At 37.0% G+C, this 1,153,433-nt stretch overlaps 2 protein-coding genes, 1 long non-coding RNA gene and 1 pseudogene across 7 annotated transcripts; 2 read left to right on the top strand and 2 right to left on the bottom strand.

Moving 5' to 3' along the window:
* Window positions 1-454,569: 454,569 nt before the first annotated feature.
* Window positions 454,570-982,241, bottom strand: Znf804b (zinc finger protein 804B). The gene is made up of 4 exons (XM_059257297.1): window positions 982,134-982,241; window positions 552,757-552,900; window positions 464,214-464,344; window positions 454,570-458,218 (listed from the first exon to the last, which is right to left on the bottom strand). The coding sequence occupies exons 1-4, from the start codon at window positions 982,239-982,241 to the stop codon at window positions 454,570-454,572; spliced, it is 4,032 nt and encodes a 1,343-aa protein (XP_059113280.1).
* LOC131906627 (Y-box-binding protein 1-like) lies at window positions 681,471-682,677 on the top strand (annotated as a pseudogene).
* LOC131906629 (uncharacterized) lies at window positions 943,089-946,415 on the bottom strand. Its single transcript, XR_009378159.1, has 2 exons — window positions 946,245-946,415; window positions 943,089-943,277 (listed from the first exon to the last, which is right to left on the bottom strand). It is a non-coding gene; the product is annotated as an uncharacterized LOC131906629 (long non-coding RNA).
* Window positions 946,428-949,545, top strand: Tex47 (testis expressed 47). Of its 5 annotated transcripts, none has more exons than XR_009378158.1 (3): window positions 946,444-946,560; window positions 947,121-948,144; window positions 949,075-949,545. XR_009378158.1 is itself a non-coding variant. In XM_059257302.1 (3 exons), the coding sequence occupies exons 2-3, from the start codon at window positions 947,190-947,192 to the stop codon at window positions 949,111-949,113; spliced, it is 609 nt and encodes a 202-aa protein (XP_059113285.1). In that variant the 5' UTR covers window positions 946,444-946,560; window positions 947,121-947,189; the 3' UTR covers window positions 949,114-949,545. The 5 variants fall into 5 exon arrangements, 4 of the variants coding, with proteins under 4 accessions (XP_059113284.1, XP_059113285.1, XP_059113283.1 ...); XM_059257302.1 differs by having other exon boundaries at window positions 947,121-947,759; XM_059257300.1 differs by having other exon boundaries at window positions 947,121-947,967.
* Window positions 982,242-1,153,433: the final 171,192 nt, after the last annotated feature.

The following is a 1,153,433-nucleotide window of genomic DNA, read 5'->3' as shown; positions in this document are numbered from 1 at the left end:
GATTTCAGCCCTAATTGATTATTCTTGCCATTTACCCTTTTGGGTATTATTACTTCTTGTTTTTTCTAGAGTGTTTAGTTTGTCCCTCAGTTAGTAATGTGAAATCTTCCCAATATTTTGATGTAGGCACTTAGTGCTATGGCCTTGCCCTTTAGAACTGTCTTCCTTGTGTCCCATAGTTTGGGTATGCTCTCTTTTCATTTTCAATTCTAAAAAAAAAAATTAATTTCTTTTTAAAAATAAATAAATTTGTTTATTTATTTATTTTACATCCCAGTGGAAGTTTCCTCTTCCTCCTATCCTTTCAGCCCAAGTCTCCCACTCACCCTTTGTCCCTATCCCCCAACCCATTCCTCCTCCTTTTCAGTTTAGGAAAGGACAGGTCTCCCATGAGTATCAATAAAACATGCCATACCAAATTTCAGTAAGACTAATTACCTGCCCACATATTAAAGCTGGGCAAGCCAGTATGAGGAGTAGGTCCCCAAATCCAGTAAAAGAGTCAGAGACAGCCCCTGATCCCACTGTTAGGAGTCCCACAAGAGGACCAAGCTACACAACTGCAACATATATGCTGAGGGTCTAGGTCAGTCCCATGCAGGTTTCCTGGTTGTCAATTCAGTCTCTGTGAGCTGCTATGAGTCCAGGTTAGTTGATTCTGTGAGTTTTCTTGTGTCCTTGACCCCTCTGGCTCCTATAATCTTTTTTCCTCCTCTTCTGCAGGAATCCCTGAATTCCGCCTAATGTTTGACTGTAGCTTAAGTTTTCCTGCCTGGCCCACGGTCAGGGCAAATCTCTCTCACCCACCAGTCCCCCAGCTGCTCAGACCCGACCAAGTAAACACAGAGACTTATATTGCTTACAAACTGTATGGCCATGGCAGGCTTCTTGCTAACTGTTCTTACAGCTTAAATTAATCCATTTCCATTAATCTATACCTTGCCACGTTGCTCGTGGCTTACCAGCATCTTCACATGCTGTTTCTCATCATGGTGGCTGGCAGTGTCTCTCTGACTCAGCCTTCCACTTCCCAGCTTTATTCTTCTCCTTGCCCCGCCTGTACTTCCTGCCTAGCCAACAGCTAATCAGTGTTTTATTGACTAATCAGCAACACATTTGCCATACAGAACATCTCACAGCATTTGGCTGTGGGTCTGCATCCATTTCCTTCAATTGCTGGATGACACCTCTCTGATGACTATCGGGCTGGGCAACAATCTGGTCACAGGAGATGGCCAGTTTAGGCTACATATCTGCTATTGCTAGGATTGTTAGGTGGGGGTCATCCTTGTAGATTCCTGGGAGATTCCCTTGCACCAGGATTTTTCCTGATCCTGAAATGTACCTCCTTTTCAGGAGTGTTTTTCAGTACTCTCCTTTTATGCCCCCCTCCAAACTGATCGCTCGTGTTCCCATCCCCACCTAGCCTCTGGCCATTCACAAATCTGTTCCCCCTTTTCAGAAAGATCCTGGTATCCCCCCACAAACCCTCCTTGTTACCTAGTCTCTCTGGGTTTGTGGACTGTATATCATAATTACCCTTTATTTTACATTTAATATCCATTTATGAGTGAGTACATACTATGTTTGTCTTCTGGGTTTGGGTTACCTCACTTAGGATGATTTTTTTTCTACTTCCATCCATTTGCATTCAAATTTCCTAGTTTCCTTGTTGATCTTGATTACATCTGAGTAATACTCCATTGGGTAAATCTACCACATTTTCTTTATCCATTCCTTTGTTGAGGGATAGCTAGGTTTTTTTCCAGGTTCTGGCTATTACAAGTAAAGATACTATGAAGGTAGTTGAGCAAGTATCTTTGTGGTATGATTGACCATTCTTTGGGTATATGCTCAAGAGTAGTATAGCTGGGTCTCATGGTAGATTGATTCCCAGTTTTCTGAGAAACCACTACACTGACTTCCAAAGTAGTTGTACAAGTTTGCACTCCCACCAGCAATGGAGGAGTGTTCCCCTTGATCCACATCCTCTCCAGCATGAGAGCTGTCACTTATGTTTTTTATCTTAGCCACTCTGAGAGGTGTAAGGTGAAATCTCAGAGTCATTTTGATTTTTGCTTTCCTGATGGCTAAGGATGTTGAACATCTCCTTAAATGTTTTGGAGCCATTTAAGTTTCTTCTGTTGAGAATTCTCTGTTTAGATCTGTTGTAGCTAGAGTTTTCCTGCCTGGCCCACAGTCAGGGCAAATCTCTCTCACCCGCCAGTCCCACAGCCACTCAGACCCAACCAAGTAAACACAGAGACTTATATTGGTTACAAACTGTATGGCCATGGCAGGCTTCTTGCTAACTGTTCTTACAGCTTAAATTAATCCATTTCTATAAATCTATACCTTGCCATGTGGCTTGTGGCTTACCGGCATCTTCACATGTGGCTTGTCATGGTGGCGGCTGGCAGTGTCTCCCTCACCCAGCTTCCTGTTCTCTCAATTCTCCTCTCTGTTAGTCCCGCCTATACTTCCTGTCTGGCCACTGGCCAATCAGTGATTTATTTATTGACCAATCAGCAACACATTTGACATACAGACCATCCCACAGCACTTCCCCTTTTCTTTTCTTAAAAAGGAAGGTTTTAACCTTTACACATCTCCAAAGTCAGCTTGGTATATTTAGGAATTTGGGTGTAGCTTCTCTTACTACTTCCTGCTGGAGGGGGGCCCTGTATCTTATGGGGACACAAAGAATATTTTAGGATTATGGAGTAGTCCATGAGGGTGTATCGTCTGAGCCAGTTGCCTTGAAACGGTTCTGGATGTTGGATCATCTGGGCCATGGTGTCATTGGAGACCTTTCAGGTGGTCTTGGCTGGTCAAACCTGATGTATCTTAATCTGGAACAAATCCACAGCCTCTGGCTTTCTGTGGAAACAAAAGCAGAGCCTCCTATCCAAAGCAACATATCCTTACATCCAAATTTTGAAGTCAAGGTACCTTTAAAATATACATTTTGGCATAACTCATCAGCTTTTGTAATCAAATGTTTTTCTTCAGTTACGAATATCAAAGAGAACATAATACAGATTCTCTGTGTGGTAGCCATCTTTATGTGGCTTATTTTTTTATATTAGCTTGAGCCTATTGCTTTAAACTGCAGCCTTCTAAGCCTGAAAGGACGCTGGCGCTGTGGCTGCTCGCTCTGCCCACTTCAGCTTCCCAACATGGTGGTGGTATGTTTTCTGCCAGCTCTGGGAGCCATCAACTCTCAGAAATAGTGCGTCTATGCTTCTATCAAAGCAGTGTGTAGCCCAGAAACCTCTTTTTTTTTTTTTGGACTAGCAAAGGCTAAATCCACCACACAGCTTAATGTGCCACTTGCAGAGGCCTCATTCCTGCCATACTGCAGGTCGAGCGCACATGCCAGGAACCCACCATAGTAGCTCAAACACGCAGGCTGCCACTAACTTGAGAGAAACAACTAGGAACTGTTTTTAGCTCCGTTTTATAATCTTTTTTTCTCAGGTTTTAGGTGGAAACTCTTGCCCCACGTTGGGCGCCATTTTTAACTGGAGTTTTCCTGCCTGGCCCACAGTCAGGACAAATCTCTATCACCCACCAGTCCCATAGCCGCTCAGACCCGACCAAGTAAACACAGAGACTTATATTGCTTACAAACTGTATGGCCATGGCAGGCTTCTTGCTAACTGTTCTTACAGCTTAAATTAATCCATTTCTATAAATCTATACCTTGCCACATGGCTTGTGGCTTACTGGCATCTTCACATGCGGCTTGTCATGGTGGCACCTGGCAGTGTCTCCCTCACCCAGCTTCCTGTTCTCTCAATTCTCCTTTATGTTAGTCCTGCCTATACTTCCTGCCTGGCCACTGGCCAATCAGTGATTTATTTATTGACCAATCAGCAACACATTTGACATACAGACCATCCTACAGCAATCTGTACCCATTTTTTAATTGAATTATTTGGTTTGTTGATATCTAGTTTCTTGAGTTCTTTATATATTTTAGAAATCAGCTGTGGAGGCCCAAATGACTCAGGGTCAGAGAATCTGACTTGCTTTACCCAGCAAGGCTGAATAAAGGGATGATTTGGCCATGGATGTGTTTACCAGGTGTTTGGAAGGGTCTATACTTGACTGTACAGTATGCTTTGATCTTGCAAGGGGGAGGTCTTTTGCCTCTCCCCTTGGCATATTATAAAAAGCCCTTTTGAATAAAGCTCTGGGCTGCAGCTTTATTCAAAAAATTTGACCCAGGCCCTCCCAAAGCTATCCTGTGTCTCTGTCTTTCTCCTTATCATCTAAGTCTATCTTTCTACCTAATATTTCCTCATTGCTCTCTCCTCTACCCAGGAACACTTCAAAAGGTGGGAGCAGGTTGGAGCTGGGCTCCCACAATCAGCCCTCTGTTGTATGTGAGGTTGGTGAAGATCTTATCCATTCTGTAGGCTGCTGTTTTGTCTTATTGACAGTGTCCTTTGCCTTACAGAAACTTTTCAAGTTCATGAGGTCCCATTTATCAATGGTCAATCTTAGTGCCTGTGCTATTGGTGTCCTGTTCAGGAAGTTGTCTCCTGTGCCAATGCATTCAAGAACATTTCCTACTTTCTCTTCAATCAAGTTTAGTGTATCTGGATTATTTTGATTCACTTGGACTTGAGTTTTATGCAGGGTGTGTGGTGATATTTTGTTCTCCAAAATATTGTGCAGCCTAATAAACTTATCTGGGGTCAGAGAACAGAACAGCCACTAGATACAGAGGCCAGAAAATGGTGACACTCACACCTTTAATCCTAGCATTCTGAAGGCAGAGTTCCATCTGGATCTCTGTGAGTTTAAAGCCACACTGGAAAAAGCCAGACCTGGTGACTCACGCCTTTAATCCCAGGAGGTGAGCCTTTAATCTCAGGAAGTGATGGCAGAAATCAGAAAGGTATATAAGGCATGAGGACCAGGAACTACAACTAGTTAAGCTTTTAGGCTTTGAGCAGCACAGTTCAGCTGAGATTCATTTGGATGAGGACTCAGAAGCTTCCAGTCTGAGGAACAGGTTCAGCTGAAGAATTGGCAAGGTGAGGTGGCTGTGGTTTGTTCTGCTTCTCTGATCTTCCAGCATTCACCCCAATACCTGGCTTCAGGTTTGATTTTATTAATAAGACCTGTTAAGATTCCTGCTACAAGGTGTTAGATTTGGATTTATTTGCATTCTTATACATGCCAACATTCAGTTAGATCAGAACCATTTGTTGAAGATGCTTTCTTTTTTCCACTGTATAATTTAGGTTTCCTTCTCCAAAACAGGTGTCCATAGGTATATGGATTTATGTCCGAGTCTTCGATTCAATTCCCTTTATCTACCTGTCTGTTTTTATGACAGTACCATGTGGTTTTTATTAGCATAGCTCTGTAGTACAACTTGAAATCAGGGATGGTGATACCTCTGGAAGTCCTTTTTACCATACAGGATTGTTTTAGCTATCCTGGATTTTTTGTTTTTCCATATGAAGTTGCATATTATTCTTTTAAGGTTTGTAAAGAATTGTTTTGGGATTTTAATGGGGATTTCATTGAATCTGTAGATAGCTTTTCATAAGATTGACATTTTTACTACGTCAAGCCTACTGATCCATGAGCATGGAAGATCTTTCCATCTTCTGATAGCCTCTTCAATTTCTTTTTTCAAAGACTTGAAGTTATTGTCATACAGGTCTTTCACTTGCTTGGTTAAAGTTACACCAAGATATTTTATATTATTTGAGGCTATTGTAAAGGGTGTTGATTATCTGATTTCTTTCTCAATCCATTTATTTATATATAGGAGGGCTACTGACTTTTTTGAGTTAATCTTGTATCCAGACACTTGACTAAAGGTGTTTATCATATGAAGGAGTTGCCTGGTAGAGTTTTTAGGGTTATTTATGTATGCTATCATACATCTATGAATAATGATACTTTGACTTCTTCATTTCCAATTTGTTTTCCCTTGATCTCCTTATGTTGTTTTATTGTTCTGGCTAGAACTATATTGAATAGATATGGAGAGAGTGGACAGCCTTACCTTGTTCCTGATTTTGGTAGAATTGCTTTGGGTTTCTCTCCATTTAATTTGATGTTCGCAATTGGCATGCCGTATATTGCTTTTATTATGTTTAGGTATGTCCCTCATATCCTTGATCTCTCCAAGACATTTATCATGAAGGGGTATTGGATTTTGCAAAGGCTTTTTCAGCATCTTATGAGAGGATCATATGTTTTTTTCTTTCACTTTGTTTATGTGGTGGATTATGTTGACAGATTTTCATATGTTGAACCATCTCTTCATCTCTGGGATGAAGCCTACTTGGTCATGGTGGATAATCTTTTTGATGTGTTCTTGGATTCAGTTAGCCAGTTTGTTGAGTATTTTTGCATCAATGTTCATGAGGGAAATTGGTCTGTAATTTTCTTTCTTTGTTAAGTCTTTGTGTGTTTTGTGTATCAGGGTGATTGTGGCCTCATAAAAAGAATTTGGCAATGTTCCTTCTGTTTCTATATTGTAGAATAATTTGAAGATTATTGGTGTTAGCTCTTCTTTGAAAGTCTGGTAGAATTCTGTGTTAAAACCATCTGGTTCTGGGCTTTTTTTGGTTGGGAGATTTTGATGACTCCTTGTATTTCCTTAGGGGTTATCAGTCTATTCAAATTGTTTATCCAATCTTTATTCAACTTCAGTAAGTGGTATCTATCAAGAAATTTGTTCATTTCTTTTAGATTTTCCAATTTTGTGTAATATATATTTTTGAAGTTTGACCTAATAATTCTCTGTATTTCTTTAAAGTCTATTGTTATATCCCCCTTTTCATCTCTGATTTTGTTAATTTGGATATTCTCTCTCTGCCTTTTAGTTAGTTTGGATAAGGGTTTGTTTATCTTGTAGATTTTCTCCAAGAACCAAGTCTTTGCTTCATTGATTTTTTTGTATTGATCTCTTTGTTTCTATTTTATTGATTTCAGCCCTCTGTTTGATTATATTCTGCCATCTACTCCTTTTTGTTGTGTCTTCTTCTTTTTGTTCTAGAGTTTTCAGATGTTCTGTTAAGTTGGTAGTATGAGATCTTTCCAAATTCTTCATGCAGGCACTTACTGTTGTGAAGTTTCCTCTTAGAACCACTTTCATTGTGTGCCATAAGTTTGGGTATGTTGTGCATTTCTTTTCATTGAATTTTAGGAAGTTTTTAACTTCTGTCTTTGCTTCTCCCTTGACCTGCTAGTAACTCAGTAGAGAGTTGTTCAGTTTCTGTAAGTTTGTAGGCTTTATGTTGTTGTTGAAATCCAGCTTTAATCCATTGTGGTCTGGTAAGATACAGGGAGCTATTTCAGTTTTCTTGTATCTTTTGAGACTTGCTTTGTGGCTGAGTATAAGCACAAAAATTAGAAGCTGGGATCTATATATGAAAGAGAAAATGTGGTGTTTGTCTTTCTGAGCTAGGGTTATCTCACTTAATATTTTCCAATTCACCCCATTTTTCTGAAAATTTTACAATTTCCATTTTCTATAAGTATAATTCCATATTGTATATATACAATGTTTTCTTTATCCATTCATAAATTGATGCATATCTAGACTGATTTTTATCAGCAGCAATAAACATGAATGTGCAAGTAATTGTGTGATAGGGTGTAGAGTCTTTTGGGTGTGTGCTCAGGAGTTGCTTAGAAGGATCCTATAGTAATTCTATGTTTAGTCTTTTGGGAAACTTCCACAGTGATTTTCTTAGTGGCTAGACTAATTTATATGCCTACTAACAGCGTAAAGGAGTTTCTCTTTCTCACATATTCACTAGCATTGTTAGTCATGTATTTTCATGATGGTCACCATTTTGATTGGGGTATGAAGAATTAAAAAAAAAATTTTTAATTTGCATTTCCTGGTGGCTAAGGAGGTTGAACAATTTAAAAGTAAATTTATTGGCCATTTGTATCTCTTTTGAGAACCTTCTTAGTTTCCCAGTCCATTATTTGGTTGTGTTGATTTCTTATTTCCTTTTTTTGAGCTCTTTGTATATTCTAGATGTCACTCCTTTATCAGCAGTGGGCAATGATTTTCTCCCATTGTGTGGACTGTCCCTTCACTCAGTTCACTGTTTGCTTTACTGTGCAGAAATTTTTTAATTTTGTGAGTTCTCATTGTCAATTGTTGGCCTCATTTCCTGAGTTGTGGAATTCTATTAGAATTTAGCTGAGAATAGTATCATAAACATAACAAGTCTGTTAATTAGCCTAAATACAGCTAGGAAAAGCTGGTGATTAGTAATCTCCGGCACCGATGATGTTGAGTGGATTAATCATTCTTTTTGATGAATTCTTTTCATAGAGAATCAACCAAGAGCATATATAAAGTTTGCATTAGAGAATTTGCTCTTGCCTAACAATCTACTAAAATGCCAAAAAATTTTTATCATCTAGGAAAAATTTGAATTTCAATGCTTATCATGCTAATTTAGTTTCCTTTAGACACTCACATTTTATTTCAAATGAAGCAGATGGTTGTGTTCTATTTTGTTTTCTAACCATCAGTCAAGGTAATTGAAGTGAGAAGAAACTGTTTGTCCTGGCAGCTCTGGATAGAGCATGAGCACCTAATGGGATGAAAACATTAGCTACCAAGTCCAGGCCTGAACTATCTTTGTCTCACCTGTAATGAGACCCAGCTAAGAATCCACCATTCAGAAATAATGATTTACCATCACTGTTAGTCTGGATTGAGTCCAAATTACTTTCCTGGAAGAGACGTTACTTCAAATTATATATGGCCTTTCTAGTGCTCCCTCTCTTCCTGGTCAGGCAGTTTTCTTGACATTCTGAATTTGTAGGCTGCAGAGTCTGTCTCTAGGAATCTCCTAAGTAAATAGCTGTACTTTCTATTAAGAACATCTTTTACTGATGCTTTCAAAAGTGTTTTATTCCCAATCCTTTGAGCTTTATCTTTTAACAGTTTAAAGAAACCTTTTTACTTGTGGGACTTCAATATTTATTCATTTGGAGGTTGCATTATTATATTGTATTTTTATTATTACTGTAGAAACATTAATTTTATTTTCATATTGTATGTGTGTGTAATGTTCTCACATGTGCACTCATGTGTGTGGAGTCTTGAAGCTGATGTCATGTGTCTTCCTAGATCCCTCTCCACTTTATTTAATGGGGCAGGGCCTTTTAGTTGAACCCAGAGCTCTGTCACAGGCTAGTTTAGACTGCCTGATTACTCAGGGTATCCTCTGACTCTGCCTTCTAAATACTGGGGTTACAGGCAGCCACCATTCCTGTCCAGCCTTTTGTGTGGGTTCTGGGTATCTGTACTATAATCCCCAAACTTGTACAGCAAGTGCTTTATCCAGTGTGCCATTTCCTCAGCCCCTGTAGAGATATCAGTTAGTTAAGCCATTAGCAGACTTTAAATTGAGTTTAAAATGAGCATTGCAAATGACCTTATCAGACTTTTCACATTTATTTATGACTAAAATTTCTCATCTAAATTTTATTAAATCTACATTCTGTTTCCATTAAATAAATAATCTTTGAGACTGTGAGCCGCTCTGAGCAGAAATATGTGGTACACGTGCATGCTTTTCTGAAAAGAACATATGGATAGAGTCATTTGTAGGAAGGTGTTTCTGTTGAAGCAAACACATTTTCAACCTTTTAAACCTTAAATCCTAAACTTCATCTTATGTTTTACGTATTACACCTGTTGGGGTTTGATCTGTTTTATAGCACAATTATTAAAGGGAATGCAGTTCTGGAAAGTGTTAATATCCATTATGAAACTTACTTACTTGGCTTGAAATTGGTTGCTATGGGTTTTCTCTGTGGCCAAAAAGGTGAAGGGAAAAACAATTGAGTAATATCTTTTTTGATAAAAGCAAAATGTTTGCCTGGGAAAACTGCTTATTTAAGCTTAACTCTCTATCTTACGTTGAGGCAAGGAAGGGTACCTTGTGTGTGGTAGAAATGGAAAAATGCACCAGTGTTCCAGTCTTATCATTTTGCTTTCTTAGGAGGTAGACAGAGGGCAAGCTTTTTTATTTTAAAAATTTATTGTTTCTCTCTCTCTCTCTCTCTCTCTGTCTCTGTCTCTTTGTCTGTCTGTCTGTCTGCCTCTCTCTCTCTCTCTCTCTCTCTCTCTCTCTCTCTCTCTCTCTGTGTGTGTGTGTGTGTGTGTGTGTGTGTGTGTGTGTACATGCACATGAGTGCAGGTTCATGTAAAGTTCATCTGATCGCCCTAGATCTGGAGTTACACATGGTTGTCAGACACCCTACTTGAGTGCTGGGAACCAAATTTACACCCTCTGCAAGAGTGTTATGCACCATTAATAGTGAGCCATTTCTCCAGTCTCATTAGCATAGATTATTAAATAATATAATGAATGAAAGTTCTTACTATAGTTTTATTGAAGGAGAATGACTGTATGGATATGGTGGGAGGAAGAAAGATAAAACTAATTATGCTGGTTAGTTTTTCTCAACTTTATTCAAACTAGAGTCACCTAGGAAGAAGGAACAGCAATTGAAGAATTGCTCCCATCAGACCAATTTTTGGACATTTCTGTGTGTTCCAGAATATTTGTTTATACTATGAAATTGTGTCTTTTCCAAGGTGCCTTCTTACCAGTTTAATATAGAGCTGAATGGCCAATAGCTAGGCAGGAAGAGGTTAGGAAGAACTTCTGGGGACAGAGAGGACTTGGGAGGAAGAAGAAAGGCAAAATCACTAGCCAGACTTAGTGGAAGAATGATTAGCAATATGGAGATGAGGTAACAAGCCATGTGGCAGAATGTAGATCAACATAAATGTGTTTTGTAATAATCTTTTTGATCGTTAAGATGTGTTGCTCTTATTGGTTTAGGAAAGAGCTAGATGGCTTATTAGCTATGCAGGAAGAGGTATTGGGGGAAAGCCAGCCAGAGAGAACTCTAGGAAGAAGAAGAGCAGAGTTGCCAGCCAAATAGAGAGAAAGCAAGACATACAAGAGGACAGGTAAATGCCACAAGTCATGTGGTAACATATAGATTGATAAAAATGGGTTAAGTTGTAAGAGCTAGTTAGTAACAAGTCAAAGCTATTGGCTGAGCTTTTATAATTAATAAGAAGTCTCTGTGTGGTTACTTGGGAACTGGCTGGTGGGACAGAAAATTCCACCTACAAATGGTTTAATTAAAATTATAAGAGCTAGTTGGGAACAAGCTTAAGCTAAGGCTGAGCTTTCATAATTAATAATAAGTCTCCGTGTCATTATTTGTATGCTGGCAGCCTAAAGAAAAATTTCACTTACATCTCTTGGGTATTTTCTTGATTGCCGATTGATATGGGAGCTCCTAGTCCACTGTGGGCAATGCCATTCCTGGGGATGTGGGCCTGGACTGTATAAGAAAGGTAGATGAGCAAGCTATGAAAGCAAGACCCTAAGAGGAGTTGTCCATGATCTCTCCTTCAGTTTCAACCTCAAAGTTCATCCCTTGAGTTACTGCCTTGGCTTCCCCTCCTGATGGACTACAAAGTATAAGATGAGACAAACCCATTACTCTCCTAGTTGCCTTTAGATATCAATATATCTATACCTCTCTCTATCTGTCTGTCTGTCTATTATCTATTTACCTATCTATCTATCTACCTACCTATCATGTATGTATGTATGTATGTATGTATGTATGTATGTATGTATCTATCATCTAGCTAGCTAGCTATTTATTATCTATCTATCAATCTACCTATGTAACCTTTATCTCGATCACCTATGCATTCATGTATCTCTCTTTTGGGAAGAGTTAGGAATCAAAACAGAGCTCTATTCTGTTTATATTACAAACAAATATTTTAATTCATTAAAAATTGTCAACAGACTCTATAAAGATAGAGACACAGGGACTAGAAATATTGATAAAGTGGCAGAAAGAGTAATAATAACAACCCTGCTGAGTTACAGACTTGTATATACACTTGACTTATTGCTACTTTTTATGGAAGACCCTTGAAGGTGAGTAGATTTTGTGTCCATTTAGATTTTAAAGGAAAATTATGTAGGGACCAGATTTGGACACATAAGTAAAAAAAAAATTAAAAGGAAAATGATATGAAAAAAGTGTCATGATATGGAAGAAAACAAGAACATATGACTTTGGTTAGTAGCTTGTGTTCTCTGGGACTCATGATGAGCAGTGGTGGATTGAAGGACAGGAAAGGTGAAGGAATCTTCTAGATAGCACGGATAACAGAAGAGTGTACAATCTATGTGGATCTTAAAGTGAGTAAAAGCCAGTTTTTTTCTCCAAGTTTTAAAAGTTACCATATATGGGAAATTATAAATGATGTTAATGGTGCTCCTTACCTTAAGAGGTGACCATATAAAGCCTACAAGAAGCAGAGTATCTTTAAAGGAGAACAATTCAGGATTAGATAGTAGATAGAGCACAACATGAGTATGAGAATTTGAGGGCATTCCCGTCTCAACATTTTGGTAGGTTATTGTCTTCTTTATCCTTCATTATGTTGACTTGCAAGGCTGGACAGTTATCATGTTGCTATTTAAGAAACAGAAGCTGATTCATTTCTATATGCATGCTTAGAAACTGCATGACAGAAACAACATAGTAGCAGGAGTGTTTCCACAGGAATTTTGACATTTCTGACACACTGCATGAAAAAGTGGAGGATTTTGGTTACCACACTCATGCAGCTCTTACTACTGAATTTTCAAGAAACAAAATTGAAATTTGGAGAAATTAAGAAATTTATTCCACTCTCATTATTCCTTACATGCTTGTAGTTTTTCTTTGTTTGTTGTTTTTGGGTTTTGTCGAGGACTGGGGCCTCATGAGATTTTTTCCTTCCACATTAACATGTCTGCTGGTATTGTACTTGTTCCAGTTTTAGATAGGCAGTCATAATGATGAGAATTCATGAGTGTAGCTGTCCTGGTGTTTCTAGGAAATGCAATCTCACAGCAGACTTCCTCTTACTCTGGCTCTAATGCTTTCTCTGCCCTCTCTTCCGTCACATTCCTTGAGCTGTAGAAGTTGCTTTGTAGATGTATCAGTTAGAGCTGGGCATCCCGTGGTCACTTGTTATCTGCATTTTGATTGTTTGTGGCTTTCTATAACAGTCTCTGTCAGCTGCAAGGAGAAGTTTCTTTGTTGAGGGGTAAGAAATACATTTTTCTCTATGTATAAGGATTAATATTTAGAATGCAGTTATAAATTTTGCTGGTTTAGTAAAGTGGAAATTATGTGTCCTTTTCCAGGTTCCATGACCTCACTAGCTCCAAATAGTTGGATGGGTTTTCAGTACCACACATGATTTCCCTCCTCTTCAGCATACCTTAAGTCCAAATAGAGAGCTGTTGGTTACCACCAAAATATGCGTGCCACTATTCCATCTTTAGGATAATTTTGCCATGCTAGTTGTAGTTCATAGGCACCATATCTGGGTAGCACTATTCACTGTTTCCCTGCTGTCCAATTTGGGCTTCTATTGTTATGAAGAGACTTTATGATCACAGTGTCTATAGTAGGGTTTTTATTGCTGTGAAAAGACACTATGGGCATGGCAACTCTTACAAAGAAAATGTTTAATTGAAGTGATGACTTACAGTTTCAGAAGTTCAGTCCATTATCATCAAGACAGGGAGCATGGCAGCATGCAGGCAGATATGGAGCTGGCTACATCTTGACCAGAAGGCAGTAGGAAGTCAAATGTCTCACTGGGCAGTATACTGAACATATGAAACCTCAAAGCCCACCTCCACAGTGACACACTTCTTCCAAGAAGGACACACCTCTTCATAGTGTCACTCCCTTTGGGGGTCATTTTCTTTCAAACCAACATGTTCCACTCCCTGGCCCCCAAAGGCTTATAGCCATATCATAATGCAAATGCATTTAGTCCAACTTCAAAAGTCCCTATAGTCTATTACATCCTCTACAGTATTTAAAAGTCCAAAATTCTAAGTCTCTTCTGAGATGCACTGTAACTGGAGAGCTTCTCTCCGGGTCCCACCAAGCCCCCACAGTCCCACAACCCACGTATAAAATAATCGCTCAGATGCTTACATTACTTAAACTGCTCAGCCATTAGCTCAGGCCTACCATTGTCTAGCTCTTACTCTTATACTAAGTCCATTTCTGTTAATCTATATGTTGCCACGTGTTCTGTGGCTTTACTTGTTGCCTCTACATGATGTTCCCTGAAAGGCAGCTGGTGTCTCCTCCCTCTGCCTTCCTCTCCTTTTCCTCTCTCCTCTCTGCTAGTCCCACCTATACTTCCTGCCTGGCTACTGGCCAATCAGTGTTTTATTTATACAGAATGATATCTGCAGCAATGCATGACAATCTCTTAACTGTAATTTCTCTGTAAAAATCAAAATAAAAAATACGTTGTGAATACTTCCAACATATAATGGCACAGGATATACCTTACCATTCCAAAACACAGGGAAGTGATCATAATGAGGAAATGCTGGACCAAAGCAAGACTGAAAACTAGCTGTGCAAACTCCAAACTCTGCATCTTTATGTCTGATTTCAAAACACTCTCCACATCATTAATTCCATTCAACTTTGTTGACTGTAACACACTTCTTTCTCTTGGGCTGGTTCTAGTCTGTTAGCAGCTCTCCTCTGCAGGTATCCTACACTCTGACATTCCTAACATCTTGGGTTCTCCAAGGCAATCAAAGCTGCAACTTCTAAGGTTTACAGAGTGGCCTCTCTATTAGGCCTCTATTTAGGGACACCCCTGACCAATGCCTGGCCTCAGTGGCTGTCCTTAGGCATGGGGGCAACTCCTAGAACACATTTCTTCTATTTTTAACTCTAAAGCCAGAACCACATGGCTGAAGCTGCCAAGTTCTGTTTTTTCTTTTTCTTTTTCTTTTTTTTTTCTGGTGATAGAACATGGCCCCCTTGTTTAATTATATCTTCACCAACTTTCTGTATTCCTTTACTGCTTAAAGCTTGGCTATCCTTGAATTTGATATTTAGACCAGGCTGGCCTCTAACTCAAATCTGCCAGCCTCTGTCTTCCCAGTGCTGGGATTAAAGACATGCACCACCACACCTGGCTCTAAACTTTTAATTCCTTTCCACAAGTTGGAAATTTAGCGGGTGGGATCTTGCCCTGAGGTCACCACTCCCTTTATTCCAGTTCTTAATCTATTTATCTCCTTAAACACAGAATTCAGATTTATTCCTTATCCTGGGGCTCTTTTTCTTCTCAAAATTTACTTTTTGTAATTTACCCACTGTAGCTGGAGTTTTCTCCAGTCCTGCCTGGCCCACGGTCAGGACAAATCTCTCTCACCCGCCAGTCCCGCAGCCGCTTAGACCCAACCAAGTAAACACACAGAGACGTATATTGCTTATAAACTGTATGGCTGCAGCAGGCTTCTTGTTATCTAGTTCTTATATCTTAAATTAACCCTTATCTATTAGTCTATAAGTTGCCACGTAGCTCGTGGCTTATGAGTACCTTATATCTCGCTTTTCATGGTGGCGGCTGGCAGAGTTTCTCTGCTTCAACCTTCCACTTCCCAGATTTCTCTTCTCTCCTTTTCCCATCTATACTTCCTGCCTGGCTACTGGCCAATCAGTGTTTTATTTATTAACCAATCAGAGCAACGCATTTAACATACAGAACATCCCAGAGCAACCCACTCAGCTTGCTCTTTTTAATTATAAATCTTCGTTAGAGTTACTACTATTATCCAGAGTCTAAATTCCTCCATACAAGAACATGGTCAGGTTATCACAGCAGTACCCTAGTCCCTGGAACCAACTTCTGTCTTAGGAGTTTTACTGCTGTGAAAAGACACCATGGCCATGGCAACTCTTATAAAGAAAACATTTAATTGAGGTGGTGGCTTGCAGTTTCAGAGGTCCAGTCCATTATCATCATGATGGGGAGAATGGCAGCATTCAGGCAGATATGGAGCTGAATACATCTTGAGCAGAAGGCAGCAGGAAGTTGACTGACTCACTGGGCAGTATCCTGAGCATATGTAACCTCAAAACCTTACTCCACAGTGAGACACTTCCTCCAGCAAGAGCACATCCTCTCATAGTGCCATTCCCTTTGGGAGCCATTTTCTTTCAAATCACCACCACACAGAAACTCTTATGAAGGAAAAACATTTAATTAGAGTGTTGTGGGGTATTTGTAGACTGTGTGAAGATGTATTGCTATGATTGGTATAATAAAAAGCTTAATAACCAATAGCTGGGCAGGAGTTATAGGTGGGACTTCCAGGGATAGAAAAAAAGAGGAGAATTTAGGTACACAAGAGATACTAAGAGACTCGGAGAGGAAACATGAGGTGCATGGAAGAGAGGTAACACCACATGATAGAATATAGATTAATGTAAATGGGTTAATTTAAGTTTTAAGAGATAGTTAGCATCAAGCATAAGCTACAGGTTAAGCATTCACAATTAATAAGAAGTCTCTGTGTAATTACTTGGGAGCTGTAATACACCACTCCTGGTACCACCTTCTGTCTTGTTTAGTGTTTCTATTGCTGAGAAGAGACACCGTGGCCATGGCAACTCTTATAAAAGAAACGAACCCCATTTAACTGGGGTGGCTTATATTTTCAGAGGTTTAGTCCATTATCATTATGGTGTGACATGGTGGCATGACAGCAGACAGAGAAGTAGCCACATGTCCTATATCTTGACTTGCATAGCAGGAAGTGGTCTGAGACAGTGGGTGGTATCTTGAGCATATATGAGACCTCAAAGCCTGCCTCTACATTGACATAGTTCTTCCAAAAAGATCACACCTACTCCAACAAGGCTACACCTCCTAATAGTGCCACTCTCTTTGAGGGCCATTCTCTTTCAAGCTATCACACCTCCCTTGTATACTTACATGGCCCCTTCTGGTACCAGAAATGTGGCTTTCAGGTCAGATACAGCTTCAGTTTTCCCCAGGCAAGAGCTGCTCAAGGGATTATCTAATATGAAGTAATCAGGCCTGAAATTATATACATACAATTTGCGTTATATGGAGTCAGCAAATTGTAGTTACGTATTTAGGTTATACATATATAAACAACTAAAGAAATAGAAGCCATGAATTGAATTTGGGAAAGATCAAGTGGGCAGGGAATACATGGGAAGTACATGGGGAATGATATAATTATATTTTAATTTCAAAGATAAAAATACTAAATTAAAAAAATGTTTGTTCCAGTTTACACAATCTACTGGCATGGCACCTCACAGTCTTGTCTATTATTATGTGACTTCACATTTTACATTGCTTTCTAATGTTGATACTCTGCTTCACTGGCTTCACATGGTTGTTTCTTGAGAATGCTTTTTTGATGAAATTTTGGCAATGACTATATTTTCTTGTTTAGAAATACTCTTTCAGTTATTCTTCTAGGAAGGGGTTTCATATCCTCCATGCTCCATTGGAAAGTCCCTTCAAGGTGCTGTAAGTCCAGTATGACTTTTTTGAAAGATGATATATATGGAGATCAGGGCAAAAAGGCCAGCCATTTTAAGTAAACAAAGTCAGGCAGCACATGCCCTTAATCCAGTCACTTAGAAGGCAGGGTCTCTGTGTGCTCAAGGCCATACTACAGAACAGAGCCAAGTGTGGTGACACATGCCTTTAATCCCAGTACCAACCACAGAGACCTGGAGGTCTGTACAGACAGACGGTAACAAGGAAGTAAGGTAGCTGGGCTAAGGGCCAATGAGAGGGCAGGAAAGCAAGGCATATAAAGGCATGGGTAGACAGAAAGTGGCTTGCATTTGGAAGCTGCAGAGTTGGTGAGGTAATGTTGGCTGGTGGCTCTCCCTATTTCTCTGATCTCTCTAAGGTTTTCACCCCTATATTTGGCTCCATGTTTTTTTATTTAATAAGACCATTTAGAAATTTGTCTACAGGTACAAGAGATTTGTGATAGTTTATGAAATAGTCACAAATATGTTACTTTTTAAGCCAGTGATAAAGTGCTCTCAAAAGATAGGATATACTGTAATTCAGTTGTTTTTTTTTTTTTGTTTATTTGATTGGTTTAATATACCATGTAACCCACAATAATCTGGAATTCTCGCTAACTCTCGTGCCTCAGCCTTCCAAGTAAATGCTGGAACCACTGGTATTGGCGGCCATAGCGGGCTCTAACCTACTGTTGTTAATTGTGATGGCTCTGGAGGTCAGTTACTAAGAGTAAGGTATTGATGAATTATAACACATGCCATTTCATGGAATTCTACATGAAAGGAAAGTCAGCATTGAAAAGAGAGAGAAAGGTGGTCCGTACTGTATATTAAAAAGGAATATTAAGGGAAATAAAGGGGAAATGGTAACATCAATTATATTTCCTTTGATAATTTTATGGGAACACATATGGTCTGGGGCCCGCTGAAGAATATAATAATCTAAAATGCAAGACTTTTCCTTTCTTCTAACATCTATTTGAATTGCAATGGGTTAGATGACTATGCACAATGATTAAGTAGTGATTTTATAATGAATATTTTATGTTAGTGAATAATCATTTAAAATTTAATTTTGCATCTTAAAATGCTATACATAATTAAATAGGTTGTATAACTCATCTTGTATTTCTTAAAACTGGTAAAAGAGATCCCTGTCCCCATCACAATAACGGTTATTTAAAATTAGGTTCAATTTCTTTCAAATATTCAATCATGACTATTTTAGATGTTTACATATGCAAAACTCTCAAATTCCTATGATATCAGATTCATGTGAGCCCAATTATTCACAATTATCAAACAATCAAATGCATGAGACAGAGGGAATCACAGCTGCCAAAAGTCTGGAAAACTGTTGTTTGCTTTCAAGGCTATATGTCCCGATGCATAAAAAATATAGAGAGTGCAAATTTCCTGGACAATTGAGATGTACAGTTACTTAATTACTGATTTTGCTAGTATCTGTTAAAAAGTGCCTTATTGGTTATTTTATAACCCAAAGAATATAAGGCCAAATGTAATAGTCCCTCTCTTTCAAAATACAGTAAAAATATATGCATGCATTTTTTGTGTATGTGGATGTTTTTGTCTAATAAGGACAAATTTAGGTAGCACTCATATCATTTTGTATGATGCCTGCCTATCTACCATTTTATATACTTATGAATAAGCAAAGAAAGATGAATAAATACTGACAAAAAGGAGACCTTGAGCCCTCATTAATTCTTTATCTCAATGTGAATAGATTACTGCACCTTTTCCTGTGAAGGGTTTCTCCCAGCATTGTAATACCCCCTCTTTTCTGACCCATCAACTCACTTCACCCTGAACATAGGTCTCGGAGAAAACCAGCCTATCCATTCTCCTCTGTTTGCACAGGCCGCTTCCTTCACCTTGTTTTTTTGCTCTCAAACATTCAGATAGATTCTTGAATGTCGGAAAAGCCCACATTCTGCCTGCACTGGGTATTTGTATCTGTTTGATTGAAGAATGGAGTGATTAAAAGCCTCTGGATGCAGGTTTAATCCCACATTCGCTAATCTGCTTTGCCTTCAGTGATAAAGCTGCTATTTAAACCTCCATCTATTTCCTGTACTTTAATTTTTCATCAGTTCTGGACCTAAGACAGGAGGGAAAGAGTATTATTTACCATTGCCATCTGGTCCTAAAGGTGGTGTTAAAGTCCCTGAAGCATATGTTTCTATGGAAAGCAGAAAATAAAGCCACACTGTTACAAATTTAAATGAAAGTATGACTAAATTTTAGCCAAGTTAACAACATTTTTAAAACAAAGCCGCATTAAAAAACTCTCTAACATATGGACTAATTAAATATCAACATCAAAAATAACTTTATTTTGGTAGTCTTCAGCAAAATCAGAGATATAGAAACCATTCAGTTCTAACACATAAATCCCATAAATAATCATTTGAGGAGTGGAGTACGAAATGTGTTATTGTGTACTTCAATCATCCAGAAAAGGTACCTTTATTGGTTAAAATCATGTTCTTTTAGTTCAATCTTGTTCTTTCTCCAATGCCATGCTAGCCTAGTGTGATATTTAGACAGATAAAATCTCCAGCTGAGCAGTATTTGTGATAATAATTTCAAGGTCCTTATATTGTTTCAATTTTAGGTCCAAGATTTTTCAAACTGTTGAATGTGTTCTATGACTCATGTTCAACGTCCTACAGTATAGAGAGAGCATAGGCAGCCTTAGTGGTGTTCTTCATTACACTGATGTTACTAATTCAGTGTTACCTCTTTTTAACCTTCTAGAAATAAATTCTTTCAAAGATTTGACAAACTTTGGGATAAAATTGCTTTACCTTTAACTTTCTATTTAATATATATTAAATAATATATTCAGTATTCTCCCCAGCAAAGAAAATCTTTAAGATGCTGGATTTTCCACTTTGTTTTGCCAGATGACATCATAAACAATCTGTGTTACAGAAATCCATAGTTAAAATCAGAGGAGGAATTAAATCCCTTTTGTAACATGAGTTTGGGATTATGACCGTTCAATAGAAATTTCCTTTGGCTCATTGTCTTAACCTCTTTCAGTACTTATTTTCTTGTTCTTACTGTTCTTCCTCCTCTTCCTTGTCCTCCTTTTCCTCTTCTTTATGGGTGCATGTTCACATGCCCTCACTTTTATTGGAGGCCAGAGGCTGACTTCAGGTGTCTTCCTCTATTGTTCTTGCATTGTTTGTGACAGAGTCTCTCCCTGAACCTGGACCCACTGATGCCTGGCCTGGCTGGACAGCAAGGCCCTGTCATGGGCTTCTTGTTTCCACCTCCCAGAGCTGGGCTTACAGCCGGTACCACTGTGCCCAAGTTTTTATGTTAAGTGCCATGGATTTGAATTCAGATCTTCATTCCTGTTTAAAAAGTACTCTACCTACCAAGATATCTTCCTAACCCTTAATACATATTTTCTTCAGGATAATCTTACCCTCCTACCTCACATCACATTTGTGTGGTGGAAGGAGCACATGCTCTAGAATTAAGAGTCAATGAGGATACACAGCACCAGGGAGCTACAGAGCTTGGGTGATCTCTTCTTTGTTGCTCTGAATATCAACTGTAGTAGTTGTTAAACAGAGTAAACAATAAACACATCAGAGAAACGGTGGCTTATTTGAGTAATCTTTAGCAAAGTCTCTAGCAGAAATATAACAATGTTTTAAAAAATGTGTGAAAGCCTGTGTTCCCGACAAAGGTGTCTATCTTAGTTAGAGTTTCAATTGCTACGAAGAGACACCTTGACTAGAGCAACTTTTGTTAAGAAAACCCATTTAATGGGGAGGTTTACAGTTTCAGAGGTTTAGTCCACTGTCATCATGGCAGGAAACATGGGGGCATGAAGGTAGGCATGGTACTGGAGAAGGAGCTGAGAGTTCTACATCTTGATCTGGAGGCAAAAAGAAATAACTAACATAGGCATAGCTTGACCATAGAAGACCTCAAAGCTCACACCCACAGTGACGTACTTTCTCCAACAAGGCCACACCTACTTTAACAAGGTCACACCTCCTCATAATGCCATTTTCTATGAGCTTATGGAGACCAATTACATTCAGACTACCACAGTGTCACAGACTCTGGAGAAGGAGCTATGCAGGGAGGAGTTAACATCTGCTACTGGTAGTGATAAACCTTCCCTTCAGGAACTCTTCCCTGGCAGAGTCTCTTGCAAGGGTTCCCAGTGACTGAGAAGACAGTGTCAATCATGCTTCACGGCAGACCTGACTGTGCCCTTTCATTAGGTTCATTTGGTTTGATGGAGACGTGAAGTGACAGGGGAATCTTCTGTTTCATGACCTTCAGGGTCCCTGGTGTGGCCTGAAGGCTGGAGTTCCCACACTCCATGGATTGTAGGATTCTGATTACATTCTGTTAATTTGAGCCTGTCTGCAATGTAGGGGCATCTTTCCCGGCATCCTGTGCTGGGATAAAAATCACTCCTGGCAGCTTTTTCACACTAACACCCAAATCTGGATATTCTTAAAGACTGAAATAATGTCTGCTATGCCACCCATCTTTCTGATCAAACTTAAAAGGCTGTCTTCATAGTTCAAATAGCTGCCTTATAAATCAGCCATTATAATATTTGTTTATTTATTTACTTGAACATTTGTAAGGAGGTCCAAAGTCAGATTTTGGTCTCTTCCTCAGTTGCTTTCCATCATGTTTTTGAGATAGGGTCTCTCCTTGAACTCTTTGTTTCAGCTAGACTTTCTGGTCCACAAACTCCGGGAATTCTCTCTCCATTGCCTCAGTGTTCAGTTACAGGTGAGCACAGCTGTGCCTGGGTTTTTAGATTGCTGCTGGGGGTTTTCATTATTTCATGGCAAGATTTACCAGCTTTGCCAGCTCTCTAGGCCTATTTTAACCCACCTAATGCAAACTACAACTAAGCTTGGTATGGCTGCAGAAATTCATACTAAAGAGAAAGGGAATTCAACAAGTGCAGTTTAGAATTGATGGTTTTTGTCCTGCTATCTTGCACATGGAAATAAAAGTCAAAGGTTGGATGAGTTAAATTACTGAAAAAAAATCAGCAAAATGTTAATAAGGTATTTGACTTTGACATTCTATGACTCTGCAACTTATTCTTTATAAAAAAAGATAGTGTAATTTATTTGTTGAACTTATTTTGATAAACATGAGGAACAGAGATTTAAGACTTTTTAAAAATTTGGATCCTGCAAATTTAAATACTACTATGAAGTGTACAGATGAACTTCTAGGGATAAATATAAAACAAATGATTTCAGTAATTATGCATCTCAGACTGTCAGGGACAATTAGAAATTGGTTTGTATAAGACTACACATATCGATTATTCTGGATTGGACATCCTTATGCAATATTCTGGCCACTTCAGACTAAATTTATACCAGAGTTGAAGTTACAAAAATGTGTTGGTCAAAATCTCCAGTGTTGGAGTAACAATCTTCTAGTGACTTTGATTGTATTAACTAACTTAATAGATTTCAGGATAATATTTATGAAATTATGTTTAGGATTTATTACTTGATGTTATGATTTGATGTTATCTCAAACTGAAGAATTTAAGGAAGAATTCAAAGCATCTATGTTTACCTGAAGAAGATATGAACAAAATTCTGCCCTGTCTACATTTCATTGTGCATAGAAGAAAGGTTCACGAGGCCAGACCACCACTGGTGGCCATCGGCAGCTAATTGTTGCTGGGGTGAGAAGTGTCATTTTCTTCTGTGTAGCCACAGACAACTTTACCAAGCTCCAGCACGTAACTCTACCCGTGCTCATGCAACCAACATTACTTAAACTCAGAGGGTCATACACACACAAATTGATGTGAAATGAAGAGAGAGATTTGTCAGTAAGATGGTTTTCAGCAGGAGAGGTGGCAGGTGAGGGATAATGGTGAGTGAAAATGACCCAAATTTATGATACATAAGCATGAAATTGTCAAAGAATAAAAATACTATCTAATTAAAAATTTGCAAAATATAAATTTTCTTTGATTAAAAAAAACTAAATAACCTTTTAGGGTTGCAGAATTAATGTAGTTCTAAGGAAAGATGGAGAGTTGTTAAATATGAGCTGATGAGAGTCCTGGATTCAAGTAGACGTTTGTCCTTCAGGCCTGGCCTAGATCTCACATAGCCATCCAGAGGGGTGACATATATAAACCCATGCTAGCTTAGGAATATGCAAAATGTGGTGCCCATAATATATTTGTAAATTTTTAGGCCTCTTACACATCAGACAAGTGCTATGTTACTGAACTACACTTACCTGCTTTATAGCTTTTATGAATTTATTATTTTAGTTTCTTAAAATCACTTTGTGACATTGGTAAAAGGATATTTTCACCTTTACTGAAAAGTTTCATGATTTAAAAGTCACTACTTATGAAATTCTTTGTCCATATTTCCCAGAAAAATGTAGGCAAAATTGGAACTATAATGAAAGTGCACTGATGTCTATCCCTGTGTTCATTCTGATGTCATTTATCCTGCGTTAGTGGGCTTACTTTAATTCCAGGCAGTACAAGTCTCAAATGAGAAAATGACATATACCTCCAACAAATAATATGATTAATGAAAAAGATATTGCTACAACTAATTGCAGGAACTGTTAAAGACACAAAGCTCTGTATACTAGATTTGTTCAAGCTTCAGTTCCTTATCGTTACGTTTGGCCAAGGCCGTGCTATAACTTCACTGTCACCAGAATGAACAACTTCAAAGGAGCCATCAGACATCTGGCATGGCCTTTTCACCAATACTGATCCAGTGAATACATGCCAAGCTATTTGCACCATCTGCTGGGCATGAATCACTGCAGAAGGACAAGTGGACAGCTGGAGCTGTCATCTTTGAAATGCCACTTATGAGAGAAATACCAGAATTCACATCAAAAGGCACGAAGACAAAGTACCCTATGAGTCTCAAAAAAGACTGGTGAAAATATGGTGGCATTTCTGATGGAGATCTCATCCCTGACACTTTGGAACCTTTTTCTCGTTCCCAGATTCTGTCTGAGGGATAGTTTTGTTGTATCCTGTGAAAAAGACAGAAGCAGAAACATTTCAGGTAAGTAAAGTATGCAGCAAGGGAAATAATGTCTCCTAGTCTATTTTCTTAGAGGAGGTGTTTGGAAGCAGACCTAAAACTTTGGTTCTTTTGTTTTAGTTATTAATCTTAATCTATTCCTATGTCATTCATTCATTCATTCATTCATTCGTTCATTCGCCAAATTCTACTATATTCCAAGTGCTGGTAGATGGAAGAGAATATACCTTTAATTTGTTAGATGCTTACTATGTGTAGTGTGTAATTATATTAATCAGGTTACTTTATTCATTTCTCACAAGAAAGCATTGTTATAAGACATAGTATCTCACCTTTCCATGAGAAACTGAAGTGAATGTGATTTGTTCCAATTTGTCAGATAATAAAGGGAGACCCAGGATCAAAACTGTGATGTACTTTTAAAATTGTTTCAAATGCACAATGTTTAAATGACTCCTTTCTCCCTACCTTATCAAAATGTGCCAAAGTGGTCCTTAACTTTTGTAAGAAGCCCCAAACAGAAAAAATCTATATAAATCAGAAGAAGTGGAGAATCTCTTACTATGTAGAGTCATATAGCAAGTCTCAGAACAGTATATTCTTGGTGATATTTGTTCAATTTTTCAATGTTTACTTTTCTACACTTCAAGATCACCTTCAACTGTGGTAATTATAGGGAGGGGAAAAAGAAAGACTGAACATGTTAATGAGATTTATTTTTCCACTACTCTATAGATTGCCTTTTCTACTTTCTTGTTTTATTTTATTTACTTTTTATTTTGAGACAAGGTCTCATTATGATGCCATTGCAGGTCTGAAACTCACTCTGTAGACCAGGCTGGCCTTGAACTCACAGAGATCCACCTGCCTCTGCTTAGTAGGAGCTGATATAAAAGGCATATATCACCACATCTGGCTTCCCCTATTTTCTGTAATGTATTTTCTCTCAAGTACCAAATGAGTTCTTTTTCTTTCTTTGAGCTCTGTAACAATGGCCTAAAAGAACTTATTGTAACTTAAATCTTTGATACAATTAATATTGATCCTGTCTCATCTGGCTCATCTTATCTGCCAGACCACCACTACTATATAAGTATAGTAGAAACCATTCATAAATTGATACCAGTTCCCTTTGGTTTCTATTGTTGGGTTGGATGTTTTAAATTCAGGAATTTTTTTAGTTAAAACATATGATGCTTCAAGTGAGGCTGTGGGATAGTGGATGGTCTTATTTAGTTCTGTTGTTGATGGGTAGAAAGCCGCTGTCCCCCCAGAGCCTAAAACTATTCATACTCTATGGTGTAGTAACTTCGGCTTTATGAAATTACTTAAGAATTAGAAATGTTGGTTGTGACTTCAGAATTATTTGGGACACTTAAGATAGGTGAAACACATTTGTTGTGGTTTTCCTTGATTGCCAACTTGACACAGCTCAGAGTCATCTGAGGGGAAATCCTCAACTGGGAAATTACCTAGATCATAGTGGCCTGTGAGCACAACTATGGGGCAATGTCTTGATTGTTGACTGATTCAGGAATGTCCAGATCTTCTTGAGAAGTGCGTAGGTTGTTTTGGTAGTGCAATAAATATATCACATGTTCAAAGTGCCTGGAACTTTTGCTGGATCTCATAGCCAGAGTAAATAATATACCCCAAGGTCACTTAAAACCTAAGACTGCTAGCTTACTGTGTATTCAGCCTGTTTGTTTAACCTGTCTTTGAGAGAACAGAGTAATAAACAATTTTACTTGCTTTGGACTTCCCGTGTAATTAACTTTTACAATCTAGGCTAATGCACAGCTATAATCTTAAATTATATAGTCTTCTATGCCCCAAACCCAGAGTAATGCTTGAATATTCTAATAATCATTTGTTGAAAGCAGCAAAAATAGAAGTTAAAAGCAATCTTATAAAGTTAATATCCATTGTAAATGTTGAACACAACACATGGATATTGCTTGATAAACAATGATGTTTGTAGCACTGTTGGTTATCTGGGTCAGTTGGGGTCAGCTGGAATCAGTAACTTAATCTTTTGTAAAACTCAGATTTCTTTAAAGTATCCTTCATATTTCCCCATGTGATGTTTTCTGTGCAGTTCAATAAAGGTAGCCACACACAGGATCACATATAAGTTCTTTCCTTAATATGACATGGATATATTATGGGTGAATTGGAGTTAATCACTAATGTGTTTAATCCATACAGGTAGTGTCATAAGAAAGCTAGTAAGTGGTATTTTGTCATGACTCCTACCTATATGTTTCAACCTTGAGCTCCTTCCCTGACTTTTCTCATCATGGACTGTGATCTGAAAGTGTAAGTCATAAACCCCCTCTTCCCCAGTTGCTTTTCATTAGAGTGTTTTATCACAGCAATAGAAAGGAAATTTGAATAACATATAATTAAAAAGTTAAGAAATAAGTTGAATTTCTCTTTAATTGTATGAAAAGTAATTTATTTTAAATGACATTGTAGTAAATATATATATATATATATATATATGTATATGGTATGGGGGGTATGGTGTAACATTTCAATACATGCTTATAATGTATAACAATAATCATGTGTAATCACTACTTTGTGTTGGAAACCTTCAGAATTTCCTAGACTACAGTTCCACTGTTACGCTACAAGATATCAGAAGTCTTGTATATACACACTTGTAACACAAATTCTAATTGATACTAATAATTAAAAACCTGGAGTCAGATATTAAGGTGAAAGCTGAAAGATCAGAAAAGCAGCGTAGCCAGCCACTGTGAAACTTCTTACCTCTGCCAAATCCTCAGACTGAAAGGGGCAGAGCTCCTATCTTCACCCTGACTTATCACTTCCTCTCTCTGCCCAGCCATATCACTTCCTGTTTCCTCCTCCCAAGTACTGGGATCAAAGGCATAAGATCCCAAGTGCTGGGATTAAAGGTGTGTGCCACCACTGCCTGGCCTCTAGTGGCCAGCTCTGCACTCTGATCTCCAGGCAATATGTTAGAGCACAAACAAAATATCACCACACACTGCCATCATCTCTCCATATTTCCGTCTCCCTACTCTTCCCAGGCTCTGGTAAATGGTTCTATTCTCAAAGAGTGCTTATTAGAAGGGGAAATATTTCAAAAATTTAATGTCATGAAGAAATATTTATAATGTATATGTGCTATCATGATTTAAGATAAATAGATATACAATGTAAAATTCAGAACATTCCTAATGTGCCAAATAGCAGCTTTCAAAGTATGGTTCCCCCAAACCTACTACTATGGTTCTGCTAGAGGAACATAACCATAAAATGACTCCAAATGATGTGTTTCTATACACATATCAGTGTCTCACTTCACCCTATCAGATTGGTTTCTTCTTGGGAATTAATGCAGAAATTCACAACTGGACAATGTGCAGAAAGTGAGACACTTTGGAGCACTGCGACCTAATGCCATGTCTTTGTGTAACTCTTGCCTTCCAGGCTCAGGGATCTCTTCAGAAGAGGAGGCCAAAAGACTGTATGAGCAAGACTAGTGGATGCCTCCAGTGAAATAATGTCTTTCAGATACAATAGGACTGGTGCACATATGAACTCATGGAGACTGTGGCAGCAAGCACAGGTTCTATGTATGTGCAGTTAGATGAGGTCCCAGCATTGGAGGGGGGGATGTAGGGTCCCACCACTAAGCCAGAAGTTATTTGAAATTTGATTCCTTCTGGGAAAGAAAAAAAAAAGTCAGTTTTTCTTCAATGGAGTTCCCTGGGTATTTAAACCATACTTCAGGCAAAGTCACATGCACAGAAGGAATTGGCTAACACAAAATTCATGTTTGTTTTTTTTTTTTTTGTAGGGGGTGCTCTTTGTTTTGTTTTAGAATTTTTTGTCTTATTGTTTTGAGAGAGAGAGAAAGAGAGAGAGAGAGAAAGAGAGAGAGAGAGAGAGACAGAGAGAGACAGAGAGAAAGACAGAGAGAGAATGATGTTGGATGCACAGGTATCTGGAATGAGTTGAAAAGGGGGAAAACATGACCAAAATGTACAAAATATTTTTTAATTAAAATAATACAAAAGTGTATTCCTTAGTCCAGCAAGATCAGCATCACCTGGGACTTGTGAGACATGCACATTCTTGGCTCTGCCTCAGCTTTATAGATGAGCAAGTAAGTGACCTGACTGTTAACAGTCTTCCGTACAGCTCTTATTCTGGAGAGATTTGAGATGACTATTATGAGTTATAAAAAAAAGAAACTGGAAAATAGTGAACTAAATTATTTACTATAGTATAGTTTTGTTATTATTTTAACAGAAATGTGATTTTTATTTTTGTATATCTTAAAGGTTTTCCTAATAGATATTTATTTTGTTATGTGAACACTGTATTTTACTTTAGAAAAATTCAGATAATTAAAAAATAAAAAAAGTCAATAAGTCCACTGTGCTGAAAATTTTAAACATTAGAAATTAAATATTTCAAATTTCACCACTGTCATAACAACTATGTATACATATATATTGAAAAAATTTAAGTTTTTATTTTTTGAGATTATAATATAATTAAATCAATTCCTCATTCCCTTTTCTCCCCCTAGATCTCCCATATACTACCTTGCCATTCATCTCATTCAAATTGCTGGCCTCCTCTTTGAAAATTTTAATTAATATGTACACTTACAGACAATATAGGCTTGTGGTTACTCTTTTAAAAAATGATACGCCATGGACATCTTTCCAGGTCAATAGAGTATAGCTACTCATCCTTTTTTATTGCATACTTAATATTCCATAGTAAGGGCATCCCATAATTTTTAGTATCATTTTATTATGATGGCAATTTAAGCTATTTTCAATTTATTGCTTCTATAAAACAATGTTACAATGGCAATTCTGTCTTTATGGTATCGCTAATAATAGTTTGGTATATGATTGATAAAAATCTCAGATATTTTTATGCATGAACTTACTTGCTTAATCAACATTCACTCGGATTTGTGAAAAGTTTATTCCTTTGCTTTTCTCTTGTGAGAGCTGTGCCAGTGTCTTAGGAAGAAAAACTGAGTTGATCTTCACTGACAAGAGGCTGTGTCTAGCCACAGGGCCCTCTAAGAGGTAAATGGGTGGGGCTGGAGAGATGGCTTCCCTGTTACAAGTACTTGCTGCTCTTCCAGAGAGCATGAGTTCAGTTTCCCGTGTGCTATCACAGCTCACAATCACCTTAACTCCTGTTCTAGATCTGACACCATTTTCTGGGCCCCTGGGCACTGGGCATGCATATGGAGCACATTCATGCATGCAGACACTTATACATACATGATTATTAAAAATAAATTAATTTAAATAAAGCAAATTAAAGAATAAATATTTTCCTTAATATGATCTATATCCAGTTAAATATGTGAAAACAAATCACCCAATGCTATTAATTCCACTACCACAGGTATATGGTAGTGGAATTGTCATAATGGAAGAAGCTTGTCATAATGGAAGAAAAGTAAAGAGGAAGATTGTGAGTCTCTGTCAGCATTCTTGTGTTTGTTAGTATAACAGAATAGATTTGATAAGTTGAATCACATAAGAAAAACAAACCATAGATTACAAAAACTAAACACACTAAAGTATTTGTCTCAGAAGAAATATGAAAATCATAAGGAAAATGTTAATTTTGTAAATTTGTTTAAGAATTCAAATGTGACATTATTTGTTGGCTTAATATAAATGTAAACCTAGTCAGATCTTCACAATCTCATTTCATCACTTTTTGCCTATAATATACAATTAATGATACTGTTTATTAAACATTTATTCAATGTTGGCATAATGTACTTGATACAACAAATAATAAAAGCTCGTGGGGCTAGAGAGATGGCTTAGTGGTTAAAAGCACTGGCTGCTCTTCTAGAGGTCCTGAGTAATGAGATCCAGTGCCTCCTTCTGGCCTGCAGGAACACATGCAGACAGAACATAGTATACATAATAAATAAATCAGTCTTTTCTTAAAAAAAAGCTTGTAATTTGTGGCTATTCAGTGTGAAATCACACAGTACAAAATCATTATAAAATGATTATAAATGTGTACAAATATACTTGTCATTTGAAAAGGTAAATCCTCTTACAAGACAATTTATTTCAATGAAATGCTATTCAAACTTTAATACCATATTCATTCAGTAATTTCAAGTGGTATTTAGGTTAGTGAGACTCTAAGTTCAACAACAACAACAAAAAGCCTTCATCTTTGTGCTGTGCTGAAATAAAAGATATGTTTTAGTCAGAAAAGCTAAACAGATTGAAAATGGCAAAAGTGAATAAAAAACCCTCCCTTTTCATTATTAAACTTGCTGAATCATCTCTGTCTTTGATATATAGGTCTTTTTACTCTTATCAAATGGACAGTGTCTCACTCTAGTTTGTTCTTTTGTTCTGTGGCATGATGTGCCTGGCATGCTGGTTTATTGCACTTACCAGATCAATTTTAATCACTGCAAGTGCTCTGTTTGCTGTTTGTTCATCATTAACCTAAACCATTTCTTTATGATTGAACATCTTTTTCGTCCTTCTTTTATGCTCATAAATAGTGTTGAGCTGGGAATACTAATGTGCATATTGCTTTAGCTTTTATAAGTTATTTTCTTAGTCTACGCTATTTGAAGTTAAATTTCTGAATTACATGGAATGGACATAAAACATTTTATTCATTTATATATTTAGCAGGATAAAATCATTAGCACTTATAACTAAAAATAAAACAAAATCCATTTCAGAAAAATTATCAAATTCATATATGTATATTAGTATAGACATATTTACACACATACATAAACATCCAATTTTGACTATATAGATTAAGAATGACACTTGAATGCATGAAATGATAAAGTTAGAGAATTCAGGATATAATTTAGATATCATTGTAGTTAGGGTTTTTATTTTTACTCTTTTGCTCTTTGGGGGCCCACCTCCCAGCTCCCAAATAAATACACAGAGTCTTATTCTTTCTTATAAATGCTTAGCCCTAGCTTGGCTTATTTCTAGCCAGATTTTCTTAAATTATCACATCTGCTTTTTGCCTCTGGGCTTTTGTCTTTCTCTATTCTATATACCCTTCTTTACTTCTTAATCTATGGCTTGCTGTGTAGCTGGGTGGCTGGTTCCTGATATCTTCTCTCCTCCTTCTCTCACTCCTCGATCTCTTCCCAGATTTCTCTTGCTATTTATTCTCTCTGTCTACCAGCCCTGCCTATCCTTTCTCCTGCTTAGCTGTTGGCCGTTAAGCTTTTTATAAGACCAATCAGGTGTTTTAGACAGGCATAGCAACACAGCTTCACAGAGTTAAACAAATGTAACATAAAAGAATGCAACACATCTTTGCGTCAATAAACAAATGTTCCACAGCATAAACAAATGTAATACATCTTCAACTAATATTCCAAAACATATCACAACAATCTCCTTGCATAAAAATACACACAGGGGCTGGCATGATGACTTACTGGTTAAAGTAGTTCTTGCACATTTGACAATCTAAATTGAATTCCTAGAACCCACATGGTGATCCTTATAGTCAAAGGAGAGAACTGACTCTTGCAACTTGTCTCCTGACCTCCATATGTGTGCTGTGACACATACACACACACACACACACACACACACACACACACACACACATACACACACACACACACACACACACACACAATAAAGGAATGTAAAAAAGAGTCCATACTGAACTTCCAGGTTTTGAAAAGTTTTATTCATTTCCTTCCATTGTTTGTTTTTTCTTGAGTTTCCTTAAGGGATTTATTCATTTCTTCTTTAAGGATCTCTATCATCTTCATATAGTTGGGTTTAAGGTCTTTTTATTGTTGTTGTTGCTCTTCAGCTATGTGAGAATACTCAGGGCCTGCTATGCTAGGATAGCTGGGTTTTAGTGGAGACATGTTGCCCTGGCTGTTACTGATTGTGATTTTACACTGGCATCTAACTTCTGGGTCTAGGTGTTGATTTCTGGGTTTCTCTTTTATGAGTGGGTGTTTTCTCCCTTGGTTTCTGTTTCCTCTCCGGATTTTCTGGAGAGTGTGGTGGCTGTTTCCACGGGCTGCACAGTTGGTGTGTTCACAGGGAATCCTGCTGGTTTTGGAGGCTGGGATACTGGAATGAGTTGAGGAAAGGAAGCCTGGAGAAGAAGGTCTTTGGGGGTAGGATTAGAGAGGAAATGAGACTGCAGTGGGTGGTCTGCTGCAGAGCTGGGGATGAGACTGAGGGATTGGATCTTAGGGAACAGAAGGAGAAGAGAGTATCTGCTTGCAGTCTACCTGGTTTATTGGCAGGCATGGCCTGTGGTTTAGCAGGGGATGCCTGCTGGATTTGGGAGATGGGATAAAGCAAAGAGGGGGAGTTGAGACGTGATAGTTTGTGTGGAGTGAACAGGACATATGGGCAGGCAGGAGGAAGGCTGCAGCTGGTGCTCTGTTCTGCAACAGCTAGGGATGAGACTGGAGGATTGAACTTGGAGGGGAGGAGGGAGAGGTGGAGGTCTTCAATCAGCTTGCCTGTTTCCCTGTCCTGCTTAGATGGTGTGTTCCCAGTGAGTCATCAATTCAAATCTTATCACAGCTGTCGTATTTAAACAAACAAACAAACAAACAAACAAACAAACAAACAAAAAAGAAATGGCAGGAAGGAGTCCATCTATACAACAGGGCCCACATGGGAGGTTTATTGAGGGGAGGGGAGAGAAGGGGTCAGAGACCAGTCCTTGGGGATGGGAGTGAAAGAAGAGAAAGAGAAAGAGACAGGAGGCAGGCCAAGCCTGCCTTTTGTAAGCAAATGTGCTCAGCGGGTGCTCTTAGTGGCTGTAGCTACAGATATATTCTGTCAGGACCCTAAGGGCAGGCCAGTACAGATGCCTAAAAACAGCCATGTGAGATGATATGCTTATTTCACTCACATGGATGAGGAGACTGAGGCAAACAAAGGTTAAAGAAGTTATCTGTGTTCACAGTGTTATGAATTGTTAAAATAGGGAATAAAGTGCTGGCAGTTCAAGACCAGAGTGTGCACTGGCCAGCAAAGCAGGTAGGCTAAGCGCAGGTATTCACTTTCCCCCCTCGCCTCCAAATCCAGTCCCCAGTCTCATCTTTAGCTCTGTAGCAAACCACCTGCTGTTGCCTCCTCCTGCTTTCTGCCTTTATATCCAGCCTCTGGACTCATCCCTTTGTCTCATCCCAAACTCCAGCAGGAATTCCCTGTGAGCACTCCTATCCCCAACCCTGCCAGCCAAACCTGCCAGAGAAGCAAGGAGGCCAGGTATGCAGGTAGGGGAGCTTTAGACTTCCATTCTCCCTCCTCTCCTCCAAATCCAATCCCCTAGTCTCACCACCAGTTCTGCAGCAGACACCTGCTGTGGGTGGCTTCTCCTCACTTTCTGACACCATTCCCAGGGCACTAAGCAGAGCGTAGCAAAAAACTCTGCTTTCCTCCCTCACATGGATTCCTTCATCCTGCCCCTTGTAGTTCATCCCCATTCTTAAGTGTCAGCTCCTAATACCTCAAACACAATGAACATGGAACCCCCAGTGGCCACACCTGGCAGGATCCCAGACACATTTGATGGACCAGCCTGACTTCATCTTAAGATTTGAAGCCATCTTGTTACAAGGCCAAAATAATTTCATTACTGTTTTCTGTAAAACTTGCATTTGACCAGGTCTTGACCCATGTTCTGGAATTTGACATGTTCCACACCCTATACCCTGATCTCTACCCTGATGAGATATACTATTAATTAATTTGGAGATGTTCTTCCAAGTTCCTATGTAGCCAAAATTCCTCTTAAATCCTTCAATGCTTGACAACCCCCTCACCTTGCAGTTCTTGAGCTATATGAATCCCACTTTCTCCTGTGTTCAATGCTATTTTCTCAAATCCTGATTTATGGAGATGGCCCTGTCTGACAGAAAACAAATCTTGCTTAATTTTAGCAAAATTTTTTGGTTGGTGGTTTTACTTTTATTTGGTGTGATTAATATACTCCCTACCAGGTAACACACAGCCATCACACTCTAAGAACCACAGAGGCCAACAGAAACCAAGACACAAAACACCCACCCAAAAAAGATAAGCAGATATCAGCACCTAGAATTACAATACCTTGAACACAGATGCCTAGGTGCCAGCATACAAACACACTAACAGTTAGGATATAGAGCCCAGCACCCTACCAGAGCTGCACACGAGGAACACAGCATAGATGAAGCATAAGACGAGGACCTTGAAATAGCCGTTATGAAGATGATGGAGGTCTTTAGGCAGGAAGTGAACAAACCCCTTAAAGAAATCTGTGGAAACACACAGTGGAAGGAAATAAATAAAGCAGCTCAAGACCTGAAAGTGGAAAAAGAATTAAAAATCCAAACTAAGGGAAATCTGGAAATCAAAAATTTAGAATGTCAAACAGGAATCTCAGAAGCCAACAGAATACAAGAGATAGGAGAGAGAATCTCAGCTATTGAAGACAAGACAGAAGAAATTATTTTTGAGTAAACAAAAGAATATGTAATTCTTTGGGTACCATAAAAAGATAGGCAGCTATTTGGAGTGATTTTTGAGCATTGGAGGAAAAAAAATCAAATGTCATCTAAGTCAGTAACTTCTTCTATGAGCTTTTTTTTTCTTGTTTAATGAGAGTTTTCACCATGTAAAACCAGTTGATACCAGGATGACTTCATTCTTGAATGAGAAAACAAGATAACTCAGATTTGGGTACTTCTTCTAAATACTTCTTCCTGAAATCACTGCATGTAAACATGCATACGTCTTAACATTTGGCATTACTTTTCTGTTGAGCACTTGACATACATGGACATAGGTCTTTTCCATCCTCTGTTTCAAGTTGTACAACTACTATAGGTCAATAGCCCAGAGCTATGCGATTAATTTTCTCAGCACTGAGAGCTTCATGCATGATTAGGTGCTTAAATGCTTTCTCATTTTAAGGATGGTACTGGTAAAGTTTTCCTGTGAATTTGATTGATGGTCTAAATAAATGATGCTTGATTTTACACAGATTATACTAATGGCTCTATTTAATATAGTGAAAAGGAGATTTTTCTTGTAAGCTCAAGCTCTAACCACTAGTGAGAAATTCATGGATGGCAAACATTGTCCTTTTATTATGTCTTTGGGTCATATGCTCATGAAGGCTTAGCTGTTTCTGGCTAAAATTCTGGGAGAACCAAATATGGATTATGGGAGGGTAGTACAAAGGATTAGTTAGACATTAATATTTTAAACTTTAATAAATGTTATAAATGTGCCCAAAATAATTTTCTAAAATTTTATAACTATCTGAACAGGTATGATAGAGCATTCTTATAAAGATTTTCTATGAAAGAAAATAAGAAAGCTGTGATCATATTTATTTATTTTATTTTTTTTTATTTTTATTTTTTTTTGTTTTTTTGAGACAGGGTTTCTCTGTGTAGCTTTGCGCCTTTCCTGGGACTCACTTGGTAGCCCAGGCTGGCCTCGAACTCACAGAGATCCACCTGGCTCTGCCTCCTGAGTGCTGGGATTAAAGGCGTGCACCACCACTGCCCGGCAATATTTATAACCCAGAGCAATCTGATAAAGTTGATTCAAACTAACTCATTAGATATATTCTATGATGATTTTCATTTGTTTTTCAGAATTTGTTATATTTACAATGGAATTAGAGTCTGTGTGTCCTGAATAAATCATTAGTTGATTTCAAAGCCTGAACCATTGTCTGGATGCTATCCACTCAGCTTTTGACTGCCATCATGGTGTTGTGCTGCCTGAGCTATGCTTCAGTATGGGCAGACTCAGGCACAACATGCAGTTTTGTTGGTATGGATTTCTAGCATGCATGGTCTCTAGACTTTAGAAGTGAAGTATCATGTCGATGTGAAGACTATATAGGATTGCATCTTTTATAAATTATTTTTAAAATTAGCATTTAAAATGTTTCTATTATATTTTTATTAATGTACATCATTTTACTTTGTTCATATTCGTTCACCCCTTTCCCACCCCCATTAATCTCCTTCATTCCTCCAAATAATCCTATTTCTTTTAGCATGTTATATATACATATATTTTTAATGTATTTTAATTTTATATATACATATCTTTCTTTCTTATATATATGCATGTGTGTGTGCCACTTTTTTCCAGGTTTCCTCTATCTTCTTCCCCTTCCTCTTAGTCTTTCCTGTCTCCAAATATTCTCCCTTCTGATTTAATGTCTGCTTTAATATGTGTTTAAATTATATTCCTGTGAAGAAGCTTTTAAATTTCATGTAATTCCCTTTGTTAATTCTTGTTACTTCCAGAACTGATGGAGTCTTTTTTTCAGAGAGTCCTTTCTGTGCCTGTATTTTGAAATATTTTCTCCTAGCTGTTTCAAAATTTCACATCTTATATTAAAACCTTTGGTCCATTTTAAATTGATTATTTTATAGGTGGAGAGATATGATTCTTCTATTTGTCTACATGTACTTATCTCCATTTTGCTTAGCACCATTTGTTGAGGAGACCTTAATTTGTCCAAAAAATGTTTTTGAAACCTTGCTCAAGAATCAAAGTAGTCCCATGGAAGCCACAAACAACTCAGGCAATTTCCATGGCTATTGCTTGCTCTCTGGAATCTGATAGCAAGGCCCTATGGCTGAAGACAATAATTACATGTATTATTGAACATGGAGAGGCCTAACTATAGTGTTCACACCTCTTGACTAGTGTTCGTGGTAGTGGATGGTACTCTACATGCCATGAGAGAAGAAAGGAAACAATCAAGGCTGCTACAAACGCCACAAGCTGCAATGGTGACCAGCTGACATGATACACTATTGAAATAGTGGCACAGAGTTGTCAGAATAGCCAACCAATAGCTTATTGGATTTGAAGCCCTCTACATGAGGTGGATCCCAGGCCTCACACTGCTTGATGGCCACAAACCTGGCACTAGATAGGCCATGGACTTAGGGGAAAACCACACATTTTTTTCTGCTATAGGAATATAGCAATAAAATGACTCCTAATGATATTCTGCTATACTTATGTGCTGTGGGATGGTCTGTATGTCAAATGTGTGCTCTGATTGGTCAATAAATAAAACACTGATTGGCCAGTGGCCAGGCAGGAAGTATAGGCGGGATTAACAGGAGAACTGAGAGAACAGGAAGGTGGAAGGAGACACTGCCAGCCACTGCCATGACAAACAGCAAGTGAAGATGCTGGTAAGCCACGAGCCACGTGGCAAGGTATAGATTTATAGAAATGGATTAATTTAAGCTGTAAGAACAGTTAGCAAGAAGCCTGCCACGGTCATACAGTTTGTAACCAATATAAGTCTCTGTGTTTACTTGGTTGGGTCTGAGCGGCTGTGGGACTGGCAGGTGAGAGAGATTTGTCCTGAATGTGGGCCAGGCAGGAAAACTCTAGCTACACTTATGGACCAGTGTCTTCTTACTGAGCCATCACCAGAGAAGGTTCCTTCTACAGTAGATAGGAACTAATGCAGAGAACCACAAATAGACAATGTGAGAGACCTTGAAACACTCAGTCAGATGGGATGTTTTCATCAAGCCCCTCCCCTCAGGGGTTAGGGAGTTGTGCAGAAGAGAAGGCATATCATACAGGGCCTGCCTAGGTCTTCACCAGCACTGGGAGGAGAAGTCAACACAGGCCCCCATCCCTTACTCAGAAGCTATTTCCAATTGATAACCACTTGCAAATGAAAAATTAGTTTTTTCTAACAGAGTCTCATCAGGGATACAAACCACTCTGAAGGGCAAGCCCCATGCCCAGCAGAAGATGGCTGATAAAAAAGAACTCAATGGCATTTCTGTAGATTCATTGTCTCAGGATATCTTAGTTAGGGTTTTTATTGTTGTGAGGAGACACCATGACTCTGGCAACTCATAAAGAAAACATTTAGGGGTTGGGGATTTAGCTCAGTAGTATAGCGCTTGCCTAGCAAGCATAAGGCCCTGGGTTCGGTCCTCAGCTCTGGAAAAAGAAAAAAAAAAGGAAAAAAAAAAGAAAACATTTAATTTGGATGTCTCACTTACAGTTTCAAAGGTTCAGTCTGTTGTCATCATGATGGGGAACATGGTGGCATGCTGGCAGATGTGGCAATGGAGAAGTAGCTGAGAGTCCTACATCTTCTAGGCAACAGGAAGTCAACTGACAGTCACACTGAGGGAAGCTTGAGCAAAAGAGATCTCAAAGCCTGCCCCCATAGTGACACAATTCCTCCAACAAAGCTATACCTACTTCAACAAGGCCATATCTCCTAATAGTGCCACTCCTTTTGGGAGCCAATTTTTTTTTTCAGACCACCACAGAGGACCGTATTTTTTTCCTTTATGTTTTTTTGCATATCTATTATGGTTTCTGGTTTTGTGTTTTTATGGGATTTCTATGTGTACGAATTTGTGTTTCTATTGTTCTTTTTCTTTGGCTCTTTTTCTCCTGTTTGTTTTGTTCTATTCTGGTTTGTATGTTTTTGTTTTATATTATTTTATTACTGTTTTTCGATGACTTTGCCTTCCAATGAAAGAGAGAAAGAAAGGTTGTGGATTTGAATGGGAAAGGAGGTGGGGAGAATCTGGAAAGTTTGGGGGAGGGGAAACTGTAATCAGAATATATTGTATAAAAAGGTATTTTCAATAAAATTTTTAAAAAGGAAAGAAAAATAGCTAACTTTATTTATTAAAAAAGAAGAACAAGGTGGCGAGAGTATGCAACCTTGTTTCATTCTAAATTTTAGAGGGAATGTTTTCAATTGGCCATTTAGTAATAGTTGCCTTAGGCTTCTCATTTATAGCCATTGCTATGTTGAGGCATATTCCTTCAATTCTTCTTTATCATGAAGGTTGTTTAATTTTGTTGAAAATCTTTTCTTCATAGACTCAATGATCATGTAATTCCTCTCCTTGAGTCTACTTGTAGGTCGAATTACACTTGCTGATATGATTATGTTAAAACGTCTGGCATCCCTAGAATGAAACCAATGTGATCATAGTTTGTGATCTTTTTAATGAGCTATTGGATGTGGTTTGAAAGTATTTTATTAAGAGTTTTTCATCATCATTCACTTGTTAAACTGTATCCTTACCTAGTTTTGATATCAGGGTAAAAATGGCTTCATAGAATGAGTTTGGTAGTGTTTCTTTCTTTCAATTTGTGGACTAGTTTGAAGAGTCCTGGTGTTAGCTATTCCTCAAATGTTTGCAGAATACAATTGTGTAGAATACAAATCTTTCTTGTTCTAAGCTTTCTTAGTGGAAAAAATTTACTGCTTTTCCAACCTTCTTATTTGTTTTGAGTCTATTAAGTTGTTCTTTTTTTCTTCTCTTTCTATCATTTTTTTTCTCTAGACAGGGTCTCATGTAACCCAGGCTAGCTTGGATTCCCTGTGTAGCTGAGGATAATATTGAACACCTGATCCTTCAGCCTCTACTTCTTCAGTGCTGGGATTATAGATGTGCAACACCATCTTTGGTTTATGTTGTTACGGGCATCAAACCTAGGGATTCCTGAATTTAGACAAACACTCTATCAGCTACTCTACATTTTCAGTCCCATGTTTATATATTCTTGATTTAATTTTAATCAATCATATATGTCTAAGACCTTTTAGATTGTCTAGATCTTTCAAATACAACTTTTCCAAATCATTTGCTAATGATTTTCACATTTCACTATAATCTGTTGCAATATCCACTTTCTATCTCCACTTTTATTAATTTGGGTCATCTCTCTTCCCTTTGCTGAGTTTGACTGTGGATTTTTTTTTTTTTTTTTTTTTTTGGTTTTTCGAGACAGAGTTTCTCTGTGTAGCTTTGCGCCTTTCCTGGAACTCGCTTTGGAGACCAGGCTGGCCTCGAACTCACAGAGATCCGCCTGGCTCTGCCTCCCGAGTGCTGGGATTAAAGGCGTGCGCCACCACCGCCCGGCGACTGTGGATATTTTGTCTTGCTTATCTTTTTGAAAACCTACTGTTTGTTCCATTACTTCTTTGTATCACTATTTTAGTCCCCATTCTATTAATAAGTCATCTTGTTATTTAAAAAAAATTATTTATTTTGTTTTTATTTGTTTTTGATCTTACATTTGTTATACTCCTCCATTTACTTATTTTGGGGTTGGAGTGTTCTTGGGTTTCTAAGACTTTGTGGTATCTTGTATGCTTCTTATTGGAATGCTCTCTATTTGTTCCTATTTAATTAAAATATAATCACAGAATTTCTCCTTTCTGTTCATCATTCTTACCTTTCCATATCCAACCTCCTCCTCCCAAATTTATGACCTCCTCTTCTTAACTTTATTATTGTATATACATATAAACTAATCAACATATAACTGCAATTACTGAGTCCCTTCAATTTTGCCTTCATGTACATGTTTCCATGGCTAACCACTCTATACTGGATAATCAACCAGGGTGGTTAGGATGGGGAAGACCAATTCTCCCACTCTTAATAGTTCATAATCTCCTGTTCCTCTCATTTAGGGATAGGACTCCATGAGATTTTCCCTATCTATATAGGAATGTCAACTGTTGTTGGAATTTTCCAGGTTTTGCTTAAGTAACTATGTTTTTGAGATTTTGTAATTATTGTATTTAATCACTTAGTGCTATATGATGCCCTCTTAGAACAACCTTTGCTCTATTCCCAGGTTCTGATAGGTCATGTCTTCATTTTCCTTTGATTCAAGGCATCTTATAACATCCTTGATTTCTTTAATGGCTCAAAAAATCAAAAGTGTCAAATCTGTGCATATTTATACAGATTTTCTTGCTATTGCTTGTTTGCTTTATCAGATGCATCATCATCTGATAATATATGAGAAATTAAGTCTGGTTATTTTTTTTTGTTGTTAAGACTCACTTGATGGCCGTTCTGGCTAGTCTTATGTCAACTTGACACACAAACTAAAGTTATTTGAAAGGAGGGAACCTCAACTGAGAAAATGCTCCCCAAAGAACTGACTGATTGATGGGGGAGAGCCCAGCCCATTTTTTATGGTACCATTTCTGGGATGGTGGTCCTGGGTTCTATAAAAAAAAAAAAACAGGCTGAGTAATCCAGTAAGCAGTTGCCCTCAATGGCCTAAGCATCTGCTCCTGTCTCCAGATGATTGCTCTGTTTGGGTTCCTGTCCTAACTTCCTTTAATGATAGGTAGCTGTATGGAAGTGTAAGCCAAATAAACCATTTCCTTCCCAACTTGCTTTTTAGTCATGGTGTTTTGTCACAGCAATAGAAACCCTAAGACAATGGTCTAGAATGTGATCTATTTTGATAAAGATTCTGTAGGCTGCTAAGAACATCTGTAGACAAAACAGCTGTATTTCTGTATAGACTATTTGATGTATTTCTGTTAACTTTATTTTATCTATGGTGCAGTTTAACTCTGAATTTCCTTTGTTGAATTTTGTCTGCAATGTATATCTATTGATGAGTGGGATGTTGAACTCACCCACTATTAATGTATCTACTATTAATGTTTCTTCTTGTCCAGTAGTGTTTGTTTTATAAAAGTGCATGTGCCAATGAGTATGCATTAATATGTAGTCGTAGATGGCCTGAGGGCCTTGTACTCATAGAGGAGCACTAAGAGAACCAGGAATGTTAATCATGCAGAGGAGGAGATAAAATCAAATACTTGCATTCCATCTAGAAAGTTGAGAATGGAGGTTGTTAATGACCTGGTGACCTTTTTGCTATCTGTAGGGACAGACCTCATCCTAATTCCCCAGAATGATTATCCCAGACTCTTCCCTCCCCAGACCATTACCTGTCCTTAGGGTAGATGTCACAAGTACTTTATGGTCTACTGACCTCTAAGCTATTGGTCAGACCCCACTAGATTCTAAGCCTTTTAGCTATAAAACCCACCTTTATGGTCACGTGTACTTTGTAAAAGAGTCTCTATGTAGTCACACCTTAAGCTTTATTGTGCACCTGGAATTGGACTGATTGTTGCCTGGAAACTTTTCTCCAAATTATAATATGTTTTAAATATGCTTACAATGAACCACCAGGCATTAGATTCTGTGAAGTCTGATCCAGATTGACAAAGTCAACGTGTACTGATTTTCATTCTTATCTCTTTGCACAGTTTGCTTCCATGTCTGACACCCGCAGGGACCCCCTCATGTAGTGACCATCTCTGTTTCTTCTGACTAATTTTGGCTTGATATTTAGCCTTGGTGTTTGGCTTGAAGTCCATGTTTACAGACTTGGTATATCCATTTCCATCATTTTACTTTCAGCCTATGTGTGTCTTGGCCAACTTGTCTCTTGTAGACAAAAATAATTAATTAGGTATTATTTTTAATCCACCCTGAGCCCTGGAGATCTGCCTGCTTACTGATATTGGAGTTTACCCTCAGGTGATCTTCCTTGCCACAGAAAGTGGAGCAACTGACCGCCCTGCCCTCCTGAACCTGGGCTTTGGCATCTGCTCTTCTCTTCGCCACTGCATTCTGTATTGCCTTCGGTTCAGAGACCATGGAAACACGCCCTTACTTGGGACTGCCTGGCTCGGGACTCTTCCCTTTTTTCAACTCTCTATGTTAGCCTGAAACAATATTTTGAGGACATATTCTCAAACAGTCATTTTTTTCACATAGGGCTTATTTATATCTCCCCTAAATATGGAGAATGACAAAGTGGATTTCTTTTCAGAGGTGACCTGTCACCATCCTCACATCAAACCTCACAGGCACTTGGGGGCCTGTTTCTAGGACTGGTAGTCTCCTTTTTACCTAAGCCACATGGCTTATCCCATAGATGAGTCTTGGCTTTCCAGACCTCTACTGGGTAGCAGGGAGACTGCTTCTATCTTTTTTTCTTTTGAGCTTTTCTGTCTCTGCAGGCTTCAAAGCTACTCAAACATCTGTTTAGTGATTTCTTATGATCTATCTTTCTCCCTTCAAAATGGTCTATTCTTTTTTGCCCAGATTGATTCCACTTCACTGCGTACATGGGGACAGGATCATTTTTTATGATCATATTGGTGGTGGGATGTAGAGAACATTTGTTTATATATTATGAATTCTCTCTAAAACTTGGCATGGAGCTATCCATGGTGGCAATTTTTAGAAGACATTCAGGCCACTTTTCACATCCATCTCTTTGAGGTTTGTTACCGTTTTCACTGCATTTAAAAACTGCTGCTTGCAATTCACATTGCTGACAAGAGATGTTGGGGTAACCTTGAAATCAGTCTTTGAAGTAAGCAAGAAAGATACAGAACACTGAGTTAATATTCTGACCCACCCCTTGGGAACCAATATTAATATTCTGACCTGCCCCTTGGGGCGGCCCTGCATCCTCACATAAAAGCCTCATTTTAAGGAAAAACCCCTCCCCTTCCTCTTTCTCTTTTGCTTTTCCTCCCACAAGGTGTGCACCCTCAACTCCCCTCTCTTTTCCTCTCTCTTCTCTACCTCTTTCCTATCTTTCTCTTTGTCTCTCTATTATAATAAACAATTTCTAAGCAGATGCAGCATCTGGGTTGTGAATGAATGTCCGCCACCACCGCCGCCACCATGCCTGCGTGGTGTGTCCTGCCTCCTGCTGCATCTGCCCAACATACCTGCCCTGCTTCCCTGCATGCATGGAATACCTGCTGGGATCTCCCCCCACCCCCATGCAAATCTATAACACACTGGTTCTGGAAATATAGACAAAGACACTGAAATGAGGAAGAAGCAGCCATTTCTGCAGGGAGATAAGCTAAAGTACTCCAGTGAGTAAGAATTAGGTAATGGAAACATCTTAGAATAATTGGAAATGTTTTGTAAATTTTGACCTTAGTTAAATATTGGTTTTGGATTATATCTTTTGTATGAATTATTTGTAATTATAACAAGGTTTTCTGAGACTTGAGAAGCTATGTTGAATCATGTTATTAGCTTATCTGTAAGCTGCTAACATTTTGCATAGTGGGTGACCAGGGGCTCCTATCCACAGAGGCTGGAAGGGTGGGGTCTACGTTTGCTGTGTCTGTGCAGCAACAGCTATATTAACTACTACAACAAAAAGTTGTTTTGTGTGGCCACACAGAAGGTGTGAAATATCCATCAAATTTACCTCTCTGTTTTTCTTGCATGAAATGTTGCCTTTTTTCTTTACTCCTCTTTAAAGGCTACCTTTATCTGGGACGATTTTCTGTTAAACTTGGAAAGCACTTAGGCTAATGCATAAAATATACATTTGTTCAGTTTTTTTCCTCAAGAGTGAATCCAGCTCAACCAAAACATTGTGGAGAAATATTTCCCTTTTGCTTTTGTTCTCCTCAAACCAGCCCAATCCAGCGCTAGTTTGTCGGACACTTGCTCTGTGTGTTATCTGATTTTCCGTTTGCCAATTCAAATGTATTCTCTTTTATTAACTCTTGATTTTTTTCAGTTCTTTGGCTTTTACATTTTCTATTCTGAGTCCTTTTACTGATGTTTGTAACCCTAGTGCACTCATTTTTAAAAGTTATGTTTCCTGCAGTCTAAAATGAAACCAACAATTAGAAAAATTTAATACAACTGTTGGTGCACAGCATGGATGCTTGTGAAAATGTTTCTTCAGAGAAAATAGATTTATGCATTATAAAAAGATAATCAGATAACTTCTAAAGTCTCTTTCTCACATCATAGTTAAGAATCATTACAGAATATATCTAAATTTAAAAGGACAACTAGATATCGGGTATTGTGATCGTTCATGTCAGCTTGGATAGATTTGGAATTGTCTAGAAGACATTCCTCTGGGTAGCACCATCCTGTGTTCTGGGGTTCTAGACTGAGTATTTTATGCCCTTTGGGGAAGAAAGGTTAAAGGGAGCAACAGCATTACTTCTCTCCTCTTCCTGACTGGGGACACAATGTGACAGCTGCCTCACACTCCTGCCGTCACAGCCGACCTTCCTCTGTGATGCTCTGTTTGCATGCGGTGTCTGCATCTCCTGAAACGTTGAGTCACAATGGATCATTTCCTAAGTTGTTTTTGTGAAGTGTGCTGTGACAACAATGAGAAGCGAAGCATGAAGGGCTGCCAACTCAAAGTTTAAATCACTTCTATGCATGTGGTAACATTTATATTGTCAAACTTACAAGTCAAGGTTTTCATAACACATTTTATTTTGAAGAGAAATTTCCAAATGTTAATTATTTCACTGAATAATGCATTCTCTTTATACAAACGTACATATTATATATACAGTTCATTTTTTATTATTGCCAACCACTTTTCCTTACGCCTACTAGAGATAATCTTTATTTTTCACATGTGTACATCACTCTATGTCTTATGTGCTTGTTCAAAAAATATTCAAGCACATTTTCTAAAATTAGATATAAATGCTGTGGAATGGTGTTTCTGTATGCTGTGAATATGTGTTGCTGCTCTCATTGGCTAATAAATAAAGCTGTTTAGCCAGTGGTGAGGCAGAATAAAGTTATGCAGTACTATCAAACTGAAGATGGAGATGAAGAACAGTGGAGTTGGGGCAGACACCAGCAGCTGCTAAAGGAGCAAGATGCCAGAGCACTGGTAAGCCACGGGCCATGTGGTGAGACAAAGATTAATAGAAATGGGTTAACTTAAATATAAAAGCTGGTTAGTAACAAGCCCGAGCCATGGGCCAAACATTTATAATTAATATAAGCCTCTGGGTGATTATTTGGAAACAACTATGGGACAGGGAGAGACAGAGGGAAACTGCCATTTACATATAAACTACACTAAGCATATTTTTTGCAAATAAATTTTCTCAGGGATCACAAAATTATCATCATCTTTCTGTGTTAGTAGATATTTTTAGCTGTTGTTTACATCAGCAATATTACTGAATTGTGTTTTTCTTAGAGAGAAAAAGGGCTTCTTCCTTGACTGGACATTTCACAACCCCAAATACATGTTTTATTTATTTATTTATTTATTTATTTATTTATTTATTTATCTATCTATCTATTTATTTATTTGTTTGTTTTAAGAAAATTAAGACCACTCATCATTCTGGGTCAGGTATTTAGGGTTATCAAGAGACTATTTCATGACTGACACTATCAAATCCTGGGTAAATATCTAATTGTTATCTTCACTTAAATATAATAGATTTTTTTCTGAAATAAATATTTCTAATAGTGCTGAGTGCACATTTTATGTTTTTCTTTCACTGATTTTTTTGTTGCAATACAAAATAAGGGTAAATGAATGTGATAATTACATCTGTGTTATCTGGTGCTTAGAGAATATTTTGGAATATTAATCTCTAGTATAAAATCTAAGTACTGATTTTTCTTTATTTTGACCAATAGATGGATGTTAAATTGCAGCATTGAAAATATTTTCTAAAAATAATGAGATTAGTTAAAAAATTTTAGAACCTAAATTTAAGTGCTAGTTTCATTTAAATAATTTTCATTTAAATTAAATTATAATTTATAGTTTGTTTAATATTAGTATTTAATTTTAAATGTTTTAAAAGCAAAATGATATTTTACACCTAGAAATTTTCATATAATTATCTACATTTGTATTATTGATCTTTAAATGAGTGTGTATTTTTGATGTGAATATTTAGGAGAAAAGTATATCATTCTTTTTACTATGAACATTATAGCATTTCTTTTTTAATTCTTTCATAAAGAATAAATAAATTAACCTAATAAGAACAAAGCAAATTAGAACTAAGAAAAGAAGTAAAGTTGAAAGGAGGAAGACAAAATTTTTAAGGAATCAGTTTAATGTAATTTGTTAAAATCTAGAATCAATAAAGTGAGAATTTTATGCTGGTGAGCCTAAAGCACATAAAATTTGCAATTATAACACACTAGACCTGCTACTCTTTGAATGTTAATTGCTGATCAAAACAATGAAAATGAGAAAAATGAAACTCATTAGATTCAAACCTATAATTTATGCAAATCAGATAAAAATTACTCTAATTTGTATGTGTTCTACTCATTAAAGGTTTTCAGCTGGACATGGTTCTTGGAAGATGATCCTGGGATATGGATGTCAAAATTTCTTGTAGCATGAGCGTATTTTTTTTGCAAGACCATAGCTTGAGTCAAGTTAATACTTACTTATGTTTTTTTGTTTATTTCATTTAATTAATACATAAAAGATATAATTAAACTTAGTAATGGGATCCCACGTAAACATCTGTCTCCAAAACATTTATTATTTCTTTACAGTGAAGCCTTCCAAATCTTTCCTTTCCTTCTATCTGTCTGAAATTTGCTGTGTTATTGACTACCGTAATCTCCCTCCTGTGCTAGAGCACCTCAGAGCTTGTGTTTCTGCCAGACTTTACCTCACCTCTCACTGATCTAGCAGTCCTTTTCCTTCTATAAACCCTCTCCAGCTTCAGGTAACTATTATTCTCCTCTCAAGTTACATGAGACCGGGTTTTTTCACTTAGCAAATCTGGGGGTCACCTGAATTTTTTCAAGTGAAAGGATTTCATTCTACTTTGTGGTTGAGCTGGTATCTGTTGTACATGTGCACCTCCTCTTCTTTATCCATCATGGATTAATGAGCACAGATTGTTCATTTCCAGACTGTTGGAGCCTGCCGACCAGTCCACTGGGTAGCTGGGTAGAGGCATGCACACTGTAAAGACAATGAAGACGACAGAAAAGAGTCGAGAGGACTGCCAGTCAATGCTGCACAGCACCTGAATCTATTTCACAGCCAGCTCATATACAGTCTTCAAGGACAGAAGTAGAACAGTGCACAGTACAGGCATTCAACCACTATCTGTCCCATCCTTGAGTCAAGGAGCAGGCAGCTTCATTTTCTATCTTGATGTAACTCCGGCTGGTGTCAGCAGCCTGCTTTTAGCTAGATAGTATGTTCTTTCCTGAGGGATAATCAGGACTTTCTCACAGCCCTGGAGCAAGCAAGTCTGAACTCTATTGACTCAGAATAGACTTCAGATTCAAACTGGGAAACTGAGTCAGTTGTGGACTCCCACACTAGAGTGGGAAATTTCCAGGAAAAGTGTTGCAGTGAAGACAGGCATACAGGCATCTCCTCAAAGATTTCTTTGGTTGTATGTGGAGAAAAGATTCTAGTGGGTCTTGTGACAGTACTATTTAAACTTTAATTTGCATGGTGTATTCCAGAGTGCAAGGACTTCTATTTGCCAAACACTCGCAGTAACTATTATATCTTGTCTTTTTGAAGGCAGAAGTGAAGTACCTCAGTTATTTTTACTTGAGTTCCTCTGGTGATTAATGATGCTGAGTATCTTTTGCTGGGTCTACTAGAAATTGAAAGGAGTATTTTTCACATTTATTTACTTATTTAGGGTTGGGGGCTTGTTGCACAGCACGTCTGTGGATGCCAGAGGATAACTTTCGGTAGTAGGTTCTCTTCTTCTAACATATGACTTTTGTGGTTCTAAATCAGGTTACCAAAGATGGTGGTAAAATTATTTACCCACTCCCTTGTAGAAAATTTTGTGTCACTATTACTTAGAAGTTTTCAAGTTCTTTTCCAATTTTTAAAATTGCATTATGTATTGTTCTGCTATTGAGTTATATGAGATTTTTAAAAATATAAATCCTGAATATAAGGTGTTATACAAATATTGTTTGTAAAGACAATAAAATATTATTTAGCCTTTGAAAAAGAAAAGTTCCTGACATTTGTCACAACATGTACTCATCTCTAGAAAGAAAAATATTGCATAATTTCACTTATTGTGGAATCTAAAAAAAGTAAAATTAATAAAGAGAGATCTGTGTATAGCATGAGAAATTTAATCAGTAGTAGTTTACTGCAGTCATGATTTTTGCTAGAGTACACAATATCTGTTCCTTCCATGGGAGGGGGAGTTGAGTAATAGGTATGATGATTTCTTCCACTATAGTAGTAAGCATGTTTTATAATCTTATATCTTAAACAATCATAATTTATTTTTAAAAAATTATATATCACAGATCTTGCTTCTCTTCTAGCAAAACAAATTGAAGTTTAGTATTCTTATTAAAATATAATGTCACTAAAAATGACTTGTGTCCATTTATCCACCTATGTTGTCTGTATGTGTAGAATGATATCTGGAGCAGAATCCTTTCTATACAGTGAAAAAGTTAAATAACGAGCAAATAATAACTACTACTTGAGGACCTGTGAACACTGATAAGGGGCATTTATAACATATTCTGAGATGTAAGTGTGCATGTAATAGTTATCTGAGAATAGTGATCTTTTTAGAGCCATAAATGAATGAAAAATTGATATAGAAAATGTGATTTCAAAATATGAAGCTAAGGAGGGCAAACATGTGAGGTGATTAAAAACAAACATAGTAAAAAAGTGTTGAGAATGAAAAAAATCAGAATGAAATGGTTAATTTCAGGGGAAATCAGGTGAGGAAAGAAATTAAAGATATGATATCCATGAAGTACCTATTTAATCCATGAGACAATACACAACAAATAATCTCTGCTGAGTGTGTAACTTTAATTGTGCACATGGCTTCATTATCAATAAAACAAAGAAATAAAATTAATTAGTATTTAGTTGTTTATGCATCAGTTATATATATAAAGTATAAATTTTGACTTGAGAAGAAAATTACAAAAGTAATTTTGTCTACTAATCATTGATCTGGAATGTGATGAAGACAAATTTTATAATAATGATGGTCAGGATAAGGTATAGAAAACATTAATTTTGGTCAAGATACTTGCAAAACTATTGGAGCTTGTTTGGCAATGCTGTGTAAATTTATTCTCATAAAATGTGGACTCAATTAGGCCAACAATGATATTCTGTTTTGGACCAAGTAAAAGATAACATCTGACCTTGATACTCAAAGACTTAATGTCTTGACAAATCATGTAACAGATTTGACATGACACTTTCTTTTGGGTGCTTGGTTAGAATGTTATTATACTTAATTTAGAGTAGGTCTAAGAGAAATGTAGTGTCAAGTGAAGTAGTAACAACGAATATTTTTGAACAAGTAAACCAGAAACTAAATGCCACTGAGATCATTTCTGCTTATTCTAGATTATGATATGACTTAGATAAGACTTTGAAAAAATGATACATCAATCTGGTATGTGTGTTTGGGTTTTCTCTGTATAGTCCACAGTGGATAAACTTGAAGAAAGAGTTTAAAGATACTGTTATGGATAAAGATATTAATTTAAAAGAAGTTGCAAAACATTCTGGGGCTGATAATACTGTGGTAGAGCATTTACTTAGAATGCTCAAGGCCATGGTTCAATCCCAGTAGCACAAAATAAAAATCATTCTTGGATAGCTGATTATGCAATCAAATTAAAACACTTTGTAATAATTTTAGCATTGTGATAATTTATCATCCATAGTCCTATGTATTACTTTAATAATGTATGTAAATTTATTATATATTACTACTTTATTTGGTATTAATTCTATTTATGACCTTAGTTTGTATTTCTTAAGCATTGAGAAATGACTGCAAATTACCATTCTTGAAAATATATTAGAATTATAGTAGGTGCAGAAGTGTGTCTAACTAACATAATCTACAAAAAAAAGGATGTCTAAAAATATAAGTTATACCATATTTCACTTAATGATTTTACTGAAATAAAGAAATACAAATTTTAGAGAAGAAATCTATGTTATCATAATTTATAAGCAACTATACATATTTTATTATTGATTCAATAACAATAATTCATTAAAAATGAAGAGATATTCAGACATTGTCAATTATAACTAACTGTTATTTGTTGATATTTTCCTACTTTCACTGATACAAAAGCATACCTTCTGACATATGTTTCAATTTTGAGATTTTAAAAAATATTTATCCCTCTTGTTTTTCTCGTTTCAGCCTTCATAGTACTATGTCCTATTACCCTTCCCCTAGAGCTCTGCCCAGCTCCAACACAGTCCCTTTTTATTTTCCTGGTTTCTGTGGCTAGTCTAAGTTATTTACATTCCATATTTGTCTTTCTGAGTCTAGGTTACTTCATTCAGTGATATTTTCTAGTTCCATTGAATTTACCTGTAAATTTCATGGTTTCATTTTCTCTAGAGATGAGTAGAATTATATTGTTTATATTTACCACATTTTCATTATCCATTCATTATTTAAAACACATTTATGTTGTTTTCATTTCCTAACTATTGTGAACAGAGCAACAGTGAATATGTTTGAAAACTATCTGTAGGGTAGGATATCAAAACTTTTGTTCTTATTTCAAGGAGTGGCAAAGTTGTGTTTTATGGTAGATCTGATTTTAGCTTTTAGAGATTTCTCCATGCTGATTTCCAGAGTGGCTGGACACTTGCAGTCCCACCAACAGTCTGAGTGTCTCTTCCCACATCATCATCACATTTGCTGTCAGCTGAGGTCTTGATCTTTGCCATTCTTACTGGTGTTAGATGAAATCTAAAAGTAGTTTTAATTTATATTTTCCTGATTTCTAGGGATGCTGAACACTTTAAAAGTTCTTCTTAGCTGTTGACATTTCTTCTTTTGAGAATTCTCTGTTCAGATTCATAATCTAATTATTGATTGGGTTATTTGTTTCTTGAGCTTTTATATATTCTGGAAATCTTTATATCTCAATTGCAGAATTTTTTTTGAAGATCAATAGGTCTATTAAGAAGTCTGAATATCAAGGAAGCTTAGTAGTTATAAAGGATAGTTTGATCACATGAATACCCTTATTTAAGACACCTTATTAGCCTTGGAATTAGTTGGCTAAATCAATTAGTTATTCAATACCAAATGGTTAGCTCTGAAAGCATATACATACAAATAACATTATATAGCCTGAATAGGTTGTATTTATGGATATATATATATATATATATATATATATATATATATATATATATATTGTATATACACACACATATATAGACACATATGTATAACAACAATTAAAGAAAATAGAGGTCATATATTTGAATGAGAGCAAGGTGAATACATAGGAAGGTTTGGAGGGAGAAAAGAGAAGAAGAAAATGATGTAATTATATTATCTTAAAAAATAAAAAATACTAAAAACATTTAAAAAACATAAAATTTCATGAAAAATCCAGTAGCCTGAATTTTCTTAGTAGGAATGATACTTTTTGGGTAAATTTAAGTGGCTAAATGAGGTCAGAGGCTTAGGTGGCACAGAATTAAGCTGTGAGTTTGAAAGTTTGTTGTTGCATCATATTTTTGTAGAAGACTACGGTTATCTTAAAAAAATACAGTAAATTTATGTTTTCTCAATCATCCATGTTGGGCTGGCTAGTTGGATCAACAGGAAAGGGTGCTTACTTCCAAGCCAGATAACTTGAGTTTGGTCCTCAGCGTCCACGTCACAGGAGAGACTTGACTCCCACAAGTTGTCCTTTGGTTTCTTCAAATGTTTCATGGAACACAGACAAACAGAAACTAGATAAACATAAAAAGTATTTAAAATAAAAATTTGGTATGTAAAAATATACTGAGGAACCTAGTTATTGATCATAACAGGAAATAAGGATGCTAATTTTTTCTCAAATGCCTTAGGAAAAATAAAAACTATTTTCTTCTTTTCTTGCAATTTTCTGTATCTTGGGATTATCTGTGATAAAAATTAAGAGCAATGTATTCATGTATTACAGGTAAGAGTTAATATTTTCTGAATGCTCCTCTAAGAGCATATTAAAACATTCAGTTCTTATAGTAACATGAAGAGATAGGATCCATTACAGTCTCTACTATAAAGATTGAGAGACTAAGAAAGAGAAATTAAGTAACCTCATAGTTATATGTGTATGAATTGATGGAATGGTGTCTTAAATAAGGGTATCCATGTGTTCAAACTCTCCTTTGTAGCTACTAAGCTTCCCTGATATTCAGAAGTTTTTTTTCCCCCAGAGTTGAGGACCGAACTCAGGGCCTCATGCTTGCTAGGCAAGTGCTCTACCACTGAGCTAAATCCCTAACCCTGATATTCAGACTTCCTAATAGACCTATTGATCTTCAAAAAAATTCCACAGTTGAGATATAAGGATTTCTTGCTGTTCTATACTTTCTAAAATAGTTTGCCTTTCATTTCGAAGTCACACCACTTTTAAGCCAGAGATCCTTAATCCATATTCCAAAAATGGGTATGATGGTTAGTCTGTATTGTCAAATTGGTTGGATTGAGAAATGCTGAAGAGATTTTAAAAACACCCTCCTGGGGGTTCTTATGATGGCATTTCCTCTTATTAATGCATCGCTTCCTTCATGGATTCATAATAGATACATTATTGAGAAATGATAAAGGGAGGAGGTGTGTTGAACTAGAGGAAGTATGTCACTGGGGGTGTGTCCTTGTTTCTTCCTCTTGCCCTAGGGCCCTACATGTATTCACGTATCTCTGCTTCCAGTATGACTTGACATGTACAACTCTCTCCAGCATATCCTCACTACCCTAAGGCCTGGCACCTATATAATCACAAAGAAAAATAAAAATCTTTTCTTCCTTTGAGTTGTTCTCTGACATTTTTGTCATTGCTGTGCACTGGGTAGCAGTTAGTAACTCCTCATGTTTCGTGAGGTGACCAGAGACAATATCAGTTCATGCGGTTCTTGAGAAAGAGCAGACATCTGCTGTGAACACAGCCTGAGAGAGGGAGCTTTGTTAGGATATGATTCTGCTCTTGTTCAGCCAGCTTCTCTATTCTATGATGAAAATAAAATATCCCTTCAGCCATAAATCCATGGATTTGTCCATAGACAAATATTCTTTAGAAAGCCTGTAAGTGGAAGTAAAAATGAAAGACAGATGTATTTGATTTCTTATTAAATGTTCTGCTCTCCTCTGATCCCATATTTCGATGGTAAACAAACTACTCTAACTCATGTTTCTGTGTATACATGCATGTATGCAGCATGGATAGCTGTGGAGTCTTTTGTTTACCAAGAGAAGATGTAGTTTTATCATTACATCAGTTTGAATTATGATGTGATTGCCAGTTGACAGGTAGCAACGTGGAACTCAGTAGAACTACAAAAAGTACAATAAAATAGTTTTATATACACAGTAAGTTTGCATAGAGCTGAAATGTGTTCTTGTGTTACAGTGATGAAATGATTTCCTTTCAAAGTATAATTTGGCCGATAATCACAATTTCTATTAAGCAAATGTTCAGACAATCCTACATCCCTCACCTTAAATCTATTTAAAAAGCTTTGTCTTGTCCTAGAATGTAGGAATAACTGTTATATTTAATACAGAAACTAATGTTGATGTCTCCCCTGACATGAAAATAAAAGGTCTAATTTTGACTAATAATTCTGTCAGTGTTACAAAGTGACTCAAGGAGACCTGATATTGCTGACTTATAATCAATATTACTCAGGGCTGCTTCTGAGTAGGAATGTGATAAAGAAACTTTTTCTTATAACTTAAATATTAATGTCTTCCATTTTATCATGAAATTTCTAATAAAGTATGCAAGCCAATTTAAAAAGGGATATATTACAAATAAAAACTATAAATATACTTACAATCTGATACAAGCACTGGATCAAATATTTTACTGATGTCTCTAAATTATCATTGATCTGGGAATTGTAACTATTATGTGCCAATAAATACTGAATTAATAATAAAACTTCTTACCATAAATAAATCTGTCATTTCTTTCTAATGAAGAGAGGCAAGATTAAATTTATATATGTACAGTTGATATATATGTTCAAGGGAAAAAGCTGGCTCCTCGACATTAATTATGGAGGAATTATCAAGCAATAAAAAATGGGTATGATAAAATATCTACAAATCACCTTGTAATTTCTTTTCAAAGTGCTCCATACTAACTCTATTCAAAGGAATTTGCCATCTTGGAGTTTCCTTTCCCTACACAGTCTGTATCTTCACTGTAGACAGTGAACAAGCTTCAGTTATATTCATTCACACGTTATTGCCTTAGCTTGTGCCATGTATCAGATGCTGGGACATAATTATGAAGGTAATAGACACAGTTCTTGTGTTCAGATATCCTGTAGATGGGGAAGGATAGAGAAAAATAAACAGAAAATTGATGCAGGAGGACTAATACTAGGCCAGGCAGGACATAACCGTCCCTGAGATGCCAGTATGAAAGTGGTATAAAATATTGACCTGACAAATTGCCATTGTCTGGAAATAGGGTGACAGAAGTGATAAGGAGGCCAAGTCTTATGTACCAACAATAATTAGTCAGTTGAAAAGAATAAGCAGGGTGTACAGTGGCCATCAGGCAGGAATGCACAGTAAACTCAGGGAGCCAAGGTAGTTCAGTCATCTCTGTTTTCTTCACCTTGAATACTCTCTACTATTCTGGTTTCCCTGTTGAGTAGGTTTTTTTTCCCATTGGGTTTGTGTCTCACAGAACTAATATCATCATGGAAAATGTTTAGTTACAATAAAATCATGGATGATTGCATGGACTCATACTAAGAGGTGAGGCTCATTTTTATCATTATGGGAGTTGTAAACTTTTTCTCGTTAAAATTAATTATAAATATTATTTCCATTGAACTTCTGATTTTCCAGATATGTAGGGAATTCTTGAAATAGCCATAGAGCACTTACCTGTACATGAAGTTGCATTGTCAGCCTGTGTTTAGTTCTCTCTCTCTTTCTCTGACTAAAATGTTACAGAGTCTGTGTAATCAGGGGATGGCGAATGGTCACTAAACCATAAAAGGGTTGGTGAAATTAGAACATTAAATAAATAATCTATACAAACTTACATTAAAATTTAATTATCTGGTATAGTCTTGAGATGGGATGCTATTTTCTACCACAGTTATTAGCTAGGAGTTGCTACAACAGGATGCTAGTCAACTGTGGCTCCTAAGAACTGTGGATAATGTCAATTAGCATTTCTTATTTTTCACCTCTGCTGTTCTGGGAGTCTTTGGAGGAGGCTTCCCCTTCTTCACAGTGCTTTCAGTGTCCATATGTAACCACCATTTTCCTGGGTGCACTTCTTGTTTCAGAATTTCCTGATTTTACTGTGGTAGCAAAGGTGCCAACTATGCTATTGATGATTGTTGGATGATCCTAACCAATGCCTGTGACATGTGCTGAGGCTGGGGATTCCAACTATGCTTTCCATAATCATAGATAAAGCTGTAAGAGTTTTCTCCTGTTGATTATTAGAGAGGAAAGAATCCCAATGAGCTCTTTGTATTATTAGGTATTTTGAGTGCTTCATCAAAGTTTTCACTTCAGATTGTCAGATTTTTATTGTTACTTCTTTATCACTTGGGAACTATTCTTTATTGACAAGTCTATGATGTATTGTGCTGACAGTTTCTTTTCTAGTTTGACACAGGGCCTTTAGAGGTAATTTTATTGTATTTATCTTGCTATGGTTGACTCAAAATTCTAAGCCATTCTGATATTTTGTAGTTCTGAAAGTAAATTAATATCTTTGTTGGCTTTCATCTTGGTATTGTCTAAGAAACTGAGAGCTGTACATTATTTCATTTTTCGCCAGTTTGTCCATTAAGATCAGCAGTGCTGCTGACCATAGCATCAATTCAGTTACTAGTGTGGTTTAGTAACTGCGGTAGAACTAATGTGGTTCACTTACAGTAAACTACACAATAAAGGACTGGAAAATGGATGGGGGCAGAGGATTCTGGCTTTTCTAGTAGTCTAGATGAATATCTCACAACACATTCTTCTTTCAAATTATCCATCCCTCAATTTTTCTTTAGGACTCTTAGATTAAGAATATCCTTGTTACAAATCTTTTTCCTTAGAAAATGGGATGATTCAGTTATCCCTAACCTTCTCATGGTATTTATCATGGTCAATGATCTCAAGGTGCTTTATGAACTTCTTAAGAAATCCTTTAGTGAACAGACTGCAAGACAACCCTTATCATTGAACAAGGTAAAACAAAACTATAAATGTAATGTGTCTTGGTTACTTTTTTGTTGCTGTGATCAAATTTTATGACAATTGCAACTTACAAAACACAACAATTGGTTTATGGTTTAGTGGCTCACGTTTTCTGACAGTAAGTCCACGACCATCATGGAGAGGAGCATGGCAGCAGGCAGGCAAGTGTGGAGCTTAAAACAGTAGCTGAGAATGCATACCTTGAGAAACAATCAGAAGTCAGAAAGAATTGACAGGGAAACCTTAAAGCCCACCCTTAGAGACACACCTTCTCTAACAAGGCCACACTTCCTAATCCTTCCCAAACAATTCTACCAACTGGGGACCAATTATTCAAATAAGCCTATGGGGTCATTTTATTTTTTTTATTATTAAGAAATTTTCTATTCATTTTACATATCAACCACAGCTCTCCTTTTCCTCCCTCCTCCCATCCCCCAGCCTTCCTCTCCCAACCCACCTACCATTTCCATCTCTTCCAAGGTAAGGCCTCCCATGGGGAGTCAGCAGAGCCTGGTACATTCAGTTGAGGCAGTCCAAGCCCCTCCCCCCTGCATCAAGGCTGTATAAGGTGTCCCACCATAGGTACTGGGCTACAAAAAACCAGTTCATGCACCAGGGACAGATCCTGATCCCATTGCCAGGGGACCCCTTAAGCAGGTCAAGCTACACAAATGTCTCACCTATACAGAGGGCCTAGTCCAGTCCCATGGAGGATCCATAGTTATTGGTCCACAGTTCATGAGTTCCCACTTATGGAGTTGTTTTTTACTGAAACCACCATGTAATGTTTTACTATCTTTTGTGGGGAGGGCGTCTTGCTCTGTTAAGTATGCTCAGTTTATTATGGATCCCTCACGTATATACGCCCAGCTTTGTTACCATATAGTACATTGGCTAGATATAGTACAGATGTAACACATTTAATTCTCAAAATGTCCCTTCTTATAATCATCCTAGAAGCAATATTTTCTGTTTCTTTAAAAAATTTGCATTTCTAGGACTGGCTTAATTTGCTTATACATCACTATTGGATATAATCTCTCTCCAATTGCAGAAGCAGTAGTTTCATATATAACAAGTATATGTAAGTGGGTTTCATGTAATGGTTTGAATGCAAAGTGTCCCCCACAGTCTCATGAGGTTGAACCATAGACTATGGAACCATCCATTCCATAGATGGTGGTGCTGCTTCTGGTTGTAGAACCTTTAGGAAATGAGGTGAACATGGAGGAAGTTGGTCAAGGCTGGGTGGGTATTTCAGTTGCTAGTTTGGCCTTGCTTCCATTTTCTCATCTACCTAGGTATGAGCAGGTTCTGCTGCCATGGTTTCCCTGATATAATGGTCCATATTACCTCAAACTATGAAATCAAATAAATTCTTCCTCTCCTAAATTGCTTCTTTCAGGAACTATCATGGAAAAACATTGTAGAATATTATCAAAGTCAACCATGACCTCCCTTCCCAAAGTTGATACACATTTCCTGAGTCTTCTCCATCTCATCACTGAGCTTAGGTCAACCAGTTCTCTTGGTCTCTCTTGGGCTACTGCAAGTTGTATTACACGGACCTGGTCCCAAAACTACTGACTCTAATAAATGAAAGTCACGCCCTGAGAGACTGATTTTTATTAATGGTGTAGTGCAGCCATATCTATGAACTAAAGATTTTCTATTCAATTAGAAGATTATTTGAGATGAGCTCTGTTCATGTATCTGGAGATGTGTGATGGATTGAAACATAACTCAGAAGGTTCTGTTCTGTGACAGCAGCAGTTTCCCTGGTCTTCACATTCACTCCCCCTGCACAGAGCTTATGTACCAGTAGTTCAGCTTCACTAGTGTGGAGTCAATCTCTAGAAATGAGAACAACAGTACATCTTAGGCTAGCTTTCTTTACCTGCAGCTTTTCCTTGGTATGAGTTATATTATGCTGCATTTATCTTTATATTGTTTGATTCTTCCCAGAGTTCACATAATTACACAGATAAGGTGCTTAATAATCATTCATTTAGCTTCATAATATTGGTGACAAAAACAGAATGGGAAAATGTTTAGTTTATGTAGCTTATGCTTTATTAATTTTTATAACATTATTATTAATATATTCTTATATAAATGTTTAAACTTTAGTTGATACATAATTGTCATATATGTTTATAAGATACACTGTGGAATTTTGATAAATGTATTAAAATGTAACCATTATATAAAAATATTTGATATAGTTATTACTTCAAAAGTTTATTATTATTTTGTGTTGGGAACATTTAAGGTACTCTCTTCTAGATACCTTGAAGTAACAACAATTTCCTGTTAATTTAGCCACATTTCTGTGCTATAAAACATTAGAATTCACTACTCTTATCCTACTACTGTAAATATTTTATGTGTTGGGCTTTTGCATAACCTTGTCTTGAGCTCTCGACTTTTGCAAGCAGAGTGAGAATCTGTCAGGGGATTGTCGCGGGAAATAGAAGTTAAGAGCAAACTTATTTTCACTTTCTACTTGAACTTAGATATAAACACAGACCTTATGGAATGAAATGATAACTTCTTTGATAAAAGTTAATAAAGCCCAAGCTTATTTCATTCTTAAGCCCATGTGCTTACGTAGACATCTGAATAGATTTAGATAGACCCATGGAGATGCTGCCATTTGTTGGGATCTTGGAGGGATATTATTGACCACAGGACAGAGCTCAGTCTTTTCTAGATATCTGTTGCTAGACCATCTTGTCTTTTCCTATAACAACTTACAATTTCCTAGCTTAGATCCCAAATGCATGTTGAAGAATATCAGATTTTCTTTTTCAAAGCTTTACTTAGTGTATACACTGGCATATTTGTTTCTTGTTAATTTTCTATACTCAATCCTTTATTGTGGGTTGTAACATATAGTAATTTAAAAACTCCCTTTGCTATCTTTAAACTGTTTCATGTAGCAAATATCTCTGTTCTCTGAATAGAATAATATAATTTCAAACTATTCTATTAAGTTTATTTTACAAATACATAGAAAGCATTGTCAAATAAAGTCTAAGTCCAATAACTGAAATGTCAAAATGGAACTCAGTATTTTGTATATAGCTAATATAAACCAATAACCTTTTAAAATATATTGCTGATTATCATATACATATTATATAATATGCATTGATAATATGCAAATGCAGTAAATAGTTCTTATAGCCCAGAAATCAATTTAAGACATACGGCACTATTACTTCTATCCGGAAAATAAGTCAACATTTCTCTCACATCACCTATGAGCACATATCTGTTATTATAATAATAAAAGTAAATCATGATAGCTTAGAAAAATTATTTATTCTTGCCCTAGCTAATTATACCAAGAGAAGTTTTGTGTGACAAAGACACCCAAACTAGTCTCATGAGAGTATTGAAAAGCTTTCTAAAAATGATGTCCCTTTCCTTCTGCTCTCTAAAGAGGCATGCATCACTCTTTCCATATCCAGTTGTTGGTCCTATATTTTAAACATTAAGAAATAATCTCTTAGCAAGCTAATGGTATTCTTCATGCTTGTTTGTGAAAAGACCCCTTGAAACAGTTCTTAAAATTATTTTTGAGTATAATATTTGGATATACTTTATTTATACTGATAAATCATACTGAAACATAAAACTATTGCAAATATTGAAACGGATTCTCTTATGTTATTTCTGCAATTTGAGAGCAGAAAATCTGAAATTTTCTCTGTTTATAGAAAAATAAAGAGAGGAAGGGAGGATAGAAAGGAAGAAGGAGAAAGAGAGAGAGAGAGAGAGAGAGAGAGAGAGAGAGAGAGAGAGAGAGAGAGAAAGAGAGAGAGAGAGTATATCTTATAGTGCAATCAAGTAGAATTGACTGGTTTGGAATATACCCCTATTAGACTAAGCCAGAGTGATTACCTATAATATATTTAGTAAACTATATTGGATATACTTTACATAAAATTTTGCATACTACTCAAAAAGCAGCAAATCTAAATAAATAGGCATACATTTGGTGCTTTTATTTGTTTCTTTGACACTTACCAGACACTAAAATACCCTTGTGCCACATTAACTCAAAAATGACAAAATTGTGTCTAGTCATCCTCGCTTCTGTGGACTTGATGATAATAACAAGTACCGTTATTTACACTGCATTGATTCCCAATTAGAATAGGAGGGGTGAAAATGCCATTATCCAAGAGGAAGAAGAAATGACAGAGTAGCATAATGTAATTTACCATTAAAATTATAATTTTGCATCACCATGAAATCAATTTCTAAGGTGCCATTATCTTGTGAATCACCTGCCCTGTGCTATCAGATGTGATGAGAGTAGAACTAGCTTAATTGTCATTTCCTTGCGCAGTGGGTTTATAAAACAATGAATATGGTTTTCTTCATTGTTCCTGCTATAAGAGACTCTGGTGTTTGGCAGTGGAGCCATGTGCGGAGGGGGTGGCGACTTGATGTACTGCATCCACCAGATGTGATGCTCATTGTGTTAGACTTTCCAGCCAAATCTGAAAGATTACTCACAGGAAATTAGATTGTAAATGCAGATAGGATTTTTAATATTCCTGCTGTCCACATTTTTCCAATTGTATAATGGAATGATAAGTAAGCTTGGGACAATTCAGCTCTTAGTCATCATCATATCGACAGCCTTGAAAATAAGAGATGAGGAAGTCATTTCTGCCCCCTGTGTATCCCTGAAGAGAGTAAGGCCAGTGCAAATGGATTTGCAAAATGGTTTGCGTTGCTCCATGCTGGCAATGTAATTGCTTTGGTAGTGTTCTTGCGGAATTGTCCGTCTCCTGCAAGAATGATATCTAGGAATTATGCTCTGCGTTTTCACATTCCTAGTGTATTTTTAACTGTGTTACAATTCAGGAAGAATAATGCAAAAAGTATGATGATTGTTGCAGGGTTGATTTCCAAGTTGTTTCCTTCTCTGCCAATCCTTTTTGCCCCAAGTCTTCATTGGTTTTGCATCACAAAGTACCAATACCAGATGTTCCCCAGACTCAACAATGGATTATGTTAACCATGTTGTCATTCCCACAATCTTCACTTGTTTCCTACAAAGCTATAGCTTTACTGAGTTCAGTTGTCTGTCATTGGGTTAAAACTAGTAATAAATTACAATAATTTTCACAAGTTTATACTAACATAGTTTTTCATATTCACAAACTTTTATGCTATATGAATTATACATAAAATTGACAACTGCTTTCTGAATGATTATCTCTATTTAATATACTCACTTCCACTTGCAATTTCTTTTTATTTTCCATGTTTCTGCTGTTCTCACTGTATTTCTTCTTGTTGAAGATACTAAGTGATTGTAAACTTAACCCATTTCTTTTTTGTAATAGTATTGCTTTGTTCCACGATGTGCACTCTGCGATTGCTCTGAGGTAGTATCAACTTCTGTTTATAAAGGCACAAAACAACACAGAGAAAATTTACAGTTCCTAGCCTCTTTCAAATTCATGAGCTGGTCACTTAATTCTTATCCAACAAGGAAGCAGGAGTGTTGGTGAGTGGTTTTTAAGACTTTCTTGAACAGATTGCAAGACTAATTTTCTTCTCAAGCTGTGCCTTTTCCTGTGTTCTGTTGTTCGAATCTTAGATGGTCTTTTAATAAATCCCAGAAGCAGATATCAGGGTGACAGCTGAAAGATCAGAGAAGCAGAACAGCCAGCCACTAATACTTACCTCTACAAAATCTCCAGTCTAAAGAAAGTGAATTCCTGTTTCTTCATGCCTTATATACCTTTCTCTGCCCTGCCATATTACTTCCTGGCATTAAAGGCATGTGTGCTTCCCAAGCAAAGGCATGAGATCTCAAGTGCTGGGATTAAAGGTGTGTGCCACCACTGCTTGGCTCTGTTTCTCTCCTATATTGGATTGTTCTCATGTAGCCCACTATGGCCTTGAACTCACAGAGATCCAGATGGATCTCTGCCTTCTGAGTGATAGGATTAAAGGTGTGTGCCACCACTGCCTGACCTCTATGTCTAATCTAGTGGCTGGCTCTGTCCTCTGAATCTCAGGCAAGTTTATTAGGGTACACAATATATCATCACAGTGTTCTGGTGCCTGAGTAACAAAACTGAGAAAAATCAAGTTTGGAGTCAGATGGATTATATCTGTTGAGCAGGAAACTCAGAGGGGCTTGGTTCTTGCTTTACCCTATGCTAGGAGCATCTATGTGTGTGGATGCTTTATAACTCCTGAGCCATGTATACTATAAAGCTGAAATTGGAACTAGAATTAGGTTTTATAATCTTTTCTCTCTAGAGTACAGAGAAAAATGTTGTTGGAAACATGTCTTCTAAGATTATTGAATTTGGATCCTACTCTTATGACCTCAAAATATCTTAATTGTCCTCTCTGTCTTGATGGCTTAACCAGTGGACTAGTGTCATCAATTCTACTGCAGTCTCCTCAGCTGAATATTTTCAAGTGTGACGTTTCTAAAACCCTGTTTGACAACAATTTAATTTATCCATTCAGAATTTACTAAAGATCTACAAAATGCATCATTAGTCCAGATATTTGATTGTTTCCCTCAAAGAGTTCTCATTCTTGTAATAGTGGTGGATATGGAACAGACATAGGGTGCAAGTAAACATCTATATACTTGAGGTGACTCAATGTTGCAGAGATATCAATTGTGCTTATAGACACAGATATTTCATGAAATCCTAAATCAAACCATGAAGACATTTTTATTAAATATTTAAAATTTTTGTGAAATAAGTACATATGAATGATTTATAAAGAAAGATTAAAAAGCTAGGCATGTTGGCACATGCTTATAATCTCAACATCAAGAGGCAGAGACAGGAGGATCATGGGAAGTTTGAGGCCAACCTAGTCTACATAGCAAATTCTAGTCCAGCAAGAATGAGGAGTATGATCTTACCTTATTCCTCCCAACAAAGGGAATAAAATCTTTTTTTTTTTTTTTTTCAAGACAGGGTTTCTCTGTGTAGCTTTGCACCTTTCCTGGAACTCACTTTGGAGACCAGGCTGGCCTTGAACTCACAGAGATCCACCTGGCTCTGCCTCCCAAGTGCTGGGATTAAAGGCGTGTGCCACCACCGCCCGGCAGGAATAAAATCTTGAAGAATATTCAACATCTACTGTTTACTTGAACAGATATTAATTTATTGCTATTTAATTAATAATTTGCATTAATATTTTATTAAAGAAAATAATGGAAATATAAATACTTCCTCATAAAAACCATATTGACTAATGGAAAAATAGTAAATATTTTCATGTGTTAAAGTAAATATTTTTGCTTCTTGTAGCTGAAGTTTCCGTGTCCTGTCCAGTCTGCAGCTGCTCAGACCCAAATAAACACACAAAGGCTTATATTAATTAAAATTGCTAGGCCATTAGCTCAGGCTAACTACTGACTAGCTTTTATACTTAAACTCAACTCATTTTTGTTAATCTATATGTCACCACATGTTCTGTGGCTTTACCTGTGTGCCATTACATGCTGCTCTCTAGACGGTAGGCTGGGGTCTCCTGACTCAGCTTTCCTCTTCCCAGAATTCTCCTTGTCTGCTTATCCTGCCTATACTTCCTGCTTGGATACTGGCCAAATATCATTTTTTTTTAAACTAGTGTACAAAAGCATTATCCCACAGCATTTCCCTTTTTCTGTTTAATTAAAAAGGAAAGTTTTAACTTCAACACAGTAAAATTATATATAAACAAAACAGTTATCAAGCAAGAATTACAGTTATAATATCTAGTCTCTTTATATTTGCCAAATTTAATGAAAATATTTTATTTATCCTATATTTGTGAGTCCAAGTTTTCATATCTACTTTATCTCTTATCATAATTAAGGAAAACCATAATTATAGCTATCTAGTCCTCAACTACATCAAAGACCCCAGAAGAATATATTGTTACCTAAGTAAACAGGAAGAACATTGTAAGCAACTTCCAAAACTCTGGAAATGACAGGGGCAGTTGCCTGCTTGGACAGTCACCCAAGGTTCCTCTGCAATGTTGGGGCATCCATCTTCAGCCCATAGGCCTAGTCTCTCAGTCACTTTTTCCTGTGTCCTGTAAATGTCTGGCAGTTTCTTCTACAAAGCAGGAACCTGAAGGACCATCTTGTCTTACAAAGTTCAGTGGTCACATTTCTGTGGGTCCTGCACGTGCAGTTTATACAAATATTATCAAGCAGTCAATGCAATGGCACTTTTTTGGTCCAGTGGTTAACTTTTGCCACAAAGAAAGCAAACTCTATAATGAGTTCATTTAATGTTCATTATCTTCTCTGAAGTAGATTGATGCTGCCAGGAGCAGACATGTCTCACTGTCCAGAAAATCTAAGTTTTTAAAACATTTTAAATGATGTATTCTGTAGGTCTTTGAAGTGTTTGAAGATTACCTACCTAATTGAAATATACCTTTATATACCTAAAAAACTTAATATGACTATAACTTTGACTATCATAGATGACTAATTATTAATCTGTATTTATCAACTATGCACTACAATTTCAAATGAGTTGCACAAACATAATACCTTAAACAAGAGTAGAAATACACATACAGTACAACAAAATTAACTTTAAATTTGTATCAATAAATTAAAATCCATAGCGTTGTAAAACATTTCAAACAAGTTGTTGCTATCTAAATGTAGCATCAATAATCTACCATTTCATCCTATAATATCTATACTATCTTCTTTTCTTCTTTAGAAAGAGATTGCCTTTATAATCAACCCCCTTTAAGTAAAAATAAACATTTATAAACAATATTTTGGGAATTTGGGCATAGTTTCTCACACTACTTCCTGCTGGTTGTGGGTGCTGTTAATCTTATGGGGATCCTGAGAAAATTAGGAATTATGGTCAAGTCCTAACTGGAGTAGTCTGTGAGGCTGCATTGTCTGAGCCAGTTGCCTTGGAACCATTCTGGATGTTGGATCATCTGGGCTATGGTGTCATCAGAGACCTTTCAGGGCGTCTTGGCTGGTCAACCATATTAGCTTGGAAGCAATCCACAGGTTCTCATCTTCTGTGGAAACAAAAGCAGAACCTCTTTTCCAAAGCAACATATCCTTGAACATAAGTTTTGAAGTCAAGATATCTTTAAAATATACATATTGGTTTAACTGAGCAGCCTTTACAATCAAATGTCTTTCTGCAGTTAAAAATCCCAAAGACAATATAATTGAGACTCTCTGTGTAATATCCATCTTTACATGGCTTATTTTTTATATTACCTTTACTATCTCTTTAAAGAATTTATTTTTAAAACTATTTTTTTATATAACTACATATTTTCCTTTTACTCTCTCTTCCAAGCCTACATACATTTTTACAAACATTGTAAACTATTCCATCTGAATCTGTCTTATTGTGAATCTATTGCTTTAAACTGCAGCATTACTAGGACTGAAATGGCAGCTTTGGCTGCTGGCTCTGCCCACCTCAGCTTCCCAACATGGCGAAACTGCATTTATTGCCTACTCTGGGAACCATGCTCACTGCCAACTCTGGGAAACAGTAGGTCTATGCTTACATACAGCAGCATGTATCCCAGAAACCTCTTTTTTTTTGTCTGTACTAGCAAAGGCTAAATCCACCACACAGCGTAATGTGCAGCTTGGAGATGCCTCTGTGTACCACAGGACTACATCATGCCGCAGGTCAAGCCCACATGCCACTGTGAACCTGCCCTACTATAGCTCATGGGTTGCCTGAGACACAACTAGGAAGCTGTTTTTAGCTCCATTTTAGAATCTTTTTTTTTTGTAAGTTTTCTCAGGTTTTAGGTGGAAATGTTTGCCCCACATTTTGGCGCCATTTGTAGGTTTTCCTGTGTCACACCCAGTCTGCAGCCGCTCAGACCCAAGTAAACACATAGAGGCTTATATTAATTGAAATTGCTTGGCCATTAGCTCAGGCTAACTACTGACTACTCTTATACTTAAACAACCCATTTTTGTTAATCTATATGTCGCCACATGTTCTGTGGCTTTACCTGTGTGCCATTACATGCTACTCCTGGATAGCAGGCTGGCATCTCTTGACTCAGCCTTCCTCTTCCCAGAATTCTCCTTATCTGCTTATCCCACCTATACTTCCTGTCTGGCTACTGGCCAATCAGTGTTTTATTAAACCAATGTACAAAAGCATTATCCTATAGCAGCTTCTTTATGCTTTACAGTATTTAATCTGGGTATTTGCCTGAAACGAATCAGTACATTCCATTAGAATGAGGGCTGACTTAGAGAACATGTATACAGGCTGGACACTGAGATGGAAACAGTGCATGGAGTTGGGAGGGGGTGGAGAAATCTCTGCACTATCAGAGAAATGATAAAGGCAAAGTCTTGCTCTATAATAGCTCATTTCTGAGTAGTTGCCTGTGATCTTTCTTAATCTAACCACAAGTAAGAATATGCAGTAGGACTAATTAAAGGTTCAATAAATTATTAGCTCCTTTTAACTGACATTTTTCATGTATGTCAATGGTGATGTGCATTCTGGTTTTGGCTGACAAATCTGTATGTGCTACACTTATTCTCTTTCAAATTACCTGTCTTCAGTGTTAAAAACCTGATTGGCTGGCTCTAGGTACAAGTACATTGGAACCATTCATCACTCTCCTGTGACCACTTTTCTCTAGATACCAGGTTGATAATGATGTACCATGCCCTGGTTTTATTAGGTGTGGTGAGATGTTTTGAATTCTTTGTACAGGAATGAGGCCTCCGTTTTTTTCCACATCCAGTTTGGTATGTTCATTGGTGTCCTCCTCATTTAGCTCACAGTTGGGTTGCCACACTGATAAGACTTTATGGGTATAGTTTCTGATATTTCTATGGATAGGTTATATTTGGGAATATTTATGTCTATACCAATTACACATGCATGCAATAACAGTTGATGGAAAAGAGGCCATGAGTGTGGAGGCACCAGGGTGGGCTTGGTGGGAAAAAAATGGAAGGTAGAAATTTTGTAATTAAAATACAATCTTAAAAATAAAAATTGTTTAAAAAATTTTTTGAATAGATGGCATATAATACAACACAAGCTTCTTTTCATTTTCTGCCCTCTAAATTAACCTTGTACACTGCTTAATACACCAATCCTGACATGGCACAGTGCATTCATTGAGTAAGCATCCCACAACCTTGCTGATACCCTTTTAAATGAATTTGGTTGCCTGAATATACTTTTTCAGTGAGTACTGCAACAGACACTTATGCTTCCTCTCAGGCATTTTATACATTTTTATGGAAGTTTGTAATGGTCTTCTAGGGGTAGCTAAGTGCTTTACTATCATTAAAGGTAAAGCCATCTGGGAAGCCTACTGGCTTGAACTGTGGGGAGTCAGCAGCTTCAGAGTCAGTAAGTCAAGGCTCTGTTTGAGAGCTCCAAGGAGGCTAAATATTTTATTCACAGAATTACTCTCTATGTATCTAAGCACTTCTTCCTAGAGGATGCCTACCAGGAAAATGCTGATTATAAAGTATTAGCAAGAAGGGAAGCAATTTTAGCTGCATGTATCTCTGCCAAAGTGACTTGGCTAGTGTCCTGTCAGATATGCTTTAAGCATACAGAAGAAAAAAATCCCCAATCTTTTTCTTTATAAAGGGAACAATGTAACTCTTCATTTGGAGCTAAAAGCAAAGCACTGTGACTTTTCTATTTTGCAATACCCACTTTTCCCCAAAATAATAGTGTGAAGAATGTTTAGCCATCCAAGTGATCTGATAGACTAACTGTCTGAAACAATTTTAAGTGCTCTGCAATAGCTGTGGATTTCAGGACAAATCATACTCATTTCGAGTTTAAAATATCTCTTTATTCCCCACCTACACGAAATTTTGGTTTTGAACATTTAAATGCTGTTATCTCTGCTGCCAGCTAAACTACTGAAGAATTTGGCTATGATATCTGAAACTATCTTAGATAAGAAAATAATTATTCTCCAGTTTTCATTACACGTTTGAGATAAGTATTCAATATTAAGGAGAAAAAAGATATTAAACATTTTTTTCCTAAAATAAGTATTGTGTAGTTGGTTGATTTTTACTTTTTACTCTTTGTTCTTTACTCTTTTGGGGGCTTGCCATCTAGCTCACAAATAAATTACACATGGAATCTCATTACTTTTAAATGCCCAGCCTTAGCTTGGCTTGTTTCTTGCCAGCTTTCTTTAACTTAAATTATCCCATCTACCTTTTGGCTCTGTGCTTTTTCCTTTTCTTCTGTATATCTTACTTTCACTCTTACTCTATGGCTAGCTGTGTGGCTGTGTGGCTGGCCTCTATCATCCTCCTCTCCTTTTTCTCTTGCTCCTTGATCCATCATCCCAGATTTCTCACTCTATTTATTGTCTCTACCTGCCACCCCTGCCTATCCTTTCTCCTTCTTCACTATTGGCCATTCAGCTCTTTGTAAGACCATCAGGTGTTTTAGACAGGCACAGAAACACACCTTCATAGAGTTAAACAAATGTAACATAAAAGAATGCAATACATCTTTGCATTATTAAAAAAATGTTCTACAACACAAACAAATGTAACACATCTTAAAATAATATTCTACAACAGTATTGTGTTTTAAAGGTCTTTAGGTTTGCTTGCCAGGGTAGTTAGGTTGTAACCAGGGCTCAGTATCAACTCTTGTTGTACATTGAAACTGAGTTGCTTTTAAACACACTGTCATCTGAATCTCAGACCCAGGATTCCTAGTTTATCTTTGTGAGGTATGTCTTGAGCATGTATTGAGTACCCAGGAAAGTGAGTTAAGAGAAGTTCTGAGTAACTCTCATGGTTATGTTATTTCTGTTTGGTGTACCAGACATTTCCCCAAGTGGTATGACATTAGAACATGGGAAATCAGGAAAATATTCTGAATGTTACAGTGAGAGAGGAGCTTTGTCACTCTGGTGAGCTCTTTCTGTGAAAAACTACACTCTTTCAGCTATACTATGAAGTCATAGCTTTATGGATGACTATGTAAGAAATCTGACACCAGTGACATTTCTGAAGAGTCCTGATACAAACAGAAGTAGGTAAGAACATAAATCAACATACCTGAGAGATAACCATCCATGGATCCCTTGTGCTTCTATATGTCTGTCAAAGGGAAGAACTGTCATTTTTCCAGACTGCTTTTGTCAGGATTTTTGTATATTGAATAGCCTTACAAGACGGAGTTAACCCAAGAAGCTACCCATGCTACATTAGATGGTCTTATACTCAGGCACATATTGTCAGCACTAACCTTTCATGGTTAGAAAAATGAGGGCACATTAATTTGGGAGGAAAAAGTGATGGTAAGGATATATGAGGATTTGGAGAGGAGAGAATGGGGAAGAAGATTTTTATCAAAGAATATGAATGTATGAAATTCTCAAACAATAAAGATATGGAGCCAGTACCTTTCACTAGGAGCACAGATAAGGTATCTTTACTATTTACTATAAACTACTCTGACTTGTCATTCATCTGGGCCTACCTACTTAATTCTAGTGGGTCTTGGGGACAAGAAGAAGAGATGAAATTGACTGCTGCTTGTACTTCTTGGGCCATGAGGAATGATGGCCTTCATCTCTGGCCCAGAATTCTCAGGTTTTCTCTTAGCATTCATCAGGAAATAGCTGTCACTTGACTCAGTTTATAGTTGGTAAAATATTTCTGTTTAAGATGATTCACTATTACTGTCAGGCATAGTATTGAAACTTTCAAGAAATTAAAGGAAATGAAATCAGTGAAGGATTATTTTTATTTATCCATTCTTCAGTTGAAGGGCATTTAGGTTGTTTCCAGGTTCTGGCTATTACAAACAATGCTGATATGAACATAGCTGAGCAAGTGCCCTTGTGGTATGATTGAGCATTCCTTGGGTATATGCCCAAGAGTGGTATAGCTGAATCTTGGGGGAGATTGATTGCCAATTTTCTAAGAAAGTGCCATATTAATTTCCAAAGTGGTTGTACAAGCTTGCATTCCCACCAGCAGTGGAGGAGAGTTCCCCTAGCTCCACGTCCTCTCCAGCATAAGGTGTGTTCAGTGTTTTTGATCTTAGCCATTCTGACAGGCATAAGGTGGTATCTCAGAGTTGTTTTGATTTGCATTTCCCTGATAATTAGGGATGTTGAGCAATTCCTTAAATGTCTTTCAGCCATTTGAGTTTCCTCTATTGAGAATTCTCTGTTTAGTTCTATAGCCCATTTCTTAATTGGACTGTTAGGCATTTTGATGTCTAATTTCTTGAGTTCCTTATATATTCTGGATATCGGTCCTCTGTCAGATGTGGGGCTGGTGAAGACCTTTTCCCATTCTGTAGGCTGTCACTTTGCCTTGTTGAGTGTATCCTTTGCTCTACAAAAGCTTCTCAGTTTCAAGAGGTCCCATTGATTGATTGTTTCTCTCAGTGTCTGAGGTACATATACACAATGGAATACTACTCAGCAGAGAAAAACAATGACATCATGAGGTTTGCAGGCAAATGGATGGATCTAGAAAAAATCATCCTGAGTGAGGTAACCCAGACTCAGAAAGACAAACATGGTATGTACTCACTCATAGGAAGATACTAGATGTGGAACAAGGATGACTGGACTGCTCCTCACAACACCAGGGAGGCTACCTGGAAAACAGGACCCCAAGAAAGACACGAGGATTGCCCAATGACGGAGAAATGGATGAGATCTACATGAACAGCCTGGACATGAGCGGGGATAATGAAGGGCAAGGGTCGAGGGAAAGAGAGCTTGGGGGTGTGGGAGATCCCAGCTGGATCAAGAACAGAGAAAGAGAACAAGGAATAGGAGACCATGGTAAATGAAGACCACATGAGAATAGGAAGAAGCAAAGTGCTGGAGAGGTTCACAGAAATCCACAAAGATGCCCCCACAACAGACTGCTGGCAATGGTCGAGAGACAACCCGAACTGACCTACTCTGGTGATAGGATGGCCAAACACCCTAATTGTCATGCTAGAAACCCCATCCAATGACTGACTGAGGGAACTGGATGCAGAGATCCACGGCCAGGCCCCAGGTGGAACTCCGGGAGTCCAATTGGCGAGAAAGAGGAGGGTTTATATGAGCGAGAATTGTTGAGACCAAGGTTGGATAAAGCACAGGGACAAATAGCCAAAGGAATGGAAACACATGAACTATGAACCAATGGCTGAGGGGGCCCCAAATGGATCAGGCCCTCTGAATAGGTGAGAGAGTTGATTGGCTTGATCTATTTGGGAGGCATCCAGGCAGTGGGACCAGGTTCTGTACTCAGTGCATGAGTTGGCTGTTTGAAACCTGGGGCTTATGCAGGGATGCTTGGGAGGAGGGGACTGGACCTGCCTGGACTGAGTCTACCAGGTTGATCTCAATCCTCGGGGGAGTCTTTGCCCTGGAGGGTGGTGGGCTGGGGGGTGGTCTGGGGGGAAGGGGAGGGAGGCAGGAGGGGGGAGAACAAGGGAATCCATGGTTGATATGTAGAATTAAATTATATTGTAAAATAAAAAAATGATTATTTTTAGTCAAGACAGTCTTAAGGTGTTAAGGCTATATAAAACATAGTAACTATGGATAATCAGGCAATACTGTTTAAAATACTGTTTATTTCAAGCAAGTAGGGAGAAATAGGTTCTACTTATTGAAATTTCAGTGGAAAAATTAAACAGAGGATTGGTAGTAATCACCCAGGTTATTAAGGTAGAAGTGTAAGATAAAATTGTAGAGGAAAGTTTCTCTGTTCTGCCCAGCTTCACAGTTGGGATGAATCTCTGCCACCTGTGGTCCTGCAGCTGCTTCTAAATTAATCACTCAGAGGCTTATATTAATTATAAACTGTATGGCCTATGGTTTCAGCTTCTTGCTAGCTAGCTTTTTCAGCTTAAATTAACCCATTCCTAATAATCTATATATTGCCACATTTTCATGGTGTTACTGGTCTGCTGGCATCTTCTTGTTCCTTGGGTGGTGGCTGGCGTCTCTCCTGACTCTACCTTTCTTCTTTCTGTATCTCTACTTGGATTTCCTGCCTGGCTGTAGGCTTTCTTGCCATAGACCCAAACAGCTTTATTTATTATGCAATGGGAGCCACACATATTCATAGCCTATAGAAAGACATCCCACAGCATAAAATTAAGACAAAAACAAGGCTATAAAGCAGGTATATCAATGTTCTAAGTTGTAGTAAATTGAAATAGATTTTTTAGAAAGAGTTTTAAGTCATGAATTTTTTTTTTTTTTTTTTTTTGGTTTTTCGAGACAGGGTTTCTCTGTGTAGCTTTGTGCCTTTCCTGGACTCACTTGGTAGTCCAGGCTGGCCTCGAGCTCACAGAGATCCTCCTGGCTCTGCCTCCTGAGTGCTGGGATTAAAGGCGTGTGCTACCACCGCCCGGCATGAAATATTTTAATAAAAAGGTAAATACTGGAGGCTAGAGAGGTGGTTCAACATACTATATACACAGCATGATAATTTATTATAGACAATACACTTCCTACTCTCCTCAATTATAAAGTCTCTTCTAAGTAAGTGCAGAAAATAATCACCTAAATATAAATCATCAGGCAGGGATTTCTGTATTATGTAAAAATAAACATCTGCAAACGATTAGGTAAGTAGGTGAATTTTTAAGAAAAAGAGAAAGAAGTAAAGCCAGTTGTACTAGTGAAAGCAATGAGAGATGATTGCTTTTAACCAGTCTTGCCCTTTTATAGTATAATCAACTACATAAAAAAAAAAACCTGGATATTTCACCTCTTAATATCTGAAATAAATTACTGACATTTTCTGACTTATTGTCATTGCTGTACTGTTCCCTGAAATGTGGGTCTGGAGTGTTTATAAGCCATCTGACAGACAGGGACTTCCAATTTCATGTTATAATGTTTGCCTGGTGGCTTGGGAGACTTGCTGCCATGGTATGACTTGGAGAGGCACCTGACCTTTAAAGAATCCTCTAGGGACCTTGCTCCCAAGGGGAGGCCATCTTGCTCTCTGAGTCATGACTCATGAATCTGATGAATCAAGATGCAAACGCCTATGTAAATGAAGTCACTGCTGGATTTTCCATGACTGAGTTCCATAGTTCAGTGTGACTGTGAAACAGAAGTGTCCTTATCAAAAGACACTAGAAAACATACAATTTTGGTAACTTTATAGGTTTTAGCCACAATGCTTGAAGTTTCTCAAAGTAGCTTTTCCTTTCCTTTCTGTGGAAACTAAGGGATGGATGTTCAGAAACCATCGTGCTGAATTCGACTTCCACAGGGGGGGGGGGGTTGTGATCTTTTAATGATCAGCTAGTTTCATACAGCTCTTCTTTATTTTAGCAAACATCCAGAAATTTCAGTGAAGAAACATCTTGCTACAAAGAAATACCATTTACACAGTACAACCTCTGTCCAAGCTACAACCTGACTCCAGAAAGAGTGAAGAGAAAGCAATGTCCAAAGTCCAAATTCTATTTTCCCACAGCCCACATCCCTCAGGCATGCACAGAATATCTAACGTTGGGGCACTGGGCACTTCCACAGTACACTCTTTATAAACTGCCTCTAACGAAGCAGACTTGAGAAATACTCTCCTTTTCTGTTGCTGATCCCTTTGGCACAGCCATACTGGGTTTAAAATTGTGTAGTCTTTTAACACAATATCCACATTAAATTGTAGCTTTAGAAATGGCTGAAAATAGAAATTTGTTCTGCTATGACAATCTTCTCATATTAAAATAATGAAAATAATTATATAGAATTGATTATTAAATTGAATTTCTTCCATTACATTCAAGATATGGGAAGTAGCTTATTATCAGAGTCAGGGCAATTTAATTTCTTACAACATGACATGTCTTTATTCAGTGAATTTACTTGTATTTTGCTGTATGCCAGACAGTATTCCATACTGAGTGAAGTCTTCAAAGGGACTGGATAAATTTCCCTGTGATATTAACACAGTTTTTATTGAACTGAAGCATACTTTTAAAACGTGTATATTTTCATTAAAAATGGAAGAAGGGCAAGTGGTGTGTAGAATCAAAATAACCACAGCCATCAATGTGTATATACAACATAAAAACCCTGGGACATATAGAATGGCTTTGTTAAATTCTGATTAAATTGTTATTTAAATAATCAAGTTTCATCACAAAATAATTTATTGACCTTGAGTGTGTTAGTTTCCTTGACTTAAGTGCCCTACCCTATGCATAAAATGAAGTGATCACCAATGTCCCTGGACCTGTGTGTATTACAGAGTTCTTTGGCCTCAGATCTAGACTACTGATTTTGATATGACATCTCTCTAGGAGTGATTTTTTTTCTCCTATTGTTTTCTTTATTCATTGAGTCTACCCAGACATGGAATATGTAACTGAAGGGTATGTACAATTTATTCAAGAGGAATATGTAGTGGGTAGCCATTCCAGCTTTGATCTGGAAGTTCCAACCCCCATTGAGGCTTCGGCAACTGTCATGCCTACAGGGCGGGGCCTAGGGAGGCGCCTGGGGACCTGAGATCTGGATGGGCCAGTGCTCTCTCGGTTCCTGGACCCTTGACGGTGGAGGCTGACCTAACAGAGCTCCAGAGAGAGAACACTGCTGGACTGCGATACACCTTCCCCAGACCCCGCGACCTACCTATCCCTTCATTTGTAAGTTATCCACTAAATAAATCTTCCTTTTAACTACAAGGAGTGGCCTTAATAATTTCACCAATAGGAATACAGTGATTATATACATATTAACACTTTCATTTATTTTAAAAAATCATATGATATATTTTGATCATATTCTTTCTGCTTGCACAAGTCCTCCCAGATCTTTGATATCTCCATACCCATACAGCTTCATGTTCTCTCTCTCACTCCTCCGCTCTCTCTCCTTTCTTTCCCAGAAAACGACAACAAAACAAAAAGACAAAAATTACCCAATAATAATGGACGAAACTACACAACAAACACAGAATCTGTTTCGTGTTGACCAGCTGCTTCTGAGCTTGAGGCCTCAATGGAGTGTGGCTGATATGCCCAGTGTTACTCCATTGGAGGAAACTAACTTCCCCTCTCCCAGCAGGTAACAACTGCATAGCTTCTTGTTTAGGAATGGGACTTTGTGCCTACTTCTACATCTTGTCTGATTAGAATTTGTGCGGATTGTGCATGCTCTCATGGTCTGTGTGAGTTCATATGTGCATCACCCCTGTTGTATCTAGAAGACAAGGTTTCCTTGGAGTCATCCATCTCCTCTGGTGCTTACAATTTTTCTAACACCTCTTCTGCATAGACTTCTGAGTCTTGAAGGGAGGAGTGTCATATATACATCCTGTTTAGCATTGAGTGCCTCAAGGTCTCTCACAGTCCTCACATTGTCTAGTTGTTAATTACCATGTACTGCAAGAAGAGACTTCTCTTATTACAGGGGAAGGGTGCAACATATAGTAACATCTAAGCAATATAACATCAGTAAATTAATTTCCATATGCCATTGTATAGTCAGACATTAGACTATTCTCATTTAAAATGGGATGTTTGTACATTATTATCTAGTCATACAATAATATTTAAGGTAAAAAATGAAAATGTTCCTATTTAAAAACAACAACTGAGTGGTATAATTATTGTAAACTCTTCAAACTATAACGCTAAGGATTCTTTTAAAATTGCTGAAATAGAATTAATCATTTTCCCCTCCCTTTCTTTTCTCCAGCTTATACCTGTAATCCACTCTGAGCCCCTCATCCCAAGTTGATAGCTTCTTTTTCTTTGATTATCATCATTACACACACACACACACACACACACACACACACACACACACACTTCTGTCTGTCTGTCTGTTTATGCACACATGCCTTTTGCCTCTATTTCTACCACTCAGGAGGCAGAAGCAGGTGGATCTTTTTTAATTCCAGACAATCTGGTTTGCTATGGCAAATGTATTGCTGATTAATCAATAAAACACTGATTGGCCGTTGGCTAGGCAGGAAGTGTAGGCGGGGCAAGGAGGAGAATAAAGCTGGGAAGTGGAAGGCTGAGTCAGAGAGACACTGCCAGCCACCACGATGAGAAACAGCATGTGAAGATGCCGGTAAGCCACGAGCCATGTGGCAAGGCATAGATTAATGGAAATGGATTAATTTAAGCTGTAAGAACAGTTAGCAAGAAGCCCACCATGGCCATACAGTTTGAAACCAACATAAGTCTCTTGTGTTTACTTGGTCGGGTTCTGAGAGGCTGTGGGACTGGCAGGTGAGAGAGATTTGTCCTGACTGTGGGCCAGGCAGGAAAACTTTAGCTACACTGGTTTACATAGCAAGTTCCAGGCCATCTAGGGATACAGAATGAGATCCTGCCTCAAATGAAATAAAAGAAATAAGCCTAAAGAAATGAAAACAGGCCGGGTGGTCGAAAAACCAAAAAAAGAAAAAAAAAGAAAAAAAAAAAGAAATGAAAACACCAAGGATGCTTTAAACAGGGAGCTCTTATCAGTTTAAGATGATAATTTGTATTTCAGTTTTGCAGAAAAACTAAGACCTGATTTTTAGGGACTGTTGATTTTTAGGGACTGCTGACACCAAATGTTTGAATCTTCTATTTAATCTCAAAGTATAGTCCAGTGCAAAATGCAACTATGGTTAGGGAGCCTCTAAATTTTTCATAACTACCCAGTTGGATATTTAAGGATTCTTTGATTTCTAAACCAAGCAAAGGAAAGGTTTTGAAGTTTGATAATCTTTAAAGTAAAGAGTACTGAAAATGGAGATGAATATCTCATCTCAGTCTAGTGAGTTTCCAAGCCAAAAGCAACACTATTTACAAAATTACAGGGTGTGGGTTCTTTTGCCAGCATCAAAATCCACTTGGCTACCCAAGGAAATGTTAACAGTTTCTTAATGGCTCTCCTCTCTGGGCAAATCATATATATTTACAGTAAATAATAAAGTCACCAAAACATCTTTTTTTTTTCTTCTATCAGTCAGCTCCTTTTTTAGAAACCTCTTCCACAAGATTTTGTAGGCTCAATTCTTGATATCCACAGGTTCTCTATTTGCTGCTTCAGCCACCTCTAGGTTGGAAATACTTGAAAACAAAATTTAACCTGTATAAACGTGTAGAGATCTTTTTATATTATTAGTACCTTACCTTAATAATACAACATAATAAGTACACACTAACAACTGCATTTCCTCTAATAAGTATTCTAAAGGTGACTACAATATTCAGATACATGAAGATGTGCTAATTAGTGTACATATACTATGCAGTTTTACACTACAGACTTAGCATCTTCAGGCTTTTTTATGTCTATAGGAGATCTAGGAATCAATACCTCATGGATAACCCAAAAACATGCTTATTAAGATTTCTAAAGCCTAGTCTGAAATTGAAAATTATTGCATTCTTAAGCAATTGTCTGAAAAGTCTTTTGCATTGAGCATGGATAACTAATTGGCAAAAGAATAAGAATAAGAGTTTTTTTCACTTTTTCTTTTGTATCTTTTATGGAAGAGTTTTATAAATTAAGGTAAATGTGTGCATTAAAGCTAATTGGGAGAAGATACAAAGTTGTGACAACTCATCTGTCATAAAATTATAAATCCACATAGCTTTTCTTAAAGAGAAGTAAATAATTTTCATAGATAAGATTGTAAATAATTGAATTATTATTATTCTATATTCTTAGAATATCATTAGTTTCCCTTTAATATTCTGACTGCATATAAGGTTCAATCCTCAATGCTGTAAAATTAATTAATTAGCTAATTAATTAAAATAAGAAAGAAAAAGAAAATAATTGAAAACCTAAATCTAACCAAACACTATTCATGATACTATTTTAAAATTTGAGAAAAACTGTTTTCTTAAGGCAAGAAAATAATGTTTTCCTGTATGAGTACAATTTAGAATTAGAAGCAAAAAGATGGTATTGTATAGGTCATGCATAGGAGAATGAATGGTCCAGTGTGGCTCAGCTCTTGAAGGCCATATACTTTATATGTTCCCACCCCTTCTTGTAACAATAGACTTTAAATTTGCAAGGATGTGTTATAATGCATAGACTACTCATCATGTCAATCTTGGGGAAAACTTTCTCTCATCCAGAGGTTCCGTGAGATATAAAAGCACATTGTGTCACCCATTCCAATTTCCTAGATCTGCTGTTAACTGGCATGTTGCTGTTTACATTGAAGCTTAATTGTATTTATATAGACATACTTCAATGCTGTATTCATAATTTACTTTTTGATGTAAACAATTCAGTGACCTTTATTATAGCCACAATGTTGTATAACCAGATCACTGTGTAGTTATAGAACATTTTAATCACTCTAAAAAGAAATTGCACTCCCAATAGTGTCATTTTTAGTACCTTTAGTTCTACCCTTAGATAGCATTAATTTATAAACTTTCCTTCTGTGTGTTTGGCCATCATGGAATTTCATATAAATGAAAAGAGTGAAATGCGAGGCTTTATATCTGGCTTTCTTTCATTTAGTGAAATTCTTTTAGGGCTTGCTCATTCAATAAGGAATATTCTGTATTATTTATCTATGTATAGCCATCCTTGCACACCAGAGAAGGAAGAGTTGGATGTCTGATGTTTTAAGAGTTGCCTTTTCTTCTGTATGCTATGTAGTCAGATTTTTCTTTGGGACTTCAGTTCACAAATAATGACTTGGAGACTTATTAATTACGAAAGTCCAGCCTATTGCATAGAGTCCTTCCTAACTAGGTTTAATAACTTTAGTTAACCCATTTATATTAAGCTATATTCTATCACGTGGTATTTCCTCTCTTCCATCTTGCACCTTCTGTTTCCTCTCCATGTCTCCTTGCCTCTCCTGTGTACTTAGATTCTCTTCCTTTTCCTTTCTCTCCCTGGAAATCCTACCTATACCTCCTGCCTAGCTATGGGCTGTTCAGTGTTTTATTACACCAGTCACAGCAATAGATCTTCACACAGTGTACAAATCCCATAATAATACTGAGCTCTGAGAAAAGGCAACCAAAATAAACTAGCTTTGGTGTCATCCTAAAAATAAGAGGTAAATATCTCCTTCCCTGGAACTTGTGAGTAGGGCAGTGTGCTGAGTAGCATTCAGTGCCCCAGATAAGGGCCTAGGGGTGGTGAGTAGCAATGAGCTTATAGAAATACATTTTTTGAGGAATATATTATCTTTATTGGTACTTGGTATTATAAGAGTTCATTGCAGACCTGTTTATAATAGCTACTTATTCATAAAATATATGATTTATCATTTTAACTTATTTGCCCTTAGCTAAAACTCTGAAAAACTGGATTAATCCTAGCCCAAAACCTATGATTTTTTTCTCTCAGTAATTTTCTATATAGTGACCTCTACTCTGTTCTCTAACTGTACATCTTCACCTACTCCTGCTGTATTTGGAATGAAGAACAGTTCTATATAGCGCTCTGTATCCTCATAGTGCAATATTTCTTGAATAGAATCCTTAGCTACCATCCAGTTCTGTTTTCCTCTGACATAGATAAACTTGAAAGTAACAGTCTTGTCACAGTAGTGTGGTGCCCATTATCTGATGAGGCTATGAGTCTAATAAGGCTTCTGAGAATTTGGGGATAAGGTGTTACTTTTACCCTTAACCTCTTACTTTCAGCTATTTAGATAAAGGTGTCCTTGATGAGACATATGTCATAAAGTGAGGATGTCAGACAATACTGTAGGTTGTGAAAAGTTTTTTTAATTCCTTTGCTAATTTGGTAATTAGATCCTCACCTGTTAACATTCAATCAGTGGTAACTATTATTACTCTAATTTGATCTATATGGGACTTCACTCATATCTTATGGAAGAACAGGAGAAATGTATCAGTAGGAGGTGAGTACATTAAAGGAAATACACACACACACATACACACACATACATACACTCACCACACACACGCACACATACACACACATACACACACACATGCGCACACACACACATACACACACGCGCGTGCACACACACACATACACACATACACACACACATATACACACACACACGCACACGCACACACACACACACACGCACACACACACATACACACACACGCGCACACACACATGCACACACACACGCGCGCACACACATACACACACACGCACACACACATACACACACATACATATACACACCACACACACGCACACACACACATACACACACATACATATACACACCACACACACGCACACACACACATACACACATGCGCACACACACACATACACACACACACACACACACGGATGAAGTTTCATAAAAAATCCCTACTCTCAGTATTGTTTTTGGCAACAGTTTAGTCTGTCAGCTGTTTTCTTCAATTAAAACACACTGGTATGTGGCAGAAGTGTGTCTCCATAGAGGTTATTTATATTTTATTACATAGATAGCAGACTTTCGACTACTTCTTTAAGACAAAGGGGACCATTTTAAGATATTGCTTACATCTACTAAGGGAAATAGAGTAGTTCTTGCAGTTGAAGTGCAATTAAGCTGATCTCCCTTTATATAATAGAATTAACTAAAAGTTTTCTGTCCTAAAAGCAAAATTAAATGTCTATTCAAAACATGAAAATTGGCAAAATCAGACTTAAATGTTAATATAAGAGAACAGGAAACAATCTATAGTCCATATAAACAGAATACTGAAGAAGTAAGTACACAAAGACCCATGCCCATCACAGACACACAGAGCACGGCCTTTGGAAATTGCTAAGATGTTGTGTTTTTGCTGTTTCAGCATTCCATACATACTTACAATGTGTTTTGATCAAATCCACCTTACATTCTCTCTCCTCCTACTCCACTCCTAGCCCTACTATCATTTTTCCTTCCAACTTCATGGGGCTTTTCTTTTTCTAACTCACCAATTCCCCTTTGTGCTGCCTCTGAGTGCAAAGGCACAAGACCATCTACAGGAACACAGGCAGCCTCTCAGAGGCTGCGTCCCTAAAGAAAACCAACTATGGCTGTTAGATCCTCAGATAGTGGTGGCTCTGAGCTGGGATTTTGCCTGGTTTGATCTTGTGCAGGATGTAAGTGAGTCACAGCCACTGGAGTTCATGTGTGTGACAGACCCGTCCTTCCCAGCAAATACAGTTTTACTGTAGATGTATGCTGCGTCTTGCTTTTACAGTCTTTCCTCTCCTTCTTATGTGATGATCTCCAAACCTTGGAGGGAGGGAGTATTTTAATTGGTTGTTTTTCACTGTAGCCCCACATTGGAACAGCAAAAAAAAAATTTTAACTCTTTTGGGGCCCACCACCCAGCTTCCAGATAAACCACACATGGAGTCTTATTCTTACTTATGAATGCCTGGCCTTAGCTTAGCTTATTTCTATCCAGCTTTTCTTAACTTAAATTATGTGGTGATATATTGTGTAGCCTAATAAAATTTACCTAAAGATTGGAGAACAGAACAAGCCACTAGATTAAACATAGAGGCCAAGTAGTGGTGGTGCACACCTTTAATCCTAGCACTTGGGAGGCAGAGATCTTCTGGATCTCTGAGTTCAAAGCCACCTTGGATTACGTGAGATTGATTCAGTCTAGGACAGAAATAGAGCCAGGCAGTGGTGGCACACACCTTTAACCCCAGCACTTGAGATCTCATGCCTTTGCTTGGGAAGTCACAAGCCTTTGATCCCAGCACTAAGAAGGAAGTGATATGGCTGGATGGAGAAAGGCATGTAAGATGTGAGGAGGCAGGAACTAGAGAGCTTTTTCAGCAGAGACCTTTCAGCTGAGACCTTTCAGCTGAGAGCTTTCGGCTGAGGACTCAGAGGAATTCAGTTAGAGGCTTTGTGGAGTTGGCAAGGTGAAACATGGCAGTTGCTTGTTCCTTTGTCTCTGTGATCTTTCAGCATTTACCCCAATATCTGACTCCTGGTTTTTATTAAAAGACCATTTAGCAATTCAAGTAATTTGAGTAACAAAATTATCCCATCTACCTTTTGCTTCTGGGCTTTTACCTTTCTCTATTTCTATATATCTTTTCTTTCCTTCTCAGTCCATGTCTGCTATGTAGCCGGGTGGCAGGCCCCTGGAGTCTTCTTCCTGCTCCTCAATCTCCTTTTATTTATTCCCTCTGCCTGCCAGCCCCATCTATCCTTTCTCTTGCCTAGCTTTTGACTGTTCAGCTCTTTATTAGACCATCGAGTGTTTTAGACAGGCAAAGCATCACAGCTTCACAGAGTTAAACAAATGCAACATAAAAGCATGTGACACATCTTTGCATCACTAAAAAAACTTCCATAGCATAAACAAATGCAACACATCTTAAAACAATATTCTACAACAGGGTATGCTATATTGTCCATTTAAATATCAGCACCCTACAGTCCCTTATTCTCCACATGTTAATTAATTGTGAATCTCTGTATTAATCACCATTTACACAGAAAAAAAAAACTTCCCTGATGAGAACTGAGAAATGAGGGAACCCTATTAGTTACATGCATATCTGCGATTCTCAATCTTCAGGCTCGAAATATAAAAACAACTAACTGGAGCCCAGTCAACTCATTTCAACTGGACACGATAGAGACACCCTGATTCCAAACCTTTGTTAGTTTTTTGATCATGACTCTGCAAAGTAAGAAAGAGATGAGTAAAAGAGAGTGCAAAGGTAAAAACTGCAATATAAATACAGAGAAGGAATGTTAAACTTACACTGCCCATATATAGTTCCCTAAGTAACATGATCTTCAGTTCAATTTCCTGCAGGAAGATTGCAGGGATAGATGAGTTTGAAATTAAGAGAAATCCCAGCAGGTATGCAAATGTATATGAGCTGTCCATACACATTTCCAGATCATAAGTATTATGAAACAAATAAAGACATGGAGACCTATATTAATACAATTTCTGAAACTACTGACACACAGTGTCCTAGGATTAGAAAACTCCAAATTAATTCAGAAAGAGAATTTTAGTAATTCTTTTTAAAAATATTTGCTTTATTTTTTGAAATTATAGTATAAATACAACATTTCCTCTTCCCCCTTCCTCCATCCAAAGCATCCCATACACCTCTCCTTGAAGTCTTTCAGTACATGGCTTCTTTTTTCACTAACTGTTGTAGCATACATATGTATGTGTTCACATTCCTAAGTACATAAGTATAACCTGCTCAAGCTGCAGGGCTGACCCTTCATTATAGGATAACCAACTGACGTGCTCTTCCTTGTAGAAGACTATGTCTCCTACTCTCGTCATTCCTTAGTTACATGTAGTCCTTTGTGTAGGGTTAGGCATTGTGGACTTCCCCCCATCCGTGTTGGCATGCCTGTTGCTGTTATCCTTTCTCACCTCATGTTTAAGCAGTCATGTTGATGAGACTTTGTGGGTGTGGCTTCTGACTTTCTTAGGAGACAAATCTAACAGCAAACTCCCTGGTCCTCTGGCTCTTACAATCTTTCCATTTTCTCTTCTGCAATGATCCCTGAGCCTTAGGTGCAGGAGCTGTGTTGTAGATGGATCAGTTGGGACTGGGCTCCACAACTCTGCAGTTTGATTGATTATGGTTTTTCTATAATGGTCTCTGTCTGTTGTAAAGAGAAGTTTCCTTGATGAGGGATGAAGACTAAATTTATCTGTGGATATGAGGACAAATATTTAAAATGCAGTTATGAAATATGCTGGTTTAGTAGAAGTTGTAGTTTCCCCTCCAAGATTCTTGACCTCTTGAGTAGTTGACTTGGTTTCAGTACCTGGCATGATTTTTATCTTGTTGAACTGTTATTAAGTACAATTACAGTATTGTTGGTTACTGCTAAGGTATGTGTGGCATCACCACACTCTTAGGTTATCATTCCATGGTGGTCATTGTTATGATTCATAGGAGTCATAGCTACATAGGATTGGTGGTTGCTTCCCTCCTTTGTAATCCTGCATAGTAGCTTCTTGTACTATGAAAGCTACTTCTCAGGAGGTAGCTTTCAGATCAGTTCCAGCTCAGGGTCCCCTGGGCCCTGTTTCTAAAGTGCATAGTTTCTTCAAGAATGGGGATTACCTTCCATCTCTGGGGGAAAGCAAAGGGATAATAGCAATTACATATACTGTTTTGGAGTCTCTTGGACAACTCTGACCAACAACTCAAAAGAGAGCTTCTTGTGCCTGGAGTTCGGGTTTCTGTTAGATGGTCTTTGGCCCTTGGATAGAGCATTGTCAGTCCAGATGAGAAAATCTCATTTAAACTGTATATGAATATTTACACATCAACTTACATGTACTATAGGTATTTTTAGGCAGATAATTAGTAGTAGGAATCCTTATGGCTTTTTCAGACACCCTTACTGATGTTTTACATTCCTTCTGCATTTTTCTTTATTTATTTCCCTCCCTCTCTATAATTAGAGTCCCCTTACTGTACTTCTTTTAAGATCCATTTAAGGTTGATATATTGTAAAAGTTTGCATATTCTGTATCATTTAAGTCTCAAGGACATAACTTTAGATCAGGGTCATGTAATGGAAATTTGCAAAACTTGGCATCATGTAGCTGTGAGAATGAAGAAAAAAAGTTTTACTGTAGTAATTTATCAAGAAAATTTATTCACATGTGACCCCTCCACAGTGCTCAGTCACCTTGGGAATTTAATTGTGACTGTTTGTTAATCCTTGATGTTTCCTTGGCTTTGTTCCTTAGTTCATTTAGAGCATTGCTGATGGGAAGTCCCTAAGCAAAATAGACTGAGGCAGAATATGCTTCTGACAACAGTGCTTTCAAATGTTGATCACATTCACCAAAGGTCTCTCAGGGAAGACTAAAGTCACAAAGTCGCCTATGGTAACCTCTTAACTCCTCCATCTGATTGCTACTGCCCCGTTTTCGACCCACTGGGAGCTCACTGCACAGTGAATAATGTCCAGCTGCCTTAAACACATTTTGTACAGCTGTATGTGGCCCCTGCCTGTGCCCCTGCTCCATCACTTCTGTCTATTCACATCTTCCCTCCACAAACACCAATTGTCCTTGGTCCTTTATAACCACTGGTGTCACCCTAAAGAGCTACTCTGCTTTCTTCACCCCAGTCCTGCTTCCCTTCTCCATCACTCCCTGGATCACCCACTCCCATCTTTGTTCAGAATACTCGCTTCATGTTCTTCCCCTCACAAACAATTACTTTCTTTGTTTCCCGTTTTAAAAATTCGTTGCTGTCAATATCTTGTAGTTTGACACACAGAGGCGTTGGTGGAACTTCAAAGCTTTGATCTGCAATATTTTCTTTTTACTGTGTATCCTTGTCAGCCAATAGCTGTCGTTTTCTTGAAATAATAAGTGTTGGCCTAATTGCATCCATAAAAATACTGCTCAACCTAGCATCCATCAAAGGGAATTCCTCAGTGTTTAACAAGAAAGGTTCTCTTTGACAGACTTGTTTATGTCCTAAGTCTGCTGGATCACACATAACAAGCCACCTCCTCTGTTTCTTACACATATACCAAATGGTATTAAGGAACAAATTATGGTAGCATGAAATCCCACTGCAGTGGCTGTCAGAAGTTATCAGCTTCAAATTCTTCCTAATTTGTTATGGATTATCCCCAGAGCATTGTCTGAGGGATGAATTATGAAAACCCAGCATTTATCATTTGCTTACTGTTTTTCCCCTTTTGCTTTATTTCCTACTAATCTAAGTGAAGCCTACGGAAGCTTTCCAGGCCTCCTCGTCGGCCAGAAGGCTGATGTGCTCATTCCTAAGTTTAAATATCAGACACTTCCAAATAGCTTGTCCTTGGAAGTATTGAAATATAGCCAAGTTTCACCAGGAATAAACAAAACAGGCCAAAACAGCACCCCACATTTGCTTTGGTATTTGTCTCCTGGCTCTGTATGTGACAGAAACTTCTCTGCAGAACTCTGCTCCAGGATATCATTCTTCGACCAGTATATCACCTTGTACCATCAATTCTAGAAAGTACTATTCCAATCACTCCCAGAAACCCTCCTCCTTGAAACATGCGAAACCAACCTTATTCTTCATATAAAAATGAACTTACATGAAATCCATTGCATCTCTAGACACTTTCCCCGTGTCTCGCTCCATTCTACTGAATTTATCTTTCCTCAGTAGCACAATAGACATGAAGTATAAAATGTTGGTATCCATGTTTCATAAGGGTGGTAGAAAAGGGAACTTCGTAAAGTCTAAACTTTGTAAAGGGCTTTTCTTTATGTGGCATGTTGAAACACTTATAGGACACACAGAAACGTAGAGGGTTCTAAACTGAAGCAAAATTACATTCTCTTTGAGAATCTTCTGTTTCAGAGTCTTCTGTATATGAACACCCCAAATCCAAGCTCTCAGTGCTTACAGCTACTTGCATACATGTGCAGAATGGCAAAATATTTTAGTTGCCAGTTGCACACTTTGCCAGATGAGGTTAAATGAAGCAACATTCTGCCTTCTTGTTTTAATCCTCCCCATGCTTTAAGGGAGTGTTTTTGCAGTCTGTTTATTGTAGAATGCACATGCCTTTGTTTAATTCTTTAAATTGAATTTGTTATGGAAGTTGGCATTAAGAGTCTGAGGCCAAGCTTTCCATATATTTCTCTAAGCCTTAATAGGGAGATTCTGCAATTTATCCTAACCATGGATATTCAGGGTGTTTTCATTTGAGAGACACTATCTATAAGCAATAAGGTAAAAGGATAAAATATGCAAGCTTACACATCAATTCTGTCACTGGTAGAAGAGTTTCACCAAAGAAGGGCTGTCTCCAGACACACACAATTAATAGAGAATTTTCCAGTACTTTACAGATACCTACAGCAGACATCCAGATATCCTGTAATGGTGAAATCAAGATAATCAGCGTTTATCACTTTACAGACTGTTTTTGGGGATGAAAAGATTTAAAAATCCATTCTTTTTTAGCAGATATACAGCACAGTAGTAATATGAATACTTTTTATGTTATAGTCATCATGCCAAGTAAGAGAATACCAAAGCTGTTCTTTCTGACTGACTGATACTCATTCTATTTGATCAACATTTCCTATTCCCTGTCAGTTCCTCTCAGCCTCTAACAAGAAATCATTGTTTATTTGTACAAGTTAAAATTTTGAGGATTTCAAATATAAGCCAACTTTTGGTGATTGTGGTATTTTTTCAAATACCACCCAATGAGAAGCTGATATGCTCTCCAGTCTTCCTAAGTGCAAGAAGGCTTTGAGGAGATTTATAGAGAAAATATGTATGTTAGATATTTCCTCAGATAGAGTGGTGTTGGTCGTGAGATAACTGTTGATGAATCCATAATATATATTCAAATAAGATTTCTTTTAACGGAAACACATTTAAAACAAAGTTACACATTAACTGGTCGATGAAAATATGACCAGAGGCCCTTGGCATCCTAACTCAGAACTTCTCCTAGAAAGAATGGTTTAGTATTTCTAATTCATATTTCTAGTGACTTCACAGGGCTTCACTACATCCTGAAGTCTATGCATGTCTGATTAAGTCGACTCATGTAATCACTTGTATCATTTTAAATAAATTAACCTTCCCTGATACAGTCCAGTGGCTTAAAAATTTCATCTCAAAGAAATAAAGGCTTGAATGATAAAATTATACCGCAAGAGGCATTAAGTGACAAAAATGATAATCAGTCGACTCACATATTCAATTGTGGTTTGAACTTTTGGTTAACTTCTTATTAAGATGAGAATAATTGTAATTTTCTAAGCTTTGACTCATTTGCACTTCCACCTCCAAATAAAATTGACAGGACATATTGTTTTATATGTAAATTCAAAGTCACTAGAATAAATGTATGATGACTGGCAAGCTAAATCGATGTGCTACCTTTGGGCATCAACAAATGTTAGCTGTGCATGTTCATCATTTATAAGTCACGTATGAACTTATTGGTAGCAAGAGCTTTTTCTTAATGGAAAGAGCGGATCTGAAGTAGTAAGGTACTACATTTTAGGAGAAGAAACAATAAATGTTTTTCATATAGTTAGAGAACTCATGATATATTATTATAGCTCTTAAGTGTATGTTAGGAAATGAAACTCTTTCTGCTGTTAAGATTACTAGATCTTCACTTTTGGGGGGATACTAGTCCTGGCTTGATGACAGTGGGGGACTGTGTGATTCTCCATCTACTCTCTTCTGATTTGAAATTCAAAACTTTGGTCCCATATGCCAATTACAGTTAAACTGTGATGGCTCACCTCTGATTAGATTTTTAATAAAGAAAACAGAGAAGGAAAATAATTTTAAATTCCTCAGTTTTTAAACTTATACACTTTTCAAGTTACTTGATGAAGCTAATTGATCAACACAGAACACAAAGTGCTAGATTGATCCAAACTCTGCAGGAAATTGTAATTACTCAAGAGTAGCCTAGCAAAGCTCTCAGGGTGACACATTTACATGGAGTACTGTGAAATGGATTTTCACTTTTTAACAATTTTTGGAAGTGTGCAGAGGATGTGTCCTTTTTCTTTGTCCACACACTCTACCATACAAGTATCTCTTCTCATGTGGACGTTCAATTGTTTACCATTATGTAAACTGGGCATTTGGTGAACCCTCATGTGTAGGACAGTTTTAACACATTGGGAGATAGTAATTTCTCTTAATTCACTCCTGTAGGAAGATTTCTTAAAAGTCTAACTCATAATTCTATTTTTTTCTTGATAATTTAAATCAGTACACTTACTGAGACAAATGAACAGGTATTTTGGCTCTGGGATTCCTTGAATGCAGCAAATTAACTTCCATCGACAAGCTATTGGGCTATTCAGCTTGGGAGCCATACAGCTTCATAAAAGGAAGCCTGCTGTGGCCTGTGAGGGAGAGAGTTTGCATTCTGGGGGCAAGATCACAGGGAAGATTAATTTCTCTGAAACTAAAGGGACAAATTGGTGGTATTTTAGTAACCCAGGCCCCTTTTCAGCGTCTGGATTTTATGGGGCCTGGGATGAGAGCTGTGTTGGCCTCTCTCTCTGCTGGCATTCCACAGGAGAATTTAGCTTTTTCCAGGCTCCACATTCAACTAGTGTCTTAATCAGCTATCTGGAAGCAGTGCCAGATAAAATGACTGGAAGAGAGTTGAGGAAAATCTACATGCTCTTCTTTTTTGGTACTATGCTTTTCCCTGTGGTTCTAACTTTCCAACACTGGATAGGAGTGCTTCCTCTGTGGACCCTGTAAAGGTGTTCCTTCCTTTTGCCCTGTAGGTCTAGGATCAGTGTCATTTCTGTCAGCTCTTTTTGCTGTGAGCCTCAACTCATTATTATTGGGTAAATGGAATTTTGGTAGATTAAAAAAAAGCCCTCTGTGCTGGATAAACTTTGTGTCAGCTTGACACAAGGTAAGGTTATTTGAGAGGAGGGAAACTCAGTTATGAAAATGCCTCCATAAGATGGGACTGTAAACAAGTCTATAGGGCATTTTCTCAGTTAGCGATTGATGTGGGAGGGTGAGCCGATTGTAGGTGGTGCCATCCAGGGCTGGTGAATCTAGGCTCTATAGGAAAACAGGCTGAGCAAACCATGAGGAGAAGCCTGGAAGCAGCACCCCTCCATGGCCTCTGCATCAGCGCCTGCCTCCAAGTTCCTGTCCTGGCTTTCTTCAGTGATAGACTGCACTATGGTAGTGTAAGCCAAATAAACCCTTTCCTCCCCAAATTGCTTTTGGTCATGGTGTTTCATTAGAGCAGTAGAAACCCTATCTAAATATGCCTCCTTTCTTATTCAAGGTCAGTGGCTTACCATTTTTAACAGTTAAATCATGAACTTTTTGAAGGTACTAATCATTTAGATATTTTCTTCGTATCCCTAAGAGATTGGGTTTGTCAGTAAACTATCCCCCAAAACAACTTAAAAAGAAGAAAGATTTATTTTTGCTCAAGGTTTCAGAAGTTTCCATTTGTGATCATCTGACTCCGCCTCTTTTACATAGCAAGGAGCATATGGCTGAGCAAAGCTGCTTAACCCATGTCAACCAAGAAGCTAGAACGGAGAAGAAACAAGAAGCTAAATATCCCCTTAAATGCACATGACTGTTCCCATTGCAAATGAGGAGGAAACACCAAACACCTGGTAATGTCTGCTGGTCTAGCTCTCACTCGCCCACAAACTGCTGCACAACACCCCCATTCCCCACACTCAACTAGAAATTTAGAGTAGAAAATTACTAACAGCCAAGCTTGCCTATGAGGTCACACATCTGATAAGCTTTGAAATAGGACAAATATAAAATGTAAGAAAGCTCCATGTCCAAGAGAAGCATAGTGACAGAGGAAAAGATGAGACACAAGGAAAAATGAGATGGCATGTAAAATTCTACCCCTCTGATTATTAAAATGGCAAACATTATGCATGAGTATTTAAACACTGTTCTCTGTCCTTAGTGCACACAGCCATTCTAGGTGACTCCTGACCTTGCAAAGTTCTAAGTTAAACTGTCTGGCTTTCTTTACTCTGTATCTCCAATGGTCTCATTTTGAAGTGAAGACCATTGTTTCTTACAGTCACCAATGACCTGCTTCCTCAAACAATGTAGATCTCACCTTCTAACATTTGCTATACCTCCCTCAGCCCCATTAACTTATAATTCATGAGCCATTGGTGAAATCAGACTTCCTAGGATCTGGTTAGGTAAGAGATGGCCTTTTAAACATGTGAACTTTTGAGTAACAGTTACACTACACAGCACAAAATTGATGAGTGTAGTAAAAATTTAAAACCTGTGGTAGTATGTAGCTTCCCTTTCTTCCCTCTCCCTCTCTCTCTCTTCTCTCATACCTCTCACATCCTTCCTCTCTTCTTCTTTTCCTCCCTCTATGCCCCCACCACATCTCTCTCCATGTCATGACTCCCATATTTTTGCTCAAATCAACTTTATTTGAAAAAAGATTTTATTTCCAGCTTGCTAGAAAAGATGACTTGAGGCTGACCAGAGATAGGACACAGAAAAGCAATCTGAGGAAAGATGATGACCTTTCTTGATAGTCTGGCTTATCAAGCCTCAGAGAAGACTCAGATATTTTATGAATTTTTGTATTCATTTATGTGGCTGTTTTATTGTTCTACACTGGTGTGTCAAATCTGGATCCCATATTCACATCAGATAAGAACTTCTGTCAGAAAAATCTTATTTTCTAAGGAACAGGAAATATGTAACTTGAGACATAACTTGTGTATTAACTGGGAGGTGCACCTGCATGGTAATGTTCTCTACTTACGGTGACCTGGTATGGCAGTCAAATACTGGAGTTTTTGTGAACTAAATTGCAGTTTTCTTTGCTTACCTTTTAAAAGTTGACAATCACATTTTCAAGGACAATTTAAATATGAATTCCATAATATTTATCTCTCCAAAAGGGATTTGCCCTTTACTTTCTTACTCATTTTGAATTTACAATAAGTGTATATATTTATAGAATGCAGAAAGGTGTTTGGTTCTATTTAAACAATGTAGAGAAATTTAACCAAGTTAATCATCTGCCATCTCACCAACTTGTTGCTTTTGGTGAGGATTTTGCAAATGTATTTTCCTTGGCAAACTTTAAATGCATGATGAATTGTGTATCTTTATATATATATATATATATATATATATATATATATATATATATGTCTCATATGCTTAGAGAAGTATGTTTGAATACTTTGTTCTTTCTAAATTAAATCATTTCTGCCATTGTCTTGTTTGGTTCTTCATATATATTGGGTATTAGTTTTTATGAGATGTATGGTTTTAAATATTTTCTCCTGATTCAACTAAGTGGTGCCTTTATTGAATGTGTCAAGGACATTTTCTCCTTACTCCATTGAATGTTTCCTTTGATGTGCAGAATTTTTTAAGTTAGACACCATTGCATTTTGCTTTTTTTGTTTGTGTATTTGGAATTCTAGCCAAGAGATCTTTGCCTAGACCTCTGTCATAGACTTCTCTATTTTCCTCTAGTTGCTCTACAATTTTGGGTCATTTATTTGAGTCTTTTGCCCATTTTATTTGACTTCTGTGTGTAGTGTGAGATAAGGGTCCAATTTCATTCTTTCACAAGTCCATCCAGTTGCTAACATCTGGATGGTTAAATAAACTATTCTTTCTCCAGGTGCATCTTAGCACTTTGTTGAAAATCAACTTGACTATAAACAGGTTCTTTTATTTTATTTTATTTTATTTTTTAATTTTGTTTCCTTGGTTGATTTGTCTGATTTGAGATCAGTAGCATACTCTTTTTTTTAACTATAGTAATTTATAATATATTTAGAAACACAGAGTATGGTGCCTATAGCTTTTCTCTGTTTACTCAGGTTTGCTTAAAATTGTCCTATTTTTTCTGGTTTCCTCCAAATTTTAGGATAACTATTTTCTATCTCAGCAAAAAAATTATGTTGGAATATTTATAAAACTTGCATTGGGTTGTACAGATATTTTAACAATATCAATTCTTTCAAACTATGATCACAGTTTAGTTTTTGTGTTTCTTTTATTCAAGGAAAACAGGCATAATGAATAGACTGCAAGGCTGCACTGATTAATAATAAGATTAGCCGGGCGGTGGTGGCGCACGCCTTTAATCCCAGCACTCGGGAGGCAGAGCCAGGCGGATCTCTGTGAGTTCGAGGCCAGCCTGGGCTACCAAGTGAGTTCCAGGAAAGGCGCAAAGCTACACAGAGAAACCCTGTCTCGAAAAACCAAAATAATAATAATAATAATAATAATAATAATAATAATAATAATAATAAGATTAATAATCACTATGATTCGTCTTTCCGTTTATTTGTGTTTTAATTCCTTCTTATCCTTTTAAAATATTTTTATTACCTTTTTTCTTTTTATTCTCTCATACATCACAGTTTTCCCCATTCCTCCACTCCTCCCAGTTTCTCCCTCCACCTTTCCTCTCCCTCTTCCTCCTTTTTCCTTAAAAAAAAAAAAAAAAAAAAAAAAAAAAAAAAAAAAAAAAGAAGCAGGTCTCCCAGGGATATCCATCAAACATGGTCTAACAAGCTATAAGACTAGGCACAAACCCTCGTATCAAGCAAGGTTGGACAAGGCAACCCTGTAGAAGGAAACGGTTCCAAGATCAGGCAAAAGAGTCAGAGACACCCCTACTCCCACTGGTAGGAGTCCCACAAGAACATCAAGCTATACAACCATAACATATATGCAGAGGACCCAGCTGAGACACACACAGGGTCCGTGTTTGTGGTTTCAGTCTCTGTGAGCTCCTGTGAGTCCTGCATAGTTGATTCTGTGGGTAGTGTTATTATGGTGTCCTGGACTCCTCTGGCTCCTACAGTCCTTCCTTTCCCCCCTCTGCAGGGTTCCCCTGGCTCCTCCTAGTGTTAGGCTGTGGTTCTCTGCATCTGCTCCCATCAGTTGCTGGATGATGCCCCTCTGACAATTGAGCTAGGCACCAATCTATTAGTACAGATGAATATCATCAAGAATTATTTTATTGACTTTTTTTAAAAATTTTTTTATTTTTATTTTGCAATACAATTCAGTTCTACATATAAGCCACGGATTCCCTTGTTCTCTCCCCTCCTGCCCCCCTCACCTTCCCCCCAGCCCACCCCCCATTCCCACCTCCTCCAGGGCAAAGCCTCCCCGGCGGACTGAGATCAACCTGGCAGACACAGTCCAGGTAGGTCCAGTTCCCTCCTCCCAGGCCAAGCCAAGCGATCCTGCATATGGAAAAACAAAAAACCCAGGATAGCCAAAAGAATCCTGTACAATAACACAACCTCTGGAGGCATCACGATCCCTGACTTTATTGACTTTTTTAATTGCTAGTCTTGTTTGTTCTTTTTCTTTCTTCATCATTTTATGGATTTCATTTTATAAATCTCCCGTAAACATTCATTTTTATGTGTTTTAATTCCTTTTTATCCTTTTAAAATAATTTTATTAAATTAAATTAAATGGAATTGTTTCTACTGAGACAAGCAGATATTGCTTATCTTTCATGTGTGTTAAAATGTAGCTAGCTCCCTCTTTCATCATAGTAGAGACTCCTAACCATAACCCTGAATGTGGTTGCTACTGTTTTGTGGAGGATATTTGAATCTATAGCATCAGGAATAATGACTTTGAGTTTTCTTTTCTTGTAGTATTTCAGTCTAGCTTTGCTGTCTGCATAATTCCATCTTTACAAAATAAATTCAGAAGAAAATCACTTATCTTCTTTATTTTTAAAAACATTTTAGAAAGACAGATGTTTGTTATTTAGATGTTTGATTGAAGTGATTTGGTAAAACTAGCATTCCAGAACTTTCTTTTGATAAGAATATTTTAAAATTGTGCTTCAGTATCTTCTTTATTATTGTAACTTTAACCTTTCTATTTTATCACGTGTGAGGTTTGTGATAGGAGATAGGTTAGAATGTGTGTAGGAGATGTCCTAACGTCTGTGGCTTTAATAGTTTGGCTTCCTAGGTTTTCTTTATAAATGGATATTCTCTTTCTCATTTTAGAAAACAATTACAATCCTTTTGGTTCCTGCTTCCAAATGTTGTTTTCCTACTTTATGTCCAATAAAGAACTTTTCAGTTATGAAGGGCTCCTTTCCTAAGAAGAGCACGGATCTACAAAGTAAGATAAACTTTACCTGTTGAATACATTTTAAAAAATTTTGAATCTAGCATTCTTCTCATAACTGGAAAATATTTAGTCAAGATTATCCCTCAAAATTATAATTATGATTCTTTCTAAGAATATATATTTTATAATGCAAATTTAAAAGAATGTAAAAAGTCTAAAGGCAAACACTTTAAAATAAGTACTAAGTTAATTATATTAATGTACTGCCTGCCTATTATAATTACATGAAACATGCAAGTATTACCAGCCACACTTAGACTCTTCCTTCTAGTAAGGAAATCCTTTTTGGATCAGTTGCAGTAAAGTTATTTACTGATTTGTCTCCAACACTTTTCTACTTGTCAAGATACTTACTTGACTATTCCTGAATCTACATCAGAACATGCAAAGTGAGGTGGGAAGACTGGTTACACAGATGTCCAAAGGCCAAGTTCTAAGTATACTTGATCACAATTTTATTCCATTTGACATTCTAATAACTCACAGTGGTGACTCATCTATATTTACAAAAAATAAAATTCAAAACAAATCTACATTTGTTTATCTGCACATTTTGAATATATTTTATTTCAATAGATATAAAAAAGAAGCAAAGTACATACATTCATACATAAATACTTCACAGAAGCACCAATTACTAAAAATCAGCTGGGTTCAAACAATAGATATTTCTGAATATTGGTTTTGACTACTTTGTCATAATGACCACAGGCCTGGAATTATTTTTAGAAGTAGGCTACCCTGGTTTTGTGGAAGAGATTCAACTGTTAAGCCCAAGATTTGTAATTTTCTGTATTATAAACCCTGTTAAACCCTGGACCCAAAGTAACTTTATTATTATCATTTACTTAAAGCACAATTAAGAAAACTTTGCTCCCACGAGTCTTTAGAAATTCCCCATCCTTAAGTCCTGTTTTCTGATTTCTTTTTTTTCCTGCCAATTGTCATTCAATGTACACAGAAACCAGATGCCTTTAGAAAGGACCTGGTTTTGACAATCCCAACAAGAACATTTTTGTTTTGGTATCAAGACTCTGGAATACAAAATGTCTAGCAAACACATTTGAAGATGATTGTATTGAGCTATTGCATTTTATAGCTCCTGGGAGAGGGTAAGGGAGATTGGCTACCAGAAAGGGCTCACTCCCAAGACTATTGGAACAACAGAGACTGGACTCTTATAAGGAAAGAAAAAAAAAAGAAAAAGGAAGAAATCTCAAAGTTGGTGAGGAGGGGATGGAAGTGGGGAAGAGGGGTGAATATGTTTAAAATAAAAATATTGCTAAAATGGCAATTGTACTGAGAATCTTGTATTGAAGAATGCTTTTTAAAAATATTTTATTAAGAAAATTTTTTCATTCATTTTACACACCAATCAAAACCCCCTCTTCCCTCCTCCCAGGCTCCTAGCCTTCCCTCTCAACCCATCCCCCACGCCTCCCCACAAGAAAGCAAGGCCTCCCATGGGGAGGCACACCCAGTAGAGGCAATCCAAGCCCTTCCCCCTACCTCAAGGCTGCACAAGGTGTCCCATCATAGGTAGGGGGCTCCAAAAAGCCCCTGCATGCACCAAGGATGGATTCTGATTGTACCGCCAGGGAGGCTCCCAGTCATCAGACCAGTGAATACCCTAACTGTCATCACAGAGCTTTTCTCCAATGACTGATGGAGGCAGATGCAGAGATCCACAGCCAAACACCAGGCAGAGCTCCAGGAGTCCAGTCGGAGAGAGAGAGGAGGGATTCTATGAACAAATGCATCAAGATCATGATGAGGAAATCTGCAGAGATGACCAAACCAAACTAGTGGGAACTTATGAAAGTTGGGTCAATGGTTGTGGAGCCTGCATGAGACTGTACTAAGCCCTCTGCATGGTGAGATAATTGTGTAGGTTGAAGAATGCTTTTAAGGAATTTAAAATAAAACAAAATAATACAAACAACCAAGCAAAATCTTTTTATTTTGTTATTTTCCAATTTTATGTAATTCCTTTTCCTTGGCTTCTAACTATAGTTTAAATGGCCTTGGAACATTAGAATAGGGTAATAAAAATTAGAGGAGAGAGAACTTATTTTTACTCTGTTGCCATATTCTAGAAGTATATCCTAAAGTATAATGAAAAGTCCTATTCCTAGTATTTTTAGTTTTATTTTATATGCATTGATTATTCTTTTAATCTTACTTTATGTAGTATTTTTATATATACCAATCATTATTTAAGTAAATACTGCCTACTATTCCTATGTCAAATAGTATTCAACTCTTTAACTGGATACAATATAATTCCAACTTTCAGAAAAGTCTGAGCCCTGTGAGCACATGGGTTTATAGGGACAGCCAATTCACTAATGATTTGAAAAGACTTTAAAAAACCTATGTAATCTTAGTGCACATTGTTAAAAATAATCATGAGAGTGAATGAGCTTAGGTTCCTTAAAAAGAATTACTCAGATTAAAACATTAAAAAAAAAATCCAGACAGCTTATCTCTGATTTGGGTTAAAATATGGGGCAGCTGTAAAGATCAAACCAGTCAGATAATTCCTACTTCCTGATCCCTACCTCTTTTGCTGTGTATTATAGCCAGAGAGAGTTTGTTGGCTGATCAGAGACATTTATTATAGGTTTGTACTGAGATGCCTCTGCTGCACTGCACATCAAAGCTAGGTCAGAGTGTTCAATAAATTGATTTTTCTGTCCCTTCCATTTCTCATTCTATAACTTTGCTATAACTGAATACATGCAGTTCCATTCTGAGGTGGGGAAATCTGCTTCTTGAGTGAAAGGGGCAGACTTTTGAAGTTTTGTGAAATAGTATGTTGATTTCTTTCTTTCTTTTCTTTCTTTTTTTTTTTGTGGTGCAGAGGGTAGGATGCATCTGGTTCATCTAATTTAGACACTTAAAAGTCAAATCCCAGTTCTACTTTTCAAAACCATCTGGGCTGCTTTTCATTCTCTAAGCCCAGCAGCCCTCAGTGAAATCAATGGTGTTGGCAGGAAATATCTGAAGAGGAAGGTTAGCTGTTTGGTCACAAGACAAATGTCTTTAGACCTTGGCATAAGAGAAGCAGATTTTCCTGTGGTAATTTTATAGGTACAAAGGAAGACATGTTGGTGGCATCTTTGGAATGCTTAGAGTTTATTAAAAGGTTCAGATATTTCAAGTATGTTTTCAAAATTGCATAAAGGCCAGTATATATGTAAGTATCTTTTTTTCAATTATAGCTGACTTCTAGAAATATGAGATCATTGATATATAAATTTTCTTCATCTTTCGGTATCAGCTAGGGACATTATAAAAGCTCACACAGGTAAATTGAAAGCTCAAAAGTTGTTTGTAATGCTGTTACTCCCAAATAGGATTTGAAAATGGCTGCAGTGACATGGATAAAGCTTCATATGGGCCAGTGTATAAGGCAATGCCATCCTACAACACCATGTGCCCCAATTTGAGGCACTGGCAGCTGGCATTTCTTTTTTTATCAGTGTAACACTTTTCCATCCAGGGCTATAGAAATAGTTTTAAATATTGCACCATCAGCTAGATTCTCATAATCAAAGGAAAAGATCTATTGTTGTTTTTTTTATTAAAGAGCAGAATAAATCTCAATTTAATCACTACAAAATCTCTGAGTAAACAAATGGTTTTTTTATGTGTATTACTGTTTCCTACTTACAATGCCCAAATGAACCTCTGCTTCACAGTTCATGTAAATTAGAGAACTCCTAACTCCCTTTCAGGCTCAGAGCTTTATGACACTGTAATTTGTTAAGGTCTATTTCAGTTCCTATGTCTAATATTGGATTTATACTATTAGTCTTAGGTTTTCATAAATTAGAGGCCTCACAAAACCTGAATCTATCTATGGATATCTAATGCAAATTTCATTTTTAAAGTGTGGTCCTTTCATGCAGCATATGCATGATAGAACTGTTAGAAATGCCATTTCTTAGGCTCTTCTTCTGAATTACTAAATGACACACTCATGTGTGGGTAGGTGGGGAGGGATAGAGATGACTAGCAATCAGAATTCTAAAAAGCCCTCTAGAATATTTGGACTCAGGCTTGGGGTAGAAAAAGATGGGGAAATGTAGTGGTTTGAATAGGAATTGTCTTCATAGACTCGTATGTTTGAATACTTAGCCATAGAGAGTGGAACTATTAGATGTGGTCTTGTTGGAGTAGGTATGGCTTGTTGGAGGAGGTGTGTCACTAGGGATTGGGTTTTCAGGTCTCAGATGCTCAAGCTAGGCCCAGTGTGACTCAGTCTTTTCCTGGTGTCTGCTGATCCAAATGTAGAACTCTCAGCTTTTTCTCTAGCATCATGTCTGTCTGCATGCTGCCATGTTTCTCACTGCTCACTGTGATGGTATTGGACTAAAGCTCTGATGCTGTAAGCCAGCCCCAATTAAGTGTTTTCCTTTTAAGTGTTGCCATGGTCATGGTGCCTCTTCACAGCAATAGAAACCCTAACTAAGACAGGAAATAAATTTGCATGAGTTTCTCTGTGTCGCTGAACAAAAATACATCAAACCACTAGCTAAAGGAAGCATATAAATGAAGTCTACCCAGAGACTTTGATTAGCCTACCAAAGGACTGCATTAAGTGCTCAGGTTCTTTATGTTTCTAGGGACAAGAGGATAGCTTCCTCTTTGCCATTTATGTGAAAAAAAAATTCTCACCATTTATTTATTGAATAGCTAATGATTTGTTTCAGACAATTGGTCTGGTGCTTTCCCAAACTCCCCCCTTCATCTCCCAATAGGTTCACCGTCAAAGTAGGACTTTGACAGGATTAGATTATGAATGTGCTTAACAACACAGTGTGCCTGGCTACAGTCAAGGCTATGTTCTGAGCTGTCCAGAATCATAGATGAACTATGAGTCTCCTTGTTCCTAAGGATGATCAAACAGGTACTTCTGAAGACTGTTATTTTGGACTCCATCCCTCTTGAAAGGGGCAGCATTTGTTTATAAAAATAAACACCCTGGTTATGGGTTCACTGAGTTTGCCTCTGTGGCTCAGCATGCTTCTTTCAGAACTACTACCTGTATATTGTCTTCATGTTGTTTCCAGTATCGTAGTATTTCAATGCATAGCATGGCTTCTAGCCAAGGAACTCACATGCCAGTCATAGTATCTAGAGTGCCCATGCTTGTGAACTTTACTCATCTTGCTCATGTTCACCACATTGAGCAGCTGGTTTGATATGCAAGTAAAAAGGCCTTTGAGAACTCAGTTACAGCTGAGTAACAGTTGCTGCAAGACTTATGGAAAGCTATGAATACTCTCAAACTAACATCCAAAATATGGGAACAAAAGAGAAGTGACACCACCCATTATTGTCCCAGTGACATCTTAGTTAAGACTTTTCTTGCTGTTCTTATGACCTTATTATGCTCTGTTGGACTAGAGGTCTTATTTTAGGGAGGAATACTTCCACCAGGAGATACAGCCATGGTTCTGTAGAATGTTCTCCAGTGTAAGTGGCTATCATTCAATCCATTAAGAACCCAGATAGAACAAAAAGACTAAGGATAGGATAATCTGTCTTCTGTATGCTTGAGCTGGGATATTTACTGTTTTCTAGTGCTTAGACTCATAACTGCACCATAAGCCTTCCTATTTTCAGGTGTTTGGGCTCAGACTGATCTATGTCACCAAATATGCAGGCTCACCAGCTTTTCAATCAACTATGCAGATTCTAGAGTATATCAACTTATGTAATTATGTACATTTACCATCATAAATAATTACAATCTGTCTATCTATCTATCTATCTATCTATCTATCTATCTATCTATCTATCTATCTTTCTGGCTTTCTTTCTTTCTATCTATCTGTGTAATCTATCATCTATCAATTATATATCTATCTAACATCTATCTATGTATCATCATTATTTATTAGTCTAGCCTTCTATCAATTCTTGGTTCCATTTCTCTGGAGAACTCTCACTGAAATATTCTAGTATTCAAGTATTCTATACATCCATGAATTCTGTAAATTCAAGTTTTTGTGGAAATACTTTTTCAGCTCTCCTATATGTTTGGCAAAGCTTTATGATTGTTTGATGCACTGACAAGTAAAGATGTAAGTTAGCCTCTGATCTAATGTCATGTTGTAAGGATATTTCTATGATCGTATTTCAGGTTCCCTTAATTGTGATTTTTTTTTTTTTACTTTAGTAGTTAATTCTTCTAGCTCTGCTCTCAGAGGTGAATAATGTTACTTTCATAATATTATTAATTTTATTTTATTTGCAAAGTCTTTTTTTGCCATGCAACATATTTAGGTTTTTTTTTTTAAAATAAAATGTAGACTTTTTGGAAGATACATTTTTTTCTGCTTACCACAGAAATGCTGACAACATTATAGTCTGTTCTCCAAGCAAGTCAACAGGAGTTTTCCAAAGGTCTCGCTCTTCACCCCAAATTCATAAAACATAGTACCTTCACTTGTTTCTTTTTATCTTTCCTTTGTTGTGAAATGAAGATGTAAAGATGCCTTGAAATCCCCTCATTCTGTTTCGATAAGTGTCCTGAAGCCAATATGTTCACAAAATCTACCTTTGTCCCTAAAGACAAACATTTGCTGGGGCAATCCATGAGAATCGTAACATCTCCATATACCCAGTTAGCATTATTTGACAGAATATACTTTATTTTTTAATCTGAATCCTCTATAGATGTCTATTTCACTGCTCTAATTAAAAAAAAAAACTCCTAAGGACTTTCTTACATAGGTATAACCAAAAAATGCCCAAATGATTGATTCAAGACAGAGATAGGATCATTCTCCTAAATGGGCTATTCTCCTAAATGGCTAACCTACCCTAGATGTGGGGATTATACAGGAGCACCCTTCCATGTCTAATGCAAATTTTCCCAGCATTAACATTGTAAGATCAGTCTTCACTTCTTGTGTTGGAAAAATGCTGCTGGCAGAAATTTAATGTTAAGAATGGGTCGCTATCACAAAATTCATTTTCTAGATTTCACCCATTTATGTAGACTGTGCTCCAGAAATTCATGACCATATGGCATTCTAGAAATCAAGAGAACTTATAGATATGCTGCTCAAGTGAATTAGATGAAAACACAGAAGCATGATGAAGAACGTTTTTAAAGATCCTGTGTGAGAAGTAGCTGCATAGGTAGCTCTAGTCCTAGAATTTTATCTTTAAAAGAATTTTCCCAAATTATTGGAGTATAATGAAGAGCAAAATTGTGATAAAGGTAAGTATAGAATAAAATTTGACATATAATATATATTAAAATAATTGCTAAGTTAGTTAACACATTTGTTACCTCCTATATTTACTTTTGTCTTTGCTGGAGGGGGCATTAAGAAACTCATACCAAATAGGCAATGAAGTATTATTAATTACTGTCAGAATTATTACAAAGATTCCAGTAATTCTCTCATCTCATAATTAAGTTTTAACTCTTTGGCTATCTGGTTTACTTTTTTTTATTTTTAAATAATTGTTACTGTTTATTTTGGAATTTCATTCAATGCATTCAGATCACACTTGCTTCTCATTCCTCCCAGATATACACTCCCACCCTTGTGTCCTGACCCAAATGCACCAGTACAAATTGTCTTGCCCACATACTCATGGGAGCATGGTCTAACTTCCAGTGGCCAGTCTGTTAAAGATAACTGAGCCCTTTCCTATCCTACTGCCAGAAGTCAACAACTGTGAAGAGCTACACTTCAGCATCTTTATCACAATTTAAAGGACTTTCCTCAATGGCTTCCTGAGTAGACTTTCCTTTTCTTCTTTGGTGGCTGGGAAGCTTTTTTTTTGAAGGCTGCAGAAGCCTTCAATGTCTTTCATTTTCAATTATGAGTCCGGAGTAATCAATACCATTGCAACAGATGCTTCCTTGCCTATAACAGTCAGTGGCACCATGGATCATGGATAGATCATGGATTACCAACTGGTTTCCCAAGGCTGCACAAACCACAAACAACCACAGAGTCTTCAGTGGTATCATGGATCATGGGCCTTATAATGGGGTCAGGAAGAATCATGAACCATGGGCATCATTGTGTTCTCCAAGTGGCATTAGAGACCACAGACTTAACATGGTCTCCTGTGGCAGCATGGATCAGGGACATCAACATGGCCTCTAACTATAGGTCCACGTAGCCACCACAAGCCATGTTGATGTTCCTGGATTGTTTTTATGCCAGTACCATGCCGTTTTTATTATTCTAGCTCTGTAGTATAATTTGAGATGGGGAACTCACAAGGGAAATTCTCCAACAGAGGCTCACTGGATATACAAACCCCTCTTAAAGCCAGGACCCATGCCCATCAGTAGATGGCCAAAATAAAACAAACTTAATGGCATTTTTGGAGGGTCTTTCTCTCACAATGCTTTGTCAGAATATTTTTTTAAACTTTATAGTCTTTTGCATATATATTATGGTTTTCAGTTTTGTGTTTGTATGGGCTTTCTTGTGTGTGTGTGTGTGTGTGTGTGTGTGTGTGTGTGTGTACTCATGTTTCTTTTGCTTTTTCTTTTGCTCTTTTTCTTTGGTTCTTTTTATCCTATTCCTGTTTTTATATTATGTTATTATTTTTTAGATGCCTGTTTGCTTTCTTATCAAAGCAAGAAAGAAGGAGTGTGAATTTGGGTGGGAGAGGACTTAGGAAGGATCTGAGTGGAGTTGGGGGATGGGAAACTGTAATCAAAATATATTTATGAAAAAAGCTATTTTCAAATAAAAATTAAAATACAAAACAAAAATAAAAACAAACAAACAAAAACCTCTTTGACTAACATCTGCCCATTTTTTCTGCTCCCAGCCCCCATAGCTGACATTTTTCTCTGTTCCTGAGTCAATACTTTGAGGTTCCACCTGTAAGTGACATCGTGCTCTTGGCTGTTTCTATAGTGTTTTCCAGTATAGCATGCTGCCTGTATAGATGAACAATCTCTTGTAAGTTTATCTATTTATGCAAATATATTTTATCTATTTAATTTTCTCTCTATTGGAGCTGTTTCTTGTCATATTTTCCTGGCATGTTTCAGACTAGTAATGCTTCAGGAACTCTAGCTGTGGTCTAATTTTGTTTAATCTTTCTAACCCACTAAATATTTTTATTCTAGGAAGAGATGTTTCAAGATTTGCAAAGATTCATGAAAGACTGTACATAAAAACTGTGGCAACAGCTCAATAAATAAGATTTCCCTAAGCTGTCTGAGAAGACACTGTGTTACCCTGAACACAGAAGCAAATAACATGATGTCATGATTGTGTTGAATCTTAAAAGACATATTGGATCTCTACTAATATATGGAGGACAAAAGTCCTAAATAAGACAGGTTTATGATTTAATAAATAACAAAAATGATTGAATGAAAATAAATCTGTTTAGGAGTCATTTGTTTGTCTTTTCATGTCTTTTTCTTAAACTATTTAGGCAGTACTTCATGCTTTTAGACACTTATTCCTCATTGTATCATAATGCAAACTATCAGGGCAAATAAAATAATAAGGACCTGAATCCTCAAGTAGCTCAAATATAAACATAAGACATAAAATGAAAATGTGAAAGTTGCATGTAGCCCAAGTTTCATGATGCTTCAGTAGGAAATATATTCCCTTTGTGATAGTTTAGGAAGTAAACAACAGTGGGGTTTTAATGCAAGTGGTATAAGTTTAAAATGAACCAAGAACTATACTGTACATGAAATCAAGATAAAGGCCTGGGAAGAGGGAGCTGCTCATCTTTTTCTATTCTAATTATCTTCGTTTCAGTGGATTAGAAAATGGTAAATGTAGAAGTCAAGTTGGAGATAGTTCTCAGCTCAATCGGCTGCCAAGTTAAGTCTGATAAATGGCAAGTGTGTATAATTAATACTGTCATTTTTCCCTAGACCAAAGGGCGACTGCAGTAACTATAGATTGTAATTGTCATCGTTGTCACATAAAATGTGCTATTATTAAGTTCAGGCTGAATTTTATCGCTGGGAATGCTCATAAATTGAGCGGTCAGTCATTTAAATTACCAAGTAGAGAGCTGTATGGCTTGCTTTAAAACTACTTCCTAAGACAATGTGTTTGACTTTGGACCTCCAAAAACTAATTGCATTTTTTGAACAGACGTTAGACAGGCTGTAACCTATAAGTGAAGATATTCTGACAGACATGCCATGTATGCTTATAAATGTTCATAAGAATCTTACATTTTTATTTCCAAAATTTTTGGTGTACAGGCAAGAGAGAAATAGGGATTCAATATAAAATGACATGTGAGTGGGAGAGATCATTCTGCAAACAGGCTTATTGCTTCCTTGCAAATGCTCACTTTCCATACGGTGTTTTGATGAAAAATTAGAGTGGAGGATGGAAAATATGATAGATTTCTTGTTAGTGGCCTAGAGAATAACATTGTGAGAGCATTTTCAGTGGGGTGGGAAGACATGGGGAGTCAGCTAACACTATAAAATGACTAACTGTAAACAGTAGGATAGCTGTGGATATCATATATTAATTTCTCCATATATTTGAAATAAGCATAATTAAAATAACACATAGTAAGCATGTTATGTTCATGTTACACTAATATGAACAGTATTGATGAGCTATATGAGCTGTGTTTTGTATTCTTCGTTGTGTTTACCTTTTCCCCCCCTGTGGGCATAAAACAATGTAATTTCATATTAAGATTTAGAATAAAACAAAAAAGCATAATCACACACATATATACAAACATGAACCTCCAAATACCAATACAGGTACCCTTGCCAGGTTAATCCATTTTTTTCTATGTATAAGGAATTCTATAGTTGTATTAGTGCTTGTAAAATTTTATGTTCTTTTAAAATTTATTGCTGTGCCTTTCCTCTGATTTTTCTAAGTGTGTGGTATTTTACAGTATGTGAAATCTGGCTGATGACATAAAAATGCATAGTTTATTGAACCTGAATTAGGTCACTTTTTAAATATACATGTATATTTTCTTCTTCATTCAAATTGCAAGTGTGATTATATTTGGATCAAATTGTTAGCAAAATGAGACTATTTTAGTCTTGCTATTTATCATTCTGAAGAGTCTATATTAGAGGTCTCCAAAATGTTTAAAGGTCTACAAAAATATTCTCTGGTCTTAGTGTTTGGAAAAATTTGGAATGCATAGTGTTTATTTTCACTGAAGTTTATATTAGATTTTAGTAGATAGTGTGAAAACTAGTGTTGAAGGACATATTGACTATGGAAAGCCTGGCCAAAAAACTCCCAGTGGGATTTTTCTGAATGTCTTGCATCCTCTTTCTGGATAAACCAATTTAAATACTATAGTATCTTTGACAATTACTATGGCAGCATGGAATTGCTTAAGCATCTCTGCTATGGGTATTATTAGCATTCTTGTAGCAAACAAATACTAATTGAAGAGTGCCATGGTAGAATTCTTACATTGTAAGGCATGCAATACTGTACTTGCAGGGTGCACAGTGTAATAGAGAGGAGGGAGAAGGAAAAGTGTTTGATTGCATGTCATAAAAGAAAAACCGTACCCACATGTATGACTGGATCTTTATGAGTGTCTCTCATATCCCTTCAATGAAAAAGGGACAAAACAGGACCTACTACTTTATTTACTACAGAGGAGAGAGGGAGAATCTCTCAGAATGGCTGAAATGAACATCTTTTCACACATTTTCTCTTAGGCTCCCTGAGGTAGACAGGAGACTAGGAGCAGCTCCAGTGGACACCAGGATGGTGACAGTGGCCTTCCTCACCTCTTTGTGTGTTTCCTCTCATATCACCTGAGTGAATGCTTTTTATCATGATGTGATAAAGGACATTCTAAAAGTAATCTAGTAGCTCTAATTAGGACAAGACTTTTGTGGAATTAATCTCACATTTGGATGTTGTTCTGAAGGTGAAGCCTCTCTGATGATAATTGGAATAGGCAGCAATCTACAAGTATAGCAGAGTATCATTAGGAATCATTTCACTTACTTTTTTTTTTTTTGACAATCATGTTTGGTTTTATCTTAGGTATCTGGGTTATCCAGCCTCTGGTCATGGCTCTCCAGGCAGGGTGTAGGGTGAGGTTTCTCATGTGGTATGGTTCTTGCACGGGACTAGTCATGGTCGGCCACTCCCAAAAGTTCTGCACTCCAGCACATATTGTAGGCAGGACAAATTGTAGGTCAAAGGTTATGTGGCTTGCTTAATGTCCTGATCCATCCATTGGAAGTCTTACCTGGTTACAGGTGGTGGCTAGTTAAGGCTCCTTATCCCCCATTGCTAAGGTCATCATTGTAGATTCCTGGGAGTTTCCCTTGCAACAGGTTTCTACCTGACTCTGAAAAGTTACCCCGCCAAAACATACTTTTCAGTTGTCTCTTTCATTACTCTCCCTTTCCACCCCCAACTGATCCCTCATATTCCCATCACTACCCAACTCCCAGTCTTCTGTTGAGAATTCTGTTTAGATTTGTACCACATTTTTAATTGGTTTATTTGGTTTGTTGATGTCTAGTTTTTTGAGTTCTTTATATATGGAAATCAGCCCTCTGTTGTATGTGGGGTTGGTGAAGATCTTTTCCCATTCTGTAGGCTGCTGGTGTCCTTTGCCTTGCTGGCTTTTCAGTTTCATGAGGTGTCATTTATTAATTGTCAGTCTTAGTGCATGTGCTACTGGTGTTCTGTTCAGGAAGTTGCGCTAGTGAGTTCAAGGCTATTTCCCACTTTCTCTTCTATCAAGCTCAGTGTATCTGGATTTATATTAAAGTCTTTGATCCACTTGGACTTGAATTTTCTTCAGAGTGGTAGATATGGATCTACTTGGATTCTTCTACGTGCCAACATCCAGTAAGACCAGCACCATTTGTTGAAGATACTTTCTTTTTTCCATTGTATAATTTTTTTTTTGGCTTTGTTGTAGGAAACCAGGTGGCCATAGGTAAGTGGAATTATTCGTGGCTCTTTGATTCAATTCCATAGACCCACTTGCCAGTTTTTAATGCCAATATCATGCGGTTTTTATTACTACAGCTCTGTAGCAGAGCTTGAAATCAGCAAAGTAATATCTCTGGAAGTTCTTTTATTTTACGGGATTATTTTAGGAATCCTGGATTTTTTTGTTTATCAATATGAAATTGAGTATTGTTCTTTCAAGGACTGTAAATAATTGTTTTGGAATTTTGATGGAGACTGCATTGAATCTCAAGATTGCTTTTGGTAAAATGGGCATTTTTACTATGGTTTTTTTTTTTTTAAGGTTAAGCATCTTTTTTTTAAAAAAAAAATTATTTTATAATTTAATTTAATTTTACATATCAGCCACTGATTCCCTTGTCCTTCCCCATCTCACACCCCCCCACCCCCCCACCCCGCCTTCCTCCTAGCCCACCCCCCATTCCCATCTCCTCCGGGGCAAAGACTCCCCTGGGGATTGAGTTCAACTTGGTAGATTCAGTTCAGGCAGGTCCAGTCCCCTCCTTCCAGGCTGAGCTAAGTGTCCCTGTATAAGCCCCAGGTTCCAAACAGCCAGCTCATGCACTGAGGACAGGTCCCGGTCCCACTGCCTGGATGCCTCCCAAACAGTTCAAGCTAATCAACTGTCTCACTTATCCAGAGGGCCTGATCCAGTTGGGGGTTCCTCAGCTATTGGTTCATAGTTCATGTGTTTCCATTCGTTTGACTATTTGTCCCCGTGCTTTTTCCAATCTTGGTCTCAACAATTCTCGCTCATACAAACCCTCCTCTTTCTCGCCAATTGGACTCCTGGAGCTCCACCTGGGGCCTGGCCATGGATCTCTGCATCCAGTTCCCTCAGTCATTGGATGAGATTTCTAGCACGACAATTAGGGTGTTTGGCCATCCCATCACCAGAGTAGGTCAGTTCGGGCTTTCTCTCACCCATTGCCAGTAGTCTATTGTGGAGGTATCTTTGTGGATTTCTGTGGACCTCTCTAGCACTTTGCTTCTTCCTATTCTCATGTGGTCTTCATTTACCATGTTCTCTTATCTCTTGTTCTCCCTCTCTGTTCTTGATCCAGCCCTGCATTACCCCAACACACGTCCAGGTTGTTCATGTAGATCTCATCCATTTCTCTGTCATTGGGCAATCCCTGCATTTTTACTATGTTAATCCTACTGATCTATGAGCATGGACAATCTTTCCATCTTCTGATATCTTCTCCAATTTCTTTCTTCAAAGATCTGAAGTTCTTGTCATACAGGTCTTTCCCACTTGCTTGGTTAGAGTTACTCCAAGATATTTTATATTATTTGTGGCTATTGTCAAAGGTGTTGTTTCTCTGATTTCTTTCTCATTTGTATATAAGAGAAATACTGTTTTTTTTTTTTAGTTAATCTTGTATCCATCCATCTCACTAGGGGTGTCTATTGGATGTAGAAAGTTCACTAGTAGAATTTTGAGAGTTGCTGTTTATTGCTTCTGTTATGTTTAAGTATGTCCCTTGTACTCCTGATCTCTCCAAGATTTTTATCATGAAGTTGTGTTGGATTTTGTCAAAGGTTTTTTTCAATATCTAATGAGATGGTCATGTATTTTTTCTTTCTGTTGTTTATATAAAACATTACATTGACAGATTTTCACATGTTGAACCATCCCTCTATCTCTGGGATGAATTCTACTTGGTCACGATGGATGATCTTTTTGATGTGTTCTTGAATTCAGTTTGTTAGTATTTTATTGAGTATTTTTGCATCAATGTTCATGAGGGAAATAGTCTGTAATTCTCTTTCTTTGTTGAGTCTTTGTGTGGATTGGGTATCAGGGTGACTGTGACCTCACAAAAAGAATTTGGCAATGTTCCTTCTGTTTTTATCTTGTGGAATAATTTGAGGTGTGTTGGCATTAACTCAAAGTCTGGTAGAATTCTGCACTAAAACTATCTGACCCTGGACATTTTTTTTTGGTTGAAAGAATGACTGCTTCTATTTCCTCAGGGATTATAGGTGTATTTAAATTCTTTATATGATTTTGATTTAGTTTTAGTCAGTAATATCTGTCAAGAAATTTGTTCATTTCTTTTAGATTTTCCAATTTTATGGAGTACAGGTTTTGACATATAGCCTAATGATTCTCTGTATTTCTTGATGTCTATTGTGATGTACCCCTTTTCATTTCTGATTTTGTTAATTTGGATATTCTCTCTCTGACTTTAGTTTAAATAAGGGTTTGTCTATCTTGTTGACTTTCTCAAAGAACCAACTCTTTGTTTCATTCATTCTTTGTATTGTTCTCCTTGTTTATATTTTAACAATGTCAGCCCTCAGTTTGATTATTTCCTACCATCTACCAGTCTTGGGTGTGTTTGCTTCTTTTGTTCTAGAGCTTCCAGGTGTGCTGTTAGGTTGCTAGTATGAGATCTCTCCAAATTCTTTATGAATGCCCTTAGTGCTGTGAACTTTCCTCTTAGCACAGCTGTCATTTTGTCCTATAACTTTTTGTATGTTGTGCATTCATTTTCATTGAATTCTAGGAAGTCTTTAATTTATTTCTTTATTTCTTCCTTGAACCAGTGGTAATTCAGCAGAGAGTTGTTTAGTTTCTGTGAGTTTGTAGGCTTTCTGATGTTCCTCTTGTTGAAATCCAGCTTTAATCTGATAAGACACTGGGGGTTAGTTCAATTTCCTTTTATCTGTTGAGACTTGCTTTGTGCTGAGTATATATCAGTTTTGAAGAAGGTTCCATGAGATGCTGAGAAGAAGGTATATTCTTCTGATTTTGCCTGGTTTTCAGGGAGTTGGCCTGGCTTCTGAGGTTCAGGACACTTGTTTGGTCTCTGATGGGATGGAAGGCTTTTGTCAGAAGTTTGGGCTGGAAAAAGGTGATGAAGAGAGAGGGTTAGTTTTGATTATGCTGGGAGAGTATGGGCAGCGTGGGGAGCAGTCTTATCCGGGGTTCAGGATGTTGGCCTGGCATCTGGTTGAGTGGGAGGCTTCCACCAGAAGTGTGGGCCTGAATAAGGTGACAAGGAGAAGAAGGGCCCTTGGGGTCATGCTAGTAGGAACCAGCCAGTGGGTGGAGGGTCAGTTTACGTGGTTGTCAGGAAGCTGTCCTGGCCTCTGATGGGATGGGAATCTTCTATCCGAGGTTTGGGCTGCGATATGGTGATAAAGAGAGGGGGCTGACAGTTGGAGTTATGCTGGAAGAGTGCAGGCAGGGTAGCAGGCAGTCTCCCCTGGGGTTCAGGGTGCTGGCCTGGCCTCTGATAGAGTGGAAGCCTTTCATCAGAGGTGTGGGATAGGATATGGTGTGTTTGATAAACTTTTAATTGTGAATTTTACTGCTCTTCCAGTTCATTCTTTTGTTTGTTTGTTTGTTTGTTTGTTTTTCAAGACAGGGTTTGTCTGTGTAGCTTTGCGCCTTTCCTGGATTTTGCTCTGTAGACCAGGCTGGCCTCGAACTCACAAAGATGTGCCTCTGCCTTCCGAGTGCTGGGATTAAAGGCCTGTGCCACCACCACCCGCCCCAGTTCATTCTTAAACTTAAGGTTTACATTGTCAGTTCAAATTGTTTGTTTGCTATGTACACATGCTATTCCTTTTAAAATTTTGATTTTGTCATTGACTTTGCTTCTATTAAACAGGAGACCAACTATAATAGTAGTTCGCTTTTATAAAAAAAAATTCCTGGAAATAAAGTATTCTATACTGTGTTGCAAAGAAAAGTTATTACAATGAAGCAATGGCATTTCTTTATTTTTTATAAATTTGTTTATTTGTTTTACATCCTGACCACAGTTTTCCCTTCCAGTCCCTCCCTACATGCCCTCTGTTCAAACACTCTAATCTACTCCTCCATTTCTGTTCAAGAAAGGGCAGGTCTCTCATGAATATCAACAAAAGATGGCCTGTCAAGTTCCAGTAAGACTAAGCACCTCCCTATATATTAAGGCTGGGTGAGGTGATCCAGTATGAGGATGAGTGTCCCAAAAGTCAGTAAAAGAATTGGAGACAGGCCCTGTTCCCACTGTTAGGAGTCCCACAAGAAGACCAAACTACACAACTATAACATATATGCAGATTGCCTAGGTCAGTCCCATGCAGGCTCCCTGGTTGCCAGTTCAGGCTTTTTTGAGCCCCTATGAGCCCAGGTTAGTTGATTCTGTGAGTTTTCTTGTGATGTCCTTGATGCCTCTGGATCCTACAATCCTTTCTCCCCTTCTTCATCAGGATTTTTTTTAATCTCCACCTAATGTCTGGTTGTGGGTCTGTGTCTGTTTCCATGAGTTACTGGATGAAGCCTCTCTGATGACAACTGGGCTAGACACCAATCTTCAAGTATAAAAAAATATTGTTAGGCATTGTTGCATTGATATTTCCCCACACACACTCCAGTTGTATTTGGTTCTGTCCTAGGTCTCTGGGTCATCCAGCCTGTGGGTCCTGGTGCTCCAGGCAGTGTCAGAGGTGGGCTTACTCCTCAGGCATGGCTTTTAGGCTAGACAGGTTATTGGTTGGCCACTTTCTCAATCTCTAGGCCACCATTACCCTCAGCACATCCCATAGGCAGGACAGACTATAGGTCGAAGGTTATGTGACTGGGTTGGTTTCCCACTCACTCCACTTGAAATCTTGCCTGGTCACAGGAGAAGGCCAGTTCATGCTACATATCTGCTATTGCTAAGAGTCTTAGCTGGGGTCATCCTTGTAGATTCCTGGGAGATTCTCTTGCATGCCAGGTTTTTACCTGACCCTGAAATGTCCCCCTTTCCAGTAGTTTCTTTTAGTTCTCTCCCTTCCACCCCCCTCTGATGGCTCATGTTCCAATCCCTACCTGCCTGTAGTCCACTCATGAAATCTCTTCTATTTCACCTTCCGAGGGAGATCTTTGCATTCCCCCTTGGGCCCTCCTTGTTACCTAGTCTCTCTGGATTGTAGCATAGTTATACTTTATTTTATAGCTAATATTCATTATGAGTGAGTACATATCATGTTTGTCTTTCTTGGTCTGGGTTACCTCACTCAGGATGATTTTTTTCTACTTCCATGCGTTACCTCCATCCATTTACCTTCAAATTTCCAGATGTCATTGTTTTTAACACGTGAGTAAATACTCCATTATGTAAATGTATATTTTCTTTATCTATTCCTTTGTTGAGGGACATCTAGGTTGTTTTTAGATGCTGAGTATTACAAATAATGCTGCTGTGAACATAGTTGAGCAAGTACCTTTGTGATATGTTTGAGCATCCTTTGGGTAGATGCCCAAGAGTGGTATATATGGATCTTGTGGTAGATTGATTACCAGTTTTCTGAAAAACTGCCACTCTGACTTCCAAAGTGTCTGTACAAGTTTGCACTCCCACCAGCAGTGGAGGAGTGTTTCCCTTGCTCCACATCCTCTCCAACATAAGCTGTCATCAGTGTTGTTGATCTTAGCCACTCTGACAAGTATAATATGGAACCTCAAGGTTGTTTTGATTTGCATTTCCCTGATGACTAAGGATGTTGAACAATTCCTTGAATGTATTTCAGCCATTTGAGATTCTTCTGTTGAGAATTCTCTGTTCAGCTCTGTAACCCATTTTTTTAATTGGACTGTTAGGTATTTTGATGTCTAGATTCTTGAGTTCTTTGTATATTTTGGAGACCAGTCCTCTTTTAGATGTGGGGTTGGTGGAGATCTTTTCCCATTCTTTATGCTGTTGATGTCCTTTGCCTTACAGAAGCTTTTCAGTTTCATGAGGTTGTGGAGGCCCACAAAGGCTCCCTAGTAGGACCTTACTTAAGGTCAGAGAATTTAAGCTTGCTTTACCCAGCAGGGCTGCATAATGGGATGAATTTGACACAGGCATGGTTACCAGGTGTTTTGAAATGTCTACACTTGGCTGTATGTTGTGCTTTGATCTTGAAAAGGGGAGGTCTTTTGCCTTGCCCCTTGTCATTATATAAAGAACTCTTTGGAATAAACCTCCTCGAGGCGACTAGGTATTGACTCCTGAAGCTATCCTGTGACTCTGTATTTCTTATCATTTCCATCTATATTTCTATCTAATACTTGCTTACTTCTCTCTCCTCACCCAAGAACTCTTTGAAAGGTGGGAGATGGACTCCCGCGTGAGGTCTCATCTTTTAATTGTTGATCTTAATGTCTATGCTACTGGTGTCCTGTTCAGGAAGTTGTCTCTTGTGCCAATGTTCTTAAGGCTATCTCCCCACTTTCTGTTCTATCAGGCTCAGTGCATTTGGATTTATATTGAGGTCTTTGATCCACTAGGACTTGAGTTTTGTACAAGGTGATATGTAACATGAGTTCTAAATGGTCTTATAATAAAAAACCCAGAGTCAGATATTGGAGTAAATGCTGAAAGATCATAGAGACAAAGGAACAAACCACAGCCACCACCTCTTATTTCACCAACTCCTCAGCCTGAAAAACCTCTAGCTGAAAGGGATACTTCTGCCAAAAAGCCCCTATTTCCTGTCTCCTCACGCCTTATAGACCTTTCTCTGCCCAGCCATCACTTCCTGGGATTAAAGGCATGTGTGATTCCCAGTACTGGGATTAAAGGTGTGTGCCATCACTGCCTGGTTCTGTTTTCTCTCCTAGACTGAGTCAATCTCATGTAGTCCAGGTTGACTTTGAAGTCACAGAGATCCAGAAGGATCTCTGCTTCCCGAGTGCTAGGATTAAAGGTGTGTGCCACCACTGCCTGGCATCTATGTTTAATCGAGTGGCTTGTTCTGTCCTCTGATCTTCAGACAAATTTTATTAGGGTGCACAATATATCACCACAGTGATAGATATGGATCTATTTGCATTCTTCTACATGCCAACATCCATTTCGAGGTGACAAAACCTCTTCCCAATAAGCTGTAAACTTAAATACTCTAGCAAGGGTTTGAGAAGTTACACTATCTTATAACTTAGAAATCTCCTGAATTTGCTCCTGTACAAGGTAGAAAATGGCACCACTATACTGTGGTTTGCATGTGACACTTTCTAACTAGTACTAATCCTTTATTAAGGAAGCAGAAGGCATGCAGTGCTGAGAAGCTAGAAAGAGCTAGAGCCTACCCAAAGTGGTTCTACCTGGAGTTAGGTAGTTGGTATTTTGGCTTCAGTGTTTCTCAGACATCAGCATATGACAAGTTCTACTTGGCTAAGGACCCCAGGCATTATCCTTTTCAACTGAGATAATGTTATTGTCAATACTAATGATTGTGAAATGAATGGTCATAGCTGAATTAAGATCTCACCTTAATAGTGGAAATATGACAATTAAAATGCTATTGTGAGCTGGGCGGTGGTGGAGCATGCCTTTAATCCCAGCACTTGGGAGGCAGAGGCAGGTGGATCTCTGTGAGTTTGAGGCCAGCCTGGGCTACAGAGTGAGTTCCAGGAAAGGCTCAAAGCTACACAGAGAAACACTGTCTTGAAAAAACGGAAAAAAAATGCTATTGTGAGAGGAGGCTTAAGTCTTCTCCAAAATACTTATAAACCATTTCTCAGAGAAAATGGTTTATAAGGAGAGTAGTTAGTGCATAAGTTGTGGTTTAGTTTCTGAAAACATGAGAACATATAATTCCATAAATATTACTTTGCTTTTCTCAAACAAGACTAACTCTTGTATATAAATTTGAGTATTTTTCAAACTGTATTATGCGAGAGAAACAACTGTTTTGTGTGTTGACTGTACAATATGAACACTGCTAGTAGGTTATTTATATGTGATTCTGCCACAAAGGCTATACATATATCTAATATTTTTGTTTTGCTTGTAATAAATATCTATATACAGTTAAAATATTAGAATTAATTGCTTATTTTGGATTTTACTTTCGTAAGGAGGGTGAAGTAATCTCTTAATAGAAAGACACAATTTTCTTATGGAGACAATGAGTCTAAATTGGATGTTCAGTTTATAGTTTTTAATATTTCAAAATAAAAAGAGAAAAATAATTTTAAATATATGAGCACTAAGATACCCTGAATGATTTTGAGCTTTAGAAGGAGCTAAAGTCACCATGAGTGGTAGTTTCTCAGTCCAGCACTGTTAATATAAAGAAAAAAAATGACAAAATTAACTCTTTTATTTCAGATATCTCTGGGTCTAGAAAAATTGGAAAATGACTTCTAATGTGTTTTCAAGTAGGAAGAAATGTTGAATTGAAGGCCAGAGTTCCTGAGTTCTAATGCCCTCAGTTTGTCTTTGGGCAAATTTCATTCCATCTACAGTATTGAAACACTTTGTCTATAACAAGAAAACCAAAAACCAATAAAGTAAAAACTTATGTTATATTTGAAGAACTTGGAAGAAAAATGAAATAGAAATTAGATATCCCTTTGCAGGAATTGGAATAAGCATACATATGATGACTGTATGAAATTTAATGTTTTAACTTTTTGATTGTTGTATTATGAACTTATAATAAAGGCAAGGTATAGGAATTTGAGGGTAAAAAAGCACAATGTTAGGCATGCCATGTGTAGTAGAGAGACTATGAACGCAGCATCACTACTGTACATGCTAAGGAAAGGTGTTTAATGAAAGTATCACAGCACATTCTGTGAAGTCAGTGACAATCCTAGCCTCCACCACCCTTTTTGCATTCAAAGACAAGAAATTAATGCTCCAATGGGTGATGAAATCATGATTTGAGCTTAGTTCTTGGGTGTAGCCTAGTGATCTTGAAATCACAGATTATACCATATGAATTAAAGATGTTTAAAAATTATTTTTTATTTTTTTGAGATTATAATATAATGTTCTTTTGGGTAGTCCCTCTATTCCTACTGGATGGAAATGTGAAGGGGACATCTGTGTATTTATGATAATTCAGTGCCAAGGCTTTACTATTAAGTATGATTATCATTTGAAATCTGCAAAGTTAAGTTTATGCTTGATGACAGAAGCAGAGGCCATGTTTAAATATTCTGTGTTAACAAAGTCCAGATATCTCAGGAATGTGATGTCAACTAGGCTTTTGGTCTTTAGATAGCTGCACTGGGGATTTGCAAGGACAGAATTTTAATCAAAAGACCAACTAATTGGTTGGAATGGCCTAGCACAATTCTCCCAGAGAGACAGAGAGTTTCTCAGAAGTTCACAGGACTGCAAAGGTTTTTTTTCATCAAGAAATGGTAAGGCTGAGATTTAGCTTAAAACTTCCATCTAATTTTGAAGTTTAATTTTAATTGTGTGTCCTATCAGTCTATGCCATGAGTCCATTATTTCTTTGTCATCTTCAGAATCAACCACAGTCTTTTACGTTTGAAAATCTTAATCACAGCTGCATTCAGTAGTCGATTTAGATAATAGAATTATCTAAAAGCTTATTTAAATATATTAAGGATGGCTATGATAGTTAATATTTGTTGTCAAGTTGATCAGATCTGGAATCAAAGGAGAATGTACCTCTGAGCTGTTTTGTGAGGGCATTCTAGTGAAAGCTCAAAAGGGAAAGACTTTCTTCTAGTGTAAACAGCACTTTCTTACAGTGGCTCAGACATAAAGAGTTCCAAGGTAACAGCATGCTGTTGACAGGCCTGCCAGTCTTCTGGCTGGGGAGTGAGTGTATCCCATTACTGCTGCTGCTGCTATCCTTTGCTGCCTTTAGAACCCAGATTCTCCAGATTCTCAAAGTGGACATAATAACAAAGACTCTTCAGGACTCCTGCAGGCCTTCAGTATCAGTATCATGGGGATTCTGAGGCATCTAGCCCATGGACTAAACAGCCATTGTTGGACTACTCCTCTTCTATAGTCCTGTGAAAGCTGGTTAGCCTTTACAGCTACTAATTCATGGTCCTACCATTACCTAATATCTCCTTGCTCCTTGTCACATAGACCCTTTCAGACTAAACTATATTGTGTGGAACTTCTTGCTTCCACTTAAGAGGACATAAAGCCACACATTTTTCTTTTTGTGGAGATTTCTCATACCTCTCCTTTGGTCTACACATCATCCTATTTATAAACTGTCTCATTTAATGAAATTCTTTCCCAGGTTTTGAAGGGAAACTTTTCCTTCCTTCCAAAGACCCATTTACCTTGTCTCTGATATAATGTACTTTATCTTTTGAATGTTCTGTTTCCTTGAGGCTCACACAATATTGAGGTCTTTTCTCTTAATACAGGTAATTTTGTGTCATCTCCTTTTCTGAATCAACCCACTTGTCACATCTCTCTTCTCCAACAGTCTTTACTTATACATCGTGCTTCCAGCTCCTGCTTTTATAACTGCCTAGAATTTGATGGAAGGATCTTTGAAAACATGGGACAAGTGATCAGCTAACATTCCTGAGACAAGTATGTGCTGAATCTCTTTAGACCCTGCAGATGTAGACTCCAGTAGTCTTCCTTTTCAAAGGACAGTGCGGACTAATTACAAAGAATCAGAAGCCAGGAGAAGCCAAGCAAGATTACACAGTTTATCACAATACATGGTGGTCTTGATTTGTGATCAGTGATTAAACACACCAGGAAAGGGCTGATGGAGTTAGGGAAGAGGATAATACAAGAAGAAGGGATTAATGAATAAAGGCTCAAATAGATTAAGTTGTTTCAAAGGATACAAAATCCACAAATAATAAGAAATTTCACTTTACTTAATTTCTTCTTAAATAAGCTTTAGGATATTAAACAGAAACTTTGAAGATTGTCTTGTATTAGCCTATTAAAGACTCATTAAATGCCTATTGAATTCTAAGTTTGGTTAGTCAATAGTAGTGCATTAAAATGTCTGAATCCTGATAGTTGAAGCAGAAGGTTGAAAACCACAGTCACCTGACCAAGCTGCTTCTTTCCACATGGTTGAAAGTTCAGAATGCTGCGTATGTTTTAAGAATTGGAAAAATACCAAAGGAGTATGCCACAGCATATGAAAATTACATGAAATTACAATTTTGGTGACTGTGAATCAGATGTTATGCTTTTAAAGATTATCCCTACTTTGAGATCCTTGGTCATTAGAGAGACAAACCGAGAAGAGGAGAGGTTACCCTGTGGAAACAGATCCAACATATAACTAGGCTTCACATTTGAGGTAATAAAAAGTTTCATGTAAATTTAGAAGATGGAGAGCCCATTGTATGGTTCAGTTAGAAGTTATGGGGAATATAAGAGCAACAAATAATTAAGAGAAAACAAGAACTGGCTGAAGTGTAAGTTGTCTACGAAGACTAAACAAGTGAAAACTGATTTGAAGGGCATTTCATTTAGAAGATACGTTTAAAGGGCATTCAGGTTAGGCCATAGAAAACAGATTTCTGCAAAGGGTGATTACATGGACCCTCCCTGTGAGGCTATGGTTCTTACTCCTAAAGAAGAGTGTTGCTGGAGAATTTCTCTCCAGCTCCCACCACCAAGTCCCGCCAGTCCCAGAGCCCATTTATAAAATAAACACACAGACTCTTACATTATTTAAACTGCTTGGCCATTAGCTCAGGCCTGTTATTGTCTAGCTCTTACTCTTATATTTAGCCCATTTCTATTAATCTTTACTTTGCCACATGGCTCATGGCTTACTGGTACCTTACATCTTCCTTGTCCTGATGGCGGCTGGCAGTGTCTCTCTCTCAGCCTTCCACCTCCCAGAATTCTTTTTCTTTTCCCGCCTATACTTCCTGCCTAGCCAATGGCCAATCAGTGATTTATTTACTGACCAATCAGCAACACACTTGACATACAGACCATCCCACAGCACTTCCCCTTTTCTTTTCTTAAAAAGGAAGGTTTTAACTTTAACATAGTAAAATTACATATAACAAAACAATTATCAAGCAAGAATTACAGTTACAATATTAAAGAAGAGATCCTATCTATCTTCTATTTGTGAGTTTAAGGTTTTATATCTAACTTATCTTTTATTATAACTAAGGAAAATTGTAAGTATCTAGTCTTTAACCACATCAAAGACCTCAGAAGGATATAACACTACCTGAGAAATGGGAGAAGGATGCAAGCAACTTTCGGGAGTCTTGTAGGGTAGACAGAGACAGCTGAACCTGGACAGTCATGCAAAGTTTTCTTGTAAAGTTGGGGCATCTGTCTTCAGCCCACAGGCCTAGAGTCTCTTATTCACTTTTTTTTGTGTCTTGTAGAATGTCTGGCAGTTTTCTCTGCAAAGCAGGAACCTGAAGGACCATTTTGTCAAGCAAAGTTCAGTGGTCACCTTTGTATGGGTCCTGCATGTCCAGTTGATCAGACAGTCCAGGCAAGAACAGTTTCTTGCCCAAATGGCTATTTTTGTCAAGGTGAAGATAAACTCCGTATGGAGTGTCTTCGATGCCCATCCTCCTCTCTGAAGTAAATCGGTGCTGTCAGGAGCAGACATGTCTCACTGTCCAGAAAGTCTAAATTTTTAAAACATTTTAAATGCCATATTCTGTAGGTCTTTGAAGTGTTTGAAGACTACCTATCTATCTGAAATATAACTATGTATACCTAAAAGACTTAACTAACATGGCTACAAATATGATTATCATAGATGATTAATTATTAATCTATTTTTTAATTATCCATTATAATTTTAAATGAGTTACATAAACATAATATCTCAAACAAGAATAGAAATATATATACAGTATAACAAAATTAAGTTTAAATTTGTATCAATAAACTAAAATCTATAGCAATGTAAAACATTTTAAACAAGTTGTTACTCTTTAAAAGTAGGTTTATTAATCTACCCTTTCATCCTATCATATCTAAACTATCCCCTTTTGATAACCATTCCTTTGTATATAGTCTTGTATTAGGTTAGAACTTTCTTATTTAGACAAAAAGGGGGAGATGTAGTGGGTAGCCATTCCAGCTTTGTTCTGGAAGTTCCAACCCCCATTGAGACTTCGGCAACTGTCACGCCTACAAGGCGGGGCCAAGGGAGGCGCCTGGGGACCCGAGATCCGGATCGGCGAACGCGCTCTTGGTTCCAGGACGCTGGATGGTGGAGGTAGACAGAGGAGAGCTCCAGAGAACACCGCTGGACTGTGATACACCTTCCCCAGACCCCGCGACCTACCTATTCCTTAATTTGTAAGTTACGCCATTAAATAAATCTCCTTTTAACTACGTGGAGTGGCCTAAATAATTTCACAATATCAGAGTTCATAATTAGTTAGGGAGGTGGTGGTAAGACCAAAGTTAGCAATACAATATCAAAAGTTTGCTTATGGGATTGGAATTATGGTAACCTTACACGTCATTAGAAAAGTAGCGATCAACTCTGCCTGAGGGAAAGACACAGTTTTATTAAGAAGTCAGCATTTATGCCAAGGGAAGACAGAGTAAAAGGTAAAACAACTAGAATTAACAAGAAAGGTGAATGGAGTAGTTCCTTGTGATGTTAAACAGCAAGATACAACTTTTCTACAAAAACAGGATTTAAGGGACAAGACAAGAGACTAGAGGACCCATGAAAGACAGTCTTGATTGAAATATTGTTAACTGTAGACAACTGAGTACACACACAGATACAGGAATTGAGTTAGCATATTTAGTTTATAGTTTAGGGTGCCTGGTGGGATGTGATGGAGAGAAATCTCCTAATTCCCCAAAGTCTTTTCTTACTGTATATTATTCAAAGTTTACTATTATCCTATACTCATGTTCATCTAAAAATGAAATGTAAATTTTTTAAACAATGCAGATGACTTTATGTACATTTGTAACATAAGTATCTCTTGTCTATGTCCAGAGATCAGCTTCTTTCAAAGTGTGTTCTTCTATCTTCACTTCCACTCACGTATTTTAAATACAGATGCTAAGAACATAGCTTAATTGTTGAGCACTTGCCTAGCATGTGCTGTGTGTAAGGTCCTAGGTTCAAACACCATAACTAACAAAAACAAATAAGCAAATAAATTAATATAGATAACACACCACTGGCTAATTTTGTTAAATCTCAATTTTTTTTACTTTTAATGTTGATTTTTAAAAATATTTTGAGTGTATAGTTGAACTAAACCTGCCATTTATATGAGTTAATCATCATTAATATTATTTTACTCTATGATTGTGTTATCATTCTCAAAGAATTTTGAAAAATTTTCTGTTTCATAACTAAAAGTAATACATAGTGCTCACTGCACATTGTAAAATTTCTAGGATAATTACACATAATCTGAAAGATAAAATTTTATTTAAAATCTATGATTTGGAGTTTAATTTTAACTGTATTCTAATATTCTGTTACATGAGTGTACCATATTATTAATCTACTTTCTTAGAGAAGAACATTGATTTGTTTCTAATTGTTAATTGTAGTAGATCAAGGTACAATGAGTATATTTATAAGTATATCCTTGTGTACCCATATAGAAATTTATAGAGGCTGTGGCTCCCCATTCTGGATTTTTTCCTGCTTGACCTTGCTCTTACTGGCAAGTTCATTCTCTCACTGACGTTAGAGCCTTCTTCAGGATTCAATGTATACTGAAGATAAGCTGAGACATTCAGCCTTGAGGACTTAACAACTACTAGATTCTTGAACATTCCCTTAGGAGACAGCCATTGTTGGAATAGTTGGACCATAACCTATAAGTCACTCTAATAAATCTTACATATATCTTACGTATGTATGTATGTATGTGTGTGTGCATTCGTTATATCTGTTCTGTTTCTCTAGGAAACCCCAACTAACATACATTTCACAAATAGAAAGCCCCGTACAATGCATTTGTAGTCATACAATTTCAGATTTAGACCTGTCATCATATTCTAGAAATGGAGTCTTTTTTTCTTCATGTAAGCTTCTTATATTTTGACACTATAGGCCTTCCACTTGTGCCTTGACAATTGTAAATGAATATTTGAAATACTGGGTGGCTATTCATTAATATTTGAAATACTGGGTGAAACTATTCATTAATGAATAGTTTCAGAAAAATGCAGCCTAACTAAATTATAAAACATTTCAGAAATTATGATGGTGAGGAAAAGAATTAACAGTTATCTTCTGGATTCATTAAACCTAAGTAATCAGGAGTTTACATTTACGTGCAAATGAGTCAGTACCAAAATAAATGTGAAAACCACTGTCTGTGTATCTATCTCCATGTCTCTCTATGTATCTCTGTGTCTATATCTGTCTATTCACTTCTATCTGTCATCTGTTTGTCCAACTATTTATTTATTTTCTATTAAAATTATTGTAGGAGGAATAAAATAGTGAATACATGTGAAAAAATGAAGGGAATACAAAATTGTGTAAAGATGTAATATATCTCTAAGCCAACACAATTTAATTTGATACACGATCCTTTTATTTTACAGTTTTAAAATGCATTTCATAGACAAAGCCATTATTTACTCCTCTCCTTGGGGAAATATGCAGAGACATGTAGTTCCACACAGGCCTGTCCCACTGGAAGGTTTTTATTTCAATGCTATCAACTTCTATTCTCTCCAATCATTTTTCTTTTATTCTCAGCATCCATTGTTTCCAATAATTCACTTGAGTGATCTCAGCACCACTGAGAACAACTGTAAGCAGTCTTTCTGCCTGCTGATACTGAGAATGGCTTTTTGTAAAGGAGGTTTTTTTCTGAGTCTACAGACAATTAATAAATAAATGGGTTGAAATTAAATTACCATTATCTCACAAAATCAAATGATAAGAAAGTACAATTTTGTGTATTTTTGCTATGTATAAATACTCCCACTTCTTATCTGGTAACCTTGATCAGCAGAATGATATGCAGGAACAAGCTTGACTCTTTCAGGGCTGTGAGCAGGGAGGGCAGCAGAGTAGGTTTCCAGCTCCCATTCCTCACAGCCAGTCTTCTGTGTCAGTCATCCCTTGATGACCGCATTCCACCTGTCTATTGTATTGGACGGGGAAACACAGTCAACACAATAAGATCATATGAAAAATGCCAACAAGTTGGAAAGTTCACTTGATTGTCAAATAGTTAAATTTCTTTTGTATTATCTATTTTCATATATTAGATTTAATAAAAGTTATTAGACATGACACCATAATTTATATTAGCTGGGATTATATACTATTTGAAAATAAATTGAAAAGTATGAAGATAAAAATATACATTATTACAGGAACTCTTTAATTCTGCTGCATATCTGTGGTGAGATTAATTACATTAATTGAAAATTTGTTAATAAACACAAACTTTGAGGAAAAAATAGATTTTTAAATTTGGGATATATACCCATACTTTTTATAGCATGCTATTTTTTATATTGATTTTTTGAGAATTCCATGCCATGTATTTTGATTATATTCATTCAACTCTTTGCCTTGTCAACATATGAGCATGGCATCACAGTCATTATTTTCATTGGTGATCATAGCTTTTATTTTTATATCTGTAGCTGAACTCAGTTGTCCTAAATCAAATTTGTTTTTGAAACTAGCAAAGATGGCAAGATTAGTTGAAGTGTGCATTAGTGACGGATGGACTGATTGATCTTTCACCTCCTTCCTGCTGGTTTCGTCACCCTGGGTTTCTGCTTTTGCTTTGGCTGAGTGATACTCCATATGCTTCCATTACTTAAGCCTTTCAACTTCAACAACTTAAAAAGACATTTTTGACATCTGAATTTTTCAAAGGCAACCATTGATTCTCAATTTGTTTGATGTAATTGGTCAAGTGAAATACTTAAAAAGGACATGTTTATGTCAGCAGGACATACACGTTTAGCACTGCTGTGACATGCATGAAGTTATTTATATTTACAGCCAATATTCTATTTTGCTTATCTTGTAGAAGTTGCTGAGGAAGGCAGACTTGAAGTAAATTACTAAAACTAAAATGTTGTAAATCCAGACTTTGAACTCAAATTGTCATATCAAAGCATACACTAGTATTTACCTTTTCCCCTTTTTTAAAAATCTGCAGAAATAAAATAGGACTTTTTTTTGCCTTCTTTGGGGATAAAATTTACATTTTTATTTTGCCTATAACTTCAGTATTCAAAAACAATGTGGTTTGCATGAGGGAAACATTAAATTAGTGGAGAGGTGTTTATTGCTCTGTCTTTGATCTGGAAACAAATGGCAGAAGAAAGCAGTTAGTTCAGAGTTTTCTCTGTGTAAGAAAAACCATGATAAATGACAAATAGGCTGAGATGGTGCTATGACTGGAATATGGCTTGTTTTCAAAATGTTGATGTGCTAGGACCCTGGTTCCAGGGTTGAGGTGGTGGAATCTTCAAAATGAGGGGCTTAGTGTAAGGCAATTAAGTCACTGGCCTCCATCCAATAAGTAGATGTCTTATAGGATTGGTTCAGTTCTCCCATGTGACTGGAATGGGCCTTCAAAAGATGGTCGTGATAGTGAGGCCACCCCAATGCCTTGGCTCTTTTTGTATGGCACTAAGTCACTATCTGTTTCTCTACCATGTGATAGAGCCAAGGTTGACCTCGTCTTGAGCATTTCAGATGCAAAACTCTTGAGTCCAATAAACCCATTTTTTTAATAAGATATTCATCCTTGGTATTTTTTCAAAGCAGCTCAAAATAGACTAAGACAGAAAATAAATTAGAGATGCCAGAGACCGGTGTGAAATGTGGGAGAGGAGGGGTAAGACAGTTCTTAAGTTTCTTCTTTCTTTGAGATTAAAATTTGATTTTATTTCTTACATTTTCTTAGGATTGCACAAATTTTTAACTTTCAGTTATTTTTGGAAACAAAGCTGAGGTACCCTGGGTGTAACCTGAACCTAAATATGTGAAAATGACTAAATTGTATGCTTTACAAACATTTTACAACATCACAGATACTGCTTATAGTGAACATAATCATGGCAGTGATCTTATGTTTAGTTTTGTTAATATTTTTAAATTTCTTGTTTATTTTTCCCTGAAACGCTTTTAATACTATTCCATTTACCAATGACTAAGACTGCTGTATATACAGCAGCATAATTAGTTCTTTACAATATTGTTATCGGTGCCAAAATTGAACATATTGATGTTCTTACTAAGCGATGATGATGGTGATGATGATGATGATATATGATTTCCCCTCTGTTTTCATTCCTTATCTCTTTTCTTACCTCTATCCATCCCTTTACTTTGCAGCAGGTATGTGCTATGTTCTAAACCAAGATTTGTTATATTGTACTGATTCTTTCCTTCAATTTGCATTGTTAGAAATATCTTTTATAAATTTTCTTTAGTGAATAATATGATACAGTAACTTTTAAAGTTATCTATAATTATTTGGGCAATTTTGTAAGGTAAATGTAATTAGTATTGTGTCAGAAACTCAAGGAGGTTAGATATCTCACATAAAACAAATTCTCTTTCCATTTCTAAATTATGACTGGAGCAACTTTTCTCCTTTCATTAAGTACATTTGAAAATATGACCAGAGCATATCAAGTAAGAAAAGAAGATTGAAAATAAGTAAGAAAAAGGCAGACACAGTAACTTTCTAACTTAAGACCCAGTAATTTGGGTCTTTTGTTGGCTAGGACATAATCAGATTTAGAGTTGAAGATGTTAGGCAACTGACAAATGCCAACATCCACAAACAAAAATAATGCAAACAAAAATTTACGCTTTCAATCTAGAATTTTAGTAAAGAGACTACTAGACAAGAAAGAAAATTTTTAGACAGCAAATAAGATTGTATATCCCGATATCACAGAAACAGCTATGGTCCCATCCTTACTTTGAGCTGTATTGATCTAATTTGAAAGCTGCACTTCAGGTTTTCCCTGGACTAGAGATGTGTTCTCTTATCTCCTGAGGCTGGAGTCAGAGAATGTTTAGTAGTGAAGCTGGCTTTCCTTAATGTCTGGTAAGAACAAGGCACTCACATCCTCTTACCATTGCAGTGATATAATGGTATGTGGAGAGGAAAGTCAGGACTCTTCCTGCTATGAAGAAGTGGCAAGTTCACAATGTTAAAAGCTCTGTTGCTATAGAAGGCCATGTGCAGAGCAAAAACAATGCACTCCTAACACTTCCAGGAGGTGGTATCAGTAGAGGGTTTCTGGAAGAGCTGAGATTCCCACACTAACCCAGAGGTAAGGGGGAATATACTCTTGAGTGGCCAAATGTGGAATATGGACCCCTGCTCCACAGATGGTTATGGGCAATGCTTCCTACCTAACTATGATTTCTCTAAATTGCATCTTCAACTTGTTTTGACTCTTAATTTTAAAGTTGGAGAATAGTCTAGAGCATTTCACCTAATTGGAGAATTCTTGCCATGGAGGTTGTGCAGAATGATTTACTGTACCATGGTAAGTTTTGTAGACAATTGTTTTAACTAGATACATAAAATCCTTTCTGACTTCAGGGGTAGCCTCTGTGTGGGAGCCCACAGCTGACTCAGTTTCCCAGTTTGAATCTGAAGTCTATTCTGAGTCAATAGAGTTCAAGCTTGCTTGCTCCAGGCCTGTGAGAAAGTCCTGATTAGCCCACAGGAAGGAACACACTAGCCAGCTAGAAGCAGGCTGCTGATGCCAGCCAGAGGTACATCGAGATAGAAAATGGAACTGCCTGCTTCTTGACGCAAGACAGGATAGATAGTGGTTGAATGCCTGCGCTGTGCATTGTTCTACCTCTGTCCTTCAAAACTATATATAAGCTGGCTGTGAAATAAACTCGGAACTGTCCGGCATTGACTGGAAGACCTCTCGACTCTTTCTGTCTTCTTCATTGTCTTTTCAATCTACACGCCTCTACCCAGCTACCCAGCTGACTGTCGGCAGCCTCCGACACCTGTGTATATATAATATGGACTGATCTTTTGGAGTGAGACCTATACTCAGGAAGGTGAGACAAGCTTAAACTACATGGAGATTTTGAAGGTGCAGAAGACAAATGGTTTCGTCCTGCCATCAGTCTAAGGAGACATGCTTATGCTCTCATCTAACCCACTCTCTGTGATCTAGTGGCATGGCTCCAACAATGGTTTTAAATGCTTTCGTTGCAGTCCCACCAGTATGTGCAGAAGCGTGTTGAGAGTACTTGAAATAAAATGCACCTAAAGTACTAGACAGTGCTACCAGGTGAAGTAGTTTGTTCCAAGGTGAAGTGGAGAACTCACTTGTGTCCCAGACAGTTACCAGGATATAATGCAGGTTGTAAGGCACTTCTAAAACTCTGAAAGCTAGAGTGTTTTAATCACTACATAATGTTGCTAAGTCACAAGGGGTTCACACTTGAATGGCATTTTAATTAGTGATATTAACACATCTAATGAAAGAATGAGTCAGATGGAAAAAAAAACCATGAAGGGCAGAGAAAAATGAGACTCAGAAAGTGAGTTTGCCTGATTGGTGAACACTGTTCCACTGAGCAAGACTCAGATTCGGGGAATAAAAACAAACTTGCTCATTTAGTCTTTCTAGAAATTATATGACCACATAAATATGGCATATAAATGCATTTTTCTATAGAAGACGATTTGGCAGTTTTCAGGCACTTCAGTGTGCAGTCTTTTTTACGTTATCTGTTATTTCTTATTGAAATTAATAAAAGACTAGCTTGTAGACGAATTTCTAAATGGTCTTATTAAATAAAAAACACAGAGCCAAATATAGGAGTGAGAGCCTTAGATCAGGGGAATAGGGAGAGCCACCAGCCAACCTTACCTCACCAACTCTGCAGCTTCCAAATGCGAGCTAATTTCTGTTTTACCCGCACCTTTATTGCCTTGCTGTTCTGCCCTCTCATTGGCTCTTAGCCCAGCTACCTCACTTCCTTGTCACTGCCTGTCTGTACAGACCTCCAGGTCTCTATGATTGGTACTAGGATTAAAGGCTTGTGTTACCACGCTTGGCTCTGTTCCCTAGTATGGCCTTGAACACACAGAGAACCTACCTGATAAGTGATCAGATTAAGGGTGTGTGCTACCACTGCCTGACTTTTGTGCATACTTAAAATGGCTTGCTACTTCCTCTGATCTCCAGGCAAGCTTTATTTATCAAAGCACAAATAAAACATCACCACACTAGCTTTTTACTAAAGTCTTACCCAGTGCCTCTGAAAACTCAAGGATATCTTATAATAATTTTTAAGTATAATAATCCAAGAATAATTGCAGGGGTTTGTTTTGTTTTGCTCATCTGTAGGAGACAAAATAGTTCTTAAAGTAACTTCTTATAAGTTGATTATTTGGTAAACTCCTAGTTGTGCTTGGTCATTTCTCTCCGGGAAGCTACCCCTGGGAGCTGGCTGTGTCAATTCCACAGGCAGACACAGCTGTTCATCTATTTTTTTTTCTTGGCATTTACAAAAATAGCTTTCAAACTGCTGCCATAGTTTTGACAGTAACATACTTTCTTTCCCATCCCTTCTCTCACCAAGTCCTTTATTGGGTAATTCTGGAACCGTGGGACATGTAGTGTTTTACTGTAACCTCTCGACTTCCTCGTGGTTGTACTGACCATCTTAAGACCCCTATCAAAGAACTAAGGCCAGTCATTAAGACGTGGAGCCTTCCCAATCGCAACCTTTTCTCAAACTCAGTAAACCCATCCAGCACTCCAGTTATCTCCCCATTTTACATACATACCCAGAAAATTTTCATATTAGACATAGTTCCACCCAACCTGCTTTCTTCTATCCTCTTTAATTATTTTTTTTGACCACTCTGGTAACCAGCCATTATTTTTCCTAAGCTGCATTTCTCGGCCTCTTATTTCATCTAAAAGTTTTAGAAAAATCTTCTTGTATCCAAATCAGTAAATATAATCGAATTTAAAGAATGATGAAGAGACAAACAAGATAGGCATCACATATTAGAGACCTAATCAATAACGCATCTATTCTTTAATATTTCTTCCTATATTTTCCTGTAGAATATAGCAAAAGACTACTTATTAATGATTATCAAATATTGGATTAAGGGAATAATGCTTTGTTCTGTTTTACAGACATTGCTCTATGGATGGTTAGTGCATTCGTTAGACTCTCTGGTAGAATAGAAGCAAAAATAATAATACATATTATAAAAGGGTATTTAGTACATTGGCTTATGCAATATAGAATGGGTAGTCCAATGATGGTCATCTCACACAGGAAGCTGAGAACCTCTTAGCTGCTTGGTTCACAAAGCAGAATGTTTCAACAGTCCCAATCTGATACTGAAGGCCTCGAAGATCCCTGGAGAGGAACTTGTCTACAGCCCTTGTTATAATGCTGAAAAACCTAGAATGTGACACCAGTGGAAAAGACTATCATGTTAGTGACCTTTGCACTGACCATCAGGAGATAAAGGCAGGCAGGTAAGTAGCATCCCTTCTTCCTGGGACTTCTTTCTATCATAGCCACTGCAGGCAGCCACTGCTCACTCAGAGGGTTTCCCCCATTAGATAAATTCTCCTGGGACTGCTGTCAGAGACCAGCCTAGAGATGTGTCTCTCATTTGATGTCAGATGCAATCAAGCTGCCAGTCAAGATTAAACATCTCAGGTAATATAAGATCTAGTGTATTGATCCTAGGTATTTGTTCTTGGATATTGATCATACCTATGCCAACACTAAGAAAATAAAATATGATCATATAGAGGTTGTGTACTTTTCTTCAGTTCTGGACCAACTAAAACAAAATAAATTTTCAAAATTTTTCCATTTCTATTTGTGTTCTGTAGATGTTATAGGGACTTCTAAAGTGACATCTGGCCCATAAATTTCTCAGAGAAGTTGTGCTTAGATAATGTTGATCTTTTTCCAAACGTGCTTATAAAGGGCTGATGATGGTCCCTTGGAACTTTCTAGATAAGTTTTATCTTGAGTGTATTGCCTAGATATGTGTGTTGTTTGAGAAGGTGCAAATTTTTTAAATTAAATTTATTCTTAAACAATTTTGCACAAGTACACAATGAATACTGACCATTTTCACACTCTACCTCCCTACCACTTCTGTGGTATAATATCGCCTGTCCCCACAAATCTTTCTTTCACATTTGTGTCTATTAATTTTTTTTTTGTGTGTGTGTGTGACTCACTGGATTTAACCAGGGCTGTCCATATGACTACGGACTCAGAGCTAGCTCTTGATGCTGGTGTATACAGCAGTGAGTATAAAAGTAAGGACAGTGATTCCTCCTTTCACAGAACCTAGCGACAGAAGAAAAGGGCAAAACCCTATGAACCTCTCACACTTCCATTCTTATCATTAATAGGATGATCCTTGTGTAGGGCTAGTGCAGGTAATTATGGCTGCTGTAAATTAATGGTTACAATGCTTGAGTCAGCTCCAGAAAGTGACATTTCAGAAACTTTCACTCTGTTTTCCAACCCATACATACTTCCTGCCCCATCTTCTGCAATATTCCTTGAGCATTAGAGTGGGTGGTATACGCGTCTTATTTAGGGTTGAGCTTACTCCGTTCAGGCTTTCTCTGAATGCTGGGCAGCTATGAGACTCTGAATTTACCACAATTCATTGTAAGAAGAGACTTCTCTGAGTCTCTTTGTTGTGGGTCAGCTTTGTTGTGGGTAGAAATATGGATATTTAGAAGGAAGTTTGCTACTAAGTTAATTTAATTAAGCATAAGCCACCCACCTGAGCCTATGGTCTCTCCAGACACCATTTGTTAGCTGTGCTGAAAGTACCAGACATGACTTAATTTTTTTTACATTGAAATACTCATTATGGCTTTGTTCTGTTCTGTGTGTTTGGTTTATTTATTTATTTTTAGAATATCATAAATGAGTGCGATATTCTTACTATTTTCTGCTCTCCCACTTACTCCTCCCATATACCCCTCCCTCTTAAATTTAAGGTTTATTTTAAAACATACTGTTACATTTCATATGTGTGTACATGTAAATGTATAAATACAACTTGCTGTGTCTGGGTAGTGTTGGCTTTTAGGTCTTGCTAGGATTGGACAACCAGTTAGGAGACTCATCCCCAGAAGACTGATAGTCTTCTCCTACCAGGCATTCATTTCCCGCAGCTCTTCATCTAGAGATGGGACAGATTCTTAAGGCAAATGATTCAGTAGCTAATTGCTGAAATACCAGACATCTGCAACATATTGAAAGTGGAAAAGGAACAGGAATGTGAGAACTTTGGGAGATTTTAAATCAAAAGGAATAGATATCCCACGTAATAAACACATCCATCACTTCAAAAAGTCCTGCCCTCTTTTCTCTTGTCTTTATTTTGACATGGAATGTTTTGTTTACAATTTTACATCAGTACAACTGGAAAAAAAAAACCTCATTGAAATTATTACACATGCTCCCTGAACTTTGTGAGGTTCAATGACTTGCTCAGAGTCATTAAAATAGTAACGGACAGAAATTGAACTAGTCTCTTTTTTTATAAATAGATATCATACTATTCTTTGAAAAACTGAGAAATCATGTCATCTAAAAGAAACAATGTATGAAAATATCCAAGAACTATGTCAGAAATATTGAACAAGAACTCTATGGGGAAAATGGAACCATTTGGGAAAGCAATACACTGTGAGACCATTAGAATAAAAACAGTGTGTTCTGAGGTGAGCTTGCTGGCACAAACCTGTAGTCTCAGCTACTAGGGAGGCTGAGGCAGGAGGATCACGTGAGTCCATTAATTCAGAGATCAAGAGCAGTTGGGTCAACATAGGGAGACCCTGTACCGAAAACAACTGCAGCAACAAAAAGGTGATACTGTTTTGGAATTCTTACGCTAAAATAACGTTCTTGTTTCCTGTTTCACTGTGAAAATGGAATAAACAGGAAAGAAAGTACGTACATGCATGCCACTACACATCAACTTTCCCACATCTGACTCTGGCTCTTTGCCATTCTTGATAAACAGTTATGATGTCATCTCGTACCAAGTCCCTTTCTTTTATCTAGTTTTCCACCCCTTTTTGTCCTACTTGAGTAGCTTAGTAAATTTTTCTTTTCTGGCTGGCAGTATTTTTTCTTGGTCCACTGGATTATATATTAACATACAGTAATGCTGCTATCTTTTTGAAAATAAGAAAAAACTGAGATCTCCCTTGATTCCTTATTCTCCATAATGTTGTACCCTGTTTTTTTCCCCTTTATAGGAAAACATCTTTGTGGAGATTCTAAAATAACTGATTTGACTTCTTTTGTCATTCTCTCCATAAATCTATCCAACATTTTGATATTTCTCACTTGAGCCAAATATTATTCTAAAAATTATGAGAGCCTTTTAACTTGAAAAAACTCAATTTTTGGCTTTTATTTTCCTCTGTAGAACATGTTTCCTCTCTTGCATGTTTGGAAATTCTTTGTTTTCCTCTGAATTGAAAGGAATTCTACTATCTTCATGATCAGAATCTGATTTCATAATTTTGAAACCAAATCTATACATTTATGAGTCTCTGGGTATATCTTTAGCTTAATATCTCACCTATATTTCACATTTACCCACCCACCTATTATTAAAATATACATCTGTAGTCAGATGTTTTTTCCCTCCTGTTAGTTCCAAATTAACCACTCAGAGGCTTAATATTATTTAAAAATGCTTGGTCGATAGCTCAGGTTTATTGCTTGCTAACTCTTACACTTAAGTTAAGCCATATTTCTTATCTGTGCTTTGACATGTGGTTCATAGTTTGTTACCTCATTTTCTACACAACCTGCTTCCTTTGTGACTGCCTAGTGTCCCTCTGACTCTGCTCTTCCTTCTCCAGAGTGCTCTGTATCTGTCTGTCCTGCCTATACCTCCTGCCTTGTTTCCAGCCTGTCAGCTTTTTATTAACCAATGAGAGTAATACATATTCACAGTGTATGGAAGGATTATTCCATAGCATATATCTGAATGTCTAGCAGATATATGATACTTTAGACTTTGTAAACTCAAACAAACCTATGCTTTTGAAAATGAAATATCTCTCCCAGAGTCTTCTCCATGAGCTAATGGCTAATGTCTTCTTGTAGCCACTAAGATCTAAAGCTATTCCATCTTTTCTTCATATCAGAGGGACATATTCTATTCTGAAAATGTTTATGAAAATATCTTTATTTCCATTCCTTTCATTCCAGTTACTGTAATCATCTCCATAGGTGATTTCAATAACCTCTTGATTAATTTTATTTATACAGGCAAACATCACAACTAAATTAAAGTATCTGTGCCCAAATATGATCTAGCCATCAGTACTGCTGTTATAACTTCTCTGAGGAACTGGGTCATGGTGAAAACCCCAAGTTTAAAATCAGAAGGTGTGTATTCAAATTTCTGTTCTATTGTTTACTGTCAGTAAGGATATGAGCAAGGCATGATAAATCAGCCATTGTTCCTTATAAGTTATATGAATGTCATTTGCTGTCATCACTCCACAGAAATTTCGAGAGAAATTACATATAAAAGCACTATACTTGTGTTTGTGGGATGTGTGAATTGTCACTGACATCTACAATAGAAATAAACTTTAATAACATAGTTAATAGTACAATAAGAAAAATGCATATGTAGATTATGATACTTTTCAAGTATGAACAAAATGTTTAAATTAATAGAAATTGTGCTATAAGAATCATGCTACAGAATTTCCTATATAAAGTACATGGGAGAGGGAAGAAGAGGAGATTGCAACCACGTGAGATGAGTTTGGAAAGATTTATTGGGTTCAGAGAGCAATCTGCAGTCCAGTAAATTGGCATTTGAGGGGTGTCACAAGTAATAATGCTCTACATCTTGTACGCCAATGCACAGGTGTCCAAAAGCTATTACAATTCGAGCATTGGACTAAAATCGTATGAAGGTAATAGCATGGCCACTATGAGGAAGGTGCTCAGAAAAGAGCTTTTTAAAAAATCCTATTTAGCAAATCACTTCTACCCTCTGTCCAATAAAACCATAGCAACTCAAGAAATTAAATTTTCTGCTTCCAATTCAACCAACACCACTTTAAGTAATAACTGCAGGATGAAATAATTGTGTATCAGAAAGGTATCTGAAACACTGGGTGTATTAAACCAATGTATGAGACATTGTTGAAACTTGCCTGAGGATCTGGGACATCCTGGGTTTCTCTATGTTTGACTATTCTTAAACTGAGCTCAAGAAGCCCCTTCCACTAAGAATCTTGATAAAATGTGTGTGTGTGTGTGTGTGTGTGTGTGTATTCAGTTTAACATTTCTTAAATTAATAAGTGTCTTTTATAGACTGCATTCTTTTTTTTTTTTTTTTTTTGGTTTTTCGAGACAGGGTTTCTCTGTGTAGCTTTGTGCCTCTCCTGGAACTCACTTGGTAGCCCAGGCTGGCCTCGAACTCACAGAGATCCGCCTGGCTCTGCCTCCCGAGTGCTGGGATTAAAGGCGTGCGCCACCACCGCCCGGCATAGACTGCATTCTTGCATATTTTCTGAAGAAATAGTTCATTCTATTATGTTCAACTTAGATTAGTAATTGAGTTGGAAGCTCATATGAACACAGTTCAGTTATTATCACAAAGGAAATAATAAATCTTAGATACTGCTTTATGTTTGACAGTTATATTCAGAATAATATTTAAGAAAAAGTCATATCCAGGTGATGGTGGCACACGCCTTTAATCCCAGCACTCGGGAGGCAGAACCAGGCAGATCTCTGTGAGTTTGAGGCCAGCCTGGTCTACAAAGCTACACAGAGAAACCCTGTCTCGAAAAACCAAAAAAAAAAAAAAAAGAAAAGAAAAAAGAAAAAAAGAAAAAGAAAAAGTCATAGACAATAGGTTGTTTTTGTATTTTTGGGATACATACATTATTTCATGGGAAGAAATTAAGAATTCTAAAGTAGTTTAATGAGGAAAAAAAGTTCTTCATCTGGGGCTTCATGAAATTTGCCCCACATACATCAGCATGTTGACTGGTGTTCTCATTTTTTGTTCTTATTTGGGCAAGCATATTGTTTAGTTTTCATGGGTGTAGATTTACTGTTATGTCCAGAAGACACTGTCTTCCAGCAAGTGACCTGGTCCTCTGTCTCTTACAACCTTTCTGAGCTTTCTCTAACAATCTCTTCTTTGATGTTCTCTGAGCCTTAGACATAGGGTTTGTGTTATAAATGGACCAGTTAGGTTCCAGCTCCCCATGTTTGTTCTCTGCGTTTTAATCAGCTATGAATTTCTGTGACAGTCTCCATCTACTGTAAAAGAAGCTTCTTTGATGGAGATGGCGAAGACCTTCACTTAGAATAAGTATTTAGGATATTGTTAGGAATTATATTGGTCTATAACCTATCTAGCCATTGGGAGTTGGCTAAGTGTTCAGTATTGGGCATGTCTTTTATCCTATTGAGCAGGCCCTAAGTTCAGTTAGTTGGCAGTTGGTTATCCTTTAAGATAAGAGTACTACTGTTACACCATTGAGGGTATCATGTTAGGGTGGTCATTGTGTTCCGTAGGCTTTACAGATGATTAATGACTGCTGAGAGAACCAATATACAATGCATATTTTATATGTATAACACACACACACACACACACACACACACACACACACACACACACATATATATATTATATAACACAAAAGTAGAAGAGGTTGTGAATTTAAGAGGGAGTAGCAGGGGGACCTAGAAAAATTTAGAGGGGGAATAGGGAAGGTAGAAATTATATAAATATAGTTCTCATGTGACAGTTTCAAAGATAATATATCAAGCAAAGAAAAAGAGGGAAGGGAGCTCATTGCCATTCTCATAAAGCATTTTGGATTTATATGATTTCAGTATCTCTGGAAGTTATGCTGTGTAATGGAATCCAAGCAGAAGCAGAAATTACGTGCCCTCATCTGCTCTGCTTCTGAGGTGTTCAGAAATGTGGCCTATTTCTTTCTGAGATCTGAGATTCCATGTTCTCTCTGAATTCTTTTGAACCTTCTCTCTCTCATGCCTTCTTTTCAGTCCTGTTTAAATAGAATTCTATTTCAAGCTGGCACCTTTTCATGTGAGGATCTATCTAGAGGGAATTTGGAAGTGGTCAGTTGGCCCCTGACATCCTGATGCCTTAAGTCACTTAGATACAACAGTGACTTTTACATTTTTTAAATTTTTTTGTGTTTCCTAGTTTTACTGGGTAGCATTGACAAAAATGTATGATAGTTGAAGCAGACACTTTTATGATTTCCTGTGTGCCTGCACTGTGAAGTGCTTCCCACACAGTGACTGTGTAATGGGTCTTGTATCAAGCATTCAAAAACTGCTGAGAGTAGATTTTAGCTGTCTTCACTTTGCAGCAACTCTTGCCCTGGAGATTTAGCTGGGATTCTCAGTCCAAGATCGTACATTTTCTAAATACCCAGTGCCTGTTGCGGGGGTGGGGTGGGGGTCCTTCTGCTTTCCTCTAGTTCCTCCTGCAGAGTGGTGGCTGCCACACAGGTCCTTTGGAAGTCATGACTACCACACAGGTCTTTTAGAAGTCGTGGTTTGCCCACACCTGCTCATATTTGGAGTTGCGGGGTCACAGATACTATTTCACCTCTTTCTCCTTGATGGTGTCTGTAGGTTTTGTTTTCTATTCCACTTGCTTCCTGTCTTTTCACGGGGGACTTGGGGAGATTCAAGAACTCTGCCACCACTGCCATCTTCGCAGAATTTAAAACATGTATTTTTGAACTTGTCTGGACAAGTAGTGAATCTCTTGGGATGGAATAAAGCTAAGATTTATACACATGCCAGAAGTTATGACTAACTGCACAGCTGGTCTGCACAAAGGACCGGAAACTGTGAACCAGGCAGGTGTTTATCACTATCAGGATGTTTTTATTCTTGGAAATCTTTCTTTCTGGCTGTTAAATCTACACTCACTTACACTCCATAAAAGCAAACACACACACACATACACACACACACACACACACACACACACACACACACACACACAGAGGCGGCGGGGAGGTGGGGTGGGATTTGGAACTGAGAACAAAACAGGATGGCTATATTACCACCTATGTCTAATTAACTATTTCTGGTAATTTATTGTAATTACAAATTAAATAACCACTTAGCATAGATTAAGATTTCTTATATCAGTTGTATACTTCAGTGTTTTCTTACTGAATATTTTTACTTGAATTTGATGTTAACAGCATCAGCTATTGCTTGTTCTAATGTGTTGCGTTTTTCATTGAATATGCCCTCTGCTTGCATTCTCTTCCTTCTCTCCATCTCACTAATGTTACCTCTTCCTCATATATTAACTACCCTTAATGTCATTCTTTTTTATCAAAACAACTTTCCTGATAAGTACAATAGTCCAAGTCTAGCAATAACCACATTATCTTTTTCTTGTAACAATAAATTATGTCTTTTATAGTACCTAGCTAGTGTCAATGATTCAATAAAAATATGAATAATGAGGTTTCCATATTCATATATTTTAGTATCATTTTAAACTATATTATATTGAAGAAAAAATAGAATCAAGCATTTACAAAGAAAACACTGAGCTGTACAACTGCAATATATTGAGTTACATAAATTCATTAAGAGCTTCAACTATTATTTGATATCTGAAACTGATGTGTGCCTCAGTTGATGAGTTCATTATGGAAGTGGGAATCAGGGTCCACATCTCTTTTAAAGGCCTACCACATATAGTAGGAAATACTTGTTACTTTTACTCTTATCATTTCTTCCCAGATTCTCTGCTACCATGCTGAGAATAAATCCATCAGAATAGTTACATAAAATAATATGACTCTAAACTTGAGGTTGAGCAGTTAAAGTCAAGTTTAACTAACTTGAGCTCTCATGCTTTGGAGATATGAAGTATTACTTATTTTTATTTATTTTAATAACTATAGCCTCATAAATATGTCAGCACATAATATAGATCTACAATAAAGAAAATTTCTCTACTGTGAACTAGCATTGTAACCAAGCCTTGTGAACTGGCAGAGATGAGACATGAGAGTATACTCTCTGTGTTCTGCTTGCCTTTTATTTCTGAGTCCTTGGGCTTTATAAGACACTTCTAGGTTTAAAAATGTTTCTTCTCCCCTGCCATTATTTAGTGAGTGTTGTTGTTTATAATCATCATAGAACTCATTGAAGCACTAATAATTAGCTACTGAATAAACATCTGACCATACCTCTTAGGCGTCTGTACTTAAGTGACTTTCAGTTTATGACCTATGTAGACATTGGGTTTTGAAAAGAATGTGTGCACGGTCATAAATACCACTTGACAGTATTGTGTATGAACTATTTAGCCAAATATTTAGAATATTCCAGACACATCCCTTTTTTAGTGTAAGCCAGCTAAATCTAACAATAACTGTGCAGCTCAGCTGAAGCAATCATATTAATGTCAGTGAGACTACTGAGCCCATCTTTCAGTAATGATTGCAGCTCTATCACTTTTTCTTGGCCTATCATGACTTAGATATGGGTACATCATGAAAGAATTGGGACTAAATATCACATACTTATCTCTGCTTCTGGCCATAGAAACTAACTGGGTCAAGAGATTAAACCAAACTACAGCTTCAAAGAAGTCTTTTTCTCTTGCTGTTTTCAGAGAAGCTCCCTGTGGATGTTTTCTCCAGTCAAAATCACTGATACAAAAGTTGAGGCTGGCTCTGCTGTTGAATCAATGCAATGCCCTCAAACTTAAAAAGGCGAATTTTCATACCCTGTACGTGGAACCTAACAAATCTTAGGCAAAGGCAGGACAATTTGTAAAATAAAGTCTGCTTTATGAAACTGAGGAATTATTTTCCCTAATGGTCCATTCTCAGTAGAATCAGGGCGAGAAATAAAGACAATGATTCGTGTCTTCGTAGGTTGTATCTCCTAAGGCAAATGAGAGCAAACCAATGGAATGGTAGATAACTCTGCTTTCTAAATTCCAAAAAGTGAGGAAAAAGGTACCAGGGAAACAGTTTTTTTTTTAATGTAATTTGCACCTATCTCTTTGTGCTGATCCAAATAAATTCACAAATTCCCAGAACCAATTCAACACTTCCAACTTGAGTTGCTTGCCTCCCTTGCATGTCTGTGTTACGATGGCATCAATACTAAATGGAATCAGGAAATTACTTGGGTTTAAAGCTAGTTAACTGACTAGTTTCAAACATGGCTAAAAATTCCCATATTGACACATTCCCGATTTTCTAAGCTTTAGTGTTTGTATGTTTAAATTATGAAATATTAAATGTCATTAAACTAATATGTCAATTGTTTGAAATCATTTTTATTTTTACATTGTATACATTTTATACATTGTATATGTTGTGTACTTTTCTTGTTCTATTTAGAGTTATTGAGATGTTTTTAAGTTCCATTCCTAATTGCTATAACCATTTATATCAATACCATTTAAATAATGATAATCATACAATAAAGAACAAACAAAATTTTACCAGAATAGAACAGCTTAAAATAGAGTTGAAAAGACTCATATGGGAGACATATATTTAAGTAAGTTCACCCTCCTTTCCCCCCTGGAAACAAGATTTCCTGAGAAGGTATTGTTGGTTTGTGACCTTCTCCATCATAGTATGATTGGTAGAGTGCAGCTTTCAGCAAACTGTGGGAGCATTTGGTGGCTTTGCCATAATGAAACGTCACCTCATCCTACAAGACTGCATCTGCGTCTGGAAATAATGAAGCTGAAATCATCATACTATCCCCACTCCTGAAATGAAATGTTTTTATTGATTTTTGCATAGGACAAAGTCAGCACTTTATTATAATTTCTTATGGATTTTCCTCTATTCATAGAAATAAAACTATTAATTCTTGTCTTGAGATTTAGCATTTGCTTTGATTTTGCTGAATTAGTATTAAACTTAGGTTTGTTGTTGTTTTATTTCCATTTTGCCAGTCACTAATTTTAAGTCTGTTTAAATACTTCATAACTCTTACTAATTTAGGTAGCTCCTTTTAGAGTAAGACTAGAATTATTATGGCATGTGTGCAGAGTTCAAAAGTTTTATTTTTAGGAAGTTTTGTTTTAGACTGGGGACGACATGATGACAATGGTGTTTAGCACATGGTATATGGTTTTATAATATAAAATCGGCTTTTTCAACTCACCTTGTGAGCCGTTTGGATATGAAAGAGTAACTCTTTTGAACTTCTGCTTGTCAATGTAGGAAATTTATGTAATAAAAAGCCCTGGAAAACTTATTTCTCAACGGATATGATAAAAAAGTGAAATGTTTTATACAAAAGAGCTTTATTAGTCATATAAAGTGAAAAATAAGTCAGAGACTATTGTCATTTTCAAATCATCAGTAACTAATGATTACCTGTTCATTTAACTTAAAATTTGCAAATTCCCTCTTTCCTCCCTCCCTCCTTCCTTCCTTCCTTCCTTCCTTCCTTCCTTCCTTCCTTCCTTCCCCTCTTTCTTTCTACCTTTCTTTCTTTACTACAAGTGATTTATCACTCTGTTCATCTGGAAGTATTCCCATACACTATTTGAGATCTGTATCTCAGACTTCACAGTAATGGCAGATGCCAAAACACCTAGTTTTTGTGGGTACTCAAGGAATAAAGACAGTTTACAGAGAGTTGAGCTTCTTTGTGTGTGTATCATAGAATATATGTGTGTGTTTGCATGCGCGTGCGTGTGCACACATGTGCACACTTATGTGGGTGTGTGAATATAGGCACTCAAATATTCGTGGACAGTTTGCATATCTATAGAGGCCAGAGGTATGTCTTCTATGGTTTTTCACCAAGATTTTCAAAACAGGGCATCTCATTATATCTGGAACTCATTAGGTATAATTGGCTAGACTGCCTGGCTATCATGTCCCAGGAATCCTTTTGTCTCTGAGTCTTCAGCACTGGGATTACTGGAATTACACCATCAAGCCCAACAGTTTACTTGGATTCTAGGGATGAACTCAGATTCTCATGCTTGCCTGGAATGCATTTAACCAAATGAGACCTCTCCCTGCCTTCAAAGGTGACCATTTTATATGTTGTGAGATACTTGTAAACTGTGTGAAGATGTATTTGCTGTGATTGGTGTAATAAAAAGCTGAATGACCAATAGGTAAGCAGACAGTATAGACATGATTTCTGAGGAGAAAAAGGAAGAGGAGGAGAAACCTAATTGCATGGGAGATGTCAGGAGACATGGAGAGGAAACAAAAGGTACAAGATGGAAGAGAGGTAATGCCACATGATAGAATGTAGATTAATATAAATAGGTTAATTTAAGTTATTAAGAGCTAGTTAGGAACAAGCCTAACCTGTAGGCCAAGCTTTCATAATTAATAAGAAGTCTTCTGACATTATTTGGGAGCTGGATGGTGGGACAGAAAAAGACTCATTACATACAGCATCTATTGTGGAGGCTTGAATATCCATAGAGAGCTGGAGAAAGTGGTCTCTTAGGTAGGCTCTGTGTACAGAGGCATGGCTCTTTTAAGAGGCCCTACTGGACAACTGAACACTTGAACAGCGGGCACTGGGTACAAACTCCTGCTTCAGACAGATACGACAGACTGGCATGGATAAACTCTGAGACAGTACCTGCTGACATGATACTGGGCTAGCACTAAACTGAGGTGGGTGGAGCCAGCCACCAGCACACATTATGCTAAGCAGAGCAGCACGTTGTTGGCCTAGAAGTTTAAGATTTGGCTCACATGATCAGAAGAGGCTGCAGATGTGGTGTGGGGGGGAAGCCAAGTTAAGGCTGACAAATCCCCTGAACAGGTTACAGTGTGTTTAAAAATGTACTGAAATGCTAAATGAAGAATAGACAGCCATAGAAAAAAATAGTTTAAAAATAATAAAGTTAAGCTTTTAAAGAAAGAATAAAGTAATATAAAAAGAATAAGCCACATAAAGATGGGAAATATATAGGGCATCTGGATCCCACATGGTAGTTTTTGACTTTGAATTTCTTTAATGCTAATGTACACAAAAACTATAGCTGCTGAGAGACATTGGATTATGAAAATAGCTAAATTAAACCAACCTATATATTTTAAGAATGTCTTAACTTCAAAATGGAAGTCAGAAAATGCATTGCATTGGGGGAGAGGTTATGCCTTTATTTCCACAGGAAACAAAAAGTTATGGTTCTCTTCAAAATTAATGAAGATCAGATTTGACTGGAGGAGACATCCTGAAAATGTTACAGACATAAAAAGAAACCAAGAAAGACTACAGGACAGGTAACAAATATGCTGATCCCTCTACATGGAGGCAGCTCTGAGACTGGATGAGACATGATAAATTGTGTTGGCTACAGAACCCCCATGACTTATTATTACATGCCATCCTTTCATATTGGCATGGATAGAGGTTTGATTATGCAGTCCAAACAAACTTGTAAAGTGAGCCTTTTACCTGCTCAAACATAAAACAAAAATCATCTTTAACTGACTTGTGCACACTACACATTCCATACTTGTGTTAATGCAGATAAATATGTTACCTTTAAAAGTTTGTGTGTTTTCAGGACCAGACACCAATAAACACAAGTAGCCCAGGTTATCCAACCTCTCAGAATGCTTCTATTGCAGTTTCCTCAAAATTCTTCATCCAAAACAACTTCAAAGTGGCTAGCTGAGATGGTCCAAAAGTTATTCCAGCTAGACTTTAAAAAACTCTACTTTCCCATCACATAAAGACTAAACAAAAAATAATACAGCTAGCTCTTCCAGGACTTGACTATTATTCCAATTTTCTCAGGGTCCCCTAAAGATGCCATTACCCCCAAACAACAGGAAGCAGTCTAGAGAATATGACATCCACATATCCAAGAGTTTGGGTAGGTGGTTTTTGGTCATTCTTTGGGTCGTTACTGGTCATGGTAAGGGAGGAAACAAAGCAAGGGATGTTGGATTCAAGGGTCTCTTTCCCGAACAGAAAAATGGGGCATATAGAAATGATAGGATAAAAGAAAGGATAGATTATTAAATCTTTCAACTAAAAAAGCAACTATTAATTTCAAATATTTTACATTGGTATGGATTTTTGTATATTGATACAAATTTATGGTTATTTTTGTTAGAACATACTCTTCATATGTTCCTACTCTTAACATAGTTTTGTATATTGATACAAATTTAAGGTTATTTTTGTTATACTGTATATATATTTTTTTCTTACTTAATATATCATACTTAAGCATCTCATTTAAAAAATGTAATGTAAAATTCTAGTCCTTGAAAGCTATTTAGGATAATTAAGAAATATAGGTTAGTAGTTAGTCATCTATAATAATCAAACTTGTAGTCATGTTAGATATGTTTTTGATAGATAGATGGTCTTCAAACACTGCATAAACCTACAGAATATGGCATTTAGAATGTTTTAATAACATAAAGCTTTTCATGACAGTGAGACACATGTGCTCCTGGCAGCAAAAATCTGCTTCAAAAAAGGATAATGGGCATTGAAGTACCTCCAAATGGAGTTTGCTTTTATTGTGGTAAAGTTAGCCACTGATTAAGACACTGCCCTTGCCTCAACTGCTGGCAGTATGCTGTCCAAACTGGACAAGGAGAACACACAAAAAAAGTGACAGCCAATCTTTGCCAAGACAAGGTAAGACAGTCCTTCAAAATTCCTACTTCCCAGAAAAGTCTTTCAGATATTCTAGGCCTGTAGGCCAAAGACAGATGCCCCAATGTTACAGAAGAACCTTGGGTGACTGTATAGGCAGCCAGCTGTTTCTGTCATTTCTACAGTTTTGGAAGTTGCTTGTTCTGTACTTCCTGTTTATTCAGGTAATATTATACCCTTCTTGGGTCTCTGATGGGGATAGTATACAGTTTTATTTGTTACCAAATTCAGAAAAATAACTTACACGAGAGATAAAAGTTTATGAGGTTGAGAAACATAAAAGCTTAAATTATTTATCTGATAAGATGTTTTTAGGTCTAAAAATATTTTTTTACAATGGTAATACAAGTTATGACATAAAATGATTTACACATAAAACTTTGGACTCACTGAGATAGGATAGATAATACAGTACTTTTTCTAAGTTTGCAACATACATATGGACTAAACATTGTGAAAGTAATTCTTACTTGTACATAGTTTTACTGTGTTGGAGATAAAACCTTTCCTTTTTATTTAGACAAAAAGGGGAGAAATTATGGGATATTTGTACACACTGTGTGAAGGTGCATTGCAGTGATTGTAATGAAAAGCTGAATGGCCAATAGCTAGAAAGGAGGGATAGTGGGATTTCTGTGGAGAGAAGGGAAGTGGAGGAGGAATCTAGGCATGTGGGATATGCCAGGAGACATGAAGAGGAAGCAGGAGGTGCAATATGGAAGAGAGGTAATGCCACATATGAAACATAGATTAATGTAAATGAGTTAATTTAAGTGATAAGAGCTAGTTAGGAACAAGCCTAAGTTATAGGCTGAGCTTTCATAATTAATACAAAGTCTCTGTCATTATTTGGGAGCTGGCTAGTAGGACAGAAAAAGACTCTACATTTATATAACAATTTCTTACTGGCTTTGGAAATCATGACCACTCAAGGTTGTAACATTGTTATAGAAACAGTTTAAATATTTCAATAGCATTATTAAAGATATAATAGTAATAAAAGGAAGTGTCTCTTATAAATAAATCATAATAAGGAAAGCCATATGTTCTCCCATTCAAAACTTTGAATTTCATGCACAAATTCTGTAATCAAAACTAACAAACAACTGGTTTGTAACCAATAAAGCTGGTGAGACTGGTTATTATATTATTTAAAAACCTATTTTGTTAAAATATAAGGCCACCAAGTATATCCATGTTACATACTGAAATAAAGCTGCCTGAGGTTTTGTAGTTCTGTGTATGATCTGGTATTTCTCATCTGACTCTAATATATATATATATATATATATATATATATATATATATATATATATTTATACTAAGTCATTCATATATTAGGTATAAACAAACTTAATTATAAAGCCCAAGTCCAAGTTATACTCTATGAACATATATATGATATACATGAAATATTTTGAACAAGATGTATCAAGTTATGTGGATGTCATGAGGTTAAGCAGAAGTAAAAGACACACTTCATTGTTATTCTAGAGATATAGACTAAAGCTGTTGACATAAGAACAGTTCCCTGGTGAGTAATAGTAGTTCTGTTGGTTATTTTGTTTTCTCATTTTAATTGTTCTTGATAACTTTCACATCAGTGCAGTTTTCCTTAGAGTAGCAACACATCTTAGGCTGGATACTTTGTAAATAGAAGAGGCTTAATTGCTCCATGAGTCTAGGCTTTCATGGGCATAGCACTGGCATCTGGTCTACTTTGGTGAGGGCTCCTTTGGCTATGCAGCTGGTAGATGGCATCATGGAAGGAAGAGATGAGTAAGTGAGAGATGAGTTGGTAAGATAGAAAGCTAGTGAAAAACAGGGACCAGGCTTACTCTTCTGTAGCATCTCATTCATTTAAAAATTAACTCAGAATCACATAAGAACAAGTGCCATTAAACTCCAAGGACCTACTTCTAGCTTGAGTTCTTGAATGTCTTTCTACGCTGTCACAAGGCGAGCAAGATTTCCACACTGTAAGCTTTGGGAGAAAGACCACATCAAGCCATTTAGCCATGGAAATAAAACTCTCTAGTCATCATAAAATTGAGCACAGCCAATGACAGTGTGAAATCTTAAGTAGTGTTTATTAACTGATAATTCAAAATTTGACCTTACCAATGTTCTTAGGGCAAATGAAAGGAGATATTATGTCAACTAAACAATCCCTTGCAGTTTCTCATGGTTTCTTGGTTATGCACTCTGGTGCTCACAGTTGAATCCATATTCCCTTCTCAAAACTGGCTTTCTCTTCCATTTTGCATCTTTAGGCGACATTAAACTAAAAGGATAGGAAACATTTTCTTCGTTTTTGCACTTTTTAGGATGGGAAGTGGGGTGGATTGACTTCAGAAAAATATCTTATTCTCTTGTGTTTTAAAGGCAGAATGTTCCTTGGTCTTTCCAGATGCATAATATTGAGAAAGGACTCTACCCAAACCTGATCATCTGTATTTGAATCAGACTGCTAAGATTTGCTAGCACAACTCTCAGCACCACCAGCTTCTGTCTGAGAAGGGGCTGTCATTTCAGCACCGAAAGCTGTGGCATTTAAATCCAGCTCTGCAAGAGATTATCAGAGAAGTCCAAACTGACAGATGCAAGGACACCTTGGAGAGAAGTGCTGCCAGCGAGAAGCAGCTGCCCACAGCAGAGTAACAAACCAGCAACTTTGGGTTTATAAACACTGCTAGAGAGGATAAGTTCATTAAATCATACAATCCTAGATTTTTTTCTGCACAGCATACTTTCTTCAATTGATGATGTGCTGATAATTATGAGGAATTCATTGAAACAGACACAGAGAGTTATAAAATAAAAATCCCACAAAATTTATATGACTGTATTTCTAAAGGTAAAGTTATTAGAAAAAATAGCTGTACTTATAATTTCTCTGCCATCCAAAAGTTTACATTCATGATTACAATGATTTCTAAATAAAGCATAAATTTATCTCAATATTTGGAGTACATTTTGCATGAGTCTATGGAATTGAAATTCTGTCATTTATCAACCATCAGCGATTATGTTTTAATCTTGCATATATGGGGTACTGGTTATTTGTATTCTGACCTTAAAAGCAGAATCATGTTTTAGTAAACATTGCTGAGATATTAACATTTTAGCTTTAATCCTAACAAAAGAAATATCAAATAATTGTATTTGATAATTTAAGCTCTATTGAAAGCTTAAATAACAGGATGAGATTTTAAAGAAATTAATTTTTGTTTGTTTTATTGTATAAGTTCTTCATGTTCCTGGTGTCCATGGAAGCCAGCAAAAGGCATCTGATCCTCTGGAACTGTAGTTGACAGACAGTTGTGAGCTGCCATGTGTGCGCTAGGAACCATACTGAGGTCTTCTGCAAGAGCAGCCAGTGTCTTAAACTTAGTCATTGCTTCAGTCCCTAGATGAGACTTTTGTTTCTAAACGGTGTTTGTATTATACTTGCACAGAAAAATGTTCTCTTGGAATTCTGACTTAATTTCTTAGATAGAATTGTTAATTTCTCTTACTATTTTTTTTGGCAGAAGAAAATACTAATAATAATAGAACTGAGAACAACAAAAATGTTTCCTGTTTTTCTAACCAGTTAAAAAGGCTTAAAGATATAATCTGTATAACCTAAGATTGAAAGTACATTCACTTTCTTTTAAAAAAGATGTATTCTATTACTTTTACTTCTGTATCTGTTTGTATATATATATATATATATATATATATATATATATATATATATATATATAGTGTGTGTGTGTGTGTGTGTGTGTGTGTGTGTGTGTGTGTGTGTGCCTGCATGTGTGTACATGCATGTGTGCACATCCCGTTGGGAACAAGGAAGGTGTCAGATCCCCTGCAGCTGGAGTTACAGGCAGTTGTGAGCCACTTTACCTAGGTACTGGTAATTAAACTCTGGTGCTGGAACAGGAGCTACAGATGGTTATGATCTGCCATGTGCACCCTGGGAACCGAACCCAGATGCCAGGAAGGGCAGCAAGACCTCTTAACCATTGAGCCATCTCTCTAGTCCCGTAGATTTAATTTCTTTTCTTTATTCAAGTATGTGTTAATGACTTAAACCTAATCATAGAAACAATCTCTGCATGCTTCAGAGAATCAGCTGAAATATTTTCTGCTGTATCTAACACAGCATAGACAATCGTGGCCCTTAGAGCACAAAAGGCCAACTCTCCCTTTATTCTTCAATATCCCCTACAAAATTAAAGGAGTTACTTACCTAACTCTTATGAAATTGGGGACTTCCTGGGTATTACATACATGTTGAAAGCAAAGAGTTCTGTAAAATACCACTCAACTGATATATCACTTAGACTCTGGGTTCCAAATGTGAGCACAAGTTTATCTCACACATGATTTTTTTCATTAGAATATACAAGAATTCATACTTTTTTATCATCTTTTTTCTTTTTTAGAATTTCATATATGAGTACTGTATTTACAGCATTTTTCTTTTGTTTCCCTCTCTCTCCACCTCCTGTGTCTCTAGCTTTGTCAAATTCATGACTTGTCAGTATGTTAAATTCTTATTTAATTATTTTTTTTCCTGAAAATTTCATTGTTTCATTTGCCTTTATGGTTGAGCAAAACTCCACTGTGTACATGTAGTACACACACACACACACACACACACACACACACACACACACACACAATCAACTGATGGACATTTTGGGTGATTCCTTTTCATTGCTTCTGTGAGTAGAGAAATAATAAAAATGGGTGTTTTCTTGTTTTGGTTTGTTTGTCAACTTGACACAAGTTTGAATCACCTTGGAAGAAGGAAATCAATTAAGGTATTGCTTCCATTGATCTGTGTACATGTTATGTTTGTGGGGCATTTTACTGTTTATGATTTATGTGAGAGAGCCTAGTTTCTCAGTGCTTCAACTCTGAGACAGATGGTCCTGAGTTGCAGGAAAAGGCCAGATGAGAAGCCACGGAGAAAGCAAGTCATTAAGCAGGATGCCTCCATGGTCTCTTGTTCGGTCCTGCCTTTCAGTTTCTGCTTTGAGTTCTTGCCTTAGCCTCTCTTTATGATGAACTGTAACCTTCAAGTCAAGTTGCTTCTTGGCTTTTATTATATCAAGAGAAACTAAAGTAGAAGAGGTGTGCAAGTATCAATGTGGTAAGATGTAGTCTTTTGGGTATATGCCAAGGAGTCAAAACGTAATTCTACTTTTCTGGGAAACCTCCATCCTGGTGTCCATAGTGGTTACACTGGTTTAATTTCCCATCAGCAGTAAATAAAGGTTCTTCTTCCCCTAATCCAAACACTTGCTGTTATTTATTTATTTATTTATTCATTTATTCATTTATTTACTTATTTAATTTTGATTCTAGCCATTCTACTTAGATAAGAATGAATCTAGTAGTTTGTGTTTCCCTTATGCTTAATGATATTAAACACATTTTAAAATGTTTCATAGTATTTATTATTTGAAAAACTTACTTTTCAGTTCCATTTTTTAAAAAATGGATTCTTCGTTTTCTTATTGTTTACTTTACCAAGCTTCTTGTATATTCTAGGTATTAGATATTAATCCTCTGCTACATGTATATCTGGCAAAGACTTTCTCCTATTCTGAAAACTGTTGATTCACTCCATTGAGCCTTTCCTTTGATATGTAGATCCTTTTTAATTTCTTGAGGTCTAATTTATTGATTGCTCTTGGCCTCATTTTCCGAGTAGCCAGAACCCTATTTGGAGAGTACTTACTTTTCCATGAATTTGAAAATGTTTTCTCTACTTTTTATTCTAGCAATTTCAGAATTTGAGATTTTGTACTAAGATCTTTGTTCCATTTGGAGTTGAATTTTGCATAGGGTAAGAGATAAGTACTCAGTAAATTCTTCTATGTGCAACTATCTAGTTTCCCAGCATCGGGAACAAGTGCTTTTCTCTAACTGGGGTGTTTTGGGTATTTATGTCAAAAATTAGAAGACTGGTTCTATGGGTCCTCCAGTCTACCCATTGATATACATGTCTATTTTGTGCTATTAGTGTGCTATTTTGTTACTATGACTCTGTAGTATTAATGACACCTCCTGTATTATTAGTTCTTCAGGATTGCTTTGCTTCTGTGTTTTTGTTTGTTTGCTTGCTTTTCTCTTCCAAATGAATGTTTAAGATTGTTTTTACCTATTGCTATGAAGAACGGCATTGGAATTTTCATTGGTATTACATTGAATCTGTAAATTGCTTTGGGCAAAACTGTTATTTTGATATAATTGGTTCTTCCAATTCATAAGCATGTGAGGCACTGCAGTCATTTTTGTTCTGGTGGAAGATCCACCTCAACTCCCCTCCCCCATCAATTTCCCCAAACCCACCCCTTCAAAGCCCACCAAACATGGCTCCTTCCCCAGAGATGCTCAAGACCACTCCCACAAGATATTTAAGCTGCATCTCAGAAAACAGACACGTGGTTTTCCTATTTCTCATCTCCATTTCCTCCCTGTGGGGCTGGAGAATCACCTGGGAACACTTTCAGCATTAAAACAGGGCTTTTTCTAATTTGGTCTGATTTTGTCTGGTTTGGACTGCTGCATCATCAGAGAGGTTTATTGGGGTGCAAAAACTTATCACTCTCACGTCTTTTTCATGTTCTCTCATGAGCAGTTTTTATTGCAGAGATCTTTCACTTTTACTTTTACTTCTATGTGATGCTTATCCCAAGATTTTTTGGTGGCAGTTGTGAATGTTGAGATATGTTCTTCTGTTCATGGTGCCTTCTGTATTTTTATTATGAAGGGATGTAGATTTTGTCATGTCTTTTCTATATCCATTGAGATGATCAAATACTTATTTCTAAGGCAAGTATACACTTGTTTTCAAACTATTCAACAATTTATTTTTTAGCTTAACATTTAAAATTGTACATCTCTTTATTAATATGTAGACTTTATACTATTTTAGTGGCTATATAGTTGTCTGTTTTGTAAATACATGTATAAATGGTTTCGGATGATTTGATCTTAATATTGCATTATTCTTTATTATTAATGATGCTTTCATGAGAATATATGCCTGCCTAGAACTTTTGCAGTAATTTAGCTTTGACATATTGATGGATCTTCCTGGTATTCTGAGTATATATTGCTACATTTAAAAGCACCCCACATTTAGTGGACTAAAGCCAAAACTTGATTTTGTTTGTAGATTCAGAGAAAGAATGATGTTTAGGGACTCTCTGGGGAAAACTGAACCTCCTCATTACTACTATCAACAGGAGGCTTCTTTTCTACTCACATGGCATCTGACCTGTAATGACTCAGAGGCAAGGCTCAGGTAGGACTGTTTATCAGAGTGCTTACATACAACCTTTGTGCATTGGGCTTGGGCTTCTCACAGTCTGGCCTATGGGCTCTGAAAAGGACTAGTTTACTGCAGATTTCCAAGTGTCTAAGTTGATCAAGAGGACCTACAGAGAACCAGATCAGGCAAGGATCTCTTTGGAATTAGCATCCTTGACCTCTCATGAGAAATAGTATAGAGATGCATACATTGTTTTTCCCCATCATTAGAGCTAGATGAGTTTCAGGGAAATTACACTTTCTCTCTTTATGGGAGAATGACATGGCCGCATTGTAGGAGACTAGTTGTGTAATTGCTACTATAGAGGCTATCTTTGTAAAATCCAATCTGACATGTTGGAATATTATTTCTGGTAGAACAAGATTTAGGTATATATGTTATTTGCCCCAATGAACTATGGGAATGAAACCAATGTTCCTACCCAGAGAAATATATGGCTTCAATTCTGCTTATTAACAGACACAGGCAGGAACTTCATTAGCATTTTGTGCTCAAATCCCAGCAAGTTTCTGATTTACATTTCTTGTATTTACCTGGATCCAGACCCCTACTCAATCTGAAGTTCTTGTTTTTCTAATTATTAAAGCACATATGCCATGAGGCCAAGGCTTATCATATGCTTTTCTATCTGAAAGCTGGTAGTGAGGATCCTGTAAAATGCCTAATTTACTTGATTGAGAAACCAATCAGCTTAGTCATTTTCTCTCACATTTGTGCATGGATGGCTATACTTATTTTTTTTAATCAACTGTTTATCAAGATGTTAATTTTTTGCTAAGTAAATAGATTCTGAATAAAGGTAAAATTCCTACCATCATGAGGCTTAATGGATTGTGGAGAAGAGATATTAAAAATGCATATAATACCGTCTATACTGTGATCAGTACTGTGAAAAGCCAATGGCGAGTGACGTGTGAGGAATGACAAGGAACCAGGCTGAAGAGGTTGGCAGCGAACCACGTGAGAGTGAAGAGACAGCTTTCAGAGAGGAAATTTGCGGTGGCTGAGAGGAAGAAGGGCAGTTTTTGCTAGCGCACTGAGGGAAGAAGGCTCTGTAAGGTAATATGATTCTATTCTCCGCATAAAGTGAAATTACTAAATTATCTCGAGAGAGAAGCAACATGATTGAACTCACAATTCAAGAAGGATTTTTGTTTACAAAACAGCTGGAGAGGCCGATGGGATTCCATCAGGATCAGCTAGATAACAATTTACAGTTGTGGTAAGAGACAATCAAGACAGCTAAAGAAAATGACCAAAATCTGAAACACACATTGAAGTTTAGGGAAATAATAAATGAATTGTGAGGAATGTAGGCAAAAGAGGACCCAACGTGGCTCCTTACTTATTGGCCATGAATTACAAGCAAAGTCAGACTCTGACTTTGATGAGTCACACTCTGTACCTGTCAGAAGGCTGGTGACAGGGAGTGGATTAGGAGTTGGCTCCATTATCTCAAGGCATCTTAATACTCCAACTCTTCCAGTTAACTAAGTGCTGCCCAGGCACCAAGGCTACTGGGGTTGTAAGAAATCAAGTGTGGGTGGATAGTGGACAAAGACACGAAAGGGCAACAGGGAACATAGCCCCAGGCAGATTTTTTGGACAAGGGTGGACAGTAGCCACATTCTTCACTGAATATTTCAAGAGTAGTCTCTGGGCCACACACTCACATTCTTCTCCTCTGAAACCTGTTGAGCCAGGACCCCACAGTTTGAATCACCCTCAGCACTGCTGCTTTTCATGTTCCTGCTAGGATGGGCCATTAAACTCCACCTCAATTGTTCAACTGTTAATCTAAAGTCCACTTTTCTCCAAATAAAATCATGGTCAGGTTTATCACAGCAGTATCCCAGTCCCTGGTACCAACTTCTGTCTTTAGGTTTTAGTACTATGAAGAGACACCATGACCATGGCAACTCTTATAAAGGAAAACATTTAATTGGGGCTGGGTTATATAGTTCAGAGGTTTAGTCCATTATCATCATGGTGGGAAGCATGACAGCATTCAGGCAGACATAGTGCTAGAGAGTTCTACACCTGGATTGGCAGGTGGCAGGAAGAGCAAGTGAGCTGCTAGGCCTACCTTGAGCTTCTAAAACCCAAAAGCCCACCCTGTACTGACACATCTCCTCCAATAAAGACACGGCTACTCCACCAAGGCCTTACCTCCTAATAGTACCACTCACTATGGGTCTATGGGGGCTATTTCTATTCAAACTACCACAGTAGTATATTCTCTTCATAAATATTATAGAAGTAATTGTCCAGAAACAGCACATTCCATAAATCATTATCCAGTGATAACTATTATTAAAAATTTACATGGGTTTCTCTGAATGTTTTCCTATACATATATTTGTATATTTTAAAATAAGAGAGCTTTGCTTTATTTATTGAAATGAATTAACCATTGTAAGAAGAATAATTCAGTGGCACTTAGTCCATTTATAATGTGGTGCAAGTATCATTTTCATTTACTTCCAAAGCATTTCTATCACTCCAAAATAAAATCCCATATGCACCAAGCACTTACTCTCCATTCTCCTCTTTTCCAAGTTACTTCCTGTCACAAAACTGCACTCCATCATTAAAAGTTATTAATTCTACACATATAATATAAATGGAATCCTACAATGTTTGAGCCTGTGTGTTTGGCTTCCTTCCCTTAGCGTAACTGGTCTGTCTATTTCTCTGCCTCCTCCCTCCCTCCCTCCCTCCCTTCTTCTTCTTCCTCTCTCTCTCTCTCTCTCTCTCTCTCTCTCTCTCTCTCTCTCTCTCTCTCTCTCTTTCTCTCTCTCTCTCTCTCTCTCTCTCTGTGTTTTATGTGAGTTTATGCATGTGGGTGCACACACATGGTTGTCAGTCATTAATGCTGAATGCCTTCCTTTATCATTCTTCACCGTTTAAAAAAATTAAATAAGTTTTTTTAATTTAATTTTGTTTTGCAAATATTGTTGTTTTGTCTGCATGTCTATATGGACACCACTTGTGTGTCTGGTGTCCACAGAAGCCAGAAAGTGTGTTAGATCCTGTGGAACTATTGTTACAGACAGTTACAGATGTTGTTAAGCCAGAATGCATCCCTGCAAATCAAACTCAGGTCCTCCAGAAGAGCAGTCAGTGTTCTTAACTGCTGAATCGTCACTTCTGCCCCTTCACCTCATCTCTCATTGAACTAGGAACTCATTGCTTAGATTAGGCCAACTAACCAGCAAGCTCTAGCAATCTGCCTGTCTACACACTTTTGGTGTTGGCATTACAGATATGTCATTGTGACAGCCTTTAGATGGATGCTGGGGTTTTGAGCTCAGGTCCTCATACTTGTGTGGCACGCACTTTATTGACTAAGGCACACTTCCACACCTTTAATATCAAGTTTTTTAGGTTAATCCAGAGAATAGCATTTATTACTTTGTGTGTGTGTGTGTGTGTGTGTGTGTGTGTGTGTGTGTGTGTATTTGCGTGTGCATGCATATGTTTCTGTAGGAGTGTGTATATGCACGTGCAGGTCAGAGATCAATATTGGATGTCACCCCTAAGTTGCCACCTGTCGTTTTAATTTGTTTCGATTTTTTGAGACAGGGTGTCTTACTGGGCTGTAATTAATCAATTAGACTATGTTGGATGGCTAGTGAACTCCAGAGTCGTTTATCTCGTCCTCCCTAGAACTGGGATTCTAAGCATGTACCACCATGGGTGATTTTTATGTAACTTGTGGGGATCAGACCCAGGTCCTGATGCCTTGCAAGGTGAGCATTTTACTGAATTTACTATCTTTCCTGCTCAGCATTTATTCATTTTAGTGGCTGAATGGTATCCACACTCATATTATAATTTATTTACTCATCCATTCAGTTATGAAATCCCTTTCTTCTTAAAGGGCTAATGGAGGTTGTGGGGGAGGGCATGTCTCAGTAGGTAAAAGAATTTGTCATGCAAATTTGAAAACATGAGTTTGAATTCTCAGAACCCATGTTTAACCAGACATAGAGTGCAAGTCCCTGTAATACCAGTGTATATAAGGAGTTGGGTGTTAGAGAAAAATCCCTGGAAGCTTATGGGCCAGCAAACTTGACTCACACAGTGGAAAAATAACAAAGAAACCCTGTCTCAAACATTGTGAAAAGTAAAGGCTGAAGCATTGACAGCTGAGGTTGTCTCCTGACTTTTTAACATGGCACATGGCACATGGCACATGTGTGGACACACACACACACACATACACACACACACACACACACACACACACACACACACACACACACACCATGATCTGAGGTTACCTAGTTGAGTGATATTGATTACACTGTGTTAAGATGTGTCTCTGTTTTACCTCACCAGTCTTAGGCACTTTTGATTGGTTTAATAAAGAGCTGAATGGCCAATAGTTAGGCAGGAAAGGATAGGTGGGACTTCTGAGAGAAAGAGAGGAACTTGAGGGAAGAACATGAGAGGTGGAGATTCGCCAGCAAGACAAGGAGGAAGTTGAACATACACTGTATTGAAGAAATGTAGCAAGACACATGGCAAAATGTATGTTAATATAAATGGGCTAATTTAAGTTTTAAGAGCTAGTTGAGAGGAAGCATAAACTAAGGCCAAGCACTCAAAATGAATAAGAAGTCTCTGTGTCATTATTTGGGAGGTGGTAGTCCAAAGAAAGTCTGACTACCTATACCACTGTGTAAAAATACGTTATTTCAAGGTCATCAATACGGCTCATGGGTAAAAGTACTTGATTTGCAAGCCTGATGGCCTGCCTGAGTTCAATCTCTAGAGCGCACAGTGAAAGAACAGAGCCAACTCCTAAAATTAGTTCTTTGATGTCTACATAAATATCCACACATACACATAATAGTAAATATAAAATGTAAACATACTTTTCAGGTACATACGAAATCAGTGAAAACTTTCAATTTATTCCTTCAGTTACCACAAATATCAATTCAAATTAACTTTTATCCATGTGCACGTTTGTGTAATAGAAGTATTTTTTCAGTGTCATCTTTGGTTTAGACACTTTTCTAGGTAGTTATGTTACAGTAGAGAATGTCATCATTGCAATAAAGATGAGGTTTAATAAATTTTACCTGCTCTATGTAGTATGTGCTTTCTTGATGATACATATTTTGTATGCCAAGCTTATAGAATTGGAATTTTTGTAGAAATAATTACTTTGAGTAAGGCAAAAATCTAATTTAATAATTAGTGTTACAACTTAACAATCATTCAAATTTTCTTTTCTTTTTTTTAATCAGCAGAATGTTAGATAATAGATTAAATGGAAGGAATAATGATCAGAAAATGAAACAAGTCTTAGAGTCTAGCTGAAAAATTATGGGCTAAAACAAGTCAAAATTTGTACATACACCTTGAATATAACTGACCTAGGTTATAATCAGTTTCTCTTTCACTCAGCACACCATACTCATGGTCATTGTTCACTCTAGGTGTGAAGTTTAAGTGTAACTTCCACAGAAGGTATGTGAAGACTGTGAGAGACTTGAAGGTGGCAGTAGGTGGTGTGATCAATTGCAATATGAATAATTATTACAGGAAAAAGGACATGCAGTCATTACACATACACAGAACCCTTAGCAGTAGGTAGAAGGTAGTAGAAGAAAGATTTTGTATCAATAACCAGAAGTGAATTGAAATATTGGAGTAGTAGAGATGAGTAAATCCTGCTAAACAGTCCATAGATATAAGTCTATTTAACTAAATTTTGATGACCCCTGAAAAACGTTTGGCTTCTGTCCGCTTATTAAAGTTTTCTCCTAAATCCAAAGTCTTTTATTCCAAAATGGGATAAATAAGATGTTTTGTACTGTTGTCCCAGCTTATACTTAGCATAACTCTCAGTGGGATTTGAAAGCAGCTTCACTGGTCACTATATAAGCTGGAGACTTTGCTAATCAAATGAGCCAGTTTCACTTTATGGCATATTTTGTTTCCTGAAGGTGTTGAGTTCTGGGCACCCTTTTAAGGAGTCCGTTGTACTGCAATGGTCTTTAGAAATCTGCACATTTTACCCAAGCTTTATTATCATTATTATTTTTTTGCTCAGCAATAGCTTTCAGCCTTGCACTATTCAGAATTTTTATATAATTTTACTTTTTCATGGGCATTCGAAGAGAACAAGCCAAATTTAAATATATCCAAGAACTAATCGTGAATTTGACAGTTATAAGAATAACAGTGATGAGCTAAATTAATATTTTACAACCTGAAATACACAATTCTCTGGGCTCTCATAGGAATTTTCATACCCTATTTTCTCCATTATAACACATTTTCATCATTCTCTTATGAAACGTCCTTGTCACAGCTTAGACAGATCATTCTCTTGATTTACTGAGAAGTGATGATGTGTACAATGTCTTCCTTTCACAGAGTAAGTGACACATTCCTCTTGAATGACAGATGTGTCTTGTCGGGCAGTGTTTCATATTTTGATCCTCATTGCGACACTAAGAATGACTGTTTACAGAGCCACTGTTGTGTTGTCTTCTGTTGAACCACTGATGGCATTTTGCCATTATCTTCAGTACTGGGTTATCTTTGCCTACAGTATGGATGAATTTGGTGACTGATTTGTGTGGCTAATACTTGGGTAAAAATACGTAGTTTATATTCTAGGCTAGGAGACCTTCCATATATGTCTTATACCTTCAATTTTTTTTTTTTATGAGACAGAGATGCTGTGAATGTGTTGCTCTAATTGGTTGACAACTAAAATGTTGATTGGCCAGTAGCCAGGCAGGAAGTATAGGTGGGCTAAACAGAGAAGGAGAACTCTGGGAGAGGAAGGCTAAGTCAAAAGACACCAGTCAGCTGCCCAAGGAGCAGCATGTAATGGCACACAGGTAAAGCCACAGAACATGTGACAACATTTAGATTAACAGAAATGGGCTGAGTTTAAATGTAAGAGCTAGTCAGTGGTAGGCCTGAGCTAATGGCCAAGCAGTTATAAATAATATTAAGCCTCTGTGTGATTATTTTATAAACATTCCACAAGACTGCAGGACCCAGGAAGGACTGGAGAAACTTCTAGCTACAGTATCATATCTATACTTATCTTATAATAACAATAATCTTTCACATAAAGCGTAACCATTAGTACTTATTTGTTGACAATTTTTGCCTAGCATATACATTGTGTAAGATGATTCAAGCCTTCTAGAGAGATATGTTATATAAAGAGTTCGCCACTGTATGAGTAACTCACAAAACAGTGCCAGGGAAATGATAAGACATGGTCATTTTAAAGACTGGACTCTTGGTAAAGGTCATGCTTGTGAGACTGGGAATGCCTGTAAAACTAACCCATGCTAAGGGAAAAATTTAACACCCCAGGCCATCTACTCTGTCCTGTTGCCCATTCCAAACTTAGATGGCAGGCTCTCAACTTCAGTGCTTTATTGCTTTATGTTTCTTCTCTGTTTGAGTCATTTATACCTGGTGACCTTAGAAAAGTCATTTAACTGATCAGTGCCATGATTTCTTCAATAAAATAAAAGTATTAAATTTACAAGATTAAAGATTAAATGAAGTTGTCTGTGTGAAGTGTAAACACAGGACATAGGATCTATCAAGCATACAACAAATGAGAGGGCTTTTCCTCTAAAATACCAGAGTTTGGAGTATTTGACTTTGGCTCATTAAACCTCTGTGCTAACAAACACATTTTTGGTTCTGAACAATTTTAAAATCTGTGTCAGCTTCTATACAAGTTTTGTTTCTTGTGTGTGTTATTTCACTGTGCTGAGATTTAGAGAGAAGTTGAAAACCATGGACACAAAATAAAGATGATAACTGTTCTACAGGAATATTTTCAATTGTTTGTAGATCTGGTGGAATACGCCTTCAGTACGTAACAATAGTATTTTGACAATATTATGGTAACCTCATAAATTTTGGATTATTTTGCCTTATGTAAGAAATATTTGTTAAGACACTAAAATAATGACATGTGTTTCAATAGCTTCATATTTATTTTGTTTTATCTTTTTTATTTCTCTGTGGCAGAAGAGCAATAGCTTAACCAGGTGAGGCTGGGAGTGTTGGATTTAGGATTTTATGTGGAAGGATGTCCTTGTGTGTGTAGCTGTGCATTCATAAACTGAAGTTATAGTGTTTAAACTTGAACTCAATTGTAGATAAATATATTTTACAAATCAAGAAATATGTAACACATTCAGTAAAGCATTAAATGAAGGAACCTGAATATTAAATAGGTTTCTTTAAGGCAGAGGGGACTTATGAGAGCTGCAAAAAGTTATTAGATAAGCTGATTTTTATACCATTTCATAGCCCATAAGTCATTCTATGCTTTCATGGATTTCATACATATTCAATGATTATCTGAGCTAAGGAAATTTTATTTTTATTACTTATTAGTTCAGTTATTATTATCATAAATTGTATGTATAGTCTAAAATATTCAAGAATGTTAGGCATTAAGATATAGCATGTTTTCAAAATTTGAGAATAAAATTATAGTGAATTAAATAATCAGTTCTATAGTCTGCATATTAGATTCTCATGTAAGGGATTACAGATAGGAAAATCTATATCTACATTTCCACATAAGTGATATTTACTAGAGAACCTAATAACATATAATAAGACATTTTTACTTTTTAGAATTTATCTAATTTGTAAGTTCAATGCTATTGAAGATCTTCTGGAAAAATCACCATATTCTAAGTATATCCACCTCATGTGCCTTATTGCTTCATTGCTTTGCTTATGAACTAGGAGTTAACTTATCACCATTAAACTTAGTGTTTACAACAAGAGCATCAGCATGATTTATTTGTCTCTGACAGTCTCATGATGACTCAAAACTGCCAGTTATCCGAAGATGAAACACAAGCCTGTTCAATTATCAGTTAATAATATGGGAGGAAGTAGCTGAACAGGTCTGGCCCCACTGGCAGCTCCCACAGGCAGCTCCAATCACCTGGATTGGATGGAGTCTAAAATGGACTCATTCCTGCAGGATATCTCAATATCAGTCACACAGAACATTATTCTAAGGACATTAAGAACATAAGCACCAAGGAACATGCTTGCACTTGGTTTGGCTTTTATCCTATTGGTTAAATTGAGTCATATGACCAAGCCAACTAATCACTGTGGTAAGAAAGACATCAGTCAAAAGTGAGGAGTCGGCCGGGCGGTGTTGTGCACGCCTTTAATCCCAGCACTCAGGAGGCAGAGGCAGGCGGATCTCTGGGAGTTTGAGGCCAGCCTGGGCTACAAAGTGAGTTCCAGGAAAGGCGCAAAGCTACACAGAGAAACCCTGTCTCGAAACCCCCCCCCCCAAAAAAAAGGTGAGGAGTCAAGTGTTTGGCATGCATAAGTTTAAGTTCATAATAATCTACTGAAATGTGGTTTTATGAGGTATTTTCCTTTAAGTATTTCTTACAACATAGTAAAAGAATTAAAATGAAAACTAGAAATACCTGCTTCAACTTGAATTTTATTTGATTTATGTCATGGATTTTATTTGCTTGGTAACTGTCCCCTAGAGCAATAAACGTTTCCTACTGACAAGTAGGAAACGGTATTGTTTGAAAACTGGAGCATCCTCCCTCTATCCTAAGCCCTTGAAAATCATATCCAGTGTATTTTTAACAGAAAACGAACTTCACAGAACAAGCAACACAACAGATCAAAATGCTCAAAATTGGAAAAGTAAACGCTTTTAGAGAAAGTTTATGTACACTACACATTGTTAAAATTAAGATGATGTGATATTAAGATATGTAAAAACTCAGAATTCAGATGTTTTATGTAAGTTCTCATATATAGTAAATGACTATTGAGTTAAAAAAGTTCAAATTGTTAATGGATGATATTTTGGTGAAAGGTAAGTCTCAAGTACTGTGCTATTTTATTAAATAAATCTAAATCAGCTTTGCCATGTTATCCACTCTACCCATTCTTCATTCATTCACCAAATTCTGATTATTTACTGACCAGATTCATATGATTAAATTACATGATTGAAAAGAAAAGAGAACAATAATCTATAACTGAAGGGTAAAATACAGATTCTCTAAAAATAGTTTGAATATATATTTTTAGATCAAAGGAGCAGGTCAATTACTTTGCAACAAAAGCTTATTTAAAAATTGTCAGCCGTAAAACATACATATGCAACATTATATAGACTAAGCATGTTGTATCTATGCATTTAAAAATATTCATATACTTAAATAAGAGGAGAGGACAAGACTCGAGTGATTGTAGGCTGGAGAAAAAGGTTCTTACAGGAAACGTATGTCCCCAGTTCCAAGCAGGCTAACTAAGCTTCATAACTAAGCTTCATACAATCTCAGTTTTTACTTTTTTTTTTTGAGATTGCATTATTTTCAGTTTTTGTCTTCCCTTCATATTCCCATATCCTTCCTTGTTTTCTTTCAAACTTATGGCCTATTTTTCCATTAATTTCTGTTACAAGCATATACATACATGAGATATACACAAATATCTATGTGGAAGACTAATGCATAAGTTCAGTCTAATGATTATAAGAGAGACTTAAAGTGACACATCCTGATCTTAAAGAATGTATGAACTTTAACAGTGAAAATATAGAGAAAAAAACCTAAGAGAAGGGATATCACTTAATCAGCTAAGCTATTATGAATTGGAGTTGTCTGAATACTGTACATTTTACTGAGGACCTTCCAGACTGGCTGCCTAATTATAGCTCTGTGCTTATGAAGAGATGGAATGTTATAGTCAGAGAGCCAATCAATCTTGACTTACTTTAGTCACCTAGTAAGTACTTGCTACTACCCTCTACATTGGTCCTAACAGCATTGTGACTATTAGATAAATGTTTGTTGTACAGCAGAACACAGCCTTTAGCTAACTCTAAAACTAAGCTGTTTGAAGAAAATATCTAAAATTTATTGATGAGATTTTTCTTATTGTGCTATAACATGACTACTAAATGTTCTCACTAATGTATTTGATCAATGCATTGATTTACAACTCTCTTTGTTGTGTGACTCTAAGTTTAGTGCAATTTATCCACACAAGTGTAGGGTTAGGTGTAACTTGTCTCATGTTTCCAAGTCACAATTGCTCATAATTAGTTCAGAGTAAACTATTGTTTATTCTGGAGGAGGAGCTGTGTTTTGCATCGAGAATATGCAAAGAAATTTTGAAAATTGATAGTTTTTTTTTCCCAAGTGCTTTTGATCTACTCTTTTGATGAACAATGTTACTTATCTCTTTGTCTGAGCTACTGAATTAACTCCCACTAAGCTACCTGATATAAAACCCGGTGTTTCTTATTGATGATAAGAGTAGACTCTGCCTTTGGGAACCAACTTGGCAATCAGAATTATGTTTAGTCCTTCTACTAGCAATTTTGCATTCGGGCTTATTCTGAGGACATGCTAAATATGAGAGTAAAAATAGAAAGAGAGTTAAAACTAAAATTACCGTGGTTTTGGCTTTTTACTCAACAATATCAGACAACTGGAAAATGCTTGTGAAAAAAAGAAAAACAAAATAAATTGTTTAACATTTTCTACCAATTGATTTCCAAACTATAGAGCTTATATTCTTCAGGTTCCATGTTTTATGGGACCCTGTTTCTACTGCTGTTTTAAAAATATGTGTTTAAGTAGATTCCATTATTTGTGTTTAGTTGGCCATTTGGCTGTCCAATAACCCAAACAGATTTGCAAGATCACGTTAATTAAATGAAGCACTGAGCCACTTCTCTAAGAACAGCCTCAACAGGAGAACATCTCATTAACCTAGCTTGACTTAATGGCATCTGTTACATTATAGTTCACAGTTACAGTGCCGCTATCACTTAAGACCCTCATAGTTTTATGCTTGTACATCGAATACAATATTTTTAATTAATTAGACCAACTGAATGACCTGGCTTGTATAACTTACATATGAGGCACATGCGAAATACCAGATAATTCAACCTTAAAATTGACAACATTATTAAGTCATGAAAAATTCTTCTGATGGCTTTAACATTAATGTCCTTCATCTGCTTCAATAGCTATTTTTTGGTTGTGAGCCTAGCCTTTAACAGTGGATCCATCTCTCTAGGCCTGCTATTTTTAAATATTTTTATTGAATGGAATCATGAAATAAAATCTGGCTATTGAAAGTTGATTACTTATATTAATTTTGTCTATTCAGTGTTGTTCTACCACATCATCCAGTATTTTTGAGGGAGTGCAAAATGTGGTTAGGAACTTTAACTGTGGTATAAAACCATTTACATTTGAGATGTGTGAACTTGGATTAAAATTTATTAGCAGGGTAGTGGCGGCACATGCCTTTAATCTCAGCACTCACAGCACTCAGCACTCATAGATGCAAGTGAATCTCTGTGAGTTCGAGGCCAGCCTGGGCTACAGAGTGAGTTCCAGGACAGGCTCCAAAGCTACACAGAGAAACCCTGTCTTGAAAAACAAACAAACAAAATTATTGCCTATGCTTGTTACTATATCATCTATATACTTATGTTTACCAATCATTCCAGTAGTCTATTATCTGTCTATTGTCTATATCTGTTTGTCTATCAATCAATGAGTCATATATAATCTATCTTTTTCTATATAATTCTCTGTACATTTATCTATGGAATTCATGTAATAGTATCTGTTTTATCTCAGTGGATTGATGAAATGACTATGTGAGGTCAGATACAGAAAGTGCTTATAATTTTTGAGTTTTACACATTCATGTAATGTTTTAAAGTTAAATTCAAGCCCATTCCCTCTTCTCAAATTCCTCCCCTATACCTACTAACACTTTTCACTCCCGACTTCATGTGTCCTTTTTATTTTTAAAATATACTGAGTTGAGATATGCTGGGGATGCTGTGAATATGTTGCACTGATTGATTGATAAATAAAATGTTGATTGGCCAGTAGCCAGGCAGGAAGTATAGTGTAGGCAGGATAAGGAGAGAGGAGAATTCTGGGAAGTGGAAGGCTGAGTCAGGAGACACTGCAGCTGCCATCATGAGGAGCAGGATGTAAGTACCAGTAAGCCATGAGCCACGTGGCAAGGTATAGATTTATAGAAATGGGTTAATTTAAGGTATGAGAACTATATAGCAAGAAGCCTGAACTACACAGCCGTACAGTTTATAAATAATATAAGCATCTGTGTGTTTATTTGGGTCTGAGCAGCTGAGGGATTGGTGGGTGAGAGAGATTTGTCCTGTCCATGGGCCAGGCAGGACCGGTAGATAACCCTAGCTACAGAGATAGTACTGCCTATGTGTACATGGATGTGGGACCATCTACTGAGCATAGATAGCTTCTCAGGGGCCACATGTCTAATGAACATTGACTCTTCCTTCTGCAGAAGCCATCAACACAAGTAAGTTTATTTTTGTTCTAGATATTTTCATTGTGACATTCAGTTAATAATATGTGAAATAATTGGAGAAACAGCATATTACATTATAACCAACTAAGTAAAGGAATAAAACAGCACAAAATGAAAACTGTATCAGCCAAAATGATTCTTCTTTTCAAGACACGCTGAGTATGTACTTCAAGCATTTAGATATTTATTGGATGAATATTAGTACATATGTCAAATATATTAGAAACAATTTTCCAAAATTCAAAGTAGAATTGACCATATGAAAACTGGATAAAGAAGTTCTTGTCAGGCAAATTTTATTGGTATAGGAACATGAGTTATAAATCACATGGTCAGGAAACTTTGCCCTATTTCTCTTGAATTTTGACTTTAGACTTTCTACAGATTTAATGGGTTGAGTGAGGCATTGGGGGCACATTTTAGAGCTCTGCTGCAGCTTCTTTTATTTGCTGGTCTGCTTCAGACTACTTATCTTTGGTTACCTAGCAACTGTTAACATAGACTTAAGACTAGGTGATGTCATCAAGGCTCTTCCTTGCACTGTAATGTTGAGTGTATGTGCATTAACCACAATCTGTGATGTTAATATAGGCACATATTTATGGGAAAAGTAGAAAAACCTGTGATTTGGTTAATGAAATAATCACTCATTATCTGAGTCTCTAATAACATAGATTGAATTTTTTTTTAAATGTGCAGTGTAAACTCCTGTGATAATTTGAAAAGAAATAATTTGATGGCGATTGCTATGATCTAAAGAGAAATGCAACTGATTTCTCAATAGACAGCTTCTTTCACATAGCAAATTTAAAGGCATGGGATCTCAGTAAGGAAGTAATTGTCTGGTCTCAGTAGACATGCTGCTGTACAAGACCTTGGAAAATTCTCTTCTCCTGGAGTTGCATTTTAATGATGCCTTGCTTGCTCTTTTTTGTTATTGTTCCTTATTACAATAAAGGATACAAGTTATATTACTTTAACAAAAGAAGTGTTACTTCTAAAAAATTAAGGGTTGTTAAAATGTATTTTTCATATTAAAAATTTTTCATTCAGAGAGGCATATTTGTTTTGTTGCTTTTGTAAATGTCTGATAGTTTGTAATATTAACCACTTATTACATTTCCCTGTGATGTTTGTCATTTTATCACCAGAAACATATGCAATTAGTGTATTATTCTATGAATGTATTGATGAAAAGCTGCAAGAACCTCAAGTATATGCGGTCAGAACTTCATAATTATATGAAATATATATAAAATTTCATTTTAGACAGAGCAAAATCATTTTGAGCATTTAGTACTTTGTTAAATAATTCAATTTGATCCAATCTAATACCCAGAATATGTTTATTATGTCAACATGACTATGAAAGATATTTAAGTCTCATGAATAAGATGTTACATTCACAAGTAATTTAGAATTTTTCTGAGAAATATAAGAAACACAATGGTAAATTTAAAGTGAAGAATGATGGAGCTGCGGACAGACCCAGTAGTGATCCTATGCACATCTTACAATTCTTCAAGGGAAAACATGATTTTGACTTTTCTGGAACAGCCACGTCCAAACTTGTTTCATGGGCTAATCAACAGCATCAGCATCATTTGAGAACATTAAAAAAAGCAAATTATTGATTCTAATTCCAACTTTTTGTCATAAACTGAAAAACACTAGAATGAGATCTGTATTTTCACAAATCTACAGGTGATTTCAGCTCATGAAGAAGCTTGAGAACAACTCACTATATCAGAGCTGAACTGTTCAGTGTGGTAGCCACATGCTGATACATAATTTAATCAAAATTTGCCAGTCGTGATACAATGTCTTCTGAGTGGACAGCATACATGGAGCCTGTGGTCCTATTAGACAGGACAGGTGTGGAGCAATCCCGTCATCACAGAGCATTATTTTATGTAGCATTGTTACAGATAATGGATACCTCAGTGAGAGCTTGTTCCAGAATGGAAGACTTAGTTCAGACAATACAGATTCATTAAAAAAGTGATAAGGTGTATGGGATATATGTTATTGTTGAATAATAATAAATGAAATAAAACATGGCTACACTTGGAGATTGTTTGTGGAACTTCACTCTTCCTGTCAAGTGCCAGGGAGCTCCTACTGGATAACACTGGAGGGAAGACATTACAGATGGATCTTTTCAGAGATGAGGAAAAGGGGAGGGCAAGAAAACTGTGCATATAAAACCCCGAAGATATGAATTAAATAACGATTTCTATTCTTTGGATGGGAAAAGCTGGGGAGACAGAAAGCTTGAATAGGACCGACTCTTTTGAATGGCTGAGACAAAATGAATGCCATTACCAATGACAAGAAAATAAGAGCCTTAATAGTTAGATTATGGGAAAAGTATATGGGTTTGTAGAAGTTTTGTTAAACTAGTTGCTTTTATACTTTTCCAGAAACTTCTCTTTACTATACAGGCTTTATCCTTTTATTCTCCTTTACTATCTACAAATTATTAAAATAACTACTTTTAATGATGAGACTGAATAATTTCCCACTATTTGTTATAAATGCGCTTCAAAGATTAAAGGAAGGAGGGAAGAAATTTTACCCATCGATACATCTAGTGGGATGTGATAAAACAATTTCTCCCATTTCTTTGCTATAAAATTATTTTTTCTGGTTGGAAGGCTTACAAAGGAAGAAAGTAGGTTGTACTGTGGTCTCTGAAAATTATAGTTTTCTCACTACAATTTGAATATGAGGGTTGGATTTTTTGCTAAAACTGAAAATCCATTATTTTTTAAGTCAATTGGAAAATATTTTTCAGTTTTTTATAAAATTAAATGTTTTCTTTTTGGGAAATACATTGCTGTTGAGAGAGTAAAGCATTGGTCTAGTTTTTATCTCACAATTTTCATAACAGCTTGTGTATACCTTCACATATTAGCTTGTCCATATCCTCGTAGATTAATTTTATTCCCACTAGAATACTTTATGAAACCATGTTTAAAATCACATGAGACTCTCTTATACATTTGAGGTTAACCCTTTGCAGGACTCCAATCAACACAATATGAGACATTATACTAAAGGAAGTAGCATTTTGTCAGGCACCTAATATCCAGAGTTGAATTTTTTTTAATATCATTTTGAATGTTGTATAACTAGGAAACTTTGGTGAGTTAAAATTTCCTCACTTATATACGTTGATATAGTTTATTTTCTTTTTTCCTTCTGAATTTAAGACAAAGACCGGCACAGGGTTGCTTGAGGTTGCTTTTTAGTTGTTGCTTAACCAACAGCATTTCTTGTTGGTGGGAAAGTCAAGTAGCACATAAGTTGTTAAGAAGTAAGTAAAATAAAATGTCTGATACACAATTTAGATGTTTATCTAATTAGCAGTGCTTCACTAGGTATTTACCTTGAGATCTTGAGACCTTGGGCAGTATCCCAATGAAGAATTGCTGTATTGATACTGACTAGAATTTAACTAGTAGTGACTGGCATGATGTATACAAAAGTGAATGTTACTCAAATATGATATTTAGGGAATAGATTAGGAGGGAGGTGCCTTTAGAAGTCCTGCACATTATAAACCTATGTTGCTTTATCTCTGGCTTCTGTTTATGCTGCTCACTATATATATTCTGAATCTGTATACTGTGGAATTGATTTTGACAGATACATCCATAGGTGAATACACAACAAGGTTAATAAGGGCACTGGGTAGAGAGGATCATGAGGACTCACTTAGGAATTAGCTGTTACACTAGCTTGTGCCACAATTTTGGGAAAACTTTGTATTGTCAACTAGTTCCATGTCAAATACTGACTGCAGAAGCATGATGCTCCCAGGCATTGCTAAGCAATAGGGAGACCTTCTAAACAGTGAGTTCAATAAAACTGTCTGTACCTTAGGTAAATTTTTTTGTGCTAACCATGGGACCAGTGCCAGACACATGGGCTAGGGTCATTCAAAGTGCTGATACTATATACAAACTAGAGGATAAATGATGGCTGTGTATGGCAGAGGAGTGATAAATCACCTAGAATCAGTTAAATGTCTTTTAACGCCTGAGTGCTTTGTCAGCAGCAGCAACATTCACATTCTCTTTAGACTCTCAGATGGGGCATCCTAGCTGTTCTTCCTATCTTCCTAATGAGGGAAAGATTTCCTGTCGAAGATGGGTGGAGTGTCTGTTGTAAGAGAGCCAGACATTGTTTAAATTTTTTACTTCTCTCGACCCATCGCTTCCAAATTATATAGTCATAATACATTGACTGTATTTCTCACATTTTATGTATTAAAGATAATTTTATTGTCTCAAGGGAGAATTGAAGATCAAATTTCAATATCATTTATGAAATTTTTCATACAAAATCTGTTTTAAGTTCTATCAATGTGTGTGTGTTGAAATGTATGGGTTGTATGAATGTTACTTATATGCATGTGAAGAACAGAGGACCAGATCCCTCAAGCTTTGTTCACTATTTATTATTTTATTGCAGATAGATTTTTTTCATACAATATATTCTGATTACAGTTTTCCCTTCCCCGCTCTTCTCAGTTCCTTTTCCCAGTCTTTTTCTATCTGGATCCATATCCTTTTTGTCTCTTTTAAGGAAACAAACAGGCAAGATGCTCTTGAGTTACTTTTATGTTGGTCATCTACTGTTGGGCATGGGGCCTGCTCTTAAGAGATGTTTGTACTTCCTGAATCTGATTTATTGTTCTGATAAAGAAAACATAAAATCTGTATGTACTGGTTACAATTATGATTTTAAAATTTCCTGTATTGACCTATAATTTCAATCTGCTGTAATTCCAAATACAATAAATCAAATTGAAAAAAAAAAGAGATGTTTGTACAAGAAAAAAAAACATGATCATCTCATTAGATGCTGAAAAAGCTTTTGACAAAATCCAACAGCCCTTCATCATAAAGGTACTGGAGAGATCAGGTATACAAGAAACATACTTAAATATAATAAAGGCAATTTACAGCAAGCCAACAGCCAACATCAAACTAAATGGAGAGAAACTCAAAGCAATTCCTGCTGTGGATTTCACTCTGTATAAATTAAATGCTGACCGGCCAGTAGCCAGGCAGGAAGTATAGGCAGAACAAACAGAGAAGAGAATTCTGGGAACAGGAAGGCTGAGTCAGGAGACACTGCCAGCCGCCGCATTGAGTACCAACATGTAAAATACTGGTAAGTCACGATCCATGTGGCAAGGTATAGATTTATAGAAATGAGCTAATTTAAGATATAAGAATTAGATAACAAGAAGCCTGCCATGGCCATGCAGTTTGTAAGCAATGTAAGTCTCTGTGTGTTTACTCACTTGGGTCTGAGCATCTGCGGGACTGGCGGGTGAAACAGATTTATCCTGACTGTGAGCCAGGCAGGACTGGAAAAACTCCAGCTACAGATCCCACTAAAATCAGGAACAAGACAAGGCTGTCCACTCTCCCCATATCTATTCAATATAGTACTCAAAGGTCTAGCTAGAGCAATAAGACAACAAAAGGAGATCAAGAGGATACAAATTGGAAAGGAAGAAGTCAAATATTCACTATTTGCAGACGATATGATAGTGTACATAAGTGACACCAAAAATTCTACCAGGGAACTCCTACAGCTGATAAACTCCTTCAGTAATGTGGCAGGATACAAGATTAACTAAAAAAAAAAATCAGTAGCCCTCCTATATACAAATGATAAAAGGACTAAGAAAGAAATTGAAGAAGATATCAGAATATGGAAAGATCTCCCATGCTCATGGATAGGTAGGATTAACATAGTAAAAATGGCAATCTTACCAAAAGCAATCTACAGATTCAGTGCAATTCCCATCAAAATCCCGACACAATTCTTCACAGACCTGGAAAGAATAATACTCAGCTTCATACGGAAAAACAAAAAACCCAGGATAACTAAAAGAATCTTGTACAACAAAGCAACCTCTGAAGGCATCATGATCCCTGACTTCAAGCTCTACTATAGAGCTACAGTAATAAAAACAGCTTGGTACTGGCACAAAAACTGACATGTGGGCCAATAGAATCGAATTGAAGTCCCTGACATTAATCTGCACAGGTATGAACACCTAATTTTTGACAAAGAAGCCAAAACTGTACAATGGAAAAAAGAAAGCATCTTCAACAAATGATTCTGGCATAACTGGATGTCAACATGTAGAAAACTGCAAATAGATCCATATCTGTCACCATGAACAAAACTTAACTCCAAGTGGATCAAAGACCTCAACATAAATCCAGTTACTCTGAACCTGATAGAAGAGAAAGCAGGAAGTATTCTTGAACACATTGGCACTGGAGATCACTTCCTAAATATAATACCAGTAGCACAGACACTGAGAGCAACAATCAGTAAATGGGACCTCTTGAAACTTAGAAGCTTTTGTAGGGCAAAGGACACAGTCAATAATACAAAATGACAGCCTACAGAATGGGAAAAGATCTTCACCAACACCACATCTGACAGAGGGCTGATATCCAGAATATATAAAGAACTCAAGAAACTAGACATCAAAATACCTAACAGTCCAATTAAAAAAATGAGTTACAGTGCTAAACTGAGAATTCTCAACAGAAAAATCTCAAATGGCTGAAAGTCATTTAAGGAATTATTCAACATCCTTAGTCATCAGGGAAATGCAAATCAAAACAACTCTGAGATACCATCTTACACCTGTCAGAATGGCTAAGATCAAAAACACGGAAGACAGCTTATGTTGGAGAGGATGTGGATCAAGGGGAACACTCCTCCACTGTTGGTGGAATGCAAACTTGTACAGCCACTTTGGAAATCAGTATGGTGGTTTCTCAGAAAATCGGGAATCAATCTTCCTCAATACCACTTCCAGCTACACCACTCTTGGATGTATACCCAAGGAATGCTCAGTCATACCACAAGAACATTTGCTCAGCTATGTTCATAGCAGCATTATTCAGAATAGCCAGAACCTGGAAACAACTTAGATGCTCCTCAACTGAAGAATGGATAAAGAAAATGTGGTACATATACACAATGGAGTACTACTTAGCAGGAAAAAAACAATGACATTATGAGGTTTGCAGGCAAATGAATGGAACTAGAAAGTATCATCCTGAGTGAGGTAACCCAGACTCACAAGGACAAACATGGTATGTACTCACTCATAAGTGGATACTAGATATAAAGAGAAGGATGACCAGACTGCAACCCACAGCTCTAGGGAGGCTAGCTAGTAAGGAGAACCCTAGGAAGGGCACAAGGATCACCCAACAATGGAAAAGTAGATGGGATCTACATGAGCAAACTGGTGGTGAGAGGAGGTAATGGAGGGCAAGGGATGGAGGATGAGAGCTTAGACAAGTGGGAGGTTTGAGCTGGAATGGGAACAGGGTGAAAGAGCAAGGAAAGAGATACCATGATAAATGAAAACACCATGGGAATAGGGAGAAGCAGAGTGTTGGGGAGGTTCCCAGGAATCCACAAAGATGACTCCACCATAGACTTGGCAATAGTCGAGTGGGTGCCTGAGCTGGGCTACTTTGGTGATCAGTTGGCTAAATACCCCAACTGTCGTCATAGAACCCTCATCCAGTGACTGATGGAAGCAGATGCAGAAATCCACGGCCGGGTCCCAGGCAGAGCTCCAGGAGTCCAGTCAATGAGAGAGAGGAGGGATTCTATGAGCAAGGGACATCAAGATCATGATGGGAAAACCTAGAGAGACTACTAGCCAAACCAGTGGAAGTGCATGAACTATGGACCAATAGCTGAGGAACCCCCCATGGTACTGGACTAGACCCTCTAGATAAGTAAGATAGCTGTTTAGCTTGAACTGTTTAGGGAGCCCCCAGGCAGTGGGATCGGGACCTGTACCTAGTGCATGTGCTGGCTTTTTGGAGCCTGGTGCTTATGGTAGGACACTTTGGGAGGCCTTGGTGCAGGGAGGAGGGGCTTGGACCTGCCTCAACTGAGTGTGCTGGGCTCTGTTGACTCCCCATGGGAAGCCTTGCCTTGGAGGGGGTGGGGGTGGGGGGGAGAGTTGGGGAGGAATGCTGGGGGATGGGAAGAGGGAGGACATAGGAATCTGTGGTTGGTGTATAGGGTGAACAGAAAATCTCTTAATAAAAAAAAGAATTAAAAAAAAGAATTGATGACATTCAATGTAATAAAGTTGTCAAACTAAATTATTTAAAAAAGAGAGAGAGAGAGAGAGAGTTGTTTGTTTCCCCAGTGAGACTACCTTAGAGAAAATCAATTTTTCATCTGCAAGTAGTAATCAACCGGAGATAGCTTTGGGGTAAGGGATGGAGGATGCATCTTCTTCTCCCAGCTCTGGGACCCTATCTAGTACAGACCAATGAAGGCCCCGTGCATGCTGCCGGTGTCTATGAATTCATAACTACATCAGTCATATTTTGTTTAGAAGGCCTTGTTTCCTTGGTGGCCTCTGTTCTTTTTGGTTCTTACACTCTTTTTGCCCCCTTCTTCCTCTGAGTTCCCTGAGCCCTGAGGGGTATGTAGACATCCCATTTGTGGCTGAGTGTTCCAAGATCTCTCATTCTCTTTACATTCTCTGGTCGTGGGTTTCTGAATTTGTTCCCATCTGCTGCAGGGGGGAGATTCTCTGATGATGGCTGTGCAAGATATGAATCGATTAGTATATCAGAGTGTGGCTAGTGGTCATTTTATTGCTATGTTCTTTTACTTTGTTTTCCCCTAGGTTCCTGGACTATCTAAAATCAGGTTCTGGGTCACCAAAGCAGTGCTGGGGATTGGTTCCATTCTGGAGTGGGCCGTAAATCAAATCAGATACTGACTGGTTACTCACCTAAGCTTTGTGCTACTAATGTACCAGCATACCCTGTAGGCAGATCACCAGCGTAGACTGAGGGATTTATAGCTGTGTTGGCTTTATCTTTCATCTTTGGTAGTATGCACTGTACATTCCAGTCTGTAGAGGTCAAGGGTCTAGGGAGGCACCAACTAAACGTTGTTGTCTTCAATGAATTGTGTAGATGCTGTCTTTGGCATTATGGCCTTACAGTCAATTGGAGGACAACAAATAGTAAACTTGGAAATAGCGTGGGTTATTTGGGGGATCCCATGGGACCCCTTTGGATAAACAACTCAATTAGATGTCACCCATTTGCAGTACTGGAAGCTTCATTTGGTGACAAGAGATTCCAGTTGGAGCTCTCTCTTCCCAGGTATTTGGTGATCTCAGTGAGATAACCTTCATATATGCATATATTCTAGGAAGTTTTGACTGTATTAGGTTCCCACATGACCCCTCAGTGTCCCTTAGTTTTAACAGTCCCTCCATGTAGCTTTCTCTTGCTGCCCCTTCTCCCTCCCCACCTGAAACTCCTATGCCAGTCCTCAGCCCCCATTCATCTATAACTATCTATTCTATTTCCCCTCCTAGTGAGGACCATTACTCTCTCCTTGTACATTACTGTATACCTAACTTCTGTGGCTATACAGATTATAGCTTCCTTATTAATGACTTAATAGCTAGCATCCACATATAAGAAAATACATACAATATTTGCATTTCTAGATCTGTGTTACCTCACTCAGTATAATTTTCTTTCTATTTCTATCTAATTACCTGTGAATTTCATAAATTCATTTTGTATTAACAAGGTAATATTCTGTTGTATAAATATGCCACATTTTATTTCTCCATTCATCCATGGACAGACATATAGGCTGTTTTTAGTTTCTTCCTACTGTGAACAGAACAGCAATGAACATGGTTGAATAAATGTCTCTGTAGAAGGATGAAGCCTCTTTAGGGCATATGCCCAAGAGTGGTGTAGCTGGATTTTTGAGGTAGATTGATTTCCATCTTCCTGAGGAACAGCCACATTGTATTCTATATTATCTGTACATGTTTTTACTCCCACTAACAATGAATGAGTGTTCTCCTTACTCCACATCCTCATCAGCGTGTCACTTGTTTCATTGATCTTAACCATTCTAATGGCTTAAGATGAAATCCCAAAGTAGTTTTGATTTGCATTTCCGTAACTAAGGATATTGAACATTTCTTTAAGAATTTCTCAGTCAATTGAGTTTCCTCTTTTGAGAAGTCTCTGTTTAGCTCTGTACTCCATTTTTAGTTGGGCTATTTGTTTTCTTGATGTACAATTTTTCTAGTTCCCTGTTTATTTTGGATATTATCCCTCTATTAGATATGTAGCTGCTAAAAATATTTACCCATTGTGTTGCCTACTGCTTTATCTGAATGATGGTGGGCTTTGTTACAGAAGCTTTTTAGTTTCATGAGGTCTTATTTGTTAATTGTTATTCTTAATTCCTGTGCTATTGGTGTTCTGTTCAGAAAGTCTTTTTCCTGTGTTAATAAGTTAGGTTATTCCTCACTTTCTTTTCTCTCAATTTCAGTGTACCTGGATTTTGTTGAGTTCTTTGATCCACTTGGAGTTCAGTTTTCTCAGGGTGATAAGTATGGATCTTATTATTCTACATACAGACATTCAGTTTGATCAGGAACATTTTTTTTGAAGATGATGTCTTTTATTCAGTGTGTATTTTTTGCTTCCTTATAAAAAAAATCAGGTGCCCATAAGTATGTGGACTTATTTCTGGTCTTCAATTTGATTCCATTTATAAATGTGTCTGTCTTTGTGCCAATACCATGCTTCTTCTAATACTATAGCTCTTTAGTGTAACTTGAGATTGATGATGGTGATACCATCAGCAGTTCTTTTACTATTCAGAACTGTTTTAGCTATGCTGGGTTTTTTCTTTCCATATGAAGCTGAAGGTTATTTGCTCTGTGAAGAGCTGTGTTGGAATTTTGCTGGGGGTAGCATTGAATCTGTAGATTGCTTTGGGTAGGATGGCCATATTAATCCTAGTGGTCCATGAGCATGCAAGATCTTTCCATCTTCTGATATCTTCTTTAGGTTCTTTCTTCAAAGATTTTAAAGTTTTTATTATATATATCTTTCACTTGCCTGGTTGGAGTTACCCCAAGATACTTTACATTTTTGAGGCTATTGTGAAAGGCATTATTTCTCTAATTTCTTTTTTAGTCTGTTTACCATTTGTATAAAGGAATGGTACTGATTTTTGTGCTAATATTTTATCTTGCTATTTTGCTGAAGGTATTTATTAACTGTAGGAGTTTCCTATAGAAATATTTAGAGTCATTCTTGTATATTATCATATCATATGTAAATAAAGATACTTTGACATCTTCCTTTCCTATTTCTATCCCCTTGATCTCATTCAGTTGTCTTATTTCTCTAGCTAATACTTTACGTTCTATATTGGGTAGGTATGGAGACAGTGGACAACCATATCTTGTTCCTGATTTTGCTAGAAATGCTTTGAATTTCTGTTCATTTATGTCAATTTGAAATAGGCTAAAAACATCTTAGCTGAAGGAACCTCAATTAAGGAAATGGCTTTATAGTATCAGGTTTTAGGCAGGCCTGTAAGGCATTTTCATAATTAGTGATTGATGGGGAGGATACAACCCATTGTGGGCAGGGTCACGCCTAGGATGGTGGTCCTGGGTTCTACAAGAAAGCAGACTAAGTAGGCCATATTGAAGAAGCCAGTAAGCAATCCCTTTCAATGGCTTCTGCATCAGCTTCTGCCCTGAGTTTCCTTTCCTGTTTGAGTTCCTGTACTGACCTAGTGTGATGATGAACAGTGCTGTGCAAGTATAAACCAAATTAACTCTTACCTCCCACAAGTTATTTTGGTCATGGTGTTTTGTCACAACAGTAGAATGCTAAGACAATATTGGCTGTGGCCTTACTGTGAGTTGCTTTTATTACATTGATACATATCTGTTATATCCCTAATCTCTCCAGGATTTTTTTAAACAGGATGAATGAAAGGTCATTTTATAAGTTTTCTCCCCTGCCTCCAGATTTTATTAACACAATATATGATTTACTAGAATGTATATTCCTTATTTTCTCTTTATCTTTTTTTTTTTAATAATGAAGGAGTGTTGGATTTTGTCAAAAGCCTTTTCTATATCTAATGAGATGATCATGTGGTTTTTATCTTTTAGTACATTTATATGGTGGATTATGTGCATCAATTTATGTACACTGAACTTACCTTGCATTTCTGGGATGAAGCCTAAATGATCACCTTTTATGTTGTTTTCTTGGATTCAGTTTGCAAATATTTTATTGAATATTTTTTGCATCTGGGCTCATAAGAGAAATTAACCTGTAATTCTTTCTTTTTTGGGTCTTCATGTGGTTAAGATATCAGAGCAAATCTGACCTCATAAAAAATTGGGCAGTGTTCCTTCTGTTTCTGTTTTTTGGAATAATTTGATGAGTATTGGCATTAATTCTTCTTTGAAAGCTTGATAGCATTCTATGCTAAAAACAGACTTTTCTTGGTTGGGACACGTTTAATTACTGCTTCTCTTTCACTAGGGGTTATAGGTTTGTTTAAATCACTTATCTGATTGTGATTTAACTTTGGTAGGTAGTATATACTGAGAAAACTATCCATTTCTTTTAGACTTTTCCAATTTGGAGGAATACAAAATTTTAGAGTTATGTCATTATGAGCTTTTGGATTTCCTTGGTGTCTCTTGTTATGTCCCAATTTTTATCTCTAATCTTGTTAATTTGGATGTTCTCTTTCTGCTAAGAATTTGTCAATCTTATTGATTTTTTCAAAGAATAAAGTCTTTGTTTCATTGATTTTTTGATTTTTATTTAATTTTATTTATTTACTTATTTAGGCTTTTCAAGACAGGATTTCTCTATATAAAGTTCTGGCTGTCCTGGAACTTGCTTTGCAGACCAGGCTGGCCTGGAACTCACCGAAACCTGCCTGCTTCTGCCTCCTGAGTTCTGGAATTAAAAGTGTGTGCCCTCTTCCTGAGACTTAGAGGCCAGCCCCCAGCTCCCAGCTCCCATCTTGCCCCGGACTTCCCTTCTGAAGCACAGGTGAGTCCCCTAACTTGCCCCCAACCCCATCCCTGGGCACCAGCCACTCCGGGGAAGACCTGCCCAACTTGGCCCCAGGTTCTGGTCACAGGGCAGGTTCCCTTCTAGCCCCACCGGGAAGGATTCCCTTCTCCAAGACCCCTGGCAGACCCTGCAGTCTCCACGCCATGCCCCCACGCCCATCCACGTGAGCCCCAAGCCTCTTCCTGAGACTTAGAGGCTGGCCCCCAGCTCCCATCTTGCCCCGGACTTCCCTTCTGAAGCACAGGTGAGTGCCCTAGCTTGCCCCAGACCCCATCCCTGGGCACCAGCCACTCCAGGGAAGACCTGCCCAACTTGGCCCCAGGTTCTGGTCACAGGGCAGGTTCCCTTCTAGCCCCACCGGGAAGGATCCCCTTCTCTAAGACCCCTGGCAGACCCTGAAGTCTCCATGCCCTGCCCCCACGCCCATCCGCCTGAGCCCCAAGCCTCTTCCTGAGACTTAGAGGCCGGCCCCCAGCTCCCAGCTCCCATCTTGCCCCAGACTTCCCTTCAGAAGCACAGGTGAGTCCCCTAACTTGCCCCCAACCCCATACCTGGGCACCAGCCACTCGGGAAGACCTGTCCAACTTGGCCCCAGGTTCTGGTCACTGTGCAAGTTCCCTTCTAGCCCCACCGGGAAGGATCCCCTTCTCCAAGACCCCTGGCAGACCCTGAAGTCTCCACGCCCTGACCCCACGCCCATCCACCCGAGCCCCAAGCCTCTTCTTGAGACTTAGAGGCTGGCCCCCAGCTCCCATCTTGCCCCGGATTTCCCATCTGGAGGAGAGAGAGAGAGAGAGAGAGAGAGAGAGAGAGAGAGAGAGAGGAGAGCACCCATCCTCCCCCGGACTTCCCTTCTGAACAAGAGCTCCCATCCTGCCCCGGACTTCCAATTTGGACAAGAGAGCTCCCATCTGGACAAGAGAGAGAGACTTCCTGAATCTGTCAGCTCTGTCTGAACCAAGTGTGCGGATAAAGCCAAGAACGAACCACAAGGAGATGGGCAGACGTCAAGGCAGAAACACATACAACAAAATGAATAGCAATACACCATCACCAGGCCCTAGCCCTCCTCCAACACCTAGACCTGAACATCAGAAATTGGAAGAAGCAGAAGAAAATAGCCTTATGAATGTCATCATGAAGAAGCTAGAGGCTCGTGTAGAGGAAAAGACAAAAAAAATGTGAAGAACGCTGTAAACAACTAGAAGAAAGGGCAAACAAATTAGAAGAAATCAAAAAAGTCCTGGAAGAGAACAATAAAATACTGAAAGAAAATCAAGAAAAATCAATGAAACAAATGAAGGAAACAGTCCAAGACCTGAAAAGGGAAATAGAAAAAATGAAGAAGACACAAACAGAGGGAATGCTGGAAATAGAAAATCTGAGAAAACGATTGGGAACTTCAGATGCAAGTATAATCAACAGAATGCAAGAGATGGAAGAATCTCCAGCGTTGAAGATACAATAGAAGAAATAGATTCATCAGTCAAAGAAAACACTAAAGTCAACAAAGTCATGAACCAAAATGTCCAAGAAATTTGGGACACCATGAAAAGACCAAACCTACGAATAATAGGGGTAGAAGAAGGAGAAGAATACCAACTCAAGGGCACAGAAAATATATTCAACAAGATCATAGAAGAAAACTTTCCCAACTTAAAGAAGGAAATGCCTATGAAGATACAGGAAGCCTATAGAACACCAAACAGAATAGACCCCCCAAAAAAGTCCCCTCGCCACATAATAATTAAACAATTAAACGTACAGAATAAAGAAAGAATATTAAGAGCAGCAAAGGAAAAAGGCCAAGTGACATATAAAGGCAAACCTATCAGAATAACACCCGATTTCTCAATGGAGACTTTGAAAGCCAGAAGGTCCTGGACAGATGTAATGCAGACACTAAGAGACCATGGATGTCAGCCTAGACTAATATACCCAGCAAAACTTTCAATCATCATAGATGGAGTGAACAAGACATTCCATGACAAAGCCAGATTTAAACAATATTTATCCACAAACCCAGCCCTACAGAAAGCACTAGAAGGAAAATTCCAACCTAAGGAAGTCAGATACACCCTCGAAAACGCAGGCAATAGATAAAGCCACAGCAGTAAACCCCAACGAAGAAAAGTACACACACATCACCACCAAAAAATAACAGGAATGAACAATCACTGGACATTAATATCCCTCAATATCAATGGACTTAATTCACCTATAAAAAGACATAGGCTTACAGAATGGATACAAAAGCAGGACCCATCTTTCTGCTGCATACAAGAAACACATCTCAAATTCAAAGATAGACACTACCTAAAAATAAAAGGCTGGGAAAAGACTTTCCAATCAAACGGTCTTAAGAAACAAGCGGGTGTAGCCATCCTGATATCCAGCAAAATAGACTTCAAACTAAAATCAATCAAAAGAGATCAAGAAGGGCATTACATACTCATCACAGGAAAGATCCACCAAGATGAAGTCTCAATTCTGAACATTTATGCCCCAAACACAAGGGCACCCACATATGTAAAAGAAACATTATTAAAGCTTAAATCACATATAAAACCCCACACATTAATAGTGGGAGACCTCAACACCCCACTTTCACCACTGGACAGATCCCCCAAATCGAAACTTAACAGAGAAATAAAGGACTTAATTGATGTCATGACTCAAATGGACTTAATCGACATCTACAGAACATTCCATCCTAACAAAAAAGAATATACCTTCTTCTCAGCACCCCATGGAACCTTCTCTAAAATCGACCACATACTTGGTCACAAAACAAATCTAAACAGATACAAAACAATTGAAATAACCTCCTGTGTTCTATCAGACCACCATGGTCTAAAGTTGGATTTCAACAACAACAAAAACTACAGAAAACCTACAATCTCATGGAAACTGAACAATACCCACCTGAATCACCAATGGGTTAAGGAAGAAATAAAGAAAGAAATTAAAGACTTCCTAGAGATCAACGAAAATGAAGACACCACATATCCAAACCTATGGGACACTATGAAAGCAGTACTAAGAGGGAAATTCATAGCACTAAACGCCCACATAAATAAGCTGGAGAAATCTCACACTAGTGACTTAACAGCACACCTGAAAGTTCTAGAACAGGAAGAAGCAAAGTCTCCCAGGAAAAATAGATGCCAGGAAATTATCAAAGTGAGAGCTGAAATCAATAAAATAGAAACAAAGAGAACAATACAAAAAATTAATGAAACAAAGAGTTGGTTCTTTGAGAAAATCAACAAGATAGACAAGCCCTTATCCAAACTAACCAAAAGACAGAGAGAGAGCATCCAAATCAACAAAATCAGAAATGAAAAGGGGGACATAACAACAGACATTGAGGAAATCCAGAGAATCATCAGGTCATACTTCAAAAACCTCTATTCCACAAAACTGGAAAACCTAAAAGAAATGGATAATTTTCTGGATAGTTACCACATACCTAAATTAAATCAAGACCAGACAAACTATTTAAATAATCCAATAACCCCTAAAGAAATAGAAACAGTCATTAAAAGTCTCCCAACCAAAAAAAGCCCAGGACCAGATGGTTTCAGTGCAGAATTCTACCAGATCTTCAAAGAAGAGTTAATACCAATACTCTCTAAATTGTTCCATACAATAGAAACAGAAGGAACATTACCAAACTCCTTCTATGAGGCTACAATTACCCTGATTCCCAAACCAAACAAGGATACAACAAAGAAAGAGAACTACAGACCGATCTCCCTCATGAACATTGATGCAAAAATACTCAATAAAATACTGGCAAACAGACTCCAAGAACACATCAAAACAATTATCCACCATGATCAAGTAGGATTCATTCCAGGGATGCAAGGATGGTTCAACATATGAAAGTCTGTCAATGTGATACACCATATAAACAAACTCAAAGAAAAAAACCACATGATCATCTCACTAGATGCTGAAAAGGCATTTGACAAAATCCAACACCCCTTCATGATAAAGGTCTTGGAGCGATCAGGAATACAGGGAACATACCTAAACATAATAAAGGCAATTTACAGCAAGCCAACAGCCAACATCAAATTAAATGGAGAGAAACTCAAAGCAATTCCACTAAAATCAGGAACGAGGCAAGGCTGTCCGCTCTCCCCATACTTATTCAATATAGTACTTGAAGTTCTAGCCAGAGCAATAAGACAACATAAGGAGATTAAGGGGATACAAATTGGAAAGGAAGAAGTCAAGCTTTCCCTATTTGCAGATGACATGATAGTATACTTGAGCAACCCCAAAGATTCCACCAAGGAACTGATACAACTTATAAACACCTTCAGCAATATAGCAGGATACAAGATCAACTCAAAAAAATCAGTAGCCCTCCTATATACAATGGACAAAAAAAGCAGAGAAGGAAATCAGAGATACATCACCCTTTACTATAGCCACAAATGACATAAAATACCTTGGGGTAACACTAACCAAGCAAGTGAAGGACCTATATGACAAGAACTTTAAGTCCCTGAAAAAAGAAATTGAAGAAGATGTCAGAAAATGGAAAGATCTCCCATGCTCATGGATAGGCAGAACTAACATAGTAAAAATGGCAATTTTACCAAAAGCAATCTACAGATTCAATGCAATCCCCATCAAAATACCAACACAATTCTTCACAGACCTGGAAAGAATAATACTCAACTTCATATGGAAAAACAAAAAACCCAGGATAGCCAAAAGAATCCTGTACAATAAAACAACCTCTGGAGGCATCACGATCCCTGACTTCAAGCTGTACTATAGAGCTACAGTAATAAAAACAGCTTGGTACTGGCATAAAAACCGACATGTGGACCAATGGAATCGAATTGAAGACCCTGACATTAATCAGCACACCTATGAACAAATAATTTTTGACAAAGAAGCCAAAAGAGCACAATGGAAAAAAGAAAGCATCTTCAACAAATAGTGCTGGCAAAACTGGATATCAACATGTAGAAGGCTGCAAATAGATCCACATCTATCACCGTGCACAAAACTTAAGTCCAAGTGGATCAAGGACCTCAACATAAATCCAGCTACTCTGAACCTGCTAGAAGAGAAATTAGGAAGTAGTCTTGAACGCATTGGCATAGGAGACCACTTTCTAAATAGAACACCAGTAGCACAGACACTGAGAGAAACAATCAATCAATGGGACCTCTTGAAACTGAGAAGCTTTTGTAGGGCAAAGGATACGGTCAACAAAGCAAAGCGACAGCCTACAGAATGGGAAAAGATCTTCACCAATCCCACATCTGACAGAGGACTGATATCCAGAATATATAAGGAACTCAAGAAATTAGTCATCAAAATGCCCAACAGTCCAATTAAGAAATGGGCTATAGAACTAAACAGAGAATTCTCAACAGAGGAAACTCAAATGGCTGAAAGACATTTAAGGAATTGCTCAACATCCCTAATCATCAGGGAAATGCAAATCAAAACAACTCTGAGATACCACCTTAGGCCTGTCAGAATGGCTAAGATCAAAAACACTGAAGACACCTTATGCTGGAGAGGATGTGGAGCTAGGGGAACTCTCCTCCACTGCTGGTGGGAATGCAAGCTTGTACAACCACTTTGGAAATCAATATGGCGATTTCTTAGAAAATTGGGAATCCATCTCCCCCAAGATCCAGCTATACCACTCTTGGGCATATACCCAAGGAATGCTCAACCACACCACAAGAGCACTTGTTCAGCTATGTTCATATCAGCATTGTTTGTAATAGCCAGAACATGGAAACAACCTAGATGCCCTTCAACTGAAGAATGGATAAACAAAATGTGGTACATATACACAATGGAATACTACTCAGCAGAGAAAAACAATGACATCATGAGGTTTGCAGACAAATGGATGGACCTAGAAAAAATCATCCTGAGTGAGGTATCCCAGACTCAGAAAGACAAACATGGTATGTACTCACTCATAACAGGATACTAGATGTGGAACAAGGATGACTGGACTGCTACTCACATCACCAGGCAGGCTACCTGGAAAACAGGACCCCAAGAAAGACACAGGGATCGCCCAATGACAGAGAAATGGAATGAGATCTACATGAACAGCCTGGACATGAGTGGGGGTAGTGAAGGGCGAGGGTCGAGGGAAAGAGAGCTTGGGTGAGTGGGAGATCCCAGCTGGATCAACAACAGAGAGGGAGAACAAGGAATAGGAGACCATGGTAAATGAAGACCACATGAGAATAGGAAGAAACAAAGTGCTAGAGAGGCCCACAGAAATCCACAAAGATACCCCCACAACAGACTGCTGGCAATGGTCGAGAGACAGTCCGAACTGACCTACTCTGGTGATGGGATGGCCAAACACCCTAATTGTCGTGCTAGAAACCTCATCCAACTACTGAGGGATTTGGATGCAGAGATCCATGACTAGGCCCCAGGTGGATCTCTGGGAGTCCAATTAGCAAGAATGAGGAGGGTTTATATGAGCAAGAATTGTTGAGACCAAGGTCGGATAAAGCACAGAGACAAATAGCCAAACAAACGGAAACACATGAAATATGAACCAATGGCTGAGGGGTCACCAACTGGATCAGGCCCTCTGAGTGGGTGAGCCAGTTGATTGGCCTGATCTGTTTGGGAGGCATCCAGGCAGTGGCACCGGGTCCTGTGCTCATTGCATGAGTCGGCTGTTTGAAACCTGGGGCCTATGCAGGGTCCCTTGGCTTGGCCTGGGAGGAGGGGACTGGACCTACCTGGACTGAGTCCACCAGGTTGATCTCAGTCTGTGGGGAAGGCTTTGCCCTGGAGGAGATTGGAATGGGTGGCGGGCTGGGGGGAAGGTGAGGGGGGCGGGAGGGGGGAGAACAAGGGAATCTGTGCCTGTATGTAGAACTTAATTGTATTGCAAAATAAAAATTAAAAAAAAAAAAGTGTTTGCCACCATGCCTAGCTTGTTTCTACTTCATTGATTTTAGCCCCAAGTTTGAATATTTCTTGCTGTCTACTGTTTTTGGGGGTTATTTCCTCTTTTTGTTCTAGATATTTCCATTGTACTGTTCAGTTAATGAGATTTTTTCCAATTTTATATTTAGTCACTTAGTGCTATGAACTTGTTTCTTAGAATCACTTTCATTGTGCCCCATTAGTTTGGGTATATTGTGTGTTCATTTTCTTTAAATTCTAGAAAGTCTTTAACTTCTTTCTTAATTTTGGTTTTAACCTGTTTTTCATTCAGTAATGAGTTGTTTCAATTTCCACATTTTTAAAGCTTTCTGTTGTTTCTTTTGTTGTTGATAGCCAGCTTTTATCCATATTGGTCAGATAGGATACAGAGTGTTATTTCAATTTTCTCGTATCTTTTGAGACTTGCTTTGTGTCCAAGTATATGGTCAATTTTGGAAAGAGTTGCAAGAGGTGCTGAGAAGAAGGTATATTCTCTTGTGTTTGAGTGAAACATTCGGGAGATGTCTGTTAGTTCTGTTTGGTTTATGACATCTGTTAGCTCCAGTATGTCTCTGTTTAGTTTTGTCTAGATGACCTAAATTGATGAGAGTTGTGATACTGAAGTCAAGTACTATCACTGTGTGAGTGTAAATGTGTGGTTTAGGCTGCACTAACTAGTGATTTTTATAAACTTGAGTGCCCTTCTATTTGGTACATAGATTTTTAGAATTATAATATCCTCTGGGTGGAATTGTTTTTCAATGAATATATAGTGTCCTTCTCTAGTTCTTCTTATTAGTTTGGTTTGAAGTATATTTTGTCAGATATTAAAATGGCTATAGGAGCTTGTTGAGAGTTACCAGTAACAGTGTTGGATGATTCTTATCCTTTTATGATTATGGCATAGACCTCCTCCTTTTTTGGATTTGTTGGTCTGATACTATTTATTTCTTATGTTTCCTTGGCTGTGGTTAACTTTAACTTCTTCAAGTTGAATTTTCCTTCTAGTGCCTTCTGTAGGGCTGGATTTATCAAACTCTAATTTTGATTTTATCATGGAATGTCTTGTTTTCTCTATCTATTGTTATCTAAAGTTTCACTGGGTATAGCAGTCTGGTCTGGCTTCCGTGTCTCTTAGTGTCTATAGAACATCTGCCCAGGGCCTTCTGGCTTTTAAATTCTCTACTGAGAAGTCAGGTGGTGTTAATCTAATCAGACTGTCTTTATATTTTATTTGATCTTTCCCCTTGTATCCTTTAATATTCTCTCTTTACACTTATTATTTTGATTATTGTGTGCTGAGAGGACTTTCTTTTCTGGTCTAGTCTATCTGGTGTTCTGTATGCTTCTTGGAACTTAATAGGCACCTCCTTCGTTAGGTTAAGGGAATTTTCTTCTATGATTTTGCTGAAAATATTTTCTGTACCTTTGACCTAGGTTTCTTCTTCTTACTGTATTTTTATCTTTCATAAGTTTGTTCTTTCCATAGAGTCCCAGATTTCCCGGATGTCTTATGCCTCTGTTTTGTTGTTATTGTTGTTGCTGTTGTTGTTATTGTTGTTGTTGTTTGCTCATTTGTTTTTTTATGCAACATTTTCTTCCATCAAAGTTTCCATTTCATCTATCTTATCTACAAAGCCGGAGATTTTCTCTTCTATTTCTTGTATTCTGCTAGTGGGATTTACCTCTGAGGTTCCTGTTCAAGTTCCTATATTTTTTCACTTTGAGTTTTTCCTTGGTTTACCTTTTCTTTATTGATTTTATTTCAATTTACGTGTCTTGAGCTGTTTTCTTTATTTCATTCTACCCCTTTCACCACTTTCTTTCTCTTCCTTCCTCCTTTCTTCTTTCTTCTTTCTTTCTTTCTTTCTTTCTTTCTTTCTTTCTTTCTTTCTTTCTTTCTTTCTTTCTTTCTCTCTCTCTCTCTCTCTATCATTCTTTCTTTTTGTGTATGTTTTCATAGGATTCATTAATGGATTTATCAATATTCTATTTAAGGACTTCTAATATATACATAATAGCTATTTTGAAGTCCTTTCCTGTTACTTCAGCTATGTTGCAATAATCAGGGCCTACTGTGGTGGAGCTGCTGGCCTACTGTGGTGGAGCTGCTGGCCTACTGTGGTCGAGCTGCTGGGCTCTAGTAGAGAGAGTGTTCTGTCTGCTATTGATGGTGCTTTTATGTTTGTATCTAAACATCTGGGTTTGAGATTATTGTATTTCTAAGTGTTGACATCTGGTATTGTCTTTGTTGGGTGCGTGTTTATTCCTTGGTTTCTGTTGCCCTTTCTGGTTCTTAGGGGAATGTGGTGGCTGTGATTTTCCTGGTAGTGAATGCTTCTGAATGTCCTGTCAGGTGTGGACACTGGGGGGTCCCAGGTAGGATATGTTTCTAGGTATTGGGAGCTGACTCTTAAGAATGGGGATGGGATACAAAGGGGAGCTAAGTTGATCCACAGGAAGAAGGAAAGCAGGGTGTACCACTAGGATCCAAGAAGACCCCTGGGAATGGGAACAGAGTGCAGAGAGGCCACGGCAGGTGGCCTGCTACAGAATTGGGGGACTGGACTTGGAGGAGAGGAGGAGTAAAGACCCCTGACCCTCTGGCTGGTGTGGACTGAATATTTCCAGGGAATCTATTTATTTTTGAGATGTGGTGGTCTCTAACTGACCTGGAACTCACTAAGTAGGCTCCTTGGCCAGTAAACCCCAGGGATCTGTTTGTCTCTGCCTCTCCAGGGTTAGGTTTACAAGGATTTACCACTATACCTGGCTTTTTTTTTTTAAGAAAATGTGGATTTTTTTATTTTAATTTTTTTCATTTTACATACCATTCCCAGTTCCCCCTCCATCCCCTTCTGCCGTCCTCTCCATCTCCCCCATATCCCATCCCCCATCCACTCTTTAGAGGGGGTAAGGCCTCCTTTGTATAGTCAACAAAGTCTGGAAGCTGATTGACTCATGGACTCTGGACTGACAGCTGGGAAACCTGCATGGAACCAAACTAGGCCCTCTGAATGTGAGTGACAGTTACAAGGCTTGATCTGTTTGTGGGGCCCAGACAGTAGGAACAGGACTTATACCAGGTGCATGAACTGGCGTTTTGGAGCCCATCCCCTACCCTATGGTGGGCTACCTTGCTCAGCCTTGATGTGGTGGTGGGGGGGGATGGAGAGGAGAGGGGGAGAGGTGTGGAAGGGGCTAGGCCCTGCCTCGACTTGGTATGCCAGACTTTGTTGACTACTCCTGGCTTTTTAAATGTGGTTTCAGGGGATAAAACTCAAGTTCTCACGCTTGCAATGCAAGTACCAACCGAAGTTAGCTATCTCTTACTTCCCTGAATGGAGATGGGAAGAGTGGATGAGTGGATGGGAAGGGGTGCAGATGGGAAGGGGGAGGGAACAGGAGGAGAGAAGGGAGGGGAAACTGTGGTCAGTATGTAAAATAAATGAAAAAAATTAACTAAAAAGGCATGCATACCAAAAAAAAATCAATCAAACTGATTAACACACTGATATATTTTCCTTAATAAAATCATTATTTGAATAATATATACTAACATATTATATTTCATAATAGTTCTTCCTTAGTCCTTTCTTCTCCAAGTAATTTAATGTCTCTGGGCTTTCTTTTCTTACTTTTTAATAGAAGTGTTTGCCTCCAATGATCTACAAAGTCCTTATAAGTTCTAAGACAAACCCTGAAAGTTAAGGAGAACTGGAGGACTTTCCTGTTTTTTCTGAAATTGAAGTCATAAAAAGTAGCAACCACGCTGCTTTCCAAAACACCCAGCAGAGTCAGTGGGGTGAACAGACCATTGCAATAGTCCTGACATACAACGCAATTTATCTTCTGATGTTTCTCAAATGGCTGCCTCCCATTCTTCCATGCAGTGATTTTGCAGGCACATAGTCTTTAAAGCAAGTGGCGTTTTTCTAATTTTAGAAAAGGTCAATCAGTTGAGTGAGTATTGATGAATAAGCATTTATTATAACCATGTCTCAGGGAATGCCAATCTGTATCGAACATGTGTCATGCGGAAGAGATTTCTTAATTAACCTGCTGCCACTGTCAATGAGAGTTCAATGTTGTTTCAAGAAAGTCTGAGAAGCATAAACACATGGTCTTTTCCTATGTTCACTGTTTGCACTGTTGTTCGAGGAACACGGTGTCTTTTGACATTTCGTTTGTCTTATCAAAACTGTATGATTGATGAAGGACATTTAAATGTTTGGCTTCAATTCTTTGAAATGCTAGTGCCTGTAATGTTTAAATACTTTGCCACTAATGTGTTAAAATATCACAAGATGAAGGGCAAAAGGGAGAGTGGATGACCTGGTTTTCCCACTTTACAGTGTGCTGTAACTATTATGGCAGCTTTCATTCCGCAACACATAGCTCATACGTATTGTATTTGGGGTCCAATTTGTTTCAGTTTATTTGAAAAATAACTATAAGATATAATATATTTTATTTAAAATACCACAATTGTTACATATTGATTCTTTCTTAATTTGACAGTATTTTTATAAAATTAAAGGTTAACAAAAACAGATAATTCACAAAGTACACTAATATTAAGTATAGGGCTTACTAAGTTTTACAGATAAACTACCCAGAACAAGATATGGAGTATTTCTTAGATTCACAAGGTTTCTTCACACTTGAACTATCCTCTCAGGGGTTGGGAGATAGCCACCATTCTGATTCCATGAGTAATTAATTCTACAGGATTTAAAAGAATCAGATCCAAAGAAAGAAGTTTCCTCTTCCAGGCTCTTGTGGAAATTGAAAAGAAACATGAATAAATTGATGGAGTTCAAAAGCAATGTTTAAGCTCCATACAGCAGTAAGATTAATAACAGTATCCTGAACTTTGTTGTATTTGATTTTTATTAGTATGAACACACTAATAATCATAATTGCCCCTGAAACTTTGCTGTACATTAAATGCCATTCTCTTCCATTGTACAAGTTGCCTGACCCAAGGTCATGACTGTTAAGGAATAAGTCTGTGATATGCTAATTTACTATTAGTGGGTAATAAGTTACCACAAACTCAACAACTTAAACCAACAAATTTATTACTAACCATTTCCAGGAGGCAGGAACCTGAAATAAAACAACAAAATCCTCTGATCAGATTTCCCCAGATTGAAAACTAAATGGCCTGAGAATTTCCCTAAAGCAGATAATCTCTTTGACTTTTAAAAAAACTCAGGTCAGAGTTCTGGGAATAAATCACTGCAGAATAAATCACAGTCAGCTGATTAGGAATCTCAGGATACCTGCAGAATCTCTTCAACAATATGGTGTAACATTGTTGCAGGAGCAGCATCTCCTTATACTAAAATGCACCATTCTAGTCAAAAGTTAGAGATTATACAAGGAGTGTATGCTACTGGGTCAAAACTCTGGACCTGTTCTCCCACCACATGTCAAAAGCATCAGGCTAGATTATAAGAAATGAATATCTCTCACACACCTCCTTTTCATTTCCTTCATTGTACCTTTGCATGAAGATGAAGTATTAATTATGTGAATAAAGACTATTTTAGGTAGTTGAAGCTGTTATTTATTGGCTGCTTGTTATGTTGCATTATCCAGTTTTATAATGATGGCCGTTTCATGAGTTAAGCGTCTAATCCCATTTTATTGACACAGAAGCAGAGGCTTGTAGAAGTAAAGCAAGTGACTTTAAATCACATAAATGTGCATGAATCAATAAGCCGTGCTCCTTGGGACCTCATATATTTATGTTTTTATGGACTGTATTACATACCTGAAAGTACATTTGAACTAGATTTTAAGGACATGTAGACGTCAACAGTCATATAATCATAATTATAGTAACAAACAGATCAACAACAAAAACAGAGGCACTGACTTGGCAGAGTCAGAACTGTTGTTTGATTTGTAGTATTCCCGATAGCTGAGTTCTATCAAGTGAATTTTGACCGTGCCTTGGAGTATTACTATTGGCTAACAATTTATTTGCTAGCAAAGTCTTATATTTCTAATCATGCCCATATGGAAATTTGTGTTTTGTCATACTAGGAATACATACATTCCCTATGCAGGATCTTTTCTTGTGGACATTTGGGAATGACTTCTTTGCAGTTTTCAGAAAAAAAAAAGCCAATCTCACCAGAACACATTGCAGTGATTTTACCCCTTTGCTCACTTAGAAATCTTAGTGTTGAATTTGTGACCCACCGACAACATGTGTCTAACTTATGATTGATGTGAATTTCTTTTGAGCGAGGACTCACCTTCTTTTAATACATTTTATCTTTGTAAGCTGCCTTAAATTCTCTTTGAAACTAGTCAGAGTATGAATAAGCAAATGCATGAATAAAATGTAGGCAGGAGGTTTTACAAGAAACACTGATGAATTTGCTGATAAGCTGGGAGCTCTGAAATATGATTTCTTGATGCTCAGCTATCAGTCTTCCTAAGCCAAAGGGAACTGGAACCCTCAATCATTAACTTGGCTTTTGCTGTTGTCAATAGATTTCCCCTGGCATTACGTTATAAAGCATCCGATCGGAGCCTACTGATAGAGATTCTGCTCTGCTCTCTCCTATCTTTAACTTGAAAAGCAATTGAATGCAAAGAAAGTAAAATGAGAGTTTTGAGAAATTAAAATCCTTCAAAAAATTACTTCAGAAGCTGTGTCAGCTCAATGCAGATGAGTGTCGGCTGCCACAGACTCAGAATATGGTGCATCAGCAGAGCAATGATTGTGACAAATAGAAGCAGTGCACCTCATACACTCTCAAAAATGTAAACATTTTAGAAAAATGATGCTTTTCTACTCTGTTATGAATATAATGTGGGAATTTTTGCAATGAGATATTATTGGAAAAAGTTTGTAGCAATAGCTCCAAAAATTTAAGAGTGCAACTTAGCAAAGCAAGTAAATTAAAACATTTAGTAAGACTGTTAAAACTCCAGGGAAAAGTAAAGAAATGGTGTAGAAGGCAGCTAAAGGAGAATCTAATTTTAATAAGTGGAAGAACGGGACTCTACATCGTGAGGATCTGGAGGAATGGGCAAATGTGCTAGGGAACAGTGAGACCTACCACAGCAAAGGGAGTGGCCAATGGTGCACACATCAGATGCAGAAAGGGGAGGAAAACAAGGCAGCAAAACGGCGCTAATCTAGAAGCATAAGACTTGCTGAGAGTTGACAATCACATGCATATTTGATGTGCATTATGATAAGATGAATTTTAGTGTAACAGAATATTGAATTGGAACAGTAACAAGATGCTTATTGTTAGTACCTTATTGTGCAAAATCAAAGAAATTTTTTAAACTAAGAATTTCTAATTTATATGGATTTAAAAATATTCATTGGCTACGAGGAAGAAACCAGACACCTTATTCAATCATCTTTATCAGGCTGATCAGTCTAGGTACCATCTATATCTCAGGGAGTGCTTGTATTAGTTTTGTCTGAGTTCACTAACAAATTGATACATCTTTAGTAGATTTAGAAAGATAATTTTTTTAATATGTTAGGCAGTCACAGATAGTCACAATTCTAATTTTTTATATTCAGCTGAAATAAAAAAAAGTTGTCTTTCCTTCCTAGTTACATCCTTTTAGATTTTAACATTCTTCTGCATGACTGCACACAATCCTAATCCTCAGACCAGAACTTTCAAATTTCTGCCTTCTTGGAGTTCGTATCACATTGTGTGTGTGTGTGTGTGTGTGTGTGTGTGTGTGTGTGTGTGTATCTTTAACTCTTTCATATATATAGGTAAAATGATCAAAAACATGATTTCAACCACAACCATTTGAGAAGAGTAGTTTTGCAATTTAGAAACAGAGACCAGAATATCATAGATATATTGTATTTAAATTTCACTCACTATATATGTTATTTATATGTATATGTTATGGTATTTGGGGGTACCCGTAGAATTACTAGCTGTGTTCAACCTGTGTTCTGCAGGCTACATGTATCCCAAGATAGATCTAAATGTGATCCAATATTTTTGAGAGATAAAACAGAAAGCAGAGTGAGGATATTAAAAAAAAAAAGCTCACCACCTGTGGGATACTTCTTCCAGCAAGATTTCATGTCCTCAAGGTTCCAAAACCTCATCAAATAGCATGACTACTAGAGAGCAAGTGTTGAAATACATGAGCCTGTAGGGGTAATTTCTCATCAAACCAAAGTGCTTCACATTACTTCCTGTCTGTAAACTAGGAGACAAAGCGTGGCGGGAGGTAAGCTTGCCTAAGTCTCCTCAGTCTCTTTACGGGCTCTTTCTCTGCATGACAAACAGCACTTATCTTTTCCCCATAGGATGTCTCATGTGCCTGGACAGGAGATCAGACATAAAAATGGGTCTGGATCCTGATCCCTGCTTGATCTTCATCTAGCCTCTGCATCTTTACCAAGAAATTGGAATTGAAAGACTTAGATTCTGTTCCTGCTTTGTCCTCACACACTTCCCAATGTTAAATCAAGAAAGGCCAGGGCATTAATTGAAAGTTTGTTTTTATATATAATATATATATTTTATAAATATATAAATAAACTAGGTTTATTTAATTAATTAAATAATTAACCTCTAGTAGGTTTTCTAGATGTATCATTTTTTATGGTAAAATGATCAAAAACATGTTTTTTACTATGACTGTTTGAGAAGTAGTTTTGCAATTTAGAAACAGAAACCAGAGCATCATAGATATATTGTATTTAAATTTCCCTAAATGACATTAGCAGTTTTATTCATAAGAGCAGTCCTGTAGCCTTATAATTATTTCCAGACTGGACAAAATAAATGGAAACACTTATCACGGCTACCCAGAATTTTTGACACATTGCAATAATTGTGACTTGAATAGGAAATTCTTAGAAGTAATTACCATCTCCAATTTTAAGACCCATGACTGTTAGACCAATTAATTAACAATTTTATGATTAGTAATATGCTAAGTCAAGAGAAGAATGTTGAGTAATTTAAAATGAAGGTAGAAAAATCAATGTATTTTGAGCAAAGCTATCTTTCAAGTACAACTAGAAAATATTGGTTATTTGCCTAATCATGGTGTTTCAGAACAGATTTCAGTATCACAATAGAAATCACAAATTTGTTAGCAAGCTCTGTCTTTACAAATAACATGTTAATTTTAATATTTTCCATATGTTTTGAAAAATGAAAGACTTTGAAAATAGTCATAATCAGTCTTGACATTTTATAGCATATTTATGCTTCTGTTAAAGACAAATGTAGCTGGAGAGTTTTCTCTCTGGATCCCACCAAATCCCAGCAGTCCGACAGCCCACTTATAAAATAAACACACAGACACTTATATTATTTGAACTGTTTGGCCTAATGGCTCAGGCTTCTAGCTATCTAGTTCTTACATCTTAAATTAATCTATTTCTATAAATCTATACCTTGCCACATGGCTCATGGCTTACTGGCGTCTTCACATGCTGCTTGTCATGGTGGCAGCTGGCAGTGTCTCCTCCCACCTTCCTGTTCTCTCAGTTCTCCTCTCTGTTAGTCCCGCCTATACTTCCTGCCTGGCCACTGGCCAATCAGTGTTTTATTTTTTGACCAATCAGAGCAATTTGACATACAGACCATCCCACAGCAGACAAATGTTTTTAACAATATGTCACTGTCAACTCCAGAGACATACAGTAATCAAGTTTGGGATACAATCATCATTTATCAGAGACTAAATGATATAATAAAGACTATAATTATTAGCTTTTCAGATTACTTCAAACTAGTAAGGGTGAATATATTGCAATGTAGCAACTAATTATAAGGTGGTCATAAACTGAAGAGTTGGTCATTGTTAAACAGAACAAAGTTCTTTCAAGTTAAGCATACCTCTGATAAATGAAATTGGACAGTTTGCTTTAAAATATGATCAAAAAATTATTTAATCTATGTTATATATATGGTTTACATGTTTCTTGGGTTAGGTGGGGGATGAAGGGCATTTCAGTCATTACAGTATGCCTAAGTAGTATGATTTTTGAAACAGTGTAGAGTCAGAAATTCTCAACCTTCCTAATGCTATGACCCTTTAATATAGTTCCTTATGTTGTAGTGACCTCCAACCATATAATTATTTTCATTGTTACTTCATAAGTGTAATTTTGCTACTGTTATAGATAGTAATATAAATATCTGTGTTTTCTGATGGTCCTAGGCAGCCCCTATGCAAGGGTCATTTGGTCATGACTCTCAGGTTGAGAAATGTTGGTATAGAGGAAGGACTTTGCTTCAGAATTATCAGTTTAAAGGTCTTCAAATAATCTCACTTTTTGTTTTCCAAAATGTAAGTGCTTTCAAATGTAATTCCAAAGCAAGGTATGAAATGAGATGTATTGCTAGCAAAGGCAAATCTACTTTACTTTTTCAAATTATATTGTATTCTTGAGGTAGAAAGTAAGAAAACCATAATAGACAGCCAATCATACCAATAGCTGCATCATTGACTCACAGAATTCTTTATGCCATAAGTTGTTAGAAACAAAGTCATGATTTTTTACTATGAATGGTATGTATTATTCTTCTGTCATTTAAATTGTAGCAGAGTGAAGTGTATCATATTGTATATAGTTTAAATATCACAGTGTCTTATTATTTCCTAAGATTCTATTTATTATACTATCAAAAACAGATATTTATTTTGAATATTTGCAATATAAACATATTTGAAATACAGTTTTGATGAGAAATCTATAAATATTTAAAAGATATTTTTGGGCAAATAGTTACAAAATTTCACTGGTTTTCAGAGCTTTGTGAAGCAGGATGAAACACTCATGGTCTGTAATCTAAAGCAATGGAAATACCTCCTAACTAAAGGATGCAGCAAAAAATGCCACCCATCAGCACTGTATATACTATAAAAAATAGACCTATTTATTACTACAGTGACAATATATAAAATGAGAGCAAAACTCCTAAAATCAGACAATTCACTGAGAGTAACAATCTTTATAAAAGGAATTGAAGACAATATAACATCAAATTCCATATTAATAACAGCAGCATTGCAGACGGGGGAAATATGCTAAAGTGAACAAATGGAAGTAATCAAACTCGGTTGGATTAGTAATGGAATTTTAAGACAAGAGTAGCTGATAGCCCAGTGTTATGGACAATATTGAATTGAGTAATATAAATTTCAGTGCAATCATACTTTATTTCAACTGATAATAGAAGATTAGGGCTACATTCAACTCTTCCCCATTTCTTAAAATCATTATTAAAAATGCAACCCTAAAGCTAATGTTTTACACACTCTCTAATTGTAGAGGGAATTCAGTGACCCACATGTTCTTCTTCTACACTCTCTTCTCTCAGATTTGTAGTAACCACATGTAGGAGATTGCCTTGTTACACCTCTGCCTTATTCTCTGCTGTGGGATACCTGAGGCCCCAACCAAGGCCACTTGTATTGAAGGGATGGATGTGTTCATACAGAGCAGTGATCAGTAGGACACTGTCAGCACTTAGTGTGGGGATTTAACTGTGTCTGAGTTTAGGTTTTCATAGCTTAATGAGACTGACATTCAGGCTTTAGGGATTTCATAGTCTATTGGGAGAGTCAGGCTTGGAAACAAATCAAATTAATATGATGCAATAAAATTTGGAAGAGTGCTAAAACAGCATCCAGTGCCCAACTCTTACTTGGTCAGGTTGAGGAAAAATTTGTAGGGAATCTTTTCATAAATTTCTGTGTTTTAAGCTGTAAATGTCTTGAAATTCTATACATTTTTACAATTTATTTTATGAGATTATAATACAATTACATCATGCCTCCATTTGTGGTAGCTTAAGTACATTTGGCTCATGTAAGCTCATAGGGAATGTCACCATTAGGAGATGTGGTTTGTTGAAGTAAATATGGCCTTGTTGGAGAAGTGTGTCACTGTGGGGGTGGGTTTTGAGGGCTAATATATGCTTAAGCCGGGGCTGGTCTCTCAGTTCACTCCTTGTTGCCTGTGGATCCAGATGTAAGACTCAGCTCTTTCTCCAGTACCATGTCTGCCTGCACACTGTCATGTCCTGCAATGATCATAATGGACTAATCCTCTGAACTATAAATGAGCCACCCCAGTGAAATGTTTTCCTTTGTAAGGGGTGTCTCTTCACAAAAATAGAACCCCTAAGACACAATTCTTATCTCTCTCTCTAAACCCTATCTTATACTACCTCCCCACTCTCTTTCAAATTCATGGGCTCCTTTTCTTTAATTGTTGACACACACAGGCGCGCGCGCGCGCACACACACACACACACACACACACACACTCCTAAATATATAAATACAGGCTGCTTGGTCTATATGATGCTGCTTGTATGTCTGTTTTCCCAGGGCTGACCATACGGCATTGGGTAAGAAATTGGTGTGCTCATCCCTGGGTAAGAAAATTTCTCCCACCTTTAACTTTTCTTAGTGCTTGAATGAACTGGGATTTTTATTTTGCCTATGTTACCTATCCCTAACTAATCATTCAAATTTTTATTCTTTCACACATACTCTAAATATCTCAAAATATTTACTATTTATGTGTAGATGCTTGAAATACAGTGGTAAATAAGATTACCCCTTTAAAGATTTTGTATATAACATGCCTTTTCTATATTGTATATGAAGTCTCTAAAGCACTGGTTAGAGACATGATAATATTATAAAAATGTATCATATGCACAACACTATAGACTTGTAAGTGAATTCTCCACAAAGAGTTGGTTTAATTTTATAGAGAATGTAGAAAATGATCCCTGCACTGTACTTGAATTGAGAGTAGAGGGATGAAAATAAATAGGTAGTTCGACACATCATAGGAAGAAGGTGTGAGAGCTTTTCATTGAAAGAGAACTGTTAAAATGCATGAGTGGAGTGATGTGGGAGGCAGAGGCAGGCAGATTTCTGTGAGTTCGAGGCCAGTCTGGTTTACAGAACTAGTTCCAGGGCAGCTAGGGCTACACAGAGAACCCTGTCTCAAAAACCACCTCCTCAAATACAGGAAAAGGCAGAATTTCTATGTTGGCATATCTGCCATATGATAATGTAATTGGATAGGTTGGATTTATATGTCCTTTGGTTTTATTTATTCTGAAAGTAGGTAGCAATAAAAAGAAATTTAAGTAGATCAAAGTTTAAATCAAATAGCTCACTATAAGAAACAAGTGGAAAGCACCACAGGTAAGGAAGGTGGGAAGTTTAGTGCATACTCTTCCATGCATGAGATGATGACCGTGTAATTCAGTGGGGGGACGTGAGGGCAAATAATTTAGGCCTAGTAAGGAAAAAAATAATGCCATCAGGAAAAAGTATCTTTATTTTCTGTTGTGACCTTCAAAAACTTTATTTTATTTTATATGCACAAGTAATTTGCCTGCACATGAGTCTGTGTACCACTTGTGTGCTTGTTGATCTCAGGGGCCAGAAAAGGCTTTGAGTCCTCTGGAACTACAGTTACAGATGGCTGGAGCCACTATGTGATATTTGGAATGCAATCTGGGTGCCCTGGAAGAATAGCCAGTGCTCTTAAACACTGAGCCTTCTCTCCAGCCAACCTTCAGTAAAATTTTAAAGCAGTTTATAGGCATATAAAAATGTAGCATTGTATGTGTGTGTGTGTGTGTGTGTGTGTGTGTGTGTGTGTGTGTGTGTGTATTCATAAAATTATAGGCTGTCAAGGGTATTGAGGATTGATTAATTAGAAATTGGACGGAAGGGAAGGAAAAAAGAAAGGAAAACAAAACAGTATTTTGGCTTCTCTTTTTGACAAATAAGATTCAATTTTTCTTTATTGAAGTAGGGAATAACATGTGAAAGTGATCTTTCCCAGAAAGAATTTAGGCTTATTTTTGTGTATATCGAATTTGTGATACTTATGATTTATCTGGATGAAGTACTCAGATGAAAGCTGGATATTTTGTTTAAAAGTCAGGAAGTGTTTTGAGAATTTATAATAGTATAGTAGGGTCAATGTAATAACTCAGAGAGTAAAAACACTTGGTATGTAAGCCTGATGAACTTCAACAGCTGTCCTCTAAGTCCTTGCACATGTTATATGGCATATATGTACCCTCTTCACATAGACCACATACAAAAATTTATAATACTAATGAATAAAGTAAAATAATTTTGGGAGATAACAACACAGTATCAAATATGCTCTTAAAAATTATTCCATGAAACCCTTTTCATGGCTCAGCACTTTGTGTTTATTTACAATAACTTCTTGCTTCTGGTCCTGTGGATGTGTGTGGCTCTCATAGTCTAGGCTGACCTTGTCTTCAGGCTGCATTTGATATCAGGACCACATCATGTGTCTTCTTACCTTGTGGTTATAGGATCACCAATGGGACATCCTCTTCACATTTTCTGTAAGTGCAGGGTATCTCTTGAGGTCTGAATGTTTACCTAAAGAAATGTTTTTATGCTGATATTTTACTGAATTAATCGAATCACATGGTAATATCTAAAATTAGGGGTGCTAGAAAGTGTGTTCTGTTCAGAGTGAACTATGGGAGGGTAGGGACTAATGAGGCATTCTGATCAAAAAGTACAACTTCTGACTTACAGTTTGGGAGTTGTGTGGGATGTTCCTCAGTGAAATTGAGAGATGCCAAAGGAAACAAAAGTACCCTCACAAGCACTAATGTTACAGTAATAACATTAAAAAGAGGAAATGATGAAAAATAAAATCAATCTGGAAAAGGACAAAGACTTTGAAGTCATAGTAGGAGACTGTGAGTAGATAAAAAAAACAACAATATTCTCATCTGTAACAATTTATATTGATTTTCAACTTGACTTGATCTAGAATGATCTCTTGGCATGCTTGTGAGGGACTGTGTAGGTTAGAGTAGCTTCTAACCATCTCTATCAGGATTATCTACATAGGTTAATTAAAGTAGGAAGACCCATGTACTTTGGGTGACATAATTTTGTGGGACAGAGTGATGACCGAACAAAGAGGAAAATGTGAGCATTCACTACTAGCTGTTTTCACTCTTTGCCTGCAGTGTGACCAGGAGTCCCAAGATCTCACAAGCATGTTTTCACCTCCATGACAGACTCTGCCCTTGAACCATGGCTTAAATAAACCTTTGAGTTGCTCTGATCAGGGTGTTTTATCACAGTAATGGGAAAAGTAGGGGATTTAATGAAGAGCTCAGACAAGAACAGGCAGTGTCTTTCTCTTGCCTGGAACTTGTGAGAGCATCAGTGATACTGATTTGTAAAGAAGGAGACAGAACAAGTTCATTTCAGTTGAGAAGTGAATGAGAAATGGGAAACTAAGAATTACTCACCCTGTTATAAACCTGCCAGTGAAGGGAAAGAGGTATACAGGTCATGAGTTGGTAGACATCATGTGATTTATGCCAAGTATCCTTTTCCCAGATTTGTGCTTCATAAGGAAGAGCTGATAGAAAGGGCCAGTTTTGAAAGCTTGTTTGTTTGTTTGGTTTTTACTGTGAGTTTATTGTGTCATATCCGATCAAAATGTAAAAACATCAACCAAAAAAGCTGTTCTATATGATAGGAGAAAAAAAACATCAAAGGAAGCTGTCAAAAGATGCATGAAAAGAAAAACAGAAATCATAAAATAATTGTATCTCAAATAAAATATGAAAAGATTAGAGTTGAAAAAAATTGCATGTCCACAAACTTAAAATGTCAAGACATTTGAAACCACCACATAGCTGACAAAAGAACACATTATGGTATTCTCTGAAATTGCTCAAGTTTTAAATCTTCTGCCTTCTCATTCAGTGCTCTACAGGAATACCCAAACAGCCACCTTCTGTCCTGTGCTGCTTTACTCAGTGTTACCTACAATCTTTTACTCATCAGGTTATTATGGAGTGATATTAGGAAGTCGTTTAAATAATCTTAGGGCATCTTTAGCTTAATCTGTGATTTTTTTGTAACCAGTGAATTTCAGACCACAGTAACCAATTTTATCACAGAGTGAGCTGTCTGTTAGTTCTTACTTTAATGCTTCTGAGCAAGAATGACAGAATACTTGCTGATTTTGTCACTGAAAGAAAAGATGGCCAACACAAAGAAAAAATATAAACAAACAAATCAAGAACTCAACCCAATTAGGTTTCCAATACAGAATCAAGAAAAACTGTCCACTGACTTTTTTTGTTTGACTGATTATAGCAACTAAAGTTAAGTATGTGAAGGCATGGGAGGTGGAACCAGGATTATATAAATAGAGAGACCAGAACAATTTGGAAACAGCTTATAATCATTAAATAAACATCATGTCTTTAAAAAGGAGTCTCAAGTTTGATTAAAAAAGAAACCTTTTTCATAGCATAAAGTATCTCATAAAGTGCCTTTGTGAATCATAAAAATATTCATAGATCTCAAAGTAGTGCATTATCTGATCTGATATAAACTCTCTGCAATTAGATATGCTAGAGAGAACATACTGACAAGATAAATAATGAGCATAAAAGAAACTGAGAAAAATAAAAGAAACAACTAACAAAGGTGAACTATTCACTAAGGAAAAAAAAAACAGAACACAAGAGGAAAATTGCAACCTAATGTACAGCGTGTGTTAGAGGAACAGATATTGCCACCTTCAGAATAATAGTTGCGAAGTTTTCAGGAGAAAATTCCTTTGCTAGTTGGGACAAGCAGTAAGTTAATGTAGAAACAATAACAAAATATCCAATCAATTGAGTTATGGCCCAAGTTTAAAATATAATTGATAAATGGAAAGACCAAGCAATTTTGTTTTCAGAGCAGAAATCAATTTCTGAAAATCGTGACAAAAGATGACAATATGCAAATGTACCCCTGAGAATTAGCAAAAGTAAAACATCAAGTGTAAAGGAGAGGTTACTGTTCAGGTTGCCTTGCATTTCAAACCATATGTCACATACACTACTGAAATATGATTAATGAAATGGTCTGTAGAACTTACTGATTTCAAAATGTCTGAAGGTAACACTAACAGTACTAACAGAGAACACAGGATGCAGTTCATTGAGAGGGCACCCAATTGTTGAAGAGCAGAGAAAATGAAAGGGGTAGGGACAGGCAATCCCAGGAGCATGTCTGTGCTTAGCTTCGTGTGTGCTTTTATCATATCCATTTCAGTCTTATCCTGCTTTTCTCTGTGTCATAGAAACGGAAGTCTGGAGATGTAGTTTTCTTAGCTTCTTCCTCTTGTCATGATAATCTTCAGCTACTCTTGAATCCAAGTGATTGACGTACCTATAGAGAAACTCGGAATTGAGCCAGGAATGTGGTATTGCTCAGAGAGGGTTAAGGTAACCAACTTCCCTAGGCAGATTGGATATTTTGTATTCTTCAATGTAATAAAGGGTTTTTTCTCATAGTTGATGTACACACATTCCATGCATGTATTTACACGGTGATTCCTCCATCACCACCACTATGGAAATGCTGGGGGATGTCTTTCCGCACACTGTGAATATACGTTGTTCCCATTGGTTAATGAATAAGCTGCTTTGGCCTATGACAAGGCAGCTTAGAGGCAGGAAGGAAATCCAAGGAGAGAGACAGGAAAGAAGAAGATGGAGTCTGGAGAGACGTCAGCCTGCTGCCTAAGGAACAACATGCCAGCAGACGAGTAAGCCATGGAAGATGTGGCAAGACATAGATTAATAGAAATGAGTTAATTTAAGATGTAAGAACTAGCTAGCAAGAGGCCTGCCAATTAATATAAGCCTTTTGTGTGTTTGCTTGGGTCTGAGCAGCTGCGAGACTAAGGGTCAGAGAGATTTGTCTGGACAGCAGGGACGCCAGGTGGGACCTGAGAAACTTACAGCTTCATGGAAATTACAAAATGCTTATTATCAAGAATTCTTCTACAAAATGTCATAGAAACCAGAATGCTGATAGTGAAAGAAATAGTCTTCTCCAAGAAAGAGCACACCAACTGGTTATACAACACTAAATGGTCAGCCCTGAAAATATACATATGAGTAACATAATACAGACTGAACAGGTTGTACTTACGTATTTGGGAATACATGTACACTTATACACACACATACATGTATATAACAATAATAAAGAAAAAGGAGCACGAATAAGAAAAAGAGCAAGCAGGGTTTTATGAGAGGGTTTGGAGGGAGAAAAGGACAAAGAAACATTATGTAATCATTGTATAATCTCAAAAAATGAATAGAAATAATTTAAAAAGACCCCCTATTTACAATGAAGTGCTTTTAAAAAAGATGAAAGGTATAAGAATAAGTTTGATATTAATTGACAATCTAACTGAAGGACTCTTATAGTGCTATTGACTAACACAAAAGACGAAGAAACAAATAAAATGAATACTCTTGGAAAGAAAAATCCATTATCAGATTGAATAGTTTCTAATTTAAAATATAATTTATCAAAATCATAACATCCACTAAAAGTAACAATAGAATTTTTGATGAATTAAGATGATTTTGATGTTAATATATTAAATAAGAAAGCTAGAATAGCCATAAAATATGGGTTACTAAATGTCTACTAATAAGAGGTATTAAAATATAAAATGAAGGCAGAAATAATTAAAATAAGTTAACAAGAGTAAAGCTATTAGAGATTAATTAAGTTCACAGATATTCAATACAAATAAAGATTTAGTAAATGGCGTGTTATGGTGGAAATAGAACATTATTCTATTCAGTTTGGTAAAATGAATTCATTGAAAACAAGAGTTGAGTTACAAAATACTCTCACTCCTAAAATTTGGGGAAAGTTTAATGTCACATCTTCTCACTCTACCTCATTTTATTTGGGTCCTAGTCAGCCCAGTATGTGATGAAAAAGAGTTAAAGGCCATAGATCTTAGAAATAAGACAGTAGACTTATATTTACAATCTGCAAGAGCACGTGCAGATTTAATTCCAGGAAATCCATAGCAACTGCAGTTACTTTAGCTACTCTTTCTATCTGCTATCAACATGCTCAGAACAAATGTAAGCCAGCAAGTGTAATAGCATCAGAGCACATGAAACATCTTGATAATGATTCAACAAAAAGTGAATATGACTTGTTCAAGGATAAGAAAATATAGACATTAACTACATCAATCAATACATCTAGCTTATTGAATGGCACCCTCAGTATGGTAGATGTTTCTATTAACCTTAATTTATCCATAATTATAGAGAATTTTATCCAATATGCTATAGTACTTCTTTATAGAAACTTACCAGCAAAAGTTAATATATATTTCAAAGTATCAATTCCCAAACTATCTTGAAAAGGAAAAAAAAGGCAGTATATCAAAAACAATCAGATTTTAGTAATGTAGTTTCATATTTGTTAAGATTAGATCAATAGACCTGCATAGTCAGAAATAAACCCATATCTACTAAATTTAATTTTATTGTTATTAATTTTTTTCTTTGATAATTCCCTTCATTTATATTACATATTCTGATTACTCTCTCTTTATACTGTATTCTCATCTCCCATATCTATCAAGCCTCCCTCCTCCCTACCTGATGCAGAAGCTGCAGCTGCCTGCATTGGCTCATAAGAATGGGCCTGGCTCAGTCAGATGTGGATGGAGGAGGAGCTCAGGGAACCTCACCCTTCAATTCTGAACTGTTTCTTACTGATAGATCCAGAGACAGTGGGAATCACTACCTTTAGCTGTGTACCTATTGGTGACACCCACCGGGCTCCAATGGGTAGTTCCAGTGTAGTGGTCAGAGAGATGACCTGGTGAAATTAAGTGGGTTAGTAAATAAATAAATTTATTTTAAAATTAAAAGGCCAACGTAATGCTACATAGAATAGTACTTTCAAGAAACGGCTCTGGAACATTATGAACATATGAATCATATGAACAGAGAAAATCATATGAGCTATCATATTAGCATATAATCATATGAACACAGATCATGAAAAATTGATTGTGTTTTAATACCAAGTGTTTGACTTTTAATCATTTTAATTATTTAAAAACTGAAAGCAAAATAAAAAATCATAGGTAGCATAAAATGTGTGAGTCTCTCTGTGTATATGTGAACATGTACATGCTTGTGTGTGTGTGTGTGTGTGTGTTTGTGTGTGTGTTCACACATAATACAAGGAAAAAGATAATATTCATGGTATGTAAACATGTCTTAAGCTTGGTAGAATAAAGACAAATCAATAGAAAGAATTGGTAAATGTGTTGAACACAATTTTCATGAAAGATACATAATATATTAATGGCAATTAAGCACATTAACAGACATTTAGCTTCATCATTTGTAAGCATTCCAAGTTATAACAATATGGAGATACACTTTCACATCAAACAGAATAGCTGAAAATAAGATTGACAAAATCAATGTCAGCTTTGTATAATTGTTCAACAGGAAGGTTTCTGTCTACTTCAGAAATCACCTTGACACTATCTTATAAAGTTAAAAACACACACAGAAAATAGATATAGCAAAGAAATTTTTAGAAATTTACCCTAAAGAAATGAAAGCTATTGCCATAAAGCTACTTGTAAGTAAAGTTGATCTATACTATAAAATATAAAATCAACCAAAATTTCCATTTACTGGTGAATGTACAAACAACTTTTTATATTCTCATATAATACTACTAAGACATAACATATAATATAGTTTTGTATTGAAAAGTTTTTAAGCAAAAGACAGGTTATGTATTTATATAAAACTATAACATAAAACCTATACTTACAGAAGTTAGATTAATTATTGCTTGGAAAGTGAATGATCGAGACATTATTGAAAAGTGGAGTAAGGATTACTTTCTGACTGACAAAAAAAGTCTGACATTCTTCTATGAATCTTCCAATTGTACACTTAAAACAGGTTCATTGATTCTGTATAAATTATACCTCACTAAAGTTAGAATTCACATTTTAGAACTGAGATAAAGGGCAAGCTATATCATGGGGAAATATTTAGTTTGTTTTCCAGAAGAAAAACTGATTTATTTTTATAATATAAGGAAGACTATTGAGAAAAATATAAAATGTTCTAATATCTAAAAAAAATAGAAAAATCCTTTTTTCTAACAAGAAAACAAATATGTTAAATGTTGCTTTAGTCCAACTATAAAGAAAACTCTAATTAAAATTATGAGGAGATGTTACCTTTGCCTAAATACTTAGCATACATTAAATATTTGATAATGATGTTAATGAGGAATGAAAAATTCTTTATATTTGTTTTTTGGGTACTGCATCTAGCCGGGCAGTGGCGCATGCCTTTAATCCTAGCACTCGAGAGGCAGAGCCAGGCAGATCTCTGTGAGTCTTGGTCTACAGTACAGAGCGAGTTCCAGGAAAGGCACCAAAGCTACACAGAGAAACCCTATCTTGAAAAACCAAAAAAAAAAAAAAAAACCAAAAACAAAAAAACTGAACAAACTTCATCTTTGATTTAGAAGTTCTACATTCAGGATTGCTGTTACTAATAACCTAAAATTTACCTAAGTTGACTTTTATGCATCAATGTGCATTGTAGCCTTGTGTGCAATCATGAACCAACAGAAACAGCGTATGTACTACTATACAATTAGCTATAAAGTTTGGTTACAACTATGTTGTGAACTACTAGAGTTGTTAGAAACAAACAGTTCTATGTGAGCCAAAGAGAAACACTCACAGACATAGAAGTAACCAACAAGGGGAAGGACCACATGGCACTTGTTTACTGATGCATGAACTGACAAACAACAGGATACGCGGAGGATGATTGATTTAGATAAAGCAAAATATTGCTCTGTAAAGTGCAGCTTTCTTTTTAAAAAATTTTTTTAGGTCATGATAGTAAAGTGTATTTTTCCAAGTATTTTGAGACTGGAGGTACACCCCAGTTTTTAGAACAATTTATAATTTCAATTGTAATTTATTTCAAAACTCAGTGAATGATAATTATTCTTTAGCTATGCATGCACATGCAAATAAATGTTGTATCATTAGCCTACAGAATCCATTATGTAATACTGAACAACCTTCTACCCACAGGCACTGTGTTCTTAGATCTACTTTAACAGCCCAGGATTTGCTATGTTTACTGCCTGATCTTATCTGCAATTACTTCCAGCTACCAAAGTTTTTGCAGCTGTTGTAAGTAGTCTGCTTAGCTGATGTCTGCTGTGTGGATAAGGCATTCAAATTTACCTCCTAGAAGCTTCTGGTAATGCCAGGGAAGACAGTGCCCTGCTAACTTTCGACTTTTTGGAGTAATATCCTAATTTTAGATGTTGCATTTTGATAAAGAATTCTCTGGTAATGTAAATGTGTAAAATAATTGAGTATTCTTTCTCCTTAGTATTTGAAGTGATGTGTTTAGTCTAACAACAGCAGGAAAGTTTCAGTAATGAGAAACAGGAATAAATGGGAAGGATGTAAAACAATACTAGTGAGATCCATTTTTGTGTCTTAGTTATTTCTGTGACTGAAAGCTATACCATAAATTAATAGATAAATTAACAGGAAGGATGAAAAAAAACAATAGAAGTAACATACATAATTCCAGACTCACTATTGTTATAAGATTTCATTATTCCAAGGTCTACTTCACTAATTATAAGTGATAATAGAGCATTTTTTCAACTCTTAGCTACTACTTTATTGTGGCAGTGGAAAGCCACGGCAAATTAGATATTTTTAAAAGAAATTAAAATTAACATTTTAACCATTTTGATTTTTCAATCACAAAGAAGGAATTATTATTACAAAAGCACAATATTTAATATTCCCTTGGACTTCTTAATACAGTTTCTTAAAGAAGTCTATAGATAAGAAAGAACAAGAAATTATAATTTGGCATTAATGTGTATATGGAGTGGACAAGTTGCACAAGAGAGACACAAACTAAACAGTCAGGCAGAAACACTGGAGGCGTGTGACTAGAATTAAAGAGAAGGAATGAGGCAAGTAGATGAGAGGAGGTCAGGGAAGCCTGGAGAGATCATTATTACACAGAGGTTCCAGAGGTTGCAAAGTGTTGGGTAAATTACTCTTGTCAACTGCTCGCCTGAGGGTCTGACTTCAGGGTGTCCTTACTTCTTACTGTTGTTCCTTTAGAAGCTGTAAACATTTGTTTGCTCTTCCTCTCAAATATTTCCCCAAGTGAAATGTTTCCTCCTGCTCTGGGCTTGGAAGGATGCCTAGATCTGACCTCCAGACAGAGCCTTCTGCTTCTGCATTTATTTTATGTGTTTTATACATTGTTGAGTTTTTTTTCCTCTCTCTCTCTTTTTAAGTACAAAATAAATCATTCCTAGAAGGGGTATTTTGGATTTTTGCTAGATTAAAGTTTGATGTTTTATTGCCCAAGATCTTTTGAGGTCAGTGAAAAAAAAAGTCCTCTTTTATAGATTAAATTGTTTTTTTCATAAAACAAAATTGTTGAGGGGGAACGTATTAGTAAGATGTTGATATTAGAATGTGGGCAGGTATCACATTCTTACTGTGGAATAAGCTTTAAAAATGTTTCCCATTATTTGTATAAATGCTGTATATTAAGATATAATTTAAATGAGTTAGTTGATTGAGCTTTACTCTGGGAGATAAATTTACAGGACCTCCTGCAGCAAATAAGAGCATTTATGCTTCCTAGGAACTTTCTGCACCAGGAGTCCAGCTGTCGTGGCCTGGTTCCTGCTTCCACTGCCTAGGCCCATTCGCGCTGCCAGGAACTGTTTCAGACACCAGGGCTGCCTTCATTTCCCAGGGATTTTTCCCAGGAGCCCAGAACCTGTGGAGTCATGACAACAAGTAGGAACCCCTGGCTTTCCTTGCTTAGGCCCTCCAACATCGCTGTGGAACTTCCTGCACCGTCTCCACGGGGAAACAGGGATTTGAACCCCATTAAGACTTAACACATTTGATGAATTTTTTTTATCACAACAGTAGAAACCCTATGGGAGCCCTTTTTCAGGTTCCTCATGGCTTTACCCAGCAGGTCCACATAGAGGATGATTGGAGCCACCAGGCCTAAGTGCAGGTGTCTGAAATGGTCTGCACTTGGTTGTGCTGGGGGAGGAGGTCTTTTGCTCCACCCCTTGGCGTCTCTATAACTACCCTGGGGCAGAGACAGTTGGGGCCTTTGTAAAAGGTTCCAGGTCCTCTCCAGGCTATCCTTTATTTTCTATCTGTTTATCTCCACAATCTAAATCCTTCTATCTAATGTTTCCTGTTGCTCATACTCAAGAAAACTCAACTCTGGGGAGCTGTGGGGTTGGTGGGTAAATGCCCTGCAAAACCCTAAGACATCTGGTTTATGTATCAGTGTAATGTTGATTTTGCTTTAAAAAAAAAAAAAGGATTTTTTTTCTTAATCTATTTTCTGGAATAATTTGAGAAACATTGACTTTTGTTCTTCCTTAAAGGTCTGGTAGAGTTCTGCAGTACACCCACCTGAGCATTGGTTTGCTTTAAGAGATTTCTTATGATGTTTTTGCTGCTTGTGATGAATATCTGTAGATGTAACCAACCATCTTATTAAATAAGAAACACAGAATCAATGCAAAGAAGAAAGCCAAGAGATCAGAGCTAAGAGCCTTACCCGCCTGCTGCAGCTAGCCTCTTAAGCCAAGAGACCTCTCCGAAAAGGAGCTACTTCCTGTCTGTTTGTCTTTATATAGACTTTCTGTTCTGCCTTCTCATTGGTTGTAAAACCAACCACATGACTGCCTTGTCACTGTCTGTTGTACAGCCCTCCAGGTCTTCTATGGTATTGAGATTAAAGGCGTGTGTCTCCAGTGCTGGCTGTATCCTTGAACACACAGAGATCTACCTAGCTCTGCCTACCAAGTGCTGGGATTAAAGATGTGCACCACCAATGCCCAGCTTTTGCTATGGCTCTAATAGCTCTGACCCCCAGCCAACTTTATTTATTAACATTCAATTAAAATCACATTTCAGTACAAATAAAATACCACCATAAATATCTTTAAGGTTTTTTTTAACTCTTATTAGTTTAACTTTGATATGTCACACGCATTAAAAAATTCATCTATTTCTTTTAGATTTTCCAAATAGGTGAAATAAAGATTTTAGAAGTATGTTCTTACAACAAACCCTCTGGAGTTTACTAGTGTCTGTTATACTATCTCCTTATTCATTTCTAATTTTGTTAAATTAGGTCTTTTCTCTGTTTCTTGCTTAATTTGATCAAATAATTTTCAATCCTGTTAATTGTTCAAAGAATTAACTCTTTGTTATTAATCGACATTTTGTATTATAATTTTTGTTTTCTTGTTTCTATTTCATCAACTTTTGCCCTGGTGTTATCTCCACTCCTCTACTGTTGGGGGATGTTGTTTGTTCTTTTTTCTTTTTCAAGACTTTCCGGTTCACTACATCATTAATTTGCAACCTCTCAAATTATTTTATGTGGAACTATAAACTTTCTTCTTGGTGGTATCTTCATTGTGTTCTGCAGATTTCATAAGTTGTGTTTTCATTCTTATTCAATTCTAGGATTTTTAAATTTTCCATCTTTATTTCTCCATAGGTCCAATTGTCATTCAGTAGTCTGTTTGTAGTCTCCATGAATTTGTGTGTTTTCTGTAGTTTCTACTATAGTTGGTAGCTAACTTTATTCCACTGTGATCAAATACAGTATAGGATTCTGGGTTTTCCTGTATTTGTGTGTGTGTGCGCGCACGTAAGCATGTGTGTATCTGGGTCCTGCTATTCATGTGTGTACACATGCTTGTAGAGGCCAGAGGTAAATGTCTTACATCTTTATTACTCACTCCCTATCTTATTTTTTGAGACAAGGACTCTCATTGAAACTGGAAGCTCACTACTTCAGCTATACTAGCTGATCAGCGAATTCTGGTTATCTTCATGTCTCTCTCCATAGTGTTGGGATTATAGGTCTGCACGTTTTGCCCTGATGGCTTTTATGTAGGTTCTTGGATTCTGAACTTGGGTTCTCATGCTTGTGTGGTAAAAACTGTATCAGCTAAGCCATCTTCCCAGGCTATAAGGCTGCATTCTTTCAGAAAGATACCAAAAAAAAAATCTTTTTTTTTTTCTTGCTCTTTTCAGGTTCTCAGGGGCACATGCATATGTCTGCTTGAGGCTTCTTTCTCAATATCCAGAGCTCATACCCCAAATTCTGGCTCCAGAATTATGTTTCCTTTCTCCAATTTGGATCACTTTTGATCCTTTGGCCTACCTACATTGTAGGAGATGATTTGCTCATCTCAAGACCTTTAACATCTGTGGCATCCTTTTTATCATTTCAGGCCATGGGATGCCAAAATCAGGTTACTACAGTTCTACAAATGATGCTGTTCATTCTGGACTCTTTGGCTCAATGATGATTAAACAGTTGTATTTTCTCAGTGTTGTAGGTGCTGAATAGGAGACAAAAAGTTGCAAGGTTTCTCTATACTTTTACCCACCTAGGTGCAAGTCACTAAAGTAGCAGTGCCTGAGTTAAGGGAATGCAAGAAACTTTGAAACGCTGCTGCATGTGCAGCACCCTGTGATGCAGAGAGCCATAGGAGCTTCAATGCCCTTCTTCATCAGAAGGGAGCCTGTCTCTCTGCAGGAAGTCTCTTTGAAGCTGCCACAGCTATAGGTTGCTGAGTGCAGGGACTTCTCAAAGAAAACACTGCTTTTTTTCATTTCCTGTCAATGAAGAGTTCAAGTTCAAAAGAATGTCTGTCTGCTGTTATGGCTTGTCACCTGTGTATTAATAGGATATTGCCATTCCTCTACCAAGAGTTTAGTGCAGATTAAAGAAGCTAATGCAGAGTAGAATGGGCTTACCAGCTTTTAGAACTCATTATCAAGTAACACAATGGAGGTGTGGTGAACCCATGCCATTTTAGTAGGCTCTGATTTTTGAGGACATCAAAAAAAAACAACAACAACAACAACAACAACAAAACCCCAAACCCTTTAAAAGCATTAAGTCTCTAATCTTTAAACTTTAATTGGTAAAGTGAGCCACCATTATTTCATTTACAAAATAAACACATGGTTTGTACATGTTACTAATCCAACTAGCCTGAAGAGTTAATTATTTTTTTTATTTTATTTAAATAAATAATCATTTAGTATTTGTGGTGGTTTGAGTAAGAATGGCCTCTATCTGCTCATAGATTTGGCTGCTTCACCAGAGAGCAGCACTTTTTGAGAAGGATTGGGAGGTGTGGCCTTAAAGTAGGTATGGCTTTGTTGGAGGAAGTGTGCCACTTTGAGTGGGCTTTGAGGTTTCAAAAGCCAGTGCCAGGCCAAGTCTCTTTGTCTTTCTGCTTACATGTCAGAGAGTAACTTTCAGGTACTGCTTCAGTGTCTACCTGCATGCTATCATGCTCCCCACCATGATGATAATGAATTAAACCTCTTAAACTGTAAGCAAACCCCAATTGCCTTGATCATGGTGTCTATTTACAGTAATAGAACAATGACTAAGACAACATTAAATCTGAAAATGTTTGCAACAAGAAACTCCTTGAGTAAACTTAGCCTTAATTACCATGTACCATGCCATAACTGGTGGAAACCTGTGAACTTGAGAGCAAAATTGACAATGAACGTAAAATAAATGGGTCTGTAAAGGCAAGGTCTACTCCTGACAGTTTGGGTTCATTTACCAAAACGTGGAGGTATTGGAGTAAAGGCAAAGGTTTAGAAATAGTGGCATCCTGGTCTGTGCAGCCTGGGCATTTGCTTTATTGAATTTCTTGATAAACAGGTTTGGTTTGGGATTTACCTGTTAATGACTGACAATCAGAAGCTGTGAGTATTTCTTAGTTTTATTATGGGGTTTATAATTTGATTATAAAGTTCCTACTACTTGTGGCTCGTTGCTTTTTTCCTACTTGCTTTAATTTTTGTTTTTCTTTCAGCTTTTGGTAATTTTGGCCAATGTCTGCACAAATATAGTTCAGTGGGCTACTATTGTTACCTTAAAGAGGTAGTTATTGGTTTAAACCTTCTACCTGCTGAATAGCTCATATCTTCCAATTAATAGTTAAAAAAATGGAAGTTGAACCTTTCCTTCTAGCTCATCTCCATTCCTATATGACTCTACCAACCCACAGAACTATTTTCTACCAGGCACCCACAGCTGCCACACCTAAGCTGGGACTCAGGCAGGAGACTTTAATCCTCCATTTCAGTCTCTTCAAACATACTCATAGTTCTGCTTCAGTTCGCCCATAAGAGCCCCTCATCACAGCCAACCACCATCCCCTTGGGACTCTGCCTCTTGGTTTAAACTGAGATTTCTCATAGTTATTACCCCCTGCCACATTAAGCCCTTCCTTCTAGAACATCTGCATTTCTTTGTGACTTCCAGGGATCCAATAGAACAGCTCTCTATGAGGGACTCCAGAGTCACTACACTTAGCTGGCACAGGAACTCCACAACTGCCATATTGGTTAAGACCCAGAGTGGGCAACAACAACAAAAGAAGAGAAAAACCATTCAATGAAGAGGAGACCACTTATCTACACAAGAAAAACTTCCAATGTCTTAACCCCAGATACCTGGATACCAATGCAAAGACACAACTTTGAACAACCAAGATAATATACCTCCTCCTGAAGCTAGCAACTGTATTGTTACATACTCCAAGAAAATCAATTTTATTAATGTATAAGACAAAGACTTCAAAAAAGCAAATATGAATATGTTCAAGGTCATTAAGGATTATATTGATAAATGCTTAGTGAAGACTGTAGAAACACAAGCAGTTGAATGAAATAATGAAAGCAATTCAAAACATGAAAGTAAAATTTACTGAGAAAGAGAATACAAACTGAAATAAAACTGGAAGTGAAAAACACAATATCAAACAAATGCCTCAGATATCAGGGCATCACTCAGCCCTTATTAGAGAAGCTTCTTCTTGCAGTAGGTGGTAATTAACACAGGTACCCGTACCTGGACAATGTGTAGATCTGACACACATTGAAGCACTCAGCCTAAATGTGATGTCTTTATCAAAACCTTCCAATTAAGGTTCAGGAAAATATATGACAGAGGAGATGGAAATACTGTAAAAGCAAGTGATGATGGTTGGCTCCAAGGAATCAGTGTCTTCCAGACACAACAGGGCTAATTCACATATGAACGCACAGAAACCATACCGGAAAGCACAAGACCAACACAGGTTCAAACCAGATAGAATCCCAGCACTGAGAAGGGAATGTGGACAGAACAACCCATTCCCTAACAAAGAAACTGCTTGAAATTGATACTTTTTGGGAGGGGAAAGTAAGTTTTCTTCAGTGGAGTATAACTGAGTATATCAGCCACACCCTGTGGAAGGCTCTATGACCAAGAGCAGTTGGCCAACACTGAACAGATTCCATTTTGTGTGTGTGTGTGTGTGTGTGTGTGTGTGTGTGTGTGTGTGTGCACGCGTGCACGCTTTTTGTTTCAATATTTTATGTCCTACTGTTTTTTTTTGTATTTTCATTTTTTTTAAAATAGGGAAAAATATGAAGTTGAGTGGGTAGGGAGATGGGGAGGCTCCGGGAAGAGTTTGGAGGAGGGGAAAGAATATGATCAAAACATATTGGATGAAAAATTAAATAACATCAGAAAAATAGAGAAATAGAAGAACAATTTTGTTTATTTTTGAGATTATACTTTAATTACATTTCTCAGTATATATTCAACTGAAGGATGTGACACATATAGAGAGATGAAGGAAACAGACCCTCAGTTTTCAGAAATGTTCAGGTTGAGAAGTCATAAATTAAAATGCAAGAGATAGCTGAAAAGCCGGTCAATAGTCTTAAGCTCTTGCACTTCTGATACAAAGGGTATAGTTTCTTAAACTGGCCCCATGATGCCATTGGAATGGGACTTCAGTAGGTTGAATGAATGAATTATAAGTAAATTACAGCTAGGCGGTGGTGGCACACGCCTTTAATCCCAGTACCTGGGAGGCAGAGTCAGGCAGATCTCTATGAGTTTGAGGCCAGCCTGATATATAGAGCAAGATCTAGGACAGGCACCAAGACTACACAGAGAAACCCTGTCTCGAAAAACCGAAATAAATAAATAACTTTTAAAAATGTATTCCAGTTTAGTTTAGAATTACAATATCAGGCTAAAACTTAACAAATAAATCATCCCAGTTGTAGTAAGTATATAAAGCTAGTCTCATATAAATATGGTTCCCAGCCATCTGGCTGAAGTAAAGATGAAATTTCCTCCAGAGAAATATAATAAAGGACATTTACTGGAGGAAAAATTGTCAGACACATGAGGCGATAAGGCAATCTGAGAGAAAACCAGCAGAAATCTCATGTCAAATAGAAAAACTAAAAATCAAACATCTCTAAATAGTTGAACTACAGAAAAAGAGATTTTGAGTAAATATGTTTGCTTTATTTCAAGATGTTGGAAATATGGACAAAGAAACAACAAATATAAAAATTATACTACTAATTTATGAAAGATCCAGCTATAAATCTTAGTGCTGGAAATTACATGTCAGTACTTCTCATTAAAATATTATTAAATGCGTTGACATTAAGAGTAAAAGCACTTCTCATAAAAATATGTGAGAAGAGTGAAAACACAAACTGGACAATAATGTGGACTTCTTTGCATTCTGAACTTATAAAAGCTCCTAGGAATCAATGTGTAGATGATTCAGTAGACTCTGAACAGAACACTTGAACATGATTTCATGAAACAAACTATCCAACTAGCCAATCAATGCTACCAGAAATGCTCAACTTCATAATTATGGAATTACAAATAAGCACCTCAATGTGATACAATCATTATCTCTTTAACTACTATCATTGAACAGTTGAGCAAAGAAAAACTGGACAATAAAAAGTTGGGAAGAATCTAGAATAAAACAAGTCTGCTGGTAGGAATGTATACATTTTTAAAATGTGTAAAAATCACTTCAGACAACTTTAGCAGTAATAATGCGAACTTATGGATTCTATATCTTGTTCTATTCTTGCATCTATACCTAACAATGACATGTATGAATGTATCCCAGTAAACATATACAGAATTTTTATGGCAATATAATATATAAAATACAGATACTAGAAATAACATAAATGTCCATGAGCAATAAAACAGACCAATTGAATGAAGAGAAAAATTTCTGAGATGCCTGAATAAATTGCATGGAGTGTTTATTATTTATTACTGCCAGTGGAACTGTCCCAAGCAGAGCAATGGGAAGCAGCTTCAACCTCCAGTTTGTTTGAAGTTTTAAGGGTAAAACCTACAGTTGTGACATAAACAGAAAGGTAGCTTTGGACATCCGCAGCAAGCAAGCAGGCATTGTTTCCAGAAGTGGAGAGACAGCAATTATATGGTCAGGCAGTTCTCATAACCTTTTAGGTCAGGTTCACTTTGTGTAGAAATTTATGTCTGGTTCAGAGACAAGTTTACCTTAGGAATTTATGACTGGTCTAAGTATTCAGAGACTAGTTTTACCCATGACAGTTTTAGCTCTTAAACTGTTCTTAGGAATACTTTCATGAGATGGCATAGTTCAGTAGCCCCCTACAGTGCTACTCGGTATTCAAGAATTAGAACACTGTTCAGAAAAAAAAAAAATAGTATCTTTTGTACAATAACATAGAAAACCTTGCAAATCGATAATTACTTTTCTATTATTGTGCTGTGGGATGGTCTGTATGTCAAATGTGTTGTTGATTGGTCAACAAATAAATCACTGATTGGTCAGTGGCCAGGCAGGAAGTATAGGCGGGACTAACAGAGAGGAGAATTGAGAGAACAGGAAGCTGGGTGAAGGAGACACTGCCAGCCGCCATCAGGACAAGGAAGATGTAAGGTACCAGTAAGCCATGAGCCATGTGGCAAAGTAAAGATTAATAGAAATGGGCTAAATATAAGAATAAGAGCTAGACAATAACAGGCCTGAGCTAATGGCCAAGCAGTTTAAATAATGTAAGAGTCTGTATGTTTATTTTATAAATGGGCTCTGGGACTGGCGGGACTTGATGGCGGGAGCTGGAGAGTTAGCTCTTAAACTGTTCTTAGGAATACTTTCATGAGATGGCATAGTTCAGTAGCCCCCTACAGTGCTACTCGGTATTCAAGAATTAGAACACTGTTCAGAAAAAAAAAAAAATAGTATCTTTTGTACAATAACATAGAAAACCTTGCAAATCAATAATTACTTTTCTATTATTGAAAATAGATTTATTTTATATAATATGACCTGATTACATTTCCCTTACTTGTATTCCTCCCAGTTCTTCCCCAGCTGCCCTCCAAGCTGAATCTAACCCCCTTTTTTCTCTCATTAGAAACAAGCAGGATTCTAAGAAATAATAAAATAAAAAAAAGCTAAAACAAGAAAAAGCACATCAGAATAGGACAAAACAAGTAGACAGAAGGAAAAGAGCTCAAGAAAAGACACAAGAAACAGATACAGACACAGAGACCCACTCATTTACACACTCGGAAATCCCATAAGGATGCCAAGCCAGAAACCACAACATATATGCAAAGTATCTATAAGATAAAAAAAGAAAATGAAGTAAAATAATAAAAGTAGATTTAAAAATAAAAGATAAAATTAAAGAAAAAAGAACAAAAAAAGAATGAAAGAAAGGAAGGAAGGGAAGGAAGAAAGAGAAAGAAGAAAGAAAGAAAGAAAGAAAGAAAGAAAGAAAGAAAGAAAGAAAGAAAGAAAGAAAGAAAGAAAGAAAGAAAGAAAGAAAAGAGTGGGCCCCCAGCATAACATTATAACACAAGGAATCTCCAATGAAGTCCTTGAATTCATGTTCTGTTGGCCATCTACTGCTGAGCATGCAGCCTGCCCTAAAGAGTAGTTTGTTTCTCCAGTAAGAATCTCTTGGAGAAAACTAGGTTTTTATTTGCAATAGGTGATCAATTGGAGGTAGCTTCTGGGTTAGGGATGTGGCATATGTCCATTCCTCCTTTCAGCTCTAGGACTCTATCTGGTGCAGAACTATGCAGGCCCTGTGCATGCTGCCTCAGTTTCTATGAGTTTATATATGCATTGGTCCTCTTGTGTTTAGAAGGACTTGTTTCCTTGGTGTCCGCTCTTCCCTCCAGCTCTTACACTCTTTCTACCCTCTCTTACACAGCGCTCCTTGAGCCCTGAGGGGAGGGATAACATAATAAAGGCAGTTTACAGAAAACCTATAGCCAACATCAACATAAATGGAGAAAAATCAAAGCAATTCCACTAAAATCAGGTACAAGACAAGGTTGTCCACTGTCTCCAAACTCACTCAATATATTACTTGAAGTCTTAGCTAGAGCAATAAGACAACTCAAGGACATCAAGAGGATACAAATTGGGAAGAAAGAAGTCAAAGTATATTTGCAGATGATATGTTAGTATATGTTACTCTAAAATTTCTGTGAAACTCCTACACCTGGTCAATACCTTTATCAATAAATAATGTTAATTAAAGGAAATATGGCAGAGACTAAGATATACTGCACAATTCTGCATCAAGGAAAAAAAGAAGTGAAATGTGCAATAATATTTACAGTTGTACACTTAGGTGATAAACATATAGAGAAGATATGGCTCTAAGAAATGTCACATTTAGAGGAAAGAGTAAAAATTTTAGGTGTCTTTTGGCCTGAGTTAGTATTTTCTTTTCAATGATTTGTAAGTTATTCATATGTCTTATTTATCTTTATATATGTGATATTTCATAATAAAACTATTTTAACAACTATTTTAGTTAGTGCTTTTTTTTGTTTTGTTTTGTTTTTTGTTTTTTTGAGACAGGGTTTCTCTGTGTAGCTTTGCGCCTTTCCTGGAACTCGCTTTGGAGACCAGGCTGGCCTCGAACTCACAGAAATCCCCCTACCTCTGCCTCCCGAGTGCTGGGATTAAAGGCGTGTGCCACCACGCCCGGTTTAGTTAGTGCTTTTTAATGCAATTTTTAAAAGAAAAATGACCTTGAGGTGAGTCTTTGGCTATATTTGTTTATTCACTGTGGTTGTTATTTCATTAAACATTGTATTTTTAGGTCAGGATTGGCTGTATAGGGCATTATATTGACTACTGTAAGAGAATAAGATAATCAGGATAGAAGGATGAGTGTAGTCTTATTATCATTTACAGCTTAAAGAGCTATAAATATTTATATTTATGTATAATCATATTCAGTTTTATGCTTATTTATTTTATGTGTATGAGTGCTTTGCCTGCATGTGTATACACATGTGTATAATTTGTGTTCAGTGCCTGAGACAGTAAGAAATGAGTGTCAGATCTTCTAGAACTGAGTTACAATGGTTGTGAGCCACCACAAGTTGCTAGGAACTGAATCCAGGTCTTCTGCAAAGGTAACCAGTCTCTTAACATCCACTTATGTGCAACTATATCTGATTTTAAAGCTGCTTTCACGAATAGCTTGCTATCATTGTGTGTCATTTTGGGTAAGAGAAAGATGGAGTATGGGATTTGATTTTAAATTTCCACTTTTACATCAAATATTAATGTTCATGATTCTATATTTCGTGCTGACTTTGGATGTATTTCATGAATATAATGGATTTATTATAATGAGATCTGCACAGAATGGGTTGTCTGTGCAGAAAGGCCAGCTGTGTGTTATGGCTGTTGTTGAATTCAAGAGTGCAGGTAAATGACTAATATGCAAAAACTTCAGGTTAGTGTGTGTTTTAAGCATGTTATTTCTCATAAGTTAAAAATAGCATAGGTGTAGAATGATATGGTAGTCTGAGAATATTATGCTTGTTACGTTTCCTCAGTATTGTCTGATCATGTTCTTCATCTTGTTCTATCTATCTGCCATTTGCCTGATTTGAATCAGTTTCCAGATGTGGCACCTCCAAGAAGCAAGAACCCTGAAAATCTTATAAATGCTGTGTTAAAGGTACAGTTAAATTGTACTGCTCTCTTATAATTTAAAACCTTGGAAGTCAAAATTGAGTCTGAAGTGCTGAGTTTTTTGTTTAAAAGATGAATTTAACATTTTTGTCTTTCTTGCTTCAATCCTAATTACATTTGAATTCACGGGCACTGACTGAGTGAGAAAGTTAGGAGCACAGACCTCTGGGCAACTCCATCTGGAGGCGCTGTGGTCCGCTCCTTGTAGGACTGTGGAGTGGCAGACCTGTACACATGCAGCAGAATTACTCTTCCTTTGAGACATTGTCACAGAGCAAAAGCATGTCAATCTGATCTTGCCTTCAGGGTTTCATCACAAATGGCTTTACTACAGTTAATTGCTTTTTCCTACAAGGAAGAAAATGAGAGAAGAATGAAGATAATTTAAAACTGTCATAATCATTGAATGTAGCATTGCCCTTTTTGAAAGAAAAGGACAAAAAGTAAGTTTTATATTTGTTAAAAATAGTGGATGGGGGAGGGGAAAGATGGGGGAAGGGTGTTCAGGTTGAAGCTCCATCTCAGCCACCCCCATCTCTCTCTCTCTTTCCAAACCCTATCCTGTCTCAGAAAACCTGCCAAATGGTGCCTCCTCCCCAAGAGCTGCTCCAAACCACATGTACATGGTATTTAAACTGTCCCTGGAGAATGGTCATGTGGTTTTTAGGTCTCTTCTCACCATCTCCTCTCTGGGGGTTTAAAAATCATCCGGCAGCATTTCACTCATTAAACTTGGACTTTTAATTCTTAATTTGGTTTTATTTGGATTACTGTGTCAGCAGAGAGGCTTAATATTGGGGTAGAGAAACCTTTCAGACAGAATTGGAGGAGAGGAGGGAAGGGAAACTGCAGTCAGGATGTAAAATAAATGAATAAAATTAGTTAATAAAAATAATGATCACGATAAAGAAAAAATAGGTCTAAGAAGATGAAATGAAATTTTACATTTTACTTAATTTGTTGATTAATTTGTTTCTTGAGAAAATATTTTAATCTTTAGGATAGGCTAACTTCAAACTCACTCTGTAGCCCAGGTTAGTGTCCAACTCAAAGCATTCTTTTGGCCTTCGCGTCTCAAACTCTGGAATTATGGGTGTGCGGCATCATCTTTAGCTTTGAATACTTTATGTGCCTAAACGTTAGTATTTGGTTCATAATTGTTTCTAATTTTCACATGAGTCTTTCCATCCAAACATCTAGGAACCTTTGATTTACAAACTTTGAAGAATGTCATAAATCAGTAAAGGGTCAAATTGGAAGGGCTGTCTCAGGAAGAACAGATCCAGAATATATTCATGAATATCCAAAAAGTTTAAAACAAGTCTATAATTTATAGTTGCCCTGAGGCAACAATAACTAATCCGCTGAAAATTTGCCCATTTTATGCATCTATTTTGCTTGTTTTACTACTTTGCTTTTCATAAAAAACACATTTATTTCAGCAACTGTCATTTCTCCTGGCATTTATGTGATCTCTGAGCTATGTGAGAAAATGCACATATTTCTGCTTTACAATTTTTATTGAAAAATTATTTCTTTAAAAAATTTATATCATTTTTGTTCCATACTAGAATCATTTTCATTCTTCCTTCCTACCCCCATCAGTCACTTCAGAAAGTGAGGATTATAGTTCATTTAGTTTAGCATCTGCTTTAAATCTTCTCCAATTGTGGGTTGAATGACGTTTTATTATTAACTGTAAAGGGGAGCAAGTGGAAGCTTTCAGAACACAGGTCACACCAAAAATTATTCAATGATAATAACCCAGTAAATTATATTTAAATGGCATTCGCCTCAGAAGTACTCCATGTGATTCATGGCTGGAACCTAATCTGCTCTTATATTGTTCCTCAGAGTCAGTGGAGTGGTGTGAACAAATGATTATTCTCAGATATATGGTAGCAGCGTAAACATAAACAGAGTAATTGAAGGTGGATAGCCTTTAGGGTCCCAGTACAAAAGAGAATCAGAGCAAAGATCCTGTTTCATAAAGAATCCTTACTGACTGAAGCATTAGACATTAGTGCCACTGAGTGGTGGTGGACACCTCTTGCTCTGGGTTGCGTGCCTTCAGTTTCAGTGTCTTTTAGCCAGAGTTTATGCATCTTTTAATTCAACTTTGAAGAGTGCGTTTCAGAGATGGTTCTGGATCCCAAGTGTCGGGATAATCATTATGTAAGCCTACAGCTTCAGGACATGGGTGCAATAAATAACCAATCAACTAACAAACAAGTGAACTCTTCTTTCCCATCCTCACCTGCAGTGGGTTCCCTATCAGAAGCTCTTGGAAGTGGTTGTTTGGAATAACCATCCCAAGAAAGGTACCCATGGAGCAAGGGAGAGAGTTTACCTACCTTTTACAGTGCATTCTGCTTTTCTTAGACACAAACGCGGACAATGTGAGGCAGAGTCCCTGGTTAGGGAGTTGAGAAAGTGTGGCTTGTCAAGAAAATCAAAGACTGCTGCTGAAAATGCAATCTCTGGCCCTAGGTGTAGATGTTAGAATTGTGCTTCAAGAGCTGCTAAACAATGGAGCACTTTATATCGACAGGAAAACATACCTTCCAAAGCAGCGATTTTTCATCTTCCATGACTATCCTTTCCTGCACACCAGAGTTAAGGATTTAGTTGGTAGTATAACTAGGCTTCAGAACAGTATTTTAATTGGAGGGATGCTTCCTAAGCACTCTGGAGACCATGCCAGGCCACCCAGGTTGGAAGGATTTTTATCCACTACAGGCTAATGAAACATAACGTGCTCTGGACACCACCAACATCCCAAGCTTAGATGTCCTGAGGACCTCATGCTGTTATTGAGCATAGCTCTACTTATTGGCCTCGTGGTCACCATATCCCTCCTAATCTATGAACTGTATGAAAACTCACACAACTTTCTAGCCCCTCACTAGGCAGTGTTACTGGTACTTACAATAATAGTGATTGACTTTTTCAACCATTGCTGCTGGAGCAGATTAATGATTTAACCACTACCCTTAGAAAGAATTTAGACATGTGGATTGTTAGGTTAGGTTAAGATGTTTTTGTTAATGAACTTAATGTAGAAAATCGTGGGAAACAACCTAGAGGTTAGAAAGGCACACTTTTAACAGTAGAGTGAGGGAATCATTGAGGTCAGCGAACAGAACAAATGGCAGCCCTCGCTACAATTGGCTGATAGGTATCTTCCTTGCTAGGATGGGTGGGTGATCAAAGGTGATAATTAATTCCTTGTACCCATTTCTGTCCTCAACTTCCTGATTCAATAAAAAACTGTTGATGAGTGAGTATGAACCCTCAGGATTTAAAGTAGAGATGGCTCATTGTTTTTCATATATAAAACTTTAGATTTGTGATTCTTTTAAAATTTATTTATAGGATTACCTTTTGAAATAAATAATAATAAAATTGTTGATCCTTTCTTTATAAGCACAAAATGCATCCTGCCAATAAAAGAACTGGCTGAGAAAAATATCTTGCTTATTTACTCTTTATTAATCTACAGAAAGTTGCTTAGACATTAATGTATGTGCATCCTTGGATAATTTGTTCTTCACCTGTAATATGTAAAATGTTTAATCATGTAAGAGAAATGAGAAACATGCTGTTTTTAACTTGTATTTATTGTAATAATTCACTTGAAAAATAGAATGTAACCACATTGTAAATTTTACATTGCTTGAAAGATTTTTCTGGGATATGTATGCTGTAAGGGAAAAAATAAAGTTAGTTAGAAGGAATACATCAGGAGAGAGACAGAAGGGATACACAAGTAAAGAGACAAGGAAAGAAATAAAGAGGATAGAGAGACCCAAAAGGTGTGTGTGGGCGTGCGCATGCGCACATGTCCGTGTTTCCCTTTTTACCTGCCCCAGAGAATTAAGTTTTACTCCCTCAGAGTAAAAAAGTAAATTGAGTAATTAGTTCTCCAACCCCACCCCTCCCTTCAGTTCCTGAGATGCTGAAAGCTACAGCAGCAGCTCCCCTTATTGATCATATTTCACATCAGTATGGCACATTTGTCTCAAATAACTAGCCAAAATGTGGACATTATTGCAAGCCAAAACTTTTTTTTTTGTAACTTTTCTATTATTCCATCTAGTGTATTATGCTATATTTTGTCCTCGTGCCTCCTGGCTCCCCTTGAGTTGTACAACTTCTCAGACTCTGCAGTTTTCATTACCTTGACAGTTTGATGAGTGCTGGTCAGATGTTTTGTAGATTGTCTCACAGTTCAGATTTGTCTGATGTGTTTTATCATGATTATTTTTGGATTGTGGGTTTGGGGACAAAAGATCACAGAGGTTAAGTACCCTTCTCATTATAGCACAGCAAAGATACAGATCATCATTATGATTTATGACTGCTGATACTGACCTTTCTGCCAAGGTGAGGTAGTCTTTTTTGGTCTTCTCCACTGTAACACTGATTCTGCCATTTCCCTATACTTGGGGAAAATCACTCTTTGTAGTACAAACTTAAAACATGGAGAAGTGCCACTCACATCCTTAATAGTGGTGCACCTAAACCATATGCCAATATTCTTGAAGGGATAATTGTCTATTTTCTGTTTACATATGTATTCAATTAATTAATTGATATACATATGTATATTCTCTAGGTATATATTTTACACATTGCCTTACAGTCTACTGTTGCTTTTGTTAGTTTCTCAGATTTTTCCTACTTTTGCCATTGTCTTCTAGATTAGCTCTTGACACTGGGAAAAGTCTTTCCAGTCAAATGGACTTAAGAAGCAAGCTGGTGGAGCTATCCTAATATCTAACAAAATAGACTTCAAAGCAAAATTAATCAAAAGAGATCAAGAAGGACATTACATATTCATCATAGGAAAAATCCATCAAGATGAAATCTCAATTCTGACCATTTATGCCCCAAATACAAGGACACCATCATATGTAAAAGAAACATTACTAAACTTAAATTGCACATCAAACTTACACACTAATAGTGGGAGATCTCAACTCCTCATTCTCACCAATGGACAAGTCTACCAGACAGAAATTTAACAGAGAAATAAGGGAACTAACAGATGTTATGACTCAAATAGACTTAATAGACATCTATAGAACATTCCACCCAAACACAAGAGAATATACCATCTTCTCAGCAACTCATGGAACCTTCTCTAAAATTGACAGTAACAAAGCAAATCTCAACAGATACAAAAAAAAAAATGGAATAACCTCCTGTATTTTATTGGACCATCATGCCTTAAAGTTAGAATTCAACAACAACACAAATTACAGAAAGCCAACAAACTCATGGAAACTGAATAATGCTCAACTGAATCATTAATAGGTCAAGGAAGAAATAAAGAAAGAAATTAAAGACTTCCTAGAATTCAATGAAAATGAATGAACAACATCCTCAAACTTATGGGACACTATGAAAGCAGTACTAAGAGGAAAGTTCATAGCTCTAAATACCTACATAAAGAAGTTGGAAAAATCTCACACTAGCAACTTAACAGCACACCTGAAAAGCTCTAGAGGAAAAAGAAGCAAACTCACCCAGGAGGAGTAGATGCCAGTAAATAATCAAATTGAGGGCTGAAATCAATAAAACAGAAACAAAGAGAACAGTATAAAGAATCAATGAAACCAAAAGTTGGTTCTTTTAGAAAATCAACGAGATAGATAAACCTTTATCCAAACTAACCAAAAAGCAGAGGGAGAATATCCAAATGAACAAAAGCAGAAAGGAAAAAGGAGACATAAATGTAACATGAATCTTAAATAGTCTTATTAATAAAAACCAAACCTGGAGCCAGGTATTGGGGTGAATGCTGGAAGATCAGAGAAGCAGAACAAGCCACACCCTCACCTCGCCAATTCCTCAGCTGATCCTGTTTCCTCAGACTGGATGCCTCTCAGCTGAATTGTGCTGCTTCAAAGCCTAAAAGCTTAACCATCTCTAGTTCCTTGTCCTCATTCCTTAAATACCTTTCTGCTTTCTGCCATCACTTCCTGGGATTAAAGGCATGTGTCACTATGTCTGGCTGTTTCCAGTGTAGCCTTGAACTCACAGAGATCCAGATGAATTTCTCTCTCTGGAATGCTAGGATTAAAGGCATGTGAGCCACCATTTTCTGGCCTCTATATCTAGTGGCTGTTCTGTTCTCTGACCCCAGATAGGTTTATTAGGGTGCACAATATTTTGGGGAACATAATATCACCACACATAGCAACTGACAATGAAGAAATCCAGAGAATCATCAGGTTATACTTCAAAAACTTGTACTCCATGAAATTGGAAAATCTAAAAGAAATGGACTATTTTCTGGATAGGTACCATATACTCAAATTAAATCAAGACCATATAAACAATTTAAATAGATCTATAACTCCTATGGACATAGAAGCAGTCATTAAAAGTCTCATCAAACTAAATTGAAAGAAACTAAAAAAAAAAAAACGATTCCACTAAAATCAGGAACAAGACAAGGCTGTCCACTATTCCCATATCTAGTCAATATACTACTCAAAGCTATATAGCTAGAGGAATAAGACAACAAAAGGAGATCAAAGGGATACAAATTGGAAAGGAAGAAGTCAAACTTTCACCATTTGCAGATAATAAGATAGTCTACATAAGTGACCCCAAAAATTCTACCAGGGAACTCCTACAACTGATGAATACCTTCAGTAATGTGGCAGGATACAAGATTTACTCAAAAAAAATCAGTAGCCCTCTTATACACAAATGATAAACAGGCCTAAAAAGAAATCAGAGAAACATCACCCTTTACAATAGCCACAAATAATATAAAATAAGTTAGGGTAACTCTAACCAAAGAAGTGAAAGACCTGTATGACAAGAACTTTGAAGTCCTTGAGGAAAGAAATTGAAGAAGATCTCAGAAAATGGAAAGATCTCCCATGCTCATGGATTGGTAGAATCAATATAATAAAAATGCCAATCTTACCAAAAGCAATCTACAGATTCAATGCAATCCCCATCAAAATCTCAAAACAATTCTTCACAGAACTCAAAAGAACAATACTCAACTTCATATGGAAAAACAGAAAACCTAAGATATCTAAAACCATCCTTTACAATAAAGCAACTTCTGAAGGCATCACTATCCCTGACTTCAAGCTCTATTATAGAGCAATAAAATCAGCTTTGTATTGGCATAAAAACTGACAAGTGGACCAATGGAATTGAGTTGAAGATCCTGATATTAATCCATAGACCTATGAACACATGATTTTTGACAAAGAAACCAAAACTGTACAATTGAATAAAGGAAGCATCTTCAACAAATGGTGTTGGCATAACTGGATGTCAACATGTAGAAGATTGCAAATAGATCCATATCTATCATCATGCACAAAACTCAAATCCAGGTGGATCAAAGACCTCAACATGATTCCACCTACACTGAACCTGATAGAGGAGAAAGTAGGAAGTAGCCTAGAAAGCATTGGCACAGGAGACCACTTCCTAAATACAACACCAGACACTGAGAACAACAATTAATATATGGGAATTCCTGAAAATGAGAAGCTTCTGTAAGGTAACAGATACAGTAAATAACACAAAACAACAGCCTACAGAATGAGAAAACATCTCCACCAACCCTACATCTGACAGAGGGCTGATCTCCAAAATATACAAAGAACTCAAGAAACTAAACAGTACAATACCCAACAATCCAATTAAAAAATGGGCTACAGACCTAAACAGAAAAATCTCAACGGAAGAATCCCAAATGGCCAAAAAGACATTCAAGGAATTGCACAACATCCTTAGTCATCAGGGAAATGCAAATCAAAATGACTATGAGATACCATCTTACACTTGTCAGAATGGTTAAGATCAAAAACACTGAAGATAGCTTATGTTGGAGAGGATGTGGAACAAGAGGAAGACTCCTTCACTGTTGGTGGGATTGCAAACTTGTACAGCCACTTTGGAAATCAGTATGGCGGTTTCTCAGAAAATTGGGAATCAATCTACCTCAAGACCCAGTGATACCACTCTTGTGCATATACCACATCATACCACAAGGACAATTGGTCAACTATGTTCATAGTAGCATTATTTGTAATAGCCAGAATCTGGAAACAACCTAGGTGCCCCTCAACTAAAGAATGGATAAAGAAAATGAGGTACATATATACAGTGGAGTATTACTCAGCTGTAAAAAAAAAATGACATCATAAATTTACAGGCAAATGAATGGAACTAGAAAATATCATCCTGAGTGAGGTATCCCAGACCCAGAAAGACAAATACAATATATACTCATTCATAATTGGATACTAGAGGTAAAGCAAAGGATAATCAGACTACAACCCACAGCTCCAGAGAAGCTAGGAAGCAAGGAGGACTCTAAGAGGTACATACAGATTACCTTGGGAAGAGGAAACAGAGGAGATCCCCATGAGTAAACTGGGGATGGGGGGTACAACAGAGGAGAGGGGATGGCAGATGAGAAAATGAAACATTGGAATGGTTGAGCTGGGGAGGGACAGAGTGGGAGAGCAATGAAAGAGATATCTTGATAGAGGGAGACATCATGGGGTAAGGGAGAAATCTGGAGCTAGGGAAATTCCCAGAAACACACAAGGACGACTCCAGATTCAACTGCTAGCAATAGTGGAGAGGGTGCCTGAACTGGCCTACCCTGCAAATCTGATTGGTGAATACCCTAACAGCTGTCATAGAGTCTTCATCCTGGAAGCAGATGCAGAGATCCACAACCAAGCACCAGGCCATGCTCCAGGAGTCCAGTCGAAGAGAAGAAAGAGGGATTATATGAGCAAGGGGGGGTCAAGATCATGGTGTGGAAATTTACAGAGACAACTGAACCATGCTCAAAGGAACTCATGAACTTTAGACAGACGGACAGCTGTGGAATTTGCGTGGGACCAGACTAGACCCGCTGCATAAGGGAGATAGTTGTGTAGCTGGGTCTGTTTGAGGGGGCCCCATTAGTGTGATCAGGTTCTATCCCTGATGCATGAGCTGGCTTTCTGGATCCCATTTCCTAGGTCAGACACCTAGCTCATCCTGATGCAGCAGGTGTCAGGGGGAGTGGGGGAACTTGGTCCTGCCTCAACTGAATGTACCAGGCTTAGCTGTCCCTCCATGGAAGACCTCACTCTGTTGGAGGAGGGGATAAGGGTTGGGTCAGAGGGAGGGAGATGGGAGCTGGAGGAGGGATGAAAGGGGCATCTGTGGTTGGTAGGTAAAGTGAATAAAAAATTAAAAAAAAATAAAAATAAATTTATAAAAAAATAAATAAGCAATTGTGGTTAAGCAAAACAAACAAACAAACAAACAAATAAACAAAACAATGTGGTTTCCCACAGTGATATAAATTAATAATTTTGAAACTCACATATATTTTATCTGGAAATAAGCAAGTTTAAAAATGACTCATGTATAATACAAGCTGGGTTCTTATGAGTTCAAATTTAGAGAAAATGAAGAAAGGTTGAGTGAACCATATGTTGACAGATTACAATTGGAGGTGTTGATACTGAATCATATTTGTGCTAACAGATATAGATACATACTGTCAAAAATATGTGTGGATATTTGCACGTAGATTATTGCGTATAAACATTTTCTAGGCTCCGTCTGCTGGGAGATCATAGGAATAACCCCATCCTAAGAGAGGAACACAGCAGTTTGTGATCTTTTCTTTTAATATAATACTTTAACTAAATGAAGTAGGTCTGGTTGAAGAAATGGCTAATTCTCATGCTTGGGGAGCAACACACACATAATATCTTGTCATGTAAGAAAGGAAAGGTGTGATCACTAACCAGAGTAATTATGAGTATTTGTCAGTGTCAAGAGCTAATCTAAAAGACAATGGCAAAAGTAGGAACAATCTGAGAAACTAACAAAAGCAACAGTAGACTGTAAGGTATTGTCTATCTTTGCAGTTGAGGTGTGTTTCTTATATGTAGCAGAAGGATGGATTCTGTTTTTCTATCCATTCTATTAGCCTATGTCTTTTTATAGGTAATTTGAGTCCATTGATATTAAGGGATATTAGTGACCAGTGATTATTAATTCCTGTTATTTTTTGGTGTTAGTGTTGTGTGTTTCCCTTCTTTGGGATTTCCTGGTGTGGGATTATCTATTGCCTTTGTTTTCATGGGTGCATCTAACTTCCTTGTGTTGGATTTTTCCTTCTAGTGCTTTCTGTAGGGTTGGATTTCTGGATAGGTATTGTTTAAATTTTGTTTTATCATGGAATATTCTGTTTACTCAATCTAAGGCAATTGAGAGTTTTGCTGGGTATAGTACTGTGGGCTGGCATCAATGGGCTCTTAGTGTCTGCATAACATCTGTCCAGGACCTTCTGGCTTTCAGAATCTCCATTTAGAAGTAAGATGCTAATCTTATGGCTCTGCCTTTATATGTTACTTTTCCTTTTTCCTTTGCAGCTCTTAATATTTTTTTCTTTATTCTGTATGTTTAGTAGTTTAGTAGTTTGATTATTATGTGGTAAGGGGAATTTTTTTGGGGGGGGGATCCAGTCTATTTGGTGTTCTGTAAGCTTCTTGTATCTTCATAGGAATTTCCTTTTTTAGGTTGGGAAAGTTTTCTTCTATAATTTTGTTGAATATATTTTCTGTGCCTTTGAGTTTGGTATTCTTCTCCTTCTTCTATCTCTATTATTCTTAGGTTTGGTCTTTTCATGGTGTTCAGATTTCCTGGACATTTTGTGTCATGACTTGGTTGGCTTTAACATTTTCTTTGACTGACAAATATATTTCCTCTATTGTATCTTCAATGCCAGAGATTCTTTCTTCCATCTCTTGCATTCTGTTGGTTATGCTTTCATCTGTAGTTCGTGTTCATTTACTCAGATTTTCAATTTCCAGCATTCCCTCAATTTGTGTCTTCTTTAATGCCTCTATTTCAGTTTTAAAGTCTTGAACTGTTTCCTTCACCTGTTTGATTGCTTTTTCTTGGTTTTCTTTAAGGGATTTTTTTCATTTCTTTCATTTTTTTGTTTGTCTTTATTTTGATTTCAAGGGAATTTTTCATTTCCTCTTTAAAGGCCTTTATCATTTTTCTTAAAGTCATACTTAAGGTCATTTTCTTCTGGTTCTGGTACGTTGGGATGTTCAGGTCTTGCTGATATGGACCACCAGGTTCTGGTGGTGCCATCCATATTGCTCTTTATATTGTTCAATGTATTCTTGCACTGGTGTCTACCCATCGCTTCATCCAATCAGTGCAAATGGGGTCTGTGTCTCAGGGAGCCACTCCTGGTCCAATCAGCACTTTGGTCCAATCAAGCTCTTGGTCCAGTTGGAGCTGGCAGATTCTGTGTCTCAGGGAGCAGTTGTGGTCTCAGACGATGGGTAGGTTTGTGAGGTGGAGTGGAGCTTCCAGGTTTCAGGGTCCAGTTGGGGGCGTGGTCAGGCCAGCCTGCAGGAGTCTTGCCTGCTGGCCTGCAACTGGGGCTGCAATGGGTGTGATTATGGGTACACTAATTGTGCCCCTGGGCCTAAAGCCTAGAGGGGAAACCACTTTTTATCAACTATATTGTGGAGTATAGTGCTTATTTCCAGTTATTTTTGTCTTTCTTCTTACATAATCAACATATTTTCAATTATTCTTAGATCACCAAATCCTTTCAGCCAGCTTGTTTTTGGCAGTTTTACTAGGATTATTTTTCATCACAGTTAATATTTTATCTTGGATACTTCAAATTCCTAATAATATCTTTAAGGTTATTTCTTTCCACAAGAAGATTCAATAGATAGCTTAACAACTCATCATATCTATCACTGAATTTCCATATAGAATCATTTAACCACACCTTCTTCTGAAAAATCCCATTTCACGTTCAGCTCTCCAGATTATGCTATTTCTGAAACTCTAATAACTAGTGATATGTTGTCTTAATAGATTAAAAAATAACTTTCAAAATACCACATATGTAGAGTCATTGCAACAGGTATGTTGTAGTATTTCAAGTTTGTTGTAGTTAGTGATGTTAAATACTTTGCCCAATTATTTCTCAGTTTTTGTTAATACATCTCTTACTGGAATCCATGCCCTGTTCCATCGATTGATGCTTGTATTTCTCAGTCAGTGACAAACTGTGTTGATTGCTATTGTCTTAAAGTAGCCCTCTAAGATATGCTAAGTTATACTGAGCAGTGTGAATCCTCTTCTTTCCTCCTTCAAACAAGATGGTCCCCAACTTAATGAGATCCCACCTATAACTTTTTAAATATGTTTATTTCCCCATCTCCCCCCTCTCCCCCCCCTCTCTCTCTTTCTGTGTGTGTGTGTGTGTGTGTGTGTGTGTGTGTGTGTGTGTGTGTGTTTGTATGCTCTGTGTATTTATGTTCCCACGGTGACTAAAAGAGGCTGTCAGATCTCCTGGAGTTGAATTTGTGAGCTGCAAGACCTGGATTCTGGGAGCTGAACTCCAGTCTTACATAGGAGCTGCTAGTGTTCATAGCTGCTGAGCCATCTTTCCAGTCTCCATATGGCTATGTATAAAATTGACAATGTTGTAAAAGCAGTATGCATTTAGTGGAAACTGTACTTTGAATTTCAAATTTCAATCTCCTTTCCAGCTTGTGGTACTTTCTGTGCTCTCCATTCTGGACAGTGGCAGTGAGCTTTAGGTCCCATGTAACCTTTTCTAAAGAAGGTAAATAAGCAATAATCTACCAGAAACTTGAAGCTAAGCTGTGAGGCTCAGTAGGCTATGCATAGTAGATACATTTTTAAATTATTATATGTTGAAGTTTTAATGAATGTAATTTAGCATAATTCCATAGTAAACAGAGAAGCATCTGTGCCTTTTTTTTTACTCTGGGTCTTCTTGCTATTCATATACACTTTAGATTGAGTTCCCAGCTACAAAATGGATTGCTAGAAGTTTGATTTAGAGTTGACTGAAGACTCTACCAATCTATTTGAAAAGCATTAAAGTCTTAAAGATATTATTTCAAAATATAAATACACATTATCTCATCATTTGTTTAGATCTGTGAATTCTTACATCAGCATTTTGTAGTCTCCTCCAAAAATGAAATACATAATTTGTTAGATATTTTCTTGTATTGATCCTATTATAAATAATGCTATTTCTGCCGGGCGGTGGTGGTGCATGCCTTTAATCCCAGCACTCGGGAGGCAGAGGCAGGTGGATCTCTGTGAGTTCATGGCCAGCCTGGGCTACAGAGTGAGTTCCAGGACAGGCTCCAAAGCTACACAGAGAAACCCTGTCTCAAAAAAACAAAAAAACAAAAACAAAAAAAAGACCCATGCAATGGTTAATTCAATGCAAAACATTCTTTTAAAATAAATTAATTAATTAATTAATTAAAAAAATAATGCTATTCCCAAAGGTTTGTTTAAAATTCTTATTTGGTGCTATGGAGGAAAGCAATGACTTTTTTTGTGTATTACCCATGTATCCTATCACCTTACTGTACTAACTTACTAACTCCATTAGTTCTTTGGTTAATTTTTTGGGATTTGGTGTCTGATTATCATCCCATCTACAAATAAAGATAGTACTTCTTCTTTTCAATATTTATAATTTTATTTCATTGAATAATCTTATAGTAATAACTAAGACTTCTAGTACATGATGAGTGTAAGTGAAAAGAAAAGTTACCCTTGTTTTTATTCTACCATCAGGGAGAAAACATATAATTCTTTGTATCATTAAGTATTTGTTAGCTCAAGATATTCTGCTGCTATATTCTTTTTTTGCACAATGAGTAATATTTATTTTTAATTTTTAAAAAATTATTCTTTTCTCATATAATACATCCTGACTACAGCCTCTGAGAGTCCTACAATTTGATCCCCAGGCAACAGAAGGAAAAACTGTGTACTATGCATCACTTGAGCATATATAAGACCTCAAAGCCCACCCTCCACAGTTCTACTCCTAGACAAAGAGCAACATGCAATTAATAACTGCCAGGAAAAGGAAAATTAGCCTTTTCAGAGTAGAGTCTCCTTATTAATTATCTAATATAGAATAATCAGTCCTAAACACACACACTCTCTCTCTCTCTCTCTCTCTCTCTCTCTCTCTCTCTCTCTCTCACACACACACACACACACACACACACATATAAAACAAAAACGGACTCAGCAGGTTGTATTTATATATATTTCTTCATACACATACATACATACACACAGGTAGGCATGTAACAACAATTAAGAAAGAGAGGCTATTAACTTAAAAATTGAGAGCACATTGGGAGGATTTGAGGAATCATAGCTTGGAGATGTTAGAGGGATAGAGAAAGTCATAAAATTTTATTTCAATTAAAAGCACATTAAATAATTCTATCCGCAATATTAATTTTTATCATATATTTTTCATAATCTATTCATTCACTTGGGTTCTTGGGGAAGAATTATATTCCTACTGCAATTCAACATGTAGCCCTCAGAGATATATTCACTTTGCTATCACGTAGATGACACATTCACTCTACCTGCTAACACACTGACTAAACTCTCCCTATTGCAACATCAACTCAAGTAGAAAATTCTATGAAATCCTAGAAGATCAAAAGCCTCAAATATTATCCTCTAAGTAAAATAAAATAGCCATGGGTAGGAATTTCACTATAGCCAGTCAGAATGCTGTTCAAGAATGGAGTCATATGAGGGGAACACTGAGTGCTTGTGAGAAAACTCCCAGGGAACAAGACAAGAGTCTTGTGACCTCAGTTTCTTCAAAAACACAGAATTGTTCTTGGAATATGCTTTCTTGTCCCTCTAAGGTTCAGAAGATAAGAGTTAGTTCACTTTTGACTATTCATTACAACTGGCTGTTGTTATTTGTTATATGTTAATGTTATGCTTCTATGGAAAAACATGCTTTTACCATGTATGGCTTGTCCTTATGACTGAACATTTTACTCAGGTGATTCTTAACCTTCAGAGTGTAAATTTTCTGATGCTCTGAATAAAGTTGGCTATTGCATGAGACTTTAGCCTGCCTCATTTTTAGGCTCTACCCTCCCAGGATCAATTAGAACAGTAACAGTAACAGTAGTCCATCTCGGGTATAATTTCTCTGCATCTGTGGAACTGTAAAACTCATAAATCAAGTTATCTACACAAAAAGATAATAGTGAGACAAGTAAAGTTTCAGTAATACACTCATAACACTGATACCTTAGCTCTTGATACCTTCTGAATCCACTCATTCTTTTTCAGAAAAATAAAATATATGTTTGTAGTTGAGCAGTTTTATGAACATATTTCATGGCCATAAAAGTTGCAGGTATAATACCCATTTTGTCCTTTCTGCATCAAATTTAGACCAGATATCTAATGTGTCTACTCTTATAGCAATCTCAAGTACAATGTGGCCCTCCACATGTATGTAGCTTAAGGATTTACTTCACAGAACATCATGTTTTTCTACAGATAATTCTGTGATAGCTCCCTCTGTTTTCTTGTTTTCTGTTGATATGGCTAAGAAGATCAATGGGTCATTTCATAATTAAGAACCTATTGTGTGGCTGCAGAGTGTGAAGTTGAGATACAAAGTATTAGGCAAAGGTTGAAAAGCTACTCTTTTTTTTCCCCTTTAGAAACACTTTTCACACTAGATCTCTTAATTGTATTAACTTTGGTTATCCTTGTATCCCAATGATTTACATTTTGACTAGTAATTTCCCTTCAGTCTTCATTTCTATTTTACTAAAAGCAGGAAAAAAGCAATAGAAAATAACTTTCACACTTCATTTAGAAATCTGCTTGGATTTCAAATATAAATTTCTATTTAGCTTTTCTTTGTCTTCTTCTGTGCCTAGATTTCATACAGTTTTTAGATAGATTCTTTTTTCATTTTATCATTTGATTCAAATATGCTAACAGTCATTTATTCAATCAGATAACTGACATCTATGTTACCTCAGTGTAGAAATATCTATTACTTCAGCCTCTATTGATTTAACATTAAAAATTTTATTTGACATCTTCCTTTTTCTTGATAAAATGAGTGATTTTTTAGTTTGAAACCTGGATATAATATTGTTTTGTGAGAATCTTGATTTTCTTTAATGTCTGTTTTTATAGTTGAATTTGTCTGACTGTCCCTGATAGAAAAAGGAAATGTAATTTTATCACCATCTGGTGAAAACAGATTTTTTTTTCCATTTGAATTTTATTAAGACTCAAGGAGGTATGTCATCATTGTTTCTGAGTGGCGTGAGAGTTTTGGCTTTCCATGTGGCCTTAGCCTGCATCATAAAGCTGGAAATAGATTATTAATGTGTGTCTGAAATCAGAGTCTTGTTTCTCTGTATAGTCTTGACAGATCACGATATTGTGAACATTCCTAACATATATTAACTGGAGATACAGGAAGTGGGATTTATAAATGGACTGTTTTATTGACAAAGATAAAACTTACGCAGGTTACTATTGCTGAGATGAAAAACCATTACCAAAGGCAACTTTGGAGGACAGTTTGCTTGGCTTACATATCCTGAATCACAATCTACTAAGAGAAGTTAAGACAGGAGCTCAAACTGGACAGGAACCTCAAGACAAGAGCTGATGCAGATTCCATGGAGGGGTGCTGCTTACTAACTTGATCCTCATGGCTTGCTCAGCCTGCTTTCTTATAGAACCCAGGACCACCAGTTCAGGGATGGCACCACCCACAATGGGCTACACCCTCCTCCATAAGTCACTGATTAGAAAATGCCCTGCAGGCTTGCTGACAGCTGATTTTATGGAAGCATTTGCTCAACTGAGGTTCCCTCCTTTAATATGACTCTAGCTTATATTGAGTAGACATAAAAACTATCTTGCACATTTGTTGAAGAGAGAAAGTGACTGAGACTAGATTGAATCTCTGTAGAAAGTCAAGGGTTCAAGAAAATAAGAGGTTAATGTAGTGAACAAACAAGATCTGCAGAGGCTGAAATTTCCAAGTTTTATTTTTAGTGAAGTCTTTAGAGGAATGTAAAAATATTTGGTATATAAAACCAAATGATGACAAAGTTAAGAGGACATTTTCATTAAAGTGTATTTTTAAGACATATGAAAAATTACAAAATAAATGTACCAGTGGGCACTTGTTTCATGCATAGTCTCTGAGGTCTGTTAAGAAGGGACAAAACATTTATTTTTCAGGGTTTTAAAAATAGTGTTGCCACATGGTAGTGGCACACACCTGTAGGCAGACTTTTCTTTCCCACCCACCAGTTCCCAAATAACCAACATGGAGACTCAATATTAATTATAAATGCTTGGCCAATAGCTTAGACTAATTAGCTCTTACAACTTAAATTAACCTATTTCTGTTTATCTATGTATTACCTCGTGACTCATGACTTTATCTGACCTCCATCACATCTTGCTCCCTCTGTGTCTCCTGGTTTCTCAGACTCCTCCCTTCTTCCAATGTCCTCTGGGTCTTGCTTCCATGCTTATACCTTTTGCCTAGCTACAGGCCAGTAAGCTCTTTTATTAAACCAATCAGAAGGTACCTTGGCAAAAACACATCTTCACAGTGTACAAAAAGATTATTCCATAAAATTTCCTCCATTTGTCTAATTAAAAAAAGCTTTAACTTTAACATAGTAACACTATATATAACAAAAGCAGTTATCAAGAATTACAGTTGCCATAACAAGTCTATTTGTATTTGACAAATATATAGAACATATTCTATTATCTATCTTACGTTTGTGAGTCTAAAGTTTTATACTTAATTTACATTTTATAATAACTAAGGAAAGCTATAAGTGTAAATGATGCTTTTTACCATTATTGGTAAACAAATAGCATGCATAAATATTAAAGGAAAAAGAAAAGCCAAGTCAGATCCAAACTACTGTGAAAGCACTCAGCCGCTACTCATTTCCTGACTCAAAAGAGCCAGTGCCCAACTTCTTCATTCTAAACCACTCTTTCTTTTTCTCCTCAGTCATACAAGACCAGCTGAATGGAAACTCCACCTCTTTTCAATTGAAAATGGACTGGTGACATAAACAGAAATCCTGTAACATTTCCCCCATTTGTCTTCTAAAAATGGAAAGGATCTAACTCTAACATAGCAAAACTATATACATTAAGAATTATTACCGGCCGGGCGGTGGTGGCGCACGCCTTTAATCCCAGCACTTGGGAGGCAGAGCCGGGCGGATCTCTGTGAGTTCGAGGCCAGCCTGGGCTACCAAGTGAGTTCCAGGAAAAGGCGCAAAGCTACACAGAGAAACCCTGTCTCAAAAAAAAAAAAAAAAAAAAAAAAAAAGAATTATTACCAAGTATTGCTCAAATATAAAGGAAAGGCAATAACCTCAACAAAAATGAAACTACATACAACAAGAATAATTATCAAGTAAGAAATGCGTTCTCAATGTCCAGTCCATAAGTAATTGGCAAATTTATAGAGATTACTCCATTAGTTGTCCTCTCCTGAAGAATCAAAAGTTTTGTACTTAATATGCCTTTTGCCAATATTTGGGAGAACTGTAACTGTCTTATCTTTAACCCCATCAAAGACTTGAGAAGGAAATACTGTTACCTGAGTAAGCAGGAAGTATATAGCAAGCAATGACAGAGACAGCTGACTGCCTGGATAGTCACACAAAGTTTCTCTGCAATGTTAGGGCATTCATCTTTGGCCTACAGGCCTAGCATATCTGACAGACTTTTTTCAGAAGCCAGAGATTTTGAACAACTGTCCTACCCTGTCTTGGTGAAGTTCAGCAGTCATGTTTTTTTGTGTCCTGCTTGTCCAGTTTGGACAGCATATTTTCAGCAGTTGAGGCAAGGGCAGTTTCTTACCCAAAGGACTAGCTTTTGTCACAACTCCATATGGAGTTTCTTTGATGCCCATCATCCTCTTTGAAGTAGATTGGTGCCACCAGGAGGAGATGTGTTTCATGTCAAGAAAAGCCTATGTTCTTAAAACATTTTAAATGCTGTATTTTGTAGGTCTTTGAAGTATTTGAAGATTACCTATCTATCTGAAATACATTTCTGTATTATCTTGAAAACCTAACTAACATGACTCTAAGTTTGATAGTTATGGGTGACTACTAGCCTGTATATCTTCATTATCCTAACTAGCTTTTAAGGACTAAAACTTTATATCACAATAATCAAACAAGCTATACTGATAATACCTTAAGCAAAAATAGAAACAGTTATACAATATAAGGACAAAAACCTTAAGTTTGTATGAATAACAAAAATGTCTTAAACTAAGGAGAAACATATATACAGTATAACAAAAAGAAACTTAAATTTATGTCAATATAGAAAAATCCATACCAATGTAAAATATTTAAGGTTAGTAGTGGTTTTACAGCTTGAAATTAGATTCAATAATCTACCCTTGTGTTCCATCATTCCTATCCCTCCTTTTTCTTTTCAGAATGAGATCCTTGAATCTAATCTCTTTTGTTCAGTCTTTTTTTTTTTTTTACCATACCTAATAACAACTTGTAACCAATCCCCTACACAGTGACAAATATCCATAACCCAGACAAAGACCAAAAACCACCCACACCACCTTTTGGGAAAGTGAGTATCATGTTCTTAAGATTACTTCCTCAAGTCTGGAGGGGAGGTGATGGCATTTCTGGAAGACTGTGAAAAAAGTGAAACAATGGCCAAGTCCCAGGAGAGCTAGCTGTGTCATTTGTTGCTAGTTTCTGAGTAATGGGAAAGTGTAGGGCTTATCTGAAGTCCTGGCTGAAGTAGTGCATGAGGGTGGACTGTCTCAGCCAGCCACCTTGAAGTTGTCCTGAGCAGTTTGTTCCCCAAAGGTGATCTTTGGGTAGTGTTTGTTAGCTTAGTGGCATTACCACAATCCAGGTAAAATTGCAGGGCTCCATCATCTTTTTTGAGACTTTAGAGATTGCTGTTAGGAATGTTTATTGTTTATTGAGGAAAACATAAACAATTAAATGTCATATGCTGTAAATGTTAGGGAGGCTAAAGGACCAAAATCTAGTAAATACATTCAGGATACCTAGGCTTAATTTCTAAATATCTGCTTCAAACTCAAGCCTGAAATCACATACAGGAAGCCACATGAAGCCTAAAGTTAGAATTAGTTAGTACTTTGTAATATCGTTAATATCAAAACAGAAAGTTTAAATTTTGAGTTAGTATTTATTCTTTAAGCAAAGTTTTAAAGAGTCAAAATGAATCTGAGGGCTATCAGATTTGTGACAATATAATAGTCATTAGATTTTGGTTTTCTTCCATCTCAAACCAGGTGGTTCTTCTGATATAAAACTGAGACTTTGAATTTTTTTTTTTAACAAACATGCTTGGATTTAGAGAAGGAGAGAGCCACACACTAACCCCAAAGCCAGCTTTAGTTTTTAATTGAGTCAAGACCACATAAAGACCACCTGTTTAACATGTCTGTAGAGACCAGAAAAAACAGATATTCTGAAAGGTTTATGAAAATTTACCCTATTGGAAATATTCTATACCATTTGGCCAGAATCCTCTTTTTTTTTTTTTTTGGTAATATTTTCCAGATGGTTCTCCCTATTCTTTGATGCTTTATTTGTCCAAAGGTCTTTAAATTCCTCAATTGGATGTTTTTACTTTCCTCAAAAGACAAAAACAAAACCTTGCCCCAACCCTAATTTTGGTGGGTTTTCCTTTTTATCAGGTTGAATCGCTATATTGGCCTCGCCTAATCAAGAGGTCTCTACTGTTTGAATTGGATCTTTATCGATTTTGATGGTATCCATAGCTTTCCTTTTCCTGTGGAAACAAAAGCAAAACCTCTTTCCCAACGTAACACATATCCTGGCTTCAATTCTGAGATCAACACATCTTTAAAGTATACCAGCTGATTTAGTTCAGGTTTTTTTCCTATTATCCAATGTCTCTTTGCAGCTGTTGTTCCCCTTTCATTAGCATTTAAAAATTTTAAAGTCAATAAAGCATTGTGCAGTCTATCTCTGTGGGCGACTACCCCTTTCTGTTTATTAAGCATTTTTTTCTAAAAGTTCGATTAGCTCTTTCTATAACTGCTTGCACTGTAGGATTGTGTAGTATACCTGTAATATGCTTTATGTTGTAATATGTAAAAAAATTGTTTCATATTACTAGAGACATATGCTGGAGCATTGTCAGTTTTAATTTGTGCATGTATGCCCATGATGGCCATAACTTCTATTAGATGTGTACTTACAGAATCAACTTTTTAAGAACTCAAAGCAGTTGCCCATTGGAACCCTGAATATGTATCTATGGTATGGTATACATGATTTAATTTCCCCACCTCTGCAAAATGAAACATATCCACTTGCCAAATTTTATTTCTTTGAGTACCCTTTGAGTTAATTCCTGCAGGTAGTGGAGTTTGGTTATACAAACTTCCTTGAGTTATTGCCAAGTGATAGAAAATTTTGTTTTTTAAACACTTGCTGTTATCATAGTGTTTCTTATGAAATTCTGAGGCTTTTTAGCACCTTTGCTACTAATATCTGATCAATTTAATGATTGCCTTGTGCTAGAGGGTCTTGTAGACCTGTATGGGATGTGATATGTGTTATATATAGGTGATAATTTTTATTTCTGACTATCTCCTGTAATTGGATAAATAACAAAGTTAATTTTGAATCATCAGAAATAAGATCAGTGGTTTCATATGTAAAACAACTCTTTCTACACATTGAGAATCATATGTTGAGAGGTTCTGGAAAATCTAATAAAAACATGAGAATATCATATTTAACTCTCAATTTTTGTTTTAGAATCAATGCAGAAAGCTTTTCTACATAGGTCTTTAATTTTTTGCTCTATTTGTGTGGCAAAAGTATCCATTCCAAAATATTATCTTTTCTCTGCATAAGAATTCTAAGAGAATGGGTATAAGGTAGAATAACTAGGATATAATCAAGTTCTGGATTAAAGCAATCCACATGCACACCCTGTAATTTTTTTCTCTATCAGAACCAATTCTCTCTCAGCTTCAGTTGATAATTTTCTTGGACAATTTAAGTCCTTGTTACCTTGTAAGTTTTGAAATAAATTACTTAGTTCTTGAGTTGTTAATCCAATTGTGGGCTGTAGCCAGTTAATGTCTCCCAGCAATTTTTGAAAGTCATTAAGAGTCTGTAATTGATATCTCCTGATTTGTACCTTTTGGGGTTGAATTTTTTGTAAACCTTTTTTATATCCTAGGTAATTAATAGACTCTGTTCTTTGTATTCTTTCAGGAGCAATTTGTAATCCCCAGCAAGACAATATTTTCTTTACTTTCTTAAACATTTTTTTCTAAGGTATCTACATTTGAATAACCTAGCAAGATGTCATTCGTATAATGGTGAATTATAGACTAAGAAAACTGTTTATGAATTATTTCTAATGGCTGTTGTACAAAATATTGGCACAGGATGTGGCTGTTCAACATCCCTTGTGGGAGAATTTTCCACTGATACCTTTTACCTGGCTGAGAATTATATGTAATCATGATGAAGGCAATTTTTTTTTCTATCCTGTTCTTGTAAAAGCATAGTAAAGAAACAGTCTTTTAAATCAATCACTATAATAGACCATCCTGTAGGTAATAGAGAATGTAGGGGAATTCCAGGCTGTAGAGAGCCCATTGGCTAAATTTATTTATGGCCCTCAAATCTGTTAACATTCTCCATTTTCCAGATTCCTTTTTAATGACAAATGTGGGAGAATTCTAAGGACTAGTTGATTTTTCAGTATGTTGAACATTTAGCTGCTCCTCTATCAGCTGTCCTAATGTCTGTAATTTTTCTGATATTAAAGGCCATTGTTCCACCCAGACAGGGCTATCAGTTAACCATTATAAAGGCAGGGCTATTGGCCCTTTGAAAGGTCACCAGCTGTTGAGTCCTATTCATGTACAATTTGAACAGTCTGTGACCGCTCTGGAGAGTACTTTTTAATATTTCTCAATTTTATTGTTTGTTTCTGAGATTGGAGGACTGTTGGTCTGTGTTTTCCATTGCTATAATAAACCATGTCCCTATAAATTCATTGCTGTGTTAGCCACATATGGTTTTAATTTTCCTCTTAATCATCAGGACCTATGCATTTGACCCATCTAATGTTTTGTTTCACCTGAGATAAAGTTCCAATCCCTAAAAGCAAAACATTTACCTCCTGAAGAGGCTAATTTGAATGTCAAGATTTTTTTTATAGTTACATCTATCACTGTGTCTACAAAACACTCAATTTCAATGCCATTTATTTATAATGTTAACTTTGATGTTTGATTATTTATAGAAGTTTGCCAAAATATTTGTCTTATGATATCTCCAGAAAATTTTGTTTTATCTTCTAAAGCTGTTCTGTCATCCAGAGCAGTGTGGTTTTTACAATAGGCATTAAGTCCTTTAAGTGCTCTGAGGAGGAGTTTCCATCATGATGACAGGAATGACTGAGCCAAATTTGACACGGGGCTGCAAGAGGCCTACCAAAGTGTTTCTTGATGGCAAAAGATTACCTTGTCTGTCCCTTGTTATTCTGCATTCATTGGTTCACTGTTGGCCTTTGTTGCACCTTCTGCATATTTCAGAAGGCTGGGGCCTTCTGTTTGGATTATCTCTACAAAAAAAAACATTGTTTCTAGGAATGCTTCACCTACAATCCCTTTTTAGATGACCCTGTTTACCACAATCAAAGTATCTGACATTTTGACTTTTCTTCAAGTCTTTGGAAATCAGCTCTCCTATCCAAGTATTATCATGGTTATGAAACTTAATATTGACTGTATGTCAGATCCATTTCTCTTCGGGTGCTGATCTTGCCTTTAAATACTTAATTATCCTTTTGCATTGTGAATTAGTCTTTTCAAAAGCCAAAGATTAAATTAGTATTTGTCTAATTATTCTGTATTTGGTATTCTTCTATTTTAGCTGAAGTCAATCTTTGTAAAAAATTATTGAAGGCTTCTTTTGGGCCCTGTATAACTTTAGTAAATAACTAACTTCTCTTTTTGATTTTTTCAACTCTGTCCCAAGCATTCAAAGCTGCTGTATGGCATAAAGCCAAGATGTGTTCATCATATATAGACTGTTTTTGTACATCAACATAATTGTCCTATCCAAGCAGTTGATCTTGGGAAATTTCAATACCTCTAGCCTTACTTCATTGTTTAGTGGTCCTAGCCTCACCTTTCTACCAGGTCCTTCACTGTAATTGAGATCCAGGTTCCAATACTACTGTAACCAAGTCTTCCCAATCTTGTGGGACAATTCTGTTACTAGTTGCCCATAGAGAATGTAGGGAATTCCAAGCTGTAGAGAACTTATTTGCTAAATTTATTTATGGCTCTCAAATCTGCTTCATAAAAGATGAATGCATACCATATGAAACTATTGTTTCCTTAATTCTCCTCAAACCTGTGATATACACAGGAATCTAGTGAGCTCTTCCATAGCCTCAGGGATACCTGTGATTTGGTGGCTGTTCCTGTATGGTCACTGGATAAGTAAAAATTGTTTTTTTTGATAACCTTGGGCTGTTCTCTAATTTCATAATGTAATGGTGGGGTTGGTTCTCCTTTAAATTCCTCTGTCTGTGTATGTATATCTCTGTTATCCATTTTAATAAGTTTTTCTAAGGCTTGTAACTTATCAGTCAAAATTGTATTATTTTCTTTAGTAATTATTTTTAGGACTTGCATCTTATCAGTAGTAAGCTCTTATAAGGTCTGTATCTTATGAATAGTAAGTTTTTCTAAAGTTTGCATATTATCAGTCACCTTTTTACTCTCTTCATCAGTACATGTTTGTAAAGCTTTTAGTTTAGCAGTCAAAAATGCTCCACTGCTTAACTGCACTGGGAAGAATCGGCTTGGGAGGATAGCTGTGTCCAGCACAAATATGCAAGGCTGCAGGACAAGAACCTGCTCCAGCACCACTTCACACCAAGTGGAACTAACTGGGAGATCACCTGTGGACTGGGAGTCTGTGCCTGGGAAGGTAGAAATACATAAGGTAGGGGTAAAAGAGTGAAGTGCAAGCCCAGGTGCTCCTCTGCCAGTGGCTCTTGGCATGGCAGAACCATGCACCTTTGAGTGGTTTAACAAGGCTAGACATTGAGCACCAGTTGTAAATGATCCTTTTACCATTTATTAATAAACAAATCCTGTGCACAAATATTAAAGGAAAAAGAAAACCTGAGTCTGATTCAAGCTACTGCAAAGCACTCTACCACTATTCATTTCCTGGTGTCCACCCTTCTGGCCCCACCTCTTTCCTCTGGGACACTCTTTATCTTTCTTCTAGTCATCCCCCAAGACTCACTGATCTATTTCAGCCAGCTGAATGGAAATGTCACCTCTTTACAATTGAACAACAGACCAGCTACATAAACAAAAGTCCAATAACATATAAGTTTAATTATCTCCATCAAAGACCCCAGGAGGGTGAAATGTTACCTAATGACATGGACATCTGAGTGTCTGAATTCACCCAAAGTTCTTCTGTAATGTTTGGGCACCCAACTTGGGCCCACAGGTTTAGTATATCTGACAGACATTTTTGAGAAGCAGGGAACTTTGAAGGACTGTTCTACCTTGTCATTGCAAAGTTTGGCAGTCACTATTTGTGTGTGTGTGTGTGTGTGTGTGTGTGTGTGTTCTGCTAGTCCAGTTAGGACAATATACTGTCATCATTTGCAGAAAGGGCAGTTTCTTTATCCAAATGCCTAGCTTTTGCCATAAAGAAAACGAACTTTATATGAAGTTTTTTTTTTTTTTTTTGATGCCCGTTATCCTCTTTTGAAGCAAATTGATGCTATCAGGAGCAGACATGTCTCACAGTCATGAAAAGCCTTAGCTTTTTAAATGTATTCAATGCCATATTCTGTAGGCTTTTGAAGTGTTTGAAGACCATCTATTTGTCTAAATATATCTGTGTATGACCTTCAAAACATACCTAACATGGCTACAAATTTGACTATTATAGATGACTATTAATCTCTCTCTCTATCTATCTATATCTATCTATCTATATCTATCTATCTATCTATATCTATCTATCTATCTATCTATCTATATCTATCTATCTATCTATCTATCTATCTATCTATCTATATATATATATATATTGGTTTTTCGAGACAGGGTTTCTCTGTGTAGCTTTGCATCTTTCCTGGAACTCACTCTGTAGCTCAGGCTGGCCTCAAACTTGTAGAGATCTGCCTGTTTCTGCATCCTGAGTGCTGGGATTGAAGGTGTGTGCCACCACCGCCCAGGTTAATCTGTATTTTTAATTGCAGATTACATTTTTGAATGAGCTACATAAACACAATACCACAAATAAGAGTAGAAATATACATACAGTATAACAAAATTAACTTTAAATTTGTATCAATAAACTCAAATCCATACAAGTGTAAAATATTTTGAGATTAATAGTTGATTTTTGGATTAAAGTAGATTTAATAATCTACCCTTTTATCTCACCATTTCTATATATATCCCCGTTTTTACTTTTAGAAGTAGATCTTTGAAATTAACTTCTTTGTTTAGATTTTTTTTCTTGACCAAGACCAGTAACAACTTGTAACTAACCCCCGCTTAAATAATTACAAACATCCATAACACATCTTTTGAGAATGTAGGTGTTGTCTTTCTAGATGACTTCATGTTGTCTTGGGCACTGGAATATTTGGGGGGACATTGAGAAAATTCAGGATAATGGTTAAGTTCTGGCTGGAGTAGTCTATGAGGCTGGATTACCTCAGCTAGCAACCTTAAAGCTGTTTTGGATACAGATTTCTGAGGAAACTATAACAAAAGCATTTTGAGATGATGGATCACCAGGTCAATCCATTTTCATGGGTATCTGCTGTGGGATATTCTGTATGCTCTGAATGTGTTGCTCTGATTGGTTAATAAATAAAGTGCTGATTGGCCAGTAGCCAGGCAGGAAGTATAGGCAGGACAAGGATAGGAGTATTCTGGGAAGTGGAAGGCTGAGGCAGAGGAGATGCTGCCAGCTGCCACCATGAGGAGGAGGATGTAAAGTACTGGTAAGTGTCAAGCTGTGTGGCAAGGTATAGATTTATAGAAATGGGTTAATTTAAGATGTAGGATCTAGCTAGCAAGAAGCCTGAGCCATTAGGCCAAACAGTTTAAATAATATAAGCATCTATGTGTTCAAGTGGCCAGCTGCAAGGTCATGGGAGCTGAACAGAACCAGAAAAACTTTAGCTACAGGTATCTGGTCTCCTTGTTCTGAAAATAAATAAACTTTTAATGGTAATATACATATCTACATTAATATAATCATAGACTGTGTGTTGTATACAAGTTAGCTAAAGATGATTTTTTTGTTTTATGTTTGTTTTGTCTTATGTTTGAGCAGGTAAAATATACATCATGTGTCTTGGAGTTCTTCTAGGTTTATTTCTTTATGTCTGTAGTCAGAATTTTCAGGGGGTCTTCCTTGATCAAACCTGAGTATCTTTAACCTTGAACAATCTCATAGCCTTTTGTTTTCTATGGAAATAAAAGCATAACTTCTCCATAAAAGCAACACATTTTTTGACTTCCATTTTGAAGTCAAGATACTTTTAAAATATATAGGTTGGTTTAATCCAGCAGTTTTTATAATCCAGTATGTACTAGCAGCTGTTACTCCTTCATCAACAATCACAAAATTTAAAGACAACACAATAACATACATGATCCAGACTCCCCATGTATTTTCTGTCCTTGTATCACTTTTTCCCTTTATATTACTTTATTCCTTCTTTAAAGACTTTTAAAACTATTTTAAAACTATTTTTTTCTGTGACTGTCTATACCATTTCTCTTTTCTCTCTCAAGCCTATGTATACTTTCAAATATACTGTAACTTGTTTACAGTTTTTTTTCTGTCTGGATCTGTCTATTCTGTGTATCAGTATTCTTTTCTGTCTACATGAGCAAAACTTAAACCCATCATATGATTTAATTCATGGCATGTTGATGGACTTGCTCTGGCAGGGCTTGAGCTGGTGGCTCATGCCCACAGGCAGTGGCTGGGAGATGCATCTCTGTACCATGATAGGCATGAGAGACATGAGACTAGGGAGCCACATTTGGTTCCAATTTTGTGTGTTTAGAACCTTTTAAAGCTTTTTCAGGTCTTATATGGATGTAGGCATTGGATGTTTGGGAACTATTTGTGGGTGGATTTTTCCTTCCTTCTTGCCAGTTCCCAAATAACTGACATGAAGACTTAATATTAATTATAAATGCTCAACAGATAGCTCAGATTTATTACTAACTAGCTTTTACAACTTAAATTAACCAATTTCTGTTAATCTATGTGTTGCCATGTGGCGCATGGCTTTACCTGTCTTCCAGCATGTCTTGTGTCTCCTGGTGACTCCTCAGACTCCATTCTTCTTCTTTCTAGTGTCCCCTGTGTCTTGCTGTCCTGCCTATATCTCCTGCCTAGCTTCTGGCCAGTCAGCTCTTCTATTAAACTAATTAGAAGGTGCCTCGGCAAAGACACATCTTCACAGTGCACAAAGATTATTCCATAATATACACCTTTAATTCCAACACTGGAGAAGTAGAGGCAGGTAGATAGCTGAGTTTGAGGCAAGCCTGGTCTACAAAGAAAGTTCTAAGACAGCCAGGGCTACAAAGAGAAACCCTGTCTCAAAAAACCCATAAATAAATGAATACATATTTCAATAAATGAATGAATGAATAAATAAAATAGAATAGTAGTATCTCTGGGTTACAGATAGTTTAGTGTTAGAGTGAAAATATAATGGCACTTTCAGAGAAAGGGTAGAAGTGACTGGGTTGTACTAGTATCAGATATGGGTTACAAAAGGAATGATGTCTTGGGGAAAGACAGTCAGATGGGTAATACTGTTGATATGATGGTAATGTGTGTTATGTTTTATATCTCTCTCTGAGCTTATTTTATTTTTGTAGTGACTAAGGAATGGAGATATACAGTCTAAATTGGAGGGTAGAGCAGAAGATTTGGTGGGAGGAGGAATAGATAACACTAAGAATACTTGAAAAGCCATATGGAAATCAACCATGTATAAGTCTACTGAGGCCCTCAAAATAATACAGGCTGTTGAAATTGCTCTTGGTTCCCCAAAACAATTTATGGTAAGACCTTATATTACTCAGGGTCCATTAGAGGAACAGAACTTATAAAATGAATACACACACACAGACACACAGACACACAGACACACAGACACACAGACACACAGACACACACACACACACACACACACACACGTTTATGTTTTGTCTTGGAAGATTTTTTTTTGGGGGGGGGGTTTTCGAGACAGGGTTTCTCTGTGTAGCTTTGCGCCTTTCCTGGGACTCACTTGGTAGCCCAGGATGGCCTCGAACTCACAGAGATCCTCTTGGCTCTGCCTCCTGAGTGCTGGGATTAAAGGCGTGCGCCACCACCGCCCGGCGGAAGATTTGTTTTTATTATTAAACTTTCTTTTTACTATTCTTTGTGTTTTTCATATCATTCACCTCCATTCCATTCATTTCTCATCCCTCTGTATCTGCCCTCTGCCCTTGCAACCTCCCCCACAAATAAAATAAGATTTAAGAGAAAAAAAGAAAAGAAAAAGAAAAAAATCTCATTGTGGAAGCTGTAATGTGATACAGTGAGTCACTCAGCAAACCCTTTTGTCCATGTATCTTTACTTTCAGGTGTTCATTGTGAAGAGTCATTGGTTTGGTTTGAAGCTTCTGGCTTCTGCTACACTATCGATGCTGGATCCTCACTGGAACTCCTCTTGTATATCCTGTTGTTGCTTTGCGTCATGGAGATCCTGCAGCTTTGGGACTGCAGGAATCTGCCTCTTCATGTACTTCTGCAGATCATAGATGGTCTCTATGATAACCTCATAACCCTGGTTCTGGGTCTGGGTAGTTGCAGAGTTGATCAGCCCACCAGTTCATCCTTGTCTTCACCACAAGGGTAAGCTCTTTAGCATGCCCTTGCTAGTTCACCACTTGCAGTGATGAGCAAGGGGTAGGGCCAGTTCTCCTGCTTTCACACCTTCAGGGCAAGCTCTCTTATGTTGCACAGATGAGGTGTAGGGGCCACTCTCCTGAGTGCTGCAGCTGGTGGGGGTCAGGGACAGCTCTTCTGCTCTTGTGACCCCAGGGCCAGCTCTCTCAACTGGCACAGGTGATGAGTTGGGGGGTATTTACCCTGCCCACACCACCATATGGTAGATGAGGGGTGGAGCCAGATCTCCCATGCTCATGTTCTTGGGTGGCTGACCAGTGCCCTGGGTTAACAGGATTAGCTCTGCTGTGCTGCCCAGATGAGGTGCGGTGCCCACTTTCCTGAGTGTTGCAGCTGGTAAAGGGGAGGGTCAGCTCTCTCATAAGCTGGAGGCTGTAGGGGAAAGGGGGCGGGCATCTTTTTCTAGCCCCTACCACCACACTGCAGACAAAGGAGGCAGTACCAGCTTCGTCCCTTTCACACCCTCAGGACTAGCTCACCAGAGCCCCTGTCTACAGGGTCAACTCTACTGTGCTGCCCAGGTGAGATGCAGGGCCTGTTTTGCCAAGCACTGCAACTTGTGAGGGGTTGGGTGCAGGAATTGAGGAGCAAGGGAAAGAGGTCATCTTTCCCTCACCTATGCTACCATGCAGCAGACAAGAGGGGCATGACCTGCTCTCCCATTATCACACCATCAGGGCCAGCTCACTCATGCCCCTGTAAACAGAGTCAGCTCTATTGTGCTGCCCAGGTAAGGTGTAGTACCATCTGTCCTGAGTGCTTCAGCTTGTAAGGGGCAGGACTAGTTCCTCCTAGTGTTGCAGTCAGTGAGGGGTGTGGCCAACTCTATACAGCCCTCTCCTCTCTGCCTTTGGTAGTATCAGGAGCCTCGGACATCAACACAGACCATGGCTGCATCAGGGCCATTGAACTCAGACATAGATCTGGGTAGCCAGCCCAGGCCCAGACATCTTCATGGCCCTGGGTAGCAATCAAGCCACACACTTCAGCCTGCTCCTCACCTCTTTCTCCTCTTCAGAAATGCCTTGGTCCCAAGGACATGAACCATTCTGTCTCTCTCTAATACCACACCATATTTGCTCACCATAATAGTGTCTGTTGGCCTGGTGGTGATGGGTGGCCCATGTTTTCTCCTCAAAGCCTGGAGTGGACTGCCCAGGGCCAGTGTGTGTGATTCTTTGCCCTGTCAGTCCATCATGGCACTGGGCAGAAACAAGCTTCCTCCTTGGAGCCCAGGTTGGTCTACCTCAGGCCTGCATGTGGGCATATACACTGATCTTATGGAGGCATTTTCTGAATTGAGGTTCCCTCCTCTAAGATAACTTTAACCTGTGTCAAGTTGACATAAAAACCAGCTGGCATAATATCTGAAGAGAGTAAGTGACTGAGACTAGGTAGAATAATGTATATAGAAAATGAAGGGTTCAAGAAAATAAGATACATATACGAACATTTATTAGAATGGTTTACAGCCTGTGATCGAGCTAGTCCAACAATGGCTGTCTACCGATGGAAGGTCCAAGAATCCAGTAGTCATTCAGTTTATGAGGCTAAATGTTTCAACTAGTCTTCAGCATATGCTGGAATCCTGAAGGAGTACAGTAAAGAAGTGGATTTGCCAGCAAGGTCAAGCAGGCAAAGAGAGCAAGCTTTACATAGGCTGCTAACAGAAGGTATGGCCCAGATTAAAGGTAGAGCTTCCTATCTAAAAAGATTTGGATTAAAGTTGGATCTTTCCACTTCAAAAGATCTGAGTTAACGATGTATCTTCCATCTCAAAAGATCCAGATTAAAAGTGAGTCTTCCCTCTTTAAACTATTTAAATAAGAAAAAAAAACTCTCATAGGCAAATGTACCCAACTGAGTTTTAGTTAATTCCAGATGTAGTTAAATTGACAACCAAGAATAGTCATTGCAAGCCTACTCATTGTGAATGTGACACACAATCATCATATTTCCTTATGTCTTGCTTAATTTTCAAATAAAACAAAAACCAGGTCATAATTATGGTAACATGATACAACTATCCCATGTACACTCTCAAATGTTTTATATATTTTAACTAGGTCATAATTATGCCTAACATGATATAACTACCTCTCATACATCTGCAAACACATTATAAATTTTAGAAGAGGTGGCAATGTCCACTGAAGGACATTCTTTAGGTATCTCAAATTTCAATGTGTCAAACACTGATATTCTCTTAAATGATGTTACATGATAAAGAAATCAAAGAAAGGAAATAGAAATATCTATACAAACACATTCTTTGCAAACTAGGACAGAAACACTCACATTGAATATAATCCTCATTTCTACAAGTGGCCACATGGCCTTAGCTGGTAATTATAACTACCAACCTTTATTACCCATTCAGTAGTTCCTCTGCCCTAAGCAGCAAGCACCTCAGCAGGTCTTGGCTCTTTTCTGGGGGAGTGACCCACACCTCTATTCCTGGAGGGTCTGGGCCTTTGTCATCCTGCCTGGATTAGGCTGTTGTAGTTTCCCATTGACTTAATGACAGGACATGGTAGAGACAAAAGACACTCTAAAGGATCCTGGTCACTTCAGATATAATATTCTTACTTCCACTGTGAAGAAACAATCCAGTTCCCCCTTGTAATATGGATCAATCATCATTCATAACACTGTTGTTCCTTTCTTAGTCTGTTGGCTTAAGACCATCAGAAGCCCAAAGTGGCCAGTGGGAAGTCTGAGTTTCCCATTTAATAGAATGTTTGTTATGGCTCCTGGCAGGAGTGCTCCCCACTCTAGAACCAAAACTTCTAGGCTAGAAGAACTTGAAGCAAACAGCTTCCTAGGGAGTCACTAGAGGTGATAGTGAATGGAATTCTGTTTTCTACCACTTATTTCCTGGATCCATGGATTCTGGTTATGGGAGAAATTGTACCACATATTGAACACCTACTTGAAGCATGTCCCACCTTCTAAAGAACCTTGCTCATGATCTACAGGCTGCTGCCACTTAATTGGAGCTGTAACTGTGTCTTCAAAAGGCCATTCCACCTTTCTATCAGGCCAGGTGCTTCGGGATTGTGGGAACCACGGTAAGATCAGTAAGGAAGTGGTCCAATGTAGTCAACCTGACGCCAGGTTGCTGGCTTGCCACCCTGGGTCATATCTGGGGCTCAGTGTTGGTCTCAATTGTTGGAAGATCTGGAACTCAGCAGCATCTGTAGCCGGACAAACCTTGATGAAAGGAAGTCCATATTGTTACACCTATTCATAATCCCCATCTCTGCCACCATGACACCTTTGTTTATGTGCCCATTGAGCAATGACAGGGATGGCCAAGGAAAGAGCCTGGTTGTCCAGAAAACAGGTCATCCTATTACATGATTACGAACTCCTCTCTAAAGTCACCTTTTGATGACTATTTACAGGGGACACAAGTATCTTCATAATCTTTTCCTGTTTGGAGAGATATATCCACACCCTTCTTCCATAGATGCCTTCTTATCAATTTTCCAATCGTGCTCTTTCCAAATCCCTGACCATCCAGTCAGTCCATTGTCTACAGCCCATAAATTAGTGAACAATCACACATCTGGGCATTTCTCCTTCCAAACAAAATATATGACCATTTGTACTGCCTGAAGTTCTGCCCACTGTGAAGATTTCCCTCTGCTACTGTCTTTCAAGGTTGTCCCAGAAAGGGATTGTAATGCTGCAGCTGTCCACTTCTAGTGCCCAAATAATGCACAGAACCATCAGTAAATTGGACCCTACTCTTCTCTTCCTCAGTCAACACATCATAGGACACACCCCATGAGGCTATAAGTGCATATTTGACAATAGACAGAATAGGAAACTTAGGCATAACTTACTGGTTTTCAATATATGCTGGGGTCCTGAAGAAGTAAGCTCTAGTGAAAGAACGGACTTGCCAGTGAGAGAGAGAGCAAGCAGGCAAAGAGCAAGCTTCCTTCTTCCACATCCTTTATCTGGCTATTGGAAGCATATGTGGCCCAGATTAAAGGTGGATCTTCCCACCTAAAAAGATCCAGATTAAAAGTGGGTCTTCCTACTTCAAATGATTTAATTAAGAAAAATAATTCCTTCACAGGCTAACTTAGTCATTGGGGTTTTAGTTAAGTCAAGATGTAGTCAAGTTTCCAACCAAGAATAGCCATCACAGATCTTGTTGCTGAAAACATCACACACTTGGATTAAAGGGTAAGAAGAAATCAAGTTAGTGTTGACCAGAAAGTTTCCTTTATGCTGACTAGCTTTCATAGTACTAGAAGGTGCTATGCAGGCTCCTGGGGTTTAAAAAAATCATTAAAAGCCTTATCCATAAGGCCTTTATCTGTGAATCTTATGAATTTTATAATTATGGGTATGACAATATCTTCCCATGAGAATGACCAACTGTTTTCTGACTGCATTTGAAGCTACACAAAAGGAAACATACCTGGTACTTTAAATATGGCCAAGAACCTATGACTGGGATGTTCATGGGTTACAGGGATGAAGTTACTATTTTTAAGTAGCTAAATGAACATAGCATTTAACTTCTCTTTACATTTTTAACTTATACCCATTGATTATTACTACTCTCAGACCTTATGAGAGAAGTTTCTTGTTTCAATGAGTGGAAATTACTGTGAAATTCACTACTTGTAGGTTATATTTCAGCCAAGATTAGGATAGAACTTATCGAGAACATATATTGTTCTAGGTATTCATTATAATATCTCAAGCAATTTTAAATTTTATAAGAGAAAAGAGAGCCAACAATATATGTGGAGCGAGAGTTACAAATAAAAGGGCAAAAATAAGCTTGATTATCAAACTTTAAAGTCATTTGTAGTGTCCTTAGAATATGATATAATAGTCTGAGGTGAGGTCTTAAATTAAACACTTCCAATAAATGCCAATGTGATGCCAATTTTAATGATTTTAGAGCCAAACTTTGAGTTGAGAACCAAGAGTAGAGACACTATAGAGAATTAGAAAATAAGAGTCATGACACAAGACAAAATATAAATGCAATTCATTTGTGGTTACTGCTGAACTACTTGTGGTGATATATTATATACCCTAATAAAGATTGCTTGAGGATCAGAGGACAGAGCCAGCCACTAGATTAGACATAGAGGCCAGACAGTGGTGGCACATACCCTTAATCCTATCACTCAGGAGGCAGAGATCCGTCTGGATCTCTGTGAGTTCAAGGCCACACTGGAAACAGAGCCAGGCAGTGGTGCCACATACCTTTAATCCCATTACTGGGAAGCACACACAAATTTAATTCCAGGAAGTGACTGCAGGGCTGAGAAAGGTATACAAGGTGTGAGGAAACTGGAACTAAGGCAGTTCAGCTGAGACCCTTTTGGGTGAAGACTCAGAGGATTTCAGAGGATTTGTGGAGTTGGTGAGGTAATAGGTGGTGGCTGTGACTTGCTCTGCTTCTCTCATCTTTCAGCTTTCACCCTGATATCTGACTCTGGGTTTTTTATTATAAGATCTTTTAAGATTCGTGTTACAACTATTATTTTTCTATATTTTTGTTAGGTGTTCAGTGGTGCTCAATCTACCTTTACTTGACAGTCTGGCTACAGAATCTGGCAGAGGGAGCCAAACATGGATGTAAGGAGTATTGGAGCTTCATTACGTACAACATTATGAAGGACACAGTGCTCCTTTTCTTTCATTCCGGCATGACCAGCTATTTCCATAGCCTCACATTTCCCTGATGTACTTGTCCAGTCTGGTGCATTCCTTTCTCCACTTTGACTGCATTTTATGCTGCTGCATATTTGAGGGAAACCCATTTGGTAGGAGAGAAAGAATTTATTTTAGCAAATTCTGGTGAATTTTTAGTGATATGTGTCTGATCCTTTGAAGGCATTTGACTTTGGGGAGCAGGATTGCTTATTTTTAACCGTGCATGATTATTTGAATGTGGCTAACTTTCCTAATCTCCATAAGCAATTTCATAGATCACCTCCTATATGAATGGCAGGCACAATATTTATTCTCCTTATGTTCTATGGACATCCCCCAGAAGGGATTAGAAAAATCATTGTTATTATTACTTTCTTATATTAATAGTGTGGTGGAAGTTAAAGTTTTATAATCTCTTATTCTTCATACATGTAATTGTATACTTAGCAACACAATTTTTTAAAAATTCTTAGGTTTTTGTGAAAAATTATGTATATTTTTGTATTTTATTCCAAGTTTTCCCAAAATATCCATCACTTATTACTTTTGCTATTGTTTTCATGCTTTATCTCTCCCTTTCTCCCTCTCTCCCTCTCTGTCTTTCTCTTTCTCTTCCTGTGTGTGTGTGTGTGTGATGTTTTTGTTCATGTGGCTCTGTACATGTATATTTACACATGTGAATACATGTATGTGGCAGCCAGAAGGTAGAATAGGATGTCTTATTATATCACTCTGTACCTTATTATTTGAGGCAAGGTCTCTCCCTGAAGCTCACAGATTTATCTAGGCTGACGGGGTGATGAGATCCAGAAAACTGCTCTCCTCTCCTTCCCAGCACTGGGATTACATGCACTCACCTACTGAATCTTCTTCTTGCTTTTAAATTTTTACTAATGGTGCTAAGTATTCAAATTCAGGTCCTCACACTTGTGTGACAAGTTCTTGACAAACTGAACCATATCCTCAGTCCACATGCTGCTCTTTCCATTTCCAGAATTTCTTCCAAAGCTTCCCAGAGTAACTCATGATTCCTAGGTGTTGTGCAAGTATGCAGTCTGCCATAAAAACAGTGTGCCTAGCTATGGCTCTGTGTCAGGAATCTTCTAAATCAACAGAAACTATATCTTTTCCCCTTTGTTTGGAAAAATCTTAGTTGCTGACCTGTGACAAAGCCTTAGCAAAATCTCAAGACTATATTTTAACTTATAAAGCAATCAGGAGGGTTCATCTCACATTTACATTCTTTTATATGCGTCAAAGAGGCTCTCTCTTTACCCTCTGAGAGATGGCTTTGCTTGTCTGGTGAGAACTGGCTAATTGTTTATGGGTGTAGTTCCACTGAGCCTTTTAAGAAAGTACTTCTCATTATTTTCAGTTTTTGCATTTCCAAGAACATTATCATCTAGTATTTCATTGGAAATAGTTGAGCTTATTCCAAGCTTCCTAGCCAGGACTCTGAATCAAAATAGATAAAGGAAAATGAAACTGAGGCTTTTACCATGCATGACTTATTGAAAATAGAGAGTGTGCACTGTAGGCATCCTGTGTGAAGAACATATGAGCATATCATGCCTGTTTACATTTGGAGATGTTAGATACCACTTTTGTAAAACAACACTGTGCAATATTACCTGAAATAAGTTAATTTCTCTTCAACTTTATTTTTCTCCAATTAATTTATTATTATTCATGGCCCTATAAGGTAAGTTACTTCCAAATCTTTTTCATTTGACAGTTAGTTACTTAGAAAACATATATAACAAAAGTACCATAGCATCCTAGGCAGTTATCTTTAAGAAACAGTGGATTCTCTCTCAAGATTCCTAATTTACACAAACAACTTACATAATACTTTATTTTTGTAATAACTATTAAGTTTTCTGGCTGAGTATTGTTTTTATGATTTCAGTCTTATTTTTTTGCCTGCATAATTGCTTACTTGTTCTCTTCCACCATTTCAACCCTTTTAGTTTTACTGGATTGAGAGAAATAGTTTTTAAAATGAATTATTATTTTACATTTACTTAGGTTTCCTAGACCCAGGGTAAGACATATGAACTCATTTCACCCTATGCATATGCGAGTGGAATCTAATATGCATATCTGAAGCAGAATCCATAGAAAACCGAGTGAGTGTGGCAGCAGCCCCAGGCAGTGAAGCAGTGGAAGGGGAACATCCCAGAACTGCCACCAGTGTGCCAGAGTGATGCGTACCGTGGAAGAGGATAACGATAATACTTATCTGTGGTCTCCCATTTACTATTGCATCAAGTTAACACCAAATCACATTGACATCTTTATGTGATGTTACCTGACCGGTAAATGCTGCCTTTGGGAAAGCCAGATTCCATATCTTTGGAGTCAGCAGATGCAAGCTGGTAGCCTTCTGTTTGCCTGTCGCTTGGCTTTCTAGGATCTTACAAGTCTCTTTCATCAGAAGAGGGCCCCTTTTGGAAGGTGACTGGTGTGCAGTGTAAGCAGAGTGACAGCAGGCTGTCCTCTGAAGGTCTGGGAAGCCTGAGGCTGCCAGAATGCTTTGGGTCTTTTTCCAGTCGCCAACTCATCTTCTTTTCTCTAAGGTCCTTGAAGACTCCCTTTTCTTAATCCCTTCATCCACTCCAACTTCCAGGGGGCTATTCACTTCTAGGTTTCACTTCATGTTTCATATTGTGGAGTAGCCAAAGCACCCACTGGGTGGGAGGTGGGGTGGGGTATGGCCTTTTCTAGATCTGTCTGGAGATCTTTCACTGATTGTCTTGATAATCATTTATTTGTCTAAATTCTTTGACGTACTTTTCTTGTCTTTTAAGAACCTCATTACACTGCAGAATTTAGGCAGAGTTCCTTGCAGGGTCAAATGGATACAAAAGAGCATCCTTGAGCTAACTGATATCCCTCCTATAACATTTGAAAGGGTGCAGATTGAAACCCACCCTGGCAAACCCACACGGAATGACAGAAATGTTAGTAAAACCTGAGAGTCTGAACAGAGCTTCAAATGCATATTTTGGTTAAAATAGCTTTTACTTTTTTCAAAAGATAAAAGGAATGCATTTTTATTACACAAAATTAAATAGCAAGACACAATATTTATCTCTTTTTTCTTTCACCTTACCCACTTCCTCACATGTGATGAATTCATAAAATTTAGGCTTTTCTTAAATCTTGTCCTAAGGCTAGTGAAAGTTTATTTGTGGTTTTGCACAGAGTGGACCGGAATATATATTGAATAGCTAACCACTGGGTCTTCTGGACTTTCAGAAAAATGATCTTAGGTGCTTTTGTGATGGTTGCTTCCGGGCAGTTAGCTTAGCGCTTGCTTGCTTTCCTTACTGCCTTGTCGTCTGCCCCGTTCCCCTGGGCAGGATCTGATGACAGTTCTTCTGACAGAGGTGCCAATCGCACACTCAATGTTCCACCTCCCGAGATTGCCCAGATCTTTTCCTCTTGCTGAACAGGCCTCGTTCAGTGTCACAGGAAGGAAGTGGGTGTCTCTGCCTGTTGAGCAAGCTCAATTTCAAGTCTTGAGGGGAGAATTTCACAGCAGGCAAGTGAAGCAGTTTTATTGCCTCTATTTTCAGAATCTCTTTTTAAATTACAATAATACAGCCATGAAGCATATAAGGAAAGACAATCTTTGTGGAATAAAATGGAGCTTTTATCCTTTATACCAAAAATACAGGTAAAGGAGACACTTTGTTCTTAAGGTTCATTTTCCAATTCTAAATTCTACACTTCAGCAAAAGTTGCATTCTTCTGGAATAGAAAGAAATGCTTGTATAAAATAACTCTATAAATATTAGACTCATTCAGGTCTATAGTCCCTTATGATTCATCATTTTTTTGCAACCATGTGATGAATCTTTCACTTCCCCCAAATGCAGTTTGAAGATATTAGGGAAAGTAATGACTGTTTTTGTATGCAATAAGATTTCTTTAATTGTAAATTTACTACATACTTCTCATTGTTTATTGAGTGTTTTAGTTGAGGTTTCTATTGCTGTGAGGAGATACCATGACCACAACAACTCTTATAAAGGAACATTTAACTGGACTGGGGTGGCTTACATTTTTAGAGATTTAGTCCATTATCATTATGGTGCAACAGGGTAGTGTGCTGGCAGATATGGTGCTGGAGAAGTAGCTGAGAATCCTATATCTTATCTTGCAGGCAACAGGACATGGTCTGTTGTAGATGTAACAGTCTTATTAGATAAGAAACACAGAGCCAAATGCAGAGTTAAAAGCCCAAGAGGTCAGAGCAGTAGCTAAGAGCTGACACTTAAAACTCTTTCTTACCTTTCCTGTCACTGCCATCCTTCCCCTGAGAAAGAGACCTACTTTCTGTATATCTGTCTTTTTATTGACTTTCTGTTCTGCCTTCTCATTGGTTATAAACCCAACCACATGACCTCCTCATCACTGCCTGTTTATACAGACCTCCAGGTCTTCTATTGTTGGTATTGAGATTAAAGGCATGTGTCTCCATGCTGGCTGTATCCTTGAACACACAGAGATCTGTCTGTCATGTGTTGCGCCACCACTGCCTGGCTTCTGTTATGGCTTGCTATTAGCTCTGACCACCAGGAAACTTTATTTATTAACATACAAATAAAGTCACATTTCAGTACAAATGAAATATCACCATAGTCTGTCTCACTGGGTGTGGCTTAAGCATATATGTGACCTCAAAGGCTACCTCTACAGTGACATTTCCTCCAACAAGACCACACATACTCCAAAAAGGCCACACCTGCAATAGTGCCCCTGCCTTTGGGGACCATTGTCTTTCAAACCAACACATTCCACTCCCTGGCCCTCAAAGGCTTATAGCCATATTATAATGCAAAAATGCATCCAATCCAATTTCAGCATCCCCATAGTATATAACAGTCTCAAACTAAATCTAGTTTTCTTTCTTCTTTTAGCAGGAATGTCTATTCTAGTAAGTTTTATTTCATCACATTTCTGATCTCAACCTAAAATCAATCTCTATTAATTACAACTATTAATTACAATGTTATAGAGTGCTATTATTTATAGTCACAGGAATTCAAGCAAAATCCCAGGAAATTATTAAAGTATATATAACATTCCTACAACAGGTATGTCCAATTCTTCTCCCATTCTACTCACTCTCAGTTGGGCATTTCTCTATGTAACTTTCCAGCCTTGTTTACTTAATCTCTCATGGATGTTAGTAACATAACCTTCATAATTGTGTTGTAGTGTTTGTGTTATAGGAATTTTAAACCCAGTACCTCAATGCTGGTGAGCTAAATATCAGACAAAAATAAAATCTTGTATTCTAAAAACAGGACAGTTAAGACTACATAGATTTGCCTTTTCCTTGCATTGCTTACTCATAAACTAAGGCATCTCCTAAGGTGTCTGCTTCTATCTGTAGGGCTGCCTGTCATTTTCATTCAGTGGTAAAAAGGCAGAGATCAAAGTACATGAGTTCAGGACATGTTTGGAAATGGTGCACAGAGCACCTTTCCTATTTTCTTAAGCAGATCTGAGTTATATGTTCACTTAAGTCCAAAATAGGTTGAGGAAAGCCTCCCCCCATCAAAGTCTCTGCCATAATATTCAAAACTATTTATTTATCTTTCTTAAAATCTCTTCATTTTCCTGTAGCTCTATCACTTTAAAGGCATGACCTTTAACTCATACTCCAAAGCTTAAGTCATAGTCTCCCATAGTCACACAGGAAAGCCTCCTCAGTTCTGCAATCTACAGGTGCTCCCTCTTCCTTCTTCTCTTGGTTGTTTTGCATTTTTCTTCTAGTTGTAAACTACTGTTCTGTACAAGATAATAAATATTTCTTACACAGTTATTTCTTGCACAAAACAATTTCTTAGTTTGAAAACCAAGCAACGCAGTTAAGGACCATATAGTGCTTGTTCAGTATACATTTTCTAGTTTTAGCTGTGAGATTTTAACATTCAAGAATTGGTCATTAACATTCTCCTAATTGGCTCCTCATTATATGAGACCTATTTATATGGGTCCCCATTTCCTAGGGACTAAAATTAAAACCCCATTAGAGCATTCAGTGCCTCTAATAATAAAATCTATGACCTCCTACAGCTTCCTTCTTCTCCTTGCCCATCAAGTCTCTACATACAGGCTGCTATTTCCAATCCTTGAATAAAACATGCAATTTTAGGTTTTAGATTCTTCCCTTCCTCTGCCAAAAATATCTTTTCCCTCACTCTCCTTTTATTTTCTTTCTCTGGCTTCTTGCTGTAACTATCCTCTAAGGCATAACTCAAATGTCACATTCTTTGGCAAGCTTTCCTTCATAACATCCCTAATCTCAATTAATCAAATACTTTTTCCTTTTTGTTCCCACAGAAATGTTTATAGTTCTTTATTTCATTCTTCATCAGTAGACATTTGTATTGTAGTTATTTGGATATGTGTCCCTGTCCCTTGATCCAGAATAGACTCTGAGCTCTTTGATAAGCCATTGTAGTATCCTATACATCTCTCTGTTTCCAGTGTGTGCACACAAATCCCTTACCTGTGGGACTGAATTCTGAAAGCCCACAGACCTGCTTATCAATGTTCTGTAGAAAAACAAAACAAAGCCCTTATGTGTTTCTCTTTGGTTCTTAGAGAAGTGAGATTGGAGCTCATTCTCAGGGGGCGAGAGAGATGGTTCAGCAGCTGAGTGCCTGCTGCTCTCACAGTGGATCTGGGTTCAGTTCCCTCTCACTCCTGGAGGCTTACCACAACCTCTAGCCCCATCTCCAGGAGGTCCAATGCCTCTGACCTCTGCACATTAGTATACATATGTACACAAAAGCACACACATATACACATAATTAAAAAAATTAAAAAACCCTTTGTCATTAAATGACTTCTGTGAGAAAGACAGGGAAGGTGGATTATCAGTGACTGACAAGTATTCTGTGAATCAGAGGAGTCTTGTGGATGACAGAGCTGGAGGTCCTTTTCCACAAAAATTCCATTTGCTCTCCCACACCTATTCCACAGAAATTCCATTTGCTCTCCCACACCTATTCCACAGAAATTCTGTTTGCTCCTCCCACACCCATTTGACCTTTACACGAGAAGCCGATTTAAGCAGTCCCTGCCTTAGTCAAAGAATCCATCTCAGTCCCAAGTTTTCCAGCTGTTCAGAACAAGGTACATTCTACTGCTGAGGACATTGCTTCATGTTTATACTGTGGATCTTGCAGTCACTTGTCCCCCAAGGGTCAGAACCTTGATTCTTCTGCCTTAGTCACTCTTCAGCATTACAGCTTTCTGCCGTGGCTCAAGACTTACCTAGAACTTAGACTCTTCTTTGCAAATATAAAACTCCTGACAAGTACTGAAGCCCCAGATCCTGGGCACTGAAGCCCTTCTTATGCTCATTCCTATGTTATAGTTGTTAGCGTCTTTCAGTAGTACTAAGTTTGCTCTGTCAAACCCGATTTTGCCTCTATCTGTGCTTCTGTTGTAAAAGATGGTTTGAATGCCAAAGGACTTGGCCACATCAGAGAAGCAAAATTTCTTTGCTCATTGGATATTGAATTGACTGGTTCTCCTGCCAATTTCTTAAAAGAGTGATTTCATAGCCAGGTCCTCCTTTTTTTTTTTTTTTTTTTGGCAAGTTTTCATAGCATCTGCTTGACTGTTTTCCAGTGGAGAGAATCTCAGATATTTTTAAGTGCAATTTGACCTTAGTTACTACAGTGTACTATGATTTCTGTTTGCAGTGACTGAAGCCCCATCTTCAAGGTGACATAAGTGATCCTTTAAACTTTCTAGGGCAGTGGCCTACGTCATTAGTGTGTCCACCATCACACGAACTTTTGTGAGTCTCAACACAATACAGGTAATGATATTTACATGCAGCGTCCAGTGTTTTCATGCAGTATCAACTTTCTCATATTTCTTGTCAAGTGTCTTGTACTGTTAAGGTTGTAATGACTTCCTTTTCCCCTCTACATTCCTTCTTCACAAATTTCAGTAATGGTAGTGCTAATCCCACAGATGCAAGGGGAAAGACTGCTGACCCAAATCATGGCCAAATTAATTAAAGCAAGCAATTAACTAAAGAAAGCTTTTTTATTCATGTACATAGACTGTCTCTCCCTAAAGGTGGGGTTCAAAAGATCAGCACTGGATATATAGGTTATGAAGGGACACTAGCTCAGGGCAGCATGGCTCTGGCAGGCCCCGCCCTTCTCTCCCATACCCTCTGCCTTGCTAAAAACCATTACATTACATTCCTAAAGCTACCCCCCACCAAGGTCTACTCCCTTACTTGGACACTTCCTCCTCCTGAGGCTAACTACCAAGGTCCAGCTATCAAAGTATTGAAGTCCAGCAATCAAAAGTCCCTTTTGGCTCACCTGATTAACATGTAATTACAACTAACCTCATCCTAACAAGGGGCTATCCCTCTGGAGCAAATAAATCTCCTTTGTGTTGAGAACTTGGCCTTGGGGTTCCTGAGCCAATACTTTTCCTTTCAGGTGACATAAAGTTTTTATAGTTCAGGAATATGGGATTTCCAAATGGGGGATATGGCAGGCAATTAGATGGGGTTATAGAAGCAGAACAAAGCATTAAAAGGTGGTCATAACAACCTAAAACAGACACATGATTGCAAGGTTGTCATAACAAAGTGATCATAACAATAGGTGATCCTAATAACCTTTTGAAACAAAGGCATGGTTGCTGTTTCCTGGAACAGGCAGTAAAGAGCCATTTGTAGTTAAGGTGACAGGTGGGGCATAGCCCAATCCTGAGAAATAGAGATGTAATCATAAACAGCAATGAACCTAGTTTGTCTTTAATATAAGATGAATTTCAAGCCTCAGATGGAGGCAGGCTGGTTTACCAGTAGACAGACAACTGCCAGAGACGAAATGCTACAATTTGAGAGTAGCCTATGGTGTTTTGACATGGAATCTCAAATCCAAAAGTTTGCTTAGTTCCCTTAGTTAAACTGTCTACCCTAAGATTCTTTATCTGTAAAATAAAGATAATATTGTCTTTTTTTGCTGTGAGAATTTAAAAAGAACCAAGTTAAAAGCTTATAACACTTGTCATGTACCAAAGTCTTTGTAAACATTTATCATAAGCCTTCAGATACTTGTTAAATAAATAATCAAGACAAACTGAGTCATTAGGCTGGAAAACTAATTCAAGACAATTTTTGCCTAGAGAATACAAACTTAATAATGAGACTAATCTGTTCTCATAAACTCCAGGAAGGTACTTTAATACTTGAGGAATGAAGAGGAGTTATCAAGATCATTGTATGAATTGATTGCTTCTATTAGCAAGATATAAGAAACATGGCTGTATCTCCAGATGTGTAGGAGAAAGCTACAGAAGGAGAAAATACTCTAATAACCAGCAGTCAAAGAACATCAATTATACACCTTAACCCCTAAACCTGTCTGATTTCTCTAACTTTCTGTGCGGCTGTTAACTCTTATTCAGTAAGTCTAGCTGTAGGGTTAATGCCTAAAAGTCCCAGATGAGATGAGATGCTGATAATATCTGCAGGCAAGTTAGATCCAGGAAGCTCTTGGTAAGGTTAATACACCAACCTCCATAGGTAGTTACTGCTTTGAGACAGCAAGGGAACAGATTGGCATATGGAGTCTTTCACTGTAAGAGTTTCCCTTTCTGCTCTATGAAACCCCAAGCCCCCTGCGCATGGGCACAAAGTATTACTCCATGGAAAGACTGCTGAGTCCACTTCTCTGATTAAAGGGCAGTCTATTTCTGTGGAAGTTGGTCTCTACTTTTGTCACCATGATCAGTCATGATTTAACATTTGGTGCCCCCAAACAGGGTGGGTTTTAAGGCACTGTGTCCCAGTCTCCCCAGCTTTTGGCAACCTTTCCTGTCTCCACCTTACCCATCTCCTTCCCTTCATTGAGTCCCAACCCATCGTATCAAGAGCATGGCTGCTCACTCTCTCGAGTCTTACTAGGAGCTTAGCAGCCAGCCTCCAGTCCTGACCTGAAACCTTTAGTTTTTGCCATCTTTGTCTACTTAAGTGGTTCAAGCCTCACTGTGTAGCTTTATTGGTATGCCAAGTAAATTCAGTTTGGGTCCTTTTTTCATCTGCCTTTATCTATCATCTGTCTGTCTGTCTGTCTATGGGTTGATATAGACACCTACCAGCCTCCAAAGCAGAAGCTTTTTGCCATTCACCACACAAGTACATCCAACATTCAGATGCCCAGGTAAGGTCCAGGTTCAATATACAGGGATCCTAGATGGATACTATCCACCCAGACCCTGAGCGTCTTCTGGGTTTCTGCCTTCAGCTCTCTGCCTCTGGCTTTGCCTGCAAGATTGTGGAAATTTTGAGCCTTGGGGATTCTTCTAGCTTCTTGCCTTTGGTTTTGCCTGCTGGGTCACCGGAATTGGGGATACCCATCCAGCTCCCTGGTTCCCCATTTCCTGACCCTTTCTGGTTCTCAGTGAGGACTGACTGTCAGAAATGAGCACCACCCTTACATTGTCCAAAGTGGGGATCCGAGATCTCCATTCCTGAACACCTCTGTCTTGTCTTAAAACAAACCTCAAGGTATTAGTTCAACTGTCGACTGGCCACTGAGCCCAATACAAATTGGACAATACTTTTAACTTTTAAAGTCTCGCAGACTCAGCTTCACAACACAGAATGGCAAACGGACTAGAGCCCCCCACTTCCAAGTCTCCTCTCTGTCTCTCCTCTAGCACTTCCCTTTATTCCTTCATATCTGCACAACAGATTGAATCAGCTCAGACTTCCAAGCCTAATGACATAAACTCTGTCCAGGATGCTAATCTGGCTGGTGAGGGTCCTCTCTGCAGAAGAAGAGAAGCGCTTCTGACAAATTGTGCTGTGTGAGCTCACTGAGAAGTTGGGTCTGGAGATGGGTTTTGGCTTTCCCACTCCAGGCTTCAGCATGTTTTTCTCAGAATGTCCTCCAAACCCCTGTCCTGGATCAGGATGGCCACCTGAATCTGTGACAGGGAAAAGGAGAACAAAACAATCTAAGAAGTAAAAATATTGTGCCCTTCAGGGCAACTAATTGGTCAACTCTTTCTGACATGAACTGGGTTGGTAGTGTACCTCAGGGAAGTTTGGGATATTACTCTCAAACTGGAAACAAACACACACTGGGCTTTGTAAAGCATCTTTATCTCCTTTTCCTCCCCTTGTCTCTTCTGCACATCTGAGCGAGAACTCATGTTGTCACTCTGTGAAATTCCTTCCTCTGTTTCTTCATTTTGCTGTCTTGGGCCTACCTGCCTAGACCATAGGTACCATTTCTTCCTGTATCCATGCTATCTTAAGCAAGGTGTCTTCTTTTCTATAGAAAAGGATGTAATAATCTACAATTTAACTGTGAGATGTGTGGATCCCACAGACACTTGTGCCCTGATGGTGAATGACTTACTCTACCATGAAGCTGAGCTCAACCAAAATGGAGACATCCATAAAACCTGTCTCACTGAGCCCTCATGGAACCACTACACTTTTTATATTATATTAAGGTGATAACATATGACCTCAAGTTGTTTATTTTGTAATTTTAATGTGTGTGTGTGTATTTAATTTTAACACCGTTTTTATATGATACAGTTACTAGCTTCTAAGGAGGACCTGAAAGATTTCCCATTCATGTGTCTCTGACAGTAAAATACTGACAAAGGGAGCTAACACTTTGAGATCCAGACTTGCCCACAGAGACTCAAAAAATAAATTGCCAAATGCTAGTCATGCTGCTCCCAGTGAGGAGTCACTACATTAGGCTCTTCTGGGTCTTAATGACTGCTATTTCTGCCTGGTATCTTCAGGCCCATTTTTCTCTGAGATGAAATGTTCTTTTCTTTCTCAATACTCTTTTGTTCCAATAGGTCTGCGTTTTTTTTTTGTCTGATCTAACAATATATTGACCAGAGATCTCTATATTAAGTTTCCCTTTCACATTAAAGATGATCAAAACCACAATTTCAACAAACAAAAACATTCAAAATCTTTGTTTATTAAAATAGATTTTATGAATGGTTATGCATATATAGTCTCACTATACACGACTGTGTTTCTACTTTTGTTTCTCTTTTATATTATCTACTTAGTAAGAAATTGACTCATGAGCAAGTGCTCACATAAACTAAAGCTTTAAACTTAGTCCACATTCATTTTAGTCATAGTAAAACCAAAATTTAAAAAAAATTAAAATAATGATGGAAGACAAAAATATATTTAGCTACTGTGATCATATAAGCAAATGAATAGAGATGGCTAATGGTACTGAATTTTTCTTTGAGATAACTAACATGAGCTTTTAAATTGAAAATTTTAAATCTACTTCTGAAGATGAGGCATACATAATCATGGAATTTCAATCAAATTGTTATCTCTTTGATTCTTAGCTCAATTCTGATTCTACAACATGGTTCTGATTGCTTTAAAGTATAAGCTGACTTTAAGAGACAATTACTTACTCCAGGGTACAGTTTTTTCTTTTGGACAACTGCCCTCCCATCAGATAAAAATAATTTATGTCTGTGCCCTTGAATGTATTTTATGTATAATATTTTAAAGGAATTTTTTCTACCACTACAACCACTTCAAAAACAAACAAATGAATAAATATGGTTTTCAAGATCTTTACTTTACCCAGGTCTTGTAAAAGAGGAAAATAATTCCAAACTGAGATCTGTCTAGGGCTTTCTCCTTCCTTCTTAGTTAAACAATCACAATTTTCATCCCATCAGCTGTGCTGGCCTGAAATGTCACAGTGGAACTGTTAGCTTCTAATAGGTCTTCACAAAAGAGGAGATTAGCAGGACATCCCAAACACTTTTATATTAAACTTCTAAAGAGGGATAAAGAAGGGGAAATCTATCTATGTGAGTTATAAAAAAGCCCTCATAAATACTGAGTAAAGATTTCTCCATGTGGCTGATTCTGGGTCACCCACATTCCACACAGACCCTTACTATTCTCTGTAAGTAAGCCAATGAACACATTGGTTCTCCAGGTTGAACTTGAATAAACTGGATTTTGGTTAGGATTTGGGACATATGAGAAAGGCATAGACATTGCCTAGTCTTCCTTTCTTTCAGGTAGAAAATTCTCACAATAGGGAGTAAATTCATTTATTAATGCAATTATGTCTCATGATATTAAAAAACAATGTTATAATAATTTAAAGATGGAAATTGTTTTAGTAAAGAAGGATTTATGTACAAAGATTAAGATAGGTGGATGGTTCCAGAATGGAAAAAGAAACTAGAAAGTTTTGCAGGTTGTGAAGGGCTGAGTTAGTTATTTAAGGAATCTAAAAGATAGGACTTAGCGATGATGTGTATGGTATTAAAATTTCTAAAGTCAAATATCAATAATTACAAAAACTGGCCAAAGTGTGTGTCTAATAAAAGTTTACTTAGACATATATTGTTATTGAAATATTATACAGTAGTTTTAATGACCTGACTGGTGTAACTAATCTTCTGGGTGTTTAATAACTATACTTAGAGGCCATTTTAATGTAGTCAGAGGGCTTAAAAATAGAGTGCTTCCCCGAAATGCTCTCCAAGGTCATTGAGTTCCCAGGGCACTGTAATTCACCTCTAGATACAGTCTGTAACTTTGGAAAGCCATCCGTTCTCTGCTTCAGGGAGATCATGGAGATCACATTCAATTATAAACACTGTCCAGTCTACAAAGGTGTGAGGGTCTACACAGGAGAGGTCCCCCAGTGCTTTCAAGGGAGGCCACACTCAGGCCAACCAAGGCCTTGACTTATCCTCACATAGATGGACAACTGGTAGAAAAAAGGCTAGAGTATCCCGACGTTCTCCAGAAGCCCAAAAGACCCTTGAGGACCAAATCTTCAATTGGCCTTGATGGTACAAAAGTGAAAAATAATTTTGGCTACCAACCTGTTCATAAACACTCATCAGAAAAGTGCAACCAAGACTCTATAACATAGACTACAGTTACCAGACATTATACTGAACCATATGAAATTATTTGGACAACTCTTTCTCACTAATGATTTCTTTTACTGATGTACATATCTTACCCATGTAGAGGATGAGACCTTGGCTTATATCGCAACTATGATATCTATCCACAGTTGAAAGAAAAACAGGACTGTCTTCTTAAATTTTGAGGCCAAACCTAAAATCAGTACTTGCCAACTGTGGAACACTATCTCTTTCTGGAAGAGGACTTCTCACAGCTGTAATGGGCTCTGCTGCACCCTCACCACCCATGCATTCCCTGATTAAAGGAGGCTGCCGGATACTCTGTCATTAAACCACAGGCTTGGGAAATTATGCAGGATACCCAAGCGGTATCTTTGAGATGTTGCTAGGCAATCCTATAAAAGGACCCTCTAGGATTCTATTTCTCTTTTAAATTGTCAATTAGATGCTGACTTTAACTGACTTCTCTTACAAAGCTTGCAGGTGCTTTTTTCTTTATGAAGCCTGATGTAGCAAGCAACTGATTACAATTACTGTCTACAGAACTCTGGTACGTGGTACAGCTAGGTAAATGATTATAGTTCACCTTAATAAGCAAAACTTGTGTTAATGATGATGTTAAAACATTTTCCTCATTAATTTTGTATCTTAATGTTTCCCACAAGGTTGTAATAAAGTATTGCACCCAATGGTAAACTTTGAGCTTATGGTTGACAATGAAAAATGCCTCCTAAAGCTCTATACCAAACCAGTGGCCTTACATCTTGTAATGGACAACAGTAAACATAATAGAAGATGTTGGGAGCTTTGATTAGTGAATCTATGTGCATTTTAACTTCGATTTTAGTCAGTTGCTTGCTTCAGTTTCAGTGGTGTTGCCATCTTGCTACACAGAGTGGGCACATGTCCCAGCAGCATGAGGTTTACTTTCAATGTAGAATCCAAGCCACACTCCAGATCTTAAGATCTCCAAGTTATTTGTATGCACATTAAAATTTGAGAATTATTGATTTCTACTCAGGTGCTCATGTTAGTCCATGCCCCAGATACTTTTAAGTATTTAGGAAAATGAAATATGCCTCTTTGGACTTGAATGTGAAATGTGCACAAAGTATAAGACAGGGTCTTTTTTCCTCATTTTCAAAAATATAGAACCACATTAGAACTGATGATAAAATACTTAAGAAAGTTAACATATCATTATCTAATTTTATTATGTAGTAAATTATAATAATAAATTTTATGGTTTAGCTATTCCAAGATTATTTTACCTAGGCACTTCCCAGCTTTTTTTCCTGCTGAGTGAGTACTGGTTAGATAACATGTCAGTCAGTTTAAATTAATGTGTGATGTGGGTACTATCCTTTATTACTTCCTTAGAGATGAATTGCTATATCCAACATTCTTTTATTTCTCTCTTACTGAAGAATTAGAATGCAGACATGCTATTGAAGTCAATTTGATCTTGTTTTCTGGTTCTACAACATGGTTCTGATTGCTTGAAAGTATAAACTAACTTTAAGAGAAGTGAAACAGAATTTGAGTTCTTGGATTGTTCCACAGTCTTCTGTTTACCCTGGATTACATGCAGCTTTCAAGAGAGAAATGAACAGCATTTATTGTTTCCTGTGCTAGGGATTTTCTCCTCCCTTCAATGAGGATCCTCTTCCTCTCTTTTATTGTCTGCCCCCACCCCTTTCTCTCTGACAACTTTTCTCTAGTAGAGTGAAGAAAACAGAGAGGTGGGGACAGTGAACATGCCTCAGTTCTGTGACTATAGCTACAAGTTTAAAATGAAAACAAATAGCTTCTGAAGACAACACACAATAGATATTCTGTTGCTTTTAAAGAGTTAGTGCAGCATGATAAAAGAGACTCGTTAATTTATATTATTATTAAACTTTTGTAACAAATGCTGTAACTTTTCAATTGATAACCTTTTATCAGTAATCTGGAGTTGAAGGGTATCTGCATATCCAATGGCTCTCCTCCTCCTCCTCCTCCTCCTCCTCCTCCTCCTCCTCCTCCTCCTCCTTCTCTTCCTTCTTCTCTTTCTCCTTCTTCTTTTCCTGATTGTGTTCAGATGACGTGTGAGCTATTTTCTTAAGACTGAAAAAAATTAACTGTGTTCATAACTTCATTAGCATTTTTAATACTATGCTGGATTCCAACCATCCATCCTCAACATAATCTTTTATTTTTTCCTGTCTTTGTGCTCTGTACTACATTTTTTTATTGTTTTTTTAATAAATAAGTCATTTAATAACATATCTTATTCTTATAATCTGTGGATATTAAAAGGGATTATATAGTGTCTTGAAGAAAATAAAATTCTTAGGGTGATTACTGAACCACAGTGTGATATTGCACTCTTAAACATATTTGATGTAATACAAGAACTGCTTTTTCAAAACGTTAAAATTGTTTTACCAAAATTCTATATTTCCTCAGATTTTCTTTCATATGTTGTAAATTTATTAAAAATTATAATGAATATCCTACCTTTTGCTCTCTCTTAGTTCTGATATACAGAAATATTTTACTTATCTTTGGAAGTACAACTTGATTTCTTTTTCTAAAAGAGTACTGATTTGATACTTAGATTATGTCAATAACATTGAAAATACTAAAATCTATCACACACATTTAGTTGATGACATTTATCTAATTTGTTTCTTCCATTTAATGACTTTTCTCTTAGTTTCTCTGGTAGTTTGAATGAAATTGCTCCCCATAAGCTCATAGGGAATGGCACTTTTAGGAAGTGTGGGTTTGTCGGAGTATGTATGGCCTTGTTGGAAGAAGTATGTCACTGTGGGGGCAGGCTTTGAGGTTTCTTGTGCTCAGGATACTGCCCAGTGTTTCAAACGACTTCCTATCTCTGGCAAGATGTAGGACTCTCAGCTCCAGCACCACTTCTGCATGCATACTGCCATGCTCCCCACAAAGATGCTAATGGACTAAACCTCTGAAACTGTAAATGAGTGACCAAAATTAAATGTTTTCCTTGATAATAGTTGCTGTAGTCATGGTGTCTCTTTACAGCAATGAAAACCCTAACTAATTGGTACCAGGGGCTAGGGTACAGCTGTTATAGGCCTGACCATGTGTTTCCTTGGAGTAATATGGACTTTGGTACTTTGGGTTAGAAAAGCAGTTGAGTGTTTTAAGCACTGCTTAATGGGCCTTACTAGTAAGAACATGGAAGACAGAGGTGCTAAGATTTATTTGAACTGTTGGGAACTTACTTAAGAGGTTTTAGAGGAGAAGAATTTTGGAATGTTGCCTAGAGATCTTCCTTGTGACAGTTTAGTGAAGAATGTGTCTGCCTTTTGCTCTTGTCTGAAGATTCTGCCTGAAGGTAAAGTAAAAAGTTTTGGATTAATTCAATTGGCAGAGGAAATCTCAAAACAGCCTAGTATAGACCTTGTCATGTAGTTACTAGTCTTCATGCTTCTAAAGATTTATAATTGAAAGGAGTGGGATGAGCAGGAGAAATTACAAAGTGTAAATTTTGAGGAGAAAAAGAGCCCAAGAAATGGAATGATGATAAGCCCTGTATTCAAGGAGATAAACAAATTTAGAAATGGAATATAGGGAGTGGTAAACTCAGGGCAAGATCCCACCCAGCTTTGTTTCCAACTTGTGAAAAGGAACTAAAGTAAAGCTTAGAGCCAGGTATGGTGGGGCACACCTTTAATACCAGTACTCAGAAGGCAGAGGTGGATCTCTTCATTTGAGGCCAGCCTGGTCTACAGAGCAAGTTTCAGGATAGGCAAACTTAGGCAGTGAAAGACAGAAAGCTGGTGAAGATGTAATTGAACAAGGGGGCCATGTTTCAGCTCCAGCAAGCAGCAGAACTTGGCAGCTTTGGCCATGTGATTCTGAGTTTAGAGTTAAGGACAGAAGAATGGGGCCAAGGTATAAAGTTAACGAGGCTAGACAGGGGTGTCCCTGAATGGAGGTCTTGTAGAAAAGTCATTACGTGAAGATGTGAAATTGAAGCCTAGATTGCCTTGGAAAACCCAAGATTTTAGAGATGCCAGAGTTGTGGGATACCTGCCAAGGAGAGCTGAAACCAGGGAGTGAAACCAGTCCAGGAGAAGGAAGTGTGCTGCAGTCGACAAAGCTGTGCAGAATCAGAGATCTGAAGAACATTTTGATATCAGACATGGAGATGCAGAGGTTAGAGTTTGCCCAGCTGGTTTTCTGTCTTGCTTTGGTCCAGTATTTCCTTGCTATGCCCCCTTCCCTGCATTTTAGAATGGTAACTTATATCCTCTGCCATTATATGTTGGAAATATGTGATCTGCTTTTCGGTTCTGATTTTTCCAGGTGATTAGAGTTAAGAGATTTCATGAATCTCAGAAAAGACTTTGAACTTTAGACTTTAAAACATTGTTAAGACTGTGATAGACTATGGGGACTTTTGAAGTTGGACTAAATGAATTTTGCATTATGACATTATTGCAAGTTTTGTGGGCCAGAGAGTGGGTTGTGGTAGTTTGAATGTAATTGGCACCCTTAAGCTCATAGGGAGTAGCACTATTAGGAGGTATGGCTTTGCTGGAGTGGGTATAGCCTTGTTGGAGGAAATGTGTCATTGCGGGGGTGGGTTTGAAGTTTTCTATAATCACGATACCACCCAGTATCTCAATTGATTTCCTGTTGCCTGCAAGATATAAGACTCTCAGCTCCAGCACCACCACGTCTGCCTGCCTGCCGCAATGCTTCCCACCATGATGATAATGGATTGGATTTCTGAAACTGTATGTGAGCCACCCTCAATTAATGTTTTCCTTTATAAAAGTTGCCATGGTTGTGGCGTCTTTTCACAGCAATAAAAACCCAAATAACACAGTTTCTTCCCTTTAATTATATTTAACAAGAAAATATATTATTTTTATATTTTATTCAGAGTTCAGAACACAAGGTTAATTTTATCTTTGCAACCTCATGTACCTATAATTCTTCTTAAACTCACTAATTAAAAGTGAATCTTTTAATTAGATTAAAAGAAAACTGGCAATCAGGATATCTGTTTCCCATCTGCAATAAGCATGATGTTTTAATACCAAGATAGTAGTTTGAACTTTTATTGTATTTCTCATGAAATAAGCATTTTTCTATTGTGTGTTTATATCTTTAAAATATTTAGGGACAGAGGGTAATTTCCTTGAAGGATGTACTGTGAATGGAGAGCTGCTTGTCTCTTTCTCTACAGAATGTAAACTTGGCCAATCCAGAGAGGCACAAAGGAAGTAAGCTCAAGCTTGATTAAGATCTGTTAGATCTGATTTTCAAGTGCTCATACCTTAGAAAACATGATTTAATAACACACTCTAGCAAATCATGTTGCATCACTTCTTCTATGCCTTTAATATGTCTGGACCAATTGGTTGGTTCAAAATTATTCATCTGTGAGTGTGTCTGAACAGCAGTGACATTGCCCTCCTTTCAAACACTCATGCACTTGGGTAGTAATGTGTCCCAGTAGGTCTATTTCTTCAGAAGTTATTATGCTCATCTATTAAAACAAGAAAAAGTGCCCATAATATTCCAACATAATGAGATAAATGAGAACATATAGAAACACAAGTGTTGATGGTTTTCTGACTGGGCCATACAACATAACACATTAATTGTAAAATGAAACTATACTGTATCAGGAACCCAGAAAAAGCTTGTACAAAATTCTGTCAAGTGGCTGTACATTTTAGTCTTTAAAAATTATCTTCACTGTAAAAGTAATAGTTAAAGAATTATTATGTGGATGCATTACACAGAAAAATAATTTTATGATACATGAGTAGAACACATGATTAAAGCTATCACAAAACCAATGGATCATATAGTGTTGAGGTCACAGTTCTTTTGCTCTTTGCTGTAGAGTAATAGATAGTAATCCAACCAAATACAAAAGAAAAGAACAGAAAAGATACGACATGGTTTTTTATTAGGATGGACCTCCTTCAGTCACTAGAAATCTTCATTCGACAAAAGGAATTTTAATCCTAAGAAAAACGTTCAAGAAAGTGTTTAGAAATTCTATAAATCCTTTAACTAAATTCATCTTGTGAAATCTTTCCTGTATTTTATTTAGTTGTCCATATATATGTTTTGTTCTGCACTACTGGAGAATAGTTTAAGATACAATGTAGATTAAATATATTTCTTAGTAAATACAAATAACTTTCTAGAATAAGCATCTTTAGCTCAGTGACTCATTTTATGTTTCTCCAGATAATCAACCTCACATACAGCCCAACAGCACAGTCAGAATCAGGAAATTAGAATTATGTGGTACCAGAGTAGTTTATGAAGTCATTACTATGATTGCTAGAGATGTGCAAACAAGATTTGTGAAGCACTTCCTGTTCTGTTCCTTGACTTCCTTTATGTACAACAGTTCTTCAGGCTCTTTTGTTTTTCATAATTATGTTAACTTAGACGGGCATAGCTATTTTGTGAGAAGCCCACTGTCTTGGAGAATTTAATGGCTCTAATTTATCAAATTCAGATGACTCATATTTCATAGAATTGCTACAGAAATGCTGTTGCGAGGGTGTGGTATCTCAAATGCATCATTTTTCAATCCCGCTCAAGACAGTTTTGGTCAGATGGTTAAAGAGGTCTGTGGATCATTAGACTTTTTGCTTCTGCAGTTTGATAACATTTATTTGTAGATAACTTTGTATCTAATCCTCACCAAACTTTACCCATTATGTTTGGTATTAATTTGTGATCCTTTCTTCAAACACACACAAATTATAAATAAATATTTCTTGAAATAGTTTCAGGAAAGTTAAAGTTCTGGCTTCCAAGCGTACTTGTTAAAAAGCCTCTCTTCTCCTTACAATGCACAGTGCTGTAAGTAATGACACATAAAGTCACATGTGAGATACAAATGGTATGAGCAATAACAAAAATTAAGAGCATTTAGTGAGAAGAAATAAAATAAATTTCAGAGAAATAAGACCATAGAAGAGACAGAGTAAAGAAACTGTGCCTGCAATAAACATTTCATGAGAGAAGAGTCATGGGTGTAAAAATAAATAGGAACAAACTACTGAAAATGCAATAAATTCTTAAAGGGCTGCAGGAGCTTTCCTGATAATGAGGAGTCACAGGGTATTCCTGACAAACAGGAGTTAGAACACATTGGATAGGATTTGAGGGATGGAGAGGTGTCATGTGTTGGAGGCACAGGAAGGGAAAACGGACAAGCGGCACCTCTTTGTGACTCTGTTGTGGAAATGGTTGGGTGTCATTTGTGATAAGGTAGGACTCATTCATCTGGCAGCTTACTCTTTTTTCTCACGTAAAGAGAAGTATAATTGTTGCTGGGAGAGTGCTAGTAAATCCTCCTTTTTTCTTCATCTTAACTATGTATCATATAGCCTCAGAGTAAATAAAAGCCTAGGGCTTTGATACTGTGAGAAGTTCAGGTTCCTATCTTCTTTTCCTGTAGGATTCTCTGATGATACAATACAGAATTTACCTATCAATGAAGAAAGAGAAAGAAACATGTCCACATCCCTAGGGCTTAGATGCCCAGGATATAAGGAAGGATGGAGTTATTACAAGACTTAAAGAAATGTGTTCTTTCCTAGATTAAGATTGTTTAAGACTTTCCTCAACAGCGGGTAGTTTGGGAAGTAGAATCCAAATCTCATCTTGAATATCTCTTTTAGTTTGAATAAGGACAAAATACAAGTTTCCAAAGCTTTTGCTCTATAACTTCACAATGATGCTTGGAGGAGAGAAATTGTGGTAAATATGGAATGACTGCAGATTTAGAGAAGCAAGGATATCAGAGGTATAGGCAGGGTCATCTCTGTTTATCTGGAGAAACTCTTTTTGAACTATTTTAAACTTAAATTTGCTTCTTATTAGTGAGGTAGGGCTGAAGTATGAGATTGTTAAGAAAGACAGCAATTATGAGACAATAAGGGGAGATGATTATCAGAGCCACACATAGATAGAGAAAAATTACACCATTTAGACTAAAGTCAGAGATTGCTCATTTTTCTTGGTGAATACTTATATGGATATACTGATATCACATTACCTATCAATATATTCATGTATTTATCTAACTTGTCATGTAAATGCTTTACTAATGTCTACACAACCTTTATGAACTGTTTTATTACAAACAGTTATTTAATTATGACATAGCAGTACTCAAAACCTACATAAATCATGGCAATGTACTTTACACATATGACTATTTCAAAGTATCCCCATCTAGAGCTTTAATTGTCTGATAATTTAAGAAAAGACCAACTCCTGGGAGTTTTCAGATACAGCTACTGCCTTTTTAACTTTCAAAATCTGTTAAGCTTCTTTTCTCCTTCATTTTGGAAGCATGAATAAAGAAATTCAAAATTGGTAGCCAGTTTTTGCAGAGTGTTTTCCCCCTCAATATTTGAGTTAGTGTATTTTTTATAATAGTCTTTACAATAAAGATATGTGTGTGGAAAAAGTCAAGTGTTAAACAAAGGCATGCAAATTAGCCATCTAGATGGAGCAACATTGTCTTGCCTAATATTTTGCTCAATGATTTTATTGTCTCATAATGAATCTTCATCTTTTAGCCTCTTCATTGTTCTAGTATAATTAATCAATCCTTATGTTCTCTCAAATGGTCAATTACATTGAATTGAAAGAAAAAAAATGATAAAAACTTTTAGCACTCTGTCCAAGAGCCAAGACAATTATTTTGGAAATCATTCCTAAAGTAATGAACTGCATGAACATGAATTTACCTAGGGCAATTATTTTGCAAGATAATATCTAGAATAATTTTGTTCCATTTTGATTGTGCCAATGTATGCCAGGTTGATTTAACTTAATCATATGTATCTAAAATATTATTTCAACACCTTGGAAGGCACAGGTTGGTGGATCTCTGAGTTTGAGGCCAGCCTGGTCTACAGAGGAAGTTCAAGAACAGCCAAGCTTAGCCAATGAAGAAAATCATGGAAAATAGAAAGCTAGTGAAGATGTAATTGAACAAGGGGGGCATATTCTAGCCTTAGAAGGCAGCAGAACTTAGAAGCTTTGGCCATGTGGTTCTGATTTTAGAGATAAAGGTAGAAGAAAGGCATGATGAAATTTTCCTCCAACACTAAGGAAAGTCAGTGAAGTCAAGCGTGTGTCAGAGGTGTCCCAGAAGGGAGGCCTAGAGAGGCTAGTTGGTCAGCTATGAAGTTCAAGTTTCATGAAGCTATGATATTAAGCCTTGGAAACTCGAAAACGTTGGTTTTGCCAGAGCCATGTGAAACGTGCTGAGGAAAGCTTCTAACTGGCAGTGGAACCAGTCCAGAGAAAGGAGTATTTTGTAGTCAACAATGCTGGTTGGAGATCTGTTTTGACATCAGCCATAGAGATGCAGAGTATGGAGTTTGTCCATCTGGTTTAGGTATTGCTTTTGTCCATTATTTCTTCACTTCACTTTTCCTCCCTTTTGGAATGGTAATATATACTCTGTGCCATTATATGTTGCTAGTATGTGATCAGTTTTTTATTTGATTTCATAGGGGATTATAGTTAAGTGATTTTATGAGTCTCAGAAGAGACTTTGAACTTCAGACTTTAAAATTGTTGAGACTATGATAGACTATGGGGACTTTTGAAATTGGAGTCAATGCATTTTACATTTTGATATTGTTACAAGCTTATGGGGTCCAGGGAGTGGAGCCTGTAGTAGTTTCAATGTAATTGACTCCCATAAGCTCATAGGGAAAAGCACTATTAGGAAGTGTGGCTTTGTTCGAGTGGGTTGGCCTTGGAGGAAGTGTGTCACTATGGATGTGGAATTTGAGGTCTCATATATGCTCAAGCCAGGCCTAGTGTCTCAGACCACTTCCTGTCACCTGTAGGTCAAGATGCAAGAACTCTCAGCTCCTTCTCCAGCACCATGTCTGCCTGCATGCCACCATGTCTCCCACCATGATGATAATGGACTGAACCTCTGAAAGTGTAAGCTACCTCTGTAGTGGTATTGTGTTCCCCAAAATATTGTGCACCCTAATAAACTCATCTGGGGTCAGGGCACAGAACAGCCACTAGATACAGAGGCTAGAAAATGGTGGCACTTACACCTTTAATCCTAGCATTCCAGAGGCAGAAATCCCTCTGGATCTCTGTGAGTTCAAGGCCACACTAGAAACAGCCAGGCATGGTGACACATGCCTTTAATCCCAAGAAGTGAGCCTTTAAACCCAGGGAGTGATGGCAGATAGCAGAAAGATATATAAGGCGTGAAGATTAGGAACTAGAAGCTTTTAGTTGGTTAAGCTTTTAGGCTTTTAGCAGCAGTTCAGCTGCGACCCATTTGGATGAGGACTCAGAAGCTTCCAGTCTGAGGAAAACAGGATCAGCTGAGGAACTGGCAGGGTGAGGTAGCTGTGGCTTGTTCTGCTTCTCTGATCTTCCAGCATTCACCCCAATACCCAGCCTGGATTTGTTTTCATTAATAAGATCCTTTAAGATTCATGCTACACACCTCAATTAAATGTTTTCCTTTATAAGCATTGCTGTGGTCATGGTGTCTCTTCACAGCAATAGAAACCCTAACTAAGACATATATTTTGTAGTTAAAAATAATATATAAAATAATTAATGTTCTTTAGTTATTACACTTTCACTCTCTCTTTCTCTCTCTCACACACACATACAAACACACAGATAAAGTTACATCCTACTGTGAGAGATGTCAGCTCTGGGCAGTGGAGTTCTAATATGTGTAGGAAGGGTAGCTGAACATTATCCTGGGAGCCAGCCAGTAAGTAATATCCGTGTGTGGATTTTTATCAGTGCATCGCTCCTGCAGTTTCTCCTCCTTCTGCTTCTCCCAGTCCCCTCCTCCCTTTCCCCCAGATCCACTCCTCCTCTGTTTCTCTTCAGAAAAGAGCAGTTTTCCCAGGGATATCAACTGAACATGGTGTAGCAAGTTACAATAAGACTAGTTACAAACATTCATATCAAGGCAGGGCTAGGCAGTCTAGTGGAAGATAAAGGGTCCCAAGAACAGGCAAAAGAGTGAGAGACACTCTAATTCCCACTGTCAGGAGTCCCACAAAAACACCAAGCTAACAACCATCACATATATGCAGAGACCTAGCTCAGACCCACACAAGTTCCATGATTGTTGCTTCAGTCTCTGTGAACCCCTATAAGCCCTGCTTAGTTGATTCTGTAGACCTTGTTCTCCTGGCATTCTTGATCATTTTTCTCCTATAGACAAATTCTATCTCAAGGGCCTAATAGCCATGTGTGACTATGACCAAAATTTTAAAACTCAGGGTATTTTTGAAATAAATTTTTTAAATGGTTACTTAGTCCTTATAGAAATCAATCTTTATTTTGTTGGATAAACTTCTTCCCAGAGAGAATGGAAGACTGTTCTATTATCTGTCCAAAGTATGATGTGAATCAAAATATTTTGGATTTCGAATTGTGTATTATTGTTATGATCCTTGCTAGGTATGTTTCTGTTTCATTTGCCTCCTGTCTTCAGACATTACTGCAAGGAAAGCACTCATAAACATAAAACATAATAAATAATTCTTAATTTAAAAATATTTTCACACAACAATGTCTTTAAAAAGTCAGAGGGCTGAACAAAGTTCTCATACTCTTGTACATGAGGCTGAGGATAGCATGTAGTGACATTTCTCAGTACAGGGCTGCTTAGTCAAGTTCTGTTCTGTATATCTTCTTTCCCTATACCCTAAAATAAAAATTAAAGCAAATGCAGATACATTGTTTATTTCAGTCACACCAATCCTTACCTGGTATCTAGGTCTAGGATTTAAAACGTAATTGGTGGGATTGTCCCCTACTCCAGTTGAAAAGTATAAAAACTTCAAAACAAATGGAGGAATAAACAAATTAGAGTATTTTCCTTGGATAATAAATAATAAAATAGAGTGCATCTTTCTGAAATTATTACTGTGGACTTGCCCATAAACTTGTCTGATAAAAACTCTTCTTATTGATGAGCACTAGTAGGAATGGGAAAAAATGATAGGATTAAGAGCCAGAAAAACAAAATGAATTCATGATGTTTGATATAGGGCTGGTTATCTTACAGAGTTTATACTCTCTGTTGCCCAAGAAGATTTTTACATATCAACAGAGGAGACTCTTCAACACTCTGTGCTAAAAATTAACTAATTCACAGAATAAAATTAGGTGCAATAATCACTCACTGTGCAGTCACATGTACACGTTCATTAGATGTTATTTCATAAAGAATTTGAATTACTTAGTGAAATTTCAAGAGTTTTGCTTTATAATCAACTATTGCATTGATCTAAGGCAAATCTTCCAACCTTTCCTGTGCTGTTTTCCCATTAATACATCTTAGGAGCTTGTGGTTCGTGTTGATTGAGCATGTGATAACAAGACAAAACATTGTTTCTGCTGCAGTCCAATAAGATGTACACAGAGAATACTAGAATCACCCTACAAACACACAGGCTGCTTCTCTATGGGTGCTATATGCCAGTCCTCAGAACTTGCTACATATTTAGATTGTCTTTGATGTTTAGAATTATTGACTTGTTATTCAAAACCCTTATACAGGTCTTTTAGTATAGCCAAATAGAATAATATGTCATATTCTTCAAGGAAAGATTTTATACAAACACACACACACACACACACACACACACACACACACACACACACATATATATACACACACATATATTGTAATGAGTCTTTCTCTGTCCAGCCAGCCAGCTCCCAAATAATGACAGAGACTTTTTATTAATTATGAAAGCTTGGCCTTAGTTTAGGCTTGTCCCACAGCCAGCTCTTTTAACTTAATTCAACCTGTTTCTAGACATCAACGTTTTGCCTCAGGGCTTTTTAACTCTCTTTTCTTCTGTATGTCCCACTTTCCTGCTTCTTCAATGTCGGTCTGTCTGGCCTCTAGTGTCTTTTTGGCATCTCTTTTTCTTTCTTCCTTGAGTCAAAATTCCTCCTCTTACTTACTCCCCTTGCCCAGAAGTCCTGCCTATACCTCCTCCTTCACTACTCTACTGGCCATTCAGCTTTTTATTAGACCAATCAGGTACCTTAGTCAGGCAAGGTAAAACAGCAACACATCTTTACATAAACAAATGCAACACATCTTTACATAGTTAAACAAGTGCAACACATGTTTTCATAGTTAAACAAGTGCAGTGAATCTTTGCATAGTTAAACAAATATTCTGCAACAATATATAACATTTCTGGTGTCATTGTATTCTAGATGTAATATTTTAGTTGGCATTTCTTAAATAAAATTTTTCATAGACCATTTTCTTTTAAGTATTCAGTTAATAGAATAAAACTCTTCCAATTTGGCTGGTGCTGTGATATTTGATGATTCAATTTTACTTGCCAGCTTAAAACAAATTTCTAGGTAAATAAACTATGTGAGAGGTCTCTTGTGTTCCTGCTTCCTTAAATACTTGATAAGACATGATATTAAATACCAACTGAAATATCACAGATAATTTAACTATTTTTGGTGTACTGTTTCAAATTAGGTGTGAGTTTGGTAATAATGCCAAGTTAGTTGTTAGAATAAGTTTAAGAATTAGTAATTTACTATTTATAGTTTTATAATTAGTGAATTTCCCTACCCTGCACTTTAGCATGTAAAATCCATCACCAAGAGTACTTCAAAATAAAGCAGAATCTGTTGAAAATGCTTTGCAGTAAAATACTTACCTATGGTAGCTATAAAATCTTTTTAGATTTTAAATTATTTTTTGCTAATTTTAAACAGAGCAGCACATGAATGGTTTGCAAGTACTGTCGTTCAAAGCAGTGAAATAGTTACCTGTGTTCGAGCAAGTGTGTGCCTGTGAAATGAGGTGTTGAATGTTTTCCACTAAAAGCTATACCTAAGAGGAGTAATGAAGATGTGAACATTGAATTGGAAAGCAATAGGGAAGCAAAGCATGTCAGACAGCTCATTACGGACACAGGTCAGGAAATGGCAGAGCAGCATTTATAAGTAATACTGAAGGAAATTTCTCACAGCAACGCTGGCTCAGATATAACCAGAATCATGCACACATCTATTTTTATTGCAAAGACTTACCAGCTGTGAAGATGCTTCTGATGTGAAGAACCTGGGCAGCCTATCAAGAATGAAGTGCCTGTATTTAGGGTAGGACAGAGGGGATGCCACTGTCAGTGAATATGGTTACCTTTAGATTCCTCCAGGAAGGATTGTGTGACATGACTTTCTTTTTCATTGACATGAAATAGATGAGAGAAAGCCCCGTAGATAAAGTTATTTTTAATAATAATGCCACCCCGTCAACTATATTTACTCTGTCTATCTGCCTCACTGCCTCCAGGTAAAACAAGATTAATGATTTTTTTTCTCTTTGAATTGTCTTTCATAGATCTGAGGTTTTAACAATGGATGAAACAGAATTTTCTGTGCTACAGGAAGCTTATGTTTAATCAGAATTTATAGACACAGAAAATAGAAAGAAAAGTTATATATGTAAATTATAAATCAAGAGTAAAATTGTATGCCTTCAGTGAAGTTTGCACCAATATCTACATTTGTTTTAATTTTTATTGAACCTAGTGTTAAAGACTCCCTTTTGTAGTACATACATTTATTCTTGAAAATAATTTTTTATTACCATAGGAATGATTTTTATATTCATTGTCATAAAATAAGTGATTCCTGACAGGACACTGTTTCACTGAAGTTTCTTGCTACATATGACATGAGTTAACAAATATTTAGGAATTATTGAGATGCATAAGAATGAAGCAAGCTTGTGGCACCTGGAAAGTCAGGCTGCTGCTGATACTGTCTCAGATTTCTCCTGCCAGAACCTCCCTGCTTCTGCTATCTCAAGTCGTTCTTGCTGGAGCCATTTTCTCCTTCAGTACAGGACAGACAAGCTGGGCACTGGCTCTTGTCTTTATAAAGTGAGAAAGTGTCCTGAAATGAAGACATTTTGGTAGAACGCTAGTAACGCAGAATCCTGACTTAAGACATACCTGATGAGCCCAGATGTGAAAGGCTGAAGGCTGGACATACGTGCTCATTGTTCCAGTCTGTAATTCATGAAAAGGAGATTTGCTTTTTCTTGATAATTTAGAATATTCCATCTAGGCAGAGTTGCCCAGGTTTAAAGCAGTATTTGATGACTAGCTTCAAAATAAAATTCTATCATTGTATAAAAATTCACAGATTAAAACAGAATATGTTACTATAAATTGCAAACTAAGGAAGTAGCCACTGACTGAGATTCTGAAAATTCAGGATTTATCAAACACCAAAGTTTTTCCAGTGATAAATCAGTTGGTGCTGAAGCACAGGAAGTCTACAGAACTTTGCTTTCCCTCATCCTCCAGCCTACAAATCCTGGTCTACAATGAAAATTCTCATCTTAGTAACAGAATAAAGTATGAAATATTTTGTAACTAAGTATGTATTCATGTGTATCACTTTCTATTTTTATGATCAGCCTGGAGAAACAAGTGTTGCTATTCTTATATCACAGATTTAGGAGTGGAAACCTGTAGTTTAATAGATTAATCCATGGTCATAAGGACAGTAATTGGTAGGTGTTGAGTCTGAGTAAGAATGGCTTCCATAACTCATATATTTGAATTATTGGTTCCCAGCTGTTGGAACTATTTTGTTAGGATTAAGAGGTGTGGCCTCATTGATGGAGGTGTGTCACTGGGGTTGGTCTCTGAGGTTTATTCCCAGTTAGCTTCTCTGCCTTGTGCTTCCAGCTAAAGATACAAACTGTCCTGTACTGCTCCAACGCCATGCCATCCTGCCTGCTGCAATGCTCCTCGCAGTGTTGGTCAGGACTCCAACCCTCTGAATAAGCTCTTTCTTCTGTGAGTTGCCTTGGTAATGGTGTCTCTTCACAGCAATGGAAAAGTTACCAAGACCACATGGTGCCATCTTCTGCCCTAAATTCTTACTTTGCTTTTGTTTGTCTCTCTCCACATTTGCCTAGTTCACCACTGTTTTTAAGATCTCATTTAACCCTTTAGAGTGACATCTCTGGGAATTTCCATTTACAAATTTGAGGGGAAAAGAAAAATCAACTAAGTGATCATATTTTATTTACATTAAAAAGATCATATAGGTTTCAGGGATATCTTGCTCAATAAAACACTTGTTGTTAAGCATGTAGACCCAAGTTCAATTCTCAGAACACACATAAAACAAACAAACAAACAAAAACAAGCATAGTGTTGCATGTTTGTAGGTCCGGTGCTATGGAGACTGAGACAGGATGCTGCTTGGGACTCCCTGACCAGTCAGCCTGCCTGGATTGGTAAGCCCTGTGTCCCACTGAGAGAACTCCTAAAAAAAAAAAAATCAGGTGGATGGCTCTTGAGGAACAGCCCCTGAGATTTGTCTATGTCTACCCACAGGTGCACTTGAATATACATGCACTTTTACATGTGGCCCCCGCATGCACCTGAACATGAACATACATTTACATGTGTCTCCCATGTGCGTCTGAACACACACAATTTACATGTATCTCCCTTATACACCTGAATATATACACACATTTGCATGTGCCACTCACATGTACCTGAACAGACACACACATTACACGTGTCCCCATGTTCACCTGAACATACAAATGTATTTGCATGTGTTCCTTACATGCACATGAACATACACACATATTTACATGTGTCCCATATGTGTATGTGAACATTCACCCATATTTACATATGTCTTCCATGTGCACCTGAACATACACACACCTGAACATACATACACATTTACATGTGTGTACAGAGAATATTCTATTAAGTCAGACTTTTCAGCACCCAGGAGGCTGAGGAAGGACAGCAAGTTACTAAAAGATGAGGAGTAAAAAGCAAAAGGACTAGTGTGTGTGTGTGTGTGTGTGTGTGTGTGTTGTGTGTATGTGTGTATTGTGTGTGTATATGTGTGTATGTGAATGTGCACGTGCATGCCTTCATCATAAGACAACTTCAAATATTGGTTCTCCTCTTTCAATTCCTGTGAGGCAGGTCTCCTTTTCATCTGACTACACAGGGAAGTTGATCCAGGAGCTCCTGAGGTTTCTTCCCCTCCAATCTCTCTTTAGGGATTTACAGGCACTCATACTACATGTCCTGTTTTTACACAGATCCTAGGAGCTCAAAGTCAGGTCCTCATGCTTCCATGTGCAGCACTTTTACCCACAGAACCATCTCCCTGGCTCAGTTAATATATTTTAAAGAAATTAATGGTTGTGATATGTTTTGCAGAACAGATTCAATAGGTATACCCACGTCTCATAAAGAGTAAAGTATATTTTGTGGGGTTTTGTTATCATGTGGAGTAGAAAAATCTGTTCTTTTCTTTTTTTTTTTTAAAGATGGGTAAAGCCACAATCCAGAGGGGAAATAGATAACAATAGGTTGATCTCCAATAGGTCATTATGTCAGACAAACTCCACAGGCAAAGGAAGCAGGCTGAGATCTGACTAATCATGAAATTCAGATGCTGATTATTTATTTATGCTAAGTGTTGTTTTGGCTTCTGTTTGTCAAACACTGGTGCAGCTGTTACTAGAAGACAAGGCTTAGAGTGAGGAAACAATGGGAAATTCAAGAGCCATGCTCGCGTACCGGAACACGTGGGCAGATTATACAGAATGATATTTTATCAAGCAGTGAGGGAGGATATAATGTCTACCACTCTGGCTGTGTTAAACTTCAACCAAGGAGGCAAGCTGGACTTCATCCCCTCTGCCTTAATATAACCCCATAGCACTCCCAAATGCTTGGGAAGCAGAAAGATACATTTTCAGCATTCTGTTTCCCCAAATTGTGTTTCCTACAGAAGCAAGACAAATGAAAGACAGGTTTCCTTAACCACTTCATGCTGCTCAGAGCACCACTGTTTGTGAATTTTTAAGTGGAAATGGAAATTGTGTTTATTTCCTTGATTTTTATTTGCAAGTTTCGTGCCCCAAACCTGTGTGTCTCCTGATCAAAAGTGACAGCTAGAAGTAGCAGCCAGTTTAAGAGTGACATACTGTGTTACACTCAGCACATCTCTAGTTTAGGGAATTAGAGAACACAAATATGCAAACTGCAGAGGGAAGAAAACCATTTATCTGTATTTTTTCTACAACCATGCAAAATAAAAGCAAACCTACATCCTATGACTTCAATACATTTTGAAATAGGTAGATTAACAGGGTTAAGAAGCTTATCCACCTTTTTCTCCTCTCCTGAATACTTTAAATTTGCCATTCTCTCATGGAAAAAAATGAAGAGAAAGAACATGCATAAAAGTTAAGAAGAATTAGGACAATTCTCATCAAAAGAATATCTGATTTGTGTTTTCATCTGTAAAAAGCAAATTGCCTTTGAATTTAATTTCTTCACACAGATCTTCGGAGACATCATTTAAGTTACTGGAAATCATATCAAATATTGCTGACCAGCTCATTTCACAGGCTGGTTTGATTACATTTGACTCCTAAATCTATATTCAGATATGTCATCTTCATTATATGTGAAGGAAAAGGAGATCCATTGTTCTCTATTCTTTGTTTTATTTTAAATTGGGTTTTGGAGGGATGTTTCCTTGTAAATAAAGCATGCAGAATTAAACCTCTTTGTTCTTGGTTTAGAACTTAAGAAAAATATGAAGTGGTCCTATTCATTTAAAACACAGTTTTACAGGGATTCTTATGCCACCCTGCAGCAATTCCCTGGGATAAACGTTTAGGGGATGTAGTCATAGAAAGATGAGTTAATAGATGAGTGAAGGTCAGAAATGAAACAAACACCAGGCTGAAAGGCTGAGTGGCATTTTATGGGGATTATATATGACTCTCCTGCAGTGACATCACTGAACTCTCATAAATATATATTTGTATAGTCATATGTATCAGAACACACACACACACACACACACACACACACACACACACACACACACACACAAGTCCAACTGGGAAATAAAAAGTTGAAGACAATGCTCTAAAGTTGCGATACTTCATGGATCACAGTGGATAGTGGAAATGTTAACTACTCTGGACTCTAGTTACATATGTTTGAGGATTTATAAAACTGATGCATAACTTCCTGTACAAGAGTGTCAGAGGCATATATAGCAGAAATCAAGGGATGTCCAATGTGAGGTGAGAATCATCAATCTACACAATGCATCCCTACTTAACATGACTCTGCTGTGCCTGAGATGAGCTGTGGGTGGGGCTGGTATCATCCCCTTAACTGGCCATGTTAGCAGAATATAGAGAAACTCAGTCTGGACTGGAGGCCTAAACCTGGACCTGAATGTGTAAAGTAGAATCTAGCTGTGGGTGCTGTTTTAGACCAGTAGAGCCCAAGATCAATCATCAATATAGGAGTCAGTGAACTGGCCCATGGACAAGTGTGTTATATTTTCAAATGTCAGAACGGTTTGTTACATTTTAAAATAAAAGTTGTAACATAGCTATACCCATTTGTAACAGAATACATCTAAAAGCATTGTCTCTGTCTATCTCTTTTTTTCTTCCTCCTCTGTGGTGATATTATGTTCCCTAAAATATATCTTGCACCCTAATAAATTTATCTGGGGTCAGAGAACAGAACAGCCACTAGGCAGACATAGAGGCCAGAAAATGGTGACACACATACCTTTAATCCTAGCCTTCTGGAGGCAGAGATCCATCCGGATCTCTGTGAGTTTAAAGCCACAGCCAGGCATGGTCACTCACGCCTTTGATCCCAGGAAGTGAGGCTTTAATCCCAGGAAATGATGGCAGAAAGCAGAAACATATATAAGGTGTGAAAACCAAGAACTAGCTGGTTAAGCTTTTAGGCTTTTGAGCAGCAGTTCAGCTGAGAGGCATCCAGTCTGAGGAAACAGGATTAGCTGAGGAATTGGCAAGGTGAGGTGGCTGTGGCTTGTTCTGCTTCTCTGATCATTCAGCGTTTACCCCAATACCTGGCTCCTGAGTTTGTTTTTATTAATAAGACCTTCTAACAATTTGCGCTACACTCCTCCTCTTCCTTCCTTTTCCTGCTTTGCCACTAATAGCACTGAACTAATTGACTGTTGTGTTTTCATTACAGATCATTAGTTTCAACTTTCAAGCTAACATTTAGGTTCAGTTCTTATATTTTATCCTTAAAATATTTACTTACAAACAACAACAACAAAAAGAAACAAACAAATGTACACACATACAAAACAACAATCACCCTCATGTCCTGACATCATTCTTGTCTTATTCATTTGGGTGAAGGGCAGCTCTAACTGAACACACTTCACATTATGTTGCCTGTTTGTAGGAAACTGAATATTTCTGTAAAAATAAAAAAATACAATAATGTCAAATAAAGTACCTTCAATATATAGCATGTCAGCAGCACATGCAATGATATTTAGATAATTCTATTACATTTCCCTAATAAATGAAAGTTCCCATTTCTACCTACTCATATTTCTTCTCTGTGGAAACCTTTCATGTGCCCTAGACATCTTCACTTTTTTTTTCCTGAGACAGGGTTTTTCTGTGTAGTTTTGGTGCCTGTCCTGGATCTCACTCTATGAACCAGGCTGGCCTGGCTCTGTCTCCCGAGTGCAGAAAGCGTGCGCCACTGCTGCCCGGCTCCTAGCCATTTTGAAGTGATAGCCTCAACTTTTACTCATTTAACAGTACAAAAACAAACAGAAATAGTTTAATCTTGTAGCAAGCACACTTATGACCACTCCTCTGAAACTCTCAATCCCTACTTTTCCTCTTAACACTGTATGAGGTGTCAAGGGTTCTGTGAAGTGTACAGATCTACAATGGCTGCCACTCCCCCTAGCCTTCCTTTTTTTCAATCCTTACTCACTCCCTCTTTTCTTCTCACACCAACAATTTCTTCTACTAAGATAAATAGTCACATTTTACAGAAAAACCTTCACATTTTAAAATTAAGACGAAAAAAGGTTTTTTTTTTATTTTTAATCATATATGTGTGTGTGTGTGGGTGTGTATCTGTATGTGAGTTTGTACATATGAGAGTGATGTTCACAGAGGCAGGAGAGGTCATTGCATCCCCTAGAGCTGGAGATACAGCAAGTTGTAAATGTGACCTGGATACTGGGAATCAAATTTGGGTCATGTGGAAGCATTGAGCCATCTCTCCAGCATGAACCTCTTGATTTTTATTGAAAACACAGCCTAGTATGTTAAGTAACTCCCTTGCCTGTTTATCTGTTCTCATCCTTTCACAGGATAACTATAACCTAGAGCTCCCATCATCTGTTTGCTTTAAACATTCTCTTAGGTCAACGTTTTGTCCTCTCTACTTTCCTTACATTGTGTCTATTAAATTCCCAGTACTCTCCAAGGTTATTAGAATTGCACAAAGGTTTTAGTCCTCCATCTAATTTCTGCCTTACATTCTAGTTTTACATAATACTGTATTTGCCACCTTTTCCTCAGCATTGGAGATCTTTCCTTCTATTTGGTCTTTGAAAACTGAAGTGACCCGGAACTCTTGGTTTTAAGGTCTATTTTACTGTTTCCCTGAAAGGTCTTTTATATCATGTTACCCAGCTGATTTGCTTGAACTACAATGAATTGGATGATGAGTTCCAAACTTATGTCTTCATGTCAAACTTCCCTATGATCTCTAAATTCATAATCCAAAGTGTCACCTGAATGACTAATGAGCATCTTAAATTAAATATGTCTAAAATAGAACTTTTTGATTTACTCCACGGCATGATTTTCCATCAGTCTTCCTCATCCCAGTAAATGCACTATTATTCACTCACATCCTAAAGCCAAAAGAACCTGTGCTTGCTCTTAATGCCTTCTTATATTTCCCCTCAACATCTCTCTCTCTCTCTCTCTCTCTCTCTCTTTCTCTCTCTCTCTTTTTCACACACACACACACACACACACACACACACACACACAGAGGCACCCACATACCATTAAACTATGTCATACCTACTAATATGCTCACATATGCTGATCAAATTGCACATCGTTATCATCACCCTTGTCTAAAGTAGCCTCATCACTCACTAGGAATACCATAGAAATATTGAAACTAAATATGTGAACGTCATCAAGACACAATTCCTTTATGACAGCAGCCAAACAAAGCTTTTGAAAGTAGAAGTTAAATAACATCAGCCTAGACTAAATCCTTTTCTCTAGTTTTCCAGGACACACAGGAAGTCCAGATCTTTATCATGATCTGCATATCAATTTGTGTACGTGCATGCATGTGTGCGTGTGTGAGACAAGACCTGGTCTCCGTCAGTTTCTGGCAACAGACTCCCAACTACATCCCTTTATTTCAGCTATGCTTTTCCTGTTTTCCTCCCCACATTTCCATCCTCAGATGTTGGGGTTTGCCGTTCCTCCTCACCAAGAGCATCTTTACATCTTCTCCTTGTCATTTATGAGTCAGAGTAACAGACAAGAAAGCTGGAAGCTTTTACACCTTACTTTACAAAAGTAAGTGCATTATTACTGTGTTCAAAAGGTATGTGTGTGTGTACTCATACTACACCATAATGTGGGACCACAAGAGAAGACTCTGGAATCTGCTCTATCTTGCCAACTTTATATGGGTTCCACAGATCAAACTCAGGCCACTGGGGTTGAGTCTTTGATTAGCAAGAGTTTTATCTTCTGAGCCATCTCTCCCCCGCACCCTGGCATCCTGTTTGTGTTGCTCAGATAGAATTCCTTTATAGGACTTTTCAGACTGGTAGTGCTCCTTTTGCAGGAGTGTTCTGTGATATTTCCCCTACTATCCTCAACCACTTTCTTCACAATATAAAATTTACAAGAATAAGGTACATGCATGTTGGGCACAATTATATATTGAAATAAAAGTTAGTTGGGTGAAATTTATGAATTTTTATGAAATATACAAAGTCAAGAAAAGGGTCCATGGTTAGCTCTTATATGACATTTGTTTTAAGAGGCAAGTAGTAATACTTTCAAATGCTTTAAGGCTTTACTTTAGAAAAACAGAATCAGATATTTCTTTTTTTAACTTTCTTTTAAAATAAGACAATTTGATGAGGGATTAAGCTTGAAACACAGTAACTCTTTTTGACAAGATAGCAACTAAATTCTAAAGTACATGCTATTATGTTCAAGTGTAAAAGACATTAAAGAATAGATGTAGCAATTTCAATGATTCAGTCTAGAATTCTGATGTTCTGCATCCTCTTAACAATAATATTATTTTTTATTAGTGAATATGGTACTTATTTACAAATATATTACTTCCCATGAGAAATAGATTTTTAATGGTGCATACTTTTGTATTGTTTTATATTCTCAATATGAACTTCCACCAAATTTAACTCTAGTAAGCAGAGACATTATTGGCAGTTTTTACCTCACAATGCTTCTTTATCATCAAAATATTTTAACTAACTGCCTTTGCTACCACTAATGTACAAACTGAAGAACTTAAAAATGAGATTTTATGATCAGTTAAAACATATACTCTTACTCTAGTACTATTGTAGCTTTAATGTAACCACTTAGAGGGATAATCCAGAGAAAATGCAGGCAATTTGGCTTAGTCTCAATTACTGAAGCAACAATGTAATGTGTGAATATTGGAGAAAAGTCAAGAATAAGGAAAGAGGTATAAAGTAAAGAAACATACATATGTAAATATTTGATAAGGAAAATTTCAACACATTAAATCCCAATGACATTTAAATATTGCAGATAAACTGACAAACAGAACTCATCACCGTCCTCCTGGCCAACCTCCCCCCTTCAGCCAAATCAACAGCCCCTAGAGGCACAAGCACGACCTACAACATCTGGAGGAAGTGGTGAGTGACTGGTCCCCCAGCTGAACTGATCTAGTCCCTAGGCCCTAGGCCTCTTGACACACATGCACGTCCCATGCTCCTACCCCTCCCATCTTAGCCCCAGCAGCCAGCCAGCAGGAAAGAGCCTGGCAGACAGGTTGTGTCACTACCACTACCACCCATTGGACCCTGTAACCTGCCAGAGCCACTATACCACCCACATCCACTGAACCCATCAACCTCCCTCTAGCCAACCATCCCCCACTAAGTCAGCAGCCCTAGAGGCAAAAGCACCAGCTGCACCAATTAGAACAAAAGCCCCTAGAGGCACAAGCACCACCTCCACCATTTGGAAGAAGAACTCCTAGAGGCACAAACACCAACTGCACCAACTGGAAGAAGAGCAGCTTCACAGTAAACAACCATCTCCAGCATCAGCAGATCCAATAGGCACAAACGCCATCCACACTAGTTGGAAGAACAGGCACAGGCACAACCCACACCAGTTGGAAGAACAGAGCTCATAGGCACAAGTAAAGCCCACACCAGCCAGAAGAACCAGATGATACACTGGATCTAGGCACCCAATCCCCACAAACCTCAGCAAAGACAACCCTACTCAACCTGACAACTATCCAATCACCAGAACCCTTGGCCATTCAGGGAAAGACACAATAAAGGAAACAGACAATAAAGGAACAAAAGACCCATCCAACAAAAACATCACAAGAATCAACACCTGTTCCTATAATTATCCCAAACCCAGATGGGTAAATGGCAACGGCAAAGAATACATTCAACAACACAAAGAGCCGTTTGGCACCACTAGAACCTAGTGATCCTATAACAGCAAGACCCGAACATTCCAACACAGATGAAGCAGAAGAAAATACCTTAAAAATAACTTTATGAAGATGATAGAGGTCCTTAAAGAGGAAATGAAAAATTCTCTTAAAGAAATGGAGGAAAAGACAAACAAAAAATTGGAAGAAATCAATAAATCCCTTAAAGAAAACCAAGAAAGAGCAATCAAATAGGTGAAGGAAACAGTTCAAGACTTGAAAATTGAAATTGAGAAAATAAAGAAACACAAACTGAGGGAATGCTGGAATTGGAAAATCTCAGTAAATGAACAGGAACTACAGATGCAAGCATAACCAATAGAATACAGGAGATGGAAGAGAGAATCTCAGGCACTGAAGATACAATAGAAGAAACAGATTCATCAGTCAAAGAAAATGTTAAATCTGACAAATTCTTAAAACATTCAGGAAATCTGGGACACCATGAAAAGACCAAATCTAAGAATAATAGGGATAGAAGAAGGAGAATTCCAGTTCAAAGGCACAGAAAATATAATCAATAAAATCACAGAAGAAAACTTTCCCAACCTAAAGAAGGACATGTCTATGAAGATACAAGAAGCTTACAGAACACCAAATAGACGGGACCTCTTACAAAAAAGTCCCCTCACCACATAATAATCAAAACACCAAAATACAGAATAAAGAAAGATTATCAAAAACTGCAAAGGAAAAAGGCCAAGTAACATATAAAGGCAGATGCATCAGAATTACACCTGATTCTGAATGGAAACTCTGAAAGCCAGATGGTCCTGGACAGACTTTTTGCAGGTACTAAGAGACCATAGATGCCAACTCAGATGACTCTATCCAGCAAAGCTTTCAATAACCATAAATAGAGAAAATAAGATAGTCTATGGCAAAACCAGATTTAAACAATACCTATCCACAAATCCAGTCCTACAGAAAGCACTAGAGGGAAAATTCCAACCCAAGGGATGTAGATGCAACCATGAAAACATGGGCAATAGATAATCTCACACCAGCAAATCCCAAAGAAAGAAAAACACACATTGCCACTGCTACCACTAAAACCAAAAAATAACAGGAATAAACAATCACTGGTCATTAATATATCTTAATATCCATGGAATCAATTTGCCTATAAAAAGACACAGGCTAACAGAATGGATTTGAAAGCAGAATCCATCCTTCTGCTGCATATAAGAAACACACCTCAACTTCAAAGACAGGAACTATCTCAGAGAATGGGTTGGGAAAAGATTTTCAAATCAAATGGACCTAAGAAACAAGCTGGTGTAGCTATCCTAATATCTAACTAAATAGACTTCAAACTAAAAACAATCAAAAGAGATGGAGAAGGACATTTCATATTCATCACAGGAAGAATCCATCAAGATGAAGTCTCAAGTCTGAACATTTATGCCCCAAATACAAAGGCAGCCACATTTGTAAACATTGCTAAAGCTTAAATAACATATCATAGCCTACACATTAATAGCAAGAGACTTCAACACCCCACTCTCACCAATGAACAGGTCTGCCAGACTGAAACTTAACAGAAATAAGGAAACTAACATGTTACTCAAATGGACTTAACAAATATCTATAGAATATTTCACCTAAACACAAAAGAATATACCTGTTTTGATATGTTACAGGGGACCCCAAGGATATCTGCATGTGCAGGGAAACATGCTGGCATGGTGGGCAGATGCAGTGGCTCAGGCTGGTGGGCGACCCACTTCATGTGGGCATGGTGGTGAGGCAGTGGGTGGACAGTCACAACCCAGATGCTACATCTATGTGGAAATGGCTTATTATAATAGAGAGAAGATAGGAAAGAGGGAGAGAAGAGAGGAAGAGAGAGAGGGAAATAGGAAGAGAGGTCAAGGGGTGCACACTTTGTGGGAGTAGAGAGAAAGGGACAGAGTTTATCCTTAAGAAGAGGCTTCTACTTCAGAAAGCAGGGTGGCCCCAAGGAGCAGGATTTCAAAGGTGCAGGTCAGAATATTAACAATACCTCCTTCTCAGCACCTCATGGAATCTTCTCTAAAGTTGACCACATACTCAGTCACAAAGCAAATCTCAACAGATAGAAAGAAATTGGAATAACCCCTGTATCTTATCAGATCACCATGGCTTAAAGTTAGAATTCAACAACAACACAAATTACAGAAAGCCTCATGGAACTCTGGAAACTGAATAAAGCTCAACTGAATCACCACTGGGTCAAGGAAGAAATAAAAAAAGGTTAAGACTTCCTAGAATTCAATGAAAATGAATGCACAACATACTCAAATTTATGGGACACTACAAAAATAGTGCTAAGTGGAAAGTTCACAGCTCCAAATGCCTACATAAAGAATTTGGAGAGAATTCACATTAGAGACTTAACAGCACACCTGAAACTCTAGAACAAAAAGAAGCAAACATACCCAGGAGGAGTAGAGGAAATAATCAAACTGAGGGTTGAAATCAATAAAATAGAAACAAAGAGAACAAAATAAAGAATCAATGAAACAAAGAGTTGTTACTTTGAGAAAATCAACAAGCTAGACAAACCTTTATCCAAACTAACCAAAAAGCAGAGAGAGCATATCCAAATTAACAAAATCAGAAATGAAAAGGAGGACATAATAACAGACACTGAGGAAATCCAGAGAATCATTATGTCATACTTCAAAAAACTTTAGTCCACAAGATTTGAAAATCAAAAAGAAATGGATAATTTTCTGGATAAGTACCACATACCAAAGTTAAATCAAGACCAGATAAACAATTTAAACAGACCTATAACCCCTAAGGAAATAGAAGCAGGCTTTAAAAATTTAAAAGCCCCCCACCCCCCCCAAAAAAAGAATCCCAGAGCCAAGTGGTTGCAGTGCAGAATTCTTTCAGAATTTCAAAGAAGAGCTAATATCAATACTCCTCAAACTGTTCCACATAATAGAAACAGAAGGCACATTGCCAAACTCTTTTTATGAGGGTATTACACTGATACCCAAACCACACAAAGATACAACAAAGAAAGAGAGTTACAGACCAATCTCCCTCATGAACATTGATGCAAAAATACTCAATAAAATACTGGCAACCAAATCCAAGAACATATCAAAAAAAAATCATCCACCATGATCAAGTAGGCTTCATCCCAGAGAAGCAGGGGTGGTTCAGCATACAAAAATCTGTCAATATAATACACTATATAAACAAATATCCAACACAACTTCACGATAAAGGTCTTACGGAGATCATGGATGCAAGGAACATTCCTAAACATAACAAAAGCAAGCCAACAGCCAACATCAAATTAAATGGAGAGAAACTCAAAGTGAGTTCACTAAAATCAGGAACAAGACAAGACTGTCACTCTCTCCACACCTATTGAATATAGTACTTGAAGTTCTAGTTAGAGCAATAACACAACAAAAGGAGATCAAGGGGATACAAATTGGAAAGGAAGAAGTCAAAGTATCATTCTTTGCAGATGATATGATGGTATACATAAGTGACCCCAAAAATTCTACCAGGGAATTCCTATAGCTGATAAACATTTTCAGTAATATGGCGGGATACAAGATTAACTAAAAAGAAAAAATCAGTAGCCCTCCTATACACAAATGATAAATAGGCTGAGAAAGAAATCAGAGAAATATCACCCTTTACAATAGCCACAAATAATATAAAATATCTTGGGGTAACTCTAACCAAACAAATGAAAGACATGTATGACTAGAATTTTGTCTTTAAAGAAAGAAACTGAAGAAGATATCAGAAAATGTAAAGATCTCCAATGCTGTTGGATAGGTAGGATTAGCATAATAAAAATGGCAATCTTACTGAAAGCAATCTACAGATTCAGTGCAATCCCCACCAAAATCCCAACACAATTCTCCACAGACTTAGAAAGAACAATATTCAACTTCATCTGGAAGAATAAAAAACACAGGATAGCTAAAACAATTTTGTACAATTAAGGAACTTCAAGAGGCATCACTATCTCTGACTTCAAGGTCTATTATAGAGCCATAATAATAAAAACAGCTTGGGCCAGGTGGTGGTGGCACACACCTTTAATCCCAGCACTCGGGAGGCAGAGGCAGGCAGATCTCTGTGATTTCAAGGCCAGCCTGGGCTACAGAGTGAGTTCCAGGACAGGCTCCAAAGCTACATAGAGAAACCCTGTCTCAAAAAACCAAAATACATAATACATACATACATACATACATACAGCTTGGTATTGGCATAAAAACAGACACTTGGATCAAGGGAATTGAATCGAAGACCTTGACATAAACCCAAACACTTATGAACATTTAATTTTTGAAAAAGAAGCCAAAATTTTATGATGGAAAAAAAGAAAGAATCTTCAACAAATGGTGGGAGCATAACTGGATGTCAACATGTAGAAGAATGTGAATTGATCCATATACATCGCTCTGCACAAAATTCAAGTCCAAGTGGATCAAAGACCTCAACATAAATCCAGTAACACTGAACTTGATAGAAGAGAAAGTGGGGAGTAGCCTTGAATGCATTGGCACAAGAGACAACTTCCTGAATATAACACCAGTAACATAGACACTAAGATTGACAGTTAGTAAATGGGACCTCCTGAAACTGAGAAGCATCTGTAAGGCAAAGGACATGGTCAATAAACAAAACGGCAGCCCACAGAATAGGAAAAGATCTTCACCAACTCCACCTCTGACAGAGGGCTGATCTCCAAAATATATAAAGAACTCAAATATCAAAATACCAAATAATCGAATTAAAAATTGGGATACAGATCTAAACAGAGAATTCTCAACACAAGAATCTCAAATGATTGAAAGATACTTAAGGAATTGTTCAACAGCCTTTATTATTAGGAAAATATAAGTCAAAATGACTCTGAGATGCCATCTTACACCTGTCAGAATGGCTAAGATCAAAATCTCTAATGATAATTTATGTTGGAGAGGGTGTGAAGTAAGGGGAACACTCCTCCACTGCTAGTAGGAGTGCAATCTTGTATAATCACTTTGGAAATCAGTATTGTAGTTTCTCAGAAAATTGGGAATCTGTCTCAAGACCCAGCAATACTACTCTTGGGTATATACCCAAAAGATGCTCAATCATATCACAAAGACACTTGCTCAACTGTGTTCATAGTAGCATTATTTTTAGTATCCATAATCTGGAAACAACCTAGATGCCCCTCAACTGAAGAATGGATAAAGAAAATGCAGTACATATGCACAATAAGATATTATTCAGCAGTAAAAAACAATGACATCATGAAATTTTCAGGCAAATGGATGTAACTAGAAAAAAACAAAACATCCTGTGTGAGGTAACCCAGTACCAGAAAGACAAACACGGTATGTTCTCACTCATAAGTGGATACTAGATGTAAAGCAAAGGATAACCAGGCTACAATCCACAGCCCTAGAGAAACTAGGTAGCAAGGAGGTCTATAGGATGGACACATGGATCATCCTGGGAGAGGGAAACAATTCTGGGTAAACTGGGGGCAGGGCAGTAGAGGTGAGGGAATGTGGGATGGGAACATGAGACATCAGGAAGGTCGAGTTGGGGGAGGGATGAAGGGTGAGAACAACAAAAGGGATATCTTGATAGAGGGGGGCATTATGGGGTTAGGGAGAAGCCTGGTGCCAGGGAAACTCCTGGGAATCCACAAGGATGACCCCCAGCTAAGACCCCTAGCAATAGTGGAGAGGATGCCTGAACTGGGCTTCTCCTTTAATCAGATTGGTGACTACCCTAATTGTCATCATAGAATCTTCATCCAGAAACCGGTGGAAGTAGATTCAGAGATCCACAGCCAAGCACTGGGCTGAGCTCAGGGAGTCCAGTTGAAGAGAGGGAGGAGGGATTATATAAGCAAGGGAGGGGTCACCTTATGATTGTATGAGTCATGAAAGGAAAACCCACAGAGACAGATGACCCAAGCTAGGGGGAGCTCATGGACTCTAGACTGATAGCCAGGGAGCCTGCATGGAACAGAACTAGGCCCCCCTGCATGTGGGTGACAGTTGTATAGCTTGGTCTGTTTGTGAGGCCCCTAGCAGTTGGATCAAGATTGGTGTCTGGCACATGAGCTACTTCTTTGGAACCTATTCCCTATAATGGGATGCCTCGCTCACCCTTGATGCAGAGGGAAAAAGCTTGGTCCTGCCTCAATCTGATATGCCATGCTTTGTTGATTACCATAGGAGGCCTTACCCTTTCTGAAGAGTGGATAGGGTGGGGTGGGGGTATAGAAAGAGGTTGGAGGAGGGAATAGGAGTCAAGGACGGAGTGGAAACTGTGATTGATATGTAAAATAAATTAAAAAAACAACAATAAAAACAATACAATAAGTAAATATAAATTTAAAAAAAGAAACTAACACACAATATTTGTGCTAATTATACACAAGGTAAACACAAGGTATACACAAAGTAAACGCCTTGTGTAGTATGTAGGAAGCACTCAATTTAATCCCCCGAAACAGATATATGCAAACATACATACAATAAATAACATGCCATCACGTTTCCAAAACAAATTTCTGTAGATTGTTGTTCTAATCTTAGATGGTCTTTTAATTTAAAAAAAAAAAAAAAAAACAGAGCCAAATATCAGGGTGAAAGCTGAAAGATCAGAGAAGCAGAACAGCCAGCCACTAGTTCTTACCTCTATGAAATCCTCAGTCTAAAGAGAGTGAGTTCCTGTTTTTTCACACCTTATATACCTTTCTATGTCTTGCCATATTACTTTCTGGGATTAAAGACATGTGTGCTTCCCAAGCAAAGGCATGAGATCTCAAGTGCTGAGATTAAAGGTGTGTGCCACCACTGCCTGGCTCTGTTTCTCTTCTGTACTGGATCAATCTCATGTAGCCCAGTGTGGCCTTGAACTCACAGAGATACAAACAGATCTCTGCCTCCCAAGTGACAGGATTAAGGATGTGTGCCACCACTGCCTGACCTCTATGTCTAATCTAGTGGCTGGCTCTGCCCTCTGATCCTCAGGCAAGTTTGTTAGGGTACACAATATATCACTACAGTAGATGAAGGCAATTCACCACTTTAAAAATGCTCTCATTTCAAAACTTTCTTCTAGTATGCATTATCCTGTCTTAAGATGTTCTCCCTATAAAACATAAGTAAATTCACTTATGTTCACATTGCTGACATACTTCAGCCTCCTACACAGACAATAATGTAGAGTGAAGATCTGCTGAAACCTTTTCTGAGAAACTGTTGATGCATTTGAGATGTCAAAATTTTTACTTTTAAAAATTTCTTTACCTGATATAGTAAGTGAGAAATTATTTTGTAGTGGGGATAACAAATACTGCTACAGGATATATCCTCTATAATGACTTGATAATGATTCCTCAGAATAATGGAGATAGAAATATTACTGTTCTCCAAAAAAGAAAATCAAATAAGCTTGCATCAATGAGAATGCATATGATATGAAATGATGGAAAGTGTATCATTTTTGTAGACAGTGTTTGAGCAGATTGCTCGACAACATTTTTCTGAAAATGGTATCTATTATTCTCTTACACAGTGAATTCACACTTTTGCCATCAGACTCCTTTATTTAATTATTTTTGTCTTATCTGTTTAAACTAGGTTCTGACATAGGCACCAGGGACAGACAGACAGACAGACAGACACACACACACACACACACACACACACACACACACACACATTTCTCTAACCAAAATATAGTTTTGAATCTGGCTGAGAGATTCACAATGAACAAATGAGTGCACAGTAATTTTCTTTATGGTTATACAAGTGTATATGTGCTATATACATACACTGTACAGTAGAAGCACAAAATAAGGTCTCATAATCTGTCTTGGAATAACCTGGATAATAACCCAGAGCCTTTTCATAACTACAAGACCCAGGCTATTATCCACAAGGAAAAAATATTGCCTGTTCCAGTTTCTGATATTTTGAAATAGATAGAGATTGGTTAAAGCAAACTGTAAAAAAGGAATATGAGAAAAACTGAGACAGAATTACAAGAACTATCAAAATAGCTTGAGAATTTCACTATCCATAAAGGTGTCAGCTATCATAGAGTTTGTAATCATTGAAAGAGCAGAGTTAGGCTATTCTGGTATCTCAACATGAGTCAGTCTAGGGTTCAACATAGGTCACAACACTTCCAGCTGCATCCTAGGAACCATCAAAGAGATTGGTCATTTTCTGTTTGAGACTGTCCATCTTACATCTTTCACTTTTGAGTGGCTTTATCTGAAACAATGTTGTCAAATTTGTTTGTAATTGCTTCAAACAGCTTGAAAGTGATTAGAAGAATGAAACATCTTGCTAGCAAAAATCTGACAGTTGTAATTACAAAGAACTAAAATTTGAAATCAAGAACTTGTACTTTACCTTACTGCTCTTATTAGTAACTACAGGAGCTGTTTCTCCAACTCTATCAATTTCCAAAAGAGAGAATTCTGTTGGCATAATCCTGATCTATGTCAGCTTTTCTTGCTTTTTCATTTATATGTTGCTCTGACAATAGTTATTATTAAAATTTCTTTGAATTACCAATTGGATAACTTTAAATTTCTTTTAATCCTGGCTTTCTCCAGTGAGAAAATATTTTAAATGTCAAACAGCTAATGCATATACCTGTATGATGGTCATACCTTCATGACCCACCTAACTATACATATGTACATATCTGTACATGTATGATATATCTATATACATATGCCCACTTAATATATATTTAAATAAGAACATTCATTATTATTATTTTTTGTTTGTTTGTTTTTTTCAAGACAGGGTTTCTCTGTGTAGCTTTGCGCCTTTCCTAGATCTCGCTCTGTAGACCAGGCTGGCCTTGAACTCATAGAGATCCGCCTGCCTCTGCCTCCCGAATGCTGGGATTAAAGGCGTGCACCACCACCGCCCGGCAACATTTATTATTTTACCTGTCTAAAATTTTTACCTGTGTTGCTGCTTATAGTGTCTGATACTGATGTTTACAATTCAAATATTTATTCACTTACCATGATAATTTTATTGATTCAGTTTCTATTAATGTCTACAATTTACACATAAAGAAAATCCTAGAGAACTAAGAGCTTAAATAGCTTTACACAAGCCACAAAGCCACCAGCTAAGAGTTCTAGAGTTCAAATCCAGGCATCCTGTCTTCATGTTAAAGATTCTCTAGGGTCACTCTATCTAATAGGATATTTACATAATCTTATGGACAAGACCTAAAGAGGACTGGTTAATGGGAGAAAGGGGTTATGGAGTTTTCTAATTAGGAAATATTTGAAGTCACAAAGATGAGGTAGCATCAGTAAAAATGAAAGAAGTGGAAGATACTAATCATGAGAACATGGTGACCGACTAATGATAGGGTCTCATCGTCGTCCCAACCTTCATGATGAAATAATAATGAGAAATTAAATAATTGACAACATTTCTATCAGGAGGAAAAAGGGTCAAAATTGACTTCTCTTGGCTTTCAGAATAATTAAATGTTTTACCTAATGTTCTCAAAGAATAATAGACTGATTCACTTCCCTGAAGGTTCTATTGCTCTAGTTTGATTATATCCTTGAACATAACATCTAACATAGTCATTGTAACCTAGAAGTGTGGTGAACTAAACTGAAGGACACACAGGAACAATAAATGACACGACATCTTACAACTGTCACTATTAATATGTAGCAGATGCTATTAGAATGCAAGAACTTAGAATCAAATGTGTCACTGTTACACATTGCTTGCTTGATCTCTTTTAGTTTGCATTTTAAAGTAAAAGAACCCACATTGCAGATTCTATTATATGTATTGAACTGTGACAAAGTAATAAATTAAATACTAAGTCATGATCAAATATTTGGTTGCATGGTATCATTCTTGTCATGTTCCTTAGTTATTTTGAAAACTCATCTCAGTCTCCATATGTGACAGTCTCCTCACACCAGTGCTTCTCCACTGATACTACTATTAAGAGATTCTGAATAGAAGTTAATTCATCATTGTTAGCTTAACTATAATTAGGTGGAAATATTGAAAAAGGTATTTCTGGCTCATAGCAATCATAGTATTATTAATTTTTTTCATCAAACTTATTTGTCTACGGAAATTTTTAGTTCTTAAGTATTTATCAGTACCTTTCATTCTTTCAAAGTTAGAGAAAATGCATTTCCTGTAAACAGTCATATTATTTTAAAACCAAAATTTTTTAAAAATAAATTCAATATTATACTGTAGGAAATCATAGATTCATAAATGTGTTAATTAACAAATATATCATGTGTTAACAGTGTATTATATTCAAATATATCACAACATTATATATTTGAAAAATAAGGATTAAAAAGTTATTCATGAAACAGATAAAATGTACATGAAGTAAATTTTACCAAACCCTGTAATCCTGATTGCACTACTTCATACTTCAGAATCTTAGAGAATTACCTGATCTTGCTATGCTTCAGTTTCATTACATTCAAAGTAAATATAATAGTAGTCCTGCCTGATAAAGTTTTTTTTAAGTTATGTAAGTTAGTGCTTATAAAATATGTAGAATAGTGCTTGGCATGGAGTAAATGTTTCTTTCTTTCTTTCTTTTTTTTTTTTTTTTGTTTTTTTGAGACAGAGTTTCTCTGTGTAGCTTTGCGCCTTTCCTGGGACTCACTTGGTAGCCCAGGCTGGCCTTGAACTCACAAAGATCCGCCTGGCTCTGCCTCCCGAGTGCTGGGATTAAAGGTGTGCGCCACCGCCACCTGGCTGTAATAAATGTTTCTAATGGCTGTTGCTTTCATATTATTACAGGATACAGATTGGAGGGCAATGTGCTTTGCTGAAAATAGACACTGGGGAATATAAGAATAGTGAAGATTTTTAAAAGTGAATTATAAAAACATATTCATGTATTCTTGAAAAATCAAGTGTTGCTACATCACTAGATAGTTTTCGGGGTTTGTAGACAGGGATTGTAATGATAACATATATTGAGACAAGGAAGGGGGATGGAACATGATAACAGAACCCAATTCAGGAGCATTTTTCTAAAGCTACTTTAGATTATCCCAAAGAGCAGAGAGCACTAATAAGTGGAGTGGAATCCAGCTCTCACTGTGAAGTACAGAGAGCAAATGGAGAAAGGAGAGGGTAGAAATGCAGAGTCTGGCAAAACGGCATAGAGAAACCAGAAAATCCATCAAGGATCCAGGTGAACTTTAACATGAGATAAAAGGAACCAGAGACAAGCTCCTGGGAATAAGCAACTCAGTTAAAAACAACTTTAAGAAAGAAAAATATTCACAATATACACTGTCTAAAAAGTGTGGCATTTATCAGACAGACGCTGTGTAACCAAGAGAGATCACTTAGTGATTGTAAATGAAAATACTCTTATTATGAGGTATGACTAAATCCAAGTGACAGAAAAAAAAGAAACACAGAAAGCAGCGGCAAAGGGACAGTGTTCTTAAAGTTGTTTAATTTAGATGTGATAACACTATTTCAAAAGTCATTTATTTCACTAAAATTATTCATCATTATTTTATAATCTTTAGAAATACTCAAAGTAAAATTGTACTAGGTAAGTCTTCACAAATCTAACACCTGAAGTTTGCACTTGGTTTCTGCAGATGTCTCTTTAGTAATGCAGAAATACATGAGTTAGAGGGCAGAGGGGTGGCTCATTGGGTAAGAGTTTGCTGTGTAATCCTCGCATCTCAGTTTGATTGAAATGACACCCTGAACCCACCCTCTGATCTCCACATGCATGCCAGAACATATGTGCACATGTGCATTTGTAAACCCCACAACCACATGCACAAATACAGTTTCCACAACTCAGTTAGATGCTATTGACCATGGGAAACTCATAATTAACTTTTCTCTTTCTCTCTTTCTTTCTTTCTTTCTTTCTTTCTTTCTTTCTTTCTTTTCTTTCTTTCTTTCTTTTTTTCTTCCTCTCTCTCTTTCTTTCTTTTTACAGAAGAAACTCTTTATTGGGCTTTACTGTGTCAGAGGGTGAGTCCATGGCCACCATGGTGAAGAGCATGGCAGGAGGCAGGCATGGTGCTGGAGTAATAACTGAGAGCTTACATTCTTTATATACAAACAGAAGGCAGAGACGGGAATAGAGTGAGAGAGCTAACTGGGAAGCCAATGAGCTTTTGAAACCTCAAAGCCCAGCCATCTCTAGTAACATACCTTTTGCAACAAGGCCACAGCTCCTAATCCCTCCTAACAATTCCACTAACTGTAGACCAAGTGTGAAAACATGTGAGCCTATGAGGACCATTGTCATTCAAACCACCGCATCTCTATTTTATAAACTAATTATCACTGTTGTTACCTATGCCAGTGTGACCCATCTTCCTCTTTTTTTGACTATGACTCTTCACTGATTCTGGAGAAAACTCTCAGCTCTGTCATGCCACTCAAGTCCACTAAAAGTATCCGGTCCCCACATTTTGCTTGGTGTAGATGTAAGCTAAATGCTAAGAATAATGTTGGGCTGTTCTCTCAGATTTGGTATTTTAATTACCAGTGTTTTCTGAAAATATAATTAGGTATGCTAATAAAACATTAAGTGAAACACGAGCCAGGCTGAATGTTGAGAAATGTTTTTGCTGACAACTTCATTAAACGTATATGAGGAAGTGAGTCAACTGTTTCAGCTGAAAGGAAATCCATTTGACTGTGGGCAGGAAATAAAGAGAACACCAGGGCTTAGAGATACATGGATGTGAGAAGTATAGTTCTGAAGATGAGAATTACTGGCTTTGGCGTAGATGAGTACCATTACAGACAATTAATGAGGTTTTGTTTATTTATTAATTTTTCCTGTATAAAGTACTTCTACAAAACAATGAGATGAGTTGAGGAAGAATACTGGGGGCCTAATGCCCTGGTCATTACAAATCTTAAAAGCTAACATTAATCAGTAATCTTCAAGACAACCAAAGGATAGTTGACAGTTTGAGAAAATCATTTACTATCATATTTATTTAAAAATTCTTATTTTTCTTTCCGTTCTTTTTTCACCTGTGGTGTTAAGAATTGAACTTAGGTCTTCACACACATTCACACACTTCACGAGTGCTTTACCTCTGAGCTATAACTCCAGCCCTCAAATTTCTATTTTTAAAATATACAGTCAGAAACGCATAAAACTAAATGTACAGTTCCATGGAAAAAAAATGACTGCCTACTCATGCTTCAGCTTAAGAAATTGACATTATGAAAACTCAGAAGGCCCCTAGCAACCTTCTCCCAATGAACCTACTCCCCAGTGGTAATTACCCTGAAAGTTGTACTAATTAGTCATTTTCTGTGGTTATTTTCTTCTTTTTAATGTTTATTTGCACATTTTTGAAAACTGCAAGTACCTAAGTGAATCTAAATGAGTTTATTTTGTGTTATATCTTTCTCTTGCCCACCCCTGTATGCGTGAGGAGACCTGGATCTGAGTGTTGGAGAGCAGAACTGGCCCCACTCCTTTGCAGGCTGCAGCTGAGGAGTTAGCCAAGGCAGTGCTGGGGAACTCATCTGGATAGTGAACACGAGGGAAAGCTGGTGGGTGGGCTGACCAACCCAGCTACCACCCAGGCCCAGAACCGGGGCTATGAGTTGGCCCACCCCAACATCCACTGAATCTATAAAGTGTGTGAAGGGAACAAACCTAAAGATCCAAAACTTTGGCGTCTCCACAACACACGACAACAGGATATCCAAGAGCAGCCCCAGTGACAGCCCATTATCAGTGGCTTAGCAGAAACCAGAGGCCTAGGACCAGACCAACAAGATTTATCTATCTATCTATCTATCTATCTATCTATCTATCTATCTATCTATCTCTCTATCTCTCTCTCTCTATATATATAATATAATATATATATTATATTATAAAATATATATAATATATATATTTTGCTTGGTCTTTGGATTTTCTTTTAAATATGGTTTTGTTTTCGGGGGAGGTTGCAAGGGCAGAGGGCCGATACAAGGGGACAGGGAGATAAGAGGGATGAGAATGCATGATGTGAAATCTACAAGGAATTGATAAAAGTAAAAAAAAAAAAGAAAGAAAGGAAGGAAGGAAGGAGGGAAGGGAGAAAGGAAGGAAGGAAGGAAGGAAGGAAGGAAGGAAGGAAGGAAGGAAGGAAGGAAGGAAGGAAAGAAGGAAGAAAGAAAGAAACCATAATTTCTAAGCTCCTCTTCCTTTTGGATCCTTGCCATAGCCTAGACTAGACATGTTTTCTGTGACACTCTGGACTCTTTAAAGTTTACTCTAAAGCCCACATCTCCTTTTTTCAAACATCTGCTTGTGGGTCTCACTGCAAATGACATGGCTGTCTCTCTTCCTTGTCTCTATTTCTCTTGTCTGGAAGCTGCTGAGATTCACAGCTTGCTTGCCTTCTTGCTTTCTCTTAAATGCTGATAAAATTGTGAACTTAAAAATAAATAAATAAAAAAGAAACCCTTGAATTCTAGATAAAATTTATTTATAACTGCTTACTAAACATTTCTAAAAATAAGTTATAAATATTGTTAAAAAGCTATAGAGATGGCTCAGAAGTTAAGAGTGCTTGCTGCTCAGTAATAGAGACTGGAGTTCAGTTCTAGCATCCATGTAACTGGCTTGGAATCTGGAAAATGCCTGACTCCAGTTCCAAGGGATTGAATGCCATTTTCTGTCCTACACACATACAAGCAAATGGACACATTCACATGTACTAAAGTATAGACACATGCTCAAATGAAGTAAATCTTTTAAAAGTATTCTTTATTTAAACATCTTTTTCTACAATAAATTTTGAACATGTTTCTTCATTTCTTCAGAGAAAAGTTGTTTGTTCTTGAGCCTGCCTGGGAGTTGCTTTCAGTCTTCAATGACACTAAATTATAAGGATGGAGAATCTTTGCTTAGAGAAACAGGACGAATCTGATTTTACTGGAGGCATTTGACTGACAATAGAGTGGTAACAATAAACCAGCTAAAATTTTTAGCCAACTTAAAGGCAAAGTTTAAAATAGCCAGGGAAAAATACACAAACAAACAGACAACAATAAAATTCAGATATTTTCACTCACTTGTAAACTCTTGTAGCCTCCACTAGGAGCTCACAGTAAAGTGTGGAGCAGAGCTGGTCAAAGAGGGTCACTGAAAGGAAGGGATGGCAGATACACCAGTGTGTAGGAGAAAGATATAAAGTGTGTTCTGTTTTTCCTGGATCTTCCTCTCATACAAAGAAGAAGCTGGAGGAAGAGTAGTAAACAAGTCCCCATTAGGATATAGGTAGAAATAGCCCACACCTCTGAGAAAAACATCTAAGCAAGAAACATGCAGGGAAGTATGGAAAGAGTATATGTCCCAGGTCCCAGGACCCATAGACTCCATGGTGGTTAAGACAGCCTTAAGATCAAACATAGTCTGAAAGCTCAGTCTGTACAGAAAGAAAGGCCAAGGATCCTAAAGATGAATGGAGCCCAAGGTTTAGGCCTTGGAACTTAAGACAGATGCTAGACAAAGATGACATAGACCATTTTTACCAAAGCAAAATTGAGCACTGAAAAAGAAACAATGGGAGTGAATAACAGTGATGGAGGGTGTGGAGCCTTTTATCTAAGGCACAGGACTGACACTGAGAGTCCCTTGCGGATAAGATTAGAAAGGACTCTCTAGCACTCACTCAGTGCTTAAGGTAAGAACAATGTAGCAGACAGGATACACTGGAGAAGACTCATCATGATACAGATACAGAAATCAAGAAAAACTCAAGAGATTTAGCTGATCTCAACCTTCCACTGGATGCCCTTCAGAAGAGGATGTGTACTCACTTTAAGACATAAGCTACATTTTCATTATCCTTTTCTGTTCTTCACTAGCTGGCATTCTATAAAAATTATGAGATGTGACTGGCACAAAAATGTCATCAATTAGGGTCAAATAAATCAGTCCCAGGACCTAAATAAAGAATAACTCAAGCCACAAAGCTGTCAGTATATAACTTTTGGACTAGAAATAACCCATATGATAAAGGGTTTACAGAATAGGTGGCAGCATTCAGCAACTAATAGGAAATTTCAGCAAAAAGTTTTAAAAGCTAGACAAAAATCAAATGAAAATGCTAAAAACTAAAGCATAGTCTATTAACTTGAGAACTCATTCAATGATATTCCAAGAGTGGATAAACTGATGAGTCAGGCTTAGATTTGTAACAATAAAAGAGTTCTATAAAACACAAGAAGAATAAAATGGAAAGAGTAGCTTGAGTATCTCAGAAACATGGTGCCAGCATTTTTTTCTTTCTTTCCTTTTTGTTCTCTCTCTCTCTCTCTCTCTCTCTCTATATATATATATATATATATATATATGTATGTATAAAAATATATATATTAATTCCCTCATGCAGTACTTCTTGACCACAGTTTCCCCTTCCTCCACTCATCCCAACTCCTCCCCTACCTCTCTCCCTCCCTCAAATCCCAAAAAGCAGGCCTTCCAGGGATATCAACTGATATATAAAAACTGGCACAAAACCTCATATCAAGGTTGGGTGAAGCAACTTAGTAGGAGGAAAAGGGTCCCTCAAACAGGCAAAAGAGTCAGAGATACCCACACTCCTGCTGTCTGGAGTCCCCCCTTAAATACCAAACCAACAGCCATAACAAATATGTAGATGACCTCGTGCAGACCCATGCAGGCTCTGCGACTGCTGCTTTAATCTCTGTGAGCCCCCATGAACCTGTTTAGTTGATTCTGCAGGCCTTGATCTCCTGCTGTCCTCAACCCCCCTGGCTCCCACAAATCCTCCTCCCCCTCTTTAGTGGGGTTCTCTGAGCTCTGAGGGGAGGAACTCAATTGAGATCTCCAACCTGAGATCTTGCTCTGTCTAATGTTTGGCTGTGGGTCTCTGCATCTGCTCCCTCCAGCTGCCAGAAGCAGCCTCTCTGACAGGGTTTTTCTTATTAGAAGTCATGACAACCAGGCAGAAGCAAAACAAAAGAGAAAGAAAACAAGCTTTCAGCTGAAAAGACTACATCATCAACAAGGGTTAGAAATAAAGGAAACATTAAGAAATTGGTTAGATAATGATAGTTGAGATCATTTATTGCCAAAAAAGTGAGTTCAACTAGACACTTTAGGGGAGTTTCTTCAAAAAAAAAAGTATTCTAGCTGAAAACCTAAAGGTACACAAATCAAGACAGAATATTTAGCAAAATGAGGAGGAAACAAAATATCTCATTATAGATTATTAACTATCAAATTTGTGAAAAGCATCTTGTGATGCTTATGTGTAAAGTTCAAATGTATTAGAGTATATTGGTTCAAGGCTTAATCCCACCTATGAATGATATATTATTTGTCTTAGTCACTGTTCTATTGCTGGAAAGAGGCACCATGGCCATTTTACCTTTTATAAAGGGAAGCATTTAATTGGGGGCTTGCTTACAGTTTCAGAGGCTTAGTCCATTATCATCATGGTGGAAAGCATCATGGCAGATATGGAAGACACTGAAGAAATAGTTGAGAGATACAACTGGAGAGAGGGAGAGAGAGAGAGAGAGAGAAAGAGAGAGAGAGAGAGAGAGAGAGAGAGAGAGAGAGAGAGAGAGAGAGAGAGAGAAGCAGACAAACAGACAGAGACAGACATACAGGGAGAGAGAGGACCAAAAATAGACAGCTAGAAACAGACTGAGAAACATTGGGTCTGGCTTGGGCTTTTGAAATCTAAAAGCCCAACCCTTGGTGACACACTTCCTCCAGCAAGGCCACGCCTCCTAATCAAACGGTTCTACTCACTGATGTCTAAGTTTTCAAAATGTAGGCTTATGTAGGATGATGTAGGCTTATGGGGGCCATTCCTATTCAAACCACCACTTTATCGAAAAAGGACTGTGAAATATTAATATGCATTTTGTGTCACTGAAACCACAAAACTTTAACAAAACTAGCCATCTACTATGGAAACAATATGGAAATTATAAACTAATTTTATGTAGTTTAAAATAAAGGAAAAAAAAGAGGTAGGACAAGGAAAGGCAATTAGAGAGGTAATAGATTCAAGTACAATCAAAACACTAATAGTAACATCCGTCTAGTTTTACATTGTATTAAAGTGACCTAGAGTTTGACAGAGTAGATTAAAGAAACAAGAAATGGCATACTACTTACACAGAATTTCCTTTAAATATGCCAATCTTGGTGTGTTAAAGTTAATATGACTGAAAAAGTTTACAACACAAGCAGCAAGCTGAAGAGTCACCAGCTAAGTGTTGGTTAAGTCAAACTTATGAGCAGAAAACGCCATCATAATAAAAAAAGAGAATGAATGACGCTGAACAAGTTAACTCCTTAAGAAGATACTACGATTTTATGAACATATGAAGCAAAGTGAAAACTTAGAGGAGAAACAGACAAGTTTATAACTACATGTGGAGACTTTCCCTGCTCTCTCCTGAAGGCACAGAAACATTAAGAATGGATGAGACTTGAACAACACCATCAATCAACTTGACCTAATTGGACACTCCTCCAAACAAGAACACAATGCAATCCTTTTCAAGCACACATAAAATATTCATCACAAGGCCATATTTTGGACTTTAAACTTAAATAGATTTAAAGAGCTAGAAACCAAAAAAAACTAAACCTGAATAAATAATTTAAAAAAAGGTCTGGAAGTTATCTCAAATATTTGGAAGTTGAAAACGGGCTTCTAAATATCATCAAGTCAAAGAGGTAGGCACAAGGAACATTTTGAACCAAATAAAAATTTTAGAAGAAGTGAGATGCAACAATGTTATCTGAGCAAAATTTTCTGAATCGTATTCTTATGTTACAATAGAGAAAAATCTCAAAGTGAATCTAACTCTTTATCTGTGAGTCTCAGAAAAAGAAAAGAGAATTAAATCCCATGGAAGCAGGGGAGGTGAAATATAAATTAAAGCAAGTTTAAATGTAGGAAAAACAATATAGAAAGATTTGCAAAGGATATGTTTCTAAAGTACTTCCACACTAGAATGCAAGGGACTCACATTTAAGAGTAATAACAAAAGCATACAAACAGCAAAGTGAATAAAGATTAGAATGAACTTTACCATGGCAAAGACATGCGTACTTAATAGACAACACAAAGCTAACCAGTGTTATTAGTTATTCTTGAAGTTAAAAGTACAGCTGGAAGATGATATTAATATACCTTTGGTAGGATGGCTTTACACAAAACCAAAAATGTCAGTTTTGAGTTCTGGCAATGACAAACTATTATGAGAATGGTCATGTTACATTTGGGAGAATGTAAACTATATACTGATGCAAATTTTTTTAATAAAAGAGGAAATTACCCGCATTCTTACAATGTGGCCTAGTAACCTCAAGCCTATGAATATAATATTTCTTCAAGAGGAAATTTCTCCAAAAGAAATAAAACCAGATTTCCACATAAAATTTTATTTATGTGTATAGCAGCTTTAATTATGATTGTCACAAACTAGAGTAAAAAAAAATACTAAACCAGAATAATTCTCAACTGCATTCTGAATTTTTATCTATATTCTAACAGAGCTCCCAAACCCCTCACCAAAGAAGCTTATCTGTGATTAAGAACCAATTTCTTGGCTAAAAAAGCAACAGACAGGGCTGGAGAGATGGCTCAGGGGTTAAGAGCACTGGCTGCTCTTCCAGAAGTCCTGAGTTCAATTCCCAGCAACCACATAGTGACTCACAATCATCTGTAATGACATCTGGTGCCCTCATCTAGCCTGCAGGGATATATGCACTTTATGTAATAAATAAATCTTTAAAAAAAAAAAAGGTTGAGGATTTAGCTCAGTGGTATAGCGCTTGCCTAGCAAGCACAAGGCCCTGGGTTCGGTCCTTAGCTCTGGAAAAAAAAAAAAAAAAAAAAAAAGAAGAAGAAGAAAAAAAGCAAGAGACAGAGATTCTAAAAGAAAACCACAACTAGTCAAACTGTGAAGGGAAACTGATTATGGGATGTCCCGCCCAGTTAATACATGTACAATATAACTTTGCTTAAGACTAAGGAAACTTTGTGGGAGAGGTTTTGGGAAGATTCTAAGAGCAGAGACCAGAAAAATCTGCTCTGATATACATGATACCTGAACAGTATGGCTGCCCAAACAAGACCTAAACAAGTAAACCACAAATAGACATGCTGACATGGAAGAAGCAAATCTCACAGGCCCCACACATAGACAAAGAACTACAGGCAAGTAAAGAATGCTGGAAGCAGGAGAAACAGTCTTTCCCAGGGATGAGCTCGGCTGTTGATTACCCAATACCAATTGGTCAATACAAACAAGCAACGCCAATTAGACTGAGAAAGTTCTGTTAATATATATGTGCATATATATATATATATATATATATATATATATATATATATATATAATAACAATTAAAGTAAAAGAGGCTATGAATTAAAGAGGGATCCAGTCTGCGTGTGGTGCATTATGGGACATGGGAGGGGTTAGAGGGAGGAGAAAGAATGAGGGAAATGATGTAATTATGTTCTAACATTTACAATTTAAAATTCATCACTATGGAAAAGCAACAACTAATGTCTATCAACTAGTGATCAGAAAATAAATTGTGTTAGAGCCATATAATGGTAGTATATTTAGAAAGTACAAGGAAATAACTTCAAATACATGTAATGACTGTAATGAACCTTAGTAAAAGTTTTAAATAAAAAAATAAAATTAAAGGCTGAATTCATGCTGTAAGATTCCATTACACATTATCCTGGTAAAGGGAAAACTAGAGGATTCTATCTAATATAAACGATAAAGTATATAAAGTAAAGGATATATTAGCTTTCTCAGTTCAGCCATTTGAAAATTCGTATCAAAATATCACCATATGGTTAGTGAGAGAGCTCCATGTGTACAAGTGATTGAGACTAAGACTGACCATCTGAGTTTAATCGGTTGGACTTACATAATGAAGAGAGATAAAGAATATACTGGAACAAGTTGTCCTCGGACCTCCACACATCCACTGTGGCATATACTCACCCTACACAAACACATACAACAAATGACACAATAAAGTAAACTGCCACTTATATATTCAAGCTTTATTGCTCAATTATAATATTTTCAAATTAATAAGCAAGACCATAGGATCCGAAATCATATCTGTAAGTATCAGAAGTTGGCAGGCAATAAGGGAAGGAAATGACCACAGCTGGTGACTGGAAACTATGGGAGAACTGTGCCTTCCTGGTGATGGTGCTTACGCAAATGTGTTTCAAGAACTCTTCCAGTAGGTCTCAACCTTCCTAACCCCATGACCCTTTAATACAGCTCCTCATGTTGTGGTGACCCCAGCCATAAAATTATTTTATTGTTACTTCATAACTGTATTTTTGTTACTGTTATGAATCATAATGTAAATATATATGTCTTCTGATGGTCTTAGATGACCCCTGTGAAAGGGTCAGTCAACTCCCAAAGAGGTCATGGTCCACAGGTTGAGGACCACTGCTTTAGACTCTAACTTCTACTGGTAAATTTTACTATCTTCGAAATGTTTCATCCATGAAAAATTTAAGAGAAAGTGTGGCACTCTAGATGGTAGCAGTTAGAGAAAATACGTCGTTAATATTTCAACTTTGCTCTTTGTCAGAAAGCCTTCATACAAAATGTTGAAAATTTTAAAGAAATATTTTTTCAGACAGCAAAGTTTTTATGCTAAGACTGGAAGATTAACATATTGTTACAAGAACAAAAGAAAATAAGTAAATTTAGCATAAACAAAATTTATGGTATCGACAACATTCTTCAAAGGGTTTATCTCTGTGAGTGCGGGTGCAGTGAAAACACTGAACTGTACCACTCCATGGGCAGGAAGAAAGGATTCTTGGGGATCAGACTGCAAAGATTACCTCTGTCCCTGCCCCTGGGGGGCAGAGAGAAGACAAACGGCAGAAAAGCAAACAGATTTTACATGACAGTCAATGGCAGTGGATACAGGCTGTTCAGATTAACAGATGCCCTTGTCTAAGGTAGCTCATCTTTGGGGCAGATTAAGGGAGGTACCTGGTAAACAGAAACTTGCCTTTAGGTCTCCCTATACCCTATCACAATCCTTCTGTTTACTCATCTAATTCCTTCTGTTTAGGACAATGTCACCTTTACTATTGTTTTGGGGTGTTGCTTTAGACCTAAACAATCCTCATAGTGGCACAGTTTAGAGGTAGTGGAAAAATTAAAGTGGGGCTAGAATATTCCCAGAACATTAGCCATTAAAATATATGAAATAAAGTTTAATGAGATATTTAACTTTGAGGTGTACATAGAAAACTGTAGCCTTACCTTTAAAATAACCAAGGATTGTATAAAATACAATTTCATTTATACAGTATTTATATGCACATTATTTTAGATGTTTAGGTTTAGGCAACCCAATTACAAAAACCACATGCAGATATAAAATCAGTTGTTAGCCAACGTTTATAAAACTTTAGTAATACTAAAATGAGGGGTTATTTCTATCAATTTTATCCAAAAATATTGTTATTAAGTATTAACTAATAAGATTTCATACCATTGGTTACTCAACAAACATATTTCCTAAGCTATTTTGTAAGTATGGTACAGATACTATTATTATTTTTCCTGACTGTTCTAAACTTAGAAATTTTTCTTCCTTCTACGGAGGCCTGGTCTGTTACTACCTATAAAACACTGGTAATTGTAAATTCTTCCTGCTGCATCTCTGCCATGCAATGCTTTCAAGGCTTTGCTTTTAATCCCAGGATTGTTTTCTTGAAGGATCTGGTATCTCCTTAAAGCATGTTCATCCAGAGAGATGGAGCACCATATTGAATATTCTGTGGAAAGTACAAGACACATTTAAAAAATATTTATTACTTTTAATTGAAAATTAATTTTTAATTCAATATATTCTAATCATGGTCTCCCCTCCCACACCTCCTCCTGATACTCTCTACTTCCCCACCCATCCAACTCCACTCTTCCTTTCTTTTTCTTTTCTTTTCTTTCTTTCTTTCTTTCTTTCTTTCTTTCTTTCTTTCTTTCTTTCTTTCATTTCTTTCTTTCTCTCTCTCTCCTTCCTTCCTTCTTTCCTTCCTTCCTCCTTCCTTTCTTCCTTCTCTTTCTTTTCTTTATTTTCTCTCTCTCTCTCTCTCTCTCTCTCTCTCTCTCTCTCTCTCTCCCTCTCTTTCTAAAATTATCAAGCTGATAGAAAACTAAATCAGAATAGAACAAAACAGAGGGGAAAAAAAACAAAGGCAAACAAAAAGCCAGAGAAATCCATGCATATGCAGGCACTTACAAACACACACACACACACACACACACACACACACACAAACACAGAATGAGAGAGAGAGAGACAGACAGAGACAGAGAGACAGAGACAGAGACAGAGAGGAGAAAACAGATTTTAAAAACCACAAAAACCATAATATATAAGTAAAAGACTAGTAAGATAAAAAAATGTACAGACCAAGCAATATGAGACAAAATAAAATTCCCAAAATAGAACTGAGTTAGCTTCATGTTGGCCATCTAGTGCTGGGAATAGGCCCTACTGTTAAGCATGGTTATCCAGTGAAACTCCATTGGAGAAAATGAAGTTTTTCTTTGCTAGCAGCTATCATTTGGAGATGGGTACAAGTGTCCACTACCACTCTCAGTGCTGGAGCTCCATCTAATCCAGATCTGTACATGCTGTGCATGCTGACTGGCATGGTCTCTGAGTTCATATGTGTATCAATCCTGATGTGTCCGGAAGGCAGTGTTTTACTGGTGTCTTCCATTCCCACTGGCTCATAAACCCTTCCTGCCTCCTCTTTTGCAGAGTTTCCTGAGCCCTGAGGGAGGAGTTCAATGGAGACATCCATTTAGGACTGAGTGTTCCAAGGTCTCTCACTCTCTGCACATTATCCAGTTGTGGGTCTGCTGTGGGATGGTCTGTATGTCAAATGTGTTGCTGATTGGTCAGTAAATAAATCAGATTGGCCAGTGGCCACGCAGGAAGTATAGGTGGGACTAACAGAGGAGAATTGAGAGAACAGGAAGCTGGGTGAGGGAGACACTGCCAGCCGCCACCATGACAAGCCATATGTGAAGATCCCGGTAAGCCACGAGCCATGTGGCAAGGTATAGATTTATAGAAATGGATTAATTTAAGCTGTAAGAACAGTTAGCAAGAAGCCTGCCACGGCCATACAGTTTGTAACCAATAAAAGTCTCTGTGTTTATTTGGTTGGGTCTGAGTGGCTGTGGGACTGGCAGGTGTCAGAGATTTGTCCTGACTGTGGGCCAGTCAGGAAAACTCTAGCTACATGGGTCTCTGTATTTGTTCCCATCTACTGCAGGAGGAAGCTTCTCTGATAATGCTTGGGCATAAAATTGATCTATGAATAACACAGAACATTACATTTCTTTAGCAGAACAATAGCATTTGGTTTTTCCTTAGGTTCATGGCCTATCTATTCCCAGGCTTCCATGCCTGACACTACTCAGATGTCCAAGAAACAAGCAAATTTTGATAGTTCAGTTACCAAACAGGTATCTGAATCACATTGACCAACCTGCCTCCTCCAAATCTGCCAGTATTTCCAGCTCACTCCAGTGATTAAATTCTCCTCTACCTCTTGTTTTAGAAGAGTTAAGTTCAAGTTGTCACCCACATTACATTCATCCTAAGACTTTTTTTGATCATGCAACTCCAATTTCAGGATTTTTTTCTTTGATAGTTACTCACTATACTCTAAGTATTAAGCTGTAATCTCAGATCTTAGATCTGCTGAGACACCTAACCAAATACACATGAGTAAGTTCAGTGTTCACATTTACAATGTGCCATAAACAAAGAACCGAGGGAGGGGAGAGGGAGGGATTACTTTCCCTTTAAGAGGAAATGGCATTACAAAAGTTATACAGGTTAGAATATAAAGTTGAATAACACTAAAAAAAAAAGTTCCTAGTATCTATCATATGAAGAGAATTCTAGATAGTCAAGAAATTGTGAATTATTGTGTGAAGACAGAATTAATGACATTTGGGGAATGTTGAAAAATTTCCTTAACATAGCATGAACATGTTGCATGATAAAAGACCTGGGAGACTAATTGGAGAGTCTGCCACTGACCCAGTTGTGACAAAGCCAAATAATCCTGTTTGCACTTGAGGAATCTAGAAGTAAATAGAAGCTCAAATAAAATAATCCAATGTGTGTTTCATGCATTGCAAACTGGTTCTGCCAGAGGAAGTAGGAAGAAATCCTAATGGATAGAGCTTCCAGATTTTCCTGGTGTGTACATTCCCACCAGGGATCATTTTAAGCTGCTGTCCTAGTTAGGGTTTCTATTGCTGTGCTGAAACACCATGACCAAAAACAAATTGGGGAGGAAAGGGTTTATTTGGCTTATATTTCCATATTGTAGTCCATCACTGAAGAAAGTCAAGGTAGGAACTCATACAGGGCATTAAACAGGAGGTTGGCACTGATGCAGATGCCTTTGAGGAATGCTGCTTACTGGCTTGCTCTTCATGGCTTGCTCATCCTGCTTCATTATAGAATCTAGGACCATGGGCCTAGAGATGGCAGCACCTATAATGGGCTTGGCCGTCCCCAATCAGTAATGAAGAAAATGTTCTACAGACAGACTTTATGAAGGCATTTTGTCAGTTGAGATTTTCTCCTTTCGGCTTGTGTCAAGTTGGCATAGACCAAGCCTGCACAGCTGCCAATAATTCAATCCAAATTTTAGAATTTCTGAATATTTGATATGGTATTCTTTTGAGAAAGTGCAGCTAGCTCTAGAAAAATACTGATGGTGGCCAAAGAGGATAGGTTTTGTTAAGGTGGGATGGGTAGAGATGCAGATGTTTAAAGCAGCCTGGAACTTGGCTTACAGGGAACCTATCACATCATTGTCTATGAGAAGGCCAGGCAAATATCATGACAGGCTCCAAATAACGCAGTTGAGAATGAGGCCTCGGTTTCCACTTCTTGAAATTGATAGGCATTTCTGAGGAAGCCACAAACAAAAGAGCAATCAATCACAAACACCCCAGGCAGTAAGGACGAGAGACAAGGAGAATTGCACATACTAGACTTCGGCCACCACCACTGCCCCCCCTCCCACACAGTGCCTTAAGGCAATAACCAAATAAGGTCAAATCCTGGGACTTGTCCAGACTTGCCCAAGAATGGAAAGCTATAGCTTTAGCCAACCCCTGCTAGCCCTAACCAATTAGAAATGTACTAATATGATTGCCACTTGTGTAAGCCAATCCTAGATAGAATGATCTCACAGCCTTTAGAATTCCTTTAGTTGTGTATAAAAAAATGCCTCTTTTTCTGATGTCACCACTTTTGCCTTTGTGTTAGATGTGCAGCCCCAGCATGCTGGTACTTTCTTAAGATAATAAATGCTTGCCGATTACATACATGGATGTTAGTCTTTTATGGGACTTCTCACAGACCCTAACAGTCTATGTGAGAGGTATTATTCATACTATTAGCTGCCTTTAAATCATCACTGTAAGTCAAATATTTGTCAGAGACTAAGCAGTATGTACATGATCAGTAATTTGTCAGTGAGAGTCTAGATTTGAACCTTGTCTGTGTCAATACAGAGTTCCACAATATTAATTACTCAGGTCAGGGTTCATCTGGAAAAATGAACCTCTTTAGGTCATTTTAAAGGTTAAGAAAGAGAGTGCCTGCCTAAGCCCCAGTGTAGCATCACATACCTATATGCATTTATGCAATTGTGGTCATTGTAATTACTACCATTGTCTTTGTTTTCACACAGTTGGTACTGTATCAGCTTGAGTGCTAAGGCAGTGATGGAACAGAAAATAAGAAGCTCTTCAGATAAAGAAATTTCTGTGATTAAATGTTTACAAGGGGCTTGGGAGGTGGCTCAGAGGTTATGAGCACGTGTTAGTCTTGTAGAGTGCAGTTCCTAGCTCCCACTTTTGTGACTCACAACCACCTACAACTCCAACCCCAGGAACAAACACCCTCTTTAGGCTTCCATGGATATGACAACCAAGGATACACACACACACACACACACACACACACACACACACACACACACACATGCTTAAAAATAAAATATCTTTTAAAGAGTTTACAAATATGGAGAAATTAGAGCATTTAAAACATTGTGGGTTTGGTGATATTTCTTCCTCTTTTTAAAAATCTTAGTGCCAACTAAGCCTTATGAACAAAACAATGTTGCTTGGAATATACAGATCTTTTGTATCACCACAGTTAGTGATAATCTTTTTGGGTAATATAATCTCATCAAAGTTATCATGATAAAAGCTAAGATGCTAGTTCTATAAATTTGAACTATATTGATAGTGTCTAATAATCCTCAGCTAACTAAAAAAATCTGTTTTCCAAAGCATATTTCATAAGGAAGATTGACACCAATGTTCCCTTGGCTTGGACCACAAATGATTATGAAGCTCATAAGGGCATGCTGCATGCCATTGGGTTTCAGCATCTGTGCAGAGTGAGCTGCTCCTACATTGTGATAAAACCTTTTCATCTATACATAGAGCAGGGATCTCTCAGGACACAGCTTTATAGCCTCTGGTACTTTGGACCTACAAATAAATCACTCATAAGATAGAAAATTTGGCAGAAAATTTTGGACTCTGAAATAAGCTGTAAACTATTTAATTTAAAAATCCAGTAACAGCTTTCAAATCTACATGATGAAGATGAATGTATCTTCTGCAATTTTCTCAGTTGGCACACCAGAGAATACCTGAAAGACAAGGTCAGTGGAGCTGAGATTGTGTTCTTAGTTTTGAATTACAGTCCTTTGTAAATAAAATAGCTACACTCAAAATTGAAATATACGTCCATGAACCAAAATTAACACATAATAAAATATCACTGCCGACTCTGAGCAATTCTTAGAAATAGCCACTGCAAAGCAAAGAAGATATATTGCATTGTTCTACCAGGGAAATCATTTTTTGTATTATTTAGTTCTTTTTACATTTGATGTTTTGTTTAATGTGTATCATGATTTGCCAGCCCAAGTGTCAGCCTTGATTTATACATTCTCATGAGGGAGCAAGGAATGAGTTATTTATTGTTGCTATTTCTTCCTAATAAAATATACATATTATAGTCTTTATAATGTCATCATACTTGTGTTCTGCATGTGAGCATGAAAAGAATGTTTGTAAACACCTGTGATGTTTTAAAGAAAACCTTATTTAAATTATAGTACAAAGTACAAACTGAATTTCTCTCCCAGACCAAATATTTTATGAAAAATATCAGCTACTGGCTCTATTTTTTTGGAAAAATTTTTAATATGTTTATGAAAAATACATTTTGGAGGTAAAATTTTGGGTGATAGCTATTTGGACTTTATCTCCCCCCAATTTCAAATTGAAATTTAACTCTGAATAAGTTGAAGTCAGTTTCCTCAGGGCCTCATTCACACAGTAGATTATCTTCTCACGGGTTCTGAGTCCTGTGTATTCTCATGGAGTGGATTGCAATAGGAAGAAATTAAAAAGTACAAAAAAGAAAGAAAACTATATATATAGTAACTCTCCATGGTATAATAAATTGATTACCATTGAAAAGATAGTTTCTTATTAGTAGTTTCGAAGAGCAGGGGGATGCCATCCACAGGGAGACATGTATATAACACCAGGAATTGGTCATGAGGCACAAGAAAATGTGGGATGAGAGTCTTTCTTGAGACAAGATAGCGAGACTCTGGATTTGATGATTTAGAGAATTTCTGTGAGCTTCGGTGGGTGGCAGGCTCTACTTGTGGTTGTCCAGAGTTTGAGTGTCTAATACATGAGCTGGTTAAGCATGTGCGCCCTGGGCTGGTTTATTCTTGGTTTATATTAGAAATGTGCACTTCCAGAAGGATGGCTAGAGGTGGTGGGGTGGCGCTAAGAGAGGTAGGATGCCAAAGCAAGGCGACAAGCTTGTCGCTGTGCTGTCTAGAAGTGATTGGCATATGTATGTCGGGCAAATGTTAAAAGCTTAAGTTTACAGAAGCAAAAAGCATGGTTAGGACAAGAGGGAAGACAGCATAATACAACTAAAGAATTAACATTTGTAATACATACTGTGCTTGGCTCACGCCACTCTCTACTCAGGGCTGGTGAGCTAGCACCCAGAGTGTTAAGACTGGCTGCTAAGGACTCAGAGGCTTGTCCTTTTTTGGAAAATTGCCTTAGTTCAATGGTTCTCAAACTCCAAGATGCATCAGAATCACTTGGAGAGTTTATTAAATCTCAAACTACTTGGCTCTAACACCAGTTTCTGATGTAGGAGGGCTGGACTGAACTGCCAGTTCTAGCAAGCTCCTGTGTGAATCTGGTAGTCCTGTCAGGGGACCATATAGTAAGGACAACTGTCCAGGACCTATAGGAGACTCCTCCACTAGGATTCCCAGCACAGGTCCACCTTCAGTAGTCCATGAGGAACTGATTTGGGATATAAAAATCTTGCCATTTTCTTTCAAGTCAGGGAAATACCCCAGTGCTATCCATTCCCATAGACATGCAAATGGAATTGGGTTGTGACTTCATTTGTGTGGACTGGATTTCTTCCCCTCTCTTGCTGTTTCCCTTAATTTTCATTGGTTCCACCTTAGTGAGCCATGAAACAAAGTAAACCAATATTATTATTATTATTTACCTTAAGAAAAACTGTCTAATATAACATATTCCTACCAAAATTATCTTTACAATTGAAGTTATATTCAGTTTTTTTATCATTTTAAAATTTCTTTGATAATAATATTACTATTTGTTCTTAAATACAGCAATCATTTTAAGTATGCTCAGTAGTAACCTAGTGTTCAGAGGATGAAAAATATAAACAATAACAGTATAACAGCAATATATATGACAGTAATGTGTATTTAGGTAACCAGAATTAGTTTTTTGGAGAGGAAAAAAACAAAAGAGTTCTTAATTATTCTTGTTAGGAATGTCTAGTACTTATTTATTGTTGGTGTTTTTACAAAGCAAGTTAAAAAGAAATTATTCTGCCTTCTAGCATTTTATGTTACATGGTATTGTCTAAAAACAAATTCACAATGTTTGGGTGGATGAACTCATGCAATGAATATCATTGACAATGTTTTGATATCTAAGCTAGTGCCCCATAGCTGATTTGTTTCAATTAATAAAATGTAATTAAATTATATGCATGAATAAATAAGTGAGTTAGTATACATTTAATTATCTAAGCATGTCAGACAGGAGCTAGCCACATTTCCATACATCATCATATGATCAATTTTCATGATTATAAGTGTTTAGAACAAGGTTTAGAAAGAAAAAAATGTCCATATTTCTAAAATTTAAAACTTGTAAGGAACTGAAACCCATAAAGTTCTGTGTTTCCTTGTCAATAATGTCACATCATTAAGTGATTATAGTGAATATATGAGTGGTTGACAAACGGGTAATATTATATGTCACTGTTTTTGATAAAACTTGCTGAATATGGACTGACTTCTTCCATCATATTGCAATCATTGAACAGAGCTTATCATAGTTGTTATTTATTCTGGTAGGCAAAAGGACTAGTGGTTTTGATTTTCTTATCTTAAGCCAAAATGTTCCAAAAATGAGATGGAATAGTTTGAAAAAAATCTAAAAGAAGGTTTTTGAAATACTATGATGGACAATTTTTGACATGAATTGTCAGCAACATTTTAGGCTGTGATTTACAAGTAGTTTGTGTTTTAGACTCATGCAATTTTTCTGTGGTGCAGAATGTTGTCATGAAAATAATCCATTTTATATGGTTTCAAATTACAGTTTTCCACTTAATAACCGTTTGAACTGAATGAACTCAAATGCTGTGAGTCTCAATTTCTTCATATCTGATTTGCTGAAGACCATATCACATTCTGATATGATCACAAATATAAATAGAACACTTTGTATAAACTTCTGCAGGCCACAGCAAAAGAAAACACAAATCTTAATTGATGCTGCTTTAATCTTATCTACATTTCTTCTTTTTCTCAACACATATTAGGTTCAACTACTCTTAGTATTTTAGCCAAGAGTGGTTCTTTTTCTCCCTATAAGCATGACCTAGAACAAGCATGAATGTGGAAGACTTTCCTCCTAATCCTAGTTACTGCAGGAGCATTGCAGTTTACTGAGGAATTTTAGGTCACAACTTCAGTTCATCCCATCTACAGTGGTGATAATGAAGAGTGGCCTTCTAAAGACGCAGAGGAAGCCAAGATTCCAAGACTACTTGCTATTTTCTTAGAGTCCTTCAGGCAACTACTTTAGGAAACAATCTATTTGGAGGATTTTAATCTCCATCTGCTGTGTTGAAGCCATGGAGGAACATCTTGATAACAGTTTTGGAGACATGAAAACAATGGATATGTGTTTTGTGAATCACTTGTAAAGCAGAGCACAGTAACGTTTTTCTTCAGTAACTGAGATTTCTAAAACCAAAAATATGATCACATGGACACATGCCTGGATGTAAATTCACAGCCTAAACAAATAGGTAAGACAGTCTACCTTTTCTCAGAAATTATATATGAGTAGAAAGTACACTTAAAAAGTGATATACAACCTTTCAAGTTTCTCAGTATAAACACTGATTTCAAAAGACCATGCATTGCTTGGTGACAAATATACTAAAAATAAAATTTCTGAAGTATAAATGGAGAATGGAAACATAGAAACAGATATTTCAAGGAACAGAAAAATGAATTTTCTTGGATAAAATACATTGATGGGTTACATTTGTAAGAACATTGTCAAGATCAAGAATAAAGTTACAATCTTACAAAAATTGTCAGAGATGGGCAGAGGGCACAGGCAAGAGATTATGCAGTTGAATTTTCAACTAAATAAAATTATCTTTCCTTAGGACAAATTGAGGCATTCCAGGGAAAATCATAAAAGGAGAAAAAAAACCTCTGTTATAGAGGTTGGAGACATGACCTGGCAGTTAAGAGACTTTGCTGTATAATTGAGACAACTGAGTTCTGTAACCAGCACCCACACAATAAGCTTGTCATTACACATATGCCTATCACCACAACTTCAAGAACAACAGAAACACCCTAGCAGAGAAAATGTGAGGCCCATATTAGCAAAGAATTTGCCTCATAGGATTAGACAGAAAATGTTAAAGGAGGATACTCCAGGCCATCTTCTGGCCACTGTGATGGTACACATGCACATACAACCTCACATACAAGTGTACATACAATTACACCTGTAGGTGGAGTTTTTCTGTCCTGCAGCTGCTCTCAAATAATCACTCAGAGGCTTAATATTAATTATAAATGTTCAGCCAATAGCTCAGGCTTATTACTAACTAGCTCTTACTTTTTAAGTTAACCCATATGTAGTGGCAATTAATGAGGCAATTCCACATCGTTTATCTGATAGTCAAAATGAATTTATTTCGAGTTAACTTACAATAAGCAAAGGGAGTTGGTTACAGATCCAGGAGAGGTGAGGTCCAGTCCAATGCAGTTCTCTGGAGAACTTTAACTTGGTTTGTAGTACCAGCATCCAGCATCCAGAATCATGAGTTAGCCAAGAAAGAGCAAGCATGTAAGCATTTCAGGTCTTATGGTGTCATGCCCTGGGCAGTTACCTGCAATCTCCAGACAATTTTTCTGTCATCTCATTGGAAATAATTAATTTCTCTTTAGATAAAAATATAGGTTGAAAAGTAATGTGTTATGTGTTAGCATACATTTTAAGCTGCATTAGAGTTTTAAAATTACTTCAAATTTTAAAAGGTACATAAGGCTGCCCAGTGCTTTGATGTAGAACACCAACTTTGTAAACCTGTGGCTGTCGTGGATAAGGCTTGAATAATACATGAAAGCTGGATCTCACCATTATTTTTTTTTTAAATTTCAAATCAAGATGCATCTTGCCTTCATCTAAAGCATTCATGGAAAAGGTAAGAAACATCATTTTCTTAACGCTGAATTCCAACTGCATGGCCAATCAAGGTTGACTGATTAGAAATGTTGAAAAGAGTGGCAGCCAATATCCTCCAGTCGGCTGACCCTGCATTTCACATGACAAATGTAAGCAGGCTCTCTCCTTCTAAATTCAAAGGGATTGAGAGAAGAAAAGCTTCACGCCTTGTTCTATTGAGGAGTCTGTGCTTAACTGGCTCTTACTCATTACTGCATTGATGTTGATGAGAATACTTGCTTAAAGAGCAGTAGGCTGGGATAATTGCTCATCTTTAGCTGTTAACAGAGCAATGACTTTACAAACTGATAGGAACAAGACACATGAAAATTCTAAAATATCTCCAAACAAGCATTGTCAAATCAAGCAACTTCCCTCACATAAGATGGGTGCCATCCCTAGCAAGAAGTGCTTTCAGAAATTCATTCTCCATAAATATGCACTCATAGATACGTTTTCTGATAATATTTCAAGATTTGATTTGTGTAGGACATAAACGTCTTATGTGCAAGAACAATTTCTGCATGTGACTGGCATACAATGAATATAAGACTTTTGGATAACTATACAGTGAAATTTTATTTTTAGGGTCAATTTTCATTCTAAAACCACACAATATGTGAAAGTAAATTTTGTTGCCAAATTACTACAAATAAAAGTTTTTAAGAGTTTCTGCTAATACGTTGTTCTTTTTATCTAGAAATTGAAAATATTCAGCAAGCTTCACTCAAATTATGTTAGCTAAAAATGTTAAAAGAATAATTTGAACTGATTTTACTGCTGGACATTAAATTGTCACTTATGGATTTATGATATGAGAATGAAATATTCATTCTTATGCTATATATTTCCATATATAATAAACACATAGTATGAGCCTCTTTCTCAAATATCACATCTAGTAGCTTACTGAAATATGGGCTATTGTTTTTCTCCTATGAAATTAATATTTCCTTTATGAAATATGCAAGAATTCTTAGGAAAGAATGTTCATATTTCTGATGATGTAATGCAGAGAGAGAGGTGGAGGCAAATGCCTTGTTAGTCAGGTTTCTGAGTCAAAATCCTGAGTAAAACAACTGGAAAGAGTAAACCATTTCCAGAGATACCGGCACATAATCTATTGGGTCCTCTACTTTTAGGATATTTAGGCAGATGTGTCAATATGGAAGAGTACAGCAGGGGAAATTTGAAGCTACTTGTGTTACATCATACAGGAAGGATATAGGGCAGAGAAAGGAAAGAAGGCATATATAGGGAAAATATATCCTTCAAGGGCATGATCCCTATAACCTTCTTCCACTAATCTCCTAAAGTTTCTACCATCTTCCAATAGTTCCACTAGCTGATGACCCAATCTTCAGTACATGGACATTTGAAGAATGTCCCAAATGGCAACCATAACAGATACAGAGATATAAATGCTACTCTCTTTGTATGTGATGTGTTACCATCATACTAAATTCCTTGTATCTAAACAAACAGCAGTTTTAAGGCAAACTATTGTTTTATGCACTCCCATCAAAGAGAAAACACTGCCAAGTAATTGTGAAAAATTATAAGATGTCACCATATGTAAGATACACATTGATTTAGGAAATGAAAATGTGGAACAGAAAAATATCCCTTAGAATAAGTGGGCCATAATGACTTATGCAGCTAATATAACCTTATGCCCACCAAATTGATTCTTGTGGCCAAAATGATTATGAGCAAGAAATAAACAGTGGGTTTCCATCTTATTTCTCTTATCCCTCAGTCACTTTGTAGAAGCATCCTCATCATTATTTCTAAGAGATCGAGTACTCCAAAGTTTAGCTTCCACACCTCCTTTTATTTTCATGCCTTACAAGTGATTGTCTCTGGTCTATAACTTTAAATATGTTAAATTGATGACTCTTTAATTTGTGATTCCACCTTTATCCTCTCTCTGACTGGAATAGTGGGGTCCTGATGTATTTGGCTTATCTTTTGTCTCAAAATAGCCAATAATTTTAGGTTTAATATAGAACCCCTTGTTGCCACTTCTCTGGGTAGATTTTGTTTGTTTGTATTGCATTTCTATGGTTATTTGAGATGATATCTCACATATAGCTCAGGCTGGCCTCAAATTGATTATGTAGTCCAGCCTATCCTGGAACTCATAATCTTCCTGCCACAGCCTCAGTACCAGTCATATAGGCATTATGCATCACCACACCAAGACAGAGACCTCTCTTTTTTACTTTTTACCTATACTAGGGTTGATACCCAGGATATTCCAGGAATGAACCCTGTGACCGACTTTCTAGTTCTAATGTCAGCAAATATCAACAGCCCTCCAGCTATTCAGACAAATTCATTACTATTTCTCAACTGTTTCCTTCAAATCCTACATTCAGTCTAACTTCAATTTTTTTCCAAGTTAGTGGAGTTCCCATTACAATTTCCTCTTTTATCCTGGTCCTGGACTCTCTCAGATTTCTCAGACATTGTTGTCTTAGGTTCTCAATTGCTTATCTTTCAGTACTCTACTTACCCACTTCTGTAAAGTAAATCTGGCAATACTCTCTCACTCAAATCTCTTTAACCACTTACAATCAAATCTACAATAATAGAAAATTTATTTCCCATTTTCACCATATCCTACCTTACTTTACTCATGGGTATTTGCTAATACACTTTTTCTTCATCTCTCTCTCTCTCAAGTGTGTGTGTCTTTATTTCCCCATCTCTGCCTCTGTGTGTGTCTATTTCTGTGTCTCTCTATCTCTCTGTCTCTGTTATCTCTCTCTGCCTCTCTCTATCTCTGTGGGGGCATGTGTGTCTTTCTGACTCCCCAGACTCATGATTGCCTCTGAAAATTTAATTTTTATCTTATTTGTTATTCAGTAGCCAATAGCTGAAACATCAGCTGTCATAGACACTCAATAAATACTGATCATTGAATGAATAAGTTGATGTATTGGTCAGGAAGATGCTTTGTAAACATTGATTTGTCTCTTCCTGCCACCACTTTCCTATGATGCTAGAGTTATAGACAGAAGACTTGCATAAACAACCAGTTGCTTTTAGTTGATTTTCAAAGTCATTAGTTTTGGAGGTCACACAGCTGTGCTGTCTGCCTGTATCCTTGCTGATGATAGCATCTCAGGCTATCGCCATCTAATCGTGGAAATTGCTCTGTAAAACTTGCACATCACTATCTTGTCTGAGGATAGTTTACTTTTAGCTATCTTCCTGTGCTGTAGGGGAAGTTTTTTTCCTATCTATAGCCCCTACCTTTTAAAAAAAATAGCCTTTCACCATCTTCCTTTATTCACTGTGCTTGCTCTACTGCAGAGAAAAAGACACATTTTGTATCTTCATAATCAACTTAAGAATCAACTATTCTGGGAAAAGAAACTAAAAATTGGGGAAAGACACTAAAACATACTTTGATCTCTAAAACTTTCTAATCATTTATTTTCTTTAGATTTACAGAAATTGAAGTATCCAAATACTTCAAGAATTAGAGGTTCATGTCTCACAAAATCAAGACACCTGAAATATGTAGCCACTCTGGAATTTGTAACCTCCCTGGATTGCATCTATCTGATAACTCAATATACCAGTCTTGTGCCCATAACCCTTAAGATCTAGCCTTTGCTTTCTGTCACTTCAATCTTCATTGTTTTTCTGGCTTTGAATATCCCTATTTTTCATTTCTCTAACAACAGTTACTCTGGTCAACTGACCCCTTCAAGATCAGGCACTGAACTTGACTTGATAGTTGCACCTGGTCTGGTAAATGAAGGTCAGAAGTACGTCTTTAGGTGAATTTGAGACCACTGAAAATTTATGCAGATGGAATATTTTGTTTTCTTTTAGTCCTAACTTCTGTCTAGTATGTAGACATTTTAGTAAAGAACTTACTTGAGACTGTTACTGTTTTTAGATTAATGCTGTTAATGTCTTTAATATCATAGCTAAATATTTAGGGTCTACATTTCTAAAAGTTCCTGTGTAACATTGAAAACAAAGTATTCCAAATCTCAAGCACTCTTGAGCCAGTAGCTTCCCTTGATTGTCAGTCTGACAATTCCGAAGTTAATAATTCTTCACAAATCAGATACCACGGCAAGGAAGACGACTTTCAGACAGCCAGGAAGAAGATTGCTGTCCAGAGTGCTGAACCTGAGGCTAAGAACTTGGTGTCACGACTCCTAGCTGTTGCCTGGACATCAAGCTTGTGAACAGCAGAATAACAGTTGTTACTGAAACCCATCATAGAGCCCTCTATCCAAAACCTACACCGGGGCAGTCGGTGAAATTGGTCTCTGCAGACCAGAGTTATCTGTCATTTTGAAAGAAGCTATGTGAACTTTGAAGCTCTGAAAGGATTTTTCACAATATGAAATATTTATGTGAGAGCGGGGATTGAATGGGACTTTGGAGCCGTGGAGCACATTAAGATACTGGTTTTGATGAACAGCAGAATTAGGTGGTAGATAGAGCTGTCTCAGATTCAAAATATACTCCTGTCATTTGATTTTTCTTTCCTCACAGTTTCAACTTAATGTTGCAATGCTGTCTCCTTGCTACGAGCCTGGCATCATCTGGTCTGAATAGGACACTCAATCAAATGCTGGATAACTGTCATTTCCTCTTGGTAGAAATCGTGGATCTTGATAGTTCTATGTTATTTAGCAATGTTTGTCTTAAAGCTGAAGCCTCTTTGTAGGCCATTTGCCTTAGGTGGGAATGGCAACTTGATGGTTGGAGATTATGAGCAGAACTAATGGTCCTAGCTAAGAGGAGCTGGATATCTCATTCTCTCTGGATATACTAATTCGGATAGAAAAAGGTGTATCTCATGAATTGTGAGGAGAGAATCAAAGAAAATCAGAGTGCCAAAAAATGTCATTATTCATAATTCTTAGGATATGTTGAAAGTCTAGGCTGATGCATAAACCTATTCTCATTGGAAAAGGAATTAAGTGTTAAAAATACCTTCTCATTTGAATCTTGGGCATAATTGAATAATAGTTAATTTTCAAAGTTTTCATAAGAATGAAAAAACAAAACATTCATAATAGTATCTGACAAGTTGTAAATTGCAAATAAACATTTAAATATTAATTTATGCTGCCTTTATTAAATGTAGATAAACTTCAATTATAGTCATAGCTTCAAGAGGTAAGTAAAACCTAAATTTAGGAAGAAAATGGATAGTTAATTATGAACTTATTTATATTTATAAGATCAAACATGGTGTATATCTACAACTATATCTGCCTATCAATGAATCATTAGTATCTTTGACGTGTACATACATATATTCTTGCTTGTTTAGTTCATGGAAAAATAAGAGATATCTGATGTAATGGTTAATTTTAATTGCCAGCTTGACTGAATTAAAAGGATGGAGGTGACTAGAGCGACGACTCAACCCTTAAGAGCCCTTATTGCTCTTGCAGAGGACTCAGGTTCAGTGTTCAGCACACACAGTAGCTAGCAACAGTTTGTAATTCCATTTCCACAGGATCCAGTGCAATTTTCTTACCTCTTTTGACTCTGCAAACACATGTTACACATATATACAAGCAAGAAAAATACATATAACATAAGAATAAATTTAAAAATGCCCAAGGGATTATTGAGCCACAGCTTTGGATGTGTCTATGAGGGCTTTATCTGAGACATGTTGATCATGACTCTCACTTGATGAATAAGTTGACTTCTTGATGGCTTACATAATTGGAAAGTGGTGAAACATATGATGAGGCAGACTTGGAAGCAGTAGGTCACTGATGCTTGTCTTTGGGGCTGCACTTTGTCCTTACCTCTTCCTACACACTATTCCTATCCACTAAGAAGTGAAGTATAACCTCTTCCAGACACTCCTGTCACCATGATGCTATGCACAAGTGCTAGGAGGCCAACTGACCAGACACTGAACCCCCGAAACAATCAATTAAAAGTAACAACTCTTCCCTTTGAAGGATTTTGTCATAGCACTGAGAGAACAAACTAATACATTTGATTTTAAGAAAAAAACAGATGAATCCATACAATACTACTGACAAGTTCAATCATAAACTATACTTAGAATAATATTTTATCTGTAGATGAATGTTTTGAGGAAACAAAAATAGCTTGTAGGAATAATTTCTATTTATATTTCTACTGTGAAATGCAAAAAAATGACTCATGTATTACTGAAGGTAAAGAGAATGTGATTTCTCATATCTGGAAGAAACTGGTTGGAAGATTAATGCGATATAAATCATGCCTGGAAACTGAATGACTGAGAAGCTAAAGATACTGAACCTCCCTGATTAGAGACCTCGGAATCTATGTGTAGGAGAAGTTAGAGCATGGTAAGTTTCAGCTTTTAGCTGAAGAAAGACTCCAAATCTCTCCAAACTTTCATTTTCCTCTCTGAAAGTCTAGTAGCTCCTCCCTTCAAGACCATTTGTAATTCCTCTGAAGTTGCAAGAGATAGTGTAAGTGAAAGATGACAACCCAAAGCATCATGTAATTGTATGAAGCTTCTTCATACAATTTAATTTGATTCTTTTTCCTCTTAGAGTTTGGATGCAGCTAAATAACATGGAGTAGTCTGTGTGCTTAGCAATGAACCACCGTTGATGGGAAGTGGCAAAAGCATGTTTGATAGGGAGGAAGTGGAGGAAAATGAGTCCAATTTTTTCAGTACATGTGTTTTTTTTAATAGAACACCCAGATGAAATGGAAAATTACTTTTAACAATGAAATAAAATGAGTTTCCTATAATTAAAACATAAATTCCTGCTTTTATTGTCTTGTCATTGAACATCTTGGTCTTTGAAATTCAATTCAAATTATACAATGTTAAAATGCTGGGGTAGTACCTATCACCTGAACTCTGTAAAGGGAACAACTGCTCAAATTTTTCTCCTGCCACATGTGAAAGTAAAATTTTCTAGGGGAGTTGTGTAGCATGATAATTAGGTGCTTTTCTTCATGTATGCAGCCAGCAGTTCAATCCTAGCCTCACCAAATTAATAAACAGACAAAAGAAATTTCTCAAGACATAAATTGAGCTCATAGGTCAAACATTAAATAATATCCCATTATTTTTTCCAGTAAAATGCAGTATTGAAAGCTTTATTTTGGAAACACAAAGTAGATTTCCTAAATAAAATGGTTAGTTAATTAATTTCTCTCCATAACTTTAGAGCAGACATAATGAGGTAGGGAATACAAAAATTAATAAACAAATCTGTTTAACTTTCTTTCAGTGTGGCTTAGCTAAAATTCTGGATGATTGGACAGTTAAGATTCTGAACACTGTCTTCCAAAGCTAAAGATAAGTTGTGGCTCATCTGTGTTTTTCTAGCCCTCTTGGCCAAGAAGGAATGGTCCTGAGGTTGAACATACTGTTTGTAGACTTGAAGCTGTATATCCTCTGTTCTAACTGGGCAGCCCTTCCTTTCCAAGGGACAATAGAAACAAAACATAGAAAATAAAGTTAAAAACATGCAATAATAGAGCATAAAGTGTTGAGAAAGATGCCATGAAGTCATTATATTATGCCTAACATCATGTTGATCTACACTTCGATAAATCAAAACGCACTGCCATTGGCATGTAGAAAGACTCTTCAGAGCTAGAGAAAAGAGCTTCACTAATAAAATCAATGACAAATTAATCATTTTGCCATTGTGAAAGTTTTATATAAGCAGCTATTTTTTTTCCCAGAGCTGAGGACCGAACCCAGGGCCTTGTATTTGCTAGGCAAGCGCTCTACCACTGAGCTAAATCCCCAAACCCGTTAGCAGCTATTTTAATCTGACAACTTTGTTATATTATGAATTCTGTCAGTGGTAAATGTAACTATATAAAATATATTTTCGTGGATTTTAAAAATTTGTTAAGTCTCACTGAACAATATTAGAATGATTAAACTTACATATAAATATCAGGCATGGCCCTAGATAAATAGCAAAAAGTAAATTGTCATTTCTACTCTAAAATAAAGAAACTTTTCACATCCCATTGTAGGAAGGAAGAAAGTCTTCTATTGATTGACATTGAAAAACCAGAAAGTAGATTGTAAGAACAGAATAGAAACCCATGTGGGGTATCAAATAGTCAGGGATCAGCATGACTTTGTTTCCTTGGCAAACTCTTAGATCTTCCTTTTTGCATTGCTCTCATATGTTTTCAGACCACAGTTCAAATTATGCCACTTATAATTCTAATGAAATGGAAAGGAGATGAAGCTTACATCTGATACTTCCTGAAGATGATTGCCTGTGTTTTCTGCTCACACAAGAAGGAGCACAAAGGAAAATGAATGATTGAGCATTCCTTCGGAATATGCCCAAGAGTGGTATAGTTGGGTCTTCAGGGAGATTGATTCCCAATTTTCTAAGAAAGCACCATATTGATTTCCAAAGTGGCTGTACAAGCTTGCATTCCCACCAACAGTGGAGGAGAGTTCCCCTTGCTCCACATCCTCTCCAGCACAAGCTGTCTTCAGTGTTTTTGATCTTAGCCATTCTGACAGGTGTAAGGTGGTCTCTCAGAGTCCTTTTGATTTGCATTTCCCTGATGATTAGGGATGTTGAGCAATTCCTTAAATGTCTTTCAGCCATTTGAGTCCAATCGGTGAGAAAGAGGAGGGATTGTATGAGTGAGAATTGTTGAGTCCATGATTGGAAAAAGCACAGGGACAAATAGCCAAACTAGTGGAAACACACGAACTATGAACCAATAGCTAAGGAGCCCCCAACTGGATCAGGCCCTCTGGATAAGTGTGACAATCGATTAGCTTGAACTGTTTTGGAGGCCCCCAGGCAGTGGGACTGAGACCTGTCCTTAGTGCATGAGCTGGCTGTTTGGAACCTGGGGCCTATGGAGGGACACTTTGCTCAGCCTGGGGGAAGAGAGGAGGGGACTGGACCTGCCTTGACTGAATCTCCCAAGCTGAGCTGAATCCCCAGGGGAGTCCTGCCCTGGAGGAGATGGGAATGGGGGTTGGGCTGGGGGGAGGGGGAGGATGGGGTGGGATGGGGCGAGATGGGGCAGCAGGAGTGAGGACAGGGGAATCCGTGGCTGATATGTAAAATAAAAAGTTAAAAAAAAGGAATTAAAAAAAACCCTTAAGGTTCAAACTTAAAAAAAAACAAACAAACAACAATAACAACAACAAAATCCCCCCCCAAAAAAGGAAAATGTAGGATGCAGGGACACCCACAGACCAGAGGCTATTGTGTTTGCTGAGACTTGCTGTTGATTTCCTCAGTTCTGTGGGACTTAAACATTCTTTGTCTTTAGGCTCCATGCTTTGAGGAAATGAACTAGAAAAATATTTGTGATGACTGCTTTCAACAGTTCTTCACTTTCACTGCTGACTTTTCTACCCTTTGGAGTTCTGTGACAAAGCACAAGTTTAGAAAGGCTGTATGGGTGGTGGTGAGTGGCCTGATGTCAAAAAATAATAAGAATATTTGAAAACCAAGAAGGGATAGGAATGGGGCTCAGGGTTGAAAACATACAACTAGTTAACAAAGAAACCTTGTCCTGGAGATAGATCACCCAGGAAAACATGCATGTCGTAGAGTCTTGATTACTTTACTGGGACGCCTGGATCCCACATTAGGAGGAGAAAGCAGACATCAGAAAGTGGCCCTCTGACCTCCCTGTGCACATGATGCCATCACACACCTGTTTAGGCATTCATATGCATGTGCTCGTGAGCATGCACATTCAGCCAAAAGTGACCACCCATGCCCACATGCACATGCACCCAAAAGTAACCCACATGCACATACACCAAAAGTGACTCCCCCTGCCCACATGCACATACACCCAAAAGTGACCCCCCTGCCCACATGCACATACACCCAAAAGTGACCCCTCCATACACACATGCACACAGACACTCACAAACCCAAATGAAATATTAATAAATAAAAATTTAAAGAGCCTTAAAAAGTAGAAAAATAAAAACCTGGTTTCTCTAGAGTCTGTGATTTTCATCTAGGCAAGTATATACAGGGAAACTGATTACTTTTAAGTTCAGGAAAATAGATAATTCTTTCTTAGAAAACCAACATCCCAGACTGATCGGAGCCTCACCATCCTTGTCTTTGTGAGGAGGTGCATTGTCCCCAGCTATGGCAGAGAGGATGATAAGCAAACCCAGGCTCCCCAAAGAACCTAATCACATAACTGACTTAGCACAACTTCTGAAGCTGCCAGGGAAAGTGTTTGAAAAGCCTGCCAGTGAGTCAGCCCCTGCTGCTAGAGCAGGGTCCTTCAAAGGCTGGCATCTGAGCCCTGTGATTGCCATTCAGCATGGGCTGCCAGCTCATGGAGCTTTATCTTTGATGATCATGTGCTGGGCCCATTACCAGACGATCTGGGCTGTGATGACTGTGGTCTTGATTGACGATGAAAATCTGTTTCGTGATTTCACTTCAGAGTAAGATTCTTTCAGACTGCATTGTATTTATTTACCATTCTGCACAGACTTAGGCATTTTGTTAGTCTGTGTATGAACTGAATAAGTTTTTTTTTTTTAATACAGAAAGATAAAACTGATGGTTGTGTTGCTGGAAAGTTGTGACTAGTAAATCTCAAAAGTAGTGCATTTCATGTCCTCTCTTTTAAAATACTTTTTAAAGAAAGCTCTTTTTTTTTTTTTACCAATAATATGTCCACGTATTTTTTAATCCAGAAATTTCTTTAATTTATCCTCATGGAGAAAATTGTATTGTGTGCATATTAGACAGATTTTCTCATAGAAAGGTTTTCTTTGTCTCCCTCTCTCCTGTGTCTACTATGGGACTCCTTATCAAGTTCTCTGGTTGATCAAGTCTCTTGTAAAGAGGGAATGTCAGCAATGGAAGTTCATGCTTCTATTCTGTGCTTTTGTTCTAACTTAGCTTACATGACTATGGTAGCTACCTCCTCTGCACCTTACCCAGTCACCCCCATTAAGATGGTGGCTGCACCATGGAGACACCAAGGTGTCTTATGGAGACACTTTGGCTGCAACCCAATCTATTCTCTTCAACATGTCTCACTCCTCCTTCCTTTTGCCTCTTTTCTAATCATTCCTGCCATGCAGCATCCTTCCACCTATGTATAGCCCATTGGAAATTTCCATGCACTTAGAATTCCTATCCATCAGAGATGCAACCTCTTCTTCCTCCCTGCCTTAACCTCATTCTTCTGCTGCCTGCTTCACAGAGGCCCCTTTTGTCTTTAGCTATTTATTTCTCTCCCCTCCCCACTGTCATTCTGGAATTTTAATCCATTGCACTGAAACAGTTATGACATGATATTAGTTATTTTGTGATTAGTCTCGCCAGCTTAAGGCTCTTATGATAGTTTTTATTCACATACATAAAATTCAATATAATACAAGCATAACAAAATTAAGAATACACCACATGAACACTGGCATTTTTCCCAAATCCACAGATTTTGGAACTGAGAGTAATTATTGGGCACAGAACTATAGAATCACAATGAACGTATTTCAGGATTACTAATTTCCAAGGATATTTTACCAACAGATACCTGAATATATAGAAATAAAGCCATCTGAATTATAAATATTATTAGCATGCATTTATTTATCTGTTTGAAGTTGTTTGGAGTGGTACTTGAAATTTGAATTCATATTTAAGTGGTTGTAGGTGTGGCTATTCAAAGCCTGTTACTAGAATGCTATATAGGAGGCTACTGATTATTGTATGTTAGCTTTGTATCCTGGCAATTTGCTGAAACTGTTTATCAGTTTAAAGAGTTTTCTGGTGGAGTTTTGGGATCTCTTATTTATAGGATCATATAATCAAGAAAACAAATACCCCAATCAAAATATAAATGGACTCTGTAATTTAAAGGAGTTCTCAAAAGAAAAATGTGTTCAATGTCCTTAGCTATGAGAGTAGTGAAAATAAAAATATTTAGAGGTTTTTTCTTTCTCACCCCTGTAAGAATAACTTTATATTTAAAAAAATAAAAGAAAGAAAAGATGATAATGAAGATATAGTGAAAAGTGAATATTTAAACAGTTGATAGGAACATAAACTGGAACAGTCACTATGGAAATCACTGTCCACGTTCCTGAAAAAGCTAAAAGTAGATCTGCCTTATAACTCACTCATATGCCTTCAGGGCATCCATTCCAAGAACTTCAGATCTTATGGTAGAGGGGATTGCACATACATATTCACTGTTGACCTTTTCACAGTAGTCAGAAAATAGAATCAGCCACTGTACATTGACTATTGAATGAATAAAGAAAACACAATGCATTTACACAACGGGGAACACCGAAGTATTCCCTCCATTACCAGCCCTACTGTGTATTCTGTGAGCTATAATACCAAGCTGTCAAGCAAATTGGGTCCACTGGTGCAATAGTAACATGTCTCTTATTGGAGTAACCAATTACTCTCTTTTAGATCTGAGGTTTGTCCCACAAGAGGGACTTCATACCTGGAACTGTAATGATGAGCAGAACTCTATGCCTGGAGGGGTCACAGACCCAAGGGCCTGTTTTGACTTGCTAATTTAAAATTGGTGACAAATTGTCTTCTCAATATTTGTTTTTATACACATAGATGCATGCTATTATCTGCAGTGAGCATAGAAGCTTCTTACAGTGAACAGTGATGAATGCAAAGCCTTATGACTGTTTCAGGTACAGATAGTATGACTGTTGGGTGCTCAGTCCTAAACACAACATTTGAACCAGTACATTTAAGGCTCAGGGGACACTGAGGCCAGAAAGATAGAAGCTGGATGACAAGAAAAAAGGGCTTCAAAATGCTGTCTTCTGGGTATGATTCAACTTTTATGACCATGAACTTACAGTTTCTGTAGTTGCATGTACTGAACCTATGTAAGACTGGGCCTGTCAACAGTTGGCCATGGCTCACAGGGGTGAGCCCACATGGCTCCCACTTCTCTTTAGGGAGCTACTGACTATTGATGGATGCCAAGGCAGGGTCCTGTTATGTTCTATGCTTCTACTTTCATTTTGCATGTGTTCTATTATCTTTCTCTTTTTTGTCTCTTTCCTCTCCCATGACCTTTCTCTACCTTCCTGGTGCCTACAGACATCCCAACTGAAGCTCAAAGATAAATTTGAAGCTATGATCCACATATGACAAAATGGGATATTTGTATTTCTGGGTCTAGGATACCAAAGTCTATAATATTTTTCTAGTTCTACCCATTTTTTTCTGAAAAATTCACAATTTTGTTTTCTTTAGTGCTGAGTAGGATTCTAAACCTTTTTAATCCTTGGAAGTTTCTAACTATCAATGGCTTGAACTCCAGAATATGGACTTGCTATTTCAATTTTCAGATACCAGAAACAATTCCCCTCCACTCTGACATCTGGAGAGTGATTCTGTCTCTGGAAATATCTCCTCATCCATGCTTTTCCATGTCTGTCTGCCAAGATCCAGTTCCCATGGCCTCATCATTTCTGAGGATAAACGTTTAGCCTGCATGAATATTGATTGAACAGTTGTCTGAGTAGTGAGTCCCAACAGTTTGTTTCCTTGGTACGGCCATTTTGCTACAGGACCCAGTAGCTGCCTGAGTTTCACAGGACAGAGAGACTCTAAGAAATAGAGCTTTGCTGACAAAAAGTGCTGTTCCCAAACTGGGAGCCCTCCTGTGCAGATACCTTCTGATAACTAGGACAGTGACAATCTTTCCTTTATCTGAACTTTGGTCAAGGGCAGCCTTGAGCCTACTTATGAACCATCCTTATTCTTGTCCCTTGTAAATGAGTCTGTCATTTTTATGGGCAGAATTAGAGATCTTCTTGCTTGCCACCAAAACTATTTTTCAAGCGCTTAATTACATTCAGTTCCTGGTGACAGAATCCAACATTTATTTGCTTGGTGAAACACACTTGCAAATTCTTTCCTTCTTTGTACAGCTTTGAATTTATCATCCCCTAAAGCTCATCTGGACTCACTCTGGATAGATATAGCCAATTAAACCTTTAAGTAAGAGTAATGGCATAGATGGAATGCCAACTATATGCCAGAGAGTCTACAGAATACGTCACAGGTGCTGTGTTTTCATTCCATAGAAAATTCCATGAAGGATGCATCCATTTGCATTGGTAACACTTATTGAAGGCTTACTATAAACAAGGTGCAATTTTATGTACAACATTTATATTAACTTATTGAAGCTATACTAAAAGTTCTGAATGCATGTTAATTAAGATCTCTTATGGAAATGTACAGCTCAAATTAAAATAATCCAGAAATTGTGACAAAAAATGCCCATGTGCCCAGACCAGGATTGTGGCAAGAATCTTCATCGTGAGTGCTAAAGGAATACAGCAAAACATATGACAGAGGCAAGAATGATCGGGGGCATCCCTATGACCTGAGCCGTGATAAGAGGACCAACCTGTAGATGCTGTATGCAGAAAAGCTACAGACTCTACCAAACTCAGGAGGATAAAACAACTTGAATCCTTTCTTTTAAATGCAGAATTTTACAAGTGCTTTACATACAACATTCCTCTATATATCCTATTGATCAGAACTTTAGCTTTTTTTACAGTTATGGTTTCAAAAGATAGGGAACTTGAAATTTCACCGTTAATTATGGACAGCCTAGTACCTGAGCAAAATTTCACACTAGAGGACAAAGAGAAATTTTTGACATGCTATTTGTGTTAGTCAGTTTCTGGTACCTAAGCAAATATATGAGGAAGGGGACTTAGAGAGGGGAATTATTTACTTAGGCTCATGGGTTTAAAGGTTTTAGAATATTAATGTGGCCAAGTAGATAAGCTCACCTCATGGTGTCCAGGAAGCAGTGATGGGAGGGGAGGGAGGCAGGCAGGGAGAGAGAGAGAGAGAGAGAGAGAGAGAGAGAGAGAGAGAGAGAGAGAGAGAGAGAGTGCTTATTATTGGATCAGGGTCTCAGCCCATGGAACCATGGCATACAAATTCAGGGTAGGTTTTCTTTACTTCTCCACAGAAATACCTGTACAGTCACATCTGGGGTGTACTTAATTCACCTCCTAGGTATCTGTCAATTATTTTGATTGACTATCAAAATTCATAAACACAGGACTCATTGACATGAACCAAATGTAGGCTATGGAACAATTCAGCACTGATTATTGTAATCAATTCTTGAGTCTATGAAATCCTTTTGAATATTTTGTTCTTTAGGGAAAATAAATACTTCGCTTTCAAATGGACCTAGTAAAAACTTAATTTAATGTTCTCTGAGGAAAAACAGTAGAAACATACTGAAATTCAATCTTATCTCCCAAACTATGCTAGCCAACATGCCTTCCCTTAAGGATTAAAACAAGTCCTTTGAGTCATTATCATTTTAGGACACCTGCTGTTCTGGTATGTGCATAATTCATTCTGATTACATTATAAGTAAATACCTGACTAATCAATATCTTCAAACTTCTGCCCTGCCCTTATGTTTGTCAACGTCTCAGAATTGAGAGTGTCTTGGTGCAATGGCTGGCACCGATGCCAGAGCAGTAGTCCTGGGTGTGTGGTCCTCGGACCAGCTGTATCCACCAACCTTGGGCCTGTTGAATGAGGCACTGGGAATTCAATAAAGTTCCCATGCGATCGTGAACTTTGATAAACATTTACACCAATGGGAAGCTGTTTAGGGTTCAAAGGTGACTAACAGGTGGAAGGGTAAGGTGAGGAAGACTCTAAGGCGTAGGGAAGGAAACATGTTCAGCATACCAGATATGCTTGCAGTAAAAATTTAAGAAGTGATTAAAAGTTGACTGAATTTTTGATATTGTATAACAAAGGACATCTTCAACATTTTTCAGAGTTGATCGATACTTTAATCTTATAATTATCAGTGCCGAATGTGCTGTTTCATGCAAGAATGCAGTACAAATAATAGAGGTGTGTTCAGGGCTATTTTAGAAACTTGGAAATTCTATCCTAATACCAAGCCAAGATTCATTTAACTATTTTTTTAATGAAACAAATGTCAGCAACTGAAACATAAATTTTAAAACTCAAACATTTTAGCACAATCCAACCAAAAGATGTGATGATCTGATACTTAAGTCCTGAGGAATGATGCTTAGGAAAATATTACTAGTCTTTATTTCCCCTCATTAGATTGTTGTGTTTCTATTGGAGCAGAAAGCGTCGTGTGCACAGTAATCACAAACAGAGGTCTTGAATCTGAGCCACGAAGTGTCAGCAAGCACTCCACAGCTCTGTGTGGCTCCACACATGCGCAGTGCCAAGCGCACGCTATATTCAGTAACAAGGCTGCACTGAAGGCGTGCGACACAACACAGGCAGGGCTTGGCAGAAGCACGGGGGACTCACTTGATTGTGAAGTAATTATTTGTCACTTCGTATCCAGAAAGCTTTTAATCTTGCCACGTTGTTTTTCCAGCTCTCATTCCGTTATACAACCCTATAGAGGGTTACAGCACGTAGTTGGTCTAGATGAACTTCAGGTCTGTCCTCTGCCAGAAACACTAACTATAAATATGAGATGACACTCAGAGTTAAGCACAGTCACGCAGGCAACCCCTATATTAGGAAACTTGGAACAGAATAAGGCAAGAAAAAAAAAACTCAGCAGCTTATGTTATCTTGAGAATTAGTAGAATTAGTAGCTAAAAAGAAAAACAAGTATTTATTCAAGAGGGAAGAAAGATGGTACTCCATCTCTAGCTCGACACTGACTGACAGTGACTAGCTTGTCTTTACTCTGGTTATTTCCACTACTGAGGGAGAAGGAGGACGTCGCTTTCTATGTCATAAAGTTGTTACAAAAGATAGGATTGTCCCTGTCACATGCTAATTTTTAAATTTAAATAATATCTTATTATTACCATGAATTTGTTTGAAGGAGAAATGCTTTTATGTCAATAATGTATTCTAATACATTATTACTACACACTGAACTGGCTTATTTTTTCCTTACACTTCATTCAGTAATTCTGCTTTCTTCAGAAAGGTAGGACTTTGCAGCCCCATGTAAGCAGTCCTTCAAATGTATGCTTTTGTGCCCTTTTATCTTTGACTTATTTTTAAGGACCCTGTCCAGAAGAATTGAAGCCCTGGAGGATGAACTAGATGGGCTTAAAATGATTAAAATAAAAATGTGCATTTGTGATCCTTTATGGGCCCAGAAAAGTCCTCAATTTAGAAAAAAAAATCCAATTTCCTTTCACATGTTATGGGTATTTTATAGACCCTGAGGATTGTGCTGACAAGAAAAATCAGTGGGTTTGCCTGTATAAAGTATTTTCTGAACACCGAAAGCCAATTTAGCATTTTATGTAATTTTCAAAGTTGCATTCACTTCAACAAGTCACTCATCTTGTCTGAGATATTTAGTAATTGAGTTTCTCAAGGAATATATGACACATAGTGATGTAGTATAAAAGGATTTCAGACTTATCCATCCCCAGACCCTTCGTAATCCCTAGAAATATATCTCAGTGTCCCATGACTGTGCCTCAGGAGGCCCTACCCACTTCATATTCCTTAATCAGATCTTATTTTCTGGTCATCAATTTGATTGCTTAGCAAAGAGCTGCACTTGATCTTCTTTGAATAGCCTCATGTCTATAAATCTCTATCTCTAGCTTTTCAATTTTCCTCATTGTCTCTGTGAATCTTAACCCTTAAATTTTTATCACTTGCAGCTTGAGTTACGGGTGGGCTTCTCATTGTTACCAGTCAAGTTTCCACTTACTAAGACTATCAGAGAACTTGCCATGAAAATAAAGAAAAGGAGCAATGAACTGTCTCATGTGAAAAAGTGAAGGGTGGAAACACAAAATGAGTAGAGAGAGACAGATATAGAGAAAGATGAACACACACACACAGCAGAGCAGCAGGAGAGAGAGAGAGAGAGAGAGAGAGAGAGAGAGAGAGAGAGAGAGAGAGAGAGAGAGAGAGTGCCACAGCCACAGCCACAGCCACAGCCAGAGGAAGAAAACAACAAACAGACAAAAGGTTGTGGGGGGAGCATGGAATTTGAGTTTCTCTACCTGTGGTAGTTCACAGGAACTGACACTATTGGGAGGTCTGATCTTAGAGTAGCTGTGGTGTTGTTGAAGGAAGTGTGTCACTGGGGGTGGGCTTTGAGGTCTCAGAAGTTCAAGTCAGGCTTAGTTTGTATCATTCTCTTCCTGCTTCCTGCAGATCCAGAAGTAGAACTCTCAGGTCCCTTTCCAGCACTGTGTCTTCCTGCATGTCATCATGTTTCCTGCAATAATGATAATGGAGTAAACCCCTGAACTCTAAGCCAGCCCCAATTAAATGTTTTCCTCTATAAGAGTTGCCATGGTCACGATGTCTCCTCATGGCAATAGAAATCTTAACACATTACCTGTATATTTGTCCTTTTTAAGTCCCCTCATTCTCTTTGTCAAATGAATGAATGAATGAATGAATGTTCCTTATTTTGGGAAGAATAACAAGATGATAGGAATCCCATAATGAGTCAGTCTGATAAATTAAATATTAGACAATGAATAAAAGTTCATTTGAGGGGAAGCAATCTAACATTTTCTATTGCTCGTCAGGATGTACATTTTAATAATAAGACAAATGAATCACCTGCTTTTTTTCTATTTTGTGTAATTTTCCTTGGATACTTGTAGAAAGAACATGAGCTTCTACAAAGGTGATTATTTTCTTGTAATAAAAGGAAAAACAAAAAAATTAATTTCTTGCTTAGTTCAGTTCAATTCTTTTGAACACAACATAACCACTCTAAGAGATACTATCTCAAATAGTTTTCTTAGGCAAAGAAAAATCTCTCTTTTTTTTATAACTATCCACCTTTTCTTCGCCAGATTCCTTGATAACTGTCTCAGATTTACGTTGTTTTGTTCAACATTCATGTAGCAGGCATCCAGGGAGTCTGTGGGATGTGCTGCAAAAGCAAACCACAGACTGTCTTATCTCAGAACAGGGATCTGAAGGAAATATTTCAGTGGCTAAATCAGAAACCCTTTAGGGGTTGATGGTCATGAAACTTGATTCTTTAGCTGTGCTTATTAGAGCCTAAAATAAGAAGCAAAGCTTATTGTAAATTCTCAACAAAGTAAAAATTCCTACATGATTAGAATGTTTTTAATCCACAAATAAAGATACTAGATTAAAATAATATGGCCTCTGGGTGGTGGTGGCACACACCTTTAATCCCAGCACTCGGGAGGCAGAGGCAGGAGGATTTCTGTGAGTTCGAGGCCAGCCTGGTCTACAGGGCAATGTTCCAGGGGAGGCTCCAAAAAGCTACACAGAGAAACCCTGTCTCAAAACCCCAAATAATAATAATAATAATAATAATAATAATAATAATAATGATAATAAAACAAAAATTTAAAAGATATGTTATAATACAGCTAGGAAGAACAACAGTAGCTCTCAGGTCACTGGAGAAGCTGTAATTCTGGTAGGTGATTACTACATGAGACTAGGTTTCTCAGAAATATCAATCTTGTGCTGAAAACCTGGAGGGTCCCTGAAGAGTCATCAGGCTTTACTTGATGATAGAAGGTGGACTAAATCAGTGAATAATGGTAATGTCGTCAATAGCAGCAATACAGTAGATACTCTGCAGCAAAAAGCAAGGTTGGCAGCAAAACAAGGTTTGCCTAAGACTGCTTGAAGTTTAGCCCACTGATAGAAGACATTGCCCATTGGAGGGGAGGTGGTCTCACTCAGGTCATCTGTCCAGTAAATACCCTGACAAACCTGTCAGAGTTATGACTCTTAGTCGATTCCAGATCCAATCAAGTTGACAACCTAGATTAACCACTGTACTGAGAGCTGTCCAGTCCAAGGTAGAATAGGCCTGTCACAATCATCTGGGTTTCATGGGTCAGACTTGAGCACTTAGCACAAGACTTTCTGTGTCTCAGCTGGGCATTGAGTAGGGACTGTAGCCAGAACTGCTGTCATGTGAAGGAGCTGTGTTTTGATCCCCCACATATACTCAATCTCTGCTTCCATGGCCTTTAGAAATGACTCAACTATCTGAGCACTGGAGTGAGATACTACAGAAGCTCCTAGTTTATCTTCTCGCTCAGAGCACAATCAGAAGGAGGCCTGCCATGGGATATTTATACGAGACATGGCTCTGTAGCTTTACAATGTCATGCTTTTGGTTTTAAATTCCACACTTCTGACAAACCAGGCAGGGACAAATAACTTATTAAAATTTAGTGTGCATTTTTCATATGTGTAGAAGAAATGCCATCAATGCATTTTCCTTAACTACTTCCATTTTAACAGTCAGTATGACCCTTCATATAACTTCATCAAGTCTACCTTTTGAAAAGAGTTCACTCAGTATTGTTTTCACAGACCTTACTTAGCTGGTCCTATTTATTGGCTCACAATATTCCACTATCGGCCAACACAAGTTGAGAGAAAAATAACTCATCAGCAATATGTGTCATTATCTTTGAATCAAGTTGAGTGTGGATGGGAATATAGACTCCTCTTCTAGCTATTTTAGATGCAGGGACTGATTTTGTTCAAACTACTACATGGTATAAGAGGATGTTCTACAGAATTAAGAGTTTTTAAGAGCTCTAGTGATGACTTCTCCTGTCTCTCACCACCATTGTTAGGAGGTTTCTCTTCAACTGCATGGGAATGACAGTACTGTGATTTCACTCAGTAGCATTTCCCAAACAACTGATATATGTTTAAGCTTGACATATTAAGTCTTCAAGACTAGCAAAAATATACTCAGCTAACTTTCTGACTTAGGTGACAATTAGTAGAAAAATTGTTGAAAGAAATTACATACATATACAATGGTACCAACAAAGAATGGAATCTCTGTTAACTACATTACATAGAATAGTGCATGATGGAAACAAATGAAGAGACCAACAGGCAACCATCAGGTTAAGCTTGGGGAATCCTGCTGAAGAGTAGGAAGAAGTGTTACAGGAGCCAGAGGGATCAACGACACCACAAGAAAACCCACAAAATCAACTAGCCTCAGCTCACAGGTGCTCATTGAGACTGAACTGATAAGGAGTCTGCATGGGACTGACCAAGGCCCTCTACATATATGTGACAATTGTATAGCTTAGTCTTCTTGTGGGACTACTAACAATGGGTGAAGGTGCTGTTTCTGACTCTTTTGCTGACTTTTGGGACCCTATGCCTCAAACTGGGTTCCTTTGCCCAGCCTAATGTATGGTGATATTTTATTTGTACTGAAATGTGATTTTATTTGTATGTTAATAAATAAAGTTGCCTGGGGGTCAGAGCTAATAGCAAACCATAACAGAAGCTGGGCGGTGATGGTGCATGCCTTTAATCCCAGCACTTGGAAGGTGGAGCTAGGCAGATCTCTGTGTGATCAAGGATACAGCCAGCATGGAGATACATGCCTTTAATCTCAATACCAACCATAGAAGACCTGGAGATCTGTATAGGTAGGCAGTGACGAGGAGGTCATGTGGTTGGGTTTACAACCAACGAGAAGGCAGAACAGAAAGTCTATAAGAAGACAGAGACACAGGAAGGAGGTCTCTTGCGGAGGGAAGGACAGGAGTGGCAGTGAAGGGTAAGGTTTTTAGCACTTAGCTATTACTCTGACCTCTTGGGCTTTCATCTCTGCATTGGCTCTATGTTTCTTATTTAAAAGACAGTTACATCTACACTAATGCAAGGGGAGGTGCTTAGTCTTACTGCAACTTGATATGCCAGGTTTTGTTGATATCCATGGGAGGCCTGCCCTTTTCTGAATAGAAAAGGAAGAGGAGAGAATTGGGGGAGGGAGGGCAGAGGGAAGGTGAGGAGAGGGAGGGAATTGGAGGAGAGGAGGGAAGGGAAACTGCAGTCAGGATGTAAAATAAATGAATAAATATTTCTAAAAAATAGAACAGTATACTGACAAAGAAAATAACACAGAATTGTGACATAAAATTTATAATAGCAGTTGGGCATGGTGGCACAAGTCTTTATCCCAGTAATCAGGGGGCAGAGGCAGCTGGATCTCTATGAGTTTGAGACCAGCCTGGTCTACATAGTGAGTTCTAGGACAGTCAGGACAGCAAAAGGAGACCTTTTACTAAAAAAAAAAAAAGTACAATTAATAAGAGCAGAACTATGAAACAGTGTTTCATGGTGCCATCATAAGATAATATGTAGGAAATTTTCTATGATCAAGTATGCAAGAAAAATGGTGAATGATGTATGGTAGAGACTCTGCACATGAATCCATTGTTTTATATACAGAAATAAATATATACATAAATTTTTACATATATAAATATACTCTATTTATAAGCAAATATATACATAAATTTATATGTATATAAATGTTTTATATACACACACATGCATGCGCGCGCACACACACACACAGGTAAAACAAGTGTTAAACTATGGCCTCAGGATGTCCCTATATAAGATAAACATTTAAGAGGTAAAGTCTATTGCAAAAGTCCTCAGGTCACTGGGACTGAGACACTGAATGAGATAATGTGACCTCAACCTGTTATAGTTTCTCTTTGGTTTTTTAGCCATGAGGATACATTGCCTACAATCACAAGGAGAAGGCTATATTAAATGGTTTTGCCTAATCATGGACAAAAGCCTCTGAAACTTTAAGTTAAAACAAAACTATTCTTTACACAGAGATTGTCTCAAGTATTTTGTCAAAGTTATAGAAAGATGATTAATGCATACTTATTTTACATACTATCACTAGAAAAACAATTCCATACAAATCTGATCTAGTGTATTCAGGAAAGACTACCTACATAATTATTCATAGCTTGATAAGCACAAGATAGGAGACATATTATATACGTGTATATTGATATATGAGATATATCATGTCACATATATACATCATCATCAAGGATAATGTACACTATGAAAAAAGAGTTAGCTGAACACTAATTCTCATAACAATTATATTGCAAGCTCTCTGTCCCACTTCATGCTTCACTTTGCCTCATACCTCTGTGGCTCCTAGGACATGTAAGAGGACAAAATACTGTCTTTTTTATATTTTCTGAGCCATTAACACTGGTCTGCAAGCTTTGATATTGTATTGCATATTTCAGATGATTTGGATGTCAAAACACACACAGAGAAAAATGCATTTCAGAATTAAAAAGCACATCATTTCTTTCAAATCTCATGCATAGCATTAGATTGGGGCTATTTTGGCCATAGATAAAACATTTTAAAATCAGTACGTAGCAAAGGAATTATGACAAATTTCCCCTAGTGACCTTTACTCAAACCCCTTTATTATCCACTTAATGACCCAAACAATTTATCTCAGAGAGTAAACTTGGGGAAAATAAGAGAGACTGCAATAAATATGGCACACCAAGAGTGACTTCTTTCATATACATAATTTATTTCACATATTTATTTTTATTTTTTTGGTTTTCTTGAGTCAGAAATTTTCTGTGTAGTCCTGGCTATCCTGGAACTCAGTCTGTATACCAGGCTATCCTCAAGCTCAGAGATCTGCCTGCCTCTGCCCCTGAGTGCTGGGATTAAAGGCTTGCACCACCACTGCCCAGCTATTTCACATCTTCTTAATTCTCATCTTTAGGGTTTATTGCTAGCTTCAGTAAGACAACAATGAAAACAAAAAGTCTCATTTGAACAGCTAAAGAGTTACAATTTATTCAAAACTCCTGGTCAACTTGTGAGAGGAAAATTATTTGTACAGTTTTAAATCTTGAAACTAAGTTGAGAAAACAGCCATTGTGCTTTGAAATGCTGTCTTCTGGACTTGACACGGCTGTTGCGCACACGTACTTACAGAAGCTGTGGGTATCTACAAGAGCCCCACAGAAGCTCAAACTTGTCAAACTTCCGCACAGAAGGGAGACAAGCTCCAAACCACACCCCTAGCTGAGGAACAGTTAGCAGCTGGTAACTTCTGGGAAGCAAGTGTCACATTTTTAAGATGTATCATCACTGATGGATTCCCTATACTGCAGTGAATGATACCACATTCATGCACATTAGTGCAACACTAATTAGACTAGGTGGATTGCGATGGAAAGAACTAATTAAACGTTATGAAATGAGGACATGGATTTGGGAGGGAGATGTGATAGCGGGTTCTGGGAAGAGTTGGAGGGAGAGTTGGGGAGTGGATATGATCAAGATGCATTGTGACACATGGCAATTTCCATTAATAAATAAAATTTAAAGAAACTCTGTCTCGAAAAATCAAAAACAAAACAAAAAACTTTTGCCGGGTGGTGGTGGCGCACAACTTTAATCCTAGCACTTGGGAGGCAGAGCCAGGCGGATCTCTTTGAGTTTGAGGCCAGACTGGTCTACAAAGTGAATTCCAGGAAAGGCGCAAAGCTACCAGAGAAACCCTGTCTCGAAAAAACAAAACAAAAAAATTTAAAACTTTGTCCTTTTCACACAGGTATCACAACATAGTCCTAACTAGCCTGGAACTTGCTTTGTAGACCAAGTAGTCCTCAGACTCAGAGATATGCATGCTTGTTTTCTGAGTGCTGGAATCAAAGGTATACATCACTATATCTGGGAATTTTTTTTAAAAAAAATGTGTGAGTTGTACATAACTGTGTCTGACTTCTGCTTCTAGTAGGATGCAGTAACAGACATTTCCTTATTTTTTTTCTAAATACAACAAGATCCTTTGGACAATGTTTTTCAAACAATTGTGAAGTGATACTAAATGATAGAGAAAAGAAGTCATCTGACTGGCAGACTTTGTAACCTAAGAACTGGACAGTGGTATGTTCCCTTTGTCCCATCAGGAAGGTGTCAAGTAAGGAGAAGTAGAGAGGCAGGGCTTTCATTCCTGCTGTCTTTATATTCTTCTGCCTGTAATCCATTTCATGTTGAATTCTTTTGAGAATCTTTATTAACATCCCACCTGTTTTCATTGAGAATGGAAGCCACATACTGAGAAAAACTGTTCTACAATCTTGGAGAAACATGAGATTTGATGGCTCCATGAAATTAATCATGACTTTCTAACTGCTATTTTCAGAAAAATAACAAATTAACTAGTTATTTAGATCTCTATTTGATAGATTATCTGTTCCCAGTAGAAAGATAGCAATCATGGCTAATATGTTTACTATTTATTATCCATGTTTTTTTAGGAAAAGATACTTGTTCAAGCATTTGCTCTTTCTGCTGTTGAATTAAAGTAGGAAATGAGATTTAAAAGTGTCTTTCAGAGTAAAAAAAATGAACAGCATTCTGGTATGACTATTGTCTTCCAAATACAGACTAACATGAGGTAGTATCACATAATAAAGGAGACAAAACCTTAGTCTTAAGTGCATTTTGTTTGTAAGCAAAGTTGGCTTCCTAAAACAAGGAATTCTGATTGCTTAAAATTCATCTCTTGATGCCAGATATACAAACGGCCTTTGCATCTGAACAAAACTAGGTGTTCATGGGAAGAAGACATTAGATAACCTGTCCCTTCTTGACTCTTGGTCTCACATTAAATGGACCATGGGACTCCCCTGAAGTTCTCTTAAGGCTTCTTGAGATTAGAATATCAATATTGTCTTAGTGAGGATTTCTTCTGCTACAATGAAACACCATGACCAAAAGTAAGTTGAGGAGGAAAAGGTTTATTTGGACTATATTTCCATGTCACTATTAATCATCAATATTATCAAAAGAAGTCAGGACAGGAACTCAAACATGGCAGGAACTTGGAGACAGGAGCTGATGCAGAGGCTGCAGAGGGGTGCTGCTTACTGTCTTGTTCATCATGGCTTGCTCAACCTGCTTTCTTATAGAACCCAAGGCCACTAGTGCAGATATGGCACCACCCATGATAGCCTGGGCCCTCCAAATCAATCAATAATGGAGAAAATGCCCTACATCACATCATATAGAGGCATTTTCTCAATTGTGGTTCATCCCTATCAGATGACTATAGGTTGTGTCAAGCTGACATAAAACTAGCCAGCACAGATATAGAGTTATTATGATAGGGTCCATAGGATTGGAGAATGGAGAAAACTAGTACAATAGTTAATCTTGATTGTCAACATGACAGATTTAGAATTACCATGGAAACAGAATTTGAGTATGCCAGTGACACACTTTCTAATGGACTTCATTGAGGTGGGAAGACCCACCTTAACGTGGGTTGTACCTTTTCCTGTTCTGGGGTCCCAGACTGGAGAAAAAGGAGCATGGGTATTAAACCAGCATTCATAGCTCTCTGCTATGAATTTTGTTTTGCTTTGGGGTGTAGTTATAACAACAAATAGATAACTAAAACACACATCAGGAATAAAAAGAAATTATACATTATTTTATTATACACTTAAACTTTTTTTTTTTTTTTTATACTTCTTTTTTTTTTTTTTAATTTTTATTTTGCAATACAATTCAGTTCTACATATCAGCCACAGATTCCCTTGTTCTCCCCCCTCCCGCCCCCCTCACCTTCCCCCCAGCCCGCCCCCCATTCCAATCTCCTCCAGGGCAAAGCCTTCCCCACAGACTGAGATCAACCTGGTGGACTCAGTCCAGGTAGGTCCAGTCCCCTCCTCCCATGCTGAGCCAAGGGACCCTGCATAGGCCCCAGGTTTCAAACAGCCAACTCATGCAATGAGCACAGGACCCGGTCCCACTGCCTGGATGCCTCCCAAACAGATCAGGCCAATCAGCTGTCTCACCCACTCAGAGGGCCTGATCCAGTTGGTGACCCCTCAGCCATTGGTTCATATTTCATGTGTTTCCGTTTGTTTGGCTATTTGTCTCTGTGCTTTATCCGACCTTGGTCTCAACAATTCTCTCTCATATAAACCCTCCTCATTCTCGCTAATTGGACTCCCAGAGATCCACCTGGGGCCTAGTCATGGATCTCTGCCTCCAGATCCATCAGTAGTTGGATGAGGTTTCTAGCACGACAATTAGGGTGTTTGGCCATCCCATCACCAGAGTAGGTCAGTTCGGATTGTCTCTCGACCATTGCCAGCAGTCTGTTGTGGGGGTATCTTTGTGGATTTCTGTGGGCCTCTCTAGCACTTTGTTTCTTCCTATTCTCATGTGGTCTTCATTTACCATGGTCTCCTATTCCTTGTTCTCCCTCTCTGTTTTTGATCCAGCTGGGATCTCCCACTCACCCAAGCTCTCTTTCCCTCGACCCTCGCCCTTCACTACCCCCACTCCTGTCCAGGCTGTTCATGTAGATCTCATTCCATTTCTCTGTCGTTGGGCGATCCCTGTGTCTTTCTTGGGGTCCTGTTTTCCAGGTAGTCTGCCTGGTGATGTGAGTAGCAGTCCAGTCATCCTTGTTCCACATCTAGCGTCCTGTTATGAGTGAGTACATACCATGTTTAATGCATATAATTGCTACTACAAGTTGCCCAAGTTTCTTAAGAAAGTCCCCTTTCTTATAAAACCTTCTTAGAAAAATGAGCAGTGTTATATAATGCAAGTGTATAGTGCTTACATTTCTCATGTCAGGTGGTACTGGGTGTATGACTCTCACAACTTAAAAATGTCAGTCAGTTTCTTCACAGGACACAACATGCTCTAAGCTTCACAGATAGGCTTCCATATTTGTTTAATATTTGTCCTGCAAACTGCAAAGATAATTTTATTATAGCAGGAATATACCTAATTTGTTTATCTCTAGCCTCTCATATTTTGACATGTAGTAGCTTCATGATATATTTGTTGAGTAAATGAAGGCATGCATTATTAAGCAAAAAATGGAAGTCAGGATTTATGACTAGCTATTCATTCCAAGAATAAGTGTATAGCTTTGGAATCCCTGTGAAATGGCTTGAAAAATTACTTGAGACCTTGCCCTACCTGGTATTCTAAACGTTTATAGAATCATAGTGGCATAAGAAATGGAATTTTCCTGTTGAGTGATCACTGACATCTTTGAATATGCCTTTTTAAAATGTTCTAAGCATTTTAATAATACTTTTAATTCTATGTAGTTTCAAAAAATGTGTTAAATAGTCTGCAGTTAGTGAAGAAAAGATGGCTACAATGACTAAATACATCTAGCTGCAAAGTTGTGTAACCCCAAAGAATTATAGAACCATGGTAACATGAACAAAGTAAGCATGTTAACTGCCTGGTTTTTGTTTTTATTTTCAAAATCCACTTGAGACCATGAGTCTGTCCTATGATCAGTAGTCTTCAGATCCATCATATAGTTATTTAGTAAAATAGCTATCGTCTTATTTGAAAAATGGTATTTTAACAAGTTTTAATTACAACAAAATCTATTAAAGCTAGAATCATCAAAATTAAATATAATTCTGCATTCTTTAGAATCTGGCTTACATGTCCCAAACGCAGTCCACCTTCAGAGGAAATAAGGGCAGGAACTCAAACAGGAGCAGAGACAGGGCCATGGACAAAGCTGCTTACTGATGTTCTCCCCTGGTTTCCTCATATAACCCAGGATGACCTCCCAAGGGTCATATCACCCAAAGTGGGCTGAACTTTCCCATGTCATTCATCAAGAAAATGTCCAATAGACTCTCCACAGACTGGTGTCTTAGGGGGAAAGTCCTCAATGGAAGTTCCCTCTTTCTAGCTGACTCAGTTTATCACATTGACAAAAACTAACCAGGACTAACAGCTATAGTTTTATATCAGGTTAAAAAAATCCAAAGTATCATAAAGAGCCTCATCATAAAATTTAATAAGACAAAGAATTATAGAATTTTATGAGCTGGATAAATGGCTCAAGGATAAAGGATTCTCACTTACTCCTCTTCCAAAGGACCTGGATTAGGTCATTAGCATCCATATCAAGCACCTCACAACTGCCTGTAGCTCTAATTCCAGGGGCTTAGTCATCCTCTGCCCCCCAGATGTACCTGTATGCATGTTATGAACATAAACTCGTGCAGGCACATACAGAAACATGTAAAAACAAACAAACAAATAAGTAAATAAATATTAAAAAATAGACTTTTTTGATCAACATAAAAATGTGATTAAAACAATTTAAGACAATGAGGTCTCATTACAGAGTCAAAAACGAAACTCAAATATCAATTAGTGGTTGATATCTATTTTTAGGGCAAATGGAGACAAGTATTCATAGTAGAGAGATTTAGAAATTCAAATATACAGAGCACACACCTTTAATTTCCTGTTTACTTCAAAGAAAATTGAAAGGCAAATTCAAAAATTAAAAACAACACACCAATTCAGAGTGGCTTATAGGTTGATCAGATTATTACATAATGCCTAGTGTCTGAGACTCATGCTAGAACTTAATTGTACCCTTGGAGGCAAGTGCAGCCTGGTGAAGGCCAGTGAGTGCTTCCTTATCAACAGCACAAAATCATCAGCTCACTTTTAGACCACAGGGACAAGTTGTGCAAAGTTTGCTTGCCTTTCACACCTCAAACAACTAAAGCCTAGTTACATATTAAGGTGTATTTAGAGCAAGATATTAAGATGTTGGATAGTAAACAACACAACACTTATTTCTGGAAGCAGGAAACAGGAAATAGAAATGCAGAAGCCTCTTTTTTTTTTTTTTTACTTTACTGATTTTCTTTTAATTTAATTTAATTTAATTTTACAATACAATTCAGTTCTACATATCAGGCACAGATTCCTTTGTTCTCCCCCCTCCTGCCCCCCTCCCCTTCCCCCCAGCCTACCCCCTATTCCCCCCTCCTCTAGGGCAAAGCCTCCCCTGCGGACTGAGATCAACCTGGTAGACTCAGGCCAGGTAGGTCCAGTCCCCTCCTCCCAGGCCAAGCCAAGGGACCCTGCATAGGCCCCAGGTTTCAAACAGCCGACTCATGCAATGAGCACAGGACCCGGTCCCACTACCTGGATGCCTCCCAAACAGATCAGGCCAATCAACTGTCTCACCCATTCAGAGGGCCTGATCCAGTTGGTGACCCCTCAGCCATTGGTTCATAGTTCATGTGTTTCCATTCGTTTGGCTATTTGTCCCTGTGCTTTATCCAACCTTGATCTCAACAATTCACGCTCATATAAACCCTCCTCTTTCTCGCTAATTAGACTACCAGAGCTCCACCCGGGGCCTAGCTGTGGATCTCTGCATCCAGTTCACTCAGTCATTGGATGGGGTTTCTAGCAGGGTGTTTGGCCATCCCATCACCAAAGTAGGTCAGTTCAGGCTGTCTCTAGACCATTGACAGCAGTCTATTGTGGGGGTATCTTTGTGGATTTCTGTGGGCCTCTCTAGCACTTTGCTTCTTCCTATTCTCATGTGGTCTTCATTTACCATGGTCTCCTATTCCTTGTTCTCCCTCTCTGTTCTTGATCCAGCTGGGATCTCCCGCTCCCCCAAGCTCTCTTTCCCTCAACCCTCGCCCTTCATTACCCCCACTCATGTCCGGATTGTTCATGTAGATCTCATCCATTTCTCCGTCATTGGGTGATCCCCGTGTCTTTCTTGGGGTCCTGTTTTCCAGGTAACCTCCCTGGTGATGTGAGTAGCAGTCCAGTCATCCTTGTTCCACATCTAGTATCCTCCTGTGAGTGAGTACATACCATGTTTGTCTTTCTGAGTCTGGGTTACCTCACTCAGGATGATTTTTTCTAGATCTATCCGTTTGCCTGCAAACCTCATGATGTCATTGTTTTTCTCTGCTGAGTAGTATTCCATTGTGTATATGTGCCACATTTTATTTATCCATTCTTCAGTTGAAGGGCATCTAGGTTGTTTCCAGGTTCTGGTTATTACAAACAATGCTGATATGAACATAACTGAACAAGTGCTCTTGTGGTATGATTGGGCATTCCTTGGGTATATGTCCAAGAGTGGTATAGCTGGATCTTGGGGGAGTTTGATTCCCAATTTTCTAAGAAAGTGCCATATTGATTTCCAAAGTGGTTGTACAAGCTTGCATTCCCACCAACAAGGAGGAGAGTTCCCCTAGCTCCACATCATCCCCAGCATAAGCTGTCTTCAGTGTTTTTGATCTTAGCCATTCTGACAGGCATATGGTGGTATCTCAGAGTTGTTTTGATTTGCATTTCCCTGATGATTAGGGATGTTGAGCAATTTCTTAAATGTCTTTCAGTCATTTGAGTTTCCTCTGTTGAGAATTTTCTGTTTAGTTCTATAGCCCATTTCTTAATTGGACTGTTGGGTATTTTGATGTCTAATTTCTTGAGTTCCTTATATATTCTGGATATCAGTCCTCTGTCAGATGTAGGTTTGGTGAAGACTTTTTCCCATTCTGTAGGCTGTCACTTTGCCTTGTAGACCATATCCTTTGCTCTACAAAAGCTTCTCAGTTTCAAGAGGTCCCATTGATTGATTGTTTCTCTCAGTGTCTGAGCTACTGGTGTTATATTTAGGAAGTGATCTCCTATGCCAATGCGTTCAAGACTACTTCCTACTTTCTCTTCTAGCAGGTTCAGAGTAGCTGGATTTATGTTGAGGTTCTTGATCCACTTGGACTTAAGTTTTGTACACAGTGATAGATATGGACCTATTTGCAGGCTTCTACATGTTGATATCCAGTTATGCCAGCACCATTTGTTGAAGATGCTTTCTTTTTTTCCATTGTACACTTTTGGCTTTTTTGTCAAAAATTTTATGTTCATAGTTGTGCGGATTAATGTCAGGGTCTTCTATTTGATTCCATTAGTCCACATGTCAGTTTTTATGCCAGTACCAAGCTGTTTTTATTACTGTAGCTCTATAGTAGAGTTTGAAGTCAGGGATTGTGATGCCTCCAGAGGTTGTTTTATTGTACAGGATTCTTTTGGCTATCCTGGGTTTTTTGTTTTTCCATATGAAGTTGAGTATTATTCTTTCCAGGTCTGTGAAGAATTGTGTTGGTATTTTGATGGGGATTGCATTGAATCTGTAGATTGCTTTTGGTAAGATTGTCATTTTTACTATGTTAGTCCTGCCTATCCATGAGCATGGGAGATCTTTCCATTTTCTGACATCTTCTTCAATTTCTTTTTTCAGGGACTTAAAGTTCTTGTCATATAGGTCCTTCACTTGCTTGGTTAGTGTTACCCCAAGGTATTTTATGTCATTTGTGGCTATTATAAAGGGTGATGTATCTCTGATTTCCTTCTCAGCCTCTTTGTCAATTGTATATAGGAGGGCTACTGATTTTTTTGAGTTGATCTTGTATCCTGCTATGTTGCTGAAGGTGTTTATAAGCTGTATCAGTTTCTTGGTTGAATCTTTGAGGTCACTCAAGTATACTATCATGTCATCTGCAAATAGGGAAAGCTTGACTTCTTCCTTTCCAATTTGTATCCCCTTAATCTCCTTATGTTTTCTTATTGCTCTAGCTAGAACTTCAAGTACTATATTGAATAAGTATGGGGAGAGCAGACAGCCTTGCCTTGTTCCTGATTTTAGTGGAATTGCTTTGAGTTTCTCTCCATTCAATTTGATGTTGGCTGTTGGCTTGCTATAAATTGCCTTTATTATATTTAGGTATGTTCCCTGTATTCCTGATCGCTCCAAGACCTTTATCATGAAGGGGGGTTGGATTTTGTCAAATGCCTTTTCTGCATCTAGTGAGATGATCATGTGGTTTTTTTTCTTTGAGTTTGTTTATATGGTGTATTACGTTGACGGACTTTCATATGTTGAACCACCCTTGCATCCCTGGAATGAAGCTTACTTGATCATGGTGGATAATTGTTTTGATGTGTTCTTGGAGTCTGTTTGCCAGTATTTTATTGAGTACTCTTGCATCAATGTTTATGAGGGAGATCGGTCTGTAGTTCTTTCTTTGTTGTATCCTTGTTTGGTTTAGGAATCAGGGTAATTGTAGCCTCATAGAAGGAGTTTGGTAATGTTCCTTCTGTTTCTATTATGTGGAACAATTTAGAGAGTATTGGTATTAACTCTTCTTTGAAGATTTGGTAGAATTCTATGCTGAAACCATCTGGTCCTGGGCTTTTTTTGTTTGGGAGACTTTTAATGACTGTTTCTATTTCCTTAGGGGTTATTGGACTATTTAAATAGTTTATCTGGTCTTGATTTAATTTAGGTATGTGGTAACTATCCAGAAAATTATCCATTTCTTTTAGGTTTTCCAGTTTTGTGGAGTAGAGGTTTTTGAAGTATGACCTGATGATTCGATGGATTTCCTCAATGTCTGTTGTTATGTCCCCTTTCCATTTCTGATTTTGTTGATTTGGATGCTCTCTCTGTGTCTTTTGGTTAGTTTGGATAAGGGCTTGTCTATCTTGTTGATTTTCTCAAAGAACCAACTCTTTGTTTCATTAACTTTTTGTATTGTTCTCTTTGTTTCTATTTTATTGATTTCAGCTCTCACTTTGATAATTTCCTGGTGTCTATTCTTCCTGGGAGACTTTGCTTCTTCTTGTTCTAGAGCTTTCAGGTGTGCTATTAAGTCACTAGTGTGAGATTTCTTCAACTTCTTTATGTGGGCATTTAGTGCTATGAATTTCCCTCTTAGCACTGCTTTCATAGTGTCCCATAGGTTTAGGTATGTGGTGTCTTCATTTTCGTTGATCTCTAGGAAGTCTTTAATTTCTTTCTTTATTTCTTCCTTAACCCATTGGTGATTCAGTTGAGCATTATTCAGTTTCCATGAAATTGTAGGTTTTCTGTAGTTTTTGTTTTTGTTGAAATCTAACTTTAAACCATGGTGGTCTGATAGAACACAGGAGGTTATTCCAATTGTTTTGTATCTGTTGAGATTTGCTTTGTGGCCAAGTATATGGTCGATTTTAGAGAAGGTTCCATGGGGTGCTGATAAGAAGGTATATTCTTTTTTGTTAGGATGGAATGTTCTGTAGATATCAACTAAGTCCATATTAGTCATGACATCAGTTAAGTCTTTTACTTCTCTGTTAAGTTTCGATTTGGGAGATCTGTCCAGTGGTGAAAGTGGGGTGTTGAAGTCTCCCACTATTAATGTGTGGGGTTTTATATGTGGTTTAATCTTTAGTAATGTTTCTTTTATATATGTGGGTGCCCTTATGTTTGGGGCATAAATGTTCAGAATTGAAACTTCATCTTGGTGGATCTTTTCTATGATGAGTATGTAATGCCCTTCTTGATCTCTTTTGATTGATTTTAGTTTGAAGTCTATTTTGCTGGAAATCAGGATGGCTACACCTGCTTGTTTCTTAAGACCGTTTGATTGGAAAGTCTTTTCCCAGCATTTTATTCTTAGGTAGTTTCTATCTTTGAATTTGAGATGTGTTTCTAGTATGCAGCAGAAAGATGGGTCCTGCTTTCATATCCATTCTGTAAGCCTATGTCTTTTTATAGTTGAATTAAGTCCATTGATATTAAGGGATATTAATAACCAGTGATTATTTTCCTGTTATTCTTTGGTGGTAGTGTGTGTGTACTTCTCTTCTTTGGGGTTTACTGCTTTGGTTTTATCTATTGCCTGTGTTTTTGAGGGTGTATCTGACTTCCTTAGGTTGGAATTTTCCTTCTAGTGCTTTCTGTAGGGCTGGGTTTGTGGATAAGTATTGTTTAAATCTGGCTTTGCCTTGGAATGTCTTGTTCACTCCGTCTAGGATGATTGAAAGTTTTGCTGGGTATATTAGTCTAGGTTGGCATCCATGGTCTCTTAGTGTCTGCATTACATCTGTCCAGGTCCTTCTGGCTTTCAGAGTCTCCATTGAGAAATCAGGTGTTATTCTGAAGGGTTTGCCTTCATAAGTCACTTGGCCTTTTTTCTTTGCTGCTCTTAATATTCTTTCTTTATTCTGAAGGTTTAGTTGTTTAATTATTATGTGGAGAGGGGACTTTTTTGGGGGGTCTAGTCTGTTTGGTGTTCTATAGGCTTCTTGTATCTTCATAGGCATTTCCTTCTTTAAGTTGGGAAAGTTTTTTTCTATGATTTTGTTGAATATATTCTCTGTGACTTTGAGTTGGTATTCTTCTCCTTCTTCTATCCCTATTATTCATAGGTTTGGTCTTTTCATGGTGTCCCAAATTTCTTGGACATTTTGGTTTATGACTTTGTTTGCTTTAGTGTTTTCTTTGACTGATGAATCTATTTCTTCTACCGTATCTTCAACGCCAGAGATCCTCTCTTCCGTCTCTTGCATTCTGTTGGTTATACTTGCATCTAAAGTTCCCGATTGTTTACTCAGATTTTCTATTTCCAACATTCCCTCTGTTTGTGTCTTCTTCATTTTTTTCTATTTCCCTTTTCAGGTCTCGGACTGTTTCCTTCACTTGTTTCATTGTTTTTTCATGATTTTCTTTCAGGGCTTTATTGTTTTCTTCCAGGACTTTATTTTTTTCTTCTACTTTATTTGTCCTTTCCTCTAGTTTTTTATAGCATTCTTCCCATTTTTTTTGTCTTTTCCTCTATATAAGCCTCTACCTTCTTCATGATGTTATTCATAAGGCTGTTTTCTTCTGCTTCTTCCAATTTTTGATGTTCAGGTCTAGATGTTGGAGGAGGGCTAGGTTCTGGTGATGCTGTATTGCTGCTCTTCATTTTGTTGTATGTACTTCTGCCTTGACATCTGCCCATCTCCTTGTGGTTCGTTCTTGATCTTATCAGTGCACTTGGTTCAGACAGAGCTGACAGAATCAGGAAGTCTCTCTCTCTTGTCCAGGTGGGAGCTCTCTTGTCCAAATGGGAACTCCAGGGTAGGATGGGAACTCTTGTTCAGATGGGAAGTCCAGGGCAGGATGGGAGCTCTTGTCCAGACAAAAAGTCTGGAGCAGGATGGGTGCTTTTGTCCAGAAGGGAAGTCCAGGACAGGATGGGAGCTCTTGTCCAGAAGGGAAGTCTGGGGAAGGATAAGAGCTGGGGCCCGGTCTCTAAGTCTCAGGAAGTGGCTGGGGTCTCGGGTGGATGGGCGTCAGGACAGGGCGTGGAGATTGCAGGGTCTGCCGGGGGTCTTGGAGAAGGGGAGCCTTCCCAGTAGGGCTATAAGGGAACCTACCCGGTGGCCAGAACCTGGGGCCAAGTTGGGCAGGTCTTCCCTGGAGTGGCTAATGCCTAGGGATGGGGTCTAGGCTGAGCCCGAACACTTACCTCTGGTCCAGACGACGCAAGAGCCTCTTGGTCACCCGGGTTTGCTGCTCTGATGAGACAAAGCTAGAGTTCCCCAAGGTCTTTCTAGGTAAGAGATGCATGTGTGGAACTACGTTGAGACTGAGACACAGTTTCATGGAATCAATGCAAACATACCCTGTGAAAAGCATCGCAGAACAGCATTTCCATCTTTTCTCTTTCAACTACTGTGGGTGCACAGTAGGTAATTTTGTTGTGGTTTTTATTTGCTGGTCCCTACTGACTAATATCCTCAAGAGTCTTGTGAGATGGTTTCTGTCCACTTGTGTATTTTCCTTTTGGGGTGAACAAGATCATGTCTAAATCTTGTATGGACTTTTTATGTCATTGTGACATGATTTTCTTCAGTTGTGTTGCTGGAATACTCCTGTCTCCTAGGTTTGAATTTATCATCATCATCATCATCATCATCATCATTATTATTTATTATTATTACTATTATTGCACTGCAAATATGTTCTCCCACTGTCTGACTTGTCATTTTATTCTATTAACAGTGCCTTTTGACTGACAAAACTCTGATTTTAATAACATTAATTTCTCACATATGTATGTTTAAATATAATATTCTTGTGTGTTCTCATTAAAACCATCTACTTATTCATCTACAGATGAATTTAAATGACTGCTCAGTTAGAAACTATTATGTATATTTATACTTATTTATATAGAGAGATTTCATTATCACAATGAATCAGTTAATTTCATGGAAGAGTATATAATTCTATCAAGTGATAGAAGAAAAACTTATTTTTAGAATCTAAGTTCTCTGCCCTCTATCATAATGTGACTAAACTCAGTTAATACATATCAACAGAACAATTGCATGGCATTGAAGTTATAGAAAGTAATCATTTTTTTAAAATGTTTTGCAAGGTATGATGTAGATTTCTAACTCTTCACTGCAAGATTCAAATAACAATATTACCCCACATGATAACTTGTTTATGCTCCTGCAGAAACAAAAGAACCCCAAATCCCAATAAATCTGCATAGTAAATTGTATTTCGTGCTGGATTTCCATGGCAAAGATACTGAGTAGTGACCCATCATATGCATTAAAAAGTCATATAGGATAATATTGACTTGTGTATAGGAAATATCTAGCTACATTTATTTGATAGCATTACCAACTGCCACTTGCCAGACATGTAATAATTTGACAAAGAATAAGTTACACAACTGTTACTAAGACTAAGAAACTAGATCACATATGACTGACTAGTGTAACTTATATTTAAACTTTAAAATCAATAATAGAAAGTTCACACCTACTTCCCAATATATTTGAATTAAAAAGCAATCTTCTAATTAACTCTTAAAACAAATAATAAGTCATAATAGAGACAGAAACTCCTTTAGAACTAAAATTAAGAAAATGTAATGTACCCAAAGTTGCTCAACACATTTAAGGAAATTTTCTCAAAACATTTTGGTATTTCGTATGTTATCACTTATCTGTGGATCCTGATGGAACTGTTAAATATGTCTATGTAGTGGGAGAAAACATAGGTAAAGGTAAGTAAACTACAGAGAAAGCCTGTATGGCTATAAAATAAATGTCTAAAGGGGAGGAACGGAAAACACAACGGAGCGATGTGGAAAAGAGAGATACTGAAACTAAGTTACATCTATCTCAGTTCTCTTAACAAATATTAAAGCTCTTTCAAAGTCATCCCTGTTGAACTTTTCAAAAAAATTACTAAAGCCTAAGCAAGTCCACAAAAAGCCAAGGGAAATGAGGCAAAGTGATTAATAGAGAATGGTAGGAAAATAATATACCAAAATGAAACAGGCACATAAAATCCAAATGGAAACCTATTACTTTATAAGTAAATTTAAATTTAAGAAGAGTTTGGCATTAAATTCTTGTATCAGAATAGAATAAATATTGTGGACTAAAGAAAATTCCCAGCTGAAGAAATTAGGAAAAAAGAGAATAAATCTAAACGTTAAGAAAAATAAAACTTAGACATGAGGAAACATTGAATATAGAATGAAAACTGGGTATTAAAGTCAGAATGTCTTCTTTAGAAAGTAATAAAATTAATGTATTTTTTGAACTGAGTGAGTAAATGTTAAGATAGCATAATGATACATAAACAAAAAAAAATGAACAGTACCAACCACACAAAATAACACTATTACTCTTTAAGGCAGTAAGTAAAAATAAACAATCAAAGAGAAAAGCAACATAATGATGAATATTCAGTGCACCTGAGATTAGACAAAATAGTTGTCAAAAATTCAAAACAGTTCTGGACATTAGCAATTACTATGGAAATGTAAATGAAAGAACTTAATACTGCATTAATTGGTAAACTTCTCTATCCCGTAAACAAAGGTGGTATATAGATGATAAAGAACCAAGAAATTCTCCTAAGATTTTGGAGACTGCGGATTGTGGAGAATTGTTTCACATTGGTCAAGTTAACATGTAAAATTACATTTATTATAATGTCATTTTTCAATAAAATAGATGCAAAAACAGCATTGTGGTTTTGGATGTGGAAGTGGACAAAAAAACTCCCATGTATGACCATGTAATGTGGTAACCAACCCCACTTCACAGAAGAATAAGTTCTTCACTTTCTAGTTTAGTACCAATAGTTTTCATAATATTCTTTGATGCAATAGTTTGTATTGCTATCTTCAAAACAAAAGACCTGAATAGAAGCAAACATTTTCAGTAAAAAAAAAAAGAAACTGAAAAGATAAAAATAAAATTAAAGTAGAACTCAAATTGATATTATATATACATCTCCAAGATGGTTTTGTTATTTCCAACCTATGGAATACAAAAAAAAGCTGAAGAAACATTAATAAAATTTAAAAAATCTGTAGAAATGATTTGATTTGATGTAGCCTCGAGTGGTAGTTTTAAATAAGCCTTCCTGTTTCTGCCAAATGACGTGAGCAGACTCTTTATCTGTCATTTCCCTTAACTGCACTTTTCTGGGATGCAGGGTCTATGAACACTTCCCATCAAGGCTGAGCCAATTTCAGACTACTGCTGTTTAAATGTTTCCCTTCTTGCAGTCACAAAGGGTAACTGCCTGAGAAATTTTAGTTGGGATTGATTGAGTTTTCTTTATCTTCAGAACAAGACCCTGTACCTACGTGTGCTGGGGTGCCCCAATTTCTTGCAAACAAGGCCTTACCTTCTTGTAGGAGGGAATGGGGGGTGTGTTGAAGTGGGGGGAAGGCTGGAAGAGCAGGAGGATTGAAGAGGGAGATCTGTGATTGATATGTAAAAAGAATAAAAAATTTCTTAGTAAAAAAATTTAAAGTTAAAAAAAAAAGACTGTACCTATGTGTGCTGGGGTGTTCCAGTCTTCGGAGAAGGATCAGAAGCTCCTGACATGTCTTGCTAATGTCGCTCAGATTGCGGCTGTGAGCACTAGGTTAGCAGCAAGGACTTGAGTATGATATAGCAACTCCTGTGATGGAAAAATTAGCAGTAAAGGCTTTTCCAGAACAATCTGTTGTTTCGATTCAGTTTTCAAACTTAATTTAGGAGAGCACCAACTAGTTAGTGTACATCATTGAGCTTATTGCAGCACTGACTTTGATTTTCCACTGTGGATTTATACTTAATTAAAGTGTTGTTTTAACTTTTTTAATGGTATAAACTGCATTGCATAACAAAGTTGCAAAAGAATAAATACATCACAAACAAAAATTAAGCACATTCGAAGTCTCTACAACTCAATGGACTTCTATACGGTTAGAATAGGCATTTGGATTGAAACACATTTATCAAAAACTTAAAAGCTTACAACTACTTGTAAAAGAAAAGGTGCAGCACCTGTCTTTTGTGGCCCAGGTAACCTCACTCAGGATGACTGTTTCTAGCTCCATAAAGTTAACTGCAAATTTCATTTTTTAATAATATTCTAGTGTACATATGTACAACATTTTCACTATATATACAACTGTCGATGGACATCTAAGATGTTTCCAACCTCTGGATATTATGAATAGCACAGTAGTGAACATGGGAAACAAAAGCTGATATGCTTTAAATTTTATACTTTCAATATCAAAAAGATTTTATGCAGTTGTTTCCTACTAATCTCCCAAAATCTATAAGAAATGTAGAACTAAAAAAATTAGCCTTTTATGTCCTCTTTCATATTTAGCATTTTATACATTTTATCTGAGAGACTACAAAGAAAATGAATTAAATCAATCAATATACTTAATATTCTTGATTAGTGCCTAACATTTCTATGGGGATGTGATCTCCAAGAGGCTGATATCTCCATTTCTATATACATAAAACAGAACAGGAATGACAGGGACACATTGAATGCCTGTGTAGCTGGCCATTTCCCCTCTATTTGTCTATTTTCTTACTTATCTGCATGCATACAAATTCATTGCACTTTTCAGCAATAGATCATCAAATACTAATTATTGAATGCAATTTCAAAACTGAGTGCAAATTACCATGACTGCCAATTTCTAAAGATAACTTTGCAAAGACCGTTGAGAAAGAGGGTTAAAATGACATCTTTAGATGACATGTGATTTTAGGCAGTACTTCTTTCTCCTTGTTGATGAGGTAGCATGGTGAAAGAAGTTAAGTCAGAGTAACAGGGGAACCAGTTTCTGTTTGGATCAGATGTGCACATCATTGTTTTTTCTTTAGTCAAGTTTCTGGTGTGGTTGTGTGATAGTTAATATCCAAAAGTGTTGGATTTCCTTTGAAGAGTGAAATGACAGAGCATGAATGAGCTTAGTGTTCCTACATACGCTTCTCGTAGAAATGTGTGGCTGTATTTGTTCATGATTCAGAATAAATTATGTCAGTGTGGCTGTTCTAAATATATTACCTAAAAATAACTTGCATTGATGCAATTTTTCCTAAAAAATTTTGAAGTTCTTTTGAGGTTATCTTGATTATTTCAGTTGAACTTTTAAAATAGTTAGTAAAGCCTTAATCTTGGTCACAAAAAGCATAAGAAATCTGTGTAAATAGTGTGTGTGTGTGTGTGTGTGTGTGTGTGTGTGTGTATGTGTGTGTGATTTTCTCTTACTGACAAACTCTAATCCAGCACTATCAAGGGAAGGGAATCCTTGTTGATATAGTCCCCAGCCTTAGAGTAAGTTTAAGGTGCTACTGTGTATACAATTAACAATTCTGCTTTGGGAATGAAAGCAGCATAGACATAAACAAAGAAAAAGTGAGCAGTAGACATACAGTCTTTTATTTCTAATGGGAGTTACTGATAAACATGTCTAACTTCATTGAGATATAAAATAGTAATTATAGTTATTCATATTACATATTTCTGTGGATATTATTAGACACTAGTTATCTTTCTAAATTTTAATATTTGAAAAATTGAAGTGCTGATAATTCAATAACAAACTTCCTATATTGGTATATAGCCAGAGGAGAAATATTTATTTTGATATTCAAATATATAATAAAATATTTTCTGCACTAGGGATCTGATCTTCTACCATTACATGACTGCTAAGAGGAGGGAGCTAAGGTAATTGTAAGTATGATCAGAAAGATACACCACCTTCTATGTCATACAAAAGTCAATGAGTTTGAGGATGGAGAAGAGAGGAAACTACCAAAATGCTGCTGTTCTAATTGTGTCTTCTTTAGACCTGTTTGGCTGTGATCTCTTTGAAGCCTGCTCTATTTTGAAGAGGAAACAGAGGGGAAGTGGATCTGAAGAAAGGGGAGTGTGGGATGAGCTTGCGTAAGTTGAGGAATGGGAAACTATGGTTGGATGTATTTTATGAGATAAGAATCTATTTTTAATAAAAAGGTACTCCTCTATTAAAGAATTATCCATATCCAGCACAGAATGGGTCTCTAAAATCAGGTATATTTTCTAAATGTTAAGACATTAAGTTTTTAATATCTTAAAATCATTATCTATCTATCTATCTATCTATCTATCTATCTATCTATCTATCTATCTATCTATTGAGGGGGATGGCCCATGGTACATGAGTAGAAGTCAGAGAACTTATGGGAACTGGTTCTCTCTCCTTAAATCATGTGGTTGCTACGAACTGAACTCAAGGAATCAGTCTTGATCCATCTCATTGCTCTCAGATATTAAATACATACTTTTAAATGGGATGTGATAGAGAATAACTCTTTTACTTTGTTCAGGTTTTTGCTTGTGTGTTTGTTTTGTTTTGTTTTTCTTTCTCTGTGTAGCCCTGGCTGTCTTGGAACTCTGTCAGGAGAACAGGCTTATTGATTGTAGTATTAAGGCAACTCTGCATAGTTAAAAGGGAGGTTTATTTTGTGGGGTAACTTACAAGTAAAGGGATAGGTTACAGGGTCCAGGAAAGGTGTAGTGCAGTCCAGCAGTGTTCTCTGGAAAACTCTGCTCAATATACCTCCAGTGTCCAGGATCCAGGAACCAAGAGACCAGCACATCCAGATCTCGGGTGTTAAGGGCTCCTGTCTTGGCCCCACCTAGTAGGCATGACAGTTACTGAAGCCTCATTGGGGGTAGTACTTCCAGGTCAAAGCTGGAACAGCTACCCACTACACAGGCTGGCCTCAAACTCCTCCTGTGTGCTAGGATTAAAGGTATGTAGCACAACTACCTGGATAGAGAAAACAAATAAACAAAATAACTCCTTTTCATCCTACAATACTTTAGTGGCATTGCTAATTTCTGCTACTTTATGTAATAATGGGAAGTTTCAGTTTCTTTTATTTGTTTATTCCTATTAGACCAGAGTCAGGTGATCAGTATGAAGAGTCAGATGATGGTATGTATATCTCAAATGTATGTCCCAGGAGCAGGGAACTTGCATGATGTTTTACATGAAGCAGTTGGACAAACTTGCAAAAGGAGCTGCAGACCTCCATTTGGTATGTGTCTTCCAAAACTTTATTCTCACAAGAAATGCTTCTGTTTGTTTGACTGTTTTGTATTCACTTATGTTGCTGAGTCCTCAAGGCTTCCTCAGGGGAGGGGGTTAGAAGGCAAGGTGTCAATGACACAGACACCAGGAGTCAGGTAAAGGCAAATAGCAGACTCCTTTATTCAATAATGGGGAAAGTCTTATATACCCTCCTCCCAGCTCCCAGGCTGTGTCCCAAATCTGGTGACATTGCATGGTCATCCCTCATGGGCTGGGCATGATCGGGAACGCTGAAAGCACCTGTTGCTAGGCTCTCAGGCAGACTCCAAGTTGGCTCTTAAGGAAATATGTTATGTGCATGCCTTAGCAACTGGTTTGAGCCAATTTCCTTGATGCTATGGGCCTGTCTTACTACATATTTGTTTGGTTCAATTATTTCTTTTTTTTTTTTTTTTTTTTTTTTTTTTTTTTTTTTAAGATATTTGTTATGTATACAACATTCTGCCTCCATGTATGCCTGCATGCCAGAAGAGGGCACCAGATCTCATTATAGATGGTTGTGAGCCACCATGTGGTTGCTGGGATTGAACTCAGGACCTCTGGAAGAACAGCCGGTGTTCTTAACCTCTGAGCCATCTCTCCAGCCCTGGTTCAATTATTTCTATATTGACTCAAGTCTGCATCTAACAATTCTTTTAAATTTCAATACTGCATTCTTGTTATTTTGTTATCACCCTTCAAGTAAGGAGGTAGTAGCACAGGTTTCCTCAAGTGCTTCAGGCTTCCTTCAATATGTGAATTCTCTTTTCTAAGCTGACTTAAGCAATCAAGAAACTGGGATTCTGTGAATTTCTCCAAGACTTGAAAGACCTAGACTTTTATTATGCAAAAGGAGAAATGTCCTCACCATATGTTTCTGTGAAAAGGTCAGGAACATCTTGAGTTATTCATCATCACTTTAGTCTCTTCTAGGAAAACACACAGACACATATGCACACACACACACACACACACACACACACACACACACACACACACACAATTTCCTTTATTGTAATTATGCCTGCCTTGCTTCTCAGAGAGAAGTTCTGGTTCTTGGACTATGCCGTACTGGAATTTTGTCACCTTAATAGTCATCTGAACTCCATGATGATATCTACTGCTTCCCCAAGAAAAGAGATCCCTCATCACTGAATTTTTCAAAGTTTAGATGTATCCCTTGTCAACACATTCTTTATTACCTTAATATGAAAAAGTATTCTGGCATGAAAGCAGAAGGGGACTTATTTGGGAGAGTGGAGGAGACAAGCATGGTAATGGGATAAGAGTGAATATGATCAAAATACTTCATATGAGCATACAAAAATGCCACAATAAATTTATAATTTTGTTGAATTAATACATGCTAATTTACAAAAGGAAAATATATTCTGGAAATACTCTGTAAATGTAGAACAATTAATTGTTCTTAGGTATTATAAAGTCTATATATTCTATCTCCCTCAATTCTATAAGCTTTTGATCCAATTTTAATACAACTTCTTTTTAGTTGTATCATACCACCTTATTTGCCCTGGATTGTTGTTATGCCCAGACTTCAAAGAGCCACTCAACAAAATTGCAAAATCCACTTTAAGCAGTTTTGATATTTTTACTTTTGTGTCTTGGGTAAATATCCACATATGAATGAATTATTTTCTATTTTGTTTTAGATTTTATGTTTCTTGTTCTACCATCTTTAAGAAACATTCTTTAAGTGTCTGATAGCTCATATTGTCCAGGCTTTCTCATCTTTTGACGTGTAGAGGATTACTTTCCAGATAACATGATTCTATTCATTAACCTGGTGGGCTTCATGCCTACTTTAGGTGAAAGCTTTGCATGGTCTGTTATAAGGGACTGCTCCCATTAGCCAGAAAGACAAGGGGCACTTGCAGACTCAATATTCTTGGATTTATGTACTTTTATCTGTCCAATCTAATAAAATATCCTATCATTATACTGCCATTGACACTTAAAAAAATCAGGCTCTAAGTACTTCTGATTTCATATCTGCTGAGGCTCTGATAATGCTATGATTATAACTTGAGGTGGAATTTAAAGATGTGTTGTTTTCTAAGATGTATTCTATGTGGGTGTCTGCAGCACATTTACTACACAGGGTCTCTGCCTTTCACAGAACTTCTTAAGATGGATTCATTGGTCTCACCACTTTGTTTTATAATGTAGTATCATCTTTGAGAAAAACATCTCAGATCACAGTCTTCACCATTACTACTGTCTCCATAGCAATTAAGTTATGCACCCATTTGCTTTACCTAAGCTTCAGCTTACCAACTAGTACAAGATCCAGGACTGAGAATAAATCATAAGTCATGGAGTGCAGTGGTGCACACTCCTAATCCAAGCACTTGCAAAACAGATGCAAAATAATAATGAGTTAAAGCCTGGTCTGGACTAGGTATTGCCTTCTAGGCTTGTCTGTGTCACATACTGAGATTCTGTCTCAACCACAACAGAAAATCTGCTCCCCCCCAAAAAAAAATTCCCTATTAACTACAGGTCAAATGTTTAGTAATTGTGGTGCCACTGAATGCTAGCTGTCATTGTCATCTAACTTGCCAGTGAGTAGGCAAATAACTCAATACTGAAAACTGATTTTCGTAATATGCATTTGCCAGACAATCTTGGTACAAAGTGTGCTAACTCCAATGCTAGAGCTGCAAGGAAAGATGAGCAGTACTAGTAGTGGCTTTATTAGGAAAAATTGCTCGGCTGCAAGAGTGAAGGAAAAAGCTGGAAATGAAAAGGAGTCAGGAAAAAAAGAGAATACACTTTGATACATTATCTGTTTGTCCACCATTGAAAAAATACAATGCAGCAATTGTCCAGGTCAAGAAGGTCACATCTTCCAGATAACACATGCGCACACACTTTATCCTAAATAGTGTTCCCAGAGGAGAAAATATGGAATTCATCATTCATCATTCATGACTGCATTTGATTCACTACAATGTGCTTACTTTCCCAGAGTTCTTTGTTATGTTACCCAAGACTCTAGTTGGGTAAAACAAATGGCACATGCTGAGTTTCACCTTATTCAGGAAGAAGGCAAGGGCCAGATAGTCTGCTAATATGGCTAAACTATACTTTGTACATCTCCCAGAGGCATGCAAGGTCTGCCTTTCACCTTGGATTGTGCTGCAACAGAAATGCCAGAAGAAAAGTGAAGCAAGAACTGCTTCTCTTGGCTGCACCAATGTCTTCAGATGGGTAAAGAAGAGATCTAGAGAACACACAAGCATATTATTTACCCACGTCAAAAATTGTCCTTGTCAGTTTCAACCTCACTTATGATCTAATCTGCAAATTATTGAAGCATTTTAATGCAGCAAGACATCTAACACAAATTCAAAATGTCATAATGTGTAGCATGAATTACTCCACATACCCTGTTGTGGTGAGGATGCTCAAAAGTACCCAGCAGTCTTCAAGTCTGCAGTGTTTTGCTAGTGATAGACACCATGTTGTGCCTTACAGCCCTTGGACTTATTAATTCTAAGTGAAATTCATACACTTTGACCAATAACACCATACTCCTGCCTTAACCCCTAGACTTCTCATGTTTGGAACAAATTAACTACAAAACAAAAATCAGAAATCTAACTGAAGTTTTTGACACAGTAAGATAAAATCTGAAGTCCCGTCTTACTGATGCCCTGCTTCTTCCCAACTGGTTTCCTCTCTAGTTGTGTGCATTGTACCTGGGCACATGTGAGTATGCATATGTGCATACTCATGTGTGCATGTGCACCTATGCAAGTAACCTTAGCTCAAATGCAATCATGATTTCAATGACCATGTCCTTCACAGAAGATAATAATTTATAACACTCTTCCCAAGCCTCTGGCTTTAAAAAAATCTTCCTGATGCCTTTTCTGTCATGTTCCCTTGACCTTAGAGGGGCTGTGACAGATGTCCCATTTAGGGCTGGATACTCAGTAGTCACTTACTCTTAGCATTTTGATCACTTAGGCGTCTCTGCATTAACCATTGTTCACTGGACAAAGGAAGCATCACTGTCAAGTCTGAAAGCATACTAGCCTGTGGATATAAATATAAATACTTAGAAGGCAGCTTGATCCCGATTATCAAACTATCAGCAGTAGAGTCTCACTGCGGCCTGTGATCTTCTCACCTACAAGCTTTTGACAAGGTTTTCAGTACTAGGCATATATTCTCTTTTATAAAAGCAAGTCTCAAATCTAATCAGAAAGTAGTTGGTTACCTTTAAAACAGACATGCCACTATTATTCCAGCTGGCACATACTGCTTAGCAGGTGTTAATATAGAATTCAGGTCCCACAACTAGATAAAATCATCAATTGACCTTTGCCCCAGTATATTTCACTCTATTGCATCTTCTGAAACTGTGAACACTAGCTAGCAAGGAGTGGGTTTCCGGGTCAGTTCCAGCTTTATTTCTCTTTTCTGTATCCAAAGTGTGTGGTGTCTTCAGAAATGTGGTCTTATCATGATGTTCTACTGAGGACAATGTTAATAGTCTGAGTTGACTTTGGATCCTTGGGTCATCCCTGTCCAACAACTTATACTTTCCCATACATGGTACTAGAATTTAAGCAATCAATCAATCAATCAAACAAAGAAACAAACACAAAGGTGAGAGAGAGACGTGTTGGGTGCTGTTTGGGCAAAGTGTGAAGGAAGTAAAGAGAGAGGCTATGATCAAGTCATAATACATACATGTGTGAAATTGTCAAAGAATCAATGAAATATTCTAATTAAATCAAAAGCTGACAGATGGGAAGGTCATAAGGTGATGTGGGAATCTACTACTGATAAATAAATAAATAAATAAATAAATAAATAAATAAATAAGTATTTGATAAAAATAAAATGTTCAAATAAAAAACCCTCTGGTTTCTGGGAGCAATATAATCCAACCATTCAGAAGACTTTTATTTAAAATCTTTATACTTTCTAGTTAACTTTTAAAGTCATAGGTTTTCTTTATAGATTTTAAAAGCATCCTTAGTTTTTCTTAACTCTCCCTTAAACTCCTATTTTTCTCTCCTCCCCAGTCCTTATCCAGGTTTAAACATCTTCATAATAATATTCCTCCCTCAATACTTTCATACAACGCCTGTTTAATTAACACCCCTACTCTGGCAGCTTTTGATAGTGGTATTTTCTGTTTTGTTCTCTTCCTTCATTATCCTTCTTATCTTGCAACAGTTTTGATAATTTTGTTGATATTTTTTAGAGAAGCAGGTATTTGTTGTATTTTTCAATTTTTTATTGAAAATACTGTTTATTTATTAATTTGGGGGAATATGCTGTTCGCAAAATACATATGAAAGTCAGAGAGCAACTTGCAGAAATATGGCTCCTTGGTTTCACCATGTGGTTTTCAGGAACTGAGATCAACTCAGCAGGCTTGCTGATGTATGGCTTTGCCTATTGAATACTCTCCTTTGCCCAGCTTTCATGTTAATTTCATTGATTTCTGCTCTGATCCTTATTATTTGTATCTTTGCATTCAATTTGCCTGTACACATTTACCTGTGTGTTTGAAATGAGAGTTTAGATTATTTCTGCTAAGTTTTACACTTAATGATGTAATTCTCCCACTTAGTACTATTTATAATATCCACTACTTCAAATCGATACACTATATTTCTTTTGAAGGTACTTTTTGCATTTATCCTTAAAGATAAACCTTCATAAAATCTTTATGTCTTATTTAGACACAATTTTCGTTGACTATAAGATGCACCTATTTTTTAACTTAGTAAAATTGGTGTACATTTATAAAGCATTAAGTAATTGTTTAACCAGAACAGTTATTCTTCTGCAAATTAGAGGACTGTAACTGGAAATCAATGATAGGTGTTCTACATACCTCTGACACCCGTGTTGCACCACTGATACCTCCTCTTTGCTTATACCTGTATCCTCACAAGAAGTTCCCTGTAGCTTAATCACAGTGAGAGAATATACCCAGGCTTGGTTTGCAGAGTGGCTAGTATGATGTGTATGCTCTGAACACTATCTGTTGTTTGCTATAATCTCATTAAACAGGGTAACTTCCAAAAATAGTTGTTATCCTTCCAATGATAATATTTGTAGACAGAACACTTGAACATTGTTTCATGTAAACAGAGAAATGATCATAGATACAGATTCATATTTAGTCTCAGGAAAACGTGAGTATCTTGGTTAGTCAGGAACTAGACTATGTCAATATTAAAGGAAGAGAGCTGACAGATCAAAAGGCAAAAGGTTCATTTTTTACTGGATAAGAAACTTGGCCTTGATTCTTAGAAAGACACATGCAGTTATATCTCTGCAATAGAAGAGACGATCTGGAATACAGATCATTCATGAGCCTGTGCATGGTACATTCACAACCAGTGAAACAGTTGGCTTGGGAGAACTATGAAGTTTTTTTTCATTTTAATTTAACATCTCAGTTACTCCAGAAAATAACCAAACATATGAGAAAAATTATGTCAAAGGGTGATGGGAATGATTATACACGGTTTCAGAGAAAGACAATCAACCATTCTTGTTCTGAGACTTACAGCATTGTAATCTATATCTTCATTTAGACCTGGGGCTATTTTGTAAAGAGGTTGAGTGGCCACTTCCTGTGAGAGAGTAATACACCTTCCTGTTCTCACATGAGATTAGATACTAGGAAAGGTTAAACCAAGATCTGAATGGCACAAGAAATAGATTGCACCTGACTTAGTTTACCTGCCTGCTATGACAGGCTCTTAAATATCAGGGAAACAGGGATGCCACTGTCTTGATTTTTCCCTCCTGTCTCTCCTGTTTCAACAAGTTTTGGGGTGAGAATTGGAATTCAGTATAACTGCTCTTGCTGTCACTGCAAAATCAACTTCAGCACTGGTGTCTCACCCTACTAGACCAGAACAACTTCTGCTCCCACTCATCATTTCCTGATATACAGGAAGTATGGACATCAGGATGCAATCTCCAGCTTCCCCCACTATTGTCTGGACTGGCAAAGGAAGGCAATCCAGAAGGAAAAGGAAGTGAATGCCCATGGAGTGAATATTTAAAAGTGAGTCACAGAAACTGTCCCCAAACACGAAGTCTCTTTCCATTCCCATAGGATTATTGTAAAGCAGTTAAAATCCAATGCGCTTTTTAAGTTTTAATTAAGTTAGTGCTCAGGACAAACTGCTCTTGGGTTTTTATATCCCTATGGCTTGGTTTATATTAAACTCCTAAATGCGTGCTTTTCTCCTTTCTTCATTCCTTTTCCACCTCAATCTGCCAACTTGGATTTCTCATCCCAATAATGCCAGGGCATGTAATAATTCCCTCTTATTCTATTTTCTAGACGAAGTTGTCACTTTTCTGTTGCTGTAATAAAATACCACAGCCAAGGCAACTCAAGGGAGAAAGGGTTATTTTGGCTATGGTTCCAGAAAAAAAGGAGCCCATCATGGCGGGACGATTGACAGTAAGCAGGCATAGGGGTTGGAACAGGCAGCTAAGAGCTTAGATCTTGAATTGCAAGTATGAATCAGAGAGAGCAAGGTAGATGTGGTATGATGATTTAAACTCTCTAAGCCTAGTGACATACTTCCTCCAAGAAGGCCACACTTCCTAAACCTTCCCAAATAATGCCACCAAGTGTCCACACACCCAATATATATGATGCACTTCTCACTCAAACTATAGATCCATAAAGCAATAGTAAAATAAGATGATAAAAATAATACAAACTAAAATATGAAAAAAATTATTATTTTAAGAATATAATTTTTGCACTTTGTATAAATAGTGAAGGTTTGCATTTTGCAAGACAATATAAAAACAAAGTCTTAAAAATTCTGTAAAGGACAAAATTAAATGAATTTAATTTAATTCAGTAGTATTAACTAATGACTTCTTATAAAGTGGCCAGTTACTTTACTGAGGATTACATGATAGTCTAGGCAAAATATCAGTAGCCATACTACATGCTAGGTTCTGCTTTGCTGAAACAAGGCTCATTGTGTCAAGAACTCCTCAGAGACAAGACATGTTTGTCTGTGTCAAGTGTGTACACGCATGTGCACATATAAAACTTAGAAGTGTATATGTAAAGCACATGTAAAGCTTAGAAGAGTATAGTTTTTAGCATAAGTATTGGGGTAAGTTAAAAGCGAGAGCAGAGGAGGAGTTAATTCTTTATGGTAACAGAAAGAAAAGAATTAAGTAGGGCATATACTGAATTTGAACCTGTATAATCATCAAAGAGTCTGCCTTGAGAAGAAACTATGCATATGCATATACACATACATGCAGTTACACATCATCTATCCATTTATCTACCTAGTATATCTCTATAAAAGGGGCCATTATTAAAATATGAGTGTATGAAACATAGAAAATTTGATTAATTAGGATTTGGATATGAGCTGGGTAAACTGTGAGGTATGGTGTTTTATATTGATATATTGTGTACTCTAATTGCCTGAAGATCAGAGGACAGAAACAACCCACGAGATTAAACATAGAGGCCAGGCAGTGGTGGCACATGTCTTTAATCCTAGCTCTCCAGAGGCAGAGATCTGTGTAGATCTCTGTGAGTTCAAAGCCATCCTGGACTACATGAGATTGGTTCAGTCTAGGCAAGAAACAGAGCCAGGCAGTGGTGACACACACCCTTAATCCCAGTATTTGGGAAGTCCCACACCTTCAATCCCAGCAGTAGGAAGTAAGTAATATGGTGGGTGGAGAAAGGAATATAAGATGTGAAGAGACAGGAACTAAAGCTTTTTGACTGAGGAATCCCTCTAGCTATAGACTTTTGGCTAGAAGGCTTTTTCAGGCTGAGGAATTGGTGGTGGCTGTGGCTTGTTCCTTTGTCTCTCTGATCTTTCAACATTTACCACAATATCTGGCTCCAGGATTTTTATTTTAAGACCTTTAGAAATTCATACAATAGTGTTTAATAGGCTAAACACAAGGAAAATTGAAAGCTTTCACAGGCTGCTTATATCATACAATACTTAAAATTTTCTATTAGGGCATGGAAATGGTTATAAAATGTTCAAAAGGCTAAGAAAAAGTAAACTGTATATGACTAGCTATAGCTGGAAAAGTCTGTATTTTCCTAATAAGAACCATAATTTCATTTTAGAAAAGTCAATTATAGCAATACTAATGGTTAAAATAGTTTCAGGAAGAGGAGTCAAGATCAGCAATAAAAAATAACTTACAACTTTTTTATGAAGAAATGATAGAAGTTTGAATTGGGTTTAATAATAGTGAGCCATCAGAAGCAGGAAGCAGGGATTATAGGAAGTTATATAATAATTAGACTCAGAAACTGCTTCATCACCATAAAAATTCCAGTTCACCCTGATAGAAGAGAAGGTAAGAGGTAGCCTTGAATGTTTTGGCACAGGAGATAACTTCCTGAATATAACACTTCCTGAATATAATATTATAATATAATATAATAAGACAAAATGGCAGCCTATAGAATGGGAAAAGATCTTCACCAACCTTATATCTGACAGGGTTGATCTCCAAATTATATAAAGAACTCAAGAAACTAGACATCGAAACACCAAATAATCCAATTAAAAAATAGGGTACAGGTTTAAACAGAAAATTCTCAACATAAGAATGTCGAATGGCTGAGATACACTTAAAGAATTGTTTAATATCCTCAGGCATCAGGGAAATGCAAATCAAAAATAACTCTGAGAAACCACCTCACATGTGTCAGAATGGATAAGTTAAAAAACACTAATGACAGCTTATGCTGGAGAGGATGTGGAGTAAGGGGAACACTCCTTCACTTCTGGTAGGGGTGCAAATTTGTACAGCCACTTTGGAAATGATGTGGCAGTTTCTTAGAAAATTGGGAATTAATCTGCCTCAAGACTCAGCTATACCACTCTTTGGCATATGTCCAAAGGATGCTCAATCAAACCACAAGGACACTTGCTCAAGTATTTATAGCAGCATTATTCATAATAGCTGGAACCTGGAAACAACCTAGATGCCCCTCAACATAAAGAAAATATGATACATTTACACATAGATTATTACTCAGCTGTAAAAAACAATGACATGAAATTTGCAAGCAAATGAATGGAAGTAGAAAAAAATTATCCTGAATAAGGTAACCCAGGCCCAGAAAGACAAACATTGTATGTACTCATGCATAAGTAGATATTAGGTATAAAGTAAAGGATAAACCTGGCTGCAATCCACAGCCCCAGAGAGGTTAGGTAACAAGGAGGGCCCAAAGAGGGAGTATAGATTTCCCTGGGAAGGGAAAATTAAAGAGATCTCCTGGGTTAACTGGGGGTGGGTGCAAGGAGGGGGAATAAGAGGGATGGGAACCTTGGGCATCTGGCTGGACAGGTTGGGGGTAGATGGAGTGGGAGAGTAATGAATGTGGTGTCTTGATGGGGGCATTTTGGGGTTAGGGAAAAATCTGATGCCAGTGAAACTCCCAGGAATCCACAAAGATGACCCCAGATCTTAGCAATAGTGGAGAGGGTGTCAGAATTGACCATCTCCTATAATCAGATTGGTGAATACCCTAACTGTCATCACAGAGCCTTCATCCAGTAACTGATGGAAGTAGATGCAGAGATCCACAGCCAAGCACTGGACTGACTGGCAGTCCTGTTGAAGAGAGGGAGGAGGGACTTGTAAACAAGTCAGGGGAGTCAAGGACATAACAGGGAACCCACAGAGACAGCTGACCTGAGCTCCTGGGAGCTCGCCAACTCTGGACCAACAGCTAGGGTGCATGCATGGGACTGACCTAGGCCCTCTGCCTGTGTGTGACAGTTGTGTAGCTTGGTCTGTTTGTGGTGCCCCTAACAATGGGATCAAGATCTGTGTCTAGTGCTTAAACTTGCATTTGGGAACCTGTTCCCCATGTTGAGTTGCCTTGCCCATCTTGATTGAGGGGAGCTGCTTGATCCTGCCTCAACTAGATGTGCCATGCTTTGTTGATATCCATGGGAGGCCTGCCCCTTTCTGACCAGAGACAGAGGAGGAGTGGATGGGAAAGAACAGGAGGAGAGGAGGGAGGGGAAACTGTAGTCATTATGTAAAATAAATGAAAAATTTTAATTACTACAAAATAAAATCCCATGCCAGGGGGTGGTGGTGCATGCCTTTAATCCCACCACTCTGGAGGCAGAGGCAAGTTAATCTCTATGAGTTCAAGGCCAGCCTGGTCTACAGAGTGAGTTCCAGGAAAGGCTCCAAAGCTACACAGAGAAACTCCGTGTCAAAAAAAAAAAAAACTAACTAACTAACTAACTAACTAACTAACTAACTAAATAAATAAAATCCTAGTTCACTTGGTGTTCAATGTGATACCAAGTGCTTTCCATGAATTAATACACTGGTCTTCAGTCAAAGTTTGGTTACTAGGCAGATAAGCATCCATTGATTACTATTCAGTATACTTTGGGGAAGAAAGGTAGTAAGATAAACATTATTATTATTATTAACAAAATCATGAGACATGCCAGCCTCAGATTTATCAACTACAATGTTAATTTCTTCCTCCAAAAATCTCTGTAATATGTGTTGTAAAGAGGTGAAATATACCACAAAACACAATGGGCCTCTGACAGTATATTAATGCTTCCTCTCCCTCCTAACATCTTATTTGTTAAAATATATTAACAATATAAAGTGTATTGTAGTAAAATAATTAGATCTTAATCATAATTTTAATAGTTTGTTATGCTATTATATGCTATAGTTTTGAAATTTTGGTTAACAAATGTAGTTCTAGACTTTGCTGCTTGATATTTTCAACCTATATTTTACTAAAATCCTACTAAAACTAGAAGTATAGGCACAGGGTTTGTTCTATTCTGTCTAAAATTCCAGCTTTTAGGGAGTCCAAGATAAAATATAACAAGTTCAAGGCTTTCCTTTCTTGTATAGTTGAGTTCGAAGTGTGAGTGAGCTAGTTAATTAGACAGTCTCAAGGTAAAAATGAAAAAAAGAAGTTAAAATGTTAATACTGTGTATTTTTAGTAAGTTATTGTAACATTAATTTTTTTCTGGGGGAGGGAATAAAACTCTACATACACTTTTGCTTTTATTATTATGGTCATCAGATAAATTTACTATGAGTATCATATAAATGTTTTCCTTTTTCAAAAGTCAAATCATAGCCTTTGACTCCAGTACTATGCTCCTGATCTGTCCTATTGTAATTGTGGTTTGTGTTCAAATAAGGTATGTTTCTTCTTCCTGAACTTAATTTTTTTATTTAACATGTCATTAACCAGGTCACTCACTGCTGTATTCACTGAACCTTCCATTTAAATTCACGAAATGACCAAGTTGTTATGAAACATGAGATACTGTAAAACATCCTCACTAGGTGGGTTGCACTGCTTAATTGTGCAGCACGTGGATCCATTCTCCTTGAAAATGCTCCTGCCTAGCCTTCGAGGGCTTGCTGTCATTGCCAAATAGATTATGCCAAGTCCTTAGCTCATGGAGATATTAAGAATGCAGCTTATCCATTTTTGTGCATTTACTTCAGAAATGCTCATGACCTTGACTTAGGACGAACTGATAGGACTTAGAAATTCTACTGCCTTCACCTACAAGCCTCTGGAGAAAAGCAAGTGTCCCATAGTCGCTGGCAATTTGAAACTCATCACTGAGATTTTAGCCATGCCCTTGTTTGCTATAGCTCTTCATTAATGTCCAGATTCCCTAAAAGTGGCAAGTCTTCATGGACGTTGCCAAGTAGACACCATTTTGTAGGCTATGTGAGTATTCCAAAAATAATGTGATCAGTGTGTGCCACAGGATCATTGATGAGCTCACACATGGCATATCATATTGTTTTTCTAAGGAATGGGCTTTAGAATTTTTTTGATGACAAACTAACCTCATGATTTAACCTATTGTCAGTTAGCTTCATCTTACTTTATTACTGAATTGAAAACAATAATAATTTACATGTAATGACAGCCATGTTTTTAGGGAAAAAATTCTTTCTAGACAGTTCAGCTGTTACTATTATTTGACTAAATATTTCACTAAACTTTTTGTTTTGACCAAGATTCCTAGTCTTACCAATCCTATATTTGCAGAAGGACTATTATTCTTTCTCCAGATTTTTTAATGACAAGAGTTAAAAATAATGAAAAAGAAAGAGGTTGTACTTAGTTTTGTGGTACCCACCTGTAATCCCAGTACTATGGAGGAAAAGGAATGGGGAGGGTAAATTAAAGTTCAGTGTAAGCTACATAATGAGACCCCCTTCCCATAAATTAAAATTTAATAAACATATTAAAAATAAAATAAATGGATCCTTTGGCTAGTGTTAAAATAATCAGATTGTGGCTAAGGACTGATAACAATTAAGGAGCTGGAGAGATGGCTCCGAGGGGATGAGCATCTACTGTTCTTGAAGCGAACGGAGTTTCATTTTCCTGTCTTGCCAGAACAACTCAGAGCTGCCTGTAACTTCAGCCCCAGAGTTTTGAAACACTCTTTTGGTCTATGTGGGCTCCTTTACACCTAATGCACAAAAACTTGCACAGACAGACAAACAGACACATACACACAACACACAACTCTTTAAAATTATAACAAGAATTTATATCAGATACATAGTGAGGTTTTATTTTAACTAACTAATAAATTTACCATAATAACCAGTAGTTTTGCTCCTGTTCAGGGGAAGTGATGGTTTGTGGAAGTGTCACATTGTGGGGTTTAATAATGCACATTGCATTGGCATTTGTTTTCTGGAGCCTAAGATAATAAACTGAGTGAGTGGGAACAAAATGTTGAAATAAATGAAAGTCTGATTATTCTTTTTTTTTAAATTTTATTTTATGTGCATTGGTGTGAGGGTGTCAGATCCCCTGGAACTGGAGTCACAGGAGGTTGTGAGCTGCCATGTGGGTGCTATGAATTGAACACTGGTCTTCTGGAAGAGCAGCTCTTAACCTCTGAGCCATCTCTCCAGCCCCGAAAGTCTGCTTATTCTTAAGTGAATCATATTTGGAAGAAATTTTAAGAGAAATGCATGACGGTACTGTGTATTGATTAATAGTACCATCTCATAAAATACTTAGTAGCTCTACTCTTTATCTTAAAATGAGAATAGCAAATACTAAATCTATCTAGAACACACATTTTCTTGATTATGGGGAAGATACTCTGGATGTGTTGATAAGTCTATGACATTGTCTACAATATAATATTATGCAACAAAAGAGATCTTTCCTCTTGTAGCTTTATAATACATGCATTTTCATTATACTTAATTCTGGTTTATCTAAGTGTCATTTGAATATATACCATGTAATACAGTCTTAGTTCTCAGTATATCTTCTAATAACTTGAGATGGAGATGAAATTGAGTTACCTGCTGAATTTTTGTGTGTGTATGATCTTGAGGTACATTTTTATAAAATTTGTATATTTAAATATATGGTACTAAGTTCTTTAAGGTAAAGTTAGGGATTACAGGAGTGAATCTCTTGACAAAATGCACACATAGGTATTAGATAATAAATAAAAACTTACTAGTATTGTTTATTTATTAAAATCTATTAAGATATATTATTTTTTTCCAGAGACTGCCTTTATTAAATCATTAACTTAACAATGCCCTCAACAAAGATAAGGTGAGGAGAGAAACCTACCGATCAACTTATTCACCCAAGATGTTCAGAAGGATGATACAATAAGCACTCCATTTCCTTTTGTTTTGAGCCTAGATATGGCTGCCTCTTAGCAAAAAAAAAATATTGCTTTCATATTTGTGTTTTATAACTCTCTCTCAGAAATTTAAGAGCCCTTTCTTCGAGTACTTAACCTGTTGGGTCCTGTGCTCATTGCATGAGTTGGCTGTTTGAAATCTGGGGCCTATGCAGGGTCACTTGGTCGGCCTAGGAGGAGGGGACTGGACCTGCCTGAACTGAGTCTACCAGGTTGATCTCAGTCCTCGGGAGAGGCTTTGTCCTGGAGGAGGTGGGAATGGGGGGTGGGCTGCGGGGAAGGTGAGGGGGGCGGGAGGGGGGAGAACAAGGGAATCCATGGTTGATATGTAGAACTGAATTGTATTGCAAAATAAAAAAAAAAGATACATTATATTTTTTAAAACACTGTTTTCATTTCAAGCTATCTCATTTTCATCAAAACTCTCATTTTTCTAAGCCTCTTGGAGCCTCATATATATTTTTAAAGAGCCTGAAACCTGCACCTTTTTTTTTTTAAGGCTGGGCAAAGACTTTCTACAAATTTATTTAAAAGAGATTATTATGCAAAATCTATTTCTGAGCTGAGCTGTAAAATCCTATAAAATAATGTAAGCCAACTAAATCAAATAGCCTTATAGAGAACCAGGAACACCAGTATTATAGCTTTTTAGGGAGTAGAGGAATGTAATGGATGGCAGTACTTCATAATAATCCTTGCTTTACAAGAATCCAGAAAGCCACCTCATCACTCATTAGCAATGACTTTGTTCTTATGTTCTATATGACAGGCAGTCTTCCTGAAATCCTTTCTAATTACTTTCTTCTTTGTAAAAGTTGACAGTGCTCTTGTTGTGTGCAGCTCTAACTTGCTGGTGTTTATACACAAAAAAAGCAGGCAAGTTTTATAAACAAAATTGCTTTTTGCAACTTGTTCTTATTCTGTGTATAGAAGGCCAGGATATCAGGCAGGAAAAAACCCCTAAGCACTGTCCTCACAGATTAAGTGAAAGCTGATACTGACTCTGGCATGAAGGGTCTTTGCTTGAGGTATTATGATACACAATATCTATGCACCAAAAGACTTGTGAACAGACTCAGTTATGGTTCTTCAAACTAACCTGCATTACACTGACTCTGAAAGACAGTAATAGATTATGCAAACACATAGTCTATTGTAGCTAAAAAAATTCAGAATTCTTTACTCTTGAAAAGTATAGAGAATTTGAATAAAATAGTGTTTAAATATTTCCAGTAATCAAATTATGTTACAAAAATGATTTTTCAACATAGCATGATTTATGAATTCTAGATATGATTAAACCATGAGATTGTGCAGGGTTGAAGATAGAACACCTCATGGTTCAAAATTTGTTTAGTTCCTAGAGAGTTTTTCTTTATAATTTGTACCACAACGATTATGACAAGAGTAGTTTGAGATGAACTGGATATCAGATCCTTAGGTAATTCTAATATGCCTTAATTATAATATCTTTATTTAAATGTGCAATATGTTTTAAATAGTTGTCTATTATATTTCTTATTCTTACAATGACTAGGAAAAACTATTAGTCCTATTTTATGAATGATGAAATTGAAATTAAGACTGGTAAAAACAAAACAAAACACAGCAACAAAAACTAACAAACTCCCTCAGGTCCATTTGGTGGTAAAGTTAGAATCAGGATTTGAACTTGAGTGTATTTGTCTTCATACTTATACCAGATGTTCAAAATATCACAGAATATACGTGCACACAGAACAATGTACAGAACTTTTGGATAAAATCAAATATGAAGTGTTTAAAAAACACAGTTCTGCTTTCCTTCATTGTTCCTAGAGTGTGAACTGTTGTAATTAAGTTGAAAATTAAAGAGAAGTTTTCTTGATGAGACATAAGAACTACACTTATCTGTGGGTATAAGGACAAATACTTAGAGTACAGTTAGGGATTGTGCTAGTTTAGTAAAGTGGTAGTTTGTAGGTTCTCCTCCAATATCCATGACTTCACTAGCTCTGAGTAGTTGACTATATAGTAGTTGACTGTTTCCAGTGAGTTGTTGGGCAGGTCTTAAGTCCAACTAGAGAGCTATTGGTTATTATCAAGGTATGCCTGCCATTACTGCACCCTTAGGATGATTGATTTTTTATTTTTTTATCCAGTCAAGCACACCATCTCATGAGGAGGTGCTAGTCACAGTTAAGGTGGGTTTTCCTATCTCATTTAACCTAGAGAAGCCCTCAACGCACACAGAGACTTGTCTGTTAGATGGTTCTAGTTCCTGTCAAGTTGACAATATTAACTACCACAGCTCAATTTCTTGTCACCCAAACACATCATTTTAAAGCCGTAATTTTTCTCCTCTGGTCTCTATAGGATCATGACTATCTTATAATACAAAGAGCACTCAGTCCAACTCCCTAAATCCCAATAACATTTAACAATTCTAACAAGGGTCAAAAATTCATCTGAAATGCAAAGAACTTTCTTAACTGAGTTTCTCTAACATGAAAAAACAAGTTACATACTTTAAACATAGAATGGCACACAGTAAATATTCCCATTACTAAAGGTAAGAACTGGTATATCAAGGGATGGTTGAATCAAAGAGGGCAAAATCCCCACAGGGGAAATACCAATTCTTATAGGTTTATGTCTAGCAACTGGGACCTCTAATAGGCATTCTGGATTCTGAAGAGCTTCAGTAGACTAGCCATCCCTGATATGCTACTTTTAGCACAATGGGCTCTCTATGTAGCTGGTTCTATTCCATACCTGTAGCTCCCCTTCACTGATGTACCTTGGGCATGGCATATCTGACATGACATCTTGTTGTCTCTATTTTAACTTAAGTTTCATCTCCACAGCCTCAGATAGCTGAGGGACTCCAATCATGCCATGCATTATCTGGTTTCAGCAGCCCTCTGAATCAGTACGGAATGAATACATGATTCTTTTAATCTCTCATATTTTATACGTACTAATCCAGTACCATAAAAGAAAAATGCCAAATTCTGCCAGCATGGCATGAAGCCTGACCCCCCTGGAACACAGATGTAGCAGCATCTGGAAGCCTTGTTAACTGAATTTGCACAGTCACTACCCCATGCAGCTGTTTTGAGTTGTTTTTGGTGACATTTTTGTTTCAGATTTCTCCTTTCCCATAAATTTATTTCTATGAGTTGAAGCCTTTGGTGAGTAAAATCTATACTTCACCATAACTTTCTTATTGTTCCAATGAAGACAATGGGATTTCTCTTTAAGAATTACAGATTTTTTTTTTCATCTGTGCTCTAGGGTGTTTCTATCTTTTCTTCCCAAATCCCACAAGAATGACCTATTAAGCTCTATCTGCAGCACTAAAGGACTTTTATCACCAGAATTTCCAAACACCTCCACATTTCTTCCATAAAGTAGTTCCCAAAGCCCAAGGAACCATGTGATCAGTTATTCTCATACATTTTCCTCTTTAGTACATTTCCAGTGGCTATGGTATAAAACCTTGGCAGAAGCAGCATCTGAAGGATGGCTACATTTGGCTCACAGTTTGACAGACAGTCCATTAACTGGGGAAGTGGTAGTGGGAGGTGCTTGCCAAAGCTGCTCAGTTTTGTTTATAGTCAGGAGCAGATGGTGATGAATGTTCGTATACAGTCCACTGTCTCCTTTTTATTCAGTAAATGACCCTAGGTTGTGGAATGATACTGCCCACGATTAAGATGGACTTCCCAACTTAGTTAACCCAATCTAGATAACCCCTCACAATCCTGGCTAGAGACTAATATGATCTAGGTAATTTGTTACATGAATATCTGGAAGCTTGATTCCTAGGGGATTTTAAATCCTGCCATGTTGTCAATGTGGACCATTATAGTATCTTTTCACTTTTTTTGTATTTGCTCCCAAATATAAATCATGTATAATTCTAATTATGCCTATTTTACATAGCGAAGTTACAGATGTATTTTTTGCCAAAGAAATAATATTAGTTTTGTTTCAATTTTCCATTAAATAAATTTGAATATAATTAGTGACATTATAAATGTCTGTGATGTGTATACACTAGTTTCCCCAATTCCATAGTTTGTAATGGATTTTTGCTAGTTCATGCAAAGTAGCCAGACAGTGAATGAAAAGATTATTTACTGTTTTAATTGCAACATGCGTGTTGTGATTTGGCTTCATTACCAGTTAATTATCCATTTGATTAATTTTAGAACTTCTCAGTGAAGTTTTAAAAGACTGTTATGTCATTTTTCAAATAAGTCATTTTTCTAGTGTTAATAGTGGTGAATGAAATTTTTCACATAGCATTTAACTCTATGACCTCCCTTTTAGGAAACCCTGGAGTAAGTTCCTCTATAACCCTCCATTTCTACATGTGAATGAAAACTATTACAGGAGGTGCACATTTCAAAACCAATGCTTCAAGAAGAAAACCACACACACACATGCATACTCACTCTTTCTGCACACACACACACACACACACACACACACAGAAAGAGAGGGTAGGGTGTGTTGGGAAGAAGTTAGTGTTATTATCCCATTATACCCTTTCTTGAGTGTCCTTAACTAAGTTTTTAAATAGCATTCTGCTTCTTCCATATGTATCCAGCATTTAGAAAAGCTGAGATGTTAAAAAATCAGGTGACAATGCCTTCTAGGTCTTCACACTCAGTGCTTCCGGGAGACAAGCTTGAATTATTATTGACTGGTATGAAATTCAGAATAAAATTGAGTTGATTTGTGTTTTCAAAAAAGAGTGTTTCCCAGAGGAAATGTGACTCTTTTCCATGTTCCAAGGGGGTGGAAGTTTACTGCTGGTTATCATTGGTTTGTAATGAAATTGAGAGCTTTAAAATAAAGAAACTAACTACTACATTATTTTAAGAGATTTTCATTTTCTCCTCCATTTCCCTACTTTCTCTATATGCTGGCATTTAAATATGATGAGAGTGAATAGAGCTGCATTCATGTATATTGAACAGAAGCCAACTCTGATCATAAGGTATTACATGAATACAGCATTACATGAAAAGATTATTAAAATGCTTTCTTAGGAACCTAGTCCCCCCTTTAAGCCCCAAACACACGTAAAACAAAGAGAAATAAGTGAATGACATGAGAATCTACTGCCCTGAATTCTCATGACTCTAAGTAGAAGAAACCAAATGGATCCTGTGTTTCATTGAGCTGACAATTTAAATTCTAATTCTGGCTACTCATCTTCAAAGAAACAGGAGGCACCCAGCGAGAGCCCAGTGTGTAATTAGACCTAAGTCACAGTTTCTGTCTGTAATTATGTCCCTGGAGTCAGATGGCTTAAACTGGGAGTAAAGCCATGATTTTAGCTTCTTTAGTTGAGGATTATATATTTTGTAAAAAAAATTGTATATTTCCTAGGATCAGATATTATTTTAATCACTTTAAAAGTGTGTTGGTTGGAAATAATTAGTAAATTAAGAGTACAGGATGTGAAATTAAAACTAGAATAGCAAAAATCAAATCAAGCAACAAGAAGTTGGATAGTGTTGGATTAAATTAAAAGGTCACAAGACTTTATTTCTAGAAAATACATATAAAAAATAGTGTTACTAATGCACATGTGGACCAGTTGGCTAGAGGGTCTGGAAGATGCTGCTCAATTTTAGCAATTAGTGTAACTAATTTATTATACATTATGCTCTAGAGCATGAAGTGGCATTCCTACCAGCACGATTTAATCCCTCTGACTGTCATATGATTATAGAAGTATTGTGATGAAAGAGTTCCATATGACTCACGGAAATCCAGAGGAATAACACATTGTGCAGTAAAGGATGAGAGAGAGTGTGTCAAACTAGGCCAAGCTAAGAAGGGCGAGTAAATCAAATAATGACATGATGAGTATAGGAAAAGCAGGAGGAAGAAGGGAGTGAGAGGAGGGACGGGAAGATAATCAACAACTAAGGTGGCACATTAGTTTACATTTCAAGCGAGAGATCTGCAAATTTTAATCTTAAGTTTGTGTTGCATCTTTATCCTTACTTGAATAACCAGTGCATGCACACTGTGGACAAAATGTTCTTCTTCTCTCTAGGATACTTAGTTCCTGGGAAGGACAAATCTAGGTGAACAGCTGGCCTTCGAAGATGCTCTCTAGGGATGGAATGAAGCTTGAGAATCCACTCTAGAATTAATTACATGGTATTGATGAGTTCCTATTAGAAGGAACATTCTTGTTTAAGTCTGATGGAAACCCTGAGAAGTATTTCCTAGAGCGCATAGTGGTGGCTGAGACGACTGTGTGAAGAAGAGGCAGAAGTAGAATTTGTGGAGACCTGCATGTTGAAGCACAGCAGCATCCAAATAGAATATGTTCCTTGAGCTTAACAAAACAGGAAATCTGGAGATTTTCAAAAGCATTGTGTATTTTTGAGATTATAATTACACCATTATTTTCCCATTCCCTTTCTTCCATCCAAACCCTTCCATATACCCACTCCTTGACTCTTTTCAAATCCCTGGTCTCTTATTTCATGAACTGTTGTTAAATATGTGCATGTATATGTGTTTAGACATATACTACTAAATCCATAAATACACCGACTCAGTCTGTGTAATGTTACTGTTATGTATGAATTCAGGACTAAACAGTAGATGTGCTCCCGCCCAAGTAAAACTATTTCTCCTCCTCTCAGCATTCCTTAGTTGCCTGTAACTTTTTGTGTAGGGCCAAGGCTTCATGGGCTTTCCTCCACCATGTTAGCTTGTCTGTTGGTGTCATTCTTGTTCAGGTCATGTTTAGATAAGTTAGGAATTTAACATCTTCCAAATGACTAGCACTGAGAGTATTTTCACTGTAATCCGTGTGATGTCACAGAATATCCCTGGACACTGCATATCAGCAATAAACTAGAAAGAAAAAGCATAGCTAAAAGTATTGGTTATTCTCGGGCTTGCCTAGTTTGCAATCTCACAGTTATATTTTGTCTCTTTAAAAAAAATGGATCCAGGTGCTTGGTGATTACCCACAAAATTACTGAATCTCCTCTCCACTTCCTGCCTTCATACTGTAAGAAGTGTGCGCAGATAGTGACTTGAAGCCTTCAGATTCGTTGCCCAGTTGCCATTGAGCTCTGCAAGCCATACAAAGCCTTTCAGTTTAAAACATAAAATTTATGAGAGAATACTCTTGAAATTTTATACTTTTACATGAATTATTTTATTTTATGTGAGTAAAGATGATGTCCTCAACAGCAACTTGAGCTTCAGATAAGATTTTGCATTTGATGATTTATATTGAAATTTGAGAGCCAACTAAACAGGATTGAAGGGGAAAAAATCAAGCTAAACTCTTTCTTGGAATTGGACCAGCTAAGATATAAATACCAGTCAGTCAAGAAGTCAGAAATTAACACTATAAGCAGATGTTAGCAGTATAACTGTTGAAAAGTATGAATGTTTGTATAAGCTTTCAGTCTAGGCTCTATTATTTACTGTTATCTGATACAAGGGAATTAATTTATTTCCTAAACCATAGACAAAAAGAAATGTCATTCTAACATAACACTCATTTTACTGAAAATAAAACACTCATATTTTAACCTTGATTACAAAATATTTGGGGAAAAACAACTTTTTGGAGGTAAAATATTAATTTTACATAAATATCCCATGGTAGGCAATGTAATTACAAAATTCAACTGGTGTTGATTCAATAAGTAGAAATAGATAAATTCAAGAGCAAAAGGAAATTTGAAAAGCAGAGAGGAGTGGTAAGGAATTTACTAAGCTAAAATTAAAATCTGGTATATAATGTACACTAAGTTAAGAAAGTGTCAGTATGAACACTGGTACACAGGAAAGGAAAGAGTATCTGAAATCATATCACCACAATTCAAGAAGAGTAGGGAGCTTTTTAATCAATATGGCATTGTCATTTGAGTAGTAAGAAAACATAGACCTACTGTTACAAAATATCCTATGACAACTCTAGAAGAAAAATTGTTGATTTAATAAATTGGTAGATGTAGATTCTCCTTCAATAATCATGATTGATTTCACTATCTCTGGTTAGTTAATATACTAAACAACATTATACCTAACAATATTCTATATTTGTCCTTTTACCCACAAGTAAGTATAGTCTTCATCCCTCATCAAGGAATCTTCTTTTTTGCAACAGATGGAGATTATTGCAGAAAACCACAACTAATCAAAATGAAGAGTTATAGAGCCCAGTCCCAATGGCTACATCTACAAAACACCCCTACAACTAGATTCCGGAAACGTGGAAGAAGGGCATAGAAACATTTTAAGAGCAAGAAAATGAGGACATTGCTGCAAGGCTGTGTCTTTTAGAATCATCAGAAGCTACACTGCTAAAGTCTCAACAACATTACCACCCAAAGGTGAGTCCCCAAAGCGGGGAGACACCTGCAATGACCTCAAACCACATCGGGAGAAGCCCATGAGGTTTTACTACTATACAAAGTACCACATATAACAGTGGGGAGTTGGAGAGGTGGATTTTACCAAGGAAGAGCACACTAACTAGTTGTCCAGTGTCAAATGATCTGCCCTGAAAACATATATACAAGTAACATTATTTTAACTCAACAGGTTGTTTTGGGAAAATGTATGTATATACAATTATATAGATATGCATGCAATAACAATGTCTAAAAGAGGCCATCAATTTGAAGGAGAGTGGGGAGGGGTAACTGAGAGTATCATGAGGGAGGAAAGGGAAGGAAGAAATGCTGTAATTAAAATGCAATCTCAAAAATAAAAGAAAAAAAAAACAGACAAAATTCTGTTGAGAATTTCAAGAAGCAGTAATTAAAAACAGCATTCTGATGTCACTCGGCTTTACTCTGTTTACACACAAAATCTAAGTAAATTCCTATAAGATAGGTGTTGTTATCAGATTTCCCATTGTCTCTTATTAGATGGAGGAACTGAGGAACAGGGGAAAAAAAAACTAAAAAAAATCCAAGAAGCATGCAAAATGCCAAAATTAAACTAAGGTGAAATAAATAATTTAAACAGATTCATTACTTCAATGTGAGTGTACTACAGAGCCATTATACTCAAAAAAGCTTGCTACAATCACAAACACACACACATACACACACACACACACACACACACACACACACACACACACACACACACACCGAGAGAGAGAGAGAGAGAGAGAGAGAGAGAGAGAGAGAGAGAGAGAGAGAGAGAGAGAGAGAGAGAGAGAGGGAGAGAGAAATCTGAGGAATAAAATTGAAGACCTAGGTACAACAGCACACAACTGCAGTTAAATATTTTCTGGCAAAGATACAGAAGTGGGGAAAGACATTTTCAGCAAATGGCTCTGGAAAAACTGGATTTCAACATACAGAGAAATGAGACTAAATGCTTATCCCTCAAACTTGACAAAGCTCAACTCAATAAATTTGCCTGAAATACTTTTTTTCTTGTTATGTCTTTATCTAGTTGGGGATAAGGTTAATATTGCCTTCTGAAAAATTGTTTGGTACTGTATCTTCATCCCCTAATACATGGAATAGTTTGATGAACATTGGTGTCAATTCTGGTACACTTCACCAATAAATCCACCTTAGACTGAAAATATTTTAGTCAGAGATGTTTTATTGCAGTTTCAATTTCATTTCTTGTTATAGATCTAATTAAATTATTTATTTAATCTTGGTTTAATTTTAATAGGTCATGAATGTCCAGAAATTCATCTACTTCTTTTGAGGTTTCTAAATTAGTGTCATGTCCTTACAGTCTTCTGAACTTCACTGGTAATTATTGTTACAGATCCTTTTCATCTCCAATCTTATTAATTTGTGTCTTCTCTCCTTTTGTTTGAATAATTTACATTACAACAAGAGTGAGAATGTAACTTTCCCCCTCTCACCACGTGCACGCCAACATTTGTTGTCATTTGGATTCCTGGTGATAGCCATTCTGACTTGTGTGAAATAAAGCTTAAAGTAGTTTTAATGTGCTTTTCCATGATGGCCAAGCATATGGATTACTTTGTAAATAGCCATTTGCTTTTTTTTTTCTCTTGAGAATTTCTGTTCCTTTCCATAGCCTGATTTTAATTGGGTTGTTTATTTCTTAATGTTTAGTTTTTCAAGTTCTTTGTGTGATCTAGACACCACTGCTTTGTCAGATTAATATCAGCCAAAAAAATTTCACCTTTCCTAGGGGATGCCTGTTTATTCACTTACTGTTTCTTTGGTGTATAGAAGCTTTTTAGTCTTCTTTTTTTTTTTTTTTTTTTTTTTTTTTTGGTTTTTTGAGACAGGGTTTCTCTGTGTAGCTTTGCGCCTTTCCTGGAACTCACTTGGTAGCCCAGGCTGGCTTTGAACTCACAGAGATCCGCCTGGCTCTGCCTCCCGAGTGCTGGGATTAAAGGCGTGTGCCACCACCGCTCGGCTAGCTTTTTAGTCTTATGAGACCCCATTTGTTTCTTGCTGGTCTTCTACTTTCTACTTTAGAGTCTTATTCAGAAAGTCATTACCTCTGCATATTTTGTTCTTCTAGTACTTTCAGGACATCAGGTCTTTATGTTGAACACTACTTTAATATTACTAAATCTTTATGTTCAATAAAGATATCAAAACAAACTTTAAGAAATTTACACACAAAAAGAAAGAGAAAAAAGATTAACCAGTATGTTTTCTACAGTAAACTCTCTAGGAAAAGGAGGCCTGAGAGCCTTACTACAGTCCAGAAGGAGCCAGCCTTAGGTATATTCAAGCTAAAAACACAAAAGTAATAAATTTTACAAAAAGAAACACTCCAAGAATTTGTCTAGAAACATCCAAAGTTGTATAATGTTAAGGACACCTGCCATGGGCATTTCCAACAGGTCATGTAGATTGGTCATGTTTGTTTGAGACTGTCTATGAAAATATGACTAAAATAATATCAGAAATTTGCTCTAGACACACTCTGGTAAAGAAGTAGGTTCCTAGCTGCAATATGAATAATGTTCAAGTAGAGGGAAATAAATGTGAATTTATAATGCCAGTTAGTGACTTTAAATTACTATGAAGAAGTAGAAATATGCCGGACTTTAACAAAACTGATAGAAGTAGCTATAGGGAAAATTTTGTAAAAGAAATAACATTTTAATTGATACTTGAAGGAAAAATGTGAATATAATACACTTAATCTTAAAGCAAATACACAAATGCTCAGCAGGAGAAACTTTGCTTTTTATGAATGCAAAGAGTGCAAGTATGTTTGAAATCTGGTTTGCTGTCAAAGGATGGTATAAATTAACTCAGGTGAACCACAATGGCTAGAATTGGTTATGTCACAAAATAGTATTTTGGCTGCTGTGATGGCTTAAATGAGCAATGTCTCACTAGACTGATGTATTTGAACACTTGATTATGGTCTTTGGGGAGATTACGGACCCTTTAGTGTTCGGAGCATTGCTGGAGGAAGCACATCGCAGGACTATGAGGCTTTGAGAGTGGATGGCCTTGCCCTAGTCTCCGTTATCCCCGCCTTCTGCATGTACATGCCAATGTAGTCTCTTAGCTTCCTGTTCTTGGTGTCTGCCTTTTCCACTGCTTGTGGAATCTCCCTCGGGAACACAAGCCAACAAACTTGGTGTTTCCTCACAGCACCAGAAAGTAACTCATATAGCTGTCCTTTATCAAATGGGCTTTAAAAAACAAGGAAAGGAGGCAGCAGAGGAGGCAAGTGGTGTAATTCAGACCAATAGGAATTAATGCAATGGGGAAAAGCTAATGAAATCTTCAGGAGAAGGTGCTGGTTTGGTAGAGAGAGCAGAAAAGCTAGAAGAATTTTTGATCTGAGAAAGTGTTGAGTGAGTATATCATGAACTTAAAAAAGTGGTAGATCTTCAAAGAAAATAAAAGTTGAAGAGAAAAATTGTCAATAAACAGTAGGAAGTATGTATGAGGGATTCAGTTATGACTCATTTTGGAAGAGTGCTTGCCTAGCCATAATGAAACCGAGGTTCCATTCCAAGCACAGCATAACATTGTTTAGTGGTATATCATCTATAAAATCACAGCATTAGGAGGAAAGATTGAAGAATCCAAAGTTGAAGGTCATCCTCAGCCACATAGAGGAATTGAAGCCAGCCTGCAAAACACAACATTATGTCTCAAATCCAAAAATGTTCCATTTGAAGTATGGAGAAGTTCAATATGCCTATTAAACATTCCAGGGAAGAAGTGTTAGGAAGAAATCACACAGTTACACAAAATTAGAACTCAAGAGAAATTCAATTAGAGAATGCAAACAAGAAAGTCTCATCAACATGACTATCTGAACATAAGCAGAGTAAGGACAACAACAGTAGATATGTTAAAGTTGACATGGGAAAGACCAGGAGGCCTCAGCCTTACGCAGAGAACTACAGGCAAACAAGGAATGCTGAGATCTCAACCTTATGCAGAGAACTACAGGCAAACAAGGAATGCAGAGACTGGGAGAAACACTCGTCTAAATGGATGGGCACACTGATTGGTTGGTCATCCAATACCAAGTTGTCAGCTCCAAAAACATGCATACAGTTACAGTATATACACTGAACAGGCTATAATTAAGAATATATATGTATATACATACATATATACATATATGGATGTACTAACAATAAAAAAATGGGTCATGAAAAAAGAGTGGAGAGTACACAGGAGGGTTTAGAAGGAGGAAACAAAATTGAGAAGTGATGTAATTATATCAAAATCTCAAGAAATAAAAGAAATAATAATAAACACTTTAATTTGTCAAATTGACACAAACATCAAAGACATTATCATGAAGAGTTTACACAGCTTGGTAATGTTATTCTCATAACAAAAAATAAAGAATTAGCTACCATTTGAAGTTTTCAGAATCATTTAAACTGTGAAGAATTGGATTGTACATGCTTGTCTATTTGTATATGTGCAATATGTGTGAGGATGTGTGTAGGAAGAAGTGGAGTTTAATTTTGAACAAGATAAACTTTTTTTTTTGAAAAGTGACTATATTAGAGATGGAGAGGAATCTCAGGCAGGAAAGTATTTGCCTTCTAAGCTTTCAGACTTGAACTCAGTACATACACACACACACACATACACACACACACAAATGCACACACACGGATGACATATACTTGTCATACCAGAGCCAGGGAGATAAGGAAGTGGACAAGATGCTGGCAATCTGGTTTAGCCAGGCTGGCAAGTTCCAGGCCGCCAGTGATTCTGTCTGAAAAAAATTGGGTGTGTGTGTGTGATATGTGTGCCTAGTAAACACACACACACATACACACACACACACACCCCTGAACACACAATAACATATACACATGTGTGCACACACATAAAATGAATATATTGCATTGTAAGTGCCCAAATCTCATTGAAAGACTGTTGCTCCATGTGACAAATGTGCTCCAATATCAAATCCACAAATTGACTCACCTACAATAAACACAAAATAAAGTACTTAATTGTAATACATTCCTTTCTTGTTTCATGTAATTAGACAATGTTATTTTTCTTATAGAGTAAGATGGGTGTAAGGACAAAATTATTATTGTAATACATTACTTTCAGACATATAGGCAAGACTCGGGTACATTTCCATGAAGGTTGCATTATTGGAATAAAATCTAAATTACTTTTAACCCTGTTTCAGAGAAAGCCTAGTATTTTACACCTACTTTGTAAGGCAATCTCAAGCAGACAGGAAAGCAGTGTGACTACATCACATTATGAGAAATTCTGATAAAGAGGCTTAAAGATGACTTTTCTCCTGCCAGGAAACAATGTTTTATATAGAATAATAGTTGAATAAAATATAAACTTCTAATATTTTAACAATATGACTGGGTTTTGTTAGTTCTTTTTCTGACGTGTTCTTTGTCAACCGCTTTTAAAAACGAGTTCCCTGAGGCTAGATACCACTGTTTCGCCCTCTTATTGTAATGGAAAAATAGAATACAACAGCAGGGCTGCAGAATTCTATATCCTTTAATTCTTGTCTTGCTTAAGCCTGCTAAAACTTGAAATTTTTCATTAGAATGATGATTTTTTTGTGCTAATACTATCAAAGATATCCTTTAATTTCTGTTCAAAGGTGCCTGTGCCATCCCCATGGTTTGTAAATTTAGGTTCTATGCATGTTGTGACACATGCTCAGCAGGAGACTGTCCTGGTTTTCTTTGGATGTTGACATCTGGTTGTGAACTGTTTAATATTAAAGTAAGTAGTGACTTGTGTTGTGCACAGTTTATTATACATCTTCATTTGGAAACATTACACAAGAACACAACGTAGGAGTTCACCATATGTATTTTTCACTTCAGGTTGGTAACTGTAAATGTAAAAGGTAGCATGATGATTGATAATGAAAGTAAAAGTTGTTATAGACCTAATAAATTACCCAAGTTGTTGCCAGGCCTTATTAGTGCTTGTATATACTGTCTCAGAACTCTTGAGGCCAGGGAGGACATGTGCGCACATACAGGGAACAAGAGTAGCTATTAAACAGAGACATACTCTTGGCCCAAAATCTGAAGAGCTATTACCATTATCATAATATTAACTCAATCCAAGAGCACATATCTTTTCATCATTCAGTATCTGCTTTCATTTATTTTATAGTATCTTTAAAATATATAATCATGTATTTGAAAATAGGGAAATACATATTCTTCCTTTACTATTTGTATCATTTTCATGTTTTTCTCTCTTATTGCGCTAGTCAAGTTCTTGAACACTGTACTGACTAAGAGATAAGAGAATGGTCATCTTTGTGTCATCCAGATGTTACAGAGAGTGCTCTCAGTTTTTCCTACTTTATTAGAATGATGGCTATATGTTTGTCATATATTCTACTACTATACACTTATCATTAAGACACATTGAACTTTATCAAATGACTCTTCTGTATCTATGAAGATGATGATGTGTTTTCTACCCCTTAGTCAATTTATATTACACACCACTTACTGATTTCTATTGTTGATTCAACCTTGTAACTCTGAGAAGAAACCAACTTGGTCAAGTTTTATTTTCTTCTGAGTGTTTTCTTGACTTTTGTTTGTAAGCATTTTGTTAAGAATTTTCACCTGACATAAGTCTTTAACATCTAGTGTTTGCCTTGGTGTGTTTTGGTCTTGTTTTGTCTGATATTTCCCTACTCTACTCTCATTCTTCTATTTTCTTTTAAGATTTATTTATTTATTCTGTGTACAGTGTTCTGCAATGTGCCAGAAGAGAGTACCAGATCAAATTGTAGATGGTTGTGAGCCGCCATGTGGTTGCTGGGAATTGAACTCAGTTAAGTCAAGGTTAAGAGCACTGGCTCTTCTTCTAGAAGTCCTGAGTTCAATTCCCAGCACCCACATGGTGGCTCTCATTCCTCTATTTTTAACTGTAAGTATTTACTATTGTCACTGTATGTTGGAACTATGTACCTTATTTTTTGATATTATAGTGGTTCACAGATAAATTGCCTGAGTATTACCTCCTTCTCTTAACATACTTCAGTTAAACATCTGAACAGTGTTAAAACTGGTTTATTTTTATTTTCCTAGTGACCATAAAACTTAGGCAATTTTTATTCAAACTTAGTCCTAATATAACAAGGTCTGAGGAAAGGAAGGCCAATCTAGCCTCCACTGGTTTTGAACACATACTCAGTTGGGCAAATTGTCCTTTTTGGGAGACTCCCCTATTTACCATCTTATGCCTGTGCACAGTTGGGATGTATATGATTGAAATCAGAGAAAGAGACATGCATAGCGAACAAAGATTTCCTAACCCAAGACTATCAATCAAAAGAGATCTGCCCATACTGTGTCCCTTGGCAACCAAACCTTTCTCCTTCAACTTCATAAAAGGAGGCCCCAAAACAACAGCCTTGAGTACTCATACTTATATACCTCTGCTGCTATTCTGGGCATTAAAGATAATCAAGATTTATGAGAATCATCCAGAAGACAAATTTCTGACATGTCTTTGGGGGATTGTTTTAGTTGGGGTAATTGAGATGGGAAATCCCACCTCAAGTGTGAGTAGCCCTATTCCACTGGCTGACATGCTTGAAATAAAACAAGAAATAAAGCTGAGGACTAGCAGATATATCTCTGAGAGTAGATGTGATTAAAAATTTCCTTGATGAGATTTTTAGTAAGAGAGTCTTCATTCAGAAGTGTACATAAGTCTCCACATATTTATGTAGTCTCTTGCTTTGTTAGTTTCTAATATTACTCCACAATGTTCTTGCAAAAATACAAGGAATCATTTTATTTATTTTATATTTAAGGGCTTGCTTTGAGACCTATAATATGATAGAATTTAGGGATTGCATGTGCCACTGAAGAACGTGGATTATAATATTGTTGGATATAATATTCTGTAGGTGTCTGTTGAATCCAGTTGATCTATGGCAAAATTTAAATATGAACTTAATTTTCTGATTTTCAGTTTGGAAAGCCTATGCAAATATGACTGGTACTGAAGTCTCTCTCTGTTACTGTATCAGAAACTATGCCACCTTTACAACTGTTAAGTATTTTATGGGATGGAAGTCCTCATATAAATAATATTTAAAAATTTTATGTCTTCTGTATCAATTGTTCCTTTCATTAATATGTAATAGCCTTTTATATGTCTTACATAGTTTTGGTTTGAATTGTATTTAATCAAATATAAGAAACATTGTGCCATCTTTTTACTACTTCTATTTGTTTGGTTGTTTGATTTTCAACTTTTAACACTTGGTTTTTGGACACCTTTGCTAATTAATGAAGTTGCTCTCAGATGACAAAAGGTTGGATTTTTTTTTTTATAATTCTATCAGTTAATCTGGATCTTTTAGTTGGGTTCATTTCCTTTCAGGTTATTGCTGAAAAGCATTTGTGATTTCCTGTGGTTTTATTAGTTGGTGTTCTGTTTGTTTAGTTTGCTGGTATTTCTCTGCCTTTCCCTACAAGTATCCAGAGTTTTCTGTATTGGATATGATTGATGCCAGTTCATTGTGCATCAGTTCCTCTCGTGGATGCATTGTTTCCTGTGTTCTCATTTACGAATGGTCTTTATTCTGTCTCCATGCATACCGATTCTTTAAGGATTATTTTTGCAGTGTTTGCTTGTCATAAATTCCCTTAATTTCTTTGTTTTGAAATGCTGTTATTTCTCCATCAATTTAAGCAGATAGGCATGTTTCATAAAACAGTTTTGGTTGGCCATAATTTACTTTCAGTACTTAAAATACATCATCCTATGGTATTCTGGTTCTAGAGTTGTTGAAAAATTTGATGTTATCCTGATGTTTCTTCCTTTTCAATAGAGTTCGTATTGTGGTTGTAGAATGGTTTCCATAGGCTCTTATGTTTGAATGCTTGAATCCAAGTAGGTGGAACTGTTCGGGAAGGATTGGGAGATTTGTCCTTGGGAGCTGTGTCACTTGAGGCTTTGAGGTTTAAAATGTCCATGCTATTCCCAGTGAGCTTTTTCTCTGCTTCATGTTTGTGCATCAGATGCAAGTTCTCAGCCGCTGTTCCATCACCATCCCTTTCTGCCTGGTGCCATGCTCCCATCATTTTGGTCATGGACTCTAAGCTTCTGGAATCATGAGCCTTCAAAATAAGCACTTTCTTTATAAGTTGCCTTTGTGTGTTCTTTCCTGGCAACAGAAAGTCACTAAGACAGATAATTTTCTCTTACAACTTCTAGTATTTTTTTATTTGCTTTGCATTTTAACACCTTGATTATGATATGTCATACAGATTTTTTTCTTGTATCATGTTCATTTGGGGTTATAAATTGTTTTGTGTGGATGTGTTTTCTCTTTAGTTCTGTGACATTTTCTGATAAAATTTTGTTGAAAATATTATCTATGCCTTTTGATTTTATCTCACATCATTCAACTTCATGATGATACATTCTACTGTTATTTTTATTGAATTGAGTAATTCATTTCTAGAACTTTTGCTTTGTTCATCCTCGAAGACTAAACTCTGTCCTGAGCTTCATGTCCATGTTTTTATTTTTCCTCCATGTGAGCACCTGTTTTGTTACTTTGGTAACTTTCTTGTCTGACTTGATTTCCTTACTTCATTTTTCTAGCTATTTGGTTCTTTATCTTGTTATTGTTCCTTTTTTAAAACTATGACTTGTTTCTTTCCATGCTGTTTGGTCTCAGTGTCTTGGCTTTACATTGAGAACTTGTGAAGCTGTGAATTTGTCACCATGAGTTGCTGACTGATACTTTCTTGTCTTTTCTACATCAGCTGTGATGGCTACATCTTCCAGTTGGAAATAGTTCTGCTTTCCTCTCTATTTAGTTTTTTTTTTTTATTTATATGAGACTTGCTGGACACTTGTCTTCACTTCAGATCATGCTTTCTACTGCTGTTACAGGGTGGGGGTTAAGAATGTGCACTCTCCCTAATGCTTTATCAACTGTTCCAGCAATGGTTATTACTAAGAGATACATGTGCATTTCACTAATGTCCCTAAGGTGCATAGACAAGAGCATATGGAACACTGGTTGGGGAAAGTATAATTTGTAGATATTATTATAACTAAGCATATCAGTATTTAAATAGTGAAGTGAAGAAATAAAATAGAAAGGAAGAAAAGGTGATGATGTATGATTAAGGAAGGGGGTTACATTGTTTGGAAGTATGAAAAGTAGTAGTAGACTATGGTAGGTGTGTTGTATTATTTAGAATGCATTGTTGTAGGCCTGGACAGCCATGAGCATCTTTTCCAATGAGACAGAAGTTTTAAGATAATGACTGAACAAACTATAAAAGAGAAGAGAACAAAAGAAAAAAAGGAAGAGCAAAACTAAAGAACTAAAAAGTTAAACAAAACAGGCAACTTCCAGTTGATTTCTTCTGTATGTACACCTATTAATAATTGTTTTTCAATGAAAATTATATTATTTGATTACAGCTAATCCTTTAGGAAATATTTCATGTCTTTTCAGTAGTAGATATTAAGCTATAAAGCTTAAATAATTTTTTAAATAAAATTACATTATCATGAGAATTTAGTATGCAAAGATTTGGATATTGATTAAATATAGGCATAAAAACGTAGATACAGCTGTAAATATGAATATATAGATACAAATATGACTATGAATATGCTTTCTCCTGAGTATGGTACATTTTAAAACTTCTGTTAATATGTATGTATCTGTGTGTGAGTTTGTGCACATGAGTACAGTACCTGAAGAGGTCAGAAGAATGGATGGTTATCCTGAAGTTAGAGATACATTTGTCTGTGAGTTGCTACACTGGGAATCAAATTTGGGTTTTTTTGCAACAATAGTATGTACTCTTAACCACTGAGATACCTTTCTGCCATGGACATTATTTTTAGATGAAACTTATTATAATGTGGGAGAATATAAAAAAAAAATTCCTATTTCTGCAGATCTACTAATTTTACAATTATAAGTCCATCAATAAGGCAATGGATTACTTTAAAAGGCTTGTACTTGACAGTGTTGAAACCTTAAGTCCACATTAAAATATTATTTATTGTGAAGGTATTCAAAGATTAAATGTAGTAGGCCACTTGTATTAACCTCTTAATTATATATTAATGGAAGGATTAAATTAAACCTCTATTAATGTATTTTTTATGTAGTCTCCTCTCATACTCTACTCCTCCCAGTCTCCTCACCAGCTCCCCTCTCCCCCAGATCCACTTCTCTATTTCCCTTCAGAAAAGAGCAGTTCTCCCAGATACCAGCTGAAAATGTCATAGCAAGTTAGGCACAAACTAGACACAAACCCTCATGTCAAGGCTGGACAAGGCAACCCAGTAGGTGGGAAAGGATCCCAAGAGCAGGCGAAAGAGTCAGAGACAGCCCACACTCCCACTGTTGGGAGTCCCACAAGATCACTAAGCTACACAACCATAACGTATATGCAGAGGACCTAGATCAGACCCATACAGGTTCCACGGTTGCTACTTCAGTCTCTGTGAGCCCCTATGAGCTCTGCTTAGTTAATTCTGTGGGCCATGTTCTCCCTGTGTCCTTGACCCCACTGGCTCCTACAATCTTTGCTTTCCTTCTACTGCCTGGTTCCTTGGGCTCTGCCTGGCGTTTGACTGTGGGTCTCTGCATCTGTTCCCATCAGTTGCTGGATGAAGCGCCTCTGATGAGGACTGAGGTAGACTTCAGCTTTCAACTGTAGGAAAATATCATTGGGAATCATTTCATTGGCTCCCCACCCCCCCAGTCCTGTTTGGTTCTATCCTGGGCCAGGCAGTGCCAGGCATTAACTCCCTCTTCTGGTTGAGCCTTAAGTTGGACCAGTCATTGGTTGGCAGTTCCCACAAGTTCTGAGCCAGATTTACCCTAGCACATCTTGCAGACAGGACAAAATGTAGGTCGAAGGTTTTGTGGCTGGGCTGGTCTCAGTCCCACTACTGAAAGTCTTGCCTGGTTTCAGAAGAATTCATTAATCACATCACTGTTGACTCCTTCTTTATGATAGTATACCTAGATGTCACCTAATAGTGATGAATATATGATTAATAACAATTTTATTCTTCTGCAAAAATGTACACATTTTTTTTGTGTGGAAGTATTGCCTTGGGAATCATCAAGGTGATGTTTGCTTCTCTGATGTCTATAATTCCTTCCCAATACAAAGTCCTAGATTCCTATCTGTTCTCTCTTCAAATTCTAATTCTGTTTTTACATATTTTCCGTTTATGTTTCTGTTGCTATGAAAGTCATTTTTTAATCTCTCAGGTAAATTTTTGCATTGGCTCCTTAGATACATTTTATTGTTTTTATTGCTTCCATCTTTTCTCTTTAACACCATCAACACTATCTATCTAAAATAAATGTCTGGTGAATTCTTTATTATAAAAGAGAGACAAGAGGAAAATATTTCATCTTTCCATTGATTCTTGGGTAATGTATAAATTTCTTAGGATGGTATTTCTCCTCAGTGATATCTCCTTTCATGTGCAAATTAAACCATTGTTGTTAATCAATAACTTGCTGTACTCTATATAAATCACTTTTACTCAATTTGTAATACCTTTGTCAAATAGCATCATACTACTTATATTATAGCTACTTTACTGGTTGTATAATACGTAACTGTCAATCAGTTAGAGACTGATATCACTGTCTTCCAAATTAGATTCAATGACAATTAATTTAATAAATTAAATATATGTATGTATGTATGTATAGGATGAAATTAAAAGTTAATATCTGAAATTTGAATATTCACTGCTCATCATTAGTTTCCAGAATTTGACTCATTTACTAATTATGTTCATGCTTTGCATATGTGCTTTGCTTATGTAGCTGCCTAAAAAATATTTTGAATAAATCTTTCAAGATTGATTCTGAAGGTTGATATATGTTTAATTTCTATAAAAAGTTATTCACTAAATTTTAAAAATTTATTTTATGAATTTATTTGTGTGATTCTATATGCCATTAATGAGTATCCAATAATGTGCTTCAAGTTCTGAGTGCATAGCATATATCATACATTGTTTTAGATTATTTTTGTAAAATCATAGTATATTATTATACATGGAATAATATATAATATTATTTACATACCTCATATTCATATTAGATATCCTTATATTAGTACATACAACCAACAGCAGTACTGCATATTATGTATGTGCATGTATATTCTATAAAAAACAAACATACAGATTTTTGCTTTCAAGGTTTAAATAATTTAACAAATTTAGAGAGGTTCATTAACTTCTCCAAGCTCACAGAGATAGACTCTGGTCTCTGTTTCTCTGGCTCAAATTCTCTTCATTTCCTCAGAAAGAGTGCTTTATGCATAGGTTACATGAGATTTTCTCTTACTCCTTCTGCCTTTCCTCACTCCTTTGCTCTATTCAGACCATGATTATCTCTCAGTATGTTCCTTTCCCCATTTTGTTACTGCTTCTTGGAATCCCACGTCTCCTGACTAATTCCTTGGTTGTAATCTCTTTTGTACTGAAACTTTCTCTGGTTGTCATAGTGCATCTGATGATGAAATTTATAGCTACTACAGTTTCCCACTGGATGCTTTAGAGGCATTATTTCTGAAAATCTTGTAATTTGTTTAGAATTACACAAACAACCCAGTTGTGATGGTTTGGAAGAAAATGACCCCAATATGCACTGTTAGGCGATGTGGCTTTGTTAAAGTAGATATGGAGCTGTTGGAGGAAGTGTGTCACTGGGGGTGGGCCTTGAAATCTCAGATGTTCAAGCCAGACCCAGTGTCTCATTCTCTTTCTGCTGCCTGCTGATCCAGATGTAAACTCTCAGCAATCTCTCCAGCATCATGTCTGTCTTCATATCATCATGCTTCCTACCATGATGATAATGGACTTAACCTCTGGACTATAAGATGGCCCCAATTTAATGTTTTTCTTTATAGGAGTTACTGTAGTCATGGCATATCTTCACAGCAATGGAAACTCTAAATAAGATACCAGCGTACAGTCTCCTAAAATGAGACTTAGAGACATTTTTGCTTGTGTTGAATATCATCAACAAGCACTATTTCTTGTTTAATTACAAGGTATTCATGGTAACTAGGATTCATTTATTATCTCTCCTTCAAACTGGTTGTTATCTAATTTTATCTTTGTTTAACAGACTAAATTGCAAATTATTTTGGAGACCTGTTGTTCCAAGAAAGGAAGAAAGTCTGTCTTGTTTTTACAAATTCCTATTTTATAGTACTCAGAAATGTTCAAATGTAAATAATCAAAAATTTCAGTTGTTTTAAAAATAAGAATATTTATCTATGACATAGTATAAATTTTAATGGATTCATGTTTTTGATTAACCATTGAATAGAAAACATAAGACAATGAAACCACAACATGTTGAGATATATATTTTTCCTTTTAGGTTTTAACAAAGCATTGTTTCTACCCACTTACAAAAGCCACTCTTGCCAGAGGTGACATTCAAACTGCATTCCATCAAGTAAAACACCTTTATTTGTTGAGTTTTCTTCACTGGAAGAATTAGAAGGGTATTTGTCAGAGGTCACAATGTATCAACAATGAAGAACTTGGTTTTTCTGGCTGTCATTCTAAGGGTGATTTATTAGGACACAACACGTTGTTTTCAGTATCAACTTTATTTCCTAGAACTGCTTGTCTCCAAAATTTTTTATCTCATTTTGGAAATCAAGCTAAAATTACAGGCAACAATTAGCTAACATAGTTTAAGGTGCTATTAGAAACCAATTTAAGTAGCTAAACATAGATGAGGTCAACACAGCCTTGATGAAACCTTGAAAGGTCAGAAGCTTCACAAATGTATGTGCTTTTGTTCATGTTACTATACAGCAAAGATTGTGAAGGTTTTTTAGATGTTTCTCTTACCACATTACACAAAATGTATTCAGAAAGGGTGCCACTTTCTTCTTTCTCCCCACTCCTCTTTTTATATTTATTTCAAGCAGAGAGGACTAGAGGTATCAAGGCAAAAAGAGAGCTGCATATCTTTATTTTAATTGAAATTATAAGTAGTACTTAAATATGACCAATGAAAAAAATAATATCTATAGACATTGCTTATTCAATAACTACCATTCAACAATCTTTACATTGATGAATAAAACTGAATATCTCAATAATCTGCCAAGTGAAATCAGTGTATACATTTTAAGGTTAAGTAAGCTGAAACTTAGAGAGATTGCCTAGTTCATGAAGTCTACATAGGTAATATAGATTCAATTCAAGTTACTTTTTTTTTAAAGCCATACTTTTACGGTTTCAGTATTTTGCTACTTCTATTGATGTACATAAGAAAACTTTTTTCTTAAGGGGTGCAGGAGCACCCATTTATCCATGAAGAATGTATATTAAGGCCTCCATTATACATCAAAATCTACAGACCACACTAAACCCTTTATTACTATAAATTTCTTGTAGATACTTAACCATGATAAAATTTCATTTATAATTTAGGTGCAGCAAGAGATTATAATAATAACTGATGTTAAAATGAAATGATTATAGTAAAATAATAAAAATTATCTGAATGTGGTTTCTCTCTTGAAAGTCATGACAAATATTAATATTTGAGAACATATTACTAAAATAACAGAGAGTGGAACAATAAATGATAAGCGCCACCATACTTATTTACTATGGAATCTGGCACTTGTATTTTCATTCCTCTAATATATTGATATTAGTGTCAGTGAGGAGCAGTGTGGGAAATTTCTTCTTATTCACAGGAGTCTTTACACTTTAGAATTCACCATCAAATTTTAGCATTTCTTTATTACACTTGAATGTCAATGAGCAGCATAATCCAGATGGAAAGAAATGAGGACATCAAAGCATTATAGAAAATGAACTCCACATTTTTGAAGGAATGAGAAAATGTTTCACTTGTGAGACTCTTTTATGGTTGGAGCAGGTGGTGTGTGAAACTTACTACAGTGATCGATGTTGAGTCCTTTCCCCATCTCTCTGGATTAAAATAACTAACTTAAGTGAGATTAATATTACCAATTTTGTTTGACCAGCTTTAAAATTTAAAATAGAAATAATTTTGCTCTTGATAGCATTTATTACTACTATTTTTCTCCCTAGTCATCATAGATTATACAGAGAGTCTTAGATGGAAAAGAGGCTGGGAGAATAAAGAGGGAGTAAAGAATGACACAAAACAGTGCTGTAGTTCACCTGGTTCATTTAAAAAATGTGACATTTTCCTTTTCCGTGTCTAAGGTTCATTTAGGAGATGCTGACTTCCAGCCTGCATTTGAGCTTTAGTTATTTGTCAGCATTGGTACTATGTCTAAAAAGGAAGAAATCTGTGCCACAGCAGTCTAGGAATGAGTGACAAGCAATTTCTAAGTCCCCTGACATCCCAATTTGTGATACCCCTTGGCCTGTTGATCTTGTTCCATGGCACCAAGGGAAAACAGGAAAAGGAAATAGACATCTGCCTCTGTGTGTAGAAAATATCTAAAAAGATTGACACATTATGATGGTTGCTTTTGTCTTCATTATAAAAAAAAAACAAGCAACATTTTCAACCTTGAACGGAAAAAAAAAAAAACCAACAACAAACAAAACCAGAATCAAAGCTCTACTTCCACATTTAGTTAAAAGTTCAGAGGTTTCCCGTTCATCTTTCTGTCTTCATAAGAAACAACTGAAGAAGCATAGCATCAGTGACTTCTGCACACATCAGGATTCTGATGTCTGGTGAAACCGCCACTCCCCAGTGCAAAATGGCAGGAACACGCAGTCCTCAAAGGCAACCATTTGTCTGGAACTGGTGCCTCTGAGGCCACATTTGGGGAGGAACACAGGTGGGGTAATTCTGAAGAATTTATGGAGCCTGAATATGCAGCAGTCAAGAGGATGAGGGTTTCATCTTAGGAAACCTCATCTCTAGCAACCCTATGTTTTTGTTACAGTAAAGAAAAAAATCCTCCTAAGTCTGGCAGTCAGGAGATGAAGAAAAATCTTGATAGAACATACCAAACAGTTGCCCTAACTCCCTCAACGTTGATTCCTGTCTTAGACAGGTGGTCCAGAGGAGGGAGAGTTGCATCACTTGAGAAACATTTTTGAAGGCTACAGGGTAGAGACACGAGCTTACCAAATGAATAAGATTTGATTATGAGATTATGAAGTGCTTTCTATGTTCCCCACCTGACCATCAGGCTACAGAACACTTAATTAGTGGTTTGTTACAGTTGATATTGCTGTAATGTGCAGAATTTCTCTGAAGAATGCCACATGCGAAGTTCCCAAATCAGAAGACTGGGGCTTGGAACACCTAAAACATTCAATATTAGATAAACCAAATCCTAACCAGATTTGAAAAAGTCATCACATTAAGGCTTATGTACCTAACCGCTCTCTTAACTGTTACTACAAATCTGGCACTGAACAGAACATTTTGAGGTATATCATAATTAAAAATAACGCAGTCTTCAAAACCAAAACATCACAATTAGTTTGCATGATGACCCATATGCTGGAATTATCAGATAAGAGATTTTAAAATTTATTATTAATTGTGAAGAACTCCAACAGAAACAATAGCAAACATAAAAGATAGATATTGATTTAACCATTTCTCTTCTTTTTTATGAGTTTGTGGAGTTTTTGCCTACATGTATGTTTGTGTGGCATGGACCCATGGGGACCAGAAGAGGGAGGCTGATCATCTGGAACTGGAATTACAGACAGTTGTGAGCCACTGTGTGGTTTTTGAGAACTTAACCTAGGGCCTTTGGAAGAACACTCAGTGTTCTTAGCCTCTGGCTATCTTTCCAGTCCCTGTTGCTGCCATTTCAAAAATCACATTAAAACCAATAACATAAACCTCAGTTTTTATGCTAATTTTTTAAATTAAAATTTAATTATATAATTTTCTTCTTCCCTTTACTCCCTCCCAACCTTCCCATGTACCTCGTTGCTCTTATATGCAGATGTAATACTGCTGCAGGCCGAAGGAATATATCATAAGAACTCAGCTGATTGTGGCAAAGTCACTACCTGGAAGGATCAAGGATTTCCTCCAGAGGAAGCCAAATTCCAAGGAGCTTTTGGTGTTACTTGGCTTGTTATATATCAGCTGTATTCTGTTATGAAAATCATGTGTGCCTTCATAGTTTTCCCAATTGACTTTTCCCTAAGAGCTAACAGTGTGGACTGATCATTCTTTGGACATAAACATTCCAGGTATTTGAAGAACAGCCTCAGGAAAGGCTTTCTCTGGAATCAGATATCTCCCCTAGCCACTTTCAAGGACTAACAGTGATAACAGCCCACTTGCAAGTCTCCTAACTTAAGGTAAATCCCACAAGGAGACACCACCTAGGTCAGGTGGACGTTAAGTAATAGCTTTACACAATTTAGCTCGGACCCTCCCTTCTTAACTTCCTCCTTTCCTAAACATTACCTCTAGATCCAGATCTCCCTTTAACTATCACCAGAGGCATGTAGCTGTACACTAGGGACTGAACACACCTTCCCCACCCTGCAGATAAATGGCAGATAGCTTGACAGATAGGAGCCACAGGAAAAAAGAAGGCAGTTTTATTTTCTCCCATTGACCTAGCAACTTATAGATTCTTAACATTTTCTACGAATCATGTTTAAGACTATAGTTGAACACATAAGATCCCTCTTCTTAGATATTACCCAAATTTAGCCTTTAGTTAATTCATTTCCCCATTGGTCACTTCCCTTTTGGGTTGCAAATGATAATTAATGGTTATTGCCTCTCTTAGTGATTCTTATCACCCCTCCATTTGACCCTGGAAGTCTGGCTTTACACTGCCAAGGGATTACTGCTTGTAAGTGTATATATACCAGGACTTCCAAGGCACGAGGACGGAGAAGAGAAAAGAGAATGGAAGAACTAGACGGGTAAGAACTTGAGAGGAGCAAACTGAGATGGGGAAGAACTAGACTGAAGGGCTAGAAGAGAGTACTAGAGGAATGAGATGGAAGATGAGGAAGAGTCAGATGGGGAAGTACTAGCTGGGTAAGAACAAGCTGAAAAGGACCTAAATGAGGCAGAATTAAGATGAGAGAATTAAGATAGAACTTAGAGGGAGCAATAAATAAGTATAGAGAGAAATCAGGCAAGAAAGGAAGTAGGCACGAGAACAGAACTGAAGCTGTGTATATAGGACGTTATGCCAGAGGAATTAAAGCAAGTGGACTATAGAGCTCGGTGTGCTGAGATTCTATTTCCCGAAAATAGTCCTCGATGTTAATAGTTCTCTCTCCTGAGCCCCTAGGATGTATAATATTAAGGCTGGTCCCACTAATATTATACAAGATAATACCTCAGATTTTAAAGTTTACAATAGTACATTAAAATGAAAATATATCACCTAACACATTTTGTCTGTATGAAAACCACTTTAATGCAGAGATTTCAGGTGTTTAAGGGTAAAAAAAGTTAGAATATATGCAGTACTAATAAGACCACATGAAAGTTGGAATAGCTACATGGTTTTCGATGTGAATTTAAGAACAAAGTGCTGTCACAGTTAATAGGGTTAGTATATTTGGAAAAGATGTCCAAGGACACATTATGGCCTCGCATAAACATGTATCTTAAAGAAAAGTACATGAAATGACAGCAGATATGGACTCATTCTCTCCTGAAAGTGGAGACTTTGACCTTTATGCCAGTAGCTAAGAGATACTGCACAAAGAATACTAAGAGTACAGCAAAACTGAATGTGATCCGTTAATTTTCTGTCATTAATATTTTTAATAATAGCAAAATTAAAACACTTTTCAGGCTCATAAGGCTCGTTAATAAACTTCATTTAATAACTCTTTTGTATATAACTAAGAGTAAGTTTTCTGGATCATATGTTAAGCCAACATTGAACCTTTGATGAGCTTCAGGATTGTTTTCTAAAATGGCCTATGCTACTTTATATTCTCACCAACTATGAACATAGAATACAGGCTTTCTCTTTCTTTTACCATGATTTGCATACTTTATCATATAGATTCTTTAGGTATTTCATTAATCTGTAATATTTCAATGTTTTATTGACATTAGTTTTGGGAGACCAATATTCTACAGATTATTTATCATATATAATATATTGGGTAAGGATATGCAAATAAGAGGTTTAGAACTTTGGGTGTTAAGTAAGTTCATTTCCAATGCTGTAGCTGTATTTACTGTCTTGGTGTAGTTTTTGCCCATAAATTTCTATTAACAAAAATTTAGAAACAAGATGAACAAAGCTTAGGAGGCCTCTTTACCTGAAATCTGAGATTGAGATCTTGACTCAATGTGTTTTGATAGACCAGAGAGATATTTTCCTTTAGGGAAAACTTTTTATGGCAAGATTTAGAGATGTGTTGTAGGGGTAAAATGAAAAAACATCTTTCTTTTATAGCAAGATTTAAATAAATGGAAAAATTTAAGTGTCAAAAGTTGAAATAGCAATTTTGGAATGTGTGAAGGCATGAATAGATTTTATGGGTGACACTCAAAATAGCCTTCACATTTACTATTGAATAAGTTCACAATAGAGTGACATAAAACTACTGGGCATTAGGGTTTAACAGCATATATCTGTTTATAAGACAGTATTTTCTCATGCTAACACCAAAGTCCTCCAGATTTTCAAGGTTCGCAGAATAAGTATGTATGTTTAAGATAATGTCCATTAGGCTGTTTTTTTTTTCCCTAATGTAGTCTCTTTTCAAATTTGTTTCTAGAAGTATGGTAGAAGCTGTGATAATGTGAAAACAGCCATATGCTCCTTTTACATAGGAGCAAGCTCTTGGAGTAACTCCCTTGAATTAGGTAATTTGTAAAATATAGGTAGTTCTTCCAAAATTTAAAAGTTGCTTGTAAAAATACAACAAGCTATATCTGGGATGGACAAATTGGTTTTCCCTTGTCTGAGGATCAGGAATTTTTAATATTTTATCTTGATTTTAAACCCATTCAGTGTGCACTAGACCAGTGGCCACCCTGAGAGCTTTCGAAGGGCCGAGGGATGTGGCACACGTTCTGAGAGAGGCAGAACAGTAATTGTAGGATCAGACTTAGGCTCTTCCTGTGAGCAGTGCCATCCCAAGGGCAATTTGTGGTAAAAGTCTGCCCATTCTCATGAATGGATGAGTTGAGATGATTACCTGAATATGGTAGAAAACATATTTAAAACAATTTCTTTGTGTTAACGGAGACAAAAAGCCAAATAATGTCACAGCGACAGCTCTTCTTTTCACAGTGGCTCTTCTCAGTTTGGGAGAGTATTTCACTATGTTAGCAATCCTGAAAATGACAGCTATTTATCCACTTTTGGCCAATAACCCTTTAGTACATAAGACTTTGTCTTATCTTGGGCCATTTATACCTCCACGGAGAATGTTCTGTTGATTATGCAGTGCAATTGCTTTCAAGAAACGATTTGATGCTATAAGCTTTCAATACCAGAATTTCTGATTATACTTTTCCAAGGACTGCTAGACACATTCCATTGTTGCTTAAATCTTGTCACATAAAATTGTGTATGTCTGTGTGTGTGCTTCTTCACCTAAATGGGCTGTTGACAATGGTACCCAGCTGGGCACCATTTACTATTTAGTTTTCCCATAGATTGTTATACCAACTGCATGGTTTGCGTAAAATTCCACATTTAAATGTTTTTATTTGTGAGATTATAATATAATCATATATCTCTCTTCCCTTTCTTCCCTCCCTCAAAACTTTCAAACATATCCCCCACTGTTCTCCTTCAAATTCACATCCTCTTTACTGACTAAATGTTATTGTACGCATATATGTATATATGCACAGACATATATATTCTTAATTATAACTCAGTCTGTATAATGTGTATGTTTTCAGGGCTGATTTTTTGGCTCTGAACAACTAATTGAAGTATTCTTCCACGGGAAAGACCACCTGTTCAGCTCCCAGATTTCCTCAGCTGACTATAGTATTTTGTGTGGGACTGAGGCATCATAGACTTTTTCCTATTCACTTTGTCATTTCTACTGGGGTTGTGTTTGTTCAGCTCACTTTTGGGAAGTCATGAAGGTGGGAGTTTATGGGTGTAGATTCTGACATTATTAGGAGACCCAATCTCATAGCAAACTCCTGATTCTTCCAATCTTTCCACTCCATATTCCACAATGTTCCCTGAGTCTTACGTGGAGGAATGTTAAGTAGATGTATACATTCTGCATTTTTGATTGGTTGTGGTTTTCTGTAGAGGTCTCCATCTGTTATCTGTTGCAAAGAGAAGTTTCTTTGGTGAAGGGTATAAGGACCTAAGGACCTTTTTTTTTTTTTTTTTTTTAAATTGGGCTGTTAGGTTAGTTAAACATCAGACAACACGTGCCTTCCTCAGAATACCAGGCAACTTGAGTATAAGACAATTAACTGTATGAGCTCAGTAACTGAAAATTACGTTTTGCTCCAGGGCAGAAAATGAGGACTAGAATTAAAGCTGGTGTCTCCTGTTAGGGAGTGAATATTCACCAAATTTAACCCCCCTAATTATTGTGGGCCCATAAACTATCCTTGGGCCCTGGTTACAAACTGATAGGCAAGCGAACTGATCAAAAATAGAACTCACCAAACTGATAAGAGAGAGAACTAGATCTAGGGACATGAAATGAAAATATTCCTTTTAGACTTCTAAAGACTCATGAAGTTTGTGGGCCCAAATCCATGTAGAAACTGCATATTTTACTACTATCATCCTTTGAATTCTTCAGAGGAAACCTGTGTGAACTTGGTATCTTTGAAATGATTCAGCTAAAACGGATTAAGTCTCTAGAAGGTTCCCTAATGCCTAGGAAAAGCTAATGAAATGTTTGATGTTAACAGGACATTGGGCATCAGATAATTTATGTATTTTTATAGTGAAGAAGATAAACACTACTTAAGTTTATATTTAAGTCAAGCTTAAATTGTATGTGTAATTAAAATAATGACTACACATTTCATAATGAATATCATCTTTTAACTGTCCTTTGAAACACAGTTGTTTATTGTTTTTCAGTTAAAACTGAAGAGAGCTAATAATATGCCAATATGATATCATGGTTATAGACATCTCCTTCACTCTGATAACTGAATAGGAGATTCGAGTATAATGTAAGAATGTATAATATTTTAAAGTGTTCAAAGTGATGCAGAGATGTATAAAGGTAAAACTTATAAAAGGTGTTTTTATAGATTTTTAATAACAATGTAAACAATAAAATGTAATCTTTAGTTTAGTACTTCAGGTACCTTTCAGGTCAGGTTCTTCCGAGGTACTGTGAGACAGAGAGCATGTTTTTCTCCATTACAGATGATGATGAAAGAAAATGAAGAGATGCCCACAAATATGCTAGTGGTTGGAGAGAGGAAGCAGAATTTGAATGTTTGTGCATAGAGTTGTCAATAACCAGTAAATCTTGCCTTGTTCCCTGACTGCTGCTGTCAGCTGCATAGGAAACAAATTGTATAAGCCTCATACACACAAAATTGAGTGCCAGTATCTACCTGGTGTTATCTTTTACTGATAAATTATTTTTATTTGACAATGCCTCCATTTGCTGCGTATTAACTGTGAAAAATTACTGATCAGTTGTGGCCAATATTCCTGTTATTCATGGTCCTTCCAACATCTCATACATTGCTGAAATATTTGACACAACTGTCTTGTCATTAATTTGTGTTTGTATTTGTGGTTGTGACATCTTTTTGACACCAAATGTTTGTTCTTATGGTTTTATCTGTGTATCAATTTCTCCTTAGGTCCAGTTTCAGATGACCACCTTATATCCAGATGTATATGTCCTTATTTATTCTGAAGTGTTGGGTATTTTCATGCTAGTTTCCGAATTTTCTTTCACCAGCATTTTCCAAAATCTTATGTCTATGTAAACTTCCCTGCCAGCTGTCTTCAAATCCAATATCTGAGTTAATTCCCACAGGTGAAGGATACAAGCTGATTTATTTTTATCTGCTTTTATATCTCCAGGTGTTGGGTGAGATAGGGAGCACCCAGGAAGGTGAACACACACTCAAAACCTCAATTCCATCACCAGACGTGAAAAGATTCCTCGTAAACAACTCTTGCTTTCATTGTCATTATGATAAAATATCACTCTAAGCATTTGTACTTCTCCAACTTTTGAGCTGTACTTTTAAACAAACTGCATTACAAAAACAGTTATTAAAATACATACTTTTTTGAAAGGAATGACAAGTTATTGGCTGTAGTTGCTGGAAAGTATTTTAAGATTATGCTGTAGACAAATATCTATAGTAACTATGTAGTGTTTTCTTGGAATTTTATAAATCAGCAAACTACTGATCATTTAAATAACTTGGCAATTAAGGCAGAATGATTTTGAGATCAAGGAAAGAGTAACTTTGCAGTCTGGGCTTTTTCACTAAGCCACAATGGTTTAAGTAGGAATGTGACTTCACAGTGACATTCCTCTCAAAACTTTTCTACTAAATATATCTAATTGCAGGAGATAATAACAGTAAAATCACACCAATAAGAGATTTTGGAAATTTTCTAAACTGTTTACAAAATGTATCTTTAGGGATTCATTTTATAACTTTAAAACTCATGTAAAAATTTTATACTACCTGGTAATTTGTCTTTTTTTTATTATAAAAAGATTATAAAACTCTGTTATTTGTGTTTAAAATACAAAATAAGTATTCTACATCATTAGACTGAGTCTAAAAGTTTTATAAAATGAGCTAAATAAAGGCATTACCCTTCCTTTGACTGTTTGTAAGTATATATTCATGTATGCATTCACCTACACTCACATCTATCCAACTCTACTTAACAGTATTCTCCATGTGGTCCTTCCTCACACTTCATTTCTTCTACATTTCTGTGAACTCAGTCTAGTCATACTGACTTTCTTGTTGTTCTTTAAATTTTTCAAAGCAAAGTCAAACCTCACTGTGTTTCATCGACTATGTTTTCTGACGTAAGAACTGTATCTCATGATTATGACTTGCTGTCTTGGAAGGGCAGCTGTTAGCTATAGAGAATGTCTCAACAGAAAATGAAATATAAGAGTATTTCTTTAGGAGTTTTCATTTTAGTTCCTTCTGTGGTCTTTCTTATTGGCTAATCCTTGGTTACATGTTGAGACTTAGCTGAAGAGCAGCTAGGAAGGCAAGTTTCAGATTTTTAATTTGAGAAAATTGCTTTTGCCTTTAGAAAAAATGGAATACAAGAATGATCTTCAAAATAAGCAACATAGTCTAGAAAAATTCAAGGCAAATTCTCATTCTGCTTTTGTTTTCCCAGATTCTAAAATGACGCTGATCCTTTTAATGCTTTCTGTAATATTCATTGTATGAATGAGCATGTCCACCTTCCAGGGAGTGCCTTTCCCTCCCTCTGTTATTGTAAACCTTTGGATTCTGAATTCATATTCTTTAAATGAATTTTTAAACTTGCTGGCTGAAGTCTAACAAACTTTTCCCTAGGATGGTTAAAGTGGTCTGTTGCTGTCTGGTCAGGCTACTCTACCAGCTTAGGAACACATCAGGTCAACAGTATTTCTCACTGTAAAGACATGACTAATGATTCTTATATTCATTTTTATTGATTTTTCTAAACAGGAAGGTTCTCTAAAGCCGCCGAAGACATATATGTTTTGCTACTCATCATTTTCAGGTATTACATGCTAATAATATAAGTGACATTGATCATATAAATTCTACTGAGTAGTATCTTTGACTGAAACCCCTCATATTTCTTCAGTGGAACCTATAAGCACATGTCACACCAAGTACTGTAGACTAAGATAAAGTCAGTGAAAAATTTACATCTGTTCATATCTGCATATGCTCCCAAATACACTGTAGAACTCTTGATTTTCACACATTTTTTTCATGGGTATTATAGATAGAGGAGTAGATATATGCAAAGTTACCAAATATCAATGTAAGAAATAACCTGTTTATATTTTTCTGTTATTAATGTTATTCATTCTAAATTCAGTTTACTCTTGGTGTTCTTATCCTGATATGGACATTAACTATATTCACTTATTTATTCATTTCTGTCTCTTAATTGAAAATGTTCATCCTGGAAAAAATTTCAATAAATCTCCACTTGAATTCTACACTTATTTCTCTTTCACAAATATATAACTTATGTCCACAGCTTCTAAATACATCCTGAAAATTTTGGGTCAATCATCTTTGTCTTTCTTTTCCAGTTCCCCATGAGTACTTCACTGATAACATCATTAAGGTTTTTTAAAGGTCTGTGCATACTCATGTCTCAGTATACTCTATTAGTTGAAGATATATTTGAGGATATTATTTTTAATCTTGACTAAAGTTACATTAAGGTATCACTCAAATATAACATTCTTCAAATCAAAATAAACTATTTTTTGCACTTAACAATTAGCCATGCAGATGGAATAATCCTCAACAACAATGTTTAATGTTATAGAAATCTATTCACTTGGGAAACTTTTTGAGATAACAATTATGTACTGAATCAAGATTATTAATTTAGTTTTTTTAACTGTAAATATGGATATACTTACAAGCTGACAATAATTGGAAACATCCCTAAAATTCCATTACCTAAATCTATTTTTTTATTTATAGCCATTAAGTCAAAAGTATATTGAACAATGTTCTATCCTTTTGTCTGAAGTCTGCAAAATAGTTCTGTGTATATAGGAAATCAATTTAATTGCCAAGATAGACTTGCCATTTACCATTTTAAGAAACCAGAAATACCAAAGACATTACATTTCTCATAATGTAGTTTGATTTCTAAGTTCTACACTGAAAAAAACTAATTTGATTGAGGCTTCAGAGAAAAGAATGACAGTAACATGAATTTTTTTACTTTTATTTACAATTTACTAGTAGCTGCCATCTTTCATTAAAAATGTATAACTTCCTGTTAACATACCAGAAATGTTGCAAGCTGTAATTTTTAAAAAGAGATGAATTTAGGACTTCTAAAATACTTTCCAATTCTCAGCTATCCCTTAGAATAATGAAATCTTTTTAACAATATTTGTTAAAATAAAAATCATTAAAGAATTGTCCATAACTATATCAGTATATACTCCAACATAGTTGAATTCAGACGATCCTACTTCAGGCCATCATGTCTCATATTCATACTTAAATATTTCTACATACTGATGTAAAGCATGGAAAGATGCAAAGCCAACCACATATTCTATAGTCCATGACTGGAAGAGGAATCTCTGGATAATAACTGGAATTTTCACTCTTTGTCCCTTAGGGTTTGTTGTGTACTGATATAGACCAACACACAAAACTTCTGAAAAGTAAAATTGCCAGTCTGTTTTTCCTTTTAATTATGAAGGGAAACATTTCAAAGGGTAAAAGGAACAGAATGGACATGGAGAACTAGAAATTATTCTTCCTGGTTTTTACACACACAATACCCTTTAGAAATCTAGTTTCAAGGAGCTGTCTTAACATGAGGCTGATGCTTCCCTTTTCCCCCCCATTATTGCTAATTCTAAATGGCCCATTTAAAATTTTTTTTTTGATAATAATGATGATTTCTTCATTCAGGTTTTTGTCTTTAATTTTCAATCTATGCATGCATTTTATAAATTTATATATAGAGAGAAAGTTGTTAGGTGGATGAAAATTACAAATTTGTTCTGTGAATTCAAAATTGCTGAAAATATGGTATATTTTGCCTGTGTCAGTATTGAAGCATGGTATTTCTAACGAGATCATAGAAAAGGAAATAGAGAATTCATTCCTCACTTTAAAATTGTGTGGCTAAAAAGCAAGTTATATGTGCAGTGTAAAAAAGTGAATATATAGACAAAATGTATTTTTCTATTCATGAAGAGTGTAGCAGAATTAAAGATCTGCCAAAAATAATTTGTTATGCTATGCCTTAGTGTCCTACCCTATAACAGACTGTAATTAATTGTTAAATCCTTTCTCTTTATTCCACTTAAGGCCGGAAAGGCATTGAACTTTGTAGGTCATGATTTCCTCTATGAGCCCTGACTCTTGGAGTGAAGCACCTTCTGCCAGCAGTGTAGAAAACATTTTGATGTTTTTAAGGGCCTTAGAACTGTCTGGTGGGCCTGATGGGTATAATCAATGGGTTGCCTTATTCTACCCATGTCTTTTTGCTTCTTGAAGGCAGATTACCATTTCTAAAATCGTTGTTCATGAAAACTAAAGTTTTGCAAGGGATGATAGTAGATTAATGCTTAATTGAGCAAGAATATTAAAGTGAACCTATCATATGTTTCCTTTGAGCTACTTGCTTGAAATCTTTAGATGAAATGCTGTCTTGTACATATCTTAAAATTAGTAACTTGCATATAACTTCCTTTAGAATTATACCCACATTTCTGTGAATGGTTCTAATTAATAGATTTTTGTTTTTTTTTAATTTATTATATATTATCACATAAAGTGATAACTGAGAATTTAGGAGTTTATAATAGTTTTTGTCTTCTTTGTGGATGCCATTTTTTGCATACAGAAAACCTGAAAGTAAAATACAATATACAAAATATACCAACTGATTTTTAGAGGTCATTGGAAATCTTGCAGTAGATTAAAAATCAAGAGACTCACCTGGTTTTCAGAGTAGTTTTAACACACCTAGTAAAATTGGGTAAGTGATATACCATGCAGAATTAGTTTGAAGAATGGAAACAGATACCTTTTGAATTCAATCATGAGAATTTTGTAAGGTGGAATGTGAAAACACCAGGACTAGTAGACGTGTAGTAGACTAGCAGTATGAAAACGTGGAAATTTTAATAAAAGAAAACAATGTATTAAATGAGCTGCAGTATAATAACTTTTATTTTACTCCAACATAGAACATAGAAGATAACAGAATAATCCTCTCCTCTCTGCTAAAAAATTAAACAAAAAAAGCAATTCAAAGGAAATTCCTTAATCTAAATAAAGCTTCTAAAAGAAATACGAACTCAGTGGTAAAATGATACATATTATTGTTAAAACAGTGAGATGCTGGAGAGATGGCTCAGCAGTTAGGAGCTCTGGCTGCTCTTCCGGAGGACCTGGGTCTGAGCTCCAGCACACACATGGCAGCTCATAAGTGTCTGTAACTCCAGTCTAAGGAGATCTGACACTCTCTTCCTGCTTCTGTGAGCACCAGGCACTCAGATGGCATATGTCTACAGATGCAGGTAAAATACCCATATGTATATAATAAATATAGTAATAGTGTTTTAATATTTTGAAGTAAACAAGGAGAATGTGAAAGAGAAAACTGATTGTTTCCATTAGGCACTGAGTTCCTTGCTATCAAAATAAGACAGATGGGTAAGGAATAACAGCAATAACAAAGTAATCTAGACTTGAAAACTTTTAATCTGTTGAAAAATAAATTTAATTATACAAATATAAAACCTTTAAGATTATCATTTAAAATAGTAACAATTGCAGACTGAACTCAACAAACCCATTAGCAAAATATATACAAAATGGTAAATATTTGTGGTGCAGAAATTGAACCTAAGCACTAGTGGATGGTAGAGAAGTACTGCTTCTCTGAGCTCAGTACTCAGCCAAGAGATATTTGTGAAGGTAATTAACAAGAAGCTAAACAAAAAGATTTAAACAGCATTCTCACAAAAGGCCATTATAGCAAAACTTCTGTTTTTCTTTAAATACCCAAATACAAGGTATTCTTTAGTGAATAAGGTAATGAAAAAAAAATTACTGGAATGTAAAATGTTGATACATAAAAATAGTGATGGTAATGACAGATTTTTTCAAGTCAATACAGTGCAATCTATTTTATTTATTTATTTATTTTCTTGTTCTTACATCCTACCCAAAGCTCCCCATCCCACTCTTCCCTGCAGCCTTCCCCCACCTCCTCTCCTATCCACCCTCCTCCACTGTTTTTCTTCAGATATAGGCGAGCATTCCATGGATATCAGCAGGCAATGGAGTGTCAAGCTGTAGTGAGACCAGGCACCTCCTCCTCCACAAAGGTTGAGTGAGGCAATCCAACGGGAGGAATGGGTCCCAAAAGCAGGCAACAGAGTCCGAGACATCTCCCGTTCTCACTGCTAGAGGTCCAACACTAAGATCAATTACATACTGTACCATATATGCAGAGGTCTAGGTCAGTCCCACGAGGGCTCCCTGGTTGTCTGTTCAGTCCCTGTGAGCCTCTATCAGTCCAGGTCAGTTGGTTCTTTGGGTTTTCTTGTGGTGCCCTTGACTCCACTGGGTGCTACAATCCCTCCTCCCTTCTTCTGCAGGATTCCCAGAGGTCTGCCTTATGTTTGGCTGTGGGTCTTTGCATCTGCTTCCATCAGTTGCTGGATGAAGCCTCTCTAATGACTGTTGGGCTAGGCACCTATCTATGAGTATAGCAGATTATCATTAGGAATCATTTCATTGGCATTTTTTGCCATTCATCTTTTTAAATCATCTACTACATTCTTGTTTTGTTTCACGACTTAGTAATAGGGCAAAAATACAGTAAACAAGAGTGATCTTGTTTCATAGCTTATGATATGGCTGGGTCAAAGGCAGTTACAGAGGAGTGAAAATAGCAGCATATCAAAACGTGATAATTGCTATAGAGAGACGTTATTCAAGGCAGTGAATGAACATATCTTTGTGCTTATAAAAGAACAAAAGACAATTTTAGATATAGAAACTTGCTGTCACTCAATGAAATGATACATCCAGTTAGAACTCTAATGTGTCACACAGATTTTGGTGGAGAAATAACAGAAAATTTAGTAAATGGCTCTGAGAAAATTGTTAGCAATAGGAAAAGGAGAATTTGGAAGCCATCACAAAAATCACTATTGGTCAAAATGCAGAGAATACTGAACATGGTGTGTCAGTCATCATTGGACACATCTGAAAAACAATCTATTCACCTACAGCCCAGGGAACATTTCAGAAGAGACAGCGAAATAGTTTTAGAGCCAAAAGACCAAAGAGCCAAAAAGAAATAGCATCTTCTACATGTGGCAGAGAGTTGCATCCATGAAGTATTAGCAATTTGGTCACCTAAACAAGAACTTCACAGTGACAAATCCAGCTGTTATGCCAGTGTGGATTGGAAAAATCTCACAAGGCTCTATCCCTAGATGAAAAACTACAAGCAATTAATGGTTGCTTAGCGGGAGACCCAGTCTTTCCCGGCCGACTGGTTATTCAGTTCCAAGTGGTCAGCCCCAAACACATGTACATACAAACAACACTAAAAGGATTCAGCAGATTGTATTTATGTATACATATGCATTTACATTTGCTTACGATTTTATACAAGTGTCTGTCTGTCTCTCTCTGTGTCTGTGCTGTATGTAACAAAAATTCTAGAAGTCAGGAATTTGAAGGAGTGTTGGAAGGGAATTGAAAGAGGTGACGGTGAGAGAAGGTGGAGTGAAAATTATGTAAATATAGTACTTACACATAAAATTCTCAGAAGAATATAATAAATAAAAAAGGTAAGTTTGTATTTAGGAAAGATCATTTTGATCTCCAAATGGATGTGCTTTAGTGGAGAAAGGTTAGAATCAACGATTAAACTATGTTGTTAGAAGAATGACATTTTTTTTTTACTATATGCATTTACTTCATAATCATATACTAGCATTCTATGAGAGCATGGAACTATAATATTTTCATAAAGCTGAAACTTTCTGAATATAGGTGAAGTCAGTATTTCAGTAGAAAGTATGTGCACTATGAGTTGGCGTCTTGCCATTGACTTTTTCTCTCAGTCACCACTCCTAACTGCTGCTGTTTTATATCATTCATTAATTTTTTTTTGCCCCTCAGACTTTCAGCCTCATCTTCACAAATCCCTGATGACTGTGCTTGTCTTAAATTTCTTGATTCAAAAAACCTTCTCTGCTGGTTGTCCTGCCCAGTTCCTATTTTAGATTAAGAGTAAATACTCATTTATATTGTTTATCTAAAATTATGTAATTGTGTGTGTGTGTGTGTGTGTGTGTGTGTGTGTGTACATGGAGAAAGACAAAGAGAGACAAAGACAGAAAGACAGAGACAGACAGACAGACAGACACGCATGCACAGATAGAGATAGAGAAAGAAGGGGCTTACTATTCTTTATATCTGGCTCATTTGGAATATACACCAAATTTCATTCTATTTAAAAACCAGTCCTTACTGAGAACATCTAACTTTAAAACAGCTTTTGCTGATTTTTTTCTTTTGTCATATTGTCTTTTTTCTTTAATATTTTTCGCTAAGATAACAACCATACTTGTATGGAATCCGAAGAAAGGCAAAGATGCTGTGTGATAATGCAGCTCTCTGGGGGTATGAACTGGATGAGAGGGTTAGAATTCTCTGGGAATTGATAGAACTAGTTAATATCTGGTTTTGAGTTGTGGTTATGTAGTTAAAAAACTAGCTAAAAGTAAATACCTATGCTTTCCAACACAGGAAAGCAACACTAATAAATCAAACACTGTTCTCCCTTTTCATCCTCTGACCGCCCCTTATCTTATCTCTCGTCTGTTCACACCATCACTTCTTCAGAAGCCCCTCTTTCCTTTTAAACATGTTGCTAATCTCTGCTTCCGTCAAACGTGTATGTGGCAAATACAACATAATAAATGGTAGTAGATACTGTACTTAAAAATGTTTGTGAGGAATCAGAGTTTTGGAAAAGGGGCTAAAATCCTGATTTTGAATCTTCAAAATACATTTTTTGATATTGCACTGGTACCAATATATGTGAAAGTAAAAATAAGCAGACAATCTCCTCATAATGATTGTCTGGGAATGTGTCGAGAATCATCTTAGTACCTACAGAAGGTAAATAAACATGACCATTTCTTTAAAAATATTTTAGTTCCTTGGTGGTAGAGGACAAAAATATTCCTTCTAAACTTCCTATGTATAGGTGTGTATTCAGTTTTATAAACAAGAATAGCTGTTTTGTAGTTTAAATAAAGGTCAGAGTTAAATGTTAGGGTAAAATTTCTTAGTGAATGACTAAAGTAGATCAGAAGTTATGGTCACTGAAGAGAAGGTCAACAAACTGAAATACCAGTTTATAAGAAATGTCTTCTAGCCAGGCGCTGGTGGCGCACGCCTTTAATCCCAGCACTCGGGAGGCAGAGCCAGGCAGATCTCTGTGAGTTTGAGGCCAGCCTGGTCTACAGAATGAGATCCAGAACAGGGACCAAAACTACACAGAGAAACCCTGTCTCGAAAAACCAAAAAGAAAAAAAAAAAAAAAAAGAAAGAAATGTCTTCTAAACAAATGGGGAAGATTTTGGAAAAATTGATGAACTGTCTTTGACATTAAAGGTTTTATTTTATGAAAGCAGAGACCATTGAGACTCATAAAATTTAAGTATTTCCGCAGGAATAAATAGGAATTCTTTCACTGAGAGGAGTAGCAGCTGCCAGACTGATGCTCAGCTCTGTCTTGCCCAGCCCCCTACAGTGGCCTCCGTGCATGGTGCTGCTGCAGAATACTGTGAAAGAAATCACCTACTGTCCTGTTTAGGAGTCAGGCCAATGACATCCTGGAAAATTCTGAAGCTTCTCTGACCTGTTCAGTCTGCTGAGTTGTTGGCCCAGGTACTATTGAAGTAGTGCAAGCTAAGGGGCATCCAGGACAGGCTTGCAGGCCGGGCATTCTGGATCTACCATCTGGTGTGCATTAGGCGGTAATATTTAAGCTTCTAGTCACACAGGGAGAAAGAACTCTGTTCATTGGAAATGTGGAGGTATCCAAATGTCAGCAACCAGGTCCTCCTCTAGGGACCAGGTTTTCTTGAAGAAGGCCCATAAAAAAGCAGGAGAAATTTGGAAAGAGCTTATTAAAAACTCTTTGAAGACCACATTAGTAAGAGTTGAAATAAAAGAAAGAAATGTAAACACAACTACAAAACTTGTAGAATTCATTCTCATGAAAACATAGAGGACAACAGGAATTATATGGTAAAAGAGCAGAGGAGGCAGTTTAGGAGGGTAGAGTAGATGGCAGTCTTGGTGCCTTGTGGGCATATTTGGTATGGTGTTTGGAGAAAGAAGGATACCAAGAGAAAGGAGAAGCCTTAGAAAATACATATCACTAAGGAAAGTTGCTCAGAAAATGAATGCAACTGATGCTGCTGTAAAGGCTGATGTGGTAGAAAGAGCAGTAGGGTGTTGTTGACAGTTGTAGCAGCACCAGAAAGACCTGAGAAACATCACCTTCAACAAGGGTTCAGCTTGTCCAGAACTGTAACCCTCCACCCTTGACCCATGACAAGATTCAATACTGTGAAATGCTCTGCTAAGAGGCAGGACTTGCTCAGCAAAACCTGCTGCTATAGTTCTGAGAGTGGCAACCACTGGCTTGTTCAAAGTAAATGACAGTCCATCAAATAACTCACTGGAGTTTAGTGAGCTGTACTAGGTATCTATAAGGAGCAATTCTATCTTACACAGAATATCCCATCTCTTAATTTTTATAAACCTTACAATCTTTTTGGTGATTATAAAGCCTTCTGTGCTCATCAAATGCCAAGTGTCCTCTGCTCCATGTCTGAATGACTGTCCATTCTCTGGTCAGCAGCTAATATACCAGTGATGCGCTGTCCTGTGCTCCAAGGGCCTCTGTCCGTGAAGGCTCTGTTGTCCTGTTCAGACTACATTGCATCAGCGGAAATCTATCTTCCTTGTTCCCACTTATGGTGGTGATGGCAGTGATAATGGGAGACAGTGTTAGGCTTGTTCTCTGAGTCTGGCCAATGAAATGGCATGTGCTGCACAATTTAACAGAAATAGAGCAATAAAAGCAATATAAATTTTGTCAATATCATATAGAGTTTTTTGTTTAGTTAGAATTCATAAGAAAGTAATTTAGAAAAAAAGTCTTATTTTAAAAATTGCTTTTTAGAAACTTTCAGGAAATTGTTTTTAGTCCTCTTGAAGTTTGTACTAAAGTGTCTTTTTTTCTTCAAATTTACTTCAAGAATATAATATTTGTGTTTCACTACCAAGCTCTAAAAATATTACCCATTATTCATAGAAAATGTTGATAAATATGAGATACCCAAGAAGCATATCTGAAAGGATATACAATATTAATGTAAAAATACCATCTCTGGATCTCCATCGTATCACTAAATTCTATCATATGCATCTAATTCTATCACTCCTATTTTCAAATGTTAGCTATTTCTTTATTCTTTATAACTTTCTACTTTTGACATTTAAATACATATCACTTTTGAAATGAAAAAAAAATACAACTTTGCCTGTCACTCATGTAACTTCTTTTTGGAAATTAATTTTTATGTATTTTCTAAAAATATTTAGTGCCTAAAAAAGCAAATAGCTTCATGATTTACTTCTTGGTTGTAGTGGGTAGCTATTCCAGCTTTGATCTGGAAGTTCCAACCCCCATTGAGGCTTCGGTAACTGTCACGCCTACAAGGCGGGGCCAAGAGAGGACCCTGAAGACTCAAGATCCGGATGTGCCACCTCTCTTGGTTCCTGTACCCTGGACGCTGGAGGTAGACCGAACAGAGTTCTTCAGAGACACTGGACTGTGCTACGTCTTTCTCAGACCCTGCAACCTACCTATCCCTTCATTTGTAAGTTACGCCACTAAATAAACCTCCCTTTTAACTACGTGGAGTAGCCTTAATAATTTCACCAATACTTGGTCAACAGGAAACAGCCTTATACACATTGCTCGCCATGCTGGTGTTGTTTTTGGGATATTAAATGCACCCCAAAGGTTCATGTATCCCTGGTTTGTGGCATTATTGGGAGGAGGTAGATCCCTGAAGACTTTGGTCTTCATGGGAGTTACTCTGGTCATTTGGTTGCACACCCTTGAAGAACACAGTAGAAATCCTAACCCTTCCTCTTTCTCTCCTGTACTCAGGCACCAGCCAATTGATGACTTTTGTGCACCATATCCTCAACTTAGATGCAAAGAAATAAGACAAAACATTCTTAAACTAGAACCTAACTAGAACTAAACCTGTAAAACCAAGTAACACTCCTTTTTATAAGGGGCTATCTCAGGTAATTTTTGCCATTATGATGGAAATATAACTAAGTTGCCTTTTTGTTTAATAACTTATTATAGACTGCAGGGGCATTCAGTGATGGTTTTATTTGATATCAGGGGTAGATTTGGTAACATTGACCTATTGGAGGTCGCAAGAATACATATGATTTTAGAATACAATGATGTGAGATGTGATTATGCAATTATGTCATTAGGTAAGTGAATACTAGAGAAGTGAAGTCCGTATGAGGAAAGACAAGCATTTTTGAGGAGGATACTGGTTCAAGGCAGTTTGATTTTGATGCACTGTGAGATATAAAGTAGGCGGGGTGGGGAAAAGTGCTGAAACATTAAGCAGGACACAGAGGACCTCAGCAAGATTCAGAAGGTTAGTCTTTTCCACTGTTTGTTGAGAGCCACCACCAGGGTGTAAACGGAGAAGAGGCACCATCATATCTGCCCATCATAATAGATGCATACAACCTCAGTTCCATCGCGTTCAATGCCCTCTTCTGCCCTCTAAGGCTCCTACATAAATGTGGTATATATAGACTCATGTGGGCTCACACACATACACATAAATTAAAAATAAATAAGTGGATATTTATAACAAGTACTCAGCTCTAGAATATTGAAAGCAAAGGGATGATTGTCTCTATGCTTTTCTCTGGTATCTGCCCCCACCTCCTGGCAGTTCACTGACTTATACATGCTCCATTATCTGGTTCTTATTGGCCATGGTGTGTGTTTGCAAATAGTTTACAACCATTAACAACTAACACATTAGCTGCTCAATAATTACATCATTGATTTGTTGTGGTTGGTACACAGAGTTAAGAATAAGTCATAGGGACATGCACGAGTCTTTTTTTTTCCCTTTCTTATCTCTGTGTGAAGTTAATTGGACCATGTAGAATTTCAGCTCTCTACTTGGCCTTAGAAAACCCTTTTTATCATCTCAGCAGGAAACTCATTTTAAGCCTTTTAAACATACTTCCATGATTTTGATGTGATTATCATTATCCTAATCATTATTATTATCCTTCATTAGGTTTCTGGAGTACAAGGGCAAACCACCTAAAGGTAGGAAGTTTTAAAATAGCCTTCACCACGGGTGTGTGTGTGTGTGTGTGTGTGTGTATGTGTGTGTGTGTGTGCTACAATAAATATAAAAAATACTGAAACCAAGGCTCTGTGTGTTGTTAAAGTGCTTAGGTGCTTTGCTTAATAGTTGCCTTATTTTATGGGGATATGTTGATATCCTTAAACCAGCATGATAAAGGGGGAAAGACTTGCTAAAATTTGTAAAAATATCTAGTAACTGAAAGGTTTACAACACGCCCCCACGGTCAGGTGTGTTCACATATGCCTGGCGGACACTTCCGCCTAGCCAGGCTCAGGTCAGGATAGCCATTTCCGGGTCAGGGCATCTCGCGTGACCAAGATCCGTGACGTCCCACTAGCCACGTGTGGCCATGTGATCTACGTGCTTGCGTGTAGTAGTGACGCTGATCTGTCCACGCCCAGCCTTTAAAATCAGGCGCCATGTTCCCGGTTCCTTCTTCTCCACACACGTGTTTCCCGCAGGCCTGTTCACTCTCTGTCCCTTTACCTTTAATAAAACTCTTTGTTAGCGGATTCTGTCGTGTTTCGTGGCATTTCCTTGCAGGGTAAGAACACAATGCAGCCGAAAAACTAACAGTAACTGCTTTGGAAATACGTGTGTGTAATACTGAACCTGTTATGAAACACTAGCTACTGTCAGCTTAAAACCTTGTTCTGGTTTGCACAGCTATTGTATTGTATGAGAATCAGATATTTAAGCAACTTTATCCACACCATGCAGGAAAATGAGGAGGATATACCAGCCTTTTTAATCTCTTCACCTCAAGATCTCTCTTTTCCACTCTAGACTACATGTTGTCACAAACATAATTTCTCTAAGTTACAATTGTGTACATGTGTCTTCCAACAGCCCCAAAATTCTAATAGTCATCATGTTCAACTACTAGACGATCACAGATTATCTCAGTCAAGTGGCTGCATGGCAACTCTCTGTCAGGAATGACCTTAGGTGCAAAAATAGTGGTGAACGGGGGGGGGGGGGGGGGGGGGGGGGGGGACACACACGACACATTGTGAAGAGTGCATGGATGATAACCATTACCAAGCATAAAACGCTGTGCAGTGCTTTGAGGGCGCCAATTAGAACAGTGTAACATAAAGACACAGACACAGGGAACACTTCAGTTAACTAGGCAAGGAAGGATCTCTGAGGAGGAGAAATGAATTTCTATCTGGAAGTTGTCAAAAAAGTACTCGGAAAATAACAAAGCAAAGACCTTCGTAATTCCAAGGAAGTGAAAGAGGGCTAGTCTTGCATGAAACTATCCTTCCAAACCTCAATTCTTTCTCCACAGAAAATACCAGCCCCAAATTGTAATGTACCCTATACTGTACAGTGTGCTCTACCTTTTCTTCAGAATCTAACATAACATGAATCCTCTCACAAGCCTGTAGAGGTGGTTTGAACTTAATTCTGTATGTGAGTATTCTTGGGTTTGAAAGAGGCTTTCGCTTGGACTCTGGAATGGTGTCTCAGTGGAAAAATAGCCAAGGGGCAGACATTTGTGTGTTTTTTCCATTGACAAGGATATGCACAGCTCACATGAGGGAGTTATGGCAGCAGAACACACTGATGAGGATGAGAACTTGTGAAACATTTGTTCATGAAGTGTGGAGACATCAGACTTACCTTTGTGTACAGCAGATGCACAAAGTCCCTCTATTGTCACGGCTTTACAGAGACCTGCATGATACACTTTGCTTTCAATAGACCAATTTTTCTAAATTCTATGTTAATATACTGCTTACTATGTGTTACTCTTGTGCATTCTAGTACATAAACTGTGTTTCTGTAACTTTATTTTGGAAAAAATTAAACAAGAGAAACTTGAGTTGTAAATTTTCCCAGATGTGCATATAAAGTATTGATCAAAGACAGTTTACCTCAAGTGTCACCTGGAGCGCCACTGTAAGGATCCCCAGATTTGGATCGTTTCAGTTATATTTTAAGTCATTTCTTTTCTATTTTCTAACATGAACCAGTACCAATAGTTCACCATGTGTCAAAACCTGTAATGTTCTCTAGAGACACAAGAGCATGATGGTGAGGTGCAATGTTTATTTTTATAAATGGCAAAGGCCTTCACTTTAAGAATAAGAATTCATTCTTCATTGTTATCCTTCATCTATTTTGCCCGTTAATTCATTCATTTTATAAGATACAATAAAGTTAATGTTGTGGTTGTCTGGTTTTGGTGTAAAGCAGAAAGAGAACATTTATTCAATATGGACTTGTTGGAAAGAGAGTAAAAAAGTGATTCAGCAAATCCACTGTGGGGGCCCACAGAGACCCCAGCTTGTGGCTTGTTTTCATCTTAACTCAAGGTCAGAGAGTCTGACCTTGTTTCCCCCCCTTCAAGGCTGCATAATAGGATATTTCAGCCAAAGGCGTGGTCACCAGTTGTCTTAAACTTCAAAGCCTAATTACAGGATGCTTTGCCTTAAGGCATGGTCACGAGATGTCTTGAGTACTAAGGAGGTGTTTACACTTAGCTGTACTTTGTACTTTGAACTGTGATGTCCTTGAAAGGGGGAGGTCTTTTTGCCCCTCTTGCTTTTGAGTATATAAAGGCTGTGAGTAATAAACGCAGGGTCTGTGGTACTCACCCAGAACCTCACAAAGCTATCCTGTGTCTCTGTCTTTTTCTTCACCTAACTCTATATTTCATAGCTATCATTTTCCAATTCCACACTCACAACTGTTCAACAGATCGAGCAGGACTCCAAAATCCACCAACTCCATCTTCAGAATTCCTGGAGTGACATTCAACTTTAAATAGAGGGCCAAGGGTATGTGTGTCTAAGCAGTCCAACCACTGACCCATCATTGTCCAAGCTTCAGTCTCACTCTGTAAGTAGTGCGGCAGGCAAGGCAAGTTATTAAAACTGTGTAGAGTCTCTTTCTGGGAGAAAAATTTCCCCCCTGGTTGGTACTGGGGGGAGGGGTGGTGGGCAAAACAGCTTGACCACACAGCTGCCATGTCAGGCTTAGAGGACCAGACACAGCTTTGGCAGGCAATACCTAGAGCCAGGAAAAGCCATAAGCTGACCCCACCCAATGGGGCCTGCATGTAAAGGGAAATACCTGATATTCCAAGCATTCCCTATACCCCTAGACACCTGTCAGCCAATCAGGGTCCTTAACCCTGAAAATCCCCTCACCCCAACCTCTGCTATGATAAAAACTCCACCCTGCCTGGGCTCAGGGCTCTCTGCTCTCACTGCTGCATCAGACAGAGTTCAAGCTCCAAGCTTGAAAATAAAGGCTCTTTACATATGGGATTCAGTCTCCATGGTGGTCTTTTGGGCTCCCCAGGATCTGAGCATAACAATACCTTTTTACTCTCCCAGAACAGATTTTCTGGGGAATTTCCCATCTCTTTGAGGTTCAATATTTTAGTGTAGTCTGATAGTCAAATTAAGAGGCACATGTGCCACTTTAGGACATTTCAGCCAGAACTTAATTCCCCATTTTGTATTTTAAGATTAATGGAGAATATATCTGTCTAAAACAAACATAATAAACTGAATATATGTAAGAATCAAGCTTAGAACACATTTTGTAGCAAGTAGTCATGAAAAGAAATATTTTTATAACTCTATGGTTGTTTATTACTTTTGAAAGGGCTGCCATAAACAACTCTATCTTGTTAGTTTGAGATAGGGTTGTTGTTTTGAATCCTAGGGTGCACCCAAGCTTTCAATAGTCCTGGTTCAGCATCCCAGGAGCTGGTGTTATAAGCAAGCACTACATACCCAGTTTGACTATATTTCAGTTCTAAGGACTTCTCCTTTTTATGCTGATATTCTAGTTGTAAACGATGATACAGGAACCTAAATGATAGGCAAAGGTCCTAGGGTAAACTGTTTTGGAGTCCTTGCTTGAAAAAATTATTATTATTGATGAGCAAGAGAGGAGGGAAGAAATGAGTTGCTATGTGGAAACCTGGCTCCACCCTCATGACTGCCAACAATCACATCCAGCCTGCCTGGATAAGGGAGGTTTCTTCTGTGCACTGACAAGTCTTAAAATGCTACAGAAAGTGATGAATCTTTCACATGAACATATATTCCTTTAGGATTTAGCGGTAACCATGATTATTTGGGGGTTCCTAGTGCTTCTGATTGGGGTGATTTGGGTCAGCAACTAAGACAATGCTGACTTTTCACACACAAAAACAAATATGCATTATTTTATGGGCTTATAGTTCTTGATGATCTGTGTTGAGTAGTTATAGACTCAGTGCAGAACTTTTCTCTTAAATTGTTCATCTTGCTCTCTGAAACCAGAGATCTTGAATGTTGGCAGTAGGTGTAACTGCCCCACTGGCTGAGAATATTTCAACAGCTGATATAATAAAAACATTTGCTTCCATTCTATGACTATAGAATTTTGGGTTTATTTCATAATACTAAAAAAAATAAAAATAAAAATTCTTGCTTAATTTGCACACCTTTACTTGCTTTACTGAAAATATTTGATAGAAAATGATGGCTGTCTTATGAAGTTTATTTATATAGATTATTTACTCTTATTACATAAGTGTTTAGAGAGCTTGGTTTGTTGTTCACTTTACAGATAAAAAAAATGTCAGCTGTTTGTAGTAATACTACCAGAAACTGAAAAGGATTCTGATGTAGGATGTCCTTCTGTATGCTGCAAATATGTGTTGCTTTTATTGGTTGATGAATAAAGCTGCTTTGGTCTTTGGCAAGGCAGAATAAAGCAAGGCTGGAAAGCCAAATGAATACAGGGATAAAGAAGGGTGGAGTCGAGCAGATGCCATCAAGTTGCCCAAGGAGCAAGATGCCAACAGACCAGAAATGTCACAGCCAAGTGGCAAAATATAGATGAATAGAAATAGGTTAATTTAAGTTGTAAGAGCTAGTTAGTAATAAGCCTGAGCAATAGGCCAAACAGTTTTTAATTAACATTAAGCCTCTGAATGATTATTTATGTGTGGGGCATAGGATGGGGTGGGACAGAGAAAAGCCTCCAGCAACAGAATTCAAAGTCACAATGACTTTGAAATCTTACTATTTGTTAATTTAACTAAAATTTTTTGAGAATTACCTATATGTATATTGCATTCATCCCTCCTGCCCCCTATTCTAACACTTTTCCAGTATCCTGATACCTCTCAAGTTCATGTCATCTTCTTGTTTAATTATTATTTTTACATATGTGTGCATGAAACCTGAGTTCATTTAGTCTTGCTCATATGTAAATGTGTTTAAGGCTGATCACTTGGGATTAGATAACCTATAGGGGGCTTGTGCCTGGAGGAGAGTGATTCTTCCTCTCCCAACAACTATTAATTGTATATTATTGTTCTTCTAATGGTAGAGATCTGTGAGACTTTCCTCATCCTTAATGATATGTCAACTGGTGTCATCATTATTTGCTTCCTGTTCAGGTAACCATATTTCTGATATTTAATGGGTGAAGCTTCACTGTCATGTAGAGAAAGCAGCAATAACTAGCATCCTGGGCCTCTAGCTAAAATGATCTTTCCTCCCTGTTTTCTGTGTTGTTCCCTGAGCATTAGGAGTAAGAGTTGCATTGTATATATGTGTTTGATTTAGACACTCCACTGGTTAGTTTCCTAAGTGTAGATTTCTGTAAGAGTCTTCATATGCTATAAAAGGAAGCTTTTTGATTAGATATAAGTGCTACTTTGATCTGTAGATATAAGGAGAAGTTTTTAGAATGGAGTTAGTAATTATATTGATTTATTAAAGTGACAGTTGTAGGTTCTGCTCTAGGGCCCATGACCTCAGCAGCCAGAGGTTGTTGGCTAGGGTTACAATACCAGGTATGGATTCCTTCCTATTGAGTAGGCTTTAAGTAGAGTTAGACTGCAATTGGTTACTTTCTAGATAAAAGTCTCATTATTGCACCACTGGAGATTTCTTGTTGTGGTCCTAGTTGTGGATCATAGGCTTTACAGGGAGGTAGAATCATTAATTACTTTTTTCCCCTAGGTTGTTTTCATAACACCTTCAAATACTGTAAGAGTTAGAGAGGGTGGGAGGATAATACAAAGGAAAAAGGAAGGAAGAGGGATAAATAAGATTATGGATTTTTTTAAAATGTCATAAGGAAACATGATATTTTGGGTTTATTTTAAAATACACATATTACATATTTTATATTCATATATATATATAATTGTATGTTTGTGCATAATTTAAATGAAGTTATAGCTATGTCACTTGCAATGGCAACACTTCCCTTGAGAGCCATAGACCATCTAATAAAAGCCCCAGTGTCAGACATAGGAAATCTCCCCTTGGTTTGTTGGTCATGGGAGTTCACAAGAAACTCCTCTCAAATACAGTCTGTTAGGTTTGCTCTGGGTTTCCTCCCAGTACCTGTAGGTAAGAACTATTGCTAGAGATACCATGTATTTTCGACACATAACTTGAATAAATAAAACAGGAACTTGCTGTGGGATGTTCTGTATGGCAAATATGTTGCTAATTAGTCAATAAATAAAACACTGATTGGCCATTGGCTAGGCAGGAAGTGTAGGCGGGACAAGGAGGAGAATAAAGCTGGGAAGTGGAAGGCTGAGTCAGAGAGACACTGCCAGCTGCCACGATGAGAAACAGCATGTGAAGATGCCGGTAAGCCACGAGCCATGTGGCAAGGTATAGATTAATAGAAATGGATTAATTTAAGCTGTAAGAACAGTTAGCAAGAAGCCTACCATGGCCATACAGTTTTTAACCAATATAAGTCTCTGTGTTTTCTTGGTCGGGTCTGAGCGGCTGTGGGACTGGCAGGTGAGAGAGATTTGCCCTGACCGTGGGCCAGGCAGGAAAACTCAAGCTACAGGAACTGACCTGGATGTGGTGATATTTTGTTTGTGATCTAACAAATAAAGCTTGCCTGAAGATCAGAGTGCAGAGCTAAGCCACTAGTTAGGCATAGAAGTCAGGCAGTGGTGGCACACACCTTTAATCCCAGCACTCAGGAGGCAGAGGCAGATGGATCTTTGTGAGGTCAAAGCCACCCTGGGATACACAAGATTGATCCAGTCTAAAAGAGAAACAAAGCCAGGCAGTGGTGGCACACACCTTTGATCCTAGCACTTGGGATCTCAGGCCTTTGCTCCCAGTATTTGGGAGGCACACAGGCCTTTAATCCCAGCACTAGGGAAGTAGAGACAGGAAATGATGGCTGAGCAAAGAGAGGAATATAAAGTGAGAGGAGACAGGAGCTCAGGTCTCTTTCAGGCTAAGGATTCCATAGAGGTAAGAATTCTGGTGGCTGGCTGTTTTGCTTCTCTGATCTTTCAGCTTTCACCATGATATATGACTCTGGGTTTTTATTAAGACGAATTAGGATTCATGCCTCACTTGGAAGCCAACATTGTTTTCCCAGTGGAAAGCAAGTGAAAGCCAACTGTATCTGCACTCCTCAAGTATCCTGAGATAGTTCTTGTGGTGAAGGAAGAATTCTGCCCTGTCTTTCCACTCCCAGTAAAACACTATCCATCAGGTAAGTGCTGGGTAAAAGCTGGTACCATGAATGTCAATTCTACTTTAAATTGTCTCTGTGAGGCAGTTTCAAAGCAGGTTTTGGAAACTCTGTTTAATTTATTTTTTAATTGAATTTTTATTTATTGTTCCCCATTTCCCAGGTTACGGTGCCAGGTGGAACAGATCTCTACACAAGCAGATGTGCCCTAGAGGATCCTGAAGTTTAGGAAGTGAGACTTGCACATCGACTATAAGATTCCTCATTTGCATGACTTTAAGGGGGACAGAAAGACTCCCAGAAGCAGGGAGATAGCAAGAAGAGCCTAGTGAAGAATGCTAAGACTGATAAATTTCCACAGCATTGTGTCTATAGTGCACACTGATATTAGTGTGGCTACTGCTGCTAGATAATGCTGGATTCTCAAAACCCGTTCACACTTTTCTTCTTCCTAATACGTAAATGAGAGTTTTCCATTTTCCTCTTCATATTAGCAAATGAAAGCTTGAGGAAGCCAATGTGGTATATATTTGAGACCTAAGAGACAGATATAAACCAGCTTTTATTTTAGAACTGAGTATTTTTATGATCTAATTAGACTAACTAGAAAATAAATTCAACTGTGAGTTCAGTAGGGAGAGTTCCAGCAACCTCCAGACTGTCAGAGAAGTGCCAATGGTTCATGAAGTTCAAAAGAAACTAAAAGTGGAAACCTGACACTAAGTTTTCTAATAAGAGCCTGGTGGGTGATACTCAACACATTCTATATATTCTCAACATATCTCCTCTGATAAGCCACAGAGGTCAGTTTTTCCCTTCCACCATAGAGTATTGTGTTCCATGGGGTGAGAGGTGATGTGCCATGGCTTCCTGCAGCAGCAGCACACCATTTCCCCAACCTAATTACCATATCTCCTTTTCCTCAAGACCCCATACCCCCTGTGTCCTTTTTGGACTTTGCAATGTGAAGGGACTTCAGGGCACTGAGCAGGTTATATGGCTTCTCTTATATAAGAGGGGAAAGCACTTCAAGCAAAGATTTGAACTATGGCAGTGTATTCTTCTGGTGCTAGCATGCTTACCTCTGGGCAACTTTCACTTGGCAAGCTTTATTTGAAAGTCAGACCTATTGATTTCTAGACTTACAGAGTTGAAACATTTTCCCCAAAGAATGAAGAACTCAACACAAAGTGACAGAAATCGTGTATTGAAATAGATATCATGATTTCTCTTCTTTTATTCCCAACTTCATGGTGAATCATGATGTAGGAGTCAGCAACAAATATATACAGATTATCAAGGAGGTTCCTTGGGCACTAATGCCTAAAGCAATTTGTAACTCTTATTTGGAGTTTCAGATGGCATTATTTTCATGAGCATATTAACTTTATCAGGGTAGAGGTCTCTCTCTCTCTCTCTCTCTCTCTCTCTCTCTCTCTCTCTCTCTCTCCCTTTCTCTCTCTCTCCCCATCCATTCATCCATCCATCTATCTCTCTATCTTCTATCTATCTATCTATCTATCTATCTATCTATCTATCTATCTATCTATCTATCTCTATCCATTTACCATCTACATATCATCATTGTCTATCAACTGTCTATTGATTTATCATATACTTACTTACCAACCTAATAGATGAGATATGTTATGTCTACATTGGGATAAAAGATACATTCATTTCACTCTGAATAAAAATATAATTCAATCTCCTGGTAGAAAGTGCTACTCGTCCATATGTCAATAATCCATCTTATTTCTGCTTGAAAATTTAAATATGTTGAAACCTCTAGAATTTAACAGAAGTGAATGAGATGTACAAATACAAAATAAAGCCTTCTACACTAACTTCAACAGAAGGAGGAAACATTTGGGCTTGGGTTTAACACTTTGTGTCATAATTCAATAGCACAAGAAACACAGATATCATTATGGATGTCTTCATTGAAAACCTTCTCTCTCTGTGCGTATGTCTGTGTGGCCCTGTGTACATGTATACCTTATGACCATCAACAAGATAAAGAGCTATGATTCTCTAGTTGGAGGATGCCACTGGCTGAGCTTGGTATGTGACTCATTCCCAGACTGGAGAAAACATTAGCAAAGATTCAGATAAGAATCAAGGAATCAGTAGTTTGAGACTTTCTCACCTGCTAGTTTTGATGATTTCCAGTGTCTCTAATACTAAATTGTGGACTTGGGATATTGATTAAAACTTTATAGCATGAAACAATATCCATTTGAGGATTTGTGTTACTTTAGTCCCATTTCACAGTGAATCTATGCTCATGTTAAAATCTGAGGTTTATTGTCAGTCTAATTATGAGTGTTGTTTTGATAACCTGGTTCATAAGTTGAAGTCCTACCTGCCAATTTAAAGATAGGTCCTCTGGGAGATAATTAAATGAAATCATGAATATGGGATCCTGTAATGGAATCAATAACTTTGAAAGACACCAGTGAGCTTGTTCCCTCCTTTTATTTCTTCATGGCAATGTACAATGTCAATACCACTTGGGGCACAGTGTAATGAGAGTAGGTGCCTGTAACCCAAGCAAAGAGATCCAGTATGAATTCTCTTTGTGTATCACATTGATCTTAAGTGTCCCAGAACTTAAGAAATGAATTTTTGCTGTTTAAGTCACAAAGTATAAACAATTTTTGCAAAATAAAACTGTAAATCTTTAGGAAATTGGAATTAGAAAAACTAGCCAAAGATGCTTCATCTAGAAACTCTGGGAGCAGATGCAGAGACCCACAAAACCAAATATCAGGTGGAGCTATGGGAACCCACAGAGGAAGGGAGGAAGGACTGTAGGAGCCAGAGGGGTTGAGGGCACCAGGAGAACACAGCCCACAGAATCAACTAATCAGGGATCATAGGGGCTCCCAGGGACTGAAGCAACAACCTTGGACCCTTTGAGGGTCTGAGCCAGGTCCTCTGCATATAAGTTATGTTGTGTAGCTTGATGTTCTTGTGGGACTCCTAACAGTGGGAGTGGGGTGTCTTTGACGCTTTTGCCTGATCTTGGAACCCTTTTCCTCCTACTGGGTTGCCTCGCCCAGCATTGATATGAGGATTTGTGCCTAGTCTTGTTGTAACTTTTTAATGCCATGTTCACTTGATATTGGTGGGAGGCCTGCTCTTTTCTGAAGGGAAATGAAGGAGTGGATCTGGAAGAGAAGGGAGGTGAGGGGGAACTGGGAGGAGCAGAGGGAGGGACCATTGTGGTCAGGATATATTATATGAGAGAAGAATGACAATGAAAATAAATATTAGGATCAGAAAAAAGAAAAAAGAAAAACTAACCACAAAGCACTTTAAAATTATCTGTGGATTTCTTTCTGTTTTTCTAGCCAGCAACTGATGACAAATCATTCTTTTCATCAATCAGCATGATTTTGTACAAAATTCCACCACGTCTGAAGGTTTTAAATGTTAATGAGAAAAGCCTGGCTTTCACATGCTTGGAAAGTTGATGAATTTATTATCATAACTGATTTTAAGGCTTAATCCCTTTTTCTGTGAAGTCAGTTTTGAAGTTGACTTAATTATGATCATTGATCATCATTTATCACCATTTAAATTAGTAAACACCGGCAAAAGTGAAAACAAAACTGAAGTGTAGCTTTTAAAGTTTGAAAAAACTTTGCAATGTCTGAATGTTAATTTGTCTTTTACAGTTGGTTACAAGCAGCCTCAACAAATAAATCACCACACTAAGAGCTGCTCAAATGGAGTTTTAGTACTAAGAGACACTTGCTTCATCTATAACATTTCATGTATTCATCTCCTACCATACATTATGGATCTTGGCACATGTTAATAACTATAGATAGTACTTATATTAGGAATTACATATATATTTTATATCTAGTATTTGAACAACTAATTATAAAATGTAATTTAAGCAACATTGCTCTCTTTACCATTACTGTTCAAAGGGTCAGCCTTTCCCCAGCACTGACCTGACAATGGCATGCACATGGAAGGGAGAGGTTTTCCCTTGTGACAATCTGTTCTCAGGGTGTTTGAGGAGGATAATAGGTATATTTGGCTATCATTTGTATTTTAAATAATACATTAATGAACCAGAATGAAGAAAAATGAACTATTTGTTTTGCAAAGGTCCCAGATCATAAACCAGGTACAATATCGTCATTTATCTCCAGAAGAACTAAAACTGTTCATTTTAAATTATTTGAAAAATACAACAACCTCAAGTTTTTATTCCTCAGGTCTCCAATTTTCCTTCCATTTTGGTTTTCATTGGAAGATAATTTTATATGAAAAAGTAGGATGTACTCCACATTTGTGTGTGTCCATGTATAGATTATAAAATAAGAAAGCAGCATACATATGTAATACATAAGAGAATCATTTAATGTTTAGGTAAAAATGACTAAGGAGTTAAAAACCTATGCTTATTCTTTGTGGGAAAGTATCTGCATGAAAGCTGATTGCTTTAACTTTCATTATCTGATTATATTTTGTGTCAGTCTATGATATAAATTTTGCTTGATGAAAACTCAAAGCTATTATTTACAGATCACACCAAGTAAGGAGTGACTCTGTCTATACTTCTTCATAAGAATACAACACCACACTGAAAGCCACTAGTATGATTTTTTCCTTTCTCAGTTCCTGATTGTGTATGACTACTTGTCAAGGATGGAAAATGAAAGGAAGTGTTGTAGCCACAGTCTCTGTGACTTAGATGTATATTATTTTATAGATCAATGAGCATCTCCAATCACTTATAAGCAAAGTTTTAGTAAAGGTGTAAAATGGAAATCCAACAAAAGATATTATATTTAAGAAACTCTTCTCAGAAACACAGCAAAGTCCAGTCTCCAAATACTTTTATAATATTTTGGAACTAAGCCGGGCAGTGGTGGCACACGCCTTTAATCCCAGCACTCGGGAGGCAGAGCCAGGTGGATCTCTGTGAGTTCGAGGCCAGCCTGGTCTACCAAGTGAGTTCCAGGAAAGGCGCAAAGCTACACAGAGAAACCCTGTCTCGAAAAACCAAAAAAAAAAAAAAAAAAAAAAAAAATTTGGAACTAAAAATAGACAAATGCTAGAATAAGTGTTGTAGGTGTTAGTGCCAGAAAAACCTAGGTCATGATTGTGTCCTCAGAGTAACATAGTGTAACTACAAAATGCCAGCATTCTATAATCATATATTTATCAATTTGTGAGACTAACAAACACCATTCTCTTCCTGCCCCAGGATTTGGGTGAGGAGAAAGAAGAAGAAAAGCAAATAATAAGTTTTCCTACAAAGAAACAGAAGCTCAAGGAAAACAGGAGGCAGACTCTTCTACATTTGGATTTTCATTCACTTAGAAGATAGCATGAATAACTAAATTGGTGATAGTCAGAACTATCATTTCACTGTTTATGGAAGGCATCCAGCACATAGGATGAACCATTAATAAAGGAGTCAGACTTCCTCCAGACATAGCTGGGAAAGGATGCCAAAGGCCTATTCCCTTCACTGAATTCCAGTAAAACATCATTTATATTAGCCAAAATTCGAGAAAAGTCTAAAACAATGTCATGTGGAAGAGTTCCATAAAATATGGCATATTCATCAACTTGTCTTTTCAAAACTTAAATGCTAATTAAGGAATAATAGAGTGAGCAAGAAAAGTAATAATAGAAAATCAAGGAAAATTTATGATGTGAAATCAGAAATGTTCGATTGATTCAGTGTTTGACAATTCTAGTATAGGCAAATGATATTTTCATTCCTGGGCTACAGGATGAGACAGAGATTAATGTTCCTTAACTTGATATTGTAGTTTTCCTGTACTTCATCTTGATGCAAATACTGTTTACACAGTTTGACTAAGGAAACATGAACATTAGGGGCAAGTTTTGAATACATAAATTTGTTTTTCAAACAGTGTCACTTCTTTCTGAAATCTTCATTAATGGCGTGTTCCTCAAATAGGATGCTGAACTTGCTTTCTCTTAAATAGAACACTTTCTTTGGCATTGAATCCTGCATTGATTCAAACAAACTAAGTAATTGTGTGCTTCCAAATCCTTTCAATTTATGAGACTTTTCTCTCCCTATCACAGCTGGTTACTAAATCCTAATGCAGCTGCCACCCACATGTCCCCAGCAGGCAGAATAAAACTGCCACTGGTCAGGGTTCAGGCTGCATTTGCCTCTTCGCAATTGACACAACAGTTGTGAAAACTCAACTCTGACAGAATTGGCATGTGAAGAAAATCAATGAAGGCAGAACGTCTAAGGAACAGAAGGAGAAGAGGCATGCCCAGGATGGGCAGTTTCAAGGACATGCCAGGAATCTGCTGGAAGCATTGAAACAGCTTTATAAGCAATGACAGGCCACCCCATGCTGTCATCAAGAGTGAGACAGCTCAATTTAAAACCAAGCAATCGAGGCCAATGCTGGAATCCAGAGTCTGGTCTTCCTAGGAGAAACACTAGAATCATTCTGAAAGAAACCTTGAGCTGTGACAGAGCTTTGCCAAAACGACTTACCAACCAGACTTAATTCATAATTAATTTTCTAGCACTGGCAGGCAGCCCATTAAAAATCAAGGATGACCTTTCTCAGCTAGCTTAGATTTTCGTTTGAGGAGCTTTAACAAATTACATTCTGCTCTTCAATTCAGGGTGAAAAATGAAAGAAATCTGCTTTTACATAAAGAAAAAATGAAACAATTGAGATAATAGATAAGAAAAAGTCAATAAACAGATGCTGGCAATGAAAGAAAAATTAAAAATGGAAAAATGACTGAACAGCAAAACCCTCATTAGTGAATTCTTCTTCACACAAATCACTCATTAGTGAATTAACTAATTAAACTAAATGATAGTGAGCCTCGGAGTGTCTATCCTTACATGATATACTATTTCCGTGGAAAATTTAAAACAGGCTACAGATCTGTTCCTTATTTAACTACATCTCCAAACATAGATCTCAAAAATATCTTCATCTGTCATTCTCTGAAACCAGATTTTGTTAATTTATGAACATGTATTAATTTCTTGTGGCAGACAGGAGAATTTAATCAGAAATAGTCATATTTAAGTAGATACTTCTTTAATCTATATGCTATTATTATCTGTTCTGTGAATATCCCTCACATTTTTAATTATTCATTTCAACAAATTCTAAGCCTATACTAATATCCCATTCTTAAGTCAAGTTATATTTAAAGAGAATGGATGTTGTAGAGTAGCCTATTCCAAGAAGGTGTTGCTTTTTTGTTGACATTTTTTTTTCAGCTCATATGTTTTGAAGAAAGTAACCCAACAAAGATTACTAATCATTCAACAACTTTTTACTCACATCATTTCCTGAAGTAGAATAAGAACAGATTTTGTAACAAAACGGAGGACCCAGGTCCACATATAGGGTCTTCATTTATGAGGAGACTACCATGAACTAAGACCCTTAGCATATAATTTTTTTTCTTAATATATCTTAGCGCTGTGGGAGTTTCTATACTGCTACAACTATGATTTGCATTTAATGCCTAATTAACATGTATTACTTAATGATTACAGGAGGCACACTCCATCTTGCTGTACCAGCTGTGAGAAGCAATGGGTAAGGTGTGCATAGACAAGTATAAGCTACCAACTCAGAATGGCTATATTGCCTATATTGTGCAGTATGTAGCACAATCACCAAAGTTATAGAGGTTGAAGGATATACACATATACAGATTTATGTAAAGTTTAAAGTGAATATTAACATGTTAAGTATGTCCAATTTTAAATTAATGAAATATATCAGAATGAATGTCAAATATTTTAAATTTGAAATAACTGTTAACAATTTAAGAAACATTTTATCAGTTAATCAACACGTACATTTATATCACCTCCTTGGGGGGAAACATAGATTTTTATTTCCAAAATATAATCTACTTGACAAATTATAAAACTTTCCCCATTGGTGCTCAGTAAAATAATATTACATCAAATAAACAATGATATGAGAATGTTTAACTTGGGCAGTTACTGTTTTTAAAACACAACAACAAAAAAGAAAACAAAACATATGGAGTATATACCATGTTCTCAATAGTATTCCAGGAAATTAAAAAATGAATTGAAGAAATCAGAAAAAAAGAATCAAGCAAACAATTTCTTCCTCAAAATAATTGTTTCTAAGAAGATGAAATAAAAAAATTACAAAAAACAAGCCTAAATCTGGGAATGGAAATGCTTTAAGTGAAGAATTCGGATTTGGATGTTAAATTTCTGACTGATGAACATTCAGAAGAGATTTTGAGTGTGCACCTGATTTAACAAATGCAAAAGCCAGGGCAGGGACATACCTGAAAATATGAAGTTTAGCACCTTCAGAGTAAAAATGGCTCTTATAGGCTTCACACAGTATATGATCGCGTAATATAGATACCAGTGATAAAAAATATGTGTAAGAACTGATTCCTGGGTTACTACATTGCATAAAGATTGTCTGCAAAACAAATGTTTGATAGAAAAGGCAGCAGAGAAGTCATTCAACCTTGAAACGATCCCAAGTACAGAGCATGCCAGAGTAAATGATAAATCATTTCAAATAAGAAGAATGATATATGCTGTTGATAGCCAATGTGGTTATGATGGGTTGATTTTAGATTTTGATTCTGAAATGTGTCTGTCTCAGGAAAGTCCACACTGGTGATAATGTGCTATACACATCCTTCTCATATCCTAAAACTTTAAGTACCACGTACTTAAACTGAGCTTTGTCAATTCAATTATCCCAAAATTTCAACACCCCTTTGCTCAATTCATTTCATGTTTTGTGATTTCAATTCTAAAGCAAACAAACAAAACAAAACAAAATAATCATTCTGGGATTAAAATAATGGGAATTGGTGGGCTGTATGGAATTTGTATGATCCTAAAAATTATCTTCATAGTCATATTAAAGTGATAATTGGGCAACCTAAAAAAATTAGTTTTAATATTATAACTGCACTGTCCTAAATTCCTCTTGGTAATCAATATCAGGAAACAGAGATAAGGACAAATGTCCAGAAGGAAAATAATCCTCAATAACTAGACTTATCTCTTGTTTTTTCACTCATTTCATTTTGTCCTTTATCCATCATTGACTAATCAAGCAAATATTTAATAAGAGTGAATAACTTAAGGTGGATGACAGCCTGCTACTTCCTAGTAAGTTACTTCTATAGTATATTACCTTTACTTTCTTAAACATTTGGAATATCAAAAAATCTATTTTTCCAATGCTATGAATAATGTAGGATAAAAAAATGTATTAAAACACATTCATAATGAATAAAACATTCCATGAAGAGTCATTGGAGTTTACTATCTCTTTGGAAGATGTCATGCTATATTCAGACCAAGTAATTGAAATATCATGTCTTTGAGCTACAATGTCTCTGCTAGAATGAGGCATGACACTTGAAAATAAAATGTCTACTTGATGAGTTGTTCGCTTGACAACTCTTCACAAAATGTAGGTTTCTCATGTGTATTCCTATCCCTGAATGACTTTTATTTATTTATTGCTGAGCCACTTTACACCATTTTGAGTTTTTTCTTTAGACTTCCAAGTATTGTTAAAATGTCATTAAGGATTGATTCAAATTTACCAGGTACAGTAAGAGAACATTACCTCAAGTGTATGTGGTAGCCATTTTATTTTAGTGCCCCAAATTTCCATGATATAAAAATTACACGGGATGTGAACAGAACTCAAACCTGGCAGAAATCTCACATAAATGAAGGAGAATATAGTAAACATGACTCAATAGCCATCATGTACTCTTTCAATTCAATCTAATTATTGATACCATTGCATTCCATTTTTAGAAAATCTTACTTTCCTCCTCAGACAGACTCCAGTAATATAGGTGATGGGAACGTCTTAGCTGGACAGTGATTCTGTGAGCATTCTACCAACAACCAGTAAATGTTCTAATGTAGCTTTATGTGCTTGCGTTTCTGAGAAAAGTAACTTTTTATTACTTCAGTGGTTTCACTAAACAGTTTAGTGTAAGAGTTGAGAACCTAGAGTAGAAGTCTAGCAGATGATTGGCATTTTAAGTATTTCTCTACTTAAACCGTGGACGAAGGCAGAATATATTGCAGATTTCTATTTTTATTAAGACAGGTGTAAGTACAGAAGAAGAAATGGAAATTCACAAGCATGGGGTTTCCTGTTAGATTAAAGCTTGTTAGGCAGTAAAGGAAAGGGTTGATGTGATCCAAGAACAAGAGCAGCTTTGCATGATGACAGGCATCCACAGGCCCAGAACTTGGGAGGCAAAAGCAGGAGGATGGGCAGTGTGAATCTAATTGGAATAAGAATCTGGAAAAGGAGGAGGAGGAAGAAGAAGAAATAATCTATGAATTGCTAATTCTAAGCACAACTAGTCTGAGATTTATCACAAATAACATACATTGATCTAGCAAATGAGTATCCTCAGAGCTGTCCTAAATAAGATAGAGACAAAAAATTTCAAATAAATGAATAATTAATAATAGTTAAGTGGAATCTCAAATTAATCCTCACACCATTGGTCATATTTGATTAAAAATATTTCCTAGAAAGTCAAGTCCTTCTCAGAATTGTTATTTGGAGACAAAATTAAAGTTTTTAATTAAAATATTTTCAGAATTCACATTAAAATAATTATACATGTACTAAAAAAAAATCACTGTTTGTATTATATTGTCAGAGAATACATTCTGAAAACTATAGTTTTCTTAGATCATTACAAATTTTTGGGTTATATATTTAAAGAAAATATAGGATATTATATAGTATCTGTATTATGTTTCAGCAACAAATAAATCTCTAGAATTTTTTAAGTGATATTTATTTTGAGTTTGAGGAAACAGATTTATTTGATAACATTCAAATGTTAAGAAATAGTCTAAGAAATCCAAGCATTTAAATATATACTATAAATATATACAGTAATAAATAAAATGTTAAATGCAATAGTGTAAAATGCAGAATACTTTCACACCACTTTCTATTTGATTTAATTCTTATATTTTGGTTCAATTTTTGCTATAAATACATGACTAACATTCCTATACCATTAAACATTTTATTGAAAAAAATATTATTGCATCGAACTACATACAGTCTAAGAAATTTATTGAATAACTTAAAAAAAGCTGCTTTGCATGTACAGTAGTGCAATTTACTTAGCCACAGTATAATCAAAATTGCTTTGAACAGAGAATACAAAGTAAAATGACTGGCTTAGACCATATTTCAGACCATCATTCAGTTTCCTTTAAATTAAGTACAGTAGGATTCATAAGCTGGGACTTCACTATAGACAGAGACACAATCAATCTATATTTCAACTATTTTAAAATCTCTCACACATTAAAGCAAATGACCATTTTACACAAGATTAGAAATCTTTTCTTGAAGTTGATTGTCTCAATATGTGATTTTTTTAAAAAAGAATACACTGTAATAAACTTTGTATTTTCAACAAAGGTTAAGGTTTACAACTTAAGAATAAAGAATATATTAAGAACATACACTCAAACAAATGTACATATGCATTCACACATACTACATTTTGTTCTGACTTCCTGGTTTTTCTTGTTTGTTTCTAGCGAGGTGCTAGCTCTTGATCTTGCTACTTAAGAGAGGTGGTAAATTGCAAAAATACGAAGTGACTTTGAGAAAGGAATTAAAAATTGGATTGGAAGTGTTTCTTCTTGTGTACAACTTCAGAGAAAGAAAAAGACTCCTTAGCTTATTTTGTATATTGGCTTATTCTAAACCTAACCTATTTGTCCATTGCTCCCATTTCCCATACAAACTTAAGCCCCCAAAGTACAATACTCATCATCAACTATACACTGAATAGAGGAGGTGTATAATATTTTTTGCTGGAATGAAATGATAACCTTTGAAAATCCTCTGACCCATACTTCTGGCAGGAACAACTCCTATGTCAAATCTCTCATCTTACTTAAATGGTTCCTCTCTGAGTCACAAAGGGCAACCACACACTTCCTTGACCTCTTCATGAAGCTGATCACCAAATGCTTTTTAATAACGTGTCTTCTTAATAAAGTGTCTGTTCATCAATGAGAGCACATTTTGCTTTAGGAGTCTGTCCAATTCAAAGAACCTAACTTAAGCCTCTTTAGCTTTGCTGAGGCAGAGAATAATTAGATCACTTTCACACTTAAGTAGACTAGCTGCATATACAGATATATGAGATATTGGTCTTTAAATTTTGGTTTTAGAAAGCTGGATCTGAGATATCCAAGTTTTCCTTCAGAATATGTAATAATCATCCTTAAAAATAATAGGGAATATTTTTAAGAAAAGACGTAGAGTTATACTGTAGTTTGATACTGTTTTCAATACCATCCCAGCAAAGTTCATAGAAAATTACCTCTTATATTTTCATTTAGAATCCTGGAATAATTGTGGTATTCTTGTCTGCAAACCATCTTGATATTTCCAGTTACTGTTTTGAAGGTTTGAAAGGCAAGGTGTGTTTAGTTAAAACTTCAAAGTATTATTAAAATTTTAGAAAACTGCATAATTACTGTCCTTGTTTCTACAGAAAAACCTCATGCAAGAAGACAGTGAGGGCTTGCAATATGATCCTGAGTAATCTGAGGATACAAAACTCCATTTAGTGAGAAACTTTTGTAGGACAAGTTCTTTTTAAATGTGCTTCTACCCTGTGATAACAGAGATTCCCTGGAGAACTGACAGAGACTGAGAAAGGTAGGCACCATCAAATCCATTTACTGTGAGGAAGAAATTTCAGATCATTCTGGAAAATGTCTCCCTACAGGGTGATGGGGGATCAAAGCCTGAGGATTAGGAACTTTGTAAATCATTCTCCACTGTGTAATCACCTCTCATATTTCATTGTTTATAACATGTGTAAAGGTGAACTTAAAACTCATATTAGAGTACAGATGTTATAGCCCCATTGCATTTTCTCTTGAAGAACTGGACAGTGATTAAGAAAATGAACTTTATTCATTTGCCAATTCATCACACAAATTGCTTATTTTCTTGAATTATGCCAGAATTCATTGAGGCCATATAAAAGTGGAGTGACTCTGAATCTTTAGGGATAAAATATATAGACACATTTATGTGTTCATGTGTCCACATGTGGACATATGTATAAATATTTTACAGCCTTTCTCTACAGTATTTACCTTTAATTTATCTTGTTTCTTGGATAGATACAAGAAAAAAGCCCAATGACTGAGTGTAAAGAGTGAACTCACAAAAATCTTATCCCATAAATTTACCATTTAATAGAAAATTACTCAAATCAATTAACAAATAATTTAATGGATGTGATACTCAAAGAATGATCCATAAGAGTATGTTCTAATGGCTCTAATTTAGAATTCAGAATATGGTTAGACTTGTTTCTGCTTTAGTTTTTCAAGGACGCATTCCTCCAAAGGGAGATGGAAACGGAAATCTGGTATGACTGCTGACCTCATTGTACTTTCCCTGATATGATGCCACAGGCTTTATAACTTGTCACCTTGAAGTACCAGTTATTTTTGTTTAAGGGACACCACCTTCTTTGTGTTGTCTGAGGTGGGCTAGCCACCAAGCACTTCCATCATTTCTAGTGCAGGATGGGGCAGTCATTTCCAAACTACCCACTTACACCAACCCGTCTAAGTACCCAGTAGAAAAGTCCCCTGGTTTAGCCATCTGAGATTCTACATTGTCCCCAAGACAATTTAAGAATTAATCCAGTGCTCTGTATTTTCTATCATAAGACTTCTAGTGACTTTTCGAGTTTACTCTGTCTTGTTTTTGTGCTATCTTTATAATCTGTTTGAGGAACTAATTATCCACAATATATTTTGATCTTTTGGGCAAGTTATTATCTATCTTTCTAATAGCATTTCCACTATTTTTCTCTTTAAGATGATTTACCCAAAAGGCACTACCTTCAATAGTTACTTTTGTGGAAATATATGCAAGTATAGAGCTTCTTGCTGTTTGATAAATGTCTTTATTTCTTTTTTCTATTCATTTTAAATAGGACGGGCTCTGCCCTTTTCATATTTCAATAAAAGCTCCCATAAACAAATGTTTGGTGTTACATTGGTTATGTATATTTCTTCTTCATGTCAATATTTCAAATATATTCATTTTCTCTTTTCTCTTCCTTCTTTTTATCTCTTTGGCTGCAAAGATTTCTACCATATACGAAGAAGCAGTTATTTAATTTTTCAACTGTATTAATGACATGAAGAATGATAATATTGTGAGGAGTAAGAAAAAATGGGCTAAAGTGCTTTACCTGCCTGAAGTGAAATGCATGTATTCCGGGAATGTAGATGCCTTTCCCCAGGTCTGAGTAAGAGATGCTCTTTTTTTCCCGTGTGCCAAAGGTTACATCTTCACATCATTATCAGATAGAGGCCACCTCCTGCTCTGAGTTTTATTTTTAGAAACCCATAGTTACAGTAGATGTAAGTGATACTTTTATAACTATAAGGATATTAAATTATATACCAAATAGATGACAGTTTACATGTAATGCAAGAAGCAAAAATTCTATGGGCTAGGAACTCTTTTGAATAAATATTTGAAGTTAAATGGATGATAACTTGGCTTACTCTCATAAAATTTATCCTTTCTAGGCCTCATGCTTTTTATTCCTGAACACAATGAAGTTTCTGAGTAGTAAAGAAAACTTAATGTTTTAGCGTTTATACTGTTTGAAAGAATTATTAATATGTTTAAAATGTTATTATATGGATATTTTATTTTGCATTATCAAATACTAATAGTATCTTTTGTATGCTTTCTAATACAAAATTTAAATATTCTCAATTCCTGATGCTATTGATTCATACAGGCAATCTTGATACAGTAATACATGAAGTGAAGCAGAATGATCTTTCATAGAATTTCAGCAGTTGTAAAGTTACTTTGTGTAGTTGTTTTCTGCTTGTGTTAATCAGAATATCTCTTAGGCTCTATGAAAATATGTCAAAAGAAATTATTCTTAATCATTGGTTCATTTTACTGACATTTTAATATTATCTGACAAATGAAACTGAAATTCCCATTCATTCACCACTCACTCATCAAACACTTCAAACACAGGGTCTTCTCTTTTTTCTTCATATTTGCGATGTGCCAGACTGTTTTCTTTGACCAGTTTTAGCATTAGTTGACAACTTATCTCAAACCACTCTTTAATACTTTCTAACGTTTTCTTCCATCAGATCATTTTAATTTGCTCTATTATTTTTGCTGGAACAAGTTCTTAAAATGCTCCCATTTCTATTACGACAATTCTGTTTGTATTTATATATGAGTTACATTTGGACTTGGCACCATTATTTTAAACCTTATAATAATGGGAGAGATGATATTAATGCATTATTCTGCAGGTAGTGACAATTTGCATTATTTATTCATAAGATGAGTTGTAATAACTATTAGTTCAAGTGTACTGACATATTTAAGGCCTCTTTCATACTGCTTAACTGTTGCATCTGGCTGGAGCAAGAGTGATGGCAAAGATCTTGACCTTGTAGCACTGGCTGGATTAAAGGATTCAAATGGAAAATAGAAGTTGTGGCTGGATTTAAATGAGGACCAAACAATGTGGGGATAAACGCTGCAGGAGGCAGTGCCTGAAAAGCCATATGCGATGCGTGAAAGGGGGCCGCAGTCACTAAATGCAGGGGATGTCCTAGGAAAGTAGGGTGTGCAGGGATAATGGCTGGAGCCATGGTTGAAAATGAAAAAGGAGTAAAATGTGGCTGTGAGAGTGGGTGCAGATGAGCTAAAGGGAGGGGACTGCTGTGGGAGCTTATGGAAGCAGAAACAGCGAAATGCTGCAGAAATGTGTGGTGGATGGTGGTAATGGATGTGTGCTGGTGGACCGGAACTGGCTGCACAGCTGAGGGCGGAGGGAAGGCAGTGGGCCCTGCAGCAGGCAACACTCGGAGATGCTTCGACAGCAGCTGCTTCTGCATGTGCTGCTGGGCTTGCAGCTGGAGAAGCTTGTACTTATCTATTTCATCGGGAGAAAATGTTATGGGCTGTTGAATTAAAGGGGGGGAGAGAGATTTATGACACATTTCTAATTCATCTTCTACTTTGTCATGCTTCTGCATAGTTCTGTCATAGTAAGAGTTTATATTCTCCTCTATGTGATTCATAGACATGCTTACATCTTGTAAGTCTAGATTTATCTGGTCCTCTTTGGTCTCTGTTGAATCAGTTACACCAGTATATCTATTAGATGGAAAAGCACCAAGGAAATCATTTGGTACTGGGTCACAGCTTCCAAGAAAAGGCTGGACTTCACTAATTGAAGATTTAGATTGCTCTTTTGTTGTCTGGTTCTTATTTCTGCTTAAAGACTGGGAATCCATTGCTGCATGCTTTATGCCTTTGGAGAGATAGTTATCACATTCAGTGTCTGGTAAAATAGTAAAATTATTTTTTTGTGAGCTTTTGATTTTGTGAGAAGTCTTATGAATTACGATGCCTTTATCATTTCTCCTTTTGCCCATCAGTTGTCTCTTCTCTGAAAAAGGCAATGATGTTCTGTTACAGCTTGGTGGTCCAGGTTGAATTGTGTGTTGGATTTGTGAATGAGACTCTGGTTCTCTTAAACCACTGTTGGAAGAGAACTCAAACTTTGTTGATTGCTCCTGACACTTCTTGGCTTTCACTCTTTCTAAAAGACCCTTGGCTGTCAGGGAAGGCCCTTCTCCATCTGGAATGTGTGACTGCGTGGTTTCTGAAGGGCCACCTGCACAGCTCCTGAGAAGGTAATTGAGAGTGCTGGGGTTGCATTGTCTGCACTTGACTTTTCCCACATCACAAATGTGAAGGCTGGCAAAGGACTTTTGGCTTCTCTTGTTTTTGTTTAAGCAGTAAGCTCTCTGTCTCAAATACGAGCCTGATTTGCTGTGCTGAGGTCCTGGGCCATTAAAGGGTTTTTCACCATTTCTATCAAGGGAAACCTGTGAACTGGAATCACAACGGAAAATTCTTGTGGTTTTGGGCCCTGCAAATTGTTGAGTTTTACCCAGTTTATATCTTTCTCTGCAATGACAGTTTCTGTGTTTTGACTGTTTTCTGGTTTTAAATGAGTTCCACAGTTTGCCCTTCCCATCCTTCTGGGTCTCTGAGTGAGGAAAGTTAGTGCTTATTGGCACATCAGACAAGCAGAGGCAATTGTGCTTTCTGTGTTTCCACATGTGCCTTTCGACTGAGTCACACTCTGTCTTGCAAACATAGAGCAAATGACGGCTCCCACTGCCGCTGGACCGATGACTTGAACACACGTTTCTCCAGCTGGACATGTTTCTGGGAGAGTCTTCTGGTGTTCTGGGACGGTCACCCAGAGGTGGCTTTGGAGAACATCTGTCATAACTTGGTTTCCCACTCGTAGAAGCCCTGCTGGCCGTGCTAATGTTGCAGCTATTTAAGCTTTCACTGATCCCCTTCGCATGTTCACTGTGACCCTCTGACGTATAAAGACGAAAATTCCAAGTATCTTGGTTTTCTCCTTCAAACTCTGAATGTGGACTGCAGGGATTCAGTTTATGCTTTTTAGTCCTAGAGATGTGAAGAGAGCATGGGAGACCCTCCTGAGCGTTATTTAGAACGGCCCTTTTGCAGCTTTGCCAGTGGACGTTGGAAGGTTCCTTCAATTCAGTGTCATCAACATTATCTTTTCTTATGCCATCCTTTAGAGACAGATGAAAGCAAGCAGGCACTTCAGGACTTTTCATTTCCAAGTCTCGTAGACTATCATGCTCACTCGTACTAGAATCAGAGTCATTGTAGCCCACGTTGTATTGTCTCTGGAACTTTTCCCAATCTGGGTTAGCTATAATCATCTTTGGCTTCAGAGATTGATTACCTTGGGTCGTTTTTTGTTGTTCTTTAATTAAACCTGAGACTTGGCTCTCTGTTTTTGGCTTCATTTCCAAAGCCTCCTTCTCCACTTCTGTTTTTACATTCTCTGAATTATGTTCATCCTTTGTGTTTCGAGAAAGTTTGAAATCAAAATATAATGGATTACAGCCATAGGATATGCAAGGTTCTGTTCTGGTAAAGAACAGAAGTTCTGTAGGCCACTGTAGAGTGGTGTGGCCATCCTTGCTCTGTACGTGAAGGAAAGGCAATGATTTGGATTTTAGATCATGTGGACAACCTTCTCTGCAATGCCTTTGCACTTTGTTGCTAACTCTTTCTGCTTCATCTAAAGACTTTGCTCTGTCTTCCATTCTGGAGTTAGAATTCAGGTGTGTTTTCATCTTTTGTTCACTTGGCCCTGAAGGCAAAAACTTATCCAGACCTTTACACCAACTGTTATCACTGTGCTTGCAAATGTGTACTGGACTGGAGGATTCATTTGCTTGGCATGGGTGATTAATGCAGTTTTCTGAAGTATCCTTCAGTGCATTCCCAATTCCTTTCTCTCCGCTGGAAAGAGTAAAATCTCTTTCTGAAAGATGGAGTTTAGGGTTAGAGAAAGAAGCATGAATGCCTGATGAATCTTTCAGCCTCTCATTAAGAGATTCATTTTTGTTTTGTGACACTTTAGAGTTCATCGAGAAGGTGTTGTTTAAAACACCTTCCAGATGGCTGGGTGAGATGACACCTTCTTTCTTAGTAAGGTGTGGATCGTCATTTGCAAACCTGCAACACATACATTTCTCTACTGTTTGTTTGACTTTATAGGTGGGTGACTTGTTACAATCATGGCTGTCCTCTGTATTCTCGCTGAAAACGGAGGCTGAGGATTCTAATTTTAGATAGGCTTTTTTTGAAAATGAAAATGAAACTCCTGTCCTCTGGTTTGCGTTGCTGAGATCGGAAGATGTTTGTGTAATCCTGTTTCCAAACAGGAACCGCCTATCTGGCTGTAGCTGCTGACGGTTTGGTGTGGTGAATCGCTGCTTGTCCACAGTGCCTCTGGGGAGGTTCTTTCCCTTGAGGAGAAGGGCGCTCTTCATGCAGGAGACCTTTCTGCCATTCTTAACCTGGAAAATTCCCTGCTGGAGTTGCTTTTCCATTGCTATCCTGGGGGCTTTGTATGCTGGTCCATTTCCAGAAACACTGTAAATATAGTGAATATTTAAATGAGTAGGACATTAGCATTGGAATCAAATCTATATGCAAACAACATTCCATAGTATTTCTACAATGAGTTGTTTTAATATTTATTGGTGAACATTATTTTCTACAAAATCACCATTTTATCATGCACATACAAGTCAGTATAACTGTTGTATGGCTATACTGAAATGCTCTGTTTAATCTGTTATTCAGAAATGTAAAAAGCAATAACAAGTAACTATCTTATTTGAAAGCTACAAAACAAACTAAAATAGAGCATTTACATCACAATATAATCCTTAGAACCTATGATCTTTAGAAATGCAGATTTAATATGTTTCATAGTCTTCTAACCAGTTCTTTCATGTTCAATAAGAAATTAAAATTTGCAAAGTGTAAAAATAGTTTCAATTTGATTTTTCAGCATCTTCAGCACTCAATATTTAACCCTTCAATATCAAAAGTCTTTCCTGTTTACTTCTGTCATTACTTAGTCTTTACTCTTGTCAGCAGCTAGCTAATGAGTGCAGTAGCACGAAGCTGATGTGTTTCAAGCAGGCTCAGTGTTCCCAGGGATTTTCCTGTAGCTTCCCTTGCTTCTTACTCACGAGAACAACTTTATGCCAACTGTGCATTCTCCATCTTTTGAGGTTTTTCCAGATTGTTGATTTTGCTGAAGTTCATTAATGATTCAAACAGAAAGCAGAAAATAAACATACATAGACAGGAACTTTGAGGTTAAAATTAGTCTTTTCACACCCTATCTGCTACCTCTTCCCTACAATGATGCTGATGCTGGCTGAGGAAAAGCAGCGCTACTGCATCACTTTTCCAACAGCTTATTTGAAATGCCATTCTGTTGCTTTTCCCATGTGTCTGGACGGACATCTAACTTGTGTTGTCTATCTTAGATTTTCATTTTCACTCATCATTTGTTTCTTGGCTATAAAATATTAAAACTTACGTCCTTAAAACATATCATTTAAATTCTGAAGGACTGTGTTTTCAATACTTATCCTTATACCCACACAAAAATGTAGTTCTCAATCCTCCTCAAAAAAATCTACTTTTTGTAACAGATGGAGACAATTACAGAAATTCATAACTGGTCAAAATTCAGAAAATAAGTGGTTCTGGGGTACTGAGCTCAACTTGATACACCTACAACTCAACACCTACACTCAGGGAATATCACAGAAAAGGGAGTATAGGTTGCAAGAGCCAGAGGATCAGGGCACGTGCTGTGGGATAGTGTCTTCTAGACATGCTAGAGAAACTGTTTCCATGAAATCTCAACACTATGGCTGCATAAATAAGCCCTGTATAATGACAGCAGTTGACATGCCAGCATGAATGGAGAAAATTTCACAAGACTCCACTTTAGGTAAAGAGATACAGGCAATCAATGACTTCTGAAAAGGGAAGAATCTATTTTCTGAAAGGAAAACTCCCCTGATGTGTTATCCAATCCCAGGTCATCAGCTCTAAACATAAGTACACAGGAACAACATGTATTGGACTCAGGACACATGTTAGTACTCTACTGCTTATAATCTCTTGCTTTAGATGAAGGATAATTTTTGGTATCCAAAGTTTACTTTACTGACATCATTGCATTTTTACAATACTACAATCTGTTATTTTCTCTGCCCTTACGAATTTTAACTTACAAACTATAATTTTAGCCATTATTTATATCACTATTTTTTGAGATTATTTGTTCTCATGAGTGGCCGGCTAAAGCTTGATAGTGATGGTATATTCCATTATTGTATGGAAATCAAATTTAGGAATTTTATAAAACAGTGACTTTTCCTTAATTGTTTCATAGTGAGGATTATATATCCCCCAGCTCCGTTACAATAATCTTCTTGCTTTGATAATTTCACCATGCTTTTCAAAAGGTGTATTTAATGTCACTAATGGGGAGAAGTATTTAAACACAATGTGTGGGCTATTGAATGCTATTTCAACCCAAAGCAAAAGACCAAAAATGTTTATTGAAGTTTTATTGGAACCTGAACACAGAAGAACAAGGAATGACAAAATTGTGACTCTAAATTTTGTTTTGGTGACAAGTATATATTTCTCCATGTTTTTGCCATTATTTGGATTAAGCAGTATCTATGCTACCTAATTGATAAGTTTGCTTCTTCTGAAAAAATCAGTCAATTTTCTATTATTATTGGTATTATACTCAACAGAAAGTATTCAGATTCTCATGGGAGAATATTAACATTTCTTCTTCCAAATTGCAATCAAACATGGATATTTTACTATTTTTAAATTATGTTTCATTTAATTTTTTTATTTTTATTTTTTTGGTTTTTCGAGACAGGGTTTCTATGTGTAGTTTTTGTGCCTGTCTTGGCTCTCGCTCTGTAGACCAGGCTGGCCTCAAACTCACAGAGATCCACCTGCCTCTGCCTCCCAAGTGCTGGGATTAAAGGCGTGCGCCACCACTGCCCAGCATTTATTTAATTTTAAAATAAAAATTTAGTTAGTTATTTGAGTATGTGAGTAAATGTATGTGGGTGGATATATCATGGTACACATGGGGAAGTCACATAGATATAGGCATATAATATGAAATTGTTACTATAATAAAAGTCATTGACATATTTACCACAACACATAATTACCTGTGTGTTAAAAAAAACTTAATATCGTATATCTTAGCAAATTTCAAGTAAAGACTACAATAATTATTACTTTGTATAGTTTCTAGGCTCTATATCAGTTCTCAAGAATGTATGTGAATGTGCATTGACTTTCCATTTCCCTATCCTCTAATCCCTAGCAGTGAATGCTCCTACTTCTGTAATTTTTCACAGTTAACACATTTGTTCTTTCATTTTCTTCTTTGAAATTATCTTTAGTTTCAGTGATTTTAAAATAATTACTTTTATTTGTAATACCTAGTAAGAAAGTGACTATAGAACTAACCATTTAACTCTTATTATTGGGTTTTCATCTCAATATTGTTCTCAATTTCTAAAGCAAAGTAACTTCATAAGTATACAATTTGTCTCCTATGGGGGAAAACATATTTTTCAAACAGAAAAAAAAAACATGTACCAAAACAGAATGATTGTGTGTGTGTGTGTGTGTGTGTGTGTGTGTGTGTGTGTGTGTGTTGCATTCTGGTCCTTATATGGTGAGCTTCTGTTTTCAGAATCAACATTTCTAACATTTCTCAAATGTTGCAAAATCACCCATAAAGTTGCACTGAACTTAGATTTTTATGTAGAAGTTTCTGTTCGGAAAGTGAGTACCTCCCAATGCAATAGACACTTTCACTGGAGCCCCAGTTGAGTGAAGCTGTCCAAGAGAATATCGAAGCTGGCTGCCTGTGTGAAAATCATAGCCAGTTTCTGCCAATATCTGTTTATCTGTTGGTTCAAGTCTCCTCACTACTGCTAATTCACCTTTCTTTTCCACATGAAGAATCATGTGATTTGGATCATTCTCCACAAAGAGCAACAGTTTCTACAGGGTGAGTTGTATGATGCTGGGAGTCAGATGTGAGTTAATAGGGCAAGACGCAGCACAGAAAGAAACACAAAATGCTCACAAAAGGCCTGCACACCAGGGTCAGATTTGCCGGCTTTTCGGGAAATGTGAGTGAGGCTAACAGACCAAAGGCACATTGTCCAGGAAAGAGGCCACAATATTTTTAGTTGTCATTTCATTTTTAATTTTCATGTCTCACTCCTGCTTCAACAACAAAAATATTTTATAACTCTAAGTGACTTCTGTTAGGGCATGAGGCTGTTATGCCAATAGAGCAGTTGGGCAGCAATAAAAAGGAAGAAATAATCTTCATGATTTGAAATTCTGTGAAAGCTGAACATGTATCTTTTCCAGTAGGACATATTCTGGCCTATAGAGTGTTTACATTAGAGTGTGTTTGGTATGTAAGGTTTCCTGATAGATACCCTAACTTAATAGAGTGGACATTTTTATCTGGAAGACCTTATCAGGTAACCACAGCAACTGAGAAATTTAACAACAGGGTTATCATCATTACTATTTCATCATCCGTGAGACCATCATGCCCTCACTGCCACCATTATTAACATTCCTCTGATCCTTTCCATCGGGGGCAGGGATGTGGATGTGTAGTTACTTTCACAGTAAAGACAACGACGGTAATGCTTGTGAAGGCAACTCGATTTGCTGCTGAACAAGGCAAATTGGGTCTGGCCTGTGAAGACCGTTTTTGAGGATTTTTTTTTCTTCCCCATTTATTATTATTTGATTTACTGTGTCCTGTAACTAATCATGCAGAAACTGAAATGTGATCTAGATGTTTTCCTGTATGTTACACTAATGAACACAGGAGTTAGTCTTCTAAGCCCAGTTTCAGCAGGTCTGATTTGTTATTAATACTAATGCATTACTATGTCCAAATAACATGAGTTCCTCGTTTTATAGACTGGTAGAAAGATCAGTGCCCAATACAGTGTCTACTTTTCTTATTGTGTGGGCCTTCCCAGGAAAATCTCTTTGTATTAATCTAATCTCTGTACACATGTAGTATAGTACCTTTAATTCACTTTTATCTTACATTTTTAAATTTTTAGTATTATCATATATTTGATGTTAATTAACATATTCTAAACATTGTATATATGCAAATATTGTAAAATTGCTACTGCCACCATTACCATGAATAATTGGCCAAAATCATAAGTATTTCCTAATGATCACATTTGAAGTCCAATATTTTATAGTAATATAACTGAACCATTCACTCTTGTTATTTTATATTGTTTTCCATTTAAACAATAGAAATTTAAATTCTGGCAGAGCTATAAATTCATAATTCACCAGGTTGCTGTCAACCATATTAATTAGTTATGTTACTGTTATACATTATGATTCATATTAGCACAATTCACAATCTGCAAAGTTAATTGCATTCCAGGTAACAACTTTGAATCATTCAGCGGTTGCAAGCTTTTTTAAAATTGACAATTTTCAGTTACAAGTATGTATTAGTGTAATGCTTGTTATGGTATAATTATCAATTAAAATGGCACTGTAAGGTAAATTTAACCACATTAATTCTATTTTGTTTGTCTGCCAGACAATGTTAGTGTCATTTATTCTAGAATCAAGTGTGAACAAGGGAATATACAGGACATGTATTTTCCACCCCAAAGGTGCATTGTTATTTATAGTTTTAAAAACTATCATTATAGATGCTTGAAGCAGAATAGTGTTTGCCAGACATGACATCAAAGTTTCATATATGAATACACATCAGCTGGAACGGTACACAGAGTGTTTACACAAGATCAAGGCACCCAAATTCCTAAACTGGATTGGGGAGAGGCTCATGAGGCCCCATCCCTATCTGAGGAGCTATTGGTAATTGATGGCTGCTGGAAAATGGAAAGTCAGTTTTCTTCAGGGATGTGGGTCCTATGAAAATACCATCCTTGATCTGGTAGATGAGAAAATGATCCCACATGCACGTACACACAGGGAGCACTATAAAGTATTTAAATGTAGATGTGTATGTACAGTGGGAACATATGAACTTGGTAAGGAAAAGTGTGAACAGAGGAGTTGAAGGGGAGGGAATGGAGGTTGGATTTGATCCAACATATTGTACTTTAAACATTAAACATATTATATGCATGTATGAACATTAAATAAAATATTTTAAGAGATATCATTATAAAACTTAAATTACTGTGGAATTATGTCAGAACAAGTCAAGCTAGAACAGATGACAGTTTATTAAAATTGTTCCCTGGATCACTTCATTAAACAGGGTAATAAGTTAACAGCATCACGAAGAAAAAAAAATCAAATGACAAAATTACTAATTTACAAACCATTAATAATTAAAAGTTTGCCTTCAGGCATATTTGTGGATTAATGTTAATTTTATATTGTTGTGGGGAACCAAGTAGATTCATTATTGAATTTTCCAGGAGACAGGAGAAGCAGTCTGGACCATCCAAGCCCCTCGACTTCTTACCACTCAGATTGCTGCCGCAGCTCAGCCAGCTGATGGAGTCGCTTAAGTGCTTTTTCTTGTTTCTTCTCATCTTTCCATGACTTGGAAGCCACGTTTCGAGCAAATTCTCGTTGCTTTAATTCCTTCAATCTCTATAGAAAAGAATCAAGCAGAAAGGAAACTATAAATAACTATAACATGCTTTTCTGTCTACAGAGCCTTTATTAAACATGGTCCTGAATGCAAAGGTGTCTTTTGGGATATGGAAAGTAAAAGCATTTCCTTCAATGTTTTTCTCTGCTCTAAGATAATTGTGGAAGATAAATGTAGTTGTTGACTAAAGCTTGTCAAAGTCAATCCCAGAGTGTGCTGGAAAGCTGGGACCCGGTCCTTGGTGGAATCACCCTGACCACACAGCTGACTCATTTGTGTCTGTGGGAATGAAAAAACAAATTCATGTGCTATCTGCAAAGAGAGAGAAGGCCAGAGCTTACACTTTCCTACCTAGTTCCTCCCCATAAAGATGATGCTGATTCAATAAACTGAGTGGAATGAACTTCTCTCAGTAAATTGCTTCTAATCTAGGTCTAAGTGGGATTTTAAACCATTTTTAGTTGAAGATATATACTAAATGCAGAGCCAGATGCAAAGAAATGGTTAGGAATTTAAACTCAGAACAGTGGTTTGGCCTTTCTTCATTTAAATTAACTTGAAACACTTTTAATGATTATTCTCTAGACAATTGGTTTATAGGCAGATTAGCTGCTTCTTATTGTCTGTTTGGATCTCTCCTTCAGAAACTGCTGCACAACACGCCTACCAACATTGAAAGTATTGAGAAACAGACACTGTCAAACAAGTATTGTGAAGCTTGGGGCTTAATGCTCAATTGGAAGTGTACTGGAAGATTAGCCTTTCTTAATGCTCACAAGATGATAAATAGTTTAAAATCTGTGTCCACTTTCAATTTTTCATATTAGGTATAAAGATCCTCCTGAGGTAAGGAAAAATCTACAAACTATCATTAATCTGGTAGCAGAGTATTTCCTACACATAAAGCAAAGCCCAAAATCTTTAATGATGATTAGCTTCATTCTTGAAAGGAATGTTGTCATAGAAGATAGTGACCAGGCAACCATATCTAAACTGAGTACCTAAAGGAGGTAGACCAGCCTCTCTAAAGGAGAATATTCTGAGTACAAAGAACAAAAGAAGCATAGAACTGGCAATGGGCACAGGGAATACAGTATTCAATCTGAATTCAATTTTTATAAATGCTTTGCATATTTTTAAACAAAAAAGAAAAAAATAAAGAAATAGAGAGAGAAAAGAAAAAGCCCCAAGAGTTAAAGTATGCCTTCCCCCACACCCAGAAAACAAAACAAAACAAAACAAAACAACAACAACAAAAAGATGGATAGTTCCCAAGTACAGCTAAACATCAGGGTGTGACCATGAAGGAGATGACAGCCTGTGTCTGATATTTGTACTTCCTCCGACTCCACATGCTCTTTAATAACTCTAGGATTACAGTGAATACTTACCTGATGAGAAAACACTCTTGGAAATTATTTTGCATATTTTAAGAGGATACATACGTTTCACTTTATGTTGAAAAAAGGAGCTGGTTATTTTCGGTGAAGATGGCATTTTTACTCTTGGTTAATAGATGTAATAAAAAATATTCCATATTTATTTAATATTTGGTATTACCAGCATATAAAAGTTTTATAATTGGGGAAGTTGATTCATTTATTTATATTTGATCACTTAAGATTAGAATATTATTTGGAACTTTGGTGTATATTTGTTTTTTCCATTAGTTCCAAGATTCTGGGATACTTCTATTTCTTAATTAGAAAAGCTTTCATGTTTTCATTCAGTCTCATCTTTCAATAAATAAATGCTATAAGCTGCTCTTATGGACTACAAATTATACAAACCAATTATTTTCCCTTCCACAAAGACAAGTAATTGAACCCATATTGCTCACAAGAAAATACTCAGTCCCTTAATATTAAATAGCACACAAAACACACTTTGGAAGTCCACAAGAATAACTAAAATAGTTCTTTTGTTATGGAAATCATAAAAGTGAAATATTTTTGTAGGAACAAAGAAACCTGGAAACATACATTTTGTGTAACATCTAACCAAGTTTAGCTCAGCCAGTTGTGAGTGCTCAAGCTTACAGAGAGAAAGGAAAGAAGGAAGTAACCATGTAAAGAATTAAAGGAAATAGATACTACTGTCCACATAAACCTCAAATAATTTAGGTTCTCACCAAGAGAACTGAGAAAATTTATGTTGAGTTGAGTAAAGAATTCAGGAAACTCATCATCAGTAGAGTAATTAGCTCTGTTGAGTACTACATTGGATTTACCTAGGATAAAACCAAGGAATAAAAGAATAGTGGATTACAATCTATTTACCTGAATGATAGGCAGTTATAAAACAAGCAAACAAACAACAACAAAAACTAAACAAACAACAATCCTGAAATAATATATGAAATAAGATGTGTAACTAGCACCAAAGTCCTTTTGAAAAAAGTCCTAAGAAAACCTACTATTGTAAAAGCTTCCTAAAATAAGTACATATTTTAAAGGAGTTTAAATGGACTTACTCAGTAATAGAGCAGGGGCACAGTGTTCTCACTAGATATCACAGGCAGGCAAATAAAAAGCCCAGGGGCAGGAGTGGGTTAACTCTTTGGGAGTTGTTGGTCAGCAGGGCCCCATATACTCCCACAAATTACAGTCTATTGCTATTGTTCCTGGTTACCATCTAGAACGTGACAAGAAAACCCTACTGCTGAAGATACCACAACTTGAATCATAGAATATAGAGAAATAAAGCTGGTACTGGCCTAGAAGTTTCATTCTACTGCCTACCTTTCATAATTCTGAAAGGTGGTATGAACACTCCCAATAAGAGTAAACATCTGTCTTATCGTGCTGTGAAATCTTTAACTATGATGATGATTGGCATGGCAAGATATACCCACTGATGCAAAAGTGGGACAAATGTTATGGAACTAAACAAACACTTTCTGATTGAATTTAAGATCAGCTCCACAAGATGGAATCCATACTACATAACACCTTTACTGAGGCCAAGAACCTATGGCTAGATAGATAGGCCCTAAGAAAAATTTACTATTATTCTGCTAAATAGACACAGTATTAAATTACCTTCTACTGATTTATTGGTATATACATATACTAGTTCACTTGTCAACCTTCATCAAGAACTCTCTTTCTTTTAATAGATACTTGTTAACACAGAGACCCACATTTGTTCAAGGTGCAGAAAATAAGAAAGGGACATATATATCATAACCTTGCCTGCGAGGCTTAGTAATCATCACAGAGAGGGGAGGAAATTATTGTAAGATCCGGAGGCAGTGGCTGAGAACAACCAAATGTGTTTTCTGGACATGACAAGACAGTTGCAAATATAAATTCACAGAGGTTATGATAGCATACCCAAGACCTGGACAAGCTTAAGCCAGATAAAATCCCAGCATGGAGATGTGAGGTAGATAGGAAGTTTCAACACTAGCCCAAAAGCTGTTGGCATTGGTAGTAACTGGCAAAGGGACAGCCAGTTTAGTTTAGGGGCCTAATACCCATAGGGAGTCTGTACTCTTATGGAAGGCCCTAACACCAGAAGAATTGGGAAATCATAGATTGAACTTGATCACTTTTTTTACTAAAGAAAAAATTAAGTAGGATGGATAGGAAATTTGGTAACTGAGGTTAATATGTAAAAAATATCACTGTATGAAACTCTCAAAGAATTAATAAAATATTAAAAAGAATTGCAATGAATTGTTTTTAAATTTTCAGGGTAATATTAAGATAGGACTCTATATCAAAAGAAATACCTCTTTATAAGTAGTTAAATATAGACATAGTCAGACATGCAAAGCTGAAAGAATTCATTACTTTTAGACATAAATAAGAAGTGGTAACAGGTATCATGAAGTAAAGATGAAAATGATATCAGAAACGTTTACTCTGAAGAACAAACTGGAAAAGATCTGTGGTGATATTTAATATCCTTGTGATGCTTTCTATTATTACACTGTTAGGTTTTGATGTTTACAGAAATTGTATAAATAAAATGAGAAGCAATGGCATTGAGTCTGGGAAGAGTGAAATGTCAATGTACTGTTGAAATGTTTCTTCCTTATGTATGAAGCAATATATTACCAATCAAAAGCAGACTGTTAAGTTAAAGAAATGCACTATAAATTATATAACAACTATTAAACTGATAAATTGTTTTTATGCAATTGACCAAAAAGGAGATATAAAGGAATGATTAAATTTTTAATCTAAAAAAAGAAAAATAATAAAAGTGAAAGCAGAACAAATGGAACAACTGTAAAAGAAATCATAAGATAACTAGAATTCAAATGTATCAATAATTAAGCATCCTAAACAGCAAAATGCAAAGGAATTGAGTATCAATAAGAGAGTGAGATCTTATAGACAACAGAACATTATTCATTCACAAAGAGGATGGCATTTAAGCCACACAGATGGAGAACAATGAGCGACGGGAAATAAACCTGGCAAACAAAGGCAAATTCTCTTCAGTATCACTCATATGCAGAATATAAAATAGTCAATGTCCTAGAAGTTGAATAAAGAATGACGTTTATCTCTGCATCCAGATCCCTCAGTAGTTGGATGAGGTTTCTAGCACGACAATTAGGGTGTTTGGCCATCCCATCACCAGAGTAGGTCAGTTCGGGCTGTCTCTCGACCATTGCCAGCAGTCTGTTGTGGGGGTATCTTTGTGGATTTCTGTGGGCCTCTCTAGCACTTTGTTTCTTCCTATTCTCATGTGGTCTTCATTTACCATGGTCTCCTATTCCTTGTTCTCCCTCTCTGTTGTTGATCCAGCTGGGATCTCCCGCTCCCCCAAGCTCTCTTTCCCTCGACCCTCACCCTTCACTACCCCCACTCATGTCCAGGCTGTTCGTGTAGATCTCATTCCATTTCTCTGTCATTGGGCGATCCCTGTGTCTTTCTTGGGGTCCTGTTTTCCAGGTAGCCTGCCTGGTGATGTGAGTAGCAGTCCAGTCATCCTTGTTCCACATCTAGTATCCTGTTATGAGTGAGTACATACCATGTTTGTCTTTCTGAGTCTGGGATACCTCACTCAGGATGGTTTTTTCTAGATCCATCCATTTGTCTGCAAACCTCATGATGTCATTGTTTTTCTCTGCTGAGTAGTATTCCATTGTGTATATGTACCACATTTTGTTTATCCATTCTTCAGTTGAAGGGCATCTAGGTTGTTTCCATGTTCTGGCTATTACAAACAATGCTGATATGAACATAGCTGAACAAGTGCTCTTGTGGTGTGGTTGAGCATTCCTTGGGTATATGCCCAAGAGTGGTATAGCTGGATCTTGGGGGAGATGGATTCCCAATTTTCTAAGAAATCTCCATATTGATTTCCAAAGTGGTTGTACAAGCTTGCATTCCCACCAGTGGTGGAGGAGAGTTCCCCTAGCTCCACATCCTCTCCAGCATAAGGTGTGGATCTCTGGAAGTCCAATTAGCGAGAATGAGGAGGGTTTATATGAACGAGAATTGTTGAGACCAAGGTTGGATAAAGCACAGAGACAAATAGCCAAACAAACGGAAACACATGAAATATGAACCAATGGCTGAGGGGTCACCAACTGGATCAGGCCCTCTGACTGGGTAAGACAGTTGATTGGCCTGATCTGTTTGGGAGGCATCCAGGCAGTGGCACCGGGTGCTGTGCTCATTGCATGAGTCGGCTGTTTGAAACCTGGGGCCTATGCAGGGTCCCTTGGCTCGGCCTGGGAGGAGGGGACTGGACCTACCTGGACTGAGTCCACCAGGTTGATCTCAGTCTGTGGGGAAGGCTTTGCCCTGGAGGAGATGGGAATGGGGGGCAGGCTGGGGGGAAGGTGAGGGGGGCGGGAGGGGGGAGAACAAGGGAATCTGTGGCTGATATGTAGAACTGAATTGTATTGCAAAATAAAAATTTAAAAAAAAAAAGAATGACGTTTATCAGAGTCTGGGAAGAGTTGATGTGGTGGTTGAAATAAAAATGGCTCCCATATGCTCATATAATTGAATGCTTAGTCATGAGGGAGTGGCACTATTTAGAAGGATTAGTAGGGGTGAACTTATTGGGGTATGTGAGGCCTTGTTGGAAGAAGTTTGTCACTGGGGATGGGCTTTGAGATTTTAGAAGACTAAGCCTGGCCCAATGGCTCTCTTTCCTGGTTGCCTGTGGATCCAGAGGTAGAACTCTCTACTACTTCTCCAGTGCCATGTCTGCCATGTTCCTGGCCATGATAAAAATGGAGTAAACCTCTGAAACTGTATGCAAGCCCCAATTAAATGTTTTTTGTTATAGTAGTTGCTGTGCTCATGGGTGTCTCTTCTCAGCAATAAAACCTTGTCTTAGGGTTTTTATTGCTGGGAAGAGACACTGTAACCACAGCAACTGTTATAAAGGAAAATGTTTAATTGCTTAGAGTCTGGAGGTTTAGTTCATTATCATCATGGAAGGTCATGGCAGCATGCAGGCAGACATGGTGCTGGAGAAGGATCTGAGAGTAATTAATACATTTTGGGCTGCAAGAAACAGGAAATACAGTGCAGCACCAGGATGTGCAGGAAGACTCCCAGTGAGGGCCCAGCATCAATGGTATAGCAGAGTCTAGGGGCCTTAACCAAACCAATGAATCTTTTGGATGAACACCCGCTTTTAAAAATAACCTATGGATAAAGGGGTTTGTGACTCACTGTATTACACTCAGCTTCCACGACGAGATTCTGTAGCTAGAGTTTTCCTGCCTGGCCCACGGTCAGAGCAAATCTCTCTCACCCCCCAGTCCCACAGCCGCTCAGACCCGACCAAGTAAACACAGAGACTTATATTGGTTACAAACTGTATGGCCGTGGCAGGCTTCTTGCTAACTGTTCTTACAGCTTAAATTAATCCATTTCTATAAATCTATACCTTGCCACGTGGCTTGTGGCTTACCGGGATCTTCACATGCGGCTTGTCATGGCGGTGGCTGGCAGTGTCTCTCTTCTCAGCCTTCCACTTCCCAGAATTCTTCTCCTTGTCCTGTCTATACTTCCTGCCTAGCCAATGGCCAATCAGTGATTTATTTACTGACCAATCAGCAACACACTTGACATACAGACCATCCCACAGCAAGATTCTCCCTTTATTTCTTTTTTTTCTCCGTTTCTTCTCTTAAATTTCATTTTGTCTTTTTTTTTTTAAAGGGGGGATGGTTTAGATCTGGAGCATGATGTGGAGACATGATGTGAAAGACACTAAGAATAAATAAAAACAAAGTTTTAAAAAAAGAATAACTCTAGCTTCCAAGGAGGGGAAAAAAAGAACAAATCCAGCTTTCAAGAGGGAAGGAGAGAAGAAAAGAAACAGGAAGTGAACTAGCTATAGCTTGAGCATATTGGACCTCAAAGCCCACCTCAAATTGACACATTTCCTCCAACAAGGCCACTCCTAGGTCAAGAACGCCACATCTCCTAATAGTGCCACTCCCTATGAGCTTATAGGTGCCAATTACACTCAAACTACCAATTCCACTTCTTCCCCACCATAAGCTTGTAACTATACATAATGCATAATGCATTTAGTACAACTTCAAAAATCCCCATAGTCTATTACAGTCTCAACAATGCTTCAAAGTCCAAAGTTCAAAGTCTCTTCTGAAATTCATGCAGTCTCTTAATTGTAATACCTTATAATATCAAAATAAAAAAAAACAGATTACATACATCCAACATATATCCAACACAGGATATACATTATCATTCTAGACCATAGGGAAAAAATCATGATGAGGAAATACTGGACCAAAGCAAGACTGAAAATCAGCTGGGCAAACTCCAGCTCTGCATCTTCATGTCTGATGTCAAAGTACTTGGAGACCCCAAGATGTACCCATGGAGTACCTGCCAAGGAATGCTGCTGACAGGGAGCAGAACCTGCCCAAGAAAAGGAATTGTGTTGCAGTCAGCAAAGCTGAAAGGAATTGGAGTTCTGAAGAGTGCTTTAATATCAAACATGGAGATGCAGAATTTGGAGGTTGCCCATCTGCTTTTTGGTCTTGCTTTGTTCCAGTATTTTCTCACCATATTCCTTTTTCTCCTTTTTGGAGTGGTAATGTATATATTCTGTGCCATTGTATGTTGGAACTATATGATCTGCTTTTTTAATTTGATTTAGCAGGGATTACAATTAAGAGATTGCCTGAAGTCTCAGAGGAGGCTTAGCTCTTTGGACTTTTAAACAGTGTTGAGATCGTTATAGACTATGGAACTTCCAAGGCTGGATTGAATGCAATTTTGCATTATGATATGGCTACAAGCCTATTGAGCCAGGGAGTGGACTGTGATGGTTTGACTAAGAATGTCCACTATAGACTCATATATTTGAATATTTAGTTATCAGTGAATGACACTACTTATGATTAGCAGGTGTGAACTTGTTTGACAAAGTGGGCTTTGGGGTTTCAGAAGCCCAAGCCAGGATAAGTGGCTCTCTGTCTTCCTGTCACCTGTGAGTCCAGATGAAGAACTCTCAGCTACTTTCGCAGCACTATGTCTGCCTACATTCCACTGTGCTCCCCACCATGATGATGGTGGAATAAACCTCTGAAATGATAAGCAAACCCCAAGCAAATGCTTTCTTTATAATAGCTGCCATGGTCATGGTATCTCTTCCCAGCAATAGACCAGTAGCTAAGACAGTTGGGTGTGGGGTATAAGGAGAGCTTCAAGAATGAGTATAAGGATCAGCTAGCTACATTAAGAAATACTGCTCTCCTGTTTTGTAGCAGAATGCTGTGGAATAATGCCCTTGTATACTGGTTTAATAAAATGCTGATTGGCCAATAGCAGGAAGTATAGGTGGAGTGAGCAGATGGGAATTCTGGAAAGAGGAAGGGCTGAGTCAGAGTCACCAGCCAGACACAGAGGAAGCAAGATGTCAAGGCAGAACTGAGAAAAGGTACCAAGCCATGTGGCTAAACATAGATAAGAATTATGGGTTAATTTAAGTGTAAGAGATAGTCAGTAATAAGCCTGAGCTAAGGGCCAAGCAGTTATAATTAATATAAGCTTCTGAGTGATTATTTTATAAGCATACTACTGGACTGTGGGGGCCTGGTAGGACTGGAGAAACCTTCCAACTACAGCTGAATGACTACAGATAGGAGCAATGAACTGGATATTCCAAAAACCTGGAAAAATGGACTTTGAACAATTCACATAAGGAATAATAAGTTTTTAAGGATATGAATATCTTTAATATTATTTAATATTGCATTGTATACACATGTATGAGATTGCATGAATTCCTATTAATATGGATAATTTTGTGTTTTATATACCACATTATAAGTAAACTTTAAAGAAGCAAGACCCAACTGAATGTCTGCAATAAAATCAAACTTTAAATATACATGATCATGGAAGTGGCTCCTCTTACCTCCACAAATATGCCATGGAACATCTAAACAAAGATGTGTATCATGCCAACACCAGGCAAAGGAAGGCTGGAAGGCTAACATACTCAATCAATAGATGGTAGAGTGAAATTGTATTACAAATGAAGAAAATTATTTCATGGTAAAAATGGTGCAAATTAAGCAAAGAAACAGTGATAAATGTGTATGCATTTAACAGAACTTTAAAACACATGAAGTAAAAATTATTAAAACTTCAGAGAGAAAAATAAAATAGGAAATATTTTTATTGCCCTTCCACTAATCGCCAACAAATTACAAGTTGTAAATTCAATATTTCTGGAAAGATTATACTAAATGAACATCTTGTTTAAAAGATCCTTCCAATAATTAATTTATCTAATGGAAGGAAGCTTGTTTGCTCCTGAATACACTGGCCAGTTATATCAGAAATCAAAATTTCCCAGTTTTATATTAGGAATTTACCTAGTTTCTATGTTTTCCATTATTTTTATATTTATTTAAGCAGAATCACCATAATTGTCAGTAACACAGCTCAATATAAGGAAAAAGTAAATGATTTCTGTAAAATTCTATAAGAGCTTTCAATATATCAGCTCATGGAAAACATTAAAATGAGTTACAGTTTAAATTCTTTATAAAAAGCAGTGGAAAGAAATTAATTACTGTGCAGGGCAGGTAGTGAAATTGGACATGTTTTATCTTTTTATAGTCTGATAAAAAGAGAGGTCAGATAATACTAGTAAAATTCTTTGTATTCTAATTCTTTAATGAGAAACACAGATGACAAGAAACTAAACTAATTATCATGATTATAATTGTTTTATTTTTCCCCATAGATATACTTGATTTTAACTACAAATAAGAACAAAGTTCTTAATATGCTTAAAAAAGCTCACTAGTAACAAAGATATTTTACTCTCTGTTAAAATTCAGTATTTTATCCCAAACCAATGGTTCATTTTACTACACTAAGTTAAAGACCTATGGTCACCATGAGTTATTCTTTGCTCTGTTTGATTGATACCAGCTCCCTGTACACTCCTGTTTTTGTAGCCATGTAGTGCAAGATAATATGAAATCAGTATGTATTCTAATATGGCATGTACTATGTATTCTAATACAGTATAATATAATCTAATAAAGTATGAAATTAGGACAAAAAGAGGAGTGGGCAGCAAATCTGCTGCACATGGAGAACTTGCACACTCAAGAGTTTTCTGTTCTCATCAAGAAGTGTTAAACCCATTACAGAGCAACTCTCAATAAAGCCAATAAAATATTATTTCTCAAGAAAGGCCAACTTTTTCAATAAAAACTCGGTATTATTTGATAGGTTTAATATTCATTGCCATGACTGTCCCATGGGATGTAACCAATACCTGACACTGTCAATGAGGTCACTAACCTGAGACTATCAATGATATATACACCCATTGATGAGTGCGCTGCTCAGCCCTCATCAGAGAAACTTCTTGTAGTAGTTAGTAATTAACACAGAGACTACACCTGGATAATATGTAGAAACTCTGGAATATTCAGCCCTAAATGTGATGTCTATATCACACCACTCTGCTGGAGGTTCATGGGTCTATGTGGAAGAGGAGGTGGAAAGATTGTAGGAGTCAGAGGTAGTGGATAACTTTAAGGAAACTGTTTTCCAGGGATAGAACAGATGATGTATAAATGCACAGAGACTGGGATAGCATACATAAACTCTTTAACAGCTCAAGCCTCACAGAATCCCGTCATAAAGGAGGAGAAGTGGATGCAGTTTCATCCCTAACCAAGAAGCTGTTGACGGTTGATAGGTGCTGGGAACTGGGAGAGGGAAAATCAGAAGATCAGTTTTCTTCAATGGAGTGATATTAGGTATATCAGCCACACTCCAAGGCAGACCCCATGCTCAGGAATAGTGAGCCAATACATGTTGGACTCCATGTTGTTTGTTTGTTTGTTTACTTGCTTGATTGTTTTTAGAGAAAGGAAGAGTACGAGCTTGGATGCATAGGAAGTGTGAGAGGATCTGAGAGGAGTTGACAAAGAGAAAACATAAGATCAAAATATAAAGCATGAAGTTCTCAAAGAATAAGTAAAAACATTTAACAAGTCTAAAAAAATATGGCCATGAACTTCACATGCCATTCACAATACACTTTTTATTTCCTGGAGAATATACTGTACTACACAAGTAAAAAATCCCACTGTTGTGCATATCAGTGATACACACAAAGAGCTGATAGCCTTGCAGGGCAATGTTTGGTTTTCTATTCAGAGGGACTATGAGGGGACAACACATAGGAGAGAGTAGCCTATGTATCCTAAGTATGTTTCTCCCAAAAAGCCAGTCCATCCTCTTTCTCCACAACCCACCAGGAGGCTGTGTTCAGACAGAAGATCTGAATGAGCCTGTCATAGCCCATCATGGTGTATTGTCATAAGTGACTCAATTGATAGTTCATAACTAAAGACAGTCATCCATGTCCATTTGGTGGAGGGAGGTTATAGTGTCACATTTCTCATATTCAAGGTTGGTATTGTGGCTAAACTGTATTTTTTCCTTTTAATATAATTGCTCAACCTAATCTGACCTACATAAGGGCTGACAGGTTTGAGAATGTGGGCTACTGCGTCACACACTAGTTTTGTATTGTAATATATTCTTTCTTCCAAAATTCATCTTCTTTATTTTTAATTGATAGTAAGTGCACAGCCATGCTTTCTTTCTTGTTAATATTTTCTTTTCTTTTGTCTTTTCATTTCTTACAAGTGCATAGGGGTATTTGTATATATGCATGTTTACATAAGTCTGTGCAAGTCTGTGCACATGTATGTTTACATAAGTATAAGGGCCAGAGGTTGACATTGAGTGTCTTTATCAGTCACTTTCCACCTTAGATGTTGAGTCAGGGACACATACTTAAACCTGGAGCTTGAGTTTTATTAGCCTGGCTAGCCAGCTTGCTCCCTGTCCCGTCTTTCTAAATGATAGGTAACTGAGCATTGCACACAAAAGAACAGTAGAGACTACAACAACATACATGTATACATAGAGATATTAACTCCTGTCTTTCTTTTGTGCCTTAAATGTGAGATGCTTAAATGCATTTGTTCTTCATTGATCCAAGTCCCATGCTTTATAATTTTCAAACTTTGTATTAATGTATGGACACCAATCTTACCATTACCTCTGGATCCTAATATTTCTCCTGGCACTTTATGTCTGTACAATAGAAGCACTTTTTCGAGAAGAAGCATGGTTCATTACGTAAAATACTTACTGAACAAAACTTGATGATCTGAATTTGATCCCTGGAACCTGAGAGGTATTCTCTGATTTTACACGCATGCTCTGACATACTTATGCACGTACTCTAGACACAAACCATAAATGTATACATAATAGTAATAAAGAAAACTATACTTAAAAAAAAAGGTCCAGGATGTTCTGTTTCAATTTGTTTTCAGACTTGTGTAGTATTTTGCAACCATGACTTAGGCAGGAAAGGAGAGAGAAGTTTCTTAAGGCCCAGGTTCATCCACAATTGGAAGCTGCCTCTTGCTCCTCTACACAGCTCCCCATGTGTGAGGGATTTACTATGCCCCAAAATATGAGAGTATTCTTATGTTTCTGTGTTACAAAGTTACTCATCATCAGAAAACATATTGACTGTTCATATGAATGAAGATGTTCACTTTCAGGATAGAGAAGAGGATGCATAATCTAAGATCATCTTTATACTGATAAACTATTTCACATATAATCATACTGTAAGAGGAGCATCTTCACACACTTTGTTTCTCACTTATATGATCAGCATAAGAAGTAAAAGCAGAATAGCTGTTATATGTAAAACTGTGTAACAAGTCACCCCAGAGAATTGGAATTTACCCAGGAATTTCATGCTGGGAGAAGAAAAACACCGAAGCCTGGTGCCAGTCGGAGACGAACTGTTTCCTGTAAAGAGGTTTTCCACAATTCTAACCTCTTGTCAGGCTCCTTTTCAGGAGGAAACCAAAGCCAGATGATGAGGCCCAGGGCACACCTTGATCTGAATCTTTAGCTATGCACGTCTTGATTTTCTACTTATGCCTTAATCTCTAGTCAGAACCACAAAGATGGATTCAGGAGTCACCGGATTTTTTTTTTCTCCTTTCTCAACTAGGAAAATTGAGTAAAACGTCTTGTCTTTGCTTACTTTTCACTACTTTCAACACAAACAACAGAAAATAGCATATCAAGAGTCTAGAAAATTGTGCTCACCAGTGTTGCTCTGTCATCTCTGCTTTTCTGCACCCTCTTACCTCCCATTCAATTAGTTTAGCATCAAACTCAATGTCATCACAATGTCACTCAGCAAACAATGGAAGAAGATTTTATCAGTACTAGAAGTAGAATGAAGGCAGGAAATGTTGGAAGGTTGACCTTTTCCTGAATTCTCATGAATGGGGTTAATGATACTCAGAAGCCAGCAGGTTGACTCTCTGGTAGGCAGACAAGGAGAGGAGCCATGGCTAGGTAATAAAGGTGGTGAATCTCCAAGTTGACCAGATTCTTCCTCAGTCTCCTGACTTGAGACAAAACCCTGGCAGCTTTTGTCTCCTGCCAATAGGACCCCTGCTGATGGACCAGCAGTTCAATACAGTGTCAGTCACAGCTGCTGACCAATTAACCATCCTTTGGGTTTGTCATCAAACTGAATAACCGTAAGGCAAAGAAGAAAAACTCTTCAGGGGCCTTACAGTCCCCAGACCTCAGCAAGACTGGATGTTCAGCTTTCTGAGTCTTCCCTCTGCTTCACAGAGGGTCTTTTTCTGTTTGGCTACTGCATGTGTGTGTTTCTTCACCCTCAATAAATACCTTTCTTCAACTGCCAATTCTATCTGCAGTGTTTGATATTTCTCTGTTGCACTTCAGAGATTGCCTGCCTTTTAATTGTTTAATTGGAAGAGAAAATGAACCCATCTCAAGACCCCTAGACTGTATCGATACAAAAGACTGTCCATAGATATCTGATCTAGATCTTGGCATCGCAAAATCTTGCTGAATCGAAGTGATATTATCCTGTGAGTTTGAGCTCCAGGACTTTTGTCTTCTCTTTAAAGGGATTGTTTTCTTACTATAGAAGCCAATTCTTCACCTCAGAATTTAGCATTGAAGGAGATTTACCAGCTCCAAGACTTGAATTTATCTTTTCCCATTCACAAACTGCTGGGGAGAATTGACATTGGACAAGTGCTCCAATCAAGTCCTCCTTGATTGGAGCACTGGAGCTGAGGTCTTTGGACAAGAGTTTTGCAGGCAACACTGGTGGATCCCAATCTGCAAATCAGCCCAGAGGAGACAGAATGCTGCACAATGGAACTTTCTGTCTTTGCTTCCTTTGCCTGTTGACAGCAGCCCACTCTTGATACATTTTGTTGCCTTGCATTTAGTTATCTCTTATATACATGCTCCTAAGAGGCACTGACTCCATTCTCTTACACTTTTCCCAAAACAGAGCCAAAATTCTTACTTATTAAAGAGTTCCTACTATGAAAATGTTTTCCAGAGCTTCTGTGAGTTGCAGGTGAGCCTCTTTCTATGGTGTATGTATAATCCCAAGTACAAGGAGAAGATGGTACCAATCTTGTGCTTTATACAATGTCTGAAAGTCTCAAGTTTCTGCCCCTCCTATAGTGGTTAATAATTTTACCTTATTCTTAGTATTATTTGGAAATCATTCTAAATTATGTTAGTGATACTCACACAGTTAAACAAAGATATCTTTAATATTTGCTATTAAATAATTCCTAAGCTATAGATTATAAATAAAATGAATAAATTCTCCCAGAAATCTGTTTTAAGAGTCAACAAAATATCTTTGTAAGGTACATGTTTTTACCAGTGGTGATTCAGCTCTGGTTAACTTCCCAATTTATTATCATTCTCTTATCGCAAAGCCAATTAAGAGCCCCCTGGTTCTGAATGACTAGACATAGGTGGTAAAAATCCAGCTTAGTTTTGTATTTAGAGTCAAGCCTATGTGTACAGATTCTTTCAGAAGACACTTACTTAATAAATCTCTTTTCATTTAGTGTGGACAAATTCTATCTAAACTGAATTTTCTTTCTGAAATTAGCATGTTTCAGAATATTTGTGTACACTGTGTGAAGATGTGTCACTATTGTTGGTTTAATAAAGAGCTAAATGGACAATAGCTAGAAAGGAGAGAATAGGTGGGACTTCTGGGCAGAGAGAGGAACTGGGAGGAAGAATCCAGGTGAGTGATTCTGTCAGCCAACTCAGAGCAAGTTGTATGTCCAGTCCTAAGAAGAGGTAACCGAGCCACGTGGCAGAATGTGAATTAAAATAAAACATGGGTTATGTTATAAGAGCTGGTTTGGAAAAAGCATAAGCTAAGGCCAAGCTTTCATAACTAATAATAATTTCCTCGGTCATTGTTTGTGGGCTAGTGGTCCAAAGGTAGTCCAACAAGAAAGCTTGCTACATCAGTATTTACTAATATTTGCAATAAACACAAGGCTAAAATAACATTAGCTTTATTTATTCCCCTACTTTTTGTTAACATGTTGAATAAAAAATGTTATAATTGTTTTAGTTTCCATTCTGTTGCTATGATGCAATATTCTGATGAAAAACAACACAGGATAGAAAGCTTTACTTGGCCTATAATTCCAAGGCACAGCCATAATTTCAGAGAAGTCAAAGAAGTAACTCCAGCAGGTAGTCATACTCAGTAAGTGTAAAGAGAGAACAAGGGCATCTTTGTTTTCCTCTCCCTTTCACAGCTCAGCACAGCTTGCCTAAGGAAGAGTGATACCCACATTCCTGGAGGGTCTTCCTACATCAATTAATGAGGAAGGGAATTCCTTATAGACAGGCTCACAACCAACTTCATCCAGATGCTCTTCTCAGGAGACTCTAGGTTGTGCCAAGTTGCCACTTAAAACTACCACAATAATCTAACTCACTTCAGATTTCTAGACTGAGTTAATGTCCATAAGTAAGTGTAGAGGTATAATTTATAGACTGTATGTTATATTATATAGAGCATATGTAATATTCTTTTCAAAAGCTGGTAACACAATAATCACTTGAACATTGGTAACGACTTGGAGGGAACAAGCCAGAGAAGGTAAAAGCCTGACTCACCCTTGGTAGGAATGAGTGAGAAAGATAATACAGGGAATGAACAAGGACTCTAAACTACATGTGTACTTGCGACAGGAGGCAGAACAGTGTGAGGGTTTAGAAAAGCATTCCTAAATCAGAATAGCCTTAATTTATCTCTTGTCTTTGTCACTCAGGAGCTGAGATTCTGGGAAAGCTTCTTAGTTATTGCTAAACTTAATTTACACATTTGACTCTTGGTAATCTAGCAGTATCTACTTGACATTATTTGACTTGGAAAAGATAAATCACCTGACATAAAATAAATTCTCAATGAGTTTAAATTATCACTGTTCTATGAGGAATAATCATACTTGATGGCACTCTTGGAAGCAGGATCAGTGAGGAACACTTACCCACTTGTAAAGGGTTCTATTATGTGTATTTGATGCCGTTATGTTGAAAGCAGTCTCTTTGAGTGGTTCTCATCCAGGCTAGTTTAGAGAGGATCCACTGAAAGTCAATGCAGAACAACTGATTGATGATTATTTACCTTGACACATTTTAGATTTGAGCCAAGAATTTAAGATGATCTATTCCTGATGTCATATACAAATGGATCTCTCTCTTTTGAATAATTTACATTATTAGAAACTTTTATAATTTCTTCAACTCCACAATCATATTATTACTGAGTAACATCGTGAATTTTAGGCCAAAATATGATATGTTCTCAGACTTTTCTTTGATAAATCTTACTAACTTTGCCACCAGGTATTAACGCCTTCCAAATAGAAGGTATTTTCTTTTTATATCAGATTTAACAAAACGTACAGTTGGAAATTTCAACTGTTTTCCCATCAAGGGAAATCAGTGGAGGATGTTATCTAGCACACCACTTCTAAAGGCTGCATATTTGAGAGGTGGGAAGTTCAGCCTGGGCATGAGCCATGTTGATCTCATGGCTCATTTACATTTCTCTATCTAAGTGGACTGAATTACAAAGAGCAAGTGAAAAAAATTAATCAGCACAGCAACACAGCATTATCTACCTGATTTACTTTGATTTCCCTTCATAGCTTCTGGATAAGATTTTATCAGATTTAATGAAATTGGTCAGTCTATGTCTTAAATGAAAAAAGAAAAGGAAAGAAAGGAGCATAAAAAACTAGATACCTAAGATTTCTTAGGGAGAAGTAGAGGGATGAAGTAGAAGAATTCTCTTGACGTACAGCTTACACTCCTATCATTAAAAGGAAGATAGAAGAGAAACTGAAAGCTGAGCAGTCTTCACAGGCATAGAGGATTAATACCTGTCCTGGTCTTACCCAGAACAAAGCAACGCAGTAAAGACCTGGTCTGGAGGTCAAAATAAAGACAGGAAATGTTGTCTTGTGTAGTCTCTTCAGCTTTAACCGCATTTGATTATCTCACAGTAGTAAGTGAAATAAGCCTTATAGAGATATACTTGATAAAATATATTCATGAAATGTTCGGGATTTAATCTTCTTTGGAAGGCATTTTAAAAGCACAAACTAAGCAATGTTTGTCTCTACCTGCCAGGAAAAATGTTGGGCACATGCATTGCAAGTGGAATTCAGCTGTGAATAAATGAATGAAGAAACAAATTGATCCAGTCAGTAAGTCGCTATGTGTCTGGAATAGTAATATTTGCAATATTGCTGCTTACCAGCCTGAATATGTGTGTGCACATCTGCCCACTCCAGTAACCACTCTCTGTTCAATTCCAATGAAGCAGAACCTTCATGGGAAGTGAGTCTACTCAAGTGTGTCTGCTGTTCCTTCCCTAAAGATAATAACTCCTTCTATCTCTGCACCTTGCAGCCATAGATCCCAGGGAAATGTACTGACATTAATGTCTTCCTTTAATGCAGAATTATTTTTTTTTTTTTTTTTTTATTTTTTTTTATTTTTTTTTTTTTTTGGTTTTTCGAGACAAGGTTTCTCTGTGTAGCTTTGCGCCTTTCCTGGAACTCACTTGGTAGCCCAGGCTGGCCTCGAACTCACAGAGATCCGCCTGGCTCTGCCTCCCGAGTGCTGGGATTAAAGGCGTGCGCCACCACCGCCCGGCTTAATGCAGAATTAAACTTTAAAGCAAAACTCAAAGTTATTAACTTCATTTAATAATTGAGAATAAGAAAAGAGAAAGAGAGAAACAAATACACAGATGGTTAAATGGCTTCATCCAGGTCAAATAAGACCAAAAAGAGGGCACTTTCACCCTTCATAGAAGCCTATGTATTTCCTAGTTTAATTTTTGCGACATCAAAATTGAAATAAGTTGTGAAATAATGCTTATTGCTTCAAAGTGTTTTATGAATTGAGCATGGAAGACATTTTTTTTTCTGTGATGACTTGTAACGACTGTCCAATTAAAGCACATACACACACACACACACACACACACACGTATATATGAAGTAAAACTATAAAAGGACTTCACTATCTCCCAAAAGAATTTTTCACATTAAAATGAAGTCTTTCTTGATTCCTACTATTTTTCCATGTCATTATTCTCTGTATTTTGGTAGCAATCCAAACACAGATAATGAAACAAACTGAAGGGTTTTGTTTTGTTTTGTTTTGTTTTTTTTAATGCCTGGCATATTATACAGTACTATAACTTTCCTTTCCTTAACTGAAATGGATATGATTGGGCATGGGCATCTTCTTGTGATGCACTGCACTTCTGGGATGAGTTACGCCACAATTGAATGAAGTATGAGAGAAGAAACGAGTCTGAAGCTTCATCCTTTATTTCAGTACTCTTCAGAAGGGTTAAATTGAATTCATTACACTGGCACCTGGAAGATTCTTCTTGCATGTGCTTGAATAAGAATTGCATAAGAGAGGTGGTCTGTAGTGGCACACGCCTTTAATCCTAGCACTCGAGAGGAAGAGCCAGGCAGATCTCTGTGAGTTCGAGGCCAGCCTGGGATACCAAGTGAGTTCCAAGAAAGGCGCAAAGCTACACAGAGAAACCCTGTCTCGAAAAACAAAAACAAAAACAAACAAAAAAACAAAGCAAAACAAAACAAAAAAGAATTGAATAAGAATTGCTGGATTCTAAATGTAATCGCTGATGTTCAGCCAGCTTGGTGGACAATCAGAACAGAATCCCTGTCAGGCTCATTTCTGAATCCTGTAACTGAGACCAATGTGTGGAAGATACATAGCCAGGCCTGGAGACACTGCTAGCAGTTCACTTAAGTGATGGTTTGGGGAAAGAGTCCAGATTATAAAATAACATAATTCATAAATGAAAATTTCTTTACAATCCAAGTCTGATTGGAGTCATTTGCCTGGCTTAGAGACTGGAATATATTCAGGCAATGTCTGTGCCATAGGCGTGACACACAATCACCTTCTGAAACCCAGAATCTTCTTCTTAGAGACTCTCACCAGCAAGCAGAGTAAAGGCTCACGCGTCCCATTGCTTCTGGAGCATTACCCCGGTCTTCCCATCATCCAACTATGATTGTCAGGATCCAAGTCATCTGTGAGGCCAAACATGGACCTTCTTGGTTTTAACAAAGTTTATTTTATATACCACAAAGTATCTGAAACTAAACTTGTAGTGACTTATTGATTCATATTATATCAGACAAAATATAACAAATATTATGTCACTAGTTCTAGTGTTAATGTAAATGAGTAATTACATGTTAGACTGGTCTGTGAGTGTCAGATAATAGACTTGCAGCTGACAGCTCTCCTGTGTTTTTAGCAGAATGAGAACAAGCAGTAATTCTCCTGAGGTATCTACAGAGTGTGCCAAAGCATGAAAATGTCCATTATTTCTAGAGTGACAAACAGAAAGTCAGTGACTAAAGATTGTGTTTAAAGTAAATCTTTGATTAGATTAACATGTAGCAATACGGCCTTGGGGAAAGAATAATTTGGCATTCCATCATACTTTAGATCATAGACAGGAAGTTCAGAATAGAAAACACAGAAATGGTTCTGAGAGAAAAATCTGAACCCACTTTCTTCATGCAACAGGCTTTATATGTTTTCTGCTTTACCCTAAAGAAGAACTGGAGACCATACTGATCCATATCAGGTGGAGTTCATCTTCATTGTTGACTCAACAAGACTTACAATCACCTAAAAGACAAACCTCTGGACCTGTTTGTGTGTCTGTGAGGGCACTTCCAGAGAACCTTATCTGAAGAAAGACCCACTGTAACTAGGCCTGACTCTACCCCAGGTGCTGGGGTCCAAGGAATGAAGAGAAAGGAGACCTGAGTGGAATACAAATATTTATCTCTCTTCACTCTATCATGTCAGAGGCTGTGCCCTTGAATAGTGATCTAAACCACACCCATTCTTATGTTGCTTTTGGCTGGGCATTTTGTCATAGCTGTCAGAAAAATTAATATCTATGCTTTTCAACAGTCTAGTATGTGCAATCCAATTATAATTTCCTTGTCAGCAGCCTTACAAACTCCTAGTCTCTGATTATTAAACAGTATTTCTAATCGTAGTATACAGTGTTCAGAGAACCATGAAGGATTTTTTTTTTCTGTCTGGATTTCATTTATCTAATTAATGCTCTTTCTCACATGTGTGCAAGGCCAAAGTCTTAGGGGATTTACTTATTTATTCCTTTACTTAGGGACATGAGAAGAATTCATTTGATCCTTGTGGAAAAGTTTTAGGAAAGAAATGGTTTTGCACTGGGCTTTGAGAATTTAATAGGGGAATCTTAAAAGAATCCTATGGCACACCTCTGCCCTCCAGGAAGCTGTGGGGCCATCTTTATCTGGTAGGTATTCCCTACTCCGCAGCAGGTGTGTTACTCCCTGATCTCATTTTCCCTGGTTGGTTGAAGAAGAGAATGTGAAGTACTGTACCCTGACCCAGCAATCCACCTGTTTCTTTAAGAGCAATTCCTTGTGTTTCAGTGTCTTGTCCAACCTATTATTATATTGGTTTTATGAGCTCTTTCAATTTCTACTTCATATGCCTACTCTTTTAAACTCCAGCTTGGGGTCAGTAAATGCCTCCTGAGAATATCACTGGCAGATATCATTAATCTGGACATACCTGCCAACCAAGATTTCTTGGTCCAGGGAATGTATTTTTCAGATGTCTTCAATCTGTTACCTAAACATTGTTCGGAAATACAACTGCTTTTAGGAGAAACCATTAGATCAGAAACAGGAATAGAATCAAGAAATTACTATAATTACAGTTATTTTTAAAGAATACTGGATTCCTTTACTATCAACCAATAAATAGTAACGCTATTTTAAAGTGAAAGGAAATATTGAAGTGAACCATGTGTAGCCGACATTTGGCTTCAGTAGCTTAATTAATAGTACTGATTTCATTCCTAATGAAAAACTATACTCAAGCATAAAGTGGCAAGTGAACCTTTCCAGAAGAGTTCATAGCTCAGTCTTCCAGTTTTCAATTTCCTCTAATTTGAGCTCATGGCTTCACCATCAAGGTCACAATACACCTGAGAAATATCAAGCAGAAAACTGCATTTCAGACTGAAAAACAGATAAGGCACTGAAGGCAAAAGTAGCCTTTATCCTTTCTAAATTCTTTTTTAATCTCATAAACAGAGAGTTTTGGGAAACTGAATAAACTTCCACTCATATTATTTGTTAGAGGCATATCAAATAGTGACAGCTCTTAGGAATGTGACAACTTTAGGTTTCGAGCAAGGACTATTGACATTTCTGAGAATAAATCCCAGTTTACCAGTAAGGAGAGAGGATGGAATGGGAACCAAGGAAGTGTTGGGAAATGTCTTCCCAACAGTAAGGGTTTGGCTTCGTTTAGCCTTCAGCCAATGGTAATTTGTCTTTGAGTCTGTAATTCTCCTTCCACACTCTAAGCAATTCAGCTTCAAATCAGCAAATAGACATATTTTATGTCTGTAGTAAACAGACCAGTTTACTCTATAGCATCAATTAAAAATTAGCAAATTGGGGTTGGAGAGATAGCTCAGGAGGTAAGAGCATGGGCTGCTTGTTGTGGAACATTATTTTAACTATGTGAAGACATGTTACATTTGTCTGTGCTGTAGAATATTACTTTAGCTGTGTAAAAGTGTGTTACACTTGTTTCTGCTGCCTTTGTTAATAATGTAAAGACGTGTTACTTTTGTTTATGTCGAATTTATTTAATTATGAAAATATTTTACATTTGTTTCACCTGGCCTACCTAAGACATCTGATTGGTCTAAGAAAGAGCTGAATGGCCAATAGCTAGGCAGAGAAGGATAAGCGGCCAGGCTGTCAGAGCAAATAAATAGGAGGAGAAATCTAGGCTTCAGAGGAAAGAGAAATAAATGAGTGAAATAAGAGAGAAGGAGAAACACGCCCAGAGTAAGAACCCAGGCAGCTGCCAGACAGACAGACAGGAGAAGCAGCGAAAGTAACATATACAGAAGGAAAGAAAAGTAAAAAGCCCTGAGGAAAAAAGTGGATAAAGAGAAACAGATTAATAAAAGTTAAAAGAGCTAGCCAGAAACAAGTCTAAGTTAGGCTGAGCACTCGTAACTAATGAGTCTCTGTGTCATGATTTGGGAGCCTTTTGGCGACCCCAAAGAAAAAGCCTGGTACAGCTACTCTTCCAGCTGACCCAGGTTTGAATCCCAATGTGCAGATGTCAGCTCACAACTGTCAGTAACTCCAGTTCCATGGGATCTGATGCTCAATTCTGGTCTCCATGGGCACCAGTCACAAATATCGTGCACAGACATACAAGCAGGCAAAACACTTATACACATAAAATAAGTTAAAAATATACTCTTTCAAAAATGTTCTCGAATTCTTTTTCTTGTCAGGCACAGTGTGTTAGAACTAGGAGTCAGCAAACTATGGTCCATGGGTGAAATCTGGCCCACTTTGTAAAAGCGTTACTGAAACAGTTATTCCAAATTAATATAGATGCCTATTTTCCAGCTATAATGGTATACATGGGTTCTTACAGATAGTTTGATCTACAAAGCCTCAAATGTTTATCATCTAACTCTCTCCACAAAGTTTGCCATCCTGTTATAGCAGACGCTTTTGTTCCTGTTAGAATGAAGAACTTAAGTAGCTCCACATTTTAGTACTTCAGAATTTGTTTTCCCTGAAAGAAATAGCCCAGCAAATGAAAATGCAGGAAAAACAAATGTTGATGAAAGAAAGAGGCAATGGTATTTGGAAGAAAATAATGCTTTTGCTTAATTAATAGTAATAAATTTGAATCTTCCCCCAAACATAACTACTAGTACCATGAGGAACAGATTTCCTATTAGAAAGTTGACTTAGAGTTAATACTCTTAACTTCCTGTGGGAGTCTAACTGAATCAAGCTTGGCTTTGTTAGCAAAATAAGCCTTGCATCTTCTGTTGAATAGAATCCCACAGAGCTGCTAAATTAACAAGTAATTTCAGATGCAGACAGAGTCATTCATGTCTATTTAAAGCATTTCACTAACATTGCATGCACACACGTGAGAGAGAGAGAGAGAGAGAGAGAGAGAGAGAGAGAGAGAGAGAGGAGATGCACAATCTTTTCTAACACCCTTGTCTATCTTTGTATGAAGACACTACTAAGGAAGAGTATTTCTGTGTCATTGGACAAAATACCATACAAAAACAACTTAAAAAAAGAAGATTATGTTCTGGCCCAGAGTTAGAAGGTACATTGTGGTAGGGAAAGCGAGGCATGGCTGTATGAACAAAAAGTAAGGAGTGGGTCACATTGTTTCCAAAGGCAGAGGGTCTCTCTCAAGGAGATAGAGACGACTATTAATGTTCAAGTGGCTTTCTCCTTTATATTCTGTTCAGGTCACAGCTCTTAGTTAAGCTTAGTCTCCTATCTCTATTAATCCGATCTTCATCATCTGACATGGGTACCCCCACAGGCCAAGCTAACCTAGAGGGCACTCTATTGTATGCTCAGAGGATGGCTTTCGTGGGAATTCTAAATCATCACAGAAGGAAAATGAAGAAAGTGTAATTAAGTCAATGTCTGTGTGTTGAAGTAAAGGAAAATCTATTTGAATGAGACTGAAAGAGTTTTTCCCTCTTTTGTGAAGTTGGTGAGAGACCTTAGAAAATATTTTAATTTTTGTTCGTGTGATTACAGGAAACTCATGCCATGTCATGTTCTAAATGAAACCAAGATTTCAGTTGAATACATACTTGAGAAAAAGGGATTTACACCAGATCGCACAAACAACTGCTTGAATTTGCCTTTGTTTTGGTTTCTATTTTCTTAACTAGTCAGAATATATGTTAGATAATTTATTTTTAAATTTCTCATTCTCTAGACTATAAAAACAAAATTTGCTGTGTTATTTTCTCAATAACTATTGCCTCCTTAATAAATAAATATTATTTCAAATGAATTATTTGTAACGTTGAAACTTTTGAACAAAATCTCATCATACATTCATAGGTATTATTATTGAAAATATTATTTCATCTACATGTTTTGTTTTAGTGACTCTAGAGCTTCTGGAAAGATATTCTAAATTAACAGTAATGACACTAATAGTATTTGTACTTTAATTTGTGTATATTTAGTGGCAACTTGTTTCACATTGAGTTTCCAGATGGAACTGCATTGTTTCTGTTTGAGTATATTCTGATTTTTCTGGAAAGAATGACATTAAAGCAACATAAAAATATAAATGTACCTTTATGCAAATTCCTATTTTATAAAACTTTGTTAGTGTTAGTTAGCTTAAAATCCTGATGATAAAATTCTGAACGTTGAAAACAGAAGTATAGCTATGGCTATACTTTTTAAATACATTATGAATGACTTTTATATTTCATATCTTTATTATGCACCATTTTTAGATAGACATGCAGAACTATTAAAAAAATACCTAGATTCATTTTGGTTTTTAAAATAAACTAAGTTTACTCATACAAATACAATGTAAACATCAAAGAAAATTCAGTTTTACTGTAACAAACCAACAGAGTCATAATGTCTTGTAACTTCTAGTATCATTGAGCACATTCAGAAACACATCCATTCACTTTTGATGTACGAGTAAATGGATGCAGTCACTTTGGAGGGGAATTCGACAATAACAATTACTTTTCTATGTGCATCATGCCCCTGACTCAGCAACTCCACTTCCAGAAATGCATGCTCAGATATAATTACACATCAAAAGCAAAGGCTGCTTCTTGTAATGTGGGTGGAACTGAGCTTGGTGTAAAAGGAATCAGTTCTACTCCCTAGTCTGTTTTCATAACTACTACTCAAATTGTCAATAATTCTGGGGAAAATGGTACACGTAATAGCTATTTCTCTAAACTGTACTTTCTGCATTCCTTATTATGTCTAGATCTGAAATTAACTGAATTATTTTTTATCGAAAATATTTTTTATACAATGTGTTCTGATTTTAGTTCCCCCTCCCCAGCTCCTCTCATATACTCCCCCATCTTGACACACACGAGTCCACACCTTTTCTTGCTCCTTCTCCCTCTCATTAGAAAACAAACAAGCATCTAAAAATATTAAATAAAAATCAAACAAACCTGAATAGACTAAAACAAACAGAACAAAAAACGAGGGGCCAAAGAAAAATCACAAGAAATGAATATATATACACAGAGACTCTCACAGTGACAAACACAGAAATCCCATAAAAACAAAATTCAGAAACCATAATATGTAAGCAAAAGACCTGTAAGTTAAGAGAAAAAGGAAAACATAGCCCAGATAAAGCATTGAGACAAAAACAATACACATACACAAAAGCAAAAGACAAAACAAACAAACAAAAAACCAAAATCGCAAATCAAGAAAAACCTTCCCAAAATTCCACTGCGTTCCTTTTGGGCTGGCCATCTGTTAATGGCCTTAAGAGTAGTTTGTATACCAGTGAGACTCAGTTGGACAAAACTAACTTTTCATGTGTAAGTGGTTATTGTTGGAGGTAGCACCTGGGTTAGGGCTGTGGGCTTGTGTTTGCTTCCTCTCTCAGCTCTGTGACCCCATCAGGCCCAGATCCAGGTAGGCTCTGAATTAGGACTCAGTCTCTGTGAGCTCATATGTGCTTCTGTCCCACTGTGTGTGGAAGGCCTTTTTTCTTGGTGTCTTCCATCTCACCTAGTTCTTAGATTCTTCCTGCCTCCTCTTCTGCAGGGTTCCCTTCACTCTGAATGAAGGGAATTGATGGATGCCCAATTTAGGACTGAAAATTTCAAAATCATCCACTGTCTGCATATTGTCTAGCTGTGCGTCTCTGTATTTATTCCCGTCTACTAGTGGAGTAAGCCTCTCTGACGGTGGCTCAGTGAGACTGACCTATGAGTACAGCAGAATGACTGTAAGTTATTTTGTTGCTAGGTTCAGTTAGTATAACAATAGTATTTAGTTTTCCCCTAGAGCCATGACCTATCTGGTATCAGGTTCTTGGCCTCCAAGCAGGGTTAGGGGTGGGTTCCATCTCATGAAGTGGATCTTAAAAATTCCATCAGATACTGGTTCGTTACTCCCACAAGCTATGTGCCACTATTGTACTAGCACGTCTTTTAAAACATAATAAAGTCTCCCTCATCATTTTTGCTAATTTTGTTGCTTTAAAGAAGATTGAGATATACAAAAGAATTCGTAAAACCTGATTCCTACACTGGCTGACCAGAACCAAATTCAAATAACTGTTGTAAGATAAAGATGTTCCATTTGCATAATGACTGCTTTAACCAGTAAAAATGTAAAATAAACTATGATTCACAATAAAACAGAATAAGGATGGCAGGACTTGGATGAGATTGAAAGTGTAATTGTTAAGGTCAAGGTTGTAATTTCTGGCCAAGACTGTCCCTGAGTTTCTTCCCTTTGTTTTTATGGAGTATTGGATGTGATTTCATATTCAAGTCTCAAACAATATCACAAAGAAGGAATTGGATGAGATGAGAAGCATAGTTAATGTGATTATTCAGTGAAATGAAATTTATAATTCAAGTAAAAATCATCTTCCTTGACATCTGAATTGTTTGCTGATTAGAGACAAATTAAGCCTGGAGATGGATCTATTTGGATAACGTGGATTTCAGTTGCTATTTAATTGTGCTCATTATTTATCCCTTATTTTGTTTAGCCTATATTTGAACAAATTCCCTATGGCCTATTAAATACGCTGATTCAAAAACAAGACAAGTAATTATTAAACCTATTAGATGTGGTCATTTCTGAAGGTCATACACTTCAATTGTTCTAAACAAACCCATCCAACCTTTACTTGCTTTATGAAATACTAGAATGAAAATGAATGTTATAAAATACATTTTATTCAGATTTATTTTAGGGATGTGTAAAAAACAAATGAATAAATGCCACACAAATCTTCACATTAATATATGTGAATCAGCCGGGCGGTGGTGGCGCACGCCTTTAATCCCAGCACTCGGGAGGCAGAGGCAGGCGGATCTCTGTGAGTTCGAGGCCAGCCTGGGCTACCAAGTGAGTTCCAGGAGAGGCGCAAAGCTACACAGAGAAACCCTGTCTCGAAAAACAAAAAACAAAAAACAAAAAACAAAAAAAAATATGTGAATCAAAATATCACCCTTTAAACATAGCCATGTCAGATATATAAGAATGGAAGTGAATGTATAAAATTACATGCTAATAGCTGAAGGTTCATCAATAGATTCTATTTACTCCAGGTTGTTATTATCCATATTTACTGTATTTATTATAATAACAAATAATTAGAAGCCATCATCACACTACAGGACAATGGTTGAGTAAACCGTTAATACATACTATTACTAAGGTGTGTGCTTCCAAAACTAATTTTGCTGAGTAATTATCTTGGAAATAACATTAGGTTTGACGTGACATTTACTTAAAACTGCATCCCAACCTTCTTCTTCCTTTTCAGCACCACCCTACTGCATTATTTTCAGGTACTGAGTAGAAGTTCTTTGTCTCAGATGCATATGTGACGTTAATTTTGTTTTGTCAACAGAAAATCTTAAAAGGCTGTTTTCATATTCCAATCAAATCACTTGGACGACTTTCTACTCTTTCTAAAGTATCCTAATAATACTAAATTGGCTTTCTCTGTTCACAGATCCCACATCTATGGGGAGGGTTATAATGATGACATAAAACAAAAGCAAATTCGTGAAGAACAAATGTCACCACATCAAAGTACTACATGCAAGTCACAGTCAAAAGTACAAGTGTGAGCCAGTATCTGGCTGAGTGGTAGAGTGTTCTTCTCGCATCTCCAAGGCAGGGTTTCCTTTCAGCTCTACAAACAAAATGTATGTGTGCTTCACCCATACTACTTTCTTTAACTTCACAATAAAAAAAAAAAAACCTCTTTCCTTTATTTCTATTGCACAGATGATAGGCAGACAGTAAAAGGTGTTTTGTCTCAGTATACAGTCCAGTTTGGAGCGTGGCTCTAACCAGGCATGGTATACTGCATTTCCTCTGTCTTGCATACTGATCAGGTAAAGTCTTTCTTAGGTAAAAATACTTTTTTATTTTCATCCATTCATAAATCTTTTCTCCATTTATTCTTTATCCTGGCGCATTTGCTTAAGTAGAATGAATTAAATTTTCCCCAAGCCTTATAGAGTACAGTTTGCATCCGCATTTTTTTACTTTAGACAACAAAATTGAAACTAAGAGATGCTGAGTAACTTGCTAGAATTATACAACTAGTTACTAGATTTATATAATTTATTTGAAATCCAAGCCTCCTGACTCTCAGACCCTGGCTTATAACCTCTATCCTCTCTCCTCTTTGTTTTCCTCTTTCTGGGCTTTATAGCACACCTCTATGGTTTTCCCCATGGAAACATTGTACTGTTATCCTCACAGGACCAGGCCTGCAAATTATATTTCAAATAGTTGTATTCTGCAATCCATATATGCTGTAGTTTTTAAAAGCACAAAGGCTTTGAAATATTCGTTTGGGATTCAGGATTTGAAATTTAGTGCATCTCTATGGTAGAAAACATGAAAACACCTGCTTTCCCTTCATTAACGAGTGGAACCTCAGAGACACATTCAACTTCAAAGAAGCTGTTATTTCCCGGGAGATGGTACTGATCCAGAAGTGTTTTAGTGTTCCCTAAATGCGCCGGGTGCACTATAAGAAAAGCCAATTATTCTACATATACTTCAATCTTATATAGTAATTTTCCATTTCAGATTTGACACAAGCCAGGATCTTGGAAAAAAAATTCCAGGGATCTTTTCTTGAGATATTATAAAGTTTTAAAATAAAATTAATTTGAACCCTTCCCCTCTTTGAGACAAGGTTTCAATATTTAGTCCTAGCTTATCTAGAACTTACTACGTAGACCAGGATGGCTTTAAACTCAAGCAGTTCTACCTTCCTCCACCTCCCAAGTGATGGATTAAAGTCTCTGCCACCATTTTCATCCTTTAAAACCATGTCTGAATCAGTCCAATCCAGTACCGGTATAGTACTGTTAAGTCCAAATCTACTATCTGCAAGAGTATAGACTCCAGTGATTTCCTTTGTTAGTGTTACTTTGTGTGAGGCACTGAGCCAAGAGTTAGGGATGTTAGAGAGAAAGATGTTCACAGAGTTAAGAGCATTACAGGGAAGGAGAGAGGCACATCATTTCCAACAAAGATAGTTTATTTGTTAGTGACAGAATCTACTGAAACGTGGGGTGATCTCATGTAAGGCTACAATCTACCTCATCAAGAAACCCAGCAGGAAGCATAGCCAGAAATCAAATGTATTAATGTCAGGAACAAAAAGGCTATGAACTAAAATTATATTATCTTTAGTAAGAGACAGAATGATATCTTATCTTTCCTCTGTACATAGAATTAACATTCCCTATCTCCCTGTAATATTTTTTTCTCTATTTTGGAATATATCAGACTTTAACATGGTTTTTCCAAGTTTTGGTTTCACATTTCCCAAAGTATCAAATTCTTTTACTCTGATTCCAAGTCCATTTATTACACAATTATTATCTGGGACTTGTGAGAACACTGGATCAGCTGCCATTTAGCAGGAGTCACATGTAGAGCAATGTGAAAAGATGTCATAGCCCATTCTACAGTATCTGGACCTGGGGCTGGAGAATAGGTTAGGTTAGGTCATTATATATAATTCTTTCAAAAAAGAATGTGGCAAGAACTATACAAAAGATATAGGCAAACTGATAGGACAGTTGTTATATATGACATTATTTTGGTGTGCATATATTAAAATACAATAAGGTCTTATTTCCATAACAACAACATGATTGTATGACATGTTATTTAAGATGATATGTCAAAGTGATACACAGTTTTCCAATTATAACATTTAAAGTGAACTTCAATAAACAAATACATCAATACCATTTTTTTAATCTAGTGCTTAATTTGGGCTACATAGAGTTATGAGATAATTTTACAACAACATTGTAAGATAGATACTATTGATTTCTCTGTCCCCCCAAAAGGAAAAAAAAATGACCAATAAAGAGCTTATGGATTGCCAGGGTCATATATCTAGCAAGTTGACTCATACAGGTTTCTTTTATTTATTTATTTTTTAATCTGAAAAGTTATCTTAAACAGCACACATTACTTTCTTTCCAATTACTGGGAATGTAAAAATGTTCTGTAGGATAGATACTAATGTGTCTTCAGGGAGACTAAAAAGATGATTAACTTTAGTTAAGGATTGCTTGAAGAACACAGATTATTTTTTTTTAGTGAAAACATGGTGTTTATGAAGACAACAAATCCAATTATGAGAAGTATATTGAATTTTGCATCTGGTGAACCCTAGAAACCACATTGAAAGGAGACATGGAGAAGATTTTAGGTGAGATTGTGAGGGAAGTGCATAGGGTTCACGTGGTGGAGTGGGGAGTAGAGTCAAGGAGTCTGACAAGAAAATGCCTGCATTGTTCTGTCAAGATCTTCTGTGGTTTCTGGCTTGTCTTTCTGTTGTAATTTTGTTCTCCCCAACTCCTACCCAGCGGTCATAAAGTACACAGGCAAATACCTTTAAACATCTTTTAGAAAAAAACTTTTTCATGATAAAAATCTTCCGTGGCTTACGAGCAATCGCAGGTTAAAGACCTGGTGTGTGCAGTCTGTACACTCCAGCATCAGTCAGCTTCATCTAATGTCATGCTCCCACTCTGCCTGGTTGGGAAGAAGAATAAGCATCTTTCGTCTGTCAGTGAGTGAAATTGTATATCCCTGGGACTGCTGAACTCAAAATAACAGGAAAAGCTGTTAAAATAAGTGGGTAATAAGCTTAAAGTATTTCTTTTTCATATTTATTTATTTTGTACTGGTCAATCTGTTGTCACCATTTCTGAAAAATAAATGCCAGAATTTCAAAAACAAGAACTTACAGAAAAATACGTTTCTGAAATTCTCTACCTGAATGCACGACAATAGTTTCCCAAGCCTTATCTACAGCCAATTCAAACTAGCTCTTCTCATAAAATGTAATCCGTATGTGTAGTATATTTCTCCTCCAGTGCTCCAGCCCTCGCTCAAACCCTCATCACCCTCTTCCTGGCTCACCTACCTGGGTAACGGGTGGGTCCTTCAGCTATTATTTCTCTTTCTAAACCTTCCCAGTGCTCACAGGAAAACTCATTCAAAACATTTAGATTAAGTTATTTTCACAATTAAGTCTTTGCTATGATTTAAAAGTGATTGTAAACTAAAATACTCAGACCCTATAGCTTCATTGACTGTCATTACTCTTACTCTGCTCTCCCTAATAAAAAGCTTTCCAGCTGTACCAACATTTTCATACAGTGCGAGGACCCATAGTTCTTCCAACTCAGCATCCCTACTCTTGCTAGACCATATCCATGTATCTTTACATGTCAGATACTTTCTCAACTTCAGTATTAGTAGCCCATCATCAGAGAGGCCAATTCTAATCACTGATTAAATGTATCTCTGCCTCTTTCCCAAGTCACAACAGCACAGATAAAAAGTCGCAAGCAACAGGTGTAGTGTGAAAGTGGTTGTACAATGTTTCAGATCAAGGAAAAAACATGCATGGAGACCACACAGATTGAGAACAGGGAAATTAGAAAGCTGGAATGTAGTAAAGTGATTTCAAATAGAGAAGAGATAGAAAACGGGTAAAAAGGAGAGATGGATTAGAGGATGTAAATAGAGTTACAGAAAGTATTTTAGTCATTAATAAAACGGGAGTCAGAGCATGGGAAATTTAGAGTGTTAAGTTATGAAATGTATTTTGAACTGTGCACTGCTGTGAGAAGGTGACAACAGAACATTTTAGTCAGAGGAGGGACAGGGACATGGTCATCATTGCACTCGAAAATGGTGAATGATTTTGACGTAGACCAAGAAGCTAAGTGTAGAGACTGAAACTAATGGAGAAGATGATGGAGCACAGAGCAGGAACAGTGTGGAGCTAGTGAGGGGATATTTAGGCAGTCTTATTATTTGGGGGAGAAATGATCCCTTAGGAGTCTATTTTACTCATGCAACTTTAATTGCTGAGAGAAATCATGATTTTCAGTAAGTTTTTTTTTTTTTTTTGGTTGGGACCCTTCATATAACAACAAGGTGCTAACATATATGTGAGATACTATATTTTATATTTCAAGATGTAAAGGTGACAAAATGTTTGATACCCACTTCCTTGGGAAAAATAAAATAAGCTATTATTTTAGAGCTTGGGGTTTGGGGTCAATCAGAGGTGTTTAGTACACAATGAAAACTGTATATTCCCTAAGTAAGCCAATTTCCAGGAAGCGTTCTGAACAGAGCAGCCAGGTTTGGTTTTACTGTCCTTCTGGAGAGTTTCCTTTGCAGCTGTCTTTGAAGGTTTAAGAATGTGATATCTCACTTCTAAAAATGCTCTCAGTTGGCAACACAAATAAAACTTAAATGAAATTAAGAAATAAGATTCTTAGAAAGGAGAAGTTTTTCTACCTAAGGAACACTAATTTCAAGAGTAAACCAAGTAAATGTTAAATAAAATGAAGACATTATTTGAAATTACAACTTAACTAAAAGAATCATTTATTACCAAAGTAGCATGTCCTAGATAATCGGTCTTGGACTGTCACACCTGATAACAGAGGATAATAGAATGTGTTGTCAATTCAGGTGTTTCTCCCTGAATATTTGTTTATAGGAGCCCTGTAAAAACTGGAATGAAATAATGTTGCTTATAAAATCTTGGAGATTGTTTTTAAATTCCAACAAACTATGTAATTAGCAGGTCATAAGCTTCAGGAAGCTAAATGGTAAGAAGAGAGTCTGGGTATTTATTTGATATTTGAAAAGTCTAATTCAAATTTTTAATAAGAAGTTTTTATCTGTGAAAATCATACCAGAAGGGTATGTAAGTCAAAGCTACATTTCCTTAAGTAGTAGTTTTGACATCTTCCTAATTCCTAAGTGATATTTTCAAACCTCCTCAGCTTGCTTGTTCTAGACCTGGCAACTCTAGCACAAGACTGGAAGAACGGACGTAGAGATCAACCAGTTTGGAAGCCATTTGCCAATTTTCTGCAAAATGAAATGTACTTATTGTATGAGAGAGCTAAGCCACATTCCTGTGTTTCATGTGTTTTTTGTCCCCCCTCCCCCGCCTTTTTAAGTGGTTTTATTCTATTACCCTGCAGTAGAAGACTCACAGCAGAGGACAGATGAATCACCAGCACAACATTAGCTACACCTACAGTGCCCAGAACGCGTCAGCTACCAGTATGGAAACATGAAGACCAGAAACACCTTACACGGGCACCCCCAACCCCATAGGTCCTGTCACTGGACACTGCTCTCTTCACCCACTGCATTCCTTACTGCCTCAGTCTAGGTCACAACAGCAAAGCCACAAAATCAAGAGAGGTAGGCACACAGGCTGAGCCACATTTAAGTGAAAACAAAAATACTTGATATCCAGTTTCAAAATACTGTTATTTCTTTCTCTAAGTCACTGCTAAGAGGCCTGAGCTGGGAAAGCCATGTCACATGGCTTCAATGTGGCCTGTCACTCAATAAGAGGTGGTGGGAGAGGAAGTGAGGGTGTAGACTTGGGTGGGTGAGGAGGTAGGGAATCTGGGAAGAGTTGGGGGAGGGGAAAAGCATGATCAATATATATTGCATAATTTTTTTTCAATCAAAAGTAAAAATTAAAAGATATACAACATATTTACACCAAATGTAATAAAACATAAAAAAGTCAAGACAATTTTAACATAGTAACTTAAACAGCTACAATGGAAGGATTAATGTATGCAGTTGCTATACAGAAATAATCAACTATAAACACTGATACACATAAATCCATGGGTGCATCACAAAGTTATTATGGAAAGTAAAAGGCATAAAACACAAAATAGTGCATACTACAGTGTTCCACATATAATGAGAGCTGAGGTAGCTGACATCTTGAGAGTGATGTCAATGACAGACATTTATTTGCCAATTTACTACATATTTTAGTTCATGTAAATTTTACCTAAAAACTCTGAAAACAAGTGAAGCATTGGCTAGCAACATTTTAGATTAGAAGAGATTAGAAGAGTCATACATATGATGTATGACTTTGGATTGGATCCCAGATCCAGAAAACAATGGTGCAGAAGGAAATACTATTATAATATTTGAAATTTAAATCTTGGAGTTATGAGATAATATTATTGCAGTCTAAAGTTTTTACTGGGTATAACTGATTATAAGCAATTCTCATCTGTTAAAAGGCAAGACCACTTGCCTCTGGGAATAACTTTCAGTGCCTAAAGAGAAAATTATTTCATCAACATGAAGAAAGATATGCATTTCCTAGTTTCTGCTCTAGTACAGCAGGTGTCTAATTAAGTGAACTTAGCAGGAAGCCATTACAAATGAGTTGGAGAGGGAAATTAAAATATACCTGTAGTATATCCTGTTTGATATTGTGACCTGGTAGACAGAACACATGTATATACTAATTAAGGTAGTATTATGCAATTTAAATTTCATGAAAATATTAACAAGTGAAGAGCTCTCTTAAGATTATGTTACTTGCCTCATAGCCTGATTCTTATGCATATGTGTTCCTTAATATAGAACAATTAAAAATACAAATAGTCATATTTGACTTGGCTGAGTTCTTAACAAACAATAATTCAGTAGTAAACAAATGTAGAACCCATGGTTCTTTTAATTTAAAACATTAGACTTAAGGATTTAGGCTTTCAACTAAAAAGGATAAAGAGGGAAATTTTATATAATATTGACTGTTAGCTTATTGTTTTATAGGTTGCTTTATTTGGGGTTTGGTTTCATAGATACTTGGTTGAGTGGTCCTATGCGTGCAGAGGCAGAACATGATGGTTGTGAGCATGTAGTAATAAAAAAAAATGGTTCAACTAGTGACAGGAAGGTTGCAGAGAGTTCCCTACAGACCTATTTCTTCTACTTAAGATAGATTCTTATAATTCCAACATCCTAGCTAGCAGTGTCAAAACTGGGAATCAAACCTTTCAATACACAAGCCAGAAAATACATTTCATACTAAAAACATGATATTTACCACTGGACCCCAAAGACTCATTGTCCACTATGATGCAAGAGGCACTTAGTCCATCTATTGTCTTTAGAGTCTAAATATTCCTAATATTGTTCAAATGTCTAAATGCAGAATCTCCTCTTATGCATAAGCCAAACTCTTAGCAAAAGCTCCTTTAAAATCAAACATACATCTGCAATGTCAAATACAGAGAGTAAACATTTCCATTCCAGAGGATTGATAAAAATTATAACAAAGAGAAGTCGAGCATGATGGCATATGCCTTTAAACACAGCACTAAGGAGACAGAGGTAGGTGGTTCTCTGAGTTCTAGGTTTGCGGTGAGATATCTTTCTGCACGCTTTGAATATGTGTTGCTCTGATTGACTGATAAATAAAGCCATTTGGCCTAAGACAAATCAGGTTACAGCTAGGAGGGAAATTGCAGAGTGAGACAGGAAGAAGAAAGGCTAAGAGGGAGACACCATCCCACTGTCCAGGGAGCAACACAGATAAAGCTATGGAACACATGGTGACATATAGATTAATAGAAATGGGCTGAGTTTATTCATAAGAGATAGCTAGCAAGAAGCCTGCCTCAGGCCACGCAATTGGTAATTAATATAAGCCTCTTTATATTTATTTGGGTCTGTGCAGCCGCAGACTGGGTAGGACACAGGAAAACTTTTGACTATATAGGTTAGCCTGGTGTACTCAGTAATTCCAGGATAGCCAGGGCTAGGTAGGCAGTCTTTGTCTCAAAAAAACGTATATATGTGCATTTTATTCTTGATTAGATATTATCTCTCATACATACATACACATTCTAAGATCAACAGAGAACAAATACATTCTCTGTTGAACTTTATTCTTGCTTTGGTATATTAAGGAGAGTTCATACCAAAGAAAGAATAAAATGCAACAGGAAAAGTATTTTTAATATCTGTCTAATCATTTCTAATTTCTGAGACATGTAGTAGCATAATGAGTTCCCAAAAGATTGACAGTCTCATCCCTGTAACCTTTCTAGCTGCAGCCTATATAATTCCTCTCTTTAGTTAGCCCCTTTCTTATAGCTTTTCTTGTTCAGTGTTCCACATTGTTGATGTCTATAACTTCCTCGGGTCTTCATTGCAGCTTAGATTTCCTTCTCACAGATTCCTTTATTGACTTCCACTAGCTTCCACATGTGTGGACTTGAATTGGTACATATTATCCGGACTCCAACCCTTACTTTGAAATCTGAGTAGAGGTTTTTATGATGCCTCAGCACTAGTTCTCATATCTGGCAACAAACAATATGTGGGTGGTCACAAGGTCACTGTAATTTGAGAGGTAACTGGACATGTTCAAACTGTGGCTATGGTGGTCTCTGAGCTTGTGGGTGACTGAATCTAGGGGGAAACAGCCACAAGTGACATCATGTTAGCATGTACCCAAGTTCTCTTCTCAAATAAATGGATTTCAAATAAGTTATGCCTTTCCATGTTTGAGGTAAGTTCTTGCTAATTCTTCAGATGCTTCTAAAACATGTCTTACTACCTTGGTATAAAATACTTGGCTTATTTTTAGTATAGTATTTCATTAATTATTTGAGAATTTCATACAATGTATGATGATTAATTCACTCCATGCTTCTTTCTAACTCTTCCTAACTTTATGTCATCCTTTAAAAAAAAAAGGAAATCACCAAGTTCAATTTGTGCTGTCATATACTTATAGTGCAGAGCAATCCAATAGAGGCCATGCCATTAAAAAAACCCAGCTCTCCCTCCTCTTAAATTTCCTACTTTCTCCCCAAATAAGATTACTAGTAGAGGACCGTACTTTCAACATGTGTCTGTGGATACGGGGTAAGTTATGACTTCCTGAAAAGTGGATGAGGTCATTAGCAATCCTTGTTCTACAAGTGGTAACTCATATTCTCCAATAGGGATCCCATAGTAAGGCTCCTTGTCTCTTTCTGCTATTGACAAATGAGACACTCAGGAGTCTTATTATTGCTGGTATGAGGAACATAATTTCCATTTCCCGGATAATTTCCATTCTATCCAACATTTTCACTTGCTATTAGACCTGTTAAGATTAAGGAGAGAAAGATGGTTGATTATCCACTTGTTTGTTGACAGGTTCATTCTCAGAATAGCATGTAAATAAGTATTGCATGTCTTGCTGGTGAATCATCACATCAAGTAAAGCTAACAGCCTAAACACTCTCACACACTTGGATTCTTTGTTAGTACATCAGTTCTACCTTGGGGATGTTCTCTTGTCAGTCTATATTATTCAGATACACAGCATTAATGTAAAATGTCAATTAAATTTAGCAATGATCAATGTTGTCTAAAATATATCTGATTGTCTATGCAAACAAATTGAGAATTTTCACATAAATCCAAATGACATAAATGTTACACTAAAACATCTCAAGAAGAAGGGAAATATTAACTACAGTAATTTAAAATCTGCTGTTTAAATTGATCAACAGATTGAAGTGCTAACAGACTCATGGTTTGCAATACTCAAGACCACAAGATAAAGATTAAAATTATGCATTTTCTAATACACTTTAATGGTGAATATCTAGTTAAAGAGATTCTATAATCATTATCAAAACTTCCCTAAATGAAACTCAAACTCAATTATAATTACTGGATTAAATATTTATAATTTTGTTTTGATCTTCATAAACATACCTAATGCCTTAAAAATGTTCCTAAATTATCATCTATTTTTAAACTCTGAAATTTTGATTCTCCTATGATCTAAACGTTTTTTTTCAAAAGTTGAAAATAAATTTGTGTTTATTTTTCAGTAAATCTTCCTAGAATACACCATCTAGCTTTTGACAGCTTGCATTCTAGATTAGTATAATGCTCACTCAACAAGTATTATATATGTATAGCACCAAGAATGTTTTAGGCTAAAATGTTACCTTGATAACAGTGTTAAGTAATTGTTGCCAATAAACAGGACTCTTTAAAATGCATGACAAACTTTCTAGTTGTGCATTTTTTAAATGTGCAGACTAATTGCTGTCTTCAGGTTACTTTCTTACGTAAAGAAGAAAAATAGCAATACAATAAGAAAAAGCTACAGTATAACAAATGATTAACTATAAAATAAAGCAAGAAATCGGAGATGTGAAGTATTAAAGAGTTGGATAGAACATTTAGTAGAAAATCAGGAAAGGTCCCACACAGAAAATGGAACTGGATCAGAGATTTGAAATTAAAATAATAAGATCACTAAACATATATAAGAAGAACATTCTAGAAATCCAAAGTGCAAGTGCCTTAATTCCAGAGTATTTGGATGATTTAATGAGCTTATGCAGCTTAGAGGAGCATGAGGCCTCAACCTTACATGAAGAACTACAGGCAAATGGAAAATGCTGAAAACAGGAGAAATAGTCTTCCCCAGGGGAGGCATACAAATTACTTATCCAATACCAAATGGTCAGTGACAAAAATAAATGTACAAGTAACATTACACAGACTGAGCAGGTAATATTTGGGAATATTTATGTATATAAGTATACATATGCCAGGTGTGATGGTGCACCCCCTTAATATCAGCACTCGGTAGGCAGAGGTGGCAGATTTCTGTGAGTTCAAGGTCAGCCTGGTCCATGTAGTGAGTTCCAAGATAGCCAGGGTTCTGTAGAGAGACACTGTCTCAAAAAAAAAGTAAACATATAACAATTAATGAAAAAAGATGCTATGAATGTGAAAGAGAGCAAGAAAGGGGCTTATGGGAGAGTTTGGGGGAGTAACATGAAGGAAGGAATGATGTAATTATATACTATAACCTCAAATATAAAAAGGGGCAGCTCGTTGTGTGAACTGGGTTCTACTTTAATGTGAAAGAGAAGAGCTGGAGTGTCACATGCTACTGTTTTGAGAATAGACTGAACAGAATGCTACACATATCCAGACAAATAAGGGTGTGTGTGTGTGCCTCTGTGTGTGTGTGTGTGTGTGTGTGTGTGTGTGTGTGTGTGTGAGCACGTAGAAGAGGAGGCCAACAGATGAGTTAGATGTCCTCCTTAGTTGCTCTGAACCTTATTTTTTGAGGCAGAATTTCCTACTAAGCCTGATGTTTCTTGAGTCAGCTTGGCTGGCTGGCCAGCGAACTCCAGGAATCTGCCTGTGTTCACCACTGCAGCAACTAGATTTCAGATGCACGCCCATGCACTTGTTTTTTAAGTGGGAGTCAAGCTCTGAGTTGGCTCCTGTGTTTCCATGCCCTACACTTTAGTGACTGAGCCCTCTCCTCAGCCCCTCTCTTTTTTAAGTATGACAGTGTTTTTTTTTTTTTTTATTTGATATGCAGTGAGAAAGAAAATAGAGTATAAAGTTTATGGACTGAGAATTTGAACTTCATATTTCCTGGGGATAGAAAAACTAAATAAAAAGCTAGCTTTTTGAGTAAGAAAAGGAAGCAAGATTATATATTATAATTTTCAGATGTCTATTATACATCACAACCAGTTGCCTGCCTATTAATTCCCATTGTCAGGATGTGAGAAGGAATCCTAAACTGATGAAAAGGAGTTGACCAATGAGAGTGTGGGAATGAGGGCAGTGTTCTGGGAAGACCATGAGCAGGCAAGTGGATGTGAGTGGAAGAAATGCAAATGGCGAGTCCTGCTAAGCCTGACTGCCTCTCCAGATCTGAATAAATACTGGGGGGAAAGCCAGATGGGAAGCAAGTGGGGCCCTTAGACAGTGTCTTCAGTTTGTGGAGATCCTAAGCATGCTTATTGTCTCACAAACTAAGAACAATGTCATCAGGTCAGAGGGAAATATTAAAGTATTGGGACTTTATCAGAGAGAAGAGCGTGAAGGACTGCTACCTCTCACAGTTGAGGAATGGAAAAGATGGCCTTAGAGCATGACCATATTAATGACCCTGTCTGGAATACAATCTAGAGAAATGTTGTTCTTGGCCTGAGATAATGAGAAATATTTTACTGAGATCATGTAATTTTACTTTTATTGATGCAGAAAATAACTTCTCCCACTGTGCAAAGTGATTTTTATCATTATTTAGTGAAATGTCAAAATTTCATTTGCTTCATTTTTTTTAATGTTTTATGTATTTGGAATAGTGATGAGTTAAGAAATAAAAACTCAAACATTAGGTATTGAGTCTCTAATATATGCTAGATAGAAAGATAATATTAACAAAGAAAAGTTCATGAACATTAAAAACTATCCCAGAAATAAAAAAGTCTCGTTTTTCATAATTTTTGAATATCTCATTATCTTATATTTTGCAAATGGAAAAAATACCAATTAACATATTGTTTGATAGCTTCTGACAGTAACTATTTATGAGCTCAAAACTGGATAAAATTCAAATAATTTGAATTTGTGCACCTTAAAGTTTTGTTGAAAATTATGTTTGAGAAGAAACATTGAATCAACAACTCAATGCCACCATTTGCCTGTCTTTTATCTTTAACCCTGGCTGTATCCACAGGAATCATGACCAAAGCATCCTGTGGCTGAAGAACAGAGGCACAGCTCCTTTCATTAGGCATAGCAAGGCTTCCAGTTGGATGAGTGAGCTGTTTAATGTCCCATCTTTAGAGTGAGTGGTGTGAGATCACTGCTTTTGTCTGTCTTTTGAAGTTGAATTTTTCACTAAGCCCCTGTTCTTAAAAAAAACATATTTCTAGGTTTGTCCAGGTTTTATATTGATGTTTAGATTTGTTATAAATATTGATCTCTTTTGCAATGGCATGAGAAGAGCAGTTTTTGACAATAAAAATACTTTTAGAATTATATTAATTAACATTTTTATAAAGCAAGCAGCCAGTTACCCAATCATTTAAAAATCAACCCAATAGTGTTTGTTTTTCTGGGCATTATAAGCACTGTCAGATAACACAAAGGCAGAATGAATGCATTTGTTCCAAACCTGGGAGTACAAAAACAGAGTTGAAATTGGCCTTTCCAGGGTTCTGTTTGAGAGAGAGTTAATTAAATGCTTGTTTTATTTTCTTAATCTGATAGGAAGTGGCCATGTATGTATGTAGATGTATGTATGATTGTGTGTGTGTGTGTGTGTGTGTGTGTTGTGTTTTGTCTGTAAATTATGAGAGGAAGAAAGATAAAGATGAGAGCATTTTAAAAATCTTTTCCAGTTCTCAGAGAGCTGCTTGCTACAATAATATTCAAAGGATCATTTTAAGTAGTGACAGGCGCATAAAGAGATAGTTACAAACTCAGAAGTTACTTTGAAGGATTCACTGAAGATAGCACTTTCTGAGAACTTATCTGGTATTTTGCATATACCTTCAGTCTCAGTGACCTCTGTAATTATTAAAACACCATTGAATACCTTAGATGTTTTCCCCTTGTGTTTGTGGAACGAGTTGATCATAATGGTTTAAGGAAGATGTAAGTTTTAACCAATTAATTTTAGTTTTAATGAGTTTTTATGAAACCTCCATTTTAGTCATGAAATATAAGGCACAACTTTTGTCAGTTTACAAAATATGAAGATGAGGATAAAGATGTCAATATTTTGATACCTTTCATATGGACATGTGCTAATTTCAGATGTTTTCTATTTCCCATGACTCAGAAAGCTGGATGTGAGTTCAGTCGAGGAAGATATTCCCATTGGGAAGAACAGTGTGAGTCACAGTACAAAGACATCAAGGTGACTGGCCTATGAGAGCAGTCACAAATACCTCAAGGTCGTTGGAACATGGAACTTTGGATTATTGCGAAAACTTTACTAGTTGAAATATTCGACGCTAAGAAATTAAAATCTTACGAACCAAAAGGGACAAAGTAACATCTCTAAAAATCTTGTTTTCTAAAAGAAAAAGTTTTCTGGTAGAAAAATAAACCAGCTAACATTGTACCTGTTTAGTGGAAGAGGCGATACTGAAAGCTACAGACACAGAAAACTAGTTTTATTATTTATTTTTTGAAAATTTGCAAAGTTAGTGGAAGGTAGTGATAAAAACAGAGAACTGTAATAGAGTTGAGATTTACTGACATGTTGCATGTGCAGATGGAGAAGAAAGAGGTAAGTCAACATCAGCTCTGACCTCCCTCAGAGATTTAGTAAAGAATATCACAAAATCGCTTGGCAGGGGAAAAAGGAAGACTTAAATTAGAGTGATTTTCTTTTCCTTTTCCTCTTTTCTCCTTCTTTCCATGCTCTGCCCCATGCACCCCTCCTCCTCCTCATTCTTCTCCCTGCCCCTCTCTTTTTCATCTTTGACAGAGACTCACTATGTAACCCATATGAACATGCTTCCCTGGAAATCATGATTACTCCTGCTTTAGAATTCAGACTGCTGGGGTCACAGCATGTGCCACTACATTTAGCCTGAAAATAGTTATTGAAAACCCAATTTAGGTTATATTGTGGTTTTGTGAGTGTCTGCTGACAGGTAAGTGGAAATAGATATTGTCAGTCAGGATAACTCCCTGGGAAGAAAAAGATAGCTAAGTTCAAAGCCAAAAAGGTAAATCAGATATGCAGACAGACTTTGTACATTAGTTAATAGATCTCTAATGATCATTTATTTAATGGGTAGATAGAAGAACCAAAGAGGAACTCAAAGGTACAAATTAGCAAGGAATATGAGCAGAGATGTAGGAGATAATGTAAGGAAGGAGACAATTTTTGATAAGCAGTCTTTTGTGGTGCCAAAGACATGCAATCAAGTACAATGAAAGAAATGCAACTGTAAATCCTGGATGGATAACGTCCTCAGTAAGCAACGTGGAAAGTTTCCAATGGATTTGGATCAAACCTTTATTGTAACATACATAGAAAATATAGGGTGAAATGTGGGCATTCACCCAATGACAGGTTAGTCTTTTGCAAAATAAGCCATAATCAAATAGAGTCACATCAGAAAATTAAGAAAGAAATATATTTAGCATTAGTATTTTTCTAATGAAGAAATTTCCTATTGGAAAACAATTTCTTACCTACAATTTGTTCTATGTGATTCTGGTAGTTATTCTAACTCAGGATTCATTAGTTGACTCTAGGAAACTGAGCTCCTAGGTAAAACCAATGAAGAAGAGAATATAAAATAAAGGGAGTTTTCAATGGGGAGGGTGATTTCATGTATATGGGAGAGAGATTTGAATCATCCACAGGTACTGTGAAGCCTGAAGAAGAGGTAGGTGCACTTCCTATTCAGAAAGGATTCAAAGGGTGAAATGGTGTATCATTACCAACCAATTGAAAAGAAGGGATAGGATGATGGAAAATAGAGTTTACCTCAAATCTGCAGAATAATAAGGTATTTACTTAGCTAAATCACTTCCTCTGGGTAGTCATCTCCTTAGTTCTAGGAAAAGTGTCTCTTTGAAGTAAGTAATTGGCCTAATTTTATTGCATTCATCTATTTTGAGACTCAGTATATATTCACAAGTTCAATAAGCACACATAACTTTTATCAAATCCTTTGTACTACAAACATATCCAAACCCGTAATACACACACACACACACACACACACACACACACACACACAGAGAGAGAGAGAGAGAGAGAGAGAGAGAGAGAGAGAGAGAGAGAGAGAACCAGGAATTTGAAGTTCTTTTCTTTCATTGATTTTCTAAAAATGATAAAAATGATACTTTGAAAATAACACTCCTGATGATAACTCTATTTTAGAACACAAAGTTATTGAAAGTAAATACAGATAATGGAAAGGACATGCAGATCAAGCACATGTCTAAGTATGATGCTGGAATCCATGAAGTGAAGCAGAGATCATGTTGAAATTAAATGAAAGATCAGTGCTAAGATAGCATAAAGGTCACATGTCAGCAGCAGAGGAACTTTGAATTTTCTTCATGTTAATTCTTCATGCAGAACTAGGGACCAGATATGTAGCTCTGTAGTACAACATATCTAACATGTGTGATGCTTTAGTTCTAATCCTGAGTACAAAAAAAAAGAAAGAAAGAATTCTGGATTTACATGTGGAACTATATTTCAGTTGAAAATTGTTAATAAATCAATGTCTATGGAACTAAAGAGTTAGGATGCATAGTTCCCCCTAAATTCTTCTTAGACATATTTATTTGCACTCAAAATTACCCCTTGGATACTTGAGAGTTCTTAATATGCAGTTTTGAAATGTAGCTAGGACACTTATCAATTTTTTTTAATGCAGCTCTAAAAATGGAGGGAAGTCAGTTCACCTTGCTGCCAGACTGGCAATGTGAGACGTGACGATGGACAGGGATATGAGGCCAGCTATTCTGTTGGTTGGTTAAAGACAAAGAGACTGGTGCTCAGAAGAGGAAGGTAATCTCCCCATTCTGGGGGCCAGCTAAACACCCCTAATGGCATCTTCAGGAATCTATTTTCAAACCTCAAATTCTCCCACAAATGGAGGAGAGAAAAAAAGACTATGGAATGCTTATGTCAGCTACTTGTCCTTAAGCCTGCAGAGAATCCATGGTGCTGTGACTTCTTTCATTAGCTTAGACATCTGCTGTGAGTTGGCCTGACCAAAGGCCTTTCCTTGAGAAGCCTGCAATACGGAAACTGGCTATGAGAACGTAAGGGAAAGTGAATGTGGCTTCCTCTGCTCCAGAGCTGGTGTCAATCGCTGCCTGCAACTATCACCAGAGGTCATGAAGCAGACTGTGGGTGATACAACAGAGAGAAGACAGATTACTGCTGAAACTTCCACTCCTTAGTTAAATCTTAAAAGTAACTGGTACATTTGCTCAGCATTTTAATTTTCTTAGCAAAATTATTATTGCTTAACATCATTTTATACTTTCAAGTTATGCTGTAACATTGTGAAAATAAATTTAAATGGAACAAATTCACTATATTTAAATAATATAAGAAAAAATGAGATTCCACAAGCTTCCCTTGGCACAAATTGTCATAAAATTCTTGTTTCTCTCATTATACTCCACCAGCTTCCTGTTTTGTTTCCATTGGCTAAAGTGTCCCTTTTCTTTCCACCCACTTATTCACTGCAGTTGTCTTACACACACACACACACACACACACACACACATGACTTTATGATATAGGATTCTAGACAATATAATATACCAGTGTTTGCTGCTGCCGCCATCCCTAGTCCTCACCATTCTCTTTTTCTGTCAGTAACTGTAGCAGTCTTTATTCTGTCTCTAGAGGTGACTGCACTATCTTTCTCAATTCTGTAGTCTAATCAGACATTATACTTCAATAAGGCATAAAACCTATTCACTTTAGATAATTTTTTGTAACACTACACCTACACCATAATAATGTAGTTGTTCATATCAGGGACAGAAATATCACAAGAGTGTATATACATGGGCTTATGGCTGCTAACAGTATTCTGCTTTTTGGTTGCTTAAATACAGAGCCTGTCACTACAATTGCTAATACAAAGTAGCAGGTTTAGAGTTGGAATGGGGAGATGTCAGACATGAAGGACTAACTGACATTCTTGCAATATGTAAGTGAACATGGGCATGTAGTAGGCGAGTATTCATTAGCAAAGCCTTCAATGAGTTCTAGTTAGGAGTTACATTTTGGAAGCCTCAATCTGCTCTGTGCATCAAGATCATCTAGTCCTCATCCAATGTGGCAAGAAGAGATGGACAAAAACAGAAACCTAGGGCATTCTGTTGACATTTTGATGGGACCAAGGGGGGAAAAACTATGTATGTGAGATCAAATAGGGGTGCCCAATCAGAATAATCAACAGAAGGTAAGTAGAGTTAAAGACTTAAACCGGGGGTAGTTTTCAGCATGAAATGTGAAGTGTGGTCCGTTGAACTACACATAGAGGTGTTTGTGGGTCTTGGCATGTCAAGGACACTGGCACTGTTAGATTGTATAGATGTTTGTGATGTAGAGAGATTGCATTGTACAGAGGGAGAAGATACTGACAGGGCTGTGGGTGCATTTAGTTCTTCAAAGGTTAGTTCTAAAAGATGGATGGCACAGGACACAAGTGAGAAATTCTTTTATTTGCTTGTTTACTTTTGGACCAAGTTTGCCCATATTCACAGGTAAGAGAAAACCATCAGATTTTAAAAATGATGCTTGCTGGTAAAGCAGAGGCAGAAATGTGATGCAGTCTCAGTGACAGATACATGGGGGCCTATGGATAGAGATAAACACATGTTTCATAAATGGCAAGGAGGAGATGAAAGTTTTGGGTATTAGTACTAATTTTCTGTGTGAATAAATAAGAAATATTTTCTGAAGAAGTTGCAAGTGTAGGTTTAAAAAAGTAGGGTAACTATTAATTTCTCAGGACCTACACAACAAAAAACCATAGAGATAGTGAATGAAATCAACGGAAATTCATTTTACATAACCCTGCAATTTGAAACCCAAAAGCAGGTTGTAAAAGGGTGCACTGCAGATGAAGGTGTTGGAGGGAAGGAGTCTTCCTCTCCTCCTCCCCTAGCTAGTGGCTCCTGGCTGTCTTTGACCACATAACTGATTTCTGCCTCCACCTTCCCATAGATTTCTCTCCCTCTTCTCACACATCTCTTATAAAGACATTCATCAATGGAGACAGACCACACTCAAGCAATCCAGATTGACCAGTACTTAGATAATTAACAACATCTACAAAGCTCTTGTAGCAAAAAGCCAGAAATACAGGTTCCCAGGGAAGGGCAGGGATGCATGTCTTTGTTGAAAGTCCAATTAAAAACACAACAAAATCTAATAGTTTATATTTCAAGATGACAGAATTGAATATATTATATAAAATACATTATAACCCTGACACATTTCATAGGCATGATTATGTATGAGGTGCTGAGTAAGTTAAATATCATAATTCAATTATTGCACAAAGTTTGCATATCAAAGCAACATTCTGCATGCCATCAATATGTATAATTATTACATATCAATTAAAACAAAATACAAATGACATTTTAAACACTTAAAATGAATATATTCCAAAGAGTCACTTTACATGAATGAAAAGCTCTTTGAAAATTCCAGGGAAACATAAAGCAATAAGGAAGGCAGGAAAGCTGTAAGCAGTTTTCATCAGGAGGACATAGGAGCATCAGTGTCAGTGCACAGAAGGTCAGGAGCCCTTTAGCAAGAGCTCCTAGCACAAGCATGGATATTAGGTAAGCTGGGGTGCTCACAGAAGTCACCTTCGGCATGCAGTGACAGACAGATGTCTAGGGAGAAACAGTAAGTGAAGGACTATAGAAAAGATAAAGCTAAATGTATCTGGAATTGCTAATAGCATTTGGCTATCATATTCTTGCCTAGAAAAATAGTTGTAAGGGACACCACTTCCTTAGTTACACACACACACACACACACACACACACACACACACACACACACACACGAAGAAAGGGAGAGATGAAGGAGGTGCAGTAAGCATATCCCTGAGTAAAAAGAAGGCACAAGCCTGCCAGACATCGGAGCTTCAAAGATAGGCATATAACTAAGCAACAAACATCACACAGAGCCAAAAAAGGGAAATCGGGTGAGTGGAAATGTTGTGTGGGTCAAAAAGTTAGCAAACAGAATGCCTTTAGATATGTATTATTTATATCAATATTAGTATCCACAGAGAGATTAGAAAGACATTATACATATAAAAATAATAAACTTTTAGTGTGATAATTATCAGAGTTTTTATAATGTAAAAACTCTGATTTATAGAATACCTTTCAAGAAATGCTTTGTAAAGCAATTTGATTTTTGGGGGACCACAAACCTAGATAATGTAGGTATCTCATTTTACGCAGCTTTTTTATATAACCAAGAGATACCACACATATAAGATAGGCAAGCCTGTTGTCAGTGTAGGATGACAGAATTTCTTACAGTAAATATTCAGTAAGTAGGAGAAATGCACTCTGAAACAATAATACAAAGAACAGCATAATAAATACATAAGACAGGAAATAACTGTCTCACATTATTGCCTGCTGTTATGTACTGTATTATATGCAAATACATGTGATATATTTTTTTTACTGGGCTGCACAATGATATTTTTGTTTTTACTGTTTTGCTTTGTTTTACACCAGTATCACCATAGTCACATGCATAATCCATTGCCCTGCAGCCTCCTTCCCAAATCTATGTTACTAGGTGACAAGACGGTTTTTTACTACATTCTAAACTTATGAGACCACCATTCTTTATTTAGCCCAAAACTTAATTTCAATTGTATGGAATAAAATGAAAAAGGACACAACTTTGGGGTACCATGTGTCTTACACCATCAACCTAGGGAATTAGCTTAGGATGCAATACCCACCCCAAAATGGATGATATAGAAAGTACATAGATAATGGAAGAAAATTTTACACGCCATAAAATTAGTTATAATGATAGAAAGCAACTTAAATGCCTACCTACTTACTGTTATAGCAATCTTACATATCTTACAGGGCATCTTTAATCTTCAACATAAGTGTCTTAGAAAAAGAAAGCAATTACATCACTCAAAGTCACACGACAAATAGAGAAACTTGGGCTTGCACCTGTTCAGCCCAACTCAGAAGGGCATGCCCTTAATCTACACAACTTCCAAGACACGGAAATAATAAGCAGGGGTAGAAACATAAATCAACAAGCGATCAGAAGCAAAATTCCCAGTACTAAATAAATATATTAACCTTCTATGAGCAAAGTATCTCTCTCTCTTTTCTTTTTTTCTTTCTTTCTTTCTTTCTTTTCTTTTTTTTTTTTTTTTGGTATTTCAAGACAGGGTTTCTCTGTGTAGCTTTGGTGCCTGTCCTGGAACTCACTCTGTAGCCCAGGCTGGCCTCAAACTCACAGAGATCCACCTGCCTCTGCCTCCCGAGTGCTGGGATTAAAGGTGTGCACCACCTCTTCATGATGATATTCACACAAATGGATGGATCTAGAAAAAATCATCCTGAGTGAGGTATCCCAGACTCAGAAAGACAAACATGGTATGTACTCACTCATAACAGGATACTAGATGTGGAACAAGGATGACTGGACTGCTACTCACATCACCAGGCAGGCTACCTGGAAAACAGGACCCCAAGAAAGACACAGGGATCGCCCAATGACAGAGAAATGGAATGAGATCTACATGAACAGCCTGGACATGAGTGGGGGTAGTGAAGGGCTAGGGTTGAGGGAAAGAGAGCTTGGGTGAGTGGGAGATCCCAGCTGGATCAACAACAGAGAGGGAGAACAAGGAATAGGAGACCATGGTAAATGAAGACCACATGAGAAGAGGAAGAAACAAAGTGCTAGAGAGGCCCACAGAAATCCACAAAGATACCCCCACAACAGACTGCTGGCAATGGTCGAGAGACAGCCCAAACTGACCTACTCTGGTGATGGGATGGCCAAACACCCTAATTGTCGGGCTAGAAACCTCATCCAACTACTGAGGGATCTGGATGCAGAGATCCATGACTAGGCCCCAGGTGGATCTCTGGGAGTCCAATTAGCGAGAATGAGGAGGGTTTATATGAGCGAGAATTGTTGAGACCAAGGTCGGATAAAACACAGAGACAAATAACCAAACAAACGGAAACACATGAAATATGAACCAATGGCTGAGGGGTCACCAACTGGATCAGGCCCTCTGAGTGGGTGAGACAGTTGATTGGCCTGATCTGTTTGGGAGGCATCCAGGCAGTGGCACTGGGTCCTGTGCTCATTGCATGAGTGGGCTGTTTGAAACCTGGGGCCTGGGAGGAGGGGACTGGACCTACCTGGACTGAGTCCACCAGGTTGATCTCAGTCTGTGGGGAAGGCTTTGCCCTGGAGGAGATTGGAATGGGGGGCGGGCTGGGGGGAAGGTGAGGGGGGCGGGAGGGGGGAGAACAAGGGAATCTGTGGCTGATATGTAGAACTGAATTGTATTGCAAAATAAAAATTAAAAAAAAAAAAAGGTGTGCACCACCACCACCACCTGGCAAGCAAAATATATCTTTTACAGTGTAAAGCAAGTGACCCCTCTTTACCCAATACAATGTTTTTCTGTTTGTTTGCTTGCTTGGTTTATTGGATTGGATTTTTCTTGAGATTTCCTGCTTGGTCAACAGGGGACAATGTATTTTCATTTTTTCAAAACTCATAAAGCCCTTCTCCTTGCTGTTAAAGCTAATTAGGAAAATCTACTTAAGCTCCAGTGTTATTCTCTCTAACAATACCTCTAGTTAATCAGCACAAACACACAAAAAACAAGCATTACACCATAATTAGCCAAGAAAATGAGCATGATTCAGAATAAAGGAGAATTCACATAAACAATCCATAGATTTGACAAAATCACTGCAATCGTATGTATATTTAATCCAGTTATACTATGTACATTTGATTCCTCTGGTAAAGAGTTTCACCTGCTTATATAACAGTCATGTATAAAGACTACTGGGACTTTCCTAAGGTGTTTTGCTAAAATTTAACTGTGAAGTCAAAACTAAGCTATCATGCTATTATTGGGTAGCAAAATTTTCATTATGCATTTGTGTGGACAGATAGGATTTCAGGCAATTAAAGTAGAGAAAAATATACTTTGATCGTGTACTATTAAAAGTTGGAAGATTTGGACTGACTGATTTTGTAAGATGTCAATGTCTGCAAGATGCACCTGAGAATGTGTGAAGCATCTCAGTGGAGCAGAACGGTGGCCACAGCCTGAGAGTAGCGACTCCTTTGCATTATTACCAGCAAAACTCCATGTGAAGATTTGCTCAATATGATGATAATAGTTCCCTCCCGGGATCCTTTTCATAATACTTTTGAATACAGAATTTTAAGAGCAATCATGCAAGGTGACATAAAATATAACTTAAAAGTTAATTTAAAAAAAAACCACAAAGTTTGTCAATGATTTTTTTTTTTCTAGCAAATGATTTCAGTGTTGAACATTATGGCTTAACTAAAGGGACTTTCTCCAGCTATGGAAAAAATTTCAGCCTCTGGGGCCATGTATTATGCGTGCTTTTAATTAAACTAAGCCCAGAAATCGCTCTTTAATGAGCCATTTTATTGAGCATTAAAGCAGAAGTGGAAGCATTAACTTGCCTGACTCGATCACCTGGCCAGGAGTGGACTTCCAATTTTCACACACATGGGGTCTGTCTTTCCATGGTTTAAATCTTATATCTATGACAAATAGTCATACAAGTGTTAATGAGGTAGCTAGACAGTGTCTGATTGGACTTGAGGCCTGCTCCATAGGAGGGAATATCTGGTACTGTAAATTCAGGTTAAAAAAATATTGTTAGGGAGATTTAAAGCCCCAGAAAGTAGCTGACCTTTGTGATGTAACTATTTTGATATAGCCCCAAACTACCTCCTGAATATTATGTTTATACCCATAGACAAATGCTATTCTCAGACTTAATCAGAGGCTGTCCTCTTCATAATGTATAATTGTGAATGCAGAGATTCATGACTGTTCTTGCTGCTGAGAATACATGGCAGCTGGTGGCTAAGTCTGACATTTGCAGCACTCCATCTAAGGCTCGGGAATGCTGCTGAAAAGGAAATGGAAGAATGGAAGAGCCAAAGGATAAGGACTGAGGTGCTCGGAAACGTTATCTTCTGGGCATGACAGAGACATCACAGTCATGATCCCACAGTGGCTGAAGTTCCTTCCACTGAGCCTGCTCAAAGCTGGGGCTGTCAGTCAATCATGGGTAGAGGTTGGTACATGTGGCCCTACACTTCCCTGCAAAACTATTGAGTCTAGAGGATTCTAGGTGAGGGTTCATCATTGTGTACCCAACCACCCAGGCCCCAGTGGACACTTCCAAACCCATGGTCACATAGATGGCCCTTGTTAAATTCAATAGGTCATGAGACAAAGCAAAACAAAACAAAACAAAAATGTGAGAAAGGTACTTATACAGAAGAGGGAGGTGAGATGCGGTGAGAGGAAGTCAGAAGATAGAATGCTTTGTACAAATGTGAAATTGAAATTGTCAAAGAAGAAATTTTATAAAACTAAGTTAAAATTCAATAAAGATTAAACAGAAACAAAACACCTGTAACTACTTTCAGATATTTATATTAACTTTAGAAATCATATATAGTATTATATTAAAAATAGAAAAACATTTGCAAAGCAGTTAGCAGAGTCCTTCACACTTCCTAAGTTTTGGAGCATTTTGTCTGCATGTGATTGTCATAACCAAAATGTGAGAATATTGAATCCTGTATTCACAAGCTATACCGCAAACTGAGAGAGAACAGAAACATCTCTTCAAATTTCACAACTGCCAAGCTCCATGTATTCTCCAAGTTGAGAATAACATGATAAATTCGGAGTTGCATTCCATTCTATAATCTGCATATCTAAAACAGCTTGAGGGGATTATATTGTTACTCTGCATTTCTCTTCTCTAGCACATTACAGAAAAAAAATGAAGTCATTGAATTTTAAGAGTACTAAAATAGAAGCCATGGTTTCTTTTCATCCAAAGTTATATTATAGTTGCGTTGGAGCTAAACAGTGAGCTCATTTCACTTTTGGATTTCTGTGTTTGGAGGCATAAAAGCAGACCTGACATTTCACTCTGCATAAATTTACTTCTGAAGCATTGATACTTGCATTACCTGCATATTTTTTTATTTGACCTCTAGAGAAATACACTCTGTATAGTTAATGGCAATAAGAAACTGAAGTAATAAAACAAACAAACAAAATGATTATTTTTTCTCTCTTTTTGAGCTTAATATGAGTCTCCTGAAAAATATTGCAGCAATATTCCTTTTTTTGTGTTCCCTTAATTATAGCATAACAAGGTTGCTGACACATTTGTTAAAATCTCATACAACTGCCTTCTGGGTGGGAAGAGTTGCAAAGTAAAGGATGAGAAACTGTGTAAATTTAGACCATCACTGATTGCTTCTTGAGTTTAATATTACTATATAGGATTTGGAGTGTTGTTTATTTAAAAATGATCTTTAACTTGTATTTTTAATTGAATGAAGCACCCTGATTTGGGGGTTGCTAAAATCTGAAATCCTACCTGTATGCCTGCATTCCATACTTCTGGAATAAGGGCATCTGAGAGCTACACTTTCTAATCCCTAAAGTGCCAAGTGCCCAGATGCTTCCTTAAAAGTTTACTTGGTTTCAAATTATTAATTTTCTCATTTATGACAGCCTGGCCTGATTAATGTTTTTGTCACACATTTAAGTTTACTCACAGAGGTTAACTCTGACCTTATCATGTTTAATGAAAAGTGTTCTTAAAGGAACTAACAAATGATTTTACATGGAGTCAAGTGCTTTCACTAGATGATTAATTCCAAATGAGAAAACATACCAGATCGGACTGTGAGATTCATTGGCATTTTTCTACCAGCCACTGAAGGTAAAACAAAACTTGTCTTTCATATTATAATGCCTAGCCAACAGACACACATAGAATTTTGTTTCCAGGAAGATGTCTGTCTTATTCTTAATATCAGTGCATACTTGCAGCTGGCACCTATGATAAATACAAAAGCTGCATGAATAATACATACCAAGAACAAAGGAAACTTCCACTATTATCTAAGATACACAATGCTGTAGCAAAAGTACCATAGACAAATACTGATAATTTGAATTTCACATTCTGGGTATTTTAAAAGCATTCAGACAAAGCTGAAAGGTCAAAACAACATCCATGGTATAATTAAGAAATCTGGCAAACATCTTATTGATGAATATGTGTGAGCATAAATAGAATAAGTTCCCCTTATATTTTTAAGATAGAAATAAGCATGCCTACTACCTACTTAAGCATTAGTAAAACACAGCTTGATTTTGCTTTGTTGGTTCACAATTTTATGTTTGTATTCTTCATTATTATGTATATTTATGCATGCTATTCACAAAAATATGTATCATAAACATATTATATGTACTTACATACAGATACATATGGAATATAACATATAAGTACCACTTATGACAATAAATGTCGAGGTTAAAAGTTGAGAAATCTAGTGCAGTCATTTATCTTTCTTTTTTAGCATACTAAATTTTTTAAAATATTTACTTATTTATTTATTTATTAAGAAATTTTTTAATTAATTTTACATACCAACCACATAGCTCCCCACTCTTCTGTCCTCCTGCCCTCCACCCTACCTCCTTCCAACCCCCCCCCCATTCCCTCCTGTGACAAGGTAAGGCCTCCCTAGGGGGAGTCAGCAGAGCCCTGATACATTCAATTGAGGCAGGTTCAAGCCTCTCTCCCTGCATCAAGGCTGTGCAAGATGTCCCACCATAGGTGCCAGCTCATGCACCAGGGGTGGATCCTGATCTTACCGCTGGGTGGAGCGGGGGAGAGGGGGCTTAAGCAGATCGTGCTATACAACTGTCTCACTTATGGAGAGGGCCTAGTCCAGTCCCAAGACAGAGTGGGAGAGAAATGAAAGAGATACTATGATAGAGGGAGACATCATGGGGATAGGAAGAAACTGGGTGCTAGGGAAGTTCCCAGGAATCCACAAGGATGACCCCAGCTTAGACTACTAGCAATTGTGGAGAGGGTGCCTGAACTGGCTTACTCTGGTAATCAGATTGGTGAATACCCTAATTGTCATCACAGAGCCTTCATCCAGTAACTGACGGAAGCAGGTGCAGAGAGCCACAGCCAATCACCAGGCTGAGCTACAGGAGTCCAGCTGAAGAGAGGGAAGAGGGATTCTATGAGTAAGGGGCATTAAGATCATGATGGGAAAACCTACAGAGACAATCAAACCAAGCTAGTGGGAATTCATTTATCTTTCGGATAAGGATTTGGAGTTCAGAACTCTTCCACAGCAGAACTTCGCTGTTGACTGACATTTAGAAACCTATGTATAAAATCATTATAGTTGACATGAGACTTTCTTACAGTTATTTTAAACATAGAAATTTGTATGAGAGAAGATGGCATTTACTCTTTCATTTCTGTAAAAGACTGTGTCTTTTGGCTTCTGATTGTGTTGACTACTTTCACTTGAGACAACAGAAGTTTAATCAGGCTATTAAGAGGTAGCATGACATTTCAAAGGCTGCCTAGAAAGCTTCAGGCATATGTTAGCTAACCACATGACATCTTTTAGTACAGTATACAAAGATACAGAATATTTTTATATGCAATAAGGAGTAGTAGCATTTTGCAAAGAACTTTGATATGAACAGAAGTGGATTTGAATCCCAATTCAAATCTCAGGTAAACTTATTGACAAATAGTCTTTGCTGATCTTACACTGTATGCGTAGGATAATTCTCTACTTTAGCAAACTGTTGGTGTTTCCTCCATCTAGTCTGGTGGCTCCATTTGAAGATCTTTGCAACTGTTTTTCCTTTAACTAAACCTAAAATGTCTGAGTTTTTAGAGTCTGGGTTGTAACCAATCTTCTTATCCACATTTTCTGCCAGGGTATTGTAACCATTTCATCAACTTAAATTACATGCTTGTGTGCCTGTGCCTGTGAGTGTTTGTGTGTGTGTGTGTGTGTGTGTGTGTATCTATATCTCTCAACATCTGCATCTACATCTATATCTATACCAATATATCTAAGTCTATATCTATCATATATATATATATATATATATATATATATATATATATATATATATATAGCCTAAAAGGCCATAGATTTGGTCCCCAGCATATGGTGTCATTAGGAAGTGTTGGATGGTGTCTTTATAAAGGGAATTTAGTGCATAGAAACTATGATATCTGGGCATCCCTATGAAGAAAATATTGGAACCTCAGATACTTCCTCTCTGTTTTCAGCTTGCTGTTAACAGTTATGTTCAACCATGTGCTTCTGGCCATGATATCCTGCTTCTCCAAATGTCAAAAATAATGGAGTCAACTTCTCATGGACCTTTGAGGCTTGTCAACTAAAATAAACTCCTTTTCTTTCTAAGGTATTTTTTTTCTAGATACTTCAACAAAGCAATGGAAATTAACAAATCAGATGTATGAGTCATGACTTGGTTGCAGTTCACTGAATATAATTCTCTAAGAGCATTCCCCACTCCCCAGTAACTACGCTGTTGAATAATAGCCATCTTTTGCACATACTTGCCCCTCAAAGGTAAAAGCTCTCATCTCTTCAGACTGTAGTTGCTCAGAAGGTGAATTCTTCTAGTGATAAGTTTAAGCTGCCTTATCTGATTTGTTGCTTACAGGGTGAACCAAATATCTGGAATATTCTAAATGTGGAACACGTATATATTGAAAGAAATATTTAACAGATGAATAACAGACCAGATCTTGATTCTAGACTAACCATGTAAGCACTGATTAGGTCTTGAGAAACTGACATAGCAAATTTTACTAATAAATCAATATTCTAATTGTTTCCTGTTTTCAGACATGAAAAAGATGAACATAAGAGTTATAAGCGGATTTGTCAGTGAGAATTGCAAATAACAGGGGTGCCTAATTTTTCATTATGGCCTAGAACAGCACTTGAGTGTAAACCTAAGTGCTGTTAAAACCCACAGACATGTACTCATCAGCAGAACTGAAAATGAAAACGTCATTATAGCAGCCTTTCCTATGGTGACACTCACCCCCACCTAAACATCACATTGCAGTATTCCACATTCTTGTTTCTGCCTTTTGGAAACATCACAACACAAACAATATTATAAACTGTTCTCTGACAGACAGGGTCGTTGCTCACAAAAGTCTAATAATGAACTTCCATAATTTCTTATATAGCAAGATATGAACAATTCACCTTATGATTTGGACACTGGTAACAACTATGAAATTAACTATCCAGAGGATATCCCTTTTCAATTTAAAGATAGTGAAATTGTTCATTTACATATTGACTTGCGTTCATTTTTAAAAGTGCCCAATCTAATTCCTCTGTGTACAGTAAATAATGACAGTTTATCTAACCATAAAATTTAAAGTAACTACTGCTCTGTTTTGGAGGTATTTTTGTGTACTAATTATTCAATAAACTTAATGGGCTAAACAGTGTCTAAATGTTGAAACTTCTTATTTATTTTCTTTTCTTACCATAATTACTGTCCCCATGTGACAGGTACCCCATTTGTTAACAAATCCTAGCAATCTCCATATGTGTGTGCCTGAAATAAAGAATTGCACCTCCTGACATGTAAGCCAGACTTTCTTGCTGTTCAGACAAAAGCCACCAGCAGCCATGTGAGTAGAACTTGTTCATTTCAGTTTTGCTTCCATATTACAATGAAAGTGAAGTTGTTTAATGAGTAAAGAATGTTATTTAGCTCCTTGCTCCACTAAGTTTGGATTCTTAACATTTGGAATATTGATATCTCATTACTTCAGGGATAAATTGCTACAAGCATTATAATAGGAATTATTTGGCACAATTTTTCTGTTTATTTGCTTTGGAGGTTCTGTGTATTTTGACAACTGCTTCTTTTTTACATTTTATTTGCTTTTAGTTAAGCAAAAATTAAATCAGATTCAAACACTTTATTATTTGAAAGTTTTATGTTTTTGGGAGACTGAAATTTTTAATTTTTTAATCAGTCATAAAATGACCAAAAGATCTTTTTTAAAATTATGAATTAAAAATCATCAGTTTGACCATTAGTAAATTCAACATTTGCCACATATTAGAAACAGAAAAAAAAACACCTGGTAAATTACATAATAAAGTAAAAGCAATAAAGAGAAACAATAAGGCCCAGAGTCAACTGCATTCATTTGAGGCAGTAGGATAGTAGATATTCCATAATCATACACAATTAATTAAAACAATTTGGAAATCTAACAGTACCCTACTCTTTCCAACAATACTCAAAATGTTTTAAAGATTTTTTTTATTTTATGTTTGTGAGTATTTTGCCTGTATGAGGCCAGAAGAGGGTGGTGAAATGATTGGGAGATGCCATGTGGATGGTGGTATCCCAAGACCCATCTTCTGTAGGAGCAGAAAGTGCTCTTAACCACTGAGACATCTCACCACTCCCAACAGTTATAAATTTAATGAATTAATACTCATAAGTGCTTCTCTAGTTCTGACACTGTGATAATAAATAACTCAGTACTTTTAATCTTCTTCTTTTTTTTTTTTGGTTTTTTGAAACAAGGTTTGCTGTGAGATGGTCTGTATGTCAAATCTGTTGCTCTGATTGGTCAATAAATAAAACACTGATTAGTCAGTGGCCAGGCAGGAAGTATAGGCGGGACTAACAGAGAGGAGAACTGAGAGAACAAGAAGGTGGGGGAGACACTGCCGGCCGTGCCATGACAAGTAGCATGTGAAGATGCCAGTAAGCCATGAGCCATGTGGCAAGGTATAGATTTATAGAAATAGGTTAATTTAAGATATAAGAACTGTTAGCAAGAAGCCTGGCATGGCCATACAGTTTGTAAGCAATATAAGTCTCTGTGTTTATTTGGTTGGGTCTGAGCGGCTGTGTGACTGGCGGATGACAAAGATTTGTCCTGACTGTGGGCCAGGCAGGAAAACTCTAGCTACAAGGGTTTCTTTGTATAGCTTTGGAGCCTGTCCTGGAACTCACTCTGTAGATCAGGCTGGCCTTTAACTCACAGAGCTCCACCTGCCTCTGACTCCCAAGTGCTGGAATTAAAGGTATCCATCACCACTGCCTGGCTTCTTAATTTTCTAATGCGATAAAGAAAAAGTTATTTGAATGAATTATGTGGTCTAATGGGATAAATATTGGGTGTTTTAGCAGTTTATAGAAAGAGTTGAAATACCAGTACAAACTATGTAAGAGATATTTAATAGACTTTTATAGGGTGAATAAAAACAAGCTAAAGGGAACTTGGTATAAAGATGAAAGATCACAGCATATCATTTCTCCAGGGTAAGGCGGTGTCTTTCACACAACTGTATCCCTTCATGTACTGTCTATAGTACTTAAAAACAGAACAGCAGGGGAAAAGCTGTTATATTTCATATAACATGAAAGATTCTTAACTTGTGATGAAATTTCAGGCATCAATGACAGTTTATAAACATTTTATATGTAACTCTCAGGTTTTGTCACACTCTGTGGCCACTGGCATGAACCTGCCCACACACTCTGAAGCAGTTAATCAAATTGTGATATAAAAGGAAAAAAGTTACACCCAGGAAAGAGTATGCCACAGTTAAAAATAATATTTCCTTTAAATGGATATAGTAATGTTCAAGGGCACAACACATAGAGTTTGTACTTTTGCTCATTTCTCACGAAATTCATGTGATTTACTATGTGATAATACTGAACTACAGTGTGTGTGTGTGTGTGTGTGTGTGTGTGTGTGTGTGTGTGTGTGCGTGTGTGTGATATTGAAGAACTCAAGAGTTAACACTGTGTTTGAGACAGGCAGAAAACACTTGCAGAAAGTAGGTATGCAGACACAGAGGTTGGAGGTCAACAGGGGGTACATCATTAAAGCTGTTTTCCTCAATGTTTGAAGGTTTCTCAAGTGGGGAACAGGATGGAATCTATACCTGCAACTATTCTTCCTACAGAAAAGGGACTTGGGTGTTTATACTCAGTAAAGACATCTTGGCCATCATCAGAAATGGAGTTGTAGTGGATGGCTTTTTGAGCCATGGTGTGAAGCCCCACCCCCAGAAACAGTTACACCTGCCTACGACAGCCTCCCCCCAAGCGGCCACACCTCAGGAGCATGTACCTCAAGGTAATTGCAAGGGGTACCTTTTACTAGCGGTGGTGCTTCAGGGCATGGCTCAAACAACCATCTACTATGTAGAGTTATACACTTTCAGCATCTAATGTCTTGTTCATTAAGATGGAATAATTTTCTATTAGCCAAAGAAAGAAAACAAAAGCCTAAACAAAAACAAGTGACATTTAAGAGAAATCCATCTACTGTTGAAGCTGTTGAATCCAAACTCTCAATCACAGGCTAAATGAAGAATCAAACATGACTGGGAATGAACTGCAATGAGGAGAGACAAGCATGTCTTTCAAAAACAAACCAAGCACTGTGCTTCAATGAAGGCAAAACTTCTAAAGGTAAACAAGTGAAGCAGTTATAGAATATAATGAAATAGGGAAGTTTCAAGTGCTCAGCAAGAAATGATGCTCTGCCACACAGGATGAGAACGTGGTCTCCTATTAATTCTCAGGGTAGATAGAGTGAGTGCAAGTGAGCATAAAGAGGAGCATACAAAGAAATTTAAAGTGGAGGCAACTCAGCTGAGATCCAGCAAACACAGAATGAAGAACACAAGTAAAGTGATACGTCAGATACAGATCAAGCAGGTGAGTAAGAGGAGGACTCCATTCTAAATCATAAAAAGCAGAAGTTCTTTAGGAAGAAACATTTGCCAACTGTTTAATGATTTTCTCTTAAAAATAGCTATAAGAAATATGCCTGCAACAAAACAACATCCGAGGAAAAGCAATGGGAAGTGGAAATCCCTCACCACACAGTGGGATTTATATGAACAACCACAGCAAAAGCCTACATAACCACGACGGACTCTGGACACAGCACCTTTAAAATGATTACAGAATTAATTCTCAACTGGAGGGAACTTTTTCTCTCTCCACCAACTATAGAAATAATTTTAGAAAAATGCTGTACATCTGTAGATATCAATTTCCTACCTACGAAAATGATAGTTTGATTAAGGTGATTTTAAATATGTTGTCTGGAAAATGCTTGTGCCAGTACTACAATTAGTAAATTATTGTTTCACCCTAACTTATGAACAATAAGGTTTATTTTGGGAGTTTAATGTGAAGGCATGCTTGCAAGTCATTAAATATTCAAGTTCTGCAATGAATATATGTCAATGAAACTGAGTATTTTAAATAAGATTTCTAAACTTCTGGAATAAGATTCAAATCTGTTAAATTTCATATAAATCAAGAAATTTCATAATTTAGAGGTTAATTCTATACTGTTAAAATATAAGTAAAGCTTCCATTCTCAATAGCAGAATACTTGTAAATATAAATAAACTGATCTGAAGGAGAATATCAGTAAGACTATCATTATTACCAAGCACAAGATCAGTCACTTCAAAAGCATGTACATCACATTTTTGTTATTGTTATTATTATTATTGAAAATAGAGTTTACATATAAGTGTTCTGATTACAGTTTCCCCTCCCCAACCTCTCCCAGATCCTTTCAACTTGCCCACCCACACAAATTCACACATTTCTTTTCCTTTCTTTCTCTTTTCATCTTTTCTTTTTTTTAATTAAAATAGATTCTTCTTTCATACAGTACTTCCCAATCACAGTTTCCCCTCCCTCCACTCCTCCTTGTCCTCCTCCCAACTTCCTCTCTCCCCCAAATCCACTCCCCGTACGTTTCCCTTCAGAACGGAGCAGACCTTCAAGAAATTACAACCAAACAGGACAAATCAAGATACAGTAAAACAAGGCAAAAGTCCTCATATCTAAGCTAGAGAAGGCAACCCAATAGGAGGAACAGAATCCTCAGAGCAGACGAAAGAGTCAGAGATCCACCCGCTCCCGCTGTTAGGAGTTCCACAGAAACACCAAGCTAACAGTCATAACATGTATTCAGAGGACCTGGGGCAGAACTCTGCTGGCCCTGTGCTTGCTGCTTCAGTCTTTGTGAGCCCATGTGAGCTGAGCCCTGCTTAGTTGACTGTGCACCGTGTTCTCCTGGTGACCTACAACCCCTTTGAATCCTTCTCCACACATTATTTTTAAAGAGCTTAATCACAGTTCACCCAAGCGCCTCACACACCTTTAGCCACACAGCGGAGCTAACCAGAGGCATGTTAGCAACACCGCGTGGAGGAAGGTTTAGAAAAGTAAAGTTGCAGGGCTGTGCTGTTCCCTGGGTGTGAGGAGGGAGGTGAACTGTGAGGGAAAACTGAAGAAGGACGGAGATATGGAATATAATGGGGACATTCTTTGTCTCGGCGGAACCAGATTCTTCCTCAACATACCCTGTCAAAATGAGGAAGGAGATATGGAATATAATGGGGGCATTCTTTGTCTTGCCGGTACCAGATTCTTCCTCAACATACCCTGCCAAAATGAAGAACAGAACATATTTATACAATGAGGCTATGATTTCTGTTCATTTCTGACCACAGCACATGTGCTAGAGAACGATTTGTGTGGTAGTTTCTACCAAGTGGGTTCAGGGAATCAAATGGACCATATAAATTATTTTATTAATTAATTATTAATATGTTCTAAAGAGTAATCCTTTGTCAGATAGGCGATTTTCAAATATCTTCTCACAGTGGTTTATCTTTTCATTCTCTCCCATATACTATCAAAGGGCAAAATTATTATTTTTTCCTCTTTTTAAAAATTTACTAATTTTGAACATTATATATATATGTGTGTATAAATTATGTATATGTATATATACAAGCATATATAATTTTATATACAGAACCACAAATTTGAGACTATTTATTTGATCATAGTGATCTCATCGTAGGGAACACAACTGAAGATGCTGTGTGTTCCTCCCTCAGAATCCATCAGCACCTCATAGTTTAGGTGGAGAAGTGAGGCCACAGCCTACATCACACACACACACACACACACACACACACTGCTAGACGCATTGCTGTCCTGTGTGGCTGCTGTGAGATCATGACTCTATTGGGGATAGCTGTAAGGTAGAATTTCACAGCTCTTCTCTCCACCTTTAGATACAGCACTTAGATTCTTTCCTCTTTTCCCCATGTTCCCAGTGGACATATTTTGAATGGTCTGGTGAGGGCTGAGCAGAGACCGTCAAATATTCTCATCAGCTTGACCAGCCATGTGTCTCTACACTCCCTTCATTCAGCTTAAAGTAAAGTTTCTCTAATTGAAACTAGTTGCTGCTCTGTTTATGAGCATAAGACCTGTAGAAGATGAGGTCAATCAGCATTTTATCATGAAGGGTGAGGAATCAATGAGTCCTTTCTCCTCATGGACCAACTACCAGCAATTGACATTTGTAGGGGAAGGCTATTTCTCCAGTGGTGTAGTCACAGATAAGCTGTCTATGATCCATTAAATAACCCCCTCCTCCTACGTGCATGTCTTCTTTGTGTGTATGCCTGTCTGAGTTTAACTAGAGTCATTTGATCAAGTGTGGGTCGGAGGTCATATTATACTTCCTTAAACTTTACTGGACGAAAGTTAAATAGGGTAGCTGGTCACCCCAAATGCATGGGCTTCCTGAGAAAATATTTTGTTCCAATTTTCCTCTTGACTCACTTCTGGTAGAACTTGAAGTAATGGTAATGGGTAAATGATCAGTGTTTGATCTAAATCAAAGATAATAAAAATATTTTAGAAATATAAGCTGCAAGCAGGTGAGAGACCTTCCTCCAGGCTGCACAGACAGCTCTGCTGCCCACTGGACTCTGTCCCTCCAAGACAAAAAAGGTAAACTGAAAGAAATCTGAAGACTAAGCATCAGACGTTAGCAATGGCAAACGCAATTACCACCACAGCCCATTTGACGTTGGAGAAGCTGCGAGGCTTGGGGTCAGCTTAAAAACACATGTGGGTTTCCAACTGAACACCCGCAAGTAACTGTTGTTAGAAGTTTTGGGGATTAGATACAAGGCCTTGCCCTGCTGGGCATGCACTGTACCACTGAGCTTCACGTATCTCCAGTTAAAGATGAGGCGTTCAAGAGTAATTTTAGTTAAAATTATTTTAAAACTTTCTTTATGTTTAAAATGAATGTTTGATACTTTGTCCAACAATATATTTTTAGAACAAAGATATTGTGAGAAGCATTAAAACAAGTCAGTTCCATTTCAATTTAGTCAATTGTTTCATTCTTCAAAAAAGATAAAAATGAATCTGCTTTGGCACAAATTAAAGTGGTCATCACAATTTGACTTTGTAAGAATGTATTTATTCATTGTAACTATTTTTTTTCAGTGAAAACTATCCCAAGGGATAGGTTATAAATCTTGTTGTCATAATAATTAAGTTATTTATTCAGTTATATGCTTGAATCTAGAATGTTTTGGTAGTAGCAGCCTTTATCCTGCCCACATTCTGTGTACATTAGCAATTCTACATTAAATCTCAAGGGTATTCCAGTTTTCTTTATTATCCCTTGAAATATGAACTTCCATGAAGTTTGAAGGTCAAAGGAGAGACTTTTAATATTAATTTTCTTTCAATTTATTAAAGTTACTTTGTAGAAAAAATTCTTTTGTTAATTTCCCTTTAACTTTTTGTTCTTATGAAGCTTTTTATCACAGCATAAGATGTGAAGGAAATACTCCTACATCTGCCAATGTTTATAAATCTTACATGCTCAAACATTCATTAGGACTTGGATCTCTCTGTGTATCTTTTGACAGAGTAGCCAAAAAAAAAACTTCTAGAGAAAAGAAAAAGGTTAACTATCTTCTTCTTCTTCTTCTTCTTCTTCTTCTTCTTCTTCTTCTTCTTCTTCTTCTTCTTCTTCTTCTTCGACTTGTTATCTGGTGATTGAGACAAACAGAATAAAACAAGAAAATCCCAACTATTAGAGAACAGGACAGGAAGATAATGTTTCCAGTATACATAGGATGGAAAATTATTATTGAAACAGCTGATTGAATCAAGTCTTTCACTAGGAAATATTACTATGGTAGCTAATTTGATGGAATGTAGAATCGATCCTAGTCATTACTCAAGAAAATTATACAGTTGATTAGATCTGGCAACAAGAACTAAATATTCAGAACTTTTATAACTGGATTCAATAGACTTACTTTCCTTTTTCTCATTATTACAGATAGAAAAAGTATAGAAACATCTATAGAGAAATATAATAGTTTCCCAAACAGAAGTTTATATATGCACTATGTGTATGTGTGTATTTTAGCAGTATTTTGTCTCATACATAATAATTCCACTTTGAAATCCAACTAATTTCATTATTTAGATGTGCATTTTATGGCTTATCTTAGTGTATAAATCATAAGCTTATATTAAGTTAAATTTTTAATGATTATTTATTAAGATGGCTTTATGACTCAATAGAAGATGCAGTTCACTTTTTACAGATATGACTTTATCTCTAGAAGTTATAAGGTTCAACTCCATTATGCAAAACATTGAGGACCTTATTCTATGTACTAGAGATTATAAAAATTGCTTTTTAAATGTATATGTAAAATGTGTGTACATGCGCATGTGCACATACGTCTGTGTGTGTCTGTGTACATGTTTGCATGTATAAGTTCAGGGGCACAGGTGCCATGGGAAGGGTGGAGGTCGGAGGTTAAACTTATTTTGTATTCCTTGATTTCAACTTTGTTATTTCTCCACTCTTCATTTTTGTCACAAATGAAAACAGGAAGGTTACTGTGAGATTGCCTTTCCAAGACTCCCATAAAGTCTTACAAGTATGACTTACTAAACAAGACCTAAACAAAGAGGACCCGAGTAGACATGCTACCATGGAATGGGGGAAATCTCCTGGAGCTCCAACCATAGACAGAGAACTGTCTGAAAGTAAGGGATCTTGAGAGCTTGAAAGAGTGAGACATAATCTTCCTCAGGGATGAGTCCTCAGATGGTTACCATTATACAGACTGGGTAACTTGTATTTATGTACTGAGAACTATATATGTATTTGTGTGAGTGTGTATCAACAATTAAAGAAATTGAGGTTTTGACTTTGAAAGAGAGCAAGAGAACAGGGATTGTTCATGGGAAATGTTGGAGAGAGGAGAGGAAGGGGGAAATTATGAAGTTATATTTTAATTTCAAAAATTAAAGATAAACTGTATTTTTCTGTTAATAATATCTTAGCAATATAAGCACCAGATTATATTATCTGCCATTTTTTTCTTAGTAATTTGGGAAATGCATTGTGTTACTTGATTCAGGATTAGTACAAAACCTCTTAGAGCAATATTAAAGAAAATAAAAGATAAAGTAGAAACAAATATAAGCATCAGCATCGGTTCAGAAATCAGAAAGCAATCATGTGATATTTTTAACTATTATAAAATTATAAATTAAAGCTGTTAGGCTTTATACAGATCAATAATATTAAAATGATAGCTAGGCTAATCAAAAACTTAAGATATGGTTACAAAGGGAAAATAGAAGATATGAAAAATAATATAAAATATTGTATACAATTTTGTGTAATCACATTACTTTTTTATGTGAACACATACCATACAGTGTATGGAAACTGAGTCATGAAAAAGTTGAAAATTAACACTCAGATCATAAGCCTAAAGATAAAACTAATTGAATAAAATATCTGGATAAATAAAGGAAATCTTTGCAATCTTGAATGATGTAAAACTCCTCCAAGAAAAAAGATTTTGTTTACAAGTTAAAAATAATTTTATCTTCAAAATATCTCATTAACCATAAGGAAAGATCAATCATAGTTTTGCAGGAAATATTTTCAAATCTCATAAATAATGAATGATTTGAATCCATAATATATAAATAACTTTTAAGATTGAGTAAGACAAATACCCTAATTAGGAAAAGTGAGCAAAATTTATGAATAAAACTTTAGAGGAAGATAAGATAAGTGAAATTATGCAGTTATATTATAATCTTGAAAATAAAATAGAGTGTACAAAGTCAAATAAGCAAGACAATGTGTTCCACATCCGTAGCTGAGAGGAATATGAAAATAAATGCTAAGATTCTATGCAGTCAGTCTAGTGATGAAATAATATACACCGGGAAGAGCTTGCAGCTTCTTTAAATAACTGATGGGTCAGAAGAAGTAATGAAAGGACCTGAGCTGGCCGGGGGTCTAGCAGTATTGAGACGCTATTTTTTTAGGAGGAAGGAAAATTCAGTGAACATATACAACAATAAGTACAAGCTTTATTGACTGGATGACAAACTGCAAGGACTTGCTGGTGCTAGGCAAAGAAAATCTTTCCTGTGTTACTACTCTTGTCTAAAATTGTGATCAGATTACCTGTGTATTTGTGTGTGTTCCTGTGCATGTGCATTCTTGTGTGTGTGTGTGTGTGTGTGTGTGTGTGTGTGTGTGTGTGTGTTTGAAAGGTGTAAGATTCATTCTCCTTTAGCATTCCCAATAGCTTGTTGGTCAAGCTATTCCAGCACCACTTGAACAGACTAGCTTATTTCCATCGAACTGCCTTCATCGAAGGTTGGTAGATTACATTGAATCTGCTTGGAGCTCACTCTTTAAATTATTATTAAAATGCCACATATGCATGCCTTGCCATACTCCATGAATTGTTCTGTCTATTCATTTTCCTATCATACTGGCCTTGGTCAGTGCAGCTTTAAGGTTAATTTTATCAAGCAGGGAGTGTCTAGGCTCCAAATATGATATTTAGTTAGATACTCTGAATTTCTTGCTTTCTCACAAAAGGTTTAGGATAAACCTATCAGTATGGAGAGAAAAACAATCTAAGTTTTTATTACATTATTTATTTATTTATTTACTGTGTGTGTCTGTCTATATGTGTACATGTGTATGTTTTCACATATGTGTGAATGACACAGTGCATCTTTGCTGGTCAGGGGACAACTTGTTAGATTAGGGTCTCTCAACTATGTGGGTTCTGGGGATTGTACTCAGGTTGTCCAGCTTATTGGCAAGCACCTTTACCACAGAGTCATCTTGCCATAAGAATTTGTTACAGACCAATGACTCATTACAATGAGCATTTACAAGGAAAGATGTATGGACTAAGGGGAACACTGTGTGACTCACTGTGTCATATTACAGCTTCCATGCCAAGACTCTGTTTATTTGTTGGTTGGTTGGTTGGTTTTTGTTTTTTTGATTGTGCAGAGGGTAGATATGAATGTACAGGGAGATGAATGGGATGGGGATGCATGATGTGAAATTCACAAAGAATCAATAAAAAGTTAAAAACTTTTTTTAATTTGATGATACTGAATTTGCACACCAAGTTAGGCTAAATAATTTCTCTTATTTACCTAAATTTGTATTGTTTCACCAATTTCACTTATTTATACAAGTTGTTCTTGTATAATCTTTGTATATAATCTGTTATATTTTATCAATGTTATTTTGTGGTGGTTTAAAGTAAATGGCATTGTGTTCTTCATTTTAATTTGTTCATTGATAGTACATGAGAAAGCCAGTGACAGTGCATGTAAGCATGCATCATGAAACACTGTGTACTCACTTCAAGGTCAATGTGTTTTTTGATGTTTTTGTTTTTTTTTCAATCAGCAATTACAGCATCTTTTAGCACCGAAAGGTTTATTTCTTCATTTCCAAATTTCATACCTTTTTATGGCAATCAAGCTCATGACCCTAGACATGCTAAGCAAGTGCTCTACAGTTGAGCCACACAACCAGCTTCCAATTTTATGGATTTTTTTTTTTTTTTATCGTGAGTGGGTACCAGGATTTGTCAAGTACATTCCGTACATCTCCTGTAACAATCCCGTGGGTTTTCTTCTCTATATCGTTGATGTGAAAAGTCTTATTTCCTTGGTTTTTACATTTTGAGACAACCACCATGCAGGCATTTACTAGGTCATTGCACATAATCTTTTTCCACGTTGTATTATATTAGCTAATATTTTGTGGTTTTTTTTACATACTTCACAAATTCATATGCCATTGCTTCATTTTCTCTACTTAAATTGTTTCTATCTCTTGACAGTGAAGTGATGATTCCTCATAGGATCTACAAAGAAGCATTTCAATGCTATCTATTTTCTGAAAGAGATTGTGGGAAGTTGACTTTTTTTATTATATGTTTGGTAGAACTCATTTGTGTACATATTTGGTTATGTGTTAATATTTTTCCTATATGGGTCTCTTAATTTTGAAAGCCATTGATTACTGAGTTAAGATATTTAATAGATGAAACCTTGTTTAGATTATTCATTTCTTCTTGTGAGAGTTTGGGAAGATTCTGTCATTCAAATAATTATTGTATTTGATCTGGATAATCAAAGCTACCGTAGACAGTTGCTCATGATATTACCTTATTAGGCATATGAGACCCAGAGTGAGGACTTCTGTTTTATTTTTTGTTATTACTGTTTTCTGCTTTTTCTTTTGATTAATTTAACTTGGTTAGAAATGTATTAATTTTACTGATCTTTTTTGAAGAAATAGATTTTGACTTAATTGATTATTCTATAGTTATTTTCTGTTTCCAGTGTGCTTTATTTTTGCTCTAAATTTTGTTTCCTTTCTTCTGTTCAACTTTAATTTAATATCTATTTTTGGTAGTTACTGTTGTAGACACTGGAATTACTAATTTTGGTGTACTATTTTTGATGTAATATTTGGTTTTGTACATTTTTAAAGTATTATTTTACCATAATAAATACATCTTTAAGAAGCTGTACTTACACTTTCACTTAATTAGAAATATTTTAGCCGGGTGGTGGTGGCGCACGCCTTTAATCCCAGCACTCGGGAGGCAGAGTCAGGCGGATCTCTGTGAGTTCGAGGCCAGCCTGGGCTACCAAGTGAGTTCCAGGAAAAGACGCAAAGCTACACAGAGAAACCCTGTCTCAAAAAAAAAAAGAAATATTTTAATGTTATAACTTTATGCTATTAATGATATTAATCTTTTACACTATTAATCTATTAGTCTATTAATTTATGCTATTTAATCTACAAAGATTTGGTAGAATTTTCAACTATCCCTCATTTTATTCCATTGTGGTCTGAAAGGATGTATCCTATGACTTTTACTGAAAGCATATGAAGGATGTTTTTAACCAGACATCATAAGTTTTGGTGAATATGCCTTATGAGTTTGGAAGAATGAGTTTTCCTGTACTGCTGGATGAAGCATATAGAAGATTGCCTTCTAGGAAATGTGTTTATTACCAGTGAAGATGATATGGTATCTTCAAATACAATAGTGAATTCTTTTAATTCTCCTTATAGTTCTACCAAGTTTGCTTCTCAAATGTTTATTGTTTTGTTGTTAGGAATACACATCACTTCTTTTTAGACTTGATTTCCTTATCATTATACAGTGTTCCTCTTTAAATTTTTCTCTCAAATCAACTTTGTTTGCAATTAACAATGGTTCAGCTCTCTTTTGGAGAATGATGATATTGTTTCATTACCTATTTTTTATAATAATACAGATTCCTGTGGAAGCTTCCATTTGGGGTTCATGGTAATAAGTTGCAGTTCTATCTATCTATGAGTATATTTTCAAGTTTTGAGGAAGTACTTTGGTGTTTGTCACTTCCCTGTCAGTGTCTTTAGCTCTATTTACATATTGTGAGGACTAGAATGTCAACTTGCAGATTGCATGATGAACTAAAACTGGATGTTTATATGTCTTCTGGCATGGATTGAATACACAGTACACAGCACAAATAAAACAATAACTGGATTCAAAAGATTAAACAGGGAATCACTGACTGATAATCAGTGATTGGTATAATTGCATATATTTTGCATGAGGAGAATTAAGGAATTAAAAAGGATTTATATATGAAATACCGACCTTCTTTCAATCCATTGTCCTTGTAATGAACATGTGAGGATTTTAAGTTCAAAGTTCATCAATACCTATAACACTTTAGCTTTTTGACTCTAATGGTTATAATTTTATTATATAAACAATCATCAACATTTATAGGGAGATTCTCATTCAGAGCAGGTATTTAATAGGTCCACAGTGAGACAGAATCAATAAAGAAGATAAGACTATCATTAAATTGGAGCAATGTGGTACCAAGAGCTAGCAATAAACAGTGTATTTTAATGTAATTAAATATTATTTCTTGTTCATTCAGCTTCATTCAGTGAATGGCAATGCTATCTCAAGAAACTAGAATATAAGTTAGAAAAAACTATAAAGTAAGATACTGAAGAGAAGTTCATGAGTCCACAGAAAGAAAAAAAAATACACGTGTTAAAGAGCCAAATACTTCTGGGTAGTTTCACATGGTGTTTTGTGTCTACTAACATAATCAGAGTAATGGCCTTAATTTGTGTCCAGAGGTAATAAGAAAATACCAAGCAGAGATTTTGGCACAAGGGGTGCAAAATCAACAGAAAATTATTTGCTTTTGTTGTTTATTTAGGCCTAAGATTAAAGCAAATGAGAAAAATCTCCATTTATTCAAAATTTATTCATACACCACTCCAGAGCTAAAACAGCCTTCAATTTAGTTTCCCATTTAATGAAAGAATTCTTCACACGATATTCTGTGGTAATGGCCCTCAAGCCTTCAGTTGAGATTGCGGTTCTGAAATATGCCTTCTCAGCTCCATTGAGAAATTATTCCAGTGACTGCCTAAGAGGATTTAATGCAATTTTTTGGTTTAATCATTACTATAATTCTCTGAGGAAGTTAGCATTGACCCTATGTGCTTAGAAACAAAAAAGCATTGGTCCAAAAGTGGAAAGAGGAAAGAGAGAGATAAAGAGAGAAAGAGTGAAGAAGTTAAAGAGAACTATAACAGAAAATGCAGAGCAGACAACTGAGTTGAAAACCTGCTGTTGATCCTGCACTTGCCTCTTTTAGGGGTTTAGGTCTAACATAGTGGAACCTGACACTTAAAATGAGAGAACTGATAATGTCTATTGGATATGTAGATTCTCGCATTTACGCCCACAGGAGGGGTGTTATTTCTCTGTGGAGATATTGAACTAGGCAAGATCTAGTCTCGTGGATATTTGCTATACCCTAGGGCTAAGTTTTATTTTTTTAATTTGTTACTAATTTTGAGTGTGTAATTCTGCATATGCTGCATGTGTGTGTACCTGTGTATACGTGTGTATACATGTGTAAAAGTCAGAGGAAGGCAGAGGTTGATTCTTTCTTTCCATTGTAGGTTCCAGAGACTGAACTGAGGTCATCAGTCTTGTGTGGCAAGTGCTTTTGCTCACTAAGTCATTGACCCTCTAAATGAGCTATAAAACCTGCTAAAAATATTAAATTATGTCTGAAACCAAAATGAACAAAAATGAGATTAAATGAATTTCTGTCTGGCAAGACCACATACCATCATTTTTCAAAAATTTTCAGACTGGAAGTTACCCATGTGAATGACTACCGATCAGATCATATTAAAGCATAGTATCACCTAAATTTCCACCAAAGCACAATGAAACAGGCCAATCATTGCATTTCAAATTATAATTAACAATGAACAGTCAAGTATTACAAAATAGTTGAGGAAAGCATCTACTGTGTAAACCATAGATAAAACCGTAAACCCTCCATGAAGATACACACATATACACACATACACACCTATACATACATACACAGGAGGAAACATTCAGTTGAAAAATTAGAATGTTAAATTGTAAAAAAAAATTTTCAGAGTGTTATTGTGAAAGACAGAGACATTAAAAATGATGAGCAGAATAGAAATTATAGAATATTAATTCTGGAAGGTCAAATAAAGAAAAACAACTTTGAAAGCAACTCATACCAAAGAACACTAGTATGTTGGGATTTTCATTTGATCTTCAGTGTCCTGAATACTTTCCCTTGGAGTAAAGGCTGTATGGATAGTAGATTCCTTCAGCCTTTGATCATCATTTTCTCCCCCCTACCTTTTTTTTTTCTTTTAAATTTAAAGAACATGGTGATGGTGGCACATGCCTTTAATCCCAGCACTCTCAGAAGACATAGCCAGGCAGATCTCTGTGAATTCGAGGCCAGCCTGGTCTACAGAGAGAGATCCATGACAGGCACCAAAACTACAGAGAAACCGTGTCTCAAAAACCTAAATAAATAAATAAATTTAAAGGAAATGAACATTAACGGATATTTCCAAAGAGCAACATACAAAGCCAGGTATATAACAGACATAATCATTGATTGAATAATCAGAAATTGCAAAATCAATTAATGTGCCTATAATCAAAATCTTGGGGAGGATAAAGCAAGAGAGTTGCTATGTGTTTTAGACTAATTGGTCTACAAAGTTCATTTCAGGCCAGCGTGAGCTAGAGTTGTGGTAGGGAACACAAGCTTATGCCTCCAGCCAAGTACCACCCTAATATTGCCCACATGGGTGGATCAGTCTGAAGACTTGTAGAGGAACTCAGATGGAGCTGCTAAAATTAGTTCAAAGTGATATATATATATATATATATATATATATATATATATATATGTATATATATACACACACACACACACATATGTGTGTGTGTGTGTGTGTGTGTATGTGTGTGTAAATGGGGTAAAATAAAGCATAATATCCATGGAGTCAAATAATAAGAGATGCAATCTAAGAGAGGAGTAAAGACATTCACAAAGCAATGCTGAAACAAGACCCACAACAGCAGCTATGCAGACAGCATGAAAGACAACCTATCTGGATTAAAATCCCAAGAGAGCACACTGGACTGAACCACGGAAGTCTCTAAAGGGAATGGAGACAGAACTAATTTATCAGCTGTTTTATATAACCTTAAAGAAATTTTCTTTATATATGTGAAGGACAATTCAGAAAGAAATTAGTAATAGGCAGCCACATAATATTTGACATACAAGAAAATGAAGGTGTTTCACAAAAATTTACTCAAAAAGAAAATGTAATTATAAAGTACCCATAGTTTCAAATGAAGTTCAGTTAAATATATACATATGTATGTGTATATATATACCATAGCAATATAATTTCTGAGTTTTCATTCAAGAACAACATAAACTGTATGTCTCTGTGAACTAGAAAAATAAAATATTAAATGAAAAACAGGATGAAGCTTGAACATTAGTATTTAATGACAATTTATATTTATTTTATTATGTAAAAGCCTAATAGGAAATATTTAGAAATTTACTTGAAAATTTTTTATTAAACTAGCATTTTTACTTATTTTTATACTTCTATACCCATTACTTTATAATATAAATGTATATCTAAGCATCACATTTGAAAATTAAAATTCACATAAAATATAGGCATTAAACCAACTTAACCTCTCACACATTATGTTCTATGTAACACAATTTAGTTATTCTCTTTTTACTGTTTACCTTTTGTGTACTTTTTAAAACAGTTGTACATATCAATATTTGAGATTCATTTGATTATTTTCTTAAAACACATGCCAAAGCGAAGACTTATAAGTAAATTCATGTTTTAAAATATTTGATAAATAACTAAAAGCAGAATAAATATCAAAATATTATGCTTATATGCAGTTTTCCCCTCTCATCAATACTGAGTAGCACTAGTCATTTTTTATACTTGCTAGGTTATGTTTTAAATCCCCACAAACTTGTATTTAGTTGACTACTCCTGATGTAAGCCACCTGTTTCCATTTAGTAAGCGACTGACAGTCTCTAGAACAAGTCATCTTCTTGTCCCTTATTGTCACTCCTATCACCCTGCAGACTCTAAAATGCACATCTGACTGCAGAGCCAAGCTCTCTTCTTCTCAGACCTACCCTTCAACAACTTTCAGACTTTTTTTTTTTATAAATCTCAAATATGATGAGATCATTTGATTGCTTATAATTCCTTGGAGGCTCACAATTCTCCATAAGGTTCTCTAAAGTTTTTAGAAAGACGAATTATCAACATTAATATATACTCAAATATTTTCTTGGAATATAAAAATATATGCAAATGACAGCTTTTATTCAATAATTATTTTTAACCAGGTTGGCGTTCTTTGTTGTCACATTACTCACCTGAAGCAAAGATTAATTGATGATGGATAAATATATGGACGCAGAAGTACGGAATGGCCCACCATAGAAATTCACTTATTTAGTTACCCAACAGAGTGGGAGAGGAAGGAAAGAGATACCACGATAAATGAAGACACCATGGGAATAGGGAGAAGCCGAGTGCTAAGGAGGTTACCAGGAATCCACAAAGATGACTCTACCATAGACTACTGGCAATAGTCAAGAGGGTGCCTGAGCTGGCCTACTCTGGTGATCTGATGGCTGAATACCCTAACTGTCATGATAGAACTTGTAGCTAGAGTTTTGTCCTGACTGTGGGCCAGGCAGGAAAACTCTAGCTACAAATGGCGCCCAACAAGTTGGCAAGAGTTTCCACCCAAAACCTGAGAAAAGATTCTAAAACAGAGCTAAAAACAGCTTCCTAATTGTTTCTCTCAAATGAGCAGCAGCTGCTGGTTTGAGCTACTGGCGGGTTCCTAGCGTGCGCCTCTGCAAGTGGCACATTAAGCTATGTGGTGGATTTAGCCTTTGCTAGTACAAAACAAAAAAAGAGGTTTCTGGGCTACATGCTGCTTGGATAAAAGCATAGACCCACAATAGCTCCCAGAGCTGGCAATAAACATACCACCGCCATGTTGGGAAGCTGAGGTGGGGGGAGCCAGCAGCCATAGTGCCATTTCAGTCTTACAAATGCTGCAGTTTAAAGCAATAGATTCACAATAAGACAGATTCAAATGTAATAGTTTACAATGTGTGTAAAATATACATAGGCTTGAAAGAGACAGAAAAGGTGATATATACAGTTATATAAACAAATACATAGTTTTAAAAAATAAAATCTTTAAAGAGATAGTAAAATTAATATAAAAAATAAGCCACGTAAAGATGAATATTACACAGAGAATCTGGATTGTGTTGTCTTTGGGATTTTTAACTGCAGGAAAACATTTGATTGTAAAAGATGTTGAGTTAAACCAATATGTATATTTTAAAGATACCTTGACTTCAAAATTTGGATATAAGGATATGTTGCTTTGGAAAGGAGACTCTGCTTTTGTTCCCACAGAAAGCCAAAGGCTATGGATTTGTTCCAGATTAAGATACATCAGGTTTGACCAGACAAGACTCCCTGAAATGTCTCCGATGACACCATGACCCAGATGATCCAACATCCAGAATGGTTTGAAGGCAACTGGCTCAGACAATACAGCCTCATGGACTATTCTATAATCCTAAAATTTTCTTTGTTTCCCCATAAGATACAGCGCCCCCCTCCAGCAGGAAGTAGTAAGAGAAGCTACGCCCAAATTCCCAAATTATATGTAATTTTACTTTGTTAAGGTTAAAACCTTCCTTTTTGAAAAAAAAAAAAAAAACGAGGGGGGGTAGTGCTGTGGGATGTTCTGTATGGCAAATGTGTTGCTCTGATTGGTTGGTAAATAAAACACTGATTGGCCAGTAGTCAGGCAGGAGGAAGTATAGGCGGGACAAGGAGGAGAATAATGCTGGGAAGTGGAAGGCTGAGTCAGAGACACTGACAGCCGCCACGATGACAAACAGCATGTGAAGATGCTGGTAAGCCATGGCCACGTGGCAAGGTATAGATTTATAGAAATGGATTAATTTAAGATATAAGAACAGTTAGCAAGAAGCCTGCCACAGCCATACAGTTTGTAAGCAATATAAGTCTCTGTGTTTACTTGGTTGGGTCTGAGCGGCTGTGGGACTGGCAGGTGAGAGAGATTTGTCCTGACTGTGGGCCAGGCAGGAAAACTCTAGCTACAAGAACTCTCATCCAGTAACTGATGGAAGCAGATGCAGAGATCCACAGCCAGGTCTCAGGCAAAACTCCAGGAGTCCAATTGATGAGAAAAAGGAGGGATTCTATGAGCAAGAGATATTGAGACCATGACTGGAAAAAGTACAGAGACAACTAGCTAAACTAGTGGAAACACATGAACTGTGGACCAATAGCTGAGGAGCCCCAATGGTACCAGACTATGCCCTCTGGATAAGTGAGACAGTAGTTTATCTTGAACTGTTTAGGGGGGCCCCAGGCAGTGGGATCAAGACCTGTCCCTAGTGCATGAGCCGGCTTTTTGGAGCCTAGTGCCTATGCTGGGACACGTTGTGTAGCCTTGGTGCAGGGAGGAGGGGCTTCGACCTGCCTCAGCTGAATGTACCAGGCTCTGCTGACTCCTCATGGGAGACCTTGCCTTGGAGGACCTGGAAATGGGGAGTGGATTGGGCAGGGGAAAGGGCAGAAGTAGGGAGGACTGTGGAATCTGTGGTTGGTATGTAAAATTTATAGAAAATATCTTAATAAAAAAGAAATATTAAAGTCTCAAAGTAGTTTCAATTTTCATTCCCCCAATGTCTTAGGATGTTGAACAATTTTTAGTATTTTTCAACTATTTGCATTTCATCTTCTGATCTATTTCATGCCTCATTTTTTTTTGTTTGAGTTGTTTGTTTTCTTGATGTTTAGTTTTCTGAGTTCTTTTTATGTTATAGATATTAACCCTCTATTAGATGGACAATAGGTAAAGGTATTTTCTCCAATTGTGGATTGCTCCTTAACTTGAATTATGGTGTACTTTGCTGTTACAGAAACTTTTTAGTCTCATTAGGTCCCACTTATTAAATATTGATCATAACGCCTATGCTTTCAGGCCCCTTTTCAGAAAGTCCCTTTCTGTGCCAATGAGTTCAAGCATCTTCTCTTCTTTCTTCTCTATCACAGTCAGGGTATCAGGACTTATGGATAGGTCTTTGATCCATCTGGAGCTGAGCTTTGTTCAGGGCAAGAAATAAGGGTCCATCTTTATTCTCCTACATGTACCTACCTAGTTTGACAAGTACAAGTACCATTTGTTGGAGATATTGGTTTTTTTTTTTTCTTTCAATGGATATTTTGGCCTCTGTTTAAAAACATCATGTGACTATAGGAATGTTTGGTTCAGGATGGCAAAGATTAAAGCAGTGATGACAAATTGAGGTATGTCTATACGAGAAAGGGAACACTAACTCATTGCAGGTGGAGTGAAAACTGGTTAGAAATAGGAGGTTAGAGAGGTGGCTCAGAGGTTAAGATCAATTGCTACTCTTGCACAGGAGCAGTCTTCAGTTCCCAGCACCCACATAGTGATTCACAAGCATCTGAAACTATAATTCCAAACGTGTTGATGCCCACTTCTGGCCTTTGCTGGCTCTGTGTGCATATGCTGCACTTAGATGCATTCAATCAAATACTCATACACCCAAAAAGAAAAAGCCTTAACAAAGCTAAAAATAGATCTACCACTTCATTTAGCCATATCACTCCTGGGCATATGTTTAAAGAACTCTATATACTGCTATAGAGATAATCATTCATGTCCATTGATGCTGTAGTCACAATAGCTAGAAAGGGAAGGATCCCAGATGCCCACAAACTGATAAAGGGATAATGGAAATGTATTTTTACAAAATGTAATATTATGTAGCTGTTAATAAAAGCAAACTTGTGAAATTTAAAGGTAAATATATAGAGCAAGAAAAAAATAATTCTAAATGAGATAAGCCAAACACAGAAATAGAGATGATGCATGTTTTCTTTTAATTCTAGACACTAGCTTTTACTCTTCAGATATATATGCTTCATTTAGAGTACTTATAGGGGTCAGAAAGTTAGTAAAGAACCATGGAGGGAGTCTTTAGAGAGACAGGAGCTGGAAAGAACTAGTGTAAAGGATTAACGGGGGTAATAATGAAAGAGGAAGTGTTGAATTAGGATTGCAGGTGGGAGGGCAGAGTAGAGTAGGGGATATGAGGAGAAATAAAAATCCTAAACACCTTTTCAAAAGTCATATGGACACTTGTTACTGAAGAAGCTTTCTAACAGATACATATATACACATTTAAAGAGCTAATATGGAAGTTACCCTATAAGGGGTCAACAAAACCTCTACTGGATACCACTAGCTAACAAGCAAAAAGTCTAGTTCAATATAATCCTTAGCACAAATATATAAATATTGTCCTCATACCCACAGAAAAGGATAATCTTTACTCTTCAAGAAATATTCTCTTTACAACAGAGACCTCTACAGAAAACCATAATCAATCAAAATGCCGAATTGTGGTGCACAGTCCCAATGGATACATCTACTCATACATTTATGGTTCAAGTAACATTATGTAAGAGTGGACAGGAAGATTGTAAGAAGCAGAGGATAGTGGAGTTTGTATTTCCTAGCAATAGCAGAAGCTAAACTCATAAGATCTCATCAGTGTAGTGGCACAAACATGAGCTGAGCAAAAATGACACAAGTAGACTTGCCAAACTGATGGCGAAAAGTCACTGAGGCTTCAATCCCACATAAAGGAAACTAAATAAAGCTGGAAGCAGGAGAGGTGGTCCTCCCCAGGGAAGACCACAGCAATTGGCTGCTCAGTGCCAAAGGTCAGCCTAGAAGAAACATAAACAAGTAACATTATATGGATTCAATAGATCATATTTGAGAATATATATATAAAATAATTAATGAAAAAATTATTTTTCATTATTTTATATAATTTATATATTGTATAATTAATATACTATATTATAATGCATATAATATACTATATAATTATAATATAATATATTATATTATATAATTAATATAAGATTAATTATTTTATATAATTAATAAAGAAGACCACAGCAGTTGGCTGCTCGGTGCCAAAGGTCAGCCTACAAGACACATAAACAAGTAACATTGTATGGATTCAACAGATCATATTTGAGAATATATATATATATATATATATATATATATATATATATATATATATATATAAAATGAAAAAAGAGGCCATCAGTTTAAAGGAAAACAGAAAGAGGCATAAGAAAGGTTTGGAGAGAGCAAACAGAAGGGAGAAACATTGTAATTAATTTACAATCTCAAAAATAAACAACAACAAAATGCCCAGTCCCAGGAATGAGTTATCTCTTTTGTAGTTATTAGCCAGTGAGGTACCATAGACCCCGAACATTACAGAATATTTCTACTGCCTTTGGTTACCCTCCAAAACTTGATAGTAAGACTATTTTACTGAAGACACTATATACTTGAGCCAAGGAGCATAGCGAACTCAAGCTGATAGTGACCTGGAAGTTTCGTCTCTACGGGCTGGCTTTTATAGTGCTGAAAGGAGTTATCCATATTAAAAGTGATCACAGTCTTACCCAGATGTGAACTCTGCAAGCTATAATGATGACAGCCTAGATAGACAAGTCTAGGTGCAATAGCATCAACATTATGCGAGCAGTCAACTACTTTCTGATTGGATTTAAGCCCCAATCCAAAAGATGAATCATGTCTGGCACTGATATAGGTTCTATGAATCTGTGGTAAGGCAAATAATAGTTCCCAGGGGACAATCTCCTACAATTATTCCATTACATGGACAATATATTAAACTGATTCCTTATACTTTCTCATTATAACCATAGATTAGTGTGTCTTTCAGTTCCCATTATGAAATCTTATATTTGTTGTAAATGTTGATTACCACAGAGATCCAGAGCTGGTCAAGGATCAGAAAGTAAAAGACTGAAGAATACTCATCCCTAAATGGAATATTTATATCACATCTATCACCTTGGAGGAAAGTGTGTGGAAACAGTGTAAGAGGCAGTGGATGGACATAGCAGGAAAACTGCAATATGAACTCATAGTGGATGTGAAAGTATGCACAAGACCTGAGCAAGCTCAAGTCAGACAAAATACCAGCACAGACAGGAAGTGGACATGGAATCTCACCTCTCACTGAGGAACTATTGGCAATTGATAGCTGCTAAGTGAAAGATACTATTTTTTAAATATTGTATCCCCTGGTAGATAGATCTTGCTTCTGCAAAAGCCTGCAAAGTCTACCTATCTATGATTGTATGGGAAGCACAAAATTGATCCAATTGGCTAAAAAAAATGAGGATGCAATGTTATTTGGGTAGAGGGTGTATCTTAGAGGAGTTGGAGAAAGGGAATTAATATGATCAGAACACATTGTAAGAAAACTCTAAGAACTAATAAAATATTAATTCTACTAAAATACTTACTGACTTACTGGCATATGTGTCAATCATGCCCATCAGTTTTAGAGGCATTGTGCCTATTGGAACCACCAATTCTGTTTGCAGGGCTAATGACAGGCAGGTTAGGAGCATCAACAAATTATAAGCAAAACATTATTTTTTCCATTCTAAGAGTATAGTTAATTTTGTACCAGTGTACTAACTTTCTAAGATACCAAAATAAAAGAGAAGAAGCCTGAACTTTTATTGTTATGGCTGATATAAAAGTACCAATGATTAAACAGAGAGGTCTTAAAATTCATGTGCATTGAATAGCTGATTCTGGAGAGTTGCCAAGCTGACTCTGATCACCATAGTTAGTGCCAAAGATGTTAGGAATTAGAAAATTGATAATTCACTCTTTGAACTATGAAGGAAAGGGAAGGTCCTTAAGAGGTGACTTAAGACTTGGGACTTCACTAAAGAGAAGCAGAAAGCTAAAGGTCAGATAGAAGAACTGCAGGTACAGGGAACTGCCAGTGATGCTCTGTAGAATACGAAATCACTTGGCACCTCTAAGACCACAGTGCACAATTTTAAACAGGTTTTTGTTAATAGAAAATCATGAGATCAGGAATTCCTTTAGTCAATGTGAAATCAATATATAGAATAAGTTTAATATGAACAGAAAGCCAAGATTAGTTCTGCTGTAATCATTCACAGTTAAAGAATTCAATTAATTCTCTAGGCTAGGTAATTAGAAGAACAGATACACACACACACACACACACACACACACACACATACACACACACGTACAGAAATACACATGTATACACATACACAAACACACACACACGTACATACACACACATCTACAAACACACACACACACACACACACACACACACACACACACACACACACAAACACACTATATCACCGTGTTCTACCAGAATATGGGTTTATAGAATGCTAAACATAGAATAACATTACACTACATCACAGTGTCATTACAGATACAGATACCCTTGTCTGTATTTTTCAACCTAGCTGACTTGTAGTTTGGACACGAAATGTCTCCCACATGCTCTTGTGTTTGAATACTTGGTCAAAATAGGTAGAAATTGATTTGTGAGACTCTGAAAGCTATAAGAAGCAGAACCTTTGGAAGAAGTACATCAGTAGGGGGTGGATCCTCAGTTTTCATAACCCAGCCATATTTCCTGTTCTTTGTCTTCTTGACTCTGAACAGAGTGTCACCTGCTGCCTCCCATGGTTCCATGCCTTCCCTTCCATGGTGGACAGCATCCATTTTTAAACTGCATGTCTAAATAAGCCCTCCAGCTGTTTCTTGTCAGGCATACTAGATCACAACAATCAGAAACCACTAATACTCTGGCCACAAAAATCACCCAGACTTGGACGTTTTATTTCCTCACTGGATTATTTTGGGTACCATTTAGAGGTAATTTAAATAAATTTGTAGGAAGAAACAAAGAAATAATTAGAAAGAATTCAATATACAATTTTAGTGGTCAGTCTTCTCCTTTGGGGTCAAGGTGATAATGATAGATCTGCTCTGATATTTTACCTGGAGTCAATAGAGAAGGAAAGAATCCAAAAGAACATTTTAGAATGGAATCATTTTGAGTTTGCATCTAAACCTAACAACTAAACAAGTTCCCCTGAGTGAAAATAAGTCCTGTGTAAAGCAAAGGGAGATTGGGGGATTAAGCTGCGCATGTGGAGAGTCTAAAAGTGGGATCCTTGGTGAATACTGGAGGTATTTTAGAGCAATCTAGTTTATATGTGTTTGTTTTTAATTTAGAAGAACAATAATGTCTCTGGGGCAGCAAAGACTTCTGAATGTGAAGATGTGTGATACTGTTTCGATATAAAACATTTGCAGCTAATAGTCTTCAAAACAAGAGTATGATCTAAAGACTCTCCCATGAGGAATTAATTTCTATTGACATGTTCACTGTATTAATAGTCATGGTGTTGTTTAAGCCAAGCGACTGTCATTTATATACACATTGAAATTGCTTTTGGAATGATGCTCAGCATTTGTAGGAAATTAGAAGACATCTGAGGCTATAAATGAAACAACTTGTTGTTTCCTCAAAATAAGAGTTATAAATAGAAAGAGGTTACCAAAGCTAGACCCTCATTATATTTACTTGAGGGAGAGACTTTAAAAAATCAGATGTGTTGATGGTAAACTAAACTTTCTCTATAAATAATGCCTTAATAGCTCAATATTTGATCAACTTATAGAAAAAGTATTATTAAGTGCTCAACAGGAAGTTTTATTTTATTCTTTAAAGTTGTGTATTTACTTAAATTCTGCAGAATTAAATTTTGCCTATGAAGTACTAACAATATGGCCCAGCAGTTAAAAGCACTTGCTGTTTTTGCAGAGGACTGAGTTCAATTCACATCATCTACATAGTAGCTCAAAGACATCTCTGACTCCAGTCCCAGGGCATCTGATGCTATACCCTACACTCTGTAGGAATCAAGCACTCTCATGGTACATATACATATATACATACAATTGAACACACACACACACACACACACACACACACACACACACACGGATAGTAGAGAATGTACCTATGAATAATATCGTTATAATAAAGTAATCAGGTTATATACAATATTGATATTTAGATACAGAAAACATTTAAGATTCAGAAATATCTTAAATGGAAGGATAATGAATGAAAGAAAGATAAAAGGAGAATTCAAAGGTGGTTTTATTTCTAGTTCTAATTTATTCAACTGCTGAGTAATGAATGGATTCTAACTTTGGATTTACTTCTCAAAAAAGATCATATTACTGGAATTTCAACAGCAGAGGCAAGAAATTTTATCTGAATCCACATGGAAGCAAAATGTTGGCAACCATGCTCATTACTTGGGCCAAAAGTTATTCTTAGTCAGATCCCACCATCCTCATAATCACTACGCCTGTCAAGAAGAGTTCTTAATGAAGCAAGAACCAAATGGTTGTATTTAGCTTTGAAATTTGGAAATTGTTTTTGCATATTTTATTTTAACGAAGGCTTCATTTGAGGAACATAAAGTTTCCTTTCATTTAAAAGAGAATTTCAAACTCAGTTTTATCTAAAACTGAAGTAATTTTCAAAATATTTTGGGCCAAAATAAATCTTTAAAAAGAAGTATTTCCACATTATCCCGGAAGCAGATTAACAAGGTCTACAGCAGATTTAATTATTCTGGTGTTTCCAAAAGTGGGCAGCAGGAACAAAATCTTAATTGATTTTGAGCAAAAAGAATTTGGAAAATTCTGTGTTTAATTAGCTTTCCATGAAGTTTCAGCTCCTTTAACATTCAGATAGAAGCTGTCAATCTCAATGAAAAGTGAAGAAATATAAGTTGAAATGAAGCCATTAAGTGGAGACGCAAAATAGAGAGAGGGAAGAATATGAGCCAAGAAGGGCAGGTGCAAAGCCATACGGTGTCTTCTAAAAGACGAGAGGGACAGGCTGGAGATCCACGAGATAAGTTTGGAAATAGAGGCAAAAGCCAGATTGTGGGGTTTTTAATAAGCTTATCCTTTTTTAAATGTCAGTCACCGACTACTGGGAAGTGTCTAGAGAAAGAGCAATTGTATGAATATGGTTGATGTAATCTTGTCAAAATTGGATGATCTGATTTTGTACTGGGAAAGTGCTGGACATAGGGAGTTCAGATAGAAACTCTTAGTAATGGCCTGTAATAAGAAATGGAAAAATGAGAATGCAAAATTGAGAAATGAGTATAAGAGTTTCAAAGCTAAAAAATTCCCAAGAAAATGACAATGGCTTTGGTAGCCTGTAATTATTTGTACATCTTTGCACCCAGCTTCATGCATGTTCCTATTCCCTGATGTACATTTTCTGTAATATGGTATGTACTGGTCTTGGTTACATGATTAACTTACGTTTCTTCTTTTAAAAAATTAGATGATATGTCCTCTCTTCTTTATAAGATCAGTTTCATGTTTTCTCTTTTGAACTTCGTAAGCTTATAATAACTAAAATACTTAATGCATTATAGTGTTCATTGGCTTGTCTCCTAAATTAGGCAGCTTGTTCCCTGAAGCTGAGAAACAAATCCATCCTTTTATGTATCCATCATAGTGGTACACATTAGAAACTCTATAATTGCTTGATGAAAGTGAACACAGAGAAGGTACACATAAGTCTAAAAATATATGGAAGTGAATAAAAAGATGTGATGGAAAGATTGAGAACAGGCTGTTCTATTAACATCTAAGAAACCCTATAAATGAATATGAAGAAAATGATAGAAAGGAAATTGGTTATGGTGAATTCTAAGCTACAGGGTATGCTGCATGGTGCCACACTTCTCACGAGGAACCTAATTATCTTCTATTTCTTCCTTGTAGCTATATCTTCTGTCAACATTGTCATCTCATCTGGAGGTTCAATTCCAAATGTGTGTACACATACACTTGCCTTTGTAAAGCGCAGCTCAAGATCAAACACCACTCTTCTATGAGACCTTCCCTTGTCTTTTCCTGAAAACTTGCAGTATTGTTATTAATATGTAGCCTGAATACTGTCTCTATAAAATCCCTTAGAGTGCAATGCTTTTAGAATTTTATCTCAACTTACACCTTTCATTCCATTAAGGAGGAAAGGATGAGAGATTATTTGCATCATCACTTTACAATGTCAAATGGAGTAATTGATGTGAACAAATGACCATCAATGGTTATGGAACTCATTCCTAGATCAAACTGTTATTACCTGGGCCCACTTACTATAAATGTTATGTTCTATGAAGACAAGTGCCCAGATATCACCTGTGTCTTCATGGAAGCATTTGCTATTTCCCCTGGCATATTCCCTCAAAAGTAAAGTAGAAATCTGAATTTGATCAGCTTACTATGATAACTAGAACAACCAGTTTGATGGAAACACAGAAGACTTACAAAAATGAGAAAACACAGCCGGGCAGTGGTGGCGCACGCCTTTAATCCCAGCACTCGGGAGGCAGAGCCAGGAGATTCTCTGTGAGTTCGAGGCCAGCCTGGGCTACCAAGTGAGTTCCAGGAGAGGCCCAAAGCTACACAGAGAAACCCTGTCTCAAAAAAACCAAAAAAAAAAATGAGAAAACACAGCGCTAGGAAAAAAATCTCAAATGTGAGAAATAGATTATAAAGAGTAAATGTTAAATAAATAGCAAAAGAATGATAGATTGAATATTTTAAATATAATTTAAATCACATTATATCATGTGAAAAGTAGATACTTTGGTATACCGATTTCAAACTACCTGAATTTACAATTTATGAGACAATTAGCAAAACAAAATAATTCAATGATATTTTAACATTGATAATGATACATCTTTAAAATCATTTGCATGTTGAAATGTTTTGACATAATCCTACATGCTATTTGAAGTTTTCTTCAAACTTCTATAACAAAATGGAGCAAGGGTAGTATGGCATTATAAATGAAACAAGAAAGAATATTGTGGAAATTCAAAAGAGGTGATTTACTATATACATGTTTGAAACTTTTATGCTTTCAACCACAAGATCCAGTGACCTATATCAGAGTTATCAAATTAGACCACTGTAGGAGATTCCACTAATCATTATTATCAACAGATTCCAAGGTGCTAATAATACACACAAGAGCTGGACATTACAACCCTGAAATAGTCATGCCACCTACCTTGCCTATATCAGGTAAATACAATCATATATATATATATATATATATATATATATATATATATATATATATACACATATATGATTTTGAATGTGACACTGCTTTACTGGTTCCTGGTTTCATATATGTTTTTCATATATATACCTCTATACCATTATATATAATATATTTTATATATATATATATATATATATATATATATATATATATATATACATCCTGTGCATCAGGACTGAAGCTCTTTCATGACCAGCATTGTATTTCATAAGGACACATATGTAGCATTTATCTCATAAATGATAGAAAAGATTTCATCTCATTTACACAAAATTTACCCAGAGATTACAATGTATCAGCTCCATTTGCCACTATAACTCTTATTAATAATCGTTTGGCCATAGGAATTTTCTTTCCTTGCCACAGGAATATGGCAATCATAGTTCCTAAGTCATCAATATCTCCATACCTTAGCCAGCAAGGGAAAAATCTAAGGAGAACAACTTATGTGACCTATAAAGAAAATGAACTGAAAAATGTATACTTGCCTTTTTCTATTGACTTTATATGGTTTGAGTTTTTAAAAATTGTATTTGAAATGGCTCATTCATTGAATAATAATTTTATTGTATTGATGCATTCTCAGACCCAGTATTTCCAAATACACCTTGTAATATTTGAAGGAGAAGAACAAAACAAACATCAGGAGGGATTACATCAATTCTGCCATCTATTCTGTCTGTGTACTAATCAAATACTTTAGTTCTGCCATTAACTACTTAGGTTACTTTGAATATGACACTGCTTTACTGGTTCCTAGTTTCATATATGTATTTCATATATATACCTCTATACCATTATATATAATATGTACATCATATATATATATCATTATGTATATTACATAACTCACTACTCTTAGAGCATCTCTTAATTCACTTCTAACTTTATGATACTTCTAAAAAAAATGACAATGCGTAACATTTGAACAGAAAACAACCTTTCACAGAAAATGAACATAAAATGATCTCACCTCAGAATCTTAGATGATAATAAATAAGACTAAATCCTTGCAGTTCTGCCCTGAAGTTATAAATCAAGGACAAGGAAGGAATTTTTCCCACTTTGGCTTACCTGCTTATGAGCATGGTCGTAAGAATTAATATGATTGTCAAACTCCTGGTGTTTGTGATACTGCTTGTCACATAATTCACAGTAAAAATTCGCTTTTGCGTCTTCCAGAGCTTTCGCTGTGGACTTCTCCTTTTCTGCAAAATCCTTTAAAAAGGGCAAAAATGTCAGTTATAGTTTTCTCTGATAGGAGGCAGATTTCACATTAACCAAGCTAGTATTTAATCTAAAATAAAATGTTGAGGTTCCAGACCTACTGAAAGTTCATGTCCTTATCAGTGAACACAGGGATTCTCCAGAAGTGGTCCTCTGGCTACTGCTACAGCCTGGACATTATTCATCTTTCTCTAGTAATACATCCCAAGTTGTAATTCTGCCTAGTATCAAACACATTTCTGGCCATTTCTGCTTTACCTCCACCGTACATTTCTTCCTCTCATATACTTATTACATTTTTGTGTCCCATGCAATACTACCTTCCCCCAACCAATCAACTCCTCACACTGAACATCCCAGGGATATCTCTACTCACTCTATTGCTAAAGCCTGATTCATATACAGTCTGAAACTGACTTCAACCCAATGTCTTTTAAAGCTCCAGAACCTGTTAGATCCCACTATTATAATTATTTCATGTGTTACAAAACCATTATCTTTATGTTTTATGATATTTCATCTATAATAGTCTTGGTTATATCAGTTATCTACTTAAAATGCTTTCAAATTATCTCACTGCCTACATGGGAATAATGATGGACACAATGTTCCTTCATTTTATAGATATATTATCCAATATTCACAGACAACACACACACATAACCAAAAAAGTAAATGGCAAAGAGATATGAACTAGACAACCCATGCCTTGCTCCCTTGGTATTAAATGACAGTGATTTGCTATTTCCCTTGACATTCATCCCCACTATGTTGTAATGCTTCCTTTCTAATTTACATTATCATATTTATACTTCAGTCTCTTGACTATCACCAAACATGCCATCTGTTTACATGTATATTACACCACTAAATTCAAGAAAATATTTAATTAATTCAGTGTGTGTGCCTATATTGTTAAACAACACAGTGTATGGCCTAGAAACAGGTACACATTTAGGATAAATTAATGAGTAATGGAAATATATTCATGCCTACTGCCTTTGCTTAAAATGCTCTCAAATTCTGTCATCTACATGTTAATATAAATGACCACAATGATCATATTTATTTCATAGATATATCATTTAGTGTTGACAGATGTCACATACCAAATAAGAAGGTGGTAAAGAGATTTCAACTAAACAATCTATGGCTATCTCCCTTATTAGTAAACACCACAGTCACATGATTCAGATTTAATCAAAATGATAAATCGAATGACCACACAGAATAAGGGCATGAGCAGCCTTAACAAATAGGAAGAATAAACCAAATGCCTGGATTACCTTTCTCAGAGAACAGAAGAATTGGAGAACACTCAAAGTTAACACAAGATAGAAGCTGACTGAATAATCTATATCTAGTAAGAAAATCAGACTCTGGCTTGTGTACAAAAACCCAGTTGTTCAAAGAAACAGGGTAATGGCCTGATGGTGTGGTGATAAGTGGCACAGAAGGATGCCTTTGAAGTAATGATAGTCCTCTTGAATTAGTAAGCTTAGCATCAAGGGAAACCATTATTCTCATGCAATCATTACTGTTGTTTTTCCTCTTTTCTCTTTCTAAGAATTACTTTAGGAAAATCATAGTTATTATGACATTAGAACAACAGCCTTTGCCATTAACATTGGTCCATTGCTTAAAATTACCTCAACCTCATGAAGCAGAGAAAGAAATAACAAAATTAATGGTTGAACTATGGCACATATGTATTTTATATTAGTCTAGACTGTGTAGAGGATGGTAACTTAGCCAGCAGCAAGACTCTGTTGCTGGAGAATTTCTCTCCAGCTCCCACCACCAAGTCCCGCCAGTCTCAGAGCCCACTTATAAAATAAACACACAGACTCTTACATTATTTAAACTGCTTGGCCATTAGCTCAGGCCTGTTATTGTCTAGCTCTTACTCTTATATTTAGCCCATTTCTATTAATCTTTACTTTGCCACATGGCTCATGGCTTACTGGTACCTTACATCTTCCTTGTCCTGATGGCGGCTCGCAGTGTCTCTCTCTCAGCCTTCCACTTCCCAGAATTCTTCTCCTTGTCCCGCCTATACTTTCTGCCTAGCCAATGGCCAATCAGTGATTTATTTACTGACCAATCAGCAACACACTTGACATACAGACCATCCCACAGCAAGACTCCTCTAGTTAATTCTTGTATTTTCCTCTTAACCTAGTTATAAAACTCATTTAATTATCATATCACATGGATTTTGGTTCCATGTTTAATAACTTAAGGCTATCTTAAAGAATTAAAACCACATGGCATTTATTGGGCATGCTTTTATCTGACAATATGACAGGACCAAATTATACTTCATACTCCTTGCTTTATTTAGATACTAAGAAAAGATGTATAAATTCTTACATTCTCCACCATTAAAAAGTCCTAAAGACAATATTTGAGTCATTTTATGAAGAGAGGAAAAATAGATAAGGGAGTTTACATAGTACATCAACCAAACACACAAATATAGTTCATATGCAAGTGTGTCCAGCAAAGACAGAGGTAAAAATATAAACCTAATATGGGGGATTGGAGCCCAGGCATTGTAAATGAAGAATCTGAAGCAGGAGGTAGGAATTATTGATGGATGATGAGAAAGAGAACAAGGGGAAAATATAGAAACAAGAGGGGTACCTTAAGAATATTTGCAAACATAAAAACTTAATTTACAGCTTGACAGGCAGTAAAGGTTGCTTTGTAAGACACTTGTGATCTACCAGCTCATCTACCCAGTGTGCCTCAGGCCTATTCTAAAGGGTGAAATTAGACTGTCTAGCAAGATGGAGCTCAGTTTAGCAACATGTACCAGAAAGCTGGTGGGTAGTCTCAGACTAGACGAATCACTTAAATCAAACCTGTCATATAGTAAGTAGATCACTGACATTCAGAAGTTAAATGATTTGTATCAAATCAGAGCACTATGAATAGTAAAGCTGAGATAATCTTTACTGGTTCATCCTCATCCATCAACTCACTCATCTATCCATACTTTCACACTGCCAATCACTATGTATTCACACATCTAAGAATCCCTTATAGGGACACTTTCAAGTGTTACATTTTCACAAGTTTTATAGTCTCATACAATTTACACTCTAGCAGGACAGAGTTATATGCAATGAGGTAAAAACATAAATTATAGCTGGGCAGTAGAGGTACACACCTTTAATCCTAGCACTTGGGAGGCAGAGGCAGGTAGATCTGTTAGTTGGAGGTCAGCCTGGTCTATAGAGTGAGTTCTAGGTCAGCGTGGGCTATGCAGAAAAACCTTGTCTTGAAAAAACAGACAAACAAACAAACATAAATTAGGACAGTGATAATCACCTGTTTCCAGAGGATTCTCTGGTTTATTGTAATTAGAATAATTGATGATAAAAGGAGAAAGTGATTGAGTCTCTGTCTTTCCTTCTTTCTCTCCCTCTATTAAATACTCAGTAAGCAGGTACTAGTTAGTGTTTTCTTTTAATTTAATGATAAGGTAATATTATTGATCTAAAAGCCCTGATGGTAAATTAGGATGGTATTTAATTTCTAAAGATATTATACAATCTGTACACACGTTTGAAGGTTCAGAATAAATACAAAAGTAGTAAAAATAACAATCTGTTATCAGTATCTGTAAATTTTAAAAAGGTAAATGAGTAAAATAAGAAGACAAGATGGAAATCAACCCGTGATTTACAGTTACTAAGATTGTTCATATGGATTATAGTGAAGGATAGTTCCGGACATGAAGAGCATGAAGCAATTATGATACCAACGATAGTTCCCTATTTATCATTCTCTATGATTTTTTAAAATATTGACAATTAACTATAGTGTGAATATGATAGCTTGCTTAACAAGTTACTTAAAAAATTAAGTAAATGCCAATGGAAATTCTATATTGTGACTTGGTAATAATTCTGTATAGTTAATTTCTATGTATAATTAACATTGTGGGTACAAGCAGAGATTATATATGCTTTTTGTACCAAGAATCTTATAGTCATGTGTATAATAGATGTGTCTGTAAGCTGGCAGGTATTCTAACAAAGTATAGCATTTAATTAGAAGATTGAATATTTACTATCATATTACTGCAATGATCACAATTATCACAGTAATTACTGCCCACTGAAACTGTGGAATGCCTCTTGTATACTAGCATTGTACAAAATTGTGCAAATACTATATACTTTTCATCTTGCTTAATTTTTGCAGTAAACTATGTTTTATGATTGTCTCATTAAGCATGTGAAGGAAGGGTGCACACATTTTGACACAGACCATGTTGTAGAGCTTGGAATTATGCTCAAGTCAGCCTGACTTAAGAGCTATTAATGCCTGTGCTCACAGCTGCTCCAATGACCTGGTTATTAGCTAGCTGCCGCATATGTCCAAAGCTCTAGTTAACTGGTTGTGAATATGGACCTAGATTATAAAGTGAAAAAAGAGCAAATTCATTGCTGATTTTACATCCTGATTGATTTGAGGATGCAATTCAAAATGAATAAAAACCTGCATTTGAGCTTTTATTATTATGTGATTCATTGCTTTAAGAATTCTAATACTCTGTTACATTGTACTGGTCCCCAAAAAGCATGCTCCCCCTGTTGCAAATAAGTAGGTATTGCTGATTCATAAAATTTTTTGGCCTCTGTTTCTTCTTGTAGCTTGTTACAAACTGAATAATGGAAGCATGCTTTCAATGATTATTTATTTCATTTTATTCATACAGAGAAAGTAATTTAGTTTTTTGAAAAATGAGAACCTTGAATGTCAGCCTGTGCCTTAAAATAGTTCAAGTACCGAAGAGTTCTCAGAATAAATTAAGGGGAATAATAATAAGTGTTAGCAAGATTGATGTGAGGAAAACTGCTATAATTTTTGTACTTAGTACAGTGCAACACTAATGCAGAATGGGGTCAGGAAGCACCACTCCAGACTATGACAAAGCGTAACCTAAACACACAATATCAAAATGTGTCTTTAGAGTGAGGATAACTGTCAGCTTGTCATTTGAGAAACCACAGGCAGAAGAGTAGCTCCCAAATTTTACCCTTTCTGAAGAGAAATTTATATTTATAAAAGGAATTTCCATTTGTAAGTATGTCTACTTTTCTATACCCAGAAGAGACGGGGGGCTTTAAACCACTAGAGACTCTCTTTGGGTGTGGTGAGGAGCATGATGTGTGTGCATGTGTGTGCATCACACATGCAATCATGTACAGAGACCCTTGGAGAACTTGGGTTGACCTTCTCTATCACTGGCAGGTTGTTCCCTTCAAACAGGGTCTCTCACTGAACTCGGAGCTGGCTGGTGTCCTCTCCCCCACTAAAGCTGGACAAGCTGGCCATCAAGTTCAAGAGACTCTCCTGTCTCTGACCCACACAGCACTGGCCGTGGACTGCATCAGTGTTAGTGATCCAAATTAAGGGCCTCATGTTTGTATAGCAAGTACTTTGTCTACTGAATCATCTCCCCAGCCTGCCATCCCCCGGTCCACCATCTCTCCAGCTAGAGGCTCTTAATTAAAGGGAAGGAATAAACTCTACCAAATCCATGGTGCTTTTTGGCACTTAGTCAGAACTTCCCTGAGCACTTCTTTCTTTCCTTCAAAGACGGTGATGTTTAAACCTGAAGTCTAAGAAAACTTCAGGAGCTGGAGTCCAGAAATTTATTGTTTAGGTTATCTCTCTATAATACAGACTGTGCATGTCATCAAACTGCTTTTGGCTTTTCTCTTGTTAATCTGTCTTTTGCTATAGCAAATGACAGTTAAGAATTCAGTGAAGTGTAGTCAGGCTTTCTCTTGTGGGATTGCCAGCTCCCCCAAAATGACACTGGGACTTATTAGCTTTGAAAGCTTAACCTTTAATTTAGGCTTGTTCCCAACTAACTGAATGGCCAATAGCTAGGCAGGAGAAGTTAGGCAGGACTTCTGGACAGAGAGAGGAAGTCAGAGGGGTAGAATCCAGGCACGCAGGAGACACCAGCGAGACATGGAGTGAGTCAGATGTACAGAATAAAGGAAAGGCAAAAAACCATGTGGTAGAATGCAGATTAATAACAACAAGTTCATTTAAGTTATAAGAGTTATTGGGACAAGCCTAAGATAAGGCCAAGCTTTCACAACTGATAATAAGTCTCCATGTCATTATTTGGGGGCTGGCTGTCTTAATGGAAGAGTATTACTACAGTGAAGTGCAATTTCCTGTCTTTCTCTATGTTGATACTCAGTGTGCACATGTGTGTGCATATGTCTATATGTATATGTGTGTATGTGCATGTTTTCACATGTGTGCATGTTTATGCATGTACTTGTATAAGTGTGGGCCCATGTTTGTGAATATGCATGTGTATATATACATGTGTGTACGTATGTGTGCATGTGTATGTGTGTACTTAAGTGTATATGTGTGTGCATGTGTGTATGTGTGTTTATGTGCATGTCTGACATGTTTGTATCATTAAAGATATGTTTTATTAAAAACATTAAAATTACACCCTTGTAAGTCTGCAAAGCAAAAATTTGATGGAATTCTAAACATGAAAAGTTTTATCTTTCTCTCACTACCATATTTTACAAAACATAGAAATCATAGTTTTGCATACAGTTAGAGCTTTCATATTTCTGTGGGGTTTAGATTATTATACTGTTGTTAATTTAAGGTCTCCGTTTGTGAGCTAGCCTAGAACTCACTACATGAACCAGACTAGTCACAAAATCAAGATGATCTCTCTGTCTCCCTAGTGTGAATATAGGGATTACATGACTACAGTACAACACCCAGTTTTTAAAAACATTTATATTTTATGGGTGTGTGTGCATATGTGTGTATGTGTGTGGTTGTGTGTCAGAGGATGCTTATGTGGAGGTCAGAGGAAAGTTTATTTTCTCTTTCTAGCATGTATGTTTTGTGACTCATTCATGCTTTAGGCTGGGTGTTAGTCACTCTCTCTCTGCCAACAGGTTGGGATTTTTTGCTCTGCTTTGTTTTGTTTAGTGTCTGTCTGTCTGTCTTTGGACTATTTAGCAATCACACACAGAGTAAAGACAGCATTATACCAGCTTAATTATATTAGCATTATTAATACTGATTTCCTTAAACTTGTGATGTGCTTCTTTCATTAAAGGAATGGTCTTTGTATTTATAGAGTCTAACACAGTGTTTTTTACTTAAAAGAAACTCAATACATAGATAGACAACAAGGATAAATGATGCATTTCCCACGGCATTTGTAGATATCATAGGCTACCCTGCCAACGTAAGTTTCCATGGAGATGCACACTGCTGAAATAGTGCTAGAGGAACTAAGTGGGTGTGATTGCAAACAAGTAAAACTTTTAAAACAGTTTTAAAATGAAGATCCGAAGGATTAGGGAATCTATTAAAAAATTCCCACAGAAATAAAATGTTACAACCAGCAAAGAGTAACACATAGAGATGTGGATTCCAGACTTACACTGCCTCTCTTGTCTCTGCAATTAGTGTTTTGACTTGTAGTTAATTGTGAGTAATGATCAGAGTTTTTCATATTTGAAATCAGATATCATCAAAATCGGAACTCTCTGTCTTTGTCCTGGGAAGATATGATGTCAACCAATTCCAAGATTATGAAGTGAGATTTTTCTCTTCTTATTAATGATTCGTTTAAGATGTTCACATTAAATAATGAATGCAATCACATTAAACATGTGAACTTGTCTCTGAGAAACCTACATTGGCAGCAATTCAGTTCAATTCTAATTTGGAAAGAATGACAAATTTCTGAGTTGCTGGTCAAATGCCAGCCTGTTTATTGTATTTGTGTATATGAAGCAATAATTAAATATCTCAAGCTTGCTTATGTAACTGCTAATTTTGGAAAAGCATCCCAAATAACTATGAGTGAACAGGCATTATTTTGAAAAATACATTCACTCCGATAAGATCAAATGTTTGTAAGAATTCAAGACCATCAACTTCATCCTTTCTAAAATTAATTAATATCCAATTCTAACAGAAAAAGTATTTTGAAAGGAAATGAGGAAATACCAGGTACGTCCTAAGATAATCATAACAGCAGCTATTGATTCATTACTAAATTATGCATGTTTGTCTAATTATAAGACAAAAGAGATAATATAATTTCCATATTTTTATTATAATTTTTTTATTTTTAGAAATTGTAATGTAATTGCATCATTGCCCCCTCTCCAATCCCTACTCCAACTCCTTCCCCATACCTATTCTTGCTCTTATTCAATCCATAGTCTCTTTACCTTTAATTGTGTATGTATGTGTGTGTGTGTGCATATATATGTGTGTGTGTATGTCTATGTGTGTGTATGTGTCAGCCCACATAGGTAATTTTTTTTTAATCACATATGTTGATGTACACACAAACTTACATCTTTTATATTTATTTTTACATAGTTAATCATGTAATTCTTTATGACTCTTTCAGTCATCTTTATTATCATTTTACTCTTTCTCTTCTGTACTTTCTATATTTCTTACTGGTCTTATACAAATATAATATTGCAAAGGTTTTTAAAGTTGTAGATTGTTATGCATAGTAAACAAGCAACAAAACAATAAAAACACATGTTAATGAATTATTTTCGGCTTCTGAAGCACAGGTGAGTGCCCTAGCTTGCCCCGGACCCCATCCCTGGGCACCAGCCACTCCGGGGAAGACCTGTCCAACTTGGCCCCAGGTTCTGGCCACCGGGCAGGCTCCCTTCTATCCCCAACAGGAAGGATCCCCTCCTCCAAGACCCCTGGCAGACCCTGCAGTCTCCACGCCCTGCCCCCACGCCCATCCGCCCCAGCACCAAGCCTCTTCCTGAGACTTAGAGGCCGGCCCCCAGCTCCCATCTTGCCCCAGACTTCCCATCTGGAGGATAGAGAGACAGAGAGAGAGAGAGAGAGAGAGAGAGAGGAGAGCTCCCATCCTCCCCCGGACTTCCCTTCTGGACAAGAGCTCCCATCCTCCCCCAGACTTCCCTTCTGGACAAGAGCTCCCATCCTGCCCCCGACTTCCAATTTGGACAAGAGAGCTCCCATCTGGACAAGAGAGAGAGACTTCCTGAATCTGTCAGCTCTGTCTGAACCAAGTGTGTGGATAAGGCCAAGAACGAACCACAAGGAGATGGGCAGACGTCAAGGCAGAAACACATACAACAAAATGAATAGCAATACAGCATCACCAGGCCCTAGCCCTCCTCCAACACCTAGACCTGAACATCAGAAATTGGAAGAAGCAGAAGAAAATAGCCTTATGAATGTCATCATGAAGAAGCTAGAGGCTCGTGTAGAGGAAAAGACAAAAAAATGTGAAGAACGCTGTAAACAACTAGAGGAAAAGGCAAACAAATTAGAAGAAATCAATAAAGTCCTGGAAGAGAACAATAAAATACTGAAAGAAAATCAAGAAAAATCAATGAAACAAATGAAGGAAACAGTCCAAGACCTGAAAAGGGAAATAGAAAAAATGAAGAAGACACAAACAGAGGGAATGCTGGAAATAGAAAATCTGAGAAAACGATTGGGAACTTCAGATGCAAGTATAATCAACAGAATGCAAGAGATGGAAGAGAGGATCTCTAGCGTTGAAGATACAATAGAAGAAATAGATTCATCAGTCAAAGAAAACACTAAAGCCAACAAAGTCATGAACCAAAATGTCCAAGAAATTTGGGACACCATGAAAAGACCAAACCTACGAATAATAGGGGTAGAAGAAGGAGAAGAATACCAAATCAAGGGCACAGAAAATATATTCAACAAGATCATAGAAGAAAACTTTCCCAACTTAAAGAAGGAAATGCCTATGAAGATACAGGAAGCCTATAGAACACCAAACAGACTAGTCCCCTCGCCACATAATAATTAAACAATTAAACGTACAGAATAAAGAAAGAATATTAAGAGCAGCAAAGGAAAAAGGCCAAGTGACATATAAAGGCAAACCTATCAGAATAACACCCGATTTCTCAATGGAGACTTTGAAAGCCAGAAGGACCTGGACAGATGTAATGCAGACACTAAGAGACCATGGATGTCAGCCTAGACTAATATACCCAGCAAAACTTTCAATCATCATAGATGGAGTGAACAAGACATTCCATGATAAAGCCAGATTTAAACAATATTTATTCACAAACCCAGCCCTACAGAAAGCACTAGAAGGAAAATTCCAACCTAAGGAAGTCAGATACACCCTCAAAAACACAGGCAATAGATAAAGCCACAGCAGTAAACCCCAACGAAGAAAAGTACACACACATCACCACCAAAAAATAACAGGAATGAACAATCACTCGACATTAATATCCCTCAATATCAATGGACTTAATTCACCTATAAAAAGACATAGGCTTACAGAATGGATACGAAAGCAGGACCCATCATTCTGCTGCATACAAGAAACACATCTAAAATTCAAAGATAGACATTACCTAAAAATAAAAGGCTGGGAAAAGACTTTCCAATCAAACGGTCTTAAGAAACAAGCGGGTGTAGCCATCCTGATATCCAGCAAAATAGATTTCAAACTAAAATCAATCAAAAGAGATCAAGAAGGGCATTACATACTCATCACAGGAAAGATCCACCAAGATGAAGTCTCAATTCTGAACATTTGTGCCCCAAACACAAGGGCACCCACATATGTAAAAGAAACATTATTAAAGCTTAAGTCACATATAAAACCCCACACATTAATAGTGGGAGACCTCAACACCCCACTTTCACCACTGGACAGATCTCCCAAATCGAAACTTAACAGAGAAATAAAGGACTTAATTGATGTCATGACTCAAATGGACTTAATCGACATCTACAGAACATTCCATCCTAACAAAAAAGAATATACCTTCTTCTCAGCACCCCATGGAATCTTCTCTAAAATCGACCACATACTTGGCCACAAAACAAATCTAAACAGATACAAAACAATTGGAATAACCTCCTGTGTTCTATCAGACCACCATGGTTTAAAGTTGGATTTCAACAACAACAAAAACTACAGAAAACCTACAATCTCATGGAAACTGAATAATACCCAACTGAATCACCAATGGGTTAAGGAAGAAATAAAGAAAGAAATTAAAGACTTCCTAGAGATCAACGAAAATGAAGACACCACATATCCAAACCTATGGGACACTATGAAAGCAGTACTAAGAGGGAAATTCATAGCACTAAACGCCCACATAAATAAGCTGGAGAAATCTCACACTAGTGACTTAACAGCACACCTGAAAGTTCTAGAACAGGAAGAGGCAAAGTCTCCCAGGAAAAATAGATGCCAGGAAATTATCAAAGTGAGAGCTGAAATCAATAAAATAGAAACAAAGAGAACAATACAAAAAATTAATGAAACAAAGAGTTGGTTCTTTGAGAAAATCAACAAGATAGACAAGCCCTTATCCAAACTAACCAAAAGACAGAGAGAGAGCATCCAAATCAACAAAATCAGAAATGAAAAGGGGGACATAACAACAAACATTGAGGAAATCCAGAGAATCATCAGGTCATACTTCAAAAACCTCTACTCCACAAAACTGGAAAACCTAAAAGAAATGGATAATTTTCTGGATAGGTACCACATACCTAAATTAAATCAAGACCAGATAAACTATTTAAATTGTCCAATAACCCCTAATGAAATAGAAACAGTCATTAAAAGTCTCCCAACCAAAAAAAGCCCAGGACCAGATGGTTTCAGTGCAGAATTCTACCAGATCTTCAAAGAAGAGTTAATACCAATACTCTCTAAATTGTTCCACACAATAGAAACAGAAGGAACATTACCAAACTCCTTCTATGAGGCTACAATTACCCTGATTCCTAAACCAAACAAGGATACAACAAAGAAAGAGAACTACAGACCGATCTCCCTCATGAACATTGATGCAAAAATACTCAATAAAATACTGGCAAACAGACTCCAAGAACACATCAAAACAATTATCCACCATGATCAAGTAGGATTCATTCCAGGGATGCAAGGATGGTTCAAAATACAAAAAACTGTCAATGTGATACACCATATAAACAAACTCAAAGAAAAAAACCACATGATCATCTCACTAGATGCTGAAAAGGCATTTGACAAAATCCAACACCCCTTCATGATAAAGGTCTTGGAGAGATCAGGAATACAGGGGACATACCTAAACATAATAAAGGCAATTTACAGCAAGCCAACAGCCAACATCAAATTAAATGGAGAGAAACTCAAAGCAATTCCACTAAAATCAGGAACGAGGCAAGGCTGTCCGCTCTCCCCATACTTATTCAATATAGTACTTGAAGTTCTAGCCAGAGCAATAAGAAAACATAAGGAGATTAAGGGGATACAAATTGGAAAGGAAGAAGTCAAGCTTTCCCTATTTGCAGATGACATGATAGTATACTTGAGCAACCCCAAAGATTCCACCAAGGAACTGATACGACTTATAACCACCTTCAGCAACAAAGCAGGATACAAGATCAACTCAAAAAAATCAGTAGCCCTCCTATATACAATGGACAAAGAAGCGGAGAAGGAAATCAGAGATACATCACCCTTTACTATAGCCACAAATGACATAAAATACCTTGAGGTTACACTAACCAAGCAAGTGAAGGACCTATATGACAAGAACTTTAAGTCCCTGAAAAAAGAAATTGAAGAAGATGTCAGAAAATGGAAAGATCTCCCATGCTCATCGATAGGCAGAACTAACATAGTAAAAATGGCAATCTTACCAAAAGCAATCTACAGATTCAATGTAATCCCCATCAAAATACCAACACAATTTTTCACAGACCTGGAAAGAATAATACTCAACTTCATATGGAAAAACAAAAAACCCAGGATAGCCAAAAGAATCCTGTACAATAACACAACCTCTGGAGGCATCATGATCCCTGACTTCAAGCTGTACTATAGAGCTACAGTAATAAAAACAGCTTGGTACTGGCATAACAACCGACATGTGGACCAATGAAATCTAATTGAAGACCCTGACATTAATCCGCACACCTATGAACAAATAATTTTTGAAAAAGAAGCCAAAAGTGCACAATGGAAAAAAGAAAGCATCTTCAACAAATGGTGCTGGCAAAACTGGATATCAACATGTAGAAGGCTGCAAATAGATCGATATCTATCACCGTGCACAAAACTTAAGTCCAAGTGAATCAAGAACCTCAACATAAATCCTGCTACTCTGAACCTGCTAGAAAAGAAAGTAGGAAGTAGTCTTGAATGCATTGGCATAGAAGACCACTTTCTAAATAGAACACCAGTAGCACAGACACTGAGAGAAACAATCAATCAATGGGACCTCTTGAAACTGAGAAGCTTTTGTAGGGCAAAGGATACGGTCAACAAAGCAAAGCAACAGCCCACAGAATGGGAAAAGATCTTCACCAACCCCACATCTGACAGAGGACTGATATCCAGAATATATAAGGAACTCAAGAAATTAGACATCAAAATGCCCAACATTCCAATTAATAAATGGGCTATAGAACTAAACAGAGAATTCTCAACAGAGGAAACTCAAATGGCTGAAAGACATTTAAGGAATTGCTCAACATCCCTAATCATCAGGGAAATGCAAATCAAAACAACTCTGAGATACCACCTTAGGCCTGTCAGAATGGCTAAGATCAAAAACACTGAAGACACCTTATGCTGGAGAGGATGTGGAGCTAGGGGAACTCTCCTCCACTGCTGGTGGGAATGCAAGCTTGTACAACCACTTTGGAAATCAATATGGCGCTTTCTTAGAAAATTGGGAATCCATCTCCCCCAAGATCCAGCTATAGCACTCTTGGGCATATACCCAAGAAATGCTCAACCACACCACAAGAGCACTTGTTCAGCTATGTTCATATCAGCATTGCTTGTAATAGCCAGAACATGGAAACAACCTAGATGCCCTTCAACTGAAGAATGGATAAACAAAATGTGGTACATATACACAATGGAATACTACTCAGCAGAGAAAAACAATGACATCATGAGGTTTGCAGACAAATGGATGGATCTAGAAAAAATCATCCTAAGTGAGGTATCCCAGACTCAGAAAGACAAACATGGTATGTACTCACTCATAGCAGGATACTAGATGTGGAACAAGGATGACTGGACTGCTACTCACATCACCAGGGAGGCTACCTGGAAAACAGGACCCCAAGAAAGACACAGGGATCGCCCAATGACAGAGAAATGGAATGAGATCTACATGAACAGCCTGGACATGAGTGGGGGTAGTGAAGGGCGAGGGTCGAGGGAAAGAGAGCTTGGGTGAGCGGGAGATCCCAGCTGGATCAACAACAGAGAGGGAGAACAAGGAATAGGAGACCATGGTAAATGAAGACCACATGAGAATAGGAAGAAACAAAGTGCTAGAGAGGCCCACAGAAATCCACAAAGATACCCCCACAACAGACTGCTGGCAATGGTCGAGAGACAGTCCGAACTGACCTACTCTGGTGATGGGATGGCCAAACACCCTAATTGTCGTGCTAGAAACCTCATCCAACTACTGAGGGATCTGGATGCAGAGATCCATGGCTAGGCCCCAGGTGGATCTCTGGGAGTCCAATTAGCAAGAATGAGGAGTGTTTATATGAGCTAGAATTGTTGAGACCAAGGTTGGATAAAGCACAGAGACAAATAGCCAAACGAATGGAAACACATGAAATATGAACCAATGGCTGAGGGGTCACCAACTGGATCAGGCCCTCTGAGTGGGTGAGACAGTTGATTGGCCTGATCTGTTTGGGAGGCATCCAGGCAGTGGCACCAGGTCCTGTGCTCATTGCATGAGTGGGCTGTTTGAAACCTGGGGCCTATGCAGGGTCCCTTGGCTAGGCCTGGGAGGAGGGGACTGGACCTACCTGGACTGAGTCCACCAGGTTGATCGCAGTCTGTGGGGAAGGCTTTGCCCTGGAGGAGACTGGAATGGGGGGAGGGCTGGGGGAAAGGTGAGGGGGGTGGGAGGGGGGAGAACAAGGGAATCTGTGGCTGATATGTAGAACTGAATTGTATTGCAAAATAAAAATTAAAAAAAAATAAATTATTTTCGGTAGATACTGGTTAACCAACATTCAAGTCCTATTAGTTTCTAATGGCGAACATCCAAGCTTTCATCAGTGAAATGAGACAATATCCCTGGGCAGGGAAGACAAAGAATAGAGATGGTAAATGTCCATCAAAAATACATACATGAAAAAGTGCAAGGAATAAGTGAGTGAATGTATTTGATTGCTATGTGTTTTGTTATAGACTAGGATAAAGGGAAGATTTTTGGACATCTTGAATTATGTAGGATGGAGGGAAAACCATATAATTTTACAACATAAAGTATAAATAGAAATGTAAAAGGTTGTGTATCCCAATAACAATTTTATTAGTTACTTTACGCTGCTATGATGAAAGACTTCATGGCCAAGTGAGTCATGGAGGAAAGAGTTTGCTTTGGCTTGTGTTTCAAGGGGAAGGGTCAGAGGCTACAAATCCTCCAAGCCCTCCCCTAGTGATGTATTTTCTTAAGCAAGGTGCTATCTTCTTAAGCTTCCAAAATCTCCACAAGCAGTGCTCTGGGGCTACATGTTTAAATACATGAGTCCACTGGATACATTTTTCATTTCAACCAACACATTAATACATTAATCTATATTTATCAATTAATAACAAAATCCACAACATTGTGCAGAACAGGAAAGAGTTGGAGAGATTTATAGGAATTCTGAGGTACTCTGAAAATATACTCTTACAGTTAGGAAAAGATGTATAAATAAATCTCACTTCATTAGTTATTCCTTCATTAAACTTAAGGAAAAGCAATTACTGTGTGCAAATAATCTGATCCATGTCATGTGACGACTGCAGCACAGTTGTAGGAAAGAAGAATAATTAAGGGCTTCACTGTGTGGGGGACTTATTAGACTCCCCTTCTGTCATTTCCCATATGACAAGAATGACCCTGGGCAACCTCAAAGAAAATGGGAACTATTGACAGACTATATTTACAAACATTAAGTCCACCTGAAATTCAAGAGAAAATTTCTGTATTTGAGGTTATGATTTTAGAAAGTATTTATTGTGTGGGTGTATAGAATATGATAAAGGAATGGGTTTTTTTTTGCTTCAGACTGGTGAAAATACTACACCATTTGTAGAGGTAGTAATTACCTCCCTATCAATTCAACTCACAGATAGGTAGAACTATAATGAATATAGACATATTACATTCATCTAAATTGAATACATTTAAATGAATATGTTCATTGTGCATCAGACAGGAAACAATTTCATTTAGCCGTTACTCCTGATACAGCTACTTACTGTAAAAATGCAATTAATAGTCTCTGACATTTCATTTTCTAACATAAGAGAAATCAATGAAAAATGTCAGGTAACTACTTTTCTAAAAAGTTGCTAGTGACAAAACCAGTTACAAACCATTTATTAATTCAAAAGCTGGAACAGTTATACAAATGCTCTTTCAGAGATAATGACCTAGACACTGGTTCACCTTTGGTTGGGAATTGACTACAAACATATTTCCTTCAAAAAAGACTCAGTAATTATAAAGCAATTCACATTCATTTGGATTCTAATATACTTTAATATTAGTCGGAATAGAGCTTTCTCCATATAGCCCATATGCTGAAAGCAGGCTTGGAAATTCCTGCAGTTATATAATCAAATAGCATGAAGCCAATGGCCTTCATTCCAAGGATAAATGGGTCAGATGCTTGGGAGCACCCACAGAAACATGGTTGTCCTGAATGTATGCTGATGTGTGTGATAATAAGCTTGTCTTATCTGGGTACATTGATCTGTAACCAGAGAGGTTTAAAAAGTGATTCTTCTCACAAAGACACTGAACTGCTATTTCAAGCACACTATTCCAGGTTTCTAACTAGTAACATTATAGTAGGTAATTTTCTTTCAAACTCAGGGAAGGGCTACAATTGAAAAAGAAGTACATTGTACAGACGTTGTAGGTCTCAAATCTTGACATATTAACATCAACCTGAGAAAGCATGTCAAAGTTAGAGAAACATATGAAAAGAAGTAGTTCCTTTGAGATAAAGACATTCCAAAGGGCCAATCTAATACTCTAAAGAGCTTTGGAAAATATTAGCTTATTTTGGAAAATAAGCTGAAAATGTTTATCAGTTGCAGTCAGTAGGCTGATTAGCGGTAAACTAGCACTAGTTAATTTCTGTCACAATGAATGACAGGAATAATGGTGCAGCCCTCCAAGACTGTGATATTTTACAGCTGTGGATGTTTATCACAGCCACTTCAATGTTAAGAACAACTGTATTTATTCCTATTACAAGTATCAGTAAGCTGTGCTACAGTGTGTGTGTGTGTGTGTGTGTGTGTGTGTGTGTGTGTGTGTGTGTTTGTGCAGGTGCTATGTACTGAGGCAGTTGAAAGAGGAGTTTCTGTGGTTCCATTTTAAAATAAGAACATTCTACGAGAAGAACCACCCTGTGCTGAAAAGGATCATAGATACCTTCCTGAAAAGGACATTTTACTAGAGAGAAAATTTTTGGCTTCCTCAAGTTTAAGAACGGTGATGAATAGCAGATCCAGGATGAGAGTTCATATCCCTATCCCTTGCCCTTGAGAACAACAGCAGAGCAATGAATTGGGTGGGGCCATTTCTTAACTTTGAAAATGCAGTTAGTAGAAGGATCAAATTTCTGTGCTTCTGAAAATTAAATGCATGAATGACATAGATTTAACAATATATTTTAAATTATATTCTTGGCATGCCAGGAATAGAACATTTTTGCTTTACAACCTTTTCTAGAAAAGAATCATTCTTGAGAGACACCTTTTCTTTTTTTCATTCCTCTAAGCTGAAAAACCATATTTAGGTTTTCACTAGTCTGTACATTGCTAGTTACATTCATCATGAGTATTGAACTTAGTGCTAAAACCTTGTTGTAGAAGAAAGGAAGTCACCAACCCCATCTTGATTCAGGAGCAACATTTGAGATGAATGAAAAAATTCAAAGCTAAAATAGATTAACATTTTTTTCTTTTTATATTTCTATGATTCCTGTGAAAGTGTTTAGTGGAGTGGAGACTTGAGTGTTTGTGAATGTTGAATTAGTTCCTTCCCCAGACTACTATATATGATAACAACCACAACAAAAACAATCCATGTTCTAAATAGACTTTTTGACAATCTGCAGGGATGATATAAAGTCACATGTTATAAGGGACAGCACGTTAGAGCATATAAACATCAGTGGGTTGTAGTGGGCTGTCTGTATTCATAGAAGGAAAACAATCAAGTGGTAAGTAAGAGAATGGATCTCATTAACATATAATTTTGTTATGGGTCTGAATTATTCTTGGTGGATTTGACTCCTCCAAATATAAAACTATTCAATAACACTTGGGGCACTCTTGGATCGGGGGTTTAAGATGACGACATAAAGGACTCCTGAGAGTTGCACAACCCCACTTGGTAATGAGTGACTACAGAAGCTGCTGTGTGTTAATGAGAAACAAACTGCGCAGCCCTTTCAGGGTCTGTCATTTTGACTCTTCATTTGTTTCCTATTGCAAATAGTCATTATTTCTGACCGGTGGCTAAGGCCATAATTACATTTTCTTCATGTTTTTCCTCTGTATACTCCATGTGACTATTTTCCCGGAACAATTCTCTTGGATTTTTAGCTATTTGTTTCTTAGCTTTTGTACAGTTTGAGTTCACATCGAATTAGTCAAAGTTAAATTAAATTATCTTTAAAAATTGTTTTCTACAGAATTATTTATTTCTACCCACAAAGCTATGGAAGACCCTGATTGTAGCTGCTATTAGGTTAAATGTTCAATTTTAACTCTGGGTGGAAACTTTATCCTTATTAGTGGTTTCATTTGTCAGCAGAGCTCTATTCTGCTCTAGCTTCAGGGAACATTTAAACCCAATTAAGTAGAAAAATCTCTTCTATCATATAAGAAGAAAATTTTCATTGACAAGAGACACTATGTCATTAAATATTTAAACAAGCATTAACTTTCTCAGGGTTTAGCAGCAAAAACTTTAGTAAAGGGATTCCTTTTCATTTTCTGCTTCCCCAAATACCAAGAGGCTTTACCCTGAACGCCACGGGAGGAACTCTGATAATGAAAAGGGGTGAACATTTATGAGTTCCTGCTAGTTTGGGTTGGTGATCTCTGCAGGTTTCTTCATCATGGTTCAGATAGACTTGCTCATAGAATCCCTTCTCTCTCTCCCTTACTGGACTCCTGGAGCTCTGCCTGGAGTTTGCCTGTGGATCTGTGCATCTGCCTCCATCAGTCATTGGAGAAAAGTTCTGTGATGACAGTTAAGATATTCACCAATCAGATCACTGAGGCAAGCCAATTCAGTTCAGGCACCCTCTCCACAATTTCTAGTAGTCCAAGCTGGGGCCATCCTTGGAGATTCTTGACAACTTCCCTAGCACCGGATTTCTCTCAATCCCCATGATATCTCCCTCCCTCATGATATCTCTCTCATTGCTTTCCCACTACAACTCTATGCCATCTCGACCATCCTGTTCCCTTATGTTCTCATTCGCCCCACCTCCCCCAAACTAGTAGGAACTCATGAAAGTTGGATTAATGGCCATATAGCCTACATGGGACTGGACTAGGTCCTCTATAAGGCAAGGCAATTGTACAGCTTGATCTGCTTGGGGAGCACCCTGGCGGTAGAATCAGAATCCATCCACGGTGCATGAGAGGACTTTTTGGAGCCCACTACCTATGATCCTATGATGGGATCCTCGTGCAGCCTTGAGGCAGGGTGAAGGGTTTGGACTTGCCTCTACTAGATGTGCCTTCTCATGGGAGGCCTTGCCTTCTTGTGGGGGGACATAGAGAGTGGATTGGGGGGAGGCTGGGGGTGGGAAAAGGGAAGTGGGGGATCTTTGATTGGTGTGTAAAATGAATGAAAAATTATCTTAATTTTTTTAAAAAAAAGTGAACAAAGATGTGTGACTAGCAAGAGAACAGAGATATCTACTTAATAGATGAGTCCTCCTTTCCTTTAAAGATGAGTGGAAGAGAAGGATAGTAAGGTAGAAAATTGCAACTTTTGGGGTTGGAAAACTGAATCATACAAAGGAAAGTATGGTAGGAGAAGGAAAGTGGAAAACATAAACACTTTCTTTAGTCTTAGATAAAATTTATTTAGTCAAAACATGTTTGTGGATCTAGGAAGATGACTCAGTCAGTGATATATTTGCCTTGCAAGCATCAAGACCCAATTTCAATGCCCAGAATCCATTTTATAAATCCAGGAATAGTGATGAGTTTATAAATCTAAAATTAAAATTGAGGCTCACTGATCATTCTATCAAACCTGCTTAGTGAATGTAAAGCAAGGAAGAGACCCTGTCTCAAAAGATGGAAGATCCCAGCAAAGGAGAAATGCCCAAGGCTTCCCATGCCCCTTCTATATACTCACACATTTTATCTTATTCCATTACACACATTAAAAGATATATACAAAGCATTAAGAGACACATCTCTTCCACAGTTGTCCCCAATTTTAAATTTATTAGTGTAATGTTGACGGTACAGGATGATCAATTATATTTACATATTATGGAATCAATATTTCATTGAGTCAATCTTGACCTTTACGTTGTTTGTTTATGACTGAAATTACCAGTGCCCCTCCCTGCAAATCTCTTGCCATGGGATATTTTCAGGCCTATAAAATTTTGTAGTAATTTGAAGAGGGGGTTTTCATTCTGCATTGAATATTTTATGAGTCAGGAGAGAAACTCAAAGACTAGAAGTAAGTTTACCAACTATTTGTTAAGAACTGATTGAGGTAGATGTCAGAGAAGGATGCTGGCGTTTTCCTCTGTTGCTCTCCACTTTATTGCTTTGAGACAGAGCCTCTCACTGAACCAGAAGCTCACTGTTTTAAAGTAGGCTGCCTGGTAGAAAGCTCTGGGGTCCACCCATCTCCACACTTACCCCTCCCAATGGGGTTACAGGTACTCAACCATGCCCAGTTCTGTGTGCTTGTGCTAGATATTCAAATCATGCCTTCTTGCTTCAGTAGCAAGTTCTCTTACCTACTGAGACATCCCCAAAGTCCACTAATATTTTGGGTGTTATACAAGGTGACAAGAATCTTCATATACATGCTCCTATACCTTGTTCTTAATCATTCCTCACTCTGTTATCCCATATGAATTTATTTACACATCTAAATTATGTTTTGTGCTATTTTTGTTTCTACAGAATTCAACATCACATACAAACTGGGGTATTAAATCTGAGTGTGATGTATTGTCACATACACACACACACACACACACACACACACACACACACGCCCCAGAATCAGATCATAAACAGCAGCAGTTGGGTCCAGTTTGGGACAGAGGCTTGAGGAGAGTTTTAGGTATTGGACTATTTGCTCAATGATAAGGGGCAACATCATTCATGTAACTTATACCCACACAGTATTGGTAATTAAGGTATTGATCCATAAAGTATGATAAAAGCAATTTCTTCTCATAGGGAAATTATGTGTGATGTACTGAGTGATGTACTCTATATGACAAGCCTCTCCCCAACATAAGACTAGTCTGTACCATAGATGAAAAGAAAAAAAAATCCAGTGGGGGGACAAGAAGAAGCCTGGGTCAGGTGCATTTAATCAAAGTCCTTTAATGGCCTTTACTGCTGGCTAAATCTTACTTCCATATTCTCCATACCTCATCATACACTAGATAAGTTACATATATTTCCTCTACTGTAAAGAGGCTATTCTTTCTAATGCTGCTCACTTTCTGATCTGGCCTTTAGTTATTTCATGCTGCATGCCAGTACCATTGCTCTAAGCACAGACAAGCTTTTAAATACTTTTTGCTATTAACTGGAGATTGCAAATTTCTTTGTTGTTTTGAAATACAACTTTATAAAATGTAGTTATTTGAATTTTTATGTTGATTCTGTGTAGAAGTCTACCTGATTGATCAACAGTAAGTTATACTTGCTCATTCTATCATTTTGTAGATTTACTTTTATTGTGCTTATAATGAAAATATGCCTATATGTCATAACAAATAATCTCAAAGTCATATTACCTTTTTGGCACAAAATATATAATAACTTATAGCATTTTCATTAATTACAAAAAAGATCTGATTTTAAAATGTTTCATTAAAAAGGAAATATGATCTTATAACGCTATTAATATTATGCAGATACAATCTCATCAGTGTTAACGTAAAAAAAGATAATTTGAAATGGTTGTGATGCTGTACAGGTTACTATAAATTGCAGTAATAAAAGGATCACTTTTTGGAATATTTATATAAAAGGACTGTTTGGGGCCATGCCGACTGTCTCCTGTGTTCTGCAATAAAAAATAATGTGTATGTGGGCCATAAAGTATTCTGTGTATCTGGGAAGTATTCCCAAAAATATTGCTATCTTTGCCTGTATTATTTGTTTAAGCTTATTAATTTGTGAAGTTAGAGCTACAATCAAGCATATTTTTGCAAAAAGATTTATTATGTTTGTCAATTATGTTGACCACTTAGATAATATTTTCATGGAAAATTGAACACTCTACAGCCTATGTTCTATTCATCAATCTTCAATGACTAGTTTTGTATATGCAAATAAGATGTCATTTTTAAAACTTGTAATGTGTAAGCACATCAAAATTGTAAGCAACTGAACAATAATTTATTTATACAGAAATGTTTGGATTTCTTTAATTGTAAAATAAAATATGTTCAGATTTCTATTTTCTAGTGTGCTACATAATTAAATTAAACATAACTAAGTTAAATCTAGCATGTGCAATAACTGTGTACTATACACTAAGCGAAATAGCAATAACTTGTAGGTTCTTAAGAGGATGTTCATTTAAATGAATAATAAGTAAGTTGTGAAGGGATTTTAGATTTTTTCCAAAGGCTTTTCAGCATCTAATGAGGATCACGTGTAGTTTTTCTTTCAGATTATTTATACGGTAGATTACACTGACTTTTGCATGTTGAGCCATCCCTGCATCTCTAGGGTGAAGCCTACTTGAGCTGGTGGAGGATCTTTTTGATGTGATTTTTGGTTCAGTTCACAAGTATTTTATTGAGTGTTTTTCATCTATGTTTATGAGGGAAATTGGTGTGTAATTCTCTTTCTTTGTTGAGTTTTTACATGGTTTGGGTATCAGGGTGACTATGCCTCATAAAATTAATTTGGTAATTTTCCCTCTATTTCTATTTTGTGGAATAATTTGAGGAGTCTTGGTATTAGTTCTTCTTTAAAGTCTAGTAGAACTCTCCACCAAACCTCTCTGGCCCTGGGTGTTTGTTTGGGAGACTTTTAATGACTGCTTCTATTTCCTTTAGGATCACAGATTTATTTAGGTTATTTATCTGCCCATAATTTAACTTTGGTTAAGTGTCATCTATTGTGAAAATTATCCATTTCTTTTAGTTTTCCCTTTTGGTGGAGTACAGGATTTAAAGTATGTCCTTATGATTCTTTGGATTTCCTTGGTTTCTGTTGTTATGCCCCCATTTTTGTTTCGGATTTTGTTGATTTGAATATTCTTTCTTGTCTTTTAGTTAGTTTGGATAAGGGTTTATCTATCTTGTTGATTTTCTCAAAGAACCAACTCTTTGTTTCATTGATTCTTTATCATTTTCTTTGTTTCTATTTTATTGATTTCTAACCTCAATTTGATTATATTTTGCCTTCTGCTTCTCTTGGGTGCATTTGCTCTTTTTTTAATAGAGCTTTAAGGTGTTCTATTAAATCTATATACTGGATTTTAGAAAGTATTGAATTTCTTTATCTTTTTATATCTTGGCACATTTTTCATTTAGTAGAATGAGTTTGTAAGCTTTCTGTTGTTTCTATTGTTATTGATATCCAACTTTATTCCATGGTTTTCTGAAGAGTACCAGGAGATATTTCAATTTTTTTCTATCTATTGAGACTTGCTTTGTGTCAGAGTATGTGGTGAGTTTTAAGAGAGTTCTACAAGTTTAACAGAATAAGGTATATTCTTTTGTGCTTGGGTATAATATTCTATAGATAATCTGTTCTGTCCATGGATTTATAACATCTTTTACTCCTAGTATTTCTCTGTTTAGTTTTTGTCTGCATGCCTTGACCATTGGTGAGAGTTGGTTATTAGAGTCTCCCACTATCAGTGTGTGAGGGTCAATATGTGCTTTAAGCTGTAGCAATGTTTCTTTCACAAAAGTGGGTGCCCTTGTGTTTAGGGAATAGAGATAAGAATTGAAGTCAGTAGTCCTCCTATATATAAATGAAAAAGAGACTGAGAAAGAAATCAGGGAAACAATATCTTCACAACAGCCTCAGATAATATAAAATATCATGGAGTAACTCTGACTAAGCAAATGAAAGACCTTTATAATAAAAAACTTCAAGGATTTGAAGAAAGAAATAAAAAAATAAGAAGATGGGAAGCTCTCCCATGCTCATGGATCAGTAGAATTAACATTGTAAAAATGGGCATCCCACCAAAAGTAATCTACAGATTCAATACAATCCCCATCAAAATTTCAATATAATTTTGTACAGACCTTGAAAGGACAATTCTCAACTTCATATGAAAACAAACAAAACAAAACATGATAGCTAAAACAATCCTGAACAATAAAAGAACTGCAGGAGGTATTGCCATCTCTGATTTCAAGTTGTATTACAGAGCTATAGTCATAACAACCACATGATACCGCCATAAAAACAAACAGATTAATCAATGGAATTTTATTGAAGACCCAGGCATAAATCACTCTTGAGTATGTACCAAAAGGAATCTCTATTCCATCACAAGGACACTTGCTCAACTATGTTCATTGCAGCTTTACTCACAATAGCCAGAAACTAGAAGCATGAAACAATGTATATGTCCCTCACCAAATAATAGATAAAGAAAATGTGGTATATTTACAGAGTAAAGTATTACTCAGCTGTTAAAAAATGACATTGTGAAATCTGCAGGCAAATGAATGCAACTAGAAGAAATTATCTTGAATAAGGTAACCCAGACCTAGAACGACGAATATGGTATGTATTCACTTATAAGTGGATATTAGCTGGAACATAAATGATAATCAAGCTACAATCAACAGATCCAGAAAGATTAGATAAAGAGGAGGGCTCTAGAGGGGATTCATAGATCTCCCTGGGAAGGGGAACTAGATTCTGCAGGTGGACTGGGAACAGGTAGGGACAGGAATGGGAGAGATTAAGTTGGGGATTGGAGGGAGAGAGTGTGGGGAGAGACTACTGGAATTGGGGTGGGGGGGCATTTGGAGGGTGGTGTGGAAACCTTATGCAGTGGAAACTTCCTGGAATCTATGAGGGTGATTTTAGTGAGGACTCATAGTAATGGAGGATGCAGAGTCTAAATTGTCCATCTTTTTAGCAAGGTAAGGCTACAAGGGTGGGCTGTGTTTGTATTTGGTAGAGTTGTTGACCCAGGGGGTACTATGGAGATCCATAAATGACCCAAGCTGATGCTAGGAAAGAGGATTTCTCTCTGAAAACTGACAGTGGGACCCCATTGCTGAGGACAAAATCCACACAGCTCATTGAACATAGAGACATATAGCTGGTACCTGCATGAACCTTTCAACTTTATGTTCTTATCTCTTTGATGTGGGAGGATACTCAGTAGGCCACCGAAAGAGCAACCTAGATACAAGCCTAGCAACAAAACTTTCCACCTGCAGTCTATCCCACCTGCAGGATGGGCTTAGACAATGGTGGTGCAAGACTTGTGGGATTGGCCAACCAATTTCTGTTTTGACTGGAGGCCCATACCCAATACTGTCTGGATGGATGAACCAGAGACTGGTTAGCCCAGAGATTCAGGGTAGAAAAAAAATCAAAGAAATGATTACTAATGATATTCTGCTATACTCATAGATCAGGGCCTTGTCCACTAGTCATCAGAGAGGCTCCCTCTGTCAGCAAATGGGAGCTTGTACAGAGACCTACATCCAGACATTATGCAGAGAGAGAGAGAGTCTACATTGGAGTTCTCTATCAGTTCCCTCCCCTTGGAGTAAGGGAAAGCAGGAGGAGAGTGAAAGGGAAGACTGTAGGATTCAGAAGGAATGGAGGACACCAGGAGAACACGGCACACTGAATCAACTGCACAGGGCTCATGTGGACTCCCAAAGAAATGGCAAGGACAAGGTCAGCATGGGACTGCACCAGGTTCTCTACATATATGTTATGGCTGTTAGCTTGGTATTTTTGTGGGAATACTAACAGTGGGAGTGGGTGTGTATCTGACTCTGGCCTTCTCTTGAGACTCATTTCCTCCCGTTGGATTGCCTAGTCTAGCCTTGAAGTGAGAGCTTTTGCCTTGTCTCATTGTTGCTTGTTTGTCGTGTTTGGTTGTAGTCTCCTGGAAGCCTGCTCCGTTTCTTTCTTTCTTTCTTTCTTTCTTTCTTTCTTTTTTTTTTTTTTTTTTTTTTGGTTTTTCGAGACAGGGTTTCTCTGTATAGTTTTGGTGCCTGTCCTGGATCTTGCTCTGTAGACCAGGCTGGCCTTGAACTCACAGAGGTCCTCCTGGCTTTGCCTCCCAAGTGCTGGGATTAAAGGCATGTGTCATGGCCACCTGGCGTCTGCTCCTTTCAGTAGGGAAAAAGAGGGGCAGTGGATCTAGGTGAGATGGAAGGTGGGAGTGAGAGGGTGGGAGGAGTGGAGGAAGGGAAAAACTGTTGTTGGGATGTATTGTATGAGAGAAGGATCTATTTTCAATAAAAATATAAAAACTATTATTTCAATTTTTAAAAGTAAAAAAAAGAAACATAAATTAAGGTTTCTGTTTTAGGAAACTTAAAGCTTCATAGCATTTCTCCCCCATTTAATATAAATATTTAATATTAATATAACAGCAAAAAGTAGAAAGAAAGGAAGTGGAAGCACTTTATGAGGACTATGACTGTAGCCAGGCAACAACAGAGGAGACGAAGGGAAAGAGAAAGAATTGTTATGCAAACATCTCAGTAGATGAGGATTTATATAAAGAAGTTCTCAGAACATACAGAGCCTGCATATAACTACAGCTTTCATCTTTTCAGTTGGTCTTATCTTCTTCCAGCAAGATTTTTGTAGGGAGCTCATGTTACCTCTCTAGGAAAGTGAATCACCTGTAATCTGCTACTAAGAACTAAGAGATATGAAACTGAACTTATAATTAGAGGGTACTGAATATCTAAAACTATCTTTATCATATCTGTGGTTTAATATGTGACTATAGATGTCAAAGCTGATTATATACTCTAAAAATAATTACACATCAACAAATTGTTAAAAGACATGATCAGTCTTCATTTATTTTACATTTTATTTATTTAATTATTTATTTATTTTTTAATTTTTATTTTGCAATACAATTCAATTTTACATATCAGCCTCGGATTCCCTTGTGCTTCCCCCTCCCGCCCCCCTCACCTTCCCCCCAGCCCACCCCCCATTCCCACCTCCTCCAGGGAAAAGCCTCCCCTGAGGACTGAGATCAACCTGGTAGACTCAGTCCAGGTAGGTCCAGTCCCCTCCTCCCAGGCCTAGCCAAGGGACCCTGCATAGGCCCCAGGTTTCAAACAGTCAACTCATGCAATGAGCACAGGACCCGGTGCCACTGCCTGGATGCCTCCCAAACAGATCAAGCCAATCGACTGTCTCACCCATTCAGAGGGCCTGATCCAGTTGGTGACCCCTCAGCCATTGGTTCATAGTTCATGTGTTTCCATTCCTTTGGCTATTTGTCCCTGTGCTTTATCCAACCTTGGTCTCAACAATTCTAGTTCATATAAACCCTCCTCATTCTTGCTAATTGGACTCCCAGAGATCCACCTGGGGCCTAGCCATGGATCTCTGCATCCAGATCCCTCAGTAGTTGGATGAGGTTTCTAGCACGACAATTAGGGTGTTTGGCCATCCCATCACCAGAGTAGGTCAGTTCGGGCTGTCTCTCGACCATTGCCAGCAGTCTGTTGTGGTGGTATCTTTGTGGATTTCTGTGGGCCTCTCTAGCACTTTGCTTCTTCCTATTCTCATGTGGTCTTCATTTACCATGGTCTCCTATTCCTTGTTCTCCCTCTCTGTTGTTGATTCAGCTGAGATCTCCCGTTCCCCCAAGCTCTCTTTCCCTTGACCCTCGCCCTTCATTACCCCCACTCATGTCCAGGCTGTTCATGTAGATCTCATCCATTTCTCCGTCATTGGGTGATCCCCGTGTCTTTCTTGGGGTCCTGTTTTCCAGGTAGCCTCCCTGGTGATGTGAGTAGCAGTTCAGTCATCCTTGTTCTTTGGAAGTCAATATGGTGCTTTCTTAGAAAATTGGGAATCCATCTCCCCCAAGATCCAGCTATACCAGTCTTGGGCATATACCCAAGGAATGCTCAACCACACCACAAGAGCACTTGTTCAGCTATGTTCATATCAGCATTGTTTGTAATAGCCAGAACTGTAAACAACCTAGATGCCCTTCAACTGAAGAATGGATAAACAAAATGTGGTACATATGCACAATGGAATACTACTCAGCAGAGAAAAACAATGACATCATGAGGTTTGCAGACAAATGGATGGATCTGGAAAAAATAATCCTGAGTGAGGTAACCCAGACTCAGAAAGACAAACATGATATGTACTCACTCATAGGAGGATACTAGATGTGGAACAAGGATGACTGGACTGCTACTTATTTTACATTTTTATATGGATTCCAAATTTTGAGCTTTCGGGAAAAGATTTATGTAGATTCTATCCCAAACAGAACATAAATTTCTATTCTAATATAGTTGCTTTCAGTTCAAATATGAGATTTATTTTTGTGATTTGGATGCATTTCCAGGAAAATGTTGCTAATAAGTTTTCAGTCAAATATGTATCTTTTTTAGTGAGTAAGGTGCAATTTAATATGTGAATATGCTTGGACAACACACTTCTAAAATGCCCTTTATGCATAACCCTAGGAGCTAATGAGCAATTCAGGATTTACTTGCAGGCAAACAATAATTCAGCAGGCTATTTCCTGTAGTCAACCCATGTTTATGAGACACAAATAGTTTTCAGGTGCAAATTTTGTGTTATAAGTTAATTTCTTTGGTTACTTGATAGGAGCTACTGAGCTAATCAGCCATCTCATTGCAATGAATTCCTTGCTTATAGTATTGTATAAATTGATACTTAGTACTCAAATTAAACGTAACAAAACCATTCATTGTAGTATTTTAAAATCTTTTGTAAAATGCACTTAATAACTTTGTTTTTTTTTGGAAAAATGTACATATATTATGTAAATTTTAATTTCCAGACCTCTTAACTCTAAAAGAACCATTTCATGGACAAGGGTCATTTGGAGATTTGTGTTATTAATTGTTGTCTTTGGGGAACAGGCTCATCACAAGTCTAACACAATAGGTTAGAAAAGAAGAGTCAGATAAAGTGTTCTGCAAAACATGGGAGTTAAGAGAGACATGGGAAGAGCCTGAACATGCACAAGGAGCCTTTGACGTTGCTTCTCGTCTTTCATGAACTTCTTGCATACACTGGCAGAAAGGAATGCTGGGAAAGGCCTGCATTATCTTGACTCACTCTCTCTAAAGCTGCCCTGCTCCTTCAGACTCCAGCAGACTTAGAGCTATCTCCTCCCTTGCGCTGCCTCAGAGACCTGTCTTCTTCCTGCTCACAGCCTCTGTGCCACCGTCCTCCTCAACATCAGTGTGCAACTGGCTTGCACGACCAACCTACCCCCTGCAATATAATTGTCCTGTCTACATATGATAATATCATGCAACACAGTATCACTGACCCAGTAAAGAGCTGTTTCCAGGGGAAAAAAAAAAAAAAGAGAGAGAGACATGACATGGGAGAAGAACACAAATTATCCAGGCTCACATCTCTCTTCAGACACTCACTTAGCCAAAGAGATAAAAGGAACACTCACTTCACCAACCTTTGGCAATGCAAAGAGGTCAAGGCCCAGGAAGACAGAGCAAATGAATTCAAGTCTAATGCAAGTCTCCCAGGTGTCTTTAACTGAATTATTTGCACTCAAGTAAAAGACTTTTGTTTCTACAATTACTAATTCAAAGGATGTGAGTCGTTTTCTTTCTTATTGGTTTGGCTTTGTTTATGTTTCTTCCAAGCTCCCTTATCATTTTTTTTGGTAAGAAAAATGACTAAGCTCAATGTATGTGCTGTCATTACTCATATGCTTTAACACTTTCAAGGGAAAGAATGTGATCCATGGCAATTTATATGGCAGGGTAAATATTCTCTTCCAGTTAAATGATTTTCTCTATCAAAAAAAAAGAAAAGGAAATGGAAATTGAAATAATTAATACCAACCATAAAAGACTAAAATTAATTTGTGTCCATGTGGAAGTGTGCTGTAGCTAGGGTAGACACAGTTTTGAATTTCAAATAAACGTATTCAGATATTTGTGAGTTTTCAAATAAAATGCTAAGAGTAATTTGAAATTACCATCAGAGATAAGCATAAAGTTTGACAGGATCTATCAGACCTTGGCCAAGAGATTTAAATTAGAAAAGTAGGCACTAAGGAAGTTATTTGCCCACAGAAGCCCCCGAGATGATTGTTTCCTCAGAACTCGTACTGCAAAGGGCTCTTATTATTCTTCAAAGTGAGCAGGGAAAAAAAGTGATTTCTCCATACCCCACAAAATGAATTCATAACCGCAACACAACTGTGTAGTCCTATCATCCAGGCACACACAGGTGAGCAAGTACATTGTTCTTTCTCTAACTGTATTTTTTTAACCAAGAAAATATTACTACTGGAGAAAGTATGAAAGTTATTTATTTCAAATCCAGGTTCTACTCCTCAGATGTAAACAAATTCAATTGTCCTTTAATGCTCAGGGTTGTGGTACTGGAAGGGGTAGGGAAATAGGAAGTAGAAATGTAACTTTCAATGGAACAACAAAAACATGGAAAAATGGAATCTAAACATACCCTTAGTTTGCTTTTTTACTTATGCCCTTCACTGCATGAATGAGTTGCTTTGTTTGTCTGTTTGTTCCTGTCCTAGTTGACAATAATCACTCTTCAGATAAAGCTCACTGGCTACCATGCTGCCACTGGGCAAAGTTAGTTATTATGAAATACACAATATTCATCTTCCTATACCAAACACCCAAAGGACTTTTCTATACAAAAATTAAAAATTATTCATGTGAGATACCTTCTTATTTATGCAGACTGTTTTTACATCAAAGAGAACAAAACTGCATTAAAAATATATTTATTTTTTTTGAAATAATGGGAATTAGTACTATATTTTTATTACACATAGTATTCTAAGATAATCCCATGGTGGCATGAATATTTTTTCAAAAAATTATATTCTTTATACATGCATACAGCAGGCTTTTGTAATTTTCATTTGCAAAACCACTTTATCATTATTTAAATTGATAATATATTCATTTTCTTTTCAACTATGAATTTTCCACTTATTTTAAGATATAATTTCTAAGTAAATTGACAGAAATTTCAAGTGTTCAGTATCATGGACATGTATATGTTTTGATTTTAATATAAAATAATTTTGTTCTAGATGACTTCTATAGTTATGGATGTACTAAGACTTGAAAAGCACTAACTTGGTATGTACTGTCCTGACCTTCTAACACTTCCTTTTAGTAAAACAGAGACTCAAACAAAATAAATTTCTTCTGAGATCTATTTGAGTATTTTACAAATGGATTAGGATACACACCACGGTACAGACTTTCATGGAAGGTCTATTTAGAACAGTGGAATTTCTCTGGGTCTCTCCATGTATTTAATGCTTCTCTCACAGCATGTTACTTCAGAGAATATTTTGTACCTTCTTTATGGTGAGACATCTGTGGGAGGCAGTGTGTCACATGTCTACATTTCTTTCAATGTCCAGTGTTGTTAGATGTTCTGTATGCTGTGAATATGTGTTGCTCTGATTGGTTGTTAAATAAAAATGCTGATTGGCCAGTAGCCAGGCAGGAAGTATAGGCAGGAAAAGCAGAGAGGAGAATTCTGGGAGGAGGAAGGCTGAGTCAGGAGACACCAGCTTGCCGTTCCAGGGAGCAGAATGTAATGGCACACAGATAAAGCCACAGAACATGTGGTGACATATAGATTAACTGAAATGGGCTGAGTTTAAGTGTAATAGCTAGTCAATAGTTAGCCTGAGCTAACGGCCAAGCAGTTTCAAGTAATATAAGCTTCTGTGTGTTTACTTGGGGGACGTGAGTGGGAGAGATTTGTCCTGACCACCGACAGGCCAGGACACAGGAAAACTCCAGCTACAGTCCAGATCAAAGTTGTATTCACTGTTCTTTGAACTCACAACTGACATCCATTTCTTTTATGAACTTGATCCACTAATATATATTATAAACCATAATCAAGACTGAGTTATGTGCATTTGTATGCCATTCTATGATGAGGCTTTTAATAGGCTTTGATTTTCCAGTTATATTGTAAAATTAGAAGCCTGTGACTGCTATTTCTTTTGTGCCTCACACACCTAAAGGTCATAATCAATGCTCACTTTGAGCAATGCACATTTTTTTCTGCTGCTCTTAACTAAGGAAAGATACTGTTGAAAACCCAAAGGTACGAAGAGGCTGGGAAGATGGTTCATTTGCCAAAGCGCTTCCATACAAGCATGAAAATCAGTTTGAATCCTCATCACCCCTGTGAGAGGCTGTGATCCTAGTGCTGAAGAAATAGAGACAGGGTGATCTTTGGTACTTACTACCCAGCCAATACAGCTAAATTGATGAGAACTAGCCTATGCATACAAGTGCAAGCACATTTGCAAGTATATAGCCACACAAGTGTGCACGCATAAACCCATAAACACATGTCCAAACAAAAGTGCATCAAAATTTTCTTCCAGGATTTTTAGAATAGATACATATCCTGTGTAGTTCTCCCTGGAAATACATACATTTGTACTCAAATGTGTTTCAAATGTGTGTTTGTCAAAGGTGCTAGTCATAATATTGACATACAATAGGTGCCTTCAGTTAATACGTAAATTGTCTATTATAGAGCCCTAGCCTCTGTTTGTTGTAATGAATCAGTGGAACAGCTGGTCTGGGCAAGGAAAACATAATAACAGAGACTATATAATTCAGTGGTCAATTCATTGATCAAATCCATTTCTGTAGTAAAAGAAGAGATTTGTCAATACCTAACAGAAAGAGAGCATAAAGAAATATTGCTCATGAATACTGAAAGGATAAAATAACATGATGACCGAATCTAGAAAATGTAGCAAGATAAAAACTTTAAACATGTACATATAAGCACATACATTTTAACATACATAAATTAAACACACACTTATACCCTTAAACACATGCCTACCTTTACACTTGAACATTGCATAACTATTTCATGAATACCGAATTATTCTCTTCAACATTTATTATCCCTAGGCTGAGGAGATGAGCCGTGATCTTTAACGAGTCATTTTTCCTTTTTAAACTGTTTCACCATCCATAAAATGAATTCTTAAACTGAAATACTCTATAAGATGTTGGATCTGCCTCATTAAAATAAGAGCAAGAGGGAGGAAGAGAAGGCAGGGGACAGGCAGAGAGGGAGAGAGGAAGAGAAAGAGGAGGGAAATGCTTATTCAGACTTTTCATAGTACCTCTGAACAGTCTGGCTGCTCAACGAGGCCACCTCTGAGAAATCTTGTTTTCACAGACTAAATTGTTCCTTTGTTCTGCCTGCATGTATATGGAACCTGCCCCTATATATCTAACCTTTGGCCAGGCCAAAGTCTGCATGACAGAGAGCCAAGAAGCTTCTGCCTGTTTCCTGGAATTGCTTGGTTCCAACAGTGACAACAGCTCCTATGAAGGGCTAGCTCTACAAAAGACTGGCATTAAGGGCCCGCTGAAAGATTTGTCAGTGCTTATCATTTTTTTTTTTTTTTTGCATCTAAATTACTCAAACCTCCTAACAAGATGCTGACTTTGGATGTTATATATGTAATTGCCAGAAGGATTTCCACCAGAACGTGCAGGAGGTGGCAAAAATAAACAGATAGACATAGTCTTCTTGTGATCCTTCATAAAGTGGAGGGTTATGACTCTGGATAATCTTCTCATGGTCATTTTGTTATCAAAGAAGATTTTCTGTAGCAATTAAACTATTATACTATTCATTCACTTCTGAGATGCACTTTGCCTGAGCTAGGAAATACTCTCAGGAATTCCACATTTGGAGTCAAGGGAAAATGTGGTTAAGGGCATTGGAGGAATGTCTGTTACACCGTTCATCTGTTAAAAAGAAAACTTATTTTTAAAAAGGAAATGATTTTTAATGATTTTTCTACACATATTAATTATCAGTGTTCCATGTTATTTCACAAACAATTCTCAGCCACCTCACCTTACCTTCACTCTTAACTCTGTGGAGGAATGGCAAAGGTTATTTGGTACAAAGTGATCAAGAGAAACTTAATTTTCTTTCTTTTATGCACTTCAGCATGTACTTAAGATAAATACTACAAACCATGTTTACTCATTAATATTGGTCAACCAAAAGAAATTATCATATGGTTTTTACCTATTCTGTTGTTGTGGGCAATAGCTTTAACTACACGGATCCTCCCTTACCCTGTCTTGACATCTGTTGAATTAAATTCTCCACCTGCCACATATAATTCCCCTAGGCATCCTAATTATTGTATTTAATAAGTTTAGATTTCAGATAATGTCAACCTCAAATGAACTGCACCTTGCTTTGGAGAATGTGCTTCAACAATATATCTAAGGGTCTTTTCATGCATCATTTCAGTTGTTTATTTCCAAATGCTATCTCTAATCCTATGCTTCTTTAAAGAAGAATGGATAAATCTAGTGATTTCTACTCATGGTTAGGGAGCTCGTCACTTTGAATAGCATCTTTAAGACAAGGCAATTTCCTACTTGATCCTATTGAATCAAATACCATCTGCTCAAAGTTAATTTTATGCAGTTTCTGTTTCAATTAATCATCCATTTAGAAAGTGCATAAGCTGAAATATTAATAAAGTATTCTGGTTGTTTATTTGGTAATTGAAAATAAAGTAACACCTGACAGGGCTTAGGAAATTTCTCTCATCTCACATATTTCAAAAAGTGCAAATTTTAATAAAATATAAGTCAGATATAATGAGAAAATACATCATAATTACAATAAATTTTTAAAGAACTATTATATTTATAGACAACATCTGAATCAAATATCTCACATTATCAGTCTAGCCCTCTCACAGCCTTTCACAGGGTAAATAATCACTACTCTAATTTCTATATCTTCTGAAAACCAGTTTTACTTGTAAATGACTTGAAAGGTCAGTAGACATATAATAGATAATGAATAGACCATTAGATAGATAAAACACAGAAATAGATAGATAGATAGAGTTAACAGCATAGTTTTTTATTTCATTTCTTTGGCTCAATACCATGATTATCAGATTCACTCACATAATTGTGATGACATTTCATTGAATTCTTTTGCTATATGATCCTATTATGGAAATATACCACCATTTATTTACCATTTTCATTCTTGAAACATATTTGTATTGATACCAATTTTGGAGTATATGGAATGGAGATGCTGTGAATATTCATTAAAGTGTCTTCTGAAGTGGAATTGCTGAGTCACAACACACACATAAATTCAGCCTTATTAAATACATGATATATATCCTTAGTATAATTGTTTTTAGGGCATGGAATATTCCCTATCCTTCACTATACTTTATTATTTTAATCAGATATAAAGTTTAGGTAAATGGTAAGGATTTGGCCAGTTTTGTAATAATTAGTAAATGAAATGAGTGAGGTGATTTGGGATGAAATAGAAAGGGAATTAAAAAGCAAAATTTCATAATGTTGAATCAAAATTTGCACACAGGTCTATACACATGTTCCTTAAAGCAAGAATTAACTTTTTGAAACAAAGAAGTCTTGTCATTAATTTTAGGTTCTTTGTCAAACATGGTGGATCAGAAAGAGAGAGCTCAGGGTATAAACCAATGCTCTAGGAAAGCTCGTGAAGCAATCTGAATTTCTATTAGTGCCCTGAGTTACAGCTTCCAGAAGCGCTATGTCTCTGTGGCACTCTTCATTTTCCTCTGCATGGCTTCTAACAAACAAGGCACTGGAAAAGAATTAGCCCTACTTCTCAAAATTTATTTATTTTGAAGGACGATTACCATAAAATAAGCAATGCCCGTGCCTCAAAGTGTTTACTTAAGCTTTTATTTGTATAACAGGCTAATTCAAAAAGTAAGATCATCTTTGTTACTGCAAATTAGGCTTGGCAAAGAAAAACTTTACTTTGCATTTAAATCATGAGTATGTTGCAGTGACCTGAGTTCTGCCTAACTGTAATAAATTCTGATTATTAATAAACACATATATTTCCAATACTATGCTCTCCAACTATAAATTATGCACATTAAAAATTGGGTACATTGCATAAAGTATACTTGGAAAAAACTTTACATTTAAGGATGAAGAAGAGAACTTACTTATAGTTACTAAAATAACTGTCAAGGCAAGGAAAACAAACTATGAAGGAGGGCAGTGAAGCAATCAAGAGAATGTTGGAGACAGATTTATAGACCAAACTGAGAAACAAAGCCATTCTAAACATGGACATGCTTAAGTAGGAATGTGAAATCCAGGTTGCTTTAAAAGAGTTTGTACTAATACTGTCTCTTATTCTATCTCACTGCTGCAAGTGATTGTCCTTTTCAGCCTTTGTAACCAACTATTACCTCAAAGGTCATCAAAATGTCCTATTTGCCAAAAGCTACATCATTCACTGTCCTTACCCAAACACTTCAGATTGTCTTCTCTTTCTTCTTTTAGTCTGAGTGTCACAGTTAGAAGCTTCCCAGTAACCAAATACCCTTTAACCCTATTTTATTTAACATACAGTGCCAAGCACCCAACATGTCCTTCCAACTATAGCATTTGATGAGACCATATGATCTTTCATGGACCACCCAGAACTTTTATGTCGGCCACACAACAGTCCATTTCTGAAAGCTTCAAAAACAACCTCTTGTGATTTTAAAATTCCACTGTTTTATACCTCAGAGCTTCACCAAGTCTAAAATAACCCCATAGCTAATTAGAGGAAGGACTATGTTTCAGTATTATCAATTCAGACTTTGAAATTTGATCACAACGTCCACATCCAATTTTTGTCACCAGTAGTTATTGAAATTTGAGCAAATTAATTCCCAATACTCCTATCTTTCTTTCTCTAATAATGTGTTGCTATTAATAGCCCACTTCAAAGAATTTTGTAAGGAAAAACTAAGATAATTTGTGTAAATGTCTTGTACATGTTAAACTCCAAATATTATTATTTTCTTACTGAATTAAAAATAAAAAAAAAACACATAGCGTATTTTATGAGTTAACCACATACAATAGTTCCACTGAGAGTAGAATCAGAGATGAGAATAGTCACGTTGGTCACTTACATAAACACATATTTCCTGCCATATTTTGTCTTATAGTGATAATTCTACTCTGAATAAGCCCAAGTTTTATCATATTAAAGTTTTCTATGAAAATAAAGGAAACCTAAGAGATGTTTGTCTTTGGTCTGAGGACTGCAAGATGACTGGCAAGCTTTTGAGGGGAACAAGGAATGTTAAGGGGGAGAGGATTGGGTTGACTTGGAAAACACGTGACTGATGGAGCTTATTGGAAGTGATACCTGCAGAAGAGAAGAGTGGTATTGATGCTATCGCTGTCTTGCTGTGATCAACCATCTGCATTCATGCAAGTATACAACACAGGGCGATGTTCTCAGGAGAGCCACAAGAAGAAAGCTTTCACCGTATTGGGAGATTGGGTTATAAAGCTCTGTTTACAAAAGGCTCAAGACTCTTTCTATCGAGGAGATAGGCTATGCACCTCTCCTTCTAGCTCTCTCAGTTTCTCTGTTCCAGGCATATCCCAGGTCTAAAGAAATAATAATCTTCCACCTCTTATTTCGTATACTTAATGATAATGATCAATTTATGTCTTACAGTGGTTTATACATAATCTATCACCTTTAGCAGCTTTTGTTGAAAAGAGGAAAAAGGCACTGGCTGGCATGCCATAGTTTCTATGTCCTGCTGTCCCTCACTGAAGGGAGTAGACTGATACTTTCAGTGATTAAGTAAATAAGTATGGGCTAGGATCTCATACTTACAGTGCCATTGTAAACTAAAAAACGTGAACACTCATTATCCTCTATTGTGAGGTTAAGTGTAAAAATTCCATGGTTTTTGTCATATTTCAACAAGATTTGTGTCTCAGGATTAATATGGAAAGCAATAATATGAAGCATGTTTTAAAACATTCAAAGAAAAGATTTTGAAAGTTGTCCCTAGAAAAACACTAATACCAGTGGAGATGTGTATGTTTAACTCGATTGAAACATTATACAATGGACACGTTTTGGAACATTATCCTGTTACTTCAATTTTCATTCTTATTTATTTATAATAGGGGGACAGAGTCTTACCCTGTACTTCAGGTTGGCCTAAAAATCACCTCAACCTTATTGTCTCAGCCTTCCAAATGCTCAAATTACAGACAGAAGACCCCACTCTCAATTAATAAAAGAATTTTCTTTAGAAAGAGATAAACAATACAGACATGAAGGACATTACAACAAACTTCAGAAACAAATAAAATGTTTAAAGCCTTCATATTAAAGTCAGTTATTGTAATGATTTCCAAATATTGCACAGATGTGCTTAATGTGGTTCTATGGTACAGACAGAAAACTGAAGCATGCTTGAAGCACGCTGAAGTTGCTCTGTAATTTTATTCAGTGATCTTTGAACTTTTTGACGAAAATATTCTCAATTGACCTATAAAAACTAACTTTCAGGCTTAAAAGTAGCTTCTTCTCCCTTTGTAAAGCATACTACCTGAATCACAGATGAAAGGAAGCTGATTCTAATACACCATCCTTGGGCACATGACCCCTGACCCCCACCAATCACTCTTTGACTTATAAGATTTCATAGTTCTTCTCCAACCTAGTTATGTAAGCTATACTTATTCTAATGATAAACTTTGACTTTATGTCTTATTTACTTGGTGAGATACAAGTTAAAAATGAGGGAGCTATTTTTATAAAAAAAATGGAAAACACATGAATCGATGGTGTTGAACTAGGTGTGAAGACAATAGCATTAAAATATTGGGGTAACACAACTGTGAAATAGATGACATCCATATTATTTTGCATGTGTTAACTGAATTACATTCTATTTTTATTCTTGTTTAGAAAAAAACTTAAACATGAAATTTTCAAGGATAGATAAGCAAATTTTGTGTATAAAAAGATAAGTAATTTCACTCAATTGAGAAGATACTGATAAAAGGAAAATTTCAGGCCTATTATGGAAGATGCATAAGTCTTCTGAGTTAAAATTGGGGGTTCTCTGTGTTGTCCTATAATTTCTGGATTCTATGGGTTACTTATCATCAGGCATCTAATCATAAGAACCAAGAGTATTAGCCTGGATAGAAAGACAATGAGTATCTATTAGGGCCTTGGAAGTGCAGAGTATAAAACATTACTCAGAAATACACAAAAACTAAGACACACTATCACACCTGTAGCTTCATCTTCTAGCAACATTTTCCCTCCTTCAGTTTAGCTTTAAAATGCGGTGGAACAATTGGTACCCATACAGAACTACAAACTCCACAGGAATAACATTTAACTTTACATGGTCTGGGAAAAAATATTCATTGTAGTGCTGTTGATTTGTGTTTTCTTAACATCAATTACTATTGGGGGAAAAAAGAAGCATATGATAATCAGTACATAAATGATATCAAGACATCTGAGGAGGAAATGGAAGGAAAATTACCCATTCTAGGAAAGGAAAATTGTGATAGTTATTTTCTCTGAGGCCATCTCTGTTAATAATAAAGTTAATTTCCCAAATCACTTCATTGAATAGAAAGTTTAAATATACATTTTTGGTTCTGAAAGGTAAGCACAATATACTCTTTCTGTATCTCATTGTTATGTCTGTAAACTAATGCTCATTTTACTTTACTGTTACTGCTTGAAAAGGTCTTCTTGGGGTTTCTTTCTTTAATTTAAGATGTAATAAAAGATGAGTCTACTTAAAACAATCAAATAGTTTATGACAAGTTGAGTTTGCTGATCATCACTTGAGCATCTCATTTTCCATTTGGTTTAATGACTAATGCCGCAATTTGCAATGCCACTTCAGCTGTGGTATGAAGGGTTCAACAAAATCTAAAAGAATTTTCTAGCAGGACTTTTCCTTTATTCACCTCATAAAAAGCATTTAACACAACAACATGTATTCCAATTGTTAATAATCTTTTAAAGAGCTGTTTAAGCCTGCATATGGTCTAAATTCCTTTGTTGAAAACAGTTGCTTTGTTCAAATATCTATTGCTGAATAAGTCCAATCTCCCTGCTCTAAAGAAACTCATTTCATGGTAGAATCATAAAGTACAAAAATGAATATTTTGTAAAATAATTGAACTCTCATCAGTACAACTGGAAAGGACCATGTTTGTGGAGATCAGAGAGTACAACTCTAGTCTGAAAATTGTTTCTCAGAATTATACAACATGTAATCATTTCTTTAACATAAAATAGCTTTTAGTAGTAGGAATGTCATGTTATGTGGAAATATAATGTAATTTGTGACTATTAAGATACAAATTTAAGTGTTTCATAAAACTGTCAAACCATTTTTGATCAAAGATACATGAAATGATTTGTATTAGATCAGCACTGGCTTGCCAGATTCCATTAGAAGCTCTTATCTCCCATCTAACAGCATCTCTAACAACATTGACTCGTTCAACTTACTTCATGTCATAGTTCCCCAGAGCAGGTAAGCCAAGCCGATGCTTCTCTTTAACTCTGGGTTATGTGATCTCACTACCTCTAGTACTTCACAATCTCACTTTTCTGTGTGAAGTAAAGAGTTCTTCGCAGAGTGTAGAAAGAAAATTAATTACAGTATTTCTATGAACTTTAGCTTGACAGATCTTCCTTCAAGATCCTGTCTGTAAAATACATGGCAAACAGATGGAAAAATGAAAAAAACATAATAAATAATAATAAATTTTTACTATTTGTTTTTTTAATCTTACTACACAAAATAAAGTTTATGTCAAAATAGTGAACACAGAAAAGCTTTTAGATATGGAGGATTAGTACCTAATATTGTAATAGTGTCTAACCTAACAAAATTATATTGCATATAGTCTTTGAAAGAGAATATCACCTGCAGCCATAGAGATGTCCTGGTCCAGGCCACTGCCAAGGACCATGTCTGGGACTGTGGCCATTCAGTGGCCAGAAACTGCGGTGTTCCCATGGCTTCTGATACCACTGTGGGCTCTGCAGGTATGCAGGTTCTGATAAGCCATCTGATACCATGTTGGTGTCCAAGGGCCATGCTTTCACCAGGGCCATACTGATCTGGGTAGTCCATGCTGCCACCAGGGCCACAGTGACATCCACTCAGAGCTGCTGCCAAGGGCCTTGTCTGGGTCTGTGGTTCTGCTGAAGCTAGAGTCTGTGATGATATCCATGGCCAGTATTAGCAATGTGGGTCATTGGAACCATACTGTGCTGGCCCTGCCCCTCACTGGATACTGTTGCAGAAGAGCTGGACCTGTCCCCTCACTGGATACTGCAGCAAAAGAGCTGGACCTGCCCCTTACTAGATACTGCAGCAGAAGAGCTGGACCTGTCCACAACTGGATACTTCAGCAGAAGAGCTGGGCCTGTCCCTCACTGGATACTGCAGCAGAAGAGCTGGACCTGCCCCTCACTGGATACTGGAGCAGAAGAGCTGGACCTGTCCCTCACTGGATACTGCAGCAGAAGAGCAGGACCTGCCACTCAGGGTAGAGCTTCCCTACCACACACACTCAGGATGGTCCCACCTATCACCACAAGTGTGCATCTCACCTTGACAGTACACTAGAGCTGACCCTGTGGTTGGGGATGCATGCAGGAGAATGGAGAATGCTTTCAAAATGTTGGAGATCTCATTAACAAAATAATAAAGATAATTCAGTTTAGTGTTGGTAAACACAAAGTAGAAACTTTTAACAATTATTCTTTAAAGATGTGGTGTGAAGAGTTATTGATACCCTCTACCAAGGAATACAAGACCACCAATTATTTGTTGGTTGTAACCCTGTACATCTTGTCCCATGTCATTTATATGGAACAAGAGCCATAGGAAATCTGGGCGGTGGTGGTGCACGCCTTTAATCCCAGAACTTGGTAGGCAGAGGTAGGTAGATCTCTGTGTGTTCAGGGATACAGCCAGCATTGGATACACATGCCTTTAATCTCAATACCAACCATAGACTACCTGGAGGTCTACATAGACAGGCAGTGATGAGGCGGTCATGTGGTTGGGTTTACAACCAATGAGAAGGCAGAACCGAAAGTCTTTATAAAGACTTTAACACAGGAAGTAGCTCTCTTTCGGAGAGGTAGGACCACCGCAGGAGGAAGGGTAAGGTTTTAGCTCTTAGCTCTGACCTCTTGCCTTTCTTCTTTGCATTGGTTCTGTGTTTCTTATTTATTAAGACAGTTGGTTACATCTACAAAGAAGGATGGAGAAAGGAAAAGAAGGAACAAAAGACACAAGGGAAGGAAAAAAGAAGAAAAGGCAAGCAAAGAAAGAGAAATGACAAAGGCAGATAGAACTATTTGATTGAGAGAGAATGCATGGGCACAGATATGCCATCTTTCTTTTCATTTGAAGGCGTAAGCAGAAAAGATGTTTAAGGCAGATGCAGGCTCTGCTCCTCCTGCCTCTCTACACCAATTCTACTGTACAGAACTGTCCTCTAATCACCCATAAAGCAATCTTCAAGTTTCCAACTGGTCAGTAGTATTTCAGTTATAGCTGCTTTTTGTTGAAAACATTTATTATTGATATAAATCAAATCAGCAAAAGAAAAAGGGGTACTAGTAAATGATAGTCCCTGTAGGTTATAATCCTTCCACTCTCTTCAATATACATATCATAATTTAGTGCATTTGGAACATTCTTAATGTTTTCTTTGTCTTGGTGTCAAAAATCTGAAGTAAAAGAAAACTAATACACCTAATCCCCCAAACTCCTCCAAGAAGGAAGAGGGGCTTCCTATATAAAAGTGGCATGCACTTAGCAAATCTTTTTTTATTTATTTTATTTTTTTAAAGAACACATTGCTTCTTCCTGTGTTTGGGCTGTGGCTTTCCACTATAGCTGGACTTTCTAACATCTGTTAATTGGTATAGAATATTCTGACCAACTTTGTTCATTTATCTGGCTGTGATTTATTTCACTAAAACAGTATCCCCCATAAACAAATCTTTTAAATTAAAAAACTCCATTCTTCTCTGTCTTCAACTGTAAATATTATTAAAACTACCAGTTGCTTTTGCTGAGTTTCAGTTTAGAACAAAACTAAAGGTAGTAAAAAATGAAAATAGGGATGAACACTTTCCACAGAACTAATATAAAAAATTTTTATTAAGAATTTTTTTGTTCATTTTACATACCAATCACAGATCCCCTTCTTCCCTCCTCCTGCCCCTCCATCCTCAAATTTTAATTGAGATTTATATTATAGTGCACTGGATCAACAATTATAGTATATTCCTGTGTCCTACCTTGGCTCTATTGCTGTTTAAGAGTTTGACATTAGATAGTTAAGATACATTTGTAAAACAACAAAGTTAAACAGTGTGTTTCTAATTATTCTAGTTCCAGTATCTAAACAGATTCATTACATCAAAATGGATATGATACACTATTAAATATTGGTACAGAAATTAACCACTAACAAATTAGTATTATATTTAATGAGTCAGACATAGCAAGCAGTATTATATTGACTTTTGTATCAAAGAAAGATGCATGGAAGAACATGTAGATGAATGTCTTGATAGTATCTTTTCAAACAGGTATTTATAACATTAATTTTTACATATATATGAAAATGTATTACCAATTTTTTCTAAAATGTCAAGAAAATCCTTACTAAAAAAGCTTTGTTTTAATCCCAGAAGTAACACATTTATGCAAAAGTAATAAAAAACTTTATTCCTTCAATAATGTTTAATTCTATTTTCACCACTGCCAAGTAAAATTATGAATACATTATATTACATTGCATTTTGTGTGCATTACTTTATTCCCATGGGGAATTATCTTTAATAGAAAGCTGGAGACCACAGAGTTTATGTCACCCAGGAAATGCTTTGTTTGCTTGGATTCTAAAGTTTAGCACCAAATTTATTGTATGCAGTTACAAGAAAAGTGTTGACGGAGCTTTCTTGGCGGCATCCTGCTGAGTGCTAGAAACTGACTTCAGAAGTGATTCTGTGATGAAAATCAGTGCAGAATTTCACAAGAGGTGTGCATAGAATACACTGGGTTCTGCTGCTTTGTATCTGTCGAGACTGCAGCTCTGTCAGAAGTTACCAGCCCTTCCCCTTCTGTGGAACAGATTCCTAACCCATAACCATAACAGTGTATCCAAAGAGATGGTTGGAGTAGCTCTGAATATGGTGACATGGCTAAATATTCAGCTTTGCAGTAAAGGGCAGCAAGGGATGAGGTCGTTAAAAAACTAGAGTTTTGACCCTGCATACAATGTCCAGATCTTAGTTTTAACTCTACAATACATTACATATATGTGACTATGAGTTTGGTAATTGTACTCAGTCAGTGTCAATGTAGTCAAATGATTAATAAATGAAAATAATGGCACAGAATGACAGCAGGCACTGTACAATATAATCTGTCTAACATAGAAAAGATATCAGTTGATAATTTGACTAAAAGTTCTATAAACTATGAGTGTTTTACAAGTGAGTGAATCATAGTCAATGACAATAGAATATAAACAGAGTATTATATTGATGCTAATCAAGGTATTTGTTCTTCATGGCTAGTGACACTGAACTTTACATTCATATAAAATAAAATATACCTTATTCAAATATTAGATACATTCTCTTTATGATCCTCTGTTATTCAGGGCCAACTGATAAGCTCAAATATGAGTTTCTCTTGGTGATATAGAAACTAAATGAATATATTGATCTTTTCTTATCTAAAAAGTTATATGTTTTCAGAATTAGTTTATAAACTTGAATAGGCCTACAAGTCACTGACCTACATCATTTTTAAACATTCTCCAAGATGTCATCACATATGGAGATTCATTACACATTCTTGAGCATGTCAAATCTTATTAACATGACATGATGGACTGTGACAGCAGAGACACTGTTGAGCCTGATTTATTACTCAAATTATACATATAAGCACAAGCAAAGATACCACAGGAAACAGCTTTGATACAATTGCAAAAATAATATTTGTGAGCTAGATTAAAGAATATTATTTAATTATAGATTAACAACTTATTATGAAATGTGTTTTATAGTGCATTATCCTCAATGGCAGTCTTCCTTGACATTACTATTCTTTTAAGTGATTAAGACAAAAATGAGCACAGCCGAATACTGCATAAGAACGTTTTAAGGTAAGGTTGACATCATTACACCACATACAAGTATAGTTGAATTATTTCTTGTGAGAACTTAAAAGTATTTCACTAGGAAGAATGGATGCTGGAAAAACTTACCAAATATTTCCCCCTTGATTGATCCATTATCCTTCAGCCTTCCTTATGCTAACACAGGATTCTGGAGTGTAGATAAAAAATTCCTATGCTATCCTCAGTGCTTTCTTCTTAGATGACAACTGATAAGCTACATAGCTTTTTTTAGGTCTGGTTGGTAAACAAAATCCCATGCCTTTAAAAAGTTGATGTGCTCAGCATTAATGTCTATATACAGAAAACATTAGATGTTGGTTCATAAGTTTTAAAATTAATGAAGGCCTGTTGTAATTGAAGTTTCTATCTAATATATACCTACAATTTACTTAAGATTGATCACTATCTTTCTTTCCTTTTTTATTTATTTAAAATATTTTTCATTTTACATACCAACCACAGTTAACCCCTCCCATCCCTCGTCCTGTCCTACACCCCCAACTCCTGCTTCCCCCCACCCACTCCCCATCCATTCCTCAAAAAGGGTAAGACCTCCCATGGGGAGTCAACAAACAACATTCAGCTGAGGCAGGACCAGGCCCCAGCACACCCCCTGCTCCCCTGCATCAAGGCTGAACAAGGCATCCCACCATAGGAAATGGTCTCCACAAAGCCAGCTCATGTACCAGGGATAGATCCTGATCCCACTACCAGGGGTCCCTCAATCAGACCAAGCTACACAACTGTCTCCCACATGCAGAGGGCCTAGTTCAATCCCATGAAGGCTCCTCAGCTGTAGGCCTAGAGTTCATGAGTTCCTATGAGCTTGGTTCAGTTGTCTCTATATATTTCCCTATCGTGATCTCGACCCCCTTTGCTCATATTAATCCCTCATCCCTCTCTTTTTCTGGATTCCTGGAATTCGGCATGGTGCTTGGCTGTGTATCTCTGCATCTGCTTCTATCAGTTACTAGATGAAGGCTCTATGATGACAGTTAGAGTATTCACCAATCTGATTATAGGGGAAAGCCAATTCAGGAATCCTCTCTACTATTGCTAGTAGTCTTAGCTAGGCTCATCCTTTTGGGCTCATGGGAATTTCCCTAGCATCAGGCGTCTCCCATACCCCACAATGGCTCCTTCTATCAAGATATCTGTTTCATTGCTTTCCCACTCTGTCCCTCCCCAAGCTCAACCATCCCTCATTTTCTCACTCCCCTTCTCCTCCCCTCTACTACTTCCTCTCCTTCCCAGTTTACCCAGGATATCTCATGTGTCCCTCTTAGAGACACTCCTCCATTGCTGGTGGGAGTGCAAATGCGTATAGTCACTTTGGAAGTCAGTATGGTGGCTTCTCAGAAAATTGGGAATCAATCTACCTCAAGACTCAATGATACCATTCTTGGGCATATACCCAAGGGATGCTCAATTATACCACAAGGATACTTGCTCAACTATGTTCATAGCAGCATTGTTCATAATAACCAGAATCTGGAAATAACCTAGATGCCCCTCAACTGAAGAATGGATAAAAAAAAATGTGGTATATATACACAATGGAGTATTACTCAGCTGTAAAAAACAATGACATCATGAAATTTGCAGATAAATAGATGGAACTAGAAAATATCCTGAGTGAGGTAACCCAGACGCAGAAGGACAAACATGGTATGTACTCACTCATAAGTGGATACTAGATGTAAAGCAAAGGATAACCAGACAACAACCCAAAGCTCCAGAGAAGCCACATCACTATCTTTGATTGTTCCCATTCTTTGTCAGATAATGGTAACCATGGATAGGTATGATGATCAAGATGACATACCCAGGAAATGATAAAAATGAAGTATAAGGCATTTCTACCCACATCCAAAACTCTTGCTCAATAAACTGTGGACCAGGTTCTTGATAACATTGTGGGCCAGCAGGATTTCCAGTGTTCACCTTTGAGTTATAGTATGTACTTTCCCAAGTCAGTTCTAGGATTAGGTTGAAGATTCAAGCAGAATAATCTTGTGGATTTGAATTTTAAAATGAGTGATTAATAGAATGTATATTTTATTCAAATTTTATTCTGTGTTATACTGGACAAAAGAAATAAGGACAGAAGTTGGTGTCAGGAAAACACTTTCCACTATATCATAAGTGAATATATGTACTGTAAGGAACATAAGCCATAATGCCTGGGAAATAAATAGACATCTTTCAAAAGAAAGAACGTGTATCTTATATATCCATAGCCTCACATTAGAGGAAGTTTTAGAGTGGATGAGGCTGGAGCAAAGATCAGAAGGTGATGAAAGTGATCAACTGAGAGATGGCAGCAGGACTGATACAATGGCCTGGGAGTACAAGGAACACTCTGGTCCCAGATGTGTTTCAGCATAAAGCTGGGGCAGGGCTTTGGATACTGTAAGAAGGATATAGAAATGAATGGTTGATGTGGGATAATCTTTTTGTACACTGTGAAGATGTGTCTCTTCCAAGGTACCTTCTGATTGGTTTAATAAAGAACTGAATGGCCAATAGCTAGGCAGGAGAAAATAGGCAGGACTTCCAGGGAAAGAGAAGAACCCAGCCAACTACCCCGTGTTAGTGAAGGCATGGATCTTAGAGAAAAACCTACAGCTACCATATTACTAAAGGAGTAATCTAGGCACATGGGAGTTGCCAGCAAGACATGAAGGGAGTTGAAAGTACAGAATGGAGGAGAGACAAAGAGCCATGTTGCAAAATATAGATTAATAGAAACAGGTTAATTTAAGTTACAATAGCTAGTTGTTAACAAGCCTAAGCTAAGGTCAAGCATTCATAATTAATAATAAGATTTCCAGTCAATATTTGGGAACTGGCAGTCCCTAAAGAAAGTTCAATGAGAACAACCAAAACAAATGGTGACTACAGAGGTTCATTTGTGAAGAAGACTTTTGGCAATAACATTTATATAAAGAGAATGCAGTATAACAGTATGAAAACTTGATCTAGAGAAACTCAGTCTCAGTTAAAAGTCAAGGTTTGAGATTATACTCCTTTGGTAATATGGTAGCTGTAGGTTTTTCTCCAGGATTCATTGCTTCACTAACTAGAGTAGTTGGCTAGGTTTCCAGCACCATGTGTTTCCTCTTGAAAGAGTTTTAAAGCCAATTAGAGAGAGATATTTTTACCACTAAGTTATGCATGCCACTAATGCACCCTTAAGGTTATTCTGCCATGCTGGTCATTGATGTGATTCATAGAAATCGTAGCTGGTTAAGACTGTTCATAGCTTTCCCATTTTGGAAGCTTTCATGGTGCCTTTCATTTGGTACTATGAAAATTAGTCCACAGGGATGAGGCATTCAAATCAGTTATAGCTCAGGGACCTTCTCTGGGCTCTGTGTCTGGAGTTCATGTTATATTTAGTAATACAGACTTACTCTCTACCTCTGGCATATACCCCAAATTAAGTGTAGCCCTAACTCTTTATCAGGGAAACTTGTCTTTGCAACAGGTGAAAATCATTACAGAAAATCATAACCAGTCAAAATGCAGAAATGTTGAGCCCAGTCCACTGGATGCATCTACAAGCCACCTGCACACCCAAGGCTCAGGGACCATTACAGAAGAGAAGGAAGAAAGATTTCAAGAACCATAGAATCAGGTAGTTTGTTGGGAGACTATGTTTCCTAGTAATGGCAGGAGCTATCCATTAAGTCTCTCCAGAACAACTGCCTAAATACGATCTGAGCTAGGACAGCAGTCATGGAAATAGCAAAGTGAATGAAGAAATACCATAGACTCAGTCCTAGAGAAAATATGACAGGCAACCAAGGAATGATAAAAGTGAGATAGAGAGTCCTCTCAGAAGGAGCACACCAATTGTTTATACAAAATAGTCAGCCCTGAAAACATACATACAAGTAACATTATCCAGACTTAACAGATTGTGCTTAGTAACATATATATATGTAAGTGCACATATATATTCCATTATATACATACATATGCACATACACACATATGTGCACACGCGTGCACATACACACACACACACTAATTAAAAAAAGAGGACATGAATTTGAAAGAGAGTAAGGAGGGGTATATGGGAGAAAGGTAAAGGAAGGGGGAAATTATATAATTATGTAATCTCAAAAATGATTAAGGAATATGTTTTACCTGAAAAAAATAAGGTTTGAATGAAAGTCAAGAGCTGAAGTATGAATTAGAGGCAAGGTCCAAGAATGAGCCGGGCCAGAATCATACTGTAAGTTTGTTTAGATACATCTTTTTGTGATCACACGTTAACTCTACAAAGTGGATTTTCTGCCTTAGCAGAAAAGGGAAGCCATTGTGAAAGTTTCTGAATTTAACATACATTTTGAAGAACTAGACAGATAAACTACTAATTTCCACAACTTGTATTTTATTTGAGTAAGAAAATATCCATCCAATTCACAATATCAGATTGTAGACTGTTTTCTACTTCTGTTTCAATTACTTATTTTCAGCCCCTTTTTGAAAGGAGTTGTCAAACCAACTGTCTTCATTGGCACAGAGTCAAATCACACTTGACTTATTTTTTACCTTCTCTGTACACACAAAAGAGAAAATAGAAAAAGATTTGGACACATGTACCTCCCCTCTATTTACTTTGTGAATCCAATTTCTGAAGGATGAATGCTTCAAAGCTGAGCAAAGCCCAGGATAGTTCAGTCTGAGAAGCTGTGATGCTCATCTGTGCTTGTCTGTTACACATCATTCTATAAAGTGCTTGTGTTGATGGGACAAAGTCATTTAACAGTATATTCAGGATAACACTTCCATGGAGCTAACTAACTAGAAGACTGCTTATTTTACTACACATTATCTATCAGTGCTACTTCTTCATACTAAAAAAATAATTTCTTCAGTGAATGTCCTAGACATTCATCTTAGTTCGATTATGAAATTTACCTTACACTGGCCTTTCTGAAGGAAAGAAAGATGATTGCTAGAGATAATTACTCCACTATGATTAATGAGTCCTTTCAGGATTGCAGCTCTAGACTAGAAATCTGATAATTTTCATGAAATCAAAGAGTACCTTTTATCAAAGGACTTATTCTTTATCACATTATTGAAAATAGAATCTAATATCCCATTACATGAGTAGGTGATAATATGTTCATCAATGATGTGTTTTAGAACATGTTTTACAGCTTCTAAAACAATGACAGTTTCAACAATCAAAAGCTTTCTCTCGAATGTGGATGAAAAGTGATATTTGGGAAAGCTGCTTCATTAATTATCATAGGAGATTTTGACATTTCCTTATCATTAAATAGGATGTGTTAATTGATTTGTATTTAGATGATAATATAATTATAGTTTAAAATAACTTGAAAGGATAAGATAAAACTAGAGTTAATCATGTCCAACCTAAATATATTTCATATTTACAGAGAACCACACCAAGTTCTTGCTTTCAGCCAGTCATGGCTTACTTGTCCCTTAGCCATTACTTCAATGTGAAAAGAGGCTCTCTTCCTGCACCTCTGCTAGTCTCAAATGGTTGATGATGGATAGAACATTAAGATCTGTAAGAAAAGTGGAAAGGGAGGATGGCATTTACACACTGCTTCTCAACCTTATCTCTTCTCTCAATTTGTCATATTTTGAATAATTCCCATTCATCAGTTAATGCTCAATAATTGACATCTTTCGAGAAGAAATGTAAGAATAAAGTACTTGAGCTGCTTTTATCCCTAACAAGTGTAGAGCGTCAGATTTTGTGTTTGTAGATATCACTATTTACAACTTTACCCCATCAGAAACACTGGGAAAATGTCAGAACAAAATGTACTATTAAAGCTACCTGTTGAAAATATTTGCATGCTTATATAAGTTTCAAGTACTAAGAAACACTGTTTTAAGTCAACTGTATGTAAGAAACACTGATCAGAAAGTCTTAGAACCTTAGGAACGTAGGGACTTTACCTTTTTTGTTATAACTAACTAATTTTGGTCATTTCAAGAAACTCTTCACTTCCTACTTGTCTCTCTGTTATGCAGCAAAACTCCAATATTGATAGACATGGAATGAGCTTGGGAATGATTTATGACGTCTATAAAACTAGTCTTTCAAGCACTCTGAAGCCTCTCACGTTCCAGGTAAGACGAGTGTAGATACTGGCTCATTCGAAAGCAGAGGTGCATTTAATATGGAAACATGTCTAGAACCCAAGCAGACAGACAGGTATAGATATAGATAAGTAGACAGACAGACAGACAGGCAGACAGACAGACAGACTGATAGATAGATAGATAGATAGATAGATAGATAGATAGATAGATAGATAGATAGATAGATATAGACATGTAGTATTCTGTCTCTAAGAGTGTTCCCTAGATCATCTTGATGAGACTCAGTGAATGCATTTATATTCTTATATTCCCCTGGCATTTGCCACGCTTGAAACAGAATCAAGCTTTCCAGTGGGGCAAAATTCCATGTTTAGTAAATATTTACCAGTCACTATGGCACATATAAGAAACAATGAGACTGGAGTCAAATATATTTCTAAAGGTGTCAGCTGACGATAAGGGATGTATGGGATTGGTAATGATGAAGCAAATATAAGTAATGACTGTAAATACTTTGGGGGGATTCTCTATACTGGTGCCTTTCTCTTACAAGTTTGCTAGGCCAAGTGAGAATCTCTCCAATGCTTCTTTGTGCCAGGGATGCAAAGCTTACTAGAAAATTAGAATTTCAAGGATTAAGTACTTACAATGAACATAGGATGTGTAAGCATAGAGTGAAAATTTTATCTTTAGGTAATGACTACATTGACATTAACATGGAAAACGTACTTTGGTTTCTACAGCAGGAGAGTTGAGGAAATACAAATAATCACTTTTGCCTTTTGACATGAAGCTGGAAAGGAAATAGAGAAATGACCCCTGGGGAGTTGGAGCAGGAAGTGAGGGATAGATATATAGAAAACAAATTGTTTCCATGTATGAAATTTTCAAAGAACAATTAAAAATTAAAGAGAATAAAAATAACTCCATTTTCAATATCGATTTATTATTAATTTTATGTAATTACTTATAAATAACTGATAAGCACTGTAACATTAGCTAACATAGAGTAGACATAATTAATCTAAGGAAAATGACAACCTTTTGATTTTGTGTTAGATTTAAATTCTTAACCAACATATTTTCACTTAAGAATGAAGTGCACTTTAAACGTAACAAATCCATTTGTGATAGGCAGCTCAAATTCTGCTCTTTCAGGCTTGTTTTCTTAAAAATCCCCTGGGAAATTGATTCAAAACACTGAATGGGAATTCAGAGAATAGACACTAAAAATTTGTAGTGGACAAGTAAGATGTGACTGACCCCAAAGAACAAAATGCATGATTCTTCCATTAGGGTCAGCAGGTCTGACTTCAATTTCAGCTTGGGAGTAACTTTCTGATGCCTTCTTCCAATGAGGGACAGGATAAGGAGCCAGAAACAGAGCAGCTCAGGTCTCCCAGACAGGAGCTCTGAGACTGTCCCAAAGAATCCTGGCACAGGAGATTGTGTTTCACAGTGGCGTTTGTCAGCCTGATTGTTTATGGCTCATTTCTTTACAAAGGCATAAAAAATAGTAGACAAGAAAATGGATAATTTATTTTTGAAAAACAAAGGTATTAATTTCAGATTTAAAAGCTTGAATTAAATTCACACATGGAAGTATTCAACAGATGTAGTCAACATATCATAATGTACTATTGGATTCATCTAGGTATTGTCCCTCTGACATGTTGGTCTGTGGAGTATGATTATGAAAAATCCTATTCACAACCTCTTGTGACTGCTATTTGACAGAAGTATTCTCCCATATATCTCTGATTTCTTCAGAGAAAATATTGATTTTTAATTTTCAAATGAGTCTTATTTTATTCCTCGAAATGCTTACATGAATATTTTAAAATATATAATATCATTTTGGAAAGCCATTTATCTACATTTTTCTATGTTTATCACAGAGAGAATCAAAAGTAAAAGACAAGTATAATAATACTGCATTTCCAGGAGAATAAACCTTTGTCTATTTTTGTTCTTGACTTTCTCATATAATTTATGCTTTCTGGCATTCTAGAATTATTTGAATATCACAGTAGACTTAGTTACAGCCATATACCAGAAACACTTTGTCCAGCAACATGACTGAGTACCAGTTTGTAACAATAGTTGTTTTTAGAAAAACACTATATATATATATATATATGTGTGTGTGTGTGTGTGTGTGTGTGTGTGTGTGTGTGTGTGTGCGTGTGTGTGTGTGGTACTCCACTAAGCACTTCACAAAAGTAACATAGCCAATTGTAACTGTGCTGACATAGAGATGTTGCAAACCACCTGTGCAGACAGGGGAATTTAAATTTAGAGAGGTAGCATGACCTGTCTAAGACTGCAAGGATGAAAAGCAGAGGAGCTCTTTGTCACCTGCCAACGCCTGTCACCTTGGCTGCTGAGCACACTCCCCTCACTTCATGTATTCTCTGTGATCTGTATGCAAAATAATGTAATAGTTGATAGTTTATATATGCAAGAAATTTTTAAACTAAATTTAAATTCAAGAAGATAATTGAAAATTTCTCTTTAATTTTAGATCAATTATAAAAATATTATTGCTAATACTTTCTGCTAGAAAAGCAAATCCAAGGAAAATGTGAGAGAAAGATCATTATCCCGAACTTAATCAAAATTGAGTTAAATTTGTCATTTTTTTCAACAGGCTATTGCAAACTACAGAAATGAATACATGCCTATCCAATTCCAGCCATCTTGACTATTCTAATTAATTTAGTTTCAAAACTGTGTAGGAACATAATTTTTATAATTGATCCCTTTTATGGAAGACTTTAGGAAGGACCTATTTGCTATTAATGTCTGAATTGCTTTATTTTGTTCCCATAAATCCATGGGACTGCAGCAATGAAAACACCCCTAACTTGTCAATTACACTCACTGCTGGATATTTAATTTATTGCATTTAAATGGCTCATGATTCCATTCATCACCTTTATAAATTCCCAATTGACTATTCCTATTGACATGTTTATTACCCCCACACTTAGTTTAATGTCGTATCCTGATACTGTATGATAGTCTGTAGTTCATAGGTATGTTATTGCATTCTACAAAATGCTCTTAAGATGTGAAATGTTTTCTTCTTTCTTATTACTCATAAATGCTAGTTGGTTTTCTTTATCTTTTGAGTACTTCTAAATTGGACAAACTGTATCCCATCAATATCTCTGACCATGTACTGATGTTTACAGATGTTCTGTGGTAATAATGGTTGTAAGGTATGATGGTTCAATGCTTCCCTGTTGGAGAGTAATTAGTTTAAACACAATTTGGAGGCTCAATGATTGCTTTATTTGGAGACTAATTTAGACCATGCTTTGATATGAGTTCATTTCGGTATCATGCTAGAAACTTTTGAAAATGAGTAAGGGAGCTCACTACTCACAAAGTAAATGGCGAACATATTCACTCATCTTTAATTTAAAGATTAAGGAAGTGATTTCATTTCTTTAATTTCCTAGCCAGAGTGCTACAGAACTAAATGATTTTTTTAAATATAATTTAACCTCTGGATTAGTGCACTGATCCAGAATCAATTACATAGAATGTCTACTAGAGACCTAGGGAGGAAAATACCTTCTGGTCATTATCACTACTATTTTTCAATTTGGTATTTACTCTAGAGAGAGGAATTCAGTATATAACTTTGGAATGGGTAAACGAACATATTAAATAAATTGCAGTATGACTTTAAGACTATAGTCAGCAATCCATTGTTTCTGTTATTATTTCATGGTATCATCAATTTACAAGTAAGTTCATCATTCATATGCTTTGAACCATAGCTAAGGTTAAAAAAGTAACTCCGGCTACATTTTTTTTTTAATATCCGTTAAGTTTCTCCACTTTAATCTGATCTATCTACAAAAGATAGTGGGCCAAGAGCTTCATAATTCTGTCAGTTTTATCAGTTTCAAGGGGGTGGGTTAGAGTATATAAAAGTTACTGATCTTGTCTCACTTAGTAAACACATCTAAGCAAGCAAGAGGTCTATTCATGCTTCCTTTAATATACCAAAATGAGCAAAAGGATTTCAAATGTAGATAGAAAGATATCTCAAATATATTAAAAATAACATGTTGTAGTAATAAAATGATGAGTTGATAAGAAGCCCTTCTTATCTTCTGTACATCAAATAGGACCTAGTTTATATAAAGAACAGAAGGTAATAATATCTACACATCGATGTCTTATATAGTGAAAGTAAACATTAGCTGATAGACTTGTAAATGATAGGAAATAGCCACATGAGCTAAAGCAAATGGCAGGAAATTATCAGACAATAAATAAAACAAAGCTCTTCGGCAAACTAATTGAAAAAAAAATGATTTTCTTTCACATAGTTGAAAATCTACTGTCAATATATGATATACAGGAATAAACAAATATACTTATGAGGAAAGAGCTTTGTATAGATACATTTAAGCAATACTTAGGCAGTATAGAAGATCAGTGAGTATTCAAGCAACCTTCTTGACTTCTATATGACCCCACAGCATACACGAGTGTGTAAGATGCAGGTACAGATGTCAAGGAAAGCTTAACTTCCTTGGTTATTTCGAGTCAGAGAAATTACCTCAGGGATGGACATTTGACAACGACTTTAGAAGTCAGTAACACTAAGGATGTTTGAAAAGGCCATAGAAAGGATGCTGTTTTACAAGCTTACTTAAAATAAATATTAGATATATAGCTTAAATGAAGTCATACCACAGGTGGTGACAATGCTTCCCACAAGAGTCATTAACTATCTAACAAAATCCCAGTGCCAGGCACGAGAGAAACTTCCCTTTGAGTTGCTGGTCAGGGGTTTCCAGACACTCCCTAAATGGTATAGGATATTGCCATTAGTTATCTCCCAACACTTTAAAGCAAGATCCTATTGCTGAAGACATCCTATACTTTGGACACAGGACATGAGGAATCATATTGGAACTGACTGGAAGCCTGCTTGACAACCAGCTTCCATAATAGTAGAATGTGATATACAAGCTGCCAAAAGAGAAGAAAACTCACTCGACTTACCCAGCTGCAAAGTCTGTGAACTATCATGATGACCATCTCAGCAAGACAATTCAAGTGGTGGAATAGTGGAGCCTTTATCTTGAGACTAACAAACAACTATGTATTGGAGTTAGATCTGCTCAAAGGGAGGAAATCATGCCAACTGCCCATGGCTAAAATGGTCATAGACCCTAAAAGACAGCCTACTATTGGCATTTTGGTAAACAAATATAATTTATAACTACACTCTAAATATTAATATTCTCAGATACTTGTAGTATCTGAGACACCACATCAAAAAATTTTCTTTTTGTAGTAGATGGAGGCTATCCTAGAGATCCACATTAGGTCAAAATGCAGAGAAAAAGTAATTATGTGGTGTCCAGCCCCATTTGCCACATATATAGCACAATCACCTCAGGCTTAGGGAACATTTTGGAAAAAGGGACAGAGATTTTAAGCACCAGAGGACCATGACTCCTGCTGCCAGATAGTCTGAGCTGAACATGAAAGTTAGTTGAGCATGATCAAGACAGCAAACCAGTAAGCAATGTTTCTCCATGGTTCCTGCCTCCAGAGTCTTGCTTTGAGTTCTGGCTTGACATTCCCCAACAATAATCTGTGAACTGGAAGTGTAAGCTGAAATAACCCTTTCTTCACCAAGTTGATTTTGGGAAGAGTGTTTTATAATAGCACCAGGAAAAACAAACTTGAACAGCATCTGAATGCAGAATGTTATTTTTACATGATGGTAACAAACTTAAGTGATGAGGATCTTTCAAATGGAAAATATTCATTTTTTTTGTTCACAGTTGGGAGGCCCCACTGGCCATAAATGCAGTCTATTATTGCCTGGCAGCTTTCTCCAAGCTGGACAACATGAGGGACTCCCTCCCCAGTGAAACTTTCTGTTCTCTACCTGCCTTTATCCGGAGAATGTCTCCAGGCCCGGAGGACTGACCTTATCTAAAAGCTGTCTTTAAGCCTGGATGTCTGATTTATCTCTAGCGTGACCCTTGGCACAGTTCCCTGCTATAAGCTTCCCCCTGCTGCACATATGGTAACTAAGACTTGTACTAGGAGCTTTGTAACAGGATCCTGCTGCCACATATGAAGCCTTATGATAGGATCATGCTGTTTAATGCAAATTAGGTGATTCCCCAGCTCCTGTCCCCAAACTTACATATTTACTATGCTCTGGAATGAAGTTGAGTTATCTCACTGAAGTCATCTCCTGGAGGGCCCTCTCCACCATATCCACAGCCATCTGAATCCTGTTTCCCACTTCTGCTCCCTCCCCACTCTTGGACCTGCAGAAGGTCATCCAGAGGAAGAGGAAGAACCACTGTTCACAGTTTTGGATGATATAGTTCATAATTGGTTTTGCTGCTTCTGGACCCATAGCAAGCTAGCACATGATGATGATGTTAATCCATGGCTGTGTGTGAGGAAGAAGAGGAGGGGGATTCTCAAAGCTCTTTTGAGGTCATATTCTCAATTACTGGAAGACTTCCCAGGGGATCCAACCTCCTTAAGTATCCACTACTCCCCAACAGTATGTAGACATTTCAGATTCAAACCACAGTACAAGGCACAGTCAGCGATTCTAAAATATTTTCTCTTTGAAAGAGTGATAAGAAGAGAATCAGATGTCCAGCCACTTATAAAATTAAGAGCAGTGGAAATAAGAGCTATCATGTTTGAGAATAAAGATCAAACACACCTGTGTGAAAGGGTATCCAAGACAAGTATTTGAAGCTGTTACTGATCTGTGGCAATTTTCTTTTAGAAACTCCAAGAAGTGGTTTATCATCTGTTCTGGGTGCACAGAGCATCCTCAGGTGAGGACTGCAAATCCACTGAGGAAGGTTGATCTGACTAGGACCACAGAACCCAGAAAGCAGGTCTGTTCCTCTATTTTATACATTGATGTACAAGTCTTGGGCTTTTTAAAATGTCTATTAAATTTTTCTTCTTTCAAATAATAATGTATTCTATTGAAATAAGTTGCTTGGCTGGTTAATTTTTTTTGTATATTAATTTGCTTTTGTTGTGGACTTAAGACATTTATCCCATTTAAGATGAGGAACTGACTTATAAAACAATCAACCAATTTACTAAAACAGCCTTTTCTGTGAAAATGAGTGATCTATTTCTATGCACTGACAATTCAGTAAATTCCCAGGTGTAGCTTCTTATAGAAAAATTGGAGGAAACTATATTTTCATAGGTACTCGAGCTAGTAATGAGTAACTGTAGAGAGGTTGGAGTTCCCCCAGGAGAGATACAATATAAACTCGAATTACCACTGCATCATGATTTCTCTTTGCCTTAGCTAAACAGATACTTCTGGCAGCATTTTCTTGTAGAAACCTCTTAGTGCTGAAGTGCATTAACCATGACATTTATTTCTAGTACTTGTTCATAAAGTGTCTAAAGCTACAGAGCATAGAAATCTCAACTGCATTAGGAACAGCCATTGTCTTCCAGGACTGTTTTGTCCCCTTTTAACTGACTGCTGTTCAACAAGCAGCTAGGAAATATAAGCAAGAGCTCTACTGGGACAAGGAAAATGCAGCACATAATGCCAGAAAATTTATTCACTGAATTCTTGAATGCAAAGGAATATGGACATAAAAATAGTACAGGCAACCAGACCCCTCTCTCAGGGTTGGCTTCATGTGATGGCATTGTGTTGCCCTTTTGCCTCCCTCTTCCTAGTCATGTGGGCTCCATGTCTTACTCTTGCTCACTGAGCTGTCACTTTTAGGTTCCCCCAACAAGTGCTGTCCATGTCTGGGGAGCAAATCCTAGGCCCTGATTGAAGCTTCTTAGGTCTCTGCTGCCATCCTCGACATAAAACCTCAACTGTTTCAGCATTCCTGCTGCTCAAGAAGACTGCCAGGCTGGCTTCCCCGAATCTGTGCTTTGCCAGCTTCAAAATCAGCTGGTCAACTTGTTTCTGAGACAGAATATATTCCTTTGTCATGATACAACAAGACTTAAGCAAGACACTGCAAAGTATCTCTTAAAAGCATGAAGGCGAATGCCAAACTCTGGCTTCAAATCATTGTTCTTTACTTACTGGGGGATATTTTTTTTTTAAAGTGCTGCTTGAGGTCTCATTTGAATCAACTTAAGAATAAAAGACACAATAATTTCCTCTCAGGATTGTTGAGAATATAAAGGATGTATAGACAAAGTTAGAATACAGTGTCTGTGAAGTAATTAATATTGTTTCATAACTTGTTGGTTTTTTTTTTGGCCATGAAAATGAATTTCCATCTGTGAGTAATGGGAACAACTGAAGCCAATGTTTGCTTACTGATTTTTAGCTATTGAGTTTCAGAAAAAAACAATTGCATATTAACTCATTAGTTCTCTAAAAATTTCCATAAAATAGTTAAGAAAATAAATATTCATTTTATAGATGTGCGGTACTGAAAGATTACATAATGCCAGTAATGAGGTTTAAATCTAAGTAAATCTGTCCATATAAGAGCATTTGAAGCAACTCTATTAGGCTGGTGCCTTGGTCCAATCTTTTCTTGGTCTCAGATCTATGGGCTGCTAATTCTCTTGCTTCATATTTCATTTTTTGGCTTATTATTCATATTTCAAGACCTTGTGGTACTCCTTTTCTAAAAAATAATTCTATAATATTTCAGCTCTTGATTTGTTTTGAATTTCTAAAACTCTGTGTTGCATAGGAGGCATATTATTACCTTCTTCTTTTATGTGTGTGTGGCATGTAGATGTTCTCATATTTTCTTCTTTCTCCTCATAGCCTTTTAGTACCTTGAATACTAGAACTGCCTTATGCCTCCCATGAAAAACACAAAAGTGAGTTCATCTCTGTTTGTTCCCAGTGAATAAAAAGATAACATTATATAGAATAATCACATACATAAAGCATCTTATCTATAGAGAATTTTACTATATGTTTTATAAACATCATTTACTTAGAATTTGCCTATAATTCACTTATGTTTTGGTGGAGTTTTAATGTAACCATTGTTAATGGGCTTCAATGGAAAGCCCAATGAACATGTCTCTAGAACCACTTTAACTGCACCTGGACCACTCTTGAAGGAAATGACCAACCATGATGGGTAAAATCATAAAGCTGATCTGTAAGAGACTTAGCTTTGTCCATTTTTATTTAGTCCATTTTTGAGAGCTTACAATTTTCTAAGGAGACAATTTCCTTAAGAGCTATACATAAGTACAGCTTTTACTATCAAGCAATTCTATCTGACATTTTCTTCAAATTCCCCCAGTTTTTCTTCATCAGAAATTGCTCACTGTAGCTATTTGTGTTTGCTAAGGACTTCCTTCACCTTTTTTCTGTGATTACAGGTTTTAAAGATGGGCAAGGCAGGTGGGCAAGAGTTCTGCCAGTTAATGAACACATGGCCATGCTCTGCTCGCTGGAGTTGCTCTTATTTAATTCTTAATGGTACTGATGAACTGCTTGTGAAGGTGTGGATAGTTTATCTAACTATTCTCTGCCCTCTAGAACCAAAATAGTTTAATATCTGTATCATTTAATGTTCTTTCTTGTTTTCAGATACATTTATAACTATGTTTATTGGGAGATCATTTAAACAATGTTGATGGTATTTTATCTTTTAAATTAGAATATATTATATTTAGAAACTGAGTTCATACACAAACACATCTATAAAAATGCTATACAGAGTCAATTTCAATTTCATGTCCTTCCAAATAAAGCATTTTGACAGATACATAATTTTGCTTTTATCCTTTATAAGGAGGGCAGACACAATTCCAAAGAAGCAACTTATTAAAGGTACTCTATACAAAATTAGCCGAGTTTTAGTAAAAGTAGGTATCAGCTTTTCAAAACTATAAGTCATCCATCAGTTTTCTCTTGGGCTAGTAAATGGAACACACCTCACTGCCTCTGTTTCTAAGGCACAAGAAAAGGCATAGCAGTGGTGCTCAGGGTTTAGTTTCATTAGTGCTTTCTAAAAGAAAAGGCAACAACATTTACAAATGTGACTCTGTGTTAAGAGGACAAATATGAATGATTCACTTGCATAGGTCTCCAATTCAGAAGGGTTTTAGCCTGTTTCATGTGTTAGTGAATCAGGTGATTAGCTCTCTCCACGGTATCAGTTACGGAAACTACCACTGCTATTATGGAACTTTTTAAGTATAATGTTTTGAAGGATACATATATTTCAAAATCACTAAATCTTTTATTTGAGAAAAAAAATGTTCTCCTTCTCAAAGAAGATATAGCAATGTGTATGAAATGTCATGTGTGTACTGAATTAAATATAGTTCAGCACTTAAATATTTAAAATCTGAAGTAGAAGAAACAGTTGTTTATTTTATATCGTGAGTATGAATATTTTGCCTACATGTATATATGCATCACGCACATGTCTGGTACCCTCAGAGATCAGAAGAGGGAATCAGATTCCATGGAACTGGTGTTAAGGTTGGCTGTGTGCCTCCATGTGGATGCTGTCAACCAAACCTGAGCTCTGTACAAGAACAACAAGTTCTCTTAACTGCTAAGACATCTCTCCACACCAGAAACTTAAAAAAAAAAAAAAAACAAAAAAAAAAACCCAAAAAAAAACAATGATTCTCTTTTAGTGATGGTCATCAACACTTTTGTGTTAGGGGAAAAAATCAAATTAACTTAAAATGTCCAACAATAGTAGTCGGTTAAAAATTACATTTGTTAGAGTGGAATACTATGCAAGTGTTATACATAATCATGATGTGCACCAAAATACAGAAACAGTTAAATGACAAAAAGAAAATAAAATATTATGTATGATATAATCCCCTTTCTCTAAAGTTCTACTGGTCACATTTGATAGAAACATACCTTAAGCTTTTATGCCATAATTTTAATAAATAATTTCAGGTAAAATAAAAATAGAATTTAGATAATTTCTTTTTTAATTACTACTTTTTTGTTGTTTATTTTTAATCAGAATAATATATGTATATATTTTATAAAAGGCAGTACTCATTAATTATTTTTAAAGAAAATGTATGTGATTTGTGTAAAAAATACAGTATTTCAAATATTTCACTGAGTAGCAAGACTGGATGGCTTTCCTGTGAGACCAAAAGAACCATGTTGTCTGGGCTTACATTTTCCATTCCTAACGACTTCCTTAGACATCCAGCTATTGTAACAGCATCTGGGATTTATATAAAAATCAAAACTTAGTGCAAAGACATATTCTGACCTGTATTTGAAAAGTACTCCATAAGTTTCCCAAGAAGGGAAAGTTTGATCGCTGAGGCATTTCCAGCACATTTTCTTCACTCCTCAGAGATTTCACTTAAAATAACTCTACCTTGAAAAACACAATAACCTTAAGAAATACTGTTTGGGGATTTATGCTCTTACAATGTTATAAAAAGAAAAATGGTGGAAAATGAACCAAAAACAAGAAAAAGAGCCCCATTTCTCTCAATTATTTTTACTTTTATTATTTTTAAATGAATGGATATCTAAATTTTTACAAAGCCCCTGAACATTGCATCTATATTTGCCTACCTCCTCTTGTGTTTTCATAAGAGGAATTATGTTTTGATGTAAACAGTTCTTTTAACAGAGTTTGTATATGAGCAGAAGGGTGTTTTGTCTTAGTTGATTTCCAAGCCATCCTACTTTCCAGAAATGATCAGGTGCACAAGAGAGCTGATCATTACCGCTATTGAAGCCCCTTGCTTTTTAAGGCAGCTTTGCAATTTGCCGTAAGACACACAAGCTGATTTGAGTTCGTTTACCTTTGGACAATCTTCTGAGGCAGGCAGAACAGGTATCATTTTCTTAGGAGAACCCTGAGTTAAACAGGTTAGAGCTCTTGGTTGGAAATCGATTTATCATGGTACCACTTCACCATGCCAATGCAGCCTCCGTGTAGGATTGCATAGTCTATGATTTACAGAAAATAAAGAACTTAGCTTCAGAAATTCTTGTTAGTAAAGAATCCCTGAGCTCACAAACTATAGAGGATTACATATGTGTGTCTGTGTCTTCAGCCTGTTAAATACCACAGAACTACCACCTTAAAACCTAATATATCACATTGCTCTTTAGATTTTCATTTAAAAAGCTCAGAATAGTGTATAAAAATTAATTATACATTATAATAAATATTAATTTTTTAGTTTATTAATTCCCTATCCCTAAAATTAATTTCTTTTTACTTTTTTCTTGTGTTAGGGGTTAAATCTAAGACCTTGCACATGGAAGACAATTGTTTTGCAGCTGAGAACATAAGTAATGACTACTAATAGTTCATGGAACCAGGACAGCCAACATGTCAGTTATATGAATTTTTACCCAAAACCTGAAACCACTTTTGCAATCATGTAAATATCTACTACATAATGTTTTCGTCTATTATAAAATATATATTAATCATTTTAATGTTTATCATTGGAGCTTCACTACACGGTTCTAAAGTTAACACCCCATTGTGGTACCTTGGAATCAAAGGATCCATTCACATTACTGTCAGTAAGCACACAGTTTTATTATAAACTTATTAAGACACTTAGATCTGCATGTATAAATGTAGCTTTAAGTCCTTACAAATATTTACATACATTTAAATGTTATCTTTTTAATTAAAAAAATAAAATTTCTAGTCAATATTCATCTCTCCTTAGTTAATATTAGTAGTATTAGTCAGCAAAGTGTTTTTGGCAAAAATTATTTCTTTATAAAGATGAGGAAGAGTTCAAAGATAAGTGTGAAGTTACTTCCAGCATAATATTTTGATAGTTTCCAATTTAATTAACTTCATATACATAATACGCACACATACAAAATACACAACATATCTTTGTTTATACTAATGCCATATAGACATGACACAGCATGGTACAGCCACAAAGCCACTTCAGGAAATTGGTTACTTGTGATTGCAGTGATTTTATTATTGTAGCTGTAAGCTCTAAACATCCCCTGCTTCTGCTCACAAGTGGGAGAGCCTGCTATTGCAAGAATCAGGCCTTCTGCCAGACATCCTTTAAGTCAAAGGGATTAAGAAAGAAGCCAAGACATTTCCCTGACGTCTGTCATATTGACACATAAAGGCTAAGTAAAACTGGAAAGCCCTCAGGAACAGTGCCTCTTACATTGTTTCCTTGAGGATCCTGAAGGTCAGCCATGATACAAATGTTGTTGCACATACTGGAATAGAAACATCAGAGCAGCACCCAGCCAGTGCCCAGTGACATGGTTTCCTGCCCAGGTAGACAAGAAGAGACAAGGCTCTTGTAAACCTGTCTGAGCTGTATCTCATCTCAACATTCTTCATGAAACATTGGGTGTGGTTTGGAGGGGGGCAGAAGTTGATGATCAACTGGATCCTTTTGTGCATTTGGTCATAAACAAATATACAAATCTCTGCTGCTGTTCACCCACAGACAATATTATAAAAGTAATACCCGAAAGTGCTACTAGATCTAAGTCTTGAAAAATTATGTTTTCCAGGAAGCCTGTTTTCTCATCTATAAATGAGAGAGTTATGGTTTTACAAAGTTCTTATGTGGATAAAGATTATATATGCAACACACTTAACACAATTACTGACTTAGAGTAAGTAAGGTAATTAATCATATCATATCAGGTAATTAATGATATCCTATAATTAATGATATCCTGTATTCAAGTCTGTTCCTTTCCCAAACAGAGGGCTAGGAAAACGTTCTTCACTTTTACCCATGGATCATCCAAACGTTTCCTCTGGACTTTAAGCTCAACCAATCCCCAATACAGCCCCATTTTCCATTGCTTTGAACAACTCTTCCATATAAAATTGAGTTAATCCACAACAGGCCAGAAAATTCACATCCTCTTTCCTGAGATTGCCTGGATTCCTCTCTTTGACACCATTTCAAGGTACATGTGTTACTATTTAGGATGTCCTTAAGAACCCAAAGCTCCTCGGGAGCAGCCTGTATCCTAGTGCCCTTCAACTGCTATATCCTGTTAGTGGCCAGATTTGATTGGTGACCAGAGAGTTGTGGAGTATTCTACAGGACAGTTCTACTTTGAACTGAAGAGCAGTGAAGATTTGTGGGTGATTTTAGTGGTTCAATCTGGAGGCACCTCAGTGTGAAAATAAGGACCTGAAGGGAGTTTGCTTGTGGCTCTATCTTGGATCAATATTATTTGTCTGTATTCCCATCCCCTTGTCAATTTATTTCATTAAAATGAAACCCTCTTACAAATGCATTCTGTAAAACTTAATGAGTCTTTACCACATGTACCAAATTACCAGCCTACCAGGGCACATTCCAGTGCGGTCTATGATGGTTTGTGTGACTTTTGATAACTCACTCAAACTGTTTTGTTTTCCACTTGGAAAAGTGGTAAAAACACTCATAACAAATTCATAAGGATAATTGAATACCACTATATATAAGACAATTTAATACTGGAAGATTATAAATAGTAAACAAACATTAGCTGCTATCATCATAATTAATGTTGACTTCTGAGACTTGTTACTAGAATTTAAGAGAAGCCAAAATGTCTTAGTTAAACTAGCATTCTAGGGTCGCTGCTCAGTACTTGGTACAAAGCCAAGCCCAATTTCATATTTTTCATACTGAACTGAGTAGCATCATGAATAATTTCCTAATAGTGATTATGATTTATCATCCATGCACCTGTAATGAATTTCAGCATTGAAAGAGACCTTGACCCATGAAGACTTTCCACTATAATGATGCATATTCTTTATATGTTTTTAATTTAAAAATTATACACTTTTATTAAAATTGAATTAGATAACTTTGTCCCTCTGTTTCTTCCTAGGTACCCTACCTCCAGCCCTGCACATATTCCTTCAGCTCTCCTGCTCCCTGTACCAATTCACAACTAAAAATATAAAAAATAATATAAAAATGTCCTCAGAACTTGATCCTCTCTTATTATATTCTTCTATATATTTATATATAGAAATTATATACTTCTTTGGATATGAATGTATTCAAAATATGGAAATTTTCAGAAAATAAGAAAAAGACAGGATTATAGAGCTATAATGCACTACTGTAGTGAAAGAAAGTTTAGACTTTATATTTAAAAATTATTAATACAATTAAAAAGGTTTAATAATTTTTACTATGATAATAACTTTAGTTTTTGTAAGTTATATTTCAAAAATTCAACAAAAGTTTTAACTTGCATTATATTCTAGCCATTACTATAAGATATATCACTACATGGTAATTATTAAAAATTTTTAAATAAAAGGCAATGTTAACCTGATATTTGACAAAATACATGAGACTCAGTTTTTTAGTAGAGACATTTTAACAATTTCCATAGACTTCCTATGATAGTTGTATGAGGAAGACAGGAATATGTCCAACTGGGTCATAGCCATTCAAACCTGATTGAGTATGTGCTCAAGTAACTTCCCTCTTGGGCCAACCTGGAGTCTGCCAGGGTGGCTAGAGACTGCTAACGTGGAGGCACATGGTTGACGGAGCCAATGGAGGAAGGACAACATATCTCCAGAGGATCAGTGGGGTGCTGGGAGAGGATATAGAGGCAAGCCCGATTTCTGCAATAAAGGAGTCTGCAGCATGCTGTGCTGCTCACTTGACTCCTGGAGTCTGTGTCGTTGACTCCTTTTGCTTTTTCGTTGATGTATGTCTAAAATAGTAAAGTAACTGAAACAAGATTTCTTCTAAATTATACAAAGAAAAAGTACATGTGAAAGAAATCACTGTCACCGCAATGCCTGGAAATGTGTCACGACATGCACACAGGTGAATTTTCTTCAGTGTCAGAATGGCAGCGGTCACCCTCTTCCCTGTAAATACTGGCACTGTGAAATCTTTACAGACTTCTTCCAGTAGAAAAGTCTAGACAGTCTAGAAGGGTGATGGGGAATATTTTAATGATCTTGATGAGGAACTGATGTTTTACAACTTTCCAAAACAAACAAACAAAAAAAATTAATTTGCTTACATTTTGGATAGTAGTTAAAATCATCAAATGGATGGTCTGCAAGGTAAGATCCTAAGGAGCATACTTTGGTAATATTAAAAAGAGAGAAAAGTCCATTGGCGAAGGGCACACCATGACTGTTTTGCCCTTTGAAAAATTCATTATACTGCACTGTAAAAGTAGGAGATAGCAATGTATTTGTTTAATAAACACTGTTTCACTGTTTGCTGAATTAGATTTTTCCTTGTAATCTTGAGAGAAGATATTTGCAAGAGATACAAGTATTTAAGGTCTTTTATTCCCCACCTAATGAAAAATAAAGTCAAATGGCCTGGAACTGTAGGGATTATGATACTAATTAGTGAAAGAATATGTTACTTTAGGCAATGTTGATTGAAAGTTGAAAGGTGATCAGACCTGGTTTCTGATTCTTACTTAGCCATCAGAGAAAATATTTAACAGCTCTCAAACTTCTTTATTTGAACTATAAGATGAAAATATGATAAACACCACAAGGTTTTAATATTATAGTGGTTATCTCCTGAACACATATTTAAATTATATGCACTGAATAGGTTTGTCTGGTAGTCGGGTTGCCAGGTGTGGAACAGACAAAAGGGAAGTTGTAATGGTGAAGTAACAAGATATATTACACACATATAAGAAATTGTCAAATAAAATTAGTTAATAAAAAAATTAATCTTCCCAGTTCTTACCCTTACATTTTGTTCTGAAAATAAAGGGGAAATGCTGGCAAATGAAGTAGGAATGAAGATCATGGATATACATTATCAACTTTCATGAAAATCACAGCTCTATAAACCACCCTAATTTTGGAAGACATTTAATTATATCAAAAATTTAGGAACTTGACTTCACATGATAAAGTTCAGATCCAAATTGTTTCATTTTATTTTTCAAAGATATGAAAAAAACAATAAGATACCAAAGGCTCAAACATTCCCTTTCTGGAATAATATGGACCAAATATTGAAATGAAGATTATTTTGAAATTTTTATTTTAGAAGAGATTTAGAATACTCAGTTATAATAAAATGACCTGTATTCTAAGTAATATTCTAACAGAAGATATTTATAGATACATGGCATAAATCATACATTTAAAACCACAAGTGGATAAGTATCTTATTAAGGAAAAATAGCTTTTCTGTTTTAAGTAAAAAAAAAGTCTCTGAAATGACCTTTTAATAAATTGTTAAGAAATATTTACTAAAAATTTTAACTCTTAAAAGCTGAAAGTTTGAGTATTTCTTAAGAAATTGAAAAGACTTACAATAAAACAACTCTACAATGAACTGTCATTTTGTAATTAAGATCACAGCATGATTTTCTTAATGTATTATCATTGTGAAATGTCCTAATTCAACCAAATAACTTTTAAGCAGAGTTATGAGGAAAGTCAAGAAAAACTGAAACATAAATTCTGTTATTTGTCGATCAAATAAAATGTATTAGGATTGACACACTAGGAATACTGGCAGCATACAACCCAAATATACTAATTCTGGGCATACACCCAAAGAAATTTGTATTCTCCTGTAGAGATACTTGAATATTATTCACTGCTATTCATAACTATCCATAACTATTCATAACTAGGAAATGGAATCAACCTAGATAACCTTCACCTGGTAAATATATAATGAAAAGATAGTAAACATACTCAGCTGTTAGACAAAAAGAAAAACTATGAACGTTTCAGGAAAATGAATGTACCTGGAAAAGTTATAGTGAGTGATATAAACCAGGCCCAGAAAGACAAGCCCCCTCATGCTCTCTTTCTTTCTCGTATGGGGACATCAGATTAGATTCTTTAGTTTTGTGCATTTAACTTGGAGTAGCCATTGAATCCAGGAAAGCAGAAAGGGGCCACTGGGTAGGGTTTTGTTTTAAGAGGATGATACAGTAGAACATATGTAAAATGAAAATAGATTTTTTCTTTATTTTATTTTGTTTTCATTTTTCTCTTTTTTTTTTTTTTTTTTTTTTTTTTGGTTTTTCGAGACAGGGTTTCTCTGTGTAGTTTTGCACCTTTCCTGGAACTCACTTTGTACACCAGGCTGGCCTTGAACTCACAGAGATCCACTTGCTTCTGCCTCCTGAGTTTAAAGGTGAGATTAAAGGTGTGCGCCACCACTGCCCAGCTTTTCCTCTTAAATTTTATCTGAGGGCAGGGCTGCAAGGGCAGAGGGAAGATACCCAGGGATGGGAAATAAGTGGGACTAGATGCATGATGTGAAAGACACAAAGAATAAATAAAAAGAAGTAAAATAAAAGAAAATACAGATTGGAAATATTGGGGGTGAAAATCTTTAAAAAGATGGGGTGGGAGTGGAAGAAATGAATGTGCAGAGGGAAGGTTGACCAAAATGAAGGAATATAAAGAAGTCATATGGAAACTTACTATCATATGATCCAATTAAAAATCATAAAAGAGAGTTAGAACGTACATACCCTGAATAGCTCGATAATACTGATCCTAGAAGCATTGAGTGCTAAGCAAAACTATCACCAGGTATGTAATTATTCCACACGAGTGTTAGGACAAACAGGCCCCCAAATACCCCCAAATAATACTGACTCACTGTTCTCTTGGTTACCTACCAGAACTGGATGACAAGACCCAGTTGCTGAAATTGCCACATAACTTAGCTGTAAGGTGTAGATAAATCAAGACAGAACTGAGTTCTGCATGCCCTCCCTGCTAGATTACTTTCACAGGCTTGGAAGATGCCTCCTGGGATTCTTGGGGAGAAAAGGCATCAAGGGTCTTAACCAGCTGTGAACACAGTGGTGGTGGACAGGAGCCATTGATTCAGACGTGTACCCACTGGTGAGCCCTCCAGGCTACAGTGGGTAATTCTAAACCCAGGGGCACAAAGATGCCCTTAATTAAACTCAATGAATTGTGAAGGAAAATATGAATGTGGGGAAAAATGCAGAAAAAAATAGTGGGCTGATCGATGCAGTAGGGAATATGATCAGTATACATTAATTATACATATAAAATTGTTGAAGAACAAAATTCTTTAATAAAAAAGAATACTGGTAGCTCAGAGAAATAGACATATTTCAGAATTCCTTTACTCGTGTGTTCTAATTTTATCCATGTTGCTTGATGAAATAATCTGACCAAAAAGACAACCTTGGGAACTCAAAATTCCAGGTTATAGTTCACCATTGTGAGGAAGTAAAGTCAGGCACTCAAGGTAGCTGGTCACTGAGCAAAGTGAATAAATGCACACATGCCCCGTACACATCTTGTTTTCTCCATTTTCTTATACTCCAAGACCCACACCAGGAAAAGTTAATATGGTGAATTGGGTGAGTCTTCTCTAGTCAACTAAGGCAACAAAGTAAATCCCGCACAGACATGCTCACAAACCAACTTGATCTGCACAATCTTTATCTGAGACTTCCTTCCAAGATTTTTCTATATTTTGTCAAATTGATATTTAAAACTACTCATTAAACTATAATTCCCTAGGGGGAAGAACATGTTAAAGCTGTCGAACAACTTTACAGAAAGAAAAGTTAGTCACAATGATAACATTACTGTGTAGCATAGCCAGACTAAATGGCAAATGGCAATATTTTCAAAGATGGAAAACTATTTCCTCATTTTAGAAAAATCATAAAATTTTACTTCTGCACAGCATAGGCAGAAGTGGAGCAGAAGAAGGTAATATAGGAATGGCGTGGTGTCGGTTCTGAGAACTGTCTAAACAGTATTAGACAAATATGAAAAATAAACCAGTAATGATAAGAATTTCAGTGTACTTAGAATTGATGCACATTTGCTGTGTGTGTGTGTGTGTGTGTGTGTGTGTGTGTGTGTGTGTGTGTGTATTTCTCTGTAGCATATATACCTTCTGAAGTAAACAGTTCTAACATAAATTATAAGCCTATAACTTTTAGGCCATTTTATTTCTATTTGTCATTTTATAAACTTGTTTAAGTTTATAAAAGTAGTTTAATCAATTTCATATGTACAGTATAATTTATATTCTCAAATATAATATATGTTACGGTTATTTCAGCTCACATGAGGCAGAATAATGCTCTTTGGTAAGACAAATAATATAAAATATGAATATTCATCTCATTCTTCCCATAAAATAAATGCGAAGAAAATAGTGGGGGTTTTGAATAGCATGTTTACTGCTGCCTGATCTTTCATCTATTTAATATGTGGCATTTACATTTCAAAGAAGGAACCAATATACAAAGGAATAAATGCTTTTTGAGCCTCAAAACTGCATTTTGTAGTGATTATTCAGAAAATTTCAGTATGCTTTTAATTAAAATAGAGTTACATCACTTTCTCTCATCTCTTTCATCCCTCCAGCCCCTCCCAGCTACTCAAACTCTCAAGTTCATGGCCCTTTGTTTTCTTTGATTATTATTAGGACAATTATAAAGAACTAAGACAAGAACTAAGGCAATGTGGGGACTAAGAAGAGACCAAACACTCTTATTTCCAGACCTATGCCTTGGACAAGGGTATGTGATTTAAACAGGGGAATTCAAAATGGCAAAGTCTTCTGACTTTTTTCCCTCTTTTGCGTACTCTATTTGAATGTATGGTTTGATTTTCATATGCATCTTTTTCACCTTATATAGAAGTACTTTTCAAAGTGAAGAAAAGGGATGGAAATTTGTGAAGAGGTACAGAATTACTTTTCAATAGGAAATAATGCTCAGATTCCTAGATTTAATTAGTAAACTTTCCTAAAATGTGTCTATTTGAGTGTGTTCTTTGGGGTCAGGAAAGATTCTGTGTGGGAATAATCTCATCTACATGCTGTCATAACATGCTAACAAAACCTTTTAAATGCCAGGGAATATGTTCAAAATTCTGGTGATTCTAAGTCTTCCTCAACACAGTGTTACAGGTTGGTGGTAGATGTCTCTCTTGTCTTCCTGTTGATGGTACTACTGACATTAGAGAAGAGATTCTCTCATGTTTGTGAAATTTTGAATGTCCCTGGACAGGTGAGACAATGGCAAGATGAAGACTGTTTTCATTTAAAGTCTTCTTTCAACTAGGACTCTTGCTGAAAAATTATCCTTGTGTAGAGTTCATTTTGCCAGTCATAATTCTGTCTACCCTCTCTGTTCCCTCTGTATCTGTTTATACTTGAGTATGAATTTTTAAGGAAGATAAAGACAAGCGAACTGCATTTTTCAGATTTTCTCAGTCAGTTTTCATCTTCTTCAATACCCCATTAGAAATAGTCAAAGGAGAAAGAAAAAGAAAGAAAGGAAGGAGGAATACAGGGAAGGCTTGTATTTGATTTGTTTTCCTCTATCTTGCCAGTTCTCTGGATATTCATGGATTTTTTGAAGTTGTAGTAACTACAGGACAGAATTCCTTTCTTAACCCAATCAGTGTTCCACCTATCTCTCTGGGAGTCCTGTCATTGCCAGGGATTCACTGATGACTCCCATTTGAGTGCTTTACAGCATTATGAGTGATGATTTGTGCTCTCAAATCTGCAAATGCTTTATCAAACATTTTCACACCTACACAATCAATTCTATCAAGTGTCTGTAATTGGACCTTGCCTGAGGTCCAAGTGAAGAGCATATATACAAGAAATAAAGAAAGCAGAGGAGACCAATTTCACTTGGGATGAATTGTTTCCCCAAACCACGCTTTATCTGTTCATCACAAAAAAAAAAGTTTACTGTTGAAATTAGCTATTTCTGACATCTCTGTTCGGCCATTACTCTCGGTATAGAGGAAAAGGCTGGTAACCAGCTTCATTGAACTGTGTTTCAATGAGTTACAAAGGAGCTAAAAATATTCACACTTCTGCTAAAGCAATTCTATTTTTTAATCAATAATAAACTTTATTATGAAAGAAAAGTTGCAAACAAAAATAAATCACACATCAGAATGAACCAGACGCAATGTTTATACAACTCAGTGAACTATACAGTGGCAATAGCCATTTGGAGCACACTTTGTGTTTTATACTTTCACTATCAAATATATTTTTATATTCATATCTACCATCAAAAATGAAGTAAACATTGGAAGTAAGTTACTTAATATTTTTTGAATTAAAGTGACTTAATATTTTTTGAATTAAAGAGAAAATAAATATTTTATTATCTTTAATGGTCATTTGAATATTAAGAATGCTTATTTTCTTATTTATTTAATATTTTACAAGTCTCAGCATGAAGCCTGTGTCAGTGGACTATGTTTCTACATACTTATTTGTGTATTTGGAGTCAAAATATAAAATTTCTGTCATTCTTCAACTACTTATTTGCTCATTTATTAATTGCTTAACTAAGAAACTATTGTTTCTTAAGTTCAATGTTAAAATTTGGAACTTTTGTTGAAGGAAATTCCTTTCAGCTATTTTTGAGGAAATGGGTCTCCTATGTCTTAACTTTTATTCTCTGAATCCTTTGCTTCAACATATAAATGTTCTACAATTTATCCCAGCTAAACAGTGATGATTCAACAATATTATCCTTAGTCTTTTCATCACTGCCTTTTAGTTATATTATTCCCTTTGGGCTGATCACATTTGTGTCACAATTTATGTCTGTCTGTTAGCTGGCTTTATATTTGCACTTCTATCTATGATACCATTTCAGGTTTTCATACTGATGAAAGTTATGTTCTCTGTAGATTAAAAAGCAAACGTCTTATATGCCTTCAATAATAACTAGTATAAAAATAGGACAATGATTTGAAGGAGAGTAGGGAAGGAAATATGTAAAAGGTTTGTAGAAAGGAAAGGGAAAGGAGAAAGGTAATCAAGTTATAATTTCAAAAATATTTTAAAAGGAGTTGGAGGGAAGGGACTTGGAATGGAGAGTGTTGTAGGGGGGAAAGAAGAGGAAGCACTGATATGACTATACTTCAATTAAAATTAATAAAAATAAGAATGTAGTAAAAAAAAAAGAATGTAAAATGTATGTCGCACAAAGCAAATATCTTTGTTGTATATAATGTTGTTCCACTTTACCCACCTCTGAAATTTTCACTATAGTTTCTCACTAAGTAACTATTCCTAATTTTAGAATTCCCTTTTTAAAATTTTTTTGCAGAAGCTTATATATTTTTGTATCAGTATTTTGTGAAGAAAATATGAATACTCTGGGATTTAATTTTATCCATGTGAAGATTTTCAGATCTGTGTATCCAGCTGAGACACTTGTATGTCACATCCCATTAATCAGTTTCATGATGATTGATTCACCAACTTGCCTTAGGGCAATTCAAATTCTAAATATCCAAAACCCAATTTATCATCATCTCTTTAAAACTTGTATATCTCCCCTCTTATCCAACTTGTAGACAAGAGCCATCTGGTTGTCCTAATTTGATGTATAGAAGTATTATCTTGGTTTTTTAACCTTTGTTATCTTTGTCTTTTAGTCAAAAGAGACATGAAGCAGACAGTATTATTAGTATGTGAGTTTTTTCTATACTGATCTATAATTTTAGCAAAACCCTGATAAAAATTCCAATAAATTACCATGTATACAGTGAGAAGCATGTTTTAGGTTTGCATAGAAAGACAAAAATCCCTGAAGAAATCACAAAACTGAAGGAAAGGAACAAAGTTGGAGGATGCAGAATATCCACATTTCAAGGCTTGATACAAAATTGCATCAATCAGAAAGTGTAGCATTGACAAAATTATGGATAATTGAATAAAATAAGAGCTCATATACGTAACCACACAAATATAGTCAAGATATCTTTGACAATGTTGCAAAGGTTAATTCAATGGAAAAGGGACAGCTTTTTCCAAAAATAGTGCATGAACATTTGAATGTCTATATGAACAAATCAATCAGTCTCTGACCTAATCCCTTTAAAAAAATTAATACTAACTGAATCATGACCTCAGTTGAAAATATAACCCAAAAAACAGCATGAGATAATATCAGAGTGATGTTCAATTTGGCAATACAGTTTTTATCTGTGTGATAAATGTACATGACTTTAATTTAGTGCATAATCATTGTAAGTATGTAATTTGGTGGCATTAAGCACATCAACACTTTTGTGCTAGAAATGAATTTGTAGACACAGCTCTAGGATTCAAGTCTATGAAAGAAAAAGTTGGTGTTAGAAATCTCAACATCAGGCAAGCCACAGATGGTGAAAACAACTATAAAGCAATGCTTGATGAAATATTTTTATGTCAAATATGCAAGTGATTCTTAAAAAGTCAAGACAAAAGCTGGCCTAATAAAAGGAGATAAACCTAAATAGAAAAGTCACCTACAGTATATTTTTATGAAAAATAAGCAGGCAAGAGTGTGTTAAGCATCATATGTTGTTGGGGAATTTTCAAACTAAAACAACAATATGATACTATAATAAAATAACAATGACTGGTACCATGAACACTGACACCAGTGGATGCAGGTGATGTTGGAGAGCTACAGAAACTATCAGTCATTGTTGGTAGAAATGCATAATTGGTGCCACCTTCTTAAAAGACAGTTTGAAAGTTTCTCACAAAACTAAATATACCTTTACCAAATGATCAAGTAATTATGTTACTTATTTGTCCAAATGACTTAAAAAAGCACTTCATAGCTGTGACATAAACTTCTATGCAAGTATTTCTACTAGATTTGTTCTGGATTGACAAAACTTAAAAGTATTAAAGAATTAGTTCAATAAATGACTAGAGATGTACACACACACACACACACACACACACACACACACACATATACGTACCAACCATAGAGACCTGGAGGTCTGTACAGACCAGCAGTGACAAGGAAGTGAGGTGGCTGGGCTAAGAGCCAATAAGAGGGCAAAACAGCAAGGCAATAAAAGCACAGATTAGACAGGAAGTAGCCCCTTTTGGAAGCTGCAGAGCTGGAGAGGTAAAGTTGGTGGCTCTCACTATTTCCCTGATCTCTAAGGCTTTCACCCCTATATTTGGCTCCATATTTCTTATTTAATAAGACCTTTTAGAAATTCATCTACAATTGGTGCCCATGTGGCAAGAATTTATTAAAAAACTGTTGGTGGCCTTGACTGGAGCTACAAGCAATCTGGCTACACACAGCTGGAGCTACTTGGGGCCAGATCTCCAACTTACGGGGCCGGAGCTGCAAGTGGCCCAACAGCTTGTAGGTTTATAGACCCCTGGGTCAGGCCCAGTATGTCTCAGACTAGAGCATGTGGCTGGACTTGCTTTAGCTTTAGGCTTTCAGTAGGTTCTCTCTCTCTCTCTCTCTCTCTCTCTCTCTCTCTCTCTCTCTCTCTCTTCCTATTTTGGACTGCCACCATGCTAGGTAGCTGCTTTGAAATTCCCTTGGACTTCTACTGTTCTACGCAGACTTGGTAAGTCAATTAAGATTAAGGGAGAAACTAGTTAAAAGAGAACTTTTCCCCACTTTAAATAAATGGGAAACATTTTTACGATGGAAGGAAATTAATCTTTGTTTGAAAACACATTAGGCAATCTGAAAATGAAACAATTAAATGAAAGAATAATTTATGTTGATGAGATGTATATAACATATTATTTGTTTATTATCCTTATTTTAGTATTAAAAAGGTTGGTCAATTTAAGTGCCAAGATAAAAGCTTTAGAAAAACCTGTTAAAATGGATTATAAAGAAATTCAGACATAGACAAAAGAATTTAATGGTGAAATTATTTCAGGATTGAATTATACGGTTACCAAACTTAATTTATCTGATAGCTTTACAGGAACTACCTGCTCAAGGGCATGTATAAGCTAACTGGACTGCAGTGGAAATGTTAGATTTAAGGAAGTTATAATATCATATGGCATGCATTCTCAGTTCATAAAGCAAATGTTAAACTCGTGGTCAACTTGTAATAGGATTATTCCTCAGGACTGGAAAGAATTGGTAACAGCTGTCCTGGAGTCTGGAGCACAATTACAGTGGCAAACCTGCCTTAAGGAGGAGGCTAAGACAATAGAAAACCAATGTAGGACTAGAGGTGTGCAAATTTCCTGGGATCAGCCTCTTGGAGAAGGTGAATACTCTGATTTACGAAGACAATGTTTATATGATAACCAACCCTTAATTCTATGCTGCATGGCAGCCATGAATGCATGGACCAGAATTAAGGAAGCAGGAAAAAAGATTGAATCATTCACAAAACTTATATAGGGCCCCAGAGAATCCTTCACGGATTTCTTACAAAGGCTGTCTTCAGCAGTAAATAGAATGGTACCAAATTCAGAAGCTAGACAGATAATAATTGAATATTTGGCTTTTGAGAATGCAAATGCAGCATGCAAAAGAATAATCAGGCTGTTAAAGGCAAGATCAGCACCCTTGGAGGATTGGACCAGGGGCACAATTAATATTGAGTCTCATGGCCATGATGATATGTGGATAGGAGAAGTAATTTCAAAAGCTTTGAGGAAAAATGTCAGATGTTTTGGTTGTGGCAAAAAAGGTCATTTGAAAAGGGAGTGTAAACAGGGCATTCCTAGAAAGAATGTTTATTCAAGGAACAACAGCAACAGAATGCCCCTCTCTTCTGGATTATGCAGAAGGTGTGGTAAGGATGAACAATGGACCAATTCAGGACAAAAGGGAATTGTTTGTTTTGTACGATATGTCATACCTACATACCGCACTGTTTATTCCTGCTGTTCCACAATCCTTAAAGCCTGAAAATCCTGGAGGTAGTTAAAGATGCCTCAAGTTTGAGTCAGCAGTTGTAGCAAGTGCACCAAATTAATTCAAGAGGTCATTTATAGTGGAAACCCAGCTAATGGTTTCATGTATATGTGAAACTGTTCTAAAGAACTGAACTGTCGGCCAGGCAGTGGTGGCGCACGCCTTTAATCCCAGCACTCGGGAGGCAGAGGCAGGAGGATGTCTGTGAGTTCGAAGCCAGCCTGGGCTACCAAGTGAGTTCCAGGAAAGGCGCAAAGCTACACAGAGAAACCCTGACTCAAAAAAAAAAAAAAAAAAAAGAACTGAACTGTCATCTAACTCTGCCCCTCAGCTCTGACTGTGCTGTTACTCCCTTTGTCACAGCCTGCGTGATTACTCATCTATGCAGCTATGACAGTGCTCAGTCCAGCCCATTTTAGTGTATTTCAAATTCCTACCCCACATCGCTTTCAAGATGATGTTCTTAAATTGTAGGTTTTATTGTTGCACTTTCCTGTCAGAAATGTTTCAGGAGTTTCTGTCAGCTCGTGTGTGTGTGTGTGTGTGTGTGTGTGTGTGTGTGTGTGATGGAATGGCTTCAGTGGTTTTCTGCTTGCATGGTCTTGTGTGAGAGTGGATTGTGCTATTTTACTGACTTTAGGAATCACTAATCAACTACCTTCCCCACCTGGAACTCAATTTAAATCATCTAAAGCATTAACTTACCCTCTTTCTTCTACTCAATTTCTTTTGCATTTTATTCTGCAATCATTGGTTCCCTTATCAGTTTATGACAGCAAACCGATGGGTTCCTCAGTAACAGATGCTTTATATTTCCTGGTCATTTATCTCCAGTTGCACACTGATCTTTTATATTACTATAAATTGGTGTAAACACTCATATAATTAAATTTAATATATAAATGAGTTATGGGTACCCCATGTGAGACACTAGGCATAGCTAGCAGTTGTAATTCCTCCTTAAAAGTAAAGTAGAAATATACAATTTTCCATCTGCTAGAAGACAAAGTAAACCAATTGAACTAAAGGCTAATAAATGAGAAGTTGAAATGAGCTAATGACTTTTGAAAATGGGAGTTAAATGATTAAAGATGTACTTTAAAAAGATTAATTAGGCACTTGAACAAAAGGGAGAATAGAAAAAAGTTGGTAGTGAAAACTAATTACCAGATCATAGCAACAATTCAAAACCTATGGCAATAAGTATATGTGGCATGAAAGTGACCGTAACAATGAAGCCTAAAGAAGACTGGCTAAATTCAACAATGACGGGCTCTGAATGGCTGTGTTATAGTGCAGCTCTGCTTGAGAGGCAAACAATAGGATTGGAAGCATTGACCCACAGCAGAACTTGCAGAGAAAGCTGTTCTCAAAAACAAAAGAGTTAAGATTCAAAACAAGTTCGCATTATTATCCTAAGTTTAATGTAAACGTAGGACATTTGTCTGTTTCCGCACTTCTTCAGAACAGGGAGCTCTTTTCCTTCCCTCAAGCTCCCACTCACATCAACAAAGAGACAAGAAAACATGTCAGGAGCATCATGATTTCATTTGAAATAAGTATATTAAATAAAGGCATGCTGTTCAATCATTTGTTGTGATCCAAGCATTTTCCAAGTAATTATACCTAACACATGATTTATTCTAGCTCTATTAGTAGATTAAAAATATTTTTCTCCTTTATTGATTCTCTCCTCCTAATTATACACAAACATGATTTACTTCATGCTTATGAATAGATTATAACTATTAGTTGGACATTTTTTTCTCCAATACTAATGACACAATTCTTTATGAAAGTCTTTATTTGTTAAATATATCTACAATTTAAATCTATTGGAATTCATGAACTAATTTTCTCCTTCCAGGATTTCTAAGCAATAGATCTCATCTCCTCAGCCTGCATTTTGCATAGGTTAACCTTTTTAGCTCTTGCCCTTCTACCAGGCATTTTTGCAGGCAGCTTTTTTTTTGCTTTTCTATTACTTTTACCTTCTTTCTTATTTATGTCATACTTAGCCTCTTGCAATTTGTCTTCTGCAGGTTCTCCCACAGAAATGTTTCTCTAAAAGGTCACCATTGACCTAGATCTTGCCATATCCAATAGAAATTTGCTGCCTTTACATTCTGTAGCCCTGGGCACACCAATAAAACAGTCAGAGAAAGCTCGAGAGACAACTCACTGAATATAATACTTGCTCCATAAACCTAAGGAACAGATTTCAAATCCCAGAACCCATGTTCAAGAGCTGGGAGTATCTGTACACTCTCCTGTAAACTCAGTGCTATGGGAGGTATAGAACAGGGAAATCAATGGGACTTGCTGGTCACCAGTCTACTTCCAGGCTCAGTAAGAGTTCTATAATGAGAGTATAAAGCAGAGATTAATCAATCAGGACCACTTGATGGCTTCCTCTGTCCACCATGCATGGAGGACTGTGTGCATCATATACAGACCTACACATACCACATAGGTGTACACCACACTCTCCACCCTATAAGTATATACACAATACCAGTAACCATAAATAATAATAATAATAATAATAATAATAATAATAATAATATAGTATCTCTGGTATTGCTACTGAATTTCTTTTTTATGGAGGAATAGGTTTATTTCAGCTTACATATCTTGATCACAGTTCATCATAAAGGGAAGTCAAGGCAGGAACTGATGGCAGGTACCTGGAGGAAATAATTGAAGCAGAGGCCATGGAGGAGCACTGCTTACTGGATTGCTCAGCTTCCTTCCTCCCTCCCTCCCTCTCTCCCTCCCTTCCTTCCTCCCTCTCTCCTTCCTTCCATCCTTTCTTTCTTTCTTCCTTCCTTCCTTCCTTCCTTCCTTCCTTCCTTCCTTCCTAGACAGGTATCTACATAACCCTGGCTTTCCTAAACTCACTATGTAGACCACGCGGGCCTCAAACTCACTGAGATGTGCCTTTGCCTCCTAAATGCTCAGATTAAAGGCATACACACCAACAAGCTTGACTTCAGCTTTCTCTCTCTCGCTCGCTCTCTCTCTCTCTCTCTCTCTCTCTCTCTCTCTCTCTCTCTCTCTACTTTTTTCATGCAGTACATCCCAACCACAGTTTCCCTCAACTCCTCCTAGCTCTCCTCACTTCCCCTCTGCCCAGATCCACTCTCCTTCAATTTCATTTTCAGAAAAGAGAAGGCTTCCAAGAGACCACAGAGAGACCACAGCCAGATAGGACAAAGCAAAACACAATAAGACAAGGCAAATGCCTTCATATTGAGGCTGGATAAGGCAATAAAATAGGAGGAGAAAGTCCAAAGAGCAGGCAGAAGAGTCAAAGACATATCTGTTCCTACTGTTATGAGTCTCACAAGGATACCAAGCTGAGGATTAAGGTTACTTTTTCCAGAGGTGGCTGAGATTGCTTAGATAAAATGAGTGCTTCCTAGATTATTGAAATTTCTCAATCTTGAGGCACTATTAAGCCAGATTCTAACACTGATCTATAATATTAAGAACTGTTTTGAGCCAGTAGGAGCAAGGGTCCTGAATGGTGAGGTGCTCAGTGGGAGGGCCAGGGATGAGAAAAAAAAAAAGATGGGAAAAGACAAAAGCAATAGCTGGTACCAGGAAATCTTGCAGAAGCTTAATAAAGTAAGTTTATTAATAAGTAAGTTTATTAAATAAGTTTACTAAATTAATAAGTAAGTTTATTAAATAAGTTTATTAATAAAGTAAGTTTATTAATAAGTAAGTTTATTAAGAGGTACAACATATATACTATTTTCAGGAAGAAAATGATCAATGCTGGAAGAGAGCTATGTCAGAAATGTCGGCAAAGAGAATGGAGCATGTCAGACACAGCTGCCTACGGACTGATAATCACAGACCAAGGGAATGAATGGGTCCCCAGAAGTTGTAATCCTGACTCCTCTGAGGAGTCACTGTCTCCAGCCCTAGACCATCCTTGCCAAGTCACCTCCTGGACTAGGAGGACATCAGGGCCTCTGAGAAAAGTCTTGGGTATGTCTGGGTGGTGATGTATTGTGTCTCCCAATATATTGTGCACCCTAATAAAGCTTACCTGAGGATCAGAGGACAAAGCCAGCCACTATACTAAACATAGAAGTCAGGCAATGGTAGCATACACCTTTTACCCTAGCATTCAGGAGGCAGAGATCCATCCAAATCCCTGAGTTCAAAGCCACACTGGGAACAGGGCCAGGCGTCATGGCACATGCCTTGAATTTCAACACTAGTTAACCATAAAGGTCTGGAGGTCTGTACAGACAGACAGGAAGTGATGTAGCTGGATGGAGAGAGGAAGTGAGATGCAGAACAGAAAGGGATATAGGCGTGGGTTTACAGGAAGTAGCCCTCTTTGGAGACTGAGGGCTGGTAAGGTGATGTTGGCTGTGGCTTGTCCTATTGCTCTGATCTCTCATGTTTTAACCCCAATATCTGACTCTGGGTTTTTTTTTTTATTAATAATACCATTTAACAATTCGTGTTACAGGTCTGGCTATCCAAAATATAAAAAAATAAATTAAATAATTTTTAAAAAATCCACCACTTAGTGTACTTTAAATTCTTTTCTCCCTGATATGGATGAAGAGTGAGGTTATGGCTTTTTCTTGTTTGGTGGTCATTTGCTCCATCATGTTTTTATTTCTCCTCACCTCCCTGGACGCCCTGAAGAAAGAATCAAGGATCCAGGAAGAAGCACCATTTAAGCCTGTTCTCTCTCTCTTTCTCTCTCTCTCTCTCTCTCTCTCTCTCTCTCTCTCTCTCTCTCTCTCTCTCTTAACTATCTGAGACAAAAACCACCCATCCTTGATCTCTAGAGGATAGAAAAATAGAAAAAAAATAGTACAGGTAATTTGACATCGTAAGTAATGTACACAGATAGATGGAAGAAAGAAAAGTTCCAGCTTGTATAATTTCAAAATTATCATGTCAATGCTTTTTGTCATTCATACAGGTGGCCTTACTTTCTGTTATCAGCCTGGCCTGTCAGTGTAGAGGTATTACAACTGCCTTCTCTGCCTTCTGTTAGCTCAGTCTCTTTTGAATGTGGATGTGATGTCCCAAGACAGGATCTCTTTCTCTTCAGGTTTTGTGGTTCATCTTTTTACTGCACCCTGGAAACCTTCTTAAGACACGCACTCTTTTATCTACCCTCCCGCAGTCCACATATAACAAGAAAATTATATGCAAAGGGAAGATTCTGCAAGCTGGCCCTGGGTTCCTCCTGTTCCATTTGTGTAGCTTATGTCTGAGACCTGGGCTTCCACTCTGCTTTTCTCTCTCATTTCAAAAGGAATCAGGTAAGTTCCACCCAAGCATCTTCTTGGGCTATAGAATGACATGCAAGAGCCTCACATTAGATATTTCTTCCTCTTAAATTACATACCCAATTCCCTGCTTCTCTCCAGTTTAAAGGGTCACAGATATTATCTGAAAGCAAGAAAAATGCCACTATTACCTGCTTACATCCATCTCATACACAATTTGTAGGTATTGGCTTTTAAAGTTAGGATAATAAAGATTTAAAGGTATTTCTGTCCAGTATAGAAACTACCAAAGGCACTGGGGAACTTCAAAGAAATGTTAGGAGGAAAGTGCTAGTGATTGAAACAGTTAGCCTGGAAAAGGTTAATTTCTCTGTTACATAAAACTCCATCATAGAGGCCCACATTTATACAAACTATACATATATATATATATATATATATATATATATATGGTGATATTTTATTTGTGCTGAAATGTGGTGATATTTTATTTGTATGTTAATAAATAAAGTTTGTCTGGAGATCAGAGGAAATAGCAAGCCTTTAATACAAAAGTCAGGCAGTGGTAGCACACGTCCTTAATCTGATTACTTGGCAGGCAGGGTCTCTGTGTGTTCAAGGACACACTAGGGAACAGCCAAGCATGGTGACACATGCCTTTAATCCCAGTACCAACCATAGAGACCTGGAGGTCTGTACAGACAGGCAGTGACAAGGAAGTGAGGAAGCTGGGCTAAGAGCCAATGAGAAAGCAGAACAGCAAGGCAATAAAGGCATAGGTAGATAGGAAGTAGCTCTCTTGCGAAGCTATGGAGGCATAGTGAGGTAAGGTTAGCTGGTGGCACTCATTATTTCCCTGATATCTAAGGCTTTCACTCTTATATTTGGCTCCGTATTTTTTATCTAATAAGATCACTTAGAAATTTGTCTACATATGCATATAGATAGATAGATAGAGAGAGAGAGAGAGAGAGAGAGAGAGAGAGAGCAATCATATCTATGTAATATGAACTCAAATAAAATGATCACTAAGCCTATCTTTTGCCAGTGCATTCTCATATCAGCACACAAGTAAAAGAATGGCTATCTCTTTGCATGATATTAAAAAGTGTTCTCATCATAAAAAAATCATAATCCACTAAACAAGGAAAATCTAAGACTTCAGCATTAACTGTAAATAAAAATGTTTTACTTATTAAAAACATTTTAGACTACCAGACTAATTTTCCTCTGGAATGCATTTTTGAAGAATTCATCCGTTTTCTTTTACCTCAATGGCTGTTTTAATAGCTTTAGCTCTGTCTCCAGACAGCCATTTATCTGAGCCCCAGTGCTCTGTTACAACTCCTGCAGAACATCTCTACAAGTCACACAGGCTTCCAAATTTGGGGAACTCTAAAATCAACTTAACTATCTTACTTTCTCAAAACACCTTGTGTTCTCAGTGTATTAAAAGAAATAAACTATTTCTCATCTAAGAAACAAGATCTGCCCACTGGTGTAATAGTGCCATGAATTTCATTGGAGTAAAAGACCACTCTTTGATTTCATCTCAGGTCTGCTCCATGAGATGGGACCCATTTCTGGCACTGTTAACTGAGAAAAAAACAAAACAAAACAAAACAAAACAACAACAAAAACCTGTGGCAAGACAGTTCATAGCCTCCAAGGGAGAACTCAACACCATTATTCTGCTAAGCAGATAATACTAATGAAATAACTCCTAATGACCTATTGCTTTATCCATACATCAGTGCCTCACTCACCCCTCATTAGAGAAGCTTCCTCTCGTAGTATATGGCAATTAACACAGTAATCCTCAACTTGCAATGTGCAGAAGATAAGAGACCTCAACTCCAAATGGAATACACATGGCACAGCCCCCTTCCTCCAAGGCTCAGGAACCTTCACAGAAGAGGGGCAGGGGAAGATTTTAAGAGCCAGCAGTGGTGGATAGTATCAAGGAAGCATGGTTTGGGGAACACAAAAGGGCAGTTGCACATATGAACTTAGCAGTTGTGGCAGTTTGCACAAGACCAGCACAAGCTCAAGATAGAACAAATCCCAACATGGAGGGGGATTGTATGCACAAATTCCCATCAGTAGCTGAGGAAGAGCTAAAATCAACTTTCTTTAATGATGTAATCCCTGCAAAATCTACCACACTCCAGGGCAAGCTCCACTCTTATATAGTAAAGAGTACTCTACGGGTTATATTAAAATAGCAATATTGTCCTGAGGTAATATAGCTGACAACAATGAGAAATGTTAAGTTCTGATATGTCTATGTGATAGTAACCTTACATGCACATCATGTGAATGGCTCAGAGCTAAACACACTGCTATGGAGCTATTGGGTATTGTGAATGTAGATTATTGAGTTTTGCTTTTTATATTCTGTGAATGACCTTTAGATAGAAGGAAAATGATTAAAATGTTTCTGTATGTGGCTTCATATGACTCATTTGAGGTCTTTATGTTGGAACTGAGAAAATACTGATTATTTAAATGTATGCATGTGTGTGTGTTTATAGGTATGTGTGGAATTTAATATTTAAACTCCCTTGGTAATATAATTCTTGTTATTTCCCCAAGGGGAAAAATCTGTTAATAAAAAATGTGTTTGAAACACGGCTTTAGTCAATTCAGGATTATGTAAATATACATTGTTATCTTCTCCCTGCAACTCAGCTTTCAGGATTTTCATCTTCTTTTATATGAGCTATATGACCCCAAACCTAAAGTTATTCTTGTGAATTGATGTGTTACTCTAAAACTCCTGCCCTATTTCAACCTGGGTATTTCCCCCACAAAGAGATTTTTAAATCCACAATTAAGGTTATGACTATTGAATGTTTAATCACTATATGTATATATCTTAGTTACTTTTCTCTTGTTATGATAAAGCACCATTAATAAGACAACTGATAGAAGAGAGTTATTTAGTATATGGTTTCAGAGGGATAAGGTTCCATCATGGTAGGAAAGTGTGGCAGCAAGCAGCAGACATGTCAGGTGGAGCAGAAGCTAAGAGATAACATCTTGAACTGTAAGTACCAAGCAGAAAGTGAACTGGGAATTGTGTGTTACTTTTAAAACCTCATAATTCCTTCACCAAGGCCACACCTCCCAAACCAACACAAACAGCAGCAGCAGCTGGGGACCAAGTATTCAAATACCAGAGCCCATCAGGAGCATCCCTATTCAAATCACCGTATTACACTCCCTCTCCCTGTTGCTTCCTGGCCTTATCATAATACAAAGTAAATTTAGTCCAACTTCACAATCTCCATAGTGTCTCTTAGCATTGTTTCAAAGTCTAAAATCCAGAGTCTCTTCTGAGACCCAAGTCAATCTCTTAATTCTAACTCCCTATAAAACCAAAAACAAATGACGTATTTCCAACATATAATGGCACAGAATATATATCACCATTGCAAAAGGGAAGGATGGAGGCACAGTGGGGAATTACTGGACCAAAGCAAGACCTAATCCAGCATGTCAAATACCACATCCTGTAGCTCTATGTTCTATGTCAAAGATCTTAGATGGCTCTGCCCTTCCAGCTTTGTAGTCTGTAACTACTGTTCTTTTTTTTTCTGGTCCCACTCTTTGTGTGCAGCTCTCCTTAGCATATATCTCACAATTCTGACATCTCTAACATCTTTGCATAGTGAATGCAACCCAGAATTCCCTTCCACATCTCCATAAAATGGCCTCTCAGGGCCCATATAAGGGACTCCCCTGATACACATGGCCTGGCCTATGTGGTTCTTTAGAACTGTGGAGGGATATTCTACAACCCTATTATTTATTCTTGTATCCTTCATGACTCTAGAATGCATGAATGTTATTGCCAGTTTCAGCTGTCAACTTTGAACAGACCTTGGCCCCCTTGAATTTAACTGGCAGCAGCTTTTATTTGTTGTTTTTTTATTAGAACATAAAATTACTCAGGCCTTTTTCTTTCATAAGTTGGAAACTTATTAGGTGGCAGTCCTGTTCTGAGGGAAACATTTCTCTTTATTCCTATGCAGATCAGGCTTATCACTTTATGTCTTTCAGCTGAAGCCATGGATGCAAAGGTAAGTTTCCTTGACTATTTTCTCTTCCAACTGTATATTGTGTATTCCTTTCTTCCAACTTTCAGTTTTTGTCTAAACCTGCATAAGAGTGACTACTAATAACCATGCAACAAGATCAATATTAGGCTGTCTTGAAATATTCTATACCAAATAAATTACTCCAATACTTTTTAGTTTAGCATCAGTCAAGTTCTTAAGACACAGCCAGAAAGCAGTCACATTTTTTTTTCTAAAATATCTGAGAAACAGTCTCTAGCCACGCAACTAATTTTGTTCCTCTGAAACCTCTTGAGCAGGCATCCAGAGTCCACATATTTCTCACAACTACTGTCTTCTAAGCTTCTGCTAGGTTGGCACATTAAGTTCTGCTTTCATTTTTTTTTTTTATTTTTTTTTTTGGTTTTTCGAGACAGGGTTTCTCTGTGTAGCTTTGTGCCTTTTCCTGGAACTCACTTGGTAGCCCAAGCTGGCCTCGAACTCACAGAGATCCGCCTGGCTCTGCCTCCCGAGTTCTGGGACTAAGGCGTGCGCCACCACCGCCCGGCTCTGCTTTCATTATTAAACTGACTTTCTAGTCCAAAGTTCCAAGGTCTTTAGTATTCCTCTGTCACAGCAATATTCCACTCCTGTATCAACTTCTGCTTTGTCACATTTCTATTGTTGTCATAAGACACCTTGGCCACTGCAACTTATAGAAGGAACACTTTATTTTGGCTTATGAATCCAGAGTAACAAGGGTCCATCATGGCAAGGAAAGCATGGTGGCAAGCAGATGATAGATACATCAGCTGGAGTAGAAGCTGAAGGCTCACATTGTGGACCACAGCAGGAAGCAGGGGATAAACTCAGAATGGCTCATGGCTTTTAAAGCCTCAAAGCCAGTCCCCAGTGCATACTTCCTAGCACAGGCACATCTGCTAAACCTCCAGAATAGCATCAACAAGCATCCAAAAACCAAAGCCTATGGGGAATATTCCCATTCACTCTACTACAACAGTCATCAATGGAAGCACTTCTGATATGATTACTAATATGCCTAAAACTCATTGAACTAAGAACTCTTAACAGCATTTTCCTTTCATGCCATGAGATCTTCATGAAACTCCTAGGAGTGTATGTTTCATAATGACTGCCAAATAGGTAGTTTCAAATAATGTCTACAAATTTGTAAGACATGAATCTTCCTAGTTTGGAAAATAAGTTTACTTATATCCTTTATAACTACTTTGATGTTTTAATGATTTTTTTCATAACTTTGGAAGTCCTAAGATAATTACTTCAAAAAATCGTGGGGGGTGGGGTTCTTGGTTTAGAAATATGAAATAATACATTTGGACAGTCACATATCATAGGTTTAAAATCTTGCTTTCTGGAATCGTTCTCAAAGATGAATTTCCAGAACTAAAATGAGGCTTTTAATTAACCTCTTCATTTTTCTCAAACAGCATCCTCTCTGACACCTTTCATAGTACACATATGATAAATAGTCAAATGCTAAACGTATGCTGAACTGTTGAGCTCTACTTTCACTTGTTAAAATGGGGCCTATGCTGGGACACTTTGTTCAGCCTTGGTATAGGGAGGAGGGGACTGGACTTGTCTCTGCTCGCTGAGTCTACCAGCCTGGACTGACTCCCCAAGGGAGACCTTGCCTTGGAGGAGGTGGGAATGGGGGGTGGATTGGGGCGAGGGCTGGGAGGTGGGAGGAGGGAGGATGGGAGAATCCGTGGCTGATATGTGAAATTAAGTTAATTATAAAATTATAAAATTATATAAATATATATATAATAAAAAATAAAAGAAACTTTAAAAAAAAGTCACAACTTAAATTTTAGCATGAAGATTTCATCACAGAATCATAGTTACATTTGACCACTTTGTTTTTCATGCATTTCTGAATAAAGTACTCATTGGTAAAATATTTTAATGAAAACGCAAGCTGTTTACTAAAGAATATCTCTGCCACCATTTTCTCTGACAGGTTCCTAAGTATAATAGTTAAATGGCTAATACTGGAGAAAATATCAGTTACATCCATTATTTTGGTATTGGAAAGAATTAATGAATTTACATGTAATAAAAGCTTTTGGGGAAGATTGACTAACCAATATTTATTATAAATAAGTGTAAAAAGTATAAAGATAAAATTCAGTGGAGTTTTGGCAGACATCTGTCCTAGTAAACAAATAAATGTCTGTTGATTTACCTTTGTATTTTAAAGTCTAGATTCATCAGCTTGTTTTCCTATTGTGCTTTGCAAATAAATGCAGGAAGAAATTGTTTTGCAATCATATAACCATAATTTCTGTTAGAGGGTCTAGATTTTGCAGTTAAACTTAAACTTTGAATCTGTAGCTGTATGACCTTAGTAATACTTCCAATTACAATTAAATATCTGATAAAGTGGTTTAGGGCTTTGTGTAGTAGTAGTAGTAGTAATAGTAGTAGTAGTAGTAGTAGTAGTAGTAGTAGTAGTAGTGTGTATTTGGCATGAGTGTAAGACAGTGCCTTTAACTCAAGATGACCCTAAAACTCTTTATGTAACTGAGGGTGACTTTAAATTTCTGATCACCCTGTCTCCACCTCCCAAGTGAGTGGTTGGATTTCAAGCACACTGCTAGGCCTGGTTTACGTAGTTTTGAGGATCAGAGATAGAGCCTCTGGAATGATTGACAAATATGCTACCCATATATACAATATAAACATGGCAAGCTTCACACCCAACAGTAGATGGCCAACACTAAACAAACACCGTGGCATCTTTGGAGGATGTTTGTCTCATAATGTTGTGTCCGGGAATTTAATTAACCTTACAGTTCCTTTGAATATATGTTATGGCTTCCAGGTTTGTGGTTTTTATGGAATCCCTTTGTGTGTGAACATGTGTGTCTCTGTGTCGATATGGGTTTCTCCTACTCTTTCTTTGGTGCTTTTTCTTCTGTTCCATTCTTTGTTTCATTGTTTCATATGTTATTCTATTATGATTTTTTTCAATGTCTTCTTTTTTCTAACCAAAGACAGAAAGAGTGTGGATTTGCACAGTTGTAGGGGATTGGTAAGATCTCACAAGAGTTGGGGGGGCAGGGGCTGTAATCAGAATATATTATATAAAAAATCTATTTTCAATTTAAAAAAATAGAAAAAAAAGCTGATCACAGCAAAGTCTCCACTCTACTGAGGGGCTTTGTACTGATTAAGGTATTTTTATACTATATATTTTTATATTTATTATAATCATGTATACATTTATATAATTAACCTTCATTGTACTGATTAAGGTCAGTGGGCTTCAGCAGAGGTCTGTCTCCTCTTTTATTTCCATGTCTGTGGCCTCAATCAATCATGTTGAAACATGGAACTGGTTTTGGGGTCTGACACCCCAGCCTTCCCCTCTGGGCAAATGTCCTCTCTCTCTTGACCTGTCTCCTTCTCTTTTTCAGACACACATCTCATCAAGAGCTTACTAAAACATCTGAACAGCCTCCAGCTACTGCCTGAAATCTATGGACTTTTTCTGCCTTTGTCTACCTATGTGGTGCAAACGCCATTCAGGATCTTTATTGATATGCCATGTAAACTTGGTTCCTTTTACTCATCTGCATTTTTTTCTCTCCATTCTCCCTACCTCAGGATCAGAGGGTTTTCCACATTCACTACTCCAGTGAATTCAACATTCAAATCAAAGTTACATCTTTGTGGCATTCCCAATTCAGTAAAGCTGATTATAAATGTAAATGAATGTGGCTGTTTCTGGATGATGTAAGCAGAGTTCTGTGTTACAAATGACAGAGTCCTGCTGTGTCTCCCTGGCTATTCTGAAACTTGATCTGTAGACCAGGCTGACCTCAAATTCACAGAGATCCACCTGCCTCTCCCTCCCAAGTGCTGGGATTAAAGGTGGGCAACATCACTCTTGGCTTTATTTTTTGGATATAATTTTTAAATATAGGTCCTTTCAAATGTGGACTGTTACTGCATTTCTATTACTTTTTGTACAGTCTTACTTCATGGCTTTTCTATTTTTTAAAAATAAAGTGTAAACCATATAGTCATTAAGCCAACAATTCATTATTAACTATTGATAGATAAGGGAGAGGATGCTTTGGTGCTTTGCTGGTAAATTATTTAATGTTTGGTTTTACTTATTTATTTACTGTCTATTGGCACATCTCTCCCTTCCACTTGGATCAGTTTCTATTGCCCTTCATTATTTTCTCTGCTTCCAATCCCAGCTTAATTTACAGAGTTAGAAGCATGGCATAGATACCATCCTTCTACTTATTTATGTATATTACAAGCATGCAAACTATTGAACTAGATTTGTGACCCAAGCACAAGACAATGCAGCCTTCTAGTAAATCTGCCAGCAAGGTGTCAGTGGAAGAGTGTTTACTCTGATCACAGGCAAACACAGAGCCTCAAAAGTGCTTAACAGACAAGAAAGGAAGATTGCAGCAGTAAATGAAGGTGAGATCTGCCTCGAGATGCAACCGCACGTTTCCCATTAAATGTAACCGAAGAACTCGGCATTAAACCGTATTCAGGACTTAGCCTGAAGCAGTATGTGTGACTCCTTAGTAAGTGGGTCTTGCAACTGAAATGAGTTTCATGATATACAGAGATTAACGGCCAGCAGAACTAAGGAAGAAATTTGTGCAAAGAATGAATCAATATGTGAGGATGATCTGGGAAGGTCTAGAGATAACCAGTGTCACTTTTCTTGCATAATTTTAGCTTTATTTCATTTTATACACAAGCAGTTCCTAAAAAGTGCTGTTGGTCAGCTACCAGGAATAAAATTCAATATACACATATTAAATAAGGAAACATAATAATAAAGATTACTTTGAAGAAGAGTGCAATAGAAAGCTTATGCTCAAAAATATTGGTGGGATAAAAAATATCATTTTAAAGACTATGGAAAAGAACAAGGTTTCTGAAATCTTGTACTTATATCTTCATACTAAATTATCTTAGAGTGAATAACTGGGAACAATTACTAATCCAAAGAACAAATTAGATGTAGTGACTATAAACACATGGCTTATCTGTAGCTAGAGAGTTTTCTCTTTGGATCCCGCCAAGCCCCAGCAGTCCGACAGCCCACTTATAAAATAAACACACAGATGCTTATATTATTTAAACTGTTTGGCCTAATGGCTCAGGCTTCTAGCTATCTAATTCTTACATCTTAAATTAACCCATGTCTATTAGTCTATAAGTTACCACATGGCTCGTGGCCTTCCGGTACCTTACATCTTGCTTGTCAAGGCGGTGGCTGGCAGGGTCTCTCTGCCTCAGCTTTCCACTTCCCAGAATTCTCCTCTCTCCTTGTCCTGTCTATACTTCCTGCCTGGCTACTGGCCAATCAGTGTTTTATTTATTAACCAATCAGAGCAACACATTTGACATACAGAACATCCCACAGCACTTATCATATGGTGAGAGAAAAGATAGGTCACATTGGAATCAAAGGAGATTAATCAAGATCATCAATAAAGGAGTGTTTGATGATAATCAGAAGGCACAGTTGTCTTAGGACCAACTGTCCCACATTATCACCTTCACAGTTATTATATGACTATTTCTTTTCAATCATTTTTCCATATAAATTCTGTGATCCTATACAACCCAAAACATCTTGTACCTGAATGGTAAATTCTCTTCATGCCTATAACACTAGATCTGTCATATTTCTTTTTGATTTTCAGTTATGAACTTATTTGTATGGTGAAGACTGATAATGACTTTCTTGGGGTTTGTGTGAAGAGACACCATGACCATAGCAACTCTTATAAAGGAAAAAAAAATTAAGGAAAATTACAGTGTCAGAGGATTAGTCTATCATCATCACTTCAGGAAGCACAGCAGCATGGTGCTGGAAAGGTAGCTGAGGATTCTACATCTGGATCTGCAGGCAGTGGGAAGAGAAAGTGACACTGTGCCTGACTTGAGCTTCTGAAACCTCAAGGCCTGACCCAAGTGACACATTTCCTCCAACAAGTTCACACCAACTCCAGCAAAGCCATACATCCAATAATGCCACCCACTATGAGCCTTTTGCAGCCATTTTCATTAAAACCACCACATTAACCCAAAATTGTCTGGGGTATTTATTTTCAAACTGGGTTGTGCATGGATGCATGGCTGATGAGTGCAGGTTATAAGGATGCTGGGAAAACTAAATGAGTGAAATGTTTATATCCATTTTTAAAAATTTCAGACCAGACATGGTGACTCATCACTATAATCCCAGCACTCAGAAGCCTTAGGCAGGAAGATTGTTTCATTTTGGAGACCAGCCACATACACAAGGGATACCCTATGTCAAACAAAAATAAAAAAAAAATGTTAAGAGAAGATGTATAAATATATAATTACTTTGCCTACTTGTTGAAGTTCCCAACTGCTAACTTCTATAGTTATCTTATAACTCAGTCAAATGTTAAATTTATAACTAAATTTTACCTATATTCAATGAGTATATTCAGCCTTTTCCAAATTTATTATTATTTTTCTTTTTAATAAAAAAAATTACACAATATATTCTGATCCTTTTCCCTGCCCACAGCTTCTCCAAGATCCTCTCCATCTCTCTACCCATCCAAATACATGCCTTTCCTTTCTCTCTTTCTTTAGAAAACAGACAGCATAGGTCAAGGCCACACAGAGATTTGAACCTGATGAGGTTCCAGTGCTGAGAGAAGAAACTGATCATGGGCTGGATAGTTTTATGTCAACTTCATACAAGTTGGAGTCATCTAAGGAGAGTGGACCTCAATAAAGAAAATGTCTTCATAAGATCAGGGTGTAGGCAAGCATACAGGGCTTTTTCTTAGACAGTGATTGATGTGAGATGGCCCAGTCTACATTGATATAGGCAGTGCCACTCCTGGTCTGATATTACTGCATTATATAAGAAAGCAGGCAGAACAGCCCATAAGGAGCAAGCCAGTAAGCAGCACTCCTCCATGGCCTCTGCATCAGTTCCTGCCTCCAGGTTCCTGCCCTTTGTGAGCTCCTGTCCTGACTTCCATCAATGATGAATAATGCTGTGGAAGCATATTCAAACAAATTCTTCCTCCTGAAGTTTCTTTTGGTCATGGTTTTTCATTATAGCAATAGTTACCCTATGACAGACTCTCATCACTAGACAAGAAGTCAAAATTAATTTTCTCCAATAGAGTCTCACTGGGCAAATTTATTTTTAAAAAAATTGATTACTTGCACTATTTTTCTGAACACTCATGCATATCTATATAGTTAATAATTTAGACTCCAGGTAGAGTTTGGAAATATCTTTGCAACATACACTTGTATTATGATACAATTATTAAATTATTAAAGATTGTACATTGTTTCAATGTATCTATGCCACTCCAACAAAGCACCATAGACTGGGTATGACTTTCAAAATCTAGGATTGTAGTAGGACAGGCCCATAGGGTCAAGGAAATTGACTAAAACCAGTTGCCAAGGCATGCACATAACATACTTCCTCATGAACCAACCTGGAGTCTGCTGAGGACCTAGTAACAGGCACTGTCAGAATTCTTGATTGCTGTCAGACTTCATGATCTTGCTCAGCCAATGTGGGCCAAACATGCAGTGCCACCAGATTGGGGCACAGCCTGGGTGCTAGGAGGAGGGTATATAAGTCCTTCCCCATTATTGAATAAACAAGTCTGCTGTTTGTCTTCAAATGATGCCCAGTGTCTGTGTCATTGATGCTGTGCACTCTCACCCCCTCCCCCTAGGGATTCATTAGGATCTAGCAACACAGGATCTCATTTACAGAGACTGTAAAGGTCAAGAACAAAGTCCCGGCATGTTTTCTGTCTGGTGCAAGCTGTTTTTGGCCTCCAAGATGGTGCTTAGTTGCTGCACCCCCCAGAGAAAAGGGATGCTGCATACTCATGACATAATGTGCAAGACAGGTGAGCTATCACCATTGAGATCTTCTAAATAAAAGGACACTAAATTCTGTACATAGTGACTGGGACCTGATTTCTTAGTCACCTTTCAGAATTCACAGCTTCCAATAGCATTGCTTTAAGAATCAAGTTCAACATGAATTTAGAAGGTGGAAAAGACATTCAAACCACAGCAAATATGTCACAATAATAACAGATTGCAAATTTTCATGTTTATATTTTGTGAGATATTTATATTTTAACTTTTATTCTTACGTGGAATAAAAAGACTATACTAAATCTTGCTTAGAATGTAATTTTGAATAAATAGTGTTAATCCCTGATGCCTTTAAAAGAGTTTAATTGGGCCGGGTGGTGGTGGCGCACGCCTTTAGTCCCAGCACTCAGGAGGCAGAGCCAGGCGGATCTCTGTGAGTTCAAGGCCAGCCTGGACTACCAAGTGAGTTCCAGGAAAGGCGCAAAGCTACACAGAGAAACCCTGTCTCGAAAAAACCAAAAAAAAAAAAAAAAAAAAAAAAAGAGTTTAATTGAATTATATTATATTATTTCTGGTTTTTTTGTAACATATTATTATCAATATAAGGACAAGCAAAGCTAAATTGGAATTCAGTTGACATAGAAATATTCCAAGTGGTATGAGTTTCACGAGGTTTCTGAATGTTGTAAGTATCCTGTTTCCTGAAACTTATCAACCTTCCTCCTAGGTCCAAAAAGGAATATACAGTTTGGAGGAAAGAACTGCACAGTTCTAGTCTCTGCTCTTAGCCAGAACTACTGTGCAAGGAGGAGAATGGCTACCAGTCTGCAAACTGCTACATCTCAGTAATTCATGCACTGTAATTCCAAGGTTTCTTTTTAAATAAAAAAAAAAAATCTGACTGTACTAAAGATCTCTACTAATGTTATGATGTGGATAGTAATCTCTTGTGACAGTAAAAGACACTCTGATATGTAGAAAGGATGAGGAAGGTGGAGCTTAGAAAACCTCAAAAATAATGAAAAGAGATGAGATGACTTTGTAACTGAGAAAAGACTGAACTGCCAGTCAGTTTTAAAGTCACTGGTTTTAGAGGCCATGCAGCTGAGCAGTGTACTGTAACTCTCCCTCTAGCTTTACTGTGAATGACAGCTCTGACCGACATCCTTTAACCAAGTACCACACAACTGAGCAAGTTCCTTTTCCTTTCCCTCGTCTGCATCATATTGATTATAGGCTGTAACTATTTCTGGGAAAGGATACAAAATGGACACAGTGAAAAGACTTCCTATTGGTGCCTTTTTTTAGGTTTAGGTTTATAAAGCCCTGCAATTTGATAAGCAGATACATAAAGACATGCATTTAATATTTTTTTAATCCAAAATAGTCCAGAAGCAGTGATACTTCAGTAGCAATGAGTTCACTTACAACACAGATTTGGGCTTATGGTACTATTTTGTAAAAAAAAAAAAAAAAAAAAAAAAAAAAATTAACCAAGCCTTTTGAAAATACATAAGAAAAAATGAACTACTATGTAGTACAAGCAGACAGGAAGTGCTAGAACAATAACAGTAATTACAAAGGAGGGACTATGCCATAGGAACCTGGGGGCCAACTGTAATTCATCAGTAGCCTTAGCTGGAGAGTCTGAGAAGAGAAATCAATCAATATTACAGTGTATTCCAGAGCATAATTGAATATCCGTGACCATATTACCTGAATAATTATATAACAAGATGAATTCATACGGATTTATACGTAGAACTCATAAGTCCTAGGTAACAGTACTAAAGAGGCAATTAGTTCCTAAGGGAAGAGCCTCTATGACTGGGATTAGATGCCACATAAGACAGAGACATCAGAGAGATCCTAATTCTATCACATGATGACATAGCTTCATGGAGCCTTCAGTGGGCCCATAGGAATGTTCCCAATAGGTACCAAATCTGTTTAGACCCTAATTTTGTAATTCAAAGATTCAACACAATGATAGATGCATGTTTGCTGTTTGTGAGACACCCAGATTAGCATACATTTGTATGATAGCATGCATGAACTATGACATATAAAATGCTTTTATTTGTAAAAAAATATAACAAACTATAGATGCATTCCAATAAATAAGTAATTGAATACATAATTGAGAAAACTCCCCAGTGCACAACATAACTTATGTAAATACAGCTCCAGCAAGGAGGTCTCCACATAAGCACATGTTGATGGAGATGAAACCAAATGTCTGAAATGCATTCTTCCCTCATTTTCTGAAAACCTTGGTGAGGAACACCAGAGCAGGAGTGGCATGGGGAGGTAGTGAATGTTTGTAGATACTAAGAAGGAAAATGAAGTACAGATATGAACATGAAATCATCATTCTGTGCTGTGTACTTCAGCTTTCTTCTTTTCTGTGTAGACCTTGTCCTGAAACTCACTCAGTAGACCAGGCTGACCTTGAACTCACAGAGATCTGCCTGCCTCTGCCTCCCAAGTGCTGATATTAAAGGTGTGTGCCATCACCATCTGGCTGCTTTTTTCTTTTTTGTAAAAATACATTTTAATTAAAATAGAATTATATTACTGCCCCCTTTCTTTGCTTCCTCCAAACCCTCCCAGATATTCACCTTCCAATTCCTCTCATGTTCCCATTCAAATCGATAGCCTCTTCTCTTTGATAATTATTGTTATATACAAATGTATTTAAGTATTCACAAATTTATAAATGAACCCTGCCAAGTCTGTTTCTGTGGTTTGTGTGTATATGTTTCAGGGGTGATGATTTGGTATTGAACAAACAATAATGGGGTTCATCTCTAGGAGAGGCTAATTCTCCCACTCCCAGCAGTCATCAGTTGCCTATAGTTCTTTGTTTAGTGGTGGGAACTAGTGAAAGTTTCTCCTTCCACATTATCATGTCTATTGCCATTGTTCTGGTCTTTTTCATACAGCCATTTCTAAAAAAAAAAAAAAAAAAAAAAAAAAAAAAACCACTGTTTCACAACACTTGACTATCTAAAGGAAGAAGGAAGCTTGCTCCCTTTGCCTGATCAGTCTTGCTTTCTCAGGCATGTCCATTTCTTCGCTGTCATTAGAGCCTATTTCTTTGGGATTCTGAATATTGAAGACCAGCTGAGACATCCAGCCTCATGGACTAAACAACTATTAGATTCTTGCACCTTCCATAGTAGACAGCCATTGTTGGACTAGCTGGACCACATTAATATATTCTGTTCTATAAAATCGAATATAAAATAGAACAGAATCTATGTTCTGTTCCTCTAGTGAACTCTGACTAATACAGCTAGGCTTCTACTTCCAGGCAAGATTTGCCTCCTGCTGAGTGGGCCTTCCATACAATGGGACAGCCATTGCTTACCACCAATGTGTGATTGTCACTTCTTGCACTTTTGTGCATACCTTGTTAAGTGGTCATTGCTATGGTTCATAGTCATTGAAGTTGGGAGGGACTGTTAATATCTTCCCTTCCTTGGCAACTGGCATAGTATTTTCTGGTACTTTTGAAATTATATTATAGGAAGAAGGTTTTCAGGTTAGATCCAGCTCCCATCATCTGAGTCCTGTGCCTCACACATACAGTCATCTCTAGGTTTTTCTTTGAAAGAAAATGTTCAAACTCACAGATATCAATTGCTATTTTTTTTAAATCATCTTTGATTCCAAGACTACTCCATGGTTTTACTTTATTTTTTATAAACTTTGACTTTGACTGATTACTGTATTTTTTTACTCAGAAAAGTACTTTAAATTCCAGTATTCAAAGTTTGAACTGATTTAGCCTAGGAAACTGAGGCAAATTTTGTCAGTGAACATCATAAAACGATAAACTATTTTCCTGTTATAGTCAAGTAACATCTGTTTTTATGCATTTGTTTTTGCTGCTCTTTGGCTAGCTCTCTTCATGTTTGAAAGGGAATTGTCTCTCTTTATAATGATGTCTGATTTACATATAATTTACATCTAAGCTGCTTAATTTGAAAGACTTTAATTACTTTTTTTTGCTAACCAACATTATCCTGAGGTGATTAGCATCCCTAAATGCAAGTATTTCCAGATATGGTACCTATTGCTAAAGCCAATCTTTCATGAAATGAAATGAAAACTTTTATAAAATCCAATGAAAAAATTATCATTAAATTATTCAGTTAAATATGAAGTGAATTTCAAAAAAAAGAAAGAAAGAAAAGAAAGGAAAAAGATAAAGAACTAGACAAAACAATATGGGAAATCTGCTCTTTCTCTGACTCAATATATGTCTGAACTTTGCCTACGGTGAGTGTGAGTTGTCCACTTCTGACCATCACTTTACTTTGAACTGCTTGTGTAAAGTTTGCCTACGGTGAGTGTGAATTGTTCACTTCTGACCATCACTTTACTTTGAACTGCTTGTGTAAAGCTTTAACTCTTTGGCCCCGTTTGGCCTCATTTGTATTCTTCTGTCTTCATTTTCTTACAGGGTTTAGTATTTTCATACTTTGCCCCTGTGTGCATCTGCATTTGTTTCTATGTGTATATATTTGTGTTCAGCTTCAAAAAAAAAATCAGGTTCCTTAAAGACCAGAATGGTACAGTTGAATTGAATGGAACAGAAGGATAATATAAATATACAAAAGCCTTTCAAAAATGCACACTTCTATTATTGGTGGCTAGGAAGTTCAAAGCATTCCAGGTCCCAGGCAGGGAATTCTTTTCTCAATTAAGAAAGAGAACCAGTAATGTGAAATTTTATATTTTTCAATATTTTTGTTCTAATAATAATCACAAAATTTCACCAGATATTTAAAGTAATTAAGAAATTCAAAGTATATCTATAATATATTTTACTTTTTTGTTGCCATGGCAAAATATGTGAGAAAAACAGTTTAAAGGAGGAAAGATTTATTTTGGCTCATTCTTTTAGAAGTTTTCTTCAAAGGCTGACTTTCCCCACTGTTGTGGGCTTGTGTAGAGGCACAGTGTCATAGGTGGAAATAGATGGTGGAGCAAAGCTGCTCATGTCGTAGCGTCCAGGAAATGGCAACAGTGGATGAAGGATCAGAGACAAGCCACACCCTCCAAAGGCTTCCCTGGGGGCTACATCCTTTGACTTGTTCCCTCCTCCTAATCATCCAGTCAACTCAGTCAGTCATGAGTAGAGCAATCCAATTGCTGAGTTAGTGCCCTCATATCCCAATCATCTCTCCAAACTCCATCAGCTGGCAAACAAGCAAGCCCCTAACACTTGAGACTTTGGAAGACATTTTATGTTCAAATCACAAACTCTGTATACATCATTTGGAATAAATTTGTTTTATCAAAGATTTGTGAACTGCTGATTTTTATATTAGATGTTATACTATTTACCTAAAATGCTAAAATGAAACTAACCATATCTAGAAATTGCTGTGGAATGTATGGCAAATGTGTTGCTAATTAATCAATAAAACACTGATTGGCCGTTGGCTAGGCAGGAAGTGTAGGCGGGGCAAGGAGGAGAATAAAGCTGGGAAGTGGAAGGCTGAGTCAGAGAGACACTGCCAGCCGCCATGATGACAAACAGCATGTGAAGATGCCAGTAAGCCACGAGCCATGTGGCAAGGGATAGATTTATAGAAATGAATTAATTTAAACTGTAAGAACAGTTAGCAAGAAGCCTGCCACAGCCATACAGTTTGTAACCAATATAATTCTCTGTGTTTACTTGGTCGGGTCTAAGTGGCTGTGGGACTGGCAGGTGAGAGAGATTTGCCTTGACTGTGGGCCAGGCAGGAAAACTCAAGCTACAAATGGCGTCCAACGTGGTGGCAAGAGTTTCCACCTAAAAACTGAGAAAAAAGATTCTAAAACGGAGCTAAAAACAGCTTCCTAATTGTCTCTCTCAAATGAGCGGCAGCTGCTGGTTTGAGCTACCGGTGGGTTCCTAGAGTGCGTGCTTAACCTGCCGTATGGCGGGAATGAGGCCTCTGCAAGTGGCACATTAAGCTGCATGGTGGATTTAGCTTTTATATATATATATATATATATATATATATATATATATATATATATATATATATATATATATATAAGAGGTTTCTGGGCTACATGCTGCTTGGATAAAAGCATAGACCCACCCCACGATAGCTCCCAGAGCTGGTGGTAAATGTAGCCATGTTGGGAAGCTGAGGTGGGTGGAGCCAGCAGCCACAGCTGCTGTAGTTTAAAGCAACAGATTCACAATAAGACAGATTCAGATGTAATAGTTTACAATGTGTGTAAAAATGTACGTAGGCTTGAAAGAGAAAGAAAAAGGAATATATACAGTTATATAAAGAAATAGTTTTTAAAAATAAAGTCTTTAAAGAGACAGTAAAGGTAGTATAAAAAATAAGCCATGTAAAAATGGATATTACACAGAGAATGTGGATTATGTTGTCTTTGGGACTTTTAACTGCAGAAAAACATTTGATCATAAAAGATGTTGAGTTAAATCAAAATGTATATTTTAAAGGCCCTTGACTTCAAAATTTGGATATAAGGATATGTTACTTTGGAAAGGAGTCTCTGCTTTTGTTCCCACAGAAAGCCAAAGGCTATGGATTTGTTCCAGATTAAGATACATCAGGTTTGACCAGCCAAGACCCCCTGAAGGTCTCCAATGACACCATGGCCCAGATGATCCAACATCCAGAATGGTTTGAAGGCATCTGGCTCAGACAATACAGCCTCATGGACTATTCCATAATTCTAAAATTTTCTTTGTTTCCCCATAAGATACAGCGCCCCCCTCCAGCAGGAAATAGTAAGAGAAGCTATGCCCAAATTCCCAAATTATGTGTAATTTTACTTTGTTAAGGTTAAAACCTTCCTTTTTGAAAAAAAAAAAAGGGGGGGGAAGTGCTGTGGGATGTATGGCAAATGTGTTGCTAATTAATCAATAAAACACTGATTGGCCGTTGGCTAGGCAGGAAGTGTAGGCGGGGCAAGGAGGAGAATAAAGCTGGGAAGTGGAAGGCTGAGTCAGAGAGACACTGCCAGCCGCCACCATGACAAGCTGCATGTGAAGATCCTGGTAAGCCACGAGCCATGTGGCAAGGGATAGATTTATGGAAATGAATTAATTTAAACTGTAAGAACAGTTAGCAAGAAGCCTGCCACAGCCATACAGTTTGTAACCAATATAAGTCTCTGTGTTTACTTGGTCGGGTCTGAGTGGCTGTGGGACTGGCAGGTGAGAGAGATTTGCCTTGACTGTGGGCCAGGCAGGAAAACTCAAGCTACAAGAAATCATGGTCCAAACAATTCTGCTCTGATACTTTAATCTCTTTATGTATTCCTCTGGAATACTTAAAAACTTTTGTCGTATTTATTCAGGCCACAACCTTTATTGACAGTATATTCTATTCCAAGAATAATTCTATAACTTGGAGATGTTTCAATGAATAAAAGATAAAAAAGTCAGTAAGTGGACTTTTTAATTCCCATCTTACTTAAATATTAAATTTTTAATGCAAAAGTTCATAATAGTCAGCATTTGATATACATGGGATGTTGATGTCCTAAAAATAGTGAAATAAAAGAATTTTCAAGTCCTCACATGAGATGCCATGCTATTTGTATATGCACATGGATATGCATAACTTTTAAATCATCTCTATATTATATAACCAAAACAATGTACGTGTTATGCAAATAGTTGTTATATTGTATTGTTAGGGAATACTGCATTGTTAGCATAGGTAAGAATCTTTTCTGAACATTTTCAATCCTTAGTTACACCCATGGATGTGGAACTCAGATATAAAGGGCAAATTCTGCATCAGATTTAAGTGTATCCATACATCTTCTGCTAATTAATGATAATAAAAGAAAACACAATTACTCACTGGACATGGAAAATGCAGCAAATTCTTTGTGCACAAATATTTCAAGGTTGTAATGACTGTTTTACTTCTCTAAATTTAGTAACTGCTTGGTAAAATCTAAGGGATATAATTTCAAATTATAGTTTTAAAATAATTTAGGTATCTAGTTCTCTATATTAGTATCTATTGTAATTGAGGTTTCTTTTCTTTTTCTTTTTTGGGGTCCCACCATTCAGCTTCCAAATAAATACATGGAGACTTATTCTTACTTATGAATGTCTGGCCTTAGCTTGGCTTATTTCTAGTCAGCCTTTCTAACTTAAATTATCCCATTTCTTTTTAACCACGTTTTTCCTCTGGGCTTTTTAAACTTTCCTTATTCTAAATATCTTTCTTTCCTTCTTACTCCATGGTTGGCTGTATGGCTGTGTGACTGTGTGGCTAAATCCTGACAACAGCACATAAAAGAATGCAACACATCTTTGTATCATTAAACAAATACTCCACAGCATAAACGAATGTAACAAATTTTAAACTAATATTCCACAACATTCCATGTTATAGTTCGAATGCATTCTAACTGAATGTTATCTAACAAAGGACTATTTAGTATAAATTTACAAGCAATCAACATACTAATTGTTCATCAAGAGTTATGATAAAATACATCTGCATTTTAAGTATACATTCATCGTCTATACATTAGCAAGGTGTGTCTAATTGAAAGACTGTTGACCTAAGAATCAGTTGAATTTCATTTTAATTCAATTTTTATATTATAATTATAATATATTTTTGATGTTTTACTTGATGGTGCTTCTGCCTTTGTGATGAGTGACTGTTCAGATATTTCATGTGTGTTGATACATGTAGGAGCAAATGTAGAAAAATTACCCTGCTATTGTTCTGTATGCTGTGAATGTGTGTTGCTCTGATTGGTTGATAAATAAAATGCTATTTGGCCAGTAGCCAGGCAAGAAGTATAGGAGGGATAAGCAGATAAGGAGAATTCTGGAAGAGGAAGGCTAAGTCAGGAGTCACCAGCCAGACAAAGAGGAAGCAAGATGTCAAGGCAGAACTGAGAAAAGGTATCAAGCAATGTGGCTAAACATAAATAAGAATTATGGGTTAATTTAAGTCTAAGAGGTAGTCAGTAATAAGCTTGAGCTAATGGCCAAGCAGTTATAATTAATATAAGCTTCTGAGTGATTATTTTATAAGCAGCTAAGGGACTGCCAACGCATGGCTCTCAAATTTCCATAAGGGCTGAAAGACTTTAAAAAAAGACTTGTAAACACAATAATGGAGGCAAAAACAGCTTTCTACTTTATGTCTCATAAAGGTCAAGATATAGAGATGCCAAGGTACAGAGACACCATGGCACGCATACTTGAACTTCAGTATGGTGGGTTCAAGGTGTATGGACTTAAATGCAGCATGGTGGATTCCTGACACTGTATACAGTGGCGTCTGCAAGCCACCCAGCCTGGTGCATGGCACATTTAGCTTTTGCTAGTACAGACATTAAAAAAAAAGAAAAGAAAGAAAAGGTTTTTGGGCTATACACTGCTGGATGGAAGCACAGACCCACTGCTTCACAGAGTCAGCAATGAGCATGTTTCCTCCAGAGCTGGCAGTGAACATAGTTTCACCATCTTGGAAAGCTGAGATGGGTGGAGCCAGCAGCCAAAGCTGCCATTTCAATACTAGCCAATGCAGTTTACAGCAATAGAATCACAATAAGATAGATTCAGATGGGATAAACCCTAAGCAGTTTACAATGTGTGTAAAAATGTACGTAGGCTTGGAAGAAAGAAAAATAAGGGACATAGACAATTATACAAAGAAACAGAAAGTTTTAAAAATAAAGTCTTTAAAGAGAAAGTAAAAGTAATATAACAAATAAGCCACATTAAGATGGAAATCACTCAGAGAGTCCGGATTATATTGTCTTTGGGATTTTTAATTGCAGAAAGACATTTTATTATAAAGGCTGCTCAGTTCAACCAATATGTATATTTTAAAGGTATGTTGACTTCAAAATTTAGATCCAAGGATATGTTGCTTTGGAAAGGAGGCTCTGCTTTTCTTTCCACGGGAAGCAAGAGGCTGTGTATTTGTTCCAGGTTAAGATGGATCAGATTTGATTAAGCTAGACCTCCTGAACCTTGGTACCTATCAACAAAGGTTATAGCCGGTCTTCCCAGGACTTGACCATTATCTTGAATTTCCTCAGGTTCCCCATAAGACTACCAGTGTCCCATATCAGCAAGAAGTAGCATAGAATACTACACCCACATTCCTAAAAAATGGATTATGGACATTTGTCTTTGTTAGAGATTGGTTACAAATTGTTATTGGCCATAGTCGACATCTTTCTAAAAGAAAAATGGGCAGTAGGATATAGATATGATAGGATAAAAGGGTAGGTTATTGAATCTACTTTTAAAGAGTAACAACTTATTTAAAGTGTTTTACATTTTAGATTTACATTATAGATTTTAGTTTATTGATACAAATTTAAAGTTAATTTTGTTATACTGTATGTATATTTCTACTCTTGTTTAAAGTATTTTGTTTGTGCAACTCATTTAAGATTGTAATGTGCCAGGCGGTGGTGGCGCACGCCTTTAATCCCAGCACTCGGGAGGCAGAGCCAGGCGATTCTCTGTGAGTTCGAGGCCAGCCGGGGCTACGAAGTGAGTTCCAGGAGAGGCGCAAAGCTACACAGAGAAACCCTGTCTCGAAAAACCAAAAAAAAAAAAAAAAAAAAAAAGATTGTAATGTATAGTTAAGAAATACAGATTCATAATTAGTCATCTATGATAATCAAACTTACAGTCTTATTAGTTAAGTTTTCTAGGTATATATAGATATATTTCAATTAGATAGGTAATCTTCAAACACTTCAAAGACCTATATGGCACTTAAAATGTTTTAAAAACTTAGACTTTCTTGACAATGAGACATGTCTGTTCCTGGCAGCACCGATTTATTTCAAAGAGGAAGATGGGCATCGAAGACACTCCATATGGAGTTTATCTTCTTCTTCGCAAAGATAGCCATTAGGGTAAGAAACTGCTCTTGCCTGGACTGCTGATAAAATGTTATATATACTGGACATGAAGGACCCATAGGAAGGTGACCACTAAACTTTGCAAGACGAGTTGATTCTTCAGGTTCCTGCTACACAGAGGAGACTGCTAGACATTCTACAGGATACAAGGAGAAGTGACTAAAAAGCTCTAGGCCTATAGGCTAAAGAAGGATGCCCCAATGTTGCACAAAAACTTTGAGTGACTGTCCAGGCAGCCAGCTGTCTCTGTCATTCTAGATATTTGGAAGTTGCTTATAATGCCTTTGCTGTTTACTTAGTAATATTGTATCCTTCTATGGTCTTTGATATAGTTGAAGACTACATAGTTATAATTATAATTTTCCTTAGTTATGATAAAAGATAAAATAGATATAAAACTTTAGACTCACAAATATATGATAGAATATTTTCTTTAATTTTGCCAAATATAAATAGACTAGATACTGTAACTGTAATTCTTGCTTAAATACTGTTCTATTATATGTAATTTTACTATGTTAAAGTTAAAACCTTCCTTTTTGATTAGACAGAAAAGGGGATGTGCTGTGGGATATTGTTCTGTATGCTTGTGAATGTGTGTTGCTCTGATTGGTTGATAAATAAAATGCTAATTGGCCAGGAGCCAGGCAAGAAGTATAGGAGGGATAAGCAGATAAGGAGAATTCTGGGAAGAGGAAGGCTGAGTCAGGAATCGCCAGCCAGACACAGAGGAAGCAAGATGACAAGGGAGAAGTGAGAAAAGGTACCAAACCATGTGGCTAAATATAGATAAGAATTATGAGTTAATTTAAGTGTAAGAGTTAGTCAGTAATAAGCTTGAGCTAATGGCCAAGCAGTTATAATTAATATAAGCTTCTGAGTGATTATTTTATAAGCAGCTAAGGGACTGCATGGCTGGGTGGGACACAGAAGAACTTCCAGCTACATTACCCTATGTTTCTTATGAAGTTAGATAAACCAAAATACTTGCTTTAGATTGAAACTAATATCTACTCTAATTAGGAACATATTGAGAAATTTTAAAGACATTATGTACTTCCACAGAATATATAGGTTAAAACATTATATACTAACATATATGAGTATATACCTATGCAGAAAAATGGGAAAATCATGTTTCTCAAGACATAGCCTTATATATCTAAAGCATTTTAGGAAATATATAGAGCACAGTGAAGTGTCTTGCTACATCAAGAGGTCCATTACTTAATGTAGAAATCATTGCCATTCCCGTCATTGATAATCCAATCAATTATTTTATCTTGTTTTGTTTTATACTGTAAGACAGTTGCGAGCTAGACAGACACCCTAACACTGAATTCCAAGCCCAGTTATGGAAAAAGCTTGAACACTACTTCCTCAAGAATTCAAAGCATAATTAAACTAGAAGGCTGAGTTTAAACTTTCTTTGGATTGCCTAGAAAAGGCTAACAGAATAATTTATTTCATAATACTGTTTGCAGAAGAATAAGGAAGACACAGAAAAGGGAAGGAGAGAGAATAGGATATAAAGAACAGCAAATGCAAAAGGAAAGCACTGGTAGCTGACTGTGCCTCTGCAGTACGCCGATTGTTCATTCACTAGATGTTTCCAGAAGTGTCTTTGAGCCTCTACCACCATATCTTTGAAAAGTCCAGCCAGAAGAAAGAGATGGGTTCAAATCTCTCACTCTTCAAAGTTGGCTTCCACAGGTACAAACTCCCAGCATGTCTATGTTTCGTGGAATTTGGCTGGAACAACACTAGGGCCCATAAGTGGGAGGAACAGGTGATGCAGGTTATCTTCTATAACGTAATATGAGAGACAACAGCTGTGATCTACTCCTAGAATGTAGGAAAGGTAAAATTATTACCAGGAGCACTCTGTCAGAGAAGCAGGTGCAAAGACCTGTGAGTGACACTGAAGCAGAGGCCAGCCCACAGTACCCACAGATCTGACTCATAACATGTCAGTTTACTCTTTTTGACACTTAACTACAAATCAGTGTTGAAAGTGAGCATAAACATAGAAAAGCAATAGCATAGTAGTGTGCATATATATATATGTAAATATAAGAACAGACACACATATAAAATATGCACTCACAAACACACAATATAATTAAAGCTAGTAGCGTAAGTTAGTAGCATATAATACAAATTAGTACAACTACAATTTAAATAAAGGTGAATAAGGAATTGAAAATGATCGTGGCCTTATCCATTTTCATACTTTCACTTTAAAACTCTTGGTTACATTACCAAAAATGAAATACATTTAAACCTCTAAGCATATATCAGTTTTGTGTTGGCACTGCATGGGTACATCCTAAAAATCAATAAACACACTGAGTTCTTTGAAATGTGTGCTTCCTTTCATTTTTTAAATGTATGCTATGAACACTAAAAGGAATAATTTGGCATGGATTTAATTTCATACAAAGACAAATTTCCATTATAACTGTACTGCCAAATTGCTATATACAAGCTTCTAGGCAGAATTAACTTGTTATAAAAACTATGCACTAGATCTCACTTTAGCAAACTTTGAAAAAATATCCTATAAAACTTTGTATCCTGTAATTCTACCATCTGTTACAGGGTTCACAATCACATAGACTTTGCCAGCTTTGATTGTAAAATGGCTCAATTGTATCTACAGTTAAGGTAGGGCAAATTCAATCTTGGTTTGAAACATAAGATGTTGTTTGTACTGTGCAATTTCTTCTCCAAAAACTCTTTTCATTTTCTGGTTTAAATATGTATTCTTGCATCAATAAATTATCCCCACCAATCAGACACCTTAATTGGTACAATTCAGTAATTACACTATATCCTATAAAAGCTGTTGGCAAATGTACTAACATAGGGGGCTGAGATACAATCTCAAGATATGAATGAGTATTTAATTCATTATAAACATATGCAGGAAAGAATTGCAGGATCTAAAAGTGCTCTCTTAGAGAATAAATAGTGGATGATTTTACATTCGTGCATCATGAAATGCATAATAAACAAGTTTCACAATTTAATTCTCAATCTATCAATAGACCCCACAAAGGCTTAAAAATGTTTTTGCCAGGACCTGAATCATCTTTTTAGGAAACTGCTCAGTCAAAGTCTATTGCTTCTTAATTTAAAAAAAAAAAAGCAGATCACAGTAAGCAAGCAGAATAGAAAATTCTAACAGACTCCTAACTGGCTCACCAACTATTTCATATTTAGTCAGTAGATTAAGTCATGGAAGGTTAAAGCAGAAGTCCACTCAGGGCAAGTAAAAATGTAAAATACTTGATTTTTTTTAAATGTGAAATGTAAAAGAGGAAAAATGGGTTGGAAAAGTAATCATGTTTAATATGTCCCTGAAGAATCTAAATATCACTCTATTATGTTTTGAGGGATTTTCATAGTTTCAAAATAACCCATTAAATCTATCAGAGTAACCAACAGGAGTGTAATCCAAATGATAAAGCCATTCTAATGGAATGCTGACAAACATTAAAAAGAATTAGAAGTGACAAGTAAAATCCATTAGAGAGCAGCCTTTAACTACTGTAATCAGAAGATTACTTACCTTGTCAATTAACAGATGTGTGCCTCCTTTGCACATAGACAAAGGATTCAGCAAAGTGTCACAGAGAGACTTGTAAGGCATACAGAATGGGGCCATTCTGTGGCTTGCAGAGTATTCCTGATTCCAAGTGAAGCATCCAAACATGTTTGGTTGTACCAAACCCACAATTAACTGTTCTTCAATGGGATAATATACTTGCAGGCTGAACCTAGCAGACTCAGGGAGTAATTAAATGCTGGGAAACAGCCAAACCTGGTAGGGCAAGCCATTAATCCCAGCACTTGGGAGGTAGAGGCAGGCTCATCTCTGAGTTCAAGGCCAGCCTGGACTGCAGAGCAAGTTCCAGGACAGACAAGAAGGATACATAAAGAAACTCTGTCATGAAAAACAATAAACAATGCACACACTCTCTGAGAGAGAGAGAGAGGGAGAGAGAGAGAGAGAGAGAGAGAGAGAGAGAGAGAGAGAGAGAGAGAGAGAGAGAGAGAGAGAAAGAAAAAGTAAAAAAGCTGGAAAATAATGCTAATTCAATTCATCAACTCCAAAATTTCTCAACAACCACAAAAGCTCTATTTGGTTCGATGTGGAAGGAAGGGGAAGTACTCTCAGACTATTTCAGAACCTTTAAGTATCCAAGAAAACAAATGTGATTCACTCTTGAAGTTTTACACAACTATACGTCAATCATTTCTTCTGACCATCTATTGTAAATCTTGCATTGTGCCAATGAAACTAGAAGAAACGAGAGATTCTCAAACATAGAATACATCTCAATTTTAAAATGCTCACCAACAAAAGCAGCATTGATTTTGTTTTTCAAAAGAGTTTTGATTTTGACAAGCTTATTCTAAACTTACAGAATGAATGCTGAATAAGGTTGTAATTTGGAAAGATTAATCTAAGGAGAGTTCAAGGAAAAAAAACACTTTATACAGAATCAATTCATTGCATTGAAGAGCCATAGTGTATGTATTTTTCAGAGTCTATATTTGTTTTACCACAATAAGACCAGACTGCCCTCGAACTCACAGAGATCTGCCTGCCTCTGCCTCCCGAGTGCTGGGATTAAAGGCGTGTGCCACCACCACTCAGCTCCCATGCATTATTCCATCACTTGCTTTTAATCCAGCTACTCTCAGAGACATTATAATTGCCCTGCCTGAAGGTACAATAATGTGGCCAAAGTGATGGTCGTCTCCTGACTCTTCCATCGGATACATCACATACTCACATCTGAAGATTATTGGAGCCACTTTAACATTAAACCTTCATGTCATTTGGTATTTTACACAGAAACAAGCATAAGAAAATTTTAGGTTTGAATGTGATCTCTAAAGTGCTGCTTTTAATAACTGAAAATAAATGTATCTTCAAAGGTTCATCTTCTCACAGATGATTGGTATTAACGTTACCTTCATTTATTTTGAAAGTGACTTGGTTTCCTAAGCTTGAAATATTCCCTGAGCGTGAACATGCGTTACTGAGCAAAAAACTCCAAATGCATTGTTTTCAGAATGTAATGAATTAACCAATTTGGGCAATAGAAAAATATTGCCTACACTATATGATGACAACCAATGCCATTCATTCTTGTCATGGTTCTTTGTTTTCTTAATTCTCTGGTGAGCTAATAACTCTATAGAGTATATGCCCACCTAATAGAAACTCAGAAGCAAGAGACTATTTTCACAAAGGAAGAAATAATTGATAAATTGACATTATCACAATAATTCATTATGAAACTTGATGTATTTTATAATGCTCACCACTTTTGAGAAAATCTAATAAATTTTAGGTTTCCAATAAGAAAATCTTTAAAGTAATATACTGAATGTGTGTACATGCAGAATTGTGTGTCAATGAGAGACCCAAATGAGCTTTGGTGATTTCCTTTAAAAAAAAAATCACTGAATTGAGCCTTACATGTTGTCTTAGTAGGAAGGAATTTAATGGTACATTTTTGGAATTGGGGAATTGGGATTATCCTAACACCACCGTCTCCACCAGTACCTGTTACTTGTTGATAAATGGAATTTAAGTTACAAGTTTGTCTCTCTTTTACTTTTGTGGGTAATGTGAAAATTTTCTATTACAATATTTTTAGCATAAATATGATTAAAAGCATTTCCTTTTAAGGGAGTAACATTGAATTTAAAAAGAAAATTGTAAAGACAATAGTAAGAAAATAGCACAGGAAAAAGAATTTTAAAAATATATACAAAGTAAAGTAAGCTAAGATATTTTGCATATAACTAAGAAACATCTGTGGATAAATATAGAGACTCTGAGGATAATATTTTCCATTTAAATTACCTATTTTGCATTTGGACATATTTTATATGAAAAATTAAAATTCCGTAGAGTAACTTGCCAATGACCACTCTGATCCTGTTTCTTTTTGCCAGTATGTTACTGACATTAGTTGGCATTGATTAATAGTATAAAGAGGATGATTGCTAACTTCTTTTCACATGAGGTTGGAGTAATATTTAAGTTATTCACACATAAGTGTTGTATATATTAATTGAAATAAAGTACACTGAAAAACTTGCAAGAAGAAAACTATATTAAAGTTTATAGCCTATTAAAATAATTCTAATAAGTAAAAAAACACTTCTAAAACATTATAAAGCATTTGCTTATACACACTGCATATGGAGAAAGTAAAGATGTTTTCTTGATGTGGAATAAAGTGTTTCAAACCTAATTGATGTTTCAGAGTAAAATGTAGAATATAGAGAGTTAAAAGGAGGATCATTTGTTTTTTATCTGTTATTGACAAAATGATCTATATCAATGAAATCCATTAAGAAGGACAATTTGTTGCACAGTTAGCAAAGTAAGAATAAACACACTCAATGTTTTTAAAATGATGGGACAGAGGACTGATCTTTCTGGGTACACCTATGTTTGAGAAGTCCTCAGTCATTGACCAGCATTGACAACAATAAAGATATTTTCCCAAAAGCTTAGTAGCAAAGCTCAACATTTTAAGTATGGTAGTCATCTTTTACTTTGTCTAACTTTTGTTGACTTATTTTTCTTGTCTGTTCATACCATTTTCATATAGCTAATGTGCTGATCTATTGTTAGTTCGCAACAGTGAGCAAAAACAGCCTTGGGGAAAAAATTGAAACACCTAGAATGGGATACTCTCCAAGACACACACACACACACACACACACACACACACACACACACACACACACACACACATGCTGTGGGATGTTCTGTATGTCAAATGTGTTGCTGATTGGTCAATAAATAAATCACTGATTGGCCAGTGGCCAGGCAGGAAGTATAGGCGGGACTAACAGAGAAGAGAATTGAGAGAACAGGAAGCTGGGTGAGGGAGACACTGCCAGCCTCCACCATGACAAGCCGCATGTGAAGATGCCGGTAAGCCACAAGCCACGTGGCAAGGTATAGATGAATAGAAATGGATTAATTTAAGCTGTAAGAACAGTTAGCAAGAAGCCTGCCACGGCCATACAGTTTGTAACCAATATAAGTCTCTGTGTTTACTTGGTTGGGTCTGAGTGGCTGTGGGACTGGCGGGTGTCAGAGATTTGTCCTGACTGTGGGCCAGGCAGGAAAACTCTAGCTACACACACACACACACACACACACACACACACACACACACATACACACACACACATCAAATTGAACCAAGAAGAAAGGGAAATCTGCTCAGTCTAATAACATGTAACAAGATTGATTCTATCAGGGCTAGGCAAGGTGCAGGGTCTTCTCTCCAGATTGCTGTAGGGCCCATGCAAGGGAGGGGTAGTGAGAGTCAGCTCTCCTGCTCTCTCACCCTCGGGCCAGATCACCTGCATCTCCAACCACAGGGTCAGCTCTAGTGTGCTTCCCAAACAGGAAGCAGAAGCTGCTTTCTCCTGTGCTGCAGCTGGTGAGGGGGCTGGAACACTTCTTTCACTATCTCGTGACCCCAGGGCCAGCTGCAGGAGGTAATGGGTGAGGAGGGAAGGGCATCTATCACTCATCCATGCTACCATATGTTAGACAAGGGAACAGGGATCAGCTCTTCTGCTTTCACACCTTTAGAGTAGGCTCATCTGAGTCCCCAACCACAGGGTCAGCTCTAGTGTGCTGTCCAGGTAAGGTGCAGGCCTGTGGTGACCAACCCAGCTACCATCTGTGGTGATATTATGTTCTCCAATGTATTGTGCACCCTAATAAATTTATCTGGGGTCAGATAAATCTGTTCAGAACAGAACAGCCACTAGATATAGGGACCAGAAAATGTTGGCACACACACCTTTAATTCTAGTATTCCAAAGGCAGAGATCCCTCCAGAGTGTATTGGGGGGGCTAGCTCTCCCCTGAGGGGAGGACTAGCTCTCCTGCCAGCTATCTCAGGGCCAGTGAAGGGTGGGGCTGGCACAGCACAGCATGGTTCTAATGAGCCCTTGTGCTAACACAGGTCATGCATATCACCACAGACCCCAACCACAGCAGGACCAGGGACCCAGACATGGCCTTTGGCAGTAGCTCAGGCCCAGACATCACCATGGCCCTGGTGGCAGCACAGGCCACCCAGATAAGTATAGCCCTGGTGAAAACAGAGCTGGCCCTGGTGATGTTAGTGTTGGTGACTCAGATCTGAGTACCTGAGAGTAGGAGAACTGGGCCTGCTGCTTGCTGCAGGCTGCACTGGGAGGGCTAGCAGAGACAGTTCTGGAGAGCTTGTCTGGATAGTGACAATGAGGGAAATCTGACAGGCTGACCAATCCAGCTACCATCTGTGGTGATATTGTGTTTCCCAATGTATTGTGCACCATAATAAATTTATCTGGGGTCAGAGAACAGAACAGCCACTAGATATAGAGACCAGAAAACGGTGGCACACACGCCTTTAATCCTAGTATTCCAGAGGCAGAAATCCCTCTGGATCTCTGTGAGTTCAAAGCCATGCTGGAAACAGCCAGGCATGGTGACACACACTTCTAATCCCAGGAAGTGATGGCAGCAAGCAGAAATGTATATAAGGCATGAGGACCAAGAACTAGAGCCTGGTTAAGATTTTAGGCTTTTGAGCAGCAGTTCAGCTGAGATTCATTCTGGATGAGGACTCAGAGGTTTCCAGTCTGAGAAAACAGGATCAGCTGAGAAGCTGGCAAGGTGAGGTAGCTGTGGCTTGCTCTGTTTCTCTGATCATTCAGTGTTCACCTCAATACCTACCTCCAGGTTTGTTTTTATTAATAAGACCTTTTAAGATTTGTGCTACATCTGGCGCCCAAAAAATTAGACCCCAAAAGGTGCAAATTAGGAGAGATCAATTTCGGACTCTTAATGACTTTCAAAGATTATTTGGAGATATTTCTCATCTACGAACTATTGTTGGGGTAAAAAAAAAATGATGAACTCAGTAATTTGTTCAAAACCTTAGAAGGTGACAAGGACTTAAATAGTCCAAAAGAATTATCACCTGAAGCAGAGAAAGAACTGGCCTTGGTAGAAAAGAAAGTACAGGAAGGACACATAGATCATGTTGACCCAAAGCTGGATTGCATTTTGGTTATTTTACCCTCTAGGCATTCTCCTACAGGAATTTTAATGCAGAGGGGAGATATTATATTGGGATGGACATGTTTACCAAATAAACAGAGTAAAAAATTAAAAACTTAGGTGGAAAAAAATCTCATGGTTGATTTTGAAAGGAAATTTGAGACTTCGTTATTTAGCAGGAATAGACCCAGAAGAAATTGTCATACCTTTAGCTAAGGAGGACATTGAAAAATCATGGGCAGAAAGTGAACCTTGGCAAAAAGCTTGCAGTAATTTTTTGGGAGAGATTAACAGCAAATATCCAAAAAGCGATACAATTGATCTTATAAAGATAGTTGATTGGATTTTGCCTCGAATTGTACAGGAAACACCCATATGTGGAGCCAGTACATTTTATACATCTGCAAATAAACAAGGAAAGGCAGGTTACAAATCAGAAAATTTAAGTGAAGTGGTTCAAAGTCCTTATAATTCAGTTCAAAAATCAGAACTGTATGCTATTTTGTTGGTATTAATGGATTTTTCAGAACCTCTCAACATAGTTACTGACTCTTAGTGTGCTGAAAGAGTGGTATTACATATTGAGACTGCAGAATTATCCCTGATGAGTCAGAATTAACTTCACTATTTATTCAATTACAAGATATAATCAGGAATAGGAAGCATCCTTTATATATAACTCACATCCGATCCCATACAGGTCTGCCAAGCCCTCTAGCACAAGGTGATGATGAAATTGATAAATTATTGATAGAAAACGTGTCGGAGGCCTCAGAATTTTATAAAAAATGTCATGTCAATAGTAAAGGTTTAAAAAGAATTTTTCCATAACCTGGCAACAAGCCAAGGAAATGTATGTCCTACTTGTTCCTTTTACAATCAGAAACCATTACCAGCAGGATGCAAACCAAAGCATACTCAGAGAAATAAAATCTGGCAGATGGATGTGTTTCACTTTGCAGAATTTGGAAAATTGAAACATGTACACCATACCATTGATTCAGGATTTCAATTGGCAACTGCTTTGAGTTCTGAAAAAGCTGATTCTGCAATCATGCATTTGCTAGAAGTTATGGCCATCATGGGTATACCTGCACAAATTAAAACTGACAATTCTCCAGTATATGTCTCTGTTAAAATGAAACAGGTTTTTTTTGTTTATTACAATATAAAGCATATTACAGGTGTACCACATAATCCTACAGGCCAAGCAGTTATAGAAAGATCAAACAGATCTCTAAAAGATATGCTAAATAAACAGAAAGGGGTAACAAAACCCCCCAGAAATAGACTGCATAATGCTCTATTAACTTTGAATTTTCTCAGTGCTAATGAGAAAGGAACAACAGCTTCAGAGAGACATTGGATAATAGAAAAAAAATTACAGAATTAAATCAGCCTATATACTTTAAGGACGTGCTGACCTCAGAATGGAAACCAGGATATGTGTTACATTGGGGACGAGGTTTTGCTTTTGTTTTTACAGAAGATAAGCTGTGGATACCATCAAAATTGATAAAGGTTTGATTTGAACAAGAACGACCTCTTAATTAGAAGAGGTGATAGTTCATCAACCAGCATGACCATCCAATTTAAACTAACTTATACCAGTAACACATGCCTTTTCATTTAACAGATATAACTTGTCCCAAGGGAACCTCTCCAAAGTTAGTCATGGGGAAAGGTTTTTGTTTTTGTCTTTTAGGAAAATGAAGGCTAAGGAATTTGAAGAACACTGGTCAAATGAGACATTTGAAGAAAAAGGACAAATCATCTAGAAAAAATGTCCCAAGAAAAAGAGTAAATTGGCCTAGTGGTATATCATCTATAAAAATTTCATAAGTCTTCCTAAATGTTTGTTTCTGCTCTTCTCTAAAAACACTTAACACAAATGGTCTTCTTTTAGTCCCAGTTCAATTAAAAATTAAAGCTGGCTTTGGAGTTGAAGAATGGCTCTCTCTTTCTTTAAACCCAAGCATGTTATTAAAAGGAAAATGCAAACTCCCTGATTCATGCCAGAAGAAAGAGTCATCTTCTGATATGGGACAGAGGAAAAAAAAGTTAAGGGACTATACTATTGCTACTAATCTCAATTCTTTGATTCTATTTTTATTCTTTAAACTTTTCTTAAAGTATGAATTTATATCAAAATTTATAATATTTATGTACATATATATTTAAACTTTGTTAAGATATCAATGGTCAAATAGAGTACTAACTAATTCTAGAAAAAAAGGCTTCAATTAGCTGCCTATACATGTCTTTGTGTTCGAGTCTCTATCAGTTCTCTGCAGGAAATCATGACCAGGCCCAACATCAAATTTTAAGTCTCCAGGAAGAAGATGGGGCCCCACAACAACAACAATTCCACGTGGACAATAATAATATCACTAAGCTGACAAACATCATCTACAGATCAGCTTTGGACTACAAAACTACTCAGAGCAATGTTGAGATGGCTAGCTGAGATGATCCAGTTTCAAAGACAACTCAAGCAAGGACTTGAGACAAGCCCTACATTTTCCTTTTATGCAGAGACGGACAACAAATGATACAGTGACCTCTCCCAAGATTTGACAGTTAACCTAAAAAAAAAAATTTCTTTTCAGAATCCCCTAAAGATGTCTTCACCCCATAGAAAGCAAGAAGTAATTTTAAGAAAACAACACCCACACTCCCAAGAGGTGGGGTGGGTGTTTTTGGTTGTTCAATGGCTTATGGATAATTGTTATTGTTTAGGATGATTAGTTACAAGTTGTTAATTGTAAATGGTCAAAAAAAAGCTAAACAAAGGAAATTAGATACAGGGTTCTTGTTTAAAAAAAAAGAAAGAGAAAAAAAGATATAGAAAAGGGTAGATCATTGAATCTACTCTGAAAAAAGGGAAGATGTAGAAAGGATAAGATAAAAGGTAGATTTTTTGATCTATTCAAAAAAAAGAGAGAATATGGATATGATAAGATAAAAAGGGAGATTATTGAATCTACTTTTAAAAAAGGAACTACTTGTTTTAAGTAGGATAAGTAATGAAAATTTTTTGTCTGAAGTTGTCAAATGTTAATGGACTGGACACTGTTAATGTAATTCATGACTGTATATATTGTATAAATTTATTGGATACAGTTTTTCTTGTATTAGTTATGAGCTCTTTTTAAATTTTAGACAAAAAAGGAGAAATGTGGTGATATTGTTTTCCCCAATGTATTGAGCACCGTAATAAATTTATCTGGGGTCAGAGAACAGAACAGCCACTAGATATAGAGACATGAAAACGGTGGCACACACGCCTTTAATCCTAGTATTCCAAAGGCAGAGATCTCTGTGAGTTCAAAGCCATGCTTGAAACAGCCAGGCATGGTGATGCACACCTTTAATCCCAGGAACTGACAGCAGCAAGCAGAAAGATATATAATGTGTAGCTTGAGTTTTCCTGCCTGGCCCACAGTCAGGGCAAATCTCTTTCACCTGCCAGTCCTACAGCCTCTCAGACCCGACCAAGTAAACACAGAGACTTATGTTGCTTTCAAACTGTATGGCCGTGGCAGGCTTCTTGCTAACTGTTCTTATAGCTTAAATTAATCCATTTCCTTTAATCTATACCTTGCCACATGGCTCGTGGCTTACCGGCATCTTCGCATGCTATTTCTCATCGTGGCGGCTGGCAGTGTCTCTCTCAGCCTTCCACTTCCCAGAATTCTTTTCCTTGTCCCGCCTATACTTCCTGCCTAGCCAATGGCCAATCAGTGATTTATTTACTGACCAATCAGCAACACACTTGACATACAGACCATCCCACAGCAATAATGCGTGAAGACCAAGAACTAGAGCCTGGTTAAGATTTTAGGCTTTTGAGCAGCAGTTCAGCTGAGATCTATTTAAATGAGGACTCAGAGGCTTCCAGTCTGAGAAAACAGGATCAGCTGAGAAGTTGGCAAGGTGAGGCTGGCTGTGGATTTCTCTGTTCTCTGATCATTCAGTGTTCACCCCAATACCTACCTCCAGGTTTGTTTTTATTAATAAAGCCTTTTAAGATTTGTGCTACAACCATCCAGGTCCAGAACCAGGGCTGTGAGTTGGTCATCCCAACATCCACCAAATCTGTGAACTATTGGAGCATGTGAAGGTAATGAACCTACAGATCCAGAACAGCAAGATCTCCAGGACATAGGACAACAACAGGATAACCATGAGGAGCCCCACTGAGAGCCCTTTATGGGTGGTGTGGCAGAAACCAGATACCTTGAGCCAAATCAATGACTCTGGCAATGAACACTTAGAAGTGAAGATGAATGGATTAAGATAAACTGTGGCTCAAAGGGGCCATACTGCACCTTCCACGACAAGATTTTCTCCTTTTGCTTTGTTTCTTTGTTTTAGTCAGTTTTTGGTTTCTCTTTTAAATTTGGTTTTGGTTAGGGCAGGAGGTCGAAAGGGCAGAGGGCAGATTTGAGGGGACAGGGAGATAAGCAAGATTGGAATACATGATGTGAAATCCACAAAAAGTCAATAGAAGTTAAAAAAAAGATTGAATCAGTAATAAATTCTTCACCAAATAAAAGCCAAGAAACAGTTGACTTCACAATTGAATTTTTCTCAACTTTTACAGCAATCTTAATATTATTTCTTAAACTATTTTTTAAAAAATACAATTTTTTCAAATTCATACTATGAGTTCAACTTTACACTAATTCTAAAAATAGATGAGGAAACAGATATGGACACACACAAAATTGAAATCCCTGTTGAACTTAGACACAGGGATTTTTTAAAATTTATACAGCTGAATAAAAAAAGGACTAAATTCAAAAATTACTACGCAATAAAGAACAACAGATATGTGAAGATGGTTCGCCATATATAAATCAATTACATTGATTTATCACATCAACATAATGGCTGACAAAAGCCATATTATTGTACTAGTAGATGTGGAAAATATTCTACAAAATCTGTCATTCCTCCATGAAAAAGACATTCAAGAAATTAGGTGTAATGGGAATAGTATCTTTTTACAAGTGATAATCTCTTCTCCTGTGAAAATACCATCTAAAAATTGTACCAAAATTCTGTCAGGACCCATAAACACTCAGTGAAGTTGCAGGAATTTAGAAGTAAGAAATAAACATCTGTACTATACTTATATGCCAATAAACTTTTTGAAAATAAACTAATTCTATTTATAATATCTGCTTCTAAATATCCATATGTGCATAAATTTAATCAGGAAAGTGAAGGATATCTACGAAAAGCATATAATGACTCATGAAAGAAGTTTAAAAATACACAAAAGAATGGAAAGATATCCTTTATGAATTCATGGATTGTAAAAATTAATGTTGATAAACTATATATACTATTTAAGACAATCTTGATTCGGTATAATACCCAACAAAATATCCATGAAATTCTTCATGACCTTCACATAAATAGAAAACAATGATTTTAAAATTATTATGAAACCACAAAAGAAGGTGAACAGCAAAGCTCTGCTGAGCACAAAGAGCAAAGCTGGAAAACCTCCAAGCTCAGAATCTTCAGAACATACTACAAAGCCATGGTAGGAAGAGCAGCACACTTCTACAGTAAAACCGGATACAGAAATCAATGGGACAGAACTGAGAAACTAAATTTTATTCCATGTACGTCTGTCTCACTGATTTCTGTTAAAGGTGATTTTTCCTCCATAAATTGTGTTGGAAATGGGGGTATTGCTTTTGCCTAATATGTACCCCCATTTGTCTAATTATAATGTTTTTAGATAGGATTTTGGGGAGATGAAACTCTTAAATTACCTGGTATAGTAGCTATCTATCAAGGTTCTAATAAAATATCATGACATGCTACAAGTTGGCAAAGAAGCAAATGCAACAGTTTCTCTAGACAAAATATTTATATTTGATTCCATTTTTTCAATAATATATTTATGTCACAAACAATACCATACTGATCCTTAAGGATGCAGCAAGTATGTGAGATAATCATTAATTTGTAAAATTATTGTATTTTTTCTCAGCCCATGCTACTTACTTCAGGAAGATAAAACAGAATGATTTCTCCAGGCACAGCATGCTCTAGTTAATCTTTATTCAACATAGTACTCAATTCACTGAAGCTGTAACACTGTGACATACTAGGAAGTTCACTAAAGGTAGTTTGCCTGCAGAATAAAATCCACCTTACTAAGGGAATTTATTTAGAGACTGAAGGCATTCTATCTGAATCAGTCTCCCATTCTGGTTTTAACCAATGAAAGCATGTCTTAGTGACTTTTTACACCTATGAAGAGTTTTCCAATTGTGTTTTTCTAAGTACTTTTCTTCTTAGCTATATATTTTTATTTCTTTGTAGATGCTACTTATAATCTGTTCTAACTATATATTAAACTGGTTATCTTGAAAAGATTGAGAACAATATTTCCGTAGGATCTCATAAAATAAAGTTTCCACTCATGTTTGTAATAATATTTTAAGATGGATAGCAATTTGATTATTTTTATTTACAGTGGTATAGTTATGTAACTCCATTGTTCATTCACCTAATTTCATTTTGATGTGCTTGATTAGCTAAAGAAAGTGATAATCTTGAAAAAGGTAATATGACATTTTTTTCCAAAAATGTTAGGAATGGGCATTATTTCTAATATAATTATGAATATATGATTTAAATAAATAAAACAATACAAAATTAAATCTTAAAATGGTATTCATCCTTTGAACTTTGACAAAGCAGAATGTTAAAGCAACAAGTATCACAATTTTTTTCTCTTTTTCTTTCAAATTTCTGGTCAAAAATAATACATCCAGCTTAAAAAAAAAACCTCAAAAATATCCAGTAAAATCACAGTTCACTTTAATTTAAAATCTCATTAAACCACTGTCTTAGGGTTTCTGTTGCTCTGAAGAAACACTATGACCGTAGCAGCTCTTACAAAGGAAAAGATTTAACTGAGGCTTGCTTACAACTTTGGAGATTTAGTCCATTATAATGACAGGAATCATGGTAATGTGTGTGAAGTCATGTGCTGGAGAAGGAACTGAGAATTCTATGTCTTGATCCACAGGTAGCAGGAGGCTGTGTGCTACACTGGGAGTATCTTGAGCATAGGTGACCTCAAAGCCTGCCTCCACTGTGGCATATTTCTGTTGTTGTTTGTTTTTGTCTCTTTTTGTGGGACCTAACATCCAACTCCCAAATAAATCACATATGGAGGGTTATTCTTACTTATAAGTGCCCAGCCTTAGCTGACTTGTTTCTTGCCAGCTTTCCTTAACTTAAATGATCCCATCTACCTTTTGCCTCTGGGCTTTTTTCATGCTCTTACTTTTGTAGATCTTACTCTTACTCTGTGGCTTGCTGTGTAGCTGGATGGCTGGCTCCTGGAGTCCTCCTCCTTCTCTAGCTCCTCCATCCTAACTCTTCTTCCACTCCTCTATCTCTTTTCTTCTTTTTCTCTATATTCTCTCTGCCTGCCAGCCCCACCTATCCTTTCTCCCACCTTACTGTGGGCCAGTTCTTCATTAGATCATCAGGTATTTTAGACAGACACAGTAATACAACTTCACAGAGATAAACAAATGCAGCATAAATAAAAGTAACACACCTTAAAGTAATATTCTACTACATACTTCCTCCAACAAAGAAAGGCACAACTAATGACCATATCTTCTAGTAGTGCCACTCCTTATGGGCCAATCACTCAAAAACATGGGTCTGTGGGGACATACCTATACAAACTAGCACATTCCACTCCCTGGCCCCACTAAGCTCATAGCCATAACATGATGTTAAAACATTTAGTCCAACTCTGAAAGTTCTCATACTCTATCAGAGTCTCAACAATGTTTAAAAGTCAAAAATTCAAAGTCTCTTTTGAGATTCATGCAATCTCTTAACTATAATCCCCTATAAAATTAAAATCAGAAAACAGATCACATACTTCCAAAATACAATGGCACATGATATACATTACCATTCCAAAGGGAGGAAAGGGAGTATGGTGAGGAAATACTAGACCAAAGCAAGACCTAAAATCAGATGGGCAAACTCCAAACTCTGTATCTCCAGATCTGATGTCAACACACTCTTCAGATCTCCAACTCCTTTCAGCTTTGTTGACTGCAACATACTTCTTTCTCTTGGGTTGATTGGAGTCCTGTTGGTAGCTTTCCTCAGCAGGTATCCCACAACTCTGGCATCTCCAACATCTTGGGGTCTCCTCGGCAATCCAGACTTCATCTTCACACTTCATAGAATGACCTCTCTGGGCCTCAATTCAGAAACATCCCTGACACATGCCTGCTTTCAGTGGTTTTCCTTAGTCATGGAGCAAAGTTCCATAAAACTTTTCATCTATCCTTGACGCTAAAGCTAAAACCACATGGACAAAGCTGCCAAGTTCTGCTACTTGCTAGGGCTGGAAAATAGCCCCATCATTTGATAATATCTTCACCAGCTTTCTGTTTTTTATAGTTTCCTTTACTGTCTAGGCTTGGCTCTCCTGAAATTCAATCTATAGGCCAGGTTGGCCTCAAATTCGGAGATCTGTCAGCTTCTGCCTTCTGAGCACTGTGATTAAAGGTGTGCACCACCACACTTGAACTTAAACTGTTCTTTAATTGATTTTCACAAGTTGGAAGCTTAGCTGGGTAGAGTCTTGCCCTGAATTCACCACTCCCTTTTTTCCAATTCTTAATCTGTTTATCTCCTTAAACACAAGACTTAGCTTCATTAGAATTAATACTAATATGGGTTGGGGATTTAGCTCAGTGGTAGAGTGCTTGCCTAGCAAGCACAAGGCCCTGGGTTCGGTCCTCAGCTCAAAAAAAAAAAAAAAAAAAAAAGAATTAATACTAATAACCTCAGGACAGAATCTATACTAGGGTGTTTTGAGATTTCCTCTGCCAATGTAATTAATCCAATCTCTTCAATGTAGCCTCAAGAAGACTCTTCAGAAAAAGGCAAAAGCAAGCACATTCTTCACCAAAATATCACAAGAATGATTGCTAGGTCACATACTAAACTTCTTCTTTTCTGAAACCTCTTGAGCAAGGCCCCCACAATTTAAATTACCCTCAACACCACTATCTTCCATGTACCTAGTAGGATGGACCATTAAGCTCCACTTAAAGTGTTCAACTGCTTTTCTAATCCACAGTCCAAAAGTTTGTATTCCTTTAAACAAAAGCATGATTGGGCCTATCATAGTAATACCCAAGTCCCTGGTACTAACTTCTTCTTAGTTAGAGTTTCTCTTGCTATGAAAAGACACCATAACCACAGCAACTCTTCTAAAGGAAAACATTAATTGGGCCTGGCTTACAGTTTCAGAGGTTTGTTGGGAAGGATGGCAATGTATACAAAGTCATGCTGGAGAAGGAGCTGAGAGTTCTATATCTTGATCCATAGGGAGCAGGAGGCTGTGTGCTATACTTGGCATTAGTTGAGCATATATGAGACCTCAAAGCCTACCTCTACAGTGACACACTTCCTCCAACAAGGCCACATCTACTCCAAAAAGGTTGTGCCTCCTAACAGTTCCACTCCCTGTGGGCAAATCACTCAAACACATGAGTCTATGTGGGCCATACCTATTCAAACCAACACAACTACTAAAAAAGAATATAAGAGCAACAAGTGTATATGCATGTTTTAGAGTATGTAGGTAACAAAAATAATTAATGAAGCAGTCATGAATTTGAAACAGAGAGGGGAGACACATAAGAGTTGAATGATGAAAGAGAGGAAGAAATGGTGTACACATATTACTCATCTATAAAGTTCTCTAAAATAAATCTAAATTTAAAAGCATATCATTTTATAAGTGATTTCATCTCTTATGAATTCCGGGAAAGTCCACATTTTGAACAACCCATCAGTCTTCTTCCTTCACTCTTCTCATTCATTACCATTCCAGAATCCCTTATTGCAGTCCACAAGACTCTTGAAAATAACTTATGATTTGCATGCCTTGTTATTTCTCTTCCATTTGAACTCTCAGGCACTAGATAATCTCAAAGACCCTGGTTTCCTTCTGCCTTCATGGAGTTGCTAAGTCTGTTGATAGAACAGGTTTGACTGTTAACTGTTGACTACAACAACCTCACAAGTGTACGCTATTCTCTGTGTAGATAGGTACCCACCAACATTATTTTGAATATTCTCTATTTTTTTTATTTTAATCCCTGCATCAAGTGGTTTAATATTTTTGAAGAGATTGATGTCATGAAGGCATTTGCAGGCTGAATTCTCACTGAACTTGTAGACTAGTCCCTACCCAAATGAGGGTAATGCTTCATTCTTAATACTCCAAAGGTTAAAAAAACAGTTCCCTAACATCCTCTTCTGTCCATCACAAGCTGTGGTTCTTGTTCACTTTGCAGATGCAAGACTGTTATAACACAAATTGTAAGAATCGAGACAGATTTAATATACCTCAGAGCCATGGTATAGCTAGACATCACAGTATTTATTGCTCTTTCTAGTATTTTGTTTTCTATTCCCAAATGACAATATAACAAATGACTTATAGAAGTAGAGGTAACTTTAAAAAAAAAAAGCAAATGTTTAGTTTCAAAGTTTCAATAACACAAACATACCTCAATAGTACTGCTGGTTTGTCTCAGACCACTGAGAATAAAGTAAGTCACATGATTTTTATTGTTTCCTGGCAGTCATTACCGAAAGGATGATAAATGGTACTGGTTGCGGCACTGGTTTCAGCATAGAAAGGTCATGGTCACAACGGAACCCAGTGTTAGTTTTCAGAGCTTTATTAGGAGGGAAAGGGTGGTAAGGGAAAGAGGAGAGCCAGGCCTGGAGAGAGAGAAAGATGGTAGGGGGTAGGGAGCAGAGCAGAGAGAGAGGGTGGGGTCTGCATCCGGCTTTTAAGGCATATAAATAGTCGCCAGCGCACACTTATGATGTAAGAAGCAAGACCCTAAACTGTGCATGCGCAGGAGTGAGGGCAGGATCCTAACACATACAATTGTTGATATTTTTGATTATAAACTAATTTGAAAAAGAGGTGTGCTCATAGATTCTATATGTAATGCTTTTTAAAATATTAGTCTACAATATAATACAAAGATGAGTAGATGGCTACTGACAGATCAAGGTGGCAGTTGTTCAAGCTTGAACAGTATGACAATTTCTTAACGTGAGATAAAATTGAAGTATGACACACTGACTTTATTTTATGGACGGTTTCTGTGTAGTATGTGATATTTTTTGATAACATTTCACCCATAGTACAGATTCTTTTTGAAGGCTTGAAGTCAGTTCCCTCAAACCTTGCTACTTATTTATCAACTTATACACTCTTCTGAATCTTTTGTTATTTCAGGAATGTTCCATCTTTACCAGGAGTAATCTCTATCACAAGAACCAACTTTCTTTGCTCAACCATAAGAAGTAGAAATTCATCCACTAGAGACTGCTGACAAGATTTTAGGAAATCGATACCACATTTAGGCTACACTTCTAAATAGATTTCTTAATCTTTTCATCACAACTGCAGATACTTCCTCTACTGAAACCTTGAGCTCTACAAACCCATTGGGCTTAACTTCTTTCAAGCGCTTGTCAATGTTGATATTTTGTCTTCCTTCTATGAATCATGCATATTCATTATTACATATAGAAAGTTAAAATATTTTCAAAGAGTGTTTAAATTGTTCAGCCTAGATTCATCAGTTGGATCACTAGAGATGGCCAAGGTAGCCTTTGATTTTTTTTTTTTTTTTTCGAGACAGGGTTTCTCTGTGTAGCTTTGCACCTTTCCTGGAACTCACTTGGTAGCCTAGGCTGGCCTCAAACTCACAGAGATCCACCTGACTCTGCCTCCCGAGTGCTGGGATTAAAGGCGTGCGCCACCACCGCCCAGCCCCAAGGTAGCCTTTGAAATGTACTTTTTGAATGAGAGTCTTAAAATTCAGAATTGTACCTGGATCCATAGGCTGTAAAATCAATGTCTTATTAGCAAGCATAAATGTGTTAATCACACTGCACACCCAACTGGGTAACTTGGCTGACTTGTTCATCAGCAGTACTATATTGAAAAGAATAGTTTTGAGCAGTAGATCTCAAGAATAGACACAAGCAGACACTATTTACCACAATTCTTATGGTCCCTAGGATATGAAAGGTAAGTAAACAGTGGCTTCAATCTAGGCCACCAACTACATTAACCCCTAATAAAGGAGTTAGTCTAATTTTTCAGCTTGAATACAGGTGTTAGCTTTTCCTACCTGGATATTCAAGTCTTAGATTTTGTTTTCTTTCAAAATATTGAAAACATATTTTTTTGGGGGGGGGATAAGCACCGTTATTACCAATCTTAGCTAGCTCTCTGGACCTTTCTGTAGTTTCTACACTAGCACTTGCTGTTTCCCCGAGCACTTTCATATTATGTAAATAGTTTCTATCCTTAAACTTTGGGAACCAACCTCCAATACTTGTGTGCTTTTATTTTGAAGCTTATTTAGCACTCAGCCTATACTGAATGGAAGAAGCTAGATCTTTGCTCAGGATCAGGCCTTGCCTTAATGGAATCATGTAACATTTTAAGTCTTCTATCTTGTCTTAATAAAATTTCCCCATATTATCAAAAAAAGCCTACTTCACTTTCTTATCATTATAAAGACACAATGTTAAGTGCATTAGCACAAAAGCAAAACTACTAATGGACTACATTCCCATACCATTCATAAAGAAACAAACTAGGGAGAGCGGACCCCAGAGAGCCCTGAGAGCCCCGCCGCCGCCGGCCTAGTCACCATCACACCCCGGGAGGAGCCGCAGCCGTCGCCCCGGCCCCAGTCACCACCACCGCAATCATGAGCAGCGAGGCCGAGACCCAGCAACCGCCCGCAGCCCCCGCCGCTGCCCTCAGCGCCGCCGACACCAAGCCCGGCTCCACGGGCAGCGGCGCGGGGAGTGGCGGCCCGGGCGGCCTCACATCGGCGGCGCCCGCCGGCGGGGACAAGAAGGTCATCGCAAGGAAGGTTTTGGGAACAGTAAAATGGTTCAATGTAAGGAACGGATATGGTTTCATCAACAGGAATGACACCAAGGAAGACATATTTGTACACCAGACTGCCATAAAGAAGAATAACCCCAGGAAGCACCTTCACAGTGTAGGAGATGGAGAGACTGTGGAGTTTGATGTTGTTGAAGGAGAAAAGGGTGCGGAGGCAGCAAATGTTACAGGCCCTGGTGGAGTTCCAGTTCAAGGCAGGAAATACGCAGCAGACCGTAACCATTATAGACGCTATCCACGTCATAGGGGTCCTCCACGCAATTACCAGCAAAATTACCAGAACAGTGAGAGTGGGGAAAAGAACGAGGGATCGGAAAGGGATCGGAAAGCGCTCCTGAAGGCCAAGCCCAACAACGCCGGCCCTATCGCAGGCGAAGGTTCCCACCTTACTACTTGAGGAGACCCTATGGGCGTCGACCACAGTATTCCAACCCTCCTGTGCAAGAAGTGATGGAGGGTGCTGACAACCAAGGTGCAGGAGAGCAAGGTAGACCAGTGAGACAGAATATGTATCGGGGTTACAGACCACGATTCCGCAGGGGCCCTCCTCGCCAAAGACAGCCTAGAGAGGATGGCAATGAAGAGGACAAGGAAAATCAAGGAGACGAGACCCAAGGCCAGCAGCCACCTCAACGTCGGTACCGCCGCAACTTCAATTACCGACGCAGACGCCCAGAGCACCCTAAACCACAAGATGGCAAAGAGACAAAAGCAGCCGATCCACCAGCTGAGAATTCGTCCGCTCCCGAGGCTGAGCAGGGCGGGGCTGAGTAAATGCCGGCTTACCATCTCTACCATCATCCGGTTTGGTCATCCAACAAGAAGAAATGATATGAAATTCCAGCAATAAGAAATGAACAAAGATTGGAGCTGAAGACCTTAAGTGCTTGCTTTTTGCCCGTTGACCAGATACACTAGAACTATCTGCATTATCTATGCAGCATGGGGTTTTTATTATTTTTACCTAAAGATGTCTCTTTTTGGTAATGACAAATGTGTTTTTTTTTAAAAAAAAAAAAAAGGTCTGGTTTTTCTCAATACACCTTTAATGGTTTTTAAATTGTTTCATATCTGGTCAAGTTGAGATTTTTAAGAACTTCATTTTTAATTTGTAATAAAAGTTTACAACTTGATTTTTTCCAAAAAAAGTCAACAAACTGCAAGCACCTGTTAATAAAGGTCTTAAATAATAATAATAATAATAAAAAAAGAAACAAACTAAAAATACACGACTCTGACTATAAAATACACATAGGCATCCCATTAATTCCAAATCAAATATATCTTCAATTGAAATCCCTACAACAAAGTATAGCCATAGTTAAAAGAGATGGATGTCTTCATTGATCATGTCATGAATATTGTCTGAAAATTGTACCTAAGTGTTTGAAAACCTTGCTTCAGGCTGCATAATGCTATTTCAATATACACCATGGACAGTCCACACCTTTTAGCAATAAGGTAAATGCCTTATTTGAGAGGCCAGATAATTAAGTAATAGAAAATTAACTTTATTATTGATGAGCTACCCAATCATAAGATGTCACTTGAAATGGCCTTCATTCATTCTGAGGAGACTGAGCTAGGAGTGAGTTACTTATATGGGTAATCATAAACTGGTATACACCTCCTCCTTTTTTATTATTTAGTTGTTCTTTTATTTTTTTAAAAAAAATTAGGAAAGCAATTTGATTTTCATAAAAGGAAATTAAAATGAGTTTATGAGTTTCAGGCATTCATAAGTAAATTTTTTGCAACATAATATTTTTATTGATTTGGGAATTTCACATATTTCGTCCCAATCATATTTACTTCCCAATCCTCTCAGGTCCATTCCTCACCCTTGTGACCTTCTCCCAGAAAACAGAAGAAAGAAAGAAAAAAAAAACAACAACTAGTCTTTCATGTTATCAATATACTCACTGGCACATGGTCAAACTCTCAGCAGTCAGACCTTAAAGAAAAGTGAGTCCTTCCCCACCACCCCTGGTAGACATCAACTGTGAAGAGCTACACTTCAGCATCCTTATAATAGTTTTTAGGGGTTCTCTTCAATTATTTCCTGTCTAGACTATTTCTTTTCTTGGGGGAATTGGGTAAGAGGTATGGGGGGATGTTGTCTCAGAAGCTTGTTATGTCTCTTATTCTTGACTGTGAATCTACAGACATTGATACCACTGCAAAAGAAGCTTCCTTGTCTTTTACAGTCAGTGGCAGTATGGATCATGGACTTCCACATGGTTACTGGTGACAGCATGGACCATGGATAGCCATGTAGCCTTCAGCATCAGCACAGACCACAGACCTCATCATGGTCTTCAGTGGCAGTACAGACCACAGACATCAACACTGCACTTAGCCATAGCATGGACTATGGACATCAACATGGCTTCAGGTGGTAACAGGTCATCAACATGGCTTCCTGTGGAGGACAGACCATGGGCATCCAAATGGCTTTTAGCCAAAGCAAGGACTAGGTCCATAGACATCAATATGGATTCAGGTAGCAGCAAGGACCAAGGGCATTCACATGGACATCAATGGCAACATGAACCACATGGCCTCCGGCAGGGGTACAGGCTGGGGACATCAAAAAGGTCTTCAGCTACAGCATGGACTGTGGATATCAACATGGCCCCTTGTGGAAATGCAACTCACAGACTTCAACATGGCTTCAGGCAGAAACAAAGACCAAGGGTGTCTGCATGGCCTTTGGTGGTAACACCGACCAAGGGTATCAACATGGCCTCCTGTGAAAGTACAGACCACTGATAGCTACATGGCCTCTGGCTGCAGCATGCACCAGGGTCATAGACCTCAACATGACCTCCAGTTGCAGCACAGACCACAGGTATCAACATGTTCCTCAGCTGCAGCATGGGCCACGGATGGTGTATACCTTCTTACAGATAGAAGTTTATGGCTAGGTACTTGGGATAACCCATTTAGGGTTACACAGTTGAGAACTATATAGCTTCAAAGTTTATGTCCTTACTCATAATGATACTCCCTCTTAGAAATCTGTGCTTAAATTTATATACACCTTTTCACATGATACCAACACACACATGGAACACAAACACAAAATTGACAGTGCATATAAATGTTCTCAGGGTTGATCATTTATTATTGGAAGAGTATTTATCTCTTGCTCAGTATTTCTTATTTGCCTGTAGTTCTTTGTCTATGGGTTAAGGTGAGCTGTATCACTTGCACCATATCATATCTATTAGTGTTGTCCTTGCTCAGCACATGTTTAGGCATTGCTGCTGGTGAGACTTTATCAGTATAACTTCTGAAACTCCTAGGAGACACAATATCATAGCAAAATCCCTGTTACTTTTAATCTTTTTACAGACTGAGAAGGTTATATTTATGTATATTATTTATTCATATGATTTGGTCATATAAATATGAATATCCATGTAAATGAATGCATATATATATATACATATGTATATATATGATAGACAAAACAAAAATTAATGAAAAGAGGCCATGAATTTGAAAGAGAACAACAAAAAATATATGGGAGAGTTTGGAGTGATGAAAAGGTAGAGGTAAATGATCTAATTATATTATAAGCCCATAAAATAAGATGAGTATATTTTTAAAAAGAAAAAGAATTTTTGAGACCGTATGAGTACACATGCTTTTAATCTATTCAAGTGAAGCAAATGAATTTGTCTCAAAAACTATTATTCATTCTGTAAAGAATTCATTGCAAAGATTCTAAGTAGCAAATATGACTTCTTCTAGTGGAGTTGAATCTTTCTTTATACTTTTATCTACTTCCAGATCTTATATTCATCATTTGTCATTATTAAGGTAAACCCAATAAAAGTTATAACCTTTAAATTATTATCTTCAATAAAAACAGTGTCCATTTAACAGAATCACGATTACATGTTGTAAAACACAGGATATTGAAATCAAAATATTAATCAAATGTGTACAAAGTAAAGTCCATTAAGATTTTTTTGCAAATCATTTTATAGTGATAATATCTTTCTCAAGCTTGTGATGAATTTTCTGTTTTATGATCACTGAACATTTAAAATACTACGCAGTAGAAACCCAGCGTTAGTAATTACTAAGATATAACAGGGATCATTAACCTGTAGTGTACATACCTTGGCTGTTTCAAACTATTCCATATTTCAACCTATAATTTTATTTGCAAGTCTTTAATATAATGGTTGCATTCCCAATAAAAACAGGCAAATAGTTACTACCAGTTGATAAGAGTAAGTAAGCATCTAGAAGAAGGTAGTCATATCTGGTGACATGAGATGCTATATTAGTGTCTCTTTAATATTATTAAGCCATTGTGCTGAATGAAAACTGATCACCTCTACCCATGGAACTGCAACTCTTGCCTCCTTTTCTGGAGCAGAGTATTGACAAATGTCAGGTGGTTCCTTTCATTCACATTCCCAGTGTATGCCACTATCTAAATTATTTCTTGTAACGATACACTTCTGTACTCACCCATCACTTTCTTTATGTGCCAGATTAGGACCCCATGACTCAAGCCCCCAGGTAAAGCTTTCACTTTCAAATGCAGGCAACACATTTCTCATTCTGGAGAAGTCATCAAGATGAATTAGACTGACAAGCTGACAGCACAGGATTAAGACATGGGAACAGTATTACATTGGTTCATTTCACAAGAAAAATCATTTGATTGTACTAACTTGATATGAACAAACATGCTCTCAACATATGCTAACTTCGGTGACATGTCAGCACCAATTCCTGCCTGTCTCTCCCCAGCCTCACCTCAGCTTGTGTACCACTCCTCTGTGTCTAATAATTAAACCACAGGTTCATAAAGGCAGAGACAATGAAATTCCCTTTATATTTCTTTTCCCAGCAGTGTGTCTGATGCAACACACTTTACTTAATGCTTTTCAAGATTAAGTGTTCTAGTTCTGATATCATAGTAGGATGACTTCAGTTAGCACTGATTTATGATATGCTTCAGTTTAACCAGAAAAAATTATTTCAGGCAAAGACAAAAGATAAGTGTTTGATGTAGTAGATATGCTAGTTATCTTGGCTTGATCACTGCACATTATGTACATACGTGGAAAGCTCACACTACACCCCATTAATATGTACAATTATGTGTAAATTAAAAAACATATGTATATGTGTGCTTGTGTGTTTATCATAAGAGGGTTGGTGTTTTTCCTTGATCCCCTAGTCATTTAGTCTCTGTTATCCTCACTGTGACCGTGACACGGGCTGGGCTTGCAAAATCTGTTTCTTGGCCTTTGTCTTTTCAGTCTTTCCCTAACAGCTATTGGCTTTGGGGTACAGTTAGTTTCAGGACCTAGTATGATGATTATTCTTGATTCTCATCTTGCTGGAGAACTGCCTATGACACATACCTCTGGTTGTGTCCTTGAGGGTGTTTCAATGGAGGTTTAACTGAGCAAGGAAGACCCACCGTGAATGAGAACAGCAACTTTCCATCAGCAAGGGGCTGAGACTAAATCAAAAGAAAAGAGCCAGCTGACCTCTAGTACTGATCTCTATTTCCTGACACTGGGTGTAATGTGACCTGTCACCTCAAATTCCTTCCTCTATGACTTCCTTGCCATGATGCACTGTGTATCCATAGGTCATGACCCAAAATGGACCCCTTTTTCTTCTACTTTGTCAGGTATTTCATCCTAGCAGTGAGAAAAATATGTAATATTCCTAGTAAGATTCAACTTCATTTTGACATTTAGTAAGTTAGCCAACTTCATTTAAAGAAATCTATCTTGTTAACTGTTTCTCAGAAAGTTGGTTGGTGTGATTTTTATTCTTTCTATATAAGCTTGTTCTACTTTGGTCAGATATCAGGATGCTCCCTATAAAGAGATCTGGGCTTGGAAATAGTTTTTTTCTCTGCATTATTAGGCTCTTACATCTTATCAATCATTGTTTCCCCTAAGCTTATATCTTCTTCTAATGCTGCATCATAAGCTCAAAGAAGAAACATGCAATTTTCCTCCAATCCATTCTACTACTGTATTGATTTTACTTCCAAACATGCATCATACCTCTTGCTCTATTCCATATTTAATGTTTGCAGCAACAGCAACATTTCCCTTACAGCCAAGAAACCAGAGAAACTGCCGTTGGCCTAGTTTACTGGGTACATTTTTACCTACTTCTATCTTCATTCTGCCCCACAGGGAAGATAATCCCCAGGGTCACAAATTCACCTTATCAAACAGCACATGACCTCATGTCTACCATTCCTTTATACATAGAGCATCCAGCTCTGTGGACTGAGAAGATATTGATTCTCAGTCTCTCCATTAAGTTGACAACAACATCAAAACTGGTATAAGTCCACGTTGTTAATATATATGTCACTCATCTATCTGTCATCTATCTACCTATAATCTATCTATATCCAGCTACTTATCTATCTTTCTGTTCGTCCATCCATCCATCCATCCATTCATCCATCCATCCATCCATCCATCCATCCATCCATCCATCCATCCATCTATCCATCCACTAGAGATCCCTAGTACAGTACGTAATGTCTCACTTCTTGTTCCTGCTCTTTTCCTTCCTACCCTACAGCATTTTCCTTAGCAGTATTATGATCTGGGAATCTTTCTGGAAAGCTAATCTGTAAAAGACAAGAGCCACTGTGTCATGGCCCATACACCCACTAATTCAACAAATATTTATGGAAAAGAATTCATATGATAGTTACGGTATTGGGATAGAGTATGATTTTTCCTCAAAGACTATGTATAGTTTTATTCTTACATTGATATCATGTATAAAACAGCAATTGATTTCCTGAAATGCTGGATGAATGCCAGAGGAAGAACACATAGGGTGAAGGACAAACACACGCAGACATCTTCCATAGGAAGACTGTATCTATCAAAAAAATGTCACATCTTTTAGGAGTTGGAGCTCAGACTCCTGCATAAAATTGGTAGGTAAAGGGCAGTTTTAGGAAAATAATCACATTCTAAGTTAAGTCAAGTTTCTAGTGTGAAAACGAAAGTGAACAAGGTAAAAGGAGGTTAAAGCCACATCTTAGCCCTGAAATTGGACAATAACGGCAAATAACATTCAGCATAGACAGCACCTATTACCCGTGTTCTCTTGTCTGTGACAGTGCTGTTAAGAGTCCAGCCAACATCCAATTATGTTGGAGGTTCAATTTCTACCTTCAATTCTCATATCACTGCCTTTGACACAAAAGGTTCAGTTCATAGGCTTCAGGATTTTTATTTGTTTTTAGATTTTTTCTGAGTCACTAAGAACATTCATTGTTGCAGTGAATGTGTGTGTGGTATGGGGTGGGAGGAAGCAGTGAAAGTACATTTATTTAACTGGGAATCAACAGCTATAGCAACAACAGAATAAAACAATAAAAATATATTATAAAAGTTACAACCACAGCTAAAAACAATAACTTTCTTACAAAGCTCTTTAATCCCAGGTGTAAAGTGCAAAAAAAAATTACCTGTGTGTGTGTGTGTGTGTGTGTGTGTGTGTGTGTGTATGTGTGTGTGTGTGTGTATGTGTGTGTGTGTGTGGTTAGAGAGAGAGAGAGAGATTGAGAGAGAGAGAGAGAGAGAGAGAGAGAGAGAGAGAGAGAGAGAGAGAGAGCGCGCCTCACTATGTAGCTCTGGCTGTCCTGGAACTTACTATGTACATCAGGCTGGCTTCAAACTCACATAAATCCACCTACCCCTGTCTTCCAAGGCTGAGATTAAAGGCCTGCACCACCATTCCCTGCTTAGCTTATTTTTAATATCATCCTTAAAATTGACTTCAATAGAAGTTCAAATAGAATTCCACCTAATCTGCTTTATTATTCAGTGTGGGTTGTCTTGATGTGTGATCTTCTAGTTACTGGAGTTAGACACAGCAAGGAAAGTATCTGAAGCAGAGAAAAAAATATGACAGGCAGAACCACTGAGTTCAACAGCAGGACTCCAGGTGTCTGTCAAGTTAGAAATTATGACTTGGTGAAAGAAGTACAACAAGGAGACAAACGCAATAAAGTCATAGCTTTGACAAATATAATGCCATTTACTCATCCATCAGAATAGTGCTCTGACAGCTTGTATTAGGAAAATCACAACGGAAATGTATTCACAAAACCCTCAAGAAATGTGTCCTATTCAGTTTTATAAAAATGGTAAACCCAAGCACTGGTAAGGCCAAATTTAATGGTTTGTATCAGAGGAATTTGGACAGCTTTTAAAAGTGAGATTTAATAATTTTGAATAATCCACTGCTCTATTTATGTACTGGTAGCATGGGGGTGTAGGGGTGTTGCCTGGCAAGATAACACAGCAAGGCTAAAACCCAAATACCTTTTTCAAAGATGAAAACCAAGAAGCTAATAGCTTTCCTGTGCTGTTTTGAAGCACTATAAAAAGACATAGGTTGCAGGAACATAAGCAGTCTTTGAAACTCACTATTCCATATACCTAGAAAAGCATGGGCTTGACTAAGTTTGAGTGCTTCCTGTTGACTCAATGTCTGGATAAGATAGTTGCCACAGCAAGATCAGCCCTTTGAGCCTGTGCCTCTCTATAACTGTTATAACAGAGGGCATGGAAGCAGAAACTCTGTATAAACATCTTTGTGCTCATGGGTGCCATTGCGTGTTATCCATGATTTCTTATGTAACAATTAACCAAAAATCCCCTTTCACCAGAAAAGAAACTTTGAGGAAGTCCATCACGCTGCAGTAATGGGTTAAACTCTACATGTAAGCAACTTGGTAATACACAACCTCTTCTTTGTCTTCTCCATGGAAATTTTCCTAAAACTGAAAGAGTGGTGATTTAGGAAGATAATGGATAACACTCATATACGGACTTCAAGAATTTCTGTAAGAAATTAGGTATAGTAGGAATAATATTCTTTTACAGTTGATGCTGTATTACATCTGTAAAAATAACAACCTAAAAACTCTACAAAAACCTATCAAGACACATAAATAGACTTAGAGAATCACAGAAATTTAAAAATAAAGAATGAAAATAAGTAGTGTACTTATAGGCAATCCAAAACTGACTAAAAAAGAAACTGGGTGAAGTTGGAGACCATATTCTACAAAGTATGTAATGACCCAAACCAAATTTTAGTAGCAGAAGAAAGAAGGAAGGAAGGAAGGAAGGAAGGAAGGAAGGAAGGAAGGAAGAAAAATCAATGAGAACTGAGAATCTGTACTGGAGGTCACAGCTACAGGGGCTCTGGGTTCCTCCCACTGCCAATGAGAATATTTGCCAAGACTGAAGACCATGACCGAAGACAACTAATAAGTCTCAGAAAAATTCACTCTGTACATTTAGTAACAGACCATTTTAGAAGGAGAGAGAGAGAGAGAGAGAGAGAGAGAGAGAGAGAGAGAGAGAGAGAGAGAGCAAGAGAGAAAGAACAGCTGCACATGTATACAGAGAAACTTTGCTAGGCAAATTGTCTTTCTGGCGCACTTGAACAGAGAAGTAGCAAGAAGCTATTTTAAAACACCCTGTGGTGACTTGGCATCAAGGTGGTTCCAGACTCTACAGTAAAAGTCTGTCTCTAATGGCTTAATCCTTGAACTCAGATCAAATACCAGCAGAGAATACTCTAATACCTGACCTACAGAATATCTCTAGCTAGAAGGAAAACTTTGAGTCAGTACTGAGCAATTCATCAATGTTCTGTAAGGTGAAATTCTGTTTTGTGATGTTGCTTGACTGGACTCATTGAACATGGAAAAGTCAAGCTGGTACCTACCTAGAGCTTTACCCCTGCAGACTAGTGTTCATGATATTGAAAAGTACTCTGTATACTACCAAAGGAGAAAGGTAAACACCAAACCCAGCTGCAAACCCTTCAATCTACAATGCATGCATGATATTCTAGTGCAATAGTAGTACAAATCTTGTAAGAGTATGCAACCAAATCTGATTTGATTTACGGTCCACCCCATGAGATATAACTCATACCCAACATGGCTTGGGTGGTCAAGAACCCAACACGGCTTGGGCAATGAAGAACCTGAGGTTAGATATACCAGTGACCTAGAGGAAATCCAAATGCTACTGTTCTGCTAAAGGAACATTACAATAAAATATAAAATTACTCCTAGTGGCATTCTACTGTGCTCATAGATATCTACCTTGATAGGTCATCATCAGAGAAGCTTCCTCTGGGAACTTCCATCTGGGAAGCAGATGGGAACAAATACCCACAACCAGACAATGTGCAGGGACTAAGAGACCTTGGAAAACTCAGGGCTCTGGAACTCTTACAGAGAGCATAGAAAGAGTATAAGAGCCAGAGGAGATGGAGGGCACCAAGTCAACAAGGCCTTCTAAACACAGCAGGACCACTTCACATGTGAACTCACAGAGGCAGGCAGCATGCAAGTGGCCTGCACAAGTCTGGAGAAGATGAGGTCCTAGAGTTGAGAGGAGAAATGGACACAAGCCCTATCCTTTACCCAGTAGCTATCTCTAAATGATAAACACCATCAAACGAAAACTTAGTTTTCTCCAAGGGAGTACCACTGGGAAAACAAACTGCTCTTAAGAACAGACTTCATGCCCAGTAGTAGATGGTCAAGACAAAATGAACTCAACAGTATCATTGGGATTTTTTTACCCATAATTTTGTGTAAGGGCTTTTTTTGTTGGTTAGTTTGGGTTTTTTTGTTGTTTTTTTGTTTGTTTTTTGGTTTTTTTTTTTTTTTGCTTTTTTGTTATTTTTTAACTTACATGTGCATTGCATGTACATTATGGCTTCTACTTCTGTGTTTTTATGGTATTTTTGTGTCTGTGAATATGTGTGTGTGTCTGCATCTATATGTGTTTCTCTTGCTTTATCATTAGCATTTTCTTTGTTTGTCTAGTACTATTCTGATTTGTTTTTTTAAAATCTTAGTTTATTATTATCCTTTAGATGTCCATTTATTTTCCAAAGGAACATGAAAGCATGTGAATCTGGAGGGGAAAGAATAGAAGGAAGGACTTGAAAGAGAATAATATTGCATGAAAAAAATCTGTTTTCAATGAAAGCAAAAAACAAAACTAAAATTCATATGGAAACACCAAAGTCCTGATACTCATTTAAATATTAGTAGAGGCTCACAGTACCTGATTTTGACATATATTACAGAACCATAGTAACTACAACAAAACCAGCATGGTAGTAGCACAGAAATAGACATGTAAATTAATAAACAAGAATACAGGACGCCTCCAAAAACCCACCTAGGTAAGTCACCTGAATTTTTAATAAGATAAAAAATAAAATACACGTCATAATAAATACAGCCTCTACAACAAATGATGTTGTTGAAGAATGAAAAGATAGTCCTCTCTGGCTCTCACAAAACTCAATTCTAAGTGTATCAAACAGTATAATGTAAAACCTGAAACTCTGAAACTTATACAAAGAAAACAAAGGGGAATATTTCAACATAAAAACATAGCATTGGAATGTTCTATGTGCTCTGAATGTGTTGCTCTGATTGGTTAATAAATAAAGTGCTGATTGGCCAGTAGCCAGGCAGGAAGTATAGGCGGAACAAAAAGAGTGGAAAAGGCTGGGAAGTGGAAGGCTGAGTGAGGAGACGCTGCCAGCCACCACCATGAGGAGCAGGATGTAAAGTACCAGTAAGCCACAAGCCATGTGGCAAGGTATATATTAATAAAAATGGATTAATCTAAGATATAAGAACTAGATAGCAAGAAGCTTGCTGCAGCCGTACAGTTTATAAGTAATATGAGCTTCTGAGTGATTATTTTATAAGTGGGCTGCAGGACTGCAGGTGCTTGGCAGGGCCCAGAGGGAAACTCTCCAGTTTCAAAACATGGGTAATGTCTTTCTGAAAATGACTCTGAGAGTTGTAGCAACAATACCAGGAATTAACACTTATGATGGCATAAAATTTGGAAGCATCTATAGGCATCAGAATGTTTATACAAGCTGCACAATAAAGAGAAAATATGTCCACTCTATATTTGACAGAAGATTGATGTCTGTTATATTTAAAGAACACAGAAATTGAAATAGCAATCTAATATTAAATGGGCCAGTGAAATGAATATAAGCATTCTCAAAAGGAGAAGTATAAATGCCCCCCCCAATTAAAAAGACATTCAGAATCTCAGCCATCAGGGAAACCCAAACTTATCCTCCATTGCAACTCCCTCCTACTTCAACTAAAGTGAATACTTCACAGAAAACAAATAACAGCAGCTGGAAGGATGTTGGGAAAGGGAATTCTTAAACACTGCTAGCTCACTCTTTAGCCATTATGGAAATTAGTTTGCAATCATCTCAAAAGTCCGAAGTAAAAATACCATGTGACCCATCAGTACTACTTCTGAATATATATTGAACAGTCTCTAAGTCAATGCACCACAGAGTTCCTTGCACATCTGCATTTATTCCAACATCCTTCACAATAGATAATGTATGGGATCAGCTGAGAGGTCTGTGGGCAGATGAGTGAAAAAAAGGCAATGTGGCACATGTAATTATATAAAATGGATTACTATTCAGCAATTAATTATAAAAATAGGGCCTGGCAAGTGGTGGTGCATGCCTTTAAACTTAGCACTTGGGAGGAAGAGGCAGGCAGATCTCTGTGAGTTCGAAGCCAGCCTGGTCTACAGAGCTCGTTCCAAGACAATTAGGGTTACACAGAGAAACCCTGTCTCAAAAAAAATTGATAAGAGAAACTACTTAGAGTCAAAAATGTCATGTTTTATAGCAGTTGTAAATCTAAGATTTTATATAGACATAGAAAATCATTTATACACATACAACATCAAAATAACAGGAAGACTGAAGAAAGAGATGTGACCAGAGAGAGATGGGCAAGTGAGGAGAAAAAAGAGGGTCAAAATACCTGACATGCTGACAAAGGTTGGTTTCATGAGACACATACCTGTGTAACATGAATCCATGCCCAAAGTCTCTTTTCTGAGCATTTTCCCTCTCTTGTAAACCCTGTTTTCATATATACAGTATAGCACTTTGAACTCATTAGAGTCAAAGTGTGGCAACCTGCCCCTTGTTAGAAAGTGTATTTGTTTTTCTGTTTATTTATGGATGTAGACAATGTTTCACTAGTTAAGAGGGATTTTAGTCAAAGCAGGGTAGCTTAGTCATTGCTTTTTTTTGCTGTCACTTGCTTGACCTTTGTCAATAAAATTTTCTTAAAAAGGTAACATTGAACACTAGGTCATCTCTGTAAATTCAAAAGTCTGAATATAACTTTTGATGCTATTAAATCTTAAGCACTAATAAGCTGCTGTTAATGGAAGTCTAATAAGAAATTAAACAGTCAGTTTGCATTTATTTTAATATATATGTACAATGGAATATACATCTATACAGTATATATATGCATATACATACATACATACACAGTGAAAATTCTCATTAACATCTCAGCTCACTTCAATAGAGATACATGACGGCCATGGCATGATTATGGTGGATTCTATGTATCACAGTTCATTTCACACAGTTTTGGTTGATTTCTGAATCTGTATTTGTTTATTTTATTTATTTATTTATTTATTTATTTGTTTGTTTGTTTGTTTGTTTGTTTGTTTGTTTGTTTTTTGGGTTTTCGAGACAGGGTTTCTCTGTGTAGCTTTGCGCCTTTCCTGGAACTCACTTGGTAGCCCAGGCTGGCCTCGAACTCACAGAGATCTGCCTGGCTCTGCCTCCCGAGGGCTGGGATTAAAGGTGTGCGCCACCACCGCCTGGCTGTTTATATTTTTCTCAACTGTGAATAACTACATGTACAGTCTGTGTTCATATACATTTTGATAAATTTTAATTTTTAATAATGGATTTGCATATGTTTTATCAGTGAATGGCAATGAGTCACAAATCTATGTGTAGCTTATGCATTTGTGACTTTTTCTTATTGTTCTCAATATTTCTAGTTTTCATGCTTCATCTGAGAGCATTGCAAATTGATGTAAGCCTCCAGAAATACTCACATGTAAGTGTACTGTATAATACAAACCTGTACTGCTCAATTGTCAATCTTATATTCATTAGACTCTTAGTTGTATTTGGTAATCGTAAAAAATCAGTAGCCATATTTTTTAAATTTTTTAATTACTGATGTTTTTATACCTACCCTATTTTTTAATTAAATTTAGGGTTTAGTAACAATCACCTTTGTTAAGCATTAAAGTTTCAGAAGTAAATAGTATTTGCCAATCATCATTAAATAATAAGATCTTCAGGGAATGGAGACACAGAAGCACTAATTTGGTGATGCATTATAAATATTTTATGGCCATTTCAAGATAACAAATATTTTAAAACCATCTGGCACTTTTCCTTAAATGGGTAGCAGATAGCTTTTGCAAACCCATGCAAGCCATCTCCAATTCTTCACTGAAATGAGCCACATCATCATTACCACTTTCCAAGAGTGAATCATGACAATAAAAGGAAATGATAGTTCTACGTGGGCTGGCAGAACAATAACATTTTTATCAGCACTACCCCAGGGTTTGCAGGGGTTTTGCTCTAACAAAGGAGGTCACACATTCCCATGTGTGTATCATACCCAAAGGAGTCTAAGCATTTAGCTAGACAATTAGTAAATGTTCTCACATAATGAGATGACTAATGATAAGCTAATGTATAAATCTAAAGACAATGCTTGGGAAATTTGACTACAAATAATTTCAAAAATTATTAATCAACTAAAACATGTTTCCACGTTGTTAGCAAGTATTTTATAGAAAATCCCATGCCATAACAAAGGGCAAGACGATATGTCCTAAGAATTTTGTATTTAAAAATCTCACTTTGCCTTCCTAAAAACGCAAATTTAGTCTTGCTTAAAATTGACATTGGTTTATTTCAAAAATTTGTAGGAAAAATAAAATCACTAGGTACTACAAAAAAAGAAACAATTAAAAGTAGTACATAGAGAATTGTGAGATACCTGTGAAAATTAAAGAAGTACTTTAATAGTCTTTATGTATTTACTCTTATTTTAAATACTTATTTCAACTTAGTGGCAGGGGTTAATCCAAACTGCTAATTAAATTGAATTCTCAAAGTAATTAAGAAATTAATTTTAAACTATACTATATTATTTTGCTTTCTAATAATACTTATAATAATATAATAACATTTGCCAATCATTGTGCTTGGTCTGTTCATATATATTATCCCTAATATGTATTGTAAGCCAGTCATGTAATTATAGTTTTCTCTTTTATGTAATGAAAATTTTTGAGTTTAGAAAAATTTAAAAATGTACAAAATTGCACAACAATTAAATCTGATTGCTGGATCTGAATTCAGGCCGGAAACTGATAACCTATTGTGATACCTCTAATTTTACAGTATAAAACCACTTAAGAAGAGAGTCTCAATGAGGATGACCTTTGCATATATCCATACAGGACTGCCTGGACGGCTGCTGTTACTCTAATCCACCTGGATGGAGTGGTACAATTCTTTACCCTGGCATGGAATTCTAAATGGTATAAGGGTCGAACATGATTAAGCATGAGTGGATTTCTCTTTTTGTTCTAGACTGTGTATGAGGCTAACTGCTTCAAGTGCCTTCTTTGGTTTCCATGAAATAAATAATGTAAAATCTGGAATTCTGACCTGAAGTAAACCTTTTTCCTCTAAGTTTCTTTTCTTTTTTTCTTTTCTTTTTGGTCTGGCAATTTATTATATGGACTGGAAAGGAGACACAGATACTTGTGCCCACATTACCCCTTGTCTAGCTGCCACAACTTTTGTCTATTAGTGAAAAGGATTATTTTCTGCATTGCTGAAGTTTACTTTTGCTAAAAGAATTTGTTTGGCTTTCCACATCTCCTCCATACAGTCTGCATGTCTTCCCCTACATTTCAGAGCTTCAGGCAGTTCTTCAAAGGTGAAGGTGAATGTTTCTATGAAATCCACTAGGGGTGTAAATGCTTACTTGCTCACAGGAGTGAAGGGAATGTAAGGTGGAATCCAAAGCTTGGCATTAAACATGAAAACTTAACCTAATTGTAGAGCCTTCCCACAAGGGGATGATAAATTCATCTGTCTAATATGTCACCTTTTAAGCAATATCTAGAAAACAGTTACTTCAACAAATGTCAAAATTTAAATTGAGTTATTCATGGTTATTTACTTATACAACTGCTAAAATATGTAACTGTGAGTAAAGATGCTAAACTACTAAAGCAAATGGAGAATAATGACCATAAGAAAAAAGCTATAAATGATTACAGTAATCAGGCTATAAGCAATAATCTAATAAATCATGTTAGACACTCAGAGAATATATTTCTTGTCAAAACCCCTCTCGAATAGGACTAGAAAAGACAGTAGTAGCAATCAGATTACCTGGAATAACATCTGGGGGACTCAGCACTAGATGGGCACTATTTATGTTTAAATGAGCACAGAACTCAGGCTCAGAAAAATATAAATTTGCATTTATCCTATTTTAGACTATAGATACAAAGTATAATTTGCAATTTCTTGCACCTGAAGTGAAATCTGATCCTAATCATGTCCAGCCACTTGAAATGGAATAGAATAGAATAAAGTTAAGGCATGTCACACATTGAAGAAAATCTGTTTATAGTCATGCTTCTTAATATTAACTAACAACAGAGTTTTTAAATTAAACTTTTGTTCACTTGTAAGTGGATTTGTTTTTGTAGTGTTTTATTGATTTGTTTTCTCAGAATTAGTGTCTCAAATATCAAAATTTTTGGAGTACGTCTTATCATATATGCAGATAACTTCATCTTATCATTTTATTCTGAGCGTTGGTCTCATCCCTATCATTTGCATTATTCATGGGCAGTTTCAATTCTCCCTTCTTTGTTATAGATATAATGACCTTTTTTTTCTTCTGTCTCTTCCAGGACTACTTGTAATATTCAACTTCCATGCCTTGCAGTTACATGTCATTTTGCATATTTGGAATTATTTTTGCTCCTTTTGGAGTATCTATGAAACAGTCAACTTTATTTATTATTTGGAAGGAAACAATCTCTTCCAATGTCCTTGGAAGAATGTGAAAACACTGAGATGAATAAACAATGTCCTCTGCTCTTGAGCAATTAACAATGTAGTATCAAAACTCAGATCCAATCATTGATATATTTCTAGTAAACCTATAATGCATACTGTGGAAGTAAGTATCTGGAATATAGTGAGTCTACATTTATAGTTCTGAAGCTCTGTTAAAATATTCCTGTTCATTCTGCTATATTTTAAATTTTTGTAATAAAGCAATATTAGTTGTTGAGAAAACTTGAACTACTATGATAAATTTTATAGATTCAATACTTTAACTTAATCTGAGGTATTTCTATGGCTCAAATGGACTACAAGTACATTCTCTAATACTAAAATCAAAGATATTATTTAAAAGATAATTCACATTAAATCTCTCATGTAAATAGATGTAGAAACTCTCAGAAAAACCACATGGACCAGAATAGTCTGTTCAGAATTGAAAGACAAAGACTGACAGGGATTGACTTAAAAATTTAGTATAAAGCTATATTAATAAAGATGGTGTGGTATAGAATAAATAAATCAATGGAAAAGAGTTGAGAGTCTAGAAAAAGAACCACACAAATATAGTAAAATAATCTTTGACATTACAAAGGCAAGATTGGAACAAAGATATTTTTAAATGAATGTTGGTTATAACAACCAGGCATTTATATGCAGAATCATTAATCTAAACACTGTGTATACATTCCCCACAGAACCCAACTTAAAATGAGCCAGAGACCTAAATAGAAAAATCTAGAATCTCTACAAGAAAATATAGGGAAACCTAAATATTTTGATATGGTGATGGCTAAATAGATATAATATCAAATCATGGTGTGTGAAAAAAATTAATAATCTTGATTTTCTTAAAAATAAGAACTTGGGTTCCAAAAAAGACCATATAACAGAAATAAATATGATTAACAGTGGGGAGAAGGTAATTCTGAAAAGACATACCTGATGAAAGATTTGTTCAAAATATACAAATTATTCTTAAAATTCTACAATATTAAAAACAACAAACTCAAGTGATATTGAGTCTCTTGGTAGCCAAGGGCCATGGGTGTATACAACAGGTGACTACTTGTGTTCAAAAGATCAACCCACCAGAGTCAAGGATTCTGATGGAGCATTAAACCAAAATGCAGGGTGTTTGGAATCATTGCCTTTTGAATGAATTGGGTGTTTCTTGTATATTTCTTGTTCAATTATAGATATGATATCTCCCCATTACCATGCATTTTCATGTAATGTATATATGTAATCTAATGATTACATCTCATATATCTGTGTGTGGTCAGGAAGATGACTTTTCATTTAGCTGTATAATATATATATATATATATGTATATATATATATGTATATATACATATATACTAGAATATGCTTCATAGCCAGATTAATGTCCAACAAGACTATAGACACTTAAAGCCTGCTTTGTTCTTTTTGCTCAGACTAACACAGAAAATAATAATCTTTCCTCAGTCTAACACAAATTTTATGCATTTAGCTCATTTTTACCTCAGAGCAAATTCAAACTAGACTAAAAGCCTTTGTACATAGACCATAAGTTTAAAACTTTACAGTTATGCACAAGGTCAGAATTGCAATTGTCTTACCAAGGTTACTAACACAAAACACCCTAAGAAAAGCCTGCCAACCCTTCACTTGCCAAATCTGCTGATTAAAAGCTATGTCTCAGAGTTTGTTGCACTGGGCATTGTGTCCCTTCCCTCTGGTCCGGAGACCTTGGAAACTTGTGTTACCATGGTAATATCTCTGCTCCTTATGGTCTATTCTAAGAATGTGTAATGACCTTGAGGGTTTTGAAACTTTTCTCAGGATTGCAAGGAGTCTCCTGTTAGAAATGTGGATAGTTGGGCAAGAGAGGAGCTAAGAATGAGAGCTGAAAAGAAGCTGTAGATTTAGAGAAGTAAGAGAAGAATAAAGAGACATGGACTGAAAGAGCACGGTGTATAGACTCATTCCTTATCTTTTAGATTAGGTCCTTAGCTGGTTGTGCAGTCTTCTTTGAACTCTGGTAGAAAGTCTTTGAGGCTGGCTCCTTAAAGGCTTTCATTAAGGAAAAATATACGTATACTAGAGCAGATGCCTCATCATATCATCATATAAGTGGCAAATAAACATGAGAAAACATGTCTAATATTAATGTCACAGTGACAGTGCACAACACTGTTGGGGATATGGAGCAATAAACTCTTATCACTTCTTGAAATACAAATTTACATAGCAACTCAGGGAGACAACCCAAGAATCATACTTCTCAGCATTTGTTCAAAGTTACTGCATATATATACATATATATTATATTACCTGTGTATTATATATTATATATTGTATGTGTAGACATATGTATGCATGTGTGTGTCTGCAAAAGAAACTGACACATTAATGTTTATATACATTTTATATGTAAATATCCAAACTGGAAGCAATTGATACCTTTTTTAACTAATTGAATGGGGAAATAACTATGACAAATTCAAACAAAGGAATATTATTCATTCCTAAAAAGAAATTGGTGCTGGATTCATGGTCATATATAGAGTACAACAAGTAGTGACAGATATAACTGTATCAAATTAAGTGTTCCAAATGACAAAGGGAACAATTAAGTGATGATACACCATCTAGAATGGATGGAAATATTTGTCAACTGTTAAAATCCAGAGCATACATGTGTTTGTGTGCACACACATGTGATTCATGTGTATGCATATTTATAATCATATAAGTAAACAGACAAATATAACAGACACTATTCAAATCAATATGTACAAATGGCTAATAAATAGATAAAAATTGCAATCATTAGGGAAAAGCAATCAAAACTCCACTAAGATTCCATATCATTCCATCAGAATGGCTTGATCAATTACTTCTGTTATTCAAGTCATGTTTCTACTTGTGGTGCATAATAATCTCCTGGACAATGATAAATCAATGTTAATTTTCTAGATGTATATACTAGGTGAGACATTGTAGGCATTAGGCTGGTGAAAAAAATGATTACTGAAATAATAATAACCTCAAAAGACAGATAGAATACATCAGTATTGTCTCACACAATATACTGTTACAAATATTTTCTTTTGTAATCTTTTTAAAATATGTAATCTTTTTAAAATATGTCCAAACCACAACCATTAAATTAATAATATAAAATGAAGCTATCAAATTACTTTTAGATATGAAAAGTATCTAATTTACTTCAATACCCAGTAAAAAATCATTCACAGTAACTACTTTGTTATATCACATCTATAATTTCCAGGCAGAATATTTTATTTCATATTTATGTTGTCACCATTAAGTCAACTAAACATTCAACAGATTACATCTTCACCTGTAATCTGAGTTTCATTGACTTCATTCTTGCATACAAAAGTATATCACTGTTCAAAGTTCTGTTTTCCTTATAAGTATAAATCACTACTTTTCTCTCATATGTTGGTGAATGAAATACTATACTCAAAGTTTTGCTAAAAATGCAAACTCATGGTGGTCTCTGAATGAGTAGAATGAATGTCACTTGAGAATCTGGAAATCATGTATCCAGACCCCAGCAACTAACTGAACTAACAAACCTGCATTCACAAAATGACATCTGAGTGCTTCACACACTCTGTTCTTGCCCACGATTCAGAAAGTACACAGGGATTATTAAGGCATGAAAGCCATAAGCTTCCCACACTGTTTATTTTATTGATATTTTAATAATTTGAATTCCATTAAAATCCAGTGTATATCAATACCAAGTCAGAATCACAACCCAGGCTTCCTAACTGATAGTTTATTTCTCAATCAAATAAGGTAAACCAAGGAAGATCAGCAATAGCTTCACAAATATTTGTTGGGTACTTACTTTGCCCTAGCTAAGGAAAGAAGAAGGAAGGGAAGCAGCAAGAGGTAAAATATAAATGGGGTTACTGACCCAGTGCTGTCATGTGAAAGGCACTGGGAAACACACAAAGAAAAGATCAACCCTTAATGAACTGTGGATACAAACAATTTGAAGTAATAATTTGATGAGGCATCAAAGCAGAGGAAGCAATTCAAAGAGTATAAAATTCTGAAAGCATGAAGAACATTTCTCTGAGGAACTTTGTCTTACTCTGTGAAATGAAAAAGATATCAGATGACAAAGAGATGTATTTGAGTCTGTGCTTACGAAGTATACAGGGTCATAGTCACCACAGAAGACCTGACTCAGAGATGAGGGCAGCAGAACAATGCCAACAAGCAGGAAAGGAGACAGGAATCAAGGTCTGCATTTTAGCTGGATATGGGAAATCTAAGGGTACAGAAAACTTCAGCAAGACTATGGTTTCTAACCAAGCATCCGGTTATAAGACAAAACCGTCAACTGATTAAAGTCAGGACTAGACAGAATAAAATGAGGAAGGTCAGGATAAAAGGCGACATAATGCAAATTTCAGAGAAATGTGTGGTGGATCCAAGATACGTTATTTTTTCAAGTTTTCTTTTACTTATTAACGTGAATCATGAGAACTTAATACATATTCAATGAAGCTGGCCTCATGACAAGGAAGTCTCTGACACAGTTTGGAGGGTGGCTAATGTTCTGCATTTAAACTACAGTAATTACTATTACAAACTTGTAGTTTGTGTATTCCATAGACAGCCTCCCTTTAGGTAGTTTAGGAGACAGAGTGAAGCATAATTGCTTTAGCTATAAACAGCATAGTGCTTTTAAATATAACCACAGTACATTTATTAAAATGTGTTGCCATAAAGATTGATGGATTCAAAGTGCACATCTGCAAAAGTTAATCCAGAAGTCCTTTGAATGGCTTTCTGTGAGTTTCTTATCAACCGTGACACTTTATAGCTGATAGTGTATGGTGCATTATGGTTCCCAGTGGCATTGTTCCAAGCATTTTCATAACTAAATAAACTCAGAAAATATTCCATTTAATTAAAACTAACAATAATTGGGTGCTTGTAATTAAGACTAGGGCTTGGCTTTATTTCTCAGTGTTTGATGCAATGAAAGTTGATGATGTGCAAAGAGAAAGGCCATTGTGTTTAACTGTAGAAAATTCACAGTGAAGTAATTCCTGCTTCAGGCAGTAAACATGCATGATTAAGAGATATAGCTGAGGCATTAATATCTTAAACTGACCCTCATCTTATTTCAAGGAATTCATTTTTTTCTTGTTTACTCTGTTAGAATGCCTCAACAAACCCTGGCATTAATCAGTAGAAATGCCAGACAACCATGAGTTGATTTAAAAGTCATATTATTTTTTAAGGGAGCATCTCAAGTTTCTTCTTTCATCATCTGAGTTTGATTTATTTTATTGCTGCCCGTGATTTCCATATTAGCTTTACACAGATAATTCCTATGCAGTGGAAGTCAATAAAGGGACATGTTTTGTGAAATAGGATATAGAAATGAAAATGCTATCAACATTTTTCTTTCTTTTTTTAAATTCTTTTCTCATATATTACATCTCAACTGCAATTTCCCCTCCCTGCTCTCCTGTAGACTCTCCCCCATTTTCCCTCTCTCCCTGTCTACCTTTCCTTCTGACTCCCCTCATTAAAGAGCAGGCCTCCCAGGGACACCAACCGAACATGGCATAACAAATTGTAACAAGACCAGCCTTATCACATCAAGGCTGGACCAGGCAGCCCCGGAGGAGGAAAAGGGTCTCACAGTAGGCAAAAGGGTCCAAGACAGCCCCTGCTCCTACTCTTAGGAATCCCACAAGAACATCAAGCTTCTTAGCCATAGCATACATGCAGAGGACCTAGGTCACATCCCTACAGGCTTCCTGATATCTGTGAGCCGACATGAGTCCCATTTGGTTGATTTTATGGGCCATGTTCTTGTGGTGTCCGTGAGCCCTCTCTCTGCTTTATCCGTTCCTGTTCCTTCTCCCGTCTTCTCAGCAGGATTCCCAGAGTTCTGCCTAATGTTTGGCTCTGGGGCTCTGCATCTGCTCCCATCAGTTGCTGAATGAAGTATCTTTGATCTCCTTGATGACAGTTCTGCTAGGCTCTGATCCCAGAACACTCTGTCGGCAGGACAAAATGGAGGTCAAAGATTCTGTGCCTGGGTTGGTGTACCAGTCCCTCCACTTGCCTGGTTACAGAACATGGCCAGCTTAAGCTCTGTGTCCTCTGTTACTTGGAGTCTTTGCTAGGGTTACTCCCATAGATTCTGTGGAATTTCAATTGCACTAGGTTTCTACCTCACCCTCAAAGTGCACCCTAATTCCAGAATAGACTAGCTTAGCACAATTAGCATGTGCTTATAGAACATACATACATTATTTTGTTATCTAGCATCCATATTTTGAAAACCTGCACCCATCTCACATCTATAACTTAAACTTAAAATATACTATATTCTGTTCTTTGCAAAGAAATAATCATGCACTGTTTTTACATAAGGAATCAGGAAGGATGAAAATCACTCAGGTTGTCCACGTTTCAATGCTACAATTATTCATTGTGGGAATGAGGAACTCAAGGAGCAGGTCACATTCCCACCCTGTCAACAGCAGAGCCAGCTCTGCACACATCCCAAGTCACAGCTGGTGTGGGACTTTATTTAACACTGGGAGCTACACCCCTGAGATCTCTTCAGAGGAGATATAACTTAATGGTATGAGAAAATCCTTAGAAATTGTTAAGAGTTGAAAATTATAATGAGTCTCAATATCAGGAATAAAAATCTCAGCTCTAGTGAACATCTTAATCCTAGTCCTTTGTACCACCTGAATGGGCACCTAATAAACATCATATATTACATCTCATTGTACCTTATTCATGGGAGCAACTTTAACAATATTCTTCAGGAAAAATCCCAATGAGATACCTCAAAAAGTTTATTTTGCTCCCCAAAGTGAGGTTTCAAACAGAACTATTTAAAATAGTATGTATTATTGTTTGAAACACTATAACATTTTCACTCATTCATGTATACATGTATATATAATTACTTAAAATTAAATGTTTATAAAGACTGAATAACTTGCAAAAATGCAGAACAACTAAATTTTAGAGAGGGTGAAGTTTGACTTCTATGTGTGATTGCAGATGTATTATTCATTAATACTTGCTCCTTTTTGTATTTGAGATAAAGTAACAAAGAGTAATACTGTTACAGCCTCTCACCACAATTTCACTGCATTGGTAGGAAGTATATTTCAACTTAACTTTAAATCTTTAATTTATATAAAAATGAATAAAACTGACTACATTAGCAAGATGACACAACAGGACTTTTCAACCCTTGTTTTCTCGTGAAAACACTGAGGGCCAGCAAATGAGACTGCTCTATGATTAAAGGAGCTTCACATAAAACCTGACAACCTGGGTTCAATCCCCAGTACCTGAACTTTAGAAAAAAAGGCATGACTCCTGTAAGTTATCCTTTGATATGCCTGCCATGGTACAGACACACACACACACACACACACACACACACACACACACACACATATACACACACACACACATACACACACACACACAGACATATAATTTTTACATTTATATAAGAAACATTAATTTAAACAACTACTCATGCATACAAATGCAAATGCTTTAGCAAATGCTGGGGGAAACAGGTGACAAGTTATTGTATATGGAGATTGGAAAAGGAGAAAATGATTGATGAGGGTAGAATAAGGAGTCTGCATTGCTTAGGACATCCGAGCCTGACATCAAGCAGAACAGCATGGAGGGAGATACTTAGGGAAAGGATTGAGGAAGTGGCACAACACTGTACAAGAATACATCATGAGACTTCCTTCTCAGTGAGCCCCCGTTTCAGACCAGACCTCAATGCCTCAGACTCCTGCAAAATCCTCACCTATCCCCTCATGGCTTGATCCAGCACCAGGGATTGTGTCTCTTCAATAGACACCACAGACTTACTGCTGAAGACCAGGTACCAGACACACGGATCTTAGCATCAAGATGATATCCAGAGACTTAAAACTAGGTTTACACCGACACTTTCACGTCATATTTCTTCCTAAACAAGGAAAAACAAATAAAAATTCCAGTGGCATTTGCCATAGCAGAAAAAAGATCACAGAATTCATATGCTACCTCACAATACACTATATCCAGCAAATCTTTAGTAAAATGAATAAATCATGAGGCATTGAAGCACCTATTTTTAAAATATGCTATAGAGTTACACAGCAAAAAACAGTGTAGCATAGCAAAAGGAAATAGATTAAATCCCATAGCAAGAACACAATTTTGGTTTCTCTATTTCATGACATAACTCTAATTCTTACTTGCACGTCTGATGCCAAAAACACATAGATCTCACAGTTGAATCCAAACACAATCTTAGGCTCTTCACTTAAGAGAATTTGGCTTGGAAGTGACTTCTATCAAAACTGGCAACTTCAGGTTGATGGCTGAAGGAGCAGGCAGGATGAGTTGTTTAATGTCCAAGTTCTCCAGTCCTTACTCCCTGTTAATGTTACTAGGAAGTCAAACATCTGCACCATATATTTTCAGAACTTTGTCATGGAAAAACATTTTGTGACTTATATATTAATGCCAAGCTCTCTTACTTGCTATGGAGGAATGGGCAGGACAGCAGAACTTCCTTATGTATATCATGAACTTTCATTTATCATACAAATTAAAACATTATTATTTATTAGTAATGCTAATTAATATTGAACATCTGGAATTTTTCCATGTCTCATGTAATAGCATCTGCATTTTACAAATAGTCTATTAGGTTGTGTGGTAGTTTCTCCCCTCATCACCATGGAAATACTTAACAAAAGCCACTTAACAGGAAGGATTTATTTTGTCTTATGGTTTGAAGGTACATTCCATCATGGTGGGAGCATTTTGCAGGACCTGGTTATACTGTATCCACAGCTAGCAAGTAGAGATGATTACTCATGCTCAGCTCAATTTCTCCTTTTTATTTGGCCCAGGATGCTATCACATGGGATAATCCCATCCATACTTAGGGTGGATCTTCCCACCACAATAACTCATTCTAGAGACTTCCTCACAGAAATGCTCAGAAGTGTATCTCCTATGTGAATCTATGTCTTGTCACATTGAGAATATTAACCATAACAGGTAGGAACTTTTATATTGGTGAAATTATTAAGGCCACTCCACGTAGTTAAAAGGAGATTTATTTAATGTCGTAACTTACAAGTTAAGGGATAGGTAGGTTGCGGGGTCTGGGGAAGGTGTATCGCAGTCCAGCGGTGTTCTCTGGAGCTCTGCTTGGCCCACCTTCACCGTCCAAGGTCCCAGAACCGAGAGCCTGTCCACCGATCCAGATCTCGGGTCCTCAGGCACCTCCCTTGGCCCCGCCTTGTAGGGGTGACAGTTGCCGAAGTCTCAATGGGGGTTGGAACTTCCAGATCAAAGCTGGAATGGCTACCCACTACATCTCCCCCTTTTTGTCTAAATAAGAAAGTTCTAACCTAATACAAGACTATATACAAAGGAATGGTTATCAAATATTGTCCAGGAATAATGAGGGATAATGACCTAGATAAGATGGAACTACAACCAATGCAAACAATATCAAGCAAGAAACACATACTAAAATCCAGAGAAGTATAGAGCATAGGTAAATGGCATGTTACAAAGATCATTCCAAAAGGTGTCCTATCCTAAAGAACCTGAATCTAATACTTAATATGTTCTATCTACTAAGTTGTAACTATAACTGTTAGTCTTCAATCCCATCAAAGGCCTGAGAAGGAATATAATGGTACCTGAGAAATGACAACAGAGAATACACAGAGCCATCAATGACAACACAAACAGCAGAGTGGTCCTTTGGTCCTTCTTCGAAGCTCTTGTTCTAGTTGCCACGACATTGGGACAGATCTACTACCTGAAGAGATTTTTTGAAGTCCGGAGGGTTGTTTAAAAGGCCTTTTCCTGTTGATCCCAAATTCACAATTCACTTGTTTACCAAACACCTTGGTCATAATAATGTCATTAGTTTATACATTTTTATTTTCTGAACGTTCATGACTTATGTTTCTTTGTGATTAATGGGTGCTGGGAAAAACCTGTTTAGGAAAGTTAGAGTGAAAATTTCACATTGATTGGCCTTACTTGAATGCTGCCCCATTATACAGGTCCTTCCAAGAGTTCAGAGGCTGTTAACGCTGTTTGGGACTATGGTCTTTATTATGTTTTCACTTTCAGTTTTCATAATAAAATGCAGTTTGTTCAGGAAGTAGCCCACAGCCTGACTGCATTCTCGGGAGTCCCTCATCTGTGTTTATTACCAGAGGTTCATTTTGTTGAGTCCTTACAGCAACAGTAGACTGAATCTTGACCCTTCTGACCAGCCTCAGGGCAGAGCGACCTAACTGGGGTATGTTACCGTGTGGGCACTCAGACTTTCTTGAGTTTGCTTTAAACTAGACTCATCCCAACACTTCCCCCCAAAGTTTTGTATTGAACCTTAGAACAGAATCACCTCTATTTGACTTGACACAAGCAGCTGACAACTTACGAGTCTGTTAAAGCCAGTGTTCTGGGTGTTGGAAGGAGAGAACAGGAAGCTGGGTGAGAGAGACACTGCCAGCCGCCATCAAGACAAGGAAGATGTAAAGTATCAGTAAGCCACGACCCATATGACAAGGTATAGATTAATGGAAATGGATTAATTTAAGCTGTAAGAACAGTTAACAAGAAGCCTGCCACGGCCATACAGTTTGTAACCAATATAAGTCTCTCTGTTTACTTGGTCGGGTCTGAGGCTGTGGGACTGGCAGGTGAGAGAGATTAGCCCTGACCGTGGGCCAGGCAAGAAAACTCAAGCTACACTTTTATGTTCCTTATTAATGGATCAGATTTAGAAAGATATGTAGAATCTAAATAAACTGACCATGGCTATTAAGAGTATGTTAATTTATCATAATTTCAGATCAGGAAGCCGAATAATAACATATGCCTATGAATGATCTATTGTGCTTTGGTATCTAAGAAATAAAGAATTAATATAAATGGTCAGTCACTGTGAGCATTGCAATTGTGATAAATTGTGCTTCATTATATGTTTTGAATTTCTTCCTTAACCCACATTAAACAAGTACATATAATTTAGAAGTGTGAATTTGTGAATGAGACATATGCATGCATGTGCACACATAATTGTACTGTTTTTCCACATTCTAGAATCTAATGGAATAACAAAAATGCAGCATTGGGTTATTAAATCCACCAACCATTTTTTGGTTTAATACATATTTGTACCAAACAATGCTAGCTAAAAAATGTCTAGAAGTCTAAGTGACTGTAATTGATGAGATACATACCCCAGGTTAAAATGCTAATCAAGAATTTATCACATTAAGATTTTCCCAGAAAAAAATTAAATAAGTAAATAAATTCCCTCCAGGCGGTGGTGACACATGCCTTTAATCCCAGCACTCGGGGGGCAGAGCCAGGCAGATCTCTGTGAGTTCGAGGTCAACTTCATCTACAGAATGAAGATCCAGGACAGAGCGAGATCCAGGACAGGCACCAAAACAACACGGAGAAACCCTGTCTCGAAAAAAAAAAAAATTCCCAGAACATCTACTTTGTACCCAGGTTGCAGACTTATATCTTGCAACTCATTCTTTCTGACATGTGTGAAACACACACACACACACACACACACCACAACTTCTAAACTACTAGCAAAATAATCATTCATTTTAGAAAATTTATGACTTTGTTATTCTAATAATACAGTTAGCACCCATGATAAGAAATGGGAATTCTCCAAAAAAAAAAGAAAAGAAATGGGAATTCCACCCTGGGAAAGCCTTTGATTGTAATGAATCAAAATTAAGCTCTCTTCATCAGTAGTTACAGAACTACTACTTTTTTCTTTTGAATTGTCTATGGAATTTCTACATCTATAAAACCATTGCAAGTAAATAATTACAACTCTAATTATGTTTGTCCTTTTTTTTTGAGCAGGTGGGTCTTTTTCAAATAGACTATACAATACAAAAATGATATCTGGTTTAGAATCCATTAAGAATTTGGATAAAAACCCATCTTCTATAATACTACTCTAACTGTTGTATTTCTTCAAGATGTTCATTGCATCCCCTAGCATGCATTTTCTCTGGTAAATGTGTATGTGTACACAAGGCAGTTGTAGAGATTTAGTCTTGCAAGTTGTCTCAAAAGAATTCTTAAACAGTGACAATCAGCTCAGAGTTTTGTTGTATGAGAGCAGGGAGATGGTTGAATAGCTAATGAATCTGGCAATGCCTTTTAAATTATATATTTCTAATAAATGACATAAAACAAAAAGAAGAAAAGCTATATTCAAAGATGCTACATCAGGTTTAAATGATTTGATTTAATACATAATTTTTCTAAAACTTTTTCTGGTTGTACAACACAGACTTTGTTTTATTAATGTTATATTCAGTCTCCAATAAAAGACAGAAAGTATAAAGTACTCAACACGTTTATTAAGAAGATTATAGATGAAAAACATTGAATTTATCTGGTTGTCTCACATTCAGTGACACAGAAATACCAAATATACAACTAAACTCATGAATATGTAGTAAGAGATCATTTATATCTCATGCCTCAAAGATTATGTTTTTAACACATTTCATATTAATTTTAAAGAATTATGAAACATATGTATAAATATTTTTCTACTAGTGATAAAAATTAAAGTGATATATTGAAAGTTTAACTCTTCAACCAGCTAATGAATAATCATATAAGTAACTTGACTGAAATACGTCAAGATTCCAGCAGAAGGTTTTCTCACATACTATTCATCAATAAATTTCCCATTGTTTTCTTCTCTATATTCTTGCACATAACCCCAAAAACTTTTTGAGACATCTTTACGTGAATATGTTTTTCTTTTTCTTTCTTTCTTTTCACTCTCTATTTATTCTTTGTGTCTTTCACATCATGCATCTTGACCCATTCCTTTCCCCCTCCCTTTGTAATCATTTCTGTCCTTGCAGCCTTCCCCCAAAATAAAATAAAATAAAATAAAATAAAATAAAATAAAATAAAATAAAATAAAGGAGAAAAATAGGAAAAATCAATCTCGTCATGGAAGCTATAGTGTGACACATTGAATCATGCAGTTAACCCTTTTATCCATATATTTTTGCTGCTTGAAAGAGTTCATTGTAAAGAGTCATTGGTCTTATTGAATGCCTCTGATTTCTGCTATAGTACCAATGCTGGGCCCTCTCTGAGACTCCTCTTGGACATCCTGTTGTCCTGTGTCCTGGAGTTCCTGCAGCTTTGGTTCTGCAGGACCAGCCCCTTCACATACTCCAACAGATCATAGATGGGGTGAGTGTTGGGGTGGGCCAACTCCTAACCCTGGTTCTGGGCCTGGGTAGTTTCAGGGTTTGATCAACCCACCAGCTCTCCTGAGTTTGCCAGCACTGCCCTAGCTAGTTTACCTCTTGAAGCAATGAACAAGGGGTTGGGCCAGTTCTCCCGCTTTCATGCCCTCAGGGTAGGCTCCCTCACACCTTCACCAGCAGGGCCAGCTCTACGATGTTGCCCAGGTGAAGTTCAGGGGTCACTCTCCTGAGCGCTCATCTGGTGAGGGGCAGGGACAACTCTTCCACTCTTATGACCTGGACGCCAGCACTCGTACCTGCCACACGCAGAGAGGGGCAGGAGTGGTGGTGAGTGCATCTCCCCTGTACCCCGTACTCTCTACCCCCCTCCCTGCCCACACCATCTCCAGTGCTCACATTCTTGGAGACAGTTCTCCTACACCCCTGTCAACAGGGTCAGTTCTACTGTGCTGCCCAGGCGAGGAACAGGACCCACTTTCCCCAGTGTTGCGGCTGGTAAAAGGGAGGGTCAGGTCCTCCATCTGCTGCAAGTGGCAAGGGGCAAGGGGAGGAGGTCATCTTCCCTCACCCACGCCACCACATGGCAGAGAAGATGGATGTGACCTGCTCTCCCATTCTCACATCCTCAGGGCCAGCTCACCCACGCCCCCTGCAAACACTCTCTTTTGTGCTACCCAGGTAAAGGTCAGGACCCTGTCTCCTAAGTGCTTCAGCTGGTGAGGGGCGGGGCTAGTTCCCTCTAGTGTTGCAGCCAGAGAGGGGCGGGGCAAACCCTGTACTGCCCTAGTCTCTTCTGCACCATGTACTGCCCTAGTCTCTCTGACTTTGGTGGTATCAGGAGCCACAGACATCAACTCAGACCATGGCTGCATCAGGACCATGAACCCATACATGGGCCCTGGCAGCAGCTCTGAGTGGCAATCAACCAATCACCTCAGCCTGCTCCTCAGTGTTTTCTCCTCTTCAGATATGCCTCCATCCACGGGACATGGACCATGCTGTTTCTCTCTCTCCCATTCCACACCATACATTTGCTCAACACCTGTCTTCCCTGTGCCACAAGGCACCAGGAGGCGGCCTGTTTTTCCTCGAAGCCTGGAGCAGACCACCCAGGGCCTGCATGTCAGTCTCTTTTTCCTGCTTAGCCCGTCATGGCTCTGGGCAGTACCATGCTCAAGACACTTTTCTATAATTGAATTTTCATCAAAAACTATTTTCAGATTCATGTTTTAAATCTGATACTAAATATGAAAGGATGTGTGTGTGTGTGTGTGTGTGTGTGAGAGAGAGAGAGAGAGAGAGAGAGAGAGAGAGAGAGACAGAGACAGAGACAGAGACAGAGACAGGGAGACAGAGAGACAGACACAAAGACGCAGAGACACAGAGAGGCAGAGGGGCAGAGAATATGCTTGTGTGTGCTTACTTTCTGTAAAATAATAGGTTCTTTTGTAAACTTTGATGGATATACAAATGAATTCAGGCATTATAAAAAACATGGAAGTCCATCAAAAACTATAAATAAAAGTTAGGAAATTAGTTCAGAGATACAGTACTTATCCAATATGTGCAATGCTCTGCATTTGAGTCCTAGCATTATGTCTAAATGAAAATGATGTACACACCACTTAAAATTAGAAATTTCACATAATCTAAAAGAGTTTAAATCAGTATATTTGAAATATTGCAATGCTGTCATAACACCCTATATAGAGAGGCACTTTACATGTTTATCAACAAATAGATAGATGAACAAGATATGATGTAGTGTATTATACACACCTACAAATGAATTTTTGTGACAACATAATATTGAATTAATGTTAAATTAAATGAAAAATAAACAGAAAAGGGAAAATACATACTATGTATTATTATTTACATAAGAAATCTAAAATTAACTGAAGTAAAAAGGTAACAATATTACCAGAGGTTGGGCTGGGTGTGTGCAGGTGGGTAGTGATGATAAAAAGGCACAAAGTTTCATTTAAAGAGAAAGAATGATTTTCTTTCTTCTTTGAGTATTTTGCCCAGATTCTGAATATAGTAAATCATTTGCTCTACCAACATCCCTAAATTACAAAGGGAATAAATTCAAATCTTCCCACCACAAGAAATGGTTAGTATTTGAGATAATGGATATGCTGATAGATATGGTCAAAATAATTCTCTTCATATTCATAAACTGTAACATTATTTTATACCCCCAAATGTAAGATCAAAAAGAATTAAATGGATTTGAAATTCCAGATGGATTACATTTGAAATTTCAACACTTTACCAATCCAGTCTACATACACATGCCCCTGACATTTTCAACTGAATTCCAGTCTCTCTTCCCAAAATAGGACATCCACAAGGTTCTTTCTGACTATGGAGGTATCATAATGCTCTTTATCAACAAACTTCATGTATATTATCAGGTGGCATCCTTTTTAACTTGCTGAAATAAAGGTTACATCATTATTTTGAAATTGTTCTGAAACTAGAATAGAGGAAAGCAAATATAACTGCATTTTTCATTTCACAAACATAAAAGACTCATTCATTGAAAGACAAAAAGTTTATGAACTTGAGAGAGAAAACTGGTGGTGGGGATAGAGAAAGAATTAAAAAAAGAGAATGGGCATAGATCTGATTTAAACGTAATATGTAATGCAACTATAAAACAGTAAAAATAAACATGTAAATTTAAAAATAGTTTTACCTTAAAAAATAAAATTAAACTTTCCCTCAAAGATTTTTCTCCATTACTCATTCTGTTTTCTAATCTCTGTTATCCTTCATTCCATATCCACCAAATATATTGTAAAAATACATTTCCAGGGTGTATATATCGCTCATATATGAGGCTTTAAACATTTGAAAAATATTTCCCTAAATTACAAAGGGAATAAATTCAAATCTTCCCACCACAAGAAATGGTTAGTATTTGAGATAATGGATATGCTGATAGATGTGGTCAAAATAATTCTCTTCATATTCATAAACTGTAACATTATTTTATACCCCCAAATGTATACCCCCAATTTTTCTTTGAAGTATACATATTCCCACACTAAATAAAACTTGAGGAAAAAATTCAACCTCCAAAAATGTTGAAAAAGATAATCCAGTCCTACCAAACTTAGTAGCCAGGGATTTGTTTCAACTCACAATAAAATGAAAGCATGATTTTTGCTTTAAACTTAGTAATATAGTATTAATACTCTGAAAAGAGAAGTTTACAAGCAAATGGGACTGCCTTTCCCTCCAAGAGACTGTAAGTATTATACCAGGAAACACATTGAAGAAATATTATAAGCATTATTCAATATTATATTAGATGCAGCTATATCAGGAAACTTCATTTATTCAGACATATAATATTTGCATGGTATGAATTAATTGAAAAATAATACTGTTACCATTTTAAAAGATAATGAGTTTTTTGGTATATTGTTATGGTGTAAATTGGAACCTAAAATCATGATATATATTTAGTGAAAAGAGCACTGAAGTATTTTATTGTCAATTCAAGGAAAAGGCAACCCTGTAGAGACTATAGGGCTTTTTCATAACTCATGAATTTTGATGGCAGAACTATGTAAGGACACAAGACATGAGATTTTGCTCTCATCTAATCTGTTTCCATGATATAAAATTATATTATCTCTATTATATAAACCATAAATTAAGTTAAGTTTCTTTATTTGTCCACTGCCTTTGGCAAGTCTTTTAAGTTTAAAAGGGGATAAATTTGTGCCCCTCATAAGAGCTAAGAGTCAGCTGGTGGAAGCAATTATGCAAACATAAGCTCATCAGAGTAGGAAGGCTGCCACATAATGTGTTCATGCTGTCACAAGGACAAGGGTAAATGACAAAGTCTAGATAAGGCATTATCTGAGAAATTTCTGTAGAAGAAGAAATGTGTGAACACACTTGTCAATGGAAAAAAAAAATCATCTGAGAATAATGCAGTCCCAAAGAAAGGTGTTCCAGAAAAAGCCAAAAGTGTATACAAAGGAACATCAGTGAGAAGCTGGATGAGTCACTTAGCACTTATGGTAGCAGCTAAAACAGAGTCAGTGGAGACACTGAAGAAGGATGCCAGGACATCTTACAAATTGAATGAGTCTGGGAGCCTATAGGGTCAGTTGAAAAAGGAGGACATGACTATGATTATTTGGGACAAGAATTATATTCCATATACATTGTGAAAAAATGACAAAAAGAATTAGAAAGTGTTTTCCTCAATTTTTATTTGATAGATGATCCTGAACAACTTAAGTTGAATATTTCATTATTTAGGATACAGATATTCTATATGATGAAGATGCAGGAGCCAAGTACAAAAGCAAAAGGATAACAGAATTATTTAAGAAGTCATGTATCTTGCTTTCTTTGTTATAAACAATCACACATTTTACTCGGCTAACAAATCAATACAGTCTCTAGTCTAGTAGCATGACTCAGGCTAAAGAATATGACTATTATATGTAAACTCCAATCATATTACCAACAACGTTCTAAATCTAAAAGCTTATCTTTCTCTGGTCCTTGAAAATTTGCTAAAATTTGCACATGCATCATGCATTTAACATGCATCTATCTTCTCCATTTTAGATACTGGTCTTACAATGTGCCATTACTCAAGGAATTCGAGCTCTCTTTTGATCCATTGTCTTTTTACTAATATCAGCATTCTAGCTCATCTCAGAAGAATCTGCGTAACTTCTGTAACCCTTCACCCTGAGAACTTACTTAACTCCTTTATAGAATAGTCATGAGTAATGATTGCAGCTCTTAGTTGTATAAAATTTTGCATTTTAGTTTTTTTGTCCCTAAAATAATTCTCTTTAGATACAGCATTTTTATAGCAAAATAGAGTCTTGATCTTTTGAATGCAATTTCTGTTCTTAATATGTGAGTAAAAATTGGAATATTGCTGACATAGTACCACTTGACATTTTAAATTAACTCCCTATTCCAACTTCTACCACTTAAACTATTTCAACCATTAGATACATAATATAAAGTATAAATTACTTTTTAAGATCTAGAAAATTATTTACTCAGGTGAATCATTCTTATTATTTTAACTGTAGCAGCCAAAAGATAAATTGTGATAACAATAGTGATAATTACCTTGTGGATGAATCTGCTGTCCTCCTACGTTTTGGACACCATTATATTGATTTTGGAGTTAGTCAACACAAAGTTCAAGAAAATGAAGTAGACTATTTATGATTTCCAAGTTTGATAGCTGTTATGATTTTAAAGGGTGACTATATATAGTCATACACACACACATATGTGTGTGTGTGTATGTGTGTGTTTCTCATTGCTTTTATATTGTACCTAAAGTAGCCTTTCTCTATTTATATCAGCTTTTTGCAAATGTGTATGTACACACGTGTTATATCAATTGTCATTCATCTAATCACCAAGCTCTTGTATGCTGGTTCGATACCAAGACTATATGAAGATTTTAAAAATATGAAGACAATTTGGTTTGAATAGATTAAGGGCAATCAGTTACTGTAAAAATTAAGGAAAAAAATTATAACAATCATAGTAATGATAATAACTTTTGCTATCCAATTGAACAAAACCAATAGATATTTAACATGTTGATTACATGGAACACAAGTCTGATGTGGAAATAGCAATGCACAAATGACAGAAAAACAGAAAATGGAACACAAATCTGGCAGGTGCAGCTTTAGTACTTTATATGTATGACTTCCCTTAACCCACAAAGAAACCCTATGAATTAGGCATTGTTGTTTCTCTGTGTTTTACATTTAAAGAAACTAAACAAAGATCATAAGAAATTAAGCAGAAATCATTTTAAGAGTAAGAAAAAATGAAGACCAATTTTAATCTTTCAACAAACACTATGCTGTATCTACTCTATGACATGCCCTGCCTGATAATATGAAAGCTTCATAGAGAGTAAGTCACATGAGTTTGTTTTTAAGGATCAAATTTCAAACTGTTAATTTTTGAATTCATAAAGACAGCTCTATAAATGCACCAGCAATGTTTCATACTTGATAATTGCACACTAAATTCAGTAATCTGACCTTCACGTTTTCCATACTCAACTAGTTTCTAAATCCTCTCAGAATCCTGTTCTCCTCCTACAAAGCCCGTGTTTTCTCCCTAAGGTCATTTTCATGTTTTCCCATCATCCTGAAATCCAAAATATACTATTTCTTTTCTCACTCTTTTTGCATGATTTTGCTTTCTGTTTCATAGGGGATGATCAATTACTGTTTGTAAACACCTGAAGTGCCTGATAGGACATATAAGTCATGATTATTCTTCAAAATACATTGTTCTGTATACATTGGAATTTAAATATATAAACCATTGCCATAAAAAACACTCTATAGTCATGTGACCTTCTAAATATAAAAAAGGTGACTAAGCAACTAAACACGAAAAGGTCAGGAATCAGGAATTCTGAGTGAATGTGTAAAGAAGGTATTTGTTGAACAAACAAGACTAAACAAATTCTAGAGGTAAAAGGTCAAAGGATCAAAGACTCATCTGAAACGGCACTCCTTCTTCAGAGAGTTAGCTCAACACTGAATTTTGTCCAGTATAGGAATCTGATATTTAAGGACAGTAGCTTCACAACAAGGAATATCAGACCTCTGAGATCAAAATCACATCTCCCTTCTCTAGATAAGCCCAATATTCCACCTTTCCTGTATCTATTTTTAATAAGAAATTTAAGGTCTTGTCACAGGAAAAAATAATAGTGTCTTAATGTCTGAAAAGAGATACCTCCATGACAGTCTCAATTTTTACATTTATGCTTCTGTGTCAGTGAAGGCCTAGGGTGGAGCTGCTTCTCTCTTGTGGTTAATGAGATGCAGGTATACATCAGAGGCTGAGGCAGACAGACATCAGAGGGAAGAGAGCAAAGAGGAGAAAGAGAAAGCGAAGAAACAGGGAAGGGAAGATGATGGAGGGCAGTACATATAATTCATAATCCGTAATTACATAGCCCTAAACCCACAAAGGCTCTGTAGTTTTAGTGAGTGAATGTAAAAGGCACAAAATTGCATTAGCATCATGTAGAGCAAGCAGAACTAAAATTCCTATTTCAACAGCATCATTCCATTTCTATGGTGATAGAAAAAAAAATCTCTCTTTTTGAGGTCAGTCCTTCTAACTTTGTACAGAATCTTGTTTTGTCCAACATTATCAGAATATTAATTCTAGACATTCTTCCTCTTATCCATATCTTCAGTATTTGCTGCCTCCTGGCATTTTCCTTGTAGCATTTAAACATATCTACCTCTATCATCCTCTAACAGGCAGTGATTTGTTTCTCCAACACATTTGACACTCTTAAGTCAGTGCCTTACTTTGATCTATGATTATCTGAAATATTCTGTTTCATGGATTTCATTACTTTCTTCCAATCCATCTGTTCTGTCATTTGACCTGAGAAATATTAATGTCACAAATATTAAAACTCCATAGCCATTTCAGCTCAATACATACTTTCTTCTCAACCTCTTAATTCTCCTTAGAAATTCTATTTATTTCTGTAGTAGATCTTGGTATCAAAATTTTCTGAATAATGTTACTTGTATGTATATATTTTCAGAGCTGACCATTGGTATTGGATAACCAATCAATCAGTGTGCTCTCCTGTTACATAATTTATACCATCCTTCTTCCTCCAAATCCTCCCATGCACCCTTCCTTGCTCTTTTACAAATCTATGACTTCTTTTTGTAGTTTTACAGACAGCAAAAGGGGTATATGGAAGAGTTTTGAGGTAGGAAAGAGAAGGGGGTAATGTGGCGATATTCTGTTCCCCAAAATATTGTGCACCCTAATAAACTTATATGGGGTCGAAGAACAGAACAGCCAATAGATATAGAGGCCAGAAAATGGTGGCACACATGCCTTTAATCCTATCACTTGGGAGACGGAGATCCATCTGGATCTCTGTGAGTTTAAAGCCACACTGGAAACAGCCAGGCATGGTGACACATGCCTTTAATCCCAGGAAGTGATGGCAGAAAGCAGAAAGGTATATAAGGCGTGAGGACCAGGAACTAGAGCCTGGTTAAGCTTTTAGGCTTTTGAGCAGCAGTTCAGCTGAAGTTCATTCTGGATGAGGACTCAGAAGCTTCTAGTCTGAGGAAACAGAATCAGCTGAGGAATTGGCGAGATGAGGAAGCTGTGGCTTGTTCTGCTTCTCTGATCTTCCAGCGTTGACCCCAATACCTGGGTCCAGGTTTGTTTTTATTAATAAAACTCTTTAAGATTCATGCTACAGGGTATAATCTCAAAAATTAAAGAATAAGTAATTTTTTAAAGTTCTTGAATATCTGTCAGAAATTCAATTGTCTTACTTAATGTATAGATGGTCAAACTCATTTGTGTTATACCTTGTCAATGGAGATGTCTCACCAAGTTTTAACATCATCATTCTAAATTTCTGTCATACACAATAATTTTTAAACCTTTCTCAAGTTTGCTGTGATGGTATGCAACAACATAAGAAAAACATCTACTGAACCAAATCTTTATCTTATTCTCTTTTATACTAGGATTATTGTAAGCATTGAATTCTGATATTTGTATCTCTAAAATAGTTCTCCATTTTTCTTCTTCTTTCATCCCCTAGTGCTATGATTAGGTAATACCACTGCTATCTCTTAACCAAGATATTACTAGAGTCTCTCTCCTGTTCTCATACATTTAATAGGGTCTCTAAACGAACATAAAATAAATATTTTTAAAAAGCAAATAGAAACATATAATCATATATTAATTGTCTGTGTAACCCAGTGATTCAGAAAAACCAGCTAATCCAGTTTCTTTCACAGCCATGTTCTCTTTCATGCTGATATGCTTACATAGATATAATCTGTTATCGCTAAGTGAGCAACTCTGCTCCAGTCACTTGATTTTTCTAATTCCTAAACCTTCCTGCAGTGTACTTCACTTACACAATGCATTGATATTGTACACGCGTTCACAGAATGCTATAACTACATGGTGACATGCTACACTTACCTACAATTAAATTTCTAGACTCTGAGCTGTACCTAGTACATAACAGGGAATCAATGCACATTTGTTGAATAACTGTCTCATCATATGTATGGTGATGTAATTAGAAGTAAACAACGAAGTAGTGAAAGTAAAATTGTGGTTCGGACACCATGGAGTAGATGGGCCAGTTGCTCAATGACACTGGATACTAGTTCAAGGGAATTAAAACACACCTTTTAGATTACAGGATTTTTTTTTACAGAATCTAAGCTACATAATATATAATATAATATAATATAATATAATATAATATAATATAATATAATATAATATAATTAGCTTTATCATTTGAAAAGAACTTATCTTTGCAACATAAAAAAGTACTTTTAAAAATGAGTTAATTACTACAATGATCTAAAACAATGAAATGAACTGATAGGGAGAAGGAAGTTATCACAAAATGAGGCCAACAAAGATAGGAACGTGACAGAATCAATTCAAATAAAGAATGTTTGGATTTAAATTTAAGAGAGAAAGAGGAGCCTGAAATAGTTCACAGGCATTTAGAGACCTGTATAGGCAACAATAAGTATACAGGGGAATGGGCAAGGTTGGATAAATATAATAAATTGGCTAAAAGTATATAATATCAGACAGGAAGTTTATTTGAAATACATTGGATATTTGTATTTCAAATATCCAAGCATGTTTAATTTCTTTTGGAGGATAAAAATATGAGAATTTCATCATGATAAGTTAAACTAAAAGAGCCATCAATGTTATGTCTACCTTCATGTTGCATAGAGATCTTTTCTGAATTGAAACATTTCCTCCGTTAGGAAGGAAGGAGACCCATGAAACTCAAGAAACAAATGAAACATATAGCACCCTGAAAGCCCATGAAACTTACAAGGTTGAAGAAATTCAGAAAGTTTAAGATTTACAAGTCCCTTGTCCATTGCTATGAGAACAGTAAAAAATTAGTTGGGGACAAGAGACTCCCGTGGGAACTGCCTGCAAGCTGAACAGGAAGCTCCTTGGATAAGAACCTCATAAGTCATCACTGTGCTCAAATAGACTTGTCAGCAATGCAGCTGTCTTTTGTCAACAATGCTCCTGTGAAAAAAACCAGTAAAATCACTAATATGCCTGGCTGGACTTGGGTGGATCATTTCTTTGTCATTTGTCTTCACTGTTTTTGATCTTAGCCATTCTGACAGGTGTAAGATGGTATCTCAGAGTCATTTTGATTTGCATTTCCCTGATGACTAAGGATGTTGAACAATTCCTTATATGTCTTTCAGCCATTTGAGATTCTTCTGGTGAGAATTCTCTGTTAAGCTCTGTAGCCCATTTTTTAATTGGATTGTTCAGTATTTTGTTGTTAGCTTTTTGAGTTCTTCATATATTTTGGAGTTCAGCCCTCTGTCAGATGTGGGGTTGGTGAAGAACTTTTCCCATTCTGTAGGCTGTCGTTTTGTCTTATTGACCATGTCCTTTGTTCTACAAAAACTTCTCAGTTTCAGGAGGTCCCATTTATTAATTGTTGCTCTCAGTGTTTGTGCTACTAGTGTTATATTTAGGAAGTGATCTCCTGTGCCAATGTGTTCAAGACTACTTCCTACTTTCTCTTCTATCAAGTTCCCTATGTAGGATGACAAAAAAAAGTTTGTTCATGTATTCCAAGGAAAAAATAACTCACATGCTTTATGACACTTTCTTGAAGGTGTTCCAAGGCACAATGCATGAGTTCCTTTGACAGTTTGCCTTAAAGAACATGTGAATAATCTCAGGAAAATTTGAGTTTACAAATAACATGTTAAACAATATGATATTTATATGTGATACAGTCTTTCATATATAGCATGTCAAAAATCCAAAGAATAGCAAAAGTACTTGTACTATGATTCAGTTAATAGATAGATGTCATAATTACTCTGTAGTCTTTCATCATGGAGTTGATAATAACTTCATAGCAAATGAAAAGGGAAAGTACTCAAACTGTAACATGCTATATTCTATATATTTTAATTAATTCCATATGGTAAAATTTATCTTACTCAACAACCACAATATTCATCCACATACATACCACAAAAGAACAAAAAGTTTTCAATTCTCTGTACTGTTTCAAACACCTTGAGTTCTTTTTTGTTATTGTTTTGTTTGGTTTGGTTTGGTTGGTTTTTTTGTTTTGTTTTGTTTTACTTTTTTATTTTATAATTAATTTAATTTTACATATCAGCCACAGATTTCCCTGTCCTCCCTCCTCCCACTCCCCAGCCTTCTCCCCCAATTCACCCCCATTACCACCTCCTCCAAGGCAAGGTCTCGCCTGGGGATTCAGCTCAGCCTGGTAGATTCAGTTGAGGCAGGTCCAGTCCCCTCTTCCCTACACCAAGGCCGAGAAAAATGTCTCAGCATAGGCCCTAGGTTCCAGAAAGCCAGCTCATGCACTAAGGACAGGTCCTGGTACCACTGCCTGGGTGCCTCCTAAATAGTTAAAGCTAATCAAATGTCTCACTTATCCAGAGGGCCTGATCCAGTTCCATGGAGGCTCCTCAGCTATTGGTTCATAGTTCATGTGTTTCCACTAATTTAGCTATTTGTCCCTGTGCTTTTTCCAACCATGGTCTCAATATCTCTTGCTCATATAATCCCTCCTCTCTCTTGCTGATTGGACTCCTGGAGCTCCACCTGGGGCTTGACCATGGATCTCTGCATCTGCTTCCATCAGTCACTGGATGAGAGTTCTATCATGACAGTTAGGGTATTCAGCCATCCGATCACCAGAGTAGGTCAGTTCGGGCTTTCTCTTGACCATTACCAATAGACTATAGTGGAGGTATCTTTCTGGATTTCTGGGGACCTCTCTAGCATTCTGCTTCTTCCTATTCCCATCGGGTCTTCATTTATCATGGTCTCTCTTTCCTTGTTCTCCCTCTCTGTTCTTAATCCAGCTTGGACCTCCTGCTCCCCTATGCTCCCCTAAGCTCGACCCTTGCCCTCCATTAGCGCCCCCCCCATCCAGGTTGCTCATGTAGATCTCACCCATTTCTCTGTCATTGGGTGATCCCTGTGTCTTTCTTAGGGTCCTCTTTATTAGGTAGCCTCCCTGGAGTTGTGAGTTGCAGTCTGGTTATCCTTTGCTTAACATCTAGTATCCACTTATAAGTGAGTACATACCATGTTTGTCTTTCTGAGTCTGGGTTACCTCACTGAAGATGATTTTTTTCTAGTTCCATCCATTTGCCTGCAAACCTCATGATGTCATTGTTTTTCTCTGCTGAGTAGTACTCCATTGTGTATATGTACCACATTTTATTTACCCATTCTTCAGTTGAAGGGCATCTAGGTTGTTTCTAGGTTCTGGCTATTACAAATAATGCTGCTATGAACATAGTTGAGCATGTGTCCTTGTGGTATGTATGGTGATATTTTATTTGTACTAAAGTGTGATTTGTATGTTAATAAATAAAGTTGCCTGGGGGTCAGAGCTAATAGCAAGCCTTAGCAGAAGCTGGGCGGTGGTGGTGCATGCCTTTAATCCCAGCTCTTGGGAGGCAGAGCTAAGCAGATCTCTGTGTGTTCAAGGATACAGACAGCTTGGAGACACATGCCTTTAATCTCAATACCAACCACAGAAGACATGGAGGTCTGTACAGACAGGCAGTGACTAGGAGGTTATGTGGTTGGGTTTAGAACCAATGAGAAGGCAGAACAGAAACTCTGTAAAAAGACAAACACACAGGAAGAGGTAGGACAACAGTGACAGGAAGGGTAAGATTTTTAGCCCTTAGCTATTGCTCTGACCTCTTGGCTTTCATCTCTGTATTGGCTCTGTGTTTCTTATTTAATAAGACAGTTGGTTACATCTACAGGTATGTTTGAGCATTCCCTGGGGAGTGGTATAGCTGGGTCTTGAGGGAGATTGATTCCCAAATTTTTAAGAAAGCACCATATTGATTTCCAAGTGGTTGTACAAGTTTGCATTCCCACCAACAATGTAGGAGTGTTTCCCTTGCTCCACATCCTCTCCAGCAAAGCTGTCTTTGGTGTTTTTGATCTTAGCCATTCTGATGGTATCTCAGAGTTGTTTTGATTTGCATTTGCATTTCCTGATGATTAAGGATGTTGAACAATTCCTTAAATGTCTTTCAGCCATTTGAGCTTCTTCTGTTAAGAATTCTCTGTTTAGCTCTATAGCCCATTTTTAAAAATTGGACTGTTGATTATTTTGATGTTTAATTTCTTGAGTTCTTTATATATTCTGGATATCAGCCCTCTGTCAGATGTGGGATTGGTGAAGATCTTTTCCCTATTAGCTCAATCCAGCTTATAGATACTTGTGTAATTACTTTAGAGTATTTAGTAGATATTGAGATGGATATGAAAATGTTGAGAAGAAAAACAGTACAGAGGGTGTAAGTTTTGCATGATTGTGTCATTGGCAGGCATGGATACAACAAGATTTATTCCACACCAGCTAGAAATATGGGCTATGAATTTTTTTCTGTTGGCTGCTAAGATGCGTTGGATTCTGTTAGTGGTGCTGGTGAGAGTGAGGCATTTTGCTAGGTTGTTTATTGTCCTGGTTTGCAAACTCAGGACCATAGGCAACTGAGCAAGCAGTTTCTCTCTCTGGGCGAGCCATGAACAAAAGACAATCACTGATGCCCCTCACAGCAAGAACAAGGAAGATAGGGATACATCAAGCTTGGGCCACTGAGTCAGCCCCCCAAAATCGGTGTGTATTAGGATAGCTAGCCTCCAAAGCAGTTCAAGGACTAAGCCAGGGACTTGTCCAGGCCTGTACCCAAATGGAGAACTGTACCCTTACCAGCCTCTAACTAGCCTTGGCCAATTAGAACATACTGATATGATTGCCACTCACTTGAGCCAATCATATCTAAAATGACTAACTGCCTTAGGACCTCCCCTTGGCTGTGTTGAAAGGAGCTCACACTTCCCTCTTGGGGTCTTCTCCGTCTTACCTTTGTATGGGATGGCAGGTCCCACCCTGCTGGAATAATAAACACACTTGCTGATTACATTTGTGGATTGTGGTCATTTGTGGGATTTCTCCAGAACCCTAACATATGGGGGCTCACTCAGGATGTCCCCTCAAGACTACTGACACCTGAGCATTTCCCTGATAACCTAGCAGGTGAGTTTGAGCGCTCTTTGTCTTGGTCTGTGTTCTGACTGTTACTATGTTACTGTTCTGTTCCATGTGTTTATGTCTCTGGGAACCTGGGGGCTACCTAAACCTGGAGGCCAAGGATTGCTTGGTGAATGAGCTAGAAGCACCTCTATACTATGAGTTGGAAGATGTCCTTGACTCACTTGTACCTGTAGGGGACTAGGTCCCTCTGACTGAACTGTACAGAGAAGGTTGCACCTGCAACATGGACCTCTTGGATCGTGAGACAGGTCATTTTCCAGATCTGGTGTTCTGGAACATGGTTGTCTGTGTCGTTGTTACTTGTTTCTGTATACTAACTTCTCTCATTTTCTGGGAAGAGGAAGAGAGAGAGAGGCATGACAAGGGCCACCTCTCTCCATAACTCTTTTGTTATCAGGCTCACAGCACTGGCAGAGCTGGTCTTGGCCTGCAGGAGAGGCCTGCAGTCAGCCAGCAGCTCTTGCAGAGGATGGGGGCATGAGCTTTCTGTTCAGGTGGGCAGGGATGAGGCTACTGGGGTGCATGATAATGTAAGCTGAGACAAACTGTGGACAGAGAATCTGGGGTTCAGGCCAAATAGTTAACAATTTTTTAACAGGAATACTGATAGCCAAGGACACACTCTGGGCCTACCAGTGCTGTTCTCCCTCCCTTCATTCCTAAGTTAAGTTTGTCACTCACTTTGTTACATTCTACAATTTATGATAACGTCAAGGTCTGGTCTTGGCTGCTGGCCAGCTACTAGCCTGACACTGCCTAAAAAAATAAAATAAAACTATTGAATTAACTTGGGAAAAATTTGACTTTAGAATAAAAGTCAAGGGGTTGGGGATTTAGCTCAGTGGTAGAGTGCTTGCCTAGCAATCACAAGGCCCTGGGTTTGGTCCTCAGCTCTGGGAAAAAAAAAAAAAAAAGAAAGAAAAAATATAGAATAAAAGTCAAAAATACATTATTCTTGAAAAAAAATTGTCTTTTTATTTCCACAGGAAAGAAAAAAATACATGGAACTTGGCATTTGAATTCAATGAGTTACAAATACTTGTCATCATTGAAGGGAATTGGTTACAAATTATTATTGGTTAGGATGAGTGCATATATATATGTGTGTGTGTGTGTGTATGTATATATGTGTGTGTGTGTGTGTGTGTGTGTGTGTGTGTGTGTATATATATATATTGGTGATACTTTATTTGTGTACTTTAATAAAGCTTATCTGAAGATCAGAGGAAAAAGCCAACCACTATATTAAACATAGAAGTCAGGCAATGGTAGCACAGGCCTTTAATCCTAGCATTCGGGAAGCAGAGATTCATCCAGATCTCTGTGAATTCAAGGCCACACTAGGAACATAGCCAGGTATGGTGGTACATGCCTTTAATTCCCAGCACTAGTTAATGATAGAGGTCTGGAGATCTGTACAGACAGACAGGAAGTGATAGAGCTGGGCGAAAAGAATAAAATGATGTAGCTGAGCAGAGAGAGGAAGTGAGATGGCAGGGCACAGAAAGGATATAGGTATGAGTAAACAGGAAGTAGCTCTCTTTTTGGCTGAGGATTTTCTAGCAGTAAGATCATGACTGGCTTCTTTCTGCATCTCTGATCTCTCAGTTTTTACCCCAATATCCGGCTCTGGGTTTTTTATTAATAAGACCATTTAACAATTTATCTTACATATATATGTTTCTATTCTTGTTTGAAATGTTGTACCTATATAATGTTCTAGGCTGGTGGGAAGAAGCCACAAGAAAAAGGCTTTGATAAAAATTTGCATGTTGTCTAGGAAGCAAAAGAGAAAAAAGCAGAAAACTGAAATAAAAGAAAAGAAAAAATAATTTGTCCATGTCTGTCTGAACCAGAGGAATGGAGATAGAGGAAGTCTGGACCTGAGTATATATAGGAAAGTATAGAAGGCCAGAGGGATATGAACTATACTGAATTTGAAGGGAAACTGTATATATATATATATATATATATATATATATATATATATATATGGGTATTTAACCATATTAGGTTAATTCTGGTTGATTTTCTTCATTTTAGAGAAAGTTGGTGATTCTTCATTGCAAAATGTTTATGTTAAAAATGGGGTCATGTTCTTTAAAGGAGAAAGGAGGAATACGGTCTACAACACAAGTTAATAATTAACCATCATATTACATCTTTCTGGGTTACAGTATGCTATATGTTTGGTCTCCTATGAAATGACAAGACTAAAGCTCTTAGCTATTCAGAGTTTCATAAAAAAAGAGGGGGGCAAACTTGTTTCTTAAAATTTGTCAACATTGCTGGGCAGTGGTGGCGCACGCCTTTAATCCCAGCACTTGGGAGGCAGAGCCAGGCGGATCTCTGTGAGTTTGAGGCCAGCCTGGACTACCAAGTGAGTTCCAGGAAAGGAGCAAAGCTACACAGAGAAACCCTGTCTCAAAAAACCAAAAACCAAAACAAAACAAAACAAAAATTGTCAACATCATATCTATGGTCTAAAAATAAAAGCTGCAGTCTAACTGCTCCTATAATGTCTATGGATGGGGAGAAATGCTAATAAAATATACTTATAGGAGAAAAACAGAATTTGAGAGGTCCATTTGACTAATATATCTATAGGATAACACGATGGCCTGGTTGTTGTTACCAAACTTTGAGATGTTTTCAAGATTAAGCCTAGGTTTGTTTGGCTTCAATATATTTAATAGATAATGGTCCTCAAATCTGTTGAAGGTCTGATTAATTTGGTATTTATATTATTTGATAAAAAAGCTTACTATAAGAAATGTAGGCTCCCAGCTCCTAGAAATGGCCTGCAAGGTCTCCAAAGAAAATATGAAATAACACAATGCCACCACGTGGATTGTTGACAACACTGACCATTGGGCAAGATGCCCTGATGCAACATCTGCTGCCAGGAACCTGGCTGAGACTGTGGACAAGCAAGGCATCGACAAAATAAGATAAGTCTTCCCCAAGTTCCTCCTCCTCAGGGAAAACTCTCAGCTTATGGATCTGGCAGCCAAAGACCAACTCTGTCCTGCCATTGCTATGAAGACAACAGGAGCTGGGGATAACTAACTGGATATGGACAGTCTCTGTCAGTTTTTAAAATAGATTTGGAAACTGCTTGGTTTACACTCAGATAATTTATCCTTCCCAGATCTCTGATGGTATTGACAACTAGACTAGCTATAGCTTTATCAGCTTAGCAGCATCAGATAACCAGATTCTTCCACAAGGTTGCAGCTACCTTGTTAGTTCATTGATCAAAACATTAATTAGTTAAGGCTAATAGATCTTGATAAGACAAAGCAAACAGGTTTGCCTTACTCACAAGCTTCATAGAAAAGGATAAATAGGTTCCAAACATAACTTAAAATGACTGTTCTTAATGATAACTGCTTATATCTCTAATAAATAATTAAATGGAAAAATATTGAAGTCTATACAAGTTTTAAGGATCTTAAAATGTTCTAAAATATAAAAATTCAAATAAGTCATGAAGGTTTAAATGTGAGTCTAAGAAAATAATTTTAAAATTAATTATAAAAAATAATTTAAGAAAAGTTTAAATATATCAAGGCAAAGTTTTAGGTATCAAAGAGGACATTTTTAAAAATATGAATGCAATTTATGGGGATATAAAAAGAATGACTTAAGATATATAAAAAAATTACAAGATTTCTGTCCTTTGCCATGCTTTCATTACACTGAAATTTCAAAAATTCAGAATTTACCATTAATAGAGTTCTGACAAGCTAATAGAGCAATGACTGCTAATTGTTTGGGTCACAAACTCAAGATTTTAGATTTATTTTAATTGTCTTCTGAATATAGACTTACAGATGCTTTTCATTGTGCCAAAGACATTTCAGTCCAATCTATACCTGGCTCTCTGTACAGAAAAAAAATTTACATGCTTTATAGCTTTTGCTAGGACTCAAAGATATGAGTCTACTGCTGAGTTACAGATACCTGTTACTTGCTTTTTCTACAACAGGGATTTTGATACAGATTGATAATGCTAATATATCTGAACTTTTATGTCTTTTCATAAAATAGAAATTCACATAAACCAGAGAATTGGAAAAATCATAAAACTTGGATCCACTTCTCACAGGTCAAAAGGATTCTAGTTAAATGCAGCCTAATTTTCCCTACCTATTTATTCCTGAGAATAGTATTTTTCTCTTTCATAGATTTGGGACACTCTCCTTCCTCAAATACTGAGACTATGTGTTTAAAAGTTCCAAATAAGTTCACAAATTTTAACTCCTGCTCCTAGTTTATATCTGTCTCAACAACTTTCCACTTGGCTCACAGACACATCCAATTATCAGTGGCTGACTACAACCTGCTCCAAATTTCTGTGAGCCCTGAACTTGCTGAAAGATGATCTAGACCAATCCAGTCAATATAAATGCCGTCTCTTCAACTGGTCAATGAACCAGATGCTTCTACACTCCCTCCTTGCCTTTAACTAACATTCTAGCCTTCGAGGGCCTTGATAACAATGTCCTAATGTCAGCAGGAAGTAATTACAGAAGTAAATATGTCGAATATTAATACATTAAGGAATAGTGTCCTCCTCCTCCCCCCCATGTTAGATCAACAGGGAATTTCTTGTTATAGAAAACCTGAAATAGAATAATAATTGGCCCCCATTCCAAGTTCCTTCTAGATAAGGAACTCTGTCAGCCATCACCTTTCTGTTTCTGCTAATTATTATTGGCTCTTGCATCATTGACGCCTTAACTAAATGATAATATTCTGTCTGGGTACCACTAAACTTATGATGCCAAAATCCCACTATCAGCCCCTAGACCAATCCCATGACAACCTTGCAGATGGCAACAACAAAATAAGGGAAGGCTCACTTTGCAATTGATAATGGGGAATGGTCTCTGTGTGGAACAGTCTCTGTATGGCTATTCTCAGTTCTATAATCTTACTCAGAAGTCAATAGGAGATGGCTTCTTTATCCCACTGGAGGATACCTGATAGGTATATGCCTCTGGATTAAACCCTGTGTTAATACTTGGGTTTTAGATCAAACAAAGATTTCTATGTCCTGGTCCAATTAGTTCTCAGGATAGTCTACAACACTGATGATAAAATATTTAACTACAAAGAAACAGCTCCAAGATTTGAGATGATGCACTGCTTAAGGAGGGAATTGGGGGAATGAGAGGACCAAGCAGATGCCATAACAGCCTGCTCAGTTTTCTCTCGGAGATCAGGCCGCAGTTTCAATTTCCTGAGACTGAGCAAGCAGTTTCTGGAAGAGCCGTGAACAAAAGACAATTAATCACTGATGCCCCTCACAGCAGGGACAAGGGAGATAGGACACACCAAGCCTAGGCCACCAAGCCAGCCCCACTGTCAGCAAGTACTAGGATAGCCAGCCTCCACAGTAGATCAAGGACAAATCCAGGAACTTGTCCAGGCCTGCCTCAAAATAGAAAACTGTACCCTTACCTGCCTCTAACTAGCCCTGGCCAATTAGAACATACTGACATGATTGCTACTCACTTGAGCCAATCATATCTAAAATGACCTAATTGCCTTAGGAACCCCCCTTGGCTATGCTTAAAAGGAGCTCACACTTCCCTCTTGGGGTCTTCTCCATCTTGCCTTTGTATGAGATGGCAGGCCCTAGCATGCTGGAATAATAAATGCTCTTGTTGAATGCATACATGGATAGTAGTCTTTTGTGGGATTCTCCAGGATCCTAACAGAGAGGTAGCTCAGCAGTTAAGAACTTGCTGCTTGCCAGTTCTTTAATCCCATCATTCTGGGGGCAGAGGCAGGCAGATCTCAAAGCCAGCCTGGTCTACAGAGTATGTTCCAGGACAGCTAGGGCTGTTACATAAAGAAACCCTATCTTGAAACATAAAACAAACAAACAAACAGAAAACCAAAACCAACCAAACAAAAAGAACTCATTGCTCTTCCAGAGGACCCAAGTTTGGTTGCCAGAAAATGTGTGGCAGCTCACAGCCAGCCACTTCTAACTCCAGTCCCAGGGGATTTGATACCCTTTTCTCATCTTCAAGAGCAATAGGTATATAGACATACATGCAAACAAAACACCCATACACATAAAATATATAAATAAAATTCTTAAAATAATAATAAAAATAACACAAACAGTATCCTAACAATTATCTTAGAACAGTATCAATATTGTGTAGGTGAGAAGCAAAAACTGAGAAGTAATTTGAGACATCATGAGTTTGGGAATAGACAATCAATATTGTATCTAATTTCATGTGACCATGTTATAACACTGTAAGCTATTGTTGGAAAGTCCATATCGTGCTCCTTGCTTGTGACCTGAAAAATGTCAATATCTCTGAATTCATGCTATGAACCCAACAGGAGATAGTGGCTTGAATAGGAAAGAAGAAAACAGGACTATAGAACCTGTCCTTATTTATTTCTGCTTTTTTAATGTTTTGTCTTCATATTTTGTTTAATTTTATGGGATAATTATAATTTAGGTAGAGTGGTGATATCTCATAGATGAGTTATTCTGAAAATTGTCATGTTGAATTCTTCAATAATCCAGCTGCTGTGATGTGATGTGGTTTGTTCCCTAAGGGTCCACGTGTTCAAAGTCAGGTCTACAAAAAAGTAATTGAACCTTTAAAAAACAGGCTAATTAGGTAACTGGAAACTCCACCTTCAGAAGGGATTTCTGTAGTTTATATGAGAAGCTGGTAAGTTCCCCAACAACTTGTTATAAAATATTAATCTGGGAGCTGGAGAGATGGCTCGGCTGTTAAGAGCATGGGGTGTTCTTCCAGATAACTGGTTCAATTCTGAGCACCCACATGGTGGCTCACATCTACCTGTAACTACAGTTTTAGGGTGTCTGTCCACATCTTCTTCTGGCTTTTGGGGGCACAAAACATTCATACATAGACATAAATAAAGGCAAAATACACAAACACCAAGCAAAATTTAAAAAAATATTAATCCTGACTTCAATATTTGGCTTCTGTCTCATCGTGTGATCCTTCTCTCCCATGAGCCATGATGTGATATAGCCAAAGAAAACAAATGGAGAACAAATCAATATCTATCCAGTCCTAGAATTTTAATCTCCAAGACTGTCTTAGAAATAAACTTCTTTAATTTATAAATATGAATCTCCAGATAGTTTAAATAGACTAATACCAAAATGCATAACTGGAAAGCATGGTGTGTGATAGTATTAAACCCCATGTAGATCCATGGGAAGGGAAAAGGATAAGAAGTCCAACTCTCTAGTTAAAACAAACAACTGTCTGATATTATAAAGGGAACTGTAGGCATGATTCATCAAGAGGAGAATGCACGCAAGCTTTGTTTTAATGTCAAATACGAGACTTTTCTCATATTTCTCGCTTTTCATGGGGTCTAAGTTGCAGCTCATCTAGCCAATGGGACATTATTTTTAGACATAAAAGCCCTGTGAGATCACAGATGCTTGGCAAAGAAGTACTAACTATTTTAAGGTACAGTGGTGAGCATTTAGAAATGTGGTCATTGGTGTATGGGAACATATGGTGACTGTTAAAGGGCAGACATAGACCACTCACAGTTGGCAGGATGCTGCCCACAATTTGGTAAAGTTAGGAGCCTTATGTCAGCTTGGTTTCACTATAATTTATTGCCAGTGTAAAACATCTTACTTTATAGAAGAAAAATGTGACATGAAAAATGAGGCAAGAGTGATATTGTGCTACAGCCAGGAAAAGTCTAGAGCTCAGGTCTGAAGGGAAAGAAAGTTAAAATAGGAAAAGATGGGCAGGTGGGAGATTGAATTTAAAAGCATTGTATTAGACATTGCTCTCCCCAGATTTCCTGTGGAGACGTGCTTTTCCATGAACTGTGCTAGTGTGGGAAAAATGGGTATTTTTTTTAATGTCATGATTTGGAGAGACTTAACCATTTTCAAAAGTTTACAGACCTATTACATGACTGTAATTTAGCAAGTGTTCAAATGCATGGAAATTGTTAGAAATGAATTGTCTAACATAAGGGTGAAATGCCACCTTTGCTGTCACTGTATTAACATATTATCTTATTTTATTTCTGTTCCATAAATACAGTGTGTTTTTAAAGGTGTTTTTCCCAGAAATGCTGGAATTATTTGTGTCAATTCATGCCACACATCAGTGAAGACATGCAGCCACCATCTAAATGCTTCTCCTTGGTCTCTAAATCACATCCTAAGTTTTCTTCAGTGGTGAGCTTTCACAAACAGCCAGCTAAATTACTTGAGGAGAAAGACTAGTTGTTAGGGGAAACTTATACTGTGCACTGCTAGAAACTGAATTTTGTGGGGGAAAAAATAAACAGTGGACAACATGAACCTACCAAACATTAAAAAAGTAGGTGGGAGAATTCAGAAAGGAGATCGAATAGGTAAAATAATAAACCTTCCCATCAAGTTTTTATAGTACTTTGTAAGACCTTTGGATTTGGGGATCAAAATATAAATCAGATTCACTATAAGTTTAATTGATGACAAAATTCAGGTGAAGTTAATTATTTTGAGGTATGTGTACATTACCTTGTCACACTTTTCTTTTAGAGAAGATGTAATTTTTTTCTTATAGGGAAAAAATTAATTTTAGATAGCATTTGAAAAAATGACTTCTTCCATCAGTAAATTTCATTGTTCGTTTGACCAAATATCTAACCATAAGCAAGAAAACGGCTTTGTATTGGGTCACAGTTCAAGGCAATACATTCCATCACAGGAAGGAAGGCACGGTAACAGGAACATGGGTTAGTTATTGAAATCGTGTCAGCATTCAGGTAGCTGGGAACCAATAGGAAGACCCGGCTATAGAACTTAAGGTCTTCCTCTTCCTGGGGACATGTTGATGTTCAGTGGCCATGCTGCCATTGGGTCCCTTCTGATCTGGGTGACATGGAATGCCAACTAGGGCCATGATGACGTCCGGCCTGGGCTGCTGCCGTGGACCATGTCTGGGTCCATGGTCTTTCTGCATCTTGAGTTTTTGTTGATATCTGTGGCCCGTGTTGCCACCAAAGACCACATGGATACCCCAGATCTGGGCAGCCACTGGTGGCTATGTTGGTGTCTGAGTGCATTGTCACTGCCAGGCCCATACAGACCTGAGTGACATGCACTGGTACCCAGGGCCATGAGTCATATGGGCCCTAGTTGTGATGGGGCTATATCTGGGTCCATGGCCCTGCCATAGCCAGGGTCTGCATTGATGTCTGAGGCTCCTGTTGCCATCAAAAGTTGTGGAGATGTCAGGGATATTGGCAGCCACCTGGGGCCATGTTGATGTTCCAGGGCCATGCTGGTGCTGGGTTCATGCCAATCAGAGTAACCTGCACTGCCAATAGATAGGGCCAGAACTACTGCCAAAGACCACGTCTGGGTCCATGATCCAACTGCAGCAGCGGGGGGTCTATGTTGGTATCCGTGGCTCATGTTGCCACCAAGAGTCATATGGATGTGAGCCGCCACCTAGGACCATCTTAGTCCAAGGGCTGTGCCTCTGCCATGGCCATACAGATGTGAGTGGCCTGCACCTTTACCTGGGGCCATGGTGTCATCTGGGCTTGCCCTGTGGCCAAGGGCCATGTCTGGGTCCATGGCCCTGCTGCAGCTGCAGTTTGTATTCTTATCCATGGTTCTTGTTACCATGGAAGGCAGTGAGGATAGGAATGCAGAGTTGTTCCGACCCTTCACTGGCTGCAGCAGTAAGGAGAACAGGCCCTGCCCCTCACCAACTGCAGCACTCAGGAAAGCGGGCCCTGCACCTTCCCTGGGCAGCACAATAGACCTCATCCTGTTGGCCAGCACTCAGGTGAGCCAGCTCTGAGGTCATGAGACTGGGACAGCTGACCCCACTGTCTGTCACATGATGGTGTGGGTCAGGGAGAGATGACCCCCTCACCCCTAGACACTTGCAACCTACTGGAAGCAGGAAAAACTGGTCCAGGGGTCACAAGAGTGGTAGAGCTGACTCTGTCCCTGACCAATGGCAGCACTCAGCAGAGCAGGTTCTGCATCTTACCTGCACAGCACAGTAGAGCTGACCTAGTTATGGGGGGTGAGGAAGGTAGGAGGTGCAGGGGTGAGGGGGTGTACAAGTAAGCTGGCCCTGAGGGCATGAGAGCAGCAGAGCTGACCCCCACTCCCCCGACCCCATATGCTCCCTATAGCAAACTGGAGTGTGGGCCCTGCACCTTGCCTGGGCAAAACAGTAGAGTTTTGGCACTGGTAGTGTGAATGCGAGTGAGCCAGACTCAAGGGCATGAGAGCAGGAGAACTGGCCCCTATTCCTTACTGCTTCTGCATTAGGAGAGCAACCCAGGGCAGTGCTGAAGAGCTTTCCCAGGTGGTGACAACGAGGGAAAGCTAATGGGCTGACCCACCCAGCTACCACCCAGGCCCACAACCAGGGCTGAGGTAGCCAACTCCAACATCTACCTCATCTATCAACTGCTGGAGCATGTGAAGGGGCGGGACCTACAGATCCAAAACTGCAGGATCTGTACAACACAGGACAACAACAGGGCATCTCAGAGGAGTCACAGTGAGGGCCCAGGACTAACAGTGTAGCAAAAGCCAGATGCCTTGAACCAGACCAATGATTCATAACAATGAACACTTACAAGTAACGATGTATGGACTAAAGGATGCACTGCATGACTCACTGGGCCACATTACAGCTTCCACAATGAGACTGTTTGCTTGTTTGTTTGTTTGTTTGTTTGGTTGGTTGGTTGGTTGGTTTTTGTTTTTTTCTTTTAAATTTTATTCTGTTTTGGTGGGAGAGGGTGCAAGGGCAGAGGACAGATGTGAGGGGATGAGAAGATGAGTGGGTTTGGGGTACATGATGTGTACCCCACAAAGAATCAATAAAAAGTTTTATTTTATATAAAGATAGAAAACTTAAGGTCTTCCTTCAGTGATCCATAACCTTCAGCCAGGCTCTACCTCCTTCCTAAAGGTTCCATAATCTAACACAACACCACAGGCTGAAGACCAAGTGTTCATACCCAGGTGCCCCTAGAAGACAGTTTACATTCAAACCACAACACTTGTCTCATTTTATTTCTTTTCTAACCACCGTCTCATTTATTCATCACTATTCTCTGTTTTACTATATATATATATATATATATATATATATATATATATATATATATTCCATGCTGGCCAAGTATCATTAACAATAGCTACATATTTATGTTATTTTTGTCCTTATCCAGTAATTAGTAAAATAAGTCATAGTATTCTCAACAAAGAACCCTCATTTCTTGGTTTATCTTTGGGACAGAATAAAACGAATAGGTCAGTGTCTAGCTAACAATTCTGGCCCTCTCTCAAATGCTCTGACTACAATCACTGTACTGGAAGCCAAAGGAGACATTTCTGATGGATTACTAGTCTCATTAAGTAGTTACAGAACACAGTATCTCACTGGTCTTCGTGCCTCTTGTAATTCTTCACTGTGAAAGCAGGTAGACAGAGTAAAACTTGATTCTTGTAAACAACTTTGAACTTTAAAGATATGGTTATATCTTTTTAATATTATAATACAATAAAAATGATAAGTTATAACATAATTATAAAAATATAATAAAACAAACCAAAATAATAAGAATAAAAATTAAGGTACTAGTCTGACAATTACCAATCTTAAATATTTTAATTCCATTGCATAAGGGAAGAAATACTATAAAAAAATAGTGACCTCATCCTAGCAGACACTAATACCATCCATCAGGAGACCATAAGGAGCTCACACTCATTTGTTTAGTGATTCATTTAAAAATAAAGTATTCGCCCCCGACCCCATCCCTGGGCACCAGCCACTCCGGGGAAGACCTGCCCAACTTGGGCCCAGGTTCTGGACCCCGGGCAGGTGCCCTTCTACCCCAACCGGGAAGGATCCCCTTCTCCAAGACCCCTGGCAGACCCTGCAGTCTCCACGCCCTGCCCCCACGCCCATCTGCCTGAGCCCCAAGCCTCTTCCTGAGACTTAGAGGCCGGCCCCCAGCTCCCATCTTGCCCAGGACTTCCCTTCTGAAGCACAGGTGAGTGCCCTAGCTTGCCCCCGACCCCATCCCTGGGCACCAGCCACTCCGGGGAAGACCTGCCCAACTTGGGCTCAGGTTCTGGACCCCGGGCAGGTGCCCTTCTACCCCAACCGGGAAGGATCCCCTTCTCCAAGACCCTTGGCAGACCCTGCAGTCTCCACGCCCTGCCCCCACGCCCATCTGCCTGAGCCCCAAGCCTCTTCCTGAGACTTAGAGGCCGGCCCCCAGCTCCCATCTTGCCCAGGACTTCCCTTCTGAAGCACAGGTGAGTGCCCTAGCTTGCCCCCGACCCCATCCCTGGGCACCAGCCACTCCGGGGAAGACCTGCCCAACTTGGGCCCAGGTTCTGGACCCCGGGCAGGTGCCCTTCTACCCCAACCGGGAAGGATCCCCTTCTCCAAGACCCCTGGCAGACCCTGCAGTCTCCACGCCCTGCCCCCACGCCCATCTGCCTGAGCCCCAAGCCTCTTCCTGAGACTTAGAGGCCGGCCCCCAGCTCCCATCTTGCCCAGGACTTCCCTTCTGAAGCACAGGTGAGTGCCCTAGCTTGCCCCCGACCCCATCCCTGGGCACCAGCCACTCCGGGGAAGACCTGCCCAACTTGGGCCCAGGTTCTGGACCCCGGGCAGGTGCCCTTCTACCCCAACCGGGAAGGATCCCCTTCTCCAAGACCCCTGGCAGACCCTGCAGTCTCCACGCCCTGCCCCCACGCCCATCTGCCTGAGCCCCAAGCCTCTTCCTGAGACTTAGAGGCCAGCCCCCAGCTCCCATCTTCCCCCGGACTTCCCTTCTGAAGCACAGGTGAGTGCCCTAGCTTGCCCCCGACCCCATCCCTGGGCACCAGCCACTCCGGGGAAGACCTGCCCAACTTGGGCCCAGGTTCTGCTCCCCGGGCAGGTGCCCTTCTAGCCCCACTGGGAAGGATCCCCCTCTCCAAGACCCCTGGCAGACCCTGCAGTCTCCACGCCCTGCCCCCACGCCCATCCGCCTGAGCCCCAAGCCTCTGCCTGAGACTTAGAGGCCAGGCCCCCCAGCTCCCATCTCGCCCAGGACTTCCCTTCTGAAGCACAGGTGAGTGCCCTAGCTTGCCCCCTACCCCATCCCTGGGCACCAGCCACTCCGGGGAAGACCTGCCCAACTTGGCCCCAGGTTCTGCTCCCCGGGCAGGTGCCCTTCTAGCCCCACCGGGAAGGATCTCCTTCTCCAAGACCCCTGGCAGACCCTGCAGTCTCCACGCCCTGCCCCCACGCCCATCCGCCTGAGCCCCAAGCCTCTTCTTGAGACTTAGAGGCTGGCCCCCAGCTCCCATCTTGCCGTGGATTTCCCATCTGGAGGAGAGAGAGAGAGAGAGAGAGAGAGAGAGAGAGAGAGAGAGAGAGAGAGGAGAGCACCCATCCTCCCCCGGACTTCCCTTCTGAACAAGAGCTTCCATCCTGCCCCGGACTTCCAATTTGGACAAGAGAGCTCCCATCTGGACAAGAGAGAGAGACTTCCTGAATCTGTCAGCTCTGAACCAAGTGTGCGGATAAGGCCAGGAACGAACCACAAGGAGATGGGCAGACGTCAAGGCAGAAACACATACAACAAAATGAATAGTAATACACCATCACCAGGCCCTAGCCCTCCTCCAACACCTAGACCTGAACATCAGAAATTGGAAGAAGCAGAAGAAAATAGCCTTATGAATGTCATCATGAAGAAGCTAGAGGCTCGTGTAGAGGAAAAGACAAAAAAATGTGAAGAACGCTGTAAACAACTAGAGGAAAGGGCAAACAAATTAGAAGAAATCAATAAAGTCCTGGAAGAGAGCAATAAAATACTGAAAGAAAATCAAGAAAAATCAATGAAACAAATGAAGGAAACAGTCCAAGACCTGAAAAAGGAAATAGAAAAAATGAAGAAGACACAAACAGAGGGAATGCTGGAAATAGAAAATCTGAGAAAACGATTGGGAACTTCAGATGCAAGTATAATCAACAGAATGCAAGAGATGGAAGAGAGGATCTCTAGCGTTGAAGATACAATAGAAGAAATAGATTCATCAGTCAAAGAAAACACTAAAGTCAACAAAGTCATGAACCAAAATGTCCAAGAAATTTGGGACACCATGAAAAGACCAAACCTACGAATAATAGGGGTAGAAGAAGGAGAAGAATACCAACTCAAGGGCACAGAAAATATATTCAACAAGATCATAGAAGAAAACTTTCCCAACTTAAAGAAAGAAATGCCTATGAAGATACAGGAAGCCTATAGAACACCAAACAGACTAGACCCCCAGAAAAAGTCCCCTCGCCACATAATAATTAAACAATTAAACGTACAGAATAAAGAAAGAATATTAAGAGCAGCAAAGGAAAAAGGCCAAGTGACATATAAAGGCAAACCTATCAGAATAACACCCGATTTCTCAATGGAGACTTTGAAAGCCAGAAGGTCCTGGACAGATGTAATGCAGACATTAAGAGACCATGGATGTCAGCCTAGACTAATATACCCAGCAAAACTTTCAATCGTCATAGATGGAGTGAACAAGACATTCCATGACAAAGCCAGATTTAAACAATATTTATCCACAAACCCAGCCCTACAGAAAGCACTAGAAGGAAAATTCCAACCTAAGGAAGTCAGATACAACCTCGAAAACACAGGCAATAGATAAAGCCACAGCAGTAGACCCCAACGAAGAAAAGTACACACACATCACCACCAAAAAATAACAGGAATGAACAATCACTGGACATTAATATCCCTCAATATCAATGGACTTAATTCACCTATAAAAAGACATAGGCTTACAGAATGGATACGAAAGCAGGACCCATCTTTCTGCTGCATACAAGAAACACATCTCAAATTCAAAGATAGACACTACCTAAAAATAAAAGGCTGGGAAAAGACTTTCCAATCAAACGGTCTTAAGAAACAAGCGGGTGTAGCCATCCTGATATCCAGCAAAATAGACTTCAAACTAAAATCAATCAAAAGAGATCAAGAAGGGCATTACATACTCATCACAGGAAAGATCCACCAAGATGAAGTCTCAATTCTGAACATTTATGCCCCAAACACAAGGGCACCCACATATGTAAAAGAAACATTATTAAAGCTTAAATCACATATAAAACCCCACACATTAATAGTGGGAGACCTCAACACCCCACTTTCACCACTGGACAGATCCCCCAAATCGAAACTTAACAGAGAAATAAAGGACTTAATTGATGTCATGACTCAAATGGACTTAATCGACATCTACAGAACATTCCATCCTAACAAAAAAGAATATACCTTCTTCTCAGCACCCCATGGAACCTTCTCTAAAATTGACCACATACTTGGTCACAAAGCAAATCTAAACAGATACAAAACAATTAGAATAACCTCCTGTGTTCTATCAGACCACCATGGTCTAAAGTTGGATTTCAACAACAACAAAAACTACAGAAAACCTACAATCTCATGGAAACTGAACAATACCCACCTGAATCACCAATGGGTTAAGGAAGAAATAAAGAAAGAAATTAAAGACTTCCTAGAGATCAACGAAAATGAAGACACCACATATCCAAACCTATGGGACACTATGAAAGCAGTACTAAGAGGGAAATTCATAGCACTAAACGCCCACATAAATAAGCTGGAGAAATCTCACACTAGTGACTTAACAGCACACCTGAAAGTTCTAGAACAGGAAGAAGCAAAGTCTCCCAGGAAAAATAGATGCCAGGAAATTATCAAAGTGAGAGCTGAAATCAATAAAATAGAAACAAAGAGAACAATACAAAAAATTAATGAAACAAAGAGTTGGTTCTTTGAGAAAATCAACAAGATAGACAAGCCCTTATCCAAACTAACCAAAAGACAGAGAGAGAGCATCCAAATCAACAAAATCAGAAATGAAAAGGGGGACATAACAACAGACATTGAGGAAATCCAGAGAATCATCAGGTCATACTTCAAAAACCTCTATTCCACAAAACTGGAAAACCTAAAAGAAATGGATAATTTTCTGGATAGGTACCACATACCTAAATTAAATCAAGACCAGATAAACTATTTAAATAGTCCAATAACCCCTAACGAAATAGAAACAGTCATTAAAAGTCTCCCAACCAAAAAAAGCCCAGGACCAGATGGTTTCAGTGCAGAATTCTACCAGATCTTCAAAGAAGAGTTAATACCAATACTCTCTAAATTGTTCCATACAATAGAAACAGAAGGAACATTACCAAACTCCTTCTATGAGGCTACAATTACCCTGATTCCCAAACCAAACAAGGATACAACAAAGAAAGAGAACTACAGACCGATCTCCCTCATGAACATTGATGCAAAAATACTCAATAAAATACTGGCAAACAGACTCCAAGACCACATCAAAACAATTATCCACCATGATCAAGTAGGATTCATTCCAGGGATGCAAGGATGGTTCAACATACGAAAGTCTGTCAATGTGATACACCATATAAACAAACTCAAAGAAAAAAACCACATGATCATCTCACTAGATGCTGAAAAGGCATTTGACAAAATCCAACACCCCTTCATGATAAAGGTCTTGGAGCGATCAGGAATACAGGGAACATACCTAAACATAATAAAGGCAATTTACAGCAAGCCAACAGCCAACATCAAATTAAATGGAGAGAAACTCAAAGCAATTCCACTAAAATCAGGAACGAGGCAAGGCTGTCCGCTCTCCCCATACTTATTCAATATAGTACTTGAAGTTCTAGCCAGAGCAATAAGACAACATAAGGAGATTAAGGGGATACAAATTGGAAAGGAAGAAGTCAAGCTTTCCCTATTTGCAGATGACATGATAGTATACTTGAGCAACCCCAAAGATTCCACCAAGGAACTGATACAGCTTATAAACACCTTCAGCAACATAGCAGGATACAAGATCAACTCCAAAAAATCAGTAGCCCTCCTATATACAATGGACAAAAAAGCGGAGAAGGAAATCAGAGATACATCACCCTTTACTATAGCCACAAATGACATAAAATACCTTGGGGTAATACTAACCAAGCAAGTGAAGGACCTATATGACAAGAACTTTAAGTCCCTGAAAAAAGAAATTGAAGAAGATGTCAGAAAATGGAAAGATCTCCCATGCTCATGGATAGGCAGAACTAACATAGTAAAAATGGCAATCTTACCAAAAGCAATCTACAGATTCAATGCAATCCCCATCAAAATACCAACACAATTCTTCACAGACCTGGAAAGAATAATACTCAACTTCATATGGAAAAACAAAAAACCCAGGATAGCCAAAAGAATCCTGTACAATAAAACAACCTCTGGAGGCATCACGATCCCTGACTTCAAGCTGTACTATAGAGCTACAGTAATAAAAACAGCTTGGTACTGGCATAAAAACCGACATGTGGACCAATGGAATCGAATTGAAGACCCTGATATTAATCCGCACACCTATGAACAAATAATTTTTGACAAAGAAGCCAAAAGTGCACAATGGAAAAAAGAAAGCATCTTCAACAAATGGTGCTGCAAAACTGGATATCAACATGTAGAAGGCTGCAAATAGATCCATATCTATCACCGTGCACAAAACTTAAGTCCAAGTGGATCAAGGACCTCAACATAAATCCAGCTACTCTGAACCTGCTAGAAGAGAAAGTAGGAAGTAGTCTTGAACACATTGGCATAGGAGACCACTTTCTAAATAGAACACCAGTAGCACAGACACTGAGAGAAACAATCAATCAGTGGGACCTCTTGAAACTGAGAAGCTTTTGTAGGGCAAAGGAAACGGTCAACAAAGCAAAGCGACAGCCTACAGAATGGGAAAAGATCTTCACCAATCCCACATCTGACAGAGGACTGATATCCAGAATATATAAGGAACTCAAGAAATTAGACATCAAAATGCCCAACAGTCCAATTAAGAAATGGGCTATAGAACTAAACAGAGAATTCTCAACAGAGGAAACTCAAATGGCTGAAAGACATTTAAGGAATTGCTCAACATCCCTAATCATCAAGGAAATGCAAATCAAAACAACTCTGAGATACCACCTTACGCCTGTCAGAATGGCTAAGATCAAAAACACTGAAGACACCTTATGCTGGAGAGGATGTGGAGCTAGGGGAACTCTCCTCCACTGCTGGTGGGAATGCAAGCTTGTACAACCACTTTGGAAATCAATATGGCGATTTCTTAGAAAATTGGGAATCCATCTCCCCCAAGATCCAGCTATACCACTCTTGGGCATATACCCAAGGAATGCTCAACCACACCACAAGAGCACTTGTTCAGCTATGTTCATATCAGCGTTGTTTGTAATAGCCAGAACATGGAAACAACCTAGATGCCCTTCAACTGAAGAATGGATAAACAAAATGTGGTACATATACACAATGGAATACTACTCAGCAGAGAAAAACAATGACATCATGAGGTTTGCAGACAAATGGATGGATCTAGAAAAAATCATCCTGAGTGAGGTATCCCAGACTCAGAAAGACAAACATGGTATGTACTCACTCATAACAGGATACTAGATGTGGAACAAGGATGACTGGACTGCTACTCACATCACCAGGCAGGCTACCTGGAAAACAGGACCCCAAGAAAGACACAGGGATCGCCCAACGACAGAGAAATGGAATGAGATCTACATGAACAGCCTGGACAGGAGTGGGGGTAGTGAAGGGCGAGGGTCGAGGGAAAGAGAGCTTGGGTGAGTGGGAGATCCCAGCTGGATCAAAAACAGAGAGGGAGAACAAGGAATAGGAGACCATGGTAAATGAAGACCACATGAGAATAGGAAGAAACAAAGTGCTAGAGAGGCCCACAGAAATCCACAAAGATACCCCCACAACAGACTGCTGGCAATGGTCGAGCGACAATCCGAACTGACCTACTCTGGTGATGGGATGGCCAAACACCCTAATTGTCGTGCTAGAAACCTCATCCAACTACTGATGGACCTGGAGGCAGAGATCCATGACTAGGCCCCAGGTGGATCTCTGGGAGTCCAATTAGCGAGAATGAGGAGGGTTTATATGAGAGAGAATTGTTGAGACCAAGGTCGGATAAAGCACAGAGACAAATAGCCAAACAAACGGAAACACATGAAATATGAACCAATGGCTGAGGGGTCACCAACTGGATCAGGCCCTCTGAGTGGGTGAGACAGTTGATTGGCCTGATCTGTTTGGGAGGCATCCAGGCAGTGGGACCGGGTCCTGTGCTCATTGCATGAGTTGGCTGTTTGAAACCTGGGGCCTATGCAGGGTCCCTTGGCTCAGCATGGGAGGAGGGGACTGGACCTACCTGGACTGAGTCCATCAGGTTGATCTCAGTCTGTGGGGAAGGCTTTGCCCTCGAGGAGATTGGAATGGGGGGCGGGCTGGGGGGAAGGTGAGGGGGGCGGGAGGGGGGAGAACAAGGGAATCTGTGGCTGATATGTAGAACTGAATTGTATTGCAAAATAAAAATTAAAAAAAAAAAATAGCTAGCAGAATAGTTTAGAAAATGAGACGCTTCTTTTTCTGCATCCAAAAATACACCTCACTACTTAGGACACATACCACCTTAAGGCAAAGGGGCTTTTCAGGTATCCCAAGCCAATAAAAATGAGAAGCAAGGAGGCATATTTATTTCAATATCTGACAAAATGGAATCCAAACCTAAACTTGTCAGAGAGATTAAAGAAGGTTTCTTCATACTCATTAAGAAAACAATTCATCAAGAGAAAATTACAATTCTAAACATATATGCACCAAACACAGGTGCAAAAAAAAAAAAAAATAAAAAAAAAAATAAAGTATTACTTAGTTATATATCTCTACAGTAAGTCTATCAGCTATATTCCATGCCTGTCCTCTCTTAATTTCTCTCAATTCATAGCTAATTTAAAATTATTTTTCTCTGATGAATCATATTACTCTCAAGACACTATACTAAAATAACTGTATTTTGACAGTATAAAAACTTCTAGACTTTTATTTTGAAACTATAAAAAACTTTTCCTTCTTATTAACATACTTCTGATCAAGAAAACAGAAGACCCCCATACTCCAAGGAACATAACAATCATTTTATAGAAGAAACATGTTGTAGGGTGGGACTTTCAAAGGCATAAATTTTATATGACTTTTTAACAATCTTAGACTTGAAAGCCACAATAATTTAAGCTCCCTAATGATATACAAAAAACAACAGCCCTAGAAAGAAGGAGGTTTATAACATGTAACCCTTTATATTATAGCAGGTTGCTACTTTCACTGTTTTGTGTAGAGAAATATAAGGCGCAGAAAACTTTGCTCTTCTGGATCAGACCCAAACAATCCCTATTAAATGTTATTGTGTGGTGCATTATCTGTGAGCAAGTGTTGCCCAACTAGTGTAGAAAATTCTTAGATTTCCCTGTTTTATTGTCAATTTAGGAAGTCTCCCCGCTTTGGGAACATTTGGAGGCACCACCTCCACATTTGCTGTGTGCTGGGTGACCTTGTATTTGATCAGTGCTGTCCTGAATTGGTAAATGCAAATTCTGACCACACAATTTCTAGCTCTGGCTCTGTCCCTTACAGGTTATAAATCCTAAAGCAAAACCCTTTGGCTACTCTGAGCTCTAATATGAGTTTAAATTAGAAAATAAATATTAACACACTTTTAAATTGCATTGCTCTGTGATGTTTCTATTATTTCTTCCTATTATTCATTAGCTGCACAAAAGGAAGTGACAGCATTGTATTGAACAAAATAAATGAGACACAGAAAGACAAATTTCACGTGGGACCTGGACTTTTAATAGATAATCAAATTATATAGAGATATAGAGATATATAGATGATAGATAGATAGAGAGATAGATAGATAGATAGATAGATAGATAGATAGATAGATAGATAGATAGATAGAGTGAGTGAGTTAGAGAATGAAAGCAAATGTGAGACTAGAGGAATTAATGGGAATAATATGAGAAGGAAGGAGAAAAAGTGAGACCAGGGGATGAATAGAACTAAATATGAAATGCCTTTGTGAAACCCATCACTATGATCAGTGAGTAGGGGATTTTAGTCTAACTAGTAAGAACTATGTGTCTGTACAAACACATAAGAAATAATAAAAAGTGAGCATAAGCCTAATGTAAGAATTTGGTAATAGATCTGGCACTGCGGACAAATTAGGGGAATGAGCTTCAATCAAAATTGTGTTAAGGAATTAAAAGGAAGTTTTCTTCCCCGTGGTATTTAGGAACATGTATTAATGTTGTCTACTTGGGCTACTGTAATGAAATACCACAGATTTAGAAATAATTTGTTTCTTATGGTTCTGGAGGCTGGAGTTTAAGATCAAGGAGCTATCGGATTCGATGTTAGAAGGTAAATAACTCCATTCATGAGGCATCAGGCCTCCAGGTCTAACCACTTCTATACTTCTAAAAATCCATTACATTCGGGGTCAGAATTTGAATGTGTGAATTGGTCTTAAAGGGCTGATATTTTACAAATATCACTTATGTCTGAACTGTCAACCTTCCAACATAAGATAGTACATGATATTTGCTCCTATAAAGCCACTTTTCATAAAATTTAAGTTTTCAAGTTTCAAAAAGAACACATATGCATATCTACTCTCAAATATATGTTTATTGCTCTCAGGGATATCTTTCAATGACAGGTTAGAAGGCTGATTGTGAACAGAGAAGATCATGGAAATTCGGTACAGGAGCTCTAGAGAGGAGGGCAATGGGACACTGGTTTTATGAAAGGAGAAATGGGAAAATAGGGAGGGGTAATTTAACAGGTAATAGGAAAGGAGGGAAATACAGAGGGATAGGATGGATGGATAAACAACACTAGGGATATTTGAAAACCCGTAAGAAAACAAATTAATTTCTGTTTACTTAAAAATATGTGTGTGTGTGTGTGTGTCTGTGTGTCTGTGTGTCTGTGTGTGTATTAATGAAGTTATCACACTTAAGGAGACATTGCTCCCAAAAAGCCATAGACTAACAAAATCTCCAGTGCCAGTCATGGGGAACATCCTTCTGAATTGTTGGTCAGGGGAGTCCAAAAGTCTCCTCAAATAATATATGCTATTGTCACTGCCCTTTTTTGCATCCTAGAACTTTAAGATAAGATCTTGTTGGTAAACCCCACATACTTAGGACACAGGACTTGTAGAAATTCAGCTGTAAATGGCTAAGACACTCCCTTCCTGAGGACTAGTTCTCACAGTACGTGAAGGTGCTGAGCAAGTTGTCAGGGGAGAGACATTGAAGGATGTCCCTATTACTGAAGCCACCACTCATTGCAGACACGGGACTGAGGGAAATTACCTGGATCTAATACAAAATCCTCCTCCTTGATGACTGGATTTCATAGTAACAAAACTGCTTTACAAGCTGTCAGTGGAGGAAAGCCTTCCACCAGCTTCCAGATATGGTGCTTAAGAACCACAGCAATGTGCGGGGCAGTGGTGGTGCACTCCTTTAATCCCAGCACTTGGGAGGCAGAAGCAGGTGGATCTCTGTGAGTTCAAGGCCAGCCTGGTCTACAGAGTGAGATCCAAGAAAGGCGCAAAGCTACACAGAGAAACCCTGTCTCGAAAACAAAACAAAACAAAACAAAACAAACAAAAAACAAACAAACAAAACAAGAACCACAGCAATGATCATCATGGCAAGACATCACTAAAAGGACAATATTGGGGCCTATCTATTGGGAATGACAAATAGCTTTTTAATTGAACTTCAGGTACACTCAATAGGAGGAATTCATGTCTAATAATCTACCCATGACTAGTGAGATCATGGACCCCGAAGGAGAACCTATTACTGTCATCTTCTTAGACCAGTATAATTTCTAACTCCTTTCATGCAGTTGTCCTTCCATCAACAGATAAGTGTCTCTCACAATTTATCAAATAAGTCTCTTTTGGCAACAAACAGAGACAAGTACACAAATCCACATCTGGTCAAAATGCAGAAAACAACTGACTGTGGAGTGCCAAACCCAACTGATAGATGTACAATAAAACCCGACACCTAAGGCCCAGGGAACAATGCACAGGAGGGAGCAGAAAGAGTCTAAGAGACCAGGGCGGCTACGATGAGACACTATCTTCTATAAACAAAGACAGGGGAGCTATTCCCATGAACTCTCAGCAGTATGATTGCCTGAGCAAACCCAGCATGGTTACAATACCAGATGACAAACCAACATGGATGTAGAAAATCCCAGACTTTACCCCCTAGTTAAAGAGCTAAATGCATTTAATAGCTCCTAAGAAGACATTTTTGTCGTTTCCAGAGACAAGTCCCTGGTAGGTTACCAACCCCCAAGTATTTACATACTTGAGATGTATATACCAACAATAATAAATAGATTCACCTGGTTATATCTATATATACAAATATGTGTGTGGAACAATAATAATTACAAAAGAAGAGATCATGAACTTGAGAGGAAGTGGGAAATACACAGGAGTAGTTGTAGGGGAAATATGGAGGGGAATAAGTGGTATAAATATAGTAGTTTCATATGAAATTCTCAAAAAATAAATAAAAATGAAAACAATAACAAAACCAATTAAAAGCTATTCGTAATTATTCTCATCCTCCATAATTCTAAAGATAATATGTAGTCCCATTTTCTCCTTAATCTCCTAAACTAAATAGGAATAATTATGCCATTTAGGGACTTGCTATATTTATGTTTACAGAACAAACAATTTAGGACAAACAAACAATGAGAGATAACAACAGTTTGCTGGTGAAGGAATAATGTTGTCAGGAGTATTACAGGTTATCAATGGATGGGCGGTAGTGGAAAGGAAGAATTTCATCAGTGGAGTCTGAAAGAAGTACTTCCTTCTGTCTTTAAACTCTACAACTAACGACTTTGAGCTCTTTATTATAACTTTGATTCTTAGGCTTCCTTCTTTTGATGTAACTTCAATTATTGCCTCTGAAGCTCTCCTGTCATATGAAGCAGTAGATTAAGGATTTCTAAGAGTAGTTCTCACCTAAGCAGTGCAGTGTTTTAAGCACCAGCATCACAGAAGTTTACCTCAACAGAAATCCCAGAGCTGTGAAGGGCTTAATACCTTGGACATTTGTTAATGTAACCTGAATGTACCAGCTAGAATCACAAAAGCTAAAATCAATAACTTACTCAGTGTGCATAATCTTTATTTTATGTTGATATATATAATTTATTTATTTTATATTTTAAATACAGGATAACCTCCAGCTTTGACCTTGTGACTTTGCTTACAGCAGACTTCATAACAAACAAATGAACATCATGAATGGTCACTGTGATACACGCTAATGAATGCAATGCAGTGCTCCTGTGCCCTGGCACTCAAAGCTTCCCTCCAGTGGGAGTCCCTGTAAAGCAGATAATAGACTCTGTTTAACAGATAAGCCATTTTATATTTACTTTGATCATTGTCTGTCAGGAGATGTTCAAATTTAGAGCAGCTTTTGTGGTAGAAAGAATGCTGCTTCAGAATGACATCCAGCTAAAGGGATAAAAGAGGAGATATGACCAAGGATATTAATAAAACCATGAAGATGGTATCTTATTAATTCAGGTATGAGCAGTGAGGGTCTGAACATGACAACAGAGTTCGTATTGGCTTAATAGAAGAGAGAGTTCTCAGAAGCCTGGTACATAAGAAGTAGCAAGGAAAGTTAAGCAGGTGAATCTGCAGTTAAAGTGCTTGCCTCACAAGGGAGTAGAAGGACTGGAGTTCAGACACACAGAACTGGCAAATGATTGGTGGCCATGGCAGCAGCCTGTAATTCCAACCTCAGAAGACAGAGACAGGGGATACCCAGAGCAGCAGACTACCTTCAACAAAAAACTCTGGGCTTGATTGAGAGACCATACATCAAAAAATAAGGGGAAAGAGTAGTGGAGGAAGATTGCAGACATCGGGCCTCCACATGCAGGCATACAGATATGTGTGGTCACTCACACACATACAGTTGCTCTACACATATCTGAATGAATGTGCACACACATATTCATATCCCAGGCATAAATACATATAAAAGTGAGAAAAATAGTAAGAAACTAATGACTACGTAACATACACAAAAAGGGCTGGAAATATTCTATAAATGCAAATATTGTAGCCTGGGACATAAAAGAGTAGTGACCCCACTGATCATTTTGTTTAAGTTAGAAGAGTCTTAGTTCAAACTTCATGTTTGTTGTCATATACTTACATGACTAAAAAGAGAAGAACCTGTGAAGTTATGCAAATTTTAAAAGTAGAAATGCCTTATAATTTAGATTCTGAGTTTGAAAAGAGAAAATAATAGATACACTAAAAATATTCACCATTGCACAAAGAAGGAAAAGTTGATGGAAGAACAGAAGTAGTCATGGTTACCTGTATGCCATTGTCACATTGTGATTATTCAATTCATTCCTATGAATAACACAATTATAGTCTAACATAATATAATCTTGCAACAAAAAAATTAAAAATTTAAAAAATGGCTAAATCAACAAGACCAATGTGTTCAACATGTAAACTCATATTTCCTATTTATATTATTCAACAGTTCTCTCTGCATATCTTACTGTTATGATCACGTTTCCCTAAAAAATAATAGCTGAATTTTTCATGGAATCATAGTTTATAAAGTATTAATTTTTTTGAAAAATGTGTACACAAATTCAGAAGAGAAAGAAAAAGATTCGCCCCTTTGTAAATAGGTCAGTCTTATTATACTGAGCGATGAAGTCATGATGGATGAATTTCGTCGACAGGTTGTTTAATTTTCATTGCTTTAATTTTCCTAATGTGCAACATTCTAGATTTTAACTGTATATTAGCAGGACAAAGTTCACTGGTCCTTCTTTATATGAAAGTAAACCTCGACTTGTTTTAATGTGCTTTTTGTATCATTCAGTATTATAATTTCATGTTAAACTGAAAAATCCCTCTTCTTATCACTAAGTGTTTCATTGAACAATAAATGCTGTATATGAAACTTCTTTTTTTTTTAAGGGGCCATAGAAATTTCTCTTCATGAAACTGAAATGGGAAGATAGCAAGTGTGGCCTCTATCTTATGCTTAAATGTGCTTGGTATAAATGAATTGGTACAGGAGAGGTATGGGTTTTCACCTACACAATTGATATACTGGCTATGGCGAGTTAAATAACCAATCTCAATCTAATGGTAAAAGGGGCAGTCTAATACATGAGAAGGCTAGAAATACTTAAAAGTTTCATTTTGTCTTTGAATATCAGCATTAGATTCCATTTTGATTCTAGCATTCAGTTTCTAGGAAATCACTTAATTTCTTTGTGCGTATTTTCTTCATCAATAAATGAAGAGTTGATACTAATTCTGCTACTTAAAACATCACAATTGGAACTAATTCTCTGAATTCTCTGTACTTTCTCCTTAGCTCTTCAGTCTCAAGAACATCCACAAAGTCAAACATGATATGCACTTACTTATAAGTGGCTATTAACTGTTAAGTAAAGGATAATTACGTGACATCTGTAAACCTGAAGAGGCTAAGTAACAAGCAAGGCTCTAGCGGGGACACACGAATCTCCACGGGGAGGGAACATAGAATAGATTTTGCAGATGAACTGGGGCAAGTGATGATGGGAATAGTAGGGAATAAGTTGAGGAGGGAGAGATGGAAGGAGAGAGTCCAGGGAGAGACTACTGGGATAGAGGAGCATTGAGGGAGTATTTTGGAAACTTACTGCATTGGATACTTCCTGGAATCTATGAGGGTGGACTCCTAGCAATGGAGGATATGGACCCTGAGCCTACCCTCTTCTGTAGAACTGGGGCACCAACCCAGCCACAAAACCTTTCATTTGCTGTTACCTTCTGCCTGCGAGATGTGCTAGGGCAATGGAGGCTCCGAGTTTGTGGGAGTGTCAACCAATGACTCGTTTAACTCAAGGCCCAAGCCACTAGGGGAAGCCCATGCCTGACAGTGTCGGGATGGCCAGGAACTGGAAACTGAACGGCCAGAGACCCAGAGTAGAACCAAGAAATTGGGGGATGGAGGGGTGGGAATGTCAATGAAATGATTCCTAATGATAATAATATTTTGCTATACTCATAGATCGGTGCTTAGCCCAATCAATATCAGAGAGGCTTCCTCCAGCAGCTGATGGGAGTAGATTCTGAGACCTGAGAACCTAGGAGAAGACTGGGATGAAGGATTGTATGAACCAGAGGGGTAAGGACAACAAGAGAACATAGCCCACAGCATCAGCTAAACAGGGCTCACAGGAGCTCACAGAGACTGAAGCAGCAACCACAGAGCCTACATGGGTCCGAGCTAGGTCCTCTGCATATATGCTATGGTTGTGTGGCTTGAGGTTTTTTGTGACTCCTAACAGTGGGAGTAGGGGTGTTTCTGACTCTTTTGTTTGCTCATGGTGTAAAATTCAGCTACATCATTAGATTCACTTTCTCCTGCTAGGTTTCTTCTTCTAGCCTTGATATAAGGGTTTATGCCTAGTCGTACTGCATATTGGCCTACCTTGTTTGGTTGATAACCTGGAAGGCCTGCTCTTTTCTAAAGGCAAAAGGAGGAGCCATGGATCTGTGGGAGAGGAGAGGTGAGAGGGACTCGGAGGAATGGAGAGAGAGGAAGCTGTGGTCGGTATGTATTGTATTAGAGAAGAATAAATAAAAAGCAAAGCAAAGCAAAGAATGTTTTCCAGTATCAGTTCTCTGTAGATTTATCTTGCTCTTAACAAAGTTTGCAAAATCCCAGACCACAAACCTTCCTATGGAGGATTTTTGAGCCTAACAAAATAAATTATTTTCTTCCAGTATTTACAATATCTAGTAAAACAAATAAAGCTATTATTTTGACTTTCTGCAATCAAAAGTCTGGCCTAAATTTATAGTGTCTTATTTCCATATTCTGGTATGATTCTTCCATCTTACTATATCCTGAAGAAGATGATATGTCTCCAAAAATCATATCAAATCACCTGTGTGATGTTATGGCCCCAAACATGAGCAATTACTGTGCAAACAAAATCGAAATCCATCTAGTAGTACATCAGCTAATTGTGAACCTTGCCTCTGCAGTTAGGTGAGTATTTTGAAAAACAAAATCACACAATAGCAGTATGAAAACAAATTTATCAGGTAACAATGGCAGATACCTCAAGTCACTCCCCCTCCTTCGTCATTATACTGAATTCACATTTAAGAATAGAGTTGGCCTTAGTGTCAGTGTAGACTCAAATCATTTGAATGGCTGAGTTGTAGCAGTTATACATTATACATTCACCTCTGCTGTTACTACTTGGTGTCTCAGTCCCATATTTGCTTCACATCCCTTTTTCTTACTGTATCATCTACTGTTCACAGAGCCAGCCTGCTGGCACTTTATAAATTGCAGAAACTACTGCTGATTTGGCTTCAAAAATACTGCAGCAGGGACTTTAAATCTATGAAAGACAACATCAATTAGAGGCTAAGAATGCTGTACTTGGAGGCAAATGTTATGGTAGTTCTAATAAGCAATGCCATTTGTGTCTTTACTTTTGTCATCTACAAAGTGTTTATATGAAAACCTCTCTAGTCAAATGGTTATATGTTCTTAAAAAAGGACCTGGGATCTAAATACAATAAATGTTCAACACTAAGGGAAATAAGATGAATGCAAAAACTAACTGCAGAAGAATATGAGCTATAAAATATGAGCTGTCATATGTGGTTTTCTGAAAGACAACTTGTCAAGAGGAATCCATAATCTCAATAAATACATGCATATTTTCTAGTTTCACTAAACATATAAGCACTACTCTCACACATCTTGATTTATCTATAAACCACACTTTCATGTCTCTCATGTACTACTGAAATTTACATAAATTTAAATACATTACAGCTGTATTTTGGGGAGCTGTCATGGTTTGGATTTTAGTGGTGGAAACAGAAGTTATTATTTTCATCACACACTTTTTAAATATTTGTTTTATTATTTTAAATTGTGTATATGTATTTGAGTCTGTGCAAGGTTGTATGCATATAAACACTTGAGCCCTTAGAGGTCAGATAGTTTGGATCCTCTCTGGAGATGATATAACAGAAGGCCGTGAGCCCCCTCATCTCAACCACTGAGCATCATCTCATTATTGAAAAATTTAGTTATCATTTGACTTTTTATGCTTTTATATTTTAATTTCTAATTGTTAGACAAAATTTTGTGTAAAGTGTAGAACATAGCACTTTGTGTAGAGGCACTGTGGGATGACTAACTGGCCTCAGCTAGTTATACCTTGGTTGCAGTAGCACTTTCTAGCCAATTCTTTAGTGTTATTTAGGAATGGAGTAGAGCTGCTCTTTGTAAAATAAAACTCTTAAGCTTATTTATCCCATGTAACTAAAATATCTGTATCCTTTGGTCAATATGTGCTCAATCCAGAACCCCCAACTATTTACTCCTAGTGAACACCATTCTTCACTCTCCTTATAGCTGTTTAGTTTTTTGAGATTTCACGTTGGGGAGAAATTTTACAGTACAAGATTTCTCTAAGCCAAGCTTAATTCAGGCAATAGAATGTCCTCAAGTTTCATGCATATTATATCAAATAACAGAAATCTCCTTTATGACCAAATAGTATTCCATTATACAAGTGTGAGCATGCGCGCATACACACACACACACACCCCTACACACTTTTCTTATCAATTTGTCCACTGATGGGCACATAGGCTGAGTCTCTATCTTAGCTACTATGAATAATGTTGACATAAACAAGGCAGTACAGATCTCTCTTCAACATATTGATTCCTTTTCTTTGAATATGTTCCCAATAATGAAATTCCTGGATAATATGGTAGCTCAACTTTTTTATTTTTATTTATTTTTTGAGGAACCATCCATAATTCTGCATTTATCTTTCTTTTGACAACTGTTCCTCTCACAACTGTGAGTTGGATTTCAGAGTGGTGGTTTTGACTTGCATTTCACTGATGATTGTATACCTGAAACATACACACAATGTAGTCTTTTATATGTCTTCTTTCAATTTTTCCATAGCTCACGTGTTAGTTCCTTTCCTGTGATAAAGTCTCATGATCCCCAAAGCAATTTATAGACAAAGGGGTTTATTTTTGCTTATTGTTCTGGAGAGATCAGAAACCATCATGGTAGGGAAGCATGACCACATGCCTCAGGCATGATATCAGATGAAGAAAGCTGAGAGCTGGCATCTTCAAATGCAAGAACAGAACACAGAGAGAACAGAAAGTAGGACTAAAAATACTAAAGGTCAACACCCACTGATGTACTTCCTATGCAAGGCTCCACCTCCTAAAGGTTCAGAAAAATCTCTAAACAGCACCATAAACCTGGAACAAATGTTCACATACTGAGTTTATGAAGCACATTTTTCATTTAAATCACCATATTTAGAAAGCAATCCCAAAGCAATCCTAGATCGTCTTTGAAGGCATTTAGATCTTCTGTCCATCTCTCAAATGCATTTGTCTTGTTTTTTCTTTCTTTCTTTTTTTTTTTTTTTTTTTTTTTTTTTTTTTTTTTTTGGTTTTTCGAGACAGTGTTTCTCTGTGTAGCTTTGCGCCTTTCCTGGAACTCACTTTGGAGACCAGGCTGGCCTCGAACTCACAGAGATCCGCCTGCCTCTGCCTCCCGAGTGCTGGGATTAAAGGCGTGTGCCACCACCGCCCAGCTGTCTTGTTTTTTTCAATTGGGTTTCTTTGACTTGAGTATTAACCTTATTATTATTATCATTATTATTATTAATTATTTTAAACGCTTTCTTCACTTCTATAGCGTGCCTCATTAGTCTGTGGATTATTTCATTTCCTGTGCTGATTCTTTCAAGTTCAAGGTAATATCATTATTTTGTCTTTGCTGCGGTAGACTTACTTGCCTTTTCAGTAATACCCACAAAAACTTAGATATGTCCATCTTCAATTCCTAGTTTGCACTAAAGAAGTTGGTTGTTGTGTTTGGTGACACAGCCATCTTCTGTCTGTTTATAACGGTTTGTAACAGTGCTTCATGCAAAAGGGGGCTCTATTCTTTTTGTCTGTGACAGCAAGGGTTTATTTGATAAGTTCCACTTCTTTTTGTAAGTGTAGCGATGGCATCTCAGTGTTTTATAGCCTCAGTAATTGATCCATGCCTGGATTTAGCTGAAAAATGAAACTTACAAGAGTAGATATGCATCTGGTGACATGTCGCAGTAGCACATTTGCATAAAGACAGATTGAGAAACTTGCATCGAAGAGAAGAGATGTAACTTGCACAAAGCCAGTGGGCTGCATTACAGTTGAGATCATCTGGGCTCTTGTCTAACCACTTCACACTAAAATGTTGCTGTTTCCTTTAAATTACAGATAAGAATGGAAAATAACCTACAGACATTAAGTGAGTAAGAATTTGAGTGGTATATATAGAAGTTGGTCACTGTCTCCTGTCTTTCCTACTTTGTGTGTATCTAAGATATGTGAGATCCCAATAGAAATATGCTTCTCTTTTATTTTTTTCCACACTATGGAAGTACATGTTATGTCAAACAGATAATTCATGAAGGTTCTTCTCAGGCCTAAGAAGGGCAGAATGAGTCATAACATCCTTTCCAGTGCTCCAGAAAGAATTGATTTCAGATTTTTGCTTTGTACTTCCTTGTCAATTATTGGCTAATGATAGAAGTTGAAACCTGTGTAAAACTAATTCATATTGTGTACCTTAAGATCATAGAATTTGTCTTTTAGACCTTAATAAAACAAATAAATATAACTTTTTGAAACAAATTACTTTCACATCACCTCTCCAACCCATTTCTTTGTGGATTACCATTACTGTACATTGATTATGAGTCCCTCATATTTACAAATAATTATATTGCATATTGGTGAAGAGTGCCAGCAACGCAGCTGTCCTTACATTCGACACTTTCTGTATTTGAGGATACAAATGACTTCAGAAGACAGAATGCTTCAGTTCAGGAGACCGCTCCCACTATTGCTTCACTTGTGTACATCTGAAGAGGAAAATATCTCAAAGTCAAGTAGGACAATTTAAAAGGTATTTGATCACTACTGGTGCAGTTCTTGATGCTCTTATGCCTCTCTCCTACAGAGCCTGAATACGTTAAAGAGTCTTCCAAAGAATTATCTAGAACTTTTGATCCTTCTTAGTAAATAATGAATTTCTCTTCTATAGTTAAGTAAGTGATGGGAATATTGAATAACCTAGGGATTTCTGATTTTAGGCATTAAGTAAAATAGATGCTTTACTGATGCACTTTAATGGAACATAAAACAAAGAATCCAGCTGTTAACAAATGTTCAAAGGCACTAACTAGGCTAAGTATAATATTAATGTGTTGAAAACATCCGGAATAAATGTTTTATTTAGTAAGTAGCAAACTTCCCTGTGTATATCCTTTTGTAAATTTTTTGAAATGAATTAAAAAATTAGACAGGCTCTTGGTATAAAGGAAAATATTCTTCTGCACTGATTCAACCCTCCACCCCCTGCTCAACATAAAATGCTGATTTTATTTTTAAGCAAAATTTCCCATTAAAAATCAACTATATGAATTATAAATCAATAAAATACTGTTTATAATTATTCTTTGTAATAATTAATGAATAATTATTACAAATTACTGGATTAATCAAAAGAGAAAAGACTACAAAAATTTTTGAAAAGTTTATTTTACATATAAATTGTGGTGATATTGTGTTCTCCAAAATATTGTGCACCCTAATAAACTTATCTGGGGTCAGGGAACAGAACAGCCACTAGATATAGAGGCCAGAAAATGGTGGCACACAGACCTTTAATCCTATCACTTGGGAGGCAGAGATCCATCTAGACCTCTGTGAGTTTAAAGCCACACTGGAAACAGACAGGCATGGTGACTCACGCCTTTAATCCCAGGAAGTGATGGCAGAAAGCAGAAAGGTATATAAAGCATGAGGACCAGGAACTAGAGCAGGTTAAGCTTTTAGGCTTTTGAGCAGCAGTTCAGCTGAAATCTATTTAAATGAGGACTCAGAGGCTTCCAGTCTGAGGAAACAGGATCGGCTGAGGAATTGGTGAGGTGAGGAAGCTGTGGCTTGTTCTGCTTCTCTGATCTTCCAGCATTCACTCCAATAACTGGCATCAGGTTTGATTTTATTAATAAGACTTTTTAAGATTCATGATACAATAAATTCACCTTTGTCTATAGTTATTTAATAATATAGTTTATAAATCTATTTGAAACATTTTTTTAAAAATTCTAAGTGGAGGAATTTACTTTGTTCTCTTCAATTCTTAACATCTCATATCATATACAAGTTTTCATGTTAAAATAAGGACATAAGACTGCATCTATTGGTAGAAGACATTACAATACTATATTATAGAGTATGCATTTTCCATAAGAAATTTTATTTTAAATATATCCTTTAATCTTCCAGCAAGAAACAATACAACCTGTTGCCCTGGAATGCCTTGCCCATTTCCAAAGCATAACCTTTTAGATTTGTCATAAAAATGATCTAAACCTTGCTACTTCCTCCTATCATATTACCCCAATAATATGTTCAAGTCCTCTGCACCAGGCTGGAGAATCTAAGAGCACGAGAGATACAAAAGTGCATTTATGGCTTAATCTTAATAGGAGGTGATTACTTTGGACGGAGAAAATAACTCACAGTTTCCCACATTTTTTACTTAATGGTCAAACACATTTAATAAAATCTTGGTAATCTTGGTGTGAAAGCCTTTTACCCTGTTTCCCTGAGAAATGTTTTCAGCAGGCAGAGCTAATGTGCCTCATTAAGGAAGGCGAACACTGTGCATTAGGGCTCTGTCTGTGCTCCTGCTTTTAGCCCAATTATCCCACACTGTAGGATGGGATGGAAAGACACTGTACTATCACCACTTCCACCCCGTCCCCAACCACCCTGACTTTTTATGTGTCTGTGGTATTGCCTTCAGTTTCTCTAGGGTGTTTCATAACCTAAGGATCACGGGGAAGCTTCTTAAAAATCAGACTGCTGGCTCTTTCCTTCAGGGGTTATATTTGTTAGATTTAAGGTGGTCACAGAAACTTACTCTGTAGTAAATATGTAATGAATTTGTTTTTCCTTTATGACACAGGGTCTCTAACACACAGTTCAAACTGCACTCATACTAGCAAATCCTTCTGCCTCAGCCTTCCAAATGCTTAGATTAGATTGTGACTCCTACTCAGGAAAGTACTTCACTATGAGCAAGGAACAGCTTGGAAAGAGTAGCTGCTTCTCTACCTACCTTATATCTTGAGGATGATTTTATACTCCACCCTGCTCTCAATCTAGAGAACACTCTTTTATGTATATACTTACATCGTTATTTCCTTCCTATCTGAGCACTCATGAGGCTGGCATCCATATGCTTTTATTATGTCATTTCCAAATTTATTGAGAATCCTCTACATTTAAGGCTCCTTCCTGCAACAACGGAGTTTGTGAATTAAAAAAGAAATGGGTCTTAGGCAGATTTATATAGATAGGGAGTAAATTGCAAATGAGAGAAGTGCCTGTGAATAAAGTAGCTCTAAAGAATGTCAAGGGACAGGAAGTGAGAGTAATAAGGAAGAAACTAAGCAGATAGGAACCACAAAGTGCTGGCCTGTGGCCTTACCCGGACAGCAAAGTGACCTAGCCTAAGCAAGCCATCAGTGTTTAAGGGGCAGCTGATTCTTTCAAGGAGTAAGAACTACAAAGTACTAAGACACATACAAGGACAACTGATGTCTTGGATATATATGAACACTAAAAATGCTTTAAGAGAAAGGTTGCTTGCATTCTGAAGAGAAAGAGGTCAGAAATATTTAAAACAATTAGGACCAACTTAATGTCAAATGGCATTTAAATTGAATTCTAAAAACTGTCCCAGATTTTGAGAGTTGAGATGAAACACAGTATATTTTGGTCTGGAAAAAATCAGTGACTGAAAGGACTGTGAACAATTGGAGTAAATTAAAGGAGCACTAAGAAGCAAAGCTGTTCCTGCCCATTTTCCCAAGTAGACGATTATTCTACACTACAAGATACAGGAGTAAGTTGGGACTTTCGGCACAGTACCCTGGTTGCCAAGGAAACAAAGACAGAATCAACAAATGGGACCTTATAAAATCCACACCTTTTGTCCTGCAGGGGAAATGGACAACAGAATGAAGAGGCAGCCCACAGAATGGGAGCAAATCTGACAGAGGACTAATGTTTAGAATATGCAAAGAACTAAAAAAAACCAAATATCAAGAAAAGAATTACCATATTTTTAAAGGCCAAAAAATTGAGCACAGAAACTTCTCAAAAGATGAAATACAAATAGCTAACAAACACTTTGAAAAGTGTTCAACACACCAAGCCATCAAGGAAATGCAAATCAAAACTACATTGAGAGTCTCTCTCACCCACATCAGAATGCCTAACATCAAAAATCAAGTGAAAAAAAATGCTGGACAGGGGTGGGAGAAATTGAACACTAACACACTGCTGATGAAGTACAAAATGGTATGGTCACTATGGAAATCAGTGTGAGGGTTCCTAATAATTCCTAATAATTCAGTATATTTTGACTTCATATCATTGCAGATTCATGATACCTAGTTTTACTTTGAATACATAAATAGGTATTTATTACACATTTTGTTATTCAGACTGTAGCAGTTTGGCCATTAGGAGGCATTTCAGTTGGTTTCTGTGTCACTGACCAATTTTCAACACTGGAGACTCTTGAGTACTCTCTTCTTCGTTGTGGTATGCTCCAGGTATATCTCAAAAATTCCCTCACTTTATCCCAGTTTCAAATATTTCTGAAAAGATTTCTAGTGTCCTTTATTACCAATGGTAATATAATCAAGATATAACAAAACATTGTTTTGTTTTGTTTTTTTTTTCTGAGACAGGGTTTCTCTGTGTAGTTTGTGCGTTTCCTGGAACTCACAGAGATCCGCCTGGCTCTGCCTTCCAAGTGCTGGGATTAAAGGTGTGTGCCACCACCGCCTGGCGAAACATTGTTTGCTAGACATAGCAGGGCAGTTTCATATATGAACTCATGTATTTGTAAAAGCAAACATAAGGTCTGTGCAGGCTCAAGTCAGACAAAATTCTAGCATGGATAGGCTGTGAGTATGATAAAAATATATTTTATAAGATTACTAAGGGATTAATAAAAAACACACTTTCACGATTTAATCATGCAAACAAAGGTCGAACTTCTAAGTCTTCAACCCCACCCCCCAAACCAAAGTGGACTAGAAGCTGTAATAAAATATTTCCCTGTGTTAGGCATACTTTCTCCTCAAGGTTAGCTATGGAATATCTACCCTCCAAGTCTTGGCTGTGTTTTTTTGCTGTCTATGGAATGTTGCTGTAACTACTGTAAAAACTCTTGATACTGTATACACACCAGAGAATCACAATGTTCTTTGCCTATTTAACATCAGCTCAAAAATGATGTGCAAAGCTCTTCCTGGTTGGCAAAGAATTCAGACAATAACTCTAAACTACTAACACTTCACATATCCAAGGGAAAAGTAGTACTTTGATACAGCCCCGGTGATATTTTATTTTCACCTGACACCTCATTTGTCTGTGTTTGAATAGGTACTCTCATGATATGGAGATTTCTTTCACTGTTCCTCTTTTATTGGTGATAAGGAGATTTTTACTACGGTCTTGTTATGATGCACACATACTTTATTTAAAACACTAATAAAATTGTTCGAATAATAAAATGTAAGTATGAAAGGAGAGACTAATAATTCTTTCCAAAGCCAACTTGCCAGTGTTTACTATGTTACTAACATGGCAATACGGAAGTATGTTAGACTTTAAGTCACAGATAGACTAATTAATGGGTGAAGTTCATTTATTTCTAGTGTTTGGAATCCAGTTGAGAAGATACATCTTTAGACTTACAAGTGTCTCAGAAGGAAGTTGTGGATTCTATGCAAATGCAGTTTCCATGTGTGTACTCTTCACAAATCCAGCTTCCATGTATGTAATCTTTGCAACCCAGTTTGCATGTATGTACTCAGCAGTAGGAAGCCCTGGGGCTGCAGTGTTCAGGGCATGCTTGACTGTTTAATGGAAGAAGCAGGAAGAAACCTGGATGTGAAAAAAGAGGCCGCACAATTGTGACAGTAAAGCATCTGAGGGACAAGTATTTATCTATGTGGTAAGAAGGAATGAACAGATGTGCCAAGGGATATCTTTGACAGTGGATTTTGAACTGTTAATAGAGTCCAATTTAAGTTGCCACAAATTAAGAAAATATTATCATTCTTTCAAGAGCTGAGGTACTTGGAATTGAGCTGAAATACAAGAACATTTGATTTGTAGTTAGTATAGGAATACACCTTTATTCAAGTCTGTTCAGTTTTGAGTCAGTCCTTTTGAGTATGATGAACTAGGTCTGAAGTAAGACTCGAAGGTCCAGGGTTAAGTATTAGCATGGAAAAAATGACAGAAATTCCCAGATCCAATGTTCTACAGTGAAGGAAATGCAGATTTTGTCTCCGGTGAGTGAAGGGTGAATTCCAGGAACACACACTACGTTAATTAGAAACCAGCTTTTGAGATAAATGGCCAAAATTACTATATTATGTTAGCAAGTAAAAGAAAGCCCACTGAAAGAAAAGGCAAATTTAAGACATGCTGGATCTTTTCTGTGTCTTGCATGCTTGCAACTTATGTTCATTGAATCCATGGCTCGCAGTATATTAGGTAAACTACAATGCTTAGCATTTTGTGGCAGTGAGCATGTGGCAATTGGTTGACTTCTCTGGATAAAATACTAAATATTGTAGAAGCAAACAAATATACATGAATTTCATGTATTCAGTGGGAGTGGGGATCAAATAGCTTTAAAAAAGGTGAGTCAAAAATCATGAACTTTTATTAGCTCTAGCATGCCCTGAAGAGGCCGAAAGCAAGACAAGAAATAAATTATTTTGGAATGAACTTGACAAAAGTAGACAAAATTTAGAGAACAGCCTTCCATGGTTAATTTCTTTGAATATTGTATTAATTTGTTTTAGGAAATCAAAGCTTTTATTCCAGAAATTGCATATTCACTACTATAACTTTATAAAGGAAATGCCAATCCACATAAATAAAGTATTGGGTATCATCATGTATTGAAGGAAGCTACTAATTATGTGCCTACATGTTCCTAAAGACACATGTATATTGCCAAGAAATGATCTTCTTTGTAAAATTGTTTTTTCTGCTATTGTATGTGTATGATACATGTATGTGGGTGTGTTGATCCCATTGTGTATGTGTAGTAGTCACATGGAAACTTTGTGGAGTCAGGTCTCTCCTTATTCTCATGGTTTCCACGGTGAATTCATATTATCAGGCTTGTATAGCAAATGCTTTATCGCTCAAGGCTTCTTGCCAGCCCAAGAAAATTACATTCTGATTAAGAATATAGAAATGCATTGGGCAAGTGAAGCAAAGATTTTAAGTGATAACAAGACATATTAAAAATAGCCTGGAAGTTTAGGAAAGGACAACACTGTCCATTTATTATGGAAAACACTGCGAAGAAGAGACTGGGGAAAGCAATATATCTGGTTTATTTTGTCTCAACCTTTACTTTTTTCAGTTTACTTTTGAGGTTGCAATGTAATTTTAATATTCCCCCTTCCTGCCTTCAAACACTCCCATACCCTTCTTTTCTCTCTTTCAAATCCATAACGTATATTTTATTAATTTCATGTTATCTGTATTAATAAAACACAAAATACACTGATTAATCTCAAAAAGACATTGTTAAATATCAGAGATCATTTAAGATATTCAATTTTTTAGAAAAGTATATAAAAATTCAATGTTGTATAGCCAATCAATTCTTTCAAACAAAAAGTGAATATTAACAAACTTCTAAAACAAGAGGAAAAATCCACTTTTCTAATGTGAGATTTCAACTCTCATTATTCTGCTCAGCTTCTCTACTTTATTCCTTTAGTTAAAAGTAAGTAAATTCTTCCTGGTTCGTATGCTCAGCAGTAGATGATCAACACAAAATGAACTCAAGGGCTTTTTGTAGACCTTTGGCTCATATTGCTGTGTTTGGGCATTTTTTTTTTTTTTACTGATCTTTTGCTTATATATTATAGTTTCCAATTTTGTGTTTTGTAGACTGTGTATCTGTGTGTTGTGTGCAAGTGAGTGTGATAAACATATGTGTGTGTTTCTTGTGGTGTCTCTTTTTTTGTTTTATTTTGTTTGCTTTTTTATTGCTTGTTTTATAAAAAGAGAAAAAGAAAGCATGAATTTGGGTGGCCGTGGAGGTCAGAGGATTTGGGAGGAGTGGAGGAAGGGGAAACCATGAAAAGAACACATTCCATGAAAAATATTTTCAATAAAAAATAATTTATAAGTAAGTAAATTCAAGTAAAGTTGACTATTTAAAAATGATAAATAAATGTAAAATTTAAATAAAATGAAGAGACTTTGACTTGATTCAGTTAGGTGGCTTGGAATACAGAAGTAAATGCTGTCCTCTATCAAGGGTATGGATTTCTTGTCATCAGAGAGCCTTTTGCTAGCAGCTTATGGGAGCAGATGCAGAAATCCACAGCCAAACATTAGGCAGAGAGTGGTTGCAAATTGGAGATCCCATAGGTTCCCTCCCCTTGGAACTCAGGGAACCCCACTGCAGGGGGGAAGAATTTTAGGAGCCAGAAGGGAAGAGGACACCACAAGAACACAGCCCACATGCTCAACTAAGCAGGGCTCATAAGGGCTCACAGAGACTGAAGCATCAATCACACAGCTTGCATGGGTCTGACATAAACCCTCTGCAAATATGTTACAGTTACTAGCATGGTGTTTTTGTGGTATTCCTAAAAGTGAGAATGTGGGGCTTACTCTTGAGACCCTTATCCCCCTACTGGGTTGCTTGCCCGGCCTTGATAGGAGAGTTTGTTCTGTTTTTTTTTTTTTTTTTTTTTTTTTTTTTTTTGCAGTGTTATGCCATGTTTGGTTGATATCCCTGGGATGCCTGCTCTTTTCTAAAAGGAAGTGGATGAGGAATAGATCTGGTGGAGAGGGAAAATAGGAGAGGAGGGCTGGAAGGAGTGGAGGAAGGGGAAAATGGGGTTGGGAGGTGTTGTATGAGAAAATAAATAAAAAAATAAATTATTTAAATTAATGTAAAGAAAAGTATGCATTTCTTTGTTCATTATTTGTGTTACATCATTCACAGAAGAAAAAGGGCTATTCCAAATGCTGGCTCAAATATCTAGGAAAGAACCAAATTTAGAGTCCAATTACAAAGAATTAATATGCTTTTTAATAAATATAAAAGTTATAGTAATACCCTGATTCTGAGAATAGACTGGCTTGTCATATCAGCAAAAATGTATTTAAAACGTAATAAGTATTTATAATATTACCAGTTAGAATCCTCTACTAGGAAGAAATGATTATCATATTAAAGTAAAATAAAAGCTGTTCCTAGGCATATTTACTTTTAAATGGGACTCCTATAGATTTATTTAATGCACATGTGAGTAGATAGTTCTCCATCAATTCACAGGAACAAATATCTCCAAACTCTGTGAGCGCATATAGGCTGGGTGGAATGATGTGAGCTCCAGTTAGAGAAGTTTACTCCAGCACCTCATGGCTGGAGCTTCTTTGCCTGTTACCTGCCTTCTGGTTCCTCATTTGGATGATAAAGAAAACATTTTCTTCACAGAATCTTATCATTAGGTGAAGTTACCCAACTCTTTCAATTCCAGTTTTTACTGCCCTGTTGAAATTTGTTGGATACCAAAGTGAGGTGCAAGAACAGTTAATAAATTTGAAAGGTAAGTGGCCAAGTATCAATCATAAATACACTGGAAGTCATATATACAATTTTAAGTTTTCTAGCAGTCATATTAACATGGGAAAAGCAGGGCTGGAGAGAAGGCTCTGTGGTTAAGAATATTTATTGCTCTTACTGAAGACCTAGGTTTGATTGCCATCACCCACCTGGTGGTGAACAATTATTTACAACTTCAGTTCCAGGGAATCTGACCTTCTTTTTACTTGTGTGGGCATGAGGCGTCCATGTGGTACATATACATGCACAATCATGTGCATGCAAAAGCCTGAGTGGAAAACACTCTTTATACATAAAAAATAAATATTTAAAACTAGCAAAATAAAAAATTAAAATTAACTTTTAATTACAGTATATGTGTGTGCATGTATGTCTACATTTTACTCACAGATCCATCTCTGGGGTAATAAAATTAATTTTAATAATAAATTTTATTATAATATTAGTGTTTTAATATGTAATGAACATAAACTTATAAGTGTACTACTTTGCAGCCTTTATACTGGCTTTAAAATATGAAACATTTTCTATTTAATGAATTACCTGAATATAGATCATAACCCAGTAAAAAGACATGTATATAACAGCTGTGACATCAGACAGTGCTGTATTTAGAACATTGTTTTTGAATGTTTCATTCCATAAGTATTAAGAACATTAATTGAGAACTTGTGTAGATGTATAAATTCTCAAGCTTGATCTTACATCTATTGACCTGAAATCTGGTGGTGGGACTGAACATGTTTTGATTTTTAACAAGCTCCCAAGCTCCCAAGATGATTTTGATGACCAAAAGAACTTAAAAGCCTAGTCTATGATAGTACACTTCTTAAACTCAGAGAGAGGTAAATAATAGATAGATAGATAGATAGATAGATAGATAGATAGATAGATAGATAGACAGATAGACAATATAGATAATGGATATATAAACAGATGATAGATAGATAATATATATAGTAAATATATAAATCAATAGATGATGGATAGATGATAAATATTGAGATGATAGATAGATAAAGCAGATTTCTTGTGGGTAGAACCTGAAAGTTCATTCTAAGAAGACTCCAGTAATTATCGTGGAATATGGAGGACATGGTGATTTGATGGACATCAGACTCCCGTGCAGCCTGTGTCTACATGACATCAGATTCTTCTCCATCCAGTATCTGGGGCCATCAGTTTTCTTCCTATGCTATGTGGGAAGCAGGAGTGATGGTGATGAGCCATTGTGAGTGAGGCACTAAGGTGGATTCCCTCAAAACTTACAAGTTATATTAATGATCACTAGTTCTCATAATGTGATTAGAATTGAAAATGCAGCCTTTAAATGGGTAAAAAGATAAGATACTATGGGTTTTCTGTAGTCTAATATGGCTGATGTCTTAACAGAAGATAGTGAAACACAGCACAGATTTAGGTACAATCATATGAGGAAATTAAAGCATTGTACTTATATCATGGATGTGCTTTACAGTAAAGCCAGGGCTTCGTGCTTAGAAAGCAGAGTGCTCACAAAAGCCATTGACTTTTCACTTTGTTCTCACAGGAGCAAAGGATGACATAAAAAATGAAAGTTGTGCAGATGCTGATGCCACATGCTTTTAGCAGAGGCAGAGGCAGGCGGATCTTTGTGAGTTTGAGGCCAGCCTGGTCCCTCTCCAGAGATGGTAGCTGTCCATCATGTAAAGGACTAAAGAATAACAGTTTACATAGAAAAGCTCCCACACTGTTTTAGTAAACATTTGAAATTGGTATTTTGTGAAAAGCAACACCATGGCTACAAAAATGAGCAAAAATTTGCTCAAATAGAAAACAATACTATGTAAATGTTTGTTAATAATTTATGTGAACTTGTATGTATATGTATTCCCCCCTACTGGGGGATATCTATGTGCTCACATTTTATTTGAAAGGTAAGGATAGTTCTGAAATTTATAAGTTAGGAAGAGTGGCAAGGCCTCAAATTGTATTTTAAGCTTTGATTAACCTAAACATTTATGTAAGTTTAATTTTAAATTTCATTTGTAAATATATACTAATCCCAATATTTCTCCTTTTCTCCTTTAATTTAGCTTTTGCTTTTAACTGAAAGTGAAGGCACTATCATAAGGAAAACTATAGAAGCCTTACTCTTCCAACATCTCAAGCCAGCAATTAGTAAACAAGTGTTTTTAAGTGACAGTAAGTTTCAGAGTCTAAACATAACTTGTTAATACAAACTGAAATGTGAGAAAAGATGATTCGATTTTGATCTACCAGGTTAATTGCTTTTTGAGTTCTCAAAAGAATAATATTTTTGGCTAAACTTGTATGTATGAAAATACAGTGAAGGAGTTGGGAAAAATTTTTGTTTTCCACTGTTCTTTCTAACATTCAGTAAGCACCTGTGCTTTGGCAGATACTGCTGTGAAAGTGTAAATAATGCAGTAGAATCGATGTTATCTGACTTTGAAAGATGTTCAATTTAGGGAGAGAATGTGATATGTAAATTCATGGTGTGTGATGAAGTAAGTCTGAGGCTACCCAGTGATGAGTAACTAGGCTAAGAAAAGTGATGCAGTTAAGAAAAGGTGGGTCAGTGTCTGAGAAGTGGACAGAATTTCAGAAGGGAGGACATGTAAGGTCATGAGAAATGAGGCAAGGAAGGAACTGAAGCACTTGGTCTACTCTTGGGTCAGCCACGTGCCTAGCAATAGACGGCAAACAGAAACAAACTCAACGGCAAGGTTGGAGGCCCCTTAACTCATGATGTCCTGTCAGGGTTTCTGTTTTAAATAGTTTATCTCCCCCTGTCTCTCTCTGCGCCACTCCCCCGTCTCTCTGTAACTGGTCCTTTGTGTATGTAGGATGGCTTCCAGGTCTGCGTTTTCTTGTGCTTATTTTTCTTTTTCTTTCTTTCTTTTTCTGAAGCTCTTTTCCCTCTGTTTTTTTCCTATAAGTGTGTGTTTCGTTTTATTTTATCTCGTTATATTTTATTATTATCCCTTAGATGTCTATTTGTTGTTGCATGAGACAGAATGGGAGTGAATGGGAGGGGAGGCGGGAGAGGAACTGGGAGAAGTAACGTGAGAAGAAACTCTTAACAGGATATATTGTACGAAAAAAATCAATTTTCAATTAAAGAAAAATAAATCTCAAAAAACTAACAAGAAAAATGAAGAGAAGGGACAGAATTAAAATTCAACTTTTCCTGGACCTTTACACCCAGTGTCACCGCAAAACACAGACCGGCTCCTCACGCAGAACGGTAACGTGCGGATGAGTGAACCGCCTCACGGGAAGTAGGGCTGGGAAAGACACTCCACTGGCTCCTGTGCTACCATGCATCAATACGTCAAATCAAGCTTTCCACAGAAAAGGGGGAGCACTGACTTAGCTGCTGTAGTGGACTTGGAAGGAGAAAACCACCAACCACGAGAAAGAATGAAGGGATTCTGACTCAGTGTTTTCCATTCAGGACTAAGAATGTCTCTTTGTCCCCCAAAGTTAATAGCACATAGCATTGAAAGAAAAAATTGGTACGACATAATTTGTGAGCAAAGGAAATGAAAAGGCAATGTTGAAAATTTGTGTGTCTTGAATTTAATTAAAATTATGTGTGAATGGAGTAAAGGAGGAAGCGAAAGTGAGAATAACAACGCAGTAAGGACTGATTTCACCTTATCGTAGGTCACAGTTTTGTGGCTCATTAGGTACAAAAATTTTCCCCATACCTCCATACATTTTTGAAGAGCAATAATTTCAGGAGCTAGAAGCATTTTATCCATTCTTCGGTGAGGTATTACTTTGGAGACCTGGGGGATAATTGAGACATGTTTGAATTCCATACCATAGCTTATGAAGTGTGAAATGGTAACAGACTGATCAGATCTGTATTAGAGTTTGATATAATATTTTATGAACTTACGTATAATCCAGGTTGTCTTATTTCTATTTAGCAAAGTTATCCCCACATTAGAAACATTTAATAAAGTTAAATGAAGAAATAAGGGCCTAAATTGTGTACCTGTCATATAGAAGTAAATCCCTAGCAATGGTAGGTAACAACACTAGTGATTAACTAAAAATATAATGCCAATCTTATGTTATAATATAATTGGAAAACATCTCCTTTGAAGAACTATGCAGCATATATTTTATATTTGGGGGGGGCAGAGGACAATCTTACAACTGAACACCTCTGCAATTGTAAAATAAAGAGCCATAAGCAATCAGTATCTCCGTTCACACTAACTTCATTACAGAAACCGGCAGTGGAAAGAATTTTGCCTGTGAGCTCTATTTTTTCAGAATTTTTTATACAATTTCTCATCATCTGAAAATTTCCTAAGCTATGAATAAGAAAATGTATGACATTTTAAAATTCATATCAGTAAAATCTGCTTTGACTTTACAAAAGCAAAGTTGCCATTAAACTGACAAAATTAAAAAAAATTAAATAATAGGTTTGAAAATTTGAATATAATTATCATTCTTCTGCATCATTTGATCTAGAGGTGTACACAAAAATATCATACACCATATCACTGGATCCAATTATATGAAAGTTTATTGTCACTGAGACACAGATTTTGTAGTACTGCTTTGTGGAAGAGAGATAGAAAGGGGAAAGAAATGAAACATGAAGGGAAGGAAAGAGGTGAAAGAGAAATAAATGAACAAAGAACGAAAGAGTGAGAGGATCCAAGGTTTAGCTGACTGTGCCTCTTCAGATCGTAAACCTCAACTCAGAATATAGTGGCTTGTCATGACTCATACTTTTTGGAACTACTGTATTTTATGTTCTCTTACAATAAGAAAGCCAAATAATATCTCTGATATCTATTCAATTTATACAGAAGATTCTATTTTGTTTCAAAATAGAAGAAAATCATTACTGCTAACATACAAAATGCAACTTTATAAAACTCACACATCACTCAACAATTATGAATATGGCAAGGGACTCTAACTAATAAATTCAAAGTGTTTCAGGTGCAAAGACCTGGCTGTGAAAATTTATTGGTTGTTTTGCCTACATAAAAACAATGAATTTGACTCACAGGTGCCACAGTTTAATGTTAGAAGTAAATATTTTTCTCCTTTCTTCCTCCTATTTGTGTTTTAGATTTGAGTGGAGAGAGAAGGGAAAAAGTCAGTCTAATAGCAGTAATCGTTTGCTAATGGCAAGCATGCTGTCAAATTAGCCTAAATGTCCACTTAAAAGCTAACTTTCATGTGGTTTGCTGATCTATGAAGACTATTAGTTGAAACGTGGAATTGATTTATTTCCCCTGCTGCATTAACCTCATCTTGCATACTCACCACTTTCTCATCCAGGTCAAAGTAAATGCACCTTGATGTCTGATCAAAATTAAAGTGAATATCAACCTACTCACATTTAAAGTATACACATTAGTCTAAGAACAAGAGGGAGGTCAACTCTACTAGACTCTCCATTACCCAGTTACTATACAGGCTTCAAGAGTAGAGTCTCGATGGAAAATAAATTTCATGTCATCAGATACAAAATTTCGTTAGTAGCAAGCAGGCTTGAATTTGATGGGTTTCTAACTCCTTTGATCTGGAAAAAATTAAGTCAAGTATTTTTTCATTCAACTAAGTAATATTAGAGGATGGATATCTGCTTTAACAAAAAAGTGAATAGTTGGTGTTTTAAGGTTTAGTTTAAATCAATAGATATAAGAAATTTAATTATAAAGGTGAAAATGTCCATTTACTAGTAAATATGGATTAACATATGTTTCCTAGAAACTGTGTCCCCACAAATAAAATATAGTCTATGTAATATGGGTTGAGAGAATGCATATCACACAGCATATCCCCTAATGTAGCAATATGCTTCTCTTAAGGAGAGTAGAAAACAAGATTGTTTAAATTAGTCCAGCCATATTGATACATTTAAATATTTTAAACTTCCTATTTGAAAAAAAAGTCTCTCTACAATTTTGAAGCAATGTGTGCATCTTGTGAATGCATACTTTCATTTAGTATTCATTCATAACCTAGTCTACTTTTTTGTTCAAGACACAGTCTTCCATATAGTATATCCAAGGAAGGTAGCCTAATCAAAAACTTGCAGGTAAGGAAAACACAAAACAACAACAAATCAACATGAATAAACATGCCAATGTGGATGGATCCCAGAGGACAACAAAGGAGCAGAATTAGGAATGTGGTTTGGGAAGCAAATCAGCACAGAAGGAAAAATGAGGTAATTGGGGAAAGATACAAAGAATCAGGGCTTTTGAATCATGAAAGGTAGCACAGAGCAGGGGGAAATACATGTTGTGCACCCATTTGCCCATTTGAATTTTCATTTCTGATTTAACAAAACTTATTGCTTAAAGAAAGATGATGGCATAATGACCTTGGAAAATTACAACAGTACGTAAGGTCCCTAACAACCTAATTATTACTTTATATCATTTAATAATATTTAATATTATTTTGGTAGTTTATTGTTGAAAACATTAAATTTGCTTTCTTTAAAAAATTGTGGATCATTGGAGAACATGCATGCAGGACATTTATAGCGGCAACTCAGTCTTCTCAGATTTTGTAGAGTAGACTGGAAAGTGTACAGATTAAAATGCATTGTCAGGTACACAGATAAGGCCTCGTGGTTCCTCCTTCCGAATCTGGTTGTTGGTAGTGATGCAGTGTGGCTGGTGCTCCTAAACACTTGCGTGTGTTGCAATGTCCCTGAAGGCTCTGCTGACTGCTCTCCATCTGCTGCTTTTGCTTCTTACCATGGTGACTGTGTGTAAGCTCCACGATGGTATTTCCTCTACGTCTTTGAACAAAACACTGACAGAGATGAGACTATGCATATAAGGAAAAAAATTAATTATTTGTTAAACCTTGTTTCTGATTGCATCCTTGATAAAACATTTTACCCAAGGGGAAAAGAAACACTAAAGTTTTTAGAATAATTGTCATCATTTTTAATGGTTTGTTGTTTTTAATGAACTAATGCAGATGAGATGACATAAATTTTGTCATTTGGAACTGGGTTGTGGGTCTGATCCATTGTATAAAAATGTAAATAATGAAATAAAAATAGAGATGATGCTTAGCCTCATTACAGACAATCCATCAGTTTTAAGTTATTCTTGAGTTCTTATTGCGGTTTTAATGTAGTTTTCCTATTGGTTACTATAGTTATTAAAGATTTTTTTACAGTCATTTTAGTAATTGACTACACCTGCCTTTTCTATTCTGCCAACAAAACATTATTTTTATTGCACAAACATTAATATTGAAAAACCTGAAGTACATATACACAAGCATGCATCATTACACTTATTATTTCATGATAATATTAGTAAGAAGCCATTCAAATGTCAAATGCATGATAGACATATATGGGTTGCTTCATAGACATAGAATATAATATATGCAAAGTAATTATGAATACATCCATTTAATGTTGTAGTTTAGACCTCAGTGTCCCCTTTAAAACAAATAATCCAATACAAAAGCTTGTGATGACAGCTTGATTCCGTAAGAGATTTTTAGATAATTTTTCCAGATTTGGAGCCTTTGGAACATGAACAGATCATGAAGGTACTGACCTCCTCATTGTTTCAATGTATTTGTTAACTTATTGGTAATGGGTTTTAGATTTTGTTATGAAATGATGTCTTTTCTTCTGCTTCCTGGCTACCATAAGCAGGAAGCTTTTCTCAACCAGACAGATATTCCTTACCACAGTGATTTTGATGGTTAATCTCACTTGTCAACTTTATGAGATCTAGAATCCCCTGGGAAATGGGCCTCTGGATAAGCCTATGGATTATTATATTGACTGAGTTAAATGAGCTGTCAAGACCTGCTCACTGTGGGCAGTGCCATTCCTTAGGCTGCAGTCTTGGTCTATATAAAAATGACAATGTTAACTGAACATAAGCCTTTGTTGTTCTCTGTTTATTAATTGTAGATGTATCTATGACTAGCTGCTTTCTTAAGTTGTTATCCCTAGGATTCCCTGACAAAACAGACTATGGTCAAACCACACGTTTTTTTCTAAAGTTGTTTGTAAACACATTTAATCATAACAACAGAAATGTGACTAATACCTTGTCTTAAACAAGAGAACCAGTGCTCTGGAGTGAAACTAGGAGCAAAATGAACCTTTGCTCCTTTAATCTGAATTTCTTAACATTTTGTCACAGTTACAGAAAGCTGACAAACATATCTTTTCTCTAGAAAATATTATGAATCAATAGATAGTAGAATAATAAAATTCCCACCTAAAAAGACAACACTACAGATATTAAAATATTTAATTTAATTAAACTGGTTTAAATTCAAAACTTCTTGCTAGCAAATTTAATGATTTTACCCACATTACCTCACTTCATTTTTTTTTATTATACTTGCATTTTAAGGACATTTCAGAAAGGTTGATTGAATGCCATCTCAATCACATGTTTGCTTAGTGTGTAAGAAAAATGACACACTATTGGATAATAACATAATTCTAAGTAGCAAATACTCTCAAATTATAGTAATGAATAATAAATTGATAAATAAATAAGATAATGACTCATCCTTGGCTTGTACAGAAACAACATATGGAATTGTTGTATGCTTTTAGATTTCAATATACGTGATTGACATTGCTCCACAATTCATTTGGGCAGAAACAGATGGGCCATCTGTTTTCAAGTTTCTCATCTCTTTATAGCTCAGACATATAAGTGATAGCCAAAAGGAGAAAATAGCAAGCCCCTTTCTCTCACATTGCTTCCCTCACAGGGTTAGACATTCTTGTGTCTGGATTCAACCTTCTGAGAGACAAAAACAGCTTCCATGCACAAATCTACTCTATGTTTGGACTCATTAAGAAAGAATGTTTATTTTTGTAAATGAGACTGATAAATTGCATTGATTTCAGTTTCCAAAGCATATAGAGAGCAGTAAGAAGAATCTCCTTTCTTCCACTGCTTTGCATACATTGTTTCAGTCCACTAGAGATAAATTGACGAGAAAGAGGAGGGTTTGTATGAGCGAGAATTGTTGAGACCAAGGTTGGAAAAAGCACAGGGACAAATAGCCAAACGAATGGAAACACATGAACTATGAATCAATAGCTGAGGGGCCCCCAACCTGATCAGGCCCTATGGATAAGTCAGACAGTTGATTAGCTTGATCTGTTTGGGAGGCACCCAGGCAGTGGGACCAGGACTTGTCCTTAGTGCATGTGCTGGCTGCTTGGAACCTGGGGCTTATACAGGGACACTTGGCTCAACCTGGGAGGAGGGGACTGGACCTACCAAGCTGAACTCAATCCTCAGGGGAGTCTTTGCCCTGGAGGAGATGGGAATGGGGGTAGGCTGGGGGGAAGGCGGGGGTGAGGGGTGGGTAGGGGGAAGAACAAGGGAATCTGTGTCTGATATGTAAAATTAGATTAAATTATAAAATAAAAAAAAAGTTATTCCTTCCAGGGAATAAGATCAAGTCGAGTATTGGTGACACCCAGAGGTGTAACAGTTTACAAGAAAAATTATTTGTTGCTCTATCATTTTACTCTTTAATATTTTTAAATGTTTACATACATTCTTAGGACTTAAGCCAAAAAATCTACTCAGAGTTGACATCTTTAATGTTATAGGTCTAATGTCTTATAAAATTAATTTTTTACACAGCAAGATCTTCACCAAGTATTCTTGCTAGCCAATGATAAATATTTAGTAGAGTGTGGAATAGATTATTAAAGAGCTTCATACAGTTGCCTCTTCTCTATGCAGGATTTACTTGAGTCTGTGGAATTTGCTCACCTCAGATTTCTCATAGCCTGCTGAGAGCATTACTGCTCACCTTGCACTGCTAAAAAGGAGTATAAGAAACTGGAGGAAGAAATATTAGAGATATGTCCACTTGCACAATCCCCTTGTTTTTATTGTTACAATCTATATGATATTAAATTTAATATTTAACTATATTTTTAGTGCACAGTTCAGTGACAGTAATTTTATTCACAATGCTGAGCACCAAAACCCATTATCCATTTACAATTTTTTTTATTGTTCTAACTGAAACTGTTTATACAAAACAATAAGTCTATCTTTCCTTTCCTGCTCTAGGTAATCACTCTTCCACTCCCTTATTTCTGTGGATTTGACTATTGTATATCACACACACACACACACACACACACACACACACACACACACACACAGACTCAAACACATGTATATATAATTTTACATACTACCTTTTATTGTTTCATTCATCTATGGATAGATCTGAATAATCTCTGTTTTAGACTAACAGCAATGTGACAGTTCATACTGATACCAATGTGAATGCATGTGTTTGATTTCAGTTAATATGGTATGAACAAAAAATGGTATATCACATCATAATTCTGATTTTATGATTTGAGGAATGCCATATTGTTTCCTGTAACAGGTGCCAACAGTGTACAAGGTTTATTTTCCAATATGTTTACCAAAGTGTTAATTTCCATTAGCTTGTCAATTAATAATTATCCTTATAAATCTTAAGTATCACTTTCTAGTTTTGATTTACATTTGTGTGATTGTTTTCAATGTTAAGCATCCTTTTGTATTTTATTTTATTTTTTTAAAGATTTTTTTATGTATATGAGGATTCTATCTGCCTGTACACCTGCTCGCCGGGAGAGGGCATCAGATCCCACTAGAGATGGCGCCCAGGAGCCAGCATGTGGTTGCTGGGAATTGAACTCAGGACCTCTGGAAGAACAGCCAGTGCTCTTAAGGGCTGAGCCATCTCTCTAGCCCCCCTTTTGTATTTTATAACTGAATAAAATTCCACTGATTATGGATACCACATTTTCATTATCCTTTCATCAGATAAGATATCTAGGTTGTTTCTATGCCATAGCTATTGTGAATCAAGTAGTCATGAACATAGATAAGTATGTTTCTCTGTGGTAGAAAAGAGTGTCCTTTATACATATGATCAGCAGTGGTAAATGGTAGAACTTTTTTATGGTTTTTCAAGGAACTGTCATACTGATTACCACAGTGGCTGCAGCAATTTGCACTTTAGTGCATGGGTGTTCCTATTTCCCATATCCTTGCTAGAACTTGTTGTCCTTTTTTCACTTAATTGTCTTATTTGAAATAATTATATCACTTCCCCATTTCCTCTACCTAGCCCTTCTCATGCTCCCTCTCATGCTCTTTTATTGCTAGCCTCTTTTTCCTTGATTTTTATTATTTTATTTTTATTTTATTATGTGCATATGTGTGCATGCATTTGTATGTGTGTGTGCATGTGTGTGTTGTGTATAAACACAACCTGAGCTCATTGTGTGTGTGTGTGTGTGTGTGTGTGTGTGTGGTTTTAGGACTGACCACTTTGTGTTGGATAACCCATTAAGGGTCTCATCTTGGAGAGAGATTAATATTTCCTCTCCCAGCCGTCATTAGCCACCTATCATTTTTGTGTAGGGATGGGACCATTTTGATTTGATTTTATCATTCTGCATTAGCATGATTATTGATATTGTCATTGTACAGGTCTTGTTAATATCATCTTTTCTAGGAGGGACAGTCTCACAGCAAATTTCTTGGTATTCTGGATCTTACAAACTTTCTCTCTTTTGTATTCTTATTCTGTATAGCCATACTGACTGGGTTAAGATAAAATCTCAAAGTACTTTTAATTAATATTTCCCTGGCAACTAAGGATGGTGAATGTTTTTGTTTGTTTGTTTGTTTGTTTTTCATATATCTTAGCCACTTGTATTTCTTCTGAGAACTCTCTGTTCAGTTCCATAGTCCACATTCTTTTCCTGAGACAGGGTCTTACTATGTAGCTCTGGCTGTTTGGAACTCACTAGGTAGATCAAGCTGACCCCAAACTCACAGAAGTCCACCTGATTCTGCATCATAAGTGCTGGGCTTAAAAGTGTGTGGCATTACACGTGGCCATTGGTCACTTTTCAATTGCTTTGTGTGTGTGTGTGTGTGTGTGTGTGTGTGTGTGTGTGTGTATTCTAGACATCCTTTCTCTGTCTGATGTATACTTAGCAAATATTTTTTTCTTTTCTATTCTGTAGGCTGCATCTCATTGATTAACAGTTTCCTGTAGAGTAAATAATAATTATAAGTTTATGAAGTCCCACTTGTTGATGGTTGCTCTTCTATCCTGAAAACTAGTCCTAGAAACTCCTTACCAAAGCACATGTCTTGGAGTATACTCCCTTCTATTTCTTCTAGAAGTTTCACAACTTGGAGTATAACATTGATATCTTTAATCTATTTGGAACTTGTTTTTCCATAGTGAAAAAGAAAGATCGTTTCATTCTTCTATATGTCATAGAACATATATTGAACATAGTCAAACAACACCATTTGTTAAAGATTCTTTTAACAAATGTATGTACGTGTTCTTATCAATGTGTTTGTTTTCATGTTACTATCATGCTGTTTTTATATTAGGCAGCATGATACCTCTGACAATGTCTTTGTTATTCATGGCAGTTTTGGATAGCTGAGTATTTTGTTCTTTCATCTGATTTTTAAAGTTTCTAGTTTTTCAATGTCCGCAAAGAATTGTGTTAGAAACTCGATGCAGATTATGTAGATTCTGTGGACTAGTTTTGGTAAGAAGACATTTTCACAACATTAATCCTACTAATCCATGAGCATAGGAGGTCTTTCCATCTTGTGATATCTTCTTTGATTGCTTTCTTAAGTACTTTAAAGCTTTAATTTCCTTGTTTATATTTAATCTGATAATTTTGAGGCCATTGTGAATGGTATTGTCTCCCTGATTTCTTTCTCAGTATATCTGTCATTTTTATATAGGAGGGATATTTTTTATGTACATTAATTTTAAAACCTACTACTTTGCTGAATGCCTTTATCATCTATAATATTTTTTTCTGGTGAAAACTTTAGGATCTTTTATGTATATAATCACATCATATATAAATAAAGATAATATCATTTCTCCTTTTCCTAACCATATTTTTTATCTCTTTCCCTTGTCTTGTCCTAAGACTTTACTTCCTACACTGAACAGGAGAAGAGAGATTGAATATCCTTTTCTATTGTTGATTTTATTGAAAATGCTTTGAGATATTTTTCCATTTAACATGATGTTGGCTATGGCCTTGTGGTATACTGCTGTTATTATGTTGAGATATATTCCCTGTATTTTTGTATTCTCCAGGACTTTTACCATTAAGGAATTATAGATTTTTTTCAGGGGACTTTTCTTCAAAAAATAAGATGATTATGTCATTTCTATACTTGATATTATTTATGTAGGGGGTTAATTAATTGCTTTGTGTATGCTAAACCAGCCCTGCATCTCTACATGATGCTGACTTGATTATGATGGATGATATTTTTGATGTGATCATGAATTCAATTTGTGAACATTTTATTGATAATTTCTATGTATATGAACAATTCATCAAGGGGAATTAGTCTATGATTCTCTCTCTCTCTCTCTCTCTCTCTCTCTCTCTCTCTCTCTCTCTCTTTCTTTCTCTGTACTTGGCAGGTTTTCGTATCAGGAAAATATTGGACAAATAAAATGAGTTTGGAAGACGTTCTTTTTTAATCAATATTTTGAGAAGTGTTGGTGTTTGTTCACTTTTGAAGATATGGTAGAATTCTGTGTTGAATTTACCTGCCCAGAGCTTCACTTAGTTGGGATATATTTAATTAGTGCTTTTATTATATTGATTGATTTGTTTCTGTTTAAACTATTTATTTCATTGTGATTTAATTTTATTTGGCTATTCCCCTATTTAGGACCGCTCCTGAACTAAGGCATTTATTTACATGTAAAGCAAGCATTGCATCCCTGAGCAACAGCCTCTATTTTTAAATTATTGAATCTGTTCTTTCTTGCTATTAATAAAAAGTTTTGTTTTCTAATTTATCATTTTTGTTGCGTTTTTTTCTTATGGTGTTTGTTTGTACCAAAACAAACAAACAACGATAACAACAAATTCTATTGACAAAAGCTAGCATTTGAACTCTTATGTTCTATTTTTGCACCTGTCTTGACATTCCCATGTACTGGACCCTGAAACCATAACCTGGATCAACTCATTTTTTTTCATAAATTGCTTATCTCAGAGTATTTTATCTCAACTGTGGAAACGAAACTAAGAAGGATCTGTATTTCTCTGGTGCTGAAGTCATTTGAGTAGTATTGACATTTCTGCAACAGTAAGTCCTCTGACCCAAGAACCTGTGATGGCTAACCGTCTTTCTTGATTTTGAATTGTCCCAGGCAATTTGTTAAATGGAAAATAACTAAGCTTTGTTCATACAGATGTTTCATCTTCATAAATAACACTGAATTTAATAGAAATAACAAATGACACTATAGTCCACAAATAGTATTTGATGCCTAATCAATGTAAGTTGAAATATTTTCATTTTATTTATATATATATATATATATATATATATATATATATATATATATATATATTTTCAATCTTTTCTGTGAAAAGTAGCCAATGCTCCAAAGATACTTTTATTTAACTACATATCTTTATAAAGGAAATATGTTTTCAATAATGTGATTTATATATAATTAATTAGATCCAAACTCTTGGGCTCAATTCTTGATTCAAGGTATTCATGTAGAACTCTTTCTTTATGCATCAATTGATGGCAAATCTTGTCAGGTATTTTCTTTCCTGTGTGTTTTAAGAGATGACCTAGCTGGGCAGCAGTGGCACACATCTTTAATCCCAGCACTCAGGAGGCAGAGCCAGGCAGATCTCTGTGAGTTCGTGGCCAGGCTGGTCTACAGAGCGAGATCCAAAACAGGAACCAAAACTACACAGAGAAAGCCTGTCTTCAAAAACAAAACAAAACAAAACAAAACAAAACAAAACAAAACAAAACAGGATGACCTAAAATGGAGCAATATTGAGCTAAATGAAGAGAAAGTTCAAATTAGACAGCAGTCTAGATTAATACACCTTTCCAGGAAGCTGAATACCAACACAGTCCTGGTATTTGATATAGCTGTACATCCTCATCTGGCTGTGTGCATGCTAAATTGAAGAATTGCTGGTATACTCAGAGGAGAGAGGAGCCTTCCAAATGCCACAAAAGGGAACTTAACAATTTAACAGCCAATGTTCTATATAACTTTTGTATGCGAACTTCCTGGTCCTTAAGGGAGTACAAAGATAATCCATTTGGGTTTATAAAGTTCTCTGGACAATGAATTGTAAGTACACATTTCCTCAATACAATTTTAAATGACATGTTTTACAAGGAAACCTTTTCTAGGTAAGAGAGTACATTTTAATCAAATTCCACACTAAAAGCCTATGTACTATAGGGAAATATCTAAAGCAGAATGTAAAAGGTGACTTCTCTTGAAAGATACACTGCTTGGTAGTCCCTTAGGGACTGTGAATTTCCCCTTTCACAAGAGACACAGCTCGAAGAAGATTGATGAAATGTGGCAAGGCAGCACCAAGGCTTTGGATCCATTAATTTAAAATGCCTTTCCCTTTCATCCTATGGTGTAAATTGCTGAACAATCATCATTTTTCTTTAACTTTTGCTTTCGGTGATATAGTTTGTGTCATGCTGGGATCATAGTTCCCTGACATTAATTATGAACCACTGAGATTTGTTTTTTTTTTTTTTTAACTTCATGCCCAGGAGGACACACTCTATGAAGAGATAGCAATAGACTATATGTATGAGCTCTTAAGGATTGCATTTCTGCTAGGTATGTACAAACTGGTACTGCTTGTTTCCCCTTTTGTTTTAAAAGTTGTATTATGTTACTTCTGCACTCAGGCCTATGGATTGTTGCATAGAAATTCCCAAACAATGCTTCCTTTAAGCATGTGTCATAGTTAAGTTCAGGAAAAACATCAATTTTTATCAAGCATTTAAAAATGTATAAATTATATGATTTTAAGATTGAGTGGAGAACAGCAAATTAGCACCTTAAATACCAGTGCTTAATAACCAAAACAAAACATATTCTTTAACAATTATAAAATTGTAATCATTCTAAGAGTAACGTTTGGACTTATGGCTAAAGGATACTGCTCCAAGTTGTGTTTATATACTTATTTCGGACTTTTTCCACTACTAGAAATAAGCATACACTGATGCCAAGAGTATTGTTCGATTAGAAAATCACAAAGCAGTAGTTGTGAGTTCAAAGTTTCTAAGTATTAAATCAGAAGGAAAGCAAACAAGTATGGGTCAAAAACCAGTGGTTTAGAATGTATTTTCTTATTGTTCCACAGGACAAGTGCTCTGGGCAAACATTAATTTTACTTAAGGGAAAGGTAAGCTGAAGAATAAAATGAACCTGAAACTTCCCACTCCAATCCAGCTTTCCTTCCACAAAAAGGAAATATTAGGGATGAGTCGTCTGAGCAAGAAAAGCTAAAATTCAAATATAAATTATGAATATTTCTCTTATTTTGAAATGATTGTGCATCAAAGGACAATTTTAGTCAGTATGAAAGATGATTATCAGAATTCTGTTTCACAAAACCTGAATAAGAGAATCGAGGACTTGCGTCATTGAGAGTTGAAAATCTTCATGCTATGAGAAAAGCATGACCAGTAAAGGGCTTACTGGACATTACATTTGTATAAAAATTTAAAAGATGTCATAGAGTCTTACACATATGGTTTCTATAGCTTGAGTTTAAAAACATCACATTTTTTTCAGGCACAGTCTCACTGTGTAGTGTCATGAGCATGTGACGTCAGCATGCTTTAGGCTGGAATGACAGGCATGAACCACAATGCACTGAATTATATCCATGCACCCATCATTCATCCTTGAGGGAAATAGAAAAATGTCCATTACATCAATATCCAAGTTATTATGCTCAAGCTTATATGAAATCAACTTTTTCTGTTTTTAGACTGTTTTAATTTAGAAAACTGAAAGCTTAATTCACAGAAGTCTATCTGGGGGCTCAGTCATGTGTTATTGATTTTAGCTTTATGTGGAAAAGGCTAACAGCGAAGTCAATGGAACATTGGGAATGTATTTAGAGAGAATGATGCTCAGAACATAGACTTATAAACATTCCTCTTATTTTCTTCTCTTAACATCAGTCCAATGATACAAACTGTGTAAGATCCCAGAATAAAGAGTTTGGGAAATCTCAACATACTGTGACATTTTGAAGACAAAGCTAAATACAGTAACACCAAACAAATAAAACTGTTGAAGATGACATCAAGTCTAGTCTCCAAAGCTAGAAAAGATTTAACGATAGAATGAGAGTGAACATTATTATTAAATGAAGTCATGGCATGGGAAAACATTTATAAACATGTCTTTTAATGTGAAATTAGTGAAAGTACTTTACCAATGAAAAATAGGTTAAAGATAACCTCTCACTAGACAATGCTTAAGAAATAAAGAAGGAAACGCATTTCATTCTGTTTTTATGTTGTTTAATTAACAAATTGTATTTTTAAAAAATGATTAGATCTATAGAAAAATGGGGTTAGTAGGACTGAAAATTACCACCCACACCCACATAATTAACATATTGTTTTGGTAATACATTTATTATAATTAAAAAACAATACTGACAGTTTATAATATCTAAATATTAATAAAACTTAATTACAGCTTAATTTACAACTATCATTCATATTCTACATGTCTATTCTATAGTTTTTTAGGTTTGGGTAAATACATAATGCCATGACTATAGCCACATACAATTTCATATAGAATATATTCGTAAAAATTACCTTGGTGGTACCTATCTGTACTTTATTCCTTCAAACCAGACATCTATAAACACCTGGTTTTTCTGCTCTATGATTTGCCTTTCAAAAATTCATATATTTCAGGTCATGCAGCATTGCCTTTGAAGCTGGCTTTTTTCACTTGGTAATGTGAATTTGTTGCACCTCTATATTTGTGGTTTGTAGCTCATTTTTTTCAATCTGTGATTATATGTTTACTTATACTTGAGAATTTCATACATATGTTGTTGCATCATATCAAACCCCTTCTTGCCCTCCAAATCTGCACATACCTTTTACTCACTCCCAAATTCATGACTTCTTTTTAAAATGTGTGAGTGTGTGTGTGTGTGTGTGTGTGTGTGTGTGTGTGTGTGTAACCAGCTGAGTCCTTTTAGTGTTGCATATATGTATATGTGCATAGTGCTGACTACTTAAAACTGAACAATAATCAATAGGCTTGTCTCTGGAGAAGACTGATTCTTCTCTTTCAACACCCATCAACTGCTGTTCTTAACACTTCCCAGTGTAAAATTTTCCTTTAAAAAGTTGTCATTAAATTTTCTTCTCTGATGTCAGTTTTATGATTTCTGCTCATGAACCTTTTGATTTATGTTTCCAAAGTCATAAAGTTTAGATTTTGACTTTTCATTTTCCTCTTCTTCTCACTTCATTCTTACTTTTATGTAGGAATATCAGTTTTCAAGATTATATCTCCATTAAAGGGTTTGTGTTCTTCTCAAATGCAGTGATGTGACATAATATATTTCTATAAATATTTTTCTGAACTATTTCATTTTATTTATCTGCATGTCTCTTTTTTAAACAAGATCACTCAGTCTGGCCACATGTAGTGTCATAGTAAATTTAAAAGTGAGACCTCCAACTTTTTTTGTGTTCTTTAGAGTTTCATCAATAGTTCTGTTCCTCATATTGTATAAATAAATTTAAAAGTGAAGTCTCAGAAGGTATTAGGATGATATTGAATATATAGAAAATATTGGAAATTAGTGACATCCTGACTCATTTACTTATTTTTCCATGTCCATATTTCCTGGTTTAGATTTTTTTAAATGTTTGACAAATTTGTAGTTTTTGATAGAGTGCATGTTATACATATACATATATATTAACTGTATTTTATTATTTGGTGATTATGTAAATTAAATTAAATTTTATTACCAAAGGCAAATTCCATTCCTGGCATGCAGGAAATCAGTTAGCTTTTAATATTAACATTGTTTCTTGAAATCATGTAATAATTAGTTATTCATTCAAGTAGGTGATTTTTTTGAATCATTAACATAGACAACTGTATCATCTGCAAACAAAGGCAGTTATATTTCTTATTCCCAGTATTCTTACTGTTATTCTACTACCTTGTGGAACTAGCTAATATTTCTAGAATAATATTGAATACGTGTGGTAAAAAGAAATACCCTTACCACACTTTTCATCTAGGGAAAGTAAGTAGTTTCTAAATGTTAAGTAGGATGTACTTCGGTGTTCTTTATCAAAACAAGAATTAAAAAAATTAATGTTAGTAGCTTGATAAGCACTTTCTGTAAGTGAATAGATGGTCAATATTGTCTAATACTTCATTCATTCATATTTATATATAATTTTATTCATTAATTTTTTGATGTGATGAATTTCAGTAGAAATTTCCAAATAATTCAAATACATGTCTGGAGTAAATCACATTTATTATGTTATAGTATTCCTTTTATGTGTTGTTCCACTGAGTTTGTTAATATTTGAGGATTCTTGAATTTAGGATGGTGAGATTTGTTGGTTTGCATTCTTATTTTCTTAATGCCATTGTGTACTTTGTGTATTTGGGTAACACTGCCCTCATAAAAGGAGAAAAAATAGTCTATCTGATTTGTTTCTGGAAAAGATTATGATCAATTTGCACACTTTTGTCCTTTAATATGTAAGAGTTACCAAATACAAAGTTCAATGCTTAGAGTTTCAATATTATAAATTATTTACAAAAATATTTAGCATGTTTCTTTAAGAAATGTAGAGCCATTCCCTATTTTATTATGAATTTTAGTACTTTGTTTTAAATGAATTTGCAATTTCATAAACATATCTGTAGTATAGAGTTGCTCATGGTGTTATTTTATCTTTTCTAAGCCTTGGACTTAGAAGTTACAAGTTATTTCATTCTATATGTAGAAACTTATGTTTTCTCATTTTCTTGTATAACCATTCTAGAGATCTGACATTTATAGAGATAATTTAAAAGACTCAATATTTGATTTTGAAGGTTTTCTCTATGAATTTCTTTCTTTTTATTTCATTAATGTCTACCATAACTATCTCTTTACATCATTTTCTCCTGTTTTGGATGTATAACATCCTTCTTTCTCTAGTTTTATTAAGTGGTAGCTTACATGGCTAACTTCAGGCCTTCCATCTATTCTGTTATGTGTGTTTGCTGCTACAGACTTTACATAATTATAAATTTCAGTATGTCTTTGTCAATTTTATTTACATAAATTGCATTCTTCTTTCATTTGGTTAAATTTTCTCAAGACATAATTATGTAATATATGTGTAATTTGAAACTCTATTATTCCCTCTCCCAATATTTCAGGATTTTTTTTTTTATTTTTTGTGCATTTCTGCATTGAGCCCATTGTGGATCCAAGAACATCATTTACAATTTCTAAATGTGTTTCGAGCTTAGTTTTTGTCAAATTCTAATTGTTTTAAGAGTTGCAGTAAAGAAGCAAAAGAGGAACACCGTGAAAGTGCTCACACTTAGTTTAGGCTGAAATGGTTGCAGAGAAAGACAGACAGATCCCTTTCCTCTGACTCTTCTTTGTAAAGTTTTAACAATTCATTTTAACAATGCTGTTAAATTGAGGTGAATACTAGAAAACAGTCCAGCAGATCTAAGATTTCTAAACTTTTCTAAAATATCTGCCTCCTTACAGTGTCTAACTATAATATCTAGCAACTGGAAATTTAAATACAAGTGTGAAAAGTAGTCTGACTTGTTTTACCATGCCTGTAATCCCATTACTCATGAAACTGAGGCAAGAGGATTGCTATGGATTTCAGGCCAGCTTAGGGTACATAGTGGGTTCCAGGGCAGCATGAGCTAGAGAGTGAGATACCTTGTTATAAAAATAAATATTGCAATAACTGTTTTAAGAGAGGCCATGTGTCATAATCTAGCAACTTTGAGGTTTGCATTATGTTCAACAATTGTGCACAAAAGGTACTCATAGAGGTAATATTCATAAGAAAAATGTTGTTTGAAAATTACCATTCAAAAAAGTTTGGTAACAAAAAATATGTTGTGTATTTATGACACTATTATCTGAAATCGTGTTACAGCCCAATGGATATATACTCACAACACAATTCTTTTGCTTAAGGTTTAGGGAGCATCCCAGAAGATGGGGTTAAAAGATTGAAAAAGTGAGAGGACCAGGACATATACTATGAGATTGTATCTCTGAGAAATGACAAGGAAGTTTCACCCATGATAACTCGACAACACGGCAGCCTAAGCAAGAGCTGAACAGATATAACGCCAATGGATGGAAAATCTCAAGGGGCTTCAATCATAGACAAAGAACTACAGATAATAGGGAGTGCTGATTGTTAGAGAAAGTCTTCACCAATGATGAGCCTCTTAATCTATTATCCAATACCAAATAGTGAGCTCTGAAATCATATACATACAAGTAATACTAAACAGGTTCACAGAGTCAGCAAGGTGTATGTAAGCAACATATACCTATTTCATATATATATATATATATATATATATATATATATATATATATATATATATATATCATACATATAAAAAGGAGGCATGATTTTGACAGAGAATGAGGTAGGGCATGGGAGAAGTTGAAGAGAGGTTAGGAAAATAAGCAAAAATATAATTGCATTTCAATAAATAATAAAATCATATTACAGAATAATAGGTATATTAGAAAAAGATAAAGCTGTGTTTTCTAGGGAAGGTAGATAATCACCTTTTATAGTTATTAGGGTCTTCTTGTCTCAATGAGTGAGACATTCTAAATCTTTAATTTTCTAGCAACACTGAAGATCTATTAGCAAAAATCCATTCATCATTTACCTATTAGGTATTTAATTGTGCTGAATATATCTAAGCAATGAAGACACTGTGAACAAAAACACAGAGCTGTTACATAGAACTTAAATTATGGAACTACCATAAAAGAGACAGAGTGAAAGTGAATCAAGAAAGAATACACAAACCCCAACAGAACAGGATCTTTATAATAAATTTTGTTCTTTCACAATTTCATACAGGTGCAGTAAATGCAGCCAAGGCAAGCTACTGAATACAGCATGGTCAATACAGCCCATAAGCACGGCCAACAAAGCCCTTTAGCAGGGCCAACAGAACACATCAGGACAGTCAACAGAGCCCATCAGCATGGTCAACAGAAACTATCAGCACCTTTCAAAAGAGTTCATCAGTATGGTAAACAGAACCTATCAGCACTGGCCAACAGAGCCCACCATAATGGCCAACAGAGCCCATCAGCATAGTCAACAGAGCTCATCAGCTGTAGCTATCTCCTTGGACCCAGGACTCCTACAAATGACATTTCAGAGCTAAAATATCACTGCTCTGTAGCTAAGTTAATAGTCTCTTAAGTATTTGCTTTTGAAGATATGAATTTCTAGGAACAAGATGCCACCCACTGCCAGCTGGGTACAGATAAAAATAAAGAGAAATTTACCCTTGGATAAGAAATCAATTTTTCTAGTGTTTTATGTATTTTAAACTCAAAGTCTTATCATTTTGAAAAAGAAAGTGTCCTGTTACAATTTATTCAGAAATATGTTAAGGCATTTAAATCTTGTACAGACTCGTTTTTACAGGAATTTGAAAAATAAGATTGAGCTCAATGCAGCCATGAAACCTGGTAGTTGCTGCTCTGATCTCCAGGGACCATTTTCATATATTAATATATAAGAGCTATATAAAAAGATGGTTGATTATTTACATATAAAGGTAATTTATATGTTCAGAAGGTAAGTACATCATAAATCTTTTAAAACTTTAATGAAAAGATTTAAAGAGAGGCATTATTACCATCATGAATAAATGAAAAAATCACAATAAACATTATCCAAACATACATATAATTTTATCATCTATAATCATTTATATGTGTATGTATACATATGCATATGTAGAATTTTTTGCCACTTGAAGAAATAAGGTAATTGAAATGAATAGGATTAAAATTCAAGTTGAATAAGTATGATTATATACCATGGGTTCTGTCTTAATGCCAGCTATTGAAACATAGACTAAATTACATACCTTTTCAGTGTTTTCTTTGATTATCTATTAGAACGTTTATTAAGAGGCAAAAGAATTAGTAATGCTAAAATAGCAAAGGTTATTAACTTTGAAGCAAAATTCATCCTTTCTATACATGACACTAGATGTCTCATATCTTCTGATGATTCTGCCATATTAGAGTTCTGCAAATATTTTTTAACAGAAATTATATGGATACTTTCAAAGAAAAATCCTGTAAATATCATGTATATTGAAGGGGTAGCATTGAAAACTAGAAGGCTTTTAGCAGCAATGCTTTCTCAGTTCTTGAATAATTCTTTCCAAGGATGCTTGAGAAGTCAGAGTGAAACACAGCTCTCACACAGTTCTCTTGTCCTTCCCCTCAAAGTCTTGAAGGTTCTATGGAAATTTTCTATATTTCCAAAATCACTATCAATTTAAATAATATTTGCATAGTAATTTATTCATATTTAAGTCTTATTTCTACCATTTGTCTCTCTTTTATTCTTTAAGATAGGATGTTATGTCCACAATATGATTTGGTTCTTGTAACTAGGATAAGGCGTCAAATATCTTAAGTGGCTTTATAAAAATACCTTAAGAAAACACTTTCACAAATATATCACACAATTCACTTGTTGCTTTGACCTTTTGTTTATGTACAGACTTTCAACCTGCAGGGAATCAGACTTTGAGTCCGAAATGTGATACAGTGAGATAGGTAAGGCACCAGAAAGAGAAAAAAAAAAAAAAAAGGATAGCTATATGATGATTCCTCTGATATCCAGCTGGAAAGGACCTTTCTACAATGTTTGTGTGCTCCAAAATTTTAAGTATTTTATTATTAAAGGAACATGTTATGTTTTCTTTAAACATGAACGTTTTTGTAAGTGATATTGGTATGAGAAGAGGAAATGAGGATTGAATGTGGTCAAAGTGCATAATATACTTAAATAAAATGTCTTTATGAAATCTATCTCTGTGCACAAAGAATGCACAAAAAAACCCCCACAACTCACAACTAACCTTTTCCATCTTTTCCAGGACTCCAGTATGCCATTAGTAAGCTTCCAACATAAAATCATTTAATGAGTATTTAGACTTACATAGTTCTAAATCCTTTAAAAAGAAACTAGTTAGATATTTTGTTGGCTGCTTCACATTTCAAATTATCCTAAAAGTGTTGAGGAATGTGTCAACTATAGATAAGAATTAAATGGGCAGTATTCAAATATTTCTGTTACCACAGATAGAAGTCTTTTCATTAGAGATAATAAGATATCCCCAAGGAACTTACAAGTGCATTTGTTTCATTAAATATATTAATTTTCAATAATTATTTTAAAAGATTTTCATAGGAAACTTTTTTAGAAGATGTAGACATACTACAAAATGATTTTTTGTTAAGACTACAAAAACACCAAAATTGCAAAAAAAAACCTATATTTGAGAATTCATGCAATATGTGTTTCTCCTATTGATAATAAATTATTATCAGTAACAGATTTGAACTAGATACTAGTCAAAATTAGAAATCACAGGTACACTATACCTTATTTAAAGGAATGAAAACTAAATTTCAACTGTTCAAAGCTTTCTGTATAACTTATGAAGTAATTCTTAAAAGGAATTTAATATCATTAATTATGTGTACTTGGAAATATAAATGTCAAATTAACCATCCAAGATTCTACTTTAAGAAATAACAAAAGGGACAGACAACGTGGTCCGTGGCCAGTAACACTTACATCAAGGCCTGCAGCCTGAATTTATCTTCAGATCTCCCAACATAGTGGGAAAAAACCAATTCCCCAAAGATGTGTTCATACCACCACATGCATGTGTGCAAGTACATATATACATATGTGTGCGTGTGTGCATGTGCACACACACACACACACTTGTACTAAATAACAAAAAATTTGACAAAATACAAGTAAAAATCATAAAGAGAATAACAAATTCAATCCAAACAAGCAGAAGGAACAAAGTGATAAAAATCACAATAGAAATCAAAGAAAATACAATAGAAAAAAATCAATGAAACAAAACTGTGATTATTTAAAATAAATTCTATAAACTAATAAATGTTTAGATACAGTGAGCAAAATCTTCTGAGCAAAATATAATCAAGAAATTATACTAAGGAAATATTATGAATGGGTTTGGGGCCTCCAAATTGACAAATTAGGTTAAACTGGAAAGCTTTTGGAAAGATAAAAGAAGCTGGCTGTGGTGGTTCATGTTTCTAAGCCAGCTTTAGGGAGGGAGAGTCAGGAAGGTCAAAGGTCCAAGACTAACCTGTGCTACATGAGATCCTGTTATATGTTAATAAACATGAAATAAAATGATAAAAGTTTACTTGAAGTTAAGTAAATAAATGGAAAGACCATATTTATAGTATAAAACTTGAAAAGTCTCTCAAAGAAAGTTTTACTCTAGTGGGATTCACTAGTAGATTGTTTAAAAAAACTTAAGTAGCAATAATAACAGTAATACCTGGGCCTTTATATGAAAACTCTCATTTGATTATGTCATTAGGATTTGACAAATAACAAGATCAAATAAAAAAATTACTAGAAAAGAAAACTACAGTTCCAAATGCCCTCTGAACAAATCATTCCAAAGTATCCTCAAACTATTAGGGAACAGATACAGATGATAGAATGGAGAGGTGATAGGTAAATAGGTAGGCAGGTAGGTATATGATGGTTAAATAGATGACAGACAGACAGACAGACAGATAGATAGATAGATAGATAGATAGATAGATAGATAGATAGATAGGTAGATAGATAGACAGATGATGATCTTATCATTAACTTTGATTCTAAATTGAAAAATCAGTAGATGTGGGCTGAGGAAATGCCTCAGTGAGTAAAGGTGCTTGCCGCCTGGCAAACTTAGTTCAATCTGTAAAACCCATGTAAAGATGGAAGGAAAGAAACATCATATCATGGACACCCATATGCATATGTCATACACATACCAATCAATCAATCATCAATCAATTAATTAATACCAAAGTCACAAATAAATATTTAGGGATGGTATTTATTATGGACACTAGCTTATTTCCATTAATATAATAAAATATCTGAAATAAGCTATCACTATAAAGTGGAGAGGCTTATTTAGTTAAGTATTTGGATGTTAAAATTCTAAGCATCATGGCAGAGTCTTTGTTGAGAAGCCCACAGGCTTTATCACTTCATAGTAATACAGAAACAGTTCTAAGAGGAAAAGACAAAGATCATAACAGCAGAGTCTGAAGTCCTATAACCCCCTTGAGGGTGCAGCCAAGGTTCTCTCCCTGTGTCTGTCTCTTAAAGTTCCAATCCTCTGGCATACTGGTGTACTGGTGTACCAAACTCCCAACATATGAACAGCACAGAGCACTCTAGCAAAACAGTGAAGGATCTGGATGTGGTGGGGCACTCCTGTAACTAAACACTCAGGACATAAAGTTAGGAGGAAGATGAGTTCGAAGTCAGTCAATATATATATATATATATATATATATATATATATATATATATATATATATATTCCTATAGCTATACAGCCAGCTATTCCTCCCCCTCCCCCCCTTGTGTGTGTGTGTGTGTGTGTATATGTGTGCTTATATGTGTATGTTTATATTTTTGTGATTCTCTGTCTGTATGTATATTTGTGTGAATCTTTCTCTCTCATGTATATGCTTAAACAATAAAATTGTAGCTTCCAAAGTGAAAAACATAATATATAGAAAAGTATTTAATAAAACACAGCATTTATTTAAAGTAAAAAAAAAAAAAAAAAAAAAAAAAACCAACAACAACAACAAAAAAAAACCCTTTTGCCGGGCGGTGGTGGCTCACGCCTTTAATCCCAGCACTTGGGAGGCAGAGGCAGGCGGATCTTTGTGAGTTCGAGGCCAGCCTGGGCTACCAAGTGAGTTCCAGGAAAGGCACAAAGCTACACAGAGAAACCTTGTCTCGAAAAACCAAAACTGAAACAAAAAAAACAAAAAAACAAAAAAAAAACCTTTTGATTAAAAAGGAGGATATTGCTTTTGATCACATAGAACGTCAACATCATCACTAAATGATGATATTATAACTCCTTTTGGGAACTTTCTATTACATTTATAAAACATTCTTCCAAACTTGAGAAAGGCCATCCCTGCTTGATATTTTTTACCATGAAACTGTTTGGTTACACCTATTGAAATCTGGCTTTAAAAACACAAATAACATCTTCCTTTAAAGCAACTTTACCATACTACACTGTTATCAAGTCCCTTCCTATGTAATTCCCAGCAGCATAAGGTCTCATGTCATATAGCACCAAATTCAATTTCTATTGAAAAGAAATTAAGCTTTCATTTCCACTATATGTAGAAATTTTTCTCCATCATAAACATAGTAGAATACAGCCTTTTGTTTATTTAGACTGATTTATTGAACTGACTTAAAGTAAAATAATTTTTGTAAAGCACACTGGAATAATTATTGTCAAATGTAAACATTGTTACCACCACACATTCAGGATCCAGAGTAGTCCCATAACCCCAGCTGAGTTACTCTGGGAACCTGTTTTCAGTATCCTCTCTATGTCCATCTCTTCCACCTCCAGCATTCTCCTCTACTGCTATGGCCTCCTAAGAATCCTTATAGAAATTTAGTCAATGAACTAGGAGCTGGCTCCCTGGGTAGAGAAGCTTGCCATCAAGCCTGACAACTTGAATTCAATCCCAGAGATTCAAATGGTAGAAGGAGACAACCAACTCCAGCAAGCTGTCCTCTGATCTTGTGATTCATGGCAAGTGTACAAACACATGATAAATGAACAGGGAGTTAATTAAATAAACAAATAAGTACTTAAATGTAAAAACTAATTATACTCAAGTGTGTTAAGTCAGGGCATGGTTAACAGAAAAGAAATATCAGAAGCATAAATACATTTTAAAGGTACTATAGCATTCACAGAGTAAGAGACAAATGGTTCTGATTTTTTTGTGATTGATGTTTTGGTTTAGTTTGGCTTTTTCTCTTACTGTGTCAGGAAACATGGTATGATGCCTGACTTGTGTATGAAGAAAACTTCAATTGACATGGAAACAATCCATTCGCTGGAACACAGTTGTACTGGAAGGTTTTGTGGCATAAAATACACTGTTCTTGCTATTACTTCTAAAACATCCTTGTATAAGTTGGCAATGCGTTTTCAGTGTCCACTGTCTGACTGAAAACATAAAAGTGAATTAACTTGGCCTAACAAAAATAGGCATGTTTTCTGAAGAAAATTTCATTACTTCTTGTTCCTCAAAAACCTATGCAGATAATCCTACCCCAGCATACCATGCCAAAAGAGGGATGCAGGAGCTGCTGTTGGGAAACAGGTTCCAATAGAAATTACCCCAAACTTTGATTATACAACATAAATAAATACATTTTCTGAAACAATAATAATCTGTTTTAACTTTTAAAATATTTTAGGTATGCTGTGCTTCACAGTATTAGGCAAAAAGAAGCTTTTACCTCTCAAAGTTCACTTTGTTTGAGTGGCTGGGAATTTTTGTGACTGTTGCTTGTAGATGAAAAATAACAGTGGTAGGATGTGCCACTATGTATGATAAGTCACACCTGCAAGTTTTCATATGCCACTCTCATTCTGGTCTTTGAGAATTAATGCCATTAATTAACTTTATTTCATGTAAAAGTTACAAAACTGTAAATGAATACAAGTTTATACCACCCCTATAAATGAGGGTGACTACAGTCAGTCTTATAAAATGTTAGCAAGGAGTGCAAAAAGCAAAATTCAGTGAGTATCAGACTCTCAGAACAGTAGAATAGAAATGTTTAAGAAGTAAATTCTCCAAAGAAAAAACATACATAATTACTAAGAATTCAAAATTAGAAAAAGAATTGCTTGTTATTTTGCCTGATGCTAATACCTGGACTTGCCTAAAAACCATGTTTTTTTTTTTTAAGTAAAATTTATTCTTGTTTATGCATGCATTCACTCAAGCTAGTAACTGTATCACTAACACGCTAGTTATTACATGAAAAGATACAACAGTGAGTATGACAAATACAATAATTTGTACAAAGCAAAAACAAAAGAAAGCAGAATCACACAAAAGCGTGATCTCTTCAGTCTTTGTCTAATCTCTGCTTCTTCGTAGTTATTCTTCAGGTCACTCACACAAATTCCATAATAAAATCGAGTTATTGCATTTAAAGGAAACTTTAGCATGATTCCTCAATGTATTAGGAAAGCATCAGAACACTGTTGGTTAATTCATCCCTAGATACTCCATACAACAGCTGTGCAGCAGCTGGAATGCCACCTAACACAGCGAAGAATAAGGCAAACATGTCAGTGCAGACTCACAAACACATGCACCATTGTGAAAGTTAACGAAAGACACATAACTGGTATTTACAGAAACCTCAAGTTTGTTTCTCTATTCAATATGAACAATTTGCCTAGAAATGTCATATATAGATGCCATTAATTTTCCATGTTAGCCATGCTGCTATTGTACAATATATTTGAGAAATGTTCATACACAAGACTAAATATATGAACTGCTTGATTATTAAAGTTTTTGAATATATATTAAATATCAAAATCTAAACAACCCAAATTTAATGAATCTTAATATTTTCTTCAAGATATTCATTTAAAAAATAAATATTGTGTATAAGGAATGAAATCCATTTCATATAATCTTCTTTATTGTCTTCAGTCTCCTCCTTTATCTTACCCTTTCCTAAATTATTACAACTGTTATAATATCTGATGTTATCATTTAAACTATATATATAATATATGTGTAGATATACCTATATACATAAATATACACATGAGTACATTTATTGTTTTCTTTTTGAGGAACTTGCACATGTAGGAATATACTAACTACACAAACATTTCGCATATTATAATTTCTGTTAATATTTAAAATGTGTTATTTGCAGAAGTAGTCATTTTCAACTTCTTTACAACATTTTAGTGTATGAAATTCCTGGCTTATCAATAACATACTGCAATATACTAGAAAGAGGCAAGGGAACTTCAGTCAAGAAAAGATTGAAGGAAATTGTGTCATACAAAACATGTCAGGTTGAGGGGAATGTTAAAATTGAGCAGTTGTTAAAGAAAACTGAAGGAACTGTGGAAGCAGCAACTCTGAGCATGTAAGACTGGAAGGCGTCTAATCCGGCATGGAGGCAAGAGGATGGAGAACCAGCATGAAGACAAGAGTGTGTAAGTGCAGGCAATTGAGGACAATGGGGTTTTTAGTAAAGGTGATCTCTTCTGATCACTTCAAATTTTAAAGTGAAGAGAGAAACAGAACTCCTGCTGTTTCTGTTTCTGAGGAGTTGTAGACATTCTGCCATCTAAGCACCTCTAAACCACAGACACTATGAATAGAATAAACGTAGAAAGGAGCTTCTGCCATAGAGGTAAAGAGGAAATTCAGGACTCAGTGGTGATGGGATCGCTTACTGTGGGAATACATGTTTGCCTCACATACCCCAAATGGGAGCAGAACAAGTAGCTTTTGGCGAATGTCACGAACAAACAGTAACCACAAATGCCTATTCTTCCTAGTTTGCCTTCTGCTGTCATGACAAAGCACACTGACCAAAAGCAAATTGGGAAGGATGGGGCTTGTTTCACCTTTACTTCCAGATTTTAACAGTCCATCTTTGAAGAAAGTCGGGCAAGAACTCAAGGAGGACCCTGGAAGTAGGATCTATGGTGCAACACTGATTACTAGCTTGCGGTACAGCTTGCTGAGTGAGATTTCTTGTAAAGCCCAGGCCTTCCTACCTAGGAATGATGCCACCCACAGTTGGCTGAGCCCTCCCACATCGATCATCAAGGAAGATGATTTCTCATAGATATAACTGTGAATTAATGCTTCAACTGAAGTTCCCAGTTAGGTTACTTAATGTTGTGTTACGTTTGCATTAAAAACAAGTAGAAAATTATTAAAAAAAAAAAAAAGCAATATTAACCAAAAGAAGCCTGCTACCAAGACAAAACAGCAATTCTAGATCAACCAAAATCAGAGAAAAACTACAGTCCCTTTACATACTTATATGGACAAAAGACGAGCAAAAAACATCAGGCATATAAACTTTACAGACCACAGCAACCTTTTAATTTCAGAGAATGTCAAAATAGGCCAAGTGCGGAGTTTAGACTTTCATCTAGCGTACTATCCACTATCTCTTGTGTCGGTAGAAAAGGGAGCCAGAACTTTCACCTTGACATAAGGTGCAGTAGCATAAATTGTCTTCCCAGCCAATCCTATAGAGGAGAAGTCAAGTGGGAATGTGAACCCTATCCTATCCCCAGGAGAAGTGAGCTGCCTCCATCACACAGTCAATGGAGGTCCAACAACAAACCCTGAACTCTGCTTCTGCAGGTGTTCCATCTTCCTAACTATGGTGATATTTTATTTGTACTAAAATATTATTTGTATGTTAATAAATAAAGTTGCCCGGGGGTCAGAGCTATTAGCAAGCCATAGGAAAGCTGGGCAGTGGTGGTGCACGCCTTTAATCCCAGCATTTGGTAGGCAGAGCTAGGTCGATCTCTGTGTGTTCAAGGATACAGCCAGCATTGGAGACACATGCCTTTAATCACAATACCAACCATAGAAGACCTGGAGGTCTGTACAGACAGGTAGTGATTAGGAGGCCATGTGGTTGGGTTTACAACCAATGAGAAGGCAGAACAGAAACTCTATAAAAAAAGAAAGACAGACACAGGAAGTAGGTCTCTTTCGGAGAGGTAGGAGCAACTGGAGAGGAAGGGTAAGGATTTTAGCTCTCAGCTCTGACCTCTTGGCTTTCTTCTTTCCATTAGTTCTGTGTTTCTTATTTAATAAGACAGTTGGTTACGTCTACACCTAACTCAGTCTCTTCTTGATATAGACCCCTAGATGCCAACCCATTGTTTGAAGTGAAGCCTTTCTTTAATGTCAAATGAGCCTGTAGCTGGCACCAAGATCCTACTGAGTTATCACCTGTCCTTGGCACTAAGAATTTATTCTTATGTTAAACTCAGCTATGTGGATAGAAATATTTGTTTGTGGCTGTTCTTAGACAGTTTCCAGGAAAAAGACCTATTTCTCAGGATAGGTCTTGATTTTATGGTTTTTATTCTTAAATCTAGCTCTTCCAGAATAAAATTAAGATTAATTTATGAACAGCTTAAGCTTTATGACAACTTGTATAAGAGAATCAGTAAGCCAGTTTCCCTACAGCAACACAGCTTCATCAGATTCCTTTAAACAGTGACAAAGTTAGGGGAGTATAGAAGTTGAAGAATGAAAAGCAAATGGTTCAAATACTAAGCCATTCAGCAAAAGGAGAACAATGTAAAAGACCAGAAGAGGCTAAATGAATACCATTCTATACTCACAAACAGAAAGCCACTGACATGCAAAGTAAAGCCATTTAGTAACTCCGCTTCATTTCAGCAACTAAGTTATTGTTTTCTACAAAATCAGGGGATACTTCTACAATTCTGGTGCAAGTAAGAGGATTCACATTTGGTGAATCACCCATGCCACACACATTAGAAGTATCATGCTCCTACTGACTGAACACACTTTTAAGAGAACTATTAAAAGGCAGCTTCTAGACCATTAACTCATACTCTCTCTCTCTTATCAAGTGCCTCAAAGTATGGTGACTTATGATCTATGCATGGATAATCAGTGGTTCTTTTTAATGATAATGAGTGTTCCACACATGAACTAAAATAGTATTGGGGTAGTTTTCAAATGATATTTGGGACATTTTGAGCAAACATAAGCCTAGATTTATACTTAGATAACTTGATCAACAATATTGCTTAGAATTTTATACATTTGTGACAAAATATTAAATCAAAATTTAGAAAAGCTTGTCAGTAGTGTGAAACACTAAATATAAGTCATGTATAATCAATTCTGAAAATTTAGCCTTTGTTTTAGACATGCTTCAATAAGTCCCTAGTCTAAAGGATAAATGTGTAACATTTCCTGAAGTGTTCTTGTAGAAATTCTGCAACTCATGGTGGACAGTGCCTCATGTGAACTGGTGCCCTCATGATACTGGGATATATAAGAAAGCAGGCTGAGCAAGCCATGAGGATCAAGCCAGTAGGCTGGATTCCTCCTGGGTCTCTGCTTCATTTCCTGCCTCTATGTCCCTCTTGAGTTCCTGCCCTCAGTTCTTTATATGATGAATTAGGACCCAAGTATTGTAAAATGAGATGAACTCCCTTGATCCTGAAGTTGGTTTTGATCAATATCCTATAATAGAAAAAAATAAGCAATAGTGTTTATAATGTGTATCATTATACATATGATTATATAATGAAACATTTTTTAATTAATTTTTTTTTCTAATTTTTTGTTAGTTGGCAAAAATTATTGAATATTTAAGCACAAAATCATTTGGAGTCACAAATTTATTAAAGATGGCCTATGTATGACCCATGTAAAAAGTGTGGTTTTTATCAACTTAAATTCCTAAGGAAAGATAAATTACAGAGTTTTAATAGGTTAAAAATCTTTTTAAATCACCAAACTAGTCATTTTATCATTGTTGTGGGATAGAGTTTACAAAATCACAGGAATACAATACAATTGTAAGTACAGAGAGAAATTTTCAAGAAGAAAAGTGGTGAGGAAACTTGGAAATCAAGTATATCTATATTTACTGTAAAAGTGATGTGGAGCATATGAGAAGTAAGGGTACAATAATGTACAGCGTTACAGAAAATCAGATTGAATACTGCAAATCTCTATTGACTAGCAACACTTTTTAATTTCAAAAAATTCTTTTAATTAATGAACTGTTCTGGCAAGTGTGTTAGCTTGCAACATTTCTTAATCTATTAGTTAATCATTTCCCCCTCTACTTTAAGTATGTAATGGAAAAGCAGGATTCCCCTAGGTCCCTAGACTCTTTCTGCTTTCTTGAACCCCACTCTGTACATGAGTTTGTCCTGACCCAGTCCCAGTCCATAATACCATTTTCTGCTTGGTAGATTTGTAATAGGTTTATAGGTAGATTTATACAGAATGAATGCTGCAAAACTTTCAGCATTCACTTTGAATATGTAAAGGGAAAATATCAAGGAACTCTTGTTTACACTGAGATTGAAGCTAGAATTCGGGAATATTAGCTAGAACAAACAAAACATAGCTGTGAACATACTTAGAGAGTTTTATCAGAAATTCCAAATATGTATTGTTACACAATGTGCATTTTCATTTATGATTAGACATCACATGATACTTTCCTCCCAAGGCTTTTAAGAGATCCATAATTCCAGAACCAATCTAGACATTTAAAAAAATTGACTTGAAGAGCAAAGGGTATAGTTACAGGAGAATTCACAATTCATAGACTGCTTCTAGCTAGTCTGTTATTCTTGGTCTTTTTCAACAAGAAACACCTCTGTATCTCTTTAGGAATCAAAATATCGACTAAGAATAGAATGTCCTAAAGATGTACGCCAGATGTACTGTATCCAGGGCTTTTATCACCCCAGGTATTTGCCAATTCCAACTTGACACTTTCCAAATAGTTTTAGGACTTCAAAGTCTCTTACTTACTGCTTGCACAGCTGGCAGCTAAAAATACTTACACTGTTACTTTGTAAGTCACAGATTGCTCTTGTAAGTATTGGTTATTCAGAAATGCTTTCGTAATTAGATCTCTCATGGAAAGAGGATAGCTCAGGATGAAAAAGGTCAAGTCACAGAGTCCATGCCCTTCAGAAATGAAGCCAGGCATCAGTTATTTTCGAATGGAAGATAGATTCCGTAAATCAAAAGGATGGTACCAAAGGTTAAGATCATTTTTCAAAAATAAAGACACAGATGGGATTATTTTAGCTAGGTCTCCAAATGATCCTGCTGATGAGGCTGTCAATTGCCACAAAGTTAACTGGGTTGCTTAGAGATACACAGGTGGGTGCCAACTGACACCGGTGGAGGAGTCATGTTGGACTTAAGGAGGAGATGCTGGGGATAGAATCATGATATATTAAAGTCCGAAGACAGTAGAAGAAGGCTAGGCTTCAAATTAACTCAGCTGAAGAACTAAGTGTAAGTACCGGTAAGTTATAAAGATAAGATAGAACTAGGGCTTGTATCACTGTAAGAGAGGAAGGAGTGAGGCTGTGACTGTGAAACCAGAAAACAGGACAAAAGTTAGCAAAACATATGTGGTTGAAAGGGGGATGTCTGGGGCTGGAGCGATGGTTCAGTCGATAACATGTATGCAACACATGTGCTAGTACCAAAGTTCAGACCCCAACACTTGCATAAAATCCAGATGTGGTGGTACCTATATGTAACTACTGTACTTGGGAGAAGGAGATAGGCAGATTCTCCTAGGGTTGACTGGTCAGCTAGTTCAGAAGAAACGACTCCAGGTACTGAGAGAGACACTGTCTAAATACATACATACATACATACATACATACATACATACATATATACATAAATACACATAGGTAAATAAATACGATGGAGAAGAAGGCACCTGACAATAATATCTGGCCTCCATACAGAAGAGCATCTTAGAGAGGTGAAGGAGGGAGCTGGAGGAGATCAAAGGAGGGGAAGGGAGGAGAGTGGAGGGAAGGGGAGGGGAGGGGAAGGGAGGGGAGGAGAGCAGAGGTGAGGGGAGGGGAGGGGAGGAAAGGGAAGAGGAAAAGAAAGAGAAATATTTACTTGAGGAAAGGCCAGACATCACCTACTGTAGACTGTGACAGGAACAAGTCACCCTCAAGCTGTCCATAAGATAGGAAACACATAGCAAAGGGAATCCAAGCAGTTGTCTAGGCATGCTCCAATTACAACCCAGAGAAAGCACTGATAAAAATGCTTTTCAGTTTAAGACAGATTATTGTTTTCTATTTCAAGTGTTAAAAATTTGTCTTTTTAGCAAAATATATCTTTTTTTTTTCTCAGAAACACATCTGGTCTTCTGAAACCATTTCTAGGGACAAATCTTGATATGGAAATTAATGAAAATACCTGTAGCTGTACTGTTTTCTTCTAGCATGCTGTTCCACTGGCTGTTATCAGTGGTACCATTTGGGAAATGCCCACATTACAGACTCTAAAACACCCACAACACAAATCTGTCAACTTTAGAACTGCTTTCATGCTGATAGCACACCTGGAAATCAAGGAGCTTTCCCAGCACAATTCAGAGGAAACCAAAGACTCTTCACTAAGCCCCTGACACACATGTGCTTCTTCATTCTTTAGAGTGCCCTATCCTAAAGCAACAAACTACACATCAAGGAGGCTTTTCTTCTTTCTTTCTTCCTGACAGATATCTCAGTGTGATCTGCACTATAACAGGCATAAGACATAATAATAAATCAGCATGAATTAAAACAATGAGCTCAAATTTATGAAAATACCAAAAACAAAAGTTCCAATGAAAATACAAGTTGATTATGTCATAGGTAATTCTGAGGCAGAAAATTTTGAAAAGTCACTCAGTAGACAGTCTTCTCTGTTTTCAGATTCAATGAGGGAAAGATAGATTAGGAAACACCAGCTAACAGAAATGGCAAATGTTTTTTTCTTCCCACTGTCTCTTAGAGCTATTTAAAGAAATCATCTGGCATAGGCAGTTCCTTTGCTTTTAAATAAAATAATGGACTCTAAACATATCCGTTTTTGGTTTCCCAGATCTTTCTAACTGGAAATGCAGATGGTTCCACTTCCTTCTTTGCGCTGTGACCACAATGGATTTCCAGGTGCTTCAGCTTGATGTCTGAAGGGTAGTAAAGCATTCTAAATAGTCACGTGTTGCTATAGCCACAGTGTTTTCTATCTGCTACCTTCCCTGATGACATAGTCTATAGGAACTTCAGTGTTTCTTCAGTCAAATCCACTTCTTTATTTATGGGTCCCTGATTAATCTGTGAGTCAGATCCCCCACCATCTGAATTGGATTTTTCTCCCCACACCTGTTCTCTGGTGGGATAACAACATAGTCATAAAGACAACCTACCATCATCACCTTGCTGCTTACTATAATTTTAGCATTTCAGCTGTAGAGATTTCTCTTCTGCATGGCTGGTAAATCATAATCTTTTCACCTGACCACTGACTGTGCATAGCTAACTTACCCATTTATTTACTCTGCATATCTAAATTACACAGTAGCTGCTTCAGGACCAGTCGTAGCCAGAACAGTTTCCTTGGCTTCCTTGAAATAGTCACAGAACAAAAGCTTTTGATCTTTGTTACCATCCTTTGCTATAGAATTCTTTACATATATAAGCCATGCTAGCCATAATAAAATAAAAGCAAGTAGCATTATGTGTAATCTTAAGTACAGGTGGTTTCAGAAGTCTTATTTCAGAATTTCTTCTTTCTTCAGAAGCAAAGCATTAAAGAACCATTATATCACATTCCTGACCCATGATAAACTTCCTAAAACATTAGACTACTGTGAAAATCAAACTGAGTGCAGAATGCAACAATCTACAAATACTAGCAGCAGCATCACTTGAAGTCAATCATAGACCATCCTTTTATGCATGATTCCTGGCAGTCTGTGTAGTCTACCATAGCCAGATGATTTTGAAGTTAGGGATGACAGGTATGCCTGGAAAGAAAATACCACAGATACATCACAGTCTTGCAAAATAAGGCCCATAGACAGCTCCATGTTTTTTCCAGTGAAAGGGCAGCGTTGTGGTAGTGTAGGAGTAAATTTCAGTTACCACAAACACTGTAACTGAAGAATTAAACAATGTTCTAATCGTCTAAATGACTGAAATATTTCTCCTGAGTGCTCTCTCCGTGGCTTGCAGATGACTGGCCTCTTACCATGGCCTCATAATGCCTGTCCTCTGTGTATGTATGAGAATCCCTGGTGTTCATTTCTGTGCATCTTTATGGAATGCCAGTTTCTGGGGTCAGGGTCAAGCCTAATGACCCAATTTTAACTTAACCATCACATTAAAAATCTTATCTGCAAATACAATTACATTCTGAGGTTCCTGAGATTACAAATTTTGCATTTTGTGGTAAGAAAAGATATTCCTTTAGTTATATGTCATTAAAGAGAACAATTGACTGATTGAGTGTGTGTGTGTGTGTGTGAGTGTGTGTGTGTGTGTTTGTGTGTGTGTGTGTGCGTGTGTGTGTGTGTATGTCAGCCGTATGTGCCACAGTACATATGTGAAGGTCAGAGAACAACTTGTAAGAGTCTTTTCCCTTCCATAATACAAGTTCAAAGGCTCAAACTTAGGACATCGGGCTTGGCTGCAAGCATCCTTACCTGAGAGATATCTCATCAACTTCTCAATGAGAACATTTTAAATTCTAATTCAGAAATAAGAATGTCTCCATTAATTATAATTGATATGTAGTTTGAGTGGTAAAATATTAGTAAGTGATCCATAAAAGAATACTTCATGTTTTACTTTGGATTTAACCTTAATAAGCAAGCAGACAGTAAAAATAAGGAAACCATGGCTTAAAAAAAAACTAAACCCCATTAGTGAATTTCCCTATTGGTGAATAGTAGCATAAATGCTATGAGAGTGGTGAACCACTTTCTAATTGGATGAAGACTCCACAAGACAGAAATCATGGCTAGCAGAGTTAATAGGCCCAGGAACCCACAGCTAGTTAGGTCATAGGATCCAGGGAGAAAAAAACTACTACCATTATCATCTTAAATTGACATAATTTCCAACTTATTTCTGAAGTTTTATATTGATGCCCATAGATTAATACATCCCTCAACCCTCATATAAGAAGCTTAGTTTTACAGTAGATTGTAACTAAAACAGAGATGTAAAATTGGTAAACATGGAGCAAATAAGTGACTACAGGGTGAAAATCATTAAATGGAACACTTATACCACACTCCATGCTTCAAGGCTCAGGGGTCATTGCAGAAAAGGAGGCAACAAGTTGTGAAGGTCATAGGCAGTAGACAAATACAAGCAGGAGTGTCTCCTGGTTACACAGGGCAGTCCCACACTTGAACTCACAGTAGCTAAGACTGCATGGAAAAGACTGTACAAAATCGAAACAGCCAAAATCCAAGCTTGGAATTAGGGGTGGTCACAAAGCCCCACCTCTAGCTGAGGACCTATTGGCACTTGGTGATTGCTGGAAGAGGAAGAGTCAGTTTTCTTTAGGATGTGGCTCCTGTGAGGATATGTATGCTCCTTTAGATGATCCTACACCCATGCACATATTGGCAGTACTAAATGGACTCAATGAGCTCAATGAAATTGTGATGGCACCATGGTGGTGGTAGAGGTAAGGTAGTAATTAGAAGGGAAAGAATGGGGACGTGAGTAAAACACGTTAGATTCATGTGTGAAATGCTCAAACAATGAAAGGTCTATCAAAATCTTGTGCCAGCTCTTTTGACATCAGATCATTCCCAGAAAACACTGTCTCAGCATATACTCTAGAAGGAAATGAGAAGACTCAGTTGTGGGTTTGGGGCCTTGTTGTTGTTTTGTTATTGTTTGCTTATTTTGCTTTCGATTTGAAATAATGTCTTGCTATATTCCTTGGCCATCCTACAACTCACTGTGTAGACCAGGCTAGCCTTGTATGGGCCATGATCCTCTCCTCTCTTTCTCCAGAGTGCTGGAATTACTACGTGTTGCCATAGTCAGTTTAGAAGAATAAATTTTCAATAAATGTGGGGTTATTTCAAACTTTCACATTTTTTCAGTCTTTAAATTATTTTTTATGTAGAGTAAAGCAGAATAAGAGACCATGATAAATGAAGACCACATGAGAATAGGAAGAAGCAAAGTGCTAGAGAGGTCCCCAGAAATCCACAAAGATACCTCCACAATAGACTACTGGCAATGTTTGAGAGAAAGCCCGAACTGACCAGGACCTGTCCTTAGTGCATGAGCTGGCTGTTTGGAACCTGGGGCTTATGCAGGGACACTTTGCTCAGCCTGGGAGGAGGACACTAGACCTGCCTGGACTGAATCTGCTACATTGAACTGAATCCCCAGGGAAGTCTTTGTCCTGGAGGAGATGGGAATGAGGGGAGGGCTGGGGGGAAGGTATAGGGGGGAGGGGGAATCAGGAGGGGGAGGACAGGGGAATCCATGGCTGATATGTAAAATTAAATTAAATTATAAAATAAAAAATTAAATTAAAAAAAATTTAAAGAAATGTTACTTCTAACATCCTCAGATTCTTAAGACGAATTATTAGAGATCTACCAGTTTCTTCATTTCTCAGTGAGGATACTAAGTATCCAAAAATGACATGAAATACAACAGAGCTTTTATATGGTGTAATCGCTCTTGCTACCTTATGACTAGTTATACTCTCTTAACGTAGGTCACCATGCAAAGTTTGGATGTCATGTCTTTATATTGAAAAGTTCTAGTAAGCATTTTAATTCTCAGACAATTACATACCTACATTGAAGTGGCTAGTAATTGTGTACACACAAAAATAAACATAATTTCTGAACTAAAATGCCATGTATTTTAAATTATATAAACCATGCTTAATTATTTTACATTTCAGATTTTCATGTTTTTGTCTTTAACTTGTTTCCACTTCACACATCCATTCTCACCACCCCTAAAATGTTTTGGCTTTAGTACATTTATGGCATAACCTGCATTCCAGGGCACTGTGATGGAGAGGTATATATTCCCCCATTTCGATAAAATTTTCTATAAGTTTGGGAGTGATTCGGTCTCTTTATTAGGCCCCTAATACAAATATTTCTTATGTTCTAAAATCAAGGCACAATCCTTACCTACATTCTAAGTATTTGTCCTTATACCCACAGGTAAGTGTGGGTTCTCACCACTCTTTGAGAGAACTTCTCTTTTCAACAGACTAAAACTCTTACAGAAAACCACAACCAACCAAAATGCAGAGTTGTAGAGCCCAATCCCAGTGCTGAGGGATCATTGTTGAAGACGGACAGAAAGATTGCAAGAGCCGGAGGATCAGACAGTTTGCTGTGAGATTGTGTCCTAGTAATAGCAGAAGCTACACCCATGATGTCCCCCACACAAGACTACTCAGAGCTGATCTGAACAAGGACAACAACAATAGCCTTGCTGAAATGGTCCCAGGAAAGTGTAGGAGGCCTCAAGCATACACAAAGATCTATCAAAAAAAAAAAAAAAAAAAAAAACCTACTGAACATGGATAACATAATTTTCAACAGTGCAGAGCACACTAACTGCTCCTTGGATACCAAATGCTTAGCCCTGAAAACATACATATGGATAAGACTATACAGATTGAGTGGGTTAAATATAGTAATATACATGTGTGTTCATATATATGTGCATGTAATAACAATTAATGAACAAAGAGGCTATGAATTTGAAACAGAGCGAGAAGACATTCATGAGAGAGTTTGGAGGGAGGAAAAGTAAGGAGAAATGATGTAATTGTGATCTCTAAAATAAAAGAAATAATTAGAAAAATTTCAAGGCAACAGTTGTTTTTAATAATGAGTGGGCCCTCTGGATATGGAAGATGGTTGTTTGGCTCGAACTGTTTGGAGAGCACCCAGGCAGGGGGATTGGGATCTGTCCCTGGTCTATGGGCAGGATTCTGGAACCTGGTGCCTATGGTGTGACACCTTGCACAGCCTTGGTGCAGTGGGAAGGGGCTTGGACCTGCCTAGGCTCAGTGTGCTGGGCTCTGCTGACTCCCCATGGGAGACCTCAATTTGGGGGATGTGGGGATGCGGGGTGACTTGGGAAAGATGGTTTGGGGTGGAAGGAGGGAGGAGGGGGGATGTGTGGATTTTATGTGTAGTGAGTAGAAAATTTCTTAATAAAGAAAAATGAAAAAAAAATGAGTGGAACAAAACTGGAATTGTCTTTTTTTGATGTGTTTCTTGGAGGCATGAGAGTCCAATTTAACGATCATGCCCAACAACAACAAAACATGCATTTGATTTGCTAATATAACTCATTGCTTCTTGTAATTACAATGCATCTCTGCCTTCCACAGACTGCTTATGTATTTATTTTTCTTTATTAAGTTGAACGATTGAATACTTTTTAGAACAATGTAGAGATAAATAAATAACTACACAAATGTAATTATTCCAAATCATTTAAATATTAAACATGAAATTAAATGTTTGATCCATTTCTCACAAAGAACTACAATCTAGATCATTTGTTACCCAAATACAGAAAACTATCCTTCACTACCATATTAAAAATTGGTTTGTAGGTAGTGAGATCATATATCTATTTCGAAAGCCATACAGTCATGGCAATGGGGCTCAGTGGATGAAACATTGAACCCTCAAGCATGAAGACCAGAGTTCAGGTCCCCAAATCTCACATAAGAAAAGCCAAGAAGGCAAAGCAGTCAGGTGTGATCTCAGCACTTGGCAAGCAGAGAGGAAGCTTTCCCAGGGCGAGGTGGCTAGTACATCAAGCAAGCCCCAGTAAAGCCAGAGACCCTTCCTCAGTAAATAAGAGAGTAATGGAAGAAGCCATCTGTCATCAATTTTATGCCTTCACACACACACACACACACACACACACACACACACACACACACACACGCACACATACACACACACACCACGTACACTGTACACTAGACAATTGGAAAAAAAGCAAGAAACAAATCACACATTGGATGTCAATATGTCTGTAGTAATATATACAATTAGTCACATATTAACATATTAGGGGCCTATTTACATATCAGTAACATTCCAGCTTTGCCAAATTCACGCTATAAACGAGGAATGAAATTTCCATTAATATTATAATTTGATAGGTTATATTTTTTCCAGCATCCTGACATGATTATTTCTGAAAATAGGACTATAAATATTTAAAATAATTTTTAAACTTTCTGATTGAGTTTTAGAACTTGGGCAGTTGAGAGATGAGAAGTAATATCCTCCTAGTCTATGATATAATTGCTTGTATCTGAAGGCCCTCTTTCCACGCCTGTCAACTTCCCTCATCAATATAGACTCAATTTGGGGGCTTGTTTTCTTCTGAACTGATTTGAAGGATAGACCTTCAGCTCCAGTGGGTTCTGTACTTAACATGTCTGAGTACAAACTCAGCTACTTTTCTTCTCTACTGAACCATGTAATAATGGGATATAGGAGGTCATGGCTGACGTTTAAAGTCAGAACTGTCTCAGAACTCAGGCTTTTAATGAGAGTTATTACACCAGGGAAATCCATTACTTTTGTACTTTAAATGATGCTACTATCTCAACATATCTGGATCACTGATGCTGGATCAGTCTTGGGCCAGATCCATGACGCCAGAGAAAAAGACTACACTACAGAACACTTTAACTTGGTTCAGAGATTTGAAATCTCAGAAATAAAAAGGATAGCTACCTGTGAACCAGTATAACCAATAAAAATAAAAAAAGCTCATTATTTTGACATGTGTACACTTAGAACAGTAATAAAGTTTGTTCTAACAGAGAATGTTTCCTTCATTTGGGACCAAAACTATTAAACGTCCTTGATTGGAGCAGATTGCCCAGCTTATTTCTTAGGCTGTCAATATTCCTTGATTCCAAGTTCCAACTTCTTTTTCTAGGTAATCATTTAGTTTGACTTCCATTTTTCATATGTGGAAATGACTTTTTGCTTTTAATCTAACAAATGAATCTATTTCACATTAGGAAGAAATTAAGCCTTATGTTTCTCAATGAACAGAAATAGATATTTCAAAGCATTTATAGGAGTAAGTTCCAACTATCCTAGATACATTAAAGGAAGAGAGAATCTAGAAGTATGGCTTATGATACTGCACACTTGGTTAAATGTACAATTCTAACATGAAATTTAGCATATCCAGAAATAACAAAGTTTGAAATTTGAAAGTTGATCAACCTAACTTGCCCTCAGAAATTAAATATTCCTTTCAATAATTTGATTTTCCTAGTCAAAGTCAACTGAATACAGTGTTTACACCCTTCAGTTTGCACTTGGTTGGTAAGGCAGTTAGTAAGTTAGTGAGTACACAATCCTTCGGTATGTTTCAATTGCTTCTACTCTCTGAAGACACCACTGCACTGCATGTCATTACAGCATCAGGAAGAACTTTTTTTTTAAACCACTGTCCTTAAACACCAATCCCAGAAAGTATTTTACTAATACAAAAACTATCATGATTCTTCAATTTGTCTACAACATATGTAAATAAAATTCTAGAAGTTATTATATAAAATATGAAGCAATACCATTTTCACATTAACTTTAGGATATATGGAGATGTGGGTAACAATGTATAATTCATTTTCTCTTGAGATATTTTAAACCTTATTATATACACTTTTATGATATGAACATTTTCAGTGATTATTTAAAATGTTGATATTTCAGTGAAGCAAGACACTTATTTCTCAATGGTGCTCAATGCATACAGCAATAAGTCATTACCATCAGGCTCTGATGGATAGTTTAAAAAACATGGACACATAGAAGACCTTGGTTAAACTCAGTGCATCACAAAACAAAACCAAATGACATGAATGTGGGACAGGAATTCATACAGAATCAGGATAATAAGGTCAGGAGGGAGATAAGATAAGGAGATAATAAGATAAAGAGAGAGAGATATTGAGGACTGAAAGCAATCAGAATACGCTATAAATATGTGTTAAATTGTTAAAGAACAACTATAATAAGATAAAACAATAATCTTGTAACTTCATTTAGCACATGCCTCCTAATTTTGAAACAGAAAAAGATACTGTAGACTTGAATGATGACTTGACAGTGAGATCCCTAAGGTCTATAAACATAATTTATTTAGAATTATAAACTATGTATGGTAATGTGGTGGTCTGAATAAGAATGTCATCATAGGCTCATGCACATCCATTTGAACACTTGGTCCATACTTGGTGGTGCTGACTGAGGAGGTTTAGGAGATGTGGCCTTGATGTATAAGAAGTGTGAAATTGAAAGTGGGCTTTGAGAGTTTAAAGTTTGGAGCAATTCCACTTTGCATTTTGTTTTGTGCTTTGGGCAGAAATGTGAGGTTCCAGCATCCTGTTCAGTAGATTCTTTTCTTTTTAAAATTTAATTAATTAATTAATCAACGTATTTATTTATGTATTTGTCTGTTTTACATCCTGATTGCAGTTTCCCCTCCCATCTCTCCTCCCAATCCCTACTCCCATCTCACCTCTACCTCCCCCACTAGACATCTTGGTCATGGGATTTTATCACAGCAGTAGAAAAGTAATGAATACAGGTGGTTTATATAATTCAAATAGTGTCATTTTCTAGTGTGCTATATTCCTTTAAAGCGCATGTCCATGGGTTCACATGAAACCTGGAACTAAGATGACCTAACTACTTACCTTGTTCTTTCTCTATATTAGCCTTGCTGCAAATGGTTAAATCTGATGAGCCTCAAAATCCTCACAGTAAAAAGAAATCCTATTAAAATTCATGAGAAATTACTGTTTTTTATTGCTCAAATTGAATTACCACGATGTTTTTGCTAATACTAATGCCCATATATTTGTTTTATTATTTCTGGACAATCTAAATACTTGCTTTACTTAAACAGCTCTTTCCTTCAAATATAGATGATTGTATCATTCTCTTACTCATTTCTTAGCAATCTGAATATCTATCATCTTTAAGTGTGTTTGGGATCTCCTTTTACTTGCTCACACATTTCTTCTGATTAAAAATAGCAAAATTAAGTAGAAATGGTAGCATCAGTGTTTTGGAACAATATAGAATCAAATAGCAGTGAGTTACTCCACACCCCTCCGTTTCTCGCTAAACTCTATTACAGATCCTGGGGTGGACCTGACTGGCAGTGGTGAGGTGATGAAGAAAAGAGAGACAACACCCAGAAAAGCTGGGGCTAAGTGGGCTGGGCTCGCTACTGGAAAGACTGTACTGTGGAAGCTGAGCATATCTTCTATATATTATTGAACGGGGAGATGGGGTTTTTGCATACGTGGAACAAGGAGGTGATGTTATTGCACAGAGATAAACAAGGAGGCAGTTTGTAGCATATATACAAGGCAACAGGTTTAGCTTATCGCGGTAGGAGCCATCTTTGTAGGAAGCTGTCTGCAGGCCACAAGCATCTAGGGGAAGAAAGATGTGATGAGCATTTTCTGCTCACACTATCAACATTCAAACTCAGAACCAAGAGGAAAGGCTTTACTATTTTGGAGCCTGGATTGAGGGAAGTCTTTGCATTTTCCCATGGATCTGAGGCTTTGGGATCCTTCACAGGACCATACCCATGTCACAGCATGAATTCTCCAGGGACTTCATTCACTAAGGGATTCCTTTTCTCAATACAATTTTTATTATAACATCAACCAATACATTCAGTCTGGTATTTCCAAGACTCTCTGAAATAGTCTAATAGTCATCACTTGGTTAAGAGAGGGAAGTGGGATTATATGAGCAAGGGGCATCAAGATTATGATGGGGAAACTTACACAGACAAACAAACTAAGCTAATGGGAACCCATGAACTTTAGACCAACAGCTGTGGAGCCTCCGTAGGACTGGACTAGGCCCTCTGAATTAAATGATACAGTTGTGTAGCTTGATCTGCTTAAGGGCTCCCTGGCACAGGATTCAGGATCTACCATGGCCTTTTGGAGCCTATCACCAATGGGGGGGGGGTTCATCTTGCACAGCCATGATATAGGTAGAGGGGCTTGGACCTGCCTCAACTGAATGTACCAGGCTCTGTTGACTCCCCATTGGAGGTCTTACCTTTTCAGAGGAGGGGATGGGGGATGGGTTGGAGGCAGAAGGTGGTTGGGGGTGGGAGGAGGGAAGAGAGGGGGATTTGTGATTTATATGTAAAATGAATAAAAATTTTCTTAATAAAAAATAAAAAATAGAAACAGTTAAATGGGCATAAGGGGACTATATGGGTGGCTTGCACTCCAAAAACAGCAATTTCATTCCCTTGTCTCCTAAGATATACTTTCAAAGAGCAAGCTGTTGAGTCATTCTTGTTTTCACTTGAGATAACTAATATACTAGGACAATGTCCAATCTGTCCACAACTATACAAGATCTATAGCAGAAATATTTAAAAGTTTGCCTATTCTGTAAAAAAAAAAAAGACAGAAGAAATTATCCCTCATTAGTCTCCACATATGAAGCTGCAGAGTGTACAGAAACTTTAACATTTACTGAATGCAAAAAATAGCAGTGATACCACTATATTCACTATGTTCATTAAAATATTACATTTTAAAAATTCATTGTATTTCAGCTAGTTGTGGTACTAATGAATTTTGTCCTAAATATTTCAACAAAACCTAATTTACTAAAAATACAGTATTAGTGAAACTCATAAGGTTACATATAATCTCAATGTAAGTGGTATGGCATTTCTTTAGAAACTATATGGCATCATTGAAAGAAATAAAGGTCACAAGAAAAAAGATCCTATAACCAATTTCATTTGTACTAATAATTAATTGTTCTTTCAGGTTGTAAAATAGATTTTGAGAAAGAAATAAATAGCACTTCACTATGTTAAATCATTCTGAAAGCTGAAGTCAAAATTACTATCAAACCTTAGTTTTGCTTTGTCAAACTAAGATCTCTAAAATACATAGAATTTCTTTATCAGATCTATAATCTCACCATACAGCAAAAAGTTATTTGGAACACAAACCTTGCTTTCATTTTCAGTGTCACTTGGAATTTAGGACAAATGAATTATCTTCCAATATTCATTTTACTTAAAAAGTAAGTACATTTGTGTTTATCAGAGTTATTAATTATAATTAACTGAAATTTACACAGTGAAGTTATTCAAAGCAAGCTTTTCATTTCTTGACCCAAGATTTGACAGAATTCATCTATGAGGAATCCATTACCGAGTTCTGCATCATATTAATTTTTGAAATAAATATGGAATGTAAACTCAATAGCCTTACAGATTCTCCCTCCAAAACAAAAGCATCTCTGAAGGGAACATTTCTCAGAAACATACCATAAAAATACATTCTTTGTAAATAATCATTTTCTGCAGATTATATGATTTTAGATTAATTTTTATTCAGCAGACAATGTAATGGATTTAGTTAAGATATTACACACACACACACACACACACACACACACACACACACACACACATTTGTACTTTGTTTTTATTTATATCTCTCACATTCCATCACCATCCCTCCTCTCCTGTTGCTACTTTTCTTCCTGAAATAGTTTCTCCTGCTGCACAGCACATAGATCGTATTACCCTTTATTTATGCCCTCTAATTCTGGCTGTCCATTCTTCATCCTCTCTCATGGTTTCTTTTCTACTTTCATGCCGTGCATGTTCATGCACGCACGTGCGCGTGCGTGCGTGCGTGCGTGCGTGTGTGTGTGTGTGTGTGTGTGTGTGTGTGTGTGTGTGTATCTCTGTGAATGTACCTAGAAATGTTAATCTATATCACTTTGGGTCTAACTCATTTTGCTTAACATGATGATCTCTGAGATTTTTCAATAATCATGGTCTACTACTTTTTCAGAGATTTCTAAATCAACAGGACATTACAGACATGTTGAAGCAGTTTCTCTTTCTACTTTCATTAAAGACAAGTGATTGATTGTGTTTTAGAAAGCAATTAGTTGCGATTTGGAGGAAATCTCTGTAACATTCACAAATTAAACTTTCCCTATCTATTCCCAAAGATACCCTTAAATACAAACCAGTATGCCTAAATTACCTAATTTTATGAAAACAACTAAAGGAAAACATCACTGAACTTAAGTTTAAAATAAATATTTACAAACATGGTTGCGTAGCTGTTTCCTCCAGATTGAAACATTGGCCCTTGGAGACTGAGGGGAGTCTTAGCAGACTCATATAACTCACAGGAAGTTATGACACAACATGTTCACAAAAAGTTCATGAGTTATGAGCCACCCCCTTGAGGTTATTATATGCAGTAAGCAATCGTTGGGGCAAAGGAGAGTCTTCAGTAAAACCGCTCCACATGTGTTAAGTCTAGTGATAAAGGACCCAGAGCCATCACTGTCCTTGCTGGGTTAAGACTTATTGATGGTGAGGCTGTCATTGGGATAACCAAGCTCCATCACTAGCCCCTCACACAAGCACTTTTAAGCAAATCTATTGAATCCACTGGTTCATCAGGCTGGACTGGGAACTTTCCTTCCGTCTGCTTTTCCCTCTCTATGGAGTCTAAATAGCAATAGCTTCTCTAGGAAAAGGTCTGAAACAGACAAAATATCATGTTAGCTAGCCTGAATAAAATAGAATAATATTGTAGAAAGGTGTATGTTATTGTACAGGACAAAAATCCACTTATAAAATTTTGGTATATATGGTTTTAAATATATTACTTCATAAATAATTATGATTTTATTCTTTTTTATTTCTCATAATACATTATGTACTTTATTTTTCTTGTATTAAATTACACTTTACCTATTTAAAAAATCCACTCAATTAACCTATACTCGAGTCGAACTCTACAAAGTCCCAAACTTACAAGCTAAATACAAATTAAAAATCTATTTTGGAAATCAACTCATAAACAGATGCTATGTAATCTTATTTCATTACTCTTCCTTTCACTTATAAAATCTTAAGGTCTCTCTTCCTCCCCCCTCCCCTCTCTCTCTACAAGTGTCCTCCACAGGCCTGGTCACCCTCTTCTGTCCCCTCCCTCCTCCTAATAAAGCTCTGATACTGGGGAAAAAATCTTAAGGCCAGTTTGTACACTGAGTTCAGCTAAGTGATTTGCTCACATGGACTCATTTCAAGTCCTAGGGAACAGTACTCAGCATTTTCAGATAGAAATACTTTGTCATTGATTCTATCTGGTACAATAAATAACTTGGATTGTTACAATTTATAAGTCATCATAATCACTAGTGAAGACAAAAGTTACTAGCACTTTCTAAGATGGTTGCATGTGACTTAGAAACGTTTACATTGTCAGGTACGTGTGCTGTCAAAACATCAGTGGTAAAAGAAAACCCCATCAAAGATAAGTAAATCATTTCCACTTATATTTAATTAATATAAAAATGGTACTGAGTTACTTGAAAGTATCTGTTCAACACTACTAGTGTGGTAGAGTATATATCTAATAAAATTCTAGATCAATAAATAATAGCTTACTACCAGGAAAACAAGGAGAGAGGATTGCTTCACCTCACTTCAGTTGATATAAAATAGACTGAATTAAATAGGAAGCTATATACAACTCAGAAACAGACCTTTAAATTACAATTGTTTTAAACTTGAACTTACAGAAAATTGTTTTGTTTCAGCACAATCCTATTGTATTCTATTAAATCTTTAGGTTTATAATTTCTTCCTTAATTTAAAGTGTTCAGTAAGCAAACCAAAGACTTATAAACTAAGGCAACTAGAATACTTTAGCTAAAGTCTAATGCACATTTCATCAATGATGATGCAAACATAAACTAATACATTAAGTTTTGAAATATATGTCCTCAATTTTTGTGTGTATGGTTTTCAAAAGTTTTCTTAATACCTTAGTAAAATATGAACATTAAAACTTATTGTGTACTAGTGAGCTGTAAAACATTGCACACCATTCAGTATTGTATGTGTGGTTCTATTAGTTACAATGTTGGTATTTTAGCAGGCAGGGGCTTATTCTAATATCTGAAGAACAATCAGACACTGACTATGGTCAAAGATTCTGGCTGTGCTCTAGTCTTGGTCATTTACTCTCAAGAAGGAAGACTCTCTGGGTCAAACACTCCTTACTCTGTAACCAGAAAGTGTTACCAAGGGATACAGGGCACTAGAAGAAAAAATAAAAGACCATCCCTGTAACTAAAAGTTCCTGTTCAATCCTCTCCCTAAGCCATTGAGATATTATAGATGTTCCATGCAGAGCTAAGCACTCCACAGTCTCTCATTCCCTGAACATCGTGGGTCTCAGTATTAATCACCATGTGTTTGTTTGTTTGTTTGTTTTTTAAGAGAAGCTTCTTTTCAATAGACGAAATCCAAGACAGTATTTCCATACGAGGAGATGCATTTCAAATTCTAAATTTCTGTTTAATTCATCACTCTTTGTAGCTTGACATCTGATTTAGAGGAAAGGTATAAGGCGATAAACAAGCAGGATACCAACCCACTACCCTCCTATGTAGCAGTCACTCAGGCACATTTATGGGAATCCAGACTGCCCACCCCACCCCCACCTGGAGCCCAGATTTCAACTCTAATCCATGCTTTTGGTTCTGTTTCTCTTTTTAGAAAAGCCTTCAAGAGCTTTGTGACATCTTTGCTCAGTTGGCTATATTTACAGCCTAGCGCTTTGCTGCGCTATAATGCCACTGGCTCTTAGCAATCCTCAGGCGTTCACAAAAGTGAAGCTGGGCTGCGTGAAAAGCAGGTTATCTTTTGCTATTTTTGCTAGAAATAATTACCATTTTGACAGCTAGCTGAATGACTTCATCAGCAAATCCATTTGTGTCACTGGGACAGGAGGGCAATTTGGTGTTTAAAAGTTCAAACAACATTTTTTTTTAAATGTCAAAAAAGTTCCTGAATTACAGATATGGCACTGCACTGTGTCATATTAAGCCAGTGATGAAAGAAATGAATCCAAATATTATTTTTTCAAATATATGTGCAAATAGGAAGTACTTTTTCTCTTATACTGGAAAATTCATAGATGCATATAATATGTCTTGATCAATTTTATTCCCCTTTCCTTCCACTCAAGTTCATTCTCTATCCCCTCCTACCACATCTTATCATTTCTAATGTGATGTGCTTTTTTTGTCTTTTTAAACTAATTAATGCTATCTACACACACACACACACACACACACACACACACACACACACACATACACATCACACACACACACACACACCACACACACACACACACACACACACACACACATATATATATATATATATATATATATATATATATATATATATATATATATATTATATATTATAGGACCTCCTACATGAGTATGGGTAGATTTCTAGGTGTCTTATCCCTGAAGAAAATTGGCTTTACCTAGTAGTTACCAACTGCCAACAGCTTCTTAGTTAGAAGTGAGATTTCATGAGCCCCCTACCCCATCCATGCAAGTCTTGGGCTGGCTTGCACTTTTTAGGTCTTACTCATATAATCACAATGTCTGTGATTTCATGTATCCAATGATGCTGTCATTTCTAGCAAATAATATTTCATTGCAGACACCCATTACTTCTATATCTTATGATAGTTCTGCCTTCCTCTTCTAAAAATGATACTTGAGACTTGTGCAAAATGGGACAGCATGTTCCATTTGGAGCTAAACAGTCCATGGTGACTTACTCTCTGTAACAGCTAAGAGTCTCTGCATTGATCATCATATGTTGCCAAATGAAACTTTTCTGGTACAGACTGAAACATTTCTAGTCTATGGGTATAATGATGAGAACCTAGGAGGCAGTTCAATAACGTACCATTTTATAATAATAGTAGGACCTGGCTCTCCCCTAGAGGTTATGAACTACCTAAGCCCAGTAAACAATATTGACCATGAGTTCAGTTATGTAGAGCATGCTTTCAGACAATCAGAAGGTGTTATTCCCATAACATTCATGACAGCATTGGCATATATTGCCATGCCATTAGTTATATAGAATGCAGAAAGTTGTCCAAGATTGTTGAATAATTGTCCTCCTCTAGTAATGTAAATAGAACTTTTTAGCACCCTGAAAGATAGTCAGTAGGAATGAAGCTTTCAGGTCAGTGCCAGATTAATTTCCCCATGTCCTGTGATTAAGTATATGTACTCTCTTCAGCAATAGACACTTAAAATCAAGTTCTAAAAGATAACCAAGAGTCATAGAAACAGCTTGTAATGTTTGGGGAAGTTTTATGGAACTTCAATAACCAGCCATTGAGAAGTGTGATACTTGACACTGGTTTTTTAATTGATACCTTTTGGTGCATGGAAGGGGCAATGCCATCATTCATTTTCTTAAATTTTAAACATAATTTTACTAATTCTTTAGAAATTTCACATCATGAACCCCAATCCTACTAATTTCTCAGTTCCTCTGTATCTGTCCCTCACCCCTGCAGCATCCTCTCAAAAGAAAAACTCAACAATAATAATAAATAAATAAAATTAAAAATACAAAGAATATTGAAACAAACAAAAACAAAAAACAAAAAGCAAACAAACAAGCATAAGAGAAAAAAAAGTTCGACCCTCCATCTTTCCCACCTCTCCATCACCTTAATGCCACCATTATTTTAAATTTAATTAACTTGCAGCATTTCAGTCTATAATGTAAGGACACATGCAGCAAATTCAAATTTTTAAAAATTACATATATGCAATTAAAGCACCGAAGAGGTCCACAGAAACCAGTAATTTTGCTCATCTGTGAACACTCTTCTTTTGTGTAAATAAAAGAAGAGTGCTCTGTCCATTGAACACAGAGCTATGTATATTGTCAATGCTCTAATCTAAAGACTGATTTTATAGCAAAGACTCTGGTCATTGTAGTTGCCTCCAGCTGTTTTATATAAAACACTGGAACTTCTGACTCATTTAGTAAGTATTGAAGCAAGTAAAAATAACCACTTCAAGCCTATTACTAGCAACAGTATATGAATGCATACATACATTTGGAAGAATTTCAAATATATTTTCTTTTTAAAGATAAATAAAAACTGACTAAGCTAATCAACAATATCAAGATAAGTCTTGACATTGATAAGTCACTTACAACCAAGACTTGTATGTGAAAAGCACAAGGAAAAGCTGATTTTAGTAAGCCTGGTTCACATAGCCCAGCAAAGTTTAAAAATGGGAACATTTTTGAGAAAAACTTTGGAGAAAGATACACTTAGACTTTTACTTCCTTCCATACACAAAAATTAATATGAGTTGAATCTGCAAAAATGTGAATTTCCAGACCATAAATCTTCCTGACAAAAAGCATACAATATGTTCGTATCCTTATTATCAATAAGATTGGCTAAACAGGACCCATAAAATGTCATCTGTACAGAATTCATGCTGATAAATTATATCTCATCAAAATTACATTTTTCTCAACAGTTTGTTTTCCTCTGAAGAAAAGTAAGTAGTCATGCCACAGATTGAAAAGAACATATTTTACATGTGTGACAGTTTATGTTTTTAATATATCATAATCATTGTATTCAGAATATGTAAAGAATTTGAAAGCCAAGAATGAAAAAAGCAACTCACCTGAAAATATAATAAAGACTTAAGTAGCTAGCACACTAGAGGTAAAATACCAATGACTAACAAGCACATGGGAAAATATTCAACAAATAGATTTTTGACAAATAAGAAATTGAATCCACCATAAAAATAAGTCATGAGTAAAAATGAAGCAAAAACAACTGTCTTCAAAAACGTGGAGCAACAGAAATTGTCACATGTTCTGAAAGAGGATCAAAATCACACCAGCACGATGGAAATCTGTTCCCGTGTTTTCTGGTAAAGTCAACATCCACTGAGAATTTCCTGCTTTAAAATAGTGTGTGCGCCAGGCAAATGAGTAAGTTTCTAGATATTCATGACATGCGTATGCTTCAGAGTGCATAGGAACAAACGATAAAGTGCAAGAATGACCTCAAATCTACCACACGGCTTAAATGAAGTTAGGCACATACATAAATACATGTAGAGCAATTCTGCATACATGTAAATACCAAGGAAAATGAATCTATAGCAGAATTCAGAAAAGAAGAAGGAAATTGGCTCAAAAATAATGGTAAAAAGACATCCTGTGGTAGTGTAAATTTTCTAACTTGGTCTGAGTATAGTCACACTGGCATAAGACCTCATAGAAACAAATACTTAACATCTTTCTATACTGTAAGGATGAATTGCTAAGTGAGGCATAAGGAGTTATCAGTGAGAGTTTGGTGTTGCTTTATTATGTATTAAGGTGTAAAACATTAATATAAGTATTAATATATGTATTATGGTGGGACTACACTACATTCATCATAAACATATGGAGATGAACATCTGTGATAGGTCTTAAAGAAAGTGGAGTAGTCAAATGCAAGAAAAAAAGGGTAAATGAGGTAAGAAATATTCAAATACTACGAAGCTTAATAAAAAGCCAAGACAGCCTGTCAGAATAAATGTAACATGAATCTTAAATGGTCTTGTCAACTCCTCAACTGATCCTGTTTCCTCAGACTGAAAGCCTGACTCCTCACCCGAGAGGGTCTTAGCTGAACTGCCTAAAAGCCTCTAGTTCCTGGTCCTCACGCCTTATATACCTTTCTGCTTCCTACCATCACTTCCTTGGATTAAAGGCATGTGTTCTTCCCAAGCAAAGACATGAGATCTCAAGTGCTGGGATTAAAAGTGTGTGCCACCACACCTGGTTCTGTTCCCAATGTGGCCTTCAACTCACAGAGATCCAGATGGATCTCTGCATCCCTAGTGCTAGGATTAAAGGTGTGTGCTACCATTGCCTGACTTCTATGTTTAATATAGTGGTTGGCTTTTTCCTCTGATCTCCAGATAAGCTTTATTGGGGTTCACAAATAAAATATCACCACAAGTAAACCTCCAAAGACTATGATTCTAAGCCTTTCTCCCTGTGCACTTTTATATTTGAGAATTGTATTAAGAGCCCTCTGTTTGTTTTAGTCTACACCATGGAAAACTGTTACCCCAACATTGTTCTAATTCCTTTCATTATTTATACCAAAACAGCCACAAAATTATTCAATATCTAAATTAGAGCCACAAATCACATCCCCTAGTATTTCCATGATTATATCACTACATTCTTATTTTATAATACAAATGCTGAGTGACCTATAACTTCCTTCCATAGTGTTTCCTCCCCCTTCTATAATCCAGTAGCACAGGAATTTACTCTTCTATATTTGAAACATGTTAACTGTGGCATCTGTTTACCCAGGGCTGCAGAAAGGCTTGTTGAGGATATCTTGTGAGTTTTCACTACTGCGGACAGGATCACCAAATGTAGAAATTGCTTCCATTTCATGGAGCATCTTCAATGTGTCTTTCTAATCACACTTGTCTTGAATTTACTCTCTATAAATATAAAGGATAAAGGATAACTATAAGACAGCCTAGTTATAATAAAAAGCTGATGAAATACATCCTCACCTAAGTATAGAAAAAGAAAGGACAAATTAAATATCAGAATATCTACATTGAATGAGTATCTACTATGTACCAACCACTGAATGGGTCCTTATGGAGAATCAATGCCAATGTTTTCAAGACACCAGAGAGTTATTAGCTAAGTGTTTAAAGTAACTATTAAAGTGACTGTACCCATTCACAGAATTAAGCAAGGCATTCTTTTTTTTTTATCTAATAAACAGTTACCCAGTTACATTCCTTAGGATCTATTTAGAACAATAGAATTCTAAAGAAGTTTTTGTTTTATGTAAAAGCAATTTTAAATTAAGGGATCTTTACTTCAGATTCTGCAATACCAAGGAGATTATTCAGTGTATCTGTGCTGTTTGAAATTACTTTCAGAGATAGAGGACATTTCCAGTGACCTAGTTTATTTTAAAATTTGTCAGTGGTAAGAAATAAAGCTGACTGGTGGGTTAAACCTGCCTTTTTCTAGGAGAGCCTCAGGCTATCTGCACAGTCTATCTGTGTCTACCAAGGCACTCTTCTTCTGCTTAGGATTTTACTCTGACAATAATTTTTAATAATGTGTATAACGTATTTCATGATAATTACATTGTCTTTAACTCCCAAGTGATAAATACGAACATTTGAATTTAATTCTTTGTCTACATCCTTTGGCAAAAAGTGAATAAAACTGAATGACACAAGCAGTTATTTACATAAATCCATTTCATAATGGAAACATAAAATGTATGGGTAAAATGAAATTTGCACATGGCTATGAAGGTAATTAGCACACTTAAGCAGCCCTGCAATATCAATGGGTCAGGAAGTAAACAGCAATCAAGCCCAATTGATTACTATAGAAGTAAAGGAATAAAAACGGTAAATGAAATTCAACTGGTAGGAACTTACTTGGCTGCATAACAAATATCAATCAAACTAAATTGATTACTAGGGAATAAGAGCATTAGCAAGGCAATCAGAAAACCTCAAGCCTGTGCAACATAAAATCTCCTAAATTAAAGAGCAAGTCACTTGTTGGATGAATGACTTGAGCTAGTAACAAAACATGAGCTCACTCTAAAATTGCAATATTTACTAGGACATAAAATGAAGACTGAAATCAGCTTTATCACTTGTGGAGGAAGTGAGAGAAGGTGACAAAGAAAATCAGCTATTTAATGGCCTCTGTGCCATTTTATGCCTGTCCAGGTCTAACCGAAGCAATATGAAACACTCCAGAAACTCTGGTCTTCCATCACTGTTTTCTCTCCTCAGGCTTAGAAAATGATCAGCAGTTTGAATGTAGGCAGCATAATATACAAAAAGATAGGAATTTTGCCTTCATTGATCTCACACAGAGGAGAAAAGCTAGCTACTATTTAATCAGATAAGTGTGTTTAATCCCATGGCCACAGTGAAAACTGAGCAAAAAAAATAATTTTAGAGTGCACAAGGAGAGAACAGTTCACTGTGGCATCCTCCATCTGTTCTGGCAATATCTGACCTTCATTTTTAACCAGTATCTACTTTCAGTTTAGAAATCAGTTAATTGCAAGTTGTAACCTCTTAAAGTTTGACTGTTCCATATTTGCCATGGTGTGTATGTATGTGTGTGTGTGTGTGTGTGTTTGTGTGTGTCTATATGTGTATGTATACATATATGTACACATTCTAATGAGATATTTTCCATTTCCCAATACCATCATTTAATATAAATAAATTGAAGTGTTCAGAGAGAAGATAATTGTATATTCTAAATCCATAAGAGAGTGCTCAACCAAGGAAAGGCTTCCTGTTTTCAATCTGGCATCATCCGCTTCACCGTTTGAAAGTATATCAAATTAAAATAAAAAGTTATTCAACACAAATATGCTGATGATTTCTTAAGTTCTTACAAATCTTGGAAAGTGACAGAAAAATAAATGAGCAGACACAAAAGTTGTTTGGGTCAGTTTGAAACACAATCAGCATGTATATTAACAATAAATGATGTTTTTAATAACTCCTGGTGGTTTTGGCTACCTTTAAAAAATAGTTAAGCTGGGCAGTGGTGGCATCTGTCTTTAATCCCAGCACTCAGGAGGCAGAGGCAGGAGGATCTCTGTGAGTTTGAGGCCAACCTGGTCTACAGAGCTAATTCCAGGACAACCAAGTCTGTAAAACCCTGTCTCACAAAATAAAAACAACAAACAAAAAAAAATAGTTGATGTGCATATTTTTAATTTAGGCCATATAAAAATTAATTATTTTTCTTAAAATGACAATAAATTCATAAAAAAAGACAAGCTGCGGGGGTGGGTGCAGGAAACAGTAAGGACACACTGCAACATACACTCTCATCATTTGAACTGTAGAGAAGATCTGAAATGATGGCCTGTGCCATGCGCCTCTAAGTTCCCAAGAATCATATCACCATGCAAGTATCACTTTCAAATGTTTGCCAGTGAAGAACATGATCTTCCTACTAGTTGGTAATTATTTTAGCATCTGCGAACAAATGTCTTTTTTTTTTATCTTCTCTACCTTTCCAAATCCTTAGAGAACTTTCAGTAAATGTTATTGGCTAACTGACCATGGAATCTCAACAAGAATGCTTGCTCTCCAGCTTCTGAATCACAAGGTTGTTTGCATATAGCTTTAGCCAATTCAGTCAAATGGCTGATACATTTTGCAATATAGTTTGCAAAAATTAAAGACTAATCTGAGCATGCTGGGTTTTATTACTGTATTAATTAAATCAGTTAACTTGGATTTATCTATTAGGTGATTAAATATTTACTTCTTTGTGAATAGAATTATGCGACAAAAGAGAATTGTAGATTTATATTCAAGAATTGAACTAGGTTTCATGTTTTACTCAAATATATATAAATAAATGTGGTGGAAGAGGTCATTTAGATCACAGAGCTGAAGCCTAGCTGTCTGGTTTTCAATTTGCCCCTACAACCTACAATGTGAAAGACTGTGCACGTCATCTTGGACTAGTTAATTAGTCTATCTTTGCCTCAGCCTCGTTGTCTATAAAATGAGAACAGCAATAATTCCTCACTCACTCAGTTATGCTAAGCATTAAGTGAGGTTTTTGTATATGACCATGCTATAGGGCCCTTAGTTTTTTCTTGTGCTTCTTAGTAACAGTAATAGAGATGCTAATATAAAAAACATTTGGCCAGGCAGTGGTGGCATCTGTTTTTAATCCCAGCACTCCGGAGGCAGAGGCAGGCAGATCTCTGAGTTTGAGGCCAGCCTGGGCTACAGAGTGATTTCCAGGAAAGGCTCCAAAGCTACACAGGGAAACCCTGTCCCAAAACAAACAAACAAACCAACCAAACCAACAAACAACATTTACCCCTTAAAACGTACAAAATTTCAATCCACATTGAGAGCAGAAAAAACACTGACAGTGTTTTATTTGTGCTGAGAAAAAGTAGACACCATCTTGGAGTTTGCTGTATCTGTTTCTCATTCTTATTGATATCCAAAATAAATCATATCTGTGTTTTTGGAAAATGCAGAGAAACTGTCATGCATGATAATAAACTTTTTCTTGCAATAAAGTATTCATATATATTTAATAAAAAACTGATGGTATTAAAAATTGGAACCAAGTAAAAAATCATTTTTCAAATAAATAAATGTTTAACTTTTAAGCTCTAGTAATAAAGTGTTAAATATATTTCTAAATACTTTTCACAGGTGTAATTCATTCTAGAAAGTAAAAAGCATAATTGTGTTGACTGACACACCTTACTTTTGATCCTACACAATGACAGATGCATCTTCAATCAGTAACCTCTGTTTTTGAAACTAAGTTACCAGTTATTCTCTTACTACATTTATATGAATAAATTAAAATATAAGCATATACTGGAATGGATAGATGAAGTAATCTATAAAAGTTCTTTATAAAAGTGAAATGCTAAAAAAATGATTGTCAAGAACAAGGAAAACTTAGAATTATTTATTAAAACTTTGTCAGATATTTCTTCTCCACAACCATAAATAAATCAAAAGTGAAAATTTGCATATGATGTATGTGAGATATAAGTTGGACAAAAAAACCTTTGAGATTTTGCAAATTAAAAAAAACAAACAAACAGAAAACAGAAAGGAAGACTTTACTTGTGATCACAAAAATGATGAATGAGAAGTATATAATCCGTTGTGAATAAAATCGAAATACCTGCTACTGAGAACTTTCTCGTGTTAGTCCAATGACAGTGCTGGATTAGGCACACGAACATTATTCTGGGCTTTGGTATGAGACCAGCATTGTCTGGAACATACAGAGTTCATTGGAATGAACATTTCTAAGGTTTCACTGTGATTAATCCATCAATCATACACACTGTCTGTGCAGTCAAGTTTGGAGCTTTGCAACCTATGATTCAATTAAGAACATGAGACCCACAGGTTCCTGCTTCATTCTCAAACCTTGTCTATAGGTTTAAATAGGAAGAATAAATTATTGTTAAGAACTTTATTGTCCTTTCTTTTCTATCTCTAGCTTATATAGCCATTTGACAACAAACAAATACCTAGATGGTATGGAAAAGATTTATTCACAGAACTATAAAACAACACCTAGTTAATATGGAAATAGCAAATGGAGATAACGAAATGAAGATAGTGTGTTCTGTTGGGTGGTAGGTTATGTAGTAAGTTTTGCTATGTCTGATTTTCAGGTTTGACTTCTGCTGATAATACATTTTTTTTTAGAATAAAGAACTGGTACTAATCCCACGAAATAATGAATTTTATAGAAATATCACTTAAAATCCAGGAAAATTGCCAGTAAGTAAATGAGATAAAAAAATGAATTCTTAATATAGTATGGAAAATAACTCTCCCAAAACCTAGAGTTTAGACAACCAGATTTCAGACTAGAAATGAATTTAATGTATTTGATTTTATGTGTTTTTTTTTAAGTTTAGATTGAAATATTAACTTTGAAATGTTAAAATGGAAAAATTGTTACGTTCTATTTCTAGTAAATTATATTAAATTGTCCCTCACATACAAAATTTCTCTCTTTTTTTGGAGAAAAATCCATTAAGTCATTGTGATTATATGTTTTGAGAACTAATAGACTGAGTTGAAAAAATGGCTAGAGAAGCTACTAATAATTTGAAAAATCAAATAAAAAGAGTATATGGACATTATAAATGAAATAGTAAGTAAAAAACTGCATCTACTGTCAACTATTTATTTCTAATAATACCTTTAAACAACCTTGTAAAACTTAAATGTGTGCTTTAAACTAATATTTTAAAATCAGTGGCCTGGAGAACAAAACAGAAAGCATCATAGTTTTGTATTTTTTTCCCCCAGAGGTCAGACTTAGGACATAAATAATCTGTTTTTCACTGTATATTAGCTGCGTCAGTTTAGTAGAGATGAAAGCTAAATCTGGTAAGCATCCAAAACACAAAAGATGCACATAAATGCTCATATAAAACTCCATAATTTATATTACAATCATTAGTTCAGATACCTGCCCAAAGCTTTGCAGGTTATCTTACACATTCTACAATAATGGTACCAAAGCTTTGCAGGTTATCTTACACACTCTGCAATAATGGTACTTTTCTTCTTTTTCCCACCATTACACACAACCTGACACATGGTAGATGCTAATGAATGTATTCAAAATGAACACATTTAATTAAAATTTATTACTGAAAAGTCAATAGGACAAAATGAAAGAGTTTTCATATAGAAATATCTTTATTTTTAAAGGGTTTTTGCTTATACAAATCTTCAAACATTTTTTATTCCACATCCTTTTTTTTAAATCAGTTACATCTAAAAGAAATTCAATATCCATATTTGTATTCATTTGCATTTTAAATATGTTTTTAAGAGATTTCAATGGTTCATCATGTGCAATGATGGCTGATGTTTTTAGCTCCGGCATCAAGTAGAACAAGCTAAAGAAAATTGTGCATTTAGCTACAGGAAAAGGAAGCCTTCCAGTTACCTTAACATGTGTTACTATAGGGTGAGATCATAGGTCATTTCACATATACTTTAAGTCATTATTTATCAAGCTCTGAATATCAGTAAAAAACTTTTACATGTATTTTTAATACTATTTTTTGGTTATAAACTTATATATTCTGTCAAAGAAGATGTCTCCATCAGGGAGCAAAGTGTGTGCTGTGCAAACCTAAGTACTGAAGTTCATATCCCCAAAAGCCAGTGAAATTAAAAAGCCATGAATATCAGAAAGTGTCAGTAAACCAAGGGCTGATGGGGATTAGTGAAAGTGGAGACAAACGAATGCCTGGAACTCATTGTTCAGCCATCCTGGTAGAAATTGATGAGCATCAAATTCATTGAACATCTATAACATCAAAAATTAAGGGTGGAGAGTGTGGTGGGATGAGTGAGAATTTCCCCACCATAGGCTTAGTCCCCACGTAATGAACTATTTGGAAAGATTAGGAGAAGTGGCCTTGTGGGAGTAGGTGTGTCCTTGTTAGAGGAAGTGAGTACTTGGGAGTGTGGGTGAGCTTTTAGGTTTCAAAAGTACAAAGTACATGCCAGGTTCCATGTCTAAATCTCTGACTGTTGCCTACAGATCCCCATGCCTGCCTGTCAACATGTGTCCTGGCATGACAATGAACTAAGCCTCTGAGACTGTAAGTCACCATTTACATGTTTTCTTCTATAAGAGTTTCCCTGTCATGGTGTCCCTCTACAGCAATAGAACAGTGACTAAGATGGAGAGCAATGGAGGAAATACACTAGACATTGATCCATATTAGTGCAGACATAGGCACATGTGGCAAAGCCAAACTAGAAGGTGCATATCACACACACACACACACACACACACACACACACACACACACCACCACCACCACCACCACCACACATACACAAATATAATGTATATATTAACGGTGACTGAGTACATGTGACTATGTGTTGTAGAATATTATTTTAAGGTATATTACATTTGTTTATACTGTGGAAAATTTGTTTAATGATGCAAATATGTGTTGCATTCTTTTATGTTGCATTTGTTTAACTTTGTGAAGTTGTGATTTTTTGCCTGTCTAAAACACCTGATTGTCTAATAAAGAGCTGAATGGCCAATAGCAAAACAGGAGAAAGGATAGGCGGGGCTGGCATGCAGAGAGAATAAATAGAAGGAAAAATCTTGGAGAAAGGAGATCAAGGAGCAAGAACAAGGAGAGGAGGATACTCAGGGATAGCCACAGGCAGGAGAGTGAAAGAGGTAAGTTACAGGACAATAGAAACTAGCCATACAGCCAGGCATGGAGTAAGAAAGAAAGAAAAAGAAAGAAAGAAAGAAAGAAAGAAAGAAAGAAAGAAAGAAAGAAAGAAAGAAAGAAAGAAAGAAAGAAAGAAAGGCAAAAGCCCAAAGGCAAAAGATAGATGGGATAATTTAAGTTTAAAAAAAAAGTAAACGGGCTAAAAGCAAGCCAAGCTAAGGCCAGACATTTGAAAGTAAGAAAAAAGTCTCCATGTGATTTATTTGGGAGTTGGGTGGCAAGGTCCCCAAAAGAGCAAAGAATAAAAAGAGTAAAACAACCAACTACAACTATGTATAACATAGAAATGATCCTTAAGTTAATAAGAAATATTTGCAAAATTCCTATTGTGTGTCACGCCTTTAGTAAGTGATAGGCTTTTAGCAGTGAACAAAACAGAATATACTTAGAAATTGCATTCAAGTGAGGACAGATAGGATATCACACTTCAGCCTTGTTAAATATTTTGTCAAGCAAAGAAAAGAAAGAATTTTATTTGACATTACATGCTTAAGAATGACTGACAGCACTGAGTGAGAATAAAAAGAAGGTGAGAAATTTGTCAATGGGCAACACTGGAAAAGTGAATGCCATCAGAAAGTTGGATGCAGAAGTGGTTCTGCATGTGCCAAGAAATTTAGAGAAGCCAACAAGGCAGAAAGAGAGTGCAAATTAGGCAGGAGAGGGAACGAGGTAGGTTACTAGACAATAGGAACCAGATCAAGGCAGCCTGTCAAAACAGTTTAAGGATGCGTATTTTTGCTCTCAGTGAAATGGGAAACCACTGGGGACGGGTGGCTGCTGAAGTTCATCTTTAAAAACATGATCAGCCACCACGTAGGTAGGCTATCCTAGGACAAGGAGCTGAGAAAAGAGCTCACACACAGCAGTCATTAGCAACTCAATTGTTACTTTCTTACTATATTGCCATCCTATGCTGTTTCCTTGTCACATAAATTTGCTGATAACAAACTCACTATGTAGCATTAGAACTGCATCCCTCTTCTATTCACTCCTACAACTACTAGTGAAAAATGCAAAGCTCCGACCTCGAAGGAGAGTAATACAGGAAAATTAGGGTATCTCTGAAGACAGTGGAACCTTGCTTGGTTCTTGATGAGCCTGGCTTGTGGAGACAGGATCCTAGAAATTTCTGGCTGCCATGCCAACACTAGCCAATTGATTTGGCATTTTTATCCATCATGAATTTGAAGAATGAAATTCATAGGCCTGAGAGCAGGCTTTCAAGACGAATTTATTATGATTCTTAGGTGAAAATTCTGGGAGAAGGAATGAAAAACAGAGAAAGAGCACCTGAGCATGTACACCCAGAGCCCTTGTATAATAGAAAGGATCCCAGAAATTAGGATTACATTGATCTGTGAGTCTGTAGGCATAAGAGTCTGGCAGCCTAGCACCTAAGTTAAAGCCCACATGAGGAAAGCAGCAGGCCTCTTTCTAATTCAGAGGAAATATTAGCAAGTTTATTCTGGAGCCATGGAGACAGGTTACCCTAGGTTCCATGTTCCAAGGCAGAAGCAGTTTCATGGAGTTTTTAGAGTAACAGAACAAAGAAAGTTAGAAATCACAGCATTTCAAAATCACAGTGGTGGACACATGGGAGAAGGGGGTTTCAGCAGGATGGAGCTCTTCCCAATAGGCCTCAGAAGACAGAATGAAGAAAGATATAAATGAAGGCATCTTAAAATTACAGTGGTTGAAACATGGCTGGGGGCAGGTTCATTTCAATGGGTGAATCTTTCCTATAGGTCTCTGGTCCTACCCAATGATATTCTTAGCCTAGGTTTAGTGGAAGGTGAGGTTGTTTTTACACTCCAGAAATGTTTTTCTAATAGTCAGGAGGAGGTTAGGTTACTCAGAGAGGTTGGCAATAAATGGCTATTAAGAGGACAAAGGACAGACTAAGTAAGACAATTTTGGCTTCCAACCTGCAAGGTTCCAGCTCTCCAGAACCCATCAATCAGCCCCATAGGATGTTTAACACCAGTATGGCTTTTTTCTGGGAGCTTCAGTTCACACCTCCCAATGTGTTTGGCATGTCTATATTCTGAAGAAAAAAATGCCTTCTGTATGTCTCCATTTTTACTTTTGTGTGTAAAAACTATTTTATTTCAGTTTTTTTACTGATAAGAAATCTTTTCGGTAAACCTTTATGTACTTGTGCATAATATGCTTAATCTTCTATTCCTAACAAAGAGTAAAGGAGATATGATGAGACAATGATTGTACAAGAAGGGAAAAACATTTAATTTATTTATGCACATAACTTTCTCTCTAGTACCTAAATGGCTCAGTTATTGCATTATAAAAGTGATGGCCAAGACTGTCGATTTCATAAAACCAAAACATATAAAACCTACCAAATTTCTGAAAAATAAAGTTAATCATGAGACTGAGTAACATAGTGGTAATTTTTAAATAAATATGTAAGCCTTCACTTCACCTATTCTTAGGTGAAACAGAAAAACACTCTTAACAAAATAAATGGGCCAGTCATTGAATTCTTTCAGATTTTCTTATCATTAAGTAAACACATTATATAAAATCAGAGCAAAGAAACTTCAAGTTGTTTTCTTTCTTGACTATGTTTTATTATATTTTTATTTTTTAAAACAATTCTTAAATATAATTTGATCATATTCTTCCCTTGCCCAAGTTCTCCCAGATTCTCTGCACCTCTTAAACCCCTCAGCTTTAAGTTCTTTCTAAAAATAAAAAAAAAACAGTACAAAAGCAAAGCCATGAAGACGACACCCAAACAGAACAAAACAAAACAAGCAAATGGAAACTACATCAAATTGTAACCAAATAAAAGCACACAAAACAAACTGTGGAGTCCATTATATGTTGGTCAACTATTCCTGTACACGAGACTTTCCCTGGAGTGGTTGATATACCTACCCTATTGGAGAAAACTGATTTTCCCTCTCCCAGCAAGTATGAATGACACTTCAGCTGTTAACCTTTACTCTAATAGATACATTTTCATTCATTCATTTTTTTAAAAAAATAACAAAATAAAACACAATAAGATAAAATAGAAACTATCATATAAAGTTGGACAAGACAAACCAACAGAAGGAAAGAGCCCAAGAGACGGCACAAGAAGCAGAGACCCACTTGTTCACACAGTCAGTGATCCCACAAAAACACTAAACTGGAAGCCATAATATATACACAGAGGACCTGGTGCATGCCTGTGCAGGCTCTGTGCTTGCTGCCTCATTCTCTGTGAGTTCATACGAATTTTGCTCATGTTAATTTAGAGGCCTTGTTTTCTTTGGAGTCCTCCCATCTCCTCTGGCTCTTACACTTTTTTGCCCTTAGTTTCCTGAACATGAAGGAAAGGGATTTGATAGAGATCTCATTTAGAGCTGAGTGTTCCAAGGTCTCTCTCACACTCTTCCTGCATGTAATGTCTTGCTGCAGGTCTATATATTTGTTCCCATCTGTTACAAGATAAATTTTCTCTGACAATATCAAATAGGTTTCTTAAAACACTGGGAGCCTCAGAAAAAAAGTTTGAACAGGTCCATATGATATGTACTAAATAGAATTAATTTTATAATATCCAATATAATTATGTCCAATGATATTTTGTGTTCTGTCATGAAAATCACCAAAAGCAGTTAATAGTAAATTTTGATGATTAGACAACAGTCAGCAACAGACTCAGCCAGTTCTGATTGGACCAAGAGGTGAGTCTTTATTCTCCTAGGTGATCACCCCAGCCCCTAGGCTTTAGGCCCAGGAGCTCAACCTGTGTCCCCATACCCGTACCCATTGCAGCCCCATTTGCAGGCCAGCAGGCAGGACTCCTACAGGCAGGCTTGACCCATCCATTGGACCCTGTAACCAAGTCCCACCCTCCCAACCCCCCCCCATCCCCGGAGACCACAGCTGCTCCCTGAGACACAGACTCTGCCAGATCCGATTAGACCAAGAGCTTCGATTGGACCAAGAGTGCTGATTGGACCAAGAGTGACTCCCTGAGACATAGACATCATTTGCAGCAAATGGGGGAAGAGATGTGTAGATGCCAGTGCAAGAATACATTCAACAATGTAAAGAACAATATGGCACAACCAGAATCTAGTGGTTCTACATCACCAAGACCTGAACGTTTCAACATAGAAGAAACAGAAGAAAACAACCTAAAAAATGACTTTAAAAAGATAATAGAGGCCTTTAAAGAGGAACTGAAAAATTTCCTTAAAGAAATTGAGGAAAAGACAAACAAAAAATTGGAAGAAATCAATAAATCCCTTAAAGAAAGCCAAGAGAAAAAAAAGCAATCAAACAGGCGAAGGAAACAGTTCAAGACTGGAAAACTAAAATAGAGGCAATAAAGAATACATAAACCAAGGGAATGCTGGAAATGAAAAATCTAAGTAAAAGAAGAGGAACTACAGATTCAAGCATAACCAACAGAATGCAAGAGATGGAAGAAAGAATCGCTGGCATTGAAGATACGATACAGGAAATAGATGTGTCAGTCAAAGAAAACATTAAAGCCAAAAAAGTCATAACACAAAACATCCAGGAAATCTGGGACACCATGAAAAGACTAAATCTAAGAATAATAGGGCTAGAAGAAGGAGAATATCAGCTCAAAGGCACAGGGAATATATTCAACAAAATCATAGAAGAAAACTTTCCCAACCTAAAGAAGGAAAAGCCTATGAAGATACAAGAAGCTTACACAACACCAAATAGACTGGACCCACAATATTTTCCCTTACCACATAGTAATCAAACCACTAAACATACAGAGTAAAGAAATAATATTAAGAGCTGCAAAAGAAAAAGGCCAAGTAACATATAAAGGCAGACCCATAAGAATAACACTTGGCTTCTCAGTGGAGACTCTAAAAGTTAGAAGGTCCTGGACAGACATTATGTAGACACTGGTAGACTGTGGTTGCCAGCACAGATTTTTATACCCAGCAAAACTCTCGATCACCATAGATGGGATAAACAAGATATTCCATGATAAAACCAGATTTAAACAATACCTGTCCACAAATCCAGCCCTATAGAAAGCACTAGAAGGAAAAAAATCTAACCTAAGGAAGTTAGATGCACCCATGAAAACACAGCAATAGATAATCTCACACCAATAAATCCCAAAGAATGGAAACACACAACACTACCATGAAAAAATACTAGGAATTTATTATAACAATCACTGGCCATTAATATCCCTTAATATCAATGGTCTCAATAAAAGACACATGCAAATGGAGTGTATACAAAAACAGAATCCACTCTTCTGCTTCACACAAGAAACACACCTCAACCTCAAAGATAGATAGTACCTCAGAGTAAAGGGCTGAGAAAAGTCTTTCCAGTCAAATGTACTTAAGAAGCAAGCTGATATAGCTATCTTAATATATAAAAAATAGACTTCAGACTAAAATTAATCAAAAAACATCAAGAAGGACATTACATATTCATAACAGGAAAAATCCATCAAGATGAAGTCTGAATTCTGAACATTTATGGCCCAAATATAAGGGCACCCACACATGTAAAAGAAACATTACTGATGCTTAAATTGCGTACATCAAACCCCACACATTATTAGTGGGAGACTTCAACACGCCACTTTCACCAATGGACAGGTCTGCCAGACAGAAACTTAACAGAGAAATAAGGGAACTAACAGACATTATGACTCAAATGGACTTAATAGACAGTTACAGAACATTCCACCCAAACACAAGAGAATATATCTTCTTCTCAGCACCCAAAGGAATCTTCTTTAAAATTGACCACACACTCAGTCACAAAGCAAATCTCAACAGATACAAAAAAATTGGAATAACCTCCTGTATTTTATTGGACAACCATGGATTAAAGTTAGAATTCAAAAACAATGCAAATTATAGAAAGTCTACAAACTCATGGAAACTGAATAATGGTCTACTGGGACAAGGAAATAATAAAGAAAGAAATTAAAAACTTCCTAGAATTCAATGAAAATGAATGTACAACATACCCAACCTTATGGGACACTATGAAAGAAGTACTAAGAGGAAAGTTCATAGTGCTAATTGCCCACATAAAGAAGTTGGAGATATCCCACACTAGTGATTTCACAGCACACCTAAATCCCCTAGAACAAAAAAAAGTAAACTCATCCAAGAGGAGTAGACACCAGGAAATAATCAAATTGAGGGCTGAAATCAATAAAATAGAAATAAAGAGAACAATGCAAAGAATCAATGAAACAAAGAGTTGGTTCTTTGAGAAAATCAACAAGATAGACAAATCCTTGTCCAAACTAACTAAAAGGCAGAGAGAGAATATCCAAATTAATAAAATCAGAAACAAAAAGGGAGACATAACAACTGACAATGAGAAAATCCAGAGAATCATCAGGTCATATTTCAAAACCCTGTACTCCACAAAACTGGAAAATCTAAAAGAGATGGATAATTTTCTGGATAGGTACCATGTACCCAAATCAAATCAAGACCAGATAAACAATTTAAATAGACCTATAACTCCTATGAAAATAGAAGCAGTCATTAAAAGTCTCCAAACCAAAAAAAAAAAAAAAAAGCCTAGGGCCAGATGGTGCAGATGGTGTCAGTGCAGAATTCTACCAGAATTTCAAAGAAGAAGCTAACATCAATACTCCTCAAATTATTCTACACAATAGAAACAGAAGAAACAATGCCAAACTCTTTCTATGAGGTTACAGTTACTTTGATACCCAAACCACACAAAGATGCAACAAAGAAAGAGCATTACAGACCAATCTCTACTTATGAACATTGATGTAAAAATACTCAATAAAATACTGGCAAACTGAATCCAAGAACACATCAAAAAAATCATCCACCATGGTCAAGTAGACTTCATCCCAGAGATGCAGGGATGGTTCAACATACAAAAATCTTTCAATGTAATCTATCATAGAAACAAATTGAAAGAAAAAAACCACATGATCATCTCATTAGATGCTGAAAAGCCTTCAACAAATCCAACACTTTATGATAAAGGTCTTGGAGAGATCAGGAATACAAGGAACATATCTAAACATAATAAAGGCAATTTACAGCAAGCCAATAGCCAATATCAAATTAAATGGAGAGAAACTCAAAGCGATCCACCAAGATCAGGAACAAGATAAGGCTGTCCACTCTCCCCCTATCTATTCAATATAGTACTCGGAGTTCTACCTAGATCAACAAGACAACAAAAGGAGATCAAGGAGATACAAATTGAAAAGGAAGTAGTCAAACTTTTGCTATTTAAAGATGATATGATAGTCTACATAAGCAACCCTCAAAATTCTACCAGGGAACTCCTACAAGTGATAAACACCCTCAGTAATGTGGCAGGATACACGATTAACTCAAAAAAATCAGTATCCTTCCTACATAAAATGATAAACAGGCCGTGAAAGAAATCAGAGAAACATTACCCTTCACAATAAATATAAATAACGTAAAATACCTTGGGGTAACTCTAACCAAACAAGTGTGCTGTGAGATGTTCTGTATGTTAAATATGTTGCTCTGATTGGTTAATAAATAAAACACTGATTGGCCAGTAGCCAGGCAGGATGTATAGGCAGGACAAGGAGAGAGGAGAATTCTGGGAAGTGGAGAAGCTACCAGCCTCTGCCATGACAAGCAACATGTAAAGATATCAGTAAGCCACATGCCATGTGGCAACTTATAGATTAATAGAAATGGGTTAATTTAAGATAAAAGAACTAGATAGCAAGAAGCCTGCCATGGCCATATAGTTTGTAAGCAATATAAGTCTCTGTGTGTATACTTGGTTGGGTCTGAACAGCTGTGGGACTGGCAGATGAGAGAGATTTGTCCTGACTGTGGGCCAGGCAGGACCAGAAAAACTCCAGCTACACAAGTGAAAGACCTATATGAAAGAACTTTAAGTCCTTGAAGAAAGAAATTGAAGAAGATGTCAGAAAATGCAAAGATCTCCCATGCTCATGGATAGGTAGAACCAACATAATAAAAATGGCAATCTTACCAAAAGCAATCTACAGATTCAATGCAATTCCTATGAAAATCCCAACACAATTCTTCACAGACCCCACAATAACAATACTCACCTTCATATGGAAAAACAAAAAACCTGGGATATCTACAACAATCCTTTACAATAAAGCAATTTCTGGAGGCATCACCATCCCTGGCTTCAAGCTCTGCTATAAAGCTACAGTAATATAAAGAGCTTGGTATTGGCATAAAATCCAACATGTGGACCAATGGAATTGAATTGAAGACCCTGACATTAATCTGCATACCTATGAACACCTGATTTTTGACAAAGAAGCCAAAACTGTACAGTGGAAAAAGGAAAGCATCTTTTTGGTGCTGGTATAACTGGATGTCAACATGTAGAAGATTGTAGGCAGATCCGTATCTATCGCCATGCACAAAACACCAAGTGGATCAAAGACCTCACCATAAATTCAGCTACACTAACCTGATAGAAGAGAAATCAGGAAGTAGCCTAGAATGCATTGGCACAGGAAACAACTTCCTAAATATAACACCAGTAGCACAGACACTGAGAGCAACAATTAATAAATGGGACCTCCTGAAACTGAAAAACTTCTGTAAGGCAAAGGACATAGTCTATAAGACAAAACGACAGCCTACAGAATGGGAAAAGATCTTCACCAACCCCACATCTGACAGAGGGCTTTTCTCCAAATTATATAAAGAACTCAAGAAACTAGACAGTAAAATACCAAACTATCTAATTAAAAAATGTGCTACAGATCTAAACATTCTCAACAGAAGAATCTCAAATGGCTGAAAGACATTTGTGAAATTGCTCAACATTCATAGTCATCAGGGAAATGCAATTCAAAATGACTCCGAGATACCATCTTACACCTGTCAGAATGGCTAAGATCAAAAACACTGATGACACCTTATGTTGGAGAGGATGTGGAGCAAGGGGAAACACTCCTCTACCGTTGGTGGGTGTGCAAATTTGTATAGCCACTCTGGAAAGCAGTATGGCAACTTCTCAGAAAATTGGGAATCAATCTACCTCAAGACCCAAAGATACTACTCTTAGGCATATACCCAAGGAATACTCAATCATACCATACATACACTTGCTCTATTATATTCACAGCAGCATTATTCGTAATAGCCAGAACCTGGAAGCAACCTAGATGCTCCTCAACAGAAGAATGGATAAAGAAAATTTGGTACATATATACAATGGAATATTACTCAGCTGTAAAAGCAATGTCATCATGAAATTTGCAGGCAAATGGATGGAACTAGAAAATATCATCCTGAGCGAGCTAACCCAGACTCAGAAAGACAAACATGGTATGTACTCACTCACAAGTAGATAACCAGATGTAAAGCAACAGATAATCAGACTACAACCCACATCTCCAGAGAAGCTAGGAAACAAGGAGGACCCTAAGAGGGACGTAAGGATCACCTTGGGCAGGGGAAACAGAGATCTCCCTGAGTAAATTGAGGATGAGGGAAGGGGAAATAGAGGAGAGGGGATGGGGGATGAGAGCATGACGGAATGGGATGGTTGAGCTGGGGGAGGGGTGGAGTGAGAGACCAATGAAAGAGATAAGAGGGAGCCATTGTGGGATTTGGAAGAAATCTGGTACTAGGGAAATTCCCAGGAATCCACAAGGATGACCCCAGATTAGACTACTAGCAATGGTAGTGAAGGTGCCTGACCTGGCCTACCCTTGTAGTCAGATTGATGAATACCCTAACTGTTATCATAAAGTCTTCATCCAGTAACTGATGGAAGCAGGAATTTAGACGTACATCAGAAGTGCATGTCTGCAGAAAGAAGGACTGAAGTTTCGTCACAACTCTTGGAAGGACACAATTAGGATTCTGTGGGTAGAGTCTGCTTGAGCCATGATTTTCTGTAGTGCAAGTATATCACTTCCTTAGTGACAGGTAAAACTGCAAACAAACTAACCGCTCACAATCTCCACTGACTACAGTGCCCAGACTCCTAGGTCGTGAAATCCCTAAGTTAGAAACAGCAAGGCCCATGTTTCTCTAGGTACTTCCCTTCTAGTAACTGTTTTGAGTGACAGATCCTGCAATATGCTTTTATCCCTGCTTCCTGCTACCAGACACTGTACAGTTTGTCTAAAAGTGTGATACAGGGAGGTTAATATTTCTTTCCTGTTTTGCTGCCTTTGTTTTTTCATTTCTATCTTTTTGTGCCATTAAGAGAAAAAAACTTTATTCTGACATTCATTGATTCAACAGATAGTTATCACTTTTTTCATTAAAGCCACAAATGTCCAAACTATACAACATGTTCTAGGATGACAAAGATAAGCACACAATTCTGATATGAAATGTTAAAATATATACTACAATGAGCTAACGCTGTACATGAAAAATTCTTCGAAGGCTTTACTGGACTGTAACTGGTATTTTATTAATGTACAATCAGCAGTTAAGCAACTCTCCCCATTCCCGTCCTTGAAGAGTCTTGCTTCTTCATTGTCCCATCACCACTCTATGAAAACTGATGGCAAATGGATCAAAGACCTGCATATTAGATGAGAAACTACAAGAGGAAAATATAGAAAATACATCCAGACACAGGCATATAAATAGCTTCTTGAATGTGACTCCTAGAGCTGAGGAAATGATAACAAGAATTGAAAGGAGGAACTGCTTCCCCTGAGAAGGCTTCTGTACAGCAAATAAAACAATTAACAGAGTGGGGAGATAACCCAAGTAATCAGTGAAAACTTGGACAGTCACTCATGAGATGAGGAAATTTATGTCAAGAATATGTAAGGATCTCACAGCTCTGTCATGTTCATCTTTTATGACTTAACCTTTGCATAGCATTTTCCTTCTTTAGGCAGCTAGCCATTTGACTACTTTGTCTCTGAAAACTAAATGATAGCATGCAAACAAGTTTATCTAGACAAAGAAATTACATAATGTGATACCAATAGTCATATAATTTGATACTTATTTGTTTCTCAGTTAAAATTTTCATATACATACAAACAGCAAAAATGGGCTCAGCATGCTTCATACACATTCATACACACATACATATACACTTATAGACAACAAATAAGTATATGTGTGTGTGTGTGTGTGTGTGTGTGTGTGTACATGTGTATATAACTATGATAATCAAAGAAAAAGAGGCTATCAACTTGAGAGTGTGGAAGCAGGAGAGGGCTCCAGAGAGGGTAGCTGGGAGAGGCAGGAGAGAGGAAATAGAGGGAGAAAGTGGTGTAATTCTATTTCAATTAAATAGATTCTTAAAAATTCCAGTAGGGAAAAAATCTAGAAACTTAGAGTTAAATTGGAGTTTGGGCATGTCTTAAATTTTCACCCAAAGTAATAATTTGTTCTGATTTCTTTAGCCAATAAAGTCTGAATATTCATACCTTTCCATTTTGTCCCAAGTAAATCTGCTAGCCATATGGCCACATATTTTCATGTTTGGTAACAATCACTAATATTAGTATGAATGACTTTTATCAATCCTTCTTATTCAAATTAGTAACATTTAAATAGCTTATGTTTTATAGAACAACAAAATTTTCTGGATGAACTATTTCGAGTTTATAATGAGACATAAATATTTCATAAGAGATACAAAGCTTGATTAACCAGTGCCACATTTACTCTGAGGGTAAGTTTTCTTTATTTTATCTTATTTTAATGAATTAATTTGGATTAATTCCCTTGTTGAATAATATTACAACTTGTTATTTTTAAATCTGTTACTTGGATGAATAAATTACTCAGTGGGGAGGGTGCTTCGGTTTATTTCCTAAACAAGATTTACCTAGAAAATGTCTTCAGGACACATCTTCCCCCCCCCCCATACACATACACTGTCTAACTCCTGAAATGTAAAGACAAGAAATCAAATTTCTGCATGTGAATCAAGGATACTAGATAATCTCATTCCTATAAAATGGATTTTTTAAGCCTATATCTCTGTTGAATCACAAAAGAAATTAAACTCTCAGCTTGAAATGTTAAATATAGCCTTAGAAAACAAGTACTTTTTTCATTATCATATTCATGATATTTGAATTTTGAGGAACATCAGTCTATAATACTTTTGTCACATGTACATAATACTTTTCATCTACATGTGCAAGTCATATGTGAATTGCATCTCATAATATATGAAATTCAGCAGTGCAGAAATCAAGAATTTATATTTTCCCTGTTTTAAAGAATAGATCTTGGGCTGGAGAGATGGCTCAGCGGTTAAGAGCACTGGCTGTTCTTCCAGAGGTCCTGAGTTCAATTCCCAGCAACCACATGGTGGCTTACAACCATCTGTAATGAGATCTGATGCCCTCTTCTGGCCTGCAGGTATACATGCAGACAGAATACTGTATACATAATAAATAAATAAATCTAAAAAAAAAAAAAAAAAGAATAGATCTTTATTAGAATGTACTATGGATGCAGAGGCAGATTTTAGTGAGTGAAAATGGTAGTCAGGGAACTGAGACTTTTAAAGTGATTTTGCTTCTAATTTCTAGAGCTTTATATGGAAAAAAATGAAGTTGGTTAAAATACAATCTATGAGTAATATGAAATTTTAAAAAGTCAGGTTAAGCTGAAGAGCATATACTCTGTTATGGTTAGTTTGAAGGGAACAAATTGGAAGATGAGAGGCAGGAAGTGAAGTATGGTGCTGTGGGCTCCCATGAAGAATGTGATAGATAGGATCTGAGGAAGTCAGCTTCAAGAGAAGTCAAAGCAATGTGATAGAATGAAAAGGTGAAACAGGATGCCTAAAGAAACAGTATGAAGACCCTTTCTGTGCTGACCTCTCCATCTGTGGAAATGCAAGTTTCTCGCATCAGATTTTCCTTAAGTGGTTGTATAGAATGATGAGTGAGGTAAACCCTCTCCTCAGAAATTTTCTATATGACAATTTGCTTGTCTTATCAATTGTTTTCCTTCCAATATCTTTTAGCATACCTAGTAATATGAAAAAGTACTGTTTAATACACAAGTTCCATACATAAAGAATCCAGAACTTCTGGGAATCTTTTAGTATTTTAAGAATGAGTTAGGACCAGCAGGATGACTCAGTGAACCAATGTAAATGGTTGAAAGTGAAAACCAGGCCATAAAGTTGTCCACTGATCTCCGTATGCTCTCTATGGCTCATGGATGTGCACACACAATAATAATAAGTCAATAATAATAATAACTTTTAAATGAAGTAATGACCATTTCTAACATTGCCCTAATGTTGCAAACTATGTTTCTTGGGGTCTGGATGGCATCAGAGGAACAGAAAGGGCCCTAAGTAGAACTCACATTCACAATACTTTGGGGCTTGGAGATGTGTATCTGAGCTCTTTATTGTAGTAGAAATTCAGATTCTGCCATTCTTCCCCTAAGACTGCAAGATTTCAGGACTCATCACTCTGTCTTATATGTGCAGTTCTAGGAACAACAGTTGAGAATCACAATGTGAACCAGGGGAGCTACAACCATGGGGCCATAGCATTGAGTGAATTTAGGTGTGAAGGATTTGATAGGATTTTATAATATGATATGTTAGTTTTCCACTGTCCCTATAGCAATTTAATCGCAAAACTGCCAGGACAAAAGAGCCCTTGTGAATTTCGTTACATTTCTAGAGGTAAGAATTCTGAAATTAAAGTTTATTCAACAGAGTTGTTCTGTACAGAAGTTTAAGGAGAGAACTGATTACCTTGCCATTTCCAGTCAATAAGCTTGTGAATGTATGTGTTCTTCTTGTTTCCCCAGGTTCTGTTAGAACATATTTTACTAATCCTCACCTGCTGTACATCTGTTAAAAGGTTCCATGGGAATATCTGGGTACACACAGATAACGCATGATATTTTTCACATTTTAAGATACTTGATCACATTTGCAAAATTCCCTACACTATTAAAGGTAACATATTCACAGTTTCTGAACATTAATACATGGATATCTTTGTGAACTAGGACCATTATTCAGACTATTACAATATATGTTGATCAAAACCTAGTATTAAGTGATGGTAAGATGACTCAGTAGGTAAAAACTCTTGTGCAATCATGAGAACATGAGTTTTAACCTTCAGAACTTAGTTAAAAAGTTTGACAAAGGTGCATATGCCTATAATCACAACATTAAAGGGCAGAGACAGGTAGATCCAAGGAACTTGCTAGCAGTCAGTCTAGGCATAATGTCAAGATTTCAGGTCAGTGAGAGACCCTGTCTTTATAAATAAAGTAGAAAGTGATATAAGACAATCAGCACCCCCCTCGGTACCCACATTCACCAACATGGGCATGTGCACACACAATCTGACATGCACGCACCATACACACATACAAAACACACATGTAATTATAACACATTCTCAAATAAAAAACAATAATAACATAAATACCAAAATCAGAAATAGTGGTTTATTAAATATCTATTTATAAATTCTCTTGGCACAGCCTTTGAGAAGAGTTGGAAAGCACTCAGCTTCCAATTGACTCATAATAGGCATAAATAAACTGTAGCTATTATTGTCTTTGAACATTATTATTCTCTTCTATGAAGAGAATTAATATGCATAATTCTCAGTGAGTATCCTTTCAAATGCTCTGCCAAATAAATTTCTCACTTCTGAAAGATGACCTTTCTAAGTTTCCTCTTACAAAGGTGCTGGGCACAACACGTAATTGCCATTTCACACTCCATCCTTCAACTCCAAATCAATTACAATGATAGCATTTCAATTATTTCATCAGGCAAATGAGTAAGTAGTGCCATCCCTGAACCCTTCTCTGATAAATCCATGCCTTCAAAGTGTTTCCACTTTTTGTGTCATTTATTCTTTGGGTAGTTATTACTCAACAAAAACTGAGAAACAAACACACAAATCAATATGTAAAGTATATGGGAATAAAAAAGTAAGAGTAGTAAAATGGCATATGATAATAAATAAAATGTCAATAATTATCTGGAAACCTCCGTGTACTTCCTTTCTTCCCTCTCTCTGCTGATGGTAATCATTGTCTGAATTATTGATTCATTGTTTCTTTTATTTTTCTGAGAAGTTTTAATAAAACTTCACTAGGGAATAATATGCATTTACAGAACATTTGCAGCTATGTATGGTACAGACACATTCCTTGTACCCCTTACCATTTTTATGTATCATCTACATAGTTAATATGCTAAATTTTACACATTTAAAGAATCATTCTTATCACATTATTTTTTAATTCCATTTCATGCTTTATTTGAATACCTTCATTTTTCCCGTGATGAGATTGAGGTTGTGTGTTTCACAGAAAGACATGTAGAGAGGTGCTAATCTCCATGCACTGAATTCAGGACACACGTAATCAGTGTGGCTTGCCACTAATTGCCCGTCTAAGCTAGTACTTGTCAGATTGATATATATTAGTCACTCTGAGCTTCCTAAATCACCACCTGAAGAGCACGTACTGAGATAAAAGGAGTTAAAAATCTACACTTTTTGGTTTGGATTTCTGAGATAGAGTTTGACTGTGTAACCTGGTGGCCTGGCACTTATTATGTAGCCTAAGGTGGCCTCAGATACTTGAATGCTGGCATTGCAGATATGCACTACTCCTGTTAAAATTAGGCAATTTTTTGTGACTTTTGAGACAGCATCTCACAACTTAACCCAGACTTCAAATCAGTCTTTTCCCAAGGAGCTCTAGAACTTTTGTTGTTTAATTTTCTTGGTTTGTTGGTGATGTGTATTAGAAATAAAGATCTTGGGCCAAGAGTGGGAGGACATGCATCTAATCTCTGCACTCAGGAGGCTGTAGCAAGAGGATTGTGTGAAAACCTGACTATAAAGAACTATTCATCTTCTTCCTTCCTGCCCACTCTCACTTCCTCAAAGGAGGCTACAAAGAGGATTTTCTTACTTACAACCTCTCTCAGACAGAAACTGAAAATATGTCTATGCTCACTAAAGCCTATGTACATTAACACAGGTCTGTATGCATCTTTACATATACATATCTGTATTTTTATTAAGCTAAGCATAAAGGTATTGATGAGTCCAGCTTTCAACCCATGTCACATTCTTTCAAGCTTTCTTCCTTACTTGTTTGTTACTTTCCACTTCAACAGTAGGAAACCTGGGTCTCACCATTCACTCTTTCCCCAAACTCTGTTTTCAAGTGTAGTGATTTCAGAATTCTTGTTCTATGTTACCATAAGTAAATATTCACCCACTAGACCACAGTAAATATATGTAGATTCGAGACTTTTGTCTTTAGCCTTATAGTCTCTACTCAACACCATATTTACTGAGGTCAATTTTAAAAAGAGCAAAACAAAACTTTATATCACACTCAGTGAGGTTACTTTACATATTTAATGCAGTTAGATTACTTTGTCATTTTAACACCCTAATAGATATTGTAATTGAGTACAGTACAGATAGACAACTCTTTGTGTTCAGTGTTCTACAATGTTGAGAAAGACAGAATTCCCCAGGTCACTAGTACACAGGTAGTTTCAATATTCTTAAGATTTTTGCTTTGCTTAATATATTCAACTTCTCTATTCTCTGAACCTTAAAAAAAAAAAAAAGAAAAAGAAAACTGAACTTTTTCAGTCTCTATAATTGTGCCCCTTCTACAGTTGCAATAATACATGTAGTCTTTACAGGCTGGCTTCTTTCTCTTAGAAATATTTGTTTACCCTGTGTTTTATGATAGCTTGTGCATCATGTTTTCCATTAATGACTTGTGGAGGCCCACAAAGTTTTCCTAGTGAGATCTGAGCTTGCTTTACCTAGCACAGCTGCATTAAAGGATTGCTTGACCATGAGCATGGTTTCTAGGTGATTGGAAGGGTCTACACTCACCTGAATTAGGGGGAGGTCTTTGCTCTACCTCTTGACATTCCTATAAATAACCTTTTAGAAGAGACAGAGGGTCCAGTGGATAATGACCCAGGCCCTCCCAAGGCTATCTTGTGTTTCTATCTGTTTCTTTTCCCTCTATCCTTGTATCTAATATCTCTTATCCCTCTGTCCTCAAGAGTGCCCTCTTATAAAATATGGGAGCCAGTCTCCCAGCTGGGCTTCCACAATGACTGAATATTCCATTTTATGAATTTTCCATAGTCAGGACATCTACTCTTCCACTAAAAAACATCTTGGTTGGCTTTACTCTTTGATAAACTAAATTGGTAACTGATGCTTGTTCTTAACTTTTTACAGCTGAAATAATGATATTATTATGTAATTACTGAGGTTTTCTGTTTAGCTCACTCAAGCTTACAACAGAAAAACTCATTGTAATGCTCAATTTAAAATAAACTTTTTCTAATTTTATAAAAGGTTTATTTGCAGATTAGACAGATGGATGGATGAGTACTATTATTGCAATGATGTAGTAAAAATAAGTTTGGTTTTCCATACAGTTTCTTTATTTTAAAGATTGTCATCAAGATGTTCTATCCCTTTTATAGATCATCATCTCCCCAAAAATAATGCCTTTAATTAATGACTTACTATTATATGATGGTCATTACAATGAAAATTAGAATGGGCTGTGTAATTACTGTTCCTGTCATTTTGTAAGGTTATTGGAAACTATTGTCTGTTATAATCATCAAATCATCTCATCACATAAAGACCTTCATGACAAACATTCAGGCTAAATTCCAAGAAGAGTTTTATGTCTGAATGTTTTCCTTTGTCCTGTTTCTTTATGCCTGTTACTCTTTGGCAAGTGTCTCTTAAATATAGCTATATTAAATTCAACAAGATTAATATATTTCTATCAATTTCAAACATGATAATCTACTTTTTACTAAAGGATGTTTTACAACTTAATTGATGTTATTATTTAATATTTGGAAATTAGAAAAATAAAAAGAGCCAGCATTAATACTTAACAAATTTATCTCAACATTTTATAATTAATTTAAAGAAGGTCATAAACAGTGAGTATACTTCTCAAAATATAGTTTTCATGTACTTGGGCAATTTGGAAGATAGTGCTTAGACAAACACATCCCAAATGATAGATGACATTTTTGAAATGCCTTTAAAAATTCTCAGCTTAGGCAGTGACAAGTCAACTATATTTGTCAGGGGTCAGAAACTATAATAAAATATAATTCTTGTGATAAGCAAATGCTGAAACTGGCATTTGCCCTGGAGGTGTCTTTTGATAGCTGTTGACCTAGATTCTGATATATAATGACCAAAGTGCTTAAGGGACATGAAGCAAAATCTGGAACCTCAGCAAACAGATGAAATTTTAAGCCATCATTAAAAGTCCAATGAACTCCAAAATTGGAAGCACCCACATACAAATAAAGTAGGTTAAAATTAATCTGGTACAGACGGCAATAATAGAACTTTAAAGTCTCCTCTAGGAACTTGAGGGAAGGAACCTGCACCAAAGCGCTGTGGTGCTACAAGTCGCAATTCCGGGGCATTTCAAAGTGCCTTAATCGGAAAAAGTGTCCCAGCTAATCAGATCAATATTGTCACTAATGTGCACTCCCAGGAACAAAGCCACAAGAAGAGGTAAGATACAGAAGTTTAACAAGTTCCAGAAGAAAGCAAAATCATACTTCAGAGGAAAATGTGATAAAAAAAATATAAATACAAGAGACAATAGCTAAGACTTTTACAAATTATACAAATAATGTGAATGTACTTGTTTAAGAAGTTAAAATTACACGGATGCTGATAGTTTTTAAAGCTTACAATTAGATTTTTAAATGCAAGTAAAATTGTCATTATGGCACCAAAAAGACAAAGGAGTTCAAACAGGACAAACCAACATGCCAGGGACAAGGCCTTTCTTGGTTACTCCAAGAGCAAAAAGAAAAATTTTGCTGTTGAGTCGAAGATATACTCTGACAAAGGCAATTTTTATGAATGAAGTTGGATCATAGTAGTTTTAAGCAGACTCAAGCTGCTCAAGAATAAAGTTGAAAAACTAACACTTTCAAAATTATCATAAAATGTTTCCATGTGCTTTAAAATTAAGAAATTTATCTTAGTTAATATAAAATGTCAAAAAGCAGAGATGACAGAAATGAAATAACACATATGTATAATTATAAATAAATATTATTTGCTCAATCAATAATATTACATGAATTGTAATATCAAAATTAATGCATAGATATGTTTCTGAAGAGCAAATGCATTTAAGCTAATAATTGGAGATAGCACTAATATAATGCTAAGTTTCTTGTGTTAATGAGAAATGAGCAAAGATACTGTTCAAGTAAGACTTTAGCAAATTAAATATGCACATTTCAATGTCTGTAATTAATATTAAACAGAAAATTAGTAGTAGAGAAAAATAGAAGAAGTATTAAAAGAATCATATGACCAAAAGAAAATTAAAAGTCAAAAAAAATTGAACAGGACAAAGATAAAGTAAAAAATAAAATGTTAGGATTAGTAATCAACCACATCTATCTTCTCAATAAAAGTAAATGAGTTCTTCAGGTAACAGTGATTAGCAGATTAAAATGTAAAACATAAGGGTATATAACAAACACAAAAGGACAGAAAATGATAACGCAGTCAACAAAATGAATGTGATATTATTGATAACAGGCTATACATGTTTATTGAAATCTCTATTAGAAATATGCTCATAGTGATCAAAGTAAATTAACTGGGAAGAGAAAACAAGACAACCTCTATGTTCCCTAGTAAAACAGTCTCAACTTGTTTAAAGCAAAGGCTGGTACATCTGCCATTAGTGGAAGAGAATAGAATTAACAAACACAAGTCATTAAGCTTGTCTCACATGAGGACAAGCAAAACTCAGCTGCTTTTGCATATATTAATTTTCTCACAATAACAATGAATTGCTGATCTGAAAGTAGAGTGATGAGAATTCTTCTTTGTTGTGGAATATTATTTTAAGATGTGTTACATTTGTTTATGTTATGGTACATTTGTTTAATGATGCAAAGATATGTTGCATTCTTCCAAGTTGTATTTGTTCAACTCTGTGAAGCTGTGTTACTGTGCCTATCTAAAACACCTCATGGTCTAATAAATAGTTGAACAGCTGATAGCAAAGCAAGAGAAAGGATATGTGGGGCTGGCAGGCAGAGAGTAGAAATAGAAGGAGAAATCTGGAAGGAGAAGGAGAAAGATCAAAGAGGAAGAAAGAGCAAGAGAACAAGGAGAGGAGAATGCTAGGGGCCAGCCACTCAGCCACCCAGCCAGCCACAGAGTAAGAGTGAAAGTAAGACATACAGAAGTAAGAAAAGGAAAAACCCCAGAGACAAAAGGTGGATGGCATAATTTAAGAAAGGCTGGGTAGAAACAAGACAAGTTATGGCCCAGCATTTATAGTTAAGAATAAGCCTCCATGTGTGAATTATTTGGGAGCTGGGTGAGGAGCCCCCCAAAAGAACAAAGAGCCAAAAGAGTAAGAGAAAAAACAACAACAACAAAAAAGCAAAAACCCAACCACCTTTCTTCAAGGCTAGTGAAAGGCAAAACAGTAAACCATAGGAAAAAATCTTTTTATGGTTACCTCAATTTTCACATTATATGACTATCTACCAGGCATCACAGCCTTAAAGAAAGCTGATTCTCTCCCTCTCCTATCAACTGTCAATTGTCAGTAGTTCCTCAGCTTGTGGAGCTTTGTGCCCACCAGTCTTCTTCTCCATACTGAGATTTTTCTGGGCTGAACTTGCGGACTAGTGCATTACTCAATATGGCCGATATATAGAGACCCACAACTGCTCACTGAGAAGAAAGTAGGGGACAATAGAGCCTTCAGCTTTCATTAGACTTTCGTTCTCTCTCTCTCTCTCTCTCTCTCTCTCTCTCTCTCTCTCTCTCCCTCTCCAGTTGAAACAGTGTCTGTGGGACACCCAGTCTTTCCACAATGCTACAGCACAGATATAATGCAGTGTGGTATGATCAAAGCACTAAAACATTTCTCATCACAAAAAAAAAAACTTGAACAGCAACAAGACAGAAAAACAACCTCAATTTTCCCATATGGTATGCATCTTATGTTTCTCAATTTGAAATAAAATGTGTCAGGTGTGCGAATTGTCCTACTATTTCTGTCATTAATCATCTTTCAGAGCTCAGTTGTGGGTGTAGTCCCTAAGTACAAAAATGAAGTTTCAATGTATTATTAAGATAAACATCACTTAAAATGCTAAATCATTTTATCAATGAATATAATAAATAACTACATTTGAAATGGTATATAGACACAGTAATACTTATCAATAGAGAATTGTTAAAAATAGATTTGTATAACTTACTACTATAGAACCTGTGCAGAAAATGTGACAATACATATCTTCCAACATTGATATTACACACAGTGTGCTTTTTATTGAAATAGTGAATCTTATCTATGAACATGTAACCTATGTTTTTTGAAAATATTCAAATATATATATATATATATATATATATATATATATAATATGAATGGCATGTCATTGTGTATTTGTAGAGAAAGGTAAAGTTGTAGCAATGAGAGGACAGAGTAAAAGAATGTATCAGGTTTAATACCAATTGGTATGTTTTCCTCAGAGAACTCACACAGAACTTAATACTCTTTCATCATAAGATAGTCACAATATCATCACAATGAGTGTTCTCAATTTGAAACATCTTATATTTCTTAAATAATATAATGATGATACTGCCTGTTATGGGAAAAACCAATAAGCAGGGGAAATTCCAAGGAATGGGCCTCTTGTAAGTAAAGGTAGAGTTAGAAGAAACATGATCATCCTTGAGGAAAGGATATTATGGTGGTATATGCTTATTACCTGACATGTGCTAACTCAAAATCATTTAGTATTTTATCTCTATTGAAACAAAAATAGCCATTTCTTTATTATCTAGCATTTTTAATGTTTAGATATTAAATATATAAAATTTTCTTGTACGGTTAAAATTTTAATTAATTCTTATATTTTTTATATTATAATATAATGATATCATTCCCTTTTCCATTTCCTCCCTCCAAACCCTCCTGTGTACTTCTCCTTGCTTTCTTTAAAATTCATGGACTCTTTTTCCATTAATTGTTGCTATATGCATGTCTCCCAAATATACAAATTCAATCTGCTCTGTCAATATGTTAGTTGTACAATCATTTTTTTAACCAACTGAATAATTTTGAGATAAGTTAAAAAGACGTGAAAGGGTGATAATCACAAACTGAGTTCTATGAGTCATTCAGTCACTGAATTACACAGTATATGCTTACATAACACTGAGGAGTTCTTCCCACTTTGTAAGACGTAAATTAAACTTTTTTGTTCAGTAAACCCAGAAAAGCAAGAATTTTCAATGCTGTTCAGGACAGGAAAGGAGCAGCAGAAAGGAGAGAATCACAAGAAGGGTTCTAGGTCACTTCAGTGGTATGGAGAGAGTCATGGGACCCCTACAGGAATTTTTCTTCAGAAATATTATTAAATCACAGCTTGTTGTTAGAGGATAGGTATTGAGGACATTGGTATAAATCTTAGAGTATGAATATCCAAAAACTGAAACTCTGATGTCTAAAACAGAAGAAATGGATGTCCTAGATTAAGAAGAGAAGTTGGACTTTCCTCTTCCATTCTGTCCTGTTGAGGAATATTATATTAAGGTTTGTTACTTTTGTTTATGTTGCATTTGTTTAACACTGTGAAGCTGTGTTACTGTGCCTGTCTAAAACACCTGATAGTCTAATAGAAAACTGAATGGCCAATAGTGAGGCAGTAGAAAGGATAGGCAGGGCAGGCAGGCAGAAAGAATAAATAAAAGGAGAAATCTGGGAGAAGAAGGAGCAAGATCCAAGAGGAATAAAGAGCAAGAGAACAAGGAGTGGAGAATGCTAGGGGCCAGCCACACAGCTACACAGCCACACAGCCACACAGCCACACAGCCACACAGCCACACAGCCACACAGCCACACAGCCAGTAATGGAATAAGAGTGAGAGTAAGATATATGGAAGTAAGAAAAAGGTAAAAGCCCAGAGGTAAAAAGTAGATGGGTTAATTTAAAGTTAAGAAAAGCTGGGTAGAAACAAGCCAAGCTAAGGCTGAGCATTTGTAATTAAGAATAAGCCTCTGTGTGTGATTTATTTGGAAGCTGGGTGGTGGGGCCCCCCAAAGAGGAAAAGAGCAAAAACAACCAACAACACTGTCCTATCTAGATAAGACAGATCCCTTAACTGATGGATTAGATGATGACCACTCTGATGGTTTTAATGAGAATGTCCCATTTAGAGTCATGTATTTAAATCTTTGGCTCCCAGTTGTTGGAATATTTAGGAAGGTTTAGCAGGTGTGGCTATGTTGGAGGATCAGATGTGAGCTCTCAACTACTTCTCTAGCATCATTCCTTCTTGCTGCTATGCTCACATTATGATGCTTAAGGACTAGTCCTCTGAAAGTGTAAGTGAGCCAATTATATGTTTCCTTTTAATCCTTGGTCATGATGTCCCTTCACAACAATAGGAAAATAACTAAGACACAGTGAATATTTATCACTAACAATGTGGATGAAACCTGGTTCAAATTCTACTCTCTTCCAAAAACATCCTTACATGCACACCAGGAAACTATGCTCATGGTTATCCCTTAGCCTAGCCAAATTTACACATAAAATTACCTGCAATAAAAATGAGGTTATAAATCCAAGTCAGAGGAGACCAGAGGGAATACAAGATTCTTGAGAATTGGCTAAGATATTAAAAAGGTAATAGAGAATCTATATTAAATGTGATTCCAGCCAAAATACATACAAATTTAAATGAAGAACATCCTCATTAATATCAAAAGTTTCATATCATAACAAAGGAAAAAAGATGCTTACACACAAGTAATTTAACAGATTAGAATACCATTCACCAGCTCCACAAACCAGCCTAAAGCTTGACAAGAAACTTAGAATAAATGCATGCTGTAAATATTAATTTACTGTGTTATGTGTATATATTTAATTGTTCTAGACAAGCTAATCATCTAAAGTCCATTAAATACTTATTAAAAAATCCAACATGTATGTGTATGTATTTTTAATTAATGGAAAATTGTCAAAGTATCTCAAATTCCTGAATGATAAATTCAAGATCATTAAATTCAGGCTTTCTGTTTAAATATTGTCCTTCAACAATACATTTCAGAGTAAGAATAAATTGAAAATTTAATAAAGAACATTTTATGTTACATACATATAGATTAATTTTCAATTTCGTTACACTGTTTCATCAGGTGTAAACAGATGCACATTAGATGGCTTTATAATTTACAGGTTTAACTATGAAAAAATAATTTAGATTATCTGGTAAGCTAGTTTGAAGATGCTTATGAATAGTAAAATGTTATTTATGAGAGAGTCATGCAGGAGATGTAATTCTTAATTGACTTATTCTTGTCAACATATTGCTCATGCTCAGTATGTTAGAAAATTTTCCACAAATTTTCTTTGTACATTTTTACAGTGCAATTTATGAAACTCTTCAAGGTGAAACATAAATTTTCTAGTAGGCAACGATGTATCATTGGACTGAATTATTTAATATGATCTTTTAAATTATATTTTAGCAAAATTACATTGTTAAACCCAAATCATATCAATACAAAGCTGTAAAGACAGAAGCTCAAAGAAAAGTCTATATTGTTTTGTGAGAAAAGATGAATTAGTATAGTAAACTCAGGCTGGTGATCTCATTTAGATATTTGGACTCTAAGCCATGAATAGTTCAATACTCTGTGGAAAAAAAAAACAACAGATAATCTTTTCCAAAATAGGAACATTCCTGCCTGAATATGGAAGATAATGTAATATAATCCCCATCTCTTTTCACTTTGATGATAAGATTCTTAGTACATAAATACTGACTAGGTTTAACTAATAATAAGAATCATCAAATATTGGATGACTAGAAATCCCATGGGGCATTTAAAGTGGGATACAAATTTCACATGCATCAAGTTTCCATTCAGCCAGGTTTGATGGGAGGATTCATTGTGGCAATGTATTCAGGAGTTCTTTGAGCTCCAAATAGAAAAGCATTAAGAGAAAGTTTATATCAATATTCTAGTAGGAAAATGTGTGCATCCCAATTCAATGAGAAGACTAATAAACCTGTGGACTTTCATAATGGTGATTTGAACACAATGAAAATTCACTTCTCATTAAATGAGAAAGGGATAAAGGAATACACTATAACAGATTTTCTTACAAGCTTTATTATCATAAACTGTTCTAGGTAAATGATACATGGCGACTCAGTTATCACATATAAACTGTTTTGGTATTTATCATGAAGAGTATAACATATATGACTATTTACTGTATTAAATGCATGTAAAATGCCAGCTGTTTGTTTGAAATCAGATAATTTCTCAACATACGAATAAGAAAAAATGTGGAGGTAAAGTTGGCAATAGTCATATAAAATCCTAAAAAAAAACCTGTAAGATGCAAAAATAACTTTATCAGATATAAATAAGTGATAAATAAGTGTGTACAAGGTGCATACTCTTTCTCGTTAAAATCTCCAGTATGTTCACTACATTAAATAATATGTTCTAGGGTTAAATATAGCTGTAAAATATTATTTCCTATGTTTAAAATATATAATATAAATGAAAACATATTTACATAGAACCTAGGAATTATTTTCTTTAATAGTCTATATCAATAACACTTACTGGGTTGCTTTTGTTTCTTTTTTTTTATTTTTTTTATTTTTTTATTTTTTTTTTTTTTTGGTTTTTCGAGACAAGGTTTCTCTGTGTAGCTTTGCACCTTTCCTGGGACTCACTTGGTAGCCCAGGCTGGCCTCGAACTCACAGAGATCCATCCGCCTGGCTCTGCCTCCCGAGTGCTGGGATTAAAGGCGTGCGCCACCACCGCCTGGCTGTTTCTTTTATTTTTTTAAGGCAGTAAGTAATACAGGGATGGATTAGGAGATTTTTCTTGTAAAGAAATTGTTACAACACTAAATATCTATTTTGAGTGAAAGTGGGTGAGATTGAGTAAAATTACCTATCTGCCTTCATTGGATGTGAACTGGATCCATGATTTCTTGAGATACAGACTTCTTCTGAAAACAGTATCACTATTCATACTTAAAATTAACTGGTAGATAGAGATAGATATGCAAATATTATATATATGCAGATATATTTTTATGTGGTAATATAATTATCAACACACACTAACAGTAAGCTCACTGATTATCATGTAAACACACACATACAAATATTCAGTATTTCTCAAAATATTTAGTCAAAAATCACACAAGTCAAAATTCGCTGGTAATTATTAAAATATTAGATTCTAAAATTTTCTTTTAGGAATACTGAATAAAAGTGTTTGGTGACTCTTACGGGAATCTATGACTTTATTAAGCACATAGATGATATGTACATGGTCTGAGCCGGAGAGAACTCTCATAGGAGGGAGATGCTTCTTGCTAATTATTTGTTATCAAGCAGCTTTCAAGTTCACTGGGGCGTCAACATCACAGAAGCTGGGCTGAAAGAGAGAGGAGCTTGGGCAAGTGTGTGAAGTAAGGCTTTGTGAGCCAGGACTGACAGCTGTTCTATTCACATTCCAATGTCTGCAACTCATTTGTCTGGGGGCAATGCTTTACATACAGATGCTGTCATAATTAGGGTTACTATTGATGTGAGGAAACACCATTACTATTAATGTGATGAAATACCACAACCAAAAGCAACTTGGGAAGGGAAAGTTTTATTTGGCTTACATATCTTGACTCACAGTCCATTGAGGAATCCAAGGCAGGAACTCAAACTAGGCAGATGGTACCTGGAGTCAGGAGTTGATACAGTAGTCAGATAGGAATGACGTCTGCTGTCTTGCTTTTCACGGCTTGTTCAGCCTGCTTTCTTACAGAACCTTGTACCACCAACCCAGAGATGGCACCACCAACAATGGGATGGACTTTCCTACATCAATCACTAATTAAGAAAATGCCCCCCATACAGTTCAAGCTAATTAACTGTCTCACTTATCCAGAGGGCCTGGTCCAGTTGCATAGGGTCTCCTTAGCCATTGGTTCACAGTCCATGCATTTCCATTAGTTTGGCTATTTGTCCCTGTGTTTTTTCCAATCATGGTCTCAATATCTCTCGCTCATACAATCCCTCCTCTCTCTCACTGATTGGACCCCGGAGCTTCACCTGGGGCTTGGCCATGGATCTCTGCATCTGCTTCCATCAGCCCCTAGGCAGTGGAGCCAGGGCCTGTCCTTGGTGCATGGGCTGGCTTTTTGGAGCTTAGGGCCTATGCTGGGACACTTTGCTCAGCCTTGGTGTAGGGAGGAGGGGACTAGACCTACCTTGGCTGAGTCTACCAGGGTGGGCTGACTCCCCAGAGGAGACCTTGCCTTGGAGGAGATGGGAATTGGGGGTGGATTGGGGAGGAGGCATGGGGGATGGGAGGAGGGAGGATGGAGGAATCCGTGGCTGATATATGAAATTAAGTTAATTATAAAATAAAAATATTAAAAAAAGAAAAAGAAAAAAATGTCCTACAGATTTGCTAATAGCCTGATCTTATGCAGGCATTTTTCCTTTGATTATCATATAGCAGATTCATTTGGTTCTCTTTTTTTGAAAATAGGTTACTCTTTCATACAATACATCATGAGCATAGTTTCCCCTTCCTCAACACCTTCCAGCCCCTCCTACATTCCTAATCCCTCAGATCCACTCCCCCTCCATTTCCTCTTCAGAAAAGAGTAGGTGGAGGCATTTTTCTTTTATCATCATCATCATCATCATCATCATCATCATCACATACTGACCACAGTTTCCCATCCCTCCTCTCCTCTCAGTCCCCCTCCCCTTTGCTTCCCCATCCACTCCTCCTCCATTTCTCTCCAGAAAAGGGCAGATCTCCCATGGATAGCAATCAAACATGACAAACAGTTACAGTAAGACTAGGCACTTCCCCTCATATTAAGGCTGGATGAGCCAACACAGTATGAGGAAAAGGTTCCCAAAAGCAAGCAAAAGAGCCATAGACAGGCTCCGCTCCCACTGTTAGGAGTCCAGATGGGTGTCAGGTTCCTGAATAATGCTGCTGAGCCTCATGAGATGACGGATGCTTCAATCCTGGGCATGCTTTCTATCACCAATGAAAAAGGACCAGACATGAAGGGACTCCAGAATGACAGATTATGTATCATACCAAGCCCTAAAAGAAAAGCTGGATTGTAGAAAGGAAGTTAACTTGAGAGAGAAATCTGCTCTTGTAGCATTATGTCTTACAGGATTTTCCTGAAATATTCAAGGAAGCTTCCTGTGTTTTAATCTATACAAAAAAAAAAAAATGGCTTGATGTGCCTGATCAAGGATTTCAGGATCAAAATATTTCTGCTATCCAAAATCTTTTATGACAGATACCAAAACCAAAGATTGTTCTCTTGAGAAATAGTATCAGTGTGTTACACAAGATTGAAAGCCATTCTTCCATTAATTACGTGATTGCATATCAATTATCAGTTCTCTCTCTTTTTTTACATTCCACCTTATTTTTTCAATGAACATAATATTTGCAATTGTAACCATTTTCAAGTTCACAATTCAGTGGCATGAATTACATTCAAGATATTAATTACAATCATGATATTCATTAATTACACTCATGATATTAATTACATTTGTGGTATTCATTCATTACATTCACAGTATTCATTCAATAACTATACGGTATTCATTAATTACATTAATTGTATTGATAATTACATTCATGATATTATATCCTGATACTACTGTCCTTTTGTGGAGCTTTTCCCTCATACAAAACAGAAACTCCGTACTTAGGAAATCATTGCTCTATATTCCTTTCTTCTGCAGCTTGAGATAACGTCTAATCTTTCTTATTTATTTATTTATTTGTTTATTTTCTGTATCAGCTTGATACAGTATAAATTCTTATCCTAATAGTGAAATGTTTAATTGAAGCTTGCCCAGTGATTGAGTAAAACCAAAATTTATTATAAGCCACAGTCATCCTAGGGTCCCCCCTGCTATGTAGCCTCCCTGGTTCTGTGGGTTGCAGTCTGATTGTTCTTTGCTTTATAACTAGTATCCACTTATGAGTGAGTACATACCATGTTTGTCCTTCTGGGTTTGGGTTACCTCACTCAGGATGATATTTTTAGTTCCATCTATTTGCCTGCACATTTCATGCTGTCATTGTTTTTCTCTGCTGAGTAGTACTCCACTATGTATATGTACCATATTTTCTTAATCCATTCTTCAGTTGACAGTTGACAGGTTGTTTCCAGGTTCTGACTATTATGAATAGTGCTGCTATGAACATGGTTGAGCATGTATCTTTGTGGTATGATTGAGCATTCCTTGGGTATATGCCCAAGAGTGGTGTGGCTGGGTCTTGAGGTAGATCGATTCCCAATTTTCTGAGAAACCACCATACTGATTTCCACAGTGGTTGTACAAGTTTGCATTCCCACCAACAGTGGAGGAGTGTTCCCTTTGCTCTGCTAAAAGAATCCTGTATAATAAAGCAACCTCTGGAGGCATCACCATTCCTGACCTCAAGCTCTACTATAGAGCTATAGTAATAAAAATAGCTTGGTACTGGCATAAAAACCAACATACAGACCAATGGAATCGAATTGAAGACCCTGACATTAATCCACGCATATATGAACACCTGATTTTTTACAAAGAAGCCAAAACTATACAATGGAAAAAGAAAGTATCTTCAACAAATGGTGCTGGCATAACTGGATGTCAATATGTAAAAGATTACAAATAGATTCATATCTGTCACCATGCACAAAACTCAAGTCCAAGTGGATCAAAGACCTCAACATAAATACAGTTACACTAAACTTAATAGAAGAGAAAGTAGGAAGTACTCTTGAACGCATTGGCACAGGAGATCACTTCCTAAATATAACACCAGCAGCACAAACACTGAGCACAACAATTAATAAATGAGACCTCTTGAAACTGAGAAGCTTTTGTAGGGCAAAAGACACTGTCAATAAGACAAAAAGACAGCCTACAGAATGGGAAAAGACCTTCACCAACCCCACATCTGAAAGAGGACTGATCTCCAAAGTATATAAAGAACTCAAAAAACTAGACATCAAAATACTGAACAAGCTGGGCGGTGGTGGCGCACGCCTTTAATCCCAGCACTCGGGAGGCAGAGCCATGTGAATCTTTGTGAGTTCGAGGCCAGCCTGGGCTACCAAGTGAGTTCCAGGAGAGGCGCAAAGCTACACAGAGAAACCCTGTCTCGAAAAACCAAAAAAAAAAAAAAAAATACTGAACAATCCAATTTTAAAATGGGCTAAAGAGCTAAACAGAGAATTCTCAAAATAAGAATCACAAATGGTTGAAAGACATTTAAAGAAATGCCCAGCATCCTTAATCATCAGAGAAATGCAAATCAAAACAACTCTAAGATACCACCTTACACCTGTCAGAATGGCTATGATCAAAAACACTAATGACAGTCTGTGTTGGAGAGGATGCCGAGCAAAGGGAACATTTATCAGTTCTTATGGCCTGGAAAGTTCTATGGAAGGAAACTCCCTTCAAGTCAGGATTAGGATATGATAAATCAAAAAACTTCTATTGTAAAAAAATCTCATTGAGCACTTTCTGGAGGTATTTGGAGATGCCACTGTATTTTATGGAGATATCCCAAAGAATTGTAATGACATAGAGAAAGCTCCAGAATCCCTGGGTAATGTTGCTGAGTCTGATGAGATAAAGGATGCAAGTGAAGACAGCAGCTGTCATAGCAAAAGTACTGGTTCTAAGCATAATGGTTAAATGTTCAAGAGGCCATCTGCTCCTCCTCAGGAGGAAGATCTTGCAACAGTGAAAACAGAACACCCTCCTCATCTAGTACCATTAAATGTCATAGTGTTCTACAGGACCAACTACTGGAGGATGATGACTGAGGCAGCATCTTGATTGGCCCAGTGATCTTCCAGTCAAAGATTTTCTCAGTAACTGGAGATTTGAATTCCAAGAACTACATTTTGCTTCTCTTTCTTCTTCCCTTTCCTGATTATTCCACTGAAATCTGTTTTTGCAAACCACTTGCAGAATTTGATAGAATTTGTTAGAATCTTCTGGGGGTTTTTCTAGAAATGAGAGTCTTCAAAAATCCTCAAAAATATTGAGCATTCCACCATCACCCGATAGAGGCATCTGAGGTGATTCTATAGATGGCAGCTTGAGCCTTGAGTAAGCAGATCTCAGGAACAGTTCATTCCATCTGAATGTTTCCTTCACCCTTACCTATCCATAGTTCAGCAAAGTTTATTATAAAATATTTCTTTGTTTTTCCATTTTACCATATTGTATTAATAACAAATAGGTTTTTTTCACATATTATATTCATTGTAATTTATATTGTATAGTATAAAATCTTTATTGTTATAATAAATATCATTCCATAATTTGGAAAAAGTAAAGACAATGGATTTTAAAATCCTTAATTTATAAATATCTACTATTAATAATTAATATTAATATTAGATGGTGCCTGTCTAAACTCCTTAAACTGGAATTAATTCTATTTATTTACTTGTTGTCCATCAATAGATAAAATGCTATGTAAAATTCCTATTTCAGTATCCAAGATTGGTGGTCTTCCCCAGGAAAGAGCACACCAATTTTTTTGTCTCATGCCAAATGCTCAGCCCTGAATATATACATACAAGTAACATTTTGTGCACTTAGTAAGCTGTATTTAGGAATATATATATATATATATATATATATATATATATATATACATACATATATACGTATGTGTATATATATATATATAGAGAGAGAGATTTATGCAATACAATTAATGAAAAAAGAGGCTATGGATTTGATCAAGACTTATGAGGGCTATATGGAAGAATTTAGAGGGAAGAAAGGGGGTGGAGAAACGTTGTGATTATATTATAATCTCAAAAGAAAAAGAAAAAATTCTGTGCATTTTGTTTCAGGTAACAGAATTCATAACTGTATATGACTATGAAAGATTTACTATGAAAATCTGTACATATATTTTATAAACTATGAAAATTGCTACATGTATTTATTTCTGTCATGCTTCCTCTCTATCACTGTCCACAAGCAGGGTGTTCACAGGAATAATTCTGAAATTTTTTTTTCTTTTTTCTTTTTTTTTTTTTTTTTTTTTTTTTTTGGTTTTTCAAGACAGGGTTTCTCTGTGTAGCTTTGCGCCCTTCCTGGAACTCACTTGGTAGTCCAGGCTGGCCTCGAACTCATAGAGATCTGCCTGGCTCTGCCTCCCGAGTGCTGGGATTAAAGGCGTGCGCCACCACCGCCCGGCTAATTCTGAAATTTTTAATTAGAAACACATTAATTAAAAAAAAAGACACACAATTGTTTTCATATTGTTTGCAATAGTTTAAATCTGTATTTTATTTATGTGTTTCTTCATTATTTTTGTATTTTCCTCAGGCTCACATAAACGTAGCATGTTTTTCTGTTAACAGGATATATTTTCTGCCATACATAAACCATTACCTTTTTTATATTACTTTTTAATCTTTACTGATTGATTTAAAAAGTTAATGCATATTTCCTCTATGTTTCAAGATTTTAATACTGCCTTCTTTTCCTAAGGTAAATTTCACTCTTCTTTTTCTAGTCTAATAACAATACCTTCACAGGCTAGTTGCATAGCAACCTGAGGCAATACCTGCATAGTCTTCAGTAAAGATTCCACACTATTAGAATCTCTAATTAAAGTTCACAATGACACTTCAGATTAGTAAACTTGACCTTTCATAGTTACCTCCATAGAAGGAAAAAATATATATGTAGTTTTTCTGGTACCTTTACCTTTCTGCGGGAGCCAGTTCCATACCCCAATTATTAATCCCTAAATAGCTGCTAATTTCATTAAAGGTAAGGTCTATATTATTTACCAAACATTGAAAAACTAATTGAGAATTATCAGTCCCTCCATGATAGAGTGGTTTGAATTTAATCTCTCCCATAATCTCAGGCATTTGAATTTTTGACCCACAGTTGGTGATGCGTTTGGGGAAGCTTAGGAAATTTGCTTTTAGAGAAACTACATCACTAAGTTAGACTTTGAGATTTCAAAGGTCGCGACCATTCCCAGTTCCTCTCTGTTGCCTGCTTGCAGTTTGAGATGTAGAGCCTTTGTTCCCATAGTCCTTCTCCAGTTACCATGTCTACCTGCTGCCACACTTCCCCACCAAGATGGCAATGAACTCATCTCTCTTGGACCATAAGCCAGGTAAACCCTCCTTCTGAGTTGCCTTGGACCTAGTGTTTTATTACAGCAATAGATAAGTAACTAATATATTAGTTTGTCCAAAGAGTTGTCTACTGCTGTCACAGAGACCATGAATAAAAGCAACTTGGGGGAGGAAGGGTTTATTTCATCTGGATAACACTGCATCATCAAGGGAAGTCAGAGCATGAACTTAAGGCAGGAATCTGGAGTCAGGAACTGAAGCAGAGGCCACAGGGGAGTGCTACTTATTGGCTCTATCTACATTGCTTGATCAGCCCCATTTCTTATACAATTGAGACTACCTTTTTAGAAGTGGCACCAGGCATAGTGAGTTGCTCCCATCAATCATTAATCAAGAAAATGCTCCACAGTTTTGCCTACAGGCCAGTCTTACAGAACATTATCTCAGTTGAGATACCCTCTTCCCAGATGAACCTCACTTGTGTCCAGTTGACACACACACACACACATACAGAAAATTTTGTATATTAATATGGAATTTAATGTGATGAGAAACAAATGATATTACATTATTGTCAATTCTGAATCTATAAACACTTAATATTTTCCTTGTGGTAAATAAACATTAGATATTAATATCTAATCACAATCATCAGTAATAAATGTTAATACAAAGTATTATAAATAAATAAAACCCCATAAATAATACCCTAGCTTACAAAAAACACTTGAAGAATAATTTATTTATATATGCAATGCTGTCTTTTGCAACTGCTGATGTTGGGGAATATTATTTTAAGGTGTGTTACTTTTGTTTATGTTGTATTTGTTTAACTCTGTGAAGCTGTGTTACTGTGCCTGTCTAAAACACCTGATGATCTAATAAAGAACTGAACGGCCAATAGCAAGGCAGGAGGAAGGATAGGCAGGGCTGGAAGGCAGAGAGAATACAGAAGGAGAAATCTGGGAGGAAGGAAGAAGGAACGAGAGAACAAGGAGAGGAGGATATCAGGGTCCAGCCACACAGCCACACAGCCAGAGATGTAGTAAGAAGGAAACAAAGGTATACAGGTATAGAAAAGGAAAATCCCAGAGGCAAAAGGTAGATGGGATAATTTAAAGTTAAGAAAAGCTGTCTAGATATAAGCCAACCAAAGGCTGAGAATTTATAATTAAGAAGAAGCCTCTGTGTGTGATCTATTTGGGATCTGGGTGGCAGACCCCACAAAAGAGCAAAGAAAAACAACATGTTTAGATTAGGAGAAACAAAAAATGGGTATTAAACACTTCTATTTTGAAGAACCCATAAAGATTGATTTCTTTGATCATCTCTTCCTAAATATTTGTAGTCTATAAAGCAAAAAGCAAGTGTTCATTTTCAATACTACCTTGCAGTTAGACTTCTTAAATTAGCTTAGGCTCTGATCACCATTTGTATTCTTTAAAAAAGAGTTCACCAGAGAGGAAATTAAAAGTTTTGGAGGGCCGGGCGGTGGTGGCTGACGCCTTTAATCCCAGCACTCGGGAGGCAGAGCCAGGTGGATTTCTGTGAGTTCGAGGCCAGCCTGGTCTCCAAAGCGAGTTCCAGGAAAGGCGCAAAGCTACACAGAGAAACCCTGTCTCGAAAAACCAAAAAAAAAAAAAAAAAAAAAAATGTTTTGGAGGAAAACAGTAGCTGTAACACATCCTTCTCGTCTAGGCTCATTTGTCTTATATAATGCCAATTGCTCATTGTCTTATATAATGAAAACATCTCTGAATTTCATCTGAGAGTGCCAGCAAACATCCACTTTCAAGTCACCTGGCTTTCTGAAGGTAGCAGTTGTCTTTAAACTTGAAGCACCTCCTCTATGGCAAGGTGTCTGCAGCCAGTCCAGGACCTGATACTTCAGCCCTCCAACTGTTTGTTATATATGCATTTTCTACGTTTAAGGCATTTCTTCTTCTGTTTCATAAATATTTTATTGAGTGTATTTCTGGTATTGAATATGTTATGAGAATACTTACAAATATTAAAATGATTATCATAATAAAGCAAATTAGCATATCCATCATCTCACAGATTAACCTTTTTATTTACAATCAAAAGCAGTTGCAACCTGCCACAGTCTACTCATACAGCAAAAATAAAATAAAAGTGAAATAGATACATTATTTTCAGCTGTGATTCTCATGTTGCACACCAGGTCTTTAGACTGTAACATGTTATTCAGTTGCTACTTTATCTATGATCTTCATCTCTTCCACCCTGCCCATGCTTTATTTTATACATCTCAAAGAATTCCCTAATAAAATTACTAGATGGACTCAACTATCTGTAGCTAACCTCTCACTCATATATTTCCAAAATTCAGGGAAACTCGGATAACAGTGCAAGTCTTAGGCAGCTTTGTTACTTGATTATCCTCCAGAGTCAAGAATGGGAAGGTTTTGCCTTACAACTGCTCTGGTGTCCAAGTCATCAAGGACTGAAGACGCCTCCTTGACTTAAAGATGCAGCTCCCGTAGTCCTTTATCATCACATATTTTCTCAAATAAAATATTTATTTGATGGAAGTTAAAATCTTACATTGTCATAATGAGAGTTTGTAACTATGATGAATTTTAGAAAGGCTGTTTGTTTTAGTTAATGATTTGTTAATTGTCTTTGCTTTCCTTTTCTATTGAAGTGAGAGATGTCATTTAGAAAGAGAAGGCTTTCTACCATCTGAAACAGAAAGTAAAAAGAACTTAGGTATATTGAAAGTATCATCAAGACTCAATCCCAGGGCTGCAGAGATGGCTCAGTGGTTAAGAGCACTAGCTGTTCTTCCAGATGTCCTGAGTTCAATTCTCAGCAACCACATGGTGGCTCAAAACCATCTGTAATGAGGTCTGGTGCCCTCTTCTGGCCTGTAGGCATACATGCAGACAGAGCATTGTATACATAATAAATAAATAAATCTTTAAAAAAAGTGACTTAATCCCCGTGGTCATCCCTAGACATATATACATATGAGCAACAGTAAAGGGACTAAGCAGAAATCTCATATCTATACATTATATGTATATATTATATATGATATATGTGTATGTGATATGTATGTCTAATATATATATATATATATATATATATATATATATGTAATGAGAAGTCATGGATTTGAGAGGGAACAGGGGACACAATAAGAGTGTGAGGAGAATGAGGGGAATGATACATAGTATTCATATACGACATTCTAAAAAAATTAAAAGAATAAAGAAACTTGATTAAACATACTAATTTTATGCAGAATAAACATTATTTACCTCAAAATAATGGGGCTTTATTGAGACCTGATGGCCTAAAAAGGGAGCCCTAAAATAGATATGTCTGGTGTGGAAGAAAGTGATGAGATGTTGCTGAGACCTGAATACATGAAAGCAGTACCTGGGATAGGTATGTCTAATGTGGATGAAAGGATACAGGAGGAAAGGTGAATGACCCTTAGCACAAATGTCACGCTTTAGCATTTTAGTAACCCCTGCCTCATTATCCAAAGAACTACGATAAGATGTTTCAAAACTATTTGTAAGCCGAGTATTATCATCTCCATGTGGTTTTGTCTTTTAATTCTTATTAAGAATTTCTGTTATACAAAAATATCTTCAAAGATGAAATGTTTGATACTGTAAACATCCTGTTTCTTTGTATGTGATGATGGTGAACAGATAAGAATATAAGATTAATATGTGTATATGATAAAGCATCATCAATAGGTGTTTCTCTTTACTGTGCTTTTAAAAATATAACAAAAATGGTGTGATTGTAATAAAAAAACCCTAGACTTCAATCATAAAATGAGATATATTTTTCCTCCCCTACAGGGAACTGATACCTAAGAAAGCTTTTGAGTCTTTTTCAAACCAGCATTTCAAAGGATCTTTGCTGACTGAAATCTAGATTTGGCTTAGCAGATTCCACCACTGAGTTCAAAGAGAGCTCTAAATTTGACCCCATATGTTTTCCTGTCTTTAGATATGCTGTAAAGCATCTGAGATTAATGGAAAACATGAATTAAAAGGTCTCAGGTCCGGAAAACATCATAAAGGCAGCCAGCCTATTGAAATCAGCAGTGGCTGCACATGGTGTGAGTCAAATGAAGTTCCAGTCACTCTAAGATGACAGATGAAATATTTTTCATGTTCATGTGAGGGAGTATGAACCCAAATGTTTAAAATCTGCTTCTACAGCTCCCATTGTTTTAGTCTCCAATACCTTCTAATGATCACAAATGAAGAAAAATATTTCCTATTTTGAAAGTTGAAGAATAACAAATTAAAATTGTGGTAGTAATAATGAGTAAATATTATACGCTCTGTACTCAATATTTATTCTGACAAAAATCAAATTCTCTCTCTTTGGTGAAGAACAAATTCAGCCATGAGTAGAAAGGTGACCAGAGAAGAAAAGCTCAGTTATGCTTTGTGGATATGGAATCTACGAGACAAATGTGAGTGTGAGAAAGTGACTAATGAAGAGATTTGCCAAGGTAATCATCATCCTCAACATTTAAACATACAGCCCCTTCCCATTATAAAACATTTCAGAATAGCAGTATATGCTATTCTAAAAGCAATATGTACATTTTATAGCCTCATAGATCAGGGACCCGTTGGTATTATGCATGCATTCTGTGTAATATTTGTTATATTTTATGTATGTCATTTATACAACCCCACAAATGAAAATGGCATGAGGACAAATACGAGTTGACATTCAGTGCTCTTGAATCAGAAACTTGGCTCTGCTGGGACTCCTCACCTGCTGTGTGGCTTGGTACAAGTTGTTTCCCTTCTCTGTGTTCCTGTTTCAGTGCTTCTAAAGTGGATATATAATAATGAGAGCAAATACCTCATAGTTTATTCTGATAAACTAGTTCCCACTTCCCCACAGAAAATACTTCTAGACCCCAGTGGGTGCCTAAAAGTGCAGGTGATACAGCTATAAACCCCTACATGTATGATGTGGCTATGTTCTATGTCTAGTGACAAGTTTCCTACTTATAAGGTTTAATTTATAAAGTAAGCACAATAAGAATCAACAACTAATAATTAATAAATAGAAAAACAAGGACCCAGTGCATTAGAGGTATTATGAATGTGATTTCTCACCAATACTGTCATGCCATTACAGTCCACCTTCAGATTCCCAGCGCAGCACCAAGTGTCTTGCCAGTGGGTAGCAACGACAACTGGTTATGCAGAACAAAGATACTGCATGACTTTTCCAGGAAACTTCCAAGGATAGAGTACCAAGACACGAGAGAAAGGATCCTATCCAAATCCAGCTTGTTGAGGTGAACTGAGGTTACTTACAGGAGAACATGTGACTAAAGCCAGTTTCACCACTGGGGAGTACCCTTTCCACCTTTATTTTCCAAGCACAGACAGAGTGGAGGTTGAGAGTTGAGGTTGGGTGGTATGTTTAATTTTGCAGACCTCTTTACTTAAACCAGGTTTTTTTTTCATGTTTAAAAATTCAAAATAAAAGAATTATGAAATAAGAAGGAATCTTCCTACTAAGCAAAAGAGACACAAGTGTATGTAACTAATCAACTAGATCACTGCATTGCTATTAATATTAAATCCTTAGATATAATGATCAATCTGTTGTAGTTACCTATATCTCCTATCACAATACAACCTGTCCTGATTCCCAACTACTCTGTCAATTCTTGCTATCAATACACCAAAATTTTGAGCTGACTCTTTATATCCATTTTATATAAGGCAACAATGCTTGCGATATTATTTTTTAAATCAAAATTAGTCAAACGCTAAATCAAAAAAGCCCACCAGCATAGGTATAGAATAGATATTTTGAATAAGAAAAATCTGCCAAAATTACCAAAGAAAGGCATACCTTATAAAGGATTAATGTTCAAAAGTAGCACATAAAAATATGGTATGTGAGAAAAGCAGGAGCTTGAGAGATTGTGTCTTAAAAGCTCATCTTTTCTGATTAAATAAGTTTTCAAGGTGGAACAGAGTAGGTTATATGGAATTTGAAAAGTACCAGAAAATATTCATGTATCAACAGTCAGAAGTAAGTGGGTAATGTTACAAGATGACTTTCATTAAAATCCTATTTTACTTCTAATTATAAAATAAACAAGGACATTTGAATATTCCAGTAAAATATTTGGTATATGGAGAAAGGATAGTTTTGTTTAAAAGAAATTTAAAATAATACTATGTTTTTATTTTATAAAAATATTTAGTTTTAAAAACCATTTGGTTCCTCAAAGTGGACTCTGTTTTAGTATCAAAACAATGGAACAAAAATGTTATTAGTAACAAATAAAAGTTATAATCATATGGGTAATCAAAGCCAACCTTCCCTAAAGTTAAAACTAGCCACATTAAGCTGGACACTTGGCATATGCCTATAAACCTGCCGTTTGTGATGAAGAGACAGGCAGAGACAGGCAAAGGCAGGTAGAGGCTGGGAGAGGTAGGCAGAGGCAATCAGAGGCAGCTAGATCTCTTTGAGTTTGACATCAGCCTTGTCTACATAGTGAGTTCCAGGATAGTCAGGGATGTGTAGGGAGGTCCTGTCTTAAAACAACAACAAAAACAACAAACAATCAACAAAATCTAGACACATGAGGTTTATGGCTATAAAATCAAACTTACCAAAAGAAAAACATGGCATAAATTACTTCAAACAATCCAATTACTAAATAAGTGATTCATAAAATAAAAATGACTATGCACACAGAGCAAAAACGTATATGCAGCCGGGCGTTGATGGCGCACGCCTTTAATCCCAGCACTCGGGAGGCAGAGCCAGGTGGATCTCTGTGAGTTCGAGGCCAGCCTGGGCTACCAAGTGAGTTCCAGGAGAGGTGTAAAGCTACACAGAGAAACCCTGTCTCAAAAAAAAAAAAAGTATATGCATACAGAGCATGGTACTATCTATAGGAGCTGGCATGGGGTTAAAATGTCTGTTTTCCTTTGGGCCATGACCTTGGGCTAGCTGGCCACATAGAGGCAGGCAAGATGGTTGTTAATTATAGTTTTCCTTAGTTGTAATATAAAGTAAGTTCAATACAAAACTTTAGACTTACCAAGATAAGATAGCTAATAAAGTATTTTCTCTAATTTTGTCAAATACAAATGGATTGGATATTGTTACTATAATTCTTACTTAATAACTGTTTTTGTTTTATTATATTAAGGTTAAAACCTTCCTTTTTAATTAGACCAAAAAAGGGGGGATATGCTCTTGTACACTGTAAAGATTTGTCACTTGAATTGGTTTAATAAAATGCTGATTGGCCAGTAGCCAGGCAGGAAGTATAGGTGAAGCAAATACCCACTACACTTCCCTTTTTTGTCTAAATAAGTAGGCTCTGAATCTAATACAAAACTATATACAATAATGATTATCAAGTATTGTCCAGGAGAAATAAAGGGTAATAATATAAACAAAAGTGGAACTACAACCAACAAGAACAACATCAAGTAAGAAACACATACTAAATGTCTAGATCATAGGTAAATGGCAAATTGCAGAGGTTACTCCAAATGCTGTCCTGTCCAGAAGATTCTAAATCTGGTACCAATATGCTTTTAGCTAAGATTCAAAAGGCTTGTAACTCTAAGTATCTAGTCTTCAACCCCATCAAACACCTGAGAAGGAAAATAATATTACTTGAGTAAACAGGAAGTACAAGCAAGCAACTTCTGAAAAAAATGCAGGAAATGACAGAGACAGCTGCCTGCCTCTATCAGGCCAGCTAGCCCAAGGTCGTGGGTGGAGTGAATACCCACTACACCACACTGTTTTTAATTATTTTAACTATATGTCTAATATGTAATATGTCACATGTAAGAGTTTTATCAGATATGGTGGGCCGAAAATAAAAAGAAATCAGACCCAGATTGTGCTATATAATGGTGCTACTATTGCACAGGACTCTCCTCCATGATGGCTTTAACAATTATTTCTCTTCTAACAGTAACCTTTCTGTCCACTCAGCCTAATATCAGTTGCTACAAATGAGACTCCTCGGCACAGTGGGACATGAAGCATCTTTTGGCTTCTGCATTCACATAATGCAGTGCTTGGACAATAGGGGAAACTATGAACTGAAGTTTCGAAAAAAAAAAAAAAAAAGTCACAGCTAGGTTGAGGATTCTCCAGACTGTTGACTGTCTAGAAGTTCATGACTCTAGAATGTCACAGATACAGATATTTTTAATCCCTTCAAAAGTTGTTTATTTGTGCACCTCTGTCTCTGAGACAACATCCTACTGATAATCAGATAATCCTTTGGAATACATTCTTAGCAGATCACTAGCTACCGCTAACCAAAAAAATTCATGTCATCAGATAGTATCTAAAACATATAGCAGAGTTTTTTTCACGTCTTTTTGTAAATATCCTACCAATGTCTTTGCAAATATATTGACTTATAACTTGTTTCTCTGATTAAAAATCATCTATGAAACTCTTTTTACATTGGAACCCCTTATTGTGTGTAGCCTGAATCAATGTTCTGGGTCTATGGTCATTTCATATCTGGTTCAGAGTAAATATCTTATTTCTCTTAAGATTATATCGTAATTTTACAACTGATTTTACAAATAATCTGAATAAAGTGTATGAAATACTCTAGGGCATTGATAACACTCAAGCATGCCCATTCAGTATGAAGAGTCTACTGTGTGTTTCTGTGACAGCTAGGATAGATGCATCATTGCTGTGGATATCGCTCTATATAAATAAAGCACTGATTGGCCAATGACCAGGCAGGAAGTATAGGCGGGACAAGGAGAGAGGAGAATTGAGGAAGGAGGAAGCAAAGAGAGACCGGCTGGAGCCACTGCCAGGTCAAGGAAGATGTAAAGTACCGGTAAGCCACGAGCCACATGGCAAAGTAAAGATTAATAGAAATGGGCTGAATATAAGAGAGCTAGACAATGATAGGCCTGAGCTAATGGCCAAGCAGTTTAAATAATGTAAGAGTCTGTGTGTTTATTTTATAAGTGGGCTCTGGGACTGGCAGGACTTAGAGGGAGCTGGAGAAAAAAATCTCCAGCTACAACTGGCGCCCAACGGCTCAAGTTTCCACCTTAAATCTAACAATATTTAATAACCAATTCTGAACAGACCCAAAACCAGGTTCCTGCTTCATGTCTCATATGGGCAGCTAGATGCCGCACAACGCGGGTTTGAGCTACTGGCGGGTTCCTGGCGTGTACACTTGACCTCCAGTATGGCGGAAATGAGACGTGTGCCAGCGGTACATTACGCTGTGTGGTAGATTTAGTAGTTTTTAAAAATTTACTAGTATTTAAAAAAAGAGAGAGAGAGGTTTCTGGGCTACATGCTGCTTTGATAAAAGCATAGACCCACTATTTCTGAGACTTGATGGCTCCCAGAGCTGGTGGAACCGCCATATTGGGAAGCTAAAATGGGCGGAGCCAGCAGTCACAGTGCTGTTTCAGTCTTAGAATGCTGCAGTTTAAAGCAATAAGTTCACAATAAGACTGATTCAGATGGAATAGTTTACAATATGTGTAAAACGTACGTAGGCTTGAAAGAGAAAAAAAAAGAAATATATACAGTTATATAAACAAATAGATAGTTTTTAAAAATAAAGTCTTTAAAGAAACATTAAAGGTAGTAAGCCACGTAAAGATGGCTATCACACAGAGAATCTGGATTATGTTGTCTTTGATATTCGTAACTGAAGAAAAACATTTGATTGTAAAAGCTGTTGAGTTATGCCAAAATGTAAATTTTAAAGGTACCTTGACTTTAAAATTTAGATATAAGGATATGTTGCTTTGGAAAAGAGTCTCTGCTTTTGTTTCCACAGAAAGCCAGAGGCTATGGATTTGTTCCAGATTAAGATACATCAGGTTTGACCAGCCAAGACCCCCTGAAAGGTCTCCAATGACACCATGGCCCAGATGATCCAACATCCAAATGGTTTCAGGCAACTGGCTCAGATGATACACCCTCATGGACTACTCCATAATCCTAAAATTTTCTTTGTGTCCCCATAAGATACAGCGCCCCCCTCCAGCAGGAAGTAGTAAGAGAAGCTACGCCCAAATTCCCAAATATACCAAGCTGGCTTTAGAGATGGAATTGGCTCACTCCCCCTCTAAACCCAGACATATTGCTTTAAAAAAAAATGGTTAAAAGATTCTTGTGTCCCAAATCAGAAGAGCCCTCTGATGTGGGACAGAGAAAAACCAATATTTTTATTTAAAGCAGGTTGATTATAAATACAATCTCTTTCTAAAGAAAAAAAGGGGATAGTTTAGATATGATAGGATGAAAGGGTAGATTAATGAACCTACTTTTAAAGAGTAACAACTTGTTTAAAATGTTTTACATTACTATAGATTTTAGTTTATTGATACAAATTTAAACTTAATTTTGTTATATTGTATATATATTTCTATTCTTGTTTGAGGTATTATGTTTATGTAACTCATTTAAAATTGTAATGGATAATTAAAAAATAGATTAATAGTTAGTCATCTATGATAATCATATTTGTAGCCATGTTAGTTAAGTCTTCTAGGTATACATAGATATATTTCAGATAGATAGGTAGTCTTCAAACACTTCAAAGACCTACAGAATATGGCATTTAAAATGTTTTAAAAATTTAGACTTTCTGGACAGTGAGACATGTCTGCTCCTGACAGCACCAATTTACTTCAGAGAGGAGTATGGGCATCGAAGACACTCCATATGGAGTTTATCTTCACCTTGACAAAAATAGCCATTTGGGCAAAAAACTGTTCTTGCCTGGACTGCTTGATCAACTGGACATGCAGGACCCATAGAAAGGTAACTACTGAACTTTGCTTGACAAAATTGTCCTTCAGGTTCCTGATTTGCAGAGAAAACTGCAAGACATTCTACAGGACACAGAAAAAAGTGAATAAGAGACTCTAAGCCTGTGGGCTAAAGACAGATGCCCCAACTTTACAAGAGAACTTTGAATGACTGTCCAGGCTGTCATCTGTCTCTGTCTACCCTACAAGACTCCCAAAAGTTGCTTGCATCCTTCTCCCATTTCTCAGGTAGTATTATATCCTTCTGAGGTCTTTGATGTGGTTAAAGACTAGATACTTACAATTTTCCTTAGTTATGATAAAAGATAAGTTAGATATAAAACCTTAAACTCACAAATATAAGATAGATATCTTCTTTTATATTGTAACTATAATTCTTACTCGATAATTATTTTGTTATATGTAATATTACTATGTTGAAGTTAAAACCTTCCTTTTTGAAAAAGAAAAAAAAGGGGAAGTGCTATGGATATCGCTCTATATAAATAAAGCACTGATTGGCCAGTGACCAGGCAGGAAGTATAGGCGGGACAAGGAGAGAGGAGAATTGAGGAAGGAGGAAGCAAAGAGAGACTGGCTGGAGCCACTGCCAGGTCAAGGAAGATGTAAAGTACCGGTAAGCCACGAGCCACATGGCAAAGTAAAGATTAATAGAAATGGGCTGAATATAAGAGAGCTAGACAATGATAGGCCTGAGCTAATGGCCAAGCAGTTTAAATAATGTAAGAGTCTGTGTGTTTATTTTATAAGTGGGCTCTGGGACTGGCAGGACTTAGAGGGAGCTGGAGAAAAAATCTCCAGCTACACATCATGAGTAAGGATAGCAAATTGTGCAGACTTCTCAGTTGCGATTTCACACACACTCTCACTCACTCACAGGAAATAGGTTTATTCTAGACCAGATATAAAGTTTCCATGGTCCACGGACATTGTTCAGGCTACCCACAATGATATGCTGCAATGTAAAATGAGTTGCTGTGTTTTAGATGAAGAAAGAGTCAGCAGAGACTTTGTATCATATATACCACTCGGGAAAGCAGATATGGTCAGATAACAGCAGAAACACTTAAACTCTTAACAAACAAGATATTAAAAATGTTGAACTAGTATGGTATATCATGTGTGAGACAGTGATTGGCATGAGTTCTATTGAAAGAAGGGAGAAAAATAAGACAGAAAGTTGAAGGGCCATTATAGGCTAGAGGAATTTGTTTTTATATAGGTTGAATTCATGCTTGGAATGTGAGAAGAAACTCAGCTCTGGTTTTCAGATTTCACACACCGTTTCTTATACAAATTCTCGAAGTATCTCAGCTTGGCATGTCTTTGACTCCAGGCTACTGCCCATTTGTTCTACCACAGCTGCTACTACCAAGATGGACCTTGTGTAGCTTTAGGCTGAGCTGAACACTGCTTATTCTCATCACATTTGTCTCTAGATAAAGGACAGGCATGGAAGCTGCCATAAGGCTAGGGTCATTGATATCAATACATTGACAAAAAAATGGGAAATGAGATGTGACAAAATGCAATATGCAATTTACTTCCCTGTTAGACCTTGTGATAAATACTCCAAAAGTAAGGCTACTGCATATGTAAAGAGTCCAGTGGCCAAAGAAGCAATGTATGTCTCGGGGAGTTAGATGGATGATATCACAACAAATTTATTTCTTACCACCCTGTGATCACTTCCCACCTCCCTAAGTCTAAGACAACTCTTCTTATTAATCACATAGCCACTTAGTTCATCTTAACTCAGATTCTCTTTCTTAAGAAACTTTGATCTAAGCCATAGCACAGAAAAGGTACATGCATTATCTCCCACATTTCACTCTTTTATTTAATGTTTAATAGTTTATTTTGCTGAAAATTTATAGTAGGCATTTGACACATGCAAAACATTATTCCCTGTTCTCAAGAAAGTATCAAAGTAAGAGTGGTATAAAAGAGCGAGTGTGGTGGTGCACACCTTTAATCCCTGCAACAGGGTGTCAGAGGCAGGTGGATCTCTGAGTTTGAGGCCAGCCAGGTCTACAGAGCTAGTTCCAGGCAGCTAGGGTTGTTACACAGAGAAATCCTGTCTTGAAAATCAAAGCAAAATAGTGGTATAAAAGCAAATAAATACAAGAATGTTTTCTCAGTGTTAAGAAATAAAGTAAATGCAGCAACATGAAGTAACATTGGAAGAGCAATTGGTTTTGTTATGGATAAGTACAGGCATTTGTCTGCATGATAAGACAGGCAGAGAGCCGTTGAAGTGACTCAAAATTTCCCAAAAAGGCAACAATGGGGCAGAAGGACAAGAGAAGAGTTCCATTGGGAAGAGTCTCTTGGACTCACCTCCACCTTGGGATAAATCAGTTTTTAGGAAGTCAAGGACAGAGTGGACAGGAATCAAAATGTCTACAGACTAAGAGGGGAATGTGACATGAAACAGCAGATAGCAAAACGGGCACATGCAGCTGGCACAGCGAGAAGGACAATAAACAAGAATTCGGTCCAGAGGGCACAGATAGCATTACATCAACAGAACAGATAACACCTTATACACACACACACACACACACACACACACACACACGCACTCATACACACACATGCACACATGCACTCACACACACACACTCATACACACATATGCACACATGCACTCACACACACACTCATACACACGCACACATGCACTCACACACACAACTCATACACACACATGCACACATGCACTCACACACACACACACTCATACACACACATGCACATTCATGCATATACACACACGCACACATGTACACATGCAGGCATGTGCACACACACCCACACACAAGAACTATGGGCATAATTATGTATTATATATTAGAATATGCCTATATTATTGAAAATACTAGTGTTATATGTTCTGTAGTTCATTTTAACCTATTTTTAAACTATTGGTTTATCCCAATAGAAAAATGTACTCACCAAATTCTAGAAGATCTTCATTCTTTTAAAGATAGATTAAGAAATTTATGTTAGTTTACTATTTTTAATGAGCACATAAAATATTCAAACATACATAGTTTTATTTATCACTTCATTTGTTTTATAGATTTTGAAAATCTACAAAATGTAATTGATTTTAGAAAATATCCTTTAGACCCTACATATATCTTCTTAATTAGAATATTCAAATGTTTATTTATAATAGTTATAGTAAACATTAAAACTATAATTGCCTATGTATACTTATGCACACATGTAGAGATACTTTCTTGCATTTTTTTTTTGTTGAGACAGGACTTTTTTATGTAGCCTTGGCTGTCCTAGAACTAGCTGTATAGACCAGGCTGGGCTCGAACTCACAGACATCCACCTGCCTCTACCTCCAGAGTGCTGGGATTAAAGGTGTGTACCACCACTGCCCAGCTTTTCTTGCATTCTGAATCTCACGTAGCTACAATGGAAAATAATTTTGTCCTGGTGTGTCTAATGACTCACAAATTATTTCACAAATGGTTAGATCCAAACATCCACATAGATCTAGAGAGAAAAACATCACTTGTATATCTATCAATTATCATGCCAAGACATAAAATGAAAGATATATATATAGTTATTTTTGAAACAAAATTATGCTGTGTTATGTCTACTATAATAAACATAGACTAGAATATCATCTCTAAAATCCTGATGAAATTATCATTTACACTAAAGAAATGTGTCTTTTTTTAAATAGTGGCTTATAAACACATATGAAAAACAAATGATGCATAGTGTGATATAATTTATATATTAATTCATGGATTTTTCCAGAGACATTTTCATGAAATATTTCATATGCACAGATTAAGCACCATCCACTATGCACAGACTAGATATCATCCACTATTTACAAATCCAGAAACAATACACAAGCGTGCACACACACCCAAGGGGCACTGCTACAACTTGAGAAGAATGTATTCAACATTCTTCTTCATTTTATTGATGAGGTGTGTTGCTTGAACACAAGCCAAATAAAATCTATCTGTTCACTGCACAAAGAAGCCCAATAATAAGAAAAATATATACCTTAATAACTATATTAAATTTTAATGCTTTCATAATGCTGCTCATTTTTATGTCCATTATTCTCCTCCTAGACATCCAGGGAATGTTTATAAGTCTTCCCATTAATAATTCTCCAACTCAAGCTGTTTTATGTCTGAAATCACTGTTCAAAATACATCTACCTTATAGCTATAGACCCAGAAGAACAAAAGGGAGTCAGAAAATATTGGCATCATTAGGTCCATAATTGTTGCAGTTATGCTCTCTAAAATGCAGACTGTTAATGGTTATTTTCAAAATCGCTATTCTCTGTAACATAGCAGAACTTTTTATGTTTTAATGTCTTTAAAACTCTTTCAAAGTACATCGCATCGATCTTAATTTTAATATAACATAATCCATTATTGCCTTTCTGTCATTGGTTGCTTTTCATGGCTCCTTGCCTCAAAGTACATCTGTATTTTCCCTTCACCCTAAGATTTCTGGGATCATATTTTATCACACAACTTACCATTGTTTATTAAAAATTTTCTTCTATTTTTATCTCCTATAAAATATTCATTATATTTGACTTTGTGTCCCATTCTCTCTGCCATTATCCCAAACTGCCATTAACTCTATAAAAAGCAGTTAGCTGTAATTTCACAGAAAGGATTATAATACCATCCCTACCCTCAGAATTCAAGTTATGTGGATGTTCATATACATATATATGAACTTATTTTTGTTTTATTTGTTTGTTTGAAACAAGATCTCACCATGAAAGCTCAGACCGACCTAGAACTCACTATGTAATCCAGAGTATCCTCAAACTCATCATCCTCTTACCTTAGACTTCCAGGTCCTGGAACTATATTTGTATGAAGCCATACCTAGCTTGCAAAAATTCATTTTAAATAAATATGTGCTATTCAGCAACACCTCATCTTTGAAAAAAAATGTATACAGAAAAACAAAATCACCATATGCTCTAAACACACACAAAGGAGAGAGGAAAAGAGGGAGGGAGGGAGAAAGAGAGAGACAGAGAGAGGGGGGAGACAGATTGTAGTTACCATTATTTTCTAAGCGAGCAGAATTGGACAAATGGCAACTTCAACTAAGACTCTGATTTTCACATTAGATTCATATAAAATGTTAGTCCATCATGGTTACTTACGTTTTAAATGTGATCACTGTCTTATTAAATGACTACTGCGTTGCCTGGCTTTTGTTGTCCTGTCACTCTTCACAGCTTCGACATTTTCACAAGACTTGAACTTCTTAAATAAGCAATCAGAGTAGCAAGTGCAATAACACTCAGATATAGAGAACTGACAATATTTGCAAAGAGAGTCAAATGTTCACTGACTCACTTAGTCTAAAAATGAGAAGAGATGAATTACCAAGCATATTTCTATCATTAACCATGTCCTATTAAGTGTTTTCCTCAGGTCCTTAAAAATGAGCTAGTTCTAATTTTAACTCTTTTAAAAACTTAAGGACTTTAGCTCAACACTCAGTACTACACAAATAATATATTCTCTTTTCCTGTATTTAAAAAAAAAAAGGATGGAGATATGGCTCAGAGATACTCACTTAGTGTATAAGGCCCTAGTTTCAATCTACAGCATCTCAAAATAAACAAATGAATAAATGGAAAAATAAATAATGTAATTGTTTGGGGGAACAGATTGATTTTTAATAAGAACACTGGATGTTTGAAAAAACGTGAAAATCGATGCTAACGTAATCCTCATATTCCAGTCACCTATTTTTTTGAAGTCAGCAACTTTACATTTCCTAGAATAAATCTATTATCTTGAAGAACAATACCAATTTCACTAAAGATTTTAGAGGGTTGACATCATACAGTCTTCATTGTAAAACTCAATAAATCTTTTTTCATATTTCATTCGACAACACTGGTGTGACTGCTCCAACTATATTTTCTTATTTTCCCTTCCATTGTCTTATAAATCTAATATATTTTGAAAGTCACTGTTTTTGCTTGTCCCAGACTATGACTAACTGATAAAAAAAAAAATCTAGCAGAGGGTAAGACAGGTTATCTGTTATCCAGATGACTGTATCTTCTAACAAGACACTGATTCACAAAATACAGTTAAAAACCACAGGTACTTACGCCTCTCTAATTCTTTCAATCTGCTGATGTTACAGAGAAGGACAGGGCTATGGCTTCCCGTCTCACAGCACGGCATGGCATGTTTCCAGTGCACAGCAGCGTTGAAGAAGGGGAGCGGCAACCTAAATGATGGTTGTGGGTTCTCTAAAAGTGGTCTCTCTTTTCAAAAGAGAATCAGAGTGACTTTATCAGCACATTGTGAGTCAGTATGACTTAAGTATAAAGAAATGCAACCGTGGAGCCATGTGAGGTCTGAATTTAAGTTCTATTTGTTAGCTGTGTGAACTTTCACAGTTATCAAATGCAGTAATCTTTTCATCAGTAAATGAATGCTAACATCACTCTCTTAGGGATTAGTTTACATTCAAAGGGTGTGTGTGTTCACTATGTATAGAAACAGTAGCACAGAGAAAAGAATCATTATTGTTAGTCATTATTACCAGAACTATTCTATGAGTTCCATGTAAGTCAAATGTATGCCTTGGAGAATCAGGCAGTCAACCATTTCCCTAACAGAGTCATATGTTTATCATCTGAGTTTTATTGGGAATGGTCAGATTACAAGAATTGTGGTAACAGAATTATAGTTAAGTATTACAGGTTGTACAAGTAAACAAACTCAGGTCAAGTAAACAAACTGAAGGCATTTAATCTTCCAGGCAGTACAAGCAAAAATTCCACCTCAAGATACCTTGAAGTGCATTGCTAGTGAGCAAAATAGCTTTGACAGAATCAATGGGAAACAATTATTGTTGCTTCGTGGGAAAGAAAATGAAGCCTGGAAAAAAGATGGGAGTAGATTTCTTAATTTATTACTTTTGAAACCCTAAATTTCAAACTTAGAATTTTTTGCTTACTCATAAAATAAATTTAAAAATTTTAAAACATAGACAAAACTCAATCATTTGCATATTTTCACACAACTTATTTCCTAAAATCAAATTACTCTATTGTAATAAATATACTAGCAGTTTATTTTTATAGCTTAGATCAAAGAGAGGAACTGTTTTCAGAGGAGTAATTTTGTATTGTTTTTACCATGACTGAGAGTAAGAACTGTATTACATTTATCCAGCAAAGAGACACCAGTTGAAAAGATACAATTCAAGCAGTATTCTACTGGTCCCCAGATTTTATTTCATGATATATGCAGGGAGAAAGCACACAGGCCTAGCCCAGCTTTGACATATCTCAAATTTGAAACATGCTAAATTAGGCTTTTGAATTTACTCTTCTCTCTATAAGATAATTTTTCAAAGTAGCACATATTTATTTTCCAATTTCTCTTTTCCAACTGAGCTTCTTTCATAGTGTCTAGCAGGACAAAATTCCCTGCCCACACCTCTCCTCCAACATAACATATACCAATTAGACTTGAAGAAACTACCAATGGAAAATGAGACATCCCTTTTTCTAGAGATTGTGTTATTCATAAAGACTTTCATAGCAGATGGTATTCAACCCAAGGGTTTACATGGGAATGGTCCCTTGGGGACACTGGCATTCTGCTTATAGTCTCATTTAGAGTATTTCTGACAGGAACATATACTGACAATTAACTAGTTAATAATTTTGAGACATTGTCTCACTACATAACCTACTGTAACCTGGACTCTTGATCCTGATTCTACCTCCCTAGTGGCATGGCAGGATCAGAGTCAGGAGGCACCACATGCAGTTGATATGGGAAATTTTAACAGATGCAAACTAGCTTGTTCCTTGTCCCGGCATTTGAAAGTGAAAAAGAAAAGGTCTTGATATGTTTGCTATTATTTGGATTTCACCACCTTCCTTTCAAAGTTGAGAGATTGGAGTATACTTTGAAAGTACATAAACATGTCTTCCCATGTTCTCCATTCTGCTAAGAGATGGGACATTCCGTGTGGCAGCGTCTCCTCTGCTTCTGAATGCTTTCAACATTTCTTGTAATGTAGTTCTTCCAGTGATGAATTCTTTCAGTCTCCATAATTCTGGAAATGTCTGTTTCACTTCTGCTTTTGAAAGCAATTATTTTCTTTTTTTCTAAACTGAGTCGAAAACTTCTAGATTGTGCTTTCTTTGGTTCAGTGCTTTTTAAATGGCCCGTACTCTTTCAGTTTGTATGGTTTACAAAGAACCTTGCTGTCATTGATCTGTTGCTCCTTGTTCTAAGTGTTTCTTTTAAATTTTTTATCACATATTTTAGAAATTCTGGTTGTTCTTTTCTTAGGAAGAGAATCCTTCCTGGTTTTGGATCTGCTTAAAGTTCCTACATAAATGAATTCTTAATTATTTTTATTCAAACTTAGAGGCTAGTCTACTACCATTTTTTAAAAATAATTTTAAGCATCACCCTTCCAAGATACTTTAATCATATCTATATTTGGCCATGTGGAGCCTCATAGGGCATTAGTAACGAGTGTGTTTATTTTTTATTCATCTTGTTTCACATTGCATATTCTATTTCACAATGTCTAGAATGCTGTTGATATAAAGCAGAATATTTTTCTTGAGAAATTTTATTTGCATCTTTTATAATAATACTTAGCATCAATCGTTCCTATAGTGCCTTGACAAGGTGGTATACATTGCTTCTCTTTAGGGTTTTGTATGCACACATGGCTGCCCAGGTACAATTTGTATGAAGACCAGAGGTAGAATTCCAGTGTCTTCCTCTGTCAGTTTCCACCTCAGGTCTTGAGACAGGGTCTCTAGGTGATTTCATGGTGCTCATAGACTGTCTGAACAGCCCGCCATGGAACCCAGGAGTTCGTCTGTCTTTAAACCACATCACCTACACTGGTGTTACAAATGTATACCATCATGCCTTGTATTTTTACACGGGTGCTAGGATTGAGCCATCTCTCCAGCCCTGAATACATTTTTAATTAGTTGGAGTTTGAAGGAGAGCTGGGGGGGATATATGGGAGGGTTTGGAAGGAGGAATGGAAAGGCTGAAATGGTGGGATTGTATTATAATCTCAAAAATTTGTTGAAAATGAAAAATTAGTTTTAATGTAACCAGTTCTATCACATCACCTATTGATAGTTTTGATAACTTTTCTTATATTTTTTTCTGTTTTTTGAATGCTTGCTAAAATTTGGTTGAATGTAATTCACTATAAATTTTAGTTTACTAGGTAATGATTTTTAAAATAACATATATATATATATATATATATATATATATATATATATATATTCCTAAAATTTTGGGGAATAGTTCAATCCTCTTGGATGGTGCTTTCAAGCTTCAAAGGCATTTGTCTTGCTTAATTTTAGCCCAGAGCAAAACAGTTCTGAGTCATGTGTCCTACAAGGTTTTTAAGCCGGCTGTGAGGAGTAAGCACCATTGCTGGGTGTTAGACAGTTTGAGCCCATTATCTCCATGTTTCAGATAATTTCCTCAGATACATGAAGTGATTAGAACCCTACTGAATATCCCTGCTGCACTCTGCAGATGCACTCGTTTTACTCTGTGTTATCTGCCTCCTTTCACCCTGGTACTTCTGCTACTGCTGATTCCCTTGGTGGCTGCCTCCTTTACCCTTACTCTGGACAACTGTCAGCTTCTCCCTGGGGCCAGCTTCTCTCTGGGTGCTAACACCCTGTCCTGCTGCCATAGCTTCCTCTACCCAGGATGTAAACTGAAGCACACAAATGTGGAATATGGCTCACCTTGTTTTTTTCCTCACTACATAGTCTTACAATATCTTTATTTTGGCATTTTGAATTTGTAAAATATCCTTTCCAATAGGAGACTTAACCTCATCTGTTGTTTTCCAGGGAGGCTCCCTATTGCTTTAATCCTTTCATACTCTTAGGCTTGAGGGAAAAAAAATTCTCTGTGTTGATGTATTTCTACCAGTGTTTTTGATCCTTGCTTTGCAGTGTGGTTAAATTTCTTGGAAATAGTTTGTTCCTTTAAGAAATTGCTTTTAGGCTTCTCAGCCATTTTATTGGTGTGTTTCTATTATATTCATAATGAAAGCAAGGGCGGATTAGTTCTTTCCACTAAGCATCAATACAAGGAGAGCTCAACTCTATTAAGTCAAAAATAACCTTGCTTTAATTTCAATTATTATTTTAAAATTGTTTTACAAAGCGAGCCTTGCATGGAAATGTCTTTCAATATAGACTAACAATAAGCTTAAATCTTTTTTATTTTATTTAATTAACATTTTTTTACTTATTTTGCATACTGACCACAATTTCCTTCCCTCCTCTCCTTCCATTCCCTCCTCTCCTTCCATTCCCTCCCCCACATCCCACCTACCCTCCTCCCCATCCACTCTTCTAGGGCTTCATTCAGAAAGGGGCAGGCCTCCCAAGGGCTTGAACAAAGCACTTGTTCAAGCTGAGGCAGAGCAGAGCTCCTCCCCCTGCATCAAAGCCGAGCAAGGTAACCCAGCATGGAGTTCCTAAGCACCAGGGACAAGTCCTGATCTCACTGCAAGGAGTCTTAAAAAGACCAATCGAAACAGCTGTCACACAGACATGCAGAGGTCCCATGCAGGCTATCTTAAAGAAGTAATTTTAATGGAGTGTTTTTCTTGTTCTCACATTTGTTAATCTGTTATCTGCATCTTCTTAATTATTCAGTGTTTATAATCAAATAATAAAAGGTGGACTAAAGACATCCTTCTTATTTTCTTTGAGCTTTAAATCCTTTATTCCTAGCAATAGTGGAGAGGGTCCCTGAACTGGCCTTCCCCTGTAATCAGATCGATGATTACCCTAATTGTCATCATAGAACCTTCATCCAGTAACTGATGGAAGCAGATGCACTGGGTGGAGCTCCCGGAGTCCAGTCCAAGAGAGGGAGGAGGGATTATATGAGCAAAGGGGCCAAGATCATGAAGGGGAAACCCACAGAGACAGCTGACCCGAGCTAGTTGGAGCTCACTGACTCTGAACTGACAGCTAGGGAACCTGCATGGGATCCAACTAGACCCTCTGAATGTGGGTGACAGTCGTGTGGCTTGGGCAGTTTGTGGGGCCACTGGCAGTGGGACCAGGAGTTATCCCTAATGCATGAACTGGCATTTTGGAGCTCATTCCCTGTGGAGGGATTCCTTGATCAGCCTCTATACAGGGGGGAGGGGCTTGGTTCTGCCTCTACTTGATATGCCAGACTTTGTTGACTCCCCATGGGAGGCCCTAGGCTCTCTGAGAAGTGGATGGGGGGAGAAGTGGGGGGTAAGCAGGAGTACTGGTGGAAAGAGAAAGTGGTTGGTATGTAAAATCTAAAAAAAAAAAAAAAAAAAAAAAAAAAACTTTTAAGTAAAAAACGATTTAAAATATCAACTGTTTCATTTTGAATGGACAAGATCATTTCTGTGGAGGTTTGATCTGATAGTTTTGTTTTGTTTTTTTTTAGGCTACTCTGTTCAATTTGAATCATGGTAAATGAAGTGAGATATGAGAAAACAAAATTAGAGAGAGTACAGAGGCAAGAACAAAATAAATCAGTCAAGTGTTGTGCAATGTGCCTGATGAGGAAAAGCTAAAGGATTAAGTGGACATAACCAAGAAAATTGAAAGGAAACTTAATGGCACATTTTGTGTGTATGAGGGAAATTTTATGGGTGGCCGTAAGCAGATATTTTGTTTGTAAATTGAGGGCAGAACTTCAGTAGTCTCCCAGCTGATAGCCCTGTCACATGCCTCATTTTCTTCACGCTATGATCTATCAAACACAGGGCTGTAAAAATAGCATTACACGAAGGACATTTTCATCCATCTATGCTATTCAAGAACTTACAAGGACTCTTTCTAAACCACTGCATCAAATCTAAACTTCCAACTCCGTGACTCAAAATCCTGCATCAAGCAGTAATACACTTTTCAAGTCATGGCTCAGTACTTCCCGTGACACCCCTTCCGCTTCTGCCGTAATTCTCCAATGTGTAACCTTGACCTCTCTTGTCGCCAAGATTTTCTCCCACTGTTTTCATCCACCGATGTTACCTGATCACTCTTTCCTCCTGACCAGATCCATAATCTTTAAAATTAGATACATTTTTAAAAATTCGTTTTATCTTAACCATCACATATTTTACAGCCATTTAGTCATCAACACTTTATATTTTACACTGATATACAGATTTCTACAGTGCAGTGGATTCTGTATATTAAACTCAATTTCAAGGGAAACTATGGGCACGGTTACCCACGTGAATACACGTGTGTGTGTGTGTGTGTGTGTGTGTGTGTGTGTGTGTGTGTGTGTATAAGATATATTCTCTAGATTTGTGGTGTGGTCAGAAGACCAGTTTTCTAACTGTACGTTTACCCTGAAAGAGTCTATGCTCCCCAGGTTTACCTCAAACTATGTAGCCTGGCTAGTCATGAACTCCCCATCTCTCTGCCTCAGCTTCCAGACCGTTGATATTGCAGTCATGCACCACCATGTTGAGCTTCTTAATCAAGGATGAAACTCATGCTCTCCATTTACCCCGGAATATGGCATCCAATGCCACCCTAATTCCTTTATCCTTAGTGATATGTTCACCTTCTTCCTTCCTGGCTTCATTCCCTTTTTCTCCATCAACAAACCTTTTCATGACCTAAACTGTAGTTTTTTTTAGTCTTGGCATTATTTTTATTTGGAGCTAGATAATTTCTTCTGCTTTTGGGAATGTCTTGCTTGTATTATTCAGGAGCATCCCAGACATCTCCCTGCCAGATGCTACCGTACTATCTTCACTGCAAATGCCTGAGGTTTACTTCTGATCTAAAAAAGCATTTTAATTATACCAGATTCCTCATAATTTCCCAAATAACAATGCTGATTTGTGAGTCTGTGATTTATCAGCATGGTTGCTTCCATGCTGTATATGAATGTTTGTATGTTTCCTGTATATGAATGTTTGAAGGACTTATATAGCTACTTAGAAAACATGGGCACACTAAATAAAACAACTATAGTAAAGACAAATCGATGTACATATTAACCACCTTTAGGAAGGACAATCACTCCCTGAGTCAAAGATCTGTTTTTCTCTATGCTATTGTACATTTAGATGTTGCTAATTTCCCACTGATTTTTATATCCTACTTCCTGACAATTTTATTGTATTAAAATCTACTTAATGGAATACAAGAACTATCTATATAATGTAGATATAAACCAACCTTGTAGCCTCATGCTTAGCTTGTAAGCATTAGGTAGCTACTAATGGAAACGTTCCACTGACTCTCCCAATCAAACAGCATATGTACATATTATCATAAACTTCTGAAATGTTATTTATTTTATATTTTAAAATATGAGATTTAAGAAATTAAGGTTTTAAAACAAGACTCTTTGAAATAGTTTAAAATTAAAGTTCAAACCTAAATATCTTTTCTAACAAAGAATTCTTATTGGAGACAGAATCTTTTTACTTCTTAACACAGTATTGGAAATAACAGCTTTATTTCAAGACACGTTGTTTGCTTAAATGAATGAGGAAATTGTCTTGCAAGGAGATACAATATCAAAGTGAACCAAATTATGCTAAAAAGTTTCTATATTAATTCACTCAAATAATATCACGTGTGTGAATTTCTTTTCTGGTTGCTGTGACAAGAGCAAGATAAGGAAGAGTTTATTGTGCCTCCCAGTTCAAGGTTGCATTGCAGCATGTCTGGGAATTCACAGCAGCAGGAGCTCAGGGCGGCAGCTAGTCACTTGTATTCATAGTCAGGAAGCAGAACAAGATGTTCACTGCAAGCTATCCTTCTCTGTAGGCAGTCCAAGAGCCAAGCTCAGGAAATGATGCCATCTACTTTTCAAGTGGGTCTTCCCACTCGATTCACCAAATCAAGACGATCCTTCAAGCCGTGTCCAGTGTGTAACCTAACATAGCTAACTCCCCAAAGGTATGCCAGGAAGTTTGTCTTCTAGATAATTCTAGATGTTTTGCAAGTTAATAATCAACATAGGAATCAACATATCAAGACCACTTTACTGTCTTTTATGAAAGCAAGGTCATCTTTTGCAGAATTTAATGAACTTCACTTTAGGGTAAAAGAATCTTCCAGTATTTCAGAACTATTTTCAAATTATAAACATTCATTTACATATTCTATACTAAAATGTGTTATGTATGTTATGTATATTATATATAACATAATCAATGTTATTATATATAAATGTTATATAATATGTGTTACATTGCATATAACAGTATATGTTATATATTCTATACTACAAATATTCTATACTAAAGATTATTTTCAATTTTGCTACCATTTTCTTTTCTTTAAGTTCCTGTGGTAATGGATGTCAAGCTACAAATCCTTTAAAAAAGTAGATATCAAATGGATGAAAGAAGACAGATAACTGACTGATGATAATGATGATAGAATGATAGATAGATAGATAGATAGATAGATAGATAGATAGATAGATAGATAGAAAGATGGCTGATACTGGCATCATTCTCACATATGAAAATACACTCTTTGCATTTTTGCATTGGTTAGCTTTTCTATTCACTATGAAACATGAGAAGTACTTGCTTTGGATTACAGCCTGAGGGAAGACAGTACATTGTGGTGATGAAGATGAGGTCACATCAAGGGCCGCTCAAAGATAAGCCAGCAGGAGTGTAAGAAAACTGGTTTACGTCTCTGACTGTTGTGCCCAGATTGTAATCCCCAGAGAGACCACCAAGGACGAGCGTACCAGAATGCAAAAGCAAGGTTTATTTCCATTACAAGTCACAACAGAAAACTCATCTCAAGCACTCACTGGCCACAGCACAGTGAGGCAGGGAGGAGTTACTCTTTCTTGGGGAAGTTAGTTTTTATAGGCAAAACCCACAAAATTTCTTAGAGGGAAGGGGGTTAGTACGGGTCCATCCTTGATTGGTCCAGTTTTTCCTAGGCCTGGACTTTGTCTTATTTCAGCTTATCTGTTTGCCCTGTCAGGAGTTTTAAAACCCATCTCTGGGGTCTGGTCATGTTATCTCCAGAGAGGGGCATCTCATGGTTAATCGGTCACCACCAGACATCCTGACTTTATTCTTTTGAAAACACCTGACTTTATCCTCTCTAGGAAAGGGGAACTGACTCAGTTCTGTTTATTTTAAGATATCTCTTCACTCAGCTCTTCTGGGTTTTGGGGGGAACTGTGTCTGGGCCTTTGGTAGGGGTCTTTCACTGACAAACCAGGAAGAAAGACCTCAGGATGGACTGGGGGCCTGTTAATAAACCTCTAGCTCCAAGTGAGTGGCACAAATGTGCCAGCTAGGCCCCACATCCAGAAAGTTCTACAACCTCCAAAACAGGGCCACAGATGGGGACCAACTGTTCAAACACATGTCCACAATGGGGGTTATTTCACATTTAAGCTGGGACAATCTTTGTGAAACCACAAAGCACAAAAATGTGGAGTCGAGCCTCATTTTTTTGCTTCCCCTTGGCCTTGGAAGAGAAGAGTGGCACAAAGCAGAGCTCCAGTCCTTGGTTTTGGGTTACAGTTAATCTCTGACTACACTAAAGCTCAAACATCCATTGGATAGGTCTGAAGGTTTTATTTCCCAACCTTAACTAGTTAGTACATGTCTGGAAATAGTGAGGAGCTATGAAATAATATTTCATGAGGGGACTATTATCCCTGACTTTTGTTTGTGCTTTTATTGCATAAGCATTTTTATTAAGTACTGACGATCAAAACACTCAGCACATATCTACTTAGAGAAAGTACTTTACTGATGATTTCCATCTTCAACACATGATTATCCTACTTTGTGAGTGTGGCTTAGACTCCCAGCAAGCTGGAAACACTGTCTTTTTCTCAAATTAATCTTGTAAATTTTCTTTTCTAGCATTATTTCTGCCCAGCTCAGCAAGCACATCTAGTGCCTTCTATTGACTCTGTGCAATGTCTGACAAATACCAAAATGCATTGCACTCAGCTCCACTAATCAGTCTCTAAAGATGCCCATTTGAAATTTTAAAACAATTATGAATTTACCGAACATCCACATTATGGACACTATTAAGTTAATGTCATAAATGGATAAATTAAATTTTCAGCTTAATGTAAAATATTATGCCAGTGTCAGCATATCTTTGGCCACCAGTGCCTTTTTGTGCTAATAGTTGGAGGCAATCCAAACTCAAAGAGACTCAAATTTGATCTCAGTTCTCTATATTGATTACTTCTCTTGTTCTCTTTTCTATTTCCCAGTTTTGCAAATGGCTTACAATACTCTTCCTATATGAAATAAGCAAATACTTATTGCTTCCAATAGTCTCAAAACTTTCTAGAGACATAAAAAGACATGGCACCTAACCTTAAAGGCCTCTCAGTCTAGGGAGAGAAAAATTTACAACAAAAATTGATTGCAAAATGGTAAATGCTATCATAAAAAGACCAAACAAAGGCTCAGAGAAATTTATAGAGATGCAATGACTTGTATTGTGCTTTCTAAAAATAATTAAAATTTTTCATAATAGGTAAATAAGGGAGAGGAGGAAGAGAAGAAAGCAAAACAGCCTAAGCAAAAACCACTCTCTTAAAATAGAAAGTCTCTTTTGAAAAATGATAAGAGAAAAAAAAATGACAAGCTACTCTCTCAAGCCTCCCATTGCGACCCACCCCATACCCTAAAAGGAAGTCTGTTGACGAAGGCCTCAAGCTTCCTCTCTAACAGCAAAGCCATCTGGGTGATCTTTATGACCTAGACCATGTGCTAACATTCAGATAAACAAGAGGTGAAGCTTTTTGTACAGTATACACAGTCATTTGGAATTCTACATGCATATATCAAACACACAGAGACATATACATACATACATACATGCATACATACATAAGATAAAAATTTATTATTAAACAGATGAAGATCTACCTGCTGTGGCCGAGGTTGGAGTTATGGTTTGATGCTTTGCCATTGTACTACCATTTGTCTAAATAAAAATATCATCACCCCTTGTGATTTACCAGAAGCAACCCACTCTACCTAATCTATAGGATGAGAAAGAAAAAAGAAAATAAGAACATTACTTTTACAAATGTAAGCAAATAGAAAATGATTCCTGAGATGTCTTTGTATAGATGAGAATTGCTTCTTGTAGAACTACAAATATAATGATTTTTTTCATCTTAAGACTATTCAGGGGACTGGAACATACAATTAATGATTGTTTTATTTCCCCATATATTCTATTATAATCCTCAACATGAGGTGTCAGTTTAGGGAACATTTAAAATCAGACGACTGTTGTGTGGCTTAGAAAGATTGGCATGAAAATAAATTTTAAGATTGAATAACCCTCAACTGCAATTTTTATAGCAAGATCCAGGTGAGAAAGGAAAAATCACAAATCTGTCATGAAGATATCAGATTCTAGTCACCTGAATCCACAGATATTTAGCAAAATAAAAAATGGGATGATTGGAGATAACTTGCACCAGATAGTATGCGGAGCATCTGCAGCATAAACAGTGATGGATTCCTTCCCAGAGCCCTCAGCTCACATCTAACCAAGCTGTGAAAACTTTCTTGAGGGTTAGAGGATGAAGTGTCTGGTGCATTATTTTACTCATTGATGTAACAATATACCCCGATGAAAGTAACTTAAGGAAGCTTTTTGTTGTTGTTGAACTGACTTTTTATTGAAAATAGGATATTTACTCGTACAATATCCTGATTACGGTTTCCCCTCCCTCTACTACTCCCTCCTCCTACCTGGATCCACTCCCTTTTGGTTTATCATTAGAAAAGAACAGATTTCTAAGAGATAACAACAAAACATGACAAAAGAAAATATAACAAGATGAAGCAAAAGCTATCATATCAAGTTGAACATGGCAACCCAAGAGGAGTAAAAGAGCCCAAGAGAAGGCACAAGAATGAGAGACCCACTTTTTCTCCACACTCAGGAGTTTCATAAAAACACTGAACTGGAAGTCATAATATACATGCAGAGGACCTGGTGCAGAAGTGAGCAGGCCCTGTGCAGTCTCTATGCTTGCTACTTCACATTCTTGTGTGTATATGAGCTTTGCTCAGTTGATTTAGGGGGCCTTGTTCTCCTGGTATCCTCCATCCTCTCTGGGTTTTATACTCTTTCTACCTCCTCTTCCACAGGGTTCCCTGAGCTAAGTTGATAGATACATGCCATTTAGAGCAGAATATTCTAAGATCTCTCTCTTTGTCTTCCAGTAATGTCTGGATGTGGAGCTCTTGTTGAAGTAACCAACCAATGCCTAATTTGACTTAAGGATCACTCCATGAGAGGAAACTTATACCTGACACTGCTTAGGTGACCAAAAACCAGAAACTTAACAGCTCAGAGCCCTATGGTAAAACCAAACATTGCTGCTCTTGAGAGAGAGAGGGAGAGAGAGAGAGAGAGAGAGAGAGAGAGAGAGAGAGAATGATTCCTAATGCTATTCAGCTGTACTTATAGATAAGTATTTTATTCAGCCATTATCAGAGAAGCTTCCGCCAGCAGCAGATAGGAAGGTTTATTTCTGCTCACAGGTTGAGGGCACAGTCTTTCCTGATGGTGCAGTGATTCTGCTCACAGGTTGAGGGCACAGTCTTTCCTGATGGTGCAGTGATGGTGGCAGAAGCTTGAGAAAGCTGATCACACTGCATCCATAGTCAGAAAACAGAGGGAAATGCATATCGATACTTAGAACCCTTCACCCTTGGTATATGGTCCAGGACTCTAGGTCAGAGAATGTTGCTGACTGCCCACATTTAGGGTGCATTTTCCCACCTCCTAGTTAACCTATTTAAATAATTCATCACAGGACAAGCCCCAAGGCTAACACAATATAGTCAATCCCTTACAGTCCCAGAGGTGCTTATAAGGTTCTAGATAACAACAATTATTAACCATTACAGATCCACAGATGATCATAAAGAGAAGAGAAAGAATTAAACAAATAGAACCTTTTCTTTAATAATTTAATGCTGTAAGAAAAAAGTTGTGGGCTCATGAACTACATAAACCAAAGACACATCAACAGAGGCGATGTCTTATCCTCTTTGGATCAGTGATTCAAAGTAATTAGCTTTAAAAGATAGTTATGTGGTTATTATTGTGTGTATTTATTTGTTTGGGCTTCTTATATTTTTGGTTGTGAGCCCAGTCTTTAACGGCTGAGCCATCTCTCCAGCCCTTGTTTGGGCTTCTTTGAACCAAGTTGTTGTGTAGCCCAGACTAGCTTTTAACCTGCAGCAGACTCCCCCTGCCTCTGTTTACCTGGCTCTGCTATTACAGACATTCATCATCATTACAAGCTATGATATTTATGGTTAAATGGGAAAGAAGGGCTGGAGAGATGGCTCAAAGGTTTAGAGTGCACACTGCTCTTCCAGAGGTTATGAGTTCAGTTCTCAGCACCAGATCAAGCAGCCCACAACTGTCTTAACCTCAGTTCCAGGAGATCAAATGCCCAATTCTGCCCTCCACAGGCACTCACATGTGATACACACACACACACACACACACACACACACACACACACACAAGACATTAGATAATATTAAATAAGTTTTGTTAATTTTCTTGGGATCAATAATAATACAATTTGGTACTACATTTATGAAAACAACATTTCACTTTAGAGTTGACATAAAAATATTTGGTTTTGAAAAAAATCATATTGCAAATACTTTAACTCAACTAATTTGGTAGAGGTAAATGATAAAGTGTTAGTGTTTGTCAAATCTATGTAATGGGTGTGTGTAAGTCATGTCATTGTCATACTTTTTACTATTTGAAATTTTTAAATAAAAATAATTATTTGAAAATATATGTAATATGAAGTAGACTAACTTTGATGATGTTTTCTGAGTATTTTATAGAGTTCACATTTTTTCCTAGAGAGATCAGTGGCATCCATAGGGTTCTTTTTATAGAAAATGTTTGTGAGACACCTAGAAACATAATTTCCAATGAAACTTAAAAGTCATATACAATGAATTTGACCTTAACTTTGTTTGTTATTCATTTTTTCTGATACTTAACCAAAATATTTATAATGCCAACACAGAAAAATCAGTCTTATTAACTTCCTAGATTTTTAAATTTTTATATGCTCAAAATAGATCCCCTCATTCTACGTACCAAAGCCACCTGATTCTCAATTTGATCATCTAGAAAATAAAAATACTAATACATTCCTCATGATCTGGTGAGGAATAAATAAGCTAATCAATAAAATGTGTTAGAGCTGAGTGATAGCGAATGAACACATGGAGCTGAATAGAGGAGTTTCTGACATACAATATAACAATAAAACAAGCCATTCTAGCATGTTTGTTAAATCATACTTCCTGCTTCAGAATGCTGCCAGTTCTATACTAGCAGCAGTTATCCCTGGAAAATATCACAGCAAATTTATTACATATGTGATATGAGTTGTTCTTATAGAAGTAAAACTAGCCATAGCAATGAGTGTTTGCTCTCCAGGCACTCAAGCTACCAACACAAAAGTGTTGTAATGAGTTGAAAACCAGCCTGAAACACACAGCTAGTACAGGATATGGGGGCCCACAGAAGCTTCCTAGTGAGAACTTACTCAGGGTCAGAAAATCTGAGCTTGCTTTACCAAGCAGGGCTGCATAAGAAAATGATTTGACCACAGATGTGTTTACCAGGAAGGGTCTACATTTGGCTATATGGTATGCTTTTATCTTGCAAGGGGGAGGCCTTTTTCCTCTCCCCTTGGCATATTATAAAAAGCCCTTTTGAATAAACCTCTGGGTGGCTGGGTATTTACCCAGGTTTCCCCAAAGCCATCCTGTGTCTCTGTCTTTCTCCTCATCGTCTAGGTCTATTTTTTTTACCTAATATTTCCTCATTCCTTTCTCCTCCACCCAAGAACCCTTTGAAAGGTGGGAGCAGGTCGGAGCTGGACTCTCACAGATGCCCACAATAAGACCATCCAGGTCTACATAGCAAGACCTTTTCTAAAAACAAACACAATACAATGATGGAATTAAAATCCCAAATTCTTCCTATAATTATAGGAAATTATGAGTATGGATCCATGTCAGTGGTAGAATTATTCTATGCTGGAGAATCATGACATTTTCTTTCTGATAGGGACCATGTAAAATACAAATTATAAAGTGGTCAAGAGGTTTCAGAACTGAGAGAAAAAAACCGTCTTACAGCTTTAAATGATAGTTTTAAGAAGTTTGAGTTAGAAATGGTCACAGGTTTCCCTTGTCCATGAGTTTCTTTTCCACTATTTCAGTTAACTGCCCTTAACCCCCCTCCAAAAAAAAATTCAATGGGAATTCTGTAAATAAACAATGCATTTTGTTTACAGTGCACGCTTCACTGAGCTTTGTGAGAGAACCTTGTCTCTGGCTCTCTGTTCCCCACTTAGCCCAGCCTTACTTCACTGGGTTTAATCCACCACTCAGGAGTTATTTTGGTTAACAGGCTGTCACAATGTTGCAAAATATTGCACTGCTTGCATATAAACAGTCTTTATTTATTTAACAATCCCCCCAAACACGAATGGTATGACTAGAAATTCAGATGTGTCAAAGAAAAGCCATAAAGCACCTGTTTCAACTTATATAGCAAAAGCCACTCTTTTGGTAAGATAAGAAATTCTGTTGTTGCATTTGCTAAGGTGTGTGAAAACTTATGCTTGTTAATATCTTGCTGTGACTAATTTATAAATTAAACTTTATAATAGTCATGCAACTACCAGGGAAGAAACAAAATTTTCAAGTTTAATGCCATTCATTTATGTTTTCAGATGCCCACTGGGTTCGGGGTGGGGGGACTTGGGTTATTCGGTTTCGGGGAGGCTTGTGTTATTGAGTGAGGTGTAAGTAAGCCAGAACTAGTGTTTAGTTTGTTCAGAGCAGTGGGATTGTTTCTCATGTATTCTTAAGAAGCAGCAGAGCCCAAAAAATCTCTGAACTATCCCTTCTGAGGAAAATAACATGCTGCCGAAAAGTCTCAATTTGCAAAAACATTAAGATTTCAGAAACAGATTACCTAATTAAACAGGCTATGCAGGGAGATCAGGTGGCAATCCTCCTTAATTGATTTTTAACAATTCTGTAACTATAGTGCTACCATTTGTGCAACTGTAATTAAAGGCCCAGTGTTTTAATTTACAGTTTTCATTTTCAGACCTGTTCATAGATGTGTGCTGCAGGCTGGAGCCCATGGTGCGGGGTTTTATTAATAATGGTTGTGCTGTAGGACTGTGATAGAATTTATGTTTTCCCCCAACAGAGTTGTCAGTGTTCCACTTCATGGGAGATCTGGTAGCTGCAATCTTACTGCCAAACAGATGACAATGGCTGAAACAGAGTGAGTGGAAGCTAAGCAAACGGAACCAACGTAGCTGTCTGATTCGATTGTGCAATTGATGAGAACATAACAAATAATTAGCCTGCTATGCACAGCTTATTAAGACAACCTTGGGGAAAAACACATAGGAAAAGAAATCCAAAGTTGTGCTTCATTTGTTCACTGCTAAAAATAGAAAAATTGTGACAGATTTGAAATAGGATAATTATTCACCCAAAATATTTATGTTGTGTCACAGAAGAAACAGTAAACTATGTTGTATAGTGCAACCAGAGTACAGTGTACCACTGAAACTGTGGCATACTACTAATGAACAGTCTGGAGTAATAAAATAATAGATGTCATGTAATCTTATGTACAAGAAAATTGATAGTGTTGCATTTGTTCTGTCCCAGTGGTAGCTATCTTCAGTATTTAATTGTCTCTTCCTAAGAAATAGAACATGCCTAAAATAATAGTAAAATTCTGAGGAATGTAAGTTCGGCTGGGAAAATTCTGAAGGAAATTTGGTGTTTAATAATGCTTATAATGTTTATCACGAAGGCCTAGTATCAGCCACTGTAATGCCCGAATACGTAGTCCATAGTACCTCCTGAATTTTCAGAAAATTCAGAGGGGAAATCCCCAACACACTCTTAGTTTGAGTCACCATCTAAAAGGTTTACATACTCCCTGAAGCTTTTGTACCCATGGTTATAGTTTATTACAAGAAAATGATTCACATTAAAATCCACCAAAGGAAGAGACACATAAAGCGGAGTCTAGGAGGGTCCAGCTATTCATTCTTACCCACAGTTAGTCAAGACACATTAATTTCCAGCAATAACATATAATTGTTCAGTGGGTAAGAGCATTGTGTGGCTGTGGTCCCAGAGCTGCCAATGTAGATGTAGGAGAATAGCTGAGGCTTGTTTTTCATTAGCTTAGCTGAAAAATCGCAAGCTCCAAGGTCATTGAGAAAACATATCTCAAGAGAGTAAGGTGGAAGACTTAGATCAGAGTAGGGCACCTGATGTCCTCCGACCTCCACAAATTGCACACACAGCCATATACCATACCAATACACACCATAGAAAGACAAAAACAAAACAATATAAATAAAAAATATAACTCCCACCCTAAGTTGCATTGCTAGTCATTTTGAAATAGACAACTCATCACAAGGTTTAAGTGTGGTTAGCCCCATCCAAAGATCCATTTTGAATGACTTTACCCTACAAATATATTCCCATTAACTGTGACATAGGGTACATCCCAGAAGTGCAAGGCAAAGGGCAGATGATGCTTTGATCAGGGGTAAATTTACATAATGAACATTAATAAAATATTATATCTGAATGTTGAAAATGATGACTTAAATGTACTATGATAGCCCTAAAATTACCCATGTGATATTTTTAAGGCAGTATAACCATTCACTATTAAATTTTGTTTTATAAAAGTCAATGAGTATTGTATTGTTACTATCTGAAGTATAAGACTTTTGCATTTGGAACTTCTAAAGAATTTTAATATTGTTATTTATAGTTAATCAACTTTGTTTATAGGTTCATGCATACTATGAGATATGTTCTGATTCATTAACACAGCTTTCATTACAACCCCTTATTATTTTCTTCTGCCTTCTCTATTTCAAATATAATTGTACTAATTGTGGAATCTTTCTATGTTCAATCCAGTGACTTTTCAGTTAATTTATTCAGTTCGGTCTCATTTCAGTTCAAAACTATCCCTGAGAAGTTAATTTGATCTGATAGCAATTTAGTAAATGCCCATCAAATGAAACTGAGTGGAATATGTTAGGAATACTGGTTACTAAATCTGATCCATTATAATATATACTTATTAATATTTCCTCTTCTAAAGAATGCAGAAAAAGCTTAACAGTTTTAAAACATAGGATTATCAAGGGTGCCTTAAAAATGAAATACAAGGCACTTTATTTCATAAATAGTTGCTTAATAAACAAAAGTAGATATTATTCTAGAAAAGATGTTTCATTTATAACATATTTGTCCAGATGGGAAACACTCTTTAACAAAGGACCCAGTAATAAGAAAGAGCAAACTGCCAATCAAGCAAATTACCTTAATGACAATGATCATTAGGAAGGAAATACTTTAAATGAACAGTCAACTGCTGGGTGATGGGGCCAGAGCAGAGCTCCTCAATTCACTGTGGTTAAATGCACAGCTGTGTCTTTGGAGGGCTGCAGGGGCTTTGTTTCTGCACCAGAATGAATGTTCTTTAATGTAACATAAATGTTAATGGTCTTACTAATAAAAAAACAAAACAGGAGCCAAATATTGGGGTGAATTCTGAAAGGTCAGAGAAGCAGAATAAGCCACAGCCAACCTCACCTTGCCAACTCCTCAGCTGATCTTGTTTCCTAAGGCTGAAAACCTCCAAATCCTCACTGGAATGGATCTTAGATGAACTGCTGCTAAAAAGCCTAAAAGCTTAAAAAGCCTCTAGTTCCTGGTCCTCACGCCTTATATATCTTTCTGCTTCCTGCCATCACTTCCTGGGATTAAAGGCATGTGTCTTTCCCAAACAAGACATGAGGTCTCAAGTGCTGGGATTAAAGATGTGTGTCATCATGCCTGGATGTTTCCAGTGTAGCTTTGAACTCACAGAAATCAGGGTGGATCTCTGCCTCTGGAATGCTAGGATTAAAGGCATGTGCTACCACTGCCTGACCTCTGTGTTTAACATAGTGATTGTTTTGTTCTCTGACCCTCAGAAAAGTTTGTTGGGGTGCACGATATATTAACCATATTTAAAAATGCATCTTCTAAGTGACTATCAGCTTGTATTGTGCTTCTTCTTTCTCAGCACCCCGGTAACTAAGCCAGAGGTAATATCAGTTGGTGAGAGGTGCGATGTCACATGATAACAATTTATGCAATAAACCATGGACTATGTGTAGATTATTTGCTTCAGTATTCTCATTAGCCTCAAAGACAGAGGTCGTCATGACTATATTTTGTTTGCAGATTGGCCAAAGAGCTAAATAGTGTTGAAGAGCTTGCTTCCAGGTTCAGACGCTAACCTGACAGGTAAAGGATTCAATCCTCACTGTATATTATTCCAAAGACTGTGCTCCTGAATCATGGTTTCAAGTTTCCATTTCAGTGTCTTTTACTTAATGCTAAGATTAAGACTCTCAAATGCAACTACCTTAAACATCCAATCTGCCACTACTGGCTGTGTAGTCTTTGTTCAGTCTTCCTCAAAGGTGAAGCAGGTATAAGAATCGATTTTGTAGCTTTTCATATGGAATAAAGAAGAAATTTAATATAATTTACTTAACATTGTGGTTGATATTAGGTTGTGAACAGCTGAACATCTTCTCAATGAACCAAGTATAAAAAAGTCATCACTAGGATTGATCGAAAATATGATGCCAGCAACCCGATGTAGCTGATTGGACATGGTTCAGGCCTGCGATGATGTACCACTCAACTGTATTTATGCAGGTAACAAATAAGCCGAGAGCTATGATGACACCAGCTCTAAAAATAAATCTGGCTATCAAAAACCAAGATGGAATTGACCAAAGACATGAAATGAATTTTGCAACGTCCAGTTGTGTGTTTAATGGGAATTCTGAACTCAGAAAGCTCAAGATCTACTTCAGTTCATAACTCACCAAATTACTAATGTCCATTACATTAGTGACTACTTAGCAATATTTAATTATTATGACAAAAATGGCTACAACTTGTTAAAGTTAATGATGCTGTCAGTAGTGCTGATACTATTATATGACTAATTCAAGGAATTCATACGTGTCTTACAAAGTGAAGTCAATTTCTTTCAGTTGTTTGGATTAAGAAACAGACACTGGGTTTAAGTGGCTTGGCCAAGGGCCTACCCTCTGTCAAAACCAGAGAAATCTGAGCTGTTGCTTCTGCCAAAGTAATTACTGGCTTCGTATTAGGAGGGGCCAGGAAAAGTGTACAACAGAAATTTAAGCTAATGCCTACTTAGCATAAGTAGTCATTCCACTATTTAAACACAAAAAATAAAAAAATTACCTTTAAGCCCCTTCCAAATAAATTTAATTCTGAGTTGAGACACCATTTAATCTTTAAAATTGAGAAAGAAAAGGCTTGAGTTATGTTACAAAAGTTCAGGATAACAATAGCATTGACAATTTCCAGGAGTGTTAGAGTGTGTGCAAATGACCAAGTCAGCTATATTTAGAGTTAGAGGAATCTGGAGGACGTACATATACATATGTGTGTGTATGCATGTATGCTAAATGCTTTAAAACATGGTATGTCTGAAGCCTAGAGGATGTGATATGGCTAATGGGTAGATTGCTTGCTTTGAAAAAAAACAAAAAACAAAATTAGCTTTGCCTTCAGAGTTATATGCATGACAGCGATTATAAAAACAATTTAAATTTTTTTCACCTCTCAATCCTATTATAGCTCTAAAAGAGATTGAGAATTCTAAAGATCATTTAAAAAGTCCTATTTCTTTCATTAAGATTACTCATGAAAAGAAGAAAACTAAAAATTAAAGCTTCTATTAATTTTTTTCTAAAATAACAATCATAAACACTGGCTTTGTAATTGTTTATATGTTATATAATGGTATACATGGTAAGATGAATGTTGCATCTCAATAAAGATAACTATTTTCCCGCAATTGTTAGCCAAGAGCATGGTTGAAATGGACACTTTGGTGCATTTTTTTTTAATCCTGGGCCTAAGGAAGACTGCTGGATTTTCCTATAGATTTCTATATGTAAGGTGCTGCCACGTGCTCCTTATATTGAAGTATGTGAAAAATGCAGCTCATAGATATGCATGTGGGATATGTACGGTACGTGAGAAAAGAGGACAGACACTATTTAGACTTCCTGAGTAACCAAGTATTTTTTCTTGATATTACACCAAAACTCACCAAGTGTCATTTATTGAAGCTTCATAACAAAGACAACCTAAACATAAGTCACTGAACAATGTTACATCCTGCTACATTGTACTCTGTTTCACTAAGTGTCGTAAGTTTTCCTTTGAGTGGGTTTTAGCTTTGCAGGGTTTTCTAACACTGAACCATAAACAAACGAAGCAATCTCCAGTACTGCCCACTGGCCACTCGTTAATACTGCCAGGGCATGGCAGAAGAGAAGAGAACTGAAATAGAACTGGTAGACTGCAAGGGACCATATGCTTATAGGACAACATACTGGGAAAGAGACTATCATACCAAAATATGGCATTAACTACTTAATGTATATGACCATCGAATATGATCAATAGGTGGAATACCATTCTACTTGGTGACAATGCTGATGTTCTGGAAATTTTTGAACAGAAACATGTCATGATATTCTATTCTTCTCTAGACTGATCATAGAAAATATTGGCTAAGTCAAAATGAATCCACTTTCCTATACACTTGTTACACACTCACACATGTGCATTTTTCTTTGCATATGCAGAAAAATGAGCCTAACGTGTTTCTATTTTATGCTTTAAAACACACTTGAATTTTGCTTTTCAAAAAAAACCTGTACATATATTATTCTTAAATTTTGCCACAGAAATAATACATGTATGTTTACCCAGGCTATATATGTATCTGTATCTACCCTACTTATATTTTAAGAAAATGAGCATCTGCTTCTAAAAGTGTCTTTGTTAGCATCACAACCACCTCACTGCACATTGAATTTTCCATTTTCTTTTGTATTTCATTTTGAATCGATGTCTTTTCACAGACTTGTCACTGCAACTGCATTTCAAGCTTCCACTTGTGTCTCTTAGCCATTGAAAGCCTTCTTCAATTCAGCTCTTTGTCCTATTCAATAATAGGGTTTAAATTTTTAAGTAATCTTAGCCTTTAGTAATAATAAAAAAATTGCATGTCCATTCTCAGTGATCAATGCCCTAAAAATAGATTCAATTTTGTTTAAGAATGCCAGTTTCCTTAGCAATGACTGGAATTAAAAATCAAAATCTTAACACAAGGGAGCATAGTCCCTGTGAGGATAGGTGGGACACAGAGGTACCTGTCTCTGGAGTTTTCAACAATAGGAGTTAGAAAAGTTGTGTCTTTCCATAATCTTGAGTTCATGCTAATTTTCCAGAACTAAAGCAATATACCAACTGTATCTTGTTTTTCTGTGACATATTATTTTATCACCACTGAAGCTACTACCATAACAAATCTATAAAGTCCAATCTTAACCTGAAAAATGAAGAAAACCCCAGTTGATTCAGTCCGTCACACTGAAGCTCTGTCCACGAGTAACTGTGCAGTGGACAGCTGGTGCTGTCTTCATAGGCATCCTGTGCTAAATGCTGGAGCCTCTGAAGATAGCAAACATCAGTCATGATGTTATGCTACACATTTTTCAAATAAGTATTTCACTGCTTTTATTTTTTATGTACCACTTTTGGGCTAGAGCTTTTGTTTAACAGATAAAGCACTTACCTGAACCCTGGCCTGAGAGCCAGAGTTCAGGACCCCAGGCTCCATGTAAATGCCAGGAAGAAATAGCAGCTCATATGTAACCCTAGCACTCTGGAGGCCAGCATAGGGGATAGGTTGGGCAAGCTGGCTACCTAAATTTGCAAGAATAGGCAAGCCCTGTGTTCAGGAGAGATCTGGCCTCAATAAATAAAGTAGGGAGAAACTAGCCAGGAGGAGGTGGCACACACCTTTAATCCCAGCACTCGGGAGGCAGAGCCAGGAGGATCTCAGTGAGTTCCAGGCCAGCCTGTTCTACAGAGCGAGATTCAGGACAGGCACCAAAACTACCCAGAGAAACCCTCTCTCAAAAAAAAAAAAAAAAAAAAGGTGGGGATAAACTGAGAAAGGCACCCATTGTCAATTCTGGAGCCCCCACACACATGTGAACACAAATAAATGCACACCACACACACAAACACACGATAATTTACATGTCTTTATTTCCAATGAGCTACACATGGACTGACTATGAGGAGCTATCAGACCAAATGTGGAAACAGTGGAAAACAGCATTTGTCATCAATATCATGTCCAATTTCCACCCCAGCAAACACTTTGTTCAATACACTTTGCAGGGCATAACTCACATGCAATCAAATGAACACATTTTAAGTGTATAATTCTGACAAATATAACAATATGTTATTATTGTCAGGAGACTGTGAAGAAAATGCCACAGGGGATTGTAAGTTCCTGTCAGAACTTCCCAGTTACCTCCATTGTCATGTACATGCAGTCACGTGATTCTTAAAATGTCTTGGCTTTTCAGTCGCTTGGGAAGATCTAGTGTATCCTTCTCCCATAAGTCTGTGTTAGAATACAGAAGCACCCAGGGATGAGTGTTGTCTGAATATATAATTCCAGGTCTTTAGTTTATTTTTGGACTATAATATCTATAATCGCTACAATTCAAAATGAATGCATAACAATAGGTGCTTTCTTCTGTGACATTTGTGCATTATCACAATTGTATTTCGTTAAAATAATAGGTATCTATAAAGGGCTCTTTTGGATACAGTTTTTCTTAGCAAGGAAGAATTTTCCCCACACATAACTGCTGCTTACTTAGAAGATGACTTTTGGAAGCCGGGCGGTGGTGGCGCACGCCTTTAATTCCAGCACTCGGGAGGCAGAGCCAGGCGGATCTCTGTGAGTTCGAGGCCAGCCTGGGCTACCAAGTGAGTTCCAGGAGAGGCACAAAGTTACACAGAGAAACCCTGTCTCAAAAAACAAAAAACAAAAAACAAAAAAAAAAAAAAAAGAAGATGACTTTTGTTTCTGGAATTCTAATTCTTTCTGGTTACAGCCTCCTATCTGAACACATATTTCAACACTACAGCTCACGTGTGTTCAAAAACTACACAGGTGCTGAGAACCAGACCCATTCCTGAAGAAGAGCACTGTCTTTGACTTCTTTCTTATTATGACTTTTATCTGCATAAGACCTAATTTCATTTTTACAATAATGATTCTGAATTTTTTAAAAAACAATCAGTGATTTTAGTATCAGACTCAAAATGGATTGTGTTACATAAATATCCAAGGAACATGGCTCTTGTCACTGAAGCCTGGAGCATGTCACATGAAGTCAAAAGTTTTCATTATCTTAACCATAGGATGCATAATAAACAGATGATCTGTGGTATTGTTTTTATTTTTTGGTGGTTATTTTAGAAATAACACAGACCATATAAGAAGCTCATATTTCTCCATAAGATCAATAGAAAATAGGCTCTACATTAAGATAATAAGAAGCAGACATTGAAATACAATTTCCACTGATTTTTTCCCAAAGCCATTAGCAGAAATAATAAAGTTTAAAGTATAATGCTCGTGTGCCACAAAGCTTTGTTAAACATACAGACAAAATCTTAACATCTCTTTCTTGAGAACTAAAATGAAGCTACCTTATTTTAATACTATAATTTCCTCACAATAAGTCAGTTATAATTTAAATCAAGTGCATTAGGTAACCCTATGACTGCATTTAGAAAAGTCAGTTTTCAATCCATAATATTGATAATGAAAAGAAAATTGGAAAGCATAAGCTATCTCCTCTTGTACATAAAAATTGTACAAAATTGTACAAAAAAGTCTTGTACATAAGAAAAATGAGAGACCAGATTGTGTCCTGAATCTTTGTAAAGTTGAAAAGAGACAACTGTACACAAGAGGGCAAAGGATTTTTCCTCGTAATCTTTGAAATGGGCATTTAAGTTCACATAAATAAAAGTAAGCTATTTTTTTTTAAGGTAGACAACTAGATAGCAAATAAAAAGCAGAGAGTGCTAAAAGACAGAAATTTTATATTTGTATTACATAAATGCAAGTTCATAAGTTAAAAAATGTTTTTTTAACAAAAGTGATCAGTGTTTAGCACTAACTAGACAACACAAATTCACCAAGCCCTTTTCACTAAATATGAAGATGCTTCAAACAGACAACGCAGCCAACCAAGCCGAAGACCTTCAGCAGGGCCCAGTCTAGGCTCCCTGTTTAAACTTTTATCTCACAGAAAAGCAAAGCAGAACAGTATTATTCTGGAAACCACTTTCAATCATGGTGGCCTCAAGTACAGACCGGAGAGCCACACTGAAAAGCGCAGTTGCTTTCTGTGCGGTGCGGCAGTTTCTTTATTACAGAGTTGAGGTATCACGGGCTTTTTCCTGTCCAGTTTGGCACATTTGTTAGTAAAATCCGTGTTCAGCTCACATTTGGACAGTCATGTTAGTGAGACTTCTGTGTATAGCTTCTGATCTTATGAGAAGACACAGTCTCACAGCAAACTCCTTGATCCTCTGGCTCTTAAAATCCCTGAGCAGGAAAAGTCAGCTTTCCACCCTGGCGAGGCAGCCACTCTCCTTGACTCCTCCTTCCCAAATAAATCTATTTATTTATTTATTTTATTAAGAAAAAAATTTGTATTCATTTTACATACCAAACAAAGATCCTCTTTTCACTCCTCCCGCCCCCTCCAGCCTCCCTGTCAGTCTACCCACCCTCTGTTCCCTCCCACAAGAAGGTAAGGCCTCCCATTGGGAGTCAGCAGAGCCTGGTACATTTAGGAGAGGCAAGTCCAAGCCGCTGCCCCGCCCCCCCAACTCCCCCACTCCCCCACCCCCACCCCCACCCCTACCCCCTCCACATCCCCACCTCCACCCCGCCTCAAGGAAGTGCAAAGTGTCCCATCATCGGTAGTGGGGTAGTGGGTTCTACAAAGCCTGCTCCTAAGAAATGGAAATTCTATACAAACAACTGCGTAAAACTAAACACCGGAGAAGCAGTTCCCCCAGGAAAGAACACACCAATTGGTTGTTCAGTGCCAAATGAACATGTAGCATTATATGGAGTCTGCAGGTTATATGTAGGAGTATATATTTATATACAAAAATACATTTGCATGCACTAATGATCAATGAAAAGGAAGCCACAAATTAGGAGAGCCGGGAGTGGTATATGGCAGGACTTAGAGGGAAGAAAGAAAGGGAGAAATGTGTGATTAAATTACAGTCTCAAAACTAAACTAAACAAGAAAGAGAGAAAATAGAGGGAGGGGGAGGGAGGGAGCAGGAGGGAAGGAGGGAGGGAGGGAGGGAGGGAGGGAGGGAGGGAGGGAGGGAGGGAGGGCAGAGGAAATTTCGAAAAGAAATTGCTGCACCACACAGAAAGCAACTGTGTTTTTCGGTGTGGCTCTCAGGCCTGTACCTGAGGCCACTATGATTGAAAGTTGTTTCCAGAATAACGCTGTTCTGCTTTGCTTTCTCCATAAGTTAAAAGCTTCAATAGGGAGCTAGACTGGGCCCCACTTCAGGGAAAATTTCAAAATAATGCATATAGACAGTCATACTTAAGATGTTACCAAACACAATTTGGTTTTTACAATATAAAAATGTATTAGTCACTGTCCAATGCTAAATCGTATTTTTGCACTGTTTACACTCTGCCACTGTCAGGAGAGGGAAATTTTTCACTCTGCGTGTGGGATGAACAAGATAGCATTGAGTACTACTGACGCTAATAATTGCATTCTTTTCATGAAATCTGGCTAAGGCTATGTTATTCATTTGTCTCCACAGTATCAACATATCTGTCACCATAGAATAAAGGACTTTGTTCTAAGCAAATGTGAGGGTGATTTAGAACACTGTATATAAAAATTTTAAAGTAGCTTGTATATGGGACCCCAACATCTTCAAAAATATGAAGTTCAGGTCAAGTGAATGAGATAAAATAAAAATATGTCTTTGTCTTCTAGTAGAATTTGAAGTGACTTGTACTAGTGTGTATGTTTCATGGGAAATGTTTCTAAATATAAAATATTTATCTTACACACATGACTAACTTTTGAATGGGCCTGAGTAACTTTTCATGAACCACTTGTGCTCTAGTTAATTTTATCAACATAAACACCTTAATTACAGAATTCAATTTTCCTAATGCCACTTGGCAACTTAAGTCTTAGTCTAATTATTTTTAGTAATCACATATGATTTTGTTTGTAAGAAATTAATCAAGAGTGTTTCTGCCCTTTCCTTTTAGCCTGATTTGGGCACACTCATTAAACAAAATCTATATTAATTGGGGTTCTCTTGAGGAACAGAATTTATAGAATGAATCAGACAGATAGATAGATAGATAGATAGATAGATAGATAGATAGATAGATAGATAGTAGATTATAGATAGAGAAAGTAGATTGATTAGAGGAGTTTACAGGTTGTGATACAGCTAGTCCAACAGTAAGTACAAGAATCCAGTAATTGTTCAGTCCTCAAATCTGGATATCTCAGCTGGTCTTCAGTGTATACCAAAATCATGAAGAAGTAGGCCCTAGTGCCAGGAAGGGATGGACTTGCTAGCAAGCAAGCCAGCAGAATGAGATCTCCCTCTAATGTGTCCTTTATACTGACTGCTGCCGAGGGTGTGGCCCAGATTAAAGGTGGATCTTCTTACCTCAAAAAATCTAGACTAAAAATGGAACTTCCCATTTCAAATTATTGAATTAAAAAAATACCTCAGTATTGTACCCAGCTGCTTGGGTCTTAATAAACTCATGATGTTGTCCAGTTGACAATCAAGAATGTCCATCACAATCTCCAAGGACAAAACTGGGCCAAAATGTCAGTGGAAACATCAGAATTGAGTTTAAAACAGAGAAAAGAGAAAGATTACTAAAACATAAATCAGGTGACAAACTCAAGTATACCTAATTCTGTCCAATAACAAAAATGAATTTAGTAATATATTTGATTTGTGAAAAACTTGGAAGTTAAAAAGTTAAGAAGATAATAATGAGCAACATATTCGATAACACCACATTAAAACATACATCCAGTAAAATATTATACTGCAAGTTATTAAAATGTACCCTTTTCATCTCACAGAGGATTTTACATAAATATCTTAACTTTGGATTTTAACAATCCAGCTGCAAACAGGTTTGTCAGTGTTTTAATCAAAATCATAAGAGTTATTAAAATAACACACTTTTAAGTTACCTTTGTTTCCTTTTATTTTCCAATTAATTGTAAGTCACCATGTGGCTGCTAAGAATCAACTCAAGAGCAGAGAGGCTCTTAACCACTAAATCATCTCTCTATCCCATAATTAAATGTAAAACCATATCCAGTTATATGACATTATATACCACTTCTTTCAATAATAATTTTGTTTTTGGCTTCAGGTTGAGAACTACTGTGCTGGGAACAGAATCCCTCATATTTTGCTTTGCAATTGATTTTATTTTAAGGCAGGATTTTCCTGAGTATCTCAGGACTACCTAAAATTCCCTATTGTAGTCTAAACTGTCCTCAAACTCATAGTTATCTTTCTCAATTTCACAAATGCTAAGATTACAGACAAACACCAGTGCCCAGTTAATTTTTTATTAATTGAAAGTTTAATCTAAAAGTCATGGACAACAAAATGTTCTTGATTTCTTTGGAATATAGTCATCTTGGTTTGCAAGCTACTCAACTGTATCCTTTGAGCTTTATGATTTATTACACCTAGAATTTCTAAAATAACGACTAATATTTAATTAGAAGACAATCTTAAGTCTATGAATCTCTGAAAGAATGAATTGTACATTATGATCTGGTCAACACAATCATGATAGTGAATTCATTGATCATAAATTAAAAAAAAAAACCTCAAAATTGGATCATAGACAAAGGGTACTGAAAAAAAGCCCAGAAACTATTACTTCTTCTTTCTCACCTCTATTCCTACATAACAGTTCAGTAGCTGGATAAAGATAAAGGGTTTTTCAGCCAGGGAAAATAGATACCTGGTTTCAGGTACTCTATAACTCAGAATTTTATCTGTAAGATGTCAAAATTTTGTACCCAAAATCTTACTTTAGATAATAGTTTCATATTGGAATGCAAATTAATCAGTATAGCTGAAAGAATCATAAATAAAAAAAGAACTGCTGGGGAAATCATCCTTCCCAATTTCAAGTTGTACTATAGAGCTATAGTAATAAAAACAGCATGGTATTGGCACAAAAACAGACATGCTGATCAATGGAATCGAATTGAAAACTTACATATAATTCCACACACTATGGACACCTGATTTTAGATAAAGAATCCAAAAATACACACTGGAAAAAAAGACATCTCCACAAATACTGTTGGTCAAATTGAACTGTTTCATGTAGAAGAATCCAAATAGATCCATACTTATGAGCCTGCACAAAACTCAACTCCAAATGGATCAAAGACTTCAACATAAGCATTATCCGATAGGAGAAAAAGTGAAGAATATTCTTGAACTCGTTGGCATAGAAAACAGCTTCCTGAACAGAACACCTATAGTGTAGGCACTAAGATAACAAAATGTGAGACCTCATGAAACTGAAAAGCTTCTGCACGGCAAAGGACATTGTCATTTGGACAATGCAGCAACCTACAGAATAGTAAAAGATTTTTACCAACTACATATCTAATAGAAGGCTAACATCCAAAATATATAAAGAACTAAAAAAAAAAAAACTAGATATCAAATAAATAACCCAATTAAAATGGGGTAAAAATCTAAACATAAAAAGAAGAAACTTAAATGGCTGAAAAACACCTTATCTGCCATGTGGTGGAATGGGTGAGGGAAAGATGCCCTCCCCCTTCACCCATTATCAGCTGTGACAGGTGAGAGAGCTGGTCCTGGGGTCACAAGAGTGGGAGAGCTAGCCCTGACCCTCACATGCCGCAGTGCATGAGAGAGCAGCCTGTTTCTTGTCTGAGCAGCACACCACACTAGAGCTGATCCTGTTGTCAAGGCACAGGTGAGCCAGCCCTGAGGGCATGAGAGCAACAGAACTGACCCCACCCCCTTGCCTCATCTGCCATTTAGTGTCATGAGTGAGGAAAAGATGCCTTCTCCCCTCTGCCCCTTGCTACCTGTGGCAGGTGAGAGAGCTGGCCCTGCCATCACAGGAGTGAGAGAACTAGCCCTGCCCCACACTAGCTACAACACATGGCATAGCAGGTCCTGCACTCTGCCTTGAACAGTACATTAGAGCTGGCCCTGTTGTCAGGACTGCAGGTGAGCCAGCTCTGAGGCCAGGAGAGCAGGAGGGCTGTCCTTGCCTTCCTCTTATGCCCCCTACAGTAATTAGGAGAGTAGATAAAACCTGGCCTGGGCAAAACAGTAGAGCTGACTCCAGGTGAAGTGAGTGAGGGGGACCTGCATTTGAGCGCCCCAGAGTGGTAGAACTGGCCCCTCTCCTTGCTGTAGGCTACATTGGGTGAGCTAGATGAGGAGAGCTCATCTGGGTAGTGAACATGAGGGAAAGCTACCAAGCTGACCAACCCAGCTACCACCCAGGCTCAGAACAAGGGCTATGAGTTGGTCCACCCCAACATCCACTGAATCTATGAATTGTTGGAGTATGTGAAGGCAAAGAACCTACAGATCCCAAACAGGATCTTCATGACTCAGGACAACAACAGGATATCCGTGAGAAGCCCCAGTGAGAGCCCATTATGGGTGGTGTAGCAGAAACCAGAGGTCTCCAGCAAGACAAATGACTCATGGCAATGAACACTTGCAAGTAAACATACATGGACTAAAGGGTAAATTGTGTCTCAACTAGCCACACTACAGCTTCCACAACAAGATTCTTCTTTTTCTGTTTCATTTTGTTTTGTTTGACTTTTGGTTTTGATCTGGGAGGGGGGAGCTAGCAAGGTCAGATGCAAGGAAATGGGGAGATAAGTGGGACCAGAATGCATGATGTGAAATCTACAAAGAATCAATGAAAGTTTTTAAAAAAAGAAATATATATGATTAACGAATTCTGCATTTTGATGTAAAAATTCAATTAAGGTGAAATGGAAATTCTTTTAGTACTAGTTTTCTTATGTTTGTTATATAAAAGTTTGCCTTAATGCACTGTTTTATTAAAATTACTGTAAATTGCATTTTTGCCTTGAAATACAAGTCAGTCTCTTTACTAAAAAAAAAATGTTCAACATCTTTAGTCATGAGGGAAATGCAAATCAAAACTTCTATGAGATTTTATTCTGCACCAGTCAGAATGATTAAGGTCAATAAAACAAGCGACAGCTCATGCTGGTGAGAATGTGGAACAAGGGGAACACTCCTCCATTGCTGGTGAGAGTGCAAACTTGTACAGCCACTATGGAAATCAGTATGGCAATTCCTTATGGAAGTGAGAAACAATCTTCCTCAATATCCAGGTATATAGCTTTTGGGAATATACCCAAATGATGCTTCATCCTACCACAGAGATACTGATAAAGCCATGTTCACAGTTACTTTATTCATAATATCCAAAAATTCAAAACAATGTAGATGCCCCTCAATAGCAGAATGAATAAAGAAAATGTATTCCATTTATACAATGTAGTATTATTCAGTAGTTAAAATAATGAAATCATGAAATTTACAGGTATACAGATGAAACTAGAAAACAAGTCATTCTGAATGAAGTATGACTATCCAGAAAGACCAATATAGTATGTATTTTCTTATATGTTGATATTAGCTGTTAAGTCAATTATAACTAAGCTATAAGCCATAGAACCTCAGAGATTATGCATAGAGTAAGTAAATGGGTGGGGGGCAGATAGAACTCCCTAGAAAAAGAAAAGAAAATAGCTATTTGCTATTTGAAGATGAATGTGGGGGCACTGGAACAGGAGGATCAAGTGAAGAGAGAGTGAAGAAGAGACAGAAAAGGGAATATGGGGAAATATAACTAAAATTAAGGGTCATTTGAGGGGTAGTAGGGGAACGTAAAACAGTAGAAGCTTCCTAAAATGTGTGTGTGTGTACATATATATGTGTGTGTATACACACACACACACACACACACACACTCACACACACACACACACAGAGAAAAAGTTCTAAATGAAGTTACCAAATAATGGGGGAAACAAACTCAGTTGGCCATCTCTTGTCACCAAATGAAGCTTCCAGCAACTGGATTATGTTATACCTAACTGAGTTGTTGGCCAGTGGTCCCATGAGAACCCCACCCCCCAAATAACCCAGGCTGTTGTCAAGACTGTAGATTGTTCTCCAAAAACTGACAGCAAAGTCCCATTTCTAAAGATAACACGCCTACACAACTCACTGAACACAGAAAAGTTGAGCTGATGACTACAAAGAAGATTCACCCCTATGTGATAGCAACTTTGGCACAGGAAGGTATTCTGCACTCTACCAAAGGAGAAACATAATGCCAATACAACTACAAACCATTTTATTGGAAATGGTGTCCTGCATGTAAAATATGCTAGTGAAATGGTGGCACAATTTTATTGGAGTAACCAAGCAATATCTGACTTGATTTGAGGCCCACTTCATGAAATGAAACCCATACTGGACACTGCTGGGGTAACCAAAAAGCTGAGACTAGATAGCCCAGGACCTGGAGTAAATCTAAATATTACTGTTCTAACAAGGTGGGGGAAAAAAGGTAGCAATAAAACAGCTCCTAATGACATTCTGCTTATATTCATAGATCAATGCCTTGCTTAGCCATCATCATAGAAGCTTCCTCCTGCAGCGGATGGGAACATGTACAGAGACCCACAGCCAGGCATTATGCAGAGACTCATCACTAAAGGTGATATCTCTATCAAATCCCTCCTCTCGGAGCTCAGGGTACCCTGTGGAAGAGGAAGCAGAAAGAGTGCAAGAGACAGACAGGATAGAGGAAACCAATAAAATAGGGCCTTCTAAAGCAACAAGATCAGCGCACACATGAGCTAGTAGAGACTGGGGCAGCATGCACAGGCCTGCACAGGTCTGCACCAGTGGGGTCCTCAAACAGAAAACAGAAGTGGACACACGCCCCCTTTCCTAACCCAGAAACAATCTCCAACTGATAACCACTTGTGAATTAAAGGTTTAGTTTTCTCCAATGGAGTCTCACTTTGGAAACAAGCTACTCATAAGGGAAGGCTGCATGTCCAGCAGTAGAAGGCAAACAGAAAACAAACTCAGTGGTGTATTTGGAGGTTCCTTGCTCCATAATGACATATGGAGGCTTTTCCTTTAAAAAAAAAAAGGCCATCTTATTTTTATTTTATTTATATTTTTTCTTCTCTCTTTTTACGTTACAGTACTTTGTATATTTATAATCTTCCAGTTTAGTGTTTTTATGGGATTCCTGACTGGGCAAATGAATGGGTCTCTATTCCTTATGCTTTGTCTTGGGCTCTTCTTCTATTTGTTTATTTTCTCCCCTTCTGATTTATTGGTTTTTGTTTTATCTTTTTATTTTATTACAAAAGAGAAAGTGTAGGAAGTTGGGTGGATGAAGTGGTTAGAAGGATCTGGGAAGATCTAGGGGAGGAGAAACAATGATGAAAATATATTGTATGAAAAAAGTTTTCAATAAAAGAAAAAAATTAGCTGTAAACTAGTTGAAAACACAAAGCTGTTTAGGTATCAAGGAAATGTTAGAATAATCAGTGTACCCCCTTCAAAACTGTCTCATGCTATGTCATATGTCCATCTGCTTAGTTTCAGAAAGTGTTTTCTTTTTCTTCCTGGATATGATCCATTGTCCATTTTGTATACTTTTACTACAAAAACTTATTCTTCGGGATGAAGTTTTATAACTTATTAAAATAATGGCTAATATATTCATGAATAATAACACTTTAGCCAATGGTGATTCATATATCCAATGATGGTTCCATGAGATTGTATCACCTAGTGATATTGCACCTCTCTTACTGTGTGTGAAATGCACAGTACAATATTTAAACATTAATGAAACCTCCTGATGCTGCATTCTCAGAACACAGCCCCATCACTAAATGATTAACTGTGTACATTGAATGTATTTTCTGTGGCCAGATACTCTGCTAAAGACTAAGAATTCATAGACAGTTGGGCATGTGCTTTGAAACTTCTCTAATTGTACAGAGGAGTTTCCCACACAGAGGAATCAGCACCCTGCATCTCCTTGAATAGGTCAGAGTATCCTCCATTTGAACTTAAAAACAAAACAAAACATTAAACAAACAAAACCCCAATAACAGAAATAAAAAGTGTTTGGGTGTGGCTTACAATTTTTGAAATGGGGCCAAAAAGAACTTTCCAGAATGATAGAAATATTCTGCAATGAGATAGGGAGAGGGTTCACTGGGAAAAATGCTGGCCACAAAAATATGAACACTTAAGTTTGAATCCCCTGAACCAAATCAAGGTGGAGGTGGTAGCATCTCTGTGCAATCCCCAGTGGATTACATCAAGATGAGAGGCAAAGACATTTGATTCCCCAGAAACTCTTGAGCCAGCCTGGTATACACTGAGGCAAAAAAGAACGCTTTACCACACCCCAACAAGGTAGAAATCAAGACTGCCAACTGAGGTTATCCTCTGACCTCTGACACACCCTGTGGTACATATACACCACACCACACCACACCACACCCCCCACACACACACACGCACACACGCACACACGTACGCATATACACATGCACACAAACATCTGTATCGTATGAAGCTCAAAACTTAGCAAAGTATGCATTTTAAATACTTCTATTTTCACTATGCATTTATTATGTTGAATATGCTTGATTGAAAAACTAAGAAGGAATGTAGAATCAGAAAAAGCTAATGTGTCAAATGCTGTTGAAGAGCCTATAGAGCACATTAAGAGTGCTGTTATTTTGCTTGTAAGGAAGAAGATAGTGGAGGATATGGAATGAAAAGGCACAGTCAGAACTACATTTTCTATATATGTGTTTGTATGTTTATTTGTGAGACAATAGGAAGAGTTTGTAAAAGATTATATGAGAGATGATTAAGAAGCTATTAAAACTGAAAGAGAAAGTGGACAGTTACTTAGCTCAAAAGTTTGGCAGCAAAAATAGGAAGAATGGAATGATTTTTATGGGCAGTGGAGATAAAATCACACTTTTATCCCTTGCTATCTTTGCTACCAAAATTTCTTAGAAGATTTGCGAGAGGAGGGGAAGGAAGGTAGAGATCGGATAACAGAACACATTTAGGCTTAGATAGTGAAACAACAAAATGAGGTAGCAAGACCCTGATGCAAAAGAATGCCGTGAAAACAAAGATAGAAACCTCAAGTGAGAGTCAAACCTGAGCAGCACAGGACAGGAGCCAGGACTTATCTTAAGCACAGCAGCACTCTCAAAACATCCTGACTTTTGTCCAGGTTCTGTTTCGCTCTTATCTCCTCTTTCCTCAGTATTGTGCTTTAATCTGTATGGAAATATCTAGAAGTTCAGTGGTTAATGCACTTATTTAAAATAGTTCTATAGGCTAAGTTGTTCTCTCACAGACTGACAATACCACACAATAAAATATCAATCACGTAGGAAAATGTGCATTAGTCAGAATAGAACTTAATTTGGTTCGAAGCAATGTTTCCCGAGTTTATTTGAGTACAATGCCTACTATTGATGGAGAAGTCTTGGTAGACTTAATATTCATAGAATATAATTTGAACAATGTGAATCTGTATAATTTTCAAAATTGTTTTCTGTTTTCCCATATATTTCTCTACATGTCATCTGGCAAGAATAATTGAAACCATATTCAACTTAGAAATTGATTCACTTTTACTATTTAATCTCCAAATATTTCCACATGCTAGAAAATGTTCCATTTGAATCTCTCAATTAACAAGCCAGGTTCACATGTGTTGCCTTATTTTTAGTATTTTGCAAGTTAGTAAGCCTGAACAAGTTTCCTAGGACCTCTTCTGGCTCTAAAATGTTGTGACTCTCTATGGTAGGTAGTCACTATTTTTCTGTCGCCAAACTTTTTTCTTAAGAACTTGTAAGTCAGTATGACTTTACTGGGAAGTAAAGATACTAGATCTATAAAATAAAAATATTCTGGAATCTGTCCAAGTGTAGTGCTATTCCTTAAAGCCACCATACAACTAAGGCCCTCCAGAAAGACCTTAGTGTAGAATGAATTAGATCTAATTAGACTACTCTAAGGTAATATCTCTAGGATTCACAGTGTTCTGGCTGCTGATATGGTTATTATTATGTACAATAAATGAAAAACACATCAAATTACAACATATTCAAGATGGAATGTACCTTAAAGATTAGCCATTACATCTCTTTCACAGAAAAATGACATCAATTGTGTTAAACTATGGAAACCAGTTTACAATCAAAATTTGATATCTGTATCTAGAATATGTAATATAAACTACAAGTTTCAGGTATATAACAAAATATTTCCTCCAATTAAATACAAAGAAAAACATTGTGTAAAATAAAGGAATAAATGCATATGCTAAATATATCATCTCCAAGTATCACTGTAGTCTTTTTCTGCCTAAATCAAATAACTCATTTCTAAATAGTTTTTTGCTTGTCTGTTTGTTTGTTTAACACGGAAAAGAAAAAAATGTTAGCTGGAAATGACTTTAAAGGAAGAGATTACTAAACCTTTTAGGAATATTGTCTTATCCACTTTGTGAGGAATCTTCATGTTGTATCTAAAAACAGGGAAGTTTGTGACCTTCTCAGGTAAACACTGACTACACAGAAGGGAAATATTTAAGCAAAATAAGAGCTCTTCCTGTTATGCTCTGTGTCAATTGAGGCTGTCATAGGACAGGTCCACGTTGATACAAATAGGAAATTGAGTCAGGAAAAAGGTGGTGGCTATTGGACAAAATAGAGGCAGATTTTAAGGTAAAAGCATTGACATGTAGGAACAGAGGGACTAAAAGAGATATCTTCACAAGACATGAATTCACTGCCTTTAAATTTCTTTATACAGGCCTGTAGTTTAGGACTCTTGATCAGCAGTAGATTTTATCATGTCTTTTTAAAAGCCTTTTAGTGTTAGTTATCACTCCTCATCTTCCCAATTTTACCCTGCCCTCCTATCCTCTCCTCCATTAATCCTGGCATTCCAGTTTCCTCTAAGTCTCCTTAAAACATTCTATCTATTCTACGTTTTCTTCACTAATCTGGTCCCTCAGTAGCTACCTAACTTATGTAGATATTCTAATTGAAACACATATACCTAAAGGTTAAACAATAAATCTACATATAAGAGAAAAATATATGTGTTTATCTTTCTATAACTGGGCTTCCTCACTTAGGATGATTGTTTCTAGCTCCGTCTCTCCTGGAATTTCATAGTTTCAATTTTCTTAACAAAAGAATAATATTCCATTGTATAAATGCACAATATTTTCATTACTTGTTCATCAGTTGACGGACTGTAGGTTGTTTCTGGTGTCTGACTATTGTGAATAGAGCAGCAACAAACACAGATGAGCAAGTCTCTGGTGTAAAATGTAGTCATTTGAGTACATGCCCAAGAGTGGTACAGATAGCTGTATCTTGTGGTAGATCATTGTCAGCATTTTGAGGAGTCTCCACATTATTTTGATAGTGACTACCCCAGTTTGCACACCCACCACCAGTGAGTAATTGCCCCACTTTCATAGCATCCTTGGCAGCATCTATTACCATTTGTTTTATTAATCTTAGCCAGTCTGATGAGGATAAAGTAATTTTAATTTGTATTTCCCTGATGGTTAAACAAACATTAAACACTTTTTAAAGTGTTTCTTAGATGTTTGTTTCATCTTTTGAAAACTCTGTTTAGTTCTATACTCCATTAAAAATATTTGTTTCATTTTTGGAAATTATAATTCCATCATTTCCCCTTCCTTTCCTTCCTTCACACCTTCCCATATATCCTTCCTTACTCTTTTAGATTCGTAGCCTCTTTTTTCATTAATTATGTTGTTACATACATGTGTGTCTATATATAGATATAGATAGATGATAGATAGATAGATGATAGATAGATAGATAGATAGATAGATAGATAGATAGATAGATAGATAGATTCCTAAATAAGTACTTGCTCAAAAATTTGGGGGAAAAAAACAGAAAGCTAAAGCCCTCTTCATGCACTGCCCTGCTGTTAGAAAATATATCCTGAGGGTCTAGTAGCAGAAATCAACCTTGCCCAGTTAGTTTGCTACATGATTATGATGCCTCTGGGAAGGTGGTGTGCAAGCACATCACACTCACTACCTTAGAAACTGATGTAGTTCCCAAGTTCTAAATGTGCACATAACTGTACACCAGCCACCATGAGACACCTCATGGGAATTTTATGTTTTGACTCTTTTGTACTCTGATATAAAGTCTTTGTAGATATGGACTATGTCCCTATTGAATGTTTTTACAAATTAACTCACACAGGTCACCCTACCAAGTAAACGCTTGATTGGGTAGCTCTGAGATGTTAGACAATGCCTGATAAAATGCCTGACAGAAAGAAACAACTTAAGGGATGAAGGAGTTTCTTTGATCTTGGGTTCACAGGTTTCAGTGTTTGGCCAGTTGGCTCTGTAACTCCCAGGTTGTGGTGAAGCAGAACACCACAGCAGTCTGGAGACCATAGCAGAGCAAGCTGTTGACCTCAAGGTGGCTAGGAATGAGATACACTGAGGGGCAGAGATACAATATATCCTTCAAAGGAACACCCCAAGGATCCCCCCACCACCCGCCACCGCCACTTTCCGGGCTTTGCCTTCTAATAGCATCAGTATGAACTCATCAATCCATTAACCTATTGATAAAACGAGTGCTGTCAAGTTTTAATCACCTCTTGGACACCTTTCCAGCCACTAGCTGTGACTGAAGTCTTCAACAGATAAACCTTTATGGAAACTTTTCATTCTAATGAGAACATGTGGCCAGTCAAGATAGCAGACAGAACCAGTGATGTGACTAATCAAATGAAAGTCATTTAGATTATATCTGCTTATTTTATTGGTATTTACAAGGGCCATTATCAGAACTCTTCTTGGAATCTATGTCACTTCAAATTCCTGGTGGTACTGTCAAGCCCTATTGATTGACCATTTTCCATCCCACTTCATTGCAAGATTACCTTTTTCTCCCCACAGTATTGATCAAAAGAATCAATTTTGCAATTGAGGGAGAGCATCAGACTAAATAGAACTGTGTTCAATTGTTCTTACGCTAAATCTCACTATCTTTTGACCTACCCATTCCCAAGCTAACAGAAGTAATTAAACATATTTTTTAAAGATCTGCCTTTTTAGCCTGAGCTGGACTATTGGCTGAGCTTAGGAATAACTATCAATGGAACAGAAATAGTGTTAATGAAATTTAAGCTAAGGAGAAAACTAGATAAATAGGAAATCAGGATTAATTGTGGCTAATCCTGAACTATCCTGAGGTTTACCCAAGTTTGGATTCTATCTTTATTTCTACTGAAAATGAGGTTTGCTTTTCTTCTTTTGCTTAAAAAAACAGTTCCATACAACAGAAATAGAAATGTTGTATATCCACCTTCAAAAAGTGACTTTACTATAATATCAGAATGTAATCAAAATATTTACTCTCCCAAAAGACAAAGCTGCATCAGCATTTCTCCCTACAGAAGAAAGAACTTAAAAATAAGTCACAGCCGTACAATTTATGAGCCATTAAAATAAATGTTATGGCAATAATCTAAATTCTACAAACATAGTATAATGAGTTATGTTCTGTATGTTAAACAGTAGCTAATCCCTTTCCTAAACTGACCAAAATATGTACTATAAGGTTTATAGATATTTTATCCACTTTTATTAAATAGTATTATTAGATAAACAGTTAGTGGCTCTTCTCTGGTAGAGACTAATTCTCCTTCTCCCAGTGGCTGCTAGCATTTCTTTCCCTAGGCATGAGACCCCATGAGATTTCCCAATTCTGCATTAGTATATCTATTGCTATTTTCTTTTTTTTTAATTTGTGTACATTCTGAAGTTCTTTTTTTTTCTTTCTGTTTTTAATTAAGAAATTTTTTATTCATTCCACATACCCATCACAGATTCCCCCGCTCATCCCTGGGAAGGGGAAATAGATGAGATTGTAAACTGGGGATGAGGGGGGCAATGGAGGGTAGGGGATGGGGGATGGGAGCATGGGGGAATGGGATGTTCAAGCTGGAGCAGGGGTGGAGTGGGAGAGCAATGAGGAAGCTATCTTGATAGAGGGAGACATCATGGGAATAGGGAGAAACTTGATATAAGGGAAGTTTCCAGGAATCCACAGGGATGACCCCAGATTAGACTACTAGCAGTGGTGGAGGGAGTACCTGAGCTGGCCTACCCCGGTGATCAGATCGGTGAATACCCTAACTGTCATCATAGAGCTTTCATCCAGTAACTGATGGAAAGAGATGCAGAGATTCATGGCCAAGAACCAGGTCGAGCTCCAGAAGTCCAGATGAAGAGAGGGAAGAGGGATTCTATGAGCAAGGGGCATCAAGACCATCATGGGGAAACTTACAGATACAACCAAGCCAAGCTAGTGGGAACTCACAAACTTTGGACTGACAGCTGGGGAGTTTATTGCTATTTTCATTGCTCAGGTCTTGTCTTAGCAGCCATATTGTTAAGTTCTGAGTACAACTTCCCTGTAATTTCTAGGAGACATATCTTACAGCAGACTTCCTGGTCCTCTGGCTCCTCTAGTCTTTCTGCTCCCTCTTCTCCAGTGTTCCCTGAGCCTTTGGGGCAGCAGCTGTGTTTTGGATGTGTCCACTGAGGCTGGCTCCTCACAGTCAGTTGATCTCTGCATTAAGACCAGTTGTGGTTTTCTCCAGTGGTTTCCATTTGATGCAGAGTTTCTTTTGTGAGGAGTGAAAGCTGCACTTATCTGTGGGCCCTAAATTCATATACATGTAAGCAACACTAAGCAGAGTAGGCAAGCTGTATATATACATATACAGTTATGTCGATAATAATCAAAGAAAAATGAACAGTCAATTAAAAAAGGAATGAGAAGAAAAAATAGGAATGGCTGGAAGGAGGGGACATGAGAGAAGCTGAAGGCAGGAAAAAGAAGGATCAAAGTGATTTAATTCTGTACTGAGAATGTATGAAAATTATTTATGGTCATTGGAAATTCAAAGTAAAATAACTAGATATAGTGGGTAGCATCACATACTAATTCTTTAAATCTGATCATTCTTTAAGTATAATTCTTTCAATTGAAGTGAGATTTCAGGAAGCGTAAGTTGCACTTTGGAATTCACATGTGCAACTAGCAGTTCCCACTGTACCTGGACTTGATGGGATTTGACTTTTCTTTGAGCACTTGTGACCAGGGGATTATGGTTTATTGTGGTTTCTTTATAAATAAACTTACTTTACAAAGGTGATCCTTGACATTTACACAATAGATACTTTTTGTGCATTGTAAATCATGCCCTAGTTCACCTTTCAGAAGCCAGATTCAAATGTTTATGCCAGAATTGATCGAGCATGATTTAGAGATGCTGTGGAGATTTGGACAAGGTGAGAAGTTCAACCTTCATGATGTGACTGTGACATTTGCACATTATTATCTGTAGCCGTACCAGCCAAGTAAAGAAAAGAAAGACAGAAAAGTGCTCTCTGATCATTCTCAACATAGCATACCCTGTTTTATCTCCCCTGTCCTCTGCCATGATGCAGGCTCATGTATAGGAATATTACCATAAACACAGGGCACCTCAAATTACCTGTTCATATTTTTACGCATCCACTGGCAATGTGCCTTTACCTGATACAGTTACAGTCATTTCTGTCTCTACAAAGTCTCTGAACTTCCCAGTCCTCCTTCAGTTCCTGGCTATGCAGATGTCAATGGCAATCAACTCACAGTGTTGCCCTGGAGGTTAACTGCATAGCCTCTAATCCCAAGTGGTAGTGTACACAAGAAAGGCCTGTTTGCCCTATCCTACCTTTCCATTATTTTTTCTCCAACACTATAGGCATCTAGTCTAGGTGTAGCAAAGACGTAAAACCAGCCAATGTTCAGATTGTAGACCTGAGAAAGATCAGACAAAAGCAATCTATGCAGTATTGATCTCCTCTGTTAGAGAACAAAGCACATGGTGTGACTTCTCATTTGGAGGAAAAAACTGTCAGGATCTTACACTACAGTTGGCCTTTCTGATGCCTTTGGAGGTCTGCACCTACCCACTGGATCACCCAAACCCTAGGAGATAGAGGCAGAGCTGACAGAGGGTTATTGAGCAGTCTTTATTGTAGGGTCTCCAAAGATGAACCTTCAAGCCTACTCCATTAAAGAAAAAAAAAAGATGTCCATGTCTTCAGATAATTAATTTTACAACACTTAAAAGGAACTTACTACTTGAAAAAGACAAAATGCCTGTATTCAGCAAAGTATGTTGCCAGTTATGCCCTCTTTATAGTGCTTAAATTATTTTGTAATTAAAATGTCTTATATTTAAGCAGGTCTTGATTTTAAAAAAGTGCAAAAAATATATCCTTTATTTGTGACCTTGTCCTTCCATAGCACGGTATTTGGATTCAAGTTTTCATTTCAACTTTGATGACACAAAGGTCAGCAAACTGATTTAAAATATCTACAGTGTGCTCACAACTTGCTGTTATAATGCCTCATAGGACAAGCTCTACTTCCTCAGTAAAACTTGGATCAGTTTCCTGACCTTGCCAAACACAGGGTTCAATTGTTTTGAGGAATCATCAATACATGTCAAACTTTGTAGAATTATAATTTCTTTCTGACTTCAGAATAATTTTGCTAAACTTATTAGAGAAGATTTTGACTTTTTTGCTTATATGCTTTTATGACTTCTTTTCTAAAAAGTCATGGACCTCATATGGTTGTAGTAAGGAAAAACTAATTTTCCCTCATCTTGTCAATTTTTAAAACAAGGGAAGCATATATAACCAAAGTACATTTGTGCCTCTTGGACAAATTAATAAGGAGGAAACATTCAAGATAAATTTCTTCCAAGAAAGTAGAAGTTGGTGGGGTCTATCATGAGGTATGCTTCAAAATATTCCAGGTGCTTTGCATTCTATTAAAACCAATGTAAAATTTTTTAAAAAAATGTTGAAAACAGTGGTGTATTTTTATAAGAAACCATAATAGGGAATAAAAAGAACAGTGCCACACAGTGTACTATCTCTTGATGTTATTTGCTGCAGTGGTCTGTAGTTCTATGAATTTTACATTTAAAATTATGCAGGGAACCTGACGCATGAATGTTCTTGTGTATGCCTAGGTATATGTGCATGTAAAAGCTCAAAGGAAAACTCAGGTATCATTCCTCAGGAGTCATGCACCATGTGAATGGGTCTCTAACTGACACCCTGGAACTCGCCTATTAGGCTGGGCTTGTGACCCAGTGAGTCCTGAGGATCCTCCCGTATGTACCTCTCCAGCACTGAGGTTACAGTGTGAACCTCCATGGCCGGCTATTTATAATGGTTCCAGGCCTCAAACTCAGGAGCTCATGCTTATACAGCAAGCATTCTATCAACTGAGCTCGCTCCCTCTAGAGTCCCAAACATAAAATTTTATGAATAATATATTTAATAACTCATGTAGTTGACATAAAAATATGCTTCATAGACATTTATTAAGATAATCCTTCATCTAGAAGCTACCATTTTCTTTTCCCAGTTTTCCAGAGAATGAATTATCTTTTCTGGGTCTTATTTTATATTTGCATTTTTTGAAAACCACCAAAAAAATCTGTAGCTCACTAACCCTCTTCTCCAGTGACAAAATAATAAAATAAACTGGCTACACTGCCAGGCACTTTACCAATTTTATCTCTTGAACACTCTGTCCAGCAAAAACTGCAGGCAGGACTACATAGGTTAGCATATAAAACTCCCAGATAATTTGTAAATAAGGAGGTTATTTCCTGGGGGAATTTTCAAGACATCAGCTATTTCAGTTTCTCTATTTGAATAGTAATTGAGGTCTAGGGTGAAGGGAATGTATTGAAGATAAAGGGTAAATTACAAAGTTCAAATGGAAAAGTTTCTTCCAAGTATTGCTAGAAATCCTAATCAAGGATTTAACATTTTTTAATGTACCAGTATTGGTGCATTAGTTATGATGAACTTACTAGGTGAATGTAAGAAATTAGCAACAGACAAATTGGGTGCAGCTATTCCAGAACTTGGTGCTGTGTTTGAAACTTTTCTCTAAACCTGAAATGATTCTAAAATAAAGGGTTATTTTTACAATGCAAATATAACAAAATCAATTAAAATAGGAAACAAGTTACTAGTAATTTTCTCCCCTTTTCTCTCTCCCTTTAATGAATGTCACTCATAGAGCCATTAGGTGGGGCAGTTCCAAGCAAATGCAAAGAACAAGTCCTTGAGGAGCCATAGAGATCATGCAAGGCCTGGAAGGTCAAGAGGCATGTACATACAGAGGAGGAACAACACAAGGAATCGGACCCCAGTATGTCAACACACAGAGGAGGAGCAACACAAGGAATCAGATCCCAGTATGTCAGTGAAGAAATTCACAACAGGGGCCACTGCTTAGCCTGAGAGATCAATCATATTTACAGGGTGAGGAGGTCATTTGTGCAAGAGGGAAGCTGCATGAGAAATGCTGAAGTAGGGTGAAGGAGTGGTGCTATGAGCAACATCAGAGGCTCCACCAGATAGGAAGGAGCTCCATCTGGACGCTGAGGCCAATCTGAGAGAGGAGACCAAGAAGCAGGAAGGAAACTGTAGACATTTTGAGAAGAGTTTTGCATGAGATTTCGGAGCTGGAGAAGAGTGAAGAGGGTTGTTAGAAGGGATGTCATACAATGGACTAACAGTGCATGTGCAAAACAGGAAAGCTGAGTGTAGTTTCTGAGAATCTAAGCAGGGGAGATGGGGTCACTCAGTGGGTTGAACTGACCAGCACAAGACCCTTCTCAGGGCCTGAGAAGGTGAATAAATGCATGTGCAAAGATGATTCATCCACCATTGGTTGTGAGAGTGTGGTCCATGTAGAAGAGGATACTTGTGAAGGAAAAGCAATGGCATTAGTATGAGACTTGGTATATTGCACTGTTAAATAAGCACAGGAAGGATAAGAGGAAGATGTTGGCATTGAAGAGAGGAGCTACCATCATGGAAAACAGCACACAGGAATGCATCCTGAGGTGGTAGATTTCAGCTGCAAGTGTCAGCAAGAACTGATTATCTTCAATGTACATAAATGTAGAAGTGACTTTGTACATATGTGTGTATGTGAACTTCCCACTAAGAAAAGTTAGAAATAGCCTTTTCTCAATAGCAGCTACTGCTCAAATATTACTTTTCAAATATCAGTCTGACTAAATGAAAGTAGAGCTCTTTAGAAGGACAGCTGTCACAGGGTAAGGTCAAGGACAGTACAGGACTGAACTTAAAGATCTGCTCTAACCAAGTGTATGATGGAATTCAGAGAATTACAAAGGATGTCGAAGGCTGTGGGGCACAGCTCCAGAGGGCTTCTCTGGTAGACACTGGAAGTCCCAAAAACAGAAAGAGGTGGTGAGAAATGATGGAGTCGTAAAACGCAGAAAGAGGATCCACTAGTCCATAAAGGTATAAATGAATGTATAAGCTTAAATCCAAGAAGTGCATAGCTTCATAGGACCTATTGGGATAGGCAGAGTGTGCCCACACTACATCTCCTCAAATGACCAAATTGCATATTCAATTTTAGGAATATGCTACATTACACAGTAAAGTGCCTTGTCAGATTTAATTACATTTGCTTAACTGAAATAAACTTTTAAAATTTTATAATTGTTTTCTTAAAAATTGGGAGAGTATCCTGGGTTTCCTGCATAGGGAATTCAGAGAGATTATAACGTAAAAAGGACACAGTTCCTAGTTGCTCTGAGAGTTAGTGGCCCCAAAAGTTCTTGGAGTGGCCAGAGGATGCAGAACTTTTCTGTCATCTTGAGCTTGTTTCATATATGTGTGTATGTTGTGTGTGTGTGTGTGAGTGTGTGTATTCTTGGTAATGTGTCTGAATTCTTTAATGTACGTACATCCCACTAGTACTGACGCACGAGTTGATGGTTTCCTAACTTGAGAAGAGTCTTACTTGAAAACGTCTAAAATGGTTTTCAGCATTTACCACAGGTTTTTTTTCTGCATCCAACTTTTGTCTATACTTATTTTGTAAGTATGAAAAGCACAATAACAAGAATAAAAAGATAACATTAAGATAATAGAGTGAGCTTTTAAATACATTTTATCTTTAGAGAAGTCCTATCATTATTTTGATTATATTCTTTCCCTCCAGATCTCCCCTTCCTTCCCACCACCCAACTTCCTGATCTTTCTTTCTCCTAAAAATCAAAATCAAAACCAAAACCCAATGAAGTACACAAACACACACAATAAATAGATTTAAATAAATCTATTTATGTTGTCCTACTTGTGTTGACCAACTACTGAACATGGGGCATCCCATGGACTGCCACATACCATACACACACACACACACACACACACACACACACACACACACACACACACATAGTGTCACTTCACTGAAGATAACTATTTCCCTAGCCCAGCAAGTATTAATTGCAATAGCTTCTTGGCTAGGGGTAGACCTTACTTCCGGTTCCTCTCCTCCACAGCGGGATTCTGTCTGGCTTGAGCATCTGCAGTTATTTACGTGCTGCTGCTGACTCTAAATTCATATGTGCATTGACCTTGCTGCATCTGAAGATGGTATTTCCTCTAAACATTTTTAATGTGATTACATTTGTATGATTTTTGTGGTTGTTATCTTGTTTTGTTTTTTTGCTTGTTTGGTTACTTTGGGGGTGTTTTTTGGAGGGGATGTTCAAGATGGAGTTTCTTTGTGCAGTCCTGACTGTCCTGGAGCTTGCTCTGTCGACCAGGCTGACCTTCAACTCAGAGATCCTTCTGCCTCTGCCTCCGGAGTGCTGGGATTAAAGGCGTGAATCACCACCACTCACTCGTAGTTTTTTTGTTTTCTATTTTATTTTAATTTCTGAAAATAACAGGACATAATTAATTCTCAAGTGGAAAACCAGAAGCTATGTATTAATCTCTAAGGATAAAGAGCAGGCAACAAACTGCTCAAATCTTTCCTCATCTTTTTGTCATTGAAGACTTTCAGTTTTCAAAATCAATTAACACTGAAAACTTGCTTACTAAAGTAAATTAAGGCAAGACAAAGCACTCTAGAACTTTATACTATAGAAATTACTTTTATATAAAAATCGCCATACTTCTAAAGTAAAATTATGTTGTAAAAGCAAGAGAATGTACTTCCATAAATAACCCTTGTGTGTCTTAAGATGAGTATGTAATCATCACAGCTAGAGACTGCCAAGTCAATGCGCAGGATGCTTCATGCAGCCTGAACATGTCAGTTGGTTCATGGTGTGAACACACTGTAGAACTTACCCAGGCTCATATATACACAGCCTTAGTCTGTCTGATATGTCAGACCAATTTTTACATCATGTTAAGGACAAGTAAACAATGGAAAACAAACCAGAGAACCACAGAACTCTTTATTATTAACTTTTTACACTATGTTCTATGGAAATTTTCCTCAGTTTTCTCCAAAAACTAATAAATTTCAGTATTTTAATAATATTAATAAAATGCAAGAAAAAAAGAAATTTGAGTCCATACAACATGAAAATAAAATTAAGGAAACAAAATTCAAAATAAAAATGCAAGTACCCCTGCAGGGAATAAAGAAATTAATGAAATCTTATTAGGTGTCAGTCATCACATGAAGAATTTAGATGTATCACCATAGTTTGCTCTATACAACACCAGAGGTGGGATTTATACCTGTTTTTATTTGAAATTGTGAAAATTGCTGCAAGGATTTGATTCATGGGTTAAGACAACAACAGAAATAAAACGAAGAACAAATTTGTACCTCAGACTGTGTTTTCATAACAGCTGTGTTGTGGACTTGGAGGACTCTGGCCAAAATCTTACCTGTGGAATATTTGGAAGCTCTCAACATTAACATGATTTTGCATGTGCATGTGTACGAGATGAAAGGAGAGAGAGAGAGAGAGAGAGAGAGAGAGAGAGAGAGAGAGAGAGAGAGAGAGAGAGAGAGAGAGGAGAGCACCAGAGAGGAGAGATACAGACAGGGGAGCTACTTTACAAATTTGTGTAATCAGGAAGATTATATGTCAGACCTCAGAATAAAAATAAATTTCTTCTGTAACTGAGTCATATGAGAAATAAAATGATACATTATCCCAAAAACGCTATATTCCTTCATGTGCTAATTCAGTCTGATTAGATAAGAGTTCCAAAGCTGTTGGATCTTAGCAAAACAAAGATACATGCCCTAATTTTTTAGCAGATTATGAAAAGCCCAACTAATTTGACAAAGGATTTCCCAGCTACATTTAGTAACTTGATATTAGCCAGTTCTTGAAAGCAGAGATTAATGCCAAGAAATATACTAAAATCTTCACACTTGCAGAAATCTCTTCTTTTTTACTTTTTCTAAGCACTAGTCTGTCTGAGGGCACATGAACTATGTCAAGAAGTTTAGGGCAAAGTCTGTAAGCACAAATTCACCATTTCTCTTCAGTATTTGAAACCATTAATAATTACACACACTTGCTCAATCTTAGAGTGGATATGCTTACAGCAATTACATAATCCATTCACCATCTCTAAGAAAGTTCATGGCAATCAAGAGAATATAATATCTTCAACTTTCAGTAAAAATAAGAGAGGATAGGATATAAAATTTTATGCTTGGATTCTGATATTTATTGAAATATATCACAATCAAGTTACCATTTTTATCATGGCTAAAAGAATAGAGCATAAGATCTTCCATCCTAACCATTTCCACTGCATGTGGCCACAGTGTGCAGGATACTCACTGTTGTGAAAGCTACGGATCATTTTGTCTTGCAGAGTTGCAACTGTGTACCTGCTAAATGACAAATCTTCATTTATTCTTTTTTCTCAGACTTTGGTGACCACTATTCTATTTTCTGTGCGTATAACTTTGACATTTTAGATACCTCACTAAAGGGAATCAAACATTAATTTTCATTCTGTGACTAACTTATTTATTCTACTGTTCTTAGTGTCCACTAATTTTGGACCATGTAAATGGTTCCCATCTTTTTTAAAGATGTACATGCACCATTTTTTTTTAATCCAAAAGCCACCTATCAAAGGACATTTTTATTGCTTCTATTTCTTAGTACTATGACTAGGACTACTGTGGACATGAATGAGCAACCATTTCTTTGATACCTAGCTTTCCACTGTTTTTTACATATCCCAGAACTGGGATTACTCGATAATATGTCAATTCTATTTTTAGTTTTGAAGAACCTTCATGATGTTTCCTATTGCTGTATCATTTTATAATCTTACTAATAACACACAAGGGCGCTTACTTTTATGTATCCTGACAAATTTTTCCTGTGTTGTTTTAATAACAACTGTTCTAATCAGTATAATCTATGTTTAATATAGCTAGTGAATGTAACTCAAATTGCTAAATGGTCTTATTAATAAAAAACCTGGAGCCAGATACTGGGGTAAAATCTGAGAGATCAGGAAAGCAGAAAGAAGCCAGCCATGTTCTTACCACTTCGAAATCCTCAGCCAAAGAGACCTACTTCCTGTATACCCACACCTATATGCCTTTCTGTTCTGCATCACTTCCTCTCTCCACCCAGCTACATCATTTCCTGTCTTTCTATACAGACCTCCAGACCTTTTGGTTAACTAGTGTTGGAATTTAAGGCATGTGCCACCACACCTGACTCTGTTCCCAGTGTGGCCTTGAACTCACAGAGATCCAGATGAGTCTCTTCCTCCCGAATGCTAGGATTAAAGGCGTGTGCTACCATTGCCTGACTTCTATGTTTAATATAGTGGCTGGCTTTTTCCTCTGATCCTCAGATAAGCTTTATTAGGGTGCACAATACATTGGGGGACACAATATATCACCACAAGTGAATGTAGTTGAAATTTTATACAAAGCATTAAACATTTCTTGGCATGAATAAAGCTGAATTTCTTTTGGAATAGAGGAATTTTTGATCTTCCCTAGGTTCAGAAGGGAGGGTTATTGTCTAGTTCTCCAACAACTCAACTATTACATCCAAACTGTATTCAGTTCAAGAAGTCTGTCGCCCTCTTACCTGTTGTGAGTTACTCTGGTAAGAGTGACTTCACCAGCTCCAGCAAAGAGGAGAAACTCTCTATGTTCTGTAAGAATGTTTCACCCAGCATATCATGCAGTATGTGACCATCAAAGAGTTTTCAAACTGATATTCTTAAAAACATGAATGCAGCTTTCTGCCCTGCGAGAGTTTCTGTACTAGATTCTTCTCAGAATTCACATTAGAGTATCTTTTATTTCATGTTCAAGCATGGCTGATAACAAAATACTTGTTTTAAATCTTTGCAACCTTTTATTCTAACTTCAGGAAAGGGTAGTTCTCAGTTATCACAGTGAGTGTAATGTCTGTCTGTAACTTGGCCTTGAGTTTCACATGTATAGAATTTAATCATTAGGCAAATGTTTCATCACTCTGTGGAACACCTTGCAGTATGTTTCAAACACTTACAAAATGATCACTTTTTCATGTTATCATCTCTGTGTTATTCTAATTATGAAGTGGATTAATAAAAATTGAGATTTAAAGCTATTCATATGCTGTTGCTTATTTTAACAAAAAAAAATTGTAGGCAATTCAAAATGGCTAATGCCATGATTTGGCTGATATTAAATTCATCTGTATAATGAAAACTATGCAACCAGTAAGCACAATGCTTTTGTGTTATGGCTGATGCCATAAAGGTTTATGTAGTTTATAGTATGTTAATGACAGTTTCATGTACTTTTGTATATGTTTATTTTTATTAATAATAAAGGCATTCAAAATATAATACTAAGTGGCAAAGCAAGATAGATGATATAATAGATGATATAAGTCCAGAAAAAGTACAAGAAGTCTCTGTGGTGTAACAACAATGTTGCTTGTCAAATAAAATTCACTATACATAAAAACAAAACTTACTTAGCTGCAACTACTGGGGAGGATCACAGGATATGGGTGGTCAATGATTTCTCCAAATTAGAAGATTGGTGTGAATATCCTCTCATTCTTTATTTTTACTCTCTAGATGTAAATAACCTGAATCTTATAACATGATAAGGGAGGAAAATGAGGCAGGGATACATGGTAGCCTTTTCTCAGAGGGATCCACAGCTACATAGCCCAGCCTCTGAGAGCCAAAGGCAGGACAGTGTTTGCAGAGGGCTGCCTTCCATCCCCAGAGGACACCACCATGCTGACAGACTGGTGCTCCCTTGAAGGAAGCCTCCCTGCTAACAAACTGTGCGTTGACTCTATCTCCTCACATACTGGTGATGGGAAAACGAATTGATGTTGTCAATAAAATGTGTTTCTTTGGCTATGAGAGGAGGTTTCATGCACAGAAAAGACTAGTTATAGGTTTATTTTGTCTATGAAGCTTAATATTAATTTTCCTTTTAGTTATTTGTGTTTGAAGTAGGATCTTCCTCTGTACTTCAGTTATCTTGATGATCACCAAACAGGCCAGGCTAGCCTTGAATTCTTGGCAAACTTCCTGCATCAGCCTCTTGCGTGCTGGATGACAAAGGGGCACCACTATGCTCAGTTTTATTTTTTTTTCAATTTTCAAATTAAAAAACTTAATTTACCCTCAAGTTTGTACTACCCATTCACAAATTACCAGACTGAAATATTTAAGTGTACCTTCTCAGAAATTTTCAACTTATCATTGGCCCAGATGTTAAAAATTCTTAAAATTCAAGTCATTTCAAAATAAGTTGCTTTTCTAACAAGCCAAATATTTTAGGCAGACAGGGAGATAGATAATAATTTATTACTTATACATACATAAAAATATTCTAACATTATTTAAAAGTCTGGCAAGATTTAAATCTTAAAATAACAGATCTAAATCGATTACTCAGCCACACATTTGAAGATGGAATTAAAAGGCTAATTTGTTAGTTCAGAAAGCCAGGTTTTCTTGACATACTAGATAGCACTAAAACAACCAGTATCACAAATCTATTCTTAATACCAAGATATTGCTGCCAAAATTTATTCTTTCAGAACGTTACCCTACAAATTACAACTCTTTCAAGGTTAAAAGCTTGTTCTCTGAGAAGGAAACAGGGTATCGCCAGCTTAACTGGCATGGAGGTGCAGGACTTCAGTTGCACTGCGGTTGTCAGGGCTACAAGGGACACCCCATCCTGTACCCGCAGTCTGTAAGAGGAATTTAGTAACTTGGAAGGGCTGGGCTTCTCACCCCAAAGCGCCATAGCCCAAAATTATAGCTTTGACTAATTTTAAACCTAAGTTGATTTTCACCCTTTTAAGTATACTGCTTGATAAAAGCCAGCCTATTAGGACACTATTTCATTTAGTTTTAAATTCTATTTAGATTCTCCCCTTCCACTGGGAAAATAAACTGTATATATACATGTGAATGTATGTATAGATATAAAACTGTATGTATATGTATGCACATATGTATAGAATATTGATTAAATTAAACTGAATATGATTTATAGATTTTAATCCCAATGTCTAATGTTTCTTTACCCAAGCATATTCATGTCTCCACATTTATTGTACAGATAAAAACAAAAGTAAGAAAGATGGTTAAACCTTCAAAATGCCACTTTGGAAGTCATAAGAGGTCATGGCATTCTTATATCCTAACTCAACACCAGGAAACATAATGATCCTTACTAGTGAAACCTGGAGTGTAAACACATGTTTCCTGTCTCTCTATCTCTCATTCCACCACTTTTCCTTCCAGCAGAGGGAAAGAAAGTCTACAGTACATACTGACTCAGTGGCTGACCTCCTGTGGGGTATTTTCTGGAGATGTCTGTATCAGAGCCTCCATGTTGCTCTCATCCTCCAGGCTGTGTTAACAACATGGACTTTTAACTTACAGAGTGAAGCAACATTGTAGAGATTTTTCCACTTCAATTGTAAGAATTCTATCAACTGGAGGGTTTAATAATGATGAAGAAAAATTATTCTACTTAGGAAACTTTTGCTTACACCCTCCTGGCAGAAAGGTGAAATGGGCTTAATACACCAGTGATTTATTTCTGAAATAATTATTTACTGACTTAAATCCCAAAAAATTACAAAAAACTAACAAGCAATTTATAATGATGTAAGAACTACAGTTTGAGATCTTTCACACCACGTAACTCTCACAGAAATACAGAAACAGCAAAGCTGCAATTTTATCTGTGTCATGAATAAAAAGACATTGACATCAGCCTCAGGATTATCATCTGCCTGCTCAGGAGAAATGATTAATTTAAGATAAATAGGTGCTGGCTTTACACACACGCTGATTGTATTTCCTGGCTACTGCCTCAGCAACTCTCCCTGTCCACAGTCATAAAGTATCCAGAGAGGCCATTGTCTCCTCCAAAAGTCATGCAATGCCTTGGAGACTGAATCCGGAGCCCCTGGACAGGAAAATTCTAGTTGAATTTTATTTCCTTCTTCTATCACCTGCTAGGATGGTGTTCATCCTTTCTGAGTTTTTCATGACATAAACTTTTTGTTCCTTGTTTTTATATAAAGTGTCAGAAAACTCCTTATCTATAAAATGTAGTAAGAAAATTATGTCATGTAAATTAGTAACTAGAGAAAGGCAATGATAGCTGGATTTGCTTGTCAGAATTTGCAGAGTATAACTATGCTTTTCTTTTCCCTAAAAAGATCTTTTCCCCTGAAAGTGACCTTTTAAAATAAAGACTAAAAGTATAAAATTGTGCTTAGTCCAAAAAGTGTCAATTCTTTACTTTAAAAAAACACAAAAAAACAAACAAAACAAAACAAAACAAAAACAACAAATGTCTTTTTAAAACCAGAGAAGGTATTCAAGAGGCCAGGGACCCACACCTGAATTCAGTATTGGAAAACATGACCAACGGGAATTTCCTTGCTAGTATGCGCCATGGGTCTTAGGAAATGACCTTATAAAAAATGCAAAACTAGCTTGGCTCCAAAATAGATCGCTGGAGGCGATCTAAGAATGATTCACTAAACACAAGTTGCACCATGGGTCTTAACCTCCTTAGAATCTCCTCCCACAGCCCTTTGACCCTGGGACCCAAGGTAGATGTTCAGTTTGATCAAAAGCCAAAGCTGAAAAATTATGTTTTCTTCTACTGTGCTGCAGCTTACTGGTAAAAAAAAAATTCCAGAAATAAAGAGAGACAGAGACAGAGGGAGATAGAGACTCAGAGATAGAGACAGAGACATAGAGACAGAGAAACAGACAGAGATAAAGAGAGAGGAGAGAGAGAGAGAGAGAGAGAGAGAGAGAGAGAGAGAGAGAGAGATTGATATAAGTCCTTAGCAAATAGGTACAGTATTTTGAGCAATATACGAAGGATTTAATTCATCATGAGGGACTTAATATCAATTTTAAGTAACTGTCACCACGGAAAGTAAATTAATGTTCAGTGGGGCTAGAGAGATGACTCAGCAGAAAGAAGCACCTGCTGTTCTAGAAGAGGAAATGGGTTCTGTTACTATTTCCACATCAGGCTGCTCTCATTGGCCTGTAATTCCAGTGCCAGGGGGTCAGATACGTCAGCAGGTACTTGAAAATCTGTGTGTGTGTGTATGTGTGTGTGTGTGTGTGTGTGTGTGTGTGTGTGTGTGTGTGTATACATATATCTAATTATTTGATTGAAAGAGTTAATGATTCTAAAGAGTCTGAAAATTGAATGATTTTAATATTTGACCCTAACATGATTTGGAGAATTTTGCATTAATAATTGTGTTTTTATTTGCTTTGTCTGATTATGGATTTCTCTGGTATGCCACAATTAAACAGCAGAAGTTATACAGTCAAATAAAAATAGAAAATCACACAGAGAATGTAAAATATTCATATAGAGATTATATTTCTAGTAATTAGGTCATTGGGCTAGGAGTTAAGTCCTTATTTAGTTCAAACAGTAGCCTATAAAATGGATTAGTTAAAATCTCCCACAGTTAAAAGAAGCACAAAGTGATTGGATTTTAGAACACAAGGCACATAGTGAACGAGGCTACTTTGCCTGGAAAATCTCTTGTGAAACAGGAACCCATTTTGAAATGATTTCCAAGAGGCCAATTGTGGCCTCCATGAAGGGGAGAGGTCCTTGTTTTACTGAGACAAAGAATAAAAGAAGTGGTATGCACCACACAGTTATTTATGCAACCCCAGGCCAGGCCAGCAATGCAAGATGAAGGGCAGTACATGACTTAGTAATACACTTGTTGGATATTATGTCAGGTGATCTAATCACAGGCAACTTCACCATGTCCACCATTGAGCTCATCACCCACGGGGACCCATACTCTGGACTTAACAGCACCACCCCTATCTTGTCTCATTCCACGACCCTACTTTTAAAAAATATATGCCCACCCCCTGAAAAAGGTAGTGCCTTTAAGTATATGTATTAAAGACTGATTCACTACTGCATTAGTTTTTTTTGTTTTGTTTTTTTATGTCCACGTTGTTGCTAATGTTAGTAAACTTAGTTCCTGAAAATATGTGTTGGTTCCCTGAATTTGAACGGGAATATGTCTTTGAATTTAGTGTGACTGAGAACAGTTTCAGGATAAAAGTGGTTGTTAAATAAATTTGGGAAACTGTTTGGGGATCTAGGCCACAGTCAATCTGCACAAATATTTCATGTTCCTTTTACTAATCTCCTAGTTACATAACGTAAAAATAATATGGTTACATGGAGTTTGATAGACATTACTCTTTAAACAAATAATTGTTAAAGTTCTAAATTCTAATAAAAATTCTCATTTTATGTTCAGGATGTAATAATATTTTAGTAGATGTTTCTGACTATAAGACTTTTTTTCCTTGCCAAATAGCCCAGAAATATTCATTAAACTACTCACCAACAAGCATAGAACCTCATTATATTACTTCTTTTCCTAAAATAACATTTAATGTCTACTGAGTACTACAACATTTGAATTTAAATGATTAATTTTAGGAAAGTCCTGGCACTATGTTGTCATCAAAACATCTATCATCTGTCTGGCATCATGTCCCTGTTGAGACTTTCATGTAAATACTTTGTCAACACTGTTATAAGATTAAACAACTCGGAGGTGTAAGGGCACTAAGCTTCATTGTACTACATTTCCCTTAATTGAGGTATGATCTGTATTGGTGCTAAGCTCCTTCCAGATCTAAAAGTAGAGTAGCCCAATTTTCTCTGTATAATGCAACAATTAAAGAAAGATAAACCAAAAGCTCACTTTTTGAAGGTGTTTTACCATAATTGATAATATACATGGTAGATAATAGTATTAGAATTGCAAAGACGTTATTCCATGCATACTACCTTTTGGATATATAAAACATCCAGGTCCCTCAAAGATTTTATGTCATGGTAAAGTTGCCTGTGATTAGATCACCTGACACAATATCCAACAAGTATATTACTAAGTCATGTACTGTCTGCCACAGAAACAGAAAACAAATTAGATAATAAAGGAAACATGAATATACTTCAGAGTTTAGTATTATTTATGGTCTAGAAGATGGTGGTACAGCCTGTTATCTTAAGGTATTTCCAGGCATATAATGCATCATGGTTTTAGATTCCACCTTTCCCACAAATCACAGTAGCAATAGGGGGAAGAACTAGAATGCTTGTTTTCAGTACAAAGAAGCCTGGGATCTCTACTGCATAGTTACCTTATAATCTTCCTCCTCTACGATTTGCTATCCAAACATTTGCATACTTTGTTCTGACAAATGCTTGAGAGAAGCACCTACCCTCTGACCACGCACTCTGCTGTGCTTCACTTAACTGTTTGGACTCCTCTGAACCATTTACTTTTAAAAATATTTTATCTAAAATGTCCTAGAAAAACTGAAATTGACATATTAAGGCCATAGCAAACCTTAAATACCTTGCCCCTTTCTTTGAAACCTCCCTTCTGTATTGACCTTCAGAACGTGTCTTTATTGTCCATCTATTTCTGCTCTTTTGTTGGCTCTTTCCATGCTTCTTCAATGAACATGTTCCACAGATGCTCTTACCACCATTTGAATGTCGTGGCCACACAGCTTCCTACATGCTCAGTTCTTCCCTCAGTGCAAACAAAAATTAAGTGTCATCACCAGTCCTGAATCCTCACATTCCCATCTTCGTTTATATGTGGACTCACTTATGTCAACTCGAATATAATATAACTTGTCTTTCCACTACAATGGTTATTAATTTTCTTCCCTTTATTATCATTGTCTAGGGAAGGCACTACTAGACAAAATGTAAAAAAAAAAATTAACTTATGATTCAAATTGACAAATTACTTTCTAGAAAAGTTAAGTCAATCTATTATTCAATTAACTGAAGATAAGACTTTCGGTGCCAACGAAAAAGGGTTCTGAGTGCTACTAGAATTTCACACCTCGAATTTTTTGTTTTCAGAGACAACTTCCAAAAGTAGATATAATTACATATACTCAATTGCTTTTATTGAGAGACTAAAATCTAAGCTCTGAGTGTGGCATTTGAGTCTCTATGAACCCATTCTGACTTACCTTTCTTCTCTTTCACACTCTCCCCTTCCAGTCACTCTATAACCCAGGCCAACAACTTACCTCCCAGCTACACTTACATTCACCTAGAGAGGAGACCTTAGCACAAATCAAAACCATAATGTACAAGCAAAACACTTGTAAGGCAAAGAAAAAAAGCAGCCAGTCTAAGCATTAGGGAATAAAAACCCTCCAAAAATACCACTGAGTTCTTTCTTTTTGTGTCCGCCATCTGCTGCTGGCCATGGAGCCTACCTTTCAGGTGGTTTGTATACCCAGAGATTCTCCTTTGGAGAAAACTAATTTTTCCTTTGTGAACAGTTGACAATTGGAGATAGCTTCTTGATTAGGAGCAGGAGTCTATGTCCACTTCTTCTCTCAGCATTGGGACCCCATCTGACTTAAACATATCTAGGCCCTGTGCATGCTGCCACAGTCTCTATGAGTTCATATGTGTGTCAGTCCTGTTCTTTCTAAACTCTTTGTTTCCTTGGTGTCCTCCATCCCCTGGCTCTTATAATCTTTTTGCCTCCTCTTCTGCAAAGTTCTCTGATCCCTGAGGCAAGGAATTTGATGAAGATCTCCCAGTTAGGACTAAGTGATGAACTAGGTTTTACAAGCAGTTCTCCACCACATATTTAAAGACACATCAGGTTTACAAAACTGGTAGTTAGCCTCTTCTCTCTTAAAGTAAATTAGGTCTAAATACTGGAAGAACATTGGCCAAACACAAATGGATGGGCTGTGCTGATCAGCTTCCTGTTAGGGTAAGAAAATACACAAAGATACAATGTTCATTTATCTCACAGTCTAAAGGTATCAGCCTGTGCTCATCTACTGTTAGATGGTCTTTCTGTATGCTGTGAATGCGTTGCTACTATTGGTTAATAAAGAAGTTGTTTTGGCCTATGGTAAGGCCAAAAGAGCCAGGAGGGAAATTCAAGAGAGATACAGAGAGAAGAGGGCAGAATCAAGGCAAACACCAACCTGCCACCCAAGGAGCAACATGTCAACTGACCAGCAATGCCACAGCCATGTGACAAAACATAGATTAATAGAAAGAGGTAAATTTAAGATCAAAGAGCTAGCTAGCAAGAAGCCTGAGCCATAGACCAAGCAGTTTATAATTAATATAAGCTTCTGAGTGATTATAACAATGGCAGCTGTGGGACCGGGCAGGACCAGAAAACTTCTGGCTACAGTCGTCTGGCTCAGTTGCCTTGATTTCTGTGGCAGAGCAGCCCTCGGCTGAGATCTGGAATATGTGGTGGAAGAGTAAGACACTCACTTCAGGGCAGCCAGCAAACAATGAACAAAGTCAGAGGAAGACCAGAGGTCTATGATCGCTTTCAACAACCAATGATCTCCAGCCTTGAAATATTTCACCATTCACAAAATACCAGAGACCATAGAGCAAATGAAGACCAAGAGGATGTTCTAGGTCTGAACTATGACATGGGCTTCACTTTAAAGTTAAGTCACACATTTTAGTGCTATTGACTTGGATCCAGACACTTACCCAGCCTGGAGATCCTATGACCTGTAGATTGTTGTAGCTGCCATAACACACTATTGCCTTTTTTTTTTTAAAGAAGTGTCACATTTCATAACTCTCAACATGTGCTCACACTTCAAGTTTAGTGTCTTCCCCTGCCTTCTCTGATTTCATCACCCTTACCCATGCCACATGTATCATTGACACCTATCTAAATGTTTATTCTTGAGGCAGGTTCCAGGACTCTTTTCTCTCAATGTTCATTGTTTATATCTTTTACCATGATACTTCACTCCTATATTAACTAGTCATGGGGACTTCAGACCCAATAACTAAATAAAAATTTTCATGTGAGAATATATGGACAGATTTTTCAAGAATATGTCCAATGTTCAGACCCATTTTAAACAGACAGTAGACATACATTAAATATTTGAATTTAAGAAGTGTCCCTGTGCTTTCTTTGACAAATAACTTCCAAAGACTATTTCATACTATTTTGGAGGAAAGAAACAAGAAAGAAAGTAAGAAAGAAAGAAAGAAAGAAAGAAAGGAAGGAAGGAAGGAAGGAAGAAAGAAAGAAAAGAAAAGAAATGGAAAGGAAAGAAGGATGGGAAGGGATAGTATAACATGCTAAAGAAAGCAGTATAACATTATTTCTTGGTAAAGTTTTAACTCTAGTGATTTGGTAACAAATTTTTTTCTGTTGTGTTCCATGAAACCGTCTACTTAGTCTGACAAGAGTGTAGCTAGAGTTTTTTTTTCTCTCTGGGTCCTGCCAAGCCTGGGCAGTCCTGTAGACAACTTATAAAATAAACATACAGGTGCTTATATTATTTAAACTGTTGGCCTAATGGCTCAGGCCTACCATTATCTAGCTCTTACTCTTATACTCAGCCCATTTCTGTTAATCTATATGTCGCCACGTGTTCCGTGGCTTTACCTGCTGCCTTTACATGATGCTCCCTGGATGGCAGGCTGGCGTGTCCCTCTTCTCTGCCTTCCTGTTCTCTCAATTCTCCTCTCTGATAGTCCAGCCTATACTTCCTTCCTGGCTACTGGCTAATCAGTGTTTTATTTATCAGTCAATCATCCACAGCACAAGAGTATGACCTTTTAGTGGAAGGCTTTACCCAAGTGTTTGCTAAAAGTTACATAGACCATTTCTTCTGTTAGACTGGTGGTTCAGTTGTGTTGAAACATAGTGAAGTTAAAGAAAATAGTCCCATTTCCTCTAATCTGAAGCACAGATGAAAGGTTAAAATAGAGCTGCTGTTCTCTATGGAATCAAGTCTAGTTATTCACAACCATACATTCTAAAAGCTTAAATTCAAGAGACATCCTCAAATGCACCCCATACCTCTGTGGTGGTTTAAATGAGAATGGCCCCCATAGACTGGTATATTTGAAGAGATGGTTCCCAGTTGGTGAACTGTTTAGGAAGGATTAAGAGGTGTGGTCTTCTTGGAGGACTGTATCACTGGGGATGGGCTTTAAGGTTTAAAAAGCCCACTCCAGGCACAGTCTCTCTATCTCTCTGCTTCCTACTTCTGGATAAAGTGTAAGCTCTGAGCTACTGGTCCAGCACCATACATGTCTGCTTGCTGTCATGCTTTCCTGCCATAATGGTCATGGATTTACCCTCTGAAACTGTTAGCAAGCATCCAATTAAATGTTTTTCTTCCATAAGTTGCCTTGGTTACACTATTTTGTTGTCACAGCAAAAGAACAGTGACTAAGACAGACCTGTTCCCCTTAAGATGATGCTAATGTAAGAACTGTCACTAGGAAAACCCATCTATCCTTTCTATTTCAATATTCCTAAAGTAGGGAACATTGTCCTCTCTATATATACCTGACCTTTCTAAGAACATCTGAGACTCATGAACATTTCATAACCCCTACTGGACTCTACTTCCCTGAAATTAGGAAGAGTTTATGTGTTTACATCTTGTACAGTGCTCAAACTGTCAATAAATCTGGGATAAATGACCAGCCAATAAGAGTAGGATAATTTTGTTGATTCACAGTTATTATGTAGATATTTCCCTTACATTTATTTTATTCAGGTGCTATAGGATCTCTGTCTTCTTAAGTAGCCATCCAGCAAGCAATAACAAATCAGATAATGCACTGTATTGAGCCAAGTTGGCAATTTGTTAAGGACTCTGGTATGTTAGTTAAAAGATGTACCAAACCTGATAGTAGAGAATTCCAGGAGACTACCATGCCTTTGCAATAGGATTTGCTATAATGGGATGTACTGACTTCTGTGTGGAACTGATCCATGTCCATATAAACAGCATTACTGAGGTAGGTGGGGTTTTAATGCAAGCATGACAAGGAAGCTGACGAGAGTAGACTTAAATAATGTGTAAATTATTTAACTATCCTCTATTTTAACATCGTCCTCTATAAATTGTGAAAAGAATGTCCACTTACCTAAGGTAGGCCTATAATATAATAAACATGCTAAGAGGGCTTATTATGAATATTAAATGAGTGTGTGAAAAGGTACCTACTGCAGGCCATAAATGATGTTTAATCTTCTCTGTCTCTGGCCTATGTGTCCTACACAAGCAAAGGACATTGGGAGTTTATTAAAAAACACAACTCTGGACAATTAATCCATAAGAAATCACAAGATGCACTTTTTGACATGTGTATGAGCAGGTTATGAGAACTAAGCTGGTATGAAATTATAGGGTGCATACATAGAATAATTGAAAAGGATTAACACTACAAGTTCCTATTTACTAATAAATGCTTAAAAGTTGAACTTGGGCAGCCACTCTATCACTCTGGATAAAATAAAGCAAATGCCTCTTGAGCCAGGTTGATACCGAGAAGAATTTTGTTGGAGTCACCATCTGAGATGGACAACAAGGATTGTGGTGCTTGGGAGCTCAGATAATGAGTGTCTACTAAGAAATTTGCAACTGTAGTTATACATTCCAGTCAATCGGAAACTGGTCAAACTGCATGTTGTTTCTTTCCTCTCTTTACTGATGCCATTTTAGTATGACTGAAAAAAAAGCAAGAAAGCAGGATATGTACGACTTAAACTTTTTAGATAGTCATGTGGCAATAGTACCAAAATTCAGGTGAACAACCTAACTAACATTTGAGAAATGGAGAAAAAATACATTAGGGAAATAGAATCAAACCATATAACCATCTAGGGTAGTAAAGCTATTGTTTTAGATGCATTAAATTAAACCACACAAAATTGTCACAGTCAGATAATTTTTAAATTAAAGAAATGATAATTTGTGTTTTTAAATCTAACACCAATTAGGTTTTATTCAGAGATTAGTATGTTTTGAAACATGATGGGTTTAATTGAAATATTACATCATTTATCTTTAAATGGTGGAAAACCATTTTTATTAGGTTTATATTAGAAATAAAAAGATATGTGAAAGAGAAGGGTGATAGAATCCATGCCTTAAGAGGGAGGAGACCACCACTGAACTCCTTCTTATAGGAGTATGAATGAGAAAGGCACATAGAGTCTCACAGAGAGGTTGCATTCTCCAGAGATGCAGGGGAGCTATCAGGTGTGATGCTAATAGAGACAGAAATCTTAAGGATGTAATTCAGCCAAAGTGATACGGGGTAACCAGGCTTTATGGGAGGGAAGCAGAGACAGGAGAGGGGATAAGAACTAAAATATACTTTTCATTATTTACTACAAGATTTATGGAGCCCAAAAAGATAGTGGCAATGTGGAAAGTGAGATAAAATCTCATTCAAAGCCCACATGCAGATTATCTTCTCTTCTTATTTGTTCTTTCTGAGGATGTATTATAATCAGAAAAAGATATGTGAATGACAGCACAAATGTAAAGTAGGACAATAATCCCATAGTTAACCTTATTGTGAAGGCTGGCCCTTGGCTAAGTTTGGAAAGAAACTGTGATCTAAACAAAGAATGCCTGATGAAAAAGAATCACACCTGCATATAAAAGGTTTGTTTGACTTTGTGGATTCAGAAAGGGGTCCTTGGTAGTTCCTGATGACTATGAGCAGTAGTAGTATTAGGTAGCAGACTTTCTGCTATATGTCCCTATGTTCACTCTGGTCTAATTCACCATTGGAGGTTGGTAATACCATAGATGATTCTGTGCCCATTCAATGTAGATCTTTCTTTTCTAGTATTTAAGTACAGCAAAGACTTTGTAAAATCATTATAAAATACAAACATAACTGTGAATTATTATACAGGCTCTTATTTTATACTCTGAGATTAATGTTTGTGGTGGAGAAATCTAGAGGAGTATGAAGGAGACAGTGAAATTTCAAATGCATTTTGAAATAAGGATTTTGTTTGTTTGTTTGTTTGTTTCAAGACAGGGTTTATCTATGTCACCCTGGCTGCCCTAGAACTTGATTTGTAGTCTAGTTTGGCCTTGAACTCAGAGACCCATTCACCTGCCCCTGCCTTCCATATGCTGGGATTAAAGATGTGAGCTACCACCTCTAGAAAAAATATAAATTTTTAAAAGAAGGTAAGGAATATAATTTAGGACTAACTTTTAAGACATATAAAAAGACAAGACAAATGGGTTTGATCTAGAATCTAAGAGACAAAAATTAGACCAGATATTAGTAAGGAATTTCTTTTCATTGTTTAGAGTTACTTTATTTTTTAAGATTCTAATATAATTACAACATTTCACCCTTACCTTTCCTCCCTCCAAACCCACCCATATACATTCCCTGCTCATCTTCAAATTCACTAATTTTTTTTACTAATTATTATTCCATATATATAATAGATATGTATGTATATGTATTCCTAAATATAACCTGTTAGATTTGTATAATGTTACTTCTATGTATGTTTTCAGGGGGCTGACCATTTAGCACTAGACAATTTTGCAAAGGAAAAGAACTAAATAAAAAATATTTATAATCTTGGTACCTAAATTTTGAAAGAGTAGATTTAAGTTAACGTCTGTGGGAAGAAGAGTTGTACATCAATGACTGGAAAGAATGGTAAAGAGTCTTGTGTGAAGAGGAGATACTTGAATGGGCTCAGTTTCTTCTTTGTCAGTGTCAACTAGCTGCATCCACCTTGAAGCTTTTGAGAGAGAAGATTCCCAATCCGTAGATGAGCTCAGAGGGATCAAGGTACTGCATCAATTATGCAGTCAGGAGGCAGGAGGAGCATCGAGGACCTTTTGGATGTCCTCATAAAAGTGAATACAGAGGCCAATGAGCTACTTCAAGGAAGCAGAGTGTAAGGTCTTTATGATAACAGCATATGATAATGATATCATTATGGTAATAAATTATCTTTATGATAATCAGCATTGTCCAGAGCTTGATGTCAAAAGAATTCCACTAAGTTACAGATACTGATTTGGAAAAAAAAATTAGGGACATCCAGTTTCAAGAAACCAGGGTAGAAAAGTGGGCTGTTGGAGACTGTGGTCAAAACTGTGCTGTTTCACTAAGCAATAAGGAGAATAGAGAGGGTAACAGCCCCTAGACAAGGCATTGACTAAGTGAATCACTTGGGGAAGATTCGGTGTGTGATGAGGTGAATCATAGTGAGTGAGAAATTATGGTCGATTGTTATGTATCACACAATTAAAGATTTATTAAATCACCTCTCAGCCTTCACTTTCTGGAATAATTAATCACTACAAATTATTAAAATCAGATCATTAGTTTGAATAATGAAAATCTCAGGAGAAAAAAGTTCTCTAAGGTTCATTTTTTTAATTAAATAGAAGTGTTTTCTAGCCTTGTCACATTAAAATTATTGTTTAGAGCTCATGTGAGTATAATATTAAAAGGTGATTTTATTTTCAATTCTAAAAATTAACTTAAATTCACATTAAGTATCCCAAATGGTATTGTAAAACATTTTTACAACAGATTCATTATTAGAGAAATTCAAATATGTGTTCCTACAATCTTTAACTAGTGTGTAAGTAAAGTATAGGTACTAGCTCTACCACCATAGCTGAGACATACTCACATCTGCCACCTGTCTGACAGGCAAGGGTGTGTGTCAAAACAAATAAAACCTAAAGGAACAAAAGGCATTCTGAAAAAGAAGCCCTCATTTCCTCCACAACCCACAGTGCTGTTGAGGTGTTTGTTGGGATACTCTCATTAAGGTGGACCTAGGACTGGTGTGCACTCTGACTCTATGATGCCAAAGACATTCTAACTCCTTTCATGACCTATGGGTTTAGAACCCCAGCTAGGACAGTTGAGGGATTGGGGCACTGGCAGTTGGAAGCATGACAGAGGTCAAGTCCAGGGAACTCAAAGACAGGTACATGTACACGGTATGTGAAGGAAGTTAAGGTAGTCTGGGAGTGGGGCGGGGACACGGATTCAGTCAAAGCAAAAGTCTGCTTTTATTTAAACCTTAACTAAACAGCAAAAAGGAAGAGATTTACTGATAAAAGGATTAACCAAACACTTGACTTTTTCTCTCAAAAGTTTACTGGTATCTTTAAAGCAAGATTATTGACTTTTAGTATTGATAGTAAATGTTAAATAAACTAATAATAGCCAGAGTACACCTGATTTATTTTTACTTTACAGGCCAGTTAAATTTATTTTAAATGTTAGATAAATTACTTGCCATAGAAACACCATTAAAAATGCCTCAAGTATAATCTGTAATCACCGTTACAGAGATAGGGCTTTTGTTAAAGCATGACAGTTGTTGTGTGGTAAACTCAGAAATGATCACTGTACTTCAGTCTTGTTTTCAGATTCACTTCCATTTCAAAAACAGTGTTTGTAGCACTGAGTAAGAATATTGCTGTTCATTAACACCTGACAAACGGTTAACTCCTGGTTTTGTTTGTCTGTATTGTTGTTGTTGCTATTTTTTCAGAAATAATAAAAACAAGAGTTCATCACCAGGGAGACTTGTAATCATCTAGAAGAAGAAATAAGATTCATCATGTCTTTAAATGTCCATAATCGGAGGACCAGTAAAAAGCATTTTCAGGTGGATCCTCTTTTGATGCCCAAAGTTCCTCGAACCAATTACTTGCACCTTCAGGAAGAGAAACACAGGCTACAGCTAAAGAAATTCCTCCTTCACAGGATGTTTCTTGTGGGCTACATACAAGCCAACTTAGAGAAGAAGGAGATTACTGAATATTATGAGAAACTGTTCCAGTCAATTCTGAAGAATCACTTAGGAGAAGCAGTTACAGGATTATTGCTCGTATACTCAAAAACTTTTCTGCACATCCTTGAGACCTCCAACGGCACACTTTTCCGAATTCTTCTAGATTATGTTGCCCATGAGAAGGAAGACAAAGAATATATGATCCAAAATGTGAAAATTATAGTTGCTTCTCATAACATCCCCACGAGGCTGTTCATGCAGTGGCATGTTTCTGTCATCAAAGTCCCCGTTTTATATCTAGAGGATGTAACACAATCACAGTCTCTAGCAGAGGTCACCACAGATTTTCTTTCCATGACTCACAAATTGGCACTCCACCTTTTCAAGACCGTGAAAGTGGGTACAAAAGGACCAGGTGACAACTTGCACCAAGTTGCCCCTGACCTCCTCCTCCCAGAACAAACTATTGAGTACTTATGCAAAGCTGAAGAATTCATGGATCCAGCAACATTCTTAAACATGTATAACAGACCCATACATATTACCCTGGATTCTGAGATTGTGTGGCCAGCTCCTTCCCGTTTTTAGGATGAGGAGAGATAGTGTGTGTATATCTCATCAAGATTTTGTACAACTTTAAAAACAAAGAAATATTTAAAGTTTCTCTTTCAAAAAAAAGAAGCATAACATTTAAATAAGCACACAGAATGTTAAAACATCTAAAGCTAAACATCAGAATACATTTGCTTATTCTGATCCAAAGTTGAATAATTTTTTTCAGGTAATTGGGTTTAATAAATTTGAGTTTCATCATTTTCATGGGATAATTTTTTTTCTTTTAAGAAAAGTACAGTTGAAAGGGATTTAACACCATTTAGGCATTTAGGTTCTTATGCATTCTCTCAACAATTAACAAAAAGGTCTTTATCATGTGGTAGAAGAAAGATGTTCTTCTTAAGAAACTTGTAACTTAAAGTTACGAGCAACCATAATATATATAAGTAATATAATGTAATATATAAGATATGATATAATGCAAATAGAATAGTAAGAAGAGGTAGAACGAACTTGGAGAACATAAGTGAATAAATCATTAATGCACAATCCCCGCATCAGAGAAAATAAAACATAGCCTCTGAAAATAATCCTAAAGTACCCATATCCTGGCCTATATAATCGGTAATACTGAAGCTATTATAAATCTGAAAGACACAAGAATTTTTGAAACAACTAGAAAACACTATCAAATTTCAATATAATTCTTATGCAACATTGATTAATTGAGCACTCCTCTGTATGACAGACATTTTTCAGTTTCCAGAGATGCAGCAATGTTCACACAAGGCATTGTTCTTGCCCACTTAAAAAACTTATTGATTATATGTAAGCAATATTATAGGATGTGAATAATCCATGTTGTTGTGTCAGATGGCATCTTATTGACAGGGTGAATATATTTGAAAAAAAAATATTTTCTAAAGTTAGATAGTGACCATAAGTTCAGTGTATGGTTAAAAAATAAACATCAAATTTATTTTAAACATTTAAATTAGACATAAAATTGTGACACATAATATTATACAAAAATGTCTAATACATGCATCCAATCTAACATGCTCCTCTTACAGTGTGAACTTCAGATTCCTCCTATTTTATATGACAGGTGTTATGTTTAAAATCAGACAGCCTTTGTACCTTCCTTAACCAACAGATTACGACAGGAACAATGCTGTGCAACCTCCAAGGCTAAGTCAAGATTCCAAGAGCCTTGCTTTGCTCACTTGAACCCGAGCTCTTAGAATCCAGACACTATGCTATGAATACTTAAAGCAGCTTCTAGATGACATCTTCAGCAAGGGCCCAGATGACCGCCACAATCAAGTACCAGATGCTGAGTAAGACTTGATGGTTCCTGATTATCTGCTTCCAGAATCGCAAGAAAGACCAGTTGACACTGTATGGAATAGAGACGGACTCTTCCTAGGAATCCTGCCCAAATTACAGATCTGAGATGATTGTGCAGTTGTCTGGAACTGTAACATATATGTATGTAAACAATTTTCACCAGTTACCATTCATTCATTTATGTACATTACTAAATGTCTACAAGTAAACACTTACTAGGCATCCAATCATTATTGTTGGATAGATACCCCAACAGTGATAAAATGTGTCTCCACCATATTGCCTACCCTATGTCATTTATTAGTCTCTATCATTTCCTTATATAAGAAATACTAATAGAAAACTAATTCATTAGACTAATGAAAATCATTAGTAATCTTAATTTCTAGAGAAAGTTATAGACATATCTAAATGATAATACTGCTCATTTAATATACTGTAAATTTTAAGATTCATGAAATCAGAATATATTGTATGCAATAAATCTGTTTTAAATAAAAGAAAAAACACAAATACATAACTCAATTATGCATTCATTATAGTAAGTAGACTATAATGAATTTATTCAAATGAAATTCACTCGTTATAGTAGTCACTCTAAGAGAATTTATTATCATCATCCCAACAACAACGTCATTACTAAAACATTTTGTAACTCATATTAGATAAGAAAGTTTAAAACCAAGGTAATGTAAATATTTTAGGTATATCTAATTTTTGATCATCAAAAAAAATATACTCAATTGGTCCCATTCAGAAAGCCCTTTACCCACCTATAACTTCAAGTGTGTTTCATAATATCTCCTCTATAAGACTCAGGGTATCAGGTCTTATGTTTAGATCCTTAATCCATTTGGAGCTCAGTTTTAGGCATGGTGAGAGATAAGCATTGGTTTTATTCTTCTATTATGTGACTATCCAGCTTGACAAGCAATATTTGTTGAAGATTCTTCCCTTTATCTAATGTGTATTTTAGAACTAATTGTCAAAAATCAAGTGAATGTAGGACTGTGGGCTTATATCTGGGTTCTGAATTCTATTCCATTTATCAGTATCTTTGTTTATGTCCATTGCTTTATAGTATAATTGAAATCAAGGGTGGTGGTACCTCTGGCAATGTTGAATTGTTAGGAATTTCTTTGAATATCTTGGGTCTTTTCTGTTTTCATATTAAATTTGAGATTTTTTTCATTTCTATGAGAAATTACATCGGAAGTTAAGTGGATATTGCATTGGATATATTCATTGCTTTAGGTAGGATGGCCGTTTCACAGTATTAATCCTATCAATCCGTGAATATTAGGAGATCCTTCTACCTTCTGATACCATCTTCAAGTTCTTCTGTGCCTAAAATTTTCGTTGTATGAATCTTTTACTTGCCAGGTTTTTTTAATGCAATTGTGAATGATACTGTTTCACTGACTTCATTAGTTAATGACTTTTATGTGATAATTTTATAAACTGCTACTTACTAAATGTGGTTATCAGGTCTAGGAGTTTTCTGTTAGAGTCTTTACAGACTTTAATGTATAGAATCATATGTATAAACAAGGAAACTTTGATTTCCTCTTTTCTTAGTTATCTTCCCTTTATCTCCTCTTGTTTTAGTACTCTGATATTGCAAGAACTTCATTACAGAGAAAAGGAGAGAGTGGACATCTTTATCATGTTCCTGATTCTAGAACAAATGATTTTCTCCATTTAGTGTCATGTTCGCTGTGGGTTTGTTGTATTACACTTATTGTGTTGAGATAATATTCAGATTAGGGTATTTAAGTATCATTCCCTAATTAACAAAGCCAAGGATATGTGGAAGAGTTGCAGATTCTTTTTTTTTTGTTTGTTTGTTTGTTTTTTTTTGTTTTTGTTTTTCGAGACAGGGTTTCTCTGTGTAGCTTTGCACCTTTCCTGGAACTTGCTTTATAGACCAGGCTGGCCTCGAACTCACAGAGATCCGCCTGGCTCTGCCTCCCGAGTGCTGGGATTAAAGGCGTGCGCCACCACTGCCTGGCTGAGTTGCAGATTCTTAGGAAGCTTTAAGAAAACTGAATGAAGGTCCTGGTAAGTATAGGTCTGTCTTTCTTTTTGTCTGCCTGTCTGTCTCTCTGTTTTGCGTGGTTGCTCGTTTTCTCCCTCTTTTTGAAAATAGATGTTTTTCTCATACAATATATCCTGACTACAGTTTCTCCTCCCTTTAACCCCAAGTTCCATCCTACTTCCCATTTTATCCTGATCGACTCCCTTTCTGCCTCGCATTTAAAAAGAACGGGATTCTAAGTGATAAAAGCAAAACATAACAAAAGAAAATAAAATAAACCAAAAGCATCACATTGAAGTTGGACAAGACAAACCAACAGAAGGAAAAGAACCCCAAGAGAAGGCACAAGAATCAAAGACCCATTTGTTCAGACACTCAGGAGTCCCATAAAAATACTGAACTGAAGCTGTAATATATGCACAGAGGACCTAGTGCAGTCCTGTGCTGGCCCTGGACTTGCTGCCTCACTCTTTGTGAGTTCATATGAGCATTGCTCAGTTGATTTAGATAGAGGGCCTTGTTCTCCTGGTGTCCTCCATCCCCTCTGGCTCTTGCACCCTTTCTGCCTCCTCTTCCACGGGGTTCCCTGAACTCTGAGGGGAGGGATTTGATGAAGACCTCCCATTTAGAACTGTGTGTTACAAAGTAAAGTCTGGCTGTGGATCTCTGTATTTGTCCCCATCTGCTTCAAGAGGAAGCTTCTCTAATGATGAATGAATAAGGCACTGGTTTGTGAATATAGCAGAGTATCATTAAGAGTCATTTTATCACTACCTTTTTTAAAGAGCAGTAGTATTTGTTTTTACCATAGGTAAATTATCTGGTTCTTGATCACCCAAGAAGTGTCAGGTATGGATGGGTTCTATCTTATAGAGAGCTCCATAAGTCAAATCAAAAATAAGTTGTCTACTCCCATTGCCTTAGCATATTTTGCAGGTGGAACAGCATTATTATAGCATAGATTTTGTAGTTGGGTTGGTGTTTATGTTTCTCTTTTGATAGCCTGCAGAATACCTTCCTGTATCTAAGACACTAGAATACATGGGTGAAGATTCTGTGTAAGTACCAGTTTGACCTCTTCATGTTCAGTGAGTTGTGTGGGTGTTGTCTTCAGCAGTAGGTCCTTGCTGTCAGTTTATGATGAGCAATCTATAGTATTGGCAACATCCTGGGTTGTTTGGGGATTTCCATGGGACCACTTTGGCCAACAATTCAAATTGATGTTCAGGTACTAGAAGCTTCATTTGATGATAAGAGATGATCAGTTGGGATTGTGTCCACATAATTATTTGGAAACTTCATTAGGGTCACCTTTTTATATTTCAGCAAGTTTCCACTGCACTAGGTTTCCATGCCTACCCTGGAATTATTTATCCCTGTGACTTCTTGCATGTTTTTATACTGCTCTTCAAACTGAAGTATTTATTCTAGTATCTTCTGTAGAGCTGAATTAGGAGTCATAAATTCCCTTAACCTGTTTTTATCACTCAAAGATTTTATTTCTCCTTCAGTTTTAGCAGATAGTCTATGGAGTGCACTATTCTGGGTTGACAATAATTGTCTCAGTTCTCTGTGTTACTTTGTTTCTGAACTGGGACTTGAACATCTGAAGGCCTTTGTCAGTAATACCTTTCTTATTTTTGCTTAAATTAACTTTCTTTTTATGGTGCAGGTGTGAACAATGCTCAGCAGAGTATTAAGCTGCAAGAGGGTTGAGATATTGTTTTCTTTTGTTGGATTTGTATTGAATGCTAAAGATTCTACTGCATGACTGAACAGACATTATTTAAGAGTCAGCATGCACTTTACTGACCTTCTCCTCTGCTGTCTTCTGGTGTGGCTTGCCAAGTCCAGTTGCTGTACTTTGAGTAGGCTTTGGTCGACTAGCAGCGGTAGGTAGATTTTGTTAAACTACATATATACTTAGGCCTTGTATATCAATTCATGGAAGGCAGAGCCTATCTGAGAAAGCTGAAAAGTGAGATTTGGGGGTAACAGAAACCTTATAGGGTGGACGGGAGTTGGCTTATTTGGTGTGAGGGGTAGATGGCAGATTCCAGAGGATCCAGGCATTCTGACCACACTGGGTAATGTGATCCCACATCATAACTCCAATCTCCTTTTCCTTTCCTCATTCCCCACCCGCAACCCCGCCACCTATATCATTTATCGGTAAAAGTTAAGGGAAGGATGGGAGGCTTTACCTTCTTTGAGGAGTGGATGGAGGTGAGTCTACATTTTAGGACTGATCATAAGTATTATACTAATAATGGTGTGAAGTTCTCAAGAAATGTTATAACTCTGAAATTCAAAATCCTTGAGAAGTCTCTTTTCACTTCCAGAAGACAATGCAATACTCTATCAGTGTGCAACAATTTTTATACACGTAAAGCAAGTAGTTCATATCTCTGATCTGTTTATAAAATATTGGTCCAATATAAGAACAATATTTCAAGATCATTAAACATAAAGCTTTTGTTTATTATGGAGGAAGAAACTCCTAAATGTTAAAAAGTATTTGCATTTTTTTCTGAAATTGACTTTTCTGAAATCCCTTTCTAAATAACTTATCGGCCTTCTTCTACCTCCGCTTTATCATTCACACTTGCATTTTAGCAAGCAAAGACAATGTATTACTACTTTACATTGAAGTTTCTCTACTAATAATACATGATATCTTGTAGTATTTTAATTGACCCCTACACATTTGATCTTATCCAGAGAATATCATTTCTTGACCACCTACTCTATGCAGCAAAATTTTTTTATAAAAAAACATTGAAGTCACATGAGTGACCACTATTTTCTATCATCTCTATTACTACCTCATTATTTGTCCTTAGACAGACGATTTATTCCTTTTGGGGGCCTCTGGTCACTGACATTGTAAAATTCATGAATGTCATAAAGAAGGCCACAAAGCCCAAGAGGTATCAGTTATACTGTGTTTGAAAGTTAATACTATGCATGTTTAAAACATTAAGAAGTCAGAGGCTAGAATTAAAATGCTTCCAATAAAATTCTTAACCCAAAGTCCGAAATAATGGCTTAACCCACCTATGGACAGTGTCTGTCAGAAAATTAAATTTTTTCTGAGTGTGTAGGAGTCAATTAAAATATTACAAGATATCATGTATTATTAGTATAGAAACTTCAATGTAAAGTAGTAATACATTGTCTTTGCTTGCTAAAATGCAAGTGTGAATGATAAAGGATAGGTAGAAAACATACATTCTGGGCTAAGGCTGGGGCTCAGTGCATAGATAAAGCTCTGAGTTCAATCTCCAGCATCAGAAAAAAAATGAAAAGCATTTGTTGTGTTGCAAAATAATATAGGAAACTACAATGTCTAATATGTGTATATATATATATATATATATATATATATATATATATATGATACTACTACACCTACACATGGCTTGGTAGTACCATGGAATCAAAAGTGTATAACATGTATCTTCATCATATTGACTGTCACCCCAACATGCACACACACACACACACACACACACACACACACACACACACCAGTGCTCAACTACTATCACATTTCCCACCCACTTCATGTCCTTTGATATTTATTTATGGATTTATTTATTTAGTCACTGACTCTGTGTTGTCCATAGGTGCACGGGTGCTGGGTCGATCATTGGGGTATGGATAAAATACCATTGACCAACCCCCCAACGAAAACTGACTTCTCCTGCCCAGAATCCATCAATTGCCAATAGTTCTCCAGCTACAGATGAGGCCTTGGGAAACCCTCCTCCCTCCATGCTAGAATCTTAATTGGCTTTGTCTTATTTAGGTAACCACAACCACTGCAGGTTTACATGCACAAGGATCATGTCATGTCCAAAGGGCAGCATTTTTCACAGCCTTCTTATATTCTCTGGCTCTTACGTTTTTTTCATTCCCATTTCTACAATGTCTTCTGTCCCTTAGGGAGTAGTGATGTAGATGTATAACCTACATCTGAGTATGCATAGTTACTTATTCTCAGATTTTGAATTGTTACGAGTATTAAGCAACACCCACTATTCGCTAAAAATCATCTCTGACCAAGGGTGAGGGAAACACAAATCTACAAACAGAAGCACAAATATTTAGAACAGTGTGACAACATGAATACATACAAACAACAGTATGTCTTCCCCAAATGTGTGTAGACTCCCTACCAATAGATTTTTATTGCATTTACAGTACTAGGCATAAGTTCCTTCCTGAGAAGCAGAATCCAAATCCAATCAACAGAGCAGCTGGTTACCCCTATAAACAGTATTGCCACTATTGCACTAGCAAGCAGATTTTGCACATTAGACTGGTATTGTAGCATGTAGAATAGAGTACTATATGAGGTCATTGGCATCTTTATCCCACTGGCAGACTGCATAGCTGTAGACGAATTTCTAAATGGTCTTATTAAATAAAAAACACGGAGCCAAAATAGGGGTGAAAGCCTTAGACCAGGGAAATAGGGAAAGCCACCAGCCAACCTTACCTCACAATCTCTGCAGCTTCCAAGTGCCACAACTTCCTGTCTACCCAGGCTTTTATTGCCTTGCTGTTCTGCCCTCTCATTGGGTATCTTAGCCCAGGTACCTCACTTCCTCTTCCTACACAGCTGTCACTTTCTGTCTGCACAGACCTCCAGGTCTCTATGGTTGGTACTGGGATTAAAGGCGTGTGCCACCACTCTTGGTTCTGTTTCCTAGTGTGGCCTTGAACACACAGAGACCCTGCCTGCTAAGTGATAGGATTAAGGGCGTGTGCTACCACTGCCTGAATTTTGTGTTTCCTTAAAATGGCTTGCTGTTTCTTCTGATCTCCAGACAAACTTTATTTATTAACATACAAATAAAATATCACCACATTTCAGCACAAGTAAAATATCATCACACATAGCATCTGCCAATACTCTGAAAACTAGCTAAAAGGGAAAGAGTTTCCTTGGCAGTTCAAATGGATTTATCTGTATTCCGCAACCAAAGTATGTGGTATCCAGCAATAGTGTCTTGCCATCTAGTTATGACACATCTCCTGGGATAGATGTTGTTCACTAATGTTGGATACCTATGCTCAACCTCCATTTTTAAATTGTATTTTAGTTCTTTTACAAACTGGTGAGGTTTCACACAGCTTCTTTCTCTGTCCCTAGTTTGGGTTAACCCACTGCAGTCCTCCACACAACCCCTGGACTCATTTTTAGCTCCCAGTGTTTCTCCTTTTTATTTATGTAATATACATCCTATTGTCTTCTCCTACCACATTATCAATTGTGTTTTGAGATCATAGGTCTCTGGTAGCTTCTTCATGTATACTTCATTTTGGTTAACCCTTCCCTTGGACCCTGGTTTCCCATTCCCATATTTCTACATGAACATCTCTACATAATCTTTATCCACATTCCATGGGAGAATAAATCAGGCTTAATGAGTTTAATTTCTTACACTAGTAAAATAAAAAAAATCATTAAAAATTATGTGCTGACCACTTAAGATATGTACAGGGTGCATGAACTAGAAAAGTACATAAAAGTCTACACATGACAGCCCCCAATAGTATCCATTCCATTTTCAATGAATATTTACATGAAAAGATATGTTTTTGCAGTAAACTCCCCAATGCTTTGGCAAGTCACACATTTTATTTTATTTAATAATTTTAACATTTTTCTCATTTATTTTACATACTGGCCACAGTTTCCTCTCCCTCCTCTCTTCCCATTCCCCCCCACCACCTTCTAACTACCTGCTTCCCTATCCATTCCACTTCTCCATTCAGAAAGGGGCAGGCCTCCTATGGGCTTGAACAAAGCATACCACATCAAGTTGAGGCAGGGCAGAGCTCCTCCCCCTGCATCAAAGCTAGGTGAGGTGATCCAGCACAAGATTGCCTTTACTAACTTTATTAACCTTCACTTTACCTTTACTAACTTTACTAACTCAGCAATCATGGACTGAAAAGCTATGTCAAGACATTGTTAGGCATGGATGATCGCAGTTGTGAGCAAAAGATGCATAATTTTACCTTCCTGTATACTCAGCCTCTTTTCATCCCAGACACAGAAATATTAGACAGACATAATAATTATTATATTAGTAGATACACAAATTGCTATGATGTCCTAATATATCCAATTTGAAGAGTACAGGAATGTATCTAAAGAAAGAAGAACACACACACACACACACACACACACACACACACACACACACACACACACTACATGCTGTATTTCAAAAAGGCAGATAAGGCAGGGCCTGAAGTAAAATAGGACTTATGAGAGATGAGACTGGAGAAATAGACATGGAGCCAACTTAGTCACAGAAAGCAGATGAATGCCATGACTTTTTCCTCAAAAGAAATAGGACAGAGTTTCACTTTTATATGTGATATGGTTAGAGGTGCATTATAGCAGAACCATTTTGAATTTTGGAGAAGAGATTGAATGGGAACTAGGTAATTAAAGATGTAGCAGTTTAGGGACTATTAAAACAGTGAAAGAAATGGTAGAAGTCCACAAAGAGAAATAATCCTGCAATGTATTAACATGACAACACTAATAAGAAGATGTGGGTGGGACTAGAATTATGCTAGATATTTGGGTATTTAATTGTAATTAGAGGATGAAAAGAAGAAGGAGAAGTTGGAGGAGGAGGAGGAGGAGGAAGATGAGGAGGAGGAGGAGGAAGAAGAAGAGGAGAAGGAGGTGGAAAGTCCAGGACAAAACATCTAACAGATACAAGCTCATTCCAAGTGGTGGGGAAGAGTGGAGCAGCAGCAGACTGACTTACAGAGAGAATGAGATGCGGTATTGCTATTTTAAGCATGTTGAATTTGAGGTGTCTCCAAATAATCAGTGTTAAACAGTCCAATAAAGGGTCCAATACAGTGACCTCAGAAGATGGATTTGACTCAGAGATGGATATGAAAATCAGATTTTGTTACTGCCTGTGGCCTCAGGAATGGTATTATTGTTACCATGTTACCCAATGGAGAAAACAGGATGAACACACAAAAAAAATCTTAGTTCAAAGTCCAAAGAAATCCCAACACAAGTAGACATTTTTCACTTTAAATTGCTTGGAAACCATGAAGGAAAGTAGATGAAGATGCTATATAAGAAATAGAAATACCTCCTACAAAAGTAAGGACTCAATTGCATCAACTGCTGCTTTAAAATAAAAAGACTCAATATGGGTTTGGGCACAAGGCCATGGGTAGCCTGGAGTCATTCTTGTTCTACATAACATGATAGAACCTGAAGTAGGGTAAGGTAAACTGAAGAGCAAACAGAAGATGAAGGAACCTTAAGTAGGGTAAAGTAAGCTGAGGAGCAAACAGAAGATAAAGAAACAGAACAAGCATAGACTGTATTTCCAAAAGCTCAACTCATGGCACTACGTTTTTAGAGTAGATCTGGAAATATAAATTCTCTTCAAAATTAAAAACCTAGAGTGAAGATTGTAATTTGTGTTTAGTTTCAGTGACAATGTACAAAGGTCTTGTATTTTAGAAGGTGAAGCCAGATGGGAGGAGAGGGAAGAGGAACTGGGAGGAAGCAGGAGAAGGGGAAATCATAATTAGAAAAAAAATGTATGAATAAAGCTATTTTCAATAAGAGGAAAAAAAGGAGGTAGCCATGTCTGATCTGAAAACGAATGGTTTTTCAGTACATGCTTGTTTAGCTAAATTTTTTACTTATCTTACAACGCAAACTAGATCTGCAGAAAAAACAAGTTTAAGCCTTGTGTGGATTACCCCAGCACTCATCTCTGAGTCCCACCTGTTAAAATTGACTGACCATTGGGTCACATGCTCTCTCTTCATGGATCAATGATACCACACTGGTAGATTTTGCTCTGAGATCTGGTTCTTTCCCAGATCACCTCCTTCTTTGCCCTGTCAGGACATGCTAGTAAATTACAAATTACAGTCAAATATCAATTTTCCAAACTGATGACTTTAAAGAGCAATAATGCATAATCAAAATGATGGTAAATTCACGAACCATTTATTTCTGTGATGTATATCCTTAAATTTGACTGTAAGTAGATCTTATATGGCATTTATAGCAAAATGAAAAGGCATTTCAACTGAAATGACTCAAAAAGACTCAAAAAGTTTTCCAACATCTCTGCTACAATTTTCTATTGTATCTTGTGTTTATGTCATACTTTAAGTCAATGTAACACCTTACAATCAACTAATATACTATATAATTTTTAGAATAAAAGAGGTAATTAAGTTCCATCTACTCCTGGAGTATTTCCTTATTATTGTAAGAATCCTCAAAACCTATTCTCTGTGACTATCTCTCTGAAAAGTTTCATTAACAAAAGTTAAGAAAGTATCCAACATCCTTCATTAAAAACAGTCAGAATCTCTTTCCAACATTTACTCTCTGTTAAGAAACGTAAGTATTTCCTCTCTAAGACATTTCATATTGAAAGGACAAGCACATGTTAAAACTAAGCAGGCTTGAGACTGGTCTACTGAAGCCTGAGCCTTTTGTGAGCCACACGAAATGAGCAGAATCTTTGCCCAAATCACAGTGAGTGCTCACTGGTGTAAAGGAGAGAAACAAACGAAGCCTGCATCATTCTTATTCTCTCTGATGAAACTAGATCTGAACTCATGCTGCCTTATTTGTAATTTATAATTATTTTTAAAACTTCCTATGTTACTGTAACTTCCCCCAGTCTTCTAGAACATAAAATAAAAACATTAAAAGTTTTTAAAAGCTGGCATCTAAGTCACAAGGTCATCAGGTTGGACTTTCAGTAATGGGGATGTTGAGTAGTAAGCTGTAAAATGCCAAAAAGTTCTTATATGGTAAGTGACTATGTAGTGCTCATTTTCAGATGAGAAATTTAAACCACATCCCCTTCTCTAAGGCTCAGGGAGCACTGAGGGAGAGGGCTAGAAAGGTTGTAAAAAGCATCAGTCCCAGAAGGCTGCGGCAGAACAGTGTGTTCAGGGCATGATAGATGGTAGTAGCACTCATGATATCAGCAGCTACAATTGCCCATACAAGCGCTGCATGATATCTATCTAGTTAACATTGCCATGGATGCAAGGGTAAGTGGAGAGCTCATAAGGCCCTACTCTCAACTGAGAGGCTCCAGGCAGCCCATAGCTACCAGGGAATAGAAAGTCAATTCCCTTCATAGGTGAAGCCCCTGGTAGGATGCCTGTGCTAAAGTGCTACACCCATGTTTATGCAGGCAACCCTAATTAGACTCAATAGGTGATATATACAGAGAGACATGAAGTTGCAAGATAGTAGAAACCAGGAGGAGTTGGACAGAGATGTGAGAGGTAGATTTGACCAAAATGAAATATATTCATGTATGGAAGAAAGAACTTATTTGGAAGTCCTTAACCAAGACATTGTCCATATGCGACATACTGTAAGTAACTCACTATTGGACATGATCTGAAGTTCATATATATATTAATCACATAAAGGAAGGAAATTGTGAATCTGACATACGCACTTTGCAAATATTTCTGTAACCTAACACTGTTTATTACACTCATTCAATCTACTAGTTATTTCATATACATCATACACTTCATGAATTTGAAGCAGGTGTAAAGTGTTCCCCAATATTTCTCTTTTAACTAATGCCTGCCTTGTGCAATGGTTCTTTGGGGGTCCACATCTGTTGCTAAAGAAGTTCACTGAGTTTACTCTCATACAAAAGGGCAAGCCCACAGTTTACAGAAACAAATCCTCCTAACAGAAGCACTCTATCTCTGACCTATTTTGGTTTATTTCTGCTGATGTCAAATAGTAGTTTACAAATGATGAGACAGTGCTTGCCCCTTTTAATACAGAAGATATGCCAAAACTTTCATATAAATAACTTTCACTTGACTAGCAGAAATTACTTGCATAAATAGTTACGTGTTCCTACCTGGAATACTGCTAGAGTTATTTGTACATTGTATGTGTATTACATACTTATAATAATATATTTACACGTATATATGAAATTCTCTAAATCAACATGAAAAAAAGTTGTTCCCAAGCAAGTGGGAGAATCAGATTTAACTACTGAAATTAACAGCACGCACGACTAGGGCTTTGTATAAATGACCAGATCATCCTGTCAATTGTGTCTTTCCCACTTCCATTCTGAGCCTTATTTGACAGGCATTGCTCACCTACCACCCCAAGAGGATGTTTTTCCCAGCTCCCTGTGTGGGTCACAGACTGGGACCATATCATTAGGTATTTCCAGCCTTCCTTTCTCCTTCCTCCTACTCAATTGCAAAAGGAGAGAAGAGATGGAGACTGAACCCTGTGTAGCCATTGGCGACCACAAGTAGAAGAAGCCTGTTTGTAATAAAGTATGAAGCAAAAGTACAAAGAGGTGAAACCTCCAGGAACAATTTAAAAAAACCTGTTACCTCAGCCCCTGGTTTTATTTCCCAGTCCTAGCTAGAGTCTACTTCTGAATTTATCCAATCAATTTTTCTGTTTCATTTAAGTAAGGTAAAGTAATATGCATGTGTTTTCTGTTTTCTCTTTTTCCCCCTAAATGATTCCTAAGCAGCCTGACATTCTTTAAAACAACATTGTCACTTATAATATAATGAATTCTCAGTTTCACATTAAAAAAATTCCTATCTTGGAATTTCTGCTGGCGATCTAGACTTTAAGAAAGCTGTTTAACCAACGAGCTTCAGTTCTCTTGCCTCCAAATTGACTGAATATTGAACCTTCAGCATGGTAACTCATATGAGAAAATAACCAGTGACTGGATAAACATTTTTAATTAAACTGCGTTTGGAGTATGGTGTGCTCGTTTGCACTTTCTACAGTGCAGTTATAACACAGGATGGTTTGAATTTGGACCAGTAGCCCAGGGTTACTTCAGGAACACCATGCCAATTAGTCAAGCTGCTGCTATACAATGCATCACCAGTCCTGGAGCGTGGCATATTCTCGTGTCTCCTAGCAGTATGAAGTGCAGAACGAGTCCCTACCTGAACAGATCTTCGCTGTTGTTCTAATCATCTCTGGAAAAGTCTGAGACCCTTTGATAAATGTCTAAATGCCAATGGAGACAACCAGATCCTGATCTGTTAATTAACTTTTATTAGTTTGCTTTATGGAAACTCCACTTAAATTACTCAATAGTAATGTGAATGTTATAAAATTATATCACCATTCTAATGAAATGACTTAATATACTTACAAAAGAATTTTTATTATTATTTCAAAGACCTCAAATTCTAAAAAGGATGAAAATGGGCTTATGTCAGTTTTAAGGGGTTTTGTTTCCATTATATGTTTCTAAGAACAAACAGGTTGGCTAATTACATACACTCAAAGGAACTAGGAAATAAAACCATCATGCCTTGTCATCTGAAATACATAAATTGATTGTTAATATTCACCCCTATGAAGAGAGTTAATATATGACACGACAAGAAAATGTGCATAGTGATAAAGGAGGCAGAATTTGCATTGTATTTCTTCTTACTAAGATGGGTGGATCATTTGGGATTTTCAAACTATGACATTTGTAGCTTACATGACAAAAATTATTTATTCAATGTATTTACTTTTGAATCCTTGTGCATTTTTAGTGTCATTTGGTTCTTAGAATATTTTCTTATATTTGTATTATTTATTTTAAATAACATGAGCCTTCTAATTTTACTAAAGGAAAAGTCAAAACAGGAAGTGAGTATACGTATATATATACATATATATAAATAAACATTTCTACAGGTTTTATTCCATTGTACATATATATATATATATATATAGATATAGATATAGATATAGATATATACAACTTTGACTTTTAACTTAATAATTACATTGTGAACACTCTAATAAATTATGATCGAATGGGTGAGTGAATTAGCAGCATTTTATTGAGTATCTACTAACCTGTGTATGAACATCTAGAATTAGCATGGTCTATCTGAAATAAAATAGGTGCTCTTTACCTTTATTACAGTTGGGAACTGTGTTTTGAAGGGTGAGTAGTCACCGAGGACTACAGAGGATACCCTCAAGAGTTAATAAAAGAAAAAGAAGTGGAAAGAAAGCAAGCAAGTAATAAGATATTCTTCAGTGTCTATCTTCGGTGTTATAAAGTGGGATAAAAATATAGAGTTGAGATTGGTTCCATGGTTTTGCAGTGTTAATGTGAGCAATATATTCACAAGCTTTTTGTTTGAAGTTCCAGGCCCAGATCCAGGCTTTTGATTCATTAGATCGTTCAAGTGCCGAAAACTTGCAATATATCCAAATTTAGATGACTAATGAGTGCTAAAGGCCTTTCTACTTTAACTTTCTTAAAAGTAGCTACATTGGGGCCTGAAGAGATGGCTCAGTGGTTATGAGCACTCTCTGCTCTTGCTAGAGGTCCTGGGTTCAATTTCCAGCGAGTAAGGGGTTTCTCCTGTCTCTAACTCCAGTTCCAGGGGATCTGACGCCCTCTACTGGCTTCTCTGAGCATCACATACACATGCATATCTGCAGACAAAACACTCATACATAGAAGTAAAAACAAATAGATCACTTTCTTAAAAGTAACTAAGTTGTCATAATGAGTAATTAAAATACCAGTCTTATTTCTACCTGTATTTCTATAGTCAGAGAAAAGTGACACACACAGGGAATATTTGTATTTATTATAGTTAAATCAGCTACCTTGTTCTCTCTCTAAAATATTTACAAATTTTAAATTGTAATTGAAAACTGAACTTATACATGTAATAAATGTCCATCATTACATTTACATATATTTTTAATGTAACTCTCCATTCTAGACTTTAAATACATTATGGCAGACAACATGGGCTACCGGATATATACATCAGAAGCCCCATCAGCCGCACAATGCCAGACACCAATAGTCATAGCGTAGTCTCTTCTTAGGAAGATGACTGATTTCCTAGACAGGATTTAGAAGTCGGGGGAGAAGTTCAGGACAAAGATAGGCTAGGGAAATATTTAGCAATGAAAAGGTTGATTGACCTGGGAAGAAGTTGCAGAATATTCTTAAACTTCAGCCTTAGGTTATTAGATGAAAACAAAATCCCTCACCAAGAAGGAAGCACATTTGGGGGAAGACTGGTTGAATTTTGGAGATTATGCTTTTAAGATGTCTATGAGACACAATAACAAGTGAATATTTATTTATTCATGTCTATCAATCAAAACATCTGAGATAGGGTAAGTGGACTATTAGACTCATAGATGCTCATCATCTGATTCTTAGAACCTATAAAGCTGTGTATTACAAAGGAATTTACAGATATGATCAAGCAAGTATATTAGTTATTTTTGTGTCACCGTGATGAAGTACCAGACACAAACATCTTAAAAGGAGCAACCATTACTTTTAGATCAACAGTTTTAGATTGTTCACGCCATACTCTTTGGCTCCCTTGATTCTGTGGGCAGACCGTGAAGGCAACAGGAGCACAGAGTGGAGGCAGTCCCCCTCATGAAGGACAGGACTAAAGAGTAGACACCAGAGCCAGGAAACGAACACAGCCTTCCAAGTCACACTTCCAATGACCTACTTGCTCCCACTTGGCTCCACTTCCGAAATCTTCAGAGCCTCTCAAAATAACACCGGCAGCTCAAATCTGAGCACTCAATACAAGAGCCTTTTGGGGACGGGGCATTGCATTGCCTAACTATACCAGCAAAATACCTTAAAAGGGACAGCCATCCTCGATTACACAGGTAGGCCTTGTATAATCCTTTAATATGGTGATATTTTATTTGTATTAAAATGTTATTTGTATGTTAATAAAGTTGCCCGGGTCAGAGCTATTAGCAAGCTATAGGAAAGCAGGGCAGTGGTGGCATATGCTTGTAATCCCAGCACTTGGTAGGCAGAGCTAGGTAAGTCTCTGTGTGTTCAGGGAAACAGCCAGTATTGGATACACATGCCTTTACTCTCAATACCAATCATAGAAAACCTGGAGGTCTATACAGACAGGCTGTGATGAGGAGATCATGTGGTTGGGTTTACAACCAATGAGAAGGCAGAACAGAAACTCTATATAAAGACTTTAACACAGAAAGTAGCTCTGGTTCGGAGAGGTAGGACCACCGCAGAAGGAAGACTAAGGTTTTAGCTCTTATCTCTGACCTCTTGGCTTTCTTCTTTGCATTGGTTCTGTGTTTCTTATTTAATAAGAAGGTTGGTTACATCTACACTTTAACACAGAGATTGTTCCCACAGCAAAGAGTTTCAACAATGGCAGCGTTGGGCTGCAATCAACGTGTAAGTAGAGCTGGCTACTATAAATTCTGAAAGCTTTCCTTACTTGTCCAAGTTTGTTGAACTCTCTTACGTTCTCTGGTTCGTGGCTACCTGCTATCTTTCCTTCTGAAGCCTGCAGGTTTTGATCCTTGAACACAATTATTTCTACTTGCTTATCACATTTCTATAGCTACAAACATTTCTAGAAATAGAACATATATGTGTGTACAAATAAAGCACATGAAATCATGCATTTATGTCCACATATATGATTTCCTGCCTAATGAATGCTCCTCGCTCTGTTTCTGCATTCCTATAGTAAACGGTATATACGCAGTGCTAAGTGTTTGTCTGCTGGCAATCAGTCCTATTCTCACTTTCCTACTCTCCTGGGATGAAACTACTGGCTGGAAGCCTACAAAGTGCATTGCTCAGAGCGCCTTGCCACCTGGTTTCCAGTTAGATCTGCCAATGGGAAGCACTAGGGGGGAATGCAAGCTAGGAGAAGGGAGTGGGGAAGGAAGCCTTTTTATTTTCCTTTAGCTTCTGAGTCTGAGGACTGCCTTCCCATCTTAATCATCAAAAGTTCTGATGGTGGTGGCAGCAGCAGGCAGGGCTGGCCCAAGCAGTGACAGAAGTGGTAGACACCACCTCCTGGGCAGGGTATCCGCTCCCACCAGCTGCACTGGGACTCCCGTGTGACTGCAAAGCAAGTCTGTGGCCTCAGAATCTGCATCTGAACCTCTCAACCACCATTTTCAAGTCAGACACCAGCAAGTTCACATGAGGTCACTTGCCTTGCTTCCTCTAGCCTAGGGGCCATTGTACTCCCCGGCAAGTGCCACTCTTGATGGGTAACAGGGCCTCTTCAACAGTCTGTAGAGCCCTCTATTTGAAAGGCTGAGAATGGCTTCTGTTACCCTGGCTATACATCGATGTACATTTTTTCAACATGAAGTAGCAAATGATATACATCGAGGGTTGTTTTTTAATGTCATAACAACAGAATGTGCCTCATAAAAGCTTATATGTACATACCAATACAATCTTTACTCATAGTGTGAGTGTGTGTATAACTGTATAGTGCTTGGTCGTGTAACATTTCCTTATTTCAAATAATTTACTGGAAAAATAAGGGTTTTTTTTATTTTTTGGGTTTTTTGGAAGTGATAAGGTGGTATGACTGCTGTTAGAATTTCCAGAGGCAGTGGAAGACTTTAAGACGAAATAATGAGGTTGGATGCTTACCAGAAAAGACAATAATTTTAAATTAAAAATCTATCCCTACAAAAACAGAAAGATTCCTTCTCCAAGGCAGCAAGATCATAAAAACAAACACTTCTGCTTCTCCCAATTTGCTCTGATAAAAACACGAGGAGAAACAGAAAAGCCACATCGCATGTATCATTGCCTTGAATTAAAGCTGTGTCCGAGAAGCAAGCCACGCTGAGCATTTTCATTAGGAAAGCTGTACAGACACTGGGCTGCTATTTGGAGCAATTGTGTTAAACAGAACGCTAACCCTCCTTCACCATGCACTTCTGTCCCCAACACAGTATAGTGCAGAGCAATCTTACCAGACCATCACGAAGAGACACGATTCCAACTTACTCATGTAAATGTGTCAGATTTCCTGTCACTATAATGAACATGCTAACAGGTCACAGAAAACTGCTTTTAACAGGCCTGACATATGGTTCAAGAAGTCGCCACTGCCTCCCTTTCATTGTGTGCTTCCAGCTGTCAACTTAGCCCTTACAGTGGCCATATTCGACAAGGGGTATCTCAAGTAAATAACATGAAAATCTCAACGGCAAAGTAGTGCAGTCACAGAGCTAGTTAGAGATAAAACTAGATATCCAACCAGTTCAATACAACTCTGAAATTAATGCCCATAAGCATTTCTATAGACTTGGTAAGAAGGAAGATGTTTCATGTTCCCACTTCAAGAGTGCAGGGTAAGTTCATAAAGCAGGGCAAAATACAGCCACATACAAACTACTGACATTTTGGTTGAGGCGACTACATAAGAAGTAGTGTTCTTTAACATTAGCATGCATCAGTGCAGAGGTCTACAAAATTAATTTGCAGTTCTTCTTTCCTGCAAGAAAGAGACCATTCATCATGAATATACTACACAAGCAACTAGATTAATGATGTTGCAACTCTGGACTCTATTTTCTTGTTTTCAAACTACTTCCATTATTATAATTTTGTTAGTGTTCACAAAACTTCATTGGTACCTAGATCATTTGCCACAGCCAACAGTAATCGACAAGACCTAAAGTTGGGACAACAGAATGATGATGTTTATTTCTGTCATGAGATTTAAACTCATATGTCTATTCACCTGACATGATTTATTTGCTTATTACACAGCCTAGAGGGTCTTGGATGGTTGTCACTCTGTATACACCTTCACTCAATTCCTAGGCCATCTCCAAGCCCCATACCTGGGAATTATTATTTAGGACTAGGTCCTGCCTCAGATTCTTCATATCTCAGGTCACCCACAATTTACACTAGAAGCTTCCGCAACTCTAGGATGAGGAAATTCTCTCTCTCTCATCTCTCTCTCCTCTCTCTGTCTCTCTGTCTCTGTCTCTCTGTCTCTCTCTCTCCCTCCCTCTCTCCCTCCCTCCCTCCCTCTCTCTCTCTCTGTCACTCTCTTCTCTCTGTCTCTCTGTCTCTCTCTGTCTCTCTCTCTCTCTCTCTCTCTCTCTCTCTCTCTCTCTCTCTCTCTCACACACACACACACACACACACACACACACACACACACACATCAGTTACCTTTTCTTGGCAGAGACGTGTACATTTATAGGATACTGAGGAATACATTCTTCAGTTAGCTCCATTCCTACTTTGCCATCTCCTGTGTCTGACATGTATTAAGGATCCCCAAATAGTCTGTGACAGCTTAAGACCTAAATTCCACCAGCTTTGAAGTGGAGCCATATCTGCTCTGCAAATTCTGCCCTGTGCATGGGTGGCACATGTACATCTTCCAAGTAGGGCAGCACAGAGCTCGCCCAGCCAGTGACCTCCCTTTTCAGTCTTCTGTATGGGTTTCATCTTTGTGGGGTCCATTCTTCAGGGTGCCCTAATACCTTACATCCAGTATTCCCAGGCAATCATTATCCTTCTCAAATGGCCTCCTTTTGTTCCACGGCCCTGACCGCTGATGTACAAGGCTTCCTAATTCCTTTATTAATATTGAAAAGCAAATCACAGTATGAGGATGTGCTTCTTGTACAGATTCATATTTATTGATATCTGAATTGAAATGCTGCACATTGCTGGTCCTTGATGATTCTTTTCAAAAGTGGCAGAATTTTATCTATGGACCATTGATTGCTTTTCCCCAGACCTTTTAAAGTCTCTTAGGGGGAAAGAAGTAGTAGATTATCTAACTGACTGGTGACTGGTGATGCTCTCTCTTCCAAGTTCAGTTTCTACCATATTACTTCCGCCATCAGCTGATCATGTTTCTGGTGCTAGTTAGAGGCTACCCCTCATAGCCAGACCAAGAGGATTCCAGGAACTTGCCCCCAGCTGCTGCCACCCCCCTGGTCTCTTGCAAGTAGCTCGAGTCTCAAAAAATAATCCTAAGAATTCCACAGAAAAAATAAAAGGACAAGATTGAAAAGGATACAGATGACTGAACTGTCAAGTTCTAACATTTTAACTTGGATGTAATTGAGGGACCAACTGTATTACAGCAGGTGCTGCTACCTCAGTGTGTCCATTTCAAGTTTTGACTTTTTAGGCTTTTTTTTTCAGTTTTATCCAAAGGATGTTAGTCCTTAACAAAGTTTATAGAAAATACTACTTCTCAAGGATATTTGGTTCATGGGAAATCCCTACAGTGTGGTTTATCTTCTAGTTTTGCTACATGGCTGATGAGTATCTCCCACATACACCTATATGAATATCAGATTGACTAAATGAAGGAATGATTTTTACTCCTAATTGGAATGCTCTACTGTTTTTGATTCCAGACCAGCCTTCTTTGTCTGAATTTCTGCCCCTCATGCTGGATAATTCCTACTTAACTCAGTTTAAAGTAGGCCAGCCCCTCTCCTAGGCTACTTATCTCAAAGGAAACCCTCTCCTGTTTCCTTAAGCAAAAGAAAGTATTCCTAAAGGCTTAATTCCAAAAGACACAACATTTTTCACAAAAGCTCCAAATATGTTAATAAAGGCCTACTGACATCAATGCATCTGGTAGTTAATGGGACATATTGAGGTGAAATGTACACATTTTAACTATTCTTTACACATAGCAGGGGTTTATCTTTCATAGCCTAAGTAGTATTCAAATCAGAACGTAAGGAGCTTATGTCAAAGGCACTTTCTTCATCCAGATGTTTGTTGTTTTGTTTTTTTTAAGGGATGACCTTTCACTGTTCAAAACCTCCCTTGAGAGGAAGTGGTTCTCCTTACATTATTTTGCCAGGCTTCTAGAATTTCCTTTGAACAGGATATTAAAGCTTTAGAAAGGCTAGAAAAAGTTAGTCAAATATTACCTAACCATTTACAAATACAGTAGAAAACCTTTTCAGGCCTTTTCTTCCCTGCTTCATCAACCACAGCACTCATTAAGATCAGAATTCTAGAGCTAGCTTCATTGTTGATGCACTGAACATATAACTTCTTAAAAATCAGATGCCATATTGAATTCTAGTAAGTGCATTCAGTATAAATCCTTCAAATTAAGTGATCTGAATGTGCTATATAATCCACCCCAGCTTGGTCAGTATGAATATGTTTACATCAATTATCATTTCCATCCTCCTCTGCACTTTAACCTGCTCTACAGAGAACGGATTATATCAGCTTTCCATACACTGTACATCCTAATGATCACAGAGACTAGAATGGATGTAACTTTTTTTTAAAAAATCACAGAAAAATGACCTGTGATTGGAAGGAAACTTAAGGTTTATTACTTTTTATTACTTTCTTTTATATCACAGTTCCTCAAATCTTACTTCTATGGTGACAAAAAAAATATCAAGTCATAAAGTGGCTGTCACCAAGGACTCTCCCAGAAATCTCTCCTAGAACTGGTGAATTTACACTACATAGCATATTGATATTCGGACAAGAACATTAAATTTGATTTAAGATGAGTTGTCTTACTTACTTTTCTACTGCCCCAATAGAATTTTGAACTGGGTTATTTTGAGAGACTATTCTATCCTGCCACTGCAGTCATCGTTGCGGTTCATAGACTTTTACAGCTACGTGGGACTACCAATTGTTCACTTTCATCTTGTGGGTAAACAAGAGCTTTCTAATTGGACTTAAGTCTCAGTCAGTAGGGGGAAATCCATACCTGTTACTGTAAAACTAGCCAATATCCATGGCTGCAGCGGTCATGGACCCTACTACTGCCATTTTCCTAAACAAATACAATTTCTGTTTTCTAAGTAACCACACTTATACCCATAGAGAAGTTTAGTTCTCACTCTCAACCATTGTCAAGAAGCTTCTTACTTTCCAACATCTGGAGACCATCACAGAGATCTACAACTGTTAAAACACAGAGAACAAGTAACTGTTACGTGCCCAGCCCCGACTGATAATCTACAATGAAACCCTTGCATCTGAAGCTCAGAGAAAAATCACAGAAGAAATGCTAGAAAAATTGTAAGAGCCAGACTTAAGATGCCTGCTGTAAGATAATGTACCCTAAACACGACAGGGAAAATGTGCCCATGAAATTTCAACAATGTGGTTGCCTGAATAAGACGCTCATAATGATACCAGTTAACATGCATACACAGAAGAAATTCTACAAGGTCCTATCCTAAATCAACCTCTACAGTGGAAAGCAGTCAATGGCTGTTTGAGAAAGGGAGAGTGAGTTTCCTCTAGGGATGAGATCCTTGCATAGGTTGTTCATTTTCATGTGAGCCTTGGGAACATGTACATATCAACAACATAATACAGATTCAGTAGGTTGTCTACAGATGTACATACACATGTGTATATCTGCACACATGTGTATACATGTAACAATAACAAGAGATGATGGATTTCAGGGACACAGGGTTAGTTGGGGTACGGTAGGAGGGGCAGAAATGATTTAGATACATGTAAGAAGTACACACACACACACACACACACACACACACACACACACAATCTCACTTAAATAGAGGTTTATTTTGTCCCATAGCCTTAAAGACCAGAAGGCTAAGAGCACCATTCCAAGATCTTGAAGATTTCTGGGGAGAACTTTGTTCTGCCTCAACTTATGACAAACAGCAGAAAGGCAGAAAAATACATGTAAAAGAAGTCAGACATGAGAGTGGCTTGCTTATAACAACTCACTCCTCAGGTAAGTACAGAACTACTTCCTAGAAAAAGGCATTAACCTTTCCTAAAAGCATAATCTCCTCTTTGAAACTTTATGTCCTAATACCATTACAATGGTAATTTCAACAGGGATTGGGAAAGTGTGTATCATCCCCAAGCCATAATATACAAGAAGAGTTCCATATTCACAGATAAAGTCATTCAAATTAGAATTAGGCATTTTTCATCTTTATATAATCTTCTTGGCAATAGTACTGTTTGCTGAGTTAACAAAAGCTAACTTTTATCCTCATGCATGCTTATGAAATTATAACTTTTCTAATAACATTTATCTACATTTGCACATAAATGTCCTTTTTTGAAAAGTCCAATATTGGTATGTCTGTCTTTTAATCACTTATTGTTACCTTGTCAGTAAGTACATAATTTGTATTTCCTCTCAAATAATGAAAAACCACCAGGGCCATTCTTATCCATTTGCCTAAAATTTCTAAATCCACAAGATGGTTCTATCTTTGAATTTCAACACGGAATATTAAGCAAAAGATAATGAGATGTTTCACAGATGTTACCCTGGATCTAATCTATGTATTTTATTAGCATAAATCCATTTGTTCTTTCCTAATCAGTATTCTCTTGTTCATTTATTTCAAATAGCAAGATTGTTTTAGTCATCAAAGTGAAGTAGAAGCAACAGAAATTCAGTGTGGCTCCCTATCCCTACGACAAACTGGCAGCCTCCATTCCCTCAACTGCTGTCAGCTGAGCTCACCTTAGCATTTTCATTTTTATTTTACACTTTTGTTTATTGTGTTTGTGTGTGCACCTAATGGTGGTCTTGACAACCTGATTGCAGGCGCTAGTCCTCTCCTTCTACAATATGGGTTCCCAAGACTGAATTCAAGTTGTCATCAGGATTGATTGGAATGACTTCACCTGCCAAGCCACCTCACTGAATTCACCTTCATTTTCTTAATAAGACATTGTATAATCTTTTGTTAGAACAACATTTTCCTTTGGGTGAACCGAAGAGGCAACTGAAGCTTCCAGGTTTCTCTAAAGTTCCATCTAAATATATGGACATTAAAAAACCCAAAGCAACAAGCCCTGCATGCTTGCAACACAGCAACTTCTATTTTATGTTATTCTTCAATATAAAAACCTACCATAGAATTTTAAATTTTATATTGAATTTTATTTTTATATTACTATTTATATTTAATATATTTTACATTTTACATAATTTATTTCACATCATATCTTCATATTTCATATATTATTTTATATTTAATTTTTAATTTTTATTTTCTATAGATACTACTGTCGATAGAAATTTTGGGGTTATTTATAGAATTGTAATTCTTCTATTAATATCATCTCTTTTATTTAAATGAATGCATTTTCCCATAGGAATGTAACCATGATTAAATCAAAGACTAAAGTAAAGAAGTCTTAAATATGCCTCTTCAATGATTTGATATTTGGGTTATTAGGTTTATTCTCCAACTATGGTAAATGTATAGTGTAACAGGAGAACAACTGGGAAAAGAAGACAGTCCTTAAAATATGAACAGCATCTTGCTGAGTTGATCACCTTACTGCAAATGAAAGAACCACTAGTCCATCTCAGAGATTCATTACATGAAAAACAAATGCAATAAACACGTAGAGCTGCACAAAGTTTGCATGCAATTCATATATAACTGAATAATGCACTATATGCATGAAAATTGTCCTCATGAACATTTTCGACCTTCATATGACTAAGCAATACAAAAATGCCAGCTGTCTCTGAAGATTTAAAGAGATCTAAAATGGAGATGTTCTTTGTTCCCTATACTCCTGCTATAAGAGGACATACCAAGTATCAATAGTAGGAAGGAATGAAGAAGCAGAGACCTTTGAATTAACACACAAGAAAACAGCATTCTTTTGTTGGTCTAGAGACCCATATCATTTAAATGTTACTCTGTAGTAGGTATGATCATATTAGTTTCCTATTGTTGCTCTAACAAATTACCACACATCTACTGGCTTAATATAAATTTATTATCTTCTGTTTCTTTAAATCAGAAGCCTCTCTGGGATAAAAATCACGATATGAGTAGGGGTTTGACCTTTCTAGAAATACCAAATGGGTATGTACCTACTTGACCTAGTTTTAACTGGTCACCTACATGCCTTGGCTTATGGGCCCTCACTTTAATTTCAGTAGCAGCTGCAAGGTAGTTTGAAACTCTCCCTCTCACCCACATGGAGCTAGTCCTTAGACATGGAGCTCACTTTCATGGTTCAGGATTATCTTTCGATGTTTTAATTACATCTGCAAAACTCTTCTAATCTTTTAAGGTATTGGTTTTATCATACATCTATGAGACTAGAACGTGGGTGTAATTCAGGCACTATTATTCTGCCCATCATAATAAAGTATTAAAAGCATATAGATTTTGGATAATTTGATTAGTAAGGTTTTTAGAGTGTTTGGACTCTATTTAGAAAGTCAAATAAATAAAATATGTATTAAAATACAACAGAAGTATTAACATTAAGAAATCAGTCACAAAATAACCCTGATTCCTCTCTGGAGGCCTATTTATTGAGCCTGGAAGATTAGATGTTCTAGACAAAATCAGCATGTAGAAGTCCAAGGTCCTGTGATCACACCCTGACTGATCCTAAAAGGCAAGTGCTAAGAAAGCCCCTTTGGCAAGCACGTGCCTCTCTAGGCAACTGGAGGTGGTTGATAATTATATGTCCAGTACCCTGTGGCTGCTCTGGGTTTTGTTTTCTAAAGGGCTACAGTGATCATTGGTTGGGGAATTATTGTACGTTTCACCACAAAAAAATGAAATGAAATAATGTAGATACCCTAATCACTATTTTTTTTGAAAGCAGAGGATGATCAAGCTCCTATCTTGTGATTCATTTCTCAGGAGCTTTTTCACATGTGGCAATGACAAGTAAAGTCTTCACCAGCTCATGCATGTGTTCGTCTCAGTCGTGTGTATACATGGTCAATCTGTTGTCTCTCGGGGCCTTCTGCAAGAGCTGTTCTAAAATGATCACAGAAACTAAAGCACCTACAACTTGCGCTAATAGGGAAGGTTAAGTTACACCTGAAGCAACTGACCAAATGATCTTGGTAGATAATAAAGTGAGAAAGATGATCACGAACACAGGGAGCACCTTACCAGTAGAAAAGTCAGCATTACAAGATTGTAAGAGGGGACAAGTTCCAGAAATAATTTCCTCCCTAGAGCTCCCGCCAGAACTAAAGAGAATGTATTAATGCTGTTAAAGTTGTAGTATTATTGACATCTCTTCTATAAACAGCATAAATTGTGAGAAATAAAATTATCCAAATTGAAGATGTGTAAGATTTTTCAAAGACCCTCCACTTTGCAACATCAGGAGTTGATATGATACATACACAACATGTTGGGAGGGAGTAACTGCTAACATTTACTGGACACTCAGCAAATGTCAAGTGTTACTCTCAGGGACCACACTAGGAGCATCCTCCCTCATTGTCAAGAAGTAGAAGCTGAACTTAAGATAACTTCATGACTGCTATTTAATTGCTAACATTTAAAATCATGGAGTTTGACTCCAAACCCTTCTTTGTTTAGATCTACCTGTAACATTCCCACTGTGGGGTCCAACCATGAAGAGAAGTGTATCTATGCATGACATACAACAGGGAAAAGAAATGTGCTCTCTCTGTGTGTTACAGGTGGATGCTGGGAAATCTAGTTATTCATTTCAAAATGGATGTCTGGAAAGAACAGAACATGTGAGTGGGTAGTAGAAACTGAATACCTTTCTGCCACCACAGAGATACGTAGGGCAAGTGAAGTATTCAATATAACCACAGTAGGGAACGTGGGCATAGAGGAACACTATTAGTTGAGTTCCCTGAATGAAAGTGGGAGGAAATTCTAAATTAGGGTCTAAAAATAAAGGTTATGTGTGAACAGTAACTACAGAGAACATACAGCTGAGTGAGAGACCAGACAGTGTGTGCTCACTGTTTTCAGAAGTCAGTGTCTCTGGAATTACAGTATACCATCAATTACTTGAGATAAAAAAAAAATTAAAAAAGAAAGAAAGAAAGAAAAAGAAAATGCTGAAAATCAAGAAACGAACGATTAAGAACCAATGGTAAGGAAAATTAGAGGAGTAGGGACATTGTTTCAAACTAACTTGCAACATTTGTTGTTAAAGCAAAGTTACGGAAATGTGAAATAAAATCTGCCAAAAAGAATTCACCATTGCCAAAGCCCCAAATTGTCAGCCTTAATTATCCTTGCTAGAAATGAAGAAAATGAAAACTCAGAACTGGCTAGCATGGAGTCCCCAATGGTGTCCCTGAATAGGAACAGTCTATATTTTGTTATTTATAACTTGTTTTGACAATAAATCTAAGTAAGTCTCCTGAAAGAAATTTCATGCATTAAAACAACAAAGCATAAATTTGAAAAGAATAAGCACCACAGGGAATAAAATAAAACTCAGACTGGAAATAAGTGATAAGCACAGGTGAACTATATGGTTTTAAAGACAACCTTTAATCTCTATCATTTTATAAGCCCCAGATTTATCTCTGGGCTTCCTATCAGCCAAGGGAATATATAAACAAGAACTTGCTATATGAGCATCTCTCTTTTTTGTGGAAAAAATAAATATTTCCTTCAGAAATGGTCAGATTTTAGATCTCATATTTAAATAACAGAAAATATTAATTTTTAATTTAATAAGTTCAATATATCAGGAGTCCATCTCTGCAAAATTGAAAACATCAGTGAATATTTGCAAAATCAAAATTTCAAATCCTCTTCATTTCAAAAATGTATTCTTTTGTTTTATTTTTTCTTCACTAAGCTATTTCTATATTATTACATCCCAGGATGATAAATTAAGAAGTAACTCATCTCTTCAGAATCTCAACATTAGGAAGTCCTTCAAATATGTAAGACCATATATTAGAGGTTGTTATATACCTATTAGCACCACAACTACACTTCTTTATGACAACTTACCACATATTTGGTCTTTCCATATAGATCTGTCCACTAAGTGTGTGTCTGTGTGTGTTTGTGTGTGTGTGTGTGTGTGTGTTTGTATGTGCTGCCTACGTTTTGAATTTGTTATGAGATTGTTATAAGCAAAAGACACTTTCAAAACAGAACTTTAAATTTTTATTCAAATTATTTTCTTAGAACATAGGAGTATATGCTAACGGGGTATGTGACATAACCAGTTAACTTCACACTCAAAGGAACCTGGTGGAGTGATTGAGCATATGCTGGATTCTTCTTGCTCTTGGGTCTGATTACTGGCTTAAACTGACAGCCTTTCAAGCTATGTTCTTATTTTCCCATAGAAAATATGTAGTTTAGTGCACATGCACTGTACAACAAGCATTTTAACTACAATTACTACTAATTTTTAAATTGGAAATAGTTAAGTTCTATGTTAAACACCATCCAATCTGCCTAACACATGACGCTAAAATTATTTATGTTTATTTCCCAAAATCCAAAGCAGAAACTCAAATTTGTCTTAATTTGATAGCTAAAAGAAGTAAGTTAAGATAGAAGACAAATGCCAAGTAAGTTAACAAAAGTCACAAATTCAATCACTTGAATACTGACGTAATTCTTATGGAAATTTCCTGAAGTTAAATAAACACAGGTTCATTTAGATCAGAATGGTGACACTCTTTCTTTCAGATAAATTCTAAGCACAAGATTTTTGTGTGAGTTTGGAAAGAGAAGAGGGAGTAAAAAGACAAGGAAAGAAAGGAGTTTGCTTGAAATGGTATTTGATATAAAAAGAAAACATGAGTTGAACGTGTAGTCAAGTCTTTATTGGAAGTATATGAAAGTGGTATGTAGTCATGAGTTCAAGAAAAGGAGATGTGTCTTCACAATAATACTTGACACATGAAAAATACATCTGTTTGGGGGCATTGTAATGTAATTAATATGTACTTACTTATAAGTATCTTGAAAATGCATATGATGGAATAGGATAAGCATTAATAAAAAGAAACAAGGGTGTAACTGCTCAGTTCCTTATGTAGAAAATTACCTGCTGGGGAACTTCAAGGTTATCCATTATGTCTAGAACAATGTTTATCAATTCTGGATATACATTTCTAATTTTACAAAGGATTTACAGGATTTGGATGTGTTTAAGATGCTTGTGTACATATATATGTGTGTGTATGTGTATTTGTATATTTGCACACATAACTATAACCATATATGTGTATATGTATATTCTACCTATATTAGGTGATTTAGACAAACATACAACTCTGGATAAGATTACCAGACACAAAACAATCTAAGAAGCATGGTAGATGCAATTGGCAGTCAGAAAAGTCTCCTCCACATGCAGTTCTTTAGGGAAGTGAGGCAAGCTTTACAGTCATTCTTGGATTTTTAACTATATTATGCCCAGGAAGAAAGAGAGACTTCCAATCCTGTCTAATTTTCTGAAGAGTGATGATGAAGTATGTACCATAGTTTAAACATACAGTTATGATTAAGTACCTAATGGATTAAGTGCTGGGGATGAATGTCTTACTGTTAGTCACACATAGATTAAGTGATATATAACAAGACACTGAAATTAATCTAAAGTTGAGATGATATTTCAGAGTACATAAAAGTAACTAAGAATCAACTGAAGAATATTTTACTGAGAGGATATTACCTATTTTCTAGAATTCAAATATGGTGATAAGACTTTAAGATTTTCTTAATGAATACTTCCATTGTTGTAAGAAAGTTTTATGTATTTGATGGCTAAAAAGAACTATAATTATAAAGGTAACATATCTTAAGCACAGTTAGTCATGTTTATCTAGCTACCTACCTATTAAAGATATGTTTATGTCATGTCCACCTAATATTGACTCTTAGAGGCATCATTCAATCATATTATTTTAGAGTTGAGAAAACATACAAAATAAACATACTAAAATTTAGAAAAACATATTTATGTTTTAAATAGACTTTTACATTAAACATTAAGAAGTACTTTTATTTTTCTTAACCTATCTTGGATTTGGAGAAACATAAGCCATTTCAAATCAATTATTCACATGCTCATTAGAATGAAACACAATTTTCTGTTTTTCATGCAGAACAAAAAGATAATCTTAAGATATTTCTGTGTGTTAACTTTGAAGATAGAAGTAAAATTTCACTCTAGGATTTTCAGTTTACTAATTTGTGAGTATTGTTAGGGGATAAAATACTTTATTGCTTCATTTATCAATCAGTCATTCATTTCATATTTATTATGAGAAATACATATAAAGACTCAATATTTTCTACATGAAATTTCTTGCAATTATATATATGTATGTATGTATGTATGTATGTATACATATCTTTATACCTAATTCTCTTTTGTACTTTTAGGTTAATATCTCATGTTGTCATTAAACAGACATGACTGGAACATAAGAAATCTGTATAATTATTTTTAAATGTGTTGAGACTTAAGTATATTATATATTAGACAGTGAAATGTCTAACCTATACTATACAGGCATAGTTACAGCAAAAATTAAAAATAAAGTTTATTAAGCTAAAAAGTAATTGTCTCCTTTCTACAACAGAATACAAAATATTCTTATTCTATAATTGTATTTATTGAATGTTAAGGCAATGTCCAACATTTGCATAGCTCTACTAACAACAAGTGTGGGATAAACAGAGAGACGGGGTTAAAAGAGGAAGACTAACACCCTAGTCTATAGTTCTAGGGAAATGGAACCTTGGGAAGCTGAAATAATAGGCAACAGCCAATTTTAGACACTAAATTTGAAAATGTGTTATCATAAAAGATACCTATTTCAAAAACTATAAATGATTGTGTCTAATGAGTATATGATCAATGAGTTTGATATTTACATTGAAGTCATATGAATAAACCAGATATAACTTGAGAGCTATTGCTGAATATGAAAATATATACACATATTATTTTTAATGTGATGCTTTGTAACCTGTTGATCATGAGGGCAAGCACACATTCCTGGAGACAAGTGAGCTATTCAAAGGCAAGGAGTGGAGTCTAGGGTCTAGAAAGTATTGGCTTAATTTGCCTTAGAGAGAAAGATATCCTGTCATGGAAAGAGAATTTCAACCAAACGAAGGCGTATCTCAACAACCTCTAGTGACAGAGAGGGATGAGTATCAGTTTCCCATGCAGCCCAGCTCGTGTGAGAGAGTGGTCAAATCTTGAATAAGATACAAATTCCATTGTAAAATGGGAACAGAAAAAAGAAAGAAAGAAAATGGGTTTGTGGAGTACACATTAAAGCTACTTTACCCATTTCTAAATAGATCCTACATCATTTTAGTGAGCATTATCCAGTGAAGCAAACTGATTGAAAACAAAGTAAGTAATTAACACACATAATGGAATTAGCTAAGTAAACTATAAAAATAGTATACCATAGGTGTGCATCTGTACCCTGGACAACCAGCGCTACCATGTGGATGGAAGGCTGGTGTCTGCCATCCACATTTGCACACTCAGTTTCTATGAGTTCAACCAGGCTTTGGGGCAACCAGAAGAGACACAGGGCTATTCTTGACCAAATGGTAGAAACTTCCTCTTTAAGCACTAGAGATTTTATTTGGACGTCATATTCTAATCTCCTTGAATAGAATTAAACTGTGTAATAATGATGAGATCTGTCTCCTTTGATCCCAAGTATTGAGGTGTATATACTGCCACACAATAATCCAACTCAGGAAGGTTTTGAAGAAAGCCACAGAGATTATCAACACACTATGAAAAAATGCCTGTAAGAAAACTGGAGCATTATAGATTTACAAGACAACATGTGCTTAAGGAAGAAGAGAGGAGGAATTGTTGGCCCTGAGGAAAATACTCCTGACACGGTGAGTTGTTGGACACTGTAAGGGTTTGCTGAGGCTGCAGAAACTCCAATCCTTAGAATCTTTAAAGCAAGATTCAGACCTGCTGCTCAGGCTGACTGTGGACTGTATTTTTCAGTCAGTCGGAACTGCCAAGTCCTTTTCTAGCCCTGTGAGTTTAATTGTAACTGTTAATGCAAACAGTGTAACATTTCTGGCTCCCTACATTTAGCTGGGGCTGTTACAGCAACACACATTTTAAAGTACGTGAAAATATGAAGGAAGAGTTTGTCATTGGGAATCTTGGTGATGCATCTCAGTACATGTACCTCCGGATTCCAGATTCCTTATGCAAATCACAGACGCTGTTAACCAAAGGTGTTTCTAATACACAGCAGTTGTAAATGATTCACACTAATGAAGTATTAAGCTGTAATGGAAAGTGTAAGGTACAAAATACTCAGGCAAACTAAGCCCTTCCTCTCTATGTCATGCAAACTAAAAACACTCTCTTAATATCAGAATAGAAAAGTTGTTCATTAAGTTCGGGTACTTGGTCATTTACTGTAGTCTAAAACTGATTATATGTGTGTACATAAACTACGCATGCACACACACACATACATACACACATTTTCTTTAAACACATCTGAACCCTTAAAACATTAGTTAGTTTATAGTACTACTGTGAATTAATTGGTAAATATAGTAAGGCCTTTGATTCTGCACAACAGTATTTGAACAGTTTACCAAGTTAAATAAAAGCAGTCAAATTGCAGGTTAAGATATTTTTAGGTAACACAACAAACAACCCCATTTGGAAGGTACTCATCCACTTCCTTCTAAACTAAAGAATCTAATTGAGCCTTGGACTTGGCAACGCTTTGTAAAACAACACCTTTTCATCTTGCCAAGACAACCCCTTGAGGAGTTTATTTTTTTTATAAAGCAGCTATAAAATGATTAAACTAATCTGAAAGTATGGCTTCACAAACGCACATTATAAAATGTCACTCAAACTTTCTACACTACCCAAATCAGCAGATTCCTAAGTAGACTCAGCCGCAGGGTCTACCTTCATCCCTGTAGTTAACTGTGCTCAGTAAATATTTGCATGCAAAAGACTACAGATCGAAATGACAAGAAACATGTAAACACACACCCCTCTCTATAATTGTCACAAACTGTATCTGCTGACACAGCTAAGGATAGTGTTTATGCCCTAGGAGTCTAACCCACTCTATCAGGCAGGACGGCATCTCTCAATGTCTCGTTTTGTTTTCATTTGGTTTTGAACATGTGTGGATAGGTGTGCGCGCGTCTGTGTGCACATTACCGGAGATGGAGATCCATTCTTGCAGAGGGGACCTCTGAAGACTCCCTTAATGCCCCTGTAGTGCCCATTGCTGAGATGTCTCGAACTGATGACCAGGTAACAAGCCATGTGTGTCCGGGCTGGAGGTGCAGTCTCAACTCCTCACTGGGCGACCAACAGGCTGGGAAATGCAGGCTGGCTTCTCAGCAGCAACAGTGACTGCCACCTCCCGAGTAGAAGAGGCCAGCAGCAATCGGAGATGCAGAGCCCTTGTGCCCCTGCTCCTGCAGAGACCTGCGCGTGGCTCTCGCTGCCCACAGTGGCTCGGACTGAGGTGGCGGTGGCAGCCCAGAACACTTAGGGGGCCTGGCGAACCAGTCCACATGCTGCTCTGACGAGGCGGCGCTCAAAGGCGGGCTGAAGATGTGCTTTTTAAAGGACAACTTCCTGAGTCCACAAGGGAATCGGAGTCCTCCGCCCCTTTCCCCCGCCCCCTGCTGTCGCTCTAGGTGCAGGCGGAGTGGGGTGGGGACGCTCAGGTGCAAGTAGGCATCCTCCAGCCGCTGGAGTCCCCAGGCTGAGCTGCAGGCTGCGGAACCCGGGATGCAGCGATTGCAGCCTGTGCAAAAGAGCGTGGCGCGGTTCCTCCGAGCGCCCAGGAGCTTCCCCTCTGCAGTGTCCGGGAGAGGGCGAGCGCTAGGAGTTGGAGATGCGGTGACTACGGCCGGGGGACAGTGAGCGCCCAGCTAGGAGCTGTGGGCTTTGTAGGATATAAATACACGGGAAGGGAAGGAGAGAGGACAGCTGTCACACCGGACTCACTGCTCCGCCTTCTGGAACCCACAGCACCAATCTTTTGGTTCTTCTGCCCGGCTTCTGAAACAACTTTCCAAGGGGCTTAGGGGGCGGGTAACCAGGATGACTGGGGAGGACCGAGGGAGCAGCAAGATAGCATTTCCTTTCGTCGCTTGCTCTCTGCTCACCTCTAGAGCTCCCTGTATCGAGGCCTCAATGGCAGAAGCAACAGCTTCCCAGCCGCCTGTAGAGGTGAGAGGTTCTGCCTAGAGTCCATCAGATGCGCTAGGTAGCCAGTGCGTGGCGGAGAAAGGAACTTTTAGGTGTCAAACTTACGGAAGGTATAGAAACCAATGCTGAGGTTTATGTGCATATATATGCACACATCTAGCTACAAAGGTTCACCTACGAAAAACCAAAACCATTCTCTGCCGATTAAGACGCAGATGTTTTGGGTGGTACAGATCTTTGTTTTACCAATCCCTAATAACCACCCTCTTGAAGGCCTTTTGGTTAAGTGTAAATTAAGCCACCAGGGAGCGAACTGGACTGAAATAAAACATCTGTTCAAAAAAAAAAAAAAAAAAGCTGAAAAAGAATTCTTTCAGGGGGAGGGGGAGGGCAAATGCCCTCTCCTGTACCACAAGCTAGCTTAGTGGAGTGTGCAATCCCTCTCTGCCCCATTCCGCGATCAGAGCACGAGAGTCTCTTCCAGCCTTGCTCATTCTGCTCTGGATTCCTTGAAACACTGCTACTGTTGCTACTGTTCTAACGCCGGGTTTTATCTGGGGTTTCTCCTAGAGGTCTCTCTCCTCTCTAAGTGAGTAATCACGCTCAGCTGACATTTAGGACACATGACAGAAATATATAAAAATAAAATGGAATTTGAATTTTTCCAATTAAGGCCCCTCATAAATTAGAAAGGGAGAATTCTATTTTAACTCTTGTAGCTTCCTAATTAAAGACTAACTTTTGTTTATATTATCACACGATTTACTATCATGAATATTTTATTAAAGAACACTTAGATGTATGTGTCATCTTAAAACCTTTAGACAAATTTTAGTTGGGTATTTTGGTAGCTTCAGGGGATGCACTGCGAGTTCTTTAAGAGGTGGGAGGAATCTAGTTCCTCTTAACCCTTGAACTAAAAAAATGACTAAAACTTAGGTAATCCAGTGTAAACTTTCCAGAAAAGTTATAGTTAGCTTTTAACTATCTTGGTAAAAACTTTGAACATCAAAAAGAACTCAACACATTCATTCACTTTCCCCTTCGGACATATTTACCATATTACCATAACCCCAACAGCATTTTAACTCCATGATATTTATTCAACTTAAAAGTGTAAAATATGAACACATACTTTTCGTATAAAAGTGTATATGCAAATACTGAAACTACAGAAACAGGTAAAATCTTTAATCCTCATTGGAAGTTTAAATGATACAATATGGCTTAGTTGGCAGCTAGGTTTTGCTCTTGATAAATGGAAACCATAAACAGCCTTGAGGAGCAAAGTGCAAGCATCCTAGACTGAATTATAAAGATAAACAATGTCACCTCCTGTGAACACATTCCAAGGATGCAGTGTCTTATTTATTAAGCAAATATACTTCTTAATAATTTGTAATGAGTTTAAGAATAAAACATATTTTCTAAAAGTACTAGTGAGCTATAGAATATAAAATCAAATATTCCATCACATCATATTATGTTTTATTCTAAGTACTTGTTACTTTTCAGACATTCTTGTCCATTAGAACACCATCCTTTGCACATTTGATTTTTCCCCAAGAGGAAACAAAGTATTTGCTTTTCAAATATTAAAATTATTTGGCTAAATTTCTCAAAACTTGTTAATTTTTTGAGGTTTTTCTTCTTTGCAAATAAACGGTACCACCTTGTCATGTTACTTTTGGTTAAATAATAGCTTTGTCTTTGCTTTTAAGTGTTTTGTTACATGTCTTAAAATATTGAGACAGGCCGGGCGGTGGTGGCGCACGCCTTAAATCCCAGCACTCGGGAGGCAGAGCCAGGCGGATCTCTGTGAGTTCGAGGCCAGCCTGGGCTACCAAGTGAGTTCCAGGAAAGGCGCAAAGCTACACAGAGAAACCCTGTCTCGAAAAACCAAAAAAAAAAAAAATATTGAGATAAAATATGGCACACTTGTTATTTAGACAACAATAACAACAATAATAATAAATCTTCCTTTCCTTGCCAGCTTGTGATTGATACCTCTTGGTATAGTACCATATTTGATAACTTATACCAATGTCAGCCTGTGTTTAAGACATGGTCTATTAAATGTCAATAACAAAAGTACATATGTGTGTATATATATATATATATATATATATATATATTCATTGTTACAAACAGAAAGTTTCTCAGTTGTGTTAAATTGTCTCTTTACAAAAGAAGATAGTCTAACAATTAAAATTTGTGAGGAAAATAAAGGGAAAGTAAAAGATTTTAAAATATGCCTACAAAGTCAATTTTAGTCATGAGTCAAACCCCATTGCAGCAAACACTATGAGAAGCAAATATTATGCACAAATTTACATGGTCCATTTATTTTAAGCAATGTTTGATCTAAGCATTTTCATTGCATGTAAAGTAACATGAACAGCAAAAAAAAAAAAAAAAAAAAAAAAGAAAGGACTTCGGGCCACAAGCAATTTGATAATCCTGTATATTTAGTTGATTGACATAGCAAGCAGCCCTCCCTACATTGTTTTCAACAATGTGTCTCGTATACACTCCTTATCTCTCTACCTTCGGACCCCACCTAAGTCTGAACCATTATTACTTCCTTCTTGAGCAAGTACGACACTTCCCCACTCCCTAGTGTCCCTTACCCTGGTTGTGCATCCGTTTACAGTTTGTTCTCCGAATCCAACCGTCAGTGATATTTTACACACTCACATCACATCCGAGACCATCCCGACTACACCAGGTTGTGCTTTGTATTGTCTTTAAATTGGGTCAAACTACACAGCACTGATCTAAAAGCAACAAAGACGCCTGCTTGATCTAACCACTGTGCTCTCCTTTGCACAGCCTCCCCCCTGCTGTACCGTGCCTCTCACCCTTGCTCCTCGTGGTGTTCCCTGCACACTGCCAGCATCTTTCTACTGCCCTCTCACTGTTCAGCTGTCCATGACACTAGAAACTCTCCCACCTGCGCCTCACAAGGAAGAGCCTCCTCCTTCAGGCCGGATTTAAAGAAAACAGATTCAAAGGGCTTCTTCCTGGCCACTCAAGCTAAAGAAGCTATCTGTGACCTGGAGGATTTTAAAAATGGTTTTTAAGCAAAGTCATGGGCATTCTTTTTCATACAAGTTTTAGATATGCATGAAAATTGAACAGAAATTTTAGCGTGTGCTCTCTTAAATCTTTCACAAATAATCTTTTGCATCAATTTAGCAAATTTGCCACAACTGTCAAGTCAATATTGGACAGGATTACATAGATCTCCAGATTACATTAGGGTTCACCCTTTGTGTTATCAACCTATAGGTTTGGATATGTATAATCCACTGCCATATAATACATAGTAATTTCAATGCTGTAATAAGTCCTCTGTGCTCCATCTATACATCCTGCCTTCTTGCTCCTTTTAACTCTCTGTAGTATTAACTTTTAAAGAATGCCATATTGTTATAATGTATGAATATTTTAGTGACTTAATATCTCATTTAAATTTTATTGCTGAATAATATTTCACAGTGTTATGGTTTAAATTGTTTCTTCTGTGCAAAACACAATAAAGTTTTAATCACCTTGAATATTACTTGGTTTGGAAATGGGGTCTTTGCAGGGTAACAAGTTAAGATGATCATTATGATGGACCTTAATCTGACCATGTTCTAAGAAGGGAACAGACAGATGCAGAGACATAGGCACGTGGAGAATGAAATCTGTTTGGAGACTGCAGTTACTATGCAATGCTTCCATAGATGCCAAAGATTACCAGCAAATTACCAGACCCTAGGAAAGAGACATGAGTTGATTCTCCCTTGTAGCTCTCAGAAGGAGTTTAAGCTACCAAGACCTCAAATGCGGACTCCCAGACTCAAGAATGGTGTGAAAATGAATTCCTGCCATTGACCTACACAGTCTGTGATGTTTTGTCATGGCAGGCCCTAAGAAGTAAGTTCACATCACATGGAAGCATTACTCTGTGTTTGTTTCTTAACCTGTTGAAGGACATCTTGGTCTTCCTAATTTTGACACTTGGCATTAAAGCTGCTAGAAGTATTCATGTTTTGATGGAAGTTTCAAAATCTTTTGGCTAAAACCTAAGAAAATTGATCACTAGGTCTGGTATTTAGTTTTGTAAGAATCTGTCTAGAGGTGTTCCAATGGAGCTCTTGACTTTGTGTTCATCAGCAATGAGTGAAAGTTTTCTTTTTAACTCTCTACCTTCACCAGATTTGTTGTCAAAATTTTGATGCTTAATCATCTAAATGATTCTTTGCTGTATCTCGTTGTTTCAAATACCAATTCTCCAGTGACTTGGGATGTCAAACATCTTTTCATATAATTACTTGCCATATTTCTTCTTTGCTGGCTTGGATTTTTTTTTGTTGTTGTTGTTGTTGTTGTTGTTACCTTTGCTCAGTTTTTAAATTAAGCCATTTGTGGTAGTTTGGATGTGATTGGCTCCCATAAGCGCATGGGGAGTGGCACTATTAGGAGGTGTGGCTTTGTTGGAGTGGGTACGGGCTTGTTGGAGGAAGTGTGCTACTGTTGGAGGTGGGCTTTAAGATCTCATATATGCTCAAGCCATGTCCAGTGTGTCAGACCACTTCCTGTTGCCTGTGAGTAAAGATGTAGAACTCTCAGCTCCTTCTCTAGCCTCATGTCTGCTTGCAGGTCACCATGTCGCACCATGATGATAATGGATGAAACTCTGAGAATATAAGCCACCCCAATTAAATGTTTTTCCTTTACAAGAGTTGCTGTGGTCATGGTGTCTCTTCACAGTAGAAACCCTAACTAAGACACCATTTGTTGCTTTACTGTTAAGTTTTGTTTAAGAATCATTTGTCTATGTTACATACTGATCCTTTATCAAATGTTGTTGAACTGTGTCCTCTTCCAAAGCTTGCATTTTCATATCTTAGCTGTGCATCTTACTGAGCAGGTGTTTTTAATTTTAATGAAGTCTATAATTTATCAATTTTTATGGATTATGCTTTCCGTGTTACATCTACTAAGTTATTCATAAACACCAAATCACCTAGATTTTCTTCTGTAGCTTTGCCTTTTGAGTTAAGCCTTTGAGTCACTTTGAGTTAATATTTATGGAAAGGGTAAGCTCTATGTCTAGATACAATTTAGGAGATGTTAAGATCAAATTACAGAGCACATTTTATTGAAATGACTGTCCTTCCATTAAACTGCCTTTGCTCTTTATCAAAATCAGTTGACAATAATTGTGTGAGTTATTTCTGAGATTTGTTGTTCAATCTCTTGATTTATCTGCTTTTTCATCAACATCATGCTCTATTGCTCAACATATATAATAACCTTTCAAGCACTTCAAATTAGTATTTATTTTAATGTTTCTGACACTTTTATATATTGACTATTAATTATAATATTAATTATAACATCAGGAATATCATTTTTATTTCTGTATATTTTGTGTGGTCTTAATATCTAATATTAGGTATATATTTGCAATGAGGAACTCAATTGATATTAAGGTGGTGAATGAAATTTTATATTTTAAGTTACATGGTTAAATTATTCATTATGATTATATGTGTTCATTGTATACACACACAAATACAATAAATATGAATCCAAGTTTTTGTTTTGTTTTAACATATGAATCCTAAGAAACATCTGTCAAATTCAACTACATATATCATTTACATAAATCCTTCTTTCTTTCTTCACAATTTCATAGAGAAAACTCATTGTGTATCTTAACATATGATATTATTGTGGGTTTTTTCATTTATATAAAGAACTTATACTTTTAATTAAAGAAATCACTATATTTAATTTACCTCCTCTTTTATTTAAGCTTTCAACCTCTCCTTCCAATCTATACTTTATATTTAGCCTCTTGAAAAAATATTTTAAAACCCAGTGTGATGGCATGAACCCTTAATTTCAGCACCCAGGAAGCAGATTCAGAGAGATCTCTGTGAGTTCCAGACCAATGTGCTCTATAATATGAGTTCCAGGACAGTCAAGGTTATGTAGAGAGACATTACCTCAAAAAAAAAGAGAAGGAGGGAAGGAAAGAAGGAAGGAAGGAAGGAAGGAAGGAAGGAAGGAAGGAAGGAAGGAAGGAAGGAAGAGGGAAGAAGGAAGGAAGGAGGGGAGAGGAAGGGAGGGAGGAAGGAAGGAAGAGGGAAGAAGGAAGGAAGGAAGGGTGTCCAATTATACCAATCTTTATATCTTTACTAAATGGTTGCTGGAGATTGTGCATTCTTAATGTGGTCTTAGAAATGGTACAATTTTCTTGTTCTTTGAACTTAATAGGCCAATAACATAACAGAACTGGCTAGTAAAACTCAGACATTTGAGGACAGAAAAAGCCTTGAAACATGTTCTCATATTAGGCACCAGGCTATACTATGAATCTGTAAAACAGACAGGCACAGGAACAGCAAGAAACATGTGGGCACCCCATATGAGCCTCAGCTATTCAGCCTTGAGAAATATAATCCCAAGCAATGCTCTTCTCTAGGTCCTGAATGACCTCCAAAGGAATGGGCCTCAGCCTGTGAGGCCATCAGAGAGTGGTAAACCTTTAGGGGATGAGCCTAGTGAGAATAAATTGATGAAGTGTGTACATGTCCTTGGAATATTAAGACCTCGGCTACTTCCTGTTCCTCTTTGCTTCCTGGTCTCTGTAAAATATGTTTCATCTGACACACATTCCTGTCAGGACCACATAGGTTAAAAGCAACAGAGCCAACTCACCATGAATTGGAGCCTCAAACTATGAGCCAAAATAGGCCTTTCCTCTCTAAAATCTATTCAATGCTGAGATTTTGTCCAATGACAGAAAATTGACTGAAACAAGTTGGGTCTTGATGGATCCTCCTAGCAATAATTCAGGCCTTTATATAAAATCTACCACTATTCAAATATCGGTAACCATATTTTTAATGCATCAAAATATTTCTGAAACCCACCATATTATTAATGAAAAAGGAAAAGATTCTGAGAAAACATACAAATAGCACATAAATACAGGGCCTGGAAAAGTGCCTCAAAAGTTAAGAGCACTAATTATTCTTCCAGGTTTAGTTCTTAGCAAGCACATGATGACTCACAACTGTAAGTCCAGTTCCAGGAGATCCAGCGCCCTCTTTGTCCTCTGCTGGCCATGCATGCATGTGGTATACACACATACATGCAAACATAACATATGTACTAAATAAAATAAGTCTTTGAAACAATATAAATACAACAAAGATCTTGCACCTTGAGTATTTAAAGAACTGATTTCAAAGGCATTCAACAAATTAAAAATTATTGAAAAATCTAGAAATGATTTCTAAGTTTTAAATTGCACATGAACATCTTGGTCCAGCACCTCCACACTGCTCATACAACATGCTCTCCTTAGCTTGTAGCTGTCTTTACTGTCAGAATAGCTTTACAGCACACAGCACTTGTGTTTGTACAACCTTCATTACGTCTAATAAGAGCCACAAAGCACACAGTTGGTGCTAAAAATTCAGACATGATGGAGAGAAGCCAGAAATTGCTCAGTTTAAGTGCAAAGGTGTAAGTCTATGACTTAAAAAACAAATTATGGGCTAACGTTGCTGGTATCTGTAGAAATGAATTCTCTCTGTGAAACTGAACAAAGCAACTTCATAGTTGTTTTGTTTGTTTCTCTCAAAGCAAAGTAATATGAAGTAAACTGTATCATAGGATATATGAGAACAAACAATGTGTATTGCATCTGGTATTATCAACTCCGCAGCATCCACTGGGGGTTTATAGAACACATCCTCCACCGACACTCTATAGTGCAGTAATGCAACCAGTCTATGAGTTCTAGAAAACTGCCTCAGCGTCTCCTAGAGCTGAGCAGTCACATACCCACAGCCACATGTGTGTACATAAAAATACAAAAAAGGTTTTCTTAAAATTATTGATAACAGCTGTTCTCAACATCTGTCCTTTGGACTTCAACAAAGCAACCCTACCCTTAGTACTGAGCCTCTGTGTCCTTCTGGACCTCAACTGGATCCTCTATCCTTAACCACAGTGAAAGGAAAGCTGGTTCCAGGTCTCTTAATCACTGGGGATTAGGAACATTGAACCAATACAGACTAAGGCATTCTTCCCCTAAAAACACCTTCGGCCGGGCGATGGTGGCACACGCCTTTAATCCCAGCACTCGGGAGGCAGAGCCAGGCGGATCTCTGTGAGTTCGAGGCCAGCCTGGGCTACCAAGTGAGTTCCAGGAAAGGCACAAAGCTACACAGAGAAACCCTGTCTCGAAAAACCAAAAAAAAAACCACCTTCATGCTCTATGCAGAGCCAAGACAAGAATGGAACAGAGGAGGGCAGTAACTCTGCCTTCAGTGGGAACTATCAGGAAGCAGTGAGGGAGGCCCTGGTGTTCCAGGTCAGTGTGCATGAGGTCTCCAGCACAGAGTGATGCTAGGATTTGTTTGTTTATTGGTTTTTTAGTTTCCCAAGATGAAGTTTCTCTATGTAGTCTTGGCTGTTCTGAACTGGCTCTGTAGACGAGGCTGGCCTTGAACTCAGAGATTCACTGCTTCTGCCTACCAAGTGCTAGGATTAAAAGCATGAGCCACTGTGCCTGGAAGATCCAAAGATACCACTTACATTTGATTAAATGGTCTTCTATTCCTGGAGATCTCAGTCTTGGATTCTATTAGTGTTTAGCTGGCCTTTGACACTGCTCTCAAGGAAATCTTTGCAAATATGTCCACACCAAGGCAGAGCAGCACTTGGGCCAACTCCATAGCCCTAGGTAAGGTCTGAACTGAGCAAGAGCCTGCCGCAGGAGAAAAGAACACCTGCTGTATCAGCCTCTGACCTTGGGTGAGGCCAATCCTTCCCCCACACCAACCCTTTTGGACTCCTTTATGTCAGGACTTTCTCTTCCTCTTTTATTCATGTCCACAGGGACTGAGTTGTGTCTCTCCTCTACATACCTCTCTATCATCTGTCCACACAACCTCAAATAAATCTGTTTAGATTAAAATAATTATTAAAAATTATTTATAACAGTCCCAAAATGAGAACAACACAAACTACTTGATTGTAGAATGGATCAAAATTAGGATATTTTTATATTATGGGGTACAATCATAAAAACAATCATGTATTTCACAGAAGAGCATGGATTAACTTCACGGACACAAAACTGAATAAAAGAAATTTGATAAGGATCTGCAAGTTTGTATTTAGAAAAGCAAACAACCAAAGGAAAATAAAATTTTGAGCCTGAGACTATAATAATTATTATTTTTTAAAAGCTTTAGTAGCCACTGCTGATAACTATTACTGAGACTAAATTAATAACTTCCTGGAACTCCATTGATTAATGTTAAATTGGAAGTTCTAGCATAATGTGTCATCTTTAAGTCTGATTTTTCACATACCTTAAATCACCTTCTCAGATCCTCACAACTTTCATAAACTTTTGATTTTGTCCTTCCATCTGCAAACATCCAATCATTTACCATGGGACATAGGGACTTGATTATTGAGAGCAGTTATTGAAAAGGCAAGGCCGTTAAGTAAGTAATAGCATGGTAGTTCGTGGTTGGCTTGGCACTGAAACCTGTTTTGTGAATTTACCTATCTCAGTGGCAGCCCTATTAGCTCTAAGAAAAAGCAAGCTCCGACTTTTATACTGGAAACAAATTTAGCCTGGCAGGTAATTGAGCTTCAATTCTGATGCCTTTTCATTTATGAGACTCAGGTAATTTAAATTTCCCTATGAGGCTCTCCATGTGTATCATCAGCAAGCAGCATGTCCATCTTTTGCATCCAGAGTTATTGTAAAGCCAGAACTAACCAGGCAACCTTCCTGGAAGAGCACTGAGGCCTGCAGCAGCAGGTGGTAGGGCTGTTAAACACTCTGATGAAGATAGGGCCTGTGTTGGGACTTGGAGCAGGTAGGAGTTAAGCTTGAAGGCGACAAGAGGAGAGTAGAGGAAACAGGGTATGGATGTTGACTGACCTCTTTAGCAATCCTATCTGCAAAAGAATTTCCCAAAGTTTTGTCATCAGTAGGGAGCTGGTGGTAAGGGGGCTGACTCTATCACCTGCTCTGAGGAGACTGCGGCACAGCCCACTTGGTGGGAGCCAGTGGAGCTGAGAGAGGAGCTTCCATCTGTGAACCAAGTACAGTCAGGATGTGACAGAAGGGGAATAGAAAGTTGTGGGTCTTTATCTAAGAATGGTTTCTAGTGATTCTAGGAAGGAAGTGGTGAGGGTGGTGTCCTTGGGAAGGAGTGGAGCAAGGTCGAGAGGAGGGCAGGAAGCAAGGGAGCTGTCAGAATTTTCTAGGAAGGTGATGTGGAAATGTGGAAGCATAGAAGGGGACAGAGTAGAGAGGCTCTTGTGTGATAGGAGATCCTCCAGGAAGTGTGGTGAGAGGAAGGCATTGGGGGGGGGGGGTAGTCGGAGGCAAGTTTAGAGGCCTCCCGGGCTAATAGGAAGACTGTTGCTCATGCCTGTAGCAAGGTTGTCATCCCTGACTGTTGACTCTGGTTTTTTTGGAAAGATAGGCAATGGAGACAAAGGTGAATCCTCTCATACTGGCTCCTCTTGAGACTGAGCTCCTGACTGCTAGGGGATAACAGAAAGCCTAGCTTCCTGAGCTTTAGAAGAGGAAACTCTGTACCCACTGTTTCCTGGAAAGTTGAGAAGTTGAGCAGTGTTGCAGTGACAAGGAACGTGAGTGACTGCACAGTAGAAGTCATTTACACATTGGATTAGATGACTTCTAATGCACATTGGATGGGAGACGACAGGTCAGGAGAAAGGAGGTCAGTGCCAGAGCCTGGCTAAAGAAATCAGGGCTATCTCAGAACCCCTGGGGTTACAGTCCCAGTAAACTGAGATGCATTTCTAGTGTCGGTGTCCTCCCATGGGAAGGGAAAGAGATCATGTGAGTCTGGGTGTAAAGGAAGGTTACCTATAGAGAGATTTTTAACTATCAACTCTTTTGTTACATGTTTTAAGCTAACTTTTACTGTTAAGGACTTTATAGAATATTTATTTTTTTATTAAGAAAAATTTTTCATTCATTTTACAGACCAATCTAAGATCCCCCTCTTAAACCATGCCCTAACAGTCTTACAAATCCTAAATTAAAGGAAGTTTAAATTTCAGCAAAAGCTTGAAGGGTAGGAAACAAAATCAAGAAGTGGGGGAGGGTATTCACAGAGTTAAACATCTGCAATTACACTTAGCCATTGTTAACCTCTACTGGAAACAGTTTACATCTTAGTTGTTCTCAAGGGTACAGTGTCTTTTTCCTGGGCTGTTTTGTTTTGTTCTCCTTTTCCCTGTAATAAAGTCAGGTGGCCAGACTAATCCAGGACAGAGGCTGTATAGGAAGCTTTGAAATAAATACACTTGGGTACAGAGTGGGCAGGCCAAATTCCATCTCAGAGCTAGTTTTTCAGTAGAGTATAACAGCATATGATGATATTTTAATGCTATCCACACCCAAAAGACATTTGAATCTCTAACCCCAGTGATCAGGAGGGAATAGAGGGAGCAGAGAACAAAGAAGACTTAGAGATAAGAAGTTTTCGAGAGCATAAAGTAGAGAACACTTAGTAATAAAAGAATTTTCAGATCATTTGTGCAGTGGCAGAAGTTGTGACAATCTATGGGAATTTGGAAATAGAGAGTGCCATTTTCTGGCCATTGATGCTGATTATCTAGTTCACACTGAGGCCAAGCCATTTGTAGTAAGACAGCATGGATTAATGGAATCTCTGAATCCATTGATGGAAAGAGATTAGAGAAGGCAAATGAGAGGAGCTGATGAGTTAATAAGGCCCATGGTTAGTTCAGTCTCAAGCAAGCTAGCAAGAGAGACCTCAGAGAGGAAGAGAGGCATCCAGGAGGAGAACAAGGAGGAATTGGGAAAGACTTGGAAAAGGGGCCTGTCTTAGTCAATGTTCTATTGTTGTGAAGAGACACCATGATCGTGGCTACTCTTATGAAGGAAAACAGTTGACTGGGACTTGCTTACAGTTTTAGAGGTTTAGTCCAGTATCAGCACAGCAGGAAACATGGTGGCATGTAGATAGATATGGTGCTGGAGAAGTAGCTTGAGAGTTCTGTATCCAGAGACAAAGGCAGCTGGAAAAGAGAGCCTCTGGGCTTGGCATGGGCTTCTGAAACCCCAAAGCCTACCCCAAGTAACAAACTTTCTCTAGCAAGGTCACACCCACTCCAAGGCCACACCTTCTAATCCTTCTCAAGTAGCACCACTCTCTAATGACCTTGAACCTATGGGGACCATTCCTATTAAAAAAACCAAAGGACCCTAAATAGGAATTCTACAAGAAGGAGGGTCCAATAGCATAGGAACAGAGAGAAACAGAGAGGGTGACTTGGTGAGGGTTGAGTACCTTGGGACAAGAGTCAGTCTGAAGGCACCACCAAAGGAAAAGAGACTCATCAGAGAAATGCCTGGAATCACAGTAGAGAGGCATCCTTTTCCACATAATGAGCACCCAAGGATGTAGAGAGGCTGCCATCACCTGTTTGCTTGAATTTGGTGAACAGGCCTACGGTGATATTTTATTTGTGCTGAAATGTGATTTTATTTGTATGTTAATAAATAAAGTTACCTGGGGGTCATAGCTAATAGCAAGCCATAGCAGAAGTCTGGCAGTGGTAGCACATGCCCTTAATCCTGATCACATGGCAGGCAGATCTCTGTGTGTTCAAGGACACCATCAGCATGGAGACATACACCTTTAATCTCAATACCAACCATAGAGACCTGTGTAGACAGGCAGTGACGAGGAGGTCATGTGGTTGGGTTTACAACCAATGAGAAGGCAGAACAGAAAGTCAATAAAAAGACAGATACACCGGAAGAAGGTCTCTTTCTCAGGGGAAGGACAGCAGCGGCAGCAAAGTGTAAGAAAGGATTTTTAGTATCAGCTCTTAGCTAGTGCTCTGACCTGTTGGGCTTTTAACTCTGCATTTGGCTCTGTGTTTTTTATTTAATAAGACTGTTACATCTACACAGGCCCCAGCAAGCTGGAGAGACAGCAGGCTCCAGTGAGCCAGTGATAGGAGAGAGAGAGAGAGCCAAGAGCTCTGAGAGGTCACTTACCTAGGTAGAAAAGGAAAGATGAGTGGGTAGAGCAGGTGGAAGAGAGAAGCACCTGAAGAGATGCACTCTCAGTTTTGGAGTCAAACGTGGTGGACAGCAGAATCCAACAGAGGCAAATCCACCCATACCTAGGAGGGTCAAAGTGGTTCTGTAAGGAAGGCCAGGGCCCTAGGACACCAAGTGGTTCCCTCTTGATCTGGGCACCAAAGTAAGTAAGAGAACAGTGAAACCACTAAACTAAACTACTCTATGTTTAAGAAGAAAGAAGAAAGGTTTATTGAGGATCAGACTACCAAAGTTATATCTTGGGGGAGCCCAGAGAGAAGCAAAAGATTAGGAAAGCAAGCAGATTCTACATAACAGTCAACAGGATGGGAGCTTTAGCTGACATCGGCTGTTTGGATTGACTGGAAACTAGATGCCCTTGCACAAAGTAGTTGACCTTTGAGGGCAGATTAAGAGAGGTCCTGGTAAACAGAAACCTAATTTATGAGATTCCTAATGAATGTTGAATTTAGGCTTCTGTTTACCAAGTCAGAGTGCTTCTCTTTATGACATTGTCTACAGCACTGCCATTTTGGAAGTGGACCTAACACATACTTACATACAACGCAATTTTCAAAGTATATTTTTTAAAGTTTACATCATGACACAAAAACCATACAAATATAGTTTAAGACATGTAAACTAAGACTAGAGTCAACCTCTGGTTCCTGGATGGCTTAGTAAGGTTCCTTTAATTTCTGCATACCACATTGACATTGTTTGTTGTTTGTATGTATATCTCTTGGCTCAAGCAAAGGATGGAAAATCAAGATAGTGGTCTTCATTTAACACAGAAACAAAACGAGACCAGTTTCTCATATGCTTTGCTAGTCCATGTAAAGAACAACTACCACATTAATTCCCACTCTCACAGGAAGATACATGTGAGTGGATGGAGTGGACTTTGGTCCCTGAGCAGGATAGTTTCATGTTAACTTGACATAAGCTAGAGTCCTCAGAGCAAAGAGAGCCTCATTTGAGAAAATACCTCCATAAGATTGGACTATAGGCAAACCTGTAAGGTATTTTCTTATTTAGTGATTGATGGGGAAGGGCCCAGACCATTGTGGGGAGTGCCATCCCTGGGCTGGTGGTCCTGAGTTCTATAAGAAAGCAGGCTAAGCAAGCCATGAGGAGCAAGCCTGTAATCCTCTCCATGGCCTCTGCATCAACTCCTGCTTCCAGGTTCCTGCCCTTTTTAAGTTCCTATCTCCAGGCAAAAGGTTCAGTATTGTGAGTACCATCTCCTAACAGATCAGATTTAGACGGAATGATGATTTATTCAAAGTCAAGAAAATAATTTAGGACAATATTTCTTCAGACTTCAGTAACTAGTTGTACAAAAACACCAGTTAAGTCAGATAGCTCAAATTGTACTTAATCTGAGAGGACAAGATAAAGAAAAAAAAAAAACTCAACCTGTGTAAATGGATTGATTTTAAAGTATTTCTCAAGATACTCTTTGATGGGAAGGAACAAAGGTAAGTGTGGTGGTTTGAAAGAAAAGGGCCCCCAAAGGGAGTAGCACTATTAGGAGATGTGACATTGTTGGAGTAGGTGTGACCTTGTTGGAGGAAGTATGTCACTGTGGCAGTGGGCTTTGAGGTCTCCTTTGCTCAAGATATGCTCAGTGTAGCACATAGCTCACTTCCTGTTACCTGATGATCAAGATGTGGAACTGTCGGCTCCTTCTCCAGCACCATGTCTGCCTGCACACCACCAAGTCCAGTCATTGATGGAATAGACTAACCTCTGCAACTGTAAGCCACCTGAATTAAATGTTTTCCTTATAAGAGTTGCTGTGGTCATGGTGTCCCTTCACAGAAATAGAGACCCTAAGACAGTAAGGAAGAAGGGAGGGAGGGAGGAAAAAAGGACTTGTAGCAATTAAAAACTATGTCACAAAGAAACTGACACGAACTGTTGTTCTAAGTTATCGAGATAAAGGTATCACCTACCACAATAATTCAGATGCATAAACTAATTAAATGAATCACTAACTCCAGCTGGAGAACACTCAATGCCATTTCATATCCTTACAGTTTCTCAAATATGAGTCTCGGAATCACAATGTAGAGAGGGACTTTTGATGATAATCATAAGGACAGAGAAGCTGGAGGTGGGGCTGTTTACACAACATTTTTTTCATCCTATTTCTCTTTTTGCAAAGTTCTGGTGCCAGCTGGAATATCTATGGAGAGAAAAGAAAGTCATGCTGCCATAGCATGCTGAGAAATATGCTCCTCATTGTGTCTCATGGCTCATAGAATCTTAGAGTCTGGTGTGAACACAATGTGCTTCATCATGACTTGGACTCTTCTGTATTTCATAGAACTTTGCCACTTCCTATACAAAAGCTGCATAAGACTGTTAGCTGCTTCCATCCTTTGGGAGTTCACATGGTACCTTCTGGTACCGGGAAAGCTAGTCATCAGGTAAAAGGCTTTCAGTTCTGTTCTGCTTCAATGCATCCTGTGTCTAAAATGCATGGTGTTTTTGGCAGTAAGGACTTACTTACTTTTCACTTCTTGGAGCAACCAATAAGATACCAATAGGCTGTATGTTTGGGGAGTCTCTTGAACAATCCTGACCAGCAACTCAAAATCCTGACTTGTCATACCTGGCATTGGAGTTTTTGTTAAGTGGTCTTTTGGTTTTGTTGGGAGTATTGTCAGCCCAGATGTTAAATCTCTCTCTCTCTCTCTCTCTCTCTCTCTCTCTCTCTCTCTCTCTCTCTCTCTCTCTCTCTCTGTTTATATAGACTTACATGCATTAGTTTTTTTTAGCTCAATAGTTAATAGGTTGATAGTTAATAGTATGAATTTTTATGACTTTTTCCAACACCTTATTGTTTTACCTTCATCTCTCATTTTCTATTTATCTATCTCCCTCCTCCTTAAAAAGCATCCCCTTACCCATTTGCCCAATCAGATCACTTGTACCACTATTCCCCTCCCTAATTCTTCCCCACCCCATTCTGTACCTTAGCAAAGCTCCCTTTTTACTTTCCTGGTTGTGTAGTTACTCCAGAATATGTACCTACATCTGAAGATTTAGTTAGGAGCCTCCAAGGCAAAAGCCCATGTGATATTTGTCTTTCCGAGTCTGGGTTACCTCACTCAATATGATTTTTTCTATTTCCATACATTCACCTGCAAACTTTGTACTCATAGGATGAACTAGTAAGAGGCCATGGGGTAAGTTTGAAGGGAGTGAGGAAAGAACATAGGTGATAGGAAGCACTAAAAGGCAATAATGGAACAAGAACAGATAAGTAGGTTTTGGCATAGGAGGGCAGGATAGAGGAATGAGTCTGGGGCAATAAAAAAAAAACTTCATAAAAGCCATATACAAGTCTACTACTGTAGAAGCTTCTCAACACACACACACACACACACACACACACACACACACACACACACAAAGGTGTTTACCATACAACTGTCCCAGATGACATAGGCTATCGGATAAAATTCTCAGGGCTAGGAATGGCTTATCACTTTTTGAGATGGTAGTCAAAAGTGTCCCATAGACACACAAACACTAAAGACTATTGCTTCTGCTCTTTGTTACCACCAGAATATTATGGTAATACCATACTGCTGAAGACACCACATACTTGTGTCATAAAACATGGAGAAATGCAGTTTCTTAAGCAACAAGGAGAGATTTCTCTTTTGGTTCATTTTCCCTAGCAAGCCACTTAACCAAATGCAGGCCCCTTCACCATGGAGTCCCTGACTTACAATGCTGTCGTTCATAGTACAGGTGTCTTTGAAGTCATGTGGGTCTCATGCTATGTAAGTCTTTATTACAAAAAAATATTTAAAAATATGTGTCATTCTCTTTCTCATAATTATTTAAAAAATCTACTCACTCAACCAAAATAAGGATGAAACTAACTTAGGATACATGTGTCAGGAACCAAAGTTGAAATAAACGAACATTATTATTTATGATTTTACATATAACTTTTATAAATTTAGAAATTTTGCATTTAGTATTTATACTACCTTTTTATTCTATGTGTAAACATGTACTTACCCTTCATATCACATGACCCAAGAACCATGTATTTTATATTATAGGAGAGGTATATAAAAATAGTTAACAGTATCAACACATGCACTGTGCAAGCTTCAAAATCAAAAGGTATTCATGATTTCAAAACAAAGAAAGCCAAGAACTTAACAAAGCCATTCATAATACTACAACATAAGATTTTCCTATAATTGCTTTCATAGCTTAATTACTTAGACCTAGACTGGTACTCATTTTGCAGGTTTGTCTAGTTGTACTCAACTTGTTGTCTCATGATCTTGTGAAGTTTCTAGAAAGTGGAGATTTTAGCCTTTATCACAGATTTTAGCCCAAACATTTCTCTTTTGGAAGCACTAAAAGGCAATAGTGGAACAAGAACAGATAAGTAGGTTTTGACATAGGAGGGCAGGATAGAGGAATGAGTCTATCCTACACAATTAGCCATGAAACACAAGCTAGATCATTCATCTTATTACTATTTCACACAGTTGCTTCATGTCAAAGAATTTCTGTGATTACCTTTTAGTATTGAAATGTTTATTCTATGAAATATTTTTATGATTATAAATTTTATCTTCCATCTGGTAAGACTCAATTAATCATGCTTCATCAAAAACAACTGGACAGGCAAATGACCAACTGAAAAATTACTAATAAAAATTTAAATATTTCTTCACAAAATATTTTCATAAATTAGACTGTATTGATTATACATCATAAAATTGAATTAACTTCTAGATGTAAATATAGATCCACTACTCTACAGTAAAGCTACATTTCATGACTTTTACAATATAGAACATTTCCTTTGAATTCATGAACTTTGTAAAATGTTATGTCTAACCTTCTAGAATGCCTAGATTTACATATTAAACACAAAATATAAAACCAATACAACAGGGGTCATTTTTTAAGACTGTGTACTTCCCTTCCAAAGGACCTGAATTCAGCTCCCAGCACCCACACCAGACAGGTAACAACTGCCTGCAACTTCATCACCATGGGGCATTGTGCATCCACAGGAACCTGCATTCACATGTGTGTATGCACACACATGCACACAGACACACACACACAGACACACACAGACACACACACACAGACACACACACACACACACACACACACACGCACACACAAATGCACACACATACACACAGTTGCATCTTACAAAAAATATAATAGCTAGTAAGAGCTGCCGAGCTTATGCCTGGCAGAATTTCAAGTAAGACTAAATTCTCGTAAAATGTCTGTATGTTTGTTTTTAAAATAAAGGATAAAGCAGCTGCCTAGCATGCACAAGGCCCTGTGGTCAATCTCCAGTACTGCGAAATAAATAAACACACAATAAATAAATAGTAACCTGTTCTTATGGCATCTTGCCTTTAACCAATAAGTAATCATACATTACTTCTCATTTAAAATGCTTGTCCTGATATAAAATACTCGTAGAACATTGAATATCCTTATATATAATGAAAACATAAAATCACTGGCTAATAATTTTAAAAGGTTACCTTTGCACAGAAACCTTTTAGGGATGGTTCAATACCCCCTTAAATAGTCTTTAATGATTTTCTTCACATTTAACAAAACCTTTTATGAATGTGAAAATAGGAGACATTATTAAATATATTTATCAAATACCCATGAAGCAGTGCTTCCAACTCTGCCAGATATCAAACTGCATTTTAAGGCAGTGATAACAAAAATACATAATAAGCCACTAGAACATTAATAAAGCAACAAATAAGATTCAATAAAATGTGTGATAAAACATTTTTAACAAAAATTTTATTTGATGGAAGCAATATCTAAAAGAAACAGAAAATATTAATAAAGATAATTAGTAATACATAGGAAAATAATTTAATACTTCATACACACATTAATCTAAATTTCTGGTAGACTTGTAAATTAAGTAAAATGCATCATAGAAAATTAATTGCTGATTGTCAAAAAAAATAATATATCTGCATAAATATCTGAATAAAGGAATAAAGAAATTTGTACTAAGGGAATCTAACCATATGTACAAACTCACATGAACTTTAACTTTCATAAAGAAGAAAATCCAACAGAATTATTATTATTGAGAAAGCATTTTATTTCCTTATATTGAGAAGACTAATGTCAATAACAAAACACAATTATAAATGAATTTGCTGTCAAACAATTCACTTTTAAATTCTGCTGAAAATATCATTATATATACATTTATACACTTAGAAAGGAAAACTGAGTCTTTATGAATGATTATAAACTTCTTTCTTCATCATTGAGGGAAGTAAAAACAGGAACTAAAGGCAGGCCTGCTTGCTATTTCCCACAGCATTTTCTCCAAGCAAGGAACTCACATCACAGCCAAAGAAATGAAGAAGAAATTTAGAGAATTCTACTAGCTGCCTTGTAGACAGGCTTATGCTTGCCTAGCTGTTTATTCAGTCCAGGTCCACAAGCCTAGAGAATGATGCTGCCCACAGTGGGCTGGGCACTTCTACATCAACTAATAATCAAAACAACTCCCTATAGACATACCCACAGGACAGTCTGATATAGGTAATTCCTCATTTGAGTCTCTCCTCTCAGATGACTCCAGGATGTATTAAGTTGATAGAAAAAGTTAAGTAGGACAGCCACATTTTGGAAAATTCATATGGGAACATAAATCAGCTTCACAGATATCTATATGTACAAAACTTTACCAGAGAAACAAAGCAATAAATAGTTGGAAGTATATGTAAAACCTAATGCTGGAATGATACTTAAACTAATAATTTTATACCAATTACAGCTTTAATAGTCTTTTATCATTATTTAGGGAACTTTGGAGCATGTTTCAAATGTTCATCTTGAGTGTTAAGTGCAGGACAATCTCTGAAATGCATTTAATTATTTTCCAGTAAATATTAAAATTGACAGCAAACATTTCACCTTTTCATTGACATTATAATATTGGTTAAGATACAGCAGGGCAATCCCCACCTTTCAAATTCAAAATTTTAAAAGTTTTACAGTCTAGGCATGAAAAACAATACCTATATAGGACCAAAGGAATATTCCCATGATTAGAATAAACACCGAACAAACCAAAGGCTCTGAGTTAATCCATAGCACTAAAAAAAGTATATGTGTGTATTCAAAAATATACACAAAAAGGACAGTTGTAGAAACTTTTTATTTGGTTCATTCTGCCAGTATCAATAGTTTTCTATTGTTTTAATGTATGCTACTTTAAAAATTTACAAAGAAAATATCTAATGTGATGAAAAAATATTTTTTTTTAATTTTACTGCAGTTTATTCTAAAAGCCCTAAAGAATTTAGAATTACTTTGGGGAAAGGAATGACTATGTTTTCTTTTTAAAAATAAAAAAAAATTACTGTGTCTGGCTATGAAAAAATGGGAAAAATTGAGTATGTTAAAATTGTGTAATGGATTGAATGATGACCAAAGAAGAGGCTTACTTAATCCTAATTTTGAAATCTGTAAATATTACCTTATTTAGGGGTAAAATAAGTCCTTCTAGATCTGGTTAAGTGTCCTCAACTGAGATCATCCTGAACTACTGTGCTAGCCCTATATGCAGTGGTGTGCCCTTCCTTAAAACAAAGGAGAAGACAAGCAGAAAGGGAGGCTCCTGTGGAGACAGGGTGAGAAGACAGAGCGATAAAGCCACAAGTTACAGGCTTCAGGGTGTAAGTAGAGCCAGAATTAAAGATGCAGAGAAAGAAATCCGCCCTAGAATCTCTAAAAGGGCCATGGGTCATGGACATCTTTAATTCATACTTTTGACCTCAGCATTTTTGAAACACAAATTTTTACTACACTGAGCCACCTAGTTGTAGTAAATTCTTATTAGGGTAGCTATTGGTAAAAATGCAGAGTGATTATATGACATTAGAAAAATTATTCCCCATCCAATTAAGCAGTCAGTACTAAGCAATTCTTTCCTGCTCAGGAAAAGGTCCTTAATGGGGAGAAGAGACTTGGAAAGCAGTCCTTAGGAAGAAAACGACCTAGTATCAGTTGGCAAGCACAAGCAAGCAGTGCGTGACCAAGTCCCTGACATACCCAGTGATTTCATTTTACTTTTACGCTAGCTGTGCTGTGCTTTTCTGAACTTGTTATACACCTGTAATGCCCCAGTCTTTGTAGAAGTTTATCCTTAAGTGACTAGTGCTTCAGAGATTATATAATGAGTCTGTGTTGCGAGCCAGTGAGAGGAGAAAAAGAAAACACAGTGAACAGAGAACAAGACACAGAGAGGCAGAATTCAGCAGTGGGCTAAAAAGAGTTAAAAAGAAATGAGCAAGATAAGATGAACTCTGGAGGGACTCAGAGGGTAGAAGACAGATTCGAGAGTTCATCAGGACAGTGGAGGAAGAGTGACTCCACAGACTGCCAGATGCAACCACATAACAAGAAATCAAAGCTTGGGCAGAGGCACTGCAGAGGCCAATCTGATATAGAGGGAAACTTAAAGTTCCATTGAAATTGTCTCTAGAGTTCTACATTGTGTTTGCTTTGCTTCCTCTCTCCCATGACCTGATATGCACTTATCATGTTGCACTGTAAATTAGAATAGCTGAGTTAAACTGAGTCAAAGCTGAAGAGTTGTTACTCCATCCAACACAATGATGATGCTCTGCACGAACTATTGAAATAAAGATTATGAAGAGTCAGTGGGTTTTGGAAATATTTTTGCAGTTTAGAGTGCTTAAGTTCAAGCATGAGGGCCCGAGTTCAAATCTCAGAACCAAAGTCACCGGCAAGACAGAGCAGAAAATAAAAATTATTTCAGGGACTTGATGGCAGTTAGTCCAGCTGAAAAACATAAGCTCCATGTTTGATAAGAGACTCCGCCTCAAAAGAATAAGGCAAAATGATAGAAACGGATACCTGAAGTCCTTCTCAGGCCTACAATGCACATATAGTCTCTGTCTCTGCTTCTGTCTCTGTCTCTCTGTCTTTGTCTGTCTCTGTCTCTCTCTCATACACACACTCACACACTCACACAGGCATACAAAAACCAGAAAATAAGTAATTAATTCTTTATTTAATGCAGATAGAGACTCAAAGTGAAGCAACATAGTCACATAAGGAACTAGGCTATAGGGTGAAAAATAAAGAGATGGAAGGAAGAATCAGAGCAAGTTCCTAGAAAACCAGCAGGAATGGAAAAGAGACACAGGCATGAGAATAACATGGTGATAGTAAGAATCAAACAGTCTGGGAGGGATGGGTTTATCATGAAAAGGAAGGAGAAGAAAAGTAAGAAACCTTTACATAAACCATATTAACATAATCAGGCAGTTCATATAATAATTTTAGAACATATATAGAATCATGTCAAACTTCTGGCTTTTAATGAGAGGTGTAGTCCACTTAAATTTTAATTCAATTAATGCTTTTCAAAGAACATAAAAGTTTGGAGTCAATGAAGATTTACTTCACTTCAAGAGAAATTAGGTGGTTAGCAAATGTATTGATTCTTTCATAACATTTCACTTTTGTTACAAAACTATATTTTCTTTTGCTAAGTAATTCTGTGACCTGAAAGAGCTCATTTATTTCCTAACAGGAATATTCACTCAGGGCACATCTTTCATATTACAAGTCCCTAGCTCAGGTTTTCTAGAGAAAGGCCAATGATGAAACAGCACTTTGGTGCTGCTTTTTTGAATAAATTATTAGAGTTTTCTGAATCCAACATCAATTTTGTTATTTATGGGAATTAATATAATCTGAAGGAAAACTATCAAATGCTATGCAATTTGAAAAATGAATCTTTGGATAACTTATAGTTATCCATTTTAGTTTTATAGAAAGGCAGTTCTTTCCAAAAGATGAAATGTGAAGGTGATGAATATGTAATAATGTTTTCATACACTTGCCAATTTAATGTGTTTGCATAAATATTTAATACATCAATCTTTTCAAGAATAACGTGTTCAGCATTTCAATGTATCTTCCCTTTTTCATTAGCTTGGCCTATTTCTAAGATCTCTAGGGAAAAAGTTATTATTTGGTGGACGTTTCCACAGCAGTGACTAAGCCTCCTTATTGCAAGACTAAAAAAGTAAATGCTAGTTTTTTAGACTGTATACATACACATGTGTATTGTGATTTATATGATTAAAATCTGCATTACTTGATTTGGCAATATAAGACAGTGGGAAAAGCATCATTAGAATCAAATGTCAAGGATGAAGCAAATGTGTTTGTAGTAACCTACAATAGTCTAACACTATAACATTGTGCAAGATTAAGACATTTGCATAATACACATGAGCTTTCATCATGCAATTTAATTTTACTCTATTCAAATCATTGTCATTTTAAGGTTCTGTTAAGCTAAACACAATTCATTACATTACTTTTCCCAAGTCTCATTGAAATTCAATTACTTTTCCAATATTCCATCTACAGTCACATATACATGCCTGATTACTCCATACACAGTTCCTTTAAATAACATCTTGACTTAGTTACTTATTTTTTTACATGTACTCTTTGAAATGATGTTATCCCTATATACAGTAGCTGCATTGTTAAATACCTTACTTATTTCTGGTGTAATTACTTTCCCCCTACTCTCTCCATGCATCTTCAATGGGGCACATAATTTAGAAATCACATGAATAGAATAATAGAATATATTTTTGATGAATATAGAAATATTATTGATGAATCAAAATTACAAATCAGGTATTGACTACTGAAGACCTGTCCAGATGTTCCAATGAAGAATCCCTAGTTACATTTCAACAAATCCTCCAGGTCTAGAGAGATGTGGTGGCTTTTCCCAGGACTTTGTACAACCAGGTAATCATGAGATCCTCCCTAGGAAACACACAGGTACGCAAGAGCTGAGCCTCTCCATGAGTAGCAGGGTATATGTTGTCTCCTCTAACAGAGAAATAATTGGGAGTTGAAGAACTTAGAAGGCAGGCTTATAATTATTTCAGAATCCTTTAGCAAAAATTTTAGTTTAGTAATGGACATCATTTCTGATGTAGAACACAAACTCCTCTGGGAACAGAGATTATGTCTAGTTTACCATTCCTCTGTGACTAGGAAATGAGCTGCATGAATGCCAAGTGAACAATAATTAATTGCAAAATAAATGAATCAAAGGAGGGCAATAATTTCAGAAGAAAAGTGACTATTTTAGAATATACAATTTGCAAGATTATGTAAAGAAATTAATCTTTCAATGGGTGGCATGGATCAGGAGAGGACAGGCCAATTACATAGCACAATAAACAAAATTTTGACTATGCAACCTTTTTCTGATCACATTCCATAAACAACAATCTCTTTTCTTATACTCTGGCAGCTTTTGTTTCTTATCATTTTATTCAACACTCCAATGTGAAATCATAAAATATAGAATAACTATGTAATCCAACCATCCAAAACAAATTGAAATCTGGATATTGAAGGTACACATGCAACCACTGTGTTATTTGCAATAGCCAAACATAGTTGCTTGTCACTCTTTGTGTAGGGTTGAGGCCTGTGGCCAAATTATCATGTCTGTTGTTGCTGTTCAGCTCCTCTGTAGACAATCAGGTTAATGAGACTTTATGGGTATGTCTTCGATCATTGCTAGAGAATGTTGCAAGTGAAATAGTCCTCTGTAATGATGAGCATACCAGCTGGTCATTTAATACCAAATAATCAGTCATGAAAACATACAAGTAACATTATACTGACTGAGCATGTTATATTTAATACCAAATAGTCAGTCATGAAAACATACAAGTAACATTATACTGACTGAGCATGTTATATTTAGGAATATATATATATATATATATATATATATATATATATATATATATGTGTGTGTGTGTGTGTGTGTGTGTGTGTGTGTGTGTGTGTGTATACACACACATTCGTACATACATATATATACATTTATATATACATATACATACACATATATATAACAACTAATTAAAAATGAGAGAGTCTGGAGAGAGGAAAGAAAATGGGAAATGAAGTGATTCTCTTATAATCTCAAAAAATACAAGAAATAATTTTTAAAAATACATAAATAACCCAAATGTAAAAATACTTTCTCTGCAAGAAATCATGTTTTTCATGATGGTAGAGTGGGTTATCCATAATCACTGATAGCAATTAATAATAAAATTAACAAGCTCTAATTTTATTTTGTGCTATTTTCCTTACAAACATTCATTCAAACAAAATATTTTTTGAATTTTCACAGAATATTGTATAACATATTAATTTTAAAAATTCATTATAAGTATAATTTATTTTTTCTGTAAGAAGACTATATTGGTATGAGATGATGACCATGATGATATACGATTCTATAAATTTTGTATATTGAATTTCATGGGGCAAGTTTTGAGATAATGTTTTAAATTTTCAAATATTGTATTTCAAAAGACATGTGGACCAATCCATCCTGCTTCATGATGACAGTCATACAGCCTACATCCTGACTTCTTTCATTGGGGTACTCTACATTAACCTCTATCCACTCTCAAGCCTTCTGAACTGCTGTTTGCTCAAAGGCAACTTTAGATGTGCCCTTCATTTTCCGCTGTCATCAGTGTATGCAGTAGGGACATGGCCTGGAACTCAGTCCTTGGAGCCTTCCCTTGACCTACTATCCACTGTAGAGGTGATATCCTACAAAATCATAACTCAGTATTTTTTAAAATATGGAAATTCCTATCTTGATTCTCCAAGGCACTTCTCACTCTTAAATTCTAAGTCAATAATCAAATGGTTTACTTAATATCTGAAGACTGGGGGAAATCTTTAACTAATTCATAACTAAACTATTTATCTCACTCTTTTTCTTCTCCTGTCATAGTCCTACAGCTTAGTAAATGGCACTTTGAGTTTTTTCTGTTTGATCAGACCAAAGTATTTGAACACAATTAAATTCTCTTTCTTCATTCATAACCACAAGCTACATTCTCAACTTCCTCTTTAAACATATTCCAAATCCAATAGCACTATAATATGATTCTAATTTTTATTTTCATGGCTGACAAACTGGTCCAAGCCACTTTCAAGGTCCAGTTCAACTATGTGGGCTTGCTCCTTCCAGCTTTGTGTCAATGTAGTCTTCTTCAGCAGTCATGGTAGGTCAGTGACAACCAAAGTTAGATAACAACCAAAGTTAGTTATGTCTACTATAACACTTTCAGTTGCTATCTCATTTCCTATGCGTGAAAACCAAAGTGGCTGCCAAAATTTAGTCCTGGAAGTTGTATCACTGATGTTCCTTAGCACTCCTAACTCTTCATTCATGGCCACAGGAATATGCTTGCCATGCTCTAGGACACATCTGGTTCTCATTTTGTTGAGCATTTATGTTCTCTTTGCCCTTTCTTTCCACATTGATCAACTTTACAAATTATCTCATTTTCTCCACTGTTAACTTGTCATAGAAGTATCTTGATATTAATTAATTCTGTAATATAAATAGTAAATAATACTAATAAAGACTAATATTCATATATGATCATAAATTTGTGCCTACATTTACCATTAGCATGTATGGGAAATGAGACAAACATAACTTCAAAGCATAACTGATACCTAATATTTTATAAACAGAGTAGGGATCTGCAAGTAACTATGAAAGACAAACACTAAAACTAAGATTCACCTAATGCTATTCCCTTGACTGTGTTCTATATTCATTGTGTGTATTAATTCACTTTATCATCAAAATAGCCTCTGGGAACTGGTACTATTACCACATTTTACAGATATAACACTGATACAAAGAGGTTAAGTAACTTACCTCAAATCCCAGAGGCAACAAGATCTCCAATATAAATCTAAATCATTACTCTGTATGCTTTTGATTCTTAACCACTATTCACACTATATGTAAGATTTGTTGTTCCTTCCTTTAAAAGTGAATTAAGAGGTCTCAGATGATCATAAAATTATAACAGTGAATATATAAGAAAGTATTATAGGCACAAGGATGTCATGACTGTGCCTCCTGATATACACCTCTGTATAAGCCCCTCCATACAGTTTGTAAATATGATGAGTTGGTCACTTCTATGATTAGATTATGTCGCTTGGATGAGTTGACCTTAAGAAGCAAAAAGTATTTTCAGTGGAACTGACCTAATTAGAAGAGCTGTCCTTTGGGGAAAATAATTAAAATTTGAAAATGAGTTCCTACTCCTCTAGAGACAAGGCCAGCATCCCGAACCCCAGGTAAGACAACCCCCACCCCAGCCATGCTCATCCCCTATAACTCCAGCTACCCCTCCTCTCCTCATCATATTCTGGTTCATACTTCTGGCAGAAGCCTTCTACTACATCAGAGGCCACCTTTCCCTACCCCCAGCTCCACCCCTGCCTATACCTGTCCATCATAACCCAAGTGCTCTTCCTCTCCTTATCCCTTATCCCGGCCCACACTTCTGGCAGGAGCCTCCTACTCCACCGTAGGCCAGGCCAGCATCCTGAATCCCAGGCAAGACTGCACCCAAGCCCCACCCATGCCTGCTCAACAGAACCCCAACCACCTCTCCTCTCCTTGACTCCATATCACAGACCACACCTCTAGCAGAAGCCTTCTACCCCACCAGAAGCCAGGCCAGCATCCTGAACCCCAGAGGATCCTCCAACAGATCAGAGACCACACACATGACCAGAACTCCAGTTAGGCATCACCCTCCTACTGGACCCAAGGCCATCCAGGCCATCAAAAGTCCAGCCCCCAACTTGGGGAGAGACCCTCTACTCAATCACAGGCCACAGTAACCAGAAGACCAGACAGGAAACAGAAATCAAGAAAAAAAATACCCATCCAATAAAGACAAATCCAGAAATTGTCACCTAAACCTATAATCACTCCAAATCCAGATTCCTCAACATAAGTGTGAAAACACAAACAATAGCCAGAGCAATATGTCACCACCACAGCCCAGCCATCCCACTACAGCAAACCCTGAATATTCCAACACATCCTAAGCACAAGAAAATGACCAACTTTTTGATGATGATAGATGTCTTTAAAGAGGAAATGAATAAATCTCTTAAAGAAATTGAGAAAAAGATCATCAAAAAATTGGAAGAAACCAATAAATCTCTTTAAGAATGTCAAGAAAAAACAAATAGTTGACAGAAACAAATAAAACTGTTCAAGACCAGAAAACTTAAAAAGAAGCAAAAAAGAAAAAACAAACTGAGGGAATTCTGGAAATGAAAAATATAGGTAAGTGAACAGAAACTACAGATTCAACAGAATATAAGAGATGGAAAAGAAAATTTCAGTGTTATAGACATGATAGAAGAAAGAGATACATCAATCAAAGAAAACATTAAATCTAAAAAATCTCTGGCACAAAACATTCAGGAAGTCTGGGACAGTATGAAAAGGCCAAACCTAAGAATAATAGGAATAGAAGAAGGAGAAGATTGCCAGCTCAAATGCTCAGAAAATATTTTTCACAAATCATAGAAGAAAATTTTCCTAACATAAAGAAGGATATGCCTATAAAGGTACAAGAAGCTCACAGAACACCAAATAGATTAGACCAGTAAAGAAAGATCCCTTGCCAAATAATAATCAAAACATTATATATACCAAAGAAAGAAAGACTATTAGAAACTGTAAGAGAAAGAGGTCAAATAACATATAAAGGCAGACATACTGGAATTACACCCAACTTCTCAATGGACTCTAAAAGCCAGAAGGGCATAGACAGATGTGCTGCAGACTCTACAAGACCACGGATGCCAGCCCAGACTATGTTTCTAGCAAAACTTTCAATCACCATAGAAGGAGAAAACAAGATATTCCATGATAAAGTCAAGTTTAAACAATGTCTATCAACAAATCCAGCCCTGCAGAAGGCACTAGAAGGAAAACTGCAACCCAAGTATGTTAACAGACATTTCCTGTCCTGACCACCTGGTCTCAAATAACCAATTCAGAGGCTGAATATGAAACATAAATGTGCAGCCAATAGCTCAGGTTTGTTACTAGCTAACCCTTTTAAAATTAACCCATTTCTATTAATCTATGTATTGCCACATGCCTCATGGCTTTACCTGTCCTCCAGCATGTCTTGCTTCCTGGGTGGCTGGCTGGCATCTCTCCTGACTCTGCCCTCCTTCTTCCTATCATTCCCAGTTTGGCTTTCCCATCTAACTTCCTGCCCAGCTATCAGCCTATCAGCTTTTTATTGGCTAGTGAGTAGTGTAGAAAAGGACTACTTCACAGCATTTTCCTCTTTTTGTCTAATTAAAAAGGAAGGTTTTAACCTTAATACAGGAAAACTATATAAAACAAAAACAGTTATTAAGAATTACAATAATAATATCCACTTCATTTGCATTTGACAAAATTAGAGAAAATACTTAATTATCTATCTTACCTTGGTGAGTCTAAAGTTTTGTATCTAATTTACTTCTTATTGTAACTAAGGAAAACTATAATTCCTACTATTTAGTCTTCAACTCCATCAAAGGCCCCAGAGTGGTGAAATGTTACCTAATAACAGGAACATTAGGCTGCCTGGAGAGTTATGTAAAGTTCCTCTGTAATGTTAGGGCACCTAACTGTGGCCTACACTCCTAGCATAACTGACAGGCTTTCCTAGAAAAGCAGGGAATTTTGAAGGATTGTCCTATTTTGTCTTGGCAAAGTTTAGCAGTTACCTTTCTTGTATCCTGCTGATCCAGTTTGAACAGTAGCTGTCAGCAGTTGAGGCAAAAACAGATACTTGCCCAGTGGCTAACTTTTGCCATAAAGAAAACAAACTCTATATGGAGATTCTTCAATGCCCATTATCCTCTTTCAAGTAATTGATGCTGCCAGGAGCAAATGTGTCTCACTGTTGAGAAAAGTCTAAGTTCTTAAATCATTTTAAATGCCATATTCTATAGGTCTTTGAAGTGTTTGAAATATATCTCTGTATAACCTTAAAAACCTATCTAACATGACTATAAGTTTGATATTAAAGATGACTATTAATCTGTATTTCTTAAGTATATATTACATTTGTAAATGAGCTCCATATCCATAATACCCTAAACAAGAGTAGAAATACACATATAACAAAATTAACTTTAAATTTGTATCAATAAACCAAAACCTATACCAATGTAAACTATGTAATTTTAATATTTGTTTTTTGGATTAAAGTAGATTCAATAATCTACCCTATTATCCTGTCATTTCTATATCCCCCCCTTTTCTTATTAGATCGAGATCCCTGAATCTAATTTCTTTTGTTCAGCTTTTTTCTTGACTATTACTAATAACAACTTGTAAACAACTCCCCTTAAATGATAATAAATATCAATGACTCATCTTTTGGGAATGTGGCCCTAGTTCTCTAAACTACTTCCTGTTGATTGTGGGTGCTAGTAATCTTTGGAGGACCATGAGAAAATTTAAGATTATGGTTAAGTCTTGACTAGAGCAGTTTGTGAGACTGGACCATCTCAGCTAGTAGCCTTAAAGATGTTCTGGATGAAGAACTCCAAGGAAACTACAACAGAGGCATTTTGAGATGCTGGATCACATGGACCATTTGTTTTCATTGATGTCTGGTCCCCTTGTTCTGAAAATATATAAACTTTTAAAGGTAGCATACATATCTGCATTAATACAAGTATAGACTATTCATTGTACACAAGTCAGCCAAAGATGATTTTTTTGTTTTATGTTTGAGCAGGTAAAATATACATCATGTGTCTTGTAGTTCATCTCGGTTTATTTCTTTATGTTTGTCACCAGAATTTTTAGGTGGTCTTCCTTGATCAAACTTTATCATCTTTAACTTTGAACAAATCCACAGTCTTATTTTCTACAGAAATAAAAGCGGAACCTCTTTTCTAAAGTAACATCTTTTGACTTCCATTTTGAAGTCAAGACATTTTCAAAATATATAGGTTGGTTTAATCCAGCAGCATTTATAAGCAAATGCCACTTAGAAGCTATTGCTCCTTCCTCAGCAGTCAAAAAATTCAAAGATAACACAATAAAATACAGGATTCAGACTGTGTATTTTCCATCTTTATGTGGCTTATTATATTTTTATTATTCTATTCCTTTTTATATATTTTATTTTTAAACTGTATTTTTAATCTAAGACTATATATATTCTTTTTTCTCTCTCTCTAGCCTATGCATGTTTTTTAAAACACTATGACCTGTTTATAGTCTCTTTTTGTCTGAATGTGTCCTTATTGTGCATCTATAACCTTTTCTGTCTGAATGAGCAAAAGAACTGCTGTGTAACTTAGATCATAGCATGCTGGTGCTGGCTCCTCCCCTTTAGCTCCCTGAGAGTCTAGTCTAATGGCAGAGGCTCAGAAATCCATGTTTACCACCCCAACTCTGGGAAGTTTCTAGGTCCATGTCACCACTGAGTAGCATGCTGTCAGCTGCTCACAAACATCATTTAAGTGTTTGTTAGTAGAAACTCTTAGAAGAGCTGCCCATTTTTGCATCTAGTCCCAAGCCAGAAAGCTGTCTCCCAAAGGAGCCATGCCTCTGCTCACTGTCAGCAAACAGAGCCTACCAGAGAAAAGATAGCTACCAAGAAGCCATGTTGAATCCATTCTTGTGTGTCTAGAATCTGTTTTTAAGCTTTGTCAGGTTGTATGTGAAAATTTTGGCCCCATATTGAGTGCCATGTATAAACAGATGTTTCCTATCCTGACCACCTAGTCCCAAATCACCAACTCAGAGATTGAATATAAATTATAAATGCTCTATAATAGCTCAGGCTTGTTACTAGCTAACTTTTATATTTAAATTAACCCATTTCTATTAATCTATGTGTTGACACATGGCTCATGGCTTTTACCTGTCTTCTAGACTATCTTGCTTCCTGGGTGGCTGGCTGGCTGTCATGTCTCCTGGCTTCACCTTCCTTTTTCCCATCATTCTCAGTTTGGCTTTCCTGTCTAACTTCCTGCTCAGCTACCAGCTTGTAAGACTTTTATTAACCAATGAGTGTAATACATATTCATAGTGTAGAGAGGATTCTTCTACAACACAAGTAGGTTAATTACAACCACAAAAACATAGGCAATAAATAATTTCACACCAGCAAAAATCCAAAGCAAACACACACACACACACACACACACACACACACACACACACAGCCACTATCAACAACTACAACAATGTCAATGTAATCAATTTCCCAATAAAAAGACACAGAGTAAAATAATGGATTTGGAAACAAGATCTATCCCTCTGCTGCATACAAGAAACACACCTCAACATCAAAGATAGACATTATCTCAGAGTAAAGGGTTGGAAAAGATCTTCCAAGCAAATGGTTCCAAAAAGCAAGTTGCTATAGCTGTACTAATATCTAACAACAGATAATTCAAATCAAAATTAATCAAAAGAGATATGGAAGGACACTTCATACTCATCAAAGGAAATATTCACCAAGATGACATCTTAATTCTCAACATCTATGCTCCAAACACAAGGCATCAATGTTTGTCAAGGAAACACCACTAAAACTTAAATCACACATTGATCCTCATACATTGATAGTAGGAGACTTCAATACCCTACTCTCACCAATGGACAGACATGCAGACAAAAATCAAACAGGAAAATACTGGAGTTAACAGATGTTATAACTAAAATGGACCTAACGGATATCTATAGAACATTTCACCATACAGAAAAGAATATTCAGCACCTTATGGAACACTCTCCAAAACTGACCATATACTCAGTCACAAAACAAGTCTTAATGGATACAAGAAAATTTAAATAACCCTGTGAATCCTATCAGACCACTATGGATTAAAGCTGGATTTCACCAACAACAGAAAGAACACAAATTCATTCTCTAATGAATTACCACAGGGTCAAGGAAGAAATAAAGAAATAAGTTAAAGACTTGCAAGAATTCAATGAAAATGAATGTACAACATACCCAAACTTATGAGACACAATAAAAGAGGTGCTAAGAGGAAAGTTCATAGCACGAAGTGCCTGCATTAAGATTTGGAGAGATCTCATATACTAGTGACTTAACAGCACACCTGAAAGTTCTAGAACAAAAAAAAAAAGCAAACATACACAAGAGGAGTAGTTGGCAAGAAATAATCAAATTCAGGGCTAACATCAATAAAAAGAGAAACAAAGAGAACAACAGAAGGAATCAATGAAATAAAGAGTTGATTCTTTGAGAAAATCAACAAGATAGACAAACCCTTATTCAAACTAACTAAAAGGTAAGAGAGAGAATATCCAAATTAACAAAATCAGAATGAGAAGGGGGACATAACAATAGTCACTGAGGAAATCCAGAGAATCATTAGGTTACACTTCAAAAACCTGTATTCTACAAAATTGGAAAATCTAAAAAAATGGACAAATTTCTTGATATTAGGTAACACTTACCAAAATTAAATTAACATCAGATAAACAGTTTAAATAGACCTACGACCCCTAAGAAAATAGAAGCAGTCATTCAAAATCTCCCAACCAAAAAAAGCTCAGGGCCCGACAGTTTTAATACAGAATTCTACTAGACTTTCACAGAAGATTTAATACCAATATTCCTCAAATTATTCCACAAAACAGAAACAGAAGGAACATTGCAAAATTCATTTTATGAGGCCACAGTCATCCTGATACCCAAGCCACACAAAGATGCAACAACGAAAATAACAAAAGAGAATTACAGACCAATTTCTCTCATAAACGTTTATGAAAAAAATACTCAATAAAATACTCACAAACCAGATCCAAGAACACATCAAAAAGACCATTCACCATGATGAGGTAGGCTTCACGCCAGAGATGCAGGGGTGGTTCAACATCTGAAAATCTGTCAATGTAATCATCTTGAGTGAGGTAATGAAGATACAAGAAGACATTGTACATACTCACTTATAAATGGATATTAGCTATAAAGTATAACCATGCTACAATCCACAGACCCAGGGGGATTGTTCATAGGGGACACCCAGATCTCCCTGGGAAGGGGAAATAGAAGAGTTTTTATGGGTAGAATAGGGGCAGATGGGGATTAGAACATGAGGGATCAAGTAGGGGAGGGATACAGGGGGCAAGTACTGAAAGAGAAGACAGGAAAGGGGGACATATAAGGTCATGTAGAAACCTGATGCAAGGGAAACTCCCAGGAATCTACAAGGATGACCCCAGCTAAGACAGCTAGCAATAAGGGATATGTAGCCTGAACTTGCTATCTCTGTGACCAGGCAAGACTTCCAGTGGAGGGATTGGGATACCAATCCAACCACATAACCTTCAACTGATAGTCTGTCCTGCCTATGGGATATGCTGAGTTAAAGGTGGCACATAGTTTGAGAGAGTGGTCAATCAATGACTGGTCTAGCATGAGACCCATGCCATAAGAGTGAGCCCATCTGTCTGCCTTGAACACCAAGAACCAGAGACCAGATGGCCCAGAGACCTAGGGTAGAACCACACACAACTAGAGGGAAATAAACGTCAGTGTAATGATGCCAAAAAATATTCTGCTATACTTACAGATTGATGCCTAGCCAGTTGTCATCAGAGAGGCTTCATCCAGCAACTGATGGAAACAGATGCAGAGACCCACAACCAGACATTAGGTGGAACACTGGGAATCCTGCCGAAGAGTGGGAAGAAGGATTGTAGGAGCCAGAGGGGTCAAGAACATCACAAGAAAACCCACAGAATCAACTAACCTGGCCTCATAAAAGCTCACAGAGACTGAACTGACAACCAGGGAGCCTGCATGGAACTGACCTATATGTTATGGTTGTGTAGCTTGGTCTTCTTGTAGGCTTCCTAATAGTGGGAGTAGGGGCTGTCTCTAATACTTTTGCTGTTCCCCATAATGGGTTGCCTTGCCCAGCCTTAGTACAAGTGAAGGTGCTTAGTCTTACTGCAACTTGAGATGCCATGTTTGGCTGATACCATGGGAGTCCTGCCTTTTCTCAATAGAAACAGAGGAGCAGTGGATTTGGGGGAAGCAGAGGGAAGGTCCAGGGGAGGAACTGGGAGGAAAGGAGGTAGTAGAAACTGTGGTAAGGATGTAAACTAAATAAATAAATTTAAAAAGAAAATTAAAATTGAGTATTCAATGAGCAGTAAATCCTATTTCTGTGCTTCGGGAGAGAGGGTCATCTGAAATCACCACCTAAGGTTGAGAGTGACCCTCTGGGTACATATTTATCAGGAACAGAATTTTGCCACAAGCCTGAGTCACTTTGGATGAGCACCTTAGCTCCAAATTAAAACTTAGATAGCCAAATCCTTGAACTCAAAGTCTAGTTGCTTGGAGCCCAGATTCATGGCAAAAAGCAGATAAAGCATAAATTGCCAATTTCATAAGCCATTATATTCATATTAATTTGTTATTGTAGTGATAGAAAACTAGTATAGTGACTATCTCAGTTACATCAATAAATTCAATTCAGTTAAATTAATTCAGGAAAAGAAAAGGATATTTCTTATTTGGCTTATGATTAAAGAAATAAATTCTTCCTAGAAGAGGTAAATCTAAAACAAAATGCTAGAAAGATGATTTAAAATATATATAAGAATACATAGTTTGCCAAACAAAAAGCGCCATTAACAAAGTAAATGGGGAAATATGTGTAGTTAACTAAGATTATTTATATCTGATCAAGGATTAAAATCTGCACTATGTGTCAAGGTCACAAGGTAAGGAATGTCCAAGAGCTCTGGAAAAGCTCTTGGACATTCTTGTTGGTGGACATGTATGAAGGTCTTAGCAGAAGAGATTGCCTATCTGCCTTGGTTAGGGTTTCTTTTGCTGCAAGGAAACACCACAACCAAAAAGCAAGTTGAGGAGGAAAGGGTTTATTTGGCTTACACTTCCATATCACTGTTCTTCATCAAAAGAAGTCAGAACAGGAACTCAAACAGGGAGGAAGCTGGAGGCAGGAGCTGATGCAAAGGTCTTGAAGGAGTGCTGTTTACTGACTTTCTCAATCTGATTTCTTATATAACCCAAGATCAACAGCCCATGGGTATCTCCACTCACAATGGGCAGGGCACTTCTGCATTAATCATTGATTAAGAAAATGCCCTACAGGCTTGCCTATACCCCAAATTTATAGAGACATTTTCTTAATTGAGGTTTCCTCCACTCAGATTATTCCAGCTTGAGTCAAACTGACATAAAACTATCCAGCACACTACCATTCAAAGTGTTAGGCTGCATAAGAAACACAGTGTGTGGCTTTAAAGTCCTGAATAGAACAAAGGTCAGAGGAAGATAAAGCCAGTGTCTGTTTGACCTGAGACATGTTTCTCCTGTCCTTGGACATGCTCAGTTCCCAGTCAGGCTTTACATCATTGTAACACTAATCTTGTTCTTGTTAATCATTCAGACAGCAAATTGTGGAATACATTATTTCTCTCCCCCTACTCCCCAGTTCTGATTCTCTGAAGGAAACTGATTAATAAAAACAGTAACATACATTCACTTTTATGACATAAATGTCTGAGTGCTTTATAAAAAATAAATTATGTTGAGCATCAAAGATTCAACCAGACATTTTGGAGATCAATTTTTAAAATGCTAATATTTACGATATGTCAAAATTGCATTGTAAACTATTTAAAGTATTAATGAAAGAATTTTGAATCCCAACTTAAACATGTATGGGGAGATGCATCATTTTCATAATTTATTCAAAAAGGTTTGAAGACATTATCAAAAAAGTGAAGGGCTTCAAATTCTAGCTTTTCTGGAACCTAATAATCTCTTTATTACTTGTGAACTAAGACCTGATTGTAATGGCTAAATAACGTGGCTACCACCTTCAACACTTCTGGGAATAAGTGCAAAACTTCTGAACGTTGATTGGCCTACTGTCCGGCCAGTGACTTCATTTCTTCTCCTCTAGGTAGCATGGTGCCTGGTTTATATAGCGCCATCCAGAAAACGTATTAATTCCACCTCAGATAATCAAGATGGTATTCACAGAAGTTTCTGGGGATGACAAGAGAGACCAGGTATCTGACTAACATCTGAAAACACAACATGGGCATTACTAAAACCCATGGCTTTTCAGCAGCTCAGATGTAACTTGGCGGTGGAGATCTTGCCTTACATGAGTGAAGTCCTTTCTTCAGCCTCCAGCACCATAAAAGGAGACTGTTTCTATTTTAACAGTTTATCTCAGACCCAGAAATATTTAATTACCACAAAGAAAATCTTTAAACTTTGCATATCTTATCCACATGTTTGTCATCAAAACAATAATTCACAATCTTCAATAAAATACAGGGTGATACTTTCTTCCAGACATACAATGCTGAACCTATAAAATGGTACATGAATATACTTCTTGAAATTAGCACATCCTATTAGGATAGTAGGTGTTTAAATCCAGCATTTTTTGTTTGTTTGTTTGTTTGTTTTTCAAGACAAGGTTTCTCTGTGTAGCTTTGTGCTTTTCCTGGAACTCACTCTGTAGCCCAGGCTGGCCTCAAACTCAGAGATCTGCCTACCTCTGTCTCCCAAGTGCTAGGATTAAAGCCGTGCACCACCACTGCCCAGCTAAATCCAGCATATTTTCTTTAAGCCTAATATGGAAGTCAAAATGGTTAATAAACCTATGATTTTTAGCAATGAGATTAGAGTTTTCCTATGAATGATGAATGTCATATGTCAGGAAACGTCTAATAAATATGAATAAAGCAAGCCTTTTAAAATTTATCAGACATACAAACAATGCCAGACTGAGGTTACAATGGGTCTTTAAACTCACAGACCTGCATGCTTTTCTGATTTTATCTCTCAAATTAAAAGAAAGCCTACAGAAATGAATACTTACAAATTAATTCATAGGAACTGAAATAATACACCTAAGCAATTGCAACCCTATCTAATAATATTTCTGGTCTCTGGTCATAACTATCAGCTACAGTTTATTGCTTCTATAAATAAAGGTTCTCTTTAGACCATTCCATCTAAACGATAACCCCAAAGAAATGATTTACAGATTACATTTCTGATTCATCCTGACAGATCTATGTCCTGTGTCTATTCTTAACTCTCACAGAGGAAACTCCTAAATTGTTCTGGCTGGCTGGTCTCTTGGCAAACAGGAAGAACAAATCCAGTGTATGTAATTGTGGCTTAAAATGACAAAGGACAAGACTGACCCTTCATCTGTCCTTACGCAAATATAACCATGTAAATAAAATGTAGCTACCCTTTTAAAGTTTGTAGTGTAGGCCGTTATAATTGAGCAAAAAAATGTGGAGTTAAATATTTGGGAATTTATGTCCAACTTTTTAATGCAGTTGTCTAATTATGATTGTCTTACCAAAGAGATTTGAAAGATGTTCAAGTGTAATTTTACTTAATCACCTTCACTTGCATGTCTGTACTATTCTTTGTCTTTAGACATTTTCAAAGAAACAACTGATCTTGAGGAAATGGAAACTTTTCAAAAGCAAATCATTAAAATGGAGTGTTAGTGATGTAAGAGTCAAGTAAGCTACTCATTCCTAGCAAAGGTTTTATGTCCAGTGATTCCACAGCTCTAATTTTATGAGGAGATAGAAAGTATATGTGAGTACATAAATCCAACCTTGATTTTATGCATATTGTGGTTCCTAAGTGTAACAGTCTAATGTATAAACAGTACTTGCCGCAGTCCTGAAAGAAAGTCTGGTGAAACTGAGTGCAGCTTTAATTACACACAGCTCTAACACAGTGAGCCGTGCAGCATTTCTGTCATCTTTGAAATGGTAACAGAATGAAAAAAAGAGTTTTTGAAATATGAGCATGAAGGTAATGAGATCAATAAATGTCAGCTAGAAAAAGTAATCACAGCTCCTGAGACTCACTGACCTTTCAACAAATTCCAGAAATAATAGAGTAGCTTAGGGTGAAGAATTCTTTAACAATGAGAAACTGATACAATTATAAGAATAAAGGGAAGCAGAGATTGCCCTGTGACATCAAAAACATTGCCTATAAAGGTAATTTTGACACAATAATTTATTCCCTTGATTTTTCTCCTAAGGTCACCACCAGCATAGATCACAAATCTTTGGTCTTTACAGAGACAAAAATTCCACTGAAGCCCCCTGAGTACTGAGGCCTGCTTTGTAAACCTTTGGTTTTCTTCGAATGTTTAGCATATAAAAGGGGTTTAATAATACAACTGGTTAATTTAAATGCCTAAATTGAAAAATATTCTCTTTTTGGTACTTGTAAAATCCTCTATCAGTTTCAGACTGTGATTTGGAAAGGCTTAATTTAAATAAGCATCTTAAGGAAAATTTAATTAGTTTTTTTAATTAGCAAACAAAGAAATTTATTATGGCACTTTTTATTCAGTAAGTTCTTTGAAAATTTCAGTTCTGAATGTAACTGTTAGTTTCTTCCCTGAGTCTCTTTGTCTCCTTCTGTCTGTTCTGCCTCCGTCCTACCCGTACCTTCCAAGATTCATGACTTCTGTTTTGTTGTGTAAACAAACACACACACATTACAATTTAGGATCCATGTATGAACAAAAGCCTAAAATATTTTCCATTCAGGATATGTTACGCCACTTAAATTGAGTGCTAGATCTGTCCATATAAATTTCATTTTTTTCTTCACCTCTACACAACCCACTGCATTGGGACTACTCATTGGAGCTCTTAGGGGTTATCAGTTGGTACACAGCCAAAGGTACCAACTCTCCCTGTCCCTGAATCTATCCATAGGAAACAGTGCATCTGTGAGGGGTAGATCGGTAGATCGTCCTTCATCCTGTCCTCCATCACTGCCTAAATGTTGATCATTATTATATTATATTCTTCTATCCCTCCCCAATCCTCCTGCCACACCCTGCACTGCCCCCTTTCCCCCAAGACCACTAATTTTGCTTTTGTGTTACATGTATTCTAATACTCTCTGACTTTTATTCCCCTCTCTTTAAGATCTCCTCCCCTTAAAGATCTTTAAATTAAAATTTAAGCTTTACAAATGAACAAAAGCATTCCATTAAGAATGTATTACCTCACTTATATTAAGTTCCAGATCCATCCATTTTTCTACAAATTCCATAATTTCATTTTTCTTCTCCCCTATGCAAAAATCCATTGTGTTGTGCCCAACATTTTCTTTATATACTCGTCTAAGGATGGACGTCTAGTCTGGTCCAACTACTGTGGTAATGTAAAGCACTGTTGCTATGGGAATATATACCCAGAATTGATACGTTATAGTATTGCATGGTAATTCCCCCTTTAGGTTTTAGAGATATCTTTGTACTTATTTCCTGAGCAGCTGCAACTGTTGATCCTCCCACCAGCAGTGATTGAGGGCTCTGTTTCCCTACACTGTCATCAACATTAGTTTTTATTTTCATAATGCCACCCATTATAATGGGAATGAAATGGAATTTCAAGGTAGTTTTAATTGGTATTCCTCTGATGAGTAAGGACATCTAACATTTTTAAAATATTTACTGATCATTGTGGAGCCCAGTCCCAAGGATGTATCTCCCATACGGTTCCCATAGGACCTAAACGAAGGGATCGTTGCAGAAGATGGGACAGAAATATTGAAAGAATCAGAGGATCATGGGTTTTCTGTGAGGCTGTGTTTCCTGGGAATGTCAGAAGAGACACTCATAAGTCTCAATAACACGACTGCTTAAGCATGAGCTGAAAAAAGACAGCAATGGTCATATTAACATGGTCTTGGAAAATTCCAGGAGGCCTCAACCCTGCACAAAGAACTACAGGCAGCTAAGGAATGCTGAGAGTTTGAGAAATAGTCTTCTCCAGGGAAGAGCACAACTGGTTATTGAATACCATATGGTCAGCCCTGAAAACATACATACAAGTAGCATTATTCAGAGTGTGCATGGTGTATTTGTGTATTTAGGAATACATATGAATATACATATATGTCTGTAACAACAATTAGTGAAAAAAGAGGCTATGAAAGAGATAAAGTGGGGCATGTGGGAGTGTTTGGGGGGAAGAAATAGAAGGGATAATTATGTAAACAAAAGAAGTAATCAAAGATGTATTTACTGGTTATTTGTATTTCTTCTTTTAAAAGCTGGCTGTTTATTGTTTGAGAGAGAGAGAGAGAGAGAGGGAGAGAAAGTAATTTTTGCAGGCAATGCTTTTGTCTCAGTAAGCTATCTTTTTATCCTGATGATTGTTTTGTTATTGTTGTGTAGGAGATTCTAATTTCTTAGGTTACTTCCTATTGGAGTCCTTTTCAGAGAGATTTTGTGTGGTCCTATTTATTTAAATGTTTTCCTATGTTTCTCTCTAGTAATTTCAGTTTTATATCTTATATTGAGGTCTTAAATTCATTTTAAATTGATTTTTGTATAGAATAACAGCTAATTTGATTCTTCATGGAGATATCCAGTGTTGGTAGAACCATTTTGTTAAAGGAATTATCATACCCAATGCATATTTTTGACACTTGTTTGAAGCTCTATAGGCTCATTCCTTTATCTTCCCTTACACTCCATTGGTACGCATACCTACTCTGGTGCCACTGTCATACTGTTTTTCTATTAAGGCACTATATATTATAGTTTGAGATCTGGTATTGTGATATCTACTACATTGCTGCTTATGCTTAGTATTGTTTTGGCTATTGTAGGCCTTTTGTATTTCCATACAAATTTAAAGATTTTTTTCTCCTTGGTTTTGTAAAAAATATCATCAGAATTTCAATAGGAATTACATTAAATCTACAGATTACTTCCTTGAAAGGATTTCCCATGGATTTTCAAATCTGGTTATTGAATTATTTAATTCCATCTTCATTAATGTTCAAGATTTCATCAGTATTTTGTATATTTTTCTATAGCTTATACATCTTCATTATTTCATTCAGCTATATATTGTGGATTTTTTAAGCATCAAACAGAAGTTTATTCCTAATCCTTTTAAGTTAGTTCATGTCTTTTTAAAATTTCTGTAATTATTTGGTCATGTTTATAATCATTCTTTTAAATAATGTGTCCTAAGGTTCATCTAGATAATTCTCATGAAAGAACATTTCTACAATACTGGTAGTCTTGGAGTCAGGAGATATTATTTTGGCCTTCCACGCTTTGTTTTGCTTATGGCATCCAGGCATGTCGATTCATTTCCTTGGTTATGTATATGGTTTGAATTATACCCAAAAAACTCTGGAAGCTCGGTTCTGTTTTTGGCTGTTAACAAAACTTGATTTCAAATCAGGTGGGAAGAGTTTTTGGGGCAGTCTTGTAGATACTCAATGTTTTTGTTGTTGTTTTGGTTTTGTTTTTTTGTTTTTGTTAGAGAGACTGGGATGATTCCAATTCAGTCATAATCTGTGCTGCAGAGGTCTTGTTGATGGTATGAGACTGCCTGTATGAGGCCTAACACAGCTTCTGGTGCAGTGCCCAGCGAGGCTTGGCCATGGACAAACTGTGTGGCAAGAGACTAGGAAGACTCACCAAGAAAACATGCAAATGTGGCTCATGGCTGGGCCTGTGTGTGGAGTGGCTGTGTGGGGCATTGATCTGCAGCAGACTCATGAAAGAGTGTACTTCATGCAGTTCAACTCCTACCTGTGCCAACTGGGCTGGAGTCACACTTACCAGAGAAGGAAAATGAACTTGGATGGTTAGGGAGAGGGTAGTATCTAGGAGAAGTTGGGGGAGAGATAGAAAATCAATCATATGCCTTCTGACTGGCAGCCCACACCTCTTGTCAGTGTTTCTACAGACACATATGCTACTTCAAGTTTTCATGTTGCATGTGTAGTTTTAGGAGTCAGGTGAATATATGAACAGTCCATAAGCTGAACTGGGGCTTATATCTCCAAAGGTCTCATGTCTCCAATACCATCTCTATTTATGAATGTCTGTGCTACATCTGAACCTAAGTCTATAATCTGCTCCTGTGAAAAGACCATTGATTAGATTACCTTTTGAAATGCTAGTAAAATTGTTGATGTCAATGAATCCCCTTTTAGACTAGAAGCCTTAAAAGCTGAATATATGCTCCTTCCTACTCATTTCTGACCCTATGAAAGTATTGCCATTTTGTAAGTGTAACTCACAGCATTATCCAATATTTTATGGATTTAAAAATTATTTTGACACCATAATGTAGAGTTTTATAATAACACTCTATTATGTTAAAATCCAAAGTATTTTATGATAATTAAAATTTTCCAAAAATTCTTCCAGACAGGAACATATCTTAACCTAATAAAGGCTACAAATAAAAAACCTCAGAGTCATATCTATTATCCTGTACAAATCTTAACTCCATACAGGTCAGGGAGCACAGAAACTAAATATGACAAAAGATAAAATAAAGAATAGGCTTGAACTCACTGACATAGGAAAAGACTTTCTGAACAGGACTTAAATAGCCTAGGTATTAAGACCAATGGTTAATAAATGGGGCCTCATGAAGCAAAAAAATCTTTTAATACAGCAAAGGACACTATCAATGACAACTATAAGAGCCAAAAGAATTTGTAGCAATGTACTCCAATTTTATTAATATGGATCTTTTCTTGTTTTCCTTTGCTTAATTCAGTCAAGTGTCTGTCAGTCTTGTTTTTCCTTTCAAAGAGTCAGCTCTAAGATTCATTGATTTTTTTGAATTGCTGTTTGTTGTTGTTTCATATTTGATGACTAATTGCTCTCATTTTTATTATTTCTTTCCTTCTATTGGCTTTCAGTTTAGTCTGTTCTTGTTTCTCAAAACTCTTGAGGTATATCTTAAGCTGTTTGTGCTCTTTCTAATTATTTAATGCAGGCCAATTATATGTATGACATTATCATGTAGAGTTTTGCTTTCCGTCAGCTTTTAATAGAAGAACAGAGTCAACAGAATGAATGTACATTAAAGGACATTCTAGGTGGTCTAACAATGTCTATCTTCACACTGGTGAGACCAAGACCCCAGTTGATGCTCAGTCACGAGCCTGGATACTGTAGCAGTTACTATCTAACAAAAAAAAAGTCTCAGTAGATTCCCTCAGGGATTCCACTGGTCTTCAGTGCACACTGGAACTCTGAAGAAGCTGGATTCTGGTGTAAGCAAAGATGTAAGCACCAGCACTCATCTGCAAGAGGTGAAGGCAAATAGGCAAAAAGCAAAAAGCTTTTCCCTGGGACATCCTGCTGTCTGGACTGTTCACATTTACCATGGGTCTTCCCACTCCAATTTACCTAATCAAGAAAATCACTCACATGCTTGCCTAGAGGGTAAACTGATCTAGATAATTGTATGTGTTCCCAGAGGCTTGATATGGTCTCTTGATATGGTCTAGATCTCTTCAAGTTACCAATTAATATTAACCATAACAGGGTACAAGGCATGCAAATGTAATAAAGGCAACAGCCATAACATAGATAGAGAAGCAGTATGAGAACTTTATATTTATAAGCTTACTACTACATCAAATGATTACTATTACTTCTAAGTGAGAACATAAAGCAGTTTTTAGAGATACCACACACAAAAATACAAATAGCAAAACTATCTATAGTGTTGGTTTTGAGGATTAGAAGATAATGAAAGCTCATTCATCAGAAAAGTAAACTGTTACACTAAAATATTATGTTAAACTATCAAAAGATATAGGCAGAAAATAATAGTAAAACAACAATAACAACAACAAGGAAATAAACAGAAGCAAATGATATACTTAAAAAATAATCCCAAAGTCAACCCTATGAAGAATTCATTAAATGTCAAAATATAACAATTATATGGAAGATATCAAAATGGACTAAAGAATAGAACAGTACCCAAGTGTAGATTATGTATAACAAAGATGTCTTAAAATAAAAATGCAGACAGGCTGAAGGTTAACAGACAGAAAAATATGCAGTGCAAACACAAAGCATAAGAAAGCTGGTACATACCAGCTAAAAAGCATTTAAAAACAGTTCATAAAAATTGGATGACCAACACATCAAGAAGACACAACAATCATCAATATGTATTACTTAATGATAAAGCTTCTAAATAAATGAAGCCGGAAAGAAAAGAACTCCAAGAATAAACCTGTAATTGCACAATCATAGTAGGACATTTCACCATCCTTCTTAGAAACTAATAGCGTAATAAAACTAATTCATAGGTAGTTTGAAAAACACTGACTAGCATGTTAATCTGTTTACTATGTATCAATTATTACACTTTAAACCGTGAAATATCATTCCTTTACAATATATATGGAATATTTATTGAGATAGATTCTCTTCTCTAGCATTAAATGAATCTCAAATTTTGCAAAATGCTGGGCTATTAGTATAGGAACTAAGACTCCTGAACACAGCTGTTACCAGCCTGTTGACTTTGAACAGTTCATGTTCTCTCTCCAAGGAGTCATCTTAGAGATATCAGTCCTGCCTAACACCCAAGTTTGTTTTGAGCATTAGAATAAAAACAAACTGAAAGGCCTAGTTCTAGTCTTAAATTCAAGCCTAGAAAATATTTATTAAGTTGCTGAAACCAAAATTCTTTTAGCTTCTCCCCACTATTTACACACAAGTGAGAAACAGACAATTTGTAAGCAGTAAGTAGCATGCTGAACAATGAACGGGTGACCTTGGAGAAAGTATTTAGAAAGCAATATGATGTCTGGAGACCAGGAAGATGACTCAGTGGGTAAAGGCATCTGCTGCCAAGACCGAAGACCTGAATTTGATTCTCAGGACACACATGGTAGATGGAAAGAAATGATTCCTGCAAGTTATCCATACACACACACACACACACACACACACACACACACACACACACACGCACAATTAATCAAATGTAATTATCACGTTTAATTTTGATTTTAAAGAAAAATGCCATTTTCATCTATTTCTCAGCTAAGGTATCTTGCAAAAAAAAAAATCGTATTAGTCACATCTGTTTCAGAAGCCAATAAAAGAGAATATGTTCAAGATTGAAAGCTGCAGGTCTGAAGGCTGCACAGAAGCCAGTCTTGAGGTTAACAGCCAGCACCTTCTGAAACATAAAAACAGGAAGCAAAATCACTCTAAAATTTATCTAAGTTGTAGTATTAGAGTTAGCTCTGATTACTTGCAGATGCAAAGTCTGAGAACTTGAGGCGACTACTACTGTAAGTAACGACTCTGACAGTACAAAATGTAACACTTAAGCCTGGAGTGGGAGGGCTCAAGAAAGGGCTTGTGGTAAAGAGTACTGGCTGCTCTTGCAGAGGATGAGAGTTCAAGGCCCGGCACCTACATGGCGGCTCACAATCATGTATAAATCAAATTCCAAGGGATTTGACTCCTTCTTCTGGCTTCTACAGGTAAGTACTAGATGCCTGAGGCACACAGACATACATACAGGCAAAACATCCTTTACAAATAAATAAATAAGTAAAAAGAAGAGGAGGAAGAAGAGGAGAAAAGTGTGGTATGGGATACATACAAGTTGGATAGTACAAAATTTCTTATCTAAAAAGCAGTTTGTTAGTCTGGCAAGATGGCTCAGTGGTTAAGAGCACTGACTGCTTTTCTAGAGGATAACAGTTCAATTACCATCACCAACATGGCAGCTCACAACCATCTGTAACTCAAGTCCCAGGGGATCCAATGCCCTCTTCTGGCCTTCACAGTTACTTACAACATATGGTGCACACATAAACAAACAGACAAAATACCCATACATGTATAAAACAAAGAAAAGCTGAAGAAAACTAAAGTTAACAAAAAATAAAATTTAAGTTTATTGTCCTAGAAATAAAGTGACAGTACTGATGCAGGAAAGCACTCTAGAAAACGCATAGCTTAATTTATGCTAATATATGCATTACTGAATATTTAAGAATAAATTGTCTTATTCCAAAATGCATGCTTTCTTGACTATCATTTTTATATTCCTAGATAATTCCCAAGATAGGAAATGGAGACTTAAAGATACATTTGGATTTCATGACAACTTAAAATCCGAAAACATAATTAGAATTCTCATGTTCAGATTCATAAAGAGCAAATCAGCGCTTTCATCTTTCTGAGGAGGGCTACAAAAGGCAACTGTGCTTCCAAAATTAGTATTGTCAACACAATGTCATTTTTTCCTGTTCCAAAGCAGTATATGATATTTTCTTCTTAGAAAAATATATGAGAAGCCAGCATCAATTGACAAGACACTAATGCTTTCACATCAACCAAACTTTCCTGATGTTTCTGAAAATATATAATGATTTCATAAGGCCATATTTACTATGACAAGTATAAGTCTATGAGATACATACAATCTCTAAAAGACTTCAATGAAAGCAAATAGGTTGACTTCTTCTTTTACTTTGATTTCTACATAGGTCAATCCAAATTGTTTATAACATGTAGAGCACATTACTGCCTGATTTATTGATATAAAATAGTATTAGCTGTAGGAATGGTACAGGCTTCACCTGTGACTTAGAGGAAATGAATCCTTATGGTGTTTTTTAGATGTATCTGATTTAGCTATTTAATTAGAAAAATCATAATTCTATCATAGATAACTTTTTTAGATGTATAATTGTAAATTTACCCCACTAGTAGTTACAAAACACAGGTTTTACAAGCTACAATCTTCAAAATAATACTTTTTATGCCTGTATAGTATACGGGCTATATGTTAACAAGTGAAAATTATTGTAGAAAATAATAAACTCCCATTCTAATCAGTTATCACCCATTGTCATTTTCTACATCAGTGTTATTAGGAATACAAACAGACATCAAGAGGACCATAATGTTGTCCTCCTCACCTGTCAAGTGGCTGAAGATAATTCTCATACATGTAGTCAGTTTTTGAATGAACTTAAAAACCCTTGAAAGAATTGCTTGCCTTTTGAACATGGCTGCTGGAAGTTCTATGTATATAATACCAGGAGTCCACCCTGGCACAAAATAACTACAGATTTCATGGCTGTGGATATGGCTAGATAGCAAGCCACCCAAGGGGTAGCACCAGTCATTTTAATAAGGATCTCCACAAACAGAAACTGTCACTAATCAGGTAGTGATCTGAAATAACTGTTACATGTCACATGTTAAAGGCTTGGTCACCAGTTTAGGGCATTTGGGGGACATGATAAAGACTTTAGAAGATGGGACTTTGGTGGATAACTTAGCCATTTGAGAAGTGACTTTTAACAGAACATTGAGACACTTTTCCCTTTTCTTTCTCTGCATCCAAGAGTCATAGGTTACCATGTGATCACTATGATCCCAGGATCATCACAAGTCTAGAAACAACAAAGGATAGACTCAAACTCCTAAAACTGCGAGCCACAATGAACCTTTCTCCTTTAAATCATTTGTCCCAAGGTAATTTGTCACAGTGATGGAAAGCTGGTTATCACACAGAGTTTTACAGTTGCCAGGTAGAACTTGGCTGAAGGAGGGAAGGAGGGGTTAAATACTTGTCCAATCCCACACACACTTGGTCAGTTATAAAGCTGAAACTGCAAGAGAAAAATCCACAGCTTCCAAGTATCTGAAATATACCTTATGTGATTGAAATATTGGCTTCATGCTGAGCTGCCATTTTGTCCTTCAAGTAGGATGGTTTATGAAAAAAGAAACATCAAATACATTTCAGCCTCCAGATTTTCTTAAGGGCAAAACCACTGGAAATGTGTGTTTCAACAGTAAACATGATACTTTTTTGCATATTCCTACTTTTGTTTTGAAAATATTCATGCATTCATACCAAAGTTGAGTCCTTAAGCAAAGAAAAATGCTTACATTTTCTTTTCATTATTTGTTCAAGTATCATTAAGTATGTAATTACTCAAAAATACACTGATTTTTGCACATCTTTCAGTAAATATCCTTTAGTATTTGTCAAAAATAGCATTTGAGACTTCAAAATTGAAAGTTTTTAAAAGACAATCTACCAATATAGTCTTTTGCCTATAAGTCACTTGCATTATGAACTTTGTGATGATACTTTGTCACGATTAAATTTGTTTTTATTGTTTTATTGGTATTTTTGTTTTTTGTTTGTTTGTTTGTTTGTTTGTTTCGAGACAGGGTTTCTCCGTGTAGCTTTGCGCCTTTCCTGGAACTCACTTGGTAGCCCAGGCTGGCCTCGAACTCACAGAGATCCGCCTGGCTCTGCCTCCTGAGTGCTGGGATTAAAGGCGTGCGCCACCACCGCCCGGCTGTTTTATTGTTTTAATTCACTATATTTTAAAGAGAAATGGTCAAAAGAGTCTTGTTAAAAAAAAAAAAAACAGAAGGAAAAGAATAACTTGTATTAGGACAGCAGCTTTCCTGTTAAAGATTACATCATTTTAGCCACAAAGCCTAATGATTGTGTCCACTGTAATCTGTTCATCAGCTTTCCATTTTCTATGTCTTGTTTTCATTATTGCCTTAAATATTTAGTATTATATTTCTTGCCTTACTTGTAGAGAGGGTCTGTATATACCACATCATGTATTTAGAAACAAATGACAATTTGTACAAGACAGTTTACTCATTCCAGCATGTAGGTCCTGGGGATTGAACACACAATGTATGCCATACTTGATGATAGGCACTGTGACCCACTGAGTGATCTTGCCAAACCTATATTAGTATCTAGAGAAATATTATTTGCAATTTCTCTCCCTAACTGACTTGGCAAATGGTAATATGTTATGTCTATATAAAATAGAAATGCACTGACTGTTATTGAAGATAAATTATTTCTACAAAAGTACATAAAAGAAGCAGGTATTTTTTTGTATTCAGGAAAAGTCACTCACATTGTTTCAATTACTAGAAATTGTGTGTGTATATGTGTGTGTGTGTGTGCATGTGTGTAATTCCTTGACTCTGTATATAACTTAGCTTCTTTAAAAATATTGTCACCACCTTATCATCTCTAAAAGTCATGTTTGCATCTTAAAATAATAATTATAAGTAATTCCTATTGGAAAACTTAAATTCCATACAAACCTAATAGATATATAGCCAGCATTTTACCCTCTATTAGGCAAATACAGTTGATCTGCATATCATACTATATCCACTCTATTTGTGTTTTAGTATTTTTAGATATTTAAAAACTATAAGCACTGTTCCTGTTATATAAATCCTCACTTGGTGAATTCAAACACATCAGGAATCCTAATGATTTGGTCTCTCTACATAAAGATGTAAAGATAACTGTCTATCTTTCAGAACTGCTAAGAATTTCCATTTCATTCTGATCTTGATATTTCACAGGAATCATAGTCTATTTCTCTTTGGGAGCATGCATGATCTCCTCATGACTTCTGTGTCCTTACTGGGATGACAATGACACACTATGTGCCACCTTGCCAATGACTTAGCCATTTCAGCTCTACGAAATTGCTTGCATTCTTAAAGAAAGAAGCTAGTGATGGACCACAGTCCCCAGAGGCTGTACAGGCCAGAGTAGTCCTAGAAACCCCAGGCAAGACACTACCCATGACCCACTAAACTGCTTTAATTTTGCCCCAAAACCCCAGACTGTACAACCATCTCACCTATCCCTGTACCTCTACCTCTGGCTCTGGATCTTGAGCTACAACTTTGGAAGATTTCTGCTTTACCAGAGGCCAGGGTAGATGTAGGGACCTGAGCGCTGGCAGCAGTACTGGAGGCCAGGGTAGTTCTAGGGACCCCAGAGACCAGACCATAGATCTAGGTACCACAGACTGCATCCCCTCCCCTGGTCTACAACTTTTAAAGAGGACTTTGGCCTTAGCAAAAGCCAGGCCAGATCTAGGGACCCCTAACCCCTAAAAACCCTGAGGCGACACCCTACTGAACATGAAAACATGTTAGTCACCAAAACCTTTAGCCATTTAGGTAAGAAGACCATAGAGGAAAGAGAAACCAAGGAACAGAACATCTATCTAACAAAGACAAATGCAGGAATCAACAACTAGACCTAAAATCCTCCCAAATCCAGATGCCTAAACAACAGTGTAAGAGCACAATCAATAACAGAAAAGGCATATGGCATCACTGGAGCCCAGCTATCCTACAAGAGCAATACCTGAACAATGCAACACAGTTGAAGCACAAGAAAATGACCTAAAAATTGCTTTATGAAGATAATGAAGGTGCTTAAAGAAAGTATAAACAAATCCCTTAGAGAAATTGAGGAAAAGACAAACAAAAATTGGGGAAAAAATCAATAAATTCCTAAAAGAAAACAAAGAAAAAACAAACAAACTGATAAATTAAACTGTTCAAGACCTGAAAATAGAAATAGAAGCAGTAGAGAAAACACATATGGAGGTAATCCTGGAAATGGAAAATCTGGGTAAGCAAACAGGAACTACAGACACAAGCATCACCAACAGAATACAAGAGATGGAAGAGAAAATCTCAGTCAGTGAAGACACAACAGAGGAAATAGATTCATTGGTCACAGAAAAAGTTAAATCTAAGAAATTCCCAACAAAAAGCATCCAGGAAATCTGGGACACTGTGGAAAGATCAAACATAAGAATAAAAGGAATAGAAGGAGAAGAAACCCAGCTCAAAAACTGAGAGAATATATTTAACAAAATCATGGAAGAAAATTTTCCCAACCTAAATAAAATCATGCCTATAAAAGTACAAGAAGTTTACAGAACACCAAATAGATTGAACCAGAAAAGAAAATCCACTAGACACATAATAATCAAAACACTAAACATATGGAACAGAGAAAGAATATTAAGAGTGGCAAGGGGAAAAGGCAAGTAACATAAAGGCAGACCTATTAGAATCACAAATGACTTCTCAATGGGGGTTCTAAAAATCAGAATATGGACTGGTAGACATCACAAATGTCAGCCCAGACTATTATACCCAGCAAAACTGTCAGTCACCATAGATGCAGAAAACAAGATGTTTCAGGTCAAAGTCAAATTTAAACAATATCTATCCACAAACACAGCCCTACAGAAATAACTAGAAGGAAAATTTTAACTCCGGGAAGTTAACTACACCCATAACAACACAGGCAATAGATAATCTCACACCAGCAAAACCCAAAGAAGAGAAAAACAGACACACACACACACACACACACACACACACACACACACACACACACTACCACCACCACCAACAAAACAATAGAAATTAACAATCATTGGTCATTAATATCCCTCAGTATCAGTGGACTCAATTGCCAATAAAAAGACATAGCTAACAGATTGGATACAAAAACAGTATCCAAAATTTTGCTGCATTAAAGAAACATACCACAACATCAAAGATAGACATTACCCCAGAATAAAGCGTTGGAAAAAGATTTTCCAATCAAATGGACCTAAGAAGCAAGCTGGGGTAGCTATCCTAACATCTAACAAAATAGACTTCAAACCAAAATTAAACAAAACAGATGGAAAAGAACATTTCATATTCGTCGATCAAGATGATATCTCAGTGCTGAACATCTGTGCTCCAAATGTAAGGGTACCCACATTTGCTGTGGGATAAAGCTCTTGTACATTGGTTTAATAAAATGCTCACTGGCCAGTAGCCAGGCAGGGAGTATAGGCAAAGTGAGCAGACCATAAGAATTATGGAAAGAGGAAGGGCAGAGTCAGGAGTCACCAGCCAGACACAGAGGAAACAAGATATCAAGGCAGAACTAAGAAAAAGTACCAAACCATGTGGCTAAATATAAATAAGAATTATGGGTTAATTTAAGTGTAAGAGCTAGTCAGTAATAAGCCTAAGCTAATAGCCAACCAGTTATAATTAATATAAGCTTCTGAGTGATTATTTTATAAGTGGGTCACAGGACTGCAGGGGCCTGGCTGGACCAGAGAAAACATACAACTATACACATTTGTAAAGGAAACATTACTAAAACTTAAATCACTCATAAAACCACACATAATACTAGTGAGAGACTTCAACACCTTGCTCTCATCAATGGACAGGTCTGCCAGATAGAAATTAAACAAAACAATAACAGAACTAACAGACATTATGATTCAAATGGATCTAACAGATATCTACAGAACATTTCACCCAAACACAAAAGAATTTACCTTCTTCTCAGCACCACATGGAACATTCTCTAAAATTGACCATATACTCAGCCACAAAGCAAGTCTCAACAGATACAAAAAACAAAAAACAAAAACAAAAACAAACAAACTTGAAATAACTCCCTGTATCTTATCAGACCACTGTGGATTAAAGCTGAACTTCAACAAAAACAGAAACAACAGAAAGCCTACAAATTCATGAAAACTGAACAACTCTTTACTGAGTTACCATTAGGTCAAGGAAGAAAGAAAGAAATGAATGACTTCCTAAATTCAATGAAAATGAATGCACAACATACCAAAACTTATGAGACATAATGAAAGCAGTGCTAAGAGGAAAGTTCATAACACAAAATGTCTATGTGAAGAATTTGGAGAGACCTCCATACCAGAAAATCAACATCATACCTGAAAACTCTAGAACAGAAGCAGACACACCTAAGAGGAATAGACAGCAGGAAATAATCAAACTGGGAGCTGAAATCAATAAAATAAAAACAAAGAGAACAATACAAAGAATCAATGAAACAAAGAATTAGTTCTTCGAGAAAATCAACAAAATAGATAAACCCTTATCCAAATTAACAAAAAGCAGAGAAAGAATATCCAAATCAACAAAATCAGAAAAGGGGGACAAAATGACAGACTCCAAGGAAATAGATTATTATTAGGTCATATTTTGAAAATCTGTACTCCACAAAATGGAAAATCTAAAAGAAATTGACAAATCTCTTGTTAGATACCACTTAACTAAGTTAAATCAAGACCAGATAAACAGTTTTAAAACACTGATAATCCCTAAGGAAATAGAAACAGTATTAGAAGTTTCTCAACCCAAAAAAGCTTAGGGCCAGATGGTTTTAGTGCAGAATTTCACCAGACTTTTTTTGTTTGTTTTGAGATAGGGTTTCTCTGTGTAGCTTTGGAGCCTGTTCTGGAACTCGCTCTATAGACCATGCTGGCCACAAACTCACAGAGATCTGCCTGCCTCTGTCTCCCAAGTGCTAGAATTCAAGGTGTGAGCCACCACAGCCCAGCTCCACCAGACTTTCAAAGAAGAGTTAATATCAATATTGCTCAAATTATTCCACAAAATAGAAACAGAAGGAGCAATGCAAAATTCTTTCTGTGAGGCCAAAGTAACTCTGATATCCAATCCACACAAAGGCCCAACAAAGAAAAACAATTACAGACCAATTTCACTCATAAATATTGATGCAAAAATACCTAATAAAATACTGGCAGACTGAATCCAAGAACATATCCAAAAGATCATCCACAATGACCAAGTAGGATTTAGCTCAGATATGCAGGGATGGTTCAACATATGAAAGTCTGTCAATATAATCCACCATATAAACAAACTGAAGAAAAAAAAACATATAATCATCTCATTAGATGCTGAAAAAGCCTTTGACAAAATCAAACACCCCTTCATGATAAAAGTCTTTGAGAGATCAGTGATACAAGGAACATACCTAAACATAGTAAAAGCAATACACAGCAAGCCAACAGCCAACATCAAACTAAATGGAGAGAAACTCATAGCGATTCCACTAAAATCAAGAACAAGGCAAAGCTGTCCACTCTCTCCATATCTATTCAGTATAGCACTTGAAGCTGTAGTTTGTTCAATAAGACAACAAAAGAAGATCAAGGGGATACAAATTGGAGGAAGAAGTCAAAGTATCATTATTTGCAGATGATATGATAGTATACATAAGTGACCACAAAAATTCTACCAGAGAACTACTACAGCTCCTTCAGTAATGTGGTAGGATACAAGATTAACTAAAAAAAATCAGTAGCCCTCCTATATAAAAATGATAAATGGTCTGAGAAATAAATCAGAGAATCAACACCCTTTACAATAGCTTCAAATAATATAAAGTATCTTGGTGTAACTCTAACCAAATAAGTGAAAGACCTGTATGACAAGAATGTCAAGTCTTTGAAGAAAGAAATTGAAGCAGATATCTGAAGGTGGAAAGACCTCCCATTCTCATGGATTAGGAGGATTAACATTGTAAAAATGGCAATCTTACCAAAACCAATCTATATATTAAATGCAATCCCCATTAAAATCCCAACACAATTTTCTACAGAACTTAAAATAACAATATTTGACTTCATACGGAGAAACAAAATATCCAGGATAGCCAAAACAATCCTATACAATAAAAGAACTTCCAGAGGTATCACCATCCTTGATTTTAAGATCTTCTAAAGAGCTATAATAATAAAAACTGCATGGTATTGACATTTAAAAAAAAAAGGTGTGGGTCAATGGAATTGAATCAAAGACCCAGGTGTAAACCCATACACTTATGGACACCTATTTTTTCACAAGAAGCCAAAATTATACAATGGAAAAAAAAGAGAGCATCTTCAACAAATGGTGCTAGCATTAAGTGAATGTTGGCATATAGAAGAATGCAAATAGATCCATATATAATCTATGCACAAAACTCAAGTTCAAGTGCATCAAAGACATCAACATAAAATCAGTTACACTGAACCTGATAGAAGAGAGAGTGGGAAATAATCTTGAACACATTGTCACAGGAGACAACTGCCTGAACAGAACACCAATAGCAGAGGCACTAAGATTGACAATAAATGAGACCTCATGAAATTAAAAAGTTTCTATAAGGCAAAGGGCATTGTCAATAGGACAAAATGACAGCCCACAAAATGGGAAAAAATGACTCTGAGACTCCATCTTACACCTCTCAGAGTGGCTAAGATCAAAAACACAAGCCAGAACGGATATGGAGTAAGGAGAACACTCCTTCATTGCTGGTAGGAGTGCAAACTTGTAAAGCCACTTTGAAAGTCAGTGTGGTGGTTCCTCAGAAAACTGGAAATCAATCTACCTCAAGACCCAGCTATACTGCTCTTGTACATATACCTATTAGTAATAGCCAGAACCTGGAAAAAAAACTAGAAGTCCCTCTACCAAGGAATGGATAAAGAAAATGTGGTACATTTACACAATGGAGTATTACTCAGCTGTTAAGAACAAGGACACTAGGAAATTTGAAAGCAAATGGATAGAACTAAAAAAAATCATCCTGAGTGGGGTAACCCAGATGATAAAGATAAACATGGTATGTACTTACTCATAAGGGGATATTAGCTGTAAAATAAAGGATAATCATGCTACAATCCCATAGAGACTAGGTAACAAGGGAAGTTCATGGGGGACACTCAGATCTCCTTAGGAAGGGGAAATAGAAATTTTGTGAGTGGACTGAGGGTAGGTGAGGATGGGAACATGAACAATTAGAATTGGGAGCCACAAAGGAGAGTGCTGAGAGAGACTGCTGGGGAAGGGGCATTTCAGGTCATGGCAGAAGCCTGGCTCAGAGGAATCTCCTGGAAGTCTATTCGGAGGACCCCATCTTAGACTCCTAGCAATAATGCATAAGTAGCCTGAACTGGCTGGTCTGCTGTGAACACATTGATGCCTGGCCCAATTGTAACCAGAGAGATGTCATTCAGCAACTGATGGAGGCAGATGCAGAGATCCATAGCCAAACATTAGGAGGAGTTCAGGAATCCTGCTGAGGAAGAGAAAGAAGAGTAGAAGCCAGAAGTGTCAAGGACATCTGTCATGGAAGGCTTACATATGGGCTCATAGGGGTTCCTGAGACTGACTGAACATACACCCAGAGAGCCTGCATGAGACTGACCTAGGCAATCTGCATATATGTTACAGCTGTGTAGCTTGTTCCTCTTATGGGACTCTTAACAGTGGGAGCAGGGGCTGTCTCCAACTCTTTTACTGGCTTTTGGGACCCTTCTTCTCATACTGGGTCATCTTGTCAGCCTTAATACATGGGGAGGTGCTTAGTCTTACTGAAACTTGATAGGCTATGTTTTGTTGATACTCATAGGAGACCTGCCCTTTCCTGGATGGAGATGGAAGAGGAGGGGATTGGGGTAGAGGTAGGGGAATGGGGGATAGAGACTGGAAGGGGAGGATGGGGGAGAAATCTGTGGCCAGGATTTAAAATAAATAGAAGGAAGGAAGGAAGGAAGGAAGGAAGGAAGGAAGGAAGGAAGGAAGGAAGGAAGGAAAGGGAAGGGAAGGGAAGGAAGGAAGAAAGAAGAAAGGAAAGAAGGAAGAAATGAAGGAAGGAAGGAGGAAGCCGATGGGGTCAAATCACATACAATTAGGCTTCTTGCTTGTATTTATACTGATCACTATCAAAACCAGGGCCCATAGTTTTGTCTCATGTCACACCAATTTAGTAATTCAGGAATATAACTTTCATGCCCATTGTCATATGCAATACTAAAATCCAAACAGAAGGATAGAGATATTTATGTTTTGGACTGAATCTTTCATTGCACATAGAGATATTAAGCATAGTAAGACTGGAAAAGATATTTTAATTAGGTTGCCAGATCTTGGAGAGGAACAAAAATTTAACCTAAACCATTTATTAAACTTGACAGATGACACTAAGCTTTCAATGCTCATTTTTTCCCCAAAAAGAAATGTTCTAGAATGCCTTAAAGGAAATAGGAAATATAATTTGTTTCCTAGAAATCCATCTAAGATGTTATTTGCACCATACTTTTCTCAATTATGCCCCAAAATTACTAATTTTATACATGTACATAGAAGCCATAAGAGTGTGATAAAGGTTCAGAGTAGGTTAGACGTGTCTTTGGCATTAATAGGTTTAATCGGTGGAATTGAAATTTCACAAAAATTTTTATTGGACTGAGTTTAGATTTGCATGTCTGAATTAGTCCTCTTAATTCAGAGTAGCTCAATTATTAAGGAAAATTTAATGACATTAAACCACATTGTCCTCTGTATATTATTATATATTTAGGGATGAAATAATAAACTATAATCCCTTCACAGTTTTGTGCAGAGTCTTCTGTGGACTTAAATTTCTTTATTCTTTACTGATATTTTTTAAAAATATTTTTAGTTGAAATAGAATCACATCACTTTCCCTACTTTTGTTCCTCTCTCAGGCCCTCTCATCTACCCTCCCTAAACCCTTTCCACAAATGCACCAGGGGACAGCCTTTTTTTACTATTTTTTTATATATACATATATATCTTAATTACAGTTCTTATTGCTGTGAAAAGACATCATGACTACAGCAACTCTTTTCTTATTATTAATTTATTTATTTTATTTATACCAACCACAGTTTTCCTTCACTTCGCTCCTCCTGTTCCCTCCCCTTACCTCCTTTCTACCCCACATCCACTCTCCAGAAAGGGTAAGGCCTCCCACAGGAGTCAACAATACATGGCATATCAAGTTGAGGCAGGACTAAGCTCCTCCCCCTGCATCAAGGCTGAATGAGGCATCCCACCATAGGGAATAGGTTCCAAAAAGCCAGCTCATACACCAAGGACAGATTCTGGTTCCACTGCTAGGGGCCTCACAAACAGACCAAGCTACACAAGTGTCATCCACATGCAGAGGGCCTAGGTCAGTCCCACATAGGCTCCCTAGCTGTCAGTCTAGAGCTCATGAGCTCCCATGAACTCAGGTCAGCTGTCTCTGTGGGTTTCCCCATCATGATCTCCACCCCCCCTGGATCCTATAATCCTTCCTCCCTCCCTTCAACAGGACTCCCAGAGTTCAGCCCAATGCTTGACTGTGGATCTCTGCATCTGCTTCTATCAGTTACTATCCAGTTCTATGATGACAATAGGGTAGTCACCACTCTAATTACAGGAGAAGGCCAGTTCAGGCACCCTCTCCATTATTACTATGACTCTTAGCTGGGGTAATCCTTGTGGGTTCCTGAGATTTTCCCTGGCACCCAGTTTCTCCCTAATCCCATAATGGCCCCCTCTATCAAGATTTTTTTCTTTCTTTCTTTCTTTCTTTCTTTCTTTCTTTCTTTCTTTCTTTCTTTCTTTCTCTCTCTCTCTCTCTCTCTCTCTCTCTCTCTCTCTCTCTTTCTTTCTTTCTTTTATTGCTATCCCTCTCCATCCCTCAACTTGACCATCTAGATGCCTCGTGTTTCTATCCCCCACCACCTTTCTTCTACCCCCTTCCCCATGCCCAGTTTATCCAAGTGATCTTTTATATTTCCCCTTCCCAGGGCAATCCATGCATCCCTCTTACAGTCCTCCTTATTACCTAGTTTCTCTAGGACTGTGGACTATAGCCTGATTATACTTTGCTTTACCATATACTATCCACTTATGAGTGAGTACATATCATGTTTGTCTTTCTGGGTCTGGGTTACTTCACTCAGGGAAATTTTTTTCTAGTTCCATTCATTTGCCTTCAAATTTCCTAGTGTCCTTGTTTTTAACAGCTGAGTAATACCCCATTGTGTAAATGTACCATGCTGTGGGATAATGCTTTTGTACACTGGTTTAATAAAATGCTGATTGGTCAGTAGCCAGGCAGGAAGTATAGGCAGGATAAGCAGACAAGGATAATTCTGGGAAAAGAAAGGTTGAATGAGGAGACATCAGCCCGCCGTCCAGAGAGCAGCATGTAATGGCACACAGGCAAAGCCACAGAACACATGGCAACATATAGATTAACAGAAATGGGCTGAGTTTAAGTGCAAAAGCTAGTCAGTAGTAATCCCAAGGTAATGGCTGAGCAGTTTTAATTAAAATAAGCCTCTGAGTGTTTACTTGGGTCTGAGCAGCTGCAGACTGGGTGGGACACCGGAAAACATTCAGTTATAGTACCACATTTTCTTTAACCATTCTTTGGTTGAGGGGTATCTACATTATTTCCAGGTTCTGACTATTACAAATAATGCTGCTATGAACATAGTTGAGCAAGTGTCCTTGTGGTTGATTGAGCATCCTTTGGAGATATATATAGATAGATAGATAGATATATCTCCAAGAGTGGTATAGCTGAGTCTTGAGGTAGATTGATTTCCAGTTTTCTGAGAAAGTGCCATACTGGTTTCCAGAGTGGCTGTACAAGTTTGCACTCCCACCAGCAGTGGAGGAGTGTTCCCCTTCATCCACATTCCCTCCAACATAAGCTGTCATTAGTGTTTTTTATCTTAGCCCTTCTGACAGCTGTAAAATGGTATCTCAAAGTCATTTTGATTTGCATTTCCCTGATGACTAAAGATGTTGAACAATTCCTTAAATATCTTTTGGCCATTTGAGATTCTTCTGTGGAGAATTCTCTGTTTAGATATGTACCCCATTTTTTAATTGGATTGTTTGGTATTTTGATGTCTAGTTTCTTGAGTTCTTTATATATATATATATATTGGAAATCAGCCCTCTGTCAGATGTGGGTTCATGAAGATCTTTTCCCATTCTGTACGCTGGCATTTGTCTTATTGACCATGACCTTTGCCTCACACAAACTTCTCAGTTTCAGGAGGTTTCATTTAGTAATTGTTTATCCCACTGTCTGTGCTATTGGTGTTATACTCAGGAAGTAGTATCCTGTGCCAATGCAATCAAGGCTACTTCCTACTTTCTCTTCTGTCAGATTCAGTGTAACTAGATTGATGTTGAGGTCTTTGATCCACTTGGACTTAAGTTTTGTGCAGGGTCATAGGTATGGATATATTTGCATCCTTCTATATGTCAACATCCAATTATTCCAGTACCATTTGTGGAAGATGTTTTATTTTCTCTATTGTATAATTTTAGGGTCTTTGTCAAAAATCAGATGTTTATAGGTCTATGGACTTACGTTAGAGTTTTCAATTCACTTCCATTGATCCACATCTGTTTTATGTCAATATCAAGCTGTTTTTATTAGTATAGCTCTATAGTAGAACTTGAAATCAGGGATGGTGGTGCCCCTGGAAGTTCCTTAATTGTATAGGACTGTTTTGGCTATCCTGGGTTTTTTGGTTTTTCATATGAAGTTGGGTATTGTTCTTTCCAGGTCTGTGAAGAATTGTGTTGGGATTTTGATGGGGATTGCACTGAACCTGTAGATTGCTTTTGGTAAGATGGCCATTTTTACTATATTAATCCCACCAATCCAAGAGCATGGGAGACCTTTCTATTTACTGATATCTTCTTCAATTTCTTTCTTCAAATAATTAAAGTTCCTGTCATACATGTCTTTCACTTGTTTGGTTAGACTTACTCCAAAATAATTTATATTATTTGTAGCTATTGTAAAGGATGTTAGTTCTCTGATTTCTTTCTCAGCCCATTTATCATTTTTTAAGGAAGGGCTACTGTTTTGGGGGGTTAGTCTTGTATCCTACCACATTACTGAAGGTGTTTATCAGCTGTAGGATCTCCCTAGTAGAATTTTTGAGGCCACTTATGTATACTATCATATCATCTCCAAATAGCAAAAGTTTGACTTCTTCCTTTCCAGTTTGTATCCCCTTAATCTCCTTTGGTTGTCTTATTGCACTAGCTAGAACTTTAAGTACTATCTTGATAGATGTGGAGAGAGTGGACAGCCTTGTCTTGTTCCTGATTTTAGTGGAATTGATATGAGTTTCTCTCCACTTAATTTGATGTTGGCTGTCAGCTTGCTGTATATTTTATTTTACTATGTTTACGTATGCTCCCTGTATCCATGATCATTCCAAGACTTTTATCATGAAGGGGTGTTGGATTTGTCAAAGGCTTTTTCAGCATCTAATGAGATGATCATGTGCTTTTTTTTTTCTTTCAGTTTGTTTATATGGTGGATTATATTGACAGACTGTCATATGTTGAAATCATCCCTGCATATCTGGGCTGAAGCCTACTTGGTCATGGTGGATGATCTTTTGGATGTGTTCTTGGATTCAGTCTGCCAGTATTTTATTAGGTATTTTTGCATCAATATTCATAAGAGAAATTGGTCTGTAATTGTCTTTCTTTGTTGGGCCTTTGTGTGGATTGGATATCAGAGTTATTTTGGCCTCATAGAAAGAATTTTGCATTGTTTCTTCTGTTTCTATTTTGTGGAATAATTTGAGGAATATTGATATTAACTCTTTGAAAGTCTGGTAGAATTCTGCACTAAAACCATCTTGCCCTGGACTTTTTTTTTGGTGGGGAAATTTTTAATGAGTGTTTCTATTTCCTGAGATGTTATAGGTCTATTTAAATTGTTTATCTGTCTTGATTTAATTTTGGTATCTATCCAGAAAAGTGTCCATTTCTTTCAGATTTTCCAATTTTGTGGAGTACAGGTTTTTGAAGTATGACCTAATGATTCTCTGGATTTCCTCAGTGTCTGTCCTTTTCATTTCTGATTTTTTTTTAATTTGGATATGCTCTCTCTGCCTTTCAGTTAGTTTGGATTAGGGTTTGTCTATCTTGTTGATTTTCTCCAAGAACCAACTCTTTGTTTCATCAATTCTTTGCATTCTGTTTCTATTTTATTGATTTCAGCCCTCAGATTGATTATTTCCTGTCATCTGCTCAGTGAGTTTTTCTCTTTTTGTTCTAGAGCTTTCAGGTGTGCTGTTAATTCTGAAGTGTGAGTTCTCTCCAAATTCTTTATGCAGGCACTTAGTGCTATGAATTTTCCACTTAGCACTGCTTTCATAGTGTCCCATAAGTTTGGGTATGTAGCAGGAATCTTAAAAGTTCTTATTAATGAAATCAAACCTGATCCAGTTATTGGGGTGAACACTGGAAGATCAGAGAGACAGAACATGCCACAGCTAACCTCACCTGGCCAACTTCTCAGCTAATCTTGTTTCCTCAGACTGGAAGCCTCTGTGTCCTCATATCCGAATGGCTCTCAGCTGAACTGCTGCTAGAAGCCTGAAGCTTAACCAGCCAAATGCTTAACCAGTCCAAATGCTTCTAGTTTCTGGTCTTCATGCCTTATATATTTTTCTGTTTTTGCCATCACTCCCTGGGATTAAAGGCTCACTTCTTGGGATTAAAGGCGTGTGTCACCATGCCTGGCTGTTTCCAATGTGGCCTTGAACAGATGGATTTCTGCCTCTGGAATGCTAGGATTAAAGGTGTGTGCTACCACTGCCTATCCTAAGTATCTAGTGGCTTTTCTGTTCTCTGACCCCAGATAAGTTTATTAGGGTACACAATATTTTGGGGAACACAATACCACCACATTATGTTATGCATTCATTTTCATTGAATTCTAGGAAGTCTTTAATTTCTTTATTTATTTCTTCCTTGATCCAGTGGTGATTAAGTTCAGCATTGTTCAGTTTCTATGAGTTTGTAGACTTTCTATAATTTGTGTTGTTGTTGAATTTTAACTTTAAGTCATTGTGATCTGATAAGATATAGGGGGTTATTCCATTTTTTTGTATATGTTTAGAATTGCTTTGTGACTAAGTATGGACCACAGCAACTCTTACAAAGCAAATATTTAATTGCTTTAGTCACTGTTTTAGAGGTTCAGTCCATTATCAGCATGACAGGGAGCATGGCAATATGCAGGCAGACATGGAGCTGGCTACCCCTTGACCACATGGCAGCAGGAAGTTCAAGTCAACTGACTGTCATACTGAGGGAAGCATGAGAAAAAGAGACCTCAAAGCCTGTACCCACAGTGACACACTTCCTCCAACAAGACCACACATCCTAATAGTGCCATTCCCTTTGGAGGCCATTTCCTTTCAAACCACCATAATATATGTGTCTATGTCTCTGTATGTGCACATTTCACTTGCGTGTTCATGTTCTTGAATCAAAATTAAGAAATTCACTGCCTAGTCATAAAAAAACGAACATTTTAATTGAATAAGTCTAATAGTAGGCACCATAATTTTCCACTATTTTAATGTTTAATTTTTTCTTGAGTGGTATGTAATAAATACTCCTGTTCATATTTTTTTTCTGAGCACTAACCCCAGAGGTGTTAACTAACTTCTCCTACCTTTGAAATTTATAAACGACAACTGTAAAATCTAAGTTCTATTATAACTCAAATTATTCAGCTTTTCAGTTTTAATGGATAGATTTAAATAGAACATAATGGTTGTCCCTTTGTCAGAAATAAAACCTTCAAGAATCAAAAATGTTGTCATCTAAGGGGAAAAGGGTATAAATTTTGAATTTTGTTGTTAAATATTATCTTTAAACATGTCACACTAATAAAATATAAAAGTTTCTCACAATTTTGAGTGACTAGATATAACACTTCTGATACAGAGATGGTTCAAACTTAGCATCTAAGTCTAAACCAGACAGTCCAGATAATACTGCACCTTGAAATTTGGGTATTTATCTCTACAGAATACAATGAATAAAATTGACAATTATTCATCAGGAATATGGACATAGAATGTCTCCAATAAGTCAAGAAATTGAACAAGTTTCTAGGGGATGGAGAGCATACTGGAAAATATTTCTATTAACATAAAACAATAGAAAAACAAAAGCATAATTTCAAGATCCACATGGTCAGAGCTTCAATGAAACTACAAAAACACTATATATAAGGAGGAGCTGGAATAGGGTATGGATTTAAAAACAATGAAATCAAGTGAATATCTATACACTGAACAATTAGGACAGATGCCCCACCTTACACCACCTCCATGTTGCTCAGCACAGACATCAAGCTAGCTTCATCTGCATCCTACTCCATACAAACATTATTAGCAAATCCTTCTAGAATACTGTTCTTCCCTTATGCCCTTTAAGGGTCTACCACCTGACCTCATTTTCTCATTCTGTCTGTGTGATATGATTACAGAAATAGAAAACAATCTGGATCCTTTGAGCAACAGAAAATAGGTGACAGTGATTGGGCATTATCAAATCAATGAAGGGGATGGAGCTGCAGGATCTACACTTAATTTTCAGAAATGTTTCAGAAGACAAGTGATTCACAACAAGTTGCTGCTTCTACAGCAAATAAAGCTGTGGGTACTATTGAGACAAAAGCACAGAGTTCAAGGCTCAGTAAAGGGCTGTTGCTCTTAGCTTATTAACTAAAACAATAGTGATTGGAGATTAATCATTCTTGCAAAGATGCATTTCATCGTTCTAACTTGTTTCTCAAAAAAAAGCCAAAGACACCAAGAAAATGACCTTTTTCCCTACCATACAAACTTCACGTAATTGAATTCAGCCCTAAATCTTGACTGCTGGCAAGTTGAAGGAATACATAAGCCCAGTGCTTCTAGGCTGTGCAAATAATGTTTAAATAAAAATGTGTTTACTGATGTTGAGCCAAATTCACCTCCCACACCCCCAAAGAGCCTCACACATTAAGACTACATTGTTGTGTGATATGTGTACACTGTGTGAAGATATATTGCTGTGGCTGGTTTAATAAAGAGCTGAACAGCCAATAGCTAGACAAGAAAAGAAGAGGAGATAATCAAGATGTAGAGGAAACACCAAGGAGACATGGAGGAAGTCCAACATACACAATGAAAGAAAAGTAAAAAGCCACATGGTAAAATGTAGATTAGTAAAAGCAGATTGATTTAAGTTATAAGAGCTAGTGGGACAAGCCTAAGCTAAGGCCAAGCTTTCATAATTAATAATAAGTCTCTGTGTCATTATTTGTGAGCTGGTCACCCAAAGGAAAGTCCTACTACACTCTGCCTCATCAGAGAGCTCCCAGTCAAAATATCAATAAAACAGAGAAAGAAACAAAACACCCATGTTGTAGTTAGCTTCAGCTCTCAGCTGGATATAATTCAGAGTTAATTGGGATAAGGGAACCTCAACTAAGAAAGTGTCTAAAAGATTGGCTTTTGATTTCTCCTTGGTAAATTTTCTGGATTACTGATTGATGTAAGAGGGCACAGCCTACTGTGGGTAGTGTCATTTCTAGGCAACTGGTCCTAGGCTGTATAAGAAACATAACTGAGAAAACCAGTAAGCAGAATGCTTCATGGTCTAAGCTTCAGTTCTTGCCCTAAGTTGCTGAAGGAACCCACCCCCATGATGAACTATAACCTGGAAGACAAAATAAACTCTTTCCTTCCCAAGTTGCTTTTGGTCATGGTGTTTATCACAGCAACAGAAAGCAAACTAATACAACTAGAATACAATGCAAAAAATTCTACAAACCTACCTTCTCAGTCCACCATCTAAAAATTATCATTAAGAAAAACCAAGAACAATGAGCCATAAAAATGTAAGCCTATATATTGAAAGAAAATAATAACTAAGGAAAGAAAATAGGAAAACTGTTAGGAGAGTTGACACCAGAAGGGGAGAAACCTTTCTCATGAGTCCTTCATCTAGTTAGCTTCTCTGCATTAAATAACTCCAGGACTCTTTTTTTTTGTTTTGTTTTGTTTTGTTTTTTGTTTTTTTTTGTTTTGTTTTTTCTTTTTTAAAGATTTATTTTGAATTTTTTTTAATTTTTATTTTGCAATACAATTCAGTTCTACATATCAGCCACAGATTCCCTTGTTCTCCCCCCTCCCGCCCCCCTCACCTTCCCCCCAGACCGCCCCCCATTCCAATCTCCTCCACGGCAAAGCCTTCCCCACAGACTGAGATCAACCTGGTGGACTCAGTCCAGGTAGGTCCAGTCCCCTCCTCCCATGCCGAGCCAAGGGACCCTGCATAGGCCCCAGGTTTCAAACAGGACCCCAAGAAAGACACAGGGATCGCCCAACGACAGAGAAATGGAATGAGATCTACATGAACAGCCTGGACATGAGTGGGGGTAGTGAAGGGCGAGGGTCGAGGGAAAGAGAGCTTGGGTGAGTGGGAGATTTCAGCTGGATCAACAACAGAGAAGGAGAACAAGGAATAGGAGACCATGGTAAATGAAGACCACATGAGAATAGGAAGAAACAAAGTGCTAGAGAGGCCCACAGAAATCCACAAAGATACCCCCACAACAGACTGCTGGCAATGGTCGAGAGACAGTCCGAACTGACCTACTCTGGTGATGGGATGGCCAAACACCCTAACTGTCGTGCTAGAAACTCCAGGACTCTTAAGAAAGGTGCCTACTAGAGAGTTGGAAAGGGTTTTGGAGATTTACATTGTTTGATTCAATTAAAAAGAAATAAAATCTTAAAGTGGCCGGGCGGTGGTGGCACACGCCTTTAATCCCAGCACTCGGGAGGCAGAGCCACGTGGATCTCTGTGAGTTCGAGGCCAGCCTGGGCTACCAAGTGAGTCCCAGGAAAGGTGCAAAGCTACACAGAGAAACCCTGTCTCGAAAAAAAAAATCTTAAAGTGTAGAGAAAAATGTTTAGAAAAACATGAATGAAAGAGGTAACACACAGATATCCCGGAAGATAGAGTTTCAAAATATCCAGAGCCGTGGCAAACAGGAACCCACTCAGTACAGCACACACAGAGACAGGCTAGTCAAAATTGGAACAGGAGAATGAGAGTCTCCTGGGAGGAAGACTCTGGAGAAGGGGGAATGTCACCTACTAGTGATATGAGGACAAGAGGTGAAAGGTCAAGATGCTAGAACCCCTTCTAGGAACAAGGCAGATATGATGACACTGTTTCTGAAGAAAGAAACCCAGTCATAGCCCCTTCCTTGACAGTGAACACAGTATAAACTTTTCCTGGCTTCTCACTTTCAAAGTCAATATGAAATCATGAAACATTTTTGTTGTTATTACTGCTGTGGTTTGCTTTGGCTTATTTTTAATTTATTTCAAGACACATTCTCAACCATAAGGCCCAGGGTGGCCTTGAACTTGCCATTCTCCTCATATCACAGGCTTTCAATCTGTGATTACAGCCACGTGCTACTGCTCTAGACTGATTACATTTTAAATATTGGTTTAAATGTATAAAATACTACTTTTTCCATGTACATCAGAATTACAGGGTGAATCTTGGTCTCAGGCACTAGTCAGCATCTCAGCAGACCTCAAAGAAACCAGTATTTTTAGCAAAGATTTTATTTATTTAAGCAGTTTCAGAAATCACTGTATTTGATACTGAGGGTCAGGCTGGGAAGAAAAAGCATGGAGCATATAGTCGTGATTTCAGAAGAGAGATTATGAATGTCAATAAATTAACAATATAAAAGTAAGGGGCAGTAACAGATGATAAAAAGCAGTAAGCAGGCAAGGAAACAGAAAGTGTAGGTATATGGGAGTCACTATTGCATGAATAGGAACCCCAGGGATGCTTGTGGCAATCAATGGAGAAAACAGAGATACAAATAGAGAATTGGAATTCCAGGAGAAATCAGTATGTGAATTTAAAATAATGAACTAGAAATATTTGAGAGGAATATAAGGAAAAGTTAGTCACACCATCTTTAATAGTCCAGACTCCATAAGTAATCACGAAATGTCTTCTCGTTGACTTTGGTGCTGAGAATACAGTTATGCACATTGAACAGAAAACAGGAAGCCAAATTGATTGCATTTTAGAGTCATTTGTCCTCCCTAGACTGTTCCATCATTTTTATTTTCTGACAAACTTCTATTCTCCAAACCAGAGCCATACCGACACACATGGAATCCACAGCTAAAGAGGGAGAGACAAAATAGAGCTTTGGAGGTGGGCATTAGGAAATATCTAAATGGAACTACAGAGAATGGGGCGGTTTATATGCTAAAGTGATGGAGAGGGCTGGGTAAAGAGCCTGTTGCTTTTCTGTAGTTCTCTTTGTGTGATCCGAAAGCTCACTACACTGGAAACTGATAGGAGGCTCCTTCAAGGACAGGCATCTCCCTGGCTGCTTGAAATGCTCTTAAGACATAGCCTTTAACAGACACCCACATGGCACCTGCCTCAGCTACCGACAGTCATTTCTCCTAAAGTAAAGCAGCTTCCCAGGAGTTCACACAATGACCTCCTGATGCTGAAGTTCAACTTGGCCATCTACAACCCACTTGGGGCCCATAGCTCTTCAAAGCCACCTCAGTTCCTGGGTGACACCTTTGGTCAGTTGACCCTGCACTGGACCAGTATGATAGGTAGGTTAGTTCTCAACCTCTTGCTTCCACTTAATTCTGCTTTAATGCAATAAGACAAAGCACAAGGCCATCTATGCTAACCCATGGGCTGCTCAGCAACAGTCTGTGCACTAAGCTTGGCCTCAACGTCCTTGGTGCTATAATAGACAGTGTTTGCAGAGATCCCACTAATGAGTACACATTAATTCGCTAGACAAGTGTCAATGGTGTTTTATTGATGTAATGCACAGAACACAAATAATTATCCAATATAACAAGATTCACCAGGCAATAGAATTCACTTGGCCTTTTGCTAACAGTTTTCTCTTTATTTTACTTCACTTTGCCTTCTTACTTCTGAATTTTTGCCATTTTCTACTTAATATGTATCACTACACATGAAATTTTACCTTGGTTTTCCATATACAGAAAGTGCTGTCCCTTGTATATTGCTGTGTCTATTTTCTGGTGCACATACACTTTAATTTCATCAGTTTCTTTATAGTGTCAAGATACTATCCCTGACCAGGCAAAAACATAGTGCTATTGATTTGTAAAATATATGCAATTCTTACCAAATGATAATGAATTCCACTTACCTATCGCATTAAGAACAAAATGATTTCTGGTTGTAATTTTAATAGCAAATACTCTTGGATTTTTTGGTACTAAAGACAGTGAAAGGCCTTATTTTAGTGCTCAGAATATATAAACAGAGATAATTGCTTGACTTAATTATCTAAATAACAGTTTACTAGCCTTTATTTTTAGAATCACTACCAATAAGGGCAATAATTTCTGTGGCTTCTTCTTCAAAGTGCTATCTTAAAATATTTAAAATATTTCTCTCCAAGGCAGAGATTCTAACTTTATTATTTATTTATATTTTTCTCATTTATCAGTTTCCTATATGTATGTGATTTCTAAATATTTTGTATGAAGCAGATGGCCAGTACATTTTAAAGAATATTTGAATTATTAAAATGAATGACTGAATTAACTTCCTTCATATATTTCATTCAGAAATCCTTGGACATCTAACATCATATGCTGACATCTTTTTGTCTTTCTGGTCATATTTTAAGTTCTTATTTGACATTCTCCTCACAGTTCTTAAGCACTCTAGCTTGGATTCTCATTTGCTAAATTCATAAATATTTATTGAATATCTACTTGGGCCTTATGTCAATGCTTGAGGACACAATAATGTACAGAGGATGAGGACCACGGCTTGAAATGGGACTCATTCTTTATTCTCTTTCTTCTGCCTTGTTTTGTAATCATTTTGACTTTCTGACCAAGTTTGATTCCTTCAACATAAAACCATGCCTAAGAACATGGAGCTAGACCATTAGTGTTAAAACTCTGATGTGACTTAGTATGTGATCACTCAATTTTCCCATATTTACAATAGGATGAGAATGGTTGGTATCTATATCATATAGTTTTTGAGAGAATATGTAAAAGTATCAGAATATTGACTACTTCAAAATTATTCAAGAAAGTTAGCTAATATTATTGTTATTATCATGCCTTCCTGATAGAAAAAGTAATTCAAACAACTAATTCAAACACATAACAGCAACTACCAAAACTGAGTAACTTTGGAATATCAGCAAACACCATTTTCAGTGAGAAAATTCTGATTTCCTTTTAAGTAAGACACTGTCCATGATTTCCTGTTGAACAATTTCCTTTTTGAGGTTAAATTGTACTAAATACGTATGTATATTGTATTTTTTTCCATTCATCTCTCAGCAAATATTTAGATCATATCTTCAAGAACATTATGCTAAATAAAATAAGCTAGTTACAAAAAGATAAACATGATTCAACTTAGATGAAGTATCTACAATATTGAAGTTCATGTAATGAAACTTCGAATAGTGACCACGAGAGGCTCTGAGAGGTAAAAATGAGGTCCTACTCATCAAAGGCACACAGTTTTGGCAAAATAAGATAAATTCTAGAAATGTGATTCGACCATAATGCATTGTACATTTAAAAATTATAGCAGATTTATTTCATATTGTGTTTTTACTATAATAAAAAATAAAACACTGTCTGCTATGCCCAAGTTTATTTGCTAGTATGAGCAAATAAACTAGCAAAATAAACTAGTAAAGCAGGTATACCCTATCAGCCAGCATAGAAGAAATGAAAGTATGACAAAATCTAGAAGACAAACAAGGAAAAGTACTGTTCTAAGCTTCAGGAAGCAGGAATATGAGTGCAATTTTAGTTGCTGCTTCTGTAGGTCCCAAGAGTCAATTAACACTATCATGATTGTCTTAATTAGCACTCTGGAGATTCAGACTTGAAAAATGCTAAATTAAAATTACTCTTATGTTTACTTTTGCTATTAAATAAAATAAGTAGCAGAAACCATACCAATGTTAATGTTCTTTCCTCTACTCACACTTCTCTCATATAGTTTAGATATTTTGAATCAAAACTGTAAAAACCATCATTATGAGGGCATTTATGAGTTGATGGTTACAATCTCTCCATTGAGACAGCACAGCCTTCCAGAAGATAAATGGCATAAGAAGATACACTGTTATGAAGTCAGTGGGCTACTATCCTTCTACTACCTTGAGCAATCAGTCAGTCAGCAGTATATGTCAAGCACTAATCATTTTTTTTTCATGCTGTGGGTAATCTGAGATATGGATCCGCAATTGACTTCAATGTCAGAGCTCTATGAAGCAATAATGAACAAGACTCCTTGTGCTTTGGTGTTTTGGACTGAAGTATCATCTCTGTTAATATTAATTTCAGAGTTGTAGTGAGGTTTAGTGCAGAAATATTAAAATCAGTAGCTCATTGCTTAGCATTTGACCAAAACTCTGAGTAATAGTAGGAATGTAAATTGTTCCACATGTTCATGTGTCTGAGCACTTGACCCTCAGCTAGAGAGGTTGTTTTGTTAAGCTGTACAAGCTTAAAGACATGGTGCCTTTAAGGGAAGTAGGTTACTAGGGGTAATTGTGTTCTGGTCTAATTCTCTGCTTCTTGACCAACCACCATTTGAGGAGTACTGCACAAGCCCCTATACCATTCCTTCTCTCATATCATGACTAAAATCTCCCTGAAACCCTTAACCAAATTAATAAACAAACAAACAACAAAGAAACATTTATCTTTCAATTTGTTTCTCTCAGTTATTTTTTCACAAAGATGAGAAAACAAATAAATACACTTCCAAAATCATCTTGTGGTGTGGATAAAATTAACATCTATCACGGTGTAAAACAGTTACATTTTTAAAAGTTCAGATATTATGAATCCAAATATTCTGTTTTAGTTTTATATCTGTTTTCAGGGGTCAAACCATACATAAGTTTTATGTTTTATAGTTAATACATATTTAAAATGTAATTGAACAACTACTTCATGTGACTCCATAAAGTTAATCATGTCAAGGAATCTTAGTATACTGTAATACCATAAAATAGTAGAAAATGAAAAGGGTCTCATTGTTTTTGCTCTTACTTTACACACAAACCAATTTAACCATCATTAGACAATGAAGATTCACACTGTCTCTGAGAACTTCTAAACAAAAAGAGTGCAGAGTTAATATGCCCAAGTTCTTGGTAATCTGCCTTGGCTTTCTTTTCTGTTGCTGTGATCAACTTCTCCGATGGAAGCATCTGTTGAGAGAACGGGTTCATTTTGGCTCACAGTTCACGGAGACACTCCATAATAAAAAGGGGGAAGTCAAGCTGGCGAGAGCTTGAAGTAGTTGGTCAGATTGCACACAAAATCAGGAACAGATAGTGATAAATATTACTAGTATTTAATACTAGATAATAATGAATGATAGATATCTAGATAATAATATGAGATAGTGATGAGTGTTACTTCCCAGCTCCCTTTCTCAGTGTATACTGTCCAACATCCCAAGCAAGGAATGAAGATACCTCCAGTAGACTGAATTTTGCCCATCTATCAGGGGATTATAGATGTTTTTCAAGCTGACAATTAGCACTAATAATTACATGTAATTTTCATCTAAGATTGTTGCTTCAACATTTATGAACACATCCAAGCATTGCTTTCTCTTGAACACAAATACAATACAATTCGACCTTCTCAAATATATTGACAAATCACAAAGTGCTTTCTTTTCTAAAACATTTTTAATTACAGTGCTTATTGTTGCTCTGTCTAAACAACTGGCGGTGCAGGACCAGCGACAGAATAAACAAGTTACGCTATTCACGTAATTTATGTCTCACTCATAAACACAAAGAAGTGCTAAAAAATTTCAAGTTTATCATAAACTATACATTACACTTCTTTAACTACAAAGCTATAAATATCTTCATGAGAAATAACTCATTATTTTCATCAAAAATTAGCTTTTCACCCATTTTATTTAATATTTTAAAATTCATGGAGTAAGTGCAGACTTTTTTTTTTCAAAATTTGCTGGTTTGGGCATATCACAAAACATTTTTATAGGCATCATTCTATAATTTTAAAACTTGTTTATCTCAAAAGAAATGCAATTAACCTTTGCTCAATCCTTTTAACTCTACTTGATCTCATTAGCATGATTATTTTATAACTCAGAGAGTACAAAATCCTTTCCAAGAATCTTCAAATTATGAATATGGTTAAACTTAGTTTTATGTATAGAAGTCCTAACAGGAAAACATATTTCCTAATGTGGCACATTTAGTTTCATACTAAAACATAATGGTGTTACAGACCCTGAACTATCAGGCTTCATATTCACACAATTCCACTTCGATCTCCTTCACAATTTTGCCCAGCGACGTTCTCTCACTGTGTCATAATTAGAAATTTCACCTCCTACTTTCTGAGCTGCACTCCCAAAGTGTGCTATGGGTGTGTAATTACAGTAAGAGCAGAAGAGGGTTACAGCCCAGAGCCACGTGCAGAAACCACCAGTGTGGACTCAAATCCCCTTCAAAATCCCGGCCAAAATGTCTCTAATAAAGATGGAAAGTATAAAGCTAAAGTCCAGATTTTGGGTTGAAATTAAGTATTGCTTACTAACATTGGCAAATTAACTTTGTAATATCTAAAATTAACAGAAAATTATCAAAATAGCCAGGTGGTGTTGGTGGATGCCTTTAATCCCTGCACTCGGGAGGCAAAGGCAGGTAGATCTTTGTGAGTTCAAGGCCAGCCTGTCTACAGATGGAGTCCAGGACAGCCAGGACTGTTATATAGAGAAAACTTGTCTCAGAAAAACCAAAAGAAAAATTATCAATATAATGCATTTTTCCCAAATTCTCATTCTTAGAATAATCTTACACTTAACTGAAATTCACCAAAATGCTTTCTTACACCAAGATAATTGATAGTGTTGCTACAAGTGACTCAAAAGGAAATACTATTGATAAATTTCTATTCACATAATATTTCTTAGAGAATAATATTAGTTCAATGTGTGACATTAATTATTTAGTACTATGAATATAACCATACTAATTAATATTGTATTAAGTATGAGACAGGTCTCTAACATGGTCTCAAGAAACTTTTAGTGTAAGTGGTCTAGAATCATTAAAGTGGTCAGAGCCACAGTTATATACATGATGATGCTGTGTGATTCTATGAGTCTTGGCTTTTATAAATGCCGTAATAAAATAAGAATTAGTTATTGAAATTACATATCTTCCCACAAGAAGCAACGAACCTTGAAATAGAAAGAACATGTTTCTGCAATGTTAGTTCCTTTTCTCTTTGTTTTAATAAAAATAGTTGACAAAAAGAAAGAAGGTTTATTTTGACACACAGTTCATAGTGGGAAAGACACGGTTCTAGGAGCTTGAGGCAGTTGGTTACGAGGCTTCTGTAAGTAGGAAGCAATGAGAGAGGAACACTATTACCCAGCTCATTTTTTTCTCATTATTCAGTCTGAGACCCAGCCAACTGAATCGTGTCATCCACATTTAGAGCGAGTCTTCCCACATTAATCCTATCTAGAGTCTCACTCATAGACACGCCTAAGTATTTGTATTCCTGTGATTCTAGTCACATAAAATTGAAAACTAAGATTAATCATCACAGATATAAACATACCAGGTATAAGGGAAAATATGGACATTTTTAATTGGAAAAATATAATCTGGTATTACTTTAAATTAGAAATATAAACTTTGTGTTGAATGAATATAGAGCTTACCAGAGAAAGTGACGAATCTCTGAATAGTTATAAAATAAGACAGAGGGCCTGCAGAATGGCTCAAAAGGCAGGCACATGCCACCAGGCTGTCCACCTGAGTTCAACCCTTTGGACTCACAAGGTGGAAGGAGAGAACCTGCAAGTTGTCTTCTGACCTCAACTCATGTCCACTGGAGGACACATGGAGGGAGGGAGGGAGGGAGGGAGGGAGGGGGTGTGGTATTGTATTCCCCCAAATATTGTGCATGCTAATAAGCTTATCTGGGGTCAGAGACAGAGCAGCCACAATATTAAACATAAAGGATAGGCAGTGGTAGCACATGCCTTTAATCCTAGCATTCCAGAGGCAGAAATCCATGTGTTCAAGGATACAGCCAGGCATGGTGACTCATCACGCCTTTAATTCCAGAAAGCAAGCCTTTAATCCCAGGGAGTGGTGGTAGAAAGCAGAAAGGTATATAAGGCGTGAGGACCAGAAACTAGAAGCATTTGGTTGGTTAAGCATTTGGCTGGTTAAGCATTTAGGCTTTTGAGCAGCAATTCAGCTGAGACCCATTCTAGATGAGGACTCAAAGGCCTCCAGTCGGAGGAAACAAGACCAGCTGAGGATCTGGCGAGGTGAGGTAGCTGTGGCTTGTTCTGGCTCTCTGATCTTCCAGTGTTCACCCCAATAACTGGCCTCAGGTTTGATTTTATTAATAAGAACTTCTAAAATTCCTGCTACAAGGGAGAGAGGGGGAGAGGAAGGAAGAGAGGGAGAGAGGGAGGGAGGGAGGGAGGGAGGGAGGGAGGGAGGGAGGGAGGGGGAAAGGGAAGAGGCTTTTAATAAGTAAAAATTTAGCACCAAAAAATAATTAAATATTGCAATACAGACACAAAATAAAAGACTCTAGTTCAAAGAAGAAGAGTATTCAGTGGTAAAACTTGCCATACTCCACTGCCCAAACAAGCCTCACATAGAAGGGAGACCTGAGCAGTAGTACTGGACAAGAGGCAGAGCAAGCATATGGGGAGGTAAAACTTGCCCAGATTTCTCAGTGAGCCTGTGAAAATCACCAGCCTCCTGACACACAGACATGCAAACCATGCTGATTCTGACACATGGAAATGCACACTATGCTGATACCTTTTGCTGCCAGAAACTGTGGTGTCACTGTAAATTGCTCCAAGGGTGGGAGGTGGGGCAGAAATTACTGATGGAAGAATTAGATTTACTCAAGCCCTGGAAATAACTCAGCAGCTAAGAGTACTCACAGCTTTGCAGAGTACCCTGATTGGGTTCCCAGCACCCATGCCACGTTGTCTGGCATCGACTATCTTAACCCTAGCTCCAGGGAGGTCCAATGCTTCTGACATCCCCAGGCACTCACATGCACAAACCCATGCACAGATACACACACATACATAAGTAAAAATGAGAAACACCTTTTTTAAATGTTTCTAGATTAAAGGACAAAACCTAAACAAATTCATGGCATCTTAGCTCTGTTTTTAAAAAACTTAATAGCTTAACTGGCTCTGACTTTCAATATTCTGTAAGATTATTATTTTCTTTCTCCAAGGGGAAAGAATACAGACTAGAATTAAATCAGACACAGAATTTAAAAAAAAAAATACCTCAAGTTGAACAATAGCTGTGAGCCTAAAACCATGTCTGAAGCACAGGAAGTCTAATTCATAATTAGATGTCTTAAATGACTGTGTCTGCATCTAAGGCAAGGTTAGTAAGCACGGGGCTCCTTATGTGTTTTGCCTGTCAAGGTCTAAGCTGACTGTCATCATTTTATAAAGAGGATGTTAATTATACTAAATCAAAATGCTTTTATGTTGCTACCTTGTTATTAAGAGGTGACATCAGGAATTGGCTTTCTTTAAAACAGCATTTTTGGAGGTTCCTTGTCTCATAATGCTGTGCCAAGGCCTTTACTTTTCTTTTTTTAAACTTTATCTCTTTTATTTTGTTTTTATTTGTATCTCCCCCTTTTTATCCTATAGTCTCTTTGTGTATAGATTATGGCTTCTGTTCTGCTTGTTTGTTTGTTTAAGGAGATTACTGAGTGTGCAAACGAGTGTGTCTCTACATCTATATCTGTAACTTGTGCTTTTTCTTGGTTCTTTTCCTTTTGTTTGTCTGTTTTGTTCTGTTCTGGTGTGTTTGGTTTGGGTTTTCCTTATTTGAGTTTGGAGAAAGGAAAAGAAAGAGGGGCATGTCATAATTATATTATAATCTCAAAATATAAAAGAAGTATTTATGAAAGTTTTAAAAGCAAAACAAATTTTAAAAACTTTCAGTGTCTTGACTCTTTTTTTTCCCCAATACAATTCTCTTTTTAAAGGAACTAGAATTCCTTGGTTGATTATAAAAGGAGATACAAAAAAAAAAATAGAAAATGAGGCTGGACCCTTTGGAAGTATCAGAAAATTTGAAGCACTCAAAACCAGTCTAATAGAACCCAATTGAAGAGGCAAAATAACTAATTCAGGAAATTTCCCAATGTTCAAAGTTCAGGCAAAAAAATAAATAATTCAACATTAGATCAGAATCCAAAGTCTAAAATAAATATACTCCAGTCTGTATTGTTAAATAAATGCCTAAGGAGGAGACAAAGTCCCTAGCAAGAACATTTCAAGTAACCTGCAGGGACACTCTGTACTCAGGTAGAGGAGCTTAGCTCCCAACGGCAGCATCATTGAGGATGGTGCATTTGGTGGCTCACTTCAGATTACAGAGAATGGAAGCAGGGCGTAGCCACGTGATAGTAAAGAAAGAAAGCCTAGCAAACATGTTCTTAACCAATGGTGAAGCGCAGTCAGGCCTAAGCGATTCAGGGGTGTTTAGTGAGAATGCCATTGAACATCATATGCCACTTGATGAAAAGTGATGAAAAACTCACTTTGTCTCTGTAGATATATAATCCTACTCTAATCATGAGGGCTAAGAAATTTGTTTATCAGGGAAATCCAAAATGAAGCACATTAATAAACTACCTAGCCTGCATTCCTAAACTCCATCAAGGTCACCGAGAGCAAGGGAAGGTTGAAATTCACATCAGAAGAGGCTAAAGAGGGACATAAGGACTAAGTGGAATATGATACCTCAGAAAGTTAACAGAACATTAGCAGAAAAACTGGTAACATCTAAATAAAGGATTTAGTTAACAGAAATACATCAATGATGTAACACTATAAAGGAATTACCATGTAGACATCATGGTATCAGGAGAAACCTTCTTGATGAGGGTTCTGAACAACTCACTGAACTACCTATGCAATTCTTCCATAAATCTTAAACTACCCCAACTCAGAAGTCTAAGTCAATTAGCTTTTTCCTCTAGCTATCATTCCTCCTTCCCATCTGAGAAATACAGCATTATAATAATAATATTATATTTTAAATTAATTTCAGGAGAAGCACTTAATAGAAACTATGACACTAATTGAAATATACACTATAAATGTTTAAAATATTATTAAATTGTGGAGAGATATAATGCATTTCTGGAAGGCACCGTCCAAATCTTACTTTCAAAGATCACCAAAGTAGTCTGTAAAATATCTTTATTATAGAGAAAAGTTGGATTTATGCCAGAAGCAATAAGTTTGGTATAATAACTTTAGACCCACTGCAATGCATTTTGAAAATAATGCATTGCTTATTATTTAACATTCTCTGTCTTTGAAATGGCAAATTTCATGTTAATATCTAAATGTACTAACCTCTCCTTAGACTATTTTTATCTACTTTTCTCCAAAAGCTATTGGGATCACTGCAACATATAAAGTGCTATTCAAGGTTAAAAAGAAAAAAAAATGGGATAAGGATAAAACCTCTATATCACCAAGCAATACTAGAAGACAGAGCTGGAAAAATACTGCACAGACCTGTCAGCCTGGCATCTGCAGGATCCTTTTTGTGTGACTAACCGACTTGATAAACTGCAATTACATTTGCAGGAAAAGGTCCTGGGGAGGAAAGGTATTGACCCCGTTAAAATGAAAAAGTCCCAAGGCACACTTTGAAAGCCATTTGTGGCCATCCGTAAATAATTAAAGTATGAGCCTCGATCCTTTAACTACATAACTCTTGAATTCAGTTTTTGAGCAACAACGTCCTTAAAGTAGATTAATATGTCTGTACGGAGGGCAAAGCAAACAACTCAATAAAAATAAAAATGAACTGTAATATAAAAAATTATACTACTTCAAAATTTAAGGTCAATAGAATTTATTGGTTAATGCTAAAATCGTAACTTTCTGCTGTGACGATCGACTTTACAAGCAATCATTAAACTTATTTATTTCAAGGGGCTGAAGAGACAACTCGGTGACTCAGAGCACTTGCTGCTCTTGCAGATAACCCTGGTTTGGTTCCCAGCACCCACATGGTGGCCCACAGCTTTTGGCAATTACAATTCTAAGGATCTCAGTGCTTTCTTCTGGACTCCATGGACATGCTGTACACACATACAAGCAAACACTCATAATCACAATAAAAATAAATACATCTTTTAAATATTTTAAAATTAATTTAGTGTGGTTTTTTTTTATCAAAATTACACATGTATACAGTTTCAAGAGTCACATAAATATTCAAGGTAAAAAGCAATAATTTTTTGCCTGACTTTATTTCTCTCTTCAGAATTTCAAAACAACCAAATTCAGTTATTTTAGAAGGTAGAATGATATGTTGGTATGTAAGTTTAGGTTTTCATATATGAACACATATATCCTACCATAAGAGTAAACATTTAATTTTTCAATCAGAGGCAGACTTAAAACAGATGGAGAATATCTCTTTCAGGTAGAAGGTATTTGTATTTCAAGAGAGGATAGCTACAATTATGAAGCATAAAACTGATTTAGGAGCTATCTCATCTACCTTTTTCTCTCCCAGCGATGGTCAATGGAAGAGCCAGAACACAAGAGCTAGTCAGAGACAGAGCCTCCTTAGTAGCAGCAAGAAAAAAGTTTCTACTGTCAAAATGAGAGTCTCTGCCTCTGGGAGCTGAAAGAAAAGACAGTTGTATTACCCTTTTACCCCTAAGATGAAAGCAAATAGCTCTACCAAGTGAAGGGACAGGTCTGGCATCCTTGAAGCACGAAGAGCAAATGTTGAGAAAATAGTAGTATCTCTACACGGCATGCCAATCTCTATGCTGCAGAAAATACCCATCTTGAGAAGCATCCAAACATCCCTACTTTCTCCCAGTACAGTCTACATTTCAAAAAGATGCATTGTTGTTACAAATTCTAACTTTAAAATTTTAGTCATCTGTTGGTATATTATTCTTTCACCCTATCCTAATTTGCATATTCTGCACATGTATTACTCCAAATGTATTGTATCAAACTTTTAGTTAGCGAGTATTCACAATTTATGTTCTCATTACTGTATAAATAAATGTCATATAACAAACAGTATTATCATCACATTGTTTCTCCCTCTTAGTGTTATATTTATTACTAGGTCAAGCCCAATTTTATCTTCACTTGCACATGACTTCACCTTTGTTAAAAAGCCAAAATAAGGCTGAGCAGGCCAGTGTAACCCTGAAATCCAAGCATCCAGAAGGTGAAGGCAGGAAGATCAAGAGTTGCAACATAGTGAAACCCTGTCTTTCAAAAATACTGAGAGGGTAGAAAAGTCAAAATAGTCTAACCATTTCACCTTCATGAAGAACTCCTCTTAGGAGATAGGATTTGCTCCAGTCTTAGAAAGTGGTTCTGTAGCTTGCAGTAGTTACTTTTCCTGTCTTAGATCTTCAGTTTCAGAAGTAGTTGATGTCACTACATCATGGCTCGGATAACAACCTTGTCCTAGAATCATTCTCAAGCTCTGTCTTCTGCCTTCGGGTCTTACTCTTCCAAATACTATACAGAAGTGAGGAAGAGCTGCAAAGATGATGAACTACAGGGCACAGGCCGCTGGTTTACCCTTCAGCATCCCTTCCTATGACCAACCAGTACAGGAAGTCATCACTTCTCTCTGGAGTTTGCTTGCAATGTGACACCAGCAAAAGCATCTTTATATTTAGGCCATTCTTCCTTCCCTTGCTCATTCACCTGTTCTTTAATTTCTGTTCATATCTGGCACACAAAACATACCCAGACCCTTGTCTCAGGCTCTGCTCAGAAGGACCCACTCTAAGGTGCGATTTCCCTTTAGTGTTACACAGATATATCTTCCTCCCTTCCCCTGAAATAAGTCAACATTTTACATCCATTGTCTTTCAGCTTTATTCCTCTCCTTCTGTAGACTACATCACCTGTGTCCTGAGTAACTCTTTTCCTTGGAAGTTTGAAGATATTCTCCTATATTTTCTGGCTTCCATCAGTTCTTTGAAGATCACTGCCATTCTAACACATTACATTCATAGTAAATTGATTTTTCTCCCTGAAAGTCTGCAAGATAATTTTATCATTATTCTGGAGTTTTATAGACATGAACACAGTCTTTGTATTCACACAGTCAGAAAATTGAAAGAAAGTTCTAGAATCTTGTAGTATTATTATTAAAATGTACTTAATGATTTCCTCTCCTTCCTTTCCTCCCATTTTGGAACTTCTCTATTAACAAATTATTTCAATGGGCCCTGTAGTTCACTGTGATTTTTTTGGTGGTTATGTTTACTTCTTTGTTTTTAAATGTTCTAACATCTGAGATATTTCTTCAGTTTTCCTCTTAATTTTTTACTGGCATTTTTAACATGTACATCACACTTCTGTCTTTTGAATAATAATTTTATGAAACTAAATGTTGTTCATTACATTAGTTAATTCTCTATTGCTATGATAAAATACTGTGACAAAAAGCAATGTAAGAAGAAATAGTTTATTTTGTATTATGATTACTGAGAATAAAGTTCATCCATGGTAGGAAAAGCATGACAGGGTCAAAGGAGCAGGAAGCTGTCTGATAACACGCATTTTTCACACATAGGAAACAGAGAAAACAGGAGATAGGGTGAGGCTACAATCCCTCAAAGCTGCCCTTCAGGGATATAGGTTCTCTAGCAAGGCTCCATGACCGAAAGGTTCCATCATCTCCTCAAAGAGCACCACTAATGGAAGAACAAGTTCAAATACATGGACTTATGTGGACATTTCTCATTCAAACCACCACACTCATGGTGTCATCATCTATCCCTTTCTATGTAATAGAAGCTGGGGTAAAATAGGTTTTTGCTTCATTTTGTTTGGCTTTCATTTCCTTCATGAAGTCCTCAAAGCTGTCGTTACTTTCAACTTAATGTAAGAAACCAGAAAACTGGTTGAGAGCCTCTTTTGAGCATGGAGTTTTCTGTAATGTAAGCACTTTGCAAAGTCATTTTTTCTTTAATGGATACAAGTATACAAGGACCATAAGGATAATAAGAATTCAGTGCATAGGAAGAAAGAAAAGATAGAATGTAGAAGAGCCCAAACAGCTAGAGCAGTCTCTATGTATTTTATTTCATAAAAGAGAGGTGGTGTCTCCAGATCTGGCTCATTGTGATCAGGACATAGAACCCAGAAACACAACGGCCAGAGCTCAGGAGAACACAGACTATGTGATTCCAGATGAGGTTTGGGAGCTAAGGGTAAGTGGGGTTCCTTAGGGGCAGAATGTGGAAGTTAGCTCTTATCCTCCAACATTTCTGAAACTACAAGGGTCTGTTGATTGTTTTTACAACCACTGGTATCTGGGGTAAGCGACAGTTGCTTTGCTGGCTTCCAGGAACTTGAGTTCAGTTTGACCCTTGAGTAACTAAAACGTAAATCTGGGTTTTTACTTTCAGTCTGACTAATGCCAAAGTCTCTATTGTCTCATTTTTATGCTATGCTGTCTCTGTAAAACATTGTAACAGCTGTCATAAATGGATGATATGTATATCATAAATTCATCTCAAATAAGTTGTAAAATGTAGTTCATAATACTTTGGTTGTGGGCTAAGATTAAATTGGTGTCAAAAAGCTCAGTAAAAATGGATGCTAAAGTCAAAAGGATGAATGTAGGTATAATGGCTGTCAGTTGCCCATCCTATACCTGAATTATACACAGACTAGAACATAAAGTACATTTAATATCTTTTGTGGTAACTCATAAATCTAGCCAAGACAATATGAACTTAATACATTTAAAGCATGCAGTTGGCCCTCTGTATTTAACGGTTCCACATCTGTGGATTCAGATAAAAATAATTGAAAAAAATGAATCTATACTAAGCATGTAGAGATAGTTTCCTCTACATTGATACAGTATAAAAACTATTCAAATAGCACTTACATTTTATGAGATACTGTAAGAAATCTAGATATGACTTAAAGCAAAGGAGAAAAAACATTTAAACTCTATCAAATATTATACCAATTCATCTATGCTTTGAGATGACTGCAGATCCCTCCATCCACAGGGCTCCTAGACTCAATCCTTCATGGGTGTCAGGGCACAGCTGTACTGAACTATATGAGGTAACTGAGAAATTGTGGGTATAAAGTATTAAAATCATAGATCCCTTTCCTTTTGGAGTCTATTTGAAAACGCAAAACTCATGTGAAACTTGCAAAAATATTACATTCTCTTTTAGAAGGCCTGAAATGCATATAAAACAGCATAGCTCAGGAAAAGATAGTTACAGGTAGCTGGTTGTGTGCAGGAGACTATTCTCAAACACTGTCTGAAGAGTTACTCAGCTATTAGATTGGCAATATAGAAGGAATTAGCAGGCTTAGTCATTAGGTAGAGATCTCAATGGCAAAAAAACAAGGTAGATGCCCACATGGGATGTTGCAGTACAGTAAGGAAGTGAAATAGCAAGAAAACTTCTCTGGCTAGAGCCAGGGCATGTGACTCTACAGGAAGAGAAGAGAGCGAGGTGGTTAAGCTAAATATCTTGCATATGAATCTGTCTTAGTTTGAGTTTCTGTTGCTGTGAAGAGACACCGTGACCACGGCAACTCTTATAAGGAAAATATTTCATTGAGGCTGGCTTACAGTTTGGAGGTTTAGTCCATTATCTTCATGACAGGAAACATAGCAGCATGCAGGCAGACATGGTGCTGGAGAAGGAGCTGAGAGTTCTACATCTGGATCTGCAGGCAGCAGGAAGAGGACTGAGACACACTAGACACACTTCCTCCAACAATGCCACACCTACTCCAACAAGGTCACACGTCCTAATGTGCTACTCCCTGAGTCTATGGGGACCATTTCTATTCAAACCACCACAGGATCAATGCCAGAAATGTCAGTAGGAAGAAGAGACACTTACAAATGCCAATGGAGAAATTGCAGTATGCTTGAATTAAGGAGGGTAGAAATCACAGTCTTTCTTTTCTGAAGGAATGATGCAATGAACTCTCAAATCGAGGAAGGGTAATCAGAAAGTGATGTACAGGAAGATGTTAAGAAGAAATGTAAAGAACCCATATGGCTGATAAGATGTCAACTAGATGATAGGCATGGGAACCTGGGCTTAGTGTTACGTGTCCTGGATACAAGACAGCAGAGTAATAGAGAAAGGAATATCCAATATCTACAAAGGAAAGATTGGAAAGATTTAGAGCAGGTAAAACACAGGGAGTTTAAAGCCCTCAAATTTTCTAAGTCACCAGAAATATTTGTGAAGCTCCATATTTAGAATATAGATTATCTTAGTCACTCTCATTGACTAGGCTTCATGCCCTGTTAATTTGAATCATTTTGATTCTTACCTAGTTCACGGCTCTCTGTCTTTTCACAAAGGATCTAGGGACTTGTCTAATCATTACATTTTGGTTAATATTTGTTTTAAGAACAACTTGGAAAACTAAACCAAGCCTGCTTAGAACTAAAGAAATATGGTCAAACAGAAATAAATGTAATTGCTTATAATTTTAACCATCTAATGTAAAAAATAAAAAGCATGCTCTCATAATTCAACAGAATGTATGTCTTAGTTAGGGTTTCTATTGCTGCAAGAAAATTCCATGACCAGAGAAAATGTTAGGGAGGAAAGTATTTATTCTGCTTACACTTCCACATCTCTGTACGTCACCAGAGGAAGTCAGGACAGGAACTCAAGCAGGACCAGAACCTGGAGGCAGGAGCTGATGCAGAGGCCATGGAGGAGTGCTGCTTACTGGCTTGCTCTCACATGGCTTGCTCAGCCTACATTTTTATAGAACCCAGGACCACCTGCCTAGGGATGGCACCATGTACCATGGGCTGGGCCCTCCGCCATTGATCACTAATTGAAAAAATGCTTTACAGCTGGATCTCACAGAGGCATTTCCTCAACTGAAGCTCCTTCCTCTCTGATGGCTCTAGCTTGTGTCAAGTTGACACACAAAACCAGCCAGTACCATGTAATAATAGATATTTGTTTATAACTTACTTACATTAATAATATAGTCATTTATAAAAATATGTCGAGCACATGCTTTCACCAGTCACCACAGTAAATGCTGAGGACAGAAACGGTGGTAAGGTAGTCTCCCTTCCTAGAGGGTCACAGGTTGGGCAAAGGGAACCATCAGATTACACAGCTGCCTGTGTTACATCAGTCAGTGGAGAACTGAGTTAGGTGGGATTCTGAGCACTAGCCACAATTAACGTTTATTTGTCACTTATTATTTGAGTGAAATTAACTTTGGCCTTTTACCCCTGAATCATTTATTGCTTTTCTTTTTCTCTCAACCCCAATATTCAATTCATTAGCAAATCTCATTGGCTCCTGGTTCACAGTATATCCTAAACATGGATGTGCCTGACTCATTCCAGTGCTACAAACTAATTCACGTTCTAACCGTTTCACTTATCTTCCTGTTTCCACTCTTGTCTCCTAGAAACTCTTCTTCACTCAACAGCTACAGTGTGTTTTTAAAATTAAGTAATATCATCTTGATCCTCTGATCAAAGCCTACAGCCCCGTAAGGAACGCAAACTTCTGATATTGGCCTAAGAAGTACACTGTGGATTGTCCTGAACTTCCTTTGTGTGAATCACATCGTGAACACTCCTCAACAACCAAGAACACATTCACTCTAGAGACCCACACTTCCTGCCTCCCTCATAGTATGTAGTCTTCTGAGGTTGTCTCTACCGCTTGTTTTGGGATTACATAGACATCATTCAATGTAGATGGATTTTTCTAACCAACCTGTAAGAAGTAGTATGCCCCATCAATCCTCAATCACGTTTTATTTCATTATTGACTATCATTTGTCTCTATGTGAGAATGAAAAAAAATGCCACAACAGCAAATATTCAGTACATTTACTCATCTATACTATTCCTAGAAGTTTATCTGATATATATAGAATGTCCACAATCCGAATCTGGTGAATTAGGGAGTCAAACATGACTGTTGATTTCAGCCTACCTAAGTGAGTAAATAAATTGGATGAATACCAAAGTGTTACCCCGACCCTCACAATAGCCACTGAGTCTTTTGAATATAACCCCTCTAAAGGTTTCAGAAGTACATGTGTTACTATTTTTCATTCTAACCTTTAAGTAGGATTTTATAGAGATTTTGAATTTGAAAGGTTATGCAAGTCATATTAGGACATTTTTAAGACAGAAAAAAATATGCTTTTATAAACTAAGAAACTTAGTTCTTCATGCTTTGTGAAACTCATGTAGACACTATGCAAAACTCTGTGCTCCTCCCTTCTTTTAATTCTTAATATTTCCTTTTAAGTCATGTTACATACATGTCTCTAGAGCATCTGCATGTCTATGCAGGTGATTGTATTCATATTGTTTTAGAGATGCATTGTAATGTACTTTGGAAACGTATGTGGCCTGTCATACCTCACCCAGGCTGAATGTTGAGAAATACAGTGGCAAGACTAGTCACGAGCTCAGATTCTGCCTGAAAAACTGCCTCAATTTGAATACCACCTTCTCAGGCTTCCTCACTTCATGGAAACAATTTCTTCAGGCCTTAGCTTCCTATCTGGCATATCAAATCAATAGGCTTATTATGAGAACTAAATCATGGGATACAAGTAAATTGCTTAAAACAATACTTCGCAAACATTGAACAAATAGAAACAATAGCTGTTAATATAAAAAAGTAAAACCCACATGTGACACACATATGAACATTTCAAATGTTTACCAATATAAGAAAGAAGTAGTAATATTCCATAACTTCCTTTATTATATAAAACATTGGCTACGTCTCTCTCTGTCTCTGTCTCTGTTTCTCTCTCTCTTCTTCCTTCCCCACCTCCCTCCCTTTCTCCCTCTCTTTCTCTCTTTGTCACTATCTCTGTCGCTCACTCTGACATGTGTGCTCACTCTCATGTGTGTGTGTGGGGGGTGCCTTATGCATTTGCACATGGGTGTGTACATGCAGAAGTTAGGATAGGACAGTGAGTGTCTTTTTCTATTGCTCTCCGCCCCACTGTCATGAGGCAGGGTCTCTCACTCACTGGAAGCTTGCAATTTCAACTAGGATGCCCAGCCATGAAACTGTCAGGACCTATTTATCTCTGTCCCCAATGCTGAGAGTAGAGCCACGCAGGGGTCAGTTTTTACATGAGTACTAAAATTCAAATCCAGGTGCCCACACTTGCAGAGAGAGCGCTCTTACCCACTGAGCTGTCTCCCTAGTCCCATAACTGGATAATTTTCAATTTCTTCTTTTATAAGTAGTACATTTAAACCCATTATTTAAAGAACAATCTACAATATGCAATTAGTTACTTACATATTTACTAAAGTTATTTCTCTAATTTTCAAACATTTATAAAAGTATTATTTTATACTACACAGAGGTTTAAAATTGTTATATTGAATTACCAGGTTATACTTTAAGTATTTTCAATCTATTTCTATATAGTCTCTAGAATTTCATGGTTTGAGATTCTACATTAATCTCATTATCTGAAACTTACTTGAGTAGGCAGTGATATTTGAGTATTTATTTTGACTATCCATGGAATCTATTTTTGCACAATAATTTATTTAAATTCCCACTCATACTTTTACATTATTTCCTTCATGCTGAATTTGTATGTGTACTGCTGGAAAGGAGGCTCGGAAGCCAAGAGTGTTTGTTGCTCTTGCATAGACCCAAGGTTGGTTCCCAGCGTGCACTGGGCCTCTCACAATTGCCTGTGACCCCGGCTGACCTAACTTATACTTTCCATACATGCACACATCCACACACATACCACATGAAAACACACAATTTAAAGTAAAGTTTTAAGGGGGGCCAGAGAGATTCCCAGCACTAAGTAGCTCACAGCCACCTCTACCTCCTGTTCCAGGGTATCTGATCCCTTCTTCTGACCTCCACAGTGACCAGGCACCCACGTGGCAAACAGACATACATGCAAGAAAAGCACTGATACACTAAAAGTAAATAAGTATATAAATTGAAAAAAATAAAGCCTAAATTTAAATGTATTTAAGTATTTGTATATTTATACATGTTTAATTACATAATATTATAATTAAAAACTATATGCTAAAATGCTAATTTTATAAAATTTGTTAAATATATATAAATGTATAAATAAGTTAATAAATATATTTGAGATGATTTAACACTGAATTTTTTGTGTATGATTTTGTGTTTTTATGGGGGTTTTTTGGTTTCTTTTTTTGGTCTGGCCAATTGAAACTAAATATTTTCCACATATAAAATCCCAATTAAAGGTAGAAAGCGATGTGTGAGAGCAGTGTTTACGGCTGCAGATGCTCCCACAGCTCTAACAGATCCATGGACCTAATGTGATTGTGCACGAGCCTCTTACAAATGTCTCCGCTCCGATAAGCTGGCGAGGTACAGTACCACAAACAGAACAATTAGGACCATCAGAGTCTAGCAGCTTGTGAATTCTAATCCTCTTCTCTAGCCATTTAAGCTGTTTTACCGCGGCCGTTTTTTAAAGTCTATGCTTTAACACAGAGAAGGGTGTGAGGTCTCGTGAGTTATACATGGACTTGCTGCTCATCACTTGCCCTCTCTGATTTCAATGAACCTGAATTTTTTTAGCCAAATGAATTTAAGTATCATGTCTTGAATCCGTTTCAAAGTAAGTATGCGAATATGATTTTATGCCCTTCTGTTGGTGTAGGGGGCTACTAACCACTTATATAGATAGGGGAGATAACTGCAGGAAAACTGTAAAAGCATCACTAGGAATCAGTCTGATTCTGGGAACCCAAGAAAGACATCAAGGCTGAGGCCGAGGATCCTTCCGAGGGGCTGGAGATAGTTCAGAGATAAGGAGCACCTGCTGCTCATGCAGAAACCCTGGATTCAGTTCCCAGCACCCATGGGGTGGCACACAACCATCTGTAACTCCAGTCCTAGGGGATGATTCCGTCTTCTGGCCTGCATCAGTACAGAATGCATATGGTGCATATATCTTTAAAAAACAAATAAACAAAACCAAGAAAACAACAACAGCAAAAAGTTGTTTGGGAACACTATAGAAACCTTGGTGGGATTGGTGAACTGTTAACAGTTTTTTCCTTCACTGAGCATTATCCATTTAAGTTCCTTTGACAAATTCTTCCTAGCCAAATCAACTACAATGAGATAAATCTAGCTTATACATTATTTTTTATGACATGTAAAGACCAAACCTAAGTCATGAACTTCTGGTTTCTTTTTGTATTGAAATAGTCTCAGTGTTTTTAGTATATTTATACACAGCAGTATGGACTATTCATCTTTTCTCTCTTTTTCTTCCTGGTTTTATGACTAATTTTTTAATGAAATTTTGTAATAACAAAAATTTTTAAAAGTCTGCTTGGGTTATCTCTTCATTGAAATTCAATTTTATTGTTTTTTTTAAAATGCATTTTTAATTTAAATAGAATTCCAATACTTTCCTCTTCCCATTTCTCCCTGCAGCACTTTCCTGGTGACCTTGCTCAAACCCCTCTCACGTCTATCTCCTATTCTTCATTTGATAGGCTCTTCCTTTGAGTGTTACTATTACACACACACACACACACACACACGCACGCACGCACGCACGCACATGCACACACACGCGCACACACGCACACACACGCTCGCGCGCGCGCGCACACACACGCACACGGACACGCACACGCGCGCGCACACACGCGCGCGCATGCACACGGACACGCGCACACACACATACGCACACACACGCACACGCGCGCACACACACACACATACAAATATATAAATACAACCTATCAAGTCAGTTTTTGCTGTTTGTGTCCATATGGCTTCGGGACTTACTCCTCGTTGTACAGTCATAAAGAGAGCTCATCTCTGGAAAACCTAATTCTCCTTTCCCAGGAGTTATTAATTATCTGTTGTTCTTTGTCTAGGGGTGCAACCCCATAAGGTTTGTCTCCTTCCTTGTTAATATGTCCATTGACAATGCAATTGTTCCAGTTTTGTTTCTGCAGTCATTTCTATATTTCTTGATTGTGTTGGATAGTTTTATGTCACCTTGTCACAAGCTAAAGTCATTTGAGAGGAGGGAACTTTTTAAGAAATGGCCTCTATAAAATATGGCTCTAGACAAGCCTGTTGGGTATTTTCTTAGCTAGTGATTGTTGGGGGAGAGCCCAGCCCATTGTGGGTGGTGCCATCCTTGAGCTGGTGGTTCTGGGTTCTATAAGACAAGTGACTGGCAAGCAATGAGGAGCAAGCTAGTAAGCAGCACCCTCCTTGGCCTCTGCATCTGCTCCTGCCTCTAGATTCCCACCCTGTTTGAGCTCCTGTCCTGACTTCCTTTGATGATGAACTGTGATGTGGAAGCATAAGCTGAATAAACCCTTTCTTTCCCAAGTTGCTTTGGTCATGGTGTTTCATCACAGCAATAGTAACCCTAACTAAGACACTGGTATTCTGACGCTTACAACCTTTCTGCCTTCTCTTCTGTCATGCTCCCTGAGCCAGAGATGCAGGAAAATGAAACCATAAAATGTTTAGGTAAATGGATAGACCTAGAAAAGATTAATGGAGTGAGGTAACCCAGACCCAGAAAGAAATGCTTCCTGATCATTTTCATCTATGGTTCCTAGCTCCAAAAATCTCAGATGAAAGTATACAACATGGAGTAACCACACAAACCAGGAAAGTATAAAGTGACCATAGATGTGTGGACATGGAAAATACAAAGTGACTATAAGTATGTGGAGGATAAGATTCAACTTGGGAGAGGAATTGTGGGACAGAGGTGATATGAAGAGTAAATCTAACTCATATCTTTATACCCACAAACAACTGTAACAACCACCTATTATCAAAGAAACCTTGGTTTATAGCAAACAGAAACCATCATGGAAAACCCCAAATGGACACCATGCAGAGATCAATGAATTGTAGGGAGTCTAGCTCCAACAAATTTATCTATATCACAATTCCTTCATCTTTAATAAATTCTTAAAACAAGAATAGACCCCACATTTTAAAAAGTAGAGAATGTGCTTTAGTGCTGTGTGATATCTTTCTGTATGCTGTGAATATATGTGGCTCCCACTGGATAATAAATAAAGCTGTTTTGGCTTATGGCAAGAAAGCTTACAGCCAGGCAGGAAATCCAAGCAGATATGTGGGAAGAAGAAAGGAGAAGGGAGAAAGATGCCAGCTGCTGCCAAAGGAGCAGCAAGATGCCAGCAGACCTGTAATGCCATGGCCATGTGGTATTATATAGATTAATAGAAATGGGTTAAGTTATAAGAGCTAGCTAGCAAGAAGCCTGCCACAGGCCTTACAATTTGTAACTGAGTGATTTTTTTCTTCAAGACAGGGTTTCTCTGTGTAGCTTTGTAGCCTGTCCTGGAACTCACTCTATCTCCTAGGCTGGCCTTGAACTCACAGAGATCCACCTGCCTCTGCCTCCCAAGTGCTGTGATTAAAGGTGTGCACCACCACTGCCTGGCTCCTGAGTGATTATTTTATAAGTGGCTGTGGGACCATGGGGCTAGGCAGGACCGAGGGGCCGGGTGGGACCCTAGGGACCAGGTAGATTGGAGAAACCTTCCTGCTCCATATGGTGCCCAGTGTGGGGCAAGAGTTTCCACCTAAAACCTGAGAGAACTTAAAAAGAGTTCTAAAACTGAGCTAAAAACAGCTTCCTGTTTCAGGTCTCATGCAGGACCAAGGTATAGAGTTGTGTCTACTGGTGGACTCCCATAGTCTCTGATGAGCTGTGCTGTGATATAAAGAAGCTTCTCCCAGCCAATACCTGCAGGCTTGGGAGCACAGCCACAGACTTAAAAACACAGTCATACTATTTAATACTACTTTCCAGAATTGGAGAGGTAAACACGACTCGGTATCTGCACCATGTTGAAAAACCTAGTAGGGTGGAGTCAGCAGCCAAGATTGATGCTGTTCATCCTAGCCATGCAGTTTAACAATTTAACATCTCTCTTTGTGAGAGAAAGATTATAGATACACAAAAGACAGATTCAGATGGAATAAACCTCTAAACAGTTTACAATATGTATAAAAATATACATAGGCTTGAAAGAGAGAGGAAAAGGAGGATAGAGTGTTATATAAAGAAATAGTTTTAAAATTAAAATCTTTAAAGAGACAGTAAAAGTAACATAAAAATAAACCACATAAAGATGTATATTACACAGAAAGTCTGGATTATATTAATAGTCTTTGGGATTTTTTAACTGCAGAAAAATATTTGATTGTAAAGGCTACTAAGTTAAACCAATATGTATATTTTAAAGATATCTTGACTTCAAAATTTGTATCTAAGAACATGTTGCTTTGAAAAAAAGGTGTTGCATTTGTTTCCACAGAAGATGAGAACCTGTGGATTGCTTCCAGGCTAATATGGTTTGATCAACCAAGACCCCCAAAAGGTCTCCAATGACACCACGGCCCAGATGATCCAACATCCAAAATCAGCTTCAAAGCAACTGGCTGAGATGATCCATCATCACAGACTACTACAGCCAAGATTTAACTATAATTCTTAATTTTCTCAGGATCCCCATGAGATTGCCAGCACCCCCAATCAGCATGAAGTAGTAAGAGAAGCTCTGCCCAAATTCCCAAAATATTGTTTATGAATGTTTATTTTCATTTAAAGGGAGTTGATCATAAATACAATCTCTTTCTAAAGAAAAAAAGGGAACATTATAGATATCATAGGATGAAAGGGTAGATTGATGAATCTACTTTTAAAGAGCAACAACTTGTTTAAAATGTCTTACATTGCTGAGCAACAACTTGTTTAAAGTGTTTTACTTTGCTATAGATTTTAGTTTATTACAAATTTAAAGTTAATTTTGTTATACTGTATGTATATTTCTACTCTTGTTTAAGGTGTTATGTTTATGTAGTTCATTTAAAATTGTAATATATAATTATAAAATACAGATTAATAATCATCTAGGATAATCAAACTTATAGTCATGTTAATTAAGTTTTTTTAGGTATATAAAAGTATATTTCAATTAGGTAAACTTCAAAGACCTACAGAATATGGCATTTAAAATGTTTTAAAACTTAGACTTTCTGGACAATGAGATACATCTGCTCCTGGCAGCACCAATTTACTTTGAAGAAGACGATGGGCATCAAAGAAACTCCATATGGAGTTTGCTTTCCTTATGGCAAAAGTTAGCCATTTGGGCAAGAAACTGTTATTGCCTAGATTGCTTGACAAAATGTATCAACTGGACATGCAGGACTCATGGAAAAATAACCACTAAATTTTGCCAAAACAAGGCAAGACGGTCCTTAAAGTTCCTGCTTCACAGAGGAGACTGCCAGAAATTCTACAGGACACAAGGAAAAGCAAGTGAGAAACTCTAGGCCTGTAGGCTGAAGATGGATGTCCCAACGTTCCAGAGGACCTTTGGACAACTGTCTAGGCTACCAGATGTCACTGTCATTTCTAGAGTTATGGAAATTGCTTACAATGTTCTTCCTATTTACTTAGGTAATATTATATACTTCTGGGGTCTTTGATGTAGTTGAAGACTATATAGTTATAATTTTCCTTGGTTGTGACAAAAGATAAATTAAATATGAAAATTTAGACTCACAAAATAATAGAATATTTTCTTCAATTTTGTTAAATACAAATGGACTAAATAATGTAAGTGTGATTCTTGCTTGATAACAGTTTGTTGTATCTAATTTTACTACATTAAAGTTAAAATCTTCCTTTTTGGTTAGCTAGAAAAAGGGAAGTGCTGTGGCATGTCTTTCTATATGCTGTGAATATGCGTGGCTCCCTTTGGATAATAAATAAAGCTGTTATGTATTATGGCAAGAAAGCTTATAGCCAGGTGGGAAATCCAAGCAAATATACGGAGAGAAGAAAGGAGAGGGGAGATAGACGCCAGCTGTCACCAATGGAGCAACAAGATGCCAGAAGATTGGTAATGCCATGGCCGTGTGACAACATATAGATTTATAGGAATGGGTTAATTTAAGATGAAGGAGCTAGATAGCAAGAAGCTGAAGCTTTATGCCATGAGGTCTTTGATTTATTTGATTTTGTGCAGGGTTATAGATATGGGTAAAATTTCCTACTTCTACAAGTGGACATTCAGTTTTCCTGGCACCACTTGTGGAAGATGCTGTCTTTTTCCAGTGTGTGTTTCTGACATCTTTGTCAAATATCATGTGTGTGCTGGATAGGCTTGTGTCAACTTGACAAATAAACTAGGCTTTTCTGAGAGGAGAAAACTTCAATTGAGAAAAATATCTTCGTAAGATCTGGTTATGAGGCATTTTCTTAATTAGTGATATATGAGGGAGGGCCCAGCCCATGGTGCCATCTCAGGCTGGAGGTCCTGGGTTCCATAAGAAAGCAGGCTGAGCAGGCCACGGGGAACAAGCCAGTAAGCAGCACTCCTCCATGGCTTCTGCACCAGCTTCTGCCTCTGGGTTTCTGTCCTGTTTGAGTCCCTGTCCTGATGTCCTTTGGTGAAGAGCTGTGATGTGGAAGCTTAAATCAAATAAACTCTTTCATTCTCAAGTATCTTTGGTCATGGTGTTTCATCATAGCAATGGTAATATTAACACAGGGTAGCTATAATTTTTGTGTGCTCATATTTGGATCTTCTATTTTGTTCCATTGATCTACACGTCTGTTTTTGTGCCAGTATCATGGTGTTTTTATTACTCCAGTTCTGCACTATACCAGAATTCTGGTATGATAACCCTGCCAGCATTATTCTTTATGCACAAGGCTTTCTTGACTATTTGCAGGTCTTTAGTGTTTCTTTATGAACTTCAGGATATTTTTTTTTTCTGTGAAAAATATCAGGGGATTTTGATTAGGATTGCATTGAATATGTGAAGTGATTTTGGTAGAATGAACATTTCAGAGTAGAGCCTTGGTTTCTGTTTAAATAGATTTATTACTAGATATTTTATTTTTTTCAGGCTTTTGTGAATGAAAGTATGCCCATAATCTTTCTCATAATTCTTTTTATTGAAATATATATGAAAGCTACTGATTTTTGTAAGTAAATTTTGTACTCTGCCACTTTGATAAAAGTGTTGATCATTTCTAGAAGTTTTCTGGTGAAACTCTTGGGATATTTTATGTATAATATCATATCATATGCAAAAAAGGATAATTTGACTTTTCCTTTTCCTATTTTACCCCTTTTATTTCTGTTTTTGTCCAGAATAATGACACCAATTGACATGCCAATGTGGACAGAAGAAATTCCACATGATTTCTCCTCTAGATGAAGAGTGACAGATGGAGAATCAGTTTCCTGCAATGATAATCTCCTGCATAAATGTCCAATACCAAGTGGTCAGCTCTGGACACTTGTACATGTGAGAAATGCTAAATGGACTTACATTATACATGTAAGCATAATAATCAAAGAAGAGAACATGATTTGCAGAGGGAACGTGGGCAGAATAGAAAGAGTTGGAGAATGAATGGGAGGCCAGGAATGATGCTGGTGTAGTGCTCATACATAAATGTCTCAAAAGTAAAATTATTTTAATGTCATAAAGCTTCTTCTAAGTGCAGTTATACTTAGCACAGGGTAAAAATACAATGAGATTTCTAGGTGAACTTCAAATAAGGTCCTGTGAGAGAGATATTTTCCTAGACCGTATCAGTCAAGTATTCTATTTTCCCAGAAAGGATGTAGGTAAAGTATCAATCATGCCCAACCTTTAAAAAACTGGTTATCAAGGCTTCTTTCCAGATATTAAATTATCTCTCACTGAAGAACATTCCAAATTTAAACAGCTCACATTTGAGTATCTGATGTCTCTTTAAATTTTTCACTGTGCCCGCAAACTTTCTAGATTCTGAATATGCTTTGTTTATTTTGATGAGGCACTAATTGTCAGAGCAATAAAAATCGCAAATGTAAGATAATACTATTCATAATGCCTGATATTTTACACCATCAGGTATGCAAGTAAAAGCCCAAGAAACAAAACCTTCTAATACCATTTGACTTATCACCAGTGATTCTGTGGTTCAGAAAAGGCAAAGGATGCATAGTAACACACCCTATCACCAAGATCCGGTTAGTTGTCACAAGTCTTACTGACAACTCAGTCTAGGACACGGTTCCTGACTCCTGGTTCCTAGCCATAGGGAGAACATTGGCTACAAAGTTGGAAAGGCTGGTAGAGTGTATATAACCCCATAACATGTGATGCTTAGCAATTTTTCTTGACTAAGGCTTCTTAGGCCTCAACAAGTAAACAAAACTTAACAAAGCTCAATAAGTAAACCATCCATAGGTCTTAGGAAGTTCCTTAAACCAACTAGATTAACAAAGCCCAATCTCATATAAGCAGTTACAAAGAGACACATGGACCTGTTAATGTAGCTCTAAGTCTCAAGTAACCGCTGGGATGCAGTTTTCATGAGTTATCATCTAGGCTGAGGTGGAGTTTGCTGCCAACTAGCCAGAATTAAAAGATAGAAAAGTATCATTAAACACTGTAATATGAAAGAGGGAATTTTTTTCTCAGAAATACAAATCCAAAGTGTTCCAATCCCAGATTTTAAAACAAGAAAAATCAAAAACACACTAAAAAAAGTTGCTACTTTTTCAGTTTCAATACTGTTAAACTACTTTATTAACTGCTGGAAAAATATTTATCTTTGTTTTGGTCTTCTGTCATAATGACACTTTTCACAATGCCAGAGGGTTATACATTTTTGAGTCTGCCTAATATATTGTAGTAAAAATTACCACAGTTTTCTCATTCTGATACATCATTTTACAACAGTCTCTCAGAAATAATTTTGTTTCATGGTACACCTATCTTAGACATTGAATACATTGAGTGAATTTGAGCATAGATAAAAGAAATTTAGCATAAAAATCAATTATAAATTCTTCATATATGCTCACAAGAAAAATAAATTATAAGTCATTAAAAGGTTAAATTTAGAATTTATATTCAATTGGTTAAAAATATTTTTTTAAATAATTTACAATTATTTGTTGATAACTTTGGTTAAATACACTTCAAACACTCAAAAGTTAGAGTCTGTCTGTCAGGTAGAGCATTGCTTGCCAACAGCTATACATGGTCCATGAAGAGTTCTTGGAACTCATCTTCAGGCTGAGGCATTAGCTCCAGGCAAAGGCTGATAGGTAGACCTGTTCCTACCGGCCTCTCAAAGGCAAGGAATTACTCTTTGTTCTCAAACATGGGCTTTATAAGTTTCCACAGCTTCTCCTCATCTGTATCCTAATGAAGACATGCTTGAAGAAGAAATGAGAGCCCCCTACAAGGTGAGGGTGGAGGTGGAAGTCCTGCAGAACCACAGAGAGTACAGACCAAAGAGATCATTGGCTGTCATCTTGGTACACTGGCAATGAAAATCGTAAAGTAAATGCACATTTACTGAACAATGAGATTTTTTTCATAGTGATATATTCTTGCTTTTGAAAACATTTATCTACTATTTTTATGTGTGTGCATGTGCCTCCCTAAACTTACATGTATCACAGGCATTCAGGTGTCCACAGATGCCTGAAGAGGATGTTGGAGACCTGGAAACTGGAGTCACAGTCACAGAAGATTGAGAGCTGCCATTTGAGTAGAAGGAACTGAATCTGGATACTTTACAAGAGCATCAAGTGGTCATAACAGCTGAGCCATCTCTCCAGTACCATGATTATATTTCCTTGATACTTATAATGTCATCACACAAACACTGATCAAGATAGTTCAATGTCGCCAAAGTCTTGGGAGTAACATGAGAAACATTTTGGCGCATGACAGAAAATCACAAAATTATATTTGTCAAATATTTCTGTGGATAAGTACATTTTGCTTATTTACACAAGCTTAAAACAGTCCACTTCCTATTATTGTACTTTAGAATATAGTTATTATTTAATTTTAACAGTTTTTTTCTAGTATTTTACTGGCTTGTAAAATGTTGATTTAATTGTAAAATGTTGATATATGTTTATTCAAATGGATAAATTCAAATGGACATTTTCCAGATTAATTAAACCAATATTGAAGAGACTTTCAATTTCAACTCTGATGTGAAAAGAGAACACAGTTATCACTGATTTCACCAACAACAAAAAAGCCAGACAAACTAAAAGTCAGTGACTTTTTAGAACTAAAACCCAAGCCAGCCCACAGCCTCAAATCCAAGGAGATCCAGGCATCGCTGCTAGACCAAAGACAGATCTTCCTTCTGAAATGTAAACTTGTAACTCGGACTGAATGTACTTTTCTAGAGAGAAGTTTCTGGAGCCATGCGTTAGGAACTTTGATTAATTTTCAGAGATTAAGTAGCTTTTGAAGTAAAGCAACCAAAAAGTGAAAAGTCTATGATTTGGAAATGAATAAATAAAACATCTTCATATAATGGAGCATGATTGTTCCAGTTTATTTCTCTGATACTATGATAAGACAGTGATCAAAAGCAACATGGGGAGGAAAGGGTTTATTACATTTTACATGTTACAGTGTACCATCAAGAGAAGCCAGAGCAGAAACTCAGGCAGAAATGTGGAGGCAGAACATAAACAAATACCACTTACTGGCTCCCTCCCAGGCTCATGTTTACCTACATTTCTTATACCACACAGACACATCTATCTAGGAACAGTACTACCCATAATGGGCTGAGTCATATATAAATTAGTAATCAAGAAAATACCCCTCAAACATGACTACAGGCCAGTCCAATTAAGGTTCCCTCCTCCTAGGGTGTGAGATTGACAACAAGATTAGATATCACATCATTTATACAATTTAAAAAAAAAACAAAGTCTACAAAATCTACCTGGAACTAATATACAGAAAGATTAAAGTCATAGAAGACGAAGTCAACATAGATAATTCATAGTTAATACATCATCACATAATTAAAATTTTAAATTAAAAAATTATATAACATCAAAAATGGAGGCAACTTGGTTCAAATATTTTAAATATGTTCGTGATCTATACATAAAACTGAAAAACACTTGTAAAAGAAATAAAAGTATAAATAAGCTCAGAACTATCCTGTTTCATAGTTTAGATGATCCAATATTTTTAAAAAATATTTCCCCTATAACCCTGAACTCATTGGCACAGAAAAAGACTTTCTGAATAGAACACTGTTAGATATGATCAACAATTAAATGGGACCTCATGAAATTGAGTAGCTTCTGCATGGCACAGGACACCATCATTCAGACAAAGTGGCAGCCTACAGAATGGAAAAAGATTCTACCAACTACACATCTGATAGAGAGCTAATATCCAAAATATAAAAAGAACTCAAGAAACTATATGTCAAGTAAACAAATAACCCAATTAAAAATTAAGTATAAATCTAAACAAAGAATTCTCAATAGAGGAAACATAAATGACTGAGACATACTTTAAATGTTCACCATTCTTAGCCATCTGGAAAATGCAAATCAAAACTTCTTTGAAATTTCATCTCACACATGTCAGAATGGCTAAGATCAACAAAACAAGTGATAGCTCATGCTGGCATAGATGTGAAATAAAGGGGACACTCATCCATTGTTGATGGGAGTGCAAACTTGTATAGCTACTATGAAAATCATTGTGGGGGTTCCTCAGGAAGATGGGAAGAAATCTACCTCAAGATACAATTCTACCACTTTTGGACACATACCCAAAAGGTGCTTCATCCTGCCACAGATACACTTGTTCAACCATGTTTATTGCTGCTCTATTTATTCCTGACAGGCAGAAATTTGAAACCATGTTGATGTCCTTCAACCAAAGAATGGATAAAGAAACTGCAGTACATGGAGTATTATTCAGCCAATAATAAAAAAAAAATAGCATCATGAAATTTCCAGGCAAATGGATGGAACTAGAAAAAGAATCATCCTGAGTGAAATAACCCAGATCCAGAAAGACAAATGTGATATGTACTTGCTTATATGTGAATATTAACTGTTAAGTCAATGATAACCAAGCTACAGTCCACAGAACGACAGAGGGTAGAGTAAATTACTAGAGGGAACAGATAGATCTCACAAGGAAGATGGAGATATCAAGATGTTGCCTACATAGAGCCTTCATCCCTATTTGCCAGTTTCTTTAATACAAAAAACACACTCTTCATGCTCTCAAAGGAGAAACAAAAACACCAAGCCAATAACAAACCTCCTGGTCTACAATGGTGTAGTACCTGCAACATATGCTAGGGCAATGGTGGCAGTAGCTATCATCAGAGAAGCTTCTTTTTGCAGATGGAAGCAAATACAGAGACCCACAGACAGACACTACAGAGAGTAAAAAACTTTAGAACATTCAATCATAACTAGAATTTCTCCATCCAATCCCTCCCGCAAGAGCTCAGGGAACCCTGTGGAAGAGGATGTAGAAATAATGTAAAAGCCAAAGGGGATGTAGGAAATCAAGAACACAAGGCCCTCTAAATCAACTGAGCACATTCACAGAGACTGAGGAAACATGCACAGCGTCTGCAAGGCAGCATCTGCAAGGGTCTGCACCCTCTCTCTGTCTCTCTCTACCTCTGTTCTCTCTCTCTCTCTCTCTCTCTCTCTCTCTCTCTCTCTCTCTCTCTCTCTCTCTCTCTGTGTGTGTGTGTGTGTGTGTGTGTGTGTGTGTGTGTGTGTTTTTAAAGAACTACAAGGCAGTCAGTAGAGAAAACACAATAGTCTTTTCTTTTTTGTTTTTATCACTTTTTGAAAATAGATTCTTCTCTCATACAATACATCCTGACCACAGTTTCCCCTCCCTCACTCCTCCCAGCTCCTCCTCACCTCCTCTCTCCCCCAGATCCACTCCCTCTTCATTTCCATTCAGAAGAGAGCAGGCCTCTAAGAGACAACAACCAAATACAGTAAAACAGAACACAAGTAGACAAGGCAAAAGCCCTCATATCAAGGTTGGACAATGCAACCAATAAAGGAAAAGAGTTCCTAGAACAGACAAAAGAGTTGGAAACACCACACACTCCCATTGTTTGGAGTTGCACAAATAAATAAATAAATAAATAAATAAATAAATAAATAAATAAATAAAACCAAGATAGCGGCCATAACATATATGCAAAAAACCTAGTCCAGACCCATGCAGGCTCTGTGCCTGCCACTTCAGTCTCTGTGAGCCCCTGTGAGCCCTGCTTAGTTGATTCAGTGGGCCATGCTTTCGTGTATCCTATATCCCCTTGGAGTCCTATTTTTCCTCCCTGTCTTCTATGGGGTTCCCTGAGCTCTGAGGGAAAAGGATCCAATAGAGAGAGACCTCCAATCTAGATTCTCTTTGCATAATATCTGGCTATAGGTCTCTGCACCTGCTTTCATCAGCTACCAAAGGAAGCCTCTCTGATGATGACTAGACTAAGCATGATCTAGGATCTATGAGGATAGCAGAATATCATTAGAAAGTATTTCATTGCTTTTGCTTTGTTTACCCATCATGTTTGGTTCTACCCTACTTCTCTGGGCTATCCAGTCTCCAGTTACTGGCCATCCAGGCAGTGTAGGGCAGAGGCCCCCTCTTGTGGCATGGACTTCAAGTTAAACTAGACATTGGTTGTCCGCTCCAAGTTCTGTGCCACCATTGCCCCAGTACATCTTGCAAGCAGGACAAATTGTAGGTCAAAGGTTTTGTGGCTTGGTTGATGTCCAGGTTTCTCTTTTCATAGCCTGCAGAGTATCATCTCCCACCAAAGAGACTAGAACATAGGGGTAAAGGCTCCAAGTAGGCACTAGCTTGACCTCTCTATGTTCAATGAGCCGTGACTTTTCAGTAAATGACATCAAAACAAATAGACATCCACATACAAAAAGAAATGAAGCTAGCAAGAGTGCACCCTACATAAATTATTATCAAAATAATGTGACTGATAAAAACAAAGACTGGTAGACAAAGTAAAAGAGAACATTTAAAATTCAACAGCAAGTCAAATAACCCAATTACGAGCCAGAAAGATGGCTCAGCAGGTAAAAACACTTGCCTTGTGAGCCTGGTTTAATCCTCAGAATTCATGGTAGACAGAGAGAACTGACTATGACTGAGAGACCCAGGACAGAACCAAACACAATTGGAGGGAAAGTCAATGAAATGATCCCTAATGATGTTCTGCTATGCTCATAGATTGGTGCCTAGCCCAACTGGCATCAGAGAGGTTCATCCAGCAACTGATGGAAACAGATGCAGAGAACTACAGTAAAACATTAGGCAGAGCTCAGGGAATCCTACAGAAGGGGAGAAAGAATTTTAGGAGACAAAAGGGTCAAGGACACCACAAGAAAACCCACAGAATCAACTAACCTGGGCTCACAGGGGCTCACAGAGACTGAACCGACAACCAAGGAGCCTGCATGGGACTGACCTAGGCCCTCTGCATATATATGTTACAATTGTGTAGCTTGGTTCTCTTGTAGGCCTAACAGTAGGAACAGGAACTATCTAGCTTTTGGGTTCCAATTCCTGATACTAGGTCACCTTGCCCAGCTTTATACAAGGCAACATATTTAGTCTTATTGCAGTGCCATAGTCTTATTGAGATGCCATGTTTTGTTGATATACATGGGAGATCTGTCTTTCCTAAACAAAAACAGAGAATAAGTGGATTGGGGGATGGGAACAGAGTGAGGGTGGAAGGTCAGACTGGGAGGAGAGGAAGAAGGCAGCCAGCTGGGATGAAAAATAAAAAGTTGTTCTCTGACCTCCGTACACATGCCCTGACACATATGCCTGCACTTATCTACACAGGTACATACAAACGTACATATATACAATAATAACAAAAAATCATATTTCTTTCAAAACAGCTGAATTAAATACTAGGTAAGAGATTTAAGCAAACAATTTTCCAAAAAAAATATGTTAATGCCGAACAAATGGGTTGTGGTGTTCAACATTAATTGTCATTACTGAAATCAAACGCAGATGCTGGTATATTACTATTAAAAACACCAATCAATGATATCAATTTCTAAAGGATATACAGAGCATCAAGGACTCTTAATTATTGTCAATGGAAAAGAAAAATGGTATGGCACATTAGAACATCACTTAAAAGTTTTGAAATGCAAAGGAAAACACAATAGACACCCTGTTCTCTAGTGTGTAAAACTCAAGTTCAGGGCGTTTGTGATTTCCAAAGTCTCTACTGTGCCTGTGGCCCTGGTGTCATGAACTTCCAGAATAAAATTAACAAAAAATGAAGTGTGGATTTTTTAAAGTAATTTTTATTACAGAAAGAAATATTAAAGTAGGGAAATTTACTGATGAAATAGAGTGAGTAGGGATCCCAGAAGGGGGATCCCCAAAAATGGGTTGTCAGAAACACTGGGATTCTTAAGTAATGGACCCAAAAGGGGGTTCCTCTGAGTTGTTTTTCTAGGGGCTTTTAATAAGACTTATGGAAGAAACTGAGCAACAACTTCAATAATTTCTATTGGGATTGATTAATGTTCTGAGTTTGCCATGGGCTAAACAAATTAGTGACTTCCACACTCTGTGCATGTTCTTCTGGCCCAACCAGAATAATGTGATTACGCATTATTCCTGTGCTGTTCACCCAATTAATTGATGGCCATCCATGAATTCCTCCTCTGTAGCTATTGACCTTGGCTGATCTGTTGGCCACTAGCCCTGGCCCGCATTGCTAGTCACAACCTTGCAGGTGTTGCAGGTTTCTGACTTTGATGATTCATTAATTTAGTTTCTCTTTGTTCTCACATTTATATGACCAGCTTGTAGTTTTATCATAGGCCTTCTGCCTTTACTGTCTATGGAAAATTAACTCTTATCACAGTACCAAGATGCAGCCATAATCCTTTAGCATTTTGCATTTAGCACTGTCTGTGCAGCAGCCCAAAATAAGTGGAAGGTTTGGAGAAACCATTTACCCACAGTTAGGAATATATTCAAGGACAAAATGTCTTATATTTCCTAGAGGACCATTGTAGTGGGCATGAAGACTTCAGATACTGCAATTTTCCAGGAGTCCTGTTCTTTCTCTTATCTGATCAACTTGTTTATTTCAAGCCCTTTTACCTACCATCCCTTGTTCCTGGCTTCATCATTTTAACCCTAACATTCGTATATATATGAAATATATATATATATATATATATATATATATATATATATGTATGTATATCACGCACACACATATATCCCTAAGCAAGCTCTTGAAATTCAATCCAACTATAATGGTTCTAGCTATTTGCCTAGCCTATTTAAAAATGTTTCCACATAAAACATGCACTCAATATTTATAGCAACTTTTTATTGTCATAAATTAGTTGCAGTCTAGATGTTTTTGAATAGGTGAATGGACAAATAACATGTAGTATATCTATATAATATCATATTACTCAGTAAAAGAAAATATCTTGGGGTTGAGCATGGTGGCCTTTAATCTCAACACCAGGGAGGTAGAGGCAAGCAAATCTCTGTGAGGTTGAAGTCAGCTTGTTCTACATAGTGAGTCTGTCTCAAAAAATAAGAAATTATCTATCAATTCAGGTAAATAACAAGGAGAAATCTTAAATTTATATTTCTATGAATTAAGTAACTTTGAAAAGGTGTGATTCCATTTTTATTTTACTCTGAAAATGGCAAAACAAAAAGTATGGCAAAAAGATTAATAATTGCAGCTGTTTGAAGAAGTCACTTTTTTTGTTTTTGTTTTTATGGTTTTGGTTTTTTTGTTTGTTGTTTTTGTTTTGATTTTTTGTTTTTTGTTATTTTGAGACAGGGTTTCTCTGTGTAGCTTTGCGCCTTTCCTGGAACTCGCTCTGTAGCCCAGGCTGGCCTCAGACTCACAGAGATCCGCCTACCTCTGCCTCCTGAGTGCTGGGATCAAAGGCGTGCGCCACCACAGCCACCACAGCCGCCGCCGCCGCCGCCGCCACCACCACCACCACCCGTCAAGAAGTCACTTTTGTAACACTCTACTGACAGATCTGTGACATTAAACATCCATCAAAACCATACAATTTTACAGCATAAGGAGTGAACCTTAACAGACTCTAACTAAAAAATTCACACAGGATATTGGGAGAATCTAAAATAGAATACAGATGCTGACAAACAGACCTGGGTGCAAATGGTGCTCTCCAAACTCTAGAAATGAATTCACTCTAAGTAAAGACAAAGGGATAGACCATAAGCACTGGCTGATGAAGCTTTTTGGCCCTCCACAAGAGCACAAGCAACACTTCTGAAGCTGCTATAATGCATATTGCACATGAACAGTAATCAAAGGGGTAATAAATGGAATCCAAGTTTGTCCATGTTGGAATTAAAGATTACAAGTAAAGGGAAATGGCCAGGATAATCCCTTCAGTGACAGGTGAGCTGTAGACATCAGAATTCACATTTTACTTAATAGATAGGTAAAAGACAATGTTAGAATCTGGGTTTAACACACATAATTTCTTGCTTTCTTAATTGGTAACAGAAGCTGGGTCATACTAGGAGCAGTGGGAAACATTAACTAAATTTTGCTTTCTAACACCATTTTTTAAAAAAACGAACAAGAGCCGGGCGGTGGTGGCGCACGCCTTTAATCCCAGCACTCGGGAGGCAGAGCCAGACGGATCTCTGTGAGTTCGAGGCCAGCCTGGTCTACAAAGTGAGTTCCAGGAAAGGCGCAAAACAACACAGAGAAACCCTGTCTCGAAAAACCAAAAAAAAAAAAAAACGAACAAGAACTCTTAGAGCATTGTATGATTCTAGGACTAGGGTAGGAAATATAAAAGGTAAACCAAGAGGTTACTGTAATGTAGAAAGTAAAGGAGAAGGAGGGAGTAATTAAGAGAGGGAAAGAGGGAAAGGGGTGATGGGGAAACTGATTCATAAAGGTTATCAATCATACCCAGGAGTCAAGTAAAAGATCCCCCAAAGCCAAAGACTGAACAAGTTGATCTATACACAAATTATTACTGGATAATTACTCAGTGGTGTAAGAAAAATGCCCAACTCCATACTAGTAAATATAAATGACTAAATAGCAAAAGGACAGTTATTTATACAGTTAAATTCAAACAACTTTTATAGTTACTACACCCTCAGTAGGCAAGCACATTCCTCTTTACATCTTAAGTGTGAGTGATACATAGCAACCTCCTTCCAAAAAGTTTAATATGGAAAGGTGGGAGGTAATGTTTAACTGTGGAGAAATCTAAAAACCACAATCTCAGACAGAAGATTAAAATTAACATTAACAACAAAACATTATGTTGATATATGTACCCCTGGTGTAGGATGAAAATACAATTTACCTTCATGATCTTTTGCAAAAAACGAAACCATGCACACACATGCAAGTACATCCACACCCACACATAGTCTCATTTTGAGAAATCATCAAATAAAATCATCAGGGAAAGATTGTATAGAATATCATTTTACTAGGAAAAATCAAAACTTTCTAAGTCTGAAAAGTGAGGAAAGACTAACTAACGAAGTATCACAGCCACAAGATGCCAAAGGGGACATGACAAGTAGTTGCAAAGTGTTATACTGCATATAATACTGAAACAGAAAAGAAACCTGAGGAAAAAAATTAGAAATCTAAGTAATGTGTAAGCTTTAGTTTATAATGTGTAATATTGCTTCACCAATTATGGCAGATACAGCTCAATAATTGAGATATTAGCAATTAGATGAAGTATAGATTTCTCTGTACTTCACAAGTTATTTTGAAAATCTGAAACTACTCTAAATTTTTATGCTTCATTTTTTATTTTATTTTTATTAATTAATTAATTAATTTCCCTCCCTCCTTCCTCTTCTCTAAGTCCCTTCCTCCTACCTCCCTTCTTCCTCCTCCCATCCAGTCCTCTGCCTTTCTCTTCAGAAAAGGTCAAGCGTCACACTTATATCTCCCAGGCATGGCATCATGGTGCAACAAGACTGGGCACCTCCTTTCCTGTTAAGGCTGGACAAGGCAACCCACTAAATTTTTAATGTATCAAGAAAATACACATACTAATGAAGCTTTCTCTGTGGGCTATATAAATTTCCCCATAAAAGAAATTAAAAATAATTAGTGCTTAAGATTCAAATTCAAGCCTCAATTAAGTATGATTTAAAAGCATTTACATTAATATTTACATTTAAATTTTTTGTATGGATACTTCATTCCATACAAATTCACATTTTCTCACTGCTATGTACTCTTCAGTTTATTTTGGGTGTTTTGTTTTCCATTAGGTAAGTCATTCTGAGAAGCCAATCTCTCTTCTAATATATGATGAGACTCACACACTTGTGTGTGCCTGAACACACACACACACACACACACACACACACACACACACACACTTCTTTTAAATTACATACTCTTGACAATTTCCTAAACAATCAGCCTATTTCAGTAGGAGACAGTAGAGTGTGATATTATGATACCATTTTTTAAATAAAATTGAAAATAGAGCCAGAATATATATAAAGGCCCGGATTGTAATAGATCTGTCATTTTGACAAGATTTTTAATGTGGCTTCTAGAACAGCAAGGAAATCTTCTCATATACTAGTCTTGTGAATAGAAAAACATATTGCTTCAGTTTCAGAGTTACCAGTTTGAACCTAATGTGTAAGCTTTTACATCTTCCCGACAGTGCTGCTGTACCATCAATACGCAAATCATGCATTTTAAACACTGTCTAATTTTTTACAAAGTACTCATCTTCCATGTGAATATTATCTCCAAGAGTCTACTCCATTATGATTTTCTTACTAATCACATATTTTCAGCATTTCTTTCTAGTACTTCTAAATAGAGGTAAGAAGAATCCCACCCCACCCCAAGGCTGCTCCCATGAAAGTGGTCCTTGTGAGAAGGTATTGGATACTGGCAGAACAGGGACACTTTACAAATCAAGCTGTTCCACGGACAGATGCAACCAAATAGTAAAGATATTCTGAGTTCTGTGAGGATGCCAAGGCAGTAGTAAATCAGGGTTGGAAGGCTGTGGCTCGTTTTCTCACATGTCTACAGCCATAAGGCATGTGCCAGACTGGTGTTTTCTAGCCAAAAGTCAGATCAGTAGATCAGTGTAGATGGCATGAGTTCCCCTATAAAAGAAATCTATGACTGAAGGTTTTGGCGTATCCTTCAGGTCATGCAGAAGTGTTTGTTCAGCCAGAAGCCTTCTCTAGGGGCCTTCTCTAGCTTTGTTATATTCCTGTGTGCTTCTCCAGAGTACCATTACATAGACAACGTTCTCTACTATCCTCCAGACACAAAAATTTCCACTATAAACTTTACTCTAGATCTCATGTGGTTGTGATAGGATATTTGGTCTTACTTGCTTTACAATTTGTTGCAGTGTGGGTTAGATGACTTGCCCAATGTCCACCATAATCTACAGTAATCACAATGATTTAAACTACAAGTTATTGCTTTTACACATATCTCTTGTGGTGATTGAACTATAGCCAGAGATCAAAAGTTACATGATTTTACATCATTAATGGTTTGAGAGGAAGTTTCTCAGAAAGAAGCCACTCCTGGATGAGAGAGGATTACAGCTACAATATGCTAATCTTCAAGATAAAAAGTCTGTGCTCCCAGCTTCACTCTGGACCTTTCCATGAGGTTACATGAATTGATCCAATGAAGACAATGTAGTGTGCTGTGTCCTGCACCAGTGGAATGAGAACAGAAGAGACAATAATACCTGTGCATATCTTAATTCCAAAAAATGGACAGCTCCTGACCACCAGACAATTATTTCTACCAAATCTACTCCCTGTGAGGCTATGTAAACAGGATTTACAAATCAAAAAGCCAAAATATTCATTTTTAGTCCCTCAAAGCTATCTACCCTAAAAAGGAAATAAGTGATATAAAATGTTAGACAGTAAGAATGAGGATATCTAGCAATTAAAAAATAATCAGGATTTCCTGGGGACCTAGAGGCCATGTCGGTGAGAGAAGCAGTTAGGCTAAATGAGATCTCTACCTCTTCCCTTTCCTGCGGGAGCCTGTTTTCAGGTTCTTCGTGGCTTTACCCGGCAGATCTTCATAGAGAGGATGATTGGACCACGGGCCTGAGTGCAGGTGTCTGAGATGGTCTGCACTTGGCTGTGCTGGGGTGGGGGGAGATCTTTTGCTCCACCCCTTGGCGTTTCTATAAATACCCTGGGACAGAGACAGTCACGGCCTGTTGGAATAGGTTCCAGGTCCTCTTGAGGCTATCCTTTATTTTTTTTATCTATCTCCACAATCCAAATCGTTCTATCTAATATTTCCTGCTGCTCACACTCAAGAAAACTCTGGGGAACTGTGGGGTTGGTGGGTAAACGCCCCACACTTTCCTCCAAGTCCAATTCCCAGTCTTACACCCAACTGTGTGGGAGACCACCTGCTGCAGCCTCTCCCACTCTTTCCGCTCCCATCTTTGGTGAATCACCAAGGTCTCCTCCTGTAACCTTCTTCCCCACTCACCGCATTGTCTCATCCCCCATCTCTAGTAGGAATTCCTTGGGAAGCCTGCAGCCAAACCAGCCAGAGAAGCAGATAGGCCAGTAAACCAGGTAGGTAAGTTTCAGATCTTCTGTATTTCTCTTGTCCCTCAAATCTAATACCCCAGTCTCATCCCCAGCTCTGTAGCAAACCACCTGTTGTGGGCATCTCCTCAATATCTGCCCCCATTCTCAGGGAATTAAACAGATCCTGGTGGAACACTCTGCTTTCCTCCCTCCTGTGGACACCCTCAGCATCCCCAACTCTCAACCCATCCTAATCCCTAAGCTACCAATATCAGCTACCAATACCTAGAAAATCATCTTACCCAGAACCCCAAGTGATCACACCTGACAGGACCCCAGAAGAATTTCTTACCAGGCAGCACACAACTACTACACCATCCAAAGAGCCAGAGAGGACAACAGAAACCAAGGGACCAAACAACCACCCAACAAAGATAAGACCAGATATCAGCACCTAGAATTACAACCATTCCAAACCCAGATGCCTAGATAACAGCATAAAAACACAACCAATAACAGCCAGAAAAATATGTCTCCACTAGAGCCCAGCAACCCTATCACAGTAGACGTGAGAACTGCAACATAGCTGAGGCTTAAGACAAAGACCTTAAAATAGCCTTTATGTCTATGATAAAGGTTCTTTAAAAAGAAACTAATAAATCCCTTAAAGTAATCTATGAGAAGACAAACAGTGGAAGGAAGTGAATTAAGACAGTTCAAGACTTGAAAGTAAAAACAGAATTAATAAAGAAAATCCAAACTCAGGGAAATATCGAAGTGAAAAATTTAGGAACTTGAATAGGAACCTCAAAACAAGCCTCACCAATAGAATATAAGAGATAAAAGAAAGAATCTCAGGCATTGAAGATATGAATGAAGAATGAATGTCTCAATCAAAAAAATGCTAAATGTAAAAATTATTCCTGGCACAAAATATCCAGGAAATCTGGGACATTATGAAAAGTCTAAATATAAGAATAATAGGAGGAAAGGGAGGAGAAGAAACCAAGGTCAAAGGCACAAAAACATTTTCAATAAAATCATAGAAGAAAATTTCCTTAACTAAAAGATGAAGATGCCTATCAAGGTGCAAGAAACATATGAAGCATAAAATAGACTGGAAAATAAAAGAAATTTTCCTCAGCCCATAATAATCAAAACAGTAAATGCATGGAAAAAACAAAGAATATTAAAAGCTGCAGCAACAAACAGACTGAAAGAAATCAAGGAAACAACACCTTTCACAATAGCCTCAAAAATATAAAATATCTTGGGTAACTCTAACCAATCAAATGAAAGACTTATATGATTAAAACAAATTAAGGCATTGAAGAAAGAAATTGAAGCAGATATCAGAAAACGGAAAGATCTCCCATGCTCATGGATCAGTAGAATTAACATAGTAAAAATGTCAATCTTACCAAAAGCAATCTACAGATTCAATGCAATCCCCATTAAAATCTCAACACTCTTCTTCACAGATCTGGAAAGGACAACTTTTAGCTTCATACGAAAACACAAAAATCTCATGATAGCTAAAACAATCATGAATAATAAAAGAACTACTGGAGATATCACCATCCCTGACCTCAAGTAGTATTATAGAGCTATAGTAATAAAAACAGCATTGTATTGGCACAAAAATAAAACCAGGTACACTGAACCTGATAGAGCAGAAAGTGGGTAATAATCTTTAACTCATTGACACAGGAACAGGTTTTCTGAACAGAACACCATTAGCACAGGTACTAAGATCAACAAATATAAATGGGACCTCGTGTAACTGAAAAGTTTCTGCAAAGTGAAGAACACCATCATTCAAATAAAGCAGCAGCCTACAGAATGGGAAAAGATTTTTACACATCCAACAGAGGGCTAATGTCCACAATATATAAAGAACTCAAAAAACTCGGTATTAAAAGAAGAAATAACACAATTAAAATGGGTTATATCTCTAAACAAAGAATTCTCAAAATAGGAAATTCACATAGCTAAGAAACACTTAAAGAAACGTCCAGCATCAGTAATCATCAGAGAAATGCAAATCAAAAATAATTTGAAATTTCATTTTATACCCATCAGAATTGTTAAGATCAATAAAACAAATGATAGTTCATGCTGGCAAGGATGTGGAGTAAGGGAAACACCCCTCCATTGCTGGTGAGAGTGCAAACTCGTACAGCCACTATGGAAATCAGTGTGGCAGCTACCAAGGAAGATGGGAATCGATCTACCTCAAGTATGCTTCGCACACATACACACATACACAAGGACACTTGCTCAACGATGTTTACTGCTACTCTAATCATAATAGCCAGAAACTGAAAACAACCTACATGTCCCTTAGCAGAAAAACGGATGAAGAAAATATGGTACATTTATACAATGGATTATTAATCAGCTGTGTAAAAAATGACATCATGGAATTTGCAGGCAAATGTATGGAACTTGAAATAATTATACTGGGTGAGGTAACTCAGACCAAGAAAGACAAATATTGTATATACTTTTTTATATGTAGATATTAGTCATTAAGTCAGTGATAACCAAGCTACAATCCACAGAATCTTGGAGGTTAGGTGTAGAGTAAGGAACTAGTGGAGACCAATAGATCTCCATTGGAAAGGGAAATAGAATAGATAGTTTTGAATAGATGTGGAGGGACTGAAACAGGAGGATCAACTGGAAAGGGAGAATAAGATGGAGATAAGGGGGGAAATGGAGAGAGACAGCTAAAATTAAGGGCCATTTGAGGGTAGTATGGAAACCTAATGCAGCAGAAGCTCCCTTAAATGTATACATATATGAAGTCAATCTAAATCAAATTGCCAAATAATGGTGTGGGATTTTGCAGAGCTCCAGCTGGACATTTCTTGTCATCAGATGAAGATTCCAGCACTGGGATTTGCAGGTTATGAATGTCTATCCACATGTTTTTATCCTTCCTATGAACCACTTGCCTAAGAAGGCTTAGTGGATAAGAACTCCTGATGGACAAACATGAAGTCCTCCTGACTTTGAGTACTCAGCATCCACGTAAAAAGGTAGATTTGACCCGACAAGTACCTGTAACTCCAGTGCTGTGGGGGTACAGGCAGGAAGAGCACTAGGATTTGCTTGATGCAAGTCTACCCCCAGGTTCAGTGAAAGATTCCATCTCAACCCAATAAGGAGGAGAGTGATAGAACAGGGCATTGGACATCCTTCTCTGGCCTCTAATCATGTATGGCCTCATGAACCTACACACATTTACTTATAAACCACACACATATCCCACTCACAATCACAAAGAGAAGGAGAGAGGAAGGAAGAGATTTAGAAAGATTAATTAGTTTTAAAAAAATCTAAGACATAAACTAAGATATCCATACTCTACATTTGATTCTTAAACATGTCTTCCTTTTTAATGGCGATATAGGCAATTCCTTTAAGTTCTCCCCAAATAGTTCCTGATTGTCTACAATGCTTTGGTTGAAACAAAGACATTTTATCCTGTTTGTGTATGCTATTTAGCAATGTCAATAGAAGCCTTTTCATGACAAAATTGTTCTCCCAAAAACTTGCAATCTGCTAACACACTCTCATTTCATCCTGCAACTAGTGACAATTTGAATACACTGCATGCCATCTTCCACTTCCTGTGACAGAGAGATATCCAATCACTTTTATAAAACAGAGAAATGTCATTTTGCACATCTCCTCCCAAGGGTGAGGCAGTACACAGGCCTGTTCCCAAAAGAACTTCCCAACAGGTGTGGCAGTGAGGAGGTAACCACTGCAGGTACTGCACAGGCAGGAAGGAGGTGACAGAGAGGAATGTGTAACAGCCATGTACTCACTCTCCTCCTCTCCCCCAACTTTTTCCTCCCTCCCCTTCATTCCGGTTCCCCCTTTGTGTCCAGACCTGCTGTAATTGAGCAGAAAGAGACTCTCTAAGGGTCAGGTTCCTAGGACTAAAATCAACCAACAAATAAATAAATAGATAGATAAATAAATAAATAAATAAATAAATAAATAAATAAATAAGATCTATTAGTGGATAGGACAAACCAGACAAAAATTCACATAGTATAATAACTATACAAGACATAAACAAATATTTGTCTGTGAAATTTTACATACGTGAAAGTCACATATTTTAGCAGGCTTTAAAGCTGTGGTTCTCAACCTTTGGGTTACAACTTTTGGGGGGTTGAACACCCCTTTCACAGGGATCGCCTAAGAACATCAGAAAACAGACATTTACCTTGTCATTCATAACAGTAGCAAAGTTGCTGTTATAAAGTCACAATGAAAATAATTTTATAGTTGGGGTCACATCAACACAAGGAACTGTATTAAAAAGGTTGCAGCATTAAGAAGGTTGAGAACCACAGCTTTAAGGCAACCTGCAAGGGAATAATGATAAAATTAATTTTCCAATGATCCTATTTCAAAGCTATTATTAATACAAGCTGATGAAAGGATATGTGGAAGAAATATTACTAAAATATTACTGAACAAAACATTGTAATAGTTACTTGATAAGTATACTAATTTATTATCAATAGATATATCAAGTAAAATAAATTTTAAAATTTTCATGGTGAATGTGCCTTGCATGAAACATTAAGCTGGTAGCACATATAGAGACTAGACAAGATTTATTCAGTGCTAGTATTTACTGCTGTCCTCTGGCACAGTACAGTGCTGTGGGATGTTCTGTATGCTGTGAATGTGTTGCTATGATTGGTTGATAAATAAAACGCTGATTGGCCAGCAGCCAGACAGGAAGTATAGGCGGGATAAAAAGACAAGGAGAATTCTGGGAAGTGGAAGGCTGAGTCAGTAGATGCCAGCCTGCCGTCCAGGGAGCAGCATGTAATGGACCCAGGTAAAGCCACAGAACACATGGCAACATATAAATTAACAGAAATGGACTGAGTTTAAGAGCTAGTCAGTGGTAGGCCTGAACAGTTTTAATTAATATAAGGTTCTGAATGATTATTTTATAAGTGGCTGCGGGGTCCATGGGACTGGGCAGGACCAGAGAAAACTTCAGCTACAGTACAGAACTGTCATTCAGAACTAGGTAGGTAAGTGTGTGAGAGTAGATAACAGGTTTTGGTTTCAGTTGTTTCTAAACTGTAAAATTCATGCCCACAACATAATCAACAGTACATGATGGCACATACCTTTAATCCCAAGACTCGGGAGGCTGACACGGAGAGGTGGTATGTTTGGTGCCAACCCAGGCTACCTAGTGATACAAGGTGAAAAGGGAAGACTGGAAGGAGGAAAGGGAATGAAGGGAGGGGAAGACAGGAAGACAGGAGGATAGGGAGAAGAGAGAAAAGGAAGACGAAAGAGAAGAAAGAATGAAAGAGAGAGGGGGAGGAGAGGGAGGGAGGGAGGGAGGAGAAATGAAGGAAGAAAGGAGGAAGAAATGTGTTTAAGACAACAGTCACCAGCTGTTCGCCTTCATCTCATGATTTATAGTTAGGGAACAAAAGAGTAATGAGAATACTTGTAAGTGAACTGAAAGGAACCAGTAGTTTGACATGAGCCGAAACAGAGTACAGAAAACCATGGAACATTAGGAGCATATTGTTATGGGGAAAGGACTTCGGCTTTGCCTTTTGTGCCTAACTAGGCCACTTCTAACAATAATCATGAAATTAGGACATTTCTATAGATCAAAAGAATCCAAGAATCCTACAGTTCCAAAAGCCACAAAAGGAACTTTAGCTTTAAGAGGTCCTAGAACTGAGGAAGAGAATGCAAACAATCACATACTTGTTGGAAATTAACATTCAACTGTAAATTTTGTCTTTAAAAGTTGTTAGGACAGCAAATAATAAAGAAAGGGATTGTTGAAATATTAAAAACAGTGTCCAGCTCTCACTTCCTTCAGGAAAAGGAAGTGATATCAGATAAATCTTATATAGACTTTAAGGAAAATATTGTTTTCATACTTGTAGTTAAAAGAATGCAATGCTAACTACCAAAAGAGCCAAACCAGCAGCATAAATACATAGATTACAAAAAGATCTCTAAGGATGAGAACAAAAAAGTGCATGGAAAACAGATGAGGGAGGCAATTGCTAAGTACATCCAAGCACCACAGAGAGTAAAGGTCCTAATAGTAGCCATGAATGAACAGAAGCGGTTGTAGTGGAGGACATCCATCACACAATGAATGAAACAGACTCTTGTCTAACTTCCCTCCTGGGGAGGTCTTGATATACAGAGATGACTTCTCTGTTAAGTTGTGTCAGCTGAGAGAAAAGGCTGAGTGTTGTGGAATATTATTTTAAGATGTGTTACATTGTTTATGCTGTGGAATATTGGTTTAATGATGTAAAGATGTGTTGCATTCTTTTATGTTGCATTTGTATAATTCTGTGAAGCGGTGTTACTGTGCCTGTCTAAAACACCTGATTGGTCTATAAAGAGCTGAATGGCCAATAGCAAGGCAGGAGAAAGGACAGGCATGGCTGGTAGCTAGAGAGAATAAAAAGAAGGAAAAAAGAGAGATTAGAAAGTAAAAGAAGATCAAGGAGCAAGAAAGCAGGGGTCAGCTACCCAGGCACACAGCCAGATACAAAATAAGAAGGAAAGAAAAGATATACAGAAATAGAGAAAGGTAAAAGCCCAGAGGCAAAAGGTAGGCAGAATAATTTAAGAAAAGCTGGCAAGAAACAAGCCAACCTAAGGCTGGGAATTTATAAGTAACAATACTTCTCTGTATGGATTTATTTGAGAGCTGGGTAGCAGGCCCCGCAAAGAACCAAAGGGTAAGAGTAAAAAAAAAAAAAAAAACCAAAAACTGAGTGCTGTAGACATCAGAGAGAGCAGAGTTTAAAAGTAACATGAATGCAGTGTTTTCTGTTAGGATTATTTAGAAAAACATTTATTTTTGAAGGGGAAAAAAAGCTAAACCTATTACCCAAACCTTATTATTCTCTTTCCAATTAGTGGCAGCCAAAATAACTCATTTTTAATTATTAAATTGAAATGTTGTTGAGTAGCAGTTGTTACACACATACATATACACACACACACACATGCTCACTTTTAAGAGTTGTGCTAGCTTGATTGTAAATAATTGTTTTTCTGAGCCCAGGTACTGTGTGTTCTTTTTAATCATCTACTCATTCTTCATCTTTCACATCTCCTGCTATTGAATCTATGGGGTTTGCTGTGTCTTAATGTTTATACACAAATAAACATTAGCCTTCTTTGCCTGTTAAATGCTATATTACTTAGAGGTTTAAGGCATATATATTTTTATTTCAAGTACAGGGCTTTCTTCATAATGAATGCCTCTTTTCCATTCTAGGGGGGATAATAACAGCAACACCAATGCTGGATGTGGGGTGTCCAATAGAAAGCCCAGAGCACTAAATGAACTTCTCTCTAAATGTGAGCAAGAACTACCATAAGGATGATTCCTTACCTTGGCTCTACATGGGATTGAACCCTGTGGGAATGAATATACATAAAAATCCTAAATAATGGGAGCAAATTTGCCTACAAATTATGCATGTGGGTTGTATAATGTTTCAGCATACCTTAAATTCATCATAATAGGTTTGGATAACTTTTCACAATAATTTACTTAGAAAAATACATTCAAATTTTCACATCCTTGGGTAATGCAATTCATGTCAAGAGAAGGATTACTAATTCCCTTAATGATTCATTTTACACTCAACTCCACAGAATATGGAAGTCTAGAAGAGGGTATCATTTGGCAATAAATGTCAAAAACATGTTTTATCTAAATAGCTCAACATACAGTACTGACAAAATTTAGTTAGAGATAATTTATTCCCTTCAGTGGCCAAAGTAATCTATGGTTTTCCTCAAATTGCTTTTGTCTATAAAATAAACTCAATTTGCTTGAGCACATGAAGCACGAATTTAAAGCAATATTTCATAAATCTCTGTCACCAAAGATTAAAGTAACCTTTAATTTACAAATGCTGCCACCAGCCTGTGAGCTTTAGGTTGCCAGGGTTTAAAAACTGAGTTAGACAACAAAAGCTGATTTCCAACTTTACCTGCTAGTAAAGGCAAGATTTCTAATAAAATAAGAAGAGATAAGTCATTATTAAGTGTCCCTAAAGAGCTCATATGTTCACTAATATGGTTCTAAATTCTTGCTTGTGTGAGCAGGGCTGCTTTAATGGAACACTGGGGAGGAGGCATTTAAGCTGTGTCCACAGTTACCTGTCATGGTAACTTCACTTTGTAAATTCCACACTACATTCCCATCTGTGCATAAGGTCAAGAAGATGCACAAGGCTCCCCAGCCCTTGCTTGTAAAAACACACATAACCAGTGGAGCCTCTCATTTAGGGTGATCGTTTTAGTACTGTGCACCAGCCACAAGCCCAGTGAGAAAGCAATGAAATTGAATGTTATTCCATTGTGTCTATTAAACTCATAATAGGCTACCATGAAGCTATGTCAAAGCCTTCTTTCTTTCAAATAAATGCTAGTATGTGCCATATATAAAATCTTTCTCTTTAATTAGCAATATTTTTTAGACCAGTAATAAGTTGGAGGCCTTGTGCTATGCAGTTTACATGCATATTTAATTCTCACAACTATTTCAGAAGGTAAGTCTTTAATCTCCTGTTTAAAAAAGAAAACTGAGTTTGGGGCTGAAGAGATGATTCAGTAATTGAGAGCACTGGCTGTTCTTCTGAAGACCTGGGTTTTATTCCCAGCACCCACACGGCAGCTCACAATAGTCTGTAATTCTAGCCCAGGAGATCTGATCTCGGGGGGTACTAGGCAAACACATGGTGGCATATATATTCACATGCAAGCGGGTAAAGCACTCATAAAAATATACTTAAATTTAAAAAGAAAACCAACTTTGTTCTCTAGTATCACAAAGAAAGGTAAACATGAGAAAACTGAGACATAAGAGACATAAGACATAAGACACAACTAATAAATGTTACAGAATATTTTCATGACCGTACTTCACTTTTCAAAACAATTTAAGGTTTACTGGTGGAAAGTGACCAGAAAGGACAAAGGATGCCCCCATTTCTCTATCATTTCTCATTAACAGGGTTCATTTGTCACAGGTGGTAATCAATTATTCTTAAGTGGCACCTGTATTTCTCATTAGGGCTCACCCTGTTTGGTACATTGGCTAATGCACAGTGTAGTGTACTCACCCCTGGAGCTCTGCACAGAGCAGCTTCACTGCCCTAAGACTCACCAGTTCCAGCTTCCATCACTCATGCTGAGTCCCTGCAAACCGTGAACCCCTTCACTAGCTCCACAGTCTTGCCTCTGTCAGAACATGATTTAGTTGAACCCACACAGCACATAGCCTTTGCAAACTGGTTTCTTTCGCTTATTAACATGCATTTAAGCCATTCCTAAGTCTTTCTGTGGCTCCGTAGCTCCTTTTTTTTTAGCGGTGGATAATTTTGCATTGACCATTTATTTATCTATTTGCATATTGAAAACCATCTAACTTAGTTTCAAATTTTGTCAGTTATAAATAAACCTGCTATAAACATCCACATACAATTAGTTCTGATTTTGGCCTCTTACCACTCCTCACCCCATGCCAATTTGTTAAAATCCCAACCTTATTTGTGTGATCATGAAGTTTCAATTTCTTTGAATAAATTTTCAGTATCTCTCTACTAGTTTCCTATGATTTCCCTAATGAAGTGTCCAAAATTGTATAGCTTAGTACAGTCAAAATTGATGGCCTCACTGTCCTTCAAGCTAGAAATCTGAAGTCAAGATGCCAGTAGAAAATACTATTTCTCACAACTGCAAGGGAGAATCTCCCTGGCTTCTGGTGAAGTGCTAGTTGTCCTCGGGTTCTTTGGTTTGTAGACACCCCAGTCCAGTCGCTCCTCCATCTTTGTTGTTCTCTCTTATGTCATTTATTGTCTTTCCTCTGAGGATTTCAGTCATGGCACAAATTTTCTTTTATAAGGAATACATTCATATTAAATTAGGGCCAATCCTAATGACCTCATTCTAACTTTTATATTTTGTATTTTTATACTTTAGATTATGGGCCCTTTATTACATATGTGTTTCAGAGAGATTGTCCTCCAGCTTTGTGACTTGTCTTATTTTCATATTTTAAGATGCATTTATTTTATGTATATGAGGGTTTGGTCTGCTTATATGTAGGTGAACCACATGTGTGCTGTACCTGCAGAGGCCAGGAGACAGCATAGGATTCCCTGGAACTGGAGTTAGAGAAGGTTGTGACCTAACATGTGGGTGCCGGAGCTGAAGTTGGCCCTATGCAAGAACAGCGAGTGCTCTGAACTGCTGAACTATTTCTCCAGCCTGCGACTTTTACAGAGAAAAAGACTTTAATTTTAGTGAGGTCCAACTGGTTTTTTATTTCCTTTCTTGGATAATACGTTTAGTTTATATCTAAAATTTTATCCCCAAGCCTTAGAGGAACATTGTTTTGTTACACATTTAGAACTATGATGCATGTTCGGTTGATTTTTGTCAAAGATTAAAAAGGTCTAAATCTGGAGTTCTTCCAAGCACTTTCTTGAGAAACACAGCTGCCTGGCATCATCTTATGAGAGATTATCATTTCTCCATTCAATTGCTTCCCTGCTTAGTCTAATCCAGTTGTTTTTATTTGTGTCAGCTGGTATGTTTCTGAGTTCTCTGTTCTCTTGACCTAATATCTGCTCGTTCATCAGTATCACACCCTTTTGATTACTCCAGCTATGGAATGTAGGTGTAAGTTTCTGTCCTGCAAGCCACTCCCAAGTAACCACACAGAGGCTTAGTATTAATTATAAATGCTCCATCAATAGCTCAGGCTTATCACTAGCTAACTCTTACATTTTAAATTAACCCATATATTTATCTACACTTTGCCACATGACTTGGTAACTTTTCTCAGTACGTCTTTGTTCTTTCTGTGTCTGCTTGCTACTCCTCTGACTCCACCCTTTTTCTTCCCAGCATTCTCTGTTTAACTCTCCCCCAGCCTTATCCTGTCCAGCTATTGGCCAGTCAGCTTTCTTATTTAAACTGATCACAGCTACATATATTCACACAATATAAAGGAATATTCCACAATGGAATAAGCATTTAAGAAGAGAATTGTCAATCTTTATACTTTATTTTTGTCAGTATTATTTTAGATATTCTGAGTCCTTTGTGTTCCCATATCAACTCTCAAATTGTTGTTATTATTCACAAAGTAATCAACATGAATTTTGCCCTAAGGTAGAGGCAACAAACATCTTAAAAATGTTGGTACTTTAGAATATTAGATACATGGACACTGACTATCTCTCCATTTCCTCAGATTGATTTTGATTCCTTCTGTTAGATGCCTATAGATTTTCTCAGCTCTTGCATGAGAACTGTATTTTGCTAAATGTTTACATATTTCATTTTGAAAATGTTTTGTATTTTAATTTGTAAATAAATGTCTGTTACTTTATTTCAAAACAGCTATTGATAGTAGGTATCTAGGAATCAGTTAACTTTATTAACCTTGACTAGTCCCAGGAATCATTTTGTTGGTTCTTTGGCATTCTCTACATTAACAATCATCTCTATGAAATGAATACACTTTTTCCTGTCTAATCTACAGAATTGTCAATTCTTTTTGTTATTGCTGACTTAACCAGGATTTAAACAGTGATGACCAGTAGAAGAGAACATCTATACCTTGTTTCAGATTTTAAATAGAATGCTACTTGTTTCCCACTACTGGGGATGATCACCTGAATCCAGTAGCTTGGATCCCAGAACCCTGCCTGGGAGCATCAAGGGAATGAATAAGGAACAGACACACAAATGCATGTGCAGAAAAGCTGGGCTCAGGTGGTATGTGTACATTTTGATAGAGCAGCAACACCTACTATAAGACAGGAACCTCAGCATGTGTATTTTTTATAGCAGAAAGGGAAGGGGCTAACTAGCCTTAGTAGAATCTGTAAACCAGCAGTCTCGAACTATAAACATCCTAAAGAGGATGCTATAGTTGCTAGATTGTGCTCTCACTGCTAGCATTCACATTTGGACCATTGGAGGATTCTATCATCCCTTTGGACCTCACAATGTGCAGGTAGCTGGAATTCCCATGGGTCTGAGACACTGGTCCTTAACATGGCTGTGCCCATGTCAACAACACACATTTACTCAGGGCTTCAACCACTCTTTACATATTTGTTCAAGGATTCCTCTGCTCCCTATATATCATGGCAACATAATTGTCAAGTAAATATTCTTTTTCAAATTAAGTAGTTTCTCTATATGCCTAGCAACTCTGGTTCTGTTTGTTTGTTTGTTTGCATGTGTATGTATGTGGTATGCATCCATGTGTGTAGACATGTTCCCAAGTATGCAGTTGCACATGTATATGTCTGCTGTGGATATAGCTCTGTATGCTGTGAATGTCTTGCGCTGATTGGTTAATAAGTAAAATGTTGATTGGCCAGTAGCCAGGCAGGAAGTATAAGTGGTACAAGCAGAGAAGAGAATTCTGGGAAAAGTCAGGAGTCACCAGCCAGACATGGATGAAGCAAGATGTGAAGGCAGAACTGAGAAAAGGTACCAAGCCACATGGCTAAACATAAATAAGAATTACGGGTTAATCCAAGTGTAAGAGCTAGTCAGGAATAAGTCTGAGCTAATGGCCGAGCAGTTTTAATTAATATAAGCCTCTGTGTGTTTACTTAGGTCCAAGTGGCTGCAGGACTGGCAAGTGAGAGATATTTGTCCTGACCATGGGCCAGGTGGGACACAGAAAAACATACAGCTACATGTGTCTGTGCAAGTGTGTGGAGGCCAGAACTTGACATTTTGTGTCTTTCATGATTGCTTTCCACTTTATTTACTGGGACAGATTCTCTTACTGAAACTTGATCTCATGGATTCAGCTTGTCCAGCTGGCTAGCTTGCCACATGAATGCTTTATCTCTACTTCTCACAGTATTAAGTTACAATCAGGCCAGCCCTACAACAGCCCAGCCTTTACACTGGTTCTGAGGATCCAAACTCCAGTCTCAGAGCTATCATGGCAAGCATTTTATCCACTCATTCATCTCCCTAGTCTTGTAGTATTTTCATGATGATTTTCTAAGTCTTTTATGTGGTCATAGCAGATTTTTTTCTCCCTTAGCATATATGAGTTACATAAATTGACTCTTGTTTGCTTAACTAGCCTTGCATATCTAAAATAATATATTTTGGACACATTATATAACCATTTTCATAAGTTAAAGATGTTGGCATTCATAATATATCAATCTCTAGTTTTCCCTCTTGTAAAATTATTGCTTGGTTTGCTAACAGAATACAGTTTGAAACCACAGCCTGACTCCAGAACGTATTTTATTATCTTACATAGTATATTGTCAGGATACTATCAATGCTTAAGCTTCTACCATAAACTACTACTGTTTGATGTTGTCACACACATGGCTATTTATGTCCAGAGAAAGATAATTTAGGCAAAAAAAGCAAATTTGCTTTATTTATATAATAAGTGCAGTAAGTGTCCCCCTTATATATGTGAGGAATAAACTATGCATGGATTATAAAGCACATAGTATGTTCTTGAGGTAACAGTCAAGTCACAATTGAGTTCACTTATACTCCAAACAATATCTATGATATACACTATTAACAGCAGACTAAATACACTTGCTAGTCAACAAATATTTTTAATTGGATGTATTATATTTTGAACAATACTCCTACATTTTGATTTCTTTTTATTACAGCTAAAATCATGTTACACTTACAGATGGTGATGGCCAAAAGAGAACTAAAATCATTTTTTAGATTTTAATAATAGAAAAGTAATAAAAAGTAATCACACTTCCATGACGCAAGACATATACAAGAATTTCAATCATTCTTGTAAATATCAAATAAGCTATCTTTTTTCAAATGGATGTAAATATCATTTGGGAGGTTTCACTCTGCCTCATTAGCTATCCAGGAGTTATATTTTTAGATTATTTCACTTATATAGCTACAGAGCATCGAAACATTTTAAGTGTGTCTTAGTTAAGGTTTTTATTGCTGTGAAAACACACCATGACCACTAAAATTTTTATAAGGAAAATTAGTTGTGAAGCCTCGCTTACAGTTTCAGAAGTTTAGTCCATTATCATTGTAGCAGGGAGCAAGGCCACATACACGCAGACATGGTACTGGAGAAAGAGCTGAAGGTTCTTATATCCTGACCAGAAGGTAACAGGAAGTGGTCTGAGACTCTGGGTGTGACTTGAGCATATATGGGATCTCAAAGTCCACTTCCACAGAGACATACTTTCTCCAACAAGACCACAGCTACTCCAACAAGGTCACACCTCCTAATAGTGTCGCTCTCTTTGGGGGCCATTTTCTTCAAAACTACCAAAAAGTGCCAAAAAGTATTAACACTTCCTGAGTGATCATACCATAATATATTGCCTCAGGTACCATCATTGTTGAAATCAATATATGGTCCTGTTCACTTGGGCATGGGAAAGCAGCTATAATGACCCATCCTATTGTTTTGTAGAGGCACAAAGCATCATATCCATATTTTTGATAGAATTTCAACTTGAGTCTATGTTCCCATTTCATTATACAAGAAAATGTTTTACTCATGGACCTGATCTTGAACTCATACTCTGTGTACTGAGCAGAAGAAATGTTTGAACAATAGTTAGCCAACTGTGTTCACCCTGCAGCTTATTACAAGCCATGAATTAACAATGCTTCCTACATTTTAAAAGCTGTAAGGGAGAATATGAGTCACAAATTGTTCATAGCACATTATGCCTGGCCTGATGGAAAAAGTCTACCAATTCTTCTCTAAAGGAGCCTGGTAAAGCTTTCCATGATGATGAAAGTGCCCTGAACCTCTTCTATCCAATAAAGTAGTCCCAAAGCAAATCCAAATACAGCATAGTTAAAATGTGGCATGTACAAATGAGGGAACATAATTCTTTAATTTTATGTATTTATGAGTATGAGTGATTTGCCTGCACCACATACATGCCTGGTGCCTGTAAAGGCCAAACAAGGTTGTTAGATCCCCTGGGACTTGGGTTACAAACAGTTGTAGGCCACCACGTGGGTGCTAGGAATCAAACCCTCTGGAAGAGTAACCAGTGGTTTTAACTGCTTATTCATCTCTCCAGCCCTGGAAATAGATTTTTTAAGGGGATAAGAAATATTTCACTCTGGGGCCAAATGTGAGTGGCCATAGGCTTTAAACACAAATTCAGGTTTCTCCAAAGTATATGTTCTTCCAATATGGTACCAGTTTGGCGAACTTTTACAGTAAAAGATCAAATAAAGTTGTAAATTGAAACACTCTTCAAACATAAAATGCGATGGTTGGCCAGCAAGGAATACTGTGAATAAAGTTCCTGGAAAGAACTATACCTTATAAAAAAAAAAAAAAAAAAAAAAAAAAAAAAAAAAAAAACCTTCTACAAGGTCCAGAGGATAATTACAATTTATCTTGGGCTATCTTTAGCCCTCCTTAATTCCCACTTCTTACACACCCCCAAGTCTGACCTTGTAACTAACAGGTAAAACCTTTTGGAATGTATTAACAGACAACTAGCTTCTACCAATGGAAAGGCTAATAATCATCAGATAGCATCTGAGATCTACAGCAGAGATTTCTCCACTTAGCCTTAACCCACATATGTAATGATTTTACCAACACATTATGACTTGCATAACTTTAATCATGTGAAACTAATGTAGCCACTTGTTTCCAGTAGGTATCTCATTGGACATAGCAGCTCTGTGGCATCATTACTCCAATCACAACAGCCCTGAACCATTACATGCCACACACAATGTTACCTGATTTTTCCTCATCTGGTTAGTTAACTCCTCCAAACCATTTTCCTTTCTTTCCACCTATTATTTCTTCTTATCCATCTCAATTATTGCCTTCCAATGTGTCTTCAACATCATGCTATCCTATATGTCTTATATTTTATCAGGAAAATAGACATAAGGACTCTCTATAGCATATTCCTAGGGAAAACCATACTTCAACAACATTAAGTTAAAACAATTATTTTCCTAAAAGAAGTATAGGAGATGGTAGTTAGTTTTATTTGTTCTTTGTTTTTTGATTTTTGTTTGGAGAAGGGTATTACTAGATTGAAGTATACAGACATCAGAAAATCTATAATACACTGTGATTTGACCATCACTTACATAGTTGTGAAAATCTGAGTTCCAAATACATATCTTTAAAATGTACCAGAAAGTCTTTGATGAGTTGCATAAAACTTAATAACAAAGAAATACTTAATAGTCAAAATCTTTAGTATTAGGAAATCCCTTTTTATCTCCTTATTAATTTGGAGGGAAGATACTTCATTAAGACTGTTACAAAGAAAAACAATAAAATATAATTTCAAAAGAAAAAATAAGAGGAAGAGGGGAAGGGAGGAGAAAAGGGAGGAGGAAGAGAAAGAGAGGGAGGAGAAAGAATTATTTCTATTATTTATATCTTAGTAGAAACCAAAACTTACTTCCCTGTTACCAAGGACCTTAGCTCACATTGACAAGAGAGGTTGACAGGCCAACCAGGAAGACGCGGTTTAGCAGATAGACAGGAAAACTTTACTGGGAAGTAAATCAGAAACAATGACTAAAACGTCAGTAACATAAATTAGCTATTCTGTTAATGTGACTCAAGTCTCTGTTGTTATGGCTTGGACCTATACTGCCTTGTGATTTGTACAGTACCGGAGATCAAATACAATTTTTCCTATCTTCTTCCTTCGGTGATAAAGAAGCATCCCCTCCCTAGGAGATCTTCCTTGAATTCCGTAGGAAAAGTTGGTCTTTCTCTTTCTAAATGGCACTCTGTGTGTTAATTCCACTACAGAGTGTCACATTCTATTAAAGTTGCCTGTTTCCTATTAGGAAGAGTTGTCATGTTTTCCTAATGTGTGAACTTTGATGACTTCCACATTTACAGGGTGTAGTTACTACTCTGTGATTGTTGGACACGTGAAGCTTACCATAACGAGAAATAAAAGCATTTTAATTAAATATGGTAAGAATTTATGACCTTTACCAATATTCAAATCATAATTTCAGTCAGATAATTTAAGAATTTGTACTTTCATTTTTAAAACTTCTCTAAGTAATATCAAAACACTAATGCTTCTGCTCCACGACACATTTTAAGTCATCTTTTTTACACATTTTAAAATACGAATTTGAAAACATAGAAGGAAGGATGGTCCTCTTAGTGAGCCAGCAGAATACATTAAATATAGTCTTCAAACTACAAATGTATAGTGTTTTTAAAAAATAAGTAATAGAAATATTTGTTCAGTAGTTTGGATCATGGAAAAATTCACCTGGGTTGCATGGTAACTTTTCCATAGTTTTGTAAGATACAAATACCCTTTGTGTATGAAACCAGTGAGTGCTTTATAACTTATTTATCGTGATAGTTGCCTTTTTCTGAGGCATTATGCTACCAGAATTAGTCATATTGTCCTCAGCCTGACAAGTGACAAAGTTTACTATAAAAAACAAAAAGAGAAGACCACATTCAAAACATTTTCCAAAGCTGCCTTAATTTTAGTATTGCATTTTAGTTCACTAAGCACATGTTCTACATCAAGATTCTCTATGTAACACATACATATTATTCCTACAGACTTAAAACTGGAGCTTTTATGTGTTGATTCCTAAGTCATTTAATTCAGGTAGTAAGTATTAGCTATTGTACCAACATGATTGTGGTTTAAATATATGGTGGCCTCCAAGAAGACTCCTATGTTAAAGACTCAGTTGCCAGGTGATAGGGCTTTGGGGAGTAATTGGATCCTGAAAGGTCTGATTTTGTCACTGTCTCATGACATTGTTTGGAGGTGGAGCCTATAGGAGAAGAAATTGGTCACAAAAGGGTATGCCCTGGAGGGATTTCCTTGGTCTTCAAACCTTCCTGTCTCTATTTCTTGACCAATATTAGGTGAGTGACTAGGGTGCATCATACCCTCCCATGATGCTCTCCCTCAACCCTGGCCCATAGAAATGAAAGCAGCCGACCATAGACAGATGCACCTGGGACCAAGCACCAAAACAAATTCTTCCTCATTTGAATTGCTGCAGTTATTTAGCACTCTGGTGAAAACTAACCCAGTAATTGTTTCTCCTTGAGTTGCTTCTGAACTGAATGTTAGTTTATTTTCAATGCATTTCTTCGCTAAGCAATAATATAAAATGGGTAATAGATAAATGTTGACAACACTGTTCAATCATTTTTAAGCAGTTGTCAAATGTTCTCTTAAGAGAGCTTCTCTGGGGGTAAAGAAAAAAAAGCATGTTAAAATATGCCAAATTGTTTTTATCTAGCAAAAATGACTTATAAAGGAAAAGTCCAATTTCAACTCTCAAAAGCAAAAGTGACACGCCTTCACAGTCTTTAAAATAAGTTTATTGGGGAACATGATTGGATGGGAAAATGGAGTTTTGATTCATGTAAATATTTAGAAACTCTAGTTCTTTCAATAGAAATGCTACTTATTTTATTGATGGAAATGTTGACTTGTAGGTGATATTTCCCTTTGTTTAAATTCAGATGGCTCAGTAGTTGAGAGCACTTACTGCTGTTGTAGAGAAGCTAGGTTCAGTTCCCTGCACCACATGGCAACTTACAATTGTCTTTAACTCCAGTTCCTAGAGATCGATGCCCTCTTCTGACCTTCTAGGCTATCAGGAAGACACATAGTGCACATACATACATGCAGACAAAGCATTCATGCAAATAAAATAAAACAATTAATTAAAATTTTAAATTCAGCCAAATTATCTAAAGAATTAACTTAAATTAACATATATTAAAAATTCAACAGAGGTGTCTGATAATATATATATATATATATATAATAGCAAATTATTTAAAACTTTCATCATAGAGCTATGCAATAATTTCAGTTTTGAAAGTTTACTTGAAGAAGTTTAGGGTCTTTGAGTTCCCTTAGGTTTTATATCACCCACTAATTATCTTATTATTCAACTGTATGTTAATTTAGGCAAATGAAGTGTTAGAAGGCTCTAGATTTGTTTGTGTGTTTAGGATAAACAATTTCCAGGGCATAATATTTTATTTATTATTCTTTCACAGATTTGGTTCCACAAAAATAAGTGATTCAAATGAATTCTAAGTGACACTCAGGGAATAATAATTGAATGGAAAAGCAATAATAACTGTGGCTGGACAGATGGCAAGTCTAAATACTTTGAGATTAAAAAAAATTAAAGGGCCTCAAAGATCAATTTAGTGTGTTTTTTTTTCAGTCAGTACATTGAGTTTTTCAGTTATATGTCTATAGAGTTTCAGTTCTAATGGTTCAAATAACAGGGATTTGTCTACATCCCAAGACTGTCAGCCCTAGTGGTGAACCATTTTAAATGTTAGAAAAGTCACTTTGGAAAAAAAGTCACCACTGCTACTGTTTCTGGGATTACCATTTCATAATTGGTTACTATAGCTAGCATAGTGGAAACCCTGGCAGCAAAACTAGCTACCACAGTTAGTTAGTCTTTCATTCTATTGGGCATGATAAATTTAATTCAATAGTTATATACATTTTGATTGGTTTTGAAAATTATAAATTTATAAACTCAACTTCCATTTGCTTTTGGGATACCATCTTACAAGGACTCCAATCTGCAGTAAAGCTCGTTAAGGAAGGGAATGGCTCAGTTGCCTTTAGCCTACTGGCTATGGGTGGGTTAGGACTTCTGTTGGTCTTTTCTGTGTCAAACACACAGATTGCAAGCCCAGCGCCACTTTCAGATCTTTGGCAGCAGTTAACTCTGCAGTTCACACACGATTGAGCCTGTATGATAATGAGTATTCAGAGATGGGTAATGCCTGGGGGGCGCTCACCAACCTAAGACAGAGTGCCTGTGTGGCCTGGGCAGGCATCTCCATAACGGGTAAGGTGACCTGCTGACTTCCCACAGAACCTAAGTCAGAAGCTCATATTTTAGTAAAAGGCGGACCTGTAGGGTCCTGGCCCCCATTTTGGGTAGCTGTTGCCTTGTTTGCTGACCTTGACTTTGATATCTTCTCTATGCTAATTCCCTGCCAGGTTTCATCCTCCTGAATGCTTAGGGGAAGTTCCTTGTCTGTGTATCCTGCATAATGGGCGTTAACAGCTTAGATGCAAAAATTGTAAAACATCGGTAGCGAACTACTGCCCTCCAGGGTTCTCCAATTGTGCTGTAAGCCTGTATTTAAGACCTCCTCCCTCCTTCAATAAATGGCATTTGGCATTAAAAAATAAATAAATAAATAAAAATTTTAAAAAAAGAAAAGTCACTTTGATAAAGATATATGTTATCCACATTCTCACTTTCATTCTGATTTTGCTATATTAAGCACCAATGACAGCACATTGAATGTATATGAAACTTTAAAGTAAGTGTTATTTAAGTCCTTTGTAAATAAGACTTCCATGTGAAATGATGAACCAGAAGTATGCCAATATGGTCCACTTATGTAGTAGATTAACACAATAAGGATTATGAAAGCACAGAACGCAATGAAAAAAAAACATGTTTTTCACACTTATTTCCCTGTGTTTTCCTTAGTTTCTGGGTCAAGGGTAGAAATCAATGAGGGGCTAACCCACATTGTCTATACAACTAAATACTTTTACCTTCTCAATAGATGTGGTGATTTCTTAAATGAATCTAATAAGTTAGATACCATAATCATAACAAACTCTGGGGAGATGAGCCTGTAATAAGTTCCTATTAAATTTTGAAATGTACCCCAACTATTTGTGATTATTAAAAGATTCTTTTTTTTCTTTTTGTTTTTTATTAAGAATTTTTTTATTAATTTTACATGCCAATCACAGATCCCCCTCTTCCCTCCTCCCACCCTTCCAGCCTTCCCCCCCAATCCACCCACCATTCCCTCCTACAAGAAAGTACAAGAAGGTACAAGAAGAGCCTGGTACAGTCAGTAGAGGCAAATCCAAGCCCACCCTCTGCCTCAAGATTGTGTGAGGTCCCACCATAGGTAGTAGGCTCCAAAAAGTCAGCTCATGTACCAGGGATGGATCCTGATCCTACTTCCAGGGGGCCCCTTAAGCAGATCAAACTACACAACTGTCTCTCTTATGCAGAGGGCCTAGTCCAGTCCCATGGAGGCTCCACAGCTGTTAGCCTAAAGTTCATGAGTTCCTACTACATTATGGTCATTGCACTTTTGCTATGATTTAGAATAAAGTCACCCTTACCTGCTTAACTCAGTCCAGTGAAACTGTTCCTTGACTAATGAGCCTGTTCAGCACAGAAGAAAAACTAGTTTTCCTAAGTTTTTCTCATAAGAAGGCAAATTTGTAACATTCAATAAGGATATAAGCAAGCTTTTCTTGGAGAAAGATTGACATTAGTGATATACGTATATACAATGGGAAATAACTTGAATTTCTTCTCTCAAATCATACCTATAAATGGGAGTTATTAGGATAAAAACCTGGGTTCTAATAATCCCTAACAATCTAAGCTTGGCCCATCCATACAGTACACCAATTAGAGAGACAAGTAACTCCAAAAAGCAGATAAAAAGAATTATTTATTCATTGTGGCCACATTGAAAGGATGGACAAATAAAGGGGTAGGTGTCCCCCAAATCTGTCTTGAGCAATCTCATAAAGTTCAAACTGAGGAAGGAGTGGGTTACCATATGCATAATTAAGTAGTCCTGGTCAAGGTGTACTCTATTTGATCTTGTCCCACTTCCGTTTCTGCAAGCTGTCCAGTAGGAGTCCCTATCACTGCCATTGCTTGAGGAGATCAATCTGGTTCTTGGGAGATGACAGAGCACAGCCTGCCCATCATGGATAATTGCCTTCATCTGGCAGTGGAGGGATCCAGTACTACGAAGTTCTCTTGTTCCTGGAGTCCAAGATTTAGGACAATGACCAACTGGTGTTGTGTCCACCTGAAGGAGGAATAGCATAGCTTAGACACTCCTTGAGTGATGAACATGATTATGCACAGAGGTGAGCAGGTCACCCAATATAATGAAGAGACAAAATGAAGGCAAAGACACCAGACTTTTATAATGTGGTGAGCCATCTCATGAGCGCAAGAGAAGGGTATATGGTTTTATCCAGAGCAGCGTCTACGTGCCCATTTCTAAAGTAATTAATTGGTCATGGCAAGGCAGTTGTGATGGAGAATTACACTTGCTCTGTAATTTAGTAGTCTTTCCCAGAATACCAAAACTCATTCATCTCACAGCTAACAACTGAACTATAGTCAATGTGAAAGTATAGTAGTTGCAGTACTAGCCTCTCATAAGAAAGAGAAAGCTGATATTTTTATTATTTCAATGGGATTATACATAGCTTGTTAGAGTAAAATGAACATATCCAAATAGAAACAAATTCTACCTTTCTATTTTAAGAAATTCAGTACGAATGAGTTGTTACTGTACTCTCACCACTATCGATCACTGTATTTAATAAACAGTGTTCTTACTTAACTTGCTACTTCAAACATGGCCTATCATGTGCACCGTGTATGCAGTTGCATGATATAACTGCAAGCAGTTGTGGACCATGCTTTCTTTCCATTACTCTAATTTATATGATCCTGCAAATGAATGTGCACATGCATTAAATGCCTGATGGATCTTAGGCAAGCTTAAATGTGAATCTCAAGACATTTTGAAATTGTGTATTAAAGCATACTAACTTTTCCAAAGAGTACTATTACACTACACTACCTCATTACTACATCTCGGCAGTTTGGCCATTTGAAAGCCATTTAACTTTTCTTCTTTATGTCATGACTAACTGGCGGAAAGAGTCATAATTTGCAGTTAAAGACTGTGTGTGATTAATAGACATCACTACAAGAAGTCACTGAAATACAATCAAATAACCTTGTTATTTGCAATAGACATCTCTTATGCCTTAATTGCTGATTTAGCAGTTAATTGAGAAAATCCTTGCTAATGATCTAGTATAGCTAAGGAATGATGAGCAAATGAGACATTCTTCTTGGGTAAACAAAACCAATTTTCCCAACTGCATACGACTGACCCAGAGGCAACAGAGCAGAACCCAGCAGCTCAATGATTTCTAGAAGCCAAACCATTATGAGTAACATAAGCAGTGGGGGAAAATGCATTAAGATCATTGACCTTAAAATGACAGGACTCATTAAAAATACAAGATGAATCAGAGGATAATGGTCTTCTCTATAACCTGATTTGACATATTTATTACAGGTGATCTCTCAGCTCACTGTTTCCAAATCAGCCTGGGTTTCACTTGATTTTATTGCTCTCTTCTCCTCCACTAACTGCTCACTTTTTCCTGAGATTACTATTCCCAGGAAGGAGACTGTTAATGGTTCTTATGGCATAAATTCTCCAAAATTATACACCAATATCAGCCATATTAGCCTCCTTTTTGCTAATTTTATATTCACTGCTTTTCATGATCCCCACAGAATGACTTCTCATTTTTAAATATGTGTTTTTGAAAGAGAAACATACCAGGTTTAACAAAATATCTCTCTACAGAGGAAAGCAAAAGTAAAAGAATATTTAATAAAGTGCTAAGTTCCCATTTATTGTCCTAGATGTTGTGAATACAGCGTTGACTCTAATTCTCACAATCACCCTAAGAATTGAACGTTCTTATTTCAACTCAGTAAATGAAGAAACTAAGGCTCGTGGGTGCTAGGACCTCTCACAGCAATAAATTGCTAACAAGGACTGTAAACACATCTTAAAGGAAATGCCCAAGAACATTATATATCTATAGGATAGTCAATTTGAAATAAAATTTTTAATAAAAATGTTAAAAATGAAAAGTGAAATGGCTTCGGGCCAAAACTCCTCACATGTCCCTAATTGTGCAAATGCCTCCTGCAGTGTCATAGCAAATTTGCTTATGATAGAATGTCTTAAATTGTAGGGCACAATTCCCTAATTGTGCAAATGCCTCCTGCAGTGTCATGGCAAATTTGCTTATGATAGAATGTCTTAAACTGTAGGGCAAAGTCAATACATTTTAGATACTAGGTGGAGTTAGTTTAGCGTCAATAAAAAGACTATACTACATTCCTTTTAATGGAATATCATTGCACAACTGTGTGCTCAGTGATGATTGTGATAAAAAAAAAAAAAGCTAATGTTAGGCAAAATACCAATGTACAACAGACAAAAGTTGGGGTCAAATGTTATCCACTCTGTCTTGAATATCTTAGTTGTGCAGTATTCAACAAATGCGTGCATAGCATTAGTAAGTAATGTGCTTACCGAAAAGATAATAGAGATACTCTTTTCCAAATTATATATATTATTTCCTTCAATGTATGCCCAGTAAGACATGTTATTTATTGAGCTATTTGGACTTGACTGAATAGTAAAAGAAACTTTTAAGTGTTCCTTCTGGTCTTGGCATATTCTGAAAACAAAACTGTGTGAGAATCCAACACAAGGAGAAACACTGAGAACTCTGTAAACAGCATCTGCCTATTCTTCCTCTGCAATGAAGTCCCTGGGAATTGTGCATGAAACTGATGCAGAGAATGCTATAGGAGAAAAGGGAGCTCTATAATCTAGTTTCATCTACTATAGTTTAGAATTTAGCTCAAAGTAATCTCAGGGCTATTATTTTAAAGAAATGTTTGTTTTAAAACATTCATAAAGTTAAATATAAGACCAATAGTTCTGGGGTGCAACACTACCTCCTGAGCTCCATACTGTCCCCAGTACTGTAGACAGCAAAAGAAAGAGAAACCCTGGATTCTAAATTCTGTTCTGCTTTGGTTTGGGAAACCTCAAATCCAGTGAGAAATCCTGTTTCGCCTAACTGTATGGTGATTAGAAACCATACAGACCAAATAGAGGGTTAGGGAGAGCAGGAGACAGGGATTGGAACGGGAGTTTGGGGCAGAGGACATTGAAAGTGAACAGTTAACTCCTACCGCAACCCCATTGGCTAAAAGCTGTCAGCAGTTTTGGCCTTGCCAGAGGCCAGAGATGCCAGAGACATTTAAGCCAGAATGTCTCTGGTTGGGCCAGAATGCCTAAAAGTGGTCTGCATTTCCCTTGTGCCAATTCCCCTAAATGAGATGTGGGTCCTGGAGGCTCTACATTGGGTTCTGGCACCCGGACACCTTGAGAACTGGATTGTCCTGGGCAGTTCATTCCCTCTCCATGCCGCCATCCCACAAAACCTTATTAACACAAAGGCAATTATCTTCTATTGTGAGCACACAATGCCAAACTACAGCCAAACCACAGCAGTGTCTTGGTACAGTTTTAGAATTCAATAAAATTATTAAATAAATAAGCAATAACATAGAACTCCCATGGTGTGATTGTTTCAATGGTAGCAGTTAGTCAGATAATTCTCCTATCTACCATCCTGACTATCTGGCAGAGGCCACACGGGATGTAGGATTTTTTACACTTGAGTCTTAATTATTAATATTAACTCTCAATCACACAGCACTTAGTAAATATATTTATAAATACACATATATGTGGTTTACAAAATGAATATAAGTTTAAAAGATTACAGAGGAGTTTCAAAGGCTTTCAAAGTGTGCTGATAGACATGTAAGCAGAGACTGTATTCATAAAATAGTTAACCCAAGACCAGCTTCAAGGAGAGACTGCTGCTCAGACCATGGGAGAGTCATGATTGAGAGAAAAGTTACTGAGTCCAAGAAAAAACTGGTAGATCAGGAAAAGAAGCTGGATGTAGGTACAAATGGGCAAACAGATTAGCAGACAGATGGCAGTTGAATAGGCCAAGTCAACAGGAGCAAGGGCTGAGCCAAGCTGAAGCCTCAGGAACAGTCAGGAGTCCTCTGCCTGTCACTTCTTGACACATTCACTGCGTATTAAATGATAGGTCAGTGTGGGGCCACTGCCATACCAGTGCTAGCTGTCTACCACTTTATGTGATCCAGGTGAGTATTGTAGGAATATTAGTTTAAGATGTGGAATAACTAATAAATTAGTTATGGTGTGGAATATTTTTTTAATGATGCAAAGATGTGTTGCATTCTTTTATATTGCATTTGTTTAACTCTGTGAAGCTGTGTTACTTTGCCTGTCTAAAACACCTGATGGTCTAATAAGGAGCTGAACAGCCAATAGCTAGGAAAAAGAAGATAGGTGGGACTGGCAGGCAGAGAGAATAAATAGGAGGAGAAATCTAGGATTGAGAGAAGAGCAAAGAGGGAGGAATGAGAACAGGAGAAAGAGAAGAGGACACAAGGGACCAGCCACCCAGCCACACGGTCACCCATAGAGTAAGAAGGAAAGAAAGATATTCAGAATAAAGAAAGGTTAAAAAGCCCAGAGGCAAAACATAGTTAAAGAGGAACGGGTTAATTTAAGTTAGAAAATCTGGCTAGAAACAAGCCAAGCTAAGGCCAGGCATTCATAAGTAAGAATAAGTCTGTATTTATTTGGGAGCTGGTGGCAGGCCCCCAAAATTAAAGAAAAAAAAAAAACAACTACAAGTGAGTCTTATACCTTTTCCAGATCTGGCATATCTAATAGGTTTATGAGCCAGGTTTCCTGATATGATTTTAATATACTCATATGTCCCTATAGTCTCATTTTATCCTAATGAATTTATGAGATGGCACACTTTCTAGCACCACAAATAATTCATTCATCAGTCTGGGATGCATGAATGGTGACAGGTAGATAGATGATAGTGTTTACTTCTGCAATCAAGAGCACAGTCATTCTCTACTGTAGTGGGTAGCTGTTCCAGCTTTGACCTGGAAGTACTACTCCCACTGCTGCTTCCAGTAACTGTCACGCCTACCTATGATCTGCCCCTGAGGTGGAGCTGAGACAGGATCCCTTAAAACCAGAGATCTGGATGTGCTGGCTCTCTTTGTGTCTGATGATCCTGGATGTTGGAGGTTAGACCAAGCAGAGTTCTCTGCAGAACACTGCTGGACTGCACTTCACCTCTCCTGGACCCTGTAACCTATCCCTTTACTTGTTGTAAGTAAAATCCCCTAATAAACCTCCCTTTTAACTATGTGGAGTTGCCTTAATACTTCACCAATATCTGGCATGCAATGTGGAAGTCAACTGTTGTTTGTAAAATGGTGTCTCTCAGGCACAGCCTGAGAATACATTGTTTTACATGATGTGGAGTAACTCAGAGTAGATTACAGCCTCATCTCAATACCCTCAGTGGTATCCTTTTTCTGAGGACCCGCTCCTGCCATGAGGAGCTCTGCCATCTTTCTCTTATGCTCCCACCTATGAATCTCTCATAAACTTCTTTCAAAAATTTACTCTCTGTAGTCCATTAATCTCACTCTCAGAATTCACAAGATGAAAACTCAGAGGCTCCTGACTATGGAAGTTTTATGTGGTTATGAGCATCCAGCACCCTAACTCCTTAGTTAAAGCAAACATAAGAACCAAGAATGGTTTCATAACTTGCAAAGATACTTCACAAGTTCCTATATCAGTAATAGGCCCCCCAAATGTATGTTTTATAACCATAACTAAACATTAACAAATGGCAAGATTTATTACTCTGCCTAATTCACTCTCCCTTAGCAGACCAATAATCAATTTGTCTCATAGTCAATGTAGTTAGAATTTTCTTTGGGCCACCAGCCAGCTCCCACATAAAGACACAGAGGCTTATTATTAATTATGAAAGCACAGCCTTAGCTTAGGCATGCCCCACTAGCTTTTATTACTTAAATTTACTTGTTTCTGTTCATCTACATTTGCCTTGGGGCTTTTTACCTTTCTTTCATTCTATATGTCCTACTTTCTTGCTTCCTCCATGTCTGGCTGGCTGGCCCCTGGAGTCTCCCTGGTGTCTCTTTTTCTTTTTTCTCCCAAGCCTAAACTCCTCCTCCTACTTGCTCTCCCAGCCCAGAAGTCCGACCTATACCTCCTCTCTTGCTATTGGCTGTTCAGCTTTTCATTAGGCCTCTCAGGTGCCTTAGGCAGGCAAAGTAAAACACCAACACATCTTTAAATAATTAAACAAATGCAACACATCTTTGTATAGTTAAACAAATATTCCACAACAGTTAAAGAATCCTAATGTTTAGTTACAGTTTATATTGCTGTGATAAAAAAAAAAAAATACTATGAAAATAAGAGCCAAACAAAAATTCCAGAATAAAGGAGGGGAAGTGAGCACAAATCCCACTCCTACCCAAGAACTGATAGCTGCTAGGAGATAGAAAATAAGTTTTCTGCCGGGCGGTGGTGGCGCACGCCTTTAATCCCAGCACTCGGGAGGCAGAGCCAGGCGGATCTCTGTGAGTTGGAGGCCAGCCTGGACTACCAAGTGAGTCCCAGGAAAGGCGCAAAGCTACACAGAGAAACCCTGTCTCGAAAAACCAAAAAAATAAATAAATAAAATAAAATAAAAAAAAAGAAAGAAAATAAGTTTTCTCCAAAGGAGTGACACTGGGTATACCAACCACACTCCTGGGTAGGGCTCACACTCAAAAGTAGTTGTTCATATTTGCTTTGTTCTGTTTAAATAAGACCTCTATGTATATCCCAGTATTGTCTTAAATTGCATTATTCCTAGTCTTACTAGTGCTAGAACTACAGTCTTGGGGCATCCTGCCTTTACTAATAAGCATCATTTCTTAAGCTTTCCTTTTTCAAAAAGGGGAGATTTTAGGTCTCTTTGTGATACTGAAGTTTCAAAACAGTGTTTTTCTGCAAATCATATAGAAATGTAATACAAGTCAATTTTATTTTTAGAGCATATAATTAATTTGCCATAGCAGAGTATGTTACACATTAGTTCTAAACTCCTAGAACTAGTCTCCTAGTCCCCTCCCCTCCCATCATGTAGTTATATGCTTTTTTCAGTTCTACTTATGATCAATACAATGTAAGCTCACAAAAGCAAAGATGTTATATCGTTCCAAGCAGTTTCTAAAATGAAAAGCAAGGAAGGGAAATAGAGAAAGAAGAAGAATATGAAGGCAGGATAAATGATGTGGTATAATCATAAATCTTTGTTGTAGGCATAATTTTCTATCCTAACAGCCAGCTCCCAAGTAACCACACAGAAACTTATTTTAATTATAAATGCTCAGCTGATAGCTTAGGCTTGTTACTAACTAGCTCTATTAACTTAAATCAGCCCATATTTCTACCACTTGGCTCTGTACCTTTTCTCGGCATGGCATGTTCATCTTGCTTCTCTCTGCCTCTGCTGGCGACTCAACCATTCTTCATCCCTACACTCTCTTCCTGTCCACAAGTCCTCCCTGACCTCTTCCTATCTAGCTATTGACCATTGAGCTCTTCATTAAGAAACCCAATGAGAGAAACACATCCTTACAGTATACAAAAATATTATTCCACAGCATTTTAGAGCTATTAAGTACCCAATGTTACATTCTCCAGAAGCTTTACTTGGAGATTTAAAAAAAAGTGGCATTCTGGGGAAATAAGAATATTTATCCATGGATAGAATCTGAATTTGCAATATCAGAACAGGTCATATGTCATAAATCCTCATCTTCAGAGCAATATTTCAATAATAGTTACCATGAAATGTGTTAGTTCAGAAGAGATCTAACAGAAGTGGTTCTGCCTACAGTTTTTTATTTTATTTTTTAATTATTTTCTTTGTTTTTAAACATAAGTCCTCCAGAAAAATGATTATATAGCAGATATTGAGAAAACAATTCTAAAATCACACAGGAAGATAAAATTCTCTAGTTATTCTTCTATAGGAAAATTTCTAACCTTACTCTTTTGTTTTAAATTCAACAAACAGTAGTTGATAACTTGAGTGCAAGTGCAGTCCTCTTTGTTTGAACTGTGATTTCTCTCTCTCTCTCTCTGTCTCTTCTCTTTCTCTCTCCATATATATACATACACAAATATACATATATGCATATATATGTGTGTGTGTAATTGTGTGATATACACATATGTATAGATATATGAATTTATATCTTCTATATATAATATATATCATATAAAGATATTATAATTATATGTTTGTATAATATGAAATATATTAATGTTATAATAATATAAAGATATATTAGAGAGAGAGGATATTGACTCGACCTTCTAGGGACTCATAACCTAGTTAGAAAAGCAGATATTTCTCTAAATAACCTTACAAGATAGGAGACCACTTTTTAAAAAGGTTATAAAATTTGGATAAAGAATAAAAGATTTCCATGAGATATGAAAGTCTACATATAAATCAGGATAGGATAAAAAATAGATTTTTCTTTTTTAAATTTCTTTTACTTTGTGAGATTAATATAATTGCATCATTTCACCTTTCCCTTTCCTCCATGCAAATAATCCTATATATCCCCCTTGCTCTTTTTCAAGTTCATGACCTCTTTTTTTTATTAATTGTTGTTACATACATATGTATGTAAATAGATAGATAAAAAGACAGACAGATAGATAGATAGATAGATAGATAGATAGATAGATAGATAGATATTTCTAAATACATAAATATAACCTGTATGTACCACAATTGTATAAACAAATTTTTATTTGGAATTGGAATAGATAAATTTGACAGAATAGCTTGAATTCTTCTTCCTCTCTTCTTATTCCTGACTTTGTGAGCAACTCTTAGCTTGACAAGGTTTACAAGGAAGCTTCTCTTGTGCAAAGGACTCCTTCCACCTGGCCCATAGCATACTCTGAGGACAGACTATTCCAAACTGTGTTACTTGGTGATTTCACAGTGTCAGCAACCATTCATAGAAGGAAATAGCTTATTTATATATCTATGTAAATATATATATTTACATATCTATGTAAATATATATAATTAAAAAAATGAATTTCTGTCCATTGTGTTCTTTCTCTTCAACTGAGGTGGTCAAGCAGCAGGCACCAATATGCCTATCTTCATGAAGACTCTGACAAGCAAGACCATCACTCTTGAGGTCAGGCCCAGAGACACTATTGAGAATGTCAAGACTAAGATCCAAGACAAGAAGGCATTCCACCTCACCAACAGAGACTGATACTTGTCAGGAAACAACTGGAAGATGGCTATGTCCTATCTGACTACAACATCCAGAAAGAGTCCATCTTGCACCTGCTGTGGTGCCTACATGGTGGCATCATCAAGCAGTCTCTTTGCCAGCTTGAAGTACAACTACAACAAAATGATCTGCTGCACTCTCATACAAGAAGTGTGGCCACACACTAACAATTTGCACCCCAAGAAGAAGGTTTAAAGCTAGATCTCTACTTCTGTCTACCAGAGCCTGGAGCAGAAAACACACACACGCACACACACACACACACACACACACACACAGAGAGAGAGAGAGAGAGAGAGAGAGAGAGAGAGAGAGAGAGAGAGAGAGAGAGAGAGAGAGAGAAAGAGAGAGAGAGAGAAAGAAAGAAAGAAAGAAAGAAAGAAAGAAAGAAAGAAAGAAAGAAAGAAGAAAAATTTTCTTCTTCTTCATTTCTCCCATATCTAGCTTTCTATTAATAGCCACAGAAGAAAAAGAATCTCTTATTCTGTTCAGCAATACCATTCTTGGGATGCTAATAGCCCAGTAAAAATCCATGAGACATTTTGACCTTTCAGTATAGAAATCTTGCTTTATCAAAAGGCTAAATTAAATTTTTAAAATATAGGTCATTTTTATTGAATATCAGGAAAGATCCAACTCCCTTGTCTCATCTGATCATCAAATGAACCATATTAACACAACAGAGCAGAACATCTAATTAGGCTTCTTTGCAACTTCAGGCTGCTTCTGTTCTGGACCCCATAGATGAAGCATTCACTTGCAAAATTGAAGATTGCTGGTTTTTTCACTATAGAAGACAAGTATTCCAATCAAATTTGTTCATTTTTAGAATAAGTAGACAATTAGGAAAAGACTGATACATATTATTTGTAGCTCTTCATTACATCCTTCTTATAATCTTAGATGAAAAGACATGCAAACATTCTAAAAAAGAAAAAGAAACAGGTAAAGATGATAGTTGAATGTGACTGCCTATGGATAGTTGAGTTGTAACACACAAAGTAGAAAAATTAGAAAGGAGTTGAGTAAGTTGGATAATGATTCAGTCATGTTTCTGTGATCCTGGTCATCTAGTTTACCATTCAGGGAATGAGGCTGAAAATGGGAAGGAAATTACCAGCCAAAACAGAGTAGGTAAGTTGCAAATCTAATACTCACATAACCTAATTAAATGTTAACTAGGTTTTTTTTTTTTAAAAAAAAAAAAAAAGGATAAGATGCTAACAGAATATGGATTTTGTGGGCTGGCAGAGTCGTTCAAATGTTAGCACAAGACACAGCTTTCTACTCATCATTGAAGATAAAGATACATCAGATTGTTGAAGCAAGAGGAAGAATGGGATCTTTACAGCTTATTAAAAGAAAAAGGGGCCAGGTGGTGGTGACACATGCCTTTAATCCCAGCACTTGGGAAGCAGAGCAAGATGGATCTCTGTGAGTTTGAGGCCAGCCTGGTCTACAGAGTGAGATGCAGGACAGGTACCAAAACTACACAGAGAAACCCTGTCTCAAAAAAAAAGAAAGAAAGAAAAGAAAAAGAAAAAAGGATAGCATGGATGTGGAACCAAATCATCTCACTTTGCTCCAAAATAAAATATCTAGTTACTTAACCAGGAAACAAAATAAAATAATAGTGACTAATAAATTCTCAGTATATGCTTGTGACCATTTAAAATATTTTACAAGCATTAATTCATTCAATGTTTGCAAAATCTGTGGACACTAGTATGTTTGTTACCCTTTTACAGATCCTGGAATTAAGACATAGAGATGTCACAATAATTGTTAAAAATCACAAAGCTACTAAGTAGAGCAAAGATGCCAAGGACCACTCAACAAAACCAGAGTCAGAATTTGAGAGTCTTCATCAAGCCAGTGGAGACTGCCTGGAGAGAAATCATTCTCACAGAGCAGTCTGGACTGCTTTCTGCAGGAAGCTTTAAAAGCAAAACCCCTATCATGGTTGGCAGTTTCAGGGTGAAGTAGAGCAAGCAAGCAGTTTAACAGAAACAAAATGCAGCAGTTAGCTAGAGCATCTTGACCTCAAGTCCCTGGGACAAAGTTGGGTGATTTTTTAAAGGACTTCCTCAAGGAAGTGGATGTAAGCATGGGGTTGGAGATAGTCAGAGGGATCCAGCTCTGAGTCAGATCATAGATGGCTGCATTAGGGACAAGATGGAGGAAACTTGGCCCCACCACACTAACTAGCACAGAAATTATTCAAACAGACACACTTAATAATTAGAAACTACTGTTTAAATTTTAAATATTTTTAAGTAGACTAAAAAAAGCTCTGTTAAATAACCTTGCAGATTGAACAAGCTTTGCAAACTCATTCTACTTTTACCTCAGGTTTATCCTTTTCTTGGTGGAGATTAGTGAAATATGTGTATGCTTATACATACAACACATGGGCACACCCTCCCCACCCCCCTACACACATCTTTTAAAATAACTATTCAAAGGCAGAGCAAGTTAGATAGAAGTGGAAAGAAGCCTATAAAATTTGTTAATCAAGAGTCATTGTTCTATTCAAAATCACTAGCTATAATAAAGTAGCCTAAGTATATTGTAGTGTGTCAATATGATAAAGTAGTGAGTAATTTCATGACTCATTTATCTAACAGCTGAACAAATTATTGAAAATCCATATAAACTATAGATAGCATATGTTATGAAAACATTAACAAATGTTTCACTGAGAAAAATGTTTTAAATTATGCACATTGAGTTGTATCATATGCTTGTTGAAATTCATAGCAATGTGTTTACAGTGTTGTTTGTCTATAAATGTTGCGATTTTCAATTACACATCACATCCACTATCTTGTTTTTGCTTGTGAAATGCTATTTTGTCATTTTCAATACAACAAACTAAGCAGATCAATATAAAGCAGGTCAATGAAACAACTCATTTGGATAAAACTATATTCACAGAAGCATTGTTGCCTTAATCACTTCTGGACAAGAATTTCAAATAGCAGTCTGCTCTCATGGCCTTCAAGTTTTATTTGTAATGAGAATAAAATTTGTATGTTTGTTCAGTATATATTTTTATGTCTGACAAAGTGAAGTTACCTAGAAATATCAGTTATTTGGAGGTAAAAAATGGGTTCTCTCTTTCTTTAATTATTGAACTATAAACAGAATTTCAGCATCTCCTAACAGCCTTCAGCATGAAATTTAGAATTTGTACCTGTTACAACCAGTCCACCATGCCTCCCACCACACACCTGCTAGGATCTGATCATTTTACCACATCCCTAAGGTCCTGTTTGGATGCACCCTAGAGTAACATTGTATCTATTTGACACAGTATTTCCAACAGCGTGTCATAAGTGCATGAACTCAAGGGTTGTTACATGTCATCATTTCATTCTGGAAAAGCTCTTCTTTCTGAATCCATCTCTAACATGTCCATCGCCTCCTGGGCCTCCTCATTCTAGGCTTTCCTTATCAATTCATAATTCTCTGTGTCATTCTAAATGTCTTATAAACTGTTGTGCTTCTACAGTGTTACACATAGCACTTTGATTACTTTTCTCTTCTGAAGAACTAGGAGTTAAGCATGGGAGCAAGGTAGATGGCTAAACTCCTACAGCCCATATGGTAGAAGAGAACTGACTCTTGTAAATTGTCCTTTGACCTCTGACCTCCACAGTGCTGTGTCTTGTGCGTGTACTTGTGCACACAAATAAATAAATGGCAGGTCTTATATGACTTTGTTCTGTAGAACACTCAGCTGTTTCAGAATTAATAATTGGTTAACTTTAGTAATTCACTATCTTGTTTAATTCTTCACAGTGAATCTACAGGGTTCAAGTTACTTAAGCATACATTCTTTAAGTGTCCAGTTACTTGGCATGTATGTAAGAAAGAAAGAAGGAAATTGTACCACATTGAGTTCCAGTCTTTGTTCAACTAATACAGTTTGCTTTGACTTTTATCACTGGTCCAAGGTTAGAAAATGCTACGTCAGAATTCTCTCTATGGGAAAGGGGAGACTTAGAGCGGGTAGACTGTCTGTTGTTAGCATATGATGTAAAGAGGATCCTTTTCTATCATCCCATGGAGAGAACATCTAGAGCCATGAGCTACCTGGTAAATGTGACGCCTAAGGCTGAGGACTGCTACAGCAAGCTTTCAGAACTCCTGTACATTGAGAGATAAGTAACTGCCCAACCAGCCCCTCCATCCAATATTGTTGCCTCGGAGGTAGAAAAAAATGAAATTCATTAATGAATTTCCTAGACTGTATTGATTCAACATTATCAATGATTTGAGGAGACAGAATAAGAACATTATTCCAGCCAATCAACAATACAACTATCATCAGTAACCTTTAAGATAGCTTGAGCTAAAATATGTTTTTAATTTAAATATCCACATGGTTTATTCTATATTTTGCAAGATAAAATAGAAATCCTTTATACAGGTTAACCATTTTTTCCTTCTAGATGACGACAATAATCTTAAAGTATAGAAAATAGAGTTTTTTCCCTATATATGTTAAATACTGTTACTTTCCTATATAACTCCTCCAGCTGTGGAAAGGAATTATAGTATCTATAAAAATAATACACAGGAGAATGTGGCTGGGGTGTGTAGGAGAAGGATCAACAAAACAAAGTATGTTTGAAGATATCATTGCTTTTTATGTTGACTTTAAAGAACAAGAAAAAAAGCAGTATCCATTTGGTATCCTTGTGATTCTTGACCCAATACTTAATCCTAGGTCATTAGAAAACAACTTTGAAGTGGCTGTTCCAAGTATTGACTGCCTTGTCAGTAACATTGATACAGTTAGTATTATATAATGCTTCCTGAAACAGAGCAAGCGTATTTCTGTACAAATGTGAATGATGCACTCAGAAAGTTTCTTTCTTTCTTTTAACTCTCATCAATTCATTCAGAGGATTTTTTTTCTTATTCTAAGTCAATAAATAGAATTTTGTCTCATCAAATTATTGATAGTGTTATAAACAATAGTAAGTGATACCCAAGAGCAAAGGCAGGCCTCACATCAAACCAGAAAGTGTTTAGTTACCACAGAAGAGTTGTGTGACTGTTGAACCAGTGGGCGGATCCTCCCTGGCAAGTCAGTGTTGTAGCATGAAGGCTCCAGCTGCAGATGTTATTCTACCCTATAAGCCTTCATAGTGCCCTCTGGCAACATGAACCCTAGCCAGCAGGAATAAAATGCCATGGCCAATTTGAGATTGATTTCTCAGTGCCTTGCAGTCAAGAATATAATATGTTCAGCAATCGGGTCTTACCATGTAGCTATGGTGGGGAACTAAGGGTACTGGCCACAGCCTGTGCTGTTTTGGAGAGTTTGGGGGACTCCCTGACCAATAACTTACAGAGAGGTATCTCATGATTTGCACTGTGATTTTCATTTAGTAACTCATGTCTTCTGGAAGAGGCATTGCCTACCCACAGATATTTTTTGAATAAAACCCAAATTGAAATTACAGATAGCTAAAACTAAATCGTGCTGCAATTCCCAACTCGGAGTTCCTAAATTTGTGCATTTCTTTAAAAATAAATGATTTAATTCAAGTGATTTTTGAAATATACAGGAAAAGATTCTTTTAACTTTTTTTGTAATGATTTTTTTTTGTATGGCAAATAATAGTTCCCTAATGTCTTTCCTTTACATACTTTCTATCCTCAGTTGCCACATTTATTACCACCCACCTGCTCTGCTCAATAGAGAGAAGTAGCCCTGGGGAACATAATTTTTGTTTGTCCTGTATAATGAGGCCAAGGATGGAAAAGTCACAAAGTTCAAGAAGATGGCAATTGAAATTTATATAGACAGGAGCATTGCTTTTTTTAGCACTTGAGAACATGAAAAGAGAATTGATGACATTTGGGTTGTGAATCACAATATCTTTTCTTCTGAATAGGTCAAAATCTATCTTTGAGAGAGACTTAACAAACTTTTGGGTTTGAATGGCTCCCAAGTGCCAGAATATTTCCTCTGAGTTGAGTTATAAACCTTTTTTTCATACTATAAAATTTTATTACATATGTTAATTGCTTTAAATTTTAATGTCTCAGTTTCAAATTATAATATGAAATTTAAGTTAAAGTTAATTCTTGCTTATCTTTTAAACAAAATCTTTTATTCTGTTATTGATAAATACCACACAGGCACGTGGGTACACATAGGTGCTTTAAACAGTTTACATTCTAAATAAGAGAAGAAAGTATGTTACTAACTTCAGAAAAGCCAAATAAAAAATCAGACTGAAGTGTGACCACCAGTAGTGGCCACCTTAGAGTCATAAATGGATGACTTTTATTTTTGTGTATTTTAAATAGTGCCCTTTTTAAAATTTTTCAAAACAGGGTTTCTCTGTGTAACCTTAACTGTCCTAAAACTAGCTCTGTAGACCAGGTTGACCTCAAACTGATAGAGATCTGCCTGCCTCTGCCTCCTAAGTTCTGGGATTAAAGGCATGCACTGCTACCACCCAACTAATAGTGCCATTTTTCTGGAGACTATGCAAAACAAATACAGAATCAGCATTTACTTTTATGAGTAGCATAATGGAGATATTTGGAGTTCTCAATAGGAGAATTGGCACACATCTTTCTTATGATTTCTTTGTTGCTTTCCCTTCTGAACCACCATGTGGCAGGAACGTATTCTCAGGAACCATCTAGTGGTAGAAAATCATTAATTACAAAAAAGAAGAATATCCAAGTGATAATTCAATGTCCTTTAGAAATATGTAAAGATGGTGGTTATGTGGTAAAATACTAGGTCTGAGCAGGGATAGTTGCTGGGTTTGTTACTGCTATCCCCATGTTACCAAGTGTGCTAGAAACACTCGGTGGAGTCAAAGTTTTAAATAAATATAGAACAGATAAATTGTTGTAGAATAATATTTTTGTCCACTGTGAAGATGTGTCTTTGCCAAGGAGTCTTCTGGTTGGTTTAATAAAGAGCTGAATGGCCAATCGCTAGACAGGAAGAGGTTAGATGGGACTTTGGGGCAGATAGAAAAATGGGAGATGAATCTAGGCATGGGAGAGACACCGGAGGACACAGAGAGGAAACAAGAGGTGAAAGATGGAAGAGGTAAAAAGCCATGAGGCAAAATGTGGATGAATATAAATGGATTAATTTAAGTTATATAAGCTAGTGGAATAAGCCTAAACTATAGGCTGAGTTTTCATAATTAATAAGTGTCCATGTCATTTTTATGAGCTGGCAGCCCAAAGAAAAATCCATCTACACTAAATATTTGTAAAGATATTATTAATAGAGCGTTAATTTTAAAGAAAGCTCATGGGTCTTGATTTTTAAGTAGAAAAAGAAAAATCAAAAGCAAATAGCAATTTCGGGTCTTACACTAAAATCTTTAATTCACTGGAAATAATAAAGGAAACATAAAAAAAATTCAATGCTGTGGTGATATTTTGTTTTACTCTAATAAAACTTGCCTGAAGATCAGAGGACAGAGCCACCTCAGAGTTAAACATAGAAGTCGGGCAGTGATGGCACAAACCTTTAATCCTAGCACTCTGGAGGCAGAGGCAGAGATCCATCTGGATCTTTGTAAATTCAAGGTCACCCTAGACTACACAAAATTAATCCAGTCTAAAAGAAACAAAGCCAGGCAGTGGTGGCACACACCTTTAATCCCAGCATTTGAGATCTCATGTCTTTGCTACCAGTATTTGGGAAGCACACACATCTTTAATCCCAGCTCTAGGGAGGCTGAGATAGGAAGTGGAATGGCTGGGTGGAGAAAGGTATATAAGGCGTGAGGAGATAGGAGCTAGAGCCTTTTGGCTCAGGACTGAGAGGCTTTTAGTCAGAGGATTCATTGAGTTGGCGAAGTGAGAAGTGTCTGTGGCTTGTTCCTTTGTCTCTCTGATCTTCCAGAATTTACCCCAATATCTGGCTGTGGGTTTTTATTATAAGCCCACTTAGGATTTGTGCAACACAATATACAGGAAGAGGCCATGACTTTCCAAATAGGACCCCAATAGCTCAAGATTCTAACAAGAGCTGACAAGTGAATCTTACAAAATTAAAACATTGCTGGACAGCAAAGGAAATAATGGACAGCCTGAATGTATACTCTATAAAATGGTAATATGACAGAAATATTCAGAATATATAAAATGCAAAGAATTAAACACCAAAGAACAAATAATCCATTCAATAAATGTGTGAATCAACAATTGAACAGACAATTCTTAAAATAAGATGTAAACTTGGCTAATAAGTACATGAAAAAAAGTATTCAATATCACTAGCCATCTGGGAAATGATAATCGAAAACACACTGAGATTTCATCTCACCCGGGTCAGAATTATCATTAAGAAAATGAACAGCCCAAGGAAGAGGGATTAGAAAGATTACGAGAGCTGGGCAATGGCGGCGCATGCCTTTAATCCCAGCACTTGGGAGGCAGAGGCAGGTAGATCTCTGTGAGTTCTATCAGAGCCAGAGGACCAGGAAGTCTGCTGCTGCGAAAATATGTCTCCTAGATAGTACAGGAACATTTTGCCCACAAGACACAAACAACATGGCTGTATAAACAAGGCCTGAACAATGACAATACCAATGGACATGCAAGGTCTCAGCTCCTAGATGAAGGGCTGTTGTGGGATACTACTTTAAAGTGTGTTGCATTTTTTCCAACTGCTTTTGTTAACAATTCAAAGATATGTTTGATTAAATAAAACTAACCTGTGAGCAGGAGGCTGAGTCAGGAAGTAGCTGATAGGAAGTGGTAGGAACTACGTGTAGCAAGGGTTTTTTAAGTGAGGGCTGAGAGAAAGAACCAACCTAGGCTCATAGGGGCTCACAAAGACTGAACTGATAACCAAGGAGTCTACATGGGACTGACCTAAGCCCTCTACATATATATTACAGTTATGTAACTTGGTCTTCTTGTGAGACACCTAAAAGTAAGAGCAAGGGCTGTCTCTGACTCTGTTGCTCGCTTTGGGGCCCATTACTCCTACTGAATAGCCTCATCCAGCCTTAATAGAAGTGTCTAGTCTCACTGCAACTTAATACACCATGGTTGGCTGATATCCATTGGGAGGCCCACCTATATCTGAAGAGAAACAGAGGAGGAGGAGGAGTGGGCGGGTGGGGGGAACTGGAATGATAGGGGGGAACTGGGAGGATAGGAGGAGGAAGAAACTTTGGTTAGGATATAAAAACAAAAAAATTAATAAAACAAACAAACAAAAACTACCAAGAGAGGGAGAATTAGTCTTCCCAGGGAATAAGGACACCTTTTTCATAATCCAATACCAAGTGGTCAGCCCTGGAAACATATTTTATATATATATATATATATATATATATATATATATATATATATATATTCAACACTAAATGGCTTCAGCAGGTTGCATTTATATATACACGACAATATTAATTAAAGAAAAAGAACCCATGAATTTGAGAGGGATTGGGGGGGGGAGACTTGGGAGAGACTGGAATGAGAAGGAGGGAGAAAATAATGTAACTATATTTTAATTTTTTTAAATTACAAAAAGGCAAACAATAAACACAAAGCAAATGGTAGGAATATAAATTATTCTAGACATTATGTAACCAGTGTTGTGATTCCTCAAAAACCTAAAAAAATAAAACTACTACATAATACAGCTGTACCACTCTTGGATATGTACATGGAGGAATCTAAGAGATGGTAGCTGGGAGGTACTTGCAAATCCATGTTTCACGCAGCATTATTCTGAATAACCAAGCTATGCAAGAAGCCTGGGTGCCCGTCAGCAGGTGAGTGGATAAAGGAAATATGAGAAACACATATACTCAGAAAGAAAGGGAGATCGCAGACCAAAACTCGATTTTTATTCAGCTGTAAATAAAAAAAAAAATTATATGCCGGGCGGTGGTGGCGCACGCCTGTAATCCCAGCACTCGGGAGGCAGAGCCAGGCGGATCTCTGTGAGTTCGAGGCCAGCCTGGGCTACCAAGTGAGTTCCAGGAAAGGCGCAAAGCTACACAGAGAAACCCTGTCTCGAAAAACCAAAAAAAAAAAAAAAAAAAAAAAAAAAAAAAAAAAAAATTATGTCATCTGAAAGAAATAACAGGCTAGAAATCATCATGTTAAAGGAAAAAATCAGAAAGACAAATACCACATGTTTTCGCTGATGTGAGGAATCTAAATTTAAGTGTAATTATATATTTTGATAACGTGACATAAAATTGAAGAAAGACTATGAAGAGGGAGGAAGGAGTCAAAAGGAATGGGGGAGGGAGAACAAGAGAGTAGTAAGGAGAGGAAGAAAAACAAAGTGATGCATGTGGATCAGATGTGGAATCCAGTTAATGCAGCAGGAATATCTTTGAATAATTGAAATCATCAGATACATAGATATAGATATGGGTATAGCTACATATACATACACATTTGGCATAAAAAACAGAAAGGAGTTCACTAGAGGGAGAAATGCCACCGGAAAGGGGGGCATAATAGAGGAAGTGAGTAAGGAGCAAGTTGGAACAAAACATAATGACTGTGTTTCTGAAAATGTCATGACGAAATGCATGAATTCATGTAACTAACACGCACTAATAAAAATTGAAAAGGCACAGTGAGTTCAGAGAAAAACATAGTACGGAGAAATTTTATTTAAAATGATCGTATTTGAAGAAAACACAAAGAATCCATAGGCTATCAAGGACATATTGTCAAAAGTGAAAAGCAAGAAGGAACAAAGAGAAGAGATGAGGAAGCCAAATGTTGTTTACTTAAACAATAATATCATACAATAATGGAATTAATTTTGATCATTTTTCAAATGAAGTGGAGGTTCATGGCCTCAACAGTTTGCAGCAAAACGTAAGTGGCTTTATCCCACAAAAGTGTCCACAAACATACATAGGTTTGTCATTGTCCAAACACTTCAGGTGCCACTCAACAGACTGGTTCAGGTTAAAAGGAAGGATTAGCCTCAGCTGATTCGGAGCATGCACAGCAGTGAGAATAAGTGGGGAAGCTGCAAATGTGATATCTGATCGGGCCAATAAAGCCAATTATCACCTCCACCGAAAACACAAAGAACCCCAGGCTTCAGATGTGCTATCATTACATAATGTGGGTGATAACCACAATTAAAGATTTAGTTTCTGCAGACCCCAGTTAGCGTTTTGTAAACTTAATTTACCAAAACACAGCAGGATCCTTATGGATGTCATTCATGTTGTCAGAAGTTTATTGGGAAAATAAATGGAGTGTGAGAATAGTTTTTAAAGTGAATTTGACAGGTATTGAAGAGAATAGTTATACCATTTAATTATTTCTTCTTTATTTAATTAAATATTTACATTATTAAATATTAATAGAATTAAATATTTAAAAATAAAGAATCATTTACTTTATAACTCAAAAGGACTTCAGAAGTCATGGGAACCAACTTTCCTATTTCCCCATTGAGAAAATTGAGGTACACAAAGGTGAATTTAGTGTCTCCTGATGACATTTTGAGCTTGTAGATGAAAAGAAGTGGTAACATCAAGAAGAAACCAAAGTGGACAAAAAGAGTCTCATCAGACATCTCACACTTACTGAGGTTGGCTCTACCAAGCACTTTACACATGTTGGCTTATTTCAACTGAAGAGAAAGTCTATGAGTCATGTACTGTTTACCACAAAAGAAAACCAAGGCTCGGACTGTAAATGATCTCTGCTGCTGAACAATCAGAGGCAGAGCATAGACTTATCTCACATATCTAAATTCAAACCAACCCTGTCATTCCACATACCCCACTGCTGTAGAAAGGCTTAAGATCACTACTTTAAGCTCAAATCACATTTATGAATATCTATCTACTCATGAGAGTCTCATGCTGAACAAATAAAGATTATAAAACATATAATGTTCAAAGAGTAAATTTGAAATAAAAGGAACTCCTATGGGAATAGCCATAGAAACCAGGAACAAGGGACTTCAAATCTGAAAGGGTGCTTCACAGTCAATGTCTCTCCTTTTATTAGAAAGACTAAGAGGAATTGATGCAGGATGTATAAGTGTCATTGTGAAATATCAGCAAGTAAGTGTCTGTGAAAGTGTGATGAAGGAGACGGCCTGGGTGACTCAAGTTGAGATTGTTCTTGTTGGGTCCGGGGTCTCGCAATAATGGGGGACAGACCACCAAAGTCTATTAAACCAGAAGCAAACTTTATTCAAGAAAAATAAAAAAATTAAAGAAACACTGCAGGGCTACAAAAGCTTATCAGCTAGCTGAGACCACAACCAGTGTTGGAATTCTGAGGCTGTGGCAGCTGGAGGGGGCCTATAGCTTCTTTTTATAGTAAGGGGTAAGCATGAGACATAGACAAAGGAATTTTTACAATTTTGAAATTAAACCTTTAGAGACAGATTGTTTTAGGTTTTTACAATTTTTCATTAACAAGGTTTTGGGGGGGGTTAGCTAAGCAATATTTGTATATCCCTGCAGCCTTTCTTGTCTCGGTTAATTGATGTTTGTTCAAACCTGCAACTTCTCCTGACATAGCTGGGTTCCCATAGCATGGGGTGAGGGGGATGCGAAACAAGGCAAGGCAGGTTGTCACCGAGAACTCATTCAAAGTGAACTTTGCTTTGGTAGTGAGTGGTAGGGGATTATCGAAGAATCGTTAACCCCAGGGCTGCAAAGGACAATCTTTAGAAAAAGAAAACTAACACTTAGGTTGTTGACAGAGCTGCCCATCATAAAACATAGAGGGGGCCCAGTTTAATCCGAGTTGTTTGCTTGTTTGTTTGTTTGTTTGTTTGCTAGTCAAGGTGATGGCTGTCAGTTTCCATTCCTTAAGTTTATAATTTTATATTTCTATATTCCTGGACCCTTTGTTCTATGTATCACAACAGAAACACATTAGTATTTTAAGAGGAAAGGGACTCAGAGGAGGAGATAGATGGATGCATGGTTTCCTTTGCCAGAGAAGAAAGTTCTGGAAAACAACAGCTCATGCCTGTAAAACTGGTTCCAGAGCCACAAGAAGGAAAAGTGCTCTTTTCTAAACTAGCTCCAGGGTAAAACTACCTGTGAAAAGACTGCAGATGCTGCCTCTCCTGGCTCTGCAACTCAGGATTCCAGGAGAACAAAGGCTACAGAGGCTGACAGAAGGCCAAGAGGGCAACAGAATTCTTCTGCAGTGCTGAGTGGCTGAGAGTATGAGAAACGGTCTTCCCCATGGAAGACTTCCCAGACTGTTCAATGCAAAGAGGTCAGCTATGAAATCATATACATGTGTATTGCGGAGGCCCACAAAGGTTCCTAGTGAGATCTAAACTTGTTTGACCCATCAGGGCTGCATTAGAGGATTGACTGCTTGACCGCATGCATGGTTACTAGGTGATTGGAAGGGTTTAAACTTGGCTGTACTGGGGAAAGTCTTTTGCTCCACCCCTGGGCATTCCTATAAGAGGCCCTTTAGACAAGACAGAAGGGGCTGGTGGATAAGGATTTAAGCCCTCCCGAGGCTATCTTGTGTTTCTGTCTGTTTCTCTCCTCTCTATCCTTCTACCTCTATATTTCTACCTCAATCTCTTCTCCCTCTCTCCTCAAGAGTTCCTTGTCATAAAAATGTAGGAGCTGGTCTACCACAGTGTGTGTATACCAGTAGCAATATATGGACAGTGCACTCTTATGAAATAACTGAGTTTCATCATAACTTATACATACACATGCCCCTTTGTTAATGTTTCTACTTGGATTTCATGGAACATATTTCTTCTATCTTTTTGCAATAGACACCTGCCCTTTGGAAGTTCATCAGCCACTCAGCATTCTTTGGTCGCCTGCTAGAAGAATAGTTTTTGCTAATATGACATGAGCTTTGCAGTTGTTGAAATACTGGTTATTATAAATACCAAGTGTTTCCTGAACTAGCTCATTGTAAAAGCTTTTATATGAAAAGTCTTTTCTACAATGACTCTTTTGTGCTGGCAGGAAAGCACCTGAGAACCATTTGTCTGTTCTATGCCATGCGTCGAGTATCCTTACATTTAAAGGGCTGGTACAGAGCTTGGCTTACAAGACAAAATATTGAAATAGAGTGCATCCTTGACCTAAAAAGATATCCCGTCAAGACATGCTGAGGTGTTCTCTCTTTCTCTGTCTCTCTCAATCTCTAATAGTTTAAAATTAGGATAAATACATACTGATTGGGAAGTTAATGATAATTTCAAAATAAATATTTCACATATATTCAATAGTGAGTTAAGGACACGGTCACTGGGCACCATATACACATAGGGTATCATAACCCCTCCATATTATGTAACAAACTGAAATCATGTCCTATTCAGATCAGAATAAGAGTACAATTTTTGAATTCTAACTTTATCTTTTTCTGAATGCTTCTATACAGGAATTAGGAAAAATAAAATTCTCTGTAAAGAGCTCCTTGTATTGAACTCACAAAATCACATAAAAACTTCTCATGGTGATTTTTTTTATTAAATAAAAAAATTAACTCAGGTTAGCCAGCACATCCTCATTTTGAAATAAACATTCTGGTGCCTGTGGAGTTTGATGAATGACACCTCAGTGCTCATAATGAATCTGTGTCCAACGACTGAGCAGTTCTGCCCACTTTCAGCCCATATAATCAGCAGCAGTACAATATTCAAGGGGGGAGCATAAAACATGTTTGGATATGGTAATGAATTTGATTACACCACCACCAAATTAAACCTATTTTCATTCTGATATTATAAAAAAGCAGCAGGGGGTTTGACTAGATAACTTGCTTTTACTTTATTAAGTTCCTTATGTGGATGTCAGCTGGATGGAGTACTCCCTGGGAGTGAATTAAGAACATTTGGGCCTTGTCTCTACATTCAAAACAGTGTGACTTCAAGTCAAGCTTTTAGAGTTTACTTTATTCAGTCTGCCAGAGGGGAGATTAAGGAGTACTCCCAAGTTTCTAGCCTGTTTATTGTCTTCTTTATGTGGGAGAGTTGTCCTCAGGCCTCCAAATAGCATGCTGTGACATTGAGCAGAGGAGACACTGATCTGTCCCATCAGGGCCATCTTAGTTGAACAGGAAAAATGTTTTACAGACATGGTGACTGTCCACATCCCTGACCATTTTAGAAGGAACTAAATCCTTTACAGTCCTGCCTCCTGCAGATCAACACAGATTTATGGTTACTTGGCTCCACCTCAACAATGCTAATAAGTTAAATGCTCACTTAGGGGCCTAACAGAGTTAGTATACTTCCCAAAACTTCAGACTAAAAGGATTTACGTTCTGGTTATAGTAGGAAAGTCACTTCTGAAACTTCAGAGCTTATTCATAATGGAATGTTAGCACAAGAAGAGGGGAAAAGCAGCAAGTGAAACTGAATGAACTCAAGTAGGCCTTGAAGGAAACAACCAGACCTCCTGGCTAGGCCCAGCCTACCGACAGCTCCCTGTGCAGCTTTGCTCCGCCCTGGCTTCCTGGCTTCTCAGCTTCCTGGTTGTTTAGGGTTCTAACCTGGTTTTGTAGCAGGCCTATTGCACATCATTTCACAACAGTTGGCTGACTTTTTTCCTGACTTCAGACCTTTTGACAAAGTCACCACACATATATCCCACTGCTTGAGAGGTCAATCAAATTGAGGATTTGATAGTCTCCAAAACGCCCTGCTTCCTGAGGCAGTGTCTCAAGAGAACTTAGGGAAGCTGAAACAAAAGCAGAGGTGGGGCTACCCCTCTACCTAAGCCAAGGAGATAGAGAATACTACTGAATAGTCAGTCATAACACTCACAGCCGTTAGCCGGGCAGTGGTGGCACACACCTTTAATTCTAGCACTTGGGAAGCAGAGCCAGGTGGTTCTCTGTGAGTTCAAGGCCAGCCTAAGCTACAGAGTGAGTTCCAGGAAAGACGCAGAGAAACCCTGTCTCCAAAAACCAAAAAAAAAAAAAAAAAAAGACTCATAGCCGTGAGTAAAGGAAGTGCTGGGCAGTGCCACTGAACTCAAGCGGTTTTTATCACAAACCTCGAGTGCAGTAGTCAGTATGTCTCAAGAAATGTGGATCTGCCAGAAAACAAGACTTTCATTATGATCTCCCTAGTTACGCTGCCAGGATCTCTCCTTGACTCCTAGGCAGTTAAAACAATCTTCCACCACCTCCTCTGCAGCTAGCCTCTCTCTCAAATTCAATCTCTGGATCCTCCACCACCACCCTTTGTTTATTTAAATGCTCGTGCACCTACATCATGTGTATTCATTCTCTTTCCCCTCTTTCTGCATTTCTTCTCTCTCTATAGCTCCACCTTACTCTTCATCTCTGGATGATCTAGTCCCATGACTTAAGTACATTGTTTTTCACTGACACTCAGATGCAATTTGCAATTTACATCTACAGGTATTATTTCACTTCTGAATCACAGATTTTTATTTAAGACACATTTTTTTAACTTTTTAAACATTCAACAGTATTGTACTGTGTGCAACATATTATAATCATATTCTCTTCCCTTATTACCTTCTCTTATATAAAACATATTATAATCATATTCTCCTCCTTATTACCTTCTCTTATTCTCACCTCATGCCTGTTGACACTGTTATTCTTCACAATGAGTACTTGTCTAACTTCCATGTCTCGTGTGTATGTGTGTGCATGGGTGTGAGAGAGAGAGAGTGACAGACAGACAGACAGACAGACAGATATCACACATATTGTGATATCCACACAATATTAGAGGTAAGTTTTATGTATTCATTTTCATAATGAATATATTTGTGTTTGTGTTTAACATACCCATGTTCGTGTTCATGTGGGGGAAAGTGCAAATTTTAATTGATTCAGGTTTTCAAAGCTTATTGTACATGACTGAAAATGGAATAAATTACTACAACCATGTTGCTATTGAGACCTCAAACAATGCTCACACACCGATGGGATAGTTCTGATATATCACAGTTTGCACTGCAGAAACACCAGCTGTCTCCAACAGCCAGTCTCTGTCCACTCTAGAGATGCAGGATGAAGAAGGCTTAGGGGGCTGTCCTGCTTCCCTGTACACCTCACACCACAGGACTATTACTATTTTTATTGTAATTTCACTAAAGTAATTCTCATTCATCATGTAAAATTTGGAAAACACAAAATATACAGAAAAAAATCAATATACCAATCATCCTGCTGTAGATATTGTTTTGATTTTTTTCTCTTAGGCTTCTTTATTACACTGTCTCATCCCTACAGCCCCGGCCCATTTCGTTTTCAATCCTTAACATTGGATCAGGAAGCTCCTTTCTAGCAGTCTTCTCTCAGTGGATGAGGTCGTGCCTTCATCGTCAGGAGTCTATGATTAAAGGGCCCAGCACACGTTCTTGACTGCCTTTCTGTGGAACCTTGCCTTGATGGAGCAGAGTATATCAACAGTCAATGGCTACCTTGACCTCCAGTCAATTAAAAAAGCAAGAGGATCACATCTGAAGCATGCGTCCTACGTTGTTATTTTTTATGTTTATGTATTCTGGGTAGAGCACAGGTGTGTAACAGTACGTAAGTACATGTCAGAGGCCTTATTCTCCCTCCGTTTTGTGGATCCCAGGATTGAACACAGGTCAGGCCGTCAGCTTGGTGGCAAGCACTCTTACCCCCTGAGCTGTCTCACTGGCCGCATTCTGTTTGAACCTCGAAAGCAGTCAAAGGGAAGGGGCTGCTACTGGTGGTCCGCTTAGAAAACCAGCCAGATCCTAGCTCCAAACGACATTTCTTGGCTGACTTTAATTCTGCCATCAAGTCTGTGGTGCCATTCATAAATATTAAAAATAGAAAATTCAAGGAAGAGCATGAAAACTTCAAATAAAATCAAAGCCCTTGCGAGAATGTAGCTTTACCACAGAGCTACTGAACAGCCTGGAGTCATAAAGAGAAGCACCGGGGAACTGATTAACTAAGGCTGTAGTGACAGGAGGTTAGAAATTACGTTTTCCCTTCAAAGGCAGAGCATCTGATGGCCCTGCATGATGCAGTGCAATGCCATGCACCTCATGGACACCAATATAAATCCAAGCAGGCCCGTTGTCATAGCAGAAGTCATTGGTGCCCAATAGCATTTTATTAGTGCATGTGAAGTGTCTCTGAGTTCTGAACTTAATTCTCAGGGGAAATGATTACATCATCATGGATACTACTCAATTTGCATTTGCTTGGCATCTCTAAGGATAAGCTAAGTCCCCACCAAACAATAAACCTATTGGCAGGTGATGAGTGACAGAATGGTTTTACAATGGTAACCACAAAAACACTTTGTATCTACGCAGTATTCCACATCTCGCGGACACCTTCAGGTTTGTTATCTGTCCCTATGACAGCCCTGTGAAATGAACTCATTTACAAAATATGGTTGCCTTTGGTTTAGAAAAAGGGAAAAATGAAGTTCAGCTGTGCTTAGCGACTTGTGTTTTGTACTTGTCCCCTGAGATCAAATCTTACCCGTAAATAGAACTTTAGCCTCCGACTCGGGCCTTCAGATTTCAAGGGAATGGTTGCATTCCTGGCAGCATGCTGTCCCTTTTTAAGGCTCTTTTGTACAATTCATTTTGTATTTTTTAAGTAATTTAATCAGTGGCACAATTTGGAAACTAAATAATTTTCCAAAGCGTTTTTTTTTCCCGAAATAAAAACATTATGTTCTTTCCACATCAGAGAAATTATGTAATACTTTTGGCTATTCACAGGAAAAACTTTCTTTCCGACAGGTACTCACAATAAACTGATAATTTTATAATAAGAACATTTGCCTACTGCTTATTAAGTGTTACATTTAGTTTTTCAGGTTGATAACACTTTGACAAAGTGGTCATTATAACTTACCTTTTCTGTTAGAAACTCAGGCATGAAAGGTTAAATAACTTGGTCAAAGCCCAAGACGATGGCAGAGTGGGGCTGTAGCTCTGTCTTGATTCAGGCTGTCAGTCTTGATTCAGACCCTACACTCTGAACTGTTACCCTTTCAACAAGCTCGTACAACCGAAATGATGAGGCTGGCCCAAGGAAAACTGTACCCCGAAAACCCATGCCACAGTTTTAGGGTTCACTCATCAAGAGAAAACAATGCTATTTTCCCAGTATATATTTTACAAACACAATTGGTGTTATATAGTAACACACTGAGTTGCTGAATGAAAAATACTGTGACCTCTACATCCTTAGCAGTATGAGAATTATGGGACACATCTGCAGGCCTTGGAGAGTGGCTGGAGGAATCACTGTAAATCCCTAACTACAACAAATACCAAACAAATTCAAGTCAGCTTGAAGTTGTGATGGCAAAGGCTTTCCATCCTTGGGGGGAACTAGGTGATCTGATGGCTTCTCGTGACCTGTCTTTTGATTCAGGAACTCTAGCAGAAGGATGGATTATCTGAAAATCTGCATTTATAACCAATTCCCAGCTGACACTAATGATGTTGCCCAGGGAACAGCCTTTGAGAACCACATTAGTTGAGTTTCCACCAAATTCTGAAGAAGCATAGAAGGAATTTAAATAGGCTCTATTCTTAAAGAATAAAGTAAAAACGACGAAGCCCACACACTTTGTCCACAGTCCATTGTACACTGATGCTTCATCTGTTTCAACCAAAGCCTTGACATTTCAGATAGAAAAAAAAAAGTTACCATATTCTAAGCTTCTTTAATTCTGTCCCAAATGCTTCATTTTTTCCTAATTACACTTATATCCTAATAGCGACCAAGAATTAAAAGAAGTTGTTATTAAGGTCTCCTTTGTACATTAATTTTATCAACTGTAATGGTTGAGACAGTCACAAAGTCCCAAGCAAGTATTATTCAACATGATCATAAAAGAAAAAAGAAAAGAAAAATTCTAAGAGACTTTTAATTATGTCCAAGAGCTGGAGAATAAGCAGAGTAATGCATTCACTCATAAAAACCATTTTGCTCCCGGTTCCTCTATCATTTTACCACACACTCCTAGAGAACTGTTTAAATTCTCACTACTCAAACTTTTGTATTTGAAATGTGGAGATGATGTTCGCCATGAGGCTTAACTAGTTCTTATAAATGAGTTGAGACCCCAGGAAAGGAGAACAAAGTACTATTATTTTGGATTGCATTTTGGAACTCCAACTATAAAACAAGAGGGAGTTCCCTCTCAGCAACAAGCCAGTGGAACAGGCATTTGCAAAGTACTTGGAACTTCATTGTCAGAACAAGTGTAGAATGTGCTCAAATATTGCCAAGTACTTGACAATTATTTCTTGTGCTGGTTTTATTCCTTTTTTCTTGCAGATGGAACAATCTAGAGGCATATGATTCAAAGGCTAACTTCCAGTCTAAGGGCAAGAAAACTTTTTTCTATACAAGATCACATAGTAAATATTATTGGATCATGATAATAAGGCATGTTCAAAATGGACTTGAGTACCACATTATAATCTTTAAATTTTCCCGATTATTATTAGTAATTCTCCTTCCCAGGTCATCTTACTTTATTATATCTCAGATTTGGTCAGCAAGGACCTTTTATCAGTGTTTGTCTGAGTCTCTGCATCTGCTCCCATCAGTTGTTGGACGACGCCTATCTAATGACAGTTGGGCCAGGCACCAAATATTAATATAGCAGAATATCATTAGGAATCATTTTATTGACTTTTTTCCATTTTTGCCACTTGTGTTTGGTTCTATCCTGGGTCTCTGGGCTGTCCTGCCATCCAGGCAGTATCAGACATGAGTTTCCTCTCTTGGGGTAGGTCTCAGGTTGGACCAGTCATTAGTTGGCCACTCCCACAAGTTCTGAACCACCATTGCCCCAGTACATTTTGTAGGCAGGACAGGTTGTAGGTTTAAGGTATTGTGGCTGGGTTGATATCCTAGTCCTACTGTTGAGAGCCTTGCCTAGTTATAAATGATGGCCAATTCGGGCTCTGGATCCCCCATTACTAGGAGACTTTGCTAGGGTAACTCTTATATATCCCAAGGTGTTTCCAATGCACTAGGTTTCTACATTGCCTTCAAATGTCCCCCAATTCCAGTCATCTCTCCCAGTACTCACTCCTTTCCACCCCTACCTGATCCCTCCTGTTCCCACCCTTACCTGTCCCCAATCCAGTTGCAAAATCTCTTCTATTTCTTCTTCCCAGGAAAATCCATGTATGCCCAACTTAAGCCCTCCTTGTTAATTAGCCTCTCTTGGTCTGTGGATTGTAACATGGTTATCCTTTACTTAACAGCTAATGTCCACTTATAAGTTAGTACACACCATGTTTGTCTTTCTGAGTCTGGGTTACCTCACTCAGGATGATCTTTTCTAGTTCTATTTGCCCTGCAAATTTCAAGTGCCATTGTTTTTAACATCTGAGTAGTAAAGTACTCCATTGTGTAAATGTACCACATTTTCTTTATCCATCCTTCAGTTGAAGCACATCTACGTTGTTTCCAGTTTCTGGCTATAATGAATAAAGCTGCAATGAACATGACTGAACAAGTGTTCTTGTGGTAGGATGGAGAATCCTTTGGCTATATGCCTAAGAGTGATATTGCTGAGTGTAGCTGGAGTTTCCTCTCCGGGTCCCGTCAAGCCCCGGCAGTACGACCCACTTATAACACACAGACTCTTATAATTTAAACTGTTTGGCCTAATGGCTCAGGCTTCTTGTTAACTGTTCTTATATCTTATATTAACCCATTTCTATTAATCTATACTTTGCCACGTGGCTCGTGGCTTACCGGTACCTTACATCTTTCTTGTCCTGGCGGCAGCTGGCTGGCAGTGTCTCTCTCTGCCTTCCTGTTCTCTCAGCTGAGTCTTGAGGAAGATTTCCCATTTTCCAAGGAACTGCTATATTAATTTTCATATAAGCTGTTCAAGTTAGTACTCCCAGCAGCAATGAAGGAGTGTTCCCCTAGCTCCACATCCTTACCAGCACGAGCTGTCACTTGTGTTTTTGATCTTAGCCATTAGGGCAGGTGGGGAAGCCCGCAGAAGAGGGAAAGGAAGTATTGTAGTAGCCAGAGGGGTTGAGGACACCACAAGAACACAGACTACAGAATCAACTAAGTGTGGCTCGTAGGGGCTCACAGAGACTGGAGCAACAAACATGGACCCTGCATGAATCTGAGCTAGGTCCTCTGCATATACCTTATGGTTGTGTAGCTTGCTGTTCTTGTGAGACTCCCAACAGTGGGAGTGAGGGTGTCTCTGACTCTTCTGCCTGCTCTTGAGACCCTTTTCCCCCCACTGGGTTACCTCATCCAGCCTTGATATGAGGGTTTGTGCCTAGTCCTATTGTAACTTGTTAGGACATGTTTGATGGATATCCCTGGAAGGCCTGCACTCTCTCTCTCTCTCTCTCTCTCTCTCTCTCTCTCTCTCTCTCTCTCTCTCTCTCTCAAGGGAAACAGAGGAGGACTAGATCTAGAGGAGAAGGAAGGTCAGGGAGGGAAGGGGAGGAGTGGACGGAGGGGAAACTGCAGTTGGGATGTAATGTATAAAGAAGAATTAAAGAAAAAAAGTTTTACTAGGTAAAATTTTCTATATTTTCCTTACTTTTATAGATTAAAAATGGGTCATTCTTTTAAATAAATCCATGGTCTTGCAGATCTATTTAGCTTCACAAATATAAATTATTAATCAGGCTAGTTGGTTTTATCACCCCAAACACACACCACCCTGTCTTTTTTTGAACTCTCTGTTTTATTTGCCTGATGCTTCATGGTCTGCGTTTTCCTGCGAGCTTTTAGGGGTACTAATGCTACTCTTTCAGTTGCACAAATTGAAAACCTATTTTTAAAAGAGCTGGGCCCATCATTCTGATTATCCCTAGTCCTAATTCCTCCTCACTTGTTTACAAAGGAACCAGGCTGTGTATCAGAACCATCTCTCTCCCGAGTGCAGTTGGAGCAGTCTTATTACACTTCTCATTTCACTTCCTCTTGCAGTGTTGGTACTTCCTGTTTACTTTTCTATTTCCATCTCAAGTGCTTAATGTAAAGAGTTCTAATCAGGACTCTTTAAAGCAGAATAAAGTAAAAATAGAGAATTTCATGAGTTGGGTTAAAAGACTTTAGAAAACGGTAGTCATTTAAGGTTTTGTTTCCCTCTAGTTATAATTAAATATTTAAAGATTAAATGTCCCTTCCTCTTTAACTGAGATGACTTCCCCACAAATTTCCTCATGAATCCTTATCAGACATTTTTAGCTGTTCTGATGTAATGAAGGAGTAATTATACCTAGGATCATATTAGAGCAGTAGAGAAGGTGATTAAATGTAATAGTTGGCTGTTGTTTCCGATTCCTTTGTTTTCTTTGTCCCCCTTGCAGGATGCATTCCAAAACTCAGCCGGTAGACGCTGACATATGGAGTCTCACTGCCATGCTTTGCTCAGATGCCTGCCACAACTACAAGTCATCTATCCCAGAACTGTCTTCCCAGGCCTGGGATTCGGCGTTAGAGGGCTAACATAAAGAACTCTAGGAAGAAACTCAGGGCAGGTGTTCAGTGAAGCCACAACTGAAGACACCAACTGCACTGTGTTGCTCAACATCCTACACACACTTCCCATTTTATCATTTTCTCCAAGTTCCAGGCAAGAAAAAGATTTTTCTCTCCTGGTGATGTTGTTTGAACCTTTTCTTTTAGTTTAAAAAGACTTATGAAACTCATTTTTTTCTTTTTCCCAGAAAGCTCAAAGCTAATTTTTGTGGTGTATATTGTTTTTAAGCTTATTTACCACAGTCCCAGTTGTCTGAGATGAAATGGATGCCGCTACTGTCTCCTCCATTTTCTGCCTAGGTTTTCTTGAAGATTGCTGAGGACGGTTTGCTGGAAATCAGTTTTGGCTAATTTAGCAAAATATAAAATCACTAGAAATGAATAGTGGCTCAGAGAACACCGCTTGATCTTGACGCGCAGAACCCAGGGCAGGAACTACGATAGTAATCCAGGAACAAAGACCGTCCAGTCAGAGTGAGTGTCACAGTTCGGGTCTCATACTTGACCTGTGGCCACAGGCACCTAATCTAATCTCACCAGTACTGCTAAAGTAAATGAAAACAAAGTCCGGGGAATACAAGGGAACTGCTATTGGGAAGAGTAACTAGCGCCTAGGCAGACTCAACAGTGTTTGCTACACATTCCTCTTTGTTTTGTACTTGTGTATTATTGCAAGTCACACTACCCCATACTTTATAAATGAAAAGTAAATAATAAATGATTGCAGACAGAATTTCATATAAATTAGTCTTTATTGAATGTCTGTATGTTCAGTTAACTATGCTACAATTCTGTGTAACATGCTATGCCCACAAGGAGCTTGTTATCTCTATTTAGAAAGAATGTAAGTGTAGTGGGTAGCCATTTCACCAATATGTAAGCACACAAAAAATAACTAATGATTAATCCTAATGACAACAAAATACTAAATTTATGGTCTAAGAGGCACTTAGCATGACATTTGATAGCATTGCTTCTGGAGAGACAACTTTAATTAAAATTCTAATATTGTTACTTAAAGATGGAGGACTTGATCAAGCTATTTAATTTTTCACTTTATAAAGTGAGTATAATAATTCCCATTTAATAAGGTGTAGCACTTGCTCGGGTCTCCTTTAGGCACCTATGTTGTTGAGACTTCATGGCTATAGCTTCCCTGAGATTTCTAGAAGACACAATCCCACAACCAACTTACAGGAATACAAAATGGAACAATTTGGTTTCTGAAAATAATTCAGTATGTATGCACCATATGACTTAGCTATTTTAGCCCTTGTATTTACCTAACATCAATGAAAAAAAAAACTTCTACATGAAGAATGCAAGTCTAAACTCAAAATATAGCAAATGTCATCAATGAGCAAACGGTTAAACAAATTGTAGTGTATTCATAAAGTAGAATGATATTCTACAGGATAAAAGGAATAACTATTGGAGATCTTGAAATAACTAAATTGAGTGAAAGAATCCAGTAAAAAGGGAACATACATTCTACTCCATTTAATTAAAATTGAATAAAATGTGCCGAGTGTGGTGGCTCAGGACTTTAATCCCAGTACTTTGGAGGCTGACGTTAGAGGCTTGCCCCAAGTTGGAGGCCAGCCTAGTGGGCATTAATAAATTACAGGCCAGTCTGGGGCTACAGTGTAGACTGGATCCAACAACAACGCCCTTATAAACTAACAATAAGGACAAAACGCTATGACAGGTATACCAATCTGTGGTGAGAGATGTCTGTCAGGTGTTGGGGCTGCATGGTGTGGAATGGATGAGAAGTATTGGAAGAAGAGAACAAGAACTGTTGGTGATATGGTTATGTTCATTATCTAAAGCCATTCAAGACTTTCAGGTTTACACAATCGTCAACTCACATAAGGTCGCATACTTCAGATATTTAGTGTTTTGTGTCAATTATACTTTATAAGCTACCAAAATATCTTTTGTGGTGCTCTGAATTGATCTGAGTTGTGCTTCAAGAGGGTGACCAGTGTAGATGTAACGGTCTTATCAAATAAGAAACACAGAGCCAAATGCAGAGTTAAAAGCCCAAGAGATCAGAGCAGTAGCTAAGAGCTGAGACTTCAAACCACCTTCTTACCCTTTGCTGCCGCTGCTGTCCTTCCTCTGAGAAAGAGACCTACTTCCTGTTTATCTGTCTTTTTATTGACTTTCTGTTCTGCCTTCTCATTGATTGTAAACCTAGCCACATGACCTCCTTGTCACTGCCTGTCTATACAGACCTCCAGGTCTCTATGGTTGGTATTGAGATTAAAGGCGTGTAGTTCCATGCTGGTGGTGTCCTTGAACACACAGAGATCTGCCTGTCATGTGATTGGGATTAAGGGTGTGTGCTACCACTGCCAGACTTCTGCTATGGCTTGCTATCAGCTCTGACCCCCAGGTAACTTTATTTATTAGCATACAAATAAAATCACATTTCAGCACAAATAAAATATCACCATAGACCAGGACACCGGCTTTTATGTTGGAGGGTTTTATGTTGGAGGGAAATCCTAAGGCTGGAATCCTAAGAAAGAAGCAGTGTACAGTGGTCCTGTGAGAGCTAGTAAGATATGCTATTAGAATAATTTTCATCAGAATGAAAAAATGATGAACTTATTTAGTACTCTTGCCTCAGTTTTCTCCTCTCCACAAAAGCACAAAACTTTTTGAACCACTAAAATCTCTCTGTAGTTTTATGAAATTTAACCATTTTTCAGTCACAGCTTATATAGAAGAGGAATTACAATAGTTCTTGGAGTTAGGAATATCATCTTATTAGTTACATTCATTACCACATATTCTACCAAGTCTCTCTGGTCACCCATTCCTTCTGCAAACCTGTGGTAGCCACCAAGGTCCAGGAGTTGAATGCACAAGTGCTCACAGTCACAGAATAAGGGTAAAAGAACCAAACAAATTACTGGCCTGGTATTGATGGCCAAAATTTCCATATTGGAGATTCAGTTTGTATCCTATGTAATTATGACTGCCAATCATTAGGGTATTATGTGTTTACCAATCACTGTACTGACAAGTATGGTCCAAAACTCCACCATCAATTTAAGCCAAAGCTTTGTGTCCTTTGTAAGGTTTTGTTTCTCCATACATAGTCAGATTGGCCTCAGGACAAAGAAAATTACATAAAAATGCAACCCTGAGTTTTATTTTCCCCGATAGGTTCTAAATAATTTGGCTGTAACTCTTTGGGGATGACGTTCATGAAAAACTCTATAATCTTTGTTATTGTATTTCTCAGTTGCAGGTACTTCCAGAGCTGTGATTTATCTAAATTGTATTTTAGTCAACAGGTTATAAAGAGGATAATGTATAAAGTCTATTGAGACATTGTTAGTAAATTTTAAAAATTGCTTTCTGCATCCAGTTAGGTCAGGTAATTTTTTCACTCGCGCATTTAGGTCAGGCTTATGCATCATAGAAGACTTCAAGGGAATAAAAGTTAAGCATCTACAAATTCTCCAAGAGCTTGTCTGTTAAGATAAAGTTATCGCTTGCTGGACTCAGGGACAGCCCTTAGATGAGGTAACAGCCTAAAACTATGGAACTGCTATGGAAACAACACAGAGATGTTTCTGGAGTTCTTCTGGCTGGCTTTTAATTCCTCTTTCAGGTCCAGGGCTGAGGTTTTGATCTCAGTGCCAAAGGCACACAGTCACACACCGGGAGCTATTCCTAAAAAACACATGCTTTGGAAAATTATATGACCCTTACACTGCCACTCCATTCTGTGGATGGCAAAGAGTCAATGATACAAAATATGAAGGAGGGCCTGGAGTTCTCATCTAGTGCACAGGAAGTCTACTGCATTTTCATTGCTGGAGAACTATAGAATTTTCAAATGTAAGCTTAAAATTCAGCTCTATGTTGAATGTATGTATGAAACATTTCAACTTCTTAGTTTTATAACTTTGAACTAGAGGTCTCACAGTTATCTAACTGGAGACCAAGAAGAAATGGCAAGGGCTGATGGATCAGAGGTAGCTAACATAAAGCTCCACCATTAAAGACAGCAGGCACTAGAAGCAGTGTGAGGCCTCAAATGTTTAACCACAGTTAGGAGACAAAGCTGGGAAACAAGGAAATTCAAAGAACAGCGCTGTCCCTGAGCCTTCGAGCAGGGGCTGTGCTGTAGATTTATCATTTGGGACTGAGCCCCACACCTCCGCTACAGGCAACTGAGGAACACTGAGTAGAAGAAATAGTGAAATAGTCTACCCCAGAAAAGCTCACCAAATGGTCAGCGCTGAAAAAGTACATACAAGTAACATACAAGTAACATACAGACTGAATGGACTCTATTTAAGAATATATTGTGTGTGTGTGTGTATGTATGTTATGTGTGTAACATATTTAATATATATGTATGTATATACATTTTATATTTATATATATATACATATATATATATATAAAAGAAAATAGAGCCATAAATTTGAAAGAAAGAAAAGGGGCATATAGAAGAGTTTGGAGGGAGAATAGGGAAGATGGAAATGATGTAATTATAATCTCAAAAACATTTTTTAATTAAAAAGAAATGAAAAAAAAACCAACAAGTAATTTACTGTTTTCTGATTTACTCACTTGATCTTAGCTGTTAGATTAAATACTGAATAAGAAACACTCCCCTGCCCCCCAAAAAGTGAACTGTCACAGATCAGAGGAGACCAGAGATAAATGGCAGCTGGCACCCACAGGCAATCCTATAAACTGGACTTTACCCCACAACAGAAGGATGTTAATGGAGAAACATTAAATTTAAATACATTTTGGAGCTTATTGACAGTTATACAGCAATGTTGGTTTCTTAGTTTTGACAGATATGTGACAGTAATACACAGTGATCACATTAGGAAACTGAAATTGGCCGGGATTGTATGGTAATTCTCCACAATATCTTTGGAAATTTTCTGTACATCTAACATTATTCCAATGTAAAGTTTATTTTAAAATGAATCAAACAAAATCATAATTGGAAAGACACAATAACGGCGAAAATGGTTCTTGTGCTAAATGATTTAGGGGGGTTAATGGAAGGATTTGTGAGGCCCAGCAGGCCACGAACTGAAAGCATGTGTTATTTCAGTGTGGGAGCTGAGAATAAGGGCTCCATCAGGAGGTGAGCTTAGCATCGGGCAGGAAAGAGAGGGTGTGACTAGAACAGCAGAGGGGAAAGATTCCGAGACCCTGGGCAGCTAAAAGTTAGAAGATCAAAGGGTGAATTACAGGTCAGATTCCAGGAGACACCTGGGCCTCAGCAAGGAGCTAGGACACTGCATGGGAGACAGGGGACTGAAAACACTGTAACAGCAAGGGGGATGCATGTTCGGAGACAGAGCTGAAGGCAGACAATCAGGGATCTCCTGCAGTAGTCTGACTTAGGCAGAATCAGTAGTTAGGAAAAGAAGAGGGCAAATCTGAAAACACAGAGGAAGTAAACTAAGTAGCCATTGGTCATTTCACCCCAAACTGCTGATGCGGAGGGAGATCACTTATCAATCAAAACCGGGTATGTTCAGAAGGGAACAAACCCAAAGCTGTAGGAGATTCAGGTTTCACAGCAGAAGGCAGTGGCCCCCAGGTTCCACCTCCATGTGGCTTTGGGCTCCACCTTTGCCCGGACCTTAGAGGAGTGCAGCATTCTCACTGCTCAAAGCCAAATGCAAAACAACCAAACCAGAACAACAATGGGGTGGGGCCTGGCAAATGATGAAAGTCCGGGAA

Source organism: Peromyscus eremicus, chromosome 3, assembly GCF_949786415.1.
Source record: "Peromyscus eremicus chromosome 3, PerEre_H2_v1, whole genome shotgun sequence".
Taxonomy (NCBI): Eukaryota; Metazoa; Chordata; class Mammalia; order Rodentia; family Cricetidae; genus Peromyscus; species Peromyscus eremicus.
Note: the sequence above shows the minus strand (reverse complement) of the source record. Positions and strands in the feature narration are given on the sequence as shown.

Bases quoted from the DNA above. Each gene is read 5' to 3' on its own strand.
- Znf804b (XM_059257297.1), bottom strand. From the start codon at position 982,241: ATGGCTTGTTACCTGGTCATCAGTTCGAGACATCTCAGCAATGGGCAC. The intron at 552,901-982,133 runs GTAATGTGCACA...CCCTTTTTAAAG, and splicing joins AGAATGGATCTCCATCTCCG to GATTTTGCAGAAAAGGAGAA. The intron at 458,219-464,213 runs GTAAGAAGTCGA...CTATATTTACAG, and splicing joins CTGCGGCAGCAATCTGAGTG to TGTTTCTGGAAATGGACCAG.
- Tex47 (XM_059257301.1), top strand. From the start codon at position 947,190: ATGTCTTTAAATGTCCATAATCGGAGGACCAGTAAAAAGCATTTTCAG.